Here is a 1,153,433-nt window from a genome sequence, read left to right on the forward strand (position 1 = left end):
AAGAAATACATTGATTTTCCTATTCCGTCAGCCTAGACTCCGCAGACGAAGACCTTAATTCCAGTTTTTGTCCAGTTAAGGTAAAAATTTGGAAAAATTATTTTGTACAGCCCTGGACAGTTTTATAGAGAAGCCTTGTGTCAAATTTCATGACTTTCCTTTGACTAGCTTAGGAAATACACTAATTTTCTCTGCCGATATAGTCTAGACTTGTAGGCAAAGAACATAATTCCAGTTTTTTTCCAGTTAAGGTAAAGATTTGGAAAAATCCTTTTGTACAGCCCTGGACAGTTTTATAAAGAAGCTGTATTTCAAATTTCATGACTCTACTTTAACTAGTTTAGGAAAAAGGCTAATTTTTCCAGCCCGTTCACTATAGACTTGTAAATGAAGGCCTTTATTCCCAATTTTTCTCCAGTTAAAGCAGGAATTTTACAAAAATGTTTCATACAGCCTTGGATATTATTGTAGAGAAGCTCTTCTTAAAACATCATTACTCTACGTTAACTACTTTAATTAAAAACACTGATTATTCCGAACCGTTCAGATTAGACTCAGTAGGCGAAGACCCTTATCCCAGATTTTTCTCAATTAAAGAAGGAATTTTGCAAAATTCTTTGATACAGTCTTAGACAGTTCTATAGGGAAGCTCTCTGTCAAATTTCATAACTATAGGTCAACTAGTTTAAGAAATACATTGATTTTCCTATTCCGTCAGCCTAGACTCCGCAGACGAAGAACTTAATTCCAGTTTTTGTCCAGTTAAGGCAAAAATTTGGAAAAATCCTTTTGTACAGCCCTGGACAGTTTTATAGAGAAGCTTTGTTTTAAATTTCATGACTTTCCTTTCACTAGCTTAGGAAAAACACTAATTTTCTCTGCCGATATAGTCTAGACTTGTAGGCAAAGAACATAATTCCAGTTTTTTTCCAGTTAAGGTAAAGATTTGGAAAAATCCTTTTGTACAGCCCTGGACAGTTTTATATAGAAGCTTTATTTCAAATTTCATGACTCTACTTTAACTAGTTTTGGAAAAAGGCTAATTTTTCCAGCCCGTTCACTATAGACTTGTAGATGAAGGCCTTTATTCCCAATTTTTCTCCAGTTAAAGCAGGAATTTTACAAAAGTTTTTCATACAGCCTTGGATATTATTGTAGAGAAGCTCTTCTTAAAATTTCGTTACTCTAGGTTAACTACTTTAATTAAAAACACTGATTATTCCGAACCGTTCAGATTAGACTCAGTAGGCGAAGACCCTTATCCCAGATTTTTCTCAATTAAAGAAGGAATTTTGCAAAATTCTTTGATACAGCCTTAGACAGTTCCATAGGGAAGCTCTCTGTCAAATTTCATAACTATAGGTCAACCAGTTTAAGAAATACATTGATTTTCCTATTCCGTCAGTCTAGACACCGCAGACGAAGATCTTCATTCCAGTTTTTTTCCAGTGAAGGTAAAAGTTTGGAAAAATCCTTTTGTACAGCCCTGGACAGTTTTATAGAGAAGCTTTGTTTCAAATTTCATGACTCTACTTCAACTCGTTTAGCAAAAACACTAATTTTCTCTGCCCATTCAGTACAGACTTGTAGATAAAGGCCATTAATCCAAATTTTTTTCCAGTTGAAGCAAAAATTTTACAAAATCTTTTCATATAGCCTTGGACAGTTTTATAGGGAAGCTCTCTGTCAAATTTCATAACTATATTATTCGTCTGCGGAGTCTAGGCTGACGGAACAGGAAAATCAATGTATTTCTTAAACTAGTTGACCTATAGTTATGAAATTTGACAGAGAGCTTCCCTATAGAACTGTCTAAGGCTGTATCAAAGAATTTTGCAAAATTCCTTCTTTAATTGAGAAAAATCTGGGATAAGGGTCTTCGCCTACTGAGTCTAATCTGAACGGTTCGGAATAATCAGTGTTTTTAATTAAAGTAGTTAACCTAGAGTAACGAAATTTTAAGAAGAGCTTCTCTACAATAATATCCAAGGCTGTATGAAAAACTTTTGTAAAATTCCTGCTTTAACTGGAGAAAAATTGGGAATAAAGGCCTTCATCTACAAGTCTATAGTGAACGGGCTGGAAAAATTAGCCTTTTTCCTAAACTAGTTAAAGTAGAGTCATAAAATTTGAAATAAAGCTTCTCTATAAAACTGTCCAGGGTTGTACAAAAGGATTTTTCCAAATCTTTACCTTAACTGGAAAAAAACTGGAATTATGTTCTTTGCCTACAAGTCTAGACTATATCGGCAGAGAAAATTAGTGTTTTTCCTAAGCTAGTCAAAGGAAAGTCATGAAATTTGAAACAAAGCTTCTCTATAAAACTGTCCAGGACTGTACAAAAGGATTTTTCCAAATTTTTGCCTTAACTGGAAAAAAACTGGAATTAAGCTCTTCGTCTGCGGAGTCTAGGCTGACGGAATAGGAAAATCGATGTATTTCTTAAACTAGTTGACTTATAGTTATGAAATTTGACAGAGAGCTTCCCTATAGAACTGTCTAAGGCTGTATCAAAGAATTTTGCAAAATTCCTTCTTTAATTGAGAAGAGCTTAATTCCAGTTTTTGTCCAGTTAAGGTAAAGATTTGGAAAAATCCTTTTGTACAGCCCTGGACAGTTTTATAGAGAAGCTTTGTGTCAAATTTCATGGCTTTCCTTTAACTAGCTTAGGAAATACACTAATTTTCTCTGCCGATATAGTCCAGACTTGTAGGCAAAGAACATAATTCCAGTTTTTTTCCAGTTAAGGTAAAGATTTGGAAAAATCCTTTTGTACAGCCCTGGACAGTTTTATATAGAAGCTTTATTTCAAATTTCATGACTCTACTTTAACTAGTTTTGGAAAAAGGCTAATTTTTCCAGCCCGTTCACTATAGACTTGTAGATGAAGGCCTTTATTCCCAATTTTTCTCCAGTTAAAGCAGGAATTTTACAAAAATTTTTCATACAGCATTGGATATTATTGTAGAGAAGCTCTTCTTAAAATTTCATTACTCTAGGTTAACTACTTTAATTAAAAACACTGATTATTCCGAACCGTTCAGATTAGACTCAGTAGGCGAAGACCCTTATCCCAGATTTTTCTCAATTAAAGAAGGAATTTTGCAAAATTCTTTGATACGGCTTTAGACAGTTCCATAGGGAAGCTCTCTGTCAAATTTCATAACTATAGGTCAACTAGTTTAAGAAATACATTGATTTTCTCATTCCGTCAGCCTAGACTCCGCAGACGAAGAGCTTAATTCCAGTTTTTTTCCAGTTAAGGTAAAAGTTTGGAAAAATCCTTTTGTATAGCCCTGGACAATTTTATATAGAAGCTTTGTTTTAAATTTCATGACTCTACTTCAACCAATTTAGGAGAAATACTAATTTTCCCTGTCCGTTCAGCCTAGACTTCGTAGACGAAGACCTTTATTCCAGTTTTTTTCCCAGTTAAGGTAAAAATTTGGAAAAATCCTTTTGTACAGCTCTGGACACTTTTATAGAGAAGCTCTACGTCAAATTTCATTATTCTAGGTCAACTAGTTTAAGAAATACATTTATTTTCCTATTCCGTCAGCCTAGACTCCGCAGACGAAGACCTGAATTCCAGTTTTTGTCCAGTTAAGGCAAAAATTTGGAAAAATCCTTTTGTACAGCTCTGAGCACTTTTATAGAGAAGCTCTCCTTTAAACTTCATTACTCTAGGTTAACTATTTTAATCAAGAAACTGATTTTTTTGACCGGACTACTTAGACCCCCTAATCAAAAATATTTATTCCAAATTTTTCCCTGTTAAAGCACGAACTTAGCAAAATCCGTTTGCACAACCCTGGACAGCTTGTCATAGGCGTCCAAGTAAAAATGTTTACTTTAATACTTAAAACTGGATTTTTTAAGTCCGAAATTACTATTTAAAAAAAAAATGATACGCCACTGAATAGACACACCCATCGTTATGGCAACGACCTGTTTCATGTCACGTGTGCCAATTAAAATTGTCTTGCAGAGGGGCGGGGCCATCATGGGCGTCCTATAAACATTTTATCAATTGTTTGTAAGGTTTTTTACAAATTTCTTAATTTCTATGGGAGTCTAATGGAAAAATAGGTAGTAAAGTACATGAAACATCTGCTCTTACCTTAGAATAATGTTTTTATTCATTTTTTTTCTTAAAACTTAATAAAAAATCTGAGGTTTTTGCAATATTGCTTCCAAATAATTGTCTCGTAAATGCCTCCCTAGTAAGCCACAAATAATATAAACAAACAAATATTTGTATAGTTAATAATAAATACACTTTTAATTAATGTTTTTTTTAAATATATCGAGTACGCGGGTTATGTTGCTATTTTAATGGGTATCAAAGTATCCAATATCCAATCCATGTAGTGCGTAACGTTGGTGTAAACGGCGGCTGCTCTACCGCAGGATCTAATGCCATAGGACACGACTCCTATTAAGTAATACCTAGGAGGTCCGGTTCCTTCTACTGGCACCATAGCAGGACCACCCGAGTCACCTTCGCAGGAATCATGCCCATCCCCTGAGAAAAGTGTCTAGCCAGCAGGATTTAAATAAATGATTACCATAATCTAAAGGGAACTACACAGAGTCGAGTTGTAGTCGATGATGCTCTTAATATGAGGTAACCTACTGTTGAGACCTAGACTTTGTGTAGTTCCCTTTAGATTATTGAATCTAGGTCTGGAAAATGGAGGACTTCTTTCAAATGATTACCTTTGCCAAGGCACAGCATACTATCGTCTATGGGATTTTTCGGGAAAATGGCACGGCACTCTGACATATTCGCCAGCGGTAGTCTAACGTACTGCAACTTATTGGAGTATTTTACGACGTTACCATGTAAGCTGCCCCAACCAGTCACCGTTAACATTTTATCCTTTAGGACAGCTGGGAGGTTTTTCAATAACTCTCCTCTGGGTAGACATATTGGCGATACAAAGTCTGCAATAGGACACGCGTATGTTTAATCACATCTTTCAGACAGCAGAAGAGGAACACTATGTAGTGTTTGTTACTCACCGTTGAACACTGCCGGTTCGGCAAGTTTGATAATAGTAAGATCACCGTAAGTTTCGATGTTTCTGGTACCCAATTCCCGGACCATTTCCTCGTCAAACTGATTGTAGGAGCGGTACCATTTCACCGGAATTTCTTGTACCGGGGGTGCGCAAATTTTATTCTCGCAATCTTTATCGTCGAAAGCGTAGTTTTCTCCCAATCGGATCGATTTCCTAGATAAAGGGGCGAAATAAGTGAGTTTTTTTTTGCAAGTATCCAGGCAAGGGAAAATAATTGATCAACCAAGAGTTTTTTTATAAGAATCATTCTGATAATTTTTTTTGTAAAATTTAAGGGTTGAGGGAGGCTCTCTCAGGTTCAAGAGATTCATTTCAAATATCTTCAGTTCTATGGGGTGAATTAAAAAATTGGTTGATCACTTCTTGATCCGCAACAATGCCTTTTAAGATTTGTCTCATAAATTCAACATTTATCGAGGAATCAGTAATTTAACCTTTATAGCACAGTTTTTCTTTTTGTATAAATACTAAATGCAAATTATTGAAGCTGTTTTGTAAATCAGCTTTTTTGAGCTGGGAGTTGTGTAATTAAATAAAGGATCACCAGTTAAAGGTTAATCAAAAAAATGTAAAGAGATAAACGGATGATCACTAAATAATGCTTCCAAGTATGTTTATCATAAACTCAACATTTCTTGAGGAATTAATCAATTTGAGAGTGGATTCATGACTCATTACTTAGGCCTGACCTTTTTTCAAATATTTTGATTTCTATGGGTTAAATAAAAAAAACTGTAGAGCTATAAACGGTAGACAATTTCCTACTCTACAATAATATTTTCGAACTTTTTTTGGCTAAACTCAATATTTTTCGAAATACTTACAAGGCGGCACCTCGATCCTCCATAAAGCAGTGTTTCGCAGTGATGACGTGCCAGTTGCTAACCAACACGCCGGCGCATAAGTACTCCCTGGGAAAACCCTCTTCCAGATCGTATCCCAATCGGGCCATCCAGGGAAACTGGCCCAAGACGGCTTCGCGGCCCCCCACGATGCGATCGGGTGTACGTCCGATTCCGCATTCTTTAGGTAACGTACTCCAGACCGGATGTGTATCCAGGGTGAATCCTGGAAATAATAGAGGAGAGACATTTCCTTAAAAATGTCTTTCCTTTAAAAAATTAGAGTATACTTGAAGTGAAACTTTCGAAGTTTTACCCGGATTCTGGTCGGTGTTTCTTCGCTGCAGGATTTCCTGGATATCTTCCTTCGGCTCCTTTTTTTTCCAAGCAATAACTCGAGAAATTTATATAAATATAGATGATAGATTTGACTTGTTTCTACCAGCTTGCCTCAAAGGATTTTTCTCATAAACTCAGTATTTTTTGAGATATCAGTGGATGGATTTCAGAGTGGACTCATCAATCGCATTTTGGAACTGAGATTTTTCAAAATATCTCAATTTCTATTAATTAAATCGATAAATTTATAGAAAGGTAAAAGACAGATTTGACCATGATCTATCAGAATGCTTTTAAGCATATTCCTTGTAAATTCAATATTTTTTTAGAAATCCTGGAGTTTTAAAGCGAACTCATCAATCACATCTTTGACCGTAGATTTGTCCAAATTTCTCAATTTCTAGGACTTAAATCATAAAATCTGTAGTTAAAAAAACCGTAAACCAACTGATGGTCTACAAAAACTCTCCTAATAATTTTTCTCAAAGATTCCACAGTGGATCCAAAAATGAGTGTGACTAATTAATTTCATAAATAAAACCTTCCAAGGTACAATAAACGCGTTTTTATTTTAACTACCATAGTATAAGTTCAATGTTTAATTAATTAACTTATGAGATATTAAAATACTAACTTTGACCGTTAACGGTTTTGTATACTTCGTCCAACATGTGTTTCTCGTTTTGCACAACGTCCGTCCAGTTATCGATGTTGTCTACGTTGGCTGCCCTCAGTACGCTTTCGTTCTGGCATTTTCCTGAAAATTTAACGTTAAAAATGTAGGGAAATTTCGGCTTTGATTATTTTTTTTTTGGAATTACGATAATGGATAAATGAAGCCTTAAATCAGCAATTTTGGGTAATTGAAGTCTGTATTATTTCCTGGGAAAGTTAAAAAAACTGACCGGAAAAATTGGGAGGGTAATGTAAAAAAATAAATAAAAAGTGTGGTTAAGGTCACTTTCTTAATTTTTTCTTCAAGTGATTTTTTTGTGAAAAATCAACCTAAAAGCGAGTTTTTTGAAAAAATAACTGAGGTTAGCTAAAATTCGTAAAATCTTTGAAATTGACTTTCTAACTAACCTAAATAGAACTAAAAGTGACGTAGACATTAAGTCCATATCTTGACATTATGGTGAAGGAACTCGGATTTATTTCCGAAAATCCCACTTCTGATAGCCAAAACTCTTTTAAAGAGAATTCATTGGTAAGTTCTCATCAAAAAAATCAAAATTTAATTTATAGTTTGGCGAAGGCACAGGGAAACTGTTTTTGGACACCGATTTTTGAGTGCCTGGGAGAAAAAGCGATTAAAAAATGTAAAAACTTGTCTCATGTTACGAAATTTACGAGTTTTGGTGGAAGAGCTGGAAAATCCTTTTTTTTTTCACAGATCTCAATGTTTACCTATTGTGGTCGAGAGAGATTCGAATCAAAAAGTTTAGTGCAAAGGATCTTGAAAAATACCCAAATTATAGAAAAAAATGTCCATCGTATCTTTCTTTCTTCTTTTTCGGTAAAAAATTTCTAATTAACTAGATTTTTAAAATTTGATAGGTTTCACGTTTTGGTGAATGAGCAGGGAAACCATTTTTGCTTCTAAACTTATCTTAGATACTTTTGACTACCAGGATAAAGACAGGGGATTAAAACATATGCCTTGTCAAATTTAACCAAATAATAAACGTTTTTTGAAGCTGACACGTCTTTGGTGGAGGAGCAGGGAAACCTATTTTTCAAACTAATACTGATCAAGTGCCTGGAAGAAAAGAGGGTTGAAAAAAAAAATTCTTCCAGGTATTTCAAACCATTTTTTGAAGTTTTGGAAAATAGCAAATAAATTTATGATAAAATTGAATTTCTGAAAACTAAATTCACAAAAAAAATAAAATTTTGTGATGCTGTAGATTTTGTGTTTTTACCTTTTATAAAATTGTATGACCAGCATCTTTGGGATAATGGATGAATTTTTCAAGTTAAATTTAACTGCCTGGATGAAGGCAGGGGATTACAAAATTTGTAGTGAAAAGCAGCATTTTCAAAGTTGGCCATATAATAGAAATTTTTTGAAGCCGATACATTTTGGTGGAGGATCGGGGAAACCTGAAATCTCCTAAAGAATAGTAATAGCTTTCTATTTCCTTGCGGAAAATAAAATTTAAATTACTCAAAAGGGTCTAAGTGAATTTGGTGAAGGAGCAGGAAAACTGTTTTTTCCCAGAACAGGTCGTTACCTTTTACGACTGCCTGGACCAAAATAGGATTTAAAATAATGTTGTGCGACTAATTGACGAAAAAATAATTTTGGTGGAGGAGCAGGGAAACCTATTTTTTAAACTAACACTGATTTTCTTCGAGTGCCTGGAAGAAAAAAGGGTTTTAAGTTTAAAGGCGGGTTTTTTAATAACAAATGACGTTAATAAATAAATAAATATTTCGTCCAGGCATTTTTTTTCATAAAAGTGAATTTCTGGAAAGTAAAAAATGACCTTAAGGAGTGACAAAACTTTCTTCCAGGAATTTGAAGCCACTTTTTGGAAAATAACAAATGACCTTAATAAATAAATAAATATTTCGTCCAGTAATTTTTTTGATAAAAGTGAATTTCTGGAAAGTAGAAAATGACCTTAAAAAGTGACAAAACATTCTTCCAGGAATTTGAAGCCACTTTTTGGAATATAACAAATGACGTTAAGGAATAAAAAAAATATTTCGTTCAGGCATTTTTTTAATAAAAGTGAATTTCTGGAAAGTAAAAAATGACCTTAAGGAGTGACAAAACTTTCTTCCAGGAATTTGAAGCCACTTTTTGAAAAATAACAAATGACGTTAATAAATAAATAAATATTTCGTCCAGGCATTTTTTTGATAAAAGTGAATTTCTGGAAAGTAAAAAATGACCTTAAGGAGTGACAAAAAATTCTTCCAGGAATTTGAAGCCACTTTTTGGAAAATAACAAATTACGTTAACTAATAAAAAAATATTTCGTCCAGGCATTTTTTTTGATAAAAGTGAATTTCTAGAAAGTAAAAAATGGCCTCAAGGAGTGACAAAACATTCTTCCAGGAATTTGAAGTCACTTTTTGGATAATAACAAATGACGTTAATAAATAAATAAATATTTCGTCCAGGCATTTTTTTTCATAAAAGTTAATTTCTGGAAAGTAAAAAATGACCTTAAATAAATTCTTCCAGGCATTTGAAGCCACTTTTTGAAAAATAACAAATGACGTTAATAAATAAATAAATATTTCGTCCAGGCATTTTTTTGATAAAAGTGAATTTCTGGAAAGTAAAAAATGACCTTAAGGAGTGACAAAACTTTCTTCCAGGAATTTGATGCCACTTTTTGGAAAATAACAAATGACGTTAATAAATAAATAAATATTTCGTCCAGGCATTTTTTTGATAAAAGTGAATTTCTGGAAAGTAAAAAATGACCTTAAGGAGTGACAAAACTTTCTTCCAGGAATTTGAAGCCACTTTTTGGAAAATAACAAATGACGTTAATAAATAAATAAATATTTCGTCCAGGCATTTTTTTGATAAAAGTGAATTTCTGGAAAGTAAAAAATGACCTTAAGGAGTGACAAAAAATTCTTCCAGGAATTTGAAGCCACTTTTTGGAAAATAACAAATGACGTTAATAAATAAATAAATATTTCGTCCAGGCATTTTTTTGATAAAAGTGAATTTCTGGAAAGTAAAAAATGACCTTAAGGAGTGACAAAACTTTCTTCCAGGAATTTGATGCCACTTTTTGGAAAATAACAAATGACGTTAATAAATAAATAAATATTTCGTCCAGGCATTTTTTTGATAAAAGTGAATTTCTGGAAAGTAGAAAATGACCTTAAGGAGTGACAAAACTTTCTTCCAGGCATTTGAAGCCACTTTTTGGAAAATATCAAATGACGTTAACGAATAAAAAAAATATTTCGTCCAGGCATTTTTTTAATAAAAGTGAATTTCTGGAAAGTAAAAAATGACCTTAAGGAGTGACAAAACTTTCTTCCAGGAATTTGATGCCACTTTTTGGAAAATAACAAATGACGTTAATAAATAAATAAATATTTCGTCCAGGCATTTTTTTGATAAAAGTGAATTTCTGGAAAGTAGAAAATGACCTCAAGGAGTGACAAAACATTCTTCCAGGCATTTGAAGCCACTTTCTGGAAATCTTTACTTTCTTGACTTTCTGGAAATTAGAAAATGACTGTAAGGATTGAAAAAAAAAATTTTCCAGGCATTTGAAGCATTAACTTCTGTATTAAGGGGAAAAGTTTACATTTCCTGGGAGAATTAACAAATTGTTGGAAAAATTATGAGAATGACAACGAAAATAATAATAACTGAGAAAAATATAATTGAAATTAGTGTTTTCAAAAAAGTAGGGTTAAAGATCGGAGAAAAATCATTTTCTTAATTTTTTTCTTCGAGTATTTTAAGCCATTTTTTGTGGAAAATCGACCTAAAACCATGTTTTTTGAAAAAATAAATGAGGTAAAAGGTTTTCGGGCAAACTGGTGGAAAATCTTTAAAAGTTAACTCAACAACTTGGAATTTTTCTCGCATTTCTTTAATGCAGTTGAAACTGTCGTTTTTTTTAATTGTTTTTTTAATATTTGAAAAAAACGACGTTAAGGAGTAAAAAAAAACATTTCGTCTAGGCTTTTGGAACCATTTTTCTAATAAAAGCGAATTTTTCAAAAGTACAAAATGACCTCAAGGAATAAAATAAAAAATTTTCCAGGCAGTTTTCTACAAAAAAAATCATCTTTGAAGAATAGAAAATGACGTTAAGGGGTGGGAAAAAAAGAGAACCTATTAAAAATTTACCTTCTTCCGACAGTTTGTTATACACGATCGACACGATTTTCTTTGTATATCTTCTCATGTATTTCCTAATTTTCTTCCAAGTAGCTTTGTCCAAACCCATGTAATTGCCCGGTTTTCTCTTTCTAGTTGGTTTCTTTGAAGGTGACTTAGTTGGTTTTGCAGCAGGAGGATTTCCCTTCGGTGTACTTCCAGCAGCTGTAGTAGAGCCCCTCGTTGGTTTTGCAGTAGGAGATTTCCGATTTGGTCTAGTTCTATCAGCAACTGTAGGGCCTATCGTTGGTTTTACAGTTGATGAATGAATATTTGATGTACTTTTAGCGGTTGTAGAGTCTTTTTTTGATTCGGAAGGCGTATTAGAACAACAGCCAGGTTTAGGTTCTTCCGTTGTGAACAGTCGAAGAACATCTGTAAAGGAATTTTTTCTTACATTTTTCCTTGAGTAGCACACTGTTTATCGCAGTAAATGCTGTATTTTAGTTAAAAGTGATTGGAACGCTCGTGAACAGCAACGTGAATCAAAATATGTTAGCAAATCATTAACCAACAAATTCGCAATGGACTGCAAATTTGTCTGACACGGAGGTTCAATATGCTGCATATAATGCCTTAACTTGAAAAAAAGGCATAGTACAACTTTTGACTCTAAAGGTAACAGGACAGTTCAGTGTGCGGTCTTTAATAATTCGCAAATATTGAGTATTTGAATATTGTTCTTTCAAAAAAAATGCATGATATTCCTTGCGATTCAGTATAACGCTTCATTTATTTTATTAAAACGCATCATTTCAACCCAAGGCTTATAGACAGCATATTAAATTGAACACGTTCAAACGAGCAAAGGAATATTCAACTTTTGAGTCTAATGGCAACGTATGAGTTCAGTGTGCTGTGTACAAGTCTTGGTGAAGTATTAAAATTAAATATTGTTTTTTGGAAAAAAAGTGTAAATTTATATCAGTGTCTACAATTATTCCTTTACATAGAAAAAAAATAAATTGGCAAAGGAAATCAGTTTTTAGCTGTTAACTCTAAAGGCAACAAGGTGGTCCAATATGCTGTCTACAAGTTTTCTTTGACTCAAGGAATTTTTATTAAATCATTTTCTAAATTTTGACTCTCAATGCAACACGATAGTTCAATATGCTGTCTATAAGCAATTCCTTAACTACTGTTTTTTTTTGGATATAAAAGTCAGCGCGGTTTAATGTGCTGCCTATAATGCTGATGGAATTTTTTTTTACATACAATATTATAATGTCTCATTTTAGTACAAAAAAATAATTATAGGCAGCACAATGAGCCGCAATAACTTCTTTTTTTTTGAAAAACCAATGTTTAATTTTAATATTTAGGAAAGTCTTATAGACAGCACATTGAACCGGTATGTTACAACATGGCATTTTTTTTACATTGAGCGAAATAATGCTTCATTTTAGTGTAAAAAGCTTGAAAGGCTTATAGGCAGCACAGTGAACCGCGGTAAGTTTTATGTTCGAAAAATCACTATTTAATTTTAATGTTTAACCCATATTGCCTTTAGAGTCAAATTTTACTGATTTCTTAATAACTCAAAAATATTAGTAACTTTGAAGAGTTTGAATGGCTTGGAAGTTCAATGTGCTGGCTACAAACCATCCTTAAATATTAAAATTAAACATTGTTGGTCATCGCGGTTCAACATGCTGCCTACAACGGAAGCTTATAGACAGGTTATTGAATCGTGCCAAACTGGCTTTTGAGAGTAATGTAAACGTGGCGGTTTAATGTGCTGTCTATAACTTCCTAAAAAAACTTTTTTTTACAAAAAACGTTAAAATGCGCATTTCAGTTCAAAATATTTGAAAATCCTATAGGCAGCACAGTGAACCACGGTGATTTTTATTTTCGAAAAACTAATGTTTAATTTTAATATTTATGGTGGAAGGCTTTGGATTGTAGACAGCACATTAAACTGCAGCGACTGAGATATTTTTGCATTTGCTTTTTCAAAAGAACAATATTTGATTTTTGTATTTTAGAAAAACTTAAAGACAGCACATTCAGCTGCCATGTTGCCTTTAGTTCCTAAAAATTCCTTTTCGAATTTTGGACCAAGACTATGCATTTTGCATTGACCAAAATTATGCAATGTTCAATATGCTGGTCTATAACAGTTCCTAATATATTAAAATTGAATATTGTTCGTCACCACGATTAACACTTCGCATTTTGGCCAAAAACGCCTCGAAAGCTTATAGACAGCACATCGAATCGTGCCAAACAAACAAATTATAAATGACAATTGCAAATAAAGCTTCTGGTTTTTGAACGTAATGGCAACGTGGTGGTTCAGTGTGCTGTTTACAAGCCTTCAAAAAACAGTAAACTTAAATATTGTGTTTCCGAAAAAAAAATTAATCTCTAACTCAATCATTGTAATTCAATGTGCTACAGACGAAAAACAATGAAAAACACAAAGTCACGGTCTCACAACATTTACTTAAAGCTACACGTGTTTCGCTCTATTCAGAGCATCATCAGGCCTTAAAAAGCCACTAACGTTGGCAAAACAGTAAATAAACATCCAATGCTCTGAATAGAGCGAAAGACGTGTAGCTTTAAGTAAATGTTGTGAGACCGTGACTTTGTGTTTTTCATTGTTTTTCGTCTGTTGTATACGTCGGTCTCTTTGTGAAAAATGGATGAGATTTTCTTATTATTCAATGTGCTGCCTACAACCCTTCGTAAGAAAAAGGTAAAATTTGCCAAAGGATTTTTTAGGAACCGAATTTTTAACTTTTGATTCTAAAGACAACGTGGCGGTTCAATGTGCTATCTTCAAGTTTTCTTAAATTCCAAAAAAGGCTGTAAGACTTCATACATTTTAAAATTAAATACTGGTTTTTCTAAAATAAGTCATCGCTGTTCAGTGTGCTGCCTTTAATACTTTACAATAAAGGTATATGCTTAGTTAATTTAGCTTTCGGGTGTTGAAAGTAACGACAACGTGGCAGTTCAGTGTGCTTTCTACAAAGGTTTCCAACATGTTAAATGTTTTTATAATGACAACATGGCGGTTCAATGTTCGATTTTTTTACATAGGACATTAAAATCCTTCAGTTTATTGCAAAATACTTGAAAGGCTTATAGGCAGCACAGTAAACCGCGGTGATTTTTATTTTCAAAGAACCCCTATATTCTTCTAATATTTAAGGAAGGGCTTGTAGGCAGCAAATTGAACCGCCATATTGCTTTTAAAATCAAAATTAAGTAAGTTCCTAAAAGTAGTAACTGAGTTTCTAAAAATTCCATTTTTAATTTTTAATCCATAAGCCTTCCTAAAATAATAAAATTAAATATTACTGGTCACAGCGGTTCAATATGCTGTCTACAATACCCTTCAAAAATGCCTCCAAAGCTTATAGACAGCACATTGATTCGTGCAAAACGAACCAATTAGTAAATTCAAATTTAGTTTCTTGCTTTTGAGGATAATAGCAACGTGGCAGTTTACTGTGCTGTCCATAAGCGTTTTCAAAATATTAAATTAAAAAAACTCAATTTCACTCAATGTAAAACTATAGTTTTAAACTTTTGACTCTAATGGTTCAGTGTGCTGTCTGCAAGTTTTCTCTCAAAAGCTCATATTACCCTTTCATACAGGGTTAAAAAAAGGAAATTTTACAATGTGACATAATTTTGACTAAAATTCAATAAAATATTAAAATTTAAAAAAATACTCACAAGAAGGCTGTTTGCCAAGGGCCAAGCCCAGCATGAGAAATACTAAAAAACCGAGGAGCCAGACACGCATCTTTGCTGTTATACACCTAAACGGTGAACTAGTGACAATAATCTAAAAGATCGTTCCTCACTTTTTATTCAATTTTCAATCAAAAATTCTAATAAAATTGTGCAATTTTTATTTTCCCTTTTACAATAGACGATTGATCGATGTGGTAAGTTTATGTGGGAGTAAAACGATTGAAGCCCATTGTTTTCCTACCTGAAAACGATCGAGTATTGTGTAATCCAGACAAATATAAATCTAGAAATAATTATTATTTTTGATTTCATAAATTGCGCCATAAGATTTGCTCTTTTTTTTCATATCTGCATTATTATGAACCTCTTTAATCTTATAACAATTTAAATTACACATCGGCTAACTGACTCTGAACCAATTTAGTAGCTTCCAAGGGTTGCCATACATAAATGAGTGAAACAAGGACTGGTCATTTACTAACACTCACTAATTCATTAGCATATGACGTTTTTTGATCATTCAAATTTGCCGCCACATCTTCCAACTAATTATGCTAAGGTAGATTGTCCTTGAGGCGTGAGTAGCTCTTTGCCACGTCAAATATCCAGTTCTGCAGTTTTTCAGTTTGGATCTTATACAATGAGTGCTACAAGGACCCAATTAAGTATTGCAAAAATCCTGAGGGTTTCAGGCATTTACTAGTATTGGTCCACTGTTTTATATATATCAGAAAAATCAAAGAAACAATTTAAACTCTCGCATCATTACCTCAAAAAAAGAAAAACCGAAACAACCAATCAAAAAATTTATTTGCCAAACGGTTCGTATTCCTTAAGCGGGATCACCATCATGCGACTCTCGTGTGCCATCTTCAAAGCGACCAAGAACACCAAGACGCTCTTCAAGATCTGCCGATAGTAGCGATCTTTGTACACGGCCACCACGAAGTCCGTGCACACGTTGGTGAACGATTTCACCTCCTGCGGTGGCCTGGTGGAGGTCTCCGACGTCGAAGGTTTATCGGTACTGGATCCAGAAAAACCCGGGGAACTTTGATGTTCCTCTTCACTGCCACCCGGGGGCACTTCCGTTTCCGTTTCTTGTTCGTTTCCGGTGTTGTCCGTCTGGTCGTCCGACATGACGATGAGTAAAAAAGAAGGGAAATTTATTCAGTTTGAGAGGGTTTCGTAAGTGACAGGTGAGGTTGAAGGTTTGGGGTGCGTTTGGAGCTGTTCAGTCTGAATGCTCCATGATGAAGTTTTATTAAGTAAATACACTGTTGGTGCATAACATATTCTCGTTTTGGATCCAAACTGCAATGCTTGGAAGCGTGACACGTCCAAATCCTACTTAAATCTACATCACTCGCTTAAGCTTAATAAGCCAAGATACTCTAAAAGCCTTCGCTCCTTTATTTATTTGCTTCTATGCCCCCTTTGTGCTTCTGGTAAGCTGATTGATCACTGAGTGTGTACACACGAAAAGATCAAAGGACCTCATGCCGCCCGGCTGATTTCCAACTAAAAAAGGCCATAATTCGTCTAATTGTTGCGAGTACCAGCTACCTGGCACACGGTAAAGTGACATTTACCGCTGTCACATGCCAAAATATCTCCAAATTTTCGTAAATTCATCATGATAAAAAACCGACCGTCACTTAGATGAAAAATTCGATGTAATCGGGGTCCGTTAGCGGTATAAGATATTCGTCTGAATGGGTGGTAAAAACAAAATTAAAAGTCAGACACGAGTAAGTTTTGTTCGTAAGTCACATGGCTGCTCGGTTGAGTCCTCGAAATTCAGAAGTGAACGCGTTGGAGCAGAGGGGCTACTTAATTGGGAAGAAAATAGGACAGGGGTCGTACGCCACTGTGCACCTCGCCGATTATGTCGACAGTACCGGACCGAAGAAGATGCGACTCGCGTGCAAGATATTCGATAAGGAGAAGGCGCCCAAGGACTTTTTGGAGAAGTTCTTCCCCAGGGAGCTCGAGATCCTGACCAAGATCGAAAATCCGCATATTATTCAGGTGCACAGTATCCTGCAACGCGGTCCTAGGGTGTTTATCTTTATGAGGTAAGTCAGGTCTAGTTTAGCAACTATATGCACCTAAAATTAGCAAAGGGTTAAAATGTATGTGATTTTATTGAAAACAATATTCTCATGGCGAAGTGGGGTAACGTTCCTATAATGCCATTTTGTGATAATGACTACATTTATTACAGTAATACAAATTCCGGAAATTCGTTTTCCGATGCTTTTCTGGTTGGGATGGGTTGGGTTGAGATCAAGATCCCGAAAGATTGATTGGAAATGCCTGGAAAACCTACAAAAAGAAAATCGTGGAAAATATCTGAATATATCGAAAAACTATATGAAAAGGCCAGAAAATCCTGGAGAATTTCTTACTGTTCTTTCTATAAAACTCGCTGATTGTTGATCACTTCAGGAATAACCTTCGTGGCTAGTTGTTATTGTGTTGAGTAGACGAACATACCATCGTATAAAGGCGTTTTCATGGATTTCTTTGCATATCTTACCAATAATGTTTGCCAATGCACAAAAATCTTACTTTAAAATATTGCAGCGACATTTCAAACAGTTAACCTTCATCTACCTTAACACAATCGCCCTAATTCTGCAATTTTTTTGCAGGTATGCAGACAATGGCGATCTTCTCGACTTCATCAAAAGAAACGGGGTAGTACCTGAACAACAAGCGAAAATCTGGTTCAGACAAATGACCTCAGGCCTCCACTACCTCCACAGCAAGAACATCGCACACCGTGACCTTAAATGCGAAAACATCCTGCTGAGTCGGAAATTTAACGTGAAAATCGCGGATTTCGGGTTCGCACGCTTTTGCGTCGACCACGAGAACCGCAGGATTCTCAGTCAGACTTATTGCGGTTCCGCAGCTTATGCCGCCCCCGAAGTCGTCAATGGGACACCGTACAACCCCAAACTATCCGACGTCTGGTCACTCGGTATTATTTTATTTATTATGCTGAACGCCTCGATGCCCTTCGACGATTCGAACTTGAGGAAACTCCTTAAGGACCAGATGACGAAAAATTGGGTGTTTAGATCGAGGGTGAGGGACACGTTGTCCGCTAACGCGAAATCGCTGGTGCGTCATTTACTGGAACCAGATTTGACCTTACGGTTGACCTTGGACCGGGTGATTCCTCACGAGTGGTTGAGGATCAGAAAGGATCGACCGCCGTCTCTGGTCGGGCGGTTGGTGCATTCTGCGCCCCATGGTCAAGCCGCCGGTCAATCGGGGGCGGCCGCTTTGGAGGCGGATAACGGGCAGATGCCCGGCGACTTTAAGAATCCGGATATCAAGAAGAGCGCGATGATGATCAACGTGAACGAGAACGCGGCATAGGCGAGGGAGTGTTTTCGTTGAATAAAATCAACGTGTGCGGATCGTGTCTGTGTCGATAGGTTTATGGGATTTAACTAAATTTTTTTCGGATATTTGCAAGGAGTATTAATATATAATTTTATTTATTTGCATTGCAATTTTATTTACTCGTTTTGCCGTTGTAGAAGACGCTCATCAGCAGTATAACGCCAAAAACACTGAAACCATGAAATTACGCTAAAGACGCGCCTTTTACGTTACGTGATTTTTCGTGCAAATCCACCTTTAGCCTTAAGTCATTGGACTTTCAGCCGTCACTTGTCGTTTTTTTCTGTCAATTTGACAGGTGTCATTAGTCAAAACAAACAGTGTAGTTTTCTAGTTTTTGTTGTTTGTATTTTAGTAGAATTTTTTCTGTTTGTTTATTCGCTTTAAAACATTAATTTAAGTCCCTAGGTGTCGTAAAACGTTAAATTGACTCATTAGTTTCCCCTTTGCTAAGTAACTAACAAAATGGACCACCAAATTCTACCAGAAAAGGCTCAAATGGGGCTAAAGAGTGACTGGAAAGTTATTTGGGGCAAAGAAGAAATATTTGTTGAGGGCTTGGGGCCGAATGGACTTGACGAATTAAAGGCTCTTTTATGCAATAGATATGTAAGTTTTTTAAGCAAATAAGGTGTATCTGCCTATCTTAATTGATAGGATAATAATGGGTTGATCACTGGGAAATCATTAACATATATTAAAAATAATAGTGGAACCAGTATTGATCCTTGAGACACTCCATCAGTTTGTGATTTAGCAGAAGATACATCCACTCTAATCAAAATTACCTGTGAACGGTCACTTAGATATGGCTGTATCATTTCACTCTATCATTCATCGAGTTACTCTTATAAATTGATAATTTTAGAGTTAAGCAGAAATTAAATTAGGCCGATCATGGGACACACAATCAAAAGCCTTACATAGATCACACAACACACAAGGTGGTATTGACATGTTTATTAAAAGCTTTACAGATATATTATAGCAGATCTATTATACCAGAAGTAGCATTTAAACATATCCTAAATCCAAATTAATAATCAGTAAATAAATTATTCTGCTCCAAATACTCCAAGATTCTCTTGGCAATGTTGGTAATTCTTACATTCACTTTTTTTCATAATTCCTTTGTATATTCTCCCCTTCTTTGTATATAAGAATTTTCCTGGCAATGTGATAAATACAAAGTCTTGTAACCTCTTATCTTTATTTTATTAATCTTTATACTGAATTGAAATCTAAGGAAAATGCCTTCAAAAAGCAGCGCAAAAAAACTCAAGAATTTGAGGAAGACTTTGTTTTAACTGCAAGAGAGAAGAATTAAACTGCAAGAGAGAAGAAGTTTTAAAGTTGAGATCTGATATCGACAGGATGTCCCAGACTGAGAAGGATTTTGACAAGCTCATTTTAGAACAGAAGGAAAAAATAAATCAACTTCAAAAAGACCTGGAGGAAACACATGCTCTTAGCAGAAATATGATCACTTCTATTAGACTTCTTGAGGCTGAAAATCACTCTTACTCTTGTGTAAATAACAAATAGCTTCCCTTAGAAATGATTTACTGTCTTTTAAAATCTCAAAGACTCCAATGGTAATCCAAGACTCTGATGACATTGAACCACATACCAACTCTATGTATATGGTGGAACCAACAAATAATTCTGTCAAGTCAAAAGAACCATCTTCATATAAACATAGCTACTCCTATACAAATAAAACATGCCTCTCTTTATGGTGTGAATCTAATAGATTAACCTTTAATATTTCTAAAACTAATATTTTAACTTTTAAATGTAACCTTGGAACTGTCACTTTGCAAAATGAAACAATAAGTCCTTCTGAAACATGCAAATTTTTGGGCCTGACGATTGATAAGCAATTAAAATTTGAAAATCATATCTCCTCTTTATTAGGGAAGTTATCATCCAACTGTTATGCTATTAGAGTAATAACACATTCTCTGGGACTTGATGTGGCCAAAATTGCCTACCATGCTCTTATAGAGTCTTATCTGAGATACGGTATTGTGTTTTGGGGTGTGTGCTCTCAGTATTTGTTCAGCTCTCTATTTATTTTGCAAAAAAGAGCCATACGCTATATGTGTGCAGCTCCCTTTCGTAGCCCCTGTAGGCCATTATTTTTAAAACACTCTGTCCTGACATTGCCATGCCTTTTTATTTTAGAGACTGTTTGTCTTATCCACAAAAAATATCGCCATCAACTTGGCCCCCCCTCCTCGGGTTACAATCTCCGAACAACCTTCTCTTTACCTCTGCCTATCCCAAAAAGTGAGCAGATTAAGTCCTCTTTTGTGTACGGGGGCAGAAGGCTTTTTAACCACCTACCCCTTCATATAAGGCTAATAAATTGTGAAAAACGTTTTAGGAAAAATATAAAGAAACTCTTGCTTTATGAAACTTAAAAGTTTATCTTAAGAAATGCTTTGCTAAAGCATTTTATTCTGTAGACGAGTTTTTAAATACAATTTTTTGACAGTGAAGAGTTTTGCGCAGCGTAATGTGAATTCTTATTACCCTTTCTTTGGGTGTGTTCTATATTCTATGTATGTAAGAATTGTTAAAATTTTTATATTTTTGTAAAAGATTATGTTGTCAACTATCTTTAAGATTTTATATAATGCTTTGTTAACAACAGATGATGTTACGTAACAATAAAGCTATTTTTGACTTTGACTTAACTTTCCTCAACCTCGATCGAAATCAATCGATAATGTGGAAAATTAATATATTGAATTTCAGAATTATTGAACTGCTAAACAAAAAAAGTCTCATATGATTCCTTGATACTAACTAACCTCACTTTTACAATCTTCTCAATTCCCACTCATTTATGTCCCTTTTACAGCACTTACAAGAAGACGATTACTACCTCTTATCCAATGGAAGAAAACTTACTGCTGAACCCATTAACGGACACATTCAAGTTATTCCGAGGTTGCTTGGTGGAAAAGGAGGTTTTGGGTCCATGCTAAGAGCCATCGGAGCACAAATCGAGAAAACCACCAATAGAGAAGCCTGTCGAGACCTCAGTGGAAGAAGATTAAGAGACATCAATGAAGAACAAAGGTAAACGACGCCTAGTGTAGTGAAAAACAGTTTTTCATCGTTGCAGCTTTCAGGTTAAAAAAATGGGTGTCCCAACAAGCGGAAAGGGAGAAAGAGGCCAAAGAAAAGAAGAAGAAAAAACTGGAAAAGCTGCTGGAGAAGCCCAAACACGAATTCAAAGATGAAGAATACGATAAGGAACGTGAATCGTTGCCGGAGCAAGTGGAGGATGCGGTGCTAAAAGGGTTGGAAGCGGGTTGCAGTACGACCAAAAGGAAACCGGACGAGAGCGATAAAAGTAAAATTCCCAAGAAAAAACCGAAACTGTGGATCGATAGCGAACTGGACGAGGATTTAAGTTTGTCTGAAGGTGAATCCGATGAGGAAGGGAAAGATACCGAAACCAGTCTGGCCAAAAGTGATAATTGTTAAGGTAAATTGTGAATAAAAGACTATTTATAATTTGAAAAATCTTTATTTATTCCTTAACAACCTATAAAAGATATTATTTATTCATCCTGAGCGACTTCTCCTGTATCCATGACCTCTTGGTGCTCTTCCACGTTTGTCTGCATCTCAACATCTCGTTCCTCCTCCTCCTCCTCTTCTACATTCGCGATTTCTGGCTCTACTACAGCTACCGGTACTTCGTCGATCGGTTCATCCTGAATGGGTACCGGTTTTTGTGTCTTTGTTTGTTCCGTTTCGTCTTCGCTATCTGTATCTCTGTCTTCACCGGGATGCTGGGAGATCAGACCTTCGTGGTCTTTTTGGACGATGTCGCCCGGTTTTTCCCACTGTTTTTGGGTTTGCTGCAAAGATCATGACAGAGTTATTTGGTTACTGTTTTAATGAAATATTTGTTATTATCGTTAGAATCTAAAATTTTGAAGGAACGAATCAAATTTCTTTGTCAATAAGGATTCTAATTAGGAAAAAACGCAAAAGTTTCTATTCAAGGTATCATGTTCAAGATGAAAGACAGTTTCAGGTAATTTGGATAATAACTTCACTTCTAGTGCTCGGATTGGGATGATTTTTGTTTCAAAAGTTTCTTTGAAATGTTCTTTGCTTACATTGAGAAAATCATGAAAATCCATGCATTAGAAGATTTTTTATTCAAATTTTCGAAAATCATGTTTGAGAGGGAAATCAGTTTGACGTAACTGGAGTCATAACTCCACTTCTAGTAGCCGGATTAAGATGATTTTTGTTTCAAAAGTTTCTTTGAAACGTTCTTTGCTTGTATTGAGAAAATCATGAAAATCCATGCATTAGAACATTTTTTATGCAAATTTTCGAAAACCATGTTCGAGAGGAAAGTCAGTTTCACGTAACTGGAGTCATAACTCCACTTCTAGTACTTGGATTGAGATGATTTTTTTTTCAAAAGTTTCTTTGAAATGTTCTTTGCTTGCATTGAGAAAATCATGAAACTCCATGCATTAGAAGATTTTTTATTCAAATTTTCGAAAATCATGTTTGAGAGGGAAATCAGTTTGACGTAACTGGAGTCATAACTCCGCTTCTAGTACTTGGATTGAGATTATTTTTGTTTCAAAAGTTTCTTTGAAATGCTCTTTGTTTGCATTGAGAAAATCATGAACATCCATGCATTAGAAGATTTTTTTATGCAAATTTTCGAAAATCATGTTCAAGAGGGAAATCAGTTTCAAGTAACTCATGTCATAACTCCACTTCTAGTAGCCGGATTAAGATGATTTTTGCTTTAAAAGTTTCTTTGAAATGTTCTTTACTTGCATTGAGAAAATCATGAAACTCCATGCATTAGAAGATTTTTTATGCAAATTTTCGAAAATCATGTTCGAGAGGGAAATCAGTTTCAAGTAACTCAAGTCATAACTCCACTTCTAGTACTCGGATTGAGATGATTTTTGTTTTAAAAGTTTATTTGAAATGTTCTTTACTTGCATTGAGAAAATCATGAAAATCCATGCATTAGAAGATTTTTTATTCAAATTTTCGAAAATCATGTTCGAGAGGGAAATCAGTTTCAAGTAACTCGAGTCATAACTCCACTTCTAGTACTCGGATTGAGATGATTTTTGTTTCAAAAATTTTTTTGAAATGTTCCTTGCTTGCATTGAGAAAATCATGAAAATCCATGCATTAGAAGATTTTTTATTCAAATTTTCGAAAATCATGTTCGAGAGGGAAATCAGTTTCAAGTAACTCGAGTCATAACTCCACTTCTAGTACTCGGATTGAGATGATTTTTGCTTCAAAAGTTTCTTTGAAATGTTCTTTACTTGCATTGAGAAAATCATGAAAATCCATGCATTAGAAGATTTTTTATGCAAATTTTCCAAAATCATGTTCGAGAGGGAAATCAGTTTTAAGTAACTCGAGTCATAACTCCGCTTCTAGTACTCGGATTGAGATGATTTTTGTTTCAAAAGTTTCTTTGAAATGTTCCTTGCTTGCGTTGAGAAAATCATGAAAATCCATGCATTAGAAGATTTTTTATTCAAATTTTCGAAAATCATGTTCGAGAGGGAAATCAGTTTCAAGTAACTTGAGTCATAACTCCACTTCTAGTACTCGGATTTAGATGATTTTTGTTTCAAAAGTTTCTTTGAAATGTTCCTTGATTGCATTGAGAAAATCATGAAAATCCATGCATTAGAAGATTTTTTATGCAAATTTTCGAAAATCATGTTTGAGAGGGAAATCAGTTTCAAGTAACTTGAGTCACAACTCCACTTCTAGTACTCGGATTGAGATGATTTTTGTTTCAAAAGCTTCTTTGAAATGTTCTTTGCCTGCATTGAGAAAATCATGAAAATCCATGAATTAGAAAATTTTTTATGCAAATTTTCGAAAATCATGTTCGAGAGGGAAATCAGTTTCAAGTAACTCGAGTCATAACTCCACTTCTAGTAGCCGGATTAAGATGATTTTTGCTTTAAAAGTTTCTTTGAAATGTTCTTTGCTTGCATTGAGAAAATCATGAAAATCCATGCATTAGAAGATTTTTTATTCAAATTTTCGAAAATCATGTTCGAGAGGGAAATCAGTTTCAAGTAACTCGAGTCATAACTCCACTTCTAGTACTCGGATTGAGATGATTTTTGTGTCAAAAGTTTCTTTGAAACGTTCTTTCCTTGCATTGAGAAAATCATGAAAATCCATGCATTAAAAGATTTTTTATTCAAATTTTCGAAAATCATGTTCGAGAGGGAAATCAGTTTCAAGTAACTCGAGTCATAACTCCACTTCTAGTACTCGGATTGAGATGATTTTTGTGTCAAAAGTTTCTTTGAAACGTTCTTTCCTTGCATTGAGAAAATCATGAAAATCCATGCATTAAAAGATTTTTTATTCAAATTTTCGAAAATCATGTTCGAGAGGGAAATCAGTTTCACGTAACTGGAGTCATAACTCCACTTCTAGTACTCGGATTGAGATGATTTTTGTCTCAAAAGTTTCTTTGAAATGTTCTTTGCTCGCATTGAGAAAATCATGAAAATCCATGCATTAGAAGATTTTTTATGCAAATTTTCGAAAATCATGTTCGAGAGGGAAATCAGTTTCAAGTAACTTGAGTCATAATTCCACTTTTAGTACTCGGATTGAGATGAATTTTATTTCAAAAGTTTCTTTGAAATGTTCTTTGCTTGCATTGAGAAAATCATGAAAATCTTTTTATTAGAAGATTTTTTATGCAAATTTTCCAAAATCATGTTTGAGAAGGAAATCAGTTTCAAGTAACTCAAGTCATAACTCCACTTCTAGTAGCCGGATTAAGATGATTTTTGCTTCAAAAGTTTCTTTGAAATGTTCCTTGCTTGCATTGAGAAAATCATGAAAATCCATGCATTAGAAGATTTTTTATGCAAATTTTCGAAAATCATGTTCGAGAGGGAAATCAGTTTCAAGTAACTCGAGTCATAACTCCACTTCTAGTACTTGGATTGAGATGATTTTTGTTTCAAAAGTTTCTTTGAAATGTTCCTTGCTTGTATTGATAAAATCATGAAAATCCATGCATTAGAAATTTTTTTATGCAAATTTTCGAAAATCATGTTCGAGAAGGATTTCAGTTTCAAGTGACTCAAGTCATACTCCACTTCTAGTGCTTGGATTGAGATGATTTTTGCTTCAAAAGTTTCTTTGAAACGTTCTTTGCTTGCATTGAGAAAGTCATGAAAATCAATTCATTAGGAGATTTTTTATTCAAATTTTCCAAAATCATGTTTGAGAGGGAAATCAGTTTGACGTAACTGGAGTCATAACTCCACTTCTATTACTCGGATTGAGATGATTTTTGTTTCAAAAGTTTCTTTGAAATGTTCTTTGCTTGCATTGAGAAAATCATAAAAAACCATGCATTAGAAGATTTTTTATGCAAATTTTCGAAAATCATGTTCGAGAGGGAAATCAGTTTCAAGTAACTCGAGTCATAACTCCACTTCTAGTACTTGGATTGAGATGATTTTTGTTTCAAAAGTTTCTTTGAAATGTTCTTTGCTTGCATTGAGAAAATCATGAAAATCCATGCATTAGAAGATTTTTTATGCAAATTTTCGAAAATCATGTTCGAGAGGGGAATCAAATTCAAGTAACTCAAGTCATAACTCCACTTCTAGTAGCCGGATTAAGATGATTTTTGCTTTAAAAGTTTCTTTGAAATGTTCTTTGCTTGCATTGAGAAAATCATGAAAATGCATTCATTAGGAGATTTTTTATTCAAATTTTCGAAAATCATGTTCGAGAGGGAAATCATTTTCAAGTAACTTGAGTCATAACTCCACTTCTAGTACTCGGATTGAGATGATTTTTGTTTCAAAAGTTTCTTTGAAATGTTCTTTACTTGCATTGAGAAAATCATGAAAATCCATTCATTAGGAGATTTTTTATGCAAATTTTCGAAAATCATGTTCGAGAGGGAAATCAGTTTCAAGTAACTCAAGTCATAACTCCACTTCTAGTACTCGGATTGAGATAATTTTTGTTTCAAAAGTTTCTTTGAAATGTTCTTTGCTCGCATTGAGAAAATCATGAAAATCCATGCATTAGAAGATTTTTTATGCAAATTTTCGAAAATCATGTTCGAGAGGGGAATCAAATTCAAGTAACTCAAGTCATAACTCCACTTCTAGTAGCCGGATTAAGATGATTTTTGCTTTAAAAGTTTCTTTGAAATGTTCTTTGCTTGCATTGAGAAAATCATGAAAATGCATTCATTAGGAGATTTTTTATTCAAATTTTCGAAAATCATGTTCGAGAGGGAAATCATTTTCAAGTAACTTGAGTCATAACTCCACTTCTAGTACTCGGATTGAGATGATTTTTGTTTCAAAAGTTTCTTTGAAATGTTCTTTACTTGCATTGAGAAAATCATGAAAATCCATTCATTAGGAGATTTTTTATGCAAATTTTCGAAAATCATGTTCGAGAGGGAAATCAGTTTCAAGTAACTCAAGTCATAACTCCACTTCTAGTACTCGGATTGAGATGATTTTTGTTTCAAAAATTTTTTTGAAATGTTCCTTGCTTGCATTGAGAAAATCATGAAAATCCATGCATTAGAAGATTTTTTATTCAAATTTTCGAAAATCATGTTCGAGAGGGAAATCAGTTTCAAGTAACTCGAGTCATAACTCCACTTCTAGTACTTGGATTGAGATGATTTTTGTTTCAAAAGTTTCTTTGAAATGTTCTTTGCTTGCATTGAGAAAATCATGAAAATCCATGCATTAGAAGATTTTTTATGCAAATTTTCGAAAATCATGTTCGAGAGGGGAATCAAATTCAAGTAACTCAAGTCATAACTCCACTTCTAGTAGCCGGATTAAGATGATTTTTGCTTTAAAAGTTTCTTTGAAATGTTCTTTGCTTGCATTGAGAAAATCATGAAAATGCATTCATTAGGAGATTTTTTATTCAAATTTTCGAAAATCATGTTCGAGAGGGAAATCATTTTCAAGTAACTTGAGTCATAACTCCACTTCTAGTACTCGGATTGAGATGATTTTTGTTTCAAAAGTTTCTTTGAAATGTTCTTTACTTGCATTGAGAAAATCATGAAAATCCATTCATTAGGAGATTTTTTATGCAAATTTTCGAAAATCATGTTCGAGAGGGAAATCAGTTTCAAGTAACTCAAGTCATAACTCCACTTCTAGTACTCGGATTGAGATGATTTTTGTTTCAAAAATTTTTTTGAAATGTTCCTTGCTTGCATTGAGAAAATCATGAAAATCCATGCATTAGAAGATTTTTTATTCAAATTTTCGAAAATCATGTTCGAGAGGGAAATCAGTTTCAAGTAACTCGAGTCATAACTCCACTTCTAGTACTCGGATTGAGATGATTTTTGCTTCAAAAGTTTCTTTGAAATGTTCTTTACTTGCATTGAGAAAATCATGAAAATCCATGCATTAGAAGATTTTTTATGCAAATTTTCCAAAATCATGTTCGAGAGGGAAATCAGTTTTAAGTAACTCGAGTCATAACTCCGCTTCTAGTACTCGGATTGAGATGATTTTTGTTTCAAAAGTTTCTTTGAAATGTTCCTTGCTTGCGTTGAGAAAATCATGAAAATCCATGCATTAGAAGATTTTTTATTCAAATTTTCGAAAATCATGTTCGAGAGGGAAATCAGTTTCAAGTAACTTGAGTCATAACTCCACTTCTAGTACTCGGATTTAGATGATTTTTGTTTCAAAAGTTTCTTTGAAATGTTCCTTGATTGCATTGAGAAAATCATGAAAATCCATGCATTAGAAGATTTTTTATGCAAATTTTCGAAAATCATGTTTGAGAGGGAAATCAGTTTCAAGTAACTTGAGTCACAACTCCACTTCTAGTACTCGGATTGAGATGATTTTTGTTTCAAAAGCTTCTTTGAAATGTTCTTTGCCTGCATTGAGAAAATCATGAAAATCCATGAATTAGAAAATTTTTTATGCAAATTTTCGAAAATCATGTTCGAGAGGGAAATCAGTTTCAAGTAACTCGAGTCATAACTCCACTTCTAGTAGCCGGATTAAGATGATTTTTGCTTTAAAAGTTTCTTTGAAATGTTCTTTGCTTGCATTGAGAAAATCATGAAAATCCATGCATTAGAAGATTTTTTATTCAAATTTTCGAAAATCATGTTCGAGAGGGAAATCAGTTTCAAGTAACTCGAGTCATAACTCCACTTCTAGTACTCGGATTGAGATGATTTTTGTGTCAAAAGTTTCTTTGAAACGTTCTTTCCTTGCATTGAGAAAATCATGAAAATCCATGCATTAAAAGATTTTTTATTCAAATTTTCGAAAATCATGTTCGAGAGGGAAATCAGTTTCAAGTAACTCGAGTCATAACTCCACTTCTAGTACTCGGATTGAGATGATTTTTGTGTCAAAAGTTTCTTTGAAACGTTCTTTCCTTGCATTGAGAAAATCATGAAAATCCATGCATTAAAAGATTTTTTATTCAAATTTTCGAAAATCATGTTCGAGAGGGAAATCAGTTTCACGTAACTGGAGTCATAACTCCACTTCTAGTACTCGGATTGAGATGATTTTTGTCTCAAAAGTTTCTTTGAAATGTTCTTTGCTCGCATTGAGAAAATCATGAAAATCCATGCATTAGAAGATTTTTTATGCAAATTTTCGAAAATCATGTTCGAGAGGGAAATCAGTTTCAAGTAACTTGAGTCATAATTCCACTTTTAGTACTCGGATTGAGATGAATTTTATTTCAAAAGTTTCTTTGAAATGTTCTTTGCTTGCATTGAGAAAATCATGAAAATCTTTTTATTAGAAGATTTTTTATGCAAATTTTCCAAAATCATGTTTGAGAAGGAAATCAGTTTCAAGTAACTCAAGTCATAACTCCACTTCTAGTAGCCGGATTAAGATGATTTTTGCTTCAAAAGTTTCTTTGAAATGTTCCTTGCTTGCATTGAGAAAATCATGAAAATCCATGCATTAGAAGATTTTTTATGCAAATTTTCGAAAATCATGTTCGAGAGGGAAATCAGTTTCAAGTAACTCGAGTCATAACTCCACTTCTAGTACTTGGATTGAGATGATTTTTGTTTCAAAAGTTTCTTTGAAATGTTCCTTGCTTGTATTGATAAAATCATGAAAATCCATGCATTAGAAATTTTTTTATGCAAATTTTCGAAAATCATGTTCGAGAAGGATTTCAGTTTCAAGTGACTCAAGTCATACTCCACTTCTAGTGCTTGGATTGAGATGATTTTTGCTTCAAAAGTTTCTTTGAAACGTTCTTTGCTTGCATTGAGAAAGTCATGAAAATCAATTCATTAGGAGATTTTTTATTCAAATTTTCCAAAATCATGTTTGAGAGGGAAATCAGTTTGACGTAACTGGAGTCATAACTCCACTTCTATTACTCGGATTGAGATGATTTTTGTTTCAAAAGTTTCTTTGAAATGTTCTTTGCTTGCATTGAGAAAATCATAAAAAACCATGCATTAGAAGATTTTTTATGCAAATTTTCGAAAATCATGTTCGAGAGGGAAATCAGTTTCAAGTAACTCGAGTCATAACTCCACTTCTAGTACTTGGATTGAGATGATTTTTGTTTCAAAAGTTTCTTTGAAATGTTCTTTGCTTGCATTGAGAAAATCATGAAAATCCATGCATTAGAAGATTTTTTATGCAAATTTTCGAAAATCATGTTCGAGAGGGGAATCAAATTCAAGTAACTCAAGTCATAACTCCACTTCTAGTAGCCGGATTAAGATGATTTTTGCTTTAAAAGTTTCTTTGAAATGTTCTTTGCTTGCATTGAGAAAATCATGAAAATGCATTCATTAGGAGATTTTTTATTCAAATTTTCGAAAATCATGTTCGAGAGGGAAATCATTTTCAAGTAACTTGAGTCATAACTCCACTTCTAGTACTCGGATTGAGATGATTTTTGTTTCAAAAGTTTCTTTGAAATGTTCTTTACTTGCATTGAGAAAATCATGAAAATCCATTCATTAGGAGATTTTTTATGCAAATTTTCGAAAATCATGTTCGAGAGGGAAATCAGTTTCAAGTAACTCAAGTCATAACTCCACTTCTAGTACTCGGATTGAGATAATTTTTGTTTCAAAAGTTTCTTTGAAATGTTCTTTGCTCGCATTGAGAAAATCATGAAAATCCATGCATTAGAAGATTTTTTATTCAAATTTTCGAAAATCATGTTCGAGAGGGAAATCAGTTTCAAGTAACTCGAGTCATAACTCCACTTCTAGTACTCGGATTGAGATGATTTTTGTTTCAAAAGTTTCTTTGAAATGTTCTTTACTTGCATTGAGAAAATCATGAAAATCCATTCATTAGGAGATTTTTTATGCAAATTTTCGAAAATCATGTTCGAGAGGGAAATCAGTTTCACGTAACTGGAGTCATAACTCCACTTCTAGTACTCGGATTGAGATGATTTTTGTTTCAAAAGTTTCTTTGAAATGTTCTTTGCTCGCATTGAGAAAATCATGAAAATCCATGCATTAGAAGATTTTTTATTCAAATTTTCGAAAATCATGTTCGAGAGGGAAATCAGTTTCAAGTAACTCGAGTCATAACTCCACTTCTAGTACTCGGATTGAGATGATTTTTGTTTCAAAAGTTTCTTTGAAATGTTCTTTGCTTGCATTGAGAAAATCATGAAAATCCATGCATTAGAAGATTTTTTATTCAAATTTTCGAAAATCATGTTCGAGAGGGAAATCAGTTTCAAGTAACTCGAGTCATAACTCCACTTCTAGTACTCGGATTGAGATGATTTTTGTTTCAAAAGTTTCTTTGAAATGTTCTTTACTTGCATTGAGAAAATCATGAAAATCCATTCATTAGGAGATTTTTTATGCAAATTTTCGAAAATCATGTTCGAGAGGGAAATCAGTTTCACGTAACTGGAGTCATAACTCCACTTCTAGTACTCGGATTGAGATGATTTTTGTTTCAAAAGTTTCTTTGAAATGTTCTTTACTTGCATTGAGAAAATCATGAAAATCCATGCATTAGAAGATTTTTTATGCAAATTTTCGATAATCATGTTCGAGAGGGAAATCAGTTTCAAGTAACTCACGTCATAACTCCACTTCTAGTATTCGTATGAAGATGATTTTTGCTTAAACAGTTTCTTTGAAATATTTTTTGCTTGCATTGAAAAAATCATAAAAATCCATGCATTAGAAGATTTTTTATTCAAATTTTCGAAAATCATGTTTGAGAGGGAAATCAGTTTCAAGTAACTAGAGTCATAACTCCACTTCTAGTAGCCAGATTAAGATGATTTTTGCTTTAAAAGTTTCTTTGAAATATTTTTTGCTTGCATTGAGAAAATCATGAAAATCCATGCATTAGAAGATTTTTTATTCAAATTTTCGAAAGTCATGTTTGAGAGGGAAATCAGTTTCAAGTAACTCAAGTCATAACTCCACTTCTAGTATTCGGATTGAGATGATTTTTGTTTCAAAAGTTTCTTTGAAATGTTCCTTGCTTGCATTAAGAAAATCATGAAAATCCATGCATTAGAAGATTTTGTATGCAAATTTTCGAAAATCATGTTCGAGAGGGAAATCAGTTTCAAGTAACTCGAGTCATAACTTCACTTCTAGTACTCGGATTGAGATGATTTTTGTTTCAAAAGTTTCTTTGAAATGTTCTTTGCTTGCATTGAGAAAATCATGAAAATCCATGCATTAGAAGATTTTTTATTCAAATTTTCGAAAATCATGTTCGAGAGGGAAATCAGTTTCAAGTAACTTGAGTCATAACTTCACTTCTAGTAGCCGGATTAAGATGATTTTTGCTTTAAAAGTTTCTTTGAAATGTTCTTTGCTTGCATTGAAAAAATTATGAAAATCCATGCATTAGAAGATTTTTTATTTAAATTTTCGAAAATCATGTTTATAGTAATATTTGTACCTCAATTAGAATAAATTAGACCTTTCATAGTGATGTGAGGCCTCTAGCTACGTATGAAGCATTTTTAGTACAAATTTTAAAAGATTCCTTAACGAGCAAAATGTACAGAATATTGAAAGAACTTTGTACCATAAATTAAAAATTTGTACACCTTGGGCTTGCCTAGAGATCTTGCACCACCATTAAGTGTTTCTCATTCTCATATTTGTACTTTTTTGACAATTTAAAAATTTCTTAATTATATGAGGCCTCTGGCTGTGTAAAACCCGTTTTTAGTATAATTTTTGGAAAAACTGTCGATGAGTAAAAAAATTCAAATATACTTAAACATTTGTAATAAAAACACCTTGTGCGTGGCCATGGGCACATCACCACGCAATTTTTTTCATTATTAGGTATAGTAATTGTAATTCGGATAATTAAAATTTTTTTTAGTACTGGACTATAAAGGAATATAATTAAATAAACATTCTATTTTTTAAAAATAATAAAGAAAAATCGGTTTCAAGTTACTCGAGTTATAACTTCTTTTCTGGTATTCGGATTCAGATGATTTTTGCTTCAAAAGCTTCTTTGAAATGTTCTTTCCTTGTATTAAAAAAATCATAACAATCCATGCACTAGAAGATCTTTTATTAGAATTTTCTAAAAATCATATTCAAGATGAAAGACAGTTTCAGGTAACTTTGAGTTATAACTGCACTTCTAGTGCAAATATTTGCTTGATTTTCGTTTTAAAACTTCCCTCAGAATATCACTCAACTTATATATAAATTATAAATGAAAGAAATCCCTCCCTTAGAATTTTTTAATCGACATTTGTTGACCATCGAGGCCATCAATACAATCAAAATTCTGACGATCAAACAAAAAAAAAATGGTGGTTACAAACCGATTTTATTACAAATCCAATTGCATTATAGAATTATGAAAGACGATATAAAATTTAATTTCCCAATCACAATGCAAAATAAAATTACCTCGTAATTCAATTTTTTTTCGGTAGGTAATTAAAAAAATGCGTTTCTAGACATTTTTTGAAAAAGGGAAAACGCGCCTCGAAAAACGAAAATTTCGATAAAAGAATCGCGCGAAATACCACTCGGAAGCGATTTATCTCGGTTGATAATAACAAAAAAACAAAATTATCTCAACGTTATCCATAAGAACAAACATCAGTACATCAGATAAGATGAAACCGTAACACCAGATGCGCTATGAACCTGTACGTAAAATTGTTCCTTTTAATCGTAACCTTCGGGATTTTTTACCAAACGGTTTTCTATTTTCGACATTCGGGAACAATCGAACCAAAAATAACCGTGGGAGAGCAACTAGTGAACTTAACAGATTTCCAATATGTAATTAAAAAAGACCACTTGTGTGACCGGGGTGACTTACTTTTACTAGTGATCATCTCTTCGGCACCAAAACATGTTAAAAAAAGACAAACGATACGGGACACCTGGGGTAGGAAGCGAGACCACATCAAGTTCCTCTTTAATCTGGGATTAAGCGACCAGAGGACCAATGCAGCCATAAAACTGGAAGATTTCCGCCATCAGGACATCATCCAGGGAAACTTTCTGGACAGTTACAAGAATTTGACCTACAAAAGCACTTTGGCGGTCAAATATGCTTCCGAACAATGTAATTCGGCGAAATTCATCCTGAAATGTGACGATGACGTTTTCGTGAACACCCCGCAGCTAATGAACTTCCTTAAGGTGGATTTAGCCCCCACGAGGCCTGAAAATACGATATTTTGCCTGATAAACGATAAAATGCCCGTCATAAGGGACCCCAACGAAGATAATAGCAAATGGTACGTACCATACGAAGAGTTTCGCGAGGAAGTCTACCCGCGGTACTGCTCCGGGATGTTCGTCCTAATGACCCCAGATGTCGCCTTTAACTTGCACAAACACGCTCAAAAAACCGCATTTTTCTGGATCGACGACGTGTTTTTAACGGGATTGGTCGCGAAACGTATCGATCATTTGCGATACGTGGACATGGAAGGGTTCACGTTGGTAAACGTGGATATCGACGCGATGTTAAAAAAAGAAGATAAAGATTTGACGTTTTTATTTGGCGGATTTAATATGAGCCGGAGGCAAATAAGACTGTTGTGGCGTTACGTCCGGGCATTTAATGAAAGGCGGTTTTCGTGAGTTTAGGCACTAGCGATCAATTTTCTTTATATTATTCATTAGCTACTATATGGAACTGAAATTTGTATAACTGAAATAAAATGACCACGAAAGCCTGGAGTTAAATAAAAAATTACTTTAAATCCCTGGAGGATGTACAAAGGGGCATCAAGTGTCTAAAATAAAAAGAAGAATCTGTCATAAAATTGCCTCCGATTTTAACTGTATTGAAAAAAAATTGGTTTCAAATGCCTGGAATATTCGAAAATTACTTATGCCTGGAAGAATAAACCTTTAAAGCGAGGAGAAGGTTTAAATGGCAGGAAACGTATATGAGAAATCTCTCAAAGGCCTCAAATTAGATGAAAAGTTACTGGGAAGGAAATAAAAAACCCGATTAAATAAGTGTATTCAAGATATAGAATAAATAAGGTTAATTATAAATATATTTTTTAGTATTTAATAGAAAGGTTATGTAAGAAATAAAAGATGTGATGAGTGGGTTAAGTTATATTGAAGGTTTTCTTATCCAAGCAGATTCTTAAAAAAAAAATGAGGTTAGAAGATTAGATGGACGTTATGTCGAGCATGTACTACTGGCAAATATTGATAATTTTGATTTTTAATTCTTCTTTTGAAGTGTAATAAAGCAATTTAAATTGCTTATATATGTCGTTTTTAGTTTGTCTGCATTAAAGGAATTATTTTGAAAATTAAAATATTCTTAAAGCCACTTGAGTTAGAGCCACGAGAATATTTTTTCTCACTCTGTCACCTGGTCAAAATTAGTCAAATACCTGTAAACTTTTCACAATTTCTCTCACTCTCACTGACAATTCAAATTAGTTAGAAAAAGACAAAAAGAGCGTCAATTGCATGGAGCTATTATAATAATTTATCTTACTCTTCCAGGTAGTTGAATCTAATTAAAAAGAGACAAAAATAGCCTCAATTGCCTGGAATTGTTATCGTAATTTGTCTCACTCTTTTAGACAGTTAAATTTAGTTAAAAAGAAACGAAAGTAGCTTCAATTGCCTGGAATTGTTATCATAATTTATCTCACTCTTCCAGGCAGTTGAATCTAGTTAAAAAGAGACAAAAGTATCATCATCCCAATTTATCTCACTCGTCCAGGAATTCCAACGTAGCTAAAAAGAGACAAAAATAGCCTCAACTGCCTGGAATTATTATCATAATTTGTCTCACTCTTCCAGGCAATTGAATCTACTTAAAAAGAGAAAAAAATATCCCTCATTGCCTGGAAGTGTTATCATAATTTGTCTCACTCTTTTAGACAGTTGAATTTAGTTAAAAAGAGACGAAATTAGCTTCAATTGCCTGAAATTATTATCATAATTTGTCTCACTCTTTTAGACAGTTGAAGTTACATCCTTGTCAGACAAGGTGGCTATCTTTAAAGGTACCTACTTTTTTAATAAAATAAATAATGTAGTTTTTAATTTTTAACTTTCTTTTCAGAATGTTGTGGACAGAATTTTGGAGCATTGAAATTCTTTAATCTTATTTTTTCAAAGTGCATCTTTAGAGGATAATCTTCCCAGTGCAAGGTCCATTTTAAATGCTCTGCAAAATATAGAGTACAAATTATATCTACTGTTTTTGGATTATGTTTTAGAATTAATTAACAAGGTAAACATAGAACTACAGTCGGAAAGTCCAAAGCTTCCAATTTTATTAAGTAGAATTTCAGCATTGTATAGAACTCTTGTAAGATGTTTTATTAAAAAAAAATATCTTAGATAAAACTTCCATCCAAACCATAAACATAAATGATCCTGCAAACTATGTGCCTCTTGACCAATTATTTGCAGGGGCCAAAGTGGATGGACTGTTGACATCTTCAAATATTTTGAAGGTGAGGGTCTTAGATTTTTATATAGAAATGTGTAAACAAATTAAAAATCGTTTCCAATTTGATGATCCTATTTTAAAATATGCATCAAATTTTACACCCACAGTAGCTTTATCAGGTGAAGTGATGTCAATTGCTCAATTTGTATATTTATTTCCTCACATTTCTGTTGATATAGAGACGGCTAATATGAAATGGCAGTTATTAGTTGACTTAAGAGAAAACATTGCACATAACAATGACATCACCCAGAACTGTATATGGGTCTCCCCTCACATTGATACTGGAAGTGGTGTATTGAATGGCTCTGTTATATTTTTGTTTGTAATATGGCTAACAGTTTAGGGATTGATTTTCTTTTTTTCTTCTCTTACTTTTAGTAAGCATAGGTACATGCACATGGTTGAGTAGAATAGCATTTATTTGCTAGACTTCGCCATTCCTGTACTATTTAAATTACATTATTTTGTATATTATTATTTGTTAAAAAAAAAAAAAAAAAATTTTGTAACTTTGTTTGACTTATTAAAGAACTTATTTATTTATTTATTTATTTATTTATCAATTTATTTTGGCGACTAGTGTCAGAACAAAAAAATGTACAGGGTGATTTAATGTTTCCAAACATAATGACAATCGTTAAAATTATATTAGACCTTCCACATTCATCCGCTACCGCCGAGAGAGTTTTTTCTCAATTAACTTTAATAAAAACGACTCTTAGAAATAGGTTATTAATATCAACTTGTGCTGCTTTACTTCACATTAAAGATATACACTAATAATGGGGCTCTAAATTGGAAGCCTGATAAAACATTATTTAATTATACGACCACCTTTATAGAAAGTGTAATTGTAGAAATTGAATAGCACTTTTATACGATTACACTTTCAACAAGGTTATATATTATGTAATATATTATATAATATAGGTACCTATAATATATATTATAATACGCCTAACTTTTTGGAGTTATATAATATACCGAGATATTTACTAGACGAAGCAACTTTAGGTTCTTAAGTTGCTATTTAAAATTTTATGGCATTCACTTGTAATAAAATTTTAATTTTGTTGTCACTTCTAGTGCAATAATAAGCGTAGTTCCTTTTTTCTGTTTTGTTTTGTTTTATTTAAAGAATATTTTTTGTGTTTGTGTTTTTCGTTTGTATATGTTTTATTAATAAAACTATAGTTAATAGGTTTAGTTGATTTTTTAATAATTCTTTAAATTCTCTATAAAGTATTTTTAGGTACTACGAAAAATAAAAAATGAAAGTTCTCAATTATAAAACAATGTACCTATGTACATAATAATATGAATCAATTATTATTATTATGTACATATTATATTATTATATAATTATATAAAAACGTTAAAACAATTTAACAGTTTACCATATTTATCTAATACCTATATAATTTGATTCCCAATTCCCCCTGCCTTATCCCCTCCTCTTTGAATATGGATTTGTGAAAAAAGTACAATGTCATCCAAAAAAGTACAATTAGATCTATCCTTGCAGTACATCTAATGTAGCTCCTTGTAACAACACTGGTATCGGGTCATAATTAGTGTATTAGTATGAGCGTTAGTGTGTATATTTGCGATATTTTGTAATTTGCTGTTTTTTATTTTATTTTTGTTGAGTTGGTATTACACATTACCTTGTTTTGGAGTTTAACTCTGTGCTCTGTGACTTTGTTTTTTCTTTCATTTGTGTTGTGCTAAAAACTTTGAAAAAAAAAACACTAAAATGCCAACTTTTTGTGCGTATAGGGGTTGTTTTGCCAAAAGCGTCGCTGAAAAAAGTTTATTTTCGTTTCCTAGGGATATTAGAAGGTGAGCAATAACAATAATAAAAGAAAGTAGGTATAGAAAAGTTACATTATTATGTATTATTCATTATTAATTATGGTTGTTTAAAAGCTTTGAAAAGTTCAGAATATTCCCTAATTAATTTGTCGTGTCATGCAAATAAATACAGAATAAACATTATTTAATTTAATAAACATATATGTATATCCATCGTACCTAAACCATATGTATCTATGTATCTGTACATACGTGCAGGTACATAGCATTGTACATAGATAAAAATATTAAGGTTGATTTAGGTATACAGTATTTTTATGCGACAAAGAATAATGACTTTAATTTTCAATTATCTGTCTTTTTATGGACTGGTTTACCCATGCAAGTGCATAATATAGTAGTAGTAAAACCCTTAAAAATCTTATATTTTGCTCCAGACTATCATAATGGACGGCGACTATATTACGTATAATACCTTTATAAAATATGGACGTATGTGTGGTACCAACATATGTATATAACAATACATACATATATCTTTTTATATATAAATATATAAAAGCCGATGACACCTACTCTTAAATGTGTTGCGTATAAACCTTCCAGCTAAAATTTAATTTAAAAATACCCACCTATGTACATATGTATTTATGTATATTGTTAACATATTCTAATTATTCTAGGACCAATATAAGCCTTAAAAAAAAAATCCTATTTGAAATGTAACTAAATTTTGTAGTTTGCTCCCGTATTATATGAATAAAACCATTTTGATTTTAAAAATAAAAGCCTTTCGTTCAGTGTATGCGTTTACTACAACTTTTTTGAAACAATTTATTTAACCACAATAATACAATGTATAACGAGTTTTAATAATTTCTCCAATCAGTGTTTGAAAACACTGGCCCCGAGAATAACAAAACAGTAATTAATTATCTATAGTAAACAAATGTTGCAATGTTGCTTATAATTTTTTATACATAAATTAATTAACATTTTTTAAATCTTTTAATTTTTTAACAAAAAATCTATAGTTATTTATATCTTTTATACAATGAGGTAAACTATTAAATGTTTTAATTGCATCTGTAATTGGATTTCTTAAACCTATGTTAGTTCTTGTAGAAACTTGATAAACATTATTTAGTGATCTTGTTTGATGATTATGTACATTATGGTAAAACATAATATTTATGTTACTTTTTTGTCTGTTGTTTATAATTTTATATACAAGTTTACATTGTTCTATCTCCAATATCACTTTTAATTTGTTTAAACTTAAATTTGAATAAATTGTATTAGAACTTGTAAGCCAATCAAAATTAAACAAAATTTTCAAAATTTTATTTTGCAAAATTTGAGCCTTATTAAAATTAACTTCACCGCACATACCCCATACTGGCAAGAGGTACCTAAAATGTGTGAGAAAGGAGGCATTATAAATTTGAAATTTACTTTTTTCAGACAAATAATCTCTACTCCTATATAAGGCAGATAGCATTGGAACTGTTTTATCAAAAATTTTGTTTAAGTGTAGTGACCAATTTAAATTTTCATCTATTTGCAAACCTAAATATTTAATATTCGACACTTTTTCTAATACTACAGTATTAATATTAATATTTAGATTATTGCTGACTGACTTATTTTTTTGTTTGAATATCATGTATTTGGTTTTCTCAATGTTAATTTTTAATTTATTTGAAAACAGCCATTTAAGATAACATTTTAGGTCATTATTAATAAGTTGTGTTAAAGAAGTTTCATCTGTTCCAGCATATACCAGTACAGTGTCATCTGCAAAGGTAAAATATCTTGCTTTTAGCTTGGCTAACTTGAGATTCAGTACATAAAGAATATATAAGAGAGGTCCAAGAACGGATCCCTGTGGTACCCCGTAGGTGTTAGATAACCATTCACTAATAATATTGTCAAGCTTTACGTACTGTTTTCTGTCATACAAATATGTTTTAATTAAGCTGTACAATACATTTTTAAATCCCATTTTAAATAATTTGTCTAAAAGAATGTCTATGCTTACTACATCAAAGGCTTTTTTTAGGTCTATGAAGACAGCTATAACTATTTGTTGTTTATCTAATGCCATTGAAATACAGTCTACAAAATCCACAACCGCACCAAGTGTACTACTGTTCTTTATAAAGCCATATTGATATTTATCATTCAATAGATTGCAAGAGTTAATGAAAGATAACATTCTATTTTTTATTATTTTTTCAAGAATCTTGGAGAATACACTAACGACTGAAATGGGCCTGTAATTATTCATATATCTTTTATTACCTGACTTAAAAAGAGGTGTAATTTTACTTATTTTTAACTCTGATGGGAAAATCCCTTTTTGTATAGTTTTATTAATTAACCGTACCAAAACAGGTATCATGTATTCTCCAAGATTATGTATGTCCCTAACCGTAATATCGTCATATCCAGGTGCTGAGTTTATTTTTAGTTCTTTTAAAATTTCTGATATTTCCTCTTTATTAGTTAATGTTATAGAAATAGAACTATCATTGTAAACTTCATCAATAGAAAAAATCTCGTTTGATAGTTGAATCTCCGTTTCCAAATCTTTAACTATTGATTCACCGACCTGAGAAAAATATGTATTTAAATTATTTGCAATGTCAAGCTGAGAATTAATAATGTTATTTTCAATTATTAATTCATTAATTATTACTTTAGATTTTTTATTTTTTATTAAGCTGTTGATAAATGCCCATTGCTTTTTAACATTATCTCCAGCTAAATTCCATTGGGTTTGAAAATACCTATTTTTAAAAACACGTATTTTATTATTAATTTTATTTTTTATGTTTTTAAATTCAGAGATAATAGTTAGGTTTTCGGGTTGGTTAATTTTCTTTTTGTATATTTTATCTCTTTTTTTGATAAGCTCAAGAAGTTCAATATTTATCCAGGTGTTATTTTTTCGTATTCTTAATTTTTTTGTATATTGAGATTTATTTTTACATTCATTAATTAAATTAATTAATTCTTGAAAAGTTGTTACGTTAATGCTTAATATTTTTTGTATAAATAAGTTTACAAATTTTTTATAATCTACAGATTTGACTTCATAATCTACTTTTGGTTTATAAAATTGCACAGGTGTTTTAATATCAAGCAATATAAGTTTGTGATCTGAAATTGCATTTTCTTTAACATTAACTTTACAACTTAAATTACTACTATAATCGCTAAGAACATGGTCTATAAGAGATTTTGATAAACTGGTAACTCTAGTAGCGCATTCCTCATTTATCGAGTTATTAATTTTAAAATTGTTTAATGCTATTAAATCTTTGTACTCTTTGGTTACTTGCGAAACATCAAGCAAATTAATATTCATATCTCCAACAACTAAATGATTTTTAGGGTGAGTACGCATAATAGATTCTAAATATGGGAAAAAATTACCACTATTAACAGTGGGTGGTTTATATATAACACTTATTTTTAAGTTTTGTTCCCCTAAGCTAATACATTTCCAGTTTATTAACTCACCCTTCCTTGATTTCTCAATTTCACGAAACTTAATAGATTTTTTCACATAAATTGACACACCACCCCCCCTACCAGCTCTGCAGGAATGAACAGCATTAAAACCATCCAACTCAAACAGAAATGTTTCACTTTCTTCCAACCATGTTTCAGCTGCCAATAGTACATCCCAATTTTCACTCACAACCAAACACTGCACCAGATCCAGTTTATTTCTTATACTTTGTAAGTTCATGTAAGCAATTTTTAGTTGTTCACGAGGCCTCGCTAGTTTTCCAACTGACTTTTATTATTGATAAGGAGAACTTTTGAACTTTCGTCTTTCCTCAAAAAGATATTACCATCGCCAATCCATAGGAACTTAAAATTTTGATCTTTCTTAAAAGCCTTAGCTGCCATGTATAAATCAAGATTAGTTTTTGTAAGTTCATGGTTGAGAAAGATTTTATTATCCGTAGTATATCCCAAATCTGAACTTTTTAGGCCAAATTTCTTTTTTGATTTTAAAATTTTTGTTTTAGTTGATTCATCTTCAAAGATGACTTTAACAGGGTTATTTTTATTCTTATCCCTGCCCAATCTATAAACAGTAAATTTGTTTACGTTTGGGACATCAAGATAATTGGCAATTTTATTTACAATTTCAGGTAAGTTCTCGTTCTCTTTGTATGGGATTCCTTGCACCAACAAATTGTTTTTAAGTTCCTTTTGTTCATTTTTATTTAACTGTTGCTTAATTTGACCAAGTTCATCCTGTAATTCCTTATTTATTTTAAGTTGATCATCATATTTAGTTAATAAAGATCTGTACTCATTTTCCATCTTTTCCAATTTTGCCATAATATCGGCCAGAGTGTAATCCCTCTTTCCACGTAAAGCAGAACCAGGTCCATCTTTGGTGTTACATTTGCCATAGAGCCACTCGTCCTTGGATTTGCTTAATTTGACATAAGTTTTATTTGACATAGACAAGCATTCTCTATGCTTCCATATGTTGCATCTGTCACATAGTAGTGCTTGATGATCATCAAGAACATCCTTAAGACATATGTCGCAAATTTCAGTCTTGGTTTTTGGCATTTTAATACTGCTAAGATAATCCGTAAATCACGGCAACTCCGCTCGAGATTCCAAATACTACGTACCCGATATCGATGTGATCGACGTTTAAAAGCGCACGGGTCGAAGTTCACTTGGCAATAAACACCGTTTAAATTTTGGTGATTTGAAGGTAAAAAAGAAGCTCTTAGGCACTACAAAATCAGCGTTATTGTTCTATATACGCTAATGATCAGATCTATCGATAGTACAGTATTTAAATGATACTATTTGACACTAAATTTGAAAAATCTTTGTAGAACGATTTATAAACAGAACTTAACCGTTTATGGGCAACGTTGCCAAGTCAAAATTTACGAGATATCTCAGTGTATTTGCGCCGGGTGCATCTGTCAGTTGGGCTTATAATAAACTGGTTCACGGATATCAAAGGAGCCGACGCAAGCCTTCGCTTCTGTGAGATCGTTTATTCTGTGGTTTTATTAAGTACAACGTTCGAGCGAGGTCACACCATTAGAGTAAGTGACATTTTGCAAGCTATCAATAGATTTTGTATAGTGGGAATTAAACATTATTTTTAGTCACTCTAGTTGTGTTGCTTGTTGGTCGTTTGTGATGTCACTGACAAATATTTCCGTCTCGTAGTATAAATGACTTATTTAATCAAAGTAACCTAATTAAGAGATTTTTTAACGTTTAAATAACGTTTAATAATAAATGTTTTTAATATATTTTCTGTGTAAAAAAAGTGACAAGTGTTTTAGCCACGAAATATTTGCATATCATACTATCTCATATTAACTTAACTATTCCTTCCTTCAGTCAAACAATTCTTTATTCTCTTCCGGATTTCTACTGTATTTTTATATATTTTTTAAGCAGTTGAAATATTTCATACTATCAATGTGTAAAATTCGTTTCCTTATTAAATTCTTCACCGATAACGTAATAACAGTTTGCTTTTCAGGTTCCGTTAAATGCCTTGTATATCGTCAGTTATCGTTATTGTTAATATTCAAAATGTAACAATTTCTAACATAATTTAATTCTGTGGTTTCGCGTAAATTTAAGAACGGACACCATTTGTGAGTAAAAAAGGTTAAAATTTATGAACACTAATAAAATCGGCACAAAAGCAGACATTATTAGATTCTAAAACGGCATTTCACAATTTTCAGATATTGCTTTTTCCAAAATACTTATGCGATCATTTATTTTGAGTAGTTTATAGTCTATTCTTACCTCATAGTGCATCTCCAACTGTTTCACCCTGCTAGTGTAATACTGATAAACGAAATTGGCCATGTGGGCCATATCCTCGATTACCGTGGGAGCAGCTTTCGCGGGATTGGTGTCTTGGCACCCCCTCTGTGTGGGATAAAACTCGTTCAGGACGATGTGCAACTTAGTCGGACGTTGAGTCAACTACCGGAAAGAAAATAATGTTTAATTTTTCCATTTTCAGCCAGTTTATGTTGTGTTTAATGGAAATATGTCCCTAACAAGTAATCTGTATTGGGGAAAAATGAGTTTTGGCTTAAAGACTTCCGTTGGTATTTATAATGCTAGATAGGACAAGAGGGAATCAAATAATTACGTTTGTCTTACGTGAGATAAGGAGTGAAATGATTTCTAAGTAAAAAAGAAAATAGGGATTCATGACAAGACGGAACACTATGTATAACGCACCTGTTCGAAGGCAGGCGTCAATTCGAAGCAATTTTCAAAGAGCGACACTCGGGCGAACACGTAGAGGCCGAGTCTGGCCCTGGACATGGCCACCACCAGGCGTCTCACGTCCCTCAAGTGGCCCACCGCGTTCGTCCTGACTAGGGACAGTAGAATGTAGTCGTTCTGTTGTCCTTGGTACTTATCGACGGTCGTAATCTAAAAAAGTAATTTCTTAGGTGGATAAAGTTCAGTAGAAAATAAAACGTAATACATAGTTTGTTTTTGGGATTACGTCGTTGTTCTGAGAATTTCTATAGGATATCGAGTAGAAAATGGATTAGTAAATTTAATTTTATTATCCAATATCCACATTTTTTTTAGCGTACTTGGAATCCTATTTAAAGCAGGGTTGTGATTTAATAACGCCTAAATTCAATAACAAAATTCATACAGACATAATTTACAATATGTTACATAGGTAATTCTAGAATGACTTACATTTGTCTTAATATCTATACTACACCTAGATATAAATATCTCTATGTGCAGTTATAATCACTATATAGATTTAAACATTCTAAAATTAGTAGCTAATTTAATTAAAATCAGTAAATGTTTGAATAAGAAGAAAAAACTAGTTTAAATATATTTAGTATAAAAATACAACTACAGTAGAACCAGAAACAAATTTAAATTTTCAATTATAAAATGTACACATTGTTGTTTAAAAATATTTTTTTCCATGTATGTTCCTAATATTAACAGGCAGCAAGTTGTAGAACTTAAGGGCTAGCTAATTAAAGAATCTTAAATTAATATTAGAATTACTGCTTGGTATAACAAGATGTTTATTGAGGTTATTTCTAGTTCTATGGGAGTGATTAACTGTTGCAGCAGAGGATGGCTTGGCATAAATAAGTAGGCACACAGAATAAATAAACACAGTTCTAATATTTGGAACATCTTCAGAATACCAGAGAGATGTGGAGTACAATAACACATCAATTCATAAATTACATTCCACTTTCCTAAGTAAGTGCCACAAGTCGGGTAACCTAGGTGGCAACTCTATTAATCCACCGGTTTGGGAAAACTCATCCTGTTAAAACCATGACGTATGGATTATGTTTAATAGGATAAGAGTATTGAAATCAAGTCGTCTACTGAAACATCATGATAACGATGCCCCGTTAAAGTTCTTTTAAAGAAATATGGTCCTATTACTCTGTTAGTTATGCCTAATTATTTGCTCAAACAATTCAAGTTGTCACGACTGAAAATATTATCAGTTCTTTCGGTTTGTAATTGTACTCCAGAACTGTACTTAATCATTTATTAATTAATAGCCACTTTTTTAGAAACTTCACTACACCGTCTTGGCATAGATTCAAGAAGATTGTGTATAATATCTCCGGAAATTTCACTCCATGCTTCTTTTAGGACTTGGAATAATTCGTCTTTATTTCGGAACTTATTCGGATTTTTTTGTCGAACTTTTTTGTCTAGGTGCTCCCACAAGTTCTCGATGGGATTTAAATCTGGACTTTGAGCTGGCCACTTCAGAACTTGAATTTGTTGAGAGGTTAGGAAATTTTTAACAATTTTAGAAGTGTGCTTGGGGTCGTTATCATGCTGGAATTTCCAAATTAACGGCAAATTATCCTCGGCGTAGGGAAACATATTATTCCTTAAGATGTTTAGATAATATTGGCTATTCATGATCCCATCTATTCTCACCAGTGGACCAACGCTATGCCCGGAAAAACATCCCCACACCAACGCATTACCGCCTCCATGTTTGATTGTGGGAATAGTGTACTTTGGGTTGAATTTTTCATTCTCGGGACGTCTAACCCATCTCATACCATCTGACCCAAATAAATTGAACTTACTTTCATCTGACCATAAAACGTTTTTCCATTGATTATAGGTCCAATGTAAATGTTCTTTTGCGAATCTTAAACGAATTTGTCTATTTTTCGTTGAAATGAAAGGTTTTTTTACCGGTCTCCTGGCTTCTAAGTTGGCGTCACATAAACGTCTTCGAATAGATCGAACTGAAAGGGAAATGCTGGGATATGCCTTTTTTATATCTTTGGCGGAGAAAATGGATTTCTTATAGAACATCGTCTAATTAGCTTGTCAGTTGCAATTTGGATCTACCTGGCTTAGAGATGCTGGCAGTAGTGCCTCTAGTTTGCCACAATTTGATTTGTTTACAAATGACACTTTTATAAAGATCAAGTTCTCTAGCGATTGTTACTTGTTTCACTCCCGCATTGTGCTTCTCAATTATAAGTTTTTTTATTTGTTCAGATAAATTTAGACCTGGAGGCATTTTAATACTAAATAGGCTTCTTCACAATCGAAAACGAACTGCTTCAAACGAGACCTATTTAACTTAAAATATTTAATACAAAAAGTTTCTCTATTTATGTCTTCAAGTAAAAAAACATTGTTTACTATTTACATTTCTGTGATAAATATTTAAACTGTTTTGGTATGAATTTATGGCTTAGGCTAAGATAAACATTTTTAATACATGGTGTCACAAAAATTTTGAATAGATTATTAAATTAGAAAATAAATTTCTCTAATGTTTCTAATGTTCTCTAATTTCTCTAAAGTTTCTCTAATGTGTGTTTTTATACTGAAAATTAATTACATAACATTCAGTAAGCAATATTTTTAAAAATGTGACCTTTTATAAATGTGTTTTAATTATAACTAAAAAAACCTAGACTTAGTGTCCTGAGGATGACTTAATATAAGTCGAAACGTCGACATTTAGGTAAACAGGTTTCTGTTTTATTTCTGACCCCACCCAACAACCCTCCGCAATATTAATATTTATAAACTAAATCAGTGTACATAAAAGTCATTCTGAAAAAATATATGATTTCAGTAATATATTATGGAATCACATTGATTTCAGTTATAAGTTACATAAATTCCATGCGAAAAATTACTGAATATATGTATAGAAAAACTATATCAAATTAAGGTATTTATTACAACAGAACTAATAACTGAAAAGTTTACAGTACAAATTCCTTAAAGCTGCCAAATAAGCAGTGCTTGTTTTAATATACACGATTGATGAGATTCGTGATAACATCTAAATTTGCAATACTTATATGAATTGATTTTAAGGTCAAATAAATCAATGTTTGTCACTTTTATAGGATAATACTTTTCTTGACAGATTTTATGCCCCTCAGGGTTTTCAGCTCGGTCCACTTTTGTTTGTTATTTACATTAATTTGAAATATAAATCTCTCGTGCGTTATTATGTAGAAGATCTCGAGATTTTCAGTCGTCAATTCTACTCTCCATTATTTTTAACTTTAAGAACTGTTGTCAAGAAAAATAAAGTACATTATGACTTGTACTTGCAGAAGAGAGTTTTTTATTGGATGTAAGCCTTTTATTGTTTTCAGTAAGTATTTGGTTATTTGTCTCTTTTAAATTCTTCATTAATTAACTTAAGATCATATCATAGAGCTCAAAAAATAAAATTGTATACTTGTCCAAGGACGCCACATTGGTGCAAACAATATAAACGCAAAAACAAGACTAAATATCAAATTTTCTTACCTTATGCGGTCTGCCGATCAACGGGTTATTAGCGCACCTCGCGTTAACCACGTCCCTTATAAGGTGCTTTTGCCCATTGTATGTGGTCAAAATGGTGATTTTACTTGCCGGATAACCGATCAGTCTCATGAACATAAACACCGCGACTACATATTCCGCTTCGGCTAAATTCTAAAATACTCAAATTGAACTTGAACGAATATTAAGTAGAAAAAAAGTGTGAAGAACTCTCACCTGATAAAAATACGGATTCGGTTCGGATTCTCCGACCCCGTTAAAGTCTTGCACGTCAATCAGTTGGAAATCGTAGACGAAACCCGCGTTCGCCTTACGGTACTCGGGCCAGTTTTCCACGTGACTTAAATTTCCCAGTTTTTTGTATCTCCACTTGTACAAGTTGCAAATGCTGCAAATACATTCGGATTTTATTCCATAAAAAGGCAAAGCAAACAAAACAAAAGGTCACAATAGATAAATACTCATAAATATCTACTATACTACACTATAAATCTTTGTTATAGTTCACTCAACTGACTTTTTGACCGCAATAAAACCCTAAATATCTTTTGGTCATAAAAAGACCCAAAATTATCATATTTTTGTGATCAGAGCCGGATTAGAAACCTAATATTTACCTGCATTGCAAAATATTAAAAACGTGCGATTAAGGGCTAAAAATGTAAATATGTGTATAATTTACCTTGACGAAACTTGTTTCGCCACTCATGATACTGTACAAAAAGGATGGAGTGACTCCTCAAAAAAATGTAGCACCCTCAAATAAAGGATACCAATAATACAGGTATGCTCAGAAAGTGACTTCGATTCACACTGTTTAGTACTTTCAGCTAAATATATAGCAGATCCTTCTCTGGATTACCACCAAAACACTGACTCACAACTTTTTGAAAGTTGATGGAAAATTGTGTTATTGTTATGGATAACACCGCCCAACAGCATGTATGTTGCCTGGAATATTTTTATGATTCTAGGCTTATTTTTAATGCTGATATTAAATAATGTCATCAGTTTATATGTGTCAGCTCTAGTTTTTGAGTTAAAAGGAGGGAGTATTTTTTGGGAATTAAAAATACACTCAACGTACAAACATTTTTAATTACAAGAACTATACACTCAGGAATTTTCTTTTATATGATTTTCTACTAGTTTTGAATGAACTGCTACTCTGAATACTCCAGCAAAAATCGGCCAACATATGTGCATCCCAGCGACCCTGAAATCGTTCCTCCATGATTCGAAGATCTTGGTGGAATCGTTCACCCTGTTCTTCACTCATGTCACCGAGATTTTCAGGAAAATGGTGTAAATGGCTGTGTAGGAAGTCCACTTTGCTGCTCATGTTACATCCAAGTCGCTGGAAGTGTGACAACATCTCTTCGACGTGCGCAATGTAATCATCACCCTTCCTATTACCTAAGAAATTTTGGATAACCCAAACAAAGGAATCCCATGCATTCTTCTCAATTTCTGACATTGAGCTGGTGAAATTAGGATCGTTTACCAACTTGCGAATTTGTGGACCATCAAATATACCTGCCTTGAGTTTTTCTGAACTTAGACTTGGAAATTTTCTTGAAATATATTTGAAACATTCACCATCTTTATTTAATGCCTTAACATATTGCTTCGTTAAACCTAGTTTAATGTGCAGGGGTGGCAATATGATACGATCTCGTGGCACTAGAGGTTCATTTATAACATTAAGACTACCTGGAAGTAGGGCTTCCCTAGAGGGCCATTCTTTTTTTGACCAATGTTCTGATTTTGCTCTACTATCCTATAAACACATAAAACAAGGATATTTAGTGTAGCCTCCTTGTTGTCCTAAAAGGAAGTTCACCATCTTAAGATCAACGCAAATCACCCATTTATGATAGTTATATTTGATTTTGTTCATGACCAGTGCTATTGTGGGGTATTCTTCCTTAACTTTAGTTGAATGTGCTATTGGTATGGAGCCTAGTTTATTTCCGTTGTGCAATAGTACACACTTCAAACTCCGTTTTGACGAGTCAATAAATAAACGCCAATCGATTGGTTCATATTTCTGCAAGCCCATGGCAGTCATTAAACCAGAAATATTAGTACAAAATACAAAATTATCCTCCTCAGCGAAAAAGGGAAGTAAGTCTTTTTCTCGAGTGCGGTAATAAGAAAATTTAGTTTCTTTAGTTAAAAGATTTCTCTCTTTTAATCTGGAGGCCAATAATTCAGACGAAGTTTTGGATAGTCCAAGGTCTCTCATTAAATCATCAAGTGCACTTTGATCGAATGCTTTTGGTTCAAAGAGATTTTCTGGAACAAACTCGTCATCGCTCATGCTACTCAGTTCATTCAATTCATCAGAACTTTCTGTAGATGTAGATGGTAATGGTAAAGATGTATCTTTTGAGCTCCTTACAGGCCTCACAGCTGATGTTGATGTGGGGTAAATCCATTTGGAGCGGTTCGTCTTGTTGATTCCTTTTATATTAACAACGTAAAACTAGCAGTCATCGTGATGATTTAAAGGTTCACGCCAAATCATTGGGGATTGGAATTTAAAAGAGAGTCTCTTCTTAGTGGCCCATAAACGTAATTCTTCAACACAAATTTTGCACATAATATTGGGCACCCAGCACTTGTTATCTGTTTCCAAAGGAAAACCAAAACACTCTAAATACGCTCGTTTCACAAAGTCTGACATATTCAATCGAAATTTTTGAAAAACATATTCACCACAAATATAACAAAAACAATTCGGATCGTTAATGCAGACCCTTCTTAGCGAAGTCATGATGAAAATTACAATAATTTATCTAAAACGCGACTATAATAGATAAAAAACCAAAAATAAAGATAAATGAGAAGAACGTAGCTATATCTAAACAACTCGAGCTGTTAGAGTAAAACTGACGACAGATTCGAAATCAGATGCCTCGAATTAGTAAACAACAATAAAAATATTTCAGTCAACATAAAATAACCTTCGATTTGTTGTGCAGTGTAATGCTTGTTCTAATAGTACTAAAGCAAAAGCATTTTCTCTTTCAGATGTTACTAAATTTCATGTGGTGGTAAGAATAACGGAGATATTATTGTTTATATTAAAAAAAAATCAAAGAAATTTGATAAAATCAAAAAAATGTTAAATACCAGAAGAACTAACAACTTTTCGAAAAAATGATGTGGGTCCCCGTTTGGGCTTATAGCCCGTTATATGGTCACCAAATAAACAAATAAAATAAAAAGTTCTTATTTAGGCAAAACTCGTTTACCTGGGCCTGGCACGTCCCTGTCCGTCCAAATCCACCGTGGGCACCCCCAATCTCACCAACCTGGTAAACAAACTCTGTTCCATATTCGAATACTTCTGGAACGCCATGTTCTTAATCACCGGCGGTAACTGATGATGATCCCCGATCATAATCCAACGTTTCAATCGGTTGTAACCGTCCTGCGGGTTCTGTAACAGTAACGGGATAAACGTTTCGATCTCCAATATCTGGGCGGACTCTTCCATCAAGATGTTGTCGTATTTGAAGCCGATTTCGACCAGTTCTTTGCGTTTTAGGGCGGCGTGGGTGCAAGTCATCGCGATGATTTTCGCCTCTTTCACCAGGAGATATTTGGAGCGATCCAGGCCGGAGCGTAACAGTTCGAACGCCCGGAACTCCTCCAGTTCTTTGAAGATGTGCTCGATGTACCTGAAGCAACTTTCGGCCACTTCTAAGTCTTCCTCGTAGGTGCGCCCTTGGAATAAGGGCTGGGGGGCGTTATCGAAGAACTTGTGGAACGGGAACTCGCTCGAGATTTGTTCGGGAGGGATTGGCTAAAAAGAGATGCGTAGAATTTGGATTTTTTTTTACATAAGTTACTCTTACATAAGTCCAGTGGTGTCCACAAATAGTATCTGGTTTTCAAGGTAAACACTCATTTTTAAAGTCAAATATCTTGAGAACTAATTGGACTAGGTTTAGAAAATAAGAAGCATAATACTCGGAAAAGTATTGGCTACAAATGTTGTTTACGGCTAAATAAAGTCCAAGCAAAAATGTAAAGTATATACACAGTTTTCAGCAGTGGTGTCCAAAAATATTGTCTGCTGGCTTTCAAAGTGAACACTCATTTCAAAGTCAAATATCTTGAGAACTAATTGGACTAGGTTCATAAAATAAGAAGCATAATACTCGGAAAAGTATTGGCTACAAATGTTGTTTACGGCTAAATAAAGTCCAAGCAAAAATGTAAAGTATATACACAGTTTTCAGCAGTGGTGTCCAAAAATAGTCTGCTGGCTTTCAAAGTGAACACTCATTTCAAAGTCAAATATCTTGAGAACTAATTGGACTAGGTTCATAAAATAAGAAGCATAATACTCTGAAAAGTATTGTCTACAAAAGTTGTTTATGGCTAAATAAAGTCCAGTCAAAAATTTAAAGTGCATACACAGTTTTCGGCAGTGTTGTCCAAAAATAATGACTTTCACCCTGAAAGTCATTACTACGCACTTCAAATTTGAAAATCTAGCCAACTAATTGGACTATTTAAAATTAAGTAAAAACCCTGATACTAAGCAGAGTTTTCGCTATAAATGTCACTTAAAATTCAATACAGTTCAAGCAAAATGTGCTCTATTTCTCATGGAGGTTCAAAACGTATTCAGATTTTCGTAAAGCATTTGACATTATTAAGGTTGGTTCAATCCATTGAAAAACCGCTCAATAACTCCACAACGGTCGTGTTTAAAGCAATATGTAAGGCCCCTTTTGACGAAGAAACTTATGGACTTTCATACGAAAGTTTTATAGATAAAATTGTGACGTAACTTCTTCAAACATTTAGATTTTTGTCAAATTTTGACTGCATGAACATCACTTGTAAATATGGATGTAGCTCGGGGCATTGTTGAGCTACAAAAATTCTTTATATATGAAATTGTTCATTGAGAATCGTGTTACCTTTGAGTGAAAACCTCATTGAGATGCCTCAAATAGTTTTTGAGTTATCATGGATAGAAGTTAAAATTTAATTTAAAAAATGGTACTTAATTAAAAATGCCCTAACTCATAAAATCTTGCACCTAAAAAGGTATTTCATACATGAACTGCATCCTCAAGAATCCGTGCATAGGGTTGTTATAATGAATATCGTCAGGAAATGTTCCATAATATAATACAAGGGTACCGCAAAGCTAATATTAAATACAAAGATGGTATTTTTTAAATGGAACATCTTGTATATTGGAATAATACATTTTTATATTTTAGAGAATAAAAATGAAAATATTGTTTAACCAAACCTCCGGTACTATGACGTTCATCGTTAATAATAAATGTGCAGTGTGGTATCCTTAGAAATCGAATAATAGGACACTTTATATTTCAAGTATCTTTAACTAGAAATAGATACATATCTCTCTATGTATTTGAAGGTTTATTAGAGGAAATTTTGCATAGAGAATATACCAGTAAGATTTTTTCTTAAATAATCGTTTTAATAAGTGGATTGAAAAATCTATTAACTGGCCTCCAAATAGCCCTGATCTGGCTCCGTTAGAAGTCTTCTATGGAGGTATCTAAGAAATTAAGTTTATAAAGAAAGAAGTAAACATTTGGAGGATTTAAAGGAAAGAATCCGAAGAAGTGCAAACAATTTAAATAAGGACCTTTTTGGGTTTATTTCCAATGCTCTATTGAAATTTGACAAAGATTATAGAAACTGTATGGAAAAATATGCTCGGCGTTTTGTTCTTCTAAAAAATCTAAATATTTCAATAATATATAGATTAATATACTATATATTTTTGCACGCTATTTTGTACATCCTATTAAAAAAATATCGAAATTCGTCAAAGGGTTTTTAAATTATACCTAAAATTGTGTTCATATGATAAATTTTCAATCATTTTTGCCCGTTAGGTCCACTCCTCATAAAACTGAGTCTAGCTCAGGCAATTCTTGAGCTACAAAAATTCTTCATATATGAAAATGTTCATTAAGAATTGCTTCAACTTTGAGTGAAAACGTGATTGAGATGCCTCAAATAGTTTTTGAGTTATCATGGATAGAAGTTAAAATTTTATGGAAAAAATGCTACTTATCTGAAATTGCTTTAATTTATTAAATCTTGCACCTAAAAAGGTGTTTCCTACACGAAATCCATCCTGAGGAATCTCTATTTAACAATCTATTAAAAAAATAATCAAAATTTCTTAAAAATAGTTTTTCAGTTATGCTCAAAAGTGTGTTGGTCCACTCCTCATAAATCTGAGTCTAGCTCAGGCAATTCTTGAGCTACAAAAATTCTTCATATATGAAAATGTTCATTAAGAATTGCTTCAACTTTGAGTGAAAACGTGATTGAGATGCTTTAAATAGTTTTTGAGTTATCACGGATTGGCGAGCAACAATTGCATGAAGAAAACACTATTTAACTCCTTAAATATTGGACCTAAAAAGGCGTTTTTGAGGCATACATCTCAATATCCATGCGACTTATCTGCAACCGCTTTTCTAGACCAGAAAAGTCACCGAACTCAAATATGTTAATTATGTAATTTTTTTATATTATCTAGAGAAGAAAAATAGATGTATCCTATGGGACCTAGCTAGATCTTCCTTTGCATGACGTTGCTTTGTAGTCATGTACACGTTATTGTTGACAAAAGCGTGCGGAAAGAGGCGTCTTTCCGCACCCTTTTGACAAAAAAATAAAAAATACACCTACCTTTCCGGACTTAGGCTTGACGATACTCAAAAAGTGCTCCCACCTGGACAATATCTGATACAAATAAAAATAACCGGCGGTTTCGCAGGTGTAAGCCTGATCCCCCTCGACGTTTAAGGACTCTTGCAGCTTTTGCACCTCGTTGAGCAGATCGATCCTCTTGGCTAACACATAATTCACCCTGCCGTACCTGCTGAAGTCCTATAATAAAAAAAAAAAATAAAAACAACTTTGAAGGCCCTAAGTTATAGTGAAGTGCATTTTCAGGAAGATGGCGAGGTACTTATCATTTTCTTAGTAACTACTTGTAATGATTAGTGGATGATGGACATACGGCCACATCCAGTGGCCTCCCAGATCGCCAGATCTAACCCCACTTGATTATTTCTTGTGGGGGGGTTACTTAAAGAACCAAATTTACAAGCGAGGGTACGATAACGTCGACGCTTTATAGTTAAGGAAAATATAATCCAAATGGATGGTAGGACCATATTTAGAGACAGTTCGAGCAGTTGAAAAACGTGCTCAAGAATGGTGTTTTTTTATCGTTTCCGTTTGGGTGTCAAACTTCATTAATTTGTAACCTAGGAGAAAAGTCACTGAAAACTTTTTGGTTTAAAATTTGATGTTTTAACTGATTAATAAGAAAGTTACCAATGGTGGACACTTAATTTGGATAACCCTGTATAAGAGTTGGAAAATAATTTATAATGCCAGGAAGGCATAGAAATTGACCCGGTGTGTCTGTGAATAATTAAAAAATTACTTTCATCCATTTAAATCAGTGTATATTTCAGTGCGTTTTGCAAAAAAATTTTTTTTGCCTTTCAGGTTTAAATAAACCAGAACTTTGGATAAGTTTTTATTCACGAATTTTGAATAGTTTTTCCAGATTTTTAAACACATTTTTTAATGTTATTTCAGGTTTTTGACATAATTTTTTCTTTCTTTTAGTGACTTACTTACACACTTACTTATATCTTTCAGTTATTTTACTTTTATTATAGTGGCTCTCTTGGTCATTTAGTGATTTGATAAATTTTGTAACATTTCCACTTTTAAAACCTATTTTTTGGAACGCATATTTCCACCGCACCTGTCTTTAATGTCCGTTCCGGCAATTTTTTCTTAGCAATATTATGAAGCCTTGTTTGTCCACAGTTAAAAATAGACAAAAACAGTTTTTGATATACAGGAACTCTTGTTCTTATTCCAAACCTAAACAATTACTTTATTAGGTGCCATTGTAAAATTATTTGAAAAAAATCAAGAAAATTTCCATTTTTTCCTCCAGATATTTTTGACATCCATCATTTTGGCCAATTTTTCACCTTGTCCATTTTTATTTTTCTCTGAGTTGAAATTATGTTTTTACATCAAACAACGATGATAGTTCCATGAATTTAAATTTTTGTTGGCACTTCAGGTCAAAATTTGCTAATTCTAGATCAGGATCTGAATACCTAATGACAAAAACATCTATGTATCTTACCAGGCTAAAACACATTTCTTTAATCACCTTATCTCTGTTCGACGTTATTTACTGGTTCTGTTTTTCTGTCCTTTTCTGGTACCTCTATTTACATCACCCATAATATGCTCTGCTTCGTTCATTTTCACTCAAGAGATATTTAACTCAAAAGTATTTTAATTGTTCACCAACAACAACGCAATGCTAACCTTTTGCGAATACTGATTTTAAAATGTACGTAGCCATACCGTAAAGACGAACAAACAGCGTTTTGTCAAAGTTTACTGAATAAAATACAAGTTGCTTCACTCGGCTCCACGCGCCGAATTACCTATTCACCGCCCCTCACTTCATTTGCCGGGCGACGCTCCTACAATCGAATCTGTTGGGTTACACAGTGAGTAGAGTTTAAATCGTTTTGATGTGCGAGCGTTTTATTACTAGTTGTACCGGGTGGACTGGCAAATTATTATAATCTATTATATTAAAATGTCGACTTATTGTTCGGTAGACAGTTGTTTTACAAAGCGTGGAAGTGGTTTAATGTTTTTTAGATGTCCGAAAAATAAAAATAGGTAAGTACATTGGAATTAGTTGTTTATTAAATTCATGATTGCATTCCTAGTTACTTTATGATCTGGTTCCTGTTTCTTTTTTTAAATTAATATAAAAAATGGATTATAGGTGCCAACTCTGGAAAGGTATTTTTGGATTTACTGGCGAACATAGATATGCCGATCTTACTCCGAAACAATGTTATAAAAGGGTTAATATCTGTAGTTTGCGTTTTGCGGAGAGCAGTTTTATGTCCCCTTCAAATCAACGTCTTAGACCCGACGCAATTCCTACATTGTTCCTGACCAGAGCATCGACAAGTATGTTTTATGTTTTCTTCTAATTTGTGCACTTATAATGGCAATATGTATAATAGAAGGTACCTTTTAATATTTGCAATTTTTTGGTATGTAGGGAAATCAGAATTATTTACAAATTTACGTACTATTTTTCCAGGCACAGATAATTCTAACATCATTGCAAGTCACACATTAAGGAAGGAATTCAGTGACGTTTCCGTGAAAACTGACACTCCGATGCAGGTTAATGTTTCTGTCCAGACGGATGTATGTAATAATACAGGTAAGTGAAAGAATCGGCACTGTGAACTTTTTTATAATATGCAAAACAATTACACTTGCACTATACTCAAATGTTTTACTTAAAGTACCATAAAAATTAAGAAAAACCTAGTAATTTAATAATGAATACGACGCTACCCCTATAATAGTTTTTTAGCTCCTGAGTAAAAAAATCTATATTTTTTGTTAGATTTTATTATTTCAGTTTGTAAAGTTCAATACATTCCAAAAAACATTACCTTAAATTTTTTTAAATTATTTTGATCTTGTTTTGAGTTAAATTTTGATTATTTGTATTAAAACAGGTATCGTATATCTAAAATAAATTTTACTTTTAAGATAAGTTCTGTCAAACGTCAATGAAGATTTCGGCAATAACTCCAAGAAAAATTCAATTAAGAAAAGAAATTAAAACTCTGGAAAAGGAAGGCTCTCACGCAAAAAGATCCCTGGAAGTAGGAGTTACTTTGGACGATGTTCAAAAATTCCTAGATGACAACTACCCAGCAGATTCTTGTGCATTCCTTAAGAGTCAGCTATCTTTTCTGAACAAGTCTCCTCTGGGAAGCAGGTACACAAATGAATATAAACAATTTGCTATGAGTTTATACCTTGTTGGACCAAAACCCAATAAAAAAATGTCATCCGTTTGTCGTCAAAGTCCACTCTTCAACGTTTCACAAAAATAGGCAATTAAAATAATAAATAAGAAATAAGGGTAACCAATTATATGCCAGGTTATAGTACCTCTCTGTCTTGAGAGGGTGTGTTGTGACCAAAATAACGTGCGCAGTTTCGTTTTCACATAAAATAAAATATGAATGAAATATGAATAAAATATGAAAGTTGGATTTTGGTCAACTTCTTATTTTATTATATTATTTTGCTATGTAAATGCGTTATGGAACTTTTGTACATTTAACTCTTATTTTATTTTTATTTTATTTCTTATTTTACTTTATTTGTCTGTATAAATCCAGCTTAAGAGACTGCATTGTTTTGTCCTTCTTTTACAATATTGCACTTTTGCCAGAGCTATTTATCCGCTTTTTAAGTATTAAAAAATGTAATACCTTTTAAAGGTTATTTGAGTCGGAAACATAACTGAGCTTATAATGAAAAAAAACTAATCGAATATTAATAAAATTCATAGAAAAATCGACTTAATTTAAAAGCAAAAATTTTAATAAAAGCAGCAGTCCAAACAAAAATATCTTGGAGCATTAAAAAATTTAGTCACTTCGGCAACGTTGCGCTACAGTCTTACGCACGTTTTACTATTTTTCGAGTTCTGTCAAAAATTATGAATGAATGAATCTCGAGCGATGTTGCCAAGGAATTAAAACAAAAACGCTTTAAATTATTGAGTCTAAGGGTGTATTTTGTGTTTAGAGTGTGTTTTATCAGTTTTTTGTTGTTTTCGTACTTTTTTTGGAGAAAATTAATGCCAAAATAAACGATCATGGTGCATTCTTGTGTAGTAAAGAGAGTAGAGCATTAAAATCCAAATTTCATCGGTAAGTTTATTTGTTTATGTTTAAACAGCAAAAGACTTTAGTATTTTTACCACCAGCGTCGTCACATGAAAAATATTACGGTTAATTAATTATGTAATGACATTTTAGCCTCTATTTAAAATTGCACCACAAGAGCGACGAAAACAACACGTATTGATATAGAAAATTATTTGTACACTACACAATCCTTTCTCCATCCTTTTCTCTCTCACTACTAATTTTAAAACAATAAAATTCCACATTATTGGGCTGGTTATGAATGAAACATTACGTTTATTACTTATAATGTCTTTGGTAATGCTATTATTAGTCTGAAAAATTAACAAAAACGTCAAAAAAAGGAGTAATCAATCATTTAAAATTCAAACATGTCATTACTTAATAGTTATGTCTATCTTTAGTTATTAAGTTAAGTAACAGTAATATATGCATTTTCTCACACAAACTTTTGACTTTGATTTAAAAATAAATCCTAATGAAACCAGTCGTACCAAAACAACCTATAATAAGATACCTAAGTACCTAATTATTAACAAAAAAAATTTAACCATTTAGTTCTTGAATTAGGTAAACTTTGATAATGTAAAATTTATTTAGTTTGGTGGTTATAAAAACAAATAATTTATAGTATTATCAATTTACATATTTTTCCCAAGTAGGTACATTACATAATAATTTTATTCCAGATAATAAAGTTATTATAAAATCGTGCTCCGTCTTCCCCTACAGTTCGAATTAGACGAAACTCGTAAAATAATAGGTACCTTTTACCAGACTTCCCCTTTACATTTTTTGCTAGTTCCCCGTCGGCTAGGAGCTCGGCGGCCTGCCTTTGACATCGAAAGATAAAAGGTTTTTCGCCGAGTGAAGCAACTTGTATTTTATTCAGTAAACTTTGGTTTTGTCCTCGAAAATTTGATTAGTATGTCTCCCGCCTCTGGACGAAATACACTTAGTTTGTCTAGTTTTTATTGAATGTTAAATTGAAGTAGAACAAAATGCAGTTAGATTGTCCCTGTGCTATGGAATATGCTAAACGACCAAAATAGATTGTAACGCCATCTATATATCTCAAAATTTTAAAAAATGAACAAAACACGTTTAGAATGTGTGCATTTCAATTTAAATGACTCACCTTTTCCGTTTCTAGGGCCTCCTCGCCGTGTCCCAGCCTCAACAGGTGTCTCTCGTCGATGTCCAGCTTGACGATTTTATCGAACAACTGATTCAGCGCCTGATTCGAGTGGGTCACGATCAGCGTTCTCTGATTCGGGAAGTTGTGGTAGAGGTTCGAGATTATTTGGACGGCAACGTCGGTTTTTCCGGTACCGGGCGGACCGACGACCAGAGTTAGACCCGGTTGCATTCCGGACTTTATTGCTTCGGTTTGGGTCGGCGTAAACGGTATCATATTTCTGTAAATGTCGAGGTTAGAGTGAGGTAAATTAAGTTAAAGCTTATTAAAATAAATGGCTGAGATGGAATTCTTAGATAAAACAAAAAATCCATAATGACTATAATATGTTGCACTATCTAACGAATCTTCGATTGTATCGCTTGACAACCAAGAATTGAAGACACTTAAATGTTATTATAATTAAATTATTGCTTAGTATTGGTTGTTGATTAATTGTTTACAATATTTATTAACTGAATATAGTAATAATAATAATAATAATACGTTTATTTGCCAAAAGTTGATAATTCATCATAACTAAGTATTTAGTAATAAACGAAAGAAACGCAGAACATGCCCTTGTTGGCAACTTGTTAGTGATTTTTTAAAATATTGTATTGTACTACAGTAAATCTAACTAATTATAAATGACATTTGGACAGTTATTTAATCAGGTATTAATCTAAAAAAATTCGAAATTACAAGCACAATATAATAACATCTAAATTCCGGATGTAGTTTCACAATTTGAGAGAATATCATAACTAGGTTCATGGAGGTCGAATTTAGTGTGTATCAATTTAATTTTGACTTCAATTTTCCCCCCTTTTTCTATATCATCGTTTCATTTTCTTCATAAGGATTGGATCGCCTGCAAATAGTGTTGTTCTCCTTTAGTTTGTCAAATTAAACCCGAAAAACATCATTCCATTCCCATCCTCAGCAAATTATTAAATTGAGATAAAGATACATAAATGTGATATGTACTTTTAACTTCTAGTCAATTTTAGTTCGTATTATTTTAAAAAGATACGAACAATTTAATAATTTTAATTTGCACTATTCATATCCATTGTAGCGCCCTCAAGATGGCCTAATAGAGCAGGAAACGCATAAGTAATATTAAAATTTTAATACTTACTGAGGTTTATCTATGTTAGGAGAGCTAGTGAACCCTTCGACTAACGGTCTTCCTGTAAGGCTAGAAATTTGTGGAATGATGAGTCATAGTACACCAAGGCCAACAACAATGACCTGGCAGGCATCAGCCCTGCACGCCATTAGCCCTTTTATTTTTTTAAATGTCAAATAAATAAGATAAAAAAACTTACTTCTGTAAGCTTCAAAATTTAATACAATTTAGTTTGTTTATTGATAATTATGGAAAAAATTGACAGACGATTTTAGTAAGCAAAAGTATCTACCAGGTGAATTGAAAGGTGCATAGTTTAGGGGGTGAAATAAACTTTCTCCTGTAAAGTTGAAAATTAAGTATGTGTTTGAGTAAGTCTTTTCAAATAATTGTGTACAGTGACAGGCGGTTCTGAACAGCATAAGACCTTGACAGGCGAGGGGAAAGATGCTGAGAACGTGCGAGTAAGAGGCGTAACGTGAATGCATATAGTGTGAATGTCATTAAATAAAATTCAAAATTATAGATGCAATATTTTTTATTAATTGTTTTGTAATCTACATTATTTTTTACATTAATTATCATCATCATCTGACACTTCTTCACTACTACTTCTTCCATCATAATCCGACTCTTCGATCGTTTTCTTCCTCTGAAAAGAAAAAAATATTTTAATTAATTAATAATGTTATTAAGAAGTGAATATCGCGCTCAATTACGTAAGACTGTATATTGAATCTTATTAAATCAAATAACTGTGTGTTACCTGAAATGTAATCTTCAGTTTCAGTTGACTGTGCTTCGACAGTATCAGCATTAGCAGGGTCTTGTAAAAGTATGTCGTATACAGGCGCAGGAACCGTATCTCCCTCAAACCAATTGAAATGGTAGTGACCATCGATTAAGTGCCAACCATTATTTTCAGGGGCAAGAAACATTGGTTCCTTTAAATGACTATTCCACCAGATATTTGAAATATATGCAGCTCTTAATAATTGTTGTTGCAGTTCGCGTTGTCACGGAGGTAGATTTGATGAATCATAACTTATTATTTTTTGCATAAATATGTTGATATTTTTCGTGTCATATGTGGCAAGGAACTTCTCATAACGTGCGTTATCCAATCTTTGACATTTTCATCCGTACATTTGGCACACAAATTTCTCAAGTATTGGAAAAATATCTTCTTTCTTCTCTATTATTTCTACACTTCCTAACGCTGCAAATGCCTTTAGATACTGATGAGATTTTTCTAATATTTTAAAAGGTCTTTTTTTTCCTCTTCTTAAAAACGACGGGTTAAAATCACAACCGGTCAATGCATGAAATCCTGGTAAGCTTTGGCATACCGAGGGTCCTAATTTTTCATACAATTCAAAAACATTTATCCATTTTTTGAAATTGTTGGTGCCATATTCCATGTAGATTTTTAAATGATTATTGCGGAGATGGTCCATGTTGCCGAGCATAAGTATTAAAATGTCTGTGTCGCACGTTTTTATTAACACGTCGGTTACATCTTCATCCATTTGGCATATATGGTATATTATTTTTGTATCGGCTTCCTCATGATGTTGGCATGATAAATTTTCGTTGACATTGAAGATAACAGAATTGTTGTGGACACTATAAGTATGGCATTCATGTAATTTAAATTTATTATGGTATTCCCGATGAATGTTGTCATTTCAATAGAGCTCCAGTGTGTAATTAAAAAATCCACAAAAGCTTCTTTGAATTGTATATTGCGAAGTTCTTTAATGAAATCAAACAAGGAAGGATATATTTTACAAAATGTACCCGATTCAAGGTAATTTGACTTGAAATGTACCTTTGTACCATTAAAATAAAAATGTACCGATTTGCTTACCATTAGATAAACGGTCTTACTCACACTATGTGCATTCACGTTACGCCTCTTACTCGCACGCTCTCAGCATCTTTCCCCTCGCCTGTCAAGGTCTTATGCTGTTCAGAACCGCCTGTCATTGTACACAATTATTTGAAAAGACTTACTCAAACACATACTTAATTTTCAACTTTACAGGAGAAAGTTTATTTCACCCCCTAAACTATGCACTGTTATGAAGACCGTTAGTCGGAGGGTTCACTAGCTCTTGGACTACTAACCCCATATCCAATTAACTTAAAAAGAGACATAAGACAATTTTTCCGGAGGTTAAATATCAAAATTAGTAACTATTTATTTGTTCAATGAGACGGTTTAGTCAGAAAATGAAGCAATTTTTTTAGTTAACTTTCATGCTGTCAATAAAACGTATTTTATTGTCATTATGGAACGTTTGGCTTGGAATTGCAGCTTCTGGTCATTTCTACATTGGCCTTTTTTCATATTAAGAATTGATTTTTGTAATTAATATTCAAGTAAATCACGAATTCGAGTTTCTGGACTGAACAAATAATTTAAATCAAAAAGCCTTTTTTTAGCAGAATCTTTGGAAATTTTTACAAAATACAATAGCAATCGTGAATAAGTATCATTTTTTAATTATAAGAGCTGCAAACAATAATACAACTGATACTTTCTTGAGACTGATTGCATGTTAATGATTGGACATAAAATTATCAACTGATGTGAGCGTGTTAATGTCATAAGGCGCATGACGTGCCTAGAATAAATAAACAATATACTAAAACCCAGGCTTTAAGATCAAACTAAAGAAATTATTTATGGGATGTTGATTGTTGTTTGGGATGTTGTTGAGCCAATAAAATCACTTTTTTGATAAAATTAAGTTCCTAATTTTTGGTAAATAGTATTTTATTTTCTGAAAAAAAGGGGTCATTTTTTATCGAAAATAAATGAAAATTCAGTTTTTTTAAGATTAATTATTAAGTTTTGAAAAAAAAAGAGTTTTTTTTGGTTCTAGACAATTTGTCATTAACCCCTTGCTGCATCTTGTGTCATATATGATACATACTAAAATTAATATATTTTCAAGATCCTAGAATCTAAAAATTAAATAAATGCATGATGTAGCATATTTGGGACCGAGGAATAAACACGTGAAAACAATTCCGACATCAGCAACAAAGCACGCTTTTTTGGCGCGCTTTGCCAGGTTGAGAATCACATATTTGTCGGTGTAGTCGATGTTTATGTTTTTAAAGTGTCATTTTTGTTTAGTAAAAAGTTAGTTTCGTGATTAAAAAAATATAAATAGTTTATTTGTTGCACTTTCATTTGAAGGTGAGTTCAAGCAATATTTTTAATTTTTTTAGACATTAGGTAGAAACATTGTTTTGATGCATATATGGGATATCATGCACATATACGTGGTAATAAGAGTTTGATTGGTTTCAGATGGATCCGAAAATATTTTACGGAATTAACAGCAAATATGTTAGGGATTTACCGGAGGATAATGAGAGTGATGTTCCCGATTTGTCATGATGAAGACAATAATATCCCAATAAACCATCATAATATATTAGCCTACGAAAGTGATGACTCTTGGCCTGAAGGAGATTATGACGAGACAACCATTCCTGAAACAGATGTGAATAATATGTGAATCCAGGATCCTGGAGAACCGGAAATCTTAGGAAAGATCCAAAGGAGCTTGAATTTACGGGCAACCTGAATATGCCCCCAGAGGTTGCTGATTTAGAGACACCATCAGAGTTTTTTAAGTTCTCCTTGACTAATGAAATTATATCGACGATAACTACCGAATCAAATTTATATTGCTTACAAAAACATATAAACCGTCCTTACAGATGATGAAATAGAACAATTCATTGGTATGTGTTTATATATGTCCATCATACAATTGTCTCAAGCTAGGAACTATTGGTCACCACATTTAGGCCATCCCGCCATATCTAGGGTCATGACATGTAACATGTGGGAAGAAATCAAACGATTTTAATAATAATGATAATTTTATACCTCGTGGCAAGCCCGGTCATGATAAGTTATTCAAGATAAGAGCTTTACTAGGAAGATTACAAGAAAGACTAAATATAATTCCTGTTGAAGAACATATTGCGGTCGATGAACAAATTATTCCCACTAAGGCCAGATCGACAATCAAACAATATAATCCAAAAAAGCCACACAAGTGGGGCTTTCTTTCGACGTTTTTGCTGGTTCTCAGAGCAACATCGTTCCTGCCGATGCTCCTGATTTGGGAACTAGTAGTAATGTGCTGGTGAAACTTGTTGAAAGAGTCCCCAAACACGTAAATCATAAGATTTTTTTTGATAATTGGTTTACTAGCGTCCCGCTTATGGTTTACTTGTACAAGAATGGTATCCATCCTCTTGGAACTGTGCGCTTGAATCGAGTTCAAGGATGTAAAATGCTGTCAGAAAAAGAGTTTAAAAAACTTGGACGAGGATCTTGGCAAGAGAAAACTGCTATTAATGACGATGTAAAGTTAAGTACCGTTTGCTGGTATGACAATAAAATTGTCTCAACTTTACGTCGGTTCACAGCCAACGGGAACTAAGCAAAGATTTTTTAGAAGCGAGAAATGCTACAAGAATGTCGAGTGCCCGCAAACAATTTTGAAATATTATGAATACATGGGAGGTGCAGACTTATTAGACTCTATGCTCGGTTACTATCGCATTAAAATTAGATCCAAGAAATAGTATCTTCGCATTTTCTTTCATTTTATGGACATGTGCGTTGTAAATAGTTGGCTTTTATGGAGAAGGCAAAATAATATATATGCCACTTGCAGATTTTAAAGTGTGGTAGTGGGAAATCTGTATTAACCAGAAAACGTGGACGACCTAGCGCCAATCTTGAAAATGCTTATTTGCAAAAGAAGAAACGTGGCCCTACGACTGAAATACCCCAAACTGAAGTTCGAAAAGACGGAATCGATCATTTGCCAGAATGGAGGGAGAATGACAGAAATAGATGCAAGCATCCAGAGTGCAAATCCCAGACGTACATTTATTATGTTAAGTGCCAAATACCCCTATGCTTAAATAAAGACAGAAATTGTTTTATTCGATTCCATACTGAATAACTGAATAAGTTTGTAAAACTTATCTTATATATTTTTTTCCGACAAAAATAAAAAATCATGCAACAAGGGGTTAACTAGGTTCAAAAATGCAATTTTTCAATTAAAACTGCTTGTATATTTATCTACCATATAGGGTCAGAAATATTTATTAAACCGTAAAATATACGTATATCATATACAATTCTGTTTACACAAAAAAGAACATTTTGGCGTTAAAAAAATTGATAAGGGATTTATATAGCTAGTTTATTACACCTCAAATATTTGATGAAATTCTTCTGAAAAATCACTGTTTTTCATCCATATTATCCAATTTAATAGCACTGTTTTTATACTAAATATTTATATGTAAAATTATATCAAATTTAAATAATCCGTGTTATCAAATTAAATATTGAAAATGTATTTTCTGAAAAAACATTGTTTTCCATTAACACAACCCGTATCCCCCCACCCACCCAAACATTTGCCCAGTAGAATTTTTTTTTGAAAAATCACCGTTTTTCGTCCATATTATCCAATTTAATAGCACTGTTTTTATACTAAATATTTATATGTAAAATTATATCAAATTTAAATAATCCGTGTTATCAAATTAAATATTGAAAATGTATTTTCTGAAAAAACATTGTTTTCCATTAACACAACCCGTACCCCCCACCCACCCCAAACATTTGCCCAGTAGAATTTTTTTTTGAAAAATCACCGTTTTTCGTCCATAATGTCCAATTTAGTAGCACTGTTTTTTTATCAAATACTTATTAATATACATGTATATAATTATATTAAATATAAATAAAAAAACTGTGTTATTCGATTAGATATTAACGACGAAACCAACTGTTATTCATGCGGATTATTTTAGAAATCAATGATTTTTAAAGACAATTTCTTACTGGTAACTTGTGTGGGGTGGGTGGGGGGTTAATGGTAGTGTTTATGAAAAACGGATTTTTTGCAGATAATAATGGCCTCAGAAAAAAATGTTTTTACTAAAAATTATAGATGACAAAAAAATCTATAGTTTTTGTATCTATACTTTTCTTACATAACCTTAAGGTTGTCGAGTAAAACGTGATTAATCGTAATTAGACCCAGACAAATTCGCAATAATGAAATAGATTGACCCTGGGATAATAAGAAATTGTTCAAGATTTTAGTTTGTAAAACTAATTTCTTAGTTATATCTTATGACCATAAAGTTTACAGGTAAAAAAAATAAATTACATGACACTACTAACAAATGTTCGCCTTTAAAACCATTTAAAATAATAATGAACGATGTAAAAAAAGAATGACACTCACTTCTTAGGTTCGTTAAAATGATACGGACCCCTGCGCGGTATCTTATGAGGTTCCACCACGATAACCTTCCTGCCCCCGCCCTCCTCCTCCTCCTCATCCACTCCCAGATCTTCAAAGGTCAACCGGAACGGTCGCACCAGATTCTTAGGATCGTCGATTTTCAATTTGATCTGATAATCGGGAAAACAGGACCTCAAATGGTTCGCGTCTATGAACGTGTCGTTATAGTCTAAGGTGGCGATTTGGTTCGGCATTTTGCCGTAGTGGGCGGCGCTGGGATCGCCGTAACCCAAAATTATGTCGTGGAGCCACTCGGGTACGACGCATTCGGTGTTCATCAGTTCTCTAAAATCGCGATGAGAAGAAAATAGCGATGAAACAAATTGTAAGTCACAGGTCTCAGATTTATTAAAATAAAAGTCAAAGGGTTACACGGGTTTCGCCCATACTAGGCATCATCAGATCCAATTGTGCATTCGCCAATAAAAAAGAAAGAACAAAGAAGAAGCAGAGAACAACACTACATGATACAAGTCAAGGGTAGAAATAATTATTTTCAAATTTCGAATCAATTTTAACTTAATTTCTACCCTTGACTTGTATTATGTAGTGTTGTTCTCTGCTTCTTCTTCTTTGTTCTTTCTTTTTTATTGGTGAATGCACAATTGGATCTGATGATGTCTATGATGGGCGAAACCCGTGTAACCCTTTGACTTTTATTTTAATAAATCTGAGAGCAGTGACTTAGTTTCTTTCATTACTGTTTAACGTAAAACGGTCTCTTTGAAAGAAGATGGACTATTTCTTGGAAATTGGGATGAGAGAGTTTGAATATACAGTTTAAATAACAGTTTGAATATATTAAGAAGGATTTACCTAATGGTCTCCAAAACGGCCTTGAAATTGTTCTCCTTGGGTTTTCTACGGATGATTATGTTGAAACTCTCGTAGACGTCCTCTTTGCCTTTGTTTACCTCGCTCATGTCCTCCCTGTATTGGTTACAGTCCAGCCAAACTCTGAAGGTTCTACGGTCACCTGAGTGATACCAAATTTATGTATGTGCAGTTATATGAGAACGGAAGTTCGGCTCAAAGGACCAAAATGGGAGGATTATCGCTCCTCATATTTTGACTCCTCAGACTCTTAATTTTATTGAATTTAAGAAAAGACAATGTAAAATTAACAGTTAGCAGCAAACGGATTAATAAACAGAAATGGGTCCAAATGAATCGCGAAAAATGTCATGAAAAGTTTGACTCGAAGGACCAAAATATGCGGACATTGCTCTACTAGAAAAAATATCAAAATTCCTTTTAAAGGCTTTTTGAGTTGTACTGAAAAGTGTGTTTATTTGATGTACTTATTGGCTATTCTTGAGCTACAAAAATTATTGATATATCAAACTTAGAATTGCTTCAACTTTAAGAGAGAACGTAATTGAGATACCTCGATGAGTCAGAATTTGTCCAGAACATTTCTGAGAATGTTCTGCTGTTTATTTCATGAAAATATTCCTATTAGTTTTTGTACTTTTAAGTGACACTCGCCTTAAAGAAAAGATTGAAGGTCACTTTTTACTACCACTATTTAAAAGGGCCAATATTTAAAAAAAAAATGCTTAAATCTAGTCAAACTTTAAAAGAAATTTCTAAGGAAAATTCCTCTGAATATTCTCATTTTTGTTTTATGAGAATATTCCCTTCAGTTTTCGAGATTTTGAATATTAAAATGAGTAGACACCTTTAAAATCAAACATTCATTCTTTAACAGCACTACTAAAAGGAGTCGATATTTTTTAATCTTTTCTAACAAAATTTGTCAAGAATATACTTTTGAATATTCTGTTTTTTATTTTATTAGAATATTCCCGTAAGCTTTTAAGATTTTGAACCTTTAGGTGTGTGGCTAATTTGATGACTATATGTCGTCTTAAAGTGCCAATATTTATTAAATTCTTGTTTGGATCGATTTAAACTTATTTACTATTTTAGAAATATTCCTTTGAATATTCAACTTGTTATTTTATGAGAATATTCCCTTTAGTTTTTGAGATATTGGATTTGGAATTTAAGAGAAAACGTCATTGAGATACCTCGACTAGTTTTTAAATTATCTTGGATGAAAGTTAAAATTTTATGAAAAAAATTGTACTTAACCGAAATTGCCTTAACTCATTAAATAATGCACCTAAAAAGATGTTTCATATATGAAATCCATCTTCAGGAATCCCTGTATACTCTACTAATAAAATTATGAAAATTCCTCAAAGATTTTTTGAGTTATACTCAAAAGTGTGGTTATTTGATTTATGTGCCTTGGACTTATTGCTCCTTGTACTTATATCTTATAAATTTGAGTCTAGCTGAGGTAATTCTTGACCTACAGAAATTCTTCATATATCAAATTATTCTCTAATAGTCATTACAACTTTAAGTGAAAACCTCATTGAGATTCCTCGACTAGTTTTTAAATTATCTTGGATGAAAGTTGAAATTTTATGAAAAAAATTATACTTAACCGAAATTGCCTTAACTCATTAAATAATGCACCTAAAAAGATGTTTCATATATGAAATCCACAAAAATTCTTCATATATCAAGTTGTTCTCTAATAATCGCTTTAACTTTAAGTGAGAACGTTATTGAAATGCCTTGACTAGTTTTTCAATTATCTTGAATAAAAGTTAACATTTTATGAAAAAAATTGTACTTAACCGAAATTGCCTTAACTCATTAAATAATGCACCTAAAAAGATGTTTTATACATTAAATCCATCCCCAGAAATCCCTGTACACTCTACACAAAAATCATTAAAATTACTCAAACAGTTTTTCAGTTATACTTAAAAATGTGTTTCTATGACGTACTTGCAATTTACATCATAAAATTCTCATTTTTGCCCTTCAGCTCTATGTTTCCTAAATCTATGTCTAGCTCAGGCAATTCTTAAGCTACAAAAATTCTTCATATATGAAATTGTTCTCTAAGAATTGCTTCAACTGTGAGTGTACACCTCACTGAGTTGCCTTGAATAGTTTTTTAATTATCAGATTTATGAATTTGGAATAGATATTGTAAGAAGTTTTAGGATATTTGCCTTATGTACATCTATTTTATATTTTATCTTCTAGTACAGGTATGGAGGACATTTATATTATATAATTTTATGTGAGTCAACTATATAAAGCAATTAGGGTAATTTTTGAAAAATCCTTTATCTAGGCCTTATGACGAAAATTTTCGTGTTTTTCGGAATCTTCTTATATCCAGCCTGTCCAAAAATGGTCCATATAAATTATCAGAATAACTTAAATGGAAAAGCATTAATGCGTTGCAAAGCATGGCCTTAATTTCCTTTGACAAATAGTGTATATGCGAGTTAATTAGCTTGAGCATTGAATACGACGTTTTTAAGCAATGAATAATATGCTCCTTAAATTATAACTTGCAATCCACAATAAGACCTAGATTCTTTACCAATTCCTTAAATAGGAATAAATTGTCACCTAGTTTTATATAGCTTTCTGCAAATGCTTTCTAGAATTTTTGCACAGGTTTTCTAGGATTTATTTTAAAAAAGTGCTTTTCTGATGATAATAAATAATATTAAACCTTTTACGATTTTACGGGTAAATTACATTAAAGCAGTAAAATTTAATGTCTGCAGTCGTTTTTGACTCAAAGGACCAAAATATGAAGAACCGTCCCTAAAATCCCAACGTGGCATCTAAATAACTATCATCTTAATTTTGTTGATGAATATTTAACAAAAACTGAAATTACTTCGATTAAAATCGACAAATAAAAAATTTATTCAATTTACCAGGCAAAATGGGCTTGGGATCGGGCCCGTCCTCGATCACCCTCCCGTTACTATCGAGCATCCCTTCGATCTCGCAGCCCCTGATACAGTGCAGCCCCACCTGCGGTACAAACGGCTCTTTGTACTTGTATCTTGTACCTACAGTAACAAAAAAAAAACGATTATAAAAAAAAGGAACCGCTAAGGTACGTACCAATCGAATTGGGCGGTTTAACGGTAACCAAGAAACAAACGTCGTGCTTCCGCAAGTTCTCCCACTCGGCTTTCACTTCCGTTTTCACCGAGAGGTTCACGGTGACGTCGGCTCGCACGCGACTCGGCCGAGTCTCGCCTATGTTCGGCTTGGCCACCTCGACGACCGCGAAGTGTTCGATCGGGTGGGCCATGCGTGCCCAACCTCCGAAGTAGGTGCTGCCATCTTCCGATTTCCTATTAAAGCCGTTTTTTTAGAATTAAACGTTCAACGTAGTACAAGTCAGAACAGTTGTTGATTGATTCGGAAGCTGTCAAGGCATTTATAGCGAAATTGGATCGCACAATAAAATTACTAGGTTAGTTACATTGTTTTGGAAAGTGCTTCGAGATAGACTTCAGCAGTGTTTAAACAAACCAATGTTTTGTAAGAAAACTGTTGAGGGAAAACAAGATTCTTGAAAAAGCGCTACTTCTTATTAATAACGCTTCTTAACCCTTTCGTCCCGAACGGTACACATATGTACCAGGCAAATTTAAAAATTCCTGTTTGTAAAATAAAGCGTTTTATTTGGTATAAATGTGTACCGGTCCGGTGTATCAGGCTTCCGCAGTGTACCTACAATATGCATTGTGGTAAATGTGTGGTTATGTTGATTTAGTTAGCACGTGTATTTAGTAACGGCAGTATTGCTGTAATAAAATCAGTTATTTAGGACACTCAAAGTGCTTATTTATGCAAAGTTTTATTTATTATTTAATTGCAAGTGCAGTGCTGTTACAAAAGTAGGTCAAAACTATGTTTTATTTTTGTATTTTTGGGTATGTTAGCGTGTTACATATATGTACCAGCAGGTATGATTATGATGGCACACATGTATACCAACAGGTCTGTAATTACGTTTATTTGATTTCAGCTTCAATATGGATCGCCGCCGTCCGCTTTCACGAAAAGAGCTGGAAAAGCTTATTGAAGAATCCTCAGATTCAGAACCATTTTCTGCTGGCTTCAGTGATAATTATGAACCAGATTCCGATGAAGAAGCTGGCAGTGATACGTCCGATATGTCTTCGTCGTCTTTATCGGAAACAATGCAAACCACTGTGCATCGAAACTCAGACATAAACTCTGCGCAACCACCACAGGTAATTGTTGATAGAAACCTAGTTCTTGACTGGGTCATTCCTGACGAAAAATTTGAGCCTGCTAAAATCCTTCCTCCTGAAAGAGAGTGTATGCTGGATCTAGATATCACCAAGCAGTTGATACCTATGCAAATTTTTCATAAACTATTTCCTCATTCTCTTTATTTGCATATTGCAAATTGTACGAATGAACGTCTGAAAATATTAAACCAATTAAAAAAAAGGAAAAGGAAGGCTTAAACATTTACTTTGCTTCTCCTCAAAAAGCCCCAAATGCTTCAAAAACATATTATATTGAAGATTTATTATCTTGTTTCAAATACACGTTTCCAAAATATCGCCAGGAGAGCCAGTATCAGACGAACCTATGACCAAATTCAAGGGTCGATCTTCTTTACAATGCAAACAATATATGCCCCTCAAACCAACCAAGAGGGGCTTAAAACTATGGCTTCGCTGCGATGCAGATTCCGGCTATACGTATGATCTCAATGTATATTCTGGAAAAGAGGACCCAATTCACGCTAAAAATCAATCCCTAACTTTAGGAGAGCGAGTCGTAACAGCTCTTGCGTCTTCAGTTAAAGAAAATGATGTTGTGTTGTGTTTTGATCGCTTTTTTACAAGTGTGAATTTGTTACTTTCACTAGAATATGCAGCCTTGGGAACTTGCATGTCCAATCGCAAGAATGTACCAACTATGGGAGACAAACTCCAAAACAGGGAATCTGAATTTACACGCACTTCTTCTGGATTACTTTGTGTAAAGTGGCAGGACACAAAGGAAGTTTTGCTAATGAATAACTGTCATAACCCTAATTTGACAACAATTATCAAAAAAAGCAAAACCGGTGAACGACAAAATATCAAATGTCCAGAGGCCATTTTTTTTTACAGAAAAAAAATCCAAGGGGTTGATCGGGCTGATCAATTTATTGGACTATATGATCATGATCGAAAATCAGCAAAGAGAGAGCATTTCTGTTCTTTCCATCCTTACTACACTTGCAGAAGAACTAGTAGCAGAAGGTATACGATATACAAGTTTACCATTACCGAAACAAGGCGCACCTTCAAGAAAAAAAAAATTATACGGATCTTCAGCATTACATCTGCCTGTAGAGGGATCAACCAGAAAAAGATGCACTAGATGCTCTGAAGAGAAAAAACAAACAAGAACATAAAAACTATTTGCCGAGAGTGCAATATTCCATTGTGCAAGTTCTGTTTTATGTTATATCATACCAAATAGTTAATTAGGTTCATTTTCTACTTTGCACAGCCGTTTTTGTATTTATTTTTGTGAATAAATGTTGGTATAGCTGTTTTTATTAAATTTTCGATCATACCTGTTGGTACACGTGTGTACCACCATAAATACCTGCTAGTACCACCCCCTCCACCATTCCCTGACTATTGACAAAAATTTATATTAATAAAAATTCATTGTTAGGCATCCTAACAATAATACTTTACACTATTTATTACTTAAACTAAAATATTTTAATTCAGAGACGAAAGGGTTAAGTCATGTAGAAGTAGTGAAGAAGAATTAGTTAGCGGTGGGGGCTGCATTACTGCAATGTTTTTTACCGTCAAATAAATGCCTTAGGCTTAACGAAGCTTTTCTATCGAAAAATCCTTCTTACAAGACCTTGTTGTTAAGTGTCCCAAGAGTTCTCCTTTGTCAAAAAAAAAAATGCTAGGATTAGTTGTGTGAATGAAGATGATCTTTTTAAGTGATTTAAAGCAAAAACTACAACCCTTTGTACAATCTAGAAAAATGACCAAATGATCGGTCACTTAAATTCATATCTCACCTCTATGATGAGGCATTCAATTGCCTCGAATAATTTTTTAACTTCCCGATAGCAGAAAAATCCGCGGCTTTTTCGGACACATCAAAGTAATTTTCAATTCAACGGTGTCAATATACTTTTAAACCAGCTAAAGTTTGAAGCTATTTCGTTTTCATGAATTTAAGGAAGTTAAAGTAACTTTCATACCATTTTAAAGCAAATAAATTCTCGGATTTTTGACACACAGTTGAGGCAGTTTTAATAAACTAGCGTTGATTGAAAAGGGAAAAGATGCGCAAATACTGTATAAAATTTCGTGACCGCGGCAGCCAGCCGTTCTTTGCTTTATCTAGCAATTTAGAAGCTAAGAGGTGGCGCCCCCATACGTAGGAATGATGAAACTCGCTTGGCAGCCTTGGTATTAAAAATTACCAGACATAATATCGCAGAGAAATGGGAGTTTTCGCGTTGCCCTATTTCTGTTTGAGGACATATTCGCATATTCCATAGTATAAATTTGGGAGAAAATATTGAAAAGTTTAGTTTCATATTTTGTTTTTTTTCTAATTTTTAAGTATAAAATCTAATAAGTAATATAAGTAATATACTTTTGCTTATTTTTAAAAGTACAGTATATTATAGAGTTTGCCTACATTTTGGCAGAACCAGAGGCTGTTATTTTTTATACAAGGTGCAAAAATATACATATGGTAAAGTGTTTTAAGCTTTTGGGCCTACGGCTTATAAATTAAAAAAAAATACCTTGAAAAAAAATTAACCTTAAAAACATATACAGGGTGTTCTGTTCATCATGTTACAAACTTCTATGGCAGATAGAAAACGTCAAAAGAAAAACAAAAGTTCATATAAACATGGGTCTGGAAAAGCTTCCTCAGGGAGCTAGAGCTCTTTGAAAATAACCTTTAAAAACTAGCTTTTTTTTAATAGCTCTGGAACTACTTTAGCTACCGCAACCAATTTTGGGAGGAAAATTATTGTTAGTACGTTTATTCTTTTGAACCTACTAAATAAAAAAAATATTTACCAGGGGCTTCAGAATCAGGGGAGTATTTGGTAAATTTGGGCCCATTTCTTTAAGACTTTATTTTCTGCCCGTTTGGGTATTAGATTATGATGTTCCTATGCTTTTTACATAAAAAAGGTGCTCTTAGTAAAAGTCGGTAAATGATAAATATCACCGTTTTTGTGAAAATTGACGAAAAGCAAGTTATGAGATACAAAAATAAATTATCTATTATTATTAATAAACAATTAAAAAAAAAATCTGGCGTAAATATAAAATAAATGTTTAAAAAAAGTTAAGGTAGCCACTTTATTAAATTGGTACTCAAATTAATTAACTGTCACTTTAATTACCTTGAGGCATAAAATGTTTAAATGATTTTAAGTGTACTAAAAAACCAACAAATTAACAATTTTAGAAACGTAAACAAATTTTATTAAAAATTGGTATTACAAAAATAAACTTAAAATATTAATTGCTCAAAATGCCGGCCACCACGATCGATACATTTATTGTATCTACGCACCATATTAAGGTTGACGTGGTTAAAAATATCAGGCGTGGTTTGGATTACTTCAGCAGCTGCGGAAATTCTGGCCACCAGGTCTTCTTCTGACTCGACTGGAGTTTCATATACGAGACTTTTCATATGCCCCCAAAAAAAAAATCTAACGGTGTCAAATCTGGTGAGCGCGCTGGCCAGGTGACAGGGCCTCCGCGGCCAATCCAGCGCCTTCCAAAATTTTCATTTATAAACTCGCGGACAATAAGTGGAAAATGAGCTGGCGCTCCATCGAGTTGTAGCCATAAGTTCTGTCGTATATTTAGGGGCAGATCATCTAATAGTTCTGGCAGTACATTTCTTAAAAAAATTAAATAAATATTTCCCGTTAAACGAGGAGGCAACATAATTGGACCAATTTAGCGTTCTCCAACAATGCCGGCCCACAAATGACCGAAAACTTATGTTAATAGTTGCTAAAATGAATACCATGGGTATTCATCATCCACCAAGGGTTTTCCTCACTTCACACATGATTATTCTTAGAATTAAAAATGCCTTCTTTTGTAAATAAAGCCTTGTCAGTAAAAAGGAGATATTTTGGAAATTGAGGTTCTTCTGTACACCGGTCAAGAAACCACTGGCAAAAATTCACGCGGGGCCTAAAATCATTGGGTCCTAATGATTCCACCTTTTGCAGGTGGTAGGGCCGAAGAAGCTGTTCATTAACAACGTTCCATACCCTAACATGATTTACATGCATCGCATCAGCAACTGCTCGAGTATTTACTGATGGGTTATCTTCAAATCGCTGAAGCACTTCTTCCTCAAAATCCGGGATTCGGATGTTTCTTTGCGCGCCATTATCTTGGCGTTTTATTTTAACAGAGCCAGTCTCCCTGAGCCGTTGATTGACCCTTTCAAAAAGTGTGTGAGCTAAGATTTGCCTTTCGGGAAACCACTCTTCATATAGTCCAGAAGCAGCTCTACCATTACATCGAACTTCCCCATAAATTAAAAGCATATCGGCGTATTCAGCAAAAGTGTAATCCATTACTTAACCGTAATAAAAAGGGAATTAATATCATGTAAAAAATACTGACAGTGACAAATTTAAAAAATACTGACAGTGGCAATGAATTAGCATTATTATTATTATTAAAATAATTAATTCAAGATACAGCATCTTAGTTTGGTTTTAGTCAATTTCCACAAAAACGGTGATATTTACCGACTTATACTAAGAGCACCTTTTTTTATGTAAAAAGTATAGGAACATCATAATCTAATGTCCAAACCATGTTGGGGCAGAAATTAAAGTCTTAAAGAAATTGGCCCAAATTTACCAAATACTCTCCTGATTCTGAAGCCCCTGGTAAATATTTTTTTTATTTAGTAGGTTCAAAAGAATAAACGTACTAACAATAATTTACCTCCCAAAATTGGTTGCGGTAGCTAAAGTAGTTCCAGAGCTATAAAAAAAAACTAGTTTTTAAAGGTTATTTTCAAAGAGCTCTAGCTCCCTGAGGAAGCTTTTCCGGACCCATGTTTATATGAACTTTTGTTTTTCTTTTGACGTTTTCTATCTGCCATAGAAGTTTGTAACATGATCAACGGAACACCCTGTATATGTTACTCACCTTTAGATTGACTTTTATGTTTTATAGGGTAAGTTTTTAGCTGAAAACTTTTAAATGTATTTTTTTTAAATCTAAAAATGTCTATTGTAGATTTGATAAAGGTCAAGAAAATTAAGACCGAAACGTTATTAAAATTATATGTTAAAGCAAGATAAATTTTATGTTTTAACAATTACCAATACCCAAGAAAATAATTGATTTCAAAAATACATAAGCAGCATACATAACCCAAAAACAATCCAACCCTATATATCCAACCAAAGAAAATGGTAAAATTGGATTATTTTTGGGTTAATACTCTGGTTTAATAAATAGCATCATATTTCTTAAATTGCCCGGGCATTGGGCATTATGAATAATCGCCATGTAATTACATTGTTCATATTATACGAGCCCCGTCCCACTTCAGTTGGCCCAATTGAAAATTCTTAATAATTTCTGTTTAAACCCCCAAAAAAAAAAGACAAATTTTATAGTGTTATATAGTTTTAAACAAATAATAAGCTTTACTTACTCTATAAACACAACAAAATGGGAAAGTAAACTCATTTATATTGAACATATATTTATTTTTTAAAACAGTCAAGCAAAACAGACAGCAATTCTTTGAGGCATAGGGTTTATTAAGTTCTGATACTACCCCTGATTAAAACTATCCCAAATTTCTTGTTAGTGGATTTCGAACCTAATGAATAGAACCCTTGTATATGCCTAAAGAGTTAAAATAAAATAAAAAATAGAAACAAGAAATTTATTTCTACTATTTGAAATATGATTCAAAAATTTATCAATCAACCGAAATCTAATTTTAGAGACAACACATAATGTTTATATGAGATACTTTTTGTATTGTAATATTGTGGAATAAAGATTCGATAAAAGAATAAATTCATTTTTTACTAAGCGGGCCAACTGAAATAAGACGGGGTTCGTATATGTTTTTAGCAGAAAATTTTACATAACGAAATAATCATAAATAAATGGTAGTAAAAGTATTTACATATAAAGATTATTTAAACAATCTTTATCAATATTTTTGATTTTATTTGTTTAAACATTGACTGAAGAGGCAAGATTTAATTTTCAATCATTGATTAGATACGATACGTATTTTGCTATACGGCTTCTTAGAAGTTTGTTTTTCTCTCGTTTGCTGGTATTTTTCAGTTTCCCATTTAAAAAAACTAAAAGAATTTTCAAAAAACTAAGAGAATTGTTTTTTCTCTTCCTAGTATTAGTACATCCCCGATAAGCACACTCATTAATTTTGCTTGAATTTGACATAATTCAAAACAATAATAATACAAAATAATACGCCAAACATGCAAAAACTCCCTTAGACGATGCTGGCGAGCTCCGCTAAACAATAATGAGACACAAACGGCAAAAAGATTTCCGCGCGCGTTTGAGCGTGGCGCCATCTACCCGCCGCGCGCTTTTTGGGTCACGTTTTTGCCCGTAAATATGCGTATCTTCTCGCCTCTTCAATCAACGAAACTAGTAAATTAGTTCAAAAGCGTGGTACACGATTGTCAATAGCTTGACATGGAAAATTTATTTCGAATCTATGGAAAATATGATAAATTTACAAGGGTAGCAAAAATCCACAAAAATGACTGTAAACACTTAGAAGGGAGCTTTAACAACCTAGAATAAGGTTTAAAATTATCCCAAACGCCTGGAAGATATAAATAATTATAAAATATGTAAAAGTAATTAAATTTTCAATAATGGAATGTTGGATTAACTTTAAAAATATGCTCTATTTGCTTTAAGTTCAACAGAGGAAATTAAGACTTAATATTGTAACAATAGTTCAAATAATATTTGTGATGGGTTTATAATTATATACATTAGAGATGGTATTCAATTTGAAATAGAACATACAACTCTCCCTACCTCAAAAATAATGCTAACTAAACTTACATTTTCCTTAAGCTCTATACAGTATTCACTCATAGCATGCTACAGATCTCCCAACACCTCAAAAAATGTATTTCTTAATGACTTTGATTTTTATCTTAATAATTTACCAAAAAAAGAAGGCATTAGCATTATAATTCGCGATTTCAACATTGATATCTATATAACTATGCTCCTTTACTATGGTTACAGGTCACTTAATCACTCATCCACAAAGAAACAAATTAAATTTAAATCCTTACATCTTAGAGACTTATATAACAGATCATTTCCCTATTTATCTAGAGATTTTCTCCAAGCTAGACTACCCTACTGGTAATACGAAGTACCTAAAAACTCATTATACAATTTTTGAAAAGCAAAAGTTTATAGAACCTATGCAAAATCAAACCTGGCAGGAAGTATATGAAATAAAAAACTTAACCCTGGCATATCAAAACTTCATAAACATTTTTAGTTCCATAAAAAATAAATGTACAATAAATAAGATATACAACAAAAAAAAGACACACAAACATTAAACCCTGGATAACTGAAGGTATTATTACTTCAATTAAAAAAAGTGACCAAATGAAGAAAAAGTTATTAAAAAATAAAAATAATGGCACACTGAAACTTGAATATAAAACTTATAGAAATAATTTTCAGAAAATAATAACTACTACTATATAAACAAACTGCAAAATACAAAACATGATATTAAAAAGATGTATGAAATTCTGAGTGATGCTTCTAACCGAGACATTTATATGAAAGATCTAAATAATAAATACTGAAGATGACACAGAGATGGCCAATTTCTGTAATGAATATTTCTCTAAAATAGGAACGAGTACGGCATGTCAAATTCCTGATACAACCACAAAGCCTAATCTAAAGTATCCATCTTTCTTAAACTCCATGTCGTTAAAGCCTATAACAAAAAATGAACTAATACTTCATATGAATTCATTACAGAAAAACCGTTCCCCAGGTCCAGATGACATAACTTCTGAGATGGTCATCCATATACTGTTGAACCACTTAAATATATATTTAACCTTATTTTCTCATCAGCAGAGATACCTGAAGAACTAAAAACTTCAATTATTACACCAATTTAGAAAAAAGGAAGTATAGACCAATAACCTTAATAAAAGAAAGATTATATGACTACCTAATTAAAAATAAAGTACTTAAAAAAATCAATTTTGTTTTCAAAAAAAAAAGTGGTACAAATGATGCAATGTATAGTCTAATAGAAAACATAAAATATGAACTGGAACAGGTTTTAAAAAAAATTGTTGCGGTTTTTATGGATCAGCAAAGGCCTTCGACACTATACCCCATTCCAAGTTACTTCATGTTCTCGAAAGATATGGAATTAGGGGTGTAGTGTTGAGGCTCTTTAACAACTATCTAGAAGAAAGAAAGCAAATGGTAAAAATTAGAGATTTCCTGAGTGACCAAATTGGAGTGTCCCAAGGCACAGTGCTGGGACCCTTACTCTTTATATATAAACTCCATTTTATCCTTGCATATAGGTGGCATGGCACTATCTTACGCAGATGACACAGTTCTTGTATTTAAGCATGTTACATGGAATCTTGTAAGACCGAAACTCATAAATGGCATGAGGAAGGTAAAGATGTGGTTAAACAAGTATAAATTATCCCTAAATATTTTAAAAACTGTTTATGACGCATTTTCTATAACAGATGCAAAACGGCCAAATTTTAAGGAAATGGTTATTGATAAACAACAAAAGTTTATTACAAAATTAGTAGAAAACACTAAACATGTAGGTATAATAATAGACAAAAAATTAAAATGGACACCACACATTCAAAACTCAAAAGCTTAATTCATAAATTTTTCCTTATTAGAAATATATTGGATAAAAAACTATAATGATGTTGTACCAATCATTTGTGGAATCTCTGATATGCTATGGTATAGCGACCTGGGGTGGGCTCTACAATAATGCTCTTGAATCCGAAAAAACTGTTCAACATTATATAATCAAAATAATCTATAAAAAAGACCACACCTCGCTTTTATATGATGCCAAAATACTTAATATCAGATCCTTATATCTATACTGCAGTTGTGTATTCTGGTATAAACTTAAAGATAAAAACTACATAAGTCACCAACATGAAACCAGACAACTAACTGAAAGACATCTAATAATTCGCAGATTCGATGGAAGCCAAAGATGTAATTCTGTAATAGAACCAAAAATCTTCAATAAGTTGCCGCGGACAATTCGGGAGATAAAAAATAGACAAAAATATTCAGAACTTTGTAAACGATTTATTTATGATGATGCCTTACTTGACCTCTTAGAGAAAACCCTTCTAGAAATAAATAATAACGGTTTTCCTTTTCTTCTGAAATTTTTAATCTTTGTGTCTTATAGCTGTTTTACCTGTGTTTTAAATGTACTACCCTCAGGTTTATGTAAATTAGTTAATGTATGGGGCCCGTGGTAAATATCACCTTAACTGCCACGTGAATCAAGTGTGTCTCACAGGTATTTAGCATATTAGTTTATGCCACGTGAATCAGCCGTGATTCACAGGAAAACTATTGTAATTAAGCCTGTAGCTCGCCGGTGATTCTCAGTAGCCATATAAATCAATGGTAATTTCAAAAGCGTGGCCTGGCGTATAAAATGTAATGATTAGCACACGAAATTTTTGTATAAATGGCGTTAAATACAAGGTTTTTTAATTTTTGTCGAACAAAAACAAAATTTATTCTTGAAGACATTTTTATTAGGACAAATTAAAGACATTTTAGAAGCTCAAAGTACAGATTAGGTACACAAGGTACACAGTTTTTAAAAGCATAAAAATAATTATTCTTTTTAGCAGACATGACACTCGGTGAAACAAGTCACCCAGTAGTACTTATCGCACTGAATGCACTTCCATCTAGTTTGTGCCGACCTGCCCTTTTCTTGGGATATTTTGGAATAACAAAAGCAGCATCTTCGCCGGTTAGCAGTACCGACGTCTTCCAACATATTATGTTTCACTCGATTTGCGTTTATTTGTGAATCTCTTCGCTCATTTTGGTTTTCTTGGAAAAGATGTAAATGTAGCAACTTCTTCTCTAAATGCTGTCTTTTTTTGTCCAGTTACTACCCTAAACAATATGTACGCATTTACCATAGCCGCTCCCAAAAGCAATTCCACTGCAATTTTTCGGTACCATTTAATTCCCTTTCTCAAAGCTGAGGAATATGCTTTGATTTGGTCCGATAAATCGATAAAAGATTTACATGTATTATAGTCAGCAACGACATCTGGCTTCTCTATATCCGCATTGCGCCGTATTGGTACTTTGATCATTTGACCAGTATGCTTGGTAGATAAAGGACATCCCGTTTGTCTTGCCATTTTATAATTACAACTCCTGTATTACTCTCTTGACTATATGCTTCGCCTTTTCGCCGCAAGATCTTTTGGATTATTTTTACGATTTTTTCTAAGCGTACCTACTAAATGAGTTTTTCTTTCTAGTAACTTGTGAGCCAGCTCCATATTTGTGTAGTAGTTATCTACGTAAATGCACCGCCCACAATCCAAAAGTGGTAAAGGTGATAAGCATTTTTTTTCCTTTTTATGTCAGTCCTGCTTACCTGAGTCCATTAAGAATCATAGAAATCGCCATATCAAGAACTATTTATAAGAAAATTTGACAGTGTTGATTTGACTAATATTTGACAGTAGCGCCTATACAAAAATACGACAAATGTACAAACAATACCAAGAAAAACATGTACTAAATTCTATTAAAATTTCATGGATAAAATGCTTCTTTCTCTACTACATATAAAATCAAAAAAGTTTTACCATGTTCTCTATATAGATAGGGCATTGAGGAGTCTATTCAACGTTGCTGATCTGCGTTTATGCTCCCCATGAAACACATAAAATTTCTAAAAGATTATGTACTTTATATTTATGATATCCGAGTTACAAAATTTGATCTCTCGGGATGGTAACATTAGCGGATGATATCCGAGTTTCAATAAACTAAAACGTATCTAGTTTTGTTATTTAAGCGCAAATCATAACAATAATTATTCAACATGCCAGGCCAGACACCGATAAATTTAATGTAACTTAACATTATATACACAAAAGCCTAAAAACCGATTAAAATACGGATATTTCAGAGCCGTGTGGCGCATATAAATTACATTCGCCTAATAAACAAATAACGTTTTCGAATATTATTCTGTGACGCCCGCGTGTTTATAATAATATGTGCGGTTTCTCATCTGCAGTCTGTGTTTTAAGGCGTATTTGAATCTTTTTGTGGTGTTTTAAATGTAAGTACTCAAGTGTAGATTTTTTGAATAAATTTTAATAATTTTTGTTTTGAGACTTACCAAGGGCACAGGCGGCTCACGGCGTCCTCGATGTCCTGCCTAATTTCATCTGAAAAACGTTTTTAGGTATAATTTAGGAACCAATCGGAAATTTTTTTAAATTTTTTTACGGTAATATAGCAGCGTTCCTGAAGATTGATTTGAGGGTAAAAACGTGATTTTAGGACAAAGATTTCGGTAGTTAGGACACTTTTGGTCGAGGCATTTTTCTAAACAAATTTTCACTATTTCTGGGAATATTTGCATGAATGGTTGGAATTTTCTTAAAAGAAATTGGGTCAAGCAAAGTGCATTTCTTGCTCAATACTTCCATATCAGAACGATTTTTATAACTCAAAAACTTTTCGACTTACAAGCAATTTGGTCATCCAAGGTCCAAGAAAGGTAAAATTTGAAGTTTTAAAACACAAATTGCAATATAAATATTTTTTAATTATCCGGCATTTTAGGGCATAATTTTGGAACTAATTAAAATATTTTCGTAATTGTTTCACAGTAATGTAATGGAATTCCTAAAGATGGATTTGAAGGTAAAAACGTAATTTTAGGATAAAGATTTCAGTATTTAGAACACTTGTAGTCTAGTAATTTTTTTAGTAATTTTTTGAGGACATTTTCATCATTTGTAGAATTTTTCTCAGGAAATAATTGGAATATTCTTAAAAGGGTTTTGCTCAAAGAAAGTGCGTTTCTTGCCCATTAATTTGATATCAAAACGATATTTGTATCTCAAAAACTTTTTGACTTAGAGGCAATTTTGTCACTCAAGGTCCAAGAGACGTCAAATTTGTCAAAGTCTCGAATTTTAAATTGCAATATAAAGATTTTTTTCATTATCCGACATTTTCTGTAATAATATTTTGTGATTTTGTTATGTAATGTTAAATAATGTAGCAGAATTCTTGAGGATGAATTTGAGGGTAAAAACGTCATTCTAGATTAAGGATTTTGGTAGTTAGGGCACTTTTGGCCAAGGCATTTTTTTTGCTCATTTTTTTAGGACATTTTCATCATTTCTGAGATATTTTCCACGAAATAATTGGAATACTCTTAAAAGGGTTTTACTCAAAGAAAGTGCGTTTCTTGCCCATTAATTTCATATCAGAACATTTTTTGTACCTCAAAAACTTCTTGAGTTAGAGGTAATTTTGTCATTCAAGTCCAAGAGACGAAGAATTTGAAGTTTTAAAATTAAAATTGCAATAATGCATATTTGGGCTTAACTTAGGAACTAATTAAAATATTTTCATGATTTTTTTACAGCAAGGTAGTGGGATTTCTGAGGATGAATTTGAGGGTAAAAACGTGATTCTAGGTTAAAGATTCTGGTAGTTAAGGCAATTTTGGTCAAGGCATTTTTTTTAGGACATTTTCATCATTTCTACAATTTTTTTCACGAAATAATTGGAATATTCTTAAAAGGGTTTTACTCAAAGAAAGTGCGTTTCTTGCCCATTAATTTCATATCAGAACATTTTTTGTACCTCAAAAACTTCTTGAGTTAAAGGCAATTTTGTCATTCAAGTCCAAGAGACGAAGAACTTTAAGTTTTAAAACTCAAATTGCATTTTTTTTAATATCGAACATATTTGGGCATAACTTTGGAACTAATTAAAATATTTTCATGATTTTTTTACGCCAAGGTAGTGGGGTTCCTGAAGATGAATTTGAGGGTAAAAACGTGATTCTAGGTTCAGGATTTTGGTAGTTAGGGCACTTTTGGTCAAGGCATTTTTTTTGCTCATTTTTTTAAGACAATTTCATCATTTTTAGAATTTTTTTCACGAATTAATTAGAATATTCTTAAAAGGGTTTTACTTAAAACAAAGTGCGTTTTCTTGTCCATTAATAGCATATCAGAACGTTTTTTGTACCTCAAAAACTTCTTGAGTTAGAGGCAATTTTGTCATCCAAGTCCAAGAGACGAAGAATTTGAAGTTTTAAAACTCAAATTGCAATATTGCAATTTTTTTTCAATATCGAACATATTTGGGCATAACTTAGGAACTAATTAAAATATTTTCATGATTTTTTTACACCAAGGTAGTGGGGTTTCTGAGGATGAATTTGAGGGTAAAACCGTGATTCTAGGTTAAGGATTTTGGTAGTTAGGGCACTTTTGGTCAAGGCATTTTTTTTGCTCATTTTTTTAGGACATTTTCATCATTTCTGAGATTTTTTCCACGAAATAATTGGAATACTCTTAAAAGGGTTTTACTCAAAGGAAAGCGCGTTTCTTGCCCATTAATTTCATATCAGAACATTTTTTGTACCTCAAAAACTTCTTGAGTTAGAGGTAATTTTGTAATCCAAGTCCAAGAGACGAAGAATTTGAAGTTTTGAAGCTCAAATTTTTTTTAATATCGAACATATTTGGGTATAACTTAGGAACTAATTAAGATATTTTCATAATTTTTTTACACCAAGATAGTAGGATTCCTGAGGATTAATTTGAGGGTAAAAACGTCATTCTAGGTTAAGGATTTTGGTAGTTAGGACACTTTTGGTCCAGGCATTTTTTTGGTAATTTTTTTAGGACATTTTCATCATTTCTCGAACTTTTTTCACGAAATAATTGGAATATTCTTAAAAGGGGTTTACTCAAAAAAAGTGCGTTTCTTGCCCATTAATTTCATATCAGAACATTTTTTGTACCTCAAAAACTTCTTGAGTTAAAGGCAATTTTGTCATTCAAGTCCAAGAGACGAAGAACTTGAAGTTTTAAAACTCAAATTGCATTTTTTTTTAACATCGAACATATTTGGGCATAACTTTGGAACTAATTAAAATATTTACACATCTCGTGAGAGTCAAGGTAGTGGGGTTCCTGAGGATGAATGTGAGGGTAAAAACGTGATTCTAGGTTAAAGATTTTGGTAGTTAGGGCACTTTTGGTCAAGGCATTTTTTGCTCATTTTTTTAGGACATTTTCATCATTTCTGAGATTTTTTCCACGAAATAATTGGAATACTCTTAAAAGGGTTTTACTCAAAGAAAGTGCGTTTCTTGCTTACTAATTTCATATCAGTACGTTTTTTGTACCTCAAAAACTTCTTGATTTAGAAGGTAATTTTCTCATCCAAGTCCAAGAGACGAAGTATTTGAAGTTTTAAAACTCTTAATATTGCAATTTTTTTCAACATCGAACATATTTGGGCATTACTTAGGAACTAATTAAAATATTTTCATGATTTTTTACACCAAGGTAGTGGGGTTCCCGAGGATCAATTTGAGGGTAAAAACGTAATTCTAGGTTAAATATTTTGGTAGTTAGGGCACTTTTGGTCCAGGCATTTTTTTGCTAATTTTTTTAGGACATTTTCATAATTTCTCGAATTTTTTTCACCAAATAATTGGAATATTCTTAAAAGGGCTTTACTCAAAGAAAGTGCGTTTTTTGCCTATTAATTTCATATCAGAACGTTTTTCGTACCTCAAAAACTTCTTGAGTTAGAGGCAATTTCGTCATCCAAGGTCAGGGAGACGTCAAATTTGAAGTTTTGAATTTCGAAATGCCATATAAACATTTTTTCATTATCAGACATTTTTGGTCATAACTTGGGAAATAATTCAAGTATGTTCATAATTCTTTTACAGGAATATAGTGGCATTTCTGAGGATGAATTTGAGGGTATACACATGATTCTAGGATAAATATTGTCTATCCTGTACTGCCTATACAAATACTACAAATTAACGACTTTCTCGAAAACTTTTAGAGATAAGACTATTCGATATAAACGGCAATGTTGCGATGCTAATTAAAACCAACTTACACGTAGACTCTAACCGAAACAAATTGAAATTCCGCAGCAAGTAGTCGTGTAAAGTGAGAAATTGTAGATTGAGTTTCGGTAGGGCGAGACAACCCTCTCCGGAGAAATAGGCGGTCGGCACCACGTTCTCGTCCCAAATGATCGTTTCCGTTGGATAAAGGGGCATCTCGTTGAGGGCCACCAATTGGGAAACTCGTTTTTCATGCCGGGAAACCTGCAATTCATTTCAGTGAACGAGGACGATCATATGCCATAAATAGGGATCTTTTTGAGAAACTAAGCACAATCTGGCAACACAGACAGGAACAGAGTACCCCCTACTCTGTTGCCAATTTGTTCAAATTTTCTTGACATGTACTTATATAAACACTCACACATGTTTCTAAACATGTGTGAGTGTTTATTAAGAAAATCAAATTGGTCGCATAAATTGCTTCGCCATATGCATATTATGAAAGTGACTAATTTATCAGTTTATTTATCATTTTAATTAAAAGGACACGATGTATATAAAAATAATGTGGTGATGCAATCGGCAATTATTACTTAACGCATGACAAACAGTTTTTTTGTATTTTAATTATATTAATGTGACTTTTTTCAATTTATTAAGAGTAACACTGCAGAGGGAGATTTTTAATTAATTATTTACTTACCAAAAGTTCCTTCAAAAATATCTTATCGACCCGACACCATTTCACTTTTTCCTCGTCCCCGGGGGGCGACACCAGACATAAATAAGTCGCGATCGCCCTCAACTGGTCTTGACTGGAGAAAACAATTTTAAATGTCAAAAGTGTCAATGTCAATTTGATAGCTGTCTGAGAATTACCTTAGAGGTCCGAAATGTTTCTCCAGGGCCCTCCTAGTGTCCACGCTGGCAACGTTGGCCAATGAGAACGCCCTCAACTCGGGAAATTTGGCAAAGGCGGCTTTCTAGCAAAAGAAAAATTATAACGGTTTGGCAACGTGGTGTTTTGCAATTACATGCATTTGATTTGTTTTTTTTTTGAACGATCTGGCAACGTTGCCGTAGCGATTGCGGACATGACAGTCGCGACCAGTGTTAATGTTAATATTTCTTTGATTGGCAACGCTGTAAGGCAACGCAGTATCAGTTTTTCCATAAAATGTTGATTTCTATCCATGATAACTCAAAAACTATTCCAGGCTTCTCAATGGGGTTTTCACATAAAATTGAAGCCATTCTTAATTAACAATTTAACGTATAAAGAATTTTTGTAGTTCCAGAATTACCTGAGCTAGACTCACATTTATGAGGAGTGAACCTATGTATAACCTTGAGTTATGGCAATTTTGGTTAAGTGTAATTTTTTTCATTAAATTTTAACTTTCATTCATGATAACTCAAAAACTATTCAAGGCATCTTAGTGAGGTTTTCATTTAAAGTTGAAGCAATTGTTAATGAACAATTTCATATATGAAGAATTTTTTTAGTTCCAGAATTGCCTGAACTAGACTCACATTTATGACGAGTGGACCTGAGGGGCAAAATTGATTGAAATTAGAAATGTGTCATAGCAACACACTTTTGATCATAACTCAAAAATCCTTTGAGGATTTTTGTTATTTTTTTTAGTAGAGTGTACGGGCATTCCTGAGGATGGATTACGGGTCTGAAACACCTTTTTAGATGCAAGATTTAATGAGTTATGGCAATTTTGGTTGTGTGTCATTTTTTTCATAAAATGTTAACTTTCATTCATGATAATTCAAAAACTATTTAAGGCATCTTAGTGAGGTTTTCATTCAAAGTTGAAGCAATTCTTAATGAACAATTTCATATATGAAGAATTTTTGTAGTTCAATAATTGCCTGAGCTAGACTCACATTTATGAGGAGTGAACCTAAGGGGCAAAATTGAGGGAGATTAAAAATGCGTCTTATCAACACACTTTTGAGCATAACTCAAAAACCTTTTGAGGAATTTTGTTATTTTTTTTTGTAGAGTATACGGGCATTCCTGAGGATGGATTACGGGTCTGAAACAACTTTTTAGGTGCAAAATTTAATGAGTTATGGCAATTTTGGTTAACTGCCATTTTTTTCATAAAATGTTAACTTTCATTCATGATAATTCAAAAACTATTCAAGGCATCTTAGTGAGGTTTTTACTCAAAGTTGAAGCAATCCTTAATGAACAATTTCATACATGAAGAATTTTTGTAGTTCCAGAATTGCCTGAGCTAGACTCACATTTATGAGGAGTGGACCTGAGGGGCAAAATTGATTGAGATTAAAAATGCGTCATATCAACATACTTTAGAGCATAGCTCAAAAACCTTTTGAGGAATTTTGTTATTTGTTTTTGTAGAGTATACGAACATTCCTGAGGATGGATTACAGGTCTGAAACACCTTTTTAGGTGCAAGATTTAATAAGTTATGGCAATTTTGGTTAAGTGTAATTTTTCTCATAAAATTTTAAGTTTCATTCATAATAACTCAAAACCTATTCAAGGCATCTTAGTGAGGTTTTCATTTAAAGTTGAAGCAATTGTTAATGAACAATTTCATATATGAAGAATTTTTGTAGTTCCAGAATTGCCTGAACTAGACTCACATTTATGACGAGTGGACCTGAGGGGCAAAATTGATTGAAATTAGAAATGTGTCATAGCAACACACTTTTGATCATAACTCAAAAATCCTTTGAGGATTTTTGTTATTTTTTTTATTAGAGTGTACGGGCATTCCTGAGGATGGATTACGGGTCTGAAACACCTTTTTAGATGCAAGATTTAATGAGTTATGGCAATTTTGGTTGTGTGCCATTTTTTTCATAAAATGTTAACTTTCATTCATGATAATTCAAAAACTATTTAAGGCATCTTAGTGAGGTTTTCATTCAAAGTTGAAGCAATTCTTAATGAACAATTTCATATATGAAGAATTTTTGTAGTTCAATAATTGCCTGAACTAGACTCACATTTATGAGGAGTGAACCTAAGGGGCAAAATTGAGGGAGATTAAAAACGCGTCATATTAACACATTTTTGAGCATAATTCAAAAACCCTTTGAGGAATTTTGTTATTTTTTTTAGTAGAGTGTACGGGCATTCCTGAGGATGGACTACGGGTCTGAAACACCTTTTTAGGTGCAAAATTTAATGAGTTATGGCAATTTTGGTTAAGTGTAATTTTTTTCATTAAATTTTAACTTTCATTCATGATAACTCAAAAACTATTCAAGGCATCTTAGCGAGGTTTTCATTCAAAGTTGAAGCAATTCTTAATGAACAATTTCATATATGAAGAATTTTTTTAGTTCAAGAATTGCCTGAGGTAGACTCACATTTATGAGGAGTGGACCTGAGGGGCAAAATTGATTGAGATTAAAAATGCGTCATATCAACACACTTTTGAGCATACCTCAAAAACCTTTTGAGGAATTTTGTTATTTTTTTTAGTAGAGTGTACGGGCATTCCTGAGGATGGACTACGGTCTGAAACACCTTTTTAGGTGCAAAATTTAATGAGTTATGGCAATTTTGGTTAAGTGTAATTTTTTTCATTAAATTTTAACTTTCATTCGTGATAACTCAAAAACTATTCAAGGCATCTTAGTGAGGTTTTCATTTAAAGTTGAAGCAATTCTTAACGAACAATTTCATATATGAAGAATTTTTTTAGTTCAAGAATTGCCTGAGGTAGACTCACATTTATGAGGAGTGGACCTGAGGGGCAAAATTGATTGAGATTAAAAATGCGTCATATCAACACACTTTTAAGCATAACTCAAAAACCCTTTGAGGAATTTTGTAATTTTTTTTAGTAGAGTGTACAGAGATTCCTGAGGATGGATTACGGGTCTAAAACAACTTTTTAGATGCAAAATTTAATGAGTTATGGCAATTTTGGTTAAGTGTAATTTTTTTCATTAAATTTTAACTTTCATTCATGATAACTCAAAAACTAGTCAAGGCATCTTAATGAGGTTTTCATTCAAAGTTGAAGCAATCCTTAATGAACAATTTCATATATGAAGAATTTTTGTAGTTCAAGAATTACCTGAGCTAGACTCACAGTTATGAGGAGTGGACCTGAGGGGCAAAATTGATTGAGATTAAAATTACGTCTTATCAACACACTTTTGAGCATAACTCAAAAACCTTTTGAGGTATTTTGTTATTTTTTTTTGTAGAGTGTACAGAGATTCCTGAGGATGGATTACGGGTCTGAAACACCTTTTTAGGTGCAAAATTTAATGAGTTATGGCAATTTTAATTAAGTGTAATTTTTTTTATAAAATTTTAACTTTCATTCATGATAATTCAAAAACTATTCAAGGCATCTTAATGAGGTTTTCATTCAAAGTTGAAGCAATTCTTAATGAACAATTTCATATATGAAGAATTTTTGTAGTTCCAGAATTGCCTGAGCTAGACTCACATTTATGAGGAGTGGACCTGAGGGGCAAAATTGATTGAGATTAAAATTACGTCTTATCAACACACTTTTGAGCATAACTCAAAAACCTTTTGAGGTATTTTGTTATTTTTTTTTGTAGAGTGTACAGAGATTCCTGAGGATGGATTACGGGTCTGAAACACCTTTTTAGATGCAAAATTTAATGAGTTATGGCAATTTTGGTTAAGTGTAAATTTTTTCATAAAATTTTAACTTTCATTCATGATAATTCAAAAACTATTCAAGGCATCTTAATGAGGTTTTCATTCAAAGTTGAAGCAATTCTTAATGAACAATTTCATATATGAAGAATTTTTGTAGTTCCAGAATTGCCTGAGCTAGACTCACATTTATGAGGAGTGGACCTGAGGGGCAAAATTGATTGAGATTAAAATTACGTCTTATCAACACACTTTTGAGCATAACTCAAAAACCTTTTGAGGTATTTTGTTATTTTTTTTTGTAGAGTGTACAGAGATTCCTGAGGATGGATTACGGGTCTGAAACACCTTTTTAGATGCAAAATTTAATGAGTTATGGCAATTTTGGTTAAGTGTAAATTTTTTCATAAAATTTTAACTTTCATTCATGATAATTCAAAAACTATTCAAGGCATCTTAATGAGGTTTTCATTCAAAGTTGAAGCAATTCTTAATGAACAATTTCATATATAAAGAATTTTTGTAGTTCAAGAATTGCCTGGGCTAGACTCACATTTATGAGGAGTGGACCTGAGGGGCAAAATTGATTGACACTAAAAATGCGTCATATCAACACACTTTTGAGCATAACTCAAAAACCTTTTGAGGAATTTTGTTATTTTTTTTTGTAGAGTATACGGGCATTCCTGAGGATGGATTACAGGTCTGAAACACCTTTTTAGGTGCAAAATTTAATGAGTTATGGCAATTTTGGTTAAGTGCCATTTTTTTTTCATAAAATTTTAACTTTCATTCATGATAACTCAAAAACTATTCAAGGCATCTTAGTGAAGTTTTCATTCAAAGTTGAAGCAATTCTTAATGAACAATTTCATATATGAAGAATTTTTGTAGTTCCAGAATTGCCTGAGCTAGACTCACATTTATGAGGAGTGGACCTGAGGGGCAAAATTGATTGAGATTAAAAATGCGTCATATCAACACACTTTTGAGCATACCTCAAAAACCTTTTGAGGAATTTTGTTATTTTTTTTAGTAGAGTGTACGGGCATTCCTGAGGATGGACTACGGTCTGAAACACCTTTTTAGGTGCAAAATTTAATGAGTTATGGCAATTTTGGTTAAGTGTAATTTTTTTCATTAAATTTTAACTTTCATTCGTGATAACTCAAAAACTATTCAAGGCATCTTAGTGAGGTTTTCATTTAAAGTTGAAGCAATTCTTAACGAACAATTTCATATATGAAGAATTTTTTTAGTTCAAGAATTGCCTGAGGTAGACTCACATTTATGAGGAGTGGACCTGAGGGGCAAAATTGATTGAGATTAAAAATGCGTCATATCAACACACTTTTAAGCATAACTCAAAAACCCTTTGAGGAATTTTGTAATTTTTTTTAGTAGAGTGTACAGAGATTCCTGAGGATGGATTACGGGTCTAAAACAACTTTTTAGATGCAAAATTTAATGAGTTATGGCAATTTTGGTTAAGTGTAATTTTTTTCATTAAATTTTAACTTTCATTCATGATAACTCAAAAACTAGTCAAGGCATCTTAATGAGGTTTTCATTCAAAGTTGAAGCAATCCTTAATGAACAATTTCATATATGAAGAATTTTTGTAGTTCAAGAATTACCTGAGCTAGACTCACAGTTATGAGGAGTGGACCTGAGGGGCAAAATTGATTGAGATTAAAATTACGTCTTATCAACACACTTTTGAGCATAACTCAAAAACCTTTTGAGGTATTTTGTTATTTTTTTTTGTAGAGTGTACAGAGATTCCTGAGGATGGATTACGGGTCTGAAACACCTTTTTAGGTGCAAAATTTAATGAGTTATGGCAATTTTAATTAAGTGTAATTTTTTTTATAAAATTTTAACTTTCATTCATGATAATTCAAAAACTATTCAAGGCATCTTAATGAGGTTTTCATTCAAAGTTGAAGCAATTCTTAATGAACAATTTCATATATGAAGAATTTTTGTAGTTCCAGAATTGCCTGAGCTAGACTCACATTTATGAGGAGTGGACCTGAGGGGCAAAATTGATTGAGATTAAAATTACGTCTTATCAACACACTTTTGAGCATAACTCAAAAACCTTTTGAGGTATTTTGTTATTTTTTTTTGTAGAGTGTACAGAGATTCCTGAGGATGGATTACGGGTCTGAAACACCTTTTTAGATGCAAAATTTAATGAGTTATGGCAATTTTGGTTAAGTGTAAATTTTTTCATAAAATTTTAACTTTCATTCATGATAATTCAAAAACTATTCAAGGCATCTTAATGAGGTTTTCATTCAAAGTTGAAGCAATTCTTAATGAACAATTTCATATATAAAGAATTTTTGTAGTTCAAGAATTGCCTGGGCTAGACTCACATTTATGAGGAGTGGACCTGAGGGGCAAAATTGATTGACACTAAAAATGCGTCATATCAACACACTTTTGAGCATAACTCAAAAACCTTTTGAGGAATTTTGTTATTTTTTTTTGTAGAGTATACGGGCATTCCTGAGGATGGATTACAGGTCTGAAACACCTTTTTAGGTGCAAAATTTAATGAGTTATGGCAATTTTGGTTAAGTGCCATTTTTTTTTCATAAAATTTTAACTTTCATTCATGATAACTCAAAAACTATTCAAGGCATCTTAGTGAAGTTTTCATTCAAAGTTGAAGCAATTCTTAATGAACAATTTCATATATGAAGAATTTTTGTAGTTCCAGAATTGCCTGAGCTAGACTCACATTTATGAGGAGTGGACCTGAGGAGCAAAAATAATTCAGATTAAAATTACGTCATATCAACACAATTTTGATCATAACTCAAAAACCCTTTGAGTAATTTTGTTATTTTTTTTAGTAGAGTGTACGGGCATTCCTGAGGATGGATTACGGGTCTGAAACACCTTTTTAGGTGCAAGATTTAATGAGTTATGGCAATTTTGGTTAAGTGTCATTTTTTTCATTAAATTTTAACATTCATTCATGATAACTCAAAAACTATTCAAGGCATCTTAATGAGGTTTTCATTCAAAGTTGAAGCAATTCTTAACGAACAATTTCATATATGAAGAATTTTTGTAGTTCCAGAATTGCCTGAACTAGACTCACATTTATGACGAGTGGACCTAAGGGGCAAAATTGATTGAGATTAAAATTACGTCTTATCAACACACTTTTGAGCATAACTCAAAAACCTTTTGAGGAATTTTGTTATTTTTTTTTGTAGAGTATACGGCATTCCTGAGGATGGATTACGGGTCTGAAACACCTTTTTAGATGCAAGATTTAATGAGTTATGGCAATTTTGGTTAAGTGCCATTTTTTTCATAAAATGTTAACTTTCATTCATGATAATTCAAAAACTATTCAAGGCATCTTAGTGAGGCTTTTACTCAAAGTTGAAGCAATCCTTAATGAACAATTTCATATATGAAGAATTTTTGTAGTTCCAGAATTGCCTGAGTTAGACTCACATTTACGAGACATGGGGCCAAGAGGCAAAAATAAGAATTTTAAGATTTAAATTGAAAGTATGTCATAGAAACACGCTTTTAAGTTTACCTCAAAAACCCTTTGAGGAATTTTGGTTTTTTTTTTAGTAGAGTGTACAGAGATTCCTGAAGATGGATTCCATGTATGAAACTCTGTTTTTTTTTATAAGAGAAACCCAGTTAATCAAGCAGTGTTATTCTGGCAACATTGGTTGGGGAGAGTTTTCCCATGGATTTTGCCAGATCCTTGGCCTATGACCTCATTGACTTTTACTACCTCATTTACTAGTTTTGCGTTGAATTGAGTAATTTGACACTTGATAATGCTGGAATCCGATCAAAAGTCTCGACTATGTTGCCAGATCTTCGGTTTTTTTGTCATCTTTCAGGCTTCATTGCTTAAAATACGATTTCAAGCAGTGCTGCCAAATCGGTAAAAAAAAAACGATTTTATTTTCATACTCCTGCAGTTTACAATTTAAGTACATTAATGTTGCCAATTTGTACTTACCTGTAACGAAGTGATTTTGTCGTAATGAAGTTGGGTCATATCGTGGTCGCTCAAGGGGTCTCCGGTCTCATCATTAATCTCGAACCTCGTGTAGAACTTCAACATTTCCAACAGCTGCAACAAGTAAAAGAAAGTCGTATTAATTTCAGAATGTGAGAACCATGAATTTGGTGGTACTGGTATGCGTAACTGTACTGGTTTTAAGCAGTACAGTTGCGACTAACAAAACATGTTGCCCCGGGGAAAACGTGTACGACGTGCAAGCGAAACGATGTACGGAAAAGTGGGCGGAAAATCGCGTTTCCATGAACATTATCGGGTGCAAAACGCGGTTTAAGACCGAAACGGAACTGATCGGGGAGGAAATTTCTGAGTAAGCGAGTTGTTTGTTTTAATTCACTTGTAATAATGAGAAATTGTGGGTCTTTCCAGCTCGTGTTACGTCAAATTCCTGAACGGTGCGGAAAACGATTCCACGGTCACTTTTTACATTTCCTGCCTAAACGAGCAATATATGGCGAGTCAGGACCGCATACAAATCGCAGGATTGGCCTTTATGGCTATATCGGTGGTTTTTCTCATTCTTACTGCGGCAGTTTACGTCATTCTGCCCGAACTGAGAGACCTGCAAGTAAATATGAATGTCTTTTATTTATTTATTAAAGTACCCTACAGAAATAAAATTCCATATGGTACTTATAAAGGAGATCCAAAATTTTCTAAAGTTGTTTTTTTTTTAGGGAAAATGCATAATGCACATCTTATGCAGCCTAATATGCGCCTACGTTTCCTTACTAATAGTGAACTTCCCAAGCAGTTTGGCCCATGTCGAGTGCCAACTGTTCGCCACCACCACTTACATCAGTTTCACCTACACGTTTTGGTGGTTACTAATTTTGTCGTTCCACATTTGGAGGACCACTGTGTAACTTTTATCTCCCTCTATAATCAACGTGTTATATATATATTGTCTTTTAGGAAGCCTAATAGCTATAAAAATTCTAACTGGTCCCTAATATACCATCTGACGGGCGCTTTAGGCCCACTATGCTGCCTAATTATCTTACTGATAGTGGAACACCATCCGTCGGGAATTTTCGACAACTTCCGACCCAATTTTGGCCTGCGAAAGTGCTGGTTTGACGGTAAATATACCACGCGAGCGTCACACGGTAGCAAAAACTCAAATTTTAGCTGACAAACAGATTTGGATGTACTTTTATGGCCCTCTGGTGGTGGTTTTGACCATAAATTCGATGTTTTACATCTGGACTGTTGGGCACCTCTGGAAACAAATGAATAATACTCAAAACCGAGCGTTGACTTACAGGTAGCACTCAACCACAAGAAAAACTACCTAACTGGAAGCAAATGTTTTTTTTTAGGGTGCGCATGTGCATCAAACTCTGCGTAATTATGGGTCTCACGTGGACCATTGAGCTGATAACTTTCTCGTATAAAAACGCCCTGGACACCATTATCGAGAGGATTTTATTCATGTAAGTCGTCACTAATTGTTAAAGCGATTTATGCATAAATAATTTTTTATGTTTTTGTAGCTTTATCCCCGATATAATGAATGCCCTGCAAGGTGTCCTGGTGTTCATGGTCCTGGTGGTGTTCAGGAAACGAGTGCGAAGACTTTTGGCCAAAAAGACGTTTTGCAATCACCGATTGTTCCCGATCGCGTGGACGAACTTGCACGACGAGGAAATGGACAGCGAACAAATTAAAGAGAGACAAACCGAGTATGAAGAAACCGAGACTGTTCCCATGCAGCCTACTTAATCGGTTTTTATGTTATTTTAATAAAATTGTTACTTTAATGATCATGATCCTTTTATATTCAGTTGTCTTCAACAAACCCTCAAACAAGTCCTCTCTTTGCTCTAAATTGCTCCATTTCCCTTTGGTTAAGTTGGCCATTTTCGCGATAATTCGGTTTTTAGATGTGGCAACAAGGTGTATTTGAATATTTTAAATAAAAAAAATTAGTCGTTTTATTTAAACATGAAATTAATACGGATTTTATAAAAAATTGTCACACACCTAAGAAAATTAACTCTCTGCATTAGCTCGATGATTATTTGTTATTTATTTACTCTGCACGTAAAATATAGTTTACAAACAAATTTAAAAATTCTATTAAAGGTGTTAGTATAATTAATTTAATTTTTAAAAACTGTACCAAAAAATCTACTAAAAAGTAGCAATTTAACATTAAAAATTTAATTAATTTAATTAACCTGAAATCACAATTTGAAATTTTAAGATCAAAAGAATTGAAGCATTTTAAATTAGTCGCTTAGGAATTAATTTAGACAATTTATAGTTAATTAGGCCTTAAGAAAAATTCGAATTAATCTTAATTTAAAAAATTTTAAAGTTGAAGAAGTGGTCCATACTTGCAGTGGAGTTAATATGTCAAAGGGTAACTAAAATTGTTTCGGTCATCCTCCACTAAATTTATTTGAAAAATCATCTATCCTACATGTCTCGGACATATAAGATGTCCATCATCAGAGATTTATAAAGAACCGAGGAAACTTATAAGCTAAGGATTAAAAGTGTTCAAATAAAAAGGTATTAAAAATAACTTACGTACAATGAGGGTTTGCGTCACAACATATAAAAGCTATATAGTGCTTCTGGCAAGGTTAAAGGTTAAAATTACCAACAATAAAAAAGGGCATCTACAATAATGATAAAAAGGCTTAATTAATTAACCAATAAACAATTGGACGTTTAATGCACGGACGTTGAACGTTCTTATGCATCTTAATGTAAGTTTTTTTTTGTCTTCAACGACTGTAAACTAAGAAAGGCCTGTTCCAGTCTAGAATGCAGTCTTTTGCTTCTGGATGCATTTAACCTGCCAGAATCCACTTTTCAGCTTTCAAGGTGTCGGCAATTCTTAATAGGGTCTTTCTTGGTAATGTTATTCAGTAGCCGATAGTCTACACAAAATCTGGTAGATCCGACCTTTTTCTTTACTAGTAAAACTGAAGGACTCTGGAATGGTTCTATCACTCCTTGCATGGGCGTCGTTTGGCGGGGCAAGGGGGGTTGCTTGCCCCCCCTCCCCCTGTATTTACTTAAAATTATTTTTAATAGGTTTATTTTCGAAACCGATAATTCTGGTATTCGTGTATCGTGTTCCTAGTTCCTATTCGTAAAGCATCAGTAAAATTGTATCTGTTGTAACTATAACAATTTTGAGAGCTAGCTGTTTTTTGTCGTCAATCCATCCCTTTTTGTGATAATGTTGGAATCTACATCTAGGCAAAATAATAGCACTAGTAGTCAATAGTGGAGAGTAAAATGTAAAATAATATCTACTTAATTTCTAAGTTTCTGGCGGGAGAGTGGTGCTTTAAAATTTAACGTAAGTAGCAAATTTTTAATATTTTATTATGTACTATGTAGGTATCTATTGTATTTTTAGTGCATATTTGTGGAACCGTTATTTGGTCTTTATTTTTATTTAATTAATTTTTAAGATCTTATATAACACCGGTATGAGTTTTTCCATTTATATAATTGCTCGTTTTTGCACTCTTTAATGTTGTTTAACGGTACTATTTTATACGAATTTTTAATGGATTATATCCGGGGTATTTTGAGGTAAGGGACAAAATTTACCTACTTTTACTTTAAATAGTAAATTGTCTTTCATAATGTCTCATGAACATAAGTCCGCAAATTATAGTTTCTTTACCAAGATATGATTTAAAAAATATATAATTTTATTGTGATAAATATAGTAGGAATATGGCAGCTACATTATAATAATGATTAACTAATTTAAATTTAAAAAAGATAAACCCGTTTTTTTTTGTTAAATTATTTATTAGGTGTACCTACTAAATTACTATCTATAGTTATTTTTAATTTATAGCTAATTTTTGTTCTTTTTCCAGTTTTTTCGAATAATGATTAAATTAAATATTAAAAACATTTTTAAAAATATTTTATTATTTGCCAATATAAATTTCTTAAACGCTAATTCGTCTTTAGGTAATGGATATCAGAAACTTTTTTGCTAAAAAAGTTGACTCGGAACCTGAACCAGATAGTGATAATTCGACTTCCCCATCACGAAAAAAAAGGAAACAAGCAGATTTAGGCACTGAACCTGAAACATTACCTGGAAGTAGTGGGGCTTCCCGTCAAACACCTTCCAATAATGACTTGATTTGGGCTTATATGTAAAAAGTTCATCGTTGACTGACGACCTAAAATACAAACTTTTAAAACACCCCTACGTTCCGGCTGCTCACTATAATTTTAAAAATGATTCTGGCCCAAATTCTAATAGATTTGTTAAAATTTCATGGCTTAATGAATATGACTGGATGGTGTACTCTTCACATTTAAAAGGAGCTTTGTGTAAGTACTGTGTGCTCTTTAAACCTATTGTTAAAAGGGGAACTTTGGGATCGTTATAATTAAAGAATTTTCCAACTATAAAAAACTCCATGAAAGCGCCGGATCGCATCAAAATTGTAAATGGCATAAGCAGGCAGTAAATCGTGCTACTGATTTTACTAAAATCGTTTCTGGAACAACGGCCAGCGTCTATGAACAGCTTAACACTCAAGAACGTGAGCAAATTCCAGAAAATAGAAAAAAACTGTATCCAATTCTTTCGACAACATTTTTTTTTGTGGAACTCACGACATTGCATTAAGGGGTAAACAAAGTCAGGGGGGAAATTTTAATGATTTGCTGAAGTTTAGGATTGAAAGTGGTGATACAGTTCTGGACAATCACCTTAAAACTTGCCATGTTAAACAAAAGTATACCTCGGCACAAATTCAAAATAATTTAATTGAAATATCTGGAGATATTATTCGGCAAAGAATAATTTCAGAGGCAAATAACTCCGAAGCAATTTCTATATTAGCTGATGAAACTGCAGATATTTTCGGGCATGAACAGCTATCACTAGGAGTAAGATTTGTCGATGTCGAAAACAATATTCGGGAGGAATTTCTCAGTTTTGAAAAATTGACCGCTATGGATGCCAAAACCATAGTTAGTATAGTATATTAAATTTTCTAAAAAAACATGGTGTTAATTTAAATAAGCTTGTAGGTCTTGGGTTTGACGGATACTCCACGATGGCCGGTAAGGACAACGGGGTACAAAAACTTATAAAGGATGAATACCCTAGGGCGACATATTACCGTTGTAGTGCCCATAAACTTAACCTTGTGGTTAATGATCTTAACAGCGTTCAACAGATACAAAATACAATTGGCACTATTAAAGAAATAATTAATTTTTTTCTCGAGAGTCCAAAAAGAAGAAGTAGGGTAACAAATATTCCTCTTTTGTCGGAAACTCGTTGGACCTCAAAATATAAGTCAATACGTATTTTTTCAGAAAATGTTGTTGCCATTAAATGTACTTTGGAAAGTATGTCGACAGATGCTGGATTCAATTTACAGACAAGAACAAAAGCAAATATTTTGCTTACTTCGGTTACCCATTGCACTTTTCTCGTTTGCCTTAAAATTATTTCTAAATATTCATCTCAACTCGAGCCGGTAACTAATAAATTTCAAGGTGTGTCTATAAAACAGCATATTGACCAGCTGGTAAAATTTTTTTTAAATTACAGGGAAAATTCTGAAGACCCATTTTCTCAAATTTTTAGTAAAATTGAAGAAATGGCGCAAATACTAGATTATGATGTAAAAAAGTGGCAAAACGACAAACCCATCGACCAAATATTCCTTCTACTTCAGCAGAGCAGTATTTCAAACTAAGTATATTTAATCCATATTTAGATTCATTAATTACGTCCCTTAGCTCGCGATTCTCTGAAGATTCTAATATTGGTTTTTCTTTAAGTTTACTCCATCCAAAAAACATCAAAAATAATATTATTTTATCGTCGGATCAAATCATAAATGTTACTCGGCAGTTTGAATTGGAAAACTTTGTAGCTGAGTACAACACATGGGTACCAGCATCCTGGAAAACCAAGGCGGTTTACGAAAACTTGGATTTTGTTGAATTGCTTGCTAATGAATGCGAATTTTTTCCAAGTATTCAAAAAGCGCTAAAAATATTTTTGACACTTCCGCCAACTACTTGTACTATCGAACGTTCATTCAGTACACTTATAATAGGCTTCATTCAGTAGGTTCATAGGTTCATTCAGTACACTTATAATAGCCCGGGAGCCAGTGACAGATTTTTGTCAACCATCGCAACCCTAGCCAAACTTTGTGGAGTGTTAGATTTAGTTGTCCTCTAAAGCAAAATGACCGTCAGCTGGTCCACTAGCGGTGGGTGGGCCAATGGGAGGGCCGAAAACACGTAAAAAAAATTTCAACTTTCAGTCATTTCAACCCTGCCGAAATTTTTGTAGATGGTAGTTTATATAATTATTTAAATAAAAAAAATCGTCAGCCGGCTGTATGTTGGTGGAAAGCCCGTCAGCTGACCATGAAAACATGTAAAATCTTCGCCGTTCATAGAAAATGAAGAAATATTAGATTTGGTAAAACAATACAAAGAATACAGTGAAAAAACATTGCAAGGCGATCATGGAAAGACCCCACAATACTATATGCTATACATACGTTTCGTCGACTATTATTTGTTGCTAAATGCAAGTATTCGCAAAGGCGACTTCCAGTTATTCAAATATATGTTATCAAAAATGGTTAACTTATTTTTCACATTTAATCAGCCAAATTATTCGAGATATTTAGTTAAATATCTCGATAATTTTCTGAAAATTGACGACACACATCCTGGCCTGTGTTCGCAGCTAGAGGAGGGATCATTCGGCGTTAAAAGGACAAAGAAACCGTTTTCAAGGCAATCAGTTGACCTCACTCTTGAGCAAACTATTAATGGAGATGCTGCTAATAAGCTGACTGGAATTTCTCATATCACAAGTTCGATAGCAGCTAGACAGCGATGGTGCCGCAGCCACACCATTCGATCTGCGATGATTAGTCATACGTTAGATGATGCACATTTAACTAAAAAACAAGACGTGACACAAAATTTGTCAAAGGGTGTGATTAAAAAAAACAGCAGTCAACTAGCTCGATTAATTAGTGGAATAAAACGAAATATCAACCCGTTTGATAAAGTTTTAAACAAAAATAATTTATACAACATTTCTACTGGCCAAGCTGCACCAGAAAATGTCGCTGACTTTTTGTTGAGTGTTGAAGAAACTGGAAATCAGCAGAGACAAAAATTTATACAATTGTGTGTAGACGATCCAAGTAAGTTTGATCAGGCTATTTCACAAAATAAACTTCATACTTTTGCCAGTATCATCTGTAAAAAAAAATTGTCAATTGCTGGAAAGGAAGTGGAGCTGAGAATGCAGCGTGATATTTTTGGCAAGCTTCTTTACATTTCCATGCAAAAAGAAGTTGATATTGCAAAGGTTCTTGCGTACCCATTAACGCCAGTACCTTTGTCAATGTGCCATCTTGATGGTTCTATTTGCAAGACTGAAAAATCGGCTCTGATGAAATTGTTGGAGAAAGAAGTTCAATCACAAGCACCTACAAACACAGATGTGATTATCTACGATGGATTTTTCATTCTTCACTTGATGAAAGAAGTACCAAATACTTTTGGAAACATTTCTCTACAACTTCTGCAGTGGATTTGTGCAACTCCAGCAAAAGTTATTATAGTCACATTCGACAGATACATTTTCCCGTCGATAAAAGATACGGAGCGTAAAATGAGGGGTATGGAAATATCTGATTATCGGATTGATGGTCCCGATTAGTTGCGAACGAAAGATTTGGCTACGGAGTTGAAAAATCCGAATTTCAAAGAAGCAATCGTCAATTTCTTCAGCCAACACTGGGCTGACAATCACATGGCACCTTATATGAATAATAAAGAGATTTATATCAACTGTGAATCATGTTATAAATATCAAGTGAACGATGGAAAAATTGTCAAAACGTTGGAGCCGTCATTGACGTGCCCCGCGCACGAGGAGGCGGACACCAAAATGATTTTTCACGTTTCGCAGTTGAAGTTCGATGCGAATATTACAATTCGTTGCTCTGATACAGATGTGTTAATCATCATAATCAGCTCGGTAATATGTCTCAAATACGTTACAACCATCACATTCATATGGAAGTTGGTACCGGCAATCACCATCGCTTTATTGACGTTACGAAATTATTCGACACTCTTGGAAAAGATGTGAGCGAAGCGCTGCCTGCCTTCCATGCTTTCACCGGGTGCGACTTCAATCCATCATTTTTCCGCAAAGGAAAAAAGCGACCGCTGGCAATAATGAGAGAAAGTTCTCGCTTCATTGAAGCATTCACACAAATGTCGATGCCATCGCATGAGAAGAGTGAACCTTTTAAAGTGATTGAAGAGTATATCTGTGCTGTGTACGGATTTAAAAAATTACAAAAAGTTAACCAGGCAAGAGAAGCAACTTTTCATAAAAATTACAAAATTGGTAGAAATGACGTCTTTGAGTTGCCGAAAACAAATATTGATGGGTCAAGTCTACCGCCGTGCCAAGCTGAATTAGTCAATCAATTTTCAAGAAACATGCTCTTCGACGGGCTTTCCACCAACATACAGCCGGCTGACGATTTTTTTTATTTAAATAATTATATAAACAACCATCTACAAAAATTTCGGCAGGGTTGAAATGACTGAAAGTTGAATTTTTTTTAAAGTGTTTTCGGCCCTCCCATTGGCCCACCCACCGCTGGTGCGCTAGCTGATGGTCATTTTGCCTTAAAGCACAACGAAATTTAGTACTCCACAAAGTTTGGTCAGGGTTGAAATTGGTCAAAAAAATCTGTCACTGGCTCCCGGGCTATAATACACTTATAGGCGTGTAAAAACATGGTTGCGGTCAACAATAACCGAAAATAGCTTATCAGGTCTTTGCATGATAAGCGTACACCGGAAGATGGTAGAAAATAAAATATTGATGTTTTTGGTGCTGACAAAAAGGAATTTAAAATTTTTATTTTCCTAAAAACCGAAGGAATATTAAAAAATATTACTGTTATTCGCTAGACTAATTTTTTGTTTATTATTTATATACGATATAGATGTTTAATTATTATCACCGTTAGGAATATATTTGTTTTTATGTTCCTAAAATAATGTTTTTAATTTGTTGCAAATGTTTTCTAATAAGTAATAAATTTTTTTATATACTTTTTATTCTAATACTTCTGCCCCAGACATTTTGTTTTTTTTTAACGATTTTAACGACTTTTGAAAAAAAAATGGGCGTCGTACCTCAAAAAATGTTCGCCTGCGGCGCCAATTTAGGAGAGGTGCCCCCCCTCTGTATAAACACGTAACGACGCCCATGACTCCTTGTATCCTCATTTCTTGAAGCATTGAGGCAACTTCACCTTATTTAGCTATCTTGTTTTATCGAAGCATGGCTACACCAAGTAGTAAAGTACTCCTCAAATTTCATAGAATTTCACATAGAATTTAAAAACGATATTTCGATAAAGATAACCAAGTTGGCCTCCACTTCCGCCATCTTGAAAACTCTCTATACGCTTCAAACAAATAAATTAATTATTTGAAAAACTATTAACGGCCCCACCCTCGTGAACTAGAACGGATGCGTGTGATTTTTTCCATAATTCCGGGCTTATTTACCCTGAAATAAAACCGGGATAGTTCAGTAGGTAATAGTGGCGTTCAGTGAAAATAAGCAGGCAAACAGTTTACCGGTTAAACCATGGATGATTATAATAATCTGTTGTTAAAAACAGGCGATATGCTGATGTTAATATCAATAGCCCTCCTAAGTCTTACTGTACTCATTTACGCTTACTTGAAGCTAACAGACTTACAGGTAAAAGTGAAATTTGATTCCAGATAATTGAAGAAAATTGATTCAAATTTGCCGCCCTAAAAGTCAGATTAGCATCTAAATTCCGATAACTGTTCCAATGTTGCCAGAATAAAGAATGTTCCCTTTTTTTCAGGAAATATGCTTAATGCACATCTTATGCGGCCGCATATCCGAATTCGCTTTAATACAAATTCTATTCAACTTTAACATCGTATCGGATCAGGACCTTAAATGTCGATTGTGTGGTATTATGATCTACTTCAGTTCGATTTACGTGTACTGGTGGTTGCTGATTTTAACGTTCCACATTTGGACAAAAACCTCGTAAGTCTAAAAAGGCCAAAGTGGGATAGTAATTGATTGTTTTCCACCCTATAGTGAATCAGATATCACGTTTAAAAGGCTCACTTGGTGCCAATTATATCACCTAATAGGTACTTTGGGGCCGTTGTTCTGCTTGACTGTGGCACTGGTAGCAGAGTACCACCCCTCAGAGATTTTTGATGAATTTCGCCCTAGTTTTATTGAATTCTGTTGGTTCAGTGGTAAAAAAACTTGTGAAGTAACAAGCTGTTTAAATGGCGTTAAAATTATTGCAGGGAAAAAGGAGGCTTGGATATTCTTTTATGGTCCTGTGGTCATCATTTTGTGCGCAATTTTGGTGCTTTCCATATGCATAATTAGGAACCTTTCAAAGAAACCGAATCGACCCTTAAAGTCCAGGTAAAGTATAAAAAATCACGTAAATCCCTAAAAATGTAAGGGAATTTTAGGGCCTGCATGGGTGCCAAACTGAATGCAATCATGGGTTTACTTTGGTTCATGGGACAGATACAGTACAAATATTATGAGTTTTTCGAGCGTTCCGAGGTTTTAAAGGTTTTATTTATGTAAGTGTTTATTATATAAATTGATATTAAATGGTTAAAAAATTGGTTATTTCCTAGAGACATCCCGCACATATTGAACATGCTTCAAGGATGGCTCGCGTTTCTGATCCTGGTGGTGTACAGAGTTCGCATCAGAAAATTGTTGGCTCAGAAAACGTTCTGTTGTTACCTGCATTTTCCAAGATCATGGACCGCCTTAGTTGACAAGGAAATGGAGGGTGAAACTGAACCGGCCTCCTCATATCAACCAACTTGAGCACCTTTTCTAGTTTTTTGCCTTTAATGATTAAATAGCTTGAATAAGAATAAGGCTTTTTCGTGACGTCATACCTCCCAAGGTGTTTCACTACGACTATCGATACCGATACGTCTCTACTCAAAAAAAATCCGATCGAAGCAACGTTGCCACATTCTCGTATTTCTGCATTAAATTTCGACACTTCTCAAATAAATACTCTATATAGACATAATACAAAAAATATTAATAAAAACCAAAATCCACAAATAAAGCGGAGTAACAAGACTAACTGGATAACAGAGAGGCCCAGTTGACTTATATGACAAATCATGACATTGACACATGTCATCAGTGATTTGTCACTGTCAATATCGTTAAACGTCTTTTTTTTTCCTTTATATAAAGTACGAAAAAACTGAAATTTAATTAAAGGACTAAAGAAAGTACGATTTTCTTCTTTTTTTTTAATTTCTCAGTTCTTTCATAGGACAAGTCATCAATCAACATTAGTCATTGGGTAAATTGCCCCGTTGCAAAGCCCAAGATCAAACTGAGAGAGAGAGAGAGAGACGTCATGACATGACATGACAAATGACATATCACTTGTCATTTGTCACTGTCAATACCGCTAAAGGAAATTTTTTTTCCTGTATATGAATCACAACAAAACAACAATAATGATATTATTTAGTTAAAAAAATAAATAAATAAACGGTTTTTATGTAAATTAGGTGTCAATTAGACCCATAATAAATGCCTTAAGAAAACGGGACCTAAAAACCAGAATGTACCTGCTGCAAACGATTTTAGTTTGTTCCCTATTTTACGGCACGATTAAGTGTGAGGTGCCTCAATATCGCCCCGTTCCGGTGCCCAAGTGTTGTAGACCGGAAGAGATACTGATCGGGTCCATGTGCACTAGGGTAAATGGAACTAGTCGATGGTATCCCAAGTTTACTTCCAAGGAAGGGTTGAGTAACATTCCGGTGGATTACAGGTAGGAATACTCTCTCAAATTCTCCAAGAGAGTGCTTAAATTAACGGTGCTAGAGCATGAAAATTGATTGAATGGCAGTATTTCAATAAAAAAGAGGGAAACTTGAGATGCTTGCATTTGACATGGAAACTTTCTTTGAACAATCAATGGGCTCATAAATTATTTCACATAATATCTACTGAAAACTGATTCAGTTAGTTGAATTTACATTCCATAAAGGTAAAATAAAGAATGCCCCCAATAATCAGACAGAGTCATGGAGAATTGTTCAGTATTTAAGAAGTAAAATCTCTTCAAAAGTTTGTACTTAATTTAGGTGCAACTAATATTAACAGATTTTATTGCCCAGTTGCTTCTAAACTTGTCACGGATATTCCATCCTGACAAGGACCCTATAACACTTTTGCAAAATAAGACATTTTTTTTCATTAGAAAGAAAGAAAGAAAGAAAATGTGCTATATTACGTAAGACAACAAAATCTTGTGTACAAGCATCCTAAAAACTAAAAAATTCCAAATTCACTTTAAATTTCAAATTTCAAACAAACATAACATCTAAAACACTTTACCATAAAATTTACACACATTACCAAAATTAATCATAACAAAACAGATTGAGAAAAAAAAAAGCATCTTTTTGATAAATTTCATTAAAAAATAAGTAAAGCTGTCAATAAAACAGAATTTAGAAGAAGTAAATTAAATTATTTAACAGGAAACAAAACTAAAACACTAAAATGATGTCAGAGCACAGGTCAAAAGGTATCATTAAAAAAATCGTCAAGGCTATAATATGCCCTGGATAATAAAAGTGATTTTAATTCCTTTTTGAATCTCTTAACTTCTAAAATTTGTCTGATACATAGAGGAACATGGTTGTAAATTTTTTTGCTAAGGTATATAAGTGAGTTCTTGGTGAGGGAGGATGTAGGGATTGGTAAGGGAAAATCGTTAACCTGGTGAGTCATATGACCAGTGTTAGAGGGAGGTTTAGGACATTTATGAATAAGAGTAGCTGTTTCTAAGATAAAAAGAGAAAAAAGAGTTAGGATTTTTTGAGATATAAAGAGAGGTTTACAAGAATCTCTTAACCCAGCGGAACATAGGTATCTAACTGCCTTTTTTTGAATCACAAAAATTATGTTTAATAATCCCTTGTTGCTTAAACCCCAAAAAGGCAAGCCATAACGAAGGTGGGACTCAATAAGAGAAAAGTACACTGAACGTGCAACTACCCCTCCCAGCTCATGCCCCACCATTCTTACTGCAAAGCATCCAGAGGATAATTTTGATGCAAGATTTAGGATATGATCTTCGAAGCGAAGGCAACCATCAATGGTAATACCAAGGAACTTACAGCTTTCTTTGTTTTGCAAGGGGGAGTTTTCACTAAACATAATGCCCTGAACGTCACACTTAAATCCCATAATAAAGGTTTTGCCCACATTAAATACAAGCCTGTTTGCAGCACACCACTCCGATAAAATCTTAAGATCCTTAAAAACCTGGGCTCTAACATTATCAGAATCTCTATGATTCCATAAAATGGTGGTATCATCAGCAAGCTGAACCACTTTGCCCTGCAGTTTTAATGAACCCAAATCATTTACATAGAGCAAAAATAATAGTGGTCCTAACACTGAACCCTGAGGTACTCCGGTTTTAAGGGATCTGGAATCGGATAAACATCCAGATACTGTAACTCTTTGGATATGATTAGACAGATAGGATTCCAGCCATTGCAATGCCACACCTCTAAAGCCATAATTATTGAGCTTAGACAGCAGTATTCCATGATCTACACAACCAAATGCCTTGGATAAATCACAAAACACTGCCGCCGCGGACTCTCCAGAATTTAAGGACACATAGACACTCTCCAAAAAGCCGAAAACAGCGTCATGAGTCCATTTTCCCGTTTGAAATCCAAACTGATTTGCAGATAAAATGCAATTATGTTGCAAAAAAGATAAAATTCTGATTTTTGCAGGTTTTTCAACTATCTTGGAGAGGGTAGATAATATAGAAATTGGACGGAAATTACAAGGCTCACTCACATCTCCACCCTTATAAAGAGGGATAACCACTGCCTCCTTCAAACATGCTGGAAAGATGCCATTATGAAAGGAATTGTTTATGGCAGAAGCTAAGGCATTCAATGCTGAGTCAGGCAAAAGGAGTAGTAATTTTGATGATATTCCATCAGCTCCAGCTGATTTATGGTTTTTTAAGCTTTTAATTGTATCTCTAACATCAGTAAGGCTAACAGGATAAAAGAAAAAAGAATTTTGAACTGACACTTGTTGAATATAATGCAAAGGATCAATATTAGTATTCACATCCTTGAGAAATAAATGAGGAATATTACAGTAATAATCATTTAAACTATTTGGTCTTACTTCTGGTTCTGAAACTTTCTTGTGAGAATGCCTGAAGTCATTTATAATTGACCAACATTCTCTCTGCCTATTTGAGGACATATTCAAGTGGTCACTATAATATTTAACCTTAGCTGCTTTTATCGTCTTTCTATATAGACTACGATATTTCTGATGATAAAGAATAATGTTTGCATTAGTTGTAAACTTGCACAGCTTAGCCAAAAAACGGAGGTTTTTAGCTGAAGTTCTGAGGCCTGCTGTGACCCATGGTTTTCTATTTTTCATTTTAAGCCTCTTTTTAGGAAAACACTGATTGATTTTGTCACATAGCACATGAAATAACAAAGTAAACGAGTCAGGAGCCATTTCAACTGCATTCCAATTAACCAAAGCTGCAGTAGAAGAAAAAGCATTAAAATTTGCTATGCTGAAAATTCTTCCTATATAATGAGATGAAGGAAATACAGTGTTGCATGGAATCCTAGTGAGAATGGCTTCATGGTCAGAAATACCAGATGAGAGTACTCTACATGACACATCATTTAAATTTGTACACAAATAATCAATAGTAGTTGCAGATGAGGATGTTATACGTGTGGGTGAAAGAACATGCATCTTTAAGTCATAAGATTCCAATATACTTAAAAGGGATGTATGATATGATGGCAAGCTTACATCAGTGAAGTTAATATTAAAGTCACCAGCTAATATAACTATGGAGTGTAAAGACAATTGGGATAATAGAGAATCAAGTTTGTCCAGGAACATACCAATATCTCCTGTGGGTGGTCTATAAACACAAAGAACATATAAATTAAATCGCTTACAAAAACAAAGGGAGAATTCAAAAACCTTCTCCAACAGAAAGCTATCATACTTATTAATTTTACAGAAAAAAGCTTCAATTGTTTGTTTAACTAAAATAGCTGTTCCTCCATGTATGGAGTGTTGCTGATAAAAAATTGATATAGGAATATAATCAGATATTAAGAAACATTCGTTAGGCTTTAACCAGTGCTCAGTTAGTAATACAATATCAGGAAAATCACATGAATCAAGTTAAAGATGAAGCTCGTCCATTTTATTTCTTAGAGACTGTATATTTAAAATAAAACTACTGAAACTTTTCGCATGCTTATTTTCAATGTTATTTATAGAATGTGAGTGAGCTTCATCTTCTGTGTATTTATCTATAAAAAAGAATCCCTATCACAGTCAGTATCTAGAAGTCCAGATTGATTACTTGGTTTTATTGTGGACACATTTTTTGATGAAATGCTACTTTTGAAATGTTTTAAAATATGGGTATACAGTAATGATGCCAAATCTGATCCAAAGTTGCTGGCATGATTAGACTCTAAAATTCTATTTAGATTAATATTATTTGCGTGAAATATTCTATAGAGAGCCTTATTGCTATTATAAATTACATTATGGTTTGGATACATGTAAGGGCTTGTCATCACTAAACTATTGCTGTGTAAATGTATAAATTTTTTTAAAATATCGAATGATGAGCAAATACCATTTAACATTAAAATCAACATATCATTTTCTGTAAATTCCTTAACTATAGATGATGCAGTATAAATCAGTTCATTGTTTGTACTTCCTGGCTTCAGGAAACACTGGACTTTGTAGTTAGCTTCAAACTTCAGACGCAATTTCTTCAGGAACACTCTACTACAGTTTCCACCCACAAAAAGAAGCCTAGGTCGATTATCAACGGGTGAATTTGGCCTACATGGCAACTGTGTTGGATAATTTATATTAACGAATTTAGATATGTTTTGCTGTTCCTTTAATGCACAAATATCGGAATAGCAAGTATCTTTTTCAACTTCCAACACCTTTATCGACTGGATCATATTCTTATTCATCTTAGTTAAATCATTAACTTCCATTTGTAACATATTTATTTGCATCTTATAGGTTGCAGATTCATTTTCTAATGTTTTTACTGTTACAATTAAATTTTTATTTAAGGTATTTAACTCATTGATTCCTATATTGAAATTTATTTTTTCCTCTTCACATACTTTTAATAGTGACAGTAACTCACATTCTTTAGTTTTTAAATTTGTTAATTCAATTTTAAGTTCATCATTAAGTTTGTGTAGATTATCTAGGGAGGAAGAAAACTTCTTTTCTGCCTCTGACACTTCATCTTCAAACACCAAACTGTTTCTTCTCATTCTTTCTATATGCCTATCCTTTTCTTTTAGTTCAATCAATAATTCATGAATCTTCTGCTCGTAAGACTTCTTTTCATTCTCATTTTCATTAAAATTTATTTGACATTTTTCTAAGCATAAAATTTTGTAGCCTCCCATTTTTATGGCATCAGAATTTCTATCCAAACAACTTGGGTGGAATATAGACATACAAAAGATGCAGCAATAATTTGAAAACTCCTTTTTTTGACAGCATTTGAAATTACGATTCATTTTAATAAATAAATTAATATATAAATACGGTTAGACAGGAATTGCTAGCCAAACAGGAACTTGAGCCTGAGCGTCACCAGGAACACGCGTAAAACAAACACACTAGCACGTCCTAAGGTTGAAGTTCTATGGTTTCAAGTTAAGGTCAATGCCAGCAAAACAAGTCTAGTTAGTTAAAACAGGAAATATTTATAAAACAAAAAAAAATATTGACCTGTTAATTAGGAACATTATGAAACATTATGAACATTATGAAACATTAATGAATGATGAAATTATAAATACCCTAGTGGAAATACGAAACAGCTGCATTTTCAGAGTATGCAACTTCAGAGTATCTATTGAACTAAATGACCCTGCTAGGTATAGATCTGTTTGACTTTTACCATTTCTATCTAAGGTCATAGAAATATTACCTAAGCAAAAAATGATGACCTTCCTCATTACAGTATTTTAAGCGAATGTCAGTTTGGCTTTTGGGAAGGTTTATGTAGGAATGACACAATATAGAATTGCAGAGTATTACTTGGTAGACTCTATGGTATATTTATGGATATTTGCCTTTTTTATTGAAAATATTGCAATTTGCTAGTTTGTGCATCTTCTCACCATTCAAATACCAAATGCTTTATCTAGCAGGAAGCTTTGTGTATTATTATACTAGAAAAACACCCTCTATTTAACTGTTTATGCTCATATGAACGAAACACTAAAAAACCCTAATAATAAGAGACTCAAAATTTTGTGTTCAGTTTGGTCATAGGTAGACCGAACTGTGGCCACATGCAACTATGGCCCATCTACCACTACGAATCGTCAGCAGACAAACTCAGACTATTACCCAATGGAATCTTAAGGCATTACTATGACAATCAAGTCCCTAACGAGTTTGAATACGAATCGGGGGAGAGTTTACAAGACACTGGGCTCTTTCACGATTACGAGTTTGGGAAATTTTGCTTGGACAAGGTATATACATTATTCAAATCTCTATACGCAGATAAATTATTTGAGAATTTTCCAACAGAAAATTGATGGTATAGAGAGCGAATTCGCTTGGGTATGTATGCCGGATCACACCCAACTATGGACCACTAATGAGTTTTTAATGCGTAACATCGTAAACCCTATTGCACATGGGATAACTATAATTTGCCTGCTCGCTATAGCGATCATTTACTTTGTAATGCCGACATTAAGGGATTTGGCCGGGAATATTATCACGACAATTTCTATGTGCCTTATTTTGAGCCAGATAGCTGACTTAGTACGGTTGCTTACTGTATTTAAGAGCCACATAAGTTTATTGATCGCTGGTAAGTGTTTTAAGGTGGTAAAACCGTAATGATTAAAATTGGGTTGTTGCAGAGGCTTTTTGCTATATGAGCCTCCTCGGGGCGTTCTTTTGGCTCAATAGTTTAGGCTTTTACATTTGGAGGACTTTCAAGTGAGTTTACACGCTTTTAAAAGGATTCGTGTAATCGAGCAATTTTAGGTCTAGAAATGTTTTTTTAAGAATAACCGATGGGAAAAAGTATTGCTACTATGGGGCCTACGCATGGTCCTGTACAGTAGTATTAGGGTGTCTGGCCATGTTCGCCCATTTTACGATGGATTATCCGGATCTGTCGTCTATGAAGGCTTCTGATAAGACTAGGGAACAAATTGGTAAGCATTAGGTGTGAGGGTAGAAGCCCGATTTTTTATTGTTTTTTTTTAATTGTAGGATCATTAGGGATGATCATTTTTTTTGTGCCAGTGGCTTTCACGATTATCGCCGACGTAATTTTTTTCGCTAACACCCTTAAGAAGCTTAATAGGATGCACACTTATGGGAGGATACATCATAAATTGAGACACAGGTACATTATGTAAAAGTATTTTGTTAGGTATTAGGTCACTAGTGCAGTAAATATCAATTTATGAAAATATTAGGTCAAAAATTCTTAAATGAAATATTTGACTGGAAGTATGATTTATTATTTATATTCCCCCGAGGCCCTGTTTGAGTTTTTTCTTTTTAATCTCTTTCTTAGTTTCCGAATGTTCGTCCTGCTCTTACTCACGATGACCCTCGGTTGGCTCTTCTTTTTGTCCTCGTTTTCAAAGTACGAGGGCCTGATCAACTCGCACATCGTCGTTAACGCATTATTGGGCCCCCTGATGTTCTACATTTGCGTCATAAACCAGAAACACGTCTCGTATTTACTGAAGAAAACTTGTTGCTACGAAAATTGCTTTTGTCCCTGCTGTAGACCGGACAACGGGAGCGAGTGGGGCGACGAAATGACCGCTATGAACACCGACCTTAACGGGGAAATCACCAATTTGAAGTTCATTACTGTGTAGTAGACAGTGTGTATTTCTCATTAACGGTCTGTATACAAGGACGGAGGAATGGAGGAATCTCAAAAGTATTATGGAATAATGTGCCTTATATACAAAATAAGTGATTTATTGGCAGCTTTTTTGTTGTAAATATTGCGTTAGTTTTAGTTTGACTTACATTCCATAATGTGTGTTTTTATTGCACAACCGGCTAATTTTACACTATATAGTATTGTAGGTATATATGAGGCGTATAGAATCAAACCCCGCTAACTCCAAAATGCAAAATTTTACAGGAATTGAGAAAAACCGTTAGCTAGATTATTTTTTGATATTTGATTGCCAAATATTTTTAATTTAAATTTTCTATATAAAAATATCTAAGTATTGGTAAAAAATCCACCATGGCTCTAAGTTTTAGGCTAAATATTTAGGTTTTTGTTTGGAGTTAGCGGCTTTTGATTGTGAAAAATGGATATAGCGGGTTTTGATTCTGATTCAGGGTCCGAAATACGCAGCAAATAGGTAGAGCTTCTTTAGTTACTTTTTTAACTTACTTCACTATAAAAATAAAAACGTAGTATGTCTTAAATCATGTTTATTTTAATTAACAGGAATTGTAATTCTATAAATTTTAACGGAAACATTTTGAATAAAACACAAATTCTTTTAGAACACATTTTTTAAATAGACAGAGATCCCAGCTCTTCAACTGGTTCGCACTGCAAATCTGGAAGCTCTTCATTAGCATCAGCTTGATCTGGTTGGCGAAGTTCAATATTTACGAAAAAATCAAAATCCTCGTTAAGCCTCCAGTTTTCGCCATAGTGTGATTCTAATAATTTACTTACTGCTATAATTTTATCTTGTTTGACAGGAACGTTCACAGGAAGTTGTTGAGGATTCATTGATTTGATTTGCTTATTTTTCTTCGTAACACTTCTAGGATTGCCTAATTCAGTTCTGTTGTTTACTTCACCTTGAACTTTCGTAATTCGATTTTTGTCAAGAGTTATTTTAAACCGTTTCGAAGGATTAAATTTAAAGTGCCATGCTCCAGGTGGCTTTAGTATATTTTGGGATTCCTTCTTCCAATCCAAAACAGGGACATCGTCACCCATTTTTAATACTGTGGCATATTGTCTTATGTGTTCAATATATTGCTGTGGGGTCGTAATTATCTCTTTTTTTCTTATAGCTTTCTCGATATTTCCAAACACCCTGTCGGGTGGTATAAAACTGTGTCCAACTACAGGAAAAATTATCTCAAGTTTCTTAATATTTGGTGGCGCATAACATTCCAGCCAATTTGAACACATTCCCATCATGGTGGTGTTTTTGTTTTGGCCACCACAACCATCAGCAAAAAGTCTAATGTGCGTTTTACCCTCCAAATTTATGTTTATGAGCCGATGGAAAACAGCACTAGCAATTTCATTAGAGCTTTTCGGCCGAACAGTTTCATTCCAACAATAACAAAACACGTTTTCTGAAGTTAACGTGGTCTTGGAACTACCACAGACAATAGTAAAATTGTAGAAGTTATATTGCTTTGAAAAATATGCCTGTTGGTCTGGAAGTTTTGGAACTGGCAAATTCTTTTGGCAGTCAAATGATAATGTTATCATTTCAGGCTTTTCTTCCTTTAGTAATGCAAAAAAAGCTCGTGCCTTAAGTTTATGCACTGTTTTTTCAGCCATCAGTGTAGCTTTTCTAGGAGGATCATCTCTCGCCAGCTTTATTTTTTCACTTATCTGAATGCATGTGGAACATACATCAGTCCTCGGAGAACCGAAGCCAATGTTATATTTTGTACAAAATTTACGTCTAAAAAATGATTCTTTAACACTGACATTGTCAAGTGCTGAATTTGAATACATTTGGTACAGTTTTCTGATGTTTAGTTCTGACGGCAAATATACACGACAAGAACTCTTTGACCTGCAATAATGTGAATCCTGACATTTCAAAGATTCCAAAAAGAACTGAATTGTCTCTCGCCTACATTGATATTTCTTGCTTTTATGATCTCCACCCCGGTTTTCATGTGCCATTTGCCCACTTTCAAAATGTCTTTTTAAAACTCCATAAACTCTATCTTTATTAATATCCAGTATACTCAGAAACGCAGGTTTGCAAACTGGAATTATTTTTCCGCTTCTATTCCTTACAAAAAATTTGTAACTTAATTTTCTCACTTGCCTCGAACTATTCTTTGGGCGCTTCCGCTTTGGCAATTGAACGTTGGTATACTTCACAATATAATTATCTTGATCAATTTTTGCAGGAGTAGCATAAAACTTTGAGTGAAAATCAGATATGTCAAATTTGGTTAGAGTGCTGCATCGGAAGCTCTTCGTTGCATGATTACAGCTTGGGACACCCGGTGGTCTTTTAGGCTTGTATCTAAAAATAAGTTGAAAGTGACATATTATTGAGATTACAACGAACCGGCTTTTCATTTTACTTACAAATTATACAAAATTAAACTTATACATTCTTATTTTAACAAATTTTAATGTGCCCCTAATTGTAGTTATCAAAGTAGCAATTAACAATTTTAAAAAATGTCCTAGTTTAGATTTTCGACAAAAAAACGCTTACTTGCAAAAAGATCCTGACTTGAGTATATAAAAATACACTTAGAAACACATTTTTACCAAAATTACACAATAGGACTTACCTCTCAATCTTTTGCTTCTCTGATTTTCGGTTGGATTTGTTTACTAAACATTTTCGGGCTTTGTTCGGTGTACATTTTTGTACGGGTTTATTATACTCATCCATATTTATATTTAAAACTTATTTATAAAAATCACTAAAAGCAATAACTCAGATCCTGCACGATAGAAATCTAAACATCAACTGATGCAATGATACATAAACATGTGCTCGTATCTAATAGAGCAACGTCATTGGTCAAAATGGAGTTGGCGGGATTTGATTGTAACATGTGCAGGGAGTTAGCGGGTTTTGAAAATAAACGCGATGTTTTTGCCATATTTCAGACCTCTTTTAGCGTGTTTTGAAAGTTAAGATTCACACGACCAGATTCATTGGCAAATTAGCTGTGAAATTAAATCAAAATATCATTTTTGGACAAAAGTGGAGTTAGCGGGGTTTGATTCTATACGCCTCATATGACAACTTTTTCTATGTATTTAGAGCACACTTTACATAGTTTTATATATATTTTTTACGTAATAGTGGTGACACCAAATGTACTTAATTTTGTCTAGAAATTAAAATCTTGTACTAGATTTTGTTGTGTTTTTATTATAAAATACCTAAATGGTTTCCCGCTCTGAGGAATATTACTGTCTTAAGATTTGTACCGTTAAAGAATATTGGAAACAGTAAGTGCTTTATGAATTAAAGTTTCAAGTGTATACAAAGAAGGTAGTATTAGAATTTTATTTTTAATAAAAAGTGTCTTACATAAATCCCTCACTTTGGCTTAATTGATGTACCTAGTGGGCCTTTTTTTTAACACAAATACATGAATGCATTAGCCTTTCAGCACAAATGGGATTTTATTAATGCAACATATGCATGCTTTCTTATGTTTATGGTCAATTCACTGGAGATTAGTTTTAAAGTGAAGCAGTTGGGTGCCAGTTTTTGATGAAGAAGTTCAACATGATGTTCAAATATTAATTTATAAACATAAATGAGAGAGAGAGAGAACTGAACCTTGAGAAATCAGTATTTAAGATCCTCTGGTTAGAGATAGTTTCCACTGTATGAGACAGATTGTACAGGATCAGGTTTTTTTTTATAAAACACCCTATATATGGTCTCATAGTTAAAAAGAGCCGAATTTTTTAATTTCAAATATATGAATGACTAACTGCAGAAAGGGGATATGTCACAATTTTAAAATTGTACAGGAAGAGGAAAAAACTACCTAAACTTTGCTTAAAGCTTATTTGACTATTGTTTTTTTGCGGAAATGTACCTGGAGGTATATTTTATATATCAGCTTCGTCTCTTTTGGTGTTTTTAAATTTCCCATGAAGTTATTGTCAATTTTGACATTTGCTTTATTCAAATAGTATATACTCATTCTACATCGCATTCTTTCTCACTTGTCAGCCAAGCCGAAATGATCCTCCAAAATTCCATATAATCCTCAGGAATAAATTTTATTGTATTTAATAAATCAGTCATTTTTTTTTTGTTAATTGGTATCTTTTCAAGGTATGCTTTTTTAGAACATTGAGTTAATTCTTTTGCAGCATTTCTAAGCCGGTAAGTATGACTTACAGGGCAGTTTATAAACTCACTGCCAACTATCTGAGTGGTTGTTGAAATACTCAAATGTTGGAAGGATGCGATAGAAAACGATTTCTTTTGAGATCGTGGTACACTCTTTCCATAAGATTCATTACTCAGACAGGTTCTTTTATAAAATTGTGGCCACCCACGTTTCAAATCGTACACAAAATCGCTAGACACCTGAACAGTTGAAAATTTTGCTGGATTTTTGCAAGCCTTGGACATTATTTCAACACAATCCTGGATGGTGTAAAATCGTTCTATTTTATTAAGCTGTCGTTTAAGTAAGCTGGTTACCTTACCATTAGATACATTTAAACAAATATACTAGGCAACCAGCAATACAGGGTAGCAATTTCATTAACGACCTGTAAAAGCAACTGACATTGTTATGATGATTACACGGGGAATCCCCCGTTCCAAACCTTGAATTACGTATTAATGAAACAAAGCAGGAAAACAGCTTATTTTCTTACAGTGTTTTAAAGACAATTTTTGGCTATTTGTATTTGTATTTGGCCTTTTTGTTATACCTACAGTTGGTTTTTATTGAAATTAGCTTTAAATATTAATTGAACAATGGACAAAAAAATACGCCCCGGTCGGGTACAGGTGAAATGTGGAGCAACTTTTAACGGGGGCTATAAAAAAGACCCATGAACAAAAAATTCATAATGAGGATACAGTGCAAATTAAAAATGTCGGAGCGCTGGACAATCCTTTTTGTGATTGCAGCAAAAAAACAAAAACTTGCTTAAGAGAGAAAGACTCTGAGAAAGATGTTCGTTTGGAATCGCTCAAAGAAAGTAAAAAAGTATTGTATTGATGTATTGTTTTTGTATTTAAATATTTTCTTGACTAAAGGAATTTTAAAATTAAAAATGTTGGCTTATTTAATAATTTTTAGGTTGTTCAGTTAAAGAACCTAATTCGACAACTATGGACGAATGCAGCAAATCAAATGCCAAGTCCATAGAGAACTTTAACTCCAATTTAGGTAATTTTATTTATGTTTCGCCCTTTCATACCTACAGTGTGATCCGTTCGTTTACGAAACGCGAACCAACATTATAAAAAGTTATTTTTTGTCTGATTTGGATCCGATTTTTTTTATTTTAAAGCTAGAAAAAATGCACCTTCTCACTGAAATTGACTTGTCCTTTAAAAGCCAATGTACAAATTCTTTTTAGGAAAATCCCTAAGTAATATTATTTCATCAAAATATGGTTCATAAAAGACTATCATGGCATCCTTGGCATTTAATGAACTAAATTTAATTTTATTAGAAGGTGCATTTTTTCTACCTTTAAAATTTAAAAAAAATTCCGATCCAAATTGGACAAAAAATAACTTTTAAATTTATTGTATAGTTATTGATGAAGACGCTGACATTTGTAATAATGATCTACAAGAGGCAAGTACTTCTTATGAAATGCAACACTCAGGTAAATATTTTTCTTACACAAAATTTATTCCCTAAGAAATAAACATTAGCATCTTAATACAACGATACGGTATGTCAATTTTTTACGTGTTTACCAAAAAAAAATTTCGATCTAGAGCGACATCTTAAAAACCACTGATTTTTAATCAAAAAACCCTAGATAAATAGTATTGATTTTCTAATTTAAAAAAAGATTATTGGCAATAATTCTTAAACGGGTTAATTAAAACTAGTAATAGGTATTTGATTAGTTGCAGATTTTAGTGTTCTTTAAATAACCTTAATACATTTTTTACCTAAAATAATTAGGGGAGCCAATATTTGACCCCCTTTAATTAACATGGGTTTTCCTATGTCCCGCATGGCGATACAACATCCTGTAAATTTACATATATAATTTTTTGTAGAGGTTCAAGCCGATATGCCAGAAACCAAAGTCACACTTGAAGAAGATGATATTTCAACTGTCAAACTTTCATCATTGTGGCTAGAATGCGTGGGGAAGCTAGCCTTCTTGGTAGAAAATCTTAACGAAGCAGCAAAAATTTTAGATAAAACCAAAAATAAGGAAATTGTTGAAGAATACTTTTCCGTCATAGAAATGAGTGAAGCGGCTGATCAAATACTGGAGGGCACCAAAAATTTAAGAAATCACTGCCAAACATATTTCCAAAATTTTAAAGAATCCAATTCTAGCCTAAAAATTGACGATAAAATAAAAGAAAATGTACGTTTAGAGCATGATCCTGGACTACGGCAATCAGTAAAATCTGCGGAAGAAATAAATTACCTTATTCAACTAGGACCACACCAACCGCATTTACATATTTTCCCTAGTGATGGCCACAACAGATTTAATCCACATTGGTAGAGTGATTTTGAATATCTTGAGTATAGTATTGCAAACGATTCGGCTTATTGCTTTATTTGTTCCCTTTTCCCCAATGGTCCTGGACGGGATAAGTCAGAATCTGCATGGGTAAAAGGTGGCGTTCGAAACTGGAGAAAAATGAAAAGCGCTGGAGCAAATAAAGCCGGCAAACTTCAGCAGCACTTTAATTCGATAGCTCACAAGTCGGCTTTATTCGATTATTGTACTTTTTTAAAAACATATCAGCATGTTAATATTTTGCTTGATCGTAAAAAAAAGGAATCTCATTATCCAGGAACAATGCATACTTAACCAGAATTCAAAGGTCATCGAAATTATGCTGGATACTTGCAGGACTATGGCAAAGCAAGGGATAGCTTTCCGCGGACATGATAATGAAAGTGGAAACTTTGTACAAATCATTAAACTTATATCTCGCCATAATCCAGTACTTAAAAAGTGGTTAGATGAGTCAAAATTGCGGCCATATCATACAAGCTACGTAAGTGCAACATCGCAAAATGAATTTATAGGGCTGTTAGGAAAGAAAATTCAAAAACAAATTGTACAGGAAGTTAATAGTGCCCCATTTTTTACTGTTATGGCACATCACACTCCAGACTCATCTAATAAAGATATATTATCTGTAGTCATAAGGTACGTTGACAATAATGGTAGCCCTCAAGAGCGTTTGCTGTCGATTCTAGAAGCAAAAGATAAAAGTGGTGATATTTTCAGGTGCTTGACAAATTGTAGTATAGATGTATCAAAATTATCTTTTCAATCCTATGATTTTGCATCTTCGATGTCAGGTAAATTTAAAGGCACTCAGCAGAAACTATCTGATTTAATTGGCTACAATATACCGTATATTCCTTGTCAAGCCCATCGTACCAATACCGCTCTTGGACACTGTGTTGAAGCTAGTTCCATTATCGCTGAAACTTTTAACGTTTTACAAGAATTGTATGTTTTTTTCTCTTCTAGTACCAAGCGATTCCAGCGTCTTAAAGAAGGGCTAGATCAAATTGAAAACTCACTTCTACTAAAAAATTTGTCAAAAACCCGTTGGACAGCTAGAGCGGAAAGCATCAAAGCTGTAATTATCTCACTTGAGTCGATTATTAACGTGCTGCAAATTATTAGTATTGACATAACTTTGGATGCTAAAAGTAGGGCAACTGCAATAGGCTTATATAAGCGATTACTCTCTTTTGATTTTATTCTCACTTTATATTTCTTAAAAATAATATTTTACAAAATGAAAATTGTAACGGTAACTTTAGAAAAAGATGACTTAAATATTTTGGATGTAGTGGAAACAGTTTCCTCAACTACAGCTCTGCTTAGAAAAATACGAAATGATAATATGGAAATCGACAACCTTATTGAAAGTTCAAAAGTGTTTTCTGAAAAATTAGGTGTATCGTCGTTAGAAGATTTCAATCGTCACCATCGACGGCGATTGAAACCAAAAAAAATTGATGATAATATGGACACCGAATGCATTTTTACTTTAAACAGTTTTTTTAGAAAAGAATTTAATTTAGTCTTGGATACCTTAATCAACTTTCTTCAAAATAATTTGGCAACCGTTCTGAAAAATATTGAAGGGTTTTTTAAATTGTTTTCTTTTCCACTTTCAACAAATAATATTAAAATGTGTAATGTATTGCTAGTTCTTAATCTATTTCCTCCACAACACAGGCCCGATGAATTTGCCTTGTTATCCGAGTTGGAAGTGTTGCTTGACCTATGCATTAAAAACGAGGTAGATACTATGCAAAAAGTAATGGAAATAGCTGAAAAATATAAACCTGCTTTGAAAGTTGCATACCGTTTATGTCAACTAATTTTCACAGCTGGATATTCAGTGGCCACTAATGAACGAAAATTTAGTCTCTTAAAACACATTAAAAGTGTTGGTCGTTCAACTATGGGTAACGAGCGTCTTGACTACTTAATGAATTTGTCTAGTGAGAAAGACATTTGTGAGCTAATTAATATTAAAGATCTTGTTGTGCAATGGAGCAAATTAAAAAACAGAAAATTAAAAAAAATTAAATCAGAAATAGATAATTTTAGTTTTATTTACATGTAGGGTACCTACTTTTTAATTAATTTTTAGTTATATACCTTGATTATCATTAAATAATTATTTATTCACATATTACATCACATATGTATAATTTTTATTTGAGTATTAAAAATTTCCTAATAGAAATAAAGTATCTGCATTAAAAAAAGGATGTTTTTTTAATTTAGTTGGGTTTTTTAACTTAACTGCCCCCCCCCCCCCCAATCACAAGTGCTTAGAGACGCCCCTAGTAGTAAAGATCTTGAACCGGAAGTTGTGGTAGCGATACATTCGCCATGAAATCAATGCAAATACCTAAGGTCTGCTCATCTTCAGTACAGCGCTTTTTTACCGAATCTAGAGCAGTATAAAACTTCTTGCTTCGTCTCTTGTGGACCATAAGCTCAGCAACTGCTACTCTTTTTGCATTATCGTTAAGACAGTCACTCTTTATTTTAGCATTAAGTTCCTCGCAGGTACTGCAAGTGTCTTTTGCTGGTCTACCAAATTTTAAGTTATAATTTTCTTTAAAATAGGACCAAAAAAATCTGTAAGAAATTTTATCAGTCGGGTGTTTTTCTCTAAACATCTCAAACATTGTCTTTACTGATTAATAATTTGCAATCTAGATAACGAATTTCCTGGCTCGTATAATGCGATATTTTTACCGGATAGGATTCAATGTGGTTCCGGATATTTGCAATAACAGATCCTTTTATTGTATTTCCACTTACATTTTGACCGCGCATGATTTTTTAGGAGAAAAACAATACGTTCGCATCGCTTCTTAGAGATTCCATAAATTGATAGAAATGCTCTTTTACAAGTCTGTATTCTACTTGAACAATTAAGAATAAAATATTTGACACTTAAAGACTTTGGTTTACTATTAGAAGCGTCTATGCTACCCCTTTTTAAGCCCTCTAGGCTTTTTAAAAAAACCCCAGAGTTACCATAAATCACCCGCAACCTCTTTGGCAGGAATGCATTTTCCAGAATAATTTACATGTTGGACGCCTTGCAGACGCCTTTGCCCTTTAAATATAATTTCTTTTATATTTCTTAGTGTTCACAAAACCTTTTTTTCGTTTTTTTTTTGGGATATCTTCAGATTCTGAACTAGAACTTATTTTTTCTATTCAACTTAAATAAAATGAAATAAGCACGTGTTGTTTCCTTGTTTCTATGAAATTCTAAACAGAACTAAACGACTGCGTTGTTTATTACTCAGCCAGCAAAAACCAAAATAGATCAGAGCGGAACATTAAAATAGGTCCCCGAATCTCTATTGCATTTTAGTGATTATATTATCTGGTCTTTTGTATTGGTGTACGAAACTGCACGAGAACCGAAGTCAATAGTTAACCGCAGAAAGGTTACTTCTCCAGGACATATCCCCTTTCTGCGGTTAGCGAGAATTATAATGCTATCGAGTAAATGGTGTGACAATGTCGTATGTGCCGTTTATGCAGTAAACGACGTATTTAAGGTAATGATATCTAAATATATGAAAATATGAATTTCCTAAGAAATTGGAGATGTCCCCTTTCTGCAGTTGTTCAATTTTTTGTATCATATTAATTTGTCTATAATTTTGGTTAATATAATTTATAATAGAATTATTTCTTTCCTCGTAAATGTCAAACAATAAGAATTCACCGTCTACCCAGATCTTCAATATTTAATTTTTTTAAAGTTTAGAGCCCGATATTTCCAAGACAGTTTAATTGAAAGTAGTTAAACCATACATATATATTTGAAATCAGCTTGCCATTACATTAACTAATTTCAAATCAATTTTCCAGATAGAATTATATTTATAGTTATTTAAGCATTTAATGTACTATGAAACTATTACTTTTATACTGTACCAGCTAGTAAGTAAGTCATTATTGAATTTGTTGTCTGATATATTTCAGTAATTGTCTTATTATTAGAATTTTGAATGTATCCTCCAAATATTTGGTAACAGCATTTTTCACACAAAAAACAATCCAATATTACAGTTTAAAATAGCAAACAAACCCAGTTTATAAAACACTTATTAACAAAAAGAAAAAGAAACACCACTCACCTGATTAAACAGATGCCCCTCAGGTCTCCTCACCAAACCAGACAGAGAACACCTCACCACCACATGACAATCGTCCAAAACAGTATTAAAAAACCTCCTGGTGGGCAATAGGGCTTCCAAGTCGATCAGTAACTCCAGAAACCTCTCGCTGTAATGCACTTTATCCTGTGGACAAATCCCTTCTGCCCCAATGCTCTCCAGCACCCCCAAAAACTTTAGCATCAACCGGTGCAAGAAAGTTCTTTCCCACATCAGCTGCTCCGCCTGATCTGGTTTGTCTTTTCTTTGAATCGCTCGCCAGTATTTCTTCCATTTGGGATTGAGTTTGAACTCGTGCTCTCGTCTGATTGGCTGCAATGAGATCCACATGGAAAGGGACACCAATCTTTTAACTTGGTCCCGACATAGGGCTTCTTCCATGCTGTTAAAGCAGTGATTTAGGAAGATCAGGAGGGCGGTTTGTTCCCTTATGTTTACCAGAAGTTCATCTTCGAGGCAAAGCTCCAAGACTCTTTGGAAAAAGTCTGGAAAATAGTCGTTTTGCTTACGAAAAGCCTAAAATATAATTATTACTGAATGGTAAGCTGGTTTAGAAGAGATAATCGTTGCTTACCTGCCAAACTTGCACTCTTTCTCTAAACTTTTCGTTGACCATAGTAACTATTGAGAGAATATGAGCTATAGAGGCTCCAGGTTTGTAATTGGGCCACAAGAACTTTTCCAAGTACTGACTGAACTCGAGAACCATGATTCTTCTAATAGAAAAACTGAAAAATAAAGATTATTAAATATCCAATACCAAGTAAGTAAATGAATTTTTACTTGCTGCCCCGTATGTCCTGCATATAAATATCCTCGATAACCTCAGGATCGAACTCCACATGATTTTCTATTGAATGTGGGGCCCAGTATTTGTCTGCGAGCTAAAAAGTTTTATTAGTCCTAGGGTGCTAAAGGGGTTATTGGGGCTTACCTGTGTTATCCGGTCTTTTTGTATTTGCTGTACCGTTGGGGCGGCGATTATTTGGGCTGCCGCACTGGACATTTTGACTGGTTTTATCGTGTTTTAACAAGAAAAGTTATTAAATTGCATTCGTTATTAGTAAAACACAACAATAAACAATGTTTGGAATTTTTAGGTTATGTGACGCCGACAAAATTGACAAGAATGACAAGTTAAAGGCTAAAGTAGAAATGGGTCATTAAAGTTGCTCAATAGAGTTGTGTTTTGAGGAATTTTAATGATTTGGAGTGAGGAAAGTCCATATTTAAGAAAATTTAGTAAATGTTGCTTGGCAATAGTTGACATTGGTAAAGTAATTTAACTTTTAATTTAATTAATAGTAGTGCTGGGCGATGTTTATCGATGTTTTTAAAACAGTACTTTGAACATTCGGAGTCATTTTTCTCGGCTAATATAAGAGCTACGAACTTGCGGAAGATCTCGTTGCATTCGGAAGGACGAAACTAAGATATAACCGTTGGAATTTTCCCGATAGTGCCCCTTGAAACCGAGATATCGACCAAAGTTTTTCATTTTTCGGGTACACCACTCTCTATCGAATATTTTCAGCGCTGCGTCTCAATGAACAACTATCGATGATGCCGTTATAATAATTCGTGTAAAATTCACTTAATCTATATATTTCCGTTAATTTAGTTTTTGACATTTGACAGTTATGACATTTGACAGTAACGACCATTGACAAAAATCAATGTGAATAGATGAATCTCGATAGATTAACTCAAAAAGTGAAAACCATGACTCTTTTATGTTAAATGGTTTTTAATCTGCAGCCTCTAGCAGTCAAAAGGCCTAAAAACTTCAACTGAATAAAACTGCTTCATCAAAGTACGATTTATGAACCATCAAATTACTTGGAATTTCACGTAGAATCAAAAAATGCATTGATATATATTATCATCTACTTCCGGTAAAACTATAATAACTTAACTAATATTATTCGTATAATAACTATGCTCATTATATCAAAAGTAGTTGCAAAGTTCGTTATTTTGAACGGGACTTACATTGACAAGAATGACGGATAAATAAGAAAGTAGGGATGGGCAATTGAAGTTTGCATAATCTTCCATTGACGGCGCTGCATTCAACTTACTTGCTTAACGACCAGGAAAACGTTAAATAAAAAGACTCTGTTCGTGAAAAATTCTATATTTCAATTAAATAATAAAAGTCTATTACACATATAATACTTTCTAGTAGTTTCTAACCCTTATAATGACAGAATAAATACTAAATTTCCTTATGAGAACGCGCTGGTTTAGTTTGAAAATTTCAATTTTTGGCAGTGCTTTAGTACAGAACAGAAGCGAAATTAAGGTTAGAATACCTCAAACTTTTGAGAAACTATATTAAATGTACATAAGTCTTAACTAAAAAAAAAAGAAACAATCACAGACAACTATATTTTCTTTAGGTTCCATATTTAGTAGAGTATTCTTGTCTAACTTGAAAACCTTTTATTGAATCCGCTTCAAGACTCAATGTTCACTCAATCACCCTTTCATACATTTTAATTTTTTTTAAAAATCCTAATTAAATGTTAGTAAAAAAAAATCTATCAGTTCCTTCCCTGGGTTTGTCTCAGCTAGCCCGGTCCTAGCCCTCATTTATCACGTTCTTCTCCATCAGAATGATTAAACTAAAATTCTCTTATGATTTATTCGAAAAAGTCTTGTTGCGCCTTTTTACAAGACTCGCAACAGTTTTTAGTGTAGAACGGGTAACTGCACAGTCTGGCCTGCACCGCCAATCGACATTTCGATATCTTATCGACACAGGAACCTGTAACAGAAATAAAAAATGACAGTTGACAAGCTGATAAACTCACATACCCATTCCGGTGTTGCCTTAAGCTTGGATCAGGATTTTAAGTGAATTTACTTACGGTCAACAGGTTCATCCTGGGCCAGTTTATAGCTGTAGCTGTCCTTCGCGTTCGACTCCCTACTAAAAGTCTCGCATGCGCACGACCGTTTTCCCACGGGAATTTTATCCTCGGGGCAACGGTTCGACGGTCGTTTATCGATGTCCAGGCATTTTACTTCGCGCCTTTGCACGCCCTGCGGACAGTTGCCCTCGCACTGTTGCCAATCTCCAGTGAACCACTGGGACGGACAAGAACCTACAAATTTCAAGGTGTAACAGACGCGGCAACATCGCCGCCTAAAACGCACCTAAACAGGATTGTTCTTCGTAGGGTTTTAATGCAACTGGACACACCATTTCGTTGGTAACGTGAGCCACGCCCCTGATTTTCGCTATGCAGAGTACCTCCCTCCTCTGTCTCGCCGGACCGTTACATGAATCCGAGCACTCGCCCCAAGGACCTAAAAAATGTGAAAATATACAGGGTGGAGGTCGAGAATCGTGTGAGTACGCACCAGCGAACCATTGTCCGTCGCATTGTTTTTCGCTCGAGCATTCTCGGGTTACGTCGGGCTTGGACTCGGGACTGCAATAGTCCAGGTCGCAGAGCGCATAACGAGTTTGATTTCCTGTTCCTAGAATTTTAATGGGAGTAATTATGCTGTCAGTTGTCAATTTTTTGATGTATTGGTGTCTCGCAACAGTAAATGTTTCTGTTAACCCGTAAAATTGGCACATTATTTTGACAAGAATGACTACTAGATTAACCACACTGGGGATGGGAGTAAACTTCGATAATTAAGTGATATAACCTAACATAACCTTAATTTTATACTAATCCTTGACAAGAGTGACATAGACAAGAATGACAACTGACAAAGGAAATAAATGATACATATGGTTCTAGAATAGCAGAGAATATCATGGGAGTAATTTTGGTGTCAGTTGTGACTTTGCATGTATAAATATCTCAGCTCAGCAAATGCTTCTGTCAACTGTCAACCATTACTTAACATTGACTTTGACAGGAATGACATTATGACTACCAAACTAGAGATCTAGAGATGGGCGAAGAAAGTAAATAGCGACAGCTCAAAGACAGTTTACAAAAATTTTATTATTTAGAATTTAAAACGTAAGTACGGAGTAATTCTCAAATATCTCAGGACAGTAAATACTTCTGTCAATTGTCAACCTAACAAAATTAAAATTAACAAGATTGACATTAAAACCACTGACCTAGGGATGGGCGAGAGAAGTCAATATTGACAATTCAATTAAATTTTTAAAAAATTGTATTATATGAAATTTAAAACTTATGCAGATAGCAATTCTGCCATCAGTTGTCAATCTTGTGATGTCTAACTATCTGGCGACAATAAATATTTTTGTCAACCCTTATAAATTGACTCATAATTTTGACAACAATGACAAGTAGACATGTCGAACGAGGGATGGGAGCGAATATCGATAGTCTAATGGCAGTCGGTCAAAATGGACTTTAACACGAATGCACATCGTTTTACGCACAGTCTATGATACAGGTCTCGGCCCAGTAAATGCTTCAATCAACCATTACTTAACCTTGACATTGACAAGAATGACATAACTAATAAACTAGAGATCTACGAAGGAAGTAAATATCGACAAGTCAATGACAGTTTATGGTATGAAATCTAAAACGTATATAGGGAGTAATTCCGTTGTCATTTGAAAATTTGTTGATGTATAAGTGTCTCGTGACAGTAACTAGTTCTGTCAATTTTTAAAATTGACACAGGATTTTGACAACAATGACAAGTAGATATAACGAACAAGGCATAGGTGATGGGAATAATTATCGATAGATCAACGGCAGCTTTCGTTTTATATTAGGCGTCCTTGATAAGATATAAACAAAAATGACATGATAACTAACAAAGAGGTGGGTGAGAGAAGAGAATATTGACAATTTAATGACATTTAATAAAAATTGTCTTATGTCAAATTTAAAACGTGAGCAGAGAATAATTCTGCTATCGGTTGTCAATTTTGTGATGCATATTAAGTGTCTCGCAATTGTCAAAATTGACACATGATTTTAATAAGAATGGCTGGCAAGTAGATATAACGAACTAAGAGGTAAATATTGATAATTTAATGGCAGTTTTATTTATCGATAAATAAATGATACTTTATCGATAGTTCAATAGCAGTTAGTCCTTGACAAGATTGACATTAATACGAATGACTTTCCATGAATTTTTAAGCTATACGTCAGAAATAGATATCAGTGTATGCACAATTTATTCCAAGATTAGACAATAGTCTCATCAGAGTACTTTTGCTGTCAGTTGTCATTCTCAAGATAGTAAATGCCTCTGTCAACTGTCAACCATTATAATTAGCAAATTAGGGATGGGCGAGAGAAGTCAATAATTCTGCTGTCAGTTGTCAAATTTGAAACTATAAACGTTTCACGACAGTAAATGTCTCTCTCAATTTCGGTAATGTTTAAGCAATGTTGCCGCATGCAAAAAAATTCGACGTTAAAAAAGAAATCTACTAACCGCATTGTACCGAACAGTGCGACCATTCGCTGACCAACCAAGAGGGCGCCACATGACTGGACCGCGACGCGATATTAATTCTAGATTGCGCGGGGTCCGGGCATGCGCCCTGGCTACAATGCTCCGCATGCGCGGGCCGATTCTCAGGATGACACCGTCCCGAGGGACAAATTACCGAGCGGGTCCGATGGCCCGTTCCGCAAGACACTGAACACTATTAAAAAAAAAAAAAACAGTTGAAATTCCCGCCTTTATTTAATTGAAAAGTCTTACCGGAGACCACGGACCCACGTTCCATTCCCGTTCGACCTGAGGCAGCTCGTTATCCTTGAAACTGTCGCACTCCCTCTCCTGACACGCCCTGGATTGAGGACTGGGCTTGTCTGGGCCGCACTGGGTCTCACTGACCACCACCAGTTTACCATCCGACTCTTTCCTGCAGAGGACGATGAATTGTTGGACACCCTCGCCGCAGGAGACCGAGCATTGACCCCATGCTCCACCCCATTGGGCGGTGTTGGGGCAAGGGTCCAGGTTACAAGGGATGGGGGTGAGGGCGGGGGGATCCAGGTGGGCGCATCTCTTCTCGTTTATGGGGATTTGGTGGGTGGGGGTCACTGTTCTGTAGCATGTGCGCAAGTACGTTTGAGTGCCTGAAAGTTAGTAATACTTGAAGGAAATACGACAACGTTTTCTAGGAGTAATAATTTTTTTTAAATTAAAATCTTCCTGTGATAAGAATTAAAAAGGTTATGGAGTGACCAAATATATAACATACGAAAATTACTCTTGTGAAAGAAGGAATAGAAAAAGACACTACATAACGAGGAATGCAAGATACATAAAATCAGACCTTAAAAGTTCACAAAGATATTGGGTAGACCTTGGGAACCTTAGTGATCAAGCTGTGGCTCTCAGAAAAAGATAGATGCTTTATTCCTTCCTGTTTGTATCACACAGTTCTATAGAATTTATGTATCGTTCATTGAATTGTTAATGCATTACTAAAATTTATCATTTAAACAAAAAGAAAGAAGACTACTTAAGCAGGAGAAGAGAGTTTGCGGATGTTTGACAAACCATAAAGTCTAGGAACTCATGAATTGTTCAGAGTATGTTTCTATTTACCCCAGTATTTTTCAGTAACATAATTACATTTTTTACTTTTATAACATGAATTGGGAGAACCTATTTATTACCTCCCCCGCAAGTTTTGGTACATGGAGTCAACCCGGTGACTTTCCAATGGAAGTTTCGTCTGCGCAGACGCGTCCTGCGCTGTCCCGGATGCAGGACCACCGGCTTGGGGTCATCCCTCTGGTGGCTAAAAGTCGCATTATCACCATACGGCTCTAATATCCTTGTGTCAAACGTCACGGGGTCTAAGGGTCGTTTTAACAGGGGCGGTGCAGCCACGGGACTGGCCTCGTCCACCGGCAAAGAGTATCGATATTTGATCCCTGGATTGGCCTGGTAGCTGGCCACCTAAAAAAAAATTTTTAATTGATTGTTGCTTCATTGATGCAACCTAAGTTGCGTGTTACCATGATATCGAGCGGTGTTGCCAAAGGTCCGGGTGCGGCAATGGTCTCTAGCGAGTTGGCGTCTTGTTTTACGTAAGTGATTTTGGTGCCTATGGTATCAATGCTTCTGCTGGGTCCCAAATTCCAGTCTCCGTTGAGGACGTAGGTGCCATTTTCGCTGATTTTTAAGGCTAAAAGTGAATGGTTACGCCTATGATGAGTCTAAGAGTAACCTACCCATTGAGACCCCAGGAGGTCTCGCGGGTAATGAATAGAGCAATTTAGTTAATAATGTCGATTATTTCGCGCGGATAATTGCGTGTTTGGACAAGAAAATACCGGGAAATTTGCATTTGCTGTTATTAAAGAAAACCACTTTGCTTGCGTTGTTATGTGTGGTACCATTATGTAACTTTTAATTAGAATAAAAATGATATATGGTTGGATGGTTATTAATTATTGGTCAAAAAAACGATTGTAATTGCTTGTGTGTTAATTTGAATGAATGTATGCTATAAATTGCTATAATCTTCTTTTAAAGGGTTCATTGCGTGTAATTTTTTTTTTAATTAATGGGGTTTTAGGAATGGTCTTTTTGCTGTAAACTATGAAATGATAAGTGTCTCGGGAATAACGAAAATTGAGTTATTTCAATTGAAATATCCTATACGTTAATGCGTTTTTGAATTCTACGTGAAATTTCAACATATTTAAAGGAGTCACATGCCATTTAATTAAACAGTTTTTTGTAAGTAAATAGAATCGTATGTTATATATGTATATTCTCATAATTTTCTTAAAAAGCATTTATCTCTCAGGCAATTATTTTCTAGAAAAAAAAAGGTTTTTCATTAACCCTACCTTTACCCCCCCACCCACCCCACACAACTTACCAATAAGAGATTGTTTTCAAAAATCATTGTTTTCCAAAATAATACGCATGAATAACAGGTGGTTTTGTCGTTAATATCTAAACACAGTTTGTTTATTTAAATTTGATACAATTATACATATGTATATTAATAAATATTTAATACAAAACAGTGCTATTAGATTGGACATTATGGACGAAAAACTGTGATTTTTCAAAGGAATTTCTTACTGGGAAAATATTTGGGGTGGGTGGGGGGGGTAAGGGTTGTTCTGATAAAAAACAATGTTTTTGCACAAAATATTTATTCAATATTTAATTTAATAACACTGTTTATTTAAATTTTATATAATTTTATATATAAATATTTAGTATAAAAACAGCGTCATTAGATTAGGTAATATGGACGAACAACGGTGATTTTTCAGGGAAATTTCATCAAATATTTCAGCTAGGTGTAGTAAACGAGTGTAAAAACTAGATATTTAAATCCCGTATTAATTTTTTTAAATGTCGCAATTTTCTCCCTTTGTAAATAGAATTGTATATGATATACGTATATTCTACACTGTTTCATATCAAAAAAAACTTAAATAATATTGTCCAATTAAACAATATCAAAATAGAAAAAGAGTCAAGCCTATAACTTTAACGGCCTTGGCTTCATTGGATCATATAGGCAAGAAACTCATGACCTAACAAAGTTACAGGCTTGACCCATTATTTATTTAAATATTCATTGAATAAAAAAATGAAAAAAATGCTGAAATAGTTCAATAAATTTAATTAGATATAAAGAGTTTGTATACAATTTTTTTTTGGTTCTTGAGTTATGGGCCTCTTTGACAAATCATGGATAAAATTTATAAGGCCATTTTAGTTCAGATATTATACGTTATGGTAATTATTCCAGAAAAACACAATTTTCAGAAGATCCAGATAGTAATTTAAAACCGATCCATGATTTAGAAAGCACATATAATTTTTTCCTATTAGAATATTAAAATTATAAGTAAAAAATCGTCAATTTTTTATGTTTTTTAAAACAACGTCCAATAATTTTTATCTTTTCTTCACGTAGTTAGAGTACTAGAAAAATGTTTAATTTTTTCAAGGCATTTAATGGGACTAACTTGTCTATAGATCATAAATTATAATTCCTTACTTTTTTCTCATTTGCAATAAGAAAGAGTTATGGTACTCATTAAATTATTTGCCACATTTACAAAATAATCATTAAGGTTCTCAGATGAAATGGAGATAGTATTCGACAAAGAAGGCTTATTTCTCAAAGCATTAACAAACGACCATGTTTCCTTAGCCACATTTTTAGATTTAGCCAGTCGCCTATTATAGTAAATATCCTTGGCGGCTTTTAAAGTTCTCTGATAAATCTTTTTGTAAAGTCTTACGTATTCATGAAAAAAAGCGCTGTCTGAAAATTTCTTAAGATGAGATAATAAGCGCATGTTCTTAGCAGATGTACGCAAGCCTTGGGTAGATCAGGGGTTATGTTGCTTCTTTTTAAGAGGTCTCAAAGGAAAGGATTTGTGAGAAAGACTAGATAGCGTGTTTACAAATCTAGAGAATTCTGAATCAACGTCGTCAGAGAGAATATTCCAGTCAGTTGATTGACAAAGGTGCCTAAAATGTAAAAAATTTGTATCCGAGAAAATACGGCCTAATTTGCGTGGAAAATTTTTACTTTTAGATTTAGTTATGGAAAACTTTGTTAACATTGCTTCATGGTCTGAGAAACCTGGGCTTAAGACAGTACAATCGACGAAATCTGGCTCAAAGGAAGATACGACATAATCTATCGTACTAACGCTGGTTTTAGTTATTCTGGTAGATGATTTAATGTGCATGATTAAGCCAAAAGAGTCGAAAATGGACTGGAGAGATTCTTGAGCACAACACACAGTGGAAAAATCAATGTTTAGGTCGCCACATAAAATGAGTTTGCTTTTTAACGGCAGAGACTCAAGCAAGCTTAGTAATTTTTGGAAAAAAACATTTACGTCAGCATCAGGTGTTCTGTAAATACAAACAACGTAAATCAGAACGTAACTCAGAATAGAAAAAGAGTCAAGCCTATAACTTTAACGGCCTTGGCTTCATTGGATCATATAGGCAAGAAACTCAAGCCCTAACAAAGTTACAGGCTTGACATTATTTATTTAAATATTGATTGAATAAAAAAATTAAAAAATGCTGAAAAAGTTCAATAAATTTAATTAGATATAAAGAGTTTGTATACAAATTTTTTTGGTTTTTGAGTTATGGGCCTCTTTGACAAATCATGGATAAAATTTGTATCGCCATTTTAGTTCAGATATTATACGTTATGGTAATTATTCCAGAAAAACACAATTTTCAGAAAATTGTGGCGGGAGACCCACCAGAGTAATAATTGTATGACTCTCTCTGATTTTTTGAAGGCGTAGCAGCTTTTCTGATGAGAAGAAGGACCTGAAGGCTGACAGATCTGCTTCAACTTCAGTTGGACCAATACCATAGGCATCATAGTACCGAAAGTAGAGCCTCGCCAAAAGTGAAGAAAAGTGCCAATCGGATGCTGGTGTTGGTATGTCCTTCAAAACACACACTGGAGGGTTGATCATGCAGATAGACAAGGAATAGCCTAAGAGGTTTTAAGATGGAAGGGTCTCTCAGTCTGGCCAATAAATAGCGACCATCAGTCGCATCTGAGTCTCTTGATAGTGGTGGAGTCAACGGGTACATATTTGCTGTTTTATTCGCCACTGAATTATTATCGATGACAAAATCAACCTCTAAAAATTCTGTTGCAAGGGATTTAGAGGCAGCAATGGCCTCCCTATCAGAGCTAATTTTCAAAGATTGAACCTCTCTGGATATTGTAGCTGATGTTGATGGAACTGAGCGATGTGGCAGGTTATGGCTGTCTGGAGAGTGAGGCTTAGACTTAGACTGGGAAGGCTTAGATTTGGGCGCTTTAGAGGTTTCCAAACATGAATTTATGAGAGTGCCCGGTGGCCACATACTAATATCCTTCAGCTGCTTTAAGTGATTTAGAGACACCAATTTTGAAGTCGGAATGTGCAATGTCCTTGGTTTTTAGCATTGGAAAACATCGGATAAAGTCCGTCGTTCCCAGTTTTTCTTTGATGAAGTGTGCAAGCTGATTTCCGGTAAACGGAGGTGGGATATTTGATACAACCACGTAATGCCATTCATCTTTGTTCATTGTGTTGTCCTTCGGTGACGTCGGAACCTCCGGGTCTGGTTTTTCTGTATGATCAGGCTATCGTCCTTTTAGTTACAGGTTGGTAACTTTTAACATTAGATTTTTCTTTAGCTAATTGTTCTATGGTGCGAGCCATTTGTTTAACATCTTTCCTCTGATTCTCTACTTCACTTTTTAACTCTTCATTGGAAGAATCATGGACCTGTACCTTTACCGCCTCACCATAGTTGTTCATAATAATTGATGACAGGTTGAAAATTTCCTGTTTCATATTTCTGATTGAATGGAAAAGAGATTCTTGTCCATTTTCAGAGACAGTATGGAGGCGATGAATGTCATCAATTTTGTCATAGAGATTGGAGTCGTGAGAATTTAAAATGTCGTACATCTCTGAAAACACTGGAAGAAGGTCGTTATTCTTCTTTAGACAGGTTCCCAGAGCATTGACATTTTCTAGAGATATCTGAGAGTTTTGCAGTTTTAATTCCAACAATTTGCGATAAAAAAAACTATAGATCAACAATTTATTAATTAAAATAAAAATAATATGCGACTCCCTCCAATAAAAAATATATTCATTTACGATTAATTTTAAAGATTAACAAAATAATGCACCTTTGGAATTCTTCGTTTATGATCAGATGTTGGGAACTATAAATGTGTAAAAGAAGGCACGAATTTATGACCAATAGCGTAGAATAAAAATATAATTAATTATTTGAAATTATCGATTGATGCTTAACTTTCTGGAGTAAAAAATATGTGAATTAATCTTTAGTTTGCAGGGATCAACTTTCTGCATTTGTAAAATTATACATCCATTCCTAGTACAAAAAATAGATAGCATTACATTACAAATTATGATATAGAAAAAAGATGGAAAAGTACGAAATTCTTTTTCTTGTTGGCATTTTAAAATTGATGAATTTTCCTTTATAGCAAGCTTTATAATTAGGAAGCACTCAAGTTGAACGGTTTTTCAGTTGAACGACATTGAATATAATCACTTTTTTTTACTTTTTGGGAGTGTAGAGCCAAAAGAGCTATCCACTGGCATACATTTCCTTTAATTTCAAAAGTGAATTTTTTTGACATAATGTGACAGTTAGGGTAGAGTTGGGATAGATGACGCACCTTTTAGTTCTAACATTGGGAGACAGTAAATAAAAACCACTTTTAAATGTTTAAGTTTATATGTGAAAAATGTATTATTTGGATTCAATAAATTAAGTTTTTCCTGTCAATAACATTTTTTTTCCTTATTATGTATTTGACAATCTCACTTATCCTATATGGGTGTGTTGACGCCGACCGGGTGTGTGTTATTGCTTATGAGCTTTATACATAATTAAAAAAAATATCCAGTCTATAGTGGTTATGTTTGGTCGTACTTTTCTAAGCAACCAACACATTCATTCTCGTCAAAAATCTCGTCATCGGTGGAATCATTAATTGAAAAATCATCATCATTATCTGATGATGACGACTGACTTGCAACTAATTTGCGTTTGGCAGAATTAAGAGCACCCACGCGAGAAAGTGAGAGTGCTTTTTCTTTTTGTTGGTTTGCTTCTGTTTTTCTAATTTTTTGGCTTCAAGCTCTAGTTTTTTGAGTCTCATCTCTTTTTTTTCCAAAATGTTGTTAGGTCTTGGGCAGACTTGTTTTCTTCTTTTTAGATTCTTTGAAGCTACGATCTTGGGAACAGGAGAAAGATCTTCTAAAATCTTTGAAGGCGTCCAATCTGATGTACAAGCGACAGGCACTGCAGAATGATTAGCCCAATGTCTTAAGAGGGGAAGAGTTTGAACTTGTCAATGCTACATTGGGTGTTAATGTGGATTGAGGAGGACCAGGTTCTGAGCGTTCACCTGGTAAATGTTGAGAAGGTAGTTCATTTTCCTCGGCAGAAAGAAAAGCATGATCTGGGATAGCAGATGGTTTCAAGGGGTAAACTCCGGTAGCACGAAATCCTGATATTCCAATCTCAGTTGTTGTTGTACGTGCCCAAGAATCAGCAAGAAGCTTCCCAAAATGTCTGCGTTCAATACGTTTGCCTGGATTTGCCCTTATAAATTCATCACATGCACGTTTAAAGTAACTTTTCAGTGGCTTAAAAAAAGAGCGATCAAGGGGTTGTAAAAAATGGGTAGTATGGCTGGGCAGGCACAATAATAAAATGTCATTTTCCAGGGCAGTTTCTAGCATTTCATAGGAGTTCATATGAGAACCATGACCATCTAAAATCAGGAGACACTTTCCAGCTGGCTTCCTGGGTATGAAGTGATTTGTTAGCCAATCAATGAACAACTTTTTTCTCATTTTAATTACGGCTCCGGGCGGCATATTTTTTGTTCCCAAACTTGTTGCTTGTTCACCCCCTTAAAAATACAATATGGTGGTAAAAATGAACCTTCTGCATTACAGCAAGCCACAAGAGGTATAGTCTCGCCTCTTTCTTGACCTTTAATAACATGAATATCTTTACTTCCTTTTGCAGCGATAACTTTTCCAGGATCATTGTTAAGGCTTATTTAGCAAATCATTATCTGTTAACATTTTTGATAATAATTGAAAATAATTATTAACCTCTTCTTTATTTAGCCCTAGAGCTCTTGCTAAAGAGACGCCCTCTGCTTTTCTTATAGAAAGGCCCCCTATTTCGATTAAAAAAAAGTTTCAACCAATCTTTTCCGGTCATATGGGCTTGTGTATTGAACCTACTTTCGATACCCAATGCTTTTGCTAAATTGTAGGCTAAAATTCTAGCAGTTGTTCTTGTTGCTGCAAATCCAGAATTTTGTAGCTTTTTAATATGCTCACAAAGCTTTTTTTCAACATCCTCCCCCAAAAGTGATTTTCCACCCATTCTACCCTTCTTAAAATCGTTTTTGTGCATTCTAAATCTTCAGGAATATTATTTTCTCTTGCAGCCTGTCTTACTGAAACGTTTCTGACGCTTACAGCTTCTACAGCTTTTAGCAGTAGAGTCCATAAAATGAGAGAATATGCCGGTGACGTCAGACTTCGCGCATCTAAGCTGGCTATCTGGCGTAGAAGCGTAGAATTCTAGCAGATGTGAAAGAGAGAGATGCATGTATTCACGGTCAAGTAAACCTAATCAGGGAAATATGGGGCCTCCCCTTTATTAATTATTTGGTTTAAAGTGGTTTTGTGCGCATTTTACGTCACCGACATATTCTCTCATTTTATGGACTCTAAAATGTTGGCATTTTGAAGGATCTGAAAATAAACATTGGCTTAAAAAAGTAAACAATTTTTTATAAATTATGCGTCATCTATCCCAGATGTGTGGGAGAGATGACGCACCTATATTATTCTATATGTTATGAAGTAAACGCACTCGCCTTAATATAAGCACGTTACTAACATAACCTAGTTTTTCCTACGTCAAGTTTTTTTTTTGGTTATTTAAGTATTTTTTAACATGTTCCGAAACTTGGTGGTACTTACCAATTAGAAAAATTATACTGCACCTATATTTTAACGCCTTTTTGTATGAAAAAACAAGAGAAACCGAAAACAGGACCAGCTCTACTACATGGCGCGCACGACTAATAAATTGGGTATGGTTACACCGTAATTTTGGCTCTGCGTCATCTGTCCCGGCGCGTCATCTCTCCCGACTTTACCCTATAGAAACTTGGCAGAAAAATGTCTGTGATAAATTTATACGAAAAGCGAAAACTATTCTTTTATGGCCAGTTATTTTTACTCCACATCCTCTAGCACTCAAAAAAACCTAAAAACTTCGACTGACTATAACTCCAAAACCGTTCCATCAAAGTATGACATATAACCCCTCAAATATACAATAAAATATAGGGCATCTTATACTATACAAAACACTTACCCAAAAAGTTCCTGGTGTGTTTAATCTGTTGCACGTGCAACCCACAGGCCCCTTTAGGCACTTGGGCCACCAACGAGTATCCAGCGGGTAAATCTGGACGCGTGTAAATCCCGTTGACGGTTCGACATTGACCGCGCAAACAGGAATGACACTCGTGATGGGAGTTTTCGTCGCTACCCCCCACCACCCCGTGGGAGTTGACGCTCTAAAAAAATGAAAAAAAAAAAACGTGTTTACCGAACCGAACGTGATAAATCAAAAAGTAAAAGGTGACGTGATAAAACGAGTAACATTATCATCGCATGCCCGTGTTAAAACGTGAAGGTATTCAAAAGGACATTCATTTTTTTTCTCATTCTCTCGCATCATTATTATAATGACCGAAAATCACGCAATCGTTTAATATAATTTAAAGGTTTAGTATGCCACGCCCCACTGCAGCATTTACAGAGCGTCTCGAGGTCCAAGATGTCCTGTAAATATCCCCCCGAATTATTTCAAGGTCCTAAATAAACTCTATCGCTTCATTAAAGCGTATATTTACTATGTAAATGGGATAATGGCTACTAAATGCGTTAACCGCCTCATCAAACTCGAAAAAGGAAACATCGTAAATTCAAATTAGCAGCTCCGGATTCAGAGGTACCAGAGATGCGTATCTTAGGGAAATTGATGCTTTTTTTTTGTAATACGATTTTCGTGTGGGATTATCTTTGTCGATCGGTTATTTACTTGTTTTGTGGTCTATTGAATTTCGATGTGATTCGGCTGAACATAAGGCGACATAATCTCTTAAGAAAATCACTAAATAATTTGACCTATAGTCCAGTAGAGGCATGTTTTATATGATTATTATTAGACGTGGAACGGCGACCATCTTGGAAAATGGACTCTTGTAATTTTCATTTCATTTCATGCCTCTACTTGAGGTATCGCATGTTATATTTTGGTGAACAGGTTTTTGAGTTATAACAGGTTGAAGATTGTGACTTTTTTAAATTTTAATGATGGTAGAACCAAAACCAATGATTCTGTTCTCTTCTCTCTCTGTTCTCTGTTTTTAGATTACAAAAAAAAAATTACATCACTTTGTTCCTATACTCTTCTAATTCTTAGACTGAGATAAAGATATATAAATGACAATTCGACTTTTCCACCTTTCCTCATTTTCTTTGCTTTTTCATCGCTAGCCTGTTTGACGTAACATTTGACACTTAAGACAGTCATATATTAGGCAGGTTGACAGTTCGGTGACAAGCAGTGAGGGGCATAAAAGCAAATGTAAGGTTATTGTTGTACACCCATCTATGCCAGAATTCAATGTAAATGAATTTCTGCTGATAGATTATTAATCAACAAAGGGTGTCACTATTTGCTCCCATAACGCATCAACTTAATTTGTAATTCTGCAAATTCAAATCAAAAGATCAGGCATAAATTTCCCGCCACACGCCACCCAAGATGGTGGCCCCCGTCTATGTCAACAGAGCTGTCAACAGAATTTCTGTCTGTCCATTAGGCAACACGCATTTCTCTATGTTTGTGTTCTGTAATCCAAACTATGCCAGAATCCAATGTAAATGAATTCCTAGACTTGGTTATTTGGTTAGCAATTGCAATGACATATCACCTGTTTCCTTGACAGATAATGAGGGCAAGCGAAAGTGAGGTTATGTCCAAACTAGACTAGTACTAAATTGGGTTAATCCGAATTGATTGCTAATTAAATTTTCCCAATTAACGGACGTAGTGGCGCGGCCTCATTCAATCAACTCTTATTGACATTTTTTCCGTTAAATTCGTTTCTCAATTGAATTATTATTATTAAAAAAAAACACACGCGAGCATCATAAAATGGGTGAATCGAGCCGGCGGCGCCGTTCGCATCAAATATTATTGCACAAAGTTTAAAATGCATTTAAATATACGACCGCCATTTAGATAATAAGTCTGGGGGGGCCATATGGTTTTCAATTTCAGTGGGAATAAATGATATTAAAAAATACAAAAATACTTTAAGCGATGCCCTTGAGATCGTATTTTTGAGGCGTCGTGAAGATGGCGCTGCCATTTTTTTTCTGTTCATTAAAATACCGACACGCGCGCGATTTCAATTTTATTTTTTTTTTTGGTTAATTTTTAATAAAATAATTTCGGCGGCATCGGAAAAAATATCAGAGAGAAGAGCGACGGTGTAATTTGAGGGCGGCACAATATAAAAAAACCCGATTATTTTAAGCGTCGGCCACGATATAATGAAGGCATTATTATTATTACGCTCTCCGGTGTGAAAAATCGGCGTATATCGAGGTAATTATTGATTGATTTGTTCGTTACGGTATTGTGCGGGTTTATATGCATGATATAGCGAAAACAAAAGGGTCATTGATGGCGAAAAACGTTTATTTACAACGAATGACAGCTGACAGCCCCACGGAAAGACATCAAAGGCCACGGTTACCAGTGGCGCCATCTAGTAAACGAAGGTTTAGTAAATCAATAGAATGTTCCTGGATTTAGCACCTTATCTTCAAGTTTCAGGGAAGATCGTAATTTAATGTTATGTATTACCTCTAGGAATGCGGTAGAAACCCGATCTTAGACCCAGGAATCATATAGAATCGGATAAGGAAATGTAAGAAAAGTAACGTTTCACGCCAATTTAGGACGTAATGGAAGAATAAAATGTACCCCATAAAGCCCCATTTGGTTACAAAAATCATGGAAGAACATATTAAAATAAAAATAAACTGACAATCTAGCAAATTGATCTCCATTTAATTCTGGCATGGTTTAGATAGAAAATAGAAGCAATAACCTCACATTTGATTGCCCTCATTCTCTGTCAAAAAATTCATTGTCAACATTGTTGTCACTTGTCAACATATAACTGTCTTAAGGGCCAAATGTCAATGCAAGTCATTTTATCATAAATACGGAAAAATATATTCACACTTAATAATTATTATTATTTGAGGCATTTAACAAGCAATGAATTAAATTAGGTTTAACCTATAAAATATAAAAGTAACCTCACTTTTGTCTGCCCTCATTTTCTGTCAAAGAGTCAGGTGGATTGTCAATGTTGTCACAAGTCACTTGACTGTTTTAACAGTCTAGTGCTGCAGATGTTGACATTTAATTATTGAAGTTATTAAAAGGGGCTTTTTACCTATTTCTACTTATTACGAATAATTAAATAATAACCTCACATTTGTTTGCCGTTAGTGTCTGTCAAAGAATTAGCTAATTTCATTGTTAACATTATCATATGACATTTGTCCCTAATGTTATTGCAAGAGGCAACTATATAGCCAAGTGGTGCCGTTGTTGCCATTTATCCATGAAAGTAAAGAATAAAAACGTCAATGAACGTAATTTCATCGATAATCTACATTGAAATTTGGCATGGTTTGTATACAAAACAGGAAGAATCAAACAATAACCTCACAAATGTTTGCCCTCACTGTCTGTCAAAAAAAGCAGGCAAAAAAAAAGCAATTAAATTAGGTTTAACCTATAAAATATAAAAGTCATTTCACTTTTGTCTGCCCTTATTTCCTGTCAAAGAGTCAGGTAGATTGTCAATGCTGTCTTAAGTCACTTGACTGTTTTAAGTGTCAAACAGTCTGGTGCTGCAGATGTTGACATTTAATTATTGAAGTTATTAAAAGGGGCTTTTAATAAGCTAAAAGAATTTAATTATTAATTAATTGATGTGGATGTTACCTATTTCTACTTATTACGAATAATTAAATAATAACCTCACATTCGAATTAGCTAATTTCATTGTTAACATTATCATATGACATTTGTCCCTAATGTCATTGCAATAGGCAACTATATAGCCAAGTGGTGCCGTTGTTGCCATTTATCCATGAAAGTAAAGAATAAAAACGTCAATGAACGTAACTTATTGGTAAATTTCATTGACAATCTAGCAATGCATCTACTTTGAATTTTAGCACGGTTTAAATAGAAAATAGGAGTAATTAAACGATAACCTCATATTTGATTGCCCTCAATATCTGTCAAAGAATTCATTTGTCATAAATATCATTGTAATAAGCAACTATATGATCAAGAAACACCACTGTTGCTATTTTCTAGGAAAGTAAAAAACAAAAACGTCAAGAAACGTAATTTCATCGATAATCTACATTGAAATTTGGCATGGTTTGTATACAAAATAGGAAGAATCAAACAATAACCTCACAATCGTTTGCCCTTACTGTCTGTCAAAAAAGCAGGCGACTTAACTGTCATGATTTTCATAAAACATTTTAAACTCATCTATCTTCAAATGTCACGGATGATTGTTCATAATTATTTGAGGAATTTAACAAGCAATTAATTAAATTAGGTTTAACCTATAAAATATAAAAGTCATTTCACTTTTGTCTGCCCTCAGTTTCTGTCAAAGAGGCAGGTGGATTGTCAATGTTGTCACAAGTCACTAGACTGTTTTAACTATCAAACAGTCTAGTGCTGCAGATGTTGAAAGTAAATAAAAGAAGCTTTTAGTAAGGTAAAAGAATTTAATTATTAATTAATTGATGTGGATAATACCTACGTTGAATCTTTACTTCTTTCCTTTTTAACCTCACAATCGTTTGCCCTCACTGTCTGTCAAAAAAAGCAGGCGACTTAACTGTCAAGATTTTCATAGGACATTTTAAACTCATCCATCTTCAAATGTCATGGATGATTGTAATGTAAAGTTACTTATTGCATCTATGGATCATGTTGATGTAAGAAAAATAACACTTTCAGATGGTCAAAGACCTAATGCTGTAGAATTATATTGAATCGTAAGGATATGTAAGAAAAGTAATGTTTCAAGACAATTTAGGACGTAATGGAAGGATGAAATGTAATAGAATCTACAAAAATCCAGTCTATTTTCCCAATTTTCGACCTAAAGCAATTGGTTACAAAATCGTGGAAGATCATAATAAAATAAAAATTAACTGACAATCTAGCAATTGATCTCCATTTAATTCTGGCATGGTTTATATCGAAAATAGAAACAAAAACCTCACATTTGATTGCCCTCACTCTGTGTCAAAAAATTTATTGTCATATGTCATTTGTCAACATATAACTGTTGTCAAAGCTGTCTCAAGTCATATGACTGTTTTAACTGTCAAACAGTCTAGTGCTGCAGATGTTGACATTTAATTATTAAAGTATATAAAAGGAGCTTCAGACTCGATAATGGCAAGTAATTAATGAATTTAATTATCAATTGTTTGATGTGGATGTTACCTGCATTGACTCTTTACTTCTCTCCTTTTTAACAAATGAAAAAAGAGAATAATTAAGTAATGACCTCACATTTGTTTGCCCTTTCTGCCTGTCAAAAAAAAAAGTCAGATATGACACTTGTCACAAATGTTATTGCAATAACTCCAAAGGGTTTCACACTTGACATCTGCAATTAATTATTAATGAATTTAATTACAAAATATCAATACATTCAATTCCCAAATCTTTGTTTTAATTGGTATTGGGTTTACATATAAAAAAATTAAAATATAACCTCACAAGTCAAAGATTCAGAATAAATGTCAATATGATGTTAAGCAATGTAGGCAACGTTGCCTAACCTCAAAAATTCGTCTTCATGAATACTTGAACCATGAACTCTAAAAATGTCTAAGCTTCATGGCTTTGACTGAAGGAGGGTTGTCGCTTTAACAAACAATGTGGCCTTTTCGTAGCTTTTTATATATAGAATAAAGGTTGATTTATGAAGCTAATATTAACAAAAGAGAGCAAGTTTTCGTACAAAAAAAATTAAAATATAACCTTACATTTTCCTGCCCTCCCTGACTGTCAAATATTCAGAAGCTCTCCATTGCCAATAGTGTCACTTGTCAAAATATTAGTGTCAAATGTCAATTTGCTGCTAAACGATTTAGAGGCACTATTTTTCTTATTTAAGGATGAAAGAGAGAAAACACTTAAAAGAGTAAATTTCCTATATTTTCTAGCCAAAAAAAAAATATACTCCAATTATCGACTTTACAAAAGCGACCTAACCTAATCCCATAATTAACCAATCACCCGATAATTAAATGGTTGTTATCAATTACCCGAGTCAACAGGCCGTGAATCTGGTAAATAAGCTGGTCCATTTTTTTTCTAAACAGAGAGAGAGAGATTGTCTGCTTAAGCGCCAGAAGCCGTATATAGTTAGGTAATTAGTCTATCGACAAAGGTAATTATAGGTAGGCCCGGTGGGTAATTACGTTATTAGTTTCTGTAATGCTTTTTTCAAAAAAAAAAAAAATCGATTTTCTCCAGATCTGGTGGGCAAGCAGGAAAGACGCTTATGTCATTAGAAACTCTCCCGTGATTAGTTTTTTCTCCTCTTTTATCCAAGGACCAATCAAGATGGGGACTTTTTTTTAATAGACAACTTTGCACGCCAATTCAACCGTGTAATTTTGCACATCAATCATACGTGAGGGCGTTAATTGTATGAAGCACGCACCTTTAGTTCATTGATACAGATTCGGTTTGGTCGTGATTCTCGTATAATTTAGCATTCATTTGTATTATGGAGGTTTAATGTATATAGTGTGTGTAAAAAAACTTGGGCGTGGCACAGGATTGAAAGCTGTATCAGTGACGTATGGCAATAATGGCGTTTTCTTGACAGACAGTGGGGGCAAGCAGATTTGAGGTTATGATGAGACAACCTGTATCCAAAAAAAAAAAAGAAAAAACGCCTTATCTAGTCTAAGTCTATTTACTAAGCAAATTAAGAGCGGCGCGTGACTCTGCATGGTTTATCGGCCCTGTATCAACAAAACCTTAAACCGTAATGGTGTATTTTATAGATTATTCATGGCTGAATGGCGGTTTATATCTATATTGCAAAATATATTTGATATATCGTTAGATATGTGGTGCGGTTATTGATACAGGTAATGAGTAAATAGACAGGAGAGATCATTTACATGTTGTGATAATTCAATGGAGAAACCGTACTTCGTTTAATTACTCATGCGCTTAGACATCCTTGCCCTCTGTGCCTGTCAAAATAAATCAGCAGGTTGTTATTTTAATAGATAAGCCACGCCGCGTCCTTTTGATCTTTGGCTTATCACATGATTTACTACTATAGATTCCGGTTAGTCAATATGCACTTAAGCGAAAGTGTAAATTGCAGCAGCTTTTGCAGATTAAACCTGCTGACCACACAGTGTAATAAGCGATTTTTATTGGAATATCTTAAAATTCATCGCGTTTACATAGAACTCTCATAAATATTTATTGAAAGCGGAATACATGAAGAAACGGGCGAAGTAAGAAATAATTAACGTGCCTGTCAATCGAATATGCTAAAATGAATAAATTAGTTATATTTTTTTTTATATACGCATAAAGCAACTTTTATTGTGTAAATAATGATTAATGGAATAAACATTGAGGTTTAATCATGTTGGTATTTCCGCGGGCGTATTAAGAGCAAATCTCTATATAAATGCCCTGTTGACAGCTGTCACTCGATAGTCTAGTGAGCCATAACATATTTTCAATCTCAAGCTGTCGGTATGAACTCTCCACATCCTTAACTGGCTTTGGCTTATAGGATTGCGTATGCGTTTAATCTTCATGCAAACTGCACAGTAAACTAGACAATTCGACACTGTCTAACTTTGGCTTTCAATATGAGCTCATTACTGTATATAAATGTCATTCTCGGTTGACAGCTGTCTCTCAGTTGTGTCTAATGACCCCAATGCATCTGTGCTCTTTAATTCTTGATAGGAGTTCTTCATTTACACCCTCCATTGACAGCTGTCATTCTGCTTTTTACTTAGACCCTTCGTTGACAGCTGTCATTTGGTTTTAGTGTCTAATGAACCCTAATACATTTTTGATCTTTGGCTTTCGGTTAAGGTCTCTTTTTATACCCTCGGCTGTCATTCAATTTTAAAGTATAATGAGCCTTAATGCATTTTTACTCTTTGGCTTTTGGTTAGGATTCTTTTATGCCTCTTGTTGTGTTTAGATCAATATTTGTTGCGTTTAAATAAAGTAAAATATTTATTGTTAGCTTCACACGTTTTATTACTTATCATTAAAATCTGTGTTGTTGTGCTCCTCAGCTAAGTAATGCCATTCTGTCTATCATATCATCTGTCTTAACTTACAATGGACCAGATTATAATAGAATAACCAAATATTCCAACTCCCTCCGTTGACAGCTGTCATTCGATCCTAGAGTCTATTGTGCCCCAATACTTTTTTGCCCTTTGGCTTTTGTTAGGAGTTCTTTACTGACTCTTTCGGTTGACATATGTCATTCAATCCTAGTGTGTAATAGACCCTAATACATTTTTTATCTATGATGACCATATCGTCACCGTGATTTTTGATCTACGATGATCACACCTCATCAGCGTAAATCACCGTAATGATTTACGCCCTCGCTTGACAGCTGTCAGGCGATCTTAGTGTCTATTGGTCCTACCACATATTTGATCCTTAGATTTCAAGATTATGGAATAAAAAATCAATATCAACTAACCTAAACTTACAACCAAACTCGACCAGTTCATTGACAGCTGTCATTCGAGTCTAGTATCTAACGAGCCTTTATGTATTTTTGATCTTTGGCTTTCTTAGAGATCTTTATTTGCACGCTCACTTACGTGCCCTAATACCTTTTTGATTTAAACTTTCGATTGACAACTGTCTAGATTAGAGGCTAATAAACGTTAATGCATTTTTACTCTTTGTCTTTCGGTAAGAGCTCTTTATTTACATACTCAGTTGACAGCTGTCATTTAATCCCAGCATTTAATGAGCCTTAATACATTTTTGATCTTTGACTTTCGGGATTGTGCGTGCATTAAGAATCAATAGAAACGAAACAAAACAAAAAGAACGAACGCTCTTTTGCTTTGGTTCGGCTCTCAACTACACTCTCCCTTGACAGCTGTCATTCGGTCCTAGAGTCTAATGAGCCCTAATACATTTTTGATCCTGGTCTTCTAGAGTTGTGCATCAATTAAAATGAATAGTCTAAACAAAACAAAAGTAATAAACTTCATGTTTGGTATTCGGTAGGTATCTCTATTTACACCCTCTGTTGACAGCTGTAATTCGATTCTAGTGTCTAATGGGCCTTAACCTATTTCTGCTCTCTGGCTTTCTGTAAGATTACCATAACAATCTCGACCACTCGATAGTGTCTAAATAAGCATAATGTATTTTTGATCTTTGGCTTTCGGTAAGAGCTCTTATTTACAGTCTACCTTGACAGCTGTTATTCAGTCCTAGAATCTAAATAGCTCTATTACATTTTTGATCTCTGGCTTTTCGTAAGACTCTTTAGTTGTTACATTCTCGGTTGACAGATGTCATTTGATCCTAAAGTCTAATGAGCCCTAATACATTTTTGATCTTTGGCTTTCAGTCGATACTCACTTAACAGATATAATGCGAATCTAGTGTCTAATGGGTCTTAATATATTTCTGCTCTTTGGCTTACTGTAAGATCTGATCTGATCTTGATCTTTAGCTTTCAGGATTGTACACACATTTAAACGTAATATAAACTAAACAAGAAACGACAGCACGACAAACTCGGCCACTTAATAATGCTTAATTAGCCATAATGTATTTTTGCTCTTTGGCTTTTAACAGGGGTTCTCTCGATTGACAGTTGTCGTAAGATCCTAAAGTCTATTGTGCCCTAATACTTTTTTGCTCTTTGGCTTTTGCTAGGAGTTCCTTACTGACTCTTTCGGTTGACATATGTCATTCAATCTTAGTGTCTATTGGCCCTACCACATATTTGATCCTTGGATTTCAAGGTTAGGCATGAAAAATCAATAGCAACTAACCTAAACTTACATCCAACTCGACCAGTAAATAGTGTCTAGTTAGTCATAATGCATTTTTGCTCTTTGATTCTCGATAGAGGTTTTTATTTACATCCTTCATTGACAGCTGTCATTCGATTCTAGTATCTAATGAGCCTTTATGTATTTTTGATCTTTGGCTTTCAGTAAGAGCTCTTTATTTACACCCTTACTTACGTGCCTTAATACCTTTTTGATTTAAACTTTCGATTGACTACTGTCATTGGGTCCTAGAGGCTAATAAACGTTAATGCATTTTTACTATTTGGCTTTTGGTAAGAGCTCTTTATTTAGATTCTTAGTTGACAGCTGTCATTTAATCCCAGTATCTAATGAGCCTCATGAAATTTTTGATCTTTGGCTTTCGGGATTGTGCGTGCATTAAGAATCAATAGAAACTAAACAAAACAAAAAAAAGAACGCTCTTTTGCTTCGGTTCGGCTATCAACTACACTCTCCCTTGACAGCTGTCATTCGGTCCTAGAGTCTAATGAGCCCTATTACATTTTTGATCCTGGTCTTCTCGAGTTGTGCATTTATTAAAAATAAATACAGTCTAAACAAAACAAAAGTAATGAACTCCAACAGCACAACAAACTCGACCAGCCGATAGTGTCTACTTATCCAAAATGTATGTTTGGTCTTTGGTATTCGGTAGGTACCTCTATTTACACCCTCTGTTGACAGCTGTCATTCAGTGTTAACATCTAATGAGCCCTAATACATTTTTGATCTTTGGCTTTCAGGATTGTGCACACATTTAAACGTAATATAAACTAAACAAAATTTACAACAAGGGCGACAGCACAACAAAACTCGACCACTCAATAGTGCTTAATTAGCCATAATGTATTTTTGCTCTTTGGCTTTTAATAGGGGCTCTCTCAATTGACAGTTGTCCTAGAGTCTAAATAATCCTAATGCATTATTGATCTTTTTGGTTGAGATCCTCGGTTGACAGCTGTCATTTAATCTTAGTGCCTATTAATCTCTTACACATTTTTGATCTTTGCTTTTCGGTATCGAGCATGCCCTTGAATCACAATACAAACTAAAGAGAGAAAAAAAAAATTACTCACCAAAAGAACGAATCCCGACAGCACAACAACAAACTCGAGCAGCAACATGTCGTAACTCTTACGCACTGTTATTAGCACATTTCAGGTATCTACGTTCGGAAAACAATACTTAAAGTAAGAATAGGCGATTTGCAATTAACATCTTCGCGGGCTTATCTTGATCGCGGGATCTTAAATGATTTTTTCTTTAAAACGGGACATTTTTTTTTAAACTCTCTTAATTTACTGATGACGGTAATTATCTGGTTATTTTTATGTTTCGTCGGGCAATTAAGGTTAAGGTAGATTTTTACAGCCCGTGGGCATTTAGGATTACGTGTTATTATGTTCAATTTACATAAGTGTAATCTGAACTTGCACAAGTCTAGTAAGAATTCGATTCGTCAATCAGTCAGATTGCTGAATAATCAACTACACCCTATGCAACTTTGACAGGTGACAAGTTGTCTTTTGTGTCAATTTTAATAAAGGCCTTTAATCAATTTCTTATTTATTCGCTAAAAGATTATAAATACGACGTTTTATTACCCGCGAAAGTAATTTATAGCCGGCTTAACGTTATTATACAAATCAGTTAAATAAACTTGGCATTTTTTGTTGTTTTTGGCTCGTTAAATTCCACCTTTATTACTTTATTAACTAAATTTATTGCCTTGCCGTTAAATAAAAATAATTTTTTGCTTGTTTAGGAAAATATGTTAACCTAAGGGTATTTAGTCAATCAAATGTACAGAAAATTAATTTTAAATAACCGGTTAATATGTAAAAATGGTCACACTGCTGTTAAACGGGGCAAAACGTTGACGTGAACGCGCCCTTAACTAAGCAAATGGCGTCTGTCAATGTGGAATTTGACAGATGACTAACCATAAAAAATTAGTGTGAGAGTGCACGGAATTTATCGATCGATGTTTATAAATAATTTCATGCCGCGTTTTTTTTTAAAGGCTAAATTTAAAAATTACGCAATCGAGTGCTAAAAACGAAATTAATGGTTATATTCATAATTCGGTACGCCCCTTTTAAAACCGCGAAAATAGGTTTTGAAGAGGTTTCGCGACGGTCTTTTTTATGGATGGATTTTTTTGTTTGAATCGTCCGGTCATGTTACCCACAAATTAAGTGTACGAAGTGAATAATTGTTGTGCTACCACGTTAATTATTAATTAAAAGATCATATCTGCTTTTTTACTCAAAAAATAATATATGTATTTTATAAGCCTAAAAAACGAACTTTTGATATAAAACTTCGTATAATAACCTTATTTATAACAAAGTAGCAGCAAAATAAATTTGAACTGAAGTTATCTCAAAACTTACATTTTTGCAGTTAAGCGTCTTGCTGTATTATAGTTGGTAACACTGTAAAGTCGTGCAGACAGCATATTGAACCCTACCAAACGTTTTACTATCAAGTTATAAAACACATAATTAATACTAAATTTTCCTTCATTTCCTTGAGGTGTGCAGGCAGCATATTAAACGCCAATTATTGCTATTAAGTAATATTGCTTGCTTAGTAACAAAAATGGCGCATGGGCGCCATCTTGAAAGCGTTTCTCCAATGCAAAAAAGTCCCTATTTGCATCCGAATAAGCTAATTTAAAAACCAGCATGTTGCCACTCAAAAATATCCCATTAACATTAAAATGTATCAAAGAAACTTTACGAATTTTGAAAAGGGGCCAGTCATCATCGCGCGGATCCGAGTAAATCACATGAAAGAGATCCGTCAATCAAAAGTGACAGTCGAGAAGATTAATTCCGACAGAGAGGCAGATTTCGATTAGTATCGGCTACTCGGATTACTAATTTTAGATTAAATACTATACGAGTGTGCGTTACGTATAGCAGGAAACTCCTTTTCTTTTCGCTATAAAGCGTATTACTTTTCAGTAATAAGGAGCGAATGACCTTTAGAGGTTAATTTAGGGAGAACGAACTCACCCTGAACAGAAGTGAAAAATTGAAATCCGGCTCGGAGGACCAAGCAAATTATAGAGTTTTTTTAAGTCTATAGTGTTTTTTATACTAAAATTACTTGTGTCCTTTTCTACACCAGAGAGACACAAAAAACGCCACAAATAAACAAGAAAAACAAATTAATTTTTTGGTCGGGAAGGTATAACCTCGATTTTGCCAGAAATTCACTCGAAAATCCGGCTCAAAGGACCAAAGAAAGTGAAAAAAATAATATAAACATCGGACGTTTTTTTACACACTGTGAAGATTGCAGTGTTTTTGATAAAAACCGACTCGAAGGACCAAGAAAAACCTGACATTTTTTTGTCCTAATTTTTTAAATTAATAAAATATCAGATTTTTCTTTATGAAAGTCTCCTGATTTTACTTGAAAAAAAAGAGAAAATCCGACTCAAAGGACAAAAAAAACTTTTAACGATTAAGAATCGCTGTTTTCTTGGATAATTTTTTTCTTTTATTTATTTACATTCTTATTTTTAAAGCAGAAATGCTCATGTTTTTGTCTTATAATCCGTGGTCATTTTTTTTTCTTAGATTCCTACGCATTTCCTAGAATACTTCTAAAATACGGCTCAAAAAACAAGAAATTTTCTAAATCTTTTAATTAATAAAACCACAGATTTTTCTTTATAAAAGTCTCCTGATTTTACTTGGCAATATCCGACTAGAAGGACCAAGAAAAACCTGAAATTTTGTTGTCCTAATTTTTTAAATTAATAAAACATCAGATTTTTTTTTATGAAAGTATTCTGATTTTATTTTAAAGAATGATAAAATCTGACTCGAAGGACCAAAAAAATTGAAATTTTTTAAAATGTTTACGGATTGCTGTTTTTTTGGTCCTTCTTTTATGCCAGAAATGCATATGTTTTTGTACCATAATCCTCAGTCATTTTTTTTCTTAGATTCTTATCCATTTCCTTGGGAAGATTTTGTTTAGTGTATAACCTTCTAAATGCTATTTGGTCCTTCGGCTCGAAGGACCAAATAGTAAAAAGATAATCTTTATTATCTTTAAACTCTAATAATAGGCTAGAAAATCTGGACCAAAGGACGATATAAAAATGAAATTTTTGGTGCAATTGCTTGACGTGAAGATAAGGCCTTACTACCTAAAAAGTCGAAGATTTTTGAACTTTTTTATTGTATAGACTTGGACTCTAAATAACATTTGTACAGAATATTTTTATAAATATTCTTCTTTTTATTTCGTAACAATATATCCATTAGTTCTTCGGATTTTGTACTTTAAAGTGACTAGTCAGCTTGAAGATAAGACTTTTTCATTGGACCTTACTGACTAAAAAGTCAGATATTTCGGAAGCTTGTTTTTGAATAGGGTTGAATCATAAACAACGTTTATGAAGAATATTCTTCTGAATATCATTCTTTTTATTACGTGAGAATATTCCCATTAGTTTTTCAGATTTTAGGCTTTAAAGTGAGTGGTCATCTTGATATTCAGCTATTTCCCTCACCAACTCTAAGACCCAAAATCTCAAAAACTAGTGGGACTATTTCAACAAATTTTGTATACTCTGTAAGCATTTCTTTGCTTTTGTTAAAAAAATTTTAAGCTTTCTCAAAAAAATCCGGTTCAAAGGACCAAAAATAATAAATTTTTAATATTTATCGGCAATTTTAAGCGAATTTGTAATTGTGCATGGAACAGCAGTGCATTTCAAGTTTGCAACGAAAAAATGATTTTGAACCGAAATTCCAAATCAAAGAATCAAATTAAAAAAAAATCAGAAAAAAGATATAAACCATATCTGAAGAATCAAAACAAAAAAAAAATGATAATTTTAATTAAAAATTATTTAGACAGGAATCTGGTTCAAAGGACCATAAGTATGTATTTATAACGCGTAAAAATCAATTTTTTGAGCGTAATTTAGGATCACTTGAATGAAAAAATCCGGCTCGGAGGACCAAAAAATGTATAATTTCATATCTGAACAGACCTGATATTCTTGAAAAGATTTTTTATGCTTATTATTTTATACAAAAAAAATTGTTTGTTTCTTCTGCAATTTTCTACCATTTTTGGTCAATTTTTCTCGAAAAACAAGAACTAAACTTATTAAATAAAAATAATTTAATTATTTTAGTAGTAGGCTAGAAAATGCGGCTCGGAGGACCAAAGGGATGTAATAAGGTAATTTTTTAACCTAATTTTAAGACAAGTGAAATTAACCGAGGGAGGTGAAAATTGTATTTTTTACTTTACATTTGAAATTTTAAATCTTTATTTAGATAAAACTACAACAATACAAAATACATTAAACAAAAGTCAATGAAAATATAATATATTCCTTGATTTTATTTTGTTTTAATGCTGTTTTAACTAATTTCTATATTCTTTAGTTCTTTTTTCAAAATTTCAATTATTTCCAGACAGTTGATATATTTTACCATTTAATTTATCCAGTAGGAAATTTTTTACACTTTTCAATTTTCTTCCCTAAATACCAACCTTTCCAAGCAATCAAAAGATTTATTCACTTTTTCCAGGCAATTGGTTTTTTCCCTTATTCTAATTTCTGTTTAGTTCCTTGCAGTTTTTTTAAATTATTTCATGCCTTAATTTTTTAACTACTTTTTACACTCAAAATTGATCCTATCTTGTAGGCAATTCATATATTTTTCTATAATTGTCATTTATTCATTAGGAAAATGTTTACACTTTATTACACTAAATTCCAAACTTTCTATTTTCCATATTGTTCATTATTTATTCTAATGTTTTTTTCGGTTTCATTAATTTTTGAAAAGATCCATCGTGTTTTCTCTCTTTAGCTCTCTTCATTCTAACCCATTTATTTTTTTTTTATTTTTATTATTTGAGTTTTTTCAGGTAATCGGAATAATTGATTCATTCCTTCTAGGCAGTTGTTTTCTTATATATTTTTTATTCTAAAATATAATTATTATATAAAAAAAGAAAACACTTTTAGTATTATTCCACTGTAGATTTTCCCATTAAAATATGTAACTTCTATTTTCATTGATGTAAAATTTCGAAAGAACGATTCGAAAATCGAAGGACCGCGAAAAAAATAATTTTTTTAAGGTGTATAGGACCGAAGAGACAAATTTCTCAAGGTAAAGGACCTAAAAGAATAAAAATTCACAATAAAGGATAAAAAAGAAAGTGAAGGTAAATGTCTCAACCGTAGAAAATCCGGGTCGAAGGACCAAAAAAATTATACCTTAACTTGGAAGACTTTAAAAGAACTTTTACCAGATAATGCAGCATTTCCTTGATGTAAGTTCAACGCTAATTCCTCCACATTATAATATGCCTTGCTAACTAAAGTTTCTTGCAAAGTTTTTTATATTTTAATAATATAAAAAAGGTATATACTTGTATTTTATCAGAAATTTAATTTTTATTACATTATATTTTATTTAATTTGGGTATAGGAGAGGACCAAGAAAAATCTCTTAAAAAAAGATTTTTTTTTTTTAAATTTCTTAAGGTTTCAGTGACCAAAAACTATGTGTAAACCGTAATAATAGATTAGAAAATCCGGTTCGAAGGACCAACAAAAAATGCCTCAAATTAAAAAATCAAAATTTATGCAACGAAAAACATTTGATAACGTTTAATTACCGTTATAACTTCAGCGAGCATAAATAAACAATAATATTATTGTTTTATTGCCGTTTAATAACCTGATAAGTTTTCAATGAGTTGCAGTTAATAATAATAAAAATTGGTTTTTGTTAATGGTGCAAAATCGGACAAAAAAAAAATCGCCTATTTTTACCGTATAAAATAAACCACTGGGGGCAAAAACACCACTTTTCCGCACACTCAAAAAACGCGCGAAATTCAAAAAAAAGAAGAAAAAATCGCGCACCTCCAACACACGCTAGCGTGGATCCGCTACTGAGGCGCGTGTTATAGTAAATCGCTCCGCTATATTGAAACGCTTCTATTTTGCCCGCGCTTTTTCTCTCTCTTTTAAATTATATAAACTGCGCCCGGTTTTAACGTTTTTATTAATTTTTTTTTTCATAATTATCATTTCAGGTTGAGTGGTGGGAGACTTAAATTGGATTTTTATCAGAGATTCGCCGATAGAAGACATTAAATTCAATGAACGATTAAGGGACCGAAGAATCAGCTGAGCAAATTCAATTTTTAATGGTATCTATATCGCTATCTCGGTCTGAATCGCAAAAGAGAGTAACAACGTGTCGTATTTCTGTGAATGTGATAACAAGATAATAAGCAAAACGCTTGAATTCGAGCCTAAAACAGCAATGGCCGAAAGCAACGGAATTTATTAAAAAGCCATCATCTACTAAATTACTAATGGTAATAGGAAACAATGGTTTACACATATATAAAACATTTCAATTAGAGGAGACTAAGACATTGGATACTGTACTTAAACAATTTAGTCCCCAGGAAAATTGAACGTTTCAATTTGATCAAGATTTGATCAGTTATACGTGAACTGAAATCAGAAAAGTTGAGGGAGAAGCTGCTATAGTCAGGGGGTACGCTGGACAAGCACGAAATCCACCAGAAAACACAACCCGCAAGCATGGAAACCACCAAGCCAGTCTACAGCTAGTCTACAGCAGCAATAGCCACAGTAGACAAACACAGAGACAGCAAACAGTCTGTACCGAGTACGAGAATTGTCCTGCTCAAAAAATATTGTCCAAAATAACAACTTTAAAAAAAGCAAATCTTACAACAATCACTTCGGACATTCTAGGTCCACTTTTAACAGCAAACATGCAAATCAATCAAAAAAGGTACATCTGGTTGATCAAAATGATAGTCATTTGAATGAATCTAACTAACTTTTTATAGGTTTAATTGAAAACCAATCTAAAGCTTGCACAAGAAATACCAGGGTGGTGGAGGCACTAACTGAGGTGTTTTGGGTGACATAACCTGAGATCAATGGCACCGATAAAAAAGTACGGTTTAAATTGGGCACTGGAGCTAATGCAAATGTAATAAGACTTGCTTACTTTATGTAGGGTGTACCAAACACAGGAAAGATCTCAGGTTTCATATCCCTTTTTCAGTACCAAAATTACCTTGGTGTAAAGTAGCAATAGATGTATTCCAATTTCATAGGGAAAGTTATCTTTTGCTATGGAATACCTAAAATGTTGGTTAGTGATAACGGTGCCATCTTTGACAGTAGAGAGACCTCCTTAGACTTTCGTTTTATTCCCATATTCATTAAAATAATATTGAGTTTTTAAGTGATTTTATGGTAAAATGCTTCTTTTAAGTCAACAACTCACTAGAGTCATTTACATAATTTTTTTCCGTCTGATTGGTAATTGTTTGGCTTCCAGTTTCTTAATAATCCAGTCTCTTTTTGACGTACATGAAATAATTACTCCCATCGGCAGGTCATCTTAATTATGCCAAAATGTTAAGTTTTGGTATTGTATTCGTAAGAAACAAAGGCGCGTACGTGGCGTAATCTAGAGGTTCAATTTTCACACACTCTTTCCAGTACTGCAGGTTGTATTTCGGTAATCACGCGTCGTATGTTGGCTTCCAAATGCTCAATTGTTCAAACAACTTCGGTTGATATCATAGAGCTTAAATTCTTAGAAAGTGGCCACAGCTACATGGAGGTTGATTCCATGCACAGTGCCATTGAAAAAGAGAAAAAATATCAACCAGTTTATATAGTCCATGACTGGATAAGTATTTTTAAACGAGCTAGATCCAACGTAACCGAAATAAATTTGGAGATCCATTCATCACCAAAGAGTTTAAGTTTAATGAATTTCTTAATTTACTGGATTTATCCAAGACTTTATTTAGAAATAAGACAACCGATTGTAATAATGATAAAGTAAACTGGTTGAAAGTAAAGTGCTTCAGATTTCAGAAAATACAGCCTGGTATTCTTGAATACCGCTATGATTATTTTTGTGAATATAAAAGCATTAATATTGAAAGAAAATCGAGAGCCACTCAAAAAATTGACTATAGCACCTTGAAAATAAGCAAGTTGTACAAAACTATGCTGCCAATATCCGTTAGAAAAAAAGAAGACCTTTTAAAGGTATGCGAAAAAGGAGTGATACCTAATGAGTACTATGGTTGGTATAAATCGCTGCCAATAAGCACAACATTGAAGGATGTGATTCCTAAACCTGGATATTCTGACTCAAAATAAATTTGAACAATTTGGAAACGTTACTCCGGCGTGAGTCTGTTCATGATGAATTGCCAAACCAAACTAATCTAAAAATAACCCAGAACTGTCAGGTCGGCTGTCATAAAAAACAGTGTTGCCAAATGAAAGTTCTCCGCCTCTAAAAAAAAACACCTTTTAATTTAAAATATAAAGAAATGCTTCAAATAGTCGACTATCTAAAATTTAAATAAATATTGTGTTTGGAAAACTGCCTTTTTTTTTTAAATGTCAATTTAAAAAAAAATATTAAAAAAAAATTGGTCCTGACTACGGCCCTGTTTCCGCGCTCGCTCTATAGCAGGTTGCGCGCGCCGTTGCCATGGCTACGCGTGACGTACTAAAGGCGACCCAAGGCTTTACTTCACATTTCGGCGACAGGGCCGCACTCAGTTTTGTTTGGTTTTTGTTGTTCGATAAAAGAAAAACGTTTTAAATTTTATTCGTGTGCTTGTAAAAATGAATTAGGAGAATAATGAAAATTCTAAAAAGTTGCTTTAAATCCCTGGAAAATATGACAAAAAGCCTCGAATAAAATAAATAAATGAAAATGATCTCAAGTGCTTGGAAACCGTGAAAAATTACTCTGGAAAAATTATGGAAATGCGAGAAAAAGAAAAATCCTTCGAATATCAAACGTTAATGATGACCAACTGCCAGGAAAAACGAGTCAATGACTCTAATTACCTGAAATAATTTAATTAAAAAACTGATACATTTTTAAGGTATAAACTGCCTATAGAATAAGACCTGGCTGAAATTTAAATAAAAACTGTCAACTTTTTTGAAAGAAAATGAATCAATCTATTAATGGCTCAACTACCCAGAATCAACTATTAGAACAACCAGTCGTCTGCCTGAAATAAGAAAATATTCATAACTGATCTATTTGAAGAACATTTGTTTAGAAAACTGCCTGAGAAGCCTCAACTGCCTGTAATAATAAACCAGGCTCAACTACCTCGAATTAAAGAATATAAAAAAATAAAACATTCTAGCAATTTTTTCATATTTGCAATCAAGGAAAAAACACAACTCAACTGCTTACAGCAATAAGGTATCTCAACTTCCCAAATTTAAGGAAATAACTATCTGGTAGAAGCCATTCAACTGCCTGAAACTGAGCCGTAGACTCCTAATGTAGTTCGTTCTACAGATAAATTTACGATGCGATGTAATTCTACGGGTTATGTCAATTTTGAGGAAAAGAATTAATAGCAGATTAAACACTCTGGATGAAAAAAAAATTATTAAAACCAATCAACTACCTGGAATAAAGAAACGAAAAATATCCCAAGTACCTTAAGAAAAAAACTACTTGAAATAAAGAAATATTAAAAATCAGTCAACTGCCTAAAACTTAATTTAGATTTATGTATTAAAAAGAGATGCTCAAATGAAAATTTCGAACATTTAAGCGAATAGGTAGCGAAAACTCTTAAACTGCAAGGACTAACTGCAATTCTAGTTTCAATTTTAGCTTTACAGTTAAAAATGTTCAAAATTTGGACGAAACAGGGTTGTCACCCGATGTGTGCGCCTAAGCAAAATACCAATTAACTACATAGAATATGAGCTGGCTAGCGACAGTTAGTAGCTTAGTATACGTCATTCGAATGTAGAAATTTTGTAAAAGCTTTAAATGAAAGCATGAAAAAAAGTTAACAGTAAAAATACCTTGAACCCAATACAGATCAGAAAGAGAATGTAAGTGAGAAAAAGAAATACCACTACTAGTTTTAAATTTGTACAAAAAAACTCTTGTGTCCTGGTCTGCCATTGCTAGATAGTGTACGTTTTAGATATTGCTAAATGTTACTCTGTAAGTAATAGTTATAATATAAAACTGTGATAAAGGCCGGTAACGGTAATAAGTAAGGCAGCTTGTATGTAAATTTTACGTCTATAAGTATTTGCCTATAGGGTTAACAGAAATTGTTGTAGTATTAAGATACTAATTGATAAAACTAAACCTATATATGTTTTACTTCAAATGTAAAAAAAGAGAGATGTCACATGACCCGTGCTGTCTGGTTTTGGTGATTCTTTTAGACTTTCCCTTCAACTCGCGACTGGTTTATACTGAGCCATTTCATCAGGTACCACACGAGATTTCCACTACAGTAGGTTACGCATTAAAAATTCCACATCGATCCGAACGGGAGATCTTTATTTATTTATGATGGCGCCAACGCGAGCGATTTGAATTACGTACATGCGTCAGATATTTTCGTTAATTTAATAACGAAGCCCTCTATTCGAAACGTTGTCGGGCGGCATAATTCACCGCGGTCGTTCACGTGAATATGCTAATAAACTGTCAATTAAGCTGGGCCATCTAAGTTATATAAATCATTCCCGTCCGATCTACATTATTTATATATGGGCAATAGCCAGTATGTATGCGCCTTAATAGCTTCGTAATGTCATTGTTCTTTGGAGCATATCTGTCATTTGACTTTGACAAGTGACGTCGACAGATTGAGTTTATTAAGGGGTAGACCACATGCATGCGTAATTAATTATTTATTATTAGGCACGTCAGTGCCATTGACAGATGATGAAACCGGGCGTTTTTAAAATTAAAATCTCAATGTCATTGTTCTTTCGAGCGTGTCTGTAATTTGACTTTGGTGCTTGACAAGTGACATTGACTGAAGATGATTGATAATGACAGTTGAATGACAATAAATCTGTTGCTACATTGCTAAAGCCAAATAGTTGCAGATAGCATTACATGTCGTGGTATTGTCTAACTAACAAAATGGAAGTCTGATACAAGGAGATTTGTGGTTTGTCACAAGTGTCGTAGAATTTGGAAGGCAATTAACTGAAAATTATTGGTTTTCTCGGTACATTCGCATTCTTCTAAATCCAATATGAGAATCTAGAAAATCGTACCTCTTATAGTTCACAAGATCTGGCATTTTTGAATTCAAAAAGATCGATTTTGGAGTAAAAAAATAAAATTTGGACACTGTCCAAGGGCTGTACTTTCTATAGATCTTATCATAACTCGGTGTCTTTAAGATCGATGAGATAAAGAGTTGCTGCTAGTCTAATAATTTTTAATTAACTTTTATGGTCTCCATTTGTTCTATCCTTGGCACAACTATAGCATAAATTATTCTTGGTGATTGCACTGAAAACTATTACTACATTACTAAATTAATGCTCTCTGCACCCTTAATTAATATTCGACAAATTTGTTGCTACGTAGCTTAAGCTCAAAAAATTGACAAATTCGAAAAGTGCATATAGACAGCATATCGAGCAGTATATCGTGTTACTTTGTTAGCAAACAATTACGTTCTTGTTTAACTTATTTATCACTACTTTAATTTATTTACCCTTGACACTACTGTGTTTGAATTAGAAATTGTTGCTACATTATTAAATTAATCTAATTAACAGAAAAATTCACGGAGAAACGAGAGGTTCATTTGAAGTGACACTGCACCCTTAGTTAATATTTAATAAATGTATTGTTACGTTGCTAAGGCCAAATAGTTACAGGCAGCGTCGCATGCTGTGGCATTGTCAATAAAGGATATGATGAATTTCAACTAAATGATCTTTGCGTCCTTAGCTTATATTTGACAATTCTGTTGCTACATTGCTAAGCCCAAATGATTGGCAGGACAGCCAACTGGTACATAATTTAAAAAGTGAGATTGCAAACAAATTACGTGTTCGTTGCATTTATTTTACCCTTGTAACTGGTATACGATCAATATTATTGGTGTTTCAATAAAAAACTGTTGCTAAATTATTAAATCCAGGTAATTAGGAGAAAAATTTAAGGAAGGTGTGCAGACAGCATTACGTGCTGCGGAATTAAAGTTCTGACTTAAAGCCATGATGAACTTGCTGCGGCACTAAATGCTGCCTGCACCCTGTCAGTTGATATTTGACAAATCCGTTGCTACGTTGCGTAAGTCCAAATAATTGACAGAATAGCCAACTGTTACATAATTCGTAAAGTGCATGTAGAGAGCATATCGTGTTGCGTATTATTAAATGGTTACTTACAAACAAACTGTGTTTTTGTTTAACTTATTGATTGTGTTTGAATGAAACACTATTGTTATATTATTAAATTCACCTAATTAAGATAGTGACGCGATGCATCACTGTCAAACAATGAACGATCTATTTCAGTGTTACCTGAATTTTTTGTAAAATCATTTGATTCAGAGTAGCACTAAATGCTGTCTGCATTGACAGATTGAGTGCATTAAGATGTGCATGCGCAGTTAATTTTTTTGTTAATAACGTCGGTGCTACGGATTGATAACAGCAGAGACATTGACAGATATCTAATAAAAGCAATTTGACGGTTGTTTTTAAAATTAAAAATAAATTATCAGTTTGAATCCACCTTAATAGCCTCGCAATGGTTCAATGACGTATATCAATCATTTGGCTTTGAAAATTGACAAGTGACAGATGCGAGTTTATTAAGGGGTGTACTATAGACATGCATAATAAATTATTTATTATTCAAAACGTCAGTGACAAGGGTAGACATCTGTCGGGTGTTTTTAAAATTAAAATGGAATTGACAGTACGAGCGCATATTAATAGTTTCCTAAATTCATGGTTTTTTGGGGCATATCTGTCATTTGACTTTGACAAGTGACGTCGACAGATTGAGTTTATTAAGGGATAAATCACATGCATGCGTAATTAATTTTTATTATTAAGCACGTCAGTGCCATTGACAGATGATGAAACCGGGGGTTTTTAAAATTAAAATCTCAATATGAATTCACATTCCATTGTTCTTTCGAGCGTGTCTGTAATTTGACTTGTAATTTGTTGTTCGACAAGTGACATTGACTGAAGATGATTGATAATGACAGTTGAATGACAATAAATTTGTTGCTACATTGCTAAAGCCAAATAGTTGCAGATAGCATTACATGTCGTGGTATTGTCTAACAAAATGAAAGTCTGATACAACGAGATTTGTGATTTGTCACAAGTGTCGTAGAATTTGGAAAGCAATTAACTGAAAATTATTGGTTTTCTCGTCATAGTTTCAAAGGTTATGGTACATTCGCGTTCTTCTAAATCCAATATGAGGATCTGGAAAATCGTACCTCTTATAGTTCACAAGATCTGGCATTTTTGGATTCAAAAAGATCGATTTTGGAGTCAAAAAATTAAATTTGGAAATTGTCCAAGGGCTGTACTTTCTATAGATCTTATCATAACTCAGTGTTTTTAAGATCGATGAGATAAGAATTTGCTGCTAGTGTAATAACTTTTAATTAAAAAAAAAACTTTTATGGTCTCCATTTGTTCTATCCTTGGCACAACTATAGCATAAATTATTCTTGGTGATTGCACTGAAAACTATTACTACATTACTAAATTAATGCTCTCTGCACCCTTAATTAATATTCGACAAATTTGTTGCTACGTAGCTTAAGCTCAAAAAATTGACAAATTCGAAAAGTGCATATAGACAGCATATCGAGCAGTATTTCGTGTTACTTTGTTAGCAAACAATTACGTTTTTGTTTAATTTATTTATCACTACTTTAATTTATTTACCCTTGACACTACTGTGTTTGAATTAGAAATTGTTGCTACATTAATAAATTCAGCTAATTAACAGAAAAATTCAAGGAGAAATGAGAGGTTCATTTGAAGTGACACTGCACCCTTAGTTAATATTTAATAAATTGTTACGTTGCTAAGGCCAAATAGTTACAGGCAGCGTCGCATGCTGTGGCATTGTCAATAAAGGATATGATGAATTTCAACTAAATGATCTTTGCGTCCTTAGCTTATATTTGACAATTCTGTTGCTACATTGCTAAGCCCAAATGATTGGCAGGACAGCCAACTGGTACATAATCTAAAAAGTGAAATTGCAAACAAATTACGTGTTCGTTTCATTTATTTTATTCTTGTAACTAGTATACGATCAATATTATTGGTGTTTGAATAAAATACTGTTGCTAAATTATTAAATCCAGCTAATTAGGAGAAAAATTTAAGGAGGGTGTGCAGACAGCATTACGTGCTGCGGAAATTTTCTGACTCAAAGCCACGATGAACTTGCTGCGGCAGTAAATGCTGCCTGCACCCTGTCAGTTGATATTTGACAAATCCGTTGCTACGTTGCGTAAGTCCAAATAATTGACAGAATAGCCAACTGTTACATAATTCGTAAAGTGCATGTAGAGAGCATATCGTGTTGCGTATTATCAAATGGTTACTTACAAACAAACTGTGTTTTTGTTTAACTTATTGATTGTGTTTGAATGAAACACTATTGTTATATTATTAAATGCACCTAATTAAGACAGTGACGCGATGCATCACTGTCAAACAATGAACGATCTATTCCAGTGTTACCTGAATTTTTTGTAAAATCATTTGATTCAGAGTAGCACTAAATGCTGTCTGCATTGACAGATTGAGTGCATTAAGATGTGCATGCGCAGTTAAATTTTTTGTTAATAACGTCAGTGCTACGAATTGATAACAGCAGAGACCTTGACAGATATCTAATAAAAGCAATTTGACGGTTGTTTTTAAAATTAAAAATAAATTATCAGTTTGAATCCACCTTAATAGCCTCGCAATGGCTCAATGACGTATATCAATCATTTGGCTTTGAAAATTGACAAGTGACAGATGCGAGTTTATTAAAGGGTGTACTATATACATGCGTAATTAATTATTTATTATTCAAAACGTCAGTGATAAGGGTAGACATCTGTCGGGTGTTTTTAAAAATAAAATGGAATTGACAGTACGAGCGCACCCTTATGTCATTGTTTTTTCGGGCATATCTGTCTACTGACTTTGAGGTGTGACTTTGACAAATGACAGTTACCTATGATATTTATTAGTGACGTTAATGCTACGGGTAGATGACAGAAGTGACACTAACAAATGTCTAATAGATGCCATCTATAGGATGTTGTTAAAATTAAAATCGAATAATCTTAAGCCGGACCCTATTGACCCGAAATTCCGGAAAACAGACGCAGATCGAGAGTGAAATTAACCAAATTATTTTGTAATTATGAGACGAACTGGAGCGTAGCATGTTTTCTAAATTCTATTTCAAGAAATTAGAGACAGATTGGGGTATTAATAAACATTCTGATTTTTCTAGGACGGTCAGAAATAGGAAAAAAAATTAAATCCGACAACCTTGCTTAATCGATTTGACAGTTGTATTTGTATGTATGCCCCGTGTTGCCATACCTGTGCATCTATTCAGGAAATTTAATTTAATTAATTTAAATCATTAATAAAGATAAATTTTACATGTGTCAACTTTGCCAAGTCACATCGTTGCCACAGGCAAAATTTGACATTGTGCATCCCTCATTTTTACAGTGTTGCCACGTATGTTTGGATTCATTTTTAATAGTCTTATCACTGACTAAAATTATAGTTTCAATTTAACTAATAATTAAACAATTTTTAGGATTTTTTTAAAATTTGGCAACTGGGGCCACGCCCTCGTAAAAATGATGGTTACCTTACGCAGTGTTACCATGTATGTGAAATGTTAATTTATTTATTTAGTTTTTAATATTCTTCTCACTATCTGATGTTATGTTTAAATTTGAAGATTCTTATTAAATCAAGTGAATTTTTACATCTGGCAATTTCTTGAGTCATTTGCTAAATGATTTACACAATGTTGCCATAACTTCACTGATTTACTAAAATTTAGGTTATAATTTAAAAAAAATAATAATAAAATTAATGAATTTGCTTGTCAATCATTCAATAAACCCTAAATTAATTTACAGTGCGACTTTCGACCGAATTGTATGATTTAAATTGACATCGACGCCAAAATGGTTAAACAGGGAAATTATTACTATAAAAACGTCTTCGTAGGTGTTAATTAATATCCTATCGCCAGTTACATCATATGGAAATGGGCCCGTTTATAAAATATTGTTTGTAAAAGTCATAATGGCCACTTAAATATGCAAAACGTCGTCGCTTTTTGCATAAAACGCTCTTAAATAAGAGGAGAATTTAAAATGTCATACGCGAACGTGCTATGTTAATTTTGTAAAAGCATTATTTACTGCTTATTAACATAATTACAACAGATTTTTCTTGATTTTAATTTTTTTTTTAGTACGGCACTGACTTGGCAATTTGTTGACCAATAGGAGGCCAGCATGACATCTTCTCGAGGCAGGACAGTGTGAACTACTTCGGCCTAAGACCACAAGAGACTAAACTAGGAGAAACACATTACAGCAAGTGCAAACCAGCAATATCCTCGCTCTGTCATTTTATTAAATTACGTTTAATTATTTTTAATTAATTTTTGTTGTTCTATGTACTCCAAACTACGTTATTCCAAGTCTCTTTATTTTTTCAAGCAATTAAAGTCATTCCTAGTTTGTCCAAGTTTTTTACCACGTTTTCTACTTAATATGCACATTTCTATCTTTTCTACACGCCATAACCACTCTGTCAACTTCATTTGTCACTTGTTCTAACATATGTCTAGCAACTGTCAAGCGCACCTCACCTTTAAGCTCCGTTTACATTAATGTTGCTTGAACAGAAAACACACATTATACGTACTGGTAATTGAAACACTACTGCACATTATTGGCCGTTTTTCCAAGAGGTTCAAAGTTAATTTTTCATCTATTTGGAGAAAATTCCTTATTTCTTCCTGGCAAATGAAGTAATTTCTTTTATAAATTGTGGATAATTGCACCTTCTCTCAGATTACCTTTTATTCAAACACAAATGTATCTTTTATATACATTTATTACAAATACATGTATAACATCCTTAGGTGCCGTAAATCTTAAAATGCACATTTATTTCTTTTTTGACCTAACCTTTAAGCTTCGTTTACATTAATTGCGCTTAAACTCTGTTCCGTAAACGTAACCAAAAAAAAGAACTAACTTATGATTTAGTGGTATCCAACAATTTATCGTTTTTTCCGAGAAGTTGAAAGTTCATTCTTTAATTGCCTAGACGTAATTCTTTATTTCTTCCAGGCAATTGAACTCATTCATAGAAGTTCAATGTTGACATTTCAAATGCGTGGACGTAATTTTTTTAATTCTTCCAGGAAATTGAACACGCTTCGTTTACATCGAACAAAGGGGAGGAGAAAGTAAACTCAAAGTCCAAGTCTCATAACTCAAGCGTCTATTACTTATATGTATAGCCACTGTCAAGTGCACCTCACGTTTAAGCTCCGTTTACATTAACGCTAAATGTTGTGTTTCCGCGCAGTACCTTAACCAAAAGAACAACTAACGTAAGATTTAATGGTATCCAACAATTTATAGTTTTCTCCGAGAAGCTCAAAGTTCATTCTTTAACTGCCTGGACGTAATTCTTTATTTCTTCCAGGCAATTGAACTCATTCATAGAAGTTCAAAATTGACATTTCAACTGCGTGGACGTAATTCCTTAATTCTTCCAGGAAATTGAACTAATTCCTAACTTTTGCAAGCAACTGAAGTGATTCCTAGTTTTTCAAGAAGTTCAAAGTTGACATTCCAACTGCCTGGACGTAATTCCTTAATTCTTCTAGGAAATTGAACTAATTCCTAACTTTTCCAAGCAACTGAAGTGATTCCTAGTTTTTCAAGAAAGTTCACAGTTCACTTTTCAATTGCCTGGACGTAATTCCTTATTTCTTTCAGGCAGTAGAACTCATTCCTAGTTTTTTCAAGAAGTTCAATGTTGACATTCCAACTGCCTGGACGTAATTCGTTAATTCTTCCAGGAAATTGAACTAAGTCTTAACTTTTCCAAGGAATTGAAGTGATTTCTAGTTTTTCAAGAAAGTTCACAGTTCGCTATTCAACTCCCTAGTCAAAATTCCTTATTTTTCCTAAGTTCTATTAAGAACGAAATAATTTCTCTTTATTCGATTTTTAGCATATTGCGTGGTAATATTTCCTTACAACAACACTTCATTGCCATGTTTCCAGTTTTTCCCCTTTTAAACAAAATAATTGCATTTTAATAAATATTTCGGCACATCGAGTGTAAAGATCTCCGTTTAACTCCCTGGACGTAAGTCCTTATTTTTTCGACACAATTAAAGTCATTCCAAGTTTTTTCTGTCTCTGTCAACTTCATTTGTCACTTGTTCTGACATATGTCTAGCAACTGTCAAGCGTACTTCAAGTTTAAGCTTCGTTTACATTAATGTCGCTTAGACTCTGTTTACGCGCACTACCAAAGAACTGTGAAATGTTCGTTTTGTTGATTACCGAGTATTCCTTACACTTTATATTACAGGTATTAAATAATACAAGGCACTAATGGTTACGTAATAGATATACATCTGTCAACTTCATTTGTCACTTGTTCTTACTTATCAACTGTCAAGCGCACCTCAAGTTTAAGCTTCGTTTACATTAATTGCGCTTAAACTCTGTTTCCGCACACTACCTTAACCAAAATAAACAACCAACTTAAGATTTAATGGTATCTGACAATTTATCGTTTTTTCCAAGAAGTTCAAAGTTCATTTTTTAACTGCCTGGACGTAATTCTTCATTTCTTCCAGGCAGTAGAACTCATTCCTAGTTTTTTCAATAAGTTCAAAGTTGACATTCTAACTGCCTGAACGTATTCCTTAATTCTACAGCACTCTGCAATTGAAGTGATTCCTAGTTTTCAAGAAAGTTCACAGTTCACTTTTCAATTGCCTGGACGTAATTCCTTATTTCTTCCAGGCACTTGAACTCATTCCTAGTTTTTTCAAGAAGTTCAAAGTTGACATTCCAACTGCCTGGACGTAATTCCTTAATTTTTCCAGGAAATTGAACTAATTCCTAACTTTTGCAAGCAATTGAAGTGATTTCTAGTTTTTCAAGAAAGTTCACAGTTCACTTTTCAATTGCCTGGACGTAATTTCTTATGTCTTCCAGGCACTTGAAGTCATTCCTAGTTTTTTCAAGAAGTTCAATGTTGACATTTCAACTGCCTGGACGTAATTCCTTAATTCTTCCAGGAAATTGAACTAATTCCTAACTTTTCCAAGCAACGGAAGTGATTCCTAGTTTTTCAAGAAAGTTCACAGTTCACTTTTCAATTGCCTAACTTTTCCAAGCAATTGAAGTGATTCCTAGTGTTTCAAGAAAGTTCACAGTTCACTTTTCAATTGCCTGGACGTAATTTCTTATTTCTTCCAGGCACTTGAACTCATTCCTAGTTTTTTCAAGAAGTTCAATGTTGACATTTCAACTGCCTGGACGTAATTCCTTAATTCTTCCAGGAAATTGAACTAATTCCTAACTTTTGCAAGCAATTGAAGTGATTCCTAGTTTTTCAAGAAAGTTCACAGTTCGCTGTTCAACTCCCTAGTCAAAATTCCTTATTTTTCGTAAGTTCTATTAAGAACGAAATAATTTCTCTTTATTCGATTTTTAGCATATCGCGTGGTAATATTTCCTTACAACAACACTTCATTGCCATGTTTCCAGTTTTTCCTCTTTTAAACAAAATAATGGTATTTTCATAAATATTTCGGCATACTGAGTGTTAAGATCTCCGTTTAACTCCCTGGACGTAATTCCTTATTTTTCCGACGCAATTAAAGTCATTCCAAGTTTTTTCTTTCACTGTCAACTTCATTTGTCCCTTGTTCTTACATATTATGTATAGCCACTGTCAAGCGCACTTCACGTTTAAGCTTCGTTTACATCGAACAAACGGGAGGAGAAAGTAAACTCAAAGTCCAAGTCTCATAACTCAAGCGTCTATTACTTATATGTATAGCCACTGTCAAGTGCACCTCACGTTTAAGCTTCCTTTACATTAACGCTAAATGTTGCGTTTCCGCGCACTACCTTAACCAAAAGAACAACTAACGTAAGATTTAATGGTATCCAACAACTTATAGTTTTTACCGAGAAGTTCAAAGTTCATTTTTTAACTGCCTGGACGTAATTCAGGCAATTAAACTCATTCACAGAAGTTCAAAATTGACATTTCAAATGCGTGGACGTAATTCCTTAATTCTTCCAAAAAACTTTTGCAAGCAATTGAAGTGATTCCTAGTTTTTCAAGAAAGTTCACAGTTCACTTTTCAATTGCCTGGACGTAATTTCTTATTTCTTCCAGGCACTTGAAGTCATTCCTAGTTTGTCCAGAAAGTTCACTTTACTACAACTAACTCGACAAATATCAGGCCCTAGAAAACAGAGAGCAGTTGCATGAATATAGATTGTGCTAAGGGGTTTGATAGGGTCGACCACTACATATTGAGAAGATCAAGTTCAAGAGCTACTTCTAGGGTACCCCAGGGGAGCAACTTGGACCCTCTTCTTTTCCTTTTATTTATAAATCATTTACTTAGTGTTGTAAGGAATTGCAACTGCTTGCTTTATGCTGGTGATTTTACATTATTTAGTTAAGTGTCTGACGTAAATGACAGATCCCTGTTTACAGTTACAGGGATCTTGATTTAATTTAAGATTATTGTCTGGGTGGTTCTTAAGAGTGAAACTGAGGTTAAGAATTTGGGTCATTTTGAAGGAAATTTGAACTTTAAAAACGTTATAACCAGCAGGGCTTATAAGCCCTACGTTTTATGATAGGCAATTGGAAGAATTAACGTCCACATATAGAAGATGAATCTGTTATATCATTCCAATATCGATTTTATCGAAATGTTTAAAAATGGTTATTAATGCATGTCCCTATATGGTGTCCTATGAGTCAATGCTCGAATCATTTAGGCTTATTTACTATGTGAAGTGAAAGAAGAGGGACACAAGGTATAATGTACATTTACTATATAATAAATTACTTCAAATATAGAAATTAAGGTCTGATTAATTCCAGCAAATTTAGGGTATCGAAGACTAAACACTCGAATAGCCTATCTCTAATAAATACTATGCTAGTCATCTGTTGTTGTAGTTGAAGTCTAGCATTGAGGTTTATCACTTACAGGCTTAAGGGGTCTGTGAGTGATTGACATTTTATATGTCATATTTTTGTGATAGGTTGCTCACATACAAATTAAAAAAGCTATTAATCAAATACCAGCTAAAACATTCACTGATATTCGACTCACATGCACTTCTATACCCCAGGATTGATCAGCTACACGCTTCGAATTAAACACCACTTTATCAACCTTGAATTCTTGGTTTGGATTCTACGCCTGTGTACTTGCTTCTTGATTCCAATTTTATATACAGATTTTGTGACTTTATACGCAGCTGGACAATGGAGCATGCGCATAATAAAATCGAAACATATGATATTTTAAAATTCCTGTACTTCTATCTCTGAGTTAGTTCTACCTTTAGTCCTTCTTGTAGCTCGGCTTCCGTTTGTTTTGTGTTTGTACTAGAATTTGCACGACAGACAACGCAAGAAAATGAGCAACTTCTTCTTGTAAATTTAGCCTAATACGTCAATGTCGTAATAACGTGTCTGTTAAGCCCAGATTCAGACTTAATAGAGAGTTTAAGGGCAGCGACGACGTAGCCAAGATTTACGCACGTTAAACGAGGTTAACGCACGCGCGAGTATAACGTTAGGTGTCCTGCGAAATGAGTTTAAGCGAAATCTTTTCTGCGTGTTGACGTGACGTGACAGAATTGACATTTGACAGCGACTTGTCATTTGTCAAGTGCCAGGCGGGATAATTTTTATTAATTTGTCTTTCATTTACTATTGTTTTTTAGTAATAGAAATTTAGGAAATTGTGTTTTTTGATTTGTTATTTTTTATAGATACCTACCTAATAGTTATTTGTGGTTATATGTGAAAATAAGGTAGGTAGAGAAAACAACAAGTTTATAATTAAGAAAGTAATTTAGTTATTTGACCTAAGGTTCAGGATGGAAGATATTTTGGAGGCTGCAGTTTTCTGTGCTTTTAGTGACGAAGAGAATTTGCACATTTTTGTGGAATCGAGTCGAATCGTGGATGCTCGGGACGTTACGCGTATACGTACGTGCAGTAAATTAGTCCCGTGGAGCAACGCAGAATAACGTACACCCGTAGCCCGAATTTCAAGCGAAACGTGAAAATGAATGAAATGCGCAGGCGCGTCATCCTTACGCACGTAGGATTTGCTGCACTTAAACTCTCTAATGACTCAAGTGGTTTGTAAGGGTAGTCAATCAAAATTTAATTGACTACCCTTACAAACCATCAGGGTTCCACTAAATATTAGAGAAGTTCCTTGAAAAATGAGCAAATATATATTTTATAACCAATGTATTTCCAAAATGACGTCATCATGTTTAGCGCCATCTCTCGGTGCCTAGAAGTAATTTTTTTGATTTATAATATTACCACGGAACTGCATTATAATATAATAGCAAAACGAAACACAGATATCAGAAATATAAGCAGCCATAAAGGTTGAATGGTGCCCATTAACGTCAATGGCCGGTAATTTAAATGAATGGCCTCCCTTAAGGGCATCATTACCGTACTTGAAATATAACCCGAGTCACTCGTTATTTGCGTTTGTCTTGTCAGCAATTGCGCTTAAATCAGATGTGCTTTACCGTTTTTCACTGACGTTTTAATCGTTTGTTTATTTATATAGTTATGCGCCATCTGTAAATAGGTTATGAAGACAAATATGGCGGCTATAGACGACATCTAGCGGTAGGACCGTTAAGAAGAATTTCTTGCAATCTGTCAAAAATGACATTTAACAGATCAAGATGAGAAAATATGTCTCTTGAAGCTCTTTGTGGAACAGTTCATACTCTAGAGCAATTTTCAACTATTTATGTATTAAACTAGCAATGAGTTCAATTGCCTGGTCGAAATAAGAAATTACGTCCAGGCAGTTGAAAAGTGAACTTTGAACTTGCAATGACTCCAATTGCCTGGAAAAAGTAAGGAACTACGTCCAGGCAGTTGAAAAGTGAACTTTGAACTTGGAATGACTCCAATTGCCTGGAAAAAGTAAAGAATTACGTTCAGGCTCTTGAAAAGTGAACTTTGAACTTGGAATGATTTCAATTGCCTGAAAAAAGTAAAGAATTACGTCCAGGCAGTTGAAAAGTGAACTTTGAACTTGCAATGACTCCAATTGTCTGGAAAAAGTAAAGAATTACATCCAGGCAGTTGAAAAATGAACTTTGAACTTGGAATGACTCCAATTGCCTGAAAAAAGTTAAGAATTACGTCCAGGCAGTTAAAAAGTGAACTTTGAACTTGGAATGACTCCAATTGCCTGGAAAAAGTAGAGAGTTACGTCCAGGCCATTGGAAAGTGAACTTTGAACTTGCAATAACTCCAATTGCCTGGAGAAAGTAAGGAACTACGTCCAGGCAGTTGAAAAGTGAACTTTGAACTTGGAATGATTCCAATTGCCTGGAAAAAGTAAAGAATTACGTTCAGACAGTTGAAAAGTGAACTTTGAACTTGGAATGACTTCAATTGCCTGGAAAAAGTTAAGAATTACGTCCAGGCAGTTGAAAAGTGAAGTTTGAACTTGGAATGACTCCAATTGTCTGGAAAAGGTAAATAATTACGTCCAGGCAGTTGAAAAGTGAACTTTGAACTTGGAGTGACTTCAATTGCCTGGAAAAAGTAAAGAATTACGTTCAGGCAGTTGAAAAGTGAACTTTGAACTTGGAATGACTCCAATTGCCTGGAAAAAGTAGAGAGTTACGTCCAGGCCATTGGAAAGTGAACTTTGAACTTGCAATAACTCCAATTGCCTGGAGAAAGTAAGGAACTACGTCCAGGCAGTTGAAAAGTGAACTTTGAACTTGGAATGATTCCAATTGCCTGGAAAAAGTAAAGAATTACGTTCAGACAGTTGAAAAGTGAACTTTGAACTTGGAATGACTTCAATTGCCTGGAAAAAGTTAAGAATTACGTCCAGGCAGTTGAAAAGTGAAGTTTGAACTTGGAATGACTCCAATTGCCTGGAAAAGGTAAATAATTACGTCCAGGCAGTTGAAAAGTGAACTTTGAACTTGGAGTGACTTCAATTGCCTGGAAAAAGTAAAGAATTACGTTCAGGCAGTTGAAAAGTGAACTTTGAACTTGCAATGACTCCAATTGCCTGGAAAAAGTTAAGAATTACGTTCAGGCAGTTGAAAAGTGAACTTTGAACTTGGAATGACTCCAATTGCCTGGAAAAAGTAAAGAATTACGTTCAGGCAGTTGAAAAGTGAACTTTGAACTTGGAATGACTCCAATTGCCTGGAAAAAGTAAGGAACTACGTCCAGGCAGTTGAAAAGTGAACTTTGAACTTGTAATGACTCCAATTGCCTGGAAAAGGTAAAGAATTACGTTCAGGCAGTTGAAAAGTGAACTTTGAACTTCCTGCAAAAACTTGGAATGACTCCAATTGCCTGGAAAAAGTAAAGAATTGCGTCTAGGCCATTGAAAAGTGAACTTTGAACTTGCAATGACTTCAATTACTTGGAAAAAGTAAGGAACTACGTCCAGGCAGTTGAAAAGTGAACTTTGAACTTGGAATGACTCCAATTGCCTGGAAAAAGTAAAGAATTACGTTCAGGCAGTTGAAAAGTGAACTTTGAACTTCCTGCAAAAACTTGGAATGACTCCAATTGCCTGGAAAAAGTAAAGAATTGCGTCTAGGCCATTGAAAAGTGAACTTTGAACTTGCAATGACTCCAATTGCCTGGAAAAAGTAAAAAATTACGTCCAGGCAGTTGAAAAGTGAACTTTGAACTTGGAATGACTCCAATTGCCTGGAAAAAGTAAAGAATTACGTTCAGGCTGTTAAAAAGTGAACTTTCAACTTGGAATAACTCCAATTGCCTGGAAAAAGTAAAGAATTACGCCCAGGCAGTTGAAAAGTAAACTTTGAACTTCCTAGACAAATAGGAGTGTCTTGAATTGCTTGGAAGAAATAAGGAATTTTGTCTAGGAAATTGTAACAAATGACATGAATGTATCAAGTGACAGACCCTCTGGTTGTATCTCTTTAAACCTGTCCAGGGTATTCCAAGTTCAACAATGCCCTCAAGATCTGTCAACAATTTTTTACGGACCCGTACCGCCTGCACCAACCAATTATGTGCATTAAATTCCATCAAACACATTTCTCATAATCAAGGTTAAGAAAATTGAGGTTTACGAGATCGACGGTATGCGAAAAACCAATATTTGCATAATTCCTTCGTCACCTAAACGCGAATAACTATAAATACCATTGAATGAAAATCGTTTATTTTTCATTTTCGATTTTGAACACCGGCGTCAGGAAACATAAACTGCACCGTCAAAAATCGGCACTTTGTTGTGCAATCGCTTGGAATGCACCAGGATTTGATTATTTTTATTGGTGTGGGTCGCATTAATCCCCCCCTCCTCTTTGGCCCATTTAAACAGTAGATGACCCGCACCTACTTATTAATTCTCTGATTTATATCGCGGGTATGTTTTGAAACGCGAACGATCATAAATAAACCTTATTTATAGAAAATCAAACCACCTGTAGCCTGTTATTATTTTAAGCGTGCTTAATCTAGCATAACGTATCTGCCCGCCTGTATATTTCAAATAACAATACCGCCAACAAGATAAGTGTAATTCTTTATTTGGGAGAACAATGGTGCGGACAAGCAACTTTCGGCCATCTAATGGTTTTGATCTACGACTACTACCGCAGCTGCTGCTCCTGGAAATATCGCCTTTATTAAAAACATTTTTAATTCAATTGTAGATCGGTGCTGATACGACCTTCATTGTTTGCATAGGACGCCTTGCCCCTAAGGTATATAATGGAAAATTTAATGATTTATTAGAAAAAAATGGTCGTAGTTGACGCTTCGGATGTTTAACGGTGAGTTGTAGAGGGTGGCGCCACCTTTGGTTCGGGGCTGCAATGGCGGCTTGACGTTCAACATGTCACCGCTTCAATTAAGTTGACTAATATTGCCAAGCACACTTGAATGATTGGAAGGAGAATAAGTTTTGAGTGTGTCATTGGTTACAAATTTTTTTCTAGGCTAAAGGTAACAATTTTTTTTATGGTTATGTAACGTAGCTACATTGCCACTCCCGGAGCTAAAAATTTAGGTTATGATTAACATCTCACCGCTATAAAAATGTCTCGTAATTAAAGCCAAAGCAAACTAGATTTTAAAAAAAGTTACTAAAAAAATCTCCTTGACTCCTAAAGCAATTTAACGAGTGATTATGGAACATAGCCGATTTCCAGTACAGGAGCTGAAAGTTTAGGTTATAATTAACATCTCACCGCCGTAAAATTGTTAGACATCTCGACTTAAACCTTTACAGGCAACATCTCACCGCTATAAAAATGTCTGGTAATTAAGGCCAAGGCAAACTAGATTTTAAAAAAATAACTAAGGAAATCCTTAATCCTTGACTCCTAAAGAAATTTGATAAACTTGTGGAACGTAGCGACATTTTTAGTCCAGGAGCTAAAGGTTTAGATTAAAATTAACATCTCATCGCCGTAAAATTATTAAACCCTTTTGACATAAACCTTTACCGCCAACATCTCACCGCTATAAAAATGTCACGGAATTAAAGCCAAGGCAAACTAGATTTTAAAAAAATAATTAAGGAAATCCTTAATCCTTGACTCCTAAAGGAATTTGATAAACATTATGGAACGTAGTGACATTTTTAGTCCAGGAGCTAAAGGTTTAGGTTATAATTAACATCCCACCGCCGTAAAAATGTTAGACATCTCGACTTAAACCTTTACAGCCAACATCTCACCGCTATAAAAATGTCTGGTAATTAAAGCCAAGGCAAAGTGGATTTTAAGAAAAAAACTAAGAAAATCCTTAATTGTTGACTCCTAAAGGAATTTAAGGGTCAATTATGGAACGTAGTGACATTTTCAGTCCAGGAGCTAAAGGTTTAGGTTATAATTAACATCTCACCGCCGTAAAATTGTTAAACACTTTTGACGTAAACCTTTGGAGGCAACATCTCACCGCTGCAGAAATGGTGCGTAATTAAAGCCAAGGCTAACTAGATTTTAAAAAAAAATTATTAAGAAAATATTTACTCCTGGACTTCTTAAAGGAATTTAACGGTTAATTATGGAACGCAGTGACATCTTTAGTCCAGGAGCTGAAGGTTTAGGTTATAATTGACATCTCACTGCCGTAAAAATGTTAGAAATTTCGAGATAGACCTTTACAGGCAACATCTCACCGCTATAAAAATGTCTCATAATTGAAGCCAAGGCAAACTAGACTAAAAAATAAATAACTATGAAAATTGTTACTCCTTGACTCCTAGAGAAATCTAACGGTCAATTATGGAATACAGCTACATTTTTAGACCAAGAACTGAAGGTTTAGGTTATAATTAACATCTCACCGCCGTAAAAATGTTATTCACTTTTGACGTAAACTTTTGGAGGTAACATCTCACCGCTGCAGAAATGTTGCGTAATTAAACCCAAGGCAAACTAGATTTAAAAAAAATTAATTAAAAAAATATATACTCCTTGACTCCTAAAGGAACTTAACGGTCAATTATAGAACGTAGCAAATCTTTAGTCCAGGAGCTAAAGGTTTAGGTTATAATTGACATCTCACTGCTGTAAATATGTTAGAAATTTCGAGATAAACCTTTACAGGCAACATCTCACCGCTATAAAAATGTCTCATAATTAAAGCCAAGGCAAACTAGACTAAAAAATAAATAACTATGAAAATTGTTACTCTTTGACTCCTAGAGAAATCTAACGGTCAATTATGGAATACAGCTACATTTTTAGACCAAGAACTGAAGGTTTAGGTTATAATTAACATCTCACCGCCATAAAATTGTTAATCACTTTTTTGACGTAAACCTTTGGAGGCAACATCTCACCGCTGCAGAAATGTTGCGTAATTAAAGTCAAAGCAAACTAGACTTTAAAAAAATTAATTAAGAAAATATTTACTCCTTGACTTCTTAAGGAATGTAACAGATTATGGAACGTAGCGACATTATTAGACCAAGAGCTGAATACTAAGGTTATAATTATTATATCACGGCCGTAAAAATGTTAGTCACTTTTGACGTAAACTTTTGGAGGTAACATCTCACCGCTGCAGAAATGTTGCGTAATTAAAGCCAAAGCAAACTAGATTTTAAAAAAATTAATTAAGAAAATATTTACTCCTTGACTCCTAAAGGAACTTAACGGTCAATAATTATAGAACGTAGCAACATCATTAGTCCAGGAGCTAAAGGATTAGGTTATAATTAACATCTCACCGCCATAAAAATGTTAGTCACTTTTGACGTAAACTTTTGGAGGTAACATCTCACCGCTGCAGAAATGTTGCGTAATTAAAGCCAAGGCAAACTAGATTTTAAAAAAATTATTAAGAAAATCTATACTCCTTGACTCCCAAAGGACATTAACGGACAATGACAATTATGGAACGTAGCAACATTTTTAGTCCAGGAGCTAAAGGTTTAGGTTATAATTAACATCTCACCGCCGTAAAAATGTTAGTCACTTTTGACGTAAACTTTTGGAGGTAACATCTCACCGCTGCGGAAATGTTGCGTAATTAAAACCAAAGCAAACTAGATTTAAAAAAAAATTATTAAGAAAATATTTACTCCTTAACTTCTTAAGGAATTTAACGGTCAATTATGGAACGTAGTGACATCTTTAGTCCAGGAGCTAAAGGTTTAGGTTATAATTGACATCTCACTGCTGTAAATATGTTAGAAATTTCGAGATAAACCTTTACAGGCAACATCTCACCGCTATAAAAATGTCTCATAATTAAAGCCAAGGCAAACTAGACTAAAAAATAAATAACTATGAAAATTGTTACTCTTTGACTCCTAGAGAAATCTAACGGTCAATTATGGAATACAGCTACATTTTTAGACCAAGAACTGAAGGTTTAGGTTATAATTAACATCTCACCGCCATAAAATTGTTAATCACTTTTTTGACGTAAACCTTTGGAGGCAACATCTCACCGCTGCAGAAATGTTGCGTAATTAAAGTCAAAGCAAACTAGACTTTAAAAAAATTAATTAAGAAAATATTTACTCCTTGACTTCTTAAGGAATGTAACAGATTATGGAACGTAGCGACATTATTAGACCAAGAGCTGAATACTAAGGTTATAATTATTATATCACGGCCGTAAAAATGTTAGTCACTTTTGACGTAAACTTTTGGAGGTAACATCTCACCGCTGCAGAAATGTTGCGTAATTAAAGCCAAAGCAAACTAGATTTTAAAAAAATTAATTAAGAAAATATTTACTCCTTGACTCCTAAAGGAACTTAACGGTCAATAATTATAGAACGTAGCAACATCATTAGTCCAGGAGCTAAAGGATTAGGTTATAATTAACATCTCACCGCCATAAAAATGTTAGTCACTTTTGACGTAAACTTTTGGAGGTAACATCTCACCGCTGCAGAAATGTTGCGTAATTAAAGCCAAGGCAAACTAGATTTTAAAAAAATTATTAAGAAAATCTATACTCCTTGACTCCCAAAGGACATTAACGGACAATGACAATTATGGAACGTAGCAACATTTTTAGTCCAGGAGCTAAAGGTTTAGGTTATAATTAACATCTCACCGCCGTAAAAATGTTAGTCACTTTTGACGTAAACTTTTGGAGGTAACATCTCACCGCTGCGGAAATGTTGCGTAATTAAAACCAAAGCAAACTAGATTTAAAAAAAAAATTATTAAGAAAATATTTACTCCTTAACTTCTTAAGGAATTTAACGGTCAATTATGGAACGTAGTGACATCTTTAGTCCAGGAGCTAAAGGTTTAGGTTATAATTGACATCTCACTGCCGTAAAAATGTTAGAAATTTCGAGATAAACCTTTACAGGCAACATCTCACCGCTATAAAAATGTCTCATAATTAAAGCCAAGGCAAACTAGACTAAAAAATAAATAACTATGAAAATTGTTACTCTTTGACTCCTAGAGAAATCTAACGGTCAATTATGGCATACAGCTACATTTTTAGACCAAGAACTGAAGGTTTAGGTTATAATTAACATCTCACGGCCGTAAAAATGTTAGTCACTTTTTTGACGTAAACCTTTGGAGGCAACATCTCACTGCTGCAGAAATGGTGCGTAATTAAAGCTAAGGCAAACTAGATTTAAAAAAAATTAATTAAGAAAATATTTACTCCTTGACTCCTAAAGGAACTTAACGGTCAATTATAGAACGTAGCAAATCTTTAGTCCAGGAGCTAAAGGTTTAGGTTATAATTAACATCTCACCGCCGTAAAAATGCTAGTCACTTTTGACGTAAACTTTTGGAGGTAACATCTCACCGCTGCGGAAATGTTGCGTAATTAAAACCAAAGCAAACTAGATTTAAAAAAAAAAATATTAAGAAAATATTTACTTCTTAAGGAATTTAACGGTCAATTATGGAACGTAGTGACATCTTTAGTCCAGGAGCTAAAGGTTTAGGTTATAATTGACATCTCACTGCCGTAAAAATGTTAGAAATTTCGAGATAAACCTTTACAGGCAACATCTCACCGCTATAAAAATGTCTCATAATTAAAGCCAAGGCAAACTAGACTAAAAAATAAATAACTATGAAAATTGTTACTCCTTGACTCCTAGAGAAATCTAACGGTCAATTATGGAATACAGCTACATTTTTAGACCAAGAACTGAAGGTTTAGGTTATAATTAACATCTCACCGCCATAAAAATGTTAGTCACTTTTGACGTAAACTTTTGGAGGTAACATCTCACCGCTGCAGAAATGTTGCGTAATTAAAGCCAAGGCAAACTAGATTTAAAAAAAATTAATCAAGAAAATATTTACTCCTTGACTCCTAAAGGAACTTAACGGTCAATTATAGAACGTAGCAACATCTTTAGTCCAGGAGCTAAAGGTTTAGGTTATAATTAACATCTCACCGCCGTAAAAATGTTAGTCACTTTTGACGTAAACTTTTGGAGATAACATCTCACCGCTGCAGAAATGTTGCGTAATTAAAACCAAAGCAAACTAGATTTAAAAAAAAAAATATTAAGAAAATATTTACTTCTTAAGGAATTTAACGGTCAATTATGGAACGTAGTGACATCTTTAGTCCAGGAGCTAAAGGTTTAGGTTATAATTGACATCTCACTGCCGTAAAAATGTTAGAAATTTCGAGATAAACCTTTACAGGCAACATCTCACCGCTATAAAAATGTCTCATAATTAAAGCCAAGGCAAACTAGACTAAAAAATAAATAACTATGAAAATTGTTACTCCTTGACTCCTAGAGAAATCTAACGGTCAATTATGGAATACAGCTACATTTTTAGACCAAGAACTGAAGGTTTAGGTTATAATTAACATCTCACCGCCATAAAAATGTTAGTCACTTTTGACGTAAACTTTTGGAGGTAACATCTCACCGCTGCAGAAATGTTGCGTAATTAAAGCCAAGGCAAACTAGATTTAAAAAAAATTAATCAAGAAAATATTTACTCCTTGACTCCTAAAGGAACTTAACGGTCAATTATAGAACGTAGCAACATCTTTAGTCCAGGAGCTAAAGGTTTAGGTTATAATTAACATCTCACCGCCGTAAAAATGTTAGTCACTTTTGACGTAAACTTTTGGAGATAACATCTCACCGCTGCAGAAATGTTGCGTAATTAAAACCAAAGCAAACTAGATTTTAAAAAAAATTTTTAAGAAAATCTATACTCCTTGACTCCCGAAGGACATTAACGGACAATGACAATTATGGAACGTAGCGACATTTTTAGTCCAGGAGCTAAAGGTTTAGGTTATAATTAACATTTCACCACCATAAAAATGTTTGACGTAAACGTTTTGAAGTAACATCTCACCGCTTAAACTTAACTGTCAATTACAGAACGTAGCGACATCTCAGAACAATGAGGAGAATTAAATGCGATAAGTTACATATTAAACATCTCACCGTTGCAAAACGGTCGCAATTTCAAGCCAAGGCAAACCAGATTTGTTCTATAATTTGAAATCCCATGACATTTTTTTAAATTAATAAAAATAAAAGTTAATATTAAGGGATTATAGTACGTAGCTCCATCTTGAATCCAGTCAAGATCTCACCGCTGAAAAAATGTCTTAGGTTTGCAAGATATATTAAATCCAAGGACAATTTGATATTATCAACAACTCACCGCTATAAAAAAGCAATGTATTTATTTTTAAAATAAACATTCATTAATCAATTAATTTTTTTCATTCTTACAATAATTTAACTATAAATAACCGAGTGCGACGACACCTTGACTCTGGAAGATGAGTCAAGTGTCAAAGTGACGTCACGCTCAACATCTCACCGGTATTAAATTGAAGAGTGAAATATGCAAAAGTGCCATTTTGCGCCACTAGAAACTTGCACTAAATAATTTATGTTTCTGTGCTGCCATCTTGATGATATTATTAAGAATCTTTTACAAACAGGCCCAAGTGCCCTTAATATTGCACATGTTCATTTTAACCTTACTTTTTGTTTTGAGAAATTGCAAATAATAAGTGAAAATATTGAAAGTGCTCCATCTACAAGCATGGATAACATACCAATAGACATTCAAAGGAAAAAAAGGAGCAAAACCGGTGACGTTCGTAAAGATAGCCAAGTTAAAAGAAACAGTGGACAACCTTTCAAAAAGAAAGAATCCTTCGTTTCAGGGAAGAAGGGCCCTTCTAAGGTATGCCAATTTTCTTATCTTAATTTCCAGGTATCCTGTAAGTGCAACTTTGCTTACAAGGCGTTGACACTCGAGGCAAGAAAGCAAGTTTCTCAAAAGTTCTGGGACCATGGGCAATATGCTGAACAACAGAATTTTTTGATGCATTTAATAGAATGTGATAACATAAAGCGCAGAAGACATGGCACTTATGAGACCCCGGAAGCTACGAGTAGCAGGAGGCAACGTACCTATAGATATTGTTTACTTCTTCCAGGAAACTCTAAGTTGGAGGTTTGTAGAAAGACATTTTGTGATAGTTTTTCGATTGGAATAAAAAGAGTGAAACTTATCTATCAAATGCAGTGACATTATATTGCGTGAAAAACGAGGAGGAAAACGTAGCAGAAGAGATTATTCGTAGAAATCAAAAATCATTGAGTTTATATCCTCAATCCCGACACGATAAAGTCATTATGGAAGAGAGAAAAGTTCCAAAAATTATTTCTCTGAAGATCTTACCATCCGGAAACTTCATGCAGCTTTTCTTTTAAAATTTACCGAAAATAATACTGCACCACCTGTATCGAGGCAATGGTTTAATAACATCTTCAAACATCAGTTCAATCTTTCCTTTGGCCCTCCAAGGGCCGCGACCTATATAAAGTGGATTTGAGAAAAGCTGCCAACCACGTACAAAAAAAGGACATGGAATTGAAACAAAAATTACATCATGAGGAAGCAGAAGCTGCACAAAAAATGATGAGCAATGATTGCAAGATTGCAAAATTGGAAGAGTCTCCTTGCATCATTTCTTTTGATTTACAAAAACAGTTCTATATATAGTTCAGTTCAGAGATCTATTAGAATCTTTGATGTGCCGCGAATAGTCCGTGTGCCGGTGTTGCTTGTATTGTCACATCACATGCATGTTTAAATGGCAAAATTTTATGTGGAAAGAGTCATAAAGTAATATTCTAAGTGATATTTAATCATTTTATTAAATAAATAAATGTTTTAAGCATTTTTTTAAGAATTTATACATTTGATTAGTAAAATTTGACTACATGCGCCCACGTACTATTTTGTTAGACGTCTGACCTGAGTCACAGGCACTCAAGCGTGAAAAGTTGCACAGGTCCGGCCTTAAAATTTATTATTCGGGATTCTTGGGATTAGTTTTATTAAGTTAGAAATTCAGGATAGTTGATAGGTAGATAATATTTAGTTTCAATATAAGTAAGATTTAAGTACGTAAAATGAGTTTAACCAAAAATTTTAATTTAATAAGTTTAGTTTTTAGCGCCATCAGTGGGGTGTTTATAACAAGTGATGAGAGAATAGGTGGTACGAATTACTTATGCCCATTTATTCTGTGTATTAAGGCATTAAATATTTACTGTTTGACACAAAAGGGTAAAATGTTTTGGTTTGTCTTCAAATTTTATATATTTCCTTTTTTTGGGTATTGAGATTTATTTTTACTTGGTGGTGATTATTAATGGGGATTTTGGCTGTCATATTCAATGTTCTTTATTATTGTTTTTTTTTTAATTAATACATATTATTATAATAATATACTCGTGAAAACCCCCATCTCTATATTTCGTATCAATCTCCTTTGATAAAAAGTGTTTATGTAGTCAGAAAAGTGGAAGTATATTTTTTAAAATCAACTTTTACATTAAAAACCATCTAGCGGTCTATAACTTATGCGTTTAAAAGACACACGTTTTACTTGTAAAAAACACAATTTACATCCTGAATGTAATATTTATTAATTTGTTTGCCTCATATTTAGTTATTGTGCATAATAGAAGAGATTAGATGAAAATTAACAAAGATAAATGCTTATACTAAAAACTAAAAATCTTATACAAGACACTACATTTTAAGTATACTGAATCCTAAAACTACAGTGAGGATACTAAATACTTTTATAAATTTAACCAGTCTTTTGAATCTGGCCCAAAGAGTTAATACAATTTTATAAATTCTGTTTTTTAGCCTTTGTTCTTTAGCAAGCAAACAGTTTCTCTGTTGCTCATTTCAACTTCATCTCGCACATCAGCATATGGATACTAAAGCATTACATTATAATTATATTCTTTATTGTGTCGCTTAAGGACAAACAGGGGCAGTAAGCTGAAAAAAACAAAACTTTAAACTTGTTTAATTAATAAAAATAGGGTTTTCTTACTATGTTAAAAAAGTGACTTTTTTCCAGAGAATGAAGGAAGAAGCAGTCTTTATTGTGTCGCTGAAGGGCATATATTGCTGCATGTTGTCAATGAGCCAAAAAATAAAATTGGAACAAAATTCGTGATAGGGACTTACTAATTTTTGATCAGTTGACTGTCGTTTTCTATAAACCCATTCAATTTTTTTTACCCATAAACACTCTATTATTTAAATGTTGTTTATGAAAAAACGTTTGAATATTAAAATGTATCAATATCTTTTTGACACATGAGTTTATCTTTATCTAGCTCATAAAGGAATGAGATAAGTATACTTTTATCTCATATAAATGTTGACAAATTATTATGTTTTTACAGGCACTCCTGAAATAAAAATTCCAATTACTTGACTTTTATAAAATGGATTTTAGTAAGTTCTTTAACAAAAACTAAAAAAGCCTTCAGAGTAGTACATAACTCATTCATTTCAAAATTAAATCATTAGAACTCTAAGATATTAGGGTACTAACCAGAAACAAATTATTTTGTCTTTTACAGCCACCCCTGGAATAAAAATGCTATTTTCTTGCATATTTTATATTTTACAGGCACTCGTGGAATGAAAATTCAATTGTCTTGACATTTAATGAATAAATTCCAATCATTTCTTTAAAAAAGAGATGGCCATAAATCAATAATTGAAAAAATGTTGATTTTGAAAAATTAAAAATATTGGGGTGCCAATAAGGGACAAATGTTTTTTTTCGCACAGGCACTTCTGAGATGAAATTTCAATGTTCTGGGCTTTTAGCTAGTGGATTTTAGTAATTTCTTTAAAAAAGACTAAAAAAATCTTCAGAATAATCCATAAATCAATAATTGCAAAATTTTGACATTTTCCTTCTTGAAAAAATTACTGTGGTTATTATTAAGTAAGATAAAAATGTGACTTTTGTTGTAAATTTCTTCGTCAAAAAAAATTCCTAGACAAACACGAAATTTGATCCTCAACTGCGACAACAGAGGGAAGTAAGCTGTAAAAAATAAAATTTTAGACTTATTTTCTTAATAAAAACAGTGTTTTTCTTACTATAGCAAAAAAGGGTTTTTCCCAGAGAATGGTGGAAGAAGTAGTCTTTATTGTATCACTGAAGGGCAAACAGAGGCAGTTATAATACTAAAACAAATCCACAAACACAAATAAAAAAACACACTTCCTCACAGTAAAAACTGCAAAAAATTTAGACGAATACAGGCCAAATTCTAAATTCACCACTTTCATAAAAGGGGAAAAAGGAAAACCAGCAAAACCCATCAAATAATAATGACCTCACCTGACCTCCCTCCCAACTATTAAAGGTAATAGACCCATCCTTAAAGATTTCTTTAAAAACACGTCAAAAGTAATACAAAAACGGCCCATAAATTTATCTGGGTACGGCCCCGTAATTCTCAAAATCAGTGGGATAGAGAGAGATACACAATTACTTGCACAGCCTAAAATAGGAATCGCCAGAACGCAGATGTTTTATCTTTGTTTAATAGACTGGCTAAAAAAAGGTGACAAGTCTGTGAGTGCTGGGAGTGTTTAAAATATTTTGTAAGATGCTTGGATTTTAGTCCGCGGTCAATTTTTTGATATTATTTTCTTGTGATATTATTTTCTTTCTAAAAATTGACATTTTCGAAAGAAAAATAAAAAATAGTATAAAACATGCGGTTTTACGTATATTTAAAATGATTTCATAGATGAACTATATAAAATCTTACCATTTAAACGTGTATATCATGCGACAATAAATACGACATAGGCGCACGGACTTGTTAGTGCGGCATCTGCGACACATCAAAGATTCTAATAGATCTCTGAATTGGACTTTACCTTCATTGACACACACTCAGATGTATTACAGTCGCCAATTAGCTTGTGTGAACTTTGGTGGAATAAGGGAACGGCATTCTTTTACCTTTGAGATGAAACTACTGGAAAACGTGGTTGCAACGAAATGGGTTCTTGTATTTTTGACTTTTTGACAAATCAACTAAAGACTTCCAAAAAGTCATTGGTTGTATGGTCTGACAACAGCGGAGGTCAAAATAAAAATCAAGGAATCTTAGCAGCCTATATTACTCTTGTTGCCAAAGGAGTTTTTGACGAAATTCTGCACAAATTCCCACAAACAGGACATACGTTCCTGTCTTGTGATAAGGACTTCGGACTAATCGACAAAGTGAGAAGAACGAAGAAACCCGAAGTTCCTAAACAATCCCTTTACAGTCAAGCACACGGGAAATTTCTTTGCCTGGATGTCATTGGCAAAAGAGACTCTACAAACTGATAATCTTGGAATATCGCAGGTTGTAATGATTAAAATAGATGCAAATCTGTTACAAGAGGGTTCTGTTGAAGTAAAAACTAACTACTCTGATTTAGCACCATACCGCAAAGTGAATATTGGGTAATATTGGGAATTTGGGCAAAGTGAATAATGGTGGGTTGGTTTTAATTTATGTTGTTTCAAAACGTTTTTGTCGCTACTGTAAAATTTGTGAAATGACACTTGGGTCCTTTTGCATATTTCACTCTTCAATTGTTCTGTATCACAGTCATTAAACGCTGAAATAAAATGAATAAGTGCCATAGATGGCGCGCCCCAATAACTCATATAACATCTAAATTAGGGCGCGTTCACATCAATATCTCTATAATTGCATTAAGCAACTGGAATTAACTGAAAGTCAGGAAAAAACGTGCATCTGGCATCGATAGCAATTAATAAGGCGATGAGCGCCGGTGCCAACTACACTTAAGATGTCGCCGACCGTAAATAATTATAAGGTCCGGTTTTTACAATTTTTCATTAAAAAAAAGAAAAAAGTGCTGAAATTGTTGCACCCGGTGCGATCCTTTAATCTCCACGGCGGCAAATAAATTAAAACGAATAAATTAAATTTGAATATTCATTCGTCGAATATACAGGGTGACTTCAACTGACAATAACGTAAGTCCATAAATTTACGCCAAACCTGAGATTAATTTAAACGACTTAATTATGCCGTTTTCCTACATAAATAGTTATTGCCCAATTTGATATTCCCGGATGTCGATTACTGAAGTTTTAATTGGTTTTTCGGATGTCAACCGTTTATAGTTTTGCTACGTGAGTAGCATAATTGAAATTTTCTCATTCACTTAACGGCGGGTTGCATATTTAATTGGTTAATTGGTGTAGAAAGACTCATAACTATTTTTAAGAAGTTACGGATTACTGTGCAACATCTCACCGCCGACAAAGTGATTTACATGCAGCATCTCACTTCACTCGTTTGAATCAGTATTTTATTTATACACAAACAAAATGTCAAGTGTAGATTTTTAAAAAAATAATTACTCTCTTTGTGTTAGAAAGTCAATGGTTTTGATAATAGTTGAAACTAAGAAGAAAATTATTTTTTCTAAAGAGCAACAAAAAAAAAATGGAAATGAAGAAAGAAAATAATAAAAAAAAAAACAAAGAAAAAGTATTCAGTAATCATCGAGTGACTTCTGTCCCCTGACCAGCCAGGACAGGGGACCTATTTACGGCTAAATTGAAGCTACAATTAAGATGTCAACTTAAGGCAGTTAGTGTAGCAAAATACCCGATGACTCAGCTTCCTAGCATAGATTAATTACAGTGAAAAAAAGGACGCCATGTATAAGCAAAAGATTGTGTTACAAAGATATCAAACACTCAAGCCGAGTTAAGGATCTCCTTCAACAAGCTTTAGTTAGAAATAAGAAACTTGATGAACAATATTCAAAGTTCTAGCCAAAAACTACTGAGGCAAACCAGAAACAAAATGATCTGAGAAAGAAAGAAACGGTCAATTGAAACAGGACCTTGATGAACTTAGTACTAAATACCAGTCTCGACAATCTGAATTAATGAAACTAAAAGCTGAAGTGGCAAATGTTTAGCTTCAACCTAATTATAAGTAAAATCTGTATTGTTGTGACGAATTTATAATGAGTTACTTATTATATTGGGTATTACGTCACTTATAGCAAAAATCAATTTAGAAATTTTTATCTCACACGCTCAACAATTGAAAAGAAGAAGAAAATAGACTTATTCACGTATTTAAAAGAAATATGAACTTAAATCTGTAACGATACCGTTCGATATACTTAATTTAATTTAAGTTCAATATAAGTTTTAAATACAATAATTTACTTGAGGTATAATAGATTTTTTTATATACCTAGGAGCTGAGGTTCAATATATTAATCTCTGAGCTCGTTTCTTCTTTACAATATCCTACCTAACTTTGTTATGAATATTATAATTAAAAAACGATAAAAAACAACAAGAAGATCTACTTTTTTTAAAAATACCTAATTTGAACCAACGTTTCGGTAGTTATATCTACTACCGTTATCAAGGTAATTAAAGTAAAATTAAATTAAATTAAAAATAAAATATACTTATCCTTCAAATTTTCAGTAATCCAGTCTCATCAAAATTTCATTCCTAATTCGAAAATACTTTATATACTTTTTTTATATGATTTGACGGTTTATTAATAGTTTGACAAACTATTTTGAAAGATAACAAAATTTTCAAAGGTTACTTTTTTAAAAATTAAAGGGGTGTGATCTATAACATTTTTACATAAATGCAAAATTAATAATTTAATACCAAAATGCTTAATATTACACACATCATACAAAAATAATAAAACACATAAAATCTTAGAAAGAGCAAGTAAAGCGTTATTAAGAGAAATAATTCAATTTCATAGATATAATAAAATCAATTTAAATAATGAAATACAAAAATTAAAAAATAACTTATTTAATTTAGTTAATCAAAATGATTTCAATCATATATGTTTCTGTATAAATAATAGTTATTTAAATAATTTTCAAAAACAAAAACAAATTCACATAAATAAAATAAATCTACTTTATAATGAAAATATAAATCAAGAACTTTTAAACACAAATAATAATGATTTTATAAATAAAACTGTTATTAATTTGTCAGATAGAGTTTTATCTGATACAGAAAAACTTGTTCTTTCTAAAGGTCTCAATTACTCAATTATTACTTACTTAATTATACTTACCAAGGGATCAACAAGATGAATTTAGAATTAGGGCGAAGATAGAAATTGAAAAACCAATTAAAATTAAACAAAATCTAAACTCTTTAGAATTAAAAGCTTTAAAGACACTTAAAACCGATAATAATATTAAAATACTTCCAGCCGATAAAGGTAATGCTACTGTTCTTTTAAATATTAACACTTATGAAAATAAATTAAATTTAATAATTAATGATGGCAATTATTCTAAATTATCTAAAGATCCTACAGAAAAAATTGAAAGACAAATTTATAATTTACTTAAAAAGCATAAAAACCAATTTTCTAATATTGATAGATTTAAATTAACTCCACATAATAGTAAATCACCACATTTTTATGGTTTACCAAAAATACATAAAATAAATGTTCCTTTAAGACCTATAGTTAGTAGCATAAATTCACCTACTCATCCTCTTGCAAAATATCTTAACTCCATACACTAATAATTCTGATTCTTACATTAAAAATTCTCAACACTTTTTAGAAAAACTTTCTACAATTTCTTTTAACCCTCATGATCTATTGATAAGTTTTGATGTTGTAAGTCTTTTTACTAATGTTCCTGTTGACAAAACTTTAAATATTGTTAAAAATAAATTAGAGAATGATAATAATTTGGCAGAACTTACAATACTAAGCGTTAGTACAATTTTAGAACTTTTAACCTATTGTGTAAAAACTACTTATTTCCAATACAATAATGAATTTTATCAACAAAACTTTGGTATGGCTATGGGTTCTCCTCTTTCACCAATTTTAAGTAATATATTTATGGAAAATTTTGAATCTGAAATTATTAATACATTTGATAAAAAACCTAAAATATGGTGGCGATATATTGATGATATTTTTTCAATATATCACCATAACGAAATAGATCTTATAAATTTTTTAAATTACATTAACTCAAAAGAATCTACTATAAAATTTACTCTTGAAAAGGAAGCTGACCCTTTTCTTGATATTTTAATTAAAAAGGATTTACAAAATTTTGAAACTAGAATTTACCGTAAACCAACTCATACTAATAGATATCTTAATTTTAATTCTAATCATCCAATAATGGTAAAAAAAGGAGTGGTAAAAAGTTTATATGATCGTGCACACATTATTTGTAATAATCAATATTTAACAACTGAAAAAGATTTTATTAAAAATATCTTAATTCAAAATAATTATCCCAAAGAATTTTTAGAAAATTGCTTTAAAAAGTTTGATAATCCACGTATAAAATTGAATCAACCACTTTTTACGACAAATCTTATTTTACCATTTATTCCAGGTTTTTCTGATAAGATAAAAAGAATTGCTAAAAAATTTAATATAAGAACTATTTTTAAATCACAAAACACATTACGATACTTATTAACAAAAACTAAACCTTTCAATGAAAATGAATTTAATAAAAATGTAATCTATAAAATTCCTTGTATTTGTGGTAAATTTTACATAGGTGAAACCTGTAGACCATTACCAAAAAGAATTAATGAACATAAATCTTACATAAAAAACAATGATTTTCAAAAATCAAAAATCACACAACATGCATTCGACAATAACCACAGAATAGACAGGAATGCTTCCTCAATGTTAGCAAAAGAACCAATTTCAAAATTACGTAAGCTAAAGGAAAGTGCATTTATAATGTTAAATGAAGATAAATGCTTAGCTACTTGTTCGGTTGATTTTCATAATACATGGATTCCTTTGCTAAAGAGAGAAGTAGATCAGGGTATTCTCAAAATTAATTAATGATTTAAAATATTTGATATTCATGTATTTTCTATGATTAATTTACATTAAGATCACACCCCTTTAATTTTTAAAAAGTAACCTTTGAAAATTTTGTTGTTATCTTTCAAACTAGTTTGTCAAACTATTAATAAACCGTCAAATCATATAAAAAAAGTATATAAAGTATTTTCGAATTAGGAAGAAATTTTGATGAGACTGGATTACTGAAAATTTGAAGGATAAGTATATTTTATTTTTAATTTTACTTTAATTACCTTGATAACGGTAATAGATATAACTACCGAAACGTTGGTTCAAATTAGGTATTTTTAAAAAAAGTAGGTCTTCTTGTTGTTTTTTATCGTTTTTTAATTATAATATTCATAACAAAGTTAGGTAGGATATTGAAAAGAAGAAACGAGCTCAGAGATTAATAGATTGAACCTCAGCTCCTAGGTATATAAGAAAATCTATTATACCTCAAGTAAATTATTGTATTTAAAACTTAAATTAAATTAAATATATCGAACGGTATCGTTACAGATTTAAGTTCATATTTCTTTTAAATACGTGAATAAGTCTATTTTCTTCTTCTTTTCAATTGTTGAGCGTGTGAGATAAAAATTTCTAAATTGATTTTTGCTATAAGTGACGTAATACCCAATATAATAAGTAACTCACTAACCTAATTATAAACCAACTGAGACTCTTGTTTCTAGATTATCCATACAACGAGCAACAATAATTACCTTTCAAGCAAAGAAAATACTACAGTAGTGGGACAGAACAAGAGCACAGAAAATCGGTCTGAAAAAGTCGAGATTTTGGCTCTCTTAATACCTATATCATGGACGCAGTTTAACAATAAGCGAAGAATCATCGGCAGTGTGCGTAAACTTTGAGCGAATACTATTCCAGAACAGACTCAACAAACTCGACAGGCAAATCTAATCTATGATTGATTGAAATGTGGGCCAAGTTTGAATTGTTTGTCATTTATGTGTTGTACATACTGATTGTTTGCTTTTTTCTATATCATTTGGTTTAATTGTGGTGTACATTTCAAATAAACAAAAATAAATTTAATCCATAGATCCTGTTTGTTGGTGTATGGGTGCAGACGAACTATTTGGCGGCTACAGCAGGCACAGGACATCCCTTAAAAGATATTCTTGGAAGGTACGTACTATTCATCACCCCAAGTAACACAAGTTAGCTAAATAACCCAACCCAACCAAATTGTTTCCAAAAATCATTGTTTTCCATCCCTGATAAATCTGAGTCTAACTCAGAAAATACTTGAGCTACAAAAATTCATTATATATGAAAACGTTCTGTAAAAATTGCGTCAACTTTCGGTGAAAACCTCATGAAAATGCCTGGAATAGTTTTTGAATTATCACAAGTTGATTATTTCAGAAATAAATTATGAATTTCCAATTTTGGATTGGTCCAGGTTCCCTTAGAAGAATGAGTCTTGCTCAGGAAGTTCTTGAGTGACAAAAATGCTTAATACAACAGAATGTTCTTTAGAAGTTGCATAAACTTTAGGTAAAAACCGCATCAAAATCCTTGAAGTAGTTTGTGCGTTATTAAGGGAGGAAACTGATATTTGGTGGAAAAAACTGATGTTAAACTTGATTTAACAAAAACGGCTGTAAATTTCTAAAATAATACGCATGAATAACAGCTGGTTTCGTTGTTAATATTTAATCTAATAACACAGTTTCGTTATTTAAATTTGTCCCACCACTAGGAAATTTTAAACCACTTCGTGTCTGTCTTGAAAACCTATATATATGTTAGACTACGAGAAATGTGCTGGTTATTGTTTTTGATGACTTAGATCACAATATGTTGATAGAGTCAAAGCAGTCCAAGCTGATTCATAATATTTTCAGTTCTCATGGTCTAAACCAAAGTATTTATGAACCTTTAAGAGGGCAAATTCTTCAATTGTTGCAACCCAAACCATTGATATTAGTTTCTCGAATCACAGAGTTCAACTTGTCCATGCTGATTTTCAAAAGATCTACAAAAATTACTTTAAATTCCTTCCAGCAAAGAATAATGGATTCTTCACTTACAGGAACTAGGCATGGAGGAGGGCTTTACATATTTGTTTTCCATTTTTTGCAATAATATTTTTGAAAACAGTGACGTTTGAGATGCAGTTAAAGTATTTAATGAGGAAGAATGCTTGGGAGATAATACTTGAATAAATGCTTCACACAGTCGAGGCATCTCAGAGATGAGAGAGCGAAGCGATATTTCCAATACCTTTAATGAGTATTTCCTTGAATCTGTCAACAGGTATTGCCCTAAATCCTACTTCTAACATGAACTTTACATTGTAGTGATCTATCCACCCATATTTCCGATGCCATTAACTGAGGACGAGAATAAAGCTGATTACCCGTAAAAGTCTTGGTGGATGATGTTCCATATAATATGCTCGCTGCATGCTTGAATGAAATTCTTGTGCCGGTTTCACATTTATTTATTTGACAAGTGACATTAGTAAGTACAGGCCAATTATTGCTCTAAAGCTGCAAGCAAAATGTACACCTATGGAAGCAGAGGACCAGTTTATCAGTGGATCGAAATGTATTTGACAGCGAGAAATCAGGGTGAGAAGCGAGGAGGGAATATCTATATTAAGTTATCTATCTATGTCCTTAGACCTATACTGCATTCATTTTTAAATGAAGCATACATACTTACATAGTCCGATTTGCAGATGATACTTCAGCCATTATTTATGTTGAAGCAAGGCAAGTGAATGTGTGCAGGACATGTTTGAATGGTGCCAAAGAAATGAACTGAAGACACTCCACAAGGAGAAAAAGACAAAAAAACATTTTCAAAAAATAGAAAGGACTAGAAACAAAATGTAATTTACATTTTCTTTTTTTAAATAAGACTGAGTCTCTCTGTGTTAGAAAGTCAATGGGGTTGGTAAGTATTTGAAAATAACGTAACAGAAAACATTTTTTTTTCTAGGGAGAAAAAGATAAAAAACCTAAAAAGTAAAGGAAGAAGAAGACAAAAAAGAGGCCAGAATCCTTGATGGAACAGAAATTAAAGAGAACCGAAAAGAAAGAGGACAAAAATAAATAAATTGTATAGGCGCATAATTTAAAAAGATAACTTAGAAAGAAAAGGAAAGCGAAGAAAACACAAGAGTTAAAAAAAGACAATCTTCAAGTGCTTGAAAAAAAAATCATCAAACGCTTATTTTGATTACTGTCTATATATTAGAACGTCGATGGTATCGTATGGATCTTCGCATTTGTCCTGGATCATAAACGTACTGACAAATAGACAAATATTTAAAAACTTAATAGCGAACCCTTGTAGGTGAACAATGAAACATCTCGCTACTCCAAAAATGTCAAAATCAGGCAAACTAGATTTATTAAATTAAATTCCAATGCGCCTATTAGCTCTAATTAATCGGTTTTTTCAGATCTTTTATTGATAGTAAATTATACGAGGGCGGGTCAATAAGTCCGTGACTTTTTGGATAAAAGACAGGTTTTTACATAAAAAGTTATTTTATTTTTCAACATAGTCTCCTTTGAGTTCTATACACTTAGTCCAACGTTTCTCCAATTTTTTTATTCCTTCGGAAAAATATGATTTGTCGAGGTCATCAAAATAGGCATTTGTTTGAGAGATGAATTCGTCGTTGGAGTCAAATCTCTTTCCGCCGAGCCATTTCTTTAAGTTTGGGAATAGGAAATAGTAACTGGGGGCTAAATCTGGAGAATAGGGCGGATGAGGAAGTAATTCGTAACCTAATTCATGGAACAAACTGCACATGTGTGGACCCTTGCATTGTCCTGGTGGAAAAAAACTTTTTTTTTGGCCAAATGTGGTCTTTTTTCTTTCAGTTCCTCATTGAATCTATCCAATAAGTTGGTATAATATTCTCCATTGATTGTTTTCCCCTTTTGAAGATGTGGTCAATGTGGATTATACCGCGTGCATCCCAAAAAACGGTCGCCATGACTTTATTGGCTGACACATCCTGGGCGCCGATTCACCCCGAGAAATCCACTGTTTTGACTGCTGTTTGGTCTCCGGCGTGTTGTGGTGGATCCACGGTGACGAAACGACGCAAAAATTCGTCCATATTGCGGTTGAATAACGCCAAACACTCCTGGGAAATTATCACACGGTTGCGTTTGTGGTCGATTGTGAGCAAACGCGGCACCCATCTTGCGGAAAGCTTTCTCATACCCAAATGATCATTCAAAATTGAAACTACTGAACCATGTGAGATGCCTATGGCTTCCACAATCTCTCTCACTTTCAATCTCCTATCGGCTAAAACCATATCGTGAATTTTTTCGATTGTTTTGGATGTAGAGACCTCGAGTGGGCGTCCAGAACGTTCGGCATCTTCCGTGCTTGTACATCGAAATTCAGTAAACCACTTCTTTACCATGGAAATGGATGGTGCAGAGTCCCCATAATATTTATCAAGCTTAGCCTTGGTTTGAGTGATGGTTTAAAAAATAATGCTTAATGAGCACACGAAATTCACTTTTTTCCATTTTCTTCTCAAAACGAGTGGTAGTCTGCTATCAACAGCCGTCAAACACAAGCTAAATGACGCAGCTTGTTCAAATTTTGACAGGCGTCAACTGACAGTTCTCTGTTGACGGGAGCAGAGTTGTCATTTCCATTAAAGGGCGGGAAATACAAAAAGTCACGGACTTATTGACCCGCCCTCGTAGCGACACCTTGACTCTGCAATAAAAATTCATTAAAAGATAACTTAGAAAGAAAAGGAAAGAGACGAAAACACAAGAGTTAGAAAAAGAGAATCTTAAAGTGCTTGAAAAAAAATCATCAAATGCTTATTTTTATTACTGTCTATATGTTAGAACGTCGATGATATCGTATGGATCCTCGCATTTGTCCTGGATCATCGACGTACTGACAAATAGACAAATATTTAAAAACTTAATAGCGAACCCTTGTAGGTGAACTATGAAACATCTCACTACTTCAAAAATGTCTAGAGCAGGCAAACTAGATTTATTAAATTAAATTCCTATACACCTATTAGCTCTAATTAATCGGTTTTTTAGATCTTTAACTTTCAGGATGGTAAATTATAGCAACAATACTGCAACAAAAAATGCATTGCAAGCAACATTTCTGATGACTGTTTTCCAATAGTTTAAATGGTTAAACGAGGACACTCTATTGATTGATATTGCAATAAAAACAACTCTTGTTTATTAAAATCGATCTTTTGGGCCACATATATGATTCGCAATTGAAGCAACATATCGCTGCTACAAAAACCGCCTTAAACGCAACATCTCACCGCCCAACAAGCATCAAATGCGATTTTTTTCATTATAGCTGAAATGGTCATTACCCTTAAACCGGGACACTCCAAACGATCCATTATTAATAGAAAATGGCAATAAAACGACTTTTCTCTATTAGAATCGATCTCTTGAAGCTCATAATGGTCGCATTTACGATTCGCAATTGAACTTGTCGAATCTCCGAGTGTATAAATCGAACGGTTTGCATAAGTCACGTAATGGCTTAATCTACCACACACACACATGCCGTTTAAATTTCTATATCTGATTTGTTAGGTAATAAATTAATTTAATAATATTTTATTAACTAGGTGATTTATGGGGAATTTAAACGGCTCGGAGCTAATAGAGTAAATTGATCTGTTTGTTGCAAAAGTAATGAACATATACAGGATGTATTTTAATATCTGGACAGGCGGACAGGTCGTAAATATTATACCAGATTTGACCCTCTGCAGTCGTCGTCCTTAAATAGTAAATAAATTATCATTGCATTTTAAATATCGCGTGTCAAGATTTATTGCTATTTAATGTTATTATATACGGTCCAAGGGGGGCCGGATCAACTAAAATAAGAGAAAAAATCAATTTCTTTTTATTCAAACATTTCCATGCAAATCGCCAAAGTGGGATCATTTAATCTGCATATCGTTTAATGTGGCAGGATTTTAATTGGTACCTTTATTTGGTATTTATGGTTTTTTTATGTCAAGTGTCTTATATACAGGGAGGCCGATCGGTTATACCTGTTTTGCTATTAGACTCCCAAGCAATACAGGATAGTTAAATAAACGTTCATTTTTGGTTTACACCAGGTGTACATTTTTGGTTGAACTTCAACAGTAAATATCGACATTATAAAACCTTCATTTATGCACATCTATATTATTATTATTTAACTATGCAGGGTGTCTCACGACGAATAGACGCGATCAATATTTCGGAAACCAATTATTAAAAAATTTTGAAAATTTGACAACATGGCACAGTCGATGGGGGCCACACAACTAAAATATTTTGACAGTTGTGACGTTTCCGGTTATACCGGAAGTAGGTGTCAATTTCGGTATTTTAAATGGATTACCCTGTATATTTTTACATTTTTGGCTTCCACGTGAAATTCTAGATAAATTTTATGTATAATGTCCTATACCTAAGTGTAACCGTTTTTTGACATATTTTTAATTTCATGTGACAAGCTTTGTTTATAAGCCCTAACATAATTACCGATTACTCCCTTTCAGTAACCTTGATTTATTGGTTAGTTTTGGTTTTATTTGAGAGGAAGGACCACTTTAAAAGACTATTTTAATATTTAACTAAAAAAACGATACAGGGGAGTCAAAAACTAGCATTAAAAATGAAAATGAAAAAAAATCATTAAAAGTCATTTTTTTTTAAATAGAAACCCCCTATTTTTATCATCCTTCACGTTGCTGTTTTTGTATTAAAAAAAAACTTTGTGTATCAAATTAGTTGTGATTGTCCGAGATCCCGCTAAGGTAAGAAGTATTTCATTTTGTGTAAAGTATCATGTACGAAATACCGTTGACAGAACCTTCCTTTTTTCTCTCTCTCCCCGTAAACGAATATTTTCTGGATTGGTTCAAAACGCCTGGAAATCTGGCCATAAATCGAATTGTCGGCCGATTTACTTGAAACTTTGTATCTCAAGGTTTTTGGGTTCGTTATATTCGATTTTGACATGAGAATCAAGAAATTCAACATGGCGGATCCAAAATGGCGGACATTTCTTCGAAAAAAGATTGGATTCAGACCAAATCGCGCTAAAGGGGGGTTCTTATGCTCGTTGAATTTGAATTTGATATCAGAATTAATATATTCAAAATGGCGGGTCAAAAATAGCGGACATTTTTTTCCAAGAAATGAACAGATTAACACCAAATTTGGTCAAGACGGGTTGTTATGTTCGCTCAATTCGAATTTGACATACAAGAGTCGTTATTGGATTGGTTCTGTTAATTATGAAATAAGAATATCTAATAATAAAAGTATATACCATTATGTTTGAAATAATGTTGATGTATAATAGTAAAATACCGATTAGAATACAATACAAACTGTTTTTTTTGCAAAAAACTACGTCATTTTGTTTCCGCCATTTTGAATTAAAAAAAAAAAATGAATATCATTTTCGAATTTGGCGACCTAGAAAACGTAAATAAAAATTGATTTAACATTAAAACGCTGTTTTTTTACGAGTCGTCCGCCATTTTGTACCCGCAATTTTGAATATCAAAAAATAAATTAATATTTCTAATTCAGCGACCCCGAAAACGTAAAGGAAAGTTGATTTTAATTCGAAAAAAAAATTTTGGCCGCCATTTTGTGTCCGCCATTTTGAATTTAGCGACCCCAAAAACCTTAAGGATATGTACATTTGACTTGATTGTCACACGTTTAGCGATTTTGTCCAGAAATATTGGATTTCAGACCACTCTGGCGGCTTTTAGTATTAGGCCAAATTTAAACTGTCAATATTTCGGAAACTATCAATTTTTGGACTAGATAACCTTATATAAAGTTAGCCTTATTTTTAATTATCTTTATGAAAAAATTATAAAAATAAGGGGTTTCCATTTAAAAAAATTGACTTTTAATGATTTTTTCATTTTAATTTTTAAGGTTAGTTTTTGAGCCCCCTGTATCTTTTTTTTTAGCCAAATATTAAAATGGTCTTCTAAAGTAGTCCTTCCTTTAAAATAAAACCGAAACTAACCAATTAATAAAGGCTACTAAAAGGGAGTAATCGGTAATTATGTTAGGGCTTATAAACAGAATTTTTCACATGAAATTAAAAATATGTCAAAAACGGTTACACTTAGGTATAGGATATTATACATAAAATATACCTAGAATTTCACGTACAGAGTGTTCCATTTAAAATAACGAAGTTGACACCTACTTCCGGTATAACCGGAAACGTTACAACTGTCAAAATATTTTAGTTGTGTGGCCCCCATCGACTGTGCCATGTTGCCAAATTTTTAAAATTTTTGAAAAATTAGTTTCTGAGATATCGATCGCGTCTATTCGTCGTGAGACACCCTGTACATTTATATTGAGAAGCCAAATAACGTAGAAGATTTGAAAAATAGAATTACATATGAAATTAGACGTATATCACCCGAAATAATTGATAGTGTTTCACATAAGTTTGTGAACCGTCTTGCTTTCTGCCAAGAAGTAAATGGGGATCATTTTGAATACATGATACATTATTAAGAGTTTTCACAATGAGGATGAACTACTACTACCATCCTTTATCTAATTATCATTTAATTCATTTTTATGCTCCATAACCTTACCTTTACTTAACAATTGAATGGTGCATTCGTATATTATTACAACCGAGTCCATTGTGTCGTAGGAGTGAGTACACGGATCATCTAAATACGGATCTATTTTTATATGTAAATTCTCGAAAAGAATTCTATGCCTTATGGGCGGTTCACACCTTGTTCAACAATTTCTATGCCTTATGTACATTCGTACATCGGTACAATGGGTTCTGCTTCATCATTTATATGTGACTGCTATACAAGGCAAATTTAAAATTATTATATTTGTTTAGAGAAATAATGGTACCATTTAGCTCAAAAATGACAGCTCTAAATTTCAAGATGGCCGACAAAAGCTTTTTTGACAGTTAACTCGCACTTTTTAGGGCTTTGTTACATTGCCCAAATAACCTACCTTTCCCTAAGTTACCATGAGTTACCAATCTTCTTTCTTCATTTATTAAACTATAAATTTGATCTCATGAAGCATATATACTAAAGTTGAAATCCTGCTTTTATCAAACGTATGTACGCCTAAAAAACGTTAAATTAAGACGCTGGCTCGGTCAATACGTGCGGCGCCATCTTCACTTCAGCAACGCACTTATACACGCGGGGGCGCATTCACCATAATATCAAGAAACCCCGAAAATATACTCGGCGGGTCCGTTCTTCCAAAATTACTATATAAAATAATAAATGAGAATTACCTTGCAGTATCCGTTGATGCACACCCCCTTGGTGCCCCGCGGAGCGCTTTTTCCCGTAGAGGTAACCGGGCGGTAACACGGGGTGCCGTCGATTACGGTTTTATTTAGGGTCGCGTAGAAATTCATCCCTTTTGGGCGGCAATTGAGGGCGCACTCCACTTTACCTAGAAAAAACCCCAATTATGTATAAGGGGACGTTGGCATAAAAAAAAAAAGTGTTTTCGAGTCATTCGTTAGAGGACAAAACAAGCGAGTCAAGTGTTTTTATGTTTAATTTGGGCGTGGCACTTAATGGCGGTCCTTCCGCTATTTTCTGCTGCTCTTTTTGAGGGTTAGAGGTGTCAATTTTAATGTCAAACGATCGTTTACTTGTCACTGTAAGCCACTGAGGTGATAGAAAAATGACAATTTCAATACTCAAAAGGTGCTACATAAATATTTCTCAATTCTGTCTTCTTTTTCACATTTAAAGCATCCAAATGACTTTAGACTAATTGGCTCAATGGGTACCACGAACAACCCGCTAATTACTCATCCTCTGGGCCCAAATTACAGCCAGTTCCCAATCAAAAAACCCATTTTTCAATGGTCCTAAGTACCTCTTAAGCTATGTAAAAAAGTGATCCTCATCAAGTTTTAAACGCACAAGTTGATTAAAAAGCTCTTGACAGCTAAGAGAGACTATTATGTCGGAAAAAGAAGAATTCTTACCTTGATAAAAGGGTTCCCAATCGAAGATTTTCCCTTTAAACGGTCGAACATTAAAGGCGGCACATTGCTCGTATCGGAAATCTCTCTGATGGTCGGGGCAGTCCTACAAGAAGAAAAACCGAATAAAATTAATGAACCCGCTGCCGATTAATCAGTTTCGAATGCCACAAACATTTGTTGTTACGTCCGATTCAATTAAACTATCTAATGATATCGGGTCGGTTTGTCTGATGATGCCGACCCGCAATGAGACGAAACTATGGGATCATCGTGATGATGATGATCATGATCGCGTGTTGTTATTTCATCTTCTTCCGGCACTTCATTTATTAGATTATGTTGTTGCGAGAACGTTGTTGGTTTTATTAGCCTAAAGGCCCCGATAACTCGGATGGGTTTTTGTTTTAAACGTTTTGTGGTATTAGGCGGGTTTATAGAAAAGATTCCTGAAGATGATGCTGTTTATTTTGCTTGTTTGTCGTGAGTTGGTTCGGAGATATTTGATTATTAAGTGTATAGTCAAGAAATGAGTCTAGTGCCTTCTTCTTTTTTTTATTTTATTTTTCTTTCTATCTTTCCTTTATTCTAGTGAATGTTTCTTTTTCCTACTAAACTGTCTTGTTAAATTGTCTCCTTCTTTGCCTTTAACTTTTACATCATTTTTTATCTCTGTTTTCTCTCTGGCTATTTTGACTTTCTCTTAACGATAATTGTTTCATACTAAAAATAAATTTGAAAAAAACAAATCATTGAAAAATTATTACTATTTTCTATATGTCAGAACGTCGATGGAGTGGCATCTGTGCATTTATTAACATACTGACAAATAAATAAATAAATATTCATGAGAAAATAAAGTGGCTAAAAATGTGAAGGAGAAACCAGAAAATCAATTTTTAATATATATTTTGTCTTTAGGTTGCCACGTCGATGGTCAAATGTGAAAGAGATAAACCATTTTTTTAAGTGGAAAAAAGACAATAAAGACCAATAAATCTAATCGCTCATGAAAAATTATTACTATTCACTATATGTCAGAACGTCGATGGTATAGCATTAGTTTGTGGATTTGTCTCTGGATCATCGACATACTGACAAATAAATAAATATTCATGGTAAAATAAAGAAACAAGCAAAAATTAAAAAAAACAGAGATCAAAAAATCTATTCTTAAAATATTTTTTTTTCTCTATATGTTACTACCTCGATGGTCAAATTTGAGAGAGATAAACTATTCTTTTTTAAGTGATAAAAAAAAATAGCAAATGACCAACAAATTTATTGACTAATAAAAAATTATTATTATTCGCTATATGTCAGAACGTCGATGGTATGGCATTAGTTTGCGCATTTGTCCCTGGATCATCGACATACTAACAAATAAATATATATTCATGGAAATATAAAATGGGAAAAAATATGAAGATGGAAGAGACTAAAAGATCAATTATTGAAATATTTATTTCTATATGTTACAACGTCGATGATCAAATTTGAGAGAGATAATCCATTTTTTAAAATGAAGAAAAAAGACAGCAAGTGACCAAAAAATCTAGTCGCTAATGACAAATTATTATAATTCGCTCTATGTCAGAACGTCGATGGTATGGCATGAGTTTGCGCATTTGTCCCTGGATCATCGACATACTGACAAATAAATAAATATTCATGGGAAAATAAGATGCAAAAGAGATAATGTAGAGAGAGTTAAAAAAATCAGTTTTTTTTTTTTAATTATTATTGGTTGCTATATGTTAGAACGTCGATGGTGTAGTATGGTCTTATATGGTGTAGTATATGTCTTGGATCATCGACATTCTAACGCATAGAGAAGAACATATTTTTGCAGTGTGGCTATATTTTTGCATTGGTTCTTGCCATACCATCGACGTTCTGACATATAGAAAACAAAATTAATTTTTTAAAAACGAAAAACATTTTTAGTTACAATACCAAGACAACAAATAACCGAAAAATCTATTCGCTAATGCAACATTATTTTTAATATTCGCTATATGTCAGAACGTCGATGGTATGGCATGAGTTTGCGCATTTGTCTCTGGATCATCGACATACTGACAAATAAATAAATATTCATGGGAAAATAAGGTGCAAAAGAGATAATGTAGAGAGAGATAAATAAGAAAATCAGTTTTTTGAAAAATAATTATTGGTTGCTATATGTTAGAACGTCGATGGTGTAGCATGAGCCTTATATGGTGTAGTTGTCTTGGATCATCGACATTCTAACACATAGAGAAGAACATATTTTTGCAGTGTGACTATATTTTTGCATTGGTTCTTGCCATACCATCGACGTTCTGACATATAGAAAACAAAATTAATTTTTTAAAAACAAAAAACATTTTTAGTTACAATACCAAGACAACAAATAACCGAAAAATCTATTCGCTAATGCAACATTATTATTAATATTCGCTATATGTCAGAACGTCGATGGTATGGCATTAGTTTGCGCATGTCTCTGGATCATCGACATACTGACAAATAAATAAATATTCATGGGAAAATAAGGTGCAAAAGAGATAATGTAGAGAGAGATCAAAAAATCAGTTTTTTGAAAAATAATTATTGATTGCTATATGTTAGAACGTCGATGGTGTAGCATGAGTCTTATATGGTGTAGTATATGTCTTGGATCATCGACATTCTAACATATAGAGAAGAATATATTTTTGCATTGGTTCTTGCAATACCATCGACGTTCTGACATATAGAAAACAAAATTAATTTTTTAAAAACGAAAAACATTTTTAGTTACAATACCAAGACAACAAATAACCGAAAAATCTATTCGCTAATGCAACATTATTTTTAATATTCGCTATATGTCAGAACGTCGATGGTATGGCATGAGTTTGCGCATTTGTCTCTGGATCATCGACATACTGACAAATAAATAAATATTCATGGGAAAATAAGGTGCAAAAGAGATAATGTAGAGAGAGATAAATAAGAAAATCAGTTTTTTGAAAAATAATTATTGGTTGCTATATGTTAGAACGTCGATGGTGTAGCATGAGCCTTATATGGTGTAGTTGTCTTGGATCATCGACATTCTAACACATAGAGAAGAACATATTTTTGCAGTGTGACTATATTTTTGCATTGGTTCTTGCAATACCATCGACGTTCTGACATATAGAAAACAAAATTAATTTTTTAAAAACGAAAAACATTTTTAGTTACAATACCAAGACAACAAATAACCGAAAAATCTATTCGCTAATGCAACATTATTATTAATATTCGCTATATGTCAGAACGTCGATGGTATTGCATTAGTTTGCGCATTTGTCTCTAAATCATCGACATACTGACAAATAAATAAATATTCATGGGAAAATAAGGTGCAAAAGAGATAATGTAGAGAGAGATAAAAAAATCAGTTTTTTGAAAAATAATTATTGATTGCTATATGTTAGAACGTCGATGGTGTAGCATGAGTCTTATATGGTGTAGTATATGTCTTGGATCATCGACATTCTAACATATAGAGAAGAATATATTTTTGCATTGGTTCTTGCAATACCATCGACGTTCTGGCATATAGAAAACAAAATTAATTTTTTAAAAACGAAAAACATTTTTAGTTACAATACCAAGACAACAAATAACCGAAAAATCTATTCGCTAATGCAACATTATTTTTAATATTCGCTATATGTCAGAACGTCGATGGTATGGCATGAGTTTGCGCATTTGTCTCTGGATCATCGACATACTGACAAATAAATAAATATTCATGGGAAAATAAGGTGCAAAAGAGATAATGTAGAGAGAGATAAATAAGAAAATCAGTTTTTTGAAAAATAATTATTGGTTGCTATATGTTAGAACGTCGATGGTGTAGCATGAGCCTTATATGGTGTAGTTGTCTTGGATCATCGACATTCTAACACATAGAGAAGAACATATTTTTGCAGTGTGACTATATTTTTGCATTGGTTCTTGCCATACCATCGACGTTCTGACATATAGAAAACAAAATTAATTTTTTAAAAACGCAAAACATTTTTAGTTACAATACCAAGACAACAAATGACCGAAAAATCTATTCGCTAATGCAACATTATTATTAATATTCGCTATATGTCAGAACGTCGATGGTATGGCATGAATTTGCGCATTTGTCTCTGGTTCATCGACATACTGACAAATAAATCAATATTCATGGGAAAATAAGGTGCAAAAGAGATAATGTAGAGAGAGATAAAAAAATCAGTTTTTTGAAAAATAATTATTGGTTGCTATATGTTAGAACGTCGATGGTGTAGCATGAGCCTTATATGGTGTAATTGTCTTGGATCATCGACATTCTAACGCATAGAGAAGAACATATTTTTGCAGTGTGACTATATTTTTTGCATTGGTTCTTGCAATACCATCGACGTTCTGTCATATAGAAAGCAAAATAAATTTTTAAAAACGAAAAACATTTTTAGTTACAATGCCAAGACAACAAATGACCGAAAAATCTATTCGCTAATGCAACATTATTTTTAATATTCGCTATATGTCAGAACGTCGATGGTGTGGCTTTAGTTTGCGCATTAGTCCCTGGATCATCGACATACTGACAAATAAATAAATATTCATGGGAAAATAAGGTGCAAAAGAGATAATGTAGAGAGAGATCAAAAAATTAGTTTTTTGAAAAATAATTATTAATTGCTATATGTTAGAACGTCGATGGTGTAGCCTGAGCCTTATATGGTGTAGTTGTCTTGGATAATCGACATTCTAACGCATAGAGAACATATTTTTGCAGTGTGACTATATTTTTGCATTGGTTCTTGCAATACCATCGACGTTCTGACATATAGAAAACAAAATTAATTTTTTAAAAATGAAAAACATTTTTAGTTACAATACCAAGACAACAAATAACCGAAAAATCTATTCGCTAATGCAACATTATTATTAATATTCGCTATATGTCAGAACGTCGATGGTATGGCATGAGTTTGCGCATTAGTCCCTGGATCATCGACATACTGACAAATAAATAAATATTCATTGCAAAATAAGGTGCAAAAGTGATAATGTGGAGAAAGTTCAAAAAATCAGTTTTTTGAAAAATATTTATTGGTTGCTATATGTTAGAACGTCGATGGTGTAGCATGAGCCTTATATGGTGTAATTGTCTTGGATCATCGACATTCTAACGCATAGAGAAGAACATATTTTTCCAGTGTGACTATATTTTTTGCATTGGTTCTTGCAATACCATCGACGTTCTGACATATAGAAAACAAAATTTATTTTATAATAACGAAAAACATTTTAAGTTACAATACCAAGGAAACAAATGACCGAAAAATCTATTCGCTAATGCAGCATTATTATTAATATTCGCTATATGTCAGAACGTCGATGGTATGGCATGAGTTTGCGCATTTGTCCCTGGATCATCGACATACTGACAAATAAATAAATATTCATGGGAAAATAAGGTGCAAAAGTGATAATGTGAAGAGAGTTCAATGAATCAATTTTTTTTAAAATAATTATTAATTGCTATATGTTAGAACGTCGATGGTGTAGCATGAGTCTTATATATGGTCTAGTATCTGTCTTGGATCATCGACACTCTAACGCATAGAGAAGAACATATTTTTGCAGTGTGACTATATTTTTGCATTGGTTTTTGCCATACCATCGACGTTCTGACATATAGAAAACAAAATTAATTTTTTAAAAACGAAAAACATTTTTAGTTACAATACCAAGACAACAAATGACCGAAAAATCTATTCGCTAATGCAACATTATTTTTAATATTCGCTATATGTCAGAACGTCGATGGTGTGGCATTAGTTTGCGCATTTGTTTCTGGATCATCGACACACTGACAAATAAATAAATATTCATGGGAAAATAAGGTGCAAAAGAGATAATGTAGAGAGAGATAAATAAAAAAATCAGTTTTTTGGAAAATAATTATTGGTTGCTATATGTTAGAACGTCGATGGGATGGTGTAGCATGAGTATTATATGGTGTAGTATCTGTCTTGGATCATCGACATTCGAACAGATAGAGAAGAATATATTTTTCCATTGGTTCTTGCAATACCATCGACGTTCTGACATATAGAAAACAAAATTTATTTTTTAAAAACGAAGATGTGAACAAAATGTTTAGTTACTTGCTGACTTTGTTCTTATTTAAATAAAATATTTTTATCTTTCTCAAATTTGAATTTTAACTATTTACACTTTCATACCATCGACGTGCTAATATATAGAAAACCATTATATTTCAAAATCATATCACATGAGCATTTTTCATTACATTAAGGGTTTGGGAAACCATCACAAATCTATAGAAACATGTAAAATCATCGACGTTCTGACACGTAGAGATAAAAAATTATTTTTCAAAAACGAATAAATTTTTTCGTCACTTGCTGTCTTTAAACAAGTATTTTTATCTTCCTCAAATTTGTATTGTAATGATTTATACTGTCATACCATCGATGTTTTAACATATAGAAAAGTCAGATGGTAATTTTTTATATACATTGACGATTGGGAAACCATCATACATCCGTAGAAAACATGTAGCATCATCGATGTTCTGACATATAGAAATTAATTATTTTTTAATAGTTTTATAGACTCCTGCCATACCATTGATATTCTAACATATAGAGAAGAATAAGACAAACGCTTAGAGTCTTACAATACCATCGACGTTCTGACATATAGAAAAAAAATATTATTTATCAAAAACGAATACATTTTTTTGTCCCTTTTCCCCTTTTAAAAAAATAATTTTTATGTTTATTAAATTTCTGTAACTATTTACACTTCCACACCATCGACGTGCTAACATATAGAAAACGGTATATTTAAAAATTATCATGACCATTTTTCATTACATTAACCATTGGGGGAAGAAACCATTACCAATCTATAGAAACATGTAAAATCATCGACGTTCTGACATATAGAAAACAAAAATTATTTTTCAAAAACTAATAAAATTTTTGATCGCTTTGTGTGTTATTTCCTTTATAAAAAATATTTTTTTCTTTTCTAGTAGAAACATTTAAAAACCATCAACGTTCTGACATATAGAAATTAATGATTTTTATACAGCTTGTAGACTTCTGCTATACCATTGATATTTTAACATATAGAGAAGAAAATATCTTAAAGTCGCGTTTATTTCACGTTTGTATCCATGTATACTAAGGCCATACCATCGACGTTTTAACATACAGAAAGCTTATATGATATATAATATGTTGACGGTTCTGAAACTATTACTAATCCGTCGACACATGTAATACCATCAATATTCTGACATAAACGAATAAATTATTTTTTAACAAAATGGGATATGGATGCCATGGACGCAAAAGTAACTACTTTGAATGCAAAAATGAAAAATCCAAAATGGCGGACGGGCGCCATCTTGAAAAAACTGCAGAGTGAGTCTTATTGACGACCTATCATATGGAAATCAATTATTTTTCAACAGTTTTTTGCCATACAATCGATATTCTTACATATAGCGAATAAAGGTCTATACAGTATGACACACACCTTTAGGCTCTTGCAATACCATCGACCTTCTGACACATAGAAAACAATTATTTAAAAAGCAATTCCACTAAAAAAACAATAAAATAACCGTTTTTATGGTTACGTAGCAATCAACTACTGATAAACAAAGACCCTAAAACTTAATTAACTTAAACGGACGCACTTAAGGCACCTACTAAAATCCACATATTTCCTATCAAATTCTTCATTTTATTACCTGAGTGTTACATAGATGGATCCTCTTGTACAGGCCCACGCACTCGTTAGACGGTTGCCAGTTCTGTCTTCTTCGACGTTGCCGTTTTACAAACCTACAATTAAAATAAATTCATGCAATTCGTTCTTGACCGATTAATAAAAAATTAAAACACCGACCCAGAAAGTGTGCAGAATTAAGCGGAAATGACGAAAAATCCCGCCCATCTGGTTCGCATGGGTGCGCGACCATCGAACAATGGAACTCTAAATCAGAACCCTGTCAACGCCGGGTTTTTTTTTTTTAAGTTCATCCGCGTCATGTTTCTCAAATGGGGCCAATTGTGCGTTAAATGGCTCCAATTATCTGGTACAATATGGTAAAATTGAGGTGCGACATCTATTAAGCACATATTTTGTTTAATTAGTTTAGGGAGGTTTTGTTGCGTCTGGCAACGTTGCTAAATAAGGCTCACTAGCAGCTCAATCCTAGGAACTTACACTTCAAAAAAGTAGAAATTATGATGAGAATGATTTTAGGAAGTTGACAGCTTTACTAAGGGACGAACTCTACTGAGTAGATCTGGAGCCATATTCTTCAAAAACAAAAAAAATAAGGCAAAGTGCCTGGAATAAATTATGTAATTAACCTTTTAAACCTTTGTGTATCTATAAATTCTTGGACCAATATGTTATAAAGACACATTGAGATCAAGTGAGAGCTCAACTCTTTTTTTTTCATTCTATAACCTTATAACCTTCATTTTTAATGGACTTATTGATGAGTAAAATTGCATGAACAAAACAAGCACAGATCCCTAAGGATATCTTCCTTCATTCATTTTTCTATCATTCAATGTATAGCAATGATGAGTATTTAGGGATTCGAGGTTCAAACGTCGATAAACAATAATATAATAACTTCTATTCTGTTGACATCAGTTCAGAAATTTTCTAACGGCTTATTCATTTTTCCTGATCAAGTCATTCTTTCGTTCTTCAAAGGAATTTAAGTTAAACTGTGCTGAAACATTCATGTCGCCAATATCTTTCTTCATTGAATTAGTTGCACTTGGTAAGTGATAGTAAAAATCAACTTTAGACCTCAATATCCCTTTTCATGTTAATGACATAATTCTCGTTTAGATAACGTCTCGATCTTATGTCCTAAATCTTCTTCATGACCCTCTATATATAAACTAATTTATTTAAAACAGTATCACGTATTGACACTTTAAGCATAAATATTATCCTCCTTAAAATCGTTGATTGAACCCATAAAATACGCTCAAAAAAGATGGGTTAATTGGCGCCATGCTGCCTGACCAAATTCGCACATGCCCATCGTAATATTTTAACGGAATTATTGCCTTTAATTACAAAATACGATTGGGACAAACTGCTCCGAACTAGTCAATAAATAACCCCGAAGAATGAGACGTCTTACGTATGTATGTATGTGTGTTTTAATTAAAAATGATTGATTAAAGTGTGAAAAAGGGTTACGTATATACATTTCAAAGCCGACACACCGCAGCATTCATTGTTTTATGAATAATAATAATAATTTATGAATTATGCATGAGGATACTGTCGATTTATAATTTGATGCGCTATGGGTCGGAAAACCGAAAGTAAAATCCAGTATGTAATTTTTGTAAACAACTGAGGTTAGATCGGGAAATAAAACTCCAGTGTAAACAAACTACTAACTTTAGTATTACTGATCCGTTGACAGTATGGTTGACATAAGAGTGACACATATTAAGGCAAGTTCACATACAATATGTATAACGCACCGCGATAAGTTGCCTCATTTAAAGCGTAATTGTTCAACAATTTTCAGCCTCTATAATTCATCTCACTATTCGGAGGGTGTTTTTTCTTTTAAGTTGGGTAACCTGGAACCATTTTGCTTTAGACAAGATAATATTTGCCTTGGAAAATAATCAAAAAATCCTAAGCGCATAAATCAAGACACTTTTCAGTAGGCCAAAGTAATAAATTACGCTCTAACCAGATTAGAAGGTAAACAAACCGTGTTACTTATGCAGTGTAATTCGTGTGTGTTTTGTTCAATTTTTTTTAAAAATTGTTACCTGGAATCGGCCGATCTAGTGATGCAATGTCTGGTCTGTTGGGTGACCCCTCCGCCGCATGTTCTTGTACATTGACTCCACGGACTCCAGCTGGACCATTCGCCATGTAATTTTGGTTTTTTTTCAATTTGGTTTTGATAGAGATCGTACAACTGGAAATTAAAATTTTGATTTTCAGTGTTTTAATAAACTGCACGAAAATATTAATGAAAAATCGTTGGAAATTAAAGGCAGCTTTACACGAGCCCCAGTTAGTTCACGAGTTTGTTATTCCAGTGGTTGGATTTAAAATAATAATAACTCTCTTTTAATATAACATGTCTAAATGAATTTTTAAACTATGGGTTGGATACTGGACGATGAACATTTATTTTTAGAATATTCCCTATAAATTTCTTTAAAATCATTGTCGTTCGTTTAACCGACCCTGTAACTCTTACGGTTTTCCAGATTCCAATCATCACCCTCGAATTGAATTCACACTTGAAGTTTAAAAGTATCATTAAGCACATTTTTAAATATCAATAGTCTTTAAAAATACTTAATGTGGCGAACCATTTTTAAAATATAAACAAAGAAAAAACTACTTTCTAAGTTGGTTTTCCAACTGCGGCCACAAATTTTCTATAGGGTTCATATCGGGTGGTCGGGAAGGCCAATCCAATACTCTCCGATATGTATTTTAGCTTCTCCTAAGTTAAATTTTACTGTTTTTATACAAATTTAATAAGATTTTTTGAGAGACACAATTTTGTTTGGTAATAGTTATTTTAGACTCAAGGTAGTCATTTAAGATCAGTTCGATAGTAATCTCTGTTTGCTATACTCTATCTTTACTATACTAGATAAATTGTCTGAGCGCCTTGTTATTGACTGAATATAACAAAAATATTCTGCATATGCACGAAAATAATTTGGGTTCTTATTAAATTACTTTGAAAGTGGCCTTAAAAGTTCAGTTAAATGATAAAGAAATCTCGATTTTCAGTAGAATGTGGTTTATGTACCTTGTTGCCTCAAGCCCCTCAATTTATGTACATATGACTCGAATAAATTATGATTGTGATTATGTCTGTATTTCTTAATTAACAAAAATTTGTATACATATTCCAAGGACAATTTCGTTGGACACCTATTTCAGCGTTTTTCCAAATTCGTACAAAAAATTAAGAAAAAAAATATTTTTCGAAAATATTGATTTTTTTTTCTATTTATTTGACACAAAGTTCATAATTCAAAAAATTGACCAGATATCATTTTGAAAATCTGTACATATGTTCCAAGGACAATTTCATTGGACACCTATTTCAGCGTTTTTCCAAATTCACACAAGAATTTGAGAAAAAAAATATTTTTTGAAATTATTAATTTTTTTTCTATTTATTTGACACAAAGTTCATAACTCAAAAAATTGACCAGATATCATTTTAAAAATTTGTACACATATTCCAAGGAGAATTTCATTGGACACCTATTTCAGCGTTTTTCCAAATTCAAACAAGAATTTGAGAAAAAAAATATTTTTCGAAAATATTGATTTTTTTTCTATTTATTTGACACAAAGTTCATAACTCAAAAAATTGACCAGATATCATTTTGAAAATTTGTACGCATATTTCAAGGACAATTTCATTGGACACCTATTTCAGCGTTTTTCCAAATTCATACAAGAATTTGAAAAAAAAAATATTTTTCGAAATTATTGATTTTTTTTTTCTATTTATTCGACACAAAGTTCATAACTCAAAAAATTGACCAGATATCATTTTGAAAATTTGTACACATATTCCAAGGACAATTTCATTGGACACCTATTTCAGCGTTTTTCCAAATTCAAACAAGAATTTGAGAAAAAAAATATTTTTCGAAATTATTGATTTTTTTTTCTAGTTATTTGACACAAAGTCCATAACTCAAAAAATTGACCAGATATCATTTTGAAAATTTGTACACATATTCCAAGGACAATTTAATTGGACACCTATTTCAGCGTTTTTCCAAACTCATACGAGAATTCGAGAAAAAAAAATATTTTTCGAAAATATTGATTTTTTTTCTATTTATTTGACACAAAGTTCATAACTCAAAAAATTGACCAGATATCATTTTGAAAATTTGTACACATGTTCCAAGGACAATTTCATTGGACACCTATTTCAGCGTTTTTTTAAATTCATACAAGAATTTGAGAAAAAAAATATTTTTCGAAAATATTGATTTCTTTTCTATTTATTTGACACAAAGTTCATAACTCAAGAAATTGACTAGATATCATTTTGAAAATCTGTACACATATTCCAAGGACAATTTCATTGGACACCTATTTCAGCGTTTTTCCAAATTCATACAAGAATTTGAGAAAAAAAATATTTTTCGAAATTATTGATTTTTTTTTCTATTTATTTGACAAAAAGTTCATAACTCAAAAAATTGACCAGATATCATTTTGAAAATTTGTACACATGTTCCAAGGACAATTTCATTGGACACCTATTTCAGCGTTTTTCCAAATTCATACAAGAATTTGAAAAAAAAAATATTTTTCGAAATTATTGATTTTTTTTCTATTTATTCGACACAAAGTTCATAACTCAAAAAATTGACTAGATATCATTTTGAAAATTTGTACACATATTCCAAGGACAATTTCATTGGACACCTATTTCAGCGTTTTTCCAAATTCATACAAAAATTTGAAAAAAAAAATATTTTTCGAAATTATTGATTTTTTTTTCTATTTATTCGACACAAAGTTCATAACTCAAAAAATTGACCAGATATCATTTTGAAAATTTGTACACATATTCCAAGGACAATTTCATTGGACACCTATTTCAGCGTTTTTCCAAATTCACACAAGAATTTGAGAAAAAAAATATTTTTTGACATTATTTTTTTTTTCTATTTATTTGACACAAAGTTCATAACTCAAAAAATTGACCAGATATAATTTTGAAAATTTGTACACATATTCCAAGGACAATTTCATTGGACACCTATTTCAGCGTTTTTCCAAATTCACACAAGAATTTGAGAAAAAAAATATTTTTCGAAATTATTGATTTTTTTCTATTTATTTGACACAAAGTTCATAACTCAAAAAATTGACCAGATATCATTTTGAAAATTTGTACACATATTCCACGGACAATTTCATTGGACACCTATTTCAGCGTTATTCCAAATTCATACAAGAATTTGAGAAAAAAAATATTTTTCGAAATTATTGATTTTTTTTTCTATTTATTTGACACAAAGTTCATAACTCAAAAAATTGACCAGATATCATTTTGAAAATTTGTACGCATATTTCAAGGACAATTTCATTGGACACCTATTTCAGCGTTTTTCCAAATTCATACAAGAATTTGAAAAAAAAAATATTTTTCGAAATTATTGATTTTTTTTTTCTATTTATTCGACACAAAGTTCATAACTCAAAAAATTGACCAGATATCATTTTGAAAATTTGTACACATATTCCAAGGACAATTTCATTGGACACCTATTTCAGCGTTTTTCCAAATTCAAACAAGAATTTGAGAAAAAAAATATTTTTCGAAATTATTGATTTTTTTTTCTAGTTATTTGACACAAAGTCCATAACTCAAAAAATTGACCAGATATCATTTTGAAAATTTGTACACATATTCCAAGGACAATTTAATTGGACACCTATTTCAGCGTTTTTCCAAACTCATACGAGAATTCGAGAAAAAAAAATATTTTTCGAAAATATTGATTTTTTTTCTATTTATTTGACACAAAGTTCATAACTCAAAAAATTGACCAGATATCATTTTGAAAATTTGTACACATGTTCCAAGGACAATTTCATTGGACACCTATTTCAGCGTTTTTTTAAATTCATACAAGAATTTGAGAAAAAAAATATTTTTCGAAAATATTGATTTCTTTTCTATTTATTTGACACAAAGTTCATAACTCAAGAAATTGACTAGATATCATTTTGAAAATCTGTACACATATTCCAAGGACAATTTCATTGGACACCTATTTCAGCGTTTTTCCAAATTCATACAAGAATTTGAGAAAAAAAATATTTTTCGAAATTATTGATTTTTTTTTCTATTTATTTGACAAAAAGTTCATAACTCAAAAAATTGACCAGATATCATTTTGAAAATTTGTACACATGTTCCAAGGACAATTTCATTGGACACCTATTTCAGCGTTTTTCCAAATTCATACAAGAATTTGAAAAAAAAAATATTTTTCGAAATTATTGATTTTTTTTCTATTTATTCGACACAAAGTTCATAACTCAAAAAATTGACTAGATATCATTTTGAAAATTTGTACACATATTCCAAGGACAATTTCATTGGACACCTATTTCAGCGTTTTTCCAAATTCATACAAAAATTTGAAAAAAAAAATATTTTTCGAAATTATTGATTTTTTTTTCTATTTATTCGACACAAAGTTCATAACTCAAAAAATTGACCAGATATCATTTTGAAAATTTGTACACATATTCCAAGGACAATTTCATTGGACACCTATTTCAGCGTTTTTCCAAATTCACACAAGAATTTGAGAAAAAAAATATTTTTTGACATTATTTTTTTTTTCTATTTATTTGACACAAAGTTCATAACTCAAAAAATTGACCAGATATAATTTTGAAAATTTGTACACATATTCCAAGGACAATTTCATTGGACACCTATTTCAGCGTTTTTCCAAATTCACACAAGAATTTGAGAAAAAAAATATTTTTCGAAATTATTGATTTTTTTTCTATTTATTTGACACAAAGTTCATAACTCAAAAAATTGACCAGATATCATTTTGAAAATTTGTACACATATTCCACGGACAATTTCATTGGACACCTATTTCAGCGTTATTCCAAATTCATACAAGAATTTGAGAAAAAAAATATTTTTCGAAATTATTGATTTTTTTTTCTATTTATTTGACACAAAGTTCATAACTCAAAAAATTGACCAGATATCATTTTGAAAATTTGTACACATATTCTATGGACAATTTCGTTAAACACCTATTGCAGCTTTTTTCCAAATTCGAAAAAATAAAGAATTAAATAAAGCTTTGTTAGTTTAGGTGATACTTTAGATACGTCCTACTCGAATACTCGCTAAATTATTGATTTTTTTCCATAAACCTAACAAAAAAATACATTTTCCAAAAAACCCGGGAACCAGTAAAATATCCCCTCGAAAACAATTTTTACAACATAATTGGCAACATCGCAATGGTCCGATTCAAGCGTGATTGCCATACGTTGCGAAAAGTAGTCGTGCCTAAGAAAGCCTCACTAAAATAAACATGTTTTAGCCGTTGGGCGTGTACAAACTGCACAAATAAACGGTAAAATATGTGAACTATTATTTTCACGACTGTTAAATCAAACATCAGCATCTAAAAATTAACGTTCCTTAACCCGAAGCCCGTCGACCCGCAAAACAAATATAATAATAATTCGCGATCTTAAATAGTTTTATAAAAATGCCCCAAGGTCCTGGATAGATTACATCCAGCACGTTCATCATATGGCGACTATTAATAGAGAAAATCGTAAATTGAATGGCACAATATGGAATGTTTGCATATGGCTAATTCGATCCTATTGCGGTTTTTGAAATTGACCATATTGGAGTACGTTGAAGGGTAAAAAGTCAACAGTGTCTCTAATTTTATTATGCCTTCGGTTCCTTTAGTTTCATATATCAAGATTTGTGCCTCAAAAAAACTGTAAATATCCATCAAACTTTAGATAATAAATTAATCAAACATGCCGTCAATAAATCAATTAAAAATTCGGTAATAAGGAAATATAGAGGGCCGCAGTTTACTTTCTATTTAATCTTTAGAAAAATATTTATTTATTTTTTTTATTGAGGCTCACCTACTTTCTTTTATGGCATAATAAATAAGAACAACATTTATTATGAAATATTAATAATAAATTTAAAGGAAACGAACCAATATCCTGTCTTTATTTATTATAGGAAAGGCACACAAAGTTGTTAAATTTTTTTTTTTTCGAAAATGGCGCCGTATTTTGTCAGGGAAGTAACTGATAAAAAAAAGATGTTTTGTTGAAAATTGAATTTTTATTAAATTATTAATAAATTTTGTGAATGTTTGCTTGTGTTTCTGTCAATACAATCAATTTCCCCCCTTCTGAATGTAAGAAATTATCTAATTTTTTTTAAATGACCTTAAAACTGACCTTCCTCCTCCAAGATAAAATAAAACATCGTGATGACCTTGAATCGATAGGTTTTGAATTGACCAAAGAATAACCTTGAAAAAAGAACTTAAAATAATATGACTTTATCAAGGTCAACAAAGGAAGCTTATTTAAATACCATTTTGAACTTACCATTCTTTTGCTATTTTTGAATTTTTGACCTTGACATTTAAGTCACTTTGAAAAACAATTCGCCAAGGTCAAATTCAATGTCGCCGTTATTTTAATTTCATCGTACCTCACAACTTGCCAAATCTCTCTTAGTTCCGTAGATACAGGAGAGATACAATTAAGCCAGCGAACTGACAACGTCATTGTGTTCCAAAAATCACAAAATAAAGATGATGATGACCATTTAAATACCGAAACGTCGAAATATATCTCCAATACATTCTTCATTTTGATGTCAAATTCCAGTTCTGCGATTCCCATATCTCTATCTGCAAGTTTGTGGTTCATTGCAATTAAAAAAAATTCTCTCTTCATCTGCCTATACAGGGAAAACCGATGAACCAACTTATTATTTTATATCCTGATATAAAGAAATTGGCAAATGAGTAATTTTATTACTATTCATTCAATTATTGAAATTGTCTTAATCAGCATCAGTTTTCAAGACGTACTCATTTAAAGTTACCCGTTCTTTTACACCCCCTGTATATTAAAGCACGAAGACCTCGACAACTCAAAAACTAACAAAAATAAATCTATAGTGTTTGGGTTCGTTGTAATCAGAAACGCATTCGCTACCTTCTCAGATAGTCAAACTCAACAAACTCCCTTAAAATAATTTTTCTTCGGAACACTATATTGTCAATAATATGTTTTATATTGTGTGTAAAAAAATTGAAAAAAAAAAGAAAAACTGCTAAATTTCGTCAAATGTGAGTAAACCTTTAGAGCATTGAACAGTGTTGCCAATAATAACGAACTGCAAAAAAAAGGGCAACTTTTGGCGCCCTACAGACTGTACGCAAACATTAACATGCTGCGAATGAAGATAAATTTCCAATTTTCCGCCCAGTTGACTCTGGTAATTCGTCGGGTTGCATCACCGACGAAAGCACTTATTTTGTAATACATTTATACATGCCAAGTGAGTCAACTTATTGGTACTATATTAGCAGGGAAAACTCTTAATGTTAAACTAAAGCGGGTGAAATAAGGATAGACTTACAGTTTTTATATACTAGACGGATGTATGTCTGAAAGGTGGCCATTAAATAAACGACCGTATAAATCAGACCTGATTGAATGGCCCGAAGAAGCGCCCGACTTAAGTCTAGTCGAGTTTTTACTTAAACAAAAAAGGCCTAGGCAGGGAAATTCTATTCTGAGCCTTCTTCTAATTCTCTCTGGTTTAATTACTTAAAAAGCGGGGTTATGGATAATACAACTCCCATTCATAAATTCTCGTATTAAAACTCATATGGGTTTAAATCAGACAATCTAACCGTCCCGAGTATGTAATAAATTTAACCCATTTGATGTTTATGGTGACAGATTATACAATCTTATCATTATCACCTTTCTTTCGACATGTTATGCCACACCAGATGTTGTAAAACAACCACGTAGAAGATAAGAAAATTAATTAATTACCCCGGTGGTTGCCGAAAGAGTATCGACTAACAAGACGAACGAAAAATCGACTAAGTCACGATGACTATACGGAAAAAATGGTTAATTGTGAGACCTCACAGAGTGTGTGAGTGAGTGAGTGCGCTTTTCTGGGAATTTCTTTAACTAGGCGAACCTAATGGGAATTTGTACGGGTTAACCGACTAAGTCTGTCCTTTATTAAGCAATTTGTGACCGAGATGGTTGATGTTGACCTTAAGCCGATTAAAAATGTGCGTCTGGTCTAATTTTAATTAATTCTAATCCTTTTGATGCGGCTTAAATGTTACCAATGGGCATTAAGATAAGATGGTTAAGAAATTTTAAGGCACGTTTTATGTTATTTAGCTTAACAACCAACTCGGTTAAAAAATATTTCATAGGTCTAGGACAGACGTAAAAAAGTACAAAAAAGGCACTATAAGTCTTAGCTAAAACTGTATAAATAAGTCATTATGTACTACGGATGGGAAATCTTATTACCATTTTACTACTGCAGTGTCCATGTGTCTATTTGAAGTCGTTTTCAAGATATTCGCATTTAAATTTGACCGTTCTTTTACACACCCTGTATATTAACCCTTACTTTAAAATCAGATAAACAGATCGATCCAGATTTAGAAAGGGTGATACAGTCTTTCTAGTATGTATACAAGGTGTTCGAAAAATAGACGGAGATATTCCAATGGGTGATTCCTTGTAAAAAAATATGAGAAAAAGTTTTCATAAACATGCGTTCGGAAATGCACAGTTTTCAAGATACAGTATTTATTTTTTTGTCGAAAACGTGGTTTTCTGTGAATTATTGAGCTTTAAATGACCTTGAAAATGAAACTCCTCAAGTGCATATTTTGAAATTTTTTTGTCAAGGTTACGAAAAAATATTTAAACGACTTTTAAATAACCTTGAAAACTACCTCTGCAATATCGAATTTTTAAAAATTTTGTCAAGGTTTTTAAAAAAAAATCTTTAAATGACCTTGAAAATGAACCTCTACGATTCAAGTTATTAAGCGGTTTTTTAACCTCGCCAAGGTCATTTAAAAAAAAAACACGTTTAATACCAATTTAACGGTTATTTCTGGACCTTTGAGATTTTTAAGTGACCTTGAAAATTAACCCCCTTAACTTGATATTTATTAACAATGTTTTTTTTTTTTGACCTTGTCACAATAAATCTTTTAAATAATATTTTACCCGTTAAATGTTTCGGCCTTTTTGAACCATCGACCTTTAAATGACCTTGATAATTAAGCTCCGTAAGTTACCAAAAAATAATAATTTTATTACTGTTTTGAATATTATTCTTTTAACCTTGCCAAGGTTACAAGAAGAAAATTCAACGTAATATTTTTCGGTTTTTCTGAAGTATTGGGCTTTGAAATGACTTTGAAAATTAATAATAACTCTTTAAGTTCATATTTTGAAATTTTTTTGTCAAGGTTAACAAAACATTTAAACATTTAAACGTTTTTCCCTGGACTATTGACCTTTAAATAACCTTGAAAATACCTCTGCAATATCGAATTTTTTAAACAAAATTTTTTTAAAATTTTGTCAAGTTTTAAAAAAAAAATATATCGTTAATCAACGGTTAAAAAAAATCTTTAAATGACCTTGAAAATGAACCTCTACAATTCAAGTTATTAAGCGTTTTTTTAACCTCGCCAAGGTCATTTAAAAATTACCAATTTAACGGTTATTTTTGGACCTTTGATTTTTAAGTGATCTTGAAAATTAACTCCTTCACGTGTGAGGGAGTCATATAAGTGAGATATGAAAAAATACAAGAAGCAAAAAAGTTGTATTTTTAAATTCTTAATCAAACAACAAATATTAAAGTTAAAAAAAATCAGTGGCGTACATGTTATTGCCTTTTTTTTCTCGATATTAGACAGTAACTTCAATAAAAATAAAATAAGAAAATATTGGGAAAGTCTGCTAGATGTGTTGCCATATTTCGCTGGTCCTTAACTCTTACTAATAAAAATGAAAAAAATACATTTAACGGCAATAAATCATAGCGTTTAAACATTAAATTTCCTATAGATCTTATCGCTAGAATATTAACAATTCGTTACAACCGAACTTTGAAATCTGCATAATGAGGCTAATCACGAAAATGCACACAAGATCTTAATTACCGATCTTAACGCGATGCTAGAGAATAAATTTAATTTATTAGATTCCAATATAAAAAAAATTCTTGTTTAATGAACTTTAACAAAAACCAGTGTGAATGTTAATAACTTGACTAACGTGCAGCGGGTTAAATGTTCCTTACATGGGTCTAAGTCGGGTGAATTAGCGGGCCATCGGGACACCCTTTATATTCTAAAAAGTGACATCATGACATTATGCGGAACTCCGAGCGCATATTGATGAATAGGAAACGAACAAAAGCCACCATTTGTTTATTATTATTCTTAACGAGTTCTGCATAAACTGTATTATCTATCATAACATCGTTTGGCGGCTTTTTCCTTTTATTTTCCTACGGCCGCACAATAGATTCATTATATTTGACATACACGATCGTCAACATACACGTACATTCAAGCAGTGTTTTAGTTTTAATCACTATTAACGTAAATACTTTTAAAATGAGTTATCACACTTACTATCAATTTTATTTTTAATATTAAGATGGCGCTCCTTTTAAACTTGGCAAGTATGACAGATGTCAAGATTTTTGTGACATTTAATTTGACAACTGACAAAGACATTGAAACTGCCACCTTTATATCAAGAAGAAATTTGACCTTTGGCAATTTAAACAGAACATAGAAGAAGAGTGGAGAGATTGTTTAAAGGCTGAAATACTAAATTAAATTTCTATGAATTGATTTTGTTCATCGCCATTTTGAATTTGACAACTAAGACATATGTCAAGATGGCACCTATGAAAGTTGACACTGTTTTTTCTCTCTCGAGAAGTAGTTTGACATTTGACAAGCAGTTAATAAGAGGAACGGACAACTATTTCATGATACCCATGAAACTTGAAATTGTCATTTCTACTTCAAAAGATGATTTGACATTTGACAATTGAAGAGCCCAAGGGTGGGGGCCAGAAGATAATTTACGCCAACCATTTGCTATTTGTTTTCTATTGAAAGTCCCTTAAAAAAATTAAGAGGGCTCTGATCCGTCATGACAAATGTCAAAAATTTTACACTTTGACAAGCAACAATTAAAAAGGAGAGAAATTGGTTTATTGCACACCCACGTATGTATTTCATGAAACATTAAACTCAATTCCCATGAATGAATTGCTTTATTTAAATATAAAGGTCACCATAACCCAATTAGCTACTAAAAACCCATAAAACGCTCATTTTTTGAACAAGCGACGTGCAATAATGGCGTAACAATACATTTACAGAACAACCGTAACTACATCAAAAACTCATAAATTCTTAATGAATGCCCAACAATTCAAAGGAAGGAATTGGTTACTCTCGGTGTCGCCATTTTGAATTTGACAACCATGACGTACGTCACTCGTCGGCCATTTTGAAAGTCGGTGACGTCACAGTGCTGATGAAATAAATTGTTGGTCTCTTCCTTCAGCCACCCACATTAATGAAGCGTGTATAATAATACTCGAGGATTAATATCGAAAAGAGGAGGACACTAATAACGACAATTAATAAACGAACAAACGGATGACGTGAATAATTAAGCAAACACAATATGAACGTGTAAAAATGGCCGGCACGCAGATTGCTCGTTACCTGCGCGATTTATATGGAAAACCGGCCGTGATAAATCTTAAATATCGAATGAATAATTTAACGTTGGGACGCCTTGTGCACGTTTTTACATGTAAGTAAACTAAAGTAATTTGTGTAATGGGCGTGGCTCTAAAAAGATGAAGAAAACTCTTTTTGTTTTCATAACGGAGAAAACTATGCGGTGAGATGTTACAGTGGTGGCGCACACAACTAGAAACCAACATCTCACCGCTTACTTTTTGATATGCATCCCTGGAGAAAAATAGCAGTTTTTCGTATTTTTATTTTTTATTTTTAAATTAAGTTAGTTTCAACTTTTATTGTATAAAATGATAAAGACGGTTTTTCTGATTTCAACGAGCCTAAGCACTATATGTTTATTTTTAGTAGTTTTTAAGTTATCGAGGTTTGTTTGGGTTAATATACAGGGTGTGTAAAAGAACGGCCAACTTTAAATGCGAATATCTTGAAAATGGTTGCAGCTAGAGACATGACAGTTATAGTACTGAAAAGGGAATAAAATTTCCTAATTACAGATTTCGTCATATCGCTATTTTTTCCTGAATAAAAAATATTTTAAGCGAGTTTATTAGATTTGACTATCTGAGGAGATAGAGATTGCGTTTCTGATTTTAACAAGCCCAAACACTATAGGTTAATCTTTGGTAGTTTTTGAGTTATTAAGGTAAGTTTGAGTGAATATACAGGGTGTGTAAAAGAACAGCCAACTTTAAATGCGAATATCTTGAAAACGGTTGCAGCTAAAGCCATGGGAATTATTGTACTGGAATGGTAATTTAATTTCTCATTTACACATCCCTATTTTTTTCGAAAGAAATAATTTTTAAGACATTTTATCGGTTTTGAATGTCTGAGGAGGTAGAGGCTGCGTTTCAGATTTTAACGAACCTAAACACTATATCTTTATCTTTGGTAGTTTTTGAGTTATTGTCATTTGTTTGATTTAATATACAGGGTGTGTAAAAGAACAGCCAACTTTAAATGCGAATATCTTGAAAACGGTTGCAGCTAGAGCCATGGGAATTGTTGTACTGGAAAGGTAATTTAATTTCTTATTTACAGACTTCGTCACATCCCTGTTTTTTTCTAAAGAAATAATTTTTAAGAGATTTTATCGGTTTTGAATGTCTGAGGAGGTAGAGACTGCGTTTCTGATTTTAACGAACCCAAACACTATATGTTTATCTTTGGGAGTTTTTGAGTTATTGTCATTTGTTTGTTTTAATATACAGGGTGTGTAAAAGAACAGCCAACTTTAATTGCGAATATCTTGAAAACGGTTGCAGATAGAGACATGGGAATTGTTGTACTAGAATTTTATTAACATATCCTATTTTCAGATTTTCTCATATCCCCGTTTTTTCTAAAGAAATCATATTTTTAGCCAGTTATTGGTTTTGTCTATGTAAGGAGGTAGAAAATGCGTTTCTGATTTAAACGAACCTAAACACTATATCTTTATCTTTGGTAGTTTTTGAGTTATTGTCATTTGTTTGATTTAATATACAGGGTGTGTAAAAGAACGGCCAACTTTAAATGCGAATATCTTGAAAACGATTGCAGCTAGAGCCATAAGAATTGTTGTACTGGAATGGTAATTTAATTTCTTATTTACAGATTTCGTCACATCCCTGTTTTTTTCTAAAGAAATAATTTTTAAGAGATTTTATCGGTTTTGAATGTCTGAGGAGGTAGAGACTGCGTTTCTAATTTTAACGAACCCAAACACTATATGTTTTTCTTTATCAGTTTTTAAGTTATCAGGGTTTGTTTGGGTCCATATACAGGGCGTGTAAAAGAACGGCCAACTTTAAATACGAATATCTTGAAAACGGTTGCAGATAGAGACATAGGAATTGTTGTACTAGAATTTTATTAACATATCCTATTTTCAGATTTTCTCATATCCCCGTTTTTTCTAAAGGAATAATATTTTGAGCCAGTTATTGGTTTTGTCTGGCTAAGGAGGTAGAAAATGCCTTTCTGATTTAAACGAACCTAAACACTACATGTTTATCTTTGGTAGTTTTTGAGTTATTGTCATTTGTTTGCTTTAATATACAGGGTGTGTAAAAGAACAGCCAACTTTAAATGCGAATATCTTGAAAACGGTTGCAGCTAGAGCCATGGGAATTGTTGTACTGGAATGGTAATTTAATTTCTTATTTACAGATCCGTCACATCCCTGTTTTTTTCTAAAGAAATAATTTTTAAGAGATTTTATCGGTTTTGAATGTCTGAGGAGGTAGAGACTGCGTTTCTGATTTTAACGAACCCAAACACTATATGTTTATCTTTAGTAGTTTTTAAGTTATCAGGGTTTGTGTGGGTCAATATACAGGATGTGTAAAAGAACAGCCAACTTTAATTGCGAATATCTTGAAAACGGTTGCAGATAGAGACATGAGAATTGTTGTACTGGAATTGTATTAATATGTTCCATTTTCAGATTTTCTCATATCCCCGTTTTTTCTAAAGAAATCATATTTTTAGTTATTGGTTTTGTCTGTTTAAGGAGGTAGAAAATGCCTTTCTGATTTAAACGAACCTAAACACTATATCTTTATCTTTGGTAGTTTTTGAGTTATTGTCATTTGTTTGATTTAATATACAGGGTGTGTAAAAGAACAGCCAACTTTAAATGCGAATATCTTAAAAACGGTTGCAGCTAGAGCCATAAGAATGGTTGTACTGGAATGGTATTTTAATTTCTTATTTACAGATTTCGTCACATCCCTGTTTTTTTCTAAAGAAATAATTTTTAAGAGATTTTATTGTTTTTGAATGTCTGAGGAGGTAGAAAATGCGTTTCTGATTTAAACGAACCTAAACACTATATCTTTATCTTTGGTAGTTTTTGAGTTATTGTCATTTGTTTGGTTTAATATACAGGGTGTGTAAAAGAACAGCCAAATATAAATGCAAGTATCTTGAAAACGGTTGCAGCTAGAGCCATGGGAATTGTTGTACTGGAATGGTAATTTAATTTCCTATTTACAGATTTCGTCACATCCCTGTTTTTTTTCTAAAGAAATAATTTTTAAGAGATTTTATCGGTTTTGAATGTCTGAGGATGTAGAGACTGCGTTTCTGATTTTAACGAACCCAAACACTATATGTTTATCTTTAGTAGTTTTTGAGTTATCAGGGTTTGTTTGGGTTAATATACAGGGTGTGTAAACGAACGATAGCAATTTTAAATGCGAATATCTTGCAAACGGCTGCAGATAGAGACATAGAAATTGTACCACTAGAGTAGTAATAAAATTGTCCGTGTACTATTTATAATGATATTAAAAAAAAAACACTAAACGACTACCGAACATTTGACCGCGTACTTTTCCCTATGGATTCTTGGAAGCCTGTAAGTTTTTTTAATATTTTGATCCTATTAAAAAAAAGTGACGTCAGAATAATTTAAATAATATACCGTGCGTGACAAAAACATCGCGGTGAGATGTTATACTGGTGGCGCCCCCAGCCAGGACGTCAACACCCAACATCTCACCGTTAATTTTCTGTCAATCATCTGTCGATGCATAAAAATAACAAATAAGAGACGTTCTATAGCCATAACCATGACCAACTGAAACACGACATTAAAACTTACCTTTGAAGGGTACTTCCCGATCCTTTTATCCTTCGTGGGCGGATTGACCGGAGCGCCCTCCTTGGCCCAGTAAACGTTCAAAAAAGCCAAAACGCCGGTGGCCCTGAAACCGAGCAAATAAAATATGAGAACGTAATTTGTGCAGCTCAATTAAGCCGATCAAGGAATTATTAAAAGAGGGCGTGGCACGGTATCGGCTGTCTAACTGTAAAACATGATTGATCACTAAAGGACCATTAAGTTTTCGAAAATAATTAATCTCTTAAGGTTTGACTGACACCTTCAGAGGCGTTCGTATATGAGGAATTATTAGTTCAGTTTCGAGTCATGTCGAATCCGCAATTTCTTTCACCGGGTTCCGCGGGAGCCGCGAGAAGGAAAAGTGACTCGATTAGGATCGTGACGCCTGCAACGCACAGACCGGAGGAGGAACCCGATGACGAGTTACTGGAAAAACTGGATAAATATGATAATTTTTACGATACGACCAAGAGTCTGTTGGTACTGTTTCAAATTATGGGGGTGATGCCTATTGAGAGGATGAAAGGGAAAACTGTGTTCAGGTGAGTGACATTAGAGGACGTTTTACTGATTAAAATCCATGTAGTTGTCTTAAGGAATTTAGGACGTCAGTGAGCAACAGGGACAGAAAACCTTAAACTTATAAAATTGTAAATTTTCACGTTTTTATTGGGTTTATACTCGCCATACGTCAGCCGTAAAATTTACGAGTTTACGTAACTTTTAGTAATATTTTACAATAAATATTACAATATCTATTATAGTAAGTAAAATTCATTTTTTTTTACAAAAATCTATTAAACCTTTTCATTCTATTTTTTCGGTTTACCCTATAACGTAGTATTTTCCCAGGTAAAAATGTTTTACCCTATTAGTACTTAACTTATTTTAATGCTAAATTCAAATGTAATATCTATATATCTAATAAATAAAAACAACATAATATTAACAAATCATCAAACATAATGCTCCTCGGGTAATTTCTTTATTCCAGACAATTCACGACTTTCTGATTCGCTATCAGCTCCATCTACCTTAATAAGAAGATGACTCACAATAATATCTATTGATGGTTCTTTTTTCTTGTTCTTAATTTTTTTTTATTAATTAATAAGATCCCGTAATTGTTGCCATGTCCAATGAAGTAATTAAAAATCTTTTCATACATGTCGGTAGTTTTATTTAAATTCTGAAGATGAAGAGTAGTTAGGTCTGGTTAGTAGGAGGGCCAATGCTTGTAGATAGTCCTTTTGCTCCTTGAGGTTTGAAGGTTTTAATGTTGAGAGGTGATCGTCAAGGTGAGTGTGCAGACTCACTCGATTTCTAGGAGAAAATTTCCATAAAAATTCCAAGATTTCTACCTCGATTCTTTGGATAAAAATGCCAGGGACAAAATTCCCGGTCGAAGAGGCAGAAATTCCATTTTGAGAAAAACCTGTATCAGGTTTTCCTCATTTTCTCTAAAACTACTAGGAATATGGAGAAGTTTCTTGTAGTATTGGAATCCTGATTAAAAATAGAACAAATCATATCAAATAACTTTAAGACGTAAACCTTAAAATAAAGAAGTTATTGAGGATTTTTTTAAAAAATTATGTATTAATTAGTGAAAAATTTGAAAACTTTTGATTTTTTTTTTTAATTTATTTTTTTTTTGAATTAATAAATCAATTAATAAATTGTCCGAAAACCTTTAAAAAAGTCTTATAAAACTTTTTTGAAAAACGTATTAGAAAAAAGTTATACCCAATTTTTCCAAAAAAAGACCAAGCAAAAAATCGTAAGGGTTACGCATGGGAGAAAAGTTCATAATTTCGGTTTTTATTTTTTTTCTGGAAAACTATTGGATGAGGAAAAAAATTGTTAAAACAAAAGTTGTTTGGAATATCAATGCGCATCACATGCAATAGAAAAATAATTTTTAAGTCTCACAGTTTTTCAGAAAATTGGGAAAAACCTCTTAGCAGTTTTTCCTCATTTTCTCAAAAAATTTTGGGAATATAGAAAATTTTATTTCAGTATTGGAATCCTTATTAAAAATGGAACAAAACATAAAGAACAATATTTAGCCGCAATTCGAGAAATAAAAGAGTTATGGACGGTTTTAGAAAAATTAGATACATTTTTAGAGTAAAATATGAAAAAAAATTTTTTTTCTAAAAATTTAATTTTTTTTTTGGAAATTAATAAATTGCCCAAAAAGCTTTAAAAAAGTCTGATAAAACTTTTTTAAAAAATGTACCGGAAAAAAGTTATATTCAAGTTTTCCAAAAAAAGACTGGAAATCGTAAGGGGAAAAAGTTCATAATTTCGGTTTTTATTTTTTTTCTGGAAAACTATTGGATGGAGAAAAAAATTATTAAAACAAAAGTTGTTTGGAATAATAATGCGCATTAGACGCAATAGAAAAATAATTTTTAAGTCTCACGGTTTTCCAGAAAATTGGGAAAAACCTCTTAGCAGTTTTTCCTTATTTTCTCAAAAAATTTTAGGAATATAGAAAATTTTATTTTAGTATTGGAATCCTTAATAAAAAAGGAACAAGTCATGGAAAATAATATTTAGCCGTAAATCAAAAAATAAAAGAGTTGTGGCCGGTTTTAGAAAAATTAAGTAAATTTTTGCGGTGAAATTCGAAAAAAAAATTTTTTTTTTTTAATTTAATTTTTTTTTTGGAAATTAATAAATTGCCCAAAAAGCTTTAAAAAAGTCTTATAAAACTTTTTTGAAAAATGTATCAGAAAAAAGTTTTATCCAAATTTTCCAAAAAAAGACCAAGCAAAAAATCGTAAGGGTTACGCATGGGAAAAAAGTTCATAATTTCGGTTTTTATTTTTTTTCTGGAAAACTATTGGATGAGGAAAAATATTGTTAAAACAAAAGTTGTTTGGAATATCAATGCGCATCACATGCAATAGAAAAATAATTTTTAAGTCTCACAGTTTTTCAGAAAATTGGGAAAAACCTCTTAGCAGTTTTTCTTCATTGTCTCAAAAACTTTTGGGAATATAGAAAATTTTATTTGAGTATTGGAATCCTTATTAAAAATGGAACAAATCAAGAAGAATAATATTTAGCCGTAAATCGAAAAATAAAAGAGTTATGGACGGTTTTAGAAAAATTAGATGAATTTTTGGAATAAAATTCGAAAAAAAATTTTTTTTTAAATTTAATTTTTTTTTTTGAAATTAATAAATTGCTCAAAAAGCTTTAGAAAAGTCTTGTAAAACTTTTTTGAAAAATGTATCAAATGAAAGTTATACTCAATTTTCCCAAAAAAACAACCGCAAAAAATCGTAAGGGTACGTACGGCATGGAAAAATGTTCATAATTCTGGTTTTTATTTTTTTTCTGGAAAACTATTGGATAGGGCAAAAAATTTTTTCAACAAAAGTTGTTTGGAATATCAATGCGCATCAGATGCAATAAAAAAATAATTTTTATGTCCAACAGATTTTCAGAAAATTGGGAAAAACCTCTTAGCAGTTTTTCCTCATTTTCTCAAAAAATTTTGGGAATATAGAAAATTTTATTTCAGTATTGGAATCCTTATTAAAAATGGAACAAATCATGAAGAATAATATTTAGCCGTAAATCGAAAAATAAAAGAGTTATGGACGGTTTTAGAAAAATTAGATGAATTTTTGGAGTGAAATTCGAAAAATTTTTTTTTCAAAAAATTGATTTTTTTTTTGGAAACTAATAAATTGCCCAAAAAGCTTTAAAAAAGTCTTATAAAACTTTCTTGAAAAATGTTTCAGAAAAAAGTTATACCCAATTTTCCCAAAAAAAGACCCTAAAAAAATCGTAAGGGTACGCATGGGAAAACGTTCATAATTCTGGTTTTAATTTTTTTCTGGAAAACTATTGGATGAGGAAAAAAATTGTTTAAACAAAAGTTGTTTGGAAGATTAATGCGCATTAGATGCAATATAAAAATAATTTTTAAGTTGAATGGTTTTTCAGAAAATTGGAAAAAACCTCTTAGCAGTTTTTCCTCATTTTCTCAAAAACTTTTGGGAATATAGAAAATGTTATTTGAGTATTGGAATCCTTATTAAAAATGAAACAAATCATAAGGAACAATGTTTAGCCGCAATTCGAGAAATAAAAGAGTTATGGATGGTTTTAGAAAAATTAGATAAATTTTTGGGGTAAAATTCGAAAAAAAAAATTTTTTCTTAAATTAATTTTTTTTTGGAAATTAATAAATTGCCCAAAATGCTTTAAAAAAGTCTTATAAAACTTTTTTGAAAAATATACCAGAAAGAAGTTATACCCAATTTTTCCAAAAAAAAACACCCTAAAAAAAATTGTAAAGGTACGCATGGGAAAACGTTCATAATTCTGGTTTTCATTTTTTTTCTGGAAAACTATTGGATGAGGCAAAAATTGTTAAAACAAAAGTTGTTTGGAATATCAATGCGCATCAGATGCAATAGAAAAATAATTTTTAAGTTTGACAGTTTTTCAGAAAATTGGGAAAAACCTCTTAGCAGTTTTTCCTCATTTTCTCAAAAACTTTTAGAAATATAGAAAATTTTATTTCAGTATTAGAATCCTTATTAAAAATGGAACAAATCATGACCAATAGCATTTAGTCGTAAATCGAAAAATAAAAGAGTTATGGACGGTTTTAGAAAAATTATATGAATTTTTGGGGTGAAATCCGAAAAAAAATTTTTTTCAAAAAATTGATTTTTTTTTGGAAATTAATAAATTGCACAAAATGCTTTAAAAAAGTCTTATAAAACTTTCTTGAAAAACGTACCAGAAAGAAGATATACCCAATTTTTCCAAAAAAAGACCAAGCAAAAAATCGTAAGGGTACGTACGGCATGGAAAAATGTTCATAATTCTGGTTTTTATTTTTTTTCTGGAAAACTATTGGATAGGGCAAAAAATTGTTTCAACAAAAGTTGTTTGGAATATCAATGCGCATCAGATGCAATAGAAAAATAATTTTTAAGTTTGACAGTTTTTCAGAAAATTGGGAAAAACCTCTTAGCAGTTTTTCCTCATTTTCTCCAAAACTTTTAGAAATATAGAAAATTTTATTTCAGTATTAGAATCCTTATTAAAAATGGAACAAATCATGACAAATAGCATTTAGTCGTAAATCGAAAAATAAAAGAGTTATGGACGGTTTTAGAAAAATTATATGAATTTTTGGGGTGAAATCCGAAAAATTTTTTTTTTCAAAAAATTGATTTTTTTTTGGAAATTAATAAATTGCACAAAATGCTTTAAAAAAGTCTTATAAAACTTTCTTGAAAAACGTACCAGAAAGAAGATATACCCAATTTTTCCAAAAAAAGACCAAGCAAAAAATCGTAAGGGTACGGCATGGGAAAATGTTCATAATTCTGGTTTTTATTTTTTTTCTGGAAAACTATTGAATGGAAAAAAAAGTTGTTAGAACAAAAGTTGTTTGGAATATTAATGCGCATTAGATGCAACAGAAAAATAATTTTTAAGTTGAATGGTTTTTCAGAAAATTGGGAAAAACCTCTTAGCAGTTTTTCCTTATTTTCTTAAAAGCTATTAAGAATATTAAAAAAAAATTATTACTATTGGAATCTTAATTAAAAATAGAACTAATCATGAAGAATAACATTTAGCCCTAAACCGAAAATTAAAAGAGTTATAGAGGATTTTTGAAAAATAGGAACTGTTACGATCACTTAATTGATCTCGATTATAATACTCAGCTATAACACTGCGATGTAAACTACGTTCTTCATCAAAGCTATCATTATACAAATCTTCAATTACTTGGATACTCTACCATATCCAAGTAATAGCTTAGGAACGTCTTATCATAATCTTCTGCTTTACTAGTTCACTTTCTTGTAAACCACGATCTTGTTTCCTATATACCTTTTATCCACTATTCTGCAGTGGTAGACAGTTTATCACTGACTTCCTTAATTCAACCTCGTTGCACTCTTAAATTTTCCTGAATAAAATGAGTCCTGACACCACATGCTTATCTCAATTAGTTCGGGAGTTATGACAGCTTTTTTTTACAGAAGGGCCTAAAAACTTCTTCCCTTCAAACACGAATATCTCAAGAACCATTAGAGCTATCGAGACAAAACAAACGTTAATTAAATCTTTAAAAAAAGACGATTTTTTTGCAGATGGTTCTCGGCGACCACCTGCTGGGCCTACTTCATCTTCGGCCTGGAGACCGTGTTCGTCAGTATCGTTTTCAAGGAGCGCCTAGTCTTAATTTTAAAACCCGGAAAACGCTTTGACGAGTACATCTACGGGGTGATCTTCTTAAGTATATTAATACCGCACTTCCTGTTACCCATCGGGGCTTGGACCAATGGCTGCGAGGTTGCCAAGTTTAAGAATATGTGGACGAAATTCCAAGTAAGTCAGTCTTCGCGTCGCACTCATTCAATATTTTGTTCAATTTTATTTTAGTACAAATACTTCAAGAAAACTGGCACCCCGATCGTATTTCACAATTTGGGCCTGATCACTTACTCCCTATGCATCTTCTCGTGGACCATCGGTATAGCGATAATGCTGGCCCAGTACTACTTGCAGCCGGACATGCTCTTATGGCACACGTTTGGTTATTATCACATTTTGGCAATGCTCAACTGCTTGTGCAGCTTGTGGTTTATCAATTGTACCGCCAAGGGACGTGTGGCCGGATGGTTGGCGGAAAACCTGCATACCGCCTTGCAAACTAAGGATTCCGCTAAAAAATTGGCTGATTATCGAGAAATGTGGATCGATCTATCTCATATGATGCAGCAATTGGGTAAGGCGGTTGGATAGAGTGCGTTTTTCTGATTTCAATGAACCCAAACACTATATGTTTATCTTAAGTAGTTTTCGAGTTATCGGGGTTTAATGGTGTTAATATACAGGGTGTGTAAAGGAACATCCAAATTTAAATGCAAGTATCTTAAAAACGGTTGTAGATAGAGAGATGGGAATTGTAGTAGTGAAATGGAAATAAAATTTCTCATTAACAAATTACCTTATATTTCTGTTTTTTTCAAAAAAAAAAATTTTTCATGAATTTATTGGTTTTCACTGTCTGAGAGGGTAGAGATTGCGTTTCTGATTATAACGAACCCAAACACAATATATTTATCTTTATTAGCTTCTGAGTAATCGAGATTTGTTTGGGTTAATATACAGGGTGTGTAAAGAAACGGCCAAATTTAAATGCAAGTATCTTAAAAACGGTTGTAGATAGAGAGATGGGAATTGTAGTAGTGAAATGAAAATAAAATTTCTCATTAACAAATTTCCTCATATTGCTGTTTTTTCTAAAAAAAATTTTTTTTCATGAATTTATTGGTTTTGACTGTCTGAGAGGGTAGAGATTGCGTTTCTGATTATAACGAACCCAAATACAATATACTTATCTTTATTAGTTTCTGAGTAATCGAGATTTGTTTGGGTTAATATACAGGGTGTGTAAAGAAACAGCCAAATTTAAATGCAAGTATCTTAAAAACGGTTGTAGATAGAGAGATGAGAATTGTAGTAGTGAAATGGAAATAAAATTTCTCATTAACAAATTTCCTCATATTGCTGTTTAAAAAAAAAATACATGAATTTATTGGTTTTGACTGTCTGAGAGCGTAGAGATTGCGTTTCTGATTATAACGAACCCAAACACAATATATTTATCTTTATTACTTTCTGAGTAATCGAGATTTGTTTGGGTTAATATACAGGGTGTGTAAAGGAACAGCCAAATATAAATGCAAGTATCTTGAAAACGGTTGTAGATAGAGAGACGTGAATTGTAGTAGTGAAATGGAGATAAAATTTCTCATTAACAAATTTCCTCATATTGCTGTTTTTTTCTAAAAAAAAATTGTTTCATGAATTTATTGGTTTTGACTGTCTGGGAGGGTAGAGATTGCGTTTCTGATTATAACGAACCCAAACACAATATATTTATCTTTATTACTTTCTGAGTAATCGAGATTTGTTTGGGTTAATATACAGGGTGTGTAAAGGAACAGCCAAATATAAATGCAAGTATCTTGAAAACGGTTGTAGATAGAGAGACGTGAATTGTAGTAGTGAAATGGAGATAAAATTTCTCATTAACAAATTTCCTCATAATGCTGTTTTTAAAAAAAAAAAATATTTTACATAAATTTATTGGTTATGACTGTCTGAGAAGGTAGAGATTGCGTTTCTGATTATAACGAACCCAAACACAATATATTTATCTTTATTAGTTTCTGAGTAATCGAGATTGGTTTGGGTTAATATACAGGGTGTGTAAAGAAACAGCCAACTTTAAATGCGAATATCTTGAGAACGGTGGCAGATAGAGACATGGAAATTGCAGTAATAGAATTGTAATAAAATTTGCCATTCACCAATTTCACCATACCGATATTTAAAACAAAAATTTAATAAATTAACAGTTTTAATTAATCATCAAAATAGGGGATATTTTTGTCATTACATCAAATAAAAACTACATATTAATTTATAATAGTCTACAATATTTCGGGGTGTTATATATTTATATACAGGGTGTGTAAACTAAAGTACCAACCTTAAATTCAAATATCTCGTAAACCGTTGCAGATAGAGACATGGAAATAGCGGTACTGAAAAATGATGAAATACACTAATATACAGGGTGATCCTAAAAAAAGTTGCCACATCATTAAACCTAAATATCTCAAAAACGGCTTCAGATAGCAACATTGCAATACCAGTACTGGACCCGTAAGTTTAAACAGAAATATCATTGCGAGCGTAATCCCGATCGTCCTCCGGTGGGTGGGTGGTATCGTGCGAATCGGAAAAACCTCGCACGTATATGCAAATCACGATTTATGTCACGTTATGACTTATTTATGGGGTTTCAGGTAAAGCGTACAGTGGCATGTACGCCCTGTACTGCCTACTGGTACTGCTCACGACCATAGTAGCGACTTACGGGTGTTTAACCGAAATACTCGATCACGGGCTGTCATTTAAGGAGGCCGGTTTGTTTGTCATCGCCTTCTACTGTTTCACTTTGTTGTTTATCATTTGCAATGAGGCGCATGCGGCCTCGAGGAAAATGGGTCCGGAATTCAGGTGAACTTTTTTCCCCGGAAGTTTTTTGGGTCGTAACGAGGGTGTGTTTTAGGGAACGACTGTTGAACGTAAATTTGGCAGCGGTGGATCAACGTACCGTACAGGAGGTGCACATGTTTTTGACCGCCATCGATAAGAACCCACCTATAATGAACTTGAACGGATACGCTAACATTAATCGGAAATTGATTTCTTCTGTAAGTATTTATTACTGGCCCCCTGTATAAGGAAGATTGATTTACTGTTAATATTTGTTGTACAGGGTGATCCCTATTACGTCCTTAAGATAATAAATTCATAGCCGCTCCTACAAAAAAAGCAAGTAGGCTTCACGTGGGCCTTAGACTAACTAGTTCACTTATCAGGCCTTTCATTCATAACTATTTTAATTTGCATACCTGCCTGGGCAATAGTAGGTTAATATATTGCACTTATTTATTCTTACATATCGAATCGTTTTTAGGTATAATTATTTTCAATAGTTTTTATGTTATTGGGCTTCAATGGGTTAGTATACAGGGTGTGTAAAAAACTGCCAACTGTGCACACGAGTATTTTAAAAATGGTGGCAGAGAGACACATGGCAATTTTAATACTGAAATGTTAACAAAAATTCCTATTTCCCAATTAGGTCATATCGGTAATCTTAAAAAAAAATTTAACCGATTCATCTGTTTTAACTATGTAGGAAGATAGAAAATATTCTCCAGATTTCAACAAACCCATACACCATACCTTTATTTTAAGTAGTTTTTAAGTTATTAGAGTTTGTAGCATAAATATACAGGGCGTGTAAAAAACTGCCAACTGTGCATGCGAATATCTTGAGAACGGTTGCAGATAGAGACATGGGAATTTCAGCACTGAAATCGTAAAAAAATTTCGCATTTCCCAATTGGATTATATCGAAATTTATCTAAAAATAAATCACTTGACCCATCGGTGTTTACTATTTAAAAAGCTTCTTGAAATTTTTCTGTATTAAATCTAGGCACCATATGTCTATTTTTAGTAGTTTTTAACTTTAAAAGGTTTTTTCTGTGTATTATACAGGGTGTGTAAAAAACTGTCAACTGTGCACTCGAATATCTTAAGAACGGTTGCAGATAGAGCAATGAAAATTTTAGCACTAAAATTGCAAGAAAGTTTGTTATATTCGCCAATAGAGTCACATCGACATTTATTTCTTGAAAAAAAAATTAATTGACTCACTGGTGTTTACTAGTTTAAAAGATAGTTGAAATTTTTCTGATTATAATAAGTCCAAGCACAATATGTCCGTTTTTAGAAGCCTTTAATTTAAAAGGGTTTTTGTTGGTTAGTATACAGGGTGTGTAAAAAACTGCCAACTGTGCACACGAATATTTTAAAAATGGTGGCAGAGAGACACATGGCAATTTTGATACCGAAATGTAAACAAAAAATCCTATTTCCCAATTAGGTCATATCGGTAATCTTTAAAAAAAAATTAACCGATTCATCTGTTTTAACTATGTAGGAAGATAGAAAATGTTCTCCTGATTTCAACAAACCCATACACCATACCTTTATTTTAAGTAGTTTTTAAGTTATTAGAGTTTTTAGTATAAATATACAGGGCGTGTAAAAACTGCCAACTGTGCATGCGAATATCTTGAGAACGGTTGCAGATAGAGACATGGGAGTTTCAGCACTGAAATTGCAAGAAAATTTGTTATTTGTCAATAGTGTCACATCAACCATTATTTCTTGAAAAAAAATGACTTGACTCATTGGTGTTCACTAGTTTAAAAGATAGTTGAAATTTTTCTGATTATAATGAGTTCAAGCACAATATGTCCGTTTTTAGAAGCCTTTAATTTAAAAGGGTTTTTGTTGGTTAGTATACAGGGTGTGTAAAAAACTGCCAACGGTGCACGCGAATATTTTAAAAATGGTGGCAGAGAGACACATGGCAATTTTAATACTGAAATGTTAACAAAAAATCCTATTTCCCAATTAGGTCATATCAGTTATCTTAAAAAAAAAATTAAGGGATCCATCTGTTTTGACTATGTAGGAAGATAGAAAATATTCTCCTGATTTCAACAAACCCATACACCATACCTTTATTTTAAGTAGTTTTTAAGTTATTAGAGTTTTTAGCATAAATATACAGGGCGTGTAAAAAACTGCCAACTGTGCACTCGAATATCTTAAGAACGGTTATAGATACAGACATGGGAATTTCAGTACTGGATTGGTAATAAAATTCTCTAACTGCTAATTCTTTCATATCTATTAAATCCTATTTCTGTCAATTACTTATTATACAAAAACCTCAAAATAAACAGCTTTTCTTATTTATTTTTCAGACGATTACCTCGGCGGCCACCTACTTGGTAATGCTCATGCAATTCCGCTTAAGCTTAATGCGAAATGCGGCCATAGCGGCTCGGAAAGCGAATGCTTCAATGACTAATTCCACTATAACTGATTAAGTACGTTTCGGGTCTATTATAACGCACAAAAGCGAATAAATCAAGTGGCACGTAATGGACTTCTTTCTGGCATTTTTTTTTTGGTTTTTATTTATTGCCCCTCGATGTTGTTTTTACTAGATGCAGACTCCTTTGTCTGGGATTTTTATTTATATCGGTGATTTAGGAGGTTTTATATACTCTATTTGACTTGCTCCTGAACGATGTAAATCAACTGGGATGTTATGATATCTAATATTGGGCCTGGAAATTTAACGATAGTTTTTCTTATATATAACCATTACTAGTGTAAGGAAATGTTAATAAGTTTCAAAATAAATATCGTGATGAACCTTAATTAATTTTAAATAAGATCTACGTTTTTAATTAATTAAACACATCTCAATTACATGACGAAAGATCTTTTTTTTTCATTAAAAAGGATCTATAAAATCTAAAAATCTGTAGTATAACAAACCCGGGTTTGTCCATAAAGAATGAATGAGATAAGTTTTTTTTTAATAAATAAGAAAAGATCGAGCGAGAAAAAATAAATAAATAAGAAACCCTCCCTACGTTGTGTTTTGTAACAGAATCACTCTCTCTTTTACTTACCTCGGATGCGCTTGACAAGACAAAATTAGGAAAATTATTAAGATGGTATTAAAGTCAATGCAGTCTTGATAATACACCTACTTAGTTTATTTATGTAGAAAAATATGTCGTACTCAGCCTGGAATTCACGAGGGGAAAGAGCACGGCAGAGAAACCCTCGATCTCAATTCCCTAATAATCGAATCATTCTGAGTAATAAGTTCATCCTTCGATTACAAAAAAAAATAAAGATAATTTATTTACTGTTCCTTTCTAATTCCTCATTCATTTAAAACTGAAGAGAGTTGGGTTAGTTATCCAACCATCACTAGAGGTACAGCTATGAGTTGAATAGTTGAGTCAATATTCTAGGTATTAGTATATAATGGTAAGTAATAAGTTTATAATCAATTTTGTATGAAATGCAAAAATGTAGATCGATTTTATTTTGCACTCTGATCATATTTTCTTAATTTGAAAACATACTGTGGACGATTTTTTGACAAGGATAGTAAACAATTTTATCAGTTATCTCAATAATAGTTCCAGGGAATTCTTTAAAAAGTCCCAAAAAAAATCATTCATCATTTAGCATAATGGCTTTATACAAAAAACTGGTATCAAAAAAAGTATACAAAATGTACAAACTACAAAATGCATAAGGGGCTGTAAGGAGAAAAAAAATACAAAAATATTGAGAAGCACGAAAAACTAAAGATTAAAAAGTGATAAAAACTAACATAGATCAAAAACGGTAAAGATTAAAAGATGCTTAAAATCTCTAAAATAAATAAATTCTTGAACAATTTTCTTACATGTAATAATAGTATAATGAAATTAAGTATCCATTAATTTCATTATAGTATTTAAAATATTCATATTTAAAAATTTATATTTAGATCACTCAATAGAGATGTATGATCAGCACATTTTTATTAAAATTTTATTCGAATTTCAGTGGAATTTTCAACTTCTTATTATTATTTCGTAGATTGTTTGTCTTTTTGACAAATTCTGAATATTTTTGGAGAATTTTTTGACGATCAAAAAAATCGAGAAAGTTCGAGTATTAAATTTTATTTTATAAATGTTTTTACTGTCCTTTTTTTAATTTTGTAGTGCCTTGAAGAAGGGCTAATATAGGCCGTAACGTTGGCAATTAAAAAAAAAAATTTGAAAAGCTTCGATTTTTTTCGACCCTTAAAAATTAATTAAATTTAATTTTTGGGATATTTCAGCGGAATTTTCAACTTTATTAAAAATTAAATTTTTCTTTTTTTTTGTAGTGGTGTTAAAATTCATTCTAATTTTAAAGAATTTTTTCGATATTTTTTGTGTTTGCAAATTTTGAGTGTATTTAAAGAATTTAGTACTAAAATTATTAAAACTTCACAAAATGGGCCGAAAAAATAAAAAGTTATTTTTAAGAGTATTTCATTTTTTTTTGTTGATTTTTGGAAAATTTCAATACAATTTCTAACTTAACCCAAGAAAATATCAAATTTTCGCAATTTCAAAATTTGAATATTTTTGGGAATTTTTTTCGAATTTTAACGGAATTAAAAAAAAATATTTTAGATAAAGTATCTCAATCAAGCATTTTTTATAAACTCTTTAATTAGGAAAATTTATAATAATAATAATAATTTTTAAAAATTCATATTTTATTTTGTGAAATATTGATGGAATTTGCAAGTTAATAATAATAATAATAATAATAATCTTTATTTAGCAAATTGCTACATATAAAATACAAAGAGGTTGAAACGACAAAAATTAAATATAAAAAATAAAACATGGGCCTAATAATACAATTTTAAAATATATACTCTTAGTAATCGTTTAAAACTATTTATATTATTACAGATTTTTAAGTCCTTAGGCAATTTATTAAATTCGAGCAAACCTTTATAGAGCACGGAATTAAGCATTTGAACGGTGTTACACTTATGAGCTAAAATAAAATCAGTACAATTCCTAGTATTATAATTATGGACATCACGAAATAGCAATAATTTATCACATATATAATTAGGTAAAAGGCCTTTCTTCAACTTAAATATAAACACATTAACATTAAACATAATTTGTTTATGGACGATCAACATATTTAAGAAATTTAACATTATTTTAATAGGAGTATAGCGGTTACATCTCAATATTGTTCTCATTGCCCTATTTTAAATTTTTTCCAATTGAGAGATTTTATATTGCGGTAAATTATATAAAAGAGTTGAACAAAATTGTAAATGCGGAAGAGCTATAGCATTAAATAACGTTATTTTTGTATTCATTGATAAGTTTTGTCCCACCCTATTAATGAACCCTACCTTTTTAGCAAATTTTCTCATGATATAATCCGCATGAGCCTGAAAAGTTAAGTTCGAGTCTAAAATTACTCCGAGATATTTAATTTGATCCTCGTAAACTAATTGCTGTCCATCCACGCAAACACTTACACTTTCAATGTCAATAGAAGATGTCTTCGACCGTCTACCAAATATACAAAATTTTGATTTTGTGGTATTTAAGCTTAACTTATTGTCAGTCAAAGTCAAACAAATTGCCAAGTTCTATGTTCATATCGCAAACCATTTGCTGTAGATTTTGACCAACTTTATAGCGCATAGTATCATCAGCAAATAAAATAATATTTGATTTTTGAGCCACCCTAACCATGCCATTAATCTATTACACAAATAAGACTTTAACCACTTTAAAACGTTCAGCTTAATTCCCATGTGCTCTAACTTACCTAACAATATATCTTTATCAACAGTTTCAAACGCCCTTTTAAAATCCAAAAACACAGCCAACACATAATTACCTGAGTCAATTGCCTTTAAAAAATTATCACAGATATTCAGAAGTACAGATTCGCATGAATGACGTTCACGAAAGCCAGATTGGTTAGGAACTATAATTTGGTTGTTATCACAGAACTGCAGTAATTGCTCTTTTACACATACTTCTAAGACCTTTTCATATATAGGAACAGTATTGATAGGACGAAACTCATTACACAATTTGGTATTTGGCACCTTTGTGACAGGAATAACTGTTGATATCTTCCAGGACTCCGGGTTGAAAGTGAGGTGTTTACGACGTCCAACAGCCTATTTCCAGCAACATAAAAGACATCACAAAGAATCTGTTTGGAGATGCCATCTTTACCCCCGCTACATTTTTTAGATTATTAACGACTTGTCTCAATTTAGCCATTGATATTAGTTCAAAATTCTGGAGAATATTAGTTGAGGTTGGACTTCTTGGGGCATTGCTAACTATATTTTGCTGCGGTATATTTTGAATAATCTCACTAATACTATCTATAAAAAAATTATTAAATTGATGTGCTATTGCTGCCACACACACAGTCTCAATCTTTGTTCCAAAGAGAATTTCGCTCTGTATTGCTTCAGTTTTACCCGGCAGAAGGGTCTTCAGATTTTTCCATAGCGCCCTTAGATTTTTTCGATTTTCATCTATGGTTGCAGCAAAATAATTGTCTTTCTCATTCCTAATTTTACTCACGATAGCATTTCGTCTTGATTTATACTCTGCCCATATGTCTTCACTTTTATGTAAAATGGCTCTTTTATACAGACTATCCCTCTCACGGATTAGATTTTTAATTTCCGAGTTAATCCACTTCTTATCTTGATATTTTTGCTCTGTGACAGCTGAGATCATGGGACACATTTCGTTGAGGCTTGATGTAATAGAGAAGATGAAGGCTTCTGCTTGTAAATTAACATCTGAAATGCTGGTGTTCCAATGTGTACTAATAATATCATTTTTTAATTGATCTGAGTTATAATGTTTAGTAGATCTTTTCAAAGTAGTTATATTCGGAGTCACTATATTTTGATGATCAACATTAATCGAGATAATGGAATGGTCACTGATTTTCGGTGTTAAATGAACTTCAAGAGGTAAATTTTTATCGTTAGTTACTACATAATCAATAAGCATCTGGCTCGTAGGTACTATTCTTGTAGGCGATTTTACAATTTGTGTAAATCCACTGGAAAATATTACATCCTTTATTTTGTCAGCATAAAATGAGTTTTTAAGTAAATCCAGATTAAAATCTCCCAAAATAAAATTAGTGCCATTAAAACCGCTTACTTCGTCTAGGTAGTTTTCAAAAAACTCAATAAAGGCAGCATCCTGTCTTTGTGGAGCATGGTACAATACAGAACACAAATATTTTACACTAGACGAGGACAGTTCCAAGGACAACAATTAAACAAAATTTTCAACACATTGCACATTTTTTAACTTGTATCAAAGATCATTTCTTACTAAAGCAATTACTCTTCCAGTTCTCTTATTGTCTGTCGCACACTTTTCTAGTTTGTACCCCTCAACATTTAACAACAGTTAACCCAAAAAAAAATCAAATTTTTGTGACTTTTAGAATACATATAATTTTATAGAAACTTTTTTATTTTTCCAAATTTTCAGTATTTTTTTGAGAAATTTCAGTTAAGATTCGTTCAAACTTCTAATTTACTTCAAAAAAAATCAAATTTTTGGAGTGCTAAAATATTTTCTAGTAGAATTTGCTACTTCTAAGATTTTTAATACTTAGAAGCCAAAAATTCAAATTTTCTATTAAAAAAATTACACTTTAATAAAATATTTATTTGATTATTATTATTTAAAATGCCTGGAAGAAGATATTAAAATTTCTGGAATCCCTCAAAACCAGAAAGAAAAGAAATTTTCCAGGCATTAGAATAACTTGAAATCCATGTAAATTTTTGCCAATAATTTTTGTTTTTTAATTTTCCAATAAGTTTTTTGTTACTTTTAAGAAAGTCACAAAAAAAAATTAAATATTTCATAAAACACACTAAAGAAACAAAACATTTCAACTGCCTATAAGAAATAAAACACAACTGCCTACAAAAAATAAGAAATTTTCCCAATTGAGTGAAAATTGTTTAAAAAATAATATAATAATAATAATAATAATAATAATAATAATAATAATAATAATAATAATAATAATAATAATAATAATAATAATAATAATAATAATAATAATAATAATAATAATAATAATAATAATAATAATAATAATAATAATAATGTATTTATTTAGCTTGAGCTACAAAGGTAATACATAATATATAGATAATACGAGTACAATAAATATTTAAAAAAAAAAACTTAAAAATTTAAATCAATAAAAATTTAAAAAAATTGCAAATAATTTGAAAAAAAGTTGAAAAAAAAGTGTGTGCTTGTACAAAATGGCATACATATACAAAAAATACAAAAAGTCTCACATACGGAAAATTTATAAATAAAATTTAAGCCTAAAATAAAATAGCAAAAATAAAACAAAATACGAGTTAAAATTGTAAAATAAAAATAAAATAAATACTAAGAATTAACTATTTTACTAGATGAAAAATGGAATTTCTTTAATTGCCTTAAGAAAAACATGACACTTTCAAAAAAATTTCTTTTGAATTTTTTCAGCTTCTTAGGTACTAGGAGCAGGTACTACTGCAGGAAGACACTTAAAAGTACTTTAAATACCTGGAAAACATTAAAAAAAATATTTTTAATTCTTGAATAAAATAAAACAGTACTTCAAATGGTTGAAATATATATATTTTTTTAAATCCAAATACTTGGACAAAAAGGATGTTAAAAGCTTGGAATAAAATTTAAACTGCCTGGAAGAACATATTTAATTTCTTGCATAATATGTAGTAAAGTAACCAAAAGATCAGAAAAATTATTTCGAAAGATAATGCGTGTTAGAAAACTCAATAATTTTTTATTTAATATTTGGAAAATCATCAAAAACAGGACGAGATCACCAATACAGTTATATTTTCAAAAAAAAAAGTAAATAATGTATTTTTCCCTCATTCTATATTCTACCAAATACCGATATTTTCATGAACATTTTTAAAATAGTCCATTTGACTTTATTACTTGCGTTGTTCAGATGCATTTTTTTTTACAAAAAAAAAACTAAATTTGTACCTAAAAATTGTATTATAATGAAACAACGTTTTCATGCATTTTTTGTGGAATATTTGGAATTTTAGTGGTTTTTCTTAATAAGATACTTAACTTAACTGCATAATTTTTCCCTTTTAAGTAGAATCTTATGGTACTTAAGAATTTTGGCCATTTTTCCAGTTTTCTGGCACCATCCTAAAACTCCTCTAAAAAACACCTTATTTGTCTTTCACATGATTAGTGGCATAAGTTCGTCTTTTTCTTACCAAAAACAGAAGAAGATGAAGAAGCAAAGTGACATTGTTGACAGCTTCAACAAAATAAACAAGTAACAACACGACGGCAAATAAATTATACATTATTACATAAATAATGTCTGTCGTACTAGCGTTACCTCTATCCGATTTATCAGATTCTCATTAAAACCCATTTAGGCATCATAATGCCCGTTTATTTTCAATAAAGCGTCACGTAAACCACGGGCCCAATTGACCGTATGATTATGATGGTAAAACGGGGTAAAGCAAGACTAAGAAAAGGAAAAAAATGGGAAAAAAGCACGAGATGTATCGAATTTGATCGGTTTATGCCCAGATGGGGGCGCCATGTTGGATTTTTTCCTGTTGCGGTACGTCGGCTTTGAACAATGGGGCATTTCTAGGGCTTAATGGGCTCATTATTTTGTTTATCGGCTTTAAATGTGGGCATTTTGTTTGTTTTTTTTTTTTGTAGGTTTGCTGCTTAGGATAGGGACTTGGGATCTTTTAGGTAATTAATAGATGGAAATAATTAATAGAAACGTTTTTTGCTGTGTAAAATATCAAGGCAAATATGAATAATTTGGCTAGATTTCACGCAAATTTACTTCAATATGTTGTTGTTCAGTTCTGTGACCTGTTGAAGTCGCACAAGATTTATTGATGAAAATAATGAAATTTTCATATAAAAATTTCAAAATATTACATCAAAGTAGAATTTTTCAGTACACCAATTGAAAATGTCATCAAAATGCCAAAAAAAAAAGATTCACAAAGACCCAAAATTTCATGAAAATATGAAAAAATTTCCCAAAAATATTGAAAATATCTAAAAAAAATTGTGCAAAGCAAAAAAAAAATTTAACACTTTTTTTGGGTTAAGTTGAAATTTTCGTCGCAATTCCACTGAAATTTCCCAAAAATTAGAATGCAGCAAAATTTAAATCTCTATCAAAATGTTGTTTTTAATGGTCATTTTCATTTTTTTATAAGCTATTTTGGAGTTTTTTAAAGACACTTTATGCAAGGAATTGAATATTTTCTTCCAGGCAGTTTAAATAAATTTTTACTGCATTCCGAGCTTTTTTTTTTAGATTAAAAAAATAATTCCAGGCATTTAAGGTAATGTTTTTGTATAATTTCATTCTACTTTGTAAAATGTATTGTATTTCATATGTAGCTTTTTTTATGCTAAATGAAGATTATTATTATTATATATGTTTTATGTTATAAAGGGATTAAAAATAATTTTTTTGCAGATATTTGAAGTGCTCTTAAGTATCTTCCTGAAATAGGAAAATGTTCATTATTTGCCAGGATTTTATCAAAAAAAAAGTTGTTCAGAAATTTCGCCAATGTGGAAAAAATAATATTGGAAGAATAAGCATTTGATGTTATTCTAATGCATGGAAAATTTCTTTTCTTTCTGGTTTTGAGATATTCCATAAATTTGAATATTTTCTTCCAGGCAGTTTAAGTAATAATTAGTAAAATAATTTTTTAATAAAAAAAAATTACACGTAGAAAATTTCATTAGAAAATAATTAAACACTCTGAATATATTTTTTTAAACAAATTGGAAATACCAATGAATAAACAGCAATTCACCTCGACTTTATTGTCCAATTTGCCAAAATTTAAACTAAAACAATTGGAAGAGTAATTTTGCGTTGTAATCGTTATACCCCTATAGAAACCATGTTAACTATCCTAAATGTGTTGTCAGGATCGCGTATAATGTTCATGTATCGAAACATAACATGCACCCAAAATATATCTGTGATAAAGTTAAAGTTTTTAGTGATGTCCACACATATAACACCAGAAATCGTAACGATTTTATATTACTCGACAGATGCCAGACAGCCCAAATGTATAATTCGGTGTTACCTAAGGGTATTATTGAATTTAACAAGTTACCAGTAAATATTAAAAACTATGATTTTTATTAAAATTTTATTTTAGAATTAAGTTTTTATTTTATTTTTATGTTTAATGTTAAGGATATTTTATTTAATTTTTTAGGTTTTATTTTTACAATCTTTTATTTATTTAAGTTTAGGTCTAAGGTTTATGTGCTGTTTATAATGCACCTTTATCGTATAACATTTATTTTTATTTTGATCTGTGTCCACGTTAGCTAGGCCTCCCTTTCGATTCGACATTTGTACATACGTAGATTGATTTTTTTAGTTATTAATTATTAATCAAACATCTTTGTATATTTTTATTTTTTTTGTATGTAGCACTCTTTGCTAAATAAAGAAAGATTAATATTATTATGAATCTCGACTGAAATTTCTTCAAAATTAATAAACGAAATTGATATACTCACTTTTATCGGTCTATTTTGGAGAAACCTTGGTAAGAAACTACGGTTAACATTTCTCAAAACACAAAGAATATACAGGAATGTCTTCTAGAATAAATTTGAACTCTTCAAAATTTTCTATTGAAATGTATTTTTTTGTTAGAAATTTATTTTTTTTAAACCAAAAATCGTAGTGTTTAAAAATTACCCAAATATAAAATCATTGATTAAGAAAATTTAATAGTCCATAAAAGTGCTACAAAACTACTCAAAATTCGCCAATAATTACCACAAAGAAATTGAATTAATAGAAAAATTAATTTTTGTCTTTGAATTATTTTGACTGAGAAAATCTTAGAAACTTTCATTAAATCGCAGAAAACAACGATCCCACAAGAATATGCTGCAAATGTTGATTTGTTATTTAATTTTTAATGTAATTAATTTTTTTTGTACCTTTTTTGCTAAATAAAGATAATTATTATATTAGTCAGCGGTACTGCTATAGTCTTTGTAGAAAATTAGGGCAAAAATGTGGGAAATCCCTTGAAGATCTTTTTAATGTCAAAAAACCTGAATTGAGGAAAATTTAAAAATCCAACAATAAAACACAATTTTTAATAAATACCAAAGTTTTACAAAAAAAAATAATTTTAATTTTATTTTCTGCAAAAAAAAAACGTTTTTTAATTAACCCTACCCTTGCCCCCCCACCCACCCCACACAACTTACCAGTAAGAAATTGTTTTGCAAAATTATTGTTTTTCAAAATAATACGCATTAATAACAGCTGGTTTCGTCGTTAATATCTTAATAACACAGTTTGTTTATTTAAATTTAATATAATTATATAAATGTATATTAATAATTATTTAATACAAAAACCGTGCTATTAGATTGGGAATTATGGACGAAAAACGGTGGTTTTTCAAAAGAATTTCTTACTGAGCAAATGTTGGAGTGGGTGGGGGGGGGGTAAGGATTGTGTTGATGAAAAACAATATTTTTGCAGAAAATATATATTTATTATTTATTTAAATAGCACTGTTTATTTAAATTTTACATAGTTTTATAAATAAATATTTAGTGTAAAAACAGCGTTAACATTGGATAATGTGGACAAAAAACAGTGATTTATCAGAAGAACTCCATCAAACATTAATCGAGTTTAAAAACTAGATATGTAAATCGTGTGTCGATTTTTTTAAATGCCGAAATTTTCTCTCTTTTGTAAACAGAATCGTTTATGATATACGTATATTCTACAGTTTAATAAATATACCAAAACCAAAAAATTACTAAAAATTCGTTGAATAAATATATACTTATTTTTTTCTGTGAATTATGCAAAAAAGTTGTCCAAAATATTGGAATTTTGTCAAAAAATTGAAAATTCCCAAAAAACTTCAACAATTGAGAAAAATTTTAAAAAATTGAAAATTCCTGGAAAATATCAATAGTTTTAGAATATCACAAAAGAATTGGGAAAAATTAAAAATGCACCAATAAGACCCTCGATTTTTAGTAATAGATTTAATTTTTTCTTCGTGATAATCGATTTTCAAAAAATTGGTGAAAATATCCAAGTTTCACCAAAAAATTCAAAATTCCTGAAAAATCTCAATAATTTCAAAAAACTTCAAAAAAAAAAGTTGAGAAAATCTTTTGATCATATATTTTTTTGTGTGGATTATGGTAATGCCAATTTGGCAAAAATACCAAAATTTCACCAAAAAATTGAAGAAAAGTCCTGGAAAATCTCTACAACTTCAAGAAACCTTAAAAAATCTGAAAAAATTCTCCTAATAAATATTTGTCCATGGCTTATTCTAATGCCAAAAACTGAATTTTAGCCAAATTTTGAGCCAAATTTAAACGAGTATTGCCGACTAATTACAAAAAACCAATTTTTCACAAAAATTCCTCTAAATCAAATTTTTTTTATTAATTATTGCCAATCGGGTTTCTAACAAATATACAGCAATAAACATTAATGATTAATTAATAATATCTGTTATGGCAGTTAATAATTGATGTACGCCTGTCCGTCATCACTTAACTACACAATCGTTTGCCATTACGAGAGTTTAATTGATTTCCATATTTGCAAAGCCAATTAATTTATTGACAACTGGATCGGCATTTTATCGGGTCGTTTCTGCTCTTCATATTATTATGCTGTATCAGATAAAATATTCCAATTAAAAAAAAAATTAAGGCACTTATCGGCAACAGTGTAAGTCCTTTCGATTACCAATTAGAGGTTACTCTCGATTTTTTTTTAAATATGACGTAAGAAAGACAGTTGACAATGTCTAAGTTTTTCAAATTTGAGGCTGGTTCTTGTGACGTGAGTGCCATCTTGAAAAAAAAAACAAAATGGCGTATTACAGGGGAAGTGGCACATAATAAATAATTTAAAAAAACATAATATTTACAAGCAAATAAGTTATCTGACAAAAACAGTTTAAAAATAACATTTTATATCAGGCAAACTTAATATTTTAATGGGTGTTAATGAACTTCACACGTATTACACGCGGTTACCTGCAATTAACTAATCCTACATAATGAAGGGATTTGTGGTCAAAACAACAATAAAGTTTGTTATCTTAAACAATAAGGGGGATTTAGTAAAATCACATATTAAAAATGTGAATGATCCCCAGATGGCACCGCGGAGTAGGTTCGATTAATTTATGACCCCCCCGTCGTTTAGGTCGTTTCCCATTTGAAGATTGGAGAATTTATTATGCCAGAAAAGTGACGTTTTCAATTCGTAGATGTACGCAATTAAACGAATTCATTTTGAAATTGGACAGAAGGCCTGTAAACGAAAAAGCGTGGGCGCCAGCATCATGTTTCTTGACTCTCTTATATTATGAATTCAATTAAGAAATTATTGTGACAAGCTCAATGCGAGCCTTCAAATTTAATCAGACTCCTATTGATGTCCTTTGAATTTGATTTATACGGTTATTTGTAACCGTTTAGGCATTCGACGATGTCGGAGTCACACTGGGTTTCATGTTTTTTTTTTGTACGTAAAAGTTATGTGAGAAATTGGCTCGGAGAAAAGTGGTTCAAGAAGTTTTTAGAGGAGTTTTCAGCTTTTGTAAGTTATAACATGCATATTCCAGGCAGTTGAATTCAGAGAAAACATTTAAAGAACGACGTTTTTTTAATTTTTTCCAGGTAGTTGAAGTGCATTTTTTTGGGATATAAATTTAACTATTTAGAGAAATGAACATATATATATAACAGAAGTATATCCAGAGAGAAAATTGACTAGCTTTATAAAAAAAATCTAGAGAATTAGAGTAATAAATACAGAGTAGAGTAATCTATCATTTTTTTACGTGGATTTATTTATTAATTTATTGACCTTGGAAAACTATTCTGGTAATTTTTTTTTAATCGTTTGACTGGCTTTGACTGCCTGGAAGAAACAATTTTTTTACATTTTTATTGTTAATTGTTTAAACAAACGTATTACTTTTAAACATAACAAGCTGGACTTTATTATACCAGAAAGACGTAAACCAGTTCAATACATTACCCCTAACTCCCAATAGTTCCAGTTTTCTTATTATAATTTGCCTGTCAATTTTAATCAAATTTTAAAAGAAAAATCTTCATTATTTTCTGAAATTTAGATTTTTTTTCTAATTTTTTGAGGTTTTCTGAAGTTACTGAGATTTTCCAGGACTTTCTTCAATTTTTTGGTGAAATTTGCTATTTTTGCCAACTTGGCTTTACCATAATGCACCCAAAAAATGGATGATCAAATCATTTCGAATTTTCTCAACTTTTTTTTTGAGGTTTTTTGAAATTATTGAGATTTTACAGGAATTTTGAATGTTTTGGTGGAACTTAGATATTTTCACCAATTTTTTGAAAATTGATTATCACAAAAAAAATTTTACTAAAAATTGGGTTTTATTAATGCAGTGTGAGTGAGCATACATGATTTTTTCCCAATTTTTTTGAGATATTCTAAGATTATTGATATTTTCCAGGAATTTTCAATTTTTTGTTGTGTATCTTTTTTTGTAGCATTGATTTTAAATAAATACTTATTATTATTATAATCATTGGTATTAATTTGAATATAATTAATAATAAATTTTACAAAAAAAATTGAAATTTATTTTTGTTTTTTCCAAGCAGTTAAAGCCTGTTTTTTAATAAACAAAAAAAATGATTATTATAAGAAAAAGGGTTCATTACTTCCAGGAAAATCCAAAAAAATGTATTCTAAAAACAAAATTTCAATTTTTTTGGAAAAACATAAATTTGAACAATTTTGCAAGAAAAAATTTAAGTTGATTCCAATTAAAAGAAAAAACTTCCAAAAACAATCTGAATTTTTGCAAATTTTAAATTTACTTCTAAATTAAAATACAAAAGAATCGGTTAAAGCGGGTTTTTTGATTTAAAAAAATTAATTTGGCATCGACAAAAAATACTCATTACTTCAAATAGTTGCTAAAAAAAAACAAATTTAGGTTAAATAATAGAAGTTCTAACATAACATTTTTTGATCCTTTCGAGCAGTTGAAAGGGTTTTTCGATTAAAAAAATTAATGTGAATTCGAAAAAAAAGGTATTACTATTTTTATCGAAATCTTAGCAAAAATATCCAAATTTTTAGCAAAATATCAAAAAAAAAATTTTTAATAAAAATTCTAATATTTTTGAGTACTTTCAGGTAGTTTTTTTTATTAAAAACAATGAGAATTCGGACAAAAAAACGTCATTAATTCCAGAATTTTAGAGACAAAAAATCGAGAGTTTTCTACAAAAAACAATTAAAATTTAAAAACTTTTACACAAAAAAAGTTGTTGTTTCGTCCAGGCAGTTAAAGCCAGTTTTTTGATAAAACGATATTAACGACTTTTAAAAGAAAAATCGTCATACAAATATAGCAAGAAAAAATTGACATTTTTTAGTCCTTGCAGGCACTTGAACAGAGGTATTTGATTAAAAGAAAAAAAAATCAAATTTTTCTTCTGTATCAGGCATTAGAGTGATTAATGCCTGATACAAAAGACAAATTTATTAAAATTGCCTGAAAAAAAAAACAAATAGGTCCAACAAGTTGAAAATGGCTGTAGAACTTCAATTGCCTGGAAAAATACGAAATTATTTTGTACTTTGAGGGAAAATAGGAAACTTTTAATATTTTCCAGGCAATTGAAAAAAAGGGATTCTAGGCAGTTTAGTATTTTATTGGAGTCAATTTTAATTGTTTTCGGGCACTGAAATATTCTTTTATAATCGATATGAGTTATTTCTATTTATTTCAGGGAGTCGAAGTAGGTTCTGGTTTTATCCAGACAATTGAAGCGGTTCCTTATTTATTTCAGGCGACTAAAATCATCCGTATTTTATTCCAGATATTTGGACTAATTCTATATTTCTTCCAGGCAATTGTAATAAGCAACAGGAATCATTTCTTATTAATACGAGGCAATCAAAATTAATTTTTATCTTATTCCAGGCATTTGGGCTAATCTTGTATTTCTTCAAGGCAACTGGAATATTTTTTTCATTATCTATGAACTATAAAAGTCATTTGTAATTTTTCCAGGCAATCAGGGTAATTTCAGTCAACTTTGTATTCTACTAGAAATCTGGAAAATATTTGAATTTAGTTAATTTTAACAAAGCTTGATTTTTTTCTTAATTAAAAAAAATATAAGGAAGTGTCTACGATAATTGCTTGGAAGAAATACAATCACCCTAATGCCTGATACAAAAGACAAATTTATGAAAATGGCTGTAGAACTTCAATTGCCTGGAAAAAATACAAATATAATTTGTACTTTGAGGGAAAATAGGAAACTTTTCATATTTTCCAGACAATTGAAAAAGAGTCATTCCAGGCAGTTAAAACAATTTACTATTTTATTCTAGGCAATTGGAGCCTATTTTAATTTTTTTCAGGCACTGAAATATTCTTTTATAATCGATATAAGTTATTTCAAATTATTTCAGTAGTAGTCAAGTAGGTTCTGGTTCTATCCAGAGAATTGAAGCGGTTTCTTATTTATTCCAGGCGATTAAAATCATCTGCATTTTATTCCAGATATTTGGACTAATTCTATATTTCTTCCAGGCAATTGGAATAGGTTTTAGTTAAATTTGTTGTTTTTAGTTAAAAGTGACTATTCCAATTGCCTGGAAAAAACAAAAAATTTCTTTGTACTCAAGTTATAAGGTTCATAAAAATTGCTTCAAATATCAGATGGAAAATTGGAAATTTTTTACATATTTAAAAAAATTAAACAACAAATGTTAAATTTCAGGCAGGTAAAATAGGTCTTCATACCTCCAAAGCGTCTAAAATGTTGGCTTCGATTACAATTGAGAGAACAAGGGGTTTCTCCTCGCAAGACATCTGTTGGGTAATATCAAGAGACTTGGCAAAATTTGAATTTAATTTCCAGTCCGATTTGGGTAGTTTAAGCCATGTGGGACCACTAAACCACAATATGGATGATTAACTAAATTATTTGGCGTTAAGCCTCTACTTGTGCAATCTACAGGATTGTCATCTGATGAAACGTGAAACCACGAAACGAACTGCTAAGTCGTCTGCGCATCCAGGTGCCAACCAAGCATTGCCAATGTATAAATATAAAAATTTAACTTTAGACGCGGGAAATAATTGTTGCAGAGACATCCTCAGGCAGTTGAATCCATCTCTTGTTTGTTCTAGACTCTCTTATCCAGTCATTTAAACTTAAAAAACACCGAAATTTGTGTTTTGAAAAATGCCAACAGGGCAAAAAAGTTTCATCAGTTTTCGAATTGGTGGACTTGACGTATCGCGGCGCGTGTTTCTCTCGTAATGTTACTTCAGGTTGTATCTGCTTTAGAATAACATAAAACTTATTAGGGCAGTTTCTGGAAATCTCTTGACTTTTTCCAGGCAGTTGGCTGTTACTTTTAAGTATTTGAACTGTTTCTTTAAAATAAGTGAAAAATTGGCTTAATTTCCTGGAAAACATAAAGAAATTTTTTCAAAAATTAAAAAACACTTCCAGGCAGTTGAAATTAAACTTTCAGGCAAATTTGATGAAATATCTTTATAACATTGCATGTTTCGTCCAGGCAGTTGAACTTCCTGGAACCATCTGGACAAAATCGGAAGAACAATTGGGAAATCCCAGGTTTTTAGTATAACTGGTAAACTTTCAAATTTGTCTAGACAAATGATGGACATCGACAAATGAATGACTTGTTTGTCATTCTTTGTCCAAATTTGAAAGAAAAAAATAGAGAATAACGACTTCCAGACAGAAACAACCACAATATAATAAATTTAAATGGGGTCCAACACGTGTCAACAATTAATAATGACCCTATGAGGGACTCCTTGAATGTGTTGTGGGGTGGGGTGTCAATTTATGAGGACATCTGCTCGTCCCCATACAAATAAATTATAATAGTCACGGTATAAAATAGGAAAACCTCGATTTTAAATCCCGCATTTCTCCATAATAAAATCACATCTAATTTTAACTTAATTTGTTTATTTACCCATAAAAACCGAAAATAAACCAATTCATTGACAATAAATTAAAAATAAAAAAAAAAGACGGAGCGATTTTATGTCCATTCATAGGCGACGAATTCCTTTGAAAGCCACTAAACTGGGTTAGAAATGTCACCGTAATATAAGACGAGGGGTTATCGATAAACAATTAATTTTAATATTTGATTTATGGCTCGTTTTTGTTAATTAGGAAATAAATTTTAAGGCGATTATTGTTGATTTAATACAAATTGAATATACCGAGGCTGTCACATAATAAAAGAAATAATTAACACGTTTTGGAGTCATTTAATTCAACTATGCCAATGGCAGAATAAATTACTTTGGCCACCCTGTATTATATCAGATCATAAAAGGCGCCACATGTTTCAGGTTATAATGGCGTATTCGCACAGGAAACCGAGCCCCAGTACGCGACATTATGAACAACATCAATCGACATAGTAAATATCGATTTGGTTCATTCAACTGGTGATTTACGGCACATGTTTTCAGCTGTCCTTCATATACGAGGGACGATTCTAATTTGTCAACTGTCTTATCAAGTCCGTACAACTCGTGACAGTAATTATCCTGTCATACTTGTCAGTTGTCCATCTTCGTAGTAACTATGGCAGAATACATTATGATCTAACCTCAAAAATCTTTAACCAAGTAATCTTGAGACTCTATTTACATTTTACCAGGGTGAGTCACAAAATATGAACTCGAGACTTACTTTGGCCACCCCGTATTACATCAGGTTATAAAAGGCGCCACATGTTTAATGTTATAATGGCGTATTCGCACAGGAAACCGAGCCCCAGTACGCGACATTATGAACAACATCAATCGACATAGTAAATATCGATTTGGTTCATTCGGCTGGTGATTTACGGCACATTTTTTCAGCTGTCCTTCATGTATAAGGGGGGCGATTCTAATTTGTCAACTGTCAATGTCAAACGTTCAAGGATAAAAATATATTAAAAAGTGGAGAATAGTGAGCACTCAAGACAATAAATTATATTTAAAGATTTGTCCAGGGTTTGTTTATAACAACGCCCTCTCTTAATCATAAGCATTATTACAAAACGGACAGTTAAAAGTCAATAGCCTTATCAAGTCAGTACAACTCGTGACAGTAATTATCCTGTCATACTTGTCAGTTGTCCATCTTCGTAGTAACGTCCTCTTTCAATCGTTTGGGTGGTACTGCTCCAACTCAATACACGAAAAAGGATACAAACAAGTCGTCCTGTGGGCGGATCGTACAGAGAAAAAATTAATTAAATTTACGATGGCGAATTTGTTTATCGACCGGTCTCGGTTAACCTGGTTGATTGAAAATTTATTTTTTTGAATTTTTCAGATTCTTCTAACGCCTTCGACAGTGTGAATGAGTTCTGAAAGCTTTCAGGTTTTGATGGCTCCGGGGGCAGTTAAAATAACGTTTTTTCCGTGAAGAATCGACGGTTTACGAGCTGTTAATTTCCAATATGCATAAATAGGAGATGCATTTTTTTCTTTTCGTATAACCAGAGGGCCTTGTACGCATTTTAAATCAGATGTAGGATTCAAAAGGGGGCATGTGGAATTTTATTGAATTTTCAAACGGGTTTTATCAATATAATTGAGTGCAGACAAGTTCATAAATCCACCGGTTGAGTCATCTACTTTGACACGTGGTGACACCTGCAATATTTACAGATTTCTATTTTGTCAACAAAAGCACAAATGCAATAGGGACGGTTGTCATGACTACTGTGACACAACTGATCTCATTATGACAGTTCTGTCGAGTTTCTTCGCATGCGATAGATGGCGACGTCGGTTATTGGCGAACGTAATTTATCGCTACAGTTAAAAATACTCAGCGTGCAGGTAAACAAGTAATAAAACCAAAAAAAAAAAACCTCCGAAGGTGTGAAAAGAAAGAAAGAAGCGTCTGCCGCCGTCATTTTAAACGGCACGTCCAAAATGACTGATGATGATTAAAAAGCGAACATTCTAAATTTACGATCGGCCCGGTTTTACTGACAAAACAAACTCTCGTTAAGCGGAGATTGAGTTATTAACCATCGAAGGATCAAACAGGTTGAAAAACGTTACGTTTCGATCATCCCCGTACCGTAAACTAATTAATTGCAAATCTTTTACTTATACACTAACTACACGCATCGATTCATATGTAAATTACGATTAAATTTAATTGACGTTGATGAACATATAAACAGAAACGCTACGTAAATATCCAATTAAACGCAGCGAAACGGTTAGTTGATCGGATGTCTACTGACACCTCTGTAATAACCAGTGAATTTATTGTAAGTATAGAAATCTGTAAATAAATGGTTCAGATGTCAACATTTGAGCAAGCTGTAGGGGGATGCCGGAATGACAAGTGACGATTTTTAAAATAATTACAGATTTCTACACGCCATCCATTGCACACTGGACTTACGTCATTCCAATTTGACAAGTGACACTTACAGGTTAATACCCAACAAACTGTTCTTATTTTCATAGGCAAAAAGTTAGGTTACCTTAAAATGTCAGAACAATTGACAGATTTGCTTAAATATATCGACATTTGACAGCAAAAAGTTGGGTTATCAGGATTATGTTCACTTACCCTTATATTCGAATTTCCCGTTTTAATGTTATAGAAATCTGTAAATAGTCCAGATTGCAGTGACTTAGTAAGAATTTCATGACAAATAAGATTCCCGCTAAGAAAATTGCAATATAAACTGTCAAAAGTCGGGTTATGTTTGAAAAAATTAGATTTTTCTTTGGGATTGGAATTAATGTTATTAGTCATGCCATCTATTACCTTTACGTCATTTGTGTAAATTTGACAGGTTTCTACTTTATCAGTAAGAATACAAAAACCAATAATTTACCTAACTAACTGTTCTTATTTTTATCAAAACATAAATAACAGAAAGTTGGGTTATGTAAAAATATCAGAACAATTGACAGATATCACATTGACCAAATCATTTCAAATAATTACAGGTTCCTACTCATTGATGTGTAAGTGAAGTGAAAGGTTAATTAATCTGTTCGGTAGATTTTTAAACTGACTAAGAATACTTAGTAGTATCTCTATAATAAGCAGTTAATTTTTTATGGCGCCTTAGTCGGCTCAGTAGAAATCTGTAAATAAAAGTCAGCTGTCAAAATTTGACAAGCAATAGTGGCTACAGAGCAGCGATGTCAGAATGTATTGACATTTAATAAGAGAAGACATTTAAAATAATTACAGATTTCTTCTACTTATATCGGCATTAATGCTTTCACTATTAGTCGTGCCATCTACTGCCTACTAGCTTTACGTCATTTACGAGCATAATATATTCAGATTTGACCCAACAAACTGTTCTTATTTTTACCAGAATATAAATAGCAAAAAAAGTTGGGTTATGTTAAAATGACAGACATATACCCCAAGCACCAGATCATTTCAAATAATTACAGGTTCCTACCTATTGGCATTAATACAAAGGGCAATTTTCCAAACTTCATTACGGTACTAACGTTACGTAAGTAGAAATCTGTAAATTTGGCAATTGTCAATTGTGTCAAATGCCAAACTTGGATTTTAACTGCATTGCTTAAATATGTTGACGTTTGACAGTAAAAAGATGGAGGCTTATGTTCAAACGTCAAAGTATAATGACATTTGCCAATAATGACAGATATCTAATTACCGCAATGTATCGATTTGAACGTGTTAATTGCCCAAATTACAGTGATTTTATCTGCTGGGAAAACTGGACAAAAAGACCCTGACTGCCTGGAATAAACAAAAATTTATTCTGGGAACTTGAAACAGTTGAAAACCCTCTTCGACTGCCTGGAACATTTTAAAAAAATAACCCAAATTGTGTAAAGTAAATAAAAATCTATTCCAGGAGCTTCAAGTATATGAAAACCCACTTAAATTGCCTGAAAAACTCAGTAAAAAAACGCAACTGCCTGAAATAAAGAACAATTTATTCTAGGAGCTTGAAATACTTGATAACCCACTTCGACTTCCTGAAATATTAAGAAAAATGACCCCAAGGATCTTGAAGTACATAAAAACTTACTTCAACTTCCTGGAAAACTGAATGTAATACCCCAACTGCCTGGAATTAACGATAATTTATTCTTGGAACTTGAAACACATGAAAACCCACTTCAGCTGCCTGGAAAATTAGGAAAGATGACCCCAACGTCTTGGAAGAAATGACAATCTGTTTCAGAAACTTGAAATACCTAAAAAAACCACTTCAATTGCCTGGAAAATTGAGGAAACTAACTTAAATTACTTGAAATAAATAGATATTTTAATGTCCGGACTATTGGGAAAAATGACCCCACTTACCTGGTTGAAATGACCATTTATTTTAGAAGCTTAAGACCCATAGAAAACCACTTCAATTGTGACGTTAATAGATGTCAAAGTACGTTTGACAGATAATACAATGACAACTGACAAACCATGCTCTACAAATTAAATTAACTAATTTTTTGCTTGTCATTTATTCACGTGACATATTACAATTTGACAGCTAGAACTTCTCCTTTGACAGACGTTACGATGACAAGACCCTTCGAATTAATTACAGATATCTACTTATCGGCATTAACACTATACACAAAAATCCTTAATTTATTAATCAAGTGACAACTGTTTACAGATTTCTACTTTTAAATCCGTCAACTGGCAAACCGCGCCCTAAAAATGACATTAAAGCCTAAAAGCATTTCCATATTCGAAACGGGCGCCTATAAATGTAAATGTCATGTTAAAAACAAAAAGAAAAACGGCGATTTTATCGCCGTCATGTCAACTCTATTTTAATTTATATTATATGAACGGAACGACGTTTTTAAGTGCGCCACTACACATGTTCTCGGACTCACTACTATACTCACTTACGAAATTACAGATTAGAAAATTAAATGGTGTTTATGCGTCCGAACGGTTCCCATAACATCGTTTCGGTCCTTCCGAGCCGGATCGGGTTTATAAGTGCGATTTTTAATTTTATTTACTACATCGGTATGCGAGACGACAACCGTAGGATATAGAGTGTGTGGCGCCACTCGTAATCCGAGTAAAATCTTTCATTGTAACGATTAGTCATACACATAGGTACGCACTAACGAAAAATTAATTTTGTAGAGGTTTTCCTTCTTCCCTAAAACAAACAAGGAAAAAAAATTCAATTATCACGTTAATTCGTATGTGGTTTACTCGATATAAAGAGTGTGGCGCCATCTAGTTAACACATACAAATTAACCTCTAATCCTTGGCTTAGGACAAAGTCGAATTTCTTAACGTAATTTGTTTGACACATGAATTGATAATGCTCCTTAGTTCTGTCAAATGTCCTTTCAAAATGTCGTGGGAATCTGTGGTTTCTTAAAATTTCTTGTCATTGTATTATCTGTCAAAGCTCAACGTACTTTGACATATGCACATAACCTGAATTTTTCGATTTATATTGTAATTTTCTTGTTTCTTCGTTTATTGAATTTCAATATTTTTAATAAATAACGAACACGTGGAACCAAAAGAGGTACTCGACCGGTACCGTCAGAACCGGCCGTTTTATATGCTTAAACAACATCCCAAGTTTTTGCAAAATCTTGACGGCTTTAAGAATTAAATTTCCTTTAAGAAAGAAAGTCTTATACAACTTTTATGTAACTTTAACAGTTTCTAAGATATCGTGGAATTAAGTTTATGTAAAGTCACTTGTGACCGAAGGCGCCCCCCTGGATATTTTGCTTGATATCTCAGTTGCTGTTAATCCTATGTTATTTTTCCTAATAAACAAACTTAATAAGAATTAAATTTCCTTTAAGAAAGTCTTTTACAACTTTTATGTGACTTTAACAGTTTCCAAGATATCGTGGAATTAAGTTTATGTAAAGTCACTTGTGACCGAAGGCGCCCCCCTGGATATTTTGCTTGATATCTCAGTTGCTGTTAGTCCTATGATATTTTTCCTAATAAACAAACTTAATAAGAATTAAATTTCCTTTAAGAAAGTCTGATACAACTTTCATGTAACTTTAACAGTTGTTAAGATATCGTTGAATAAAATTTATGTAAAGTCACTTGTGATTTAAGGCGCCCCTCTGGATATTTTGCTTGATATCTCAGTTGCTGTTAATCCTATGATATTTTTCCTAATAAACAAACTTAATAAGAATTAAATTTCCTTTAAGAAAGTCTTATACAACTTTTATGTGACTTGAACAGTTTCTAAGATATCGTGGGATTCTTTAAGAATTCTTTCAGCCAATTGAAGTAATTTTTCATGAGTAATAAACTTCTAAAATAAATGTTTATTTCTTCCAGGAAGTTGGGGTCATTTTTTCCAATATTCCAGGCAGTTGAAGTGGGTTTTCAAGTGCTTCAAGCTCCTAAAATAAATTGTCATTTATTCCAGGCAATTGAGGTTTCTTAGTCAGTTTTCCAGGCAATTGAAGTGGGTTTTAATGTACTTCAAGCTCCTGGAATAAATTTTTATTTACTTCAAGTAATTTGGGTGAGTTTCAAAATTTCCAGACTATTGAAGTGGTTCTTTGGTATTTTAAGTTCCTAAAATAGATTTTCATTTTTTCCAGGCACTTGGGGTCATTTTTCCCAATTTTCCAGGCAGTTGAAGTGGGTTTTCATGTACTTCAAGATCCTTGAAGAAATATTTATTTATTTCAAGCAATCTGCGTAAGTTTTCCCAATTTTCGAGGCAATTGAAGTGGTTCTTTAGGCACCTCAAGTTCCTGAAATAGATTTTCATTTCTTCTAGGCACTTGGGGTCATTTTTCCCAATATTCCAGGCAGTTGAAGTGGGTTTTCAAGTGCTTCAAGCTCCTAAAATAAATTGTCATTTATTCCAGGCAATTGAGGTTTCTTAGTCAGTTTTCCAGGCAATTGAAGTGGGTTTTAATGTACTTCAAGCTCCTGGAATAAATTTTTATTTACTTCAAGTAATTTGGGTGAGTTTCACAATTTTCCAGACTATTGAAGTGGTTCTTTAGGCACCTCAAGTTCCTGAAATAGATTTCCATTTCTTCCAGGCACTTGGGGTCATTTTTTCCCAATTTTCCAGGCAGTTGAAGTGGATTTTCATGTACTTCAAGCTCCTGGAATAAATTCTCATTTAATTCACGCAATTTGGGTAATTTTTTTACAATTTCAAGTTCCTAGAATAAATGTTAATTTATTCCAGACATTCAGGGTCTTTTTGTCCGGTTTTCCCAGCAGTTAAAGTCACTGTAATTTGGACTAAGTATTAATTAATTCGAAGGTTCACATCATCATAGCATCTGTCAAAGGACAAGATATATAACCCAACTTTTTATTGAATGCGACATTATTAATTAAATAGAAGCTGTCAAATTTAAATATGTCATGCGAATAAATGACAAGCAAAAATGCTCTTGGGTTTTAATGTCATTTTTAGGGCGTAGTTTTTCAGTTGATTTTAGATGGATCTAAAGGTAGAAACGGTTGACACTTGATTAGTTTTGCGCATAACGTTAATGCCGATAAGTAGAACTCTGTAATTAATTCATCACTGCATGTCAACTGCCAATATACGTAACCCAACATTTTATTGAGTGGATTATTATTAATTAAATTGTACCTGTCAAATTGAAATATACAATGCGAATAAAGGACAAAAAAAAAGTTAGAAACCTGTAAACGCTTGTCATTTGATTAGTACTAATTTGCGCAAGAGTGTTAATGCCGATAAGTAGAAATCTGTAATTAATTCAAATGTCATCGTAGCATCCGTTAAATGTCATGATACATAACCCAACTTTTGAAACCTGTAAACGGTTGTCACTTGATTAGTTTTGCGCATAATATTAATGCCGATAAGTAGAAATCTGTAATTAATTTATCATTGCGTGTCAATTGCCAATATACATAACCCAACTTTTTCTTGAGTGTATTATTATTAATTAAATTGTACCTGTCAAATTAAACTATACCCAACCTAACTTTTTTCTGTTCGTACTTTTCTGGATAAAATAGAAATCTACAACTGTCACCTGTCAAATTTAAATATATTAACCGCATAACTGACAGATAAAAAGTGCGCTTTCTTTACACCCTATTTCCTCTATAACCCTTAAGGCGCACGTGCCAATTATACACCCATTCCGACGTTACCACCCAGTAAGAAAATAACACGTCGTAAATCAAATTTACGCCGGCCGTGTTGCGGTTATAAAACGGTCATTTTTACAATACTAATCACGTATATAACAATTTTAATTACACAGCGCCATCTAGTTAATATTAGCGGGGTGTCGGGTTTTATTGCGGTTATAAAAATACCTTCGGCTACCGGCTTTTATTGCCTATAAAACTCTATAGCGAAAAGTTTAGAACTGGGACAATATACGAGTACTTCCGGTCATATCGGAAGTACAGGAATGTAAGTAAAATAAATTTTCAGTTAAATGACTCCACTAATAATTTAGAAAAATTATTTTTAAACATGTTGACTTACTTTTAAAAAAATACAGGAATTCATTATCGTATAAAATATAAATTAAATCGAATGGGTGGGCCTCTGACATCTCCGTCTAAACATAAACAAGAAATTACTCATGTCACTTGATAGACGTGGCGCCCTATCTAATTCTTACTTAATTCAAATATTATTTGTCTATACCACATTTTGCAATTATTATCCACGAGAATGTCATATAATTTTTATATAAATTAACTGTCAAAGCCTGACAGATAAATAAGTCAACTGTCAAAGTTGACTTCTTTACGCTTTGTAGATGGCGTTACGGGTTCTACACGAACTAATAACACACACATCTGACCGAAATGCATTCTAAATGGGGAGGGTTAATATAAAAAGGGCTTCACAGAGGAACGGAGGCCAGCTGTGCCCATTCAGCAACACTTCCGATATTTGGTTACTTGTGTGGGATTATATTATGAATCACGATACCTTAAGCCACCCTTTGACATCTATTTGGTATTCAATGCGTTCAGTTTGGGTTAAGTAGGGTCGCTACTGTATTAATTGCCCTTACGTTTTGACATAAAGAGATTTGTAAGCAGGCGACGTTGCCAAGCCACCGACATGACAGTCACAAAATGGCGAATGCAATGCCAGAGTAATTTATTATGATAAATAAGCGATAGAGACGTTTCTTTTCGCCCTATTGATTAAAGAGAGTGGAATTTCTTGCGGTTAAAATAATGGCGTATATAAAATTATTATCGGCATAAAATCTTTTATTTATGTAATGAATAGCAGGTTTCACTCAAGTACAATTTTTTCCATTAATAAAAAGTTGTTTAATTAAGTTGCGACATTAGTCATGACCGGCTGAATGATCAGATACGGCGGATATCTACAAATTGTCTTTGGGGTTTCCTCGGGCCATACAAAGAAAATCTGTTTTTATATAATTTTTATTATAAATGGAAGTAATATATTATCGTGTCAAATTTTAGTATTCTAGGGGATATTTCATGAATTTCAAGGGGTCACATAACATATTTTGGTTAACCAGGCCCTAAGATATCAACAATTGAAAATGCCTTCTTTTTACACTTTAAAAGGCTGCAGAACTAAAACGGTTTTCACTGTATTCTTTTTCCAAAGCTTGTCATATGTCAAATGTCATTTTTTTGACAGTTAAGAAAATGACCTTCACTTTGACTGACAGTTTTGAAATTGATGTTAATAGATAGGTCTAAACAAATAGAGTTTACAACCAGATATTAGTAGTTGAATATTGCTCCTATTTTTCCTTTAATTCCAGGAAGTTGAAGCTAAAAGAAGAGATATTATCTGCCAGAAAGATATTGAAGAAAATTTAATTTAACTCTTTCTTCTGAACTTCAACTGCCTGGAAGAAAACAGGATATTCCTTGTTTGATCCTACTTTTCTTTGTATCCTTGGAAAAACGAATTGAACCATTGGAAAATCATTTTATTCTTCCAGGCAGTTGAAGCATAGGAATTGATTTCAACTGTCGATATCCAAAAAAAAAGAAAAGTTTTCAACTGTTTATATCTCAGAAACTCTTTGAATAAAGTAGGTCATGTGACCCCTCGAATTTCTTAGAATTTCACCTAGAATCTAAAAATGCAATAATATATAAGGTGTCTATTAAAAATAATAAAAGTGAGACGTTACATTTAAACCTTAGTTATATATTATAATATTTTCGGATTCTGCGTGAAATTCCAAGAAGTTTGAGGAGTCACATGACATACTTTCCTCAAACAGTTTTCCAGATATTGACAGTTGAAAATCGATCCTTTTTTACTTTAAAAACTTCCTGGCCCAAAACGATTTAACATAAAGAAAAAGGATTTTCTCTTTCTTATTTCTTTAATATCTGTCTGTAATGACCATCTGTCAAATGTCATTTTTTGACAGTTAATAAAATGACCTCCATTTTGAAATTTCCAACTATTGGAGCAAAGTAGGGCATGTGATACCTCAAACTTTTTAAAATTTCACCTAGAATCTGAAAATGCAATAATATATAAGGTATCCATAAAAAATAATAAAATTGAGACGTTACATTTAAACCTTAGTTATATATTATAATATTTTCGGATTCTGCGTGAAATTCCAAGAAGTTTGAGGGGTCACATGACATACTTTCCTCAAACAGTTTTCCAGATATTGACAGTTGAAAATCGATCCTTTTTTTACTTTAAAATCTTCCTGAGTCAAAACCACTTGACATAAAGAAAAATGGTTTTCACTCCCCTATTTCTTTAACATCTGTCAATAATCACCATGTGTCAAACGTAATTTTTTGACAGTTAAACAAAATGACCTCCATTTTGAAATTTTCAACTGTTTATATTTCGAAAACTGTTGAAGCAAAGGGGGACATGTGACGCCTTAAACTTTTTAGAATTTTACCTAGAATCTGAACATGCAATAATATATAAGGGGTCCCATTAAAAATAAGAAAATTGTTAGAAAATAAATAGATCAGACAGTTGTAAAAATTAGACGTTACATTTAAATTCTATATGTTATGATATATTTGGATTCTACGTGAAATTCCAAGAAATTGGAGGGGTCACATGAGATACTTTCCTCAAACAGTTTTCCAGATATTGACAGTTGAAAATCGATCCTTTCTTTAATTTAAAAGCTTCCTGGCTCAACGCGATTTAAAATAAAGAAAAATGGTTTTCACTCTCCTATTTCTTTAACATCTGTCAAAAATCACCATGTGTCAAATGTCATTTTTTTGACAGTTAAACAAAATGACCTCCATTTTGAAATTTTCAACTGTTTATATTTCAGAAACTATTGAAGCAAAGTGGGACATGTGATACCTCAAAGTTTTTACAATTTTACCTAGAATCTGAACATGCAATAATATATAAGGGGTCCCATTAAAAATAAGAAAATTGTTAGACAAGAAATAGATCAGACAGTTGTAAAAATTAGACGTTACATTTAAATTCTATATGTTATGATATATTTGGATTCTACGTGAAATTCCAAGAAATTTGAGGGGTCACACGACATACTTTCATCAAACGGTTTTCCAGATATTGGCAGTTGAAAATCGATCCTTTTTTTACTTTAAAAGCTTCCTGGCTCAAAGCGATTTAAAATAAAGAAAAACGATTTTCATTTTCTTATTTCTTTAATATCTGTCTGTAATGCCCATCTGTCAAATGTCATTTTTTGACAGTTAACAAAATGACCTCCATTTTGAAATTTTCAACTGTGAAAAAAAAAAAGAAATTTGAGGGGTCACATGACATACTTTCCTCAAGGAGTTTTCCAGATATTGACAGTTGAAAATCGATCCTTTGTTACTTTAAAAGCTTCTTGGCTCAAAACGATTTAACATAAAGAAAAACGATTTTCACTCTCCTATTTCTTTAACATATGTCTATAATCGCCAGCTGTCAAATGTCAGTTACTAAAAATGGCCTCCACTTTGACATTGACAGGCAATTTTCAATTGCTTATAACTCAGAAACTATTTAATCAAAGTATATCGTGTGACCCCTCAAATTTCTTGTAATTTTATGTAGAATACGAAAATCTGATAATTACCGGGCGTTCTTCACTATACGATCCGACTTTTGTACTTATACGCCGCATATATAAAAATTATTTTATTAAAAAAATACCTTATAAGCAGCGTCTCCAACCGCATCCTGACCGAAAAAAATCAAAAAAACCACCCCTTCTAAGTAAAGTCACTCATACTTCGAAAATTTTTGGCGCCAAATCGAAGAACGTTCAAATAGAGATCGCAGTACCCATCGCGCACCTGCGTTATAAGTCATATCGCATAATATATCAAACTATACGGGGGGTGGAACATCATAATAATAAATAATACAGGGAGGATTTAATTAAGAACCAATAAAAAAAGAATACAGAAAATGTTTTTGTCTCTCTCACTCTCACTCACTCAGTGCGTCTCTCGCCCGTTCAAAGTGCGATGCCGGGAACCGACTAAAAACTAAGCGGACGATAGGCGCGTGTTTTCGTCGCGACGCGCTCCCCCCCACCACCACTATCAACACCAACGAACGAATTAGATAAAAAGCGATTTTGTAACATTTGCCTATTTTTCGATAGTAAATCCCGGTTGATCCTTACAATGTGGGAAATTTACCATTTGAATAAATAATTTTCGGTGATTATGGAGCCTTAACCTGGTTTTTGGGACTATAATTTGGGGGAGTGTAATGCTGGATAAACAACGTGAGATTTCAACATCTAAAGAGAGTTAATTTTTTTTTTTTGGTTATGTTGATGTTAATCTGGTTCGTAGGACAGACAGAGAAAGGTGCAAAATTATCGCTGCATATAGTTTTACCCTTCTTCTACTCATTGTTTTTTTAATTATATTTATATTAAGACAAATTGTCAATTATATAGCACTGATATACAAAAATTTTATATTCTAAGAACCTGTACCTACAGGCATTTAGTTGTCTATATATTCGGTATAAAGGGCCGCCATCTTAAAAATATCTTAAACCAAAAAGAGCGGCAAAAATCCACTTGATTAGGCAATTCTTCAAACGCCTCCATTTTGTTTTACATCTCAAGATGGCGCCCGTCCGCCATGTTGAGATTCAGAGCTGTCATTCTTATTTTCAATACTGTGTTTTCATAGTGGCCACTCCAATTTCTTAAAATTCCACCTAAAATCAGACAAATACAAATCACATGATCACCCTGTACATCTGTACCGATTACGTAACCCAAAGAAGAAAAAAATCCCACGCACGTTACAACAAAAGATCCCATTCAACTCTTCTTCTCCGTTTAGATGTAAATCGTGCGTGTATCGGAGAGAGAGAGAGAGTTTAAAATGCAAATTCTTTAGGCCAAGTTCACGGTCACGAAAGTTTATATTTATTATTTATTTATTTGCATAATCCTAATAAATGCAACGGCGAGTTTAATCACCTTATTTGGAAAGGTTAAGTTCAGTCTCATTACCGACCGCGGCGCACGGTCATGCCGTTAAAGAACGTTTTAATTCGGTGTTATTACAACGACGTTTATCAGATTGATATCTTCCGCAATTTCAAGTTTTTTTTCAAAACTGCTGATATACACGGTGTTCGGACTATGATTAGTTTGTCGACATCTAAACCTCTCTATCATTAACGTAATTACCCATCACCGTTTATTTTGTAATGCCCTAGAAAGCTCATAAATTTTAATGGCTGCCAAAGAATATCGAAATCACGGCACCTCCCTAAGTATATAAGTGACAAGTGACAGGCGTCAATTTATTGGTTGTCAAGTTTTAGAGCGCAGTATCGAATCGATATCCTAACAAAACCTTTTATTATAACACCTTACATTAATAAATAACTTATACTTTAAGCATTTATTTATTAAAGGCATTTGAAGATCATTGATTAGAACAAAAATTAACCTATAAATATCGATACTGGCGCTCATAATGATTTGCTTGAATGACAAATTGAATTGACAGGCGTCCCTTCAATGGATGTTAAACGCAGTAGAGCGCAGTATTGCATCGATATTGCACATATGCATTCGCCTAACAAAACGTTGTCTAATAAACTATACCTTAATAAATAGGACTGACGAACGAGACGGATGGATATAATAATTTATTTAAGGATTAATTCATTAACGGCACTTAAAGTTTATTGATTAGACAAACAAAAAACGTTTAAATATCGATACTGTTGCTCATAAGCATTTGCTTGAATGACATATGACTGGCGTAAATTCATTAGCTGTCAAACTGTAGGGCGCAATATCGTATCGATATTGCACACATGCACTCTCCCCTAACAAAACTGGTGTATTACAACTTACATTAATATATAGAAGTGACGAATGAAATGTAAGCATTAATTCATTAAAAGCCCTCGAAATTTATTAATCAACACAAAAAATATTAAGAAATTAAATTATTAAGGATATTATCTAAAAGCAAATCTCATCTTAAATAGGAATGACGAACGAGATTAACTAATAATCTATGTAAGGATTAATTCATTAACGGCACTTAAAGTTTATTGATTAGACAAACAAAAAATGTTTAAATATCGATACTGTTGCTCATAATCATTTGATTGAATGACATATGACTGGCGTAAATTCATTAGCTGTCAAACTGTAGGGCGCAATATCGTATCGATATTGCACATATGCACTCTCCCCTAACAAAACCTGTGTATTATAACTTACATTAATATATAGAAATGACGAATGACATTTAATTATTAATTCATTAAAAGCCCTTGAAATTTATTAATCAACACAAAAAATATTAAGAAATTAAATTATTAAGGATATTATCTAAAAGCAGACCCTGAAATCTCATCTTAAATAGGAATGACGAACGAGATTAACTAATAATCTATGTAAGGATTAATTCATTAACGGCACTTAAAGTTTATTGATTAGACAAACAAAAAACGTTTAAATATCGATACTGTTGCTCATAATCATTTGATTGAATGACATATGACTGGCGTAAATTCATTAGCTGTCAAACTGTTGGGCGCAATATCGTATCGATATTGCACACATGCACTCTCCCCTAACAAAACCTGTGTATTACAACTTACATTAATATATAGAAGTGACGAATGACATTTAATTATTAATTCATTAAAAGTCCTCGAAATTCATTAATCAACACAAAAAATATTAAGAAATTAAATTATTAATGATATTATCTAAAAGCAGACCCTGAAATCTCATCTTAAATAGGAATGACGAACGAGATTAACTAGTAATCTATGTAAGGATTAATTCATTAACGGCACTTAAGGTTTATTGATTAGACAAACAAATAACGTTTAAATATCGATACTGTTGCTCATAATCATTTGATTGAATGACATATGACTGGCGTAAATTCATTAGCTGTCAAACTGTAGGGCGCAATATCGTATCGATATTGCACATATGCACTCTCCCCTAACAAAACCTGTGTATTACAACTTACATTAATATATAGAAATGACGAATGACATTTAATGACGAATGAAATGTAAGCATTAATTCATTAACGGCACTTAAAGTTTATTGATTAGACAAACAAAAAACGTTTAAATATCGATACTGTTGCTCATAATCATTTGATTGAATGACATATGACTGGCGTAAATTCATTAGCTGTCAAACTGTAGGGCGCAATATCGTATCGATATTGCACACATGCACTCTCCCCTAACAAAACCTGTGTATTACAACTTACATTAATATATAGAAGTGACGAATGACATTTAATTATTAATTCATTAAAAGTCCTCGAAATTCATTAATCAACACAAAAAATATTAAGAAATTAAATTATTAATGATATTATCTAAAAGCAGACCCTGAAATCTCATCTTAAATAGGAATGACGAACGAGATTAACTAGTAATCTATGTAAGGATTAATTCATTAACGGCACTTAAGGTTTATTGATTAGACAAACAAATAACGTTTAAATATCGATACTGTTGCTCATAATCATTTGATTGAATGACATATGACTGGCGTAAATTCATTAGCTGTCAAACTGTAGGGCGCAATATCGTATCGATATTGCACATATGCACTCTCCCCTAACAAAACCTGTGTATTACAACTTACATTAATATATAGAAATGACGAATGACATTTAATGACGAATGAAATGTAAGCATTAATTCATTAACGGCACTTAAAGTTTATTGATTAGACAAACAAAAAACGTTTAAATATCGATACTGTTGCTCATAATCATTTGATTGAATGACATATGACTGGCGTAAATTCATTAGCTGTCAAACTGTAGGGCGCAATATCGTATCGATATTGCACACATGCACTCTCCCCTAACAAAACCTGTGTATTACAACTTACATTAATATATAGAAGTGACGAATGACATTTAATTATTAATTCATTAAAAGTCCTCGAAATTCATTAATCAACACAAAAAATATTAAGAAATTAAATTATTAATGATATTATCTAAAAGCAGACCCTGAAATCTCATCTTAAATAGGAATGACGAACGAGATTAACTAGTAATCTATGTAAGGATTAATTCATTAACGGCACTTAAGGTTTATTGATTAGACAAACAAATAACGTTTAAATATCGATACTGTTGCTCATAATCATTTGATTGAATGACATATGACTGGCGTAAATTCATTAGCTGTCAAACTGTAGGGCGCAATATCGTATCGATATTGCACATATGCACTCTCCCCTAACAAAACCTGTGTATTACAACTTACATTAATATATAGAAATGACGAATGACATTTAATGACGAATGAAATGTAAGCATTAATTCATTAACGGCACTTAAAGTTTATTGATTAGACAAACAAAAAACGTTTAAATATCGATACTGTTGCTCATAATCATTTGATTGAATGACATATGACTGGCGTAAATTCATTAGCTGTCAAACTGTAGGGCGCAATATCGTATCGATATTGCACACATGCACTCTCCCCTAACAAAACCTGTGTATTACAACTTACATTAATATATAGAAGTGACGAATGAAATGTAAGCATTAATTCATTAAAAGCCCTCGAAATTTATTAATCAACACAAAAAATATTAAGAAATTAAATTATTAATGATATTATCTAAAAGCAGACCCTGAAATCTCATCTTAAATAGGAATGACGAACGAGATTAACTAGTAATCTATGTAAGGATTAATTCATTAACGGCACTTAAAGTTTATTGATTAGACAAACAAAACACGTTTAAATATCGATACTGTTGCTCATAATCATTTGATTGAATGACATATGACTGGCGTCAATTCATTAGCTGTCAAACTGTAGGGCGCAATATCGTATCGATATTGCACACATGCACTCTCCCCTAACAAAACCTGTGTATTACAACTTACATTAATATATAGAAATGACGAATGACATTTAATTATTAATTCATTAAAAGTCCTCGAAATTCATTAATCAACACAAAAAATATTAAGAAATTAAATTATTAAGGATATTATCTAAAGGCAGACCCTGAAATCTCATCTTAAATAGGAATGACGAACGAGATTAACTAGTAATCTATGTAAGGATTAATTCATTAACGGCACTTAAAGTTTATTGATTAGACAAACAAAAAACGTTTAAATATCGATACTGTTGCTCATAAGCATTTGCTTGTATGACATATGACTGGCGTCACTTCATTAGATGTCAAACTGTAGGGCGCAATATCGTATCGATATTGCACACATGCACTCTCCCCTAACAAAACTGGTGTATTACAACTTACATTAATATATAGAAGTGACGAATGAAATGTAAGCATTAATTCATTAAAAGCCCTCGAAATTTATTAATCAACACAAGAAATATTAAGAAATTAAATTATTAAGGCTATTATCTAAAAGCAGACCCTGAAATCTCATATTAAACAAAAAAAATTAGTTTAACATTCCAACAACTTTTATTTTCACACACCTTCCCTTTTTCTTTCATGTTGGCAACACTGCCTGCCCTTCAAATCCCAACTGCCTCTTTAAATTTCAGTGCAAGAAGTAACTCTATAATTAAAAAACCCTGAATATACTGACAGGGTTGCCACATTAATTTTTCTTTCAATTCCAGTAAAATTGCCTCAAATCCCCTAAAAACAGAAGTTTCATTGGGTTGTTAACACTGCCAAAAGCCAAAGAGCAATAACGTACTGGCGATCTTTAAACCCTACCTAATATTTGACAAGTCATCTGAACTGTCACTTGTCAAAACAAACACACGTCAAAAATGTGAGGTTAGACATGGAACATTTCTTGAATTTAGGCCGCGATTTGGTGAGACTTTCTGGCTCTGCAACGTGGGGCATCTGGCGTGGGTAAGTATTAATTGAAAAACCGATTCTTAGTTTATTTGAGACGTTAAACTCTAACCCAGATCATCTGCTCGTTACTTAACAGCAACAGTTATAGCAAACCAATATGGGAATTTTTCAGGTTTAATGTGATGGCTTCCAACAACAAAAACATGAAAATGGTAAAGAAAATCGGCACCCATAACGGTATGTTTCATTGTGACGAAGCACTCGCTTGCTTCATGTTAAAACAGTTACCAGAATATAGTGATGCAGATATTGTTAGGAGCCGAGACCCTAAGGTACTATTGTGCAAGTATGTCCACACTAAAAAATTTTAACACTTAATAATTTTAGGTTTTGAATGAGTGTGACATTGTAGTAGATGTGGGAGCAACATATGACCCATTAAAGAAAAAATTCGACCACCACCAAAGAGAGTTCACCGAAACCTTAAACTCGGTGCGGCCGGACCTCACCAGAAACAAATTCAACACAATCAGGTTGAGTTCGGCCGGCTTAGTTTATGCTCATTACGGTTTAGAAGTGTTATCTTCCACTTTAGAAAAGAATAAACTTTTGGCCACCCAGGATTGTCTTCGAGCCTTATTTTTACACATATATGAAGGTTTGGTGGAAGAATTAGATGCTATAGACAATGGAATCCCTATGTATACCGAAGGGAAACCTTTGTATCGGATTAATACACATTTAGGGGCGAGAGTGCATAGGTTAAACCCTGCATGGAATGACCCTAATCCTGAGAGTGATGATGTTTTGTTTGAGAAAGCGATGAGGTTGGTTGGGGGTGAGTTTGTGGAGAGAGTTTTGGAGGTAAGTCATTTTTTTTTGTGTTTTAGCGATAATATCCAATTATCCTGTATCTATAACTAATAAAAAGGGAATTTTAATCTGTTATATAACTTAATTCGACTCTTACATTGGGATGATTTACAACATGAGAGTATAGATGAAGCATTCCAACTTTGAATTCTTGCAAAATTAGTAGCAAAGGTATCAGACCCTAAATTCTTTTCACTTGATTTGAGTGAAAAATTAAAGTTTAAAAATAGAATTCATAAAAAGATGCATCAAAATAAAAATTATGTTAAATTAAGTTATACTTTTTGCTATGCAGTATCTAAAAGAAGTTAAAGTTCAAACTCGGCTAGAATATCAAAATTATCATAATCAGCTGAATGTAATGCAAATCAGGATCCAAGCAGTTTTTGGTCTTTTACCCATTCAAAAACAACATTTTATGTACCTTAATGACAAATATATCTCTATAAAACAAATATATTTATAATAACAAAAACAGTTTATTTAAAAAATCTGGAATAAAATGAAAATTTATTGCAAATGCCTGGAATAACATGAAATATTATTTTCCAGGCTTTATGAAAGATAGAACAAATTGAACTAAAGATTTAATGATGCAATAACATTGACTTCATGCACTTATTGGAATAAAATGAGAAATAAATTCATAGGAAACCTTTTTCTCTCATCTCTTTTAGTCCTAAAAAATGATTCAGTCATTCAATTAAAAATCTTATTATGGGGAAAAAATAAAACTTATTGTTAATTTTTTTAAAAAATCTATTGGTATACTACACAAAATTACATTATGAAAAAATCATTTATCTGCTAATGCAGATATAGTTTTATTTAAAAAAATTATATTGTTGACTCCAAATGTCTCTTTAAAAACGTCTGCGCTTTTCCCTATGTCATTAAATTGAGTGTGAGGTTTACACAAGGTTGTTATATGGGTTTTCGGATTCTGACTCTGTTATTTTCAACTGTCCAAGTCTAGCTTGCTTTACTGCTGCTGCTAGCATATATTGGACATCTTCAAGGCCTTGAGAAGTTTCCACATTGGCATGGGTTTGTACCAAACCTGGATTTTTTCCAAGCAGAATCATTCTTATTCTATAAATTGCATTTAATGGCGATGGATGGTCGTGTAATCCTCCTCGAGTTCTAATCTAAAATGAGAAACAAAATATGAGCCTACTAGTTACCTAATATCTAATATTACTGTAAATTACCTGCGAGATGAAATTTTCCAAAATGTCCTGATTCAATCTGTGAGTTAATTTGTATCTGACATCATACAAGCCCTTCAAAGGTTTAATAGACATTATTATACCTTTCTGTAAAACTTGGAGAGATTGTTTTCCATCTCATTGAACTAATAGTGGTCAACATTTGGTCTAATGTTCCATTTTGCATGGCTAAGTTGGTCCCATATGGTCTTTTGGTAGGAATGGATGCTGCTGGGGTATACGAGTCCATAATATCAAACCAATTATTTACCATCTGAAAAAACTCTTCTGTTTCCTTTGTTGAATCTTTTGTATTGTCCTTTGGTAAATATTGTTTTAAGGCTGTGGCTGTTGTGTTGAGCATCTAATTTGACATTTTGTCTTTGTGTCTTTTCACAATTAAGATGCAATGGTGTCAGTTTATAACAAGAATTAATTTCTGACCTGGTATTGTCAATTAACTTTTTTGGAGGATTTTTTTTATCTCCTGGTAAAATAAAACCAGTATCTAGAAACCAATTCCGGAGTAGCTTCAAGAGATGGGGAACGTCAGCAAAAAAATTAATTGGTTCCTTTGTAACAGGATGTTCAGCAGATGTCTTAGTGATATCAATACCCATTGATTTCCACTTCCACAGTCAGAAACACAAGCCACAACAGTATAGTTTATTGCATGTAACAGTTTCTAGTAAATCTTTGGTCATTTTTGCATCAAAACCTATATAAACAGGTTGTTTCCAATTATCAAAAAGACCCCTCGCCATAATGACTTGCATATAATTGTGAGGTCCAATTACTTCATTGTCTGTCTGGCAATATTCATAAAGGCTGTGTACTTTAACTTCATCATAGGATAAAATGGTAACTCTACTCATGCTTGATTTAATTTGTCCAGTTACATTCATGATTCTTAGCATATCTTGATATTTGCAGCCCACTGCTGCAAGGTCGACAATCCTGGTAATGGATAATGCAGAGTTTCTCTTACATAAATATCTTAGAGTAAAGGTTCTAGATAGTTCTTCTGTGGTTAGACTTTTTCTTTAAAACAATTTCCACTTGATTTAATGTAAGAAAATCTTTAAATGTCACAATCACTTTTTCCTCAAACTGAACCTGATCTTGTTTTATCTGTTTTTCTAACTGCAAAATTTGAGCTCTTGGAGTATTGTCCTTATTTCTAAAATCCTCAATTTGTTTTCTAAGGATAACATTCTCTTGTTCCAGCTCTTCCCACTTTCTTTTCCAAATGTCCGCATGAGTTTCCATGCTTGTTCAGGGAACATCAGAAATAGTCAATGTCTCTGGTTGGTTTTCCACAACAATTATTGGTGATGATTTTATAATGGTCTCTTGAAGCAGCATTTCAACTTTTTCTTCCCTCTCTTTTCTCAACATTCGTTGAGTATACGTTTACCCACTGGTTTTTCCACAGAGGAGGGTAAAAATAGTGATGGAATAGCTGTAAAAAAAGTACAACAATTAGTACATACTGTCTTATTTATAAGGACTATATATGTACATAAAACTACTACTCTGCCGTCGTAAAAGAGTGTGCCGTATCTGCAAAATTTCTGTTTTGAGAAAACGGTTAAAACGCGTATTCCTCTATAGTGGCGTGAATTATGTCCTAATGATTTCTAAAATATATTTTATTTGTTAATTTTGTGATAAAAAAATGAATAGAAATAATTTTAACATTCCTGAAATTTAACAGTAAGCTTAAAATGCACTTACGGTTCTAAAGTTAATAAAGCAATATTTTTTAAGCCGCTCATTGTAACCAAAAAAGCTTAACTGCAAATCAAATTAGTTACGGTATTTAAAGGTACTATATTCTATAAAAACTAGAAATTATTTTAGCTTCAAATCTTTACTTGTAGTAAATATATTGTTTTTTGCACCAATGAAATAAAATAATTTGTCTTTTTTAAAGAAATGTATTTATGTTATGCTATAACTCCTATAACAGAAAAAACACAGACATTGTATAAACTTAACTCTTACAAATTTTCCAAACAAAAATAATAATCGTTTCTGAATACAAAAAATAAATACAACGCAAACAAACACATTCGTTCTAAGTAATAATATGGATATTAACAATCAGCTTTATTCAAAAGTTTCAATGAGGTCATTGGACGAATCAGAAATTGGAGTATTCTCCCAAAATTTCAGTCTATCTTTGGGCATAACAGAAGACAAATTTTTTTATATATTATCACGTTTTAACGTAGGTATCCCCTGATTTTTTGTGTATTTTTCAGGTTCTGGCATTTGCTGCCTATTTTTAGCCAAAGAAACTTTTAAAAAATTTAGCTCTTTAAATTCCTTGTTCATAAAATGATCTTTGTATTTTAAGTGAAGACAGCCGCGTTTTGCAACTACTTCTACAAGATCTGCTATATACACTCTGGGCCTCAATCTATTCAAAACCGCCTTTGAGGAATGATCTTTCCAATTAAAAAAATTAGAAAAATCCATTGATTTTGTAATAACTTTTTCAGAGTTCGCTTTTGATACTGCAGTTTCAAAATCTCGAAAGTCGTATGTTCTTTTTTGCTTTTTTAAGGAATTTTCAACCTGGTGGTGAAAATGGTCCGCAGACATGAAAGTGTGTCCAGGTTCAAAATATTTTAAGGTTATTCTTTCAGTTCTAACATGGTCTGAATTTATTAGGTACACTAGAAACGAAAACATCGCCCAGTTCTTGTTTTGTCTACTGCAATTGTCAAGCCAAAGCACAATGTCATTCTGATCCCGATGGTACAGAAAAAACTGAAAATAGGCGCTGATTATTTCCTCTTTTTTTCGGCCTGCAGTGGCTTCATGCCATATTACCGCAAAAGGTTTTTGTCTAGAATTTTTTCCGATTGGCACAAAACTTTCATTAAAAGCTGTGAGTGAAAAGAACACTTTTGAACATGTCCAGCCTAGGTAACATTATCACTTTCTGTAAGTCTGCGGAAAAATGTAATGTTGTAGACTCAATGGAATTTTGAACATCATTTCTATACATCTGACGGGCAATATTGGGTTTTTTAATATGTTTGTCCCATTGTTGACAATTTTCACAATCCAAACACAAATTTTCTCTTGAATGTGCTTCATTATGCAACTTAAAGTATTCACATATTTCACATTCCTCGTGGCCGAGATGTGCAAATGAAATATTTTTTCTTTAACCGCAACATTTCTATAAAGTTCATATGAACATTCAATAGTGGGATTATTTTCAACAAAGTCAGAGTGCATTTGTTTAACTGTTATATCAGAGGGTAAGTATAATTTATTTGGGGCGTGTTCTCGCGTGTAGTGTGACACGCTTGAATGATATTTTTGAGATCAACTTTTTTGTGTTTTGGATGTAAGCCTCGTTTGTCTTTTTCTACTGACATAGCCGTGGAATTACACACTAGCTTTATAATTGTGTCATTATGACTGTTATGCCCTAATGTTGACAAATAAAATGTCTTACATACTTGCAAAGAATCTCCTTTATCATCTTTCAGATAAAAGTTTATTCTTTTATTTCTCCTTGAGTCTTCTTTTAAGGTATTTGCCGTCCTTCTTTTTACATCTATTTTTTTAGTAGTGTGAAGAATAAATAACCTTCTTGCTATCCATTCTTGATTCCAAAATTCTTCGTTAATAACCTCTCGTCTAGCCGTAGTTATTTTTGTGGGACATTTTCTTTTGCAAGTATCTTTGCAGGGTGGTCTAACTTTATGCTTCTCTTTATTTTTTTGCTTTTTTTTGCACATACTACATCTTTTGTTTCCCTTGCTTGCTTCATTTTCCGTTTTCGTGGTTTTCCTTTTTTTGTAACTTCCATATTTTCTAAGTTGTTTTCATCTGCAATGTTTGCGTCCATTTGCAGTTCTTCTTCATTTGTAGTTACATCTTCAGCTGTTTCAGTAACTTCTATATTTTCTACGTTGTTTGCATCACCGGTGTTTGCGTCTGATTGCAGTTCTTCTCCATTTGTAGCTAGATCTTCAGTTGTTTCAGTAAATACGTCGTTCGGTTCAGTTATTGCTTGAGTGTCTTGGTTTTTATAGTTGGCTTCGGAATTTTTATCAGAAATAGAGTCAAGGTCAAACAACATATTCGCTGATTCAACTTCCGAGTTTGAAAATAATTCAATAGCTCCCAATAGGCTTGCATCGGTTAAGTCACATTTATCTTTTTTAACTATTTCAATAATAATTGGTATAACTTCCTCATCTTGAAAATTTGATGACTTAATTGGTGAGAGCCCGGGTGAGAGTAGGGCTGTAGCTGCCGGGTCACAGGTACTTAAAAACAGCGCTGATGGAGACATCACATTTTGCTCTTCAACAATTGGCAAGTTTGGCAGTACCGGTAATAATGTTTGAAATATCTGTGGCTCTGCTTCACTATCTCAATTAGCAGGCTCAATAGCAGATGATGCATCTTGAATTTGATTAATTTTTACTGGCTCAATGTTAGGTCTATTATGGTTGACAATTGTCGTATTTAAAAATCTAACATTAGAATTACCAGAAAGTTCCACTTGGTTTTTATTTGCGAGGCGTAGGATCTTTTTAGTTCTCTGCATCTTTAAACGTCGCTGTCGTTGGTAACTGAAAAAAATCAACAGTATTAACTAATAGCTACTTACTTTTCTAGCATCATAATATATTGTAGGGTGGTTCGTAATAGATGCGATTTAGAGTATTATATACGTGCAATAATAGATATAGTGAATAATTTACAAATGAAAAAATTGCAGCAAAAAAAGGGATTAGTGATGAATTCATTTCTAAGCAGTAAATAATTCATATCTAAGGAGTCCTAATTAAAATTGATTAAAATTATCCTAAATAAAAACTAATCCCCTTTTTGCTGCAATTTTTTCATTTGTAAATTATCCACTATATCTATGGCGCGTATAATAACTGGCGATTGTTTAAGTGAAAAAAAAAATGAGATTGCAACTGTTGTTTCGTATTACGATCACGGTACACGGGAATGATCTGTACAGCTCAATAAACTCACTTAAAAACTGTTTTTCTTTCTTTGACATAAATAAAGTTTCACACACTATTAAATGTGAGCCTTAACTGACAGGCCGCAGATAACTGAGCACTACGTGCAAATAGTTGCTAGGTTCGGCATAGCACTCCGAAAACTCTGAACTAAAAAAGGATAGAAATATTCCATGCACACGAATTAAAAAAGAATAGATAGTCTTGACACACTATTCACTAACATCAGATGATAATGAGCAGGAGTGAAAATATGACAGATAAACCACCTTTTAGACGTTAAACAGCTGTATCGAGACTATCTATTCTTCTCTAGCTCGTGTGCATGGAATATTTCTATCCTTTTTTAGTTCAGAGTGTTCAATAAAAACCCGATGATCAGTAAAAGAAAATATTTATTAGCGGCAAGCTTACAGTTGGACCGCCTTAAAAGAACTAACATGCAAGAAAATAAAGATACCGAACAAAAACATTACCAGGAAGCGGCGAGACGCAACGTAAACGTTTTTGGTTTAAAAATAGGCCAAATCTTAAATATTATAGTCGGGTCTATTTAACACTCCCACTTATTTAAGATTTAACAACATCAGAGTGATTTAAAAAAAACAACTTACACCTAATCAAAATAAACATAAACAAAGCATTAAAGATACAACTAATACCGACTGTTTCTAAGCTAATCATAATTCACATTGACAAATTCAACTTTTCCAGTAAATTGTTAAAAACAGTTTTAGAAAGAGCTTTTGTAAATAGATCTGCCAATTGATTACTTGAGTTCACATAACTGACCGATATATTTTTCTTTTCGCACTCATCTCGAACAAAATGTACCTTAATGTCTATATGTTTCGTTCTACTATGAAGTTGCTGAGCTTGTGTAAGTTTAATAGCTGATTGGTTATCAACATTGATGTTTTATTGTCGAGACGTTAATGCCAAGTTTTTTTAGAAAATGTTTCAGCCATAAAGCTTCTCTAACTCCAAGAGACAAAGCCAAATACTCTGCTTCGGTGGTTGATTGAGCTACCACATTCTGCTTCTGGCTTTTCCAAGTGATTGGAGCATTACCAAGAATAAAAACATAACCACTGGTTGATCTTCTTGTGTCCAAACATCCAGCGTAATCGGCATCAGTGTAACCTATAGCCTCAATTTGCGACGTCTTATTGTAAACGATTTTATAGTGAACAGTAAGGTTCAAATATCTAAAAATTCGTTTCACTGCCTGCCAATGTTCATCACTCCAGTGATTAAAAGAATCTGCTCACCTGATTTACCGCATAGGTAATATCTGGGCGACTGGTTGTGGCTAAGAAAATTAATGATCCAACAGCCTCACGATACGGCAATGACGTATTACAATTTAAATTATTGCCCTTGGACAAAGGCGCACTAGGTTCTGCAGGAATCCTTAGAGGCTTGGCATTAGTCATATTAAATTTTGTTAGCAATTTATTAATGTAAAGCTTTTGATGAATAGCAATAGTACCCGCAGCAAGATCTTGTTCGATTTCAAGACCAACAAAATTTAATTTATTATTGTTTAAATGTACAGTAATTTTAAACATTTGCTGCAATAAGTTGATTAATGGCACTTTCAGATTTTGACATTAGCAATCCGTCGTCAACATAAATTGCTAAATATATTTCTGCGTTTTCAATAGAACCAAGAAAAACACATTGATCACTTTTCAATTGTCTAAAGTCAAATTTATTAAGAAAATCAACAAACTTACGGTTCCAACATCTTGGTGATTGCTTCAATCCATACAAACTCTGTACATCGAAGTTTGCAATTTTCAAGTCTTTTTCGGCTGCTAAGGCTAGCAAAATTCGCACAGAGTCATACCGCACAACCGGCGCGAAAGTGTCTTCATAGTCTATGCCTTTAATTTGCATAAATCCGCGTGCGACAAGACGAGTCTTATAACGAAATGGATTACCATCAGAGTCAAACTTAACACGATAAACCCACTTATTGTCTATCACTTTTGCACCATCAGGTAACTTTACCAAGTCCCATGTGTTATTGTCCTTAAGTGCATCCATCTCCTCCTCCATGGCTCGCTGCCACTTACTTGAATCTTGACACTTAATGGCATTCTCATAGTTTGTAGGTTCTAAAATCTCACAATAATTTGCTACACCATAATATTCCGGCTTAGATAGTGTATTCCTGTCACGTAGCTGCCTTCTATCAGCATTTTCATCATCTGCTGACTCTGGAATATTCAACTCAAAAACTTCATCATCAGAATCCAATGTTTGGTAAGTGCTGGTTTGTAACATGTCTAAGCTTTCATCACTGTCACTTTCTTGAAGATCTTCTAGGCCTACATCTTCCTCATTTTCTAGTGTATCAAATTTTAATGAAAAAGTTTCCTCTTTCTTTGCTCCCCCCTCCATTTCATTAAAATTAACATTGCAGCTTACCTCAATTCGTCTCTTCTCCGCATCCCAAAGCCTGTAGTTCGAAGAATATCCATCATAACCCACAAATAATAACTTTCTCGATTTCGGGTCAAACTTTTTACGAAACTGTGATGGTATTAACATGTAAGCTACACTGCCAAAAACTTTGATATGCTTTAAATCCGGCTTTCGTCTAAACCATTGTTCATATGGAGTCATGTTTTGTACCTGAGTTGAAGCTGTTCTGTTAAGTACATACACAGCTGTATTCACTGCCTCACTCCATAATTCCTGTGGCACATTCTTGCTAATAAGCATACTTCTGGCACTTTCCACAATGGTCCTTAGCTGCCTCTCACTTCGGCCATTTTGTTGAGGGGTGTATGGAGCTGAGCACTCGTGTATTATTCCATTATTTTTGAGAAATTCTTGAAAACCACTGTTAACATATTCACCTTTACCTTGGTCACTTCTTAAGATTTTAATCGTGTTACAAGTCTGGTTTTCTACAAGCAATTTAAATTCTTTAAATTTGCTTAAGACATCGGATTTATGTTTAAGAAAATAAACAATAGAATATCCACTAAAATCATCCTTAAACAAGACGAAATATTTTGATCCACTCGGAGACATAATGTTTATAGGACCACAAACATCAGTGTGAATCATCTCTCCCGGTTTCTCTGATCTCCGTTTCTCCAAACTTCTATGAGACTTTCTGGACTGCTTACCAAACTGACATGCTTCACAGAAGAATTGTTCTTGATTATCAGCTATGGTTAAATGATTGACCAAAGGTGCTGTTTTCTTTATAGTAGTAGGGTTGATATGTCCTAAGCGGTCATGCCATAACTTCAGCGAAGTCTTATGAGCCAAATTACACTCTGGGATTGGCTTAACTCGAAACTGCATAATCCATAAATTCTCTCTACGTATACCCACACATGACACACTTCCATTTGGATCGAGAAACTCGCATCTATTTTTATGAGAGCGGTAAGTAAAATTCTTGTCAGTCATAGCTCCCACTGAAAATAAGCTGTTGCTGAGTTCTGGAATGTAGAGGACATTATTTATTGTGCGATCATACCACTGACCTTGAACACATGCCTGAACTTGTATAACACCTTTACCTTCTGCAGAAATTAACTTATTGTTTGCTATTCGAACAAACATAGGTTCGTTCAATGCTTCTAACTTTGCAAACCAACCTTTCTCTCCAGTCATGTGTAGACTCGCACCAGAGTCACATATCCATTCGGTTTTCTTGACATTGGAGCTTGACAGATACATAGATGTTATATCACATATATAGGCCGAACTGGATGTAGAAGCACTTTCTGATCCTGAGACCTTACCTTGCTCATTTTTCAAGTCCTGTATTCTCTTTCTACATTCTCTAACCCAGTGACCTTTGCGTTTACAATACTTGCAGCTAGTATTCTTCTTTAGCTCTTGAATACTCGGCTTGACCTTATTTTTGTTAGCTTCTAGTTTAGCTTGTAGAGCCTCTACCTGACAAGCAAGGCGGGACACTTCTGAATCCTCACTCGACATTCTGGTCTCTTCTTTCAGCAACCTGGCAGCTAGATTTTCAAAAGTTTGCTGATCACTGCTAACTGAATCTCATGCAGTACGGAATGCATTATACTTCGAGGGTAAACTATTGATTACCTTGGAGCATATTGCACTGGAACTAATTTCTTCTTTTACATCCTTAAGCTGTCGTACAAGCAATTCAATCGAAGAAATGTGATCGGCAATTTTTGCATTGTCAGACATCTTATATTCATAAAACTTCTGCCATAGGAGTTCTCTTGAAATTTCGGTTTTCTGCTCATGAATGGACATTAACCTTGTCCACATTTGTGCTGCATTTTCGCAGTTTATCAAATGCTGGATCTGATCTTGTGCTATTGTGGACAATAAAATAACTTGGGCTTTTGCTTTCTTTACCTTTATCCCAGGTTTTCCACTCTGCAGTCGTCGTCTCAGACGGCTCAGGTGTCGAACCATCGACAATGGAGAGTATATTCTCAGCTTTCAACACAATCCGAATGCTAAACTTCCACAGTTGGAAATTTGACCCATCAAATTTCGGAATATTTCCACAATCTAATTTTACCGCCATCACTGTATTTTTATTGTTTGTTTATATACGACTCGAACGTAAAAACAATAAAAACTGTAACATAAGCCACGACTCAAACGCGACCCGAAAACCTACCGATCAATAGGTTGCCCTTGAAGTCAAAAATTAAAACGTGCCTGGGCCCATAACCTGTTCAATAAAAACCCGATGATCAGTAAAAGAAAATATTTATTAGCGGCAAGCTTACAGTTGGACCGACTTAAAAGAACTAAAATGCAAGAAAATAAAGATGCCGAACAAAAACATTACCTGGAAGCGGCGAGACGCAACGTAAACGTTTTTGGTTTAAAAATAGGCCAAATCTTAAATCAGAGTGCAATCCCGAACCCACCTAGTGTCAATGCGCAGGCACTGGACTTAAAACATGCAGAAATCGGTTTGATTTGTCTTTTCACGCTCATACCAATGCACCAACCTCAAACAAAAATTCAAAACTCGACAGATTCGCTCAAACCCAACATTTTCAACTTTTCGTAAGATGTTTCCTCTTTAACGCACAAATTGTTTGCGCAAACATGTTGGCGCGTGAAAGGGGGCCTTTACTTTAATGGAAATAGTGAGTGGTCCTTCAGTTTATTTATCTCTAGCTTTAACATCTCGATTTCTGCTTGTTAGGTCTGATTTTCTATTTTCAGTCAATGGATTGAGACTAATCAGCTCTTTTACATCATGCTCTTCTAACGCTTTCTTGGTTTGTCAGTTTTACTCTAAAACTTTCAAATGATGCAAAATCCTACCTTTAGGTCAGCTTGTAAATTCTCTATTTCACCTTGTAAATCTTTAATCACGGTGTTTTTCTCCTGCAGATCAATTTCAAACTGCTCCCTCTGGAAATTAATTGTGTTTTTTATACCCTGAGTTGTCTACAAAGGGTTGCAAAACTCTCTTTGTATACAACTAGTGTGAAAGCCATTATGAGAAATCACACTTCAAAAGTTCCCTGTGGTTTTATAAGTGAAACATTTAAAGGGAGACTTTCTCAACTTCATATCTTTCCTGATTGAAGTTGATTATGCTGAGGGGTTTTCCTATTTGGTTTATTGGTAATAAGGAATCAACTGATACATATCAAATGCTACTATTGTATGAAAATTTGATATATTAAGAATGTATTGCAAACTACTTTTCACACATATTCACTACACAATTTTTAACACAAAAACGACTATTAATTAAACAGTTTTGTAAAATTTACAGGTTTTATTTAACACATACAAAATAGTGAGTTCTAGTAATTGGGAGAAACTGTCTCTGATTTGATCTTTCGGTGAACATGTTTCACTTAGTGGTTTAATTTTTCCATGAATCAAGGATGAAATGGCAAAAGCCAATAATTGAGAATTTATTAATGCAAGTCGTTTATTAATGTAGTCCAAGCCACTTTTTTACCAAGGGTTTATGTCCAGGCAGACTGAACCTAAAAAAGAACTCTGAAAACCTGTTCTCGACTGCCTGGAATTAGACACCAATGCTCAAAAAAAGGAAAATTGAAGGTTTCCACTCATTAAATTTTCAGGGTTTTAATTCGTGGTGGCCTGCAAGGGAAATCGTAAAACGTAGCATAGAAAACCGCAAAAGCCTCCACGATTCTGGGGAAATTATGCTGCTAACTGATAGATGTTCATGGAAGGATCATTTGTACGCCTTAGAGGAGGAATTAAAGATCGAGGGTGAAATTAAGTTTTGCGTGTTTCACGATCGCGGTGGCGACAGTTGGAGGGTCCAGGGGATTCCCTTGCAACCTGACAGTTTTATTTGCCGGTAAGTTTGAAAGAACTTTAAAGAAAATGGAGATTTTTCAACGGCTCTTCTGTTTAAAAGGGTGTTTCTGCATAAGGATTGGTGGGGGGTGCGGGACGAGGAGTTGAGCAACATTTCCAAGGTGGAAGACGCGATATTTTGCCACGCCTCTGGTTTTATCGGTGGGGCCAGAAGTAAGGAGGGAGCGTTGCAAATGGCTCTGGCCAGTTTGAAAGCCAAGTCCAGTGGATAAAGTGTGACTTTAATGTAACATTATTGGAAAAATAAGTTTTAACGTGTCTTTATTAAAATTTCCTTTATAAAGCGTTTGTTTTTTTATTTTCCCTCATGACCAGCGGAGGTTACGCTGCCTTACAGGCAGCATCCGGAATCGTCCACGTGTACAAAATGAGAAATTTGTATCCGTCTGTACAACTCAAGCAAAAAAAATGATTTGGCAACACCGCGGTGCAATATGCTGTCTACATACAGGTTCAGCTCAACTTTGACCTCTGTCTTAAAAAAACAGAATGTGTCATTATGTGCATAAAGACAGCATTCCGTACCCCAGTATTAAAAAATAAACCTAATGATGTACGGAGATACTTCTAAGGTGAATTACTGCGGTGCAACATGCTTTCTACAGTTTCATGTCACTTTTGACGTTTCATTAAAAAAAATGAATATCTAGCGGAGATTATGCTATCTTACAGACAGCATCTCGAACCGTCCACGTGTACAAAATGAGAAATTTGCATCCGTGTGTACAGCTTTCTGGCTGCGTTGTCTCTCCAAACAAAAAAACTATTTGGCAATACCGCCGTGAAATATGCTGTCTACAGGGTACCTCTAAAATAGAAAATCAGTAAGCATAAAGCATGTGTCATTATATGCATACAGACAGCATCCCGTACCTCAGTATTAAAAAACAATTACCTAACAAATCTAAAAAATAAAGCCAATGATGTACGGAGATATTTCTAAGGTGAATTACTGCGGTGCAACATGCTTTCTACAATTTCATGTAACTTTTGACGTTTCATTAAAAAAAAATGAATGACCAACGGAGATTATGCTATCTTACAGACAGCATCTCGTACTGTCCACGTGTACAAAATGAAAAATTTGCATCCGTCTGTACAACTTTCTGGCTGCATTGTCTCTCCAAACAAAAAAACTATTTGGCAATACCACCGTGAAATATGCTGTCTACAGGGTACCTCTGAAATAGAAAATCAGTAGGCATAAAAAATGTGTCATTATATGCATACAGACAGCATCCCGTACCACAGTATTAAAAAACAATTAACTAACGAATCTAAAAAATAAAACCAATGATGTACATTTACACAAAAATTCATACATTTCCACCCATGTGTGTTCAACTTCCTGGCTGTGGTTGAGATTTATAAATTGTCTCTCCAAACCAAAAATTACTTGGCAATACCGCGGTGCATAATGCTGTTTACAGGTCCAACTCGACTTCTGCCAAAAAGAATCACCAGCATAGACAATGTGTCGTTGTGTGCATGCAGAAAGCATTCCATACCTCAGCATTGACCAATCAAACGATTTTCCAACGAAACTAAAACGTAAGCCAAGTGATGTACGGAGATATTTCTAAAGTGAATGACTGCGGTGCAACATGCTTTCTATAGGTTCATGTCAACTTTTATCAACCAAAAAAAAATTATTTGGCAATACCGCGGAGCATAATGCTGTCTACAGGTCCAACTCAACTTTGACTTCTGCCTTAAAAAAAAAAGAATCACCAACATAGAGAATGTGTCGTTTTGTTCTTGCAGACAGCATCCTGTACTGCAGTATTACAAACGATTTCGCAAACTATAATGTAAACCAAATGATGTACGGAGATATTTGCAAGGTGAAATACTGCGGTGCAACATGCTGTCTACAGGTTTTTTAATATAGGTACCTCAGTATTTAAAAAACATTTCCTAACGAGTTTAAAAAAATAGGAGACATTTTTGAAGTAAAATATTGCGGTGCAAAATGCTGTCTACAGGTTCATGCCAACTTTGACGTTTCTCTAAAAAAATCCAAAACGACCAGTGGAGGTCAGAGTTAAAGACAGCATCCCAAACCATCCACCTGCAAAAATCGATAAATTTTCATCTATGTGTATTCAACTTACTGGCTGTCGTTGAGATTTATTTATTGCCTCTCTAAACCAAAATTGACTGAGCAATATCGCGGTGCATAATGCTGTCTACAGGTCCTACCTACTCAACTTTGACCTCTGCCTTAAAAAAAAAAAAGAATCACAAGCATAGACAATGCGTCGTTGGATGCATGCAGACAGCATCCCGTACCTCAGCATTTACAAATCAAAATCGATTTTCAAACGAAACTAAAAAGTAAACCAAGTGATATTTCCAAGGTGAGTTACTGCAGTGCAACATGTTTTCTACAGATACATGTCAACTTTGCCGTTTCATAAAAAAGAAAAAAAAGAATGACTAGCAGAGGTTATTGCTCATTTAGAGACAGCATCCCGAACCGCCCACGTTTACAAAATGATCATTTTTCACTCATGTGTGTTCATCTTTTTGGCTGCCTTGTCTCCTCAAACAAAAAAATTGATTTGGCAACACCGCGGTGCAATATGCTGTCTACATACAGGTTCAGCTCAACTATGACCTTAAAAAAAATAGAGAATGTATCATTGTGTGCATACAGACACCATACCGTACCTCAGTATTAAAAAACAATTACCTAACAAATCTAAAAAATAAACTCAATGATGTACGGAGATACTTCTAAGGTGAATTACTGCGGTGCAACATGCTTTCTACAGTTTCATGTCACTTTTGACGTTTCATTAAAAAAAATGAATATCTAGCGGAGATGATGCTATCTTACAGACAGCATCTCGGACCGTCCACGTGTACAAAATGAGAAATTTTCATCCGTGTGTACAACTTTCTGGCTGCGTTGACTCTCCAAACAAAGAAATTATTTGGTAATACCGCCGTGAAATATGCTGTCTACAGGCTACCTCTAAAATAGAAAATCACTAGGCATTAAGAATGGTTCATTATATGCATACAGGCAGCATCTTGTACCACAGTATTAAAAAACAATTAACTAACGAATTTAAAAAATAAAACCAATGCTGTACGGAGATAGTTTCAAGGTGAAATGCTGCGGTGCAAAATGCTATCTACACGTTCATGACAACTTTGGCGTTTTATTAAAAAAAAAGACATGTCTAGTCTATTTGTCTTAAAGACAGCATGCCAAACCATTCGCATGCAAAAATTCATACATTTTACACCCGTGTGTGTTCAACTTCCTGGCTGTCGTTAAGATTTATTTATTGTCTCTTCAAACCAAAAATGACTTGGCAATACCGCGGTGCTTAATACTGTTTACAGGTCCAACTCGACTTCTGCCAAAAAGATTTCCAAAGTGAATTACTGCGGTGCAACATGCTGTATACAGGTTTTTTAATACAGGTACCTCAGTATTTAAAAAACATTTCCTAAGGAGTCTAAAAAAATTGGAGACATTTCTGAAGTAAAATACTGCGGTGCAAAATGCTGTCTACAGGTTCATGTCAACTTTGACGTTTCTCTAAAAAAATCCAAAACGTCCACTGGAGATCAGAGGATTTGTCTTAAAGACAGCATAACAAACCATCCACGTGTAAAAATCGATACATTTTCATCTATGTGTATTCAACTTATAAACGATTCATGTCAACTTTGCGTTTCATAAAAAAAAAGAATGACTTGCAGAGGTTATGCTGATTTACAGACAGCATCCCGAACCGCTCACGTTTACAAAATCATCATTTTCCACCCATTTGCGTCTGAACTTCTCCAACCAAAAAAAAATATTTGGCAATACCGCGGTGCTATAAGCTGTCTACAGGTGCAACTAAACTTTGACGGACCTCTAAAAGAAAGAATCACAAGCATAGAGAATATGTCATTGTGTGTGTGCAGACAGCATCACGTACCGCAGCATTGACAAATCAAACGATTTTCCAACGAAACTAAAAAGTAAACCACATGATGTACGGAGATACTTCTAAGGTGGAATACTGCGGTGCAACATGCTGTCTATACGCCTTACTAAGAAAGACGTAATTTATTGCAATCATGTAGAAGAAGAAAATCATGCAAACAGCATTTCGTACCGTGGTATTCGTAAATCTGAAAATGTTCAGATCATATGTCGGTTTATTTTGCTCAAAATCGTGCCGTATGCTGCCTACAAGTGTGTTTTCTCTTTTAATAATAATGAAATCCTTAGTTCATATCATCCTTGGAAAAAAGCGAGTGTGCATACAGACAGCATTCCGTACCGCAGAATTGACAAATGAAGAACGAAGATATTTCCAAGGTGGAATACTGCAGTGCAACGTGCTGTCTATATGCCTTTTTAAGACTTAATTGCTGTATTGACGCATCCGCATACACAGACAAAGGAATTAATGACCAGCATAATCTGTTATTCCGTGTCTTTAGAAGGGCTTACAGACAGCATTCTAAATCGCAACATTGGCAAATCTTCCAACGAAAGTAAAAAGGAAACGACGTCTCTTCACTGGTTTTGACATTTAAAGAAAAATCGGTAGAAAGATTAAAGACAATACCGCGGTGCAATATGCTGTCTACACGTCCATTTTAACTTCGACGTTTCTAAAAACAAATTATTTAATTTATTTTGTTATTGAGTTACCATAAAAATGATTGACCAGGATGGTAATTCTATACATATAGCGAGGCATGCAGACAGCATCTTGTACCGAAGTACAGTCAAGTCAAACATTTTCCCAACGCACCTAGAAAATAAACCCAGTGATGTACGCGAATAAAGACGTTCAACGAAGAAGGCATAGAGACAGCATCGCGCACCGCAAAAATCCTTGCAGTTTAATATCGACAGAAATGTTCAACTTTCGCCTTAAATCAGTTGATTTATAATCCAGTAAATCTTAAGCCATAGATAATGCATCGGTGCAACATGCTATATACGTCTTTCTTCGTTTGATCCTTTTATTCTCGTATATCATTGGACTTGTTTTCTAGTTACGTTAGGAAATTGTTGGATTGCTAATAATTCGGTACTAAATGCTGCCTCTAAGGTCTCCTATATGCACACCATGACTATTCTCTATGTTTTTTTTAGAGAAACGTCGAGGGAAAGGGCTTGTAGATAGCATATTGCACCGTCGATTTTTTCTTAAAAAGCAGTGAAAAAAACGTCGTTTCTTTTTTTAGTTTTATTACAAAATAGCCTATTATACGGTTTAAGATGCTGTCTGTAAACCTTCCTATATGCACACAACGACAAATCCTCTATGTTAGTCATTCATTCCTTTGTCTGTGGATGCGTCAACATTGCGGTACGAGATGCTTCTTGCATTCTTTTCTAGATCAATTGAAGAAAATAACCTTTTTATTATTAGCACTTAAATAAAAACCCATTGCTTAAAAGCATACATACAGCATTCCGCACCATTGTATTGGCATATCTTTGATTCAGGTGGCAAAATTTTCTCTATGATAGTGATGTATAAGATCGGTCATTGAGAATATCCAGGAAGGCATGCAGACAGCATTACGTACCACAGTTACACACCCGGTAATAATCGCGGTGCAGTTTACACACCTTTTTTCTATTGACTGACCATAAATATTTGGGTACACAACGTAGTACTATTTGTCTTCCTTAAAAAAAAACGAATGAGAGCAAAAGCATGCAGACAGCATCCCATACTGCGGTGCCGGCAAATCTCTTTAAACTGTATATTTAAATACTCAATTCGGTCATACAATAAGCGGTGTATAATGCTTGTCTACCAACGCCCAGGCCAATTCATTATTTATTTGGTGCAGTACGCTGTTTGTACGCCTAAGAATGACAGATGACATTAATGACGTCTGTTGGGTTATGCAGACTTATGTTCTTCTTCTTCCTTTCTTAGGTCATGTAGGAGACGATTAGGGTGTAAGCTGCTTTGGCTATTTAAACGTCCACCTGCATCCCTGTCTCTAATTTTAAGAGAGGTTCTATTTCACCCACGACCCACCGTCGTGAAGTTTTTAAACCAATCAGGAGCTCGCTTAAGGAGACAAAACTTCCTTCTTATCCTAAAATTGGATTTCTACAGATGTCGTCTTTCTTTAGTCGATTTAAAATTGCATAAGAGTGACAAGGACGAGAAGGGTTTTTTGTTTTTTTTTTGTAGCAGGTGGTTATCTTAAAATTCTCCATCTTTGTTAAAAAATATACTGCTATTGGCAACACTGATCTTTACTGTCATGTAGTTGACAGATGGATCTTTAAATAAGGAAATAAAGGGGACGCGTAAAGTTTTCTTAGTGGCGGCCATGTTTTGGTGACAAGCTAAAACTTCTTTTTCACCACATAAAGTGGTTCGGAATGAAACTCAATTATGTTTTTTACAACTCCATTTTATTGTGCATACAAGTATATTTACATATACACCTTTTTTAAACGTATATCCGGAAATTTGGACAGAATTCAACAACAAATAATGAGCAGGTCAACGAAAATATAATTACCTATTTAACAGAAATCGAAAACAACCACTATATATATATAATAAGTTAAAAACAACGAGTCTAAGGAGTAATTAACATTTTATTGCATTTATAATGAATTTTTAATTTAGAGGCTCCACCAATATAGAAATGCAAGTTCTGTTCATTGTAAATGCAATATTTAATTTTCGGAAATTGAACACACATAATAGCTTAACATGTCTTTTTATTAGTCGTACAAGTAGGCTATTGAGTATGTACTTACTGCGTTTTTGAGGTTAAGTCCACGAAAGGAATAAAAGGATATTTTTAAAATAAAATTTGACCTATGGCCTTAATAATAATTTAATAAAAAATTAACTTTTTGTAACTCTAAAGGTAGTTTTCAAAAGGAAATCTCAATATCTACAAAAAGTGCATAGTTTTCGCGTGAAAATGAAAAAACTGGATCGACCATAACCTCACTTCTATTGAACATTTGTCGCCATTTTTGTGACATATTCAATAGCCTAAAGTACGTGAGAATTTTATTATAAAAAAAAAAACAACAAAAGAAACACGATAACGAAACAGGAAAGTTGAGCTACGTTCACATATTTAATATATTGACATTTATTTGAAAGATTAAGTATCATAATATTACTTTTTTTTTGTTTGATATAAAATGAGCACATTTCCTTATTATTGAGACATTTATTCCACGAATAGTGTTTCCTAGATAAAACCACGATATCTCCTATTTTACTAAATAACAGTTTCATCTCGTCACTCGAGGAAAATAGACTTTAACGAAATTAGATTACCTAACCTTAATTAAAAAAAAAACAAAAGACAGAAAACAAAAATGGTTTTTTAAACGTTCAGGTACAGGTGGGTAACGGTCTTAACGTTTTAGGCATCTTGATAAATTATAATTTGTTCATTGTTATGCGAAAAATAATCGGCTTCAATATTCGTATCGTTCCTTACTTTCGAATCACGCGTTTTTCATCAATTCTCTTCACCACCGTTCCCTTTTTTTTTTTAGCAAGTTTTCAGATTTGGCAGCGGTATGGCAACAACGTAAGAAAAAAAAGCTGAAAACAATGAACTCTCTTTTCCCTTTTTTTCGTCAAATATGATGATTTCACTAAACGTTTAACAAGAACATTTAATATTAGCCTATTTACAAATATACAAAGCAACGAATTTACTAAGTAACGTATGTCACGTGACACCGCGCTGTTGCCGGTTGGCACATTAGTTCTTACCTATCGATAGGTTTATCCCTCACTACTATAACGTCATTAGCGGCTAAGCTTCATACCTAGTCCAATGTTGCCAGTAGAGAATCATTAAAAGGAACCACAGGTTTAAAAACAATAAGTACGGTTTGTTATTAATTTAGATGCTGATTACAGGCTTTTGAAATTTGTTATACATGGTTGCCACTTGCTCTAAATGATAAAGAAATGTTTTAACGTAAAAAGCCTAAAAATTCGTAAAAAGTCAACTTTTTGAGTTTCGACTAGATTTCACTACTCATTAACGCCTTGAATTTCCTGTAAGAATTATGTTTCTTATGTAATAGTACCACATACTTTACAGACCATTAGCACTATAGAATAATAGGCACGCACTGATTTGTTGCTCAACTCTGGCAACCTTGGAATAAGTGTGTAATTTAGCCTTTAGTGCAGTAGATAATCAGTTTTCAAACTAGTATACAATGTTGCCAGTTGTATTTTCTTTTAGGAACTTAATAATTACTTATAAGTCAACTTAAATTAAGCATTTATTTGAGAGAAAATAAGAAACTTTCAATGTAGCAACGCTGTAGGCAACGAATGATGAAGATTGAAAAGCGATTTTCGGTTAAATTTATATACACATTTTGACATTGCCATTTATCAAGAGTTCGGCTGAAAAAGGCAACATTGGAATGGGGGACTAGATTTAGCCGTTTCTGACGAATTATAACCGAGATTCCGTGACTTTTGACAATTGTTTTACTACGTTGCCATATTTATTTAATTTCAATTTTCTTTTAAGATATTGTCGATATTTTACCCAATTTAACTAGTCTAATAAGAATAATTCAATCTGGTAACATTGTATGACACAATTGTGTGAATATAGTGCTGTCATCTGCAAATAATTTTTTTTACAAGGTCTTCCAGGAAAACGTAAAATAAATTTCCTTGAATTTGTAGGGACAATTCTGGAACACTCATTGGAAGAGAATCCAATGAATATAGCGATGTCATCTGCAAAGAATTCTTTGAATCAATTTTCTCGAGTTTATTGGGAGAACTCTGGGAAACTTTTGTTTGTTACCGTTACAACGTTGCCACATTTACGTAAGCTGTAAAGAACTTCATAAAACGTTGCCAAATGTCATATAAAAAAAGTACAATGTTGCCTAGAAGGTCCGATTCTGATTAAGTTACTATCGTATAGTGCCAGTCGTCTGTAAATTATGCTAAATGTGATCAGGTACTGCCTAAAAACGGGTTGCCTACCTCTTCATTTTTTAACCTCTAAATCGTGTTAAACGTGTTGCCTAGTTTAGTAGTAAGGGGTGTACCTATCGTTTTTAAAAATTATACAGTGCCAAGTCACATACTAAAACCCATAATATACCGAACGAAATAAATAAATAAAATAAAAAGAACCTGACGGACATTTCATACACTATAATGTTATCACATTTATACTAAACAACTCGTTTTTTTCGATTAGATAAGACGTTAGGCCGTTTAGAAACCTTTTATATAATGAAAAACTGAAAAACTCCATAAATAACATAAATAATAAATATATAATATAGGAGGTACTGTATATAAAGCGATACATGATTTTATTTTATATACATTTAAATTTCTTTTTGTTTTTAAAATTTCTGTTCATTGTACGGAACTGGACGAACACGCGAGTGTCTTACATAGTAACTTTATTCATTGTATATGAATCTTTTGATATGAATCTCTGAAAAATACTTTCATTTGTTTAATGAAAAATATCGATACTGGACGAAAGGGGCCGGTATCGATATTTCTCCTGGCAGCTAGGGAGAAAAGGGCGTAGGGGCATAGATGAGTATCTAAAAATACCATAATGACGTAATACGAACAACAAAATGACCGTCAGTTCTGATGAGAGGTACATCGAATAACAACAATAATTTTAATTATTTTATTTAATTGATAGGTCTGAGCACCTGATAACCTATGACTACTATCGTTTGGCTCAGTCTGGGCGGCCTACGGTTATCTCGGAGTAATCAGGGACAAGCAACATCCAATTTAGAGTGAGATAACTAATGTGTTTGATGTGGCAACAGCGCATCGTTGACACTTAACTGACAGCTGACAGGTAGAGAGACATTTGAATGTCAACTGTTAAAAACTGACAGTTCAAGTAACATTGACTGTGTAATACCATGGATTTTTATTAAACATTGGTACAACTGGGATTTTTTCAATAATTATTTTGGAGAATTGGGAGTTGATAGAATCTTGATAGAATAAAAAAAAAAAGAACGAAAAATATATTTTAAGTTAATATAGAATAATTTAGAATCGCAAGTGGCAACCCTGAATTGTAGAGTAAGGAAAGTATTAAATTATATATTACTTAACCTAAAAAACGCACTGGCAACACTATGCAACTTGAAACTCAATTGACAATTGACAGTTCAAGTGACATTGACAAGCACGAAGAAGAGGAAGAAGAATAAATTCAGGAGGCTTCATCTGGCTTATTTGAACTAATGTAAAGGACGTAATTTAGAAGCCAATCTGGCTCGAAGGACCACTGTATAGTTCTTATACATAAATTCTCATTTTATGTAAAAATTCGATGAGAACAACAGAATTAATTGCGAGGAAACACAAATTATTGCGTCATGATGTGAAACTGTAATAACGGTATAATTTTTATTTATAAAATTAAATTTTAGATCAAAATTCCATAAGATAAACACGGAATTTAAATTAAAGGGAATTAATTGGATTTTCTGCAAATTTTCTTTGAAGCTGCAGTTCGGCTCGAAGGACCACAGTACAGTTCTCATTCATAAAATTACGTTTTGGGTAAAAATATGATTAGAATAAAAATGTAATTGTGCCTAGAACTGACTGTTAAATTATACTAAACTCAACTAAACTCAAAGGCTAACATGATTCGTTATTCATATGTCAAACGTCACCGAATGGCATTTGAAACTCAATTGACAACTGACAGTTCAAGTGACGTTGCTAACACTAAAGAAGAGAAAGAAGAAGAAACTCAGGAGGATCTTCTAGGTTAATTTGAAATGATGGGAATGCTAAATGCCTAAAGTATTTAGGAAAAACCCTGGAAACAAGAAATTTGCCATTTTTGACGTTACGTAGGCCAAAAAATTAATGACAGTTAACACTCAATTGATAACTGACAGTGACATAAGCAAGAAGGTGAATCACAGGAGGCTCTGCTGTCTATAAACATAATATCACTGTACACAACTTTTCGAACAAATGAAATGACATTGACTAAGTTAATAGTACTATGGAGTATAAAATTGTATAGAGTAACGATAACTAGTTAAATAACGATTGTATTATTCTTTGCGAAACAGTAAAATTAATTATAAGGATAAAATCAACAGCGCCGAGGTGGCTACGTTGCGAACCACGGAGATCAGTCTCCTTCTATCCAGTCTTTTTGCATGACACAAATATTATCTTCATACGTCAACTTAAAATGACATTTAGGATTCAAATGACAACTCAAGTGCAATGACGCAAGCAAGAAGGTAAATCACAGGAAGGTCGAATGTCTATGGGCAAAATGTCACTGCGCATAACTGATTCAAGTGACATTTGACAGTTCTTCAAGGTATACTGACCCAGTGTTGCCAGATTGATCGTAACAAAATTTCCCAGATTTGTCGCAATTATCAAGAAATTTAATTTTTTTATAAGTAAATGCAGAGAGATTTTGGCATTTTTACGTTAAATCTAATAGATAGAACTTGTAAGTCACTGCACAAAACTCAGGGGAAATATTAAAACCAGAAATTTTGACAATCTTGACGTTAAACTTGACAGGGAAGCTATAACACAAGCAAAATTAAAATGACATTTAAGATTTAAATGACAATTCAAGTGCAATGACGTAAGCAAGAAGGCCAATCACAGGAAGGTCAACTGCCTATAGGCAAAATGTCACTGCACATAACTTATTCAAGTGACATTTGACAGTTCTTCAAGGTATACTGATCCAAGGTTGCCAGATTAATCGTAGCAAAATTTCCCAGATTTCTCGCAATTTTCAACAAATTTAATAAGTAAATGCAGAGAGATTTTCGTATTTTTACGTTAAACCTGATCAATAGAACCTGTAAGTCACTGCACAAAATTTAGGGAAAATATTAAAACAACAGATTTTGACAATCTTGACAGAGAACAAGGATTTTCTACGACACAAGCGTCATCTGATGATATGTTAAAGTGAAATGACATTTAGGATTCTAATGACAACTGACACCTCAAGCAAGAAGGTGAATTACAGGAGGGTCAACTGCCTACTATGGGCAAAATGTCACTGCACACAACCTTCGAACAGATCAAAGAACATTGGCTAACTTAATACCATGAAGTATAAAATTGTATAGAGTTAATGTATTCAGGATGCGAATTGACATTTGACAGTTCGCCACTACAATCAGGATTTTTTTCCTTAAAGAAATGTTGACATTAAACCAGGGTTTCCTATAACACTAACGTCATCCTATTTTACGTCACATCAGAACGACTTTCACGTTTCAAATAAATGACAACTGACAGTTCAAGCAAGAAGGTGAATTACAGGAGGGTCAATTGCCTACTATGGGCAAAATGTCACTGCACACAACTTCGAACAGATCAAAGGACATTGGCTAACTTAATAATACCATGAAGTATAAAATTGTATCGAGTTAATGTATTCAGGATGCGAATTGACATTTGACAGTTCGCCACTACAATCAGGATTTTTTGCCTTAAAGAAATGTTGTCATTTTTGACATTAAACCAGGGTTTTTTATGACACTAACGTCATCCTATATTACGTCATATCGGAATGACCTTTACGATTCAAATGCCAACTGACACCTCATGCAAGAAGGTGAATTACAGGAGGGTCAACTACCTACGGGCAAAATGTCGCTGCACACAACTTTCGAACAGATCAAAGGACATTGGCTAACTTAATACCATGAAGTATAAAATTGTATAGAGTTAATGTGTTCAGGATGCGGATTGACATTTGACAGTTCGCCACTACAATCAGGATTTTTTTCCTTAAAGAAATGTAGACATTAAACCAGGGTTTCCTATGACACTAACGTCATCCTCTATGTTATGTCACATCAGAATGACTTTTACGTTTCAAATAAATGACAACTGACAGTTCAAGCAAGAAGGTGAATTACAGGAGGGTCAACTGCCTACTATGGGGAAAATGTCACTGCACACAACTTTCGAACAGATCAAAGGACATTGGCTAACTTAATAATACCATGAAGTATAAAATTGTATAGAGTAATGTATTCAGGATGCGAATTGACATTTGACAGTTCGCCACTACAATCAGGATTTTTTTCCTTAAAGAAATGTTGTCATTTTTGACATTAAACCAGGGTTTTTTATGACACTAACGTCATCCTATATTACGTCATATCGGAATGACCTTTACGATTCAAATGACAACTGACACCTCAAGCAAGAAGGTGAATTACAGGAGGGTCAATTGCCTACTATGGGCAAAATGTCACTGCACACAACTTTCAAACAGATCAAAGGACATTGGCTACCTTATTAATACCATGAAGTATAAAATTGTATAGAGGTAATGTATTCAGGATGCGAATTGACATTTGACAGTTCGCCAATATAAGCAGGTCCAAGGTTACCAAGTTGATCGTTGAAAATTCCCCAGATTTGCCTCAATTTTTAACAAATTTTAATTAAATGAAGAGTTTGAGAAATTTTGTCATTTTTGACGTTAAACCAGGGTTTCCCATGGCACACGTCATTGACGTATGACGTATTTTACGTCACATCAGAATGACTTTAACAATTCAAATAAATGACAACTGACAGTTCAAGCAAGAAGGTTAACAACAGGAGTCTCATTTGTCTGACAGTTGACAGTTCAAGTGACATAAACGCAATCAAGAACCTCAGGAGGTTCGACCATTAAAACCTAGAGACATATAGTACAACCCATTAGTTATCTCACAAAACACTGCTGAAAGATCCAAGTCCTGCAAATACTCAATTTGTTTGGCACACGTTTTCAGTACAGTCTCTCTGATTGTTTTCTAGTTTATTGCGTTTAATTATTTTTTTAAAATTAATAATAATTATCCTGTAATATTTTGGTATTTGCAGTACTGCGAAAGGTACACGTAGGAGGGTGGTACTGCGGGGTTTTCTCACACATTTAGCCGCTATACATTTAACTACAAACAAAAAGGATGGTCACCTTTATATTATAAGAAAACACACACACAGATTGTCAAAGGTCGATGAGCCCATTTACTCGTGGTCGATAACGTAGGCCTCTATAATATAAAATACTCTAATATCATACGTACAATTAATAATAATATAATAATAATAATAATAACATATACAAATATCTTGTAAGTATTAATATAGATATAGATTCATAGTAATAGACTTTAAAAAGATCACAACACAGAGTAAAGTGGTACCAAGCCTTTGGAGGGGGGTGGCACCTTTCTTGAGTAAAAAATTCTTCTTCACTTCTAAGAGCCCGGATCGGGTTTTAAAGAGATTATCTTTAAAATTATTTACAAATTGCTATATAGGAATATCTGATAGGTTATGTCCTTAGTACCGTTCTTCACTAAAATATAATATCTTTAATAATAAATACACTAAGTTCATTGTTAATACTTTTTAGAGGTAAAATACTAAAATTTTTTTTTTGAGCAAATTTTCTTGATTCAATCTGCTTATAGTGTATGTATAGCAGATTCTCAATATGAGAGGAGTACACTTAACCGAACAATCCGGGCTATTAGGATCCGCTAAAAATACGTATTTTAAGTATCTATGGCCATTTTATTTAGTTTTTTTTGATATTTGAATTAATATAACTTGAGTTCAGATCTTATTGCTCAGTATTATTGAGCTGTTCTATGGTCCGTATATGGCAATAAAGGAATAAAGATTAGGTTGTTTAAAGTAGCCTAAAAAATTAAATAATTATCTTTAAAATTTCGATAAAACCGTTTATTACTTACTAGTCTTAAGATAATGAATATTTGAAATTATTTTTGGGTTTTTTAGACTAGTATCATTGCTTTATCTTTAAAATTTCTATTCATTTTTAATGAGTTTTTAAAAATATTAACAAAATTATATATTTTTTAAATTATTATATTAGTTTTGTCATTCTGTTTTTTTTTAAATGAACGAATTGTGAAGAGGAAAATTGTCTTTAAAATTAAAACAAAAAAAACTTTTCAATATATGTTAAAGATAATTGGTTTCAGGTTAAAGAAGCCTGAAATGATGTGACGACTTATGGGTTTATCTTTAAAATTAACAAAGTTATCTTTAAATGTTCTATTGGTTAAAAAATATATTTTTTAAGCATAATAAAGAAAATGATCTTTTTTCATTATTATAGCATTTTTTTAGAAATAATAAGCAAATTATGAACGGCAATACTACAGAACTACGATTTTATCTTTAAAATTATCATTTTTCAACGTTTAAAATAAAAATCTTTAAAATCTTCGTTATCTTGAAAAAAAATTATACTTTGACGTAAGTTAAAGATAACGGGTAATTAATAATCCTAATAATTTTCTATTTAGAAGTAGTTCGAAATGAGGTACCGCATCATAAATTTATCTTTAAAATTAAGCGAGTTGTCTTTAAAATATATATTTTTTTTAACATGTTTGTTAATTTATATTGCAGTTTTACCACGCTTATTTTTAAGATAATAAGAGCCTAATTTTTTCTTTAAAATTATGGAAATTATCTTTAAAATTTCAAGTTTTATAAATTAATTTAGTAGTTTTATTATTTTTTTCAAAGAAAATAATAAAAATGTATAACAAACTATAATTTTATCTTTAAAACAAATATATTTTTGTGCAATTTAATTAAAGTTCTTTTATTACTTTTCCATGCGGTTAAACTACTATAACAAGAAAGTTTGATGTGACGGCTTATCTTTAAAATTCTAAAAAAAAATCTTTAAAATCTTTAAAAAAAAAATTTATTTTGATGTTACAGATAATGATTTTTTAAAATGTGTATTCAATTTCTTAGGTCCAAGTAGCCTCCAATGATTCACCACCACATCATAGAATTATCTTTTAAATTAAGAAAATTATCTTGAAAATTTCTCCATTTTTAACAATAATTTTTTTAAAATAATATAATTTAAATGTAAAACTGTGCTTGGTTATCATTATTTGTTTTATTTTTAAAATGAATAATATTATCTTTAAAATGAGCTATTACTACTTTTAATGGATTTTTAAGATAAAAGTATTTTAATACATTAAGCCACACCCTGGATTTATCTTAAAATAAAAATCTTTAAGATCTTCGTTATGTTGAAAAAAAAAATTATATTTTGACGTAAGTTAAAGATAATGAATTATTAATAATCCTAATTAATTTTCTATTTAGAAGTAGTTCAAAATGAGGTGCCGCATCATAAATTTATCTTTAAAATTAAGCGAGTTATCTTTAAAATATTATTTTTTTTAACATGTTTGTTAATTTATATTGCAGTTTTACCATGCTTATTTTTAAGATAATAAGGGCCTCATTTTTTCTTTAAAGTTACTTATGGTTTTTTTTAATTTTTTAGGTTAAAGTAGATTAAAATGATGTGTGTCTTTAAAATGAAGGCAGATATCTTTGAAATTTAAATTTTTCGTAATTTTTTTAAAAAGAAACTAAGCTAATTATAAATACCAAACTATGATTTTATCTTTAAAATTATGAAAATTATCTTAAAAATTTCAAGTTTTTTTAATTAATTTAGTAGTTTTATTTATTTTTTCAAAGAAAATAATAAAAATGTATAACAAACTAAAATTTTATCTTTAAAATGAATATATTCTGTGCAATTTAATTAAATTTCTTTTATTACTTTGCCATGGGGTTAAACTACTATAACAAGAAAGTTTGATGCGACGGCTTATCTTTAAAATTCTAAAAAAAAATCTTTAAAATCTTTAAAAAAAAAAATTTATTTTGATGTTACAGATAATGATTTTTTAAAATGTGTATTCAATTTCTTAGGTCCAAGTAGCCTCCAATGATTCACCACCACATCATGGTATTATCTTTAAAATTAATAAAGTTATCTTGAAAATGTCTCCATTTTTAACAATTATTTTTTAAAATAATATAATTTAAATGTCAACCTGTGCTTGGTTATCAATATTTGTTTTATTTTTAAAATGAATAATATTATCTTTAAAATGAGCTATTACTACTTTTAATGGATTTTTAAGATAAAAGTATTTTAATACATTAAGCCACACCCTGGATTTATCTTAAAATAAAAAACTTTAAGATCTTCATTATCTTCAAAAAAAAATTATATTTTGACGTAAGTTAAAGATAATGGATTATTAATAATCCTAATTAATTTTCTATTTAGAAGTAGTTCGAAATGAAGTGCCGCATCATAAATTTATCTTTAAAATTAAGCGAGTTATCTTTAAAATATTATTTTTTTTTAACATGTTTGTAAATTTATATTGCAGTTTTACCATGCTTATTTTTAAGATAATAAGAACCTAATTTTTTCTTTAAAGTTACTTATGGTTTTATTTAATTTTTTAGGTTAAAGTAGAATAAAATGATGTGTGTCTTTAAAATGAAGGCAGATATCTTTGAAATTTAAATTTTTCGTAATTTTTTTACAAAGAAACTGAGCTAATTAAAAACACCATACTATGATTTTATCTTTAAAATTATGAAAATTATCTTAAAAATTTTAAGTTTTTTTTAAATTAATTTAGTAGTTTTATTTATTTTTTCAAAGAAAATCATAAAAATGTATAACAATCTATAATTTTATCTTTAAAATGAGTATATTTTTGTGCAATTTAATTAAATTTCTTTTATTACTTTGCCATGGGGTTAAACTACTATAACAAGAAAGTTTGATGCGACGGCTTATCTTTAAAATTCTAAAAAAAATCTTTAAAATCTTCAAACTATCTTTAAAAAAAAATTATTTATTTTGATGTTATAGATAATGATTTTTTAATATGTGTATTCAATTTCTTAGGTCCAAGTAGCCTCCAATGATTCACCACCACATCATGGTATTATCTTTAAAATTAAGAAAATTATCTTGAAAATTTCTCTATTTTTAACAATAATTTATAAATATTATAATTTAAATGACAAACAATATCAATATTTGTTTTATTTTTGAAATGAATAATATTATCTTTAAAATGTAAAAAAAAAAGATATCGAGCTGTTACTTCTTTTAATGGATAAAAGTAATTTAATATATTAAGCCACACCCTGCATTTATCTTTAAAACTAAGAAAGTTATCTTAAAAATCATTGTAACTGATCTTTAACCAAAAATTTGGAAACCCAAAAGTGGCAATTAACAAAGCATTTAACCTTATCTTTAAAATTAATCCCAATAGAATCAAGTAAATATTTTAAAATAAAGAAAATCAGACAACAGATCTTCAGTTATTTTTATCTTAGTTTTAAAAGCTTTATAGCACTATAAGTTTATCTTTAAAATTTAAAGTAAAAAAATCTAGATTAAATACCAAAGATAGTAGTTATCTTTTAAATTATCTTAAGAAGCATTTAAGAAAAAGAGATATTTGTCAGTGTTTAGAAATACAAGTGGTTATCTTTAAAACAAATTCAACATTTTCGAGTTATCCTTAAGATTTTAAAGATAAATGCCCAAAAATTTGCTTTTTTGCTTTCCTTTGACAAAAGTAGCCTGATAGATATGTCATCTAATTATCTTAAAAATTAAAAAAAATATCTTTAAAATTTTCATAGTATATCTTTAAGAATTAAAGATAAATGGAGAAAAATAATTTTTTGGGTTTCTAAAATTCAAGAGTTATCTTTAAAAATGCATAAATTGTGTTCAGTTAAGAAATTCTTCTGGTTTTAATAAAAATTAAAATTTAATTTTTTTTCCAATAAGGCAAATATTAAAATGATTTTCGTTAATATTTTTATGAAAAATAGGTGGTTATCTTTAAAACAAATTCAAAATATTCACGTTATCTTTACGATTTTCAAGATAAATGTATTAAGCATGGAAGGCCTTAATACCATTAAGAATCAGTTTATCTTTAAAATTTGCAAATAGGTTTTCTATCTTAATTAGTAATTTTAATCTGTTTCTAAGGTCAAAGTAGCCTAATATTATATTGCATACCTTGCGCTTATCTTTAAAACTAAAAGGGTTATCTTCAAAATAAATTTGTTATTTATGTTTTTTCCTTGAATAGTTTTTATATTAAATAAGAATAATATAAAAGGTAGATTATCTTTAAAATTATTCCACGTTTATTTATTGACAACAAAGAAGGGAATGCGTCAACTGGGAGCGTATTTAAGATATGTTTTGGTATAAAGCGCACTATCTTAAAAATAACAAAAAATTATTTTTAGAATTTTAGTTGTATCTTTAAAATTTAGGCAAAAATGGTGGTTTCCAACAAAGTTATCTTTAAAATGAATATATTTTTGTGCAGTCTAATTAAATTTCTTTTATTACTTTGCCATGGAATTAAACTACTATAACAAGAAAGTTTGATGCGACGGCTTATCTTTAAAATTAAAAAAAAAAATCTTTAAAATCTTCAAACTATCTTCAAAAAAAATAATTTATTTTGATGTTACAGATAATAATTTTTTAATAGGTGTATTCAATTTCTTAGGTCCAAGTAGCCTCCAATGATTCACCACCACATCATGATATTATCTTTAAAATTAAGAAAATTATCTTGAAAATTTCTCCATTTTCAGCAATAATTTATAAATAATATAATTTAAATCCAAACAATATCAATTTTTGTTTTATTTTTAAAATGAATACTATTATCTTAAAAATTAAAAAAAAAGATATCGAGCTATTACTACTTTTAATAGATAAAAGTTATTTAATATATTAAGCCACACCCTGCATTTATCTTTAAAACTAAGTAAGTTATCTTAAAAATCATTGTAACTCTTATCTTTAACCAAAAATTTGGAAACCTAATGTGGCAATTGACAAAGCATTGAACCTTATCTTTAAAATTAATTTCAATAGAATCAAGTAAATATCTTAAAATAAAGAAAATCAGACAATAAATCTTCAGTTATTTTTATCTTAGTTTTATAGGTTTATCTTTAAAATTTAAAGTAAAAAAGTCTAGATTAAATATCAAAGATAGTAGTTATCTTTTAAATTATCTTAAGAAGCATTTAAGAAAAAGAGATATTTGTCAGTGTTTAGAAATACAAGTGGTTATCTTTAAAACAAATTCAACATTTTCGCGTTATCCTTAAGATTTTAAAGATAAATGCCCAAAAATTTGCTTTTTTGCTTTCCTTTGACAAAAGTAGCCTGATAGATATGTCATCTAATTATCTTAAAAATAAAAAAAAATCTTTAAGATTTTCATAGCATATTTTTAAAGAATTAAAGATAAATAGAGAAAAATAATTTTTTGGGTTTCTAAAATTCAAGACTTATCTTTAAAAATGCATAAATTGTCTTCAGTTAATAAAATCTTCTGGTTTTAATAAAAATTAAAATTTAATTTTTTTTCCAATAAGGCAAATATTAAAATGATTTTCGTTAATATTTTAATGAAAAATAGGTGGTTGGTTATCTTTAAAACGAATCTAAAATATTCACGTTATCTTTAAGATTTTCAAGATAAATGTATTAAGCATGGAAGGCTTTGATACCATTAAGAATCGCTTTATCTTTAAAATTTGCAAATAGGTTAATTATATAATTTAACTTAATTAGTAATTTTAATGTGTTTCTAAGGTCAAACTAGTCTAATATAATATTGAATATCTTGCACTTATCTTTAAAACTAAGGGAGTTATCTTCAAAATAAATTTGTTATTCAAGTTTTTTGCTTGAATAGTTTTTATATTAAATTAGAAAAATATAAGAGGTAGATTATCTTTAAAATTATTCCACGTTTATTTATTGACAACAAAGAAGAGAATGCGTCAACTGGGAGCGTATTTAAGATATGTTTTGGTATGGAGCGCACTATCTTAAAAATTAAAATAATTTTAGTTGTATCTTTAAAATTTAGGCAAAAATCGTGGCTTCCAAGCAATTTATCTTTAAAATGTGTCAATATAATACTCCAACTTTAATTTTAAATATGAAAAAACCGTCCTAGATGCGAGACTAATGAGACTTTTATAAGTAAATTTTAAAGATAATTATCTTTAAAACGCGCTGTCTCTTTCTTCCTTTACTGCCATAACGAACCAGAACAAGGGAGCACAACAAATGTCTCACAGTTCACAAATTGCGTGTCCCGCTCTAAAACGTGTGCGGGAGAACGAACGCGGGGGGTGGGGGTGGGTTAAAATCTTCTAAAATTCAAAAATTTCCCGCGCAAATAAAATTACGTTGTGTCTCACTCGAGAGTCGGAAGGCACTAACGTTACGTCAACGTTAACGTAACGTAACACAACCCCAATAAATATTAAATATAAATCTCTGTAGGTACTCTATGGATTGAGTTTATACATTTTCTATACTAATTTATATTTTTTGTTATTTTTTTGCATTAAATTAATACCCTAAACATTTTTTTTTTTGTTGCTAAATTAATGTCTTTTTATAAAATCGTGCAGTATCTTAGCGTTTATCTTTAAAATTTACGGCTATAATTTGATCTGACTCTTATTATTTTTTTCGTTTATAAATTTGATTGCCCGTGACCATGTTTTGATTTCTTTTTTTTTTTTTTTGGGGGGGTGGAGGGGGAGGGGGACGTGCGTCGCGACGTTTATACAACGACGTAGCGACGCGCGCACTCGTTCAAATTAATTAATCTAGGGATAATGTATTAACTAAGGTACTACAAACTAAAAGGGCTTGGCACGGAAGGTTCGTAGCTCGAAGGGAGTTCCTCCTTCACTTTGGCCACTTCTTTGGGTTCTTTGTGGTCGTTGGTGCGGCGTCGCGACGGCTCCGCGTCCGGCGGTCGATGCGATTTCATGTGCGCGCTGCGACTCTTGATTTTTGAAAACACTCTGTAGAATTTATTAATTGATATTAATATTTGAAGTCTGTTACACCTTAACCCTTATGAACGTTGGGAAACACTCGATTTAAACTAGATGGTTGGAGATATTTGAAAACTGATAGCGGAATCGTGTTTGTCGGATGAAGATAGCCTGAAATGATGTGCCGCAACGTGGGTTTATCTTTAAAATTAACAGAGTTAGGAGGGATTATCTTTGAAGGTAAAAATGTGAGAAAGCAGATCTAAAAGTAAAATCGAGATTTATTAATTTATATTGATAAAATAACACTTAGAGTCTGTTTATCTTTAAAATGTGCCAATAGACTTTCAGTTTTAAAAATTATTAAAGGGAATCTTTGAAATTAAGTATGCTAGCAATATTATAAAAATCAACGCTTACTCATTTCGAATCTTTTATCTTTAAAACAAGCATTTTTATTATTGATATTTAATTACGAGAATTTTTATTTTTAAGATAAAAGACATGTAAAAAATATTTTTTTTGTAATAAATAAATTAATTATTCTTATCTCGCTTCATTATCTTTAAAATTATCATTAAAACGTTTATTACTTTTGACGTTCCGTACGAAAAGAAAATGATAGTTTTAAAGCATTTCTATCAAATTTTAAAGATTTTCGCAAGAATTCTGTTTGTCACGTTATTATCTTTAAAATCTCTAAAAATTGTCTTTAATATTTTAAGGCGTTATTAATTTATATGTTTCTATTGATGTACCTATTTATGACAAGAAAATTTAAAATCTGTTTATCTTTAATATTTACCAGTCGACAAAGGACATTTTTTTATCTTTATTTTAAAGATTCTTTAAGTTTGTAATCTTTTTAAAATTGGCATTTTAATTGACATTTTATTAGCGTATTAAAGATATTTTCAAAGATAAAATTTATAGAAAAATTTATGTTCTTTTAAAATTTTATATTAAAAAGCAATAAATTTTAATGATAATTTCAAAGAGGAATCTAAAATTTATAAGATAAAAAAAAAACGATTTCAATTACTGGTTAATTTTAGTCAAGTTTATCTTTAAAATTTATTATTTCATTAATTGAAGCAACTAATTAATAAAATTATAAAAAATGTATACTGATATGGGTTTTATAATTTTTTATCTTTAAAATTTTTAAAGCTTGTTTTTAATTTGTAAGTAAAAAATTTGTTTTTAATAAATATTAGAACAACGTGTTTCTTCATTATCTTAAAAATTCTCATAAAAATAAGATTTTTTAAGATTTTATCTTTAAAATTCCGAAAAATTATCTTTAATATTTTAAGGCAAAAATACTAGGTACTTTTCTTTCTTACGTTAATAAAAAAATTATTTATTTTTTTAACAAGTGAGCAATTATCTTTAAAATTACCTTAATATTTGCTAGTATTTCCTTGTGGTTTAAAAATATATGTGAAATTACAAATTTTAAGTTCTTATGATCAATTAATAAATTTCGCTTCAGAATTTTAAAAAAATTAAAGATAAGCAGGCTTCTAAGGTTAAATTACCCTTGCACCAAAAAAATTATCTTTAAAATTTATCTTTAAAACAGATTCGCAATTTTCACATTATTTTTAAGATTTTAAAGGTAAATAATAAAATATAGTCTATGAGTTTTTGAGAAGAAAGTAGCCTGATATGTTACGTCATTTAATCGACTTATCTTAAAAATTAAGAAAAATTATCTTTAAAACCAAAAATGCGAGAAACCAAATAAAAATGTGAAATCGAGTTTTATTAATCAAAATTATTATAATTGCTCTTGACTGGCTTTAATAACACTTAAAAATCTGTTTATCTTTAAAATTTGCAAATAGATTTTCTGGAAATTATTAAACGTAATCTCTGAAATTAAATGTTTTATACTATTACATGACACGCCAAATTCTTATCTTTATTTTAAAAATTATTCAAATGAATTTTAATGTATCTTTAAAATTATATATTAAAAAAAGTCAAAATTTAAAGATATAATTTGATGATGGCTTCTTAATTAATAAAATGAAAAAAAAAAGATAATTTTAATTATTTATATTCAATTACTGTTAATAATTTTGCCACGTTTATCTTTAAAAGTGCCAAAAAATTTAGTTGTCTTTAAAATAAAATTATTTTAAAATTGCTATTTTGTTAATTAAAGCAATTGGTTAAAAAGATTATAATTAATTTATACTGTCATTGCTTATCTTTAAAACTTATCTTTTTTATTATAATTAAAAAACACCTTATTTGTAAATAATTGTAAAATGATATTTTTTAAGTTTCTTAGGTGAAAACAGTCAGATTTCATGTGACAATTATAGAACTTATCTTAGAAATTACGGAAAATTATCTTTAACATTTTTACATTACATTAATAAAAATTAGCAGTTAAATATAACTTTTTATGGGTTTTAAGGACTTTGTATCACTTAATGGAATTATCTTATAAATTTTAAAATTGTATCTTTAAAATTACATAAATTATCTTTAAGTTAAAAAATCAACTGGTTTGATAAACATTTTCAAAATAACATTAAAGATGATTTTTGTCAATATTTTTACGAAACAAAATTAGTTATCTTTAAAACGAATTCAAAATTTCCATGTTATCTTTAAGATTTTAAAGATAAATGCTTAAATACCCTTAAATACAAATAAAAAAAATTTCAAGGGTTTTTGGCACTAATCTTAAAAATTACGAAATAAAATCTTTAAAATGAGTTCACAAAGTATGTTTACAATAATTAAAGATAAACAACAAAATATTGTTTTTCTATAGTCATAAAAGCCTGACATGGCGCGTCACATTACAGATGTATCTTTAAAATTAAAAAAATTATCATTAATATTAATATCTGCTTTATCACATAAGAGTACAATATAATTTTTTTAAATATAATAAAAAGGGTTCCTAAGTTAAATGATTATCTTTAAAACGAGTATAAAATCTTGCTTAATTAAAATTTTTTCAAGATATTAAAGATAAACGGTAAAATACAGCTTCTTGAGGCAAAAAGTGCCTAACACAAAGAACTTATCTTTAAAATAACAAAAATTATCTTTAAAACTAAAAAAGCGAGAAACCAAATAAAAATGTGAAATCGACTTTTATTAATCAAAATTATTAATTTATATTAATATAATTGCTCCTGACAAGCTTTAATAACACTTAAAATCTGTTTATCTTTAAAATTTGCAAATAGATTTTCTGGAAATTATTAAAGGTAATCTCTAAAATTAAATGTTTTATACTATTACATGAAATGCCAAACTCTTATCTTTATTTTAAAAATTATTCAAATGAATTTAAATTTATCTTTAAAATGAGCATTTTTATTATTAATATTTTATTAGTTAATCAAAAAAAAATTAAAATTTTTATCTTTAAAATTATATATTAAAAAAAGTCAAAACTTAAAGATATAATTTGATGATGGCTTCTTAATTTATAAAATTAAAGAAAAAAAGATAATTTTAATTATTTATATTCAGTTACTGTTATTAATTTTGCCACGTTTAACTTTAAAAGTGCCAAAAGATTTAGTTATCTTTAAAATGAAATTATTTAAAAATTACTATTTTGTTAATTAAAGCAATTGGTTAAAAAAATTATAATTAATTTATACTGTCATTGCTTATCTTTAAAACTTATCTTTAATTTGTTGCTACATTTGTCTGTAAAAATATTTTCTTGCCGTAAATCTTTACACCATTTGTCGCTTCATTATCTTTAAAATTATCACAAAACCATTTATTACTTTTTGACTTGATCTTTAAAAAAAAATGATAGTTTTAGAGCATTTATGTAAAGTTTTAACGATTTTTTGTGTCATGGTTTTATCTTTAAAATCCCGAAAAATTATCTTAAAAAAGACCTAAAATTTATTACTAGTTCTTTCAGAAAATTAGACTTTAAACTAGTTCGTTCAAAAAATTATCTTTAACATTTTTATATTAAATTAACAAAAATTAAAGATAAACGGTGAAATATTATTTCTTTGGGTTTTAAAGACTTCGTGTCACTTAATGGAATTATCTTATAAATTTCAAAAATTTATCTTTAAAATCCGGTTAAAATTTTTTGGTTACATTTTCGATAATCATTAACAAACGGTGAAAAATTGTTTTTGTTACGTCAAAGTGGTATGACACCATAAATTTATCTTTAAAACTACATAAATTATCTTTAAGTTAAAAAATCAACTGGTTTGATTAATATTTTTAAAATAACATTAAAGATGAACAAATCTTAGCACGATGTGTTGCTTCATTATCTTTAAAATTATCTCAAAAATAAGTTTTTTAAGATGTAATCTTTAAAATTTCGGAAAATTATCTTTAATATTTTAAGGCAAAAATACTAGGTACTATTCTTTCTTATGGAAATATAAACGAATAACAAAATTATTTATTTTTTAAAAGTGAGCAATTATCATTAAAATTACCTTAAAATTTGCTAGTATTTCCTTGTGGTTTAAAAATATACGTGAAATTACAAATTTTATGCTTTTAGGTTAAAATAGTCGGATATAATGATCAATTAATAAATTTCGTTTCAGAATCTTCAAAAAATTAAAGATAAGCAGGCTTCTAAAGTTAAATTACCTTCGCACCAAAAAATTTATCTTTAAAACAAATTCGTAATTTTCACATTATTTTTAAGATTTTAAAGGTAAATAATAAAATATAGTCTATGAGTTTTTGAGAAGAAAGTAGCCTGATATGTTACGTCATTTAATCGACTTATCTTAAAAATTAAGAAAAATTATCTTTAAAACCAAAAATGCAAGAAACCAAATAAAAATGTGAAATCGAGTTTTATTAATCAAAATTATTATAATTGCTCTTGACTGGCTTTAATAACACTTAAAAATCTGTTTATCTTTAAAATTTGCAAATAGATTTTCTGCAAATTATTAAAGGTAAAAAGATAAAGATAATTAATTTATACTGTCATTGCTTATCTTTAAAACTTATCTTTAATTTGTTGCTACATTTGCCTGTAAAACATATTTTCTTGCTGTAAATCTTTACACTATTTGCCGCTTTATTATCTTTAAAGTTATCACAAAACCATTTATTAGTTTTTGACTTGATCTTTAAAAAAAATTACAGTTTTAGAGCATTTATGTAAAGTTTTAACGATTTTTTGTGTCATGGTTTTATCTTTAAAATCCCGAAAAATTATCTTAAAAAAGACCTAAAATTTATTACTAGTTTTTTGTCACAATGATTGTCAAATGATATTTTTTAAGTTTCATAGTTTATATTGTTTTCTAGAACTTATCTTAGAAATTTCAAAAAATTATCTTTAACATTTTTACATTAAATTAACAAAAATTAAACATAAACGGTGAAATATTATTTCTTAGGGTTTTAAAGACTTTGTGTCACTTAATGGAATTATCTTATGAGTTTCAAAAATTTATCTTTAAAATCTCGTATTTTCGACAATTATTGATAAACGGTAAAAAATTGTTTTTGTTACGTCAAAGTGGTATGACACCATAAATTTATCTTTAAAATTACAAAAATTATCTTTAAGTTAAAAAATCAACTGGTTTGATAAACATTTTTAAAATAACATTAAAGATAATTTTTGTTATAATTTTCACGGAACAAAATGAGTTATCTTTAAAACGGATTTAAAATTTCCATGTTACCTTTAGGATTTTAAAGATAAATGCTCAAATACCCGTTGTATTTATAAAAAAAAAATCAAGGTATTTGGCATTAATAGACTCATCTTAAAAATTACGAAATAAAATCTTTAAAATTTGTTCAACATTTTTAAGGCATATTTATAATAATTAAAGATAAACCACGAAATATTGCTTTTCTATAGTCATAAAAGCCTGACATGGCGCGTCACATTACAGATGTATCTTTAAAATTCAAAAAATCATCTTTAATATTAAAATCTGCTTTATTACATAAGAGTACAATATAATTTTTCCAAATATAATAAAAAGGGTTCCTAAGTTAAATGATAATCTTTAAAACGAGTATAAAATCTTGCTTAATTAAAATTTTTTCAAGATATTAAAGATAAACGATAAAATACAGCTTCTTGAGGCAAAAAGAGCCTGACATGAAGAACTTATCTTTAAAATAACAAAAATTATCTTTAAAACTAAAAATGCGAGAAACCAGATAAAAATGAGAAATCGACTTTTATTAATCAAAATTACTAATTTATGTTAATATAATTGCTCCTGACAAGCCTTAATAACACTTAAGATCTATTTATCTTTAAAATTTGCAAATAGATTTGTGGTCTTAATTATTATAGCTAATCTCTGAAATTAAATGTTTTATACTATTACATGAAAAGCCAAATTCTTATCTTTATTTTAAAAATTATTCAAATGAATTTAAATTTATCTTTAAAATGAACATTTTTATTATGAATATTTAATTAGTTAATTAAAAAAAAATATTTTTTTTTAATGATAGCATAAAAAAATTAAAATTTTTATCTTTTAAATTATTTATTAAAAAAAGTCAAAATTTAAAGATATAATTTGATGTAGGCTTCTTAATTTATAAAATTGAAGAAAAAAAAGATAATTATAATTATTTATATTCAATTACTGTTAATAATTTTGCCACGTTTATCTTTAAAAGTGCCAAAAAAATTAGTTATCTTTAAAATGAAATTATTTTAAAATTACTATTTCGTTAATTTAAGCAATTAATTATCAAGATTTTTATTTTTTATTTAAGTTTCTTAGTTTATTAGGTGAAAACAGTCAGATTTAATGTAACACTTATCTTAGAAATTTCAGGAAATTATCTTTAACATTTTTAGATTATATCAACAAAAATTAAAGATAAACGGTGAAATATATTTTTTTTAAAGACTTTGTGTCACCTAATGGAATTATCTTATAAGTTTCAAAAATTTAGCTTTAAAATTACATAAATTTTATTTAGGTTCAAAAATCAACTGGTTTGATAAACATTTTTAAAATAACATTAAAGATGATTTTTGTCAATATTTTTACGAAACAAAATTAGTTATCTTTAAAACGAGTTCAAAATTTCCATGTTACCTTTAAGATTTTAAAGATAAATGCTTAAATACCCGTTGTACAAATAAAAAAAAATTCAGAGGTACTAATCTTAAAAATTACGAAATAAAATCTTTAAAATGAGTTCACATTTTTAAAGTATGTTTAGAATAATTAAAGATAAACGATAAAATATTGCTTTTCTATCGTTATAAAAGCCCGATGACATGGCGCGTCCCATTACAGGTGTATCTTTAAAATTCAAAAAATTATCTTTAATATTAAAATCTGCTTTATCACATAAGAGTACAATATAATTTTTTTAAATATAATAAAAAGGGTTCCTAAGTTAAATGATTATCTTTAAAACGAGTATAAAATCTTGCTATTTTTTTAAGATATTAAAGATAAAAGGTAACATACAGCTTCTTGAGGCAAAAAGAGTCTGAAGAACTTATCTTTAAAATAACAAAAATTATCTTTAAAACTAAAAATGCGAGAAACCAGATAAAAAGGCGAAATCGACTTTTATTAATCAAAATTATTAATTTATATTAATATAATTGCTCCTGACAAGCTTTTATAACACTTAAAAATCTATTTATCTTTAAAATTTGCAAATAGATTTTCTGGAAATACTTAAAGGTAATCTCTGAAATTAAATGTTTTATACTATTACATGAAAAGCCAAACTCTTTATCTTTATTTTAAAAATTATTCAAATGAATTTTAATTTATCTTTAAAATTAGCATTTTTATTATTAATATTTTGTTAGTTAATTAAAAAAAAATATTTTTTTTTAATAAAAAAAATTAAAATTTTTATCTTTAAAATGAAATTATTTAAAAATTACTATTTTGTTAAATAAAGCAATTGGTTAAACAGATTATAATTAATTTATACTGTCATTGCTTATCTTTAAAACTTATCTTTAATTTGTTGCTACATTAAAAAAAATTTTTTGCTGTAAATCTTTACACCATTTGTCGCTTCATCATCTTTCAAATTATCACAAAACCATTTATTACTTTTTGACTTGATCTTTAAAAAAAAATGATAGTTTTAGAGCATTTATATGAAGTTTTAACGATTTTTTGTAAACATTTTTTCGTCATAGTTTTATCTTTAAAATTTTAAAAAATTATCTTTAAAAACACCCAAAATATAATAAAATTTCTTTGTCATTTGTAAATAATTGTAAAATGATATTTTTTTAATTTCTTAGTTTATTAGGTGAAAACAGTCAAATTTAATGTGACACTTAGAGAACTTATCTTAGAAATTTCAGAAAATTATCTTTAAAATCTCGTATTTTCGACAATTATTGATAAACGGTAAAAAATTGTTTTTGTTACGTCAAAGTGGTATGACACCATAAATTTATCTTTAAAATTACAAAAATTATCTTTAAGTTAAAAAATCAACTGGTTTGATAAACATTTTCAAAATAACATTAAAGATGATTTTTGTCAATATTTTTACGAAAGAAAATTAGTTATCTTTAAAACGAATTCAAAATTTCCATGTTACCTTTAAGATTTTAAAGATAAATGCTTAAATACCCGTTGTACAAATAAAAAAAATTTTAAGGGTTTTTGGCACTAATCTTAAAAATGACGAAATAAACTCTTTAAAATGATTTCAAAATTTTTAAAGTATATTTACAATAATTAAAGATAAACAACAAAATATTGCTCTTCTATCGTCATAGAAGCCTGACATGGCGCGTCACATTATAGATGTATCTTTAAAATTCAAAAAATTATCTTTAATATTAAAATCTGCTTTATCACAAGAGTACAATATAATTTTTCCAAATATAATAAAAAGGGTTCCTAAGTTAAATGATTATCTTTAAAACGAGTATAAAATCTTGCTTAATTAAAATTTTTTCAAGATATTAAAGATAAAAGGTAACATACAGCTTCTTGAGGCAAAAAGAGCCTGACACTTTGACTTTTGTTATTTTAAAGATAAGTTAATCAACTTATCTTTAAAATAACAAAAATTATCTTTACTCTTAAAATCTGCTGTCTTACATATAAACACCATATAATTTTTTAAAGGGATTAAACACTGCCATAATTTTTGTTTAAAATGTAACTATATTGTTTTCGTTATAAATGCACTTTTTAGGGTTGCTTCATTAATATTAAAGACACTAGACTGTAAAAGTCAGCTTCTATATACTATTGAGGTCAAAATAATCTAATAGTAAGTCAGAACTTGATGTGTCTTTAAAATGAGAAGTTTATTATCTTCAAAATTTAAAAATATCTTTAAAATTAGTGAGTTCACTCGGGTTAAGGTGAATTACCGAACACTGCCTAAGACACTAATCCTAAATTCTAAGGTTTAGTCTAAAAAAAATCAAAGAGAAAGACAAACTAGCTCTAATTTGAAAGAGAAGAAAAGCAGCTGGTGACGTGTTAGTATTGGAGTTTTTTTTCCTTTAAAAAAAAACAATTTGTCACAAACATTTTAAAAAGCCAAAACACACGTAATATACCGAGTGCGAAAATGACTTTAGAAGGCCATTTTGTTTCAATTAATCGACATACGTACGGTATATTACGTCTCTCTCATGCAAATTAAGGCCGCGATATTTTTTCCTTTTTTTTTTAATTATTGGGTGGCAAATAAGTCTTTCAGTATTTTGTTGTGACGTGCTGTACGTGCCTTCCGTTGGTTAAAACTCCAGTAGCCTTAGAGAGCAAGAGTGGGCATAAAATAAATATAAAAAAAAAATTATAAAACACTGGCATGCTGAAAATCATAAGATCGTTAAAAAAGGAGGCACATAAGTATGTTGAAACTTGTATGTTGGTAAGAACTAAAGACATCGAGTTTAGGTGGGAGCCCCCCGTTTAGGTTCTCTTTTGGGGTCGGGAAAATACAGAGAATTTTTTTTTTATGGAACCGATTGGCATTAAAGTTCAATTATCTAGAAGCTGCCAAGGATTTTTTAGTGGAATAAAGTGTAGAGGAATATTCTCTATAAATTTTGATTGGGGTTCAAAGCAATAGATCCACAGCTTTCCAAGTTATCCAGGGTTTTGTTGACTGACCCGGGGTAATTTTATATGGATTTACTCCCAAAAAACCCAATTATCTTTAAAACAAATTAGATTATTTGGTAAAATGAGTTGCAGTATATTAAGACAATATTTTTACGTAAATTTTATTAAGGGTCTAGAGTAATAAATCCAAAGGTTTCCAAGTTATTTAACTCTTTGTTAGTTGGTAAATGTTTATGACCTACTGATACCTCCAATATCTCAATTATCTTAAAAACTAATGAAGCTTTTTTGATGAAATAAACTGCAGGATATCAGAAACACTTTTTTTATATATTATATTGTTTTAGGTTCAAAGTAAAATATTTAATAATGTATAAGTTATCCAGGGTTTTGTTGCTTGGAGTGGCCAATGCCTTTCATCGACTTACCATCAGAAAATCCCAAATATCTTAAAAACTAATAAAGGGTTTTTAATGAAATAAACTGCAATCTACTCAAAAAATATGTTTTTACAAATTTTGTATAGGTTCCAGAATAATATATCCAAAACCGTCCGAGTTATCCAGGTTTTTGTTAAGTAAGAGTGCCAAAATCTTTTAGGGACTTACTTCCATTAAACTTTAATTATCTTTAAAACTAATAAAGATTCCTTGATAAAATAACATGGAATATATTCAAAAAACATTTATTTGCAATTCTTATTAAAGGTTCAAAGTAAAATATACAATACTTTCCAAGTTATTCAGGTTTTTGTTGGAGGAAGTACCCAATATCTTCAAAGGGCTTACTTGCATAAAATCTTTATTATCTTTAAAAATATTCAAGGTTTTTTAATAAAACAAACTGCAATCTATTTAGAAAATATTTCTGTACAAATCTTGTTTGAGGTTTAAAGTAAAATACTCAATACTTTCCAAGCTATCCAGGTAAGGGACTTACTCCCACAAAATCTTAATTATCTTTAAAACTATTAAAGATTTTTTGATAAAATAAACTGCAATTTATTCAAAAAACATTTCTTGACAAATATTGTTTAACACGAAAAATAAAATATTCAATACTTTCCAAGTTATCCAGGTTTTTATTGGGTATGAGTGTCCAATATCTTTAAGGGACTTACTCCCATAAAATCTCAATTATCTTTAAAACTATTGAAAATTTTTTGATAAAATAAATTGAAATCTCCTCAGAAAATATTTTTCTCCAAACCTTCTTTAAGTTCCAGAGTAATATATCCAAAAATTTCTAGAGATATCCAGGTTTTTGCTAATATATTTGACTAACATACCTTAAAATTTTATTAAATTAAAATTTTATTATCCTAAAAACGACTAAGGATTTTTAAAGACAATATTCTTTTAAAGGTCTCACTTTGAGTCCAAAGTAAAATATCAAATAATTTCCAAGTTATCCAGGTTTTTGTTGGGTATGAGTGTCCAATGTTTTTAAGGGACTTACTCCCAATAAACTCTAATTATCTTTAAAACTAATAAAGATTTCTTGATAAAATAACATGGAATATATTCAAAAAACATTTCTTTGTAATTTTTATTTAAGATTCAAAGTAAAATATACAATAGTTTCCAAGTTATTCAGGTTTTTGTTGGAGGAAGTACCCAATATCTTCAAGGGGCTTACTTGCATAAAATCTTTATTATCTTTATAAATATTCAAGGTTTTTTGATAAAACAAATTGCAATCTACTTAGAAAATATTTCTGTACAAATCTTGTTTAAGGCTTAAAGTAAAATACTCAATACTTTCTAAGCTATCCATGTTTTTATTGGGTAAGGGACTTACTCCCACAAAATCTTAATTATCTTTAAAACTGTTGAAGATTTTTTGATAAAATAAACTGCAATTTATTCAAAAAACATTTCTTGACAAATATTGTTTAACACGAAAAATAAAATATTCAATACTTTCCAAGTTATCCAGGTTTTTATTGGGTATGAGTGTCCAATGTCTTTAAGGGACTTACTCCCATAAAATCTTAATTATCTTTAAAACTAATAAAGATTTTTTGATGAAGTAAACTTAGGTCTACTCAAAAAATATTTCGCTATAAACAATTATAAGGGTTTAGAGTACTATAACCAAAACTTTCCGAGTTATTCAGGTTTTTGCAATTGACCGACTTATTTTACAAGAAATTTTATGATCTTTAAAACTATTAAAGATTTGCCAATAAAAAATAATACAATCTATTCAAAAAATATTTATTTACAAATCTTGTCTAAGGTTCAAAGTAAAATATCCAGTACTTTCCAAGTTATCCAGGTTTTTGTTGCTTGGAATGCCCAGTGCCTTTCATTGACTTACCATCACAAAATCCCAAATATCTTAAAAACTAATAAAGGTTTTTTAACGAAATAAGCTGCAGTCTTTTTAAAAAACATTTCTTTAGAAATCTTGTTAAAGGTTCAAAGTAAAATATTTAATACGTTCCAAGTTATTCAGGCTTTTGTTGGGTTGGAGTCGTCAATATCTTTGAGGGACTTACCCCCACAAACACGTAATTATCTTAGAAACTAAGAAAGATTTTTTCATGAAGTAAATTGCAGTATATTCTCAAAAGGTTTTTCTACAAATCTTATTTCAGGTGTAAAATGTTAAATTCAAAACTGTCTTAGTTATCCAGGTTTTTTGTCTGACCTGGCTTTTATCCTACAAAAATAAAGAGTAAGGATTTCCTGGAAAAACCAAGTGCAGCATAATAAGAAAACATTATGCTACAAATGTTACTTTAGGTACAAAGTAAAATATTCAAAACTTGCCGAGATATCCAGGTTTTGAGAGCTCTTGGCTGCAATAGACTTACTTCTACAAAAGTTCAATTATCTTTAAAACGAAGATAGATTTTTGAGTAAAACAAATTGTCTTGTATGCAGACAACATTATTTTCTAAATTTTGTATATGATCCAAAAATTTCCGAGTTATCCAAGCTCGTGTTGGTCAATGACTTACCCCTATCAAAACCTAATTATCTTAGAAACCAATACAGTAAAATAATATATAAAGAACATTGATAGTAAATAGTTTTCTTAGTGTCATACTTTTTATTTCATTAGAATCGTTTAACTAGTTTTTCAGATTTTGGACTTTAAAGTGGGTGGTCATCTTGAGGGTCAAACTTGTCCCATAGATATCGCTCCCAAAAAGATCCAATATTTCCAATACTATTTTTTTAAATTCTTTTTACTTAAATAACATTGATAGTGAATACTTTTCTTAGTGTCACACTTTTTATTTCATCAGAATCGTTCAACTAATTTTTCAGATTTTGGACTTTGAAGTGGGTGGTTACCTTGAGAGTCAAACTTGTCCCATAGATTTCGCTCCCAAAAAGGTCCAATAATTCCAATACTGTTTTTTTAAATTCTTTGTACTTAATTAACATTGATAGTGAATACTTTTCTTAGTGTCACACTTTTTATTTCATTAGAATCACTTAACTAGTTTTTCAGATTTTGGACTTTGAAGGGGGTGGTCACCTTGAGGGTCAAACTTGTCCTATAGATATCGCTTCCAAAAAGGTCCAATAATTCCAATACTATTTTTTTTAATTCTTTGTACTTAAATAACATTGATAGTGAATACTTTTCTTAGTGTCATACTGTTTATTTAATCAGAATCGTTCAACTAGTTTTTCAGATTTTGGACTTTGAAGTGGGTGGTCATCTTGAGGGTCAAACTTGTCCTATAGATATCGCCCCCAAAAAGGTCCAATAATTCCAATACTATTTTTTTAAATTCTTTGTACTTAAATAACATTGATAGTGAATACTTTTCTTAGTGCCACGCCTTTTATTTCATTAGAATCGTTCAACTAGTTTTTCAGATTTTGGACTTTAAAGTGGATGGTCACCTTGAGGGTCAAACTTGTCGCATAGATATCGTCCCCAAAAAGGTCCAATAATTCCAATACGATTTTTTAAAATTCTTTGTACCTAAATTATATTGATAGTGAATACTTTTCTTAGTGTCACGCTTTTCATTTAATTAGAATCGTTCAACTAGTTTTTCAGATTTTGGACTTTGAATTGGGTGGTCACCTTGAGGGTCAAACTTGTCCCATAGATATCGCTCCCAAAAAGGTCCAATAATTCCAATACTATTTTTTTAAATTCTTTGTACTCAAATAACCTTGATAATGAATACTTTTCTTAGGGTCACGCTTTTTATTTCATTAGAATCGTTCAATTAGTTTTTCAGATTTTGGACTTTGAAGTGGGTGGTCCCCTTGAGGGTCAAACTTCACCTATGGACATTTTTTTAGTAAAACAAACTGCAGTGAATTAGAGGAATATTCCTCTACAAATCTTCATAAGAATCGCGGTATAATTTCCAATTAATTATGATAAAAATGGATTTTTAGTGTGTTGCTATTGGCTGCACTGTGACCGCGTGGGTAAACTCCTAGAGCGCAGACGCGGACGGTGCTTGCGCACAGCAACCGGAGCGGCAGTGCAGCCAACCGCATATATTTTACTCATCGTCAATCAGTTCCACATAAAAAAAAAACAACTAAAAAATAAAAATACCTTCACGTCCGCTCACTGGATGGTTGTGATGTCTGACAAAAAAACGATGAAAGAAACGTATAATAATAATAATAATAGTAATAATAAAAATAGTATTAGCACGTAAGCAGAGGACGCAACAACACACCGAGCGATTTACCTGTAATTGATTGATTTAGATAGGCGGATTATGACGGATACGGTACGGTAAACTTACTTCCCGCATATCTTGCACGGATACTCTTGATCGGTCGAATCCGGATGGCAGATCGTCGACGAGACGGTGAACGAGTGCGCGTGCGCCGCGGCGGCGGCTGCGGCGGCAGATGGGCGGCGATCGGACGGCGGGTTGCCGCCCCCGTTGCCGCCCGCAGTCGACGAGGGCGTCGGCGAGTTGCGCGACGTGCCGCCGTGGATCCGGATGTGGCCGTTCAATGCCGCCCTCGAATTGAAGCTCTGGAAAAAAGAGAGAGAGGAATAGTGTGATTTTTTTTGTTTACTATGTGGCAACACTGGATGGTAAAATAAGTAAAAGATAATTTCGGGCGTATTCGAGTGGGAACGCTGGTTAGGGATATGGACTGTTTTAATAATAAATTTGACTCTTTTCGGACTGTAAGACTAATATGCATAATTTATTAAAAAAATTTTGAAAACTCATATCTTGGAAGCTGTAGGTCGCACGACTGTTCCAGTGGTACCAAACGATCCAGAAAGGTCCAAATATTTAAAATCCGGTAGAGACGGCCTTTGAAAATTATTAGTTTGTCCAGAAAAAAAATTCAAAGTTGACCATTCACATTTATCATCATTAAATATATGCGGTGTTGCCTTTTCCTTAGCTTTTGAGCAAGCAAATTATTATTTTAAATTAAAACCACGCCCTCCTTATTCAGATTTGAAGAAAATGTATGAGAGTAAACCAACGTTGCCACAATATGCATGATTTCATACTGAGAATTGATTATTTTTTAATATCGTTCTCGTTAATTGAAATTCCGGTAAATTCAACATGGCGACGAGCTGTCACATTGACAGTTCATAAAATGATGGTTTTGACTGTCAAAATTGTCATTTTTGCCCTATTAGATATAGTCATAATTTTTATAATAATAATAATAGTAGTGCAATTTCACATCATATGGGTAGGAAATTATGCAAAATACGACGTTTTCCTTTATACTCCTTGCAGTCTAAAATATAGGGGCGTGGCGTCTGGTAGCACGGGAACCTGCTGTCAAACTATGTATCTGTCGAAAGACCTTCGATTGCGATAATAAACTTAATTAAATTTTTCATATTTTTCGAGAAAACTACCCCTTTTTGAATTAGAGGTTTTTCGAGATTTTCTCCCACTGTATGGGAAATAACACTAAAATTCTTTTTTCTAGGGATAGATCAATTTTTTTTTAATAATTTTTATTTAAACTATTTTCATCTCACATTGCCAGTTTTCCTATAAAAAAATTAAAAGTGATTTTCAAAAAAAAATCCTGGGTCTACCTCTTTCGATTTCTGTAATGCACGTGTTGTTATGGGAATTACGCTTTTTTATTTTTTTCTGGCTTTACTATAGGAAATACAAAATTTTATTATAAGACTTTCTTGATAGTTTTTCTATAATAAACGCTTTGCAAAAAGAATTTTTTGAATCGGCCAACTTTTCAAAATTTTTAGATTTTTCCTTTCAGTTTTGGCCAAAAGTCAAAAAATGCCAATAACTTCTTTTTGGTTACTTTTTGGGTAAATTATGTAAAATACTTTTAATTTTGCACTTAAAAGAGGCATCGATTGCAATAATAAAAATAATTAAATTTTTCATAGTTTTCGAGAAAACGACCCTTTTTTAACTTGGAGGTTTTTCGAGATTTTCGCCCACTGTATGGGAAATAAAATTAAGATTCCTATTTCCAGGGATAAATCCAACTTTTGTGAATAACTTTTGTCTAAACTATTTTCCTCTCACATTGACAGTTTTCCTATAAAAAAATTAAAAGTGATTTTTTTTTTAATTTCATTGGTCCTACCCCTTTCCATTTCTGTAATGCACGTGTTCTTATGGGAATTACGCTTTTTTATTTTTTTCTGGCTCTATTATACGAAATACAGAATTTTATTATAAGACTTTCTTGATAGTTTTTCTATAATAAACGTTTAGCAAAAAGAATTTTTTGAATCAGCCAACTTTTGAAAATTTTAAGATTTTTCCTTCCAGTTTTGGCCAAAAATCAAAAAATGCCAATAACCTATTTTTGGTTACTTTTTGGGCAAATCATATAAAATACTTTTAATTTTGCACTTAAAAGAGGCATCGATTGCAATAATAAAAATAATTAAATTTTTCAAACTTTTCGAAAAAACGACCCTTTTTAAGTTGGAGGTTTTTCGAGATTTTCTCCCACTGTATGGAAAATAAAATTAAGATTCCTGGTTCCAGGGACAGATCCAACTTTTCTGAATAACTTTTGTTTAAACTATTTTCCTCTCACATTGACAGTTTTTCTATAAAAAAATTAAAAGAGATTTTTTAAAAAAATTCATGGGTCTTCCCGTTTCAATTTCTGTAATTTTATGCACGTGTTCTTATGGGAATTATGCTTTTTTATTTTTTTCTGCCTTTAATATAGGAAATACAAAATTTTATCATTAGACTTTTTTGATAGTCTTTCTATAATAAACGTTTAGCAAAAAGAATTTTTTGAATCAGCCAACTTTTGAAAATTTTAAGATTTTTCCTTCCAGTTTTGGCCAAAAATCAAAAAATGCCAATAACCTATTTTTGGTTACTTTTTGGGCAAATCATATAAAATACTTTTAATTTTGCACTTAAAAGAGGCATCGATTGCAATAATAAAAATAATTAAATTTTTCATACTTTTCGAGAAAAATACCCTTTTTATGTTGGAGGTTTTTCGAGATTTTCGCCCACTGTATGGGAAATAAAATTAAAATTCCTTTTTCTAGGAATATATCTAATTTTTTTAAATAACTTTTATATAAACAATTTTCCTCTAAGATTAACAGTTTTCCTATAAAAAAAAATTAAAGATAATTTTTTAAAAAAATTCATGGGTTCATTCCTTTCATTTTTTGTAATGCATGAAAACTACACTTTTTTATTTATTTCTGGCAACAATGGCTGAATAAATCGAAAAACGGTAAAGTCATTGCTTTCACCTTTAGATTCTACAGATTGGCAACACTGTATGCAATAAAAAATTAAATTTTCAAACTTTTGAGAAAAGTAACAATTGACTTACACCTCTTGTAGTGGCAACACTGTCTGAGAAGAAACACAAGTTTTTTGTTTCTTTCAGAAAACAAATGAACGGCTTTTTGTTGGCAACAATTAAAACTCTCTTAAAATGGCAACACTGCCTAGAATAAAGTAGTATTTCATTCACACTTTAGGATCTGAAATATCTGAGAATGTAGTACTTTTCAAAAGGCAACACTGTAAAATTTGGACAAAGATATGGGAAAATTATTTCCTTATACAAGTTTTTGTATGTACAAGTGCTTATTAGTATTGGAAAAAAATGGCAGCGCTGCTTATGAAAAAGTAAAATGTTTTTAATGACAACAATAGCTGAATAAATTGTATTAGAGTTATTCCCTGGGAAAGCGTCTAAAATGGCAACATTGCCTGGACAAATTCATTTATTTTTCATTTTCATTAAAAACGGAAAAAGGACTCTTCTTTGAGAAAAAATAAAATTGACTTTTAGCCTATAAGTTGGCAATACTGCCTGGGAAATATGACAAAATAAACCCTTGTGATATTTTAGAATCTGCTACGGCAACAGTGCCTAAAGACTCTTTGTTGAGAAAAATGACAATTGACATTTAACTTATTAAATGGCAACCCTGCCTGGGAATAGTGAACATTTATTATATTTTAAAGTCTGCTATAGCAACAATGCCAGAGAAAATTCCTGGGCTAAAATAACGAGAGTAAATGTCTTTTAGCACAGTTCAGATTTTTATACTGGCAACATTGCTTGGAATAAAAGTGAAGTATATTTTATCCTTGGAAATGGCAACACTGTAACGATAAAACTTGCTACAATTATGACCAAAAATTAAGTGGGTTGATAGTGAGAGAGGGAGAGAGGATTAAGAAAAAATAATTTTAAAGAAACTTACGGCTGAACACTCGGGATATTCGCACGAAAAATGTCTCATGGGCGAATCACCCTCGGCCATCTAAAAAAACGGAGAATTTTTTTTTAAATTTGAAACCTAAAAAAAACCCCTTTTATGACTCACCCCCAACAGTTTAACATCCGGGAAACCCTTATCGTCCGCATCGGACAGATTCCTGTGATTCCTCTTCATCTGTCTGAGCGCCTTCAGTCTGCTGTACTCGTCCGCACACACTTTCTTCCACACGTAGTAAAACTGGACACACTGCTTCAGCGATTTCGATTTTATCTATAAAACTTCATTGACGCATCCCCATATTCGCTTGACTTTTACTGCCTTACCTCTTCTGCTATCCTATTAAAATCCTTGTCGAACTTCAACAAACATCTATGGAACAAATCCGTCTCCAGCGAAGTCCACTTCTCGCTCTCACAGTACGAATAAGCCAACAGGGGATGATCGGCGGGCAAATGTGGGGTGGGTTGCATCAAACGAAGCATCGCCTCCTATAAAAAGCGCATTTTTATTAACTTCATTTTTTAATGCTTGAGGTCATACATGAATGTTCCCGGAACACATGTGAAGGAGATGCATGGCATATTCTTTGTTTCTACCGCCGCCTGGGATGGCGGCACAACAGGCGAACTCCAGATACATATCCACTAAAAAAAAAACATTGAGTGATCTCAAGATATTGACAAGCTAATTCTATTATAGTTTACGCTCTGCGGAGTGCGACAAGTGGGTACTTACCGCACGCTAGTGAATTTTTTTAGTCAAATTTACCTTCGGAATCCGTACAGTCTCCAATGCCAGGATCCCATAGGAGATCTTCGTAGACGGGTTGTGGCGTAGTACGTTTTGGCACTCCCCTATAGGCGGGAATGGTGCATTGGCTCTGAGGGCCGATGTTGATGTGAGGAGTGGCGTCTGTTTCCGGAGGCGGATCGTTCCAGTTGGGGTCGTCACCTAAGAGGAGCCATTTGAAATTTGAAATTTCTTCTCATTATTTAATAATAAACGAGTATAGGTGAAAAAATTGTATGTCCAGAGGTGCCCGAATAATTCGAGTTCGTAACTTTGGAGGACGATTGTGAGAAAACAACGGTTTCTTTATGTCCTCGATATTCTCAAGACCATCCAGAGGGTCATATTATTTATGGTTCCTTAGATATTGACAATTTTGAGACGAATTTGAGGTTCCAAAAAAATCGTCAAAAATGGGTAATTTCGAATCTTTCAAAGTGCTATAGACCCTAAAGTTTTGCTTAAAACCCACTAAAAGCGGTAATTTCATTATAATCTATGCGATAAGAACATGCTGAGAGTGTAGTTGGTTGAATTCGGAAAAAAGTCTTTTCGTTCATGCCTGAAGCTACTCAATTAATGAAAAATCCTCAACTTTGGAAGGAGATTGTGAAGAACCCACAACATCAATTTTCATGATTCCAACGGTTTCTTTATGCTTTCAACTGTCTGATTCCAACGAGACTATTTAGAAGATCGTATCTCCTATAGTTCCCGAGATACTTGCCAATTTTGAGGTCCATAAATAAAAAGTATTGATTACACTATCGAATCTGGAAAAAACTCACCCAACTTAAACTTTATACTGGAATAAAGTCCACTGCCGCCCCTTTGTGGATTCAAAATCGGTTGGGCGGTGTACCTTACGGTCCCCTGCCCCTTTATCCTAGTAGTCCTCAGCTTCGACTGATGGTGGGACGACGGTAACGGCTCATTCCTCAACCTCTTCCTCGATTGCCTTGATGGACTATTGGTCGGAATCCTAACAATAAAACCATCACCGTCACCAATCACCATTGAAAAACATAGAACACTTACGTGGTGGGACTGAGAAACACATCGTTACAATCCTCCCGTTTCACCTCCAGCTTCGCCCTGTTAGCGATCAGCTTCGTAGCCACCGGACTCGCGGGCACAGCTTTGGTAATAGTCAGCTTCTGCACCTTCACCCTGCTGTCCTTCATCCCCAGGTCCTGTCCGCTGGTGGTGACCAGCTGAGCATTGGACAGCACGAAATTCTTCACCGGAAAACTGCCTCCGCTCGCCTGGATCAGCTTCAACTCCCCATTGGCATCCACCAGTAACCCGGTGAAGTTGGTGCTGTTCAACTCGATCAGTCCGTGATTACTCACCAATCTCACCGGCACCCCGTTCAATTGAATCCGTTTCTTGGGAGCGCAATCCTTGGGCTGACTGGACAGTAACGGATCCTCAGAGTTGGAAAGCATTAGAGGTGTGCCCCATCCAGATTGACCCGAAGACGGTTTGAGGATTGATTGACTCGAGGAGGGATGCGGCGAGGGGATTGAGGTAGAAACTTGCGGGGATGGTACCGGAGTGAGACCTAAAGAGTCGTTCTCAGATTGCGAGGGGGGTGTGTTTGAAAGAGGGTAGAGGTTGTCTTCATTGAGGCTTTCGCCGGGCAGTACTTCCTGGATCGCCTCCTCGACTTCCGCCGAGCTGGACATGGTGCTGGTGAAAAAAGCTGCGGAGAGTGGTGAGGAGGCTTGCGGAGGCTCGTCGATGCCTCGCTCCATAACGTGGCCGAACTCCTCGCTGGGGGATACCAGAGGGATGTTTTGTCCGAAGCACGGGCTTTGCCCCTCGTGGCTTGCCGGCGGGGTTGGATAAGTGAAACCCGGAGAGTCATGCCTGATCATGGGACTTTGCAAAGGTGATTGTGCGGTGAATATGTGTGGAGATCGAGCGTAGTTGCTAGGGGATTGAGTTTGGTAGCTAGGAGACTGGATGTGGTAGGTGCTGAACTCCGCCAAGCTCTCTGGTAATGGTGAGTTCAGCACAGCTTGCAAGCTCTGGTTCACTTGGTTCGCGCTGATCTGTATAGGTTGCTGATCAGGCGTATGCTCTCCAGGGTAAATGGTCATAGGTTCCTCGTGCAAACTGGCTATGTCATCCAGGCTCAGCTCCTGCAGGTCCTCATCCCCTTGGGGCTTGATTCCTAGCAAGTTCTCATCTCTGATTGAAAGCAAATTGTCGTCCAGAGAATCTGCTTGGAACTGGAGCTGATTGGGGTCGACCCCTTGGAGCATCATACTATTGTTGCTGAACACCTCGTCCTCCAGACTGGGGGTGACGAACTGGGGTTCCTCCTGGTACATCTCGACTCCGTCCAAGGAAAACGACTCGGAACGGTACTGTAGGAGCTGCTGTGCAGACGTATTATTCTGGCCAGGATCAGAGGTGGTGCGTTTCACCGATAATTTTTCCCTCTTGACTATCAAGTCGGCGATCGCTTGGGCGTCTTGGTAGTTGTGTGAGGAGTGGGAGGTCTTCAGGGCCTCCGCGTCGGAATGTCTACGAGTTTTGTCGACTACTGTAGAGTGTTGAGGAGGGGCGGGGACCACGAACGACGGGAGTTTCGGGTCCATGTCTACTTGCGTTGATGAGGAGGTGTGCGTCACTGTTTCGGTGGAGCTGCTGGTGCTCGGTGAGGAGTTTCTTTTGCTGATGATCTTTTCCTCGATGAGGGCGCGGACGCTGCTGCTTGCGGTTTGGAGTGGGGGGCCGGTGTGCTCTTTTTTATCGGTCTTTTTCGGATCTGGATCCTATAAGAAATTGTTTGACGTGGTTTTAATGAATTGTCACTGTTTGTTTGCTTATTTATGGCTTAAAAAGGTGGTAGTATGTACATAGTGTTGGTTGTTTTATATCAGTTGATGCGGTTTCAGGTTTGTCGCCGATTTTTTTGTAAATTATTGAGTTTTCTAAGAGTTTTGAATTTTGCAAACACAAATTAATAACGTTTTAATCTTTCTCTCATTTTCTCAAAAACTATTGGGAATATGAAAAATTCTCTTTCAGCATTTTATTGCAAATTAAAAATAGAATAAATCATGTAGAACAACATTTAGCCGTAAATGTTGAAATAAAGAAATTATAAAAGATTTTTGGAAAATTGGAAAATTTTTGGGTGAAAAATTTGAATTTTTTTTTGTAACTTTATAAATTGCCTTAAAATATTGAAAAAAGTCTAAGAAAACTTTTTTCAAAAACGTACCAAAAAAAAGTTATACCCGATTTTTCCAACAATTTTTTTCCTTAAAAAATATAAAATGGTACCCATGAAAAATAGTTCATAATTTTAGTTTTTATTTTTTTTCTGACTAACTTTTGAAAGGAGAAAAAAATTGTTAAAATAAAAGTTGTTTGGAATTTCAATGCGCATCAGACGCAATAAAAAAATATTCTTTAAGTCCAATAGTTTTCTAGAACATTAAGTAAGATCTCTACACAGTTTTTCCTTATTTTCTCGAAAACTGTTGGGAACATAAAAAAAATTCTTCTAGCATTTTATTCCTATTTAAAAATAAAACAAATCATGTAGAATAACTTTCAGCCGTAAATCTTGAAATAAGAAAGTTATGAAAGATTTTTGAAAAATTAGAGAAAAATCGTTCATATCCATTTAAGTTATGCGTAAATAATTTAGCTCAAAATTATGTTTTCAATTAAAAAAAAATTAAAAGTAATTCAATTAATAAATATTAACTTGAATTAAAGAAATATTAACAAATAATAAAAACGTTGTTCAGATCCATTTAAATTATGCATAATAAAAAATAATAAATTTAACATGAATTTTAGTTAATGAACAGGAAATTATGATCCAATTACTTAGATCTTTTTTAAGCACAAATCAGTAAATAATAATAAAAATATCGTTCATTATATACAAAACAAAATACAAAAAATAAATAAATCCATATACAATGATAAACAAGAGTTGTTTGTATCCAAGTGATGCACAATATTAATACATAAATCCAAATTAATACAATTAACTTAAATTTAAGAAAAGGGCTTAAAAAGTCATTTTTTGTAAGAAAATTTATTAGATCCATTTGAATTATGCATAAATAACATTATTTAAATGTTCGTTTCAAGTTAAAAAAAAAATAAAAAAAAGTCATTCGTGTCTATTTAAGTTATGCACCAAAATAGGGATTCTCTTCTAAAAAAGCGATCCTTCATATCTCCGTTACAATATGCACATCTAAAGGCAAAAATCCATTTCTTGGCCATTATTAATATCATCTATGAAAGCTTTTTGTTTTGTACTAGTGCATAACAATCACTCACTAAATGCATATATCCTGTATTCAAATTGGTACAAATATTGTATTTAAGCTGCATACTTTTACACTAAACTACAGCTCAACTAGGCCAAAGCAGGAATAACATATACACGGAGTTCCAGATGTATAATTGGCAATAGAAGACGTCAAAAACAATACTGCACTAAGAAATTTAGTAAATATTACTAAAAATTAGGGTCTATTTGCAATTATACTAATGTGTGCTACAATTTTGGCCTATATGTGTATTTATTATATTATATAAATTACCAACAAAACACACTTTTTATTACTGTGTCAATTTATTAAATTTTTAGAAACTGAGAATAGTGACATTCCTATCGGATTATATTATATTTGGCTTTATGAGTATATTTTAATTATTTTATTTAGAGGTGTGCCATTAAAAAAATTATGATTTATCTGAAAAATTCTGAAATACATTCAGTAGATCAGAAAAAGAGATTTTGGAAAATGTAAGGGCCTGAAACCGTAAGAGATGACGTCAAATGTTTGGAATACAATGAAAAATTACATGAAATGCCTGGAAGAAATAAAAGATTACTACAAAGGTCTGGAAAACAAAAAGGAGGACGTCAACCACCTGAGAGAGAAAATTATATTAAATTACTGGAAGACAAAGAACGACTTCAAATTCCTGGAAGAACTGAAAAATTATCTTAATACACCAACATCCTGGATGATATGAAAGATTACGTCAAATCCCTGGAAGAAATAGAAAATTAGTCAGGAGATCTGAAAGAGGCATAAAATGCCTGGAAGAAACAAAAGATTCAATTCAAAAGTCTGGAAAATAGAAAAGGATGACGTTAACTATGTGTAATACAATAAAAAATCTCAATTTCCAAACCAATTGCAGTACTAAAATAATTCTTCTTAATATAAAATACATTGATCACTTATACGAGTAAAATATAAAGCATAATTTCGTATAGTTAGTATAAATGTGTCTATAGATATATATAGGGTGTTTCCTAATTAATGATACATAGAGAAAAAAAACCCAAAAATATTGCGATATATCCAAAAAATAGACCAAATTACTTCAAAAATGGCCGGAATAAAAAATGAATAATTGCGTCAAATTTCAGGAAGACCTCCGAAATTTCTCCGAAGGTTTAGGAAATATAAAATGTTTTCTGAAAAATTACTAGAAATATACAAACATTAATTTCAAATTCCAGGCAGGCATAAATTAATCGAAAGTTTGAAAGATATAAGATTAGTGAAGCACAATCCTGGAATCTACTTCAAAAAATTTGCTTCAAATTCTAGAAAGACTTTAAAGGAAGACTGTGAAATATATACATTTAGTAAAGGTAAAAAAAAACTTAGGATAATTGAGTAAATTTTTTAATAAGACCAACCTGACTTGCACTGTAACCATAGCAATAATATTTAGCTAAAATAACTAAAGTGGCCTGTTACTTTAACTAAATAATAGTGTAGCGTAACTAAACTATCTAGCAACATAATAATTTAATTGGTTAAATATTAAGTTCTTCGATTAATCTAATATCAAACAAATAGGGTCTCTTCCTTTTAATAAATTATTTAATTCCTTTAACTAAATACATTTAAGAAGATTTTTTTAAATTGATATATCAAGACGTCTAGACTGGGGCCTATTTTATTAAAAAAATTGTTTAATAATAGCTACTAAATATTTAGTTAATTTTTTCTCAGTGTGAGCCTTATTGCCACATTTTGACGTTCTCTATCGCCCTTTTTAGGCCATCTACGCATGTCTCAAACTAATATTCTATATATCTGATGTTTTCCTTGTTTCGTTTTTTAATTACCTCGTCAGATTCGATCGAATACCTTTCGGTTAACGATACAACCTGGAAAATCGATTTGAAATTTTAGAAACTGATCGTCAACGAAAAAAAAAATCATGCCAAATGCATTTTGTTATGAAACTAAACAATTTACCTGTTCGACCGGAATATGCGATTTTCCCTGTAATTTAGCAACCTAGATAAGGGGGAGATTTTTGTACATACATACATATATCAGGATCACCACCCTAATCAACAATTTTTAAACAAAAAACGGTACCTTTTTAAAATATCCCCCGTGGAGTCTCATGTGTCCATTCAGGGCTGGGATGTTCTTAAAACGCCTTTTGCAAAGGTTACATTCCACCGGTTTTAGAATGGGGGTCTTATCCTGGTCGGTGGGGGATGGGGTCGATGGGGTCGTGGTGGTCACTTTGCCCTGGGGGCTCGGTGCCCCCGTGGAGATTGTCTTTACTGGGGTGCATGATTGTTGTTGCTGAAAATAAACAATTGAAAATGTTTAAGACATAAATAATTAATTAATTCTTGCATATTTCAGGTAGTTTGAGAGTTTTTTAATTTTGTTTTTTAACATTGATTAATTTTTTTGTTCAGTATTTTAATAGTACAGTCAATTGAGATTAAGAAAAACCCGGTTTCTGCAATATCATTTTTTAATATGAATGTACCACAGACCTTGTGTAAGGCGTGGTTTTCGAATATTTAAACACTGGGACGTTCACATGTTTTACGACAATTTTTTTATTAAAATTTTGATGTTGGTTTACTACATGCAATATCTTTAATTTTTGATTCAAATATGTAATTACAAATGCATATCAACGTGAGTAAATAACTTGAAAAGCAGAATTATTATTTCATTTTGAAAAATTACAAAAAAACTAATTTTTAGTATGTTTGGCGCACCCGTACCTTCTGCACTGTTGCTCGTAGTATAGGGGCTTAATAAGAGATTTTGTAGATAATTTTGAACTCACACATTTTTTTTTCGGAACGGTTTTTGAGAAAAATCAAATTCAAAATTTTTTTACAGTTTTCAAACAAATGCCGCAGCTTTTCCCATTAAGCGATCTTATGCCAATTGACTGGATTTTAGGATTTTTCTCCTATTAATTTTTAGTTCTTTAGTCTATCTACTTTTCAGGATTTTTAATTTTTTACAGTAATTTCTCACTATTTTCAAGCACTAAAGGTCATTTTTACTTTATTCCAGGCATTTATTCATATTTTCCAGGTATTCGAAGCAACTATCCAAGTTTTCCAATTTTTTTTCAGAGTACTTTTTCCACGTTTTTTAAACACTTAAAAAAGTAGAAAAATAGAAATTACGCAAAAAATTAAATACATTTTAAACGTTTTTTTTTTATTAAATAACAAAAAACCAAACAAAACTTAGTGCGTCCCTGTCGCCGACATGTGAAGTCAAGCCTTGAATCGCCTTGTTACGTCACGCGTAGCCATGGCAACGGCGCACGCAACATTATATAAAGCGAGTCGGAAGACAGGACCGTAGTGAGGAAGATTTTTTTTCACAATTTTTCTTTTAATATTTTTTTTTTTTACAAAATCTCTTGTTTTTTTTTCGTTCTGTAAACGTTGACATTTTCTTAAAAAAAAAGGAATGTACAGAAAAAATTAAATAAATTTTAAAAGTTTTTTTTGCAAACACTTAAGGTCATTTTTATTTTATTCCAGGCATTTTTGATATTTTCCAGGTATTTAAAGTAACTATTCAAGTTTTTCATTTTTTTTTCAGAGTAATTTTTCCATGTATTTTAAACACTAAAAAAAAATAGAAAAACAGAAATTACGGAAAAAATTAAATAAATTTTAAAGTTTTTTTTTTGTTTTTTTTTCCTGTTTTTTCATCAATTTTTCCATGTTTTCTAAATACTTCAAAAAAAAAACAGAAATTACAGAAATAAATTTTAAACTTTTTTTTATTAAATTACAAAAAACCAAACAAAACTAAGTGCGTCCCTGTCGCCGACATGTGCAGTAAAGCCTTGGGTCGCCTTGTTACGTCACGCGTAGCCATGGCAACGGCGCACGCAACTTTATATAAAGCGAGTGAGAAAACAGGACCGCAGTCAGGAAGATTTTGTTTTCACAATTTTTCTTTTAATATTTTTTTTTACAAAATCTTTTCTTTTTTTTTTTCGTTCTGTAAACGTTGACATTTCCTTAAAAAAAAAGGAAATTACAGAAAAAAATTAAATAAATTTTAAACGTTTTTTTTGCAAGCACTTAAGGTTATTTTTATTTTATTCCAGGCATTTTTCATATTTTCCAGGTATTTGAAGTAACTATTCAAGTTTTTCATTTTTTTTTCAGAGTAATTTTTCCATGTATCTTAAACACTAAAAAAAAATAGAAAAACAAAAATTACGGAAAAAATTAAATAAATTTTAAAGGTTTTTTTTGATTTTTTTTCATCAATTTTTCCATGTTTTCTAAATACTTCAAAAAAAAAACAGAAATTACGGAAATAAATTTTAAACTTTTTTTTATTAAATAACAAAAAACCAAACAAAACTTAGTGCGTCCCTGTTGCCGACATGTGAAGTAAACCCTTCCGTCGCCTTGTTACGTCACGCGTAGCCATGGCAACGGCGCACGCAACATTATATAAAGCGAGTCGGAAGACAGGACCGTAGTGAGGAAGATTTTTTTTCACAATTTTTCTTTAAATATTTTTTTTTTACAAAATCTCTTGTTTCTTTTTCGTTCTGTAAACGTTGACATTTCCTTAAAAAAAAAGGAAATTACAGAAAAAAACTAAATAAATTTTAAACGTCTTTTTTGCAAGCACTTAAGGTCATTTTTATTTTATTCCAGGCATTTTTCATATTTTCCAGGTATTTGAAGTAACTATTCAAGTTTTTCATTTTTTTTCAGAGTAATTTTTTCATGTATTTTAAACACTTAAAAAAAATAGAAAAACAGAAATTACGGAAAAATTAAATCAATTTTAAACATTTTTTTTCTATTCTTTTTTTCAATCATTTATCAATTTTTCCATGTTTTCTAAACACTTCAAAAAAAAAAATAAAAATTACGGAAATAAATTTGAAACGTTTTTTTTAATAAATAACAAAAAACCAAACAAAACTTAGTGCGTCCCTGTCGCCGACATGTGAAGTCAAGCCTTAGGTCGCCTTGTTACGTCACGTGTAGCCATGGCAACGGCGCACGCAACTTTATATAACGCGAGTGAGAACACAGGACGGTAGTCAGAAAGATTTTGTTTTCACAATTTTTCTTTTAATATTTTTTTTTACAAAATCTTTTCTTTTTTTTTCGTTCTGTAAACGTTGACATTTTAAAAAAAATATATATAATCAGTTTTCAGAGCCATAAATTCGTGTTTTTTTTTAATTTCAGGCAGCTGATTATGAAATACTTTATTCGAGGCATTTATTCATATTTTCCAGGTATTTAAGGCAACTATACAAGTTTTCCAATTTTTTTCAGAGTACTTTTTCCACGTTTTTTAAACACTTAAAAAAATAGAAAAATAGAAATTACGCAAAAAATAAAATAAATTTTAAACGTTTTTTTTTATTAAATAATAAAAAACCAAACAAAACTTAGTGCGTCCTTGTCGCCGACATGTGAAGTAAAGCCTTCGGTCGCCTTGTTACGTCACGCGTAGCCATGGCAACGGCGCACGCAACTTTATATAAAGCGAGTGAGAACACAGGACCCCAGTCAGGAAGATTTTGTTTTCACAATTTTTCTTTTAATATTTTTTTTTTATAAAATCTCTTGTTTTTTTTTCGTTCTGTAAACGTTGACATTTCCTTAAAAAAAAAGGAAATTACAGAAAAAAAATTAAATAAATTTAAAATGTATTTTTTGCAAGCACTTAAGGTCATTTTTACTTTATTCCAGGCATTTATTCATATTTTCCAGGTATTCGAAGCAACTATCCAAGTTTTCCAATTTTTTTTCAGAGTAATTTTTCCACTTTTTTAAATACTTAAAAAAATAGAAAAATAGAAATTACGCAAAAAATTAAATAAATTTTAAACGTTTTTTTTTTTATTAAATAACAAAAAACCAAACAAAACTTAGTGCGTCCCTGTCGCCGACATGTGAAGTCAAGCCTTGGGTCGCCTTGTTACGTCACGTGTAGCCATGGCAACGGCGCACGCAACTTTATATAAAGCGAGTGAGATCACAGGACCCCAGTCAGGAAGATTTTGTTTTCACAATTTTTCTTTTAATATTTTTTTTTCCAAAATTTCTTGTTTTTTTTTTCGTTCTGTAAACGTTGACATTTCCTTAAAAAAAAAGTAAATTACAGAAAAAAACTAAATAAATTTTAAACGTCTTTTTTGCAAGCACTTAAGATCATTTTTATTTTATTCCAGGCATTTTTCATACTTTCCAGGTATTTGTAGTAACTATTCAAGTTTTTCATTTTTTTTTCAGAGTAATTTTTCCATGTATTTTAAACACTAAAAAAAAATAGAAAAACAGAAATTACGGAAAAAAATTAAATCAATTTTAAAGGTTTTTTTTTGTTTTTTTTTCCTGTTTTTTCATCAATTTTTCCATGTTTTCTAAATACTTCAAAAAAAAAAACAGAAATTACGGAAATAAATTTTAAACTTTTTTTTATTAAATAACAAAAAACCAAACAAAACTTAGTGCGTCCCTGTCGCCGACATGTGAAGTCAAGCCTTGGGTCGCCTAGTTACGTCACGCGTAGCCATGGCAACGGCGCACGCAACTTTATATAAAGCGAGTCGAAAGGCAGTACCGTAGTGAGGAAGATTTTTTTCACAATTTTTCTTTTAATATTTTTTTTTTTACAAAATCTCTTGTTTTTTTTTCGTTCCGTAAACGTTGACATTTTCTTAAAAAAAAAGGAATGTACAGAAAAAAACTAAATAAATTTTAAACGTTTTTTTTGCAAGCACTTAAGGTCATTTTTATTTTATTCCAGGCATTTTTCATATTTTCCAGGTATTTGAAGTAACTATTCAAGTTTTTCATTGTCTTTTCAGAGTAATTTTTCCATGTATTTTAAACACTAAAAAAAAATAGAAAAATAGAAATTACGGAAAAAATTAAATCAATTTTAAAGGTTTTTTTTTGTTCTTTTTTTCCTGTTTTTTCATCAATTTTTCCATGTTTTCTAAATACTTAAAAAAAAAAAAACAGAAATTACGGAAATAAATTTTAAACTTTTTTTTTATTAAATAACAAAAAACCAAACAAAACTAAGTGCGTCCCTGTCGCCGACATGTGAAGTAAAGCCTTGGGTCGCCTTGTTACGTCACGCGTAGCCATGGCAACGGCGCATGCAACTTTATATAAAGCGAGTCGGAAGACAGGGCCGTAGTCAGGAAGATTTTGTTTTCACAATTTTTCGTTTAATATTTTTTTTACAAAATCTTTTCTTTTTTTTTCTTTCTGTAAATGTTGACATTTAAAAAAAAATATATATAATCAGTTTTCAGAGCCATAAAGTCGTATTTTTTTTTTAATTTCAGGCCGCTGATTAATTAATACTTTATTCGAGCCATTTATTCATATTTTCCGGGTACTTGAAGTAACTATTCAAGTTTTCCAATTTTCTTTCAGAGTAATTTTTCCACGTTTTTTAAACATTTAAAAAAATAGAAAAATAGAAATTATGCAAAAAATTAAATAAATTTTAAATGTTTTTTTTTTTTTTAATTAAATAACAAAAACCAAACAAAACTTAGTGCGTCCCTGTTGCCGACATGTGAAGTAAAGCCTTCGGTCGCCTTGTTACGTCACGCATAGCCATGGCAACGGCGCACGCAACATTATATAAAGCGAGTCGGAAGACAGGACCGTAGTAAGGAAGATTTTTTTTCACAATTTTTCTTTTAATATTTTTTTTTACAAAATCTCTTGTTTTTTTTTCGTTCTGTAAACGTTGACATTTCCTTAAAAAAAAAAGGAAATTACAGAAAAAAAATTAAATTTTAAACGTTTTTTTTGCAAGCACTTAGGGTCATTTTTATTTTATTCCAGGCACTTTTTCATATTTTCCAGGTATTTGAAGTAACTATTCAAGTTTTTCATTTTTTTTCAGAGTAATTTTTCCATGTGTTTTAAACACTAAAAAAAAATAGAAAAACAGAAATTACGGAAAAAATTAAATAAATTTTAAAGGTTTTTTTTTGTTTTTTTTTCCTGTTTTTTCATCAATTTTTCCATGTTTTTTAAATACTTCAAAAAAAAAACAGAAATTACGGAAATAAATTTTAAACTTTTTTTTATTAAATAACAACAAAACTTAGTGCGTCCCTGTCACCGACATGTGAAGTCAAGCCTTAGGTCGCCTTGTTACGTCACGTGTAGCCATGGCAACGGCGCACGCAACTTTATATAACGCGAGTGAGAACACAGGACCGTAGTCAGAAAGATTTTGTTTACACAATTTTTCTTTTAATATTTTTTTTTTTTACAAAATCTTGTCTTTTTTTTTTCGTTCTGTAAACGTTGACATTTTAAAATAATATATATAATCAGTTTTCAGAGCCATAAATTCGTGTTTTTTTTTAATTTCAGGCAGCTGATTAATTAATACTTTATTCGAGGCATTTATTCATATTTAAGCTACTTGGGTCAACATTTTGGCATAACTAAGATAACCTGCAGATGGGAGTAATTTAAAGTGCGTCAGAAAGGGACAGGACTAAGAGATTAATAAAAAACAGGAAGACAGACAGAAAAATTACGTAAATGACTCAAGTGACTTGCTGACTTAAAACGAGCATTTTTCCATACAACTGCTTAAAAACTCAATATTATTTTAATAAATATTAATGACACTAAGAGCCGATAACCGTCCGTAAAATTAAAAACACATTAGACCATAAAATCGAACGAAAACACGTAAATTTCAAATCACATAATTTACCTGGCAGTTAACTCCATAAAAGCAATATTGATTCCAATAATAACTCATAACAATTCTCCTTATGGACACTACAAACAATCACACACAACACGATCTAACTAAAAATACTCCGAGGGCAATTCCTTTAACGTTTGTTCTTAATAAAATTAAATTAAAAATCCGAGAAAAAAAAGGGGTTGTTTGAATTATTAAAGGGTGGAACGGGCAAGAGCGGTCCAGCAATAACCGGATTAGATAAAGATGTTTTATAGCCCTTAAATCGGAATGTATCCCGGTGTGTCTCCCTTTATAGTCTCCGATTTTAGGGATGATAAATGGGGAGTCGTTGGATTGGAAGACCGTTTCGGGACGATCGATTCGATTGTGTATATGGTCTATTGAAAATATATTCGTTAGTAGAGCAGGGTGTAAGAATGTTTTTTAAACATTAGGATTTAATTTAATTTTGACTTGTGACTAAATCCATAAAGTTCTAATAGTTTTTATATTTTTGACCTTCTGAATGGGACTATCCAGAAAATTATACTATCAATAGTTCCCTAGATATGAGGCGAATTTGGGTCCAAAAAATTGATTATATTTGGATAATCTATGTATAGCAAACATTCATGACAGCTTCATATTGAACCAAAGAAGCAATCTAACAAAAAAAACCTCCTCTAATACCATTTCCATTTATTCAATTTAACAGTTCAAAGAGCACTTCGAACCCGAAAAATGAATTATACGTCCCTTACGCCCCCCCTGTGGGTGAGGGAGGCGAAACCTTTTTCAGAAGAAAAAGTAATAAAATTTCTTCATTAAAAACAGAACTTCCTCCTCCTCCTTCTCCCCCGCTGCTTTCGAAAGTCGCCGTCGTCGTCGTTCGGGTTATTGAATAGAATTCGTTATATACGTTCATACTTTTCGACGAAAAATATACGAGATTTCCCGAAAAGTTACCACCGGGGCACGGGGTTAGAGAGGTCTGAACGGGGTGGGGGGGGGGGGGCAAAGAGAAACTTTTCGAGCCCCGTAAAGTTAAACTTCAAACGAAGATAAATTGAAAGCCATATTCAAAGTTTCTGGGGCCGCTTATTTTTTTAAATTAGACGCTCCTCGGAAGTCTTAAATTTTATTTTTGCTTATCCTGAGGGAGGAGGAGTCGGGGCTAATAAGGGGAGACCGTCGTTTATTTAACATCGGGGGGGAAGACAGACCCATCCGGGTTTTTAATTTTCCACAGTCAAAGCGAACGTTAGACGTTATTTTGATGGACAAATTAATAAAGTTTTAATTTTTTTGGGGCTAATGAATATTTGGGTGGATTCTCATAAAAGTCTCATAGAGACAGAGTACCTGTTTTCTCTCATCATATGATCAACATTGTTTTTTTTTTTTAATGGAACACTTTGTATTTTTTGGTTAGAGTAAAACCGTCTATTTTATCTGATTATAACGATATAAGGTATTAGGGATTGAAATAATAATTAAAGCCATTAAAAAAATTAAGTAGCGCTATAAAATAAAATGTACGAATCTTTTTTTTCCATTTTTTCAGTACAATTTTAATATAAGTGAGAAAATGTACAAAATACTAATACAAATTTCTACTATTTAAAAGTCGATTATCTTGAATAAGCCAAAAATGACGTTGAATGGTTAATTAGTTGGTTTTTGGGGGGTCAAAGTAATTTTATAATTAATTCCAGGCAGTTGAATTAATTACTTACACAATTGAAGTTGTTTCTTCAATAATTATAGTATTTTTAATTTTTTTAGGTAGTTAATGCCAATTTCTGAAAGTTTTTGTAACTTAAAGTACAGGAATAAATACATTTATTAATTAACCTTATTGGAGAAAACAATAATAAAAATGGCTTCAAGTGACCTTTATTTGGTTAAAACCTAATATTTAGAACTGCATACTTGGAAAATATTGAAATATTTATAAGTAATTCAACCAATTACAGACGTGAACCATCAATTCATTGCGATCGTCAATGATTCCTATGTCTCAGATGGGTTTTCATGCCAAAAAGGGGGTCAAAAGTTCATTATTTGGCATTCTACCGCATCTCACCTCTCTAATATGCCTCAAATCATTTTGAAATATTACTTTTTGTATGTAATTAGGCTAATTACAGACGTGAACCATCAATTCATTGCGATCGTCAATGATTCCTGTGTCTCAGATGGGTTTTCATGCCAAAAAGTGAGTCAAAAGTCCATTATTTGGCATTCTACCGCATCTCACCTCTCTAATATGCCTCGAATCATTTTGAAATGTTACTTTTTGTATGTAATTAACCTAATCACAGACGTCAACCATCAATTAATTGCGATCGTCAATGATTCCTATGTCTCAGATGGGTTTTCATGCCAAAAAGGGGGTCAAAAGTTCATTATTTGACATTCTACCGCATCTCACCTCTCTAATATGCCTCGAATCATTTTGAAATGTTACTTTTTGTATGTAATTAAACCAATCACAGACGTGAACCATCAATTCATTACGATCGTCAACGATTCCTATGTCTCAGATGGGTTTTCATGCCAAAAAACGGGTCAAAAGTCCATTATTTAGCATTCTACCGCATCTCACCTCTCTAATATGCTTCGAATCATTTTGAAATGTTACTTTTTGTATGTAATTAAACCAATCACAGACGTAAACCATTAATTTAATGCGATCATTAATGATTCCTGTGTCTCAGATGGGTTTTCATGCCAAAAAGGGGGTCAAAAAACCATTATTTGGCATTGAGTGGCATATCAAATGATAGATACATGATCAATGTTGTTTCAACTTAGAATATTATAGCAATTCTTTATAAGAGTCACATAAGTATAAAAAACTTATGATCTCAACATAGAAACCTGTAGAATAGTTGTCGTTAATGGCAAGAAATTCGAGTATTCTTGATTCAAATTCGTAATTACTTGGACCCAATAACGGCGACCTTCGAGATAAGATTTTTGATATTTATAAATATGAAATTCTAAAACTCTTGAACGCATTTTACCACTGATAGTAAACATTTACATTGTCATACTTTTATTTACCTTAACTAAATTGTAATGATATAAAACTATTTCAAGTATATCAGAAGAACTCATTATACAAAATAAATCCCGACATACGTGACTAAACACAACAAACAGAACAAAACCCGTAATGTAAATCGTGTGACATAGTAGGGTAGTAGGGTCCCTTCGACACCTTATTCGATCGGCCCTAATGGAATGGGGCGAACCGCGGTGAAATCTAGGATGAGGGTTAAAGGTCCACGAATTCCCATACTGGGGAATTTAAATAATAAATATGCTGAACCGGACTATTGGGTCAGTTAACAAAAAGATTTATACAATTTTTATATTAATTACAGGTCATCTCATTTACTAAATGAGTCAGCTTCTTTTGTTTCTGAGATACAAGTTGACTTTTAATAGTAATAAGTACAAGCAAGACTTCCAGACAGTTGACGATTGCTTATTGTTATAAAATTTGAAATTAAAGACTTTTATCTTATAATCCTATATAGTCCAGGAGTACTTGTACTAATAATATTCTAATAAACAACCTACAATCTAACCTTCCAATAATTCACGAAAAACTATACTTATGCGCTTGGATTACATCTTTCTGTAGTTATGATCTAGGCGTATCAGTACTAAAAAAATCCCATATATCGGACAAAATTACACTTACGTAAAATGTCTACAATTTCATAGTCCAGGGGTGCCTGTACTAAAAAATTAATAATTTTAGTTTAATAATTGAGCTTATGCTCTGGGACTATTATTCATGATATTAGTCAGTTGTACCAAATGAAAAAAATTACATTTATTCCCATGGACTATATTTTTTCTTAGTTATAGTCCAGGCGTATCAGATGAAATGAGTGGTAGACTTATTTGACGACTGCCTATGTTCTAATTTTGCAAATTTGTCAATAGTGTCAATGGGATAAATAATAAAGAGAAAAACAGACAGAATACAACCTTGAGGAGTCCCGGACAATTGATAATTTTTTATTGTTATATAATTTGAAATTAGGACTTTCATCCCCACAATATAGTCCAAGTGTACATATTTCTCCTATTAAAAATCTAATACTGTCTATAAACTAACCTTCCAATAATCAACAAAAACATTATACTTATACCCTTGGACTACATTTTTTTCAGTTATAGTCCAGGCATTTTAGTACTAAAAAAACCCATTTATAGACAAAATCAGACTTATGTACATTATCTACAATCTCAAAGTCCAGGTGTGCCTGTAATAAAAAATTTAATATTTTTTATAAGTGTAATAATAGAGCTTATGCTCTGGGACTATTATTCATCATATTAGTCCAGTTATGCCAAATATTAAAAAAAATATATTTATGCCCTTGGACTATATTTTTTCTTAATTATAGTCCAGGCGTGTCAGTACTAAAAAAACCCATTTATAGACAAAATTAGACATATGTACAATGTCTATAATCTCATAGTCCAGGTGTGCCTGTACTAAAAAAAATTATATTTTCGTTATTATGTGAATAAGGTAAATAATAAAGATGAGAGTGGGACGGAATACAACGTTGAAGACTTCTAGATAGTTGATGATTTTTTATTGTTATATAATTTGAAATTAGGACTTTCATCCCCATAATATAGTCCAAGTGTATATACTTCTCCTATTAAAAATCTAATACTGTCTATAAACTAACCTTCCAATAATTAACAAAAATATGATACTTATGCCCTTGGACTACATTTTTCTTAGTTATAGTCCAAGCGTTTTAGTACAAAAAAAGCCCATTTATAGACAAAATCAGACTTATGTACAGTGTCTACAATTTCAAAGACCAGGTATACCTGTAATAAACAATTTAATATTTTTTATAAGTGTAATAATTGAGCTTCTGCTCTGGGACTATTATTCATGATATTAGACCAGTTGTGTCAAGTATAAAAAAAAATATATTTATGCCCTTGGATTATATGTTTTATTAGTTATAGTCCAGGCGTATCAGTACTAAAAAAACATTTATTGTATTTCTAATGGATGAAATGAGTGGTAGACCTATTTGACGACTGCCTATTCTCTAATTTTGCATATTTCTGTAGATAATATTATGTCAATAGGGTAAATAATAAGAGGAAAAAGGACAGAATACAAACATGAGGAGTTTCAGATAGTTCATCGTGTTTTATTATTATATAATTTGAAATTAAGACTTTCATCCTCACAATATAGTCCAGGAGTACTTGTACCTTTTATAATCTAATAAACAATCTATAATCTAACCTTCCAATAATTCACGAAAAACTATACTTATGCGCTTGGACTACATCTTTCTTTAGTTATGATCTAGGCGTATCAGTACAAAAAAAAATCCCATATATCGGACAAAATTAGACTTACGTATAATGTCTACAATCTCATAGTCCAGGTGTGCCTATACAAAAAAAATATATATTTTCTATAAGCTTAATAATTGAGCTTATGCTCTGGGACTATTATTCATGATATTAGTCCAGTTGTGCCAAATGAAAAAAATTATATTTATGCCCATGGACTATATTTTTTCTTAGTTATAGTCCAGGCGTATCAGATAAAATGAGTGGTAGACTTATTTGACGACTGCCTATGTTATAATTTTGCAAATTTGTCAATAGTGTCAATGGGGTAAATAATAAAGAGGAAAACAGACAGAATACAACCTTGAGGAGTCCCGGGCAATTAATAATTTTTTATTGTTATATAATTTGAAATTAGGACTTTCATCCCCACAATATAGTCCAAGTGTACATATTTCTCCTATTAAAAATCTAATACTGTCTATAAACTAACCTTCCAATAATCACCAAAAACATTATACTTATACCCTTGGACTACATTTTTTTCAGTTATAGTCCAGGCATTTTAGTACTAAAAAAACCCATTTATAGACAAAATCAGACTTATGTACAGTGTCTAAAATCTCAAAGTCCAGGTGTGCCTGTAATACAAAATTTAATATTTTTTATAAGTGTAATAATTGATCTTATGCTCTGGGACTATTATTCATGATATTAGTCCAGTTATGCCAAATATAAAAAAAATATATTTATGCCCTTGGACTATATTTTTTCTTATCTTAATTATAGTCCAGGCGTGTCAGTACTAAAAAAACCCATTTATAGACAAAATCAGACTTATGTACAGTGTCTACAATCTCAAAGTCCAGGTGTGCCTGTAATAAAAAATTTAATATTTTTTATAAGTGTAATAATTAAGCTTATGCTCTGGGACTATTATTCATCATATTAGTCCAGTTGTGTCAAATATAAAAAAAAATATATTTATGCCCTTGGACTATCTTTTTTCTTAATTATAGTCCAGGCGTGTCAGTACTAAAAAAACCCATTTATAGACAAAATTAGACATACGTACAATGTCTACAATCTCATAGTCCAGGTGTGCCTGTACTAAAAAATTTTATATTTATGTTAGTATGTCAATAGGGTAAATGATAAAGAAGAGAGTGGGACAGAATACAACATTGAAGACTTCCAGACAATTGATAATTTTTTATTGTTACATAATTTGAAATTAGGACTTTCATCCCCACAATATAGTCCAAGTGTCCATACTTCTCCTATTAAAAATATAATACTGTCTATAAACTAACCTTCCAATAATTAACAAAAATATTATACTTATGCCATTGGACTACATTTTTTTCAGTTATAGTCCAGGCATTTTAGTACTAAAAAAAACCATTTATAGACAAAATCAGACTTATGTACAGTGTCTACAATCTCAAAGTCAAGGTGTACCTGTAATAAACAATTTAATATTTTTTATAAGTGTAATAATTAAGCTTATGCTCTGGGACTATTATTCATCATATTAGTCCAGTTGTGTCAAATGTAAAAAAAAATATATTTATGCCCTTGGACTATCTTTTTTCTTAATTATAGTCCAGGCGTGTCAGTACTAAAAAAACCCATTTATAGACAAAGTCAGACATATGTACAATGTCTACAATCTCATAGTCCAGGTGTGCCTGTACTAAAAAAATTTATATTTTTGTTATTATGTGAATAAGGTAAATGATAAAGATGAGAGTGGGACGGATACAACGTTAAAGACTTCTAGACAGTTGATGATTTTTTATTGTTATATAATTTGAAAATAGGACTTTCATCCCCACAATATAGTCTAAGTGTACATACTTCTCCTATTAAAAATCTAATACTGTCTATAAACTAACCTTCCAATAATCACTAAAAATATTATACTTATGCCCTTGGACTACATTTTTTTCAGTTATAGTCCAGGCGTTTTAGTACTAAAAAAACCCATTTATAGACAAAATCAGACTTATGTACAGTGTCTACAATCTCAAAGTCCAGGTGTGCCTGTAATAAAAAATTTAATATTTTTTATAAGTGTAATAATAGAGCTTATGCTCTGGGACTATTATTCATCATATTAGTCCAGTTGTGTCAAATATAAAAAAAATTATATTTATGCCCCTGGACTATATTTTTTCTTAATTATAGTCCAGGCGTGTCAGTACTGAAAAAAAAAATATATTGTATTTCTGATGGATGCAATGAGTGGTAGACTTATTTGACGACTCCTTAAGCTCTAATTTTGCATATTTCTGTATATATTATAAGATCAATAGGGTAAATAATAAAGAGGAAAGTGGACAGAATTTAACCTTGAGGAGTTCCGGACAATTGACAATTTTTTATTGTTATGTAATTTGAAATTAGGACTTTCATCCTCACAATATAATTCTATATAGTCCAATTGTCCATACTTCTCCTATTAAAAATCTAATACTGTCTATAAACTAACCTTCCAATAATTAACAAAAATATGATACTTATGCCCTTGGACTACATTTTTCTTAGTTATAGTCCAAGCGTTTTAGTACTAAAAAAGCCCATTTATAGACAAAATTAGACTTATGTACACTGTCTACAATCTCAAAGTCCAGGTGTGCCTGTAATAAAAAATTTAATATTTTTTATAAGTGTAATAATTGAGCTTATGCTCTGGGACTATTATTCATCATATTAGTCCAGTTGTGCTAAATATAAAAAAATATATGTATACCCTTGGACTATATTTTTTTTAGTTATAGTCCAGGCGTATCAGTATTAAAAAAAAATATTCATTGTATTTCTAATAGATGAAATAAGTGGTAGACTTCTTTGACGATTGCCTAGGGTCTGATTTTGCATATTTCTATAGATAATATTATGTCAATAGGGTAAATAATAAAGGAGAAAAAGGACAGAGGGCAGAATACAACAAACCTCATTTATAGACAAAATTAAACTTATGTACACTGTCCAAGTCCAGGTGTGCCTGTACTAAAAAATTGAATTTATTCTATAAGTTCAATAATTCAACTTACGCTCTTGGACTACTATTCATGATATCAGTCCAGGTGTGCCAAATGTAAGAAAATTATATTTATGCCCTTGGATTATATTTTTTTAGTAATAGTCCAGGCGTACCAGCACTAAAAATCCATTTATAGAATAAAATTAGACTTACGTACACTGTCTACAATCTCAAAGTTCAGGTGTGCCTGTATTAAAAAATTGAATCTGTTCTATAAGTTTAACAATTGAACTTACGCTCTTGGACTATTGTTCATGATATTAGTCCAGGTATGCCAAATTTGGAAAATTATATTTATGTCCTTGAACTATTTTTTTTTTTAGTTATAGTCCAGGCGTGTCAGTACTAAAAGTCCATATATAGGATAAAATTAGACTCACTGTGTACAATATCAAAGTTCAGGCGTGCCTGTACTAAAAAAAATTAAATTTTCTATAAGTTTAATAATTGAACTTACGCTCTCTGACTATTATTTATGATATCAGTCCAGGTGTGCCAAATGTAAAAAAATTATATTTATGCCCTTGGACTAAATTTTTTTTTAGTTATAGTCTAGGCGTATCAGTACCAAAAACCAATATATAGGATAAAATGAAATTTATGTACACTGTTTACAATCTCAAAGTTCAGATGTGCCTGTATTAAAAAATTGAATCTATTCTATAAGTTTAATAATTCAACTTACGCTCTTGGACTACTATTCATGATATTAGTTCAGGTGTGCCAAATATAAAAAAAAATATATATATATTTATGTTCTTGGACTATTTTTTTTTAAGTTATAGTCCAGGCGTCTCCGCAAAAAAAATTCCATTTAAAGACAAACATATACTTACGTACACTGTGTACAATTTCAAAGTTCAGGCGTGCCTGTACTAAAAAAAAAATTCTATAAGTTTAATAATTGAACCTACGCTCTTGGACTATTAATGATGATAATAGTCCAGGTGGGCCATTAATTAAATCCATCCATTAAGTTAGAATTACACACCGAGTATACCTTAGGATCCATGAATTTAACTATTGGTAATTTATCACACATCCATGGTCCTAAATAAGATAATTTAATTTTTCAACCTATAAACTTAAACTAAATTTGTAAATAATGTAGTCCAGGTGTAATTGTATTAAGAAAATATTTAAAAGAAATCAACAGAATCTTTATCAGAACCATAGTAATCATCAAATGCTTCGAAGAAGTTCAATAGTTCAATGTTTAATCTGTTGGCATTTTCCATAAATCTGGAAAGGTATTATGCTTCATGCAACTATTGACCAAATGTAAAATTACATAATCGATATATGAACTAATTTAAGCAATGTTTTGTAAGTTTAAAGAATTATTAAGTGTATCTTTCGACCTGTTAGAATAGATATTGAAGCACCTAGAACTCCCTTCTGAATATTTAGATTTTTTTAAAGCCTTTGATAGCAACAATATTTCTTCAACCTCTAGTGCCTTTTTTATTTAATTTATATATAGGTATAAAAATATCGTTATTAATTACCTTCAGAAAACGACTAAACGGACTTTTCTTACCGAATTTGGTGACCAAGATGTAGAACTGGCCGCCGCCACAGTTTTATCCTTACTCCTGGATTTGGACTTCTTAGGTGACGGTTTACTGGATGAGGGCGAGGGAACGTTCTGGCTCTGCCTCTGGGTCTGTTCCATAATCTGATGGATCAGGTCCAACTGTTGCTTAGTTAAACCGTCGTTGTTACTTCCCATGCTCTAAAAGACAAGCGAAAATAATTTTTTTTACGTATTTGTATGCACTGCACCTATCGAGGATAAATTAAAAATTTTATTCCTTCGATGGTTATATTTCTAGCACAAACGTCCCTATTAAATTTATTGGAAAATATATATATTTTTGTTTCATTGTTCCCTTATAAATGATTTATTAATGTCGTGTGCATGGTGGAAAAAACGCGAAATTGCAATTGTGCAATAAAATTTCGGAAGTCCCGTTTTTTTTTTGTTAATTATATTTTTGTATGTACATACGTCGAACGGGCGCAATTTGTCGTTGATTGATCTTTTATACAGAAACCGGCCAAATAATAAAAATATACGCGTGGATTTTATCGATTTTTTGTATGGGGTTTTTAATGTGATAAAGAATATTGCGGTTTTATTTATTTATTTTATGTTAAGTAACTATTTATAATTATTTATTAAGTAAGGTATATTAAATAAAGTACCTTTTACTACTGCTTAATTTAATTAAATCATACTCGTTCCTTTTTTCCAATTAAGCAAATGAACAACAAAAAAAAAGTTTAATATTTCATAATCAATATCATACAAATAGACGAAATATTCCATTCCGTCATGAAACGCAGCATATTTTTAATTAACGTATCGTATTTGCCCCGGGCACGTTTAATATTAATTTTAAAACGTTCAAATTTAATGGTAGTATCGAATAATTTTAATATAAAACAAAAAAATAGGGTTTTAATAAAACAAGCAAATTTAATATTAAATTTTTATTAATTTAATTTTTCTTTTAGGTAGTTACATCCATATCCAAGAATTTTCAATTTAATTTGCTTAAAATAACTTATGCCCAACTTAGTTTTGGAGCACAAAATTGAAGAAAATAATAATTAATTTATGCCAGGCAGTTGTATTAATTAATTAAATTATTTTTCAGACAATTAAATTAATACTTTCTGAATTTTAAATTTAATTGTATAAAACAGATCAGGCCTTTGTTAACTCAGAAGCATATAAATCCAGGAGGAAAACAGTTAATTTGTTCCAGGCAGGTCGATTTTTGAACTTAACTCAACTGCCTGGAATAAATTTAATAATTTAATTTTTTTTCAGGTAATTAAATGTTATCCAAGAATTTTCAATTTAATTTGCTTAAAATAACTTATGCCCATGTTAATTTTGGAGCACAAAAGTCAAGAAAATAATAATTAATTTATTCTAGGCAGTTGTATTAATTAATTAAATTATTTTTCAGATAATTAAATTAATACTTTCTGAATTTTAAATTTAAATGTATAAAACAGATCAGGCCCTTGTTAACCCAGAAGCATATAAATCCAGGAGGAAAATAGTTTTCTTTGTTCCAGGCAGGTCAATTTTTGAAGTTAACCAACTGCCTGGAATAAATTCATTAATTTAATTTTTCTTCCAGGCAATTAAATGTTATCCAAGAATTTTCAATTTAATTTGCTTAAAATAAATTATGCCCATGTTAATTTTGAAGCACAAAATTGAAGAAAATAATAATTAATTTATTCCAGGCAGTTGTATTAATTAATTAAATTATTTTTCAGACAGTTAAACTAATACTCTCTGAATTTTAAATTTAATTGTATAAAACATATCAGACCGTTGTTAATTCAGAAGCATATAAATCCAGGAGGAAAACGGTTAATTTGTTCCAGACAGGTCGATTTTTGAACTTAACTCAACTGCCTGGAATAAATTTATTAATTTAATTTTTATTCCAGGCAATTAACTGATATCCAAGAATTTTAAATTTAATTTGCTTAAAATAACTTATGGCCATGTTAATTTTGAAGCACAAAATTGAACAAAATAATAATTAATTTATTCCAGGCAGTTGTATTAATTATTTAAATTATTTTTCAGACAATTAAATTAATACTTTTTGAATTTTAAATTTTATTGTATAAAACAGATCAGGCTCTTGTTAATCCAGAAGCATATAAATCCAGGAAGAAAACAGTTAATTTGTTCCAGGCAGGTCAGTTTTTGAACCTAACTCAACTGCCTGGAATAAATTTATTAATTTAATTTTTCTTCCAGGCAATTAACTGATATCCAAGAATTTTTAATTTAATTTGCTTAAAATAACTTATGGCCATGTTACTTTTGAAGCACAAAAGTCAAGAAAATAATAATTAATTTATTCCAGGCAGTTGTATTAATTAATTAAATTATTTTTCAGACAATTAAATTAATACTTTCTGAATTTTAAATTTAATTGTATAAAACAGATCAGGCTCTTGTTAACTCAGAAGCATATAAATCCAGGAAGAAAACAGTTAATTTGTTCCAGGCAGTTCGATTTTTGATTGCCTGGAGTAAATTTATTAATTTAATTTTTCTTCCAGGCAATTAACTGATATCCAAAAATTTTCAATTTAATTTGCTTAAAATAACTTATGCCCATGTTAATTTTGGAGCACAAAACCCAAGAAAATAATAATTAATTTATTTCAGGCAGTTGTATTAATTGATTAAATTATTTTTCAGACAGTTAAACTAATACTTTCTGAATTTTAAATTTAATTGCATAAAACAGATCAGGCCCTTGTTATTCCAGAAGCGTATAAGTCCAGGAAGAAAATAGTTAATTTATTCCAGGCAGGTCGATTTTTGAACTTAACTGAACTGCCTGGAAAAAATTTATTAATTTAATTTTTCTTTCAGACAATTAACTGATATCCAAGAATTTTCAATTTAATTTGCTTAAAATAACTTATGCCTATGTTAATTTTGGAGCACAAAAGTCGAGAAAATAATAATCAATTTATTCCAGGCAGTTGTATTAATTAATTAATTAAATTATTTTTCAGACAGTTAAATTAATACTCTCTGAATTTTAAATTTAATTATATGAAACAGTTCAGACCCTTGTTAATCCAGAAGCATATAAATCCAGGAAGAAAACAGTTAATTTGTTCCAGGCAAGTCAGTTTTTGAACCTAACTCAACTGCCTGGAATAAATTTCTTAATTTAATTTTTCTTACAGGCAATTAACTGATATCCAAGAATTTTCAATTTAATTTGCTTAAAATAAGTTATGCCCATGTTAATTTTGGAGCACAAAAGTCAAGAAAATAATAATTAATTTATCCCAGGCAGTTGTATTAATTAATTAATTAAATCATTTTTCAGACAGTTAAACTAATACTCTCTGAATTTTCAATTTAATTCCTTAAAACAGCCCATGTTAACTCAAGACCATAAAATCCAAGAAGAAAATAATTTAATAATTCCATTCACTTAGGCCTGGAAGAAATGAATTAATTAAATAGAAAGAAAATAATTAAATCTATTACTATTAAACAAGACAACTGTATTTTGGAGAAAAAGGGTGTATCTTGAAGTTTTAAACTAACCCCCTTCAACCCACATTCCTTCGTTCGTCTAGAAAAAGTCCGTACATTTATCTCGGGGAAAAACTTAACATTTCCACGAGGAAAAATGCAGCATCCCCTAAATCTTCCCGGAGAAATCCCAATTTGTTACGCTTAAGTAAAGGGTGTCAGTGTTCCAGCCCCGGGTAATCCCGATAATAATGATCTAACTTACTATATGTACGGGGGTGATCTTAAGGGATTTTTTAAGGGTTTTTAATGAGCGTATTGGAGTTTTAAAGTTCCTTTCACAAGAAACGAGAAAATTACGATTTTATTAGGGAATATTTGTTTGAAAACTCGTTACCCTAATCGCTTTGTATTATACGTACTAATGGGTTTTTTCATGCAGTTGGAATTGTTTGAAGTGGGAAAGAATGGCAATTTTAATTTATCTCTCGCTTTTACTAACTTAACATTATAATATGATCATGAGAAATTATATTATGGACCAAGAGTTTTTTAGAAAAATATTACAATGCTAGGAGTTAAAATAAAACGTCCTCAAATTTGGAAGCTGATTGTGACCAAACTATTGCCTCAATCTTCAATACTCCAACGGTTCCTCCTTACTCTTGACCTCCTAAATCTAATGAGATGATCGAGAAGGTCGTACCTCTTATAGTTCCCGAGTTATATTATAAATATTATAAATTTACATTTTCAAGTATCAATATAGGAAAATCAAATTTTTTATTCGCGAACGGCCTAAAAACCACCCCGGAATATTATTAAAGTCAATTTTGCAACAATACCCGCAATAATAATGGCGCTTTTCGCGAAACAATTCGATAATTGTTATGTTATATATTTGCGAAATGCAAATTAGAGTTTTCGAACGTGTTTCGTTCCGCTACCCCGATATTATTATTATTATGATTATTATCGCTATTATTATTAATAATTTAAATTATTTACGGTGCAAATCGTCGTCCTGCGTCGAAAATTTAATTTTTTTCTTGTAATATTGTATGCGTGTTTTATAAAAAAAAATTGTTAAAAAACACGTGCTTTCAACGAACGTCGTCCTCAAATTATTAGACATTAATTAATTCTTTGAAGAGGACTATAAGTAGAAACACGTATTATTTTCCTGGCAGTACCGTATCTATTTGATACTTTTTGCTTTATATGGCAACAACGCTAGCACGATCATCCACGATTGAGCACGACTCGATTCACAGTCTTGGCTAAGCCATGTTGCCAAACTGAGCATAATGTTTCCTTTTAAATTTCATTATCAGTTTCTTAAATAAATACATAAAAAAGAATATTACAGATTCTTAACGGCAACTTAAGGCTCTACAAAAAAAGGTCTTTTAACGTTTCTACATAAAATCACCCTTTTAAAAGTTATTCACAATATTAGTGAAAGTAAATTCCGAAAAGTAAAGTCCGAATTCAATTTCTAATTTTACTGGACTAAGAAGTAAATTAACTTATAATGCGCACGAAAAGTGAAAGTAAAGACGCACGCATCCTCTACGGACGGCGCGGAGTCTTTCGGAGACGTTCGGGTGGCATCGGGTGAGTGGAGGGGATGAAACATTTCGCTTGAGAGTTACAGTCAGTACCTCCTCAGTCTTGTTCGAGCAGCGGTCGGAAGAAAATGTTTCCCTTGTGTTCCTGTGGTGGTACAGTGTTAGTGTTTTTAATGTGTTTTTTTTTTTTGGTGGTTCCTGTACTATTGGAGGAGTAAAAGGTAAGTACTGAATTTTTTTTACAACTGCATGCAATTTATTGGGTATTATAAATGTTTAACATGGAAGCAAAAATTACGAAAAATTCATAATTTATTAGTGGCAATTCTTGAGTAAATTTATTCGCTAAATTTACATGACAATAAGAATATTAGCATAAGTCAAAGATTTTTGAAAAAATCGTTAATAAATTCTTAAATTTTTTCAAAATTTTCTTAAAAGTAATTTTTTTTTAGGGAAATTTATTCGCTAAATTTCCACCTTTTAAAACAGTCAAATATTTGTTTAAAAAAATTTTAATATTTTTTCTCAAAAGTATCCTGTGGATTTATTCGTTAAATTCACATTCACATGAAATCATTAAGGAGTAATAAAACAAATACAGATTTTATTAAATTCTAATATTTCTTCAAAAATTTCTAAAATCTAAATGTTCTTTAGGGAAATTTATTCGCTAAATTTCCACCTTTTAAAGTAGTCAAATTCATATTTTATTAGTGGCAATTCTTGAGTAAATTTATTCGCTAAATTTACATGACAATAAGAATATAATTATGAGTCAAAGTTTTTGTGAATTTATTCGCTAAATTCACATTGAATCGTTAAAGGGGGTTGTAATTTGTAAGACAAATACGGATTTAAATAAATTCTTAAATTTTTTCAAAATTTTATTGGGGAAATTTATTCGCTAAATTTCCACCTTTAACACAGTCAATAATTTTTTGTAAAAAAAAGTGTTTGTGTTTGTGGTGTGTTTATTGTGGTTCCTGTACCATTGGAGAATAAAGGGTAAGTACTGTATTTTTTTTACTACTGCATGCAATTTATTGGGTATTGTAGATGTTTAACATGAAAGTAAAAATTACGAAAAATTCATATTTTATTCGTGGCAGTTCTTGGGTAAATTTATTCGCTAAATTTACATTTAAACAACAATAAAATTCTAGGAACAATAAAAGCAATTAAAATTCTAAAATGTTTTAAATTTGAATTACTATTTTAACTAATGTATATTCAATAAGAAAATTACGACTGCAGAAATTTTTGCTAGTGTTGATTACTTTTTGCAGAATTATTTACGATTGGATATTGCATTCGGCTTAGTTTGCAAGAAGAAATACAGTAAATTAAATAAATTTATTCGTTAAATTCACGTTTAAAAAAATTTTTCTGTGGATTTATTCGATAAGGGGTAAAAAGACAAATATAGATTTTAATAAATTCTAATATTTTTTCAAAATTTTCGAAGAAATAATTTTTTTTAGGGAAATTTATTCGCTAAATTTCCACCTTTTAAGACAGTCAAACATTTTCTTTGAAAAACTTTAAAATATTTTTTCTCAAGAGTTAGAAGTGAATTTATTCGTTAAATTCACATTCACATGAAATAACTATGGGGTAAAAAGACAAATACAGATTTGAATAAATTCTCATATTTCTTCAAAATTTTCTGAAAAGTAATTTTTTTGTAGGGAAATTTATTCGTTAAATTTCCTTTTTATTTAAATCTCTCTCTCTGATTTGCTAAATCTGTACTTTAAACCAAATCACATTATTATGGGCTGTTCTAATAATAAACGAACAAAATATTTATTGGCAGGTTTATTCGCTAAACCTGCACTTCAAACTTAATTCATAAAAAAATATTTAGAAATTATTCAAATCTTAAAAGTTTTCTATAAGAAATTTATTCGCTAAATTTCCACCTTTTAAAACAGTCAAACATTTTCTTTGAAAACTTTAATATATTTTCTCAAAAGTTTCCTGTGGATTTATTCGCTAAATTCACACTCACACGAAATCATTAAGGGATAATAAGACAAAGACAGACTTTAATAAATTTTAATATTTTTTTAAAAACTAAATGTTCTTTAAGGAGATTTATTCGCTAAATTTCCAACTTTTAAAACAGTCAAACATTTTCTTTGAAAAACTTTAAAATATTTTTCTCAAAAGTTTCCTGTGGATTTATTCGTTAAATTCACATTCACATGAAATTATTAAGGGATAATAAGACAAATACAGACTTTAATAAATTTTAATATTTTTTTAAAAACTAAATGTTCTTTAAGGAAATTTATTCGCTAAATTTCCACCTTTTAAAACAGTCAAATATTTTCTTTGAATAACTTTAATATTTTTTCTCAAAAGTTTCCTGTGGATTTATTCGTTAAATTCACAATCACATGAAATAGCTATGGGGTAAAAAGACAACTACAGATTTTAATAAATTCTAATATTCCTTTAAAATTTTCTGAAAAATATTTTTTTTAAGGAAATTTATTCGCTAAATTTCCACCTTTTTAAACAGTCAAACATTTTCTTTGAAAAAACTTAATATTCTTTCTCAAAAGTTTTCTGTGAATTTATTCGTTAAATTCACATTCACATGAAATCACTAAGGGGTAATAAGACAAATACAGATTTTAATAAATTCTAATATTTCTTCAAAATTTTCTGAACAGTAATTATTTCTTTTAGGGAAATTTATTCTTTAAATTTCCTCTTTATTTAAATCTCTCTCTCTGATTAGCTAAATCTGTACTTTAAACCAGATAACATTATTATGGGGTGATCTAATAATAAACGAATAAAATATTTATTGGCAGATTTATTCGCTAAACCTGCACCTCAAACTTAATTCATAAAAAATATTAAGAAATTATTCAAATCTTAAAAGTTTTCTATAAGAAAATTATTCGCTAAATTCACACTCACACGAAATCATTAAGGCATAATAAGACAAATACAGACTTTAATAAATTTTAATATTTTTTTAAAAACTAAATGTTCTTTAAGGAAATTTATTCGCTAAATTTCCAACTTTTAAAACAGTCAAACATTTTCTTTGAAAAACTTTAATATTTTTTCTCAAAAGTTTCCTGTGGATTTATTCGCTAAATTCACGCTCACATAAAATTGCTAAGGGATAAAAAGACAAATACAGATTTGAATAAATTCTAATATCTTCAACATTTTTCTGAAAAATAATTTTTTTTTTGGGAAATTTATTCGCTAAATTTCCACCTTTTAAAACAGTCAAACAGTTACTTTGAAAAACTTTAAAATTGTTTCTCAAAAGTTACCTGTGAATTTATTCGTTAAATTCACATTCACATGAAATCACTAAGGGATAAAAAGACAAATACAGATTTTAATAAATTCTAATATTTTTTCAAAAATTCAATGTTTTTTAAGGAAATTTATTCGCTAAATTTCCACCTTTTAAAACAGTCAAACTTTTTCTTTGAAAAACTTTATTATTTTTTCTCAAAAGTTTCCTGTGGATTTATTCGCTAAATTCACACTCACACGAAATCATTAAGGGATAATAAGACAAATACAGACTTTAATAAATTTTAATATTTTTTTAAAAACTAAATGTTCTTTAAGGAAATTTATTCGCTAAATTTCCAACTTTTAAAACAGTCAAACATTTTCTTTGAAAAACTTTAAAATATTTTTCTCAAAAGTTTCCTGTGGATTTATTCGTTAAATTCACATTCACATGAAATCATTAAGGGATAATAAGACAAATACAGACTTTAATAAATTTTAATATTTTTTTAAAAACTAAATGTTCTTTAAGGAAATTTATTCGCTAAATTTCCACCTTTTAAAACAGTCAAATATTTTCTTTAAATAACTTTAATATTTTTTCTCAAAAGTTTGCTGTGGATTTATTCGCTAAATTCACATTCACATGAAATCACTAAGGGGTAATAAGACAAAAACAGATTTTAATAAATTCTAATATTTCTTTAAAAATTTCTGAAAAATAATTTTTTTTTTGGGAAATTTATTCGCTAAATTTCCACCTTTTAAAACAGTCAAACATTTTCTTTGAAAAACCTTAATATTATTTCTCAAAAGTTTTCTGTGAATTTATTCGTTAAATTCACATTCACATGAAATCATTAAGGGATAATAAGACAAATACAGTTTTTAATAAATTCTAATATTTCTTCAAAATTTTCTGGAAAGTAATTTTTTTCTTTTAGGGAAATGTATTCGTTAAATTTCCTCTTTATTTAAATCTATCTCTCTGATTAGCTAAATCTATACTTTAAACCAGATAACATTATTATGGGGTGATCTAATAATAAACGAATAAAATATTTATTGGCAGATTTATTCGCTAAACCTGCACTTCAAACTTAATTCATAAAAAATATTTAGAAATTATTCAAATCTTAAAAGTTTTCTATAAGAAAATTATTCGTTAAAGTTCCACCTTTTAAAACAGTCAAACATTTTCTTTAAAAAATTTTAATATTTTTTTCTCAAAAGTTTCCTGTGGATTTATTCGCTAAATTCACACTCACACGAAATCATTAAGGGATAATAAGACAAATACAGACTTTAATAAATTTTAATATTTTTTTAAAAACTATATGTTCTTTAAGGAAATTTATTCGCTAAATTTCCAACTTTTAAAACAGTCAAACATTTTCTTTGAAAAACTTTAAAATATTTTTCTCAAAAGTTTCCTGTGGATTTATTCGTTAAATTCACATTCACATGAAATCATTAAGGGATAATAAGACAAATACAGATTTTAATAAATTCTAATATTTTTTCAAAAATTAAATGTTCTTTAAGGAAATTTATTCGCTAAATTTCCACCTTTTAAAACAGTCAAATATTTTCTTTGAAAAACTTTAATATTTTTTCTCAAAAGTTTTCTGTGGATTTATTCGTTAAATTCACATTCACATGAAATTACTAAGGGATAAAAAGACCAATACAGATTTGAATAAAGTCTAATATTTCTTCAAAATTTTCTGAAAAATATTTTTTTAGGGAAATTTATTCGCTAAATTTCCACCTTTTAAAACAGTCAAACATTTTCTTTGAAAAACCTTAATATTCTTTCTCAAAAGTTTCCTGTGGATTTATCCGCTAAATTCACACTCACACGAAATCATTAAGGGATAATAAGACAAATACAGACTTTAATAAATTTTAATATTTTTTTAAAAACTAAATGTTCTTTAAGGAAATTTATTCGCTAAATTTCCATCTTTTAAAACAGTCAAACATTTTCTTTGAATAACTTTAATATTTTTTTTCAAAAGTTTCTTGTGGATTTATTCGTTAAATTCACACTTACATGAAATTACTAAGGGGTAAAAAGACAAATACAGATTTAAATAAACTCTAATATTTCTTCAAAATTTTCTGAAAAATTATTTTTTTTAGGGAAATTTATTCGCTAAATTTCCACCTTTAAAAACAGTCAAACATTTTCTTTAAAAAACTTTAATAATATTTCTCAAAAGTTTTCTGTGGATTTATTCGCTAAATTCACATTCACATGACATCACTAAGGGGTGAAAAGACAAATACAGATTTGAATAAATTCTAATATTTCTTTCAAATTTTCTGAAAAATATTTTTTTTTTAGGAAATTTATTCGCTAAATTTCCACCTATTAAAACAGTCAAACATTTTCTATGAAAAACTTTAATATTTTTTCTTAAAAGTTTCCTGTGGATTTATTCGTTAAATTCACATTCACATGAAATCAATAAGGGATAAAAAGACAAATACAGATTTTAATAAATTCTAATATTTTTTCAAAAATTCAATGTTCTTTAAGGAAATTTATTCGCTAAATTTCCACCTTTTAAAACAGTCAAACATTTTCTTTGAAAAACCTTAATATTCTTTCTCAAAAGTTTTCTGTGAATTTATTCGTTAAATTCACATTCACATGAAATCACTAAGGGATAAAAAGACAAATACAGATTTTAATAAATTCTAATATTTTTTCAAAAATTCAATGTTCTTTAAGAAAATTTATTTGCTAAATTTCCACCTTTTTAAACAGTCAAACATTTTCTTTGAAAAACCTTAATATTCTTTCTCAAAAGTTTTCTGTGAATTTATTCGTTAAATTCACATTCACATAAAATCACTAAGGGGTAAAATGGCAAGTACAGATTTGAATAAATTCTAATATTTCTTCAAAATATTCTGAAAAATATTTTTTTTTGGGAAATTTATTCGCTAAATTTCCACCTTTTGAAATAGTCAAACATTTTCTTTGAAAACTTTAATATTTTTTCTCAAAAGTTTCCTGTGGATTTATTCGCTAAATTCACAATCACACGAAATCATTAAGGGATAATAAGACAAATACAGACTTTAATAAATTTTAATATTTTTTTAAAAACTAAATGTTCTTTAAGGAAATTTATTCGCTAAATTTCCACCTTTTAAAAAAGTCAAATATTTTCTTTGAAAAACTTTAATATTTTTTCTCAAAAGTTACCTGTGAATTTATTCGTTAAATTCACATTCACATGAAATAACCATGGGGTAAAAAGACAAATACAGATTTTAATAAATTCTAATATTTCTTGAAAATTTTCTGAAAACTAAATGTTCTTTAGGGAAATTTATTCGCTAAATTTCCACCTTTTTAAAACAGTCAAACTTTTTCTTTGAAAAACTTTAATATTTTTTCTCAAAAGTTTGCTGTGGATTTATTTGCTAAATTCACATTCTCATGAAATCACTAAGGGGTAATAAGACAAAAACAGATTTTAATAAATTCTAATATTTCTTTAAAATTTTCTGAAAAATATTTTTTTTAAGGAAATTTATTCGCTAAATTTCCACCTTTTTAAACAGTCAAACATTTTCTTTGAAAAACCTTAATATTATTTCTCAAAAGTTTTCTGTGAATTTATTCGTTAAATTCACATTCACATGAAATCATTAAGGGATAATAAGACAAATACAGTTTTTAATAAATTCTAATATTTCTTCAAAATTTTCTGGAAAGTAATTTTTTTCTTTTAGGGAAATTTATTCGTTAAATTTCCTCTTTATTTAAATCTCTCTCTCTGATTAGCTAAATCTATACTTTAAACCAGATAACATTATTATGGGGTGATCTAATAATAAACGAATAAAATATTTATTGGCAGATTTATTCGCTAAACCTGCACTTCAAACTTAATTCATAAAAAATATTTAGAAATTATTCAAATCTTAAAAGTTTTCTATAAGAAAATTATTCGCTAAATTTCCACCTTTTAAAACAGTCAAACATTTTCTTTAAAAAAATTTAATATTTTTTTCTCAAAAGTTTCCTGTGGATTTATTCGCTAAATTCACACTCACACGAAATCATTAAGGGATAATAAGACAAATACAGACTTTAATAAATTTTAATATTTTTTTAAAAACTAAATGTTCTTTAAGGAAATTTATTCGCTAAATTTCCAACTTTTAAAACAGTCAAACATTTTCTTTGAAAAACTTTAAAATATTTTTCTCAAAAGTTTCCTGTGGATTTATTCGTTAAATTCACATTCACATGAAATCACTAAGGAGTAATAAGACAAATACAGATTTTAATAAATTCTAATATTTTTTCAAAAATTAAATGTTCTTTAAGGAAATTTATTCGCTAAATTTCCACCTTTTAAAACAGTCAAACATTTTCTTTGAAAAACTTTACAATTTTTTTTTCAAAAGTTTCTTGTGGATTTATTCGCTAAATTCACATTTACATGAAATTACTAAGGGATAATAAGACAAATACAGATTTGAATAAGCTCTAATATTTCTTCAAAATTTTCTAAAAAGTAATTTTTTTTTAGGGAAATTTATTCGCTAAATTTCCTCTTTATTAAAAGTTCTCTCTCTGATTTGCTAAATCTGTACTTTAAACCAAATCACATTATTATGGGCTATTCTAATAATAAACGAACAAAATATTTATTGGCAGGTTTATTCGCTAAACCTGCACTTCAAACTTAATTCATAAAAAAATATTTAGAAATTATTCAAATCTTAAAAGTTTTCTATAAGAAATTTATTCGCTAAATTTCCACCTTTTAAAACAGTCAAACATTTTCTTTGAATAACCTAAATATTTTTTTCAAAAGTTTCTTGTGGATTTATTCGTTAAATTCACACTTACATAAAATCACTAAGGGGTAATAAGACAAATACAGATTTTAATAAATCTAATATTTTTTTAAAAACTAAATGTTCTTTAAGGAAATTTATTCGCTAAATTTCCACCTTTTTAAACAGTCAAACATTTTCTTTGAAAAACTTTAATATTTTTTCTCAAAAGTTTCCTGTGGATTTATTCGCTAAATTCACACTCACACGAAATCATTAAGGGATAATAAGACAAAGACAGACTTTAATAAATTTTAATATTTTTTTAAAAACTAAATGTTCTTTAAGGAAATTTATTCGCTAAATTTCCAACTTTTAAAACAGTCAAACATTTTCTTTGAATAACTTTAAAATATTTTTCTCAAAAGCTTTCTGTGAATTTATTCGCTAAATTCACACTCACATGAAATCATTAAGGGATAATAAGACAAATACAGATTTTAATAAATTCTAATATTTTTTCAAAAATTAAATGTTCTTTAAGGAAATTTATTCGCTAAATTTCCACCTTCTAAAACAGTCAAACATTTTCTTTGAATAACTTTAAAATATTTTTCTCAAAAGTTTTCTGTGGATTTATTCGCTAAATTCACACTCACATGAAATCACTAAGGGGTAATAAAACAAATACAGATTTTAATAAATTCTAATATTTTTTCAAAAATTAAATGTTCTTTAAGGAAATTTATTCGCTAAATTTCCACCTTTTAAAACAGTCAAACATTTTTTTGAAAAACTTTAATATTTTTTTTCAAAAGTTTTTTGTGAATTTATTCGTTAAATTCACATTCACATGAAATCACTAAGGGGTAAAAAGACAAATACAGATTTTAATAAATTCAAATATTTTTTTAAAAACTAAATGTTCTTTAAGGAAATTTATTCGCTAAACTTCCAATTTTTAAAACAGTCAACCATTTTCTTTGAAAAATTTTAATATTTGTTCTCAAAAGTTTCCTATGGATTTATTCGTTAAATTCACATTCACATGAAATCATTAAGGAGTAATAAGATAAAGACAGATTTGAATAAATTCTAATATTTCTTCAAAATTTTTTGAAAAATTATTTTTTTTAGGGAAATTTATTCGCTAAATTTCCACCTTTTAAAACAGTCCAACATTTTCTTTGAAAAACTTTAATATTTTTTCTCAAAGGTTTTCTGTGGATTTATTCGTTAAATTTACATTCACATGAAATTATTAAGGGGTAAAAAGACAAATACAGATTTTAATAAATTCTTATATTTCTTCAAAATTTTCTGGAAAGTAATTTTTTTCTTTTAGGGAAATTTATTCGTTAAATTTCCTCTTTATTTAAATCTCTCTCTCCGATTAGCTAAATCTGTACTTTAAACCAGATAACATTATTATGGGGTCATCTAATAATAAACGAATAAAATATTTATTGGCAGATTTATTCGCTAAACCTGCACTTCAAACTTAATTCATAAAAAATATTAAGAAATTATTCAAATCTTAAAAGTTTTCTATAAGAAAATTATTCGCTAAATTTCCACCTTTTAAAACAGTCAAACATTTTCTTTAAAAAATTTTAATATTTTTTTCTCAAAAGTTTCCTGTGGATTTATTCGCTAAATTTACACTCAAACGAAATCATTAAGGGATAATAAGACAAATACAGACTTTAATAAATTTTAATATTTTTTTAAAAACTAAATGTTCTTTAAGGAAATTTATTCGCTAAATTTCCAACTTTTAAAACAGTCAAACATTTTCTTTGAAAAACTTTAAAATATTTTTCTCAAAAGTTTCCTGTGGATTTATTCGTTAAATTCACATTCACATGAAATCATTAAGGGATAATAAGACAAATACAGACTTTAATAAATTTTAATATTTTTTTAAAAACTAAATGTTCTTTAAGGAAATTTATTCGCTAAATTTCCACCTTTTAAAACAGTCAAACATTTTCTTTGAAAAACTTTAAAATATTTTTCTCAAAAGTTTCCTGTGGATTTATTCGTTAAATTCACATTCACATGAAATCATTAAGGGATAATAAGACAAATACAGATTTTAATAAATTCTAATATTTTTTCAAAAATTAAATGTTCTTTAAGGAAATTTATTCGCTAAATTTCCACCTTTTTAAACAGTCAAACATTTTCTTTGAAAAACCTTAATATTCTTTCTCAAAAGTTTTCTGTGAATTTATTCGTTAAATTCACATTCACATGAAATAACTATGGGGTAAAAAGATCACATTATTATGGGCTGTTCTAATAATGAACGAACAAAATATTTATTGGCAGATTTATTCGCTAAACCTGCACTTCAAACTTAATTCATAAAGAAATATTTAGAAATTATTCAAATCTTAAAAGTTTTCTATAGGAAATTTATTCGCTAAATTTCCTCTTTATTGAAATTTTTCTCGGTGATTAGCTAGCAGATTTATTCGCTAAATCTGCACTTTAAACAAGATCACATTTTCATAGGGTGCTCTAATAATAAACGAACAAAATAATAATTTTATAAAAAAAAGCTTTTAGAATTTATTAAAATCTTAATGGTGTCTATAGGAAATTTATGCGTTAAATTTCCTCATTGAAGCTGCTTTCTCTCTTCATATTATAATTGAAATATGGGTTTTTATGACTTAAGATTAATTTGATTTAAATAAAGTAATATCCAATCGTAGATAAGTAACGAAGGCTTTTAGAGTTTAAGAAATTATTTTGCAATGTATTTATCTTATTAAAAAGAATTACAACTTGACGTGACTTCACTCGACTTAACTAACTAATGTGTTGACAATGCATATAAACTCTTGAAATATTGACCAAGCATGTAAACAGTGTGCTATTTTTTCCCTTGAAAAATTGACCAAGCATGTATCAGTGTGCTTCCCTGAAAAAATTGACAAAGCATGTATCAGTGTGCTTCCCTGAATAAAATTGACAAATCATGTATCAGTGTGCTATTTTTCCCTTAAAAAATTGACCAAGCATGTATCAGTGTGCTTCCCTGAAAAAATTGACAAATCATGTATCAGTGTGCTATTTTTCCCTTGAAAAATTGACAAAGCATGTATCAGTGTGCTTCCCTGAATAAAATTGACAAATCATGTATCAGTGTGCTATTTTTCCCTTGAAAAATTGACCAAGCATGTATCAGTGTACTATTTTCCTTGAATAAAATTGACAAATCATGTATCAGTGTGCTACTTTTTCCCTTGAAAAATTGACAAAGCATGTATCAGTGTGCTTCCTTGAATAAAATTGACAAATCATGTATCAGTGTGCTACTTTTTCCCTTGAAAAATTGACAAAGCATGTATCAGTGTGCTATTTTTCCCTTGAAAAATTGACCAAGCATGTATCAGTGTACTTCCTTGAATAAAATTGACAAATCATGTATCAGTGTGCTATTTTTTCCCTTGAAAAATTGACCAAGCATGTATCAGTGTGCTTCCTTGAATAAAATTGACCAAGCATGTATCAGTGTGCTACTTTTTCCCTTGAAAAATTGACAAAGCATGTATCAGTGTGCTATTTTCCTTGAAAAATTGACCAAGCATGTATCAATGTGCTTCCTTGAATAAAATTGACAAATCATGTATCAGTGTGCTATTTTTTCCCTTGAAAAATTGACCAAGCATGTATCAGTGTGCTTCCCTGAAAAAATTGACAAATCATGTATCAGTGTGCTACTTTTTCCCTTAAAAAATTGACAAAGCATGTATCAGTGTGCTATTTTCCTTGAAAAATTGACCAAGCATGTATCAGTGTGCTTCCCTGAAAAAATTGACAAATCATGTATCAGTGTGCTTCCTTAAAAAAATTGACAAATCATGTATCAGTGTGCTATTTTTTCCCTTGAAAAATTGACCAAGCATGTATCAGTGTGCTTCCCTGAAAAAATTGACAAATCATGTATCAGTGTGCTTCCTTAAAAAAATTGACAAATCATGTATCAGTGTGCTATTTTTCCCTTGAAAAATTGACCAAGCATGTATCAGTGTACTATTTTCCTTGAATAAAATTGACAAATCATGTATCAGTGTGCTACTTTTTCCCTTGAAAAATTGACAAAGCATGTATCAGTGTGCTTCCTTGAATAAAATTGACAAATCATGTATCAGTGTGCTACTTTTTCCCTTGAAAAATTGACAAAGCATGTATCAGTGTGCTATTTTTCCCTTGAAAAATTGACCAAGCATGTATCAGTGTACTTCCTTGAATAAAATTGACAAATCATGTATCAGTGTGCTATTTTTTCCCTTGAAAAATTGACCAAGCATGTATCAGTGTGCTTCCCTGAAAAAATTGACAAATCATGTATCAGTGTGCTACTTTTTCCCTTAAAAAATTGACAAAGCATGTATCAGTGTGCTATTTTCCTTGAAAAATTGACCAAGCATGTATCAGTGTGCTTCCCTGAAAAAATTGACAAATCATGTATCAGTGTGCTTCCTTAAAAAAATTGACAAATCATGTATCAGTGTGCTATTTTTTCCCTTGAAAAATTGACCAAGCATGTATCAGTGTGCTTCCCTGAAAAAATTGACAAATCATGTATCAGTGTGCTTCCTTAAAAAAATTGACAAATCATGTATCAGTGTGCTATTTTTTCCCTTGAAAAATTGACCAAGCATGTATCAGTGTGCTTCCCTGAAAAAATTGACAAATCATGTATCAGTGTGCTACTTTTTCCCTTAAAAAATTGACAAAGCATGTATCAGTGTGCTATTTTCCTTGAAAAATTGACCAAGCATGTATCAGTGTGCTTCCCTGAAAAAATTGACAAATCATGTATCAGTGTGCTTCCTTAAAAAAATTGACAAATCATGTATCAGTGTGCTATTTTTTCCCTTGAAAAATTGACCAAGCATGTATCAGTGTGCTTCCTTGAATAAAATTGACCAAGCATGTATCAGTGTGCTTCCCTGAAAAAATTGACAAATCATGTATCAGTGTGCTATTTTTTCCCTTGAAAAATTGACCAAGCATGTATCAGTGTGCTATTTTTCCCTTAAAAAAGTGACCAAGCATTTATCAGTGTGCTATTTTTCCCTTGAAAAATTGACCAAGCATGTATCAGTGTGCTATTTTTTCCCTTAAAAATTGACCAAGCATGTATCAGTGTGCTATTTTTCCCTTGAAAAATTGACCAAGCATGTATCAGTGTGCTATTTTTCCCTTGAAAAATTGACCAAGCATGTATCAGTGTGCTATTTTTTCCCTTAAAAAATTGACCAAGCATGTATCAGTGTGCTTATTTTCCTTGAAAAATTGACCAAGCATGTATCAGTGTGCTTCCCTGAATAAAATTGACAAATCATGTATCAGTGTGCTATTTTTCCCTTGAAAAATTGACCAAGCATGTATCAGTGTGCTTATTTTCCTTGAAAAATTGACCAAGCATGTATCAGTGTGCTTCCTTGAATAAAATTGACCAAGCATGTATCAGTGTGCTACTTTTTCCCTTGAAAAATTGACCAAGCATGTATCAGTGTGCTATTTTCCTTGAAAAATTGACCAAGCATGTATCAGTGTGCTTCCCTGAATAAAATTGACAAATCATGTATCAGTGTGCTATTTTTCCCTTGAAAAATTGACCAAGCATGTATCAGTGTGCTTATTTTCCTTGAAAAATTGACCAAGCATGTATCAGTGTGCTATTTTTCCCTTGAAAAATTGACCAAGCATGTATCAGTGTGCTATTTTCCTTGAAAAATTGACAAAGCATGTAACCAGTGTGCTTTTACCCTGAATTTTTGACTTAGAGGAATGGTTTTTAGTGGGTCGGGGTTGCAAATAACCCCAACCCCACACTACCCCGGGCTGGCCCGGGGTGTCTGTTAGCAGATTTTTTTAACCTCTCTAAAAAATAAAAAAAAAAAAAACGATGGTAAGTATGTTTCAGGCAATCCCAAAGAACAAACTTTGACGTCTTCAATAAACAAAAAAAAAGAAGAAGAAACAACATAAGGCACACAACAAGTGCGACAGGGACCAACTGATTAAACTCGTGTGCCAAACAAAGCTGATAAATCAAAAACCAGACTAGAGAGAGGTTCGAAAATTGCTACACAGCTTCCTTAGTTAAAATATACAAAATTTTGAGAGAAAAAAAATGTTTAAAAAATTTTCAAAATTTGTACACACATTCTTTGAATAATTTAACTGCATTAAAAAAAATGTATTAAATTTTGAAAAAAAATCTTATGAAGAAAAGAAAACAACTTCTTTCCAAAATTCAACAACTCCAATAAACTTTTGATGTTCACTAGAATTCGCCATTTTCCATCTTTCTTTAGCTCGTATTAAACTGAACACACGTTAATCGTTGACGGGCAAACCAGCGCATGTCAAACATTTTTTTTTCTAATTTATGAAACATTCAATTCAAATATCAATATAATATTATTATTATTTGTATATATTGTATATATAATAACTTTTATGGCATTATTTTGTTGTATATATTTTTGTTTGTTTGCTTATATTTTTGTTGGTAAGCCTGTAAATTCGTGCAAAAACGGCCCTAATTCGAAGGTAAACAATGGCGGGAAATTTGAAAAGTTCATACAAATAATTTTTGCTCTCGACCCTCTGTAAATTTAAGGAAGAAACGTCTCTAAGAAAAAAGGAGTGATTCAGAAAAATCACTTTTTTGAACTTTAAATAACTGTCAGTATGGCATAATGACCATAGTCAAAAGATCCCAAATATTTACATTTTAATTTTCTTAATAATGTTGGTTAGCCTGAAAAGTCGTGTAAAAACGCCCTTAGTTTGAACGTCTGACCAGTGGCGGGAAATTTGAATAATTAATGTTTCTTTCTCGGCACTATGTATTTAACAATAACCACGAACATTTTTAATTTGGAAATTACCGTTTTTCCGTTAAAAATAAAGCCTTGAAAAAAATTATATTTATAGAAATTTCTTAAATTTCCCGCACTTGTGCCTTTTCAAATATAACGGTTTTCATAAAACGTCAAACTAAGACCGTTTTTAGACGTTTTTTCAGGCTTACCAACAAAACAAATTCCCAGATTTGGCACCAATACGGAAATGACACCATTATCATTTACATTTTTTATGTTGTTGGTAAGCCTGAAAAATCGTGTAAAAACGGCCTTAGTTTGAACGTGATTACTGCCCGGAAATTTGAATAATTTATGTTTTTTTCTCGACACTGTGTATTTAAACATTCATTGAAGAACTTTTATGCTAATTTTTAAACAATTTTCAACTGTCAATAAATGACAACTTTGGGATCTTTTGACCGTGTCAAAATAACCACGAACATTTTTAATTTGGAAATTACCGTTTTCCGTTAAAAACATACCCTCAAAAATTATTGAGTAGTTTATAGTAGTATTTTTTTATAGTTTATAGTTTTTAGTAGTTATTGAGTAGTTTTTCAAGGGACTAAAACAACCTTGATACTGTCAAAGGCTTTGCAAAAATCCAAATATATTGGAAACTTGTGAAACGATTTTATTGATTTTAGTTTTTGATGAAAGCCAATGAGTTTCTACACAAAAAAGGTATTTACAAGTTTCATCGTATATTCAACTGTTTCGGAGTTATTGAGTAGTTTTTCAAGGGACTGAAATAATCTTGATACTGTCAAAGGCTTTGCAAAAATCCAAATATATTAAAAACTCGTTGAACAATTTTATTGATTTAATTTTTAATGAAAGCCAATGAGTTTCTACACAAAAAAGGTATTTACAAGTTTCATCGTATATTCAACTGTTTCGGAGTTATTTAGTAGTTTTTCAACGGACTGAAAAAACCTTGATACGGTCACAGGCTTTAGAAGAATTCAAATATATTAAAAACTCGTTGAACGATTTTATTGATTTTAGTTGTACATGAAAGCCAATGAGTTCCTATACAAAAAATGAATTTACAAGTTTATTCGTAAATATAACCGTTTCAGAGTTATTGAGTAGTTTTTCAAGGGACTGAAATAATCTTGATACTGTCAAAGGCTTTGCAAAAATCCAAATATATTAAAAACTCGTTGAACAATTTTATTGATTTTAGTTTTAATGAAAGCCAATGAGTTTCTAGACAAAAAATGTATTTACAAGTTTCTTCGTATATTCAACTATTTCGGAGTTATTAAGTAGTTTTTCAACGGACTGAAAAAACCTTGATACAGTCACAGGCTTTAGAAAAATTCAAATATATTAAAAACTCGTTGAATGATTTTATTGATTTTAGTTTTACATGAAAGCCAATGAGTTCCTATACAAAAAATGTATTTACAAATTTATTCGTAAGTTCAACTGTTTCGGAGTTATTGAGTAGTTTTTCAACAGATTAAGAAAACCTTGACACCATCAAAGGCTTGTCAAAAATCCAAATAGATTGAAAACTATTGCAACGATTTTATTGATTTAAGTTTCATATAAAAGCCAATGAGTTACTACATAATAAAGGTATCTACAAGTTTCTACGTAAATACAACCATTTCGGAGTTATTGAGTCATTTCTTAAGCCCCATGAAACAGAGAGAGATGAGTCAATAATACTCAAAAAAAAATCACAGTGATGTTAAAATTTGATATCCCTGAATGACTCTCATAAAAAATTTATCTCAACAGTGATTTTATTTATTTTTGCAATAATTTCGAGGCTCTTGTTCACTTGTGCCTGTTCAAATTTAACGGTTTACAGTAAACGTCAACCTAAGGCTGTTTTTACAACATTTTTCAATACTGTCAATGCTGTCAGTGTCATGAGAGTCACTCTCACTCGCAGTTTATTTAAAGACTTCCGGTTGATCTACACGTCTACTTATTTCAAAAACATTTCCTCTCACTTCTTCCAACTCATTCCTCACTTCTACTCACTCACCTTCGACTCCGTAGACAACAACTGTTGCAACTGCGTCTTTCCCTCCTTAACCTCCTTCGGAGATCCAGACGGGGGTGGAGCGTACTGGATGCAACTGCTCCCGTGCGGCGATGCGGCATCTCCACTCGCCGCACCCTGTGCTGGCGACATGGTCGTCGTACTACCACCGGAAGAGTGTGACGTCACGTGGTGGTTCTCGTTGTGTCTCCTCAATGATCTCGCGTCACAGTAACTCTTGCCGCATCCGTCCGCTTTACACTCGTACGGTTTCTTATTGCGGTGCGTCAACATGTGGCCGTTCCTTAAGAGATTTTTTCGGAGTAAAATGGAGGATTTTGAATTAGCGGAATTAGTACTTGAGACTTACAAGTGATCTTGACGTTTGAACGCTTTGTTGCAGACGGTGCAGATGTACTTGCGCTCGTCGCTATGGGTCAGCTTATGTTTGGCCAGAGCTGATGCGTTTCCGAATACCTTGGAGCACACCTGCAACAAGTTAAGAGCATAATTCTTTAAAAGATATCGTTCGAGGGCACTACTGGTGAGTTGGTTTTTAATGAATTTTTACTTTAAATTTAAGAAATTGCGTGGGAAATGGTGATTTGGATGGCATTAAAGAAGAAGGTGAAGAAGGTAAAAAAGTCGAAGAAGATGAAGAAGATGAAGAGGATGAAGAAGATGAAGAAGATAAAGAAGATGAAGAAGATGAAGAAGATGAAGAAGATGAGGAAGATAGAAAAGATAGAGAAGATAGAGAAGATAAAGAAGATGAAGAAGGAGAAGAAGAAGGAACAGATGGAGAAAAATGAGAAAAAGGAAGAGCAGGAGAAGAAGAAGAAAAAGAAGCAAAATTTAATTCATGGTTATTACCCACATAATAAATCGATAAATAATGCAAGAATTTAAAAAAAATGGAAGAGTAGACTTAATGAATAAAAAATTAAATCAAAGACTGTAATTCAATAAATTTAACGAAAAATCAGTAATTTAGATTAAATAAAAATCCGAGTAGTTTAAAAAAAAATTATGATATAATTGATGCCCTTGAATCTAAGGTTAACCTCAAAAAAAAATAGAAAAACATTCCCAACATTTAATTCGAAATTTCATAATCAATTTAAAAATTATTGATTAAATCTTGATTTGCTATTATTCAATATTAAATCCATGGTTAGCAACGATCAAAGTAAAAAAATCCTTGATTTTAAAGGAGAAATCCAAAAAAAAATTAATTAGTAATTCAAAGTTAAATCCAAGGCAATTTTCCAGTAAATTGGAAAAAATTCTTGAATTTTAAAAGAGCTTCCAAGGACTGAAAAATTTATTTAATAATATTGGTATTTACAATTAAATCAAAGGCTGTAATCCAATAAATTTAACAATAATAAATCGGAAAGTTTGATGAAGATCCAAGAGACAATTAGTACTTTTATTTTATTAATGATTAAATTAAGAGCAATTATCCAAGAATTGATGGTTAATGGTTAAAAAATATTTAATGCTGGTTTAATCCCAAACCTTTTTCCAGAAAAAAACCTTAAGATCCTAAGAGAGATTTATAAAAAGAAAACCTAAATTTAATATTTAATCCAAGATTACCATCGAACAGAGTGAAAAATCCTTGAATTTAAAATCCAAGATTTTTTTTCTTATATAAAAGATTAAATAATAATCCAGGGTTTCCAATTTATTGGATAATAAAGAAAACTTTAAATTTCAAGGTAATGCTTAAAATCCAAAAGACGATCTAATCTTTATTATTAAACAGTTTCATGGGGTGGATGAAACCTTGGATTTAAAAAAATCCAATAGCAACAAAACGACCTCATAAAAAAATATTTAACTTAAAATTCAACAAAATTATTTAATTAGGTTTAATAAATTCTGTTGACGATTTTATTTATTAATTAAATTCAAGGTTGTTACCTAAATAATAAATAAGTAACAACAATTTTTTTTCAAGTTTAATCCAATGCCATCAAGCATCCTTGGTTTTCTAAAGGAGATCCAAGAATAAAATCGTGACCTAATAACGGTAAAAACTGCATGAATTTTGCAAGTAGAAAATTATAAAATAATAAATCTTTTATTGTTAATATTAATTTATGGAATTAAAAAAAAATCAAGGATGGCTAATAATTTGTTGACGATGGTATTTAAGATTAAGCATCCAAGGTTATTATTAAAGGATATAGAAATAATCCTTGGAGTTCAGAAGCAAATCTTTTAAACAAACGGACAAATACAATAAAAAAATAATTTAATGTAATGTTCAGAGTCAATATTAAAGAAGATTAACAAAAACTTTTAAATTAAATTAATTAAGGATTAAAATATATTTAATGATGATCGTATCCAAGGCCAATTTATTTAAAAAAATCCTTAATCTTAAAGTTAAAATTTAATGAAAAAAAGGAAATATATTAATAATTCAAAGTTCAATCCAAGGCCCTTACCCAATAAGTTGGTACAAACTTTTGAAATTTTAAAGAACCTACAATGATAAAAACAGTTAAAATATATTATTAAGTTCACTCCAGTGTCGTCAAGGATCCTTGGTTTTTTAAAGAAGATCCAAGAATAAAAACGTAAACGAAACTATAAGGAAAAAAATTATACTTTTATTTAATGGTGATTCTTGGATTGATTTACAAAACTGCAAGGTTAGATGATGGTATTTAAAATTACATATCCAAGACTATTATTAAAATACATAAAAAAAATTCTTGGATTTTAAATGAAAAAAGAAACCTAATAAAAAAAAATATTTAAAGATAAATCAAGTCATGATAAAAAAACCTTTAAACTAAAAAATCTAATCTATTGAAAAGAAAAATTTAAAAAAATCCTTAAAGTTTTAGAAGAAATTTATAAAAAGTCGATCTGAATTTGTTATTATTTATTATTAAATCTAAGGTTATCATGGATCAAAGTTAATAATCCCTGATTTTAACGGTGAAAACAGCAAAAAAAAGATCGATAATTTAATGTTTAATCCAAGGCCGTTATCCAATAAATTGGTGAGAACTCTATAATTTTAAAAGAAAATCCAGGGATTGAAAGCATTATAATTCAACAAATTTAACAAAAAATATCGGAAGTTTTAATGAAAATCCAAGGTTAGGCAATATTTAGTGATAGTTGAACAGTTTGAAAAAATCCTTTTAAAAATTAAAAAAAAATTATGCAAAGATAACGTGAATGTAATATTATTTAAATTTAAATCCAAGGTTATCGTCAAACTGAGTGTGAATAATACAAAGCCCAAGACTTTTTCTTATTTAAGCGATTTAATGTTAATCCAATATTAAAAACTTAAATTTTAACAGAATGCTGAAAATCCAACAGGCGATCCAATGAGGATGTTATTTGGGGTTATCCAAGTTACTATCGCAACAAGTAGAAAAAATCCTTGGATTTTCACGAAAAATTAAATATTTAAAAGAACTTTATAAAGAATTTATTTAATTTAGAATCCAAGGACATTATTATTTAATTAAATGAAAAACGTAAAACTAAAAAAGATAAAAAATTTAATAAAAATTTATTTAACGATTGTTGCAATTTAAAAAACATTCCAAAGATGGATAATTATTCGTTGATGATGGTACTCAAGATTAAGTCCAACGTTATTATATTATCCAAGTATATATTTAAAAGAAAGTTCAATAAAAAAAGGCCAAATTTAAAAAAAAAAATATTGAGTGTTAAATCTAGATTTATTAGGAAAAAAATTTAAAAAATTAGGTGAAATTTTTTTTTAAATTTAATCCAATGCCATCAAGCCATCCTTGGTTTTCTAAAGAAGATCCAAGAATAAAAACGTGACCTAATAATGGAAAAAACTGCCTGAATAAAAAAAAATTAAAGCCACAGAACCTTTAAATAATCCTTGGATTTTAAGAGCAAGCAAAAAATTATTAATTAATAAATATTTAATTATTAATGTTCGTTTTATTTTAATTCTTGGAATTTAAAAAAAATCAAGGGTGGCTAATGATCTATTGATATAGTTATTTTAGATTAAGCATCCAAGGCTTTTTATTAAAGTATATAGAAATAATCCTTGGAGAAGCAAATCTTATAAAAGGAATTTATAGAAAGACGATCCAAATTTGTTATTATTTCATATAAAATCCAAGGTTATTATGGATAAAATGAAATAAACCTTAATCTTAATGGTGAAAAATGAAGAAAAAAAAATATTGATGATTTATTGTTAAATCCAATTATCCAATAAATTGATGAGAAATCTAGAATTTTAAAAGAAAATCCAAGGATTGCAAAGATATTTAATGATAGGTATGGGCATTATCAATTAAGCCAAAGATCATAATTCAACAAATTTACCAATATATCGAAAATTTTAATCCAAATCCAAGGTTAAATAATATTTCGTACAATATAAAGTTTCCAGGAAATTAAATAATGAAAAAATCCCTTTCAAAGTTTCAAAACGAATTAATGCAAATATAACGTTAATGTGGCATGATTTAATATTAAATCCAATGTTATCATTAAACAAAGTAAAAAATCCTTGAATTAGAAAACAAAACCTAAAAAAGAGTTTTCTATTATTTAAGCAATTTAATGTTAATCCAATAAATTCTTTTTGAAAAAAAAACTTTAAATTTTAACAGAATGCTGAAAATCCAACAGGTGATCTAATGAGCCATCCTTGGTTTTCTAAAGAAGATCCAAGAATAAAAACGTGATCTAATAATGGAAAAAACTGTCTGAATTAAAAAAAAAATTAAAGCCACATAACCTTTAAATAATCCTTGGATTTTAAGAGCAAGCAGAAAATTATTAATTAATAAATATTTAATTTTTAATGTTCGTTTTATTTTAATTCTTGGAGTTTAAACAAATTCAAGGATAGCTAATGATCTATTGATATAATTATTTAAGATTAGGCATCCAAGGCTTTTTATTAAAGTGTATAGAAATAATCCTTGGAGAAGCAAATCTTATAAAAGAAAATTATAGAAAGACGATCCAAATTTGTTATTATTTTATATAAAATCCAAGGTTATCATGGATAAAATTAAATAAACCTTGATCTTAAAGGTGAAAAATGAAGACAAAAAATGTATTGACGATTTAACGTTAAATCCAAGGTCATTATCCAATAAATTGATGAGAACTCTAGAATTTTAAAAGAAAATCCAAGGATTTAAAAAAATATTTAATGGTAGGTATCGGCATTTGCAATTAAGCCAAAGATCGTAATCTAACAAATTTAACAATATATCGAAAATTTTAATCCAAATCCAAAGTTAAATAATATTAAATGCAATATAAAGTTTCCAGAAAATTAATTAATCAAAAAAATTCCTTTGAAAGTTTCAAAACGAATTAATGCAAAGATAACGTTAATGTGGCATGATTGAATATTAAATCCAAGGTTATCATTAAATAAAGTAAGAAATCCTTGAATTAAAAAACAAAACCCATGAATTTTCTCTTATTTAAGCGAGTTTATTTTATTTAAAATCCAAGGACATTATTATTTAATTAAATTAAAAAAAAATATTGATGATATTATTTATTAATTAAATTCAAGATTTATATTCAAATAAGTGGGAAAAGATCTTTAAAGGTAAATCATTCTTTTTAAGTTATTCATATTCTTTAAGTGCAATCCAATTTAAAAATCCAAGAATAAAAACGTGACTTTTGAATAAATTTTACAAGGGAATCCAATGTATATGTATATACAAAAAATTAAAAAATTTAAATTTAATAAAAATTTAACGTGGATTCTTGGAATTAAAAAAATCCAAGGATGGTTATTATCCATGGATGCTGGTATTCAAGATTAAACCCAAAGTTATTATCTAAGAATATATTTAAAAGAAAGTTTAATTTAAAAAAGCCAAATAAAAAAAAAGTTATTAGGGAAAAAAATTAGAAAAAATCCAAAAATTACATTTATTTAAGGTTAAATTAAAAAGTAGAAAACGATTTTTTAATGGACTTATTTAAGGGTAAATCCAAGACTGTTATCGAAGTAGTCCTTACATTTTACGAAAAAGTCTAAAGAAAAGAGGTTATCATGAAAATATAAAAGAAAAATGCCTAAAACGTGAGACAGCAGAAGAAAAGCGAAGAGATAAGTGTAATAAATTACAGAAGGAAAAAAAAAGGAAGAAACAAAAAATAATATTAAAATACAAAAAAAAGATTATTTAAACTTAATTTAAGTCAACTTACCGTACATTGCTGAGGTCCTTGTCTATTAGGGGAAGTCGGTTTGGTTTTGGCCCGTTTTCCTTTCGGTTCCGGCGTGTAGCTGCCCGACGGTTTCTCGTCGTCTTTTGTTGTTGTCGATACTGTAATGAGTCAAAAAGAGACAGAAAAAAAAAGATTAAACCTAAATGTAGAATTTCCTGCAACGTTCCCTCCCCAATTTAATCCGGTCAGTAATCCGTCGCGAAACGCAAAACGGAAAGTTTAAACAGTGATCCGTGGGCAGATTCGAAACCAATTTCGTACCATATCGATTGCGGTAATTACAAAATTAGTGCGGTCGTAAACTAAACCGATGTAAAGTTTTTCGTTTTCAATTGTTGGAAGGTTTTTCCGAGGATAAATTGGAAAATAACCCGGGGATGTCGATGGGGAAAAATCCAAGGATAAATGCGAGATTTTAAAATTCCGGAATTATAACATGACCTACCAAGATTAAATCAAAGGATTTTTTTCCAGTAAATTAGAAGGAAAACTGGAAATTTAGGCAATTATTTTTACGATTTTTAAAGATATATTTAATTTAATTGGTCTTGGATTTTCTTTTAATTGTATTGACTTAACTTCAGAAATAAACATTCTTCGATATTCTGCCAAAAACTCAATATTTTTAAATTGAATAACATCCTTGGATTTATTCTTAAATACCATCAGTAAACTTTAAATTCTTGGATTTTCTTTTAGTTATATATATAATTAATTTGTTATTTAGTAAGGGCCTTGAATGTAACATTAAATCACATTTTAATTAAACAGTGTTTAATTCTTGGATATTTTTTTAATTTAATGATTTTCTTTAATTTAATTGCATGCTGGAAATTTAAACGTTTTTTAAAAGAGTTCCTTTTAAAATCCCAAGAGTTTTAAATAAAATTTGATCATTAATAACGTTGGATTTAACCTTATAAATAAATCAATCCTTGGATTTTTTTTGTAATTAAAAAAAATCTTTCCGTTAAATTTCATAAATTTAACATTAAATTAATTTTCTAACTAGGTCGTCTTTTTATACCAATATCTAATTTTTTTAATTCAAGAAATTTTAGGATTACGATACTGATTAATTAAACGTTTTTAAGTCTTGAAGTTCCTTTTAAAATGCTTGTTAATAACCTTAGATTTAACATTAAATAACCCTAGGAATAAATTATGCTTATCTTTGAAACCGCTTTTGAAATTAAAAATTTTTCAATTATATTTTTTGGTATTTTTATGGTAATTTTCTTTAAATCCAAGAATTTTTCTATTTTTTTTGATAATTTTAGGACTTACTAAATTCCTTTCCGTTTTCCATAAATTTATCCTTTATCCTTGAATTTTATTAAAAACTCAAATGAGTTCCAATTTTATTGTACATTATCCTCTTGAAACATGCATACCATCATAATAACATCTTCATAAGTAATCTTTTAATCCTTGGATTTTCTTAAAATTTATTAAATATTAGGCTTGGATTTAACATAAAATATAAGCCTTCTATAGGTTTTTGCTGAAAATATATTTTTTTTTAATTACATTTGTTGCTTAATAACTTTAATAATTCAGTCATGTTTTAATTTTCTTATAGTAACTGGAATTTAACATTAAATTGTATTTTTTAATTTAAAATTTAATGATTTTTTATCAGAGATCGCTAATAAACTCAGAAATAAATTATATTTAAAAAAAAAAGTTTTCAAAAAAAGTCAAATTTTCTATTAAATTTCATAAATTTAAAGTTTAATTAAATTGTCAAATAGATGTCGAATCTTTTTAAAATCACTTTTTTTAAATTATTGATATCTTTTTTTTTCCGATGATCTTTATGGATAAGAGCCTTAAACTTCAAATAAATTAATATCTCCAATAAATCGTTTCTATTCTTGGATTTCGTTTCAAATATGTAAGCAATTTATTGGATTAAATTAAATCTTAAATAGCATCATTAATTAATAATCTTTTTGTCCTTGGATTCTTAATTTCAAATTACGGATTTTTTTCTATTTCTTGGATAAATACCATTATTATATTACATTAATTAATATTACCATTAAATAATTTTGTTATTCTTGGATTACCTTTCAACACATGTAAGGATTTACATCCAATTAATTAGATAATAGCCGTAGATTTAACTTTAATTAGCAAAATTAATTTGCCGTCTTTTTATTCTTGGATTCTTTCTTTAAATACAGAGGATTTTTAAATAATGTTATTCACAAACTATCCCTTTATCCTTGGATTTTGTTTTAAAAATTATTGGATATTGGACTTAGCGTTATTTTTAAAAACTAATCTTGGATTTTTTATATAGAAATAAATATTTTTTAAAATTAAATGACAGCCTTGGATTAAATCTTAAATAACATTAGTAAGTTTTTAATTCTTATATTTTCTTTTTAATTCTTATTCCATGTAATTAGTTAATTTTTTATTTTTTAACGGCCTTTAATTTAATATTAAATAATACTTTAATTAGGTTCTTAGATCGTTAGTAGCCTAGGATTAAACCTAAAAATCTTAATAATATATATATCTTATAAATAAATTATGTAAACAAATTAAAGATTTTTTTTTCATTAAATTTCATCAATTTAACATTAAAATAAAATATTTTTTTTAATCCAAGAATTTTTTTTTGATCATTCTATGATATTTCTGAGTTCCATTTCGTTTTCCATAAATTCGTCCTTTATCCTTGGATTTCCTTAAAAACTCAAATGGGTTCTTATTTTATTATACATTATCCTTAGATTTAGCCCTAAGTATCATTTTTTTATATTAAGATAAATATTAAATCATCTCTTTATTCGTGGATCCCCTCTTTAAACGTGTATATCATCATAATAACATCTTCATAAGTTATCTTTTAATCCTTGGATTTTCTTAAAATTTATTGGATATTAGGCTTGAATTTAACTTAAAATAAAGGCCTTCTATAGTTTTTTGCTGAAAAAATATTTTTTTAAATTAAATTTGTTGCTAAATAACTTTAATAATTCAGTCATGTTTTAATCTTCTTATAGTAACTGGAATTTAACATTAAATTGTATTTTTTAATTTAAAATTTAATTATTTTTCATCACAGATCGCTAACAAGCGCACAAACAAATTATATTTTAATCCTTGCAGTTTAAAAAAAATAAGTTTAAATATCAAATTTTCCATTAAATTTAAAGTTTAATTAAACTGTCAAATCTTTTTAAAACCACTTTTTTTAAACTAATAATTTCTCCTTTTTTCCCGATGATCTTATTGGATGAGAGCCTTTAATTTCAAATAAATTAATATCACCAATAAATCGTTTCTATTCTTGGATTTCGTTTCAAATATGTAAGGATTTATTTATTGGATTAAATTAAATCTTAAATAGCATCATTAATTAATAATCTTTTTGTCCTTGGATTCTTAATTTCAAATTACGGATTTTTTTCTATTTCTTGGATAAATACCATTATTATATTACATTAATTACTATAACCATTAAATAATTTTGCTATTCTTGGATTACCTTTCAATATATGTAAGGACTTACATCTAATTAATTGGATAATAGCCGTAGATTCAACTTTAATTAGTAAAATTAATTTTCGGTCTTTTTATTCTTGGATTCTTTCTTTAAATACAGAGGATTTTTAAATAATGTTATTCACAAACTATCCCTTTATCCTTGGATTGTGTTTTAAAAATTATTAGATATTGGACTTAGCTTTATCTTTAAAAACTAATCTTGGATTTTTTACGTAGAAATAAATATTTTTTAAAATTAAATGACATCCTTGGATTAAATCTTAAATAACATTAGTAAGTTTTTAATTCTTATATTTTCTTTTTAATTCTTTTTCCATGTGATTAGTTAATTTTTTATTTCTTAACGGCCTTTAATTTATCATTAAATAATACTTTAATTAGGTTCCTTTTAAAACTCCTAGGATTTTTAATAAAATTAGATCGTTAGTAGCCTAGGATTAAACCTAAAAATCTTAATAGTATATATATCTTATAAATAAATTATGTAAACAAATTAAAGAATCTTTTTCCATTAATTCCATTTCATCAATTTAACATTAAAATAAAATATTTTTTTTATTGCAATAATTTTTTTTCTGCTTGTTTTATGATATTTTCTAAATATCTTTTTTCTTAAACTAATCCTTGGATATTCTTTAAAAAAATCAAATGTGTTTCTATTTAATTATATACAGGCCTTGGATTTAGCCTCCAATATTATTATTGATCGATTATTCCAAGAAAAATTATGGAACATTTAAGGATTTTTACATATTGATCTCAAGAAATGATCAATATATCACTTTTTTATCATTAAATTAATGATTTACGAAATTTCTTTTTGTTGGATAAGGATTTTTAATTTCAAATTAATTCTTAAAATATATAAGGATTTACTTCCAATTCACTGGATGATGGTCTTCGATTGAAACTCAAACCGCATAATTCTTATATTGTCTCATTATCCTTGGATTTTCGGCAATGCTTGGAAAAACTCCTCAATAACTCCTAAACGGTTTTATTTACAAAAAAACTCGTGAAGACATTTCTAATAAAGAAACTCATTGGCTTTCATACGAAAGTAAAATCATAAAAATCGGTGCATGGGTTTTCAAAATATTCAGATTTTTCTGAACCCTGTAATAGTATCTGAATGTTTGTCGATCCATGAAGAAACTTGTCAATAACTCCAAGACATATTTATCCAGTATTAGCAAGTAAACTTGTAAGGAAGAAACAGCGAAAAACACTCTGGACTATATCAAACTATTAAATACAAAATTCCATATGTCGTTATTAGCACCTCAAACGCGTTTGGGTGAGTTTAAGCTTGTTTGGGAAAAAATCAATTTTTGTCCAGGAAATCTATTCCAGAAACCATCACTTTATCGAGGACCATAAATTCGAACGATTCCGAAGTGGTCCATAAGCAAATATGAAAACGTTGAATCTGACACTTTTGATGCCACTGATCATCATACATGATCACCAGGATGATTAAGTGAACATTTCGGAAATTATGTTGGGAAATAAAATTTGCAATATTAAAAAAATACAAATTGCAAATATACTCACTGACGTAAGAAATATACGTAAAAATAAATAGGACTTATATAATCAATTTGTTGCTGCCTATTCAACCGCCCTTATCGAAAAATTAAAGCATCTATAAAAAATAACTAGGAGTTCGTAATAACATTAATTTATTGCTGCTTATTCGACCGCCTTGCTTCAAAAACTAAAAAATCTATAGAAAATAAGTAGAACCTAATATAACCGTAATGCTGTTGCTTAGTCGACCATTTTCCTTAAAAAAAAATAAATAGAAGTTTGTATAGAATTAATTTATTGCTGCTTATTCGACCGCTTTACTTCAAAAACTGAAAAATCCATACAAAATAGGTAGAACCTAATATAACCGAAACGCCGTTGCTTAGTAGACCATTTTCCTTTAAAATTGAAAAAATTAATAGAAGTTCATAATAAAATTAACTTATTGCTGCTTATTCGACCGCTTTACTTCAAAAACTAAAAAATCCATACAAAACAAGTAGAACCTAATATAACCGAAACGCCGTTGCTTAGTCAACCATTTTCCTTAAAAAATAAAAAAAATAAATAGGAGCTCGTAACAGAATTAATCTGTTGATGCTTATTTGACCGCCATCCCCTGATACAAACGAACAAGGTCAAGACGTAACAAAATTCTTATTTTCCTTAGAACCATTACAAAAATAATAGAAGCCATGTCGGATAAAAAACCCTCAATATCAACGATTGCCCGAGCAAAAATCCTCCGTCCCTTCGCATATTGTATCGCATCCGTTAAAGAGGAAAAAACTTACTGACAGAAGTCGGGAAATACAATACGACCTGGACGAGTCTGCTGCAACTAAACAAAAACATTTTAAAAGCTTTTCGTTAAAACGGGTACAAGGGGGGGGGGCAAAATGCAGGGAGGAAAAACTGCAGAAATCTCCGTTCCTGCCGAACATAGGAGGAAGACATTTTCGACAGGTCAAATAAAAGTTTGTAATCTCTCGGTTGCATCTTTGTTGGGAGTTTTTCCACGTTCTCTCGCGGACTTATTTTTATTCTGAAGACGTACCTCGGTTTTGTTCGATTTCTATTTTCGTCGTTGGATTATTTGACGAATTGAGAGATTTTTTTTTTTGTTGGTGCATAAATTCGAAAGATCGGGATTGATAAATGGATTAAATATCGATTAAGAGCAAGTGGTTTTCTTTCTTTCAAGCAGCAACAGCTCCATGCCATAATAAAAATGTATAGATGTATAGATCAAAAAATTAAATAAATCCTTTATTAAAGTTAAATTAACTATATCAATACGTTGAGCGTACCCATTTTGGTTATTCTCGACACTCATTACATGCATTTATTTAATTAATCATATTCATTTACCTAATGGACCTGCTCAGATAAGATATGATTTATCTATACCCCCAGTGATACACATATGTCCACGTAGCGGTTAATTCGTTAATTTATTATGATCCGAACCGGTTTTTATGTGAATTTGAGCCCTGAAAACTCGCAAATAAAATTTTCCACGGTTTCCCTTATTAAAAATTGTTTTTTTGCACTTAGAATTTTTCCATTATTTAGACGAATTTATGTGGGAAAAAATTGCCTTTATAAAGATGAAAAGACGATTCAATTTAATTTAATTGACGTCCATAAAAAAGGGAAAAAGTCCTTTGATTTGAGGGAAAATTCAAGGATAAATAGGCCTTAAAATTCTAAATATTTTTACATAAATTGGAAAGGTACAGAGATGTTTAATATTGATTTTAATTAATAAAATGAAAAAAAAAACGTTAAATTTAAAGACAAAATCCAAAATATAAAAGGACGTCTTATATATTATGAAAGAATCCTTAGATTTATAGAAAAAAATTTATAATAAATTGATGCCAATGGCCATATTTTTCAATATTAAATTCAAGGTTATTATGTGGTTAAATTGGCAAAAAATCCTTGAATTATTTAAAAGGTTAAAAAATTACATGTTGATAATTTAATTTAAGATAGTTATTTAATTAATAAGTTTATTTAATTTAATTTAAGACTAAATCCAAGGCAAATCTTCAATTTAATGGGATTGCATTTAAATTATTTTTCAGAGATATTCAAGGACTAAGGATTAATTTACGGAAAAAAATCCAAGAAAAATACAGTATTTTGGGTTAAAATCCAAGTCACAACTTAATGAGAAAAATAATTAACAAGACAATCCAAGAATTAATATAGGACTGAATTAATGATTTTACTCAAAGAAAAAATATCTAAATTTGAATTATCCAAGGATAAAATTCGGTATAATAATAATGCTATTTAATGTTTAATCTAAGACCATTATCCAATAAACTGGACATAAATCCTTAAATATTTTAAGTGAAAATCCAAGAATATAAAAGATGATTTAATACTGATTTTAATTAATTTAAAATTGAAGGCCTTTGGTTAAGAAAAAGAATGAAATCCTTAAATTGAAATTGAAAAACCAAGGACAAGGATCTAATTATTATGATATTTATAATTCAATTTTAAGGCCATTATCCAATGAATTAGGATAAATTAATTGATTTTAAATGAAAATCCAAGGATTACAGCAAAATTTATTTTAAGGTTAAATCGAACGCTATTAACGCTCTAATTTTATTAAAAAATACTTGATAATATAAATGAAACTCCAATAAATTCAAGGCAAATCTGCAATTTAATGGGATTGCATTTTAATTTTTTTCAAGGATATCCAAGGACTAAGGATTAATTTAAGGCAAAAAAATCCAAGAAAAATAGAGTATTCTGCGTTAAAATCCAAGCCATAACTTAATGAAAAAAATAAATAAAAAGACTACCCAAGAATTAAAATATGACTGAATTAATGATTTTACTCAAAGAAAAAATGATCTAAATTTGAATTATCCAAGGATAAAGTCCGGCATAATAAAAATACTATTTAAGGTTCAATTTAAGACCATTATCCAATAAATTGGAAATAAATCATTAAATATTTTAAGTGAAAATCCAAGAATAAAAAAGATTAGTTAATACTGATTTTAATTAATTTAAAATTAAAGGCCTTTGTTTAAGAAAAAAAATAAAATATTTAAATTGAAATTGAAAGACCAAGGACAAGGACAAGGATCTAATAATTATGGTATTTAATATTAAATTTTAAACCATTATCCAATAAATTGGAATAAATTCATTAATTTTAAATGAAATTCCAAGGATTAAAGCATACTTTATATTAAGGTTAAATCCATTGCTATTAACGATCTAATTTTATTAAAAATCCCTAATGTTATAAATGAAACTCTCATGAACCACAAAATTCTAAATTACCAGTATCCAGTATAAAATTTTAGAAGAAATTTAAGAAAAATATAACATTTTGCGTTAAATTCCAAGTCAGAACTTAATGAAAAAAATTAATAAAAAAAACAATCCAAGAATTAAAATATGACTGAATTAATGATTTTACTCAAACAAAAAATATCTAAATTTGAATTATCCAAGGATAAAAAGTCGGTATAATAATAATGCTATTTAAGGTTCAATTTAAGACCATTATCCAATAAACTGAAAATAAATCCTTAAATATTTTAAGTAAAAATCCAAAAATAAAAAAAATCTTTTATTGCTGATTTTAATTAATTTAAAATTAAAGGCCTTTATTTAAGAAAAATTATAAAATCCTTAAATTGACATTGAAAAACCAAGCACAAGGATCTAATTATTATGCTATTTAAGATTCAATTTTAAGGTCATAATCGCCATTATTTAATGAATTTATTTCCAAGGAAAATCTAAGGATTAAGGCATAATTTATTTTAAGGTTAAATCGGAAGCTATTAGCGGTCTAATTTTATTAAAAATCCTTGATATTATGAAAGAAACTCAATATTAAACAAATTTTTAAATACCCGAATAAATCATTGAACTTAAAAAGAAAATCAAAAAAATCAAAACATCTTTTAATTAAAATGTTTTTTAATATTAAATTCAAGGCCATCATCCAATCAAACAAAATCCGTTAAGTATTATATTAAAAAATGAGTTATTTAATATTAAAAAAAATTATAATTTCAAGTAAAGAATCCAAGGATAAAAAGGCGATATAAAAATTATGGTATTTAAGGCATATCAATCTAAGGTCATTATCCAATTATTTGAGAATAAATCTTAAATATTTTAAGAAAAAATCCAAGGATAGAAAAATGATTTAGTGGTAATTTTTATATTTAAAATTAAAAGCGCCTATAAAACGAAAAGAAAAATTTTTTGATTTGAAAAAACAGTTTTCAAGTTTAATGGAAAAGAATCTTTATTTGAAAAAAAAAATCCAAGGATTAATTCATAATTTATTTTAAGGTTATTTGAGGTTAAATCTAAGGCTACTAATAATTATTTATAAAAAAATCTTTCTTATCTTAATAAAAATCCTTGAAATTATAAAAGAAACTTCAAAATTTCCAATATGCAATTAAATTGAAATAAATCATTAAGTCTTAAATGAAAAACCAGAAATAAAATTAGAATTTAATGTTGAATTTCAGGCCGCTACTATATCAAAATTAAATAAAATAAATTAATTAAATATTTTTGAATTTTTAAAGAAAAGCTGTAGTATAAGTAACAACTTGATTATGCTCAGCACTTCTACTTTACGGATTTTTAAGAGAAAAAAAACGAAGGCCGGTTGAATAAACAGCAACAAATTGATCCTATTACGAACCCCTATATATCTTACTTCCATTAAATTCCCTCCTTAGTTACAATTCTATTGATTGTCGAAATTTTGACTTTTTTTTAATAGCAATCACTCTTACTTAAATATTGTTCCCCTAATGAGGGCATAAAATAAAAACAAAAAAAAACCTCTTATTGAACTTTGTTGTTTTTTACTGTCAACCTGACAAAACTTCTCCGCCGTATCAGCAAAAAGGGCCAAAGTTTACGAAAGAAGGGGCGCGAATGTCCCCAGACACGTCTCGCCCCATTTCTGACTGTCTCAATGTATCCAGTCGGATTTTTCTACGTAAAAAACGAACATTCCTATGGGAAATCTGGATTTAAAATAAAATCCCATTTACCGGTTAAATAGAGTAAAACATTAAAATATTCCTCCATTAAAATATCCAAAAAGCATTTCCGTTCCGTCAAAGATTGAAAAACGGTTCAGTTTAATATTGACATTAAATAAATGGAGAAACGTCTTTCCGGATCGACGTGAACGTTTTTTAAATAATATGAAAGGAGATATTTCGAATATGCCCGAGTAGTTTCGGATAAATGGGGTTTTTTAAACGTTACTTACCGGTATCGTTATCGGCGGGTAGTCCTAAACTGTTAGAATTGTCATTAATTAAGGCCTCAGTAGTATTGGAAAGAGTTTGGGGTGATAGGGTGAGATCGTGGGCACTGGACGAGTCGAAGAAGTCGAAAGAAGCGGTTACAGTGTCTGTACCTGGAATTAAAAAAAAAAGTTATTTTCAGACAGTAATTTATAAATAAATCAGAAAAAAGTGAAGACAAGAACCCTCCATGTCATTCAAGCCTTTTCAACAAGCATATTTGATCCTGATAATTAAATTACCCTGGGGCTCCCGTATTCATCCCCCTTTCTCAAAATATAACGAGACAACAATAGTCAAATTTCCCATTTATACATTTAAAACTTCCGGTAATGAAAACGGAAATAAAAAGTTTCGCTGCAGGGGAAATTTCGGAAAATGCATCTCGACTTACCCAGCGAAGGGAAGACGGAGGTAAGTAAATAACATCAGGTACGCGTGTTAGGATAACATTAGGAGGAGATGGTTCTTGTTGTCGGTTATTTATTGCCCCACCCCGTTTTACTTTTATAATGTAAGTTTTGGAGTAAGCAGGAATGGAGTTCGGGAGAATTTATGGCTACGGGCCCGTTGTTCGAGTCTTCATTGTTGTCTGGATGGAGTTTGTATAGTCGCGATTTAGTTTTTACGGTTTTTTTTCTTGTAAATTGTTTTCCGGTGAAGTTATAAGTTGCTGTCGCAGGATAAACCTAGTTATTTTTTGTTGTCAAAGAGCGGTGGTCGAATAAGCAGCAACAATTGCGCTATATCACAAACTCCTATTAGTTTTATTATTTTTTTGTAGAACGGCGGTCGAATATGCAGCAACAAATTGATTCTTTTACGAACCCCTACTAATTTTTTTAAAAAAAATTAGTTTTGGAAGACCAGCGGTCAAGTAAGCAACTGAAACTGATTCTACTACGAAGCCCTATGCATTTTTAGTGATTCTTGTAATTTTCTATGAACAGCGGTCGAATAAGGAGCAACAATTCCGCTATATTACAAACTCCTATTAATTTTTTCATTTTTTCTAGAACGGCGGTCGAGTATGCAGCAACAAATTGATTGTGCTACGTACCCCTACTCATTTTTTTTAAAATTTTTAGTTCTGGGAGACCAGCGGTTGAATAAGCAACGACAAACTGATTCTACTACGAAGCCCTATGCATTTTTAGTGATTCTTGTGATTTTCTATGAACAGCGGTCGAATAAGTAGCAACAATTCCGCTCTATCACAACCTCCTATTGATTTCTTTATTTTTTGTAGAACGACGGTCGAATATGCAGCAACAAATTGATTCTTGTACGAACCCCTACTAATTTTTTTAAAATTTTTTAGTTTTGAGAGACCAGCGGTCGAATAAGCAACAACAAATTTTTTCTACTACGAAGCCCTATGCATTTTTGTTGATTCTTGTAATTTTCTATGAACAGCGGTCGAATAAGGAGCAACAATTCCGCTATATTACAAACTCCTATTAATTTTTTCATTTTTTGTAGAACGGCGGTCGAGTATGCAGCAACAAATTGATTGTGCTACGAACCCCTACTCATTTTTTTTAAATTTTTTAGTTTTGGGAGACCAGCGGTCGAATAAGCAACAACAAATTGTTTCTACTACGAAGCCCTATGCATTTTTGTTGAATCTTATAATTTTCAATGAACAGCGGTCGAATAAGCAGCAACAATTCTCACATTTTATGAAATCCTACTTATTTTTTATGGATTTTTTAATGTTTCCGTTAATTCCCTTTTTTTTAAATTTTCAAAGGAAATTTGCCGACTAACAGTGTAATTTTTTTTAAGTTTCATATAATTTTTCATGTTTTTCAGGCTTGCGACGTAATTGTCGAGCGTTATTTAGGCATTTAAAACTATTAAACATGTTTTATCAGGAATATAAAATGATTTTTCACGCATTCGAAATATATGAAATAATTTTCCATGTTTAGCAGTCATATTTTTCTCTTTCCAGGCATTTGACGTATTTTTTTTAAATTCATTCAGCGATTTAAAATTATTCAAAGAATTGCGGTCGAAAAAGGAGATATAAATTGATTCCACTATGAACTCCTAGTTATTTTTTATGGGTTTTCCAATTTCTGGAAAGGGCGGTCAAATAAGCAGCAACAAATTGATTCTACTACGAACCCCTATGCATTTTTATTGATTTTTATTCTTTTCCTATAATATTCTGAGTTTAAGCTTTTATTAATTACTGGACCTAAATAGAAAAGCATAGCATCCTATAATTATTTTTGTAGAAATAGCAAAATTGTAAAGTAATAGATATTTAAATTACAACAAATTCTCAACCGTAACTGAACCCTGAATTACAAATGTACAAAATGAATTTCATACAGTTTGAACGTAGGATTTTTCACTTCATCGTAGAATCGTAGAATGTGGAATGTAGAGGTACAATAGGGTTTTGTTGAATTTTTGTGGAAAATGTATAAATAGGATTATCTATCAAAATAACTATAGGTCCATAATTGTAACTTTAAAAATAAAACGCTCCGAAGGAAAAAGTAGGAGTACCTAGTAAAATATGTAGGGGCTCGTAAGTCTTGAATGCTTGAAACCTATTTGATTATAAAAAGGTATAAATGTAAAACGAAACTAGGGGTTTGTAGAAAAATTACTAGTGGATTATCGGCATACTTAAGATCTAAAAAATGTAAATATAATTTTCAATATACAACGGTCGAATAAGCAATAATTCGACTATATTATGAAGCACTACTTATTTTTTATAATTTTTTTTAATTTATTAGACAGGATGGTCGAACAAGCAGCAACAAATTGGTTTTACCACCAAACCTTTATCTTTTTTTTTTAATACTTGTATTTTTCAATGGACGTCTATCCCACAAGCAGCAACACCTGGATTTTACTACGAACTTTCATAAATTTTTGCAACTTTTAAAGACTGGTCGAATAAGCAGCAACAAATTAGTTCTACTACGAACTCCTATGCATTTTTTTATTGATTCCTATTCTTTTCCGATAATATTCTGAATTTAAGCTTCGATCAATGATTCGACTCAAATAGAAAAACATGGCATATATTTTAAGATAGATACGGTTCTTGTTGTCAAATTCATGGAAAAGGCCAGCCTTTAAATTACCCCAAATATTCAACCGACCATCAAACGTAACTGAACCCTGTACTACAAATGTACAAAATGAGTTTCAGACCGTTAGAACGTACGATTTTTTACTGTCTATTAGATCGGGCCGTCAAGGAAATGTATTTAGGAGTACGTACCAGGCAATGTAGAGGTTTGTAATAAAATATTATAGGGTTTCGTTGTACTTTGTCGCATGGAATGAGTGGAAAATGTATAAGTAGAAGTACCTAATAAAACATGTAGGGGCTCATAAGTCTCCAATACTACTAGATTATAAAAAGGTGTAAATGTAAAATGAAACTAGGGGTCTCTAGAAAAATTATTAGTGGTTTATCAGCATACTCATGATCTAAAAAAAGTAAATATAATTTTCAATGTACAACGGTCGAATAAGCAGAAACAAATTAATTCAATTACTAACTCATTAATTTTCAAAGGTAATTTTTTGAGGTTTTTTAGGGATCTAAAGACGGTTTTAATTTTGTATTTTAGTCCAAGACGTAATTTTAATTATTTTCCAGGCACTTTATGTATTTTATTATATTTTCCAGGTTGTTGACGTAATTTGATAGAATAGAAATATGTCAGGAAATAATTCAGTGTACTATGGGGAACTTTAGGATCCAACTGCCTGGAACAAGGCAAAAATATATATACTTCAATTAAAGCCACCTGTAGGAAATTCTCTATAAGTAATTATGATATGGATAAGCTTTTGGTAACTCAACTTCCTGGAATTAAGTAAATATGTATCCTAATAAAGCATAACTTAAAGCACTTTAAAGTAAATTAAGTCCCTGGAAAGAGATGAACTTTATATAAAGAGATTTGAAGTAGAGTTGTGTCTTAAAGGCATTTACAATTAATTTAACATATTTTTATTAAAGGGTTCTTAATACGATTGATTCCTTCATATAAACTCAAAGCCTCCAGGCATAAACATCCAAAATAGACGCCTGCCTTTAACTATCTAATAAGTAATTTAACTTATTTTTTAATTTTCGGAGAATAGCGGTCAAATAAACAGCAACAAATGGGTTCTACTACGAACTCCTACTTATTTTTATTGAATTTTTTAAATTCTGGGATAATAGCGGTTGAATAAGCAACAACACTTCGATTTTACTACGAACCTCCATCAATTTTGGCAACTTTTAAAGACTGGTCGAACAAATAGCAACTAATTAATTCTACTACGAACTCCCACTTATTTTTTATCGATTTTTGTAAATTTTAATAGCATAAACGCTCATGTTAGCCCCAATAAATGTCGCAACATAAACAGAATATTTCGCAACATTATACCAACAGGCAAATGTTTACCAATTGCAACGAGGGTCTATTTAAGCGTAAAACAAACATTTATAGAAAGGAGCTTTTTTGTATTTTTTTTTTGAGAGGGACCTGTCCTACTGAATTAAAAATATGTAAATTAAATTCGATTATGTCTATATTTTTTCGCATTTAAGTCCATGCTAAATTGGCGTTTTATTTTAAACGAGCTTTTTTGTTCACCAACCAAAGACCCAAGATAAAAAAAATAAATAAAAAATTAATTAAATAAAAATAAATTAAAATGTTAAAATTATTCACTTTTCTAAAACTACTCGGAAATTAAGGTCATATGAAAGTTACTATTAAATTATATTGGCTCACTTTATAATGCTTTATAAAATTTTTTTATTAAAGCACTATTAAACAAGATAGAGCAATCCTAGAGAAATTATTACCATCACAGCAAAATTATTTTGAAATTTCATATTAGGAGTGGACCTTTAGGCCTCTATAAAAAACTTAATAACTATTTTTTATTGAAACTCAAATACGTGAGTTAAAGCTGTTTTATTAAGATGACCATCATCTCCAATTAAATTATGCACATTTTTAAAATGCTTTGGAAATTATTGGTGAGAAGAGTGTCATAATGCAGGACTTTTGGGTTTAAGCCTCTAAAGGGGTCAATTTAGAAAAACGCGCAATTTTTTCAAAAATATTCCTTAAAAAATGCTCTATAATATTATCTGGAGCTCCCTGTTTTGGATCAATCATCATCATTAAATTATGCGCAATTATTTTTCCATTTAACAAAAAGCCTGATAATAGAAAGAGTGTTCATTACAAATAGTATTTAAGTCAATCTTTTGACGAAATATTACCATTTTTCAGCAAGAGAGACGTGTAGTCACTCAATTCAAAATGCCATATCTTAAAAACTAGTAGGGATATTTCAATTAGGTAAAAAGCATCATATTCAAAAAAGCCATTACAAATAACGTTTATGGTTCAAATTAATCGAACAAGATATTTTCAATAAATAAAAAGCACAAAACTCAGAAGAGTGTTTACTAAAATGTTGCGTTTGGTTCAATTAGTTCCAACAATCATTAAGGAAGTATCAGCATTCTTTACTAGTCACGTCCAATCTAATACTGGTTGCATTAAAAAAAAATCAGATATATGGTGATCTTTGAAAAACCACTTATATTAATTCAAAAATAATTTTAATAAATTTGGAAAGATATCTTTGAAATTTAATAACGAACGAGGGTAACATGCAATATGAGAAATCCAATCTGAAATTCATAATGCACGGTCTGTCATAAAGAAAGCAATATGCACCCGAAGTAATTATATAACTTTTTCGCCATATAAAAGCACAAGCAAGGGAAGAAGTTGCAGCAGCGGTTATAAAGCGAACTTTCTAAAGGATTTACTGCATCGCGTTCCAGAAACTGAAAAGCAGGTGTTGAGTTGATTTATTCTCCTATTTCATTTTTATTATAATAACGATTTGACTAATATAACTTTTCTCATTATCTATAACCGATCTAATTTAATGCTATTTACAACTCGTTTCCAATTTAAACTTATAATGTTAATTATTTGTTCGCGAGTCAAAAGAACTTTGCTGCGTTTAATCGGAAACACCAATTTGCCATGCACTTTAATGCTTTTTAAAGAACTTGCGATGCATAATTTAATGAGATGTGACAATCATTTCTTACAGACTAAGATGGTAAAACCTAAAAGAATGCATAACATTGAATTAATTACGAACAAAAAAAGTTATTTATTTAAAGTCTCTAACTCTAGCATCAGGCGAGTTTCTATGAAAATATAATCAAATCGAAATCCCTCTGGGGCGAGTTGCACTCTATCTTTAAAACTTTTTTCTATCGAACCCTCTCGTCTGTCCAACGAATATTTTTTCATTTCGTAACTTTAAATTGGAAACAAATTGAAAATTTTATTAAGAGATTACGAACCGGGTAGAGGGGAAAACTAGAAAAGTTTTTATTATTTCACCTGAAGGTATAAAAGTTTCCATACGAATAAATCCCGGACTTGGATCGATTTAGCCGTAAAGAGAAGAAAAAGTCTTTTATTATTCATTTTACTGTCACGTGAAACTGATAGTTAAAAAATATTTGACAAATAAAGTTTATTGCAACCCTCTCTCTAGTATACACGTAAAACCCTAATAACAGCAGTTAAACTGGAACAGTTTAACCGGAGAGTTTCTTTCTTTATGCCCCCAGGAAAACTTTTATTTGGAAACTTCTTGGGGGGAGGGAAGGACCGTGTGACCGCGGTGTTAATTAGAAGCGAAACTTTATGTACAGCGGGGAAACTCACGAAGTTGACCCGGCATACACTGAAACGTGAGATAAATAAACAAATAAATAAAGTTTAATTGGGGGTTGTAAAATTTTACTGATCCAGACAATTTAAAGAGTGTATATATATATCATCTGGGAATTTGAAGCCATTTTACATTCCTTCATGATTTATCGCTTCTTCTAATAGCTTCCAGGTAATTGAAGTCATAGTTAATGCCTTTGAGATATTTAAGATAATTTGTTATATATTCCAGGCATTTGAAGTTTGTTTTACATTTTATTCCAGGCATTTTTTTCCTGGTTTTTGGTGGAATTTTTTACTTCGTCCATATACAAGGTTTTTCCAGACCATTCGGTAATGTCTAAAGCTTATTTAAAAAAATTGAAATGTTTTTTCAAAGCAATTGAAAGTATGCCATGGTCTATTCTTTCTAGTTATTAAAAACTATCAAGTTTTATCAAAATATTTATTTTCCAAACAATTGGATGGAAAAAAGTTTTGACTGTCTGAAAAAAAATTAATAAATTATTTCAACTGCCTGGAAGAAGTTCAAAAATAAGTTTATTGTGTAAAGATACACAAAAAAGTATCAAGTTTTCGTAAAATGCTTATTTTCCAGACAAGTGAAATTAATTATTTTTTTTTTGTATTTTTGAGTAACCATTTTAAAGGTCACACGAGTGATGGAATTATTATTGAACATCTACTTTTTAAAAAAGGAATAAATTTAATTCAAAATAAATTCTACACAAATTTGACCATCGATTAACTACAACTTTATTCGTCGAAAATTAATAGATGAGTGATTTTATATAATGCAATTTTTATGGAGCCTAATAATATTAAAATGCTTATTTTGTTAATTCAGGAATATTTATAATAATAATAATTATGTGTGGGGTCAACTGAGGTTCTTGGCCTGGTTGCATCACATAACTCCTCCCTCCTTAAGATCGGAAAATAAGGGCTGCAATGGCTGCTCGTTTTTTCGACTTTCTTGTGACGGGCCGTCGAAGGGGTCGTTCTCGTAGTGGTGGCTTCTATGGGATGAAACAGGCTTTTTCCATTTCTTCCATCCAATATACAGCAGGATTCCGCATATGAGGGCGGCAATGGATGAGATTGGAGCGATCCACGGGTACGTGGAATTTTCGGGCGCCTCTAGAGGGTGTAACTGGATTGTCGACAATATTTTCTGCGCTGTCTTCAGTTCATCCAAGTTTATTTCCTCGAGGGTTAATTTGGAATTGTTGTTGCTGCTTTTCTTTCGCTTTCGTATGTTTTGTTATCTATCTCAACGGGGCACATAGATAGGGTAACAATACTTGGTTCAGAGATCTTGTAGAGTCCTTGTTGACATTTGTCTCGGGCGATTGTCATCTGCACAGGAATGACCAAAATTTCGTTACCATTTAGGCGTTGAATGGTACTTTTTTGGTAATTAACATTGGTTAACGGGCATATATTGGTTGACGTTGTTAGCAGTTGGAAGAGGCAATATTCGTCTTTTGAGAGGGTGGTTTGCTTGCAGATGAAAACGTCTTCTAGCTGCGGGCATTCTTCTTCTGTGGTCCAGTAGTTATCGTTTGTAAGTAGGATATAAGGATTGGAAGAGGGAATGGTTTTGTTTTCAATGGGTATTGGGTAGAGTTTGTAAAGTATATAGTGGTTGGGAAAGACAATCGGGGTGTGTATTGAAAATAAAATTGAGCTATTTTTGATAATTACTTGAACAGATAAATAGTTATAAAAGTTTACTAATTCTTTAAATTCAGGTATTCGGTTTGGACCATATATTGTTTTTATATTTTCTATTAAATTTAAAAGTTGGTTAGGATTGAGTATAGAGTTGTGCATTTTATTTACATGAGCGAATGAGATTGCGTTTTCGATGTTATTTATTACGGAATTTAAAGTGTTTAATTGCAACATTATATTGTCTAATATTAAAGACATATATAGGGCATTAGATAAATCTAACTGATTTTTCTCAAGTAAATTTAGTTTTTCCAATATAATTGCTTGATTGGTATTTATTTTTTCTACATTTTTAGTAAATTCTTGTATGATAGAGGATAGAATTGATTGTTCTTTATTAAAGTTGTTATTTAGAATTTCTTGATTTTTTGTTAGCATATCGAAATAGTTATTATAGCGGGTTTCATCGTCTGAGTCAAGGGTACCGAAGAGCCATTTTCAGCGTTACCTACTACGTTAAGTAATCCTCTTTTTGATCGATTAGGTTTGTGAAAAATCTTAGTATTTCTTAAAATTGTCTGAAAATATTCATAGGTTTGATTAAATTTATAGGATGTAAGAATTGAGAAGCTTTCATTTTGATTTGTATTGAAAACAGTTTTGTTTGCCTGAGTTAGTATGTTTTTTATGTGAAATATAGGTTTATGTGAAAAGTGGATGTATATTTCGTAGCTGATATATAGGTTTTTCCTATGGCCATTGGTAATATGCGATTTCTAATTCTTTTTACTTCTAAGTTCGTAGCTATGGGTAGGAGGAGCAGGAATGGGATGATTTGTCTCATCTGAAACAAGGTTACGTTGTGGTTTTAATAAGTTTTTATGTATTCGTCTATTTTGGGTGGCTACGGCGTTAGTTTTTTGTGTAACAGGTTTGGTTACTTTTTTATATTTATCTGATTCTTTAACTTTTGATTTCTGTGGAAACGTTTTCGCAAAAAGTGGTTTGTTAGGGTCGATGTCTACTACATTTCGGTCTTTATTTACTTTATCTAAAGAAGATTGTCGCTGGTCTGTTAATTTTTCATAAAGTTCATGATTAATTATTTTAATATTCTCTGCATGCTCTTGCATGTATTGGGAAAGATTTTGTTCGTTTGAGAGCTCTAGAGGGTTTTTATAGTCTAATTTGCCTCTGACAATTTGAAAAGGGGTATATTGGGATGCACTATGTGTAGAGTTATTATAGGAAAGAATGGCATAATTCATTAGAATTATTATATTTTCTTTTGGCTTTTGGTGCTTAAGGGTAAGAATAATTTCATTTAAAGTGGAGTGAAGACGTTCAATTGGACTATTTGAGTTGGGGTTGTGAGGGGTACAATAATGAATTTCAATTTTATGTAAAGAACAGAGGTTTTGAATTATTTCGTTTTTAAAGGATGTGCCATTATCATATATAGTAATTTTTCGGGGAAGGATGATTAAAATAGGTAATAAGTTTGTTAGCTACTTCGATTCCTGTGGGTGTTAAAAGAGGGTATGCTTGTCCTAATTTAGAAAAGCTGTCAATTACGGTTAGAAAGGACGTATTATGTGTTTTATAGATATCTATATAGATGTGATCGAAAGGTTCGTGAGCAATAGGGGTGGGTTTAAAAATGATTTTGTTAGGATGTCTTTCGTATTTAGTTTTTTGGCCAATTTCGCAGAGGTTAACATACATTTTGACGTCATTTGGCCAGTAGAAGTTTTTCTTAAGTGATATAATATTTTCTTGAATACCTCGGTGGGAAGTTTTGGTCTCGTGATGATCCTACCAATTGCGCCAGTGATGGAATTATTATTGAACATCTACTTTTTAAAAAAGGAATAAATTTAATTCAAAATCAATTCTACACAAATTTGACCATCGATTAACTACAACTTTATTCGTCGAAAATTAATAGATGAGTGATTTTATATAATGCAATTTTTATGGAGCCTAATAATATTAAAATGCTTATTTTGTTAATTCAGGAATATTTATAATAATAATAATTATGTATGGGGTCAACTGAGGTTCTTGGCCTGGTTGCATCACATAACTCACGTCACTCTTGCATACCGCTGCTGAAGAACGCTAATATTTCCTCAATTTTCACTCAGATTGATTTAAACCATAAACATTGTTTATAGTGCGCACCCTTGTGAATATCATGGTTTTCATTAAATGGTAATAGCTCTATTAGTTTTTAAAATATGTCATTTTGAAATGAGTGATCATCTTAAAGGTAACACGTTACTTTTAGAGTGCCTTATTTTATAAACAGCGACTTAGTGCCTACAATTTTACAGTGTACAACATAGCCACAATAGATTCAAGAAGGTCAAAGTAAGAGGGGATCTTCAGAAATATTTACGTGTCTATTTATGTTTCTGGAAACATACGACCAAGAAGGAATAAAAATTGTTAATCTATTTTCTGACGGATGTTATGGTCAAAATAAAAATTATGTTACACCTTCCACGTTGCTTTACTTTTTAAATAATAAAAGTAAAAGCATTGAAGCCATCCACCATTACTTTTTTGAAAAATGTCATGGACAATCTGAGGGAGATTAGGCGCATAGCGTAATTTCTTCAGCTGTGTCAGCGGCAAGAGACATCTTTATGCCAAGTCAATTAATACCGATATTTGGGTTGGCTAGAAAAAGACACCCATACATCGTAAAAGAAATGACACACGCAGATTTTTTCAACTTCAAATCTCTCTCTCAAGATTTGCGAATACTATCAATCAGAAAAGATGATGATGGAAGTAAAGGTTGAAAAGGCAAATTTGCAGAAATTTTTCTCACACTTACTTATTATAGACAACTCACTCTTCCTTGAAATATATAGAATAAAATTAAACTAAAACCTTTGAACACCAGTGAACAGAAAATTGCACTCAAGAAATACGAATCTTTATTATCCCTTTGTGAAGGAAAAAATGCTGTTGTTCGCCAAAAAAATTATAAAGATTTTTTTACTAACCTACCTTATTAATGTTTTTTTCTGTACTCCGTTAAGATAAATGTTAACGTTTAAATAAAACATATTTTAACCACTAAAACTACTTCTTTTTTTATTATAACTGAAGTAAGGACGTATTTACTTATAGATTCACAGAAATGTTTCACAAAAGGGCGTATAATTTTTTTTTCTCTTTTTAAAGCTAAAAAATTTGCTTAATATTATAATTTAAGCATAATGCTATAATATATTTAATCGAAAAGTTCTTCTAGTTTATTGAAAAATAAAATACAGCTGGTTGAATATTTTGGAATTTTTAAATTGGCTGTTCTGTAAAATTTTATTATTTGATATACGCCACTTTGTAAAAACATGGACGATATATTCCCTAAGTCATTATTCATAATTCTCTGCATTATATTGATATCCTTTCCAGCCAAATATACCATTGTCTCATCAGCAAACAATTCCACACTGCAAGCATTCACAACATTTACGATATCGTTAATATAAAGTAAAAATAATAATTATTATTAAAACAACGGTCTAACTATTTTCCCAATACCTTCAACTCCAAAATCATGGAAATATCTTAAAAATATAAATCCAATTCCCGATTGAAATCCCCAAAAACAATAACAATAACAACGGTGCGGAATTGACTCGAAAAATCAATTGCGGCGGTCCTTCGAGCCACGGGGCGAAAGAATAATACGTTTTTGATTGAATCCGCACGTTCTTAAAATAAATTCGAAACATATTTAGAGAAATAAAGAAGTCTATTTGGTGCGCCTTTAGAAATAATCTCGGATTTATGGGGTTTTCTGGCAAAGCGACGTGACCTCCATTTCCTATAGAAAACTATTGAAAAGACCCTCGGAGACAAGCGAAAAGGAGGGAACTGAAAAATTAGATTTTTATTTTGACACAACGTAAAAAAAAAGAGTTCGTAATTAATTAGGGTCGCCCTCGTTTACCCTTTGGGGATTTAATACTTATTAAAGCGTCTCCCACTAATACGATTGGCGGCCTCTTAAAAAGGGTCGAAAAGGGTCTTAAAAAATTATAAGAATTTCGGGTTTATTAAGGGTTATATTAAAAGCAATTAATTAATTAGTAATTTTAATGTTTAAAGGGGTTATAAAGAGCTTAAAAGAGAGGAAATACTGATGAAAAAAATAGCATAACTTAAATGGATCCGACCTACTTCAACCTAATATTCTCCCAAAAATTACTTAATAAAGCCTGTATAAATACACTCTACGTAAAACTTCCATCTGAAACCGAGGCGGACTTTATAAAGTATTTAATAATAGACCGAAACATTCAAACAATTTTATTATAAAGTTACGTAGGAAGCCCTCGAACGCGGAATTTCCTACTGATATTAACCGAGGTCTTAAAATAAATTTAATTTCCTCCTCCTCCTCCTTCTCTTCGTCGTATTGTGGCCCTTTGTTTCTCTTACGGTTGATTTTGCTTAATACCTGCCCCACCGAAAGTTTCCACCCCAGAAAAGGGGTTTAAATTCAGCTGTAAAAGTTAAATGGCTTTATCACCTAAAAGGGGTGGCAAAATTATGTTACGGTTATTGGTTAATATCAATAGTCAACCCATCCCCTTCGCTTCCAGTATTTTTTAAGTGAAATTACTGTTTTTTCTTCTTTAAATTAAAAACCGTTGCAGCAAGAGCAAAGAAAACTGCTGAAAATTCATTTAATTTTCAGCACTCGACTTGTGAAAGTTCGTTCTGACAAATGAGTTGTTAATTTAATTTGGCCGGAGTTGAAGGTTTTTTTTTTCTATTTCTCTCTCTTTTTCTTGGGTCTTTTTGTAACTCGATTTCGAACCTGCAAAACGAAATTATCAATTGTATTAAGTCTGTGAACGTTTAACAACAAATTTAAAATTTCCAGATAACTCAAGGTATATCTGAAAAAAAAATTATGATTTTTCCATTAGTTACCCTCAACAGTTCCCCCAATCCTTTCATTCTACATATGTATTAAAGGGTATAGTATAGATGATTTTTTTAATTACTATATAGTAGATCATAAATACATATAAAATAAAATGAGAAAGAGCTCAGGTCTTTCCAGTTTCTCTTTCCTCTTTCTTAGCGTATCTTCTATTCCACTTTTGTCCTCCCGCTTTCATTTTTTCAATATTGCGTTTTCAATCTTCCTTCTTTTTCCTAACTCGACTTTAAAGTGGTAAAAGTGAAACATTATCATCTGTTTGGGACACATTTTAAGCTGTTTGGAGCATTTTAAATAAATAATTACGATATTCCAGGCTTTTAAGGTCATTCTATGTTTTTCCCAGATAATTCGAAACATATTTTATTTTAAGCCTTTTAGGAGAAATAATTTTCTATAAAAATTCAAAATCTTGAATCTCCAAATATAAAGCTTATTTGATTTATCACGACTTGTATAATATAACGTGAAAAGTGTGCCATACCCATTTAGGTTATGCATATTTTAAACAAAATTTATCAAGTTTTAGGCTATTTTAAAATATTTAGCGTTAAATTATTCTTGAAAAAAAATTATTATTTATTAGAATGTTATACCGTTCCTGTGGTCGTATATTATAAGAGAAAAATGCTTAACAAATCCATTAAAGTTATGCATATTTTTACAAAAAAAAACTATCTTGTTCATAATGATTGATGTAATCGTAAACAATTTTTTATACATTTTTCACAAAATTTATCAAAATCTTATTTTATCATTATTGCTTGGACTATTCTGAGACTGCGTCCTGGATATAGGTCCGAAAAGGTAAAAAATCTCTAGGCATTTTCCAGAGATTTAGGTATTGATCATCTTTATTACTTTCTCAGTTTAAGTAAGATCTCAACTGCCTGGAAGAATCAAAAAGATTTATTTATTCCACTTCGCTACAAAGCTTTTTTAAAAATCCATCCAACAAAAACCGCTAATAAAATCTTGTATTAAATATATAATCATATCCATTAAAATTATGCCATTTTTTTTACCCATTAATTTAATATTTCACATAAAGGCAGATAAAATTGAGTTATAGAACGCGAAGGGAGGGGCAGGCCTTTGTTTAATGCACGTTCGCTCATAACTAAATCATAAAACGGAACGAGTTTAACATAGGGAGAACCGAATGGAAATAATAGTGGCAAAGAGATTCTCCCGGCATGACCAGAAAATCCGACTGATAATGCTGCATCCCGAATATAAAGGTTTCATTATTGTTAAAACGCCATCGGATAAAGTCGGTTAAACTGAGTACGTGAGCGAAAATTTAATGATCGCCAGCGGATTTTAATGAGATTTTAGGTGCCTTACGACGACCTTTTGCCCTCTGATTAATGAGTGGAGGAACCGAGGAAAAAAAAACGTTCGTCCTAAACGAAAAAATTACGCATAATTCGGTGTTTCACAAAAAAAAAAGTTTTATTTTTATTGTATCCAGATGGTGTATGAAATCTGGAGGAGAGGATTTCTTACTCCCCCCAGGGGGAAAGTGTTGAAACGAGCATTTTATTGGGGAATTAGCAGCATATTATCTTTTAAGGGTTTCGTAACAGAAGCTCATAAATAGAGAAGATAATTATCCGTATCTTTAAATACTCAATCAAGTTCTTTAACTAATTCCACTCTAGCAGCGTTCTTATGGTAAAACCAATGATAGCACCAAGAATTTTCCTTATCTCCTTAAGCTCGTTTTTATCAAATGTGTCTATCATTGAGAGCAAGAATATTCTTATTATATTGCAATTTTAATATTTTAAGGTTTCTGGTTGAATTTTTGTTAAAATAATCCTGAAATCTTATACTTATTTTGTTGGGTATTTTCATATTTTCTGAATTGATTTTAACTATAAGGAGTACGTCTCTTATATAGTATAAATCAACTTAGAAAAAAAACGAAAATATAAATTTAGAAATAGGAACTTAAACCTTTAATGATGGTTTTCGTTATATTTAATTTAATGTAAGTTCAATAAGTCTGAAATACAATAATTTACTTAAAGTATAACAGTTTTTTTTTAAATATATACCTAGGAGTTGAGATTTAATCAATCGATCTCTAAGCTCGTTTTTTCAATATCCTTCTTAATAATTTAATTAATATATTTTTCTTAAAATATATTTCAGTGAACAAATTTTATAATTTAGCGTTTCAGATAGTATTTTCAAAATTGATTTTTACTATAAAAGACGTAATACCCAACAAAATAAGTAAATCATTACTTACTGGTAGTAAAAATATTAATACTACAATGTTGCCAAAAAGAAAAATTGATCAATTTATAGGGAAAACTATTAATTTTTTTGACTAAAAAATACATTCCTAAATTTTAAAACATTAAAAAGATATCCCTTAACTAGAATATTTTCTTCAATATTCAATTTATCGCGGAACTTTATATAATAATTTATTCATTATTTCCTACATGAGCGAAAAGTAAATAAAACAATAAGTACAGGATATTTTAACAATGAGCATAAAATATTTTATTTAAAAAATTCCAGGATTTTTTTATTAAATTAGAAACAACTTTTAATTGAAGGAGAAAATCAATTACCAGGGAACCTAAAATAGTCATAATAAGTCAGTAATAAAAATAATTCTGCTATTAGCGAATAATAAATACAGAATATTCTATTCAAAGGATTTCTGGAATATTTTAAAAAATTTTTCTAAAAGTTGACAAGAAACAAAAGTATTTTTTATTACTATAAGGCAAATTAAAATAAATAATCAATTACTAAGAATCTTGAGTTATTAAAATAACGTTGTAATAAGTAAGACGAGTAGTAAGTAAAATAAATAAAAGAATCTGCACCGAATATTCTACTTAAGGCGTTCTTGGTTTTTTTTCTAAAAATAGAAAAAAACTAATTTCTTCATGGGAATTTAATTATTTTTTTCATTGGAATTTAAAGATAAATTAAGGAGTAATTTGAATATTAAGAATATTCCTGCTATAACAGAACAGTAAATAAAACAATGAACATACAATAACTCCAGGAATATTTTTTAATTTTCAAAAATTGTTTTGAGTTTTATGAAAATTATCTTAAAGGCAAATAAAAAAAATCAATTACCAGGGAACCCAAAATATTAAAATAACATGAATAATTTAATGAGGTTTAGTAAATTTACTTTTAATTTCTATTAAAAACTAACTAGATTTTCTTTTGCCATTATTATCGTAAGAACATTCTTTTTACTACCGACTTATGATTATAAAAAATAGTATAGAATATTCTATTCTAAAGATTCCTGGAATATATCATTAATTTCTAAGAATTATGCCATTTTTTTATAATAACTGTCTAACTCTATTTGGCGGCATTATCGTAACACTATTCTTTTAAGTTCAATAAAATATTATTTAGATTTTTCGAAGATTTTTTTAATTAACAACTTTTAATTGAAGAAGAAAATAAATAACCAGGGAACCTAAAATAAAAAAATCATGTAGAAATAAAAATAATCCGGCTATTAGCGAATAATAAATCGCTCCTTTTAGGGAAGAACGTCATAACTCAAAAAACTCAACAAATACAACATTACCAACACATGCCACAAGTGTCGTTTTACACTTCATCAGATTAACTGATCGGTTATGACGAAGAAAGACAGTTCTTACTTAATTCGCAAGAGAGACTATTCGTTTGGTCCTAATTTTTACGAAAACCATATCATAGAAAAGGATTTATCGCGATTAGAAAAAGATAACGACAAAACAAGAATTAGCGACAAGTATGTATTAGCTGTTTTTGCCCCAGGGGTAAAGTGTCTCTTTTCCAGTATAGGTCTAAATTAAATGTCCATTTTACCATCTATAAAATGAAAGGAATAGCAAATTTAGATAAATGTTTCTGCTATGTCTGGGATGAAACGAATGGCAATCGAGGAGCAAATGAAATAGGATCTTGCTTGCTGAGCTATATAGAACATACATCAAAGGGTAGATCCGAATGTGACGATCTTGAATTGGTTTTTTATTCGGATAATTGCGCTGGCCAGCAAAAAAACAAGCACATAATTTCTATGTATATGTATGCTCTAAGAAAGTATCCTAATATTAGATCCATATGCCATAAATTCCTTGTAAAATCAAGCCCAATAGATATACCTAACGAGAACATAACTTTCGTTCGAACTGCAAAAAGAATTGGCAAGCCTTTTCAAGTAAAGGAGCTAAGTTTCAAGGATTTTTTCGATTTAAAACATTTAAATGGAAGAATTGTAAATTTCGTTGGACAGAATAATTTAAGCGACATAAGAATTGTTAAAATTGAAAAAAATTATCCACTTACAGTTTTTTATAAAACGTCGTATTCTTAGGAAGAATTTTCGGAAATGAGTACGTAAATAAATAGTGAACGTAATCGGTCAGATTTTCAAGATTTAGTAAATGATGCATCATGTTATGTACATTTTTACAATAACCTATAATAAGTACTATTTACTGTTTGTATCCTCATTACAAGTTTTGTACTTCCTTAATACAAAAAATACAAAGATTGTTTTTTATTTCAAATTTATTTCAGGGTCACAATATTAAAAAAGTTTAAATATTTTTCTTAAACAAATTCACAATATGACATATGACGATAAAGTTAAAAAAAAATTAAACAATGCATTTTTTTCTTAGAGAAGAAAGACACAATTGTTCATATATCATAAATTTCTTAATTCAAGTGTAAATCTCATGTCACTTGTTAACCACTATACTTTGAGGTCTAAAATCATTTAGACCAGTATTTAATTTGTCTGCAAGGTTAAATTGTTACAAAGGAGTAAAAAATCATTAATCTTTAAACCGCTATTTTGGCAAATAATAATTTTTGGGTTATGACGTTCTTCTAGAAACGAAGCGAAATACAGAATATTCTATTTAAAGGATTTCTGGAATATATTTAAAAATTATTGAATTTTTTTAAAAGTTGACAAAAAACAAAAGTATTTTTTATTACTTTAAGGCAAATTAAAATAACAAATCAATTACGAAGAATCTTGAGTTATTAAAATAAAATTGTAATAAGACAAATGAGTAGTAAGTAAAATAAATAAAAGAATCTTCACCGAATATTCTACTTAAGACGTTCTTAGTTTTTTTCTAAAGAAAACTAATTTCTTCATGGGAATTTAATAATTTTTTTCATTGGAATTTAAAGATAAATTAAGGAGTAATTTGAATATTAAGAATATTTCTGCTATAACAGAACAGTAAATAAAACAATGAACATACAATAACTTCAGGAATATTTTTTAATTTTCAAAAATTGTTTTGAGTTTTATGAAAATTATCCTAAAGGCAAATAAAAAAAATCAATTACCAGGGAACCCAAAATATTAAAATAACATGAATAATTTAATGAGGTTTAGTAAATTTACTTTTAATTTCTACTAAAAACTAGTTAGATTTTCTTTTGGCAATATTATCGTAAGAACATTCTTTTTACAACCGACTAATGATCGAAAAAAAAATCGGAAAAAAAATTGGCACAGAATATTCTATTCTAAGGATTTGGTTTTACTTGAACCGAAAATTTGCTAATTTTGCAATTACATTTAATTGAATAATTCAAGATTCGCTTATTAAAATTTTTTGAAACTTTGCACAAGGGTTTGCCAGATTGGTCTCTTCAAAAAGTTATCTTACATTTTTTCTATAAAATGTACAGGGAAGCCAATAATTGACCCCCTTAAAATTTACATGGATTTTCTCATGTTCCGCTCGGCGACGCACCACCCGGCATATAAATACGAGTATATTTTAAAAAATCAATATTCTTTCCATTTTCGGACCTGTATCACTCCAAGGTATCACTACTTAGTATTTTACCAATCAACATGAAAACCCCCACCATTTATCAAGCTCTAATGTAACAAATATGACATACAAAGTTTCCTCTCGTTTTACCTAACTCGCACCCCATTTTTTCTCTCTATCACTCGCAATACTAATGAAAGCACTTTCGTCGGCCTTTCGGCTAAATATTCAATCTACATAATTGGAATTGAGCGGAGGCCCATTATACGTTTTTCAATAGAGTCGCGTAAACGCGAATGTTAAAATGAAAATGTTGCACGCCCGTTATATACGTTGCGACACCGTTATTGTGTTATAATGGGCCACTTTTCGCTCGCTGAATTTTAATGAAAAACACTGCTATTTTTTTTTAACATCACCGAGACGATTTTTGATGTGAATAGTATCCTATAGCGCAGTAGGAGAATCCATATTTTAGATTTACGAGTGTAAAATAGTTTGTTGTACTACTACTACTATCCAGGGCGGTAATAATAGAAAATAAATCGTTCTGGACCCTTTTGCCGTTTTGTTATCCCGAATATCGGTTCGGGCCAACAACGTGGCATCTATATAAATTTTCTGAGCGGTTAAAGGGCGAAACCCGATAAAATTTTCTGGCACGGGATATCGTTGTCCCATTTTACTTCTGTCACCCCGGAGATTTACGTATTAGGGTGTGTTTTTCTTTTTCAAACAAGTTGTTTTTTCTCAAAAAAACTCAATTTTTTTCATATAAATTTGACAAAATGTCTATAACTCAAAAAATTTAACAGACTCAGTTTTGACATTTTGCACACATATTCTCTGGATAATTTGGTAAGACATCTATTTCAGCGTTTTTTAAAGTATGCACTAAATTTTAAGGAAAAAATATTTTTGAAAAAAACCCAATTTTTCTCATATAAATTTGATAAAATGTCTATAACTCAAAAAATTGCACAGAGTCAGTTTTGACATCTTGCACACATATTCTCTGGATAATTTGGTAAGATACCTATTTCAGCGTTTTTTAAAGTATGCACTAAATTTTAAGAAAAAAAATATTTTTGAAAAAAACCCAATTTTTTTTCATATAAATTTGACAAAATGTCCATAACTCAAAAAATTGAACTTTGAAATTTTGTACACATATTCTCTGGATAATTTGATAAGACACCTATTTCAGCGTTTTTGAAAATATGTACAAAATTTTGAGAAAAAAAATATAAAAAAAATTTGCTATAGAATTATACGAAAGTATTTCTGTTTTCTCTTTGCTGGATGTAAATACAATTACAATTTTAGTATAATTTTAGAATAATATACGCTCCTAGCTATTCACTAACAATACTGCCGATAATCATAAATTCAAATTTTTCTACGCATCTCAGTATCATGGGTATAGTTAAGGAATCAACTCGAACAAGATATTCGAGAATTAAAAACGAATTAATTCCCGAACACCTGAAAACCATTTCTTTACATTTCTATAACATGACAGGTGGTGTCATTTATACCTGGACCCGTCAAAAAAAAATTAAATAAACCAAAAATCCTTTGTGCAAATAACTAGAAAATGGCCGAAGAAGATGCTGCTGTAGAAACTGAACCCAATCAAACCGCCGATAAAGAAACCACTTTTACCATAACAAAAGTGCACGTGCGTCCTGGAAAACCGTTCAGAATGGAAGCTCCTACTGATCCATTGTGGTCCAACTGTCTCACCACTTTACCCACCATACCAGAGAAGCCCGGAAAGTACAAACCGATGCCTTACACCTTCAGGTTACCGCCAGCACCGAAGCCTACCCACATCAAAAATGTGGTGGCAAAGAGTCCACCCTTCCACTTACTACTGGATCACACTATTGCGGTAATCTGGATGCTGTTCTCTCCAGAAGAGTTTGATTCACCTTTAGGGATCGTACAGCTCCAGTGGGCCTTGGCATTTCTGAAAACCATCTATCTACGTACCGGCGAGAGACCTAAAGATGTGGACATTTGCATTGATAACTTGGAAGAACTGTTGATCGAAGAGTACGCAAAAATGAACGAGGAACTTGAGAAAATGAAGAAAATCAATGATACCTCGCATTATGCCGACGGCGCCTTCGGGTCCACCACAGTGGTAACCCAAAAGTTTCCGTTTTCTTTCAATTACATGGACCTGGTGCACAAGTTGGGCGAGGTGGCGGTCCACGATCAACCATCCATAACCTCACAAGAAGCCCAAGAAGAATTGGAGAATATTAAGAAGGCTGCCGGGGTGGAATCCATAGAAAAACTGGATTCTGTATCCAAAGATAAGGCGATTAATGTGCTGAAGATGTGGTATAACGAACAAACCGGGAAAATTAAGGAGGAAATGAAGAAACTGAGGGCTATTCAAGATCAAATTAAGAACGTCAACGATGGGACCTTTCAGTATTTGGATGCGACGCAGATGGAGCTGCTGTTTTCTGGTGATGATTAGGGATTAGGATGGGGTTGATTTAGGTGAAATTATTGAATATATTTCAAAAAGTTGTTTAAATTTTTTTTAAATTGACCAAGTTCAGGTGAGGTTTTCTCTCTTTCTTAACTGCCTGAAAGAAATAGAACATGACAACAACGTAATTTGTTGATTTATTTATGGCTGTTGAGGAATGTTTTGATCCAGCTTATTCCCTCGTTTAAAAACGTATTTCTGTTAAAATCTTTGACGTCATTTCTTACGTCATCCATGCATTTTCTAGAGATTAAAGTAGTTGTCATTTTTGTTTCCTTCTCAGTTTATTTCAGGTAGTTCAAGCAAGATTTTGTCTCTTTCTCAATGGCCTGGAAGAAATAAAAAATGACCAAAACGTAATTTAATAATTTATTCCAGACAGTTTATAATAAATTTTCGCTTATAGTTAGACAGCGTCCATGATATATGTCTTAGGAGAGCCAGAATCTCGACTTTTTCAGACATATCCCTGTCTCAGTTCTTTAATATCTTCGCTATCATTCTAAAATTGTATTTTTCTATTGCAGTTTATCCAATCACGTACGAAAACACTCATTTTATAATAATTCTTTGCCTATTATTAAAGTGCGTCCATGATATATATCTTAGTAGAGCCAGAATCTCGACTTTTCCGGACATATCCCTGTCTCAGTTCTTTAATATCTTCGGTATCAATCTAAAATTGTATTTTTCTATTGAAGTTTATCCAATCACGTACGAAAACAATAATTTTATTTCGATTCTTTGCTTATTATGAGACAGAATCCCGGATTTATACTATTTATATCTGAAAACAAGAAAAATTAAAATAATTATTTTATAGCTTACTCAATCCTTACTAAAAATTCTAGCTGAATGGTCTCTAATCTTAAACTCCGATTAACTTGGAAATCAATAAGCCGACCCCGGATGGGAATAAAGAGAGAGGGCAGGGAGTAAACGATAATTTATTTTCAATTTTCCAGGAAACTTTTTCTTTTTGGTTTTTCTACGATTACAATAATAAAAAATGGCTACTCCTTTACCCCAGTTTTCCCCGAATACGACGTGTTTAATAAAACATTTTTAATTTATTTTCACTATACAGGGAAGCAGTGTTTTATTACAAAAAAATTATTTAATCCAAAAAAAAAGCACAGAAAGTAAATTTAGGTCAATTTTCTCGCTAAATAAAAAAAACTAATCTTTTCCCGCAAATCTTTCGCTCCGCGCCAGGTCATAGAAATCGCTCCTTTTTCTATACGGGGGCCAAAAGGAGACAAGATAAATTAAAGTTGTTACAGTTATTAAATTTCTAGAAGGGACGCCCTTCCAGAGGGACGGAGGGTGAACAAGGGAGATGCTTTATTAGATCTTCTCCGGGAGAATATGAAACGCCCGCTGAGACGCGAGACTCTCGGAGGGAGGTTTTTATTTGAATTTTCTCACTAATAAAGTTTCCCTGGTTTTAAAAATAAGAAAAAGAACCTTACTTGAAAAAAAACAAATTGTTTGAAAAAGAAAAACACACCCTAATACGTAAATCTCCGGGTTGACAGAAGTAAAATGGGACAACGATATCCCGTGCCAGAAAATTTTCTGAGCGGTTAAAGGGCGAAACCAATTAAAAAGGTTAAAGGGCGAATTTCAAAATATTTTTTTCCTTAAAATTTAGTGCATACTTTAAAAAACGCTGAAATAGGTATTTTACCAAATTATCCAGAGAATATGTGAGCAAAATTTCAAAACTAAGTCTGTTCAATTTTTTCAATTATAGACATTTTGTCAAATTTATATGAAAAAAATTGGGTTTTTTTCAAAAATATTTTTTTCCTTAAAATTTAGTGCATACTTTAAAAAACGCTGAAATAGGTGTCTTACTAACTTATCCAGAGAATATGTGTGCAAAATTTCAAAACTAAGTCTGTTCAATTTTTTCAATTATAGACATTTTGTCAAATTTATATGAAAAAAATTGGGTTTTTTTTTCAAAAATATTTTTCTCCTTAAAATTTAGTGCATACTTTAAAAAACGCTGAAATAGGTATCATACCAAATTATCCAGAGAATATGTGAGCAAAATTTCAAAACTAAGTCTGTTCAATTTTTTGAGTTATAGACATTTTGTCAAATTTATATGAAAAAAATTGGGTTTTTTTTTAAAAATATTTTTTTCCTTAAAATTTAGTGCATACTTTAAAAAACGCTGAAATAGGTATCATACCAAATTATCCAGAGAATATGTGAGCAAAATTTCAAAACTAAGTCTGTTCAATTTTTTGAGTTATAGACATTTTGTCAAATTTATATGAAAAAAATTGGGTTTTTTTTTCAAAAATATTTTTTTCCTTAAAATTTAGTGCATACTTTAAAAAACGCTGAAATAAGTATCATACCAAATTATCCAGAGAATATGTGAGCAAAATTTCAAAACTAAGTCTGTTCAATTTTTTGAGTTATAGACATTTTGTCAAATTTATATGAAAAAAATTGGTTTTTTTTCAAAAATATTTTTTTCCTTAAAATTTAGTGCATACTTTAAAAAACGCTGAAATAGGTATCATACCAAATTATCCAGAAAATATGTGAGCAAAATTTCAAAACTAAGTCTGTTCAATTTTTTGAGTTATAGACATTTTGTCAAATTTATATGAAAAAAATTAAGTTTTTTCAAAAATATTTTTTTCCTTAAAATTTAGTGCATACTTTAAAAAACGCTGAAATAGGTGTCTTACCAAATTATCCAGCGAATATGTGTGCAAAATTTCAAAACTGATTCTGTTCAATTTTTTCAGTTATACACATTTTGTCAAATTTATATGAAAAAAATTGGGTTTTTTTTTCAAAAATATTTTTTTCCTTAAAATTTAGTGCATACTTTAAAAAACGCTGAAATAAGTATCATACCAAATTATCCAGAGAATATGTGAGCAAAATTTCAAAACTAAGTCTGTTCAATTTTTTGAGTTATAGACATTTTGTCAAATTTATATGAAAAAAATTGGGTTTTTTTTTCAAAAATATTTTTTTCCTTAAAATTTAGTGCATACTTTAAAAAACGCTGAAATAGGTATCATACCAAATTATCCAGAGAATATGTGTGCAAAATTTCAAAACTTAGTCTGTTCAATTTTTTCAGTTATACACATTTTGTCAAATTTATATGAAAAAAATTGGGTTTTTTTTTCAAAAATATTTTTTTCCTTAAAATTTAGTGCATACTTTAAAAAACGCTGAAATAAGTATCATACCAAATTATCCAGAGAATATGTGAGCAAAATTTCAAAACTAAGTCTGTTCAATTTTTTGAGTTATAGACATTTTGTCAAATTTATATGAAAAAAATTGGGTTTTTTTTTCAAAAATATTTTTTTCCTTAAAATTTAGTGCATACTTTAAAAAACGCTGAAATAGGTATCTTACCAAATTATCCAGAGAATATGTGTGCAAAATTTTAAAACTAAGTCTGTTTAATTTTTTGAGTTATAGACATTTTGTCAAATATATATGAAAAAAATTGGGTTTTTTTCAAAAATATTTTTTTCGTTAAAATTTAGTGCATACTTTAAAAAACGCTGAAATAGGTGTCTTACCAAATTATCCAGAGAATATGTGTGCAAAATTTCAAAACTGAGTCTGTTTAATTTTTTGAGCTATTGACATTTTGTCAAATTTATATGAAAAAAATTGTGTTTTTTTCAAAAAAAATTTTTTCCTTAAAATTTAGTGCATACTTTAAAAAACGCTGAAATAGGTGTCTTACCAAATTATCCAGAGAATATGTGTGCAAAATTTCAAAACTGATTCTGTTCAATTTTTTCAGTTATACACATTTTGTCAAATTTATATGAAAAAAATTGGGTTTTTTTTTCAAAAATATTTTTTTCCTTAAAATTTAGTGCATACTTTAAAAAACGCTGAAACAGGTGTCTTACCAAATTATCCAGAGAATATGTGTGCAAAATTTCAAAACTGAGTCTGTTTAATTTTTTGAGTTATAAACATTTTGTCAAATTTATATGAAAAAAATTGGTTTTTTTTTCAAAAATATTTTTTTCCTTAAAATTTAGTGCATACTTTAAAAAACGCTGAAATAGGTATCATACCAAATTATCCAGAAAATATGTGAGCAAAATTTCAAAACTGAGTCTGTTCAATTTTTTGAGTTATAGACATTTTGTCAAATTTATATGAAAAAAATTAAGTTTTTTCAAAAATATTTTTTTCCTTAAAATTTAGTGCATACTTTAAAAAACGCTGAAATAGGTGTCTTACCAAATTATCCAGCGAATATGTGTGCAAAATTTCAAAACTGATTCTGTTCAATTTTTTCAGTTATACACATTTTGTCAAATTTATATGAAAAAAATTGGGTTTTTTTTTCAAAAAAATTTTTTTCCTTAAAATTTAGTGCATACTTTAAAAAACGCTGAAATAGGTATCATACCAAATTATCCAGAGAATATGTGTGCAAAATTTCAAAACTTAGTCTGTTCAATTTTTTCAGTTATACACATTTTGTCAAATTTATATGAAAAAAATTGGGTTTTTTTCAAAAATATTTTTTTCCTTAAAATTTAGTGCATACTTTAAAAAACGCTGAAATAGGTATCTTACCAAATTATCCAGAGAATATGTGTGCAAAATTTTAAAACTAAGTCTGTTTAATTTTTTGAGTTATAGACATTTTGTCAAATATATATGAAAAAAATTGGGTTTTTTTCAAAAATATTTTTTTCGTTAAAATTTAGTGCATACTTTAAAAAACGCTGAAATAGGTGTCTTACCAAATTATCCAGAGAATATGTGTGCAAAATTTCAAAACTGAGTCTGTTTAATTTTTTGAGCTATTGACATTTTGTCAAATTTATATGAAAAAAATTGTGTTTTTTTCAAAAAAAATTTTTTCCTTAAAATTTAGTGCATACTTTAAAAAACGCTGAAATAGGTATCTTACCAAATTATCCAGAGAATATGTGTGCAAAATTTCAAAACTGAGTCTGTTTAATTTTTTGAGCTATTGACATTTTGTCAAATTTATATGAAAAAAATTGTGTTTTTTTCAAAAAAAATTTTTTCCTTAAAATTTAGTGCATACTTTAAAAAACGCTGAAATAGGTATCTTACCAAATTATCCAGAGAATATGTGTGCAAAATTTTAAAACTAAGTCTGTTTAATTTTTTGAGTTATAGACATTTTGTCAAATATATATGAAAAAAATTGGGTATTTTCCAAAAATATTTTTTTCCTTAAAATTTAGTTCATACTTTAAAAAACGCTGAAATAGGTATCTTACCAAATTATCCAGAGAATATGTGTGCAAAATTTCAAAACTGAGTCTGTTTAATTTTTTGAGCTATTGACATTTTGTCAAATTTATATGAAAAAAATTGTGTTTTTTTCAAAAAAAATTTTTTCCTTAAAATTTAGTGCATACTTTAAAAAACGCTGAAATAGGTATCTTACCAAATTATCCAGAGAATATGTGTGCAAAATTTTAAAACTAAGTCTGTTTAATTTTTTGAGTTATAGACATTTTGTCAAATATATATGAAAAAAATTGGGTTTTTTTCAAAAATATTTTTTTCGTTAAAATTTAGTGCATACTTTAAAAAACGCTGAAATAGGTGTCTTACCAAATTATCCAGAGAATATGTGTGCAAAATTTCAAAACTGAGTCTGTTTAATTTTTTGAGCTATTGACATTTTGTCAAATTTATATGAAAAAAATTGTGTTTTTTTCAAAAAAAATTTTTTCCTTAAAATTTAGTGCATACTTTAAAAAACGCTGAAATAGGTGTCTTACCAAATTATCCAGAGAATATGTGTGCAAAATTTCAAAACTGATTCTGTTCAATTTTTTCAGTTATACACATTTTGTCAAATTTATATGAAAAAAATTGGGTTTTTTTTTCAAAAATATTTTTTTCCTTAAAATTTAGTGCATACTTTAAAAAACGCTGAAACAGGTGTCTTACCAAATTATCCAGAGAATATGTGTGCAAAATTTCAAAACTGAGTCTGTTTAATTTTTTGAGTTATAGACATTTTGTCAAATTTATATGAAAAAAATTGGTTTTTTTTCAAAAATATTTTTTTCCTTAAAATTTAGTGCATACTTTAAAAAACGCTGAAATAGGTGTCTTACCAAATTATCCAGCGAATATGTGTGCAAAATTTCAAAACTGATTCTGTTCAATTTTTTCAGTTATACACATTTTGTCAAATTTATATGAAAAAAATTGGGTTTTTTTTTCAAAAATATTTTTTTCCTTAAAATTTAGTGCATACTTTAAAAAACGCTGAAATAGGTATCTTACCAAATTATCCAGAGAATATGTGTGCAAAATTTCAAAACTTAGTCTGTTCAATTTTTTCAGTTATACACATTTTGTCAAATTTATATGAAAAAAATTGGGTTTTTTTTTCAAAAATATTTTTTTCCTTAAAATTTAGTGCATACTTTAAAAAACGCTGAAATAGGTATCATACCAAATTATCCAGAGAATATGTGTGCAAAATTTCAAAACTTAGTCTGTTCATTTTTTTCAGTTATACACATTTTGTCAAATTTATATGAAAAAAATTGGGTTTTTTTCAAAAATATTTTTTTCCTTAAAATTTAGTGCATACTTTAAAAAACGCTGAAATAGGTATCTTACCAAATTATCCAGAGAATATGTGTGCAAAATTTTAAAACTAAGTCTGTTTAATTTTTTGAGTTATAGACATTTTGTCAAATATATATGAAAAAAATTGGGTTTTTTTCAAAAATATTTTTTTCGTTAAAATTTAGTGCATACTTTAAAAAACGCTGAAACGTCTTACCAAATTATCCAGAGAATATGTGTGCAAAATTTCAAAACTGAGTCTGTTTAATTTTTTGAGCTATTGACATTTTGTCAAATTTATATGAAAAAAATTGTGTTTTTTTCAAAAAAAATTTTTTCCTTAAAATTTAGTGCATACTTTAAAAAACGCTGAAATAGGTATCTTACCAAATTATCCAGAGAATATGTGTGCAAAATTTCAAAACTGAGTCTGTTCAATTTTCTGAATTATAGACATTTTGTCAAATTTATATGAAAAAAATTGGGTTTTTCTCAAAAATATTTTTTTCCTTAAAATTTAGTGCATACTTTAAAAAACGCTGAAATACGTGTCTTATCAAATTATCCAGAGAATATGTGTACAAAATTTCAAAACTGAGTCTATTCAATTTTTTGAGTTATAGACATTTTGTCAAATTTATATGAAAAAAATTGGGTATTTTCCAAAAATATTTTTTTCCTTAAAATTTAGTTCATACTTTAAAAAACGCTGAAATAGGTATCTTACCAAATTATCCAGAGAATATGTGTGCAAAATTTCAAAACTGAGTCTGTTCAATTTTTTGAATTATAGACATTTTGTCAAATTTATATGAAAAAAATTGGGTTTTTCTCAAAAATATTTTTTTCCTTAAAATTTAGTGCATACTTTAAAAAACGCTGAAATACGTGTCTTACCAAATTATCTAGAGAATATGTGTGCAAAATTTCAAAACCGATTCTGTTTAATTTTTTGAGTTATAGACATTTTGTCAAATTTATATGAAAAAAATTGGGTTTTTCTCAAAAATATTTTTTTCCTTAAAATTTAGTGCATACTTTAAAAAACGCTGAAATAGGTGTCTTACCAAATTATACAGAGAATAAGTGTACAAAATTTCAAAACTCAATCTGGTCAATTTTTTGAGTTATGGACATTTTGTCAAATTTCTTATTTATTTTCTAAAATGTTGCAAACATTTTATTTTCAAAACCAAAACAGACACAACCTTTAAGATCCTCCATTAAATTTAAAGAATCTAAATTGTTAAAAAAACCTTAATATTTTAAAGATTGATCTCACTCTATAACTCCATTATCTCTATTACTATTAGCCCTATTTAAGTGACATAAATTGGAAAATATTCACAAAAAACACTCCTCTACAAGTAACATGACACCAATTTTAATATTGGAGTATAAAATTATTAAGTATATTTACTTAGCATATAGTAGAAAAAAATAAATATAACTTTGTTCATATATGTATTCATATAATTTAGTGTATTTACATTTTTGTGTTAATATGAGCAAAAAATCTGTTAAAACTAATGACTAATACCCTCTTTCAGATACTGGATTTTCTTGGATTCGAGATAAATTATAGATTAATAGCAAAGATCGTTAAGAACTAAACACTTTTTAGATCCCCACTAAAATCCGCTATAAAACATGTTATTTACAGAGCTTTCCAGGCTATTCTGTATTTCAAATTCCCTGGATAAGCTCAATCCTCATTAAAATTTTAATATCTTTTTCAGAGTTTCACTAAAAGTGGCTTTAACTTTTAACCTTTTAATTTTATTAAAGTATTATACCTATAGTAGCCAATAGATTTACTTAGTTTAAGTAAGTACTGGTGTACTATGCTATGTTATAACATAAAATATAATATACTAGGCTATTTGTTGAAATTTTGACATAATGTATTATGGGTTTAACTTTAACTTTACTTAATATATTTTAATTTGATTTGACTAATAAAAAAGATTTTTTTAGTCCGGGTCTGGAACAAAGACGTTCCATTAGGTTTAAAAATTAAGAGAGAGAAAGAAAGACAGAAAGAAAAAACAAATGCGGAACAGTTTAAAACTTTTAGAATTTTAAGTCGTGTCGTGCAAATTAAAAACCAATTAATTTTAAGCTGCCGTTCTAATGAGGTGTCTACCGGACTGAAATAAGGGTTGTAATAAGGGAGGAAATAAAACTCCTTTTTAAGCTCATGGAAGTTTTAAAGTTAAAAATGCAATTAGGAGACTTTCGAAAGATTTACCATTTAATATGGCGAGTTGAACGTTTCTGGAAAAGTCTGGATATCGATCACCTTTTTATCCTCCCGATGGTTTAAGCAGGGAAAGAATCCATAACGCGAGAGGATGACGTACAACAGAGGGAAACTCAAGAGGGTACTCCATCATGCCGCGCGATGTCCACTTTAAATTACTTTTCACATACATCATCATAGCGGGAGGGCGTTGTCTTTGCCAGAAACCTGGAAATGTTAAGTTTACCCAAAGATCGATCGTGATTGAGTGCCGTTTTTTTTTTCTTTTAGGTAAATTTGTGTGTGTTAAAATTGGAGTGGGGAAGCCATCCTCATGACAGGGGGGCGTTTTTAACGTTTAAAAACTTTCCAGGATTTGGAAATTGCCTGCCTGGAACACACCGTTAACTTTCCTGGTGTGCTTATCAAGTTTAGTGCAGGTGTCACGGGGTCTAACGTGACAATTTTGTAGCTGCCGGATAATTGCGAAATGTAAGTTTTATTGTGAAGTTTTGTCCTGGATCTTGATTGTTTTTGGGTTAATTAATTGAATTTTTTGAGGGCAAAAAATTTGTAGCTTTTTTATTATGCTTATTAGGGCAAAATGCTATTTTAGCTTTTTTTTAGGAAAATTAATATAGAAGCTAGTGCAGTGATAAAAATATTCCTTTTCTTCACAGTTTTCAGGCAAATTGCAAAAATATAAAACTAAGTTTTTTTAAGATTTCTGGAAAATTATCACATCTACAAGCCTAAAATATTTTGCATATTGTAGCCCCATTTAGGCCCTACAACTTTTGTTTAAACAGTTTTTTTCTTCAGCCTACAGTTTTCCCAAAAATGCTATAAAACCATTTTTTAAAGAATTCTTACAAAGCAAATTCAAGGCATGACATTTTCAAAAAAAAATTGTGGCAATACTGTCACATTTAGAAAAATGAATTATAAGAGTTTTTTGTTGCTATTTAACTGCTGTATCTTTTAAAATAATTAATTATCGAAAGTTTAAATTTTTGGAATTATTTTTGACTCACAAAATGCTCAATTTTTCCAACAGTTTAAAAAAGAAATGTGCAGTTACTGTGATAGTTAGAAAAATGCACCATGACAATTTTTTGTTGTTATTTTAATGTTGTATCTTTAAAAAAATTGAACTTTTTAATTTTTTGGCTCAAAAAATGGGCAGTTTTTAAAAAATTCTCTGTGGCTCTCATATTACGCAATTTAAAGCAAAAATGTATTTTCAAATTTTTTTTTTGGTATATTTTTGTTTAAATTAGTACATCAATAACATCATTAAGTTTTCTCCATAGTTTTTAGGAAAATATACATGTAATTTCTCCATATTAGGAAAATATATAAATCTGTTTTTTCAAGATTTTTAGAAAATTATGGCATATAAAAGGTAAAAATATTTTGTAGACTGTAGCTTTTTTTGGGCCCTACAAGCATTAGTTAAACAATTTTCTTTCTTAGTCTACACTTATTCAAAAAAAAATATAAAAACCATTTTCAAGGGATTTTTTACAGGGTAAAATACTTCTTTTAATTAAGTATGCACATGAAGTAATACAGATAGAAAATTATAATGCAGATCAGTAGCAAAGAACGTTTGTTACTGAACAGTTTTTAGATTCCTGCTAAAATTAGCTTCAAAAGATGTCACTTATAGACCTTTCCAGGCTATTCTGTATTCCAAACTATCTGGAAAAGCTCATTCCTCATTAAAATATAAATATATTTTTCATGGCTATATTAAAACTGGCTTTAACTTTTAATCTTTTACATACTTATATAGTGCCAAAGATTAGTGGGCAATCACTTTTTAGATTCCTACAAACATTTCTTTTCTTCTTGTTCTCCTCCATTTTCTCTTTCTTTTTTTTTTAAACTTTAAATGCCTGGAAAAAAATATTGATTTCTTATAGGCAGCTGAACCAAATGTAGCTTTTCTTCTTCTTCTTCGTCTTCGTCTTCTTCTTCTTCAAGAACGCCAAACGCCTGGAAGAAATTATTGATTTCTTACAGGCATTTGACGCAAACGTTTTTTCTCTTCTTCTTAATCTCCTTCTTTTTCTTTTTAAAGGACATCAAACACCTAGAAGAAATGATTGATTTCTTACAGGCAGTTGAGCCAAACATTTTTTTTCCTCTTCTTTTTCTAAAAATATGTCATCTACAGAGCTTTCCAGACTGTTTTGTATTCCAAATTCTTTGGATAAATTCATTCTTAATTACAATTTAAATATCTTCTTAATGGCTTAATTAATTACATTTAATAAAAGGGTTTTTTGATTCAAATGGGCTCATCAAAAAAACCTCAATCTATGCTTGTGTAGGGGTTTTAAGTTTTCGAGGTATTTTATAGATTATTAGCAAAGATCGTTAGGAGGTGAACACTTTTTAGATTCCTGGTAAAATTAGTTACAAAACATGTCTTTTACAGAGCTTTCCAGACTATTCTGTATTCTAAACTATCTGGATAAGCTCATTCCTCATTAAAATGTAAATATATTTTTCGTGGCTTCATTAAAGCTGGCTTTAACTTTTAATCTTTTACACACTTAACCGCATTTAAGGAAAGGCATTGTTACGCAGTTTTTTTAAATTTTAACATTCCATGTGAAATTTCGAGAAATTTATTGTATATTCTACTTAAATTTTTTTCGAGTTATAGTACAAATCAGTGGCAAAAATTTGTGGATAATCACTTTTTAGATTCCTACAAACATTTCTTTTCTTCTTTTTCTCTTTCTTTTTTTTTTTTTAACTTCAAATGCCTGGAAAAAAATATTGATTTCTTATAGGCAGTTGAGCCAAATGTGCCTTATCTTCTTCTTCTTCTTCTTCAAGGACGTCAAATGCCTGGAAGAAATTATTGATTTCTTACAGGTAGTTGAGCCAGAAATTTTTTCTCTTCTTTCTCTTTTTCTAAAAATGTCAACTACAGAGTCTATGCTTGCGTAAAGGTTTTAAGATTTCGAGATATATTACAGATCATTAACAAATATCGTTAGGAAGTGAACACTTTTTAGATTCTTGCTAAAATCGGGTACAAGACATGTCTTTTACAGAGCTTTCCAGACTATTCTGTATTCCAAAATCTCTGGATAAGCTTATTCCTCATTAAAATTAAAAAAATTTTTTTCTTAGATTCGCTAAAACTGGATTTAACTATTAATCTTTTACACACTTTATGTTATTTAAAGAAAGGCACATCTGCGATATTTGTAAAGTAATTTTAAAATCCTTTATACAGTTTCAAGAGCTTAAAATATTTTTTTTAGACCCCAGAATTTTTATTTAAACAGTCTACAGTTATTAAAATTTGAAAAAGGCAATTTTGACAAAAAAAACATATTTTTTTAATTCATATTCTTGCACTTTAAAAATCTTTGTAATATATAAATAAAACGGCACTCAAACCAGAAATTTCCAGTTTTAACTTAATTTATTGCAAGTGATGTTTGCTTCATATCTTCTCCAATACCGCTGACAAGAACCTTGGTAGTGAAAGAGTGTTTCCAGACATTTTCGTATACCAAATAGTCTAGAAAGGTCGGATTAAGTGATATTTTAAAGGAGATTTTGGTGAAAGCAGAAGTAGAACTCATTTGTAATTGATCTTTTTGATAAGGGATTGAAGAAGGTTAAGGGAAAAGGATCTGGAGGTTCCAGAGGAGAACTCCATGGAAGGTAGGAGAGCCTGGAAGAAAAAAATTATTTCAATAATATTAAAAAAATGGCAACATTCAAGAGATGATGAAAACCGAAAGGACTAAATTTGCTTTACATAGAAATAAAGGGATATAGTTAAAAGGTCCTGGAGGTGTGTGAACCATTAGGTTTTTCATTGTAAGAAAGAAAAAAAAAATAAAATTTTAATACTGAAGGAGTCTTTCCAGATAATTTTGAATACCAATAAGTCTGGAAAAAAGAGATAATTCGACTTGTTTAAGAGAATCTTAGTAAAAGCATATAAAGCGCCCACCTTTCAATGATCTTCCCTATTAATAAAGAGAAAATCTCCAGAAGAAAGAAAAAAAAAATCATGGTAGTATTTCAACTAATTTTTCGACATATGCAAGAGATAACGTATTAAACTTTAGTAGCGAAAGAGCTTTTCCAGAGATTTTTGTATACCAAATAGTCTGGAAAGATGGGATAAAGTGATATTTTAATGAGGATTTTAATGGAAGCAAGAGTAAAGGTCATTTGTAAATGATCTTTTTAACATAGTATTACAGAGAGTTAAGGGAAATGGATCTTTAAGGAGAACTCCTTGAAAAGCAGGAGAGCCTGGAAGAAAAAATTTTTTATTACAGTATCTAGCTGAAAGGAACTATTTGTTACTATATGAAAAATCTGGAAAATTCATTATTTAGATTAAAATTATCCAGTGCACATTTAATAGTTTTTTTTTTCTCGATAAATAATAACTAAATTACTATATTACGTTCGATCTTTAATTATCGAGGTTTTAATGCAGCAAATGTTTATTTATAACTTTCGATATTAATTATTAGCATTGTAAATAAAATTTTGACAGAAAAGCAATTATAAATTCGAAATGGCCAGTCGCAATTAGCAGAAATTTAATGTATATTCGGCAAACTGAAATGTAAATTAATATCCAGTTTTCCATTCGCGATCGATTCTTTTTGTTTAATGATGAGAGAAAAAAAAATATTTGCCAGATTTTCGGGTTTTTGTTTTGTTGCTAATTGGGTTTTGTTCCTGTTTGATTAATTTTTGAAAATTGTAGTTTTTGTGGGACCTGGAAAATTGCGAAAAATTAACTTAGCCTAAAAAAATAATGAGAGATAAAAAAAATTAAAAGTAATAAATTTTTTTTTTTAAATCTGCGTCAAGGAATCAGGGGTATTCAAGTAGATGAGGAAAAAATTATATATATTTTTCTGGAAAATTGATCAATAGGAAAATGGCCTCAACTGCCTGGAAGAAGTAAAAAATTACTTTTAAATGTCTGGAAAAACATATAATGATGTACAGAGTCATTGACGACCGATAGTACGTTAATCGTATATGGAAAAAGTAACGTAAAATTTTTCTTTCATTTTATGATATTAAAAGAAATCGATTTTTCAAAAAAAAAATTTTTCTGGAAACCCTGACGATTTTTTGAAAAACTCTGAAATAGGTATCTAGTCAAATTATTCAAGGAATATGTGTCAAGATTTTCAAAATTTAATTTTTACTGGTTTTTAACTTATAGGTATTGTGTGAAATTTTTTGGAAAAAAAACGACCTTTCCAAAAAATTTTTTTTTCTCATAATTCTGAGCACTTGTTAAAAAACGTTAAAATAGGTGTCCAGTCAAATTATTCCAGGAATATGCATAGAATTTTTTAAAATTTTATTTACACTGTTTTTTGAAATATAGGCATTTTGTCAATTTTTTGAAAGAAAAAGACCCGTCCAAAAAAATGATTTTTTAAATTCTGTGAATTTTTTGGAAAACGCTATATTAGGCGTTTAATAGGTATAGAAACGACGATTTCCTTGTAATACGTATAAAAATTTTCAGAATTTTATTTTTATTGGTTTTTGAGATATAGGCACTTCGTTAAATTTTGAAAAAAAAAATTACCTTTCTAAAAAATTTTTTTCTCAAAATTTTGTCGGTTTTTTGAAAAATGATGAAATATGTATTTAGTCAAATAAAACCAGGAATACGTGTAGAAATTTTCAAAATGTTATTTCAATTGGTTTTTGAAATATAAGCATTTTCTAAAAGTTTTGAAAAAAAAAATGACCTTTCTAAAAATATTTTTTTTTTCAAAATTCTGTAAAATGTTAAAATAGGTATATAGTCAGATTAATACGGGAATATGTATAGAAATTTTCAAAATTTAATTTTCACTGTTTTTTAAGATAAGGGCATTTAGTCAAATTTTTGAAAGAAACAGACCACTTTCCAAAAAAATGATTTTTTAAATTCTGTGAATTTTTTGAAAAACGTTATATTAGATATTCAATCTGTATAGAAACGAGGCATTCCTTGTAATATGTATTAAAATTTTCAGAATTTCATTTTTATTGGTTTTTGAGATATGGGCACTTCGTTAAATATTGAGAAAAAAATTAACCTTTCTAAAAAGACTTTTTTCATAAAATTTTGTTAATTTTTTTGCAAGCGCTAAAATATGTATTTAGTCAAATTATACCAGGAATACTTGTAGAAATTTCCAAAATGTTATTTCAATTGGTTTTTGAAATATAAGCATTCTCTGAAATTTTTGAAAAAAAACGACTTTTTCAAAAAATATTTTTTTCTCAAAATCCTATAAACTTCTTGAAAAATGTTAAGATATGTGTCTATTCAAATTATTTCAGGAATATAAATAGGAATTTTCAAAAATTTTGTTTCAACTATTTTTTGAAATATGAGTATCTTGTCAAATTTTTGAATAAAAAAAAAGACCTCTCCAAAAACGGTTTTTTCTTAAATTCTGTGAATTTTTTAAAAAAAGCTATATTAGGATAAATTATACTAGGATAATGTATAAAAATTTTCAAAATATTGTGTCTACAGGTTTTTGAAAAATTGGCATATTGTGAAATTTTGGTAAAAAAAATTAACCTCCCCAAAAATAATTTTTTCCTATATTATACTGTTTTTTGAAAAACGCTAAAAGGAGGTGTGCAGTTAAATTGTTCCTGGAATATGTATAAAAATTTTCAGAATTTTGTTGCTACCGGTTTTTGAGTTACGGGCATCTTGTCAAATTTTTGAAAAAAAAATCGTTCGTTCAAAAAATTTTATTTTTTTTTTTAAATGTTGACATTTTCTTTTAGATACTGCAATATGTGCCCGATCAAATAATAATAGATATACGTTTAAAAATTTCCAAAATTTATTTTTTTTTTATTTTTCGCATTTCTAAAAGAACTTTTTTCTTAAAATTTTGTTAATTTTTCTGAAAACGCTAGAATACACGCATTTAGTAAAATTAAACCAGGAAGACGTGTAGAAATGTTCAAAATGTTATTTCAATTGGTTTTTGAAATATAAGGATTTTCTGAAATTTTTGAAAAAAAAGTCGACCCTTCTAAAAATACTTTTTTTCCCAAAATCCTGTAAACCAGTAATCCTGTATTCCAGGAATATGTATAGATGTTTTCAAAATTTTATTTCCACTGTTTTTTGAAATATAGGCATTTTGTCAAATTTTTGAAAGAAAAAGACCACTTTCCAAAAAATAAATTTTGTGAATTTTTTTGGAAAATGCTACATTAGGTGTTCAATAGGTATAAAAACATTTCCTGGAATACGTATAATAATTTTAAGAATTTCGTTTTTATTGATTTTTGAGATATGGACACTTTGTTAAATATTGAGAGAAAAAATGAACCTTTTTGGAAAAATGTTTTTCTCAAAATTTTGTTAATTTTTTTAAAAACGCTGGAATATGTATTTAGTCAAATTATACCAGGAATACGTGTAGAAAAAATTTCCAAAATGTTATTTCGGTAATTGGTTTTTGAAATATAAGCATTTTCTAAAAGTTTTGAAAAAAAAATTGACCTTTCTAAAAATAATTTTTTTCTCAAAATTCTGTCAATTTTTTGAAAAATGTTAAAATAGGTATATAGTCAAATTATTACGGAAATATTTATAGAAATTTTCAAAATTTTATTGTCACTATTTTTTAAAATATAGGCAATTTTTGAAAAAAAAAGACCTTCCAAAAATGTTAATTTTTTTAAATTCTGTGCTTTTTTTAGAAAAAGCTATATTAAGTATCCAGATAAATTATCCCAGAATTACGTGTAAAAATTTTCAAAAAATTGTGTCTACAGGTTTTTGAAAAATAGGCATATTGTGAAATTTTGAGAAAAAATATTAACCTCCCCAAAAATAATTTTTTCTTAAAATTCGGTATATTTTTGAAAAACACTAAAAGAGATGTAGAGTCCATTATTCCTGTAATATGTATCAAAAAATTTTCAGAATTTTAGTTCCACTGGTTTTTGACTTTGGGCATCATGTCAAATTTTTGAAAAAAAAAATCGATCTTTTAAAAAACGTTTTTTTTTTCTAAACTTTGACAATTTTTTTTCAGATACTGCAATATGTGCCCGATTAAATAATTCCAGGTATACATTTAAAAACTTTCAAAATCTAATTTTTTTTTGGTTTTTCAGATATCAGCACCTTTCTAAAAAAAATTTTTTCCCAAAATTCTGTTGATTTTTTGAAAAAGGCTAAAATAGGTGCATAATTAAATTATACCAGGAATTTGTATATAAATTTTTTAAATTTGATTCTTACTGGTTTTGGAGTTATGGATTTCTTGTAAATTTGTGAAATAAAAAATCAAGTCCTTCAAACATTTTTTTTTCTCAAAACTCTAAATTTTTCATAAAACGCCGAAATAGGTATCTAATCAAATTGTCCTTGGATTATATGCCGAAATTTTCAGGACTCTATTTCTACTGGTTTTTGAGATATGGACCTTTTGTGAAATTTTGAGAAAAAAATCCACCCTCTCCAAAAATTTGTTTTTTTTTAAAACCCTGTATATTTTTTTAAAAACTGTAAAATAAAAACTGTTATTTATTATTCCATTGTGACATTTTCATACCTAATTAAGTAATTTACAAAATAAAAATATTTAAAATGATCAAATTACACGAAAATTAACTGTCCATTAGAGTATAAATTGAAATATAGGGTGTTCTATTTAAAGAATCAAAGGTGCTGCCATTTTTTTACATAAGCGGCAACAGTGCTGAAAATATTTTAGATTGATAGAGCATTGTCTGTTAGTTTATTTAACAAATTTTGTAAAAAATGCTACCTACATTTCGGACAAAAACTCGGAGCCAAAACTGATGATTCCTGAATTATTGAAAAATTGGCATTTATAAAAAACTTACTTTTAATAACTTATTAAATATTAAAGACATCACGCTAAAAAGACTAATGAGACTAACTTATTAGGCCTTTGTCTGGCTACACTTACATCCCTTCAAATTAACGAGATCCTCTAGAAAAACCATCCGTCTACAACTAAAATCTTATTTCTCCTGGAAACCTCAATCCAGTTATTGTCCAACCGCTATACAGCGAGCACAGATCCACTCTAAACGGGGGAGAAAAAAAAACCCCATCCAGAGCCAGTATTCCGCAAATTCGATTGCGGCAAACCGTAGACTACTGAAAACAGTTAAAATTGTATATTCCGCTTCGCGAAGCGGAAACGACGCCCGTTTAAAGTACAAAAAAAGGGAGGGAGGGTTTTTTTTAGTGAATTTCATCCCTTTTTCGTTAATCTACTGGCTCTGTATAAGGATAGAACGAGAGCTTGTTGATCAGCCCATTTTAATCAGGCTACACGAGTGAGTACGTTTTTGTTAGCCTTGTCTTAAAAGTGGTTAAGTGTGTAAAAGATTAAAAGTTAAAGCAAGTTTTAATGAAGCCATACAAAAGACAGATGCATTTTAAGGAGCAATAAGCTTATCCAGAGAATTTTGAATACAGAATAGCCTGGAAAGCTGTGTAAATGACATATTTTGTAGCTGATTTAAGCCGAAGTCTAAAAAGTGTTCACCACTTAACGTTCTTTGCTACTGATCTATATTCATTCTCGCAAACTATTAGAGTAAAATATACAATATGATCCGATAGATTTACTAAACTTTTACAAAAAATCTAAAAAATAAAAACCTCTATAGAACGATAAAATGAGGTTTTGCTAATGGGCCCATTTTAATCAGAAAATATGCAGAAATAAATAAGTTCTTCCAGGCATTTGACGTCCTTGAAGAAAAAGAAGAAGAGCAGTAACACTTGGCTCAAATACCTAAAAAAAATCAAAAATGTATTCCAGACATTTGACGTGTTTTTAACAGGTATCTAAAAAACATTCGCTTCCAAACGATCCCGAAAACTATTTGAGTAAAATATACAATGTAACCCAGTAATTAACGTAAATGACATGTTTTGAAGCTACTTTTAGCAAGAATCTAAAAAGTGTTTACTTCCCTTCTTAATAAATTATTTCAAAAGAATATTTAGCAATAAACACTTTATATGCATCCACTGCAAATCTTTGCAAAATATTATATTAATCTACTTTTCCAGACTAATTGGTATTCCAAATCCTCTGGAACCAGCTTAACACAGTTAAATTTTATGATTCTTTTTCTTCCTTATAATAAAGAAAGGATTTGCTTAGACACTTCCAGGCTCTACTTGGCTCTAATAAGTTAGTTTTAATATGAAGGACGATATCACTCCTCCATAGGATTCCAAACTTCCTTTTTTCTTTCTGACATTCTTTTTTCATTCCTCTTTCAATACTACAATAAATAAATTTTCTCTTCCAGGCTCTTCTGCTTTTCAAGGAGTTTTCCTTTAGAACCCATTGATTCTTTTCCCTTAAACCTCTTCCTTGTTGAAAAGATCATTTACAAATTAGTTCCATTCTTACTTTCCCTAAAATCCTCTTAAAAATATTACTTTATCTTAACTTTCCAGACTATTTGGTATACGAAATTCTCTGGAAAGACTCTTTTTCTATAAAAGTATAACATTTTATCTTTGTCATATGATGAATAATTGATTTGCTTACACACCTTTAGATTCTTATCACTTTTAACCATAAGAAGCAAGCTATCACCATACGTTTCTAATTTTTCCCAATTTTGATCCTATTTTCTGTTTGTATTAAAAGATCAGGAGCAAAGATCGCTCGGAAATAGGCACTGTTATATTTTCAACTGACAACATCTTCAAAATATCACTTTAGCCTGCCTTTCCCAAGTATTTGGTATTCCAAATTCTCTGGAAAAGCTCTTTTATTATTAGAATTTAATTTTTTTCCTGTTTCTTATGATAAGGAAATTATTGGCTTACATACTTCCAGGCCCTCCTCAGCTCTATCTCTAGCTTTAGCTCTAATTATATCTATTAAACAGAAAAATTAACTTGTCGCATTGCAATTTTTTAACAACGACTTTAAATGTTTTTTTAGTTTCTGTTAATTGTTTTTAGTTCTGTCTTTTATTACTGCAAGAAATACATTTTCTCTTCCAGGCTCTCCTGTTTTCCAAGGTCAAGGTCTTCTCTAGAACTTATAGATCCTTTTCCCTTAAGCCTCCTTAATCGATTGTTAAAAAGATCATGTACCAATTAACTCTACTTCTACTTCCAATAAAAACCTCTTTAAAATATTACTTGATCCTATCTTTCCAGACTATTTAGTATACTAAATTCTCTGGAAAGACTTCTTCACTAATAAATTTTACTATTTTATTTTTTTTATGTGATGAAAATTTGATTTGCCTAGACGCTTTCAGATTCTTGTAATTTTTTTCTCGATTTATGATCCCTGTGTTAGTGAAGATTACTTGGAAATAAGTACTAATTGATTATCAGTTAATATAAGCTTCAAAATTCCTTTCTATCCAACTTTTCCAGACTATTTGGTATTCGAAATTCTCTGGAAATATAGTTAGACTATTAAAATTCAACTTTTATTCTCGTCCTCCTCACTTCTCAGCCTCTCAGTTTTCTTCCTATTTTACTTTTTATATGATTAACTGAAACATTTCTAACACACCTTAAAAAAATGAAAGCCGCAACCCCGTTATTATCAGGAGCAAGTAAAACGCTATTTAAAACAAAGCATCTTGAGATCAATCTTATATAAACTATAAAGAATCTTTGCTGCTGATTTACTTCAGTTATGCAACTCCCTGGAAGAATGATCTCTTGTTTTTTTTTTTTAAATAGCTTCACTAGCAAATCGAATAATGTTTAATTGCAAAATTATAAAGGAAAGACAGCTTGGTTGGTTGAAAAAGTTTGATGTGCATCAAAGATTAAATGTTAACAGCGGTCTAGTCAGTTTGATAGAAAAGAAATTTTAATTTTACTGAACAAGGGGCTAATCCAGGGAATTTGGAATACCGAATAGTCTGGAAAGGTATGTAAGTGACATATCTTGCAGATAATTATAGCTGAAATGGGAGCAGTGTTCACCTTCAAACAATCTTTAAAACAAAATGACCAACCATGAAAGAAAAATGGCTTGTTGGTCCCATTTTAATCATAACATATGCGTAACCTTTAGTCATACGTTCTCTTAAAATGCCTGAAATATGATTTCCTCTGGAGTTATGTAAATTCCGGTGGCCCCAGTCGTTCCTTATCCCAGGAAGCAACATCTGGATTATTACAAATTGCCTCAAGACCGAGGGAAAATGCGGCGGACGTGCGGAAAATGCCTCGAGTGGCCTGGGCTTTATCATATTTCGTTGATGTCCAGCTTAAATGTACTTCTCGCATACATCATCGTTTCCTGCTGGGTAAGTGGACTGTACGTGAATCCTTCCTGGGATCTAAAGGAGGATAGAAATTGCTCCCCCCGTAAAGTACAATTTATATATCAAAAACACTTTGGAAATTATTGAGGTTCGTTCAAGAGGAAACTGCTTAATTTGGCTCATTTTTGTTTGCTCGTTAATGCTGGAATTTTTTCATTTAGCTACCGAAGGCATAAAAGCTGATGAGGTAATTAAAAATGGCTAAAGTATATAGATATTACACGTTTATAAGGAGCTTTTATGAAAGGCTCCTTTTAATTAAAGTAATACGGATAGATGTAATACAGATCAGTAGCAAAGAACGTTTAGAAGTAAACGCTTTTTAGATTCATGCTAAAAAACTGTCCAAAACATGTTATTTACAGGCCCTTCCAGACTATTCGGTACTCCAAACTCCCTGGATAAGCCCCTTCCTCGATAAAATTAAAGATTCTATTTTATCAAACTAACTCTACTGCTGCTAACCTTTAATCTTTCACACACATCCAACCCGTTCAACGTGCAATCGTGACACTTTCACTGATAACGACGACACTTCATCCGGAATGCTAAACCTGATTGGTAACACCCGTAAACCTGCTCCCCCGTTTATTTCGGGGTTTTTACGGGCGTCATCCTTCAAAACTTAAAGATTTTATGTCTCCTTTCGTCTCCCTGCGTGCAGATAAAGGATTTGCTGCCGGGAAATTACGAAATTATGCATATTTTACGGGCTACCGGGGGCCCATTAAAAATGCATCGTTTTAAGTAGTGTTTTGCTTGCCCGGGATAATAACGGGGTTGCGAGATTAATTTTTTAAAGGTGTAAGAGGGAAGTTTTAGTCCGCTCAGGATTAATAAATAGTTAGGCATATAAAAAGTGAGGTAGGAAGAATACTGACAGGCTGAGCAGTGAGGAAAAAGGGAATAAAATTTAAGTTTTAATAGTCTAAGTGTCTTTCCAGAGACTTTTGAATACTAAATAGTCTGGAAAGGTTGGATCAGAACGAATATTAAGGCTTATATTAATTGAAATGCCATCAGTACTTATTTGTAAGTGATCCTTCTCTAACACATCGATCATAATCTGAGAAAAAACTGATCTCTTGAACACGGGATTGAAAAGAGTTAAGGGAAAAGGATCTATAGGTTCCAGAGGAGAATTCCTTGGATACCAGGAGAGCCTGGAAAATAAAATTTATTTATTGCAGTAATTTAAAAAAAATTGTAAATATTAATTTAAATGATGAAAATAGAAGGAGGATATTTTGTTTTAAATAACTGAAAAAGAAACTTGGAGGTGTGTATACCATTACCTTTTTTATTGTAAGAAAGAGAAAAAAATCAAAATTTCAATGGTGCAGGAGCTTCTCCAGAAAATTTTGAATTCCAATTAGCCTGGAAAAGGAAGACAACGTGAGTTTTTGAAGAGAATTTCAGTAGTGGCATAAAAAGTGCTGTCTTTTAAATGATCTTTCTTATTAATAAAGAAAAAATCCTTACAAGGAAGGAGAGCCTGGAAGAGCAAAATTATGATCAAATTATATAACTAAAAAGATATATATTTATTTATTTTATGAATGGTGAAAACTAAATAAAAAATTAAAGTCGTGGTAAAAAAATTGAAATGTGACAAGTTAATTTTTTTGTTCAATAAATAATAATTAGAGCTAGAGCTGAGAAGAGCCTGGAAGTATGTAAACCAATAAATTCTTCATTGTAAGAAACTTAAATTTTAATAATGAAGCAGCTTTTCCAGATAATTTGGAATACCAAATAGTCTGGAAAGGCAAAATAATGTAATATTTAAAAGATAATTTTAGTGGGAGGCTATAAAATAGATATTTCTAAATGATCTTCGCTAATGAAAAAATGAAAAGGGGGATAAATAGAGGAAAAGGTGAAGGAACTAAATGTTTCAGAGGTGAACACCCTGGAAAGCAGAAGAGCCTAGAATAGAAAATTTATTTCTTATCTAGGTATTATAAGAAAGTTGTAAGTATTCAGTTAAAAGATGACGAAACCAGTAGAAGGGGGTTATCATGTTTTTCAATAGAAACAGCTGGAAGCATAGCTTAAAGAAACCTAGAGGTGTATAAAGTAAGAATTTTTTTATTGTAAGAAAGAAAAAAAAACAAAATCTTAATAGTGAAGGTGCTCTTCCAGAAGATTTTGAAAACTAAAAAATCTGGAAAGCGAAGATAATGAGATTTTGTAAAGAGGTTTTCGGTGGAAGCACACAAGGTGTTCATTTCCTGATGATCTTCTATGTTAATAAAGGAGAAATCCCTAGATAGTGGAAACTCTTTAAATTATGTAGAAATTAAGTGAGTAGAAATTTAAATACTGCTTATTTCTAATTAACCTGTGCTACTGTTCTATTAATTAAGGATGAAAATAGATTTAAAATGGAAAGTTAAAATTCCTTGAAAGAACTGTTAAATAGAAATAATCAGAGGAACAGGTGAGAAGAGCCTGAAAGTATGCAAACCAATAATTTCTTCATTATAAGAAATAATAATAAACTTAATTTTTAATAATAAAGGAAGCTTTCCAGAGAATTTGGGATTCCAATTAATCTGGAAAGGCGAGATAATGTGAGTTTTGGAAGAGGATCTCAATAAAGACATACAAAGTCACTATTTGCAATTGATCTTTCTTATTAATAAAGAAGAAATCTTTGGAAAAAGGAGAGCCTGAAAGAGAAAAATTATAAATAAATAAAATGATTTGAAGAAAAATTACATTTTCCTTTGCTATTGGTGTCTTAATTAGGAAAAGTAAGGTGAAAAAGAAAATGAAAATTTAAGACTCCTTGGAAGAATTATACTTTTTAGGTCATAAGAAGCAGCTAGAGCTAGAGCTGAAAAAAGTATGAAAGTATGTAAATCAATAATTTCTTCATTATAAAAAAAAGGAAAAAAAAAATAAATTTTACTAATCAAGGAGCCTTTCCAGAGAATTTTGAATACCAAATAATCTGGAAAGGCAAGATAACGTGACATTTTAAAAATGATTCCAGTAGAAGCATCTAAATTAGACATTACTAAATAATCTTTGCTTAAGACCTATCGATAAGGGTAAAAAAAAGAGACAAAACATTGACAGAAGAGAGGGAAGAGAGCCTGGAAGTAAAAAATAATTTTATTTATTGCCAACGATAAATAATAAAAACAAAAGAAATTTCCAGGGATGATCATGCGCAATTCACTATTTATCAAAAAAACAACAACAGAAGTTTTTCCCTCGAGTATTATTTCAAATATAACAAACGCTAATTACGCACGAGTGCATCCGGCAAAAAAGTGGGCGAATTTAAACACGGTTTTTATTTTAGTTTAAATTAAAAATACGCGAACATGCCTGTTTTACGTCCGCATTTCCCTAAATTACACATTTCGTCGGTAATTAGAGTTGCGGGGAAACTTTTTAACGTGGAACGGTCCCTTCGGACTAGACACTCCTCGTCCCGTTAGTCACCATTTAACGTGGAAATTCTTTCCATAAAAAAAATCCAGAAATTTCCTTGCTAGCACCATAGAAAGAAAGCTTAAAAAATAGTCACGTTTCGACGTAACTGAAAACTAAGGCTTTCCCCTTATATATATATATTCCGTCTGCTCCCGTTTAACTTGAACGGCACGTGATGGAAGTTTAAAGTTTTTTTTTCCACTCGCAAAAAGTCTTTCCCAGATAGTTGAAAAGGTTAACCGACCGCGAGAAATTTTTAACTTGAAAAGTTAGAAATTCGTGCTACACATCTCGTTTTAACAGTCAAGGCTGCTATTCACTTTATAAACGACTAAACCCATCCTAGTTAACTTAAACTCGTAATAATAACTTGCAAGGTTAAACATGGGTAATTTTTTTCATTGAAAGAGAAAGAAATCATTTTAAAATCCTAAAGCGATAAGATGTTTCCAGAGGATTTGGAATAGTAATTAATCTGGAAAGGTGGGTTAGTATGGTATTTTAAAGTGGATTTCAGTGGAAGAATCTAAAGAGTTTATTGCTTTTTGATCTTTTTTAAGGATTTATTAAGAACGAAGGAAAAAAAGGACACAATATTCATAGGGAAGAACTTGCTAGAGCAAAAAGAAGCATAGAGAACAATTTATTTATATATTGAAAAAAGTTTATTTTTATTTAATGGAGAGAGGAACAAGGAGTGTAGGGTTCCTTCAAAAAATCATGGGTATGAGAAAAATTTAAAAAATTGTAGTATGCCTCAATAATTAAAAAAAATCATTGAAAAAATGAATTTTCATTTATATATTTTTCTCCGAGTTCAATAAATAGAGGAGTAAGGGAATAAAGTGATGTTCTTCTAATATGATAGGACAATTTATATTAGAAAAACACTATTTCCATATGATCCAAACACTGGTAAGAAAACCAAACGGTGATATAGGAATATGGCGAAAAGTTGAATTCTCATTTATATATCCTTGTCTTAGTTAATAATTAGAGGTGAGAAGAGCCTGGAAGTATGCAAACCAATATTTTCTTTATTATAAGAAAGAAAAAAAAACTTAATTTTTAATAATAAAGGAGCCTTTCCAGAGGATTTGGAATACTAATTAATCTGGAAAGGTAGGTTATTATCTTATTTTGAAGAGAATATTTGTGGAAACATATTAATTGTTCATTGCTAAATGATCTTTTCTAAAGATTTAACGACAATGGAAGAAGAAAAGGACAATATTCTTATAGGAAAGAACTTAAAATTAAAAAACAAATTTAATTTTTTTTTAGTTACTACCTGAAACATAGGTAGTAACTAAAAAAAAATTAAATTTGTAAAGGTGCTTTTAGTAGAAATTGAAATAATTTTCATTTCTAATTAATATTTGCTACTGGTCTTCCAATAGGGGAAAACAAAGGGTTCAAAAGAGACTAAATATAAAGCCTCATGGTACCTAGGTTTGAGTATATATAATTCAAAAAAGAAAAATCCTTTAATCTTGTAGACAAAAGAGCATTTCCAAAGAATTTGGAATACGAAATAATCTGGAAAAGCAGTGATATTTTATAAACGATTTCAATAGAACCATATATATTGCCCGTTCTTAAACGACCTTTCTACCTTGAGAAGTTACAAATCCACTTTCAGACGTGCTACTACAGATCCCTTTGAACTCTTAAAGCTATTAATAACTTCATAACTCACTAAACCCACGCAGAACTCACCTTAAACTTGTAATAATAACTTCCGGGGTTAAACTGGAGTTTAAATTGGTTTTACATGGCAAGTTACCTTATATATATATATATTAAGACTTACCGGAGTTTTCTCCGGAACTACCGGAGCCTAAAAGAACGTTGATTCCTTCGTCTAACAGCAGATCAGTTTCTTGAGAGTAGATGGGAAAAGAGGAGTTCTCTTGGATTTTTGCCAACATTACCGCCAAACCGTTTCTGGAAAAGCCAAGAAGGTATCCAGGGTTATTGTGATGTTATAGGTGTGTCAAGTAATATGTTTTTTATTGTAAAGCAAAGAGAAAGGTCCACATTTTTAATGCTGAGTAGCCTTTCCAGGATATTTGGTATACTAAATAATCTGGAAAGGTGGGATAGTATGCAATTTTTAGGAGGATAATGAAAGGAAACTAAAGAGGGTTTATTTCTAAGTGACCTTTGTGAATGATTTTCTAACTTACCTGTCAAAAGCTTCATGTTCTTTAAGCTGCAGGGTGACACTACCGTCGTTGGACGCGGTTGAATACATAAAAACCGCCGGACTACCGGAGTATGGTTGAAGGGGCAAACGTACCGGTGAAAATTCATGAATCGACTGAAAAAGAAAACAATCATGTTAAATTAAGAAAAATCTGTTTTTCCAAAGCAAGAGGGATGGAGAGGCAAATAATCTTTACAAAACAAAATCCGAAAGTACATAATTAAAACGGGAAATAGCCAAAAGGAATGAGTAATTTTCAAGCTGGAGTTCTCCCATTGGGAGGGAGGCTTAACTAAATATATAGTACGCATTAGCATTAAAGAATAATAAAACAGCTTTCCCGGATTTAACTTTAAAAGCTGCTGCCGTGAAAAACTTTTTTTTGTTTTTTTTTTTTAAAGCGACATTTTAAATAGTCCGCGCTGGTTTTTCTTTTTTTTTTTTTTGACGAAATTTTAAATATTCAAATCAGGGTTTTACGTCGGGACGTATATAAAATTTCCTCCCCTGTTACTCGGGGAAATATTACAAGCGATTTCTTCTTCGTCGGTAAATAAAATTGGATCACGCGTTTGAAAACTGTCGTAAAATTTTATATAGGGTTATCGGAGGACCTATTGAGGATGGGAGGGTAGAAGGGAGGATTTCGGTAAATAAAATGTGAGTTGAGGCACTGTCGGAGGACTACTAAATTGACTTTAGAGGCCAGCCAGATAGCGGGTCACTCGATAAGACGTTTTGAGGCATTTCGCTATCAGAATCGTTGATTTTAGTAAGTAGAACTAGTTTTCTTTTTTTTGGCTGTAAAAGTGGTAGCTTTTTATATTTTGAACTATAGCTATTCTATTACGCCTTGATCCTAATCAAATTTGATGACTTTTCGTGTTAATACTTATTGGAAAATGGTCATCATGTACAATTAAATTATGCCTAATATACGTTTTTTTTTGCAAAACAATATATATACATTTTTATATTTTTAAGGTAAAAGGGTATGCAACTGCCAAGAATTTAATAAAAAAATATATTCAAAGCGTTAATATAAATAATACATTTTAAATATGCGGTTTCGAATTAAATTAAAAAAAGAATTATGCAATTTTATTTCTAATTTAAAGATTATTTGTATAAAAAGGAACTGTATAAATATGCATAATGCAACTGTACACAATGACAAAATTTAAAAAAAATATTGAATCTCAAATATTTAGGATTAAAAACGCATAATTTAATTGTAGACGATGAAACTTTTCTTGCTAAACCTCTTTTCATTTGCTCTTTAACGTGTTTAAATTATTTAAAAAAAATGGGTATTTGGGATTTAAAAATTATTAATTCTGCATAACCTAATTGTATACTATAGTAATTTTATTAAAATATTTAATAAATTACGTATTTAGGATAAAACATTTAAAAAAAAATCTGAAATTCTCATAATTGGGATTAAAAATTAATATTTTAATTGCACACTACAAATTATTATATTAAAAAAAATGTGTATAATTGGCACTTCAAAAATTCTATATATTGATTATTGTATATATTGATCATTTTATTAATAACCCTTGTAATTTTTATAATATTTTAACTTTAATTATTTTAAAAATTCGCGTATTCAAGACTGAAAATTTCTTATATATGCATAACTTAATTGTACACGAAATTTTTTCTTTTCGAAATTTTCGAAACTTGTATATTTATGACTAAAGGTACATAATTAACATATACATGATGAATTTAAAAATTCTCTAAATTTGCATTTGTTTTTTAAGGTTAAAATTATTAAAATTGCGTATTTGGGAGTAAAAAAATATGAATAAAAAAAATTAATGCATACGATATACAGTTTCATAAAAAAAAACTCTTAAAAATTAATAATTTAATTCCACACAATAATTATTAAATAAAAAACTTCAAAAATTCTAAAGTTATGCATAACTTAATTGTATATGATGATCATTTTATTAATAACTCTTGTAATTTAAATATTATTTTAGCTTTAGTTATTTAAAAAATTCGCGTATTTAAGACTAAAAATGTCTAAATTATGCATAACCTAATTGTGCAAGAAATTCTTTCTTTAATTTTTGCAACTTGCAATACCTAATTGTATGCGATGATGATTTTGTGAATTTTTTTGAAACATACTAGTTTTTATATAGAATAAAATATTTAATAATTCAAAAATTTGGGATTAAAAAAAATTAATTGTATACCATAAACATTTTCATAAAAAACTCCGAAAATCTCATAGTTCCAATAAAAAAATTATTAATTTAATTGCACACAACAATTTTCAAATAAAAAAGAATGTGTATTTGACACTGGGACTTATAATTTTTAAGTCCCAAAATGCATAACCTAATTATATGCGATGATTGTCTTGTAAAAAATTCTTGAAATATACTTGGTTGTACATGCATTAAAATATTTAATAATTTACGTATTTCATAAAAAAAAGCTCCGAAAATATCACTTAATAAGTTCCAATAAAAAATTAATAATTTAATTGCACACAACAAATTATTAAATAAAAAACTTCAAAAATTCGAAAGTTATGCATAACTTAATTGTATATGATGATCATTTTATTAATAATGTTTGTAGTTTAAATATTATTTAAGCTTTAATTATTTAAAAAATTCGCGTATTCAGGACTAAAAATGTCTGATATATTCATAACTTAATTATACACGATTTTTTTTTAAATTTCGAAACTTGCATATTTAAGTCTAAAAATACATAATTTACATGTAGGTACATGATGAATCTCAAATCTTTAAATTTGCACTTTTAACGTTTAAAATAGCAAAATTGCGTATTTGGGATTTAAAAATTATAAGTTATGCATAACCTAATTGTATGGGATGATTGTTTTGTAAAAAAATTTAAAATATACTAGTTTTTACATTCATTAAAATATTAATTAATTTACATATTTGGGATTAAAAAAATTAATTTTATAGGATAAATTATTTTCATCAAAAAAAAGGTCCGAAAATCTCATTTAATAAGTTCCAATAAAAAATTAATAATTTAATTGCATACAGCAATAATTATTAAATATAAAAAACTACAAAAATTCGAAAGTTATGCATAACTTAATTATATATAATGATCATTTTATTAATAACCTTTGTAATTTTTGTATTATTTTAGCTTTATATATTTTAAAAATTCACGTATTCAGGACTAAAATTTTTTAAATTATGCATAACATAATTGTGCAGGAAATGTTTTCTTTACTTTTCGCAACTTGTAGATTTGTGACTAAAAATGCATAATTTAGGTACACAAATTTCGAGTTCTTTAAACTTGTATTAGACTTTTAAGGTTCAAAATTCCGCATTTGGGACTTAAAAATATGCATAACTGTATACGATGTTTGCTTGATTGAAAATTTTTGAAACATAATTTTTTTCAAAATATTTAATAAATCGCGTATTTCGGACTAAAAAAATATGCATAACTTAATTGGACACGATAAACAATTCCATAGAAAAAAAATTTGAAAACCTCCTAATTGGGATTAAAAATTTATAATTTAATTGCACACAAATAATAAATAAAAAAAATGCTAAATACTAAAAGAATTCTAGATAACTTTTTTTGATTTTTCAATAGGACAATGATTTTCCAAGGTAGTAAGAGATTAGTTTCATAAGAATAACATAACTGTACTTGAATGGCCATCTTAATATCCAAACTTATATCCTATTGAACATCTTTTCTACAGAAACCATTTTAATATTCATAAGTGTTCCAGATAAAGAATGGCAAAAATAATTTTTACTTATAGGACTGCTAATCCTTCACCTCTTTCTTTTAAATTTTAGGCTATTGAGTTTGTACTATAAGAATAATTTTCATGTTTTATTTCACGCAGTTGACCAATTAATAATTATTACTGTCCTGGTAGTTCAGTTTTAGATTACTTATTTTTACAAGCAGTTCATTAATTTTTTTTTTACTTGATTAAGTTGATGCATGTCTATGGCGACAAAAAAATTAATTATATGTAAGTAATTTGCAATTAACGTTTTTTTTAATTACAGGCCATTGAACCATAAATGTTTAATGCAAATTTTAAAAAGACATAAATAGCTCGACTACTTGGAATTAAATTAATACTTTTTGTAGTGAATGATCAAGAATTCAATAATCGTCCAGTTTTATTTAAATGCAAATTGTAATTAAGGAATTTAAGGGTCATATAAGTTCTTTTTAAGTAGTTTTTCAAGATGGCATTTTTATTAAATTCATTTCGTTATATATGGTATAAGAGAAAAATTTTTATTACTTTATTTTAACAAAAACCACTTTCTTGGAAAGCCCATTTTCTTAAATAGCAAAAATATTAAAAATTCCAATGGACTACAGAAAATAACTTTTGAATATTAAGTCCTTAAGTTACAAAAAAAATTGAACAAAAAATGTTCAACTTTATTTAATTTTCATACACGCTCGAACAAAAAGAAAAAAAAAACCCTCGGCACTAAATTAAATTACAACCTCATAATAAAAGAGTCCTGACGGTCGTTAGGCCACAGTCAAAAATTTAATTAACATCAAAAATGGCTCGTAGAAATGCTGTAGCTTTATCTTTTCATGAAGCCAAAGCAAACAAATTGTCGGGAACGAATCGAAATGGCTTTCGGTGAGTTTTAATTAAAAAAAAAAAAACTCACACAGCAAAAAATCCTCAAAAAGGGAATTTTAATTACCGTCGCATCCATATTTTATTAACTAGAAAAGTACATAAATGCGGGGCAAGAGGGGGCGGTTCTTAACATGAGCGAACAAGAAATTCCTTATAAATTCGCGAACTTTACAAAGATCGTGCCTTGAAGGGCCCTCTAGTTCCACGAGAATCATTATTTGGACTCGATCGCTTTTAAATCTCATTGCAGGCAATAGAAATAAGTATTTTATCCGTTTGATGTCGCAATTTAGCGGAGGTAAGCGCCTTTTCTCAATATAAATTGAAATAATGCATTTTCAGTTGGAATGGCGTCCGGATGAGCGCGTTTATCAGTCGTTTGTTTATAAATGACTCTTTTTTTATTGAATGATGAATGAAAAAATGCATGCCCGGAGGTACTAGAAAAAATAAAAAAATATCAAACTTTGAAATTCGATATATCGGTATTTTTTATCAGTTTCGTCATAGTGATTCTAACGACCTCGTACCTCTCTTATTAGCTGAGATCTAGCATTTTTAGAACCTGTTTTGGGACCTAAGAAAATCTTGAAAAATGGTTTTTTTTGTGAATTTGCAAAGTGCTCGCATTTCCTTAGATCTTTTCAAAAAAATATATATTTTTTTTACTGAAAAAATTCAAGTGAAAAAGCCTTAACTTTAAGATTACTACAAAAGTTTCAGGGATAGCTGCCTTAAAAGCTATAAACCAGATTGTCCAGATTCTTGTTTTTTAGAAGCATTAATGGGGATTTAAAAGTCAAAAATCCTGGACTAAAGGTGGCCCTTAAATCCTCAATATCCAGAGAAAGTTCGCTCCAGTTCAGAATCTAATGGAAAAGTGAGAATATTCGAAGAAGAACATTTAGAAGTGAAGGACTGAGTTGAGAATGAAAGAAAAAATAAATTTCTGGAGGAGTCAATAAGAAGACGTCTATCTAAAAAAAAAGGAAAATGTTAATTTTATTTGTTCAAAAGAGGATAAAAATCCACTTCAATTTTAAAAAAATGAATGGTAATCACAGTAGTGATTCATTTTTGTTATTTGATTTTAAGTGTTGGATTTTTTGATTATTTTTTCACATAGAAGAAGATAAAGACTTTCGTCAAACCTATAAAAAAATTTTGTTTTTCTTATTTACTCAAAAGAAATCGACTAATGAAAAAAAAATCACAGGAGTAATTAATGTTTTCATACTTGATGAAATTTGAACTGCCTGGAAGAAAAAAAAATAACTATAAAAAATTAATAATAATTATAGGTGTGATTAATATTTACAGGAAATAGTAAGAGAATAGTAGTTTTTTAAATGTTGTACAATGTACATACCTCAAGGTCATAGGTATTTTATGTCCTCTTATTTACTCGATTTATACAAAATTATATATTTTTGGCATATAAGCAAGGACAAATTTAAAAAATAAAATCCTATAAAAGCACCTGTTAAAACTTTCCTCATATCGATTTGTTAACGATTTGTATTAAATAAAAATATACACAAAAAGAAAAACTGCAAATAAAATATGGTTTTACTTACAAAAAAGCCAGAAAAACAAATTCAATATTTTACCCCGGAATTAATTTTTTTCCAATAAATTAAAGAATTTTTAAATCGTTCGTATTTCCTTAGATCTACTCATATCTGCTAGTATTTTCGTGATGTATAAAATGAGATCAAGTAGTTGGTATAGTATAGGTGGTATACAATTTCGAAAAAAAATTAAATCAATGCCTGATTAATCAAAAATCCCAAATTTTAAAATTCTTTATCTTACTTTTGTGATGTAAATATTTGATTAACTGTTGAAATTTTTGATTTTTTTTCACATAGAAGAAGATAAAGACTTTCGTCAAACCTTAAAAAAAAAATTTTTTTCCTATTTACTCAAAAGAAATCGACTAATTTAAAATAAATAATAATAAATAATCACAGGAGTAAATAATGTTTTGACACTTTATCATTTTTGAATTTTTTACTGCCTAAAAGAAAAAAGTCACTATAAAAATTAACAATAATCACAGGGGTGATTAATATTTATACAAAATATTAAGAGGATAGTAGTTTTTTAAATGGTGTACGTACCTCAAAGTATTTAATCAATAAATTTCTATATTATACAAAGTTGACTTTTATTTTTTTTGAGCAAATTAAAATTAGAAAACAGAAAAATTCTGTATTACTTACCGGAAATTCAACAAAAATTTTAAAACATATTAAGATTTTTAAAAAATTGGGTTACAGAAAAGCCAGAATTAGTTAAAAAATAAAATTCCATGAAAAATTCAACAATTGTGCAAAACTTTTAAAAATTTCCCTAAAATTAATTTTTATTATATTTGTCATTAAATAAAAGCAGGGAAAAGAATATAAAATAAAAAGGCAACAAAAAACATTATTACTTGATTTTTTACAGGCAGAAAAGAGGAAATGCTTACACTAGGCAATTAGAACAAGGCACGAAAAATGTTTAATTAATTAAAAATTGATGTTTATTATAAGTACTTAAAATCAATAAATTTTTATATTATACAGAGTTGATTTTTTTTTAAATCCCCGGAATCAAGACTTTTCACTATTTTTTTTTGAGCAAATTAAAATTGGAAAACACAGAAAAATTCTGTACTACTCACCGGAAATTTAACAAAAATTTTAAAACATATTAAGATTGTAAAGAGTTTGGGTTACAGGAAAGCCAGGACTAGTTAAAAAAATTATATTCCATTAAAAATTCAACAATTGTGTAAAATTAAAAAAAAAATCGTAGAATTAATTTTTATTATTTTTTTGTCATTTAATAAAACCAGGAAAAAGATATTTAAAAAAATGTTTTTTCGATCTATTTTTTTTTTAGAAAATTAAACCAGAAAAAAGGGAACAAAAAATAAAGAAAATAAACTTCAAATACAACTCTGTATTGGTCATAGGAATTCAGGATAAACCTTAAAAAAAAATAACTTCTTAAAATTATACGTGGAAATTAAATTACACAAATTTTGGCAAATTAAAAAAAAAAAAACAAGACATTTGCAATAAAAATTCAAATTAAATAAGACATAGAAAGCAGTACAAATCGGAAGAAAAAGAACTAAAAATGGTTTTTATTAAAAATAAAGGCATAAAAAAAATAATTTTTTGGACGCTATAGTCAAAATGATGCTAAAATACATCGGTAATAAAAATCTAGAAGAAAAACTGAAATAAATATTTTAATTTTTAATAGGAACGATAGGAAAAAATTAAATTTCATTAAAACCTGTTATAAAATTTTTAGATTTTTAGAAGTTAAGGATAAAAAAAACAACATTTTTTTAACAAAATTTTATATTTCTCATAGAAAAACTAGTAAGTATAAAATTTTTTATTGATTTTTCGTAAATATCTTTGAGTATATCGATAATAGATTCCAAAAAACCTGAAATTTGAAACAAAATGACAAATTTTAAAAATTAAATTCTATAAAAGCACCTGTTAAAATATTCCTCATAACTGATTTATTAACCATTTTTATTAAGTAAATTGAGGTAAAAAGCTCTACAGAAAAGAAAAAACAGGAAAAAAAAAATGAAAACCTTTAGGTTAAACCACCCAGTTACTGGACATGTTGCAGTTACTGGACATATTCATTTAAGCAAATAAAACAAGATCCCTAATTCTAATATTTCATCGATAATAATATAGATGATGCTATTTAAATATCTCCGATCTGTCTATTTTTTTCCTCTGTAGTATCGGCATGTTTTGGCGCCAAATTTTATTGGTCTTTGGTACATCAAGAAAGCGGAGCCTTAACTTATCGTTTTCTTTAGAAATACAGTGTAGGTAAGTTTTTTATTTTAATTGTGCAAAAGTGTGGCTATTTTGTCTTACCTGAGGACCTAATTAAGGTAAGAATTTAAAGGCTCATGACAGAAGGTATTATTAGTTAGGTTAGAATATAAGGGGTGTCCAATAACTAAAATGAGTAACCATCTTTTTTCAATTATTGGACGTTTGTCCAATAACTGAATTTGGCGGTTATTTTTGGTTATTTCGCTGAAAATTCACATTTTTAATTCCGGTTAATTTAATATAAGTTTGCCTAAAATATTCTTTTGTCGAGCAGTTGGTACTGGTCTGTCCAATAGCTACAACTTTTGTATTTAGGTATTGCTAGAATGCCTAAAAAGGGTCAATACGATACCAGTTCTATGGATACCGCAATTAACGAGGTTAAGAATAATAAACTGGGATTAAGTCCACCTTGGAATTTAAACTCAAAAACCCTGGTCATAAGGAAACTTGCGGCCCATCACCTATATTGACCTTAAGAGAGGAACAACAGCTTGTAAAGTAGGTTAAATATCTACCATCTAACCGTATGAATATAGTATGGATTCGTGATTATTCTTACAGGTGGATAGAAGAGTTAGCAAATAGAGGATTTCCAAGAAAGAAAAAAGATATTCTCAACAGCGTTCAACAGTTTCTAATCGAAAATCCACAACCAAATCCGTTTAAAAATAACAGACCCGGCGACTGTTCGTTTAAGGTAAATGTACCTAAATAAAATTTATTACTTACACGAAAGCCAAGACAAACAAATTCAATATTTTATCCCGAAATGTATTTATTTTTTCAGTAATTTAAAGAATATTTAAAGCGTTCGCATTTTCTTAGATCTGTCCATATCTGCTAGTTTTTATGAAATATATAAAATCAGTTCAAGTAGTTGGTATAGTAAATCCAATATCGAAAAAAAAAATTTTTTTTTGGTAAAAAAATCAATATTTGATTAATGAAAAATCCCAAATTTTAAAATTCTATATCTCGGCTTCTATGGGCACTATCACAAAAATTCCAACTGTTTTTTCTTAGTTTCCTCATTGTGATTCCAACGAGACCATTTGCAAGGTCGCAGCTCTCCTATTAGCCGAGATCTCTAATTTTTAGAGCATAATTTGAGGCTCAAAAATGGCCTTTTTGAAATTTTTCAAACAGGTCACATTCCCTTGAATCAACTCATTTTCCGTTATAATCGGGTATTTGCAATACACTGGATAAGAACAAAACGTTTAGTTAGTACAACTTTGAATAAAAAAATTCTTTGTGGCCTGTTAATTCCTATGGTCCACTTTTGTGGGCAAAAAAAAGGGAAAAAAACAGGCAGCACATCAATAATGCAACGTATATATAATATTCGTATCCTAATTGGTCTGAGCCGTTATCGCTGGCTCGGTTCGGTAATATAGATAACGATAAAGTAGAGTTTGGGCATATCTACGTCCAATTACAGTGGGGAAACTCGCATGCTGGGACCACAGAGACGCATTAATCTCCATTTATGTCTTTATGGCCTGCTGCATGCCTGTATTGCACTTTATACACCGGGATTGGGTTTTATTGAGCAATGCTTACTCATTATAAAATCGGGGTTATTGGGTGAATATTTGATTGTTTTCCAGGCTTTAATGGATAATGCTTTAATTATAGAAGGTGGTCCAGTTTAAACGTCATTAATTTTAATACGGGATAGAGAATTTAAAAAGAAATAGACTTTCATTATTACTTTTTTCTCAGAAATGTTTAATAACAAAGATACAGAATGTTAAAGTTAAGAATAATTATTCGTTTACTTATCATAACTTTTAAACTACCAACTCAATTTTTATTTAATTTCACGTGCAGGTTATTGTAGTAAATAGTCAATTACTGATAAGGCCAATTTTTAAAAAAAATTGCCAGTGGCGTAACATACGGCGGGACTTAATCCTTTTTTGCCTCAAATCTGCGAGGCGATAAAATAGATTTTTAAATATTTAAAAATTTATAATAAAAATGTATAATAAAAGTCCATTTCTTTTTAAATTCTCTATCACGTATTAAAATTAATGACGTTTAAACTGGACCACCCTGTATATATAAGCACGAATCCTTTATTAGGAAAAAATCTACTGATGCAGGAAATTTATTAATTATTGAAAACACACCTGAATTCTACTACTACATCCAGACACTTAAAGGTTAAATAATATTTCCATAATATTAAACTCCACCAGGTATATATCCAGTTCCATATCCTATTTCCAACATTAAACACCACTTTACATAAATTATTCAACAACGACCCGTAGAATATGCATGGACCAACCTTTTCCATCTCGGCAAATTACCGCAAGCGTTCCCTCGGGAATCCCCTTCAAGGGGGGGGCGGAACGGGGGCGCCATTTTAATTCTATTACGTCATTTTTGGCGTGGGCCTCCCGGTACGGTCCTGACAAAACTCAACATGCCCGTAACACAATAATTAATATGCAAAACAGTCCCCCTTTCCTCCCCTGGTCGCTCCCACGGGATTCAGTTTTAATTTTCAGGCGTCATGTCCGGTTGTTTTGTCTGATTTACATTTTACAGGAAGTGAAGGTGGAAATGGTGTGTGTGTATGGATTTTCTTGCATAGGGTAAATAGATATTTATTATAGGCGCACCTTATAACTGAAGTATTTTTCCGAGAATTGAATAGAATCGTTTATTTCCAGAGAAAAAATTCTGGGCATTTGATAGACCTTGAGAACGGTGGGTAATTCCATAGTTTGGTTAGGTTGGATGACCTTGATTATTTGTCTTTTTTTTCTGGATATTATGTCACTATTTTACTAAGTCTAATAGAAGAAATGGATTACTGGCACATCTCCATAAATAACTGAAAATTTCTGAAACTTTCGCAGTTGAAACAGACGTCGGCCGCACATCAGTCACGTCCATGTATAATATCCGCAACGGCATAATATAATTGTTTTAAATCAGACTGGGATGCAGTTATGTCAAGCCGGGACAATGACTCCATTATTACCGTCACGAGAATGCATACGAGCGTGTTTACTGGTAAATAACAGGCATAATTAACACGGTAACAGCCTGGCTGTAGTAGTACAATTGCGTCCGTATGATTTATGACATACGAGGTGGAAAAATACGCTTTTGTCTCTACTAGATGATAACTGAACTGTGTGTTAACCGAATTAATACAGATTTTTCTGTGCGGAAAAAAAGAAACCCAAGGTGAGAAATCGAGTCACGTCCGAGGTCCTGGGGTTTTGGAATCACGTAACTCCGTTGATTAAAACTATAAAAGACGTTTTCCAGACCGCGTTATCGCAACTCTCCATTATATTGAACAGAAGGGACTGGGCTTTGTGACATTTATTTTAATTGGAAATTACCCTCTTTACAACAAGGGAGTTGCTTGGTTTACCTTGTTTGGATCAATAGGCATATATAAGGAATTAAAGGAAATTGCCAAAAATTTTGAAACATAACTTTAACTTTATTCAAAGCAGTTGAAATACAATTTAAAAGAGAAAGAGAGAAGTGGATAATACGAAATAATCCAATTAGACAACAATAAAGAAAATTTGAATTGGTACAGATACGTTGACGATACAAGCCTTAAACAAATTAAATAATACAATTTAATAATTTTTTTAAATAATTTAGAATTTTCAATATAGCGAGTTAAGAAGGACGGGAAGAGTTTTGTTCACAAATAAGAATACCAATCTCTTGTCCAGAGTAATGTATTTCGACGAGTTTAATCATTTTCAGACTCTTACACTACATAGCTGTAATATTTTACATTTTTCATGCTCAAGAAAAAAAATTATTAGAGACCTACACAACAGACCACATAACACAAATTACTTAAAATAACAACTATGGTCCTACCCTAAGTAATACTACTTCAATCAATAAAATTAAACTTGTTTAGTTGAAAGAATTTCCCATACAACCAAGAACAACTTAGGTTTAATTTTAGGTAATACTAAGGATAAAACTGATACATTTTCGAAAAGTGGTATTTACAGACAGTGTGACTGTTGATACGTAGGACGTACTTTGAGACCCTGCTGATGATAATTCTAAAATCCTTTAATAAGTTACTTCTAAAAATTACAACCGACTGGATTTGATTATACAATTGTTCTGATTATATAAGAACTAACCAGAATCTCTCAAGCTAAAAATTCCTTAATTGACTTGATTTTTGTAACCAATACTTCTTTGGTAAAGAAACATGGTGTTATCAATGCGGATTTGATTAATCACAAACTTATTTATTGCGAGATAAATTTAATCAAACCTGCTACAATTCCAAAAATCATAAAATATAGGAGCTTTAGGAATTTTAATTTTATATCTTTTAAGAATGACATGCTTCTTAAGCCTTGGGATAATATACTTTACGAAAATAATATAGACAGAAAAATTAAAATTTTTAATTGTATATTGATTAATTTGTTTGATACCCATGCCCCACTGCGCGAAGCAAGAATAACTAAACCTAAGGCTCCATGGTTAAGCGAAAATATAAAAATCCTTATGTCTCAAAGAAAAAGTGCACTTCTAAAATTTAAAAAAATCTAAGTTGCCGGATGATTGGACAAATTACAAACGATTAAGGAATATAACTTTATCAGCTATAAGAAGAGAGAAAAAAATTACCTGAATTTGTTGTGCAATAGAAATAACCCTCGTCAACTTTGGAATGCTGTTCGTGATCTGAATGTAAGATCGGGCCTGTATAATGTGATTCCTAAACCACATTGAATCCAGAAGATATTAAAAAATTTTTAGCCCCATTTCTTCAAAATGCATCACGTTGTGACGAAAAGAGTGATTTCTATGAAAGCAATAAATTTAATGAGAACTTTAATTTTGCTTTTAGATTGGCAAACGTTTCTGATATTATTAATATCTTAAATAACATAAAAACAAATGCAAGTGTTGTAGATGAAGTCTCTCTCGTATTGATAAATATATCACGCACATAATAAATTGCTGCTTGGAAATAAATTATTTTCCTAATCAATGGAAGGTATCTATTGCCAAGCCTTTGCCCAAGGTTCTTAACCCCACTGACTTTAACGACCTTCGACTTATAAGTTCGTTGCCAACTCTATCAAAGATATTTGAAAGGTTTCTTTATAACCAAATGTATAATAATTTTATTTCAAATAATATTATTCCCAGCAGTCAATGTGGGTTTAGAAAGAAGAAAAGAATAGCCTGCTTGTACTTCTAGATTTTTCTAAGGCGTTTGATACAATCAATCATCGGCTTCTTGTATCTAAATTACAGTTTTATGGGTTTGATTTCCATTCATCCTCAATTATAGAATTATATTTGGATAACAGGTTTCAGAAAATAAATTCAGATAATACTTATTCAGAAGAAGTAAAAATTTTATCAGGTGTTCCACAGGGGTCAATTTTAGGCCCACTAATATTTTTGGTTTACACATCTGATATTCTTAAAGCAACTAAATATTGTAAAATACAGGCATTTGCAGATGATACCCAAATTTATTGTTCTTTTAAGGCTAATGATTCTGCGGTTTTTGAAAAATTTGTCAATGAAGACTTACATACCTTGAGTGATTTTTGTAAACAACATAATTTAAAAATAAATCCTGTTAAATCACTACTTATGATATTTGGCAATAAAAGTAAAGTATTTTCTTTAAAGAATAATTACAGGATTAAACAAACTTACCTATGTGCAGTTTAATCCAGATTATATGAAGCCTCGCCTCCATAAATAAGAATAGTGTAGTAGCTCCGTATGGCGTCAACTCACACAGTCCAAAGTCTATATCTTTTTTCTCTCTCGGATTCCCTAGACCCGGTCCTATTTACCCCATCACATCATTCTTATTCCAAGCTTGTTGCAACTAATTTGGGAAGGGAAATAAGGGGTGGGAGCTTATTTATGGAGGCGAGGCTTCATATAATCTGGATTAAACTGCACATAGGTAAGTTTGTTTAATCCTGTAATTATATTTCAGCCTCGCCTCCATAAATAAGAATAGTGTAGTAGTTTAAAGTAAGTTGCAACTATGATTAATCTGAAAAATTAAACCACCATTCTGATATAAATCTGATATATTCCAACAAAACTCCCCAAAGAACAAGTAATTGTATTATTCATATATGTACTAATTTCATGTAAATCTACAAACCCGCTATGAATTAATGGCGAAATAAATCATAAATTGCACATTGCTAAAGTAGTGCAAACAACTTATTAGTAAATAAGAATTAACTCTAAAAACAACAACTTAACCCTATAGATAACCTCTTAGGTCTATAAATAACAACTTATAGCTCTATAAAAAAAAAAATGCATAAAATAATCCATTTAAAAGAACTTAGGGATGGTTTAAAACGGTTTTGGCAAAATTAGTTTTATCGTTTATTAATGGCTTTTTATAAAACCTGGCAAATGTTTTAGACCTTTCAGTCCACCCTGCTGCCAACCGAATATTGTCATAGCTTAGCCCTTTCCTGGCGGCAGCAGATGTGGAAGCGTGTCTAGTACTATGCCCACTGAAATGTTTCTCATCTATTCCGCTTTTTGCCAACACAGTTTTCAGCCATCTACTGATCGTTTGAGAACTAGCTGTTCGATATGGTTTTTTCAAAGTTATGAATAAACAATTAATGTTTCCCCTAATAGAGTGAGTTCTCTGTATGTATAAAAGTAAGGCTTTTGCCGGACATATTGCATTATCTGTGAAGAATGGGAGGATAAGCGTAGGCTGTATTTTATTAACATTAGAAGTCTTTAACCTTTTAGAGATTTTTATTTCTAATCTGTCAGGGTAATTTTCAATGTTACTTAACTCTATGCTTGCCAGTGTCTGTACACGTTGACCTGTAGCCAGAGCAAGAAGCATAGCCGTTTTAAAAGTTAAATGTTCTATAGTCAAATTATTAATGTATGTGTTTTTTATATAATTAAGAACAATACTTGGATCCCAAGTAATGTCGTATTTGGGAAGAGGAGGTCGTAAAGCGCTGAACCCTTTAAATATTCGTTTAATTCTAAAATCTTCACTAAGATTTGGACCTAAAATCTGTGAGAGAGCTGCTCTGTATGAATTTAAAGAACTAAAAGAGGCGCCCTTATTAAACTGTAGCGTTAAGAACTTCAGTACCGTCGGAATCGATAGAGAATAAATGCTCGTTTTTTCCTGGCTGCAGAACTTCCACCATAGCTTTAAGCCAACATTATACTGCTTAATAGTATTAGTTGTGATTGATGCAAGGCATATATCCAACGATTCGGTAGGAACTCCTCCTAACTTCAATGCTTCGCTGATACAATCCCTGCTGCCAGGGTAGTTTTTCTCCAAAGGGGGTGTGGTGTGCTGTTGAAAGACATTAGATTTTTATAGGGTGCAAAAATTATAGGTTCTCTCTCTAGAAGTGAGAGAAAAACAGGATACCAAGGCTGAGCTGTCCAGAGAGGCACCACTAAAATACCTCTTGCATTGTCAGAGATTATTTTGTTAAGCACTCTTAGGATTAAGGCAAATGGTGGGAATGCATAGAATTTAAGCTGATTCCAATTTAGTGTGAATGCATCTATTGCAATGCTCTCTGGATCCCTCAGCCATGAAACAAATTTCCCGCACTTTGCGTTTGTTCTAGATGCAAATAGATCAATTTCTGGTTCGCCAAAAGATGAAGATATCTTCATAAATGCTGGTAGATCCAGAGCCCATTCAGTCTCTGTTGCCAAACTACGAGATTCATGATCCGCTTCCCAGTTGTCTATAGATTTTATATAAGACGCGTATAAAAATAAATTTCTTTCCTCACACCATTGCCATATAGTGCGTGAAAGATTATTGAGTTTAGGGTATTGTACACTGCCCATTTTATTGATATATGCTAATGCTGTAGTATTATCGACACGGCACAGAATGTTGCAATTTGACAGATGGCTGGCAAAACACTTGAGTCCAAAGAAAACAGCTAGTAATTCCAGATAATTTATATGATATTCTTTTTCAACTACTGACCAGAACCCCCGCGATTTTTTGCCTAAACAGCTAATGCCCCAGCCTGTAGAAGATGCATCTGAAAATATTTCTATTGCAAACGAGTCAATTTGAATAAAGTTTTTCGCCTTTGGTAAGTTTTTAATCCACCACTGAAAATCCTCATAGAGTAATGGTAGAATTTTCATTGTTGCATTATAGTTTTCATTTGAACTCTGCAATGCTAGAAATTTTTGGCGCTCAAAATACTTTGTGTATAGCCAACCATATTTAATACCAGGACAAATAGATGTTACTTTCCCTAGCATTCTGGCAAAGTCTCTAATACTACATTTTTCTAATAATAAGAATTTTGAAACCAGTTCTAGGGTGCTTGAAACTTTATCTTGAGGAAGGCTTACTGACATATCTATCGAACTATAAATAAAGCCAATATACTGAATTACCTGGGAAGGAATCAAGATACTTTTCTCATAGTTAGGCACAAACCCTAATTTAAGTAAGAGATCCAAAGTCTCATTCCGATTAGTTAAACATTCTGCATAAGTGTTACCAATAAGCAAAATGTCATCTAAAAAAACCACCGAGAGAAAGCCTCTCGCTCTTAGAAAACTAAATATAGGTTTCATTAATTTAGTGAACACATAAGGCGCTATATTGAGACCAAATGGCAGACAATTGAATTCATAAATGACCCCATTAAATTTAAATCTCAAATACCTTCTATATTTTCTGTGAACTGAAATTAGAAAATATGCATCCCTAAGGTCTATTTTACACATGAAACAATTTTTCTTAATCAAATTTTTTACTGTACGGTTATCCTCCATTTTGAAATGATGACAAATTATATGTTTGTTAACATTTTTTAGGTTTAGAATCAGTCTGTGAGAACCATCACTTTTTGGCCTAAGAAAAATATTTGAGATATATTGATTTTTGCACCAAGAGACTTTACTAATTACTTTATTTAATAGTAATTTATTGATGCAGTTTTGAATAGAAGCACGTTCTGCAGGTGACCAAGATGTAGTTTTAAAATTATACTGTTTTGGATAGTCTACAAACGGTATTTTAACACCTCTAACCCAGCTAAGAACTAAACGGTCTTGACAAAATTTGGTCCAGGCCGGATAGAAAACCTTTAATCTTTCAGCAATACACACCTGTTTATTTAGGTTTGCCAACGTCGAACTGCTCGCTTGCGTTGAGGGTTGTTGTTCATCACTGTATTGTAAGCCCTGTGCTGGGTTGGATATTTGGGCACTGGTCGGTATTGACGCGGGTTCCCCTCTCGACGTGTCGTCCCTCGCTGTTGCCGAGAAGGGGCCTTGGAGTTTAAAGGCTTTTTATATGAAGTTTTGTTTGGCTTCGGTTTAAGTATCTTTCCGGAAACCTCCAGATTCTTAGCAGCTTTAAGCCGCTCCTCCAAATTCTCTCCAAACAAAAAACCATCTGGGGTAATATTTTCCTTGTTTGCCTCTTGAAATTCTTGATTTAAATTTACGGCAATTAAAGCTCTACGAGTTTTCGATTGTTGATGAAAAAGATCTAGGAGTAATTTACTTGTATCATTAAGCAAACTAATGTGCTGGCGATTACCGCCCCCCTCTTCCGACAGAACCGAACTAAAAAGTTGCCCTATAGCAGCCAAAGTTGCAGCCACCTGCTGTTGTTCTGCAGCCAAGCGATTGTCTCTCGACACATTTGAGGGAGACACAGCCTTTTCGATTAGTGGATTGAGTTTTGGCGCTGCCATGGCCGATAAATTTTTAGGTGGAAGATGAGCCTCACATAGTTTCCTTTTGTCTTCGTCTGACAAACCTTCAGCTAATAGCTTGTCCCACCGCAAAGCTAGATCGTCATGTAGACTAGGGCCATATTTTTTTATGTTAAAATCTTTAGGTCCCAAAATGGCAACAACATCGTCTGACAGTAAGGCATTATTTTGAGGAGAAGTATGCTCTTCGGCTAAAACCAAAAAATATAATGGGAAACTATAAAGATAAAACCTCTGATTTTTATTGACACATTACAATTTCCTTCTATTTATGTATTTATTTATTTATTTTTTAATTTATTCTTGAACCATCTGTCGTTGGCATAGGTCGGCATTGGTATGGCAAATCAGGTACCCTCGATGATACCTCCAATTGAGTATATTTGTATTGATACTATATCGCAAAATAAGTATAAATACCTACTCAATTTTTCCCATAGAGAAATAAGTTAGTATTCTCGATGATACTATGTGGCAATAAAGGTATACTCGATGATACCTCATAAAGAAAAAGTATTCTCTCTGATACTATAATATGCCACAATAGGTATACTCGATGATACCTCATAAAGAAAAAGTATTCTCTCTGATACTATAATATGCCAAAATAGGTATACTCAATGATACCTTATCATTAATAGTTTGCCATGCATATGCTCAACGATATAGTAAGAAATGCAAGAGTGCTTCCTTGATCTTACTGCCAGTATAATATAGTTTAATCGCTCACCGCGCGATAAATAAATCGGTTTAAAAACACAACACCGCATTAATAGGGTTTCTTTTACTTACCGGCAAAATTCGATTCAGCTCCCTCTGTAACCAAAATATTTTCCTGGGCGGTGTCCGCCTCGTTATCGGTGGACCTATCCATTATCAGCGATCCTGGGGATGTCGGGTTGCTTATACAGCGAGACAAAGACGAACTGCGCGATTCATGCGAAGAAGACGAAGATGTAGAGATCCGACGAAGCCGCTTACGCGTACTCGGACCACTACGACTACGACTTCGAATTTTATTTATCTTTTCGATATTTTGTAATCGTTTGTTCATATTTTCGAGGTAACTTAATACCTTATTAATAGAAGGATCTGCTTTCTTAACTCGGGAAGGGCTACGAGACCGATGTACTGACAATCTTTTAGACATTTCGTTTACACTTCACAAAATTACCCGCACTTTTTAACACTGACTGGTTCGAGTCGACACACAAACGAAGAATGATGTGATGGGGTAAATAGGACCGGGTCTAGGGAATCCGAGAGAGAAAAAAGATATAGACTTTGGACTGTGTGAGTTGACGCCATACGGAGCTACTACACTACACTATTCTTATTTATGGAGGCGAGGCTGAAATATAATTACAGGATTAAACAAACTTACCTATGTGCAGTTTAATCCAGATTATATGAAGCCTCGCCTCCATAAATAAGAATAGTGTAGTAGCTCCGTATGGCGTCAACTCACACAGTCCAAAGTCTATATCTTTTTTCTCTCTCGGATTCCCTAGACCCGGTCCTATTTACCCCATCACATCATTCTTATTCCAAGCTTGTTGCAACTAATTTGGGAAGGGAAATAAGGGGTGGGAGCTTATTTATGGAGGCGAGGCTTCATATAATCTGGATTAAACTGCACATAGGTAAGTTTGTTTAATCCTGTAATTATATTTCAGCCTCGCCTCCATAAATAAGAATAGTGTAGTAGTTTAAAGTAAGTTGCAACTATGATTAATCTGAAAAATTAAACCACCATTCTGATATAAATCTGATATATTCCAACAAAACTCCCCAAAGAACAAGTAATTGTATTATTCATATATGTACTAATTTCATGTAAATCTACAAACCCGCTATGAATTAATGGCGAAATAAATCATAAATTGCACATTGCTAAAGTAGTGCAAACAACTTATTAGTAAATAAGAATTAACTCTAAAAACAACAACTTAACCCTATAGATAACCTCTTAGGTCTATAAATAACAACTTATAGCTCTATAAAAAAAAAATGCATAAAATAATCCATTTAAAAGAACTTAGGGATGGTTTAAAACGGTTTTGGCAAAATTAGTTTTATCGTTTATTAATGGCTTTTTATAAAACCTGGCAAATGTTTTAGACCTTTCAGTCCACCCTGCTGCCAACCGAATATTGTCATAGCTTAGCCCTTTCCTGGCGGCAGCAGATGTGGAAGCGTGTCTAGTACTATGCCCACTGAAATGTTTCTCATCTATTCCGCTTTTTGCCAACACAGTTTTCAGCCATCTACTGATCGTTTGAGAACTAGCTGTTCGATATGGTTTTTTCAAAGTTATGAATAAACAATTAATGTTTCCCCTAATAGAGTGAGTTCTCTGTATGTATAAAAGTAAGGCTTTTGCCGGACATATTGCATTATCTGTGAAGAATGGGAGGATAAGCGTAGGCTGTATTTTATTAACATTAGAAGTCTTTAACCTTTTAGAGATTTTTATTTCTAATCTGTCAGGGTAATTTTCAATGTTACTTAACTCTATGCTTGCCAGTGTCTGTACACGTTGACCTGTAGCCAGAGCAAGAAGCATAGCCGTTTTAAAAGTTAAATGTTCTATAGTCAAATTATTAATGTATGTGTTTTTTATATAATTAAGAACAATACTTGGATCCCAAGTAATGTCGTATTTGGGAAGAGGAGGTCGTAAAGCGCTGAACCCTTTAAATATTCGTTTAATTCTAAAATCTTCACTAAGATTTGGACCTAAAATCTGTGAGAGAGCTGCTCTGTATGAATTTAAAGAACTAAAAGAGGCGCCCTTATTAAACTGTAGCGTTAAGAACTTCAGTACCGTCGGAATCGATAGAGAATAAATGCTCGTTTTTTCCTGGCTGCAGAACTTCCACCATAGCTTTAAGCCAACATTATACTGCTTAATAGTATTAGTTGTGATTGATGCAAGGCATATATCCAACGATTCGGTAGGAACTCCTCCTAACTTCAATGCTTCGCTGATACAATCCCTGCTGCCAGGGTAGTTTTTCTCCAAAGGGGGTGTGGTGTGCTGTTGAAAGACATTAGATTTTTATAGGGTGCAAAAATTATAGGTTCTCTCTCTAGAAGTGAGAGAAAAACAGGATACCAAGGCTGAGCTGTCCAGAGAGGCACCACTAAAATACCTCTTGCATTGTCAGAGATTATTTTGTTAAGCACTCTTAGGATTAAGGCAAATGGTGGGAATGCATAGAATTTAAGCTGATTCCAATTTAGTGTGAATGCATCTATTGCAATGCTCTCTGGATCCCTCAGCCATGAAACAAATTTCCCGCACTTTGCGTTTGTTCTAGATGCAAATAGATCAATTTCTGGTTCGCCAAAAGATGAAGATATCTTCATAAATGCTGGTAGATCCAGAGCCCATTCAGTCTCTGTTGCCAAACTACGAGATTCATGATCCGCTTCCCAGTTGTCTATAGATTTTATATAAGACGCGTATAAAAATAAATTTCTTTCCTCACACCATTGCCATATAGTGCGTGAAAGATTATTGAGTTTAGGGTATTGTACACTGCCCATTTTATTGATATATGCTAATGCTGTAGTATTATCGACACGGCACAGAATGTTGCAATTTGACAGATGGCTGGCAAAACACTTGAGTCCAAAGAAAACAGCTAGTAATTCCAGATAATTTATATGATATTCTTTTTCAACTACTGACCAGAACCCCCGCGATTTTTTGCCTAAACAGCTAATGCCCCAGCCTGTAGAAGATGCATCTGAAAATATTTCTATTGCAAACGAGTCAATTTGAATAAAGTTTTTCGCCTTTGGTAAGTTTTTAATCCACCACTGAAAATCCTCATAGAGTAATGGTAGAATTTTCATTGTTGCATTATAGTTTTCATTTGAACTCTGCAATGCTAGAAATTTTTGGCGCTCAAAATACTTTGTGTATAGCCAACCATATTTAATACCAGGACAAATAGATGTTACTTTCCCTAGCATTCTGGCAAAGTCTCTAATACTACATTTTTCTAATAATAAGAATTTTGAAACCAGTTCTAGGGTGCTTGAAACTTTATCTTGAGGAAGGCTTACTGACATATCTATCGAACTATAAATAAAGCCAATATACTGAATTACCTGGGAAGGAATCAAGATACTTTTCTCATAGTTAGGCACAAACCCTAATTTAAGTAAGAGATCCAAAGTCTCATTCCGATTAGTTAAACATTCTGCATAAGTGTTACCAATAAGCAAAATGTCATCTAAAAAAACCACCGAGAGAAAGCCTCTCGCTCTTAGAAAACTAAATATAGGTTTCATTAATTTAGTGAACACATAAGGCGCTATATTGAGACCAAATGGCAGACAATTGAATTCATAAATGACCCCATTAAATTTAAATCTCAAATACCTTCTATATTTTCTGTGAACTGAAATTAGAAAATATGCATCCCTAAGGTCTATTTTACACATGAAACAATTTTTCTTAATCAAATTTTTTACTGTACGGTTATCCTCCATTTTGAAATGATGACAAATTATATGTTTGTTAACATTTTTTAGGTTTAGAATCAGTCTGTGAGAACCATCACTTTTTGGCCTAAGAAAAATATTTGAGATATATTGATTTTTGCACCAAGAGACTTTACTAATTACTTTATTTAATAGTAATTTATTGATGCAGTTTTGAATAGAAGCACGTTCTGCAGGTGACCAAGATGTAGTTTTAAAATTATACTGTTTTGGATAGTCTACAAACGGTATTTTAACACCTCTAACCCAGCTAAGAACTAAACGGTCTTGACAAAATTTGGTCCAGGCCGGATAGAAAACCTTTAATCTTTCAGCAATACACACCTGTTTATTTAGGTTTGCCAACGTCGAACTGCTCGCTTGCGTTGAGGGTTGTTGTTCATCACTGTATTGTAAGCCCTGTGCTGGGTTGGATATTTGGGCACTGGTCGGTATTGACGCGGGTTCCCCTCTCGACGTGTCGTCCCTCGCTGTTGCCGAGAAGGGGCCTTGGAGTTTAAAGGCTTTTTATATGAAGTTTTGTTTGGCTTCGGTTTAAGTATCTTTCCGGAAACCTCCAGATTCTTAGCAGCTTTAAGCCGCTCCTCCAAATTCTCTCCAAACAAAAAACCATCTGGGGTAATATTTTCCTTGTTTGCCTCTTGAAATTCTTGATTTAAATTTACGGCAATTAAAGCTCTACGAGTTTTCGATTGTTGATGAAAAAGATCTAGGAGTAATTTACTTGTATCATTAAGCAAACTAATGTGCTGGCGATTACCGCCCCCCTCTTCCGACAGAACCGAACTAAAAAGTTGCCCTATAGCAGCCAAAGTTGCAGCCACCTGCTGTTGTTCTGCAGCCAAGCGATTGTCTCTCGACACATTTGAGGGAGACACAGCCTTTTCGATTAGTGGATTGAGTTTTGGCGCTGCCATGGCCGATAAATTTTTAGGTGGAAGATGAGCCTCACATAGTTTCCTTTTGTCTTCGTCTGACAAACCTTCAGCTAATAGCTTGTCCCACCGCAAAGCTAGATCGTCATGTAGACTAGGGCCATATTTTTTTATGTTAAAATCTTTAGGTCCCAAAATGGCAACAACATCGTCTGACAGTAAGGCATTATTTTGAGGAGAAGTATGCTCTTCGGCTAAAACCAAAAAATATAATGGGAAACTATAAAGATAAAACCTCTGATTTTTATTGACACATTACAATTTCCTTCTATTTATGTATTTATTTATTTATTTTTTAATTTATTCTTGAACCATCTGTCGTTGGCATAGGTCGGCATTGGTATGGCAAATCAGGTACCCTCGATGATACCTCCAATTGAGTATATTTGTATTGATACTATATCGCAAAATAAGTATAAATACCTACTCAATTTTTCCCATAGAGAAATAAGTTAGTATTCTCGATGATACTATGTGGCAATAAAGGTATACTCGATGATACCTCATAAAGAAAAAGTATTCTCTCTGATACTATAATATGCCACAATAGGTATACTCGATGATACCTCATAAAGAAAAAGTATTCTCTCTGATACTATAATATGCCAAAATAGGTATACTCAATGATACCTTATCATTAATAGTTTGCCATGCATATGCTCAACGATATAGTAAGAAATGCAAGAGTGCTTCCTTGATCTTACTGCCAGTATAATATAGTTTAATCGCTCACCGCGCGATAAATAAATCGGTTTAAAAACACAACACCGCATTAATAGGGTTTCTTTTACTTACCGGCAAAATTCGATTCAGCTCCCTCTGTAACCAAAATATTTTCCTGGGCGGTGTCCGCCTCGTTATCGGTGGACCTATCCATTATCAGCGATCCTGGGGATGTCGGGTTGCTTATACAGCGAGACAAAGACGAACTGCGCGATTCATGCGAAGAAGACGAAGATGTAGAGATCCGACGAAGCCGCTTACGCGTACTCGGACCACTACGACTACGACTTCGAATTTTATTTATCTTTTCGATATTTTGTAATCGTTTGTTCATATTTTCGAGGTAACTTAATACCTTATTAATAGAAGGATCTGCTTTCTTAACTCGGGAAGGGCTACGAGACCGATGTACTGACAATCTTTTAGACATTTCGTTTACACTTCACAAAATTACCCGCACTTTTTAACACTGACTGGTTCGAGTCGACACACAAACGAAGAATGATGTGATGGGGTAAATAGGACCGGGTCTAGGGAATCCGAGAGAGAAAAAAGATATAGACTTTGGACTGTGTGAGTTGACGCCATACGGAGCTACTACACTATTCTTATTTATGGAGGCGAGGCTGAAATATAATCTAAATATTTTTTTAGATGATAATAAATTATCTTTTGTCGACTCTGCTAAAAATCTGAGATTGATATTGGATAGTGAACTTATTGTGCTAATTTTAATTATTGTGATTATATATACGGATTTTGTTTAGATGTTAGTAGTAAATATAGGATACAAAAAGTGCAAAATTCTTGTGTTCGACTTATATATGGCATGCGCAAATTTGAACACATTTCTCCATTCTATACTGCTTTAAACTGGCTTAAAATGGATTATAGGAGAGTCTTACATTTTTGCATTTTTTGTTTAAAAATAGTTAATTATATTTCAGCCTCGCCTCCATAAATAAGAATAGTGTAGTAGCTCCGTATGGCGTCAACTCACACAGTCCAAAGTCTATATCTTTTTTCTCTCTCGGATTCCCTAGACCCGGTCCTATTTACCCCATCACATCATTCTTCGTTTGTGTGTCGACTCGAACCAGTCAGTGTTAAAAAGTGCGGGTAATTTTGTGAAGTGTAAACGAAATGTCTAAAAGATTGTCAGTACATCGGTCTCGTAGCCCTTCCCGAGTTAAGAAAGCAGATCCTTCTATTAATAAGGTATTAAGTTACCTCGAAAATATGAACAAACGATTACAAAATATCGAAAAGATAAATAAAATTCGAAGTCGTAGTCGTAGTGGTCCGAGTACGCGTAAGCGGCTTCGTCGGATCTCTACATCTTCGTCTTCTTCGCATGAATCGCGCAGTTCGTCTTTGTCTCGCTGTATAAGCAACCCGACATCCCCAGGATCGCTGATAATGGATAGGTCCACCGATAACGAGGCGGACACCGCCCAGGAAAATATTTTGGTTACAGAGGGAGCTGAATCGAATTTTGCCGGTAAGTAAAAGAAACCCTATTAATGCGGTGTTGTGTTTTTAAACCGATTTATTTATCGCGCGGTGAGCGATTAAACTATATTATACTGGCAGTAAGATCAAGGAAGCACTCTTGCATTTCTTACTATATCGTTGAGCATATGCATGGCAAACTATTAATGATAAGGTATCATTGAGTATACCTATTTTGGCATATTATAGTATCAGAGAGAATACTTTTTCTTTATGAGGTATCATCGAGTATACCTATTGTGGCATATTATAGTATCAGAGAGAATACTTTTTCTTTATGAGGTATCATCGAGTATACCTTTATTGCCACATAGTATCATCGAGAATACTAACTTATTTCTCTATGGGAAAAATTGAGTAGGTATTTATACTTATTTTGCGATATAGTATCAATACAAATATACTCAATTGGAGGTATCATCGAGGGTACCTGATTTGCCATACCAATGCCGACCTATGCCAACGACAGATGGTTCAAGAATAAATTAAAAAATAAATAAATAAATACATAAATAGAAGGAAATTGTAATGTGTCAATAAAAATCAGAGGTTTTATCTTTATAGTTTCCCATTATATTTTTTGGTTTTAGCCGAAGAGCATACTTCTCCTCAAAATAATGCCTTACTGTCAGACGATGTTGTTGCCATTTTGGGACCTAAAGATTTTAACATAAAAAAATATGGCCCTAGTCTACATGACGATCTAGCTTTGCGGTGGGACAAGCTATTAGCTGAAGGTTTGTCAGACGAAGACAAAAGGAAACTATGTGAGGCTCATCTTCCACCTAAAAATTTATCGGCCATGGCAGCGCCAAAACTCAATCCACTAATCGAAAAGGCTGTGTCTCCCTCAAATGTGTCGAGAGACAATCGCTTGGCTGCAGAACAACAGCAGGTGGCTGCAACTTTGGCTGCTATAGGGCAACTTTTTAGTTCGGTTCTGTCGGAAGAGGGGGGCGGTAATCGCCAGCACATTAGTTTGCTTAATGATACAAGTAAATTACTCCTAGATCTTTTTCATCAACAATCGAAAACTCGTAGAGCTTTAATTGCCGTAAATTTAAATCAAGAATTTCAAGAGGCAAACAAGGAAAATATTACCCCAGATGGTTTTTTGTTTGGAGAGAATTTGGAGGAGCGGCTTAAAGCTGCTAAGAATCTGGAGGTTTCCGGAAAGATACTTAAACCGAAGCCAAACAAAACTTCATATAAAAAGCCTTTAAACTCCAAGGCCCCTTCTCGGCAACAGCGAGGGACGACACGTCGAGAGGGGAACCCGCGTCAATACCGACCAGTGCCCAAATATCCAACCCAGCACAGGGCTTACAATACAGTGATGAACAACAACCCTCAACGCAAGCGAGCAGTTCGACGTTGGCAAACCTAAATAAACAGGTGTGTATTGCTGAAAGATTAAAGGTTTTCTATCCGGCCTGGACCAAATTTTGTCAAGACCGTTTAGTTCTTAGCTGGGTTAGAGGTGTTAAAATACCGTTTGTAGACTATCCAAAACAGTATAATTTTAAAACTACATCTTGGTCACCTGCAGAACGTGCTTCTATTCAAAACTGCATCAATAAATTACTATTAAATAAAGTAATTAGTAAAGTCTCTTGGTGCAAAAATCAATATATCTCAAATATTTTTCTTAGGCCAAAAAGTGATGGTTCTCACAGACTGATTCTAAACCTAAAAAATGTTAACAAACATATAATTTGTCATCATTTCAAAATGGAGGATAACCGTACAGTAAAAAATTTGATTAAGAAAAATTGTTTCATGTGTAAAATAGACCTTAGGGATGCATATTTTCTAATTTCAGTTCACAGAAAATATAGAAGGTATTTGAGATTTAAATTTAATGGGGTCATTTATGAATTCAATTGTCTGCCATTTGGTCTCAATATAGCGCCTTATGTGTTCACTAAATTAATGAAACCTATATTTAGTTTTCTAAGAGCGAGAGGCTTTCTCTCGGTGGTTTTTTTAGATGACATTTTGCTTATTGGTAACACTTATGCAGAATGTTTAACTAATCGGAATGAGACTTTGGATCTCTTACTTAAATTAGGGTTTGTGCCTAACTATGAGAAAAGTATCTTGATTCCTTCCCAGGTAATTCAGTATATTGGCTTTATTTATAGTTCGATAGATATGTCAGTAAGCCTTCCTCAAGATAAAGTTTCAAGCACCCTAGAACTGGTTTCAAAATTCTTATTATTAGAAAAATGTAGTATTAGAGACTTTGCCAGAATGCTAGGGAAAGTAACATCTATTTGTCCTGGTATTAAATATGGTTGGCTATACACAAAGTATTTTGAGCGCCAAAAATTTCTAGCATTGCAGAGTTCAAATGAAAACTATAATGCAACAATGAAAATTCTACCATTACTCTATGAGGATTTTCAGTGGTGGATTAAAAACTTACCAAAGGCGAAAAACTTTATTCAAATTGACTCGTTTGCAATAGAAATATTTTCAGATGCATCTTCTACAGGCTGGGGCATTAGCTGTTTAGGCAAAAAATCGCGGGGGTTCTGGTCAGTAGTTGAAAAAGAATATCATATAAATTATCTGGAATTACTAGCTGTTTTCTTTGGACTCAAGTGTTTTGCCAGCCATCTGTCAAATTGCAACATTCTGTGCCGTGTCGATAATACTACAGCATTAGCATATATCAATAAAATGGGCAGTGTACAATACCCTAAACTCAATAATCTTTCACGCACTATATGGCAATGGTGTGAGGAAAGAAATTTATTTTTATACGCGTCTTATATAAAATCTATAGACAACTGGGAAGCGGATCATGAATCTCGTAGTTTGGCAACAGAGACTGAATGGGCTCTGGATCTACCAGCATTTATGAAGATATCTTCATCTTTTGGCGAACCAGAAATTGATCTATTTGCATCTAGAACAAACGCAAAGTGCGGGAAATTTGTTTCATGGCTGAGGGATCCAGAGAGCATTGCAATAGATGCATTCACACTAAATTGGAATCAGCTTAAATTCTATGCATTCCCACCATTTGCCTTAATCCTAAGAGTGCTTAACAAAATAATCTCTGACAATGCAAGAGGTATTTTAGTGGTGCCTCTCTGGACAGCTCAGCCTTGGTATCCTGTTTTTCTCTCACTTCTAGAGAGAGAACCTATAATTTTTGCACCCTATAAAAATCTAATGTCTTTCAACAGCACACCACACCCCCTTTGGAGAAAAACTACCCTGGCAGCAGGGATTGTATCAGCGAAGCATTGAAGTTAGGAGGAGTTCCTACCGAATCGTTGGATATATGCCTTGCATCAATCACAACTAATACTATTAAGCAGTATAATGTTGGCTTAAAGCTATGGTGGAAGTTCTGCAGCCAGGAAAAAACGAGCATTTATTCTCTATCGATTCCGACGGTACTGAAGTTCTTAACGCTACAGTTTAATAAGGGCGCCTCTTTTAGTTCTTTAAATTCATACAGAGCAGCTCTCTCACAGATTTTAGGTCCAAATCTTAGTGAAGATTTTAGAATTAAACGAATATTTAAAGGGTTCAGCGCTTTACGACCTCCTCTTCCCAAATACGACATTACTTGGGATCCAAGTATTGTTCTTAATTATATAAAAAACACATACATTAATAATTTGACTATAGAACATTTAACTTTTAAAACGGCTATGCTTCTTGCTCTGGCTACAGGTCAACGTGTACAGACACTGGCAAGCATAGAGTTAAGTAACATTGAAAATTACCCTGACAGATTAGAAATAAAAATCTCTAAAAGGTTAAAGACTTCTAATGTTAATAAAATACAGCCTACGCTTATCCTCCCATTCTTCACAGATAATGCAATATGTCCGGCAAAAGCCTTACTTTTATACATACAGAGAACTCACTCTATTAGGGGAAACATTAATTGTTTATTCATAACTTTGAAAAAACCATATCGAACAGCTAGTTCTCAAACGATCAGTAGATGGCTGAAAACTGTGTTGGCAAAAAGCGGAATAGATGAGAAACATTTCAGTGGGCATAGTACTAGACACGCTTCCACATCTGCTGCCGCCAGGAAAGGGCTAAGCTATGACAATATTCGGTTGGCAGCAGGGTGGACTGAAAGGTCTAAAACATTTGCCAGGTTTTATAAAAAGCCATTAATAAACGATAAAACTAATTTTGCCAAAACCGTTTTAAACCATCCCTAAGTTCTTTTAAATGGATTATTTTATGCATTTTTTTTTTATAGAGCTATAAGTTGTTATTTATAGACCTAAGAGGTTATCTATAGGGTTAAGTTGTTGTTTTTAGAGTTAATTCTTATTTACTAATAAGTTGTTTGCACTACTTTAGCAATGTGCAATTTATGATTTATTTCGCCATTAATTCATAGCGGGTTTGTAGATTTACATGAAATTAGTACATATATGAATAATACAATTACTTGTTCTTTGGGGAGTTTTGTTGGAATATATCAGATTTATATCAGAATGGTGGTTTAATTTTTCAGATTAATCATAGTTGCAACTTACTTTAAACTACTACACTATTCTTATTTATGGAGGCGAGGCTGAAATATAATTACAGGATTAAACAAACTTACCTATGTGCAGTTTAATCCAGATTATATGAAGCCTCGCCTCCATAAATAAGCTCCCACCCCTTATTTCCCTTCCCAAATTAGTTGCAACAAGCTTGGAATAAGAATGATGTGATGGGGTAAATAGGACCGGGTCTAGGGAATCCGAGAGAGAAAAAAGATATAGACTTTGGACTGTGTGAGTTGACGCCATACGGAGCTACTACACTATTCTTATTTATGGAGGCGAGGCTTCATATAATCTGGATTAAACTGCACATAGGTAAGTTTGTTTAATCCTGTAATTATATCGACTCATCTAGTTCCCTTAAAGAACGAGTTGTTTTTCGTCATGATGTTCACAATGTCAACGTGCGATTTTCAGATAGATTGTCTATGCCACATCATCAAAGTGCAATTTTTCAACAAAAATGTTATAACGCACTTCCAGTGCCTCTCATGACAATGAATTTAAAAAATGTTTAGTTGTGTAAACTAAAGTTAAAAACCTACCTTTTTGACTTGCAGGATAGTGGTTGTATATTCCCGCCTAGATAGTCATTAATATATTTTTTTTTAAAACTTTATAATATATCAAATCTTAGACTTTTTAAATTCAAATTGTTAATTGGATCTCCATTCTTTGTGCTTTGAATAATGTTGTTTTCTATTTTTTTTATTTTTTTTTTATTGAACTCTTCTCTGTAATTTTAATTAAGATACTTCTTTTATTTTTATCACGCTAGCTGTCTTTAACTCATTTACTGTGTGCGTATGTGGTTCAGTAGAGTAGCTAGACAATACAGCTAGACTGCGCCACTTATGCATACTTAGTTAATAAATTGATTTGTAAATAATGTTTGTAACTTTTGGTAATATAAGACATTATTATTATTATTATTATTATTATTATTATTATTATTATTATTATTTCATTGAAGATATCTATATATTTAATAAACTCAACGATAATCCCTCATGTTTAAATATATATGTAAACAACAATTTGATATTGCATCTTTTTTAAGACAACTTTGAGGTAAAATGGTTTGAAAAAACGGAATTACGTCAGAAAAGTCTAAATGGAGAAATGGTTCCATAGGCTTAACTATGTTTTTCGCCTACACTTTTATTACTAAAAATTGAATATTCCTTTTTTTTCATATTGTTTGAGATATTGGCAGAATATGAGTTATTGTAGATATTCGCATGTTGGGCGCCAAAGTTCCACACACTTTGTATGTCAAACTGAATTTTTACCTCATATAACATATTCATTATTCCAAGTCCAAAAAATTGGTTCAACTCTACCGTCGTAGGCTTAACTATCAAAAAAATAACTTTTCAAGGAGGATGTTAACTAAGTAGATGGTTAATATAGTTTCAATAGCACTTAAATGAACCTCTTATGCTGTTGATAAACACATAAGATCCAGTAACGATAATTTTAGTCCCAAGTCTAATTCTAAAATCCTTCAATAAGTTACTTCTTCATATTACTATCGACTGGATTTTTTTGAAGACTCAACAATAATTCCTCATGTTTAAATATACAAGTAAACAACAATTTGATCTTTTTTAAGACAACCTGTTTTTGATTTGAAAAAACAGGACTACGTCAAAAAAAGTGTAAATAAAGTAACAGTTTCATAATTTCAAATATATTTTAGAGCATCAAAATCCTAGCAAGTGTGAGTTCATATGTTAACTAATAGAAACGGAAAATTCAAATTATCACCATCAGGTTTTGTTTATAAAATTATTGTTGATATTAAGTTTCGAAGACACAAAATGACAAAGTAAAGATGTCTGAAGTCTGATCTTGGACTAGTAAAAAAAGCCGTAATTTTGAGGCATCCAGATCCAGATAATCCTTGTAAAACTCTACCTACAGGAAATAATAATATTAATGTAAATAATATGCTGCGTTTTGATCCAGAGAAGAGGATGTAATTTTTTTTTTTTTTTTTTTTTTTTTTTTTGGCACTGGTTATATTAACTGGCTAATGCATGATTTCTCCAATACCATGGAAGTCTTTAATGGGAGTCTTTATAGTCTTTATTTTCCAAACTATGTTGCGTATAATATAGCTGCTAAATACTGGATCTTACGAAGGAGTCTTGGGAGGAAATCCTGAACTGGAAAACATTTAAGGGATCTTTTAAAATGACATTTAGTTTTTCCAAAAATACTACTGATTTATGGAAGAGATGCAGAAGTGAGTCCAGGATCCTAAAGAAAATGTAACATTATATTTTCACTTAAAGGCATCTTGGTTTGTCACTATATAAGATTATACTCCAAGGGACTAAGCAACTTTATGATGTCCAAAGTGTACATTAATAAGCACCGTTTGTTCCAGAACATGATCTCATATAAGTGAATTAACAGTGCTAGGAAAACTCGTATTACTGATAGGAAGGTGCCTAAACCAAAACCTGCAAGATTAACTGAGCTAAATAAGAAGGAACTTTTCAATTCATAGAATGTTTCAATTGTAACATTAATGGATTCTATGCTTCCTATTGCAAGAAACTTGCTAGAGGCAAAATATTCTACTTAAAATATGGATTTGGAAGTAAAGCCAACGTTGGTTGAATGTATTTACTGATGATACTTTAGATCCTGGAAGTGTTATTTCACTTATTAAGTGCAAATAATTAAAATTTTGCTTTAGAAAAGCTGAATAACAATGATTTTATAGGTGCAGTAATACTAATTTTACTATTTTGAGATCAATAACTTCCTGTGTCATTTTAGGCCATAATACTGAGTTCAATTTACTGTTTTGTAATGATGCCTTTACCTGTGAAATGTTTCATTGGTCGTAATTTAAAGTATCAGGAAAATGTATCTTTGACTTTTAAAAATGGAGAGGTTACTGCTCAAATGTCTTTATGGTTTGTGACATGTTGAGAGATGAAGTTACTAGAGAGGGTCATCCTGAATATAGTTCACCAGGAAAGTTGTCCTTATTAAGAAATGTTTGGGTTTAAAAATAATTGGGTCATACCAGTTATCAAAGACCAAATTACTCAGTTAAGAAGTATTTTACTTACTTAGATCCTAAAAAAGCATTATATTATATCTATAACCTTCTACTTTTATAATAATGGTTTTTAAAGACCCTGTGGAATAAAAAACATTTGTCTTTATTCATGGCATTTGTATACCGATGATGAGAGTTCAAGAAAACTTAGATATACTAAGTACATAGTATTCTTAAAGGTAATAGGCTATATATTACTGTACACTTAGACTACTATGCTAGAGAAAACTAAAGGTAAAAAGAACTACTAATACCGAAGAGGTTATTAGGCATCTTAGAAGAAGCGAAAAATCAACAATTAAACAAGCAATAATGGCCAGAAGTTACAAAATAGGTCAAATAAGAAATTGTTACTAAAATTCAAAAAAACTTATTAAATTTATTTCGAAGGGACATTTGATGCGGATCCTATCAACTTATGGGTTAATTTTGATAACGAAAATGGCGAAAAATGATGATGATACTAACCCTGATTTGCCCTAATTGTTTAACTATAATTTGTGCGATTTATGTAATAAACGTTATTGCTACTTTAGTCGGTCTGTGTACAATTAGGTTTAATTTATGTATTTATGAAAAATATTATGTTTTTCTCTTATTTTTTTTCTTTCTATTTAACTCGCCTAATTTTACTCTTATGTTATGAAATAATGTTTTAAGATTACGACTTCGTATTTATTTTATGTTAATTTTTATGTCTTTTACAACTTATGTTAGAATAAACTAATTATTTAGGATGGTTTGAATTTCCCGCCAACTGTCTTGTATATGATAGATGACGTGACGTAAAACATATGATATAAGAAAATTACACAACATCACGCACGACATCTCTGGAGACGCGTGGAAGGTCAGCGAATCTTCCGGAATCATGGTCAGCCGAGGATGTAAGGAGCCGCCTGGAGTCAGTTGACAGTTGAGGAATATTGGCGCCAGATTTAAATCGGGCATAAATAATAGTGTGAAAATAAATATTTCTAGTAGTAGTAAGTGATCGTGTTTAGTAGTGTCAGTGTGTTAATAAATCAATTGACTATTATTGTGCATCAGCTGTTTTAATTTATACCTAAAAACGCTTTGATATTCTTGATCCTAATGAATTTTTTTCTCACGAACTCTTCACCCAAAAACTTTTTTATTCAAGAACCGAAAATCCCAAAGAAACTTCTTAATAATACCCTTTTAAATTTTCGAACGGAAACTTTACCGATTTCCCTACCAAGACAAACGACGATAATGCCAAATAGGAAACTTTATTTGCGATTTTATTTAAAAAAAAAATAAAACATGTCACCCTTTTAGGCGCCATAACTCGCGCACGTATACGTAATCATTTCGAGTGAAATAATCGTCATGTCAAGTGCACTTTCAGTTTTAAAACTGGCACGGAAACTGTATTGCTCTCGACAGGTTCATATCTAACTCGCCGTACAAAGGGCCTTTTGAAATTTTGCATTATACTGGTATTAAATAACTTCACCCCTCCCCTACATATGTTTTAACATTTTACACGTTTTAAGGTCAACAATCCAACTCTGTATTGTCCATAATTGCAACGTGTCAAAAGTTTCAATCGAGAAACGCTTCATTTTTAAAAGTGCTTGTTCCTATGATGCAAAGTTTTTAATTAAAAAAATTAAAACCATGTTTTCTTCAGAGAGATATAGGCGACAAGCCCAAAGGTCCTCTAAATTTAGTCCAAGATGATTTCTTAGCATGTCAAAAGTCTATTGATAACTCTTGGTGAGGCTCCAGAATTCTATTAGGATTCTTCTGGTTTATGTCTCTTCTTCTTCTTCTTCTTCTTCTTCTTATACTTCAAAAAGAGAGACTTAAGGAGGTTTGTTAATTGCAAAGGCTGAATCCCATGAGATTGAGTTCCAGCTATCTTTCCATCTCTTAGACGGTCATTGGCCTGCTGGTTTTTGTCTCTTTCTTTCTCTTGGTCCATTCTGTCTATATGTTCACGTCAATATCTTCTCCATCTCAATCAAGTGATAAATACAACAGGTGCAGTACTGAAAATTGAATATTCTTTTTTTATATTGTTTGGGATATTTGGGAATATGGTGCATTGGAGATACCCACATGTTGGGCGCCAAAATTCCATCCACTTTTGTCAAATTAAAATTTTCATCAGAAAAGGAATATAGTTCTTAGATATATTCATTATTCCAAGATTTGATTTGAAAAGTAAAGTCTAAGAATTTGTTCAAATCTATAGTAGCCTTAACTATGTAAAAAATTATTAATTATAGTTTCAATACAAGAATTTGAATTATTTTTTCTTATACTGTTATGCACATTCGTGGAATATGTTGTATTGGAGATATTCACATGTTGGGCGCCAAAGTTCCACACACTTTTGTTAAATTGAAATTTTTGCCACATATAATTTATTATTAGAGGATTTGGCCTGGAAAGTAACGTCGAAAAATGTGTTCAATTCTATAATAGGATTTACTGTGTAAAAAATAACTTTTCAAGAAGATAATAATGTTAAATAGGGATGGCAAGAGGGAGTTTATCGCCTATTGTTTCAATACTAAAAATTGAATATTCCTTTCTAACACTATTTGGCAGATTCGTTGAATATGGTTTATTAGAAATATTTACATGTTGGGCGCCAAAATTCCACACACTTTGGTCAAATTGAAATTTTAAAAATTGAATATTATTTTGGGGTATTTGTAGAATATGATCCATTGAAGATATTCACATGTTGGGCGCTAAAATTCCACCTACTTTTGTCAAATTGCATTTTATACCAGAAAAGGAATAGATTTATTATTCCAGGATTAATCAACAAAGGGACTCTAGAAATATTCCTACAGGACTAAAAATATAGTTCACATGAGATTTTCATGAAGAAAATAATTTTTTTATGCAGTTACAGCCAATGGTGTATGAGCATTCTCCAACTAACTGGAAGAAATTTTTAAATTAGATTTATTGAGCCATTTATTATTTACGAACAATTTAATGGTAAATCACGTCTTAACTTTTTACCAACTAACTTGCCTGAAGATGTTCCCATTAACCTAATAAGTATAACTACATGATTTTCTAGTTAATATATATTTAGATCGCCGTATTGGAAGGGATAGTTTATTCCTATGTCCACCTAGATCTCCCGATCTAAATGTGTTAGACTATTACTTCAAGGGGACAAATTAAGGACATTGTGTATAAAACGTGGAGGAAAAGCTAAAAAGTTAAAAATATACGTAACACACCTTAATTGCTACACGTTGCATTCCACCTTATTTGCAAACTATCTTAATTGCAATTTAAGAATTTTTTTTTTGCTAATTTCCTTTTAACTTAATGGGGATTCGAAAAATTTTCAATCAATCTTACTGAAGCACCAATGCAACACCTCTAATCCAGAAACTCATTCCTATCCATAAAACAAACAACGACCCCCTCGTCCAGGTAGGTACGTATGGACAAACGAACGCTGCGGGGGTGCAGTAAATCCATTCTGATCCACCCTCGAACGGTCCAACCTCCCCCCGTGCAAAATATGGAACAATAATTTACTAAAATCCAAGATATAGAACGGGCAAAACAGCGACGGCAGCGTCTGGCAAACTGGAACACCGAAACAATTATCCGTTTTTGCATTGTCCGGCTTCCAGAAGCGGTTCGTATCATAAATCATCGCACGGTGGGATGGGAGACCGTTAATTATTCGATAATTTATTTATTTTATCGTTATCCTTGTTAAATCAACGAAGTGGGATGAAGAAGAAGTAGAAGAAAAATGGAAAACTTGACGCCAACAAGTGGGGGCCCTTAAGGGCGAAAATGAAGGAAGTATCGCGTGTTCAAGGGCCGTAACCCTCTTTAATGACCCGATTGCATATTAAACGGGATAATAGGTTTGCACGATTTCCGTTTTGTATATATACACACTATCCCGAAGGTTTGACGCTCCCTTTGAGCTCTTTAAAGGGGTAATTTCACGAGTTTATTGACGCTTAAGGGCGTTATCATTAAAATTTATCAGCCATTTTTTTTTTCATTAAATATATCCTTTGATAAATTAGTTAATTTTGTGAAAAAAAAAATATTAAGTTGAAATTTAATTTTTTGCCTTGCTTTGGCATGTACACTCTTTTGAATTACATAAATTCTTTATATACAAAAATGTTCCTTAGTAACCGCCTTAATTTGGAATAAAAACCTCATTTAAATGCCCGGAATAGTGTTCAAGTTATCATGGATAAAAGTGGAATTTATATGGATAGAAATAATATCAGATATAGCGCAACTAAAACAGCTGTATCTCAGTGAATTTTGCACCTAAAAGAAAGTTTTTGGCAAGATATTCATCCCCAAAGAATTTACTATAAATTCTTGAAAGAAATATAAAAATCCTTTAATAACTTCTTTAGTTATCCTCAAGAGAGTCTGTATGAAAATTGTTTAATTTTTATAGAGATCTCGCCTACGTCCACCCCTCATAAATCTGAGTCATGAAACTGTTCTTTGGGAATTTCTTTAATTTTACGTGCAAACCGCGTTAAATTGCCTGGAATAGTTTTCAATTTATCATAGATAGAAATAATAATAGATATAGCGTAACTGAAACAGCTGTATCTCAGTGAATTTTGCACCTAAAAAGGAACTTTTGGCAACATATTTATCCTCAAAGAACTTACTATAATTCCTTAAAAGAAATATAAAAATCCCTTAATAACTTCTGTAGTTATCCTCAAGAAAGTCTCTATACAAATTTTTATAAAGATCTCGCCTAGGTCCACCCCTCATAAATCTGAGTCTAACTCAGAAAGTTCTTAAGCTACAATAATTTTTAGTACATGAAACTATTCTTTGGGAATTTCTTCAATTTTACGTGCAAACCGCGTTAAATTGCCTGGAATAGTTTTCAATTTATCATAGATAGAAATAATAATAGATATAGCGCAACTGAAACAGCTGTATCTCAATGAATTTTGCACCTAAAAAGGAACTTTTGGCAACATATTTATCCTCAAAGAACTTACTATAATTTCTTGAAAGAAATATAAAAATCCCTTAAAAACTTCTTTAGTTATCCTCAAGAGAGTCTCTATACAAATTTTTATAGAGATCTCGCCTAGGTCCACCCCTCATAAATCTGAGTCTAACTCAGAAAGTTCTTAAGCTACAATAATTTTTAGTACATGAAACTGTTCTTTGAGAATTTCTTCAACTTTACGTGCAAACCTCGTTAAATTGCCCGAAATAGTTTTCAATTTATCATAGATAGAAATAATATCAGACATAGCGCAACTAAAACAGTGAATTTTGCAAAAGGGAGTTCTTGTCACGAAATTCATCCTCAGGAAATCTCTTCACATAATTCACTAAAAGGAAAGTAAGTAGGTTTTAACTGTAAATTAATTTTTCTCAAAGAAATGAGAGTCAGATGCAATTTAATTATGCATCTAATTCAAGTAAAAGTATTATTTCTTGATTGTTTTTTTCTGATTAATTGTTTTCTAAATATATTTGATAATTGAATTACTTGTTTCTAAGAACAAAGTGAGATGCAATGATTTTGAAGAATAAAAGAAAAAGAGTCGTATACGTTTTTTATTAACAAATAATTTTTTTTTATATTTCTAATTTAAATCGTTATTTGTAGAATTTTAAATATTTTGTTGATATTAATGTTTTTAATTTTTTATATTTATTGCTTCAATTTTTTAACATTTTCTTTTATTCGCCAATTAATTTGTCCATTTTTTTTTAAATTTCGTAAATATTTTAAAATTTTCCATTAATTAACCCAAAGATCGAGAAAGGCTTACATTACATTTTACTTAAAAAAAAATAAGAGACATAAATTTTAATTATGCATCTAATTAATTTTTTTAATTGTTAGCTGTATTTATTATATATTAATAATTTTCACCAGTATTTAATTTTTTACTTATTTTATAATTTTTCTCACTAGAGATCGGGAAAAAATATCAAAAACTAAAAAAGTAAATCAAATTTTCCTCAAGAAAATGTGCGTCATATACAATTAAATTATGCATTATTGGGAAATAATTAAATAATTTCATTAATTTATATTCACTAATTAACTTTAAAATTCAAATATGTTAATAGTAAATTAGACATTTAAATTTTGCATTTTTAGGTGAAAACTTAAATATTTAATAAAACTTGTATACTATTTATTAACTTTTTTTGCGTTTAAAAATTATTTAGGGTTTTTCAAAATCTAAGCTCTAAACGAAAGATTTTTTTTGATGCTATCCAGAAATAGGTATCCAGATGCCACCAAGGAAAACTTATAATGATAAATCTGTTGTTTTCCACCGGAGATTTACTACAGGTAAAAATTGGAATGACATTAAAAATGAAGATATGTATGTCCCCGTCGTAGGTAAACAGTGGGATTTATAGTGTTTTTACTGGAAATGTTTTATTATGCTATATAAAAATATTGTCCGGCGCATCCAAGAAAGAATTTCACTATGACGTATTTTGAGCAGAAAATTAGGTTGCCTTTGTGATGCAATAAACTAGGAAGGAAAAATTCAGCTATTAAAAACGTTCAGTCATGTCAAATTTTTGTCTAAATTTAGTTACAACCTGAATTTGGAGTAATAGGTGAATTAGCAAGAAAATAGATCCGTATCTGATGATGGCTATTAAAATAGCCGAAATGTGGAAGAACGACATTCTTGATTAACCTTTATTTCACTACAGAATAAAATTATTTAATTAGAATAAACTTTAGCAGAAGGTTTTCAGTTTCAATAACCAGATGTGCACATGAATTGGGTTTTCTGTTATAAGTATGACATTGATAATTGGAGGTTAGGTTTTAGCCTACAACCAGATGCTCCTTAATAATTAGCAAAAGTATTTAATTTACCAGATAATAAAATGTTTTTTATTGTTACAAAATAAATGTAAACCGTCAGAAGACACACAACAATATTTTTAAATGAAAAATTCAACTGGTGGTCATCTGCGTAACACTGAAGATTTTTTTTCCAACCCATATATCTTAATACAGAGAAGAGTAAGTTATGGTTTACTTTGTCAAAAGCCTTGGTGAAATCCAAAAGGATCAATACCATAGCATTATTATAATATGATAGTAAAGGCAAATAAGAGTAATGTTTAATTGATCAGCTTCAAATATTTTGCCTTACATATATTTCTTAATACATTCATCATCTTGTGTGAAGTATTATATTAGGAGTATTCCACGGACACTAAGATTTATTTTTACTGCTTACTAACTGAAACTAATGGAAACTTAATTACTAATGGCTAAATTATATAAAAAATTTTGACAAGAGAAGTGAAAATTAGGGTTTTCCATTTTGACCCATTATATCTTTGATTGAGAGGCGGATTAAGGGCAAAAAAATAAGTGGACATTTTGGATCAGGTTTTTTGGATATATCCATATGCCATTTTTCTACTAATACCTGGAAAATTATACCTTTTGGAAATTTTATTTTAGTATAATTAATTACATAGAAAAAACATTATTTCATCACCATTTCTTCTGATACCTTAAAGTGATGATGGCAATATAAAAATGGAAATTGAGGTAAAAAATCTTGCATATATTTTTTTTTATCGGTGAATACTAATTTTTATAATTTAATTTAGGTTTAAATTTATAATGCACTATTTGTAGATTTGTTGTAATTTTTTTCTTAAATATATTTTATTTGTGTCCTCTAATATGCTTTAAAAAAATAATTAAAATGGATTTTACATTTATTTCAACAATTTATTGGGTTATCAATGGCTCCCAAAAACCACAAAACATTCGTAAAAATTAAAATAAACTCATTGAAATTTTACTTGATTTCAGTACTGGAATTAATTTTTATGACCACCAATGATGTTTCAAAAATTGTTAAAATTTTGTAAAATTCTAAACAAAAAAAAATCATATTGAATTCATTAATATGGTATTCGTTTTAATTGATTTTGAAGAATCAAAGTTTTAGTCTTATTAGTGATTCTGCCAAAAATACTAGCAATTTGGTACTCTTATTACAGTAACATATAGGAATAGATCAGCTCCTTATTTAAATATAAGGTACTTTTTTTAATTTGTATATTAAAAGACATGGTACTATTATGTAAATCTAAGTAAAATAAACTTGGATAGATAAATTGGAATATTTTTTTAATCTATACCAAATGCTCATGACTCAAAAACCCAAGAAGATAAAAATTGAAAACTTGAGACATGGATTCTCTAACTAATTTCATTGGACACCTATTACAGGGTTTTAATTAAAGTACAAGGTGTTAAGAAAAATTAAAAAATTTGGGATTTTTTTCATAAAAAATCACCACCTAATTAATGGCCATAACTCAAAAACCAGAAAATATATAAATTTGATACACGGATTCTCTATTTAATTTAATAAGAGATTTATTTCACGGTTTTTTAATTAATAAATAAAGTGTTGAGAAAAATTAGATAATTTCTTTTGTCTATGGAGCCCGTATTTATTGAATAAATTTTTTAAATGAGGTGAAAGTTTCACTATTAAAATTTTATCGAAATTCGAAAAATCAGAAATTTACTTTAAAGGCATTTTTTGCTATTAATCAAAAACTACTTTGAATTTTCTAATAATTCTTCTAACATATTTTAAAGAGTTTCCTGAGGATGAATTTAATGTATAAAACACATTTTTAGCTTAAAAACTTCGTGACTTAAAGCCACTTTTGTGGAGCAAGGTCTTGGACCAATCTGGTTTTAGAAAATTTTTTTTTGGAGGCATTTTTTGCTATTAATCAAAAACTACTTTGAATTTTCTAATAATTTAACATACTTTAAAGAGTTTTCTGAGAATGAATTTAATGTATAAAACTCTTTTTTAGCTTAAAAACTTCGTGACTTAAAGCCTTTTTTGTAGAGCAAGGTCTTGGACCAATCTGGTTTCCTTTAGAGGCATTTTTTGCTATTAATCAAAAACTACTTTGAGTATTTTGATAATTTTTTTAACACACTATAAAGAGATTCCTGAGAATGAATTTGATGTACAAAACACCTTTTTAGCTTAAAAACTTCGTGACTTAAAGCCACTTTTGTAGTGCAAGGTCTTCGACCAATCTGGATGTAGAAAAATTTCCTTTCGAGGCACTTTTTACTATTAATCAAAAACTACTTTGAATTTTCTAATAATTCTTTTAACATACTTTAAAGAGTTTCCTGAGAATGAATTTAGTGTATATGACGCTTTTTTAGCTTGAAAACTTCGTGACTTAAAGCCACTTTTGTGGAGCAAGGTCTTGGACCAATTTGGTTTTAGAAAAATTTCCTTTGGAGGCATTTTTTGCTATTAATCAAAAACTACTTTAGACGTTTTGATAATTCTTTTAACACACTATAAAGAGATTCCTGAGGATGAATTTGATGTACAAAATATTTTTTTAGCTTAAAAACTTCGTGACTTAAAGCCACTTTTGTGGAGCAAGGTCTTGGACCAATCTGGTTTTAGAAAAATTTCCTTTGGAGGCATTTTTTGATATTAATCAAAAACTACTTTGAATATTTTGATAATTCTTCTAATACACTATAAACAGATTCCTGAGGATGAATTTGATGTACAAAATATTTTTTTAGCTTAAAAACTTCGTGACTTAAAGCCACTTTTGTAGAGCAAGGTCTTGGACCAATTTGGTTTTAGAAAAATTTCCTTTGGAGGCATTTCTTGCTATTATTCAAAAACTACTTCGAATTTTCTAATAATTCTTTTAACATACTTTAAAGAGTTTTCTGAGAATGAACTTAATGTATAAAACACTTTTTTAGCTTAAAAACTTTGTGACTTAAAGCCACTTTTGTGAAGCAAGGTCTTGGACCAATCTGGTTTTAGAAAAATTTCCTGTGGAGGCATTTTTTGCTATTAATCAAAAACTACTTTGAATTTTGTAACAATTCTTTCAACATACTTTAAAGAGTTTTCTGAGGATGAATTTAATGTATAAAAAACTTTTTTAGCTTAAAAACTTCGTGAAAGCCACTTTTGTAGAGCAAGGTCTTGGACCAATCTGGTTTCCTTTAGAGGCATTTTTTACTATTAATCAAAAACTACTGTGAATATTATAATAATTCTTATAAGTCACTATAAAGAGATTCCTGAAAATGAATTTGATGTATAAAGCACCTTTTTAGCTTAAAAACTTTGTAACTTAAAGCCACTTTTGTGAAGCAAGGTCTTGGACCAATCTGGTTTTAATAAAATTTCCTTTAAAGGCAATTTTTGCTATTATTCAAAAATCACTTACACAATATATAAAAGGCCTTAATATAGTCAACAAAAGGTGTAGTGGTTCGTTGCATTTGTTCCATTTTTGCACTAATAGTCGGATTGAGTGAATATATTTAATTGTACTAAAGACGTTATGGAATCAAGGCTATTCAGAAGGTTGGTAATCACCTAATTTGTTAGTAAGACTCTATGTTATAATCCTTATTATAAATTTAAATTTTTTATGTAATGGAATCACTTGATTTTAATAGACTCAATTGTTGCAGTTACTCCCAGCTTCATAATTTCACTTGTAATAACCATTATATCCTTGTTCTTCATTTATGTGATGTCAATCAAATTTTCGGATCCAATTTTAAGAATTTTTCTGAAATCTGCTTCTGGGGGTTTTGCACTTATTTCTTACTATTAATGTACTGTAGAAATTCCCGATATTTATTTACTAAATTTTTATTCTGTAGTGTTTTCGTTGGTATGTTTTGTTTGGTGTATTCTGAGTAACTGCTCTGTATCAATCGTCTTAAGAACTAACTGTTTTTACTAGTTCTGTGTTTTTATATTTATAATTTTATTTAGCTCTTTAGGGTCAGGAGTGCCTTTAATAATTTTTCCTCTTCTGTCCATAAGATCTCGTATTTCTTTACTATGTTTTCTAGATAATTTTCATTCCTAATTCCCTAGTTAAATCAACTTATTATAGCATTTTTGATTTTTCAAAAAACACGAAATTGTTGTAAAAAATCCTATAGAATTATATTAGACCCACTATAATTTTATTCATTTTCACCTATTTTTCACCAACTAATCCATCACCAAATTATTGACAAATTTAATCAAAACCACTAGTCTTGATCATCAGAAAATCACGTTTTTTTGTTTTATTTTATGCCCCCAATTCTTGATATAAGAGAAATATATAAATACAAACATTCTCATTCAACTAAAACCCTTTTGGAACCCATTTTCGTTGCAAATAACATACAAAAGTGTCAACGGTTCTTTACACCATCAAGTGAACTTGTTCCGCGTAATTTATTCAACGATGGCTACCACTGATATGAAGACATCACGTGCATATAGTACAAGCCCCGAGGACAGAAAACACCTTTTTATCTTTTGGCACCCTTGAGGTTCAGTAGTATTTTAAAGGCTATTTAAGTGTTTTTCTGTTAGTGGAACTGCACAAAACAAACACTCCTTAAAGGGTTGTATTCTAAAGGGTTACAGTGTAATTTATATAAGTTTTCTTACTTATGCTCTCGCACTATGAAAGAAAACCAGTTAGTCGACACAGGTAACTCGGGTACCCAAGAAAAATAAAGTCATTCATTCGCAGTGAGAATCCTCGTTTTAATTGTTGTTTTTCTTGCTAAAAGTGCCGGTGCTTCATTAATTTTTAACTGAAAAATGTAAGAAAACTAACCGATTTTTATATTATAAATTTCCCCCTCGGGTTGGTTGGTTTCCAGGTCGTTTTACGTGCTCCTACTGCTCTCCGGGAGTTTCCTGTTGTCCCTCGCTTATTCGGCCAAAGTAATTTCCACATCTTCATGTAAATGTTGGGAGGACTATCAGGCGGAAATTGGGGAATCCGGACTGCAGTGTGTCGCCTTAGGTAAGGACTCTCTTTTTTATTTTAAATTATTTTTTCTTATCTCTTCGTGTTTGGGGTAAGCGGGTTAATTTTGAAATGGCTTGATGCCAGCGAGGGTTGAGGTAATTAGGTTAGTGAAGTTTTGTGTTTTTAGGACTTAATTTCTGTGTTGTTTAGTGCGAGAGAACTTTTAAAAAAAAAAGGTGTGTTTAGGAAATAATAGTTTGAATTTTAAGATACTCTGGAATAACTCTCTATTCATCCAGTTCTTCAGTTAAAGAAAAAAATAATTTTCAATGATTTAAAATCTATAATAAAATATGTATATTTTTCAGAGTATTACTTTAAAAAACTCCATATTCAACTTAGACAAAATTAAACACGCAATATCTCAAAATTTTTAAATTAGACACCTAACATATTTTTATGCTATTAAATGTATCTGGGAAATACCTTCATTTTTTGTTAAATACGTCCTAATAAACCTTGGTGATGTGCAGTTAATTGCCAAGGACGATCATCGTCAATTGTTTTAGACTAAATCTGTTTTTCTTTGCTAATATTCATCATCAACCTCAAAGTTATGGGCATTAATTCCGTTTGAAACAGGTGTCCAGGTGGTTTATTTTATAATATTTTATTAATTTTTAAGACGATTTTGTTCATTTAAGCTGCATTAAATGGAAAAAAAAGTTCTCTAAGTACTGGTTTTTGTTTCACTCTAATTCAATCAAAAATGACAAAGTTACAAATAATTTTAGTTAATTAAAGGCTGAAAATAATTACAGGTGTCCAGAGAATAAAAGCAGCCATAACCTTCATATTTGTTAACCGATTTTGCTCGTTTTTAGGTCTTTTTAAAAAGAACCAATTTATAAAATAATAAATTCCTTATACGACACAATTTATTCAGTCATGACTACAGCTGTACCACAGCTATAAAAAATAATATTTTTGACGAAGAAGTTGGACCTTCAAGACTTCTACCTCATTTTACTTACAGCTACTTTAATATTTTCTAAAATTTCTTATATCAACTCAAAGTTCATTAAAGGGTCTATAAGATGACGTTTATTTCATGGCTGTAGCTCTTACATAGCTACAGAAAATTACATATCTCTTACAAGAGTTCGGGATTGAGAAGTTAGACTTTTAGGACCTCTACCTCATGTCTTTTCTCAAAAGTGGTTGATTGTGTAAAAGATTAAAGGTTAAAGCAAGTTTTAATGAAGCCATAAAAAAGACATTTAAATTTTAATGAGCAACGAGCTTATCCAGAGAATTTTGAATACAGAATAGTCTGGAAAGCTGTGTAAATGACATATTTTGTAGCTGATTTTAGCAAAAGTCTAAAAAGTGTTCATCACTAAACGTTCTTTGCTACTGATCTGTATTATAGAGTAAAATATACATTTTACAAAGAATCTAAAAATAAAACCTCTATATAACGAATAAATGAGGTTTTGCTGATGAGTGCGTTTTAATCAGAAAATATGCAGAAATTAATAAGTTCTTCCAGGCATTTGATATCCTTGAAGAGAAAAAAGAAGAGCAGACACACTTAATCATAATAAGTCATTTGAAAAGATTATTTAGCAATAAACACTTTATATGCATCCACTGAAAATCTTTTCAAAATGTCATATTAATCTACTTTTCCAGACTAATTGGTATTCCAAATACTCTGGAAACAGCTTATCACAATTAAATTTTATGATTTCTTTTCTTACATATAATAAAGAAATAATTTTCCTAGACACTTCCGGGCTCTACTCAGCTCTAACAAGTTAGTTTTAATGTGAAGGAGAATAATCACCCTTTCATAGGGTTTCAAATTTCCTTTTTGATATTTTCTTTTTATTCTTCATTCAATACTACAATAAATAAATTTTCTCTTCCAGGCTTTTCTGCCTTCCAAGGAATTCTCCTCTGGAACCTATAGTATAGATTCTTTTCTCTTAACCCTCTTCCTTGGTTAAAAGATTATTTATAACTGAGTTCCACTCTTACTTCCTCTAAAATCCTCTTTAAAATAGCAATTTACCTTAACTTTCCAGACTGTTTGGTATACGAAATTCTCTGGAAAGACTCTTTTTCTGTAAAAGTATAATATTTTATCTTTCTCAGATGATGAAAAATTGATTCGCTTACACACCTTCATATTCATGACACTTTTAACCATAAAAAGCAAGATATGACCTTCCGTGTCTAATTTTTTCCAATTTTGATCCTATTTTCTTTTTATATTAAAAGATCACTCGGAAATAGGCACTGTTAAATTTTCAACTGACGACATCTTTAAAATATCACTTTAGCCTGCCTTTCCAAAGTATTTGGTATTCCAAATTTTCTGGAAAAGCTCTTTTATTATTCAAATTTAATTTTTTTTTTATTTCTTATAATGAAGAACTTATTGGCTTACATACTTCCAAGCCCTCCTCAGCTCTATCTCTAGCTTTAGCTCAAATTATTTCTATTGAACAGAAAAATGAACTTGTTACATTGTAATTTTTATGTCTTTTAATACTACAATAAATACATTTTCTTTTCCAGGTTCTCCTGCCTTCCAAGGTGTCCTTCTCTAGAACCTATAGATCCTTTTCCCTTAACCCTTCCTAATTAATTGTTAAAAAGATCATGTATAAATTAACTCTACTTCTAATTCCAATAAAATCCTTTTTAAAATATTACTTTCTCCTACCTTTCCAGACTATTTAGTATACCAAATTCTCTGGAAAGACATTTTCACTGATAAATTTTAATATTTTATCTTTTTTGTTTGATGAAAATTAGATTTGCTTACACGCCTTCAGATTCTTCTCAGCTTTTTCTTAATTTATGTTCCCTGTGTTAGAGAAGATCACTTGGAAAGAAGTACTAATGGATTATCAATTAATATAAGCTTCAAAATTCCTTTCTATCCAACCTTTCCATATTATTTAGTATTCGAAATTCTCTGGAAAGACAGTTAGATTATTGAAACTCAATTTTTATTCTCGTCCTACGCACTTCTCAGCCTCTCACTATTCTTCCTATTTTACTTTTTATATGCCTATCATGTCTAATCAGGTCACAAGCGGACTGTAACATCTCTAATACACCTTTAAAAAATTAATCCCGCAACCCCGTCATTATCAAGAGCAAGTAAAACACTACTTACAACAAAACATCTTGGAGATCAATCTTATATAAACTATAAACCATCTTTGTTGCTGATTTACTTCAGTTAGGCAACTCCCTGGAAGGACGATCTCTTGTTTTTTGACACAAAACTATCTGAAAAGGCCAATAAGTGGAATATTTCTACAATAGCTTCAGTAGCAAATCGAATAATGCTTAAGACAACTTGGTTGGTTGAACAAGTTTTAGATGCATAAAAGATTAAACGTTAACAGCAGTACAGTCGGTTTGATGGAAAAGAGATTCTAGCTCTACTGAAAAAGGGGCTTATCCAAGGAATTTGGAATACCGAATAGTCTGGAAAGGTGTTTAATTGAGGTATCTTGCAGATGGTTGTAGCTGAAATGGGAACAGTGTTCAAGTCCACGTAAAGCCTGTAAGAGGTTATTTATTATATGAGTGTAGCTGTATCACAGTTGCCGAAAGTAATATTTTTCTTAAAAGAGTTCTTGATTAAGAAGTTGGATCTTCGGGATTTCTACCTTATTTTACTTAAAGCAACCTTAATATTTTTTAAAGTGTATTATATCAACTTAAAGTTTATTAAATGGCCTGTAAGATGATGTTTATTTTATGTATGTAATTGTCACATAGCTATAGATTTTTTTTACAAAAGTTCTTGATTAAGGAGAAGGACCTTCAGGGCCTACTTCTTAAGAGGTTGGACATTTATTCATTCTGGATACATTTTCCATGAATTATATACGCTAAAAGAGTACTTTTTTCAAGGCATATATCATAACAATAACTTCCTTACGTAAGAAATTGCTAATAGAAAAAACATCCTGTTTATTAATATCAATTTATTATAAGTTATATTGTTTAGATTCCACATGTTTAGTGTATGGCAACAAATACGGTTTTCAAAAATAAGAAAATGGATTAAGTGGATATAAAAACCTCAATCCATTTATGATTTTAAATATGGAAAATAGGAGAAAGAGTCATATGTTTAATTTTATTTATAGAATTCTCAAAACAGGTCAGCCAGTGTATTTAAAGGAGTTTTTATCATAATTATAATATACGACAAATTGACAATTTAAGAGTACCACGGCATAGATTAGGTAAGGTAACTATCAAAAATCATGTGAGTACATTGCAACCAGGTTTTGGAATAACTTGCTAAGAGAGCTCAAGACTCTTAAGCAATAAAGGTTCTCGTTTTATATTAACCATGTTGCTTAATAAGCAATCAGTAGAGGAGATTTGAGCCTATGAAATATGTCTAAGTGTGCCTGGTGATTACAAGTAATAATTTCACTAAATTTAAAACACTAAACTTTGACTATATGCACCTTCCTTGCCTGTTGAATGAATTTTGTTTAATGAGATACATATTTTTCTTAATCCTAATAGAATTGTTCCTGAAAGCCAGTATGGCTTAAAAAAATCAAGTACATAATTTGCTTTAGTTAACTTTATAGAGGAAACTGTTCATGCTACCGATAAAAAAATGCTGTGGCCTTACTCCGTTGAAGTCACCTGATATTCCTTGACTTTTCAAAAGCTTTTGATACCTTAAACCATGATTTGCTGCTGTACAAAGTGAAATTATACGGTTGTTCTTTGGGGTATTGTTAATTAATAAAATCATTTCTTTCTAATAGATTCCAAAAAAATATTTTCCAATAATAAATTCTTTAATATAATGTAGATTGTTTCTAAAATACTTTCTAATATTTTAAAATTATTACAAAGTACAGGCATACACAGATGACACAAAATTATTTTATACAAGATAAACCTATGGCGGTGACTTTATTTAATAATGATTTTAATTTAATTAGTAAATCATCTGCGGTCATGCATTAAAAATGAATCCTTTCAAATTTCCATTACCGCAATGTTATGAGTTTTTTATTATTAAGGAGAATAGGTGGCGCATTCAAAGAGTACAAAATTCCTGTATTTGGTTTATATATGGGCTTAAGAAGTTACAACCATATTTCTAGAACTAAAATGGCCAAATATCGAGTCAAATTTGCAAACATCTTGATAATCCCTCGCCACCACTCAGCTCAATTTGAATGCTATTAAGCCTTTTCATTTATGGCATACATTTTTGTTATAATACCTTGACGATGGCGTGTTCTAGGCTGAAAAGTTAGCTAAACTAAAATAACTTATTTTGCTACCCTCTATTGACAATAAATTATTGGAAATGCAAAAAACTGATCCGCAACCATACTGTTGGGCGCCAAAATTTTTCGTTAATTCTAATTCTAAGGAATTACATGTTTTTTGATTTGAGAGTAGTCTGGCAAATAAGTTTTACTTCAAAGAATCAACTATTAAGAAAATATATTTCCAAAGAATACATGTTTGTTATATTTATTTGATTTGCATCACTCAACAGAGTATTTAATATATCGCATAGATCCTGTATAGAGTCGTATGTATTGCAAGCTCTACGTATAGGCGGAAATTTTGTTATATTGGTTACAAGGCTTGAGAACTGGACTGTGTAAATTTAGAAGTTGCAAAACTCAAGCGACTTAATTATTTATAAAAGAATAGTACATGGGCCGAAGCTTATCTTGCCTGCAAAAATTTTAATTTACGAATTTAAACAAACTACCTTGATGATGGCATAATATAGGCCGAAACATTGGCAAGAAGAAAAGAACTTGTTCTGCTAGGCTTAATAATTTATTGTCAAATTATTGGAGGCACAAAAGTGTAATTTGCAATCCCACTGTTGGGCGCCAAGAATGTTTCGTGAATTTCGCTCTTAAAGGACTTGAAACTTTGATGGTGTCTGAGTTTCAAGACTAGCTTTAACTTTTGACTGGTATGATCAACCTTGGCAAATATAGGCTCATAGTCTTCACGTAAAAAAGGTTCTTTAATTTTTTGGTACCGTGAAATTGATGAGATTCCAAAATTATGCCCTGAAACTGAACCCTTGAAGTTTTAATTCCAAGCTTTGCAATTTTTTCCCTTCGACACATATCATATGCGACCACTTTTCCATTTAATTAAATATACACGTTAAACAAACAATAATATATATTATATAAAAAAGACTTCTTTTATATTTCTGAAATTTATTTTTGGTATGTTTCTGTGATTTAGGTGCTTATGTTATCGGTTTCTTTATAATGGCTGAACTCCAATTTTCCGAAATTCCTTTCTTTTAAGCTTTTTTTTCTTATTTCAGATCAATTCCACGTGATGCCGTGTAATATGCCGAAATTGCCAAAGTGCGAATGTTCCGGTGGTATCAGCAGCATCTTGAAAGACGAGAGCGGCACTTGGTGCACGAAATACACCAAAGGGGAGGAACTGATGCGATGGCCCTGTGAAAACGCGAAGGAGTGGGACGAATTTTTTAAAAAACACCCTAATTTAGTTTAAGTGAATTTTGTCAACTATGTGTTATATTAAGGATTTCCGATTAAATTTAGTTTTTTTTAAAGGTTGCCTAGAATTTATTTTTAAAGTTCTTAATAAAAAACAGACAAAAATTATTATTGTTATTCTGAAACTTTTTTTTTTAAATAAAATAAATATTCTCAATCGACCAACTTTTTTTTTTTTTTGGACAAATTTTGAGTTTTTTGCATAAAAACCTGCTAATGTGATTGGCAGGCAAATAATTAAACCACAATTCAAAGGTCCCCGAGAAACATCCAATAACTCCTAGGCATTTTAAAACCGATAAATTTCAAATTTTTCTCCATTACGATGAGGTTTTGTATCGGGCAAAAGGGAAATAAATTCGCCGTTACCCCGGAAATCGAGGCAGTATTTCCTCGAATGCACCTGGAGTCGAATGCATTTCGAACGGCCACTTACATTAAACGTCACGGATCTTTTTAAATTTTATATGTTACCGGATATCCGGTCGATAACTTTTATTTTATCGAACGGACGGAATTCCAAAAGGAAAAAGGGATTTTTTGGGAGGGGATATATTTCATACAATTTAAACAAAAAATTCTATTTTTAGTTTTTATTTCAAGTAAAACCTGCATTTTTTCAGAACTACGACCTTTACAGGACTATAAAACGGGTTTTTTCTTCACTTATAGGAAACCTTACTTTAGTCAAACTTTCTCTTATAAGTCTATCGCAAATCCTTGGTTAATTAGAGTTCTCAACACCTACAGGAGACTTAAGAGAGGAGACAGAAGACTATCAGGAGGAATTTTTCACAGGAAAATAATTGCACTTTCTTCCAGATCATCCAGAATATATATAACGAGATCCATAGTCAACAATTTGAGCAACTACAAGTTATAACCAAACAACTCTTTTCTCCTTAAAATTTACTTGTCAACTTTTTATAGATCCTAAAGCCTTTGTAAGACACAAGCGACTAATGTACTACTGAAGCAGAAAAATCTCTTCAAAGATCATCTAGTCAAATAAAACTTTCATCAAAATCCTATAAAATAATACAACTGTTAATTGGTTAAGTCAGAAATAGGATTCGCATTGGAAAAGCTACTAATCGATATTGAATGATACGAATGCTAAAATGTTACGTGTTACTAATTCATGTGTAGTGGAATGAAGCTTAAAGTATCGTAAGAGGATGATAATTTCATAAAAAGAACCTGTAATAGAACGTAAAGGTTCTGGGAAGGATGCAGAGAAAAAATTGTATTATCTCGGCCACGTCATGTGAGGTTCTAAAAAAAATTGTGGAAAACAGACTTTGAATAAGGAAAAAATAATATATTGACTTAAAAACTGGGTGCCGCGTTCCAGGATTTTCTATGGAAGGTTGCAGTTTTTTAATTTTAAAAATTATAGTCAACAATTTGTTTTGGTGTGGACATTGGAGTTTCCTCATGTTATGGTTTGTCACATTTTTTTTTCAAAATTGTCCTTGAGTGCCTGGAATAGGCCAAGAAATTACTAAAATCATAAAAAATTACCCAAAACGTCCTTCAAGGTCTGGAAAAAAGATCATTGGAATCTATGGGAATTTTGTTTAATGTTCATGATGTTTTAAAGCTTTTTAGAGAATAGAAAAACTGCTTTTTTACCACAAATTATGTTTATGTTTTTGGTTTCAAGGAGAATTTTTGCTTATTTTTCAGAAATTTCAATAAATTTTTGTTAATTTTTCCAAGTAGTTAAATTACTTCTTGTCAGTTTTCGAGGCAGCAAAATTAATTATTGACCTGCCAAAGAATTAAGTTTCGCCTTTGTTTAAGCAGTTTTTTTTATTCTGTGGAATCAGCATGAATATTGAAATAATTCGATTTTTTCGCCATTTTTATCATGGTTTTATTTTCTTATTAGTGTTTCGATCGGCTAAAAGTAGTGTTTTTCTTTAGTAATGTGTCTATTTAAACCCAAAAAACATCATTTTATTCTCTAGAATAAAGTGAGATGTATGTGTGGTGTATTTTTAAATTGAGATAAGGATATATAAATGAGGATTCGTTTTTTCCTTCTATTATACGAGTATATCATGGTTTAATTTTCGTATTAGTGTTTCGATCGGTTAAAAATAGTTTTTTTCTCCTGTAATGTGTCTATTTGAACCCAAAAAACATCATTTTATTCCCACTTTTTACTAATTTTTAAATTGAGGTGAGGATATATAAATAAAAATTAGATTTTTCACCAGTTTTAAATATCATGGTTTCATTTTCTTATTAGTGTTTCGATCGGCTAAAAATAGTGTTTTTCTTCTGTAATGTGTCTATTTGAACCTAAAAAACATAATTTTATTCCCACTTTTTACTAATTTTTAAATTGAGATGAGGATATATAAATACAAATTCGATTTTTCACCAGCTTGATATATCATGGGTTCATTTTCTTATTAGTGTTTCGATCGGCTAAAAATAGTGTTTTTCTTCCGTAATATATCTATTTGAACCTAAAAAACATAATTTTATTCCCACTTTTTACTAATTTTTAAATTGAGATAAGGATATATAAATACAAATTCGATTTTTCACCAATTTGATATATCATGGTTTCATTTTCTTATTAGTGTTTCGATTGGCTAAAAATAGTGTTTTTCTCCTGTAATGTGTCTGTTTGAACATAAAAAACATCATTTTATTCCCATTTTTTACTAATTTTTAAATTGAGATAAGGATATATAAATACAAATTCGATTTTTCACCAATTTGATATATCATAGTTTCATTTTTTTATTAGTGTTTCGATCGGTTAAAAATAGTTTTTTTCTCCTGTAATGTGTCTATTTGAACCCAAAAAACATAATTTTATTCCCACTTTTTACTAATTTTTAAATTGAGGTGAGGATATATAAATAAAAATTCGATTTTTCACCAGTTTTATATATCATGGTTTCATTTTCTTATTAGTGTTTCGATCGGCTAAAAGTAGTGTTTTTCTTCAGTAATGTGTCTATTGAAACCCCAAAAACATAATTTTATTCCCACTTTTTACTAATTTTTAAATTGAGATGAGGATATATAAATACAAATTCGATTTTTCACCAATTTGATATATCATGGTTTCATTTTCTTATTAGTGTTTCGATCGGCTAAAAGTAGTGTTTTTCTTCAGTAATGTGTCTATTCGAACCCCAAAAACATAATTTTATTCCCACTTTTTACTAATTTTTAAATTGAGATGAGGATATATAAATACAAATTCGATTTTTCACCAATTTGATATATCATGGTTTCATTTTCTTATTAGTGTTTCGATCGGTTAAAAATAGTGTTTTTCTCCTGTAATGTGTCTATTTGAACCCAAAAAACATCATTTTATTCCCACTTTTTACTAATTTTTAAATTGAGGTGAGGATATATAAATAAAAATTCGACTTTTCACCAGTTTTATATATCATGGTTTCATTTTCTTATTAGTGTTTCGATCGGCTAAAAGTAGTGTTTTTCTTCAGTAATGTGTCTATTGGAACCCCAAAAACATAATTTTATTCCCACTTTTTACTAATTTTTAAATTGAGATGAGGATATATAAATACGAATTCGATTTTTCACCAATTTGATATATCATGGTTTCATTTTCTTATTAGTGTTTCGATCGGCTAAAAATAGTGTTTTTCTTCTGTGATGTGTCTATTTGAACCTAAAAAACATAATTTTATTCCCACTTTTTACTAATTTTTAAATTGAGATGAGGATATATAAATACAAATTCGATTTTTCACCAATTTGATATATCGTGGGTTCATTTTCTTATTAGTGTTTCGATCGGCTAAAAATAGTGTTTTTCTTCTGTAATGTGTCTATTTGAATCTAAAAAACATCATTTTATTCCCATTTTTTACTAATTTTTAAATTGAGATAAGGATATATAAATACAAATTCGATTTTTCCCCATTTTAATATATCATGGTTTAATTTACTTATTAGTGTTTCGATCGGTTAAAAATAGTTTTTTTCTCCTGTAATGTGTCTATTTGAACCCAAAAAACATAATTTTATTCCCACTTTTTACTAATTTTTAAATTGAGGTGAGGATATATAAATATTCGATTTTTCACCAGTTTTATATATCATGGTTTCATTTTCTTATTAGTGTTTCGATCGGCTAAAAGTAGTGTTTTTATTCAGTAATGTGTCTATTCGAACCCCAAAAACATAATTTTGTTCCCACTTTTTACTAATTTTTAAATTGAGATGAGGATATATAAATACAAATTCGATTTTTCACCAATTTGATATATCATGGGTTCATTTTCTTACTAGTGTTTTGATCAGCTAAAAATAGTGTTTTTCTTCTGTAATGTGTCTATTTGAACCTAAAAAACATAATTTTATTCCCACTTTTTACTAATTTTTAAATTGAGATGAGGATATATAAATACAAATTCGATTTTTCACCCATTTGATATATCGTGGGTTCATTTTCTTATTAGTGTTTCGATCGGCTAAAAATAGTGTTTTTCTTCTGTAATGTGTCTATTTGAACCTAAAAAACATCATTTTATTCCCACTTTTTACTAATTTTTAAATTGAGGTGAGGATATATAAATAAAAATTCGATTTTTCACCAGTTTTATATATCATGGTTTAATTTTCTTATTAGTGTTTTACTCCCAAAATGTGCCTATTAAACCCGAAAAACATAATTTCACTCCCACTTCTTAAAAGCAATTTTTTCATTAATTTTTAGTAATTTTTTTTCATAGGAAACTTAGTAAATCTTTTACCATTTCCAAGCAGTCAATTTTAAGCTTTAAAACTTAACTATCAAGCCTTGACAGTAGTATGAACACGATCAAAAGCGTAGGGCAGATCACAAAACTTTGCTGCTTTATGGAGTCAATAACCTGAAAATGCTATATATAGCGTACATTTAATAAGCGGACGATAGCACATTGTTTTTGGGTTAAAGAAAGGATTATTTGCATGCAAGCTTTTTAAGACCCCTGGAGATAAAATAGATAAAGGATGAAAGCACCCTCTGAAGAGGAATTTTCAGTTTCTTTTAAATAGGAGGAAAATGGCCCTGAAGGTATTATAGCAAAGGTGAACCAAAAGACCTATGATTTTATGCTAAATATTTCGTCAATCAAATTTTGGTTTTGAGGTTAATGAAAATTGAATACCGAGCAAGTCAAGTAGAATAACAACATCGTTATAACATAAGCCATAGAACATTGGCAGTGATGTTCTATGATCTGTACAACGCTTTTGATCGTGTAACTACTACTAATAAGACTCAATGGTTAATCATTTAAAATGCCTAAAATTGCTGAAACTGCCTGAAAATGACAAAAGATTTACTAAATTTTCTGGAATATTATTACAACAAAATTTTTGGAACCATAAATTTGTATGTTTAATTTTTATTGCATAAATGTTTATTTAGAAGTAGTTGCATTTATTTTTGGTAATATTTCACAAATTTTAGCCAACTTTTTTCCTTTTTTACGTAAGGTTTAATTTTAAGTTGATTTTTTTTGAGGGATTTTAGTCAATTTTTACCTTTTTTCAAGCAGTTTTTATAAGTTTCAATGTAAATTAACAGGAATTTTAGAAAATTTTTTGCCTTATTCAATCAAGCATTTTCCAGGTAGTAGAGTTAAGTTTTGGCGTTTTCCCAAGTAGTTAGATTGTTGCACATAATTTTATGCATCGATTCTTTATTGATGCATTCATTGCAAAATCCTAATAGTAAATAAACATTGCTCCTAATTTTATTAGGAAGGATCTCAGGCATAGCCGATCTAATTGCAAAAATTTAGATATATGATCATCATAAGAAAAAGTCTAATGGTGGCAGATCAGGGAATCGTGCTGGCTATTCCATCTATCTTAGCCCCCTTGTGCATCACTTTAAAAATATTCGGCTGAAGTATTGATCCGTATATTGATTTATTTTTTTATTCAATTAAAGTTTTACAAAAATACGAATACAAAGGTACACACTACCATACTTTTTGGTTATAACGCAGAATTCCTATGAATTTACTTATTACAGCAAACAATTGCAAACTAATAATTTTAAGACACAATTATTAAAATAATGAAAAGTAATAGTTGATTTTTGTTAAAAAAAGTAAGTTTAGATGGCAAATGAAATTACGGTAAGTTATTATTATATTTCTATTTCTTATTAATAATTTCTAAGATGTTAAAAAAGTCAATATTATTATACTTACATAGACTATTACAATTTTCTAACATTTGATAAGGTAAGGAAACATATGTATGTTAAAGAAAATGTAATTTTTTCATTTTTAATGACATTTTACAAGGGATATTTGGACTTTTTCAAGCAATCAAATTATATTTTGATTTTTTTTCAAATAGTTCAAATTGGTATTTTTTGACCTTTTTTCTAGAAACTTGACTTAATTTTTGGCTTTCTAAGAAATTGGTTTTAACCTGTTCCAAGTACTTTTTCTATTTAGAATTTTTGCATTTTTAATCATTATGAATATGGTAAAAAAATTTTTTTAACGAGTAATTTTTTTTTCTAGGCCTTTAAGTACATTATTGGGCATAGTCCAGATCAATTTTAATGAATTATTGGCTTTTTCCTTAACAGTTAAGTTAGTTTTTGATCTTTTTCCATTCTCTGGTTATTCTTGAATCATCATAAATATTTGTAAAAAAATTTCGAAAAGGTTTGCATTTTTTCTCTCATTTAGGCAGTTTTCGGTACTTTTTAAGAATTTTATGACTTTTCTACACATTTAACGTAATTTACTATAAAACTCTCTACACAAAACAAATTTATTTTAACAATCCTTAAAGTGAAAAACAAGATAAGTAGGGCATGCTGACTTCAAAAAATCACCAAACATCCCCCCTAATACCTCGAACTCTCCCGATATTATTTTCAAATTGGGATAAAAATTCAATTTGTAAAAAACACATATTGTTCCCTCCCCTTTTTTGCTTACCCGTCCGGAACTTATATGTATATACCTAAAAGTATATTTTTGGGGTGGAAACTTGTTTGCATAAGGCCCGTATATTTCATAACCAACAACGAAAAAAAAAACAAGGAAAAAGAGAGAAAAAATAGCTATAAAATTGTTTACGAGGTGCATTTTTATGTTTTATATATTGTTTGGTATCCATAGAATTTTTATGGTATCGTAAAAAAGTGTCGGTATTTAGGGTTGGAAGGAGGAAATTGGATTTTGAAGAAATTGCAGATCAGGTCAGGTAAAAAAGATTTTTTTTTCAGGCAACTGAACCAGTCATAATAACTTAATTTCCTTAAAGATACAAGCCGGTTGTGAAGGAAGATCAAGAGAAGCTAGATCCGCTAAGTGGCAGGGCCATATTTAATACGAAGCATTTATTCCATATATGGATTTTCTTCAAAAAGTATATAGGGCACTTAGTGCTGAAATTTCCAGGTGGTTTAAGGGTTTTAATATTGAGAGATGAACGTCAAGGTGAGTATGGAGACTCACTTGATTTTTGGGAAAAAATTTCTATTTCAGGGAAAAAATTTCTATTCCTGGAAAATTCCAGGATTTTTGGTCTCATTTTTTTGACAAAAATGCCAGGGACAAAATTACCAGCCAAAGAGACAAGAATCCTATTTTGTGAAAAACCTCTAAAGAGTTTTCCTAATTTTCTCTAAATACTACTAAAAATATAGGCAACTACCTTTTAGCATTGGAATCCTAATCAAAAATAGAAAAAATCATATGGAATATTATTTAGAAATAAATCGAAAAATAAAGAAGTTGTGGGGGATTTTTGAATTTTTTTTTTGAGAAAAAATATTTTTTTTTTAGAAATTAATTAATCCAAATTAATTAAACAGTTTTTTGAAAAATGTACCAAAGAAAAGTTATACCTAATTTTTCAAAAAAAAATTATTCCGCAAAAAGTCTAAAGGGGTACTACCCCCTGGGAAAATGTTCATAATTCTGGTTTTAATTTTTTTTCTGGAAAACTATTGGCTAGAGAAAAAAATTGTTAGTACAAAAGTTATTTGGAATTTCAATGCGCATTAAATGCAATAAAAAAATATTTTATAATTTAACAATTTTCTAAAAAAATTAAGAAAAACTTTTTTCACATTTTTTTTTATTTTCTCGGAAAATATTGAAGATATGGAAAATTTTCTTTTATTATTATATTCCTATTCAAAAACAAAACAAATCATGTAGATTAACATTTTATCAAAAATTAATAAATAAAGGAGTTATGTAAGTTTTTTTGAAAATTGGAAAATTTTTGGATCCAAAATAAAAAAAAAAATATGAGAAAATTAATTTTTTTTCTGTTAATAAATAAATCGCTTAAAATGCTATAAAAAAGTCTTATAAAACTTTTTTTAAAAAAGTACCAAAAAAAAGTAATACCCAATTTTCCAAAAAAAAAATTCCTCTAAGAATCAAAAGGGGTACCCCTGGGAAAAAGTTCATAATTATGATTTTTATTGTTTTTCTGGAAAAATATAGGCTGGAAAACAAAATTGTTAAAACAAAAGTTGTTTGGAATTTCAATGCACATCAAATGCAATAAAAAAATAATTTTTACGTTCCACAGTTTTCCAGTATATTGAGGAAAACCTCAAAACAGTTTTTCCTCATTTTCTCGGAAACTATTTGGAACATAGAAAATTTTCTTTTGGCATTATATTCTCATTCAAAAATGGACCCAATCATGTAGAATAATATTTTGTCGGAAATTAATAAGTAAAGGAGTTATGAAAGATTTTTGAAAAAAACAGAAAATTTTTGGGTCGAAAATTTGAAAAAAATTTTTTTTTCAGAAAATCGATTTTTTTCAAAAATGGATAAATACGTCTAAAATACTATAAAAAAGTCTTATAAAACTTTTTTGAAAAATGTACCAAAAAAAGGTTGTACCCAATTTTCCAAAAAAATTTTCCCTCTAAAATTCCAAAGGGGGTGACTACTGCCCTGAGATACCCCTGGAAAAATGTTCATTATTATGATTTTTATTGTTTTTTTGGAAAACTATATGCTGGAAAAAAAAAGTTGTTAAAACAAAAGTTGTTTAGAATTTTAATGCACATCAAATGCAATAAAAAAATAATTTTTACGTTCCACATTTTACCAGATAATTGAGGAAAACCTCAAAACAGTTTTTCCTCATTTTCTCGGAAACTGTTTGGAATATGGAAAATTTTCTTTTGGCATTATATTTTCATTTAAAAATAGAACCAATCATGTAGAATAACATTTTGTCAGAAATTAATAAGTAAAGGAGTTATGAAAGATTTTTGAAAAAAACTGAAAATTTTTGGGTCGAAAATTTGAAAAAAAAATTTTTTTCAGAAAATTGATTTTTTTGTAAATAGATAAATCATCTTAAATGCTATAAATAAGTCTTATAAAACTTTTTGGAAAAATGTACCAAAAAAAAGTTATACCCAATTTTCCAAAAAAATTTTCCCTCTAAGAATCCAAAGGGGTACGTACCCCTGGAAAAATGTTCATTATTATGATTTTTATTGTTTTTCTGGAAAACTATATGCTGGAAAAAAAAGTTGTTAAAACAAAAGTTGTTTAGAATTTTAATGCGCATCAGACGCAATAAAAAAATAATTTTTGCGTTCAGCAGTTTACCAGATAATTGAGGAAAACCTCAAAACAGTTTTTCCTAATTTTCTCGGAAACTATTTGGAATATGGAAAATTTTCTTTTGGTATTATATTTTCATTTAAAAAAGGAATCAATCATGTAGAATAACATTTTGTCGGAAATTATTAAATAAAGGAGTTATGAAAGATTTTTGAAAAAAACAGAAAATTTTTGGGTCGAAATTTTGAAAAAAAAAATTTCAGAAAATTGATTTTTTTTTTGTAAATGGATAAATCGTCTAAAATATTATAAAAAAGTCTCATAAAACTTTTTTGAAAAATGTACCAAAAAAAAGTTATACCCAATTTTCCAAAAAAATTTTCCTTCTAAAAATCCAAAAGGGGTACCCCTGAGAAAATGTTCATAGTTCTGATTTTTATTTTTTTTCTGGAAAACTATGGGCTGGAAAAGAAAATTGTTAAAACAAAAATTGTTTGGAATTTCAATCCGCATCAAATGCAATAAAAAAATAATTTTTGCGTTCAACAGTTTACCAGATAATTGAGGAAAACCTCAAAACAGTTTTTCCTCATTTTCTCGGAAACTATTTGGAATAGGGAAATTTTTTTTTTGGCATTATATTCTTATTCAAAAATGGACCCAATAATGTACAATAATATTTTGTGGGAAATTAATAAGTAAAGGAGTTATGAAAGATTTTTGAAAAAAACTGAACATTTTTGGGTCGAAAATTTGAAAAAATTTTTTTTTTCAGAAAATCGTTTTTTTTTGAAAATGGATAAATACGTCTAAAATACTATAAAAAAGTCTTATAAAACTTTTTTGAAAAACGTATCAAAAAAAAGTTATACCCAATTTTCCTAAAAACTTTTTCCTCAAAAAATCCAAAGGGGGTACCCCTAGGAAAATGTCATAATTATGATTTTTTTTTTCTGGAAAACTATAGGCTGGAAAAAAATATTATTAAAATAAAAGTTGTTTGAAATTTCAATGCTCTTCAGATGCAATAAAAAAATTATTTTGACACTCAATAGTTTTCCAGAACATTGAGAAAAACCTCAAATCAGTTTTTCCTCATTTTCTCGGAAACTATTAGGAATATAGAAAATTTTCTTTTGGCATTATATTCTCATTCAAAAATGGACCCAATCATGTAGAATAATATTTTTTTGGAAATTAATAAGTAAAGGAATTATGAAAGATTTTTGAAAAAAACAGAAAATTTTTGGGTCGAAAATTTGAAAAATTTTTTTTTTCAGAAAATCGATTTTTTTTGAAAATGGATAAATAATCTAAAATGCTATAAAAAAATTTTTGGGTCGAAAATTTGAAAAAAAAAATTTTTTTAGAAAATTCATTTTTTTTTGTAAATGGATAAATCGCCTAAAATGCAATAAAAAAGTCTCATGAAACTTTTTTGAAAAATATACCAAAAAAAAGATATACTCAATTTTTCAAAAAAATTTTTCCTCTAAAAATCCAAAGGGGTACCCCTGAGAAAATGTTCATAGTTCTGATTTTTATTTTTTTTCTGGAAAACTATAGGCTGGAAAAGAAAATTGTTAAAACAAAAGTTGTTTAGAATTTTAATGCGCATCAGACGCAATAAAAAAATAATTTTTGCGTTCAGCAGTTTACCAGATAATTGAGGAAAACCTCAAAACAGTTTTTCCTCATTTTCTCGGAAACTATTTGGAATAGGGAAATTTTTTTTTTGGCATTATATTCTCATTCAAAAATGGACCCAATAATGTAGAATAATATTTTGTCGAAAATTAATAAGTTAAGGAGTTATGACAGATTTTTGAAAAAAACTGAACATTTTTGAGTCGAAAATTAGAAAAATTTTTTTTTTCAGAAAATCGATTTTTTTTGTAAATGGATAAATACGTCTAAAATACTATAAAAAAGTCTTATAAAACTTTTTTGAAAAACGTATCAAAAAAAAGTTATACCCAATTTTCCTAAAAACTTTTTCCTCAAAAAATCCAAAGGGGGTACCCCTGGGAAAATGTCATAATTATGATTTTTATTTATTTTCTGGAAAACTATAGGCTGGAAAAGAAAATTGTTAAAACAAAAATTGTTTAAAATTTCAATGCGCATCAAATGCAATAAAAAAATAATTTTTGCGTTCAACAGTTTAGCAGATAATTGAGGAAAACCTCAAAACAGTTTTTTCTTATTTTCTCGGAAACTATTGGGAATATGAAAAATTTTCTTATAACATTATATTTCTATTCAAAAATAAAACAAATCATGTAGACTAACATTTTGTCGAAAGTTAATAAGTAAAAGAGTTATGAAAGATTTTTGAAAACATTAATAATTTTAGGGTTAAAAATTATTTTTTTTTTAAATGAAATTTTTTGTTCTAAATAGATTATTTGCTTAAAAAACTTTAAAAAAACCTAATAAAGCATTTTTGGAAAATGTACCTGGAAAAAGTTATAACCCATTTTTCCAAAAAAAACTTCCTCAAAAAAATCCAAAGAGGTACCCTTAAAAAAATGTTCATAATTTTGGTTTTAATTTTTTTTCTGGAAAACTATGAGTGTAGAAAAAAATTGATATAACAAAAATTGTTTGGAATATCAATGCGCATCAGATGCAACAGAAGAGTTATTTTTAAGTCCAACAGTTTTCCAGAAAATTAGGAAAAACTTTCTATGAGTTTTCCTCATTTGCTCAAAAACTCTTACGAACATTTTCTTTTAACGTTGAAATCCTAATCAAAAATTGAACAAATCATAACATTTATTTGGAAATCGGAAAATAAAAGAACGTTATCAAGAATTTTAGAAAAATTGGAAATAATTCTCTCTGGTCACATTTCACTTGTGTATTCTCCATAGCAAACCTTTTTAAAAATAAAACTCCCCTTGAACGAAATAAAAAAAAAAACGAAGAAGAAATAAAAGCAAACCTACTCAATAATAATTTTAATTACTTAAATTTCTTTGCCGAAGCCCGGGGTCCTTTGAACAGTTTGGAAAGTTTCCCTCGTATAAACCGATTACCACTCAGAGAAAATTAAAAATATTACGTTTCTTTTTTAGCTTTTCCGAAGGGCTAGTTTATGATTAAAAAACGCGACGACACGGGGCGTCGCTGCAGTCTTTTTAATTAAAATCTTAGGACCTAATAATAATGAAAAAAAATTGTATTTTTTACTAGTTTAGCCCTTTCTAAGACCCACTTCATCTCATTCAATTACAATTACACACTTTCAAACATCAATTCATAATATTTAACTTAAATTTTATTTTTTAATTTTCCAGTAAACCGTACTGTAATTATAATGGGGTGAGGGGTTAAGGGGTGAGGAGGCGTTCTTTTTTTTATTTCTAATTAAGCTCGCATTAGCAATAGGGCGCGTTAGAAGTGGCTTTCTGAACAACATTAAAAGTTTTTAATTAGGTGCAATATGAACGAATACAGCTGCGGTAATTAAGGTCAGGGCGCAGTTAAAAAATAAATAAATATGCGGTCGTTTTTTGGTGGTTTAAGGCTAAAATTTAGGATACTTTACCTATACATATAATTGTGGAGTTTGGGCGTAGAGTGAGACTCACCTGAAATTAAAAAAAAATAAATATATTGAATTAAGTCCATTAAATGTTGTACAGAATTATTTACTAGAAAAACTAGGATATACCATGTAAGAGGTTGGGCTCTTAGAATATTAAATTTCTGATATACGGTATTAATGCATATTAGAATTGGAAAATATGTAGGTCATAAGTATTAAACAAGGAATAAAACCAATAATTTTATAGGATTACGTAAGAGTAATACCAATGGAAATTTGTTAATTATTTTGTACCTGAAATAAATAATCTTTTACATACAGGTTTTCACTCATCAAGGTGAATAGCTGTTGTTTATTAATTTAGAATCGTACTGTAAACTTATCTGGGTATTAGGTTAGTTAAAACTGTCTTTTTCTTGTATATATTATATAATTAGACAATAAATGTGGTAAGTACAGGGCTAGTGTACTTACCAAAACTATAAAAACTATTAGTTCAGTCATTAAATCTGTGTAAATTTTATTATTTTGTAATAAAGCCCTTCGGTATAACATTTTAAAATTCGAGTGAGTTACACGCTATATTTTAGTAAACTGGTTTTCGAAATATAGACAGTTAAATATCGCGTATTTTTTTGTAAATATATCAAAAATGAGTATAGCATATTATGACTGCTCAAATCTTAAAACTTCACGTAAAATTTAAATATTAAATAATACAAGATGTTTCATTTACAATAATCATATTTCTAATTAAAGTAACCTAATATAGGCCTAATTTTTATTATTTTGTAACAAAATCTTTTGCGTTTATCCATTTAAAGAAATTTGATGGGTCACATGTCCAGTATTACATTATTAATCCAGTAATAAAAAAATTGAAGAATGTTTGTACTTGAACTACCAAGCATTATTTATTTTTGTTAATGATGCAAGGATATTTATGCCATTCCGACATGCATTTCAGCACCTACAAAAGCTTTTTTAATGTAAAACCCCGAAAAAACTTCGACATTTATTTTCATTTCATTGTTTCATCTAATCATCGTTTAAAATCGTGTAAATCGATGCTTGTCACAATCAAATAAATTAAATTAGACAAATAGTAAGAAATAAGAAGCAATTAACAAATATATGCATAACTTTAATGGGTATAATGCATATTTTCGTTTTATTGCAGCGAGGTTTTACAAACAAATACAATATTATTATATAAATAAAAAAAATAAAAAGAGAAATAGGGAAAAATATAGAAAAACTATATTGACATAAATATAAAAAAAATTGCATATAATTTTAAAAACTGACTATCCAGTAATTAGCTATGAAAATAGAAGGATAAAAAACGTGTATAATGCCAATTTAAGTTATGCCTATCACGTATTATTTAAATTAGGCCAATAAATGCATAACCGAAATGGATCTGATACACGTTTACACTTTAAAAATTCTTAATTTGCATTAAATTTTAATTTTTTTTAAAAGCAAAATGTACACGGTAGTATTCCCTTATACTTGACAAGGGAAATGTACATAATCTTGAAAAATAGCAAATTTATGTTGAATTTTTGAATTGATATTTATCTGATAGTTATTAAGGTAAAGGAGACCATATTTCATTAGCTCACTCAAAATTAGTTCTGACCAAAAATATATTTATATCTACATGATCTCAAGACCGTTACATTTCATTGTAAAGGGTAAATCAAGAATTTTGCCATATGGAAAATTAACAACTGAAATGCCTGACAGACCTATACCTACTACTTTGAAACCCTGAAAGATATTTAAAAAAAAATATATTTAATAATTGGATTTAATATTTTTTTAAAGTTCCTTTTAAATGCCTGGACTAAAAGGAAAAGTAGGTCCTAATAATTAAAATATAAGAGAAAATACTAAACAAATACAATGAAACTCATTAAAAATGCCTGGGATTTAATAAGGTGTTTTTTCATTCCAATATTGCTTTGTAGGATGGACAAAAATACCTATATTTATAGATACAAAATAAAAAAGAAATTGCATAGATTTGAAAAAGAAACAAAATAGGATTAGAATTTTTGTACAAGTGCAAGTTTAATAATTACGAATCAGATACAAAAACGGTAAATCAGTCAAGGGGTTTTTGAGATATAAACAGTGGAAAATAGCGCATTTCTTTATAATATCTCAAAAACTATTTGAAATATGAAATAATATATAGAGGGTTTCATATAAAATAACGACGTTTCCAATTAATGTATCCTAATATTGGCATAAAAAATGTAATAAGAACCTTTTGCATTTTCAATTTTTACGTCAAATTTTAAGAAAATTGTTACATGCTATAGTTAAAGTAGTTTTTACGATCAAATATCTGCATTCAATTATCTTTTTATTGAAATCTGTTTTATCTATATTTTACTATCGGTATTATCTTTTAAATTCAGTTCAGTATCAAACCTGTAATCTACGATTATTTATTCCAGAAATTCCAATCACTTTCTAGATATTCTTAAAGGCACTTAAAGGTAACCCGAGACATTGAGTCAATTTGACTCCTTTCTAGTTACACTTAAGATTCTTCCAGGCATTTAAAGGTAATTGAAGAGTCTATTCTAGGTATTTTACCGCCCGGAAGTATCTTCGAAGTATTCTTAAGGCTTCCTCAACTACTTAAAGGTAACGTGAAGGTCTATTCTAGGAACTTAAGTGCCTAGAAGTATAGTTTAAGTATTCTTAAGGCCTCAAAAATAATCTGAGACTCTATTGAAGAAATCTAAGTCACTTTCACTGCTTTCTAATTACTTCTAAGGTTATTGGAGAGTCTATTCTAGGTGCTGGACTGCCTGGAAGTATCTTCTAAATAATCTTAAAGGTTCTCCAAGCACCTAAAGATAATCTAAGAATCTATTCCAGGAATTTAAGTGCCTAGAAATATATTCTAGGTATTCTTAAGGCCTTGAGAATGTTTTGAAGGAATTTGAGTCACTTCGGCTGCTCTCTAGTTGCTCTTAAGCTTCTATCAGGCATTTAGAGGTTATTGGAGAGTTTATTCTAGGTACTTAACTGCCTGGAAGTATCTTGTAAGCCTTCTTAAGAGTTCTCTAAGCACTTAAAGGTAATTTAGGAGTCCATTTAAATACCTAGAGGTATATTCTAACTATTCTTAAGGCCTTAAAGATATTCTGAGAATCTGTTGAAAGCATTTGATACATCTTGCATCTTTTCTTTTTAAGTCTCTTCCACGCATTTAAAGGTTATTAGAGCGTCTATTCCTATTCTTTAATAATATATTTATATATAGGCATACACAAGCATTAAGTTACTTAGGTGCTTATTTGGTACTTTTATAATTATACATTTATGTAACGAAATTTTTGGATTATAAATAAACGAAAAATAAACATAATATCTAAGGAATCATTATTTAATATTTTAAAATTTTTAATCTATGCAACTTTATTAAGTGTTTATATCAGTTTCTAATTATTATTAAATCAAAGCTAGCTAGCCAAAATATTTGAAATTCCCGCCTGAGTGAGCCCTCGCATAGCGCGCCATCTAGTAAGCCACTGCTGCAGTTCGAACCGATAGATGGCTCTATGTGCGACAAAATAAAGCTGATATATGCACGGAAGAGTGCATTTTCTCCACTTAACTCTTTATCTATGCCTCGCGGTTTTTTGAATTTTTTTTAATGAAAAATGAAGGTACGTTTCGACTTAGTTTATTAATAAAACGCATTATTAATATTAATAAGTATTCTTAAGACCCCTCCAGACACTTAAAGGAAAAAAGAACCTGTGATTTTATTTAAGAAATTCGGGTCACTTTTACCTCGTAAAATAAATATCTCAAAAACTAATCCCATAAACTAAAAATATTGATTTTCAGAAATTTTCAATTTTTTGGACAGTAGGATGATTTGAATAACATTTATCTTATTGCGAATTAACTAGTACCAATGGTTGTCCAGAGGAGTCTTTAGAATAAAGTGTAAAATGACCTGAAATAGGAATAACAACTATATAAATAAGGTATATGTGAAAAAATGAAGGATCAAACACCAATACCTGAAGAAGGAACCTCACATTTAATGTCTAATTTCTGAGAACTGTTTTCACCAAATTACACCATTTGCTCACATAGGAATGCGATAAATTAGGCCAAGGAGAACTATAAGCTTCACTCTATGATTGACGCAGATAGATATAGAAGCCTTGAAACCATACTGTAGTCCTAAATTCTAAGTTATGCCTATTAAGGAAATTCACCGTCTCTCACCAATACTTTTCAATTATGTTAGTTTTTATAGGGAGTAATGACATGGGTCTAATTTTAGTTGAAAATTTAGGGAAAATCACCTGATTCAGACGACAAATTAATAGCATCGTCAAGAAGTCATACGGATTTTTCCGTTCCAATGTCTTGTCTACTTGTTATATTGAGAAAAGTATTCCAAGTCCAATATCTCAAAAACAAATACGAATATTCTCATAAAAAAAATTATAATATTCAAATATTCTTTACAAATCAACCACTCGAAAGCCTGTATTAAAGTAAACGATCCAATTTCGTAACTGGGTAACATAAATAGCAAACAAGTAACTCGTAATATCCATATCAGTATTTCACCCTGGACCCAAACCTAATCCAGCCTGAAAACCTTACTTTTTTACGCCTCATCCAAAAAAAAAAACAGACCCCTTTTAGATGTTCAAACAGATAAGCTCGACTTCCCTCCGATCCAGATCCAAATCTCCAAGTGGCTTTATTTATAATAAAACACACCTTATTTGAAAACGGAAAATATCCACCGTACCGGTACGTACTTTCATTAAGCTTTCACCTGGCAAAGTGAACTTTTTATTTTAGTGTTCCTACTACGCTCAAAATGGGAGAATTCGTGTCAATTCCTGGACCGTCTGCTCGTCTCTGTCTTTTATCTGATTAAATGAAAGTGCTAGGAGGGCCATAAAGCCCGGACGAGATAGTCGATTCGCTCGTTTAATATGTCTGTACAAGCACTAATACGAGATAAAATATGTTTAGAATCCTCGTGTACGTACGGGGTGAATTTCTGAAAGGGGTGCAGTTAAATAGGGTCGGATTTTAGCTTATTAAGGCCCTGCTTAGTAATGTTTTGTTTGAATTTATTCAAGGGGGGTTGCTCTGGAAATTTCTCTAGTGAGATCCGAACCAGGCTTATTTTAGGGGAGGTTTGGGTATTTATTGAAGTAATAATCTTGCATGTACATATATACAGTATTTATTTACAGTTTATTAAGTTTTATAGAAGAATTTAATAAAAATATATTGGGGCTTTTAGGAAAATATCTAGGGGTACGTAGTAGATAAATGACAAAGAATTTTTATAATGAAATGATAGTGCGGGCACTAAGCTATATGGAAAAATTAATTTTTCTTATTTTTCTCTGTCTCGATTTTTTCAAATTACTGGAAAACTTATTCCTGAAATAAATAACAATTATATCGGCTCAATAATTAGAAAAATGTCCCTATAATTCAAAATCCTATTTTTTAAAAATTCTTCATTCCTCTTTTTGATTATGAATGTCTGGTTGAAAGTTATTCTATACCTAGAACACGACCACAAAAGCCCAAAATTGATCAGATAATCTAGAAAAAAAAATTAAAATGGATGTGAAATGCCTGGAGTTAAATTAAAAATTGCTTCAAATGCTGCGAATATTTGAAAAAAAAATTATTCCTATATTAGGTAACATCCAATGAAAACATGGTTATTTTATATATAGCCCCTATTTAAATTTACTTCATATTTAAATTCTACATAAAGTTTCAAAAAAAATTGAGGATTCACATGATACAATTACAATATTCTTCTGAATCCTAGATTTGTCATATAAGTCTCTGAAATATAAAACTTTAAAGCGAGTAGTCATCTTAAAGATCATACATCATTACTAGACACTATAGTCTAAAAAGTTGGATATTTTTGTCCCGATCAATTTTGACTTTAGACAATATTTCTAGAGACTATTCTTCTGAATATCAATTTTCTTAGTTTCCCCGAATAATCTTAGGAATAGGTTTTGAGACATTTATCTTTGAAGTGTATAGTCACTTAAAAAATCGTACTTAGAGAACACTTACAGGAATTCTAATTCAAATTTCTTCAATAGATTCTTAGACTATTTTTAAGACCTTAAGAATACTTAGAATATACTGTCAGGCACGTAAATTGAACAGTCTCTCCAATAATGTCAAAATGCCTGAAGGAATCTTAAGAGTAACTATAAAGCAGTCAAAGTGACTCTCCGAAATTCCGTTAATAGATTCTCAGATTATCTTTAAGGCATTAAAAATAGTTAGAATATACTTCTAGGCACTTAAATTCCTAGAATAGGCAATCAGATTACTTTTAAGTGCTTGGAGGAGCCTTTAGAATATTTAGAAGGTACTTCCAGGCAGTCAAGTATCTGGACTAGACTCTCCAATAACCTTTAAATGCCTAGAATAGGCTTAAGAGTAACTAAGGTACTTACATGTGACTTACATGTCTTCAATAGATTCTCAGATTGTCTTTGAGGCCTTAAGAATATTAAGCACTTGAATTTCTGGAATAGACTCTCAGACTACCTTTTATTGCTTGAAAAAGCTTTAAAAATGCTGAAAATATTTAGTTTTTCAAATTTTTTATAGATACACTTTTTGTTCTAAATTAAATACCCTGCTCACTAAACTAACTTTCATGAACATCGGTGGAAAATTAAGGGAATTATACCTGTTTTTCTACTTAGGAGTCCTATTAATTTTAGACGTTTTTTCATATTAAATTTCTTATTGCTTGAAAAAGCTTTTAAAATGCTGAAAATATCCAGTTTTTCAAATTTTTTATTTTTACACTTTAGGTTCTAAATTAAATACCCTGCCCATTAATTTAATTTTCACGAAAATCGGTGGAAAATTAAGGGAATTATACCTGTTTTTCTACTTAGGAGTCCTATTAATTTTACACATTTTTCATATTAAATTTTTTATTGCTTGGAAAAGCTTTAAAAATGCTGAAAATACTTAGTTTTTACAAATTTTTTACAAATACACTTTTTGTTCTAAATTAAATACCCTGTCCACTAATCTAACTTTCATGAAAATCGGTGGGAAATTAAGGGAATTATACCTGTTTTTCTACTTAGGAGTCCTATTAATTTTACATGTTTTTTCATATTAAATTTCTTATTGCTTGAAAAAGCTTTTAAAATGCTGAAAATATTCAGTTTTTTAATTTTTTTATAAATATAGTTTTTGTTCTAAATTAAATACCCTGTCCACTAATCTAACTTTCATGAAAATCGGTGGGAAATTAAGGGAATTATACCTGTTTTTCTACTCAGAAGTCCTATTAATTTTACACGTTTTTTCATATTAAATTTCTTATTGCTTAAAAAAGCTTTTAAAATGCTGAAAATATTCAGTTTTTTAATTTTTTTATAAATACACTTTTTGTTCTAAATTAAATACTCTGTTCACTAATATAACTTTCATAAAAATCGGTGGGAAATTAAAAGGGAATTATACCTGTTTTTCTACTTAGGAGTACTATTAATTTTACACGTTTTTTCATATTAAATTTTTTATTGCTTGAAGAAGCTTTTAAAATGCTAAAAATATTTAGTTTTTCAAATTTTTTATTTTTACACTTTTTGTTCTAAATTAAATACCCTGTCCATTAATCTAACTTTCATGAAAATCGGTGCGAAATTAAGGGAATTATACCTATTTTTCTACTTAGGAGTCCTATTAATTTTACACGTTTTTTTATATAAAATTTTTTATTTCTTGAAAAAGCTTGTAAAATGCTAAAAATATCCAGTTTTTCAAATTTTTTATAAATACACTTTTTGTTTTGAACTAAATACCCTGTCCACTAATCTAACTTTCATGAAAATCGGTGGGAAATTAAGGGAGTTATACCTGTTTTTCTACTTCGGAGTTCTATTAATTTTACACGTTCTTTCAGATAAAATTTTGCTTGGAAAACCTTTAAAAATGGAAAAAAATTGGAATTCTTGAAATAGGCTCTCTAATAATCTTTAAGTGCCTGAAAGAGGATTAAGAGTGCCTGGAAGACACTTATAGGCAGTAAAAGTGGTTCAAATTCCTTAAGTAGATCCTCAGATGATGTTTACGTATTTGGAGGGGATTAAAGAATACTTCCAGGAACACAAACTCCTGGAATAGAATTTCCAATAACCTTTTTTTTATTTAAAAAAAAAAAGCCTTTCAATACCTGTATAGAGGGCTCTTATAGAATCCTTGTTGGGATATGGTTTTATTGTCGTTTTATTGTATAAGTATTTTGCTTTATAAAATTATGTAAATCATAACTATTAAGTAAGTTATAAAATGAATAATGCAGATTGAATATCTATTAATTATTTAATTTTCAAAAATCAATAAATTCGTTCTATTATTGAAAATTAAAAATTAAAATACAATTAATTAAAAAAAAGTGCAAATCAAAATTTTGTACCAATATTTTTTTAATTTAGTTTAGTTTTTTTGATTGAAATTTTTCTAATTACTTTAAATAGCACTAGAACTGCACATACACGTTTTAAGTGACTTAGGTAGCCACTGTAACTTAACTGTGCTATTGTTAGACTTATCTAGATAATTAATTATCATTAATTAATTAATTTAATTTATTTTTTTATAATGAATACATGGATAATAAATTAAGTAGGGATATATGGCACATTTTTTTTTACAAATAATTAAATTAAAACTTTGAAGGTTATTGGAAGAAGCTTAAGAGTACCTAGAAGATTTTTTAATTACATTCAAGTACCAGGCAATTTATTTATTGATATCAGGTATTTAAGATTTTTCCATATATTATATACACTTAATGACAAATATGATTTTAACATAAATTATTCTATATTTTGTTAAAAAGAAATTTTTGGTTAATTTTTCTTTACCATAAAACTAATAGGTACTAATATTTTTCTTTAAGAATTATTATTTGTTTTTTTTAATTTTTCTATCTGAAGGATACAATTTAATAATTTTGCAATAAAGTTTATTTTAAAGAAGAATTTTTGTATTTCAAACATTTCAAGAAAAACAGTCGAATTTATCTTTTAATTTAAATTCTTTTAAGTTTTTTAAAAAGAGAAACATTATATATTTATTATATTTCTAGAATATACTATCCAATAACATTTAACTGCTTGGAGAACCTTAGAAGATACTTCCAGACAATCGAGTTCCTGGAATAGTCCCTTCAATTCTTAGATTCAGTAATTAAGTACCAAGACGTCTCAAAGAAATACACTTTAACTCTGATTTTTTATCTACTACTTAGTTTGCAAATTACGTTTTAAAATCGCCAGTTTTCTAAATTCCTTTTTATCATAACCGAAAACGCAGCTCAGTTTTAATTTAAAACTTTTTCTTAAGAGAGAATAAACAACCAACAGCTTGCCTCGCCTTAATACATTTTAATTAAAACGCAAAATAACTTTGCCTTTCTTCTTTATTAAACAAACTCAAAAAGTACATTTTCAAGATACTTTGGGAGGCTCATTTTTTATTTATTTGGTTAATAAATTGAAATATTCCTCCCACTTCACCCCCAAACTTGACCACCCTAATATTTAATATAAATTATTACATAAAAAAAACACACACACGGTTTCCCAACAGCAGCTGTCAAAACTAATATTTCCACACTCGTAATTATTTAGTAAAACTCTCGTGGGGCGGCTTTTATATTTACATTTCCCGAAAGAGTAGCGGACCGCGTTCACATGTTAAAATTATTAAAATTACTTTTTCTGAGTTCTAAATGTGAAAGCGGCGGTGTGTTTTGATAATTTCGCTTTTTGACGGGGCTCGGGGGTGAAGGGAGAGGGTTGTAAATCGTTTCTGACTCAGCAGGAGGCTTTATAGGTAATATTTTAAGAAACGTTTATATTTTTTCTCTCAAGAACTTAAATGGGTCACATAAAAAATAAAATATTCCCAACTCGTCCCGGTAATTTATCATCCGTCTATCCTGTCTACAAATACGATCCGCTTATATTTTACCTTGCCGCCGTTTCTCCGGTGTCATCCATCAGGGATCTGTTCAGGTGTCTCGCATTATACATGATATAAGAAAATTGCAGACATTCAGGCCGTTTTAAATGTAAAACGTGCAATAATACAAATGGATATTAAACATTTTCCCTTTAGGGGAGTTAAAAAAGGATATTAAAGTGCCTTAAAAAGTGGATAAATTTCACGTATATATTGATCGAAATTTTTTGTGTTTAATATTTGTTAATAATTGATTCTTCTAATTGAATATAAGTCTCCTAGATTGTATAATGTAATAAGGAAAAATTCTGCATATAACGAAATATAAAGAGGAGGTAGAACTTGGAATTTGGAGTCAGGGAATTAAATTTTTAATTCATTTAATAAACCTTGGATACATATGCGTCATAATAAATTTCTTTGACAAATATTTGAGACATATGTATAAACGATTGAGTTTTAGATTTGTTTTGTTTTCTGTGCTTAATATGCAATTGCTTCTATTTTGTAATGTATTTTTTCTTGCGTATGGGTCTCTCTTAATTATACAATTTTTAAGGTACACTCATTATTTATTTATTTTATAATTTAATTGTTTAACTAACAAGGTCCAAGGTGACTTAGTTTCAAGATAACTAAGCCTTACGAAAAAATGAGGAATCTTCAATGATTACTTTTTTAAATAGTTTGGTAAATTTAAAGTTTCGCTATATTTTTAACTATGAAATTATTTACTTTTAAGGGTATTATTTTAAATTTTAAACTAAAAAAAAAACTTTAGCTTTTATTAGATATTTTAGGATTGGATTTTGGAATTTTTGGGTCCATTCTACTAATTTTAAATCATTGTCTATCTTTTGATTATTCATTGTTTGTCGACCATTTAGATAAATTTAAACAATGATATTTCTTGAACAATAATTTGGATCAACAATTTGGCTTTTTTTATTAATTTCTAAGTAAAATGGATTATAAAAATGAATAGTAAAATGTATTTAATTAGTAATGTATTGGGTAATGTAATGTATTAGTATTAGATTAAATTTGTATATGAAATATTGAATTTGAATTTGAATTTGAATTTGAATTTGAATTTGAATTTGAATTTGAATTTGAATTTGAATTTGAATTTGAATTTGAATTTGAATTTGAATTTGAATTTGAATTTGAATTTGAATTTGAATTTGAATTTGAATTTGAATTTGAATTTGAATTTGAATTTGAATTTGAATTTGAATTTGAATTTGAATTTGAATTTGAATTTGAATTTGAATTTGAATTTGAATTTGAATTTGAATTTGAATTTGAATTTGAATTTGAATTTGAATTTGAATTTGAATTTGAATTTGAATTTGAATTTGAATTTGAATTTGAATTTGAATTTGAATTTGAATTTGAATTTGAATTTGAATTTGAATTTGAATTTGAATTTGAATTTGAATTTGAATTTGAATTTGAATTTGAATTTGAATTTGAATTTGAATTTGAATTTGAATTTGAATTTGAATTTGAATTTGAATTTGAATTTGAATTTGAATTTGAATTTGAATTTGAATTTGAATTTGAATTTGAATTTGAATTTGAATTTGAATTTGAATTTGAATTTGAATTTGAATTTGAATTTGAATTTGAATTTGAATTTGAATTTGAATTTGAATTTGAATTTGAATTTGAATTTGAATTTGAATTTGAATTTGAATTTGAATTTGAATTTGAATTTGAATTTGAATTTGAATTTGAATTTGAATTTGAATTTGAATTTGAATTTGAATTTGAATTTGAATTTGAATTTGAATTTGAATTTGAATTTGAATTTGAATTTGAATTTGAATTTGAATTTGAATTTGAATTTGAATTTGAATTTGAATTTGAATTTGAATTTGAATTTGAATTTGAATTTGAATTTGAATTTGAATTTGAATTTGAATTTGAATTTGAATTTGAATTTGAATTTGAATTTGAATTTGAATTTGAATTTGAATTTGAATTTGAATTTGAATTTGAATTTGAATTTGAATTTGAATTTGAATTTGAATTTGAATTTGAATTTGAATTTGAATTTGAATTTGAATTTGAATTTGAATTTGAATTTGAATTTGAATTTGAATTTGAATTTGAATTTGAATTTGAATTTGAATTTGAATTTGAATTTGAATTTGAATTTGAATTTGAATTTGAATTTGAATTTGAATTTGAATTTGAATTTGAATTTGAATTTGAATTTGAATTTGAATTTGAATTTGAATTTGAATTTGAATTTGAATTTGAATTTGAATTTGAATTTGAATTTGAATTTGAATTTGAATTTGAATTTGAATTTGAATTTGAATTTGAATTTGAATTTGAATTTGAATTTGAATTTGAATTTGAATTTGAATTTGAATTTGAATTTGAATTTGAATTTGAATTTGAATTTGAATTTGAATTTGAATTTGAATTTGAATTTGAATTTGAATTTGAATTTGAATTTGAATTTGAATTTGAATTTGAATTTGAATTTGAATTTGAATTTGAATTTGAATTTGAATTTGAATTTGAATTTGAATTTGAATTTGAATTTGAATTTGAATTTGAATTTGAATTTGAATTTGAATTTGAATTTGAATTTGAATTTGAATTTGAATTTGAATTTGAATTTGAATTTGAATTTGAATTTGAATTTGAATTTGAATTTGAATTTGAATTTGAATTTGAATTTGAATTTGAATTTGAATTTGAATTTGAATTTGAATTTGAATTTGAATTTGAATTTGAATTTGAATTTGAATTTGAATTTGAATTTGAATTTGAATTTGAATTTGAATTTGAATTTGAATTTGAATTTGAATTTGAATTTGAATTTGAATTTGAATTTGAATTTGAATTTGAATTTGAATTTGAATTTGAATTTGAATTTGAATTTGAATTTGAATTTGAATTTGAATTTGAATTTGAATTTGAATTTGAATTTGAATTTGAATTTGAATTTGAATTTGAATTTGAATTTGAATTTGAATTTGAATTTGAATTTGAATTTGAATTTGAATTTGAATTTGAATTTGAATTTGAATTTGAATTTGAATTTGAATTTGAATTTGAATTTGAATTTGAATTTGAATTTGAATTTGAATTTGAATTTGAATTTGAATTTGAATTTGAATTTGAATTTGAATTTGAATTTGAATTTGAATTTGAATTTGAATTTGAATTTGAATTTGACATTTTCTCTAATAGCTAAATACGAATTGAAGAATTAAATTTTTTTTAAGAAACTTTTATACAACTTTCATATAACCTTAAAAGTTTCCAAGATATCGTGCAATTAAATTTATGTAAAGTTAATTTTGACCTCAGGCATCCACCTGGACATTTTGCCTGATATCTCAGTTTCTGTTGTTTCTATGACATTTTTCCTAATAACTAAACTTAATAAGAATTAAATTTCCTTTTAGAAACATTTATACAACTTTCATATAATTTTAAAAATTTCCAGGATATCGTGTAATTAAATTTATGTAAAGTTAATTTTGATTTTAGGCATTCACCAGGCTATTTTGACTGATATATCAGTTTCGGTTGTTTCTATGACATTTTTCCCAATGACTAAACTTATTAAGAATTAAATTTCCTTTAAGAAACTTTCATACAACTTTCATATAACTTTAACAGTTTCCAACATATCGTGGAATTAAATTTATGTAAAGTTAATTTTGACCTCAGGCATCACCCTGGACATTTTGCCTGATATCTCAGTTTCTGTTGTTTCTATGACATTTTTCCCAATAACTAAACTTAATAAGCATTAAATTTCCCTTAAGAAACTTTTATACAACTCTCATATAACTTTAATAGTTTCCAACATATCGTGGAATTAAATTTATTCAAAGTTAGTCTTGACCTCAGGCATCCACCTGGACATTTTGCCTGATATCTCAGTTTCTGTTGTTTCTATGACATTTTTCCCAATAACTAAACTTAATAAGAATTAAATTTTCTTTAAGAAACTTTTATACAACTTTCATATAACCTTAAAAGTTTCCAAGATACCGTGCAATTAAATTTATGTAAAGATACTCTTGACCTCAGGCATCCACCTAGACATTTTGCCTGATATCTCAGTTTCTGTTGTTTCTATGACATTTTTTCCAATAACTAAACTTAGTAACAATTAAATTTCCTTTTAGAAATTTTTATACAACTTTTATATAACTTTAACAGTTTTCAACATATCGTGGAATTAAATTTATGTAAAGTTACTCTGGACCTCAGGTATCCACCTGGACATTTTGCCTGATATCTCAGTTTCGGTTATTTCTATGACATTTTTCTCAATAACTAAACTTAATAAGAATTAAATTTTCTTTTAGAAACATCTATACATCTTTCATGTTACTTTAACAGTTTCCAACATATCGTGGAATTAAATTTATGTAAAGTTACTCTTGACCTCAGGCATCCACCTGGACATTTTGCCTGATATCTCAGTTCCTCTTGTTTCTGTGACATTTTTTCCCAATTTCCAGATGCCCTTTTATCCATCTCCCGTATCCCTTGTCCGTGTGAATGCAAGCAGGGTTCCCTTAAATAAATATTAAACGAATTTCCCGTGTTTATAATCTGATTCAAAGTATCCTATGTATAGACATATAATAATAATATGTTGGACCTTTGTGTACGTATGGGAGCGAGAAAGGGTGTTCATTTATATACATTTTAAAATATATATTCGCGATTCAATTTGAAATTTAAATTTCCCCATATATTCAGTCGTTAAAACGGAATCTTTTGACAATTGGCATTCTTTGGCACTCCGCATAAGCAAACAGAAAATATCATTCATATATGAAATCGTTATAATTAATGTCTCAAAAATTTAAAAAACATTTCAATAATAGTTGAAATACTACAGTGAAATTTCCCGCCTAATCGGTCGGCGCTTTTGCAATGACGTTTGTTTATTATTATTTTATTTTCGTTGCGTGTAACGTCAAACTAAGGCCATTTTAAAACGATTTTCTAGGCTTTCCCAAAGCCTTACAGAGCCATATTTGGTTATATTAGGAAATATTGAGGCCTCTAGATTAAGTGACGATCATTAATTAGGACGATAGATCAGTTTTAAGTAATTTTTTCATCAACTGCGAAAGTGGTTACATAAATTGTCTTATACAGCCGTTCAGGTTGAGTTCGGACACATCAACGGTCCAGAGGGGACTTTGCTGTTGATCAGTTGTTTTTACAATGAGAGGAAGAGAGACGGGTATATGTGAAAATTGCGAATGGTCAGGGAAGTGAGTATACATCAATACAACTTCCAGGCATTATTCATCACAATTATTTGATAAAAACTAAGCGACTCCGTACAACTATCATGCACTATCATCTCCATACTCAAGAGGAGAAACAGAAAAAAAAAGTAGTTATAAATTGTGACTATAGGGTAAAAAATGGAGTGACAATAGAGAATCGGACAGTTCTAGATTAGAAACTCAATACTATGATCAAAATTCACCAACCCCCTTGCGTCCCCGTTCAAAGCCAATACGGACACGCCGACCAAAGCACCCTCCGCAAAACTTCGACGATATTAACTGACAAATTACTGAGAGTTTTGGGTACTAAGAAAAGCACAAGGGGGAACAAGGGGGTTGAAGGGGGCCTGGGGAGTCTTACAAAGGATATTGTGAGGAGCGTGCTCGCATATAAATGCTCTTTCGGAAACAGTTTAGCTCGGCACAACTGGCGCTTTCACGCTTGTTCGCCAACGTTGTTTCCTTTAAGAGATAACTATTGGGGTTTACTAAAACGGGGGCCGGAATGGGGGTTTAATAGACAATAGAGGCGAATAAAGCGTTTTAGTTGTTGCCAACTTTTCATCTGTATAGGCTTCAGATAGTAAGAGTCAAAATTCAAATTATATGTACAGTATACAGTATTGGCCATAAAACTTTTTAAAAAAGATGTATTTTACAGGCAGTCTTTGACACACCAGTTTTTATTGATGTGAGACATGATTAATTTACTTATATTGATATAGGTTTATTAATTTCTCTTTTTAGTCAGTCAATATAATTTTCTACTACCGTAAAAAAATTACTTATAATATAAGAGCAATTACATTGGAATAAGTGCCCTGAATCCAAATAGAGCTTTCATATATAAAAGCGCGGCAGAATTTGTCAAAGAAAACTGGAAAATTTCTTTTATGAAATTTCCCGAGGAAAATAAAACTGTCTCCGAGATTAATGTCTTCCTTAATGCCCTCCAAAAAACTGCGTCGCCTGCGGCAGTAACAAAACATGAAATTAGCGTAATCCGTTTAATATACAAAACGAGCAGTTAGAGGAGTCGTATTATAGCGCTAGGGATAATTAGTAATAACGGCTTTTTGCCCCGCTATTTAGAATAATCGTTAATTTTACATCAAAATCGCATTTGTATAATTTAATAGTTTGGCGAAGCCGTTTGGGATTCGCAAAGGATCTCCGGGAACGCTGTTCAGATTTTCTATTCTCTGTTTCTGTTTTCTGAATGACGTCTATTCCAATAGAATCTTTCGGATTATCTTATTTGTTTTTTATAAAACGATCAAGAAATATGCATATTTTATTCTTTTTCAAATAAAACAGTTATTTATTTGTTTATAACCCGATCGTAGTATAAAAGCAATTAACAAATGAGTTTACAAGATACTACTATACTCGATTGTAGAGGGCCTCAAAATAAGCAAGTTTGCGCGATAAACCCCTATCGGAAAATCATTAGATTTTGAGATACAGGGTGATTGAAGATTTGAAGAAAAAACCTTATTTTTCACAAAAAATCTTTGATAATTATGTAGATATTTTTTAAAAAATTAATAAATAATTTCTATGCATCTAGTACTATTTTTTAATAAATAAGTTAAGTTTTTATTTTACCAGTAGCGTCCATGCCAGGAGAGTCCATGCTAGAACCTATTGAACTCTTTAAAAAAAACTAAAATCCATTGTTCAAAATTTATTTTTAATATTCGATTAAGATTTTTTAAATTTTCTAAATATCTACTAATTTATTTTAATTAAAGGAGAAAAACATTATTTCCAGGCGATCCAGACACTATAAAGAAAATGATGCCATAATATATAAAAAAGGTGTAAAACTCAAATTCTCATTTATATATCCCCATCTCAGTTATCCCTATCGCAGTTACAGAAATAGAAGAATATGGAAATAATTTTTATAAAAGCTTTTATGCTGACTTCTTTTTCTCCGAGTAAAATTATAGCGTAAATTCGTTTATTTTGAGGATTTCTACAACCCCTCCAAATTTGTCCATTAATTATGAAACACCCTGTATAAAATAAAGTTACGTCATTATAGGTACTACAAATTCTCAGTAAAAGTGAAGTCTTACAAAGAATTGATTATTTAATGATTTGGTGACGCGTTATTTAATAACAATAACCGACATCTGAATACTGACCATTTGTTCTAAAACTTAGATATTTCAAAAATCGACGCAAAAAAAAATAAAACAATAAAACAGTCGATTTTTTTTCAGGGAAAAATTTTTTGTTTTTAAATCTTCTTGAAAACTTGTTTTCTTATAGATTTCGACCCGTACATTACGAAAATGCTATTAATTTTTTCCAAAAAAATTAACTTATATTTTTTTTGACCTCAAAATTTCACAGTTAGAAAAAAAAATAGGTCAACTTCTGATAGCCATATTTTTTGTTTCTCAGCTAGTTGGATGAAGCCGAGTATACTGGTGTGTACCCTTATCCTTTCACTATAACTAGCCGCAAACCGCATTGCCGAAGTCAGCGATGCAGCTGAGTTATGGCTATCAGAGTGGGACTAGTTTTCACCATTTAAAAAAAAATTGAATTTGAGGTCAAAAAAAAATTTAAGATAATTTTTTGGAAAAAATGAATAGCATTTTCGTAATCTACGGGTCGAAATCTAAAAGAAAACAAATTTTCAAAAAGATTTCAGAGATTTCTTTTTCTTCGAAATTTAAAAATTTTGACGACCAAAAATGTATGCATTTTTTTCAGGGAAAAAATTTTTTGTTTTTAGATCTTCTTGAAAATTTGTTTTCTTATAGATTTCGACCCGTACATTACGAAAATGCTATTCATTTTTTCCAAAAAAATTAACTTATATATTTTTTTTGACCTCAAAATTTCACAGTTACAAAAATAGGTCAACTTCTGATAGCCATATTTTTTGTTTCTCAGCTAGTTAGATGAAGCCGAGTATACTGGTGTGTACCCTTATCCTTTCACAATAACTAGCCGCAAATCGCATTGCCGAAGTCAGCGACGCAGCTGAGTTATGGCTATCAGAGTGGGACTAGTTTTCACCATAAAAAAAAAATGGAATTTGAGGTAAAAAAAAATGTAAGATAATTTTTTTGGGAAAAATTAATAGCATTTTCGTAATCTACGGGTCAAAATCTAAAAGAAAACAAATTTTCAAAAAGATTTGAGAGATTTTGTTTTCTTCGAACATTGAAAATTTTGACGACCAAAAAATGTCCACATCATTTAATTATTTTTTAATCTTCGCAGTCCAATAACTATAAAATTATTAACTTAGTATATGTACAAAAGAAAGCTTGCGATCAAAAACCGCTTTAATATATCTAAAACCCTCCTTACTAGGTAGAGTTACTTAGTAAGGAGGTTTATTTATATTCAGAGACCAGTTGATGTCTTTTTAATAAATATATCATAACGTTACACTTATTGGCATTTAAAAACAGTCTGCTGTTGTTATACTATGGCTGCATGTCCTTTACACGCATAAAGATCTTCGCATTATATGCAAATAAAAGTATACTATCATTATCCGCAATACTATTAATAAAGATATTAAACAGTAAACTTAAAATTCGGTCAGCTGCTATATATTGCAGAGATATGATTCTTTTCAAGTAAAATATCATGATCCAAACGATCAAATGCTTGAGAAGAATTCGTATATACTGTATCCACTTAAAATACTTGATTGTGTAAAATAACAAAAATTGGTTATTGTCGATTTTCCTTTTGTAAACCCATGCTGTGAGGCAGTAAATAAAAAAAATTATTACTAAGTATAAACACAAAACAGTAGTTTTCTATGTTCTGTTTATCCCCTTTTTTAAGTACAAGAATGACTTCCAAATTTTCCAAATATCGGAAAGTGGCGAGTTTTGCAAAAAATGTTATCTGGGTTGGATTTATTTTTTTTTTTAGATAAGTTGCCAGAAATGTGCAGCATTACTCACAATAATTATTGTATCACGCAATATCTCTATCAAATTTAATTTCTATTCGTGGCTTATAAAATATATTATCTCTTGTTTATTGAGTTAATCTATTTGCACTAAATCAACACACAAATTAGATTTCTTCAAGCTCTTATATCCATTTTGGATCTATCGGTATATCATCTGACTGTCTCTATGTTCAAGACCCGTGCTATTTTTCCAGTTCAGGCGAATTCGAGACTTTTTTGATAGTCCTCTCTTGAAGTACCAATAGTTAAAAAACCGTTTATGATTTCCAAAGAGGCTTTTATCAATATTAAAAATAAATTTTGGAAATAAAATTAAGGAAAAATGGTTATTAAGAATAATCTTAGGCAAAAACGTACTTTTTTCTTCGGACTCTCTCTATAAAGAGACCGGCATCTTGGACCTAAGGCAGCTATTTTTCCAATCTATAGCTATAAGGCAATTTAAGAAGAAAGACACACTATCATTATATCACACACCCGTACACCACTCGCTCAAAACACCTAACTGGCTACCTACCAAAAATAAACACTACATAAGGACAGCATTTCTACTTGTAGTCTACTAGTCTTTTTGGGATTAATTCTATATACAGGGTGATTTTTAAGTTGATACTTTTTTTTAACTGTGTATAGAACTCGGTAAAATATACAATTTTTTCAAATAACTTTTTTTCGATACACTCGAAAACAAGGGACATAGAGAATAAAAAAAGTGAATATGGGTTTGTTTTTCATTGTCTGTTTATGTTTAGTTTTTGTTCGAATTTTTGTATCGATCACGCATTGTACCGATCAGTTGGTCTTAGACACTTTTGGTTTATTGTTGTTAATTTTAAATTTGCAAAATACAAAAACATTTTGGCAATGCAATTTTTTTATTTTGAGTTTAGTTGAATAAAGTTATTTCAAAAAAATGTTTATTTTACCGAGTTCTATACACAGTTAAAAAAAAAGTATCAACTTAAAAATTACCCTGTATAGAAGTGGATTCTAAGCCAATCTAGACAGTATATTGACTATATCATAGACTATAAAAATAAGTAGATGTATACTTCTTACAAAATTGCAAGCGGTAGTATAAATGAACCCTAATTTATTACTATTTATTCCTGATTTAGATGCAAAACCCTATTTTGAAAGATATCATTACCAACTTGGCTGTTATACTTCCAAGACTTCATCAATTGTTTATTGAATAATGATATCAACTTAAAAGTAAAAACTCGAATAGCATAAGTACTTTTTATCGTTATAAGTGTAATAAGTTTGATAGTACCAAATTAAGATTTTATTTAAAAGACTCTGCGTATTCATAAACCCTTAACAAGATTAATCTTTTGTGGGTCATTTTATTTATTTAGACATTTTAATTATAAATTTATTTTTACTGTATTTTGTTAAATAAACTTATTATTATTATTATGACCTAGACTGTGTACCACAACTACAAAACACACACTCGCTTATTTTAACTATTCTAAGGTACATACATTAAGTTTTAATGGAGTTCTTTTCTAAAATCACTCAGTTTACCTTCAAGTGCTTGAAAGAGACTTGAAAATAGTTAAAAAATTATTCCAGGCACTCAAAGAGGCTCAGAAGTCTAAGAACTAGTTCTTAAATCCTAAACTTGCTTAGATCAAATTTGCTTGCCTGGAAGAATGACTCAGTTACATTAAAAATAATTCAGAAGTTTTAGAAAATGTTGGAATGCAAAGATCTGTCCTAGAATCACGTTTAGTTGTCTACAAGAGACTTGAGAGTAGTTAAGAAACTATTCCAGGCACTTAAAGCGGCTCAGATCAATCTGAAAAATTGTTCCTAAATCTTAGACTTGTTTAGATTAACTTAAATGATCTGGAAAAGTGACTCAGTTATATTTAAAATAAGTCAGAAGTCTGCCAAAAAGGCTGAAATTCAAAGATCTATCCTAAAATCAGTCAGTGTACAAAACTATAGATTTTTTTTATCACATATAATTATTTTTTTCTCAGGCAACTATTTATTGAAAAAAATTACGTTTTTCATTACCCTTACCCTTACCCTCCCACCCACCCCACACAACTTCCCAGTAAGAAATTGTTTTTAAAAAATCATTGTTTTCCAAAATAATACGCATGAATAACAGCTGGTTTTGTCGTTAATATCTAATTTAATAACAAAGTTGTTTATTTAAATTTGATATAATTTTACATATTTATATTTAAAAATATTTAATACTAAAACAGCGCTGTTAGATTAGATATTATGGACGAAAAAGGGTGATTTCTGAAAAGAATTACTTACTGGGTAAATGTTTGGGGTGGGTGGGGGGGGTAAAGGTTTGTTATTGCAAAACAATTATTTTGCATAAAAATTTTATTCAATATTTAATTTAATAACACTATTTATTTAAAATTGATATAATTATATACATAAATATTTAATATAAAAACAGCGTTATTAGATTGGGTAATATGGACGAAAAACAGTGATTTTTCAAAAGAATTTCTTACTAAAGAAATGTTTGGGGGGGGTGGGGGGGGTAGGGGTTGTGTTGATAAAAATCAATATATTGCATAAAAAATATATTCAATTTTTAATTCAATAACACTGTTTATTTAAATTTAATATAATTTTATTTATAAATATTTAATATAAAAACAGCGTTATTAGATTGGATAATATAGAAGAAAAACAGTGATTTTTTAGTATAATTTATTTAAATATTTGAGGTGTAGTAATCAAGTTTAAAAACTAAATATGTATATTCCGTCTCAAGTTTGTTAAATGCCAAAATTTTCTCCTTTTTTTAAACAGAATCGTATATAATATTCTGTATATACAGTTTAATAAACATTTCTTGACCATATACGGTTGATAAATATACCAAAACCAACAATTTACTTAAAAATCGTTGAATAAATATATATTTAACGATAATTGTGCTGCTTGGGTTATGGCCAATTTCTATGACTTTTTAAAAACTGTTATATTTGGCAGTAAATTTGCCTGATAAAGGCCAAATTTTCACTAATTTACATGATAAAAGATCCGAAAATATTTCATTAATTTAAAAACGAATAATGTGTGTTACAGTTTTTTCATCATACTTCCTTGACAATTCTTATGGTTGGCCGTATACCTCGCAACTCACAAAACTCATCATCTTCAGACAGTTTATCAGAAGTTAATTCCTTAAACTTAGTATTCTTTTTTGATGATATATGTATGTACTTAGTACCAATCCACCATGGACCTTGGAAGAAATTTTGAATAATATCCGGTTTATCTTGTTGATTCTTTAAAAGTACTATTAACATTTTAGATGTATTAAATCCACTCACTTTTTTAGTCTTTGATAGGCTAGTGCTAGTAGAAAAAGCTTTAACAGAACCATCTGATATCTTACTTTCTTTTTTTCCACGTTAAAATATCCCCTATTTTAATATTAAAAAGCTCCAATACCCTCGTGGCACCTGACCGTGAATAAAACTTAATTACGCCCCTTTATATTCTGACGATTTTTCCATAAGCTCCCAGTCCGGTGTTCGTCGCCGCGCTACAGCAAACAAGAAAAGCAATTTTCCTTCGGATTTCCAGTACAAAGCCCCATCCGCATAAAACAAACTAATACCGCGATATAACCAATTCCGTATTGACAAACATCAATTTTACAAAGTTGCACGGGGAAGTTTTTCCGTTACGTTGCAATTCCGCATGACGGATCTGCCGTTCGCCGAATTCGGAATCCGAGAGAGTTTTCTACCGTTTGTTTTGGATAAACCGATCACGAAGTAATAATAATAATAATAATCTTACATTTATTTGCTAAAACTTTACCATTTATCACAAATAAGTATGTACTTACAAATAAACGAAAAAAAATCACAGAATGTTCAGTTTCGTACACCTTTTGCTTCAAATCGCCCCATAAAAAAAGTCTAGAGGTGTCAAATCTGGCTAGCGGACTGGCCATTCCACAGGTCCTCGACGGCTATTTGAAGCAAAAGGTGTACGAGACTGAACCTGCTTCAGTATTGGATTTACGATAGACAATAACGAATATTTGTAGAAATATCGATGTTAGTGTATTTGAAAATGTTCGGTGTGAAATTTTGGACCGATCAAGGCAAAGATTTCCAGTATCTTCTCAATTGTATTATAACTCAATGTATTTATTCGATATATCAAGTTAAATGTGAATGTATTCAAGTAATTATTAAATGTACCACCATTTTGTAGTAGGTAAAGATATTAAATTTATATTCTAGGATTATAAAGTACTCGTCAGGAGCGTCAAAATGATGTACCACAAGACCATCCTTTCCATTTAATTTTTTTTTCCAAGATAGCGCCCAGTAGCCATCTTGAAATTTTCATTTGTCAATTTTGCTTTACAACATTGTATTTATTCATCAATTATTGCATTAGCTCAAGTTTCAATATTTTGAATTGATCCGGTCAAAAAATAAAGAGGGGGTGGGATATTAAAAAAAGCATTTATATGTAATAGAAGAAGCTAGATACCTTCCGTTATCCAGTTTTGTTTAAATCGTTGACGAAAATTTAAGGGCAACCCTGAATTTAATCAAAGCTTAGGCAACTAAAGTCAAAATTGAATTCTTTTAGGCAATTGAAATTATAGTTTGAATCTTCTAGGGAGTTGATTTTTTTCTAAACAGTTCCAGTCATTATTGACTGACTTTTGATTAATTTTTCGTCCAGGGAGTTCAATTTTTAATTTTTAACTTTTACAGGCTTCGACAAAAGCTTTTTGGATATTATGGACGAAAAACAGTATATATAATAGATTTTTTCAAACAATTTCTTATATAGGTAAGGGTAAAACAATGTTTTTATAGAAAATATATATTTATTCAATATTTAATTTAGTAACACTGTTAATTTATTTAAATATTAATTACAAGCAGTTTACTTGTAGTAAATATTTTTAAATATGTCAGGCACGTTAATTAAAATTATACCTCAATGGCCTGGAACAATTAGTTAACTAATGACGTTCATATAATAATACCAGCGCAGTTGACTCGTCAATTTTTCAAAAAATCTTAGGCACTAATTAAAATTAGGCGTCAATTTAATGGAAAAATTAATTCATTGCTAATATTAATTATTATTCCTTATTTTTTTTATTCATTATTTAAATTTATTCATACATTCTTCTTGTCGCTAGTACATACTCCAGAGTCTAAAGAAACTCAATTTTTTTAAAAATAAAAATTTTTCTGGCTATGATGACATCTTGATCAGGATCCTCCTTCAGTTTCTTCTTCTTCTTAGTCTTCAAACGGAAATATTTCTCTTATATAGCGACATCTAATAAAGTACCTGTTTCACGTAAAAATTACTAAGGAATTCATTTATTAGACCAAAAATACAACACAAGGTTATACCAGAAGTACCCATTGAAGGGACACTATTTTTTTATTTCAGACAGTTGCACTGTCTTGGTTGCCTGGAATTTTATGATTTTTATTTTCGAATTTCAGGACGTAAGTTCAGTTACCTAAATTTCTTTATCCATGATTTTAGTTAATTTTTAATTCCAGGCAGTTATGGTAATTTCCAGGCTTGGTCCCGGACTGCCCGAAATTTTTGATCCATGATTTTATTTAATTTTATTCTTTGATTCCAGGCAGTTGTGCCAGCCGAACTGTCTCAATTGCCTGGAATTCCTGGATTTTCTCTTTAATTTAAAGTAATTCCAGGGTTCAACTGCCTGAAATTTTAAGTTCATTTTATTTAATTTTTTTATTTCGTCCTCTACAAACTAAATTAAGCACACACTAAAATTTCTCATATCATATTTTCTTCAGATACCAATTTCAGACCACACATGCATAGACTTTTTATTTTAAAAATATCTAAAAAAATATTTTTTAATATATATATTAAAAAATAATTATTTTTAGAAAATACGTCTACACTCGAAATTAGACGTCAATATTTTAACTACGTTTACGTTAAAAATTTTAAAGATTCTAAATCAATTCCTGAAGATTTGTAATTTAAAAGAAATATTGCTGTGATAAATTTTATGGGGAGAAAACTTGATTTAGTGGTGATGGTGTTTTAGGATAAAACTTGATGTTGGAATTACAGATTTTCGTGGATACAGTAAACCTTTGGTAAAAAAAGATGATTATCATCCTTCCTTGAACTTTTGTTATCAAAAAGAAACCTTGATAATCAAAAAAAATGTAAAATTTGTCCCATCACTTACCATATCTAAAACAGTCAAAAATTCTCGATATCATCCGATACCAGCTCGAATTTCCATATAATTTAACGTGCCGGTCCTATTAAGCCCGTTATCACCAATTATCCCACGTTAAACAGCCATCAACAGACCATTTTCATATTTAATTGGAATTTAATATTATATATCTCTTAACCTGCAATGCGGCGCATATCGAATTTCTCCTATAATAAAATTTAATGTGTCAATTTTGCCTTTGCTAGCTGCTGCATCGCATTTAACTCTTTTAATGGCTTACGTGGTTGTTTTCTGCAGGGATTTTACAATTAAAAACAAAACTCGTTCCTGTTTTTTTATTTATTAATTATAAAACGTTTTGTTCTCTCGTTTTATCGCATTGCCAGTCGGAGCAGTCTGAGAAGGACGGGTGGTACATTTTTATGTCATGGGTGGATTTGGAGTAAATTTAAATTTTATTCCAGGCAGTTAGATTATCTGTTCCTTCTATTTCTAAAGTGTTTAAAATTCAGAAATAAAAACGTCAAACACCTGGAAAAGTAGATCACTTATGATGCGTTCCAGGACCCGATTTAGAACTGACGTAATCACTTCTACTATAAACCACATAAATAAAAATAATAAATATGATTTATATTGCAATTTAAGTCCTAATATAAATCGTTTTAAAATAATTAGATCTACTCGCAAGCCACCATAATCAATACGTTAACGACTCAATAAACCCCATAAAATCGATATTATAAAAATAGCCGAAAAATAATTAGCGGTTATTAATAATTACCGTCGAGTCAATAAATTGCGAAGCGATGAAAATTACATGTCGATATTAGTTTGGACCGCTGCCAAATACGAAAAATTTCATTCACTTTACGCATGTATATTATTATACGCTTGTTATTCCGAAAATCCCGAGTAGAGTGTAAACAGTAGAATAAATTATTTGTTTTTTTTTAAGGGTTTCAACAAAGAACCCTTCCCTCTATTTTTCCTTAACCATTTCGGTTTTAATTTTGCCCTCCGCGAAAGATGATTAGAGTTAACGAGGTAAATTCAGTCACACGAGAGGGGACCTTTTGGCCCTACCGAATATTACCGGCGACCCTTTTTCAATTTGCCCTTTTATCGAAGCATCCAAGTGGGAATAATAGTGAGTCCGCTATTAAGACGTGCGACATCAGAAGTGGGATTGAGGAACTTTTTTTGGCATTGAGGGTGCTTAGTGCAGAATTTTATGGATAATATATACCATTGACTTACTTTGTTTCGATAAACGTCTCACTAAAAATAATGAGAATTCAACTTTTTACCCTTTATTTATATCACCGTTTGGTTTTCTCGATAGTGTTGGGCTCTTGTGAAAAAAGTATTTTTCTTCTGTAATTTGTCCAGTTATACTAGAAAAACATCACTTTATTCCCATACTAATATAATTAAACTGAAAGAATAAATAAATGAAATTTCAACTTTTTTTCCAATTCCTATATCAGTTATAGTGTATATATCGGGAAATAATATTTTTCTGACGTAATTTTATACAAGAAAAATAACATTCTATTCATATACTCATACATTTGTCCTAATGTGCCTACTTTCCGGTACTGTATTCAAGAATAAAAAAGTTCTTTTTTAACTGTCTGGACGAACTGAAAAACTATTTCAAATGCCTGGAAAAAAATTTAAAATTATTTCAAATACCTGGAGATTTATGAACTATTTGAATAGTAAGTAGAGGATTATTTCGAGTAGTTGAAGTGTATTTTTAATGAAAGAAACTGAGTTTTTATCAGAAAATACTTCTTCAACTGCCTGGACGAAATTAAAACTTATTTCAACTGCCTGGAATAAAATATTGATTTTTTTCAAAAACCTGGAAATGTATGAATTATTTGAAAAATATTCAAAGAAATATTTCAGGCAGTTGAATTTTATTTTAAGTGAGAGAAACTGAATATTTAGGAAAATCAATGTTCAAGAATTAAAAAATAGCTTTTCAACTTTCTAGACAAAATAAATCATTATTTCAACTCTCTGAAATAAAATATTGAATTATTCTAAATGTCTGGAAATTATTAAATGATTTGAATAATAATTTAAAAATTATTGGAAGTAGTTGAATTGCATTTTAAGTAAGAGAAACTGATTTTTTTTTATAAAATCAAGAATCAAAAAATTCTTTTTCAACTGCCTGGAATAAAACATTGAATTTTTTCAATTTCAATATTCATTAAAAAAATATTCCAGGCAGTTGAAATTTATTACTAGTAAGAAGACTTAAATTTGTCAGAAAATCTATCTTCAACAATGCAATAATTTTTTTTACGAAACTAACAACTATTTCAACTACAACATATGAAAAAAGTGGTATCCTCGCAACTTACTCACAATTTCCTCAAAAAACTATCAACAATTTTGACACGAAATATATTGCAAATAACTACGACTTTAATGCTTTATAACCCTTATTTATTCCATATATTTTAATTAATTGTTATATATCAAAAAGAACCATTTTTTTATAACAAAACGTTTGTCAAAAATACTAATAATCCATCAGGGAACACCTAAAAAGCCCGAACCTGCGGTCCCTAACCAACCGGTAGATATATTTCCAAACATACCAGATAATAATATTCACGTTAAAACACTCCAGTACTGCCATCTTACTAGAATTTACAACGTTTTAATTACTTTCTAATATCTTAAGCAATACAATAGTAAAGTATTAAAAAATTACGTTCTCTACAGTTAAAACTGTTTAAAACAGAAACACTGTGAGCACACCAATTTCGTAAAAAGCCCCCATCACGTCATCTCCCGTCCCTCCTTCAAAGAAAAGCCCATAGAATTGACTTTATGACGCGAGCGACGTAAAATAGGATACTTTTATTTTCCGCATAAAATAGAAATGCTCAAATAACGTGGAATTACCTCGAAGGCTGAAAGTTGGCAATAGAGATACCCGGGATGCCGGAATGCGAAAGATAACAAAAGGATAGTGGGTAAGAAGAAGAAGAAAAAGGGACTTTTCGCACCCTCATTTTTTGTCTCGATGATTTTCCTATGCACGCTCGTCTGTTTACAATGGAGCGTCGTTTGCGGAGTAGTCGGCATACGAATCGCGTCGATTATTGAAAGTTTCGAGGGGGTTTTCTTCGATTCAATTACATGAGAACTGCTGTCTTAAAAAGTTCAATTTCACACAAGTAATCTCGAAAAGCTATAGACCTTGCCCTACATCTTTCTCTCAAATATGACAAATAGTTTTATTAAAATCCAGTTTCTTCACATTTAAACATATAAATTTTAATTTAACCTAACCTGACAACGAAACACCATTGTTACTTAGCTAAAAAAAAAAAGAAAAACCGCATTTCATCACGTCTCCATAAATTTTCTGTTATTACAGAAGACGAGACCAGAAACGACGTTTTCTTTGTAAAGTACAAACAAGGGAAATTTGTCACGATCCACCCCGTCGCCTTTGGGCACGTCCAGGACGCACAAAAACACGCAAATTTCTTGTTTGAGCTTTACGTGAAAGGACGTATACGTTGGTATTAATATATTTTTTTTTCATATGATGAAAAATGTCGGACATTCCTACTAGAGAAAGGAAAGAAATGAGGAGGGTCCTCACAAGAAACCAGAAGCATCTCAGATAAAAAGTGAACATTTATGCTGAATGTAGGTTCAAGTACAATTCTTTGAGTAATATTATTATCTTGTTTAGAAGAAAATTTTTAATTAATTTTTTTTATCCTTTAACTGCCTTAAATACAGCTTTAATTAATTTATTTTCGTCAATGTAATATAACTGCTTGTAATTATTATTTAAATAAATTAACAGTGTTACTAAATTAAATATTGAATTAATATATATTTTCTATAAAAACATTGTTTTATCCTTCCTTTTTTTTATCCTAAATTGTTTGAAAAATCACTGTTTTTCGTCCATAATATCCAATCTAATAGCACTATTTTTATATTAAATATTTATATATAAAGTTATATCAAATTTAAATAAACAATGTTATTAAATTAAATATTGAATATATATTTTCTGCAAAAACGTTGTTTTTCGTTAACACAACTCTTACCCCCCCCCCACCCACCCCAAATATTTGCCCAATAAGAAATTCTTTTGAAAAATCACCGTTTTTCGTCTATAAAATCCATTCTAATAGCGCTGTTTTTGTATTAAATATTTATTAATATATAATTATAGAAAATTGAAATAAACAAACTGTGTTATTAGATTAGTTATTAACAACAAAACCAGCTGTTATTCATGCATATTAATTTGGAAAACAATAATTTTTGAATACAAGTTCTTACTGGTAAGTTGTGTGGGGTGGGTGGGGGGGTAAGGGTACGGTTAATGAAAAACGTATTTTTTTTACAGAAAATAATTGTCTGAGAAAAAAATGGTTTTTGAGAAAATTGTAGGTGACAAAGAAATCTATAGTTTTTGTATCTGCTGAAAGTAAACTGCCTGTAATTATTATTTAACTCTCTTTAAAAATATATAGTTCATTAATTATTATAAATGTATAAATGTATAGTAATATAATAATTAAATGGTTATTAAGAATAATCTTAGGCAAAAACGTACTTTTTTCTTCGGACTCTCTCTATAAAGAGACCGGCATCTTGGACCTAAGGCAGCTAGTTTTCCAATCTATAGCTATAAGACAATTTAAGAAGAAAGACACACTATCATTATATCACACACGAGTGGTGTACGGCACTCGCTCAAAACACCTAACTGGCTACCTACCAAAAATAAACACCACACATAAGGACAGCATTTCTACTTGTAGTCTACTAGTCTTTTTGGGATTAATTCTATATATAGAAGTGGATTGTAAGCCAATCTAGACAGTATATTGACTATATCATAGACTATAAAAATAAGTAGATGTATACTTCTTACAAAATTGCAAGCGGTAGTATAAATAAACCCTAATTTATTACTATTTATTCCTGATTTAGACGCAAAACCCTATTTTGAAAGATATCACTACCAACTTGGCTGTTATACTTCCAAGACTTCATCAATTGTTTATTGAATAATGATATCAACTTAAAAGTAAAAACTCGAATAGCATAAGTACTTTTTATCGTTATAAGTGTAATAAGTTTGATAGTACCAAATTAAGATTTTATTTAAAAGACTCTGCGTATTCATAAACCCCTGACAAGATTAATCTTTTGTGGATCATTTTATTTATTTAGACATTTTAATTTTAAATTTATTTTTACTGTATTTTGTTAAATAAACTTATTATTATTATTATGACCTGGACTGTGTACCACAACTACAAAACACACACTCGCTTATTTTAACTATTCTAAGGTACATACATTAAGTTTTAATGGGGGTTCTGTTCTAAAATCACTCAGTTTACCTTCAAGTGCTTGAAAGAGACTTGAAAATAGTTAAAGGATTATTCCAGGCACTCAAAGAGGCGCAGAAGTCTAAGAACTAGTTCTTAAATCCTAAACTTGCTTAGATCAAATTTGCTTACCTGGAAGAATGACTCAGTTACATTAAAAATAATTCAGAAGCTTTAGAAAATATTGGAATGCAAAGATCTGTCCTAGACTAGAATCACTTAGATCACGTTTAGTTGTCTACAAGAGACTTGAAAGTAGTTAAAAGAAATTATTCCAGGCACTCAAAGCGGTTCAGATGTCTGAAAAATAGTTCTTAAATCTTAGGCTTGTTCAGATTAACTTAAATGATCTGGAAAAGTGACTCAGTTATATTTAAAGTAACTCAGAAGTCTGCCAAAAAGGCTGAAATTCAAAGATCTATCCTAAAATCAGTCAGTGTACAAAACTATAGATTTTTTTATCACATATAATTTTTTGAAAAGCATTTTTTTCTCAGACAATTATTTATTGAAAAGAATTACGTTTTTCATTAACCCTACCCTTACCCTCCCACCCACCCCACTCAACTTCCCAGTAAGAAATTGTTTTCAAAAATCATTGTTTTCCAAAATAATACGCATGAATAACAGCTGGTTTTGTCGTTAATATCTAAATTAATAACACAGTTGTTTATTTAAATTTGATATAATTTTACATATTTATATTAATAAATATTTAATATTAAAACAGTGCTGTTAGATTGGATATTATGGACGAAAGAGGGTGATTTTTGAAAAGAATTACTTACTGGGTAAATGTTTGGGGTGGGTGGGGGGGTAAGGGTTTGTTATTGCAAAACGGTGTTTTTGCAGAATATTTTTATTCAATCTTTAATTTAATAACACTATTTATTTAAAATTAATATAATTATATACATAAATATTTAATATAAAAACAGCGTTATTAGATTGGGTAACATGAACGAAAACTACTATATAAATGTATAGTAATAAATATATAGTTCATTAAATTTTAGGCAATTGAGACAACATTTGAATTAGAGCGCCTTCATTTTTTTTTTTTAATCTGCTGCAAGTAAAGTGCCTATAATAATAATTTATATGTAATTAATTAATTAATTATTTCAGACAATTGAGGCACAATTTTAATTAAAGTGCCTGAAATTTCGAAAAAAATCTGCTACTAGTAAACTGCCTGTAATTATTTCTTTAATGTTACTAATTAATGTTCGGTAATACAAACTAAATGAGGAAATTTTAATTCTTCTTAGAAAATATAAAAATCATCAGAATACTTAAACGTTAAAACTAAAATTTACCCTAAAAAAGTGCACTAATCAATAGAAGAGCTCTCATTAATAGAATTTACATTTATTAATTTTTTATATTAATTTTTTCATTTATTTTAAATAAGTAGCTACTGGAACATCTCACAGATATAGAAATTCTATATTCTCTGCATATGTTCCAGGGATATTGGTGCTTTTGCATATACGATATTTGGCATATTTGTGGAATATTCCAGGTGCTGTCTGGGAGAACGTCAATGATGGAAGATAAAAATAGGTTTTAAATATTTTTAGGTTTTTAAAAATCAAAAATTATCTATGAGGCACAAAAAAAATCAAGAAACCTTTAAAATACAATAAAATAATTTTTTTTTTGGCAAAATGTTAATCCCTATATCCTATAACAGCTTTTTAATTTGATATATATATAATTTACTTACATTGGTCGATAAAAGTCACAAGGCACAAAAACACCTATACCGTGTTCACAATCATCTAAATTTCACCCAAATACGCATTTAACACTCGAATAATTAAAAGTTACTATTTACTAAAATTTAATAAAATCACATCGCCACACTAACATTGTATACATTCCAGGCGAGTGACTCATAATCAAGCAAAAAGCAATCGAAGAAACCTATATGGGGACAAGTTGAAATAATAATCCTAATAGATTGGCGAATGCACGTATTTCAACATAACAAATCCGCATTACCACGGTACGATTTGAAATAATGCCTACGAATTGGCGAAAGCGCCGGTCATATTTCAGATATTTCAGATATTTCAAATCGGCTCGGACCCCTGTTTAAGGATTTGCCGAGAATTATTTTACGCTAGAACGTGAAACGGTCGACGACGTTGCCAATCGAACCGCATTCGTCAGGAATTTAATTATTTTTCACGGTATTATCAGTGAGGTTTCGGTGATTCGATACTAAAAGAGTGTAAGATGCGGCAACGGTGTATCTTTTCGCTTGACGGTACGCATCCAAGTTTATTATACACTAATTATATGAACTTATATACCTACGAAAGATTTAATAGTCAAAAAAATTTACGTCACTGTCTTTGAGAGAACTTAAAGTGACTGGAATAAAACTGAAATTGGCCCCAAAGTCTGGAATTTTAATTTTTTTTTTTACTTGGTCAGTAGCTCACAGAATTATCAGATTTACTGCAAAAAGTGTAATAATGAGAGGAAAATTCAAGGTTTGATCCAAAATTCAGGATTGAATTCATAGTTTGTCGACACTTCTTATCATTTTATTTAAGAATTTGGAGTAAATTTAATTTTTGTTCAAAGCCACCTTGAATTGCCTCACATGACTTGAACTGGACAAATAACTAATTCTCAACAAAGAAATAAATAATTGCTTCAAATGCCTGGAAGAATTTTCAATTCCAGAATCTTCCTATACATTAACATGATCCAGTATATTGAATTAATTTACTACCTTCCATCATAAACTCTACTCTCTGAAAATTCTTCCTCCCATACTTCAATTTTACTGATATTGAAGGGTTTCACGTCTATAACACTATGTCGACTGATGCCGGAATGCGGATATTAAATTTTGCCCTTATTCCCCATTATTAATATATAGGAGGGCGCATCCAGAGACAAGGATTCCAGTTCTCCTCACTAATATTCCAATATAGTTTGACAGGCGGCATCGGATAGCGATTGTTGCCTAATTTAGTAGCTCAGCATTCAAAGTGGAATTATATATTGTTACCGCCCCTTAAAGGGTCTTTTGTTAAATTATTAGAGAGTCAAATAGCCGAGAAGATGACAGAAGAGGGAAGGGAATTTTTAAGTATAATATGAGAAAGTTATATACTCAAAAAAGTGTCTTAATTATTTATCAAAATTTCAAAAGAACATTGAAAAATATTTGAATGAGAGACAAGTTTTAGCTATCGACTTAATTTTTTTTTTACTGTAGAGAATACTACTATTATTACGTATTTTATGAATGCTGATTTCTGAATTGTCAATGTTCTCGCAGCAATTTTCCCGAACAACTCATTTTTTCGAGAAATCAATTTCTCTAGGGTATTTTCATTTTTTCTAGAAATTATTTTACCAAATGTTACTGATTTATCTTGAATAATAGTATTTAATCCAGTACTAAAATTTACCCACGATCGCGTTGGGTTTCTGGCTGGATTATTTAATACTTCCATCCAAAGATTTTTATTTAAAAAAAAAGTTGTTTAGGAATACTACAGTTTGGGAATCATTTCAAGTTGTGGATAAAACTGTTTACTGCCTAAAAATTTTCCAGGCATTAAAGTGATTTTTATCACTTTTTTTCACAACTTTGAATTAAAAGTTTATACTTGAGCGAGGTCTAAGTTGGCGATACCAGATCCTAAAAAAATATTATTCTTTTTAAAAAAATACAAATTTAAACATAAGATTAAAATATGTTACTGGGACAGTAAAAAATCAACTGATAACTTCCAAAGTAGCACTTGGTGGCAACTAAATAAAATAAAATTTGATATATACATAGACGTCGGTTTTATTATACGCTCAACAAAAAATACTTTTACGTTTATTTAAATGCCTAGTTAAAAAAATCTAGCATATTGATATTTGAAGCCACCCTGTAGAAAGGAAAAATGAATTTTTTGCAACAAGTACAATACTTGTATCTATCCGTGCTCTCTTGTGTTCCAGACAGTTCTTTCCTATGAAAATTTTGTCCTTTTTTCTTTCCCTTGTGGATAAGTCCTTTGAAAAGATTATTTAGCAATAAAATTTTTATTTGCTTGCACTAAAATTCTCTTCAAAATATCATATTAATACACCTTTCCAGACTAAATGCTATTCCAAATCCTCTGGAAACAGCATATCGCAATTAAATTTTATGATTTTTTTTTCTCCTTATAATGAAAAAATGATTTGCCAAGACACTTGCAGGCACTATTGTAAAGGAAGATATTACTTTTTTGTCTCTTAGTGGCAGACCAGCAACAAATATTAATTGAAAATGCTCATTATTTAAATTTTTACTGTCTAAACCTGAAAAAAAATTAACATTTTACATACTACAGATATTTTTATTTTTCGCATTTACTTTCTTGGCCACACTCTCCATTACCTAAAAATTATTTTTTTGCAACAACTAAAATAATTATATCTATCCATACTCTCTTTTGTTTTAGAAAGTTCTTCCCAATGCAAATTTTGTCCTGTTTTCCTTCCCTTGCCGATAAATCCTTTGAAAAGATTATTGAGCAATAAACTTTTTATATGCCTGTACTATGATTTTCTCCAAAATATTATAACAAACTACCTTTCCAGACTAATTGGTATTCTAAATCCTCTGGAAACACCTTATTACTATTAATATTTAAAGTTCTTTTTTTTATAAAATAAAAAAATTATTTCCACAGACACTTCCAGGCTCTACTCAGCTCTAATATCTTTTTAATCTTCTGCCTTCCAAGCAATTCTTCTCTGGATCCTATAGATTCTTTTCCCTTAACTCTCGTCAATTCCTTGTTAAAAAGATCACTTACAAATGAGTTCTACTCTTAGTTCTACTAAAACCCTCTTTAAAATATTACTTTATTTTAACTTTCCAGACTATTTAGTATACGAACTTCTCAGGAAATACTATTTTTCTATTAAAATAAAATATTTTACTTTTTCATATGATTTTTCTATTTTTTTCCTAATTTTGATCCTATTTTCTTTTAACGTATTCTATTGTATCACTTGGAAATAGGCACCTAGGATATCTTTAAAATATGACTATTTGGTATTCCAAATTCTCTGGAAAAGCTGCTTTATTATTAAAATATTGTTTCCTGTTTCTTATAGTTAAAAAATTAGTGGTTTCCATACTTCCAGGCCCTTCTCAGTTCTAGCTCTAGCTTTAGCTCTAATTATTTCGAATGAACTGAAAAATGCACTTGTCACAATTCATTTTTTTAACCACGACCTAAATTTTTTCCACGATCCATAAAATAATTAAGTATATTTTTTTTTAATTTTTAAGTTCCAAAAAAAAGTTTTTAAATATTTCTTTTAGGAGAGTAAATTTTTTGAATATGAGTTTAGGTTTAATTAAAAAAACATCCAAAAATCTATGAAATGCCAAAAAAAAACTTAAGAATACCCTAAATTTTATAAATAAAAAATGTTATTAAAAAAAGTATAAACTATATTATACATTTTACTTATACGAATTTAAGCTTTTTTTTAATGTTAGTTTTTTGATCCAAAAATATGGATATTGAGAGAAATCCATGAACTACTTCTCCATCAAGATGTAATTTTGCCATAGAAATGTCTACTAAAATATCAAAAAAATCACCTACAATTTGGCAATAAAACATCAAAATCTTGCAATAAATTGAAGCTTTTAATATAAATTTAAATTCTTAGTTTATTATTATAATTTTTCAATTATGTATTTTTAGCTGAAAACTACATATAATAGTAAGTTTATTTCCGAAATAAGTAAACGAAATAAATCCTAAAAAAGCTTCAACAAGCGTTTTATATATCATTTTTCAAATAGTTGATGGAAAATCAAAAATTTGGTGGGAAGTTTGAAACGAAACAAATGTAATAGAAATTTATCAAAAAGTGAGAAAATAAATAAAATCCAAAAAGTTAATCAATTCCAAAGACAATTTTAAATTCTTAAAAAACACTAAATAAACAAATTACAAAATTATATATTGAAAAAACATCGATTTAAATAATAAGGGAAATTGATCGAGAATCTTGGAATTACCAAAAAAAAGTCAAGAAAATTGCATTTTTATAAAACGTCATAAATTTTATGGAATTGCATATAAAAAAATTCAATACGAAAATAATAAGTAAAATAAACATTGGATAATTTATTTTTTTTAATACAAAAATGTGGGAAATTGTACTACCATGGCAAAAATTCCCTAAAAATACTATATACTGAAAGAACTCCATGGAAAACTTGTAACTGTATCACAATTTAATTTTACTATAGAAAATTAAACTAAAAAATTTAATTTTTAAATATGTGGTAGGAACCAAAATGTTTGTTACTAAAAAAATTCAAAAAATATATTTATGAAATAAACAAAAAATCCGAAAATGCTTTAAACACTTCAACAAAATGCAATTTTGGATTATAAATTTTAATTGTTTTTATGATTTTTTTGTTAAAATGCAAAAAATTCATTACAAACTTATTCAATAAATAAAATGCAAAATAATTCTTAAAATTTAAGGAAAATTCTAAACTAACAAATAAATATAATGTTTACAAATTATAAAATTAACAATTCAGAAATGGAATCAATTTTGAAAATGTTTGAGAAAACTTAATTTTTGTTTTTTATAAAAATGAAAATTTGAAAAAGAAACTCCAAATAGTGTCATGGAATTTTGAATTAAAATTGAAAAAAGGTTAAAATGTTTCAACAACATCAAATTTTTATTTGATTTATAAAGAAAATGCTAAAATCTTGAAAAAATTTAATTGCCAAACAAAAATTACAACTCAAAAATATCTTAAATCTTAAAAAAAAAAAAATTCTAATAAGAAAATAAAAAATTAAATTTCAAACATATTTGTTGCATACAATCCTTCATTCTTTTATATTAATTTAGTAACAACGTGGAAAATTGCAAAGCGAGTGACGGTCCGAATGTTACTTCCAATAAAACTCAAAAAACTTATAAACTACTAAATACAAACATATGAAACAAAATGCGCTACATTAAGGAAAACATGCTTTATAAGTTTTATTAAGGATGCAAAACAATCCAGAGACAACTTCTTAAGATATCCACCACCAAAATGAGTTGACAGTTTGAGTAACGGTATGGCTCCTGCAAAGTTGCTTCCATATATGTTAACTCAAATAACTCCAAATATATTAAAAATAAAAATATAAACCGGTAATGAATAATTATTAGCACTGCACATGGCCTTTTTCACTTTGGCTTCCTTAACACCCCAAAATAATCAGAAGTGATGGATACTACAACTGCTCCACCTGCGTCTTCTTTAGTCATTAAGAAAAAAATAAAATAAAGCGAACCTTTATCTTGGGGAATAGAAAATAAACTTTTCCACTAATGGATGCGATGGTTTTATTTGTTCAGGTGTATATCGGGGTAGAATCCCTTGTTACCAGTAAACTGGACCGCCACAAATTCCGCTTATAACTTTAATCAGTAGATAACAGAGTTCATTACAGATTAGGGGATTCGGCTAACAATCGAAATGGGAAACCGGAAATAAGCCCCGGAGCAACAACGAGATGGTCATATAGTATGATTTGGTTCGAGCTATAGTTTGTGAATAGCAAAATCAGTTTTCATCATAACATTTCGGTTTTATTTAAGATACTTTAATTGAATTGAATTGAATGAATAATCATGAAAATTCAGCCTGGAAACTATTTAAATAATTATTGAAAAAATCTGGACCAGCCTGAAGGTTTGATAAATTAAATTAAAAGCTTGGAATAAAATGCCAAAATTACTTTAATACCTGGAAGATAAAAAAACTTTCAAACACTTAAGTAATATTTTAAGAACCTGGAATAGTTGACTCCAAAAAAAATAATTACGAATGCACGTCAATTGATTGAGAATATTTAAAAAAAAAAAAAATTAAATAATTAAAAAAAAAATATTTCAAATATCGGAAGCATATTAATGAATAATCAAGAAATGTCTGGAATGTTTAAAAAAATTAATTTAAATGGCTGCAATAAAATTTACTTCAATGCGTAAAAGTAATATAAGAAAACTTTTATGCACTGTAAGATTATTCTTAGTACCTGGAGTACTTGATTCCAAAAGCTTAAAAGAAATTTACGAAATTATTTTAAATATCTGAAACAACTTAGACAATCACCGAAATGCCTGGAAGGTTTTAATAATTAAATTAAATGCTTGAAAAAAAATGAAAATCAGTTTGATGCCTGGAATTTAGAAAAAAAACCTTTAGGTACTGCTAGGATACTTTCAGAAATAAACTTGACTCCAAAAGCCTGTCAAAATGGAAAAAATTTTTCAAATATAATAAAAAATGAGCAGAAATGCCTGAAAGGTTTAAAAATTTAATTTAATGCTTGTAATAAAATGAAATATCAATTTAATGCCTGGAATTAAAAAAAAAACCTATAGGTACTGCTAGGTTAATTTCAGAAATAAACTTGACACCAAAAGCCTGTAAGAATGGAAAAAAATATATATAATAAAAAATGAGCAGAAATGCCTGAAAGGTTTAAAAATTTAATTTAATGCCTGGAATTTAAAAATAAAAAACTTTAGGTACTGCTAGGTTACTTTCAGAAATAAACTTGACACCAAAAGCCTGTAAAAATGAAAAAAATATATATAATAAAAAATGAGCAGAAATGCCTGAAAGGTTTAAAAATTTAATTAAACGCCTGGAATAAAATTAAAAAAATGATCTTAGTGTCTAGAAGTTATGTAAGAAAACTTTTAGGTACTGTAAGATTATTTTCGCAATACTTGACTTTGAAAAACCAGCCAAGAAATTTAAAAAATTAGTTTAAATATCCGGAATATATTACAAAATAACCAGGGATACCTGGACATTCTAAAAAACTAAATTATATGCCTAAAATAAAATCAAAACTAAAAAAAAAAAATAGTTAAATTCCTGGAATAAAATGAAAATTTTATCTCAACCTCGAAAAAACTTTAAGGTAGTGAAATAATATTTTTAGTACCTGGAATATTTAAAGTCTGCTAAAGCCTGGACAATTTGGAGAATAAATACAAAAATAAAAATGGAATAATAAATAATTATACTAAATCGTCTTTTATTTGAAATAAATACAAAAATATTAAAAAGGGGAAATAAAAAGGGTAGAGTCTAGTCTAATTTTGATAATCATTTATAGGAAAAAAAATATACCCTCTAAGTAAAAACACTTTAAGTGACTCCAAAAGTCTGGAAAATATTTAGCAATTATTTTAAATGCCTGGAATACATTGTAAAAATGACCACAAACGCCTGGAAAATTTTAAAAATCTCGTAACCAATACTTTATTGACTAGAAATCAAATAAGAAATTTTTTAGGCACTGTAAGATTGTTTTCAAGACCTGTAATATTTGACAAATATATGGAATACATTGCAAAATAAACAGGAAAGCCTGGAGTAAAACGAAAAATTAAAAAAAATAATTTCCTGGAATAAAATGATTTTTTTTTTTATTTTAAGACATATGTATGCTTTAATTTTATAATTTTTAAATAGATTTTCTGGACTTTCTGGATATGTATTTTGTTTTAGTAATTTAAAGTTTTTTCAATTTTTTTGTATTATTTCATGAACATTTGAGTATTTCTTGAAATGTTCGATCTTTTTAAAATTTCAGTGGAAATTTCTCACAAAATTTTTATTTTTCATGAAATAGAACTATAAAATTTAAAAAAAAAATTAATTACTCGATTTGAATTATACATAATTATATACATATGTATTAATTTTAAAATTTTTAAATATGAATTAGAACTTGAAATTTTTCTTGAATTTTAATAATTATTTCGGATTTAATTAATTTTCTAATTTTTTGATAAATACCTAATAACATTTTTACATATTAAGGAAAAACATAAAAACAACCCAAATATGTATTTTGTTATAGTAATTTTGAGTTTTTTTTAATTTTTTTTTGCCAAATGTCATGAAAGTTTTAACATTTCTTGTTAAAAAATATTTAAAAAATTAAATTTTAGGAAAATTTTTTGTGGAATTTGATGAATTATTCATATTTTCTCCTAAAATTTGTACATTTCTTTATGTAACTACATTTTTTACATTAAAATTTAGCACTAAAAAAATAAAATTAATATTTATTTCTTTTTTAAGATTTTTACAATTTAAATCATATATACATGCGATGCAACCTCAACAATACTATAGACTGTTGATATTTTGCAATTAAAGCGGAAAGCAACGTCTGAAGAACTTATTGTATTGTATATATTTAAACCATTTTATATTTTTATTTTTATATGTAGCGAATTTTTACTAAAAAATATATATTATTATTATACTAAAAAACACCACATTTTACTGAATTTTTAAGGAGTTTAAAGTTTATCCAATTGTTCAAAAATAGCAAAAACCTTGGAACATAGGATTAAAGTAATTGGCATCAATGTATCGGAATATATAAACCTACAGTCAATGAGATTTTGGAATTTTTCTTGGATCTCTACTAAAAATAACAGGGCTGCCATCCAACATCATTAAAAGCCCTTATATAAAAACCTAAAATTGACTACTAAGGTAATCAGACAAAAATCGTAAAAAATCCAATTAAACGCTCAAAGATCCAGACATTATCGTATTTCAAACGGCTCCAACTCCAGAGTTCGTCGTCCTCCCAGTTATGGAGATAATAAAACAGGATCTCGTAATACCGGTTCGATATCTCTTAATGGTTTTTCCGAATCTAAAAACGGGACTGTTTTATTGGAATTGAAGACTTTAAGGGGGTCTTTAAGAAAATCGGTGGCCTCGTTTCTTTTATATTTTTTTTAGCAAGTTTTCGATTAGAAATTTATGCAACGAAAATTTACCTAGATTATAGTTATACTTAATTAGACAATAAGTTTCATAAGTACTTGTCTTATTAAATTTATTATTTAAGACAGTCCATACGTCTGGTCCTAATTGCCCGTTTTGTTTTCATATAAAAGTTCTAACAGAAAAAGGGCGTTCATAGATGCCGGAAATTTCATTGACCAGGAAGTCCGACGAAGAAAAATGCGATTGCTATCAGAAATAATATTTTCGGTACAACGGAGCGAATAAAGGGGGACGTAACAAAAAAAAAACCCTCTCGGTTCTGTTTGATTTTGTATTTACAATCTTGGACGGGTGTATGGGGACGGTTTTGACCTGATTTTTCAATTTGATAAAAAATAGAAGGTTTTCTTTCAACAATAGACATAGTAGCATAGAATACTTTTCAGGGAAAATTAGTTTATTATTTTTGACAATTTTCAGATTAAATTACAGGAGTTTGAATCAGAGTTTTCCAAAGAAACTTCTTCTATCTTTAAGAAATTAAAACAACAAGAAACTTGGAGATATGTGAAGATTTCTTCCTAAGATGCAAAACTAATGACTAATAAATCTATTAATTAATTAAGTTCAAATTAAATAATTTTAAAATTCCGGGCAGTTGTGCCATAGATTTTTTAACATTTTAGGCACTTCCACCTTAACAGCCTAGACTAATTAATAAACTTAGTAGTGACATATAAATTAGAATTATTTTACAATTCCTTCCAAGTAAACCATAGTTTTTTAAAATTTTAAACATTTTAATTAAAATTACACTTCAACTGCCTGGACTATTAAATTTATTTATTAATTAAGTTCAAATTAAATTATTTTTAAATTCCAGGCAATTGTACTATGGAGTTTATAAAATTTAAACATATTAATTCAAACTGTACTCCAATTTCTGCACTATTATATTTATTTAATAATGAAGTTTTAATTAAATTATTTTATCATTCTAGGCAGTTGAGCCACAGTACAACAATAGTTTCAGGCATTTTAATTAAAATTGCATCTTAACTGCCTGGATTAATTAATTTATTTAATATAACCTCAACTGCCTGGACTATTAAATTTTATTAATTAATTAAGTTCAAATTAAATTATTCTAAAATTTCAGGAAGTTGTGCAATATATTTTTTAACATTTCAAGCACTTTACTTAAAATTCTACCTTAACTGCCTAGACTAATTAATAAACTTATTAGTGACATATAAATTAGAATTATTTTACAATTTCTTTCAAGTAAATCATAATTTTAAACATTTTAATTAGAATTGCACTTCAACTGCCAGGACTATTAAATTTATTAATAAATTAAGTTCAAATTAAATTATTTTATCATTCCAGGCAGTTGAGCCACAGTACAATAATAGTTTCAGGCATTTTAATTAAAATTGCATCTTAACTGCCTGGATTAATTAATTTAGTTAATATAACCTCAACTGCCTGGATTATTAAATCTATTAATTAATTAAGATCAAATGAAATTATTTTAAAATTCCGGGCAATTGCGCCATAAATTTTTTAAAATTTAAACATATTAATTCAAACTGTAATCCAACTTCTGCACTATTAAATTTGTATTTGTATTTGTCAAGAATGAAGTTTAAATTAAATTATTTTATTATTCCAGGCAGTTAAGCCACAGTACAACAATAGTTTCAGGCATTTTAATTAAAATTGCATCCTTACTGCCTGGATTAATTAATTTAGTTAATATAGCCTCAACTGCCTGGACTATTAAATTTATTAATTAATTAAGTTCAAATTAAATTATTTTAAAATTCCAGGAAGTTGTGCCATAGATTTTTTAACATTTTAGGCACTTTACTTAAAACTCTACCTTAACTGCCTAGACTAATTAATAAACTTATTAATGACATATAAATTAGAATTATTTTACAATTTCCTCCAAGTAAACCATGGTTTTTAAAAATTTTAAACATTTTAATTAAAATTGCACTTCAACTGCCAGGACTATTAAATTTATTAATAAATTAAGTTCAAATTAAATTATTTTAAAATTCCAGGCAATTGTGCCATAGATTTTTTAACATTTCAGGTACTTTCATTAAAATTGCGCTTCAACTAGCTCCAGTAATGCAGGCAATTGTACTAGGGATTTTTTTTTAATGAAACATATTAATTCAAACTGTACTCCAACTTCTGCACTATTAAATTTGTATTTGTATTTGTCAAGAATGAAGTTTAAATTAAATTATTTTATTATTCCAGGCAGTTGAGCTACAGTACAACCATAGTTTCAGGCATTTTAATTAAAATTGCATTTTAACTGCCTGGATTATTAAATCTATTAATTAATTAAGTTCCAATTAAATTATTCTAAAATTCCAGGAAGTTGGGCCATAGATTTTTTAACATTTTAGGCACTTTACTTAAAACTCTTAACTGCCTAGACTAATTAATAAACTTATGAATGACATATAAATTAGAATTATTTTACAATTTCCTCCAAGTAAAGCATGGTTTTTCAAAATTTTAAATATTTTAATTAAAATTGCACTTCAACTGCCTGGACTATTAAATTTATTTATTAATTAAGTTCAAATTAAATTATTTTAAAATTCCAGGCAATTATACTATGGATTATATAAAATTTAAACATATCAATTCAAACTGTACTCCAATTTCTGCACTATTATATTTATTCAATAATGAAGTTTTAATTAAATTATTTTATTATTCCAGGCAGTTGAGCCACAGTACAACCATAGTTTCAGGCATTTTAATTAAAATTGCAACTGCCTGGGTTAATAAATTCAGTTAATATAACCTTAACTGCCTGGACTATTAAATTTATTAATTAATTTGGTTCAAATTAAATTATTTTAAAATTCCAGGAAGTTGTGCCATAGATTTTTTAACATTTTAGGCACTTTACTTAAAACTCTACCTTAACTGCCTAGACTAATTAATAAATTTATTAATGACATATAAATGAGAATTAGTTTACAATTTCTGCTAAGTGAACCAAGTGAAAGTTTATGTTGTTATCTTAAAATGTGACATCTACTTAAAACTAGTTGATTTCAGTTCACGCTATTTTAACGTAAAAAAAACACCAATAGCTTAATAATTTTAATTAGCATCAACAGTTTTAATTGATTCCTCATCCAATTAGCTTAGCAGAAGGGATAAGACATTTCTGGGTCACAAAATAACACATTTACCATGATGTTCTCTTTATTTTATATAGAAACTTAATCAGGAAAACACAATTTATATTATATAGAAAAAAATAGGGAAAAGTTCAAGTTTTCCTCAAAACGCTTCAAGAATGAATTTTTAACAAACTAAAAAAAAAAACAAAATAATTTTTATCCAGACGATCGAGGAATGTCCATCAAACTTAGAATTCCATGCAGAATCCGAAAATGCAACAAAAATCTCACTCGCAATTACACCAAAAAGTCTTAAGCTGAATTAAAAGGAAAAAAAGACTTTTATCTAACTAAATCCTTCCTGCGAAGCTTCTCTGAACTTACGTAAGTCCGGTCACATTTAATCCCCTCCCCCCAAAGGACAAAAGAGAAGAGAACAAAATAAAAAGTCTTGACAAGACTTTAAACGTCTTAAGTCTGTCGTTTGTTCGTTATTATTATGTGCGGAGGGTAAACAAAGAAGTTTCGGTCGGCAAAGAAACCAACTCGAACTTTATAAGTGGTTTTATTGTAAAACAAATAGAGATTCTGTCCGGGGGTTTTTCTCGATAGATTTTCTAGGATAGCGCTAAAGGCTGCGGTCCCTTTGATCTCTTATATAGCGGGCGTTCAATATAAAAGAGGCAAGTTTCCGTATAATTTATTGTTAATTGGGTGTAAGGCAGCAGGCCCTTTTGTTTCTTTTAAAATTTTCCAAAAGTTATTCTAGATATAAAAAAGTTCATGAATACCAAACGTATTTTGGCTCTAACAAAAGCTTTCTCGCAAGATCAACTCCCTCCTCCCGCGTTTCAAAAATTTCCCATTTTCCATGTGTTGTTTTCTTACACGAGCGAGAGTGAATTTGAATAAGCAATGGAAAATATGAAAAGTTCCATTTCTTTTCTGAATTGCGTTTACATACGTGCACGTAGACTCTCCTTATTTATGTAAAACTCATGAAACTTTGATTCAACTTTATACAAGGGCACTAAATCGCGTTTTTTTTTGTTAAATCGAAAAGGCAATTTAAACAGGGTCAAAGTGAGCAGCAAAAAGAACGTGGTGGTGACTCTTTGTCTTCTTATATACTTCATTAAAAACCCTCTTTGTTATCTCGCTCTCTGTTCCGCACTCTAGTTTTTTTTTTAAATTTTTACCGCTTTACTGTTGGTAAAAGGAACTAAATTTAAAACAAGTGCCGGGGCGAAAAAATTCAATTCCCTTGTTTCATTATAATGTTAAATTTACACGTAAAAATTCCAATTTTTATTTTAATAATTGGACAAGGGGATATAAACTTTAAATAGATCCCCTTACACGGTTTTAAAATTGTATTTTTAATTATTCTGATGAGCTGTTAAAGTGAACAATATATTTAAGCTTCCAAAGGGGTTTTAACGGCTTATTATGATTTTTCCATGTAAAACCGGTTAAAAGTGCCACTCTTTAAACCTTTTGTCTTATTTCCTCGGGACAATAATAAGGACATACAAAAAGGGCACACACAAGTTGGATGGGGTCTCATTATGTCTTTTTGTGTTGCTTATCTTGTAGACAGCGACCCTCCGGCTACAGAATTAAAAGGCAAACAAGTAATTTGTGCGCTCTTTGTTTTATATTTTGCCAAAGAGAGAGAGACAGAGAAGGGTGGGGAATATGGGTTATGTGGTTAAAATTGTGCCTAAAGGCACTTTGGACATGGATTTTGACACAAAAAAAATCATTTTCAAAATGTACAGGAAATGGCATTTTTTAAATTAAAAGTAGTTTCTTAGTTCATATAATGAGACAAGGATATATAAATGAGGATTCGAGTTTTCCACCTATTTCTTTATCACTGTCTGGTTTTCTTAATAGTGTTTGGATCGTTTGGAAATAGTGTTTTTCTCTTATAACTTGTCCAATTATACCAGAAAAATGTCACTTTGTTCCCATCCTCCTCTAATTTAGAAACTGAGACAAGGATATATGAATGAGAATTCGACTTTTCCACCTATTTCTATATCATCGTCTGGTTTTCTTAATAGTGTTTGGATCATTTGGAAATAGTGTTTTTCTTTTTTAGCTTGTCCAATTATACCAGAAAAATGTCACTTTGTTTCCATCCTCCTTTAATTTAGAAACTGAGACAAGGATATATAAATGAGAATTCGACTTTTCCACCTATTTCTATATCACCGTCTGGTTTGCTTAATAGTGTTTGGATCTTATGCAAATAGTGTTTTTCTTTTTTAACTTGTCCAATTATACCAGAAAAATGTCACTTTGTTCCCATCCTCCTCTAATTTAGAGACTGAGACAAAGATATATAAATGAGAATTCGACTTTTCCACCTACTTCTATATCACCGTCTGGTTTTCTTAATAGTGTTTGGATCTTATGCAAATAGTGTTTTTCTTTTTTAACTTGTCCAATTATACCAGAAAAATGTCACTTTGTTCCCATCCTCCTCTAATTTAGAAACTGAGACAAGGATATATAAATGGGAATTCGACTTTTCCACCTATTTCTATATCACCGTCTGGTTTTATTAATAGTGTTTGGATCTTATGGAAATAGTGTTTTTCTTTTTTAACTTGTCCAATTATACTAGAAAAGTGTCACTTTGTTCCCATCCTCCTTTAATTTAGAAACTGAGACAAGGATATATAAATGAGAATTCGACTTTTCCACCTATTTCTATATCACCGTCTGGTTTGCTTAATAGTGTTTGGATCTTATGCAAATAGTGTTTTTCTTTTTTAACTTGTCCAATTATACCAGAAAAATGTCACTTTGTTCCCATCCTCCTCTAATTTAGAAACTGAGACAAGGATATATAAATGGGAATTCGACTTTTCCACCTATTTCTATATCACCGTCTGGTTTTCTTAATAGTGTTTGGATCTTATGGAAATAGTGTTTTTCTTTTTTAGCTTGTCCAATTATTCCTGTAAAATGTCACTTTGTTCCCATCCTCCTCTAATTTAGAAACTGAGACAAGGATATATAAATGAAAATTCGACTTTTCCACCTATTTCTATATCACCATCTGGTTTTTTTAATAGTGTTTGGATCTTATGGAAATAGTGTTTTTCTTTTTTAGCTTGTCCAATTATTCCTGAAAAATGTCACTTTGTGCCCATCCTCCTCTAATTTAGAAACTGTGACAAGGATATATAAAAGAGAATTCGACTTTTCCACCTATTTCTATATAACCGTCTGGTTTTATTAATAGTGTTTGGATCTTATGGAAATAGTGTTTTTTTTCTTATAACTTGTCCAATTACACCAGAAAAATGTCACTTTGTTCCCATCCTCCTCTAATTTAGAAACTGTGACAAGGATATATAAAAGAGAATTCGACTTTTCCACCTATTTCTATATAACCGTCTGGTTTTATTAATAGTGTTTGGATCTTATGGAAATAGTGTTTTTTTTCTTATAACTTATCCAATTACACCAGAAAAATGTCACTTTGTTCCCATCCTCCTCTAATTTAGAAACTGAGACAAGGATGTATAAATGAGAATTCGACTTTTCCATCTATTTCTATATCACCGTCTGGTTTTCTTAATAGTGTTTGGATCGTTTGGAAATAGTGTTTTTCTCTTACAACTTGTCCAATTATACCAGAAAAATGTTACTTTTTTCCCATCCTCCTCTAATTTAGAAACTGAGACAAGGATATATAAATGAGAATTCGACTTTTCAACCTATTTCTATATCACCGTCTGGTTTTTTTAATAGTGTTTGGATCTTATGGAAATAGTGTTTTTCTTTTTTAACTTGTCCAATTATACTAAAAAAGTGTCACTTTGTTCCCATCCTCCTCTAATTTAGAAACTGAGACAAGGATATATAAATGAGAATTCGACTTTTCCACCTATTTCTATATCACCGTTTGGTTTTCTTAATAGTGTTTGGATCGTTTGGAAATAGTGTTTTTCTCCTATAACTTGTCCATTTATACCAGAACAATGTCACTTTGTTCCCATCCTCCTCTAATTTAGAAAGTGAGACAAGGATATATAAATGAGAATTCGACTTTTCCACCTATTTCTATATCACCGTCTGGTTTTCTTAATAGTGTTTGGATCATTTGGAAATAGTGTTTTTCTCTTATAACTTGTCCAATTATACCAGAAAAATGTCACTTTGTTTCCATCCTCCTCTAATTTAGAACCTGAGACAAGGATATATAAATGAGAATTCGACTTTTCAACCTATTTCTATATCACCGTCTGGTTTTTTTAATAGTGTTTGGATCTTATGGAAATAGTGTTTTTCTTTTTTAACTTGTCCAATTATACTAAAAAAGTGTCACTTTGTTCCCATCCTCCTCTAATTTAGAAACTGAGACAAGGATATATAAATGAGAATTCGACTTTTCCACCTATTTCTATATCACCGTCTGGTTTTATTAATAGTGTTTGGATCTTATGGAAATAGTGTTTTTTTCTTATAACTTGTCCAATTACACCAGAAAAATGTCACTTTGTTCCCATCCTCCTCTAATTTAGAAACTGAGACAAGGATGTATAAATGAGAATTCGACTTTTCCATCTATTTCTATATCACCGTTTGGTTTTCTTAATAGTGTTTGGATCTTATGGAAATAGTGTTTTTCTTTTTTAACTTGTCGAGTTATACCAGAAAAATGCCACTTTGTTCCCATCCTCCTCTAATTTAGAAACTGAGACAAGGATATATAAATGAGAATTAGACTTTTCCACCTATTTCTATATCATCCTCTGGTTTTCTTAATAGTGTTTGGATCATTTGGAAATAGTGTTTTTCTTTTTTAGCTTGTCCAATTATACCAGAAAAATGTCACTTTGTTCCCATCCTCCTCTAATTTAGAAACTGAGACAAGGATATAAAAAATTAGAATTTGACTTTTCCACCTATTTCTATATCACCGTCTGGTTTTCTTAGTAGTGTTTGGATCTTATGGAAATAGTGTTTTTTTTTTAACTTGTCCAAATATACCTGAAAAATGTCACTTTATTCCCATCCTCCTCTAATTTAGAAACTGAGACAAGGATATATAAATGAGAATTCGACTTTTCAACCTATTTCTATATCACCGTCCGGTTTTTTTAATAGTGTTTGGATCTTATGGAAATAGTGTTTTTCTTTTTTAACTTGTCCAATTATACTAGAAAAGTGTCACTTTGTTCCCATCCTCCTCTAATTTAGAAACTGAGACAAGGATATATAAATGAGAATTCGACTTTTTCACCTATTTCTATATCACCGTCTGGTTTTCTTAATAGTGTTTGGATCGTTTGGAAATAGTGTTTTTCTCCTATAACTTGTCCATTTATACCAGAACAATGTCACTTTGTTCCCATCTTCCTCTAATTTAGAAACTGAGACAAGGATATATAAATGAGGATTCAACTTTTCCACCTATTTCTATATCACCGTCTGGTTTTCTTAATAGTGTTTGGATCTTATGGAAATAGTGTTTTTCTTTTTTAGCTTGTTGAGTTATACCAGAAAAATGTCACTTTGTTCTTATCCTCCTCTAATTTGGAAACTGAGACAAGGATATATAAATGAGAATTTGACTTTTCCACCTATTTCTATATCAAGGTCTGGTTCTCTTAATAGTGTTTGGATCGTATGGAAATAGTGTTTTTCTCGTATAATAAGAGAGATATTTTTATTTTTATCAAAATGTTGTCATTTATACACTGCTTAACGAAAAAAAATTGAATTCTTAGACTGCTTGGAAAATATGAACTTTAATACACTGCCCAAGAAAAATTCTCCAATTTTTCAAACAGTTACACATTATTTCTCATAAAGTCAATCTGTTGTATAAAAATCTCACTACTTACTAACACTAGAAGTTGAATTACACTGCTCAAAACAACATAAAAATTCCCGAGGTATAGTGTTCAACGAAAAAAAAATCCTAACAACTTCTCAGGTCGTTAAAGGGATTTATTTGTTTAAAAAACCCTTGAATTACACTGCTCAAAAAAAATCACTTTTCTAAAATTTGATATATTGCTTAACCTTAAGCCTTTTAAACATGTAGCTTAATTAGTTTCGGTGATATGACGATTTTATTTATATAAAAAATTTTTTTCATTTTTAAAACGAGAAATGAAACTCCTTAAATGTATTTAAATTCCTGAATAATGATCCAGAAAAAAACTGGATCATCCCAATAAGAGCCATCTTCCTGAAGGATACATGTATATTTCTTAAATTCATGTACTAGCAAAAATAGTCCTTAATCAATAAATAAAAAGTAGAATTAAAGATATTAGGAATAACTCCGAAAGCCTGAAAATGTATTCAACATTTTCCTATTTTTAATTAGTTTTAATTGAAATTTACCTGAAAGAAGTAGAATAATCTGGAAAATAAAGTTGTATGTGTGACAACTTTTCCAGTATGTACATTTTTTTAAAGTTATTTTCTAAACTGTTTATAATTATATATTATAGCACATTTACATTTCCTAGACAGTTGACTTATTTCTGCGTCATTTGAATTGAATAAATAATCTTTTACATATTGTTTTATACTGAAAAAGGACTTCAACTGCCTGGAATAAACAAATGATGTCTATACTTTCTGGAAAAAAAATTAAATACCATTACCATACTGCGAAAAACATATTACCTTAAACAATATAATTTATATACCTGGAAGAAATTGATAGACCAAGGAATTGGGTATTAGTAAAACATTCCCTTTAAGCCCTACTAGGCACTTAGGGCATGGTACCCAAAAATTACTCTAAAATTTCCAAATTCTAGGGTACATTGTGACATTATAAATACACCGTAATATAATACCAAATCACATATCCAGAATAATCAAAACCGTAATATTTTAACCGTAAAGTTCGTTTTTCCCATAAATCCAATTTATGTACATTAGCAAAGTTGAAAATCTATAAATAGTTCCATTAAGCTTTAAAGCACTCCGCTGAAAATTGCCCCATAAAAGGTTTTCCCTGAAACTGAAACAAATTTCAGCGATTTCCGGGAATTACCGGGAAAGGAAAATACGGAAAGGACAAAAACCGACCTCTGATATACATTTATTATATTTTATCGTTTATCAAGGGCAATTATATGATTAATTGATAATTTTAAAAATAAGGGTCAATTTTAGTACAAAGGATTATAGAGACAAGTTTTCTTAATCTTTAGCAGTTTCTTTTATTGGAATTGGTTTTGTGGTTTTTGAGATATGGGTTGTTTTAGGAATAGCACATAAACATATTTGAGCCCTTTTGTAGAAGTACTTTACGCCCTAAATAGTATTTGTATAGGAATATTGCCTGGAAAATAACTTAAGTTTTCTTAAAGAACCGTGGAACATGTGGAAAATTGTGGCACATATAGATATAGTTCCAAACTGTGAAAAACTGGCGTGTATGAGGTGGAAAATCATTGAATCTATATGTAAAAGTAGACGTAGCTTTAAATGCCTTAAGCAAATAGAAAATATGAAAAAAATTAAAATGCCTTCAACTTTTCCTGAAAAAATAGGTTTAATTACCTAAAAGAAATAAATATTGACGCGCATTAATTAATATAGCGAATATTTTGAAGATTAAGGTTTTAAGTTGTTTAACGTAAGCAAATACGTCTTGTAGCGGTTCCAGGCTATTCAGGGTTGGGTTGGGGTGGCAACAATCTTCTATGGACCCAGTCCTGGAAAGCCGAGACTGGACTTGGAAGAGGATAAAGTTAAGGTAAGTCCTGAAAACTTGTCTCCTCGTTGCAGGTATCTTAAATACTTAGTTCTATCAATGTTTAAGTATTGAAAGCTTGGAGAAAGACCCCTGAAATATTTGGTAGGAAATTGATATTCTAGTAAGTAGTTTCTCGGCAAATGTTTGGTGTATGCACCTCACATCTAAGCTTCTTCTATTGATCCAGTTAATTGTTGATCCAAAGTATTTGGATCAGTATTTCGGCGTAACTTTTGAAAGAAAATTTTCAAAATTTTAAAGTGTTTGTTTACAATTCTTAGGAGAAAAGACCCCAACAGGGATGAACTTTCAAAAAGACCAAGGAATGTACTCTGAATGTATGTATGTAACTGGACGTGTTTTCCTAAATCCCTCTGTTGCTTCCTAATTTTCCGGTTTTTTTAAATTTTTATTATTACGTTTTTTGTTCGCAATTAAAAACCATTTCCAGAAAGCTAATTTCCATAAAAATCGGTGAAAAATTAAAAAAGTTATGTCAGATTTTCCACTGAGACGCACTCACTATTTACGCATGCTATTTAAAATATAGCAGTCTTTTTCTAAAATTTTTCACTTTTTCAAAATTTTCATATTTACACTTATTGTTCTGAATTAAAAGCCCCGTCCACAGAACTAGTTTTTATAAAAATCGGTAAAAAATTAGAGAAGATATCTTAGTTTATGCAGTTAGATATACTCATTGTTTGGTCACATTTAAAATATTTTCGTATATCTCTGAAAGCTTTCAATTTTTCAAAATTTTCGTATTTACACTTTTTGTTCCCACTTCAAATCCCTTTCCTTAAAGCTAATTTTTATAAAAATCGGTGAAAAATTAGGGAAGATATTTAAGTTTTTCTACTCAGACACATTCACTATTTGGACACATTGACGATTTTCCCCTTTATCTCTAAAAATTTGCAGTTTTTCAAAATTTGTATATTTACATATATTATTTTAAATTAAAAATCCTTTCCTCGGAACTAATTTTCATGAACATCGGTGGAAAATTAAAGAGGCTATTTAAGTTTTTCTACTCAGACACATTCACTATTTGGACACATTGACGATTTTACCCTTTATCTCTAAAAATTTGCGGTTTTTTAAAATTTTTATATTTATATATATTGTTTCAAATTAAAAGCCCTTTCCTCAGAACTAATTTACGAGAAAATCGGTGAAAAATTAAGGAATATATTTAAGTTTATTTACTCAGACACATTCACTATTTGGACACATTGACGATTTTACCCATTATCTTTAAAAATTTAAAGTTTTTGAAAATTTTTATATAAACATATATTATTTTAAATTAAAAATCCTTTTCTCAGAACTAATTTTCAAGAAAATCAGTGGAAAATTAAGGAAGATATTTAGATTTTTCTACTCAGACACATTTGGAGACATTGAGGATTTTACCCTTTATCTCTAAAAATTTGCAGCTTTTCAAAATTTTTATCTCTACATATAGTGTTTCAAATTAAAAGTCCTTTTCTCAAAACTAATTTTTATGAACATCGGTGGAAAATTAAGGAAGATATTTAAGTTTTTCTACTCAGACACATTCACTGTTTGGACACATTGGCGATTTTACCCATTATCTTTAAATATTTAAAGTTTTTCAAAATTTTTATATAAACATATATTGTTTTAAATTAAAAGCCCTTTCCACAGAACTAATTTTCATGAAAATCGCTGGAAAATTAAGGAAGATATTTAAGTTTTTCTACTCAGACACATTCACTATTTGGACACATTGACGATTTTACCCATTATCTCTAAAAATTTGCAGTTTTTCAAAATTTTTATATTCACATGTATTATTTTAAATTAAAAGTCCTTTCCTCAAAACTAATTTTCATGAACATCGGTGGGAAATTAAGGAAGATATTTAAGTTTTTCTACTCAGACACATTCACTATTTGAACACATTGACGATTTTACCCTTTCTCTAAAAATTTGCAGTTTTTCAAAATTTTTATATTCACATGTATTATTTAAAATTAAAAGTCCTTTCCTCAAAACTAATTTTCATGAACATCGGTGGAAAATTAAGGAAGATATTTAAGTTTTTCTACTCAGACACATTCACTATTTGGACACATTGACGATTTTACCCATTATCTTTAAAAATTTAAAGTTTTTCAAAATTTTTAAATAAACATGTATTGTTTTAAATTAAAAGCTCTTTCCACAGAACTAATTTTTATGAAAATCGGTGGAAAATTAAGGAAGATATTTAAGTTTTTCTACTCAGACACATTCACTGTTTGGACACATTGGCGATTTTACCCATTATCTCTAAAAATTTGCAGTTTTTTAAAATTTTTATATTTATATAAATTGTTTCAAATTAAAGGCCCTTTCTGTAAAACTAATTTTCATGAAAATCAGTGGGAAATTAAGGAAGATATTTAGGTTTTTCTACTCAAACATATTCACTATTTGGACACATTGACGATTTTACCCATTATCTATAAAAATGTGCAGTTTTTCAAAATTTTTATATTTACATAAATTGTTTCAAATTAAAAACCCTTTCCTCAAAACTAATTTTCATGAAAATCGGTAAAAAATTAAGGAAACCATTTCACTTTTTATTTTAGATAAAATTTCCAATATTCCAGGCCTCCACCCTTTAAGAGGCAAAAAACACCAACTGAGATAAAATTTCCGAAATTCCAGGATCTCGACCCCTTTTCCAGAAACAAAAACCCCAACTGACACGAAATCCAGAGCGTTTATCCCGATTTCCTGGACAAAATACCCAGGAAATCGGTACAACGTTGAACACATTAACTCGGTTTCTTTGAGCGTATATTTCTAATAAATTCGACTCAAACCAACGAATTTACTACATGGAGATTAGTACTCCACAAAAAACCTATGTTCAGTTCATGTCAGAGAAGCGCGGTATCATCTGTAAAAAGAGTAAATCACGATGAACCTTCTGCATCATAATCGATGACAAACAGAGTCAAATGCTTTTGACAAGTCACAAAAATTGCCCCATACAAGAATCTCCTATATTCCAACAGCATTTATTCACCTAGACTTTTCAAGCAGCATCCTGTAGTTAATATTGTCAAAAGCCGTTGACAGGTCAGCAAATATACGCGAGGACAACTGTGGATCGTTAAAACTATTTACGTTAAACGTAAGTTGTGTTAAGAGTGTTTGCACAACTGACATTATAAACCTGATCTGTCCACCTCACTTTTCTTTCTAACACAAAGCCGCCACTCCGTAGTTGAATTTCTGAAAGAGATCGATTCGGACCTTTCAAGAGCAGTAAAAGGGCCCCATTCATAATTTCAAATGGCCCCATAAGTTATATTAAGCGGACTAATTTAAATTAAGATACTCTAATCGGGTCGTTTCCTTCTCGGTGTCAAAATTAATAAACCAATCAGTTTATTCCGGCAAAGAGCCGACCCAACCACGCTCCATTAAACCGGAAACGGTGAGGATCTTTTCTCGCCCTTCCAGTTTCACGATAATCAGCGGAATTTTCGCTGTGATTTATCCGTTTTTAGTAAATAAATAAAATAATTTATTTATAAATAGTATGCGAAAAACAGTGCATTCACGAACGGAACACATAATGATTCATCTCGTGTAGGTAGTAAAATGATGTTTAATAAACAGCCGCGTTATAAATACAGCGATTTTGGACAGTTTCCAAGAGAATTACTTGATCTTGGGTTAATAGAGTGTAGCTAAATTAATAGTAAAGTACTCGGATTTAATAATTTTTGGGTGCAACTTCATCGATTTTTTTTTTGGTCGTTTCAAAGCATAGGAAATTTATAACGTTTGGGATGTACCTGAAAATCAATTATGAAAATTAGGTGGATCCTTTTTCAATTTTTAACGAATATAGTTTTGATTTAAAGGCATACTAAATAACATAAAAAATTTTAGTTAGAGCGTTTTAGGTTAAAACAATATTTAAAAAATTAATTGTGAATCCGACGCAATTTATTTGATTAAGATTTCCGAAGTAATTTTTGAGATAATCAAGTTTAAATCGCAAAAAGTCATTGGAGGATAAGGAACTTTAGGGTTAATAACTTGGTTTAAATCAGGATAACTTAAAAACATTCAGTTGAACCCTTTTAAACTTTAAACAACAAATTTAAGGATTTTAATTCTTATACGAAAGCACTTTATTTGATCAAAATATTTTAAGTAGTTTTTGAGATAATCCAGTTTAAATGGACAAAATACAGTAGAGGATGAGGAACTTTAGGGTTAATCAGTTGATTAAAGTCTGAATAACTTAAAAACTTTAAGTTAGATCGGTTTAGATTAAAACAATGTTTTAAGAAAAATTAATTTTAAATCTAAGGCACTTTGTTTGATTAGTCTAAATGACTAATCAAACAAAGCCTGAGTGACTAAAGAGTTACCCACTTGGCTTGAGTCTGGATAATTTAGAAACCTTTAATTAAATCATTTAAAATTATGAACAATATATTTAAGGATTTTAATTCTCATTCTTAAGCATTTTATTTGATCAATATATCTTAAGTAGTTTTTGAAATAATCAATTTTAAATGGTAAGAAGTCGGTGAAGAATAAGGAGCTCTAACTCTAGGGTTAACTTCTCGGTTTAAGTCTGGATAACTTGGAAAGTTCCAGCTAAACCCTTTTGGACCTTTAGTAATATTTTTAGGAAATTTAATTCTTATTCTGAGAGATTTTGTTTCATTAAAATATCTTAAGTAGTTTTTAAAATAATCAAGTTTCAATGGCAAAAAGGCAGCAGAGGTTAAGGAATTTTAGGGTAACTCACTTGATTTAAGTCTCAATAAGTTAGAAAATTTTAATTAGAGCGGTTTGGATTAGAATATTATTTAAAAAAAAATATTTTGATTTCAAAGCATTTTGCTTGATTAAGATATCCTAAGTAGTTTTTGAGATAATCAATTTTAAATGGTAAGAAGTCGGTGAAGAATAAGGAGCTCTAACTCTAAGGTTAACTTCTTGGTTTAAGTCTGGATAACTTGGAAAGTTCCAGTTGGACCTTCTTGAACCTTAAGTAATATTTTTACAGAATTTAATTTTAATTCTGAGGGACTTTGTTTAATTAAAATATCTTAAGTAGTTTTTAAAATAATCAAGTTTAAATGGCCAAAAGTCAGCATAGGTTAAGGAACTTTAGGATTTTCCACTTGATTTAAGTCTCAATAGGTTAGAATATTTTAATTAGACCGTTTTAGATTAAAACAATATTTAAAAGAAAATTAATTTTGAATCTAAGTTATTTTGTTTGATTAAGATATCTTAAGTAGTTTTTGAGATAATCAATTTTAAATGGTAAGAAGTCGGTGAAGAATAAGGAGCTCTAACCTGTAGGGTTAACTGCTCGGTTTAAGTCTGGATAACTTAAAAAGTTCCAGTTGGACCCTCTTGGACCTTAAGTAATATTTTTACGGAATTTAATTTTGATTCTGAGGAATTTTGTTTAAATAAAATATCTTAAATATTTCTTAAAATAATCAAGTTTAAATGGCAAAAAGTCAGCAGAGGTTAAGGAACTTTAGGGTATTTCACTTGATTTAAGTCTCAATAAGTTTTTATTAGACCGTTTTAGATTAAGACAATATTTAAAAAAAATTAATTTTGAATCTAAGCTATTTTGTTTGATTAAGATATCTTAAGTAGTTTCTGAGATAATCAATTTTAAATGGTAAGAAGTCGGTGAAGAATAAGGAGCTCTAACTCTAGGGTTAACTTCTCGGTTTAAGTCTGGATAACTTGGAAAGTTCCAGTTGGACCTTCTTGGACCTTAAGTAATATTTTTACGGAATTTAATTTTAATTCTGAGGGATTTTGTTTAAATAAAATATCTTAAATATTTCTTAAAATAATCAAGTTTAAATGGTAAAAAGTCAGCAGAGGTTAGGGTAACTCACTTGATTTAAGTCTCAATAAGTTAGAAAATTTTAATTAGGCCGAATTGGATCAGAACAATATTTAAAAAAAAAATTTTTGATTTCGAGGCATTTTGTTTGATTAAGATATCTTAAGTAGTTTTTGAGATAATTAATTTTAAATGGTAAGAAATCGGTGAAGAATAAGCAGCTCTAACTCTAAGGTTAACTTCTTGGTTTAAGTCTGGATAACTTGGAAAGTTCCAGTTGGACCTTCTTGAACCTTAAGTAATATTTTTACAGAATTTAATTTTAATTCTGAGGGACTTTGTTTAATTAAAATATCTTAAGTAGTTTTTAAAATAATCAAGTTTAAATGGCCAAAAGTCAGCATAGGTTAAGGAACTTTAGGATTTTCCACTTGATTTAAGTCTCAATAGGTTAGAATATTTTAATTAGACCGTTTTAGATTAAAACAATATTTAAAAGAAAATTAATTTTGAATCTAAGTTATTTTGTTTGATTAAGATATCTTAAGTAGTTTTTGAGATAATCAATTTTAAATGCTAAGAAGTCGGTGAAGAATAAGGAGCTCTAACCTGTAGGGTTAACTGCTCGGTTTAAGTCTGGATAACTTAAAAAGTTCCAGTTGGACCCTCTTGGACCTTAAGTAATATTTTTACGGAATTTAATTTTGATTCTGAGGAATTTTGTTTAAATAAAATATCTTAAATATTTCTTAAAATAATCAAGTTTAAATGGCAAAAAGTCAGCAGAGGTTAAGGAACTTTAGGGTATTTCACTTGATTTAAGTCTCAATAAGTTTTTATTAGACCGTTTTAGATTAAGACAATATTTAAAAAAAATTAATTTTGAATCTAAGCTATTTTGTTTGATTAAGATATCTTAAGTAGTTTCTGAGATAATCAATTTTAAATGGTAAGAAGTCGGTGAAGAATAAGGAGCTCTAACTCTAGGGTTAACTTCTCGGTTTAAGTCTGGATAACTTGGAAAGTTCCAGTTGGACCTTCTTGGACCTTAAGTAATATTTTTACGGAATTTAATTTTAATTCTGAGGGATTTTGTTTAAATAAAATATCTTAAATATTTCTTAAAATAATCAAGTTTAAATGGTAAAAAGTCAGCAGAGGTTAGGGTAACTCACTTGATTTAAGTCTCAATAAGTTAGAAAATTTTAATTAGGCCGAATTGGATCAGAACAATATTTAAAAAAAAAATTTTTGATTTCGAGGCATTTTGTTTGATTAAGATATCTTAAGTAGTTTTTGAGATAATTAATTTTAAATGGTAAGAAATCGGTGAAGAATAAGCAGCTCTAACTCTAAGGTTAACTTCTTGGTTTAAGTCTGGATAACTTGGAAAGTTCCAGTTGGACCTTCTTGGACCTTAAGTAATATTTTTACGGAATTTAATTTTAATTCTGAGGGATTTTGTTTAAATAAAATATCTTAAATATTTCTTAAAATAATCAAGTTTAAATGGCAAAAAGTCAGCAGAGGTTAAGGAACTTTAGGGTATTTCACTTGATTTAAGTCTCAATAAGTTAGAAAATTTTAATTAGACCGTTTTAGATTAAAACAATATTTAAAAGAAAATTAATTTTGAATCTAAGTTATTTTGTTTGATTAAGATATCTTAAGTAGTTTCTGAGATAATCAATTTTAAATTTTAATTAGACCGTTTTAGATTAAAACAATATTTAAAAGAAAATTAATTTTGAATCTAAGTTATTTTGTTTGATTAAGATATCTTAAGTAGTTTCTGAGATAATCAATTTTAAATGGTAAGAAGTCGGTGAAGAATAAGGAGCTCTAACTCTAAGGTTAACTTCTCGGTTTAAGTCTGGATAACTTGGAAAGTTCCAATTGAACCCTTTTGGACCTTAAGTAATATTTTTAGGAAATTTAATTCTAATTCTGAGGGATTTTGTTTAATTAAAATATCTTGGGTAGTTTTTAAAATAATCAAGTTTAAATGGCAAATAGTCGGTTGAGGATAAGTGACTTTAACCACTTGGTTTAAGTCTGAATATCTTGGATAATTTTAATTGTATCCTTTTGTACTTTGACTAATATTTTTAAAGAATTTAATTTTAATTCCAAGGAATTTTTTTTACGAAGATATCTTAAGCAGTTTCTCAGATATTCAAGCTTAAATGACTTAAGTTAAACTATTCGGTTTATGTCTAAATAACTTGGAAACTTTTAATTGGAATTTTTTTCAACTTCAAACAACATTTTTAAAAATTTTATTTTTATTTTGATGCATAATGTTTAATTATGACATCTTAAGTAGTTATCAAAATAACTACGTTTATATGACAAAAAGTCAGTGTGGGAGAAGTGACTTTAGGGTAAACTTCTGGGTTTAAGTTTGAATAACTCGGAACCTTTTCCTTGGAGCTTTTTAAACTTATTACACCATTTTTAGAAAATAATTTTTAATTCCGAGGCATTTTATTTTATTAAAATATCTTAACTAGTTTTTGAGAAAATCATTTTTAAATGGTAGAAAGTCAGTAGAGAATAAGGTACTTTAGGGTCAACTTCTTGGTTAAAGTCTGGTTAACTTTTAGTCAAACCATTTTAAACTTTTAATAATATTTTTTTAGAATTTAATTTTGATTCTTAGGCATTCTGTTTAATTAATAGATCTTAAGCAGTTTCTGAGATAATTGAGGTTAAATGGTAAAAAAAATCAGTGCAGGATGAGGGACTTTAGGGTTAACCTCTCGGTTTAAGTCCGTATAACTTGGAAACTTTTAGTTGAATCCTTTTAGATTTTAAGCATTAATTTTGAGGAATTTAATTTTTATTCTAAAGTATTTTATTTGATCAAGATATCTAATGTAGTTTTTGAGATAATCAAGTTTTAATGGCAAACAGTCGGATGGGGATAAGTGACTTCGGGATTAGCCATTTGGTTAAGTCTGGTTTATTTAGAAGCTCTTAGTTAAGCCCTGTTTTTTTAGACTTTTTAAAAAAAATTATTTTGATTCTGAGGCATTTTGTTTGATTAAGGTATTTTGACTAATTTTTAAAATAATCAAGTTTAAATGGCCGAAACTCAGTGAAGGCTAAGAGGCTTTAGTGTAAATCTTTCAATTTAAGTCTAGATAACTTGAAAAATGTTGGTTAAAGCCTTTTAGACTTTAAGTAATTTAAATTTTTTAGTTTTTAGACCTTAAAAGTAGTCCTGACTTTTTTCTATAGTATCATTTAATTACTGCTTGGATCTTCGGGAAATAATGTCTTTCCATCATAATTTGTCCAATTTATTATTCTGTATATTGGTACAAATTTTCCTCTAAAAAGTCTGCGTTGACTGAACATTTGAGTTGCGCCTCTTCTGTAAATTTCTTTGAAACAAAATAAAGTTTCTTCCTAGGAAGTCTCGTCAGGCATGAGTTTCTCCTATAATACTCACCCTATACAGGCCATTTAATAACACGAAATTTCCCAACGATTGGCAATTAACGACCATCGAAATTTCCCCGATTTATACTTTATTGGAAGTTTCCCGCGACGTGGTAAGAAAGTTGGGGCGAATTTAGTGACTTCCCGTTAACCGTCGTAAATTTTCAACGCGCCGCCGGTTATCACGTCTAGTTTAACCAACTGCCGTTTGCGAAAGCGGAAACTTGTTTTATATGTATAAGGCCGCGTTTTAGGAGTATTTGATCCTAAAATAGACCAGATAACCAGGCCGGATCGTTCCGAGCTTTTCCTCCTCTTTACCGCATTTAATTTCCCCATTAGGAAGCTAAATCATCCTAGAATTATAGTTGTGGTTGGGTTAACTGCAGTCAACTAGTATCATTTTATTGTGATAAGATAAGAGTTTCCAAAATAATTAATAAACCGTTTATGTCTTACAGTACTCAGGTTTATTAGCTTTACACATTAAGTTTGTTCCAGATATCCATTATTAATTGAATCATCCTGAAATTGCTTAGATCAGTTTTCTATAGAACGTGCTTGGAACGCATTTGTAAAGTTAGTATAACCTCAATCTAGTTTTGCCGGTCTGTTTGTTGTTTTGAATTGTTTTGTTGACAGTGGGAAATACACACGAACTTAATAAATATATCTGAACTGCCAATTCAGTGGAAAGTAAATGACCACCACTTTGGTGGCCGCCATTTTGTATCGATGTTGGTCACTCTGATAAATTTCAGTTGTGCCAATTGTAGGGAAATAAAACAATTAAAGTTTTTGGGAGGTTATGTTTACAAACAACATGGAAAGTTACATTTAGTTAAGAGTTTAAGTTAATTGAGTTAGATCTGAGATTTTTTTGGTACTTTTTCAAGAATTTCGTAAAAATTGATAAAGTAAAGTAATCCTCACCTAAAATGAGGCAAAGTTTCAATTAACTTGGGTTAGATGCATGCATTTTAAAAATGTATATACCATAAAAATGCTTTACCAATTTAGTTAAAAACACTTTTATTTTCTTTCCAATTTTAAATTACGACATTTACTTTTATGTATAGTGTTTACACATTAATAGGTATGTACAGGGTGTCCCAAATTCAAGAGTGACCATCGGAATCTCAGAAACCGTAAGAGTTACAGGGTCAGTTAAATAGAGACAAACTTGCGCAATTTGGAGTCTAATAAAATGACGTTTAAAAAATTTTAAAATTCCGAAGTTATCCGAAAAAAATCGTAAATTATCAAAATCGTTTTTACCTTCTATCGACTTTATTTAAAGAGACATCAGAAAACTAAAAACAGTTTTTCATTGCCACTTTTTATGACGTTTCTTTTTTTTTCGATCATCATCGACTTTATTTTTTCTTATGGGCGCCATATTGGATTTTCTCATTTTTAAAAGTATTTTTAATTGCCTATCGCACTTGCATATCCGATTACTCCTTCCGATCAAAGCATTTCTCAACTGCCTGGATTAAATTAATAACTTACATTGTAATAATTTTTTGTTTCTTCCAGGCAGTTGAGAAAGAGACAAAACCTCATCTGAACTGCCTGGAATAAAGTGAGAAAGGAACAGAAGTGACCAGTAGCAAAATTTTTGGAAAATGCTTGAAGGATATAAGAAATTACGTCAAATATTTGAAAAAAAATACGTTTTTAAGTGAGGGAATAAGCTGGATCAAAACCGTCCTCAACTGCCTGGAATAAATTAATAACTTACGTTATAATAATTTTTTTGTTTCTTCCAGGCAGTTGAGAAAGAGACAAAACCTTATCTGTACTGCCTGTAATAAAGTGAGAAGGAAACGAAAAATTATCAGTAGCTAAATCTTTGGAAAACGCTTGGAGGATATAGGAAATTACGTCAAAAATTTGACAAAAAATGCGTTTTTAAATGAGGGACTAACCTGAATCAAAATAGTCCTCAACTGCCTGGAATAAATGAATAATTTACTTTGTTATAATTTTTTTTTGTCTTTTCCAGGCAGTTGAGAGAGAGGCAACTGTCTGGAATAAAGTGAGAAGGGTACAAAAAATGGTCAATAGCTAAACCTCTGAAAAATGACACAAAAAATTACGTTAAAAACTTAAAAAAAATACGTTTTTAAATGATAGAATAAACTGGATTAAAGCATTTATCAACTGCCTGGAATAAATTGATAACTTTCGTTGTAATATTTTTTTGTTTCTTTCAGGCAGTTAAAAGAGAGGCAAAACCTTATCTGAACTGCCTGGAATAAAGTGAGAAGGAAACGAAAAATTATCAGTAGCTAAATCTTTGGAAAAAGCTTAAAAGACATAAGAAATGACGTAAAAAATTTGAAAAAAATGCGTTTTTAAGTGAGGGAATTAACTGAATCAAAACAGTCCTTAACTGCCTAGAATAAATAAATAATTTACTTTGTAATAATTTTTTATCTCTTCGTGAGAAGGGTACAAAAAATGGCCAATAGCTAAATCTCTGAAAAATGCTTGAATGACACAAAAAATTACGTCAAAAATCTAAAAAAAATACGCTTTTGAATGAGGGAATAAACTGGATCAAAAAATTCCTCAACTGCCTGGAATAAATTAATAATTTACTTTGTAATATTTTTTTGTTTCTTCCAGGCAGTTGAGAGAGAGGCAAAACCTTACCTGAACTGACTAAAATAAAGTGAGAAGGAGACAAAAAATTATCAGTAGCTAAATTTTTGGCAAACGCCTGGAAGACATAGGAAATGACGTCAAAAATTTGAAAAAAAAATGCATTTTTAAATGAGGGAATAAACTGGTTCAAAACAGTCCTCAACTGCCTGGAATAAATAAACAATTTACGTTGTAATAGTTTTGTTTCTTCCAGGCAGTTGAGAGTGAAGCAACTGTCTGGAATAAAGTGAGAAGGGCATAAAAAATGGCCAGTAGCTAAATCTCTGAAAAATGCTTAAATGACACAAAAAATTACGTCAAAAATTTAAAAAAAATACGCTTTTGAATGAGGGAATAAACTAGATCAAAACAGTCCTCAACTGCCTGAAATAAATTAATAACTTACGCTGTAATAATTTTTTGTTTCTTCCAGGCAGTTGAGAGACAGGCAAAACCTTACCTGAACTGCCTGGAATAAAGTGAGAAGGGTATAAAAAATAAGTAGTAGCTAAATCTTTGGAAAACGCTTGAAGGACATAGGAAAAGACGTCAAAAATTTGGAAAAAAAATGCGTTTTTAAATGAGGGAATAAACTGAATCAAAACAGTCCTCAACTGCCTGGAATAAATGAATAATTTAATTTGTAATAATTTTTTGTCTCTTCCAGGCAGTTGAGAGAGAGGCAACTGTCTGGAATAAAGTGAGAAGGGCATAAAAAATGGCCAGTAGCTAAATCTCTGAAAAATACTTGAATGACACAAAAAATTACGTTAAAAATTTAAAAAAAAAAACGCTTTTGAATGAGGGAATAAACTGGATCAAAACATTCCTCAACTGCCTGGAATAAATGAATAATTAACTTTGTAATATTTTTTTGTTTCTTCCAGGCAGTTGAGAGAGAGGCAAAACCTTCTCTGAACTGCCTGGAATAAACTGAGAAGGAAACAAAAAATTATTAGTAGCTAAATCTTTGGAAAACGCTTGGAGGACATAGGAAATGACGTCAAAAATTTGAAAAAAAATGCGTTTTTAAATGAGGGAATAAACTGGATCAAAACAGTCCTCAACCGCCTGGAATAAATTAATAACTTACTTTGTAATAATGTCTTGTTTCTTCCAGGCAGTTAAGAAAGAGACAAAACCTCATCTGAACTGCCTGGAATAAAGTGAGAAAGGAACAGAAGTGACCAGTAGCTAAATTTTTTGAAAATGCTTGAAAGATATAAGAAATGACGTCAAATATTTGATAGAAAAATACGTTTTTAAATGAGGCAATAAACTGTATCAAAACAGTCCTCAACTGCCTGGAATAAATTAATAACTTACGCTGTAATAATTTTTTGTTTCTTCCAGGCAGTTGAGAGACAGATAAAACCTTATCTGAACTGCCTGGAATAAAGTGAGAAGGGCATAAAAAATAAGTAGTAGCTAAATTTTTGGAAAACGCTTGGAGTACGTAGGAAATGACGTCAAAAATTTGAAAAAAAATGCGTTTTTAAATGAGGGAATAAACTGAATCAAAACAGTCCTCAACCGCCTGTAATAAATGAATAATTTACTTTGTAATAATTTTTTGTTTCTTCCAGGCAGTTGAGAGAGAGGCAAAACATCTCTGAACTGCCTGGAATACTGCCTGGAAAGTGAGAAGGAAACAAAAAATTATCAGTAGCTAAATCTTTGGAAAAAGCTTGGAGGATATAGGAAATGACGTCAAAAATTTAAAAAAAAAATGCGTTTTTAAATGAGGGAATAAACTGGATCAAAACGGTCCTCAGCTGCCTGGAATAAATGAATAATTTACGTTATAATAATTTTTTTGTTGCTTCCAGCCAGTTGAAAGAGAGGCAAAACCTTATCTGAACTGCCTGGAATGAAGTGAGAAAGGAACAGAAGTGACCAGTAGCAAAATTTTTGGAAAATGCTTGAAGGATATAAGAAATTACGTCAAATATTTGAAAAAAATACGTTTTTAAATGAGGGACTAAACTGAATCAAAACAGTCCTCAACTGCCTAGAATAAATTAATAAATTAGTTTGTAATAATGTTTTGATTCTTCCAGGCAGTTCAGAGAGAGGCAACCGTCTGGACTTTACCTGGAAATCGAAGAGATCAAAAATGACGTTATACCTAAATTTAAAAACAAATTCAAATTCAAATTTAAAATACCATATTTGCTTAAATTTAAATTGCAGGCGACTATATATAAGCTGTGATAAGACCCATAAAGCTATGTAAAAATTTAAACTAATTGAACCTATACTAACAAAAACTAAATACTATAATTTATATTTTATAAGATTCTTTTGCTACTACTAATCTAGTAGCAACAAAAACTGGACTATTTAGAAAAAGAGAACAATTGCTGATTTAACTACTGGTAACTTTTTGTTCCCTTCTCATTTTATTCCAGGCAGTTCAGGTAAGGTTTTGCCTCTCTCTCAACTGCCTGAAAGAAACAAAAAAATATTACAACGTAAGTTATTCATTTTTTTTAAGCAGTTGAGAAATGCTTTGATCCAGTTTATTCTATCATTTAAAAACGTATTTTTTTTTAATTTTTAAAGTAATTTTTTGTGTCATTTAAGCATTTTTCAGAGGTTTAGCTATTGACCATTTTTTGTACCCTTCTCACTTTATTCCAGACAGTTGCCTCTCTCTCAACTGCCTAAAAGAAACAAAAAGTAAATTATTTATTTATTCCAGGCAGTTGAGGACTGTTTTGATACAGTTTATTCCCTCATTTAAAAACGTATTTTTTTTTTCAAATTTTTGACGTCATTTTCTATGTCCTCCAAGCGTTTTCCAGAGATTTAGCTACTGATAATTTTTCGTTTCCTTCTCACTTTATTCCAGGCAGTTCAGGTAAGATTTTACCTCTCTCTCAACTGCCTGGAAGAAACAAAAAAATTATTACAACGAAAGTTATTAATTTATTTCAGGCAGTTGAGGACTGTTTTGATTCAGTTTATTCTCTCATTTAAAAGCGTATTTTTTTTTCAATTTTTAACGTAATTTTTTGTGTCATTCAAGCATTTTTCAGAGATTTAGCTACTGGCCATTTTTTATGCCCTTCTCACTTTATTCCAGACAGTTGCCTCTCTCTCAACTACCTGGAAGAGACAAAAAATTATTACCAAGTAAATTATTCATTTATTCCAGGCAGTTGAGGACTGTTTTTATTCAGTTTATTCCTCTATTTAAAAACGCATTTTTTTTTTCAAATTTTTGACGTATTTTCCTATGTTTTCCAAGCGTTTTTCAAAGATTTAGCTACTACTTATTTTTTATACCCTTCTCACTTTATTCCAGGCAGTTCAGATAAGGTCTTGCCTCTCTCTCAATTGCCTGGAAGAAACAAAAAATTATTACAGCGTAAGTTATTAATTTTTTCCGTTTTGATCTAGTTTATTCCCTCATTTAAAAACGTATTTTTTTTCAAATATTTGACGTAATTTCTTACATCCTTCAAGCATTTTCCAAAAATTTAGCTACTGGTCACTTCTGTTCTTTTCTCACTTTATTCCAGGCAGTACAGATGAGGTTTTGTCTCTCTTTCTCAACTGCCTGGAGGAAACAAAAATTTATTACCAAGTAAATTATTAATTTATCCCAGGCAGTTGAGGACTGTTTTGATTCAGTTTATACCCTCATTTAAGAACGCATTTTTTTTTTCATTTTTGACGTCATTTCCTATGTCCTCCAAGCGTTTTCCAAAGATTTAGCTACTGATAATTTTTTGTTTCCTTCTCATTTTATTCCAGCATTCCAGTTGAGGAATGTTTTAATCCAGTTTATTCCCTCATTCAAAAGTGTATTTTTTTTTAATTTTTAACGTAATTTTTTGTATCATTAAGCATTTTTCAGAGATTTTGCTACTGGCCATTTTTTGTATTCTTCTCGTTTTCTTGTTTCTTTAGGCTTTTGGAGTCTTTTATTGTAATTGTTTAATTTATTATTTTTTAATCTTTTCACAAGCATCGGAAATCGCAAAACACCTCATCATTATTTTTTATTCGCTGTAAAATTTCATGTATATTAAATACCCTACGTTTTTAAATGAGGGAATAAACTGGATTAAAATATTCCTCAACTGCCTGGAATAAATTAATAATTTACGTTGTAATATTGTTTGTTTCTTTCAGGCAGTTGAGAGAGAGGCAAAACCTTGTCTGAACTGCCTGGAATAAAGTGAGAAGGGAACAAAAAATTACCAGTAATTAAATCAGCAATTGTTCTCTTTTTCTATTTAGTGCAGTTTTTGTTGCTACTAGATTTATAAGAGTAGCAAGAGAATCGTATAGAATATACATTTTATTATTTAGTGTCTATTAGTACCGATTCAATTAGTTTCAATTTTTATATAGCTCTATGGGTCATACCACAGTTTATATATAGTCGTCTGCAATTTAAATTTAAACAAACATATAATTTTAAATTTAAATTTGAATTTATTTTTAAATTTAGGTATAACATTATTTTTAATTTCTTCGACTTCCAGGTAATTGTTTTCTGGGTTCTTCAGGCTTTTGGAGCCTTTTATTCTAATTATTTATTTTACAATTTTAAATGTTTTCACAAGCGTCTGAAGTCGCAAAACACCTCATCATTATTTGTTATTCGCTGTAAAATTTCATGTATATTAAATATGTACCCTAAACAAGATGAAACCTAAGAGAAAATTCACGCTCAACCTACGATGGTTTTCTTAATATTTCCTAGTCAACATTATTTATTAGTGATAAAATAAAAGGGCCCAAAGAACATTGTTGGAAATTTAACAACGTTTTCGTCGGTAAGTTTCTTCGTTGTGGAAATTAAAGTAATAAATTACGGCGGAAAATGAATTAATTCGGATTAATTAATGGCGGAAAATTAATTTGCCATTATGGGAGAACATATTGCTAGACCGGATGCCGGATCCCGGTGGTGGTTTTCTAGTTTACTACATCATTTTTCTTTGCAGGTGGAAACCCGGTGTATGACTTGAAAGTGCCGCTGCGGGGTCTATAAAGCGCCGATGCACGCGAAAAATATTCGAAATTGCCCGGGATTTCGGGACTTAAATCATTTTTATAGCTTTCGAACGTTCGAGAGGGGGTTTTAATAAATTTTTTCAAGCAAATACCATAAAGCGGCCCTTGAAGAAATTTTTGTTTATGAGAAGGTCATGCCACTTGAATGGATTAAAACTATTTTTAACCCTTGAAACGATAATGTTTTATTTATGACAAATAGTTTTCTTAAAATTGATAAATTATGCCTTGGAAATAAAATTTAAAGCTCCTACTAATATTTAGCTATTTTTGTTCCCTTTTCTGTTTAGTCCAGATAGTTTAGGTAAGGTTTTGTCTCTTTTTCAACTGCCTGGAAGAAACAAAAAAATATTACAACGTAAGTTATTAATTTATTCCAAGCAGTTGAGGAATGTTTTGATCCAGTTTATTCCCTTATTTAAAAACGTTTTTTTTTCAAATCTTTGACGTCATTTCTTATGTCATTCAAGCATTTTCCAAAGATTTAGCTACTGGTCACTTCTGTTTCCTTCTCTCTTTATTACAGGCAGTTCAGGTAAGGTTTTGTCTCTTTCTCAAATGCCTGGAAGAAACAAAAAATTATTACAACGTAATTTATTAATTATTCCAGGCAGTTGAGGAATGTTTTGATCCAGTTTATTCCTTCATTTAAAAACGTTTTTTCTTTCAAATCTTTGACGTTATTTCTTATGTCATTCAAGCATTTTCCAATGATTGAGCTACTGGTCACTTCTGTTTCCTTCTCCCTTTATTACAGGCAGTTCAGGTAAGGTTTTGTCTCTTTCTCAACTGCCTGGAAGAAACAAAAAAATATTACAACGTAAGTTATTAATTTATTCCAGGCAGTTGAGGAATGTTTTGATCCAGTTTATGCCTTCATTTAAAAATGTTTTTTTTTTTAATCTTTGACGTCATTTCTTATGTCATTCAAGCATTTTCCAATGATTGAGCTACTGGTCACTTCTGTTTCCTTCTCCCTTTATTACAGGCAGTTCAGGTAAGGTTTTGCCTCTCTCTCAACTGCCTGGAAGAAACTTAAAAATTATTACAACGTAAGTTATTAATTATTCCAGGCAGTTGAGGAATGTTTTGATCCAGTTTATTCCCTAATTTAAAAACGTTTTTTTTTTCAAATATTTGTCGTAATTTCTTATGTCATTCAAGCATTTTCCAAAGATTTAGCTACTGGTCACTTCTGTTTCCTTCTCTCTTTATTACAGGCAGTTCAGGTAAGGTTTTGTCTCTTTCTCAACTGCCTGGAAGAAACAAAAAATTATTACAAAGTAAGTTATTAATTTATTCCAGGCAGTAATTTATTCTTTCATTTAAAAACATCTTCTACTATTTTTTACTGGCCATTATTTGTACCCTTCTCACTTTATTACAGGCAGTTCAGGTAAGATTTTATCCTTCTCGAGTGCCTGGAAGAAACAAAAGATTACATCAATGTAGCCTATTAATTTATTCCAGGCCGTTGAATAATGTCAATGATCCAGTTTATTCCTTGAATTAAAAAAATATAAATTTTTGTGTTACAGAGATATTTTAGAATATTAGCCTGAAGTTTGTAAAGATTTTGATAATTATGCATGGAATTTTTTAAAGAAAAACAAACACCCGTAAAAAGTCAGTTAACTAAACATTTATTACTCCATTAATCAATTAAAATACACTTTTTTCAGAGTTTCTAAGCCTAATAGAAACTTGAATATTTATAAAAACAGGAATTTTCCACCAATCTCCGCCCAGGATACTCGTATTTCGAATTCTTTTATTTTTATACAATTTTAGTTTATTTTTATGAAAAATATATACATTTTAGCGTGAACAAATTTTAACAAAGCAAACCTCAAAAATTTCCAAATGTCTGGCATAAAAAAAGGAAATAAAAAAAACAAATAAATAAAATAATACACTTCACATAATATATCATATAATTAAAAAGATCATCCTGTTCTTATTCAGTAATTTTACGTATTTTTTATCGGACTCATTATAACTTTATAAGGCGAAACAAGTATAATGAGTATTTTTAAGAAAGCCCTTATATAGGACTATCAAATTAATCATCGCTAACAAATAAAAATAAAACAGCTATAAAATCCGAAATACCATCAAAGCTAAAACCCTGAATAACTAATTCGGCCCTCGACGAATAATTAAACAAATTAAAGCTCCTCAAGCGACATAAGCGTACTAAATTATAAATGCCGTGTATGTCACTCTGAACTTTCCCCGAGTCGCAGTCGGTGGTAATGGAATATTTACGGTATGTCAGTTAGAAAATGGACAAATTTGAAACGAATATTTAATGAATTTTCCATTGGAAATTGGTAGGAAAAAATTGTTCCGTCAAATTAGTGAGGGAATTTGATTAATTTGAACGGAAGCTGGGAATGAAAGCTGGATTTGTTGAATTTTTTTTTCAATTCAATATAAAGTTTTTTTTTAGCATAATGTTATAGAGTTTATTTCATTAGGGTCCGTTTAATAGGGTTGTTGAGAAATGCAATCTATGACCGTTAAATGTATGGAACAAATCAAAAACTTTTAACGTAATTTAAGATATAACAATAACCGAAGTTGAAATCTCACTTTAATTTGAATGAATTTAATTAATAAGTAAGTTAATTCAATACTTTAACTTCTAGGTAATCATGCAGTTGAACAAGGAATGATGTATTGTATTACCGCAACTGCCTGAAATATGTGAATAATAGAGACAAAAACTTTCATTTAATTGGAAAAAAATATTTTTCTCTTACAGGCAGCTGAGGAAAATATTAAAATTTTTTTTAAGTGCCCAAAGTAAATTCAAGGATATCCTTGAAATAACGAATAAGCTTTTTAGATAGATCCTCTAACTCTCAAGGTCTATTAGTAAAGTTAAATTATATAATTATAAACACGCATATATCCTATGCACAAGTCTATGTACTCAGGGGGATTTACTGTTTTATTTAATTTTGCAAACTTAAAATTAGGATATGTTATGCATCGTTAAGCTAAGTTGTTTTCTGAATGTAAATAAATTTAAATTAATTAAGGTAAAACATTATTTAAGGCAACTACGTTAAAAGCAAAGTTTACCTTTTCTGATGGCAGGTTTTTTTTTGCAGTTCAATTTTTCAGAAATAGTTCATTATCAATTAACAAAAAAAAAGCCCGAAAAATACTCAATTTAAAAACAATAAAATTTTTGACAAGCGACTCCCGGACTATAAAACGCAACGCTTAGCAACCAATCAAATATGTTTTTTCTCACTCGCAACCGGTGCGAACGGCAGCCGCCCTCTTCTAGCGACATATTAGTCCGAGCGTTTCTTATAAAAAACGAATTATTTTTTATAAGATCTTGGCTTTTTTTAATAAAGCTTTTAAGAAAATAATTCAACATCAAATTCCAGTGAAAAAAAATTAATTTAATTTGAATTAGGAATAATCAGCAATATTTAAACAAACTGGAAATTGAGTTGGGTCAGACTATATATTTGTTTCTTACAAGCAGTTGAGAAAATGGTTGAAAATTCTCTCGAGTCACTGTAATAAATTTAGGAATATCTATGGCTACAAACACAACTAACTACATTGATTTCCAGGTAGCTAACTTAACTGCCTGGACGGAAATGAGAAAGAAAGTAGATGAATGTGTCTCATTATTTAATGCTTCTAGACAGTTGAGAAGAAAATAATTCCCTGGATAAATAAATTTCACTTTTCCAGGTAGTCACGAGACCAATAAAATCTTACTTATGATTATCTATCTCTATCTTACTGCATGAAAAAATAAAAACAATTTCTTTTCTTCTTTCTGAAAAAATTTGAAAAATTTATATTTTTTTTAAATCCTAAGGCAATTACGAAAATTCTACAATTGCCTAGAATAAATTTAAAAAAAAAGCACTTGAGAACATTTTTCAAAAATCCCTCGACTATCTGGAATTAATTATAACAAATTATTTAAAAAAAAAAGTGAAACTACGTTACTGTTAATTTGTAACGAACAATAAGATCTGACCCCAGTTGCCTGGAAGGAACATTTTTTACAGTAGGTACTTGGATTATAAAACCCAACGCTTAGTAACCATTTAACCATGTTTTCTCTCACTCGCGCTTAATGCAAGCGACGGCGGTCCTCTTCTAGCGGCATATTAGTCCGAGCGTTTTTAATAAAAAAAATATTTTTTTTGGATATAGATTTTGACTTTTTTTTTTTAAAAATCATTAAAAGTATAATCAATTTAAAAAGAAGCAGGAATCAGGAATATTCCAACAAAATGTCTGAAATTTGAGTTAGGTTGAATCATATATTTATTTCATACAAGCAGTTGAGAAGCAAATCTATTTAAATTTCTTGGAATAAATAAAAAAAAAATTCAAGGCAGTTACTAGAATAGCAAAATCTTACCTAAGATAAGTTGGACATAAATAAATTTGAATTACTTAAGGTAACCACGCGAATATGACTTATTTCTCAGTTGCACTTATTGCCTAGTAAAAGTTTACCTTTTCTGGTAGTTTAGATGTTTTTTGACAAAAAAACATATTTATTTAATTTTTGAGCATTTATTTATAATCAATTTTTCAAAAAAAAGCTTTAAAATCAAATAACAGTCAACAATAAAAGTTTTGACAATAGACCCCCGGACTATAAAACGCAATGCTTAGCAACCATTCAGACATGTTTTTTCTTACTCGCAACCAGTGCGAGTGGCAGCTACCCTCTTCTAGCGGCATATTAGTCCGAGAGTTTCTTACAAAAAAAAAATCAGTTTTGTGATTTTTTTTTACAATTTTGGCTTTTGCTTCATGGAATAAATGGAATAATTTAATTCTTCCAAGCAGTTACGATAATAATTAATAAAATCTTTCAATTGCCTAGAATAAATTAAGTAACTTTTTCATATATTTGGTTTTTAAGGCAATTGAAAGTTTTACTTAACTGCCTGGAATAAATCTGATATAAAAACTACCTAACAAAATAACATCAAATTCCTAAAATTTTTTATTAATTTAATTTATGGATTTAAGGCATTTTTGTGCTTTCAGATGGTTGAATTGAACTAACTATAATAATTTAAAAAATATGCCTAAAAGGAAAAAAAAATTACGTAGCTACGTACTTATAGAAACAAAATGACTATAAAGGAAAAATAATACTTTAAACACAAAATATAATTTTAAATATTAAACAACATAAAAAGAGCCTAAAAAACCGCTAATTAAATATTAAAACCTTTTAAGCAAACAAACCGCAGTACTACTATTACTACTACCACTAATACAAGCACTCTTGCAGCTTAAATTTAATTATAACTTTTAAAAGGTTTTAAATATTCATAGCGTTTTAATCCCGCCTTTTTACAATAAACTTTTAAAACCAAGCGGGGCAGCCCTACTTTTATTAAAAATCCATTAACTAATCTGTAATCAATAAATTTTGTATATTTTTAAATCGAACAAAGGATAAAAAAAAAAAACAAAATTTTATATGCACACGTTACAAGCACGTAAATCACATTTGGCAAATTATATAATTTCGGTTTTAGCGGTTTTAAACCACCCCATACCGTTTAAAATTATTTTCGGTTGAAATAAAGATTTTAATGATAATTTCGTTTTTCTTGGAACTGTATTTTCGGGGCTGTTAGGAGGGAGGAGGGGGGAGGGGTAGGCACCCCATTAAGTAAAATTAATCCCTCAGTACTTTACCGTTAAGCTGTGCGCTCCTGGAAAACAATGAAACCCGATAAATTATTAAGGAAAATCGTATGGTTGGGCCCTAAAGGGCCCCCAAATTGAGGAATCCAGTGAGGAACGAAAGCGCCCTTATAAATCTAAGTGTAATGTTTTAAGGGTGGTTTAAATAGGAGGGCGGTTAATAACATATATATATGATGTGAGGGAAAAATTTAATGTTTTTTCTCGTACTAAAGGTAAAGTTAAATAACATTTTAATTAACCGGCGTACAGCGTTTCAAGTATTGCTTTGAAACGGCAATTTAATGAATTAATAAAAAAAATTGCATTCGCGTATATATACGGTTTTAATTTTGTTTTGTTCGGTGGCCTGGAATATTCGGAATTTAGCGTTTTAAAATTAAAAATATTTGATTGTTTTAGTCTTTTAAAAAAAAAACTTCTGCTTAAACAAGTTTTAATTTAATTTATGGAATCTCTAGTTTCCATGAGGGTTTTTTTATTAATTTATATAATGGATGCATAACTTTATTGTATTCGATTGGCTAATTATGAGACATGTTACAGCAGAAGGGATGCTAAGTTTATTTTCTAATCACGTATGTATGAATGAAGTACTTTACGAAAAACATAGTTTTCATTTGTAAATGATTTAGGAATTCCTATCACTAAATTCTGTAGTTTTTCATTTTTGAATTTACAAATATAATATGAGAAAAAAACATATTATTACAAACTAATTGTACGACTTAATTAAAGAATTAACTGTGTCTATTGAAGATATAGAAGATCAAATTACTAACTTAAAAGGAGACGAAAATGGAGCTGTAAAAGAGAATTTGACGAGGGATCTGTAGCAAATTAAACAAGAAAACGAAGCATTAGAACAGGAAAATAAGCTGCAAAATATTGAGGGAAGAAGCAAAAAGCATAACCCTATTTTATACAACTTAGAATAAATGGAGGAAAAATTTGCGGATCTCAATAGTTGTGTTCCAAATTTCTTATCTCTTGTTTTGAGAGTCTCTTGAAACAAAAATTTTTGAAAAGAATTGTTTTTCAGTTTTTTGGGATTATTTCTTTACTTTTAAATTTTTTTGAGAAATAGGTATTCAATGAATTTATTAAAAGAAGCTGTGTTTAAATTTTCCCATCTATAACTCTCTTAGTTTCAGAGATATGAGCACCTTGAACGTTTCCTTTACATTTATATATTATAAAATTTTTTATTAAAATTAAATAATATAAATAGCTTTAAAAAGGAATGTAAGCAATATAATAAAATTTTAAATATATGACATTGATTCTAGCCTAATAATAAAGATTTTTTTTTTAGGGACTTTAGATTTTTATCGCATTGGAAAACTAGAAGACTATAAAGCTTCACCAGTTTTTGTTGAAGTAATAATTTATTTTTTTAAAGAGGAAATTTAATTTGTTTAAATATAGCAACAAATAACTTTATATAAATACTAACAACACACATAGAGGAGCACACAAATACAATTAAAAACATTAACAGGATAAACAGTTTTGAATATTATAAAAAGAAAATATTATATATTCGAAGGAACCAAATATTCAAATTCTAAAAGATCATAAAAAATTATAATAACGTGATTATTAAGGAAATTAAATAAGCAAATAGGACTTATGTACGAATAAGTAAAGGTGCCTTAAAATAGCAACAGTTAGTCCTATACAATGAAAAAAATTAACCAAAAAAGTACTTCTAACAATAGTTAAAAAAAAATACTTTTACTAAATGAAAGTCATCTCAATGATTTTTGTAGAATCTGGAAAGAGGCATTTTTCAAAAAAAAATGAAATTTTGAATTATTCCCGTACTATTTTTTAATAATTTATACAACATAGGCATTATTTAATCGTACAAGGTAAAGATGTTTTTGCCGTATTTTTTAATCAAATACATCAATTTTTCTAAGGATCAGGTTTTTTTGATGTTTTTTTTCTTTAAAATAAAAAAAATTACATACAATAGCCAGTTATTAAAAAGTTTTATTAAAAGCGATGTTTTTACTTTAATTTTTGAACCAAATGAACCTTTTTTTCAAAAATTTAAAGAATTCCTGAATATTGCTACAGTCACAGATATAACTAGCTAACGCTTGCGTTAGCTAGTTATATCTGTGCTATAGTGTTCCTTACAAATTTGTATAATATGTGCATAACTTAATTATACATGATTAGATAATTATTGAAAAAATATGTATAAAAGATTTTTTTTTCCTAATTCAAAATATAATTTTTTTTCAATACTTAGTGTGAGGTTAGGAGGGTTTAAACAAAAATTCACAAAATGTCAAAATATTGGTAGGTATACTATTTTTTATTCATTTATTCAAGTATTTTTGAAGTTTTCCTAAGATAAGCGAGATATCTAGGAAAATATTGAAAATTTAAATAAGAATTTTATTGAATAAAAAAGAAAAAAATGTCATAATAAATATTTAATTTTTCATAAAAAAGCGGAAAATTATTTAAAATTAATAATAATAATAATCTTTCTTTATTTAGCAAAGAGTACTACATACAAAAATAATTAAATAAAAGATAGTCGACACAAAACATAATCCTTGGGAGGAAAAGTTACGTTTTCTATTAGAAAGCGAAAAATTGTTAAAAATTGAGAAATTTTCATAAGGGCCTATTTCAATAAAATAAATTGAGAAATTCAAGCAAGGAAAAAATGGTCTATGGAAAAATTTTTTAATTTTCATAGAACATCAGAAAATTACAGAAATATTAAAAAAACTAAAACTAGAAAATGTGGCAAATGAGTTTTTTCTAAAATTTTAGAAAAAATCGAAAATTATTGAATTTTCATATAATTTTGTTTAAATAAATCTAAAAAAAAATGGCTATCTAGTCTAGAAAAAATCTTTTAGAAAAAAAAAATTAAAAACGAAATATTTCCATATCTACTATTTTTACTAATTCAGTTAGAATTATTCCTCTCAAATTTGTATAAAAAACACACTACACAAATGCACAACGTAAGCCAATTATTAAAAAAAAAAATTATTCGTATATTATTTTCTCATATTTTTCCTTACTATCTTATATAATACAATGCATAACCTCAGTGTACACGATTGACCAATTAGTCAGTCAATTTATTCAGTTATTAAAGTAAAAGGGTTGTTTATTCTGTATTCTGTATATATGTGCCCCTCGGTTTATAGTACAAAAAAGATTAGTTTAGAAACAATGCGGCCAAAAGTAGTAACATTGATTTGTAGTTTTAATTTCTACCTGCATTTTCTGTTTTATATTTATTTTTTTTTATAATGTAAAAATACCTCTGTTTTTTCTTTTTCAAGTTTTGTGCATAAATATCTTTTTTTAAACATTTTTTATTTAACTTTTCTATTTGTTTCAGGATTTTAATTTTTTTATTGCATTTTATTTAGTTGTTGTCTGCGAATTTATTCACGATTTTTAATTAATTTAGGCAGAAAAAAAATTAAATCGGAGGCAGCGAACATGAAAAAATACTCATTATATCGAACTTCATTATTTATTTATTTTATAACGGAGCCAAAAAAAAATTGACTGTCATTTTAAAAACGTTCCTCAAAGAACGTGTCTAGTTAGTTTATACTTAGAACATTATCCTGGAGTCAATGGAAACCAATGGAAATTTATAACCATCGTTTTTTTATAAACAAACATCCCCTCCTCCCTCTCTTAAAAAACCTCCATCCAGAATAATTTAATCAAAAAAAAAAAATCCCCCAAAAAAAAACTTTCAACTCCGGCCCGAATTTGGCTTTGTTTGTCTACACTTTGACTCGTGTGTATGTTTTAATGTTATTTGCTCAGAACAAACACGAAATGTTTTCAGTTATGTTTGTCCTATATGTGTGCGTATGTGGGGGAATTTGTTGTTTGTTGTTTGAACGTAATTCCGGACGAGGAGCATATATATATATATATACCGCATGACAACGAAATTACTACTACAAGTAGGCATCGGTCGAACGTCAACTAATAGATTTATATGGAAAAAGCTGAAAAAAAAACATAAAATACAAAATCCCTCCTTGTGCTATTAAGTGGTGCTGAGAGTTGAGCAGCTGCGGCCCCCCCATATAAACATTTCCCCAGCGTTTTAACTACCGAAAGTTTCTTCATACCATTTACATAATGTCGGCATGGAGTTTAATAATTGTTTTCGTTAGTGCTGCTTCAGAAGTTGCCGCCGCTGCTGTGCACGAACCCCGTATACTTTTATTAATTTCCACGATCGATCCTCGGGGAGTTTTTCATTTTGAAGTTAGGATTATGCATTACATTTTTGCTTTAATAGCAAGATTAGCTGCACCAAATTTAGCCCAAAATCTTAATCAGTGCGATCAGTACTCACTCCCTAGGGTTTTTAAGGGCTCTTTCGCAAATTTTTTTTTTTTTTAAATCAGGATAAGATTTCGAAATTCTTCCAGGCACTCCTGGAATAAAAGGGAAACTTTCCAGGCGCATTCGCCATTTACTTTTAATTCCCATCAAGTGTAGAACTGGAATTCCCTTAAAAAATATTCTTTTCCCCGATTTTACGCTCTTCCCTATCGACATTTCCTTGATCTTAAATAAATTTCAATATAAACTCTATGTTTGTTTATATACGTCCAGCCAATGAAGGTTTGCGTACGACAATATTCTTCAAGGCATTTAAATATTATTGAAGAATCTCTTTCAGGTATTCGATTGCCTGGAAGTATCTTCTAAGTGTTCTTAAGGCCTGTCCAATCACTTAAAGGTAATCTGCTAGTTTATTTAAGGACATTCAGTCACTTTGACTATCTATAAGAGTATTCTAGGTATGATCTTCAAAGTGATCATACTTTTTGAAGGTAAATATCTCAAAAACTAATAAGACTATTCTAGTAAACTAAAAAGCTTAATATTAAGAAGAATGTTCTGTAGAGATATTGTTTCGGGTCAAAATTGATCTAAGGAAAACTTTCAGAAATATTGACGTTTTTAGACAGTAGTGTGTAATAATGATGTTTGATTTTAAAGGATGCTGTGAATACTCTATATCTTTCTGCCAATTTATTACTACCTATCTATAAATTGGAGAAGTCATTAGATTAAAGCGTTATTCCATTTTTTATGTAAAAAACGGCAAATTAATAGGAGGAATTATTTCCTAATAATGCGACTTAATTTTTTATGTTCTTTAAATTAATTTCATTTTCAACAAATGTTTGTCTTTCGATAAAAAATGGAAAATACGAGAAAATATTTTTTTTATTCCATCAAGTTTTTCACTTTCATTCAAAGGGATTCTTATGAAAATTTCCATGATTTTCCACGATTTCTTGTTTTTTAATGTAAAAAATATTATAATAAATCTTTTTCCTGGAAGAATTTATGAATTCTTCCAGGCACTCCTAGAATAAATGGAAAACTTGCCTGGTGCATTCACCAATCGTCGTGGCGCATTCACCATTTATTTTTAATTCCCATCAAGTGTAGAATTGGAAGATTTGTACCTGCCCTTTCACCAATTAATTTGAACAGTTTTTTTCACCATTTCAAGAAATTTTAAAAAGTTTTTTTGGCTATTCCTGCAATTCCTTTAAAAAAAATAAGTTATAATTAAAGTGTATACTACTTGACGTCAAGATATTTATCCCAGGCACTCGGAGAATACTTTTTAAGTCTCTGGAGCATCCACCATATATTTTCAATTCTCCTGAAGTTTAAAATTGAACAATTTCTACCCACTCTTTCACCAATTAATTTAAAAAAAAAATTTTTAAGGAAATTTAAATATTGTGTCAAGCATTCCTAAAATCTCCTTAAAAAAACATATAATTACTATATGACCTCAGGTAATAAATGAAATTTTCTTGACGCATTTACTGATATATTTGTCCTTGAATTCGTCTCAAAATACCAAAAAAAGATAACTACTTGTACACTATTTGATGTCAAAGTCCTTATCCCAGGCACTCCTGGAATACTTTGCAATTTTTGAATTTTTCTGGAGCATCCACCATATATTCTCAATTTCTCTGCGCTTTATAATTAAATGATTTTTACTTGTTCTTTCACCAATTAATTAAAAAAAATAATTTTTTCAAGGAAATTTAAAAATTGTGTCAAGCATTCCTGGAATCTCCTTAAAAAAACATATAATTACTATATGACCTCAGGTTATAAATTATATTTTTCTGGCACATTCACTAGAACGTTTGTCCTTGAATTCGTTCCTAAATTCCAAAAAAAAATTACATGTATACTACTTGACGTCAAAGGACTTATCCCAGGCACTCCTGGAATACATTTGAAGTTTCGAATTTTCCTGGAGTATATTTTCAATTTCGAAAAAGTTTAAAATTGAATAATTTCTACCTGCTCTTTCACCTTCATTTTTCTAAAGGAAATTTAAAAATTGTTTGAAATCCCCTTAAAAAAACATATAATTACTATATGACCTTAGATTATAAATAATATTTTCCTGACGCATTCACCAATACGCTTGTCCTTAAATTGGTTTCTAAATTCCAAAAAAAAAAAAAATAAATACGTGTATACTATTTGATGTCAAAGTCCTTATCCCAGGCACTCCTGGAATACTCTGGAATTTTTGACTATTCCTGGTGCATACCCCAATGTTGTTTAGCTTTCTGGAGCTTCCATTTTGTAGTTTTTCTTACCATTTATTTTCTTTTGTCGCTTGGAGCTTGGAATTGAAAAATTTCATAATTTCCTAAAGGAAATTTTAAAATTCTTCTCGGCATTCCTGGAATACTGGAATTACTGGATTTTCACTGATTTGGAATCACTGATTCACTGGAATTTTTTAACTTTTCCGGTAAATCCACCAATATCTTAAACTTTTTCTATAGCTTCCATTTTATGTATTGTTGTCTCGTTTTCCTCACGCATTTCTTGCTTATTTTCTTGGAATTGGAAGAATTTTTTATTTACTATTGAATTTTGAAATTCTTTCAGACACATCTGGAATAAATAAGGAACTTTGCTGGCGCATTCACCAATTATTTTTAAAAAAATTGCGTGTTAGGGTGTCAGGAACGTATTGGAAGTATTTATGTTTCCTGTTCCTTCCAGGTATTCCAGGCACTCCTGGAGTAAGTACTCCAAATATTCAAATATTTTTTTCAAAATGTTAAGGCAAATGGTGAAATTCGTCCAGGCACTCCTGCAATAGTATATGATGGAAGACGATAACTTCTACATGAAGGAATTTACTTTCCTCGCATATTCACCATTTTTTCAACATGTCAAGGTCAAAATTGTGTAACTCAGTCTCTGTTCCTTTACCATTATTTTATCAAAATTTTATGCAACCATGATTCCAGTCCTTCCAGGTATTCCAGGCACTCCTGGAGTAAGTAGTCCAAATATTCAAATATTTTTTCAAAATTTTAAGGCAAATGGTGAAATTCTTCCAGGCACTCCTGTAATAGTATATGAAGGAAAACCATAACCTCTACATGAAAATTTACAACTTATCTTGGTGCATTCACCATTTTTTCAACATGTCAAGGTCAAAATTCGGTAAAAAACTATAAAACTTAATAAAAAAATTTCGTTAGGTCGTTCTCCTCGATGTTCCCTGTTCCTTCACCATTATTTTATTAAATTCTAAGTCAACCATGATTCCAGGCAGACTTGGAATAGTTAATTCATTAAAAATAAATGCACGAAGAAAAGTTGAAATTTTCGAACTTTCCTGGTCCATTCGCCAATATTTTAAACTTTTTCTGGAAAAAGTCTTATAATTAAAAACACAATTTTTCATAGAAGAGGGGAAAATTTCTTTTAATGCTGGAAATGTTTAAGAAATTCTATTTAAATAACAAGACAATAGTTTTCTCTCATTTATATAGCATAAAAAAATCTTGAAAAAAAATTCTATCTTTTACATTAAAAAAAAAGAAATCATGGAAAATCATGGAAATTTTCGTAAGAATCCCTTTGAATGAAATTGAGAAACTTGAGCAAATAAAAAAAATATTTTCTCATATTTTCCATTTTCTTTAGAAAGAGAAAAAATTATAGAAAATGAAAGTAATTTTAATAAGAACCTAAGAAATTAAAAAAATTATTCGCATTATTAGGAAATGATTTTTCCTATTAATCCGCTTTTTTTTACATTAAAAAAAAAACGGAAAAATTGGCGGTTATCCAAGAACTTCTCCAATTTTTTATTATTGAATTGGCAAAATAGGTTATTCACAGCATCCTTCAAAATCAAACATCATTATTACACAATATTATCTAAAAAGGTCAATATTTCTGAAATTTTTGCTTGGATCAATTTTGGCCTGAAAGAATATCTCTAGAGAACATTTTTCTTAACATTAAGCTTTTTAGTTCACAAAAATAGTCTTATTAGTTTTTATTATATTTACCTTCAAAAAGTATGGTCACTTTAAAAAACATACCTAGAGAACTCTTAGAGAGAGTCAAAGTAACATAATTTCCTTTAATAAACTCGCAGATTACCTTTAAGTGCTTAGAGAGGCCTTAAGAATACTTAGAAGATACTTCCAAGCAATCGAATACCTGGAATAGACTCTTCAATAACCTTTAAATGCTTGGAAGAGGCTTAAGAGTAACTAGAAAACAGTCAAATTAACTTAAATTCTTTGAATATATTGTTAGATTATCTTTAATGCCTAAAGAATACTTATACATGACATACCTGGAATAGATTCTTCAATATTCTTTAAAAGCCTTGAAGAATTATCGTGCGCAAAATCTACATTGGCCGGATGTATATAGACAAACATAGAGTTTATATTAAAATTTATTTAATATAAGAGAAACGTAGATAGAAGAGGGTAAGATCGGGAAAAAGAATAGAAAAAGGGAAAATGTCTTCTAATATTTAAAAAATTCAATTTTTTATAAAACAGTGGGAAATTGTGAAATTTTCTATTGTAAATAAAAACGGAAAAGTGGCATCAAAATCAAAAAAAAATCTCATTTATATAGCGTCAATTTAAAGCAATGTCTTGTTGGTGGTTTTAAAAATCTGGAAGGAATAACAACAAATAAAATTATCTGGCAACTATAAAAAATTACTTCTGGAAAAAATTAATAAAAGAAACTATCTGTGATATAAGAAAATGTAGAATTATTTGACTTTCTTGGAAGAGAAAAGGTGCCTAAAATAAGAACTTAGTTTTACTGCCTGGGAAACATCATAAAATGACTCAAAAGCCTGAAATATTTTTTTCTAAATACTCTTGAGTGACTGAAAGAATACCGTAACAATTTTTAGACTATCTAACCGAGTGACAAACAGAAATTGGAATAATAAGAAATTATTTAAATTTTCTGGAAAGTGCCTTGAAAAAAAGAAGAAGATGGCCTGAAACTTCTGGAAAAATTGGGAAATTAATTACTTTACTTGATTGGAAAAAATAAAAATGATACCAAACACCTGGAAGATAAGAAAAATTAGAATGAGGCACTTGAAAGAAGCGCCTGAGATAAATACAAATTATAAACCTTACCAGAGTGGGTAGGTGCATGTGTCGAATAAATAAAAAAAAAAATCGATATTTTCAAAACAAAAAAATTTTTTTAAATTCTTGTACAAATTTGGAAAAACGCTGAAATAGGTGTCCAACGAAATTGTCCTTGGAATATGTGTACAAATTTTCAAAACGATATCTGGTCAATTTTTTGAGTTATGAACTTTGTATTGAATAAATAGAAAAAAAAATCAATATTTTGGAAAAAAAAATTTTTCTCAAATTCTTGTACAAATTTGGGAAAACGCTGAAATAGGTGTCCAATGAAATTGTCCTTGGAAAATGTGTACAAATTTTCAAAATGATATCTAGTCAATCTTTTGAGTTATGAACTTTGTGTCGAATAAATAGAAAAAATATTGATATTTACGAAAAAATGTTTTTTCTCAAATTCTTGTACAAATTTGGAAAAACGCTGAAATAGGTGTCCTTGGATATGTGTACGAATTTTCAAAATGATATCCGGTCAATTTTTTGAGTTATGAACTTTTTGTCGAATAAATAAAAAAAAAAATCGATATTATCTAAAAAAAATTTTTCTCAAATTTTTGTACAAATTTTGAAAAACGCTGAAATAGGTGTCCAATGAAATTGTCTTTATAAAATTTTCAAAACGATATCTAGTCAATCTTTTGAGTTATGAACTTTGTGTCGAATTAACAGAAAAAAAATTGATATTTACGAAAAAATGTTTTTTCTCAAATTCTTAAATAAATTTGGAAAAACGCTGAAATAGGTATCCAATGAAATTGTCCTTGGAATATGTGTACAAATTTTCAAAACGATATCTGGTCAATTTTTTGAGTTATGAACTTTGTGTCGAATAAATAGAAAAAAAAATCGATATTTTCGAAAAAAAAATTTTCTCAAATTCTTGTACAAATTTGGAAAACCGCTGAAATAGGTGTCCAACGAAATTGTCCTTGAAATATGTGTACAAATTTTCAAAACGATATCTGGTCAATTTTTTGAGTTATAAACTTTGTGTCGAATAAATAGAAAAAAAATCGATATTTTCGAAAAAAAAAAATTTTCTCAAATTTTTGTACAAATTTGGAAAAACGCTGAAATAGGTGTCGAATGAAATTGTCCTTGGAATATGTGTACAAATTTTTAAAATGATATCTGGTCAATTTTTGAGTTATGAACTTTGTGTCGAATAAATAGAAAAAAAAATCGATATTTTCAAAAAAAAATCAAGGAAAAACGCTGAAATAGGTGTCACCAGAGAATTTAGTGGAATTAGGAAATAATTTTTATTTTTAATTTAAGGCATTTAATTCTCAATAATTTCCTTAAATTAAAATTTAAAAAATTCCTGAAAACAACTGTCTATTTTACATGGATACTCGAAAAACCGTTAAGAAATTGAAGAATTTTCATAAGAACATATTGCAATTAAAACATGGGAAATTCAAACGAGGAAAAACTACTTATAAAGAAATTGTAGAATTTTTATAGAATAAAAAGAATCAAATGAAAAAGGTGAAAAAAAATTCCTTCTTATACAGTATATAAAAAACACTTATAAGCTGAAATAAGTGGACATTAGACTCACCTAAGTAAAACTATGACTCAAACGAAGTCTCTGATACCACACTAATTTTCCAAAAGCAGATTAATCAATAATGAAAGTTTTAGAGCACTAATTTGGGACCGCCCCTATAATAACCCTAATTAGAGATTTATTTGATTTAGCTTTCAGCTGTAGTCTCACCACCCGCCCTTAAATTTTCATAAATATTTGATGGGGTTTAATAAGCGTGGCGCGTCTATTTCCAGACGATGGGGTGCTCAAATATGAAAAAAATTGCTAATTGAGTATTTTTGATGTATATTAAAGTTTTAGAGTGGCTCTTATGGTCCTATAAAATTTTTATTAATACTTTATTAAGGGTTTTCTAAAAGAAAAAGGTTCTTAGATAAATTTTGCTGCAAAAAATTGATTGGGATTGAAATTCGAGTGAGGAAATAGTGACTTATGTAAAAATGCAAATTTGAATTTTAGCTTTTATGCAGTGGAATAGAATGGTGAAAAAATGTGGCATTTTTTACCAAAAACAATCGTAAATGTCGTTATTTTTTTGTTTTTAACCTACGCTGACTGGAAAGGTTTTCGCAGGAAAAATATTTTTTTTTAAATAAGCAAAAAAAAATAATTTTCGTCAGAAATTCTGAATAGGGAGGAGTAAAATGCGGTAATATTAAAAAAAAAATCCAAGTTTTGGACTTCTTTTCAAATTTGCCTTGTTGAATTTTTCTTTTAGTTTCCTATTGTAAATGAAATTTTAAAAATCTTTACGATTTTTCTTTTTTTAGTTCTTAATTGTAAAGTTCTAGTTCTGAAAATTTCGAATTTTACATTTTCTGGCCGATTTTACTCTAAAACCAAAAAAAATTTTATTTCTGCCTCCGTAACCAGCTGTTATTTATGTATAGTATTTTGGAAAACAACAATTTTTGAAAACGATTTCTTACTGATCAATTGTGTGGGGTGGGTGGGGGAAGGGGTAAGTGCAGGGTTATTCAAAAACGGATTTTTTGCAGCTTTTCTCTTTTTATACAGATATTTAACGAAATTTTATAAATTTTTCCAGGCACTTGAAGGCATTGCTTTAAATTGACGCTATATAAATGATAACTTTTTTTTTTGATTTTTACAACTTTTTCGTTTTTATTTACAACAAAAATTTTCACGATTTTTAGCAATTTCCCACTGTTTTATAAAAAACGGAATTTTTAAATATTAGAAGACATTCATTTTCTCTATTTCTATTTTTTTTCACAATCAGTGACAATCACAATTTTTCACTTTACATCATTTAGGTTCTTATTAAAATTACTTTCATTTTCTTTAATTTTTTGTTTTTCTATAGAAAATAGAAAATACGCGAAAAAAATTTTTTTATTCGCTCAAGTTTTTCAGTTTCATTCAAAGGGATTTTCATAAAAAATTCCCTGATTTTCTATGGTTTCTTGTTTTTTAATGCAAAAGATAGAAATTTTAAAGATTTTTAATATTATTTTTTTTATGCTATATAAATGAGAGAAAAACTATTCCCTTGTTATTTAAACAGAATTTTTTAAACATTTCTAGGATTAAAATAAATTTTTCGCTCTTCTATATGAAATAGAGCGTTTAATTATAAGACTAAGTTTAAAATATTGGCGAATGCACCAGGAAAGCTTGAAAATTTCAACTTTACTTCATGACTTTATTTCTAATGAATTAACTATTCCTAGTGTGCCTAGAATCATCATGGTTCACTTAGAATTTAATACAATAATGGTGAAAGAACAGGGAACATCGAGGAGAACGACCTAATGAGATATTTTTATAGAGTCAGTGCAGGAGTGCCTGGAAGAATTTCACCATTTGCCTTAAAATTTTGAAAAAAAATATTTGGACTACTTACTCCAGAGGTGCCTGGAATACCTGGAAGGACCACGAAAAAAAAAGTACTTTTCCACAAATTTCAAAGCCCTGGCACCCTAACACGTAATTTTTTTTAAAATAATTGGTAAATGCTCCAGAAAAGTTTTCTATTTATTCCAGGAGTGTCTGGAAGAATTTCAAAATTCGACCAATTCCTAGAAAATTTATAGTAATAATACTAAGCTTATTTAAAAATAAACAACCACAAATTAATAACCCTAAAAAATATATTCATTTGTATACATAAATATCAAAAAAAGAAAAAAAAAATACAAACAGCAAACAAGTTAATTGGATAATCTTAAAAACGCTCCTACAGCACCATACAAATAAATCACAAGATTATGAAATTCTGTTATCGTTATAAAACCTTACATAATCCCTTATTGGTTTGGCCGAAAAGGATCTTTATAATAAAATTGAGAATATTGAAAATTCGGACAGTGAATTTATAGGCATTCCATCAGATATCGACTCGGATAATGATAGTTGTGATGGAAATGAGGTAGACGAGCCAGAAATCACAAATAATTTATCAGAACCGGATAATATGGTAATATCATCATCTGATGAAGAACCGGAGGAATGGGACGCCGAAGACCTTATTCCACTGAGCTAATTAAAAACATTATTCAAAATACAGTGGAGCAAGAATAATAAAACGGTTCCACCTGTCCAATTTATGGAATATTTAGGATATATCATTATCTATATTATAGAGGTATATAAGAGTATATTCTCATTTGCCTCGATATAGTAAAAGCTTTTAGTATTCCTTAAATTCAATTGTGGTATACAAATATTTAATTTTTCTAGCAATTCAAAACAGTCAATATCCCCTTGCAGACACAACTGAAGCTTTGTTTCTTCTAAATTCAAGATATACCACGAAGAATCGAGTGAATAGAAGATTATATAAAAATATGGAGGGTAAAAACCATCAAGTTGAAAGGACAGATACATAAGGAACTTTCGTTGAATTTTTTTTCACTGAATTTCATAGTAAGGACTCCATATAAGAGAAGCATACATTGCTGGTTAAAATTAATTATATTGTTTTATTTGTATGCCTTTAATATTTAAGATTCCCACTCCTAAAGAAATATGCCGAAAATATGAATTAAAAATCAATAGGGGTGGAAATCGTGGATAACTCATGCTATTAACATAAATCAGCGCGGCAAAAAACCTCCCCCATTGATAAACTACGGCAATACATCACAAAATAAATTCACTAAAGACAAACCGGACCGTAAATCTCAATATACCGGTATAAAGGGTCATCCCTAGACGTCTTAAGGGCAGTATTAGCGCTCCCCAAAGGACCTTAATCCCTTATATCACCGATGCAGCAGTATCATCCGCACCGGGATTTTTTTTTTCCTATTTTTTTTTTACGGGAATGGTTTAATCTTAAATGGGGTGACGGTATATTTTTATGCTTAAATAGGGAGGGTTTTCGTCAATAAAAGATAATGGGCCGAGAGTGGGGTGCTCTTTTAATAGCGACGACTAATCTTAAGCTTTCCCTCTGAAAAATTGCCACGTCAGAGTATACAAATTATACGTCGTTCTTAAGGTGCCGTGAAAAACGTGGTGTTTTTTTTTTGTTCGCTTTTCGAGGGTTTCCTTTTTTAAATCTGGACGCGGGATAAATTACCCTAATTGTCTAATAATGGGTTTTTAATTTTTCTTTATGGGGTGTCGTTTATTGGACGGATTTTTTTTTGTGTGTTCGAATTTACAATATTGCATATTAATCAAAAATAAGTCAATGGAGACTTTGAAATATTTAGATGTGTGTTCTATATTTATTTTTTTTTAATTCAAAAAATGTACATAAGTCTATAATTTTTTATGACTTCTGTATAAATATTTTTTGTCTTTTATTAATCATTAAATTCTCCCATTTATCTTTCAAGATTGTGCATGAAATTTCCTATATATAGCGTTAACGTCATTTTTGATTTCTTCCAGGCATTTGAAGAAATTTTTAATTTTATTCCAGACATTCCACGAATTTTCCTATGCCGTCCAGGTACATATATTTTCACGTCTTTCGTACTCTTTTTTCAATGACTTTCATCGATTTAATGTAATTCTTTTAATCTTTTCCAGACATCTGGAAACTAAAGTAATAAATTACATAAAAATGTCATTTTCAATTTTTTTCCAAACATTAAACGTCATTTTTGATTTTTTTTAGGCATTTGAAGTAATTTTTAGTTTTATTCCAGGAATTTGACACAATTTTTTGCAAAAATCGTTTTTCATATTTTCCAGGCTTTTAAAGTTGTTTTTTCAATATTATCCATGTATTTTCCAATACTTTGATCGCTGTGAGGCATCTGAAATCAATAAATTGACCAACTTTCTCACTTGATATTTAACCACAGACCTGGAAAGTGTCACTCGTGACTTTCGATGACCGCTTATTACCAATTGTTAGGAAATTTCGTGTTATTAGATATTTTGAATTAGGTGAATGTTATGGGAGAAACTCATGCACTATGGTGGTTTTTTTTCTAGTTGGATTTTTTTTTTAACTTTAAATAATTACAACTTGAAAATGGGTTAACGTGGATGAATTGGCATGAATTTAAGGAAAAGTTATGCTAAAAAAACAGAGTTTCCAGAAGATATTTAATGATAAAAATGGTTCACAGAGAATATGAGTACCAATTTTCAAAATTGTATTTAGTCAATTTTTTGAGTTATGGACAATTTGTCAAATTTCTAGAAAAAAAATTTTTTTTTGCACAAATATATTTTTATCAAAATTTTATACAAATTTTGAAAAACCCTAAAATAGGTGTCCAACCAAATTGTCCAAAGAATATGTATACAAATTTTCAAAATTGTATCTAGTCAATTTTTTGAGTTATGGACATTTAGTCAAATTAAATAAAAAAAAAATTTTTAAAATATTTTTCTCTCAAAATCTTGTATAAATGTTGAAAAATGCTGAAATAGGTGTCTAACCAAATTCCTAAGAGAATATGTGTACACATTTTCAAAATTGCATCTGGTAAATTTTTTGAGTTATAGACATTTTGTTAAATTTTTTAGAAAAAAAAACATTTTTTTCCACAAATTTATTTTTTTTTAAATTGCCAACATAGGTATCCAACTAAATTGTCCAAAGAATATGTGTACAAATTTTCAAATTTGTACCTAGTTAGATTTTTGAGCTACGGACATTTAGTCAAATTTAAAAAAAAAAAACAATTTTTTAAAAAAATATTTTTTTTCTCAAAATTTTGTATAAATGTTAAAAAACCCTAAAATAGGTGTCCAACCAAATTGCCCAGAGAATATGTGTACAAATTTTCAAATTTGTACCTAGTTAGATTTTTGAGCTACGGACATTTAGTCAAATTTAAAAAAAAAAAACATTTTTTTAAAAAAACATTTTTTTTCTCAAAATTTTGTACAAATGTTAAAAAACCCTGAAATAGGTGTCCAACCAAATTGCCCAGAGAATATGTGTACAAATTTTCAAAATTGTATCTAGTCAATTTTTTGAATTATGAACATTTAGCCAAATTTTTATAAAAAAAAATATAATTTAAAAAAAAAATTTTCCTCAAAATCTTGTATAAATTTTGAAAAACGCTGAAACAGGTATTCAACAGAATCGCCCAAGGAATATGTGTCAACGTTTTCAAAATTGCATCTAGTCAATATTTTGAGTCATGGACATCTTGTCAAATTTTTTAGGAAAAAAACAAATTTTTTCAATAAATATTTTTTTTCTTAAAATCTTGTATACATGTTAAAAAACGCTGAAATAGGTATCCAACCAAATTACCTAAAGAATATGCGACCAAATTTTGAAAATTGTATTTAGTCAATTTTTTGAGTTATGGACATTTTGTCAAATTTTTTAGGAAAAACAAAAAAAAAAATTTTTTTTTGTAAATATATTTTTTTTTTAAATTTTGTACAAATTTTGAAAATTTATGACATAGGTATCTAACTAAATTCTCCAAAGTATATATGTAGAAATTTTTAATTTTGTATCTGGTTAGATTTTTGTGTTATGGACATTCTGTCAAATTAAAAAAAAAAAACAATTTAAAAAAAAGAAAAAATTTTTTCTCAAAATCTTGTGCAAATTTTAAAAAACGGTGAAATACGTGTTTAATCAAATTATCTAGAGAATATGTGCACAAAATTTCAAATTTGTATCTAGTTAGATTTTTGACTTTTGGCCGAATATTTAGAAAAAAAAAATTAATTTTTATATAAGATTTAATTTATTTTTTTTTTAAATTTTATATAAACTTTTAAAAAACCCTAAACTAGGTGTTTCACCAAATTATCCAAATAATAGATGTACAAACTTTCGAAATTGTATCTGGTATTTTTTTTTTTTTTTGATTTATGGACCTTTTGTCAAATTTTTAGAGAAAAAAACAATTTTTTTCAAAATAATTTTTTTTCTTAAAGTCTTGTGTATATTTTGAAAAACGCTTAAACAAGTATCAAACCAAATTTCTCAAAGATTTTGTGTACAAATTTTCAAATTTTTATCTTGTTAGATTTTTGAGTTATGGACATTTTGTCAAAATTTTAGAAAAAAAAATCAATTTTTTTTAAAGAAAATTTTTTTTCCCAGAATCTTTTGAAAAACGCTGAAAAAGGTGTCCAAGCAAATTATCTAAAGAATATATATATGTGTATAAATTTTTTTAAATTGTACAGAGTCAATTTTTTCTGAATTATGCACAATTGTCGAATTTTTAGAAAAAAAAATATAATTTTTTTTTTAAATTTTAATAAAATTTTTACGATTTTTAAAAAACGCTAAGATGGTGGTTAAAACGCTAAAGGTATCCAACCAATGTGTCAACAGAATACGCATACAAATTTTTAAAATTGTATCATATAATTTTTTTTTAGTTTTGGACATTTTGTCGAATTCATTAATACAAAAAAAAAAATACAAAAATATAAAAATTCCAAAATCTTGCTCAAATATTTAAAAATGCTAGAACATGTGTAAAACCGAATTGTTCAAAGAATATGTGTACGAATTTTTAGATTTGAGTCTATTTATATTTTCGAGTTATGGAAAAAAAACAAGTTTTTCCAAAACAATTTTTTTTGTTAATTTTCCATAAATATTGTATACAGGTGTCTAACAAAGCTGTTTTAGATCCAAAAATTAAAAAAATTAAAATTACCTAACGTCCAAGGCAACAATACAATTAAAACTTTCCCTTCCATAGATTACGTTTAACTGTAAAGACCTTAAAAAATATTGACGCAATTAATTTAGATTGACAGATGACAGCTACAAGGTTTTACATTTCTGCTAGTTAAGAGTGGAAATTAAGATAATAGATTTGACAAGACATCTGTCAAGTGATTACTGACAGTCAAGTGGGACAAATTATGACATTCTCTATAGAGGTAAACGAGGAGTAGTGATATATTTTTCTCTAGTACCCTAAGCAGGCAAAATGTTGGATATTATTTCCTTTACCATTTGCTTTAGTCTCAACATTAAAAAAATATTTAAGTTGAAATAGCTCTGCTACTTTAAGGACTTAATTCCCTACATTCTAATTTTCTTATATCTATATCTCAAAAGGTATTCAACCCTAAAACCCCACTTCTATCATCCTTTTTTTCAGAGACATAAAAAAGCAATAAAACCAACCCCATCAATGTACCCCGGTCATTAATTCCACATTGCACTTATATTCTCGTTTGTTTGGTAAAAAGCATGTGGCAAGACACACCAGAACAAGGGGAGGAAAAATGAAAAATAAAAAAAAAAAGAGGAAAAGTCATTAATAACTCATTTGACGAAAAAAAATTACCGACCTCCTCTATCTGCCAGATCTAATTACAAACCAAACACAAACGTTATTAATGGGAAAAAGACACGAAACGGCACGGAGGCAAACAGAAAAAGTATCTCCGTCAGTTTGTACGAATGTATACAGAAATGAGCAAATAATTTCGGATAGAAGGGTGTTTTTTTATTGACTATTTAATAACGTTATTTAGAAAAGGGTTGGGTTTATTTGAATAAAATCTGTATTAGAACGAGAAGGATTAAAATTTACCCTTTTTTCCCTATGAACTCGATGCAGTTTACCGAAGAAAGGCACAAAAATAACCTAAAACTGCGCATAACTTAAACGTCTATGATACCCATTTTGGCCAATATATAAAGGTTAGGAAATGCAGAAAAATAAGCAAATAATTTAAGTAAAAAGGGTGTTCTTTCACAATTTACTGGGGCACTTAAATAAGGTATTTCTTTAAAAAATATTACCTCAGATTTGAATAAACCCCGTGCTAGAGCAAAAGGATTTATTTTCATGTTTTCGGAGTACGCTCAGGACATATCTCTACCATAAAAATTTATGAGGGTGCATTTTAACCTAGTGCAGTTTACGAGTGCTTAGGAGTGGTGTTCTGAGTGGGGGAATTTTCCCGGATAGGAAGGCTTTTTTGCGCCCCTTCCCTTCTTCGTTCTAGTTTATTTTTGAAATTTATTAAATAAATAGAAGCATTTCAGATATACATGTTTTCCAAAATGAAAATTACTTTGTGGAGCTAAAAATGGTAGGAATAACTTTTTTTGTCCAGGCAACTGTTCACAAGATATGGAGTATTGAAGTTGAAAAATAATAAGAGCTTCTTGTGTTTTTTTGTAAATATCTTATAAATGGTACAATCTACGATTAAAAGTGCTAAGGCTAAGTTATAGTCAAGAGGATTCTTTATCAACAAAATAAGATCAGTATTTTTGTCGAAGCAACTGTTCATGAGATATGGACTGTCAAAGTTGAAAATTATTTTTTTGCTATGCAATAATGTAACATGTGTTTTTTTGTGAATATCTTGAAAATTGTAAAATTTACAATAAATATTGTCTAAATTAAAATATATTTAAAATATCATTAAAAATAATAAGAATAACTATTTTTGTCCGAGTAACTGTTTCCAACGTATGACTCAATTTCTCACTTTTTCTCAGGCATTTGAAATAATTTTTTATTTATTTTTGACGCTTAAAGTCATTAGATTCCTCAGGTTTCCAGGCATATAAAGTCACTTTCTCTTAATTCTAAGCATTTGAAGCAACTGTAAAATTCTTGTCAGTGTTAGCTGTCATGTATGTCAAACATTGTAACTGTCATTTGTAGTAATTTATTTTCCACAAATTTAAAATTATTTATTTCTTTTTAACAAATTTGATAAAAAAAAAGAATCTTTGAGAAGTTCTATGAGTAATATCGAACCTGTCAGGTATCGCTCCTATCATAGTTGTCATTTTTCTTGCCATAGATGTCAAACCTTGTAACTGTCACCTAAATCAGTCACTAGTAAATGTAAAGTAATTTATTTTCTACAGTTTAATTTAAATTAAAATTGATAAAGACATTTTTTTTTGCATTTTTTGACAAGTTCCATAACTCCTGTCAAACCTGTCAGGTGTCATACGTATCGCTCTTGTTATATCTGTCATCTTTCTTGGTATGACAAACCTTAGGCTTTATCTGTCATCTGTCTACTTAAATCAGTTACGTCACTTTTTCTAAGGTCACTTATTAAATAAAAGTAATTAATTTTGTCACTAATCAGATAATTTAAAATTACTCTTTTTTACTTGTTGGCGTATTATTTCTGAATTTATTTTTACTATCCCTATTATATTGTACGTTTCCACAATATTGCATTTAATAAATTCTAAACCTTTTAACAAATCTGTTTTAGCCTTAATAATTTCATACCTAGGTTAAGTGAATTCTTGTTGTTAATCTATCAAGTGTCGTATCTGTCATTTCTCTTGTCACAGATGTCAAATTTTGTAAATGATATGTGTCAAAGTCTTACAGGTATGACTGTCATCCCTCTTGTAACAGATGTCAAGACTTGTAACTGTCATCTGTCAAACTAAATAACCTAAGTCATTTTTACTAAGGTCACTTACTAATTTAAGATAATTGATTTTTCATGGATTTCCTTTTTATCTATTTTTTTTAAATTAAATTTCGTTATAAAGAGTCTTGTTAAAACTGTCAAGTGTCACAAACATAATTCCTGTCATATCATTTTACTTGGTACTCTAAACTGTCAAATATGTTTAATCTTGTAACTATCATCTGTCAACCTAAATCAGTTACTTTACTTTTTTAAGGTCACTTGTTAGTTAAAAGTAATGTATTTTATGCACTTACATTTATTATTTTAATTAAATTTGCTAAAAAAGAGCTTTGTCACTCAACTGTCAAACCTTGTAACTGTCAACCAATCTATGGTGTAATTATTTCTAAGGTCACTTGAAAATTAACAGTGATTTATTTTTCGCGGATTTGTTTCTTAGGTTAAACCCATAATTACTGTCAAACTTATCAGGTGTCATATACGTAATACACGTACATCTGTCAATTTAAACTAATTACGTAATATTTTTTAAGGTCACGTTTTTATAAACGGTAATTTATATCCCACGGATTTATTTTCAATTAAATTAAATTATTTTTTTTTCGGTATTTTTGGCTGGATCTATAAGACTTGTCAAATCAAATCAGATCAAATCAGATGTCACATACCTTACCCCTGTCATATCTGTCATTTTGCTATCAATTGTCAACAATGTCATACATCAATAAAATTTCCAATAATGAGCTGTCAACTTGCGTCAGTTACGTCACGTTTTCCAAGGTCATTTATTAATTAAAGGTAATTTATTTGTTTTATAATTAAATTTGAATTTTAAAAAAATTTCTTGTACTATCAAATGTATAATTCTTGTGATTGCCAGCTCAATTATGTTAAACCTTGTAACTGTCATTTGTCAACCTAAATCAATTACATCACTTTTTCTTTACTTTAATAATTAAAAGTAATTTATTTTCGACGGATATCAAATATTTTTTGTTTTAATTTATTTTGGTTAATAAGAAAAGGTTTTTTGCACTCCTTGATAAGTCTTGTCAAACCTGTCAGATGTCATAAGTATCCTTTCAGTCATATCTTATTGTCACAGATGGTAAACTTTATAACTGTCATCTGTCAACTATTTTATGACGTCACTTTTTCTAAGGTTACTTGTTAAATAAAAGTAATTCATTTCCCATGTATCTGTTTTTTTTGCATTTTTTTATTGTACCCTGAACTACTGTCAAACCTATAAGAGGGATATGATATTCTTATCACATCTGTTATGTCACTTGATACCTTTAGATGTCAAAAACCTGAAAATGTCTCATTACGTAATATTTTCTAAGGTCACTTGTCAGCTAAAGGTAATTTAGTTTTCATTACAAATTATTTCAATAAAATTTGGTGATAAAATGTCATGTCAAAGCTGTCAAATGTGGTATACTTAATTAATGTCATTTTACTTAGCACTTTCAGCTGTTAAAAATGTCAAACCTTGGAATTATCATGTACAGCCAACCTGAATTAGTTACGTCATATTCTTAATTAAAATTAAATATTTTTCCATGAATTTGATTCTCAATGAAATTTATTTAAAAAAATTAAATACTTTCCGATAAGTGCCTGTCAGCTGTCACATAAATTCTGTTCACAAGGTCAATTCTGTCAGGTGTCATATACATTATTTTTATTACATCTGTCATCTCACTTTGCTATTAGGAGCCTGGAAATGACGTCTGTCATTTTAAATTAATAACGCAATATTTTCTAAGGTCAGCCGTCAATTAAAAGTGATTTATTTTCTGCATTTGATTTTAGTAACTTTGTTTTTCAACTAAATTTGATACAATAGAGTCTTGCCAAAGCTCTCAGGTATATTTATGACATATTCTCAATTAAAATCAATTCACTTTCCTCGAATAATTTCACGGTACTATAAGCTCAGAATGTCAAATCTGTCAGCTATCACATACGTCATATCATTGTAGGGTTACTCATGTGGAAAGATGACAGCTGTCAAAAAAATGGCTTTGAGTTGACAAGTATGACAGTCTAATAATTATGTTGACTCTTATTGATAGTTGACGCTTATTAGTATTATTTACAAGCAACGAATACTAAATGAAAATAACACCGTTTTATTGGTAATTATTAGAAATCAGTGAAATATTAGAAATTAGCTTACAGATAACCATTATCACACTTTGTCTTTACTGTTGATAGCTGACAGCTACGACCTAATTTTTAAATTGATTTTTAATAAAAAAATTGAACAACCTTATGTCACCTGATTCCCTCATGCCATCAGATTTCAAATTAAACATAAACACCGATAATAAAAACAACCCTTACCGCATTAACTGCTGTCATATCCTTTGACGTGGGTTCGGATTTCGCTAAACCGTCTCCCTGCAACAAAAAAATCCTTATTTATTTATTTTTTACCCTCCCGGGGTTCCCGTAAAACGTTTTATTAACTTCAACCCTTACGTCATTGACGAATAAAGAAAAAAGGGAGGAAAACCCTGCCGATTTCGAAACGTCGTCGTCGTCGTCGTCGCAAAATCCCATTTCTAAGAGATTATTAACAGAGATCGGGCATGATGTCCCTCATAGTAGGGCTAATCCTCACTAAAAGGATCCAATTTTAAACAAGTGGTTTTAGCGACAGCCAGCACAGGGCTTTACAGATACCCTGCAAAGGATTTCGCTGACAATTTTGTGTTAAAATGTATTAGGCTAGCGTTCGGGACTCGTAATTCTAGTTTGGGTTTTAATATGTTTGATGAATTTAGGAGGGTTTTTGCTTTCTGGGGAAGGTGAGGACAAATAGTCCATAAGCAAATTAATTTTTGTAAAAATTTATATTCTAGACACATTTTTTAAGTAGCTGAAGGTTTTTGGATTATTTTTAAAAGTTCCACTGGAATATCATCTGGGCCGGTTACTTTATTAGATTTTGCAGAGTATATGCCATATAGCTACCAATATTCAATAACCTCATGTTCGTCAATGATTAGTTTACCTATATTATTAACCAGAATAAAAGTAGTTTTTTTTTGTGAACATATCGAGTTTTCTTTTTAAGTTCTTCTCAGTTCTTTGCTTCTTAAGTTATTGCTTAAAGTAGTTTCCAATACGTTCATGTTGAGTTAATTTATTTTTCGATTTAAGCCTGATGTGACTCTGTTATCCGGAATATTTGATTGACTGTAGAAGTAGCCGATCTGGTTTTTGATCAAGTCTGTTGATTGATAAATTCAGGAGATATCCTGAACTCTTCAAAGTAAATAACTTTCGTTTATTTAGCCTCTGACCATTATTATAATTAATACAGAAAACAATACTTTCTTTTAAGGAGTTACTAAATTAAACTGAACCTTTTTACAATCATCCAAAGAGGAAACAGGATCAAATATTTTAAAATCATTAGCAAATATGCGACATGACGAGTAAGTTAATTAATAAAAAATATAAATAGAAGAGGTTACTCCTCAGATATTTCATAAAGATAAAGATTGTTTCGTCTTAACCCTATGATGTCTATCTGTAAAGAGAAAAATGTTAAAGGACAGCAGCAAGAAACTGCGATAAATTCTTTAACCACAAAGTTCAAAACTGAACGAGTCAAAGTTTTTCCCCATTGAACCCGAAAATCCCGCATTCTATATAAATATATTTTTTAATAATTCTATTTTTCTGTATAAACGTTAAATTTTTAATTATTTAGTTTTTTTCAGCTAATAAGAACAGAAATTTGACATGACCAAGATTCCTCAAATATGAAACTTTTGCTAAATTTATTTACCGCCTGAAAAAACCCCTTGTCCCAGAAATTCAGGCCTGATGATCCCTTAAAAGACGAAACACGTTATTTCTTAATAATAATTAATAAAATATTAATGATAATAATTCAAAGAATTTCACCAGCAATATGATTTATCAGAAGAAAATGTTCACATACGAATGCATGGTCTTAAAATCCAGGCCTGATGATGCCTTTAAAGAATGAAACGCGTGATCTAGTATAAATTATTCGTAAACTTTTTTAATTTTTTGTTCTTTTTGGGTCAAGAAACTCGATTTTTAGTTGGTTTTTTTGTATTTTGTTAATATTTTATGAGAAATTTGACATTTTTGCATTGTTGCAAATTAGAAAAAAAAAACTAAATATTTAATTATTTGTTTGGTCCTAAAAGCAGATTTTTCAAATTCTTTACAGCAAAATTTTGCATTTTTTAATAAAAAAAATTAGAAATCAAATTTATATTAAAAATAAGGCTAATATATTGTACTTTTTTGATTGAATTGAATTAATTGTTATAATTGTATTAATTTGTTTTTTTTCTACTTCTATTTTTTATGAATTAAATTTAGGGAAGTGTCATGTTATTAGTTATTGTTGTTAGCCTCTTCTGCCTTGTAGACACTGACAAAGAATTAAATTTAAACTGTAAATAAGGAAAGCGAAATTTACAAAAAAAAATTAAAGTAACCAAAACTGCTGGAATAAAAATAATACGTACAAGAAAATAAAAAATATATAAGTGTAATATTTTAATAAAAAGAGACAATATTAGAGTAAAATATACTAAGAAAAAAATATTTTTTCATAAAGGGCTGCTGTGACGAAACATTTAAAATTTAATAAAAAAATAATTAAAAATCGTATAAATTAGGAAATTTTGAAAATAGAAAAGAAAAAAAATTAAGAGATCATAGAGGTACCACAGATATTTCATAAGATAAAGAATATTTTTTTATCTTAACTTGTGACTCTATTGAATGCCTTTGCACAGTTATTTATTACTTCTGCTCTATAGAAGAATGCTCAGAATACCATGCAAAGCTTACACCACAAACATGCGAAACGGATAGGTATGTAGGGGAACACGGGGCACGTTGAAACACGGGGCACCTTGAAACATTGTTCTCATTTTAAATTTTCGCGGCTAAATAAAAATAAAAAATTTTTATTTACTTTTATGTATTTTTCTTTTTCTAATCCTTTTGTATTTTTTTATTTTGGCATAAAATAAACAATATGGACGTTTGGGGTTCAATGAAACATTACTCGACGGGGCTCTTTGAAACGTTTCAAGGTGCCCCATAACATTTAAATCGTGTAATTATTTTTCTTTTTCTACGAATATTTTTCTATTTTATTCCAGTATGGTTCGAAATCGTCAAAGAAAAACCAATAAAGGTTCGTTTCTTGAGAATGACATGAAAGCTGCAGTCGAGCTAGTTTGTCAAGGTCACTCCATCAGACGGGCAGCAGAACTAAAAAACGTTAACTTCGTAACATTATCCAGGTATGTGAAAAAGAAAAAAAACAATGAGAGTGATACAAATTTAAAGTTTGTTCCGAACTACAATGTTAGACAAGTGTTTAATGTGGAACAAGAAAATAAACTAAAGGAATATTTGCTAATGTGTTCCAAAATATTTTATGGTCTCCCAGTAACTGAATGCAAGAAGGTGGCTTATGAAATGGCTGTGATAAATAAAATAAAACATCCAAAATCATGGGACGTTAACAAATCAGCAGGACAAGATTGGTTTTATGGGTTTTTAAAAAGAAATCCATCGCTTAGTCAACGAACGCCTGAGGGATGTAGCTTGTCCCGGGCTACATCTTTCACAAAAGCAAATGTAGATGCATTTTTTGATAATTTGCTAAAGGTTTACGCAAATCCTCACTTTGCAGATGGAACACGAGTATTTAATCTGGATGAAACAGGTACATGCACAGTTCAAAAACCCCAAAAAATAATTGCCGAAAAAGGATCCAAGCAAGTTAGTAAGTGCACTAGTGCTGAAAAGGGTACTAACGTCACAACCTGTTGTTTCATCTCAGCAAGTGGAAACTTTATTCCCCCCGTTATGATATTTCCTCGCGTACACTTTAAGCCTCACATGGTGCAGGAAGCCTCTACTGGTACTCTTGGTTTGGCAAATCCGTCCGGCTGGATGACTTCAGTATTATTTGTTGAAGTTATAAAACATTTTATACACCATACAAAAAGTAGCATGCAATCGCCCACTCTAATTTTATGCGACAATCACGAGAGTCATTTGTCGTTAGAGGCACTTAATTTGTGCAAACAAAATGGAGTGACTATGTTAACTTTTCCCCCACATTCCACCAATAAATTGCAACCGTTAAACGTGGGTGTGTTTAAGCCATTTAAAACGTATTACAATGCTGCAATAGATACTTGGATGATGCAGCATCCTGGCCAAACAGCAACTATCTACAATGTTGCTGGCTTTGTAAAAATTGCTCACGAGAGAGGAATGACTGCATCAAACATCACCGCGGCCTTTAAGAAAACAGGAATTTACCCATACGATAGACATGTTTTTACCGATGCCGATTATTTATGTAATTATGTTACCGACCGACCAATGGTCGAATTACCAACTACTTCTAGTCAAGAAAAAGAGCATTATTCTTCGCCAAGTAATACTCCTGCTAAAAAAACAAACAACTCAGCAATGGAAATCGAAGCATCTGCCAATAATACCTTAAGCTTCAATAACGACTTTGAAAACCCCAGTACTTCTACTTGCAACAGTAATAACGGAGATACTTTATGTGGACCTGAAGATTTTAGGGGATTTCCCAAGGCAGGCAATAGAAAAAACAACAGAAAGGCTCGAGCAAAAGGAAAAAGTATGATTGCAACCAGTACCCCGGAAATGACCGCACTTGGCAATAAAATTGCGGTATCAGCATCAAAGAAAGAAACTGCCAAAAGAAAAATAACGGATTTTGACAAAGATGCTAGAAAGAAATTTAAAAAAATCGAAGAGGAGCACTCATCATCTGAAGAAGAAGATGTAGTCTACACTGATGACGACTTAGACGACGATGAAGGCCTTTTCATCGTGACTGAAGATCATTTCGTAAATCTGGATAGGTCACCTCTGCCAAATGATTATGTACTGGTGGAATTTAAATTAAACTGACACAATAATAAGTTCTACGTTGGAATTGTTACAAAAGGAAAAGATACAAATGGAGATTACGAGATAAATTTTTTTAGAAAAAAAGGATATAACAAATTTGTAGAGCCATCAGTTCCAGACGTATCACTAGTCGCTGAAAATAGCATTAAGATGGTTTTAGGGAACCCAGTTTTTGCAGGATCAACCCAACGCCAAAAACAATATATTTCTTTCGGAATCGACTTTACCAATATAAATATTGGCTAATGATTATATTCAACGTTTTAATTATTTCGCTCTTTGGCTGTACTTATATTCCATTTTTTTTACTGAAATAAAATTCTAAAAATATTTAGGTCTTTTATTGGGAATACTTCTAAAGCGATTTCATTGTTATATAGTACTCTAGGTATGTTGCATTGTGCCCCTATATTTGTTCCATTGTGCCCCAGTGGTGGGGCACAATGAAACATTTTTTTCCTAAATTTCAATAGTTTGTTGGACAAAATAGGTAGTTATAAGGCTCTTGATACTTCTATACATGTACTCCTAGTACCGAAGGACATTTTTTAAAATACATTTAAACCTAATAGACTTATATCGAAAAAGAGAAACAATTAAAATTAAATTTGTGTTTCATTGTACCCCGTGTTCCCCTACCTGAAGAAGAAGAATTAGATGAAGAATGTTTAGTTATGATGAAGATGAAAACTCCTATTAAGTACTGATTATAGGAACAAAAGCTGTCATTGGGGCACTTTTAAAATGTACAAATTTTCCAACTTTGAACCACGATAGGAGCAAGAAACTGTAATAAATTCTTCAACCACAAAGTTCAAAACTGAACCGGTAACAACCAGTCAAAGTCCCCCCCCCATTAAACCTGAAAACCGAGCATTCGTCTAATAATATAATAACTTAACCCTCCTTGCCCCCTTCCCGCTTTTCTGGGGAAACTTTTCGAACATTTGTCAAACTCGGACCGTAAACATGCCTCTCGCAACACCCGAATTTATCGACCTGTTTTGTCCGCGTAGGAAAACGCTGGAAAATTAAAAAGTCAAATTCGACATCGAGTTTTCCGTCTTCTATAGAGGGGGGGGGGAAACGACAACGACGACGACAGAAGAGGATTTTCTAACTCGTGACCCGCTTACATTAGGATTAATTTGATCTAAACAAGGACGCGAACGTTACGTCACTTGTTAAGGGGAACTTCAGAAGCGAGATAAATGATTATGTTAAGCCGGGTCACATACTATGGAGACAGCTTCTCGTTTGGCCAAATTACTATGTAGTTCGTTTAGGAATTTCTTACTAAGTGGGATGTCGGGGCGCGTAATGAGCTTCGGGGGGATTACATGGAACTCATAATTTGAGAAAAATTTCCAAACAGAAGTAACTCTACTGCCCTTCCTCCCTGTCACCCAAGAAACACGATGGAGCAAAAGGGAAACTTTTGCAGTTAATCTAATTAGTTTCTTTTATTCGGGGCTTAAGGTTTATTCAATATTTAACTTGGGGCTAAGGGTTTCTGTTGCAAAAGTTATTTTTCATTTCCAGGGTCCTCTTTTTGATTCCAAGCTTCCTTTAGTCAAAGTGAGCTTCCATGTATGTAGCATTGGATGATGTGCAGGACTATGATGAATATCAAGTGCTTTTATATAATAATTATTGTTTGTTGTAGTAAAAAAGAGTATACTTATTAGAAATATTTAATTTTGCTATAAAGACGCATGATGAGATCCAAGAAACCAGATTTAAAAAAATTGACTCTTTAGGTATTATATCCTAATCGACAGAAGTAAAATCTATTTTCCTTTTCTTTAAGCACAAATTCTGAACTTTCTCGTTTTTTGTTTATACAATACAACACTTACCATTTTTTTTTAAAACAGTAGGTAAAAGTAACTGATATTCTTAGGTCTGGACATGTAGAGGAATATGTATCTCTTTTATTTACACTGTGTACAAATAGTTTGTTTTCGGTTATTTAGAGTATGAGAATGAGATATTTATATTCCTTGTGTAATAATTAATATGTAATAATTAATATCCGTGATTTATCTCTGGTTTATATAACACTAAAAACTCTCAATATTATGCTATTAAGTCATGGATCCTTTTAAAAAGTCTTAATCATTTGCTTTAGTAAATTTGTTTCCTATATTGAACTTCTAATTCTCCTTTAATTTTTTTTATTTGCTTCCTTACTCTTTTATGTTAATCCGTTTTCTCCTGTGTTAATGTATTTAGATTATATAGGGTACTATTACTAACTTGTAAGTATAACACTGTTTAAATACTTAGATTTTATTTTGTTCGAGATTGATATGCATATTTTTTGATAGGAAACACATACAAGTTAATCGTGTTTCCAGTTACATATAACTGCTTTGTATAATTTATTTTGAAATAAACTGTATTTTATTATATATTTAATAATTCTGAAAGAACCAAGGATGGTACTAAGAGTTTGGTGTTACTAGTAAATCAGTACCTAAGTATAAATAAGTACAATTTTATTGGGGTTATTAGGTTTTTTTAATTAACTAAATTAATTTTTTTACACGAAATTTTGGTGATTTATTGAAAATTATTAATGGTACGAAAAATTTGAATTTATTAGTGGGTTGTATTATTAATTTAGTCAAAAATAGATGAAAATGAGTACCGTCTTAATGGTTTTCTAATGTGATTTTTTATTTAATAAAACTAATTGTTATACACGAAATTTAGGTAATTTTAAGAAAGCCATTAATAGTATTGAAAATTTAATTTTATTAGTAGAATAGTTGGTAAAAAGCAGATGCAAATGTTTACCATCTTAATGGCCTCAATATGATTTTACCTAATTTTTAATTTATTGCAATAATTTTTTAATCTAAGTACTATTAAAAAAATTAAAAATTAAACAAAAAATATTTTAAAGGCGCGACATAATGACTATAATAATAAATAAAATTACTGATTGAACAAAAGTCATTTAAAATTTTTGTGAAATAATATAGATATAAAAAGAAATTAGGAGACCTGAAAAAATCATACAAAATCAAAGTAATTTAAATAGGCGATTAAAGAGATATTTAAAAAATTAAAGAGACCAGTTTTCATGAACGTTAAAAGCAATCAGGCTTAAAAACTTTAAAATTATTAAAAATTAACGTATTTAACCAAAAAAATTTAAAAAGCAATAACTTTTATTTGGTATAAAAGGGCTACATACAAAAATCGATAAAAATAAAAATACATATAACAATAACAATAATTTGTATACACCTAGTGCAAGATGTACATGTCATTGCATTTATGTACATTGAAAATAGAGGGTTTGGTAAAACAAGAAAAAAAATAATTAAGAATAGAAAATAATTAAAGTTTATAAAATTAAATTGCAATAAGAAATCAAATTTTTAAATCCAAAAAAATGTTTATTCTTAAGTCATGCCATGACTAAAATAACTTGATTAAGAAAAAGACATTTAAAATTAAATAAACAAGAAAAGGAATTGAAGAAGCCAAAAAAATAGTGCCAAAGTCTAAAATTTGCACAGAAAAAATTAACGTGAACTAAACCGATTATTAAATTTTGCTAGTAAGAAAAATACAGTTAACAGCTAATAATTTATATTATAGAAAAAGCTGTTTATAGAAAATGAAACAAAATTTATATACTGCTTTAGTCGATCGAATTATATATTTGGTTTGACGTTTCGATCTCTATGAGATCATCCTCAGGACTATATCGTCTTTGTTCATAATAATAATAATAATAATAATAATTGTAAAATTAAAATAAGTAAAAAGATTTATAGAAATTTTGTGGTATAGAGTTTTCTAATTTTTTAACCATCTACCTTTTAACCAATTTATTCATTCAGCTAATTTTCTTATCAATTCTTTATGAATATAATTTTTGTCTGCATCATGCATATAACAGTTTTTTTTTATTTTGGTTTTTACTTTACATATAAAAATTAAAATATCAAATATTTTTTTCAAATTTATATATATATATATATAATGGAAATGATAGCTGATAAGTAATAATGAAAAAAAAATGTAGTAAAATATTTTTAGTTTTGGAGATATGATCCATATTTTCTTAAATAAAAAACGTGTATTTTTTAACGTGTTTAATTTAAACTGATTTAAAGCAACTGTTCGAAGTTTTTTTCATTATTTTCGATACAGACTTGAGCTCGTCGAATCCATGAAGACGTACATGCACGGGCCAAACCAGGCTGTAGGCGAATTGCGTCACTGGCAGCGTTTATGCGATGTCGTATCTCTTGCTCAGTATTAACTTCGTTTACATACACCATTGTTTTCATATGACCCCACAAATAAAAGTCTAATGGATTAAGATCAGGCGAGCGAGGAGGCCACCCAACTGGACCATCACGGCCTATCCATCGTCCGGGAAACACACGATCTAAATGTTGTCGCACTGGTCGTGAAAAATGTGGTGGAGTACCATCATGAAGAAACCATATGTTCTGCCTAACGTTGAGATTCACATTTTCAAGGAGCACTGGTAAATTGTTGCGTAAAAATTCTAAATACCGAGTACCAGTCAAACGATTTTCCAGAATAAAAGGTCCGATGAACATCCCGTTCAGAATTCCAGCCCATACATTTACAGAAAAACGTTGTTGAAAGTATGTTCTCCGTGTAATATGCGGATTTTCTAAAGCCCAGTAATGAGTGTTATGAAAGTTGAAAATTCCATTGCGCGTAAAATTTGCCTCATCCATAACTAAAATGTTCATGGTAAAGTTTGGGCTTAACTGCTGGTGATGTAACAACCACTCACAAAAGTATACTCGAAGCGGCAAATCTCTTGAAAGTAGGGCTTGTACCTTCTGCACATAAAATGGGTAAAGCAACTCGTGCCTTAAAATTTGCCAATTTGTAGATTGCGATATTCCAAATCGCGCTGCAATTGTCCTAGTGCTAATTCCAGGTTGTTCTTCGATAACTTCTAAAATATCCTCCTCTAGATTTAGAATGTGCCTAATAGCTCCTCTATCTTGTCCAGGCCGCGGCCGCAAATTGCCAGTTTCTCTACCCCGCTGAATAACACGTAAGAAAGCCCCACGTCTCGGGTGATATCTTTGGGCATACAGATCAGCTGCTGCCACTGCATTCTGATGCGTTTCTCCGTAAACCAAAACCATGTCGACGCAAGTTCCTTGTTTGTAAAAATGTGCGCCATTACATTTGAGGCTTTTATTTTGTTCGTGTGAAAATAACGATCAAAAACGATCACAGCCACCAACAAACTAAGTACTGCTAAAGATTCCAAACAACAAATTCCAAACATTATGACTTGTTTACTATCAGTTATTAATAAAGAAACTAAGTTCATCTGATACACGTTCTGTTAACATTTGTGTAACTTTATTTCGGAAACCAAAAATATTTTACAACATTTTTTACTCATTTCCGATCTTCATCTACCATTTCACAAGTTTATGCGCATAGGTTGAAAATCACCCTGTATATAGTACTTTTTAATTTTTCGTGTTCTTTTTCCGTATATAAAGTGAAAATATTTCTATTTTTATGTAAAACGTTATATCTTTATTTATTTAGTTTTTCCAGCCAATAATTACAAAATTTCACATTTTTAATTGAGACAAATGCACCCTAAAATTCCACAAATATGAAACGTTTGCTAAATTTATTTACCCTGAAATAACACCTTGTCTCAGAATTCCAGGCCTAATGATCTCTTAAAAGACGAAACGCGTCGCCTATACAGATAACATAATTCAAAGAATTTCAGCAGCAATATGATTTATTAGAAGAAAATTTTCACATATTACACTGACTTAAAATGAATTTTTTTCCAACACCTCAAAAATCTATCGTCTTAGAATTCCAGGCCCGATGATGCCTTTAAAGACGAAACGCGTCATGTAGTATAAATTATTCGTAAAATTTTTTATTTTCTTGTTCTTTTTGGACCAAGAAATTTGATTTTTAGTTTAATTTGACATTTTCGCATTGTTGTAGATTAAAAAAAAAATTAAATATTTAATTTTTTGTTTGGTACTAAAAGCAGATTTCTCAAATTTCGATATTCTTGCATTTTTAATATAAAAAATTAGAAATCAAATTTATATTAAAGATAAGGCTACTATTTTGTACTTTATACTATATATTTAACAAATTTTGAATTTTTTATATTTTTTTTTGATTTAGAAGCCTGTTTTTTGCAATTTCTTTGTCTACTTGTATTCTTTTAATACAAAGTAAAAAATTAAATAATTCCAGTAATTTGTTTGTTTTCTACTTCTATTTTTTATGAATTAAATTGAGGGAGTGTTATATTATTAGTTACTGTTGTTAGCCTCTTTTGTCCTGTAGACACTGACAAAGTATTAAATTGAAACTCTCTATATTCTAAATTAAAATTATATTAACCCTTTAATTTAAAAAAAAAATGAGAAATTTTGAGACTTTCTAGAGACAATTCTAAAATTAAAAACTAAAAATTTCCAAATTTTAGAACTTTTGGATTAAATTATTGTATTTTTTTTTTAATTAAAAATCTTAAATTTTAATTCAATTAAAAAAATAGACTTTGATTTTAAGTGTATGATATGCGAATTTTTTTTTGCCAATTTTATATAAATTAGAAAAAATTCCAGAAAATCAAGACATTCCAATAAAGTAAAAAAAAATCTCTCAACCTAAACCTAAATCCAAAGAATTAAAATTTATTCAGAAATCCCAAAAATAATCAGCGATTTTAATCCTTTATAAAGTTTTTATTTAAAAAAAAAGTTAAAATTTCTTAAAATATATACAGTTTGACCCCAATTTTAAATTTAAAATTAGATAATTAAAGAATACAAATTCGTTTTTTTTTTGAATAAAAATTTTTGTTTTATCAAAATCTCTCAGCATTAATTCTATTTTTTAAATTTTTGGAAAATACGCTTGGATTTTTTTGGTTTTTGGTTTAATTTTGGTTAATTAATTAATCCATATAAAATTCCAAGTAATGGGAATAATATTTTAAACATGAAACAAATTTGTATTTTTAAATTAATTTAATTGGAAATGAAATTCTATTTTTTTCGTACAGAATAATGCTTAAGATTCCGGTTAATTTTTTACGTATTTTAAGAAATTTTTAGCATTTTTTAAACTAAAACTTGATTTTTATTTGAAATTTGAAAATTAATTTTAATTTGTTGGAATTAGAGTCGGGGTGAATTTTTTTTTGGAATTTCGTGATTTTCCGGAATTTTTAGTAAATTTAGCCAAAAAAAATCACATTTATTAACTTAAAATGTTCGTATTTTTGTTTGGAATAATTAGTGGAATTTGCAGTTTTTTTTTGTAAATTAGCAAAATGATATGGAATTTAAAATTACATTGCGTGCAAAGAAATATACATTAATCTAATAAAAAACAGTTCCAAAATAAGAAAAGTTAATTTTTTTTTAATTTTATTAAAATTAATTTTTTTATTGTTATTTTTAATCTAAAATTAAAAGAAGGAATATATAGAGACTAAAAAAAATAAAGATTTTTTTTAGTGTCGCCTGGAAATTTAATTTAATTTTGTTGTATTATATTTGTTTTATAAATGTTTGTTGAACCAAGTAACCAAAACTGATGGAATAAAAATAATACGTACAAGAAAAGAACAAATATATAAGTGTAATATTTGAATAAAAGAAGACAATATTAGAGTAAATAATACTAACAAAAAAATATTTTTTAAGGACTGCTATGACGAAAGACTTAAAAATTAATTAAAAATCATAGAAATTAGGATATATTGAAAATAAAAGAAAAAAAATCGAAAAATCATAGAGATCGAAGTATATAAATGGATCATCTGAACTAGTATATTCTTCGTATCATTTTACGTATATTCAACCAAAAAAATTTAGCCAAGCTTACGTAACCGAAGTAGGGAGAATAATTTCACATACCTACACCGCAAGAAAAAAGAAAAATGAACATGCCAAAATTCCAAAAAGCAAACAAGCCTAAATTTTAAATATACCGCACCAAAACTCTTCAATATACTACCTAAAACCCTACAAGATAACATGAAACATAAGTGTTTTAAAAATCGTCTTAAAAATTGGACATATAATATAACTCTATGTATTTAATGTATTATCTCTATCGGAGTTATTAAAGTTTTAAATAAAATTTTAGGCTTATTTATTGTATTAGTGTTACTAATAGAGAGTCAAAAGGATGTCAAGGACTTGACAAAAAACTTTCAAATGTGACTACAATATTGAAAAGTGTCCAATTCCCTGTGACTGTTTTACCGAATGTGACGTGTCAAGGATTTTACAAACAATTGGCAAATAAATGTACATTTATTTATTTATTATTTACATAAAATATTTATACACGAACGTTGGAAAAAAAACAAAAAAAGTAGTAAAAAAGCAAAATCATTTTGTAATTTAACCCTACTGCCTAAAATGGTTCCTAAATCACCCCCATTAAGGTTATGCTCAATAATATTTCATTTTACTCTCAAAAATGCATATTTTAGGGCCACTAAATAATTCGAATTTTACTGTCTCATACGAATATTCGGTTTACTTTCAAACCTAAATTTACAAAGAGCGTAATAAAGTCCCGTATATACGTTGACATTATTTACTTTGTATCCCCGTCGGGTTTTGCTTAATTACCTGAAATATTCTCGGGCGCACAACTAAAACGCGACATAGACCCACACAAAGGAAACGGGAATCACAAACAAAAACACAGATTAAAATCCGAGCTTAACTTTGACAAATTCGCCCCGGCTTTTGTTTGGTTTCTGGTCGCTTTATTAGTTAGTGGCAAAAAAAAGGGGGATTTTCTCGTTTTTTTTTTATTTCGAAAACTCATATAAGGAACATATAAGTAGGTATTTTCGCATCGTGTCACCATATTTCAAAAGCAAATTCGGGTTACGGAAAGGGGTTTCTCGAGTCGCGCGGCGAGAGCATTTTTCATGAATGCTGATGAGATTATTTAAATTTTAGTTGTTATTTTTGCGTGGGTGTTTGCCGACCCGTAAAAATGGATATCAAGGTATTTTAAATTGAATTTCCCTTGAGGTAGAATGGCAATTTTTAAAAGACTTATAGTAGGATTAGAGGGGAGTTATAGGAACTCGAATTGTACTCTTAAATGGTGTGATTCGAGCAGAGGTTTTTGTGCACTTAGGTTTACCTAACCTATATAATAAATAAAGTATTTGAAACAGGACATTTTCATAAGCATTTTAAATTTTCTCTAATGACTCTTTTAAATAAAAATTCACACAGTTCTCCAGAACTCAGGAAGTATCGTCCTGTAAGTATAATTAATAATTTATAAAGTGTTACCACCTAAAAATCAATTTGGATTCACTGGAAACTGTAGCATGTTCATCGGATGCAATTTATGAAATTATAAAGGCAAAAAGTCGTAGCGGATTTTTTTAGCATTTGGCAAAGGCGTTTGACACTGTACCCTATTTAAAACTTTTAGAGATATAATCAAGAATATTAGAAATTTGCATCTGACCCTTATATGATGTTCCTATAAATAAACGCTAAGTGCGAACAAGACAAATAAAATACAATTTTTCATACACAAAATTTATCTGTTAAGAGAAATTCTAAATAAGATTATTTTATTTTATAAATCTTTAGTTGAACCTCTGATAAAATATAGTATTTTAGTATGGTATATATCAGTACTAAGCAGGTCATCTGGTGAGTGCTATTGCTAGTTTATAAGGTCTGATGATGCTTTTTTAAGCGAAACATGTAACCTTCGGGACACGTGAAAAAAAATATTTTAAGACCGAGACTTAGGGTTTTTATTTTTTTCTCTATGGTATATTTCTACAGTTTGTAACTTTTTATATGAAATAATAAAAAAAGTCTAAGTTTATGTCACACTTGCAGACTTAATTAATATTTTATAAAAATATAATAGATTTTTAATTTAATACCTAGTAACATAACTAGTATATATATATTAAGTAACTTATGTGAATTATTTACTTTTATATAAAGAAAATCGTTCTATATAGGTACCTTATATTAAATAAGGTCATGTATATCTATTTTTATATACAGATTATAAGGATAGATAATACTATGAAATAAAATTACAATTACAATTATTATCGCTTTTATGTTATAGGGTCACATAGTTTGCTGGTAGTATGTAGATTAATATATTTTGAAATTTTGTTTTTACATATTTTTGTAGAACAAAATAATATTAAATAATTTAAAATGCTTAAGTAATATAAATAAAATTAACGTCATGTCTTCAAACAGAAGCTAAATTTGTGTATAATTGTAGGCATTTTTTTAAGATTTTGCCTGATTTTTTAAAGGTTTCTTATAATTTCCTAACTTTTCTAATTAGAAATTACTTTTTTAATGTCTCGTTATAACAGCAATTTAGAAATATTTTTTTAATAGATTTTATTCCAAGAGTTTGTAATATTTTATTTATTTTCTTATAAGTATTAATATAATTTAAAATTTTCCTATAGACAGTTTTAATTTAATTAATTAAAAAAAATATAAAATTATAAAGCAGGAAATTGCTGAATATTCCAAAAAAAGGGTTGTATATTTCAGATATTTAATTTTTCATTGCAATTCTATACATAAGTTTAAGTAATATTAAAAAAATAAAATATCTTTAGACTGAAAGTACATTAAAATTTTAATTAAAAAGTTATATATTTTCCAAATTTTAGGAATTTTTATATACTTTTTTTTGTATTATTGTATATATTTTTTTGTTGTCAAAATTTCCCAATTTCTCTGATTTTAAATGAGTTTTTTTTCTTTTTAAATGTTTTATCATAATAGCCCTTTATAGCAAAAATATTATTTTTTTAAGAAATGTGTCTTATTAAGATAATATATTTTCATAATTTATTTCTCATTTTGTTATAAATATTATTTATATATCAGGAGTTTCTTATTATTTATATAATTTTTTTCATTTAATTTTAGTTTTACCTACAGTTTCAATTTAATTCCTTATCTAACAAATATTTAATTAGTTTCTTAATTTTATTTATAAAAAAATAGAAGTAGAAAGCAAACAAATTACTGCGTTTATTTTATTTTTCACTTTACATAGAAAAACTACAATAAACTAAAAATGTAAAAAACAGGCTTTTAAGATTAAGAAAAAATTATCATTTTATTTTTTAATATAAATTATTTTGTTACTGTTTTTTTTAATGAAAAATGCAAAATTTCGTTTTCAAAAAAATTATTATTTTTTTTTGTAAATTTTGCAATGATGTAAAATTGTGAAATATTATTATAAGCGATGAAAAAAAAAGGAAAAACCCTGGAAAAAAGCGGAATTTAGAAAATACAAAAAATTATAAAATCTACCAAATTGACTCTTTGGCTCCACTGACCTATTTAATTTTTTAATTTTAATATATTAAGTGGAAACCAAAATTAAAAAAAAAATAATTATATAAACCATGGATGTGAAAATTACTAAATAAAAAATTACAATAAACAAATTAACAATTAAAAATGAAAAAGTTCCTTTTCATGTGTTCTTTATCCATAGTCAAAATTCATATTTAAAAAAAAAATTCGCATGAAAAAATTTTTAATTTAAGATTTTGGTTATTAGAGTTGGATATTTAAGGATTTTTTAGATAAAATTAGCTTTATCTTTAGTCTAATAAATTAAATATAAGAAAATATAAAACTTAGATGATTCAAAAATTATGAAAAGTAATCAAACTATTTATAAGTAAAATGCCTTTTAGAATATAAAAATTAAATTAAATTTTTTCCTTAAAAATATTTAAAATATAAAAAAAAAACAGATGAATTCGAAAAAAAAAGTACAAAAAACTAACCAAAAGAAAATAATTAAAATCAGTGACAAACATTTCTTACAAAATACTAAAACCAAAAATAATAAAAACTTACTCCTTTGGCTAAAAAAAATTTTAATTTTTAAAGTAAAGTACTTCACAGAAAATTTTGTATATATAAAAAAATATTTAATATATAAAAAAACCCTTTTTATATAAAAAAAAAACTCCAAGGACTTAAATCAGCAAAAAAAATAAAAAATTTTCACAAAAATTCTAAAAAAAATAAAGAAAAAAAAAATTAAATATTTAAGTCTAGTACTTCAGAGAAAATTTTGTATGTAAAAAAATATTATTAATTATCATAAAAAAAACACTTTTCATATAAAAAAATTGAAGATATGAAAAAAAAAATTGGTAAAAAAAAAAAAAAATTACATTCTCACAAAACACCCAAAAAAAATTAAGGAAAAAATATTCCTTTGTATAAAAAAATTTAATATTTACAGGTAAAGTATTTTAAAGCCAATTTTGTAAATAAAAAAAAATATTAAATAAATAAAAAAATTGAAAAAATCTAAAGACCTAATTAAGTAAAAAAAAAACACAAATAAAAATTAAGAGAAAAAATTATATTGCCTAAAAAAGTGAAAATATTCATAAGTAATGTATTTTAAGCCAATTTTGTAGATTAAAAAATTCATATATATACATAAAATGTATATATATGAATATATATGGACAAAACTGAAGAATTTTAAATGTATGATCAAAAAACCATTCAGATTTTTGTATTTATTTATGCATTAAATATAACCCTCAAAATAAAAAAAAAATATTTGCCTCATTACCAGCAGATGGAAAATGAGAAAAACGGCTTCTTTTGCAAGAACATATATATACAGATTTAAATGCAAATTTAAATCTGTATATGTTGGATTAAATTATTATTTTTTTGTTCAAAATAGTACTCATAAAATAAATATTTATTAAATTTGACTTTAAATAAACAAGAAAAAAAAACCTCGCGTTTAATTACCGGAATATACTACGTAGAATTTAAATTTATTTTACAAACAGGTCGGGCACCAAAGCCCTACAATTTAATTAACAAGCATTTTATGAAAATACGAATAATACAAACAACTATATTTAGCTTTGCTTTTAGCGTCAAACGCGACTAGATTCGAAACGGCGTTTTCATAGAGAAAATACGCTTAGTTCCATAATTAGCCCCTAGGTAATATTAGAGTTTCCCTCGCTCTTATACACGAATATAAATACTCGGAAAGGTGTATAGAAACTCGATTTGTTTGGTTTAATGCGGATTTTCTAGAGACATTGAATTAGGCGTACAGAGTTTTCTAATTTTATTATACCACAAGGAAATTTTAGTTAGCAAAAGTCTCATATTTGACGGTTACTTTTTAGTCAATTTTAAGGTCAATTGGTGGTGAAATTTTACAACCAGGCCTGGAAGTTTGATCCTTGTTCAAAAATGTATTTATTCTCATGTCCTGGTTCTTCAGTTTGTCTAAATTTAATTTTTAAGCTAAATTTAAATGACACAAAAAAGCGGCAAAAAAAGCCTTCAAGTTGTCGTCCCACGAAATAAATTGATCATTCTTTTTCTACGGGAACAACAAAAGCCTGCCGGGGCGTAGATTTTTATCTTTTCGGTCGTGTAGAGAGATACAGTCTTTTACTTTAAGTAGCCGAAACGAAATTAAATATCGATCTTCGGCGGTTTCTGGATTTATCGGCATTATGTTCCCGACAGGGTTTTCGTAAATAAGATACTTTATTTTCAGATACAGACAATAAACGTTTACAATTAGGTTTTAAGGGATCTATATGCGGTTCAGAAAAAAAAATAACAAAATTGCTGCCAGGCTATTAGTTACAATAATTTTACGTTTTCAGTTTCTCATATTTCCAAAGTAATTTTCCAATATATGGTTTTACGTATGACCAAATAGAACAGGATCTTCCTCAATAGAACTTTTTTAACATACACACCTACTTACTATTAAACAAATATTTCATAGACAATTTATATGTAAATCAATTATTAAAAAAAAATTTCTTTAACTCAAATATATGGTAAAAAAGTGGAGTTTTAAAAAAGAGAAAAACACTATTTGCAGGCGATCCTATCATTATTAAAAAAAATTAAACGACTATAATATAGAAAAATAGGTAAGAAATAAAAGATGTGATGAGTGGGTTAATTCAAGGTGTCCTTGTCTAAGCAGATCCTTTAAAAAGGTCGAGCATTTACTACTGGCAAATATTGATAATTTTTATTTTTAATTCATCTTTTGAAATGTAATAAAGCAATTTAAATAGCTTATAAAATATGTAGTCTTTTGTAAAATATGTAGTAGTATGTAAGTTTGACTGCATTAAAGCAATTATTTTGAAAATTAAAGGCACTTGAGTTAAAATATTTTGTCTCACTCTGTCACCTGGTTAAATTTACTCAACTACCTAGAAACTTTTTACAATTTCTCTCACTCTCCCTGACCATTAAAATTAGTTAGAAAAAGACAAACAGAGCGTCAATTGCATGGAGTTATTATCATAATTTATCTTACTCTTCCAGGCAGTTGAATCTAGTTAAAAAGAGACAAAAATAGCCTCAATTGCCTGGAATTGTTATCGTAATTTATATCACTCTTCCAAATTATTGAATCTAGTTAAAAAGAGACAAAAATAGCCTCAATTGCCTGGAACTGCTATCATAATTTGTCTCACTCTTCCAGGCAGTTGAATCTATTTAAAAAGAGACAAAAATAGCGTTCATTGCCTGGAATTGTTATCATAATTTATCTCACTCTTCTAGGCAGTTGAATCTAATTGAAAAGAGTCAAAAGTAGCCTCAATTGCTTGGAATTGTTATTACAATTTCTCTCACTCTCCCTGACAATTAAAATTAGTTAGAAAAAGACAAAAAGAGCGTCAGTTGCATGGAGTTATTATCATAATTTATCTTACTCTTCCAGGCAGTTGAATCTCGTTAAAAAGAGACAAAAATTGCCTCAATTGCCTGGAATTGTTATCATAATTTGTCTCACTCTTCCAGGCAGTTGAATCTAGTTAAAAAGAGACAAAAGTAGCCTCAATGGCTTGGAATTATTATTACAATTTCTCTCACTCTCCCTGACAATTAAAATTAGTTAGAAAAAGACAAAAAGAGCGTCAATTGTATGGAGTTATTATCATAATTTATCTGACTCTTCCAGGCAGCTGAATCTAGTTAAAAAGAGATAAAAATAGCCTCGATTGCCTGGAATTGTTATCACAATTTGTCGTGGAGTTTCAAAAGAGAGAAAAACACTATTTGCAGGCGATCCCATCTTTATATAGTCGTTTCATTCAAGAAAATGAAACGACTATAATATAGAAAAAGGTGGAAAATTCAAATTCTCATTTATATATCCCTATTTGTTGGAAATGTTTTTTTTTCTTTTTAGATAATAGATAATAATATTTCAATGTTGAATTATATAGATGAATTTGTTGCTGGTTATTTGACTGCTTTACGACAAAAATTGAAAAAAATAAATAGGAATGCGTAATAGAATTAATTTGTTGCTACTTATTCGACTCGATGTTCTTCAATAATTAAAAATCCATAAAAAATAAGTAGGAGTTTGTAATATAATCGAGTTGTTGCTGTTTATTCGACCATAGAATCGTTTTTTTTTTGTAAATTGAAAAATTAATACAAAATAAGTAGAAGTTCGTAGTAGAATCAATTTAGTGCTGCTAATTTGACCATTCTTTTAAAACAGCCAAATTAACTGGGAGCAAAGTTTATATATTTCAATGTTGAATTATATAGACTTTGGTAGTAGGCGCAATTTGTTACCGCTTATTTGATTGCTTTACTCAAAAAATAAAAAAAATAAATAGGAGTGCGTAATAGAATTAATTTGTTGCTGCTTATTCGACCGCTGTACTTCAAAAATTAAAAATCTATAAAAATAAGTAGGAGTATCTAATATAATCGAGTTGTTGCTGCTTATTTGACCAAAATGATTAACATATTTACATTTTTTAAAATAATATGATTTCACCCTTAAAAGGAAACCTTCTAATTTTCACCCTAAACCTGAGAGACACTGTACATACAATGAAAATGATGGTGTATCTCGTCTCGTATAAATATCTTCCATTATTGTCAATTCAGAATCGTGGAGTAGGATAAATATGCATTACGTCGCGAAATTCCCTATTCCATACAAACTTCCCGCGTCTAAAGTGCAAATTTAAATTACCAATCCCCGGCACTTATATTATAGTAGTAGTAGTAAGTCCCCGGGACCATCAGGAGTGGGATATTTGCCCGTATTTCCGTATAAGGAAGCCGCAAGAACAAATAATTATTCATGTCGGAAAAGCGTTCTGGAATATCCACTTCTGACACAACTTTAACGGGATTTTCTGGAAATGATGGTCAATTATCTTAATGGGTTCGAGAGGGAAATGATTGATTGATGGTGGGATTATGTTAGGCGGGATTTAGTTCTTGTATCTTAAGTTTTTAGTAAGATGTTTGGAATTTAATTAAACTTAAAACTTTTAATCAGTTTTTTGATGTTAAAAGACTTAGGAATCATAATCATCCTTATAGCGAGCATTTACGTAATAAAATTGATATTTTAAGGTAATTCAGCGTGTGATTAAAGATTGAAATTAATTTGAATCCTCGTGCTGATTTTTTTTTAGGCACTAAACTTATAAAATTACTAAAAAAACTGGAAATGCATGGAAGTAGAGGTAGGAAATTACTTTAATTATCTGAAAACAGGCACAACAAGAAGGAAAATATGAGAAAGTGGAAAATTATAGAGTAAAAATAAGTAAAAATATAAGAAACTGAAAAGAAAAAAAAATAAAACAATTGGAAAACAATGGCAAATCCATAATGACTTCAACTACCTGGAAATACAAGAAAATTAATTCAGCTGCTTGGAGTTAGATGTAGAAGTATTTGAAAATACAAAGCAAAAAATGACTTTAAGTCTATGAATGACTAGAAATGAAGAATTACTTTAACTACTTAAAAATTTAAAAAAATCAAAGTAGAAAATGACATTAGGGACGTAAATATGTGAAAAACTGGAAATGGAATATTAGTAGACTATAAAAAAAATTAAAAATAGGTTAAGACAAAACTTCATTTTTGTATACTTTCCAATTATTGATTTGTACTTGTATTGTACAAATATTGTATTTGTACAAATATTATTAAACGTCTTATTTATTTGACTAAAGAACTTATTGTAATATAGTATATAAGTAATGTTGCTAATAAAAAGGAAGACATCGTGATATATACAAAAAAAGCAATATTTTGAAAAGAACGAGAAAAGAAAGTTTATTTAACATAAAATATAATTATCACACCATGAAAAAAAGTTGCTCGATGTAGATTTAATTAGAATTTAATTAAAAAACAGTGGAAAGCAGAATAAAAATTAAAAACTTATGTGTAATAATATGGCATAAATAAAGGCTGTCAGTTTTTTTGACCTATTTGAAGTGAATATATTCTATATGTATTAACATTTAACATAACTGATTATATTATTTAGAAATTGCTGCTTTTCTGTTTCTATCAACTGTTGTGATAATATAGGAAATTAAAGCATTTAAGTGAAAATCGAAAATTTCCTAAGAAAAAATGAGATATTAGTCCAGGAGTTTCTGGAAGTTATCGTCTCTTTCCCTACTGTCAAATATCCCTAAAAAATTACAAAATTTTTAATTTTTCTGTCTTTTCCAGTCAATTTCCTTTTTCAGATATTCGTAAAAAAAAACTGAAAAAAAATACTCCTGAACTATTGGACCCCACTGGTAGAAATCTGTCAAGGATTTAATATTTTTTTCTTCCATTTTTCTTTCTTCCATCATTCATTCTTCCATTTTATTAAACAAGAGCTTCATATGTCACGTGTGACTTTTACTCTTTTATAAATGTTTTTCAGGATTTGCCTTTTGGTTTTAATTTATTTAAAACTTGGGAGAAATTAATTTAATTTAAATAAAACTCGCTTAAAAAAAACCATAAAAAATAAAATTCTTTAAAATGTAATAAAATGTAAATGTTTAATTAATTTGAATTAATTCAATTAATTTGAGAAAAACTTCAACATTTTTTGATACTCAATTTTTTATGAGTCTTATTGTACTCGCTTTTTAATTTACGTTACATTAACTGATATAAATTAAATTTTAATAAATCTAGTTAAAAAAAAGCCAAAGCAATCTATTAACGACATAAAAATAACATTTTTATTATTTTTAAAAAGTTCAATATGTACAGGTCTAAATTTTATTTAAATTAAAATCGTTTCAAAGGAAACTTTTTAAGTTTAGTTGAAATTAATGTTTTCTTTGATTTAAGTTAAAATTTAAGTGGAATAAATTTAATTTTAATTAATCTAATTAAAAAAAAAGTTATAATTTTTAATATTAAAAAGTTCAATATTAAGAAGGTTTTACGAATGTTAAATTTTTAAACTAAACTTAAAAACTAACTTAAAAAAAACTTTTTAGTTTTATTTAAATTAACGTTTTCTTAGTTAAAATTTAAGAGAAATAAATTTAATTTTAGTAAAGTTGGTTTAAAATGAACACTTTTTTAAATTGAGTTAAATTTAAGCTTAAGTGAAACAAATTTAATTTAAATAAATTTAGTTAAATAAAACTATATTTTTTAATCATATTAGAAAGTTCAATATCAAGAAGCTTTTTTGAATGTTATATTTCCAAATTTTTTTAAAAGAATTTTTTAAATTTTATTTCATTAATGTTTCCTTTGGCTTCTCTTTTTAATTTTAAATTTGATTTAAGTTAAAATTTAAGCAAAATAAATTTAATTTTATTAAAGTCGGTTTAAAAAGAAATTTATTTTAAATTAAGTTACATTTAAACTTAAGTGGATTAAATTTAATCCAAATAAATTTAGTTAAAAAAACTATGGTTTTTAACATTATTAAAAAGTTGAATCTAAAGAAGGTTTTACGATTGTTATATTTCCAAACTTTAAAAAAATTGAATTTATTTTTTAAATTAATGTCTTTTTTATCTCGCTTCTTATTTTTAAATTTTATTTATGTTAAAATTTAAGAGAAATAAATTTAATTTTACTTAACTTTGTTTAAAAAAAATATTTTAAATATTTGGACTTTGAGTATCTTTATTTTAATCCAGTACAAGTTCTAACATTCTCATGATACATTTACTAAAAAATAACAACAAAAAAATTTAAGTACAATTTAAAAAATGAGCGCCATTTATAAAACACACAATATTACGTACTAAAAAAAAACAACATGCCATCAGTTAAAAATTAAACTTTTTAGTGATTTATAGTATGAACTACTAAAAATCCTTATATTGGTTTGTTATGATGTTAATCAACTGTATTAAGCAAATTTGATATAAGAAAATATTTTACATAACAAGCCTGTAAAGCTTTTTCTTAAGAAATCAATCCCTTGTGCAATGCTAGATTGCATATTACAGCAAAACGGATTTTATATTATAAATGCCCTAAAGATCATTCGATGCTCCATAAAAGTCAAAATTTTCTCAAATCAAAATTTAAGCCCTTACAAGTTAATTGAGCTTTGGCCATTTATAAATAAATATGTAAATATTTATAAATATGTATACTGTCGCCTTTGTCTCTCAACTACAAGGTGGAAATTAAAAGGTTTACTTTCAGGGGCGAAATCATATTTTAGGGCCACGTAAGCTCCTTAGAGGATTTTTACCTTTCCGGTGTATGTATTATTAAGTTGGCAGCGCCGAGACTACCATTGTTTACCATTCTTTTGTCTAGGGACCTCAAATAGGTGTTTTGAATTTGAATGCGGTGCCTGGAACGCCAAATTGGGGTAATAAAAGGGTTGAACGAGGAACGGGGTCGTGAATTTTTAATGGGGGGGATAGCGGCGTAAAAATATCGCTTTGTATCTTAATTTGTACCATTAAAAGGCGGAAATAATGTTGAGCTTTTCATTGTCAAAAGAGTGAGTTCAAAAAATTGCTCACGTTTGTTGTCTTCTAACTGATATTTTTTTTAGTTAGAAATAATCCTTTAAGATTAGGTATTAGTTATGATTAAAAGTCATTTTCTCTAGTAAATGAATGTTAATTTTTTTAATGTTCCAAGCATTTAAAATATTTAAGAAAAAATTTCTACTTATCAAATGCTAATTTTAGACTTTAGCAGCTAAAAGGTCTTTTCCAGACACTTATACATTTATTCTTTATTTTTATAAAAAATTATTTGAGAAGTTTTTGTAATTTTTTTTGTAGATATGTTATGAGTTTTTTCAAAATTTCGTGTTTAAATTAATTATTCTGAAAAGATGATCTATTAAATTTCAAATTCAAGTTCAAATACCAAGAGTCAAAATAAAAAAAAAAATTAAGATCTACAAAATTAATTAAAAAAAAAACATTTAAATATATATTAAAATGTATAGGAATAAAAGAACTCTTGAAGGAAGTACTTTAGAATCTGCCTTAGGAGTATTCTAAACGGGATCGAAGAATATACAGAAAATCACAGTTACACCATAGTGTCACATCGTCACACATAATTTTTCAGACATAATGATAGGACTTTGAGCACTTAAAAATTGCTATTCGAATCAATTTTTTTACCTTCCCAAGACACACTCAGGACCTAAATTCCCCTGCTCCCGAAAAACCCTTTAATTAATTCACAACCAGTTTACAACATAAACATAGAACCTTTAATCCGTACGTCCAGCTGGACCCTTAAAAAAAACAACGGTTAAACAATAAAATACGACAAAAAAAAAAGACGAACATCCCTCCCCAGTAGCTACCGAGGTTCATGTTTATATAAAACCCAAAGTTCGTTACGGGGTCCCTAAGGGCGGCCGATTGGAGGGGCGAGGGGAGGATTTTAAGTGGGCCGCCCTAATTCGTTAAAACAATATTTGGCATGCCGTGCGGGCCTTCGGCTATACTAAGCGAGATGCCGATATATCTACTTCAAAACCGAAAAGCACTCACTCTTCGCTCCGGGGCTAGATTGGCCCTTTTTTCCTCTATACGCCCTCCATCACCCCCCTCACCACTCTTGTGTTTACTTTGGGAAGATGGGCTAGAGAAGAAGAGAATTATACGTGAGTTGTATCATATTATATGATGGTTTAGAGGGTGTGTTTAAGCCTTAATGTAACTTTGTTTATTTTTTTTTGGTAAAAATTTTGGTGTGAATGAATTATGCGTGGAAAGTCCTCAAATTTGGCCTCAATCCTCAAAATTTCAACGGTTTCTGTATATTCTAGACTTTCTACAGCCAATGGGGCTAATTAAAAGATCCTGCCTCCTGTAGTCCCTGAGATATATAGAGAGTTTTGAGGTGAATTGGAAATATAAAAAAAATCATTAGAAATGGCCAATTTCGAAAATTTTAATGTGTGTTAGATTCTAGGGTTACATTCAAAATGCCACGTTTAAGTCGTTTTCCCTTCAAAAATAAGTGGCTTAGCAATAGTCTGTAAAGAAAAGAAAATTTTTAGTTTTTTTTTCTTTATCTAAGCCACTTTTGATTCCATGATTTTTTTTTTGGAAATACTACTGCAACTTATTGGAAAAAATAAAAAATTTATGCCAGGTACAAAATTATCCGACAGTTAGGCGTAATATTCTGTATATTCAAGATTGTCAGATTTAATTTTCTCAATAAAAAAAATAAAAATTCTCAGTACTTGAAGCCATTTTTTTCCTGTAAAAGTAACTTTAAAAAATTAGTTTATTTCTAAAATAAATAAAAAAAAATTTCTTAGCTACCCGCTTACAAAAAATATTTTTTTTAGATTGATTAAAATTATTTTTCAATTTTTTTTAGGCATTTGAGCATAATTTTTGTATAGTTTTCATAGAATACAGATTCTGGTTCTTCCAGGCAGTCAAAATATTTTTTTTTAATTTATTTCAGGTAGAAAAATTTTTGTTTAGACTCTTTAAAACAGCTACAAGGTCATTTCCAGGCAGTTGAAGAAGAAAAAAAACAATCTTTCATAATTTCCAGAAAGTAAAGGTCATTTTCTCTTACTTTAAAGTGGGTAAATGGTCATTTTCTGAAACTTGCCTGGTTGAATTATTGAAAAAAAAATCCAGGCAGAAAAAAAGGGTTACTAGAGTCTATAAAACACCTAAAAAGTCATTAGCAAATTTTTCATTATTTTTTATTTCCAAGAAATAAAGGTCACTTTCTCCATAAATGGTAATTTTTTTAGTCCAGGCATTTGAAATGTTAAAAAAAAAATTCTATGCAGCAAATGCCATTTTTAGACCCTATAAAGCAACTAAAAGATCTTTTCCAGATACAGAAAAATGGTTATTTTTTTATAAATTTTAGAGAATAAAGGCAAATTTGTTTCTTCCTTTAACGTGAAGAAAAGCTCATTTTCTGGTATTTCCAGACAGTTGAAATATTTTTTTAAATTTTATTTGAGAGAAAAAGCCCTATTTAGACTCTTTTTAATAGTTACAAGGTAATTTCCACGCAGTTGAAGAAGAAAAAAAGCAATTTTTCATAATTTCCAGAAAGTAAAGGTCATTTTCTCTTACTTTAAAGTGGGTAAATGGTTATTTTCTGGAACTTGCCTGGTTGAATAATTGAAAAAAAAATCCAGGCAAAAAAAAGGGTTACTAGAGTCTATAAAATACCTAAAAAGTCATTAGCAAATTTTTCATTATTTTTTATTTCCAAGAAATAAAGGTCATTTTCTCCAGTAAATAAATGGTAATTTTTTTAAGTCCAGGCATTTGAAATGTTAAAAAAAAATTCTACGCAGCAAATGCTATTTTTAGACCCTATAAAGCAACTAAAAGGTCTTTTCCAGATACAGAAAAATGGTTATTTTTTTATAAATTTTAGAGAATAAAGGCAAATTTGTTTCTTCCTTTAACGTGAAGAAAAGCTCATTTTCTGGTGTTTCCAGACAGTTGAAATATTTTTTTAAATTTTATTTGAGAGAAAAAGCCCTATTTAGACTCTTTTAAATAGTTACAAGGTAATTTCCAAGCAGTTGAAGAAGAAAAAAGCAATTTTTCATAATTTCCAGAAAGTAAAGGTCATTTTCTCTTACTTTATAGTGGGTAAATGGTCATTTTCTGGAACTTGCCTGGTTGAATTATTGAAAAAAAAATCCAGGCAAACAAAAAGGGTTACTAGAGTCTATAAAACACCTAAAAAGTCATTAGCAAATTTTTCATTATTTTTTATTTCCAAGGAATAGAGGGCATTTTCTTTAGTAAACAAATGGTAATTTTTTCGGCCAGGCATTTGAAATGTTAAAAAAAAAATTCTATGCAGCAAATGCCATTTTTAGACCCTCTAAGGCAGCTAAAAGGTCTTTTCCAGGCACTTAAAACAGAAAAATTGTAATTTCTTATAAATTTTAGAGAATAAAAGTGAATTTTTCTTACTCTAAAGTGGTGCAAAACTCATTTCCTGGTATTTCCAGGCAGTTGAAATAAAAAAATAATAAAAATCCATGCAGTTTAAGTTGAAAATGGTAGTTTTTTATAATTTCTAGAAATAGACGCGATTTTCCCTTATATGAAGAAATGGTAATTTTTTGGCACTTCCAGAAAGTTGAAATATTTAAAAAAAAATTACCAGACGCTAAACGTCATTTTAGACCCTGTAAAATAGCTAAAAGGTCATTTTCAGGCAGTTAAAATAAATAAAAAGTAATTTTCGATAATTATCAAGTCAATTTCTGATACTTTCAAGTGGATAAATGGTCCTTTTCTGATACTTAGAGATATATATGCCCCTCATCACCCCCTCAGCACTCTTGTGTTTACTTTGGGAAGATGGGCTAGAGAAGAAGACTTATACGTGAGTTGTATTATATTATATGATGGTTTAGATGGTGCGTTTAAGCCTTAATATGATTACTTTTTTGGTTAAAATTTTGGTGTGAAAGAGTAATGCCTGAAAAGTCCTCAAATTTGAATAGTGGTTGTGCAAAAAATTAAGATCCTAATCCTCAAAATTCCAACAATTTCTGTATGTTCTAGACTTTCTACAGCCAATGGGGCTAATTAAAAGATCCTGCCTCCTGTAGTCCCTGAGATTATATATAGAGAGTTTTGAGGTGAATTTGAAATCTAAAAAAATCATTAGAAATGGCCAATTTCGAAAATTTTAATGCGTGATAGATTCTAGGGTTACACTCAAAATGCCACGTTTAAGTCGTTTTCTCTTCAAAAATAAGTGGCTTAGCAATAGTCTTTAAAGAAAAGAAAATTGTTAGTTTTTTTTTCTTTATCTAAGCCACTTTTGATTCCATGATTTTTTTTTTGGAAATACTACTGCAACTTATTGGAAAAAATAAAAAATTTATGCCAGGTACAAAATTATCCGACAATTAGGCGTAATATTCTGTATATTCAAGATAGTCAGATTTAATTTTCTCAATAAAAAAAAATAAAAATTCTCAGTACTTGAAGCCATTTTTTTCTTGTAAAAGTAACTTTAAAAAATTAGTTTATTTCTAAAATAAATAAAAAAAATTTTCTTAACTGCCCGCTTACAACAAATATTTTTTTTAGATTGATTAAAATTATTTTTCAATTTTTTTTAGGCATTTGAGCATAATTTTTGTATAGTTTTCATAGAATACAGATTCTGGTTCTTCCAGGCAGTCAAAATATTTTTTTTTAATTTATTTCAGGTAGAAAAATTTTTGTTTAGACTCTTTAAAACAGCTACAAGGTCATTTCCAGGCAGTTGAAGAAGAAAAAAAACAATCTTTCATAATTTCCAGAAAGTAAAGGTCATTTTCTCTTACTTTAAAGTGGGTAAATGGTCATTTTCTGAAACTTGCCTGGTTGAATTATTGAAAAAAAAATCCAGGCAGAAAAAAAGGGTTACTAGAGTCTATAAAACACCTAAAAAGTCATTAGCAAATTTTTCATTATTTTTTATTTCCAAGAAATAAAGGTCACTTTCTCCATAAATGGTAATTTTTTTAGTCCAGGCATTTGAAATGTTAAAAAAAAAATTCTATGCAGCAAATGCCATTTTTAGACCCTATAAAGCAACTAAAAGATCTTTTCCAGATACAGAAAAATGGTTATTTTTTTATAAATTTTAGAGAATAAAGGCAAATTTGTTTCTTCCTTTAACGTGAAGAAAAGCTCATTTTCTGGTATTTCCAGACAGTTGAAATATTTTTTTAAATTTTATTTGAGAGAAAAAGCCCTATTTAGACTCTTTTTAATAGTTACAAGGTAATTTCCACGCAGTTGAAGAAGAAAAAAAGCAATTTTTCATAATTTCCAGAAAGTAAAGGTCATTTTCTCTTACTTTAAAGTGGGTAAATGGTTATTTTCTGGAACTTGCCTGGTTGAATAATTGAAAAAAAAATCCAGGCAAAAAAAGGGTTACTAGAGTCTATAAAATACCTAAAAAGTCATTAGCAAATTTTTCATTATTTTTTATTTCCAAGAAATAAAGGTCATTTTCTCCAGTAAATAAATGGTAATTTTTTTAAGTCCAGGCATTTGAAATGTTAAAAAAAAATTCTACGCAGCAAATGCTATTTTTAGACCCTATAAAGCAACTAAAAGGTCTTTTCCAAATACAGAAAAATGGTAATTTTTTTATAAATTTTAGAGAATAAAGGCAAATTTTTTTTACTTTAAAGTGAAGAGAAGCTCATTTTCTGGTATTTCCAGACAGTTGAAATATTTTTTTAAATTTTATTTAAGGTAGAAAAAGCCCTATTTAGACTCTTTTAAACAGTTACAAGGTCATTTCCAAGCAGTTGAAGAAGAAAAAAAGCAATTTTTCATAATTTTCAAAACGTAAAGGTCATTTTCTCTTACTTTAAAGTGGGTAAATGGTAATTTTCTTGTACATCCAGACAGTTGAAATATTTTTAAAAAAATTCCCGGCAGAAAAAAGGGTTACTAGACCCTATAGAACACCTAAAAAGTCATTGGCAAATTTTTCATTATTTTTTATTTCCAAGGAATAAAGATAATTTTCTCCAGTAAATAAATGGTAATTTTTTGATAGTTCCAGACATTTGAAATATTTCTTTAAAAAATTTTCTAAGCAGGAAATGCCATTTTTAGAGGCTAAAAGGTCTTTTCCAGACACTTAAAATAGAAAAATTGTAATTTTTCATAATTCCTAGGAAATAAAGATGAATTTCCCTTATTTGAATAAATGGTCATTTTTTGGCACCTCCAGGAAGTTAAAATATAACAGTACCAGGCACTAAAAGCCATTTTAGACACTGTAAAACAGCTAAAAAGTCATTTTCAGGCAGTTAAAGTAGCAAAATTATAATTTTTTATCATTTCCAGGACACAAAGGTCAATTCCTTTTATTTTCAGTTATAAAAATGATAATTTCTTGGTACTTCTAGGCAGTTATAAACAAAATTACAGGCAATAAAAACTATTTTAGACCCTTTAAAGCAGCTAAACGGTCATTTTTATACGCAAGTAAAATAAAAATAAAATTTCTGGTACTTTTCAAATGGATAAATGGTTATTTTCTGATACTTTCTGATACTCATCGAATAAGGGCGTAAAAATCTGACCACAAAATTGAATTTACTTAAAATTTGTATTACTGTAGTTTATTCTTAAAAATGCCACTATATTAATAAATAAACGTGTCAAATACATAGGTTTATAAATGGTCACTGTGTCAGAGGCCTTCGTCAGATCGAAATTTTTTTATTCCTTTATACACTTATATTTCTTTTCTTAATTTAAAAATGATTTGAGTTTTCTGCTTCCAGAGCTTCCAAGCTTTTGTAATTTTTTTGTAGTTATGTTATTAGTTTTTATAAATTTTTGTGTTCAATTTAATTATTTAATTACTGAGATGATGATCTATTAAATTTCAAATTCAAGTTCAAATATCAAGAGGTTAAATTTTGAAAAAAAAATTAAGATCCACAAAATTAATTTAACAAAAAAAAACCATTTAAATATAAATTAAAATGTATGGGAATAAAAAAACTTTTGAAAAGAGAACTTGAATATAAGAGATTTATCAAATAAATTACGAAGTTGGATTATTTAACTTAATGTTTTATAGTGAAACTTTTTTCTTAAAAATAACTTGAATTGCCTGGAAGAAATAAAAAATTTATTCCAGGCAATTAAACAAAAGTTTTGTGAGTTAGTTTAGGGTAAATTCCTGGTTATTCCAGGTACTTCAGGTCATTTTTTGATTACTTAAGCTGCCTAGAAAAACAAGACATTTTTATCTAAGATGCTTAGCAAGTAGTTAATTAAAGTAATCTTGGAACTACTTACAAGAAGTTGAAGTTATTTTTTGGTAAAAGTCCAGTTGAAAATAGTTCGTATGACATTTCGGAGATTGTACCTAAGGTTCTTGAGATATAAGAAATTTTGAGGTAAATTTGGGGTCTTTATCTAAACTATCTACACTTACAAAAAAAAATCAGATAACTTAGGGCATTTTCTTGTTTTGCTTTTATGATAATAGTGTCTCTTTTGAGATTTCTCTTCGACAATTGGAGCCTGTCAGACAAAAACCTATATAACTTTAATTCTATTCAAGGTAGAGAAACGATGTTTACCTTTTTATAATTTAGAAATATAGAGCTACAACTTGATCATTTAAAAAATTTTATTGGGTAATTTTTTTAGGATAAGGACGCCTGCGAAACACATTTTTTTTATTTTAGTACACGGCATTCGTTACAGGTCGATTTTATTCGAGTTTTATTAAAAAAAATATTCTTTTAGGAGTAAAAAATTATTTAAAAAAATAGTTAAAAGAATCGTCAAAAATGGCCAATTTTGGAAGTGGGAAAAGTGCTTTTAATCCTAAAATTCTATTCAGATTCCACTAAAACTTCGTATTTTTATAGTCCATAGGGCAAAAAATGCTCATAGTGTAGTCAGTTCAAATTTAAAAAAAAATGTTCCAGACATAATGACTGCAAAAATTTTTAATTTTGGACGACGATTGTGGTAAAAATACGACCTTAATTCTCAAAATTCCAACGATTTCTCGATATTATTGACCTTCTAATTCCAATGAGATTATTTAGAAGGTCGTAGCTTGCATAGTTCCTGAAATATCAAAAATTTTGAGGCTCAAAGAGTCGTCAAACATTTTCACTCTATTAATTCCTACAAATCCTGTTAAAATCCACTACTTTGCTGATCATTTCCAGAAAAATACACTTATTAATGCCAAAGAATCCTCTTTAAATCCCGGGAAATTATTAAGAAATCTTAAAACCCCGATGATATCCTTTCCTTTGCTGCACATATAAGCATTTTCATATAAATATAAGAAAAAATTTTCAATGCCTAATAACCACTTAATGTATTGGAGTTCTCTCAGTCTAGGAAATCTTCCACTTTTGAGCCTTTTATTTAAAACTACGAGATATACTTCTGAAATCATAGGTAACTGATAATATTCCACTACAGTAGGCAGATCTATCCAGGTACTGACTCAATTCTGCCTGACCTCTTGTATCCAGGTTTCACATATGTTTGTGACGTGTAATGTACCTGTGCCATTAAAAAAACGTTCCTGGAATGCCTGGACATTGACGGCCTAGGAGCAAAAACTATATTTTCATGAAACATTTAATTAAAAGCGATCCAATGTATTTAAACATGAAACTAAACAGGAAAAAAGGGGCATAAAATCACGATAAATCCGCTTAAACAGACAGGTAACATAACAGAAGGATTCCGCGACGAAATTCTATGCCATTTGTCGCCCGGCCGGGCTTACATGAGCCACTCTAATTAATTAAAGCACACGTGCGGTCCGACAGTAGACACTGTCATTAATTAAAAACAGTCGAGCGTAATTTAATTTTAGCCGCAGATTTTAGCCGACCGTTTTAATTACATTAAGCAGAACGTCATTTTCTTATATTTCATATACACCATCAAACAGCGCCATCCTCGTTATAGCGCTTTCAAATTCTTTGGTTGACAGTTGCAAGAAATGTCAAACCGGGCGCCATCTTGTTTACAAACAATATACTAAAGACCCTAAATGGCGGGAATTTTAAATTTCATTCGTTCGACTAAAAGTGCACTTTTATAATATCGTTCAAAGGGAGCAATACCGTTTAACTATTTAACGCCCCCTTTAAAGGGGCCATTCAAATGCCTTATGGAAGTTTTATTGTAATTTAAATTCGGAATTCACTTTGTTCCGTCGTATCGAATGGCCAGTTTCCGTTTTGCTACTAAATTCCCGATGCTTTGTCTAATGTCGAGGAAACCCCTTTTGGAATTTTTGGAAAAACGGACGGGGGATTAAATTAAAGATTAGTGCGAGGCATTGATGTCTATGAATTGGGTTTGATTTAACGCTCATTGTTGTGTTAAATTTGTTATCACATTCAAGGCGATTGAAGAGAGAGGGACAACGAAGCCTTGTTGCCTAAAATTCACAGCAGTGATAAGACCTATGAATAATCTTATCTATATGTGGCTACAAAATTCCTTTGAATCACGACTGACCTTAAAAAAACAGTTTTTCAACTGTCTATAGGCCTAAACCTTTTAACATCACAACTGAAATGTTTTAGACAGCGATCATTATAAACCAACCAGACCGTTATTTGACTGACGGTAAAGTCTGGATGGACTCAAAGTAAATAAAACACAAACCTGCGTTTCGACTTAAATAAATAATTAATTAAAGAATAAATCTTATTTCAGGCATTTGGAAGCTCTAAAGTTGGTCTAATGAACTGAATATATTTATAAATCAATATGAGTCATTCAAGGAATTATTCCAGGCATTTAAGTACGCTATAAAGTTTCAGAAAACACCTTTAACTTGCTGGGACTATAATTGTTTCAGTAGTGTAAAGTCTTATTGCTTTGAACTGCTCTAAAGTTAATTACAAGTGAATGAGAGTACTATAGAGTCTTATTCCAGGCATTTGGAAGCTCTAAAGCTGGTCGAATAAAAAAAAGATGATTGCAAATCAATTAGAAACACTCAAGGACTTATTCCAGGCATTTGAATGCTCTGGAAACCTTCAGAATATACTTTAAATTTGCTGTGACTATAACTTATTGTTCCAGTAATATAAACACTTATTTCAGGCATTCGACTGACTTTGGACTGCTCTAAAGTTGGTTACAAATGAATGAGAGTACTATAGAGCCTTATTCCAGGTATTTGGAAGCTCTAAAGTTGGTCGAATAAAACAAAGATGATTGCAAATCAATTAGAATCATTCAAGGACTTATTCCAGGCATTTGAGTGGTCTGGAAACCTTTAGAGTATACTTTAAATTTGCTGGTACAATAACTTGTTGTTCCAGTAATGTAAAGTCTTATTTCAGGGATTCCACTGACTTTAAACTGCTTTGAAGTTAATTACAAATGAATATAAAGTCTTGCTCCAGACATTTAAATTGAGACTTTTTTCAGGTTTCGGGCCTTATGAAACCAAACAGTTTTTGATTAAATTATGAAAATCGCCACTAGTTGACTAATAGTGAAGACCACTATAAATGAAACCAGATTGCTTTGACTAATAACGAGAGTAGGTCGTTGGTAATCCAATAATGAAACTAGTGTGTTGGTCATTAGGAATATAGATTTTAATTTTCAAGTTTTAGTCTAAAATATAATTATTACAGAAAAAAATTATTTATTAAATATTTTGGGATCTCAGTTATGGTGTGCCTGATATTGAAGAACGGTAAAATGTAATTATGAAACCCGACTATTTTTGATTAATTATTACAGTAGACAAGGTTGCCTAATAATGAAACCAGTTCATTATTACCCCTTCGTTATATCTCAATTGAAAAAATCATAATAATGCGATTATGAAACCAGACTTGCTTTGACTAATTATAAAAGGGGGAGTGAACCTCCGATGAATAACGAAATTAGTTCGTTATACCTGGTTGATTAACATATAATAACAAATTAATGACACCGGTCTGTTATTTACCAAAAATTAAGAACTTAATTTAGCATTTTTTTAAATTTAGTAACATTATCAAATAACTGATTTATTTAGGTCTTAATTGATGTTTCTAGATTTGCAAACCTTGGATCAATCGAATGAAATATAATATGAAACCAGATCGCTTTTTACTAGTTATGAAAGCAGATGACTAATTATGATGAAAAAATCAATGAAAACAGCCTTTTTTTGACTATTCATGGAAGTAGTAGCTCCTTGGTTAACTACTTTAGCCAGTTCATTATTCACTTAAGGCTTAGTTTATTTATTTACAGGTTTTAGTATAAAGAGAGCAAAAATATAAGTGGGTAATTCGGAATTTCAATTGGTTTACCTAAAATAGCGAAACTGGCCCGTTTTTGACTAATTAAGAAAGTAGACACTATCGGATTGTCTAGTAATGAAACCAGTTCGTCGTTACTATAAACAAAAATTATTTAATTGCTTTTTTAGGATTTCAATCGATGCGCCTTAAATTGAAAGAAAAAAACGAAAAAAGTGCACTTATGATCTGCTTTCATTATTGATCAAAAATCATCATCTTATTTCATAAAATGGTGATCTTATTACTTTCAAGGTTTGCAATGCTAGGAACACCAATTTAGATCTAAACGAACCAAATAAATCAATTATTTGCTAATTTTACTTAACTTAACAAAAAAATTGTAAATTAGTCATTGGGGGTTTACTCGCCGATCTACTTTCACGAATAAAAGTTAAGATAAGTAAAACTTGCACTTATGAAACCAAATCGGAGACAATTCTTGACTAATTATCAGAAAAAACAAAAAATTAAATCAGCTTCAGTCGAACAATTATGAAAGTAAATGCGAATTTGTTTAATAATGAAACCAGTTAGGTATTACTATTCAAAACATAATTATTATTCATAATCCTATGAAGTTGGGGACTGAAACAAGCCTTGAAACCAGATCGTTTACTATAAATTATGAAAGTAGATCGATGGTTGACTATCATGAAATCAGTTTGTTATACCTGCTTGACTAATAGTGAGGAAAAAATAATGAGCCCAGTGTTCCTTCGACTAATTATAAAAATAGATCAAAGGTTGTCTACAAGGTGAGTGTTTTTGATTTTAGTATAGAACACATTTTACGATATTTTTGACATTGTTCCCTTTAAACCCCTCTATGAGAATGGGGGGGTCACTTTCCTATTTAATTAATTTTATTTCCTATTTAACTATTAAAATTATTAAAATTGCTTTTCTGGTTATGGAATTATAATTACAAATTATAAATGTTATGAGTGCTGATTATAATGAAACCAGTTCGTTAGACCTTGTTGACTAATATTAAGAAAAAAATCATAAGAACTAGATTTTAATTGACCAACTATGAAAGTAGACAGCGGATTAATTAATAATGAAACCAGTTCGTTATTATAATTGAAAAAAAATTATTTAATTATTACTTTAGGATCTCAATTAATGCACTTAGAATTGGAAAAACTATTAAATTAAACTATTTTTGACTAGAAATGAAAGTAGATACTGGCTGACTAATAATGAAAAAAATAAAAAATGAAACCAGACTTCGTGGGTCGACTATAATATATAATGAAACCAGTTCGTCAGACCTGAGTGATTATTGAACAAAATTAAACCAGTCTTGTTTTGCTGAAATACCATCTTCAACATATTTTTATTGTTTTTTTTTTAAATCTAATTCTTTCCTGTAATTGGGTAAATAACCTGTTGGAAATAAATGCCTTTTTTTATTGGTGTCTTGTTTACAAACATATTTATTGATTCTCTGTTGTAAGATCACTCATTATTACATAAATATGGCTTAATATTTTACTCAAAGCTTACTGCAATAAGTAAAACAAAATTTTAGTTAAGACACTCATTTTAGAATTACATCACTGTAGAGTGAAATGTCCACTCGATTGGGTGTGGACAAAAATTGAGAAATTAATGAGTGCAACTTCACTAATTTTTATACTAAAATACAGATAATTGAGATATACATAGATTTCGCCCTTTATTCTATAGATGATATAAAATGCTTGGACGAAATATTTTTAATTTCTCAGATTATACATTCCAGTTTCTAAGGGTGTTTCACTAATCTTAAAAAAGAAACTTTTGTTCAAACAAGAGATTTGGCTTTTATCTAGAAGATCTTTCTTCTTTGAAAATTGTAACGAATCTTCACCAATAATAAATCTATACAGAAAAATTATTAAATCATAATTTTTGTATAATAACTTTGCCTCTGGGGTTTTATAAGACAGTGAGTGATATATTTAGTAATGAAAGAGCACATTTGCTGTAAGCCATGAAACTCTATGGAAAATCGACGCCTTGGATGAAAAAGGACATTCTTCATTGATAAAACATGTTTCGGAACCTAAATCGATTCGAGTATATATATTTCGAATACATATTCGAGCACTACTCGCATTCAAGCCACTCCACACACGTCAAAATCCGGCTTAATACGAAATAACTTGACATGCGAAAGGCATTTTAATTAATTAAAACGTTCGCATCGTGCATTCATATGGGCGCGTTGACAAACCTGCGCGATTAAATTTAATTCGCGTCGAGATTTTAATAATATTCTGATCCGGGCTGTAAACAGTCGGTAGACAAGCCTGTTTGCGTTTTAGGGATTTTACTTCGAATTTCCAGTCTGTTTTTACGTGATCAGTATATAAATATCGAAAACGTACATTCAGTATATTAATAATAAATTAAAAAAGTCAAACCAAGACTTTAAAAGAATAAATTAAAAAAAATGTTAATCGTATCCATTTAAGTTATGCCTATTAAATTTATATTTTATTAAGTAGTAAGGCTTTCTTGTAAATAATGTTAACAAAGGATTATCCCACAAAACTTATACATACTCGTTGTCCCTTAGCAACTCTCCGGAGGATCGATTCGCCCCCATAAAACTCCTTCTGTCTCTCTCTTTCTCGTTCGATCTCGACTTAATTTTAATTTCGTGCCCTTAAAACAAACTGGCCACCCTTCAGAACAATCAAAGACACCGCCTGAATAGCAAATTAAAAAGGGAGGGCGGATCTAAAGAAGAAGACCCTGAAAGGAATCCCAGACCTACAAGAATGAAAAAAAAAAGAGGTTTTTCTCGATCTCCTGTACCAGAGAGACTGTTTAGAATTCATGAGTTTCTGACCTAATTTGTGCTCTGAGTAAATTGTGGATTTCACCTTAATATTTAGTAAGGCTTAGCTTTCCATAGGTCCAGAATTAATCCCGGTGAATATTAACGTAGGCGGGAAGATAAAAAGGGAAGTTATTTTAAAACGCTCGGGTCCATTTTCCCTATGTGGAAGTTTAGTAGTTTCTGATTGCCCGTCCCTCGCAGTTTTAAAACTACTAAACTTCTGGATACGGTTATGGCCTGCGGCGGTGTTTCATCAGCGTGAACGTTTATGACTATGCCGCATTTTATACATATGCACACTGTGATGACGCGGGACGACGACGACGTTACAAAGAAAACATCTATCCGCACCATCATCAGGAAAAGTTGAACGATAAAAGCCAAAATAACTTGTTTACTTTGTTGAGTTTGTTGGGCTTTTTTTTTTGGTTATATAACAGTTTGGGAGGTCGTAAAGTTATTAGGGAATAGGTCGGGACAGTGAGGGTTTTATTATGCTAGTCTTGTTGATAGGCTCTAGAGATATAGTAAAGAAAAAATTAATAGAGTTTTTTTTGTGCTAAATAGGTTTAATCAGGTTTTACTCGACAACCTTAAGGTTATGTGAGAAAAGTATAGATTGGAAAACTATAGATTTTTTTATCACCTATAATTTTCTTAAAAAGCATTTTTTTCTCAGGCAATTATTTTCTGCAAAAAAACCGTTTTTTATAAGCCTTAACCTGAATCCCCCACCCACCCCACACAACTTACCAGTAAGAAATTGTTTTCAAAAATACAGTTGGTCTCGTCGTTAATATCTAATCGAATAACACAGTTTTTTTTTATTTAAATTTGACATAATTATATATATGTATATTAATAAATATTTAATATAAAAACAGTGCTATTAAATTGAATATGGACGAAAAACGGTGATTTTTCAAAAGAATTTCTTACTGGGAAAACGTTCGGGGTGGGTGGGGGGGGGGTAAGGGTGTGTTAATGAAAAACAATGTTTTTTCAGAAAATATATATTCAATATTTAATTTGATAACATGGTTTATTTAAATTTAATAAAATAAATAAAAAATTAAATTTAACTAAAAAAAATATATTTTTTTTTAAACTTAATGATTTATCTCAAAAAAACTGAATTTCCACTTATTTGCGATAAAAAAGATAAAAGTCTTTCTTTCAAAAAATTAAATACTATTTACCAAAAATTAGGAATTTAATTTACGTCTTTTAAAAAATTTAGTAAAATTATCAAAAAAGTGATTTTATTGGCTCGTTTAGGTCCTAATTGATAATGTAACCACAAGTTTATGAACGCAGATCGTTGGTACACTTATAATGAAAGCAGTCAGTTAAAAACTAAATATTAAACTTGGATTCATAACTCGTTTTATTAGGGTTTCGCTCCCTAAAAACCAATTCTTTTTTTAAATTTTAATTAATTATGAATTAATTCCTAAAGATCCACAATTGATTCTCAAATAATTCCTGTGTATTAAAGGCTGATTGTCCATATTGATTTCAATAGGATCACTATAATTATTAAAATTATCTTCTATGCAGGAATTACTGATTAATTCCTAAATATTTACAATTGATTGCCATGAGATTTCTATAATTTTCAAAGTTATATCCTATGCAGATATTATTAATTAATTTCTGAATTTTTACAATTGCTGCATAAATTAATTCTATTTACATAAAAATCTAAATTGATAATAATAATAAAGTAATTCTCATTAATTTTTATTGAATAAATATACAATTGGTTTATAAATAATTACTGTATTTTTAAAACTGAGAAACATTAATTCTCATCAAATGTCTATGATAGATAATCATAATTAGATAATTAGATACGAGGTCTGGCTATTAAATAACGAGACTGCGGGTCTAGAGGGCGCCCTAGAAGGGTGGGGAAAAAAACGAGTAGTGCGTTGGGAATCTAGATATCTTGTCTATGCACGTACCAAAACACGTTTTCGTCACTATTATAGTATTGGTGCAGTAGCGGTTTGAAACGAACGTGTTTTTTTCTCGTGCCGAAAACCATGTCAAATCAAATCAAAAATGGTTTATTTGTCAAAATGTACAGTTTTATAGGTCAATAAAAATTACAAAGAAAAAAAAAATTACATTGACAAATAGGACTATTCTCTCGATTATAAAACCGTTTTCCCTAGTTAGCACAAGCAAAGAAGGGATGAAAAAGCCCTTTACAATTTACAGAAACAATTTTACAAAAATAAAAATAACGTTTTTATATAGGAATGCAAAGTAAGATATAGAATTAATTAACCTAAGATTTTAAGACAGGCAGCGTCAGTGCGACAACGGACGAGCGCAAGGAGAGAGGACAGACGAGGCGAAAAAAGACCCCAAAAAATAACCCCAAGATGCGTGCATCGGCCTAGGCTATTAAAAAATATACGTATGTATGTTACGGAAAAAGAAAGAATAAAACTAAAAACGGGATTTTAAAATATAATCTCCGAACATTCCACTGAAAATTAGCATATTATATACACATGTATATCTTCTGTTACATGTTACTATTTCTTGTATTATGTTATTATACGCATTATCACATTTTATATATCACCCTACTTGAATTAATTGCCAATTATTTGTTCCGTAAGTAGTTTAGATTTTATTTGACCAGAGAAAGCTCCCAAGGGCATTTGCTTTATGTCATTGTTTAAGCCATTCCACATTTGAACAGCTACATACTTAAAAGAACGTTGAAATGCTGCGCTTCTATGCAATGGTACGATAAAAATGTTATTTCGTGTGGCATGCGTATGTTCGAATTCTTGAAACTGACTTCTTAAATTAAATGGTTGATTACTATTTACTATCCGATATACAAAATTATACATATGTAGCTTTCTTCTATTGTTCATATTTAATATTTTATTATTATTGAGATAAGGCGATATATGGTTTCTGTAGGGGATACTATAAGAGAATCTCATACAGGAATTTTGGACTTTTTGTATAATTTTTTTATTTTGTGAAGATAAAGAATTTCCATAGACTACGTCACCATAATCAAACAATGACAAAACAAGACTATCGCACAATAAGTACTTTTGTTTTGCCGATAAATTTCGCTTAAACTCAAAAAGTTTTTTTAAACGTAAATAAGCAGTTTTCGTTTTATTTTTTATGTGTAATTCAAAAGAGAGAGAGCTGTCAAATATAACGCCTACATTTTTTGCCTCGGAAACAACAGGAATTGAAGTATTATCAATAGATATAGGATTTAAGGATAAGTTGTGTTCGAGCCTTTGCCTTATATTAAAGTTGGAGCACATAATAAGAATTTTAGATTTTGTGGCATTGAGCTTAAGATTATGATTTTCTGCGTATTTATGTAGACTAATTAAATCACTATTAAAATTTTGATAGAATAGATTTATATTATTAAGGTGAATTGGAATGTAAACTTGGGAATCATTGGCATATTGTTGCAAAGTGGCGTGTTTTATTACTTTGTACATATCAGCCACGTAAATAGAGGAAAGTAACGGCGATACTATAGAGCCTTGAGGTACTCCCTGGTTAAAAGGTGTAAATTCTGAGTAATGCTTTTCAGACTGCCGAACCACCATAACACAACTGTCTCTATTACGCAAGTAATCCTTGAAAAAATTTACACCGCTCTCTGAAATACCAATATATTTTAATTTTGCCAATAACATATCATGGTTAATCGTGTCAAAAGCCCTACTAAAGTCCAATAAGGCCATACATGTTGGCTGACCATTCTCCTCATTTACCCTAATATCATTTAAAATACCCACCAAACTTGTAGACGTGCTAAAGTTTTTTCTGAAACCGGATTGACAATCGGGGATAATTTTATGTTTATCAACAAAATTTGAAATTTGATTAAAAATATGTTTTTCCAGAATTTTAGATGATGCTGGTAGAATACTAATTGGTCTGATATCTTTATGCTCTTTTGGATTTGAATTTTTTGGAATGGGTTTAATAATTGCCCTTTTCCACACATTTGGAGACTTTTGTTGAAGAATACATTCGTTAATAATATGCAATAAAGGACTTAAGCAAAAAGGCAAACACAATTTTATATCTTTTATAGAAATACCATCGATTCCCGTTGCATTTGATTTAATAGTCGAGATTATTTTAATCATATTGTCTTGGTCCAAAAGCTGGAAATTAAGTTTTATATTATTTATGGTATTATTTTGATAAAATTCAATACATTCTTTACTTGTAGTATTAGGTAGGGTGGAAACAGTATTAAAAAAATTGCCAATATCTGTTGGATTTGATATGTTAGTAGGTAGCTCGTTTTGATATCTTTTTCCTTTAGTTAAGAATAGTTTATCTGCTATTCTCCAAAATTCTTGTCCTTTTTTGTTTGATAATTGATTAAAAAATGTTATTTTTTCTCGTATTATAGCATGTTTTGTGTAGATTCTTAGCTGTTTATAATATTCAAAATGAGGCTGAGATTTACTTTTCAGATATTTTTTATGAGCACGATCACGTAATTTGATAAGAGTTTTTATATTTTCGGTTATCCATGGACAGTATATTTTCTCTTTAATAATTTTATTTTTAGTCGGAGCATGTGTATTTAAAAGCTGTAAAATATGTTCATTAAAAAACTGCACTTTGTCATTAATATCTATAAGGCGATACATCTGATCCCAATTTATAAGCAAACCATCGTTTATAAAGTTTTCCATATTTATGTTGTTATAAACTCTGAAAGTCATGGATTTTTTTTAACCTTTATGTTATCATATTGAAATATTGAATAAATCATATTATGATCCGTGATTGTTTCTGCTATGGCAAGCGACTCTGAGTTTAATGACACCAAATCATTACTGCAAATTATATAATCAATAAGGGTACCATCACCAGTGTTCATGTTAATTCTTGTTGGTTCTGTAATACGCTGTGAAACATTGAAATATTCTAAAATAAATTTTAATCTATTTGAAAATGTATTTTGTTTTAAAAAATCAATATTGAAGTCACCTGTTATAATTACGTAATCGAAACTTAAAGTTAACCTAAAAAGATCCTCCAAGTTATCTAAAAAAGCTGGTATGCTATTGGCAGGTGTACGATATATCGTAATAAGGGCGAAAGATCGTTTTTTAATTGAGAATGATACGCCCAATACTTCCAAATTATTAAAAGCCAAATTTAAGTTGTTAAATGTTACAGAATTTTTTATATATAGTGCGATTCCTCCACCACGGCCCTCTCTGTCTTGTCTTATTAACTTATATCCTGGCAAATTGAAACATTGGGTTTCACAGTTTTTATCTAGCCAGGTTTCCGTAAGGGCAAAAAAATCAAAAGGATACTGTGACATATACCAAGAAAATTCGTCAAATCCTGTATTCATTGACCTGATATTTAAGTGACCCACCGATAGGTTTCCCATAAAATTACCTAGCAAATCCTGCATGATATTTTGATTATCCAATACACGCACACTACTGAGATCATTAGCCATAATCTATACAATTAATTTTAGTTTTAGCCCCCCGTACCCCTCCCCAAGCTCCCCCGACCACAACTGCAGCACCAATCCTGCCATAACCAATTAAAATAAAACCCTGCATCTTCAAAACAATAACACAGCAAAGCACCGGTACGCATATATACAACCACTCCAGATATATAAATTCATACCCCTTGAAATGGCAATACCTTTTAAGAACAGTTTAAAAGAAAGAAAATTATCCTAGTAAACCAACCTAAATATTAAAAACGAAATTATAACAACACCAAACAACCCCACAGAATATTTTAAATATGTATTTAACATATTGTATTTAACATATTGGCCATAATCGTCGATTTAATCTCCCGGAGATCGGCCGATGACAGACCCATATTTGTAGTTTTGACAAGCTTAAATTCAGCACCAAATTAGCAACTTTTACTGAAAACTTCACAACCACTGGATAAAGTAAACCTTAAAGTTTACTTTGCGATGCAGAGGAATAATTTTAAAAACTTGGGGACAATATATTTTAGAATTATTTGAGGAGCGGTCCTGAACGCAACCGATTAACTATACAGCGCCATCTTCTTGCGAATGTGTGACGAAAAACAAGAGCAACGTATTAAAAGTGAGATTATTGTTAAAAATAAATTTTGTCCAAATACTTTTGGGGGTAACTGTAGGTTTTAAACACATTTTCTTACGTTTTTTAAACAGGTAGGTATTTAATACGAAAAGAGGAATTCGCGTAAGTTATAACACTCGGTTTTTGTACTGGTATGCGAGTCGAACGAGGCCTGACTTATTACAACGACACCTAGAACGATCTATTCGGCTAATATTATTAACAAAGCAATTTCAGGATAGATTGCCAACTAAGAAAGGCGTGTAAAAGGTGACTGTGACGATTTAAAACTCCCTTAGACAAAGATCGATTGATCGCAGCCGGTCCAATAACGTAACCAAACAATCCAGAAAACTAGTTACCCGAATCCGGTCTGTCAGAAGTGGAAATAAACGAGCGGAGAAACAATGGCCGTGGCGAAAAATAGAAAATTGCCTGGCACGCGCGATAGAGCGGTTTGTGCGTGAGATATTTCCAGTTTGACCCCGTTTTTCTTATTCGCCTCTCTCCCCCCTTCATACTTTTATTAATGACTTTTCTAAAATGAGAGGTAATACGAACAGATCAAAGAAGGGAGCAACAATAACGGAAAAAAAAGAACAAAAAACAGACGTTTTATTTGTTTTTCACTCGTGTTGTTGTCTCGGGAGTCAGAGAGTCGTGCCGCGTGATGTAAATTAAGTCCTTTGTGTCGTTGTTTTTTTTTTTTTTTTGCTTTTTGTGAAAAGGTGAGGAGGGTTTTTTGATTTAAATGTAAAAGTCTCGATGTTTGATGATCGACCGACTTTATGGTCTTTAGACAGTTTCTTTTTATGTTAAAAACATTAACGACGTGCCTATTTTAGTATAAAAATTAGTGAAGTTGCACTCATTAATTTCTCAATTTTTGTCCACACCCAATCGAGTGGACATTTCACTCTACAGTGATGTAATTCTAAAATGAGTGTCTTAACTCTTATATTAAAATATTAAGCCATATTTACGTAATAATGAGTGATCTTACAACAGAGAATCAATGAATATGTTTGTAAACAAGACACCAATAAAAAAAGGCATTTATTTCCAACAGGTTATTTACCCAATTACAGGAAAGAATTAGATTAAAAAAAAACAATAAAAATATGTTGAAGATGGTATTTCAGCAAAACAAGACTGGTTTAATTTTGTTCAATAATCACTCAGGTCTGACGAACTGGTTTCATTCAGTCAAGTACATCAAGTACATTATTTTACTTGGACCGGTAAAACTGTATAAAATCACTGTTGAGATCAATTTTGTGACGAAAAACTTTCTATTCTTTATAGGAAAAATCACTGCTGAAATTAATATTTCGTCAGTTTTTTTGAGATAATAAAGAGTACTGTGCTGTAAAATTAATTCTTTCGTTTCTAGACAAGTAAGAAAAAAATGATTTTTTACTGGTTTTAGTCCAGAAATTACTGGCCCATCTCAGACTAATTAAACTGTATATTTACTGTTTAATAAAAATCACTGCTGAGCAAAAAAATAACAATTTAAAACAGAATAAAATAAATGTTTTTTTTTTTTTTTACTGTAAAAAAATAGATCACTATAATGATTAACAAGTTATAATTTCTGGGTAAATAATGGATATAAATGAACGGCTCATTTACTAATTTTCTCATCACTGCTGAGATTAATTACTATTAATATAAATATTTTATTAGAAGTAGTTGGATGAAACATACCCTATTAAAGAGAATTTTTTTATTCAATCATTTTTGAAATAATTATTATTATTTTAATTAAAGACAAATAAGGTAACAGAACTGATAAGCCTTTAAAATCACTACTGAGATTCTTACAAACTTTTAATCAAGGAATTTTTAAAATCACTGCTCAAATAAATATATTTTAAAATTACTAAGTTAAGAAGCCTGTAAAATCACTACTGATTTTTTTTTTTTTGAAGTAGATACAATAAAAAAGCCTACTAGTGTTTTTTAATAAAATTAATACAGGTTTTTCTTAAGGAATCTTTAAAATCACTGCTAAGCTTTTTTTTTCTTTCTACCTGAAAAACGTTAAAAATTATTTTTTTTACTGATTCCAGTAGACCACCTGAGAGAAATATTTTAGTCAGTAGAAGCTGGTAAAGGAGATAAATTTCCATGCCAAGAAGAAAATAAAATCGCTGACGAGATATTTATTTTAACTTCTAAATTTTTAGAGAAAACCCCCTCTTTTATTAGTTCATTAAAATCACTGTTCGGATAAAGACATATTAGATCCTTAATAATACTTAAAATCACTGTCGGAAATCACTGCTGTAAAAAAAAAACTGGGTCAACAAGACTATTAAGTCAATAGTAAAATTTCTGAAATTACTAGATAAAAAAAACGCAAAAAACTATTTTTTTACTGGTTGTAATAGAAACATCAAAAAATCAGTGCTAGATAAATATTTAATTAATTAAAAGCAGGTAAAAGGAAATGTTTCAAGGTTAAAAAAAGAAAATTAAATCACTGTTGAGATTTTTTTCCATTTCTAGATTTCAAGGAAAAACAACAATTTTATTGGTTCTTTAAAATCACTGTTGGGATAAAGATGTAATATATTATGTCCTTATTAATGCTTAAAATCACTGTCAACACAAGGCACTATTGAGAAAAATATATATTTTATCATTTCTATGTAAAACTTTTTAATTTATTTATAAACAATTTTTTTTTAAATCACTGTTATTAAAAAATACTGGATTAACAAGACTATTAAGTCAACAGTAAAATTTCTGAAATTCCTAGACAAAAAAACGAAAAAAATATGTTTTTTACTGGTGGTAATAGAAGCATGTAATCACTGCTGAGATAAATATTTTTTATATAACCACTATTTCATAAAATCACTGTTGGGATTAATTTTATTTTATGCTGAAATTTTATCATTAGATCAACAAGACTGTAAATTCGAGACAGAGATTTCTTAAAACCAGATATGCTAAAAATTATATTAGTGTTTGTTATCAAAATTATTACAAGGAATCAATAAATCACTACTGAGATTTTTTTTTAAATTCCTAGACAAAAATGTAAAAAAATGTTGTGCTGTTTATGACAGAAACGCCTTAAAAATCACTGTTGTGATAAGTACATACCTTATTACTTACGGGTTATCATTTTTAAATAGACATTTTTTTACTGGTTCTGGATCGACTTTTTTTAAAATCACTGCTGCGATAAATTTTTGATCAATTCAAGGCAAACAAGGGCAAAAACTGCCAGGACAACTATTGGTTAATTCTAATATCAATTATTTATTCATTGCTACACAAAAAACGTACAAAAATATTCTTTTACTGGTTTTTACAGAAGCACCTAAAAATCACTGCTGTGATGATTATTTTATTAAATAAAGTCAAGTCAAGGTAAAGGATTCATTTCTGGATAAACATTTTTTTACTGGTTCTGGATCTGTAAATTTTTTCAACATCATCACTGCTGTGATAAATATTTTATCAATTTAAGGCAGATAAGTAATTTTTCCATCACTATTTCATAATATCACTGTTGGGATTAATTTTATTTTATGCAGAAATTTTATCATTAGATCAGCAAGACTGTAAAATCGATAATAAGATTTTTTTAAACCACATATGCTAAAAAATTGTACAAGTGTTTGTTTTTTAAGTTATTACAAGTCTAAGTCAAGGAATCTTTAAAATCACTACTGAGATTTTTTTTTTAATTCCTAGACAAAAATGTAAAAAAAAATGTTCCAATGTTTCAATATCAACTATTTATTAATTGCCACACAAAAAAACGTACAAAAATATTCTTTTACTGGTTTTTACAAAAGCACCTTAGAAATCACTGCTGTGATGATTAAATTAATATCAACTTAAATAAAATCAAGTGAAAGTAAAGGATTTATTTCTGGATAAACATTTTTTACCGGTTCTGTATTTATAATTTTTTTCAAAATCATCATTGCTGTGATAAATATTTTATCAATTTAAGGCAGATAAGTAATTTTTCCATTTAAAATCGCTGCTGTATTAAATGTTTGAAAAGGGGAAGATAAGCAATAGGTCAACCAGCTTGTAAGATCTAAAAAGAAAATTAAATCACTGTTGATATTTTTTCCATTTCTAGATTTCAAGAAAAAAGAATAATTTTATTGGTTCTTTAAAATCACTGTTGGGATAAAGATATAATATATTATATCCTTAATAATGCTTAAAATGAATGTCAACACAAGGCATTATTGGGAAAAATATATATTTTATCATTTCTATGTAAAACTTTTTAATTTATTTTAAGGTAATAATTTTTTTTTTAAATCACTGCTATAAAAAAATAGTAGGTCAATAAGCCAATTAAGTCAACAAAAAAATTTCTGAAATTCCTAGACAAAAAAACGTAAAAAATAATTTTTCTACTGGTTGTAATAGAAGCGTCAAAAAATCACTGCTGAGATAAATATTTAATTAAGTAAAAGCAGGTAAAGGGAAATGTTTCAAGGTTAAAAAGAAAGTTAAATCACTGTTGAGATTTTTTCCATTTCTAGATTTCAGGGAAAAACAACAATTTTATTGGGTTTTTAAAATCACTGTTGGGATAAAGATGTAATATATTATATCCTTAATAATACTTAAAATCACTGTCAACACAAGGCTTCATTTCTATGTAAAATTTTTTAGTTTATTTTAAATCAATTTTTTTTAAATCACTGCTATTAAAAAATACTCGATTAACAAGACTATTAAGTTAATAGTAAAATTTCTGAATTTCCTAAACAAAAAACGTAAAAAATAATTTTTTTACTGGTTTTAATAGAAGCATCTAATCACTGCTGAGATCAATATTTTTTATAAAATCACTGTTGCGATTAATTTTATTTTATGCTGAAACTTTATCATTACATCAACAAGACTGTAAAATCAAATTATACTTGTGTTTATTGGCAAAATTATTACAAGTCTTAATTAAGGAATCTTTAAAATCACTAGTGAGATTTTTTTTTAATTCCTAGACAAAAATGTAATAAAAATGTTGTGCTGTTTATGACAGAAACACTTAAAAAATCACTGTTGTGATAAGTACATATCTTATTACTTACAGGTTAAACATTATCATTTTTAAATAGACATTTTTTACTGGTTCTGGATCGACTTCCTAAAATCACTGGTGTGATAAATCTTTAATTAATTCAAGGCAGCCAAGGGCAAAAACTAGGAGGTCAAATATTTATTAATTCCAGTATTCACTATTTTTTAATTCGTAGACAAAAAAATTTAAAAAAATGGTAATATTGTTACAGACGCACATTAAAAATCACTGCTGAGATGATTATTGTATTAAATAAAATCAAGTAAAGATAAAGGATTTATTTCTGGATAAACATTTTTTTACTGGTTCTGGATCTGTAAATGTTTTCAACATTATCACTGCTGTGATAAATATTTTATCAATTTAAGGCAGATAAGTAATTTTTCCATTTAAAATCACTACTGTATTAAATATTTGAAAAGGGGAAGTTTTAATTTATTTAAAGAAAGCATCTAAAAATCTCTGTAAAGATTTTTGTTCCTATATAAGTTTCTAGGAAAAACAACAATTTTATTAGTTCTTTAAAATCACTGTTAGAATAAAGACATAACATATTATATCCTTATTAATATTTAAAATCACTGTCAACACAAGACACTATGGGAAAAATATATATTTTATAATTTCTATGTAGAACTTTTTAATTTATTCTGGATCAATAATTTTCTTTTAAATTATTGCAGTAAAAAAAATACCTGGTCAACAAGATTATTAAGTCAATAGCAAAATTTTTGAAATTCCTAGTCAAAAAAACGTAAAAAAATATTTTTCTACTAGTTGTAATAGAAGCATCAAAAAATCACTGCTGAGATAAATATTTAATTAAGTAAAAGCAGGTTAAGGGAAATGTTTCAAGGTTAAAAAAAGAAAATTAAATCACTGTTGAGATTTTTTTCCATTTCTAGATTTCAAGGAAAAACAAAAATTTTATTGGTTCTTTAAAATCACTGCTGGGATAAAGATGTAATATATTATATCCTTAATAAGGCTTAAAATCATTGTCAACACAAGGCACTATTGGGAAAATTATTTAATTTATCATTTCTATGTAAAACTTTTTAGTTTATTTAAAAATATTTTTTTTTAAATCACTGCTATTAAAAAATACTGGATTAACAAGACCATTAAATCAATAGTAAAATTTCTGAAGTTCCTAGACAAAAAAACGTAAAAAATAATTTTTTTACTGGTTGTAATAGAAGCATCTAATCACTGCTGAGATTAATATTTTTTATAAAATCACTGTTGCGATTAATTTTATTTTATGCTGAAATTTTATCATTACATCAACAAGACTGTAAAATCGATAATGAGATTTTTTTAAACCAGATATGCTAAAAAATTGTACTAGTGTTTGTTATCAAAATTATTACAAGTCTTAGTTAAAGAATCTTTAAAATCACTACTGAGATTTTTTTTAAATTAAATTCCTAGACAAAAATGTTTAAAAAAAATGTTGTGCTGTTTATGATAGAAACGCCTTAAAAATCACTGTTGTGATAAGTACATATCTTATTACTTACAGGTAAAACATTATCATTTTTAGATAAGCATTTTTTTACTGGTTCTGGATCGACTTTTTTTAAAATCATTGCTGTGATAAATTTTTGATCAATTAAAGGCAAACAAGGGCAAAAACTGCCAGGACAACTATTGGTTATTCTTTTACTGGTTTTTAGAGAAGCACCTTAAAACTCACTGCTGTGATGATTAAATTAATATCAACCTAAATAAAATCAAGTAAAGATAAAGGATTTATTTCTGGATAAACATTTTTTACTGGATCTGTATTTGTAAATATTTTCAAAATCATCACTGCTGTGATAAATATTTTATCAATTTAAGGCAGATAAGTAATTTTTCCATTTAAAATCGCTGCTGTATTAAATGTTTGAAAAGGGGAAGATAAGCAATAGGTCAACCAGCTTGTAAGATCTAAAAAGAAAATTAAATCACTGTTGATATTTTTTCCATTCCTAGATTTCAAGAAAAAAGAATAATTTTATTGGTTCTTTAAAATCACTGTTGGGATAAAGATGTAATATATTATATCCTTAATAATGCTTAAAATGAATGTCAACACAAGGCATTATTGGGAAAAATATATATTTTATCATTTCTATGTAAAACTTTTTAATTTATTTTAAGGTAATAATTTTTTTTTAAATCACTGCTATAAAAAAATAGTAGGTCAATAAGCCAATTAAGTCAACAAAAAAATTTCTGAAATTCCTAGACAAAAAAACGTAAAAAATTATTTTTCTACTGGTTGTAATAGAAGCGTCAAAAAATCACTGCTGAGATAAATATTTAATTAAGTAAAAGCAGGTAAAGGGAAATGTTTCAAGGTTAAAAAGAAAGTTAAATCACTGTTGAGATTTTTTCCATTTCTAGATTTCAGGGAAAAACAACAATTTTATTGGGTTTTTAAAATCACTGTTGGGATAAAGATGTAATATATTATATCCTTAATAATACTTAAAATCACTGTCAACACAAGGCTTCATTTCTATGTAAAATTTTTTAGTTTATTTTAAATCAATTTTTTTTTAAATCACTGCTATTAAAAAATACTCGATTAACAAGACTATTAAGTTAATAGTAAAATTTCTGAATTTCCTAAACAAAAAACGTAAAAAATAATTTTTTTACTGGTTTTAATAGAAGCATCTAATCACTGCTGAGATCAATATTTTTTATAAAATCACTGTTGCGATTAATTTTATTTTATGCTGAAACTTTATCATTACATCAACAAGACTGTAAAATCAAATTATACTTGTGTTTATTGGCAAAATTATTACAAGTCTTAATTAAGGAATCTTTAAAATCACTAGTGAGATTTTTTTTTAATTCCTAGACAAAAATGTAATAAAAATGTTGTGCTGTTTATGACAGAAACACTTAAAAAATCACTGTTGTGATAAGTACATATCTTATTACTTACAGGTTAAACATTATCATTTTTAAATAGACATTTTTTACTGGTTCTGGATCGACTTCCTAAAATCACTGGTGTGATAAATCTTTAATTAATTTAAGGCAGCCAAGGGCAAAAACTAGGAGGTCAAATATTTATTAATTCCAGTATTCACTATTTTTTAATTCGTAGACAAAAAAATTTAAAAAAATGGTATTATTGTTACAGACGCATATTAAAAATAACTGCTGAGATGATTATTGTAATAAATAAAATCAAGTAAAGGTAAAGGATTTATTTCTGGATAAAATTTTTTTTACTGGTTTTGGATCTGTAAATTTTTTCAACATCATCACTACTGTATTAAATATTTGCAAAGGGGAAGTTTTAATTTATTTAAAGGAAGCATCTAAAAATCTCTGTAAAGATTTTTGTTCCTATTTAAGTTTCTAGGAAAAACAACAATTTTACTAGTTCTTTAAAATCAATGTTAGAATAAAGACATAACATATTATATCCTTATTAATATTTAAAATCACTGTCAACACAAGACACTATGGGAAAGATATATATTTTATAATTTCTATGTAGAACTTTTTAATTTATTCTGGATCAATAATTTTCTTTTAAATTATTGCAGTACAAAAATACCTGGTCAATAAGCCAATTAAGTCAATAGTAAAATTTTTGAAATTCCTAGACAAAAGACGTAAATAATAATTTTTTCACTGGTTGTAATAGAAGCATCAAAAAATCAGTGCTGAGATAAATATTTAATTAATTAAAAGAAGGTAAAAGGAAATGTTTCAAGGTTAAAAAAAGAAAATTAAATCACAGTTGAGATTTTTTTCCATTTCTAGATTTCAAGGAAAAACAACAATTTTATTGGTTCTTTAAAATCACTGTTGGGATAAAGATGTAATATATTATGTCCTTATTAATGCTTAAAATCACTGTCAACACAAGGCACTATTGAGAAAAATATATATTTTATCATTTCTATGTAAAACTTTTTAATTTATTTATAAACAATTTTTTTTTAAATCACTGTTATTAAAAAATACTGGATTAACAAGACTATTAAGTCAACAGTAAAATTTCTGAAATTCCTAGACAAAAAAACGAAAAAAATATGTTTTTTACTGGTGGTAATAGAAGCATGTAATCACTGCTGAGATAAATATTTTTCATATAACCACTATTTCATAAAATCACTGTTGGGATTAATTATATTTTATGCTGAAATTTTATCATTAGATCAACAAGACTGTAAATTCGATACAGAGATTTCTTAAAACCAGATATGCTAAAAATTATATTAGTGTTTGTTATCAAAATTATTACAAGGAATCAATAAATCACTACTGAGATTTTTTTTTAATTCCTAGACAAAAATGTAAAAAAATGTTGTGCTGTTTATGACAGAAACGCCTTAAAAATTACTGTTGTGATAAGTACATACCTTATTACTTACAGGTTATCATTTTTAAATAGACATTTTTTTACTGGTTCTGGATCGACTTTCTTAAAATCACTGCTGTGATAAATTTTTGATTAATTCAAGGCAAACAAGGGCAAAAACTGCCAGGACAACTATTGGTTAATTCCAATATCAACTATTTATTAATTGCTACACAAAAAATCGTACAAAAATATTCGTTATTACAGAAGCACCTTAAAAATCACTGCTGTGATGATTATTTTATTAAATAAAGTCAAGGTAAAGGATTCATTTCTGGATAAACATTTTTTTACTGGTTCTGTATTTGTAAATTTTTTCAAAATCATCACTGTGATAAATATTTTATCAATTTAAGATAGATAAGTAATTTTTCCATTTAAAATCACTGCTATATTAAATGTTTGAAAAGGGGAAGATAAGCAATAGATCAACCAGCTAGTAAAATCACTATTAAGGTTTTTTTGAAAAATAGATCCTATAATCTATTTGTTAAAAAAATATTATTGAATTTAGTTATGAAACCTTTCTGTTGAGATTTTTTAAAATTTATAGACTAAAAACGTAAAAAATAATTCTCAACAGACTTTGACAGGTGCACCTTAAAAATCACTATTGAGATAAATATTTTATTAATTCAAAGCAGGTAAAGGAAAAATACTTTCAGGTCAGCAACAAAATAAAATCACTATCGATATATTTTTTTTCCAATTATAGGCAAGGGAAAACCCATTATTTAATTACCATTTAAAAATCACTGTTCATCAGTCTCAGACCATTCCTTTACTAGTTCTGGATAGAAAGCTTTCTTTGTGATCACGTGATAAATAATTTATCAACTTAAAGCAGAAAAGATTCCAGTGAATATTTTGCAATTTCAAGTACGTAAATTTTATATATTTTTAATGAAAAATGTGTAAAAATCATCGCTGCAAAAAAGTCACTATTGCTACATTAGATAAAAAAACAAAATTTTTAAGAGATCATGTAACGGTAATCACTGCTGAGATAAATATTCTATTAATTACAGGGATTTAGCAAAAAAAAGGCTTAGATCAACAAATCACTATTGAGATCAGTTTTAAATCGATAATTGTAAAGAAACATGATTTTAACAGTGAATCTTGGAGTGAATGAGCAACAATTTTTTTACCGACCCTGGCAGGACCGTTTAAAAAATCACTGCAGTGATAAAATATTTATCGCTGAAGGATTCATGCTTTTATCTATAAAATCACTGCAATAAAACCTGATAATTTCTGTACAAGTATAGGAAAAAAAAATTTTCTAAAAATTATTTTTTTAGCTAAAAAAAGTTATTTCTTATTCAGTTTATTAAAAACCACTGCTAAGATACATAATTTATATAAAATTCATTGGGCTGAAAAATATTCAATTTTGTTTTCACTGAAGCACCTGCTCAGATAATTTTTACGTATAATTTTTACCAAAAAGTTCCTTTAAATAAACTATTTTACTGATCCACTTACTAAGAAAACATCCCAGGACTGTCCTCTATTACTAGCAAATATTCAATTAAAACGCCATAAAAACCCTTTTATGGATCCACCGATCCCATTACAAATTAAGTGCTTTGACCCTCAATGAAACATCCCTATCATCGATCCAGTTTCCAAGCAAATATTTACTGGACAAACTCAAATTGAAACTGGAATTAGTATAATATTCAATTTTTAAAAGTCAATAAAACTTGGATCGTATCCAGAGTTGACTCACCTTATTTGTCCGACTCATATCTGGAATATAATCCTCAAATAAAAAATGCTGCTGATCTATGGGGCACAGATGCTGTTCACTGAAACACCGATGATGACGATGCACATTGTTCGGTTTGTCACTTTTTGTTTGCGAGGTTACATAAACGTTTTATATAATTATGTATGACATGTTTATATAATGTTTATATTAGTGCTAAACTGTAAATTTATTTATTTTTTTTTTGTTTAATGTTTGGACGTCAAAACATAAAAAATAATTTTATATAGCCGGATCGAAAGAGGAATCTTGGTTAGTCTAAATAATCCAGGGAACATTTTAAATGATTTTATTTTCGGAATTTTAAATTTAAAAAAGTGGGACGTGAAATTTTTAAATCGGTTAGTAACTGGCGTTAAATTTAACGCGGACAAGTAGGTTTTATTGGGTTACTGGTTTAAATTAACTAACTGTTTCTGATTGTAGATTAAAAAATGGGTTTTTACTAGAATATTAAAAATCAGTGCTAAAGGTAATATTTTATTAATTCAAAGGAGATAAACAAAGAAAACTTAGAAAATCTTTATATCTGATAAACCTTTAAATTTGCTGCTTAGATAAATTTTATATTAACTTACAGTAGTTCAAGTAAATAAATAGAATTGACAAGTTATAAGATCATTGCTAAAATAAATAATTTTAGTAATTTTTTAGTCATAAGATAAAAATTACTGTGCTGTTTTATAATAAATATTTTATTTATTTATCAGTGCTTAAAAATCACTACAGAGATAAATATTTTATTAATACTAGATAAAGAAAAAAAATATGGACTTTTAAATTCATTCCAGCTGAAATAAAAATTTTATCAGTTTCAAGTTGATAATAGAATAAAACAGTGTTTTTCCTGACTTAGGATGCATAGAGCTTTAAAATCACTAACGTGATAATTATGTTATCAGTCTCATCATACTCACTTTAATATTACTACTATTTTATTTATTTATTTATTTCTTAAAGGCCTATTTCAAATATGATAAAGAAAAAAATACTTCTTGTTACAAATCCTGTGAAAATCACTGCTGAGATAAATTTTTTACCAAATTAAAATAGTTCAAGTAAATTGTTTGACTGATTATGAAATCACTGCTGAGATAAATAATTTTTGCCATTTCTAGGTACATAAGAGAATGACTACTGTTGTATGTTAGAATAAATATCTTATTAATCTAAGGCAAATAAAAAACTATTGTTTTAATTAAAAAATATCTAAAAATCACTATTGAGATTATTCTTTTATCGCTTGCATTCAGGTCAAGGACAAACAATTTGTTGAATATATCTCCTAGAAAACTTTTTACAATAATCACTACTGTACATGATATTGCGATAGAAAAATCAGTTTTCTTTGTTCGAAATCACTACTGAGATAAGATTTCTATCAACACAAGATAGTTAAAAAGAATGGTTTGACTTGTGAAAAATCACTGAAGAGATAAATTATTTTTGTCATTTTTAGGCATATAAGAGAGAAACTACTGATTTGTATTAAAATAGATATTTCATTAATGAAAGGCAGATAAGGAAAAAGTATTTTAAAACTCAAAAAGGTTGATAAACCTAGAAAATCACTGTTGAGATTAAGATGGTATCATTTGTATTTAAGGGAGTTGTTGTGATAGAAAAATTACAATTTTTTTTAAATCACTGCTGAGATTAATATCTTATTTATACCAGGCAGATAAGAAAAAAAATAGACTTTAAAAATCAGTGCAGTTAAAATAAATAATTTATCAGTTTGAAATTAATAAGAGAGTAAAACAGTTTTTTGCTGACTTTAGGTACATAAAGCTTCAAAATCACTGATGTGATAATTTTGTTATTAGCTCCCAAGCCCATGAAGAGCATTTTTATTCAACTTTTAAATCATTGCTAAGACATATCATTTCAAATCACATAGAGCAAAAATTAATTCTTATTGCAAATCGTTACCTTCAATTACTTTACTGGTTTTTGATAAAAAAATTCTTAAAAATCTAGTTAGCAGTGAAGAGATGAAAGAAACAGTCAGAAATCACTGTTTTGTTTAAGTTCTGACAAAACCACTCTAGTGCCTAATTATTCCTGTACAGATAAGGATTTTTTCTCCTGGAAAACACTCGTAAGATCACAGTTGTGATCAAACCATTACATAGTCACTCAGTCACTGATGAGATAAATACTTTTTTACTTGAACTACATTCAACTGCCTGAATAATATGAGACATATTGACTGAATTTTAGGGTTATTTTTCAGTCAGTTGAATCTATTTTATCTGTTTTTAATTAATTTTAACTGTATGGAAGAGTGAGAGAAATAATTAAAAAATTCCGAATAATTGAGAACATTTTTATCGCTTTCTAACTTTAATTTCAACTGCTTGAAAGAATGAGGGAAATAGTTATAATTTTCGTGGCAATTGAAGTAATTTTTGTCTTATTCTAATTAAATTAAACTGATTGAAAGAGTGAGAAACATAATGGTAAAATAAAGGTAATTGTCCAGGCAATTTAGGCTGTTTTTGTCTTTTTTTAACTGATTTCAACTGCCTGGAAGAACGAGCAAGACTATGACAATTTTTCAAGCAGTGGCGGATATTTCTGGTTTTTTTAACTCATTTAAACTGCCTGAAAGAGAGAGTAATATTTATGATTTATATTATATCAAATATATTTATATATTATCAAATTTTGAGCTTACTAGGATAAAGAGAGAATTAGATTTTTAATCAAGAGAGTTTGCTTACGTACCATTGCTGAGGTCAGAAAAAAAATATTTTTTAATTTTTTTACAGACTTTTTAGGCCAAAGAATTTGCATGTAAGCCCTCTACAAAACTTGAAATATCTCAGAAAGAAATCAACATAGAAAAGTGAATCTTGCAGAAAATTATTATGGAAACTACATTCTCTTACAAGGGCTTCAAAGAATTTTAGCAAGTATTTAAAAGCTTGCAAAGAAAAATTAATTATCTCAAGTTTAGTACCGATATTAAGCCAATATCAAATAACAAAAACCGCTCATAATTCCTCAGAAAACTAATAATAAAAATTTCTAAACAAATAGTAAAAAAAGGCAAAAATGTTCACACCATCATCACGTAACACACGCACCACGACGGTGAAAATCCATTTTTCACGTTTCAGAATTTCTTTAACGAGGACGAAAGTCGCGACGAGATTTTCCCGAAAATTTTCACGGGACGAACGACGCCGCGCGACGCCGTCGGCCGCATTTTCGCCGAAACTGGTGCCGACGTCGTTCGCGGCGTCGTTTACGGCGTCCTAGGGACGATTTACCATTGGTCCGATCGTCACCACGTGATCGCACGTGGAAATCGCCGTTATTTTCATTACGCTGTTGCCGTTTCTGAATACTTGTTGGTAGGAAATTTTGATTTTCCATCGAGGTAAAGTATTGGTAAATATTGGTGTCTTTTTTTTATACCTAAAAAATGTTTGCTTAAATGTAAATAACGGTAAAAAACAGAGTGTGATAATATGCAAAGGGCTATCAGAGCTTCATCGTCCTGATATCTGGGATAAGTGAATGTTTCTTTCTTCCTCCCCCCCCTTCGAACGAAATTTTATAAGAATAAAAATAATAATTAATATTTATTTAGCACTAATACTACATGGATAATATAAAAGTATAAAATCACCTAAATATAAAAATAACTTAATTAAAAATTATGGAACGTTTAAAAGCTTTGGTACAAAACTGAAACTATTCAAATATTGGACACTAAATAAAGCTGCATAAATAAAATTAAAATAAAAGAATGAATGTAAAGATAAAATAAGACATTCATACACACATTAAATTAAATACAAGGAAAAAATCTTAAATTTTACAAAAGCCCCTTGAACTGTCTTAAATTATCAGAGATTTTGATATTCACAGGCAATTTGTTAAATTCGTTTAATCCCTCATACAGCACTGAGTAGAGTAACTGATTTGGGTTTAATTTGTCTGCTAGTATAAAGCTGCACTGTACGATTTATAGTGTCATAATTGTGTACATCTCTTTTAAAAACTCTTAATTTATATTATCTTTATATATTATAAAGAATAGTTATAAAAAAATCATATATTTTTTAATATTTGAGAGACTAGGCAAATATTCTAAATAAATATTAATATTTCAATAGGACAATGTACGTTATATACATATTTAATTCCGAATAGTTGAATAGACAAATATTTAATTAATATGAAAATATAAATACAAAAATTTATACTGTATGTATGAGTACTTCAACACTATGTACTTTTATAACTAATCTTTAATTTTTTAGACACAAATACACATTTTTAAATTTCAGGAGATCTTGTTGCAAGTATAATTTAATTTAAAATGACTCCAGAATATTTGAAAGAAATGTTATTTAGATACTTATTAAATATTCAATTATTCTTGAAAAGAGTATCGCGACATTTGATTTTTAATATTCATCTAATATGTTGATGCTACTTGGAGATATACAATTTGAGTGAATTAAATAGTAATATTGAGCAAATTTGTAAATGTGGATGTGCAATGACATTGTACAACATTAATTTTGTGTGCATTAATAATTTATTGATAACTAGAATAACAGTAACCCAAAGCACATTAATTACACCCAAATATTTAATTTATTCGTAAAGAATATTTTTTTCGTTTACAGTGATATTATCCATGTCCTCTTGATTTACTTTTGATTTTCTAGTAAATAAATAAAATGTTGACTTATTTTTAATCCGATAAAAAAGTTTTAATTAAATTATAAAAAAAAAATGTAGGAGCTCCTAATTAAATATATAGGGGTTTCTACTGAAATAAGTAGGCGCATCTGGAAATTTGAAAGGCCTTAAAAGAGATTTAAGAATATACAGAAGCTGCTAGGATAATGCATACAGGTCCTTCCACTATATATGTGACGGATGTAATTCGACTACAATAATATTTGACAATTATGATCTACTTCTCTTATTATTTCCTTTATTTTTTCGAAAAATTATACATTTAAGATAATTTTTATTCTTTTCCAAGAATTTTCTTACCTTTTCTAGGAAGTAGTTCTTACTCTTTTTCCAGGAAAATATTTTCCCAGTTGTCGTGGCATTTTAAGGAATATCCTAATTTTTAAGTCCCACAGTTGGGCGCCTAGTTCATTAAGTTTCGCCTGTTTACTTAATAGCCTTAACATATTCCAAGTTATTGAATTTTGGGACAACAGACTTAACTATTTAATATATATACATAATAGGTCCAAGGAAAAACTATGTATAAAGTTGTCCCTAGAAGCAGTAGAAGCTGGCTCAGGTGCCATTCAGAAAAAGATACAAATCCAGAGGTTTGGGTAGAATTTACAGCACAAGGAACTTCCGGTCTTTTGATGCAGGATGTCGGTCTTTTAATTGGGACTCAATATTTTGTGAGCAGGATGCTCTTGCTTCATTTCACGCATCTCTTTCAAGGTTAATTAAAAAATCGATTAAGGGACCAGAAAAGATGGTTAACTCCTGGTATTCGCATTTCCGGTCGTAATCTTAGATTTTTTGGTATTTTAAAAAAGTTCTACCCGATAAATAATTTTGTATTGTCGCTATTCTCGAGATATCGAAAAGTTTACCGGAAAGTTGTGTGTGAGGCGAAAAGACTCTATTATTCCAAACGTTTGAAATATTCCTCCAATGAGGTTGTGTCCAAAAGTAATGGCTCTCAAGAAGTGCAGATTGATTCTGACATATTGAATAAGTACTTTTGTTCGGTTGCTGATATCCTCACAAAGGGTCTCTCTTCCACTTATGACCCTCTCAAATTTTTACCTACCACTAGTGAAAACTCATTTTACCTCAGCCCCACTACTCCCAGGGAGATTTTTTGTACTATAGGATCGATGAAAAAGAAAAGGACATCTAGTGACGATAGTATTTCAGTGAATTTATTGGACAAACTTCCTTTGAGTGCTATTCAGGCTCTTTCTGATGCTATTAATATTTCATTTCAGTCGGGCACATTTCCTCTTTGCCTAAAATTAGCAAAAATTTTGCCTCTTTATAAGGGTGGTGATCGTTTTAGTCCATCCAACTATAGGCCGATTTCAATTTTGTCTACTTTATCTAAGTTAATTGAAAGACTTATGAAGGATCGTCTTTTAAGGTTTCTTCTGGGAGAAGGGGTTCTTCGAAATGAACAATTTGGTTTTCTATCGGGGAAAAGCACCTCTGACGCTATGTTTGATTTCTTGTCCAAACTTCTCCAGGGTGTTAATGGAAGAGAGGCGACTGCGGCGGTGTTTTGTGACTTGTCCAAGGCTTTTGATTGTGTGAGTCATAGGATACTGCTTCAGAAGCTTTCTGCTGATGGAGTTAGGGGTGTTGCACTAAAGTGGTTTGAGTTCTATTTGTCTGGTCACGAGCAGTCTGTGTACCTTAATGGTGATTTGTCTGGTAGGGAGTCTGTGAATTGTGGTGTTCCACAGGGGTCAGTTCTTGGTCCCCTTCTATTTCTTGTATACATTAATGATCTTATTACTCTTAGCATATGTGGACATTTTACATTGTTTGCTGACGACACAACGGTTTTATGGTCGAATAAAGATCCCAAGCAGCTTGTCAGAGATGTTGCAGCCGAATTCTCCTGAAATTAAAGCAATGGTGTGATTCCAATCAACTTTACTTAAATATGTCAAAGTCCCATGTTATTGTTTTCAATTTTCAAGCCGAGAGTCTTGATTTTGGTGAGAACGTTTTGGACATAGTAGACAATTCTGCATTTCTTGGTTTAGTCATTGATAAAGATTTAAAGTTTTCTGACCATATAATAAAGTTAAATAAAAAACTTGCTTCTGGCTGCTTCTCTGTTAGGGCAACCGTTCATGAACTGGGGAGAGATGTTGCTCGTGATGTGTACTTTGCTTTGTTCGAGTCGCATTTAAGGTATGCTCTTCCATTTTGGGGTGCATGTTCAAATTATCTGTTTCAGTCTGTTTTTGTGCTGCAAAAGAGGGCTGTCAGAAGTTTATTTAAGGCCCATTCTAGAATGCATTGTGGTAATCTTTTCAAAGAGAGCCGTATTTTGACCCTACCATCATTATTTATTTTGGAAACTGCATGTTTAATATTAAAAAATAAGAACAGTTTTCCAATCCGACATCACAGTTATCCTACCAGACAGATTAATAATATTCCCCTTCCTATTCCTCATTTTACACCTATCAAAGATTCATTTATATATCGCGGTTTAATGATTTATAATCACATTAGCGTGGAATTAAGAAGTGTTCAGTCTTTGCGCCAGTTTCGTTGTAAACGGAAGTCATATTTGCTTCTAAAAGCCTTTTATTCGATTGAAGACTTTTTTAAGGCTGAGGATGTTGTGTAGTAGATGTTAAGCTTTTAATCTGTTAATTTTAATTTTGAACATACCTTTATGTGTCCCTTTATCTCTGCTACCTTTGTCTACATGCATATATTTTGTTTTATAAAGATTTTGTTTTTTTCTCTTGCATTTTTTTTTGTAGGCATTTTATATGTTGTATAAATTTTTTATATTTGTTTCGTAAAATCTGATTTGATTGTATTTATTTTCTGAAGCTTTGTCAATAAAATTCGTGTACTTCTACCAAATTTTCGACAATAAAGTACTTGAAAAAAAAAAAAAAAAAAGCTAAAGATTCGAATGTAAGAAATAAAACATCTAGGAGTTCCTAGTGAAGTTTCTTATAATAAGTCTAATGGATCTAAAAGCAAATAAAGTAATGAGAGTAATGTATCAGGGAGTATTAAGTAAAAAATATATAGAGGTTCCTAGAGAATATATAGTTCCTGGAAAAAAATATGAAAGTTCCTTTGAGGTGGTGATTTTTGTGACTGCCAAGGATTTGACCTATTTTTATTATATTTTCAGGAAATTGATTCAATAAACGGTTAAATTTTCAGAATTTTTAGTCTTGCTATGTTTTGCCAATAAGTTGATTACTTCCAGCTAATTGACGCCCTCAATTGCGTTTTTCCAAGCAGTTAAAATGAATATTAAACCGTTTAAAGGCAGTTAAAGTTATTGGAGTATGCCTTAAAAATCACTTTAACTGCCTGGAAAAGATAAAAAGGGATTTGAACGGTGTATAAGAAGCAAACGATTAATATATTTCTAGGCTAGGTATAATAAAAAATATTAGGGGATAAAATATTGACTGAAATGCCTGGTGAAATTGTAAAGTGCCTGGAAATATATTAATAATGCATTCATTTGCTAGCAATTGTATATCAACGAAAAAGTTTAAAACTGATAAATATTTTGATATTTTTAGGCAATTAAGGTTAAAATTTGTGTTTTTCGACGATTTTTCTAATTTCTTATGAATAATATAAATAATGATTTCATTTCAATATACATATAGTAATCAAACAATGAATGCTATAATTTGCCCTATTCTACTGTTGTTTCAACTTATTTATTTTTTTATTCCTAAAAGATTGAAATTTTGAATATAAATTACCCTTGAAAAATACCTTGGTAGGTGTTTCAGCGTCTTTTTAAATTTTTTGTTAAAGTTTGATTTGCTCTTGAAAATTTAAAAAAATTTTTTAAAAAATATTTCAGGTATCAAATTTCTATATGCACTATATGGGCTACAAAATTTTTGAACATTATTTTTAAAAATATTATAATTTTTACAAACCGAATATCTAGATCTCAAAACGCTCAAAAGTTGAAATTCCTAACCCATTTTAATTATTAAAATTATTAAATATCTTAATCAGTATTTTTTTTTTTAAAAGAAACTCAAAAAAGGGTATTTCAATTAAAATTTAGAGAGTTATTGAAAAAAATGTTCAAATTTCTTAGGAGGTAAATTGCCATATCTGAGTACGCATAAGGACTAGATGGTTGAAAATTGTACTTAAGTTCCTTCTTCAAAATGACTAACACCTAATTCGGTACTTTTCTCCTAATCTGTCTCAGAAACCAGTGATGAGCTCAAGAATGAATGTGAAAGTGAAACTTCCAGAGCAAATTACTCGGCAAGTTTTCATTAAATTATTTTAAATTCTTAATATAATTTTTAGGATAAAGTCTTTTACTAAAAGTTCCATTTAGAAACTCATCATAGTTTTCTCGTAATATGCCTCAGAAACCAGTGATGAACTCGAGAATGAATATGCTTCATTGGACAAGTGAGACCTTCAGGCCCAAAGAATTAAGTAAATTTCGGTTAAATTGTTTATGAATCTCCTATAAAACTTATAGCAACGACTCTCTTAAATGTTCTTTTAAAAGTTTCATTCAGACACTCATAATGGTTTTTTTGACAATGGGCCTGAGGATCCAGTAATGAGCTCAAAAATTAATAATAATAATAATAAGTCTCAGTACTTTAAAACAAAATTCTAAGACCGAAACGTCTATATCTCAGTACCTACTAAAGGGTTGAAAATTGGTACATAAATTGCCCTTATTAAATAATTTATGGCCTATTAATTTTTTTTTTCTTAGAAAAATTGAAACAAATAAAAAAATCCTTCAAGAAAATTTTTGGAAACCTAGGGTCCATATTTCAAGACTTACGAGGGTTAGAGAGTTTAAATTTGAAATATACGTTTCCCTTATAAAATCCTTTAAAAAGCATTTAATAGTTATTTCAAAAAACAATTAAAAAAGAGTAATTGCCATTCATAATTTGGAAAATTAATGAAAATTAATGAAAAAAATCAAAGTGCTTATATTTCAAGATCTAAGAGAGCTAAAGGACTGAAAATTAAAGCACAAATTGCTCTTTAAAAATCATTTGACTTCAATCTTTCTGTAAATTTTTGAAAAAAACCAACAGGGACGTAAGGTATTTTACATATAAATGAGATACCTTCGGTTATTTTACATGATTTTTATTTACTACGAATTTTTAGCTTTTTTTTGTAAAATTAATTTTTAGGGACTTTTTCTAGATGTACCTATATAAAAAAAAATTATTTATTTTAAAATTTTTTTTCCAAATAGATATTAAATAAATATTAAATAATTATGCAATGGTAGGTAGCAAATTTTCAACCCCTTATAGATTTTGAGATATGTGGAATCTAGTCCTATATTTGTTTTAAAATATTTAAATAGAAAGATTTTTCAAAAAAAATGCTTCAACGTGTATCGACTAATTTTACGAGGGCAAATTACATTTAAATTTCCAATACTTTAGGTCTAATAGATTTCAAGATATAGGATAAAATAGATTTAGAACAAGTTTGAATTTTTTTAAGTTTATAAATAAATAAATTCTATAGACACTAGTAAAATAGCCAAACTTTATTTTCTATGTTTATATCAGTTTTAATTATTCCCTACTAGAGACATCTGCATCATATGAAAATTAAAAAACAATTAAAAGATTTAATTGAATTCATCATCAAAAAGCAATGATTCCTTAATAAAGATAAAAATAGATTTTTTTAAGATAAAATAATTAAAACATTTTATAAATATAATTCAGTACTTAATTCCATTTTTTTTTAAATAAAAAAATACTAAAATACGTATTAAATATTTTTACGAGAATCGGATTAAAATTTTCAACGTTTATGCCCTGTCAGAGCCTAAGGTTTTAATGTTTAAATTGTACCCTTAAAAAATTAAAAGTATTTTCATTTAAAAAATATCAAATTAAAAATAATATTTAATTAAGATTACAAATATACAACTATAGTTAGACAATAATTTACAGAAAAAAAAATTACTTCATTTTAAGTACAATAACACATATTACAGATCACTTATTGAGGCATATAGATAAAATTAAAATAGTATCTAGAGCGTGTATCGTTATTAATTAAAAATATAAAACACCAAATATTATTAGAATCCAATGCATTATTTACATGCAAGATTTTTTTTCTTTAAGAGAAATATAAGTAAATATAAAAAAAAATTGAAACCCATAATTTTTTGCATTTGTACGTTTTTAACCTTGTCGCCAAACCGGTCTGTAAGACAACATTAGGTGGTTGTTATATATATTGTGCAACTCTGATCGTCTCTTTCCACTCGCTCTCGATCTTCACGTTATTTCCACATTTTATCTTGATTCTCTATCTCTCATGATCAATATCCTACAAATCATTTACTACCGACAATTTCTTCATCGATCCTTGTCTCCATCCACTTTTAAAACAACAGTTTCAAATTAACAAATAAAGAGAAACACCACATTCGTAGCGGATTAAAACGAAAAAGAGGAGGTCCGGCATTAAATCCACCAAAGCCGAAACTATTAATTAAATGGGAGGAAAACCCCTTTTACGTGTACCACCGGCGAAAAACTAGAAAGTGGCGGTTTTCACTAACGCCTTGACAAAGAAAACCGCATGACACAGATGCCTCTCCGGGCGATTCTTTCCCCCGGATAAAGGGGTTGCGAGGGAGGTAGAGATAGCGGTCGTATTCATTATTCATCCCCGTCCTCTTTTGCGGCAAACGTGGACCCGTAAACTTGAACATGCCTTTCCCATAAAGCTTATTTGGCTTCGTTTGTTTCTTCATAGTATAAAAAAAAAACTGGATGTACGTGTTTTAACCTTGCTGTAGAGCTCTTTAGATTGTTTGAAATTCCTTGGAAAATCGTATATTTAAGGGGGGTAATATTAAAAAATAAAAACGAATTTTATAGGAAGCCGTTTTTTTTATAAAAACCTGAAGAATATCTCCCCAATACAGTCCATTTTATATACGAGGAGCTTCCGCTTTAATAATTATTTTTGCTTCACACACTATTATCACAGGGGTTGGAGCGGGAACCTTTTCAATAAACTCTCGAGAATATCGTGAGAGGAGAGAATAGAACGTGTTCAACAACCAATAACGATTCTGGATTTTGGTTATATTTTTATCTGGAAAACGTGTACCGTGAAATACGTGGTTTATATCACGTTCGGGAATTTTTAGTGTAAAAGTGACGAGGGAACACCTGAGTTGGGTGGGGCCCCGGCATGTGAATTTACTCGCCGGGTTATAGGGGGGATTATAGAGAATTTAAGGGTGTTTGTTTAGGAAATTAATTTAAAAAAAAAATTGAATTTTCTTAGGGCTTTAGAGGGTTGGAAATTTGGATACGACGTGCCTTTGTGAAATTATTTGTTTCGTGTCTTGGTATTTTGATCAAAAAACTTTTTGATCAGAAACTGTAAAAAAAATCGATAATAAACAGATTTCTATGAGAACATTTACATACAAATTAACTTTGCAAATTAAATAACGAGAATAAAATATGCAAGAAGGGATTAAATAAAGTAAACAGTTAAGAAATATTAATAAAAGCAAATAATGGTTTCTATTAGAGAGTATCTGACTTTCTTGTGCGTACAAAAACTGGAACTTTTTGGAAATTTTAATTAAAGGTACAGCTAATTAAAATTTACTATTATTTGTAAATTGCCTTAAGTGTGTCTAATTTTAGGCAAATGATCCCATACCGTTTTCTTATCTTTGAAATTTTTTGCTTTTTGGTGAAAAATTTAATTAGATGTCATAATTGTATTTTTAATTTTGTTAGGATTAAAATATCTGAAGTAGGGCATAATTATTTATATAAATGAGAATAAACATTTGCTATTTTGTTATAATTTTGCTATAAAATTTCGTATAAATTAATAAAAAACAAGCAAATATAAATAATTATTCTTAAAAAATTCATGTTTTTTTAAAATAATTTTGTCCTATATCTCAAGATTTATATTGGCCAAATTAAATAATTAAATTCGTCTTATAATTAAATTAATTGATAAAAATTAAAAATTCGTCTATGAATTACCCTTGTAAAATAATTTCATGCCTATTCCAGCATTATTTTTGAGAAAGTTTGGAAAATATACAAAATTGCTTTTTAAGGTTTTCAAAATAAATATCTTGAAGTACATATTCGATTTTTAAGAAACAAAATGCCCATATCTTAGGATCTATAAGGGCTATTCTTGTAAAATTATTTGATACGTATTACAAGTTTACTTCCAAAATTTGGAAAAACATTTTTTTTTAAAAGTTTATCATTTTTTTATGTACCTCCTTGAAAAACGTTTAAAATTTAATTTAGTGTTATTTTACAAAAAAATCTAAAAATTCAGGGTTTTGTTTAAAATAAACATTTTGAAATATAACATACCATACGCTTTGATAAAAAATTTTAATTCTATCTATTGTAGTTGAAAAAAAAATATTACAAATGTTCGTACAAATAAAAAAAAATTAAAAATTACGTAAATGACTTAATTAAAAAAAAACAAATATGAATATTACAAAAACCAATTTAAATAAATAGTAAAAACATAAAAAAAATCTACGATATAAAGAATGCACACAATAGAATGGACAAAAATTAATTAAATAAATATAGTGAAGAACAAAAACTTGATGACTTTCATTATTTCAACGTATACTGTATAAAAATAATATTTTTTTGAATTTACTGGAAAATCCAGATCAAGGAAGTTGATTAGGATTCTTCAAAAATTAAAAACAATTATTTTACTTCTAATTTTTTTTATATTTAATTATAATATTTTAATTGTTTATTTCCAGTCTTTAAAACCATTATTAATTTCTTTAAAATATTTGAGGAAATTTTTTAAGACTTTCAAACATTTAACGTAATTTAATAATAATAATAATAATAATAATAATAATAATAATAATAATAATAATTATAATAATAATAATAAATGTTTATTTATTTAGCATATTGCTACATACAAGTACAATAATATATATTATAATTTTTTAAGACATATTTACAATATCTTGATAAAACTTGTAAATACAAAAAGTAAGCGAATAAATAATAAAATAGTTAAACTACACAAATATTAAAATTGGATATACTCTCTTAACAACCGTTTAAATTCTCTTATACAGGGTGTTTTTTATATATTGCGACAAAATTCAGGACCGTGTTCTTTGGACAAAAATTCGCAAAAAAGTTCCTATAAACATAAGTCCTAAACCTTTTAGATTTTGAGCTACAGAGTGGTAAAGTTTTAACAAAAAAATGATTTTTTTTTCGATATCTTAAATACCCGTGTAGATATTTGTCCAAAGATTGGTATGCAGGGTCTGTGTATCCTGGCGTGGACAGGTTGCTCAGATTTGATTAGACTTTCTTTATTCTAGTAATTATTCGTTTTTGTTAGTTTATTGCAATTTTAATAATAAATAATAAAATTTTTAATAATTAATTTAGTACAAAAGCCAGCCCAATTTAATAACATTGTAATTGCAGATTTAAAACTTTTGCTTTTACAATCTTTAATTTAAAATACAAGTTTTTAAGTGATTAAAAAAATATTTCATTTTTTATTATTTATTTAAGTAATATTATTATTTTTACAAAAGTTCCCAACGTACCCTGAGAAAGTACCAAGACATAAACCCTGATATATAACAACTAAAAATCGTTGATGCTCTTTGACTCTTTTAATACTTTTTATATTGAATTTTTTGGCAAAATTTCCCCGAAAAAAAATCGATTTTTTAGCATTCGACCCAAAAAAAACCCTATCAATTACGTGCATAATCACTAAATAAAATAAATTGCCTTTTTTTTGGCACGCATGCACGATTCAACTGTTGTTCGCCTCGTCTAATGACGTGTTTATTTTTTCTATATGTACGTGGTTTACGTAATTAACGATCGCGTCTCTGTCTCGCTTTATTAGTGACGATTTTTCTCGCAGATTAAGTTTCGCAGCATTAAATTATCCAAAAGTTCAGAAAATTCTTTTTGGGATTATTTCTTTGTAGTAGTAGGAAGGAAAATTTAATTACGATAAAGTTTTTCGGTATTGCACACGTGTCCACCATAAACCCCGAAACTTTACTTAACCGTAGTAAGTATATACGAGTTTCGAAAGTGAGGGTAACAAGGGCCATTTATTAGCGTTAATAAGTAGGGCAATTTGCCCTAGTTAGCCATCTTGGCCGAAATCGAAGTTTATTAAACACCTGGGTTCCTTTGGTTGCTTAAGGGTTGTTTTCTATATAATTAATAATCTGAGGGCTTAAGGCCTTAGAACTGTCACAATATTATTATATTTTTGTATAAAGTTATTATTAGGGTATGCTAGGATATGAAAAAAATTAATTAAATGTATTCAAGTTTTCGAGAAAATCAAGGAAAACCAAATTCCTAAGAAATTTAATCGGAAAAATAAAAAATAGGCCAGTTGTCTCAAGACTTTTAGATCCTGAGCTAGACTCAGATTTACAGTACATAGAGCCAAGTGGTAAAAGTGAGAAAGATTTAAATTAATCATTAAAATTCACTATTGATTATAACTTAAAAACCCTTTGAGGAATTTTGAGAATTTTTTAAGTAGAGTGAGTAAATTTAATGTAAGAAGCGTCTTTTTGGGTGCTAAAATTAATAAGTTGGGGCAATTTAGGTTAAGTATAATTTTTTCCATAAAATGTTAACTTCTATCTATAATATCTCAAAAACTAGTCGAGGGGCCTCAATGAGGTTTTCACTAGAAGATAAAGCTACTCTTAGTAAAAAAATTAGTATATCAAGTATTCGTATTGGTCAAGGATTGCAATCAGATTTGTAAGGCAATTTTGAACAATTTTTGAGGGAATTATGAAGGTTTTTGTACCGTGTATCTAAAAAATTAGAAAAATGTTCACTCTTCATCTTTGACAGCCTGCAAAAAAATTTCTATAAAAAATATAAAGTTGTAGTGTTTAAAAAAATTAAAACTGAAGTTTTTGAAATAAACTGAGGCAATTTTGAACAAATTTGGGCTATTTTTAAAGAAATTATAAACGTTTTTGTACTGGCTGTCTAAAAAATTGGAAAAATGTTTATTATCAACTTTGACAGTGTCTAAAAAATTCCTTATTTAAAATATTAATTAAATATATTGTCTTAAATAAAAATAATGCTTTTCAAATAAATCGAGATAAATTTGAACAAATTTATATAATTTTTGAGGAAATTATTAGGGTTTTTGCACGGGGTATCAAAAAAACTAAGAAAATTTTCAAAAATCATATTTCATAGCATTTAAAAAAATCCTTGTATAAGATATTAAATTGGAATATCTGTTAAAATAAAAAATTAAATTTTTCAAACAATTTCAGGCAATCTTGAATAAACTCGGATCACTTTTGAGTTAATTATGAGGGTTTTTACCTTAGGTCTCCAATAAATTGGAAAAATGTTTACTATCATATTTAACAGCCTGCAAAAAAATTTCTAGTAAAAATATAAGCTTAAAATATTTAAGAAAATTAAAACCGAGGTTTTTCAAATAAACTGAGGTTATTTTGAACAAATTTAGTCTTTTTTTAAGAAATTATGAACGTTTTTGTATTGGCTGTCTAAAAAATTGGAAAAATGTTTATTATCAACTTTGACGGTCTCTAAAAAATTCCTTATCTAAAATATTGATTAAATTTATTGTTTTAAATAAAAATAATGCTTTTCAAATAAATCGAGATAAATTTGAACTAATTTGTATCACTTTTGAGGAAATTATTAGGGTTTTTGTACGGGGTATCAAAAAAACTAAGAAAATTTGCACTAATCATATTTCATAGCATTTAAAAAAATCCTTGTATAAGATATTAAATTGGAATGTCTGTTAAAATAAAAAATTAAATTTTTCAAATAATTTGAGGCAATTTTGAATACATTTGGACTATTTTTAAGGAAATTATGAACGTTTTTGTACTGGCTGTCTAAAAAATTGAAAAAAATTTCATTATCAACTTTGACAGTCTCTAAAAAATTCCATATTTAAAATATTGATTTAAAATATTTTTTTAATAAAAATAATACCTCTTAATAAACCGGGATAATTTTGAACAAATTTAGATCATTTTTAACGGAATTACTTAGGTTTTATACTGGAAATCAAAAAAACACTCAGAAAATTTCATCAAATCATTTTTCATAGCATTTAAAAAAATCTTTGTAAAAAATATTGACTAAAAATGTCCTTTAAAATAAAAAAATTAATTTTTTCAAACAATTTGAGGTAATTTTGAATAAACTACGATCATTTTTGAGGTAATTATGAAGGTTTTTATAGAAGGTCTCCAATAAATTGGAAACATTTTCTAACCACCATATTTGACAGGCTGTACAAGGTTTCCTACAAAGAATATTAGCTTAAATTTATATTTTTTTATAGAGCCCAAACTTTTTAAAACATATTAAAATACCTTTGCATAAATTTGAATTATTTTTAAAAAAGTAATGAAGGGTTTTTGTACTGAGTGTCTAAGAAACTGGGAAAATCGCATCATCAAGTTTAATAGCCTGTACAAAATTCCTTATTAAGAATATTGACTTGAAACATTTTTTTTTAAAGACACTAAAGTTTTGCAAATGAATTAAGGTAATTTTGAACAAGTTTAAACCGTTTTTGAGAAAATTATGTATTTTCAAAATTTTGAGAGAATTAAGAAAGTTTTTGTACTTGGTGTCTGAAAAATAGCATCTAAATAATTCTTTATTAAGAATATTGACTCAAAGTCTTTTTTTTTAATAAAAACTGAAGTTTTTAAACAAATTGAGGCAATTTTAAACAAATTTGGACCATTTTTAAAATAACTATAAAGGTTTCTGCAGTAAGTGTCTAAAAAAATTGGGAAAATTTTCACCTTTTTTTAATAGCCTGTTAACAAATCCACATTAAGAATATTGACTTAAAGTATTATTTTTAATAGAAGGTGAGGTTTTTTAAACGAATTAAGACAATTTTGAATAATATTGAACCATTTTTAAGGGAATTATAATAAGAGCAAAAATTTGAATTCACTTTTAAGTATAACTCAAAAAGGAATTTTGATCATTTTTTTAGTAGGGTGCAGAGAGAAGTTTCTTTATATTTTGGTCCTTCGAGTCAAGCTTTTTATGAAATTTTTAGCTCTCCTTATAGCCTCAATTTCTTGTATCATTTCTTTTTATATTTAATCAGTTATTTGCCCTAAAATGGAAATCTAATAAAATTTACATACTGAAGAGTCTATGAAGAACGACAATCCGTGACTTTTCGTATTTTGGTCCTTTGAGCCGAATATTTATTCTTATATTAGAAATCATAAGAAATTCCTTCAAATATGAACATTTTAAGAGTTACTTCTATAAAATCATAAAAAACATAAATTTTTTCAAAAATTCCGTGCATCTAAAATTGAAAATTTGAAAATTATTTCAGTGCTTTTAAAATTTTAAAAAATTAATTATCAGAATTGATTATTTAATTAATTACAGTTTTTATTCAATAATTTGGCTTGCAGCAATGATTTTAATCATAATTATTGATAGCTATGCGTATACTCTTAAAAATATTTTATATAAGTCTTCCAGGCATTTTTTTATCATTAATTTGTTTTATTTTACAGAAGGAATTAAATTTTGGCCAAATTATTTGATTTTGTTGCCATGCACTTATGCTTAATTAATAGAAATTAATAAAGTTTTGAAAAAAATAAATAAAATTTCCTCTCTTAAAAAATTGCAAGACTTCAACAACAACCTTTTTTCAATATTCTTAACTGTTTCAACATTATTTTTAAATAATAGTTTTTTTAGGGTTTCTCGCACTATATAAAAAAATAAATCTGTTCCATATTAAGCAAGAATTACACCACTGACCAGGTTTCCAAATGCAGAACTTCATAAGTAGTTCTTTTGTAAAAAAATTTCAGATTTTATCCACATCTGCCTTAAAAAAAACACCTCACACCTAGCACAAAGTTAAAAAATCCTCAACTCCTGAGGAGATTGAAGAACTACTAGAATCATAAGGAACATCCCTTAGTTCCCATCATCTAAATCTATAGTATTTTTTTAATGACTTTTAGACCTAGAAAATTAAAAAACAAGTATTTTCATCACACCCTTCCATTACCAAAAGAAAGCATTTCTTTTAACTTAGTTCCCAATTAAAGAAAACCCTTTTCAAACTCGGTAGACTTGGCAATCTTGGCCAGATCGAAATCCCGAAACTATTTTTCTCGCTAACAATAAACTAATTAAAAACGGGAGCAGCCGCAAGCGTAATTTATAACGTGCCAGACAGACGGCAACATAATGGACAATTAATATGAATAAAAAGGACCGAACGGTTTAGTGCGTACGTGGCACCAAAATTATGCCAAGAATGTCCGAAATTCGTGCCAAGGAAAAAATGTTGGGTTTCAAGGTCGGTTTGAAGAGTGTGTTGTCGTGAGGTAAACATGATTCAGGTTGTGTGCATAAGTTCGTCATTTGAAGGACTCACTTGTCATTAGATTTTTTGATGAAGGAGATTTTCTGTTGAGAGTCTAATGTAGCAACTTCTTTTCTTAAAAACTATGTCAGATCAAAGGTATTATTTCACGTAATTTTAATAAAAAAAAAAGAAGATTTCTCAGACTTAAAAAAAATCGACTTTTATAATAATTTATTGCGTAAACTTGCTAATTACAGTCCAGCCAAAAACTGTAAAGGCTCTACGATCACCTGATACAGTTCCGATATGAGGATCGAAGTTCGGCTCGAAGGACCAAACAATGGTTGGAGTCTTGGCTCACAAAGTTTGACTCGAAGGACCAAAATTTGACTCCTCAGGATTTCAATTTTATTAGACTTGTAATAAGAAAATGCAACAATAGCAGCAGATTCTTTATTAAATATGAAAAGAAATGACACGGGAGGCTATGAGGAGCTATGGTTTGAAATTTAATAGCTTTTACTAAGCTTATAAGAAAAATGGTCTAAATGAATCGTGAACAATATCATGAAAATCTTGACTCGAAGGACCAAAATATAAAAAACCGTCCCTCTAGCAATTAAAAAATATTATAGTTTCTTAAAGAGTTTTTGAATTAAACTCACAAGTGGGTTGATATTCACAGGCTGTGAAAAAAGGTGAAGATTTTTTCAGTTTTTTGGACATTCAGGGCAAAACCCTTCATAATTACCTCAAAAATTGTGCGAATTTGTTTAAGATTGCCTTAATTTATTTAAAAAGCTTCAGTTTTTATTTAAGAAGATACTTTAAGTCAATATTTTTAGTAAGAAGTTATTTACAGGCTGTCAAACATGATGATAAATATTTTCCCAAATATTAGGACAGATAGTACAAAAAACTATAATTTCCTGAAAAATAATCCGATTTTTTTTTAATTACTAAAGTTCGTTTGAAAAACCTCAATACTCATTTTAAAAAAATTTTTAAGTCAACATCCTTAATAAGAAATTTCTTACAGGCTCTCAAAGATGATGGTGAACATTTTCCCAATTTTTTAGACACCCAGTACAAGAACTTTCATAATTCCCTTAAAAATGATCCAAATTTGTTCTAAATTATCTCAATTCATTTATAAGACTTCAGTTCTTATTATAAAAAATATATCAAGTGAATATCTTTAATAAGGAATTTTTTACAGGTTATCAAAAATGATAGTGAAAATATTCTGGCACCTACTAAAACCTTCATAATTCACTCAGATTTGTTTTTCTTTTTTTAGATTTGTAATTTCTTTTTTTTGTAATTTCAAGCATTTGAACTAGTTTTCAGTCTTTTTCAGGCGTCTTATTTTCAGTTATTATGATTTTTTTTCATATTAAATTATAATATTTTTACTGCTTATTCCTAGAGTCTTTTAAGCCATTTTTATTATATTGTGAATATTTGACATATTTGTCTTTTTCCTACCTTTGAAAACCTGCTCAGTGGTGCAGTATTTCCATGCCAAACTGCCAGATATTTTTTATACAGTGGGAGAAACTCAGAAAAACTACTCGTTCAAACTAAGGTGAAAATACTGCAAAAGAAATGAGAAAAAAATTTAAATTTTTCAAAAAACAATTTTTAATTATTTTTTTAAATTTGCCTGAAAAATTATTAATTATTCTCAAAAGCCTTCAACTATTAATTCTTATAAATTAAACATAAAATCACAAATTAAATGGTAAATGGTAAATGGTAAAAAAATCAAATATTTTGCTCACAATTTAATTACATTCAGGGGTTTTAAATAATTTTATTTAATATAAAATAAATTAACTGACTCTGTTATCCAGACTTTTGGATAATATGTAATATTTTCCAGACATATTTTTTATGCCTTCCAGGCCTTAAAAGATTGAATTCATAATTTTGTTTTATTTTAATTTTTTTATAATACGATTTTATCTGCCTTCTGGAAGCAAGACATTTTAAGGAATTTTTAATTTTTTGTCAGGTATTTAATAAAAATATAAAATTGTATAATTTTATCTTCCTGGATTAAATTTTTTTGTAATTAATTTTTCATAGCATCTTGGAATGGAAAAATTACTGAAAATGCTTAAAAGACGTATAACATTAATTTAATTGTCTGGACAATGCCTGGAATAATGGAAAATATCTTTAAATGACATGTATTTTGAATCTTGGAAGAAATGAGAATTAGTAGAATTCCTGAAAAACAGAAAAAATAATCCTGGAATAAAATAAAATGTGCAACATTTTCCTGCTATTTATCAAAACTTTATACAGGATTTTTTTATTTAACGTCAATTTTATTAACTTGTTAGTAGTTAAAGTAATTTTTCATATAGTTTCGGAAACTTGCCATGACACATAAAAAATTATGCTATAAATGCCATGCTACATAAAAAATTACAAATTTTGTAGACAAATGAAATAAAATAATAAAAATCATACAAAAAAGCAAAAGGTCAAATTCAGCAAACATAAGATACACATTATAAATACTAATAAATATATACTACAAATCTTCATTCAGTAAAAGAAAAATTGTACGTGGTTATAGTATAGGACCTATTCTTAGTTATTTTCCAGAGACCATTGCGTTACAGTTTAAAAATCTTAAAAAATTTATTTTTTTTACGTTAATGTTCCTTTTTTCATTCAAAAACTCAAAGTAGGTTTCCCATAATATGCCTCAGAAGCCAGTGATGAGCTGAAAAATCCAAATTCTATTTTTAAGCAAGACAATTAAGTGTTTTTATTTTTTTCCAATTATTCCAGAAAAATAGGCAATAGGTTTTTATGTTAACCTATTTTCCAAGGATTTATTCTTGTGCAATTAATTTTTCATAGAATTCCGGTATTTAAAAAAAAACAAAATTTAAGTCTTCTTCAGAAGACTTGAAGCTTTTGTTGGCCTATTTTTTTAAAGCCTGGAATAAAATTTAAAATTTCTTTAAATTCATATATACATATCCTGTATCAATTCTTGTAAATAAATTTATGAATTTCATAAAAAATATAACGTCTAGTGCCTTGAATCGAAAAATCAAATTCAAATAAATTAAAATTTAACATAGTCCGAATATGGCTTATCTGATATCAAACAAGACTGTTTTTATCACCTCTATAAACTCATATTGACCATGAGCAATTCTCAATAAGTTCTACAAGAATTCTTTTATTTTCCATGCATTGGAGGAAATTCTAATATACCATTTTTTGGGTAAAGTATGTTAAACCTAATAATCGGTTTAATTTATTTAAAAAAAAACTGTTAGGTTTGTTGGTTTAAACCACATAAATCCTAATCGATTCACACTTGGCTACTACTAATACCACCACCTTCCCAAACATAAAGACTAAACCCATAAGGAAATTTTAAAATATGACGGCATAATTGAAAAATCATTCCCGGGGGTTGATTTACTAATATAAAATCCGTGTGCCGACATCCATAAATTCCGGAAAGGTTTCCGACGAAAAGGCGGCGCAGATTTACGGTTTTTCTTTCTCTCTCTTTTTTTTTTGTTTCTTTTGATGTAAAATATGCACGAGTTCGGTTGGCCTGAAGCCAAGAATGATACGGTTATACAATATCCAGTTAAATAAAAGGAAAATGGGTTTGGAGTTCATATTATTATGGCATCGCGAACGGAAGATTAAAGAGGTTGTTCGGTAACATCTGGTTACTACGAATGCCAACTGTATACTGTTGAAACTGTTTTTGTTGTAAAGGGAATTTTTTGTGCCAATAAATATTCTTTACTGTTACTTCTCGGGAAGTAAACCAAACATGATATAGTATTTGTTCAAGTAAAATTCAGCATTGATCGAGCAAACATTCCCGTAGACAGCGAACAAACAATATATGCGAGCGTAAAGGAATCAAATGGTATATAGCGAATAATGTTGAGGTCGGTCTGTTTGTTTTACCGAAAACATCGTTGTATTAGCTGCCTATAAATTTAACAGATATATTATGTTTTTGCTTACTTCCTACTTGTTTCCATTTAAATTTCCCCAGCTTTAAAGACCAGAAAAAGTTGAGGTTTTGCCTGTTCTCAGAGATATACCGTCGACGCAGTTTAAAAGTAAGCAAAGAATTATAAAAAAAATGAGTGTTTTCGTATGTAATTGGATAAACCTCAATAGAAAAACATAATTTTAAATTGATACCGACGATACTAGAGAACTGAGACAGGGATATGTCCGAAAAACCGGCCAAAAAGTCGAGGTTTTGCCTCTTCTCAGACCTATATCGTCGACGCAGTTTAAAACTAAGTAAAGAATTATTAGGAAATGAGTGTTTTCATACGTAATTGGATAAACCTGAATAGAAAAATACAATTTCATATTGATACCGACAAACGAAAAAAAACATTGGCAATTTGATAAAATGGCAATAGACAAACACAATGAAAAACAATAAGGTTTTCCTAGCTGTAAAATAATATGCTTCCCTGGAAAATTATTTTAAGAGTTCTCATTTTAAAAATTAAATTCCCCTTAAACTTATCGGGAGAAACTGGGAAAGATCCATTTTTTAAAACAGAAAAAGTCCATTAGACAGACGAGCTTCTTCACTCCGGGAATATTACAATAAAAAGAAGTGGCAAAAAATGTGTGTGTCGTTTGAGAGCAATAATATAAAATTCTTTTCCTCTTCTTTTTTTTTTAATAATATTTTTGACGTGTTAAAAAAACTCTTATAAAAATTTGATCAATATTAATGGGTCTAGATTTATTTTATTTAACTTAACTGTGCATATTTCATAAATTCTCTATTCGAGACTCAGATTCGTTTTGTCCCTCTCTCTGGAGTGTCGTCATTAATCTTCTTAAGTGATTTACCTCTTTAACGACGGGGTAATTAATTACCCTTCCATTTTAATGTCTTTATTTCTATCTTTTTTTTATGACAGATATAGGTAATTAGTTTAAAAGTAAGCGGGATTCGGACTATTAAGGTTTGTTAAGGTGCTTTTTATTTAAATTTGATTGATGTTTTTTAAGTGAATAAAAGAAAAAGTAGCTGAAAGTTTATTAAATTATTAAGTATAAATTAGATTGCAGGGGACAATCGTTTAATTTACAAATTCATAAGTATTTCGGGTACTTCAAGGGATAAAAATCTAAAAAGGAGGAGCATGGAGAGTGATATTTTATAAGCGTTTATTGCAAAAAAAAGACATTTTGGAAATCCCAGGGTGTTGAAATTCATATCCAAAATGGGTAATTAATGGTTGAATTTTAGATCCATTTGGTCGATTTTCTTTCACTGTATGAAAAAAAAAATTAAATTTTATTAGAGTATAAAAATTTGATCCTCTTGGGTATGGTTGAGCATAGATAGTTCAAAGTATTGAGCCTAAGTAGTCTGGTAATAAAATACTTAATTTTTCCATTAACTAAAATCGTAATTTTTGTTAAATAGCATTTTTTTATCAAAAAGTTAGTGATTTAATGAAATACAAATTTGGAAAAAAAAATGTGATTTGAACACAATCAATTTTCTTGGTCAAAAATTAATTCAGAAATTTTAATTAAAAAAATCACAAAATTTGGTTAAAATAAAGAATTTTGATTTTTTTTCATACAATGGGTGAAAATCTTTTTAAAAAAATTTAATTTTAATTTTTCGTACATTTTTAAGAATAAAATGGGACAAAAAAATTAAAAAAAAACATGAATTTTATTTGTGGATGGACATTTTTGGAAAAAACCAAAAAAATTAATTCTGACTATTTTTTTTCAGGTTAACATTTTTTAAATAAAATTGCGTAAAAAACAAATTAAAAAAATTAAAACGGGTACGCCTTGGAGTAAATTTTTCTATTAATTTTAATTTTAAAAAAATCTATTAAATCATTGCACCACTGTATAAATACAGTGGTGCAAAATCTTACATACTCCTTAATCAATCCAATTTTCTTTAATTTTTACGTTTTATATTTATCCGTTAATTATAATAAATTTAATTTTTTTCTTAAAAATAGTTTTTTTTTAAATTGTGTATGCAGTGGGAGAAATTATTAAAAAGTCTAAATTCTAACTTGATTTTTTTTTTGTTATTAAAAATTTAACTAATGACCTTTTTAATCAAAAAAATTCAAATAATATACGTTTACTCATAAAATAAAAATTTAATTTTTTTTAGAAATTAAAAAAAATACGGTTGAATAAATGTTACTACTATACATTGTGTAAAAACTTGGAAAACCGGTTAATCAGTAATGGCTAAAATAATAAGTTTTAATAAATTGAAATGATAATTTCAAGTGTAGAAATCAAATTAAATGTAGCGAACTTATTCCAGAAATGCTGGAAAAAATGTTTGAAAATTATAATTTTTTCTAGGAAAAAATTTCAAAGTTGACTGTAAAAAAAAATTTTTAAATTTAATACGAAAACTTTGAAATTCCCTAGCTAGGAAACTATAAAAGGTATGATTGTTTCAGTAGTATCAAACCATTCAGAAGGCTTCAAATATTACAAGAATATTAAAAACAACATTTGAAAATTATTTGTTTTCCAGGAAAAAAAATTAAAAGTTGACCAACTGTAAAAAAAAATGCATCATTTTTCATTGTGTAATTTAATATAAAAAAATAGGCTCAACTGCCTGGAATAAATAAATAATTATCAAAAATTAATTTATTTACTTATTAATTAATTATATTAACTGCTCTGACGTCATCTTTCCATCTCTTCCAAACAGTAAATAATTAAAACAATAAAAATCCTCAAACGCCTGGACGGAACAGGAACCCCTGAGCATCTAAGGGTCAAAACATGTTTTATAAATTATATAAAGGATTACATAAGGATATAATTTATAAAACATTTTTTTCGTTTTAATTTGGCTGAAAAATTTAAAAAAATCAATTAATAGAAACCGCTAATTTTGGAAATTTAAAAAAAAATCAAATTCTTTATTAAAAAATTGAAATAGAATCACCAAAACGTTGGTCAGATTAACCAATTTAATTTTTTCTAAATTTTTACCTCCCATTTATTACTATTAAATTTAATTTTCAATTAAATCAGGCCTAAAAATAGGAATTTTGTTTTTGTTTGTATACAGCGGTAAAAGAAAATTTTAAAAATTTAATCCAGTCATAATATTCTTTTTATTTTTGACTAGTTTTGGAAAGAATAATTTAAAAAAAATGGGTAGAACTTTTTTTAATAGAATTTTGAAAAATTTTACCAGCTGTGATATCAAAAATACAAATTTTAGTTAAAATACATGAAATTTTTAGTAATAATTTAAAATATTGAATTTTTGTTTAGGCATAACTTGCATTTGACCTAAATTTATTAACAAAAATTGTTGATTTTCTCCCACTGGCACTCTATGGAAAATAAAATGAAAATAGAAAAAAGAATTAAAAAGCAGTTTAAAGAACATAAAAAAAAATTTTTTTGACCATGAGTTTATTTTGCAAAATTACATAGGAATTATTCCATTTAAAAAAAAAACAGTGTGTCTAAGAGTAAAATAAATTATTAAAAAATTGCTAAAAACTACACTAAAAAAGGGAATTTTATTTTTAGTTTTCATACAGTGGAAGAAAATGTTTAAATTCCCTACAATACAACTCCTTTGTGTAAATGTATGCAAGTAAATTTAAAAAATCTTATAATCTTACTTTAAATAAGTTAAATTTTTAATCAACTTTCGCCGGTCAAATTGAAAATATTGGCCATAAATACAAACTTTAATTAGAAAGTCCTAATCTATAAAAATCTTAAAATCCTTTTAATTAAAATTTTTAATCACGCTAAAATGAGGATTTTTTTTTATATTGTATACAGTGGGAGGAAATCTTTAAACAAAATTAATTCAATGCGAATTTTTAGAAACAAAATGAAATATCGTAATTTTAAATTAATAATATGATTTTGGTTTTTCTCCTTGTGGATGGATATGTTTGGAAAAAATCACAAAATTAAGTTTTTACTTTTTTCTTTCAAGTTGGAATATTTTGAAAAGTACAGACTTACAAAACAAGGCAGATAAAAAATATTTTTGAAAAAATCAACATGCGTACGTCTTGGATTGAATTTTTTAATTAAATTAATTTTTTTACACAGTAGGAGAGAATCTGTTTTTTTTCTAGTTTTTACCCTTTGTTTATCTAATCAAAGTCAATGTTTGGTCAAACTGGGTATACAAATTGCAATTTTATACACAGTGGGACAAAATCTTTAAAAAAATGCATAAAATAATCAATATAAGACACTATTTTTGTTCAGTCTTACGAACTAAGTGCCTTTACTAATAATATATATTTATTAAGCAAAATGAGCTCAATACTTAACCAGAACATAAATTATTAAAAATATACTTAAAACACTTAAATTGCTAAACGTTGCATTCCACCATAGTTTCGAATAAAATTATAGGCAATCAATGATACTGCTGAGCAAATATTTCATGCTCATATACGACCCACTTTTTTTTATTTTGTTATAGTCCTATGGTTGGAACCTTTGATGTGATGCTCAAATTACGAGACAGTTTTTAGTTTTTAGTATACATTGCGACAGTTTTAATCTTTTCCCGAAGATGCTAACATCGTTAACGAAACACGTGTTGAGAGTAAAAATAAAGAGTTTTAGGTAGTGGTAAAAAAAGAAAAAAGGAAACTTTCTACGCTAATTTTTTTCCATTTAACACCTTAATAGTGTATCTATTTACAAACGGGACTGCGCCCCTCCGTTTTCCAGTTGTTTAAGTTCAACGACTCTTCCAGCATCTGGAACAGGCTCCAAATAAGTCAAAAACGACGAAAAAGAATTGGACCAACTTAAGTGGCTCTAAATCTATTTTTATTACGGACCTACTTAATAGTTCACTTAGTTAACGTTATTCATTATCCGGCGCAATAAAGGGTTTTACCAGTTTAACAATTTATTTTATTGGATTTTCAAACTAAAAATAGATCGTGAGGTAATAATATTTCGACCAATGTCCATTAGCGGAACGCATTATATTAATGGAATATAACAAACGTCGGTTATTGTTGGTTATATGTCAAAATTGGGTATTAGATCCGCTTGACTGCAGTAGATTATTAAACTGGCAAATGGTTTGGACGTGTGATCGATAAAAGTTATTATAAGGGCATATCAGGTGAATAGTTTATTTTTTCATTAAAATACGTGGAAAACGTGAAAGCTATTACTTGAGACGTAATTTACAGAAATCTTTGACGGTTATCGACTGGGTTCTAGTAACAAATGTACGGTAATAAAAGCTGAAAAGGGGTTTTTTCCCCATTAAAGAAAATACGCTACCCCCATATATATCTCCACCCGACAAAAAAAAAACATTTAGGTCATGGATTTTACAAATTTATAGGGGCACCAGCTGTTACTCCACAACATAAGCGCGAAAATCGGTCGGATTTGGGTTGCAGATTTCTTTTCTCTTTGGGGTGATTCTCGCTCACCCTCGAACCCTCGTTCCTCTTTTTCTTCAACCCTCGTTTTCCGTTTTTCCCGCGTTCGGCTTTAATGGGAAAACATTTATGTTTGTCTTTGCGAGAAATGTTATTAAAATTAGGGATAGAAATGGTTGTATAAGAAAAATCGATTTTCGTTACTAGGGGCGGGTTTTTTCGTACTCTCGCCCTTATAAATTCAATAAGATCGTTAGGAAAATTGTAACTACTATAGTTTTTGGCAAATTTTCATAGCTCTATAAAACCTAAAATTCTATTCAGGTTGCAGTGTAACTCAGAGCTATTTACAATCTATAACACACTGATGATAAATTAGTTCAAACTTAAAAAATCCATTTTGGGGTTGCCAAAAGAGAAAACTACGAACTTTCTTCTTATAACATTCTCGCCTAAAACTATTTAGAAAATCGTACCTAAAAAAAGTTGATTCAATTACCTGGTAGAAGTCATCGTACTTTAGGTATACACTTTTGGACCATATTAAACAACATTTCCAGAGAACTTAAATTCAAATTTAATGTAATTTGTTTCAATAAGATATTTTCAGTAGCTTTTGAGAAAATTGAATTTGAACGAGAAAAAGTCGGTCTAAGGAACTTCAGGGTCCACCATTTGGTTAAACTCTGGAAACCTTCGCTGTAAACTTTTGGACCTTAAGCAACATTTCCAGAGAATTTGATTTTGAATCCAGCACAGTTTACTTTATGAAAATATTTTGAGAAAATTAAATTTCAATGTCAAAAAGTCTGGCTTAAGAACCTCAGGGCCAATTACTTGGTTTAACTTATGATAGCATAGAATCTGTTGGGTGTACACTTTTGGAAATTAAATAGAGCTTCCAGGTTACTTAATTTCTGAATCCAGTGCAATTTGTTTTATTAAAATATTTTGAGCAAGTTTTAAGAAAATTGACTTTAAACGACGATGACTTTTCGTCATCGTCATTTGAACCATTTTCGGTTTAACTCTAAAAATTTGCGAATTTTTGGTTGGACTTTTGAATCCTGTTTAACAACATTTAATTTCATCAATTAATTTCAGTATAATTTATTTCATTATAATATTTTCAGTAAATTCTAAGAAAATTGTATTTTAATGACAAACCGTCGGTCTAACGGATTTCAGGGTTCATTAATTGGTTTAACTCAGGATAACCTGGCAACCTTTGAGTGTACACTTTTTAACCTCAAATAATATTTTTAGAGAATTTAATTTTGAATCAAATGCAATTTATTTCAATAAAATATGTTAAGCAGGTTTTGAGAAAATTTAATTTAAATGATATCAGGGTCCACTGCTTGATTTAGCTCTAGATAACTTATGAACTTTCAGCTAGAGACTTTTGAACATCTAACAATATTTCTAGAAAATTTAAATCTAAATCCAGGGCAAGTCGTTTTATTCAGACATTTTGAGTACATTTTGAGAAAATTGAATTTCAATGCCAAAAACTCTGTCTACAGAAACTCAGGGTCCTTCATTTGGTTTAACTCTGGATAACGTTAAAACCTTTAAGTCTACACTTTTAAACTTAAAATAATATTTCAAGAAAATGTACCTTTAAATTTAGTGTATTTTGTTTCATTCAAGTATTTAAAGTATGTTCTGAGAAAATTGAGTTTTAACGATATAAGTCGGTTTAAAAGGAACGTATTAAAGCGAGTGTTTAACTCTAAATATCCCAGAAACTTTTAAGTGTACACTTTTGAACCTAAAACAATATTTCTAGGGAATTTATTTCTTAATCCAATGCAGTTTAGTTTGAAAACATCTTGTCGGACTTGCATTGTCTTATTTATTTATTGTAACACGACGTTTCGGTTGGTAAGTATCTCCAACCGTTATCAAGTGTAAACTGAAGATGTTTTCACTGTACCATTGTCTACCACCTTCAAAAACGCAGTTTAGTTTGTTAAAATATTTTCAGTATTTGTTGAGAAAATTAAATTTAACTGACGAAAAAGTAATTTTATGTAACCTAAAAACCATTGAGTCTACACTTTTAAACCTCAAACAATATTTTCAGGGAATTAAATTCTAAATCCAGTGCAATTTAGTTTATTGAAATTTTTTCAGTATTTGTTGAGAAAATTGAGTTTAAATGACAGAAAGTCTGTTTAATGGAGCTCAGGGTTCATTACTTGGTTTAACTCTAAATAATCTAGAAACTTTTAGATATACACTTTTAAGCCATAAACAATACTTCAAGGGAATTTAATTTTAGAGCCAGTGCAGTTCGTTTAAATAAATTATTTTGAGTATTTTGTGAGAAAATTGCGTTTTAATGACAAAAATTCGGTCTAAAAAAGCACAGTGCCGATTTCTTCGTTTAACTCTAGATAAACTGGACATCTTTTAGCGTACACTTTTAGACTCTGGACGACATTTCCAGGGAATTTAATTTTGAATCCAGTGCAATTTGTTTTATTAAAATATTATCAATAGTTTTTGAGGAAATTAAGTTTTAAGAACAAGAAGAACAAAAAAACTTCAAGGTCCATTACTTGGTTTAACTCAGAATAGCCTGGAAACCTGTAAGGGTACACTTTTGGCTAATTTACATTTTCAGAAAATTTGCTTCTTAATCCAGTGCAATTTGTTTCCTTAAAACGGTTTGCGTAGTTTTTGAGAAAATTAGGTTTAAATGACAAAAAGTCTGTCTAAGGGACATCAGCGTCCACTTCTTGGTTTAACTCTAAATAATCTGGAAACTTTTGGGTGTACACATTTGACTCTTAAACATCATTTGCAGATAATTTAATTCTAAATCCAGTGGTGTGAAAAAAAAAAAATTTCGTAGTTTTTGAGAAAATTGAGTTTAAATCACAAAAAGTCTTTTAAAGTTCCTTATAGTGAAAAAGTAGACGAAGGCGGTGAATTCTCATCAACTGTCTGAAAGAAGAGTTTTTTGTACTCAATCAATCACCAATAAGACAGAAACATCTTATTCAGACACCTATTTCAATATTTAAAAAAAAATAAAAAATTACCATAACTCAAAAATCTACACACATTCTTTAATAATGACATTTTTTTGAGTTTTTTTTGGACAACTCACAAAATATCCAATAATTAAAAACAAAAATAAAATAATTTTATTTATATAAAAAATTGGGCAAGCCTGTAATTTTGTCAGCCCTGAGTTTGTTGCCTATAGGGTCCAATGAAACCAAGGCCACTAAAGCTGTAGGCCTGACTTGACCTGAAAAATTATTATTCCTATATATTTTATTAAAGTCATGTTTTCATATTATATGATCGTGTGTAATTAACATGTTTTTAAATAAAATGTCCAGGATTTTTTCCCTTAAGAACTTTAATCTGATTTTTTATTTATCAAGTTGTACTACCTGGAAAAGAAAAAAAGGTGATTCAACTACCTGGAATAAGTCATGGTGGCATTATTACACTCTCTATAACTCGATACAATTATAATCAATGGGGCAAAATCAAAAAAAAAAAATATATATTTTCTGAATGAGACGTCCACGCTTAGAATCAAAATTTAAAAAAAAACGACAATTTTCAAAATTTTTCTTTCGACACCCAATTTGTGCAATAACTTCCAAACAGAAAGTTGAGCAATTAACGAGCAAAAAATCGAATTTTTCATTTCAAATATCGGTCTCGCCAATCGTACATTTCCGCACAAGTAAATTTCAAGGGAAAATGAGCAAACTTTAAATTTTTAACTAAGCAAATGCCGTTCGAACTTTGCTTGTTAAAACTTATTCTGCCAGTAAAACGTTGCCGAGTATAACAATCACAGTATAAGAAGAAATTTCCAATATAAAGCTTTTGAAATGGGGATGCCTTTTTTGCATTAAAACCTTCCCCTAGCAACCCTTAATACGATTAATTTGTCACGTCATTCACATATTCATTCACATTCACGTGAATATTAAAACAGATATCGGCGAGCCCTTAGTCAGACTTTATTTGTCGAAAATAATTGCATTTCAGTTTTGATGGGCCAATTCAATCGGAATTGGAGTCTGACTGACTGATTTAATGCAATTTTGTGACCACATTTCCCCATTAAATTGTATTATTTATTACGTTTAGAATGCCCTTTTTTTTATTTAAACAAACCACATAAAAATGTTATAAAGCGCTATCATCATCTTTCCGGCTCAATCCATAAATAATAAAAGAACCATTACAAAGTGTATATGGAATAAGGAAGTGCCCTCCCATAGTAAATACGAGACCAATTTTATTTTATATGAGCATTAAGTTTTTACTTTGTATCGACCTGATATAGAGGATGTGCTTTTATCCCTCAGGGGTTGCGTCTTGTGCATAATTTAATACGATATCGCATCTGATACGGGTTCTTTGTTTTACTGCAATGCATCAAAATTGCTGCATAAAATGTCTGTTAGTAATGGAACAATGGCAAGAAATGGGATGAATGTGAGCGAAAAATAGTTCTGTAGGTTTTTGATCTGGTGACTCTAACGTAACTATATCTAAAGGAAAATAAATGAAATACTGAATAGGGAACGTCGAAATTGCTTTGAAAGTTTGATAATAACAATGTTATAATAGATATAATAGAGAAATTATAAACTTGGAATCGTGACATACGGAATATGTTTCTGTCTCTTAGACCGACTTTATGTCTTTGAAATTCAATTCTCTCAGAATCTACTTAAAATATTTTTATGAAACAATTTGCACTGGATTCAGAATTAAATTCTCTTGATATATTGTTCAGGATTTAAACATGTACCCCCCAAATTTTCTAAGTTATCCAGAGTTAAACCAAGTAATGGATATTGAATCTCCTTAGACCGACTTTTTCTCATTAAACTCAATTTTCTTTTAAAACACTTAAAATTTTCTTATTATAAATTTTTATATGGTGATACTGAATAAATTTTTATTGGTGAAATAAATTGTACTGAATTAAGAATTAAATTCTCTCAAAATTTTGTCTCAGGTTTAAAGGTGTACACCTAAATATCTTCAGTTTATCCTGAGTTAAACCCAGTAAAGAACCCTGAAGTCCCTTTGGTCGACTTTTTATAAAAGAAATGCACAAATTAAACAAACTGCACTGGATTTAGAATAGAGAATTGATATCTGGAAGCATTTCAAAATTTCAAAAATTCAAAATTTTCAAAATTAATTCAAAAATTAACATTAATTTCAAAATTAACAAAATAAAAAGGAATTTAAAATTCTTTTTTTTTTATTATTTATTTAATTGTGCTGTAATATTTTTCAGTTTTTCTCATAATCTAAGCTAAGATCGAGAGGGAATTGTATATTGAGAAAAATTAAAAAATGAGAAAATCCAAAAATTAAAAACTCAAAATTATTAAAAAAAAATAAAGAAACTACACCTAAAGGTTTCCAGGTTATTCAGAGTTAAACCAAGTAATAAACCCTGAAATTTCTTAGATATACTTTGTGTAATTAAAATTTAATTTTCTCAAAATCTACTTAAGATATTTTTATGAAATTTATTATACTGGTTACAGAATTGAATTCTGTGAAAATAGTTTTTAGGGTTCAAAAGTCTTTAACCAAAAATTTCCAAGTTATCCAGAGTTAAACCAAGAAGTGCACCCTGAGGTCCCTTAGACAGACTTTTTGTCATTTAAACTCAATTTTCTCAAAACCTGCTCAAAATATTTTTTTAAAATTTTTAATTATATATTTTAAGAATATAGATCATAAGAAACACACAAAATCTTCTTCCAGACAGTTGATGAGAATTCACCGCTTTCGCCTACTTCTTCACTATAAGGAACTTTAACAAACTTTTTGTGATTTAAACCCAATTTTCTCAAAAATTAAAAAAAAAATTTAATGAAGTAAACACCACTGGATTTAGAATTAAATTATTTAGAAATAACGTTTAAAATTTAAATGTGTACACTTAAAAGTTTTCAGGTTATTCAGAGTTAAACCAAGAAGTAAACCCTGATGTCCCTTAGACAGACTTTTTGTCACTTAAACCTAATTTTCTCAAAAACTACGCAATCCGTTTTAATGAAGCAAATTGCACTGGATTAAGAAGCAAATTTTCTAAATATGCTGTAGAGTATCTAAAAGTGTACACTCAAAAGTTTCCAGGTTATTCTGAGTTAAACCAAGTAATGGACCTTGAGGTTCCTTAGACCGACTTTTTGCCATTAAAACTCAATTTTATCGAAACGTGCTTGAAATATTTTAATGAAGCAAACTGCACTGGATTCAAAATTAAATTTTCTGGAAATGTCGTTAAAAGTTTAAAAGTGTACACTCAAAGGTTTTCAGATTATCCAGAATTAAACTAAGGATTCGACCCTGAGGCCCCTTAGACAGACTTTTTGCCATTTAAAATTATTTTTTTAAAACCTACTTAAAATATTTTATTGAAATTTATTGCACTGGATAAGAATTAAATGTCTTCAAAATTATCTTTAAGATCCAAGGGTTCCAGGTTATCCAGAGTTAAATCAAGCAGTGGACTCTGGAGTCCCTTAGGCAAACTTTTTGTGATTTAAATTTATTTTTTTCGAAAACTACCTAAAATATCTTAATGAAATAAACAGTATTAGATTAAGAATTAAATTCTCTTAAAATTTAAAAGTGCTTAGGTTAGATTTATTAGGTGTAAAGGTTTAAAAGTGTACACCTAAATATTTCCAGTTAAACCGAGTTAAGAACCCTGAAGTCCCTTTGACCAACCTTTTTATCATTAAAGCTCAATTTTTTCAAAACTTCCTCAAAATATAATAATAATAAATCGTCTTTTATTAATCATGCATATGCATTACATAGATATATAAATCTGTTTACATAAGTATATACATATAGGTTAAATGCTGATAATGCTGCACTGGATTCAGAAATAAATTCTTCGGAAGCGTTTCAAAATTTCAAAAATTCAAACATTTCAATATGCAAATGAAAGGAATTTAATTTTTTTTTAAATTTGTTTAATTGTGCTTAAATATTTTTCAATTTTTCTTATAATATAAACTAAGATCGACAGAGAATTGAATATTGAAAAGAAATTAGGAAATGAGAAAATCTAAGAATTAAAAACTCAAAAGTGTAGAAAAAAATCAAAGAAACTAAATTTATATCAATTAATAAAATATTCAAAGCGAAAGATTTTAATCATTATGTTCAAGAATAATAAAATATTTCAATCATTAACGATTAATATTTTGTGCCATTTTTCAGGTATTGTTAATGTATTTCTGCCAGTTTTTAGGTATTGTTAATGTATTTCTGTTATTAAAAGTATGTGGAATTTTAAAAAAATATGACATACCTAAAAGACTTAAAAAAATGGAAAACATAAATATTTAGGTAAAGAGATGAAGACGTAAAAAGATTCTATTAAAATTCTGGAAACCATTGATAAAAATAATGTTTTTATATTTTATCTTAAAGTGCCAAAATGAGAGGTCCAATAAAGGAAGAAGTAACGAGAATCTAATAGACATTTCAAACGGTTTCCAAAACTGGACCATATCCAATAAATGCACTTTTATACATATTATTTCAGGCATTATAAGTCACTTTTAAGTTTTCCAGATATTTTTTAGGTATGAAGCAATTTTTTCAATATTCCAGGCATTGAAAATCAATTTAAAAACTTTCAAGAGATTAATGGAATTTTTTCATTTTGTTTTGACATTAACTTAGAAAAGTACTCATTTAATTCCCCTGTTCCCCTTTTTCTTCTCATAATGACATTTAATATCTAATTTATATGATAACTTCACTTATGCATAAAGTAGGCTCAATTAATCCTTTCTTTGAAAAGTCATAATTGATTTGACATTTTCCATTCAACTTTGGAAATTTTATTTAATACTCACAATTGGGTAAATACAGTGATTTCTGTGTACCAATATACTAAAATCTCTGCTAAAGAGGATCCAGCTTCAACAATCCTGATACCACCTCCATAATCTTTGACAGACACAAAACTAATGTAAATTTTCTAAAAAATAATAAAGTAACAAAACCGTTTACTCTGGATTAACTAAGAGCCTCTCTAAGTAGAACTAAAAACCACCACCCACGAGCCCCCTAATTAAAATAATAAACGCCAAAATAACTCACTGTCTGGAAATGGATGGTCCCTTTATTACCGCCTTAATCTCCAACCCCTAAAATCATCATATTTCCTGGATGGGGGCATTAAGAACGAAAACTATTTAGGACTAAGGCACTAACTTAGATGAATGGCTTCATTTACCAGAACGAAATTTCCCTCATAAATCTGCGGTATTAATATACAGGGTGGAATTTTATTATGTAAATACATATATTAACATCCTAGGGGTAATCATCAATCGCTACTCGACAGTGTGTTAATGACCTGTCGGATCACACAATTGGGCTATGGCATATATTACCTGGAATATTATTATTATTATTATAATGCCCCAGGGGGTAATAAATAACTCGAAAACTACGGCATTAAATTATCAAATGTTTCCAGACTGTTTTGACTGTAATTTAAGTATTTTGTTGCAGCGAAATTCGTAACGAAAGGTTAACTTTGTTGTCCGTCCTAACAATATCATTGGAATCACCTGTTGTCCAGTGTCAAGCATTTCTGGATATTTTTGGACTGGCTAAATTTAATTTCATGTCTGTGTGTGTGTGTGAAAAACGACGTGCGAACGGTCGCAGGATTAGACTTAAGAAATCTGGTATTCGGTTAAAGTAAATAAATTGGGGGATTTAATTGAATATTTTAGACGTTTTGAAGGTTTTAATTCACTGTTTTTATTGGGTTTTTTTTTCGGTTAAATGATTGGGTGGATTTATTAATTTTTTTTTTTTGAAAATTGGAACTCTTGGTAACGTCAATTTTAAAGAGACGAGAATAAAGACAAACTGAAAAGTCCGAAAGATTGAAAATAGCTGATCATGGATATGTTCGAGAAATTAAAAAAATATCGCTTATATTTTTATTAAATGAGTTAACAAAATAATTTTGGTTGCTGGATCAAATCCTACTTTAAACACACTTTTTATAATATTAGTTTTATTTTAAATCAATTTATTCATTTATTGGACTAAAATATGGACTAAATATTTTTTTGGATTTAGCTACGAAACCTGGATTAAGTCAAAATTTCCGTAAAAAAATAAAGAATTTTGTGGAAAGAATGGTAGAATATTAACTTATTTACGTGTTTACGGCTCATAAAAGTAAAAAATGCTACATTTTCTATATCTGGCTTATAATTCATTATCCAAAGTAAATTTCAAATAATTAATAACGTGCTTTTTATACATAAATTAATAGAAAATTGGCTTGTTTGTAAATATATAGTTGTCCTGGAATCTACTCATTAAATTGTAAATGTCAATATTCAGCAAGAAAATTTTCATCTGGAATACCTCGGAAAATCATTTTTTTTTAATAAATAAATGGCTGATTTATAAGAAAGTGAAATTTTTTAAATTTAAAATTGGCCATAAAATCTTCCTTTTATTATAAACGTATTAAAAAATTATATTTTTTTACGATATATTATTAATAACTGATAAAAATAAATTTCTTAAAAACCTTCAAATTTTAATGTATAAATGAATAGAAGCCACAAAAAAAATCATTAATATATTATACAGTAACTGAAATCCTGCTCGAAGGACCACAGAATGTGATAATTTGGAGTTTATAGAGCAATTTTTGTGTTTATTTGTATATAAAAACTGTATTGTAAATAATTTAAAAAAAAAAAAATTTTCAAATAATGCTCAGTTCAAACAAATAAATTATTAAAAATTAAAAAAATATGCACAAATTCCGCTTTTAGGACCAAAAATGTTATATTTTTATAGAAAATCGTCATTTTTATATTTAAAGTTGGTCTAAAAATAAACCACTCAATCAATCAATCAAATGCTTTATTGTCAGAAAATTGACATTTTATCGACAATAGACATAAAAAAATACTCAGACAAAATACACACAAAGTAAATAGGTACATAACAAAACAAAAATACTGTACAAATTATCAAATTGTACAATTTGGTCGAAATACATAAATAAAATAATTTTTATATACAAATATACACACAATTATAGGTATAAAATTGTCAAAAACCTTAGTCTCAAAAAAAAAAACATACAATAAAAAGCAGGCAAACATTTTGCAAATAATAGGTAGCTAATAACGCCAGTGTGTGTGCTTTAAAAGGAAATATTAAAAAAGTCTTCTACTGTATATAGGGCTTTTTGCAGTAGTAAAGATTTTAAGGCATTGCGAAAAAAACTAAAATTAGTCATCGATTTCTTTACTAATTCCGACCATGGAATTGGCAGATGAAGATTATGATCAACGTTCCTCAGTGAACAGCTGTGGGATGGTCTTTCTGGAATCTGCGACACATGTTTGTGGCTAAGGCAGATAGATTCAAATATAAATATCGAGGGCAGAGTAAGGATCTTATATTTTATAAAATTTACTTGGCAGTGAGCTCTACTATCAAGTCCTAATAAGTAGCGAAGCGCTCTCTTTTGAAGTTTAAATATACGCTCAAATTGGGTCTTGCAGCATGTACCCCAGAATGGAAGGGCGTAACGAAGACGTGACTCAAAAAGAGCATAATAAACTGTTTTGGCCGTGAAAAAGCCTAAGTCTCTTGAAATTGATCTTATGGCAAAACATGCCGAGCTTAGTTTTTTAGATAACGTATCTATGTGCAAATCCCATTTCAAAGAGCCGTCCATAACAAGACCCAAGAACTTGACAGACTCAACAACTTCCAAACTGGTATTGTTTAGAATAAATGGAGGAATGGTCATTTTATATGATAAGACTTTAGTTTTTGAGAGATTTAGGCATAAAACATTGGAATTGCACCACGATTTAATGAAGACCAAGTCCTTGGAAATTGTTGTATGTAGTGCCATTGCATTCGGATTGCTCCTAGTATCATCAGCAAAAAGACAGATTTTTCCGCTTATGTTCAGGCTGGCCAGGTCATTTATAAACAGCAGAAAGAGCATAGGACCCAAAACGGAACCTTGAGGTACCCCACATTCAATTGGTTTACAAGTTGACTTCTGTTGCACAAATATGACTTAAACCATTGAAGGGATATATACCTCTGAATCCATAGTGCTGCAATTTGTTAATTAAAATAATGTGGTTTACGCAATCGAAAGCCTTTGAAAAGTCACAGAAAATTGCTGCTGTTAAGTAATTTTTGTTGATATTTGAATAAACGCTGTTACATAGCATCGTTGGTGTATTTTTTGCTAAGAAATCCAAACTGATAAGGGGTTAAGATATTATATTTAAATAAAACAAATTAGCACTAAAATGCCTCGTAAAATATTCAAAAATTGACTCGTAAAATATTCAAAAAATAGCCTAAAAAAGTACTTAAAACAACCTAAAAATTAATAATTTTTTTAAAAAAATATAAGAGCTTAAATCTGTTTTAAAGGAATTAAAAAAATATATAAATTTTGTATTATTTGAAGGAAAAATTCATAAAAAATTTGCTCATAATGCTCCAATTTTTTTTTCCAAAATATTACACTTTAAGTCACAAAAAAATTTAAAGGACCATAAAATGTGATAATTTGGAGTTCATAGAGCAATTTTTGTGTTTATTTGTATATAAAAACTCTATTGTAAATATTTTAAAAAATTTTTAAATTTTTTATTTTTTTTTTCAAAAAATATTTCTATTAAAATGCCTCGTAAAATATTCAAAAAGTGGTTTAAAAAAGTACCTAAAACTCCCTAAAAATTAATTTTTTTTGATCAAAAATAAAGTGCTAAAATATGTCTTAAAGGAATTCAAAAAATATATAAATTTTGTCTTATTTCAAGGAAAAATTCATAGAAAATCTATTAAAAATGGCGAGAAAAAATAAATTACCTAAAATCAAATATTATCATTTAAAATCTGCTCATAATGCTCTAAATTTTTTTTTCAAAAATATGACAATTTAAGTCCGCCTCGAAGGACCAAAAAAATTTAAATTTTGTAATATTTTAATAAAAAGTTAATAGAAAATTAACTTAAATAATGAATGACAAATTAATGACTTAAAAATGAAAAAAAAATCAAAAATACGCATAATATTCAACTCATATGTAGAGCAATTTTTGTGATATTTTGCAGAGGAATTCATATTAAATTTCATTATTTTTGTCTTGTCTATGAAATCATAAAATATTTATTAAAAACAGACTTATTCAAAAAGTCATAATATTTGCAGAATTTTCGAAAATGTATGTAAAATTCCGTGAAAAAATTGTTGAATAAAACTGTTGGTATTATTGAAAAATGCTCTAAAATACCTAGAAAAAAATTATTTAAATTAAATTGAAAAGTTTTTTTACTAATATGCCCTATTGTTTAAGAAACCAATAAATAGACAAAAACTAAAAAAAATATTTTCTTAATAATCAGATATATTGGCAAATAATGATTGTGGCTTTTAAAATCTACCCAATATGCCCTAAAAATGCTTTTTTGTCTTTAAATATGACACTTTAATTCCGTTTCGAAGGACCAAAAAAAACATAAAAAATACGATAAAATATTTCAAATTCGGCTCAAAGGACCAAAACAATGTTATAATTTCGGGTCTTAACCTATATGTAGATGAATTTCTGTATTACGATCAGTCTTTCTAAAATAAAAATAATATTCAGATAGAAAACAAAAAAATTCAAATTTTTAAAATTGATTTAAAATGATGACAAACAAATACCAAAAACAATAGAAACAAATATGATACAATATTTAAAATGCGGTTCAAAAAACCAAAACAATGTTATAATTTCGGATTTTTATTTATACGTAATTAATTACGATGAATCTCGAAGAACCTTTTATTTAAAATAAAATTCCTATTTTTAAAAAAGTTAATAGCAAATCTACTTAAAATTAGATCAGAAATTGCCTGTAAAATAATGCCATAAAATGCCAAATTGCCATAAAATAATGTTATGATTTAATAGGAAAATTAAATTAAATATACGAATTTCTTTACTCACTGCCTTTAAATTCCCTAAAAACCACAAAAAAAAAATTCCAAAAATCGTTAACACGACAGTTAAAAGCAAATATAACAACATTTCAAATATAAAATCTGTGTCGTTTAAAAATACATTTGCTATGTTATTTCCTGCTGCCAAAGACTGCTTACATTTGGTGTATATCGTAGGCATTCTTAAGTAAATATACCCAAAAATTGAATATTTGGGTTACGATAATAGCTTACTCACGGATTTTCTTTTTTTTTTAAATTAACAAAAAAGAAATTAAATTTTCTTAATAGAATCCTAGAGCGGCAAAACCATAATAATGACCACAGCTGCGGATTTTCCATTTAAGCTTTCTTCTCGCTTTTCTTTCGGAACATTAACGGTCCTTTGAAAGTGCTCCTCCATTTGTGCAGTAATGAAATGAGCTCGTTACCAATTTTGTACCAGAGAACAAGAAAGAGAAAATTTTTCTATTATATAACGGAAAAATGAATCTTGTAAAACACCCTTTATTATACAGGGTGTATTTGAACAGAAAGTAATAATAATGATCATAAATCAACTATATCGATCCATTAGTCCCTTTTACACAAGAGTAATTATCATTTTTAATGTAAAAGATCAAAAGCAATAAATATGAAGAAATTGCAAGACAAAAAAGAGCAAAAAATAAAAGAGGAACAGACAGATAATTTCTTATCCATCTCAACGGACTACACTAGTTCAATCAAAAGTATAGTTGACAATTAAATAATAGGATCTACTTATCAAACTAGCAAATAGAGACCAGCAGATATTGAACCCATTATGGATATCCCTTATGCATTTAAGGACTTACCAAATCAGTCTATTGATGTGCAAATAGACATGGAAAGCATAAACAAGGGAACCATCATAGATATTTCTTAATATTGAGCAGGGTAGCTTTAAAGGGTTTTAGGTTTTTCAGGAAGAACTGGAATTCAAAGGTCATTGCGTTTTATGTATATAATCACTCACATTGCAATACACATGATTCAATCATAATCAATGGTATTGAGTTTTTATTCTAAAGGTACTGATAAAAAAATTAAATTAAATAGAGATAAAATAAAATAATTGGCTTTTTACAGGCTCCCTATTAAATATTTAAAAGATGCATTGAAATTATTAAAGATATCTTAAACACGTTAGTTTCAGAGTGTAATGAGGTGATACCTACTAATCTATCAGTATTAGTGGGTATCAAAATGTTCTTTTCATAATCCATTGTTTTCCGATCATCTTGTTTCACTCATTCAACAATTTATTGAAAGCAAGAATGTCACATTTCCTTTTTCTCGAGAGAATATTGATTAGAATTGATGGCCTCTTTAATTGTGGCTACAGTATTGTGAAGTTGCCGAACTTTATTCAAATAATTTCCAAAATAATTAAATTCAACCGAAAATGTGTCCAAACTAATGAGTTTCTAAGACAAAAATTGTTCATCTATTTTCGTGAAAATTGGTTTAATAAAATAGATTATTTAATTTAGAACAAGTGTATTTATGAAAGTTTTGCAAAACTGAAAAATTTGAGAGTTAAAGGGAAAAACAGGAAAATGTATCCATGTTTTTGTGTGTCTAAGGGAAAAACTAAAATAATTTCCCTATCTATCATAAAATTCCTATAAATTTTGTATCTATTTTTATGAAATAAGGTTCTATGAAAAAAGCTTTTAATTTAGAACAAAAAGTGTATTTATGAAAATTTTGAAGAAGTTAAGAATTTAAGAGTTTAAGGGAAAGATTGGAAAATGTGTCCAAACTATTAAGTGTCTATGATAAAAACTGAAATAATTTTTCTAATTTTCTATCTATTTTCACGAAAATTAGCTCTGTAGAAAGAGTTATTAATTTGGAAAAAAAGTGTGTTCATGAAAATTTTGGAAAACTGAAAAATTTAGCAGTCAAAGGGAAAAATTGAAAAATGTATCCATTATAATGAATGTCTATGAGAAAAAGTGCAATAATTTCCCTAATTTTCTATATATTTTCATTTAAATTAGCCCTGTAAAAAGGGTTTTTAATTTGGAAGAAAAATCGTTTTTAAGGAAATTTTGAAAAATTTAAGAATTTGAAAGTTAAAAGAAAAAATTGGAAAGTGTGTCCAGACTAATGAATATCTATGAGAAAAAGTGAAACAATTTGCCTAATTTTTTGATCTATTTTCATGAAAATTAGCTCCATGGAAAGGGTTTTTAATTAAGAACAAAAAGTGTATTTATACCTTTATTTATAAATGTGTATTTATATTTTAATGTATATGAATCATCGGTTTGCAGTGAATCACGCATGTATTAACTCGATATTTGTTATTCCTGCATACGAAAGTAGGTTATAATGTACTGGGTTTACAAAAATATTATAATTTCATTGAACTTTGTAAAAATGTATTGTATTTTATATGTAGCTTTTTTTATGCTATATAAAGATTATTATTATTATTATTATATTAATATTATTATTATTATTAAAATTGTTAAAAAGTTGAAGAATATGGAGTTAAAGTAAAAATTGGAAAAAGTGTTAAAACTAATAAATCTATATGAAAAAACTAGAATAATTTTCCTAATTTTCTATCTATTTTTTTGTAAATTAGCTCTACGGAAAGAATTTTTAATTTAGAACAAAAAGTGTATTTATGAAAATTTTGAAAAATTTAAGAATTTGAGAGATAAAGGGAAAAATTGGAAAATGCGTCCAAACTAATGAATGTCTATGAAAGAAACTGTAATAATTTTCTTAATTTTTTATCTATTTTTATAAAAATGAGCTTCATTAAAAGGGATTTTAATTTGGAACGGAAAGTATATTCATGAATATTTTCAAAAACTAAAGAATTTGAGAGTTAAGGGGAAAAATTGAAAAATGTGTCCATTATAATGAATGTCTATGAGAAAAACTGGAATTATTTCTCTAATTGTCTATCTATTTTCATGAAAATTGGCTCTATGGAAAGGGTTTTTAATTTGGAATAAAAGGTGTAATTATGAAAATTTTGAAAAACTTAAGAAATTGAGAGTTAAAGGGAAAAATTGGAAATGTGTCCAAACTAATAAATGCCTATGAAAAAAACTGGAATAATTTTTCTAATTTTCTATCTATTTTCATGAAAATTAGCTCCATGGAAAGGGTTTTTAATTTGGAATAAAAAGTGTTTTTATTGAAATTTTGAAAAACTTAAAAATTTGAGAGTTAAAGGGAAAAATTGAAAACTATCCAAACTAATGACTATCTACGAGAAAACTAAAATAATTTTCCTAATTTTCTATCTATGTTCATAAAAATTAGGTCCATGAAAAGGATTTTTAATTTAGGGTTTAAAATTTTTTCCAGGAAAATTTAAAAAAACTGAAAAACTGGAGAATTTTCCTAATTTTCGATCTACAGTCATAAGAATTAGATCCATGAAAAGGGTTTTTAATTTAGATTAAGAAGTGTAATAATCATCACCCCAATTTATCTGACTAGCCTAAATATTAATATGCTGATTATTGAAAATCCTCTGGCTCAAATTATTTAAAGCTATAACTTTAAACAGTTAATAAATAAACCCTCCAAGTAACTTCACGCAGTTCTACATACATTGGATCCAAGTTTGATATCTGGTCAATAGTTTATTGGTAAAAGCAGCATTGCTGATTGCAGCTCAGTAAGTTACCACCATCTTATGTTTTGTGAGTTGAATATAAAAATCAAAAGAACCGTTAGTTATAGGGATTATAGTAAATATATCTAAAATTTGAAGCAGTAGTTTTTTAATTGTGCAATCTCAATACATTGATGATAAAGTATACTTTTTTAATGTCGTCTTTTTTACTGTAATGGTCTGACTATCTTAAACCCCACATGCTCCGATCGAGGTTATACTCAATACAAAGCTTCAAAAACTGATGACCATTGGCTCATGGATCTAATACTTGTATCACTTACATCGCTAGCGAAAACAAATATAAGTCTAAAAAAACCGTGTTTATCCTTAAGTGAAGTCAATTTATTTAATAAAATAATCTTGAGGATATTTCCGAATGCTTAAGTGATGTAAACAAAATAAATCAGTACTTTTTGTCAGTTAATACCACCGAAAATTTGCGACAATTTTACACTACAAATGCAACCGTTCATTTGATTTCTCAGGGTTGTATAGCAAAAGCAATATCAGAAATAAAAACATCCTGATGAGTGGAACTGATCAAATGAATATAAATTAATATTATAATTCCGGATATAACTCACATAATCAATATCTCTTTTGAACATAAATATTTTTTCTTTTAATTGGAGAGTGTTATTGTAAAATCTTTACCAAATATTCAATATACTCTCTCTTATTAATAACTCAACTTAAGATTCAAAACAGTCAGATTCTTTCTTTCCTTATTTACCTACCTTTACCTTATTTTTGCCCAATCACTGATTGCGTCTCTCTTTATTTTTCTTATGTGTCATACGTATTTTCTTTCTTAATATATAACATTTTTTCTTTTGAATGTACAGAATTAAGAAATAGTGCCATTAATTATTAAAAAAAAATTCAAGTCAAACTACTGAGTGCAGGAGTAGACTATGCTGAATTTCCCTCGTTTTGTTTGTTTGTTCATTTTTTTTTATACCTATTATATTTCACCCTTAAATTTTAATTGTATATCACATAAATTTTCCATGCAAAACGTAATAAACATGGAAATTTTATGGCACTATTGATTTTCGTGTTCAGTAAGGCGGAAATCGCTTCTATTTCCCAAGCTTCAAAACGGAATTTTTACGTGCACCGTAAATCTTCAAATTACAACTAAATCCCGCTTTTAATTAGGTGCTGGATACAAAATAAAAACACCCTAATCCTTCCCGCATCAATATACACCTTTTTCACGCCCTTCCGCCTCCAAATTAAATATTTGCCCGCAATTATTATCATCAATCCGCCTTATTGTAACGAAAAATTAATAATTGCTTATACACGTTCCTTAATCTCCGCCAGTTCTCACATTTCCTGCTGGCATCATTTACGTTGTTTAGGGCGGGATCGATTGATTTTCAGCTGAGATATTTCAGTTAATTTGTTACGGTCAGCGAGCCCTTCCCACGTTTTTTTTTTCAATCAGGGGTTGTTTCATATATATCGGAAAACTTCCACCCCCTTAAAGTCCGTTTCATTAAATAACAATTTGGTGCCAAATATTTGGATGGGTATTTTTATGAGAAACTTGGACTAAAAAGGCCAATTTTTCTCTTAATAAACACTCTAGTTTATCGATTACGTTTGGGTCTATAACACTACGTCTAAAAATAAATAGATTTTATAATGTCACAGTATCAAGTGTCTCGCAACATTTTGGCAAAATGTTGTCAACATTGGCGGCATCATTCGTTTTATTTTCGGGTCAATAGCCGTCATGTTGCGTGGTATTTTCGCGTTTAATGCATTCTTATTGATGATTGTTTAGTTTTATTGCGTTTTTGGTTTTTTATTAGGAAATTTGGTCCGAATGTGGGGTTATAATTTGGTTTTATGATCATATCATAGAAAAAACACAATCGAATTAAAAGGCTCCTTTGGACATAGACCCTTTTGACAGTGTGTTATAGTTGGCACTTAGGACATTCTAGTGGATTTTGTGTTATGATTAGTTTTTCTCAATGATTGATTCTAAGTTCCAAAAAATATTTTGAGAAAAATAATTTTTTGGAACTCTGTATGACTTTATCATTAAAAAATTTCATTTAAATTCCTAAAATTTTAAATATCTCAAAATTTTTGATATTTAAATTACGAATTACATTGAGATTTGATTAATTAAATTTGGCTGTATAAAATTTAATTTTTTATCTTAAATTTTTAATTTAAAATTTTTAAGATTATAGACTGATTTTATTCAAATATATGTAATTAAATTTTAAATTTTTGGATATTTGCCCTAAATTTTAAAATTAAATTATGTATTAACATTATTTAATCGTAGATTTTTTATTTTTAACCCCCTAAGTTTAAAACAATCAACTTTAATTTTTGTAAATATTTTAATTCTTGAAAATATATAATTTAAAATGTTAACATATCAAATAGAATATTAAATTTAATGTAAAATTAGATAGAATTTAAACATAAGGCTTAGTTACTTGCAAAATGCTTAAATTAATTTCTTTATTGGCTTTGAAATTGAAAATTTTAATTTAGAATCCCGAAAAACTTTTTTGATGTTGATTTTAGTGATTTAAATGATTAAATTTAGGTCTGTTAAATTAAAAAATTAATTATTTGAAATTTTATTAAATTGAAGAATTCCATATGAAATCTAAAGGTTTTCTATCAAGAATTTACTTAAATTCTAGGATTTCTTTAAATCTGAATTACTACAGTAAAATTGCGTTTTCTTAAAATTTAAAGTCAATAAGTTAATTTTTTTAAATTATTTTAAATCATATGGTTCTTTGATCCAAAATCACTTAAGTAAATTTTAGGTTTTCAGATTTTAGCCTTAAATTTTAAAAATTTATTAAATTATAACTAGGTATTACGTTTATCAGAATTTTTAAATAATTTCCTAAATTTAAAAGATTTTGAAAATTAATTAAATTAAATTTCTTAACGTGTTTTTACTAAAATTTTAAATTAAATTAAAATTCCAATAAGAAATTTTTTAGTAAGGTCTAAGTTAATAAAATTAATCTGAAATGATAAAATTAAATTTTAAACAAGATTTAGTGTTTTTTAATATTTAACCAACTTACGGTCACGAAAAATATTTCACATTTAATATTTTAATTTTAAATCCTTTAGTAATTTTTTTAATTTTTTAATTCTAAGGTGTAATCTAAAATTTATTTAAATTTCTCCTAAGGCTTAACTAACTTAAAAATACTTTAATTTTTTAAGTTCTTTGACTTTTAAATTTTGCATTCAAATTAATTTAAGATTTGACTAATTAATAATAATTAGTAGGATAATTCAATAATTTTTTTTTAATTAATTTAATTATTAAAAAAAGTTTTTAACGTTAAATTTCCACTTGAAGTGTTTTAAGAATATTAACCGACATAATAAAATAACATTTTTCTAAAATAAAAAAAAAGTTTAAATTAAATTAATTATTTCTTACTATTATTATTATTTCTTGCAATTGTTTTATTTTCAATTTCTTAGTTGTAAGCCATAATTAATCAATTCAAGGTTATTAGAGAAAAAATTAAAACTCTAAGTCTCTGTCTCAAAATATCTTTTTAATTAATCAGGTAACATGTTTCGCTTATAAAGCATCATCAGACCTTATAGCTAGAAGACCTGCTCTGTCTGATGATGCTTTATTAGGGAAACATGTTACCTGATTAATTAAAAAGATATTTTGAGACTGAGAATTAGAGTTTTCATTTTTTCTCTAGTTACGTAGGTCTCTTTGAGATAATGGACGAGTTCTTTCAATCTAGGTTATTAGGATTAATTTAATGGATTTTGGATTGATAAAGTTAAATTGAAAAATTATTACATTGCATTTTTTAAATTTTAAAATAATTTTCATAATATAGACTTATTTCTTGCGAATTTATAAAATTAAATTTCAATTTACCAAATTTTTGCCTAAAATGTTAAAAATTAATCAAATTAAAATTAACTTCTTAAATTAAATTTTATATTAAAGACTTTTCAATGGAATATAAAATTTTTAAATTGAATGAAAATTCCAAAAAATAATTGAAAAAAATATATTTTACTTAAAAACTTTTAATTCAGAACGTATAACCTAAAATAAATTAAAATTCTTCATAAAAAGTGTAAAAAACTTCAAAATACTTAAATTGATCCCTAAGTGACCCTTAATTTGGTAAAAAATTATTTAAAAAAATTAATTCATAATTCTTTTGATCATTATTATTATAATTAATTAAGATTTAACTAATTACATTTTAATTATTAAATTTGTACACTTTAGAAGAGTATAGGCTTAGTTTATCTAAATTTATATAATTACATTAACTTCCGAATTTGTGCTTTAAATTTTAAAAATTTATTTAATTATGCCTGTACCTACACCTTTGTCAAAAGTTTAAATCATTAATAAAATCAATTTGTTGGATTCTGGAAAAATAAAATTTAATTTTAAACGGCCAAAATTTAAAATTAACTCTTTTTTTTCGAGTATTTTAATTTTAATCCCTTAAATATTTTAAATTTTTAATTCAAAATTTATACCCTTTAATTAATTATAATTTTTATTACGATTTAATTAACTTCAAAATGTTTCACATAATTTTTTAAATGACTCTAGAGTCTAAAAGTTTTGAATCCTTGAATTTCAATAGCGTGATAATTAATTAAAATCTGATTAAATGTATGCCTTATATGTTTATGTTTTATTATTTCCCTTAATGTTTTAGAATAATTTTTAAATATTTTAGCCCTTGGATGAACAAAAATACATTTAAATCTTAAGTATTTAATATAAAAATTCTAATGTTAACAATTGAAGCTTAAGGCCCTTAATTATCACTAAATTCTTAAGTTCTTTAAGGATTTTATCACTAAAACTGTAAATCTTTAAAAACGCGTTTTCTCAGTCTTTTTAATCCTGAATATTGTGATAATTAATTATGAATTCCCTAATTAAATTTATGTCGAGGAAATTAATTTAGTAATTTTTTAATTTTAATATTTTAGCTCCTAGACTAACAGAAATAAATTTGTACCTTAGAATTTTAATATAAAAAGGTACATTTTATACTTTTAACAATTTCTAAGCATTAAGCTCTTAATTATCAGTAAATTGATAAATTATTTAGTGATTTTTTCACGAAAACTGTAAATCTTTAAGAACGCGTTTTTTTTTCATTATTACCTTTTAATGATTTTTTTCAAAAAATTTCCAATTTTGAACAATTTAAAAAAAAAAAAAATTTTTGTTTAGTTTAATTTTTGCATTGTGACCTAATTAAAAAAAAATTAAAGAGAATTTAGTAAATTGAAATCTATAAAATAAATTAATGTATTTCTAAAAAAATCAATTTTTTACCATTTTTAAGTCTTACTATCATTACTAATCTACAGAACCTTTTCGACAAAAATCTAAATAAGGCCATTTCTGAAAAACTTTATATATTTTTAAAATACCTGAAAAACAAGGTAATTATTTAAAAAAAATCTAACCAAATAAAGATCTGATGCATCTAAACTTTAACGTATAAAAAACCCCTAATAACCTCAAAAAAACAACGCAATTTCTATCTTCCAAATTGGCCATTATCCAAAGAAAATATTTACCAGAAACTTAAAATCCAATTTTCTACCTTTTACATACAGTCTCGCTATCGCATATAAACGAAGGCGGGTAGAGGGAGGCCTCTTCCCACAAGACTATTATAGGCAAATATAAAATTTCTATTTACTCTACACTTTATATAAGCAAGAAGAAACCCGCTGCGCTACAATAAGCTGCTTCGCGTAGCACTTCAAAGGGCTTATTGATAGAGTATTAAATATGCAAACTCTCAGGTTTTCCCGGGAAAATGCATTCCTTTATACTTTTCCTATTTTCCTGTGGGTTTTAGACCCAGTGGGGATGAGATGGGAAACTTTCAAATAAGTCATCTGAGTTTCCAAGTGGGGGGTTTTTCCTGGAACCAGTAGGAAGGTTTCTTGTATTTATTCTATTTTAGTACATCAAAAGTCATTAAAAAACATCCAAAATCTCCACTCAATTGAAATTTTTTGAAACTTTCTTTAGCCAGAATTACGTTCAGAAATCCATACTAAAAGTTCAATTTTTCCTATCGGTGAAATGTGTCTGTGTATTCCACTTTGGACCGTAACGATTTTCAAGATATATGACTGCACTTAAAAGAAAATCCAACCTATAAAGGACCTTTTGTTCGATTCGTCCGTTTCTTTTCAAACCAGCCAGGATGATTTATTCTTTTATAAAAATACTTTTAAAGCTCGTTTTCGGTATTTAGTGGCATAAGGCCACCCGGTACGTGAATTATATAGCATAAAATATTCAACGAGGAAAATTCTAAAATATTCTATCCCAGGTATAAATATCGTCTGCGGAGGAAATACGGGCTTAAACCCTTATTTGAATTTTACCCGTTATCAGTGGAACGTCTGATTTGCCTCCCTAATGAAACCGAATTCTGTTTTATTGATTTTGGATTAAATTGTCCATTGTAAAGGTGTGGCCTGTCCAAAGGGGGAGGGGGGACAGATGAGCTTTTTGTACAGTCTGAATAGGGTTAATTGGGTTTTGGGTTTTTTTTTCAGTAGACAATTAACGGACGTTTAAAGGGTTGGGGTAATCGTTGATACATAATTTAAATGGATGTGATGAAGATGTGCAGTTTATTGTATAGTTAATAAATAACAATTAAGTTTTCTAGACTTATTTTGGATGAAAAAAAAATTTGAAATCATGTTACTTTCCAAAAATTGCCTTATATTTAAAAATTGTTTAACACAGGCAAGTTTTTCCAGAAACTGTCCTTAAAAAAACGTAATTTTATTGTGGTATTTGGGACTTAAAAAAAAATTAAAATTAAAAGAAAATATTGACAAAAAAACGTTCACACTCCAAAGTTTTAATGGGTTCATTCAGGAGTAAAAATGTCAATATCCTTTTTATAATCTTAAGTTAGAAATTTAACATTAAACACTTAATTTAATTGACCTTAATTTAATTATGACAGAATTGGATCAAAAAAATAATTATTCTTGAATCACTTAAGAAATTAATTTCACTATAAAAATTTAATTTTTAATTGGGATATTCATTTATTTAAGGACTAAACAAATTTACTGTTAAAGAGTTGTGTATTGAAATTGCGGTCTAAAATTTAATTTTAATATTCCAAATTAATCTTATCAGTCCTGCATTAACTAATTATAGATTGAGAATTTTAAAATGAAATAATTCCAAGACATATTTTTTTTAAATCCTTTTTGTAATTTTAGTAAAATGTTTTTAAAAAAGAATTTTAATTCTATTTTTAAAAAAATTAAGAATTTTCTATAAAAAATGGCACAACTACTGCAAAAAAGTATAGTACAAAAACAATAGATTTTTTTATCACGTATCTTAAAAAGCATTTTTTCTCAAACAAATATTTTCTTCAATAAAATACCGTTTTTCATTAATCCTACCCTTAGCCCCCCACCCACCCCACATAACTTACCAGTAAAAAATTGTTTTCAAAAATCACTGTTTTCCAAAATAGTACGTATGAATAAGAGCTGGTTTCGTCATTTATATCTAATCTAATAACACAGTTTATTTATTTAAATTTGATATAATAGGAGTATATTAATAAATATTTAATACTAAAACAGTGCTACTAGATTGAATACTATGGTCAAAAAAAGTGATTTTTCAAAAGAATTTTTTACTGAGCAAATGTTTGGGGTGGGTGGGGAGGTAAGGGTTGCGTTGATAAAAAACAATGTTTTTGCACAAAATATATATTCAATATATAATTTATTAACCCTATTTATGAAAATGTAATATAATTTCATATATAAATATTTAGTATAAAAACTGCATAATTAGTTTGGATAATATGGACGAAAAACAGTGATTTTTCATAATACTTTCATCAAATATTTGAGGTGTAGTAATTGAGTTTAAAAACTAGTAAATCCCGTGTCAAAGTTTTTGAATTCCGAAATTTTCTCCCTTTTGTAAACATAATCTACTAATTCGTTATCGTTAACTACAATAAATATTTAACGTTATTGAATTTGCACAAAATAAAAATGAACTTTAATATATCTTCAAAAAGTTAATTGGGATTGAAGATTTAATCACTACTGCAAAATAAATAGTGGATGATGCATAACTTAAATGGCTACGATGGATATACATTAAGACGTTTCTTAATGCCGGATTATTTTATGTTTAATGTCCTTAAAACAACTTTCTTAGTAAAATAAAGGAGAATTTCCAGTTTCCGTGCCGCGTCCGTCCAGGACGCCAACTTTCAGGACTTTCTTAATTAATTTCCAGTTTACTTTGGGTTTTAGGACTTTCGTACTCTGGTTCCTGATGTTTGACTAACTGGCATTTAATCATAATTTAACTAAGTAAGAATTATTGTCTTGTTTGTTCTTTGAAAAAGTTCGGTTTTCATTAGTGAGAGAAATCTTAATTGATGAGTTTGTTTTTATTTGTGTTCTTTGGGTTTGTTTGATGAATTTTTGGGGATGTTTTAAAAATTTAAAGATTTCTTTAAGGACAATTTTTGAAACAAAAACTATTTTTTAAACACTTTTTATTTGTTTAAAATTAACCTTAGTATTAAGTATAGATTTCTTTGGGTTTAAATTAATATACAAGGGGGACAATAAATGTTAAAAAATGCCTAATTATAAAGTTTCTTAATTAATGTTCCTTTTCAAAAAATTGCGATTTATTAAGATTTTTTTAATCGCCCTTTAATGAAGAAAAATTGCCTATTAATAGGATTTTTAAAAAATCCAAAAACACATTTCGCCTATAATTTTAATTCAATTATATGCTGTTGCATATTTTCCGAATAAAGTGATTGTATTAAATGAGCTTATTATCCCACATTTTGATTTTTTTTTCAAGAAAAAAATTATCGTTTTAGACAATAAATATTGAATAAAACCTAAAAATTTGGCTTTTTTGCATATTTTTAAAATTACTTTAAAATTATAAAAATAAAAAATACACCAAAGACTTAATTGAATACAAAACGCGGTAGTGAGTGAAAAAGTTGACTTTTTACCCACTTTTTACTATATGTACCTTGCCTAAGATCCCCTAGTTATCGTATAAAGATTATATTAAGGAAATATATATGAAATACTTATTCAATGATTTTACTAAAGAAACTTATGTTCCAATTCTTAGACTTATAGCTCCATTGAGTTGAGAGATATGAGCACTCTGTGCCTGGAAAGTAATTTTTTTTCAAGGTTAATTTCTCAATGTTTGTATAAGCTTAATAAAAAGGCTGAAATAGGTATGCAATGTTTTTATTAGAAAAAACTGTGTTCACATATCTATCTTCAATAATTTCAGATAAAGGAGCATTCTGACTCATAGACCTTTTCAACTGTTTCGTGTAAAGAATCCGAAAATTAAAATGCCTGGAAGACAGAAAATATTACTTAAATTAAATCCTTAAAGAAATATATACAAAAATATCTGGAAATATCTTGAATAAAGCTTACTTGACATATCTGGGAAATGTCACAGATTTAATTCCAAAATTCGCAATTTTATTACATTTAATTAATTTACCAATGTATTTCTGGATCTCTGAATATAGACGTTATGTAAAAAAATGTATATACCATCTCAAGAAAAATTAATAAACTGCCGTAAATTAAACCAGATCAATAAACGTTTTAAAAAGAAGAGACAGCTTTAGGTAATTTCGGTCATAACTTCACTTCTAAAGCTCAGATCTGCTTCTTTTAAGGTGGAAAAGCTTTTTTGCATTATTCTTGAGCTTTGTCTGAGAAAGTCATGAAAATCCATGTACTGGAAGCTCATTTATTCAAGTTTTTAATAATCAAGTCTTACAGAAAAGACAGTTTCAGGTAACTTTAGTCATAACTTTACTTCTATAGCTCATATCTACTTTATTTAAGTTGGAAAGGCTTCTTTGCATTATTCTTGTGCTTTCTCTGAAAAAATCATAAAAATTTATGTACTGGAAGCTCATTTATTAAAGTTTTTGAAAATCAAGTCTTAAAGAAAAGACAGTTTCAGGTAACTTGAGTAATAACTTCACTTCTATAGCTCAGATCTGCTTCACTTAAGTTGGAAAAGCTTCTTTGGATTTTTTTGAGCTTTTTCTGAAAAAAATATGATAATCCATGTACTGGAAAGTATTTTTTATTTGGAATTTGAAGAAAAAAAATTAAATATTTAGATTTACAAATTTTCAAAAAAAAAATTACTCATTTGTTAAAAAATTAGCATTTAAAATAAAAATTCGTGTAACACTTGCTGATACAAGCAAATTGCTGTAATAAAAGAAGAGTTTTAAATGTTGAATAAAGAAATATTTTTAGTACACGAAGGACAAGTTATTAAGTACAAGTAAAATTTGAATCAAAACACTTTTTATTTGTTTAAAATTAACCTTAGTATTAAATATAGATTTCTTTGGATTTAAATGAATATGCAAGAGGGACAATAAATGTTAAAAAATGCCTAATTATAAAGTTTCTTAATTAATATTTCTTTTCAAAAAATTGCGATTTATTAAGATTTTTTTAATCGCCCTTTAATGAAGAAAAATTGTCCGAAATGCGAAAAATTGCCTATTATTAGGATTTTTGAAAAATCCAAAAACACATTTGGCCTATAATTTTAATTCATTTATATGCTATTGCATATTTTTCGAATAAAGTGATTGTATTAAATGAGCTTGTTATCCAAAATGTTGACTTTTTTCTCAAGGAAAAAATTACCGTTTTAGACAATAAATATTGAATAAAATCTAAAAATTTGGCTTTTTCGCATATTTTTCAATTTACTTGTAAAATATAAAATTGATGTAAAATGTACAAATGTATACCAAAGACTTTATTTTATATTATTGAAATACAAAACACGGTAGTGAGTGACAAAATTGACTTTTTACCCACTTTTTACCATATGAACCTTGCCTAAGATCCCCTAGTTATCGTATAAACATTATATTAAGAAAATATATATGAAATACTCATCCAATGATTTTACTAGAGGAACTTGTTCCAATTTTTAGACTTCATGTTCCACTGAGTTAAAAGATATGAGCATTTTGTCTCTAGAAAGTTAATTTTTTTTCATAGTTAATTTCTCAATGTTTGTATAAGCTTAATAAAAAGGCTGAAATAGGTATGCAATGTTTTTATTAGGATAAACTGTGTTCACATATCTATCTTCAATAATTTCAGACATAGGAGCATTCTGACTCATAGACCTTGTCAACTGTTCCATATAAACAATCCGAAAATTAAAATGCCTGGAAGACAGAAAATATTACTTAAATTAATACCTTAAAGAAATACATAAAAAAATATCCGGAAATGCCTTGAATAAAGCTTACTTGACATATCTGGAAAATTTCAGAGGCTTAATTTTAAACTTCGCAATTTCATAACGTTCAATTAATCTACCAAAATATTTGTCGATGTCTGAATGTAGACGTTATTTAAAAAAATGTACATACCATGTAAAGAAAAATTAATAAACTGTCGTAAATTAAACCAAATCAATCAACGTTTTAAAAAGAATAGACAGCTTTATATAATTTCAGTCATAACTTTACTTCTGTAGCTCAGATCTGCTTTGTTTTAGTTGGAAAAGCTTCTTTGAATTATTCTTGAGCTTTCTCTGAAAAAGTCATGAAAATCGATGTACTGGAAGCTCGTTTATTCAAGTTTAATAATCAAGTCTTACAGAAAAGACAGTTTCAGGTAACTTTAGTCATAACTTTACTTCTATAGCTCATATCTACTTTATTTAAGTTGGAAAGGCTTCTTTGCATTATTCTTGTGCTTTCTCTGAAAAAGTCATGAAAATCGATTTACTGGAAGCTCGTTTGTTCAAGTTTAATAATCAAGTCTTACAGAAAAGACAGTTTCAGGTTACTTTAGTCATAACTTCACGTCTAAAGCTCATATCTGCGTCGTTTAAGATGGAAAAGCTTTTTTGCATTATTCTTGAGTTTTCTCTGAAAAAATCATAAAAATTTATGTACTGGAAGCTCATTTATTAAAGTTTTTGAAAATCAAGTCTTAAAGAAAAGACAGTTTCGGGTAACTTGAGTAATAACTTCACTTCTATAGCTCAGATCTGCTTCACTTAAGTTGGAAAAGCTTCTTTGGATTTTTTTGAGCTTTTTCTGAAAAAAATATGATAATCCATGTACTGGAAAGTATTTTTTATTTGGAATTAAAAGAAAAAAAATGAGATATTTAGATTTACTAATTAAAAAAAAAAAAATACTCATTTGTTAAAAAATTAGCATTTAAAATAAAAATTCGTGTAACACTTGCTGATACAAGCAAATTGCTGTAATAAAAGAAGAGTTTTAAATGTTGAATAAAGAAATATTTTTAGTACATGAAGGACAATTTATTGTAAAATTTGACTAAAGATCAAGACACACGATTGATTTACGCGTTAGGTCCTTCCAATTAAACTTTCGACTAATGTTCTAAAAAAACCTAATTGAAGTAAAAGAATCTTTATAAATTAAAGCTCAAAAAGACATAAATCTACGTCTATACCGCAAAAACAAATCTACCCTATTCAAAAAAGGATTTTCTTCTTTTTACCGTCTCCGCCATTTTAATTAAGGCCCATTTACTCTGCTGTAGGAATTGACATGGCCCCACAAAAGGCGACTTAGACAAATTATAAATGCGAACGAGGGCGGTTTTGTTTACTCACCCGAAAAGGGTCATAATTTATGACAAATACAAATATTTTTCTCGACCCTTATAATATATTTCACCCCCTTCGCCCTTTCCTCAGCAAGAAACTCGAGTTTCTGCCCCAGTTTATTTTTTTACTCCTTCTCGAGACGTTCCTTCTCCCGATGGTTTTTCAGATGTTTACGCTTGACGGCGTTTATGTACTTTGAAGGTAGAGGGAGCCCTTTGTGTGCCCGGACAAAGACTTTTCTTCTATTTTTTTTCTTCGCCAAAACCTTTTTACCTAAACAAGTTTTAATGGATAGATATATATAGAAAAAGACGTTTCTTCGGGAACAACACTAAAAACGTCCTTTTAAGTAATTAAAAAGGCCTTTAATAAATTTCCTCCTGAGCCATTATTTTAAGCAACAAACTTTTTAAAGAGGGTTTTTTATTTTAAAAGTCCCAACTGAACCAGCGGAATTAATTTCGTCGTTAAAGCTCCCTTAAAAGCGATCGCGTATGCAGTTAAATCGGACCCTCGTTTTTTTTTCTTTTGCCTTGAATTCTTATTACGGAAATAAATTCCCTTCGAAATTCAAACGGTCAGGAGATACACGGATAAATAATTCAAAGAAATGTTCGGTGGGCGAATACGGCTTAGATAATCGGGCCTAAGTAACGTAAAACCCCTTCGAAAGAATATATCGGAGGGAGGTTTTTTTTTAGGAAGAGAGAGTCGATCTCTTGGGGTTTTTCAATCATAAGAGTTTTTTCTTTTATTATTTCATTGGTTTATGGAGAAGTTTTATTAACAAAACCGAACGGTTTTTTGTGGAAAAAGTGAAAAACAAATTGGCCTTTCTTCTTTCATAAAAATAATAATGATAATTTTTAATCCATATACAGCTTAATACATAAATACAAATAAATACATAAATAAACATAAATACGCCCTAAAGCGGTAAATATATATATATTTTTTCACAACTTCTACATTTTGGGATTCTACGCATGTTAGGGGCAATTTACCTAATTAACTAAAAAGAGCCAGTAACATTTTATCCTGACACAGTATATGTAGTACATACATTACAAACACAATTATACCTAATTGTTGTTAAAATTAAATAAAGTTGCTCCCTTAAATGATATAAATGATTTTATTTCTCAGGGATATAACCAAAAAACTACCCAAAAAGCCGACCTCTAAGACCTATATCCTGGACACAGTTTAAAAATAAGCAAAGAATTATTATAAAACTTGTGTTTTCATTCACTTGTGTTCTGTGACTCTGATCATCATAATAATCAGCATAACTAGTCCAATAAGGGGCAAAACCATAAAAATAATTATGAAAACAGTTCATGATTAAACTACATTTAGAATGATGAGTTTGGTGAAAAGGTAAGTAACGTTATCATTTAATTTAAGTCTAAATAACTAGGAAAGTATTGGTCTGAGACACTTAGACTTTTTATATGATTTTAAGCGAAATTTATTAAAAATTCAATGCAATAAATTTTATTATGATCGCTTTAGTAGTTCTTGAGAAAATCCACTTTAAATGACAGTGATTTTGAAAATAAGGCGTGTGAAGTCATGGGTCACCATTTAATTAATTCTGAGTATCTAAAAAAGTTTTGATCTGAAACTGTTGACTCTAAATATCATTTTCAATGAATTTATTTTTAAATATATTGCAATTAGTTGCATTGAGAGCGTTTCAGTAGTTTTTGAAAAATTCCACTTTGAATGATAGTGAATTTGGTAAAAAGACAAGTGGCGCGAGCAATAGGAGTATGACTCAAGTAACCTAAAACTAAAAATTCAGAGATTGGAGGGACACGAAGTCAATGGTCTTGAAATATGTTTATTTTTAAAAAAAAAACTATTACACGTGTTTCGCCCTAAGGCATCATCAGATCTAAAAGTGGAAAGCAACTCTAGTATAAAAAACAACAATGCATGGACTATACAAATATTGCTGACGTTCATATAAAATGAAAACAAAAAAAAACATGTACGTGTTTTTTTAAAAAATAAACATATTCTGAGACCATTGACTTTGTGTCCCGCCAATCTCTGAATTTTTATTATTAAGAGGCCTCTTTGAAAACAATTCATTTTTTTTTTTAATTACCTGAAATTGTCTTTTCTGTAAGACTTAAGTACATGGATTTTCATGATTTTTTCAGGGGAAGCTCAAGAATAATTCAAAGAAGCTTTTCCAACTTAAATGAAGTAAATCTGATTTGTAGAAGTGAAGTTATTACTGAAGTTACCTGAAACTGTCTTTTCTGTTAGACCTGATTTGTAAAAGCTTGAATAAACAAGCTAAAACATCCATGTACTGGACATGGATTTTCATTTTTTTTTAGGAAAAGCTCAAAAAACAACAAATGTTTAAAAACTAAATAGGAGTGTGCGCTCAAGTATCCTTTACTTAAAATATTAATTTTTTTTAAAAGATTCTTGACTAGTTTTTGAGATATGGAAAGGTTTTTCAATTAAAGGAAATTTTGAAAAACTATCAAAAATTTAAATCCTTATAACTTTTCTAATTACTTAGCAATGTTTAGCAGATATGGGACATAAAAAAGAGTATTTAATGGTAAACAAAAAATGTATTTATACAATTTAATATTAATTCAATAGTTTCTGAGTTTTTAAATTTTTTTATTTAATTTTAATTTCTTAATTGCATTACTTAGAGATTTAGAAGATTTTTGAAGAAATTTAATATTTTAGCTCCTGAATAAATAAAAATAACTCTAAATCTTCAGGTTTCCGATTAAATTAGTCTTAATTTTAAAAATTAATTAAATCAAGTTTAAACAAAATTAGAAATCATAAAGTTTAAAAATATTGATTTTCTACTTTCATTTTAAATTTTATAATTGCATAGTTTTTAGTAATTCTTAAATAGTACGGTCAAAATTAATTTTAAATTGTACTTGAAACATCAGTTCTAGAATATATAGATTTTTTAAACTCATGTTAAGAGATACAAAATATGCAATACTTATTTAAAATTAATGCATAACTTAATTGGACGCAATGCTTATGAATTATTCTTCTAGTTTTCCTATAGGAAATTTTGGAAAAATTATCAAAAATTAAAATCCTCATAGCTTCTCTCATTATTTAGCGATTTGCAGCAAATATGGCTCTTAAGAAAAAGTATTTAATTGTAAGCAAAATGTATTTATACAATTTTTTATTAATTCAATAGTTTCTGAGTTAAGGAATATTGTTAAATTAAAATAAAACTCCGTCATAGTGTTTTTACTTTTTTATGGATTAAGATTTCTCATAAAATTTTGTTTTTAATTTATAAACGTTATTTTTCGTTCATTTCAAGAGTATGATAAAGTAATTTCCCATAATCCTGGATTTCATTATTATTATTATTATTTAAATTATTATTTAAACAGGTTTTTAAGTCATAAGTTATTTAGTTTTAAATTTTTTGATTGCATTATATTTTTTAAGCCTCAATTGGTTTTGATCTAATAAAATTGATTTTTAATCTTAAATAAGCTTAATTTTTAAATCACGAATTTTAGAAGTGAAATCTATAATTATTGTATAATTAATAAATAATCTATATAAATTAGTATTTCTATCATATCCATTTAAATTATGCATTATAAATTATTGTCTATTAAAAATTTGTACGAATAAATTTAGGTTAAATAAAATAAATTTTTAATATTTTACTTTTAGATCTTAGAAAAAATGTAATATCTTAGCCCAAGAATAAATAAAAATAATTCTCAATTTTAGGGTTTCCGAATAATTTATTCTTAATTTTAGTAATTAATTAAATCAAGTTTCAACAAAATTAGATATTATTAAGTTTAAAAATAATAATTTTCTATTGTTTCATTTTAAATTTCTTAATTGCATAGTTTTTAGTAATTCCTAAATAGTACGGTCAATATTAATTTTAAATTGTACTTGTAACATCAGTTCTAGAATCTATAGATTTTTTCAACCCATGGTAAGAGATGCAAAATATGCAATAATTATTCAAAATTAATGCATAACTTAAGTGGACACAATGCTTATTTTTTATAGTTATATATGTATATTAGTTAATTTTTTAGCGATTTTCAGCAAATATGGCTCTTAAGAAAAAGTATTTAATTCTAAGCAAAAAATGTATTTGTAATTTTTTTTTAATAATTCAATAATTTCTAAGTTAAAAAAATAATTCTTAATGTTTTTACTTTTTTACGGATTAAGTTTTCTCATGAAATTTTGTTCTTGATTTATGAAAATCTTTTGTTAATTCCAAGAGTATAATAAAGTAATTTTTCATATTCCTGGATTTCATTATTATTTTTATAATTTCAACAGGTTTTTAAATCCTACGATATTTAATTTTAGATTCTTAATTGCATTCCTTAAAGTTTTAAATAGTTTTTAAATTTAAAAGCCTAAATTAACTTTGAGCTAATAAAATTGATATTTTATCTTAAATGAGTTTAATTTTTAAATCACGAAATTCTATAATTATTGTATATTTAATATATTAATACATTTAATAGAATAATCTATATAAATTAATATTTCCATCATATCCATTTAAATTATGCATTAACTACTATACCTTTATGGCTCTAAGGTGCGTGAGATATCTATTAAAAAAATTTGGATAATTAAATTTAGGTTAATTAAAGTAAATTTTACTTTAATTTTAGAAGAATTATAATATTTTAGCCTCTAAAGAAAAATGAATAAAAATAATTAGAATGATTAATGATTATATATTAAAATAATTATATAAATAGAAATAATGAATAGAAGTGAATAGAAATAATTCTCAATCTTAAGGTTTCCGATTAAATCAAACTTAAACAAAAATTAAAAATTATTAAGTTTGTTTCCTATTGTTTGATTTTAAATTTTTTGATGGCATTCCTCCATATATTTTAATAGTTTTCAAATTTTAAATCCTAAATTGGCTTTAAGCTCATAAACTTAAATTTTTTATCTTAAATTAATTTAATTTTGAAATCAAGAATTTTAAAAGTGAGGTCTATAATTATTGTATAATTAATAAATTAATACATTTAATACAATAATTTATATGAATTAGTGTTTCCATCATATCCATTTAAATTATGCATTAACTACTAAATCCCTATGCGTGAAATGTCTATTAAAAGAAATTTGATGAATAAATTTAGATTAAGTAAAGTAAATTTTTAATATTCTACTTTCAGATTTTAGAAGAATTTAAAATTTTAATTTGAAATTTTGGTTCCTAAATGAATAGAAATAATTTTCAATATTAAAGTTTTCACTTAATTTTTGAAATTAATGAAATCAACAAAACTAGAAATCAATAAATTAAGAAATAATTTTTTTCTATTGTTTCACTTTAAATTTCTTAATTGCGTTTCATATATTTTTTAGTAATTCTTAAATAGTACGGTCAAATGTAATTTGAGAACTATATACTATAGATTTTTTAAAACCCATGTTAAGAGATATGCAATATTTATTCGAAAGTAATGCATAACTTAATTGAATATCATGCTTATTTTTTATTCTTCTTGTTTGCCCATAGTTGTCTCTCATGTACGTTAGGTTATAAAAAGGTACATCATGTCAATTTAAGTTATGCATAAAATAATGGAAAAAGAGGATCAAGAAGGTCGATTCTTTAATAGTTGTATATTTTTCACATACATTTATGCTGAACTTATGAATATTGTATTTACTTTCAAATAATTACAGGAATATAAGCAACAGGTTTGAATAAATTACTATGATTTTAAATTGCACTTGTAACATCAGTTCTAGAATCTACAGATTTTTTAAACCCATGTTAAGAGATACAAAATATCGAATACTTATTCAAAATTAATGCATAACTTAATTGGACACAATGCTTATTTTTTATTCTTCTAGTTTGCCTATAGTTGTCTCTCATATAAGTTATGTTATGAAATGGTGCACCATGTCAATTTAAGTTATGCATAAAATAATGGAAAAAGAGGATCAAGAAGGTCGATTTTTTAATAGTTTACATTTATTCTGAGCTTATGAATATTGTATCCGCAGTCAAATAATTACAGGAATATAAGGAACAGTTTTTAATAAATGACTAATAAAAAATCTTACCATTCAAATAATTTCAAAACTTCCAAACAAAAAAAAATTCTTCAGTCTTTGACTCACTTTACCATTCCTAAAATTCCCGAACAACCCCATTTAATCCCTTCCAGGCCCACATCGTGTAATCTATTAAATTAATGAAAACACTTAAATTATTTGCTATTTCTTCACCCCCAACCACTTAAACTTCTTTAAACGACAAAAAATCACCTGCAACGCCAATGACAAACACGTCCCATAACCGCACAATCAATTCGCCGTTAGTCAATTTAATAGACTACGCTTTTTCCTCAGCACCGAGAAGGGCGGAAGGGGCGGTTATCTCCCTATAACAAATGACTGCAAAAAAAAAATAAATAAAAGAATAACGTATTGCATCAGATCATAAGGGTTTATTTTGTACAGATTTATCACCTGCGTTCGTAGCGAGGTAACTAATTTTTTTCCGTGTTCGGTTTAGCCGTCGCGTCAATCAATTTCGTGTCAGTACCGCAAAGATTCATTGTGTTCGGTTCGGATTGAATAATGATTTTTGGGTTTTTTTTGTTTGGGAAATCAAGGGTTAAAATGGTGCTACAAGGTTGCCAATTTTAATTAGTAAAAATAGGAAAATTGGGTGATTTTTGTGGCATTGATAAGCAAAATAGCCATTTTGGCGCAATTTTCTTTATTAATTTGAGAGTGCTGAATTTAAAAATCGCTCTATTTGGCTCTATAAGGTCAGGTTTGGAAGATACAGCGCTTATGCAAAAATTTTGCACTTTTTTGATAATATTTTTGCAATTAATAACATATCGAGTTGGTACATACCCAGTAAACAATAAAATGACTTTTAAGAATCTTATCCAGAATTTTTTTTTGCTATAGGAAATGTTGCTTAAAATAACCACTTTAAGATACCTCAATCGTTAATAAGTCTAGTTATGAATAAATTTGTTGTCTGACAAAAAAACAAAAAAATTCATAAAATCCATGATGCTGAAAAAGAGCAAATTACTTTTTTTAAGTGAACAAAAATAATACGCATCTTAACATCATAAGCATTTTTTGCATCCGTTAATTAAAAATCATAACTTCAACAATTATTATCGAATTAACTCGATGTTTGGATATGTTGAACAATAGACATAAAGTTATTAATCTGAAGAATTTTATAAACTTCTTATTTAAATCGTTTGTGTTAATGATCGAGTGTGTATATTTTTCATGTTTCGGCGACGTATACTACAATCGTGAGTGATATTATCGATTAAAATTTTAGCCGCTATTAATAGGAAAAAATTGCGAATTTTGGTACTTTTGCAAAAACGGGTTTTCCATAATATCTTAAAAACAAAACCCGATCCGAACAAACGAATGTCATTTTCAGAATCAGCGACTTAACGTGAAAAAATTATTCAGAACTTTGTGTCAAAGTCAAAGAATAATTTTTTGAAATGGTCGAAATTGCGTTACCTCACTAAAATTAACATAAAATTACTTCATATGCCTAAAACTAGTAAAAAATTATAATTTAAAATAATTTTTAAAAATTTTTCCAGGCAGTCGTATTGGGATATTTGAAGGGACTGCTTATAATAGTATTTAAATTATTTTTTTAACCTTGTCCAAACACTTCAAGCCGTTCTGTTAGTTTTTTGGGAAAACTCAATAGATTTCTTATAATTTCCAGATATTCATAATAAAAATAATTTTTTTAGAAACTCAAAAAACAAATTTTTATAATTTACAGTCATTCAGCGTAATATATTGTATGTAAAATTTCTGGAATTCTTGGGTAAAATATATAAAGGAAATAAGAATGATATCAATTATTGGGAAACTTCAAAAAATTACTTCAAAATGTGAAAGAACTTACTCAATACCTTGAGGGACAAAAATTCTTTAAAAACGTAAAACTATGCTTTTACTTATGTTAAGTACCTAAAAGTCTTTAAATAAATTTTATTCCAGAAAACTGGATAAGGCCCCTAAAGGAGTTAAAAGTGTATAGAAATTACATACATAAAATTCAGGAGCTCTCATAAAAATAATAATTCAGTCTTCAAGTAGCGCGGATGGAAAGTTTTTAAGGAGCTCCGGATATTATTTTAGTCGTTAAAAAGTTTCCCGGGAAAACTTCTGGCCGAAAAATAGCGACCGTACCCCTGCCTCCCCCTAGGGGCAGAGAAAAAAGGGGGAGGTCGAGGGTAGATAATAAACCGGAAGGTTGGAGTGTCTCGCAGGAACTTATGAGAGCGTAATAACGTTTTCTAAAACAATATTCTTTGTAGATAAACAAGTTGTCTCGGGGAAACTTTCTTATGGTCCGTCGCTTGGAAAACTGGTGTTTTTTTTCATTGCTTTGAGGAGTTTCTCTTGTCAAAAACAGGAAGGATTTAAGGAAAACACAAAGGATCTACTATATCCGGAAAAAATTAAAATTCCCCCCTTTCTATTCCCGCATTTAAAACTTTCTTCCGAATGGTTAATAACTTGCGGATTTTGCGCCTCCGGTGCATGTATGAAAATTTCAAATTTCAGTTGTTTTCCGGACTTTTTGTTTGTCTTTGTAACATTAAACCTTCTATGCGAGCAATATGATGCCGGTTTAAAAAAATAATATTTTTTTTGGGGAAGTTTTTAGGTATTTTTAAGGGTGGCAATTACTCCGTTATTATACTTTCTAAGTTAGCTTTTTGGTGCATTTTTTTTCTTTAATAGTAATACTTGCTTCATATAACGAACCTATAGTTATTTTTCTAGAAACCTCTACATATATTATACATACCCCTAATTATCTTTAGAGAAATCGCAATTTTGGTCTAAAAAATTGTTGGTCCAGGTTTTATTAAAAAATCTTTATTTTATTCCAGGCATTCAAACCGCATTTTTTTATGATTGTCAGGAATTAGAAAAAAGTTTTTACGTATTTTAAATATGACGAACCCAGCTTTTTACTAGAATCGCCTACTTGAAATTAAATTATTAATTAATTAAAATTCATTGATTAATTACAGTTTGTTTTACTAAATAAGTTATCAGTGGCTTCATTAGCAAAAATTGAGTCAATAAAACAAAAAAATTCAAATAAATTTTGAGTTAATTAATTCAATTCATTAACAATTTTTTACTTATTTAAAATTAAATGTAGAAGTTTTATTTATCAAATAAAAAAATTAAAATAGAAGCATAATTACTTAGAAATCCTTATAGGATTTTAAATAGTTAAAATAAATTTTAAATTTCACTACAGAAATTAATATTTATTTGAATTATTTAAATTAATTAATATTATGTCGTTTTAAAAAGGATTTACTTTTGTTTATATTTAAAATTTTAACTATTTAAAATAAGCAATATTTCCATTAATAAAAATTATAAGGATTTTAATTAATTAAATAAGATATATGTGAATTCTTGGCATTTTAAATAGGAACTTTACTATATAAAAATCTGTCTAATTTTAAGTACTTATCCGGTACGACCACTTATTTGGATTATTTGAATTTTATATACTTTATTAATTTTAAATTATAGATTTTTAATAAATAAACTAAATTAAACTTGATGTAACTAACTAAATTAAGTTTGAAAATTTAACATTTCCACAGAAGCAGGAAGAGTCTTGTTTATTAATTATTTATTATTTAATTAATAAAATATATCTTTTATAATATCCTTATAAATGAGTATATAAATTTAATATAATAAATGAATGTATAATTCCTTAGACAATTTGTTTTTTTTTGTAATTAGACGACACAATGTTAAATAAGTTAGTTTAAATAGTTAAATGTATCAGAAACAGGAATTAAGCCTTAGTTAATTCAGAAACCTAATTAATTATAATAATAACAAATTGACTTAACTTTTAATTTGCTTTTAACCGTAATACATAATAAATATTTGATCGTCTTGTATGTTAACATATTTTTGTACTAAAACCATATTCCCAATACTAATTTATTATTTTATCAATTAATTACTCTCAAATTAACTATTTAATTATTTTGCATACTCAATACGCTTAATCGTCTTTTAATTACGCATTTCTAACTTTCTTTAGATTAAAATTTAAAACAAAATAATCGTGTCCATTTAAGTTATGCTCAATAAACAAAAGAAAATCATAAAATAAATGTATACGGCTCTTTACTTTATCTGGTATTTCTTTATATTCTGGAAAAGGCTTTTTTAGCCAAAAACTTTTCAGGATCTTTCTGGATCCGATTATCCCTTGCCGATTTCTCCATCACGTCCAACTTGGATAACAAAAAAAGCCCCAAAATTCAAATTAAATATTCAGTTATTTCGTTGTTTCATTTTAAGGGCGAATAAAAATTCCTTCTATAAAGCTAGAGTTCAATTTAAGCATGAAAGATTAAATTTTAATAAAAATTCTCATCGCTGCGCGTCTTAGAGATGCATGCGTCCTAAAATATAATTACAGGATTAAACAAACTTACCTATGTGCAGTTTAATCCAGATTATATGAAGCCTCGCCTCCATAAATAAGAATAGTGTAGTAGCTCCGTATGGCGTCAACTCACACAGTCCAAAGTCTATATCTTTTTTCTCTCTCGGATTCCCTAGACCCGGTCCTATTTACCCCATCACATCATTCTTATTCCAAGCTTGTTGCAACTAATTTGGGAAGGGAAATAAGGGGTGGGAGCTTATTTATGGAGGCGAGGCTTCATATAATCTGGATTAAACTGCACATAGGTAAGTTTGTTTAATCCTGTAATTATATTTCAGCCTCGCCTCCATAAATAAGAATAGTGTAGTAGTTTAAAGTAAGTTGCAACTATGATTAATCTGAAAAATTAAACCACCATTCTGATATAAATCTGATATATTCCAACAAAACTCCCCAAAGAACAAGTAATTGTATTATTCATATATGTACTAATTTCATGTAAATCTACAAACCCGCTATGAATTAATGGCGAAATAAATCATAAATTGCACATTGCTAAAGTAGTGCAAACAACTTATTAGTAAATAAGAATTAACTCTAAAAACAACAACTTAACCCTATAGATAACCTCTTAGGTCTATAAATAACAACTTATAGCTCTATAAAAAAAAATGCATAAAATAATCCATTTAAAAGAACTTAGGGATGGTTTAAAACGGTTTTGGCAAAATTAGTTTTATCGTTTATTAATGGCTTTTTATAAAACCTGGCAAATGTTTTAGACCTTTCAGTCCACCCTGCTGCCAACCGAATATTGTCATAGCTTAGCCCTTTCCTGGCGGCAGCAGATGTGGAAGCGTGTCTAGTACTATGCCCACTGAAATGTTTCTCATCTATTCCGCTTTTTGCCAACACAGTTTTCAGCCATCTACTGATCGTTTGAGAACTAGCTGTTCGATATGGTTTTTTCAAAGTTATGAATAAACAATTAATGTTTCCCCTAATAGAGTGAGTTCTCTGTATGTATAAAAGTAAGGCTTTTGCCGGACATATTGCATTATCTGTGAAGAATGGGAGGATAAGCGTAGGCTGTATTTTATTAACATTAGAAGTCTTTAACCTTTTAGAGATTTTTATTTCTAATCTGTCAGGGTAATTTTCAATGTTACTTAACTCTATGCTTGCCAGTGTCTGTACACGTTGACCTGTAGCCAGAGCAAGAAGCATAGCCGTTTTAAAAGTTAAATGTTCTATAGTCAAATTATTAATGTATGTGTTTTTTATATAATTAAGAACAATACTTGGATCCCAAGTAATGTCGTATTTGGGAAGAGGAGGTCGTAAAGCGCTGAACCCTTTAAATATTCGTTTAATTCTAAAATCTTCACTAAGATTTGGACCTAAAATCTGTGAGAGAGCTGCTCTGTATGAATTTAAAGAACTAAAAGAGGCGCCCTTATTAAACTGTAGCGTTAAGAACTTCAGTACCGTCGGAATCGATAGAGAATAAATGCTCGTTTTTTCCTGGCTGCAGAACTTCCACCATAGCTTTAAGCCAACATTATACTGCTTAATAGTATTAGTTGTGATTGATGCAAGGCATATATCCAACGATTCGGTAGGAACTCCTCCTAACTTCAATGCTTCGCTGATACAATCCCTGCTGCCAGGGTAGTTTTTCTCCAAAGGGGGTGTGGTGTGCTGTTGAAAGACATTAGATTTTTATAGGGTGCAAAAATTATAGGTTCTCTCTCTAGAAGTGAGAGAAAAACAGGATACCAAGGCTGAGCTGTCCAGAGAGGCACCACTAAAATACCTCTTGCATTGTCAGAGATTATTTTGTTAAGCACTCTTAGGATTAAGGCAAATGGTGGGAATGCATAGAATTTAAGCTGATTCCAATTTAGTGTGAATGCATCTATTGCAATGCTCTCTGGATCCCTCAGCCATGAAACAAATTTCCCGCACTTTGCGTTTGTTCTAGATGCAAATAGATCAATTTCTGGTTCGCCAAAAGATGAAGATATCTTCATAAATGCTGGTAGATCCAGAGCCCATTCAGTCTCTGTTGCCAAACTACGAGATTCATGATCCGCTTCCCAGTTGTCTATAGATTTTATATAAGACGCGTATAAAAATAAATTTCTTTCCTCACACCATTGCCATATAGTGCGTGAAAGATTATTGAGTTTAGGGTATTGTACACTGCCCATTTTATTGATATATGCTAATGCTGTAGTATTATCGACACGGCACAGAATGTTGCAATTTGACAGATGGCTGGCAAAACACTTGAGTCCAAAGAAAACAGCTAGTAATTCCAGATAATTTATATGATATTCTTTTTCAACTACTGACCAGAACCCCCGCGATTTTTTGCCTAAACAGCTAATGCCCCAGCCTGTAGAAGATGCATCTGAAAATATTTCTATTGCAAACGAGTCAATTTGAATAAAGTTTTTCGCCTTTGGTAAGTTTTTAATCCACCACTGAAAATCCTCATAGAGTAATGGTAGAATTTTCATTGTTGCATTATAGTTTTCATTTGAACTCTGCAATGCTAGAAATTTTTGGCGCTCAAAATACTTTGTGTATAGCCAACCATATTTAATACCAGGACAAATAGATGTTACTTTCCCTAGCATTCTGGCAAAGTCTCTAATACTACATTTTTCTAATAATAAGAATTTTGAAACCAGTTCTAGGGTGCTTGAAACTTTATCTTGAGGAAGGCTTACTGACATATCTATCGAACTATAAATAAAGCCAATATACTGAATTACCTGGGAAGGAATCAAGATACTTTTCTCATAGTTAGGCACAAACCCTAATTTAAGTAAGAGATCCAAAGTCTCATTCCGATTAGTTAAACATTCTGCATAAGTGTTACCAATAAGCAAAATGTCATCTAAAAAAACCACCGAGAGAAAGCCTCTCGCTCTTAGAAAACTAAATATAGGTTTCATTAATTTAGTGAACACATAAGGCGCTATATTGAGACCAAATGGCAGACAATTGAATTCATAAATGACCCCATTAAATTTAAATCTCAAATACCTTCTATATTTTCTGTGAACTGAAATTAGAAAATATGCATCCCTAAGGTCTATTTTACACATGAAACAATTTTTCTTAATCAAATTTTTTACTGTACGGTTATCCTCCATTTTGAAATGATGACAAATTATATGTTTGTTAACATTTTTTAGGTTTAGAATCAGTCTGTGAGAACCATCACTTTTTGGCCTAAGAAAAATATTTGAGATATATTGATTTTTGCACCAAGAGACTTTACTAATTACTTTATTTAATAGTAATTTATTGATGCAGTTTTGAATAGAAGCACGTTCTGCAGGTGACCAAGATGTAGTTTTAAAATTATACTGTTTTGGATAGTCTACAAACGGTATTTTAACACCTCTAACCCAGCTAAGAACTAAACGGTCTTGACAAAATTTGGTCCAGGCCGGATAGAAAACCTTTAATCTTTCAGCAATACACACCTGTTTATTTAGGTTTGCCAACGTCGAACTGCTCGCTTGCGTTGAGGGTTGTTGTTCATCACTGTATTGTAAGCCCTGTGCTGGGTTGGATATTTGGGCACTGGTCGGTATTGACGCGGGTTCCCCTCTCGACGTGTCGTCCCTCGCTGTTGCCGAGAAGGGGCCTTGGAGTTTAAAGGCTTTTTATATGAAGTTTTGTTTGGCTTCGGTTTAAGTATCTTTCCGGAAACCTCCAGATTCTTAGCGGCTTTAAGCCGCTCCTCCAAATTCTCTCCAAACAAAAAACCATCTGGGGTAATATTTTCCTTGTTTGCCTCTTGAAATTCTTGATTTAAATTTACGGCAATTAAAGCTCTACGAGTTTTCGATTGTTGATGAAAAAGATCTAGGAGTAATTTACTTGTATCATTAAGCAAACTAATGTGCTGGCGATTACCGCCCCCCTCTTCCGACAGAACCGAACTAAAAAGTTGCCCTATAGCAGCCAAAGTTGCAGCCACCTGCTGTTGTTCTGCAGCCAAGCGATTGTCTCTCGACACATTTGAGGGAGACACAGCCTTTTCGATTAGTGGATTGAGTTTTGGCGCTGCCATGGCCGATAAATTTTTAGGTGGAAGATGAGCCTCACATAGTTTCCTTTTGTCTTCGTCTGACAAACCTTCAGCTAATAGCTTGTCCCACCGCAAAGCTAGATCGTCATGTAGACTAGGGCCATATTTTTTTATGTTAAAATCTTTAGGTCCCAAAATGGCAACAACATCGTCTGACAGTAAGGCATTATTTTGAGGAGAAGTATGCTCTTCGGCTAAAACCAAAAAATATAATGGGAAACTATAAAGATAAAACCTCTGATTTTTATTGACACATTACAATTTCCTTCTATTTATGTATTTATTTATTTATTTTTTAATTTATTCTTGAACCATCTGTCGTTGGCATAGGTCGGCATTGGTATGGCAAATCAGGTACCCTCGATGATACCTCCAATTGAGTATATTTGTATTGATACTATATCGCAAAATAAGTATAAATACCTACTCAATTTTTCCCATAGAGAAATAAGTTAGTATTCTCGATGATACTATGTGGCAATAAAGGTATACTCGATGATACCTCATAAAGAAAAAGTATTCTCTCTGATACTATAATATGCCACAATAGGTATACTCGATGATACCTCATAAAGAAAAAGTATTCTCTCTGATACTATAATATGCCAAAATAGGTATACTCAATGATACCTTATCATTAATAGTTTGCCATGCATATGCTCAACGATATAGTAAGAAATGCAAGAGTGCTTCCTTGATCTTACTGCCAGTATAATATAGTTTAATCGCTCACCGCGCGATAAATAAATCGGTTTAAAAACACAACACCGCATTAATAGGGTTTCTTTTACTTACCGGCAAAATTCGATTCAGCTCCCTCTGTAACCAAAATATTTTCCTGGGCGGTGTCCGCCTCGTTATCGGTGGACCTATCCATTATCAGCGATCCTGGGGATGTCGGGTTGCTTATACAGCGAGACAAAGACGAACTGCGCGATTCATGCGAAGAAGACGAAGATGTAGAGATCCGACGAAGCCGCTTACGCGTACTCGGACCACTACGACTACGACTTCGAATTTTATTTATCTTTTCGATATTTTGTAATCGTTTGTTCATATTTTCGAGGTAACTTAATACCTTATTAATAGAAGGATCTGCTTTCTTAACTCGGGAAGGGCTACGAGACCGATGTACTGACAATCTTTTAGACATTTCGTTTACACTTCACAAAATTACCCGCACTTTTTAACACTGACTGGTTCGAGTCGACACACAAACGAAGAATGATGTGATGGGGTAAATAGGACCGGGTCTAGGGAATCCGAGAGAGAAAAAAGATATAGACTTTGGACTGTGTGAGTTGACGCCATACGGAGCTACTACACTATTCTTATTTATGGAGGCGAGGCTGAAATATAATAGTCAAGTAATAAAAATGCAATATTCGTCTCTATATTTTAATATACTTAGACCCTTTGTGACGCGTATTTTTGAAATTCTTAAAGGCATAAAATTTTATTGAAATATATGCTGTTTTTCATTAAATAACACCCCCTTAAAAAAAACTGCGGTGGTTCTGCTAGATTTTAATGCATAATTTAATTGGATACAAGGAATACTTATATCGTGATTATTTCAAAGTTAGAATAATGCATAATTTTACTATAAAAGAGAAACAAAAAAGAATCATACTATCTCATTTCTGTCCCAAATAACCATTATGCATGAAATAAATTTTACATACATCAGATAAATACCCATCCAGACCTTATCCGACTCATTAAACCCGGTTTAAGCTCAAGTTTAAACCGAAAACTTACACGACATGATAATTACCATGTAAAAACAAAAGAGTAATATTCACTTAGCGAAATTGTCGAGATAGCGTACATAGTTTAAGGGTTCTTACGCTGAGATGGTGGCTAAATGTCTCCCAGTTTAACACCAGCTCAGCTATCGCCCCAAGATAAACATTTTCGCTTGGGTTTAAGGAATGCCTCCCTAAGGAATTATTCTTTTTTTTACTTTAAAAGGAATAATAATTCAGAGATATTTTTATGGCAATTTAATTAAACGAGAAATAACGTCCCAGTAAACACAATGCGAGAGTGGTGACGAGAAGGGGGAGGGTCTCTTAAGCCCTCTTTATTAAATTGAAAACGAAGTCGTTCGTGAAAAATATAATATCTCGTAAAATTTCCATTTTGATCTCCATGCATTGCTTAGCAAAGAAATTAAAAAATATATATCGAGGGAAACGACGACAAGGAGAATTATATTAAAAGTGTTTTTGCGCGTGTTTATTATCATTTTTTTTGCTAAGATGATTGAAATGACAAGGACGGATGCCAGAAGGAAAATGTAATTTCATGTCAGTTTATTAAATATATCCGCACCTTTTTGAGATAAATATAATGTTATTTATCAAAGAAATAATGTGTCCTAAGATATTATTCATCGCATCCCTTAAAGTTATGCATATTTTAAATTGTTTTCTTTTTAATGTATTATTAAATGTTTTATAGGAAGTAGCAGGGTGAGTATAGTCTTAATTTAGAAAAAATTGAAATTCTTTTTTAAATATCTTTTTATACTTTGAGAGAGAATTTCCAAAAACCAAATATTTCTAGTTTTGTTTACGTGCCGTGCCGTTAATATAATTTTATATTTTTTTAATACATTAAGGCAATATTTGTTTCAAAATTCAAATGCGCTTACATAAAACTATAAATGCACTAGTCTGGAAGTAATTTGTTTCGTTCAGAGTCCTCATTATCGCATACAATTAAAGCAATTTGCTTTTGTATCCAGGCAGTAAAGAGGGAATTTTTTCCAGAATTTTTAAGCAGTTTGTCAGGTAAAAATTTAAAAGTGTTCTATATATTTCTTCCAAAAATTAACAAAAGAGAAGTTATTTGCATGTTTTTGACCAAAATAGGGAGGAAAATTAATTTTTTTTAAAAAGTCAGAAAAATTATTGTTATAAGTCGAATTTTGACGTAATTTTTCTTCGTTATAGTACCAAAATAAATAAAAAAATATAAATTAAGGTAGAAACAGATCATTTATATTTTTTGCGAAGAATCTGAGAAAATATATCCTAAATAAAAGTTCCATAGAAAAAGGGAATTTATTTTTGTTTTCCATACTGTGAAAGAAAATTTGGAAAAACTTCCTAATACTTATTTTAAAGTAATAAAGAAAAATTGTTATAAAAATAAATAAGCAATTAATACGGGGTTTTCTCCTAGTATATGGAAAATAAAATCAAAATTTTTTTCTCTCAGTTATAGCCCACAGTTCTCAAAATAATTTTTATTATGATTGTTGTTCTTTGAGATCCGTAAATTAAAAAATATATGTTTTTCCAAAATTTAAAGTTAAAAATAAATCCAAATTTATGCATGTCTACTGCTTTAAGTTTATTCAAAAATTGTCCTTTTTATAAGAATGTATTATGCTTAAAAAGAGTTTTACGTAATAAAAAAATGTGAGTCTTATCTTTTAAAGTTATGCACAAAAATACGGTTATAATTCTTTTTTTATCAAAAATCAAATTTCTTTCTAATTCTAAATTTTTCAGTTATATCTGTATTTTAAAAAAATAAATTATTAAATAAAAAAATTAAAATCGAGTCTTTTAAATTATGCATTAATTTTTACACAGTGAGACAAAACTTTAAAAAAACTATCTCTTCAAAAAAGTCATCTATGGTTCTCTAATTTGATACTGACTTTTAATCCAGATTAAATTAAGTAATAAAAACGCGAAATCTACAGCTTCAATTAATGTGTTTAATAAAAAAATGTCAGTCGTATATTTTAAAGTTATGCACAAATATACGGTTTTGGTTCTTTTTTTACCAAAAATCAAATTTCTTTCTATTTCCAAATTTATTAGTATTTTAAAAAATAAATTATTAAATAAAATAACGAAAATCAGGTCTTTTAAATTATGCATTGATTCTTATACACATTATACACAGTGGGACAAAATTTAAAAAAAAACTATGTCTTCAAAAAAATAAGCCGTGTTTCTCTAATTTAATAGCGATTTTTGATCTAGTTTTAATTAAGAAATAAAAACGACAATTTAACTTAAAGTATCATCAAACCGGACTTTTAACACAATATAAACGTTTAATTACATTTAGAGTTTGTATTTCTTATCTTAACCTGGAGACTATGTCTTGAATATTGTAAAGTTGGGCGGCTATTTAAGTAAATCACCTTATCCATAATTTTTAAAAAAACAATTTGGTACAAATTTGCATTTTTCTAAATATGAAAAAGATATTCGTAGTGTTTTAAGTTATGCATTATTAAAATCTCTAAGGTTATTAAATAAACAGAATGTATCCAATCCATTAAAGTTATGCATACATGCATACATGCATACAAGTGTTTTCTAATACTGTAGTAATAAATACGCTAAGTCAAACTTAAAGAATTTGTCCCAAAGCTGTCAATTACTTAATGTGCCATTAATTTAAGGTTTTGCCTTCCTAATAATTTTCTGAAGGTTTTTTTATTATTGCTTTTATTATACAAACAGTTTCAAAAAAATACAAAATAACAATTTCTAAAATAAAAATAAATTATATAATAAATAATTAATGGGGAGACATACTTCAGACAGAATGACAAATACCATTCTCCATAAAGGCCTCAAATATTTTAACGAATTGCCAATACATTCAAAGAACAGTGAAAGCCTAGTCACATTTAGAAAAACATTAAAAAGATATATATATTCCATCCCAAGAAATTAAATTATATTATATTGTATAGGTATAAGGTATAAATGTTTTATTTTGGTTGTATTACTTTGTGTTTTATTATTTTATCTTTACTCTTTTAATATAGTTTAAGGTTTTATATTTTTAAATTTTAAAATTTTTCAGGCTCTAGATTAGGTTTTAAATTTTTTATATTTACATATTTTTATTTTTTTTTTTTTATCTTAGTTAAGGTCTTAAATTTTATTGTTTCAAATTTATGATAGTTTTAAGTTTTATATATATAATTTTTAAATTATCTGTTGTCATTTGTTGATATAATTTATACTTATACCTATAATACCTATTTGTTAGTTTACTATATGCCATTTAAATTTTCCTTTTTATTTTTAGTTATATTCTAAAAATTTTCTTTCTTTGTAATTTTTTGTAGCATGATGCTAAATAAAGAAACATTATTATTATTATTATTACAAATTAAGACAATTGTCTATTAAGACAATTGTCTTAATTTGTTTTCTTTATGATTTTACATGTAAAATCCCAACACTACTCCAGATTTAATATATTTATGCACCACTACTTGAAATAATAAATATAATTGAAAAATATCACTTCTATTCAATTAGATTATGCATTAAAACACACCAAGACCCGTAAAGCCTCAATGGCAAATTTTTTCTCCCAAAAAAACTCAATTTTTGCCTTAAAACTACTATATATGATTCCCTACTTTTTGCCTCAAAATAATACAACGTCCAACGTATCCAATAAAATTATGCATTAAAACATGCCAAGCCTCCAGGGCAAAATTTTTCTGAAAAAATCAATTTGTTGCCTAGAAAAACTACCATGTATATATTAATTTCTACTTTTTGGCTTAAAATGTCATCACGTCCTACATATCCAACAAAGTTATACACACCTTTTTGAAATAATAATTTAACCCTTTAAAAAAAAATCACTCGTTTATAATTAAATTATGTAGTAATACATAATAAATTCGGCAAATCTTCAAATGCAATTTTTTTAAGAAAAAATCAATATTTGCCTAGAATACGATTTCCTGCTTTTTGCCTTAAAATAACAAAACGTCTCGCAGATCCAATACTCAACAACAAACATCCGTACTTAAGAGGCTAATTAAAATAGAAAATTATCACTCGTACCTAATTAAATTATGCATTAAAACATACAGTTAAAGACATGTAATGCCTTAATGCCAAATTTTTAAAAAACTATATATTTTCCTCAAATAGGCCTCAAATAAATCCAACCCAAAATGTGTTTGTTTTTTTCAGGCAATTTAAACTTCATTTCCAGTTTACTATTTATCTGAAAACAACTTTTTTTTGAAAAAACTCAAATAAATAAAGGAAACAGTAAAGGAAATAAGTGCAAAACTTAAGAAGCTATCACAAATTAATTTAAATATTAGAATAAAATTGGAAATATTGCTCGTAAATTGATAGCTTTGACTAAATAATTTTTATTAATAATAATTTTTTTTTAATACTTTTGGAAATACCGACTGTAGATTGATTAACCAGGAACTTTAAATTTTAAGTCAGGTAATCAATTTTAGATCAGTTTGTGAAATAAATTCTAAAAAATAAATGGTATTTTTTACATCGAATAAAGTTACACAAACACCTACTTGAAATATTAATTAAAATAAAAAAATATCATTCGTATCCAATTAAATTATGCACACTTCAATATTATCCAAGCACATCTCTAAAGCCCTAATGACATATGCTTCTTATAAAATCCTTTTTTATTTCTTTAATAAAATGGCTGCTATATACGAAAGTTATTACTTTTATAGCTGAAAAGATGCCATTTAAAAAAAAAGAACCTTTTAGGTCGTCGTAATGAAAAAAGGCACATTGCACGGCTTATTCTTTTATCAGGCGACACAATTAGGGCTATCTAACCAGAGAGGTATGGGAGCAGAAATATTGGCGTTTTCTTTAATTCCGAAAACGTGAATTTAATGCGATAAAGTGAGGCTTTACTAAGGGTTTCTATTAAAGTTCATGCTTTTATTAGTATTAAAATTTGTATAATGTCCAGCGCAAAAAGAGACGGATAGTGCCTCAGAATAATTAATTAAAGTTTAATTGACTAAAATTAACCTGTATGACAATCGGACAGTTTATACACGTTTCGACCCTTTTTTTTGTAACATAGAAATCTGAGAAGTAAAACAATCGAGCGCGGGATAATCGGATCGAAAGTTTCTGGCAAGAGAGTCGGTAGCTTTTGCCTAAATAAAAATTCTGAGTGAGAGGGATTTTTAGAGTAGTTCTTATATGGGATGCATAACTTAATTGGATATGATTAATTTATTTTTATTATGTCAAGTATATAAGTTAGAACGATAATTCATAATTCACATTAATCCTTAAAAATCGCTTTTTACTCTCTTAGAAGAGATATAAAAAAAAAACTCGAATTCTGTTTTTGTGTGAAATTTTAAAGGTCAACTTGCACATTTTTTTGTGGACGTTGGACCTTGGCTCATAAAACTGATCTTAATTCAGGAAGTTTTTAACCTAAAGAAATGATTTTTAAATGAGGATGTTTACAAAGAAACACTCTTTCTTAGGGTGTATTTTGCGTTTAAATACATTGAATACTTTTTAAATTATTCTGCTTAGAAATTGGATATTAATCAAAAATTTTTTCACGTATAATTCTAATAACAAGTGATTTGAGTCCATGTATATTATGCACAATTTTAAACTAATTTTGATCATTAAACTTAAAAGGTTAAAATTAAATTCGCTTAAAAACAATACATTAAGTACATTTAAGTTATGCACTAATAATTTTTTTTTAAATATTATTTTTAAGAATATTAAGAGCATTTTATTATATCTAATAACGTTAAACAATTGTATGTAAAAAAAATATAACAGTTTTTAAATAAATAACTTAAGAAAACGTGTATCATATCCATTAAAGTTATGCATATTTTTATTAGAAATATTCAAAAAACCGACCTCTTTTTGACTACAAAAATTATTTGTAAAGAAATTTGCCACAAAACTCATCTCATCCAAATCGAGTCTAGTTCAGTAAATATTTAAGTTACAACTACAGTTTTTACCTTAAATCCGTCCTATAGAATCACTTGACATTCTTTTGAAAAAATTATAAAAATATCCAAAGAATCCTCTATATAGTAAATTTCAATGTACAAATTATACAGGTTTTAGTGGACCTTGGCTTATAAAACTAATCCTAAATCAGGCAGTTTTTACATAAAGAAATTATTTATTACTCTTTCTTACTGTGAAAATTTCAATAAAGTACCTCAAACATTTTTTTAATTATTTTGCTTGGAAATTAAATATTGGTCAAAAATTGTATCATCTATAATTCTTATAAGTGCGTCAAGTCTATGTGAATTATGCATAATTTTACAGTAATTTTGATCATTAAACGCTTTTGTTGAAACAAGACTGCCTATTAAAATGTAATAATGCCCTTAAAAAGGATGCATTATGTCCATATAAGTTAATGCATTTATAAATTATTATTTCAATGTTTTAATAACTTTAGACAATTTTATATGAAAAAAAATATAACTCCTTCATAATTTCAAGAAAAAATCCTATTCGTCTTTTTCTAAAAAAATTTAGAAAAAAAAGTGCGTCACGTCCATTTTAATTATGCATTAATACATTTTTCCTCACAATGTTATTTTTAGGAAAATTAATGGCTTTTTATTATATTTATTAGCTTTAGACAATTTTATGTGGAAAAAAATGTATAAGCCCTAAAAACACAACAGAATCCCTAAACTCCATTAATTTTTTTTTTCAAAAACTAAAAGTAAGAAAAAATTAACACATGTGTCACATCCATTTAAGTTATGCATATTTTTAATAAAATATATTGCAAAAAACAAACTCTTTTAGAGGACAAAAAAATACATGAAAACATTAATATTACGCCCACGTCAGGACCTCAAGAACAAATTTTTAATCCCATTTTATTCCTGACACGAAAACATTTTTATGCGCCATAACTCCTCAACTCGTCCTACATTTTTATACAATACTAATTACTGGAACCATACATCATCGTGACAGTGCAATGGCGCTCACATAGTTTCCTTAACTTGAAAAATTCACATCATTTATCATAAAATACTAAAAAGAACTAAAAGAAAGAAACAAGGAGTTTTATTGCATTAAATATTGCATACCGTATTAATCCAAATAACACCAAAGATAATTCATCTCCTGATGGTCTATAATATTTCACCAAAAAAAAAATCTCCCATTTAATGGAAACGTTTACGCCTGACTTAGACGAGTAATGGCCGTCCCAAGCACCTCAAGAGTCAAACAGTCATTTATCAAATCGATAATTAATGATTTCGCGGGCACATTTTGAATTTTTCATCGAGGGAAGAGTGTTTTTTCTTACCGAAAACAAAGTAAACCCGTTTAAAATTTGATAGAGAAAAACAACCGAATCAAACCGGTTGTTACATTGTCTACAGGAAAACTGCCCCCATAAAACGTAACCGGGGGTACGTTTTTATGATGCGCGTTAAATTTTAATGATGCGGGAATTTCAGCCAATTTTTTCTCTCAGAAAAATAAACAATTTTAAAGTTTTAAAGGGGGTTGAAAGCGGCATGTTTATGTTTTATATGGAGGATTAGCAGTTAAAAAAGTGGTGAAATTATGGGGTTAATTTTGTAAGGGAAAAATTGCCTTACTTAATTTTTGATAGTAGGAAAACGTGACTATTTAAGTTATGCATAATTTTAAATTAATTTTCACTTTAAGTGAATTTCTTAGAAAAGGTTGCTACAAACAGTTAAAAACAGAAATAATTTCCAAGGCAAAAATGGTCAAAATTGAATTTTAATTACTTGTAAAGAAAAGGAAAAAAATAAGAAAAAGTGCATCATGACCATTTAAGTTATGCACGATTTAAAATTAATTTTCTCCATAAGAGAATTTCTATTTTTCAAGTAGTCATTCATGAAAAAGTGAGTTTATTCATACGCCTGTGATTATTGGGACAAAAATATTCATATATTCGGAGCATGAGTTTCTTGAAAAATGAGTTGTCTATATTTTTTATTTTAATAAATTGTTGCAAATTATTAAATTAAATTTTTTAGTTTCTTAAGAAATTCCAGGTTTTTTATTAGTATCATTTTGAAAATTTCAACATTCGTCAACTTGACGATTTTTAAAAACTGATGACTTTCTAAATGGTCTTATTGAATTATAACAGAAGAAAGCATAGGTTTCCCAGTCATTTTAAAATTTTGTATTTAAATTATTATGAAAAAAGGTGTATCTTGTTAATATAAATTATAATAATATATAAATATAAATTATATTAAATAGACATGATGCATCTTTTCCTAAAAAAGTTAATATTGTCTTTCATGTTTATTTGTCCCTTATGGTAAAAATTCAGTTTTAAATTATGCATGATTTAAATGGTCCTAAAGCTCCTTTTCTGTTTTTAATTTTCTTTTAATTGCTAATAAAATTCTTTAAAATCGTCAATTTTTTACATCCTTTAATTTTATAGAAAAAGCTTTTAACATAAAGGAATCTTTGATATGTAACAATATTTGTAAAGAAACGTTCTTTCTTATAATAAAAACTTTTTTTAATTACCTTAAATAATTTTTAAATTAATCCACTTAGCAATTGAATATTGATCAAAAAATTTGTCAGGTATAATTCTTACATTAAAGTCCACGTAAATTATGCAAAATTTTTAATTAATTTTGATCATTAAACAATTTTTTTGAAAGATTGGCGGTAAAAATTAAATTCCCTTAAAAATAATACATCACGTAGATTTAAGTTATGCGTTAATATATTTTTTTTTAAATATAATTTTCATGAAAATTAAAAGCAGTTTATTATATCTAAGATCTTTGAATGAATAATTAAGGTAAAAGGTGTGTCACATCCATTTAAGTTATGCATATGTCACCTGACTGTGAAAATCAAATTAAATTTTTTAATAGCAATTTTTATAATTTAAATAATTGTTTCAAAATAGAATTTGCTACAATTGAGCAGATAAGTCATATTATTATTATAATGCATATGGTGTGGATGGCATATCGGCCCATTTGTTGATAAATATATTACTCACCTCATAAACTACTGTCTAGAAAAGCAATATTTTCCTCGTCTTTGGCGTACTGCAATCGGTAGGCCTATTCCAAAGACATCCGACCCTAAGGCCTTTTTCGACCTTAGAATAGTCAGTATTTTGCCAACGTTTTCAAAAGTTTTTGAAAAATTTGTTTATAAACAAATATACCAATATGTATGCGAAAAAATATAATTCCAGCTATCAGTGTGGGTTTAGAAAAAGCTATTCAACGACGACTGCCTTAGCGACAGTGATCAGTGATATAATTGAGACCTATGATAAAGGTGATAACGTTATTTTAGCTCTTTTAGACTTTTCAAAAGCGTTTGACACCATTGATCATAAATTATTAATAGCTAAATTAAAATATTACGGCTTTCATTATTCGCTGATTAGTTTATTATCTTCCCACCTAAAAGACAGGTTTCAGTGTGTCTCGTGCAATGATAGGGTATCTGATTCTATCTCCATTTTATCTGGTGTTCCTCAGGGTAGCGTGTTGGGTCCTTTACTGTTTTTGGTATATACTTTTAGTATTTTGCAGTCAATAAAACATTGTAAACGCCAAGCCTATGCACAACTTTATTTTAATTTTAATTCTGCGGATGTTTTATTGGTAAATACATTAATTAATGAAGATCTAAAAATTGTAAGTGAACTCTCAGCACAACATAATTTAAAATTATATTTGGCCCTAAAATGATAATTGATTTTATAAGAGAGCATTTAGATGTAAATATTAATGGTGTAGTAATTCCTGTTGTTAAAACTGCAAGGAATTTGGGTATGTGGGTGGACACTGATATAAGATTTTTTAAAATGCATGTTTCTAAGATTACACAAAAGGCCTACCTTTCGTTAAAACTTTTATATTCCAGCAGACATATCTTAAGCCAACAACTTCGAAAGAATCTATGTGAATCACTAGTATTGTCAAATTTTAATTACTGCGATTTTATCTATGGACCATGCTTGGATATCAACACAAAGTATAGAATCCAGAAAGTTCAAAATACTTGCGCTAGACTCATATTTGGCTTAAGAAAGTATGATCGTATAAGTGCTAAAATTGAGGAGTTGGGATGCTTAAGGATGGAAGATCGTAGAGCTCTTCATGTGGGTAACTTTCTTCACAAATTAATGACATGCCCTATACCTTTTATTCATTAAAAGGTAAATTTTGTATATTCACGAGTCCTACGTATTTCAAGTTCATTTACTATTCCTCGTCATCGGACGGCCTTATTTAAACGAAGCTTTGTATATAAAGTATTCAATTATATAATAGGATTCCTGACAGGTTAAGATCTTTAACATATACCAAGTTTAAAAAAGCGTTTAAAATTCTTATTATAAATAAGGAATTATGAAAGGTGAGTGCATCAGTGATCAGTGCACATTTTTTATGTGTTACAATGATTATTATTATTGTTTAAAAATTATAATATTATCTTTTGTCTGAAACTTGTAATATTTAGACATTATTAGTTTTTTTTTAAATTATTTTGGGTACTTTTAGGTCATTACTTTAATTTTGCTAGCCAAACACAATGTATTTTTGTTTTATCTCTTTTAAGTGTAAATCTTAATTTTCTTTTGTTAATAGTGTATTAGTAAATAAGCCATCTATGGTGTTTCAGTAGTTAAGTATGAATAGTTACTTACTTATGTATTTTGTGGTATCTAATAAAAGACGATTTATTATTATTATTATATTTTATCTTAATATGAATAATTCATGAATCTTTGAATAGTGTAGACTTTTTTCATAAGTTAATGTTTGCAAACTTTGAATATTTAAGCATTTATTACTAGTTAATAATAATAGAAAAAAAATGAATTAGGCAAAATTATTGAACTTACTGTTTTATTTTTTAAATTAATATTTCACATATTTTAATATAGTATATTTCTTATATAAATTCAATTGTTAAAATCCTTGAATATTTTGGGCTTTTTTAGTAATTTAATGTTTCTCGCGAATTATTATGCTAAATCCTAGAAATTAATTAATAGAGTTTTATTGACTTAAAGGATCATGTCAGGCAATTTAAGTTTTCCTAATTTCGGACAATTAAAGCTGTTTTTGGCCTATTCGAGGTTTTTGAAGTTTTACATTAATTCCAGGCAGTTGATGAAATTTTTCACTTATTTCAGGCATTTAATTGTGAAATGAAAAATGCTGAAATAGATATCTAATTCAATTCACTAAAGAATCTCTATATAAATTTTCAAAACCCTGCATCATTTGATTTTTAGGTTATGGGTATTTTGTAAAAATGCAATTTTTGAGAATTGTTCATCATATGTTAATATTTCAAAAAAATTTGAAATAAGTGTCTAATCAAGTGTGTCAATTACGTGTTTTTAAACTCTGGCGTTATTTGACTTTTGAGTTATGGACATTTTGTGGAATTTTTCAGGGAATGAAATTATCAAAGAAAATTTAAATTCTAAGCATTTTTCTTACAAATTATCAATTTTCTAAAAAATGCTGAAATAGGTGTCTAATCAAATCAAATAGAGAATCTATGTACAAATATTTAAGCCCCTGCATTATTTGATTTTTGAGTTATGGGCATTTTGTGAAGAAAAACTCAAAAAAAATTACATTTTATAACAACTTTTCAGAATTTATTAATATCTTGAAAATTGCTAAAATAAATGTCAAACTAAGAATATTTATATAGTTTTTTAAACCCTTGCGTCATTGAATTTTTAAATTATGATCATTTTGTGAAAGTAATTTCTGCTTTATTTTAGGCTGTTAAAAAATAATCCCAGGCAATAAGAAATTAATGTCCAGGTAGTTAAAGCAATTTCACACTTATTTCAGGCATTAGAAAACCGACTTTAAACGCCTGGAATAAATTAAAAAAGGCTGTAACTGCCTTGAAGAAATGAGACAAATTAATTTTAACAATTTTTCATTTTTTTTAGGTACTTTAGGTATTCTCAATTTCGGATATCTAAAGCTGTTTCTCACTTGTTTCAGGGATTTGAAGTAATTTTTAAATAAATACACGCAGTCGATAGAATTTTTTTCTTTATTCCAGGCTTTAAAAGGACTACTTAAATGCCTGGAAAAATTAAGAAGGGCTTCAACTGCCTTGAATATTAATGAAATAATGATTTGTGGGAATTTGACACTGATTCTCACTTATTGCAAATATTTTAACTAAATTTATGATTACAAGCAGATAGCGACATTAAACGCCTATAAAAAAACGAATAATATCATTTGCAATTATTATAAAATTATTCAAATTGAAAGGAATGAAAACGTGGTTATCAGAACATTAAGGGAATTTTTTACCTTATATAGGTACATATTGGAAGCAATTTCTGATTTAAAATAACTTTAATTGCCTAGGATATGTAATTGCTGACTGCATTTCTTGGATTCTAATAGAAATAAATTACATACCATATAAACTGATGGTGAACATGAATTTTCAATATAATTTTGTTGTCAAAAATGCCAATGTAAAATTCAAACTGAATAAAATGACACCCGTTTATAATAAATTAAGAATGCATGTAACGTTAAGTTTAAAATTTTCCAGAGATTTTGAAAACTTTACTATGATTTCCAGGCACAAGCTTCAACTGCCTTGAAGAATACAGCAATGCCTGGAAGGAAAAAGAAGGTGCCTTTATTTGTTGGATTCAGGTGATAGTTGAGACTTCAGGTGCCCTAGAGACAATTTGAATAATTTTAAATGTTTTTCCTATTCTTAGACTAAAAACACCTTAAAAAAACAGACATTTTTAAACAAACCTAGCCAAATTACCCTTACAAGCAAACCACCCGACCCTATAAATACACACACATGCCCTCCACCCCACTCATATTTTTTCCCGCAAAACGAAACTACCCCCCCCCCCCCCCCGGAAAACAAAACGTTCAGCCAACCTTCCAAATTGGCAAATAGGATTCTCCATGCCCCGTAAACATCCCCGCCGCACCCTTCCACCCTGCCATCGTGTTGTATTTATGCACATGTACACACATGTAAATACGAAATATAAATTGCAAATACATGTAGGACCGGGACGATGTTAGAATGGATATTTTGATACGGGCACATAACTCATCGTACATTATGTGCCGCCCATTTAACATACATAAAGGGACGAATCTCCGCTTTTAATGTATTTTAAACCGGTGTGATTTTGTTCGGTTCGAATTTTGAAAATTGCGTGTTTGGGTATATAAAATTATATTGAAAATTCATGCTCACGATCGGTTTGTATGTTACTTAGTTTAATTCTTTAGTAGACTTCACGAAGTGCAGTGAGGAATTAAGTCAGCTAACTAAAAATATAAAAAAAAGGCTTTACATGCCTGGAATTAGAAGGAAGTAACTGCCTAATAAAGAGTTACGTTCAAAATTTAAGAATAATTTTTTTTTATAAAAAACTTGAAAAAAACTTAACCCATGTTAATTAATTAGACTCCTCTCACGTCCTCCCTAAGTAAAATATCCAGTTTTCGTCGCAACGAGTGCGTGCTATGAGACATTTAATGCGGCGCCATAGGACTATAACATTATAATTAGATTCAAAATGGGGTTCTGTTAAAGTATGTGTTACGTCTCTCTATCCTGTCTCACTCCTACCCAACACTTAATATTGTTTTAAGGCACATTATGGAACACTAATTCGCAGACGTTTTCTTCTCTCACTCCCCCAGTGTCGCTCCAAGGGATTCAGTTTGAATCTCATCTCTTTGTCTCTTTTGGTGCTCAAGCAACTTACGATACTTAAATAAACGTTAATTTTTGGTTAAACTTCAACTATAATCATCGGATAAAATGTCCGAGTGATATACGTTGAAGAGTTTAATATTAGGTTTACGTTTGTTACGTGTTAAAAATACACTATTATTATTTCATAAAAGTTGAACGTTACTTTACTACCAACGTAGATATTTTTTTAAATTTGCAGATGTGTTTTATGCATTAAGGGGCATTTTTTGATGTATTTGCCATTAAAAATGGTTTTATTACTTATATTTATCTTAAAAAGTATCTTTTCTTAAATAATTATTTTCTGCAAGAAAACGTTTTTGATTAATCCTACCCTTAGCCCCCCACCCACCCCACACAACCTACCAGTAATAAATTGTTTTCAAAAATCATCGTTTTCCAAAATAATTCGCATGAACAACAGCTTGTTTCGTCGTTAATATCTAATCTAATAAGACAGTTTGTTTACTTAAATTTAATTAAATTATATTTATCTATATTATTAAATATTTAATACAAAAACAGTGCTATTAGATTGGATTATATGGACCAAAAACGGTGATTTTTCAAAAGAATTGCTGACTGGTCAAATGTTTGGGGTGGGTGGGGGGGGTAGGGGTTGTGTTGTTGCAAAACAATGTTTTTGCAGAAAATATATATTAAATATTTATATAAATAATATTATTTATTAAAATTTATTATAAATTTATATATAAATATTTAATATAAAAACATCCTTATTAGATTGAGTATTAACAATAAAACCAGCTGTTCTTTATGCGTATTATTTTGAAAAATAATAATTTTTAAAACAAGTTCTTATTGGAAAGTTGTCCGGGGTGGGTGGGGGGTAATAAGGGTAAGACTAAACTTCGACTAAATTTTTAGTTTATTGTAACGCTTACAACTAGACTTCAATTTTTTTTTAAATTAATAAGTGATTTACTTGTTTAACATTTGAGAAAATTTTTAAAAGCATAAAAGAACAAAACCTTAATCAAACATTTACTCTATCAGAATTTTATCAAAAGGAGTTCGTAATTAGTGATATATTGTATGAGTATACTGCCTAATTTTTTAAAGAACGTTCGAAAGAGATAAGCCTTAGTACTAAAGAAATATTGCCCGTATTAGAGGCAAATAATTTGAAACTTACATTCTAAAATATATTGACTTTGTATAAAATATTTTGTCACAATAGGGACAAATGTAAAATAATGGGTTTTTACGTAAATACTGGATATGCTAAAAAACATTAAAACAAGACATGCTAGTCTCACATTATATAATTATATATATAAATAAGATTAATAATATGTAAATACATTTATACAATATTTGTTCAATGGTTGCTATTTGCTAATAAGCATGCAAAAATACACTTAATTTTTTTTAAGTTTATATATACCAGTCTAATTAAGATATAATCATTACAATTTAGCGAAATTTTACGTAGAGCTTTGATGTTTCTCTCGTAAGTATACTTATATGTTCCTATTTAATTTTTTAATTTTAACCATAACTCCTTTTAGTTTTATTATACTTATTTAATTTATTTTTAATAGTCTATAAATGTTTTTACGATATTTTTTTTTAATTTTGTAGTGCCTTGAAGAAGGCCTAATATAGACCAAAACGTTGGTAATTAAAGAAAAAATTTGAAAAGCTGGGATTTTTTTAAAACACTTAAAAATTTAAAAAATTGGACTGGGTCACTAAAACAACACACAAAATTACAATTTAATTTAATAGTTTATTATTTTTTCAATTATTAACATTTTATTAAGCCCGTTAACTTGGAACTCTTCTTCAGCTACACTTTTCAGCTAACCCAATTGTCAGATCAAATTTTTAATTTCAGTAACTCTCGCCTCAAAATTACAAAATTTAGTTCAAAATCAACCCATCAATACAGTACTCGTTTCAAGCTACTTTCGTCCAAAGAATCTAGTGTTAAAATCAGTTTTTTAAAACCATCAACCCTTAATTTAATTAAAGTCGTCTGTCTGCTTTCAACTATGTATTTCCACCTTACCCTGTTAAAAAAATGTATTAATAAACGTATAGACAATTCCTAGTAATCTAGCTGATTGAACCGAGTCCATTAATAATGTTTTCATAAATGCTGGGAGCTTGGATGTTCCAAATCCAGAAACTTTGACCTATTATCTCAGGAATAAAAAGGAAGAAGTTGGAAATTTCAAGTTTTCACTTGCATCTCTCAAGGAAGTTAGGGCAGCTTTATTTCCTACAAAATCTGCAGCCGTTAGTACAGATGGGATAAGGTTAGCTATGCTCTTACAATGTTTTCCATTTATTCTCTCATTTAGTGTAATTCTCATTAATTCCTGTAAAGAATCGTCTAGCAGGGGCTTGAAAATCTTCACATCTACTTGCATTACTGAAAGGTACATCAGCAAGTCAATTATTTAAACTTAGGCCTATCAGCATTCTTCCTGCCATCTCCAGAAATTGCTAAATTGCCTTCAGATCTATTTGGATCCAGAAGAGACTAGAGCTGTTCTGTCTTAAATGTAATGGATAATATTTTGCAAGCGACTGACCGTAATTAATTAGCAAGTTTGGTATTGGACTATTGCAATCTTTGTTATAAACTAAATAATTAACTATTATTATCCATATTGAGCTCTTGGGGAGTTTTGTATGAAATGAGTGTTGGCCTATCAAGGAGTCTAGGGGAACATAGTCGGTAAAAATCAATGGCTAGTTGTCTCTACATGTGTCACCATTTTTTTTTTATATATATACATTTTATAATAACTTAAATTGTTTTGTTTTTCCAAACTGTCCGTTTACGATATACAATGATGCTATTATTGCTTAGGTATATGGTACTCTTACTGATAAAATATTTTGTTGAATTAAGTGTATAAAAATTATTGTTATTATTATATGTATTTTTATTATTTTTAGAGAAATTTTTTATTTTGGTAAATAGCAATTCATGCTAAATAAAGATTATTATCTGTTGACCCTAGTTTGTAACGTGCCACAAGGGTCATCCTTGGATCCTTGTTCTTCAGTTAAATATTTCTCAATTATCTCAGATACTCGTTTTGTTTTTGATTAGTTTATATATTGTGCATTAAAAAATATATTTATTAAAAAAATCTTATAACATAGTATATAGTTTATTCATATAAGAAATAACTTTTAGAGTTAGTATATTGGCTGAATGATTAAAGTAGGAGCCATACTTTAATTTCATAAAATATTAAAAGGAATCAAATTTCGAATCGAATTAAAAAAAAACAAATTTAAATTAAAACCATAAAAAGCTTTACTTTTTACAGTTTATGCATTATTGCCTTATCAAAAAGTCTAGAGGAACAAAGTCGATAAAAATCAATGGCTAGTTGCCTTCTTTTAATACATGTGTCACCATTTTCTTTTCTTTATAAAAATATGTATTTGATAATAACTTAAATTATATTGTTTTGCCAAACAATCAGTTTACGATATAATTAAATTTATAATTTTGGTAGGTATAGTAACACTGTATTTACCTCATTTATTATCGAAGTATCTAATATACACACCAAAAAAAAAAATTAAAGCAGCTTAACTAAACTAATATATCGAAAGTGTTTATCCCAATTAAAAAATTTATAAATAAGTATAAAAACCTTCATTTTTATAAAATATTTTATTTTTTATAATTTAATAATTAATAGAAATAAAGTTTTTCTGAGTTTTTTACGTTTTTAAATTTCCTAATTTTTAATTCTCTTTCGAAAATAGCTTTGATTTTGAAAAAAATATTAAATTTTTGTAGTTCTAAGCTTGCATCATAAATTTTAAAGCGTTAAAAGTTTAAATTTTTAAAATTTAATTAAACAAATCTTTTTTTTATAATTTTTTTTAATCACTTACTTTTTTTTTTTATAAATTAACGAAATTCTTGAATTTTTTGCTCAAAAGTGCATAATTTAATTGTACGTAACCCATATTTTCTTTAATAAAAAAAATCATTAAAAAATTTGTTAAATTTTTGATATTTCTTACCGGTAAGAAAAATTGTGAAATATGTATTGAAATTAACAAAAGCTTTAAAATTGGAAAAACAATTATTAATTTAAGAAACTAATTAGATGCATAATTTAAATGTATATGACTCGTATTTCTTAAAGTAATTGTAATTTAAGTTCTTTTCGATTTTAAGGTTAGTTAAAGGAAGGTTTAAAATGATTACGAATTATACAAAAAACAAAAAACTAAGAGCAAATAATTAAAATAGAAGAGTTAAGGAATTTTAAAAAAATTTAAGAAATTAAAGGAATCAATAAAAAAATTTTAAACGAAAACATCAAAAATGCCTAATATTAGGTACAGTAACCCTGTGTATACATCATTTATTATCTAAGTATCTAATATACATACAAAAGGAAAAAAAATTAAAGCTTAACTAAACTAATATATAAAAAGTGTTATCCCAATCAAAAAATTTACTGTGAAACATTTAATACCCAGACAAATTTACAATATTCCAAGCTAATAAATAACAGGGACTCACCTAAATGACTTAACATCACAATTTCCAATAAAAATTTAATCAAATTTAAATGAAATACCTAATAATATACCCAAGTTATTTAAAAATAATTTCTAAAACCACCAGGCTTTAAATTTGCATATATTGACACTTACAAACTTAAAATCAAGAATATAATAAGAAAATTTTTATTTTGGGTGCAAAATTATTAACAATCTGAAAATTGCATTAGTAGTACTTTTAGGTAATTCTATAAAATTATTGATTTTATTTCTTGTTTCATACTTATGATTTACATATTTTTTCAATTCACATTTTTATATACAAAAATCCTTATCTCCAAGATGTATAAAGACCGTATATCAAAAATAGTTTTAGAGTAAATCAACCTCGTAGGGTAAAGCCTATTTTTTCTATAAATTACTTTAAGTAAATAATTTTGTACAACATTCAACAAACTCAATGTACTCTTATACACACCACCCCATACAAGAATACTATATCTTAATAAGGATTCTACCAGAGATTTATATACAGATAAGAAAAGGTTTTTATTTAAAATGTTTTTTCTACCTGATTTTCCTATTTCAGACGTCTCTCTATAATGAATAATAATATACTTTATTCATATAACAAATAAATATTAGAGTCATTATGTTAGCTGAATGGTTAAAGTAAAAAACATACTTCAATTTCACCATTTGTACTGTAAATTATAATAAAGATAATAAGTCTTTACGTGATGACAATAACCTTAAACGCGTAGAACTATGAGTTTTCTGGCCACTACTCGCCTGTAAATTATGTCATTCACTCACTTCTATTAAACCATATGGACTAGAAAATTAAAAAAAAAACTGTAAAAACTCACCGGTAAAGTGACTTTTTCCTCGACGGATGTATCCCCATTAGCAGGTACATGTTGTCCCCCATTGGCCCCCTGAAGCCCCGCCGGTACCCGCACGGTGAGGCAGTCCGGCACCTCGACCCACTCGCACGTGGTTCTCAATTTCACTCACTCACAGTAAAAAAACAGAAAAAAAAAACTGAGGGAAAAATACCAAAACTCACTCCTCACCTCACCAATAGTTAGTTACTTTTCGCGCCCTTAAACCGTTCGTCCCCAACAACCCCTCGCGGATCTACTGTGTACGTACGTTTTTACCCCTAAAACATTTCGGGGATGATTAGGGATGATAATGTTTGATCGGGTTTTAAAAAAAAAAGCAAAATCTGGAGTTGACGCGTGTGTCGTTATTTTGTGCGTAAAGTTTGACGTTGCTGCTTAAACCAAGCGGCGAGAGGTTTTGGATGACACTGGACGCCCGACGCCGCTATCGAACGACGCCGACGCCGCATGAGTTGGGGTCAGGGGCGGTTCGAATGGGGTTTAAGGTTTCTGGGTTTTGGGGGAGGTCAGACACTTTTTAGGGCAATCATCCCTGGGGGTTTATATACGGGAGTCTATTGAACTTAGACAGTAGAAATGTGTCCTTTGGACAGTCCTCTTTTTGGACAAAAGACACAAATATACATAACAGGTCCAACGGATGGATATCCATTAATTTCTTTAGAAAGTTCAATGATGCCTATCATGGAGATCTGGAAAAACAAAAGAGGTACGAAGATGGTTAAATTAGAGAAAAGTTGCACATTTTCAAGCCCAATAATATGCCGCTTAGAGAATTTTAAAATTCCGAGTAGTTGTTGGGATATGCCTTAAAAACCGAAATTGACCGATTTCGTTTTAATTTTTTTTTTACGTTATTGAAAGAGACATGGAAAAAAGAAAAACGCTCTCTTATGCCCACTTTTTTAATTCTATACAACAGCGTTGAGAAATTTTCCGTACGACGTTTCGTTTCGAAGAAACCATCTTCAATTTTTCATAAAAAAACAACATGATTTTTAAGGCGTTATCATAAATTCTAAAGCGTTTGAAGTTTAAAATTTAATGAAATCAATCCTTTTTTTTATAATTTATAAATAAATGCATAATTTAAATGTATCTCACTTCCTTTTTTTTAAGGAAATTTTATTTACAATTAACTCATTGTAGTTTCAAGGTTAATAAATAATTGAATATAGTTTTACTAAAAATTCAAGTTATTTTAAATTATTCAATTTTTTACTCAAAAGTGCATAATTTAATTGTACGTAACCCATATTTTCTTTAATTAAAAAAAATCATTAAAAAATTTGTTAAATTTTTGATATTCCTTACCGGTAAAAAAAAATTGTAAAAAATGATTTTTAATTTAAATTAACAAGAGCTTTAAAATTGGAAAAAAATAATAAAAAAAAATTATTAATTTAAGAAATTAATGAGATGCATAATTTAAATGTATAAGACTCGTATTTCTTAAAGAAATTGTAATTGAAGTCCTTCTCGATCTTAAAGCTAATTAAAGGAAGGTTTAAAATGATTACAAATTTTAGAAAAAGCAAAAAACTAACAGCAAATAATTGAAATAGAAGAAATAAAGAATTTTAAAAAAATTTAAGAAATTAAAGGAATAAATAGAAAAATTTCAAACAAAAACATCAAAAATGCCTAAAATTAATGCAATAATGTTATTAATGAAAAATATAGAATGAAATGAAATTTAATTTGGATGCCATTAAATGCATAATTAAAATGTATACGAGTCACTTTCCTTTAACAAAAAATATTTATTTTATCAAAATCTTTGCTCCTTATTTTGCTTTTGAAATTAATTAATTAATTAAAGAATATAATTAATTAATAAAAAAAAACGAAATAGGAATAAGTTAAATGAAATTAACAAATTAAATATTTAAGACTAAAAGATTTGAAACTCAAAATAATTATACTTTGTCTCGAATTAAATGCACAATTTAAACAATAATTTAAACCCCTTTCGATCTCAGAGTTATTTAAGAAATAATTAAAATATTAAAAAATCATGCATAACTTAAATGATTCTAATGCACTTTTTCAATCAATTCTCCTCAAAAATCACAAAAATTATGCATAATTCGTAATCAATTTTGTGCATATCACACTCCTGCCTAGGAAATTATGCATCGAGTCCATTTAAGTTATACATTAGTTTAATGATATTTTACTTCTGACATTTGACATTTACTTTAAAAAATTGAATTTTTGGACGAAAAAAAAATAAAAATGAATCAAAATATTAAAAATAATATTTTAATAAAATGGCTTTAAATAATAACAGCAATAAAAGTAATACCAATGAACATATTACTCCATTTATGAACTATCTGTGCACATTGTTCACATTACGTATCACATTGTTATTTTACATTATTTGCTGATGATGCTACAATTATATGGAGTGGCAGTAATGAACATGCTTTTAAGCCTCCCTAATTAAAAAATAGTGTGATTGGCCTAAATTGTGTCTTAACATTTCAAGGATCACTATTAAGTATTTCAAGTGTAATCTTGCTTCGGTTAACATGGACAATCATTTAGTAAATGACACATTTGTAAGTGAATTTCTGGGGTTACATATGTTTATTTATAATCCACTGAAAATTGAATATCATATAAAAAATCTGCATAAAAACTGTCATCCAGCTGCTGTGCATTAAGAATTATTTCGTCAGAATCAGATAAAAAAACCTATTAATACAGACATACTTTGTATATGTTATAAGGCCTGTTTTGACCCATATTTTTACCTAATGTTTAAGTACCTAAACACTTTCTATAGCACGGAAAACTGCTATTATAATGCCACTTTCTAAAGGGTCTAATATGGGTTGCACCTCAGAATTTAGGCCAATTAGTGTACTACCAATTTGATTTATTCACGTTATAATTAAAAGTCAAACCGAACATTTCCTTGGTAGCGATTTATTTCAATAATTTATATACAGATAATTTGTATTTAATCTTTCATTACTTCAAAAATAAAGAAATATTTATTTAGTGAAGGTAATCATGGACGTACGCCCCTGCAATAAAACCGACTCTCACTCACCACCATTACCTACGCCTGCTACCTGCTGCATCCTTGCGCGAGATACGCGTGCTATCCCGATTTTCGAATGTTATTTTTCACGATTTCCACCGGTTCGCTTCTCTTTCCCTCTCGCTCTCTCTCTCTCATTAAAACTCGCTCCCTCGGTCGTCATTCTGTCCTTCTCGTTCACGAGAAGAAATCACAGATGGTTACGACAGAAAATATTTAAATAGCGAGTTAATAATGGCGAGCCTGCGATATGAAACAGGACAGGTATTATGAATAGTGGGAGGTGAAAATGACGGATTTATTGAGGAGGGTGTGTTGGGGATGTTTTGTGAAGTTATTATTTTAATGTAATTTGGGAACGCACTCTTTTCTTACTCCAGAACTCACTTTTTTATATCAGAAATATATAGGCAAGTATACAAATCTCAGGAAATATAAACTACTAGGAAGTACAATAATATAACCTAAATTGGGGTCCTTAAACAAAATTAACTACTAAAAACTAGACACTGGAGTAACTAAAGCAAGTCATTACAAAAACGTTTAATAAATTATGTTTAATAAATAAGTGGAGGGAGACTGCATTTTTATATTCACCTTAAATATATTTCTGATTTTTCTGTACTTAGAATATATAAAGTATTTATATTTAAAAGAAAATTAGATACCGGGTCGTTGAAAAGTTTCAAAATCTATAAATTTCTTTTATTTTGCTATAAGAATGCATAATCTTATTGGATGTGATTAACGCATACTTATGAAATATTTCAAATGCTTTCAGATTTTTTGTTTCATATATTTTTTTAAATTCTTGTGCCTTAGTGTTTTAAATTAGATAATTATTTTGTTCTTTATTTAGAATTTTGTAAATAGTTATGACGGAGATGCCTTGAGTCGTCTATTTTCAAGTTTTTAAATTTTTCAATTGTTCAATTTTTATTTTTTTAAGGTTTTTAATTTAGTTGATTTATTTGTGTATTTTGAAATTTTTTAGGGTTTTTGATTTGTTTTGTTTTTTTAATAATTGATTTTTTTGAATATTTTAATAATCTGTAATTTAAATGTTTTTTTTATTTCATATTTTAAAAATCATGTTGTTTATTAAAGAATTTTCAATTTTTTCAACTCTTTTATTTACTTATTTGTTTCTTAAATTTTAAAATTTAATGAGAAATTTTACAGTTAAAATGTGTGCAAATCACAGAAACATAATTCATATCAATATATCGAATAAAAGAAATAAGTGAATGATTTAAATCATTTTATTTATAAATTAAAAAAAAAAAATTCAAAGCTTTTTAAGAATTATAAGGCGAACCATTTAAAATTGTAAATTAGAACAAAAAACATGATTTTCAAAGTAATAATTAAAAAAAAACATTCAAACTAATGATAAATTAAATATGAAAATTATTGCATGAAAAAAACAAAAATAAAGAAAATGCAAAAAATTAAAAAAAAAACTTCAGAAAATTTGAAGCTTCTATAGAAAACAACACGACTTTCAAAATAATAATTAAAAAAAAATTAAAATTTTAAAATTTACGGTAAACAAAATATAAAAAGAAATCATATCAAACAACACGTATAAATTTAAAATTACACAATTAAAATATAAACTTCAAAAAATTAAATATTAAAAAAATGAGCTTTTGGAACTTTGAATTAATAGTCTTTAATTTCTTATTCTTTAACTTTAGTTTATTCCTTAATTATTGAATATAATGTTTTATGTGCTTTACTAAATTGAGTTTCTCTGATTTTTTCACACTTATAAATTTTGAATTTCTGGATTTTCCCATTTCTTAGTTTTTCTCAATTTTCAATTCTCTTTCTATCAAACTAAAAAAAGTTTATAAAAAAAATTAAAATTTAATTTTTTTGTTCAAGCTTTTAAGTGAAATTTTGATATTTCGAACTTAATTAAATTTTAGATATCGATTAAATTAATGATATTATTTGAGTTAAAGAGTTAATTAATGTTTTTCAATGTGGAATATTTAACCATATCGTTAATATTTTGTAATTAAATGCATAATTTAAGTGCATATGACCCACATTTACCTAATAAAACTTTTTATTTAAAATTAACTAATTTTGGTTTAATAATAATTAGGTTCTATTAAACATTCAAATTTTTACCTAATATACTTAGAATTATTTATTATATTACTTATATACATATATTAGAATATAATATATACAATTAAAAAAAAATTGTACAATTTACGTATTTAAATTTTACGTTCTTTAGTGGAAATAAATGAATTAAATTATTCAATTTTTTTACCCAAAAGTGCATAATTTAAGCGCTTATGACTCTTATTCCTTTAAAAAAAATAATTTTAACATTTTCTGATCTTCGAGTAAATTAATAGAAAGAAACCATAAGACAGAAAAATTAATAACTGCAAAAATTAAGGAATAATATTAATAAAACAAATTAAGCTTTTATTTAAAATGTTATACCATTCACTCTCCTTAAAAAAATATATCTTTAACTCTCTGCTCTTTATTTAAAAAAATGATAAATTACAAAAAGCATGCACAAGTTAATCAAAATGTAAAAAAATATTTTTAAAGGCTAAAAGGTTCAACAAAATATACTTTTACTTAAATTAAATGCATAATTTAATTGGATCCGTATGTCATTTCTTTAAGAAAATTTAATGTGCAGTTGAGTTTTTTGTGCATTATCTTGATTTCTAAGTGGAAAAAGGAATTAGGAATAAATCAAAGAAAAAAGAACAAGAACAGAATAATAGATCAAATAAAGAATATTAAAATGAACTTTTTAATTAATGAAAAAATAAGACTTAAAGGAAATAAAAATTAATTTTTCATGCATAACTTATCTGCACATGATTAACATTTCTTAAAAAAAATTAAATTTTAACTTTGTTCGCTCTTAGTTTCTAATGGAAAATGGAAAAATTGACGAACAAAAAAATGTGTTTCAAAAAGTAGGAAAGCATGAAATAAATAAATTGAAAATGAAAAAAAACAGAAGAAATTTGATAATTGTCAAAACTGAAGCCTATCTCGCTTCTAGAATTAATTAATTAAATTGAGATATAGTTAATTAAAAAAAAAACAAAATAGTAATAAGGTAAACAAAATTAAAAATATTAATATTTAAAAACTAAAAGATTCAATAATCAATACGTTTTACTTGAATTAAATGCATAATTAAATTGGATCTGATTCACATTTTTTTTTAAATAAATTAACTGTTAAATTCCTTATGCCTTATTTCGACTTCAATGTTTATTAGTAAAAAGAGAGGTAGATAATAAATTTAAAAAAAGATTTAGAAAATTAAAAATCAAAACAAACTATAAAATAATTAAAAGCTAACAGAATAACAGACGAAGTAAAATCATCTAAATAAAAAATATCGATGATATTCACTTTAATTAAATGCATAACTTATTTGTACATATTTCTAGTTTTTTTAAGAAAATTAAATTTAAACCTTTTTCTATCTTAGTATTAATTAATAAAATTACTAAAAGTCCTATAATATCGAGGAAATAAAGAAAAATAAGAAATAATTTAAATATATAAAAATATACAAATAAAGAAAAGTTCTTTAAATAAGAGTAGAAAAATCAAAGAAGCATGAAATAGAAAAATTAAAAACAACAAAACTCAAAAATTTAAAAAACAAACAACTTTACAAAGAAAACGTATAAAGACTCTATATAAATATATTTAAAAAAAATTAAAATAAAATTGTGCTGCTATTAAATGTATAATCAAAATATATACGACACACTTTAAAAAAATCTTTGCACCTAATCTGACTCTTAGAATTAATTAATTAATAAATATATTAATGAAAAAAAACACAAGTTAAAAACTGAAACATTTGAAGACCAAAAGATTTGAAAATCAAAAACAATATACGTTTACTTAATTAAAATGCATAATTTAATTGGAACAGATTTTCATTTCTTAAAAAAAATATATTTACAGTTAGGTTCCTTGTGCTTAATTTCGATTTTAGAATTATTTAGTGAAGAAATAGCTAAAAAATTAATTAGAGGGACAAGGAATAAAAAATACAAAAATGGGAGATTAACAGACAAAATAAAAATATTAAAATGAACTAAAAAATGAAAAATATCGTGATTATGTACCTAAAAGGCGTATTTAAGGACTTCAGGGCAATACAAATTAATTTTTCTTTAACTTATTGCATAACTTTATTGTGCACGAAGAATTTCTCGTCTCCTTAAAGAATTTTTTTTATATCATTGCTTATTTTGTTCTTAGAAGCACTAAATAATTAACTTAAGAAATATTTAATTAAATAACCCTAATTTAAATACTGAATGGTTAAAGCAATCAAGAGATTGACCAATTTTACTTGAATTAAATGCATAATTTAATTGAATGTGACCTCACTTCTTAATTAAAATTAAAACTGAATTTGCCAAATTATATGCTGAAAAAAAATTAAATATTTATACCAATAAACATAAATTACGTTCAAAGTTAATCCTAAAAAAGACAAAAATTGCATAGATTATGAACCAATACGAAACCTAATGAGGATATTTTTAGCTGAGGTGCTATAGATAAATATTGTCGCAGAGTAGCAGGCAGGCCAATATAGGTCAAAGGTGAAGAGTTTATATACGACCCCACTGAATTGCAAAATAAGCAGAATATTTACCTGGTCGAGTCGGGCCATATAAAATAAAAATCAAACGGAGCAAACACGATAAATATTCAGAAATAAGATTCCCCGAGACTTCTTCGTAAAATATACTATACCTTGAGAATATGAAGTGGTTAATGCATAACCTTAATGGTTACGACAAACAATTGAATAATATTGAATAAACTCTTAGGGCTTACAAGGCCTTTTTTGTCGTTTAAATATTTTAAATCAAATTTCCTGGAAAATCTGGGTTATCCCCTAACAAACTTCCGCATAATCCCACCCTTTCAATAAAGTTTTCTTTGTACCCGGTTTTCCCTTAACAAAATGAAGTTAATAATGAGGAGCCGCGACGTATTTTACATTATTTAACAATTCGACGTGAAACTCAAAACTGCACCGACTACTGCATATAAAATATCGAAAAATTAGCGGGTTTCCACTCTACCGACGGTGAGCAGGCGAAAATTTGAATTTCTAATTGGAAATTGCATTAACTTTGACTCTGGTAATATTAAAAGATATTTCAATTTAATTTTCGAGGAAGTTTTCAGGTACATTATGGCGATGTAATATCAAACATTTCGCGTACAAAACGGCTCTTTTAAGTTTCCCGAAGTGGTTTATTAGTTTTGTTTTAAAATTTGCCGCACGTAAAGACGAAGAAGCAGGCGTAACGAACTTGTCCCATTTGCATTTTTAATTAAATGTTATTTAAGGCAAGCTGTGACACGTTTATTCACGATATTTAAGCGAATAAGTAGGTCTAATTAGGGTGAAAATAGAAGGCATATTTGTTGGGAATTTGAGAAAAATCAGCCGCTTAGAGCTATAGATGAAACATGAAAGAAATGTGAGTCATGTACATTTAAATTATGCATTTAGTTCAAGTTAAAAAGGATGATTTTTGATTGATCTTGAATCTTACACTTTACCTTTCAGTCTTTTACGTTTAATTTTTTATTTGTATTTATTTATAATTGTTTACTTATTTGTAAACAAATATAATTAGTTCCTTTTTCGGTTCTTTTAGTCAAATTTCATAAGTTGGTTAATTAATTAAATAATTAATTTTCAAAACAAAACCATGAGCAAAGAGTGTGAAAAAATTTATTTAAAATTAGGTGAGTCGTATACATTTAAATTATGCAAAAATAAATTTTATTTATTTAAATATATTTTTTAGGTAAGATGTTAACTAACTCTGTAATGGTAAACATTTTTTGAGTGAGTATTATAAATTTGTGATTTTTTTTAAATTTGTCGTTTTTGTATATTTTTTTTATACATTTCAATTATTTGTTTTAATTTCTCATTAAAATCTGAAAACGAAAAGTAAATTAAATACATAGTATAAATATAGGTAATTTTTTTTTATTTATAAAGAAATAGCAATTATGTGCTATTAAGTTATGCATTTGATTAAAGAAATATTAATTTGTCTTCCCTTTATATCGTTAAATATGTCTTTCAGGTAAATGTTCGCGACATTTTTCATTAAGATAGTTCATTTAAATTTTGCCCATTTTCTCTATTATTTTATAAATTTCTAAATTTTCCTTTTTTTCTGTTTTTTTAATTCCTTAATTCCTTGTCTCTTTAATTTATTTTTTATCTATTTTTTCACTAAATAAACCCAAAATCAAGATAAAGCCCAAAAAGTTAACTATAACTTATATTTTTTTAAAAACAAGAGAGTCAGATCCAATAAAGTTATGCATTTAATTCATGTAAAAAATGCCCTTCTTAATTTTTTTATTTTATTTTCTTATTTCTATTTTAATTTACTTTTTCCTAAATATAATCTTTGAATAATTATCAATTCTATAAAAAAAAGATGTTTCTAAAAATAATTTGAATCTTAAAGTAGAAATTTCATTTTTAACCTTGCTTAGGTACACCCTTCATAAATCTGAGTCTAACTCCAAAAGTTCTTAAACTACAATAATTCTTCGTATATAAAAATATTTCTTAGGAATCTCCATAATTTAAGTAAAAGCCTTATTTAAATACCTGCAATAGTTTTTAAATTATCCTGGATAGAAGTGAAGTTTGTATAGCTATAAATAATATCAGACATAGCGCAACTTAAACAGATCCCTTTCAGTGAATTTTCTACCTAAAAGGATTTTTTTAACAAGAAATTAATGCTCAGGGAACCCCCTATAAGTTCCTAAAAAAAACATGAAAATCCCGCAATAACTTCTTGAGTTATTCTCAAGAGTGTCTCTATACAAATTGTAAAAACTTAACATTTTAATTTTTTAGATACATTTTTTATTTGCTTAATTTAAAATGTTTTTGGTATTTTTGTTGCTTTTTTTTTAATTTGCAGCATTTTTTTAGTCGCCAAATTATTCATTTTAAATACTTGCTTTAGTTTGTTATTTTGTAAGTATTTTAAAACTTTCCAATAGTTAGCATAGACATTTAAATTATGCATCTGATTTTTTATTTATTACCTTTTTTTATATCAATAGTTTCTTTTTAGTATTTAATTTTTTATTATATTTACAATTTTTCTCACAAGTAGAGATTGACACAAAGTATCAAAAATTTAATCGTAAATCAATTTTTGTTTCAAGGAAACGTAGGTCATGTACAATTAAATTATTCACTTTGGAGTAAGAAAATTTAATAATTTAACTTTTTAGAGCTTTTAAATATTTAATTCTTTCTTTCCATTTCTCAAATATATTCGTTAATTAATTTATTTATTCTTACAGCGAAATAAGCGGCAAAGATTTAAAAAAGAAGATTCTTTTTAATGGAAAGTGAGTCGTATATATTTAAATTATGCATTTAATAGCACCAAATTAAATATTTAAAAAAAATAAAATCTTTATTTATTTTATTAATTAGGTTACGTATTTAGTTAAGAAAAAACAATTAATTCACATACTTAAATTAGTTTTTTATTTTATAATTTTTTTGTTGTTTTATTCCTTATTTTTGTCGTTAATTAATCCAGAAATCGCGATAACTTACAAAAAAACTTACTACAGATTTAATTTAAGTAAATTAAAAATTTATTAAAGATATGAGAGTCAGGTCAAATTAAATTATGCATTTAACTCAAATATAAGTGTAAGTCTAAGTTTTTAATTTCGTTTTTCTTATTCCTATTTTTATTAATAAAATATTTTGTTAAACTGATTTGTTAATTAATTTGTTTATTCTAAACGAAAAATGGTAAATATTTTCTATTGTTTTGAAGGAAAGTTTTTCTATTTATTGTTTGTTTAATTTTAGAACTTTTTCAAGGATTTTTTTATTCGCCAATTCTACTTAAGTTTTATGTTTTGTTTATATTTCGCAAATATTCTTACTTTTTAACAATTAGCGCTAAAATCAAGAAAGGTTTAATAAATATTTTTTTTTGAAGAAATAAGAGTGCTATACATATAAATTATGCATCTAATTAATTTTTTAAATATTTAATTTCTTTTATATTATTAGTTTCTTTCCAGTATTTAATTTTTACTTATTAAAAGACATAAAAAATTTCAGCTGCAATTTAAATATTTGTGAAAGAAATGTGCTTCATGTACAATTAAATTATGCATTTTTAGGGTAAAAAATATAATATAAACAACCTTAAAATTCAAATACAGTAGTTGTCAGTTAAACGTTCTTAAAAAAATGTGAGTCATATACAATTAAATTATGCATTTTTTGAATAAAACCCATTAATACCCTCATGAGTTATTTTTAAATTAAATTTTTCCTTAGCAAAACGAGGGCCATATAAATTTTAATTATGCATTTAATTACAAAATATTAACGATACGGTTAAATATCCCGCATTAAAAGAAGATTTATTAACTCCATAACTCAAATAATATCATTATTTCAGTCCATATCTAAAATTTAATTAAGTTTCAATATTGTGAAGTTTATGGGCAGTCAAACATTTCCCAGCCATTAGAATTTCGGTTAATTCAGCATTGCAGCAAATTAATCGTGAGTTTTCCAATTGTGTTAAATAAAACCCTATTCCAGGATTATGAATTTATTCCAGACCCCATCTAGTTTCTATTCCAGATCAAAGAACATCCGTTATATTATTTCGTTTACTACGAATATTTAACATTAAAGTGCTTTTCATGTTAAAATATTCAGGATTCGAACGTTGGGCCGGAACGAACCTTTTATGCTCCTTTACTGCACATCCTCAAAATCGATATGAAAATAATTTTTAGTAAAGATGGTCAAAATTTACATAAAACACTCGTTATCCGAGGATAATGCCAGTCACGTAGGGATTTAATAGAAAATAGAGAGCTCGAAACTTTTGTTGAAAAGTTGAAATTTTCCACCCCCGGGGGACTTTTTTGTTTTACCAAAAAAGGGATGATAATTTCGAAACGGTACCGGGAAATAGGGAGTAGATATTACATTTCGTGATAGCTCAAGGGCTGTAGCATAAACATGCCTCTAACTTTCGTGCATTTGAATGTAAACCGGAGAATGGCCCTTGTGTCTTGTTACTGTGGAATTACAACTTGGGAAAGGGATCCGTTGTATTATCCCGAATGTTGTCGAGCATTCAAAAAGTTTTCAGTTATTTGTTAAGGGAGTTTTACGTAAATATTGCCTCTGCAATAATAATTGCCTCAAAAATTGAACAATTCAGAACGGAGCACGGTTTCCGGGTCGGGTCACGGCCGTCGCAATTTACAACAAAGAAAACCGTCCTCATCTAGCTCCGGTTAAAATAATACATATTCATCATTCATGCAATTGTACAAAACAAACGGTTATTTTGCGTCGGCGTAGGAGGTATAGCCTGTACGAAATATGTTTGCCTACAATTGCCCCTTTATAGAATACAAATTGTGTAATATCAAATTAAATACGGAAGAATTATTCACTAAAGGAAGATGGTTACTAATTAATGAGGAAATAGAATCCTTTTTCGGCTATTACAAAACCGATAGCAAGGAGACTTACTTAAGCGCAAGTCAAGTAATAAAATGTTTAAAAAATAAATTAATTCTGACACTTATTACTTTTAAAAATATAATTTATTAAACCCTTCTTGATTTTAAGGCTAATCATTAAAATGTCTTAAAATATTTACGAAGTATAAACAAAATATAAATCAAAGCAGAATCGGCGAATAAAAAAATCCTTGAAAAAGCTGTAAAATTAAAGAAACAAAAAATAGGAAAACTTTCCTTTAAAACAATAAAAAATGTTCACCAGTTTTCGTTTAGAATAAACAAATTTATAGTTATGGAGTTAATAAATCTTCTTTTAACGCGGGATATTTAACCGTATAGTTAAAATTTTGTAATTAAATGCATAATTAAAATTTATATGGTCCTCGTTTTGCTAAGAAAAAATTTAATTTAGAAATAACTCATAAGAGTATTAATGGCTTTTATTCAAAAAATGCATAATTTAATTGTATATAAATCAAATTTTTTTAAGAAAATTTATTTGACAACTTATAATTGAATTATTTTTTTTTTTACCCTGAAAAAAAATTAATACCCTTAAATAAATTATTAATATAAAAGAAATTAAATGCATAAAAAGTTAATTAGATGCATAATTTATATGTATCTGACTCTTATTACTTTAAAAAATATAATTTATTAAACCTTCCTTTATTTTAGGGATAATTATTGAAAAGTCTTAAAATATTTACGAACTATAAACAAAATATAAATCAAAGCAGAATTGGCGAATAAAAAAATCCTTGAAAAAGCTGTAAAATTAAAGAAACAATAAATAGGAAAACTTTCCTTCAAAACAATAAAAAATGTTCACCAGTTTTCGTTTAGAATAAACAAATTTATAGTTATAGAGTTAATAAATCTTCTTTTAACGCGGGATATTTAACCGTATAGTTAAAATTTTGTAATTAAATGCATAATTAAAATTTATATGGTCCTCGTTTTGCTAAGAAAAAATTTAATTTAGAAATAACTCATAAGAGTATTAATGGCTTTTATTCAAAAAATGCATAATTTAATTGTATATAAATCAAATTTTTTTAAGAAAATTTATTTGACAACTTATAATTGAATTATTTTTTTTTTTACCCTGAAAAAAAATTAATACCCTTAAATAAATTATTAATATAAAAGAAATTAAATGCATAAAAAGTTAATTAGATGCATAATTTATATGTATCTGACTCTTATTACTTTAAAAAATATAATTTATTAAACCTTCCTTTATTTTAGGGATAATTATTGAAAAGTCTTAAAATATTTACGAACTATAAACAAAATATAAATCAAAGCAGAATTGGCGAATAAAAAAATCCTTAAAAAAGTTGTAAAATCAAAGAAACAATAAATAGGAAAATTTTCCTTTAAAACAATAAAAAATTTTCAAAAATTTTTATTTAGAATAAACAAATTAATTAACAAATTAATATAAAAAATAGTTGATTAAAAAAAAGAGATAAGTGAAACGAAATTAAAGACTTTTATTTGTATTAAATGCATAATTTAATTGGACCTGACAATCATATCTTTAATAAATTTTTAATTTATTCTAATTAAATCTGTAGTAAGTTTTTTTGTAAGTTATCTCGATCTCTGGACTAATTAATGACAAAAGAAATAAGGAATATATATTTTTAAAACAGCAATGCAAAAAAACAAATACGCTAACATTCAATGGACATAGAGATAAATCTGCAGATTGCCAATTGGGCCATGTTATGCAAAAACTTAAGTCAATAATATTCAGATATATATGTGATTGAATTTTTATTTCAAATAACAAATTCGGTCATATGTCATACAAACTTAAATAAAAACAATTTGCAGCAATATTACAAGGTCTACCGTAATACAATATACAGAATGACACTTTTTTTTTTAAATTAAGAAAGATTTTGTGTCTTAGTAGGCAAAATATAAAATGAGAAAAACAGTATACACAAACGTTAATATAAAAGAATAAATATTAATTAACTTTGGCCACCATATACTCTACAATACTAACATTAAGATCTAGCTTCTTTATAATATATTTTTTTCATTTAGTAAGATTGTAAGCGGTTTACTTTTCTGTAATTTAGTTAATAATTAATAATTATTTGTTAATGTTTAATTGTTAATAATTATTTAGTAAGTTAATTTTTGCTCCTGTTTCTCTTTGTCGTCTGTCAACAATCACTTTTTCAATTAACCTAAACACGAAAATTATCGCATCAAGACATGACCTCTTTCTTACTATAAAATGAAGTAACTACCTTCATTAGACCAATGTGTTCTGGTAAAATGTCATTAATCTTGTGTTTCTTTTAAATGTGGTTTGTTTGTTGCTAAAATGTGAAAAAATCACTTAAAATAAGTCTTATAAATAATACACATAATATAATGAGTATGCAACAAAATTATATTATTTACCTTGGAGAAAATCTGTTAATAATAATTTCTTGTAAAATAACACCATAGTGTCATTCATTATTTATTTTTTTCCGAAAAAATTAGTGCAATTGAATAAGATTTAACTACTACAAATTCCGTAATATCTATAATTTTTTAGAAGTTAGCTTAAAGCAAAAAATTTGTTTATATTTTATATACAACAGTAGATAGCTGTTGCAAAAAGAAGATCAAAAGTTTTTATAAAAGTCGGTCCGGAAATGCTTCGTTTCGAAAATGCAGGGTATCGAGGTTAAAAATGCCATATTTTTATTAAACTAAAAAAAATGGTACGCTACTGTTTTTTTTTTAATAAAAACTTGTTTCATAATTTTTCACTAGTTCATAACAAAAATGACCCCTTGACCTTTTTCTGTCTGGTGAGCGGTTTTCGATTAAAACGCCCTTTTTTACCAAGTGGTAGATTACGAAAATCGTTTTTATTTTGAAAAAAGTAGTAGCGTACCATTTCTTTAGTTCAATAAAACTATCCCATTATGGCATGTTACCCTATTTGTGAATTCATTCATATTTATTTACGATTGGTTATAGTTCCTGTTTTTCTATAATTGGATTAATCTTAATGTTCAAGTATATCATCAGATATGGAGGTTTCATTATACAAGGTGTAACATAAGTGATGATGTAACATGTGATTTTTTTTATGGAGGCCCGAGACGTGCTAAAATATGGTTTTTAAAATTTATTTCTAAACCAAGCAAGATACGAAAAAAAATTAAGAGACAAAAAAGTTTTATTTTTAGATGCTTTATTTAAAAGAAATAATATACTTGCAAAAAATGTACCGGGCGATATTTTCTTTACAAAAAAATCATCCGACTTAGCCCGTAGGCACGCCCCTGAAATTTCTAGGCCAGATGTGAGAATTCCAGAAGGTACCTTATAAAGTGACTAACAAAATGTAAAGATTTTAATAAATTCGGTAAATGCGTTTATGAGATATTAATAAAAAATCAATTTAAAAAAAAAAGTTTAACACCCTGTATCTCGAAAACGAAGCTTTTCCAGAGATATGTTTATATGAACCTTTTTACTCAAAAAATGACAAGGAATCACCCCTTAAAATTAAAGTCATCACTTATGTTACACCCTGTATATATAAAATTTTATAACTTAAATTATACGTATGTTGTTTGCTTCTTTGGCACATATTTAACCTTTTTTGTTGATTAAGATGAGGATTAATGCTATTTCTACTATAGGCAAATCTCATCCAATTATTCTGCATTTTATGAATAAATTTATTTGTTAACAAGGATAAGAAGTCGCTATAAACAACATCGTCATAATCAAACAAATGTGTTACATAGAAGATCTTTTTGTTCAGATGGGAAATATTTTTTAATTTAAGTCTAAAAAATATTTTTGTTATTATATATCTCCATCAAATATATTGCCCAAGACTTTTGCACCTTGCACTATCGGAATATCATTATTATTAGTATTAATTGAAAGATGAAATAGCTCTTCAATGTATTCTCTAATACGCCTATCTTTTTCCAAAATAAAAATTTTTGATTTCGCTGTGTTTAAATCCAAATTATGATTTTTTATAAGCAAAAATTGACTTTGTTAAAAAAAAAATATTTTTTAAGTTAAAAATGCCTTAAAGACAAAAAATTGTTCCAAATACCTGGACCTCGTGAAAAATTATTTCAAATGAAGAAAAAACGAGAAAGAAAGGACCCCTTAAAAAATAACCCAAATGCCTGGAATAAAACTAAAAATTACTATTGTCTAAAAAAGCCTGGAAGATGTTAATAATATTTATTCAAATGGCTAATTTTTATCCTGAAATGCCTGGAATAGAATGATAAATTAGTGCAAAAGCCTTGACGAGAAGTAAAAATCCTGGAACATAAAAAAGGAGTTCAACAGCCTAGAAAATCAAAAAAAAAAAATTCTCTGTCGAGAAAATGATCCAAATGCCTAAACAATATTTACTCAAATAGCTAATTTGTGTCCCCAAATACCTGGAATAAAATGACAAATGACTCTGGATCTATAAATCTTCTCATATTCAACGCATTTCTCAATTTTACTAACTGCCGAGTTCTTTAAACTTAAGAAATGCCAAAAATTCCAAAATATTTGACTCTAGTCAATTTTGCTATGAACCTCAAAAAAATAAAAAAGAATGTAATTTTTTTTAGTTTTAAGAAATATCTGGTAATTGTAGACCCATAACTCCTTCTGGATAAAGTCCATTAAAATCCAAAATTGTCTACATTGAGACATCGCGAACTCAAGGAGATTTAAATCCAAGATTCCTTATTAAAAAAGCACCTTTTTCAAAGTATATTTTTATTACTTCACTAGGTTTCATTGAAAAAATGAAGCTCACATCTTTATTTAATTTAGAAGAATTATAAAATGCGGCCTTATTAGCACAATTATGATTTCATAAACACACTTAAAAGAAATTCATTAACAGATTGGAGTGCAAATGGGGCTCAGATGTTTAAACCCTTCCAGAGGTTTTATTTCTTTTTGTTACTAAAAATGTAAATAATCTCTTATTTCTTTACGAACTTTCAGATCTAAGAGTAAATAGATCTTTGTAATGTTCCCAGTTTTCTAGCGTTCTATTTTATTATATATGGAAAGTGAAGAAACTATCTCAATAGTATAATATATATTTTCCGAGGAACTGTTAAAAGATCCCAAAAAAATCTTCCTCTTTATATCATCAATGAGCATGCAGCAAAAATAAATTATTTTTTTGGTATTTCAGTTGGTTTATGTGTAACTTGTGCTAAATCAAAAGTATACTAGTTATAGAATTTGAATTATTCACATTTAAAAAAAATCTAAATTTTCCCACTAGAGTTATATGCAGTAGAATTTTATGAAGGAAAAAAATGCCCAACTTTGAAATTCGATATCTCGGCTTCTATGGCCACTATTATGAAAATTCCAACGAGGTTTTCTTTGTTTCTCTATTATTGTGATTCCAACAAGGCCTTTTGCAGAATAGCTCGTATCTTATTATCCAAGATCTCGCATTTTTAGGGTCTAATTTTAAGCTCAAAAACAAGGTCGAAAAATGACTTCCCTTACTATATGCGTTCCCTTACTATCTTGTTATGACCCGGTATTTTCGTAATGTAGTGGATTTTCTTGTGGTTTAATAACTTCTTCTAAAGTTTGTTGATTATTCATTAAATCTCTGGCTTCACTTGACAACTGAGTTTTAACTAAAGTTAAAGCAATATTTTAAAATTCACTGGAATTTTTTGTAAACAATTCTAATGCATCTAAATAAGATTATTGGGTGATTTTATTTGCACATCAAAATTAATTAACGCCAACCCAAAAAAAAAATATATAAATCCAATACACCACACACACACACAAACAACTCCCAAGGGTAAAATAGGTCACAGAGTGCACCACACTCGAAATAATAATAATAATAATAATAATAATATTCCATCTGTGCGTTCGTGGTCTCCCTAACAGCCCTATTGCAAATTGAAACTGTTTAATTTACCCCGTGTTTTAATAACCGTTAGGAAATTAATATCGAATTGCCGCAGCATGGTCCTCGTATAACTGGCATTTCGGTTTTTCCGATTTTCACATTAACCCCAAAAAAAAAATTATAAATTATTATTCAGATGACGGCAAACTTAATTTATTTTTTTATCCTCGAGGGACGAACAATAAATCCGGCGGTGTCACATTTCCGGAATAATAATTGTCACCTGAGACTTTATGCGGGAACAACGGTAATTCCATTTGACGTTACACGCACCCTGCTTCCCCCCTTGGTCTGAACCCCTCCTCATCCCTTTTCACCTTTGCACGTTAGATCCTAAATACACAGAATCCGCAAGGGAATTGCTTTTCTCGGTGGAAGATCGTAATCAGATTGGACACCAGTCGCACCTGCTTGTATCAGATTAACGATTAAATGTCCGAATAATATTAATTATAATAATAAGACTTTTATTAGCTATAATCTATAACACCCTATTTTACTTTCGTAGTATGGTAACTTATAGGTCATGGATTCCGACTTCCAGGAGCAATGTCTCCCAAATTCTGTTGAGGCTATTTTAAAAACTAAAAAAGATCTTAAATTTTAAAACTATCTAAAAATAATAAATAAAAAGTTATATGAAGGTTAATAATAAATTAATAGAGATAAATAAGGGCAAATAAAAAAATTAATATTTATCATAGTCTAACATAATATTACAATAATTTAAAGTTGATAAAACTAAGCTCTCGTATTTTTTGAATATTCCAGCTTAAGAAATGTCCATGTAAGAAAATTATTCTTAGCGCAGAATATCCATGTTTCAACTTAATGTGCTCTTTGTACTTAAGGTTATAATCAATTATAAGTCTATGATTCTTTAAAGAGTTTTTCACAACTATTATTTCAAAAACTAGTGAAAATATCTGAAGGAAACAAATTGCACTTAATCCAGAATTAAATCCTTTGAAAATGTTGTGCAAAGTCCAGGAGTGTAGACCCAAAGATTTTCCGGTTATCCTGAGTTTTGTCATTAAAACTCAATTTTCTCAAAAACTACAGAAAAAAATGTAATTAACTACATTGCAATAAACTTGGAATTAAATTTCCTAAAAATACTGTTTATGGTACAAAATGTAAGCTCAAAGCTTTGTAGGTTATTTAAAGTTAAACCAAAGAATGGACTCTAAGGTTTCTGTAATTATACTTCAATTTTCTCAAAATCTGCTTAAAATATTTTCATAAAATAAATTGTATTAAATTCAGAATTAAATTCTCTGGAAATGTTGTTAAGGGTTGATTAGTGTAGATGCAAAGGTTTCCAGGTTATCCAGAGTTAAACCAATAAGTGGACCCCGAGGTCCCTTAGACAGACTTTCTCACATTTAAACTCGATTTTGGTAAAATCTACTCAAAATATTTTAATTAAACAAAATGCACTGGATTCAAAATTAAATTTTCCTAAAAATTTGTTTGAGGCGTAAAAGTGTACACTTAAAGGTTTCAACGGTATCTAGAGTTAAACCAAGAAATCGACCCCAAAGGTCCTTTAAACCGACTTTTAGCCATTAAAACCCAATTTTCTCAAAATCCCCTAAAAATATTATAATTAAATAAATTGCAATGGATTTAGAATTAAATTCTCTAAAAATGATGTTTGAGGTATAATAGTGTATACCCACAGATTTCAAGGTTATCCAGAGTTAAACTAAGAAGTGGACCTTGAGATCCCTTAAATCGACTTTTCGTCATTTAAGGTCAATTTTCTCAAGAAATTCTGAAAATCTTGTAATGATCTAAATTGTAATGGATTTAGAATTAAATTCTCTAGAAATGTTGTTTGAGGTTTTAAAATGTACACCCAAAGGTTTCTAGGCTATCCAGAGTTAAACTAATTAGTGAATCCTTAGACCGAAGTTTTAACATTAAAACTCAATTTTCTCATAAACTACATGAAGTATTTTAATGAGCTAAATTGCACTGAATTTATAATTAAAATCCCTAGTTCTACCTTTAACCTGAGTTCCAGGTTATCTTGAGTTAAACTGAGTAATAGACCGTGAGATCCTTTAGACAGACTTTTTATCATTAAAATTCAATTTTCTCAAAATCAACTTAAAATATTTTTATGTAATAAATTGTATTGGATTCAGAATTAAATTCTCTAGAAATGTTTTTTAGGATTAACTAGTGTATATGCAAAGGTTTCCAGGTTATCCATAGTTAAACCTATAAGTGGACTCCGACGTCCCTTAGACAGACTTTCTCTCATTTAAACTCAATTTTGTTAAAATATACTTAAGATATTTTAATTAAACAAAATGCACTGGATTCAAAATTAAATTTTCTTAAAAATTTGTTTAAGGTGCTAAAGTTTACACTCAAAGGTTTCCACGTTATTTAGAGTTAAACCAAGAAGTCGACCTCAAAGATGCTTTAAACCGACTTTCATCCATTAAAACCCAATTTGCTCAAAACCCCTTAAAACTACTTCAACTAAATAAATTGCACTGGATTTAGAATTTCATTCTCTGAAATTGATGTTTGAGGTATAGTAGTGTATACCCACATATTTCAAGGTTATCCAAAGTTAAACAAAGAAGTGGACCTTGAGATCCCTTAAATCGACTTTTCGTCATTTAAGGTCAATTTTCTCAAGAAATACTAAAAATATCTCAATTACTTAAATTGTACCGAATTCAGAATTAAATTCTCTAGAAATGTTTTTGAGGCTTAAAAGTGTACACCCAATGGTTTCTTGGCTATCCAGAGTTAAACCAATTAGTGACCCCTGAGGTGCCCTAGACCAAAGTTTTGTCATTAAAACTCAATTTTCTCATAAACTACATGAAGTATTTTAATGAGCTAAATTGCACTGAATTCATAATTAAAATCCCTAGTTCTACCTTTAACCTGAGTTCCAGGTTATATTGAGTTAAACTGAGTAATAGACCGTGAGATCCTTTAGACAGACTTTTTATCATTAAAACTCAATTTTCTCATAAACTACATGAAGTATTTTAATAAACTAAATTGCACTGAATTCAGAAATAAAATCCCTACTTATCCCTAACCTGGGTTCCAGGTTATCCTAAGTTAAAATAAGTAATGAACCGTAAGATCCTTTAGACAGACTTTTTGTTATTAAAATTCAATTTTCTCAAAACCTACTTAAAATATTTTCATGAAGTAAATTGTACTGAATTCAAAATTAAATTCCCTGAAAATATTGTATAAAGTCCAGAAATGTACACTGAAAGGCTTCCAGGTTAACCAGAGTTAAATCAAAGAGTGGATCCTGGGGTCCTTTAAATCGACTTTAGTCATTTAAACTCAATTTTCTCACAAACCATTTGAAAAATTTTAATGAAATAAAATGCACTACATTGAGAATTGCATTCTCTAAAAATGTTGTTTAAGACGCAAAAGTATACACCCAAAGGTTTCCGAGTTATCCAGAGTTAAACCAAGAAGTCGACTCTGAGGACCTTTAAGCCAGTTTCTTGTCAATTAAATTTAATTTTCCTAAGACCTGCTCAAAATATTTTAATGAAACAAAATGCACTAGATTCAGAATTATATTCTCTAAAAATGTTGTTTCAGGTCCAACAATATACACCCAAAGGTTTCCGAGTAATCCAGAGTTAAACCAAGAAGTCGACTCTGAGGACCTTTAAGCCAGTTTCCTGTCAATTAAATTTAATTTTCCTAAAACCTGCTCAAAATATTTAAATGAAATAAATTGGCCTGGATTTAGAATAAAATTTCATAGAAATGTTGTTTAAGGTCCAAAAACAATGATTTGTTGCAGGCAGTTGAATCAGCTTTTTTTCTTTTCCAGGTATTAGAACTGGATGTTCAAGTTCCACAACAATTTTTTCCTCGATTACCCCTGGACTAAATCACAAATCACATTTAGGTTCTTAATTTTCTGGACGATGTAAAATCACCTCAACCGCCTGGAAAAAATCCTGGAAGACGTTGAATGTATCCCACCAATTTGAGACATTCTTTGTATTTAAGAATATTTTAATTAGAAAATACTATACGAGGGTGATATAAAAATATGACTTTTAAAGATATATATAAGAATATACAGGGTTGCATAAGAATGAGTTTCTTTCTAGTGATTGCTTGATGTGGTTTTTTTAATATACAAGGTCAAGCCTATAGCTTTTACAGCCTTGGTTTAATTGGACTTTATAGGCAACGAACTAAAAGCTGACAAGAGTACAGGCTTGCCCCATTTTTCATTTTTTTGGTTTTTCATTAATAGACATTTTGTCTGAAAAAATTTAAAAAAATTAAAGGTCTTTGAACCATAGGCATTTTTTTCGAAAAAAAAATTATTTTATTGATTAAGCAGAATAAATTATTCTTCCAGGCAGTTCACCGCATCCGATTTTCTTCACATACAAATTTTAACAGACTTCTTGTCACTTATATTCAATTTTCTTAAAAACTACTCAAAGTATATTAATAAAATAAAATTCACTAGATTTAAAATTAAATTTGCTGGAATAATTGAGTTAAACCAAGTTACATGAATTTTTAAACATTTCTTTAATCTTCTTCTAAATGTCCCTAATAAATTGAAAAACAAGCGCAAGAAATTAAAAAGAAAAAGTATTTTCTGAATATTGAATTTTCTGCTATTTCCAAGGAAATCCTTGAATTTTTCTTTAATTTGTATATTTTTTTTATTCACTCTTCTTATTTTTTACCTTAATTTTAAATTGTCTTAAATATATTTTCTTATTTTTTTCTTAAATTCTCTGCAACAATTAAAAAACACACAAGTAAATTAAAACTGATATTTCCTGATATATACTGATATAATAAATTGATATTTCCACTGAATTTTTTTAACTTTTTTCAAGAAATCATGGGGTTGGTGAGCTGTACCATTTATTAAATAATAACTAAAAACTCAAGTGTGAAAAAAAAGAAAAAAAATCTAATTCTAATACCGTACCGTGATAATATAGTGCGTAATATAGTACCGTGAGGTGGTCAAGACAAACTTTTTGTCATTTAAATTAATTTTTTTGAAAAAATACTGAAACTATTTTAATCAACTAAATTACACTAGATTTGGAATTAAATGCTTTAAAAATGTTGTTCAGGTTCAAAAATGTAAACTCAAAAGTTTCCAGGTTATCCAGAGTAAGGCCAAGAAGTGGCTCCTAAGGTCCTTTAGATCGACTTTTTGTCATTAAAACCCAATTTTCTCAAAACCCGCTTAATTTATTTTAACTAAATAAATTGCACTAGATTTAGAATTGAATTCTCTGGAAATATTGTTTAAGGTCCAAAAGTGTACCCCCAAAAGTTTCCAGGTCATCCAGAGTTAAACCAAAAAGTGGACTGTGCGTTTCCTTAGTCACATTTTTTGTTTGAAAATTGAGGATCTAGTTTTCTGAAAATTGCCTCTCAAAATAACGAATTTTTATTTTTTTTTTAAATTTGGACCTTTCCAGGTTTTATAACTTTAGTATCTCTTATTCCAGAAATCATAACTGCCTATATTTGAAAATAATAGATCTGCTAAGGACATTGTTTTATTTGATACTAGTATAATAATAATTTATTGTAACCCATAAACATTTCAAAACATACAATTCAAAAAATTAATTATTATAAAACAAACAGCGTAAAAATCGAAAAAGTATGAAATAGGAAAACATTTTTATTATTTGTACATGTTCTATAAACATGCAGGTTTCCTTAAGTAAAATACGAAAATCAAGACATGCTGTTAGGTATACAGCGACACCACATCTACCTTGTCTATCCCGTCTTATCTTTAGTTCTATTACTTTATCAGCAATATACTATTGAATATCATATTCTATTTTATTCCTAAGTGTCCGCTTGGGATTCATTAAATTTTTATAAAACTCTCTAAGCCACTTTCAAATGCCTCTAAGTAAAATAATTCATTTTCTTTTTCTAGGTTCTTGGTTATTTTACATTGCTATATAAGCTACTATCAAATGTCTTTAAGTAAAATAAATTATTTTCTTATTCCAGGCTCTCAGTTCCGAAATTTCAGGTGTCCAAAACACCATATAAAATGCATTCCTTCACTTTTAAAATAATTAGTACTAACTCAAACATTTAATGGCCTTGTAATAGACCCAATAGAACTCCCGCAATGCCTCTTCCACATACATTTCATGCATAACAAAAACGGACACGAATAACCTGTTCTTACAAATTCAACCGAACACGAATCCGGTGATAAATTAAAGTATATTTAGCGGTCCGAAGCGTTTAAAAAGTCGAAAAAAAAACACAAAAATCGCAATCAATTCGTCGTGCGAGTGGACCCTAAAACGAATAAAAAAATAAAAAAAATCGGTAAATATGCATGTGACTCCCAAATGTGTTTAACGCGGACAGGCCATTGATGCGCTGTTAAAACAATTTTTGATTAACTGAAAAACAGAAAAAACCCTTTTAAGCTTTTGGATTATTGCGCCAATCGATCGCAATGGAACTTTAATGATAAAATGGGAGTAAAAAAGTGTTTTCATCTTATATAGTGTCCAAAACCAATTCCCTTTTACATAATAAGGGTTGGGGATTAGTTACTGTATTTATATATTAATAATTAATGTTTTACAAGCAAATAAATTATTTGCTATCTAATAGAGGGCTCTTTAGGCTAAAATATATATATATTCGAAGGGCCATTTAGGTAATAAAGGCACAGAGGTCACGTTCGTCGCGGCTTAACCTCAATTATAAGGGCAAACTACTATTGTGGAATTAATTCTCGGAACTTCGAACCAGCTAATCCAATTAAACCAGCGAACAGTACACAATGCCAAAGTTAACGTGGAGGGGGCCAAATAATCAGCCGCAGGGCGAGCTTAGTAAGCTGCCGACATACTTATACGCGGTAAGCTCCGCCGGTGTGCTTACCGAACCTAGAAATTTCCTATATAACACCTTGCAAATTTTACATGCTACTCCTTTATTTCAATAAAAAAAAATCAAACATTCAAGAGCCTTATAGAACATAAAGCTTATGGGCATTGATAACGAACATATTCTCTCCTATTCAGCTTTGGTAAAACACATCTTAACCCCATGTATAAAAAAATTATTTTACAAAGAAGTGACTACCAGAGAATCTTGCCAATAGATTCGCTTTTCTAATTTACAATTTAAATTAAAGGCACAGGAACATTTTATTATTCAAAAAGCATAACAAAGAAGTTTTCTGAGAAAAATTGTATAATTTATTTTAATTTTAGTTTGTTATACTAGATTTATTTTAAAATGAAATAAATTTGCTTCATAGGATATTGGGGGAAAATAGGTATCTGGTTGCCTACTAATAACCATTAATTTACCACCAAAACTTACTTAATTGGTAGTTTTCATTTAATTATGATACTTGTAATAACTTATATATGATATGAAATAAGGTATATGAAAATATTTTTATAATTACTAAATATTAAAAGGTAAATTGCTCCTTGAACTGCCTTTTTTTACCTGACTGAGATGTTTACGAGAGTGAAAAATTCATGTTTGTCATGTCGATACATCTTTTTGTCTTAAAATTAACCATGGAATTCTGCTTATAAATGTACGCATTTAATTTATTCAAGTTTTTTTTTACCTTACGCTGAGCCTATTTATCCACAAACTCTAACCAAAAGGCAACGTTGGTAATGTTTATATTTTTTTTTTGGGCCATAGGTACTTACCCATATATACTTACTACAGTAGTTAACTTATATACAGGTTATTAATAGTTAAAATAGTAAAAATTATTGCCCCAATTGTTTATTCCGAGCTATTACCAAATGACAGGAAATTACGAAAATAAAGAATTAGAGATGCTTGTAATTTAATTTCCATTGAAGAAATTAGAAATTCTTTTAAAATGTTTAGGAAAGATATTGAAACAATTTTTTTTTAATTCTCTAAATATTTGAGCACTATATAGCTCTAAATACAGCAAATTCAAATATGTTACTGTCAGGAGAAATAAACAATTTTCTATCTGGCTATCACATATGACATGTGCTGTTTTTTACCAAAGCCTACTTCTATAAAAATTAAAAGACTTGGAAAATGATAATGTAATATCGGAAACAGCTAAAATGAGATATATGGTGTTATATATTTTTGAAAAGAGCATTTCAAGGGCTTTAAGAAATTATAAAAAAAAATATGTGTTCCATAAGAAAAAAGAAATTTTTTGGAATATCAACCTTATGAAACACCCTGTATAAAAATATATGACATAAAAATATTTATCATTAAAAAGTACTTTGAGAAAATTGTTTTCGGAAGTCAATTATCTTTAATAGCATAAAAATTATGGCTAATTACCGAAATCGACCAAATTCAAGGAACGCCCCCTAGCGGCCAAACAGTTTGACATAGTAAAATTTTGATAACTTTAATTTTTTTTTTACAAAATTTGAGCTCATGACATTTAAGTCATTTTTTTTCTATCTGTTCGAAAAATACGAGTTTTCTGTTAAAACAGTCCAAATCGCACCACCCTATACAAGGTGCATTTATTATACGTATCCATTTTTAAAAGTGAGAATATTGTATAGATTAACAACTTGGATAGGTCAAAAAATATTCAAACGACTCATTATTCATTTTTCAAAAAAATTAAATTGGAAAAAAAAACTGTTTTTTATCAACCCTACCCTTGCCCCCCCACCCACCCCACATAACTTACCAGTAAGAAACTGTCTTCAAAAATCATTGTTTTCCAAAATGTTACGACATGAATAACAGCTGGTTTTGTAGTTAAAATCCAATCTAATAACACAGTTTGTTTATTTAAATTTGATATAATTTTATATATCTGTATTAATTAATATTTAATACAAAAACGGTGTTTGAATATAATGGATGAAAAACAGTGATTTTTCAAAGGAATTTCTTACTGGGCAAATGTTTGGGGTGGGTGGGAGGGTAAGGATTGTTTTATAAAAAAACAATGCTTCTGCAGAAAATATATATGCAATATTTAATTTAATAACATTTTTTATTTAAATTTGATATCATTTTAAATATAAATATTTAGTATAAAAACAGCCGCATTAGATGAAATAACATAAAACCTAGAACTTTCCTATATAACACCTTAAAATTTTTAAATGCTACTACGTTAATTCGATAAAAAAATCAAATATTTATAAACCTTATATAACTTAAAGCTCATGACCATTGATAACGAACATATTTTCCCCTATTCAGTTTCGGTATGTCACATCTTAACCCCATTTGTCATAAATTAGTCGATATATATAAAAAAATTATTTTACAAAGAAGTGACTACTAGAAAATCTTGTCAATAGATTCGCTTTCCTTATTTACAATTTAAATTAAAGGCACAGAAATATTTTATTATTCAAAGCGTATAAAAAAGAAGTTTTCTGACGAAAATTGCATGATTTATTTAAATTTTAGTTTGTTATACTAGATTTAGTTTAAAATTAAATCAATTTATATCATAGGGTTGCCTACCGATAACCATTAATTTACCATACAAATTTATTTAATTGATAGTTAATTTGTAATTATTTATGATACTTGTAATTACTTATGGCACATGTAACTTTTTTATAATTACTCAATATGATGACTGAGATGTTTAAGAGAGTGTATAATTAATGTTTTTTTATGTCGATACATGTTGAATACAACTTTTTGTCTTAAAATTAACTATTATAATATATGGAATCCTGCTTACAAATGTACGCATTTAATTTATTGAATTTTTTGTATTGGTCTTACGCTGAGTACATTTATCCACAAAGTCTCACAAATAAGGAACGCCGGTAATTTTAATATTTTATATTTTTGGAACATAGATCCTACTACGGTAGTTAACGTATATACAAGGTGCAAAACATAAGTGATATTATGCATATCCATGCATTTTTTAAAAGTAAGAATATTGAAACTTGGATAGGTCAAAAAATATTTAAACGGCTCCTTTTTTATTAATTTTTCAGAAAAATTTAATCCAAAAAAAACTGTTTTTTATTAATCCTACCCTTGCCCCCCCACCCACCCCACATAACTTACCAGTAAGAAACTGTCTTCAAAATCATTGTTTTCCCCAAAATATTACGCATGAATAACAGCTGGTTTTGTAGTTAATATCCAATCTAATAACACAGTTTGCTTATTTAAATTTAATATAATTTTATATATTTGTATTAATAAATATTTAACACGAAAACGGTGCTTGAATTTAATGGATGAAAAACAGTGATTTTTCAAAGAATTTTCTTACTGGGCAAATGTTTAAGGTGGGTGGGAGGGTAAAGGTTGTTTTAATAAAAAACAATGTTTCTGCAGAAAATATATATGTAATATTTAATTTCATAACATTGTATATTTAAATTTGATATCATTTTATATATAAATATTTAGTATAAAAACAGCCTTATTAGAATGGAATAATATGGACGAAAAACAGTAATTTTTCAGAATAATTTCATCAACTATTTGAGGTGTAGCAATCGAGATCGAAGATTTTTCTCCCACTTTATTAAAGATAAAATTGAAACTTGTTTTTTTCAGGATAGCTGCTATATTTTTAGGGAACTCATAGATTTAAAAAAAAATTAAATGTGATTTTCCTATGGTAAATAAAGACTTATTATTATTATTATAAAAATTTATAATTGTTACAAAATATGGACTTCTATTCAACTATTATTATTTTATTTCAAACCTGAAATATATCAGTTATTTTTATTAAATATTATTCTTTTAAGGAACATGAGCATTTCCCACTGTCCAAAAACTGAAAAATATTCCAATAAGTCCTTTTTATAAAGAGAAACTTGACTACAAATATTCCTCAGACATACATACTATTAATTTGTTATACAGGGTGTTACAGAATAAGATGCCGATCTTTAAAGGCGTTAATTCTTAAGTAATTTTAAGAAGAAAAGTTTTGATAAAGCCATGTCCTAAAACCCATAACTTTTGAGCTACAGGGTGTCAAATCTTAAGAAAAAAAACGTTTCTTTATCATAACTTTATTAATTTTCTAGGTATGCTGAAATTGAGCACACGCCTTCTAAGTATGAACAGCCAGTTTAAGATGTAGGAGATTTTTTTAACCAGTGGTGTCCGTACAGGAACGTAGACTAAATATTTTTGAAAAATATTATGTACGCCACTGATTTTTCGTAAAATAAAAACTACTTTTATAATTCCCGTTAATTTTTGGGGCAAATTTTATTTTTTGACTTTTTTTGTGATAAACGCGAAAGAAAAATAAAAACATTTTTATGCATGGCCAATTTATTAGTTAAAAAAATTAAATTTATTTATTATATAAAAATATGTACATACAAAATTTTACCAATAAATTAAAAGAGCAATACGTAAACAACGTATATCTTAAAGGTAAAAAAATAAACAAATATTTTGAAAATAATTCAAAAATTTATTTACACATTCTTTATTAATTTCTTTTTGCTGTCGTTCTATATTTTATAATAGGTTGTCAACTTTTATTTGGTAATTTAGGGCTAAAAGTTTTAATTGTTTAATAGTATATTTTTATATTTAGGGATATTTAGAGAAAGTGATAAATGTTTTATTACTGGACTTATAGCAATCCAGGGAAAAAGACCAAATGAAAATTGGTCTATTACGTTTTAAGTAATGATAGTTTTTCGAAAAATTGTTCAAAGCAAATCTAGTCACAAGTTTAAAAATTCATAAAAAAATTAGGTCAAGCCCAATTTACGTGAAACTTACCGGAATTTTAAAACGTTCTATTGGCAATCCAGAAAAGAAGACCAAATGCACATTGGTATATTACTTTTTAAGTAATGAAAGTTTTTTGAAAAATGGTCCAAAAAAAATTTAGTCCTAAGTTTAAAAATTCATAAAAAAATTAGGTCAAGCCCAATTTACGTAAAACTTACCGGGATTTTAAAACGTTCTATTGGAAATCCAGAAAAAAAGACCAAATGTAAATTGGTCTATTACTTTTTAAGTAATGGTAGTTTTTTGAAAAATGTACTAAAAAATTTAGTCTTAAGTTTAAAAATTCATAAAAAAATTAGGTCAAGCCCAATTTATGTGAAACTTACCGGAATTTTAAAACGTTCTATTGGCAATCCAGAAAAGAAGACCAAATGTAAATTGGTTTATTACTTTTTAAGTAATGGTAGTTTTTTGAAAAATGTACTAAAAAATTTAGTCTTAAGTTTAAAAATTCATAAAAAAATTAGGTCAAGCCCAATTTATGTGAAACTTACCGGAATTTTAAAACGTTCTATTGGCAATCCAGAAAAGAAGACCAAATGTAAATTGGTTTATTACTTTTTAAGTAATGGTAGTTTTTCGAAAAATGGTCCAAAAGAAATCTAGTCCCAAGTTTAAAAATTCATAAAAAAATTAAGTCAAGCCCAATTTACTTAAAACTTACCTGGATTTTAAAACTTTCTATTGGCAATCCAGAAAAGAAGACCAAATGTGAATTGGTCTATTTCTTTTTAAGTAATGGTAGTTTTTCGAAAAATGGTCCAAAAAAAATCCAGTCCCAAGTTTGAAAATTTATAAAAAAATTAAGGCAAGTCCAATTTACTTAAAACTTACCTGGATTTTAAAACTTTCTATTGGCAATCCAGGGAAAAAGACCAAATGTACATTGTCTATTACGTTTTAAATAATGATAGTTTTTCGAAAAATTGTTCAAAGGAAATCTAGTCACAAGTTTAAAAATTCATAAAAAAAATAGGTCAAGCCCAATTTACATGAAACTTACCGGAATTTTAAAACGTTCTATTGGCAATCCAGAAAAGAAGACTGAATGTAAATTGGTCTATTACTTTTTAAGTAATGGTAGTTTTTTGAAAAATGGTCCAAAAAAAATTTAGTCTTAAGTTTAAAAATTCATAAAAAAATTAGGTCAAGCCCAATTTACGTAAAATTTACTGAAATTTTAAAACATTCTATTGAATGTTGATGAAAGAAGACTATAAGTAAATTACTTTCTAGTTTCAAAATTCACAAAAAATTCAAAGCAAAACTAATTTTTCTTTTTAACGTTTTATTGAAAATCCACGAAAGAAGACCAGGGAAAAATGGTCTAAATATAATTTAGTCTCAAGATTAAAAATTCATCAACAAATCAAATCAAGACCAATTTACTTGAAACTTACTAAGATTATAAAGCGTTCTATTGGCAATTAATCGGATAAGTGCATAAAAGTAAATCAGTTTATTATTTTTTAACTTTTGAATGTTTCTAGAAAAGCGGTCCAATAAAAATACTCTCGAGTTTAAAAGTTCATAGAAAATTCAAAGTAAAACTAAGTTAGTTCAATTTGACTGGAGTTATACAGTGTTCAATTGGCAACCTATGGGAAAAGACCAGAAGTAAATTGGTCTATTATTGCTTCAATAATAATTAAAAGAAATCTAGTCTCAAGTTTAAAAATTGATTACTAACTGAGTAAGTTACTGAGATACGAAACCGTTCGATTTGTAATCGACGGAAGAAAAACATAAGTAAATTGATCTATCATTTTAGAAATTATGAACAGTTTTCCAAGAGTGGTTCAAAACAATTTAGTCTTAAATTTCAAAATTTATAAGAAATTCAAATCAAGACTAATTTACTTGAATTTTACTGCAAATATAACCGATTTTATTGGTAATCAAAGTATAAAAACTATAAGTAAATTGGTCCATTATTTTTAAAATTATAAACATTTTTTCAAAAGTGGTCCAAAAAAATTTACACTCAAGTTTAAAAATTCATAAAAAATTCAAAGTTAGTCCAATTTACATGAAACTTGTCAAGATTAGAGATCATTCTATTTTTATTTGATACGCGAGAAACACAAGTAAATTAGTCTATTATTTTAGAAATTATGAACATTTTTCCAAAAGTGGTTTAAAACAATTTAATCTTAAGTTTCAAATTTTTTAAAAAAAATTCAAATTAAGACTAATTTACTTGAGTTTTGCTGGGATTATAAACGGTTTTATTAGTAATCAACGTATAAAAACTATAAGTAAATTGGTCCATTATTTTTAAAATTATAAACAGTTTTCCAAAAGTGATCCAAAAAAATGTACACTCAAGTTTAAAAGTTCCTAAAAAATTCAAATTTAGTCTAATTTGCTTGAAACTTGTCAGGATTAGAGATCATTCTATTTTTATTTAATACGCGAGAAATACAAGTAAATTACTCTATTATTTTAGAAATTATGAACATTTTCTAAAAGTGATTTAAAACAAGTTTCAAAATTTATAAAAAATTCAAATAAAGACTAATTTACTTGAATCTTACTGGGATTATAAACAGTTTTATTGGGATTCAATGTGCAAAAACTATAAGTAAATTGGTTCATTATTTAAGAAATTATAAATACTTCACCAAAAGTGGTTTAAATAAATTTACCCTGAAGTTTAAAAATTAAAAAAAAAAATCAAATTAAGACTAATTTACTTAATTCTTACTGGAACTATAAAGGCTTTTATTCGCATTCGATGTGTAAAGACCCTATGTAAAATGGTCAAATATTTTCTAATTTATGGAAGTTTTTAAAAGAGTGACCCAAAAAAATTTTCTCTTAAGTTTAAAAATTTATTAAAAACTCAAGTCACAGCCAATTTACTTGTAAATTAAATAAAATTATAAACATTTTTATTGGTAATCGATGAGCAAAAAAAAATTACTCTTAGGTTTAAAAGTTCATTAAAAATTTAAATCAAAACCAATTTACTAGAAACCAACAGGAATTGTGAAGCGTTTTATTGTCAATCGATGGAAGAAGACCACCAGTTAATTAATTTATTATTTTTGAAACAATGAAAGTTTTTCAAAAACGGTCCAAACATAATGTAGTATCTTGATGAATTTATAAAATGTTTCATTGAAAACCGATATGCGAAGACTCTAAGTAACTTAATCTATTATTTTGTCATAATCTATAAGGATATAGAAGTTTTTCTAAATCTGAAGTTTAACAATTCATAAAAAATTTAAAATAAAACCAAGTGATTTAAAACTTTTTAAGTTTATAAGAGGTTCTATTGACAATCGGCATGTGAAAATTATAAGTAAATTGGTCAATTATTCTTCAAATTATAAAAAAAATTCTAAAAGTGGCCTATAAAAATTTTCTCTCAAGTTTAAAAATTCATAAAAAATTAAAATCAAGATCAATTTACTTATAACTTATTGGAATTATAAAAGGTTCTATTGGTAATCGACGTATGAAAACTATAAGTAAATTGGTCAATTAATTTTAAAATTATAAAGATGTTTCAAAAATTGGTCCAAAAATACTACTCTCTAGTTTAATAACCCATTAAAATTTCAAATTACGACCAATTTACTTGAATCTTACAAGGACTGTTTTAAAAGTTTAAAAAAAAATGGTCCATGTGAAAAATCACCCTGAAGGCGTAGAAAATATGGAAAAATTGAGATCCCTGGAAGGCATAAAAGATCTCATCAAAAGTCCATAACTCAAATATCAGAACAGTGAGACTCTTAAAAATTGGCGTACAAATTGCTCAATATTTATCACCTATAATTATAGTAAAATGAACAATCTATGAGATCCCTGGACTAAGACTAAAATTTTTCAAAAATACTCAATAACTCAACTATAGACATTTCTTGGTTTGTAGCCAAAAATCCTCCTTTTTCCACCCTCTTTTCCTTTACTTCCCTTTTAAAGTACGTAACACGATAGCGAGATATCAATACGAAATATTCGTTCGTGTTGCAAAAGTTTATCTGATTTTACGATCAGATTTTAAAAAGAAAAAAAAACTGGATAAATATTTAATCAAGCCAAATAAAAAAAAAACAATTTATGCATTTTAAATAATTCATTTTTTTTACCTCAATTTTTGACATAATCGAAGGAGTAGGGGATTAATTTGATTATGTTTTGGTAAAAAATTAATATACTTAAAGCATTTATATTGAACAAACATCGGTTAAATTAATAAACAAACTCACCTTTTTGAGTGTATCTATAAATCCGTTGATTTTTTACCCAAAACATGTTGTACGGGAGATTTTAATTTGTAGCACAATGATATGTTTGCTGAAAGGTGTTAATGATTTTAACTTATTGTAACATAATGGGGACTTTATGCAAATAATCCTGAATCCAATGGGAATTTTACAAATTACGCTACTTATATAGACCAAATATTAATTTTTACGGAAATCAATATTTTAAATAGTGGTACGTTGTCGGGTCCAAAAGTCTCTGATCATTATATTTATATTTTGTGATTTATCGATACCTCATTATAAAAATGAAATTATTCACTTAAAAAAAGAATTATAACTAAAACCTCTCAATCATAGCTCGATAATATAAAAGACCTGAAAAATCGTTTCTAAATCGAAAAAATTACTGGCAGGACTTATTTGTATAGGTAATCTACATCTGGACTTTCACACAGTAACTTGTTAAAATATTTTTATAAAATCTTTGTTTTTACTATTAAACGTGTCTATAGTATACCTCAAAATTAAAAATTGCAATAGAAATTAATCCGGGCGTATACCTCGTATAGGTTCTAATTAAGGTAAGATGTCGTTCGTAATCAATTCCCGAATGCAGGTCCTAAACAAAGGGTTTTCGCTGCCTATACCCACCCTTGAATTGAATCTCTGTATATTCGCTTCGTTATCGGGGACACACGACTTAATTCACCCCTGCCATCCTCACTTTGATTGAAACGGGGTGCGCTTTTGTTTCGCGTGGTTAAATTAGTGTTACGTGTGTGTGTGTGTATATAGGTCTTGTAAGTAGGGTTTTAATGCAATCAGACCTGTGAAATAGGACGAAAGTAAGCATTTCGAATAAAAAGGTTTTATTTGTTAAGTATTTGAGTGGCAGCATTAGTAACATACAAATAAGGACTTACATCGGGATTTTCAAACCCAAATTGCTAGACTTTATTTAGATTTGTTTTAATTGAGATTCCTGTGAATTATTTTTAGAAAACGATAAATACAGCTGGAAGTCATCAGCATATTGTAATTTTGCATATAGAGAATACAAGATTGACCCCAAAATTGACCCTTGAAGCACACCTGCTTTCATTGGCAAATATTCCGATTTCTTGAATAATAAATTCTCCATAAACTTAATTGAATTATTGGATAGCCCTAAATAGCTAAATAGACAGTAGCATTTTATTATTCAGGGTATCAAACACTTTGCTAAAATCTAATAAATACAAAAAAGTTACTCTCTCTTATCCTCATTTGCTCTTATATCATTTGTTGTATTAATTGAGAAAGTGGTGCTTAAAAAGTGTATTTATAAAGGAAATTATTTGTTTGTAGATGTATCTCTCTATTAGTTTTGACATTACTGACAATATACTAATAGATTTAAGGTCTTTGGAGTAATTAGATGATTTTTATAATAGGGTAAACATAATTTTAAATCTCTAATTGATATACCATCTTTCCGACTGTGTTTTATCAACTGTGTCCGTACCTGTTATTTCAAAATTTAATTCTGTATTTATGCGGGGATATTTGTTAGAATTATAAAAGTTCATTCTGATATCAGAAGTTGTATAAGGAACAATCTGTATCTATTTAAATAACTCCAGAAATTCGCTAACGATTTTGACAAATATTCAATAGAGACTAAAAGACTTCAGGAATGTTTGGAAGAAAATTGAAATTATATAAAAATTATGAGCTTCTGGAAAATTTGAAAGGTTTATTTTTTTTTTTTTAAATTTCTTCTAGACGCTGTTATTTTATTTTTTATTTTTTAAATTTAAGACTTTAGCTATAAAGTGTAAAATTTATTAATTATTCGAGTAATTTTTGGAAAAACTTTAACAGTTAGCTGAAAATTTTCAAGTATAACAAAAATGCCTGGAAGTTTGGGTGAAATATATCAGGTATGCCTGGACGGATTTCCAAAACTGGCTAAAAAATATATACGAGGGTGGTCCCAGTAGTACCCGATCCAAGAAAGAAAACACGAAAATTTTGGAAAAAAAATTATTTATTTTTCAACATAATCTCCTTTCAGCTCTATACACTGTTCCCAGCGATGTTTTATAAGTTCGATACCCTTTTTATAATAAGAACTGTCTTGCGCCTCGAAATAGCCATTAATTGCAGACATCACTTCTTCATCGTTGGAAAATCTTTGACCACTGAGCCAGTTTTTTAAGTTTGGAAACAGAAAATAATCTGAGGGGGCTAAATCTGGCGAATAGGGTGCATGAGGTAGCAATTCAAACGTTATTTTTGCATCCCAAAAAACCGACGCCATGTCATGACCTTGCCTGCAGATGAAACGGTTTTCGCCTTTTTTGGAGCCGGTTCTCCCTTTTGAGTCCATTGTTTCGATTGTTCTTTTGTCTCAGGTGTGAAGTGATGGACTCATGTTTCATCCATGGTTATGAAACGACGCAAAAATTCTGCTTTGTTGCTATTAAATTTCGCTAAACACTCAATTGAAACATCTTCACGACACTGTTTTTGGTCGAGTGTGAGCAAACGCGGCACCCATCTTGCACACAGCTTTCTCATATCAAAATTTTCAGTTAATATGCGATGTACCGCACTTTTTGAAATGCCTACTATGTCCGCTAGCTCGCGCACTTTCAGTCGACGATCATCCAGTACCACTTTGTAAATTTTCTTTAAAATTTCTGGAGTCGTCAGCTCATTTGGTCGACCACAGCGATGCTCGTCTTGGCAGCTCGTACGGCCTCGTTTAAACTCTGCTACCCAATATTTTACTGTTGTTAACGAAGGAGCAGACTCACCCAGAGTAGAATCCAGTTCACAAGATTCTGGAATATCTGGAACATTTGAAAAATTGACTTATATAAAATCATAAAATGTATAATAGAAACTCCAGTAATTTCTGCAAGAATTTCAAAAATTAGCCGAAACAATTTTAAAAAATCCTGGACTGTTTTTAACTGTTGTTGTTGTATATTTAAATCGAATTTTTATTAAATTATTTGATATTTTTTATATTGTTTTTTATGCTAAATAAGGGTCTTTAAGCCTTAAAATTGGTAAAGAAAAATTATTAATATGATTTAAAGGTCTTAGGAGTTTCTAAAAAAAAGTCTGCTGGAAAATTTAAAAAAGTATATAAATTTTAAGCTTTAAAGGTGTCCAAGATTGACAAAAAAAATTGAAAAATATGTACACAAAATTAATTAGAAAAATGTCTGGAAATGCCTTAAGAATTTGGCTTAAGATTAACAACGAAAAAAAATTAAACATTTAATAATGCCTGGATAATATTCAAATTGAATGAAAAATTAAATAAAATATTAAAATACGCACCTCACGAATGCCTGGTAGATTTTTAAAAATTCGTCAAAATAAATTATTCCTAGAATCTGTGGAATTGTGTGTATAAAAATTATTGTTTTATTAATTTTCATTGAATTATTTAAAATATATATTACATTTTGTATATAGTTTTTTATGCCGAATAAAAATTATTAATAATATCCCATATGATATAAAATAATTTTTAATTGGTAAGAAATAAAAAAGAATAAAAATTTAAATTTTTCCAGCAAAATTTTTAGAAAAAATAATGAGGAAATTTTAAGAAAATTTTAATATTTAAAGAAGAATAAAATATTTGATAAAAATTCTAAAAGGATTTCAGGAATGTCTGGACAAAATTGACTGGACAAAAACTGACTGAAAATTTTGATCAAATATTTAAATTATGAACTTCACTTGGACAAATAAATTATAAAATATTTCTGAAATGCCTGGAATGTCTGGAATGGGGTATACAAAAAATTAGTGTAAATAATAATATTAATTTTCGTTGCTTTATCGGAAATATATTGTTTTTTGTTTATGATTTTTTTTTCCAAATAAATATTGCTACTACTTTTTTTTATTGTTGTTAATTTTAAATTAATTAAACAAAAATCAATTTATTTTTTCAGAAACTGTTTATTTAGAAAAAACTATGATAAAAATTATTAAGGATAAATTTCAAAATTAATTAAGAATACATATAAATGAATAATAAAAACTCCAGAAGTGCCTATAGAATTTTAAAAAGTGCCTTAAATATGTAGAAAAAAATATATTATTTAAATCATAACAAATTTTAGCAATGCCTAGAAAATTGTCAAAAATGATCATATTTTGAAAAAAATTAAATATATTGGGTAGAGAACTGAAAAAATAAGTAAATTAATAATAATTAAAAAAAAACTATTTTAACAAGAATTGAACGTTAAAAATATTGGTGAAGGATCCAGGAAAAATATAACTTTATTAAGACCACTTAATTTTTTTCACAGAATCTCTTTATTTTCGTATGAAAAAATAAAATATAAAAAATTTGATAAACGTTCGATCTTAAAAAACCCCTATTTCGTCAAAGTCATCCAGGAATATCTCATGGAGTTTTAAAAATTGCCTAAAATGGCGAAGGAGCTAGGAGAAATTAATTGCGATGTACTTTTTTGTTTTTGATTTTATTCACGTTTACTTTAGGATTTTGAAATCAAGTGGGCAAGTTTTGGTGCGTAAAAACAATTTCTTATACTAAAAAATAATGAACTTGTTTAGGTATTCCAAGAACACCTAAAGGAAGTTTAAAAATTAATAAAAAAATTTAATTAAAAATACTGGCGAAGGACCTGGGGAAATAGAATTACGTCGGTAACAATGTGCTTGAAGTCAAGTGCTTAAATTTTGGTGAAGGAGCAAGAAAAAGAAATCTTTTTAATAATGAACTTGGAAAAATACTCCAAGAATAATAAGAGGAATCTAAAAATTATTTTAAAAAAAATTTAATTAAGAAAAAATGGCGAACGGGCAAAAAAATTTAAATTGCGTTGTTATCGATATATTTTCTTTCGAATTTTTCGATTTTAAAATTTCATTGCAAAAAAAGCAAAAATTTTTAAAAACTTCCTGTGTTTAAAAAATAATAAACTGGTCAAAGTATATTCCACGGATACCTGAAAAAAATGTAAAAAAAAATTATTTATTTAAAAAAATGGCGAAGGAGCTAGGAAAATTTATTTGCGATGTTTGCAATATAATTTTTGAGTACGTAAGAAACGTAAAGTGACATTTCAAGATTTTGAAATCTAATATGTTCTTTTTGGTGAAGGAGCAAGAAACCAAAAATGTTTAAAAACTTGTTGTTTCAAAATAATGGACTCGTTAAAGTATTCCAACAATAACTAAGGAAATTTTCGAATAATTTTCAATTTTTTTTTTTTTAATTGGCGAAGGAGCAAGAAAATATTATTGCGGTGGTATTAATGTAGTTGTTTATTTCGGTTTTTTCTACAATAATTTCAAGATTTTGCAATGAAATATGTTTATATTGAAGAAGGAGCCAGAAAACCAAAATCTACAAAATTATTTTCTTGTTCTTAACAAATATTAAACTTGTTAAAGTATTCCAGGAATAACTGGAGATATTTTCAAATAATTTTCAAAAAAATTAAATTAAAACAAAATGGCGAAGGAGCAAGAAAAACATAATATGCGGTGGCGACTGTAGATTTTTATTTCGATTTTTTCCCCCATAATTCCAAGATTTTGCCATCAAACATATTTAGGTTGATGAAGGAGCAAGACAACAAAAGTCTACAAAATTATTTTTCTGTTCTAATAAAATATTAAACTTATTAAAGAATAATTGTAGGAAATTTCAAATAATTTCCTAAAAAATGTAATAAAAAAAAGTAGCAAAGAAGAATGAAAATTATAATTGCGTTATCGATGTATTTTTTTTTGGTTTTCGATTTTTTCTACCTTAATTTAAAGACTTTGTTAGGCGAAGGTGCAAGAAAACAAACAGTTTCAAAAACTTGTTTTTAAAAAATAATAAACTTGAGTAATAAGTAAGTGTAAGTATATTCCGCGAAGACCTAAAAAAATAAAAAAAATCATTTTTTAAGAAAATTTAATTGAAATATCTTCTGAAGTTTCTTTTATTTTCATGACATTGCTGGAAATATATTCAAAATAGAAAGACAGAAACTTTAAAAATAGGGTTGGCTTATATTGATTAATTTAGTATAAGGTTAATCCCAAACAGAAGGAATTTCTTTCTTATACATACATTAAAGAAGTAATGTACCTATTATACAAGAGGGGTAAGATGGGTGATACAATAGGCCCCAAAAAAAATACAAACAAAAAAAAAGGCTCCATCAGAGTTTTCAAACTCGATTTCCCTTGCCCCGACACTCCGGTTTCAGCCGAAGTGATACCATTGAAAACATCATTTCCGAATTAACGTTCCCGCTCTTGCCTTTTCCATGTTTTCGGGGATGAAAAAACAATGGAGCCGATACCTAATTAGAGCGGAAAGCCTACGGGGCTGCGGAATCAACCGAAGAAGAAGAGAGAAAAAAAATGATTAAATCGGAAACCGGGGGGGTGCGAGAGAGGGAGAGAGAGCGATAAAAAAAAAATGCCTCCCTCTCACCAGAAATCATCCAGATAACGGATGTCTCCGAGGTAATTACGTTAAGATCGTTTCCCGTTTTTACGTCCGCATAATAATAATTTGACGTGTGCGAGTTTTATACGTTCCGCAGAATGCTGCAGGTTTATTTCTCTCAGTTTGACGCATCGGCATCAGCCGACATTATCAGAGAAGCTATTAATCCCGCTCTTTGTTGCGACTGTTTTTTGGCAGTCGTCATGACTACAACATCCCGTAGCTACGGTAACGCTGAACGCTGATCTCCCTCTCGTTTCCCTCCTCCACAGCTCCCCATCACCCAATTCGAGTCGCTCTTCAGCTAACAAATTTATATTCTCTATACGAGGTTTGTTTGGGTTCCAGTTGGCGTCTGTGAAGTTGTGTTTTTTTATTAAAATATTTAAAAATACAGCTTATCGATTAAAAATACTGTATTTGTGACTCTCTCTTTATACATATATATCTAGCCGATGATCATCTCTGTTCCACTCATTCATTGAAGTGATAAAATGATTTAGGCCATCCAGAATGTTACTAAAAATGGTGCGCTAGAAAGGGGAGAAATGCATTCTTGATGGATAAACTGATATTGTGCAATTATGCAAAAATTATAAAACAAAAAAAAATCTTCAAAAACAACGCAATTAAATTTTCCTAGCTCCTTCGCCAATTTTCTAGATAAAGATTTTTTTTAGGTATCCGGAGAATATACTTTGACCGGTTTTTTATTTGTTAAAAAGATTCTTGTTTTCTTGCACCTTCATCTAACGAAATCCTGAAATTGGGGTAGAAAAAAATCGAAAAACAAAAAAAAAACATCGATAATAACGCATTTATAATTTTAATTCTTCTCTGCCACTTTTTTTTTATTTACATTTTTTGGCAAATTATTTGAAAATTCCTACAATTATTCTTGGAGTACTTTAACAAGTTTAATAATTTTTAAGAACAAGAAAATTATTTTGTAGATTTTTGTTTTCTTGCTCCTTCACCAGAATAAACATATATGATTGCAAAATCTTGAAATTACGGTGGAAAAAATCGAAAACAAAAAACAGAGGATCAATTATGTTTTTCTTACTCCTTCGCCATTTTGTTTTAATTTAATTTTTTTTTAAATTATTTAAAAATATCTGGAGCTATTCTTGGATTACCGACAATAGCTCGAGTCCTCGAGTCATCTTAACGAGTCCATTATTTTTTAAAAAGAAGTTTGTGAAAATTTTTGTTTTCCTACTCCTTCACCAAAACGAATATACTCGGATACTTTAACAAGTTTAATATTTTTTAAGAACAAGAAAATTATTTTGTAGATTTTTGTTTTCTTGCTCCTTCACCAATATAAGCATATTTGATTGCGAAATATTGAAATTATTGTGTAAAAAATCGAAACAAAAAAATTTTCCTAGCTCCTTCGCAATTTTTTTTATAAATAATTTTTTTTTAAATAAAAAGGTTTTTCAGATACCCGTAAAATACTTTAACCAGTTTAATATTTTTTAAGTTTTTGAAAATTTGTGCTTTTCTTGCACCTTCTCCAAATAAAATATTAAAATTAAAGTAAAAAAAACGAAGAAGAAAAAAAAACATCGATAACGCAATTTAAATTTTCTTGCTCTTTCGCCATTTTTTTTAATTGCATTTTTTTGAAAATGATTCTTGGAGTATTTTAACGAGTTCATTATTATTTATGAACATGTTTTTAAAATTTTTTTCCTACTCCTTCACCAAAACGAACATACTTAATTTTAAACTCTTGACTTTAAGGTGTAAGAAATCGAAAACAAAAAAAATACGTTGACAACAACACAATTATATTTTCTTATTTCCTTCGTTAATTTTTATTTAATTTTTATTGAAAATTATTTGAAATTTTTTCTAGTTAATCTTGGAATACTTTAACGAGTTAATTATTCTTTAAGAACAAGTTCTTGAAAAATTTTGTTGTCCTGCTCCTTCACCAAGACGAACATACTTTATTTCAAAATCTCGAATTTACTTGGTAAGAAATCAAAAAAAAAAATCGATGAGAACACAATTACATTTTTCTTGCTCCTTCACCAATTTTTTCCCTAAATTTCCTCGGGTATCCAAATATAATGAATACTTTAACAGGTTTATAATTTTTTAAGAAGAAGTTTATGAGAATGTTTGTTATCTTGCTCCTTCGCCAAAACGAGCATATTCGATATCAAAATCTTGAAATTAAGGTGAGACAATCGGAAACAAAGAAATATACATTGATAACAATGCAATTATATTTTTCTTGCTCCTTCGCCAGTATTTTTTTTCTTTTGATTAATTTTTTCTTTAAATTTTTTTCCGGTATCCATGGAGTACTTTAACAAGTTTATTAATTTTTAGGAACAAGTTTTTGAAAATTTGTGTTTCCTTATATCTTCATCGAAACAAACATACTTAATTTCAAAATATTGAAATTAAGGTGGAAAAAATCGAAAACAAAAAAAAAAAAAAAACAAGAAAACAAAAAACACAGGATCAATTATGTTTTTCTTGCTCCTTCGCCATTTTGTTTCAATTTAATTTTTTTCAAAATTATTTGAAAATATCTCGAGCTATTCTTGGATTACTTTAACGAGTCCATTATTTTTTAAAAAGAAGTTTTTGAAATTTTTTGTTTTCCTGCTCATTCACCAAAACGAACATACTCGATTTCAACCTCTTGAGTTTCGAACAGACGTAAGAAATCGAAAACAAATTTTTTTGAAATTTATTTGAAAATTTCACTTCGTTATTCTTGAAATACTTTAACAAGTTTAAGAGTTTTTAAGTACAAGTTAACAGTTAACAAGAAAATTATTTTTTAGATTTTGGTTTTCTTGCTCCTTCACCGATATTAACATATTTGATTGTAAGATCTTGAAATTTATGTGGAAAAAATCGAAACAAAAAACTATATTTTAATACCATCGCAATTATATTTTTCTTGCTCCTTCGCCAATTTATTTTTAATTATATAAGTTTTTAAAAATGTTTGTTTTTATCTTACATTTTCACTAAAAAAAATAAAAAAATTATATTGATGACAACGCAATTAAATTTTTCTAGCTCCTTCGCCACTTTTTTAATAAATAATTTTTTTAAATAAAATAAGCGCAAGAAAACCAAAAAAAATACATTGATAATAATGCAATTTAAATTTTCTTGCTCCTTCGCCATTTTTTTTAATTACATTTTTTTGAAAATAATTTTAAAATTCCTCCTATTACTCTTGGAATATTTTAACGAGTTTATTATTATTTAAGAACATGTTTTTGAAAATTTTTGTTTTGCTGCTCCTTCACCAAAACGAACATACGAAAATACGTTGATAACAATGCAATACATATTTTCTTAGCTCTTTTGCCATTTTTTTATTTAATATTTGTTGGAAATTATTTAAAATTTTTGATATACCAAATTCATTTTCCTTGCTCCTTCACCATTTTTTTCTAAATTTCCTCTGGTATCCAAATATACGAATATTTTAACAGGTTTATAATTTTTTAAGAAAAAGTTTATGAAAATTTTTGTTTCCTTGCTCCTTCGCCAAAACGAGCATACTCGATATCAAAATCTTGAAGTTAACGTGGGACAATCGCAAACAAAGAAAAATACATTGATAACAAAGCAATTATATTTTTCCTGCTCCTTCGCCAATATTTTTTCTTTTAATAAAATTTTTCTTTTAATCTTTGTTGTGTTTTGATGTTTAAGTTTTTGAAAATTTGTGTTTCGTTATATCTTCACGAAAACAAACATACCAGATTTCAAAATCTTAAAAAATACCTCGATAACAAGGCAATAATAATTTTCTGGCTCCTTCACCAAATTTTTAAAATCAACTTTTTTTTTCATTTTCCTCAGTTTCATTAGTTTTTAAAACAAAAATAATCAAGACTCTTCAATGAGAACCAAATTAGTGAAACTCTAATGCAAACCATCAAAAGTCCCCTCTTGGTACTATTGTCAATTTTAGATTCACGGAATTTAGATAAACTTAAAATGTCTCTGAATCCTGAATACCATAATATGTCAGAAAGACTATGAGGTCTATCGGATCTGCAATAATAAAAGGAACTTCATAAGATATTTCAATTAAATTTTCTTAGCTCCTTCGCCAATTTTTTTCGTAGTTAATTTTTACAAATTAAATACTTTTTTAAGATCTAAATAGGCTACAATAATTACTATCTCCAGTAGCTGCAATAATAAAAAAAACTTCAGAAGATATTTGGGGCGGAAACCCTTAACATTGAAGGGATCAAAGGATAATAAAAAATAATGAATTTCCAAAGCGATTTCGTGACTTGTGGGGTGAGATGTTGCTCGTAATTTAATTAAATTTAGACTTTATTTGATCTATTCAGGAGGTTGCATCTGCTGCTAGATGCTATACATTTGACATTTTTACGTCTTTGAGCATTTTATAATTTTTAATATTGGACCAAATACTTGAAGTCATTTTATGGTATTAAAAGTAATTTTTGCTTTGGACATTAGATGTTATTGCAATTAATTTTTTTTCACACCTGTATTGTTTTTCATCATTTTAAATTATCTTTTCGTGTTTTTCTATATCTTTCATAAGACGTAATTTTCATTTTTGCAGGGACTGGAAATAAGTTTACGTCGAATTGCAAAACATTTTTCAGGCTTTTACAGTAATTTTTTATGTCTTTCATAAGACGAGATCTACCTCGTTTAGCCATTTCCGACTTACACACATAAACCGCAAAAAAAAAAAAGGAAAACTGGAAAATTCCAGTGCACATATCTCACAGAAAACTAGTTCCTGTTAATCCGTATCCAGAAGTTTATTTCAAAAACACGTTTCCCATCCAGATTCCGGTTTGGGCGAAAACTTAAAATCGGCCCCATTGAAATCCGGCAAAAGGGAAGTCAATATAAAAGTTAAACTTTTTGCCGTGTGTGTGTCACTTCATACGTCTTGCACACACCACTTAGCCGGGATAATGGTGCCCCCGGAGCTTGCAATTTATTTCTTTGCGATTAGAGTTGCAAGTTTTCCACCCTACAAATAAGAAAAAAATAAATTTAAGAGTAAAACTTTACCTCGCGTATGGAGCGGAGCGGTTTTGTTTAGTTTGACGTCAACGATTTGTTACGTCCGTACCTGAGGGGGCATTTTCACACTAATCAAATTAAAAGTTAAAGAAATTTTCTCGTAATATTGTGTTGTTGCTCCTAAAGCACCCCTCAGTTTATTTAATACGCAATTACATTTTTCTAGGTCTTTCGCCAATTTTTTTAATAAAATTAATTGTCATTTTTTGAGATTTTTATAGGTGTAATACTTCATCAAGTTCAATATTTTTTAAAACAGGAAATTATTGGTAAAGGACCTGGAAAAAGTTTCATTTTATTCAGGTTATTTTTACATCGATAAAAGTGCAATTAGATTTTCCTAGGCCCTTCGCCAATTTTTTTAATAAAAATTAATCGTCATTTTTTGAGATCTTTCAGGTGTTCTTAGAATATTTTATCAGTTCAATGTTTTTTAAAATAGAAAATTAGTAGTGAAGGACCTGGAAAAAGTTTCATTTTATTCAGGCTATTTTTACATCGATAAAAGTGCAATTAGATTTTCCAAGGCCCTTCGCCAATTTTTTTAATAAAAATCTAATTTTTGATATTTTTGAGATTCTTCCAAGTGTTCTTGAAATATTTTATCAAGTTCAATGTTTTTTAAAACAGAAAATTATTGGTGAAGGACCTGGAAAAAGTTTCATTTTATTCAGGCCATTTTTACCGTAAATTTTTGTTTTCCTGCTTCTTCACCAAAACTGGAACTCTTGACTTTGTGACGAAATCGCGATACTAACGTGGAAAATTTAGTCATGTAATTTTCCTAGTTCCTTCGCCAATTTTTTAAATAGCTCTCAATATTCCTCCAAGTATTCTTGAACTACTAATGTTCTTGAATGAACTTGCTAATCAATATTTTTTATAGTGAAAGGGACCGAGAACAAAAAACTACATGGATACCAACGCAATGATATTTTTCTAGCTCCTTCACCTGGAAGAATCTCAAAAAAATGGCAAATAATTTTATTAAAAAAATTGGCGAAAGACCTAGGAATTGCGTTTTTACTGTTGTGAAAATTGCCTGAATAAAATGAATTTTTTTCCAGGCCCTTCACCAATATTTTTGGGCTTCAATTCTTGCCAAAAAACAGTGATGGATGATGCAAAAAACCTGCCTTTATATTATTCTTTTGATTATATTATAAATGATTATGAATATTCCCTGCTTCTTCACCAAATATTTTCGATATTTTTTAAATGATTTTCAGCCTAAGACCTGCAAATTGTCTAGGCATGCCTAGAATTCCTGCTAATTTAATTAAATTTCTTTTTTGATATTTTGAAGTGAACTTTTGAAATTCCGGATGTACTTCTAGAATTTTTTATTATTTGTTTATATATTTTTTTATTTTTAAATTAATTTTTGAAATTTGGGCAGGAATCCTGGAATAGTTTATTATTTTAAGTTTTTTCTGAAAAAATACATTGGATTTTCCATGATTCTTTTTTTTTTAATTTTACTTTAAAATTCCAGACTTTTTAGGAATACTTATTGATTTTTCCAATTTTTTTTTGGCAAATTTTTAAAAATCTACCAAGAGTCAAAAGAAGCATATTTTAATTTTCCACCTAATTTTCGAAAATTGTCAAATTCTTCAAGGCATTATTAAATATTTAATTTTTTTTCTTATTAATTTTAAGCTAATTTTAAAATTTCTTAGGGGCATTCCTCGATTTTTTTTTTAAATTTATAATATTAAATTGCTTTAATTCCTGGAATATTTCATAATTTTATAATTTTTTTTTTGTTCTTTCCTAGCCAATTTTAAAAGTTTAATAACTTAATGGATTACAATTATTTAATAAAACTTCTCTGGACAAGTTGACTGGACACCTATTTCAGCATTTTTTAAAATATTTACAAGATTTTGAAAAAAAAAAATTTTTGGTAAATATTTATATTTATATTTTTTTCATTGTACTAAATGTGCATAACTCAAAAACATGTCTAGATATAATTTTTAAATTTGTACGAATATTCTCTGGACAATTTGACTGGACACATATTTTAGCATTTTGTAAAATATGAACAAGATTTTGAAAAAAACAATTTTTTGGTAAATGTTTATATATATATTTTTTTCATTGTACTAAATGTGCATAATTAAAAAACTTAACTAGATATATTTCTGAAAATTTGTACAAATATTCTCTGGATAATTTGACTAGACACCTATTTCAGTATTTTTTAAAATATGGACAAGATTTTGAAAAAAAAATTTTTTTTGGTAAATATTTATATTTATATTTTTTACATTGTACTAAATGTGCATAACTCAAAAACTTAACTAGATTTAATTTTGAAAATTTGTACAAATATTCTCTGGACAATTTGACTGGTCACCTATTTCAGCATTTTTTAAAATATGGACAAGATTTTGAAAAAAAATTTTTTTTTGTTAAATATTTATATTTATATTTTTTTCATTGTACTAAATGTGCATAACTCAAAAACTTGACTAGATATAATTTTGAAAATTTGTACAAATATTCTCTAAACAATTTGACTTGACATCTACTTCAGAATTTTGAAAAATATGGACAAGATTTTGAAAAAAAAAATTTTTTTGGTAAATATTTATATTTATATTTTTTTCATTGAACTAAATGTGCATAACTCAAAAACTTGACTAGATATAATTTTGAAAATTTGTAAAAATATTCTCTGGACAATTTGACTGGACACCTATTTCAGCATTTTTTAAAATATGGACAAGATTTTGAAAAAAACATTTTTTTGGTAAATATTTATATTTATATTTTTTTCATTGTACTAAATGTGCATAACTCAAAAACTGGACTAGATATAATTTTGAAAATTTGTACAAATATTCTTTGGACAATTTGACTGGACATTTATTTTAGTATTTTCTAAAATATTGACAAGATTTTGAAAAAAAAAATTTTTTTGGTAAATATTTATATTTATATTTTTTTCATTGTACTAAATGTGCATAACTCAAAAACTTGTCTAGAGATAATTTTGAAACTTTTACAAATATTCTCTGGACAATTTGACTAGACACCTTTTTCAGCATTTTGTAAAATATAAATAGGATTTTGAAAAAAAAAATTTTTTTTAAATATTTATATTTATATTTTTTTTATTGTACTAAATGTGCATAACTCAAAAACTTGACAAGATATAATTTTGAAAATTTGTACAAATACTCCCTGGACAATTTGACTGGATACCTATTTCACCATTTTTTAAAATATGGACAATATTTTGAAAAAAAAATTTTTTTTGGTAAATATTTATATTTATATTTTTTTCATTGTACTAAATGTGTATAACTCAAAAACTTGACTAGATATAATTTTGAAAATTTGTACAAATATTCTTTGGACAATTTGACTGGACACCAATTTCAGCATTTTTTAAAATATGGACAAGATTTTGAAAAAAAAATTTTTTTTGGTAAATATTATACATTAATAATATTGGCGAAGGACATGAGAAAGAATTTTTAATTTTGTTGACGTTAATTTCAAGTCAATTTCCACGTCAATTTTTTTGGACATAATTTCTTAAAAATCAACTGATTAAGTTTTGGTGAAGGAACTGGAAATTATTTGTTGTTTGAATAATATTCTGCTCCGTTATCGTTATCAATAAGTCGCTTTTAGTACGAATTCAAAGCCTTTAGTATTTAAAAGTACACAAGTAGGTCTGAGGTAGTTTAAAGCATCTTTTTTCTCTAATTGATTAATCACCTCAAATAAACAAATTTTATTGCTCTCTATAGCACATTAAAATTCTACCTCTGCTTATAATGATTTTTTTTTTAAATAAATTACCTCAGCTTTTATTAATTCATAAACACAAAGGTCCGGCACGTGTTTTAGTGACAAAAACAAAAAAAGTCAATATTGTAACTCCGTAATTCTAAAATACGCTCGTTATTTTCCTTCCGCTTTTCCATTATGTGCCGCCTCCTAATGGAACAACGAAATAAAAAGACGTAAGGACACGTTGTCTTGTTTGTTTCATTAAAGTTTCGCATTATGGAACCTTTTCTCGGGAAAATAATATAATCAGCGAATGCGAATGAGAAATCGCGACGCTCGTTATTCGAATTGATATCGGAGCGGTAGCGTAGCGGGAATTTCTCAATTTCGAAACGTCTCAACTTAAAATGGTGTTTGCCTAATCAATACAATGCTTATTAAATAAAGCGAGGGGTGCTGCCTTTAGGAGCAACAACATAATATTACCAGGGAATTTCTTTAACTTTTAATTTGATTAGTGTGGAAATGCCCTCTTAGGTACGGACGTAACAAATCATCAAACTAAATTCAAAAAAATAATAAATTTGTAAAAGTATTCTAAGAAATTCTTAAAGGCATTTTTAGAAATTTCTTTTATACATATATATATTTTGTTTTCTAAATTTTTCTCATATTTCTGATATACTTTATAATTTAATTTTTTTATAAATTCTTCATTTTAAATAATTAAATAAATTTTCAATAAACGAAATTTCAACGAAGAATGTTTGGTTAAATGACCTCAACTGCCTAGAAGAAATCATTAATTTCATTTTTCCAGGCAGTTGAAGCAGAAATAGAGACCAATGCAGTTAAAAATGGTCTTGCAACAAAACTAATTTAATTATTAAAGGAGTTTTAAAAATTTATTAAAAAATTGGTGAAGGAGCTAGAAAAATACCATTGCGTTGGTATCCATGTAGTTTTTTGTTCTCGCTTCTTTTCACTATAAAAAATAATGATTTCCAAGTTCATTATTTTCAAGAACTTTCAAGCATAATACTTGGAGGAATATTGAGAACGATTTTAATGTGCTATTTTAATGAGGTGACTAATTAATTGCAAAAAAAGCTGCTTTAAGCTACCTCAGACCTACTTATGTACATTTATATATTAAAGCCTTTGGGTTTATATGGAAATTCGTACTAAAAACGCGTTATTGATAACGATAACGGAACAGAGGCTTATTCAAACCAATAATATTATTCAGTTCCTTCACCAAAACTTAATCAGTTGATTTTTAAGAAATTATATCCATAGAAATTGGCTTGAAATTAACGTGAACAAAATTAAAAACTCTTTCTCAGGTCCTTCGTCAATTTTTTTAATAAAATTTTTTGTCCATTTTTGAGATTTTTTAATGTATTCTTAGAATACTTTAACAAGCTCAATATTTTTTTAAACAGAAAATTAATAATGAAAATGTTTATTTTCCCCTGCTCCTTCATCAAAACTGGCACATTTGATTTTAGAATTTTGGAATTAAGTTGAAAAAATCGACTTGAACAAATTTGAAAAAATCAAGGATTGTCTGTAATTGCGTAAAAATAATGGAAATTATTGTTATCACTTTTAATTCAAAGTTTTATTAAATAATTGGAATACATTAAATTATTTTTATAAGGTAGCTAGTAGGTAGATTTTTATAAGATGCTTAATAAACAATTTAAACTTTAAAAATTGGCTAAGAAAGATCTAAAAAAAATTATAAATTATGAAATATTTTAGAAATTAAAACAAATGAATATAATAAATTTAAAAAAAAATCGAGGAATGCCTCTAAGAAATTTAAAAATTTGCTTAAAATTAAAAAGAAAAAAAAAATATTTAATAATGCCTGGAAGGAATGAACAATTTTTAAAAATTGACTGGACAATTAAAATATGCTTGTTTTGACGTTAGGTAGATTTTTAAAAATTGGCCAAAAAAAAAATTTTTAAAACTATAAATTATTCTTAACAATTTTGGAATTGTCTATATAAAAATTATTTTAATTTTAATTTTCATTGAATTATATTTTGTATGTTGTTTTCTTTATGCGAAGTCGAAGTTATTATTATCATTACTATTATTAATTAAAAATTAAAAAAAAGAAACATGGAAAATCCAATATACTTTTTAAAAAATAGGACAGGATTCCTGCAAAAATTTCGAAAAATTGATTTAAAAATAAAAAAATATATAAAGAAATAATAAAAAGTTCCAGAAGTGCATCTGGAATTTCAAAAGTTGACTTCGAAATGTCACAAAAGTAATTTAATTAAATTAGCAAGAATTCTGGCATGCCGAGACAATTTGAAGGTTGAAAATCACATTAAAAAAATACCGAAATTATTTGGTGAAGGAGCAGGGGATATACATAATTAATTTTTTAATAAAATTCATTGTCATTTTATGAGATTCTTCGAGGTGTTCTTGGAATTCTTTATCAAGTTCAATATATTTTAAAACAGGAAATTATTATTGAAAATGTTCGTATTTTGCTGCTCCGTCATCAAAACTGGCATACAAAAATAAATAATGGCAAAAATAATAAGATTATGAAATATTATAGGAATTAAAACAATTTAATATAATAAATTTAAAAAAAAAATCGAGGAATGCCTCTAAGAAATTAGAAAATTAGCTTATAATTAATAGGAAGAAAAAAATTTAATATTTAATAATGCCTTAAAAAAATGGACAACTTTCGAAAATTGGCTGCAAAATGAAAATTCGCTTTTTTTGACGCTTGGTAGATTTTTAAAAATTGGTCAAAAAAAAATTGGAAATTTCTTAAGTACCTATTCCTCAAAAGTCTGGAATTGTCTATATAAAAATTTTTGTTATTTTAATTTTCATTACATATAGTATTTTGTATGTTGTTTTCTTTGTGCGAAATAGAAGTTATTATTATCTTTACTGTTATTAATTAAAAATTAAAAAAAAAAGAAACATGGAAAATCCAATATACTTTTCACAAAAAATAAAAAATTAAACAAAATAATAAATTACCCCAGGGGTCCTGCAAAAATTGATTTAAAAATAAAAAACATATAAACGAATAATAAAAAATTCCAGAAGTGCACCTGGAATTTCAAAACTTGGCTTCAAAATGTCAAAAAAGGCATGCCTAGACAATTTGAAGGCTGAAAATCATTTTAAAAAAATACTGAAATTATTTGGTGAAGGAGCAGGAAATATATTTTTTAATCATTTTAATGGAAAAATAAATTAATAATATAATCAAAAGAATAATATAAAGCAATTAGGCAAGTTTTCGCATCATCCATCACCTTTTTTTTGGCAAGAATTGAATCCCGAAAATATTGGTGAAGGACCTGGAAAATTTTCATTTTATTCAGGCTATTTTCACAACAATACAATTGCAATTAGATTTTCCTTTCGCCACTTTTTCTAATAAAATTAATTGTAATTTTTTGAGATTCTTCCAGGTATACTTAGAAGATTTTATCAAGTTCAATATTTTTTAAAATAAAAAATTTATGGTGAAGGACCTGGAAAAATTTTCATTTTATTCAGGCTACTTTTACAACAATAAAAGCGCAATTAGATTTTCCTAGGTTACTAAATAACTATATTAATACCAAAGCAACTTAATTTTCTAGCTCCTTCGCCATTTTTATTTTTTAAATTCTTTCAGGTACTCTTGGAAATTCGTTCTTTTTGTAGAACAGAAAATTATGGCAAATTTTTGTTTTTCAGCTTCTTCAGCAAAACTGAAACACTTGTCATTCAATTTTCCTAGTTCCTTCGCCAATTTTTTAGTTACTTCTCAATATTGCTCCAGATGTACTTGAATTACTAAAATTACTAAAGAACTTGGTAATCATTATTTTTATAGTGAAACAAACCGAGAATAAAAAACTATCCATGGATACCAAAGTCATGATATTTTTCTAGCTCTTTCACCAATTTTTTAATTAATTTTTATACCAAACAGTCTTCAATCTTCTAAGGTTTCGTTGAAATTCCGTTTATTCAAATCTTAGATATTTTTTAAAAACTTTTTTTAAATTCCTGGAAGAATTTATGAAAAATTTAAATTATAAAGTCTACCAGAAATGCCAGGAAAATTTATAAAAAAATTATTTTATGTATAATAGGAGTTTCTGGAAATGCCTTTAAAAATGTATTGGAACGCTTTTACAAATTTATTATTTTTTAAACACAAAATTATTAGTGAACATTTTTACTCTTTTATCAAAAATGACTAAATTAACGTGAAAAAAATCGAAAACACATCTATACCAACGCAATTATATTTTTCTAGGTATTTCGCCAGTTTTTTCTTAAATTAATTTTAAAAATTTCTCTAAAAATAATTGATTTTTAAGAACAAGGCATTATTGAACTATTATTTGTATTCCTGATCCTCCACCAAAACTTTTCCAAAAGAAGTTTTCCTTCGTCAATTCTTCCAAATAATTCTTCCCGATATATTCTTTGAAAACAAGTTCATTACTTTTTAAAACAAAAAAACATTTATTACTTTTCCTGCTCTTTCACCAAAACTGAATCACTTGATTTCAAAACCGAGAAATTATCGTGGAAAAAAATCTAAAATAAAAAAACTACATGACGAACAATGAAATTATATTTTCCTAATTTTTATAAGCGAAATATAGAAGTTTTTGTCTTAACCATTATTTTTTATTTTGCCTGTTGGTATTATACATAGTCATATAGTGTCTTATTACTTACATCACTATTTTTTTCCTAGTCCAAACTTTAATTCATATTTTTTATTCTCTGGTAATCAACATCTTAATAATGAAAATATACAAAAAATGCCTTATGACTGACCTACAAATTAAGTACAAATTTCTTGTTAGTCAAAAGCTGTATTAATATTTTTTATCCTTTATTAGTTAACAGCACTGAATATTTTCAAAATTTTTATCTGAAACGGTTTCTAGCTTAAGCAATAATTTCAAAGAATATTCCACTGAATTATGCTTTCTATTTTATGGTAATATTCCCAATAGTGCCTTAGATATTGGACTTTAATTGCCTTCAGACCTCACTGAAATATGATAAATTAAATAATATTTACTTATATCGTATATACTTTACATAATAAATGGGCCCTCGATAAAGTGATTACGTATAGTCCCTAAGCCCTCGCGTTTCCCTTATTAGAATTTTTCATCCCTTTTTGTCGTTAAACACCCCCATCCACTTAACGGGAGCGACAAAAGCGCAAATTCCGACGTTCCTGAAACGGTGGAGGAGCCTCGAAGGAAATATGATAACGTTTGTCACGTAATGTGAGCACTTACTTCAACAGGTAACTTTAAATACTTTTAAGAATATCGATTTCAGTGTATAATTCAATGGGGGTTAGGGGGTATTTTTAGCCCTTTAGAAAGGAGGTTTTAACCTGTTTAATCATCATTGTTTTTGTCAATTTATCGTGGAACTTGATGTCCCTAATGGAGTTTTAAATGGGACCGAAATTCCAACTAGGGCTTGATTACACACGTAATAATTAAACCACTAGAGTACATCATAATAATCCCGGAATATTACAATAAAACAGAACATGTTTATCCCGAGCTAACAATATCAATAATTTGCATTTCGTGGGATTGCGATTCGAGACTCGATTTTATGTTTTTCCGTTTATTATTTGAACATCGGCTTTGTGCATTTATATATAAATTAAACGGGCAGTTTTCCTCATTTTCGAGTAAATACCCCGAGATTAAAATGCGAAAACCTGCCATTGGGCATGATCGATCGCTAAAAACGAACGTAAAATTATTTTATTATATTAAATTTTCTTTTATATTGAAATATTATGTTTTCGAGGATTCAATTGTGACGTCTGAGCTTTTAATTTTAATCGGTTTTATTTAATTTTGCAATGTAAATTCATTGTAGGGTCGTTTGAAATGATCGTTGATTTTAAATGGTTTTTAAGTTGGATTTTTGTTTGGGGTTTTAAGGCGAGGGTTGATGCTGTAAGAAATTGTTAAAAATATATCAATGATAATTTAAAACACTTCAGAAGTACCTCTGGAATATTTAAAAATGGACTAAAAATAAATTTAAAATAACGAAAATATTTGCTGAAGGAGCAGGGAATATAAGACACCTAAAAACCCTCTTTTTTTTTAACACGTTGACTGCCATAATGGTACCAAAAAAATAATCATGGGCCACCTTTTTTTAATAACTTGTTTAAAATGTATGTTTTAAATATATTTTTGTTATTTTTTTAAATGAAAACAATGTTTTTTTTGCATATTTTGATGAGAAGCCGCATGTGCTGCTCGCGGCCATAAAGTACATATAACTCTGTAAGAGCCGCGTGAAGCCACTCTGGCTGTTCAGTTCAAAATTCCGATGCAACATATGTCAAAAAAATTATTGTCTTCCTTGTTTTTTTACGGTTCATCAGTGTACTAAATAAGTATAATTATAGGCTTCACGTGGCCTTTTACGCTGGATCGACCTGAGTTGCCTACATGGATTCACACGGCCATTAGATGAAATTAATTGTGAAGCCACATTTGCTTCTCATGGCAGCCAACGTGTAGGATCAGATACAAAAATTGCAAAATTTTTAACGACCAAGAAAAATATCACTTTATTATCGTAACTTCTAAAAAAAACGCGGCATTTGATATCTTACAGGCAGTTGAGGTCAATTTGTTTTTATTTTTTTCAGATTGTTTAGGTTAGTTTTTTCCTAAGAATTGAAATATCTGGAAAATGGGATTTTTTCCATTTTCCAGATATTGGTTCAGATCTGAAAAGCCCTAATTGACATTTTCAAAGACTATATTGACATTTTTCTTACTAAAATGCCTGGAATAAATTATATAATTTGTCTCTTATTGGCAATCGAATATCTTGATTTGTAGTGGCTAGAATGTAGTAATTATTGATTTTTTGGATACTTCAAGGGCGCTTTATGTAGCTATTCAAAAAATTACTAAAATCCATTTATTAGAAATCAAGATAATGACATTTTTCTCACTAGAGTGCCTGAAAGAAATAATATAATTTGTCTCTTATTGGCAACTGAATATCTTGATTTGTAGTCGCTAAAATGTAGTCATTATTGATTTTATAGATATTTTAAGGGCGTTTTATATAGCTATTGAAAAAATGAATGAAATCCATGCACTAAAAATCAAGATATTGTAATTTTTCTTACTGAAGTGCCTGGATGAAATAATATAATTTGGCTCTTATTGGCAACTGAATATCTTGATTTGTAGTAGCTAGAATGTAGTAATTATGGATTTTTTAGATATTTTAAGGGCGTTTTATGTAGCTATTGAAAAAATTACTGAAATCCATACACTAAAAATCAAGATATTGACATTTTTCTCACTGAAGTGCCTGGACGAAATAATATAATTTGGCTCTTATTGGCAACTGAATATCTTGATTTGCAGTGGCTCGAATGTAGTAATTATTGATTTTTTGGATACTTCAAAGACGCTTTATGTAGTCGTTGAAAAAATTACTGAAATCTATATACTAGAAATCAAGATATTGACATTTTTCTCACTGAAGTGCCTGGACGAAATAATATAATTTGTCTCTTATTGGCAACTGAATATCTTCATTTGTAGTCGCTAAAATGTAGTCATTATTGATTTTTTAGATATTTTAAGGGCGTTTTATATAGCTATTGAAAAAATTAATGAAATCCATGCACTAAAAATCAAGATATTGTAATTTTTCTTACTGAAGTGCCTGGATGAAATAATATAATTTGGCTCTTATTGGCAACTGAATATCTTGATTTGTACTAGCTAGAATGTAATAATTATTGATTTTATGGATACGTCAAGGGCGCATTATGTAGCTATTAAAAAAAATACTGAAATCCATATACTAAAAATCAAGATATTGACATTTTTCTCACTGAAGTGCCGGGAAGAAATAATATAATTTGTCTTTTATTGGCAACTGAATATCTTGATTTGCAGTGGCTAGAATGTAGTAATTATTGATTTTTTAGATACTTCAAAGACGCTTTATGTAGTCGTTGAAAAAATTACTGAAATCCATATACTAGAAATCAAGATATTGACATTTTTCTCACTGAAGTGCCTGGACGAAATAATATAATTTGTCTCTTATTGGCAACTGAATATCTTGATTTGTAGTAACTAGAATGTAGTAAATATTGATTCTTTGAATACTTCAAGGGCGTTTTATGTTGCTGTTGAAAAACTTACTGAAATTCATACACTAAAACTTAAAGTATTGACATTTTTCTTACTGAAGTGCCTGAAAGAAATAATTTAATTGGTCACTTATTGGCAACTAAATATCTTAATTTTTAGTGGCTAAAATGTAGTAATTATTGATTTTTCGGATAATTTAAGGGCGCTTTATGTAGCTATTGAAAAAATTACTGAAATCCATACACTAAAAATCAAGATATTAACATTTTTTCTTACTAAAGTGCCTGGAATAAATAATAAAATTTGTCTCTTATTGGCAACTAAATATCTTGATTTGTAGTAGCTAAAATGTAGCAATTATTGATTTTTTGGACAGTTCAAGGGCGTTTTATGTAGCTATTAAAAAAATTACTAAAATCCGTACACTAAAAATCAAGATATTGACATTTTTCTCACTGAAGTGCCTGGAAGAAATAATATAATTTGGTTCTTATTGGCAACTGAATATCTTGATTTGTAGTGGCTAGAATGTAGCAGATATTGATTTTTTTGACACTTCAAGGGCCTTTTTTGTAGCTATTGAAAAAATTACTGAAATCCATACACTAAAAATCAAGATATTGACATTTTTCTTACTGAATTGCCTGGAAGAAGTAATATAATTTGTCTCTTATTGACAATTGAATATCTTGATTTGTAGTAGCTAAAATGTAGTAATTATTGATTTTTCGGATACTTTAAGGGCGCTTTATGTAGCTATTGAAAAAATTATTAAAATCCATACACTAAAAATCAAGATATTGACATTTTTCCTACTGAAGTGCCTGAAAGAAATAATGTAATTTGGCTCTTATAAGCAACTGCATATCTTGATTTGTAGTGGCTAAAATGTAGTAATTATTGATTTTTTGAATACTTCAAAGGCACTTTAGGTATCTGTTGAAAAAATTACTTAAATCCATACACTAAAAATCAAGATATTGACATTTTTCTTACTGAAGTGCCTGGACGAAATTATATAATTTGGCTCTTATTGGCAACTGAATATCTTGATTTGTAGTGGCTAAAATGTAGTAATTATTGATTTTTGGACACTTTAAGGGCGTTTTATGTAGCTATTAAAAAAATTACTAAAATCCGTACACTAAAAATCAAGATATTGACATTTTTCTCACTGAAGTGCCTGGAAGAAATAATATAATTTGGTTCTTATTGGCAACTGAATATCTTGATTTGTAGGGGCTAGAATGTAGCAGATATTGATTTTTTGACACTTCAAGGGCCTTTTATGTAGCTATTGAAAAAATTACTGAAATCCATACACTAAAAATCAAGATACTGACATTTTTCTTATTGAAGTGCCTGGAAGAAATAATATAATTTGTCTTTTATTGGCAACTGAATATCTTGATTTGCAGTAGCTAGAATGTAGTAATTATTGATTTTTTGGATACTTCAAGGGCGCTTTATGTAGTCGTTGAAAAAATTACTGAAATCTATATACTAGAAATCAAGATATTGACATTTTTCTCACTGAAGTGCCTGGACGAAATAATATAATTTGTCTCTTATTGGCAACTGAATATCTTGATTTGTAGTGGCTAGAATGTAGTAAATATTGATTTTTTAGATACTTCAAGGACGTTTTATGTTGCTGTTGAAAAACTTACTGAAATCCATACACTAAAAATCAAAGTATTGACATTTTTCTTACTGAAGTGACTGAAAGAAATAATTTAATTGGTCACTTATTGGCAACTGAATATCTTAATTTCTAGTAGCTAAAATGTAGTAATTATTGATTTTTCAGATAATTTAAGAGCGCTTTATGTAGCTTTTGAAAAAATTACTGAAATCTATACACTAAAAATCAAGATATTAACATTTTTTCTTACTAAAGTGCCTGGAATAAATAATAAAATTTGTCTTTTATTGGCAACTAAATATCTTGATTTGTAGTAGCTAAAATGTAGTAATTATTGATTTTTTGGACAGTTTAAGGGCGGTTTATGTAGCTATTAAAAAAATTACTGAAATCCGTACACTAAAAATCTAAATATTGACATTTTTCTTACTGAAGTGCCTGGACGAAATAATATAATTTGGCTCTTATTGGCAACTGAATATCTTGATTTGTAGTGGCTAAAATGTAGTAATTATTGATTTTTGGATACTTCAAGGGCGTTTTATGTAGCTATTAAAAAAGATACTGAAATCAACATACTAAAAATCAAGATATTGATATTTTTCTCACTGAAGTGCCTGAAAGAAATAATATAATTTGACTCTTATTAGCAACTGAATATCTTGATTTGTAGTGGCTAGAATGTAGCAAATATTGATTTTTTGGACACTTCAAGGGCCTTTTATGTAGCTATTAAAAAATATACTGAAATCAACATACTAAAAATCAAGATAATGACATTTTTCTCACTGAAGTGCCTGGAAGAAATAATATAATTTGGTTCTTATTGGCAACTAAATATCTTGATTTGTAGTGGCTAGAATGTAGTAAATATTAATTTTTTGGATACTTCAAGGGCGTTTTATGTTGCTGTTAAAAAACTTACTGAAATCCATACACTAAAAATCAAGATATTGACATTTTTCTTACTGAAGTGCCTGAAAGAAATAATTTTTTGAATACTTCAAAGGCACTTTAGGTATCTGTTGAAAAAATTACTTAAATCCATACACTAAAAATCAAGATATTGACATTTTTCTTACTGAAGTGCCTGGAAGAAATAATATAATTTGTCTTTTATTGGCAACTGAATATCTTGATTTAAAATAGATAAAATGTTGTAATTATGGATTTTTTGGATACTTCAAGGGCGCTGTATGTAGCTATTGAAAAAATTACTGAAATCCATACACTAAAATCAAGGTATTGACATTTTTTTTACTGGGATTCTTGAAAAAAACAACATAATTAGTGTTTTATTGGCAACTGGAATAACTTGATTTTTAGTGGCAAAAATCTTAAAATTATTGATTTCTAGGATACTCAAGGGACTTTTCAAGTGACTACTGTAAAAAGTATTGACATTTTTACACTAAAAATCAAGATAATGACATTTTTCTCACTGGAGTGCCTGAAAAAAACAACATAATTTGTCTTTTATTGGCAACTGAATATCTTGATTTGTAGTGGCTAGAATGTAGCAGATATTGATTTTTTGACACTTCAAGAGCCTTTTATGTAGCTATTGAAAAAATTACTAAAATCTGTGTACTAGAAATCAAGATATTGACATTTTTCTCACTGAAGTGCCTGAAAGAAATAATGTAATTTGGCTCTTATTAGCAACTGCATATCTTGATTTGTAGTGGCTAAAATGTAGTAATTATTGATTTTTTGAATACTTTAAAGGCGCTTTAGGTATCTGTTGAAAAAATTACTTAAATCCATACACTAAAAATCAAGACATTGACATTTTTCTTACTGAAGTGCCTGGAAGAAATAATATAATTTGTCTTTTATTGGCAACTGAATATCTTGATTTGTAGTAGCTGAAATGTAGTAATTATTGATTTTTTTGGATACTTCAATGGCGTTTTATGTAGCTATTGACAAAATTACTGTAATTTGTACACTAAAAATCAAGATATGGACACTTTTCTTACTGAAATGCCGGGAAGAAATAATTTAATTTGTCTTTTATTATATTATTTTTTTAGTAAATTTCTCAATTTATCTGGGCATTCCTGGAATAATTGAAAATGTTAATATTGTTTTTTCTAGAATAATATTAATAATAATAATAATAATAATAATAATAATAATAATAATAATAATAATAATAATAAGTGCTACATACAGAAACTAACAAATTATCAATGAGTACAAAAATAATCATTCAACAATGACAATAATTTTTATAGACCTGCTGCAATAACACATAATTCGTTAGCATCATATACCTAAGTAATACATTTGCACGTACAGGGAATTAAATGAGAAAACGTAAAGAGGCAATTTTTGTGATTTTTGATTAAAAAGTTTCCTAAAATTGGAATATTCATTATGTCTTACAGGGAGTCAAAATATCGTTAAAGTTTTGTCCGAACGACTGAAATTTCCAACAGTAACTTCAGCTCTAAACATTCATACGACACAGAACAAACTAATAATAAAATGAATTTCATTATTCAATATGCTCAAAACCAATGCGTTTTGAGTTGTGACACTTTTTCATGCGATATGCAATAAAAATTGCTTTATTTGAATGTATTTAAGGTTATAAACGTACAACCGTGAAGTAAAAAATTTAATATTTTCCGGGTGAGTGCACGGTGGCTGCGAGTAACGTATTACCAATATAGGAAATGGGGCGGAAGACAGGACCGCTGGAGAGTTTCCAACTACGGGTAGGTAATGCGGTAATCAGAAATGCATTTTTAACTTTTACGACGGTGATATGTGGCCCGCGAATCACTATTTATTAGTCCCTTTTAAACGGTTTTATAGTCTATTCGTTTTTTTTAAACTAAACATAAACCTCCATTTACTTTATCCAAATTGTCCCATTTATTCAAATTAAACTCCATAGAAAGTGACGCTCTTATTTCGTTTAAAACGAAATGAATGTAGCCTCATAAATTTTCAAAATGATTAGAGACAATTTTCAATTAGAAATGCAAATTTCTTGCCGCGACTTCTCCGCTAGTATTATACGCCATTTATTCAACTTACCTTGCTTACTTACTTTACCGTTGCAGTTATATTGCAGGGCTTTATGGGGACTCTATAGGCGGCAATTGCTATATACTGTCTCTCTCTCTCGCGCGCTAGATTAAAAGCGGTATAATTAGATTTCTATTAATAGTAGAGGGGTTTAATTTTAACAGAAAACCCTTTGTACTAAAATCGTTTGACTGTGGATTTTAAGCGATAAAAGATGTGCAATTTCGAGTACTCTAATACTGAATATTTTATCTACAATAACCCAGTTTCTCCATAGGAAGGTACTAAAAGATTTTTATATAACGATCTCTCGTTAAACTTAGAAATATACACATGTGTATACCTTTACGAGGGGTACCTTGATGTCCGCTCGTCTGTGCAATATCTAATGAAACTACTTAAGGGATGTGCAGTAAGACATTCGAGCTTTTATTAAGCCATAACAGTTAGAGTTCGGCACATAAGGAAATCTCCGTTGGATTGAAAGTTAAACCAGTAAAATTAAAATGACTGGCGAAATTTTTGAACATTTTCAAGAATGCTTGGATGGATTTTAAAATAAATTTTAAAAATGGCTGGAAACTGCTAAAAAGTATTGAGAAATTTACTTTAAATATGTAGAAGAAATTGAGCTTTGAATACCACTCAAAGAGCACCGTTTGCCCAATGGACATTAAAAATTAATCAAATTAATATTCAGTATGTCCAAGTATAAGAAATGAATATTCATTGCAACATCGCTTGTGCAACAGCTGACCTATTTTAAATTATTTTCAAACAGCAATTAAAGCTACTTGACACTACTATATTTCTACAAATATTCTCGGGCAGAAGATTCAATGAATTCATAATTCTAACAAATCATCTATAACGAGATGCTATTTTCTTGTTTTCATTGTATAATAGAGATGAAAGTATAAGCACGAGAGTTTTTGACATGTTTAAAACAACAGCTAATTATTGTATGCCAATAAATTGAATTTTTATTTAATTCTTAAATTTAATGACCAAATTGGCTAATACAAAAAACTACATATATATACAATAATACAAATTTTGTAAGAATATTTCAATTTTCCACCTTAAATTATTTAATTTATATTGGATCATTGAATAACTGAACGTGAGTTAATTTAGACTTTTTTGACAAAATAATTAAAGATTGTGATTTTAAAAAAATGCCAGAAATATATTTTTTTATGTAGTTGATGTACAATAATAAATATTCAAGTGGTTGAGCTCATTCCTCTCTTTCGAAAAAATTCTAGATTTTTTTTTCAGTAAAACAAAATTTAATTATTTAGGTATAATTATTTAACACTAAAAATTCACTATTTCAACTATGAAAAATATACAAAATATTCAATTTTCTTAATTTTAATTAAACAGAATTGTAAAGCAATAATGGAAGCATGATAATTGTCGAACATGAGGGACGATTTTTTCTCAAGGTTGTTTCAAAAATTACTAAAAAATTAAAATAAATATAATAAATTTTTTTTGCTATTTTTTTCCGATATAATCAGATTTTTGAAATCATTAATAAAATTTTGCAAAAACCAAAACAAACCCATAGAAATAACTGACGAATGGTTTTTGTTCATAGGTTTATTTTAACATAATTCCAATTAAATATTTTTGTATTATTTTCTTGAAAATTTACAAAAAAAATTTTTTGTCAAATTTAATTTTTTTTATAAAAAATGTTCATTTTTGCCTGAACAAAATTCCTATAAAATATCTTGAATTTTTTTTTGAAAAATAACTTGAATCTTATCAGATTTTTGGAGTCAATATCAAAATAGCACGCCTTTTAAAAAAACTTTTAACATGTCGATCTTATGTTTTTTTTGATAATTTTTTTTTTTTTAATTTTAATTTCTGCCTGGACAAATGATTCTTATGGAATATTTTAGGTTTTGAATTATTTTTTTTTTGATACCTGACATTAAAAATCACGTTTTGTTGAAGGAGCCCAAAAATTTCATTTTTGCATTTTTTTATGACAAATTAAGATACTTGGGTGTCCTAGATATGTTGTCTGTACTTCAAAGAATTTTGTATAACGTTTATTTGTTTATTTTTAAATTAAAACATCAGATGTTTTAATTTAAAATTATTATTATTAAAATTATTATTATTAAATATTACCCCGATTATATTTGTAATAAATTAAGAGTTTTTGGAGATATACATAACTATAATACGAGAAATCGTATAGACTTCATACTAGTCGACAGATGTAACACAACCCAAATGCATAATTCAGTTCTATACAAAGGTTTAATTCTATTTAACAACTTGCCTGCTAACATCAAAAATTGTATTACTTTGAATCAATTCAGAGAACTCTTGAGAAAATTTATTATGAATAAGTAAAATTGTGTTTGTTATTTTATTATGTTATTTTAATTATGTAGTTTATTAAGTTTTACTATAGTATGCATTGTTTCCGCTCCAATCATCATCTTGATTCTGGGTTTATCTGTTGACTGGGTATTTTTGGGCCAATCGAGATACTGGTTACAGCTTCTTGGGACTACCGAAGCATTACACGGGGGGACCAATGTGTCTGGTCAGCAAGGTCAACCAAGTTACAAATGTGTGTCATCGGCTGCTTGCAACCGAACTGACTCGATCAACCTGAGTCGACATTATTTTTATTATTATAAGGCAAACAACAATTAACTGTGCTTTTAATAAATGGGGCAAGGAAATAATGTTCAGGTTAAGTCTAGTTTTAATTTATGGTCTACCTCTGACAGGATATTTCTGGAACCGGGATGCTGTTTCTGGATTATTGAGACCATCCATGAAAAAACCGGAGTGTCCTGATACAGTTATAGCCAACTTACACTTTTAGTTTATTTTTCATTTATGTTTTTATTGAATGTAGCTTCTTGCTAAATAAAGATATTATTTATTTATTTACTTTCCATTTTTTTTAAGAAATTATAGTTCATTTCTGGACAAAATTCCTATGGAATATTTTAGATTTTTTTGTTAAAAATTGGCATAAGTCGAATATTATCATTTTTTGTAATCAGTACTATAAAAAATCAAGTTTTTTGACAAATCCCAAACATTTTCAAAAATTTCGAATTTCTATTTTTTCTCACAAGGTTTAGTTTTTTTTTTAATTTAAATTTCTGCCTGGACAAAATTCCTATAAAATATTTGGGTTATTTTTTTTTGAAAATTGACAGGAATCGCATCCATTTTTCTAGTAAGTATCAAAAAATCACGTTTTTTTGAAAAATCCCATTAATTAAAAGAATTTTTTTTTTTAATATTGTTAATTTTTGCCTGAAAAAAAATCACGCTTTTCAATATACACGTGTATACTGACTATCAAAAAAAAACCATTTTTGTAATATCTCAAAAAAAAATTAGTTGCCTAGGCAGAAATTACAATTTAAAAAAAAAACAAACATTTAAAATGTTGTCAAAAAAAAAAATTCTAAATCGATATTCTTTGGATTTTTCTGAAAAGCGATTCCTGTCAATTTTCAAAAAAATATCCAAAATATTTTATAGGAATTTTGTCCAGGCAAAAATTTAAATTTAAAAAAAAAATTAAACCTTGTCAGAAAAAATAGAAATTCAAAATTTTTGAAATTGTTTGGGATTTTTCAAAAAACTTGATTTTTTATAGTACTGATTACAAAAAATGATAATATTCGATTTATGTCAATTTTTAACAAAAAATTCTAAAATATTCCATAGGAATTTTGTCCAGGAATGAATTCTAATTTTTATTTAAATATGTCAAAAAAAATGCAAAATCAAAATTTTTGGGCTTCTTCAACAAAACGTGATTTTTAATAATTTAATATACACGTTTATCGAAAAATCCCAAAAATTCTCAAAAATGTCGATTTTACATTTTTTCTGACAAGTTTTGAAATTCTTCTGTTTGGACAAAAAACATGAAATACTTAAGAGAGTTTTTTGAAAATTGACAATCATCTATTTTTTTTTAATTAGTAACAAAAAATTGCGATTTTGTGTTTTTTTCTGAAAATGTTTTATTTTTGTTAAACAAAATTTCTATGATTCCTTTTCAGATTTTTTTTTGAAAATTGATATGAATGCATCATTTTTCCTATTAGTACTTTATACAGGGTGTTCATTTGAAAACTTCCGACCACGGATTTATCGAAAACCACTGTTTAAAAAAAAACGCCGAAATACGTCAAAAGGTTTGTCAAGGGGGACAACTTTCTAACCTAAAATTACTTCACCTCTTTTCACCCTTTGTCCCCCAGGGTCATCACCTTAAAAATTTTAAATGGCGGGGTATCGAGTAACAGCTTGTTTAAAAGGTCTTTCGAAGTCTTTTATTTTGACGTTTGATTTTTTTAAATCGGTCGATTCCTTTTCGAAAAAATTAGAAAAATCTTTGTTTATCTTAATTTGTTCAGATAGAAAACAAAAACATGAAAATATCAGTTTTTATTTCAATAGGTGTTCAAAATGTTGGCCAAACAATGATATAGGCGATGTTCGAATTCCTGACGGACATTTTCAAAAACATGTTGTGGGATATCATGGCAGCTATCGATGGTGCGTTGACAAAGTTCATCCAAACTTTTAGGTTGAGGAGTAAACACAATAGATCTCAATGACCCCATAGAAAAAAGTCTAACGGCGTTATATCAGGAGATTTAGCAGGTCATTCTATAGCCCTCCTCGCCCTATCCATTTATCTGGAAACTCATCATTATTTTTCATTTACATTTTTTTTTTGAAGTTCTATAATAATTTTTTTATTCAAATTCTGAAATCACACCGTTAATTGACTATAAAATACGCAAATATTTGATAATTTGACTAATCGCACACAACTATATAAATTTCAGAAAATGCTTTCTGAAATATTCATTTCGATAAAATCTTAACAAAACATAGTAAAACAAATGAATAAGGATCCAAGGCTTTTTTCACCAATTTTACTCAAATTTACTATTTTTTTCCAACAAATTTAGTAGTACAATCATATTTTTGGTATATTAAACACTGTTGACAGACGACTTCTGATCACGGATTTAATATAATATATACAACAAGTATAAACCACCCTAAAAATATGTTTTTCTTTGTTCACCATAATAGACACAGACTAAACACAACCCTCTCAATTTCCCTATTCTTTATTATCACCCTCGATTCCCCTTTGTTTTAAAAGGAAACATTTTAATAATAAACCCCCCAAGTGTCTGAAAACAGACGCTCCATTGTCTTTTTCGATTAAACTCCTCGCGCGATCGATCGCGAATATTTTCGGAAAACTCTTGTCCCTCGAGCGTCGGAGGAAAGATGATGGGCCCTAAAGTTTCCTAAGTGGAAACTCTTCTCCCTTTTGACGGCAAACCAGGAGAGAGATATGTATAGTGCAATATTTAGCTCTTCGGCGACTTAGTTTTAACGAAAACACTTCGGTTTACCGCTTCAGGCTCGCATCAGGAAACTTCAACAAGCGCACAGGAAGTTTTCTAATGATATTTTAATGTGTTATCATGCATGATAAGGCGAGGAAAATTGGTTTTATGTTACCTTTGAGAGTCTGTCGTGTCATAATCTGTAGGAGCAACTTGGTTGGAAGACATATTGTTTGAAAATTCCTTACCCTCGCCAGTCTGTAAATTAATTAGAAATTTACTTCTTAAAAATTGTGACCATCGTCGATCTGTAGGATATTTACCTTATAAAAAATTCTTTATCATCATCAGTCTGAACATCAACAAGAAATTTACCACATTAATTGAATTTCAATCATGATCGATGATAATTATCCCTATTTAATCTATAATATAATATTTTCTCCTAATAATCAAACCGACCTGGGCACAATCTAAATACTAAACTCTAAAAAGAAACCAGTTTCAGGAAGCTACTCATATCCACACAAAGGAACTGCAGCAAAGCTGTGAAAAGTTCCTTTGGGTGCATACACTCAATTTTAAAGTAGTTTAGACTGCATAGAAACTTTCTCGCAATAGGTAAACTACTTAGAAACACAAAGCAGCTTAAAATCTTACCGAGTGAGACAGTGTTTTTGCTGGCTTTACCGATTTTACCTTACCGCCCTCAAGTTTGATATTGCGTTATTAATTTCTGTTGAAAATATTTAAATGCACGTGTTCGCGTATCAATTAAGAGCAAAAGCTAATTGAAGGCTAATCCGACCTTTATAGCTACATAGATACGAGTGTTCCAGGCAACCGGGGAGTACTAATTTAATATCGAGTAACTAAATAAACAGAAATTTTCAACCGGGACAGTTCGGACTCGACGGCGAGCCCGGATTATGTAAATGTAATCATTTCTGTGCAGTCTCTCGATTCTTCCTGGATGTGGTCTGGACCTAATACAGATAACCGAGTTAACGGGAGTTTCCGTATAATCAGGGCTAAGTTACTTTATTGCTTTATTTGGGAGGCTGGGCGGGACGAAGGGAAATAATTTAATTTTGGTTAATTAAAAGCGTCGAAGTATGGAAAATTGGGAAATATTGGGTGGAACTGTGAAACTTTGGGCATTTTAATGTGTCGTAGCATTTTTCTGGATAACCGGTTTTGTTTGAAAGCTCATGGTCATCATTGATCTATAAATAATAAACATTTATGTGGTAATAAAAAACAAGGTATAAGAGCTTTAAAAGTTTTCAAATAAATTCTTTTAAAAATCAAATATTTATTTATTCCAGGTAGTCAATGTTGAAAAAAATTAAAATTTTGATAAAACTTAAAATATTCCTATAGAAGTGGTACTTTTTTCCAATTAATTTAAACGTTAAATTAGAGTTTAATACCATTAGCCTTTTTCCCAAAATCTTAATAATAATTCTTTTTTATTATCATAATATTCTAATAAAGAAAGATTATTAATTTCTTAATGGTTCTTAACATTAACTAGTAAACTCATAACTACTTTTAAAAAATCATCCTTTTTTTTTTCGAAAATTCAAACTTTAAAAAATTGGTGAAGGACTTAGGAAAAATTTAAATTTATCGATACCATTCAATTTTTTTCACGGAATTTCCTCATTTTGATATAAAATCAAAAACATTACTGTAGTATAACAAAAAAATAAAATTTGTCTAATTATATAATAACAATGAAATCAATTATGAATTTGAGCAATCTAAGAATACCTAGAAGTATTTAATTAATTATATTAAAAAAAAATTGGCTAAAGAGCTAGGAAAATTCAATTTATTTAGTAGTTGTTAGTAGTTTTTCGTTTTATATTTTTCTTAAAGTAAATTCACGATTTTAAAATTTCGGTTTTTTTTGAAGGAGCAAAAGAAAAATCGAAAAATCAAAATTTCCGGTTTCTAAAAATTAATGAAGTAGTTAAAGTATTCTAAAAATACGTTTAGAGATTTAAAAAAATTATTTACAAATGTAATAAAAGGCAAGGAGAAAAATTTTGGTAAAGGTGTTAGGTAAATATAATTATGCTAGTATTGATGTAGTGTTTGAATTTTTATTTAAATTTTGAGAAAAGAGCAGAAAAAGCATAATTTTCACTAATAATTTTTTGTTCTAAAAAATAACCCACTTTCTAAAATTTACCGACAATAACCAGAAAATTTTTTAAAATTGACAAAAAAATTTATTAAAAAATTAAGGAAGGTACATATAAATTTGATAGCAAATTAACAAAATTATTCAGAAATTCCTGGAACATTAAATAATATTAGTATTTTTCCAATTTTTCTTAAGCGATTTTTTAAAAGTTTTTATGAATTCCTAGACTTAAAAATCCAAATATTAAAAAAATAATAGACTTTCTAGAGATTTATAATTTATACAAATTTTCTATTTTCTTGGCCGTTTAAATTAAAAGAATTTTATTGAGAAATAAAAGTGCTTGAAAGAGTTATAATAAAAGAATAAACCCTTCATTTAGCATAAAAGAGCTACATACAAAAAGCAATAAATTCATTGAAAAATAAATAAAAATAAAAATACATGCAACAATAACATAATTTCGTTAATAGGAATGCATGTAATATTGTAAATTAAAGCGTAATAGTTTGGCAAAAGAAAATAAGTTAAGTTATTATAGAATGCAGAGTCAATTTTTTTAATTCTAATTCAATATTTTTATAATTCTTATATATTTTTAATTTTGAATGAACACAACCTAATTTTAAACCATTTTCTCAAAATCACAAAATATTCAAAAAAATTAAATTTACCCATCGACATGCTATTCAGTCTAGCTTTTTTTAATTTAATTTAAAGAAAAAATAAGTTTTTCAAAATAACCAATTACTATTCTCTTAAAGTTACAAGATTTAAAAAAAAAATATAAATCAACTTATTGACATTCGACCCTGTTTGAGCCACTTTCTTCCAACTAATTCAATGGTATAACCAAAATTTCTAAATTCCCCATAAACTATTAACATTTTGTTTGAGAACTTACCATTGCAGTTAATCTGCATATAATTTATAAAACTATAAATAATCTGACTATGGTAAGCGGCTGAAAAAAAATATATAAACCATTTTCCTAAGATTAAATTTTTTTTTGAAAATATGAATAAGTCCATTGACATGATACTTTATGTCTGCCATTTTCTCTTAATTAATACCGCTGTAAAACCAATTTTTAAAAATTCCTTTAAAACTATTAATATTTTGTTTGAGAACTCACCATTGCCATTAATCTGCATATAATTTATTAAGCTATTAATGGTCTGACCGTGGAAATGAGTGCTCAAACAACTTTTATCAAAAAAATTCAATTCTAAGTAAAAAACATTAAATTTCATTATTAAAAAAAATATAATACAGTTGATGCCATACATTCGCCCATTATATCAATAATTCAAATGGTTCAATCGGACAAACTTTTTTATATCATCAATGTATAGAGAAATTAGGTCACTGCAGCTGCATTAATTAAATTACTTAATAATTTATATAGATTTTCATTTTTGCTTAAAATTTTTTAAGATTTTTCCAGTTATTCCTGAAATTTCTTAGTCAATTTTCGAAATACGTCCTGGAATTTATGGCATACTTATTACATAAATTAAATGTATTTTTTCTTAAATTAAATATTGAAATTCTTCCAGGAAGTCCTAAAAAATTAAAATATTATTTAGTAAAATAAGACTGCCTGGAAGAATTTTTTTATTTAATTTAAAAAATTATATACGGTTTAAAGGTTAATATATTTTTAGTTTCAATGCAAAAAATCTGATTTTATCACTAAATTAGTCTGATAAAAAACGGCTGAAAATGAGTATATAAACCATTTTCCTAAAATTACAAATTTTTCTTAAAAATGTGAATAAACCCATTGACATGATACTCTATATCAGTGATTTTTTTAAATTACCTAAAAACTATTAACATTTTATTCAAGAACTCACCATTCCAGTTAATATGCACATAAGTTATTAAACTATAAATAGTCTGACCGTGGTAATGAGTGATCAAACAACTTTCCTCAAAAAAATATCAATTCCAAGTAGAAACCAATAAATTTTATTATTAAAAAGAAAATTATTACAGTTTGCTCGTTATATCAATAATTCAGATGGTACAATCGGACAAACTTTTCATTATCAACGCTGTATAGAGAAATTAGGTCACTGCAGCTGCATCAATTAAAGAAGTTTATAATTTATATAGATTATCATTTTTGCTTAGCAACTTTTGAGATTCTTCCAGTTGTTCCTCAAATTTTTTAGTCAATTCTCGCAAAACGTCTTGGCATTTATGGCATACTTATTACATAATTTAAATGTTTTTTTTTTTTAAATTAAATATTAGAATTCTTCCAGGCAGTCCTGAAAAATTAAAATGAGTGCCTGGAAAATTTTTTTTTATTTAGTTTAAAAAATTCTATACGGTTTAGAAGCCTATATATTTTTAATTCAAATGCAAAAAATTTGATTTTACCACTAAATTAGTCTGACAAAAAGCGGCTGAAAAAAAATGTCATCATTTTTCCAAAATTAGAAATTTCTCTTAAAAATGTGAATAAAATCAATTCGATATACTCTATATCAGCCTTTTTTCCCCAAAGAATTCAGTCGTAAAACCAATTTATCTAAATTCCTTTAAAACTATTAACATTTTGTTTGAGAACTCAATATTACCGTTAATCTGCATATAATTTATTAAACTATAAATAGTCTGACCGTGGTAAAAGTGCCCAAACAACTTTCCTAAAAAAAAAATTCAATTCTAAATAAAAACCATTAAATTTTATTATTAAAAAACAAAATTAATACATTTGATGCCATACATTCGCCCGTTATATCAATAATTCAAGCGGTACAATCGGACAAACTTTTTATTATCGACGGTGGGTGTATATGAAAAATTAGGTCACTGCAGCTGCATCAATATTAATTTCGGAAGCGGGTAAAAACCAAAAAAAAGGACAAAATAAAAAACGCAAACCCGGCAGCACACAAACCCGTAAATTATCGAATTAATTCCAAGCCGGGGGGGACGAACAACTTTGCCTGTAAATCACCGAAAGGAGTATAATGATCAAAAGTCCGACCAGGAGCCAATTTGGCGATACGTTAAATGATGCGCACTGCCGTATCCATATAATGCGGATTATGAAATACGGTTTATAGAGAGAAAAAAAAATGAGGCGATTCAGTTTGCAGTAGCAGGAGCAGCAGCAGGCAAAGGCCATAATTAAACAATCGGAGCAGGACTGCGGCTGACGCTTGTTGGCACTCCACCGCCCAGTTTTGTCGGGATTTTCAATAGATTTTCTGGAATTTCGGAAACGGAATATATAATATTGTCATTAGCAGTAGAAAAACTATTATTTATAGATGCAATTATTATTTAATCAATTTTTTTTAGTACCTAGAAGATATAAGACTGTATATGAAATAGTCGTAGTTTGACCGGTTTGCATGACTTCTGATATTATGTTTTTCACTATTTTAATATATCGTGGAGGAAATCGACAAATACATCAGCACTAATGTAATTTATTTTTCTCTTTCTAGCTCTTTTTATTTTTATTATTGTTTGCTCTCCAGATAGCACCCTTTAATTCATTGAATATTCACTGGAAGTCTCCTTTTAGGAGTCCAAATATCCAAAAATTATCCAATGAATATTTAATAGAGAATCAAACGGCACACTTTTGGATGTCCACTATTTGTTCTCTATTGTACACTTAGTTGTGTCAATTTTAGTTATTGAGGATTTCTTTGAAATTAAAAAAAGAGAAACGTTTGAATTAGTAAATATAATTTATTCTTTATTAACTCTAATCCTTTGTTTGTACGTCGTAGTCATTTCTTAGGCTGTCTCTGTTGGTTTATTATCAGCTTTAGCTTTACTTTTAGGACTTTTTGAAAAAATTACAAAAAACTATAAACTAAGAATTAGGATATTGACATTTTTTTCATTGTAGTGCCGGGAAGAAGTAAAACAATTTGTCTCTTATTGGCAATTGAATATCTTGATTTCTAGTGCCTCAAATCTTGTAATTATTGATTTTTAGGGTACTCGAAGGACTTTTTAAGCAACTACTGTAAAAAGTATTAAAACCTATACACTAAAAATCAAGATATTGATATTTGTCTCACTAAAGTGCCTGGAAGAAAAAATATAATTTATCTCTTATTGGCAACTGAATATCTTGATTTCTAGCAAGTAAAATGTTGTAATTATTGATTTATCGGATACTCAATAGCTCTTTCAGTATACTTTAAAAAACTACTAAGATCCATAAACCAAAAATCAAGATATTGACATTTTTCTAACTGGGGTGCCAGGAAGAAATAATACAATTTGTGTCTTATTGACAACTGATTATCTTGATTTTAAGTCACTAAAATGTTGCAATTATTGATTTATAAGATACTCAGAAGCTCTTTTGGCACACCTTATAAAAATTACAAAAATCAATTCACTAAAAATCAAGATATTGACATTTTTCTCACTAGAGTGCCTGGAAGAAATAATACAATTTGTCTCTTATTTACAACTCAATATCTTGATTTCTAGTGCCTCAAATCTTGTAATTATTGATTTTTAGGATACTCGAGGGACTTTTCAAGCAACTACTATAAAAAGTATTGAAACCTATACACTAAAAATCAAGATATTGATATTTGTCTCACTAAAGTGCCTGGAAGAAATAATATAATTTTTCTCTTATTGGCAACTGAATATCTTGATTTCTAGTAGGTAATATGCTGTAGTTATTGATTTGTAAAATACTTAAAGTACCTCTTAAAAAACTACTAAGATCCAGACACTAAAAATCAAGATATTCACATTTTTCATACTGGACTGCTTGGATAGAATAAAATAATTTGTATTTTTTTATAACTAACGTTGCAAATAAGATTACTTGTAATATTATGAAGTTTAATCCTAACTAAACTTATCATCGTTTCGACAAATATATTTAGATCTTCAGGGCCCGTACAAATCCTTTATATTTTGCATAAATCCCATTAGGCAGTTCAGGAAGGTTAAATTACTTAGTTTTCCACTAATTTTCCTTATTAAGGTTGCGTAAAAATTAAAACTATTTTAGAACATAAATTAAAAGTAAATTGAACTAGTAAAAGCATAATTTGAATAAATACGATTCAAGTTTAATAAATTAAAATAGTTAGATGAGCAACCGTAATGTTAATAATATTTTTTGAATTTTAAGTACCAAATTCAAATAACTCGTAACTCGTAATGAAATATTACGTTTTTTTTGTATTTACTTAATGAAAGTTTCTCAAAACTAATGAGTTATATTAGGTATATAAAACTTATTATTATATAACGTGATTGAATGAGATTGTTAGTTATAAAACTGTAATATTAATTGGAGCAAACTGAATGTATATTATTGGAATTATACGTTTTTATGATATTTTCTAATTATTTTGTCAGTTAATTGTTTAAAACAGAAGAACTTGTCCAATGTGAAAAAATTAATTAATACTAAACTATTTAGGTTTTCCCAGTCATCTCCTGTGTAAATAATGCCCATGTTAGTAACAATCTCCTTAATTTTCCTTTTTAAATTAATATCAAAAATACTGTACAGGTCAACAGCAAATGCAACGCATAACTTAAATTAATACTATTCAATTTTATTTATTTAAAATAATTAGATAAGCAAACTGAATTTAATAAATATTTGCTGAACTTTTTGCATAAATCCCATTGTTTTTAGCTACCTGTTTCCTTTGTCAATAGTGTACCCAGATTTGAAGATCGTTAATTATAAAAAATACTATTTTTAAATCTGGATATACTATTGACAAAGAAAATAGGTAATTTTAGGAAAAACATGGAGGATTTCTACGCGGCCTGAAGATGCAAATATATATTGCGAAACGTCGGCAAGTTTACATAGGATTTGACTTGTGAATGTTGTCCATAATTAAATATTCTCCTTTTCTGTTAAAATAATTAACAAAATTTTAAATAAAAATATTTGACAATAACATACGTGCCTTATCTTAGGTTAAAAATTATGTAATAAACACATTTTTGGCGTTGCAGTTAAGTCACGTCCAAAAGATGCCCAGGTCATACTTGAAACATTGAAGTAGTAAGCAGTATTATTTTCCTGTTAAAATTTGATTTTTATGCATTGAACATAAATTATGAGCAGAAATTGCTCAATTGCAGTTACTTTTTATTTGAGAATTCGTGGTCCATGTCCATCTATACAATAATGAGCATCGTTTGTTTAAAAACTCTTGACCGCAATCAATGTGTATTATAACATTTCTTATAAGAAGCAGAAATATTGAAAATCCTAAAAAAACTGCGAAGAAACTTCGTGGTACTTATCAATATAAAAACCGAATGGGAAAAAATTACACCGCAATCAATACCAATGTTAAAATCGTCCCGAAATTTATAAACCGCCAAACATTCCTCCCTAAAAGTAATATTTATTCGGTTATCTGCGGGCATTTTGTTTGGGAAATTTGATTGTATTTTAAAACAGATCCCGGTTGACAAATGTGAGTTTCCGCCCGGCACAATCAGCATTTTTGATTGCGGCAACCGACCGACCGGGGGGTTTTACCGTCGTTGGTTGTTGTTGCTGTTGTTGTTGTTTTTTCCCGATTTTATTTTTATTTTTATTTTTATTTTATCGGAAAACCGGTGAAACGTTTAGGGGATCGACATTGCTGACAGGCGATTCTTGTTCGTCGATTTAGTTCGATGTTTTATGGTGAAATCCGGTGAACTCATCAATCTGCTCCCCATCATCATCATCAATCCGTAGGTATATGTGCAATTTAAACGTAAAATGTAATTTTGTTTATTATTATTGTTTGCATTTTTTCCATATGATAAAATCTTAATAATAATAATATGATATATATGGATTTATTCAGTAACCTTATCAAAATAACCAGCTTATAATTTAACCATATGAATAAATATTTCAATGTCTTCTAGGTTTTCCAGGTACGAAAATTAAATTAAATTAATTGAAAGTAATAATTGTTAATTTATTTTCCTGGAAGAATAATTCAGTTTGCTCTAGGCCTTCCAGGTATATAATTTTCATACAGAAAGTAACAGATAAGTACAAAAATAGCCTGTGAAAAAAAATCTACTGGATGTAAGTACAAGTACAATATTAAATAAAAATATGTGGATAAGTAAGGGATTATAAAAATTAATTAAAAATGAATATGAACGATATAAGAAATAAAAATATTTCTAATTAAGGTGGCTAATAAATTGAAAATATTAACTTTTACAATTCCAAGGTAGAAATACATCTGTTATGATTAATCAGTTGAATGAATTCTAAAATAGTGTTAAAATACGTTAAAAAGAAATGGTATAAAATATGTGTTCAAAAAATACTTAGAAAAAATCAAACTACTGATCTGTGTGTGAACCACTTTTGCAATAAAAATAGTTAATAATATAAAAATTGAAAATTCAGGAATAAAAAATATAATTTTGTCGTTCTATGTGTATTTCTGCATCTGGCAGAAGCATTCGACACCGTTGATTATAGAATCTTTTAAAGGGCTTAAGTAGTATTAATAGAACAGTATAGAACATACACTAGACTTTGTAAGAGTTACATAGACGTACTAATAGTACTTTCTACGATTTTCAATATGTCTCAGACTCTTATGAAATTTTGTAAAAATTTCTCGATGTTATGCACGTTGATTGTGCTGAAGAGTTTTTAAATGAATTTCAGTTAAATGTAGATTCTGAACACTCTTGTACAGAGTGATGTTGACCACGAATTTTTAAACAAAACGTGGCAGCAAATGGGCTACTTTTAATCATTTAACGCTTTTTATGGCAAAAAAATTACATTTTAATAAAAAATAATGGTGCTTATGACTTAGAAGTCTCATCTAAGACCTGGACATGAATTTGAGACGTGATTTATCCTTTTATTTCTACTTTTTAACTAAAGATATGGCATGTATGTTATTAGCAATTATATTTAGGTTGTTTTTTATCAGTTTTTAATAGTTTATAATCAGCAAGTAAGCTTAATGAAATAGGTTATTTTTAAAACATTTGTTACATTAAAAGGGCCTTAATAAAAATTAAATTTCTTATTGCTGAATTTACTAACCACATAATTTGTATAATATTTTTATAATTATTTTGCCAAGAAGTATTAATTGTAATAATTATTGTATTCCAATACATTTAATTTTTATTTAATTGAGTCGTAATATTATAAATATGAAGGTATATACATGGTATAAATTAGTGTCATGCAGATGTTTTAGAGGTCAACATTATTCGTCAAAATAAGAAATAAACATTCATGGTCTATAGGTTGTCGTTTTCATTAAATTGAATGACAGTAAAGTTTAATTTTAAATTCAATTTAATTTCCGTATTTTGGGTTTTTGCTCTTCAATTTCGTAAATAAATAAATTTTTTTATTTTTAGAATAAATTATTAAAATTATTGGTCGCAGAAAAAAATAGTAAATTTTTAGGTCTAATAATGATCGGAAAATTGTCCAATTTCTTGTATTTTTTTATAGATATAGGTTTGATCCTTATATAAATTTTCAGCTGCCAATAGGGCTCAAATAAAAATGTAATATGAGTTATTTGGCCATAATAATTATAATTAATAACCAAAAAAAAGGTATTTTAATTGTCAAACATTCCTTATACTTATCTTTTTGTCCTTGTCTCCTTAAACTTCCTGATGATCTTTTCATTTTAACCTTCATTCAATATTTAAAAAGCGTGATTTTTTAAATTGAAAAAAAAACACGAAGAAAGGTCTTTAATCTCTTTATTTCAACAAGTAACTTAGAACAATAGGCACCATTTTATGTATAAAATACTTAAGGTGAAACAATGAATTCATGTTTGATTTATTATAGGCGTCACTTAAACTGAAATATCATTTGATTAATGTTTACGTTTGCCAGTAATTACACGTTTATATAAATACGCTATCTAAACAATTGTAGAAAAGTAAATATACCGAGTGCATCGTGTTTACTTTTGGGGTAAATTGGAGCTTTTCGGTCCCCCGTTATAATTAACGTTACGTCATAAGGGTAACGTGAAGGGGTAAATAAGAGTTATTTATTATATCCTATTAACTGGCTCAGGGTTTTCAATGGTAATACTAATCGAATATGGTGGAGGGGCATTTTCGTTTTGACTATTTCCGCTTGACTGATGTACTTTTACCACTTCGTCGTATTTTGGTGGTGGTTCAATGTTGTAATCTATAAAAAAAAATATTTTTTTTAAAGTGAATTTTCGTGTTTTTTTATTATCAGGGTTACGTGAATATGGTGGAGGGGCCTCGGGGAAAATCGATCCGTTATTGTTGTCTCCGTTCATGTAGACTTCGGCGAATGAGTCGTTGGAGTGTCTTTGGATGCGTTCTTGGGCTCTACGACGAGCGATTCTTTCTGGAAATTAAGTTGAAAAGTGTAAGATCCAAAATAGTGAATTTTAAGCCAAAGATCATTTAAATCAAGTCGAATTGATTGAGTATTAGTAGAGCTTATGTACAATCTTCTTGTTAATCGCATATTAATTCGACTGGGAAAATGGGCGTTCTATTGAGAACCTTTTGGTATTCGCCTGTTAATTGGTCTTTTTTATGTTGAAATAAGGAAAACTGGAAAATTCAAAGGTTGGATAATAAATTAATTCAAGTCGAGTTATAGGTAAACATTTGATTAAATAAATAAAGAAAACTACAAGATAATTATTTGTCGTTTTTATGTTGAGATATGTTTTTTTTATTCAGGAAAACTCACGAAATTAAATACATAAAAATTTAAATGCAGGTCGAATTTACTCAGTACTTTTCATGAATAAAAAAGACAAAACTTTTATCCAAAGCCATTTTTCAAATTTGGTTTTTTTTTCGAGTGAAAAACGCCAAATTTAAAAAAAATATTATTTTTTAAATTGGTTAGTGCATCGACGTGCGTTAATTATCGATTACATGAACCATCGATGTACCGAATTACAAAAATTCTACTTATTTCCTTTTGTAATTTATAGACTATTTTTGGTTATATAAGCCAATTTTGTTATTTGAAAAAAGTCCAAACTATTTTTTTGGTAATTGGTTTTTCTTAATCCCAAAAATATGTAATCAAATAATTTAGCCAAAGAACTTGTATAAGAATTTCTTGATATCTGCATTGCCTGATTTTTAAACCAAATCAAAATTTTGAAGTTATTTGCAAATTCCCAGAAATATGTGCTCAGTTAATTTAACCAAAAAAGTTGATTTTCAGATGTCTATCCTTGCCTGTTTTCGAAATTTCAGTTTATTGAAAATATTAATTTCAGAGAAATAAAATCACAACAAAAATTATTCTCAAAATTTTGAAAATATTTGAAAAAATTCAGAAATAGGTATCTAGTAAATTCATTCAAAAAATGTAAATACATTTTTTTGTTATTTGGATTTAAACTATTTAACCAACAAACGTGTGTTAAATTTTGAGATTTTTTTGTTATGACCTTTTTGTATATTTTTTAGAATAAAAAACTTTTCAAACAAAAACTAGTTTCCTTAAAATTCTGTTTTTTTTTTAATTCCAGATATATGTGTCCAGAGAATCGGCATGAAAATTTTCAGATGTCTACCTTTTATAGTATTTTAATTATGAATATTCCGTCAATTTTAGCAAAAAATACATGTTAAGTTAATTTACTTAGATGAATCGATTTAACTATTTCATTTTATTGTATATATTTGATAGTCAAGGATACATTATTGTTATTATAATTTTCGAATGCCTATACCATATTATGTCATAATTAAATATTTTAGAACTTCATGCATGCTATAACATTAAAGGATTTATATTTTTTTCTTGTAGCATTATGCTAAATGAATGCATTATTATTTTTATTATTAGTATTATAAATAATTTGTGTACAAAATTTCAGTTCTCTACGTCTTAGGTTTTTCTAATTATGATCTTTTTATTAATTTAAAAAAAATATAAATTAAAATATTTATTCAAAGCTTTTATGCGTCTAGTATTTTTTTCATAGAACTTGTACACAGAACACAGAAATTTTGAGATGCCTACGTCTCATAGTACTTCAATTCTGACCTTTTTATGAATTTTTGAATAAAAAAATATTTTTTTTAGTTCTACAAATTTTTGTAAAAACCCCGAAATAGAGCCAATTAATGAAATAAGTTTGAGAAATTTATTGCATATTTTTTGTAGTTTATAGGCTATTTTTGGTTTCTTGAGCACATTTTTGAATTAAAAAATATAAAGTCTCAAATATTTTTTTATAGATATCTGCTTTATCTATCTTTAGGTTAGAAGCTTTTTGGTCAAATTCCAGACAAAAAAATTTTGAAAATATTCTTGCAAAAAGCCAATTTTGGTCGGTTTTTTTTAATTTTGAACTTATTTTTTGATTTTTAAATTTCGGTAAATATTTCAAAATATACATAAATTATAAATACTCAACCGATTTTACAAGAAAAATAAAATATATATATAAATATATTTGTTATATAATATATGTTTATTTTTTGAAGTTTTTCAACATATTTTGCAAAAAAAAATTTTGTCAACTTTTTTTTATTTTATTAAGATATACATGTTTACTAAATTAAATTAGAGAATCTGTGTAAAAATTTTTAAATCTTTTATTGATTGGTTGGCTTTTGAATCTGGATGGTTTTTAAATTACGAGCTTTTCATGGATTTTTAGGGAAAATGATTTGAAATTTTGAAAAAAATATTTTTAAAATAAAAAAATGCCAAAATTAGATGTGGAGTTAATTCATTCAAAGATGTCTTCGTTTTAGTGTTCTCGATTTATTTGTATGAGTTTTTTGTCAATTTTTAAGTTTAACAATTTTCTCAAACCTGTTACCTGTGATCTCACAAATATTTTCAAAATTTTGAGAAAAAAACATTTAAGCAGAATTTCAAATTTTCCTTGTCATACTCAAAAAAAGCATAAAATAGAAAAAAAAAATTATTCAATTTTGGCTGTTTTTTTTTGTATTAAAATTATTCGTTTACATTACCAAGTAAATTCATATAACATCATGAGTCCCCAAGAAAGAATACAAATCTCAATGTAAAAGCGACCAATTAGCTTGTGGCCTCTATTTCATTAAGAAGAGGTTTTTCTATAACCTATAACTCGGCCAAATAAATTCCACTTGACCTATTTCTTTCACGAATTTATACCTAAACTAACCTCTGATTTTTTGAGACCTTTTTCTAGAAAGAAAGTCTTATCAAGAGGCTCTAAGTAGAACGCAAATTTTTACAGTCGAATTTACATGCAAATAACAAGAAGATTATATAGAAGCTCCACTAATATCCAATCAATTTGACTTGATTTAAATTATTTTTGCTATTTTGGATTTAGAAAGATCGTTTTTGCAATATCATATCATTCATCCATCGACGTACTAACATAATAAAAAACCATTTTTTCGATGAAAAAATTGACTGAAGGTGTTGTACATTACTAGAATTAAAAAAAAATGATTTTTGAAATAGGGGTCCGGTCAATTTTTTCACTAGTATACACATTTCTAGACATTATTTAAGTGATTTTAGTCTAAAAATTAAATATAACATATTTAACATAATCAAGAAAAGATCTGTGAAGTATTTATTCCTATAAAACTCCTGATACATAGAAGTGCAAAAATTGGATAAAATATCTGACTTTCATTAAAAAGTCAATCAATAAACGTTTCGCTTTTAATTAAATACACCATCAGGAACAAATATGAACAGAATAAATGAACAAGATGTTTGTAAGCCATTAACTAGGAGCATATTAGCATACTATGTTCTTATGAACCCTTGTAGTGAAGAATTAAGAAATAAAAAATCCTACATGGAATCTTAAACTGCAATAATAGACATAAACTTTCTCAAAAATTTGATTTTTTTTAAATTTCAAAAATAGTGTCTTAAAATACATTTATAAGAAATAATACTAAAATGCATATACATCCAATCAATCATGATACATCAATTTGAAGTACGTTCCTTTATCAATGAATAATTAATACCCCTAATAATCCTCTCTAATAATGCCATATATATGACCTTTATAACATACTAAGCAAAAAAAAAATAGTTTGTCCTTATTTATTACTTACCAGCAAGTAGCCTTTCTCTATCATAAGTTTGTCTGATCTTTTGCAATAATCCACAAAACGAAATGATAAAAATAAATATTAGGGCGCCCAACAATGTCAGTTCAAATACCATGCTAAAATCCATTATTATTTATTTATTTATTTAAATAGCTTTTAACCCTTATAACGACGCTACAATTATTTATGGTGATAAAAACACATTTTTCTTACTAACTGATAAACTAAACTTATAACAAAAAAAAGAGGTATAATACGTACTTTAAAAAGCGTTTTTAGGTTCATAACTTGATTTTCTCATTGATTTCTCACGATCTCACTTAGTGATAAGATATCCGGTGACGCAATATTATTATGATGATATTTTTACTGATAACTTATATATGGTTTTTGTTGTTCTATATAGGCAATAATGGTGGGTTTGAGCCTGCTAAAAAAAAAAAAAACATTATAATTATTATTTATTTTAAATATTAATTAATACGTAAATTGATACCATAGAAATGTTTGATATTTAATTTGTTTACTAATTTTGCAGTTTAATTGTAAAAAAATTAAGTATTTAATATTTTAATTAAAATACATTTGTATTATCAACAAATTAAAAATATTTAGGATATTAAATATTCATTTGTTACTTGGTAATTTCATTATACACACAAGAAATAAATAATAATTTTTTTTCAGTAATTTTGCATTATTTTCCTTGCAGGTTTATTAAAAAAAAAAAAATTTGCAATATTTCAATTAAACTACGTTCACACTATTTTCAAATTAAAATTTTAATACGAGTATTTGGTACATATCTTGAGTTTTTACAAAACTATTTATTTGTTTCTCTAGTTTGTTATGAGTTTTTATTTGATATATTTTTTTATGTTTATCGTTATTAAATTCCGTTATACCCTGGTAAAAAAAATATTTATTTTTCTAATAAAGTATAAGAAAGAAAATGTGAAAAGTGAAAAAAAAATCGGTAAATATCAATATTTATTGTATAGGACAAAAGCCACATAATATTTAAGTTAAGAATTAATATATAAAAACAAAAGAGACAGAATTGCTCGTTAATTAAAATTTTTAGTGGAAAATTTGTTTAAAACGAAATAAAGAAAAAATATATTTTGCTTAATTCTTTTTAAATATTTTAGTTTTTTAACTCTTTGATTTTTACTCGTCATTAATTTTTACGTTAAATTTAATTTAAAAAAAATTTAATTGATATAAGTAAACCTTTGAAATAAATAATAAAACCAATGGATTTTTTTAGAATTTATATTCGTTTATATTGCAGTATAAATAACACATTATTTAATTAAAAATAAATAAAAAATTCAAGAATTTATTTTAAAGTATTTTTTTATTTTAAATGAAAATTACTAATTTGAAAATTAACTAAAATAGAAAATTGAAGCAATATTGTAAAAATGGTTTCCGCTAATAATTTAATAAATAAACAAAATTAATTGATTTAGAAGTTTGATTATTAACTAAAAATGTAATTTAAAAATATTTTATTTCATTTAATTTTTTTATTTAAAAATTACAAAAGCTTAGTCATTTTAAAAATTTATAATTGTAATTATAATTATGAAAATTAATTTTTTTTAAATAGAAAATTAATCAAGCTTATCATAAGAAAAAGGTAAAGTAGCAAACTTATTTAAAAAAAAATTAAAATATGTTTTTATTGATAAATAAATATTTATTTACATGAAATTTGTAAGAAAAATTATTTAAATTTAGAAAAAATTAAGGAATTTAAAAAAAAATACTTTGACTTTTTTGTATTATTATTTTTTTATAAACAATTACTATATATTATCATTCATATTGGGATTTATAGAGTAAAATGCAAAATATACCTTAAAAACTTGTCTGCAAATTTATTATATAATTATTTACTAATAGGCTAAGGTTTTGTGAAAATATTACAAAAAAAATAAATAAATAACTTATGAAAAAATATTAAAAGAACAATTAACAAATTATTCACGCGAAATATTTAAATAAAAGTGAATAAAAATTCAAGGAAATAATTAACGATTGTTTTTATGTTTAATAATTCAATTTTTTTTACTGGGAATTTTATTAAAATTCGCTATAATTAAAGATGGTTTTTATTTTTAAATATTAATGAATAATTTGCTAATTTTTTTTGACTATGTATGTTTTGTGAAAATGTTAAGCAAATGAATATAAAAATTACGACTAATTAATTTATCACAATCACAAATCCTTAAATAAAATTAATTAAAAGGGTCTTAAAATTCAAGGAAATAATTAGGGAATAATTTGATTCCTAATTAAAAATAATTTTTTATTTTGACTAGGAACTTTTTGGTGATTTTGTGAAAATGCTTAAAAAATTACAAATAAAAGAACAAATAAATAATTAAATAGAAGAAATTTTTAACAAAAAAAATATTAAAGGTAAATTAAAATTTAAGGAATTAATTAAACGATGTTTTTATTATTAATTATTATTGAATAATTTAGATTTTTTTGACCTGGAATTTTTTGGTGATTTTTTAAAAATGTAAAGAATATTATATCACCAGAAATCTTAATTAAGAGTAAATTAAAATTGAAGGAAAAAATAAATATTGACAATGTTAAAAAAAAAAAATGAAATGAATAATTAATTAATCACAAGAACCCTTTAATTTATTATTAATTGAAATTAACTAAAGTTTCAAGGAATTAATTAAAGAATGTTTTTATTCTGAAGTAGTAATGAATATTTTTAATTTTTTCACTTGAATTTTTTCAGTGATTGTAAATAGGTGAAAAAAACCAAATAATGAAAGAACAATAAATTAATTAATTTCGAAAAATCTTTTTTTTTTAATTAATTAAGAGTGAATAAAAATGCTACGAATTAATTAACAAATAGGTTTTTAATTAATTAGTAATAAATAACTTAATTCTTTTTTACTAGGAATTATTTGGTGATTTTTTTAAAAACTAAATCACGAGAATGCTTAATTAAGAGTAAATTTAAATTTAAGGAAAAAATAAAAAATGGTCCCAGTTCTTAATTAATAATAAATATTGACAATGTTTAAAAAATAACTACTAAGTGAATAATTAATTAATCACAAAAATTATTTAATTAAAATTAATTTGAAAGTAACTAAAGTTTCAAGGAATTAATTAATTAATTAAGTAGTAATGAGTATTTTCAATTTTTTCACTTGGATTTCTTTAATGATTTTGTAAATAGGTGAGAAAAACCAATCAATAAAAAAAACAATTATTTAATTTATTTCGAAAAATCTTTATTTAAAATTAATTAAGAGTGAATAAAAATGCAATTAATTAATGAACTAATAGGTTTTTAATTAATTAGTAATAAATAATTTAAATGTTTTTTACTACAAAATATTTGGTGATTTTGTGAAAATAATTATAGTTTATTAATTAATCTCGAGAAATCTTTAAAAAATTAACAAAAAATTTAAGGAAATAATTAAATAATATTTTATCCTTAATTAATAATAAATAATTTGGATCTTTTTTTACTAGAAATTTTTTAGCAATTTTGTAAAATATAAAAAAATTTAATGTTTTATTCCGAGTAATATTTAATTAAAATTAATTAAGAGTATAGTAAAATTCAAGGAAATAATAAATTAATTATTCACGGCCTTTAATTAAATGCAACTAAAAATTCATGTAAATAATTAGAGAATAATTTTCTTCCTAATTAATAATGGATAATTAAATAACAATCTTAAAATGTCCGGTATAAAATTAATAATTAAATTATTCCAAAAAACTGGAATAAAGATAACTTTAAATATCTTTGATTACCTGAAATAAATTGGAATTTTGCTGTAGAAGCGTAGAATAAAAATGTCATTGTATACCTGTAAGATATACATAAATACTAAACGAAATTTAGACCTTTAATTAAAATTAATTAAGATAATTGTGGGAATAAATTAAAAATTATTTTTCATCCTTAATGAATTGTTAAGTCCCAAAAATACAACTAAAAATTTACTTAAGTTGAATATTTAATTTAGTTCAAGAAAAATTAATGAAATTAATTATTAACAATTTTAATTTAGAATTCTTTTTATTATAACTTTGACAAAGGTAGTTTTGAACAAAACAATTAAAAAATGTATTTTTAACAGAAAATAACACAGATAGGGGATAAAAAAGGAACATTCCTAAAAGAACCCGATATTCCTGAAAAGACCTCCTGCTATATATTCAATCTATTAAGGCCACTTACCGAAACTTACACATCAAATGAATCTCCTATATAACCAATAACTAACCAATTAATTTGCCTTAATAAATCACTTACCTTCGACCGAGTTATTTACATCTTGCCTTTGAGTTTTTCTGATGTACGGAGGGCAATTTCACTTTATTGGCCCAATTAACCGATAACAATCAATAAATTAACCCATTTGAGGAAAACAGGTTTACATAAATACGTCGCAGACACAATAAGTAAAATATTACTGCGAGGAAATAAGCGAGAATCATACGCAATATACGAAATTCGTTTTTATTTAAATAATGATACTCGCTTAGCAGATTCTATATGAGTTGGAATTAACGCGGTTTATGGTGAGGCGACGACAACCACGGTTTTTAATGGTGACATTTTTATGTTTTATTGGTTAAAAGCGCAATAACTTGTATCACGTTTATTTTTCACATAATTACACTGTAACAAGTTATATGATGACAAAAAATACAGCCTTAACATCCGTATAATTTTCTAATACGTAGACTTCCTCCCTTTATCCATATTAGGACAGGTCAGATTGACACAATGTTATACGTGTTAAGGTCTCTCGCAGGTTCGATCGATCGATATTTATCCCGTTTTCCCGTGGGATCGGATGTAGATTGAAAGGATGTGTGCCGACTTGATTTATGGCTCAATGATGGCACCCCCTGATTACTGGGATCCTCGTTAATTGATTGGTCAGCGTTTAATTCGGACGCGAGCGAAAATTTCCCAATTTCGGTTAGTTTAGGACCGAAACGTTCGACGATTTGCTTATACACGCCGGTTCGATAATGGCTGGTTAGTTTAGAGATTTTAACTATTAAGGATATACCAGACTTTGTAAACCATTAATTAGTCTCTGACGATGAGTCAAAAATAAAACAACTTTTTTTACAATATCCTGTATAAAAATTTAACACTTTTGAGATAAGTATTTGAGGAAATTAATTGAGTAACTTTTTAGGTTTTTACACAAAAATTTTTTTTTCCACATATTCTGGGATTTCTTAATAGACTTACTTATAGCGCATCCTCCTCTTATTCGGGAGCAGTATTATCATCTCCCTTGCTTCAACATTAATAGAGTAATATGGTTTTGTAATACAACTAAATGTAATTTGAGAATTCATAACTCGCATCGATCTGTTTATAAAATTTATTTGAAAATCCATATTCCCCATCAATCTGTGTGCAAAATTTGTTTGAAAATTCATTACCCACATCAATTTGTATATAAATTAATATTAAGTTTTAATTAATTAAGGAATCTGTCTGGATGAATTAAATTATTCTTCTTCTTCTTCTTTTTTATATTTCCTTCTTACTTGCAAGTCCATGGGCTTAGATCATAATTTATTTCTTTCAGAGTGGTTCCCTAAAATTTTCAATTTTTGGGACGCTTGGGCTTAAAAATCAAATTATTTTGACTTGAGGTTAATAGCTCTAAAGGTTCTATTGCAATCACTTAAAACCCTTAACAAAGTTTGTAGAATAATATTTTTATAATACTTTGCTAATAATTCCATTCACTTACGCCTAGTAGTAGCTGAATAATTTGAATTTTAGGGACGCCTGGGATTGGAAATCCAATTATTCGAACTTGGGGTCAATAACGGTCAATAGCTCTAAAGATTCTATTGGAATTACTTAAAAGACTTAACAAAGTTTTTAGAGCAATGCTTTTTTAATACTTAACTGTTGTTTTCGATCATCTGCGCCCAGTAGTTCCTGAGAAATTTTAATTATTGGGATGCTTGAGCTTGAAGTACAAATTATTCCAACTAAAAATTCATAAAGGTCAACACCTTTAAAAATTGTATTCTAATTATTAATATTATCAAATCTCTGAATTCGAAAGAAAATTCGAAAATTGTTTTCCACGCTTACATTCACTTCAATTTAATTTTTTTTTATCAAGTATTGGCTGTGGAATAAACGATTGGTAAATTGCACCAATAAGATTGCACGCTTCAAACCTAAAACTTGGTTGATTAATTAAATAAATTACATATTAATTTACACGTTTTTTTCTGTTGGAAAATATACAGGGTGTGAGAGCCTTGAATTTTTTAAAAATTACCCTTTTTGCAAAAAAAACCTAGTGACAAACTAGTGACTACAGTTAATAATAAAAGCGATTTTTTTCTAAAAAATATAACTAAATACCATATTCTTTTTTTTTAAATTGACTTATTTCCTAGAAAAAAAACACAAAAACTAGTGACCTAAAATACCTTTAATTATGGTGATTTTTTTTTGAAAAATATACAGGGAGTAAAATTCTTAATTAAAAAAAAATTACTCTTTTTTTAAAAAAAAGACACAAAAACTACCGGCTTAAAAATGCCTTTAACAATATTAGTATTTTTTTTGTATTTGAAAGTAATATACAGGGTGTGTAGCAAACAACTGAAAATTACAAAATACACAAACAATTGTATGGTGCAAATACTCCAGTGATGTCACAGGTTTCAAGACTCAAAATTTGGTATTTAATTAAATAAATTTCGTAATAATTAAAACGTTTTTTTTTTTGAAAATATACAGGGCGTAAATTAAACCACTCACAAATTTAAGTACAGCATCTATCGACATACCAGTGGTGTATTTAAGAAATTTGTGTTTTTGACTATTTTCAAACGCATTTTACATTTCTTTAATCAATTTTGCAAAAAAGTAAAGTCATCTCATTTATAATAATTTAGGTGTAATATACACCAGATCACAGAATCAATCGACAACGTTTTGATCTCTACTCAATCTTCATCACAGGACGTATAACAATTTCGCATCTTTTTTTATTTATTTTTTAACTTAATAATTAATAAGTAAATTATTGCATGATTTTTGACTTAGGGCTACTTGAAAAAAAATTCTAGTTTATCTCAATATTCTGTAGATTCATTGGAAAAGGTTGAAACAGGTGTCTGTAACTAACTAAGGATTATGTGTATAAAGATTTTATTCCAATTACTTAAGCCCTTAACAAAGTGTGTAGAGTAATATTCTCTTATTAATCATAATTTGTAAAAAGGAATCATAATATAATTTGAGATTGTGGAGATCTATAGGACCGATAGAACCCAGTTTCAACCAGGGTAGTTTATCAAATATTAATCAAAATTATTTAATATTGGTAAAGAAGTAAATCAAATTATTTGAAGTTGAGGTCAATAAAGATCAAAGGGTTTTAAAATAAATTTAAATTTACAAGGAATTTTCAAATATAAAAATTAAACACCCCATACTCTCCTCTCAGTAATTTTGTATTTATTTATTTTAATTATGTGTCAAATTTCCTTCTTTATTACTGGGAATTCCCTTTCATGACACACTCATAAATGACTATTTCAGTACTTTTTAATTTTCCTCGGTACATAAACTCACGGCGGCCATATTGATTCATTGTGGGAGGAGCTTGACTGTCACGTGACTGTTTGGTTACCAATGCTTTATCGATCACGTGACTTTTCTCAACTGAACCGGAGGCGTGGCTTTGTATACGTCGTTACGAGGGGTCTTCAAAAAGAAAAATAGAGTAGTATTAGTTTTCTTCCAGGCAGTCGAATTATTATTAAAAAAACTGTCTAAAGAAGTTAAAATATTTGAGATTGTACTAATTGCCATAAGGCCTAAAAACAAATAATTCAAATTGGGGGTGATTAAAGGTCAATAACTCCAAATATTCTATTGCAACCACTAAATACCCTCCTTAAAGTTTCTAGAGCAATGTTTTCCTAATACTCTATTGTTAATTTCATTAATTTATGCCCGGTATATAACGAGAAATTTGAATTTTTGGAATGCCTGGGCTTGAGTAAAAATTACTTGGACTAGAGGTCAATAACACCTTCAAAGGTTATATTGCAATCACTTAACACTTTTAACAAAGTATACAGAGTGATCGTTTCCTAATAATTTACCATCGATTTGATTCATCTACGTCTGGTAATTACTGAGAAACTTCAATTTTTGAGACACCTGGCTTTAGAAATAAAATTATTCGGTATAGGGGTACATAAAGGTCAATAGCTCCAAAGGTTACATTCCAATCACTAAACATCCTTAATAGAGTTTTTAGAGTAACGTTTTCTTTATACTATACTGTTAATTCCATTCGTGTACGTCCAGTAGTTTCTGAGAAATATCAATTTATGAGCTTGAAAAACAAATTATTTTTACTAGAGGTTGATAAAGGTGAATTGGTTCAAAAGTCGTATTCCAATTAATATTATTAAAACTTAAATCTTAAAAAAAATTTGAACAGCTTTCCATGTTCACAAAAATTATTGGAAATTATTTCCTAAAAATGCAGAATTAAAATAAAATATATATATAGGGTGTCAAACAAAAAAATTGAGTTATGGAACTGGACCACTTATATTACAGCTCCATTATCTTTGAGGTATCATTTATTCTATTTGCAAATGATACGACACTTTCCTGGCATAGTTCTATGGTATAGCATTGTATTAAATTTTCTTAATATTTTGGTGAATGCATTAATTAATATTGCATGAATAACATTTATTTAAAAAACAAAGAATTCCAAACTGCAAATTTTTTCAGGCTTATTGCCAAGTAACTGCAAATTTAATAATTTTAAAGCAATTTTTTGTGTTGCCTGAAAAACTCACTCTAATTCACCTCATCTGCCTGAATGTATTCTTAAATGGCAACAAATGCCTGAAAATTGACATAAATATCCTCAACTGCCTGGAATAATTAATACTTGTCTTCAATACATTAAAATGACAATAAATTACTGTGGCACCATCTCTTGACATTGGACAAATTCTGGTTCGGAAAATAGGTTCAAAGTTCCTACAATGCCCAAGAAGAGTAGTGTCATCAGCAAAAGATCCTTGAATACCAAGAAAGGTCAGCTCATTAATACCAAGATAAGAAACAAGAGATGATGAAGAACAGATGCTTGAGGCACATCTGCTTTAACATCAATTTGACAAAATTAATGTTAAACACTGTTTAAATTTCCGGAACAGGATCTCGTGCAACACCTAGTGAAAAGCTTTGTATAAATCAACAACCTCTTCATCATTATGTAAAAAAGAAATGGCATCAAAAACTGATATAAGTTCAAGTTTCCTGATATTTTGGTGAATGGGGGACCGAATATCCATATACGTAAAAATAATTAATTTGTGCATAACTTAATTGGATGCGACGAACTCTTCAGTTTAAAATTTGATTATGCAAAAATTTGCTTCTCTTTTATCGTTGACTGAATATTTAGGTATTTGATTGAATATTTTTTATAATCTCAAATATTCAATCGACGCCTGTATGATGCCAAATCCTGATATCATGGTAAATTCCTCATATTCGTAGCAGGGAAGGGAATCAAATTTAGAGAAACTATGAAAACCTCTTAGGTTATTAAATTTTTAAGATGTTTTTTAAATATTTCAGAGTTTTTCAATTCACAAATTCCATAAAAACCTCTTGATAATGACTCTATACCACTTTATTAGGCCTCTAATAACAAAAACCACAAACCTTAATTTCCTATCAAATAACGAGACGGAACAAAACGAATCAAACCGTCCTCGCTGGGGGTGAGGAGGGTTTCATATTGAATTGATTGGAGGAGTTCCAAGCCTCCTCCCTCGCAGTGGTTCGATCGCACACAGAAGCACATTTAATAACCGGTTGACCGAAAACTCTTGACCCAAAATTGCGGGGGGGAGCAAAATCGCCTGTTGGACGTTACATACACGAAATTGTTCGATGGACCGTCTGTCGATTTATATCGGGGAAAAATCGAGTCGATAAAAATGAAATCGGGCGACGATATATAAATTGATTCGCGGAACGTTTACTTTTTTCGTCCTTTGAGACCGTATTGTTTGAGTTTGGCTTAGAGGCTTTAAGGCAGAAAGAAAAACAGTTTTTTTTCATGTTTAGTTAGTAAAAAAACTAAACAGGACAATTCCAAACAGTCTAAAACAAATGTTTATGTACAGTTTAGACCCAAAAAAAAAACAACAAACATGTTCAAAACATCACTAAAAGCCTAGTAACTAGATTTTGATCAATAATTATTAGAGTGATTTAATTTGAACTCTCTACAATAATAATGTTCTTTGAAGAAATTTTGCTAAATCTTCTTCGTAAATTTAAAAATTATATTTGAGGTATTAATAGCTCGTTAATTTCAGCTAATAGAGGGTGCCCTTAGGAATATTTCTTAAGAATAATAATAATATTCGAGTTAGTTTTTGAGATATTGGGGATTAAAGTTGGTAGTCAGACACGGTCGGTCGACTTAAAAAGTCTGACATTTTTATTGATATTCTTACTCTTAGTGTGAAGTGTAGTGAATATTCTTACCAGATATGGGGAGGTTAACCTAGAAAAAATGGAGAGATCATGCCTACTTATAGCTTAATTGTCTTCAAATTTCAAACCGTTTTTTTTTCTCGTTATTTATCAATTCCAAATAGTTGCATGAGTCATAATTAATTTATTTTAGGCAATAGTTAAGGCACAATTTTATTAATTAAAATTCTGCCTTAACTGCCTGGAATAATTAATTAAAAACTTTTAAATGATAATTTCAGGCATTTGAGTCGTAAAAAATTACCCCTAAAATTTAAAGCGTTTTAATTACATTTATACCTCGACTGCCTAGAATAAATATTTACTGTCATTTAAATAATATTCACAGGCAGTTGACTCAGAGATTTTTGAAAGTTTTAGACTTTGTGAATATTTAGTTTTTTTCTTTTAAAAATTCAGCAATTAAAATGTTGATTATTTTAATTAAATTTGTACCTTAACTATTTAAACTAATTACTTAAATTATTAATATCATTTAAATAAGTATTATATATACTTTTTAAAATCACCTTAATTAATTAACTAATTATTCACGTTTTAATTTAAGTTATTTTCCAATGCCAGGCAGTTGAGATAAAAATACTTTAATTAGAACTGCCTTTTAACTGTGTGAAATTATTAATTAAGTGATTAATGACGTTCAAATGAAAATTCTAAATAATTGAGCAAAATAATTTCTTTGAACTTTCAGGCATTGCAATAATTATTAATTGGCCCTTATTTATTTTAGACATTTTTATTAAAATCACGATTCAACTGTCTGAACGAATTAATTAATTCATTTAACATTAATATTTTAATAATAATTGCATGCAATTGGGTCGTAGATTTTTTTAGAAGTATCTTTAATTAAAATTGTGTCTCGACTGATTGGAATAGTTAATTAATTTTTTAATGGCGTTTGAATGAAAATACAAAGTAATTAATCCAGTGACTGAAATAGTTTTGACTGCCTGGAATTGCAAAATAGTTTTAACTTCAACGTTAGCTGTAAGTTAATTAATTAAATATTCTAGGTAGTTATTACAAGATTTTAATTAAAAGTGTTTAAAATTTATAAAATACTTACAATGTAACTGTCTAGAACTGCAAAATAATGTTAACCTAATAAACGTTAACCATAAAGTAATAATTTAATTAGCTCTAATATTAATTTTTCGTGAATGTCTTTTTGCCTGGAAATTCATATATTGCTCAATAGTTATTATATATATATACATATAGAAAAATTGTTATAAATGAAATCTACAGGTGGACTGTCTAGGATTATCATTTAAAGGTCATTAATTAATTAATTTTTCAAGGCAGTTAAGGCACAATTTTAATTAATGTGTCTAAAACATTTTTTTTACTTTTTTTTTTATTTCAAGTATATTATTCTGGTACAGTTTGGGGGTGGATTAATGCTACCTAATTATTATACCCTTTCGATCTGTGGTCTATTGGATTAAAAAGGAAACAGGACTCACATATACAGTCATTTGTTAGAATTACTCACGATAGAGAAATTACCATAACAAGTCCGATGGAGATTGCAAAACGGCTAGGCAAGCAATTAAAGCAAGAAATGAACGAAAATCAATAAATACGAAGAGCCAAAGTGGAGATAAATGACGGGATGAAATGGGGGTGGAGGGTTGTAAGGGAAAACCGAGGAGGCAAAACTTAGTTTTCTAAATAGCGGAACACATTACGAGGCAGATTTTCATTTGCGTTCGGAAAAGAGGCCGCAGTTTGAGAAACGTGCCTGGAACTAAACGATGCTACTTTGCCGAGTCATTTGAGCTATGGCGAAATTACTATTGTTGGCGGAAAGTATAGGAAATTAAACTTGGCGTGGGATTTTTTCCGGTTTTTCTGTTAGGGCGAACGCCGGTAATTTAAGCGGATTTTTGTTTTTTTTTTTTTTTTAATCTGTTGGGCCAGCGAACGAATTTATTTTTTTTATTACTGCAGAAAGATCTTTTATTAATTAGGGTAGCATTGTTGGAATTGTATAGGGAAAATGCTAAAGTTACTTTAAAATATTCCAGGTTTTCCAGTGAGCGATCAATAATAACTGAAAATTCACTAATTTTGGCCACACTGAGAAAATTGAATTACTTAAGTACTTTTTCAGCCAAAATCTTAGTAAGTTTCAATAAAAATCAAGTTATTTAATCAATAAATGTGGTAAAAACAACTGCGTTTTAATTAAATTACGAGACAGTTTTACCACTAACTTTATTTTTACTCTAGACAGGTGTTTCACTAACGATGTTAGCATCTTCGGGAGCAGAATAAAACTAAGCTAAAACTTCTTACAAATCTCTTTATATACTAATAATATAACTAATAGAGTAGAAAAGGCAATAAAGCATGGCCAAACAAATCTTTAATATGCATCTAATTTTTTTTGCATGCGAAAGTTTAACAAAATTCAAAAAAAACATTTTTAACAGGGATAAAGGTCCAATCTCTTATGGTCAACTATATAGTTAGTTTAGTTATTTTTATTGAGTTATCTAATTACTTTTTGTTGTTTTAAAAAGGTTCTTTCGTAAGATTTACTAAATGACTTATTTAAAATTAGTATAAGATTATTTATTAAAGAATTATTAATTTTAAATTGGTTTATATAACTTGGTTAACAGCAACCATTAAAAAGGGTTTAAACCTTTTTTGTGTTTAAAATACTAGTTTCTATTTTTGTAATTTGGGGTATTTTTACAAGTCAATGAAGAGGCTTCATTTTGAAGAAAAAGCATTTTTATTCAAAAAAAATTTTTGCCTTTATAAGTATCCCAAACTTTATCATTTCTTTATAAAACTTTCTATATTTTTTACATAAGTTGCTGCGTACTAAAATTCAACGATCTATCACAAGTTGGTATTATGTGCATGAATAATTGAGACTAGCGGGTAACTGTACCATGTCTCTTAAGATAAATTCACTGCACAATGTTGTTAGGATACATTCAATTTACTTGTCTCTTTAGTTTTTATCGGGATCCAAATTATTTAAATTTATAAAAGTACTGACATGACTGCTAGGTAAACATTCCTCCCTATTCTTTTTATTTATCTTTTTTTTAAATTGGTTATAAAATCAGTAAAATTTCTTACCATTAATTTTCTATGTCACTGCTACTGTATCACTGTACAAACAAAAGAGAGAAAAAACACTTTCTAGAAATATTAGAATAAAGGTTTGGTTTTGGTGAAGGAGCCAGAATAATGGATCCCCTTTGCATGTTTCTTTTACCATTTAAAAATTATTTTTTTCTTAAAAATTCGGTAAAAATGTGAATTTTTCACTCAAGTTGGAAAGTACCGTAAACTTGCACTACTTGCACACGTTTTCAGCACATTTCCCAATGCACCCCCGTACATTGTAACTTTACAACTTTGCAAAAATTATATTGTACCGACCTATTTAAGGGCTACCCATGGCTGGTATAAAAATTGGAAGAATGCAGCCATTGGTCCCAAAAAAAATTTGTTTGTGGGGTGTGCAAGTTACCATGCTTGGGGCAACTTGCACATCCATGAAAAAATGTTTATAAATTGCATTCTAAAGCATATTCTGTGCATGTTACCCCTTAATCATTATGAAAAAAAAACCTATAACAAGGGCCACCGTTACAACCAATTAGAACTCAGTATTTTTAAAGAAAAAATAATATATTGTCAAAATTTATGAAACTTGAAAACAAATTCTGTACCTATAAATGCTTAGAAATATTAATAAGAAGTTATTAAAAAATAAACAAACTTTATCTAGCAAAACTTTGGTAAAATAAGGCACATTCTTTGAAAAAATCACAGGTGTAACAAAAACAAAACATTGGCTAATTATTATTGTCAACTAGGAAGTCCTTGCCGGCATCACTGTCATCGACTGGAGATTCATTGTCTTCCGAATCCTCACACCATTCGCATTCAAAATAAGGGTCTTTGCTGTTTTTATTACAGGGTCCACAAATCCAAGCTCGACACTTCGTGCATTGTATCCATTCAATTGCGCCTCTGTAGTCTTTCCAATTAATCTTGCAGATACCACACTGGGAGTTATTAGTCTTTCTTTCTTTCTTGCTTTTCCTAGTAGGAAGTTGCTGAGTGCATGGCAAGACGCTAGATGAAGAGGGTCCTGGTTCTTCTGTAGTTCAAAATTCCTCAGGAACGTTTAGAGGATTTTCAGAAATATTAGAGTCTGTAACAGTGCGAGACGCATCACTTCCAGGTTCGACTTTTTTTCCCCTTTTGCGTTTTTTCTCAACCCCTGTTCCACAGTGCTCTTTCAACAAATCAACCAAGCTGTTGTCTAAGACTCTTTCGATGTCTGCATCTTCTAGTCCACCAGGAATACGCTTCAAAAGTTCGTCGGGATTTGCAGGATGCAAACCAGTTGCTCTAAGTCCTGATTTGAGATTCTCTGCTACATTTTGACTTACCCCTTTCCACAATCTGTCTAGTAGGTTCGGAAATTGTTCTTTCGGGATACAGCCTTAGAACCGCGACTCCTTTCTTCACTGATCGAGAATCTCTCTCCATTTTCTTTTCATAGACGCAAATACGGCCACATCAAGGGGCTGCATTAAATGCGTGGCATTGGCTGGGAAGGGAGTTATGTAGATGTTATTTGTACCACATGCCTCTATCACCTGTGGTGAAAAGTGGCTTGCCAGGTTATCACCAACGAGAATCATCTGGTCGTTATTTTGTCTGATAGATTCGACGTGAGGCAGGAAAAGCTGGAAGAACCACATTTCGAATAAGTTCATGTCGAACCATCCGCTCGCACTGCTCGCATATTTTGTTCCTCGTGGTCCCCTTTGCGTCCAGTTGTCATAAAGATTCAAAGCTTTCTATACAACCATTGGTGGTAAAAGGTCTCCATTGGCATTTCCACAAACCATTAAACTGATCGTAGCCCGGGAATGCTCCTGAACTCTTTCCACTCTCTTCGTGTTCCTTGGCACTACCACCTTCCTGGACCCAGGATCATCGGTAACGTTGGTTTCATCATAGTTATACAAATTTGAGCTTTTCACTTCTCTAATTGCTAAGTCAATATTATTAAAGAAATTTAAAACTTCATTACGATCCACTGATCTCTTTATGTTTGAACCATTCTAATGCTTAAATGGTTCCTTTTTATAAATAATTGTAAGAAATCAGGTCCAGGGAAGTTATTTTTGAATATTCGAACATTTTTTCCTTGTTTGTCCAAGAATTTTTTTATTACGTCACGAATATCAACTTTTGTGAGAGGAAATCCCCAATTTGCTAAAACACCCAATGTCTTTGAAATGAGTGCCTCTTCTTGATCACTTAAAACCTTTGGACAAACAACTGATTTCGAGTGTGCACCAAGAAGTCTTCGACCTAACGTAGTCCGTTCTACTTTGAAAGTTTCGGCTGCTAATTTCCTCGACATACCCGCATTTACTGCATCTACCGCTTGGCGCAAGGTGTTCTCTGAGTAATTCCGGTAATTTCTTGCTCCCGGAGTTTTTTTGTACGTACGAACCATTACGGTATGCAATTAAAAAAATGTTGAGATAAAAACTCCTAAATTTTGAAAATTTACTGAGAAATTATTGAAATACAAGGGAGAGAAGGGCTAGATTCGATGAATGTGTCAAAATACTTGACATTTTGAATCTTTGTTTAAGCATTTCAATTTTCTTGGTTTTTTAATTTAGTAAAACAGAGGGATTTTGGGAAACAATAATTAAATTTTTGAATAATTATAAAATTGTGAAACCAAAACCCCTTCAAACTATTAGAATTTTACTAAGAAATGATTGAAATAGAAGGGAGAGAAAAGCCAAATTTAGGTAAATAAACTCGACGTATATGAAACTTTAAAAAGGGGATCGTAAAATTTTGGCGAATGCGCGAAAAAAGTTTTATAATATTTTTGCAAAAATTTGTCATAATTAAATTTCCAAATTTGGGAGAATTATTTTCGAATATTTTGATCTTTGAACTATTGGTGAAGGAGTCAGGATACGTTATCTCTTAAAAATTGCAAGAATTTTAAAGAGGGATGTCTTGGAATGATTTGAAACCAAAATTTATATTAATGTAAATTCTAATAAAAAAATACATTTTTATGATTGGAGTTACCTTTGGACACGTCGATTTTATTATTGGATTTTTTGAAGGCATCCTATTCATTGTATAAATACATTTCTTGAAATCTTAAACTGAATATTATCTAGATACTTGTTATTGTTTAACCTATTATTATTACGTATACCTGTACATATATTACGAAAAAGTCTATAAAAAAACACCTACGCCTATGCCTATTTTGTGATATTAACGAAAAATACCGGTAACGGTAATGTAGATCCAAACTGTAAATGTAGTTCTTTAATTTGAGGATGTAGAAGATAGAAAATTCTAATAGGAAAATGTAGTAGGTAGCTGCTTTTTCAGACCGAGATAAATTGAACTTATGTTTTTCTTATTCTAAACTAATTAGCTTATTGTCTGGCTGTAACATAAATTTAGAAATATATCGAGCATTAATTACGAACAAATACTCGTAAATATTAAAGCGCTTCTATTGTTGGGAGTGAATTAAATTAAAACACTCTGTGCAGTTAGGATTTTATACTTACCTGTAGCATTTGTTCCTTGATAAAATCTATTTATAATAAAATTATGCACGAAATGCTTAGAGGTGCATGAATACCTTATACTTGCTTACGATATTCACCAAAATATGCGGAAAATTTAAGATCTAATGGGCCTTTACCCATATATCAAGAAAATCTATTCATTGGATGAATATTTTGAAATTTATATCATGTACTTGTTGTTAAACGTAGTACTTTTGTCATGCTTTTTTTTCTATTTATTCACCGTACACTGTTTGGTTTCAAAAGTACGTATACTACGAAAAAGTCTATAAAAAAATTACCTACGCATAATAAATAAAATAGTGAATTTAATTAAAACACTCTGTGCAATTAGGATTTTATACTTTACCTGTAGCATTCGTTCCTCGATAAAATTATGCACAAAATGGTTAGAGGTGCATGAATAATTTATACTTTCACCAAGATATGCGGCAAATTTAAGGTCTAATGGGCCTCCACCCAAATATCAGGAAAATCTCTAAATTGCGCAGAAAAATCGTTTTACTTAATTCCCATGAAAAAAAAACAACAAAAACACTTTTAAATATAATTTTTATTTAAGTATATCAGTAAGCATAATATACATACATAAAAAATTACAATAATCATTTAAATATATACGACTAGTTACATAACGTCTGGGATTCGCTATCAGTTGCCTATTTACCGATCAACTATTTCTCTTTTGGTAATAAACGGTCGAAACAACGAAAACCTACACTGTGCTCGACTATAGTTTTTGATATCGATAGATTGCGCTTGTTAAAATAAATTTCAGAAAAATACCGGACGTGTTTTGTCACAGTAACATACCTAATAAGTAAAGTACACTCACAAAAACCTTTTTAGATAATATAAATTTAATTAAATTAGCGGCCCAAATCGAGGCAAAAAAAATAAAATCCTCACCATACTTTTTTACTAAAGCACTCCAAATCAACTTCCGTAATAAAGAAATCTATGTATATTATAACGTCCTTAAGCCAATTAGACGTAAAATGTGGGGGGAAGGGCCTTATCATATTAATAAAAGAATTACGTTACACATTTGTCTTAAATTAAAAATTAACAGCAGCCGGAGCCCTGGGAACCCCCCGAGCCTCCTGCTCCGGGCAGAGAAGGGTTTGTAGGCGAGTGCTGAGGGCCTATTTTAATACCGTTTGCCTGTAAAAAATTAACCTTAAAAAAAAACATTAGAATAAACAGGAACTTACCTCGTTATTGATATCAAACACCCCCTCCTGTATTTTCTCGTAAATCTCTTTGGCGGTGTTAATGAAGGCCTCCTCCACATTGGCGGCGGTTTTAGCGGACGTTTCCATGAATACTAACCCGTGTTCCCTTGCGAAAGCTTCGCCCTCCTCTTTTTTTACCTCCCTTCGAGATTCCAAATCGCTAGTACAGAGAAAAAGTCAACAATTGAACTTTAAAGAGTTATACCTAATTAGAGAAACAGATTTTTGCAAAATTGTTGCAAGAAATGTAATGATTATTGAGTTTGCTTAAGAGAAGTCTTTGCTAACCATAATTCAATAATTTGTGAGGGATACAATTATAATTTTAAAAACAGGTATTTTTGAAAAAATCGCAACATATTAAGTTAAATGGCTTCTAGCAGGCATATTTCGTCAAAAATCTTTACTATTATCAGGCATAAATCCCTTATATAGTACAGAGTTGACTAACTGATTGGTATTACATCTGTCTGTCAGTATTTATAATTTCATAGTTGTGTACATCTCCAAAAAATTTATCAGATATACTCAAGCAAAAAATTTTGTTTTAATTTAAAAATAAACAGATATACAATAAACATGCTCCTTCGATTAACAGGGATAACTTAAGCATGACATTTAACAAAGATTTCACTCGCTCCATTTGGGATTACTTCTAATTGGTGTATCTTGCATTTGGGTAAATTAAACAGTGTTGAGAAAAATTGTAAATGTGGGAGTGCAATGGCTCTATAAAACATAGAATGCAACATACAATCCAAGATTTAGCTAAAGAGTGACTCAAGGTAGAATGCGAAAAAGTAGACTTTTGACCCTATTTTGGGCACATAACTCCCTCTGGGTCCCAAGATTCTTTGACGATTACTATGAAATGATCTCTCTCGTTTGAATACATCATAACTAAGTCAGAAAAAGATAATTCTACGACGATCTAAGATGTAGCTAAAGAGTGAAATGCGGTAGAATGCGAAAAAGTGGACTTTTGACCCTATTTTGGGCACATAACTCCCTCTGGATCCCAAGATTCTTTGACGATCGCTATGAAATGATCTCTGTCGTTTGTATACATCATAACTAAGTCAGAAAAAGATAATTCTACGACGATCTAAGATGTAGCTAAGGAGTGAAATGCGGTAGAATGCGAAAAAGTGGACTTTTGACCCTATTTTGGGCACATAACTCCCTCTGAGTCCCAAGATTCTTTGACGATCGCTATGAAATGATCTCTATCGTTTGTATGCGTCATAACTAAGTCAGAAAAAGATAATTCTACGACGATCTAAGATGTAGCTAAGGAGTGAAATGCGGTAGAATGCGAAAAAGTGGACTTTTGACCCTATTTTGGGCACATAACTCCCTCTGGGTCCCAAGATTCTTTGACGATCGCTATGAAATGATCTCTATCGTTTGTATGCGTCATAACTAAGTCAGAAAAAGATAATTCTACGACGATCTAAGATGTAGCTAAGGAGTGAAATGCGGTAGAATGCGAAAAAGTGGACTTTTGACCCTATTTTGGGCACATAACTCCCTCTGAGTCCCAAGATTCTTTGACGATCGCTATGAAATGATCTCTATCGTTTGTATGCGTCATAACTAAGTCAGAAAAAGATAATTCTACGACGATCTAAGATGTAGCTAAGGAGTGAAATGCGGTAGAATGCAAAAAAGTGGACTTTTGACCCTATTTTGGGCACATAACTCCCTCTGAGTCCCAAGATTCTTTGACGATCGCTATGAAATGATCTCTATCGTTTGTATGCGTCATAACTAAGTCAGAAAAAGATAATTCTACGACGATCTAAGATGTAGCTAAGGAGTGAAATGCGGTAGAATGCGAAAAAGTGGACTTTTGACCCTATTTTGGGCACATAACTCCCTCTGAGTCCCAAGATTCTTTGACGATCGCTATGAAATGATCTCTATCGTTTGTATGCGTCATAACTAAGTCAGAAAAAGATAATTCTACGACGATCTAAGATGTAGCTAAGGAGTGAAATGCGGTAGAATGCGAAAAAGTGGACTTTTGACCCTATTTTGGGCACATAACTCCCTCTGAGTCCCAAGATTCTTTGACGATCGCTATGAAATGATCTCTATCGTTTGTATGCGTCATAACTAAGTCAGAAAAAGATAATTCTACGACGATCTAAGATGTAGCTAAGGAGTGAAATGCGGTAGAATGCGAAAAAGTGGACTTTTGACCCTATTTTGGGCACATAACTCCCTCTGAGTCCCAAGATTCTTTGACGATCGCTATGAAATGATCTCTATCGTTTGTATGCGTCATAACTAAGTCAGAAAAAGATAATTCTACGACGATCTAAGATGTAGCTAAGGAGTGAAATGCGGTAGAATGCAAAAAAGTGGACTTTTGACCCTATTTTGGGCACATAACTCCCTCTGGGTCCCAAGATTCTTTGACGATCGCTATGAAATGATCTCTATCGTTTGTATGCGTCATAACTAAGTCAGAAAAAGATAATTCTACGACGATCTAAGATGTAGCTAAGGAGTGAAATGCGGTAGAATGCGAAAAAGTGGACTTTTGACCCTATTTTGGGCACATAACTCCCTCTGGGTCCCAAGATTCTTTGACGATCGCTATGAAATGATCTCTATCGTTTGTATGCGTCATAACTAAGTCAGAAAAAGATAATTCTACGACGATCTAAGATGTAGCTAAGGAGTGAAATGCGGTAGAATGCGAAAAAGTGGACTTTTGACCCTATTTTGGGCACATAACTCCCTCTGGGTCCCAAGATTCTTTGACGATCGCTATGAAATGATCTCTATCGTTTGTATGCGTCATAACTAAGTCAGAAAAAGATAATTCTACGACGATCTAAGATGTAGCTAAGGAGTGAAATGCGGTAGAATGCGAAAAAGTGGACTTTTGACCCTATTTTGGGCACATAACTCCCTCTGGGTCCCAAGATTCTTTGACGATTACTATGAAATGATCTCTCTCGTTTGAATACATCATAACTAAGTCAGAAAAAGATAATTCTACGACGATCTAAGATGTAGCTAAAGAGTGAAATGCGGTAGAATGCGAAAAAGTGGACTTTTGACCCTATTTTGGGCACATAACTCCCTCTGGATCCCAAGATTCTTTGACGATCGCTATGAAATGATCTCTGTCGTTTGTATACATCATAACTAAGTCAGAAAAAGATAATTCTACGACGATCTAAGATGTAGCTAAGGAGTGAAATGCGGTAGAATGCGAAAAAGTGGACTTTTGACCCTATTTTGGGCACATAACTCCCTCTGGGTCCCAAGATTCTTTGACGATCGCTATGAAATGATCTCTATCGTTTGTATGCGTCATAACTAAGTCAGAAAAAGATAATTCTACGACGATCTAAGATGTAGCTAAGGAGTGAAATGCGGTAGAATGCGAAAAAGTGGACTTTTGACCCTATTTTGGGCACATAACTCCCTCTGAGTCCCAAGATTCTTTGACGATCGCTATGAAATGATCTCTATCGTTTGTATGCGTCATAACTAAGTCAGAAAAAGATAATTCTACGACGATCTAAGATGTAGCTAAGGAGTGAAATGCGGTAGAATGCGAAAAAGTGGACTTTTGACCCTATTTTGGGCACATAACTCCCTCTGGGTCCCAAGATTCTTTGACGATCGCTATGAAATGATCTCTATCGTTTGTATGCGTCATAACTAAGTCAGAAAAAGATAATTCTACGACGATCTAAGATGTAGCTAAGGAGTGAAATGCGGTAGAATGCGAAAAAGTGGACTTTTGACCCTATTTTGGGCACATAACTCCCTCTGAGTCCCAAGATTCTTTGACGATCGCTATGAAATGATCTCTATCGTTTGTATGCGTCATAACTAAGTCAGAAAAAGATAATTCTACGACGATCTAAGATGTAGCTAAGGAGTGAAATGCGGTAGAATGCGAAAAAGTGGACTTTTAACCCTAACTTTGACGATCTGTATAATTGTCGCAATTTTCTAATTAAAATGTTCCTATCAACAGCTTCCTTAAAATCTAAAAATGCTGTCAATAAAAAATTATCACAGTCAAAGGATTTAAAAAAAAAAGAATTTCCACATTTAAAAACAACAACAGATTCACTTGAATAATTTTTGCGAAAACCTGAATGATAATAAGAACGTTTATTCCAGGCACTTAAACATTTCTTCCTGATTGTTTTCCAGGATGTTTTAATTATTGATTTCTTCAACTGCCTGTAAGTGATACAAATTAAAGCCATTTTTTCCAGAAGAATTCATTATTTTTAATTCAATTTGAGGATTTGAAGTTGGAAAAAGTCTGTTTTTATTCAATGTTCAACTGGGAGATATGTTTTTCGTATATAAAATGTATTTAAAAAAAAACGTCCTCACTCTATATAATTTTAACTAGAACACCTCTATATTTAGCTTTACTTCATCAACTAAAAATGGCAATATCTAATTACTGTGACACAAATATTATAATGAATTTTGATGATCTACACTCGGTTATAAGCTCTATTACATAAGATACATAACACTCACTCACCTTTTATTCCCAATAAGCATGATCACCATGTTGGAGTTCGAATGTTGCCTGGCATCATCCAGCCACGTGGTCAAATGGTTAAAAGTTTCCCTCCTGGTGATGTCGTAGACTAAAAGGGCACCCGCCGCACCCCTATAGTAAGATCTGGTGATCGACCTAAAGGCCTCTTGACCTGCCGTATCCCAAATTTGCAATTTGATTTGTTTGCTATCGATGGTGATCATTCGAGCACCGAATTCAACCCCTATAGTGAGATCGTGCACTGGCTGAAACCTTTTGTCTGTGAACTGGAGGAGTAGACATGATTTGCCCACACCTGGAATTTACAGGAAAGTTAAATGTTGACCATAGATTAAATCTGCCATATGTAAGGAAAGGAAGAAGTGCTACAACCCCTCTCAGGGGATCATGGAAATTAGCATCGGTACCTCTGCCTACAATCATCACATTCTGCAGATTTAGTTACATCAGTTAACCCTTTGTTGCATTTAAAACAGTCTATATGTTTATGTATTTTGAAATGTATTAAGTTTGGTACAAAAAATTGTCGTACATAAAAATAAGTCTTTTATTTTGATAATATGCAGTATTCAAAAGAATCCTTAATAGACCATATAGGAATATTTTGAGTTTGCTCTTAAACTGAATAAACAATTTCAATTCTCTGATCATAATTGGTAGTTGACTGTATATTTTAATACAGTTTTATTGTATTGGAATTTCTTGTGCAGTAGTTGTGCACCTCATTATTTTTATTAAATTTAGCTGTGTTTTTAAATACATAGAGCAAGCACTTGTATATACATATATAAAATGTTAATTCCTGTAATTTTAAACCACACAATAGTCGAATGATTTTTTCTCAGGACACAAATACTCTATCAATGTTGATGGCTTGTCTTCACAACATGATTTTGTAAGATAGGTAGTGGATATACCATCCCATAGTAAAGATGGAGAACAATTAGAAAAAATTACTTAGTTTTAATTTTAGTACTTTAATTTTAAAAGGGCATAGTATGTTTTTTCCAATCCTAAGCAAATGTGGTGTAGCTATGCATCCCAATTTGTCTAGCTATATCCACATATTTGCCCAAGAACTTCACCACATTAAAGCTATTTATTAAATTAGCCCGAGAAACATTTTTGTAGAATAGTATTTGGACAGTCAGTCATTTCTTCATTTAGGATGAGTTGGTTAGAGAAGCACCAATGCTTCATGGAGTCACTGCATTAATTTTCTGTGTACAAGTATAGATCCTTGTGGAGCAGCTATATGTTGACATAGTAAAATTCAAATTGAACTCCATGTAGGTTCACCAGCATTTTCCTTCCAGTTAAAAAAAAAATAAAAATTATTATTCATAGGCAATTTCTCCTCATTACCAAATGATGTACTTTGGCTTCAATAAATGGCAGATTCAGGGTATCAGATGCCCTCGAAAGGTCATTGCAACAACAATTTGTCCAGCCGATTAACCAAAAGTACAAAAGTATACCAATTAAACTAAACTATCCTACTATATACAATTTTAATAAGATCCTATAAAGTACACATGTCAAAGTTAATATGGAAAGTTATTGTCTCTGTGTTAAGAATTAATTTATCCTTTATAAAAATCTTGTACAAAATAGTAAAGATTGTGGTTTTTCTGTCCCGCCTGCATATGTATATGATTATTCCAAGGAGAACTTCTACATGTTCTATATTGTTTTGCTTTTGAAGGATACTGATTGTTGAGATGTGGAACTTGCCAACGATATTACAACTTGTGTAATTTTTTTTTTGATAAGTACACTGGCTAGATTGGACCAAGCCATATCCAAAAAACCTACTAAAACTTCAATTCTTCTTCTTTAAAAAAACTTAAACGAGATATTAGGCTGGAAAACCACCTTCATCAATAGATCAAAACAGGTAATGCAGATGTGTATGTATCATGAAACCATGTATATCAAATATCTTCCAATTTACAAACAAGCATATATAAACTAAGAGGAGCCAGGAATTTTTGAAAATGACAGCAAATCTGCCAAAAAATTGTCGAATAGTATGTTGCATTGTTTTGTATTGTGAGAATCAAGGAGTCATATCAGAGGAGTTTGAATAACTGATTACACCAGAGCTTATGTGAACTAAGTTAGTACCTCTCGAAGTATAAAGTTTAGCACAGGACTATGTTTAATAAATTTTCTTAATGGCAACTTAAAGTAAAACTTAATAGTACAAAACTCTACAAAATTAATACTTTTGAATATCTACTGCAATAAAGAGAAACAGTTAATAAAGAGACTAGGATTGTTGTTACGAGTGCCTGGAAGTGGGCTATAAATTATGGTTTCCTTATATCACCATGTAAAAGCTCGGGAACCATTTCTTATTAAAAAAATTGCACTAAAATACACTCTAGGTAATGTAACCAGTTAAAATCTTGCATATACAGCAAAATTATCAACTTGTTTAAAAGTTAATAACAACAAAACATTCCATAAATTGAATTTATCAATATTATTGCTTATGCTCGCCCACACTGTCTATAACATAAATTTCTATTCAAACATTGTCCTTCTATGAAAACTTTTAGGTTAAATCATGATAAGGGCATATATATGCAAAACAAAGGGATGATGTGGAGTTCACCCTTCACACCCACACACACAAAATAAACCACATGAATCACAGTCAAACGTGCATAAATGAGAAAAAACCTCATTTATCATCGAATGACGCATTATCAGCGTAAACAGTTATTGAACACTTATTAAACTCTTTGTTTTAATGATAATATGTGGGGGGATATGAAGGGCAGTTTGCCCCAAAAAAACACCATATTTAGACCTAAAATATGCTAATTTACTTAACCTGCGTGATTCTTACCTGTATCCCCGATGATAATATACTTAAATAAATAGGCGTACGACATTTTGGGACCGTTTAACGCCGATTAATTATAATAATTTACGATTAGAAAAAAAAACAACTTCGCACAATAATAATCTGTAAGGTGGTGGGTGACAGCTGTCGTCCCCTTTGACAGCTAGAACTGTCAAAAGTGGGCATGCGTGACTGCATGAGTTGCGCCCTTTAACGGGATCAATACACAAGAGTGATTACAGGTTTCTGTAATTCTGTGGGGATTTTAGCTGTCGCTGATGAAATGGCGGGACGTTTGAAAGTCATGATGGAATGGTGATCTAACGGGGATTATGAGCAGTAAAAAATTAAGTTTGACATGCATAATAAAAACTGCATTTATAAATTTTCTTAACCCCTTGTACATTAATTAAAAAAACGTTGAAATAAGTGTCTAATTAAATTAATCAAGGAATTTGTACACCAATTTTTAAAATTTTATCTTTACGAATTTTTGAGTCATGAGAACTTTGTCGTGATTTTTCTCATCAATTAATTTGATAAGTGGTTATAGAAATTCAAAGTCACACATTTGGTAACGTTATCTATAACCGAAAAAGGAAATTGAAGACTTTGGCCCGCACGAAGTCCAGATTTTAACCCATTAGATTTTAGAGAGATACATGAATTTAATTGTTTACGAAAATACAATGAACACAAAAGAGGATTTTTTTTTTAAGGCATTATAAGATAAAAAAGGATATCCTGATGAGTAGCTTTCAGCTAATCTTCGCCTACTGTGATAAATAGTAGGTACTTAGAATATGCAATTCTTTAAATAAAAGAATATTTATTTATTACGAAGTCATAATAGCGTGTCCTCCTTTTAATACAAATTTGGCCCATTAATAATTCTTGCTTTAATCCACCCAAACCCAAATATCCCATGCCGGGCATATTATCCTCAGTCCGATGCAGTGGTAGTAAAGTACGTTTCGTATATACGACGCGATCAGCACGAAACTTCCCTTATCTGCATCCCTGTGTGTGTGTGTGTGTCCCTGGCATCGTGCAATTATGCAACAAATCATCCCCCTTGATCTTTAGTTAAGCTCGTTAACCGCGTGCAGTTGTGTAAGCTGATTTAATAAGTAAATCCGATTTAGCCCTCCTGGGGGATGGAAAGTTACCAACTTGTACTTGGTTACCTTAATAGGTTATTATCGTATGCAATTTGGCTTCGCGTAGCCCGCTCGCTCGTGCCTCTACGAGCCTTTATTTTTGACAGCTCAGAACTGTCACTTGTCACGTCATACAGGACTTTTAATTTCCTGTCATGGGTATTAAGGTTGAATATGGCGGGGTGGAATCGTCTGCCACCCAAGATGGTTGACTGGGGTAAATTTTTGAAGTTCATCAAATATGACAATAATGACGTTAATGACAGTTTAACCTGTCATATTTGACGACTCAACTGTCTTTTTTTATGTTCCCTTTGGGTCATAGAGAAGGTACCATAAAAGGAGGAGTTAATCACATATATGTCAGGTGGCATGACGTTTACGACGCGATTACAGCGCACCCTTTACAGCCATTGGAATTACTTGAGATATAAAAACGAATAATCGATATTGCAGTTAGTTACAATACCGACTGAGTCATGTCAAGAAAAACGCGGAATATTTGAATTCAGTATAAGGCGGGAGATTTCAATTTAAGGCGTGCAGGTACTACAGATTTATCACCAATATATCTTGCAAATTATTAGAGATAAGAAAAAGGTTATATTTAAAGAAATATAATCTTTGAAAAAAATGCACAGATAATTCTATATATGAATTTTAAATAATATAAATATTCTTATATTTCTATAAATGAATGTCTGTGAAGGGATGTCCGAGATATGCAATATTATTTTTCTTTCGCAAATTCAAAATAAACAATTTTAATAAAATGGGGCTATTTTTAAATTGATAAGCGTATTGTTAATTTTAAAAATAAATTAAAATTTTATTTAAATATATCTCTTACCACTCTACAGTTAAGGCATCAACCTCTGTAATTTTGCGAATGACTCTAAATTTAAATATCGCGCAGTAAATCAGGTTTAAATTTCCCGCCACACGCCACCTAGGATGATCCCCGTCATTGTCATGAACGTCAATGAAATTTTTCTCTGTTCCTAGGCAACACACATTTCTCTATATTTGTGTTCTGCGGTTTCCCAATAGATGGCGGCACGGGTAGACAAAGGTGCAATGACGTGTTCTTATTATCTGTTTTAATTTATTTTTTTATTACTGCCGGATCGTGTTTAATTTGCGCACACACACACACACCGAAACCCCCTTTTTTTTTATCTCACCCCAAGCTGCTATGGCACACGGATGGTAAATATAATAAACCTGGTACATGGAAATAATTTTAATGAAAACATGCCGTGCCGCTTCCATGTTATCGCGAAAGCTTTTAAAGCCTCTCTCTCTCTCTCTAAGGGTAAAAATAATATTAGTTCTACCATACAGGGTGAGTTCACTTAGCACGATTGAGAAAACGTTGCTTAAAATACATTGTAACGCCCTATTATTGCTTTTTTTACGACTTACTGGGGACGTAACAAAACCCATTTTAACTTCGGTACGCATATGGGCCAACGAATGCGGAAAATCGTAATTTTCTAAAGCGTGCAGAAAAACCGCATCTGCCACTCTATCTCTGTCTCTCTCTCGTGCACATGAACAAAAAACCCGTTAGTTTTAGCCCTTAATTACTCTTTTACAGCAGTTGAGGCGTGAGTTTTCGTTATCTTGAAGCTTCTTAGGTCAATACTGCCAATGTTTAAAAGATTTGGTAACGTTGGATGAGTTTATTTTTGACAGAGCTGTCACGTGACTATTTGTTAATTAATACATAATCGACCACGTGACAGTATATATATTAACTGAACTAAAGGAGTATCTTTATCGTGTTTATTTTTTTAATAATTATTTATTTATTCCAGGCAGTCGGAAATAAAATTTAAAAAATATCACAACTGCCTGGAAGAAACAACTTAATAAAAAATTCATACATTTCCTTAATTAAAGCATATGAAACAACTTCTCAGTGCGGTCCTGATCCTAATGTCACTTGTCATACGACTAAATCATAGTTGACGTTTAAGTCGTTATTTATATGTCAACGTCAGATTATTAAATAGCGTTGACGTAAAAATAAGGGCCGTGTTAAGGATAAAATAATTATTTATTTATTCCAGGCATTTCGGAATTATATTAAAGAAACATTATAGAGTTATGTGGACGAAAAAATATATAAAATATAATTATTCTAAATACCAAAACATTTTCCTTGGTACATTATTTGCGGCGGCCATTTTGGATTACCACGTCAACCAAAGGGGCGGTGTTTGTCTCTGATAGATCTGTCACGTGACTATTTGTTAATTAATACATAATCGACCACGTGACAGTATATATATTAACTGAACTAAGGGAGTGTCTTTATCATGTTTATGTTTTTATAATTATTTATTTATTCCAGGCAGTCGGAAATAGGATTTAAAAATCATAACAACTGCCTGGAAGAAACAATTTAATAAAAAATACATACAATTTTCTTAATTAAAGCATATGAAACAATTTCTCAGTGCGGTCCTGATCCTAATGTCACTTGTCATACGACTAAATCCTAGTTGACGTTTAAGTCGTTATTTATATGTCAACGTCAGATTATTAGATAGCGTTGACGTAAAAATAAGGTGCGTATTAAGAACAAAATAATTATTTATTTATTCCAGGCATTCCGCAATTAAATTAAAGAAACATTATAGAGTTACGTGGATGAAAAAGTACATAAAATATAATTATTCTATACCAAAACATTTTCCTTGGTACGTTATTTGCGGCGGCCATTTTTGATTACCACGTCAACCAATGGTCTCTGACAGATGTGTCACGTGACTATTTGTTAATTAATATATAATCGACCACGTGAAACAACTTCCCAGTGCCGTTACTTTTTATACTCTTGGAATTTTTTCTCTTTTTGAATTGAATCTAAAACATCTTCTTTAATATGCTATTTTCTTACCCTTCTGAATGCAATTTGTACCTCATTATTATCGAATTTCATTAAACTTATCTGTTCTTGCAATTCAAGGATGTTTCTATCATTTTCCGTACATACAGTTTCAGGTTGATAAGTTTTCCTATCCATATTTTATTAAAGTAATTTATACTTTATGTACCCACGTTCCCATATAATTTCCGTCATTTCACATCTATTGAACAACTCAAGGATAATTCCCAAGTACGTTGTATGTAATAAACACAGTATAAAACGACGTCAATTTACTTCGCATCTGCTGGAAACGACGCCGCCGTCGCGACGCCATCAGACGCAACCCATAGACTCGAATAGTCATCGGCGTAACCATTATCGAGGCAAGTGATATGAATGGTTTGCTGATGACCCAACAATAGGAGCCAGTCGGCCATTTTGTGACGTCAAAGGCTCCTATTGTTCCCTATATTTTCGCATCTCTTATTATAGCGAAATCCCTCGGAGACGAGGGATGAGAACGTGAACGGGGAGTCGAGTTTTATGTAAATAGTTCGGTCTAAATTCGGTTTTGTACTAAAATCTTCACTTTTCATATAAATCAGTGAATTACCTAAATTTGGTCGGTATATCTCTACTCCTAACATTTAGTTGCCTAGAAAGCATGAAAAAGTAACCTACCTTTATTAAGATTCCTTAAAACCGACAAAAAGCGTCACAAAGGATTTTTTTTACCAGGCCACATGCCCTACATACGTGTCACGGCAACTAAATAACCTTACGGTCCCGGTGAGCTGGAAATCATATTAAGCGTGCTAATTTTAATTTGAAAAAATATTTTACAGACCTTGGAATTAAGCAGTAATAAAAACGTTTTGTGCACTAACCTCAAAAATTATTAAGTTTCTCTTATTGACCTTATTAAATATTATTATTATTGACCCTTTTAAATAGCTAGAGTTAAATGAAAAAGTACAAAAATTAAATTGGAAATTAGGTGAAAAGTCTGAACTATAAATACCTTAATAATAAAATCTTTCTTAAAACCACAAATAAGGTAACAAAGAATTTTTTTACCAGGACTCATGCATGACCCACATATGTGTCACGGCAACTAAGTTAACTTATGGGAGAGTAAACTCCACGGCCCGGTGAGCTGGAAATCATGTTCGGCGTGTTTATTTTAATTTAAAGGAGAAGTTAAATGTATTGTAGCAATTGATTTTTTGGTTTTTTGAGTCTTATGATAATTTTCTATTTTTTTTTTCTTTTTTAATGATTATATGAAAACCTTTTGAGGTGTTCAAATGGAAATTTTACTCAAAAAAAAGCGAGTTTTTTGAGGTATAATTTAACATATGAACGATTTCTGTATATCTGATAGTTCCTGAGTTATCACCAGTTTTATTTGTCAAGAACCAATGGTCATCAGATTGGTGTCAAAGGAACAAACGCATTCTTTAATTTTTCAATTGTTCTTGGACATTTTTCCACATAACTTCTAAGATATTTAAGATATTTTTCTAAATCTTTTAGTGCATCTTATAGAATAGTATGTAAATTATTTTAGTGTAAAAAATATAATTTTAGCTTCAAAATTAGACTAACTATAAGAGTTTTGGTTTTATGATAATTTTTCACAAATTTTTTTGCTTTTTTAATGATTACTTGAAAACCTTTTGAGGTATTTAAATAAAGGTTTCACTCAAAAAAAAGCAAGTTTTTTGAGGAATATTTTAACATATAAACGATTTCTGTGTATCTAATACTTCCTGAGTTATCACCAGTTTTATCTGTCAAGAACCAATGGTCATCAGATTGATGTCAAGGGAACAAACGTAAGCTTTAATTTTTTTAATTATTCTTGGACATTTTTCCACATACCTTCTAAGATATTTAAGATATTTTTCTAATTCTTTTAGTATATCTTATAGAATAGTATGTAGATTAGTCTAATGTAAAAATTATAATTGTAGCTTCAAAATTAGGCTAACTATAAGAGTTTTGATTTTATGATAATTTTTTACAAATTTTTTTGCCTTTTTTAATGATTACTTGAAAACCTTTTGAGGTATTTAAATAAAGGTTTCATTCAAAAAAAAGCGAGTTTTTTGAGGAATATTTTAACATATAAACGATTTCTGTGGGTCTAATACTTCCTGAGTTATTACCAGTTTTATCTGTCAAGAACCAATGGTCATCAGATTGATTTCAAGGGAACAAACGTAGGCTTTAATTTTTTTAATTATTCTTGGACATTTTTACACACAACTTCCAAGATATTTAAGATATTTTCCTAATTCTTTTAGTGTATCTTATAGATTACTCTATTGATTATTCTAATGTAAAAATTATAATTCTAGCTTCAAAATTAGGCTAACTATAAGAGTTTTGGTTTTATGATAATTTTCCACTAATTTTTTTTTCTTTCTTAAGGATTAATTGAAAACCTCTTGAGGCATTCATATGGAGGTTTTACTTAAAAGTGCATTTTTGTGGAATAATTTAACATATGAACGATTTTTGTATATCTAATACTTCCTGAGTTATCACCAGTTTTATCTGTCAAGAACCAATGGTCATCAGATTGGTGTCAAAGGAACAAACGCATTCTTTAATTTTTTTAATTATTCTTGGACATTTTTCCACATAACTTCCAAGATATTTAAGATATTTTTCTAATTCTTTTAGTGTATCTTATAGAATAGTATGTAGATTATTCTAATGTAAAAATTATAATTCTAGCTTCAAAATTAGGCTAACTATAAGAGTTTTGGTTTTATGATAATTTTTCACTAATTTTTTTCCTTTTTTAATAATTACATGAAACCTTTTTGAGGTATTCAAATGGAGATTTTACTCAAAAAAAGCGAGTTTTTTGAGGAATATTTTAACATATAAACGATTTCTGTGGGTCTAATACTTTCTGAGTTATCACTAGTTTTATCGGTCAAGAACCAATGGTCATCAGATTGATGTCAAGGGAGCAAACATAGGCTTTAATTTTTTTAATTATTCTTGGACATTTTTCCACATAACTTCCAAGATATTTAAAATATTTTTCTAATTCTTTTATTGTATCTTATAGAATAGTATGTAGATTATTCTAATGTAAAAATTATAATTTTAGCTTCAAAAATAGACTAACTATAAGAGTTTTGGTTTTATGATAATTTTCCACTAATTTTTTTTCTTTCTTAAGGATTAATTAAAAATCTCTTGATGTATTCAAATGGAGGTTTTACTTAAGAAAAGCGCATTTTTTGAGGAATAATTTAACATATGAACGATTTCTGTATTTATAATACTTCCTGAGTTATCACCAGTTGTACCTGTCAAGAGCCAATGGTCATCAGATTGATGTCAAAGGAACAAACGCAAACTTCAGTTTTTTAATTATTCTTGGACATTTTTCCACATAACTTCCAAGATATTTAAGATATTTTTCTAATTCTTTTAGTGTATCTTATAGAATACTCTATAGATTATTTTAATGTAAAAAATATAATTCTAGCTTCAAAATTAAACTAACAATAAGAGTTTTGGTTTTATGATAATTTTCCACTAATTTTTTTTTGCTTTCTTAAGGATTACTTGAAAACCTTTTGAGGTATTGAAATTGAGGTTTTATTTTTAAAAAAGCGCGTTTTTGGAGTAATATTCTAACATATGAACGATTTCTGTGGGTCTAATACTTCCTGAGTTATCACTAGTTTTATCGGTCAAGAGCCAATGGTCATCAGATTGATGTCAAGGGAACAAACGTATGCTTTAACTTTTTTAATTATTCTTGGACATTTTTACACACAACTTCCAAGATATTTAAGATATTTTTCTAATTCTTTTAGTGTATCTTATAGATTACTCTATTGATTATTTCAATGTAAAAAATATAATTCTTGCTTTAAAATTAGACTAACTATAAGAGTTTTGGTTTTATGATAATTTTTCAATAATTTTTTTCCTTTTTTAATAATTACATGAAAACCTTTTCAGGTGAAATGGAGATTTTACTCAAAAAAAAGCGAGTTTTTTGAGGAATAATTTAACATATGAATAATTTCTGTATATCTAATACTTTTTGAGTTATCACCAGTTTTATTTGTCAAGAACCAATGGTCATCAGATTGGTGTCAAAGGAACAAACGCATTCTTTAATTTTTCAGTTGTTCTTGGACATTTTTCCACATACCTTCTAAGATATTTAAGATATTTTTCTAATTCTTTTAGTATATCTTATAGAATAGTATGTAGATTAGTCTAATGTAAAAATTATAATTGTAGCTTCAAAATTAGGCTAACTATAAGAGTTTTGATTTTATGATAATTTTTCACAAATTTTTTTGCCTTTTTTAATGATTACTTGAAAACCTAAATTTTGAGGTATTTAAATAAAGGTTTCACTCAAAAAAAAGCGAGTTTTTTGAGGAATATTTTAACATATAAACGATTTCTGTGTGTCTAATACTTCCTGAGTTATCACCAGTTTTATCTGTCAAGAACCAATGGTCATCAGATTGATTTCAAGGGAACAAACGTAGGCTTTAATTTTTTTAATTATTCTTGGACATTTTTACACACAACTTCCAAGATATTTAAGATATTTTCCTAATTCTTTTAGTGTATCTTATAGATTACTCTATTGATTATTCTAATGTAAAAATTATAATTCTAGCTTCAAAATTAGGCTAACTATAAGAGTTTTGGTTTTATGATAATTTTCCACTAATTTTTTTTTCTTTCTTAAGGATTAATTGAAAACCTCTTGAGGCATTCATATGGAGGTTTTACTTAAAAAAAAGTGCATTTTTTGTGGAATAATTTAACATATGAACGATTTTTGTATATCTAATACTTCCTGAGTTATCACCAGTTTTATCTGTCAAGAACCAATGGTCATCAGATTGATGTCAAGGGAACAAACGTAGGCTTTAACTTTTTTAATTATTCTTGGACATTTTTCCACATAACTTCCAAGATATTTAAGATATTTTTCTAATTCTTTTAGCGTATCTTATAGAATAGTATGTAGATTATTCTAAAGTAAAAATTATTATTCTAGCTTTAAAACTAGATTAACTATAAGAGTTTTAGTTTTATAATAATTTTCCACTATTTTTTTTCCCTTTCTTAAGGATTAATTGCAAACCTCTTGAGGTATTCAAATGGAGATTTTACTCAAAAAAGTGCATTTTTTGAGGAATAATTTAACATATGAACGATTTCTGTGGGTCTAATACTTTCTGAGTTATCACCAGTTTTATGTGTCAAGAGCCAATGGTCATCAGACTGATGTCAAAGGAGCAAACGTAGGTTTTAATTTTTTGTAATTATTCTTGGACATTTTTCCACACAACTGCCAAATTAATTAAGGTGTTTTCGTAATTTTTTTACAGTATTTTTGAGGGTACTCTGTAGATGAATTTAATGCAAAAATCATAAGTCTCGCTTGAAAATTAACTTAACTAGAGGAATTTTGGTTTCATGGTAATTCTCCACTAATTTTTTTGTTAGTTTCTTAAATATTACTTGAACACTTTTTGAGGTATTTAAATAAAGTTTTTACTCAAAACAAGTGCGTTTCTCGAGGAATGATTTGATATACGAACGAATTTTTTGGGTCTAACACTTTCTGTTTTCAACACACCAGTTTTATCTGTACTTTTTTAAATTGTTTTTGGACATTTATCCACATAACTTCCAAGTTATTTAAGATATTTTTGTATATTTTTTACAGTATTTAAAAAGGTACTCTGTAGATAAATTTGATGCAAAACTTATAATTCTATCTTGAAAAAAGCAAATGCATTGCACAAAATCCATTGATAAAATCAAAATTTCAATATTTTTAACGGTTCTCCCGAAAAAGCTAACTTTCTTAAATATTAAGATCCGCTAGTCGAGTGACCTCTCTTTTCTTGCTAATTTTGCTTGGAAAATCTATTACTAAAATTAAAATTTTAATATTTTCAACGGTTCTTTTAATTTAAAAAAAAACAAAATTTTTATATTGACGTCATCCCTGACCGCCATGTTTGAGTGCCGTGACTTCATTCTTGACAGAATAAGTTTGACATTAATGACAGATAGATTTCTCGGACAAAGTATGACAATTGAAACAATTTAATAGGGTTAAGCTTTAAGGTCACATTGACACGATATCTTAAGACCCTTGAGATCTACCTCACATAAAACCATTAGAAGTTTCAAGAAAAACAAACAACACGAAAAAATTCTTTAATTCCGTGTTCGTGCACCATAAATTCCGATGGCGATTATGATCTCGAGACGGTTTATTCCAGATGGCGGACGTTCCCTTACAGCGAGAAAGAGAGAGATAGCAAGCGGATTATTTTACATTCTTCGGCACTTGAAATAGCCATAAAAACCCACCAAAGTACCACCACGTCAGGTCGAATTTCGCTCTCTTTTTATCGTATAAATTACGAAGGGAAACTTTTAATAAAAACGAACGAGATGTGCGTGACTCGAAAAGTCTTTCACATGCCAACGTTTCCCCGCTATAGTCGTCATCATCAGGCTTGCGTTAATCCGGCTCTTGTCAGAAATTAAGCTCGCTTCACACTTTTTAATTTTCCATTCAATTGTCGCGTCAGTCAGCGACAACATGCTGGACTGACAGTTTTGAACGAGCTTTTGTGTCGCTTCCTGTTTTTGTATGGGAAGTTTAATATTAGGGAGCTTTAGCGTAAAACTTTCAGAAATATTTACAATCTGCATTAAAAGGGATATAAAGATACCAAAGTCAGTTGTCGCCGCGGGAAATTTAAAATATTGACGCATTTATTTAAATAGTTCGGCAATAATTTTTCTATTTCCGCAGACGCAGTCCTGGGAATTATTTTTCCCAATTAATATTTATTCGAATGTAAATCAAATATTTAAAATGGCGCGTTTGAAATAAATCAGACGCAGGAAACGGAAATAAATATTTTGTTTTTATTTATTTATATGTACATGCATATAATATTGCCCCTGGGGATACGGTATTTTTAATATTTTTCGATTTATAGCAGATTGAGATTTATATGGTTTTTAAATTTGAAAAATAGAAAATCTACTATTTTATTATTAAAATTGATTGGGGGGTATATTAACATCCCTGAGTGTTGACCAGCACTATGCTGTAATAATAAATTAGTTCCAAAAATGATTTACCGCCGAAAATTCAAATCTATACGCCCCCTAGTGGTGGACAGTTGACAGTTAAAGGTCGATGGTGGATTTCTGTTTCCGTTTACCATGAACAATGGCAGACGAAGATCTTGACATCCTTTAAAGTAATAATGATAATAATAATAATTATAAGGAAATGCACACTATGAGTGATAAATATACTTGCGTTTATGGTGGGATGAAAAAAAGCAAATTAAAAAAAATATATCTTAACATTCTATTCATAGGATTCTATTTATCGCCAAATATTCAAACCTTAATACGCCCTCTAGTGGGGGACGTTATGTAATTCAAACTTCATCTCTTCTGCCTGTACTCTGCCCTATACTCCATGGTCAGTAACAAGTGACATTTATGTGTATGTTCCATTTCCGGTTAGTCTGAATATGGATGAATAAATATTTTAATTTTATGATGAACTAATTTAAAATTGTGGTTTGTATTTACCGCCAAAAATTTAAATTTGTATAGTGGTAAGGAAAGTAAACTCAACTGCCTGGAAGAATCAATTTTTTCCAGAATTAATCAATATCACAATAATCTGGACTATCTGGAAAAATAATTCTCAGTCCTGGAAGTAATTATCTAATACTTCCAGGCAGTTAAATCAGGTTAAATATCTTCCAGGGAATTTTTGATGTCCTGGAAGGAAAAGCGTTGGTTTTTTGGGGTTTATCTGGCGAAATTAACGTTAGTATCTTAGCTTTTCAAGGAGATTTTTTCAAATTATTTTATCCAGGAAGAATCGGTTTTTTTTTCTATAATTTTAAAATTACCTGGACTACCTGGAAAAATTATTCTTAGTCCTGTAAGTAATTATGCAGGGAATTGTTGGTGTTCTGGAAGGAGTTAGTATTCTTTAAACGCGATTAACATTAACCTGTAATTTAAAATTGATCCTAAACATATTAGATTTTATTTCCCTCTAAATAATTTAAATTTTTATACGCCCCCTAGTGGTGTGTCAACTTAATTTAAACTTTAGTATCTCTTCTGCTTGTAGTCTCCATGAAATTAAAAATTATTTCAACTGCCTGGAATAAATTATAGAATTATTTTAAATGCCTGGAAATTTATGAAATTTTTGACTATTAATTAAAAAAATATTCCAGACAGTTGTGTGAATTTTAAGTGAGAGAAACTGAGTTTTTCGGAACTTCTGTCCTCGGGAATTAAAAAATTACTTTTTCTACTGCCTAGGCGAAATTAAGAATTATTTTAACTGCCTGGAAGAAAATATTGAGTTATTTCGAATGCCTAAAAATTTATGGACTCTTTGAAAATTTATTAAAAAAATATTCCAGGCACTTGTGTGAGTTTTAAGTCAGAGAAACTGAGTTTTTCGGAACTTCTGTGATCAAGAATTAAAAAATTACTTTTTCCACTGCCTAGGCGAAATTAAGAAATATTTCAACTGCCTGGAAGAAAATATTGAGTTATTTCAAATGCCTAAAAATGTATGAATTGCTTGAATATTAATTAAAAAATATTCCAGGCAGTTGAAGTGTATTTTAAGTGAGAGAATCTGAGTTTTTCGGAAAATCTGTGCACAAATATTAGGAATTACTTTTTTAACTGCCTGGACGAAATTAGGAATTATTTCAACTGCCTGGAAGAAAATATTTAATTATTTCAAATGCCTAGAAATTTATGGACTCTTTGAAAATTAATTAAAAAAATATTCCAGGGAGTTATCTGAATATTAAGTAAGAGAAAATGAGTATTTCTGAACTTCTGTGTTCAGGAATTAAACAATTACTTTTTCTACTGCCTAGACGAAATTAAGAATTATTTTAACTGCCTGGAAGAAAATGTTAAGTTATTTAAAATGCCTAGAAACTTATAAGTACTTGAATAATAATTAAAAAAATATTCCAGGCAGTTTAAGTGTATTTTAAGTGAGAGAAATCGAGTTTTTCGGAACATCTGTGCTCAAAAATTAAAAATTACTTTTTCAACTGCCTGGACGAAATTAAGAATTATTTCAACTGCCTGGAAGAAAACATCGAATTATTTCAAATGTCTAGAAATTTATGGACTTTTTGAAAATAAATGAAAAAAATATTCCAGGCAGTTGTGTGAGTTTTAAGTCAGGGAAACTGAGTTTTTCGGAACTTCTGTGTTAAAGAATTAAAAAAATATATTTTCAACTGCCTAGATGAAATTTAAAGTTATTTCAACTGCCTGGAAGAAAATATTGTGTTATTTAAAATGCCTGGAAACTTACGAAATACTTAAATATTAATTAAAAAAATATTCCAGGCCGTTGAAGTGTATTTTAAGTGAAAGAAACCGAGTTGTTCGGAGCATCTGTGCTCAAAAATTAAAAATTAATTTTTCAACTGCCTAGGCGAAATTAAGAAATATTTCAACTACCTGGAAGAAAACATTTAATTATTTCAAATGCCTAGAAATGTATGAACTCTTTGAAAATTAATTTAAAAAATATTCCAGGCACTTGTGTAAGTTTTAAGTCAGAGAAACTGAGTTTTTGGGAACTTCTGTGTTAAAGAATTAAAAAAGTATTTTTTCAAGTGCCTAGACGAAATTTAAAGTTATTTAAAATGCTTGGAAACTTATGAAGGGCTTAAACATTAATTAAAAAAAATATTTTAGACAGTTAAAGTGTATTTTATTTATTCAATACTGTACAAACACCAAGTAGATAATTACATGTAAAGATAAGCAAAGACCAAAAGTACATACACATAAATGAAATTCTTAAAGTACATAGTAACAATCATGAATCTCTTAAAACTTACTATACATCAAATTATATTAAAACAAAGTAACCACCAAACCACATTCATATATTTGAAAAAAAAATTAAGAACTTAATTGCTTTTAGAGCAACATTTAAAATATCTACATGTATCTCACTTAGAACTTGATTACTTACAGACATCATATGATTAAAAGATGATTCATTTCTAGAACTTGCTATAGTTTTAAGTGAGAGAAACTGAGTCTTTTTGGAACATCTATGTTCAAGAATTAAAAAATACTTTTTCAACTGCCTTTAAGAAAATATTAAATTATTTCAAACGCATGAAAATTTATGAACTATTTGAATAATAATTGAAAATATCTGACACTTTTTAGACACATATTTTAATATTATTTACAGATGACTGGCACTATAATAAAAATTTATATAAAATCGATTTAAGTATAAAATTATTCCCTCCGTTTACCCGACGTTCCCCGGAAATCTATTTCGCAACCCTTAAATTAGGTTTTGCGGTGATTCGAGATGTATGGAACGGGTTCGGGTAACTTTATATAACTTTCCCCTAGCTATAAATCCGAAAAGGGTTATTAACGAATATTTAAGTTAGAAGTTACAAAGGAAGTTACCGATAGGAGAGAGATCTGAATTTTTTTCATAACTAGGACTTTTATAAGTAAAACTTTTTTTTCCTCCAAGATTCCAAAGAAAATTAACGTCGAAACGCCTGGAGTGCGACGACAAAGAACCGCTCCCCCAAAAATGAAGGAAACAAACAAACGTTTGTCTAAAACAAACAATGGACGGTACAATGTAAGAGAATAAATTGGTCTCCCGCTCTTTTCGTCTCGCTCTTCGTACAAATCGAGCCTCGTAAATCTTTTAAAAAGAAAGAAATGCCACCATAGAGTGATGCCTTAATAAAATTGGCGAAGGAGTGGGGTAATTCCTGCAAAAGTGACCTAATAGGTACAGGAAAAAAAAAACGTGATCCCTTAAAACGAATTTTTTCCTTGGTTATTGGTTATTCTTTACCGTGAGCACAGATGTAAATAGCTCCGCACTATTAATTAACTGCGGAGCTATTTACATCTGTGCCGTGAGCCCTAACGGGGTCAAGTATAATTTGACAGTAACACTCCTTTTGTATTATCCCAGAATTAATTCTATTAGAAAGGAATGCTATGGGAAATTCAACTTTGTTTTTTCTTTTTTTAATAGGGCATTCAGTTAAATATTTACTGATATCATAATAGCCCACATCTTTCATTAAAATTATTATCAACATCATCATTGTAATAGTTTGATCATCCTGGACCCAAGGAATTGTTAAGAAATATTGAAAATTTATTTTTTTTCGCCGATAACTCGAATACTAAGACGCACATTTGGAAATGTCTTTGGGACGTCTGAATTAAAAATCCACATTTTGGAATTTTTTTGTTTCTTTTTTATTTAATTGACTTGATTTTTTAACGCTGATTCGATGGGAAATAAAGATTGAGAAACAGTGAGAAAGGCACTTTCACTTTTTTCTTAAAAAATGGCACCTTTCCAAGGAACTTTTTCCTCCAATGAATTTAACTAGAGTCTTTCATAAAGATCAACAAAAAAAAATTGAAAAATTTACGATTATGATTCTTCCTCCCTTTAAACTTAACTGGAAGTTGAATTTTTTTTAAGAAATTTAACTGGAAAAATACAAACAGGTGTAAAAAATAATGAGCATAAAATTGTAAAAAAAAATTAATTTAATTTTTTATGAAATTTTGTCCTTAATAAATTTGAACAAAGACAAAGATTTTTCCAAAGATATCTGTATAATCTGTATCAGAAATATGAGTTCCAAGTTCAAAATATTCTATTTAATATGGTCTCTATATAAATTTAACTGGATATCGAGTTTCCTTAGGATGATTTTATTGCATGAAAATTTAGATCCAAAATGAGAGAACTTTTCTTCATCTCTTACTGATTTAAATTAAAGTTCCGAAAAATTATATACAAATTAGTTAAAAGTATACAAGTTACATTTTTATATAGGGTGTGAAAATAAATATTTTTTTCCTAAAAATACATAAACATTCCCATTTTTACATAATTTAAATGAGAACATATATGAAATATAATAAAACTTAGACATGTTCCAAGATGTCTTTGGAAGCACTTTAAGCGATTTCCTTCGAATTTGTCAACGAGAAAGCAAGAAAACTGGAAAAAAAATTACGACATTTTTATGTTTTCTTCATTTTCCGCATATTTCATTTCTCTATAATTGTTTGAATCAATCTTAGGTAAATAATGAATTTTTGTATAAAGGTAATTTAAGTATTTTAGATTAACGAGAATTTAATGTTTATGTGATTTTGGGAGATTGGTAAGAGGTACCAATAATCTAATTTTATTATTGAATTAGTTGGAAAAAATGAGTACCGGTCTGATTGTCAACGGCCCTATTTTCATTTTGCAAAATTTTTTAATTTTTAGGGTTGAATCAATTATACGAAAAATCTAATTTTACCATCATGTAGTTGGACAAAATTAGCTGAAAATGAGTACCATGATGATAGGATTAAGACAATGCTCAATTATGCATCAAAGACCGCCATAAAAAAATGCAACCAATCAAATAAATCAAAAAACCCTTTGGGAGAAAATCAAGAGTTCGTCATAGTCGTCAGTACCCTAAAAACTGATATAACCTCAAAATTAACGTTTTTCCATGCCCTTAAATTTAGTGAAATTATTGGAAATTGTGAATTAAAGAAAGTCATTGTTGAGGGTTGTCAGGAGTTCAATCTGGTGATTAATGAGCAACACGTAAGCTATAGATCCGATATGATCAGTTCAAATTTTAAGGTAGGTATTTGGCCCTTAGATAAACAAATGTTTGGAATATAGTTAAATTTTTCAATTTATAATTAAATTATTATTTCATTACAATTCCACTTGGATTCCAATCAAAACAAAAGTAAAAAACTCCAAGTCAGGGTCTCATTAAACATATGTATATAATTTTTTTTTAATGATCCTGACTTGGAGTTTTTTACTTTTGTTTTTTTTGTGTGGTCTCTTCAAACAAGAATGGATGATATGTTTCTAATGCATTCCAATGCCTGAAAATGACGATTTTTTCCTCACATATCTCTTTCTCGAATTTCTTTTCTTAAAAAGAAGAATTTTCTTATTAAGAAATTAATTCTCTCATTTTCTTCCTCGTAAACCTTAAACAATTTTTTAAGCGAAATTGGGACTGTAAATAATATAATCATCCCCTTAATATTCTCCATGGTACCTATGACTCAGACGGGTCTTATTATTGAATTTGTTGGCATGGATAGACTATTTTTGATTATGTCTGAAAAAAGAAAGGAAAAAAAAAATCAGAAAAATAATGGAGAAAGTCAAGGTGCTAATTATGAATCCTGTTTTTTTTAATTAATTACGTGTGTTAATTTTATTTTTTCTTAATTTTTTTTTAATTAAAATTTAGTCTTTAACCTTAAAAAATTCTCACATTTTTTGGTATAGTCAGTACAAAAAATTGATGGTAAAGTCGTCTTAATAAATTCATTTAAAAATAAAGAGTAAATTTGAGTTTCTCACCAGAACATCCCTTTGAAGTTTTTAAATAACTTAACACTTTTAAAAGACTTATGGACTTTTCATAAAGAGATAATATAGTCATTTTGAGCAAGTAAAAATGAGTAAAAAAACTGCTCCAAAGTCATAAATTCTTCCAGACATTTTATTGATCCTTCCATTCCTTGGCCCTGAAATACACTAGTTATTCAAAAATTTCTTTAATTTTGATAATTTTTTATCATTCTTTGAGACATTTTACGCATTTTTTCTACTAAATTCTTTCTTTCTAGTAAAGTACTCACTTTACACACTGCCCAGGGCTTATAAAGTTTCAAGGCTTTCGTAGGCACTAGTGCATAAAAAGTAATTTGACGCCATTTAATTAATAACTTGTCAATGCGTTTTTTTTTGCGCACTGGAACGCAAAGTAGTTTGGTAGTTTTGATTTTTTTAATGTTTTCTTCGGTAGTAGAATAGTTATTTATGTAACAAGTGTGTAAAATTATCCTTTTTTTTGTGACTGAAAAAAGGGGATTTTACACACGTGTAACATAAAAAAGAATTCTACTACCCAAGAAAACATTAAAAATAACTTTTTTAGGTACAAGTACGTAAAAAGGGAAACTTTTTAGGCATTTAATAAAATATTCTAGGGAATTAGAAAGGAACAAAATTGAACCCAACGGACTGGAAAAACAGCTCAAAAATTTTTAATTGTGATCTTAATGCATGAATCTAAACAAAATTTTCATTTCTTGGTCTCTACCGTATTTTAGCTCCTTGTCAAAATATTAATTAATAAATTTTTAATTTCCTAATAAAATTTTAATGTCATCCAAAATTGCTATGATCATGGAACGTCTATATTTTATAGAATATGAAAAGTTCAGTATTATGAACTATTAGCACAGCTTAGAAAACTCAATCTAGATGAACTAAGTTCATGGTAGTAGCAAAGGATAAAAACGCTTTTAACAACTCTGAGCTAAGTTTAAATAAAAAATCAATAGAAAAGTGGAACGTTTTAGATATCTTGGAACATGGATATCTCAAAACTGAGTCACAGACAAATCAATAAGATGAAATTTCTCACTTAAATTCCCTTTACTTGGTAATAGAGTGGGTTGAGTTGGGTTGGGCGATTTTTCCACATATTTTTTAATACATTTTTCGGGCCCATTTTCGCATTCATTTTCTAACTGAAAAAAAGGCTTCCTTGGAAAACGCTCATGAACTAAATAAAACAACGCCGATTAAATCACACTTAATCCCGATTTTCTTCCCGAAAACAACGTCTCCAAGAAATCCCAAACCTCATGAAAAATTCCCATTAAAAGTTCACATGAAAAGCAACGTTGTGTATGCATTTACCCCCGGGAGGGGTTTTAGGGCGCATAAAACCGGTAATAAATATTTACACGAGAGGACTCTTTCTTTCATCCCCGTGTTGCGATTTTATACACCGGCCCCCATATCCGGCCTTTTAAACGTGGAAATCGATACGACTTGACACATCTCTTGCCCCGGTGAAGCCTTAAAGTTTTATCGAGTTTAATGGTATAGACAGTAAGTGAGAAACACCATCAATTTTCCCTTTAAGCGAGAAGAGTTGATCGATCGGTTTTTCATGTGGCAAAATCAATTTTATTTACAAGTTTCATTCTCTCTATATTAAATTTTGTAATTAAATTAAATTAACGATAAACAAGGGCTTATTTTTCTATTTAAAATCGAAATCTTTGCAAACTACCGATTGTCCCTAAAAGCAGATGGCGAAGAAAGGAAATCTTCGTTATCCGTTTTGTCTTGCTTTAACATATGACGCCACCAACACCTGCGTCTTGTCTTTTCACGCGAGCAAGCAGGTATATACGACATGTTTAAAATATACCCCTCAGGGGTGAAGAGGCTGGCTGAGTCATTAAAAAGGGTGTTTTCTCTACTTTTATGAATTTAATTATCGGTTGGTACGTGACCGGGCAACTTTTTCCCATCCGGAAAATTCCTTCGGGGAATTCCATTGGGGTTTATCCTCGCTAAAAACCGAATTAAATGAATCGGAGATAAGGAATATTTCTTCGCCCCATGCGTGGTTTTTATTAATATTTTAACGTTGTATGAGGAGATATCGAGTTGGAATATTAGAAGATATAAGAGTGATATGTGATCTGTGTCCTATAATTCAGTGACATGTTCTATCTTTAATTAATTATTGCTCGAATTATTGCTAAAATGCCTGAATTTTAAAAAAATCTATAGCCCAACTCCGTCGACCAATAAATTGATTTTGACTTTAACGTAATTTTAAGAAATAAATTAATTAGTTATTAGTTTTAAGACTAATTTTAATAAAAGTGCCTGAAATTTAAAAAAATATATACAGTTCAGTTGCCCTGTATTGTAGAATAATTTTATCTTAAATGTTAATTCAAAAGTAATTAATTAATTAACTATTCCAGGCAGTTGAGGCATAATTTTAATTACAATATCTCAAATTTAAAAAAAGTCAAAACTCAACTACCTGAAGATGTAAAATAATGTTAACTTAAATATCATAATTAAATAACTAATTATTCCAGGAAGTTAAGGCATAATTTTAATTAAAGTACATGAAATATTTTTTTAAATCTCCAGTTCAACTGCATGGAGGAGTTAAATAATTTAGCATCCACGTTATTTAAAAGATAATTAATTGATTTTACCATAGTCAGTTAATGCTTGCTTTTAATTGAATTGCCTGGAATTAAAAAAAAATATAGCTGAACTGTCCAGAACTGTAAAATAACGAAAAATTAATTATTTAATTATTTCAGGTGGTTAAAGCATAACTTTAATTAAATTTTAATATAATTTTAAAAACTCCATAGCTCAACTGCCTGGAATCTTAAATTAATTTTAAGTTAAACTTTAATTATAAATAAACAAATTAATTATTCCGAGCAGTTGAAGGTTAATTTTAATTAAAATGCCCGAATTTTTAAAAAATCTATAGCCCAATTCCGTGGACCTATAAATTGATTTTTACTTTAACGTCATTTTAAGAAATAAATTAGTAAATTATTCCAGGCAGTTTTTAGACTAATATTAATAAAAGTGCCTAAAATTTAAAAAAAATCTACACTTCAGTTGCCCTGAATTGTAAAATAATTTTATTTTAAACGTTAATTCAAAATTAATTAATTAGTTAAATATTCCAGGCAGTTGAGGCATAATTTTAATTAAGATGTCTCAAATTTAAACAAAGTCAAAACTCAACTACCTGAAGATGTAAAATATTTTTAACTTAAATATCATAATTAAATAATTAATTATTCCAGGAAGTTAACGCATAATTTTAATTAAAGTACATGAATTTTTTTTTTAATCTACAGTTCAACTGCACAGAGGAGTTAAATAATTTAGCATTAACGTTATATAAAAGATAATTAATTGATTTTACCACAGTCAGTTAATGCATGGTTTTAATTGAATTCCCTGGAATAAAAAAAAAATTATGGCTGAACTGTTCAGAACTGTAAAATAACGAAAAATTAATTATTTAATTATTTCAGGTGGTTAAAGCATAACTTTAATTAAATTTTAATACAATTTTAAAAACTCCATAGCTCAACTGCCTAGAATTTTAAATTAATTTTAAGTTGAACTTTAATTAGTTAATTAATTATTCCAGGCAGTTAAAGCCTAATTTTAATAAAAGAGCCTGAAATTTAAAAAAATCTGCAGTTCAGTTGCCCTGAATTGTAAAATAACGTTAATTCAAAATTAATTAATTAATTATCTATTCCAGGAAATTGAGGCATAAATTTAATTAAAATATCTCGAATAAAAAAAAAATAACTCAACTGCCTGGAATTATAAAATATCATAAACAATTAATTATTCCAGGAAGCTAAGGCATAATTTTAATTAAAGCGCCTGAAATTTAACTTAATTGCCTGGAATTGTAAAATATTTTAACTCAAATATTTATTTATTAATTAATTATTTTAACCGATTTAATTTTAATTGTTTTAAATTCATTAATTAACTAATGACGTTTAAATTAAAATTGTTTTAGAATTCCAGACAGTTGAGACATTTTAATTAAAATTACCCCTCGACTTAATTTTTATTAATGACATTATAGTTAAAATTGTTTTACAATAAAATTGGAGGCAATAAAGGCATGTAAATTAAGAATACACCTCAACTGACTGAAATAATTAATTTAAAGATTGATGTATAAGTTAAAATATATTTTACAATTCCAGGTAGTTGACATGTAGATTTTTAGGCCAAAAGTTTCTAAAGAAGATGCTGATAAATATACTTAAAACTGGATTAAAGTGATTACTGAACCTTAACCAAATTCACCTAAAGAAAACCTGGAAAAGATGAAAAAGTTGCTGTGGAATGATCACTGGGAAAGAAGAAGAAGAAGAAAAAAGAAAAAGAATTTCCAAAGGAAAGGTCTCAAAAGGAAAACCTGAAATTCAACAACGTTTTAAAATGAGCACTATAAATAAGAAGAAGATAATGAAGAGAAAGAACTTAGAAGAAAGGTCTCTTAGGGAAGTAGAAAGACAGAACTTCTGTTGAAATGCCTGGATTAATTATTTTTTTACATAATACCTCACCCTCTTGCTGTTGTTTGGTAAAGTCAAAATTTTCATAGAAAAAAATATATTTTGGTAACTTTATCCCTATTAATTATACAGCTTCGACCCCAAAAAAAAATGAAATATTTTTTTTTCATACGTTTGAATGTTCCACCAAAAAATCCACTGTATACTTTGACCGTACTATGATAATAACTAAAATATGAAATAAAATGGGTTCCGGAGTTTGCTGCCAAACAGCCTGTAATTTTCCCGATACGGCTTCACGAATATCCGAAAGACGTCACCCGGGGAGTGTAATTTACATTTTCAATTTATTTTGATTCGTAGGCGGACGAGGACTATACGACGGCCTTTCGCTGTCAATGACGGGAATTTATTAAAGATGAGCTTTTTCGATCGATATCAAAAAAAAATCACATTTTATGACGATTCATCCAACGGAAATAATGCATAAAGGCAAAGGAAATTTAAAAAAGATTAGCAAAGAAATACAGTTCATAGTTTTTCAGTTATAAGTTAAGCTTAAGGAATAAATTTAATTTTTGTCCCATTTTTAGGCATTTAAGTTAATAAAATGACTTGTTTTCTAGCCCTTACAGACATAAAATTCCAAAGATAGCTTCTCTATTTAACCTTTCAGCACTGTGCAAAATATTGTTTGAAAATTTCAAGCCTAACAAGGTGAAGGTTTTCGTCTAGGGAATAGAGGCTCACTCAGCCAAGCTAATAAGAAAAAATTCCTAAAAGGGTAAATTCAAAGACATAAATTTTGGAAAATAGCTTCTTGGCGTATTTAGACTCAGTCCGATACATTACCTACGATTTTTCTTGAAGAGTTCAACTTAGAGGTATGAATTTTAGAAGATAGCTTCTCTATTAAGCCCTTTAGTAGTGTGTATAATATTATTCAAAAATTCCAAACTGAACAAAGGGATTTTGGAGGCGAACGTCTTCGTCTAGGAAATTTAGACTCAGTCCGATGCTTTATTGAGGAATTTTTCCTGAATATATCAACTTAGAGACACGAATTTCGAAAGATAGTTTTCTCATATAGGACTCTACCAGTGTGCAAAATATTGTTAAAAAATTTCAAACGTAACTAGAGGATACTGGAGGTCAACCTGTTCGTCTAACATATTTAGACTCAGTCCGATACCTTACCTACGATTTTTCTTGAAGAGTTCAACTTAGAGATATGAATTTTAGAGGGTAGCTTCTCTATGAAACCCTTTAGTACTGTGTGTAATATTATTCAAAAATTCCAAACTGAACAAAGGGATATTGGAGGCGAACGTCTTCGTTTAGGAAATTGAGACTCAGTCCGATGCTTTATTGAGGAATTTTTCCTGAATCTATCAACTTAGAAACACGAATTTTGAAACATAGTTTCCTCATATAGCACTTCAGCACTGTACAAAATATTGTAAAAAAAATTTAGACCTAACTAGGGGATACTGGAGGTCAACCTGTTCGTCTGGCTTATTTAGACTCAGTCCGATACATTACCTACGATTTTTCTTGAAGAGTTTAACTTAGAGGTATGAATTTTGGAGGATAGCTTCTCTATAAAACCCTTTAGTACTGAGTATAATATTATTCAAAAATTCCAAACTGAACAAAGGGATATTGGAGGTGAATGTCTTCGTCTAGTAAATTGAGACTGAGTCCGATGCTTTATTGAGGAATTTTTCCTGAATATATAAACTTAGAGACACGAATTTTGGAAGACAGTTTCATCATATAACACCATAGCACTGTGCAAAATATTGTAAAAAAAATTCAAACGTAACTAGAGGATACTGGAGGTCAACCTGTTCGTCTGGCTTATTTAGACTCAGTCCGATACATTACCTACGATTTTTCTTGAAGAGTTCAACTTAGAGATATGAGTTTTAGAGAATAGCTTCTCTATGAAACCCTTTAGTACTGCGTATAATATTATTCAAAAATTTCAAATTGAACAAGATGATCTTGGAGGTGAAATTTTGGAGAGCATAGCTTCTTTATGAAATGCTTCAGTACTGTGTAAAATTTTATTTAAAAATCAAAACCCTAATTTGAGGATATCAGAGTTGATTCTTCCAGGAAGTTAAGCTTTTAATTCATGTTTCATTTTACATAATTGAGCAATTAGTTGTTTTTTTCATTTCAGGCAGTTGGAATAAACCATATAGAATGAAAAATCATTTAAACCATATAGAAGGAAAAATAATTTAAATATAAACTGCAATTTCTAATTAAAAAAAAACCACAACTCAACTGTCTGGAATTCAATTGAAACACTTCATAACGTATTAGGAAAAAATTTGTAAAAACATTTGAACTTAACTATGAAAAAATTCGATGGGTGTACGTTCTCCAATACACTAACGATGCATTAAAGTAATAATGACATAACGTACGCCCATATATCGATTTATTTTGCATAATAAACCTCGTTATTTTGTATATTTTGATAATGCAGGCATGTTTTTTTTCTCGCTTCCTTCTATATATTGTCATTATAACAATGAAAGCGCTATTATTTTTCGATTTGGTTATCTTTATGGCCTATTCAAGGGAAAACCACATTATTATTTTGCAATTATTAGCTTTAATGGCCGTTATTTTTTGTTAAAATGAATTACACATGGAAAGCCCTATATAAAATAACAAAAATTATTGATACGCCTATGGAGGTTACAACTTCGCTTTAATTCGATTGGCTCGAATATAAACGTTAGCATGCCAATGGGCGGGTCCTTCCAGTGGCGTGGATTACTTAATTAGTTTTCTTTATTAATAAAGCAGCTAAGTAGTTTCAATTTAAGAGTTGAATTTTATACAATTAAATATAATTATTTGAAACTCTTTGAGAGTCACGAACATAATTTTTTCTTATATAAGTCGCGGAAGGTTTACGAGTAAAAATGCCATATGCCCATATGAGAACATGAAAATAAACGGAAAAAAATTGGCGTGCATACCCCGTGGTTACGTAAATAACAATAACCCAGTCGTATAAAGAATTCCCCCATTGTCTGCCCGGGCAAAAACAACATGGACATTTCCATAGGAAAGCCATAAAACTAAAAATGGTAGCGTGTTATCTGTACAATAGGAACGATTAGACAGGAACGGATTTTAAGGATTTTACTGGTCCAAATTTTTTTATTTATTTATTTGATTAGTATATTTTGATCTAGGCCTGAATTTTAATGAAAATTACACCTTGGCTACCTTAAGAACTAAACTAAAAAAATTGAGTAAGGAGTGCCTGAAATTTACAAAAAAAAATGTGCTGCGTATCTTAACTTTATAGTGCTTAAGGGAATAGAGTGGTTTAAATATTCCAGGCAGCTGAGGCATTAAGAGAAGGCCCAAAAGTGAACGGAAAATTGTTATTTAACTGTCTGGAATACAAAAAAAAATATTATACATATTTTATTAATTAAGAGGCAATTACAAACAAGCAATTAATTATTTTTAAATTTCACGCAAACAAATCCTTATTTTAGGCAAAATAGATCATGATTTTAATTGTTCTGTTGAATTGCAGCCAATTGACCACATTCACTTGTTAATTTCAGGCATATGGTGATAAAGATTCTTAAGCATTCCAGGCAGTCCTCAATTTTTTTTAATCTATTAAAATCTTAAGTAGTTCAACTGCCTGGAATTTCTACAAAACTATCCATTGTTTTTATAGTCTAAAATTTCAGAAATTGATAAATAGTTCAACTGTTTGAAATTCAAAGAAAACATCCAAGGTTTAATCAGTTACATAGAATCATATCTTTATTTTAGGCAGAAAAGATATTCCTTTGATTGTTCTTTTAAAGTCCAGGTAGTTAACTTCGTTTACTTATTAATTTCAGGCATGAAGTAGGTAAAAGTAGGCATTCCAGGCAGTGATTAATTTTTTTATTCTATTAACGTTTCAAGGAGCTCAGGTGCCTGAAATACTAAATTAGCTAGAATTCAAAATAAAAATTATAAGAAATACTGCCTAAAATATTAACTTAGCTCTCAACTACCTGCAATTCTCATGAAAATATCCACTAGTTTTACAGCCTAAAATTTAAGAAACTGATAAATGGATCAACTGCCTGAAATGCAGAAGAAAAATCAAAGGCTTGATTATCTAAAAAAATCAGTTCATTACTCAGTTTTCTGAAATTGGAAAAAAAAATTAATTAATTGCCTGAAATAACTCAAGGCAATTATAGAGAAGCCATTAATTATTTTACCATTTCAGGTAATTAAGGCCTTATTTTAGGCATAAAAAATAATGTCTTTATTCTTTCTTGTAAAGTCCAGGTTGTTGATCACATTTACGTGTTAATTTCAGGCATGAAGTAGTTAAAATTCTTTAGCATTTCAGGCAGTATTAAATTTTAATTGTTCTACTAACATTTTAAGGAGATCAGGTGCAATATGATGAATGAATCAACTGCTTGATATTTATTAAAAAAATTAGAAGACTGTCTGCCTAAAAAATCAATTAAATATTCAACTGTCTAGTGGTAATAAAAATTATTAATGAATTACCAGAAATACATTTTTGACTGTTCTTTTAAATTTCAGGTACTTAATCACGTTTATTTGTAATTTCAGGCACAAAATAATTAAAATTCTTAAGCATTCCAGGCAGTGATCCACTGCCTAAAACAATAATTTAACTAGCTGAAATGTCCACGAAAATATCGACTGTTTTCACAACTTGAAATATAAGAAATTGATAAATGAATTAACTGCCTAAAATTAATAAAAGTTACTCAGCTGCCTGAACTAACCAAACACTAAATTCCCTTAGCCTAAAACGATTTAGACAATAATTTGCACTATATTGGAAAAATAATATTTGAGATAAATTAAGCCTGAAAAAAGATGATCCAGAAAAGAAGAAATCCCAGGCAGTTTCAAAATTTTCTTTTTGACTGTTTATAAGTTAACCGAATTATAACTTTAACCACCTGGAACAAATGGGGAATTACTTGCAAGAAAAAGAAAATGAACTCCTTGTAAGAGTTAAACAATTCTCAATTGCCTTAAAATTAATTGAAGTGTCCTCGACTACCTAGAAGCAATAAAAAATTTAAAGCAATTTAGGAAGAACTGTTTACTGACTGCCTAGAAATCAAAGGAATTGTGGCTTTAACTGCCTGGAATAAATATGACATTACTACCAGGCAGTTGAAAAATAAAAGCTAGAAATGGCTCCAAGAAGAAGACCTGATTAATTCCAGACAGGTAAAGAGTGAATTTTCAAATGCTTGGAAGCTCAGGAAGTTGACTCAAGCTGCCTGAAAGGAAAACAGAAACTTCAGGCAATTTTAACAGTTACCTTCAATTGCCTGGAAGTTTAGGAAAATGTTCTGAAATAATTGAAAGAAGTGAGAAATTGCAGTCAGGTAAAAGTGACTCTTTTAAAATTTCAATAAAAAAGACGTAAAAAAAAATAAAGCGACAGTTGAACTACCTAAAATTTTGAATAAGTATTTTTTTGTCTCTACAGCCTAAAATAATTCATATTTTCACACAGTCGTCTAGGATTAAAAAGTAAACATTATTTAAAGAACTTCCTATGAAAAATTAATTAATTAGCTAAAGTGTTTAAAAAAAAATTGCCTGAAAAAAATTAATGGACTGCTTAAATCCGGAAATTTCGAGAAGAGTCTAAAATTAAAATAATAATTAATATATTGGTCAACTTCAAAAAATTAATTAATTGTCTTAACTGCCTGAAATTTAAATATAGGACTTCCTGGAATGATGGATTAATGACTCAATAGCCTGAAAATCTGCAAAAAATACATTAATAGCTTAAATACTTGACATTTCGAAAAAAACTAACTTTATGGCCTGGAATAAATTATAAACTTATTAAATTGCCTAGGATTGAAAAGAAAATTTAATTTGAAAAAATTATTTACGTTTATTTTATCAAGTGTCTAAAATTTTAACAGGTAAAGAAAATTTCTCGTATTTATAGCCTGAAATTGAAAATTGATTAATGTATTGGTCAACTGCCTGGAATTATTCATATTTTTACTCAATTGTCTAGGATTGAAACATAAATAAAGACATAAATAAATAGTGTTTTATATCCAATAGATAAGTCACCCAATTAGAAAAAACACAAAAAAAATAAATATTTAAGAAAATTACACTTATAACAAAAAACTAACTTAAAATTAAAGACTGCTTGTAAAAATGAATGAATTTTCCAGGCTGCACTTTTCATGGCTCGAATATCTGAAATCGTAATGAAAAATGCGTCAAAAAATTTAATCGACCTTACTTCTATAACCTAAAATAAAGGCATATTTAATATATACCTAGAATTAAAGAGAGATAAATTAATTACAGGACTGCCTAGGAAAATGAATCAATTAGCTCAAGTGCCTGAAATTTTCACAAAAAATGCATCTAAAATAGCCTATATACCTAAAATTTTGAAAAAAGTATTTGTCCTTTTTAGCATAAAATTTAAAAAATATATATATTTGGCTCAACTGCTTGGAATCACTCAACTACCCATTCTAGAAAAGATTCACATAATGAATGCGACCTCCATGCTTCTAGTGGACATAATTACATAAGAATATAATATTCTAAGGCTGAAATGTTAACATTAGTCAAGCCATCATCATAATTTTTGTTTCAATGTAACTAAAAAAATTGCTTATCTAGCTTATCTGCAATGACGTCACGACCGTTCCTGGCCGAACAATAGGGGTCGCCTACAAGCTGCCTTCGAAAGCAGGCACATCCCGCAGCCTTTCGCAATAATACGATGAAATAAAAATGCCTTTACTGTCTCTCTTTTTTCCTCTCTCTTTCTGTTTTTTTATGATCCGCGAGATTGTTGTAAATAAGTATCGGAGTGCCTGGGCTGGACTGGGAATTTCAGCGCGATTTCAACTACTCGAATGGGTTTTTAAAAAAATATTCCAGGGCAGGATTTCTTTGTGATTGGCCTGAAATCTAAAAAAAGATTGAATCCTTTGAAACTTTTGTCTCTAGAAAATTGAGGAATTTTTAAATTTGTTTTTGTTAATTTTTACGCACTATTGAAACCTGGATATTTCTAAAAATTAAATAATTTAACTGTCTAGAGGCATAAAAAAATTATTTCTAAACAGTCAAGTTCTCTGAGAAGATCTGTAGGAATTTGAAAGTTTGTAAAGTTAGTTTTGTTTGAAAAATTGAACTGAACTATCTGGAAGAATAAAAACTAGAACTTAAATGCCTGAAATAATTAAAAAATAAAATTTAATTGCCTAAGTTTTTTTTCTTCAGATACGTAAAATAAAAGATCTGGAAAAAAATTGAACTGCCTGTAATAAAAAAACTTCAATAATTAAGAATCCTGAAATATTTTGAAAAAAATTGTTTGACCACCTGGAACTTTTCTCTTTACGTATTATAACAAATCAACTGCCTGGAAGTATAAAAAAGTATTTTTTTTAACACTTTAAGAAGCCTGGAATATTTTGAAAAAAGAACTCACGTTTAAATAGTTATATTTTTTGATTGTGTTCATAACTCATATTTTTTTATTCCAGGCACTTGTAACTAAAAGTGTATAAGCCTATAGAAAAATTCAACTGCCTGGAAGAAATAAAGTTTCTACTTGAAAATTATGAAAAAAACGAATAAAAATACAAAAAAGAATACAAGAAAAATTGAAAAAAAAAAAACTTTATTTTAGATACTTGAAATAAAAATGTGAAAAAAAAACTGCCTGAAATAGTAAGACTTGAACTAGAATGTGATACATTAAAAAAACTTGTTCAACTGACGGGAGTTTTTGTAAGCAGGCACTTAAAATAAAAGCTCTTATAAAATTTGAACTGCCTAAAAAATAATAAAAAGTTCAATGAATTCAGAAATATTTTAAAAGAAGTGCCTGAGATTTTTTTTTTAGTTCTTCCAGGCATTTGACATTAAAGGTCTATGACAGTTAGTAAAGAATGGAATTGCCTTAAATAATACAAATTTAAACTTGAATGTGACGTTTTTTTATAAACTTGGAATATTTTTAAAAAATTACTCTAATTTTAGTACGTCAACATTTGTTTTCGTCCAAAGACATAAAGTTAAAATTGCCTGGAATAATGATGAAAACTTGAAATTGAATGTGACGTTTTTTTTTAAAGCTTAGAAGTTTTTTTCTCTTCCAGGCATTTAAAATTTAATAAAACTCTAGAAAACTTTAGAAAAGTTCAACTCAAAAAGTAAAACTTAAGCTTGAAAATATTTTCTTGAACCACGTAAAGTAAAAAATCTTAAAACATTATAGAAAAATTAGAGCTACAAAAAAAAATTCTAGGCAAGTAAAAAACTTGTATATATGTGTTAAAACTTGTATATATGTGGTAAATCGATAAATCCAGGTTTTCTTTTAACATTTTTAGAAGCCAATTGTAAATCAAAAAAAACTGAAAATTTGAAATTGAGAGTTTAAAAAAGTTGAAAATTAAAAAAAAACTGCCTGAAAAAGAAATACTTGAAATTAAATGTCATATTTTTTTTAATATTCTACGAACTTGAAATAAATCTAGAAAAATTGAAATACTTGAAATAATGAAAACTTCAATTGAATGTGATGTCTTTGTAGAAGTCTGGAATATACTGAAAGAAACCAGTTCAACTGCCTGAAAGACGTAAAACTTAAAATAAGCATTTTTTTCTTCCAAGCACTTGGAATACAAAATTCTAGAAAATTTCGAAAAAAGTTGAAATTCTTGAAATATTAAAAATTTAAACTCGTTTTTGAATAAACGAGTTCAATTACCTAATTTCTTTTTTCTATTTCAGGCAATTCAAATTAAAAGTCTTCAAAAATGTAACTGCCTGGAAGAATTAAAGCTAATTCAAATATATTTTTCTCTTTTAGGCACTTGAGATAAAAAATATTAACATGAGCTTGAATATATATATAGAAACTTGAAAATGGATAAATTTTCCTTTTTTCAACATTTTTAGAAACTAATTGGAAACCAAAAAACCTAAAAATTTGAAATTGAGAGCTTAGAAAACTTTCAACTGCCTGAAAAAGAATTAAATTAAAGTTGATAATTTAAAAAAAATATCAAACTGCCTGGAATAATGAATACTTGAAATTGAATGTGATATTTTATTAATATTCTACGAATTTGAAATAAAACACCTAGAAAAATTGAAATACTTGAAATAATGAAAACTTCAATTGAATGTGATGTTTCTCTAGAAGTCTGGAATATATTGAAAGAAACCAGTTCAACTGCCTGAAAGACGTAAAACTTAAAATAGGCATTTTATTCTTCCAGGCACTTCAAATAAAAAATTCTAGAAAATTTCGAAAAAAGTTGAAATTCTTCAAATATTAAAAATTTAAACTTAAATTCGTTTTTGAATAAACGAGTACAATTACCTGATTTCTTTTTTTTATTCCAGGCAATTGAAATTAAAAGTCTACAAAAATTTAACTGCCTGGAAGAATTAAAGCTAATTCAAATATGTTTTTCTCTTTCAGGCACTTGAGATAAAAAATATTAACATGAGCCTGAACATATATATAGAAACTTGAAAATGGATAAATTCAGGTTTTTTGATTTCTAAAAATGTTGGAAAAAAACCTGAATTTATCCATTTTCAAGTTTCTATATATATGTTCAGGCTCATATTAATATTTTTTATCTCAAGTGGCTAAAAGAGAAAAACATATTTGAATTAGCTTTAATTCTTCAGGCAGTTAAATTTTTAAAGAAAACTTGAGATTGAGAGTTTAGAAAACTTTCAACTGCCTGAAAAAGAATTAAATTAAAGTTAAAAATTAAAAAAAATATATTAAACTGCCTGGAATAATGAATACTTGAAATTGAATGTGATATTTTTTTAATATTCTACAAACTTGAAATAAAACATCTAGAAAAATTGAAATACCTGAAATAATGAAAACTTTAATTGAATGTGAAAACTTGAAATAAAACATCTAGAAAAATTGAAATACCTGAAATAATGAAAACTTCAATTGAATGTGATGTTTTTCTAGAAGTCTGGAATATATTGAAAAAAACCAGTTCAACTGCCTGGAAGACATAAAACTTAAAATACGTATTTTTTTCTTCCAGGCACTTAAGTTCTGTTCACAAATAAAAAATTCTAGAAAACTTTAAGAAAAAAGTTGAAATTCCTGAAATAATACAAATTTAAACTTAAACTCATTTTTGAATAAACGAGTTAAATTACCTGATTTCTTTTTTCTATTTCAGGCAATTCAAATTAAAAGTCTTTAAAAATGTAACTGCCTGGAAGAATTAAAGCTAATTCAAATATGTTTTTCTCTTTCAGGCACTTGAGATAAAAATATTAACATAAGCTTGAACATATATATAGAAACTTGAAAATGGATAAATTCAGGTTTTATTCCAACATTTTTAGAAACCAAAAAACCGGAAAATTTGAAATTGAGAGTTTAGGAAACTTTCAACTGCCTGAAAAAGAATTAAATTAAAGTTGAAAATTAAAAAAAAATATCAAACTGCCTAGAATAATGAATACTTGAAATTGAATGTGATATTTTTTTAACATTCTACGAACTTGAAATAAGACATCTAGAAAAATTGAAATACCTGAAATAATGAAAACTTTAATTGAATGTGATGTTTTTCTAGAAGTCTGGAATATATGGAAAAAAACCAGTTCAACTGCCTGGAAGACATAAAACATAAAATACGTATTTTTTTCTTCCAGGCACTTCAAATAAAAAATTCTAGAAAACTTGAAAAAGAAAAAAATTTGAAAAGAAAAGTTGAAATTCCTGAAATAATACAAATTTAAACTTAAACTCATTTTTGAATAAACGAGTTAAATTACCTGATTTCTTTTTTCTATTTCAGGCAATTCAAATTTAAAGTCTACAAAAATTCAACTGCCTGGAAGAATGAAAGCTAATTCAAATATGTTTTTTTAATTTCAGGCACTTGAGATAAAAAATATTAACTGCCTGGAATAATGAAAAGTTGATACTGAATGTGACATTTTTAGAAGCATAGAAATTCCTTTACTCTTCCAGGTACTTCAAATTAAAGATCTACAAGAATTCAACTGCCTGGACAAATTTAAAATAAATTTACTGCCTAAAATAATGAAAACTTGAACTTGAATGTGGCGTATTTTGGAAGCCTGAAAATGTTGACAAAATTGGTTCAAAAATGTTGACAAAAAATTCTTCCAGGCAGTTCAGTTTTTGTAGACTATTAGTTTTAATTGCCTGAAATAGAAAAAAGAAATCAGGTAATTGAACTCGTTAATTTAGAAACGACTTTAAGTTTATATTTTTATTATTTCAGGAACTTAATTTTTTTCAAAATTTTCTAGAATTTTTCACAAGCAAACAAATAAAGAGATACGATCTCTAGGAACTTGAAAATTCATCAAAGTGTCCATAATTTAAATATCAAGGGAGATAGGCTTTTGAAACTTTGTGCAAATATTCTCCGATTAAAATGATTTGACACGTATTTTAGCGTTTTTTGAAAAATTAACAAAATGTTTGAAAAAACTATCGTGAAAAACTACGACTTTAAACCTTAAAATTCTAACGACTCCTTTAAGTCTTTAAGTGGACAGATCATTGGAAGTCATAGCGTTGATTGAATATTTTTTATATTACCCAAATATTCAATCAACGGTCATAGTGTGTTTAAATTAAAACTCGGTCTAAGTGCGTTGGTAACTCAGAAAATTCTGATCGAAGCTTTTTGACTATTATATAAAAATGAAAGCTTGTATACTTCTGAGCATTTCTATACTAAACTTGTACATACTTGATAGAAACTTCTAGAGAAAATCTATTTTAAAAGAGGACACCCATAAAAATTACATAATAAATTGAGTTTTCTTAGGCGAAATATTTTCAGATTACTGAAACTTTATTATTTGAGGTAATACCGCCTATATTTTATTCGTTTTTTAGATTCTACGTGAAATTCTATAAAATTTGAAAGGAATTAGAAGGAAACTTACACTGTATATTTTGGTCAAATAGTTTTTGAGACTTGATGATTGATTCTTTTTGTTATTCATTAAGTCAAAAAAACGGTCTAAAAAAGATTACTTTAAATTGCCTGGAAATGTTTAAAGATTCTTCTAGGCAATTAAAGATTTTTTTCCAAAGCATACTGAGTACCTGGATGAAAAAATTAATTTTTCCAGGTAGTCAAGTAAATGAAAAATTATTTTTTTTAAATATTTACCTGAATAGAGTAAAAAGTCATTGGAAGTTTTAGTGTGTTTTAATAACTCAGAAATTTGTAATCGCAGATTTCTGAGTACTTTATAAAAATTAAAGCTTGTATTCTTCTCATTGTTTAAGCACTAAATTCGTATATATATTCATTAACAAGTTTCTGAGAAAATCCATATTAAAAGAGGACACTTCATTTTTAGACGTGACTTCGGATTCAATTGTCTGGAAGAAATAAGGAATTACTTCCAGGCAGTTGAACCCCAAGCATTAAAATTCTTTGGAAAAACTGAAAAATAACCTCAATTTTTTGAAAAAAAATAAGGAGTTTCTTCCAGGCAGTTGAAAAATGGACTCAACAACTTTTCGCAACACCTAGAAGTGGTTACTACTTTCTGGAATAAATTACTTGAACTGCAGGGAAATTATCAGGAATTACTTCCATGCAGTTAAGCAATGGGCATGTACCTTCAACTTCCTGGAAGAAATGAGGATTTACTTCAAGACAGTTAAACAACGAGCCTTTAATTTATTGGAAAAACTGGAATGTGACTTCACTTGTATTAGTGCTTCACCTTCCCATAATCAGCAGTAATCTTTTATGTTTAAAGCAAGTAGTATCTCATATAGTTCCTGAAATTTTTGAAATACTGCAAGGCCTCTTGAAACCCTAATTAGAACAAATAATAATTATCATTCACCGGCCTCACTGCCATTAATTAAAATACCCGCAATTTAGAGCCATTGTCCGAAGCTCCGCTCTATTAATATTAATTATTATGAATGGTTCAGTTTTAGAGCGGATAAGGCCTCTAAATTTATAACCTTAAAAGAGGGAGGTTATATATACAGTAAACTTGCATTATTTATATATTTCACTTAGGTAACAAAAGAAATAGGGAACAATAGACCGCTTTCTATTTAACAAGCCCTCAATACAAAAAAAAATTACCTTACACCCATTGAAAAGATATTTAATGATAGATAAGACTTTGGTACTGTAATCACCCGCAGAAGAACCACACTATTATGATATACTCCTTTATTCTTCATTGTTCAATTGTTAAACGGGCTTTTTTTTATGTGCTGCCGAGTATAGGCAGCGGTACCATTAGGGTACCCTACCTACTTACAGAAAATTATATAATGGGTTCGGTTATACAAAAAGTCAAACAATGCGTGATGATGACTCAAGGCTTCGGCCTGAAAGAAGTCGGCTGTTATGGTTTAACAACTGAACTCGCTTTTGGTACCAGTACCCGGTTTGTATTATAAAAAGCGGAAGTGGGTTTCAGCGGATAAGTTTTTGTGATTTCTTGAATTTTTGTTAAAATGATTCGCGAGAATTACGAAATATATTAAAAATATGAACGACGGTCACTTTAGCGAGAGAATTTCGAAACAGTTTTATGAGTTCCAGGGTATTTAATCAATTGATATAACATCGATAAAATAAGTACTTAAGTTTACATCCATTTTCTCCAAAACCTCTAGTGTCTTTGGCAACAGTAGTTCAAAGACATTAAATAATGAGAAACACGAGAACAACTAGAATTAGTAAAAGAATTTAGCGATGACGTACTCATGCAATTTACACCATTAAATTACAGGAAGATAAATATTAAATTTTGAAGAGATTATTTAAATAACGTGCGTTCCAGGTAGTTGACTTAAAAGAAAAATTTCAGATTCAAGTTTTGAAATAAAATGATTCTACCAGGCAGTTCGATTCTTTCCTTGATCCTTAATTTTAACGTGAGATTATTCAATAAACTCCAAGCTGACTGTACTACACTATATTTTATTTAATATTTTACTTATAGACGGTATAGTACAACACAGAATATCGAAGGAGCGCAGCATGGGCGATTAGCTATTGATTATAACCCGTCATGCGGAAATATCGTAATTACGTCCCTCGGGTGGTAATTAATTTTTAGAGACCGTTCGGACAAGGAAAAATGTACGTTCCCTATGACGGTCTTCGATCGATAAATAATAAAAAAAAATATGCTACATCAATTTTTGTAGGTCCACTCTATCGCAGGATATCGAAAGACGATCGAGTGTAAAATCGCCCTCGTTTCCGTTTCTCCCTATAGGAAATATCCCCCTATTCCCGTTCGAGTTTTAATGAATCCAATATTTCTTTTATTGCCCGAATCTGGAAATTCCGTTTTTCTTCCTAACGTTTAGCGCATGTAGAAAGCCCCTCAATAATTTTTCTGTTCCAGACAAAAGTTCTTCAGACTCGGTCCTCACCATGAGGCATTTATAACGTTAATTGGCCCACAAGGAAACGAGACATTTAAATGCATCAACCGTAACAAACTACAACTACTACTACACATACAATATGTTTCGTCAATCTGGTGCCTTTTATCTATTCTGCTGCCGTGAATGATTTTTTTTTTGTTTTGTTTTAGAGACATGCACGCAATTCTACTTACATACATGTGCTTATCTTGTCCTCGTTCTAAAAAAGACGAGAAAAGCTAAAAAGAGAAGCGTTAGACGAGCGGGTTTTACCTTGGGATTTGGATTATTTTTAATTAATCCTTTCGTGATTCTTAATGTAATTGTCACACGAGAGCTGAATAATAAGGCGTAAGTACCATTAGGAGTATTACATTTTAATTATTTAAGTTATGTTGTATGATAAACCAGATAAAATAATAATAAGTAGGAGCATCTACAAAAATAACTAGAAGTTCATAGTGAAATTTAAGTAGAAGTAAATAACTAGAGGTTTGTATTCAAAAAACAGCAAAAATCATGAAAATTCATTATACTTTAACTGAGCAGTTAATAGAAAAAAAGTTGCTTAATCTCTTGGTAATTTATAATAAAAATAATCATTGATTATCATAATTATCAAAATATTAATAAATAGTAGTATCTGCGACAACAACTAGAGGTTCGTAGCAAAATTTCTTAAGGTAAAAAAATAAATAACTAGGGGTACGTTGTAAAAAAAATAGTGAAATCTATAGGGATTAATCGTACGTTAACTGGAAAGCTAATAATAAAAAATTAGGCAAAATTCCAGAGAATCACAATTTGCAGACAGTAATTTAGAAATAATGTAACTCTAAAATAATATAATTAGTCGTTGATTATCCTGATGGTCCTGATGGAATAAGTAGGAGTATCTACAAAAATAACTAGAGGTTCGTAGCAAAATTATTTAAGGAAAAAAATAAATAACTAGGGGTATGTACTAAAAAAAAATAGTGAAATTTATGGAGATTCATCGTATATTGACTCAAAAGACTCTATTGACTCACTCGATTGACTCTAATAAAAAATTAGTCAAAATTCATGAAAATCACAATTTGCAGACAGTAATTTAGAAATATTGTCACTTTAAAATAAATAAAAATGATATAATTAGTCGTTGATTGTCATGATGGTTAAGATATTAATAAGTAGGAGTATCTACAGAAATAACTAGAAGGTCGTAGTAAAATTTACGTAGAAATAAATAACTAGGGGTTTATATAAAAAAAAAGAAAATCATGGAGGTTCATCATATAATAACTGGGAAGCTAATAGAAAAAAAAACTGAATTCCCTAGTAATTTATAATAAAAATAAAAATAAAATTATTTGATGATCATAATGGTTAAAGTATTAATAAGTAGGAGTATCTAAAACAACTAGAGGTTCGTAGCAAAAGTTCTTAAGCTAAAAAAGATAAATAACTAGGGGTATGTACCAAAAAAAAATGGTGAAATTTATGGGGATTCATCGTAGATTGACTCAAAAGCTAATAATAAAAAATTAGGCAAAATTCCAGAAAATCTCAATTTGCACAATAATAAAAATATCGCAATCACAATTTACACAATAATGAAATATCCTCAATACCTGGAAGAAATCTATAATTACCGTTAGACTCTGAATTAACCGTCTTCTTATCTAAAATACTTTGAATTCAGTCCAGGCTTTTTAATTAATTATTCCAAGCCTTTCAAACACAGTTACTTCCAAGCACTTAAATGACAAAAAGTCTAAGTCACTTCAAATCCTAGAATAAGTGTCTATCCCAAGCATCTTCAACTTACCCAAAAGAGGGCTAAAGTGCCCTGAATAAGTCACTATAATTAAGTGTATTTTTATTTATTTTTAAATGCTTATGAAATTAATCAATCGCTTATTCCAGGAATTTGTGTTAATTACCAAACTATTTTAATATACTTAATGCTTATTCCAAGTGTCTCAAATGCCTCATCGCAGCTTTGAATTTATTCACTTAGTCCAGGATCTTCAGACATTCATTCCAAATGTTAAAATTACTTAGATGTTTATTGCGGACACTTAAATGTTCTCTTTTAAGTAAGTTATCCCAGGGGAAATTTAATTCATTGGATTAAGTGACCAATTAATTAATTGCTCACTTATTCCAGGGATTTAAGTCGCTTAGATCCATGTAAACACTTAAGTTAAGTTATAGAATCCTATTAATTAATAAGACACCTATTCAAACATTTTGAGTTCAAGCATTGAAAGTAATTAGTCATTTATTTCAAGGCCTATGAGTTAACTAATTCCTTTTTCCAGGCTTTTGGAACTTGGAATAAATAACACTAATTAATTATTTTAGAAAATTAGACATAAAGACTTATTCCAGGCACTTGAGGTAATTAAGGCAGTTAATGTAATGAGTCACTTAATTCAAGGCCTATTAAATAATTAATTAGCTGCTTAGCTTTTCAAACTTTAAATTAGTCACCTATTTCAAGAGATTATAATTCTTTTTAAGCACATGAATAAATTTATAGAAACATTTAAAATAATTAGTCACTTAATCCAGGTTTTTGACTCAATAAATTAACAATTTGTTCCAAGCCTTTAAAACACTTAATCCAGATGCTAAAGTTACTTTCAGGCACTGAAATGCTTAAAAAAAGTTAAAGTAATTTAAGTTCTTGGATTAAAAGTCTCATTATCCTAAACACCTAAAAATAGTCTCTAAGTTACTACGTTTTTGAATGAATTAATTGATTAATTACACATATACAAGTCTTTCAAACACATAGTTTCGATGTCTAAAAATTCAAGTAATCTAAAAACCTGGAATAAGTGTCTCACAACTCCAGGCATCTGTGAATAATCTTCAATTTATCCAGAAAAGAGTTTAAGTACCTGGACTAAGTGAATTATTGTAGTAAGTGGTTGTTATATTAATTGTACACTTGATTTTAGAAGCTACTTAAAGTAACTTATAAACACTTATTCGAGTGAAATATTTAGGTCTATTTTCAGGCCTTTTACGTAATTAGGTTCTTGTGCCAAGCTTTTCAAACTTAAATAAATCACTTTCAATCAGTCACTTAATCCAAGTTTTTTAATTAAATAATTAATTACATGATCCAGATCTTTTGAACACTTAGTACAGGTGCTAAAGTTACTTATCTCTATTTAAATTATATTGTATGATAAACCAGATATTAGTAGTTTATTATGATGGTCGGAGTATTGAAAAGTAGGAGTATCTACAAAAAAAAACTAGAGGTTCGTAATCAAATTAGTTTAGGTAAAAAAATAACTAGGGGTATGTATTAAAAAAATGTAAAATTCATTGAATATAATCCTAGTTTAACCAGGAAGCTAATAGTAAAAGATGTGCACAATTCCAGAAAATCACAATTTCCAGACAGTAATTTAGAAACCATATGACTCTAAAATCAATAATAGTCGTTGATTATCATGATTATTAAAATAATAATAAATCAACAAAAATAACTAGAGGTTCGTCGAAAGAATTTGTTTTATAATTAAACAAAAAATAAATAACTAAAGGAAAAAAAATAGTGAATTACATGGAGATTCCTCGTACATACTCTAACTGGGAAGCTAATAAGCAAAATGGACTCAATTTCAGAAAATCACAATTTCCAGACAGTAATTTAGAAATCATATGACTCAAATAAATAATTGACTGACTAAAATAAATAAGAGCCGTTGATTACCATGATGGTTAAAATAATTATAAGTAGGAGTATCTATAAAAATAACTAGAGGTTCGTAGCAAAATTTCTTAGTAAATAACTAGGGGTATGTACTAACCTAATTTAATGTGTGTAAACAGTGAAATTTATGGTGATTAATAGTACTTTAAGAGGGAAGTAAATTAAACTAAATATTAATAATATCAAAGTTGAATAGTAAAAAATAGCTCGTCTAAAGAAGGTACTTTTTCAATTCCGGCTAACTGCGACAAAGTAGATCCCGCATAAAATTCCAGCGCTCACATGAAAAGCCTCTTAGAGCCGTAGGAAAAGGAGACGGGCGACGATAAAAGGAGACTCTGCATGTAAAAACAGATTTATGTCTCCAAAGTGTATACGGGCTGAATATGTAAGTAGTGAAAGCAATTTGTTGGGGGGAAATTTATTCCCGAGATACCGGCTCGAAATAGTTCAAATTACAGACGTAGAACAGGCGTCCATCATATGGGTTCAAATATAGATTATTGTCATTATATATATATTTTTTTTAAAAATTACCACATAGCTTTGGTTCCATTTATTTTAGATAATTTTTCTCAATTTTCTTGAAAGAAAAAAACATTGATTTATATTCCTTCCAGGCAACTAGGGTCAGATTATATTATTTTTTACAAAATAATAAAATATAAATTTTTTTTTTGCTACAATTGATCCTGGACAGTTAAGGGATTTCTCAAAAATGTTCTCAAGTGCTTTTTTTATAATTTATTCTAAGCAGTTGTAGAATTTTCGTATTTGTCTTAAGGATTTAAAAAAAATATAAATTTTTAATAAATAATTATTTTTTTATAAGAAACGCTCGGACTAATATGCGAGTGAGAAGAAACATGTTTGATTGCTTGCTAAGCGTTACGTTTTATAGTCCAGGTGTCTATTGTCAAAAATGTTATTGTTGACTATTTTTCGGGTTTTTTTTGTTGTTATTTGATATTGAATTATTTCTGGAAAGTTGATTTTAAATAAATGCTCAAAAATTAAATAAATATTTTTTTTTGTCAAAAACTCGCCACCAGAAAAGGTGAACTTTTACTACGAAATTAGTGCATTCACTTAAATAATTCAAATTTATTTGTATCTAGAATACAACTTTTTGTATTCTGGTAATAAGATTTTGTTATTCTGGTAACTGCTTGGAAAATATTTTTTTATTTACTCCCGGAAATTTTAATACATTATTTGCTTCTCAACTGCTTGTATGAAATAAATATATGATTCAACTTAACCCAAATTTCAGAGATTTTGTTGAAATATTCTTGATAATTCCTCCTTCCTTTTAAGTTGATTGTAGTTTTGATAATTTTTTTTCAAATTTCATTTAAAAAAAGTTAAAATCTTCATATAAAAAAAATATATTATTTATTAAAAACGCTCGGACTAAAAGAAGACTCGTGAAAGAAAACATGGTTAATTAGTTGCTAAGCGTTGCGTTTTATAATCCAGATACCTACTGTAAAAAAATAGCGGATTTTAAAAAATGCTAAAAAATGGAAAAATATATATGTATATATATTTTTTAAATTCCCACATAGTCCTGGTTCTATTTATTTTAGATAATTTTTTTCAATTTTCCTGATAGAAAAAAATATTGATTTGAGTTCCCTCCAGGCAACTGAGGTCAGATCTTATTGTTCGTTGCAAATTAACAGTAACGTAATTTCAATAGTTCAGAAATGTTCTCAAGTGTTTTTTTTATAATTTTTTCTAAGCAGTTATAGAATTTTCGTAATTGCCTTAAGGATTTGAAAAAACTATAAATTGTTAATTTTTTTTTAGGAAGAAAAGAAATTGTTTTTATTTTTTCATGTAGCTTAAGTAAGATTTTATTGGTCTCGTAACCACCTGGAAAAGTAAAATTTATTTATCAAGGAAATTATGATACATTTTTTCCTTTACAACTGTCTTGGAGTATTAAAAATGACATACATATACACTCATCTAATTTCTTTCTCATTTTCTTCTAGGCAGTTGAGGTGAAATTTCTTCCGTTATCTGGAAATCAACGTAGTTGTAATTGTTTTTGTAGCCAGTGAATTTCCTGCATTTATTACAGGCACTCGAGAGAATTTTCAACTATTTTCTCAACTGCTTGTAAGAAATAAATATATAATCTAATCCAACCGACAGTCTCCTTTCAGGGTATATTTTTTGGCGGAAAAAATCCCTATCCCGCAAAAACGGCGTCAAAAAATGACAAATAATTAATTTTCAAAGTGCTCTTATTTGCTTTTTAGTAACCAACCCAACTCAAGGGTGATGAGAACAAGAACCTTGATATAGTTAGAAAATAATTCTGTTTATTAAGACAGCTTTGTTGTTACTTTAGTACGAATGGGCCATCAGTTTTTATTACCCTAAATTGAACGAAATCCGAAGAAAAATATCACTTTTTAATGTTTCCCGTTTGGCTCTTCATAGAAACGAAAAAATAAAGTAATCAATACACGTCGTCCTAGATAAACTGAAGCCAAACCGAGACAAACGACTGCAATTTCCTGTCGTGTGCGAATGTGTGTTTAGGCCCTTATCGCCGCGTCATTTTCCCCATTTTTCTACGAGGGTTCTAGGGAGGTGGAATGGAAAACGAGACCCACAATAACATTCGGCCCCATAAATTATATCGTAAATTTTTTAACTCTAAAAAGAGGGAAAAACTCGAAAAGTAAAAGAACTTCTCTCGATGTTTTTAATTAAAGACTTTGTTTGGCGCTTGGTTATTAAGCCAGACTGGATCGCATTGTCCATTACGGCCGTCGAGCGTTTCGGAGCTTAAGAGTGATATTTTCTCGTTTAAGTTATGAAAGGGAACAATGGCCGCTTTTATTTTGAAATATATTAATATCGCCGCCATTGTAATATGCGGTAGAACTACGTCCCTTTGTGTACGTATAAAATGTACAATGCACACGAGTTTTCAACTGTATACGTATGTTTGCTCTATGGTTTACATGTTTCTTTGTGTATTTTATACTTTTTTCAATTATAATCTAAATGTTTGAAATTGAAATTATTTTTTAATGCATTGATCCCTCTTCAAACCTTTAACTTAATCACATAATTTTTTTTAGCAAGTTTAATCTGCGGTAACTGTATAAATATATAGGTACTAAATTTCCCTTTTCTTGATAATCCAACTATTATAATATACTAATAAATTAATAATTAAATTAATATAATACCTGCATATACATATACCATCATAATTTATGGCCAATTCTCAGTGGGACGCCAGTGGGTCTATTTTTTTCCTTATAACCTATTGAAAATTCAAAGTTCATTGTTAAACGTTAAAAAAAAGCACTGTTGTCAGTCCTGTTTTTCTTCTTTTAAGATTCAAATAGAATAAAATAAAAATTATGCATAATATAGCTCAAATTGGCAACTCGGTTGGACCCAACTATTGCATTCTTAACATTCCTTTGCCGGCTACAAACTCAATAGATCAATAGTATATATATTCTCGCTATCATTTTAAAATTGTGTTTTTCTATTACAGTTTATCGATTTTTTAAAATATTAAATGAAAATCCATTTATTGGTACGCCTATGCCGACTCCTCCTTCCCTTTACTCTGATTGGTTCTAGTATGAAAGCGACCATAGGGATGGGCGTGCTTAACAGTGCCGTGCCAATAAACATTTTAATATTACCTGCAGTAATGTTTTACTTCTAGACATTAACCTTTAGCCTCAGATTCAATTTTTTTTTGTTATAGATCAGGATTGAAGAATAAGGAAAATGCTTCAAGTCAGATAAATTATCAGGTCACATAAATATGGCTAGACATTTTTTCCTTAAAGTAGCCCTAATAATAATGAAAAAAAAACCCTCATCCCTCGGCACCTTTCACGTCAAGCAACCGTGCCGATGTTAATCTGTCCGTGTACTCGCTCTTACTCTTTTATGCCGAAAATAATATAAAAAAGGGTCCCCCGAGGGCCCCGCGAGCTTTCATTTCATCGCATCTGATAATCTTCAAAGCTAAAAGCTCTCGAGTTTCGTTTGTGTAATTTACTTTGCGGTCCCATGCCGTGCACGAGCTTTTTTTGTCTCTTTCTCTCTCTCTCTTCGTTCTCACTAGTCTTGTGTTTATGACGTGGCTTTTTATAGGTCGCGCCTAAATATTTCAGCTGTTACCCCAATGGTGTTTTAGAAAAGTGGAAACAAAAACATGGTCGAAGCATTTAGGTGACACACAAAATAAATTGTCCTGTTACGTTCATTACTGATTCGTGTACAACCCCTGTGGTCCATTACTTTTGTTGATCTCTTTTTGGTTGAAATAACTTGTTGAAGCTGAAAAGAACCTGGAAGGGTGTAAGCCAATCATATTTTCATTGTAAGAGAGAAAGAAGAACGTTAAAATTTAATAGTGATAAGGTGTTTCCAGAGAATTTGGAATAGCCATTAATCTGGAAATGTTATTGTATATTAGATTTTGAAGAGAATATCAGTGAAAGCATATAAAGTGTTCATTGCTAAATGATCTTTTCAAAGAATATCCCATAAAGGAAAGAAAAAGGGACCAAATATTCCTTAGAACCAAAAAAAAACATGCAAAGAACAATTGATTTATAGCAGATGTTTATTAGAGTGGACGGTCTTAGAAGTTATTGCCTCGATCGTGTAGTAAAATAATATTAAAATTATTGTAAAATTTTCAACAACAAGTTTCCCTTGTAGGTTTTCCTCGTATTCTTCTTGGAAATGTTAAAAAACTTCTATTAAAATGCTTTAAAGTAGAAGAAGAAAAAAAGGAGGTAAACTTCTAGGGAATATCACCAAACAATGAGTTTATTATTATTTCACTAATGGAAATACCTAATGGTGACTGAGGTGACATTTCTTAATTAGAAAGATTAGACCCAACTGTGGAAAAATTGATTGATATTGAAAATGAAACCAGTCAATTGTATGAAGATTTTTTGTACCAATGATTTTTCAAAAATTTTATCCATTTCCCTTTCAGACTATTAAAGATGATTTATCATTGATTAAATCGCTAATTTAAATATTCTTGGAACCTGAAAGGATTTTCTTAAGCAAAGTTGATGATCAAGATATTATTGCAGGACATGTCTAAATATTTGTAAGTTTGGTTATATTAATAGTCTGGTCCTCAACTTTTTTAATTTAAGGCGACATTTCTTTATATATAACAGGGGATTTAAACCATCGTAAACATAGCAATAATCTTATATATCTAATTTAAATTTTAGACATTTAGGATACAGAAGGAATAAATTCCAAGGAGGGTTTATTTTCAAGGAATATCAATATTAAACATAATAAATATATATTTTGTAGAGTTATGTCTATATTATGGGTTTTTTTTAATATGACTATTTATTTCGCTATTACAAAGCTTATCGCACGATGATGACTTACTGACCTGATGATGCGATAAGCTTTGTAATATCGAAACCGGTCGTCAAAAAAAAAAAAAAATTAGGAATATTCTGGAGAAATAAGACCTTTTTTTACCTTCACCTTATTAATAAAATTAATCTAAAAAAACATTTGAGCCCTTTTTCCTAGAAGTATGTATTATATCTTTAATCCGGTTAAATTTTCCAAAGAATATTGTACATATTTTCAAAAAAGTATCCACTTATAGCTTCTAAAGTATCCACTTTAGAAATATTTCAAGTCAACATAAAAATGACTTCTAGTACAAAAATTTTTTTGAAATACCTGGATGTCAAAGACAAATTACCGTTATTGCCTTAAAGTAGCAGAAAATGACTTTGAGATCTTTGAAATAATAGAAAAAATAAAAATCTTAAAAATATCTACAAAAATAATCTTACTACATTTTTCAATAATAACTGAAAAAATTAAAAAAATATTAAGTGCAACAGAAAAATTAGTTTTACTACTTGGAACTAACAGAAATTAATTTTTACAGTCTCGATATAACAGAAAAACGTGTTTTACTTCTTGAAAATAAAATAAATTGACTTTTACTGCCTGGAATAAACATAAATTAATTTTGCTCTATTACGTAATTATTTTTTTATTTTATTTATAAGTCTATTAAATATGCCTTCAAAAATTTCGATAGATATGTATTTCAGAGACAAACAATTTTTATACAATTTTGAATCTAATTCGTATAATTATTCCTTGGACAATTTAGCAGGTAATTAAGCCGTTATTTTTTGTTTAAAAGAAAACTAGTATCTGGAGTATAAAGTGTCCAATGGCTTAGAGAAGGAATTATCCTCTCACGCGATGTCGCCAATATGGAATACGAGAACATGGGACGACAGTTACCGATCTACGGTTTCATCTTTATACGTTTCTCGCATGCATTCATCCATCTGTGCGAATATTTTAACGGACAGGGCCGTATACGATTACTTAGAGGGGTCATTATTTCTAAAAAAAAACGTATAATTTCTAATATTTTTTATTTTCTCCTGAAAATCGCAAGATATCTAATAACAATAAAATTAATATAGCTACTATGTTACAGGTCTTTGATTTCTCGTTTTAGTCAGGAAAGGGATGCTCAAAAACTAAAATATGTATTATATCTATAAGGTGTTTCAAAACTATGGGATCAAACTTCTGGGGGTTGTTCAGTGCAACAGAAGAATCCATTTGAGTATAGGAACCCATGTCCGGAAATGCGTCACTACGCCACTACGGCCCTAAGACGCGTTAAAATTCATAAAAAACACTAATTACCTAAATAGGATCTGCTGCATTTATTTTTACCTTTTGTACATGATACCATAACAACAAATGTTTAAAATCAACGCTTATCAAGGTCATGTTTAAAAATTTTATAGCTTACAATTTTTAAACATTTATTGCTAATGGAAAACTTTACCAATCAAGAATTGGCGGATATGCATTTGGCATACGGAGCAACAAACTGCAATGCACGTGCAGCATCGCGGTTGTATCATGAACGTTATCCCGAACGACAGCATCCTGGATACAAAAAGTTTATTGCGGTTCATCGGCGGCTCGCTGAGACAGGCGTGTTCAAGACCAAGATGCATGATACTGGTGTTGCTCGAATTGTAAGAGCAGTCGAATTTGAAGAAGAAGTGCTTCAGCGAGTTGCCGATGAACCATCAAATAGCACACGTGACGTCGCTAAGAATATGAATACGAGTAACGCTTCTGTCTGGCGGGTATTACACGAGCAACAATCCATCCTTACCACTTCCAGAAAGTTCAAGGTATGACTGCAGCCGATTATCATCCTAGAGTTCAATTTTGTCGACGGTTTCTGGATCACATCATTACACAACCAAATTTTTTACGATATGTTTTGTGGACCGATGAAGCCTCTTTTACAAGAGACGGTATTTTTAATAGTAGGAATAGCCATGTTTGGGACGAAGAAAATCCTTATGCAATTTTTCCAAGAAAACATCAGAATTGTTGGTCTGTCAACGTATGGGCAGGCAATGTTGATGATTATTTAATTGGGCCATACCTTCTACCGGAACGGTTAACAGAACCTATTTATCTGCGTTTCTTGTAGGAAGTTCTGCCAGAACTCCTTGAAAATGTTCCACTAAACGTTAGGCAGCAAATGTGGTTTCAGCATGATGCAGCGCCGGCTCACTTTACTGTACAAGTACGCGAGTATTTGGCTCAGCGGTTTGGGCACCGTTGAATTGCCAGAGGTGGAGCGGTTTCTTAGCCTCCTAGGTCACCCGATTTAACGTCGCTCGATTTTTTCTTGTGGGGACATGTAAAGTCTTTAGTCTACGAAACTCCAGTACAATCAGAGCTGGACTTAATTGGACGAATAACAGCAGCATTTGAAATAATTCAAAACGAGGATCAAATTTTTAGTGTAGTCCGTCGAAATCATGTGCGGCGTTTAAATCGGTGTATTGAGGTTGGAAGAAGACATTTTGAACAATTGTTGTGATGGTATCATATACAAAAGGTAAAAATAAATGCATCAGATCCTATTTAGGTAATTAATATTTTTTCTAAATTTAAACGCGTCTTAGGGCCGTAGTGGCGTAGTGACACATTTCCGGACATGGGTTCCTATACTCAAATGGATTCTACTGTTGCACTGAACAACCCCTAGAAGTTTGATCCCATAGTTCTGAAACACTCTGTATAATCAAAAATATGTGTAAAACCCCAAAATATGGATCCAGTTGAATTTTCCAAAGAATATTCTACATATTTTCAAAAAAGTATCCACTTATATTTTTTATTTACAGGCATTTGAAAAAAATTACTTACTTGTTACCAAAAAAAATTAATTTTATGGTATTTATTTACTTCTTCTAGGCACTTCAAGCATATTTTCTCGTTACTTTAATGCGTTTTTTTCAGTTTATTACCAAAACATGAAAAATAGAAATAAGTGCCTGGAATTAATGCATTTAAAGTTTCTTCTAATTTTTTTTTCTCTCAAAATCTTGAATATATTTAAAAAAAAGTTGAGCTACGTTTATTGACTCGCTTTAGACTTCCATAACAGCAGCTTGACATTTAAAGATTGTTATTAAGAAAATTTTAATAATTAAGAGGGTTTTTGTATGATTACCCTAAATGAGTCAAAAACTTAAAGTTATTAAGTAATAAATATGGATATTTGCCGAGCTTTAAATTAAATACATTTACTGGTTCCATTATTATATAAACAAGAAAATTAAAATAGCACAAAACAGATTTTCCTTTTTTTTCTTTACAAAAGTCAATTGTCACTTTTTGGGCTATGCTACATTGGTTGCACGCTGTATATTTAATTAGGACACACTCAACGATTTACTAAAGGTAAGTAAGTATATACTAACTTATTCTAACACTAAGTAAATGACGTCTTACTTAGAAGCCTGAAGAAGGTCGTTTGCTATTGATTAAAAGAAATCTTTGCCATAGGGTGATGCTTGTTCTGGTCTAACAATAAAACGAATTTTAAGAAGTAAATCTGCCGCACACGAAGGGATTGAAACCTCATCAGAATCGAAACTGATTAGTCGGATCCCGTATTCGGAAAAACCAGTTGATCGAAACGAAATTAAAGGTGGCGTTCATGCTCGGATTAACGAGTATAAAGAAAAAGAACCCGCTTTTCAGTCCGATACAACAATGACACTATGGTTTCCTTCTCTCTTTCTCTCCTGTGCCAAATCCATTTCGTTTCGGGACGTTAACTTCCTCGGACATTTCAGGGCTTTTTTTGGACTCGAACTCCACTTGAGTTGCACACTCTGTAAATTACGTAAAAAAAACCTAACAAACGAATTTCTTTATTGTGAAAGGCATCAACCGTAAAACGATAAATAAATATTTATCGTGGCGTAAATGGTGGACCTGCATATTACATTAAGGCCATACGGGTTATACATTTATTCGCTTTCTTGTACGCTTCTCTAGGCATATACATGTATATGTATGTAACGTAAATATAAGGGAGACGGATGGAATTTAAATTATATTAAACAAAAAGATTTTTATGTATTGATCGAATGAAAATATGTTCGAGAAGCGGTTTAGAAGTTTACAATATCCCTTTGTCAAGCCCAATTGTCTCTCTCTCTATAGGTCCTTAAGAGCGACAGTCAATACTCGACAGAAAGAAAACAACCTGAAGATTTTATGGAAAGATAACAACCATTAGAATATTTAGAAATATTTTGGAACGTTCATCGAAGTGCACTCTTAAGGAAATGTTTTTCCTTTTACAGGCATTTAAACCGGTTCTGTTTTTGATCTCGTTTTTGCAAAATAAAAATGCGATATCTCGGCTAATATTAGAGCTACAACCTTGCGGATGGTCTCGTTGGATTTGGAAAGACAAACCTAAGTTAAAACCGTTAGATTTTTTTCGATAGTGCTAACAGAAGTCTAGATATTGAACTCCAAAGTTTGGGATTTTTCATTTTTGGAGTACACTCTCCTGTATCGAATATTTTACCAAAAATTGATTTTTTTCGAAATCAAACTAACTATACCAGCAGCTTGCTTTTATTACCTATACCACGAAATTATGGAGTTATAAGGGGATTCCAGCAGAACAAGGGAAGGGATTGAGAGCACTTTGAAAACTATGGAAAAAGTCATTATTCGACCTCGTTTTTGAGCGCAAAAATTAACTCTAAAAATGCGATATCTCGGCTAATATTAGAGCTATGGCCTTGCGGATGGTCTCGTTGGATTTGGAAAGACAAAACTAAGTTAAAACCGTTGACATTTTTTCGATATTGCTCACAGAAGCTGAGATATCGACCTCCAAAATTTGGGATTTTTCATTTTTCGGGTGCAGTCGCCTGTATCGAATATTTTACCAAAAATTGATTTTTTTCGAAATCAAACTAACTATACCAGCAGCTTGCTTTTATCACGAAAACATGGAGTTATAAGGGGATTCGAGCAGAACTAAGGGATTGAGAGCACTTTGAAAATTAGGAAAAAGTCATTATTCGACTTCGTTTTTGAGCGCAAAAATGAGCTCTAAAAATGCGATATCTCGGCTAATATTAGAGCTACGATCTTGCTGATGGTCTCGTTGGATTTGGAAAGACAAAATCAAGCTAAAACCGTTGGATTTTTCTTGATATTGCCCACAGAAGCCAAGATATCGACCTCCAAAGTTTGGAATTTTTCATTTTTCGGGTACACCCCCTCGTATCGAATTTTTCCACCAAAATTAATTTTTTTTCGAAATCGAACTAACTATATCAGCGGCTTCCTCTCATCACCCACATCACGAAAACACCGGGTTATAATGGGATTCGAGCAGAACTAACTGAAAGAGAGCACTTTGAAAATTTGAAAAAGGTCATTTTTCGACCTCGTTTTTGGGGCCAAAAATGGGCTCTAAAAATGCGATATCTCGGCTAATATGAAAGCTACGACCTTGTGATTATTCTCGTTGGATTTGAAAAGACAAAACTAAGTTAAAACCGTTGAAATTTTTTCGATAGTGCCCATAGAAGCCAAGATATCGACTTCCAAGGTTTGGAATTTTTCATTTTTCGGGTACAGCCTCTCATATAAAATAAATTTCTTTCGTAATCAGAACTGATGAATGATCCCTATAAAATCAGTTATTTTATCTGCATAAGGTTACAAAAGGCTTTTACAGGTGACTGGCCTATAAGATTAGTCGCCTTTGCAAATTTACCTAAAACATTCCAAAAACAATCAAATTAAATGCAATAACTAAGAAATAATTACAAAAAAAAATGCCATTTAATCCGAAAGTAGTTCTTGTCAAACCCAAAACCCCCTTCATACTTTAAACGTTGTTATCGGAAACCAAGCAGCAGCAAAACGGACATAACATGCAACGACTCGGTAGCAATGACTAAAATTACCCTAGAAGTTGCCATAATGGTCTTCGAGTGCAGCAGTCGGTCTACTGCTACTCTCTTAATGGTTTCAAATGTATTTGGTGACTTCGGACTCGAAGTTATCGTGGGATTTGGCCAAGCATATTATCAAGGAAGCATTGTATTTTATTTTTTAATACATACTTAAAAATATACCTAAATAATTCAAAAAAGAGAAGGTCGAAGTCTTACCTAATACCTTTTTAATATTCCCCTATAAACTTTTCATTACAATTAACTATCACTTAATAATTTCTATTGCCTAATTTGTGTAACCGCAACTGCTGGCACAAAATTTGTTTAAGCTCAGGAAATTAGGTACTATCTCTTAATTTCTTAAATTAATAAATTTTACTACTGTAAATAATCGTAATTTTTTTTTAAAATATGGATTTCTTCGCGGAAAACCTTACATGTAAAATAAATATGAATAGAAATTAAAGGTAAAATGCCTTCTGAAAAGGGGCTATTGTGATAACATCATTAAAAAATTCCTCCTCGCTACCAATTATTCCAACATAAGCCGCAAGGAATTTTTTTCCAAAAACAATCAAAAATCGCCCATTACCGAAAATATTTCACTCCCATGAATCTTTTCCAGTAAATCCCTATACCAAATCAACTTTCAGCATCCTTCCCTTGAATACTGAACTTCAACCTAGTAACCCAATTATTCTCACAATAAACTCTTTTAAGGACTCACCCTTAGATTCGAGTCCTCAAAAGCCATTTATTGATCCAATAAACCCAGTTATGGGCTAACCATAACCGCGATTTTTAAAGATTTTCTCCCAGATTTTCTCCCAGATTTTCTAATTAAAATCGCAAAAATCCCATAAATTTTAAAATTTTCCCTATTTTTAAAAAATGAATTTTAATAGAAAACTAGGTGATAAAAAAAATTTCAAAAAATTTTCCAAAAATTTGACAAAAAAAGCGAATTTACCGCCATTTTGGTGGGTTTAGATAACTTGCAAAAATAGGCACAAAAAAAAGTTAAAAATACCTTCCTTGAAAAACTTTACATGATAACATTCTATGAATGATTAATGATTTATATGTATATAATTTTAGGAACTATAAGAATCCTGTAGGACGCTATTTTAATATTTTAAAATCGTAACTATGAAGAGTCTATCTAGCATTAATAATCATACTGTCTATACATCTTTCTCTAAGGCTTTAATTCCAGTGAATAAAAAACCCGAGTATTAAAATTTGCTCTATCAGATATCGTCTAATATTGTCTCATTTCTACATATGGGTAAATTTTAAATAATCATTGAAGGATGATGGCTATTGTAATATGAACTCTTTATATAATATGGCTTTTGAACTTATACTTTTTTTGACTTCTATAAAGAGGGTCCTTTCGCCTGATTTTCTATTAAAATTTCCAAAAATTTTCCAAAAAAAGGACCAAATTTCCCAAATTTTGTGTGCAAAAAAATGCAAAATTTTGACAAAAAAAATTAAAAAAAATTTATCGAAAAATTCCCCTTCTCTAAATTGCACTTGTCTCAGACAGCAATGCATAAAACTGAATATGTCGGAGTAGACAAAAAAAAATTATCCATTCGCCTATTTTGTATTATAATTATTTTATGTTATAATATACACAAAAAAGAAAAAAAAGTAATGGAATGCCCGAAAAAAAGGGCTATTTTGATAGGATAGATCATGTGATACCGCCTCACTTCCATTTGACCCAAAAAAAACTTTTAAAAAGGCTACAAACCTTGTTTCTAAGCTCCCAATTAGAAATTCCTGAAAATTTAAGACTATTTTGATCAAAATAACCTTAAATGCTTTTTTTTAACTTCTTTTCTTCTTTACAGCCTGATCAGCCATAGGTGAGATTTTAAATTGAATTGATCGACTTAATTTAAACCTAATTTATTCCTTATTTTCTAATTAACTAATTTAACGACAGAGGCAGACTTTCAAGCTAAACTAACTTGGTTTTAACTCGGAAAGATACATAATTTGTACACTTTCTGACTAAGCTGAATTTCTTAAGCTTCCGTAATCGTTGGGGTCTATGCAGCTGCTAAAGCAAGAAGACAGCAAAAAAAAAATAACAGGTCCGAAATTACAATCAAATCATAATATAACAGAGAGGGTCCCTAAGAAGTGGGTTAGGCACATTGAAAACCCGCGTGGCTTGTAATTTATTTCGCTAGCGCATAATGAACGAGGTACCTTTTGAAACGAATCGACCCATGCATGGCACGGTGGGATGGGTTCCTTTTTATAATTTCGCCCAAAGCGAACTTTTAACGGTAACCGTCGGTTTAATATGAAAATAGTTAACGTCCGGCCGCTCCTCCTTTCAAAAATCCACTTTATAAATTGCCACTATATATAATTAATTAATGTTTTGGACAAGTGTGTTTGAATTTTGATTTATTTAAATCTGGTTTAGTTGTGGGTTTATGTAGATCTATGGGGTGTCTTGGGAAGAGGTCGGTGGAATGAATGGCCATCCGGATCACCTGATCTGATTCTATTAGATTTGTTTCAATACCTGTTTCGTTAAAATTTCCCTTAATGGCAAATGTGGAATTTATTTGTATCTTTGAGAATCTGAAGAGATATTGTCTGGATTTTTTTGAAATGTGGGTTTTTTTCATATAATTTGTTTCAGATATTTTGTTCAAGTTTTTTTAAAGTGTGTTTAATATTAAGGTGAAATTAAATTTGTTTATTTAAAAATGTTTAAAAGTAACAAGATTGACAACTTTTGAAGTGTATAGTTATTGGCACTAACGATTTAATAACATATTAAAAAAAACATTATTATTTAACTAAATATAGAGAACATTAAAAAAAATCTACATATAATTCCTCGTTTCTGAAGCATCAAACGTGATAACTTCTATATTAAACGTTTGACATTTTATAGCTATATTTTTTAAATAATTGTAGTATTATTTCTAGTCCTATTTAATTTCTATATTATTTCTAAAAACAAATTATTCCACTGATTTTATGGAGTTATATTAAATATATTATGCACATAAATCATCTTATTATCTAGGTCTTGCTTACTTTCCACCTCATTTTCTTTATATCTTGGTTCAAAATCTTCTGCCTCTTTTTTTTTTTTTTTTTTTGTTTCCTCTTTTTGCTTATTCATTCTAAAATTTAACATTTCCTTTTTCTTCGATAGTTTTTTCTATAAGTGGAAATACTGCGTTTAAGCAATGTTGTCATGAGTCTAAATTAATTAGTGTAATTTTCTTTAAAAACTCTTCAGAATGAGAAAAATTGAAATAAAAGTCACCGTACCTGCTTGTACGCCAACCACTCCCATTTTTACTCTAGCTTACCCAATTGCGTAGAAAACAATCGTTCATTGTCCTCTTTTATGATATGTCAGAGTGAGATATATGTAGGAAATATGAACATTGAACTTTTCCACTTTTTTTCTATAAATGGAGCTGGGATATGGTGGTAGATTCTTATGCCTGGAAATTATATAGATAATGAATGTTCAGCTTTTCATTCTTAAAAAAATGTCTAACTGGATACGTATTTTAGGGTTTATTACGCCCATAAATCAAAAATTTGAGTAAATACATTTAAGGGCATTTTTTTTTAATTGTTCCTAATAATCGCGTTTAATTTGATGGTTTTTTGGAATGTTTTAAGTATATTTACAGCAGCAACTCGTCTTATAGGCCAGAAACTTTAAATCGCATTCCGGTAACATTTTGGATCGTTAAAAACTATAACGTATTTAGACTCAATACAGACACAAGGAATGATTCTGGATATGAGATGAACTTTTGCTTTTCTCGGGTAAATCTGGTAGTTATAGTCCTCAGATTGACGTAATTCTTTATTTTAAAAAATGCACTAAATCACTGATCACCTTTTGAGGAACAAATCAAAGAAATCTGTTAGCTAGAAGATTTTTCATTCAACTTTTAGTAAATAACTTGGTTTATTGTTCTCAGATTTGCCTATTTTTTACTTTAAAGGATGCGTCGAACCTTTGGTAACCTTTTAAAGAAAAAAATACAAAAATCGGTTTACTAGAAAATTTTTATATTAGGTGGACTTTTATTAATAAAAATGGATAGAAGATCAATCTTTTGACATTCAATCGCCTGAAAAAAATTACTCTATTAGGATTAAATATATACGAGAAGCATAATTATAGCGATCGTCCATAATTTCTAGATAGAGTTGATAATTGATGCCAATTTATGGGTAAAATATCCATTTCTTTCTTTAATTGGCATTTAGTGTCGTCATATTTTTAAACCTAATAGAGTAATAAAATAATAAAGAAGTTGGTCTTGGAATTTCAAACAATTCGCTTACAAAAAAATTAACTGTCTAGGGACAAAATCCTCATATCTCCAAACCTAAGAAAGTTAAAGAGCTGAAAATTGGAACACAGCTTCTTCTCACAGAACCACTGAATAGTATATTCAGGGTTTTTTGAAATTTTTTCTCAGATTAAAGAAATCGGCGTTTGAAGTTCAAAAATATGCTTGAATGTAAAAATTAACTGCCTAGGGACAAAATGCTCATATCTCTGAACCCAAGGAAGTTGAAAAATGGAAAATTGGAACGCTGCTTCTCCTTATAAAACCATTGAACACCTATTTTAGGATTTCTTTAAAATTGAAGAAATTGACTTTGAGAAATCAAACAATTTGCTTACAAAAATTTTACTGTCTAGGGACAGAATGCTCATATTTTTTTACACAAGAAAGTTGGAAAATTGAAAATTAGAATATAGCTTTCCTACATGAAACCATTAAATACTTTTTAAATTTTTTTTTTAAATCAATTAATTGGCCTTGGAAATTAAAACAATTTGCTTAAAAAGAAAAAAATAGTCTCTTGGGACAAAATGCTCATATCTCTGAACTAAAGAAAGTTAGAGAATTGAAAATTGGTACACAGCTTCTTTTAATAAAACCACTGAATACCATCAAGGTTTTTCCGAATTTTTTTTCAAAATGAATAAATTAGTCCTGGAAATTCAAACAATTTGATTAAAGAAAAAAATTAATTGCCTAGGGACAAAATGCTCATATCCCTGAACCTAAGAAAGTTAAAAAATGGAAAATTGGAACGCAGCTTCTCCTCATAACATCATTGAACACCTATTTTAGGATTTCTTCTAAATTTATTTCAAATTGAAGAAATTGACTTTGAGAAGTCAAACAGTTTGCTTACAAAAATTTTACTGTCTAGGGACAGAATGCTCATATTATTTTACACAAGAAAGTTGGAAAATTGAAAATTAGAATATAGCTTTCCGACATGAAACCATTACACACTTTTTTAAATTTTTTTTTAAATAAATTAATTGGCCTTGGAAATTAAAACAATTTGCTTAAAAAGAAAAAAATACTCTCTTGGGACAAAATGCTCATATCTTTGTATACAAAAAAGTTGAAAAATTGAAAATTGGTACAAAGCTTTTTTGCATAAAACCACTGAACACTTTTTTAATTTTTTTTTTAAATTTTTTTTTGAAAATGAATTAATTGGCCATGGAAATTACAACAATTTGCTTAAAAAGAAAAAAAGACTTTCTAGGGACAAAATGCTAATATCTCTGAACTCAATAAAGTCAGAGAATTGAAATTCGGTACACAGCTTCCTTTAACAAAACCACTGAACACCTACGTCAGGGTTTTTTCGGATTTTTTTTTTCAAAATGAATAAATTGGTCCTGGAAATTTAAACAATTTGAATATACTAAAAAATTAATTGCCTAGGGACAAAATGCTCATATCCTTGTACACAAGAAAGCTAGAAAGTTTAAAATTGGAACGTAGCTTTTTTGCATAAAACCATTGAACGCAGTTTTTATTTTTTTTTCACTTTCTTTATTAAAATTAAATAATTGGTCTTGGAAATTAAAACAATCTACTTAAAAAGAAAAAAGACTTTCTTGGGACAAAATGCTCATATCCCCCAACTCCAGAAAGTTAGAGAATTGAAAATTGGTACGCAGTTTCTTTTAATAAAACCACTGAACATGTACTTCAGGGATTTTTCGATTTTTTTTTAAATGACTAAATTTGTCCTCGAAATTTAAACAACTTGCTTAAAAAGAAGAAACTTTCTAGGGATAACATGCTCATATCTCTGAACCTGGAACTTGGATTAAATAAATGAAACTTTTCCAACCATCTTATATTTAAAAAATATATATCTCTTTCTACTTATGTCCTTAACAAATTTACTTCGTAAAATCACCATCAGAGCGCGTATCCTTCAATCCCCAATACAGATTTCATTAAAGAGGATCTACAGTTCATAATATTCATCTGCCTTCGTGTTTATTCATCCAATAAAATAAAAAAATATATTCGTTCGACGCCAATTGACTGTATCGCCGAATGGATAAAAAAAAACATAAATTACTTTTTTGTGGATAACTCCCCCCTTTCCCGCCTCGATACGGCTCCGTAAGCGGAAATTATTGGTAAATTGGAACAAATTAGGTTTTTAGTCAAAAATTGCTTTAATGTACCGTTCATAATGGGTTTTCCGTCACTGATTGCCCTGCCCCGATAAAAAAATAATACGCCTCCCGCCCGTATGCCGTACCTAATACATGGACAATTAGATTTTACATATTCGTGAACAAACTTTATTCATGAACACAGGAACGGACTTTCTCCGTTATTTTTCATTAAAAATACTTTATGAAAAAAGTTATTTGCAACGTGGAATTGAAGTAATAACTTTCCTGGTACATTAAAAAAACATTAACACGAAATGTCTCAGGAACGTCCTGTATTTGATATTCAATTACTCTTACAACACTGGTTGGTTTACAAAAAGACCTGCACCCAAAAAAAAAATTAACAATAACACTCCATCGCCCTCATGCATATGGCGTCAATCCACCCATGAACATTTCAAACGTGGGTCCTTTCAAAAACACTGACGGAAGTCTAAAATTACCGCAGAGTGTTATTGAGAGAATCGCACACGGAGGGGTTGAAATAAGAGCTCTCGTTAGTTTGCTTAGGACTTTTTAAATATGTCTTCAAATGGGCACTTCAAAGGTTTAAATTACTGTGAGAACAAACGGTTTTATGAAAATATGGCAGATTTTTTACTGTGACTTGGATAATCGAAATTTGTTCATATAGCAAAAATTTATCAATATGCCATGGGACACTAATGCTAAAAATGACCGATATTTACTGAAGTTTTTATTTAAGTGGTGTGAACCATAAACGTTATTTCTAGTAAACATTTTTCTGAATATCATGCTTTTTATTTCATGACAATATCATCGCTAGTTTTTAAGATGTTAAACTTTGAAGTGACTTCCTTCCATAAACCATTTATACTTTGAAAATTTTTGCTTAGATACTCTTCAACTTAAAATAAAATTTGTAGGGCATATTTATATTTTAGAATATTGTTAAAATATTTCTGAAGCTTAAACCCTAACTTAATTTAAAATAATTAATTTCGATTATAATAAGTTAATGGGAAACAAAAATTAGCAGGACATTATAAGTAGCAGCTAAATAAAATGAAACGTAGCAATTTTTAAAAAAAAAACCATACATCTGTAAAGGGTAGTCCAATTTCATTCTAGTTTCCACTGGTGAACAGAAAACACTTTAAATATAATTTAAAAAAATACACTTGAACACTTTTTGAACTAAAAGTATTATTTCAAAATTATCAAAGAAAACACTATTATTTCTTTTAATAGCGCATTTCTTTTCAAAAATTCATTATTCTGTAAAGGGCTGTCCGATTTTAATTAAGTTTTCACTGGTGAATACAGAACACTCTATTATATAAATAAAAAAAAACATAAAACACTTTTTTAACTAAAAGTTTTTATTTTTAATTTTTAAAGAAACCACTAATTTTTTTATAGCAATTTTGTTCAAAAATTCATAAGCCTATAAGGGATGGTCTGAGGGTATGGGGTGGGTGGGGGGGGTAAGGGTAGGGCTAATGAATAACGGTTTTCTTTGCAGAAAATAATTGCATAAAAGAAAAGTTTTTTTTGGTTCTAGACCACTTTTCATTATTTAGGTTCGGTATTAAAATATACTTAGTATTTAAATTAAAATTATATATAGTCAAGGTATATTTATTCAACTGTACCCTGTATGTACCATATAAGATTATTTAATTAAAAGCATTTTTTTCTTAATTATGACAGAAAGCACTAATATTCATTTTAATTAAAAAATTCATAAGTTTGTAAGCAGCGGTCCAATTTTAACTACGGTTTCACTACTGGATAGGGAACATACCAAAATATACCAAATAACTTATTTAATTAAAAGCATTGTTTTTTAATTATTAAAAAAAAAAACAAAAATTTTTTATATAGCAATTTTTATTGCAAAAATTCATAAGCCTGTAAGAAGTGCACCAATTTTAATTATGTTTTGATTAATGGACAGGAAACACTAAAAAATATTTTTTAACCTACATTTCATGAAAATCGGTGGAAAAATAACGAAATTATAAAGAACATTTACTTTGAATTGGCGGATTTTCCAAAATATTTCCTTCATCTAGCATACATAAAAAATTTTATAAATGCATTTTATATTTGGAATTAAATAAATATTTTTTTCTAACAAATTTTCTATTTCTAAAAGTGAAATTTGGAAAATTATGATAAATATTGACTTCCTACCGACTGCACCAGTTAAACTGTAGCTTTGGGCACTCGTTTTTTTTAAAAGCATAAAAATACAAATTTTAATAATAATTTTATATATTTTAATCAAAAAGGAAAAATCTTCGAAATATACGTAATAGGATCTTAAAAAATAAATTATAAAAAATTAAAAGAACGTTACAAGAATATTAGGTTTTTAACTATTTGTAAATTTCGATTTTATAATTAATTTAAATTTTTGCTAATACCTATTTTGATTTGAAGAGCCTTTTAAATTATAAAAACAAATATAAATCCCAAACCAAGTTTTATAAAAGAAAACTCAAAACATTTATTAAATAAGACTAACGAATTTTAATTTTAGGACGTTTTAATATTAGTTTTATATAATTTATTAATATTTCAGTTAGAAAATTTGTTATGGGAGAGCAGGTTTTCACAGTTTTCAACATTGATTCAAAAAAGAGATCCAAGGAATCCTTTTGTGGCGTTTTGTCCGCACTTTCTTTTTTTCAATTAAATATTTCATTACGGTTGAGAAAGCTTACGGTCTCTTGTGGGTTCTTAGATCTAAAAAATCTTGCTTTAGATTGTCTGTGGTCTAGAGATTGCTTGGAAGATCCAGGTATTGGTTGAGATTCCATACTTTGAGCTGATTGTTTTTCCAGTTCTACCTTTTGAGTACTGTCTGTCTCTTCTTCACTTTCTTCAACGTTTGTTCCTCCAAATCTACTGATGACAATCGCTCTTTGTCCTTCATGTAGGGGTTCCAAAAATGACATAATATTTTCAAATTTCCATTTTCGATACTTCACAGCTGCTTGGCCAGTTACAGTAGTATATTTCTGACGAACCTTGAACTCATCTATCTCTACTTGCATTCGTCGGCTAAAAAAAAGCATACTTCAGAATATAGGTTAAACCCAAACAGCCATATTCGCGCTTTTAAAACCTTTCATTGTCTTAGTCAATCTTTGTGACAAAAATTGAAAAAACGAATTTTTAGAAGCGCTTTTAATTAAAAGAGGTATAAAAACGGTTGCTGTATATGTCTGTTTGTTTTTCTATTTTTGTTTACATGTCAAATAAAGACAAATTGATTTTAAAAGCGCTTTTTAGCTAAAAGAGTTTAATAGAGATTAAGATGCCGAATACGACTGTAAAACTTTTTAATTTCTAATGTTTTAAGCTCTTTAAATATTACACAGGTTACTTAGAAAAATAAAATATGTTTTTATTTCCAGGTTTTTGACCAGTGGTGATTCATTCAGGATAATAGCGTTACAAGAAAACAATCACAAGTACAGTACAAGAAACAATCCATGAAGTTTGCGATGTTGTTATAAAAATTATGATGAAGGAGGTTATGTCCATGCAATAATACCAACCAAACAAGAATGGAAAAAAATTGCCCAAGAATTTTGGCAAAAATGGCAGTTTTTCAATTGTTGAATGATCGAAGCTCCTCACAATTCGGGTTCCCTTTACTTCAATTATAAGAAGTCCCTTTCAATAGTTTTATTGGCACTTGTCGATGCGAATTATAGATTTATGGTTGTCGATCTTATGGACGAAGTAGTGATGGAGGGATCTTCGCAAATTCAAATCTCGGAAAGCGCTTGGAAAGAAATACACTTGATAATCAACTATTAACAAATTTTAAATAGTAAAGTCTTGCTTAAGAATCTTATGAGTATTTTCACAATTTTAATGAAAAATCTAAATTAAAAGAGAACGTGATATTTTAATATTCATTTTCTATACTTATGCAGATTTTGAGACCATGTTAATTAAAAAGGGACTTTAAAATAATATCAAAATTGCATATTAAATAACAAGCTCAAAAATTGATGATGTGAATATTTATTTTAGCATTAATTATAAAAGACTTTTTTTAATTGAAATATTTAGTTAGAGAATTTTATTTTTTTATTATTAATAGTTCTCGAAAATATTTTTTTACTTCTATTTTTCATTTGCGATTAAGAATTGATTATATTTTTGAAGATATGGCGGATTTTCACTTTTTTCAAAATTTCCTGTTACTGACGACACTTCTATTTATATTTTAAAAATTATTGAAAAATCTTTTAAAAATGATTCGTCTAATAATCTCAGTATTTTTTATTGAGGGTTTCATTGAGATAATGTCTTTTTTATAATTGATTTTATACTCTAAACCTATTGAGCTTAGGAAATTTTTTGTAAAATAATTTTTTCTTTAGAATTAAAAGCGCTTTCTTATAAGAAAACATAAAAAAAATATGATGGACTTTTACTTTGACTTGAAATAAATTCCTTTTGCTGACAAATCTATCAAATACTATCAAGAGTCTAAGGCTTAATTTACTGTGGGAAAAGCAGTGTTTCCAATATAACAATCAATCCCCAAGATTTGCAAAAACAGGGAAAAAAAAGCAGAAAATTTCACATAAACCCGAGAACCCACTTCGAGATTAATTACGGGGTCTGGCAATAAAACCGCCGATAGCGGAAAAGAACACGCCGGTATTTTGATATTGCCCCGACACACAAGTGCGATAAGGCATAATTTACAGCATTGTGCATGCACGTCGTCTTCGTATCTAATGTATAATATGGAGATTGCGGTCGTACATACCGCAGCGGAGATTTTAGATAGACGGGGATCTCTCCGTTGGCAATCTCTTCTCTCTCGCTATTATACAATATATATATCCTACGTTTATCGTTCTATCATGTCTATCATTTATCAAAAAAATACGGGACGGGCTATTATAAAGGGGTTCGTCTAGTAAGAATTGGATGTGCTGTCTTCCTTTCTCCCAAATGGACAAGGCAATAATTTGTTGTTTTGTGTGCCACGATTATTTGCTTGAATCATTGTTTAAGGCTCCATTAAGTGTAAGAAAAAATTGGGATTTCTTTGCTAAATTTTTTGTTTATTACAGGCACTTGATCAAATCACTTTGAAGTTGAACCCAAAATTCCAGGTCTGTATTTAAGGGTTTTTTTGCCATGTATAGTAAAATTAATTATCTTACTATTATAGGCTTGTATCTGTACTTAATATTTGCACTCATTTTCCCTCTATGGCTATTTTATATGAAATGACGAAAAAATGAAAAACCTTTGAAATGACGTATGTATATACCGCACTTGACATTTTAGATGACTCTATCGCTAATATACATTATATCCTATGTTTACTGTTCTATCAAGTCTATGATTTATCAAAAAATATGTAACGGGCTATTATGAAGGGTTCGTCTAGTAAATAAACACACTGTTTATTAAAATTTGAAAATATATATTAAAATAAATATTGTATATATATTTTCTGCAAAAACATTGTTTTTCATGAACACAACCCTTACCCCCCCACCCACCCCAACTATTTGCCCAGTAAGAAATTCTTTTGAAAAATCACTGTTTACGTCCATAATGTCCAATTTAATACCATTGTTTTTGTATTAAATATTTATTAATATATATAATTATATCAAATTTAAATAAATAAACTATGTTAAATGGATATTAACGATGAAACCCGCTAATATTCATGCGTATTATTTTGAAAAATAATGATTTTTTAAAACAATTTCTTACTGGTAAGGTGTGTGGGGTGGGTGGGGGGGGTAACGGTAGGATTAATGAAAAACGTTTTTCTTTGCAGAAAATAATTGACTAAAAAAAAATGCTTTTTATGAAAATTATAGGCGATAAAAAATCTATAATTTTTGTATTTATACTTTTCTCATATAACCTTAAGGTTATACACATATATCACATTTAAATGAACAATATTATTAAAATAAATATAACATATGTTATAACATATATTTTTTGCAAAAACATTGTTTTTCATCAACACAACCCTAACCCCCCCCCACCCACCCCAAACATTTGCCTAGTAAGGAATTCTTTTAAAAAATCACTGTTTTTCATCCATAATATCCAATCTAATAACACTGTTTTTTTTATTAAATATTTATTAATATATTATATAACTATATAAAATTGAAATAAATAAACTATGTTATGAAATTGGATATTAGCGATGAAACCCGCTGGTATTCATGCGTATTATTTTGGAAAACAATGATTTTTTAAAACAATTTCTTACTGGTAAGGTGTGTGGGGTGGGTGGGGGGGGTAACGGTAGGATTAATGAAAACCGTTTTTCTTTGCAAAAAATATTTGACTAAAAAAAATGCTTTTTATGAAAATTATAGGTGATAAAAAATCTATAATTTTTGTATTTATACTTTTTTCATATAACCTTAAGGTTTTCGAGTAAAACATGAAAAAAACCTATTTTATTTTTGAAAAGCGAGGCGTATCGCTGTGAAAATTCATTGTGCAGTAGTTGTGCCACTTCTCATCGCAAATAAGTGGAACTTTAGTTTTTTAAGATATGTCAATAAGTGTTGAAGAAATTTCAGTTTGTTTTGGTTCTAGACCACTTTTCACTATTTAAGTTCAAAAATACAGTTTGGAAATTAAAACTATTGGTATATTTATCTTTTGTATATAGTTAAAATAGATTTATTATACTGTAGAATATACAAACTTAAAAAATAATAATAATTTTACGTATATCATATACGATTCTGTTCACAAAAGGAACAAAATTTCAGCATTTAAAAAAATTACACGGGATTTACATATGTAGTATTTGAACTCGATTATAACATTTAATGAAATACTACTAAAAAATCACTGTTTATCGTCCATACTATCTAATCTAAAAACGCTGTTTTTATACCAAATATTATATACAAATTTATATCACATTTAAATGAACAATATTATTAAAATAAACATAACATATATATTTTTTGCAAAAACTTTGTTTTTCATCAACACAACCCTTAACCCCCCCACCCACCCCAAACATTTGCTCAGTAAGGAATTCTTTTGAAAAATCACTATTTTTGTCCATAATATCCAATCTAATAGCATTGCTTTTGTATTAAATATTTATTAATATATATATAATTATATCAAATTTAAATAAATAAACTATGTTATTAGCTTGAATATTAACGACGACATCAGCTGTTGTTCATGCGTATTATTTTGGAAAACAATGATCTTTTAAAACAATTTCTTAGTGGTAAGGTGTGTGGGGTGGGTGGGGGGTTAAAGGTAGAGTTAATGAAAGACGTTTTTTTTCGCAAAAAATAATTGACTAAAAATGCTTTTTATGAAAATTATAGGTGATAAAAAAATCTTTAGTTTTTGTATCTATACTTTTCTCTATTCTTCTTCATACTTTTTCTAGATTATAACATTTGATAAAATTCTTCACCTTTTTTCCTCCACATTATTCAACCTAATAATGCTGTTTATATACTACATACAGGGTGTCCCGAAATTACATCACAATATTTTACCAGCCGCATCTTTGTCTAAAAATAAGACAAAAAGTCCATATACAGTATGGTTCAAAAGTGCATCGTTTTTAAGTTACAGGGTGTTTTATGAATCATGTTAAAAAAGGTTTTTTGTTAATACATCCGGAACGCCTAGTTGTAATCTTTTGAAATTTTCAACATTTACTATTGGTTTTATTAAAAACTGATATTGCAACCATTTTTGCCAAAATGTATACAGGGTCGTGTAAAATAAGTGGTCGGTAAAGTTTAAATTGTTAAAACTTTTTTTCTAGCAACTCCGTGATAATTTTGGTATTAGAATTGAAAAGAACAAACATTTTTACATAAAAAAGGTGCTCCTGTCTAATTTCGATAGGAGCTTCCGTTTTCGAAAAAATTAGATGTAAATGTCTTGCAAAGAGAACGCGTAAGTTATTTTGGTAACAGTTAATAAAATTAAAATGACGTACAAGAAAAAAAAATAAAATTTTTTTTCTTGTACGTCAAAAAAAATGCTCCTGATACATAAAACACATCAGCAAATTAAAAAAAAAAAAACAAATCTACACTGATAGTAAATTTTTTTTAAAAATTTGTTTTTAAAGTTCTAGTACTTGTAACACTTTGTAAAGCTTGTCTGTAGAGTTCCTAGTTAAAGTTTAAGGTTTTGTACTGGTTTTATATGACTAAATATTTAACGTTTATTAATGATAAGTATATTTGTTTAGAGGCTCGTTCCATTAAACGAATTTTGTAAACGTCTTTGAATAGTATACAACATACCAAACATTTAACTTGAATGAAATAATAATTATATATTATTAACATGTAATAAACCTTCTTGTTAAACGTGAATAACATAAACATAATATTAAATTTTTTTAAGCATATCACGCGGATATCTTATCCGATTTTATAGCTGAAGTTCAACCAAAAATAAATGTTTATTTAACCTTCATGTGTTTCTTAAACTTTAAGTCTATTATTTTATAATTGAAACACAAAATAATCTTTTCTCACAATCCTTCCTTTAATGGCTACTAGGTTTGGGGTTACATTAATGAGAGGAGGCTCACTTGGGGCCAAATAAATGACCTTTTTACTGAAACTCTTATAACCCCTACAAAAAAAAAATATATATTTCTGCCACACATGTTATTCAGCAATTCAAATTGATAATTTTCCATGACTGAGCGATATTATTACCCATCCATATCATCATCATCCATCAATGCGAGCATAAACACACACAATAAAAAAAAAGGCCCGATAAGCCCTCCATTTCGTTACGAATGGCCTGAAAAACTTTTTTCTTTTTTTAGTTTACATAAACCTCGTATATAGAACTTTTATCTTTTACGATTTATATATTGCGCCTCGCATTTAAATAGATAAAATATGTATATACAGGAAGTTTAACATAAATTTTAGTTTGATAAATATACCTCTCGAATGAACCCTCTATATATCTCTCTCTCTCTCTCTCTCTGTAATATGTACAAGCCCATTGAGGTTTTCTGTCCTTTGGTTTGATAAATATTGTTTAGACAGTCGTTTATACGGTAAAAGAGGCGAAAACTGTGTGTTTATTTTAATGTAAACTGCAAGATAAATGACGGAAATGGTGTTGATAAATTTTCGAAAATTACGATAAGACAGTTTATGACTGCGGCGATGAGTCGTAAAAATGTTATCTGGACCCTTAAGATTGTCATCCCCATCTTTGATCGACCCCATAATTTCTTTTATACGGTTGGATAACGGGATTTTGTTCATCCCCCTTTTGGAATAGGATGTGATCCAAACTCTCCAGATTGAGGCAGCACTTCATTCTTTAAAGTCATTTTTCACCTAATTCAAGATAATTTTAGTTCTTTTTTGAATAATAAAATATTTTTTTTGTACACGCCTATGGTCACTATTACCGATTACGCCTAAACATGAACCAATTAGAAACGAGCAAACGTAGACCCCACATAGACGTACCAATAATTTATTATTAAAAAAAATATATTACTGATTTTTTTTTGACGAAAATGGGTGGAGCTTGATTAAATAGTGACTGGATTAATTTTATTCCAGACACTTTTGTAATTTTGTCTATTTTTCTAAAAAAATAAAAGATTTTCTTTTTTCCAGGCTTTTGTAGTCTTTTTTAATGTCATCCAGGAATCAGAAATAATTTTTTTGTTTTTCAAGGGTTTCAAATAATGAATGATGTTTATTCATTAGTTCCAGGTTTTTAGTGCCTATGTCTTACCCAAATTAATACTTTCTCACACTATAATTTTATAGTCCAGGCGTATCTGTAGTAAAAAAATTATTAATAAGGCATAAGTAGACTCACACACCCTCTCTACAAATTCATAGTCCAGGTGTGCTGTTAAATAAAAAAATCAATTAATGGAAGATGAAGAATTACATACCGAGTGTGTCTAAGGTATTAAAAAAAAGCTAAGGATTCAACCGATATTAATCCATAGTCCAAGTGTGCCAGTAATAAGAAATTATATAATTTAACCTACGCTCTTAGACTACTATTTACGATAATAGTCCAGGTATGCCATTAACTAAAAAAAAATCATTATTGAAAGAAAGTTAGAATTACACACCGAGTATATCTAAGGTTATAGTTAAAAAAAAACGTCAAGAATTCAATTAATATTAATCCAACTCACATCCATAGTCCAGGTATGCCATTACTAAAAAAATTAATAATTTTCGTAAGTTTACCTTTACACTTGGATTAAATTTGAGGTTATAGTATAGGTGTGCCTGTACTAAAAAAAATATTTTTTTCTATAAATTAATTAATTGAACCTACACTCTTGGACTACTATTTATGATAATAGTCCAGGTGTGCCGTTAATTAAAAAGTCCAATAATGGAGAAAATTAGAATTATATCTAAGGTTATAGTTGAAAAAAACGTCAAGAATTCAATTAATATTAATCTAACTCACAACCATACTCCAGGTATGCCAGTACTAAAAAATTAATAGTTTTCATAAGTTTACCTTTACACTTGGATTAAATTTAAGGTTATAGTCCAGGTATGCCTGTACTAAAAAAAATGTTTTCCATAAGTTAATTAATTGAACCTACGCTCTTGGACTATTATTTATGATAATATTCCAGGTATACCAATAATTCAAAAAAATCATTATTGAAAGAAAGTTAAAATTAACACCGAGTATATCTAGTTAATAAAAAAGGTCAAGAATACAATTAATATTAATCCAACTCACAACCATAGTCCAGGTATGCCAGTACTAAAAAACTAATAACTTTCATAAGTTTACCTTTACACTTAGATTAAATTTAGGGTTATAGGCCAGGTATGCCTGCACTAAAAAAATGTTTTCCATACGTTAATCAATTAAACCTACGCTCTTGGACTATTATTTAAGATAATAGTCCAGGTATACCAATAATTAAAAAAAATCATTATTGAAAGAAAGTTAAAATTAACACCGAGTATATCTAGTTAATAAAAAAGGTCAAGAATACAATTAATATTAATCCAACTCACAACCATAGTCCAGGTATGCCAGTACTAAAAAAAATTATAATTTTCGTAAGTTTACCTTTACAATATTTTCGATAAATTAATTAATTGAACCTACACTCTTGGACTACTATTTATAATAATAGTCCAGGTGTGCCGTTAATTAAAAAGTCCATTAATGGAAGAAAATTAGAATTATATCTAAGGTTATAGGTGAAACAAACGTCAAGAATTCAATTAATATTAATCTAACTCACAACCATAGTCCAGGTATGCCTGTACTAAAAAAATGTTTTCCATAAGTTAGTTAATTGAACCTACGCTCTTGGACTATTATTTATGAACTATTATTAAAAAAAATAATTATTGAAAGAAAGTTAGAATTATACACTGAGTATATCTAAGGTTATAGTTAAAAAAAAACGTCAAGAATTGAATTAGTAATAATCCAACTCATATCCATAGTCCAGTACTAAGAAATTAATAATTTTCATTATAGTGCAGGTGTGCCTGTACTAAAAAAAAATAATATTTTCTATAAATGAAATAATTGAACCTTCGCTCTCGGACTACAATTTATGATAATATGCCAGACATTAGCCATAAATTTAAAAAAAAATCCATTAATGAATGAGAGTTATCTAAGGTATAATTAACAAAAATATTAAGGATTCAAGTAACAATAATTCATTCCACATCGATAGTCCAGGCGTCTTAGTACTAAAATATTAATGAATTATTAATTCAAAAAATTAGTCCAGGGATGCCAAAAATGGAAAAAAAATCATTACTATTAAAAAAAAATTATACTTACACATTCTAATTATAATCTTATAGTCCAGGTGTTCCTGTAATAAAAACAATAATAAATTTTGCAAAATTTTGCATTTTATGTATTTTTTAAATATATTTCTGGCATTTCAAATATTCTTTACTTCTTTTCCAGAATTTTCAATGAATTCTCATGCTTTTTACGCCCCTGGATCAATAATAATAATAATAATAATAACAATAATAATAATAAAGTTCATTTGTCATCAGTTTCAATGGAAACATCAAAATTGCCAAAAAAAACTATTGTGATTATTTTAATTAATTTTTAATTTTATTCCAGGTAATTGAAGCGATTTCTTATACCACTAATACAATAAAATTAATACTTTTACTTTTAATTAATAAGCAATTATAAGGCCTTTTACTACATCTTTCTTTAGTTATAGTCCAAATCCAGTAGTAAAAAAATCGACTAATAGGAGAAAATTAGACTTACACATTGTGTCTATAATCTCATAGTCCAGTACTCGAAAATTTAATGTTTACTTTAAATTAATCTTTTGTACTTTTGCGATTAATTAAAAAATAATTAATAAAAGAAAGTTAGAAAAAATGACAAGATTTCAACTGATAATAATTCATCTTACATCCATAGTCTAATTCACCTGGGACTAAATTTAAGGTTATAGTCCAGGTGTGCCTGTACCAAAAGAATCCTTTAGCGAAAGAACGTTAGACACCATACTTATCTTGTAGTCCAGGCGTCCGAGTACTTAAAAATAAACCAATTAAACTTTTATTAATTCAACAAAGTACACACTTCGATTATCTAAGGAGAATTCTTAGACTATGTCGTTGCTTATAGTGTAGACGTGCGAAAAATGGAAAAAAATCATTAATAATAAAGCAAAATTAGACTCACAGATTCTAATTACAATGTTTTAGTCCAGGTGTGCCTGTAATAACAATAATAATAATTTTGAAATTAAATTTAAAATAATGTTCCAGGCTTTCTATGAGACTCCTGGAAAAATTGTTATTTTATTTCAAATTTATTTAAGTTACTTTCAGTATTAGTTCAAGCATTTGATAGTTTATTTAAAGTATCTCAAGAATTTGAAATATTCTTTTTTCCACAGATTTGGAGTAATTATTTATGTTTTTTAGATATTTTGAATAAATTTTCATAATTTCAAACATTTGACGTATATTTCCTTTAAATGTAAAAAAAAAATTAAATTATTTTGACTAATTTTTTAGTTTTTTTGCTAATTGTTTACATGTATACATTTTTTGTGAATTATCGTAGAATCAATATTAATGAAGCAAATCTACAAATCTTTTTAAATTGATAATCATATCTCATAACCCCGTTTTTCAATATTGCTTTGACTATTGCATAGAAACAAGCCAATTAACTTTTCCACTTATAAATAAAGGCGATCCATCCACACACAATCCATAAAGAAAAAAAATATCAGTTTTAGGTATAAAATCCCTTGTCCAGTGTGTAGCCAATAATTCGCCCTTAAAAGGGATGAAAATTCCGTTAGAAGTTCACCCTCGTGCATCATATTGAACGATAAGCTTGAATTCCATGCTGTTACAAAGCCGATTATCTTAACAAAGTTGATGTCACCCGATTCATGAAAAGCCCCATAACAAATTCAATTAGAGTGTGTACGTATGTATATACCGAACCGGGTTTTTTTCCTCCCTCTTTCCTCCCCGGGCCCTCCCGAAAGCTCTTTTGTCCCTGTTGTTTCAAAGGCCAACATGTCGGGCTTCACTTAAGCCGACCTTTTAAGGCTATTTATCCTTTATCGGTTTAAAAAAGGTTCGTTTTTTTTTGAATTTGGTCATATTATACTTTAAATGCACGTACAGAGTGGTAAACAAGAGTTTCTTCTATAGAATGCGATAGAGACTCGCTCGTTAGGTCATCCTCTCATGATGCGTCGTTAGGATTAGTTTTATTGTTAACAGTATGTAATTGGATTGGGCAAGTTGGAGTGGCGAGTGTGAAGTGTCCATTAGTTGGGATATTTTCGTGGTTTCGAGAATGTTCACTTAGTTTACTGGGAGGAAAAAAATGTTGAGGTTAATAAAAATGAGGTTAGATAAAAAACCGAGATAGTTAAACTATATAGTAAGATTAGTCAGGTCAAGGTGCCCATAACTGCAAAATTAGGAAAGTTAGACTCATTAAAATTTGCACAAAAATTGTTCAATTAAAATGATTGGACATCTATTTCAGCGTTTTTTAAAAAACATACAAGGTGTTGAGAAATAATTATTTTTTCCTGTAGAAGAGATTTTTTCAAAAAAATTCTTGTCAAAGTGCACATAACTGCAAAACTAGGAATGTTAGACGCATCAAAATTTGCACAAAAATTAGCCAATTAAAATGATTGAACACCTACTTCAGCATATTTTAAAAAACGTACAAGGAGTTGAAAAATAATTATTTTTTCCTATAGAGGTGATTTTTTCGAAAAAAATCTTGTTAAGGTGCACACAACTAAAAAACTAAGAAAGTTAGACTCATCAAAATTAGCACAAAATTTGCTCAATTAAAATGATTGCACACCTATTTTAGAGTTTTTTTAAGAACACACAAGGAATTGAGAAATATTTATTTTTTCCTGTAGAGGTGATTTTTTCGAGAAAATTCTTGTCAATTTGCCCATAACTGAAAAACTAAGAAAGTTAGACTCATGAAAATTTGCACAAAAATTGCCCAATTAAAATTATTGGACACCTATTTCAGCGTTTTTTGAAAGACATACAAGGAGTTGAGAAATAATATTTTATCCTTGTAGAGGTGATTTTCTCGAGAAAATTCTTGTCAAGGTGCCCATAATTAAAAAACTAAGAAAGCTAGACTCTTGAAAATTTGCACAAAAATTGCCCAATTAAAATGATTAGGCACATATATCAGTGTTTTTTGAAAAGCATACAGGGAGTACAGAATTTTTTTTTCTGAAAAGTTGATTTTTTTAGAAAATTATCTAATAATTTGTTTGCTCTTGAACAGTACAAATTGAATAATTAAAAATATAATTCAAGTTTTTTTTTTACATATTTCACTCCAATTCCAAAAAAAAAAAAATTATATAGCTCAAAATTCCATTCAATTTAAAAAAAAAAACAGGTCAACAATTTTGCTTTAACTGGAACAAAAAAAAAATCATTTACATTTATTAACATAACAAATTCCCAAATTAAAATCACATGTAAAAAAAAATCCTTTTATTACAGATTTTAATGAAGCCGCCCCACTGCATACCAAAACCCTAATAACCTATAAAGGCCTCCTACCAAATATTAATATTAATGAATACGATTTTCTGCTTATTAATCACCCTTTATCCCCCATCTCCCCTACTGGGGGCACATATATATAACCCTCTCTATCTCTCTCCGCGTTATTTATCACTTCAATTAGTCCGTCCTTGTCTCTCTACTAATTTCCATTTGCTTCGTGGTCGCGACTCAGAGAGAGATGAATGAAGGCTGATTTTAATTCAATATCGCGTGAGCAGATTGTAACGTTTGATTGATGGACATTTTTGGGTTTTTTTTTAAATGGAATTTTTAAAGTGTATCCCTTATGTTGCGAATTTTTTGTATATCACTAATGGAAAGGGATAAAAATAGGGTCTGCGGCCCTACGGCGAATCAATTTTGAGTCCGAACCGGATCCGGTTATATGAAAAGGTATATGTAGGAAGAGAATGAGGTTAAGCGTTTTATTATTGACTGGAAGGGCAATAATGTGAGTTAAGGAATACGAGGGAAGGAAAGTCCCTTTTTTTGATATCTGGTTTATTGTAAAAATTTAGGGATTGTTATGTACGATGAACGTGAAGGTTTTTAGCTGAAAAAGGGATTTTTCTTTTTTTTTTATTGAATTTTAGGTTCAATGGTTACAGGAAAAATGGCTGAAATATCCGAATTTTAAGGGTTCAACTTTTTGGATTTTTCTTCTCCAAAAATGTACATTTTTGGACACCACTGTATTTTTAGGAACATGTATTTTTTTTAAATTAAATGACTTACATCGAACTTTTCTGGTCTTTGAATAACTGGCGTACTTATCTCATTTAAAAAAAATTTAAAAAAAAAACATTGGCTCGTTTATTATTTTTTTTCTCCAAAACGCTTCATTTTATCGATAATGAACAGGAGTACCTTTTTTTTAGCCTAGGGTTCAAGGTATCCAAATTAATTTTTTTTAGACTTTAACGTACAGGGTGTTAAAAATATACGCATTAAAGTGTACAACCTAGTCGGCCCCTGGTAAAGTAAACAAGGTAAATGTATTTTAAGGATGTCATTTTAAGAGGTCCCTAATAGTGTTCATCACCTAAAATTTTTATTAAATTCTACCAGGTAGTTTAAAAGTAATTTATGAAAAGCCAATTTCCAGCAGCATCCTTTAGGAGGGCAGCGGAATTTTTTTTATAGGAACGTTCGGTATTATTTTTCGATGTTCTACCTGGATCTGAGAGATTTCCCACATGAACCGAGACACCCTGTATAATTTTTTTCTTAACTCTCTGTAGGTTTTTGGAAGAACGATGAAATTGGTTTTCAATCATTAATTGCGCAATTTTTGGGAAAATTCTCATGAGTCTAACTTTCTTAATTTTTCAGTTATAGGCACCTTGACAAGAATTTTCTCGAGAAAATCACCTCTACAGGAAAAAATAACTTTTTCCCAACTTCTTGTATGTTTTTCAAAAAACACTAAAATGGGTGTCCAGTTATATTAACTGAGCAATTTTTATGCAAAGTTTCAAGAGTCTTGCTTTCTTAGTTTTTCAATTATGAGCACTTTGATAAGAATTTTCTCAAGAAAATCACCCCTACAAAATAATTAATTCTCTCTCTCTACATTTCTGGCCATGCCTAGGAATTTAAAAATGAATTTAAAATAATTTAAAAAAAATATATTTGACATTTAAATCCTATGAACTTTCTTGCAATTAAAATGAAAATTGTCAAAAGACAACTCAGTTTGTATGTTTTTTGGTTAATTAATTAATTTGTAATGGCCTTTTTTATTAACCTTAGAAATTAAATTAAATTTTAAAAATTATACAATATTAGTATGGATAAGTTTTTCGTTTTAATTTAGTTCAATAAATGTTTGTTTCAAAGCTTCAGCTTTGATTTTTGGTTAGGAACTGAAATAATTTGTTTTTTTTTTTGGAATTTAAAAAAAAGATGGATTTGTATTTTTTTTTTTTAATTTTATTGGAATTTTCAATCCTATGAGCTTTTCTTGAGAAAATCACGTCTACAGGAATAAATAATTTTTTTCTTAAATCTCTGTAGGTTTTTGGAAGAACGATGAAATAGGTATTCAATCATTTTAATGTATGTGTTAACTTTTAAGTCTAACTTTCTTAGTTTTTCAGTTATGGGCACCTGGACAAGAATTTTTTTGAAAAAATTACCTCTACAAAAAAAATAATTATTTCTCAATTCTTTGTACGGTTTTCAAAAAACGCTGAAATAGGTGTCCAATCATTTTAATTAAGCAATTTTTGTGCAAATTTTCAAGAGTCTAATTTTCTTGATTTTTTAGTTGTGAGCACCTTGACAAGAATTTTCTCGAAAAAATTACCTCTACAGGAAAAAATAATTATTTCTCAATTCCTTGTACATTTCTCAAAAAACACTGAAATAGGTGTCCAATCATTTTAATTAAGCAATTTTTGTGCAAATTTTCAAGAGTCTAACTTTCTTGATTTTTTAGTTATGAGCACCTTGACAATAATTTTCTCGAAAAAATCACCTCTACAGGAAAAAATAATTATTTCTCAATTCCTTGTATGTTTTTCAAAAAACGCTGAAATAGGTGACCAATCATTTTAATTAAGCAATTTTTGTGCAAATTTTTAAGAGTCTAACATTTTTGATTTTTCAGTTATGAGCCATTGACAAGAATTTTCTCGAAAAAATCACCCCTACAGGAAAAAATAATTATTTCTCAATACCTTGTATGTTTTTCAAAAAACACTAAAATAGGTGTCCAATCATTTTAATTAAGCAATTTTTGTGTAAATTTTTAAGAGTCTAACTTTCTTGATTTTTCAGTTATGAGCACCTTGACAATAATTTTCTCGAAAAAATCACCTCTACAGGAAAAAATAATTATTTCTCAATTCGTTGTACGTTTTTCAAAAAACGCTGAAATAGGTGTCCAATCATTTTAATTAAGCAATTTTTGTGCAAATTATCAAGAGTCTAACTTTCTTGATTTTTTTGTTATGAGCACCTTGACAAGAATTTTCTCGAAAAAATCACCCCTACAGGAAAAAATATTTATTTCTCAATTCCTTGAATGTTTTTCAAAAAACGCTGAAATAGGTGTCCAATCATTTTAATTAAGCAATTTTTGTGCAAATTTTTAAGAGTCTAACATTTTTGATTTTTCAGTTATGAGCCATTGACAAGAATTTTCTCGAAAAAATCACCCCTACAGGAAAAAATAATTATTTCTCAATACCTTGTATGTTTTTCAAAAAACGCTGAAATAGGTGTCCAATCATTTTAATTAAGCAATTTTTGTGTAAATTTTTAAGAGTCTAACTGTCTTGATTTTTTAGTTATCAGGACCTTGACAAGAATGTTCTCGTAAAAATCACCTCTACAGGAAAAAATAATTATTTCTCAATTCCTTGTACGGTTTTCAAAAAACGCTGAAATAAATTAATTATAAATAAATTAACTAAAAATAATTATTTCTTAACTCCCTCTACGTTTTTCAAAAAACATTTAAATCTGCCAATCATTTTAGTTATGCAATTTTCAAGAATTTAACTGACTTAGATTTTTAGTTATGACTTTGACAGAAATATTATTGCAAAAATCACCTTTTTACCAAAAAAGAAAAATTAGAAAATATTGGAAATATTTACTATTAAAATCAAAGATTCTTTTACTAAATGTTAAAAATGTCTGGCTATGTTTAGGAATTTAAAAAAAATTAAAATCATTTAAAAAAAATATATTTGACATTTAAATCCTATGAACTTTCTTGCAACTAAAATGAAAATTGTCAAAAATTAACTATTTTAATTAATCAATTTATGAATTGAGTGGAATTTTGGATTGACGTTAGGATTTAATTTATTTTCTTCGAAATTAAAAATTTAGGTTTGGTCAATTTTTTATTATAAATTCTTCCAATAATTTTTTTTTTGAATTTTCTGCTTTTTTTTGGAATAATAACTTCGTTTTTTCTAGAAATTAAAAATAAACTGTAATTTTTTGGTAATGAAGTGCAAGTACTTTTTTTCCTAAAAAAAATATTTTATTCAAAATTTCTGATTATGTATTGAAATATAAAAATAAATTCTATTCATGGATGTTTGAATCCTTGAGTTTTTTTGCAAATAGATTGAAAATTCAATTGGAATAAAAATTGCAATTGAAATAACATTTCTAGGAATAAGAATTATCAAAGAAAAAATTTATTTTTTAATTTTTAGGTATATTTTTCTTCTAATATTTTTTTCCAAATATTCAGCTTGTTTTGAAAAAAAAGTCCTTAAAATTATTAATTTTTTGTTTGGATTTTGGGAATAATTTGAAATTTTTGTAAAGGAATTTTTCTTTTTTTTTAATTTATTTGATTTAAAATTGTTAGTTTAGAGTTAAATTTTGCATATTTTTAATTAATTATATAATTTTGCAAATCAAAAGTCCTAAATTTCTAATTAAATTATATTATTATATTTTTAATGAGAGGAAAACTTAGGTTTAGACTTTTTTTATTTTTCTTTTTTAAATTGAAGAAACTTATTGTGTTTGTTTATTGACTTGAATTTTTTGACTGAAAATTCCAGATACAAAATCTCTTTCAATTTTGACTTGGACTTTTGGGTTCCAATTAAAGCAAAAATGTCTAGGTTTTTGAGCCATTTTTTGAATAAAAAATTTAAAAATTTAAAAACATAAAATCTTGAGGCTTTATTGAAATAAAAATTAAAAGTTTATTTAGGGTTAAAATTTGTCATTATTGCAATTTCTTTTTATGGTTTAAAGCGACATTTGCGGTTTTTCTTTGAATAGTGTATAGTAATTTTAAATCCTATGCATTTAAAATAAAAGAAAATCTGGAATTTTGCTTAGGATCAAAATCTCCTATTATTATTATAATTTTTTATTTTTTGAAAATACATTTGAATTTTTTGATTTTTGTTTTAAATTAAAAGTTTTTTTTTGAATACTTAAATGAAATGTTGAATCTGTAAATTTTAATTATTTAATTTGAAATGGAATGTTTATCATTATTTTTTCATTCAGAACAATATTCAAAATTTGAGTTGATTTTTATATATTTTTAAAAAAATTTTGCTTTTATTAAAAGTTAATTATACATTTTTATTTATGGTTACAATCTCTACTCATTTAATTTTTTTTTTGAATTTATAAGTAAATTTTAATTTAATGGAATTTGTGTAATTTTGTGAAACTTTTTGTACTTGGAATAAAGACAAAATGGTTGTTTTAATTCTTTTACTGTTATTTTTAACCTAAAATCAACAGAATGAATAAATCGAAACTAAAAATTAAATCTTTAATTTTTTTTGAAAATTTAGCCTGAAAATTAAGTTTAATTAATTAATTTAAATTGCAAAATTTGTGACTTTCAATTGTATACACTATACCCAAAATGTATACAATTAAAATAAAATATTAAACTTAAAACACTTCTTCCAAGTTAAAATATTACCCTCTCGATATTCCTCTATTTCTAATTTTCTTGTTCTCTCTCACCTAAATCTTCCTTCTTTAGTCTTCTATTAAATTATAATAATATTATTAATAATTTTTATTTGATAGTCAAGGTTTTGATCTTTAATAAGTCTTTAACTTGTTTTTCTTATGCAGTTTCTTCTAAAATAATTATGCACTTAATGAATACTGCACTTCTTCTAATAGTTCATTCATTTTTTCATTAAGGCCTTTAAAATCCTTCAATATTTCCACGGAAATAACAAATTATATTCTTTTCCTTCTTCTTTAGAAACAAACGTGGATTTCTCTTCTCTCCTTAGCTCCTTGATAAGAGATTATTCTCCTCATATTTTCCTAGAGACTCCTTCAGTATGCATTATACTATACATGCTTGAACGTTCAACTTAAATTGGAACCTAAATCACGGGAAATAATATCGAATGCTAGGCGTCCATAAATAATAATAATTTCCAATATATTCCCTTCGCATGATTTATTAGTAAACGTATATAGCGCTAGCTAGAGGAACGAGGCATGTGCAAACGTGTTTCGTTTCCTACCAAAATAAAATTACTCGGCGCACCCCTTAAGCCTAATAAAGCGTATTTATCGAGCATAAATTTAGCGACGTTGAATTCAAGTGAGATACAGTTTAATGCTTCGGGCGGGATTGCCTATAATTCCCACGTGGAGCAGCTGTTGGGGGCTATTGGGGGAACGTCGAGTGAAGTGGTCATTTTTCACTTTCTGTACGTGATTCTGAAGAAGATTTAACAAGGGTCAATGGTGCAATATTGCTAGATCGTGATCAAGACAACAAAAACCTAGAAGAGAGAGGAGAAGGTCAAGCAGAAGGAGACATTCAATCAGAAGCTTCTAAAGAAGAAACTGATTTTTAATTGAAGTGATCATCTAAAGGAAGTTTTTTGAAGGGTGTAATGGGTGAGTTTCTATTTAAATTAACTATAAAAAGAAGAAGACCTTTCAAAAGTATCAAAAGAACAATCTGAAATTCAACAAGTGTTATTATGGAAACTACTTATGACAGAAGGAGAAGAAGTGAACTTTTGATCAGTTGCCTGGAATAATAAGAAAATTTTAAAATTGTCATTATAAGTAAGAAGAAGATAATGAAGGAGAAGAAGAAGAAATACTGGACAAATTTTTTTATTGTAAAGCTTAACAATGTTCACAACATTGTTATTAGAAATATTACTTTCAATAGAAGAACAAAAAGAGGAAGAAGAAAAAGAGCATAATTCTTTATTTTCATAAAAATTTCAAAGGGTTCTGAAGGGCTTGGTTGAAAAATGAATGACTTATTAAGAGAAGTATTCATCAATTGCCTGGAATAACCTTGAAATTTCTTTAGAAGAAGATGTATCAGAAAAACCACTTAAAGGCTTATTAACACATTGAGCTCCGCGTGCCCATCGGTGGGCATTTCGAGTTTACTTTCTGGGACCACATGCCCACATCGCATCGCTTGTTCAGGGACCGCGACATGCTCACCCGTGAGCATGGATTACATTGATTCTGCCTATACCAAACGACGGTCTGGTCCCAGGATGAGCCAAAAAATATATTGGGTTGGGCAGTTTGGATAGTTTAGGTATTTAGTTTATAAGAGTAGAAAAAAACAACATTTAAGTTAATATACCATGTTATATTACCTTAAAACATAAAAAATACTCTTAAAACTTAAAAATAAATTGTCATAAAAAAACAGTCGTTTTCTTATGTAACCAAAACATAAAATACCATAAAAATCACTAACCTAAATATAATAAAACTTACTAAAACGACCTAACGTTTGACGAAATACACACTGCCACAAAGAAACTGCTGACACTAAAGTTTTAAGCCAAATGTTTTTGGAGGCAAGTAATACAAAGGGGAATATTACACGGTACACAAATTGTATTGACCTTTTTCGCATTTTTTCGGGAGTACGCAGCATTGTGAGCCATTGACATGGTGCTGTAGCATTTAGTGCATCTCTTTCGAGTAACTCGTTTTTGGCCTACCACTTCCTTCAACGTGCAGCGTTGACGAGAAACAGTATTAAGTTTTCGTCGTTTTCAATGAGACCAGAAACTACCTCTTCTTGAAAGTGGTGATGCTGATTTTTTTCTTGTTTATTTTATTGTAATGCGTTTACTATTGTTGTAGCAGTAATGAGATGAAACACTAGGCGTTTGTACCATTTTGAAGTTCGCCTTAGAAAAGGCGCATTGGCTGACATTTGATCCGACAAGTCGATAAAGGCCTTGCCCTGATTATAGTCAAGAATTACTTTCGGTTTAATAACTTCCTTCTCTTTCTTTGCTAAAGTAACGGTAGAATCATCGTGTTTGGTACTTAGCATGATGACGTCTCTCTTATCCTTCCACTTCAGGACTACAGTTTTGTCATTATCTTGCCGAGCTACAATTCCACCTCGATTCAACTTTTCCTTTATTACTTCCTGAGGATTACCTTTGCGTTTTTCGGTCAATCAGTCTTTTGGCTAATGATACGCTCGTGTACCAGTTGTCAGTGTAAAGTGTGCGGCCACTGTCCAAAAGACCTTCCATCTGTCTGTCCTTCTCATTATTACTTACACGGAACATGCCCAAAATACCTTCAAATCTGTTTTTACTCATAATTGTGGGTATGCGATTTTGGTACAACGATTTGGTTGACCAATAATCCCGTAACTGAGGCATTGGAAGAAGGCCCAAAATATAATGCCAAAAAATTTTCGCATTTCCACGGGATTGGTATCCACCCATTTCGGCACCTTGGCCTTCCGGTTTGGATCTGCTATTGGCGCAGCAATCCGCTGTGAAGCAAACCTATTGGTTTCAGTCACAAATAGATTAATCATATCATCGTCGATAAAATAGTTAAAGAATTCAGTTGGTTCTATCCCTGAACGTGATCCCATTTTTGCTTAGTAGTCAAAGTCGTTAGAGGTACGTTATCGTCTAGATCTTCGTCTTCGGATAATAATATGGCAGAATTATCTGAATTATTACCGGATGATAGATCACTTTCAACAGGAATAAAATCTTTATCTACGAGCGAATCATCTGAAAATCCGGTAATTTCGTCTTCTATTATACCTCTTGACTCGTCGTCGGACAGATTCTCCAGCTCCTTTGCCAACTCCTGATCTGATAGATATTTCTTAGCCATATTTGCTTAACTCTGAAACAAAAAAACACATTAAAGCTGGTGTCCATGGGTGGGCATTCGGTCCCAAAATGTAAAATAGCATTCTTGGACCACGTGACCACAAAAAAATTACAAAAACAGCCAAAAGTCGACAGAGTATTGATCCACAAACAACATAAACTGCAAAAAAATAACTATTAACAAAAAATATCCAGAATGAAAATTTGTTCCCTGGAAGTAAAATCCAAATGCCCACCGGTGGGCACGCGGGGCTCAACGTGTTAAAGATCAAAGCATTGACTATTAAATAAAAATTATTATTGTTATTATTATTATGAGAGGGAAGAAGGATTGATTATAGTGAGAGGAAATGGTGAAGGTGGAAATGAGAAAGAGAATAATGTGAGTGGAAATAAAGGATGATTGAGAGGGCAATATTTTAAATTGTAAGAAGTGTTTTAAATTTGGAAATTTATTTTAATTTTGTTAATTTTGGTTATGTGAGATTGAAAAAAAATTAATAAAAAATAAATTTACAAATTGTATGAAAATGCTTTAAGGCGTTTAAGTTAAGAAACAATTAAGTTTCTTTAGATTATAAAACTGAAATCAATAGTAGATTATATTTCTATAATTTAATTTTTATTTCAAGTTTTAAAAAAATTAAATAAATTTTAATACATTTAAATAAAAAAATCAGATTTTGGATCTTTTTTATTGAATTATTTCATGTAATTTAATTTTCAAAAAAGAACTTCAAATTTTATTAAAAAAAATTAAAAAATTATTTAACTAGGAACAAAATTTCACTAATTATTCCAATAAAAAAGGAAACAGAGACAGCAGTACAAAAAAATTCAAAGAATTAAAAGAATCCAATAAATGAAAATATAATCTTTACCTAATTCCACAAAATTACAATTTATTTTTAAATTCCAAAAAAAAATCAAATAATCAGATATTTTACGATTAAATAAAAGTGAAATTTGTATTTCAAAAAAAACTCAAAAATTTCTTAAAATATGCAAAAAATTAACCTTAAGTATTTTTCTGATTTAATAATAAATCTAAATAAATTAAATAATAGAGAAATACAAATTCGTTTTTTTTCTCAAATATTTTATTCCAATTATATGGAATTTAACATTCCATTTCAAGTTTTCATTAAAAAAAAGGGAAATTTTGAAATTTGCATTTGGAATAAATTCTTTAATAAGAAGTTTAATAAGAGAAAAAGTATTTTTTTTAATTATTTAATTTAATTGGATTTTTTTAAATTCAGAATAGCATTTTAAACTGGAGTCAAAATATACATATTTTAAGATATATCTTTAGGTTTTTATGGAATACGGACCTTACTTAGGGTTAATATGTGTAATTTTTTTATTTTGTTTGAAATTTCATTTTAATTTTTCGAAATTCTCTTTAGGCCGCTTTTGGAATTTCTTGACTCTCTGGAATTTTGAGTAATTAGAATAAATAAATTCATATTACTTGCACTTAAAGTGTTTGTTTTTTTTTCTAGAATAATCCCTGAAATTTGTGTTTTAGCTAAAATTTCAATTTTTAAAAATTATAAAAATATAATAATTAAACAAATTTTTTATTTTTAGAATTTTACTAAAATTTAATCTTGCAATTCCGTTTTTTTTTTAAATCAAAGTTCAGTTTTTATTCCAAGCATGACTCAAAAATTAAAACTTTTTTTCTGGAATGATTATAAATTTTTTATATATTTTAATATTATAATTTTTGCAAAAAAAATATTTTTTTCATTAAATTTTAAACAAAAAATGGAGTAAAAAAAAGGTCGGTGTAATCCAAAGTGTTCTTTTCATTTAAAAAATTAATTAAAAAATTAATTTTGCAAAATTTTGTGATTAATTAAGAGAATTACAAATTGACTATAATAACAAAATTTAAATTGAGTTTTCTTTGGTAATTTTTATTCTTTATTATTAATTATTATTAGATTTAAAACTCCATTAAGATTTAAGAAAATAATATAAATTTATCTCCAAGAAATTTCAACGTAAAACAACTTCTAGTTTTTAATTTAAAATAATCTAAAAATGTTGCACTTAATTAAATTTCACAGTTAAGAAAAAGTGTAAGCCTGTTAAGCTCTAATAAAAAAAAAATAAATTTTAATGGAAATTTAAAAATTTAATTAATCTTACAACATTTTCTATTTAATTAAAAAAAAAACACCTAATAATCTATCTAATTCACTTATTAAATTTTAATCTTAACCTATAAGATTAAAATTTCAAAAAGTAAAAAAAAAAGAAATTTCTTTAACTTTACTAATGAAATATTTTAATTTATATTCAAATTCCAAAAAAAAACTGAAAAATATATCCAGACAAAATTGATTAATTTTCAAGAAAAAAAACTAAATTATATAACTGCCTGGAATAATTTCAAACTGTCTCTAATCAAGAAGCAACAGAAGAAAGAGAAATCTACTGCTCCCACTTATATCACATAAGTAAGAAGAAAATGATGAAAACGATCCAGGTGCACCTGAAGAACATCCCGAAAGAAGTAGATCTTTAGGTCTTTGAAATAAAAGGAAAAATTTTAAAAAAAATAATTTATTAACAAAATATACAACCTAATTAACACAACTATAAACTTGATACCGGTGATGTAGGTTCCGACGAAGAACTGTGTTCGAGTTTAAAATTATATTGCTCCTCCAGCGACTGTTGCCTCTCATAAACGACCTTCTGAGTTTTTGACGTGATCTTCTTCAACAACTTCATCACTTCGTACTGAAAAGTCACCACGTCCTCGTCGTCCATTTTATCAACAGTAGGAGCGATGCTTTTAAAGAAACACATTATCCTGCTCTGGTAAGAGTATGATAATAAAAAAGAAGCAGAAGAAGTGAGTTAAGAGAAAAAGAGGACTTCTGTCGTGAATCAACTGCTTAATTCAATCTCCAATTATCTTCCATTGCTTCCAACCAATAATACGTACCAAAGTCGGCTTTCTCGATGCTCTCCAACGAATCGTACCCGTCATAAATTTTCCTAAACACCTGTGTCCACGACTCCAAGGTCCATTTTTTATCTTTATATTTATTGTGCGTCCTGTCCCACAGGATTGGACTCTCTTTCACTAGTTTTATAAGCAGCTCGGAGTTAATATGGATTTCCGAAGTCATTTTAATGCAGACAGAACTGGTTTATATACTAATACAGACAGAGGGAAAGGAATATCGGTTTAACGACCGTCCGGTTACCGTGTCGACGGCGAGAATACTGAAATACGCGGCGAAATGAACGTGCAGCCGGCCGAACTGAATTTCCTGTTGGATCGATAAACACTTTCTATGTAAGAGATACAAGGTCGGTTAAATTGTGGATGCTTATTAACGTAAAACTCAAATTTTAGGAGATTCGAATAATATATCCGGAGCAATAAGAAAAACAAAAACACATTTTTTTTTTTTAAATAATTAAAAAAGTTAGGAACAGGAGGTGTAAACTATCTATTGGCAGTATTCCTATAGGTCTATAACTAATATTGACCCGCCTCAAGAAATATTTATTTCTAACTTCTACGTTAAAAACACTTTTTTCAGAACATAACACTATTAAGGAAGATGTGTTATAGGAATAAGGGGAACACTTAAATTATCATTTATATATCCCGATCTCAGTTCGATGATTCAAATAAGATGCGAATAAAGTGATATTTTTCTTGTAGAATTAAACCCGAAAAAAACACTATTTCTTGACGATGCAGTTACTAAGTACTAATAAATTGAGACCATTACATAGGAACTAGGGGGAAAAGCTGAACTCTCAGTTATATCCCTTGCAGAGATATGTCCGCAAAATGGGCCAAAAGAATTAATATAAAATGAGTGTTTTGAACGTAATTGGATAAAATGCAATACAAAAACGCAATTTTTAAAATAATATCAAAAATATTAGAGAACTGAGATAAAGTTAAGCTCGAAAAATTGAAAATCCCAATTTTTAGAGGTCAATATAAATTGGCTTCTATGGGCACTATCAGCACTATTCAGCACTAAACGATGATATAGAAAAAGATGGAAAAGTCGAATTTTACTTTATATATCGCTATCTCAGTCTGAAAATTAGAAGAGTATGGGAATGAAGTGATGTTTTTCGGGTTTAATTTGATAAACTAAAGGAGAAAAACACTATTTGCAGGCGATCCAAAGCCTATTAAGAAAATTCAACGATGATATAGAAAAAGATAAAAAAAAGTCGAATTCTCATTTATATATCCCTATTTCAGTCTACAAATTAGAAGTAGAAGAAAAAATACAATTTCTGGCTATACATCCACTATTAATAAAAGGAAACCATGATATAAAAAATAGGGGGAAAAGTTAAATTCTTATATATATATCCTTGTCGTAGTTTATTAATTAGACGACTATGGGAATAAAGCGATGTTTTTCTTATATAATTGAAAAAGTTATTGGAGAAAAATAATTTTTTTAGATGATCCAGACTAGAAAAAAATTATTATTTGAAACTATTATCTTATTTATTATTATTTTTTTAACGATCTTTCACCTCTATCTAACACCAACTGTTCCATCCAAAAGTTTCTAAATCAATAATTCGTTTTTCCACTCACTCTGCATAAACACTCAATTATTTCACAATAAATTGCAATTTTCAAACAATAACGCGAAGGGAAAGGTGCATCTGATGACCTGTCGTTGCCCATTACTCGACCGTTCGTTCGACCTAAACGTAATTAAAAGAACAGAAACACAAATGTCGGTCCCAATTAATTTTTCTTTCGGGAACTGGTTTTATTTGAAAAAAGTCACTTTTTTATAAATTTAATTATTAAACTATCCTTTTATTATTACGCCCTTTTTGTAAGTAAAAAAAAATTAAATTTCCTAAGAGGCCATAAATAGCCCCGGGGGCTTAACAAGAAAGACAGAGAGAGAGAGAGAGAGAGAAATAAGCGATATCTTAAGTGAAATTTAAGAAGTAGGTGTAGGGAACGTGACATCCGGCACCACCAGCGAGAGCCTTTTTTAAATTAAAAACCGCCCAGAAATGCTAAATTCAAATTAAACTCGCTCTCTCTCTCTCTCTCGCCTTAGCCGTAAATTATTAGGCCTTCTTACAACTTGAAAATTAATTATTAGACGACTTAAGAGTCGTACGTCACGTGATTTTCTTTGCAATAAATAATCCCTCGCTTAAGGAACATACCCAACCCAACATTCCACTACCAAAAAAAAAACATTAATTTGTAATTTCTAGGGCTTTTATCCCTCCTTCCAACACACTTTAAGTAATATTTAAAAAGTATAGTGAAATATTAATCACGTCGAAAGCACACACAAAGTTTCTCGAGCTAACGAGCTTTGAGAAAAATGCCCGCCTAATGTGTTTATAATTTCAAGTTACGCCGAATTGTAAACATCGTTCTGGTAAAGTGCTGCATGATGATGATTCGGTTTCCGTTTTTACTACACGCCTAAAAGAGGGCGAAAACTTTAATTATACTCGGAAAGCTCCATTTTATTAAATAAATACCCAGTAGATGCATATATCTTTTATAGATAATTAATGTATTAATAGTTAATAATAATTAGAATATCACCAATGTCTTAAACTTGACGTTGAAAAAAAAACTTTTTGCACGCTGATAATAGTCAAAAACTATACAGCTTAAGTTCGAGTGAACTTTAATCGACCCGTTAAATTTCAAAGAACTGTTACGACCTGTATCGAATCCCGTGGATAAAAATCGGGAAAAAAAAAATTTTGACTATTAAAACGCCCTTGCCCTGAATAAAAACACCAAAGAAAATTTGTAAAAAAGCAAGTTCTAGCCTCATCTCTTTAGATTATAAAAAGGTAGACATGGTTTTTTTAACTTAAATAGACACGAAGTTATAAGCAGTTTTCTCCGACAGATCCCGGTTTTCAGCTAAAAAGATTTCTTTAGATCCTTTTACATTGATAATAATTATTAACGTAAATTATAAGCAATAGTTTTATACTTAAATCGTATTCTACTTTTACAGATTTTAGAAATATATAATTGATATATAACCTCATTCAAAAAATTCACTTTTCGTGACTTACAATACTTGCAGGTAATAGGGTAATAAATTGCATTCACTCACAGATAAATACATCGCCTTTTATGGAAATATTTCTTGGGACAAAAAAATACTTATTAATTAGATTTTTGCGATATCCAATATAGCCATTAACAACCGCTGAATATAATATTAGAAACACAATAACGTCTTCGTATGCACGTATCCTGTTACTGGTAATACGAGGCAGTAGCGGGCAACGGTGCATGTTTAATGTATACGGCACAATATCATATTCCGTGGAAACTGACGCTTCCGCACAAAGATACCATAACTTTCTACATAATTTCTACTTCCCAGAAAGGCGAACCTCTGTCCGAGAACAAAAGCGTCATTTATCTTTTATTTGCCGATATTGTGGTGGAGCGACGTCGCTCGTTCACTCGAAGGGACGTCCGGGACGTCTTTTTATTACGGCCATCTTGTTTTAGTTTCTCACAGGAAATTAAGAGTGAAAAGACGGTTTTAAAAAGTTAATAAATATTTTGGCGCCCAACGTGTGGGTTAAAAAATCTCCTTTTTTTCTAATTTCTTATTTGGCTATTTTCATTATACATTGCAGATATGCAAACATCATTTCAATTTTTTTTAACTTAAATACTTCTAGATTATAAAAAAAAATTTTAAAAATTATTTGCTTTCGAACAATACTAGAATCATAAATTTATTTAAAATGCCACAGTATAGAATGTCAATTTATATTTCATCTTATAAAAGTATTAAGAATTTGTTGTTTAATGCAATTACAAAATATATACATATATATGTAATTATTTATATATATTTTCGAGTATTGTCCAAATAAATGCGTAAATTAATATTTTTAATAATTGTAACTTATATGATGAATAAATCTATTTTAAATTTTAATTTCAAGAATGTTCTTAGGTGAAAATTGAAAGAATAATTAGGAAATATTCGGAATATATCACAAAGATATACTTTGGCGCCCAATGTGTGGATTTTTAAATAATACACTTTCTTTCAATTGATTTTTCCTTCCATACTGACTTGTGTTTCCTTAAAATTAAGCTTAAGGATATTCTTTAGTGGCATTAAAATCTTATTAGAGAAATACTCAATCAATTTATAATAATTATAATATTTCTCGTAAACCCTTTTAAAATTAAATAAAATGAGTTTTTCTACTTACGGTTTGACCTGTATTTAGGGATTTTCATGGATACTTCTGTGCCTTTTTTTTCGCACTTTTAGGTAATAGCTCGGGAATATTTAATCTGAGGTCCTTAGGATGTATACGTCCTAAAAAAAAATGTTCTGAAGTTAAAATGGTGAAGGCTCTAGTTCACAGAATATTTACGAAAATTTTTGTATAAATTCAAGTAGAGTATTCTTGGAAATATGTAAGTGTTTAATTAAAATATTCTTTGATGTAATATATTGTTCATGAATGTGTTTGGATTATTTTGAGAATATACTCCAAAAAGTAATTTTTTTCCAAGAATATTCCTTAACAAAAATAAAAGATTTTCATACGTTTTTTATGATCTTATGACATATTTCAGGATTATTTTATATATCTATATATATTTTTTTTTCTAGAAAACTGTAGAAGATGTAAGGGATAAATTATTTTTGTAATAGTTTGCTGTTTTAGGAATATTCTTTTATAAAGGTTAAGTGTGTTAATATTTTTATTTAGATTCGGCTAATCATGTTATTAAAATATTTAAACTGTTCTAGGAATATTTTTTTATAAATATTCGTTTAAGGAATATTTATGAAACATTTTTGGTATTCCACATTGTTGGGCGCCAAACTTCCTACGGTAGATAGATCCTGCTTGGCTCCACCATCAAGACCTACAGCATAATCAAACAACTATTTTTTTTAACTAAATTAATGTTAAAAATAGGAAAAATACGAGAAATAATTATAGAATTTATCGAAGATCGGTCCAAATTTAAATTCGATTTTTTTTCGATTTAATTTAATTATTCGCATTAATTTTAATAATAATTAACTGGAAATTAAATGCCTGGAAACACATTCAAAATTAAATCAAATGCTTGAAATAAAATTAAAAATAATTTTTAATGCCTGAGACACCTCTGGAAGACCAACTACTGAAATAATGTTAATTATTACTTAAAATACCTAAATATTGATTTAAAATAGCACATTTTTCCAAATTTCGGTTCTATAAAATATTTGGATTTCTTTTAAATTTGTATGAAATTAAAAAAAAAATATATTTCTTTAATATAAAAATATTAATAAAATTAAAGGGCCAAAAATTTCCTGTGTAAAACAATCTCCAGGGGTTACGTGAACAAAAAAATACCTTCAGAAATTTAATTTATTAAAAAGTGACCATAAATTAGGGTTAATTTAATTTTTTTTATGAGATATGTTTATCAAAAGAGTTTTTGGTATTCCACACTGTTGGGCGCCAAAGTTTTTATGGTAGATCCTATTTGATTGCACCACTAAGAACTACAGCATAGAGAGGCCTAATTATTAGAACTATTAGGATAATATTCTAAAAATTTATATTTTTTGTATAAGAGTTACCTATTTAGTCATGATTTCTCTCATTAATAGTGTGAGAAATAATTATAAAATTTAAATACCCAAGAAAATTGATTTTTCTCATTTAAAATAGATGCCCTAAGTAATAATTAAATTTAAATCTAAATTTCAATTTAATTATTAGCATGAATTTTAATATCAATTGACTGAAAATTAAATGCCTGGAAACACAAACCAAATTAAATCAAATGCTTGAAATAAAATTAAAAATAATTTTTAATGCCTGAGACACCTCTGGAAGACCAACTACTGGAATAATGTTATTATTTACTTTTAATGCTTGAAATAAAATAAAAATTTACTAATACTTGGATTTCTTTTTGCTTTTTTACGAAATTTTAAACTCTTACAAAAATATAAAAATCAAAAAATTAATTTTTCTTTAACATTAAAAAGTTCCTGTGTGAAAAAATCTCCGGATTTTGTATGAGTGAGAAAATACCTTCAGAAATTTCATTTATTCATAGGTAACCATAAATTGGGGTAAATTTAATTTTTTTTTATGAGATATGATTATAAATAGATTTTTTGGTATTCCACACTGTTGGGCGCCAAAGTCCTTATGGTAGATCCTACTTAACTGCACCACTAAAGACTACAGCATAGAGAGGCCTAATTATTAGAACTATTAGGATAATATTCTAAAAATATATATTTTTTGAAATATTAGCGTAACCTTTTTAGCCATGATTTTTCTCATTTAATTTTATTGCATAGAATAAATAATTTTTTAATATTAGGCAGTTGAACATTTTAATTTCTTGAAGTTTTTGTTTTTTTTACAAACTAACTGCCTATTATTAAAAAAAATAATTAAATTTTATTTTCTTGGATTTAACTGCCTGGATTTTTATTTTTTTTTACATTTAAATTACCTGGAATTAAAAAATCTCGTATTTGATAACTTTTAATGTAGTTTTAGGTAAAATATTGAACTGAATACCATAGACTTCATAAAACTCATAATGCATTTGTACCATATCCTACCTACATCCATTGCCATATATTTAAACTGCCTGTAATTAAAAAAGTTTATTCAACTGTTTAACTCTCTGGATTCGTAATTTTTTGGTATTAAAATAATATACAAAGAAACACCAACTTCTTTAAAATTCTTTTCAGGACTAACCTATGACGTGTTTTTCCGTAAAATCAAACTTTTCCAGATCGAGCTGGAAAACCTTAAAAACGAAGAAAACTTTCATTGGCCGAGTCAAGAAAATCAATCCCCGTGATTTCCACCGAAATGAAAACGAATCGTTGCGCGTCGTAAATACACCGAACTTATCGAGGACGGAAGGACGGATTTAAAGCCAATCAAGCGCAATTTATTTACGACGACATATCATACGAAAGGAAACGATTTCAGTTGCATTTTAATTTATTAAATTGTCGTATAAAAAAAAATACGGCAAAACAAAGTAAGGCGATTTCCGCGTATTGTGGTGTGCCCACGTCAATTTTAAAATTTGATCGAAATTATACCACGAGGGGGTCCCATAAATTACTATAATAGCGGACCATTTTGCTTTAACTTACATGCACGTTGTTACAACGGTTTTGCATGCGCTGCGGGAAACAATACCATTATTACATGCATTTTAGTAACTTTGTTATAGGGACTAGGGTGTCTGGGAACATCGTAGGTTATTATTGGATAGTTTATGACCTAAGCAATTATATTTTCTTAACATCTTTGGAATAATTCGATCGAATATTCGTGGCACAGGGCAATATTTATAATTCAAATATTATTGCGAATACAGGGCAAGGTTTTTCCAGGAATATTTTTTTTGTTGAATATTATATTGAATTGCAATAGTTTTATTATTATTAAGAAAATTATTCTAGCCAAAAATAAATATTTAAACGATTTTTATAATCTTAACAGGATCTCAATAAATATTCTGAACTACTTTATTTCTAAAAATAATGTATCTTTGATTTTTTTTATTAAATAATAAGAAATATTGCATATGCAAAATATTCCTGGGTAATTTCATAAATATTTTATTTTTGACTTTTTTATTTTTTTTACACTTAAATATTCAGGAAAATGAATCTTAAATTTGTCCTGAGATATCGTTGGGATATTTTGAATATTCCAAGCAGAATTTCAATAAAATAACTTTTTCCAAAAACAATAATTTTTTTATTGTTGTAGCCAAAGTTATTCTTATAATTAAAAAAAGATTTTCGTTTGAAAAATATTTGTGTATTTAAAGTAACCTTGAAATATCCTTGGAATAGTTCAAATATTTGCAGAATACTTTAAGTTAAATCATAATTAGACAATTTTTTTTTAAATATTTAATTTTCAAATTTTAATACTAATAATAATATATAATAATTAGCAAAAAATGTGCTATTTATATAAATAAAATATGATATTGTTTAAAAATACATTATACAAATAAATTGTTATTCATTGCGTTCTATTTTTACTGAACATTTTTCTTAAAATTGAAGTATATATTCTGGAAAAACTACATAATTAAAATATTTCATATATTATTCCAGATCCATGAAGGAAATATCAAAATATTTAATTTTGATCAAAAAATATCTCTCAAATAGTTCTAATATTTTAATAAAGTTAACAATTATTTTAGAACATCAAGAATATTTTATGTTTAATTAAAATATTTCCTAAAATTAAAGGATGTATTCTAAAAAAGCGATACATATAAAATATTTTTGAAATATGTACTAAATAATCCTAAATCTTGGGAACAAATATTAAAATATTCAAGCTTCAACGAAAAATATGACGACGAATATTCTTGGAATAGTTTAAATATTTTAAGAATATTATAAATAGAAGCACAATAATTATTTTATAGCAACTTCTTGGAAATAATATTTTTTAACATATGCCATTAATGATCCCAGATCCACGAAAGGAATAACAAAATATTCGATCTTTATCGAAGAATGATCTTAGAATATTTCAAGAATATTCTGAGCAGTCATAATAATTATAATAATATTTTTTTAGAGAATACTTTAGATCGGATGAAATATAAGGAAAGTAAAACGCCAGGAAATTAAATTAGAAATAAATGTAAATCCAGGTAGTCTTAAGTTAAAAAATGTCTGATTTTACTAAAAATTTGAAATGCCTTTTAAATTAAAAAAAAATACAATTGATGCCTATTAAAAATAGTATATTAAGCTGCCTGAAGTTTATTCAGGCAGCTTAATAGAGTAGGAGGTAGTTCGTAGTAGTCCAAGCAGTTAACACGTATGATAGTCGATCCATCGTTTTTCGCGTGTTTCAAAGGGTTAAAGTACAGTTTTTGACTAATAATTTATATCAAAATAAGTCTTTTAAAATTTTGCATCTTTCAAGCTAAGTATTGACTTATTTTAGAATCACGGTTGCCATAAATCAGTAAAATATAATTTTTATTTCTCTAATTCGTGTAATAAGTATAACATAAATATAGTGCACGTACGTGATAATTACAGTGTTTACATTAACGGGTGTTCTATTGTAAACAGTATTTGTCTAAATTAACTTATATTTAATTCATATACGGGGTGATTTTGAAATTGTGATTAACTAATGAAATAATGGCTGGAGGAAGTACTACGGATGACGGTGATCCAGAAAGTAATTGTGCTAAATGTAATTTAGTATTTGATGACATTAAGTCGATAATACAATGTACCAGGTGTGCTAAGTATTTTCATGGAAAGTGTGTTAATGTTGACATGCGCGGTTTTCATTTGAGAAAATCGACATGGAAATGTGAATCGTGTGATCCCTCTGCATCTAGTGATAGTGCATACAAAACAGAGCGCGCTAGGAAAAGAAGCCGCACAGATGATATTGTTATTGATTTAGATAATGTAGGAGATATTATGGCCACCTTGCAGCTCTTAGTCAGTAGAACTAACGAGTTAAATCAAAAAGTCGATCTCCTGTTAAACGAAAACCAGAATTTGAAACGTGAAATTGCCAGCCTGAAGGAATGTAAGCCGTCAACAGCCCCATCAAGTGTGAACTCCAAGTTGTCATATGCTGCAGCAATAGGCACCAAAAATGATAGCAAAGTTTTGGTTGTAAAGCAAAAGTGTCCGGAGAAAGATGTAAAGCAAGTGAAGGAGGATTTGAGAAAGAAAGTCAATCCTACTGTTATTGGAGCCGGTTTATCTCTAGGAAAAGCAACCAAAAGTGGCGGCGTTATCATTAAGTGTGGCAATGAGAAGGAGCTAACTTCGATACAGTCGCAGATCCAGAACAACATGGGTGACAACTACAGTGTTGAGGTACCAAAACTTTTAGAGCACAGGATTAAGGTGGTGGGCATTAACGAGTCTGAGTACAACCTATCAGATAATGAAATTTTGGCCAAAATAAAGAGTCAAAATAATGTTCCAGAATCTCCAAACCGGAAAATTCAAATTGTGAGAAAAACTAAAATCGTAAACAAAAAGTTCAATATGATCTTGGAAGTTGATGCTACCACGTATGCAGTGTTTATTGAAAAGGAGAAGATGAACATTGGTTGGAACCGTTGTCCTGTCTTCAACGAATATGGTATCCGAAGGTGTTTCAAGTGCTGTCGGTATGGTCATTTACTGAAAGAGTGTAAAGAAAATAAAGTGTGTGCAAAGTGTAGTGGATCCCATGATGTTAAAGAATGTAATGTAAGTAGCGTTAAGTGTATTAATTGTGTAGTATCTAATGAAAAGTATGGTCTTAGGCTAAATGTCAATCACGTTTCTTGGGATGTAACTAGTTGTGATTCCTATAAGCGAATTGAAGAGTTACAAAGGAATAAATATATTAAGTAGCAATTAGACCTAAATATTGCACTTAACACCAACATTGTTTATTTTAATTGCCAAGGTTATCTAAACAACAAAGATAACATTATTTTACTAGTAAATGATTGGAGGCCTAAGATCTTGCTTTTGAGTGAGACTCACGTAACCCCGGTTATTGAGCCATGTGAGTTGATTGTTGATGGGTACAATTTGGAGCAATGCACTAGTAACAACAGTAGAACAGGTGGGGTCTTGGCCCTTATTAGAAACGATATTAGATATAAGGTGGGGTCTGTATTGTCTATTGATGATTATGTCTGGCTGTTGTCTTTTGAGCTATCTATGGGTGGAGGTAAATATTTGTGCTCTGTTCTGTACCATTCGCCTCAGAAACAAGATGCCAAATTTATAGAGTTTTTTGGGGGATATTTAGAGCAAGTTAGTGGATTTAATGGCACCAACATTATCCTTGGGGATTTTAATTTTGATTTATTAAAAAACAATTTTTATAGTAACAAATTATTAAGTATCATTTATACCAATGGGTTTAGTCAAATAATTAAGACTCCAACTAGAATAGTCCAAAGAAGTCAGACTCTGATCGATTATTTAATTTCAAATGACAAATCTCTCTCGCATAAAGTCCATCAAACTCCTAAAATTAGTGACCATTCTATTATATCAATTTCTATGGATCAATCGAAGGAACAGCCAATGGATGTAGTAAGTTATACTAGGTCTTTTAAGACCTACAAATGCCATAAACTTCAGGAAGAACTGCTTACATGCAATTGGAATAGAAATAGTTCAGATGTTGACTTACTAGCTAATACTTTTGTCAGAGATATAAGAACAATTCTTGACAGTATGTGCCCAAGGATTAAAATTGTGCAAAAACAGAAATATGCCGATAAAAAATGGATAACTCAAGATATAAGGGAGCAAATGCAGGAAAGGGATCGATTATATAAAAGGGCTGCCATAGAAAACAACGAAAACGTTTGGAATGAATATAAAGCTATAAGAAATAACATAGTAAGCAAGATAAGAGTAGAAAAGGATAGATTTTTTGCGAATACCATAGATCTAAATAAAAATAATCAAAAAGAACTCTGGAAAAATCTGAAGACGCTTTTGCCAGGAAAAAACCAAAACATGCCTAATGAAATAAAGTTTGAAAATGAAATCATTACACAGGAGGATGATATTGCACATAGATTTAATAATTATTTCGTGAATAGTATTGATCTTATTCTTGCAGATATTCCACCAGCAGCAAATGGCCAAACATATTTGATTGAACCACCTTCAGTCCAGAAAACCTTGACACAATTTAATAAAGTTTCGATGACTAAAATGAAGGAAATACTTAAAAATCTAAAAAACGTTGGTGGTGGGGAGAGTGGCATCTCCAAGCAGGTTCTTTGCGATGTTGCTTATGTTGTGGGTGATCGTCTTCTGGATATTATCAATACATCCTTAAGTACTGGGATTTTTCCGCAAGCCTGGAAACTTTCTACTGTTGTTCCTGTTCCAAAAGTGCAAAACACTAAATTGTGTAATGAATTTCGGCCAATTAACACCGTACCTATTTATGAGAAGCTCCTTGAAGTATGTGTTAAGGAACAGCTACTCGAACATTGTAATATAAATAAAATAGTTGTGCCTAACCAATCGGGGTTCCGTGAGAATCATTCATGTGAGTCTGTCATTATTAATATAGTTGATAATTTTCTCAAGGCCCTTGACTCTGATAATCTAGTACTTGCTGTATTTTTGGATTTTAAGAGAGCGTTTGAAACCGTGAGTAGAGAAATGTTAATTAGGAAATTAGAACGGTTAGGCCTTAAAAATAATGTATTGAAGTGGTTTCAATCTTATCTAAGTGGTAGAGTTTAGCGAGTCATGTACAAAAATAGTTCATCTGAAAGTGTTAATGTAAAGCATGGTGTACCGCAGGGAACGGTCTTGGGCCCCTTGCTATTTTTATTGTATGTTAACGATATGGTGGAGGTAGTGCGGGGGTGTAATGTGGTGTTGTTTGCGGACGATACAATGTTGTATGTGGTGGGTAAAGATATTCATCAACTGCAACAGGTCATGAACGTTGAACTCAATAACTTATTCATCTGGCTCTGTAGAAATAAACTAAGTTTAAATGCAAGTAAATCCAAGTTTTGTATATTTGGGAAGAGATCTAGATTAAGTTCTATAGACATGGGCAATGTACAGATTTCTGTGAATGGGGAAAGTATTTTGTACGACAAAGAAATTAAATATTTGGGAACAATTTTCGATGCCAATCTGAATTTCCATGCTCATGCAGATTATGTAATGAGAAAATTTTCAAAAAAAGTTGGATTTATCACAAGAATTGGAAAAAATTTGTCAATGTACATCAAATTAAAACTTTACAACGCCATTGCTCTTCCTCATTTACAGTTCTGTTCAACATTATTGTTTAACTTACCACAGTATAGAATTGACCAACTGGAAAGAATTCAAAATAGAGCTATGAGACTGATTCTAAATTGTAACCGTTACACGCCTGTTATCTCTATGTTGGGTGTCCTAGATATGTTGTCTGTACATCAAAGAATTTTGTATAACGTTTATTTGTTTATTTTTAAATTAAAACATCAGATGCTCCCCGATTATATTTGTAATAAATTAAGAGTTTTTGGAGATATACATAACTATAATACGAGAAATCGTATAGACTTCATACTAGTCGACAGATGTAACACAACCCAAATGCATAATTCAGTTCTATACAAAGGTTTAATACTATTTAACAACTTGCCTGCTAACATCAAAAATTGTATTACTTTAAATCAATTCAGAGGGCTCTTGAGAAAATTTATTATGAATAAGTAAAATTGTGTTTATTATTTTATTATTTTATTTTAATTATGTAGTTTATTAAGTTTTACTATAGTATGCATTGTTTCCGCTCCAATCATCATCTTGATTGTTGGTTTATCTGTTGACTGGGTATTTTTGGGCCAACCGGGATACTGGTTACAGCTTCTTGGAACTACCGAAGCCTTTCTAAGTATTACACGGGGGGACCAATGTGTCTAGTCGGCAAGGTCAACCAAGTACCAAATGTGTGTCATCGGCTGATTGCAACCGAACCGACTCGATCAACCTGAGTCGACATTATTTTTATTACTATAAGGCAAACAATAATTAACTGTGCTTTTAATTAGTAGGGCAAGGAAATAATGTTTAGGTTAAGTCTAGTTTTAATTTATGGTCTACCTCTGACAGGATATTTCTGGAACCGGGATGCTGTTTCTGGATTACCGAGACCATCCATGGACAAACCGGAGTGTCCTGATACAGTTATAGCCAATTTACACTTTTAGTTTATTTATATATCACCTATATTTTTATTGAATGTAGCTTCTTGCTAAATAAAGATATTATTTATTTATTTATCTAATTTTAGTTTACCTTCCTGGATTTGTAGTTTCCTTACATTTAAACCGACGGAATTTAAAAAAATAAATAAAGTGCCTAGAACTGAAACGTAAATTTTTAACTACCTGTAATTAAAAAAATACCATCTATTTAGTTGCCTGAAATAAAAAAATTATTTATGTGGATTTGAATAAATGTCTGATTTATTTGCCCTAATTTGTAATTTCCTTACATTTCAAATGCCTGCAATAAAAAAATAATTACCCAGATTTAAATAAGCCTTTGATTTAATTTCCTGGATTTTTTGTTAACTGATATTTCATCCGTTGAAATTTAAAAAATTAGAAAAAATATTCAAATAATTGGAATTAAAAAAATATTTAAATGCCATTAGTAAATGTAATTAAGAAATAAAAATGCTAAACTGAGTGGAATTAAAAAATAAATATGTTTAGCTGCCTATATTTGGAATTTGCATAAATTTGACCAGTCTAAAATTAAAATTAAATATTTAAGTGCTTGGCATTACATAAAATTTATATTTTAATTATTTCAACTTAAAAAGTGTTTAATTTAACTGAAAATTTCGAAAGCCCGAAATTAAAAATAGTGTATTAAACCGCTTAAAATTGAAAAAAAAATTGAATGCCTGTAATTTAATTGCTTAGAATAAAATAAAATTAACTAACTGGATATAAATAAATTTTCTATTTAATTTCTTGGATTCTTAATTGCCCTACATTTTATCCGAAATTTAAAAAATCAAGTGCGTAGAATTAAAAAATAAATACAAATACTGTTAATTAAAAGAGTGTATTAGAATATCTTGGATTACTATAATCTTTATTATAACTTTAAAAATTTGTTATTCCTTTGAATTGCAACCCACAAAATTAAATAAATATTATGTGCACGAAATTAAAAAAATGCCTGAATAATAAAATTAAATATGTTCAACTCCCTAGAATAAAAGAAACGATTTAATTACTTGGATTTAAATGAATAATTAATTTAAATTGCTGGATTTGTATTTTTAGGAAGAATTTTAAAAAATCAAGTGCCTAGAATAAAAAAATAGATAAGTTTGCAATTAAAAAATGAATAAAATGCCTAAAATTGGGAAATACTAAATCCCGCAAAATAAAAAAATTATATGTTTGACTATATGGAAATAAAATTAAAACTAAATGGCTGGAATTAAAAAAAAATGTTTCTTTTATTTTAAAATTCCTTAATAAAATGTATTGACTAATAAAATGGAATACCGCCTAAAATAAAAACAATAACTACCTGACTTTAAATAAGTCTTTGATTTGGTTTCCTCAATTTTAACTTTGGTTGAATTTCTTTTAACAAAATTTTAAAAACCCAAGTGCCTAGAATTAAAAAAAAATCAACTGCCTGAATTTAAAAAATAAAATAAATACCAGGAATTATACGTTTATTTACAGTCTGCTACAAATAATTTCAATTAACCACTTGGATTTAAATAAATCTTTGATTTCTAATTTTTCTACATATCATCCGATGGAATTAAATAAATTAAACATCTAAAATTAAAATATATATATATATATATATATATATATTAATATATTAACCTGGAAAAAAAATTACCTGGATTTAAATATATTTCTAATGTGATTTCCTGGAGTTTTACTTTCCTTCCTGGAAATTACAAATCCATGAAGTTAAACTAAAATTAAAAGTAATAAATTTCAGGCAGCTTAAATATTTTTTTTAGTTCCAGGCAGTTAAAAAAATATAAAAAAACAGGAATTTAAAACAGATTTTTTTAAATTTCAGAGACTTGTAAGAAAGTTAATAATTTACTTAAAAAATAAAGTTAAACCACGAATGGTTGTTAATTCTAGGCCAATAAACTAGTTTGTTTAATGCAGGAAAAATTAAATTTTTCAACTTTTTATCCTCGTCTCTTCATATAATATTTTTCCGTTATAAGTAGACTCACTTTATCCCAAAACCAAAATATAATCCTCAGCAAATCTACATTCTTTTAAAATAATAAACATAAGTAATTCAAACGTCTATTGACTAAGCCATTAACAAACCAATAAAATAACAGTTCTCGGGTTAGCGAAAACCCAATTTGGAGGCGAACCGGCGACCCAGGAAACGCCAAAAATAAAAACGAAAAGAAAAGCATACTCGGATCGTCCTTTTATGAACTCACTCATACATTTTTCATTGATAACGACGTGTCGTCCGCCCGAGTATACCGTTGTAACGGGGCGAAGTGCCAAATCGTATTATTCCGAGTGCAAAACGTTCGAATTAAGGAACTGTTAATGACTTCTGGAAATGGCGGACTAACAACGAACTTTTACGGTTCGTTCTCGTTCTTAATTAGGTGAACGTTAAAAATTGTAATTAGCCTAATTGGCCGGTCAGATGTCTCGTTGCACTCGAGACGATGTCATGTAAAGAGTGGAAGGATATTGAATTTTGCACCCTAGGGATAGGCTCATAAAGCTCTAATACTACCAGTATCAAATGAATGTGATGTGTTATTTCAGGCACTTGAGCCATGATCTTAGTGCTGCTATGAGCTATTGAGCTCTTGCTATTTCCATGGATGTCCATCCAGTCTAACTCATTCTACAGTCACGCCTTGGGCTCTATAGCAACACATATTTATTCAACGATTTTTTAGTAAATTTTTGGTTTTTAAAATTATTAATTGACACGGGATTTACATATTTAGTTTTTAAACCCGATTACTACATTTCAAATATTTGATGAAATTCTTCTGAAAAATCACGCTATTTTTATACTAAATATTTATATATAAAATTATACTAAATTTAAATGAACAGTGTTAATAAATTAAATATTGAATATATATTTTCTGCAAAAATATTGTTTTTCATTGACTCAACCCTTATTAACATAAAATAACATATAACGTAAATATTAACGACGAAACTAGGTGTTTTTCATGCGTATTATTTTGGAAAACAATGATTTTTGAAAAAAATTTCTTACTGGTAAGTTGTGTGGGGTGGGTGGGGGGTAAGGGTAGGGTAAATGAAAAACGGTTTTTTTTGCAGATATTAATTGTTTAAGAAAAAAATGCGTTTTTAGAAAATTATAGATGATAAAATATTCAGTAGTTGTGTAATTTTTTATCGCAAATATGTGAAAATTCAGTTTTTTTTAAGATAAGTCATTAAGTTTCGAAAAAATTTAATTTTTTTTGTTCAAGACAATTTTTTATTATCTAGGTTCAAAAATACAATTTTTCAAATAAAATTATTGGTATATTTATCAACCGTATATGGTCCAGGTATATTATAAACTGTAGAACATACGTATATCATATACGATTCTGTTTACACAAAGGAGAAAATTCCGGCATTTAAAAAAATTGACACTAGCCTTACATATCTAGTTTTAAACTCGATTACTAGACCTTATAGCTATTTATGTATCAAGGGCATTGTAAGGACGATAATGCCCGGAAGGTGGAAATAGTAGTCCGAAGGCTTTTGGCCCGAGGGGTATTAGAGTCTAACAATGCCCGTGGTGCATACAATGCTTTATGTTTTACCTAAAAATTGATTTTTATGAACAAAAATAATTTTAAAATTAATTAAAAAATAGGGTCTACCTATACAGGTAGGTATACGTACATACCTACCTACAGAAATTTATCAAGTGACTTGCAGTGATTATTTAAGTTTGACTTTGATGTTTCTGTCAGTTAGTCAGTTGGCATTTTTTGTTTAAAATGGAAGAAATTTCACAAAATATAAGAGAAAAGGCCATAAAAGCGATCGAAAATCTTTTGCCAGTTAAATCAAGGCAACAGTATGATCGGATCAGCAAAAAACATGCAAATTTTATTTTCTCGAAAACCGCTAAAGATAGGTATAGATAAGTACAATAAAAAAAAAACTCAAACTGAAGCAGGGAATCAACATATCTAAAAATATATAGGGCGTTCTACTTAAAAAATCAAAGGTGTTGCAATTTTTTCTATAAAAGCGGCAACGCTGAAATGTTAAAATTATTTTAGGTTAAAATAGGAAACTTAGTTTATTTTGTATTTCTCATTCGTCAGTCAAGTTATTTTTTAGACCAATGAAAAGTATTAATTAGAAAGCCTCATTCTTAAATTAACACTCCTGCATTTTCTAAGATTTTTAAGCGAATAATTTACAATCATATTTATGAATACCGTACGTTTTAATTAATTCCTATTACACATAGAAGTCATAATTAAAGTTTGGTATAAAAATATGAATAGTATTCTGGTATGATTGGATTTTTCTGGTATATTTGTATAGATTAACCAATGATTCTTTCGCTATCCAATTTAACCGACAGAAGTAAGTTTAATTTATCAGATACTCAGATCAAATAAATATTACTTGTGGTGTCCCTCAAGGTTCAATATTGGGTCCTTTGTTTTTCATAATTTAAATATTATCTGATTTGTTAAGATCGTTAATATATTGTAAAGCTGACGATAATTAAATTTACTTTAGTTTCGTGAGTTTAGGGCGGCTCAATTTTACATCAATCAAGATTTATTTATCGACTTCCAAACTTTATTTATTTTTCAGATACACCTCCCGTATCGATTTTTTTCACCGAAAATTGATTTTTTTCGAATTTTAATTAACTATACCAGGGACTAGTTTACGAGTTGTATTACGAGAACATCGGGTTATAAAGGGATTTGAGCAGAAATAAGGGAATGAGAGCACTTTGAAGATTAGGAAAAAGTCATTTTTTAAAAAAATTTTTGAGCCCAAAAGTAGGCCCTAAAAGTACTAAATCTCGGCTAAGACAAAACCGTTGGAATTTTCTTAATAGTACTTATAGAAGCCAAAATATCGATCTCCAAAGTTTGTGATTTTTCAGTTTTTAGGTACGTATCGAGTTTTCTCACTGAAAACTGATTTTTTCGAATTCAAACTAATTAGACCAATGATTTATTCTCAGCAACCACTTTACGAGAACACCGGATTATAATGGGATTTGAGCAGAAATGAGAGTACTTGAAACTTAGAACATACTGAAAATTATGAAAAAGTAGTTTTAAAAATGCTGAACTAATGAGAGAGTTACGACCTTGCAAATGATAAAACTTGATAAAACTAAGTCAAAACCGTTAGAATTTTCCTAATAGTGCCTATAGAAGCCGAGATATCGACCTTCAAAGCTTGATTTTTTTTTATTTTACAGGATGTACTTTATTAAGTTTTAGCACTAAAAACCTAATATTTAAAACGCACAAGAAAAAAAAATTAAACAATTTTCATTGTTAGCTAACACCGCTATTATTACCATTATTGCCAGCCCGAGCATAATTTCTCCATTAGCATAGATGTTGCATTCAGATAATGAGCTCTTTAACCCGGCGATAATGACCGGATTTATATTGTTTTTTTTTTAAACAAAAAATAAAACAAAAGTAGGTTTATTCCCATTTATTATTTAATAAAGCAAAAAAAAAAATTGAAAATTATAACCGTAATACGTCCGATAGAAGAAGTGGAGTAGGCCCACATAACAGCCTGTATATCTGCCATCGTACATTTTGTGTATTTTAAATTCAAGTCTCTCGACTGTTTACCATAAGGAATGGTTCATTTGCATGCCGTGAAGAGGCGCACACATGTTTCATGTTTAAAATGTTTGTGACTAACGTTAATTTAGGATTTCATACACTGTAGCATTGTAACAGCTATGCATACATTTTCCTGTAATTCATAAAAGTTGTAAATCTTTATTAGAATCTATAGGGGTAATAGAAACTCCTGTAGTGCTTCAGATTATCAATTTGTTAAGAAAATATGCGTCAGAGCCATTTAAGTTATGCATAAATGTCAAGCTTATTATAGGGGTTGTAATATTTTAATCAGATTTTTCATAGAAATAATCCGTAAGTGTAGGACATCCGATAATTTTGATTCGAGTTTATATTTCGTCGAGGCAGGCATACACTCACGATTTATATGATGCTGAATCAAGGCATGTTGTTCCGTCGAGCGCAAATTTAAATTTGGCGTTTGCACGATTACTTTCTGATTGCTTCGTGGATAATTTTTTTATTTTGCTTTAAAATTGACGGCAATTTTTTGCGAAATAGAATGAGAAAACTGTTCTGAGCGAGCTACGGTATTTAAACTACGGCGACAATTCCCTTGTAGTCATAGTTCCTAATTATAACCTAGATACGGTAATTTAAAAACCATTTTAGGAGGAACATCAACCATCTGTCGTTAAACCGTTTTAAGGGCTAATCTCTAGGAAACAAACCTATTTCGTCCCTTTATAACACACCCCAATTTGAATTTATTGGGCTTCTCGCAGTCTGAAATGATAGATGTCACAGATTAGGGCCCTTTTTGTCCCTTTATTCTTTTGTTGGTGTTATTTTCTTTCCGGAAAACTTCACTAGTTAATGCATAACTTAAATAGGATTCCTCCATAATGGGCATCTAACTTCTATATTGATTTTCTTCCTTTTAAACGCTTTATAGTTTATGAAACTTTCGCGATCCCACTTAAGTCTTGATTAATGTTCTTTAAGTCTCCAGATAAGGATTAGAAATAGGAGCTTTTATTAAAGATTAATTATTAAGACTCTTTAAATACTAAGGCACATATTAGTATTATTAAGAAAGGATCGATTATAGTAGTCTGGTAATTTATTCATTAGGAGCCCCTGCTTAATTAGGTTTAGGGTAAGCCTGGATCCGGCGATGGTTTCTGGAAAGTTGTACTGCGTTAATGGGAACATTTATCATTTTTGACTAAGGGGACTTGGGCTTATGGATTTAGGAAGTTATAAATTCGTTTCAGATGCAATATTATTAAATATCCTCTTAGTCACTTAATGATAGAAATGGAGGATAGGAAATTATTAATGTAATTTTTCAATGTGCGACGTAGAGGAACTTCTTATTAAATGTTGCTTATGGGAAACAGAGTTTTTGAATTAAGGTAAACAATGTTGGACCAATTAACTTAGAACCTTTTTCTATCGAATAGCAACAAATATTTTTATAATTTTTAGAGGTTTCAAGTAGATTGCTCTTGATTTGAACTTTTTATAAATTTTTAAAGTTGGACTAAAATAATTTTTTACCTATTTTTGGAAAAAAAATTATAACTTAGACAATAATAAAGCAAATAAACTATAACTTTCTCCCGTCAATTAAAAATATTTTTTTTAATAATTATGGAAAGTTTCAGGTAAATTGCTCTTGATTTGAATTTTTTGTGAATGTTTAAATTTGAGCTAAAATAATTTTTGGATTTATTTCAGAAAAAAATTCATATTATAAAAAATAACAGACCAATTAACTTAAAACCTTCTTTCGTCAATTAATAATAGATCGTTTTATAAGTGAGAGAAATTTTTAGTAAGTTGCTTTAGATGTGAATTTTTTATGAATTTTTAAATTTGGACTAAAATATTTTTGAACTACCTTAAAAAAAAATTTAGAACTTAGACAATAATAAAGCAAATAAGCTATAACCTTCTCCCGTCGATTAAAAATAGTCTTTTTTTATAATTTTAGAAAGTTTTAAGTAAATTACTCCTGATTCAAGTTTTTGATAAATTTTTAAATTTGAACTAAAATAATTTTTAGATTCTTTTCGGAAAAAAAATCATAACTTAAACAAGAATAGACCAATTAACTTAAAACCTTTTTCGTAGATTAACAATAGATCTACAAGATGTTTACAGGACATTTCGAGTTAATTGCTCTTGATGTCAATTTTTTTATGAATTTTTGAAATTGGACTAAAATAATTTTTGAATTATTTTTGAAAACAAAAATGTAGATAAAACAATATTAAATCAATTAACTTATAACTTTCTCTCGTCAATTAGAAATATATTTCTTTATAATTTTAAAAAGTTGCAAGTAAATAGCTCTTGATTTGATTTTTTTTTAAGAATTTTTAAATTTGAGTTAAGATAATTCTTGGATTTTTTTGGAAAAAAATTCATAGACCAATTAACTAAAAACCTTTCATCGATAAATGATAGATCTCTTTATATTTACGAAAAATTTCAAGTAAATTGCTCTTGATATGATTTTTTTTATGAATTTTTAAAATTGGACCACAAATTATAACTTTTGAACTATTTTTGGAAAAAAATTCACAGACCAATTACCTTAAAACATAAATAAGTATTTTTTCTTAGGTAAATTTCAATGTAAAAAAAATGTCGTGAAAGGTGCATTGAATATTCACTTTTAATGAAAAATTTCAAGAATATCCTAAACGCGCCCATAGCACTACGAGTAAAATTTGAGTAAAAATTCTAATTCTAATATATAAAAAAATTCTCAAATGCCTGGAAAAGATGAATTAATATTTTATATTTGTATAATACATATAAAAAAAATCTCTCGCAATATTTTTTTAACACCCTGTATATTTTTCAAAAAACGCTTAAATATGTGTTTAATTATTTTAATTGAGGAGTGTGGTGTGAACATGTTTCAAAATTCGAACTGTTTTTGATTTTTGAGTTATGGGTATGCTATACTGGAATACACTTCAAGAAGTTTCAAGAATTTCCTCATTTTTTTTGACAATATCCAGGATAGTTTTAAAAAATGAAAAAATCGGCAAAATTTCAGGTTTATATAAATATGATCCAGAAAATGTTTATCTATGAAATTTTAAAATTTTTAAATTATACATGGAATATTCACGGAATATGTTGAGAAAATCCAGATATTTTTGGTTTTTTTAACAAAAATTGGAAAATTTCCAATTTTTCAAAGGCAGATAACAAAAAAATCCAGATATATTCGAATTTTTGCGATAACATCCAAGAACATTTTTTGCAATTTTTTTTTAATTCCTGGACAAGATCTACAAATGGAATTTTTAAGATAAATTCTTAAAAGGAACTGACCTCTTAAGAATACTTAAAGAAATTTACAAAAATCCAGGAAATTTTAAGCAGGTCACTCGTGAGAGTGTGATTACTAGTTTATAGGTCTGATGATACAGTACTTTAAGCGAAACATGTAACCTTCAGGACATTATAAATAGAATGAATGATGAGAATGAGAATATAAGAACTGACCTGGAACATCTGACTTAACTAAACATCTGGAATACATTGAAAAATGCGTAGAAATATCTGAAAAGTTTGAAAATTAAAGCAAATGCCTGGAATAAAATAAAAAATTACTTTAATACCTGGAAGTCATATAAAAAAACTGTCAGACACTGTAAGATTATTTTTAGCTCCTGGTATATTTGATTTCAAAATCCTGGAGAAATTTAAAAAAATTAGTTCAAATATCTGAAGTAAAATGTCTTTTTTTAAAATTATATTGTAAAATTAAAAAATTGTCTTAGTAATCGAGTTGTAGTTTATAATATTAATCATAAATCACTTTCGTAGCAATAGTTTTGTTTAAAGCTCTTTTTGTGGGAATAATCCTGGGAAAACTGACGGTTTAGATCTATAAAATGTTTAATTTTATTAACGATTAAATGGTGTTTTCGCTATTCCCGATTATGGATTTATTCATGTATTTGTCCTTATGTTAAACCAATAATATGTAGGCGCGTTTTTACCAATATGCTATATTAATTGATCATAATCCCTTAACATCTTTACTTTAAAAATGTTAAATTGTTCAAAAAAGCCCCTCTGATCCGCCCCTGTACCTTCTCATGTTTATTCACAGTTTCATTTATAATAAAACGCTTATTTATTTTTAATTCGACTTTCGAACGTCGAAACAATGAATAACCCCGAGTTAATTGTACAAACAAAAGACCCGCGTGCATATTTAACTAAAAGAATATTTATTTTTTCAAAGTGTGCCTCCCTTCTATCCCCTTTGCACCCCCCTCGTGCTACTACAACCTTTTGTTTTATAAGTAAAAGACGACAAGGAGAGTTTTTACTTTGTCCGAATAATGGGGGGGTTTTCAATTTTAAATTACGGACACGTCACTCTGGCAACGATGATTATTTTATCAATTTTATTTGAGCCGACGACGACAAAAGCGAATAATTAACAGGAATAATTAATATTAAATTAATATCCGGGTCTACGGAAATTGCTTTTATCGGGAGCAATTTTATTGCGCGAATATACATATTGTATAATTGAGGGCATAAAGCCCTAAATTGTTTAAAATCAATAACATATATCTGTTTTTTTATTATTTATAAAGAATGAAAAAATCTAGAAATATTTCAAATCTGGAGAAGATGGTTGTGTGACGGATCATTTTCCAGAACGTGAATAATAGAAAAAGTGTAATTATTAAAAAACGACTAATATAAAAAATCTTAAAAGATTGTTAACCTAGGCAAGACTCAAAATATTTCTGACTGTAAAAAAAGCTTCGGAAAATAACTACAATTTATACAAACAAAAATTAATTACAAACGGAATAATATCCTCAATTAAATACAGGGACAAATTATAAAAATTAAACTTGAAATGAAATATAAAGAATACAAAAATATGCTTGGCCCTGTTATATTTTTGATCTATTTAAACTCGCTCCTTAAAACTAATATGAACAGTATCTCAAATCTCTTATACCGATGACACAGCATTGATTTTAAATGAGGATCTATAATTAGAATCTATAATTAGTATAGATCTATAATAATCAGAGGCTCCAAACTTAAGGTAAAAAATTGGTTGGATAATCAAAGAAAATAAAAGAAACCTCGGACGCAAAATATGTAAATCCTAAATGGTATATTCACACCGTTTCATAATGAAAAGCTTCAAGTAAATGTATTTTTATGAAAAAGTGCTTTTAATTTGAATTTTTTATGAATTTTTAAAGTAATTTCTGGATTTTTTTTTAATTCGTTACTTAAACAATATGAGATCAGTTAAGTTACAACCTAAATTTATCAATTAGCAATGGATCTCTTTTTAATTCCACGAAACTTCTCTAAAGTAAATTACCCTTGATGTGAATTTATTGTGAATTTTTAAGCTTCGAGACTAAAATAATTTTTGATTTATTTTTGGAAAAAAATTCATTACTGCAATAATAATAGACCAATTAACTTATAATCTTCTTTCGTCGACTAACAGTATAATTGTTTTTAACTACCATGAATTTCAAGTAAATTGCTTTTGATGTGAATTTTTTATAAATTTTTAAAGTTGAACTAAAACAATTTTTGGATTTATTTTTGGAAAAAAATTCATAACTTAAACAATAATCAACCTATTAACTTACAATCTTCTTTCGTCGATTAACAATAGATTTTTTTATAATTACGTGAAATTTTAAGTAAACAGCTTTTGAGTTGAATTTTTTATGAATTCTTAAAGTTTAGACTAAAATAATTATTGAATTTTTTTTTGAAAAAAATTTATAATCTAAACAATAATAAACCAATTAACTTATAAACTTCTTTTATCGATAAGCAATAGATCTCTTCATAGTTTTAGGAAGACTCAAGTAAATTGCTCTTGATTATTTTTTTTTTATAAATGTTTAAAGTTGGACGAAAATAATTTTGGATTAATTTTTGGAAAAAAAATCATAACTTAAACACTAATAAACCCAATAACTTATAAATTTCTCTTATCGATTAACAATAGATTTTTCTATAACTACGGAAAATTTCACGTAAATTACTTTTCACTGGAATTTTTTATGAATTTTTAAACTTAAACTAAAATAATTTTTAGAAAAAAATTCATTTCTTAAATATTAATAGACCAACTAACTCATAACCTTCTGTCATAGATTGACAATAGATCTATTTATAACTACCAAGAATTTTAAGTAAATTGCTCTTCAAGTGAAATTCTTATTAATTTTATTTAATAATTAATAATAATTAATTATAAAGTTGGACTAAAATAATTTCTTGGATTTTTTTTAATTCATTACTTAAACAATAATAAACCAATTAACTTATAACATTCTTTTTTCAATAAGCAATAGATCACTTTACCATTCCCAAAAAGTTCCAAGTAAATTGTTCTTGAGTTAAATTTTCTCATACATTTTTAAATTTAGACTAAAATAATTCACGGATTTTTTTTTTAATTCATAACTTAAAACAATAATAAACCAATTAACTTATAACCTTCTTTTTTCGATAAGCAATAGACCACTTTACCATTCCCAAAAAGTTCCAAGTAAATTGTTCTTGATTTAAATTTTCTTATACATTTTTAAAGTTGGACTAAAGTATTTTTTGGATTTATTTTTGGAATAAAATTTATAACTCAAACACTGATAAACCCATTAATTAAAAATTTTCTCTAATTAGTTAATAATGGATCTTTTTATAACTGTGAAAAATTTCAAGTGAAGTTTTTAGATAATTCGTGGATTTTTTTTAAATTCGCAACTTTAACCGTAATTAATCAATTAACGTACAACCTTCCTTTATCGATAAACAATAAATTTCTTTATTATTTTAGGATGTTTCAAGTAAATTGCTCTGGATTTAAGTTTTATAAAAAGTTGGACTAAAATAATTTTTGTATTTATTTTTGGAAAAAAAATCATAACCTAAACACTAATAAACACAATTACTTACAATTTTCTCTCATCGATTATATATTTCTCTATAATTACGGAAAATTTCAAGTAAATTGCTTTTGATTTAAATTTTTTATGAATTTTTAAATTTGAACTAAAATAGTTTTGGTTTTTTTTTGGGAAAAACATTCATAACTTAAACAATAATATACCTATTAACCTACAATTTTCTCCTGTCGAATAATAATAGATCTCTTTATAATTACGGGAAATCTCAAGAAAATTGCTCTTGATTTAAATTTTTTATGATTTTTTTAAATTGGACTACAATAGCTTAAGCAATAATAAACCATTTTTGTTTCGTTAATTAGCAATAGATCTCTATATAATTACGGGAAATTTCAAGTAAATTTCTCTTGACTTAATTTTTTTATGAATTTTTAAAGTTCAACTAAAATAATTCTTGGTTTTTTTTTATAAAAAAAAAATTAGTAACCTAAACAATAATAAGGCAAGTAACTTAAAACCATTTTCCATCGATTAACAATAGATTTTTTGATAATTCTAAAAAGATTCAAGTAAGTTGCTCGTGATGTAATTTTTTTTTTTAATTTTTAACTAAAATAATTTTTGCTATAAACTATTACATTATGTCAAATAAATCAAAAAGTTTTAATGAATTTAAAAAAAAGACAAATAATTTTTTATTTTTTTATTGGTAGATATGTAAGGTAGAAAATTTCATCAGTTAAAGTGTTTTCTTTAAAACAAAAAGGCTTACTTGAAATTAAATTATGTTTAATATTAACCAAATTTTCGAATGAAATTATAAAAAAAATATGAAAATGAAAAATAAAAATTAATTTAAAATAAATAAAGAAAATGGCAACAAAATATATGATTTGTTGATAAAACATTAAATAGTTGTATGTTTTTAGAAAACCAGCAAAAATCGTTCGACATCGACATCGAGACGTTAAATAATAAATTAAGAAGAAGTAGATTTAAAATTGCGTCCTTAACAGGAAACAAATTTTGTTTTTAATAAAAGTATGTAATATGAATAAGAATGCTTTTTATACGAATAAAAAGGATAACAATAATTAATAATTATTCTTAGATCTGGTTAAAATTTAATATAAAAAAAACTTAAGTTATAAGTAAGGGTTATACATAGCTAGTGTAATTTCAGTTCTTTTGAATTAAAGTTTTAAAACAAATGATCGAAACAATATTTCTTTCTCTTTCATGTTTCCAAGTCTATAGTTGTAAATGATTTCTGTACCTATACCTTTCTTCTTTGTCTTCAATGGTTAAAATCATCATTTGCATACCTAAGTTAAGAAACTCTGGTGTTATTCCTTATATTTTTCCCTTGATTCCGTGGACGTTCAAAGTTTCAATATTCATACTCCTTTTTAGTAGCTTCTATTGTTTTCCATAAATTCCGCTAAAAAATGCTTCTTTAAAAAAACTTGATAACAAAATAAAGGCACAGCTCGAAAATGAAATAAAAAGTTTCGGTTAGTGGTATATGAATACAAAATAAGAGCAAAACAGTTCAAAAACCATGAGAATAGTAACATCTTCACAATTTTATTACAATATTAAATATCAGTCTTCTTTTTTGACACCATAAAGGATATGATGGCGTCTTTGTTGCAGGACCATAAAAGTACAATGAAACGACATCGTATACAAGAAGAGAGAGGGACATAAACCGACCACGGGGGTTCCATTGTTATAGTTCGCAAAATAATCGGGTTTCACTCGGAATTCCGAAAATTATCGGGCCATTACCGCAACGTTAACGGGAACATTTTCATGCGGATAATGGGTCGTTGGGCAGACGATATTCGGTATTTATTTTCGCACTTGTTTTACTGATAAAATGCCTTCAAATAAAATTTCCCTTTGTTAACTTTCGAAGAACAACACAATACATTAACCCCCTTATATCAAACCCAATTCCCTTAGCAATATTTTTGATTGTATTGCACTAGGATGCGGGGAGCCCTTCGTCCTCAAGCAATTTATCAATCTCGACTGAAGAAACAGAAAAAAAAAATAGAGAAACTTTCTTTCATTCTCAAGTAAATCGAGTTAATTACTGTATCGTGCTGCAGCAGCTTTGGGGGGTGTGAAGATTGATTTATCCCGGTTCATTGTCTGTGACGGCGGGCGATCTACGAGTTTATAATACCCTTAAGGGCCGTGCCCAATGGCTTATGTAGGTAGAGCCCCCGATATCCCGCTATGTCCCAAATGTATTACTATACCGCTGTATTACATTATGTGTTATCCATAAAATACGAACTGGGACGTTAATGGCATTTTGGGCTCTCAAAGCGAAATATGAAGTTTTTTCGATAGGAAACGAGATTCTTATCGGATTGTCGAGAGGTGGATCGGGTCTATAGAGAATGTTGTTTGTTAAGAGGCTTGCTAAAGTAAAAGAATAGAAAATAAAAGGGCTTCGTAATATACACGTGCTATCATCATATATAAAATATTTTTATTCCGTTTTTCAGGAAATTGTAGGAATTCTCCATATTTTTATCAAAATTTAGGAAATCCATAATTTTTTTTTATTTAACTGAGAATAATTAAGATTAAGATAATTAAAACTTATCAAAAATAAAACCTAACTTAGCAATATTGTTAAATTAATGTAACTTGTTAAATTTTGATAAACCTGTAATAAAACCGAGTTAAGCAATTATTTATACCTGAACAAAATCAACAATCAACTTCAAATCCCTGGAAATCAATTAGAAATTCGCTTTAACTGTCTGGAAAATGTGAAAATCGACCTTGATTTCCTAATAAATGAGTTTAAATTGCCTGAAAAAACTTTTAAAATTTTCGACAAAAATCGACCTTAACCTTGAATTTACAGGAAAAAATCGAAATTATCTTCGGTACTTTTTAAATTTCCTAAGAAAAAAAATTAAACGCTTAGCAAAATCGATATTAAAGGGCTTGGGAAAAACTTGAAGGTATCTGTAATTGCCTTCCGGTTTTTTTCCTATTTTAATTAATCCATGAATTTTTATATTGTCTTCCAGTCGAATAAAAAAATTTAGTGTTTCCAGAAAATTATATACAAAATTTTAATTATTTAAAAAAAGTAAATTATATATATTTAGACAAAAGTTTAGGAAAAATATCAAAAGTTTACTGGTTATTAACCTGGAAACAATGAAAAACGACTTGAATTTCATAACAAAAAAAGGTCCCGGTATCAGACGCTAAAACTGCCTTTAACCTTGCTTGGAACACGTACGTAATAATTTAAATTTCCAAATAAAAAAATACGTTTGAACTGCCTGAATAATACTATAAAGTATGACTTTAACTATGCCTGAGAGCACTACTCAAAAATTGACTTTAACTGCCGGTAAAAATCTAAATTTACTTGCATAAGAAATTGAAGGTGTCTAGCTGCATGGGAAAACTAAGAAATAACTTAATTTAAAAAAAAAAATAATATAAACCATCTGGAAAAACATCAAAAAATTAAAAATGAGTTGAATATCATAGACAAAAAAAATTAATTTTAAATTCCTGAAAAAACAAAAAAAAAAATATACACCGACAGGAAAAAAATTAAAATAAAAAAAAATTTTGAAAACAACCAAAATCAGCTTTTTGCAAAAAAAATGAACCGCCTGGAAAAGCAGCAAAAATTTACTTCAATTGCCTGAAAAAAAAACAAAACATTGTTTCATCTATCCTAAATAAGGAATTTTAATAACCAATGACTAACCATAAACTAATTTAATTGCCCGAAAAATTTGCTTTAGTTTCTTTGAGAAATTAACAAAAAATTACACCTGTTTCATTGGCAAACCCTGATTTGTTTATTTTTATATAGCAGAAACTATAAGATGATCCAGAAAAATGTAAAATTACTTTAAATTTTTAAAAAGTAAAAAAAATTAACTACCTGGAACAGAACTTTTCAATTTTTTTTTCTTCCAAGCAGTTAAAGAAACATCTAAAAAAAAATATGTTTTCTTTCAGATAATTAAACTTGTTTATTGCTCAATTAATAAAAATACATAAAATAATATATTTTTTCAGGCAGTTGCAGAAAAAACATTTACAATTATTAATTAAAAAAAAACATTTACTCTGAGCAACTGCCTGGAATAGGGAGTAATTATAGGTACACATTGTCATAATTTTTTTCATTTTTCTGGAAAAAAATCAAAAAATGTCTGGAAAAAAAATTAAGAGTGCATTTAACTCTTAATTTTTGGAAAAAGTAAAAAACGATTTAAATTTCTCTCAAAAAAATCAAAATCAATTTTACATGCCTCAAAGAACTAAAGAAACGACTTGAATTTGTAGCAAAAAAATTAAATGCCAAGAAAAATTAAAAAACGACTTCAATATTTTGGGAAAAATTTAAACGGACCTCAAGTGCCTGGAAAAATAAAAAAAAACAACTTGATTTTTTTTCAAAAGAAAAACAAAAAGCTGCCTAAAAAAATATCGATTAATACCTTCAACGGTCTGGATAAAGTAAAAAACGATTGACATTTTCTGGAAAAAATAAAAAATGCATGGAAAAAAAATTAAGAGCGACTTAATTTTTCGAAAAAGTAAAAAAACGATTTAAATTTCTATCAAAAAAATCAAAATTAATTTTAGGTGCCTCAAAGAACTGAAGAAACGACTTGAATTTCTAGCAATAAAATTAAATGCCAAAAAATTAAAAAACGACTTCAATATTTTGTGAAAAATTTAAATGGACCTCAAGTGCCTGGAATAAAAAAAAAAACAACTGGATTTTTTTTCAAAAGAAAAAAATATCGATTATTAACTTCAACTGTCTGGATAAAGTAAAAAAACGATTGACATTTTCTGGAAAAAAAAAATGCATGGAAAAAAATTTAAGAGTGTCTTTAACTCTCAATTTTTGAAAAAAGTAAAAAACGACTTAAATTTCTTTTAAAAAGATCAAAATCAACTTTAAGTGCATCAAAGAATTAAAAAAACGACTTGAATTTCCTGGAAAGAAAAATTAGCTACCTAAAAAAACATAAGAAATTAATTTTATCCGGAGAAAATAAAAATAGGATTGGATATCAAAGGAAATTCAAGTGCCTGGAAATACTGACCGACTAACTAATGCTAATTTCCTGAATATTTTTATAAAATGATTGGAATACCGCTAAAAAGTTTCTGGGTATTTAACAGTCCATTAATTTCCCAACAATTTCATATACGAACGTTTCTTGTACTTTAAATAGTTTTTGAGCAAGAAATCAATTTCGTCAATCATTATCTTCTTAAAGAAAAACACTATAAGACACAAACCATGACATGAATCTTTTCGTAAGAAAACCCCCTAAAAGATCCAGAAAATGTTGTCCTATACGTGTTAGAAGTTGTAAATGTATTTGCCTAGTCGCTATATGCAGTCTTTAATTAAGCTCGCGGACTATTTTAGACCCTTGTCAAAAAATGACAATAGTACACTCGCAACGGACTATTGTCTTCCGACTTTAAGAGATACAGACACGGACTTACTAAATATTTATTAAGTTCGTGAATACAGAGCGTTGATCTGACTGTTTCGTTGCAACTATGAGTGTGTAGACAACTTTGGCACAAAACCCCGATGCCTTTACCGGTATCTAAGTAGGTTAATCTTATAAAAAGTGATCAGAGATGGAACTTCACTTTTGTACCCAATAAATTACTCAAAGTATGTACAATAAATCCCTAAAAAAAACCAACATTAATTTAACTCACTATTCTCTTCATCATCGACGTCATAAACACATGAAAGACGTGATTACTTGGAAGCCTTAACAGGGCCATTTGTCAAAAGTGCCTATAAGGGACTTTGTAAATCTCCAAAGATTCTAATTTCCGGGGAAACCTTATACGTTTTATGTAGCGTAAAGTGCCTCCCTAGCAAGAGCTTTAGACCCAACAGTGGTGGCGTTAAATTCAAAAAAATTAAAAAAAAAATCCTTTCACTGGTAATAAGAGCTCTTAGACGGTTCTGAAATTACTGTGGGAAACCTATAATTGAAGATGGCGAGATTAAGACGGTATCACTACAACCGTGGTAGACATTCAATATTTAATGGTATATTTATATTACAGAAATATTGTATTTAAATTTCTAAATTGTAGGGTAGGGAACGGAGAGGCTTCGGCCAAGGTTTAACGATAACAATCAATTATTAAGCGAGTTTGCTTAAGGCCACGTACGTTTTTTTATGTTTATTCATTACAGGTTCTAATATTTTAAGCGTTGTTTGCTTCATATTTTACTCCCATTTAAAAATTCTATAGTGACACGTTAATATGTTCCTCGCTTTACCCTACTGGACCCATTAATCTTTATGTATATGGCACCCTTTAATATCTTCTCTCTCTGTCTGACACTTGAGGAATTGCATTTAAAGAATTAGAAAACTGCTTCCGGTTACAGGCTTTTAATATGTCAGACAATGTTGCCACTTGTTTGGTGATCACATTTACTTTACGTGATAAAGAAATGTTCAATATGGTAATGTGAAAAGAATAAATTAAAAGTAAATTTTTTTACCTTCTTCTTCTTCTTCTTTCTTACTTAGTGGTGCTCCTTATAGACAAGGAACATCATTTATAGTGATCCTCAATGCTTTGTGGGACTGAGATAGAGACACACCACAAAAAGTGGACAAGTAAAAAAAATAATTTTTTGAGCTTCTACCGCATTTCACTCCTTACTCACAAGTCATGTTTTTTATGTAGTGGTGCTCGTTACAGACGAGAGATATTATTTATAGCAATCATGAATGATTCGCGGGATTGAGGTAGAGAAGCTAGGTAAAGGAAATAGAAGAAAGAAAAAAACCTGTTTCTTTGGAATCCATTTGCGCCGTTATGGTTCCTCCTGATTTTTTGAAACTTACAGGCATAAAAGCGCTTGATAGATAGGTGAGCTGAGAGGACGCTTTTTTAAATCAACTTACGGGAAGTTTTCTTGGTAGCTTGTTATACTAAAACGGCTCTGAAACCTAAACCGTTTAATTTATGATTATATGGACTAATGATATCTTTCCTACATACATGTAGCTTTCTTTTTTATCCAAACCATTTTTTTATAAAAAAATTACTTTATGAGATAAACAAGTCTAAAGGAGAATTTTTCTTTCCAAAAAAAAATGTACAGAAATGATTTTTAATTTACATCACTTAAACATTTGATCTTTAATCCTAACTAAAGTGTTAAAGAGCTTCATTTAATAATTTATACTCTTTTTTTTCTTAACTTACTCTAGCTCAATTGTCCATGGATCCATTAGAAAATTATCAGGAGATCCAACCTGCATCGATAATTTATTTATTTGGTAATTGTTTGATCTTATTACTAGACACCTCTTTTAGGGATTTTTAGAAAATTTTTAAAATGAGGAAAATGGTAAAAAATGCATAACTAAAAAATTAAAACTGAAGGAAGAACTTAGGAAAATTGATGCAAATAAAAAGATTCTACTTAGTGTCACCGCACTCCACGTAATAACTTATACTCTTTCTTTTTCTCTCTGTGACCTATTGGACCTACTAGCCATGTATGTTGCACATTTTAATATCTTCCCTCCTTTTCTTTCATATTTTCATTAACTATTATTTTTTCTTGACTTAAGTGCATGAAAAAACTAAATACACCTCTCGATTTTTTCTAGGAAAGATCAATAAGCTGCCTAAAAAAAGTGAAAGATAACGTGAGTTTTTTGGAAAAAATCAAAATCACCTTTAAGTGCCCGAGAAAGAAATTAGAGGTAACCTTACTGATTTTTTTAGCTTAAAAATGTAAAAAAAACGACCTGAATTTTCTTGAAGTAAGTAGAAAAGTAAAAAAACTACTTCAATTATTTCCAAAAAAAAAAAATCAATTGCTTAAAAAAACATCAAAAATTACCTTTAAGTGCTGGGAAATAGTAAAACGTGATTTAATTTTTTTGAAAAAATTTAAATCTTACTTGAAAATATTAAACAAATAATTTAAATGTGTTGCAAAAAAGACAATAAGTTGCCTGGAAAAACAGCGTTTATTGACTTCAACTACCTGGACACAGTTGAAAAAAAGACTTTAATTACCTGGAAGAAATCAAAATTATCTTTAAATATCTGGATAAAATATTGAGTGTAACTTTATTAGCCTAAAAAAACTGAAAGACCACTTGAATTTCTTATAAAAATCAAGTGCCTGGAAGAACTTAATAAATTAATTAAATTTCCTGCAAAATACTTTACAACAATTAATGTGCATTTTCTGCAAAAACTTAAGAACAAGTTGCTTAAACGGGCAGAAAAAATTAACTTCCTGGAAAAAGCCAAAAACAAGTTAAATTTCTGGCAAAAAAATCCACTTGGAAAAATATTAAAAACATATTCTGATTGTCTGAAATATGTAAAAGAAACCTTTTCCTGAAATTATCTGAATTATCGGAGACATTGCCTTCGACGTACAAACCGTTTTTTAATTTTTTAACTTTATTTTGAAATTTTATTTATTTTTTTTAAATTTATTTAGGAATTGAAATAAAGCATTCCCTGACTTATGTTTTTTTTAATTAATTTAGAAAACGGGCACATTATGTGGCCAAAGAAATTATTCAAACTCGAAAATCAAAGCAGTTTTGCGAATTTCGGAAATCTGTAAATAAATTACTCATTTAAAGTCATTAGACCCCAATTTCGAAGATTTTTGAAAAATCTTTGTCAAACGTCATTCTCTCAAAACCGACAAATGTCAGAACCAAATTAATTAGATATTTAAAAATTTGTGCATGAATGACTTAATTAAATTAAATGCTTTGTTGAACATTCAAAACTTCTTTCTATTTTAAGCACCATTAATTTCCGGTTCTTACCTCAAAAATGAAAATTTCCTCCTCACTCTCTAAACAAAATAAAGTATGCCATCTCTGTTACTCAATTATCGCCATATTTCCCCAAGTCTCCTCATATTTTATTCAGTATCCTCCTAGTCACGCTCATACATCATATTCCATAATTTATTTTCATTGCTCCATGACTTACTTGGTGCGATTTAAATAAGCGGGAGCGATTTGTTTTAGATGTTAAAGCATAAAATCCTGAAAAAAAATATTTTTTGGACTTTTCAAAAGCCTTTGATCACCTCAACTGAATTCCAAAAAAAAACCCTAAAGAATTCAGAAATAATTACTAAAGTCGATTCAAATTATCACATTAAGCGTAGCTGTTCCCGTTCCAAGGGGTTTAATATGCAAATCGGGTCTCTCTTTCTCTCTCTCGCTCTCTTATCTTGTTTGCAAAACAGTCGTTTATATTAAAGTTTAATGCCGCCAAAGGAGGTCAACCGTCACTGGCACAAGTTGGGAAGTTCTCCAGACGCCGTCGACGCGCCGGAACACTGTGGACTAACATTCCTGGATCGTCTGGATAAAAATTATTTTGTTATATGATATCAATTTATTCTTGGAGCGTTTTGAGATGTGTCCTATAAAGAAACTTGAACTTTCCCCTTTTATATATACATATGATAGAGACAACATCATAGTAAATGTGTTATTTTGTGACCCAGAAATATCTTATTCCTTCTGCTAAGTTAATTGGATGTAGAGTCAATTAAAATAAATTGTTTTTTTTCTTACGTTAAAATAATGTGAACTGAAAGTCCTAAATATGCGGATGATCTTATTGGCCTTGTCACTTCTTAACCATCTTTACTTTTGACAACTACAACTCCTAATGACCCGTCTATTGTAGTGACATCCACAAAAAAATTAAATGGCGCACACAATATTGTACTGAGGAAAATCTGATAAGTTCTACGTCTTTGCGTATTAGGTTTTTGAAGCAGTATTCTATATGTCACTCAATCAAATGCATTACTTAAGTCACTGAATAAGGCACCTATATACAGGGTGTTCGAAAAATAGACGGAGATATTTCAATGAGTGATTCCTTAAAAAAAATATGAGAAAAAGTTTTTATAAACATGGGTCCGGAAATGCACAGTTTTCAAGATACAGGGTGATAATTTTTTTTTAATATTAATTTTTTATTATTATTAACACAATTAAACACAAGATCGTATGAGAATTTTTAAAATTTCTCATGTAAAAAATCTGCCAGAAAGAGTGGCTAAAACACTTAATAATGAATATTTTACTGAAGTTCTTAAATGTGAAAATACTGCTAAATAGATGTACACACAAAAAATACCTACTATTAAATGACTAGTGAATAAGGTAGTTTATAAAATTCCCTGTTCACACTGTTAAAGAGTTTATATTGGAAAAACTAAAAGATCCATAAAAACAGCAATTGCAGAACATAAAGTGCCATCAAAAAATAAGACGGCTCTTGCTCCAAGATTTAAAAATTTTGGATAAACAATGAAATTATAAAAAAAAATAATTTCATAAATGATTAACATGAAAATATGTAATAAAAGCATTAGTAAAAAACTCTCTTATTTCAACCTTAATAAAACAATAAAACGAAATGTCTAAAATATCATTCTTAGATATCTTGGGTAATTTAAAAAAAATTAACCGTATTTTATTTATTAATTGTGTTAGTAGTTAAGCAAAAAAATTATGACAAGTATAATATGTTGCAGTATCTATAGAATCTCCATATCGCTCGAAAACCAAGATTGAAGACAGTAATATGTTATTATAATTAAATCATTTGTTGCTTTTACTTCTGTTTAAGAACGAAAAAGACTATTATTTATATATTAATAATATTTTTATTTTCTTATAGTTTATTACTTTTTTAGCACAAATAATAATTCATATCCAATTAAATTATGCATACGTTAGTACAATTCATCCCACTGTCCAGCATCATCCACATACCGTCTCCTTTAGAAGCAAATCCAGGAAGCAAAGCGAATTTGACGTTATCCGGAATTTCCAGTTCCCAGCGTTCTTCTCTGTCTGGAAGAGTTCCCCTAGTGCTCTCCCTTAATTTAATTGAATCGTTTGCTTTTCTCGACGTTTTCACAGTTAATATTTTCCATGTGGCCCCTGGATTAGCTAGAACATAGATCATAGAGAAAAGTAAAATTGAAAAAAGTATTTTCATACTCAAAGAAATACAGTAATTATACTTTTGTATATGTTTGGTTAGTATGTACTTAAATTGCGTTATTTTGTAAAATCCGTCTATTCTGCACAAAAAACATAAATCACGTCCTCTCGCTTGGCAACGGAAATTATTGTAACTAACTTGACAGTTTGTCGTACCTAATTAGACCAATCAAAATGGTAGAAAGGCGTGACCAAATTAAGGCGGGAAAATTAAAATTCCGTTCAATAAGAATAAAATTTATAATTATTTTATTATTTAATCGTAAATTCCAAAGCAATCACCTAATCAAAAGGGTTACTTTTTATTGAGGAGTTAGCGTGCACAACATATCACCAATTTTAAAATGGAAATAAAACAACGTTTTTCTTTAATACATTTATTATTTAATTTTCCTGAAAATAATATACAATATACATAATATACAGTAATTCATTATAACTCATATTATATAAATTAGAATTAATCTAAAAATGTTGAAAACTATTTTGTTAGCACTGGACTGTGTCAACTTCAAACAAATTAGAAAATATTGTGAACATTTTTGTTATTGTTATTGTTATTTCTTATCATACATGTAAAGAGATTACCACTAGGTTAATAATATCCCTATTTAAATTAATATATAATATATACTACTAAAAATAATTTAAAAACAAAACATGCCAGACCCAGACATAAAGAACAAAAAATATACATACGTAAAATATAACTACACCTAAATTAAATATTCTATATAAATTTATAATAATCTTCCTTGTAAAAAAAAAAATTTAATTTTACTGCTGCATGAATTATCTTTGTTTAATATATACTTTATAAGCATCATAATACTCTCATAATACTAACAACATAACTTGGAACTATAATACGGAAAAAAAACTTAATTGAAAGAAAAAAACAATTTATAACAAAAACTCAACTTATATCTACCTATATTCTGTATACCTATATCTCGTCTCAGTGAACACAGAGAAGTGCTATGATCCGAGCATGAAACAAAATAAAATAATAGGCAGTGCAAACCTTAAATAAACAAATAAATTCTATAAATGATTCATGAGAGATAATAATGACAAAACAAATTTGCAAATAAATATGCATTGTAGCGTAAAGCCACCAGTATCAGCGTTATTAAAATTTGTTGATGAGAACAAATTTTACAGCACAAAGTCTTAATCTTAAGATTTACATTGCATATCTTTTTCCATGTTTTTATTGTAATGGGGACTGAAGGAAATTGAAAAATCTTTTATTACTATGGTTATTAGAACCATTTAAATTATCTTACATGAAGGATATTTACAAAAAATTTCATCAAATTTTTTAATTGTGGAAAAGGAAATGAGAGGCCACACATATTTTGTAATATTTATTTATATTAATCAAGTTAAAAATTAAATATTTGAAAGGTCAATAAATATTGAACACACCTTGATTGAAACCAACTGAACAATTTCAAATGATATGACAAATGAAGTTCTATCCATCAATGTCATCAACGTCATTTCTGTCAGCTCCTGTCAATTTTGCTAAGCAAGATGGCCGACATACGATTCCGATTTTCACCATATAAGCTTCATACATGTGCTACTCTATAAATTGACACTCACTTTTGGACAAAAATAGAGCGACGATACAGTTTTTTTCTTTTATTAAAAAAGCAAAAACGCAAGAAGAATTAAAACTCAATAAAATAAATACACTCATTAATAAACATATATTTATTACATAACATACCAAAATTCTTCCGTATAAACAAGATCATAAAAAGAAAAAGAAAAGGTTAATATTTATATACGACAAAAATTAAGCGACGATTACAACAAAAATTTTAAAAGAAAACATTATCAGATTGCGCTCTTAATATTTAGTCCACAAGCCTTTATTTGGGATTACCTGGCGGCACCTTTGAGGCATGGAAGAAATTAAATTATGAATTATATCTTGACCAATATTTTTCTATATATTTTTAATTTCTTTAAAAATGTACTCTTTGTTTTTATAGGTTTTACTTCTAAGTTGCCTATCCACAATTTCCCACAGGTTTTCGATCGGGTTAAGATCGGGCGATTGGGCTGGCCATTTAAGAATAGCTATTTTATTTTCATTAAACCATTCTTTTATACATTTTGCTGTATTTTTTGGATCATTGTCGTGTTGGAAAACAAAACGTAGTGGCATATTCCATTCCGCATAAGTTAGCATGACATTTTCAAGGATATATTTATACTTAAACTTATCCATAATGCCCTCAATTTGGTAAATTGGTCCCATTTCATAGCCAGAGAAACAACCCCATACTAACACGTTGCCACCTCCATGTTTTACAGTACCTTGGACATACTTTGGGTCAAGTCTTTTACCTGCAATACGACGAACATATTGAACACCATCACTTTTATACAAATTAAACTTTGACTCATCACTAAAAAGTACTTTTTTCCATTGCTCTGGTGTCCAGTGAGCATGTTGTTCTGCAAACAGAAGACATGCTTTAATATTCTTCTTACTAAGAAGCGGTTTTTCAGCAGGTTTGCATGCTTTTAAGCCTGCTTCAACTAGTCTGTGCTGTATCGTTCGAGAGGAAACATTAGAGCCTCCAGCTTCAGCCAGAATTTGCTTTGCTGACAGAAAAGGATTTGCCTGGGAGATCCTTTTAATTTTTCTATCCAGTTTCTTTGAAGTTTTTCTCGGTCTACCCGTCTGTTTTCGGTCAACTAATTTTCCTCTAATTCGATAGTTCTGAATGGTCCTCGACACAATAGATTTTGAAACCCTTAGGCCCAATACAGACGAAGCAACACGACATTAACACGATACCCGAGCAATATGTTGCTCACATGTCGCCGCCATATATTTTAATGCAGCTATTCACACGACGCGATACGACATGAAAGGGATACGACAACGTGGCTACAAGTTGCTCGTCAACATTTTTATTTAGTCGCCAGCAATATTTTTTTTTTTTTGGAAATGGCCGCCGAACTAGACAATGATTTAAAAATTGTCATTGAAGTGGAAAAATGTCAATGTTTGTATTTTTGTATAACTTCAAACGGTCGGATTATTATTTCTAATATGTTTTTATTGATTTTATTGTTGATTAGATTGTTATTTCTAATATAAGGATGTACCCAATATTTTCGTCGTCGTCTTCTTTTTTTTTTTTTTTTTGAAAACACTTCATATATTAAAGCAATTATCTGGTTACAAAATTGATTTTTTTTACATTTTTTTTTCTTAATACATATTTATAATATTGCCTATTTCATAAACTTAATAAACACACAAGTCCAATATATGAATAAACTTCTAAGCAATGCTTATATTAGCATTGGTACCGAAGTTACATTTAAAAGAAATATGTTATTGAAACAATGTGGCCATAGAATTACATATTAGCAACTTTGTTAATAGTGTAAGGATTGCTTAACCATTCTAATAAATTTATAATAAGAAACTTCTTGTTTTATTTCATAAGACAGATCATTATAGGTTTGTGTCGCTGCGTTGATTGGGTTTCTAAGGGCAATGTTTGTTCTAGCACTACTTAGTCGAATATTGTTGTTTCTTAGATTATGTGCATGTATTTCACTAGAATAAACAATAGTGTAATTTGATTTTTGTAGCTTATTAATTATTTTAAATATTAATTTTGCTTGTTCTATTTTAAGTATGTGACTAATTGAGTGGATTTTCAATATTTCAAATATGTCCCCCGCATGCATAAAATAATCAAGATTAAATAAAATCTTGAGTACTTTACTCTGCAAAATTTCAACTCTTTGAAAATTGTACTTACAACAGGTTCCCCACACTGGAATTAGGTACCGCAAGTTTGAAAGAAAGTAAGCATTATATATTTTATATTTAGCTGCGTTACTTAAGAAGTGCTTACATTTATAAAATGCTCCTGTAAAGGGAATTATCTTACTTTTTAAGTAGTCAATATGAGCGTTCCAATTAAGATTCTCATCCAGTGTAAGTCCCAAATATTTTATATTATTTACATTTTCTAAAGTCGCACCATTTAGACATATTCTAACTTGATTTATTGTCTTATTTTTCTGTTTAAATAGGATATATTTGGTTTTGTCCAAATTTATTTTAAGATTATTTTGTAGTAACCATTGACTATATTTAGTTAGATCATCATTTACCCTATTAACCAATCTATCACAATCATTATCCGAATACAATAATACAGTATCGTCAGCAAATGTATAATATTGGGCGTCTAACCCTGCTACCCGTAAACTCAGAACATACAGTGAGTACAGTAATGGTCCCAACACGGACCCCTGAGGGACACCACAGTTAAATGTTAAGATATTACTTTCCTTATTATTTACATGTACATATTGTCTTCTATTAAGTAAGTATGACCCAATCAAAGACAGTGCAGATCCCCGAAAACCCATTTCTTCCAGCTTGTTTAATAATATGTCATGATTAACTACGTCAAATGCCTTTTTTAAATCGACAAAAACTGCTATGACAATTTTGCCTTGATCTAAATTAGCTGACACATAGTTAAGGAGATCTATAGTAGCACTTAAAGTGCTGCTGTTTTTAAGAAACCCATATTGGTATAAATCGTATGAGATATATTTTTCTATAAATGACATCATCCGCCTCTTAATCACTGTTTCGATAATTTTTGAAAAGACACTTATTATAGATATAGGCCTGTAGTTATTTAATTGGGTTTTAGGACCAGATTTATGAATTGGACATACTTTAGATATTTTGAGGTCAGGAGGAAATTCGCCTATGTTGAATGCATTATTTATAAGTATGACTAGTATATTTAATATGTACTCTTTTATATTAGTTAGATCAAGTATTGTGATTTTATCATGGCCCGGAGCCGCATTTCGTTTTAGGCTTAATATTATGTTGCTTATTTCATTACTGTCTGTCGGCTCAAAAAATATACTATTATCACATTTAATCTCCTTAAAATCTTGTTTTAATATATTTCTTGTATCAGTCCGCATGTCCTCGATTATGGTCGCACCTACCTCCGTAAAATATTTGTTCAAACTGTCTGCAATTTTTTTATCATCATTTTCTAATAGACCATTAATTTCGATTTGGTTTATATTGCTTTTAGTAGAATTATTATTTAAAAACAGATTTATTGTATCCCACTGTTTTCTTGTATTTTGTGCTGCTTGGGCCCATTTGTTTTTAAAGTACGCATTTTTTAATGCTTTTATTTTATTATTTAGTGAATTTTTTAACCTTGTAAAATTTAATTTGAAGTTATTATTTTCTGGAGCTTTTTTATATTTCTTATACGCCAATTCTTTTTCTTTAATTAAAATTAATAAGTCTGGTGTTATCCAATCATTGTTTTGTCGACATTTAATTTTTTTATTAATTGTTGATTTTATTTTACAATTGCTAATTACGTTAATTAAATTTTGAAATGAATCTATATTTTCTTCTATTAGCTTATCTTGAAGTTTTTGTTTAAATTTTTGTATATTTAGTACGGGACGTTGAACAAATATTCCAGGCTTAAATTTCCTTATATTTGCGCTTATTTCTAAACAAATTTTTCTATGATCAGATAAAGAAGTATCTTCTACACTAATATCACATTCATTTTTTTTTGTTAGTAGTACAAATCACATGATCTATTATTGTTCTACTTTGTGAGACTCGAGTGGCGCTGGCAGGACTAATCTCATTGACAAAACAAAAATTATTTAATGCAACCATATTTTTATAGTCTTTAGTAATTATAGAGTCTTGATCTAAAAGATTAATATTAAAGTCACCTAAAATAATATGATTAGACCTATATTTACTTATCACAGATTCCAGCTTATCTAGGAACTCATTTGGTGAATACCATGGAGGTCTATAGATTGCACTCAGTTTAAGTTTATCTAGTTCTATACACACCCAGTTATAGGGTTCTGTTTGATCACTGCAGTCTATTTTGTTAAAATGCACTGTATTCTTAATGTAAATGATCGCGCCCCCGCCCCTAGAGTCCCTGCAGGAATGAACTGCCTGATATCCATCGATATTATAAAAATGTGTTTCATTTGGATATAACCATGTTTCTACAAGAACAATGATATCGCTTGATATACTTTTTGTGCTGGCTTGGAATTCATCAAACTTATTTCGGAGACTTAAAATTATTTCTTCTTCTCCGATTTCGCAAATATAAATAAATAAGCATATCTTCTTCGTCGCTAGAGTCTTCTTCGCTACTGGACATCTTTAGATAAACTGGCAATTTGGTTTTATGTTCCGAGAATATCTCATATCGTATCGCCTCGTCTGGATACTGACAAATTCATCATTCACAACATTCGAGTGACATGTTGCTCGGGTATCGTGTTGATGTCGTGTTGCTTCGTCTGTATTGGGCCTTAGTTCTTGTTTTATTACGTATTGTGGTGTTCCCATCTTATACGATGCAATAATTCTTTCTTTAAGATCAATAGAAAAACTTTTACCACGAGGCATTTTTAAACAAAATATAGATTTGATACCGACCAAAACCGATGTTTATATTCTAATGGTATGAACAATATCGATTCGCAAGTCGCTTTATTTTTGTCCATGAAAAAATGCATAAAAACATACAACAATTTACTAATCTCTTGCTATCCATCACAAGAGGCAAAGAATGTTTAAATACGATTAACAAAGGTATGTACTGATACTACAAAATTGTTCCTAATTATACGAGGTACAGTCACAAAGTTTTTTAGGAATATTATAGCGTCGCTTAATTTTTGTCCGATACTGTATGTCTATAAAGTCTAAATAAATAAATGACTTCTCAGCTGTTTGACAGTCCGTGCAGTCTCGAGGCGATAGTTTCGCTTGTGTACCGCCACCTATATGTCGAGCAGTAGAAGCTTTTTCAGTGTTCTCTCGCTCGCTTTGTAGCTAGAATAACTACGAACTATATAATGATCGATCCATCGATGGAGAAGTGGAAAAAACAAAAGAAAAAGTCGGCCACCCATCGTGAACGTCATTCCCGGAGCTCTTTAAACCGTATCTCTGAATGGCCCTCGACAATATGTTGAAAATCGCTTTGGGAGGCCACAAAAGGCCGCTTTCTCGAAAGTCATTCTTATCACGCCGCTTGCAGGGGACTTTTAATAATTCACAGAATTTATGGTGGGCCCCGCTATTAAATAAAAGACCGTACCGTCCTCTTTCTTCTTCTTCTTCTTCTTGTTGGTCGTCTAGGCTTCGTCGGGAATGCGAAATCTTCGAACAAAAGATACTTTTGTTCTGGTTTCTGCGGGGTTTTTATTTCGACACTATGGCGGCCTTTCTAACATTTATAAACTAGAGCGATTAATTTTTTAAAATTTTCATATTAAAGTAACGGAAGTTGGTCCTTTATTTTGGTCTGATTTAACTGTCAAGTGTGCTATTAGCATAATGCTTTAAGCTTTTTACGAGTTATACCCTCGTCAGAGTGTTTGAATGGCAGTTTTCTCAAATTTAATTTCCAATTTTTACTTTGCAGGGAGTTCCTTAGAAAGAAACAATATCCTTACTGAATCATGTTGGTTTCGAAATGGCCCTTGTTTAAAATCCTTTTAAAAATCTTCACCTGCATATACTAAAAGAGAGCTGTTTAGTAAATAATTACTCATATCGTTAATAAAACAGGTGAATAAAAGGGGCTACCCTGAGGAATATTTAAAGTGAATAGTTTCATTCAAATAAACCAATTGTTTTTTATTAAAAAAAAAACGCGCTTTTCAACCCTTTTTTTCTTTTAATGCCAATGTTTCGGACTATATTAGGTCTTCCTCAGGGTGCATAGAAAATTCGAAGCTTTTTGCTAGATTGTAAAAAGTGGACTATATGGTCAAGGTATATTTATTAAACTATAGAATATACATATATCATGTACGATTCTGTTTATAAAAGCGAGAAAAGTTCGGCATTTACATGGAATCTACATATCTAGTTTTTAAACTTAGTTACTATACCTCACATATTTGATGAAATTCTTTTGAAAAATCACTATTTTTCGCCCATATTATCCAATCTAATTTCGCTGTTTTTCTACTAAATATTTATATATAAAATTATATAAAATTTAAATTAACACTGTTATTAGATTAAATATTTAATATATATTTTTTGCAAAAACATTGTTTTTTATCAACACAACCCTACCACCCCCACCCACCCTAAACATTTGACCAGTAAGACATTCTTTTGAAAACCACCGTTTTTTGTCCATAATATGCAATCTAATTGCACTGTTTTTTTATTACATATTTATTAATATACATATATATAATTATATCATATTTAAATAAACAAAATGTGTTATTAAATTAGATATTAACGACAAAACCCGCTGTTATTCATGCGTATTATTTTGGAAAACAATGATTTTTGAAAACAATTTCATACTGGTAAGTTGTGTCATTAAGTTTAAAAAAAAATCAATTTTCTTTGGTTCTAGACAACTTTTCATTATCTAGGATTAAAATACAATTTTTAAATTAAAACTATTGGTATATTTATTAACCGTATATGTATTAAATTGTAGAATATAAGTATATCATATACGATTTTTTTACACAAGCGAGAAAATTTCGGCATTAAAAAAAATTAACAAAGGATTATATAGGATATAGCAAGTCTTTAGACTCAATGGCTACATCTCAAATATGTAATAAAATGACCCCGATATCACATTTATGCCACTATGTAGGATACGATATACTTTTCATACACTTATATATCTTATAGTGTCATAATGAAATATCATACACAAAGAAATCTAGAAAAAAAAATAGGAAATACATTAACGTGTATGAAACGATAATTATACCAAATAAGATATACAAATAAAAAAACTCAAGAATATAAATTTTCTCAAAACTAAATAAGGATTTAAAAAATAAAATTTATGATAAATCCCTTATGGACGCCATTGGTAAAAATATCCTTTTTCTTTGTACGGCGAAAAATTTGCCTTAATACATAAAACAAATCTACCAATGTAAATATATTTTTTTTAATATCTACAGTGGTAGTTAGGTTATTTAAAAAAAAATCTCATTGCGTTTAACGCATTTTATAAACGTCTTTAAATGGTATAAAATATACAATATTTAAGCGTTTAACTTTTATGAAATAATAATTGTCTATTGAAAAACGTGAATGAAACATAAATATAATATTAAATTCCTTAACGTATATTAAGCGGTCATTTTCTCCGATATTTATAGTTGAAATTCAACCAAAAATGTACATCTGGTGTAAAAAAAAAACGTTCATTTAATTATCATGTGTTGCTTGGGAAATAAGGTGCAGACTAAATTCACTAGAAAGTATAATAAATTTACTTTGAACTCCCTGGAATAATTTTAGTAATTACCTCTAATAAACTACATCCTTAAAGCTTTAAAAAATAAGAAAATTTAACCGCATCTGCTGTAAATAAGAAATTTTTAATATAATTAATTTTGTACAATTAATTTTAATAATTTATTTTATCTGGAATAAACATTAAAGTCTTTAGTAAAATTAAAAATTTTGGCCTAAACTGGTTCGACAATCCATCTATGCCTTTAGTAACAAATGCCAATTTAACTGCCTGGAATTAAACCCTAATTTAAAAAAATTGTATTAAATTCAAAAAAAATTAAAATAAATGAAATATTATTCCATTGCTGTATTAATCATAAAATAATAATTATTGCTAATAACGCTCGTTTTTCCCCTCCGATCGTTTTAAATGAAAAAAAAAACTAGCACATGACTGTCCGTGAATATTAATAATTAAAACGGAGTTGTGCAAAACGTAAAATATAATAAACAGAAATTTAATTAATTGCTTAATATAATATGCACGAACGTGACTGTGACAGGAACACGTCTACATGGAATTATTAATTTGAAAAAAAATAATAAATTCGTTTAAATTCTGATGTTCGAACAAACTTTAGGGAATAATTATTACTTCTTGACTTATTGATTTTTTTTTAAATATTAAAACCGGGAATGTTCAGTTAAAAGGCGTCCCGACGCGCATAACTAATAAAATTAAATTTTTAATAGGAGAAGAAACGGGCACGTTTCCTTTACAATTATCCTCGAAAGATATTAAATTCTCGGGATTTCCCTCTTTTGCGCGGATCTTATTTAATCATTGCCGCTTTTCAAAATCTTCTAGTCTAGTTTCAATTTACCAACAGGGCAAAAATGCCTCTTATGATGGCATGTTTGTGGAAAAAAAATCTGTACAAAAAAACCACATATAATAGGGAGAAAAATCCAATTTATGCCCAGACTCTCGATTAATTTTTTTATCGAATTTTCGATTATATTATTATTGTTTTCCTTGGACGCACAACAAAAATAATAATTTATCGGAATCGAATTACCCGATTGTTCGGAACGAATGTGCGTGGCGGTTGTATCACAATGTAAGTGCAAAATCATTATATTCTCCCCCCTCCTTTGAAAAGACGTTCGTTCGTTCGTCTTTTCAACGAACAATGCTTTGTTATACACGAAAATAAATTTTAATAAGTTTATTAAATTTAATGCCTTCTCATTGTATTCTTTCTCGGTTTTTGTATTTAACAATGGCCGATTGTCTAAAACCGTGTTTTTGTGTGTCTAAAATATTAAATTTTTATTATTGGGGAAGTATTCGTATTGTAATTGTTGTATCGGGTTAATTTCGGTGCAAACAATTCGCGTTTATTCATTTAAAATAGGCAAATATTTGTTAATTTTATACTTAACATTACGTCCAGGATTTACGTTTTACTTTAGGGGAATTCGGGTTTTTTACCACGGGGGGCTACCTTTCTAGCTAGTTATTCTCAAATTACTGCTATTTGGTCTTTTATTGAGACAGTTGAGTAATTATTCATTATTTCCAAGCATAATTTTTGTAGGCATATTAAATATATTTTTAGCAGGCAATTGAAAGCATTTTTTTACTTCAAATAAGACTTCGACTGCCTGAAAGAACTTTAAAATCAGCCACATCAATTCCTTCTAAATCTGGAGGTTTTCATATAGTTCATTGCAAGTTTAAATAATAAATCTATTTTTCGTCCTCGCAGTTAAATGGATTTACTGTTTATTAATTAAGACATGGATATTTGGGTATTTTTGAGGCTCGAATAACTCATCAACTGCCTGAAAGAATTTTATTTCAGGTAGTGCCTGGATACCCTTTGAGCAATTCTTTTATCCATATGGATTTATGGACTGCAAATAAAATGATGTTGGGAAAGTTATACGCAAAATTTCAGACAGATAGACCTAAAGATAGACTTAAAGCAAAATTAATAACTCATTAATATTTTTTTTAATGAGAAATGAATTTTAAATGCCAATAAAAACTTAGGATATGAAAATATTCATTTGCGCAGTATTTTTCGAGTTACGAGGAAATGAAGAAAATTTTCCAGAAAAAAGTGGAATTTCCTTAAAATTCCTCTAATATCCGAATAATTTTTATGCAAAAAAGAAGGAAATTTTTTTCTAAAAGAGAGAAATCTTATTTGTAAACAAAAACTACATCTATACAAATTTTCATTACTACAGTATTTTCCGAACTGAAATTCCATTATAATTTCCTTAATTTATCACCGATTTTCATGAAAATTTTTTTATAAGAAAGGGATTTTAATTGCAAACAAAAACTGTATCTATAAAAATTTTCATTACTGCAGCATTTTCCGACTTACAAAAAAATTAAGGAAATTTTCCAGGTAAAAGAGAGATTCCTTCATAGTTTTCCTAATTTACCACCAATTTTTATGAAAATATAATATTTATAAGAAAGAAATTTTAGTTGCAAATTAATATCATCTCTATGAAAATATTCAGTTACGTAATATTTTTCGAGTTATAAGAAAATTAAAAAAAATTCCAGGACAAAGTGGAATTTTCTTATAACTCTTTTGTTGTTTCACCGATTTTTATGAAAATTCCTTTATAAGAAATTAATTTTAATTGCAAACCTAAAGTGTATTTATAAAAAATTTTAATTAAGCAGTATTTTCCGAGTTATGAGGAAATTAGCAAATTTTCCAGGTCAAAGTGAAATTTTCTTACAACTCTTTTAATTTCACACCGATTTTCATAAAAATTTCTTTATAAGAAATTAACTTTAATAGCAAATTTTTTATCACTAGGCATTTGAATAATTTATAAAACATTTTATTATTCCAGGCACTTGAGGCAACAATTATTTTAAACTCTAGGCAGTTTTTTAGTCGAGTTTTTAAAATTTTAGGCCACTAACCCCTAAATTTGTTCTTTTTCAGTAGTTTTTTATTCTACATAATCGCATAATTTTTAAAATATTTTATTATTTCAGGCAGTTAAACTTTTGAACCTATCATTTCGTTTATTTTAGGCGATTGATATTTTTTAATTAATTCACTTAATGCAGAAATTGTTTATTTATTTTGGATTCCAGATTTCATTTTATTATTTAGATTTTTTTTTCTATTTATGCATAGCAGTGAAGCCAAAGAGCTTAGACACTTTACTAGTATTGCTTTTTATAGGCTTCAATTCTTTTTTACGGGCAGTTGAGTCCTACAGATTATAGTTAAGGATTTTTCTGTATATCAGGCAGTTAAATAATTTTAAACTAAGCAGTTCAGTAGTAAACTTTTGAGATTTTTTTTATTATAGTTTTTTTAAATTCTTAGCAATCGGACGAATTTAACGTACCAATGTAGTTAAACCATAAATATATTTTAAACTCTACAGATTTTATTGTCTTTAGCTTTAGAATCATCTAGATCATAAATTGACCTTTTTGAAGCAATCAAACTTTTTTTTTCAATAAAAAATCTATGCCTACAATTAAAAAAATAATTTAATTCCAGGCAGAAGTAGGTACGTCATGGATTGCAAATGATTTCATGGCAAACAAATAATTCAAGTGCCTGGAATTAAAACCAAATTTTACTAGGGTCCTTTTTAATATTAGTTAATTCCAGGCAGTCGACCTATAAATTACAAATACTAGGGCTAAACTGCCTGAAATTGAGCCGAATCCGTCGTCGAGACTCACCCAACTGCGTGAAATTAAAATTAAATGTTTCCTATTTTATGCATAGATTTTCTGTGAATTTCAGGCAACCAAACCATAAATTTTAGGCAGTTAAGCAGTTTTATATTTATTTCAGCAACTTTTTTGTTTTCAATCTTACAGACTTAAATTTTATAATTTTATAGAACTGATTTAGACTGTTTGAAGTAGTTGATAATTTTTTCATTAGTTTTGATAAATTTGCTTGGAATCCACGACCTAACTAACTAAAATCTATGACGTAAAATGGAAAAAAGGATCTCAACTGCCTGGAATTCAAATTTAATTTTCCCTATTTTGACCAAAGACTTTTTGGTAAATTTTAGGCAGTTCAGTCATAATTTTTGAGATTTAAGCCCTAGATTTACTTTTTTTAAGCAGTTAAACTTGTCAGTTATTTTAATGAATTCCCTTAAAATGTACGACCAACCTATATTTATCTATATAGTGGTACCAAGTCAACGATTTATTTTCAGGTGACTCGTCTTGTTTCTTACGTAAGTTTCGAATTTGCCATGGCTTTACCTTAAATTACTGAAAGTCTAATCAATTTAGTTCTTTATATAGTGGTACGAAAACAATCATAATAATAAGTCAAAAATTACTTCCTATACGTGTTATATTGAAAAAAATATTGGCAAGTTAAATTACTCAAAGTCTAAAACATTTATAGTAAAGTGGCACTAAAGGCAATTAAAACTATACAGTGGTATGGAAATAATTACTGTGAGTTAAAAATTGATTCTCAGGCTGAGTTGTTTTATTTCTTGAGTTAATTTCGCAATTTCCATGTTCTTATTTTAGGTTATTAAAAGTCTGATAAGCTAATAATAAGGTATAATCTCCTGATATTAAAACCAAATTTTATTTTTAATTTCAGACAGTTAGGCCATATTTCATGGATTCAGTTACTTTTTGCATGCAGTTGAGTAGTTTTAAATTCTTATTAACGTGTGGAGGATGAACGTGAAGAAAAATCGATTAGACTCTGTCCTCGAGACGCACCCAGCTGCCTGGAATAATAACCCCGATTAACATTCGACTTTTCCCAAATATAAAATTATTAATGGAAAATTGAAATTTTAACACGCCCTTCCGATATATCCGCCTATGGCGCCGCAATTTATTAAACTTATTAGACGAGTTTCGCACTGAAGAAAAGCGATCGATCGACTTACCCCCTGCGGGGGTTGAAACTTAATTATCGATGCACTTTAATAACCATTTCTCGTGCCACTTAACCTTAACCGTAAATTTACAGCTAGAAAAAAACTTGTACATTTTTTTGGCAACGTATACAGAAGCAATAAATTCAAAATTTCTTATAATATATATTCCGGGAGTTGAGCTACGTCCCCGCACTCCAATATTACGATATCAGAATAATCTGCCTGTCAGGGAATTTGAGTTATGGCAGTATTTCCCATTAGGAGAGCATCGCATTTCGTGACGACATGACATACTGCTCGAATTGTTCCCGAAACGGGATAGAAATAGGCTGAATTGTTGTTGCGAGCTTTAGTAGCTTGTCTGCCAATGACGTTATTCAAGCATCACACCATAGTTAAATAAACGATAAATAAACTAAAATTTTTTCAAAACTTGATGACATATCTTAAAAAACTGAAATTCCACTTATTTGCGATAAAAAATTAACTACTGCAGTTTGTGTAGCGATACGCCTTGCTTTCGAGAAATAAAATAGGGTCTTTTCACGTTTTACTCGAAAGGTTATGTCAAAAAAGTATAGATACAAAAACTACAGAACTACCTACTATTTTCTATATTTATTTTAATAACACTGTTTATTTAAATTAAATATGCTTTATTTTTGAAATTCTCCTTTACAGTGGCGGCTCCTTCTTAGGGTCAATTGGTCAATGACCCCCCTAAAATAATCTCATAAAAATACCAATTTTATTAAAAATATCTTTTATCTAAAACTTCACTGTGAATTATAAAATTCTCTAAGCAGTCTGCATTGGCAAAACAAATAAATATATTAATTACTAACGTCGCGCCTCGCGCTCATCACACAAGCCCGTGGCTGGGCCGTATTTTAGATTGTCCCTATACAGTTCTTATGGCTTATGGAGAAATGCATGTAAAATAGAACAAAGAGGGCAGATTCGCATTTCGTGAGCGGGAGTGAGAGTCACCTTTCAGTCCTATATCGCTAACGTAGTCGACGGCCCGACTGGACGGCCCTCCAGGTACCACAGCACAACATTTAACTAATGTAATATTGGAAGAACTTCAATTATTAAAAATTAATGAAGCACCTGAAAAATTGATTACCCAAAGTTACGATGGTGCATCAGTCATGAGTCATCAACTTAATATTATCCTGCAAAAATATTTTTTGCAAATTTACATTTTCATCCTTTTTCGGCCGATCTCCAAAACGTACGATGGTTCTGGATTGAGTGGTTAAAGTAAGGCTACCTAAAGCTGCACCCACTCGATGGGATTTCAATACAAAATGTGTTGAAATTGTATACACTTATAAAGATGATTTAAAATCTTGCTTAGAGGAAATTATTGATGAGGAGCAAGATGGTAATAATATAAATCAAGCAACTGGTTTAAAAAGACATTTGGAAGATAAGCTTTTTTTATTTTGGTTAAATTTTTTCCATACAATAATGCCCCATGTTGATATATTGTTGAAACAATTGCAAATGCGAGATATTGATGTTATATCTGTCAAAAATTATATACTGTCTTTTAACAACAATATCGAAATAATTGGAAATACTATATTGGAATCAGAAGAACCAAGCACATCAACAGCAAAAAAAAAAGAAAAACTACTACAGCTACAGAGGATCCAAAGCGACGAACTGCACACTGGAAATTTGTGATATTATTATATCTGAAATAAATCACAGGTTTGGTTTCAATGATCATCTCATGATTTCAGTTATTCTACACAGAGAAATTTAAAGCATACACTATCAACTTTCCGCAAAATATTTTAAATATGTCGAAGGCTCATTATCCTACAGTAAATATTTAAAATCGGAACTTAAAGTCATATATTGTCGTAAGGATTTTCGCAATAGTGCCGGTGCAGTAGCCATACTTCAGCTTTTTATTAACATGAATTTGTCTGCAACATTTTCTGAAGCAATGAAATTATTAAATATTTTGTGCACAGGGAGTGTGACAACCGTGGAAAGTGAGAGATGTTTTTCTACTTCAAAAAGAGTAAAAACATTCCTGCGTAATACGATGGGACAATCTAGACTTAGTGCCTTGTCTATGTTGAGCATCGAGAAAACGCTTGTCAAAAGCATTCCAAATTTAAATGAGAAGGTCATAGACTATTTTGCAAAACTAAAGGATAGGAGAATTGACTTAAAATATAAAAATATTTAAGGTAAGTTTCATTTTAATAAATTTACAATTTATAACGAGTCAGTCGATATCAGTCGATAACCTGTTTATACCCTTTTTCCTATATTTTTATTTAAAATATTTACTCTAATAAAAAAGCAAAGTTAATTTTCGGAAAACGATTTAAGCATTTAAAGTTATTTTTACCTGCTTATAATAGGGTAAATATCTCGGTAAATATTGTTGAGTTTTATCTAAGTCTGTATTTTTTATCTAAAATATAAATGCTAAAAGATCTTTCAAATACTTTAAAAAGTCAAAAGTTTGATTTATTTTTTTTATTAGAGTAAACTATAAGTTTTCAAACCAAAATGACCCCCCTGAAGATTGATCCACGAGCCGCCACTGCTCCTTTATGATAAAAATGACCAAACTTTGGAGGTCGATATCTCGGCTTCTATAGGCACTACCGGGCAAATTCCAACGGTTTTGTTTTAGTTTTTTTGTGATGTATTAGTACAGTCATTTGGTGCTCAAAAAGGGGGTTACCTAGAAAGTTTTCCGGGAGTTTTGAAAATTGGTGATTTTATAGATTTTAATTAGTGCTCTTTTCGAATTTTCACTTTGCCACCTCGTGTTATTTGCCGCTCGCGCCGCCATATCGGAAAAATGGCCCCCAAATACAGTTTCTTAAGAATAACTCCGTTCCAACTCATTTTAAGTAAAATCTGTATTGTTGTGACGAATTCATAATGAGTTACTTATTATATTGGGTATTACGTCACTTATAGCAAAAATCAATTTAGAAATTTTTATCTCACACGCTCAACAATTGAAAAGAAGAAGAAAATAGACTTATTCACGTATTTAAAAGAAATATGAACTTAAATCTGTAACGATACCGTTCGATATACTTAATTTAATTTAAGTTCAATAAGTTTTAAATACAATAATTTACTTGAGGTATAATAGATTTTTTATATACCTAGGAGCTGAGGTTCAATCTATTAATCTCTGAGCTCGTTTCTTCTTTTCAATATCCTACCTAACTTTGTTATGAATATTACAATTAAAAAACGATAAAAAACAACAAGAAGACCTACTTTTTTTAAAAATACCTAATTTGAACCAACGTTTCGGTAGTTATATCTAATACCGTTATCAAGGTAATTAAAGTAAAATTAAATTAAATTAAAAATAAAATATACTTATCTTTTAAATTTTCAGTAATGCAGTCTCATCAAAATTTCTTCCTAATTCGAAAATACTTTATATACTTTTTTTATATGATTTGACGGTTTATTAATAGTTTGACAAACTATTTTGAAAGATAACAAAAATTTCAAAGGTTACTTTTTTAAAAATTAAAGGGGTGTGATCTTAATGTAAATTAATCATAGAAAATACATGAATATCAAATATTTTAAATCATTAATTAATTTTGAGAATACCCTGATCTACTTCTCTCTTTAGCAAAGGAATCCATGTATTATGAAAATCAACCGAACAAGTAGCTAAGCATTTATCTTCATTTAACATTATAAATGCACTTTCCTTTAGCTTACGTAATATTTAAATTCGTTCCTTTGCTAAAATTGAGGAAGTATTCCAGTCTATTCTGTGGTTATTGTCGAATGCATGTTGTGTAATTTTTGATTTTTGAAAATCATTGTTTTTTATATAAGATTTATGTTCATTAATTCTTTTTGGTAATGGTCTACAGGTTTCACCTATGTAAAATTTACCACAAATACAAGGAATTTTATAGATTACATTTTTATTAAATTCATTTTCATTGAAAGGTTTAGTTTTTGTTAATAAGTATCGTAATGTGTTTTGTGATTTAAAAATAGTTCTTATATTAAATTTTTTAGCAATTCTTTTTATCTTATCAGAAAAACCTGGAATAAATGGTAAAATAAGATTTGTTGTAAAAAGTGGTTGATTCAATTTTATACGTGGATTATCAAACTCTTTAAAGCAATTTTCTAAAAATTCTTTGGGATAATTATTTTGAATTAAGATATTTTTAATAAAATCTTTTTCAGTTGTTAAATATTGATTATTACAAATAATGTATGCACGATCATATAAACTTTTTACCACTCCTTTTTTTACCATTATTGGATGATTAGAATTAAAATTAAGATATCTATTAGTATGAGTTGGTTTACGGTAAATTCTAGTTTCAAAATTTTGTAAATCCTTTTTAATTAAAATATCAAGAAAAGGAAGCTGACCATCGGCCTCCTTTTCAAGAGTAAATTTTATAGTAGATTCTTTTGAGTTAATGTAATTTAAAAAATGTATAAGATCTATTTCGTTAAGGTGATATATTGAAAAAATATCATCAATATATCGCCACCATATTTTAGGTTTTTTATCAAATGTATTAATAATTTCAGATTCAAAATTTTCCATAAATATATTACTTAAAATTGGTGAAAGAGGAGAACCCATAGCCATACCAAAGTTTTGTTGATAAAATTCATTATTGTATTGGAAATAAGTAGTTTTTACACAATAGGTTAAAAGTTCTAAAATTGTATTAACGCTTAGTGTTGTACGTTCTGCCAAATTATTATCATTCTCTAATTTATTTTTAACAATATTTAAAGTTTTGTCAACAGGAACGTTAGTAAAAAGACTTACAATATCAAAACTTACCAATAGATCATGAGGGTTAAAAGAAATTGTAGAAAGTTTTTCTAAAAAGTGTTGAGAATTTTTAATGTAAGAATCAGAATTATTAGTGTATGGAGTTAAGATATTTAAAAGATATTTTGCAAGAGGATGAGTAGGTGAATTTATGCTACTAACTATAGGTCTTAAAGGAACATTTATTTTATGTATTTTTTGGTAAACCATAAAAATGTGGTGATTTACTATTATGTGGAGTTAATTTAAATCTATCAATATTAGAAAATTGGTTTTTATGCTTTTTAAGTAAATTATAAATTTGTCTTTCAACATTTTCTGTAGGATCTTTAGATAATTTAGAATAATTGCCATCATTAATTATTAAATTTAATTTATTTTCATAAGTGTTAATATTTAAAAGAACAGTAGCATTACCTTTATCGGCTAGAAGTATTTTAATATTATTATCGGTTTTAAGTGTCTTTAAAGCTTTTAATTTAATAATTTTTTTAAAACTCATTTTACGATAACAATAGTTATGTATTACATTAAACTGGAGAAAATTTCCTACAATTTATGTATTAACCTTTTTTTTTTTTTGTAAAATCAATAGTTTCAGCTTACGACAGCCGCAAATCAAGGTACGTCTTCACTCAACTCGATCAAATGTCGATCAAACTATACATCCAATGCCATTGTCGTATTTGACGGATATCCGGAAGATGTAACAAACCGTCATACCGTCAAATATGCAGAGCGATCCCGACGATCACGGAAAAATGCTTAAGTAGACATAATTTTTGACGAGACAATGGTCCCATCTGTGTCACAAGATAAATTTCTGGCCAACGATACTATAACAAAAAACGCCTCATCTCGGAATGTGTTCAAAATTTGAAGCTGCGAACTTTATGGTCAACCAAGCCGCGGAAGATGCGGATACGTTAATAATCATTACGGCAATTAACAATTCATCTACATTTGATTCCGTAATAGTTGTCGACGAAGATGTAGATCTTCTTTTTTTTTTGACGGCTCTATCTACGAGTTCAAACATACATATTCTCAAACCAGGAAAAGGAAAAATGTAACGCAACGAATATATTCAACAAAAAGTATCATAGATAAAACAGCCGCAGAGAACATTTTATTCTTGGACGCCTTCAGTGGCTGTGATACAACATCAGCACTCTTTAATCAAGGAAAAATAAAATATGCTAATGTACTCCGAAAAAACCGATATTTAAACAAGCTTGTCCAGGTATTCAAAAACCCAAATGCCGATCTGGAGATCATTGCTGAAACTGGAGAGCGTTTCCTCCTTGCGTTATACAGTTATAGTGGCGTAAAAAGTATGTCATTAAACAACTATAGATATACGTGCTTCACAAAATCAGCATAAGAATACATTTAATATTGCATCGCTGCCACCGACAGAACCAGCAGCATGACTACATTCGTTCCGAGCCTATCACCAGGTTCAATAGTGGTATGGAGTTGAAAAAAATGCAGAGCAATGAGGATGGAAAAAAAGCAAGAATGAGCTAATTCCTGTCACCACGCTCGAGCCTCCAGCTCCGGAAACCTTGTTGAAACTTATTTCTTGCAAATGCAAAAAGGGATGTCGGGGTGCCTGTGGATGCAGAAAGGCTGGATTAAAGTGCTCCGTTTTATGCACCTATTGCAATGGAACCTGTGATAATTCGCACGTTTCACTACAAGATAGCGATGAGGAGGAAGAAACAGAGTCTATTCTCGAGCAAACGTATGACAAAATCGAGGAACAAGAGGATGAACTTTTAGAAACTGATCCATCAATAGCGAAGCGAAGGAAAATGCGCTAAATTCTGTAATAGTGCATTAGGCCTACTGGGGATACCGCAAAAAAAACGCGCCACTTACTCTACCTCATGGTGGTGTGGAAATGAGTTATTTGGACAAAACGCGTGTTGGAGTGGAATTTGCATCTCTCCTATACTGAAACTATTGATTTTACAAAAAAAAGGTTAATACATAAATTATAGGAAATTTTCTCCAGTTTAATTTAATACATTGTATTAAATTAAGAGTTTGAACGGAGTTATGTATAAAAAACTGTATTTGGGCGCCATTTTTCCAATATCGCGGCGCGAGCGGCAAAGATACGAGGTGGCAAAGTGAAGATTCGAAAAGGGTACGTCGAAATCTATAAAATCACCAATTTTCAAAACTCTCGGAAAACTTTCTAGGTAAAGCTACCAAATGTACTATATGGGATAAAAACAAAACGCTGTTATAGTTTTAAAAAAATAGTGTCGCCAACATTTTATGGGCATTTAATTAATCAAACAAAAGTTCCCAATTTGTGTATAGCGATCCCGATTGTATGGAAATCGATGAAATTTTAAATTTCGCCAAATAGACGCGAACGTTCGGCCATTGTTCGTTCGGGGAGGCAACGAACCATAAAATTTTATTGGCTGTCAATGACCTACTAATAAAAGCAAGCGGAGAAGAATAGACCTTTATGGCCGCCCTTTGAACGCTCCTTCTCTCCCTTAAATAAAGGGAGAGAATAAATACCCTTTTTAACTTTTTCGTTCTCTCTCTCTACACTTCTATGGGTCTTGTACCGGCTAATCTCCATCTACAAAACATGCCCTCACGTATTTCTAATTATAATAATTGTCCCGGCATTATCTTTCATCTCGTTGAATATTTCCGAGGCATTCTTTAGCCAGATAAGGCCGGGCAGCGACATATTTAGATTATGACCGACTATAGTTCTCCCGATAATTTTCTCCTTTTAAGAGTAACTAATCAACACGGCAAATTGGCAATTTGACCAAAGATTGTCGGATGTTTTGCATCGAATTATGTAGTATACGTCCATGTCGGTTCTGAGAAATCGCTTTTATTGTTTTGTAGATAGATTTTGCCATTTTTAGATGTCTGGTGTGTTTTTGCAGTTGGGTGCAGCTGTAGAAGATTGTTTTTGTTTAATCGATAAATAATGCCTGGAAGTTAATGAATTATTTAAATGTTAATTAAACGATTATTTCGGGCAGTTGAAGTGCATTTTAATTAGGAAAAACTGAGCTTGTTTAACTTCTTAGAACGAATTTAAAATTGTTTTAACTGCCTGGGAAATAGAAAAAATTTAATAAAAGCTTCGACTGCTTGGAATTTGTTTTTAATTAAAACAGCTTAACATTTTCCAGGCAGTTGAAATACTATAGATTTCTAATTGGAAAAGTCTGTATCTCCAAAATTTTTTTATATGCATTTTGGCTGTGTGAACAGCCATCCTCAGATACTAAAATAAAAAACAGGTAATTTAAGGCAATTTTAAAAGGAGCTTATTCCTTATTTACATTAGAGGTTTAGAACTTACCAGAACATCATAAGACACATATATGTTCAATTTTTCTTGTAGATAAAGACTTCCCCATTTAGAAATCTATATGTACACATTCTCTTACAAAGTACGGACTCCTTATTCAACTATATTCTTAATTTCTTAAGATCCAGAGAGTGACTTAGAAGTAAAATGATTATAAAGAACGTGAAAATTTAGAATTCTTTATTTGTCAAAACGGAATAAGTTACAGTCTACTATTTTTTATAGTATTATACCTTGAAAAGAGCATTCAAAATTACCTTTAATGCTCTATTATTAATTACTTTTAATGCTCTTAATTACCTTAAGCTCTGTGTTCTATTTTACGCTATCGATATTGGTCTAATGATCCCACTGGCGAATTCCTGGCCTCGGTTTCGCAATACGCTGACTCTTTGCTAGAATATCAGCATAAGACGCGAGGGGACAACGGCGATAAAGATGACGTCATTGCTAACAATTTTATTTTAGGCGGTTGAAACAAATTTTAATTTTGTCTAGAAAGTTGAAAAAGTATTTTTTAATTCTTGAACACAGATTTTCTTAAAATCTCAGTTTCTCTCACTTAAAATAAAATTCAACTGCCTGGAATATTTCTTTGATTATTTTTTCAAATAATTCATACATTTCCAGATTTTTGAAAAAATTCAATTTTTTATTCCAGGCAGTTGAAAAAGTATTTTTTGATTTTTATATACAAATTTTCAGAAAACTCAATTCTTCTCACTTAAAATAGGATTTAACTGCCTGGAATATTTTTTTAATTAATTAATCAAATAAGTCAATAATTTCTGGACATTTGAAATAATTAAATATTTTATTTCAGGCAGTTGAAATAAAGTTTAATTTCGTCTAGAAAGTTGAAAAATTATTTTTTAATTCTTGAACACAGATTTTCTTAAAAAATCAGTTTCTCTCACTTAAAATATAATGCAACTGCCTGGAATATTTCTTTGATTATTTTTTAAATAATTCATACATTTTCAGGTTTTTAAAAAATTTTAATAAATTATTCCAGCCAGTTGAAATAATTTTAAATTTCGCCCAGGCAGTTGAAAAAGTCCTTTTTAATTCTTGAACACTAATATTCTGAAACCTCAGTTTCCCTTACTTGAAATACACTTCAACTGCCTGGAATATTTTTTTAATTAATTAATCAAATAGGTCAATAATTTCTAGATATTTGGAATAATTCATTATTTTATTTCAGGCGATTGAAATAAATTTTAATTTCGTCTAGAAAGTTGAAAAAGTATTTTTTTAATTCCTGAACACAGATTTTCTTAAAATCTCAGTTTCTTTCACTTAAAATAAAATTCAACTGCCTGGAATATTTCTTTGATTATTTTTCAAATAATTCATACATTTCCAGATTTTTGAAAAAATTCAATTTTGTCCAGGCAATTAAAAAAGCATTTTGTGATTCTTGAACAAAGATTTATTAAAAAACTCAGTTTCCCTCATTTAAAATACACTTCAACTACCTGGAATAATCTTTTAATTACTATTTAAATAGTTCATAAGTTTCCAGGTATTTTTTAAGTTCGTCTAGGCAGTTAAAAAGCATTTTTAGTTATTCAATTCTTCTTACTTAAAGTAAGACTTAACTGCCTGGAATATTTTTTAATTAATTAATCAAATAGTTCAATAATTTTTGGACGTTTGGAATAATTCATTATTTTATTTCAGGCGATTGAAATAAATTTTAATTTCGTCTAGAAAGTTGAAAAAGTATTTTTTTGATTCTTAAATACAGATTTTCTGAAAACTCAATTCTTTTTACTTAAAATAAGATACAACTGCCTGGAATATTTTTTTAATTAATTAATCAAATAGGTCAATAATTTCTGGACATTTGGAATGATTCATTATTTTATTTCAGGCGGTTGAAAAAAAATTTACTTTTGTCTACAAAGCTTAAAAAGGTTTTTTTTTTAATTCTTAAACACCGATTTTCTTAAAAAATCAGTTTTTCTCACTTAAAATATAATTCAACTGCCTCGAATATTTCTTTGATTCCTGCGTCCTACTGGACCTTCCTGAGAGGGATACGATGGCGACGTAACTCTGAAATGAAAAAGTCACGGATCATGGCAACATAACGCGCTGAGTTCACTGTCACTGTTAGGCCATTCTCCTTAAAAAAAAATAAGGCCCTAACACTGTTGCCCTATACACTGCAGCTCATACAGTTACTCTTTCACAGTGAAGACGCAGCTAGTGAAGTTCCTGTGGGTTTCTTGGAGCCCTATATCGAAAATTTTGTTTGTTGAAATGAAATGGAAAGAAAGTGGTGGTCATCATTTAAGTGACATAATTTTTGTTACATAAGTTATTTTTGTGCTTTTTTATTATGAATGTTCAATTTTCAATTCTCCTCTTTCCAATAAAAAAATTATAATTAAAATATCTCAACAACTTTTTTATTTATCCCATTTCAAAAACCGTCAGGTTTGACTGCCGGACGCTGTGCTTAGAATAATTTTTTAATTATTATTCAAATAGTTTATAAATTTCCAGGTATTTGAAATAATATGAAATTTTTTTTCAGGCACTTGAAATAATTTTTTAGTTCGTCTAGGCAGTTAAAAAGTATTTTTTAACCCTTAAATACAGATTTTCTGAAAACTCAATTCTTCTCACTTAAAATAAGTTTTAACTGCCTGGAATATTTTTTTAATTAATTAATCTATAATGGGTCAATAATTTTTAGACATTTGAAATAATTCAATATTTTATGTCAGGCGGTTGAAATTAATTTTAATTTCGTCTAGAAAGTTAAAAAAGTATTTTTCTAATTTTTGAACACAGATTTTCTTAAAAAATCAGTTTTTCTCGCTTAAAATATAATTCAACTATCTGGAATATTTCTTTGATTATTTGTCAGATAATTCATACATTTCGAGGCTTTTGAAAAAATTCAATATTTTATTCCAGGCAGTTAAAATAAATTTTGATTTTGTCCATGTCCATCCAGGGGTCCTTGAGGGATATACAATGGAGGTTTTCGTCACAACATATAACCAGCTATCGAGCTACTGGCAAGGTCAAAGGTTATAATATCAACAATAAATAAAAGAGCATATTAAGATGCATGAGAAGGGACTAAGCAGGGTCTATACAAACATTAAAATCACCTAATTACAAAACTAGGATAATTGTTATGTCAACAAGAACTAAGAACAAAAGAAATTTAAATAATACAATAATATAATAATACAAATCGGCTTATGTACAAAATTCTTAGGTCAAAATTAACTAAAAGTATTATTATTTTAATTTTATTCTATAGTAAAATATCCAAACGTTCTAGGTCAACTAACATTTTAAGCCAACGAGATTCGTATTAGATAAAAAATCGCTTTGGCTCGACAGGCAGGCCAAGGCCTAAATTTAACCTGTCACCACTAATTAAATTTTTTTTACGCTGTATGTGTAAATACATTTTTTTAACAAGAGATCAACAATTAATTACTGCACTTTTCTCTTTTTTAACAATAACAACAATAAATATAAATAAGGATAGCATGACTAGCCGGGTCAGGGAAATAATAGCACACGAAACAAAATATCATCATCATCATCATCATCAAGCTTTATCCGTCATCGTCGGCAAACGTTCATTACCGTTAATGACTAATCCATCTGTTCATCGTTAGGCGGAATTATATCTCTCTTTTCTATTTTTTTTGTTGAAAATTTCGCCTTTTTTTTCTAATGATGTACGCGTTTATTGGGGTTTAATTAGATACGCATGGTAGCAGACAAGCTAATTATATGCATGTTATTGAAAAGATATTAAACCTAAAGGGTCATTTTTCTAAAATTAAAATAATTTATTACCATTATTATTATTATTATTATTATATAATGGTATTTTTTTTAATTCTATGTTCATTTTTAATTTCTAAAACATAATTTTTTTGGTACTATTTACAAAGTTGTATTTAATGTTTTATGGTTCAAAAATAGTAATCCTTACCGAAACAAACAATAATTCTTCAATAAAAAACAAATAATATTTTGTTAATAAAAAAGGGCGCAATTACTTTGCGAGCAAAAGGGCCAACATATGGCTCCTGTCTGTTTTAATTTCGAATTACACGTCCGTGTTCCAGGGTTGGCAGGTTCGGGCTTTTTAGGTGTTCACTGCTGGATTATTGGTATTTTTGTCAAACGTTTGTTCTATTAAAAAATGGTTGTTTTTGATGAACAAAAAATTAATTAAAATATATGGATCAAATAAAGGTTATAAAGCATTAAAGTCGTAATTAATTGCAATATGTTTCTTGTCAAAATTGTTGATAGTTTTTTAAGGAAATTGAGAGTAAGTTGCGAGGGTACCACTTTTTTTATATATTGTAAATGAAATACTTTTTAATTTCGTTAAAGAATTTAAAAAAGAATTTTTTTCATTGTAAGATAAATTTTCTGAAAAATGTTACTTCAACAATCTAACATATATTGTTGAAGTTAAATTTTTGTTGATTTTCCTAAAAAATCAGTTTTTCTCACTTCAAGTATAATTCAACTGTCTAGGAATATTTCTTTGAATATTTTTTAAATAATTCATATATTTTCAGGTTTTTGAAAAAATTTATTATTTTATTCCAGGTAGTTGAAATAAATTTTGATTTTGTCCAGGCAGTTAAAAAAGTATTTTCTGATTCTTGATCAGAGATTTTTCTAAAAACTCAGTTTTTCTTATTTCAATATTTCGTCTACTTCAACTACTTGGAATAATCTTTTAATTACTATTCAAATAGTTCGTAAATTTCCAGATATTTGAAATAATTTTAAATTTTTTTCAAGGACTTGAAATAATTTTTCAGTTTGTCAAAGCAACTTAAGAAAGTACTTTTTTATTCTTAAATACAGATTTTCTAAAAACTCAGTTTTTCTGATTTAAAATAAGCTTCAACTGCCAGGAATATTTTTTTAATTAATTAATCAAATAGGTCAATAATTTCTAGCCATTTGGAATATTTCATTATTTCATTTCAGGCAGTTGAAATAAATTAAAATTTTGTGTAGTAAGTTGAAAAAGTATTTTTCAATTCTTGAACACAGATTTTCTTAAAAAATTAGTTTCTCTCACTTAAAATAAATTTCAACTGCCTGGAATAATCTTTTGATTATTTTTTAAGTAATTCATAAATTTCCAGGTATTTGAAATTTTGATTTCGTCCAGGAAGTTGAAAAAGTATTTTATTAAAAAACTCAGTTTCTCTTACTTAAAATATACTTCAACTACTTGAAATAATCCTTTACTTATTATTCAAATAGTTCATGAATTTCCAGGTATTTGAAATATTTAATTTTTTTTTCCAGGCATTTAAAATAATTTTTCAGTTCACTCAGGCAGTTCAAAAATAAATTTTTATTTAAAAAAACAGATTTTCTATAAACTCAGTTTTTCTCACCTTAATTAAGCTTCAACTGCCTAGAATATTTTTTTATTTAATATTTAAATTATTCAATAATTTCCAGATATTTGAAATAATTTAATATTATATTTCAGGTAGTTGAAATAACTTTAGATTTTGTCCAGGCAGTTGAAAAATTATTTTTTGATTCTTGAACAAAGATTTTTAAAAAACTTAGTCTCTCCCACTTAAGATACACTTTAACTACTTGAAATAATCCTTTAATTGCTATTCAAGTAGCTCATAAATTTCCAGGTATTTGAAATAATTTTAAATTTTATTCCAGGCACTTAAAATACATTTTGATTTTGTCCAGGCAGTTGATAAAGTATTTTTTGATTCTTGAATAAAGATTTATAAAAAAACTCAGTTTCTTTCATTTAAAATACACTTTAACTCCTTGAAATAATCTTTTAATTACTATTTAATTATTTCATAAATTTTCAGGTATTTGAAATCATTTTAAATTTTTTTCCAGGCACTTAAAATACTTTTTTAATTCATCCAGGCAGTTAAAAAAGTACGTTCTTATTCTTCAATACAGAGTTTCTAAAAACTCAGTTTTTCTTACTTAAATTAAGCTTCAACTGCCTAGAATATTTTTTAAATTAATATTCAAAGACCTCAATAACTTTTATATATTTGAAATAATTAAATATTTTATTCCAGGCAATTGAAATAAATTTTAATTTTGTCCAGGCACTTTAAAAAGCATTTTATTAAAATACTCAGTTTCTCTTACTTAAAATACACTTCAACTACTTGAAATAATCCCTTAGTTACTATTTAAATAGTTCATGAATTTCCAGGTATTTGAAATAATTTTTAATTTTTTTCCAGGCACTTGAAATAATTGTTCAGTTTGTCCAGGCACTTAAAAAAGTACTTTTTTATTCTTGAATACAGAGTTTCTGAAAACTCAATATTTTTTACTTAAATTAAGCTTCAACTGCCTAGAATATCGCTTAAATTAATGTTCAAATAGTTCAATAATTTTAAGATATTTGAACAATTCAATATTTTATTCCAGGCAATTGAAATACATTTTAATTTTGTCCAGGCAGTTAAAAAAGCATTTTGTTAAAATATTTAGTTTCTCTTACTTAAAATACACTTCAACTACTTGACATAATCCTTTAGTTACTATTCAAATAGTTTATAAATTTCCAGGTATTTAAAATAATTTTTAATTTTTTTCCAGGCACTTGAAATAATTTTTTAGTTCGTCCAGGCAGTTAAAAAGTACTTTTTTATTCTCAAACACACAGTTTCTGAAAACTTAGTTTTTCTCACATAAATTAAGCTTCAACTGCCTAGAATATTTTTTAAACTAATATTTAAAGAGTTCAATAATTTTCGTACATTTGAAATAATTCAATATTTTATTTCAGGCAGTTGAAATAAATTTTAATTTCGCCCAGGCAGTTGAAAAAGTATTTTATTAAAAAACTCAGTTTCTCTCATTTAAAATACATTTCAACTACTTGAAATAATCTTTTAATTACTATTCAATTAATTCATAAATTTTCAGCTATTTGAAATTTTTTTCCAGGAACTTGAAATAATTTTTCAGTTCACTCAGGCAGTTAAAAAATACTTTTTTATTTAAACAAACAGATTTTTTGAAAATTCAATTTCTTTCACATAAAATAAGCTTCAACTGCCTAGAATATTTTTTAAATTAATATTCAAAGAGTTCAATAACTTTCATACATTTGAAATAAATAAATATTTTATTCCAGGCAATTGAAATAAATTTTAATTTTGTCCAGGCAGTTGAAAAAGTATTTTATTAAAAAACTGAGTTTTTCTTACTTAAAATACATTTCAACTACTTGACATTATCCATTAGTTATTATTAAAATAATTCATAAATTTCCAGGTATTTGAAATAATTTTAATTTTTTTTCCAGGCACAGGAAATAATTTTTCAGTTCGTCCGTCCGTTTCTGAAAACTCAGTTTTTCTGACTTAAAATAAGCTTCAACTGCCTGGAATATTTTTTTGATTATTATTCAAGCAGTCCATAAATTTTGAGATATTTGAACTATTCCAATATAATATTCCAAGCACTTGAAATATTATTTAATTTCTACCAGGCAGTTAAAAAAGTCTCTTTAATTCAGATAGTATTTAAATAGAACAATAATTTCCAGACATTTAAAACAATTCAATATTTTATTTCAGACAGTGAAAATAAATTTTAATTTCCGTCCAGGCAGTTAAAAAGTACTTTTTAATTCTTAAATACAGATTTTCTGAAAAATCAGTTCTTTACATTTAAAATAAGCTTCAATAGTCTAGAATATTTTTTAAATTATTATTCAAATATTTCAATAAATTCCAGACATTTGGAATTACTTAATATTTTATTTCAGGCGGTTGAAATAATTTTTAATTTTGTCTAGAAAGTTAAAAAAGTATTTTTTAATTCTTGAAAACGGATTTGCTTAAAAAATCAGTTTCTCTCACTTAAAATAAAACTCAACTGCCTGGAATATTTTTTTCATTAACTTTTAAATAACTCATCAATTTTTAGTATTTGAAATTATTCTTTATTAGTTTATATAATGCAGCTAACCCTATAATTATTTTAATTAAAATTACCTGAAATGGAGGGCTTTATTGTAGTTAAATAAAAAATTATTGTCCGATAAAATCTTTGATAATTCAGCTAATTTTTATTCAAATTTAATACAATTTTCCTCGAAAAACTTGAAATTATAATAAATAGGCGACCTAAAACCCTTTTAGTCCAACCTTGTAGGTAAAATTTACAAGAAATTGAAGGCGATTATACATAAGTGCAACCCCCACAAAGTGGACCTGCATATAATCGAGAAATTTTGCAGAAAACCTCGATTAACTCGGAAACTTTTTAATTAATTTTTGTACCTTAAGTAAAGAGTTTAGGGCAATAAAACCTTAATTCATCATTCATTTCTTTTTGGGGAAATTAAGGGTAAGTTGCGAATTTTAATTAAAATTACTTATTCTAATTTAAATACGTATATAATCAAATTTTTCCACAAAAACCTCTTTCCAGGTAAAACCTACAAGGGATTATATATAAATGCAACGGAGACAAAGTAGGCGTGCATAAAACGTACGGTGTACATCAATAAATGCAGGTATATACATCAAGGTAACAAGTAAATAGGCATTCCGAGCGTGTAATCACCTACACAAACGGACATAAAGCCCTACCCTCCTATACCACGGCAACAAGACCCTAATCAATTTGATTTAGGGTTCAGGTGTCACCCGAAAAAAAAAGAAAAGAGATAAACCAACGAACGAACAGGGTCTAAAAATAGGTTATGTAAGTTTGTTTTGTGTATGTATGTACATACATCAAACAATTACCGAAAATTGATAACTTCCCTATTATCCCGTTTGAGAGATGCATTGGTATATAGGAGTTATCTTTGTTCCCCTTCTATATACACATACAGAGCGTTAATCAAAATTTATATAACAGCCGTCGCTTACTTATGGTTGTGACGTATTAATTAATATACCGTCACGAAAGGAAGTTGTGATTGAGGGATTAATTTTATGGGGACCATACGATACTTCCTTCTCCCTTTCTCATTGTTTTATAAATGTTGTCTGTTCCTTGTTGAACATTAAAATTTAATACTATAAAAACAGATAGAATACAGTAAATAATTTTTTACATATTAAATCACACATTTAAATCACTCTTCGAATTTTAAGAAAGTAAGAATATATTTTAACTGCCAACTATTTTAATTAAAAATCAAAGCAGTTAAAGTTTTTATTAAATTATTTTCAGTAGGCAGTTGTAAAAGTGAATTTTTATTTCTTGAGTACAGAAACTCGGTTTTACTTAAAAAAAATCTTAGCTACCTAGATTTTTTTTTTTAATTAATATTTTCAAAGCAATTGAAATAAATTTTAATAACTTTCAAGTTAAGCAAGCTTAGTTTTCCTTAATTTAAATGCATTTTAATTGCCTGGAATTTTTTTTTAATTAATATTCAACATTCCAAAAATTCCAGGTATTTCAAATATTTCAATATTTTATTTCATACAGTTGAAATAATTTTTAGTTTCGCCCAGGCAGTTGAAAAGGTCCTTTTTAGTTCTTGGACGCTAATATTCTGTAAACTCTGTTCTTGAATATTTTTTCAATGAATATCCAAACGTTTGCTTAAATTTCAGGTATTTGAAATATTTTAATAATTTATTTAATACTGTTTAAATAATTTTTTATTTCGTACAGGCAGTTGAAACAGTGCTTTTTAATTCTTGAAACTGATATTCTGGAACTTTCTTTCACTTGAAATACACTTTAACTGCCTTGAATATTTTTTCAATTAATACCTTAACCTATTCCAGGTATTTAAAATATCTCAATATTTTATTCCATAAAGTTGAAATAATTATTAATTTCGCCCAGGCAGTTAAAAAAGTCCTTTTTAATTCTTGAACTTTGATATAATGAAGTCAGTTTTTTTGACTTAAAATACACTTCAAATGCCTTGAATATTTTTTTAATTATTATTCAAACGTTTTCCAAAATTCCAAGTTTTAGAAGTATTTCAATATTTTATTAATACAGTTGCAATAATTTATAATTTCGTCCAAGCAGTTAAAAAAAAACTTTTCAATTCTTGAACACTAATTTTCTAAAAACTGAATATATATTATTTCAATGAATATTGAAACTTTGCCTAAAATTTCAGGTATTGGAAATATTTATTTATTTTATTTTATAGAATTGAAATAATTTTTATTTTGCTAAGGCAGTTGAAAAAGTCCTTTTTAATTTTTGAACACTGATATTCTAAAAAGTCAGTTTCTCTTACCTGAATGTATTTTTCAATAAATATTCAAACATTTTTCAAAATTCCAGATATTTAAAATAATTCAATATTTTATTTTATACTGTTGAAATAATTTTTAATTTCGTCCAGGCAGTTAAATAAGTTCTTTTTATTTCTTGAACACTGATATTCTGAAAACCTTGTTTATCTCATTTGAAATACTGGTTACCTTGTTTATCTCACTGGAATATATTTTCAAATGATATTTAAACATTTCCTAAAACTCCAGATATTTGAAATAATTCAATATTTTATTTGATACAGTTGAAATAATGTTTTATTTCGTCTAGACAATTAAAACAGTCCTTTTTAATTCTTGAAACTGATATTCTGAAAACTTAGTTTATCTCACTTGAAATACACTTCAAGTGTTTGATTTATTTTTTCAATTGATATTCAAACATTTCCTAATTTCAGATATTTGAAATAATTCAATATTTTATTTTATGCAGTTGAAATAATGTTTTAAATTAATGTTAATTTTCTAAAAACTCAGTATCTCTGACTTGCAATACATTTCAAATATCTTGAATATTTTTTCAATTAATTTTTAAGCATCTCCCAAAATTCCTCCAAAATTATTTTAAATATTTCAATATTTTATTTTATACAGTAGAAATAATTTTTAATTTCGTCCAGGCAGTTGAAAAAGTTCTTTTCTATTCTGGAACACTGATATTCTGAAAACCTCGTTTATCTCATTTGAAATACACTTCAACTGCCTGGAATATATTTTCAATTGATATTTAAACTTTTCCTAAAACTCCAGATATTTGAAATAATTCAATATTTTATTTTATATTGTTGAAATACTTTTTAATTTAGTCCAGGCAGTTGAAAAACTCCGCTTTAAGTCTTGAGCACTGATATTCTGAACACTCAGTTACTCTCGCTTGAAATACAATTCAACTGCCTTGAATATGTTTTCAATTAATATTTCAACCTTTTCGAAAATTCTAAGTATTTGAAATATTTCAATATTTTATTTTGTACAGTTGGAATAATTTTTTATTTTGTCCAGGCAGTTAAAAAAGTTCTTTTTTATTCTGGAACATTAATATTCTGATAACTAAGTAACTCTTGCTTATATTACAATTCATCTGCCTGAAATAGTTTACCAATTGATATTTAAACATTTCTTAAAACTCCAGGTATTTGAAATAATTCAATATTTTATTTTATACACTTAAAATAATATTTTGTTTGTATAGTAACTCAGTTTCTCTCACATGAAATACACTTCAACTGCCTCGAATTTTTTTTTTATGAATATTCAAACATTTTCCAAGATTCAAGATATTTAAAATAATTCAATATTTAGTTTTATACAGTTGAAATAATTTTTAATTTCGTCCAGGCAGTTAAATAAGTTCTTTTTATTTCTTAAACACTGATATTCTGAAAACCTTGTTTATCTCATTTGAAATACACTTCAACTGCCTGGAATATTATTTAAATGAATATTCAAACATTTCTTAAAAATCCAGATATTTGAAACAATTCAATATTTTATTTTATACAGTTGGAATACTTTTTAATTTTGTTCAGGCAGTTTAAACAGTCCTTGTTTATTCTTGGATGCTAATGTTCTTAAAACTCAGTTTCCCTTACTTGAAATACATTTCAACTGCCTCGAATATTTTTTAAATGAATATTCAAACGTTTTCTAATAATCCAGATATTTAAAATAATTCAATATATTATTTTATACAGTTGAAATATATTTTAATTTCGTCCAGGCAGTTAAAACGGTCCTTTTTAATTTTTGAAACTGATATTCTGAAAAATCATTTACCCTTGCTTGAAATACACTTCAACTGCCTGGAATATTTTTCCAATTGATATTTAAACATTACCTAAAATTCCAGATATTTAAAATAGTTTAATATTTTATTTTATACACTTGAAATATTTTTTTAATTTTGTCCAGACAGTTAAAAAAACCTATTTAATTCTTGAAAACTGATATTCTGAAACTTCAGTTACTCTCGTTTGAAATACACTTCAACTGCCTGGAATATTATTTTAATTGATTTTCAAACATTTAATAAAATTCCAGATATTTGAAATATTTCAATATTTTATTTTATACAGTTGAAATACTTTTTAATTTCATTCAGGCAGTTGGAAAAGTCCTTTTTAATTTTTAAACACTGATATTCTGTAAGCTCCGTTTCTCTCACTTAAAAAACACTTCAACTAACTTGAATATTTTTTCAATGAATATTTAAACGCTTAGAATAATTCCAGATATTTAAAATATTTCAATATTTAATATTATTCAGGTAGTTGAAAAAATCCTATTTTATCCTTAAACATTGATATTCTAAGAAGTAAGTTTCTCTCACTGGAAATACACTTCAACTGCCTCGAATATTTTTTTTAATGATTATTCAAATATTTCCCGAAATTCCAGATATCTAAAATAATTCAATATTTTATTTTATACAGTTGAAATAATCTTGAATTTCGTCCAGGCAGTTGAAAAAGTCTGTTTTAAGTCTTAAACACTGATAACTTAGTTACTCTCGCTTAAAATACACTTTAACTGCCTTGAATATTTTTTCAATTATTACCTTTCAATTATAAACCTTTTCAAAAATTCTAAGTATTTAAAATATTTCAGTATTTTATTTAATACAGTTGGAATAATTTTTTATTTCGTCCAGGCAGTTGAAAAAGTCCGCTTTAAGTCTTGAACACCGATAATCTGAAAACTCAGTTACTCTCGCTTGAAATACACTTTAACTGCCTTGAATGATTTTTTAATGAATATTTAAACGTTTCGCAAAATTCCAGATATTTGAAATATTTCAATATATTATTTTATACAGTTGAAATAATATTTTATTTTGAAAGAATCCTATTTAATACTTAAACATTGATATTCGAAGAAGTCACTTTCTTTCGCTTGAAATACAATTCAACTGCCTGGAATAGTTCTTCATTTGAGATTTAAACATTTCCCAAAAATTCCAGCAATTTGAAATAATTTAACATTTTTATTTTATACAGTTAAAATAATTTTTAATTTCGTCCAGGCAGTTGAAATAGTTCTTTTTAATTCTCGAGACTGATACTTTAAAAACTTCGTTTCTCTCACTTGAAATACACTTTAACTCCCTGGAATATTTTTTTAATTATTGCTCAAATTTCCAAAAATTTCAGATATTTCAAATCTTTCAATATTTTGTGTTGGGCTTGTAAAAATCATTAAATGTTTAGTATAATAAACTACTAATTTCTGAATTTTTTTTTATGTTAGTTTGTCTAATTTATGACTCATTTTTGTTTGTGTAATATATTTATGTTTGTGGTAATTGTATGGTGTATAGTGACAAAAAGTATATATAGGTATTTTATATTTAATTATTTATTCATTTTTTTTAAATATAATTTGATAATTATTAAATTACCTCGTTGTATAATTGTATTAGAGTTTTCTAATTAAATAAGCGATATACAGGGTATCTGAAAATTACGCGTCAGGATTTCGGTAGCAATTCTACAAGAATATACTTGAAATAATTTTTTAATTTCGCCCAGGCAGTTGAAAAAGTCCTTTTTAATTCTTGAACACTGATTTTCTGAAAACTCAGTTACTCTCACTTGAAATACACTTCAACTGCCTGGAATAGTTTTTCAATTGATATTTAAACATTTCCTAAAACTCCAGATATTTGAAATAATTTAATAGTTTATTTTATATAGTTGAAATACTTTTTAATTTAGCCCAGGCATTTGAAAAAGTCCGCATTAAGTCTTGAACACTGATATTCTAAAAACTCAGTTACTCTGGCTTAAAATACAATTCAACTGCCTTGAATATTTTTTCAATTAATATTTAAACCTTTTCGAAAATTCCAAGTATTTGAAATATTTCAATATTTTATTTTAAATAGTTAGAATAATTTTTTATTTCGTCCAGGCAGTTGAAAAATTTATTTTTTATTCTGGAACATTAATATTGTGAAAACTAAGTTACTCTCGCTTGAATAGTTTTTCAATTAATATTTAAACATTTTCCAAAATAATTATAGGGATTTGAAATAATTTAATATTTTATTTTATTGAAATACTTTTTAATTTCAGTCAGGCAATTGGAAAAGTCCTTTTTAAGTTTTAAACACTAATATTTTGAAAACTTAGTTTCTCTCACTTGAAATACACTTCAACGATCTTGAATATTTTCTTAATAAATATCCAAATATTTCCTTAAAATTCAGGTATTTGAAATATTTGAATAGTTTATTTTATACAGCTGAAATAATTTTAATTTCGTTGAAAACGTCCTTTTTAATTCTTGAATACTGATATTGTGAAAATTCAGTATCTCTTACTTGAAATATATTTTAACTATCTTAAATATTTTTTCAATTAATGTTCAAACGTTTCCCATAATTCCAGATATTTGAAATAATTCAAAATTTAATTTTATACAGTTAAAATAATTTTTAATTTCGTCCAGGCAGTTAAAACATTTCTTTTTAATTCATGAAACTAATATTTTGAAAACTAAGTTTCTTTCACTTGAAATATACTTTAACTGCCTGGAATATTGTATCAATTGATGTTCTAATATTTCTTAAACTTCCAGATATTTACAATAATTCAATATTTTATTGTGTACAGTTGAAATAATTTTTTATTTCGTCCAGGCAGTTGAAAAAGTCCTTTTTAATTCTTTAATACTAATATTCTGAAAACTCAGTTTCTATCACTTGAAATACACTTCAACTATCTTGAATATTTTTTTAATTAATGTTCATACGTTTCCCAAAATTCCAGATATTTGAAATATTTCAAAATTTTATTTTATACAGTTGAATTAATTTTTAATTTCGTCCAGGCAATTGTTCATTCTTGAAACTGATATTCTGAAAAATCAGTTACCCTCGCTTAAAATACACTTCAACTGCCTGGAATATTTTTTCAATTAATATTCAAATATTTCCCAAAATTCTAGATATTTAAAATATTGAAATATTTTACTTTATACAATTGAAATAATTTTCTAATTTTGTCCAGATAGTTGAAAAATTTTTTTTTTAATTCTTGAACACTGATATTCTGACAAATCAGTTTCTCCCACTTGAAATACACGTCAACTAGCTTGAATATTTTTTCAATTAATTTTTAAACATTTCCCAAAATTCCAGATATTTAAAATAGTTAAATATTTTAGTTCATACAGTTGAAATAATTTTTAATTTCGCCCAGGCAGTTAAAAAAGTCTTTTTGAATTCTTGAACTTAATGATAATCTGAAAACTCGCTGTTTCTTACTTGAAATATACCACCCAAGTGCCTGGAATATTTTTCGAATTCGAAATAATTCCATACGTTCTTCTAGGCAGTTGAAATAATTCTTAAATACTTCCAGGAAGCTAAACAATATTAGTTTTTCTCAATTAAAATGCACCTCAACTGCCTGGAATATTTCCTTAATTGAGCAATATTACAAACTGAGATCACGAGAATTAATTAAAAATATAATGTATAGAACTAGTAGTTTAAAACATATAATAACCCCTTTTATTTAAATTTAAAAAAGAAATATACGATTACAAGAGCTGTTCGATAACCCACCGATGCGAAAAAGCGTAAAATATCCGCGCGTGTAGTTTCGGAACGACAACGGCAGACGTTTCACGACCCATTTGTAATTTACTGGGACCCCCGCTGCGTGACAGCCATGAAAAACTATACCGAACCCGTAATTAATACTTTTAATTATATGACAGGAAAAATGCCCCTAATTGGGTCGATCTATTTGGGTCTTCGTCCGCTAATCAAATAACGCGAAGCAAATATACGAATACCAATAATAAACGACTTTTATTAATGCTCTAAATATTACAGAATCTACACATAAACAAAAATTTTGAAAATTATTATTTGTGCCTATATTAAACATTATTAAGACACATTCTAGGTACCCAACGTTGCCAAACTCTGGTTTATGTATACTCCAATAAAAATAATAAGGAGATGTTATAATATTCATAAAAATGGTGAATACAACTTCAAAATCCTTATCCTATTTTTTACACTTTTGTAAATCTATTAGCATTTTGAATTTAAATTTATTAATATAAAATATTTTCAAGGGATGGAATTGTATATAAAAGATATTTGAAAATATTTCAGTTTTGTGTTGTGGTATAGTGAAACAATGTATGTATCTAATATTTCTACTGTGAGCTGCTACAGAGTAAAAATTTGCCAATTAATGAGGTACATGGTCATATCTATGCAATCCATACATAATTATATAGCACGCATTTTACACCTTTTGTAGTTTGTATTTAATTGAGAGAAAACAAGTCTATAACACAACATATTTTTCTTATTAAATTTAAAATATTATGTTTGTTATTATAGGTACATTTTAGGGCATGTAATCCATTGTTAGTAATATTTCGTATAATATATATGGTGTAGGTGCTTTAAATATATTTAAAAAATAAATTGTTTAAAGAAAGATAATTTAATTGTACAGAAGTAACTAAAAATAACATCTGTTGCTTAGGCAAACTCAAATTCACTCATTTCCATGTAAGAAACTATAGGGAAATTTAAAAAAAAATACTTTAAAAATTTTAAAAAGTGCCTGGCAAAAATATAAAAAATAAATTAAGTTGTTTAAAAACTCAAGAAAAATTAACTGCCTGGAATAGATAAATACTTTTTTTCTTCCAGGCATTTGAAGAAACATAAAAAAATATGTTGACTTAAGTAGTTGAGTTTGTTTGTTCCTCAACTGCCTGGAATAGAAAAAATCATGTATTTTTCCAGGCAGTTACCAAGTCCAAAAAAATTATGTTGTCTTTTTAGGTAGTTGAAAATTTTTCATCCATAACTGCCTGGAATACATAAAATAATGGTTTATTCCAGGCAGTGGCAGAAAAATCCAAAGAAGTTATGTTGTATTTCAGGCAGTTGAAAGTGTTTTATTCACAAGTGCCTGGAATACATAAAATAATGTTTTATTCGAGGCACTTGCAAATTGCAAAAAAATGTATAAAAAAAATTTTTTTCAGCATTTAAAGAAATCTGAACAAAAATTATATTTTCTATCAAATAGTTAAGCTTGCTTCGTCTTCAACTACCTGGAATAAAAAAAATCATGTACTTTTCCAGGCAGTTGTAGAAAAATCCAAAAAAATTATGTTGCCTTTCAGGCAGTTAAAAGATTTCCATTTAAAAATGCCTGAAATACATCAAATAATGTTTTATCCCAGGCAGTTGTAGAAAAAATCTAAAAAAAAATAATTTTTTTCTCAGGACTTGAAGAAAATTTAAAAAAAATATTTTTTCTCAAAAGTTGAGCTTGCTTGGCCCTCAACTGCCTGGAATAGAAAAAATCATTTCAAAAAACCAGGCAGTTGCAGAAATATCCACAGAAATTATATTTTTTCACAGCAACTACCTGAAATAGAACAATCAATTTTATTTTCCAGATAGTTGAAGAAAAATCCAAAAAAATTATGTTGTTTTTCAGGCAGTTGAAAGTTTTTCATTCACAACTGCCTGGAATACATAAAATAATGTTTTTTTCCAGGCAGGTACAAACGTTCCAAAAATGAAATTATATTCTATTTCACCAACTACCTGGATTTCTGTAAAGCTTTTAATAGAGTCGAGTTGTGTGATTTGAATAAGAGGTCATTAAATATTAAGAAGCATTATAAACATACGCTTTTAAGGCAGTAAATGATAAACCATACTCCAAATTATCATTTGCTAGCCAATCAGATAACAGACAGGAAAAAGTGCGTTTGCGAACGCAGTTAAGAAAATTAAAGGCTTTGATTTTTTTTTAGAATCTACTGTCAGATTTCGCGTCAGCACTTATAGACATAGACTGCTAATAAGTTTGCTAATTTCTGTTCAGCTTTTCATAGGGTTGTGTGAGTTAAGTAATAATCAAATAATCAATAATATCAATAATAATATCAATCAACTTTGTTTTTCAGAGAATTGAAAAAAAATCCAAAGAAATTATGTTGTATTTCAGGCACTTGAAATGTTTTATTCACAACTGCCTGGAATACATAAAATAATGTTTTATTCCAGGCAGTTGCAGAAAAATCCAAAAAAATTATATTTTTTTCCGTAACTACCTGAGATAAATTAATCAGTTTTGTTTTTCAAACAGTTGAAGAAAAATCAGAAAAAATGTTGTTGTCTTTCAGGCAGTTTAAAGTTTTTTATCCACAACTGCCTGGAATACATAAAATAATATTTTATTCCAGGCAGTTGCAGAAAAATCTAAAAAAAAAGTTTTTTCTCGGCATTTGAAGAAATCTCAAAAATATTTTTTTTTTTTTTTTTAAAGTTGAGTTTGCTTGGCCCTCAACTGCCTGGTATAGAAAAAATTATGTATTTTTCCAGGCAGTTGCAGAAATATCCATAGAAATTATATTTTATCTCAGCAACTACCTGAGATAGATTTATCAACTTTATCTACCAATTATTTAAAGAAAAATACAAAAAAATTATGTTGTTTTTCAGGCAGTTGAAAGTTTTTTATTCAAAACTGCCTGAAATAGAAAAAATCGTTTATTTTGCCAGGCAGTTGTAGAAATATCCAGAAAAATTATATTTTTTACAGTAACTATCTGAGATAGAACAATCAATTTTATTTTCCAGACAAACAGTTAAATAAAAAACCAAAAAAATTGTGTTGCCTTTCAGGCAATTGAAAGATTTTCATTCACAACTACCTAGAATACATAAATTAATGTTTTCTTCCAGGCAGTTGCAGAAAAATCCAAAGAAATTATATTTTTTCTCAGCAACTACCTGAGATAAATTAATCAGTTTTGTTTTTCAGAAAGTTGAAGAAAAATCGAAATAAATGGTGTTGTCTTTCAGGCAGTTGAAAGTTTTTTATCCACAACTGCCTTGAACACATAAAATAATGTTTTATTCCCGGCAGTTGCAGAAAAATCTATAAAAAATGTTTTTTCTCTCAGCATTTGAAGGAATGTCAACAAAAATATATTTACTCTTAAATAGTTGAGGCTGATTCGCTCTCAACTCCCTGGAATAGAAAAAATCATGTATTTTTCCAGGCAGTTGAAGAAAAGTCCAAAAAAAATGTTTTTACTCAGCAACTGCCATCACCAAATTTTTGTACATCCAGATTTAGTAAATAATATGGCTTTTATTACTTTAGGGGGATTAAACGAATACCTACGTGTAACTTTTGGATTATGTAATGCACCTGCAGTGTTCCAAAAACTGTCGGTTTAAAGGTTTTACTAATTTTATGTATTTAAAAGCTGTACCGATTACAAAAACGATATACATTACTAATAAACTAAAAGATAAATTTAGAATAATTATATGTGATGTTGGCACCAAGCTCCTTAATCTATTTTTCCATTTTTCTTCTAAATTTTTGCACTTGATGTCATTTGGAAGTACAGGTTACTTTTTAAACACACACTATTCAACATTGGCCTAAGATCCCTTAACATCATTGATATCATTGGCCCTTTCCAGACAATTTCGTACTCCGAATTCTCTGGAAATGCTCTTTTGAAGCCTCTGTTTGGTCCTATTCAAGGCATATCAACCTTGGAGAACCAAATAATTTAACTTTTTAAAATTTATTTTTATATTCAAGTAGTTCTAAGACTCTCAACTCATTTTTTCATGTTCCATCTTTGTTTCTCGCTTTCATAGATTCTGAAAGCACATCTTGGACCTATAAGTTGTCATTATTTAACATACCAGTATAATCATGTAAAATATTTGATATTGTCGGTCTTTTCCAGGGAATTTTGTATTCCAAATTCACTGGAAATGCTCTTTGGAAGCCTCTAATTGGTTCCACTCAAGACATATTAATCTTGGAGAAACAAATAATCAAACTTTTTACAAACTGACTCTAGAAATTCGTTTCCTAATTTTTTTAGAAGACCCTCAAGTGATCAGCGTCTTTTTTCCCCTATTTATTCTTATTTTCCGCTTTCTCTTACTCACTATATTACTTAAACCATTTATACTCTAAATTGAAACGGCCAGCTTTGTGTTATTATAATTATAGTTAACACTTAACCTGGCTTTTCTTTTGTTGTTACTTGTAATGTGATCTGTGTAGGTCTAGGCCTGATGATGCTCCGATAGGAGCGAAACACGTATAGCTTTGAAAAAATGATATGGATTTGATGAGACCGTGACTTTGTGTTCTTACCTCTGTTTTGTAATTATAGTTCCTCGAGCCTTCAGAATATATTTTGTTATACAAAGACTTTAAATGAGATACACACTCTTACGCAGAAATTGCAAGTAAAAAATTAAAATTTAATCCCCTTTAAAGTGAAATAGAAATCTTTTATTAATTACTTCAAACCCCTGATGAAAAACGTAGTTAAGCATCCGTTTGGCACCCCCTTTCCTTTAAAAAAAACACCCCGAAATGTATTTACGCTTGTCAGGGTTGCTCGGGGTTGTGGCAACCTGCCCGTCATCCCTCATTTCTACCCTCTCTTTCGAAATTGAAATACCTGTCTACTCTCCGTATATCTCGGACCCTTTGCTATTATTATTATTTTTTTTTCGATTCGTGACCACACAGTTTGAATATCGTACGACTGACTGGTTGAAGGGCTCTGATGGGTGTGTTATTGACTTTAAGGGCTGCGAAGCGTTATTTCTATCGGAAATTTAATAGAGGAGCAGCTGTAAGTGATGGCTGAAGCTAAATTGTTCTGTATCCAATTTGCCGTATAACTTTTGAGCGATGTATATTTTTAAATAATGATTTTTATAGGAAAATGCGGCCTCGTTATTGTATGCGGTAGAAAATTACGTTGAAAATGTCACGTGAAATAAACCATTAAACGACGAAACGCATTAGAAGCCAACCAATTTTTATGAAAAAATATGTGATTGATCAATACGATTATAATTTAATTTCCAATACGGAACGTCGTAAAAAAAAACGAGTTTTTAAATAACCAATTCGGAAATTTCACGGAAATCCACCACCAGTTTACCGAAGCGAAACGTCTGAACGTTGTTGTTGCTGGTAATTATTTGTAACAATATTAGCGGAAAATTAGGTCGCGCTTTTTCACCCATTTCGGTGACGTAGTTTCTTTATGATTATTTTTACGTAAAAATCGATTTTTGTTTCGCGGTATTGACCTACAAAGCGTTACGATGTTTGCGGTTTTCGGTTTCGCTTTTAATTTTAATCTTTGTACATTTTATGAACAAAAAAAGAATCATTTTTATACGCATAACTTTATTGGATGTGATTATATTATTCTATATAATATAATTACTTGAAAACCTTTTGGGGTATTTAAAATGAGTTTCTTTGCAAAGAAAAAACTGGTTTTTAAGGTTCCATTCCATTTTTGTGAGTCTTATACCTTCTGAACCACTTATTTCTACCTAAACTCATTAATCATCAGACTTAGCTAAAAAAAAATATAAATTTCAGAATTATTCAAATTTATAATAGTAATAAGAGTAGTAATCTAATTTACTATATAGCAGATACTTTATTTTGTTGAAATTGTATTCGGTTTGTATGTTCCTAAAAACATATGTACCTATAAGCCATAAAGAACAGAAATTAAAGTGCAGTAAAATAATTTAAGATCATGGAGACACAGATAGAAATTCTTCGAAGAAATCCAACTTTATTACTAATCTTTTTACAAGTATAATGTAAACCCTTAATCTTTTATTTCAGTGAAAAACGAAAGTTTTGATTTATTAATCTCATTACTTTTATTTAAATTTATTTACAGTGTTTTGGTTCATACACTTTGTCATCGATTCAGACAAATTGCATGGATGTCATAACTATTCAACATACCACTAAAATCATATCAAATATTTAATATTGTCGGCCTTTTCCAGGCAATTTTGTATTCCAAATTACCTGGAAAATCCCTTTGGAGGCCTCTGATTGATTTCATTCAAGGCATATCAACCATGGAGAACCAACTGGATAAATTTTATATGAATTGGTCCCAGAAATCTGTTTCAATGATTTTTTAAAGTGCCCTTTAGTCCTTTTTCCTGCTTATTCTTATTTTTCTCCTTCCCTTACTCATTTACAGTCTAAGTATTAAGAAAACTCCTTAGAAATTACAATTTTTAAGAAGTTCCTATTCTAATCTATTTTTATATGTTTCTTCTTAATTTTTGCACTTGATTTCTTCTGGAAGTACTGGTTGCTTCTAAAACAGAAAACTATTCAACATTGCCTTGAGATCCTTTAACATCATTGATATCATTGGCCCTTTCCAGATAATTTCGTACACCGAATTCTCTGGAAATGCTCTTTGGAAGCCTCTGATTGGTCCTATTTAAGGCATATCAACCTTGAAAAACCAATTTTTTATTTTTTTCAATAAGTTCCAAAACTTTCAACTCATTTGTCTATATTCCATCTTTGTTTCTTCCTTCCATTGATTCTGAATTCAAATGTTAGACATAGAAGTCATCACTATTTAACATCCCACTAAAATCACATAAAATATTTGATATTATCGTCCTTTTCCAGGCAATTTTGTACTCCGAATTCTCTGGAATACCACTTTAGAAGCCTCTGATTGGTTTTATTCAAGGCATATCAACCTTGGAGAACCAACTAATTAAACTTTTTAAAATTTAGCATTTTTCCAAGGAGTTCCAAGACTCTAAACTCTTTTTTTTCCGTGTTTTATCTTCGTTTCTTTCTTTCACATGATTCTGGAAGCATGTGCTAAGCATAAGTCATTAAAATAATGTAATATATTTGCTATCATTGTCCTTTTCTTACCTTGAACCAACTAATTAAACTTTTTAAAATTTAGCATTTTTTCAAGGAGTTCCAAGACTCTCAACTCATTTTTCCATGTTCCATCTTTGAGAATCTCTTGCTTTCATTGATTCTGAATGCACATGTTAGACATGGATGTCATCACTATTTAACATCCCACTAAAATCACATAAAATATTTTATATTATCGTCCTTTTCCAGGCAATTTTGTACTTCGAATTCTCTGGAAATCCACTTTGAAAGCATTTGATTGGTTCCATTCAAAGCATATCAACTTTGAAGAACCACCTAATTAAACTTTTTAAAATGTAGCATTTTTCTAAGGAGTTCCAAGACTCTCAACTCATTTTTCCATGTTCCATCTTTGTTTCTTACTTTCATTGATTCTGAATGCACATGTTAGGCATGGAAGTCATCACTATTTAACATCCCACTAAAATCACATAAAGTATTTGATATTATCGTGCTTTTCCAGGCAATTTTGTACTCCGAATTCTCTGGAAATCCACTTTGGAAGCCTCTGATTGGTTTCATTCAAGACACATTAACCTTGGAGAATCAACTAATTAAACTTTTCGAAATTTAGCATTTTTCCAAGGAGTTCCTAGACTCTCAACTAATTTTTCCGCGTTTCATCTTCGTTTCTTCCTTTCACATGATTCTGGTGAAAGTCATTAAAATCATGTAATATATTTGCTATCATGGTCCTTTTCTTACCTTGAACCAACTAATTAAACTTTTTAAAATTTAGCATTTTTTCAAGGAGTTCCAAGACTCTCAACTCATTTTTCCATGTTCCATCTTTGAGAATCTCTTGCTTTCATTGATTCTGGAATGCACATGTTAGATATGGAAGTCATCACTATTTAACATCCTACTAAAATCACATAAAATATTTTATATTATCGTCCTTTTCCAGGCAATTTTGTACTTCGAATTTTCTGGAAATCCACTTTGGAAGCCTCTGATTAGTTTCATTCAAGACACATCAACCTTGGAGAATCAACTAATTAAACTTTTCGAAATTTAGCATTTTTCCAAGGAGTTCCTAGACTCTTAGCTCATTTTTACGTGTTTCATCTTTCTTTGTTCCTTTTATAGGTTCTAAAAGCACATGTTGGGAATGGAAGTCATCACTACTTAACATAGCACTAAAATTATGTAAAATATTTAATATTGTCGGCCTTTTCCAGACAATTTTGTACTTCGAATTCTCTGGAAATCCACTTTGAAAGCTTCTGATTGGTTCCATTCATAGCATATCAACCTTGGAGAACCAACTAATTAAACTTTTTAAAACGTAGCTTTTTTTCAAGGAGTTCCAAGACTCTCAACTCATTTTTCCATGTTACATCTTTGTTTCTTTCTTTCATTGATTCTCAATGCACATATTAGACATGAAAGTCATCACTATTTAACATCCTACTAAAATCATATAAAATATTTGATATTCTCGTCCTTTTCCAGGCAATTTGGTACTCCGAATTCTCTGGAAATCCACTTTGAAAGCATCTGATTGGTTCAATTCAAGGCATATCAACCTTGGAGAACCAACTAATTAGACTTTTTAGAACGTAGCTTTTTTTCAAGGAGTTCCAAGACTCTCAACTCATTTTTCCATGTTACATCTTTGTTTCTTACTTTCATTGATTCTCAATGCACATATTAGACATGGAAGTCATCACTATTTAACATCCTACTAAAATCATATAAAATATTTGATATTCTCGTCCTTTTCCAGGCAATTTGGTACTCCGAATTCTCTGGAAATCCACTTTGAAAGCATCTGATTGGTTCAATTCAAGGCATATCAACCTTGGAGAACCAACTAATTAGACTTTTTAGAACGTAGCTTTTTTTCAAGGAGTTCCAAGACTCTCAACTCATTTTTCCATGTTACATCTTTGTTTCTTACTTTCATTGATTCTCAATGCACATATTAGACATGGAAGTCATCACTATTTAACATCCTACTAAAATCATATAAAATATTTGATATTCTCGTCCTTTTCCAGGCAATTTGGTACTCCGAATTCTCTGGAAATCCACTTTGAAAGCATCTGATTGGTTCCATTCAAAGCATATCAACCTTGGAGAACCAACTAACTAAACTTTTTAAAATGTAGCATTTTTCTAAGGAGTTCCAAGACTCTCAACTCATTTTTCCATGTTCCATCTTTGTTTCTTGCTTTCATTGATTCTGAATTCAAATGTTAGATATGGAAGTCATCACTATTTAACATCCCACTAAAATCACATAAAATATTTGCTATCGTCGGTCCTTTCCAGGCAACTTTATACTCCGAATTCTCTGGAAATCCACTTTGGAAGCCTCTGATTGGCTCTATTTAAGATATATCAACCTTGAAGAACCAACTAAATTAACTTTTTACAAATTGGTTCTAGAAATTGGTATTCTTGATTTTTCAGAGGGTCCTCAAGTTCTTGTAAACAGCGCCTTTTTCCCCCTATCTATCTTTATTTTCCGCTTTCTCTTACTCACTTTATTATTTAAACCAATTTGTAGTTTACATGTCAAAAAACTTCTTACAAATTCCAATTTCGAAGAAGTTGCCTTTGTCTGTTTTTCCATGTTTCCTCTTAATTTTTGCACGTGATTCCTTCTGGAAGTGCAGGTTACGTTTGGAACTAAAAACTATTCAACCTTCCTCTAAAATTCTTGGAGACAATTGATACCATTGGCTTTTTCCAGGCAATTTTGTATTCCGAAATCCCTGGAAATGCTTTTTGGCAGCCTCTGACTGATTCCATTTAAGGCATATCAACTTTGGAAAAGCAACTAATTAAACTTCTAGACGTTCCAAGGCATCTTATTTAATTAAAAAAATTTTGTTTACTCTGAAATAGCTCAAATTTCTTATTTTTAAAAAACCAACCCCCTGCTGAAAAAATTTATTTTTTTTAAGGTGATTTATGCAGCACACTTACAATTTATAAACCAAGACAGTTTTACAATTGAATTTTTGTACAGAGGTAATTCGACATAATTGATTTTATTACTGTATCATTTGCAAAAAAAAATACGAAAGAGTTTTGTAAAGCAGTATAGATATAGTTTTTGATAAATAACGGTCCAAGAACACTACTTATAAAACCCTTGATGTGGAGCAATTCTATATATGAAACAAATCAATTTCTAGACAAAACGAAAAAGAAGAAGTTTCTGACCCTAACCACCCATAAAAAATATTCTTTTTTTGCAAAAAGGATTAATACTAAAATTCACTAATTTACGACTAAAAAAAATAGGTCAAATATGACAGAAGAAAATTTACATATTTTCAAGCCACGAGGCACAGAATAATACATCAATCCGACAAAAAAAACTCAAAACGTATGTGTGGGCGCCCTAATTTCTGTTTTTCGCCGATTTATTTCTGACTGTTTGTTGTTTATCCGGGTCAATGTGAATCCCTGCTCCCCATAAACTATAATTATTCAAACTAAAATGCCAACCCTTTTGCATAAAGGACGTTTTTTCACAAAGTACAATCGACCCTCGTCGTTCTATTTATTAGATTCGAATGTCGTGGGGTGCATGTTTAACTTAAACTCCAATTAAATCTCGTCAGACGACGAGGACGTTTTCGTATGTCATTAAACAACCGTGGAGGCGACGTCGTGTCGTCGTCATTTAAAGAAAAAACAGCGAAAACTTTTAAACAACCCTGAATTTATTCCGAGGGAAACTTCAAAGCGATCCACGCTTAATGCACGTTTCAATTTTATTTCATTCGAAATTTGAATACGTTTATGTTAAATTTTATTTTATACGGCGAAAAACATTTTAAATTAGCGAAGAGGGTCCGCCGGATACTGAATATAAATTATTTCAATTTTCAGCGTGTTGATGTTTCGCTACAAACTGGAAACAAATAAGGACGCGAGATCCCGCGGAAATTTCGCATTTTAATTTCAGTTTTGGTCTAAATTTTGTTTTGGTATAAAACGGTTATATTTAAGTACAAACGGCTTTTAACGGATTATAGCTATGAAAAAATAGTTTTCATATGTGGGTTAGATATTCCAGTATGAGGCGTCAAAGTCAAAACAGTGTTAAGCAAAAACTGCTTTAAACAGAAGGTTGTAGATTGTGTTAAAAAATAAGGCTTAAAAAGTTATATGAAAACACTAAGTGACGCCAATAAAAAGATATTAAGAACAAACTAAAAAAGTTGCTCAAAAAGAGGATAATAAAAAAGTATACTTTTGGACCTTAGATCCTCATGAATATCCAGGAATTTTGGACGATCGCTATGAAATTCTATTCATCGTTTGTATTTAGCCTAAGCATATAAGAAAATTAATATTTCTAGAAGATACAGAGTGTTTTCAGACCGTCAGATGCGGTAGAATGTCAAAAAGTGCACTTTTCGCCTTTAAAACGTCATGAATCTTCATCTCAGGTCCAGGAATTTTGGACCATAGCTATGAAATTATATTTATCGTCTCTATTTGGTCTAAGCATGTAAGAAAAATAATATTTCCAGGAGATCCAGGATGTTTCCAGACTGTCAGAGGCGGTAGAATGTCAAAAAGTGCACTTTTTGTCTTCAAAACTTCATGAATCTTCATCTCAGGTCTAGGAATCTTAGACGATCACGATGAAATTATATTTATTGTCTCTATTTGATATAAACATGTAAGAAAAATAATATTTGCAGAAGATCCAGGATGTTCCCAGACCGTCAGTTGCGGTAGAATGTCAAAAAGTGCACTTTTGTCTTCAAAACTTCATAAATCTTCATCTCAGGTCCAGGAATCTTAGACAATCGCTAAGAAATTATATTTAACGTCTGTATTTGATATAAACATGTAAGAAAAATAACATTTCCAGAAGATTCAGGATGTTTCCAGACCGTCAGTTGGGGTAGAATGTCAAAAAGTGCACTTTTCGTCTTTAAAACGTCATGAATCTTTATCTTAGGTCAAGGAATCATAGACGATCGCTATGAAATTATATTTATCCTCTATATTTGATATAAACATGTAAGAAAAATTAAATTTCCAGAAGATCCAGCATGTTTCCAGACCGTCAGATGCGGTAGAATGTCAAAAAGTGCACTTTTTGTCTTCGAAACTTCATGAATCTTCATCTTAGGTACAGGAATCTTGAACGATCGCTATAAAATTATATTTAACGCCTGTATTTGATACAAATAAGTAAGAAAAATAACATTTCCAGAAGATCCAGAATGTTTGCAGACCGTCAGTTGCCGTAGAATGTCAAAAAGTGCACTTTTCGCCTTCAAAACGTCATGAATCTTCATCTCAGGTCCAGGAATCATGGACGATCGCTATGAAATTATATTTAGCGTCTGTATTTAAGATAAACATGTAAAAAAAATTATATTTCCAGAAGATCCAGGACTATCAGACGCGGTAGATTGTCAAAAAGTGCCCATTTGGCCCTTAAATCCTCAAATCCTTATGAACCTTAATCTCAGGTCCAGGAATCTTAAACAATCGCGATGTAATTATTTTTATCGTCTGTATTTGGTCTAAACATGTAAGACAAATAACATTTGCAGAAGATCCAGGATATTTCCAGACCGTCAGTTGCGGCTGAAGGTCAAATAGTGCACTTTTCATCTTTAAAACGTCATGAATCGTCATCTCAGGTCCAGGAATCTTGGACGATCGCGATGTAATTAAATGTACTGTCTCTATTTAATTTGAACATGTAAGAAAAATTACATTTCTAGAAGATCCAGCATGTTTCCAGACCGTCAGATGCATTAGAATGTCAAAAAGTGCCCTTTTGGCCCTCAAATCCTCATGAACCTTAATCTCAGGTCCAGAAATCTTAAGCGATTGCAATGAAATTATATTTATTGTCTGTATTTGGTCTAAGCATGTAAGAAAAATAATATTTCCAGGAGATCCAGGATGTTTCCAGACCGTCAGATGTGGTAGAATATCAAAAATTGCAGTTTGGACCCTCAAAACCTCATGAATATTCATCTCAGGTCCAGGAATCTTGGACGATCGCTATGAAATTATATTTGTCGTCTATATTTGGTCTAAACATGTAAAAAAAATAACATTTCTGGAAGATCTAGGATGTTTCCAGACCCTCAGAGGCGGTAGAATGTTAAAAATTGCACTTTTCATCTTTAAAACGTCATGAATCTTCATCTCAGGTCCAGGAATCATAGATGATCGCAATAAAATTATATTTTTTATCTCTACTTGATATAATCATGTAAGAAAAATATCATTGCCAGAACAACCAGGATGTTTCCAGACCGTCAGATGCGGTAGAATCTCAAAAAGTGCACTTTTCGTCTTCAAAACGTCATGAATATTCATCTCAGGTCCGGGAATCTTGGACGATCGCTATGAAGTTATATTTGTTGTCTTTATTTGATATAATTATGTAAGAAAAATAACATTTTCAGAAGATCCTTAAAGTTTCCAGACCATCAGATGCGGTAGAATGTCAAAAAGTTCACTTTTCGTCTTTAAAACCTCATGAATTTTCATCTCAGTTCCAGGAATCTAGGACAATCGCTATAAAATTATTTATTGTCTCTATTTGATTTGAACATGTAAGAAAAATAAGAAAAAATACGTTAAAATATCAAGACAGCAACTGCCTGGAAGTAACGCCTGTAATTTTCCAAACAATTTAAAAATAAATTATATAAGTAAATTGCCTAATATTTATTTAATGGGTTTATGAATTTTCATCAAAAATGCCGCAACGAATCATAACTCCTGAACTTTCTCATTGTCAAAAAAAAATAACAATAACACGATACATCAAACCCATAAAAAAAGAACAAGTTCGAAGGTTTACTCCCCCATAAAACCTTTCCTAGAAAAACAAGTCTATCAACTAAAATAACAAAATTAAATCGGGGCTATTGAGTGAAAGGGAGAGCGAACGAGAGATCCATCATAAACCATGTCTTAAGAGGCCGATAAAATTAAAAGTAAATATTTGATAAGGGAAATATCCTCCATTTGTGTTATTAAAAATAAACACGGGTAAGGGTGAGTTTGTTCGGACTCTCTGAATATTCGATTTTTTATATTTGACTGACTCTGTGCGAATATCCGAGCAGTAGGATGGAACTTCGGTCCGTCTCTGGTCAAAAACGTGAAACGTAACAGCAGAATTATACAAAACGTAAAGAAAACGAACCGGAGGAAGCACAAAGGGACCCCCGTGGCGATTCAAAGCCCTGAATTTATGATTGAGATTTTCAGAGAAATAGTGCAGGGGATATAACAATTGCTTATTTTGCCCGAACGAATACGCCGCATCGAATAACTGAACTGTGCGAAACACTTCAAAAATTCTCGTTTAGATACAGATACAGTGGTGTACGTGCAACTGCTTTTATTAAGGATAATAATATCTTCTTATTATTCAAGGTTTGGTATTCGGCCCAAGTATTACAGAGAGAAAATATTATTAGCCAATTTTTGTGGTCAGGTTAGTTATATAGAGTTGCAAGACCACAACTTTATAGGTCAATTGATAAGGGAGGTCTAAAAGCAAAAAATTCATAAGAAATCAAGGACTGTCGTGGAGTGAAAAAAATAGCAATATTCCTAAACAATTTATATCCTATAAAGGACATCGTGGAAAGAATGACAATCATAAAAACTAAGATACCCTCTACATAGGATCAAAGAATGGGAAATAATATGGAGAAAATTTAAAATTAAAATCATTCCTTCAAAATAGAAATCTGCTGTATATAAGGCAGTAAATAATGCGTATTTAACTGGAGAAAAATTTTAAAAACATAAAATAGATGTTATTAATGAAAAATTTAAAGTATGTGATAAACTAGTTGAGGATCTATTTCACAGGATTAAGGAGTGTAAAAGTAGTAAAAAAGTATAGGAATGGGTTAAAGGAAAATTTGAATATAAATTTAAAAGTAACATTCAAAATATAAATAATATCTATGTTTCATTGGGAAAAAAAGTTAAAGAATTGTGAGGAGAGTAATGCTCTAAATTGGTACATTTTTGCTATGATATATTTTTGTTTGTTTGTATATTTAATTTATAGAATTTAAATTGACATATTAAGGCAGAATAGGTTAAATATGTATTAGGTTAAATATGTATAGTTGTGTTTGTAAGTTACATATAATAGTTTTAAGAATATTTGTATCTTTTTCTGTATCCTATGTATATTTTTTAATTGGTAACTGAAGTTGTATTCAATAAAGAATTTTAAAAAAATTAAGGAAGAATATTACATACGGTCTTAAAATAAGAAAACTTTTGTGAAAATTTTTCTCTCGTTAAATCATTCAGAAAACGCTCTAAAATGATCCACTCTCTATGTTATTCGAAGGGCCGGTATTATGAAACTATTTTGACAGATAACTAACAGTTAACTTGTGGAATAACGTCACATATTTCAGATAGTTAAAACAAAATTTTAATTTCGTCCAAGCAGTTCGAAAAGTATTTTGTAATTCTTGAATAAATGTTTTCTGAAAAACTAAGTGTCTGTCATTTAAAATACACTTCAACTGCCTGAAATTTTTTTTTAAATTAAACTGAAATAGTTCATAAATGTCCAAACATTTGAAATATTTTAATATTTTCTTTCAGGCAGTTGAAAAGCCTCTTTAATTCTTGAGCACTGATATTCTAAAAAACTCAGTTTATCTCACTTAAAATACACTTGATCTAACTGGAATATTTATTTAATTAATATCCCAATAGTTCATAAATTTCCAGATATTTGAAATAATTCTATATATTATTTCATGCCATTAAAAAAAAATTTATTTTCTTCCAGGTAGTTAAAAATGTATTTTTTAATTCTGAAACAGAGATTATATGAAAACTCAGTTGCTTTCACTTAAATTACACCTCAACTACCAGTAATATTTTTTTAATTATTATTCAAGCAGTTCATAAATTTTCAAACATTTCAAATATTCTAATATAATATTCCAGGCGGTTGAAATAATGTTTTATTTTTTCTAGTCAGTTGAAAAAGTCTCTTTAGCTCTCGAACACTGATACTTTGGAAAACTTAGTGAAATTTTCAATACACTTTAACTGCCTGGAATATTTTTTCAATTTAAATTCAAACAAATCATAGATTTCTAAACATTTAAAATATTTCAATATTTTCTTTGAGGCAGTTGACATAATTTTTAATTTCTACCAGGTACTTGAAAAAGTCTATTTAACTCTTGAACACTGATATTCTGAAAATTTTAGTGTCCCTTACTTAAAATACACTTCAACGGCCTGAAATATTTTTTACATTTAAACTCATAGTTATAAATTTTTAGACATTTGAAATATTTCAATATTTTCTTTCAGGCAGTTGAAAAATTTTTAAATTTCTACCAGACAGTTGAAAATGTATTTTTTAATTCTTAAACAGATATTGTGTGGAAAGTCAGTTGCTTTCACTTAAAATACACCTCAACTGCCTGGAATATTTTTTTAATTTAAACTCAAACAGTTCATAAATTTTCAGATAATTGAAATATTTTAATATTTTTCTTTCAGGTAGTTGAAATAATTTTTAATTTCTACCACGCAGTTGAAAAAGTCTCTTTAATTCTTGGGCACTGATATTGTGAAAAACTTTGTTTTTCTTACTTAAAATACGCTTGATCTACCTGGAATATTTATTCAATTATTATTCAAATAGTTCAGAAATTTCCAGACATTTGAAGTAATTCTATATATTATTCCAGGCCATTGAAATAATTTTTAATTTCTTCCAGGCAGTTAAAAATGTATGTTTTAATCTTGAACAGAGATTGTGTGAAAACTCAGTTGCTTTTACTTAAAGTACTGCCTTTAAAATTTTTTTTGATTATTATTCAAGCAGTTTCTAAATTTTCATGACATTTGAAATATTCTAATATAATATTCCAGGCAGTTGAAATAATGTTTAATTTTTTCTAGTCGGTTAAAAAAGTCTCTTTAACTCTTGAACACTGATGTTCTGAAAAATTTAGTTTCTCTTACTTAAAATGCACTTCAACTGCCTGGAATATTTTTTCAATTTAAATTCAAACAATTCATAAATTTAAAATATTTCAATATTTTTTTCCAGGCACTTGAAAATGTGTTTTTTAATTCTTAAACAAAGACTCAATTTCTTTTACTTAAAATACACTTCGACGACCTGGAATATATTTTTAGTGATTATTTAAGCAGTTCATAAATTACCAGACATTTGAAATATTTCGATATACGCAGTTGAAATATTTTAAATTTTTGCCAGGTAGTTAGGAAAATATTTTTTTAAATTCTTAAACGAAAATTTTTTTAAAAACTCAGTTTTTCTCCTTTAAAATACACTTGATCGACCTGGAATATTTTTTTAATTATTATCCAAATAGTTCAAGAATTTCCAGACATTTGAAATATTTCAATATTTTCATTCAGGCGGTTGAAATAATGTTTATTTCTTTCAGGCAGTTAAAAATGTATTTTTTAATTCTTGAACAGAGATTGTGTGATACTCAGTTGGTTTTAATTAAAATACACCTCAACTGCCTGAAATATTTATTTAATTATTTTTCAAGCAGTTTATAAATTTTCAGACATTTGAAATATTCCAATATAATATTCCAGGCAGTTGAAATAATGTTTAATTTTTTCAAGTCAGTTAAATAAGTCTATTTAACTCTTGAACACTGATATTCTGAAAAACTAAGTTTCTCTTACTTAAAATACTTCAACTGTCTGGAATATGTTTTTAATTTTAATTTAAACAGATCTTAAATTTCCAGAAATTTGAAATAATTTAATATTTTCGTTCAGGCAGTTAAAATAATGTTTATTTCTTCCAGGCAGTTAAAAATGTATTTTTTAATTCTTGAACAGAGATTATGTGAAAACTCAGTTGCTTTCACTTAAAATACATCTCAACTGCCAGTAATATTTTTTAAATTATTATTCAAGCAGTTCATAAATTTTTAAATATTTCAGATATTTCAATATAATATTCCAGGCAGTTGAAATAATTTTTAATTTCTTTCAGGCAGTTAAAAATTTAAGAAAGTTATAAGTTTTCAAGCATTTGAAATATTCCAATATATTGTTCCAGGCAATTGGAATAATATTTAATTTTGTCTAGTCAGTTGAAATAGTATTTTTTATTTCTTGAACACAGACTTTCTGAAAAACACAGTTTCTTTTACTTAAAAAAACACTTTAAGTATCTGGAATATTTTTTAAATTATTATTCAAGCAGTTCATAAATTACCAGATATTTGAAATATTTCTATTTATTATTGAAACATTTCAATATATATCAGGCAATTGAAATAATGTGTCATTTAGACTAGTCAGTTTTTTTAACTAACTGGTTAGTTAGTAGACTTATTCTACAGATTTTCTGTAAAACCCAATTTCTGTTCCTTAAAATACACTTCAACTGCTTGAAATATTTTTTGTTATTATTACTGAAGCAGTTTAAACATTTTCAGACACTTGAAATATTCCAATATATTATTCCAGGCAGTTGAAATAATGTTTAATTTTGTCTAGTCAGTTGAAAAAATATTTTTTAATTCTTGAACATTGATTTTCTAAAGAACCCAGTTTCTCTCACTTAAAATACGCTTCAACTGCCTGGAATATTTTTTTTATTTATATTTGAACAGTTTATAAATTTCCAGACAATTAAAATATTTAAATATTTTCTTTCAGACAGTTGAAATAATTTTTAATTTCTTCCAGGCAGTTAAAAAAAACTCTTTTTTAATTCTGGAGCACTGATTTTTTGAAAAACTAACTTCTTTCACTTAAAATACACTTAAACTACCCAGAATATTTGTTCCATGAATATCCAAATAGTTCATAAATTTCCAAATATTTGAAATAATTATAGATATTATTTTAAGCCGTTGAAATAATTTTTAATTTCTTCCAGGCAGTTAAAAATGTAAGCAGGTCATAAATTTCTAAGCATTTCAAATATTCCAATATATTATTCCAGGTACTTGGAAGTTTGATGCACAATAATGTTTAATTTTGTCTAGTCATGTGAAAAAGTATTTTTTAATTCTTATATAGAGATTGTATGAAAACTCAGTTTTTTTTCCAAATACACCTCAACTGCCTAGAATATTTTTTATTTATTATTCAAGCAGTCCATAAGTTTCCAGACATTTTAAATATTTTAATATATTATTCCAAGTAGTTTGAATAATGTTTAAATTTATCTAGTCAGTTGAAAAAGTATTTTTTAATTCTTGAACACAGACTTTCTGAAAAACCCAGTTTCTTTTACTTAAGAAACACTTCAACTGCCTGAAATATTTTTTTAATTATTATTTAAGAAGTTCATTCAATTACCAGATAGTTAAAATATTTCAATATATTATTTCAGGCAGTTGAAACAATATTTCATTTTGTCTAGTCAGTTAAAAAAAATTCTGAAAAACTCAGTTTTTCTCCTTTAAAATACGCTTCAACCGCCTGAAATATTTTTTTAACCTACCGTTAATAAGCCTTCTATTCCTAGACATATAAATGGCGTTAAAAAAACAAAATTATCTCTTCGAGACTACCGGATTATCAAGCATCTGATGTGTCATATAAAAGGCTGACATTTCATAGTTCTTTAGTTTATAGAGGCTTTCTTTCTAGAAGTATATCTACCATTAAGCCAAGCCAAAATAAAAACACGAAAAATCTTTTGACAGTAGCACATGGCTCTAATAACAAAGAAAAAGAAATGGGACATTTATAAAACTGACATTTTATTGTTAAAGGTACCTTGATGATTAAAGTTAACTTTTGAAAAATATTTATAATACCGGCCCTAAATAACATAGATATTTCTCAATTGTTTCGACTGATAATTGACAAACTGTCATAGTTAATTCATCAGTCGTTTGATTCCGGCTTTAACGTAACTCGTTTCCGCTCAAATTAAATATGAGAGGGAAAATTCTCCCTCTCTGACCCTCACGGGACCACGATGGCATATGAGATTAATAACCGCACTTGTCTATATACAGTATTCACCCCCTGGTTAGGTACACGAGGGTTGTTTTAACCTGGCGGCCCTTCCTGTGTTTTAATGTTGTTTACCTGTCGTGAAAGGGGGGCCCTTTTATGCTGTTTTTCGAAATTTTGTTATTGTTTTATTACTGCACAATTATTATGGTTAATATCTGCATATCGTCGAAGCAAATCTCCTTTTAACCCCCCCAGTATATGCCCTAAAAATAAACTTATCTAGTTTTCAATGCGAGGGGTCGTTCATATATATTTACGACACGAGAGGCTTAATAATAAAAATGGATATACGAGACAGTAATACGATCCGATCCCGAGCAGTATAATACGAGAATAATTTTGTTTTATGACCGCCAGTGTCATTTTATCATCGGGATATTTAGTTTCTCAGCGAGACATTTTTTCCCGTTCTTTTATTATTTTATTTGTCTCTTTTTTTTTATCGTTCGGTTAATTTTTTATTATTTCGTTTGCTGCGTACTGGGTATTAAATGGGGTTTTATCGCTTGTTACACGAGAAAATGACGAGTTTTATTGAGGGATTTTTTTTTGTAAAAATTGTCAAGCATGTTTTATAAGCTTTTAAGGGTAATACATTTTTTTGTTATTTCAGTTGCAATTTATGTGATTTTTATCTTTTTCCATGTAGTTGAAGACATTTTAGGACAGCAAAATTTCTAATAAAATCAACCAGTTTAAATGATTTTTATTGCTATCTTTGTAATTAAAAAAGTAATTTTTTAATTCTTGAAAGTAAAAACTCGATAACTTTTATTTTAAAAATGAATTTCATTTGCCTGGAGTTTTTTGAAATGAATATTTATACGGTTCACAAATACCCAGATAGTTTAAAAAATTCAATATATGTTCTTCCAGGCATTTGAAATAATAATTTAATATTTGATTATTCCAGGTACTTGAAATAATGTTTAATTTCTTCCAGGCAGTTAAAAATGTATCTCTTAATTCTTGAACACGGATTTTCTAAAGAACCCAGTTTCTCTCACTTAATATACACTTCAACTGCCTAAAATATTTTTTTAATTAATATTTGAACAGTTCATAAATTTCCAGACATTTAAAATAATTCAATATTTTATTTCAGGCAGTTAAAATAATTTTTAATTTCTTTCAGGCAGTTAAAAATGTATTTTTTAATTCTTGAACAAAGATTGTGTGAAAACTCAGTTCTTTTTACTTAAAATACACTTCACCTACTTGGATTTTTTTTTAAATTAATATTTGAGCAATCTATAAATTTCCAGTCATTTGAAATAATTTAATATTTTATTCCAGGCAGTTGAAATAATTTTTAATTTTTTTCCGGGCAGTTAAAAATTAATTTTTTAATTCTTGAACACAGACTTTCTGAAAAATCCAGTTTTTCTTACTTAAAATACACTTCAACTGCTTGAAATATTTTTTAAATTAATATCTAAATAGTTCGTAAAATTACAGACATTTGAAATAATTCAATATTTTATTCCAGGTAGTTGAAATAAATTTTTAATTTCTTCCAGGCAGTTAAAAATATATTTTTTAAATCTTGAACACAGATTTTCCGAAAAATCCAGTTTTTCTCACTTTCACACTTCAACTGCCCGGAATATTTTTTTAATTAATATTTAAACAGTTCGTAAAGTTCCAGACATTTGAAATAATTGAATATTTTATTCCAGGCAGTTGAAAGAATGTTTAATTTCATCCAGGCAGTTAAAAATGTATTTTTTAATTTACAAACACAGATTTTCTAAAAAATCCAATTTTTCTTACTTAAAATATATTTTAACTGCTTGAAATATTTTTTTGAATCAATATTTAAATAGTTCGTAAAATTACAGACATTTGAAATAATTCAATATTTTATTCCAGGTAGTTGAAATAAATTTTTAATTTCTTCCAGGCTGTTAAAAATATATTTTTTAATTCTTGAATACAGATTTTTTGAAAAATCCAGTTTTTCTTACTTAAAATACACTTTAAATGCTTGAAATATTTTTTAAAATTAATACTTAAATAGTTCGTAAAATTACAGACATTTGAAATAATTTAATATTTTATTCCAAGTAGTTGAAATAATTTTTAATTTTTTCTAAGTTTTTCCTAGTTTTTGTTTTCTGAAAAACTAAGTTTCTGTCATTTAAAATACATTTCAACTGCCTAGAATATTTTTTTTAATTTAAACTCAAACAGTTTATAAATTTCTAGACATTTGAAATATTTTAATATTTGATTCCAGGCAGTTTAAATAATGTCTGGTTTCTTCCAGGCAGTTAAAAATTTATTTTTTATTTCTTGAACGAAGATTTCCTGAAAAACCCAGTTTCTCATATTTGAAATAGACTTCAACTACCTGGAATATCTCTTTAATTTAAACTCAAACAATTTATAAATTTCCAGACATTTGAAATATTTCAATATATTATTCCAGGCAGTTGAAATAATTTTGAATTTCTGCCAGGTAGTTAAGAAAGTATTTTTTAATACATGAACCAAGTTTTTCTGAAAAACCCAGTTTCTCTCACTTCAAATACATTTCAACTGCCTGGAATATTTTTTTAATTAATATTCGAAGAGTTTATAAATTTGCAGACATTTGAAATAATTTAATATTTTATTCCAGGGAGTTGAAATAATTTTTCATTCCGTCCAGGCAGTTCAAAAAGTATTTTGTAATTCTTGAATAAATATTTTCTGAAAAACTAAGTTTCTGTCATTTAAAATACATTTCAACTGCCTAGAATATTTTTTTAATTTAAACTCAAACAGTTTATAAATTTCCAGACATTTGAAATATTTTAATATTTGATTCCAGGCAGTTTAAATAATGTCTGGTTTCCTCCAGGTAGTTAAAAATGTATTTTTCATTTCTTGAACGAAGATTTCCTGAAAAACCCAGTTTCTCCTATTTTAAATAGACTTCAACTACCTGGAATATCTCTTTGATTTAAACTCAAACAATTTATAAATTTCCAGACATTTGAAATATTTCAATATATTATTCCAGGCAGTTGAAATAATTTTTAATTTCTGCCAGGTAGTTAAGAAAGTATTTTTTAATACATGAACCAAGATTTTCTGAAAAACCCAGTTTCTCTCACTTCAAATACATTTCAACTGCCTGGAATATTTTTTTAATTAATATTCGAACAGTTTATAAATTTCCAAACATTTGAAATAATTTAATATTTTATTCCAGGTAGTTGACATAATTTTTTTTTCCGTCCAGGCAGTTTAAAAAGTATTTTGTGATTCTTGAATAAATATTTTCCGAAAAACTAAGTTTTTTTCATTTAAAATATGAGAATATTTTATTCCTTATCCTAGAATATTTTTTTAATTTAAACTCAAACAGTTTATAAATTTCCAGACATTTAAAATATTTCCCTATTTGATTCCAGGCAGTTAAAAATCTATTTTTTATTTCTTAAACATAGATTTTTTTTGAAAAACTCAGTTTCTCTCACTTCAAATACACTTCAACTGCCTGGAATATTTTCTTAATTAATATTCAAACAGTTTATCAATTTCCAGACATTTGAAATAATTTAATATTTTATTCCAGGCAGTTGAAATAATTTTTTATTCCGTCCAGGCAGTTCAAAAAGTATTTTGTGATTCTTGAATAAATATTTTCTAAAAAACTAAGTTTTTGTCATTTAAAATATATTGCAACTGCCTAGAATATTTTTTTAATTAAAACTCAAACAGTTTATAAATTTCCAGACGTTTGAAATATTTTAATATATTATTCCAGATAGTTGAAATAATTTTTAATTTCTGCCAGGTAGTTAAGAAAGTATTTTTAAATTCATAAACGAAGATTTTCTAAAAAACCCAGTTTCCCTTACTTCAAATAAATTTCAACTGCCTGGAATATTTTTTTAATTAATATTCGAACAGTTTATAAATTTCCAAACATTTGAAATAATTTAATATTTTATTCCAGGTAGTTGAAATAATTTTTCATTCCGTCCAGGCAGTTCAAAAAGTATTTTGTGATTCTTGAATAAATATTTTCTGAAAAACTAAGTTTTTGTCATTTAATATATATTTCAACTGCCTAAAATATTTTTTAAATTTAAACAGTTTATAAATTTCCAGACATTTGAAATAATTCTTTAATATTTTATTCCAGGCAGTTGAAATAATTTTTAATTTCGTGCAGGCAGTTTAAAAAGTGTTTTGTGATTCTTGGATAATTGTTTTCTGAAAAACAAAGTTTCTGTCATTTAAAATACACTTCAGTTGCCTAGAATATTTTCCTAGGATATTGAAGAAGTATTTTTAAATTTTTGACAGCAAATTCACTCGTAAATTGAATTTCTCGCTCTTCATAATAAACTTCAACTGCCTGAAAATGTTTAGCTAATATTCACATTTAAACCTTAAATACATAAATAAAATATAAGACAATAATTAATTCACTAATTAAACCCGAAGAATTCTAAACCATCTAAAAACGAACAAGAAAGAAAAATTATCTCCCTTTCATCTCTCATTCCATTAGGATTCCTAGTTAGTATGCTTTGTTATTAAGATAGAGAACCAAAAAAAAAATCCTTAATTTCATGGTTGTTTACGGTCGTCCTTCTCTACTCCTCAGAAATTTATCTGGTAATGAACGTATTAATTTGCGTTAATTTGTTTTTCTACGTTCTTACCCCCCCCGTAGCGTGGTTACTGTTTTTCCCATTAAATTTAATGAATAACAGCAATTAGGAAATTAATTAATTTGATAATGAGTAGTATACAGGGTGGCCCAGAAGAAGCTAAAATTAATCGGAAATTTCTTTAAGTCAATCGATGTAAAAAACTTGTTCATATGTGCTATTGTAAGTTCAGAAATTAAATTTTGTTATTTTTTTTATTAACACCCTGTATTTAGTTTGAAAAATGGGTGTTTAATAGGAATGTTTTGGGAAACAAGTGTAAATTTTTGAATTTTTAAACTAAAGGAATTTTTTAATTGATTGTAATGGAAAACTTACAATTACACTTTATTTGTTGTATTGTGGTTAGGTGCATTTTTAGAATTTTTAGGAAAAAAAGTAAATTTTGAAAGATTTTTTTTTCATTGATAATATTTTAGTAATTTTTGAGTTCTGGGCAAACATTTTTTTTTCTAATTTTTTTTTTTTTTAGGCAGTTAAAAATGTATTTTTTAATTCTTAAACACATATTTTCTGAAAAATGCAATTTTTCTCACTTAAAGTACACTTCAACTGCCTGGAATATTTTTTTAATAAATATTTGAACAGTTCATAAATTTCCAAACATTTGAAATAATATAATACTTTATTCCAGGCAGTCAAAATAATTTTTAATTTTTTCCAAGCAATTAAAAATATATTTTTTAATTCTTGAACACAGATTTTCTGAAAAATCCAGTTTTTCTCACTTAAAATACACTTTAACTGCCTGGAATATTCTTTTGATTAATATTTGAAGAGTTTGTAAATTTCTAGACATTTGAAATAATTCAATATTTTATTCCAGGCAGTTAAAATAATTTTCAATTTTTGCCAGATAGTTAAAAAAGTATTTTTAAATTCTGGAACAAAATTTTCTGAAAAACTCAGTTTCTCTCATTTAAAATACACTTTAACTGCCTAGAATATTTTTTAAATTAATATCTAATTAGTTCGTAGATTTCCAGACATTTGAAATAAATTAATATTTTATTCCAGGCAGTTGAAATAATGTCTAGTTTCTTCCAGGCAGTTAGGTGCATTTTTAGAATTTTTAGGAAAAAATTAAATTTTGAAGGATTTTTTTTCATTGATAATATTTAAGTAATTTTTGAGTTATGGGCTAAATTTTTTTTTCAGGCAGTTAAAAATTTATTTTTTAATTCTTAAACACATATTTTCTAAAAAATCCAATTTTTCTCACTTAAAGTATACTTCAACTGCCTGGAATATTTTTTAAATTAATATTTGAACAGTTCAAAAATTTCCAAACATTTGAAATAATTTAATATTTTATTCCAGGCAGTTAAAATAATTTTTAATTTTTTCCAAGCAATTAAAAATGTATTTTTTAATTCTTGAACACAGATTTTCTGAAAAATCCAGTTTTTCTCACTTAAAATTCACTTTAACTGCCTAGAATATTTTTTTAATTAATATCTAATTAGTTCGTAGATTTCCAGACATTTGAAATAATTCAATATTTTATTCCAGGCAGTTGAAATAATGTCTATTTTCTTCCAGGCAGTTAGGTGCATTTTAAGAATTTTTAGGAAAAAAAGTAAATTTTGAAAGATTTTTTTTCATTGATAATATTTAAGTAATTTTTGAGTTATGGGCTAGAATTTTTTTTTTTTCTAAAAATGGGTTTTTTTCAAAATTTTATTAATTTTTCCAAAAACGCTAAAATAGGCGTCCAATCAATTTTAATACGAAATTTAAACACAAATTTTCAATAAACTGCGTTGACTAGTTTTTGAGTTCTTGGAAGTTTTGTAAATTTTTAGAAAAAAAATCAATTTCATAAAAATTCGTTTTTTTCCAAAATTTGGTCAGTTTTCCCAAAAACGCTAAAATAACGTCTAATCAATCCTAATCAAGAATTTATAGGTACATTTTTAGGTAACTACGTTGACTAATTTTGGAGCCATGAACATTTTGTGAATATTGAGAAAAATCTTAGTTGTTCCAGAACCCCTTCATGGCCTAAACTAACATAAAAATTGCTGTATATATCATGAATAAAATTAAAATTGAAGATCAAGTTAATATCTACCAAAAGGTCCAAGCATCAACCTGAAGAACTTCCGTCGATAACTTTTGATCTACGGTAGATAGCAACATAAACTAAACTTTATTTGGTTGATAAAAGTCTATTCTATAATTTTTATTTCAATGTTTATGACTGTAGCATTAATATTAGTGGAGATATTTAGCCTAGTAAGTCCAGACTCTTTCATGTTTTCATCTTGAAAAAAAATTACAATTTTTTGAATTTTGTGAATTTTTAGAGAAATTGCTGTTTTTTCAAAAAAGCTGAAATATATGTCCAATAAAATTTTATAAAAAATTTACTTACAAATTTTCAAGTAACTGCCTCGACTAATTTTTAAATTACAAGCATTTTAATTAAAAGACAAACGCAGCCTAAATCAATAAATCCTAATTAAGAAGCAGCAAAAAATTAACATACGCATACCCTTCCCAGAATGAATCGTTAAAATTACAACTACGACCAGACGGATTTTCTATAGAAAGAGAGAAAACGCGACGTGAATGAATTAAAACTTTAAAAATAAAAAAAAGGTCAGACATAGAGGGTACGTAGACGCCTGAATATAATGGATTTAATTTGCGTTTTATTCTTTTAATAATGTCAGATGACGTGATGGAATCGTTAATAACTAGAAGTGGACGTGCTGATTCATCATCGTGACTACAGACCTTAGAAAGTCATTTGATAATTTAAATTTATTATTAACGTGTGTGTGTGTAAGCCGTAATTACGTTTCAAAATTGGCGTAAATTATCGAATTTAATACGCCGGGAAAAAAAAACCCCGCAGTCACTCGGTCGGTTACTCCATCATCGTTCTGAATTTTTAATCGTTTATAAATAAGTTCCATTCATGCATAAACATTGAAATTCTATTTATTTATGTCAAATTCATTTATTATTATTATTATTAACTGTATACTGCGGAGGTTATCGCTGGCAGTTATTAATTTGTGTTTTCTGGTTGCCAGAGGATATTTTTAATAAAACGAAATTATAAAACGAAATTATAGACTGAACTTGTTTAGTGACAGCTATGAAGTTTTTAAATTAATAGAGTTTATTTGAACTATATGGTAAAAGAGAAAGTTTTTTTTTATTATTTTCGGTAATTCCTTATTCTGTTTGGAAATTTTTGTTAGGAAAAGTTGGGGTTTTCAAAAAATTCATAAAATTTTATGTATGAGGATTTTATGTAAAAAGTAGTAAATAAATTAGCAAGCACAGTATAAGAAAAATAGGAGTCTTTTTGTTTTTTATATCTTGGTTTTTATATTAAAAAATTTTGAAAAACAAAACAGATTTTTATGAAATTGATGTTTTTTCTTCAAAATTCACATAACTAAAACATTATTCAACGCAATGACCTGAAAATTTGTAAGTGAATTAATTATTTAAATTGTTGGGATACCTATTTCAGCGTTTTTATAAAAAGTAACAAAATTTAAAAAAATAACGCATTATAAGGAAACTGATTTTTTGTTCTAAAAATTTACAAACTTACTGTAACTCAAAATTTAGGCAACGCAGTTACCTGAAAATTTGCATATAAATTATTTATAAAAATTAATTAGACCCCTATTTGAGCGTTTTTATAAAAAACTAACAAAATTTAAAAAAGAACGCATTTTTTGGAAATTCATGTGTTTTGTTCTAAAAATTCACAAAATTCTCGTAAATAAAAAACTAGTCAACGCAGTAACCTAAAAATTTGCATGTGAATTGTCCATTAAAATTCCCTGGACACATATTTTAACGTTTTTAAAAAAATTAACCAGATTTAAAAAAAAACGCATTTTTAGGAAATTGTTTTTTTTAAATTCACAAAATGGCCATAACTCAAAAATGATATGACGGGTTTTTTAAAAAAAATTTGCATGTAAATTCTCCATTAAATTTAATCAAATACCTATTTCACAGTTTTTGAAAAAACTAACAATATTAAGATAAAGACGTATTTTTGAAAATTAAATTTTTTTTTAATTCACAAAATGACCATAACTCAATAATTAGTCAACACAATTAATTGAAAATATACATGTAAATTATTCATTAAAATTTATTGCATACCTGTTTTATCGTTTTTAAAAACACTGCCAAAATTGTGAAAAGAAACGCTTTTTTAGGAAACTGTTTTGTTTTCTAAAAATTCAGAAAATGGCCATAACTTAAAAATTAGTCGACGCATTTATTTAAGAATTTGCATGAAAATTCTCCATTAAATTTGATTATACACTTATTTCACAGTTTTAAAAAAAAACTAACAAAATTTAAAAAAGAACGCATTTTTAGGAAATTGATGTGTTTTGTTCTAAAAATTCACAAAATAATCGTCAATCAAAAATTAGTCAACGTAATTAATTGAAAATAAGCATGAAAATTCTTCACTTAAATTTATTGCACACCTATTTTATCGTTTTTAAAAACACTGATAAACCGATTTATTTTCCTAATATTCACAAAATGACAATAAATTAAAATAAAAAAATTAGTCAACCCAGTAACCTAAAAATTTGCGTGTGAATGGTCCATTAAAATTTCTTGGACACATATTTAAGAGTTTTTAAAAAAACTAACCTATTTTAGGAAATGGTTTTTTTTTTCTAAAAATTCACAAAATAGCCATAACTCAAAATATAGTCAACCCAGTAATATGAAAATTTAAATGTAATTTCTATATTAAAATTAATTTGGCATTTATTTCACCGTCTTCAAAAAACTGATAAAAATATAAAAAAACATTTTTAGAAAATTGATGTTTTTTATAAATATTCAGAAGATGCCCATAGCCCAAAAACCACATAGCCTAAACATGTTAATATAATAAAGTTATTTTCTCAAGAAATATGAAAATTATTACAAGTATTCCCTAATGAAACACGTATTTTAGCAGTATTTTTTTAAATACACAAACCATTAAAAAATTAAAAAATTTTCTATTGCAAAAAAAACAACAACGATTCATCAATGCCGAAATTAATTACATCCAACGGTCGATCCAGTCCAAAGAGAAATCAAAAATTAGAAATCAAAAACCGCCTGCAGCCCGGAAAATCCTGGCAGAGCGCCAGATCGGGCATAAAACTCTCGACCCAAAATGATTTATCCACTTTGAAGTTGCCAGCAGTAGAAAATCGTAAGATTTCGAAAAGGTAAAACTTCGTCCGTTGATTCCTTATTTATTTTCCCGAGGAAGTTTTATAACTGTAATGGATTCGGAGTTAAATTTGAAGCGAAACTGATTTATTTATTTTTTTTTAGGAATTTAAAAGTCACTTTTCAAGGGCTAATTGGAGATTAAAAACTGATTCAACCTTCCTTATTTTTCCCCATAAATTTCCGCGACTATAAAGGACCAAAAAGAAAAAATAACTAGGAGCACTTAAGCCTACAATTTCCCATAACATTCTCGTAGTTAATGTTACTAAAGTCGTGTCATAACTAAGCGCATAATCTTGTTTTTGTTCCTCGAACATCGTAAATTCTTTTCCGAGAAACTACGGATAAATACGCGTATTTATTATTATATATATACCCGGGGACCATTAAGGCGTAACGTATCACATGTCACACCGTAATACATTTTCAGCTGGCCATTGTTGAACGGTTTCCAACCGTATTTACGGCTTAGAAATTACGAGAGAAGGTCACAAAAAGTAAATAGTTACCACCCGAAGGGGTATTATCGTCCTGATGATCAAAACAGGGACGAATCTGGTTATTTTTGGGTTTTAAAATATCTTTTATGTGCAACGTCTCAGAATTTGGAACACTAATTGGAATATTTGTATAATTATTGTTCCCTGTCAGTGTGCAAATCAGACCAAGCAAGAATTACTGGAATGTTAGTTATTTTGATCTTTGACTCAATTCAAGGTGCAATAACTGAAGATTTAATAGGAATATTTCTGTCAAATAAAAAGGACAATAATAAGAAGAGTATTCTGTGCAAATGTTGCTTAAAACTTAAACTAGTTTAAGAAAAAATTGGCATTTTAGGTAATGATGTCCAAAAATAATGTTTGCTCTTTAAAGTGACCGTTCAATGAAGACAATGAATAGGAATATTCTTGTCAAATAAAAAAGATAATATTAAAAGGAACATTCTGTGTAAATATTGCTTAATGCTCAATTTAGTCCAAAGAAAAATATAAGAATTATTGGACAATTTAAGTAGTCATGCCTATAAACAATCTTTGCTCTTTAAGGTGACCACTCAACTCAGATTCCAAGATCTAGTAAACTAACCAGAATATTTCGAAAAAATAAAAACCATAATATTCTATACAAATATTGCTTAAGGTTCACACAAGTTTAAGGTGGATTATGACATTTATTGGTCATTTTAGGTAATGTTTTCCAAAAACAATGTTTGCTCTTTCAAGTGACCACTCAATTAAAAATTCAATAACTAGATAACGAATGGGAATATTTCTGTTAGATATAAAGGATGATATTTAGAAAATTATTCTATACAAATATTGCTTAAGGTTCTCACTAGTTCAAAGAAGATTATGTAATAGGAATATTTCTGTTAATTAAAAAAGATGATATTTAGAAGAATATTCTATACAAATATTGCTTAAGATTTACACTAGCTTATGAAAGATTATAAGATTTATTGGTCATTTTAGGTACTGTTTTCCAAAAACCAAGTTTGCTCTTTCAAGTGACCACTTAATTAAAAATTCATTAACTAGATAACGAATGGGAATATTTCTGTTAGATAAAAAGGATGATATTCAAAAGAATATTTTATACAAATATTACTTAAAGTTCACACTAGTTCCAGAAAGATTATAAGATTTATTGGTCATTTTAGGTACTGTTTTCCAAAAACCAAGTTTGCTCTTTCAAGTGACCACTCAATTAAAAATTCATTAACTAGATAACGAATGGGAATATTTCTGTTAGATAAAAAGGATGATATTCAAAAGAATATTTTATACAAATATTACTTAAAGTTCACACTAGTTCCAGAAAGATTATAAGATAAATTAGTTATTTTAGGTAATGCTTTCCAAAAACAATGTTTGCTCTTTCAAGTGACCACTCAATTAAAAATTCAATAACTAGATAACGAATGGGAATATTTCTGTTAGATATAAAGGATGATATTTAGAAAATTATTCTATACAAATATTGCTTAAGGTTCACACTAGTTCAAAGAAGATTATGTAATAGGAATATTTCTGTTAATTAAAAAAGATGATATTTAGAAGAATATTCTATACAAATATTGCTTAAGATTTACACTAGCTTATGAAAGATTATAAGATTTATTGGTCATTTTAGGTATTGTTTTCCAAAAACCAAGTTTACTCTTTCAAGTGACCACTCAATTAAAAATTCATTAACTAGATAACGAATGGGAATATTTCTGTTAGATAAAAAGGATGATATTTAAAAGAATATTCTATACAAATATTGACTAAGGTTCACACTAGTTCAAGGAAGATTATAAGATAAATTGGTCATTTTAGGTTATGCTTTCTAAAAACCATGTTTGCTCTTTTAAGTGACCACTCAATTAAAAATTCAATAACTAGATAACAAAAGGAAATATTCCTGTTAAATAAAAAGGATGATATTGAGAACAATATTCTATACAAATATTGCTTAAGGTTCGCACTAGTTCAAGGAAAATTATAAGATTTATTGGTCATTTTAGATCATGCTTTCCAAAAACAATGTTTGCTCTTTCAAGTGACCACTCAATTAAATTAAAAATTTAATAACTAGATAACGAATTGGAATATTCCTGTTAAATAAAAAGGATGATATTCAGAATGATATTCTATACAAATATTGCTTGAGGTTCAAACTGGTCCTGCAAGGAATATTATTTAACTTATTGGCCATTTTACGTAAGTGACCACTCAATAAAAAATTAATTAATTAGACAACGAACAAAATTATTCTTGTCATATAAAGACGATGATTTAAAAAAAAATTCTAAGTATAAGTTTTTAGTATCCGTAATTTACTCGTAGTGTACACATCTTAAATTTGCTGTATTTTTTAAAAATGTAATTCCTAGAAGACACCTTGTTGATCAGGTGTGATGATGCCTTTAGGGGCGAAACACGTGTCAGCTATTCTCGATCCGAATATATGTTCAAGTACCAAAATTTGTAGTCCTTTATAAATATAAGTTAAGTTTTAAATTATTCCAGGCAAGAATTTCAAAGCTATTAGTCATTTTAATTATAAATATTAATTTATATAATTTTTTCAAAATTTGTCAGTTTTTTTTTAAAAACGCTTAAATAAGTGTTCAATCAATTTTAATAAAAAATTTACTTTTTAGAAATTTTTAGATAAACGCGTTGACTAATTTTAAGGTTAAAATCAATTTTCTAAAAAGCGTGTTTTTTTTCAAAATTGGTCCTTTCATTCTGTTAAAAACAAAAACATTTAGTGGTGCATAACTTAATTGGATACGAAGAACGTATTTTGTACTAAAATCGCCGTTTATTGCGTAAAACGTCACAAATTTTTTAGGTTTTTTTTAAACGCTAAAATATATATCCAATCATGTTTAATAGAGACTATAAATACAAGTTTTTAGATAATTGCGTTAGTTTTATCTTCTCCCGAAGATGCTAACATCGTTAGCGAAACAGGTGTAAAAATAAAAAGTTTTGGTTACTGGTAAACTGCTCGTAATTTAACTTATACTAAAATTCTTTGATTGTACAAAAATAATGAAAAACCTCAAGTTACAATCGGTAATAAAACCGAAACAATTCACCTGTCGCTTGAGCCGAAACGACTTCCGGAAATGACTTTTAAAAGACCCGAATTTATTGAACGCAATAAAGAGAGTTTTATAATGATTTATCTTATAATAGACTGAATTTAAAAAAGGTTTTATTATGGACCCTCGTTTTGTGCCCTGTTTACCAAGGCTTTAATTTAAATAAAATTCCTATTGTTATTCAGATTTAAAACAAAAAAAAGAATAAAATTTATTTTGGCTATTTAAAATAGCATCCGGGTTATCATCATTGATCGGTAAAAGCTTTTATTTGTTCAATTTATTTGCTTAGTATAGGGGCTTATGGTCGTTGGGTGATTGTAAATATCCCTTATGATAATGTAAAATTGCTGAGGCAATAAATTTTTTATGGAAAATATTTAGATTCTTCTCTTGAATCGCTTCAATTCAAATTCAAACCTTAAAAAAAGTAAAAATTTGTACTCGATTAAGTTGCATTGGTTGCCTAAAGTTCTTATAAGTGTTTTCATTTTTCTTGCCAAGTTTCTGATATGCCTTAATTAATTAATAAGTTTTTTTTTTATTAAATTAATAAATGAATCAGTTAAAGAAAGTGGCAATAATTCCCAAATAAATAATTATATTTATTAAATTTTTTGAGTCTTGAATTTTTGAATAATCATAAATTACATTATAGCTGAAATATTTAAAACGACCATTTAATCTATGACATAGGGAACATATTAAATGGTATGTAATTAAAAAAATATATACATACATGTTAAAATAGTTTATTCTCTTAAAAATAAAAACATACTTTTATTGGTGCATAACTTAATTGGATACGAAGAACGTTTACTTATTATAATTATTTTAATAACAGCCCACAATAACACCTACAATTTAACCCATGTTAAAAATAATTCTACGCTCCTATTATAAATCTGTTTTAATTATAACTTAAGAAACCTAGACTTAGGTAAGAGGTGTAATGTAAAAAAAAAAATTAGTTTTATACTGTTTTTTTTTTATAAAAAAAAAATAAATAATTTTTTTTTAACGCATTGTACCTGAATGTAATTTTAACTGTCTCGTGGTTTTTGTTTTTTTGTAACTTAAAGAACATTTATTTTAATAGTGTTTTTTATGTACTTGAAATTACTTTGTTTTATCTCTGTAATTACTTGAATCCATTTCAGTGTCCTGAGGATGACTTAATATAAGTCGAAACGTCGACATTTAGGTAAACAGGTTTCTGTTTTATTTCTGACCCCACCCAACAACCCTCCGCAATAATAATTATTTTATACGAAAATTACCCTTTATTGCGTAAAACGTCACTATTTTAAACGCCATAAAATGCAATAATAGTTTGGCAATAAAACAAAGAACAACGAGCGAATGACTAATGAGCGAAAGAGAAAGAAATAGAAAGAGAGACTCGACCGAGGCAATTTCGAATTATCGAATTTCATTAGAACAATTCGAATTTGTTTAGTTTACTCGAAAAAACATATATCGATGCATAACTTAATTGGATACGAAGAATGTTTACTTATTATAATTATTTTTGACGAAAATCACTATTTATTGCGTAAAACGTCACTATTTTAAACGCCATAAAGATGCAATAATAGTTAGGCAATAAAACAAAGAACAATGAGCGAATGACTGATGGGCGAGAGAGAGACTCGACCGAGGCAATTTCGTATTATCAAATTTTATTAGAACAATTCGAATTTTTTTAGTTTACTCGGAAAAAACATATATCAATGCATAACGTAATTGGACACGAGGAACGTATATTTATTACAATTACTTTAAACGAAAATCATCGTTTATTACGTGAAATGTCACAATTTTAAACGTCATAAAGATAAAACAAAAGCTTGGCAATAAAACAAAGAAAAGCGAACGGATGACTGATGCGCAAGAGAGAGAGAGAGATAGAGAGACCGAGGACGACGGTACGCAAAAGTTAAAAATAACGTGCCATTTTTCATTCTTTACGTCCAAACGAACAGACGCGGCGGCATACAAATCGCGTCCGAGGATAAAACCGAAACGCCAAAAACTTTCAAAGTTAATAATAATTGATGGGCCTGGGGGCTCCATTGTGTTTGTTTTCCTTTTCTACTTTTATTTTTTTTTTCTCTTTGTTCACCAAAGAAATATCTTGTCCGGCCATCGATATTATTAAATGCATCGTTTGTCAGAAAGGGCCAGATAAGAACGGACCTTTTATCTTTAACCTGACTGGCAGAGGGTGTAATTTAAAATTTTCTGTTCTCTCTCTCTCTCTTGCTTAATTTACGTTTTCACATTCACGTCCACTCACCAGATCCCCCTTTTAACATTTCAAATATACGGAACGTATTTACATATCATTAACGGCCATTTACATTTTGACAATCGTATATGTTGTGTTTGCCACTTCAGTACACTTAAGTCAATATGGTAATCATAAGAATAGTTTAATAGTCATCGCATATGTTATGGCTTTAAGTAGTATTTGATCATCTTAAAATAGATACCAAACGCTGACCATTAATAACAGAGAATTATGGTTTAAATAATATTTGTCGACATTATTTTCATTAAATCTTTTACTTTAAATCAAGTGGTTACAAAGGATTCATTGCTTGTTGATCTTACTACATAAAATGAAAAGAATAAAAAAATCCAAAGAATTTAAACAATTCAAAGGGTCCAAAGAATCCAAAGAATTCAAAGAATCCGAAGAATCCAAAGAATCCAAAGAATCCAAAGAATCCAAAGAATCCAAAGAATCCAAAGAATCCAAAGAATCCAAAGAATCCAAAGAATCCAAAGAATCCAAAGAATCCAAAGAATCCATAGAATCCAAAGAATCCAAAGAATCCAAAGAATCCAAAGAATCCAAAGAATCCAAAGAATCCAAAGAATCCAAAGAATCCAAAGAATCCAAAGAATCCAAAGAATCCAAAAAATCCAAAGAATCCAAAGAATCCAAAGAATCCAAAGAATCCAAAGAATCCAAAGAATCCATAGAATTCAAAAAATCTAAAGAATGAAAAGAATTCATAAAATTCAAACAAACCAAAGAATCCAAATAATCCAAAGAATCTAAAGAATCTAAAGGATCCAAAGAATCCAAAGAATCCGAAGAATTTGAAGGCTCCAAAGAATCTAAAAAATCCAACGAATACAAAGATTACAAAAAATCCAGAAAATTCAAAGAATACAAAGAATCCAAAGAATTCGAAGATACCAAAGAATCTAAAGAATCCAACGAATACAAAAATTACAAAAAATGCAGAAAATGCAAAGAATACAAAGAATTCGAAGATACCAAAGAATCTAAAGAATCCAAGGGATTGAAAGAACTCAAAGAATCCATGGATTCAAAAAGTCAAGGAGTTACAAATTCGAAAATTCAAACCGTTCGAACAATTTGAAAGGTTTGAAAGATTTGGAATATTTAAAAGATTTGAAAGATTTGAAAGGTTTAAAAGAATTGAAAGATTTGAAAAATTTGAGAGATTTAAAATATTTGAAAAATTTGAAAGATTTGAAAGATTTGAAAGATTTGAAAGATTTGAAAGATTTGAAAGATTTGAAAGATTTAAAAGATTTGAAAGATTTGAAAGATTTGAAAGATTTGAAAGATTTGAAAATTTCAAAAAAAGTTTTGAAAGATTTCAAAAAGTTTGAGAAATCCGAAGGATTCAAGATTCAAGAGAATTAAAATATCAAAGATCCCAAGGAACCCAAGGAATGCCAAGAATTTAAAACATTCAATCCAAAAAATTTAAAGATTCCAAAGAATCCAAAGAATCCAAAGAATCCAAAGAATCCAAAGAATCCAAAGAATCCAAAGAATCCAAAGAATCCAAAGAATCCAAAGAATCCAAAGAATCCAAAGAATCCAAAGAATCCAAAGAATCCAAAGAATCCAAAGAAGTCAAAGAATCCAAAGAATCCAAGGAATCCAAAGAATCCAAAAAATACAAAGAATATGAAGAATTTGAAGGCTCCAAAGAATCTAAAAAATCCAACGAATACAAAGATTACAAAAAATCCAGAAAATCCAAAGAATACAAAAAATCTAAAGAATTCGAAGATACCAAAGGATCTAAAGAATCCAAGGGATTGAAAGAACTCAAAGAATCCATGGATTCAAAAAGTCAAGGAGTTACAAATTCGAAAATTCAAACCGTTCGAACAATTTGAAAGGTTTGAAAGATTTGGAATATTTAAAAGATTTGAAATATTTCAAAGATTTGAAATATTTAAAAGATTTGAAAGATTTGAAAGATTTGAAAGATTTAAAAGATTTGAAAAATTTAAAAGATTTAAAAGATCTAAAAGATTTGAAAGATTTGAAAGATTTGAAAGATTTGAAAGATTTGAAAGATTTGAAAGATTTGAAAGATTTAAAAGATTTAAAAGATTTAAAAGATTTAAAAGATTTAAAAGATTTAAAAGATTTAAAAGATTTGGAAAATTTAAAGGATTTAAAAGATCTAAAAGATTTAAAAAATTTGAAAAGTTTAAAAGATTTGGAAAACTTGGAAGATTTAGAAGATTTGGAAAATTTAAAAGATTTGGAAAACTTGGAAGATTTAGAAGATATGGAAGACTTAAAAGATTCGAAAAATTTGAAAGATTCGGAAAACTTATAAAATTTAGAAAATTCGAAAGATTTAAAAGATTTGAAAAATTTGGAAAATTTAAAAATTTTCGGAAGTCTTGAAAGATTTTAGAAGGTTTGAAAGATCCGAAGGATTCAAAAGATTTAAGATGTTCGAGAGATTCAACAGATTTAAGAGTCTAAAAAATCCAGGGAACTCAAGGAATCCAAAAAATCCAAGGAATTTTAAGAATCCAAAGAATCCAAACAATCCAAAGAATCCAAAGAATCCGAAGAATCTAAAGAATCCAAAGAATCCAAAGAATCCAAAGAATCCAAAGAGTCCAAAAAATCCAAAGAATCCAAAGAATCCAAAGAATCCAAAGAATCCAAAGAATTCAAAGAATCCAAAGAATCCAAAGAAGAGAAGATACAGTTAAAGGAAATGGCAATAATAATTAATGCTTTAAATAATAAGATCTATTACTTTTAAAAATTCTTTAAATAATTATGGATTTTTTGAAATTTTTTTAGCATTTTCCATATAAAAGTGAATTAAAGGAAGTGCCAATAATTAATTTATTAAATAACCAGACTCATTACAATTTAAAATTTTTCAAATATTTAAAGATTTATTTAATTTTATTTTAATATTTTGCAAGGAAAAATTAGGTAAACTTTTTTAATGTAATTTTACTTTTAATTTACTAAAAGATCCTTCGTTACGAGAAAAATTTTATAAATAAATGCGACTCGTATTCAATTAAATTATGCATGAAATTTAGCAAGAATGTAAATGTTTAGTTAAAAGTTATATTGTCACTATTATATAAGTTTTTGAATTAATTAATTTTTAAATTTATATGTAAGTTAATTAATGAAAGGGCCACTATTTCATTTATTGTTTAAAAAAATCTATTAAATTTTTCAAATATTCATTTTAACATGTTGCAAGAGGAATCTAGTTTAATAATTTTTTAGTTAATTTTAATTTACTTTTAGTTTGTTTGAAGGTTTTAATTTGAAATAAGTTTTTATAAATCAGCCTGAAAAAAAATTAAACTGAAATGCCTGGAATAATTAATTTTTTTTCTTCCAGTCAAATGAAGTCAATTTAAATAAATATAAGATCAATTAAAATGAACATCGAATTACGTACGAATATGCCTGGAATTTTTAATTTAGGTCACTAATGATAATTTTTTTCTTTTTACAAGAATTTGAAGTAATCAAAGTAGTTTATATCGATTTATTGATTTTCATATCTTTGAAAAAGTCAAAAAATTAGAAAATATAAGACTAACCAAAACAATTTGATTTTTAGTCTTAAAATTGTTTGGTAATTCTACTGAATATAACATTGTTAATTTAGAAAAATGGTCCAATATTTTTTTTTACTTGGACAGATGATCTTTTAAGCATATATGACCCTAGACCTAGAACGTTACCTATGGAATCCGAAACAATTTATTGAGAGTTTGACCTTAAAAAAATACTTAAAAAAAAATTAAAAAAACGCCCATAGAGGGCAGCTCGATGCACTCTAATTACGGTACCCGAAGGCGACGTTGCAAATTACGGTTCGCGATTCCATCTCGACCACGTTTCTACGACGACGACTTCCATAAAACCGTTTCGGTGTCGTTAATTAACGACGGGAGGCCCCAGGAATTCGCCGGGCAATTTTCGTTAAAGATATGGTTTATGGCACCCCCCTTTCTCCGTTATAACCCATAACTGGACATTAGTCATTCCGTATAGACTAGCCGGGGTCCTTATATTGCCTTATTATTATAGTTCCTGGATTATTAATGGCTTATATTGTATTTGGGGTCTGTTTTAAGGATATCGCTATCCTTGTTCACGTGGAGGCATGTACACTATTGTAGGTCTAGGGTCATCTATGATATTTAGATGAGGCGTCGTGAGAGCATTAAAAATAGAATGATTGATATGGAAAATACAGTTAGAAAAAATATATTGCGTAAATATCGTTCAAGTAGGTCCAAGTTAATGAGATGCTACCTTGAGCAAAAGACAATATGTGCTCAAGATGGGTTTTTTTAGTATGACGATACATACATCAACTATTTAAAAATTGGTTAAGTGCTAATAGAGTTGACTGTCTGCTTTTTCTAGCCCAAAGCCCAGATCTGAACCTAATCAAGAATAAATAGAAAAATTTATCAAAAAAATCTCTCTAATGTGAATGAAGAAATTCAAAAGGGATCGAAATCAATTCCTCTATGAAGACTATTAAATGTAAAGTATATGCTACCAGATAATTACATAAAATTTATATTTATTTTAAAAAAATATATTTAGTTTAAGCTGCTTTATTTTTGAGGCAAACATTTTGAAAAAAATTTTACTTTTTAGTATATTAAGGGTATTGAAAATTAAACTTTATTTTAAAAGGAGTGAAATAATAAAATTTTTCAAAAGTTGCTTTATATATAAGCATTAATGTATGTTTAAGAGATCATTTGTCCAAGTCCAAAATTTATTGGACTATTTTTGTAAAATCAACACCATAACATTCTCTATAGTATTGCTTAAAAAATAATTAACTAAGGTCTTAACTGCCTGTAAGAAGTGATTAATTAAACGATAAAGTGATTATTTATAAGTACTGTTAAGCTATGAGTTATTGGTTTTTTAATTACTTTAGGTAGCTAAGTTTCTAATTTATTTATTTTTTAATTTTAGGCAGTTGAACCCTGATTTCCTTTAAATTTTCAATCTTTTTATTAAATACTTTCTTATATTTACTCTATATTTTTTATATTTACTATATGTGTATTTTTCATTATTCGTTCAAGTTCTAGGCAGTTAAGCCCTGATTTTATTTTGAATTTTTTTAAATAATTTCTTAATAATTTTATACTAAATCACGCCTAAAATTTTAAAAAAGTCATATATAGCTCAACTACTAATTTAAAATAATTTAATTTATTTAAAAAAAAGCTACATTACCTGAAATAAAATAAAACAAATTCATGGCCTGATGAAGGATAAATTTACATTTTAACTGCTTAAAAATGACTATAGTATAGCTTAACTACATAAAGTACTAGACTGTTAGGTTTTTATGTCAGGCAGTTAATGTTCACAATCCTTAAAGTGTTTTAAATTGTTCTCAAGTATTGCATAAAATATGCATAAAACTTTAATAAATAATAAAAATACTTGAAAAATTAGTGGCTCAAGTGCTTGAAATAATAGAACTCTTATACAACTGCCTGAAATATCCATGACTCACCTACCTGAAATAATAATACGTTTCTTTTAACTTAATCAACTGCTTAAAAGATAATAACTCAATGACATAAAATTATAAAACTGAAATAAAATGTATTAAACTGCCTGAAATATCTATGGCTCAACTGCCTGGAATAATAGAACTTAAATAAAATATAATAAATCGCCTGAAATATATGTGGCTCAACTATACTTGGAATATTAAAAGCTTTATAGAAATAAATGAACTGCCTGAAATATCCACGGTTTAACTGTCTAGAATATAAGAATATTTAAAAAAAATTAATAAATTGCTTAATTAATTATGACTTAACTGCTTGAAGTAATCCTGTAGAAACTAATGCACTGCATAATATGAACTAGGCTTCTTGCTAAGTCAATTGGATGTAAGGTCAAATAAATTTCAGGTTTAAAGGTCTAATAGTTTCCATGTTTTAGGGTGCTAAAATAATTAAATAATGTGTCAATTAAAAATTATAAAATCATTAGTATTTTTACCTTTAGAATAATATGAATTAAAATTAAATAAAATTTAGACCAATCCAATTTCTTCCCTTTATTGCCTGAAATTAAGAAGTACTGTTAAGCTACGAGTTATTGGTTTTTTAATTACTTTAGATAACTAAGCTTCTTATTTATAATTTTTTTTAATTTTAGGCAATTGAACCATAATTTCCTTTAAATTTTCAATCATTTTAATAAATAATTACATATATTTATATATTCTTCATTATTTTATTTAAGGCAGTAAAGCTCTGATTTTTTTTTATTTTTTTCAATAATTTATATTTTTTTTCCTTTAATATAACTGACCTCGGTTACGCCTAAAATTTGAAAAAAAAATCATATATAGCTCAACTGATAATTTCATTTAAATTAAAAAAAAAAAAGCTATTTTGCCTGAAATAGGCTGAAAGTAATTAATGGCCTGATAAAGGATAAATTTACATTTTAACTACTTAAAAATAACTCTAGTATGGCTTAACTAATTAAAGTACTAGACTATTCGGTTTTTATGTCAGGCAGTTTAATGTTCACGATCCTTAAAGTGTTTTAAATTATTCTCAAGTGTTGCATAAAATATGCATAAATTTTTAAAAAATAATAAAAATACTTGAAAAATTAGTGGCTCAACTGCTTGAAATGATAGAATTCTCATACAACTGCCTGAAATAACTCCTTGAATAATTAATCGCTCAACTGCCTAAAATAATAGATATTCTATAAAGATTTAAGAACTAACTGTCAAAAATATTCAAGTCTCGATTGTTTATAATAAAACAATTTCTTTGAAAATTAACGAACTGCTTAAAAAATAATAACTCAACTGCCTGGAATAATAAAACTGTAATAAAATATAGTAAATCGCCTGAAATGTCCATGGTTTAACTGTTTGGAATAATAGCAATTCAATCAAAATTAATGAACTGCTTGAAATATTAAATATAAATTTTTAAAAAATAATAAAAATACTTGAAAAATTAGTAGCTCAACTGCCTAAAATAACAAAATTCTTATACAACTGCCTGAAATAACTCCTTGAAATATTAATCTCTCAACTGCCTAAAATAATAGATATTTTATAAAGATTTTGGAACTAACTGTCTAAAATATTCAAGTCTCGATTGCTTGTAATAAAACAATTTTTTTGAAAATAAATGAACAGCTTAAAAGATAATAACTCAACTACATAGAATTATAAAACTTAAATAAAATGTATTAAATTGCCTGAAATATCTATGGCTCAACTACTTTGAATATTAGAAGGCTTTATAGAAATAAATGAACTGCCTAAAATGTCCATGGTTTGACTGTCTGGAATAATAGCAATCGAACGAAAATTAATGAACTACTTGAAATATTAATGACTCAACTGTCTGGAATATTAGAATATTTAAAGAAATTAATGAAATGCTTAAAATATTAATAATTTAATTGCTTGAAGTAATCATGTTCTTAAAAAAACTAATGCACTGCATAATATGAATTATGCTTTTTGCTATGTCAATTAGATGTAAGGTCTAATATTGCCAATGTTTCAGGGTAGTAAAATAGCTAAATAAAGCGTTAATTAAAATTATAAAATCATTAGTATTTTTACCATTAAATTAATTTAAAATAAAAAAAAATTAAATTAAATTTAGACTAAGCAAGAAACATCAGAGATCAGACAACACAACAAATTTAAAATATTAATAAAAAAAAAAACTTTTATTACCGTTCAAAATTATTAAACATTATTACAGAATATACAAATAATTCAAAATTACAACAATTTGTTTGGTAATCGGGGTGCAACGCGATTTTTATCAAAAAACCGATACACATGCAAGTACATAGATTACTTGTACATGTGCTGTACAACCTAATACCAACCAATAAGGTCCATACCAAAATCAACAGGGGCAATATGTGTATTTTACAGTGAACTAGCGAGTCGCTATGAAGCTGGGCAAAAAGAAAAACAAAAAACAAAAGAATCCAAAGGTATAGGGGCGAGCACGGAGGGTAGATAACAGGCGAGTGAGAATTCAATTCTAATATAAATATTTACAATTAGCAAGATCAGGTGTGCAGAACATTAATTAAAACAAAAATACTATTTTATAAAATACGGTCACATTAAGTTATATATAATAGCCATTAGCATTTTTTGATGGGCAAAAAAATATTTTCTCTGCTAGTGCCGTTCCTACAGATTTTTTACTGAATATTTTTAGTATAATTTTTTTCAACTTTTCATACTTCTTGTAATAAATCTGATCCTTTAATTTGCTTGCAATCGACAAACAAATATATTCACACCGCATCCGATTTTTAGGGAAGTAAAATTGTTTTTATTTTATTAAGAGACCAAATTTGCTTAAAGGTGATTGGGGATTTTAAAAATAATTTTTATTTTTAAGAAAAAGCAGTGGCGTAGTATTTTTTTCACTAAAAATATTCAATAGAAAACGTGTAGAGACGCCTCTGGCGGAGAAAATATTTTTTTTTGTACATCAAAAAATGCGTCTTGATGCATAAAGTATATGTACTAAATTTCATCAAAATGTCTACAATATTGTTTAAGTTATTATTAAAAAACTGATTTTTTTTGAAAACTTTAACACCCTGTATCTCAAAAGTTAAGACGTTTAGGACATATGTTCATAGAAACTTTTTTTCTTAAAATGGATCCAGGAATCACTCTCTTAAATATTAGCACGTCCTTAAGGAACACCCTGTATAACTAAATACTTTATCCAATTTAATTGTACACAGCACTGGGTCAAGGTATCATAAAACAATTATTTATGACTCATCTAGTTCTAGGAACTTCAGTTTTAATCTGTACAAATATAGAATATAAAAGAGATCATAATTTCTAAGTCCACGTTCAAGTGCATTAAACATAATTTTAGAAAGAACATTTGAAGAGTTTGACATGACAGAAAATATTTTTTTTTGTACATCAAAAAATGCGTCTTGATGCATAAAGTATATGTACTAAATTTCATCAAAATGTCTACAATATTGTTTAAGTTATTATTAAAAAACTGATTTTTTTTGAAAACTTTAACACCCTGTATCTCAAAAGTTAAGACGTTTAGGACATATGTTCATAGAAACTTTTTTTCTTAAAATGGATCCAGGAATCACTCTCTTAAATATTAGCACGTCCTTAAGGAACACCCTGTATAACTAAATACTTTATCCAATTTAATTGTACACAGCACTGGGTCAAGGTATCATAAAACAATTATTTATGACTCATCTAGTTCTAGGAACTTCAGTTTTAATCTGTACAAATATAGAATATAAAAGAGATCATAATTTCTAAGTCCACGTTCAAGTGCATTAAACATAATTTTAGAAAGAACATTTGAAGAGTTTGACATGTTGTTAATAATCTTAAATAATGCTTAAATGTCAGACATAGTATATACATATTAAATGTACGTCTTTTTTTTACATCTATGAAAATAAGATCAGTAAAATGTGTAGTCGTGGTCCACAATTTGGAAATTGGAGTTTTATTACTTAAAAACCATCAAAATTAATTCTGGATTTTTGGAAGTCTGTTAATTTGTTCAGTTTTTTATATCTATAGTCCCATATTACTGATGCAAATTGTAGCTTACTAAACACCTAGAAATAATAATAAGTTATTATTGTTTTATAATTTTGAAATGTTGCACGTTGTTTTTTTAATAAACCCTAAGATTTTATTACAATCACTAACTGGCTTGTCAATGTGTCTAGACTATTAGAGATTGTATTAAATTATTTAAAATATTAATAGCTCAACTGCCTGGAATAATGAAGTTTTTTATGTCCTTAGTAGTGATGTAAAGGGTAATATTACCGAGGTAACATTACCGGTAATTTTGGTAATATTATGTGATATTACTGCAAGACCGGTAACATTGGTAATATTGGGTTTTTTTTTTCACTCTATATACTCTCATTAATTCGCTATTCGCCCAGCTCTACTTGGCTTTACCGGCGCAAGGACGAAAGACTATCGTGCCGTAGAACGATCTACGTAACAATTTAACTGAAGCTGAAAATTTAGTTGCGACGGAGTTCATTTATGAAACTGCAAGGCGTCATCCAAAATATTCTTCAGAAGTAGGTCTTATTATGGAAGCACTTGCACAGTACAAAATTAGAGGTGGTAATCTTTTTGCTAAAGAATTCGTTATTTCCAGCGAAAAATCTATGTCTTGGCATGTTTGGTGGGCAGGAATTTGCTCCAGTTCTAAAATAAGTAGATTGGCTGTAGACATTTTAAATTTACCATCGTCAACAGCCGCAACAGAAAGAACGTTTAGTACTTATGGATTTATTCATCGGCAAAGAAGCCGAAAAACTAACCTATATTGGCCATAATTAAAATTTACTAAACGAAGATCATTCAAGAAGGGAAAAAGCTACTGAGGAGTCTGAGGAAGAAATTGAAAAAGAAGATCTCGAAATTATAGACTTGACTGAATTAACCAAGGAGAAAGAAGAATCAGATGAAGAGGTTAGGGATGATGAGGATGATTTACCATTATCCACTCTATTGTGTTTCCTAATGTTTTTAAAGTTTTGAATTAAAAAACTAGTATTAGTTAAAAAGCTGTTTATTTTAATAAATTACCAATATTATCGATTTTTAAATTACCGGTAATTTTACATCTATAGTCCTTAGTGGAATAAATTGTAGCTAAACTACAATAGGTTCTTGAAGCCAAAGTCAACTATTTCAAAAGCGAAAATTTCAAAAAAGAGAAACTTACAGAAAACCCATTAATATATCTTCGTTAGGGCTATAAAAATTCCAAATGGCAAAAATTAATTAAAATTTTATTTATCGGAGCATCTGTCCTCCCTCCCCCTTTTTATTGCGTGACTAATCATAATCGTGTTACCCATAACAAATTTAAATTGATTCCATCACGCCAATGCCCTGTTTTACTCATGTTTACTTTATAATTTCTTAATAACTCAGTCGAGCGTTTTCTTCCCTGTAACGAAAACCAGATTTTGTTTTTCTTTCTTTCACGGGCACTTAAGAGAAAAAAAAACAGCAAATACATAAAGCACACACATCACAACGGTCATGGCCGATGCGTTCCCTTCAAGTTTAGTCCGTTTCAAAGCAACGAAAATAATGTTTTCGTTACGTATTCTGAATACAATAATCCGATCCGGTCGGGACGACAAGAAAGATAAACAGATTGCGACATTTAAAATGAATATTTGCCAAGTCAGTGTTGGGATTCTTTGGACGTTCCCTCTCTCTGGTAAATAACGCGACTGGGATCGCATAAATTATTATTAGAGTTTCTTCTTTAGGGTCGATTCAGGTCAAAAAAAACATTTTAATCCAGGTGCCTATATGTACAGGGTGGCCATTTTATTAAGGGCCTATAACTTTTCTCAAAATCTATACAGTGCTTTCATTTCAAAACGATCCACCCTTAATAACTTTCTTAAAAAAAAAAAAAACACGTCAAATTAAATAAACGTTTAATTATGTAAATGTTAAAACGTTTAATTATGTATTTACTGAAGTTCTGTCAATCACCTCCTCACCTCCAGCTAACCTCTATTCAACGGTATCAAAAAAATGAAATCGGTAAATGTGTAAGCGAAAATGTCTAGAAATAATGAATATCTTATTTACGCCAAACTTTGGTATGTCAAATGGCTACCCCATGGTGTGATACAATATTTTAAAATGCATTCATTATGCTATCAATGGTTGTAAAAAAAATAAAATTGATTGACCAAGAAGCAATTAAAGTGTAAATCGGTAGGGTAGAAAAACAAATTTAATTAGTTTAACAAATTTATTTTATTAAATGTTCAAAATGCGCGCCGTTATTAGCAAGACAATAAGAAAGCCTATTTTCAAACTCCTTATGAACATTGGCAAGGGTCTGCCCGCTAATTTCTCTGCGTTCTTGAAATATTCTATTTTTTAAATTCTCAATACTCTCAGTTGGGGTTATGTAAACATTGCTTTTTAAGTAGCCCCAAAGAAAAAATTCTAGTGTGGTTAGGTCCGGAGACCGCGCAGGCCATTCGATTACACCACGTCTGCCAATCCACTTTTCTCCAAAATTTTCATCAAGCCACTCTCGAACTGTAGTGCGCGGGAGCTCCATCCTGCTGAAAATGTATATTATTTTCATTCAATAATATAGCACCATGTTGATCTACTTGATTTTCGATAGATTGAATGATGAAAGGGTATATTGCATTTTCTAAAAGGTTTAAATAAATTTCGCCAGTCAAATTTTCTTCCAAAAAAAATGGCCCGATTATTTCATTCTCATAAATTCCTGCCCAAACATTAATTTTTTTGGGGATATTGGGTATGGCCTTCCCGAAAAACATGCGGATTTTCATTATCCCAGTATCTACAGTGATTCGTCACTGAAGCAAATGTTCTTCAATAAATGGGGATCGTCGTCAATTCACTGGCACATCACTTCACAAAATTGAATTCTCCTATCAAAATCATCTTCTCCGAGTTCATGAAAAATATGAATTTTATAAGGAAAGAACTTTTTTTTTTTTAAACTTTTTGTTTCAAAGTTGGATCCATAGCAAATTGTCCTAGTATTTCAACTAGATGGGGGTTCCCATTTGACATATTAAAGTGAGGTTAGCTGGAGGTGAGGAGGTGATTGACAGAACTTCAGTAAATGCATAATTAAACGTCCCCCTGTATATCTAATTTGACGTGTTTTTTTTTTTTTTTTTTTTTTTTTTAAGAAAATAATTATGTTTTCTTAAAAAAAAAATGGGGATCGTTTTGAAATTAAAGCATTGTATATTACCCTATTACCCTATTCTACACCAAAAATTTAAATGGTTTAGGTTCCTTGGGAGAAATAAAGAGATCGTTGAAGGTCTCAATCGTTGGAGGTCCGAAGAAGGAATTTTGATTAAATATTTATATATAAGACTGTAAACAATATCACTGATTCTTCATCGTTTCAGAAAGATTCATTCGACATAGACAAACTTTTGTAGTATCTAGGTATTTTTCCAATAACTTATCGAATTCTCCAATTCTTAGATATACCCGTATGTATAACAGTTTAGAGTTAAAGCATCCTAATTTTTCCTGTTTCCTTTTCCTATTCCTGATTAAACTACATGGGTATTTTTTTCTAGATTGTGATGTAATTTTTAGAATTAATTCTCCGTAATTGTAACTTGGAAATTATTTACTAATTTGTATTTGCGATATAACGTGCTTTCTTATTATTGGATAACTACGTCTGTCTATAAGAGAGCCTTGACTGTAGATAAATAAATATATAAATAAATAAACACATCAGCCATATTAGCTTAGTCTTCCATAGATTCTAGAAATTGCAACGGTTTCAAGGATTCAAAAAGTACAAAAGGCTTAAAAAATTCAAAAGATTCATAAGATTCAGAAGATACTACAGAACATTTAGAATATTAAAAAATTAAGAATTCTTAGAGAATTCAGAAGACTTGCAAGACTCAGAAGATTCAGAGGATTCAGAAAACTCCAAAGATTGCCAAAACTCAAGAATTCAGAAAATCTCGTTATTATTTTTAAACTTAACATTTTCTTAAACTTAACTAACAAAATAATTTATCCCGACCTTCTGACATGTTCATTAATTTAAATTATTTGACGCATTAATTAATCAATTAGTATGAACTTTTGAATTAAATAAATAAATGAAATAGCAAATTCAATAAAATATGATTTTTTTTTAATTATTCAATTTTATTTATTTTAAATTTGTGTAATCTATTTGTTTTAATTAAAATAATTATGATAAGTAAATGTTATTCGTATCCAATTAAGTTATGCATAAAATTATACACAAACATGTATATTATTTTACAAATAAATTTCTTGCTTAGGACATATACTTTTTAATGAATTAATTTTTTCCGAATATTTGCCATGACTTAATTAATTGTTAAGTTAATATTTTTTTTTTTGGATTGTGTGTGCCGATAATTCATTTATTTAATAATTAGATCTGCTAACATTAAAAAATAAAATTAAGTACATTCTGATTGTTCTTTTAGTTTTAATAAATAATTTAAGAATATTATTTTACTTATACTTTATAAAATATTATTATATGGGAATGCTCTTTGTGTCCAATTAAGTTATGCATATTAGGAGCAAATTAAATGTGTTTATTACAATTTTAACATATAAATTTTTTCCAAATTTCCGACGTGTTTTAATTAATTTATTTTTATGGATTTTCTGAAAATGTGTTTTTACTTTTAATATTTAATTTTAATTTATTTTAGCATTTTGCATATAAGAGTTAATTAAAGGAAGTGCTAATAATTAATTTATTAATTAACCAGACCGATTACAATTTAAAATTTCATAGATTTGTTTAATTTTATTTTAATATTTTGCAAGGAAAAGTTAGTTAAACTTTTTTAATGTAATTTTGCTTTTAATTTACTAAAAGATCCTTCGTTACGAGAAAAACATTATAAGTAAATGCTACTCGTATCCAATTAAATTATGCATGAAATTTAGTAAGAATATAAATGTTTAGTTAAAAGTTATATTGTCACTATTATATAACTTTTTGTATTAATTAATTATTAAATTTATATGTAAGTTAATTAATGGAAGTGCCAGTATTTAATTTATTGATTAAACATATCTATTAAATTTTTCAAATATTCATTTAAACATGTTACAAGAAGAAGCTAATTTAATTTAATCAGTTTTTAGTTAATTTTAATTTACTTTTAGTTTGTTTAAAGGTTTTAATTTGAAGTAAGTTTTTATAAGTCAGCCTGAAAAAAAATTAAACTCAAATGCCTGGAATAATTAAATTTTTTTCTTTCAGTCAAATGAAGTAAATTTGAATAAATATCAGATCAATTAAAATAATCATCGAATTACATGGAATTTACGAATGTGCCTGGAATTTTTATATGGATATTTTTTTTCTTTTTACAAGAATTTAAAGTAATCAAAGTAGTTTACATATATCGATTGTAGGTGATTTATGTCATATTTTATCGATTTTCATATATTTAAAAAAGTCAAAAAATTATAAAATTTAACACTAACCAAAACAATTTAATTAAACTTATAATTATTTAAACTTATTTAATTAAACTTATATTTAATTATTTTAGACTTTTAGTTTCCTTAAAGATTTTCTCTTAATAATTAGAAAAAATTGTCATACCTATATGTTATTCTTATTAGTTTTAAATTATGCAAGAAATAAAAAACAAATTTTCAGAACTGTTTTAAAAATATATTCGTTGCTTCAGGACTTTTTTTCGGATTTTTGATTTGTCCTAATTAACTATTAAATTTAACATAAACCTTTAAATGAAATTAATATATAAGTTAGTTAAAGTACATAACAATAATTAATGCATTAAATAATTAGATCTATTACTTTTAAAAATTCTTTAAATATTTATGAATTTTCTGAAAATATGTTTTTACTTTTAATATTTAATTTATTAACATTTATTTTCTTTGTAGCATTATTCTAAATAAAAACACTATTATTATTATTATATTTAGTTTCTATAACTGGATAATAAACATTGGGACAACATTCAATTTTTAAAATTATTTAATAGGAAAAGCGAAAAACAGTGAGTAATTTTATTTTTAGAAATAAACCCCCCTCGGGTAATAACGTTCTACGGTTATTACGTTGATGGTCATCGCATGACTGGCAGTATTATTGATGTAAAAACGATCATTTCTTTATTAAGGCAATCCGTGCTATTGCCCATTCAATGGCCGCGGTGATTGATGGAAAGGTGTACCATAAAATGTGAAATTTTTATAATGGTACTTTTATGATAGATGAAAAAGTGTATGTATGTATATAGGGGAGAAAATTGTCGATGGTCTTATGAGAGGCAGTTGAGCCATTTTGATCCTTTGAACATTGACAATGTTGTGATCCTTGACTTTTCGAAATTCCCAGCAAAATACCTCACAAGTGGTTCCTATAGATAATTAAATTTCGAAAATGTATATCGCACTTATTTGTTTATTTTTTCAAGAGTCGTTTAAGGGTGAAAAATGATTTAGTGATATCCAAAAAATAATTTTTTCTACAGCTAAGCTAACACGATTAAATTATTCTTCTTTCGATCATCAACTGCCTAAAATTTAAACTGAGTAACCAAAAAATCTATGGATCAACTGCCTGAAATTATGACTTCATAAAATCTGTATATGCTAAGTAGTGAATTTTCATAAATAAATACGTCTATATTCCAGGCAACTAAGCGATATATTTATTTAATTTTTAATGATTCTAGTTAGATTATTAATGCCTCGCCCTCATAAATTAAAAAAAATTGAAAAAACAGGCGAAATCATCAAGACAATTAAATATTTTTAAACATATCTAATAACTAAATTTTTTTATTTTGTATTTTTGTAAAGCAAACATTAAAAAGTGCAACAATTTAAACGGTTCAGAAATCGATATCTTGAAGGCGGTTTAGTTCTTTAACATTTATTAATCAGGTAGTTAAACTATGACTAATTTTTTATTGAAAATACATTAGTGGCCTCTTGATAAGCCCTTAATTATTTTTTTTGTAGTTAAGCAGATTCGAGGTAGTTGATATATGAATTTTTAATTAGTAAATTACGGTTTAATCGAACCTTTTAGTATCTAAAATTTATCTAGCATAGCTGAACTGCCTAAGATAATAAAGTTTTTATTAGAATTAATAAACTGCCTTAAATATCTATTGCTCAACTGCCTGGATTAATAATTATTGAAAATTAATTTCAAACTATACATGACTGAAATTTCTGGAATATTAGAGTTTCTTTTTTTATTTAGTAAACTGCTTAAAATATTTATGGCTCAACTGCTATTTGTTTCCTAAAGAAAAGCTCCTATAAGTCAGTTGTCTTTTATATAACGTCAATTGCCTTGACATTGATATATTTATGGTAAATAGTATTTAGTCTTAATTTTAAGTGAAAATTTCGTGGTTTTTCTTGACGTTGGTCATTCATGTAGACGTCCAGTAATTTAAATAATTGAAACCAACGTCAGTTTAATGTAACAATTTTTCTTTCAAATGACATTGGTCGTTGAAGTCTAGTAAATTAGATTTAACTTATATTAAGAAAAAGACGAGCCAACGTTAGTTTAGAGTCAAAATACATAAGAAACATAAAAAATATAATGAACATAAAAAAACTAGGTTGTGTTTCTCTGACATTAATTGATCCGGTAAATCGCACTTAATTTATAAAGAAAAAATTATGTTCTTTATATATTTTGTTTAATATATTTATTATTAATTTTTCTGATATGTTTTCTCACTAATGTCCTTGTGAGTTTCTTCGTTCAATTTCAATTTCTACATTAATTTTAATTTATTGGGTAAATGGTGTCATAATTACGCGACTCAAATATTAAAAATAATTTTTTCCATTCATTACATTAAAACATCCATCTGTTTTTTAAATGGCAATGACAAGAGATTAGATATTAATTAAATTTATATTTAGGTACGTGTAAAAAAATTTAATTATTTTATATTTTAATGTTCGCTAAAACCAATTACAAATACTGATTAAGTAAACTGAACTTCATTAATAGAGAGAAAGACCTATTCCGTCTTTTTTTTGACGTTAATCGTTGTTGCCTAGTAAATTATAGACTAATTTATTTGTTCAAAGTAAATTGTCCTTAAAATAAAGAGTTTTCTTCAACGATTAGTAAATTACAACTAATTCATTTATATTCCCAAGGGAGAAATTATTTTAACGTCATTATGTGTCCATAAAATAACGTAAATTTGCCTTGAACTTCATTGACAAAAAGATTTTTTTTAATTAAAATAAAATGTTTGATTTTTTGTTGCAGGAGTGCCTGTAAGGAACAAACTCTGTTCTCTCTTTTAGAATAGGGAATATCTTAAGTCCTGGTAGTCCAAATTTTAAAACTTTTATGTTTTGAGACTGTTTAAAGATTTTTCTCGCTTTTCCTAAAGAAATTTTGAAAATCTTCTTGAGAAAAGTCAAAGTATTTGAGTTTTTCTTTCACAAGTGCCTGTAAGAAACAAATTATGTTCTCTTTTTTAGAATAAGGAAAGCCTTAAATCCCAGTAGTTCAAATTTTTATACTCTTATGTTTCGAGACTTTTTGAAGATTTTTTTCACTTTTCCTAAAGAAATTTTAAAAATCTTTTTGAAAAAAGTCAAAGTATTTGAATTTTCCTTTTACAAGTGCCTGTAAGGAACAAATTATGTTCTCTCTTTTAGAATAGGGAATACCTTAAGTCCTAATAGTCCAACTTTTGTGTTTTGAGACTTTTTGAAGATTTTTCACACTTTTCCTAAGAAAATTTTGAAAATCTTCTCGAAAAATGTCAAAATATGATTTTCTCTCCAGGGGTGCTTGTAAGAAATAAACTTTCATAAAGTAGGCAACAACTGAAGTCTCGGTAGTCCACATTTAGAATATTTTGATACTATTTGAAGATTTTGCTCGTTTTTTCCAAAGAAATTTAGAAATTACTCCCAAAAAAAGTCAAAATAATTTAACTTAAATTTCTATACGTAACCTCGCTCTAAATGTTCGTTTTTATTAAATCAAAAAGCCGTAATTACTTAATTTTAAAATAGATTGCTACGTGAAAAACTCATAACAGCTTTTGCTTCAAATATACACGACAAATAAACTTATAGGATACAACAAGCATAAGTTACAACAAATTAATTAGCATATTTTCGTATTTTAGGATTATAAAGTGATCTTAGTTAGTAGATAAAAAATAGGCAAACACGTCAAAATTCAGATTTTAGTCACTTAGGATTTATAGCACTATAATAGTTGCTAATTACTACTATACCTGACAAAAAAGAAATCCATGAAATTTTAGAAAGTCATTAATAAATTTAAAAAAAAAGAGATAGGAAACGAACTCCCTTAATTACCCCGTTTGTTAGAAAAGAAAAATGACTAGGCGAAAAAATTAATGGGCGCGGGGCTCTAGGAGCGAAACTAAAGGCATCATCATATTCGGTTTCAAACGGTTTTTTCGGGGCTCTGGGGCCCCACTCGAACTATTGATCATTAAAAGGCTGAAAGAGATATGGGAGGGGCCCCCACGGATTTTACGATGTATTAAATTTCTTCTTGATTATACGTTCACGCTCTTACTGATTTTTTTTCCTCTCTCTCTCTCTCTCTCTATGAACAGCGAGGATTAAAAACCAGATTCGTTTTCGAGATAAAACGACCGTAAGTTAATGTGAAATTTTCTTCTGCTTATCTTTATTATTATTTTACATAAATTATTATCCGTCGGACGGATCTGACGACTGGGCTACGTGATTTTTAAGCATGACTGACTCGCTTTATCAGTCTATAGGAAGGGTCTAATAGACGAGGGATTTTTTTTAAATTAAAAAACATTATTATCAAATATCAACTTGTAAAATTTGGGTATTTTAAAATTAAACTTACGTGAGTGTTGACAATGCAATTCATTCAGCGAGCTCCACCATGTATACAGCAAGAGATTGAGAGTACCATGAAACAAAAATGTTTACGATTTACTATACTGACATATCTAATAAAGATTAAGTTTACTAACCGGGGATCCTCGGTCCCCTTGATTCAGTCATGCCAACAACCATCAATATAGTTACTTTATGTTTGCTAATAATTTACATATATATATCTTCTTTCTTCGACGACTAGCTAGTGTCCCCTAAAATAGTTAAGGCTAACCCAGACGCTCCACTGCCGCTAAGCAGTAAGCATCTTAACACTCGGAAACTAAGATAACATATACCGAGATCTTAGAACCCAAATGGGTCAATCGAGAAGATAAGTGAGGGCCCTCTATAACTCACAAGACCAACTCGAAGGAACTGTCGATTGCTACACAATCGACCACAACCTGGTAATACCTCGCTAAACAGCGACAAACTCTGGTATACCATAAAACTCTAACACAAAACAATCACAACCATTCTAATATCCACCTAGTGGACAAACACCACCACACCTGGTCAACTATGACCACTCTATATACAAGGCTCTTTATAAGCCAAAGAATATGTTTAGGGTCGAGCGATTGAGACACTTTTAAACGAATACAGGGTGTTTATAAAAATTACGTTTATTAAATATATTAAATTACTTTAGGATATTTTACAAACTGAAAATATAAGTCGCTCTATATGGCCTTTAAATTAATGTACACTTAATTAAGAAGTCATTTTCTTATGTTCAGATTTTCGGTCTTCTTCCAGAGACTAAAATTTATATGCCACTTAAATCTTTAATTTAATTCCACAAGTTCTACGTCATTTTTTTATCTCTCTTTCTTTCTTTTTTTTTTGACTCTCACTCATTTTACAACAGTACTTACGTCTTCCTGGTATTTGAAACAAATTTTTACGTCTTTCAATCATTTTTTACTTTAGGCGTTATTTTTTAAAGTTATCCTTTATTTTCTTTTTAGGTGTATCGTGGATATTTTCCCAAAAGCCGATTTATCAAGATGGATGGATCGTTATCGTGGTCAGATGCTTAGAAGAGGAAAAACAGCAAAAACATAAATAAACCTCAAATTGTCTGGTTTAGAATATTTTTATTGCTGGCAAAATATGTTAATAAAAGTATATTGTAATCAAGAACGTTTTTTATTTAATAGCCTTGGCTTTAATAGGGCGAGAAATAATACTTAAGCGAAATTGTCCTTACTAATTAAATCTTGTACCTGAAGAGATGTTTTATACATAAAATCCATTCCCAGGAATCATTGTGTACTATACTAAAAAAATTATCAACATTTCTTAAAGACTTCTTGAGTTATACTCAACCGTGTGTTAATGTGCCGTATTTTATTTTAAATATTAAAATTATTACATCAAAAATAGCTCGAATTTGCTCAAAATTGTCTTATTTAGAATACTTTAATACTTATTTTAAAAAATATTTTAGGTCAGTAATCTTAATAAGGAATTTTTCACAAGCTGTTAAAAAAGATTAATTTTTTTGGACACTCAGTACAAAAACTTTGATAACTCTCTCAAAAATGGCTCAAATTTGTTCAAAATTATCTCAATTTATTTGCAAAACGTTGTTTTTATTCTAAAATATATTTTAAGTCAATATTCTTAATAAGGAATTTTTTACAGGTTATCAAAAATGAACACCTAATGCTAAAATCTTCATCTACAATCTTCACTTTTCAGTCTTTTCCAGGCATTTTATTTCCAGTTATTACAATTTTTTTACTGCTTATTCCTAGAGTCTTTAAAGCCATTTTTATCATTTTGTGAATAATCGACATTTTTATCTCTCTCCTTCCTTTGAAAACCTGCTCAGTGGTGCAGTATTTCCATGCTAAATTGCCAGATGTTTTTTATACAGTGGGAGAAATTCAGAAAAACTACTTGTTCAAACTAAGGTTAAGTAAGTTAAAAATACTGCAAAAAAATTGAAAAAAAAAGTAAAATTTTTAATAAATTTTCCAAATTTGCTTTAAAATTTTTAAAATATTCCCAAATGCCTTCAACCATTAATTGCTATAAATTAAACATAAAATTAATGGTAAAAAAAATTAAGTATTTTGCTCACAATTTAATTCCTTTTGGGGGTTTTAAATAATTTTATTTAATAAAAATAAAATAAAATAATTGACTCTGTTATCCAGACTTTTGGATAATATATGATATTTTTCAGACGTATGTTTTATATACCTTGCAGGCATTAGAATTCTTAATTCTTAATTATCTTATAATACGATATTATCTGCCTTCAAAGACATTTAAAGAAATTTTCCATTTTTTATTAGGTATTCAAGGAAAATATGAAATCGTGTTATTTTGTCTTCCAGCATTTATTTTTTTTTGTAATTAATTTTCCATAGCATTCCGCAATTAAAAAATTACTGAAAATGCTTAAAAGACTTATAACATTAATTTAATTATTTGGACACAATATGTCTAATGCCTGAAATATAATAGAAAATATCTTTAAAAGACATGTATTTTGAATCTTGGAAAAAATGAGAATTAATAGAATTCCTGAAAAACAAAAAAATTATCCTGGAAATAAATTAAATGATAAAAATGTTCTTGTTATTTGTCAAAACTTTAGACAGTAATTATTTATTTTATTCTAGGCAATTGACGTCAATTTTATTGACTTGTTGGTGCTTATAACTTTTTATATAGTTTCAGATATTTGCCATGACTTCATATACCTGAAAATCAATGGAAAAATTAATACTCTTAAAAGTAATTGTGAAAAAAAAATTACAAATTTTGTAGACAAAGCTTATAAAATAATAAAAATCATACAAAAAAATTAAAGATCACAATATTGTACGTAGTCATAGTCCTAGTCCATATTTTCCAGAGACCATTCCGTTAAGGTTCAAGAATCTTGACTCTGAGATGGGTTTTATGGCAAAATATTGAATTTCTTACGTTTTCAGTTGACTGCAAATATTGCTCATTTTCATTCAGAAACATTTCTCATAATATGCCTCAGAAGCTGATGATGAGCTGAATAGTCCAAATGCTATGTTTAAGCAAGACATTTAAAGGGTTTTAATTTTTTTCCAGGTATTCCAAAACAAGTCGTAAAAGACTAAAATTCGCGTTTAATGTATTTTTTTATTTTAAAACAAACGGACTTTTCAATAGTCATAAGAGCCCAATTTCATAAATTATCTTGAAAAGACTATTCGACTGCAAAAGGCTATAATTATCACTAAAGGATTAGAAAACTTGTTGCTTGCTTGCTTCTTTAAATTTTCCAATTGGGGGATTTATAATTATTTTTAATTATATGCTAAGAATTTTAATAATTTTTGTATTCTATTTTAATCTATTGTTCAGGGTCATTTTTTCTTTTTTCCAGGCATTTGAAGTAATCAAGTGTCCTCCTATAGTACAGTGCACGTTAATGACGTTAAATTTCTACATATATTCGACGTCAATTTTAATAGAAAAGTAGCTATTGCAATATCTTAGCAAGCAACGTTAATTTAAAAAGTGATACATTAAACTCACGTTGATCGTTCTTAATGTGTAAATATATGATATAGTGAACGTCAACGTTTACTAGAAGTATTTACTGAATTTTTATGAAAAATTACTACATTATTTTACAGATAAATTTTTACACCAAAGTGACATTTATTTTCATCATTTTAATTTTGAAATAATTTACTGTACGTCAACGTTATTAACCAACGTTAAAAAAATCCCGCAATTTTTAAGTTTATTTCTGACATTATTTGAAATTAAATCTGACATTGTTTCATCTCTTTCTATAATAATTTACATTATATACATACATTAATTTAATCCTGGAATAAGAATTTGAATTTTTTACTTTTTTCGGAAAGATTTTCAAAATTTTTTTATAAAATACGGAAAAAATCTTTAAATAGACAAAAAATTTTTTATATTTGAACTACCTTGAAAAAAAAATAAAATCAAAAAGCTCAGCAATTAATTTAATAATTTAATTAATTTTTTAATTTTAATTAAATAAAAATTGATAATATATTGGCACCCAACGTATGACTTTTTAACTCTTTTTAAATGTTCTTTTAAACTCGTTTTCTTATTATAATTAAATTGAAACTGATGAATTTAATTTAAATAAAAAATGTTTATATTTATTTATAAAAATACTTATTTTAAACTAAAATATAAAGTAATTAATTAACAAAACAAAAAAAATGTTTTTCCTGGCAGCCATCATAAGGCATTTTAACTTTTATAAATTCAACTTAAATAGATTTCTGAGAATAAAACTTTAATTAAATTAAAAATTTAATTAAATTTTAGTGAAGTTTGAGAAAATTATTGTTGTTTAGTAGTAGTATGTTTAAATTTAAACATAAGGTTCCCTTCCGTTTTAAAATTTTAATCGTTTGTATTAATTTTTTAGCTTATATTTAAATACATCTAATTCTTCTAAAAAAACTTGAATAAATTAAAATTTAATATTTTATTTGTGCAATAAATTTAATTTATTAGTGTAACTAATACTTTTATTAAAATTACAAATTTTATTTAAAAAAATGCATAATTTATATTCAATATTCATTTGGACTCATTTAATTGCATTTTAATGTTATTTCAATTAAAACATCGAATTTAAATTAAATTAGTTGTTCGAAAAAAATACATTTTTTTGAAAAAGGTAAATGTATTAAATTTAAGTAAAAATTAAAAAAAAAACTTAAATTAAATATGAAAATTATTAAATACTTTAATTAACTACTGCATAATTAATAAATTTCTATCTAAAAGAATGTGACTTTTAAATTTTTTTTTAATTTGCTTTGGGACTTTCTCATTTTAATTTATTTGAAACTTAATTAAAGGCGAGTTAAATTAAAAATTCAACTAAATTTATGTAAAACTTGAGAAAACTATTTAAATTTTAAATATAAGCATAAATTCCCTGTCAAGTTGTAATTTTTCAACCTACATTGGGATAAACCTGATTTTTTAACAAAAAAAAAACTTGCACACATTAATTTTTTTTAAATAATAAAATTAATTAAATAGCATAATTATTATGTAAGTTAAATTTTTAATTTTGCATAATTTTTTTGCACCCATCGTGTAACTTTTTTCAATATTCTTTTATTAAACAAGCATTTTAATTTTATTTCAATTAAACCATTAGTAAAACAAATTTAATTTTAATAAATATAGTTCAAATATAAATATATTAAATTAAAATTTAATTTGATTAAAAAAGAAGCTTTTTCTTAGTACCCAACATAAAGCTTTCTAATTTTAATGATTCTTCAATTTAAATGAAACGTCTTAAAAAAAATCGAAATATTAAATTAAATTTAAGTAAACAAACATCGTTTGTTTCTGTAAATTTTGTCTGGATTAATTTAATTAATAAAAATTGAGCACCATAAAATTCATTCAATTTTTTATTTAGCTTTTTAATTAAAAACTGTAACTTTTTTAATTGTATTCAATATTCTTGTAAACAAGCATTTTCACTTTATTTCAAATAAACCATTAGTAAAACAAATTTAATTTTAATAAATCTAGTTTCACTATAAATATATTAAATTAAAATCTAATTTGATTGAAAAAGAAGCTTTTTCTTAATACCCAACATAAAGCTTTCTAATTTTAATTATTCTTAAAATTAAATTAAATGTTAAAAAATGGGAAAATTAAATTAAATTTAAGTAAACGAACATCGTTTGTTTCTGTAAATTTTTCAGTCTGGATTAATTTAATTAAAAAAAATTGAGCATATAAAAATTAATCAAATATTTTAATTTGCTTTTTAATTAAAAATTGCACAATTTATTGGCACCCAACGTGTAACTGTTTTTATTTTTTTAAATATTCGCTTTCGATTCACTTTTCTAATGCATTTTAATTCAAATAATTAAGATTTAATTAAAGAAATATATTTAAAAAAAATAGTAGTAATAATTTCTGACACTCAAGACAGCCTTTTTAGAACATTTCAAAATGTCATTAAAAAATTAATTAAATTTACAAATATTCCCGCAAAGAATTCCAAAAGACACCCATTCTAGGAACGTGTTATCTCTTAAACAACTTTTTCTTCCTAATAAAGCGGTTCCATGTAGTATCGAGCGCTATTTTTGGGAAAAGGCATTAAGCCACAAGAAAAACCATTAATGGCACCCATTTTAAAGCAGTGGTATAATTAAACGGTTTTTCCTTTGTATATAACGAGTATAAAGCGCCATAACTCTCGATCCATTACTTTAATGGTCACAGGCGCTGAATGCATTCAGAAATTTAAAAATGGTTTCACTTTGTTTTCTAGGTAACTCAATGCTATTGAAAATTACAATAAAAGTATAATTGAATTTAAAAAAAAAATACTATAAAAGCAGCTTTTGTCAGGGTCGAACGTGTTTTTGCATTTATTTGTTCGCGATGTACTTGGCAAATGTTCAAAATTGCTTTTTGGATGTATGTAGCCATGACGTGCGTATTAAAGGACCGTCAATTAATTATGTATTAAGTTACACTTTCTAATAACCCTCTAAAGATCTGTTAATAAACTGCCAGTTAATTTCGATCTCTATCAATAAGTGGCCAGTACCTTGAATCATAACAGAGATAACATACCCAAGAATTTTTAATTAAAAGTATCGATTAACGATGACTCACTGGTATACTTAATTCGTTTTTTTGGGGATATACAGTTTTTATATTACTACAATATTGAGGGGGCAAATTATAGTTAACGGCCAGTTAATTCACATGCGAGCAATTAAAACGTTATGGGCGGCAATTAGGTCTTGACTAATTACGTTACATCATTTCTACGATGTACTAATAAGTTTAACTGGAGGTGTTTTAAATAAAATTATTATTTATAACTGGGTTAACTGGTGGTTAGTAGTTTTAACTGAAAATATACTTGACGTTGGTTAATGACGTGCGGTAAATTAAATCTAATTTATATTAAGTAGAATGAGAGAAGGAGAGGTGAGTTTAACGTCAGAATCAAAAATTACGTTATTTAATTAAGAAAATTGCAACACTTAATTAATTGACTGTCTGCATCGATATTTACGTTCAGTACTAAATTTAATTAAAACACAAACGTCAGTTTTTTTTTGCCAAAAGTCCATTAGTTTAGATCTAATTTATATAAAGAAATAGGCGAACCAACGTTAATTTAACATAAAAATTACGGTATTTATTAATATTAAATTAATTTCACTTCGGTTTAAATAAATTTATATAAAATTAAGAAGCGAGTTCAAAGAAAACATTTAAAAAATAATAAAAGTTACACGTTGAGGTCCAATAAATGATCCAGTTTTTTTTTATGAAATTTTATTATTATTTATTGCAATTAATTAATTTTATTTAAAAAAAAATAAATTTTAATTTTTTCAATTTTTTTTTTTTAAACAAGAGATAACCGAATGTAAGCTGAAAATTAATACAAACGAGTAAAACTTACGTTAGTAAAGTAAAAGTAAAGTAAAAAGTAAAGTTTACGTTAATTAATTCATTTTATAAATCAAAAAACTAAATTTCAAGTTATTTTCAAAAATTAATTTATTTTAAATTTGAAACCCATAAAAAACGAATCCAAAAAAACATAAATTTTAATTTAATTAAAGGTAAAATTAACAGTTTCTGTTTTTTATTACGTTTAAATTTAAACAAAAGTCCAAAAGGGGCATAAAAAAATAATGAAAGTCATACGTTTGGTGCCAATAAAATATGCAATTTCAGTAATTAACTAACTAAATTAGTTAAGATTTTTAAATTTAATTAATTAATTAAAATTTATTAATTACCTTGCTTATTTACTAATTAAAAAAACTAAATATTTATTGTAACCATTGTTATTCTCCGAGTTTTACTCTATTTACAATGTAATTAATTAAATAAACTACATAAATCTGTTAACATCTTTTCGGTCAAACTAAAAAAACAGACGGTAATTAAAATAAATTTTAAAACCTATTGAGTCATAAATCATCCTTTAAATAAAACTAATGAATTTAATTACTAACTAATTTAATTAAGTTACTTGAAATTAATTAATTAACTTAATTCCTTATTTTCCCTATTGTAACCATTTCAAATTAAAAAAAAAAATAGACGCTAATTAAAATAAATTTAAGAACCTATTGAGTCATTAATCATCCTTTATATAAAACTAATTAATTTAATTACTAAGTTATTTGAAATTATAAAAAATTATTATTAATTAACTTACTTCCCTATTATTCTCCGTATTTCACTCTATTTACAATGTAATTAATTAAATAAACTACATCAATCTATTAACATTTTCGCCGAAATTAATTAAAAAAATTCCAATAAAAAATAATTTTATAAAATATTAAGTTTGAAGATTTCATTTATTTTAAACTAATAAATTTAATTAACTGAGTTATTCAATCTAAATTTATTAATTAACTTTATTTTTTACTTTTTCTGCGGTCCACTATATACTAGTAACTAATTAAAAAAACTAAATATTTATTGTAACCATTTTCGGTCAAATTTAAAAAAAAAATAGACGCTAATTAAAATAAATTTAAGAACCTATTGAGTCATAAATGATCCTTTATATAAAACTAATTAATTTAATTACTAACTAAGTTAAAAACGTAAAAAACTAAGTAAACTGAGTGAAAGTTAACTAAGTATAAAAAATAGACGCTAATTAAAATAAATTTTAATACCTGTTGAGTCATAAATCATCCTTTATAAAAAACTAATTAATTTAATCACTAATTAGTTTGTTAGTGATTAAATTAATTAGTTTTTTAGTTACTTGAAATTAATAAATTAACTTAATTCCCTATTATTCTTCGAGTTTCCCTCCATTTACAATGTAATTAATTAAATAAACTACTTGAAATTAATTAAAATTGCCAATAAAAAATAATTTTATAAAATGTTAAGTGAGAGGATTTCCTTTATTTTAAACTAATAAATTTAATTAACTGACTTAATCGATTTAAATTTATTAATTAACTCGATTTTTTACTTTTTCTGAGGTCCACTATATACTAGTAACTAATTAAAGAAATTAAATATTTTTTGTAACCGTTTTTAGTCAAAATATTTAAGATAAAATAGATGCTAATTAAAATAAATTTTTGAACCCATTGATTCATAAATCATCCTTTATATAAAGCTAATATATTTAATTACTATCCAAGTTACTTGAAATTAATTAATTAACTTCATTCCCTATTGTTCTTCGAGTTTCCCTCCAATTACAATGTAATTATTTAAATAAACTACATAAATCTGTTAACATTTTCACTAAAATTAATTAAAAATTGCTAATAAAAAATAATTTTATAAAATATTAACTGAGAAGATTTCCTTTATTTTAATCTAATAAATTTAATTAGCTGAGTTAATCGATTTAAATTTAATAATTAACTTGATTTTTTCTAAAACTCTTTTTAAGGTTCTCTTTGTATTCTAATAATTAATTAAACAATATATAAATCTGTTTATCAGCGGAATTAATTAAAGAAAATAGACGTTAATTACAAAAATGTCTTAAATATATGAGGTCATAAAAATTTCCTAAAAGCTAATAAATTTAATTAATTAACTATTATTAGCTAAAATTTATTAAATAAACCACATAATTTTGTTCTTGAACTAATTAACGAAAATTCATATTTTTTTAACATATTGTTTTACTTTATATCTAATGAAATTTATTAGACGAATAACATAATTTTGTTTAACCTCTTCCTGGCAAAATTAATTAAAGATAAATGAAAATAGACGCCAATTAAAAATTAATTTTTAATTTATATCGTTTTGACTCATAAAATTTCCTTTATTACAAGCAATTAAATTAACTAAAATAATTAAATTATTTCAAATTTATTAATTAACTTGAGTTTTACTTTCTCTAAGGACGGAATAAGGGATAATAGGAATTAATTAGACAAACTGCAAAATCATAATAATTAAAAAAACGCTTTTACTGTAAGTGAATAAATTTAACTAAAACACAAATTAATTTATTTATTCTAAATTAATTAACCAATTTGATTTATAACTTTCCTTGACGGTATATCAATAATAAACGAATAAATAATGAATACTTTGTATACCAATAATAAATAAAACGGTGAAATTAATTACAAATAAAAGACGCTAATAAAAAAAGCTCCCTCAAGTTAATAAATTTAACTAAAACACAAATTAATTTATTTATTTTAGATTAATTAACCAATTTGATTTATAACTTTCCTTGACAGTATACCAATAATAAATGAATAAATAATGAATACTTTGAATACCAATAATAAATGAAACGGTAAAATTAATTACAAATAAAAGACGCTAATGAAAAAAGCTCCCTCAAGTTAATAAATTTAACTAAAACACACAATTATTTATTTATTCTAGATTAATTAACCAATTTGATTTATAACTTTCCTTGACGGTATACCAATAATAAACGAATAAATAATGAATACTTTGAATACCAATAATAAATGAAACGGTGAAATTAATTACAAATAAAAGACGCTAATAAAAAAAGCTCCCTCAAGTTAATAAATTTAACTAAAACACAAATTAATTTATTTATTCTAGATTAATTAACCAATTTGATTTATAACTTTCCTTGACCGTATACCAATAATAAACGAATAAATAATGAATACTTTGAATACCAATAATAAATGAAACGGTGAAATTAATTACAAATAATAGACGCTAATAAAAAAAGCTCCCTCAAGTTAATAAATTTAACTAAAACACAAATTAATTTATTTATTCTGGATTAATTAACCAATTTGATTTATAAATTTCCTTGACGGTATACCAATAATAAACGAATAAATAATGAATACTTTGTATACCAATAATAAATGAAACGGTGAAATTAATTACAAATAAAAGACGCTAATAAAAAAAAGCTTTTACCTCAAGTTAATAAATTTAACTAAATTTTTTTACTTTCTCTGATATCCACTCTATATCCGAAACATTAATTAAACAAACTAGGTAAATCTATTAGGCTTTTTAAACGACATTAATTAAACAAAATAGTTAACGTTAATTAAAAATGATTTTTCCGCTTACGATGCGCCAATGTAGCAAAAACTGTATAAACGTTTTTTTTTTATTTTTTTTTTGTAAATATTTTATTTTGCTACGTATTGCGATATTTATAATGGAAAAATGAAACGTGCCTTTTAACTAGGTAAATAATGAATGCTAGTAATAATTATTTTTTCTACGTTGATATTTCGATGACGTATGTAACGAATATATTAATTTTGGTAAATATTTAATATTTTTAGTAAGTGTTTGTGATTTAAAAACGACATTTCATTCTAATTAATGTGTAAAGAAATGTATAATTTTATATTAAATTAAACCTTAAAAAGTGAATTTTAAATTTGCGTTAAGCGTCTTGTGTCACTATTTTGGCGCCCAACGTGTGTGATTTACAACTAGCTATGTTTTGCTTACAGTGACGCACTAAGAGGGTAAAAACCGCAATTTAACCACCATAAATAACAAAATTTATTCTCATTCCGCATAACTTACGATAGCATTATAAATTAAGCAATTATCACTCGTCCTTAATAATAAATCAAACGCCGATTGTAATAAATCGAGGTTAATAACTTCATTGACGACACTCAAAATAACCGAGAGAAATATTTGTTCGTTTAAGGAGTATTTAGGATTTAATACGCATTCTTGAGAAGAAATGAATCAATGACAAGTCGCTGTTGATTATGTTAATCAAAAATTATTCCGACTTAATGGGCACGTAATAAAATTGTAAAAGAATTAAGTCCCCGTAGGTGTTCTCGAAACCGGTTTCTCTCAATGGGTTTTTGATGAAGTGTTCGTAAACGGTCGCCGACGGCTATATAGCGAATTTGTTAATGACATAAAAGGAAATTATTTTAAATTAATAAAAAGATTTAAATTTTATGTAAATTAATACTAGTTTAAAAGAACCTTTTTTTAAAATAAAAACAGAAGATTTTAAAATCATAGAATCTTGTTGTTATGATGTTATACGAGCAAATGACGATAAAGTGGACGTGACCTGTTTGTGTTTATTAGATTTTAACAAAGCCTGTGAAATTCCAAACCATAAAATTGCTACTATAAGAACTTGAATACTTTAACCTCAGATACTAGTAATACAATTATTATTAAATTTATGGAGGATTTTTTAATCGAATTCAAGACAAATCGGAGTATTTGCCTCACGATGTGCTCCAAGGGACAATTTTTTTTTAAATAATTTAATTAATTTAGTTAATTAAATTTGTTAGCTCTGGATAAAGAAGAATATATAATCCAGTATGTTATAAATTAATTTTTAATTAGTTCATATATTTTTTAACTAATTGTTCAAAATGTGGATAATTTATAACCCAGTATAATACAAAATTATTTTTAATAGCGTGTGTTTAATGAATTTTGTCAAAAAATTTAACAGACTTATGTAATTTGAAAAATTTTATTATAAATATGAAAAATTATTTTAATGAAGTTTTTGAAGTTTATGAAGTTTCTTTAAACAAATTTTTGGTATTTAAATAGATAGTCATTAGTATACATAGTAACACCTAAGAGAAGTAATAAATCAAATTACTTAATATATTTTAAATAATGTAATTAATTTAGTTGGTTACTTACATTTATTATTTAATTAGTTAATTACATTTTATAGCTGTATATAAAATAAATTGTATGACCGAATAGAAAATTAATTTTAATTATCGTCTATTTTTTTAAATTAATTTTTCCGAAAAATGAAATACATTTATTTAGTTTGTTTAATTAGGTATACTATAAAAAGTAACATTCAGAAAAGGTAAGAAAATTAAATTATTAACTAGGTTTGTAGTAATTTAATTACTTACCTAGTTAATTAAATTTATTAACTTTAATTACAAAAATAAACTTAAACTGTTTTATGTATTTTAATTAATTAATAATTAGTATATAGAATGGACCTTAAAGAAATTTTAATAAAAAAAATTAAATAGTTTAATAAATTTAATTTATTAGCTATAAATAAATGACATTTTATAATTTAATGTGATAAAATTAATTATTAATTTCGCCGAATATGTTAATAGACAAACGTACTTTGTTTCATTATTTATTTGTGGAGAGAGTGAACCTTAGAGGAAGTAAGATAGTTAATTGAGAAATTGTAAAAAACTTAATTAATTCAGTTAGTTTATTAATATTTTCTTAAATAATTATTAGTAAACAGGGCAGTCTTTAAAAAAAGTATTAAGTCATATTAAAACTAAAATTTTAAATAGTTTAATTAGTTTATTAGTTGGTAAATTAAATATAATATCTGGTTAGTTAATTAAGTTACATTTAATTCACGTATTTTTTTTTCTTAATTAATTTCACTAAAATATTTAAAAAATTTATGCAGTTTGCTTAATTTAATTACATATTGATTTTATTTTAATTAATTAATTATTTTATTATTAATATAAATAAAGAAGCTAATAAATAAATTTTTCAATATTTAAATTAATTTGGATAATTAATTAAATTTATTATCTTTTTTTTAAATTAATTTTGCCAAAAAGTTTAACAAATGTAGGTATGTTGTTTAAATAACTTAATTATTAATATAAAGAACAGCTCTAATTAATTATTGATGTATTGTTTAATTAGTTAATTACATTTTATAGCTGTAAATAAATGTAAATAAAATAAATTGTATGATCGAATAGAATAAAATTAATTTTAAATATCGTCTATTTTTTTTAATTAATTTTGCCGAACAATTAAATAAATTTATTTAGTTTGTTTAATTAGATATAATATAAAAAGTAACATTCAGAGAAGGTAAGAAAATTAAATTATTAACTAGGTTTGTAGTAATTTAATTACTTACCTAGTTAATTAAATTTATAAGCTTTAATTAAAAAAAAACCTAAACTGTTTCATGTATTTTAATTAATTAATAATTAGTATACAGAATAGACCTTAAAGAAATTTTAATAAAAAAAATTAAATAGTATAATAAATTTAATTTATTAGCTTTAAATAAATGACATTTTATTATTTAATGTGATAAAATTAATTATTAATTTCGCCGTGCAATTTTTTTCTTAATTAATTTCACTAAAATATTTAAAAAATTTATGCAGTTTGCTTAATTTAATTATTGATTTTATTTTAATTAATTACTTATTTTATTATTAATATAAATAATCAGGCTAGTTAATAATTTTTTTAATAATTAAATTAATTTAGATAATTAATTAAATTTATTATCTTTTTTTTTAATTAATTTCGCTAAAAAGTTTAACATGTGTATGTATGTAGTTTGAATAACTTAATTATTAGTATACAGAGTAGCTCTAATTAATTATTGATGTAGTGTTTAATTAGTTAATTACATTTTATAGCTGTAAATAAAATAAATTGATTGACCAAATATAATAAAATTAATTTTAATTATCGTCCATTTTTTTTAATTAGTTTTGAGGAAAAATGAAATAAATTTATTTAATTTGTTTAATTTAGTATACTATAAAAGGTAACCTTCATAAAAGGAAAGAAAATTAAATTAATTAATAAGTTTGTAAAAATTTAAGTACTTACCTAATTAATTAAATTTATAAGCTTTAATTTAAAAAAAACCTAAACTGTTTTATGTATTTTAATTAATTAATAATTAGTATACAGAATAGACCTTAAAGAAATTTTAATAAAAGAAATTAAATAGTTTAATAAATTTAATTTATTAGCTATAAATAAATGACATTTTATAATTTAATGTGATAAAATTAATTATTAATTTCGCCGAATATGTTAATAGACAAACGTACTTTGTTTCATTATTTATTTGTGGAGAGAGTGAACCTTAGAGGAAGTAAGATAGTTAATTGAGAAATTGTAAAAAACTTAATTAATTCAGTTAGTTTATTAATATTTTCTTAAATAATTATTAGTAAACAGGGCAGTCTTTAAAAAAAGTATTAAGTCAAGTTAAAACTAAAATTTTAAATAGTTTATTAGTTGGTAAATTAAATATAATATCTGGTTAGTTAATTAAGTTACATTTAATTCACGTATTTTTTTTCTTAATTAATTTCACTTAAATATTTTAAAAATTTATGCAGTTTGCTTAATTTAATTACATATTGATTTTATTTTAAATAATTACTTATTTTATTATTAATATAAATAAAGAAGCTAATGAAAAAATTTTTCAATATTTAAATTAATTTAGATAATTAATTAAATTTATTACCTTTTTTTAAAATTAATTTTGCCAAAAAGTTTAACAAATGTAGGTATGTAATTTGAATAACTTAATTATTAGTATACAGAACAGCTCTAATTAATTATTGATGTATTGTTTAATTAGTTAATTACATTTTATAGCTGTAAATAAATGTAAATAAAATAAATTGTATGATCGAATAGAATAAACTTAATTTTAATAATCGTCTATTTTTTTAATTAAATTTTTCCAAAAAATTAAATAAATTTATTTAGTTTGTTTAATTAGGTATACTATAAAGTAACCATCAGTGAAGGTAATAAAATAAAATTATTTATTAAGTTTGGAGTAATTTAATTACTTACCTAATTAATTAAATTCATTAGCTTTAATTTAAAAAAACCTAAACTCTTTTATGTATTTTAATTAATTAATAATTAGTATACAAAATAGACCTTAAAGAAATTTTAATAAAAAAAATTAAATAGTTTAATAAATTTAATTTATTACCTATAAATAAATGACATTTTATAATTTATTGTGATAAAATTAATTATTAATTTCGCCGAATATGTTAATAGACAAACGTACTTTGTTTAATTATTTATTTGTAGAGAGACTGAACCATAGAGGAAGTAAGATAGTTAATTAAGAAATTGTAAAAAACTTAATTAATTCAGTTAGTTCTTTAGTTTAATTCAGTTTAATTAGCGTATTTTTTTTTCTTAATTAATTTCACTAAAATATTTAAAAAATTTATGCAGTTTGCCTAATTTAATTATTATTTTTATTTTAATTAATTACTGTTATTTTATTATTAATATAAATAATCAAGCTAGTTAATAATTTCTTTAATAATTATGTTAATTTAGATAGTTAATTAAATTTATTATCTTTTTTTTTTAATTAATTTCGCTAAAAAGTTTAACAAATGTATGTATGTAAATTGAATAACTTAAATATTAATATACAGAGTGGCTCTAATTAATTATTGATGTATCATTTAATTAGTTACATACATTTTATAGCTGTAAATAAAATAAATTGATTGACCGAATAGAAAATTAATTTTAATTATCGTCTATTTTTATAAATTAATTTTTCCGAAAAATAAAATACATTTATTTAGTTTGTTTAATTAACTATATTATAAAAAGTAACATTCAGAGAAGGTAAGAAAATTAAATTATTAACTAGGTTTGTAGTATTTTAATTACTTACCTAGTTAATTAAATTCATTAGCTATATTTAAAAAAAAAACCTAAACTCTTTTATGTATTTTAATTAATTAATAAATAGTATACAGAATAGACCTTAAAGAAATTTTAATAAAAAAAATTAAATACTTTAATAAAGGACGTTTTATGATTTAATGTGTTAATTTAATTGGCATTTTTTAAATTAATTTCGCCGAACATGCTAATAGATAAATGTACTTTGTTTAATTATTTATTTGTAGAGAGAGTGAACTTTAGAGAAAGTAAGATATTAAGTTAATTAAGCAATTGTAAAAAACTTAATTAATTCAGTTAGTTTATTAATATTTTGTTAAATAATTATTAGTAAACAGAGCGCTCTTAAAAAAAAGTTATAAGTCAAGTTAAAGCTTCAATTTTAAATAATTTAATTAGTTTAGTTGGTGATTAAATATAATATCTGGTTAGTTAATTAAATTGCATTTAATTAGCGTATTTTTTTTTCTTAATTAATTTCACCAAAATATTTAAAAAATGTATGCATTTTGCCTAATTTAATTATTATTTTTATTTTAACTAATTACTATTATTTTAATATTAATATAAATAATGAAGCTAATTAATAATTTTTTTAATAATTAAATTTATTTACATAATTAATTAAATTTATGATCTTTTTTTTTAAATAATTTCGCTAAAAGGTTTTTTTTTTTTTTTTATAGCAAATGTATGTACGTAGTTTGAATAACTTAAAGATTAGTATGCAGAGTGGCTCTAATTAATTATTGATGTATTATTTAATTAGTTAATTACATTTTATAACTGTAAATAAAATAAATTGTATGACCAAATAGAACAAAATTAATTTTAAGTATCGTCTATTTTTTTAAATTAATTTTTCCGAAAAATAAATTTTGTTTATTTAGTTTGTTTAATTAGGTATACTATAAAAAGTAACATTCAGAGAAGGTAAGAAAATTAAATTATTAACTAGGTTTATAGTAATTTAATTGCTTCCCTGGTTAATTAAATTTATTAGCTTAAATTACAAAAATACACTTAAACTGTTTTATTTATTTTAATTAACTAATAATTAGTATACAGAATAGCCTTAAAGAAATTTTAATAAAAAAAATTAAATAGTTTAATAAATTTAATTTATTAGCTATAAATAAATGACATTTTATTATTTAATGCGATAAAATTAATTATTAATTTCACCGAATATGTTAATAGACAAACGTACTTTGTTTGATTATTTATTTGTGGAGAGAGTGAACCTTAGAGGAAATAAGATAGTTAATTAAGAAATTGTAAAAAACTTAATTAATTTAGTTTGTTAATTAAATATAATATCTGGTTATTTAATTAAATTACATTTAATTAGCGCATTTTTTTTTCTTTATTAATTTCACTAAAATGTTTAACAAATTTATGCAGTTTGCTTAATTTAATTATTGATTTTATTTTAATTAATTACTGTTATTTTATTATTAATATAAATAATCAATCTAATTAATAATTTTTTTAATAATTAAATTAATTTAGGTAATTAATTAAATTTATTTCTTTTTTTTAAATTAATTTCGCTAAAAGGTTTAACAAATGTATGTACGTAGTTTGAATAACTTAAAGATTAGTATGCAGAGTGGCTCTAATTAATTATTGATGTATTATTACATTAGTTAATTACATTTTAAAGCTGTAAATAAAATAAATTGTATGACCGAATAGAATAAAATTTATTTTAATTATCGTCCATTTTTTTTAATTAGTTTTGAGGAAAAATGAAATACATTTATTTAGTTTGTTTAATTCAGTATACTATAAAAAGTAACCTTCAGAGAAGGTAAGAAAATAAAATTAATTATTAAGGTTGTAAAAATTTAATTACTTACCTAGTTAACTAAACTTATTAGCTTTAATTATAAGAAAATCTTAAACTGTTTTATCTACTTCATTAAATTAATAATCAGTATACAGAATGGACCCTAAGAAAAGTTAAAAATTAAATTTAAAAAAATAAATAATTTAACAAATTAAATTTATTAGGTATAAAGGACATTTTATTATTTATTATAAAATTATTTTAACTGGCATTTTTCACATTAATTTTGCCGAACATGTTAATAGATAAGTCAAGTTAAAACTTAAATTTTAAATAATTTAATTAGTTTAGTTGATTAATTAAATATATTTTTTAATGAATCTGGTTAGTTAATTAAATTACATTTAATAAGCGTGTTTTTTCTTAAGTAATTTCACTAAAATGTTTAATAAATTTATGTAGTTTGCTTAATTTAATTATTATTTTTATTTTAATTAATTACTGTTATTTTGTTATTAATATAAATAATCAAGATAATTAATTATTTTTATTTAAAACTAATTTCGCTAAAAAGTTTAACAAATGTATGTATGTAGTTTGAATAACTTAACTATTAGTGCACAGAGTGGCTCTCAGAGAAAGTAAAATATCAAGTTAATTAATAATATTTAAATAATTTAAATAATTAGTTACTCAATTACATAATTAATTAATTTTAAATAAAGGAAATTTTATGGCTCAATATGTCATAAACTTACTTTAAATAGCGTTAATTTTCTTAAATTATTTATGCCAAAAAGAAGTTAGTTAGTTATATTAGTTGAACTTACAAAGTAAAAAATAAATTTTAAACATTTTAGTTAATTAATTAGCAATAATTTTATGACCCAATAAGTTATACAATTATTTTGAATAGGAGCATATTTTCTTTTTTAATTAACATTGAAGAAAAATCAAAGGGACTTTTGTAGTTTATTTAATTAATTATTGGTGTACAGAGTAGACCTAAAAAAAATAAAAAATTTAATTAATATTACTCATTAATGTAATACCATTAAATAAAAGACTTTAATAGCATCTATTTATTTGTTATTAGTATATCGAGTGGATCTCAAAAAAATTTAACTAATAAATTTTATATAATTTAATCAATTTAGCTAATTAATAAAATTAGACCTGTATATGAATTTTTTTAATGTCTTTTGAAACTCCCAGCTTATATAAGTCAAGAAAATATTCCAATAAAATTATTTTTTTTTAATTATATTTTAATGCCTTGTATAATTTATTAGAAAACGCTAAAATAGTGGTCCAACCATTTTAATTTAATTTTTTTTTCGTAATTTTCTTGGCTTTTCAGTTGGGGCTAATTAGTGATAATTTTGAAAAAAAAATTGTTAATATAAATATTTTGATTTTTCTCAATACCCTGTATATTAATCCGAAAAACTTGAAATAGGTGCAAGATGAAATTAGTAAAGCAAATTGCATAGCAATTTCCAAACTTATAGTTCCAATAGTGTTTTATTCATGGGAAAACACGGGTCTTATAAAATTAATTCAAAATTTTCTAGTTTGTCTATTTTACCTTCAGCTGTATAGAAAATCAAACCCGAAAAAAAAATCAACGGACCCAATCTCTCCTCGGTCCAAAGCATCCATTCAACGCGAAAACAATAAATCAAGAAATTAAGCACACCGAGTGCTGTCCCCCTTTTTCCCAAACGAAAAAAAAAGAGAAAAGACATAATGAGTCTCTATTCAAGCCCCAGATATGTAAGCCCAGTGTGTCGCTTTTTATTTTTTCCTTTTTATAGAACTATGGCACACACTACCCGGCATACAAATACCTTTTTAAAATCGGGCTTTCATGCCCCGTAGGAAATTATTTAGAGGGGGGGCTCTTTATACTGTCAAGGGACATTCTCTTGAAAAATCACCACTTTTATCAAAGACAAACCGGGTGATATACAGGAGAATCACCCTTCCCAAAATATCGAAAGCTTTTCAGCAGTTATTCGGCTTAAATATCACAAAGTGACACCAGCAGATATTGCAAGGGGGAGTTCGGAATTAGCCTATTCAGTAAACTGTCACAAACTTCCTTTTCTATTGGGATTCGGGGATGACGACGGACGTTCCTGCTTAATGAATCCCTCGGGTATATTCCGCTTTCAAATTTTAATTTGGTTATATAAGTGGAATTATGGATTATTATCCCAAATGGATGGGAGGAAGAAGGGTGTGTCCTTTGAAGTACTGTACTAAACTACTGTCATTTATAGCAAGGAAATGACGTTGGAATTGTCACTAGGATATACTGTAGAAAGATTAGAAAGAGTGTGTGAGAGGAAGTGGGAGATATTTAAATAAAATTAAACACACACATTAAAAAAAAACAAGGATATGCATTATGAGCCATGTGAAAGGAGTATTTGTCCATTAACTTCATGTACTCACTCTCGTATGCATAAAACGCCTGCAAACCGAGCGTCAAAATTCTTTTTAAACATTTACGTACGGCAAACAATAATTTCCGTTCGCCGTTGAATGTTTAATGGTACTTTTAAAAACGCACTGATTACCCATTTATTTATTCACATGTTTGAGCGTTTAACTTATTCGAAATGTTCGTTTTGTATTATCGCATTTCGGAATATTGTTTGAATAATAATTATAATAACCAGTCGTAACAGACGGTTTTCGTTTTTTTTTTATTTAGTTTTTCTTTTAGCGGTATTTGTCTCGTATTTAAATGGATCGCGTTAAGTTGCCGCAATGACGTAAGTTTTGTTAAATTTTAATGCGATTTTATGTCTGGCAAGGTTAGTAAGGTTTTATTTATTTCATTGAATTATTAGGCAATAAAGTTTTTATAATTTTTCCTTGCTGTTGTTGTTTTTTGATTAAGTTAAATATGAAAAAAAAAATTTATCTTTTAATGAATAATTAATGAAAATTGCTTGATTAGGATCATTTGGAAATTATTAATCGAGGACATAAAATATGGAACATTTCGGTTTTACCCTGAAAATCTTTTAGAAATTGTATTTTCCTACATAATAAAATTATTTAACTAATTTCAGAGTGGTATTGCAATATATAAAGCTTTTTGATTAAAATTTTTCTTAAATCAGTTTTTGCAAAAACTTTGGTTAAGCTTAATTAAATTTAATTAAAATTTAACTGTTTAAATTTGGCATATGCTCATCCTTTGGAAGTTTTACTTATTCGCGTTAAATTAAAATATAGGTTTTTCAAATGATGAATTAATTAATTTAACATACTAATATTAAAATAAAATTTGTAATTTTAATAAAAATAAAACTGCATAATTTAATGTCACCCAACGTATGATTTTTTAAATTTATTTAATTTTAATGCGCCTAATTAAAACAATATTTAGATAAAATAAAATCTGAATTTCTGAATTTTAGTGGCACCCAACGTATGATTTTTTAAATTGGGAAGCATTAAACTAAAACCATTTTTTGGCGAAAGAGCTAGGATACTGTCAAATTGTAAACAACTTTTTGACACCAAAAACTAAAAATTGGAATTTTTAAGTATGTACTACTTACTCTTACTAATGGCCAATTGTACAAATTCAAATAGCTCCTTTAGCTATACAAAAAAATTAATTTGACATTTTTGGTGAAGGAGCCAGGATGCGGTCATTTTTTCACAATTCCCTTCACAGTGAACTTATTTGAGTTATGAAAGAAGAGCTTTTCTGGAAAATATGGCAATAATGAAAAACTTAAAGAAGAGGCTGCTATAATTTGGCGAAGGAGCTGGGACGTAGTTTTTTACAAAATTCTCTCATACATAAACTCTCTGTATCCTTATATATTTTCAAATTGATCCTATTGCTTGCTAAAAATCATGATAAGTATTTTGGTGAATGCGCCAGGGTACTATTAATTTCTGAAAATTCTTTTCGCACTATGACATATTTGAAATGGAGAAATTGATTCTTCTGATGACATACCTTTAATGACAAGTCCACAAACAAAAAAAAATTAAAATGAAAGACAGTCATAATTTGGTGAAGGAGCTGGGAAACCAAATACCCTATAAATTTCATTGTTTTAACATGGTTTTCAAAAGTATCATTGATTTTTTAAGTAAGATTTGATTTTTTTTGCATATTTTGGGCGTCGCGTTAACGTGCTATAAGTCAGAAAATATTGAATTTTTTAATGAGATAGCGATATACAAGAATTCCCTCCTTTTATATACCTAATAACAAAAAAAAAATATTATCATTTACCAATTTATTTTTAAAAAAATGGTGAAAGAGCTGGGATACTATACATTTTCAAAAACTTCTTTGACACCAAAAATCGAAAGCTGGGTTTTTTATTATACATTTAACTAATGGTCAATTTCCCAAAATCAAATAATTTTTCAAATTATTGGTGAAAGAGCCAGGGTACTGTCAATTTTTGAAAATGCCCTTGATAATGAAATTATTTTAAAAAATATGGTGTTGCAATATATGGCAATTGTGACGAATTTAGACACTTGAAAATTCTGAGAGAGAGAGGAGCTGTTACAATTTGGCGAAAGAGCGGGAAAACTGGTTTTTCTATAATTAATTTTTGAAAATTCTGTGGGTTTTTCTGATTTTTAGTTTAGAAATTATTTTTTTGGAAATTTTGGGCGTGGTATTAAGCCAATATAGGTCGGGGACAGTTTTTTAGGAAAAAGATTCAGGGTACTGTTAATTTTGAAACAAGATCGTGTTTAAAAAATCTTGTCACTATAACAAACTTCAATATTTGAAATATGACATAATTTTGAAATCGAACTTCTTTCGGAAATCAATTTTGAAAATTGACCCAGATATTTGAAAAAATCGCTAGAAATTGGTGAAGGCGTCAAAGTACTACTGTACTTCTTGTTTATTATTTAATTTTATTTTTTTTAATTAAGTAAAACTTCGGATTTTTGAGTCACATTGGAAAGTCTGAACTATTAAAAATTTTAAAACCGAAAACTTTAATTTCCGAAAATTAACGGAGAAATTGGAAAAAATGGGAGAGAGCATGCCCAGATTTTGGTGAAGGAGCCGGAACATTGGCCTTTTTAAGTCCTTGTTTCAGCATTAATTTTTTTTTACTATGCAATATTAAAAAAAAAATTAGGAAGGGGGCTAGATTTTGGTGAAGGAGTCAGACCATTAGAATTTTTGAACTAACGATTTACACTTTCCTTACAAAGTCTTCTTTTCGAAAAATGAACTAAAAATGTGAAATTTGCAGGTTTTTTAGGAAATGTAAAAAAATTGTACGTATATGAAAAATATAAAGAGGTTGTATTATTTTGACGAAGGAGCGGAAACTAAAAAATTTCTTATAATCCCCTGTTTATATAATATTTTTCAAAAAAATCGTCCTCATTTAAATTATTTGAAAATATTTTGATTTTTGAACTAAAAATTGTGGGTATTGGTGAAGGAGCCAGAAATTTTTTTTTGGAAATTAAAAAAAAATAAAAGGGGTTTGGTCAGATTTTGAAGAAGGAGCAAGAACACTAAACAATTTATATTTTTTTTACAATTTAAATATTTTTTTTTGGAAATTTAGTAAAAAAGATGATGGTCGAGTCAAGTTTGAAACTATGCAATAACCAAACTCTTTATATTTTTAAAAAATTTATTAAGAAATTTTTAAAATGGAAGGAAGTGAGGGGCTAGAATATGGTGAAGGCAGTAGAACACGAGACTTTTTTCTTTATTATTTTTTTTGGAAATTAAACGCTGTTTTTTTTGAGTCAATATGCAACAGCAAAAATTATAAAAAATGACAAAATTTTTACGGAATTAAAATGGAGTGTTCTTTCCAAAAATTGGGATTTTTGGTAAAGGTAAAATAAGGAAAATAACACAGTGGTGTTTTTCTGGAAAATATGCCAATAATGGCTGCTATAATTTGGCGAAGGAGCTGGGAGCTGGTTTTTGAAAAAAATTTCTTTTTTTACATTTTTTAAGTTGATCTTCTAATTTTGTAGAAAATCATAATGAATATTTTGGTAAAGGTGCCAGTGAAGATACTGTAGTAATTTCTTGAAAGTTTCCTTAGCGCTAAAGAGACATGAAATAACAAAGTAGGTTTTTCTGATTACATACTACTAATGACGAATTAAAACATTCAAAACATATGAAGGAAGGACCCTCATAATTTGGTGAAAGAGCCAGGAAATAAAAAATGACTTGCAGATTTAAGTACCTGAATGATGATGAAAGTACTTAAATGATAAATATTCCTAAGAATGCATAGTTGTTTACAAAACTCCCTTATACATAAACTTTCTGTTTCCATATATATTTTCAAATTGATCCTGTTGCTTGTTAAAAATCATGATACATATTTTGGTGAAGGAGCCGGGTAACAAAACTGCTTATAAATCCTATTGTTTCAACATGGTTTCGAGAAAATCATAACGAATATTTTGGTGAAGGTACTATTAATTTTTAGAAAATTCCCTTAGCACTAAAAAGACATGAAATAACAAAGTAGGTTTTTCTGATTACATACCACTGAAATAACGAGTTGAAACCTTCAAAACATATAAAGGAGGGACTCTTATAATTTGGTGAAAGAGTCAGGAAACAAAAAATGACTTGCAGATTTGAGTGCCAAACATTTTTTTCTCAACTGTTTCGTCCTTTCACGAAACCATGCCGAAGACACTTAAATGATAAATGTTCTTAAGAATGCATGAGGATGACCGCATTAAAGGTCGAAACATTTAGCATAACCTCCCATTAAAAACTTACAGCAAATTATAATTTATTGCGTGTTGTTTGCGGTCTCATATATTTTCATAACGCCGGAAATTTTAATTGCACATAACGTGAAGTACTTTTCGCCCATTTTAATGCACGTTCTTTCTTTTCTGGTGGTTTCCTCCAAACCAGTTTAACTGATTTAAAGAAATTAAATGCATGCCAAACAACAACAATTAATCGTTAATTTATAAATTTTTCTGTATGTTCCATTCATTTCTCCATATGAAATTTTAACGTTAACGACGTCGTAAATATGAAAATGGTAATTTGTCAAGAGTGAGCAACGGAAAATAAATTTAATTATTAGGAATTTCCGTGACGGTGTGTGTTGGTTATTATCGTATTCGTATATTATTTCCATACTAGACGTACATACAGCAACTATCCCCAATTAAACCCTCAATTTTTTTTTTAATTCCTTCCACTTTAGAGCAAACGAAAGCAAATGTCTAAAATTACACATTCTAAAACGGGGAGCGTCGTATATAATTTGGGGAAACCTTAAAAGGGTAAAAACCCACGGTTACTTTCCGAAAATACGGGTGGATGGCTTTTAACTAAATACGTGGTTTCTCTCCCTAGCTTTGACATTTAAAGTTCGCAACTTGTTTTGATGTTGTGGCCATTAATATGCCGGAAGTTTTAAATTAAAAAAAAAAACCATTGGCTTCTCTCTCTCTCTTGCTGATGGAGAATTTAATGTGTCAAGTGTTCTAGCGAAGACATACGACCTCTCATAAACCGTGAAAGATGAACGAGCGGAACGTCATGAAGTCGTATAAAGTCAGCTTTTATTCCGTTCTATGTATGTATGTGTTTTTTCTTTCTTGTTTAATGTTACAAAGGCCGCCGTTTATGTGGAATTTTTATATGGTAAAACGGTTGTGTGTTTGCCTTATCTCGTTCCTAGGACCAGATGGTTTTTGTATGATGCCATCGTTTGTGTGTATATGTACCGGAACAGTGGCGGAACTAAGCAGTAAAAGAGTTTTTTTAGGTAAAAGTTTTTTTTAGATCTGGGTAATAAAAAATTTCTTTCTAATTTCGTTTATAAAAAAAAGGAATTAACGTATATCGCTAACTCACTAGTGACCCTAAAACTTGAATATTTGGTCCCTTTTCTGGCCTATGTTGGGTTAATGCTACGTCGAAATTTTTCCAGAAAATCAAAATTAACCTAAAAATAAAACTAATTCTGCCAAAACATGTTAGAACAAAAGGGTTTATAGACATTTTTATTTCCCGGCTGCTTCGCCAAATTATGACACTCTCTCTATCATAATATCTCTCATAGCTCCTCAGTTACTTCAAATATTTATTAGTATCAAAAAATTAATGATAGCCTGGCACTTTCATCATAATTTTTCTCACGCAACTTTTTTTTTGCTATTCGGTATATATTTTCTTCTTGTTTATGAAAAAATTAATTTTTTATATTGCTCTCATTTGTCACTTAAAAAAATAAACTTCGAATTAATGCCCCGTCCAAAATTTCCAAAAAAATCAATCCTAAACAAAAAATTCACCACAAGTTAGAACGCAGAGGCTTATAGACATTTTTGTTTCTTGGCTCCTCCACCAAATGATGACAACTTCTAAAATTATTTTGGAAGCGGTCAATTCGTCTAGTATTTTCAACATATTTAGCGCCAAAGTAATTTTCAAAAATTGATAGTGCCCTGGCGGCTTCACCAAAATCAAAAGTATATTAACAATCCCAAATTGGTGCTGTTGGTGTAGTCAAGGAACCTTCAAATTTCTACAGTATCCTTGCTCCTTCACCAACATATTTGTTTGACAAGCCAAAGTCTAATTTTGAAGAAATATTCTGATTTTGGAAAATTGGTAGTCAGTAAGTTGTACACTAAAAATTCTAATTTTTGGTTTTGATTTTAAAGAACTCTTCAAAGTTTTTTATACTTTAATGCCTTAATAGGAAAATTCCAACGAAACCTAATTGATTTTGTTTTTCCGCGAAAATTTCTACGCATTAATCCGAAAAGTCCGGCTCTTTCGGCAAAATCTGTAACGATTTTTTTTTGAAAATCTAATTTTAAAATAAGAACGCTAAAAGAGAACGCTAAGAAATTCTATTGGAAAATTTAAAAAAAATTACTTTCCCGGCTCATTCACCAAAATCTCCATGCATTTTCAAGTTCGGGTATTTCATTTCTATGCATTAATCCAAAAATCGAAATTGTAAATTATTCCAATAATCGTTAATGTCCCGGCTCTTTCGCCAAAATCTGTAACGATTTTTTGAAAAAAAATGAGAACGCTAAAAGCCAAAGCTGTATTATTTTCAAAAGTAAAAAATTGCAATTTCCTGGCTCCTTCGCCAACATTTGGCACCTTTTCTATCTTTGTCCAATTTTTCAATTTTTAAGAACACTACAGAAAGTTTCAAAAAAATTCCCTTTATGGTAAAGAAACACATTAAATTCTATTGGAGTTTAAAAAAAATTACTTTCCCGGCTCCTTCGCCAAAATCTCTATGCTTTTTCAAGTTCAGGTATTTCATTTCGACGCATTAATCCAAAAAGCGAATTTGTAAATTATTACGATAATCGTTAATGTCCGGCTCTTTCGCCAAAATCTGTAACGATTTTTTTTTTTAAATCTAATTTTAAAATAGGAACGCTAAAAGCGAAAGCTGTATTATTTTCAACAGTAAAAAATTGCAATTTCCTGGCTCCTTCGCCAACATTTGGCACCTTTTCTGTTTTTGTCCAATTTTTTAATTTTTAAGAACGCTACAGAAAGTTTCAAAAATATTCCTTTTATGCTATAGAAAAACATTAAATTCTATTGGAGTAAAAAAAAAAGTACTTTCCCGGCTCATTCACCAAAATCTCCATGCATTTTCAAGTTCGGGTATTTCATTTCGACGCATTAATCCAAAAACCGAATTTGTAAATTATTACGATAATCGCTAATGTCCGGCTGTTTCGCCAAAATCTGTAACGATTTTTTTTTTTAATTTCAAAATAGGAACGTTAAAAGCCAAAGCTGTATTATTTTCAAAAGTAAAAAATTTCAATTTCCTGGCTCCTTCGCCAACATTTGGCAACTTTTCTGTTTTTGTCCAATTTTAAGAACACTACAGAGAGTTTCAAAAATATTCCCTAATTATGCTATAGAAAAACAATTAATTCTATTGGAATTAAAAAAAAAATTACTTTCCCGGCTCCTTCGCCAAAATCTCTATGCATTTTCAAGTTCAGGTATTTCATTTCTACGCATTAATCCAAAAACCAAAATTGTAAATTATTCCGATAATCGTTAATGTCCCGGCTCTTTCGCCAAAATCTGCAACGGTTTTTTTGAAAATCTAACTTTAAAATAAAAACGCTAAAACCAAAGCTGTATTATTTTCAAAAGTAAAAAATTGCAATTTCCTGGCTCCTTTGCCAACATTTGGCAATTTTTCTGTTTTTGTCCACTTTTTCAAAATATTTACACAAATTTTCAAAAACATTCCCTCTATGCGATAAAAAAAAAAACATTTAAATTCTAGTAAAGTTTTCAAGAAAAAAAAAATACTTTCCCGGCTCCTTCGCCAGAATCTCTATGCATTTTCAAGTTCGAGTATCAAGAGTTTTTTTTTTTTGAAAAACTGTAAACAATAAGATTACAGTTTTTTGGTTTTCCCCGCTCCGTCACCTAAACATGTGATACTTTCCAAAATTATCTAATATCTTGGTCAATTTTTAAAATAGGGGTTTGACAATTCAAATTTGTGTAATTTTTTTTATGTTTCGAAGGATTGTTATAGTGAAAAGAATTTTAAAATTTCAAAAAACTTCTGCGATATTAAATTTTCCAAAAAAGAAAGAAACGTTACAAGCTAAAGCAGCGTGGACAAATTTGCAATATCCTGACTCTTTCACCTCTCTCTTATTTTTTTTTTTAATTCTTAAATAGCAAGGAAAAGTCCAAAAACTCGTATGTTCCCGCTCCTTCACCAAAACCTGCTTACCATATATTTCCAACTCCTAAGTTATCAATAATCAAATCCATCAATCCGCTTGCAACTTTTTCAAAAATCTTAAGAAGGAGAACGATTTTTTTTTGAAAATCTTATTTGATTATTTTCACAATAAGAAGCCATGACCGAATTTTTTTAAGTAAATAATTTTCGATTTTCTGGCTCCTTCACCAAAATTTTTACAATTTAGTTAATCTTTAAAATTTCCATAGAAATTACTTACATATAAAAAAAAATTAGTTATGGAGAATTTATATTTTTGGCACAGTTATTTTCTTTGATCTGCAATGCAATCCAATAATGGATATTAGTGACCATATTCTCCATTAGAGTGATAATGTGTGTGATACGTGTTCTTACCATATGTTATGTAAGCTTGTCCTCCGCCTTCGATAATTATAGTAGTAGGTTAGTTAGTTGTAGTAATGAAAATAGTTGTCTTTTATAATATGACCGAACTAAGCGGTTTTTCTCTTTTAATAGTGTCTAATAGATGACGGTCTTTGTTTGTCATTCCCAAAACTTCTTCGTTTCTTACATTGGTCAATTATGGAATCTTGAGAATTCTGCCATATTTCAAATGTTTCTATAAGTCTCTCTACTACCTACCTATTCAGTAAAATTTGCCACCTCAGTTAAAGGAGACCAATCTTAACTTTCCGGAGCTCCATATGACGAAAATAAATGTGAAAACCAGGGCGGAGAACTTGATAAAGCATCTACCAGGGGTAAAAAGACCTTCGAAAGACCTAAAAAGAGAAATTGACATTTGGAAGCTTTTTTTTACAGACGAAGTCCTGAATTCGATAGTCGAAAATACAAACAGACATATTGCCATGAGTAGAGGCAATTACCAACGTGAAAGAGATGCAAAAGACACGGACATATTAGAAATACAAGCACTGATTGGATTGCTTTATTTATCTGGGGTATTGAAATCTAATCGACTTAATATTGAGGAAATATGGACACAGAATGGTCGACTAACGATGTCCCAATGTCGATTTCGATTTGATTGATTTGATGATTTGGCAACTAGAGACGAACGAAAACAGACAGACAAGCTAGCCGCCATCCGGACAGTGTTTGATACAGTTGTTGGTAACTTTGATTCAGCCTATACACCTTTTGAATGGCTAACAATAGACGAGAAGCTAGAAGCATTTCGGGGGCGTTGCAACTTTAGGCAGTATATACCTAGCAAACCCAATAAATAATAATAATAATAATAATAATAATATTAAATCATTTTATTGTTCCATAACATTTACACAGTTTATAATATTTACATACATATAATACTGGAACAAAACGCTTTTTATTCAGCATCCCTCCCAAGGAAGGGGCTGTTAAAGCCCATGCATTGCTATACACTTTTCATTATAGCACTCAAATAACCTTCACAATAATTCCTCAATTCCTGCCAGTAACCCAATTATATATAAAGTAGGCAAAAAGACTTACATTAAACCAAACTAACAATGGGGACGAATAATAATATTATCATCTACATCTACCCTAGATCTGCTAAACTCAATGATAAAAATCTAAAATTGCTAAAGGAGTTGCCTGATTTTATTTTTTAAATACACAACAGAAAAATTAAATGTAATAATTTTGAATTTATTAAGGGTGGAGGCTATGTTATAAGAAAATCCCTTTTTGAAAGACTCTTTATTGTGTCTTGGGATTGTAAAAATATGTTTTCTTCGTATATTAAGATTATGGATATCCGTACGGTATACTACTTTCTTATTAAGATAAATAGGACATTTATATTTAACAACGTTATAAAAAAAGCAAGCCGAGTGCAATATTCTTCTATTGTACATAGAAAGCCAATTTACTTCCCTGAGCTTATGTGATACACGCTGCCTTCGTTTAATGCCGCATATAAATCGTATACAAGAGTTTTGTACTTTCTGCACTCTTTCAGCCTGAGTTGTGTCCAAATAGGGCCCACAAACGCTATCAGCAAAATTAAAATGTGACAACACAAGTGCTTCACACAATTCTATTTTTGTTTTCCTTTCTAAAGAATGTCGGTGGGGAAAAAGGAATTTCAGGGCTGAGTAAGATTTTTTAATACATGAAGTTATATGTTCATCAAATTTAAGTTTATTATCAATTATTAAACCTAGGTTCTTTGAAGAGTTTCTAAAAGAGATATTACACTGCCCAATAGTGAGTCTTAATTTATTATAAATTATTTCTCGAAGTCTTTCACTGCAGAAAAGTAAAGCCACTGACTTTTGTGGATTTAATTTTAATAAATGATCTTCCGATAGTGCGTTAAGAGTTTTAAGATCTATGTTTAGTCTAAAATTTGCCTCTACAGCATCCTCCGGCTTAAACGAGTATATTAATTGTGTGTCATCGGCGTAAAAATGATATTTACAAAACTTTAAGGATGCTATAAAATTAGACGTATAAATGGTAAAAAGAAGAGGGTCCAAGACACTTCCCTGAGGAACACCAGCAAAAATAGATATAAGTTTGGAAAATGTACTATCAAGCGTTACTCTTTGCGTCCTTTTACTTAAAAACGACTTAGAAAACGAATTAGATAATATGGCTAGTAAAATATCATAATTTAGCATATCAAAAGCACGAGAATAATCCAGGAGCACCAATACGCTTGCCTTACTCTCGTCTTGTGCACCAGTAAGTTGATCCGTAACATCCGCAAGTGCTGTCGTACAGCTGTGACCACGGCGAAATCCTGATTGTTTTTCTGGCAAAAGGTTGTTGGACCACACGAAGCCTGAAATTTGGGACGCCATAACCTTCTCCAGAATTTTAGACATAGATGGTAAAATAGAAATGGATCTAAGTTGACTATAGGTCTCAGGATGACTCACTTTAGGAAGCGGAACCACTATAGCAGATTTCCAATCACTTGGAAAAACTGAATCTCTTAAAGAACAATTTATTAAGTGGGTCAGGTAAGGTATAACAAAGGGGCAGCATAATATTATAAAAGTGCTATTAATATTGTCACTTCCAGATGCAGTTGACTTCATGTTAAGTATAATATTAGAAATAGTTTCCTCAGTAACCTGAGTAAAATTAAATTCCTTATTTGTTTTTTTGTTTTTTTTATAAAAATCCAAGAGTTCAGGTTTTGGAGAAATAGTAGAGTTAAGATTTCTTAGCTGATCTGGTATTGTATTTATTTTTTTATTTATGATGCCAACTTTTTTTAATTCCGCCCATTTTTCTTTTGCATTACAGTTTGAAAGCTTAATATTTAGATATGTTTTTTTTCAGCTCGAAATGCTGATGTAAATGTATTCCGAAGCTGTTTATAGTATTCCCAATGTTCTGGCAAACGTGAATGACGAAAGCGATTAAGTGCATCAGTCCTTAACTTTTTTAATAATTTCAAATTATCCGTGAACCACGGGCAGTATGGTTTTTTATTGTTTGTTTTTCTAGTTTTAAGAGGAGCATGTGCATTAAGTTGGGTTGTTAATTTTGACGTAATAAAATTAACTTTTTTATCAACTGTATCTAAGTTATAAATTTCATTCCAAGCGATCATTTCTAAATCCATTTGAAATTCAGCCAAATTAATTTTTTTTAAATTTCTATAAACCACTGTCGAGCTCGGTGGAGCCTCATTTTGAAAAGGAATGTTACATCTTGTGAGAAGATGATCCGAAATATTAAGATCTTCTACCTCAGTATATAGGGGCTTAAAATATTTGCTATGGTAGACGCCAAGACTTTCTACACCTGCAACATGGAGGTTTACGTAGGAAAGCAGCCTGAGGGTCCATTTCAAGTGCGGGTGCAGAGATTGTGCCAATCAATAAAAGGACCCTGTCGTAATATTACAGTTGACATCTGGTTTACCAGTATGGAGCTACTCAATTCCCTTCACTCTGATTTCAAGCTAATTTTATTAAGTACAGTTAGAAAAAACAAAAGGGAATTGCCACCTGAATTTTCGAATCCTTTGGGTCGTCCATGTTCGCCTTTCGTTATAACTGTACTTTAGTATCATATACACCAAAAAAGAAAAGAAACGTGCATTTTGACGATAAAATAGATGCTTTTACTGGAAAACCAGATATGATATTGAACTATAACTCATCTAAAGGAGGTGTTGACTGTGTGGACAAGCTATGTGCGTCTTATAAATACAAGAAGATGGCCCATGGTTGTGTTCTATTCCTTACTCAATGTATCGGGAATAAACTCTTTTGTTGTTCATTCAATGAATAATAATGAAAGTATACGACGAAGAAAGTTTTTGCGATCTTTGTCATTTCAATCAGTGGAGGGCTATATTTGCCGTCGAATGACGCAAACTATTCCTAAGACTACGCAGTCGAGAATAAAAGAACTTTTCGGACTGGAAACACCTACACCTGAGCCCTTGCTCATACTGCGATAGAAAAAAAAATAGACCTTCTCGTTTTTTTGTGTTGAATGCCACAAATGTGTTTGTTTAGAGCATTCACTTGTTATTTGTCATGAATACCGCTCAGAATGAAACACATTTTTATTTTTAATTTCTAGAAAGTTTTTATGTGTTGTTAAATGTTTATTTTAATTTTTTTGTAGCAATAAGTTTTGTTAAAATGCCAAAATCAATGTATTCGATGAATAAAATCTTAAAATAAATAAAAATTAACTTTTATTGCCAATAATTTTTAGAAATATGCACATTGGGAGGCATGCGAGCGTCCTTTCCAAAATACTTAGCGCGAGCTCCGGAAGGTTAAGTATGTTTTTAAACAAAAGGTATACTTGGCCCAATTTTTCCTCGTAAAAAATCACGACAATCGTTTTTCTAATCAAAGCACGATGGCAAAAACAGAAAAAAAACGAGCCCTGAAATGTATTATCGAGGCAAAATCGGGTCTGCTCTAGGCAATACCGCGGCTAAACCGGGCAATTATTCTCAGATCTTTATCGAGCGTAGACAATGTACGGGCCAATTAACTTGATCCACTTTTTGTAATCAGCCCGACGTATTAAAATGTATAATGACGGTGCTCTCGGGCTTTAAACACACGTTTTACTTCCACGAAAATTATTGTTTATGAAATCAACCGACAGGGGGGGAGTGTATACTTAAAACTCACAAGGATTATCATTTTATTCTTTAATAGAATTTTTTTTTTAATAGTTACGATGGGGAAAGGTGGAAGTGACGTAACCACTACATAAAATGATATTCGAATTCTAGGTGAAATTTAAAGAAACTCGATGGGTGGTACTTTGGCAAAAGAGTTTTTGAGATATCCAGTTAAGGATTTCATCATTTTGAGCAGTAAGCAAGGTCACTTCAGAATATTAGGAACTCAAATATATATTTCGATTCAAATTATTTTAGGCAAGTTTATTATTCCAGGTATGATTAAACTTCTATTCAGTCTAAGGGTTTTAAGGCAGTTTCATAGTGCTTTATTTAAGATAGTTGAAGAAAAATCATTTCAGGATTTCACCAATTTTGGTCATTCAAACAGGTCTTTTAGTATCTCTATCAATATTTCTATTAATTTCTCTCAAAAGAAATAATTTTTGGTACGTCTATGGTGGCTCCGCCTCCACTCAAACCTCATTGGCTATAGCACGTCCATTTCCATTGCACTGGGCGTGTTCAAAGCAACCACTGGCGTCTCAATAATATTTTATTAAACTTCTTTTTTGCCAAATTAAAATGCAATATAACGCTAATAAAATTCTTCTATATGACCCACATAAAAATAATTAAAATTATTAGTAGAAAATATACTTTTTTAAAATTATTTATTGCACGCCTATGATGACTCCGCCTTCGTTCTATGCTGATTGGATAGAGCGCGCTCATAAACATGGTGGCGGGCGTGTTCAATTGCACCAGTGGTGTGCCAATAATATCTTAATAATTAAAGTGTACATTGAAAGCAAAAGTTGACATAACAAGTGTTTCCCCGTTTTGCAAGCCCTCCTCAGATCTGTTTAAAATAGCCACTAATACAACCGGGACAAAAGAGTTGAAACGTGAGTATTATTACATACAACAACAAATAATCCAAAAAATTAAGATCTTCTGATTAAATGACCTCAAGTTTCTGGAAGAAATCAATAATTCCATTCTTCCAGGCAATTGAATCAAAAGATAGAATTTCACCGAAATATTAAGAAGACTGAAGAATTTCTGATTAAATGACCTCAACTTCCTGAAAGAAATCAATAATTTAATTTTTCCAGGCAATTGAATCAAAAGATAGAATTTCAGAGAAACCTTAAGAAGAGTAAAGATCTTCTGATTAGTTGCTGAAAGGAATCAATAATGCCATTCTTCCAGGCAATTGAAGCAAAAGATAAAATTTCTGGAAATAAAGGAATTTCAACGAAATCTGAAGAAGATTGAAGATCTTCTGAATAAATAACCTCAACTTCCTGGACGGAATCAATAATTTCATTCTTCCAGGCAATTGAGGCAAAAGATAGAATTTCAACGAAATCTTGAGAAGACTGAAGATCTTGTGATTAAATAACCTCAACTTGCTGGAAGGAATCAATTATTCCATTCTTTCAGGAAATTGAAGCAAAAGATGGAATTTCAACGAAATCTGAAGAAGACTGAAGATCTTCTGATTCAATGACCTCAACTGCCTGGAAGGAGTCATTAATTTCATTTTTCCAGACTGTTAAAGCAGAATATGGAATTTCAACAAAACCTTAAGTAGACTGAAGATCTTCTAAATAAATGACCTCAACTGCCTGGAAGGAATCAATTATTTCATTCTTCCAGGCAATTAAAGCAAAAGATGGAATTTCAACGAATCTGAAGAAGACTGAAGATCTGCTGAATAAATGACCTCAACTGCCTGGAAGGAATCAATAATTCCATTCTTCCAGACAATTGAGGCAAATGAAGGAATTGCAACGAAATCTGAAGAAGACTAAAGATCTTCTGATTAAATGACCTCAACTGCCTTGAAGGAATCATTAATTTTATTTTTCCAGGCAATTGAGGCAAATGATGGAATTTCAACGAAATCTTAAGAAGACTGAAGATCTTCTGATTAACTGACCTCCACTGCCTGGAAGGAATCAATAATTCCATTTTTCCAGGCAATTAAAGCAAAAGATGAAATTTCTGGAAATGACGGAGTTTCAACGAAATCTGAAGAAGATTAAAGATCTTCTGAATAAATGACCTCAACTTCCTGGAAGGAATCAATAATTTCATTCTTCCATGCAATTGAGGCAAATGATGACATTTCAACGAAATCTTGAGAAAACTAAAGATCTTGTGATTAAATAACCTTAACCAACTTCCTGGAAGGAATCACTAATTCCATTCTTCCAGGCAATTGAGGCAAATGATGGAATTTCAACAAAATCTTAAGAAGACTAAAGATCTTGTGATTAAATAACCTCAACTTGCTGGAAGGAATCAATTATTCTATTCTTCCAGGCAATTGAAGCAAAAGAAGGAATTTTAACGAAATCTGAAGAAAACTGAAGATCTTCTGATTCAATGACCTCAACTGCCTGGAAGGAGTCATTAATTTCATTTTTCCAGACTCTTTAAGCAGAATATGGAATTTCAACAAAACCTTAAGTAGACTGAAGAATTTCTGTTAGGTCATTACCTCAACTGTCTGGAAGGAATCAATAATTTCATTCTTCCAGGCAATTGAGGCAAATGATGACATTTCAACAAAATCTTGAGAAGACTGAAGAATTTCTGATTAAATGACCTCAACTGCCTGGAAGAAATCAATAGTTTCATTCTTTAATGCAATTGAAGCAAATGAAGGAATTTCAACGAAATCTTAAGAAATCTGAAGAACTTCTGATTAAATAACCTCAACTGCCTGGAAGGAATCATTAATTTCATTTTTCCAGGCAATTGAGGCAAATGAAGGAATTTCAACGAAATCTTGAGAAAACTAAAGATCTTGTGATTAAATAACCTCAACCAACTTCCTGGAAGGAATCACTAATTCCATTCTTCCAGGCAATTGAGGCAAATGCGGAATTTCAACAAAAACTCAAGTAGACTGAAGATCTTCTAAATAAATGACCTCATCTGCCTGGAAGGAATCAATAGATTCATTCTTCCAGACAATTGAGGCAAATGATAAAATTTCAACGAAATCTTAAGAAGACTAAAGAATTTCTGATTAAATGACCTTAACTGCCTGGAAGAAATCAATTATTCCATTCTTCCAGGCAATTGAAGCAAAAGAAGGAATTTCAACGAAATCTTAAGAATACTGCAGTTCCTCTGATTAAATAACCTCAACTGCCTGAAAGGAATCAATAATTTCATTCTACTAGGCAATTAAGGCAAATAAAGGAATTTCATTACAATCTTAAGAAGACTGAGGAATTTCTGATTAAATAATCTCAACTGCCAGAAAGAAGTCATTAATTTCATTTTTTTAGGATGTTGGTACATTCACTTCTAGTGCTCATATTGGTTTGATTTTCATCTTAAAAGTTTCCCTGGAAAGTTTTTCAACTTATTTCAATAAAATCCAAAAAATCCATGCACTAGAATTTTCTTATCTCATTTTTTAAATGTCATGCCTAGTTAAATAAATTGACTTAAACAAACCTGCTCTATTGAGTAACATGATACATACCTTCACTTCTAGTGACTGACTTTCACTAAAAAGTTCAACTTCTCAAGAAATGTCTAGTATTTACTTGGGAAAACTAATTTCATTCCTATATAAAATGAAACGTTAATAGGATTTTAAAAATCATAAGAACACTATTTTTTTTAATGTAACTGATGGGACGCCTATGACGGCTCCGCCCCCGGTTCTTCCTCATTGGCTAGAGCACGTTTATTACCATGGCATTGGGCGTGTTTAAAATGACCAGTGGCTTGCCAATAATATTTTATAACGTTGTCGTATTTCTTACTGGAAATTATAAAAGGTTTTCTCTAATCGCGTGAGATTTGTCTCTCTAATAGTCCAGACACGAAACGTAATTCATAACAAAACTAAAAACTCGTTTCGCTGGTAAATTAATCTCCTCATCCGGGGCAGATGTTCAAAATCGCTCGTTTTATTTTTCAATTTCGTTCTTGTAAAAACGTCGTTTGTCATCATCAATTTCGGGGTACGATTTCGTTATTTTCGGAATTCGCTATAGATATTTTTATCGATAAGCGTATAAATAAACGAATCCGGGAGACGAGATTATTTATTTAATCCCTTTAAAAGTTCGATAATTTTCGTTCGGTTTTTAAGTTAATCGGCGACGCGGTATGTGGGCGCCCAACCATGTGGGTTTAATTTATGATAATTCGACTCGTATATTTCAGTTTAATGTGCACAGGCCGTAAAATCATTTTTGTATTTTGTTTTTATTCTATATATAATAAAAAAAACGATTTTTTTTATTACAAGGTGTACAATATAAGGCTTCAAATTTTAAAACAACAGCCAAATAAATAAATGATCTGTTTTATTTGCTTTGCAACTTGAATAGTCTGATTAAGAGGTTACATGATGTCACCCGAGTGTGTTTACCTTTGAAATTTAAATAAAATACGTTATGAATGATTGGGTAAATTAATTAAATGGGATTGAGAGGCTCTTGGCCTCATTATCATGAGGATGTGATTTATTCGTACTTAAATATAAATGTCCCACTTGGTGACAATCTTTTTTTTTTTAATAGGTTATATGACTTATATAAACCCGTCAAACATTTACTTTTAGCACATGACCCTATGTAACAAAATTCTCTTAGTGCTTATTTATTCGTTCAACAATGGATACTGTTGACTCTGTTGGCTATTTACCGTAAAAGTTTATACGGCGATGCTAAAATCTTTTTTTTTTTGTTCTTTTTCTCTCACTCGCTCCCTCTGTGTTTACGTTCGGTTTTACGGCCCGGTCATAAAGTCGTAAAAAAATAAACAATTTTATGGTTAATGTAACCCTTTTGTCGTGTAAAAATGCCGACTCTATATGACTTTGCTGTCGGGGGTTTAGGCCAGTAATGTTTACTTTTTAGGACCATTTTAGGCCGTGGATTTATGAGAATTTGGTCCCTTTTTAAAAGTCTTGGAAAAATTGTAATTTAGGATTGAATCTATTGGTGAAAGAGCCGGGAAATCGAAAATTGTTCAATGGTTCCCAATGTATTTTCAATATGGCTCCTATTTAAATTAAAAATCCGTTGGAAAATTTGGGGTGACATTTCTTGGTGAAGGAGCAGGGAAAACCAAAAACATGATTAGATTCTTAATGACTTGACAAACTAGAGCGTTATCTGCAAAAGCGTTTTGTTTTCAACTGCGAGAGAGATTGACAAACGAGTTTTGTTGTTTTCAAAATGTCGATTTCTGGTATTTAGAATTTTGGTGAAGGAGCGGGGAAATTAATAATTTTTGAAAAAACCGTCTATGTTATTTAACCAGGTAGTTAGGCAGTTAATTTCAGGATTTTCAGCGAAATCTTAAGAAGACTGAAAAATTTCTGATTAAATGATCTCAACTTCCTGAAAGAAATCAATAGTTTCATTCTTCAATGCAATTCAAATGAAGGAATTTTAACGAAATCTTAAGAAGACTAAAGATCTTATGATTAAATAACCTCAACTTCCTGAAAGGAATCATTAATTCCATTCTTCCAGGCAATTGAAGCAACAGATGGAATTTCAACGAATCTGAAGAAGACTGAAGCAAATTTTATGGTTAATGTAACCCTTTTGTCGTGTAAAAATGCCGACTCTATATGACTTCGTTGTCGGGGGTTTAGGCTAGCAATCTTTACTTTTTTGGGACCATTTTAGAACGTGGATTTATGAGAATTTGGTACCTTTTTAAAATTCTTGGAAAAATTGTAATTTAGGATTGAAAATATTGGTGAAAGAGCCGGGAAATCGAAAATTGTTCAATGGTTCCCAATGTATTTTTAATATGGCTCCTATTTTAATTAAAAATCCGTTGGAAAATGTAAGGTGATATTTCTTGGTGAAGGAGCAGGGAAAACCAAAAACATGATTAGATTCTTAATGATTTGTCAAACTAGAGCGTTATCTGCAAAAGCGTTTTGTTTTCAACTGCGAGAGAGATTGACAAACGAGTTTTGTTGTTTTCAAAATGTCGATTTCTGGTATTTAGAATTTTGGTGAAGGAGCGGGGAAATTAATAATTTTTGAAAAAACGTCTATGGTATTCAACCAGGTAGTTAAGCAGTACTTTTCAGGATTTCTCACTGGATTATTTCATGCGATTAGACTGTAAATAAATGGTTCTATTCAAGGTAGTTGAGCAGGTATCTTTATCTATCAAGCCTCTTATATTCCAGGCAATTGAACTCTAAGTAAATTATTTTTTCTTAAGATAGTTGAGTATTTTCATAGGTTTTATTCCAGGCAATTGAGCTTTGCATAAATTTATTTTATTTACATCTAGCGACATTTAATAGAGCATAAAAATTATGAAGGAATTAATTTGTTTGACCAAAAATCTAATATAAGGTTGTACAAAAAGTCATGAGCCTTTAAAAGCCTTAAAAGACACGTAGATAGCGCGCTTTACAAGTAAGAGCTTAATTAAGGACAAATTCAAAATTTTTATTTCAAAAAACCCCCAGGTGCCAATTTTCTATGTTATTTGACCAGGTAGTTAAGCAGTTCTTTTCAGCATTTTTTACTATATTATTCCATGCAATTGGACTGTAAATAAATGGTTCTATTCAAGGTAGTTGAGCAGGTATTTTTGTCTATCAAGCCTCTTATATTCCAGGCAATTGAACTCTAAGTAAATTATTTTTTCTTAAGATAGTTGAGTATTTTCATAGGTATTATTCCAGGCAATTGAGTTTTGCATAAATTTATTTTATTTACATCTAGCGACATTTAATAGAGCATAAAAATTACTAAGGAATTAATTTATTTGACCAAAAATCTGATATAAAGTTGTACAAAAAGTCATGATCCTTCAAAAGGCACGTAGATAGCGCCCTTTATAAGTAAGAGCCTAATTAAGGACAAATTTATTTTTTTTATTTAAAAAAACCCCCAGGTGTCATTATTTAGCAAAAAAAAAATTAGACACCCTATATCTTAAAAACCAAGCATTTCAGATCACATGTGTAAATATCGGACACTTGTGCAATGATCAAAGTGTTATTTAGAATTTTAGTCATAATGGTTTTATTCCAGGCACTTGAACTATGCATGATTTTTTTTTATGCACTTAAATAGTCATTAAAGTATTTGTTTAGATTTTTAATTATGATGGATTTATTCCAGGTAGTTGAGCTGTAAATAAATCTATTTTTTATGCAGTAAAATATGGAGGAATTATTGAAAAGCTTGTATGGCAATTTATTGATTAATTTCATATTATGCACCTTATTGTACTTTTCAAGATCTGGTATATTTGTGGTTAAAAAATCATTAGTACTTACTGCCTTACTTAATTTAGAAAAAAAAATTGATTAATTATTATTTGCAAATTTATAAATTTCCATTTTTTTTATCCTTTTAGTAAAAGATCGTCTTAAATTGGTTTTTTATTTTTTTATAAGTTTCTTATTTTATATATAATTTTTCTCCAATAAATGCTTTTTGAAAACTTTCTGAAATAGAAATCCAATCGATTTAAGTGAAAAATATACACCCAAATTATCAAAAATATCAGGTTTTTGAGTTATGAGCACTTTTTGTATTTTTCATATTTTTTTTAATGCTTTATATTTTTACGTTTTTTGAAAAGCTTTCTAATGTTTCAGTAGATTTAACTAAAGAATACGCAAAAAAATTTTCAAAATTGTCATTTAAATTGATTATGAATTATGTAAATTTTTTTGATTTTCTAGAAAAAAAAAATTATCAAAGAAAATTTTTTTTTCTAAATTCTTCAGATTTTTTGACAAACACTAAAAGAGGTGTCAATTAATTTAATTGGAGAATATGTACACAAATTTTCAAAGGTCTAATTTAAGTGGTTTTTGAGGTATAAATGTATGTATATTTACAATTTCATTATTTTTGAGTTATGGGCATTTTTAATATTAATAATAATAATAATAATAATGTATTTTTTTGAATTTTTTGAAAAATGCTAAAATTGTTGTTAAATTAATTTAATTGGAGGATATGTGCATAAATTTTCAAAAATCTCATTTGACTGGCTTTTGAGCTTTGGGCATTAAAAAAAAGGTATTTTTAAACTTTGTTTTTTTTTAAAAACCCTGAAATATACACACGAATTTTCACACTTTTTGCATTTTTCATAATTTTTTTTCAAAAGAAATGCTTGTTTTTTAATTTTTTACGTTTTTTTTTTAAACGCTGTAATAGGTGTTTAAATGATTTATCTAGAGAATACGCAGACAATTTTCAAAAGTGTCATTTGAATTGATTATGAATGATGTAATTTTTTTTTGATTATTTAGAAAAAAAAATCGTAAAAAATTTTTTTTTCAAAATTTGTCACATTTTTTGAAAAACGCTAAAAGAGGTGTCCAATTAATTTAATTGGAGAATTTGCACACAAATTTTCAAAGGTCTAATTTACGTGATTTTTGAGTTATAGAGGTTTTTGTAATTTTCATTTAAAAAAAATCCTCAAAAAAAATTATTTTTTAAAATTCTTTATGTTGTTTAAAAATGCTGAAATACGTGTCTGGTCGATTTAAATAGAAAATATTTATATATGTATGTATATTTACAATTTCAAACTTTCTTATCTTTATGATTTTTAATTTAGTTTAGTTTTATCACTTAATTATTCTTACGTTCTTGTCGAATTTCATGTATTTCCTTGCAATCTTATATATTTCATAATTTGTATATTTTAATATCTTCTTTATTAGCAGTTTTTGTATGTAGCTATTATTATGCTACATAAACGATATTATTATTACAAGCACAGACATTTTCAAAAATTTCATTGGAGTAATTTTTGAGCTATGTATATTAAATTCTTGTAAATATCTAAATTCTGGTAAATATTTTTTTACGATTATTTATAAAAAATTTTAAAGTTGCACCTATTTAAGTTTGTGGATTCTGAACATTTTGTACAATTTTTCTAAATATTTTTCCATTTTTTTTAAATTTTTTCTACACATTTTATAAAACGCCGAAATAGGTATTCCAGGAGTAATTGTACAATTTGTACCTACTCAAGTTTATAAGTAATATTTTTTTCTCATATTTCGTAAAACGCTAAAACAGGTGTTTAGTTAAATTGTCCCGGGAATAATAATAATACCTACGACAATTTAATTGTACCTACATAATAAGGAACACATTAAAGGACACTTAAGAATATGAGCGTCAGATTTATTAAAATTATGCATTAAATATATTTTTAAAAAAATGTAGTCACAATTCTTTGGCATCATATCTTAAGTTCTAGTAGCCCAAATCTTAAAATTTTTGACTTTTGAGACTATTTGAAAATTTTTCCGCTTTTTCTAATGAGATTTTAAAAATGCTTAAAAAAAAAAAAGTCAAAATATTGGAATAATTCCAGGAGTACTTGTAAGGAACAAACTACTTACAATTAAGAAAATAACGGTCACATCCTTTAGGCTTATGCATACAAATCATGATACGGAATTTTATGTGTAATTTATTATTTTTATGCATAATAATGGAAGAACTGAATTTATACAACAAAGGATATACAAGAAAATGACCGCCATCTTAATTAAAATTATGCATTAATTTTTTTAACAAGTTAAAAAGCGGTTTCTTTAGAAAATGACTACCATATTTCTTCAGGTTATGCCAAGGAAAATGCATACGATTCTTATGTATAATTTAAAGAATTTAGTAAAAAGTTTTTTATATTATTATAAAATTCGTTACGTTTTTTGAAAAACACTAAAATTGTTGTAAAATGAATTTAATTGGAGGATATGTGCATAAATTTTCAAAAATCTCATTCGACTGGCTTTTGAGCTTTGGGCATCATTTGAATTAGAAAAAAGACTTTTTTTTAAGCTTTGTTACGTTTTTTGAAAAACGCTGAAATAGGTACTCAATCAATTTAATTAGAGAATATGCACACAAATTTTTAAAAATATATTTCTACTGGTTTTTAACTTATGGAAATTTTTAAAATTTTTTAGAAAAAACTATTTTTTACAAAAATGCTTCTTTTTCAAAATTCTTTACGTTTTTTGAAAAACGTAGAAATGCGAATTCAATTAATTTAAATAAAGAATTTATATAAGAAAAGGTTTTTGAGTTATGACCTTTTTTAATTTTTAGAAAAAGGAAACAAAACTTTTTTTTCAACATTTCTCATGTTTTTTGAAAAATACTGATATAGGTGTTTAATAAATGTAAAATAAAGGATGTACACAAAAATTTTTAAAAGTCTAACTAATTTTTCAGTTATTCACATTTTTAAATTTTTTTAGGTAATATAGGTATTCATTCAATTTAAATAAAGAATTTACCCAACAATTTTTAAAAGCCTAATCTGACTATAATAGTTTTTAATTTCTTATTTTACAAAAAAAATATTTTTCTTAAAAAGAAAATTTTTCGAAAATTATTTTTTTTTTGTATATTCAGCATGGGACTCTTTTTTAGAAAAAAAATATAATAAAAAGATACCCCAAAGAAAGTCTAAAAAAAAAATTCGCTAGAAAATTTGGAAAATTGCTTAAATAAGGTTCAAACAAATAAAATGAAGAATACGAACACCAATTTATAAAAACATGTACGTGCGTTAGTACACATGAACATTATAGACAAAAATAATGATTTTTGTCTAAAATATAGTCCCCTAGTTACTTTTATTTTAATTTCTTGTATATTTACCAACATTTAATGCATTAAGGATCCTACGGACCACTAGTTATCTTTACCACCCCCTACATATTTTTTAATGCAATAATAGATACCACCATATAAACATCCCAGAATCATCTAGTTATTTATATCCCTACATATTCTCTCTTGATGTTATCAATGATAAAAATTGGAAACTTGTTTTCAACAAATAAATAATCAAAGCAACAATTATTCGTCTTTATACCTAAAAGTCGGCAAATAAAATTAATTACACTCGCTAATTAATTAATCATGATAAAAAATTTTTGTGCTCTTAAATACTTACCTTAAAAATTATTCCTTCCAGGACAAAAAAAAATAAAACAATAATTCATTCTATAAAAACAGTAACACGTTTTATTATACTTTATAAGCGTATCTTGACTATGACTAGCTGTACATTATATATAATATATATATATTTAGCAATATTTTTATACATATTCACATATTTTTTTCGACATCGGCCCTTATATCAGGGCCGACCTATTTTCTCACAGTTTTTTTCTAACCTATTTACAAAGTGATATAATAGATATTTTCTTTGGTGTAGAAGTAGCCATTATTATTATGTATTTTTTTTAAACTAATATTGACACCCCAGACACTCTCAGTCAGTAATTATTTCAGAGTGTTTTGGGTGTCAATGCCTTTATTTATTTGTTTTATTTATTTTTTTTTGATGATATAGAGAATACTAAATAGGTTACAGTCAAAATATATCCTAAATTTGACACATTTGAAAATACCTCTTTCTGAAACTATTATTTAGTTTAGCGCTGCTTAGTTACCAAATAAGTGGAATGCTACTATAAAAAAAAATAATAATAACTAAAAATGTACATTGTATATTATGATATGACGGTAACAAAAAAATATCTACATATTTGTTTGTTTTTATAATAAAACTAGAATTTTTCAGTCGTCGATTTACAGGAAAACAAACCGGCTTTTCCTAACCAATAACAACAACATAAGTGATCTCGACATAAAATACCCTGTTTAAAATGAAAATTTTCAAAAAAAAAACTCAACTTTGGGAACTAGTGTTTATTTGCGACAAGTTAACCATATCAGTTTTAAGATCTACACCTAATAACTTATACAAAAAGACCCGTAATGTTCTGCCATAAGTTTATAATGTTTCTCCATGTTAATCTAAGCCTAAATCTAATGAAAGACTTTTAGGATCGCACAATCGAGAGAAATTTTCAAACCTATATTCTATTATCGACATTATTTATATAATTTGTTTATACAGTATGAAATGTTCTACGGTTTTTTTTTGGATCCTCTATAAGGCCAAAGGTGAGGAAAATTGCGAGGGGAAGCAGTGGCGATAATTGATGTAATTTATACAGTTATCTTTGATGCAACAGTCGTCGTATCCATTAAAATTATGCATTTATTGCTTTTTAAGAAAATTGTTTATTTTTTATTTATTTTATTTTGCGTTATAAATAATTTTCTTTTATTTTAAAATTATACTTTAAACACCGCTTTAAATTATTGTAATATTTTTGAAATTAAAAGGGTTTAATTAGGGAAATTATGATCGTATCCTATAGGGTTATGCATACAAGTTTTTGTAGGAAATATATATTTAAATTATAAATTAAAAAACGAAAAAAAACCCATTTTCTAATTCAAACAGTTAAGGAAATGACAGTCGTGTTAATTAAAATTATGCATTAATTTTTTTTATAAATTAATCATCAGGAAATGGATTTTGTATCCTTTAAGGTTATGCATCAGAAATTGTATGTGTAAACAAGAAAAAATTGAAATTTGTTGATAAAACAAATAATTTTTAATAAAACGACGGTCGTTTCCATTAAAATTATGCATTAATTGTTTTTTATAAATTATTCATTAGGAAATGCTTGTTGTACCCTTTAAGGTTATGCATCAGAAATTGTATGTGTAAATAAGGAAAAATTGAAATTTGTTGATAAAACAGAAATTTTTTAATAAAATGAACGTCGTCGTATCCATTAAAATTATGCATAATTTTTTGTAGGAGCAATGGTCTAAATTCTTAAGCCAAAATGAGCCTTAAAGGTTAAATGTATATATCATACAATATTTAAGGCAATAAGAGATTCTTAAGAAAATAGTCATCATATCCATTAAAATTATGCATTTATTGCTCTTTTAAGGAAATAGTTTATTGAATTTAATCTTTTATTTATTTAATTTTGGTTTATAATTTTTTTTAATTATGCTTTGAAAATTGCTTTAAATTATTATTTTAATATTTTTTTTCAAATTAAATTAAGGAAATTATGATCATATCCTATGGGGTAATGCATACAAGTTTTTGTAAAAAATCATATTTAAATTATAAATTTTTAAATAAATTAAGAGAAATTATTAAATGTTCAAAATGGGTTTTTTGATACAACAAAAGACACAGATTTGATAAGCAAATGCTCGCCATATCCATTAAAATTATGCATTGATGCTCTTTTAATGGTTTATTTATTTAATATATATTTTTTAAAAGAAAATTGTGAATATATAAATATTGACTTTTCATTTCAGAAATATGCTTCATTAGATTCAAAATTATTTATATAAAATTCTAAAGTTGTACCTATTTAGGTTTGTGGGTTCTGAACATTTGGTACAATTTTTTCTAAATATTTTTTCTTTTTTTTTTCAATTTCTTGTACATATTTTGTAAAACGCCAAAATTGATATCCCAGGAATAATTGTACAATTTGTACCTACTCAAGTTTGTACAATTTTTTCCAAATTTTTTTTGCTCAACTTCTTGTACATATTTCATTAAATGCTGAAATAAGTATCCAGTTAAATCGACCCGGGAATAATTGTACAAAATTTCAAAGTTATACATAGTCAACTTCGTGACTTATAAATATTTTGTAAAATTTTTTCTAAATATTTTTTCTCATATTTCGTAAAACGCTAAAACAGGTGTCCAGTTAAATTGGCCCGGGAATAATTGTACAAATTATCAGACTTTGTACAGTTACTCCTGGGACAATTTAATTGTCTCTACATAATAAGGGGCACATTGAAGGATGCTTAAGAAAGTGAGCGTCAGATTTATTAAAATTATGCATTAAATATATTTAAACAAAAAATTGTCGCGTCAGGTCTTTGGCGTCATACGTTAAGTCCTAGAAGCCCAAATTTTAAAATTTTTGACTTTTGAGATTATTTGAAAATTTTCTCATTTTTTCTAATGAGATTTTGAAAAAAAAAAGTCAAAATATTTAAGGTATAATTCCAGGAGTGCCTGTAAGGAACAGACTATTTACATTTAAGAAAATAATGGTCACATCCTTTAGGCTAATACATACAAATCTTGATACGGAATTTTATGTGTAATTTATTATTTTAATAAATAATAAAGAAATAATTTTATTTATACAACAAAGGATACATAAAAAAACCATCGTCACATCCATTAAAATTATGCATTAATTTGTGTAACAAGTTAAAAAGCGCTTTCTTTAGAAAGTGACTAACATATTCTTTCAGGTTATGCCAAATAAAATGCATACGAATCTTATGTATAATTTGAAGAATTTAGTGAAAAATTGTTGAATTGAAAAAATGACTATCGTATTTATTAAAATTATGCATTAAATATAATTTTTATTATATTTTTTGAATAATAAAAAGGGTATACTTGAGAAAATGTTTGTCACATCCTCTATGGTTATGCCTCAGAAATAAATACATAATTTCGAAATTTTTATGCAATATATTAATTTATTCAATGATCTTTGATGAAACAGAAATTTTTGTATAATATAATTGTCGTATCCATTAAAATTATGCATTTAAAAATGATTTTTACAAAGTAACTAAATGTTTTTAAAGAAATCGTTGTCACATCCATATGCATGAACTTGTATGCACAGAATCTTATTTATAAATTAACCAAAATAAGCTTTTAAAGATCAACTTGATTTTAGAAAAGCAAGAAAAAGCTGATTATATCCAATAAAGTTATGCAACAAAACTGGTGTGAATCAAAAGTTATAAACATAAATAACCACTTTTCGTCCCTCAATATGTAATTTTTGACCATATTTTTCTTACATAAGAAAACTAAATTTAGATAGGAAATACTTGCCATATTCATTCAAATTATGCACAGGAAATACTTAAACAAAATGCTTGTCGGACCCATTAAAGTTATGCATAAAACCCAATTAAATTTTAATGTGCAAATTTTATATTTTCCTTAATAGTATCCGAAATCGTTAATTTTTAATGCGGAAACCCCGACATTAGGCAACCGCTTAATATAGAATTAATTAATTTAATCTTTAAGTCGTCGTGTAATTTATTCGTGTGCGTAAGCAATTATGCAAAAAAAAGGAAAAAATTATAGTGGAAATTCATGTAATAGAAAGTTTAAGTGAGTCATTTGAACATAACAAGATATTTATTAGAATCAGCTGGTTTAATAGATGGTTATTTAAATTGCGTGTAAGGTAAGCGTAGTCTTAGTGAAAATGACATTTTTGGTACTAAAAATGGGGATTTTTTGACATACATCTTCAGGAATTGCCTGGTAAGAAAAATGTCTTTAAATAAATTCATCCAGACAGCATACATCCTCCAATGCCTACAATCGTATATTAATTAGTTTGTATATACTCGTACATATTCTTTTTAAATATCTGACATTTTTTTTTTGCAATAGAAAATTGTGAATGTATGGACATCTAGGTATAAAGCACATATTAATCATAATCGATATTGTCAATTTTCTTCCGACATCGATATACTATGGAAACCTTTGGATGTCCCTAGGACACATTTTGTGCTGCCTGGAACATTAAAATCGAGCAAAAAAATAAATAAATAAACATCATAAAAGCGATAACCTCAATTCGAATCACGCGAAACGAAACTTTTCCACCGTAAATCGTTATCTGCTGCTGTGTGTTTTTTTGTTTTATACACACCATTTGCCATTTTATCGATTTTGGCAACCTCGATTGATGATCCGGGTCATTGAAACGTGATTATTTTCCGAAAATTTTGACCCCGAAAAACAAAAGAATGATAATGGTGAGCCGAGAATAGAAAACTACTGACGGCATTTAAATTAGGGAATTTTAATAATTTGACATTTGGATTTTATTGATGTTGTTGCGTCACCGATGTTCGATATCCGGAATGATATTTAAAAGGCATAATTTTGTATATATTTGATTACTGGAAATGCCACTAATAAATTTACAACACGTCCTTAAAGATGATTATAATAAATTAAAAGTGTTTACTCTCATAAAATTGAAAGGAAATTGTTGTAAAGGCAAAAATTACATTTGTAAGGCATAACTTAATTGGACACTATTTATTTTTCCATTCATAAGATTCCTATGAAATCCCGTTGGTTAAATGCTAGTCCTGAAAATGGCAAAATATATTATCGAAACGTTGTTATGCTGGAAAATAGTTCAAGACTTTGGTTTCATTATGCGGAATTTTATATTTCTCAAAATTTTTTTAAAATGAGCTTATAATTAACTAAAATTCTTGACTTCATTCAAATTTAATTGGAGAGATGTTTTTTATGCATAACTTAAATGGATCTGATCACATTGTAATTAGAATTCTTAAAATTTAATTTTTTAATGAAGATTTCTGAGGATGGCAAGAATGTTACTGAAACGTTGTTATGTCAATACATGCTTTATTTTTTTAATTAAAATTTCAATTAATTTTATTCTAGATTTTTTTTTAATTTTTAGACCTATCCTGGATCATGTATTTGCAAGTAGACGGATTGGCAGAAGAGGACTCTAATTTAAATGGCCACCCAGGTCTCCGGATTTAACACCTTTGGACTTTTTCTTATACTTGAAGATCAAGGTTTTTGAGATTAAAACAACAAATATTGAGGATTTTAGTTTCGTTTTATAATTCTTTAATAATAGTCATAAATTATAAAAAAAAAAGTAATCGTTTGAAAAAATTTATCGAGGACGTCATATCTCACATTTAAGATACCCTTGTATAATTTTTTTTACATTAAAATAAAGAAAATTTAAAAAACTAATCAACGAGCATATTCCTAATAAAAAAACACCTTTGATTTAGTAAATTTATTTTGAGTTAGAGGCTCGCACTGTCATTAGGATTCCTGTAATTTAGTATTATGCTCCTGAAGATGGTGAAAATCGTGCAAATATATAATTTTTAAATGGAACTATACAATGCATTTCAATTAAACTTTTTAATTTTTTTACCTCATACCCCTATAAATATATAATTATTTAAAAGTAGTTTTCTTAATTGAAATTCAATTAACTGTACAATTGGTGTTATTTCATGCATAACTTAAATGGATTTGATTACATTTTAATTAGGATTCAAAAGAACGTCCCTGGGGATGGCAAAAATGTTGCCAAAACGTCGTTATTCCACTAGTTGCTTAATTTCTAGTTCGTATTTTTCAATCACTTTCTTATAGTCTTTAATTATTTAATTTATTGTTGGCCTAGACTTTTTCAGTTTTTACCACTTTTTTTTTTCACTTTAAAACCCTGTAAGGCACAAAAAATGCATATAAATATTAAATTACCTGTTAAAATTACGTTTCTCCATGAATCTGATTACAAAAAATTAAACTAACTGTAAAAAAATGTTTTTTATGCATAACTTAAATGGATGTGATAACGTTTTATTTAAGATTCCTAATATTGAGTTTTAATAAGAAAGAACTTTAAAATAATAATCCTGAGGATAGCAAAAATGTTTTCGAAACATTCTTGTGCCAATACGTGCCTTAGATCTGAACAAAATTTTTTATGTGTACTTCATAAAAACCTAAAAGCTGGTTAAAATAGAGATTATTACAACTCAAATCTCAATCAGTTCTATCAAATTAATTAATTAAATTAAAATCAGGATAAATTTAATTTAATTTTAGGGTAATAAGCATATTTAAATTGAGAATGATTTTATTTTAATTAAAATCTTTATAATTCAGTATTTTGTAAATTTATGAAATCAAGTCCTAATAACTGAGAAACTTTGTTAAATAATTAATTATATTAAAAAATGCATTGACCCCTAATTCCCATTTCATAAATGTTTATTTAAGTTAATTTTGTCCTGGACTTTTTCAGTGTTTTACCATGTTTTTTTCACTTTAAAAAACACGGTAACCCTGTAAAAGCCCAAAAAGTGCCTGAGATAAACATATAATTAATTAAAAGTAATTTTTGTAATTAAAATTCAATGAGCAAAAAATTACGTTTTTTTATGCATGGAAGGAAACAATTCATTTATATATTGGATAAAAGTTTAATTTAAATTGATGAAAAGGGAAAATAGAAGTCTAGGATGTGGTCAAAAAACCAAATGTGAAAAATAAAATAATTGTAGCATGCTTTAAAAAAAGAAAGAAATTTTTAGACAAAAATTAAAATTTTGGAAATTTTAAGCATTTGCTCACTAATAATTTAAATATTGACCATTTCCAATTTATATTTGCTACTACTCGTTCAATAAGGAAAAACAGGAATTTAGAAAGAAAAAACTTTCAATTTGAGAATATTTAGCACTAAAAATTAACCTTACAATCGAATCCATTTAAGTTGTGCATAAAAATTAAATTTTCACTTATTTTCTTGTTACTATTAATAATTATCTATTAAACCCGCTGATTCTAATAAACGTCCTGTAATTATTCTCGAGTGACTCCTAAACTTTCTATTACATGCATTTCCACTATATCTTTTTTCTTTTTTTTGCATAATTACTTACGTACACGGACGGACGTTATTTCTTAAAGATGATAAATTAATTAATTCTATATTAAGCGGTTGCCTAATGTTTTCGAAAACGATTAGGGAAAATGTAAAAATTTCACATAAAGTTTAATTGGGTTTTATGCATAATTTTAATGGATCTGACAAATATTTTGTTTAAGTAGGGTTTTTACATTAAGTATTTTCTGTCTAAATGTAAATTTCTTATGTAAGAGCAAAATGGTTAAAAATTACATATTAAGTGACTAAAAGTGGTTATTTCTGACAACCGTAAAGTTTTGTGCATAACTTTATTGAATATGATAGTCATTTTCTCTTTCTTTAGGAGGGTAAGAATTGGTTTTATATACAGGGTGTTTCTTAACCTATACGCATAAACTTGAGAAATTATTGCTGATGGCAAATAATGACTAATGGTGAAAAAAAATTTAAGAAAATAGTTTTAGTTACGGAGATAAACGACTTATTAATTAAAATTTAAAAAAAAACGTAAATTCTCCAAAATAAATGTTTATTTAACTATTATAGTAACTGTTCGAAGTTATTTCCATGACTTTCAATACATAATTGAGCACGCCTAATCCAAGAGTTGCAGACAGCAGCTAATCCAGGATGTAGTCGGCAGCAAATATCCGATTTCTTAATTCTTGTTCATTGTCAACTTCGGGTACATACACCAGAGATTTTAGGTGGCCCCAAAAATAAAAGTCAAGCGGATTAAGGTCGGGTGATGGAGGAGGCCATCCAATTGGACCACCTCGGCCTATCCATCGTTCGGGGCACATGTGAACCACAAATTCTGCCTAATGTGAAGAGGGACTTCTTCAAGGAGTACCGGCAAATTTTGTCGCAAGAATTGTAAATAAAGAGCACCAGTTAGACGATTATCCAAAATGAAAGGGCCAATAAGTATTCCGTTTACAATTCCAGCCCACAAATTTACTGAAAATCGTTGTTGAAAGTTTGTTCGCCGAATGGCATGCGCATTTTCAACTGCCCGAAAATTGTGAATACCATTGCGTGTGAAAATTGCTTCATCCGTAGCTAAAATGTTCCTGGTAAAGTTTGGGTTTGACTGCTGCTGATGTAACAACCACTCGCAAAAGTTTACTCGAGGCGCATGATCCCTTGGAAGTAAAGCTTGTACCCTTTGGACGTAAAATGGATACAGTAATTCATGCCTTAAAATTCGCCAAATTGTGACTGGTGATAATCCAAATTGCGTTGCAATTGTTGCTCCACCATGTTGCCTCGGCCGCAAATTTTCAGTTTCTCTACCCCGCTGAACCACACGCAAAAAAGCTTCACGCGACGGATGATACCTATGAGGAAACCTTGTTTTGTCTTGATTCCCCGTATGCCAGTAACATGTCCATTAGTTCCTCATTTGAAAAATTATGCGGCATAATTTTAATAAAAAACGACCACAACTGTATCAACTGATAGCAAAGTAGGTACTAGTAAACATAATAAACATCATCCGGACTCGTTTACTTCTTAATTTGAAAACAAAATTCCACCTGATAAAGTTATTACATTTTTGTGAAAAAAAAAAAGAATTATCTCAGAAACTAAAAATATTTTACTTAATTATAGGTTAAGAAACACCCTGTATGTAGGTCAAATGTTAAATTACAGTACATTTGCAATTCAATAAAAGTTTGAAAATATTGGAGCATAATTGCACCTAAATGGATGAGCATCATTTCATGTCATATGAACTGGAATTTTTTACTCTTTTACAGTTTTTTGTGTGCAAAATTATGTTGGTTTATAACTCTGACTCTTAAAATTAAAACTGTCCTTGAGACGTTGTTATGTGAATACGTGCCTAATTCATTAAATTTATTTGTTTTATCAAATTATTTTTTTAATGAGACTATTCTGCATATATCATAAATTTAATTATGTTTGATTGATATTTCACTTTTTCGCAATATCTTTAATTTTGAACATAAAAAACATATGTATTGGTATAACAACGTTTCGGTAAAATTTTTGCTATCATCAGAGACACTTTAAAAGTGTAAGAATCCTAATTAAAAAGCAATCAGATCCATTTAAGTTATGCATAAAAAACGTAATTCTTTCAGTTCAATTTTAATTTAATTAAATATTACTTTTAACTATTTATATTCTAATTTTATGCATATTTTGGGTTTTTACAGGATTTTAAAAAATAGTTATGCATGGAAAAACGTAATTTAAAAAAAATGAAAATGAAAGGTAGAATAAATGGAAAATAATTAATAATAAAACTAGAATTAACTGCAAAATTAACATTGTTTTATGCATAAATAATGGCGCTTAATTTCTCTAAACTATTTTTTATGTGATTTTATTTTTACTTTTTAACCCCATAAAAACTCAAAAAAATATACTAATAAACAGAATAATTCAAGTATTTAATCATACATATATCTAATTAATTAATTAATTAAATTAAAATGTTTTAAGGTCCTGTGCATGTTTTAAATGAATTTAATTCCATTTTATTTAAAAGCCTTATAATTTTATATTTTGTAAATTAATCAATTATATTAGACCTGATGATGACCGAAAATATCACAAAACCTTAAAAGATTAATTATTAAAAAACCCCAGTATCTTTAATCCGTATTTTATTTATTGCAATTTAATTTAACTTTGGCTTGTACTTTTTAACCTTAAAATCCTGTAAAAATTCGAAAACGGGCTAAAATAAAAATTATTACAAGCACTCATTTATTAAGCCCTATTTCCAGTATCTATATTATATATTTATTTAAATTAAAATCAGATTAAATTAAAACAAATTTTAAACACATAGGCATAATTTTTAATTAATGTTTCCATTTTAGTTAAATTAAGTTTGGTAACTAGAACGTTTTGGTAATTATTAAATTTATGATTAAAAATATCATAGATGATGGTTAATTAGTAAAAATTCCATTTTCTGTTTAAAATTTCATAAATTAACTATCATCACTATTTTTGATAAATTTTAATTATTTAATTTATAAGCATTTAATACAAATTTATGTAGGACATTAACCAAGGAACATAATTAATTAACATAACTGAAAACTTAAATAGTTAGGATCCTGACCATTAAATTAATGTAATGTCACATCTGGTAGCATTAAAAATTTGGATTAAGAGAAATTAAGAAAGAGTTTTGAATTAATTAAAGGACTCTAGACTAACTTTAGGAATTTTGACCCTATAAAACATTTAACAATTTTGCTTTAAAAATTGGTTATCTCTGGATCACTTTTTTGACCAAAATTCTTCAATAAAAACCTGAAATTGGAACCAATTTTAAAAAAATACTTAAAAGCATAACTTAAATGGATACAACTCCTTTTTAATTAAAATTAATTTTGGATAGAGTTTAAAATAGACTAACCATTTCTATGTAAAGCGAGAATGTTAGAATTAGTGAGCGTAGTGTTTTTGTGTAAAGTTTTATTTAATTCATGTAATGAGATTCAAGAATTTCTGGTAGTTAATGATTATTTTATATTTATATTGTTAAGTAATTAATAAAATTTAAAGCCCTATCTAAAGACTTCTGAGTATTTTGGAAATTTTGCAAAAATTTCAAATCTTGTGTTTTTTTCACATTTTTGGGCATTCTTTTTAATAATTTATTTTAAAAAATAATTTTTTTGTCAAAGTATAAGATATCCAAGAGAATAAGACCGAAATAAAAAATTAATTTATTAACCTTAGGGTTAAATTACAATAATTATACTGTGGTATATTTTTAAAAAAGTTTAATTTTAAAATTAAAAAAAAAACTTAAAAAGATTTTTTAATTAATAATAATTGTAATATTAGATTCAGATACTTCAAATTGATTTTCGATTACTTTAATTTTTTTTTAATTTATATATTGAGCTTCTGTTGACCTTCATCTGCTTTAGTATAATAAAAATTTGAAAAGAGCGACTAAAAAACAAAAACTTTTGACTGTCTTTTAACGTTAAAACTATTTTTAAAATTGTGAATAAAATTTTGGTGTTAAGACTCAAAAAAAATATAGTCCGGAAATTTTGTATGCATAACTTAAATGGACTTGATCCCTTTTTGCTTTAAATTCAAGTCCATGTTTCGAGTTTAAGCCTAATTAGAGATCGCATCTATAAATGCCTAAATTTGTCTTTTTTAACCAAAATATTTACTATTGAACCATTTTGTGAAATAAGAACATAAATTCCAAGGAGAAGCGGTCATAAACAAACCATTTTATCCCAATACAAGGCCCCTTAAGTCCAAATTTAGGGAAGTGATTTTTAAAAAATAGGTTTATGATGCATAATTTATTAAAACTATACAGGGTGTTACAGAATAAGAGGTTGATGCTTAAGGGTGTTAATTCTTAGGTAATTTTAACCAATAAAGGTTTTTAAAGTAAAGAGTGTTGAAAATTGTCTCCCTTAGAACCAAATTTAGGAGACCCTGTATGAAAGTATCTAGAGAAATAGAGTTGTTATACTGTACTGGTAAAATAATGTACATATTCTTATGTTTTTATATAATATGCTTATAAAATAAATAATTTTTTTTTCTAATAAATTGACCATGCATAAAAATGTTTTTATTTTTTTTCCGGGGTAATTGCATGTCGGACGAAAAATAGTCAAAAAATTAAATTTGCCCTAAAATGAATGGGGATTATAAAAATAGTCTTTATTCTCCATCAGAAAATGACTATTTATACTTAGAGGGTCTATACTAAATTTCATAAACATATCTAGGAAGTTAATAAAGGATTTTTTTCTTAAGATTTTAACACCCTATAGGTCAAAAGTTAAGGGGTTAAGCTTCATTTGAACTTTTCTTCTTAAAATCACCTTAAAACAGGATCAGCACCTTATTCTGTAACTCCTTGTATAATTAAATGAATTAAACATGTTTTACCTAAAGAATTAAGCATCATCAAATCTAATATTTAAAAAAACATCTTCTAGTACCATCCTGTAGTCAGTAGATATGTAATGTGTAAGGGTCTTTGGCCATTCACAGGCTAATTTTGAAAATTGTTATAAACTTCTGATGCTTCAAGTGACACATGTTTAATTTTTTTGATTCTTGCGTTTTTTTTATTTTACGGTAAATTGTACCAAACATTATGAACACTCTTTCAAATTATGATGCATAATTTAATTGTACGCGACTGACGTTTGCCTAAGTAAGATTTCTTTAAGTGTTAAAATTAGATTAGTTTAGTTCTGCCTTTCCGGCTGCCCCACTCGCAATATTAACACTAACTACCTAAAATTCTCAAGCACTTTCGGGAGTCCGTTTAATTAAAGCTACATTTCTATATATCAGGGAATCAAAGTGTACTGGCGGTACAGTCTTTAATCTCTACCAAACAAAAAAAAAGAACAGAAAAAGAACCCGGTTAACTTGTCGCAAATACTTACATGATCGATGTGTACTGAGAGACCACACTACTAATCCAATTATTTAAAAAAAATTAATTATTACAATATAGCGTCTGGGGGGATAAACACATGCACAGCTGATGTCGTATCATATGGATCACTACAATATACCACGCCCGGGCCTCGGGACGCTTGCGCACAATTACACACTATTATCACAAGAAGGGTGTCCGGAAACGCACTTCCGGAAACTATAATCATCATCATCATCATCATCATCATTTTTTCCATCAATTTTTTTACTTTATCACAGCGATCACACGTTGTAACACACTTGCTGAATCTGATGCGGAAACGTGGATATTGCGGAACTCACGTAGGGATGTAACCGGTGGGCCCGCAGGTACTGCCGATACTTCCCGGATAAGATGTGTTTGTCCTCGGGTCGTTCCGGGGAACAATCCGGTTCCCATAAACTGTCCCTACTGGTAACGGCTGTATAGGCGGCACAGGCCAGTACCTCCCTTTTGCAGTAGGGCTGACTGGGGGCTATTGGGGGTTGAGGTGGATCCCACAAAGAACGTTCCTGCGTCTGGTACTGAACGGGATAGGGGGCTGCTTGCACTGGAACTTGCTGGGGTAGCTGTTGGCCCCTAGGGGCAGCCCCACGTCTCTTCAAAGCGGTCGCCGGTCTTGCGGGTAAATTGTTTATGAAAGGACTACGACGTTGACTCTCGATTTTCCGGAAGTAACAGGGGTGGATCATGAGTAGCGGCTCGTTACGTACTCCTTGGGGTGGTTTGGCCGCGTTAGGTAACTCGTACTCGACACTACAATCGACGTGTAAGGGTCTCGAGTAGTCCTTTTGGGGTACCGTCGAGGGGGTGCGTTGAGCCGCCGGCGAGGGTTGTAACTCATAAGACACCGGGGGGTAACACGTATTATTCGCGGTCGACATGTTCGAGTTTATCGTCGCACGATAGTCGTTTCTCGACTGACGTTGCTGTTGGAGTGTGTCCGCGTTCTGCTGATGTTGTTGGTGGTGGTGGGGATGATGGTGGGGGTAGGAAATCGATTTACCCAAAGACATAGCCGTAGGACTGTCTGCGGAACGTCTGTGCTGCGACTACGTCACCGAAATACTAGTGCTTGTGCCCCGTCGTAGTTGTCTGGACCGGTTAGTTGTTCGCGCTGTTGCCAGGCGGGGTCGCCATTTTGTCCCCGGGTTTTTATGGTTTTTGGGTTGCGAAGGGGTGGGGGTGGTTTGCGCCCCGCTGACTTTTGACGACGTACAAATAGGGTTATTTTCTAGTTTTTTTTTATGCATAACTTTAATGGATCTGATTGTATTTTAATTAAGATTCGTAAAATTGAATGTTTTTATTAAAATAACAATAATAATAATAACCATTGATGTACTAGTTGATGACCAAAGTTTCCAGAATAAAGTACTTTATTCTGTAAAATTAATATACGTATTCTATAAAATATTTTATTCTGTAAACTTTGCCTCGCTGATTTTTGACTATATACAAATAGGGTTATTTCGTAGTTTTTTTAAGCATAACTTAAATGGATCTGATGGCATTTTAATTAGGATTCGGAAAATTGAATGTTTTTATAAGGATTTTATTGATATAACAATAATAATAATAACTACTGATGTACTAGTTACTGACCAAAGTTTACAAAATAAAATACTTTATTCTGTAAAATTAATATACACATTCTATAAAAAAATTTTTTCTGTAAACTTTGCCTCGCTGATTTTTAACTATATACAAATAGGGTTATTTCGTAGTTTTTTTTAAGCATAACTTAAATGGATCTGATGGCATTTTAGTTAGGATTCGTAAAGTTGAATGTTTTCGTAAGGATTTTATTAAAAAAACAATAATAATGATAACCATTGATGTACTACTTAGTCACCAATGTTTACAGAAAAAAAAAATGTATTGTGTGAACTTTGCCCCGCTGATTTTTCTCTATGTACAAATAGGGTTATTTTCTAGTTTTTTTTATGCATAACTTAAATGGATCTGATGGCATTTTAATTAGGATTCGTAAAATTGAATGTTTTTCTAAGGATTTTATTGACATAAAAATAATTATAATAATAACTACTGATGCACCAGTTACTGACCAAAGTTTACAAAATAAAATACTTTATTTTGTAAAATTAATATACACATTCTATAAAAAAAAATTTTCTGTAAACTTTGCCTCGCTGATTTTTGACTATATACAAATAGGGTTATTTCGTAGTTTTTTTAAGCATAACTTAAATGGATCTGATGGCATTTTAATTAGGATTCGTAAAGTTGAATGTTTTCGTAAGGATTTTATTAAAAAAACAATAATAATGATAACCATTGATGTACTACTTAGTCACCAATGTTTACAGAAAAAAAAATTGTATTCTGTGAACTTTGCCTCGCTGATTTTTCTCTATGTACAAATAGGGTTATTTTCTAGTTTTTTTATGCATAACTTAAATGGATCTGATGGCATTTTAATTAAAATTCGTAAAATTTAATGTTTTTCTAAGGATTTTATTGACATAAAAATAATAATAATAATAACTACTGATGCACCAGTTACTGACCAAAGTTTACAAAATAAAATACTTTATTTTGTAAAATTAATATACACATTCTATAAAAAATTTTATTCTGTAAACTTTGCCTCGCTGATTTTTGACTATATACAAATAGGGTTATTTCGTAGTTTTTTTAAGCATAACTTAAATGGATCTGATGGCATTTTAGTTAGGATTCGTAAAGTTGAATGTTTTCGTAAGGATTTTATTAAAAAAACAATAATAATGATAACCATTGATGTACTACTTAGTCACCAATGTTCACAGAAAAAAAAAATGTATTGTGTGAACTTTGCCCCGCTGATTTTTCTTTATGTACAAATAGGGTTATTTTCTAGTTTTTTTTATGCATAACTTAAATGGATCTGATGGCATTTTAATTAGGATTCGTAAAATTTAATGTTTTTCTAAGGATTTTATTGACATAAAAATAATTATAATAATAACTACTGATGCACCAATTACTGACCAAAGTTTACAAAATAAAATACTTTATTCTGTAAAATTAATATACACATTCTATAAAAAATTTTATTCTGTAAACTTTGCCTCGCTGATTTTTGACTATATACAAATAGGGTTATTTTCTAGTTTTTTTATGCATAACTGAAATGGATCTGATGGCATTTTAATTAGGATTCGTAAAATTGAATGTTTTTATAAGGATTTCATTAAAGAAATAATAATTGATGTAGGTACTTGGTAGTAACCAGAGTTATTTTAAGTAAAAATGACGTGGTTGGGTATTTATTGCTCAAAGACTAAAGAAAACAATTTTTTTCTAGGCCAACGTTTCGAATTATATTCAATTAATTTTCAGGGCTCCTACTTATAGTTTTCTTGCGTTATTAAGGAAAAAAGCATTTACCAACGACAACCACATAATGCACCAAAATTGACGTTGGTGAGAATTGGTTATTTAGGGCTTTTTTTTATTTTATTGGTTATTTTTTGAGTATAATTAGACCCACTACGGTGGAAAAATAATATTCCCAGGCAATCCAGACACTATTTAGTAAATGAAACGATGATATAGAAATAAGGTGGAAAAATCTAATTCTCATTGATTTATCCCTATCTCAATCTGAAAATTAGAAGACGGTGGAAATATAATAATGTTTTTTGAGTATGAATGGACACATTACGGTAGAAAAACATTATTTTCAGGCAATCTATAGGCGAAAATAGGTCGAAAATATCGAATTCGATAAAACGTTCATCTTTTAACTACGGTTACTTTAAAACATTGAAAGACTAGAATTAGTAAACAACAACTTTGTTTGAGTTCAGCATGTGCACAGGGATAAAGGGAGTGTTTTGTTTACAAGCATATTCATCGATTCTCTGTTGTCAAGTTCCATGGCAATGCTAATTCTAGCCTTTCAATGCTCTAAGCATCGAGCGTTTTATTGTCGTCCAACCTTATAATACTAAACGATTACGACAAGTCAGGACCAAGAAGAGGAAGAAAAATACAAACAAAATTAAAATTCAACATTTTGTAATAAGGATATTTATTTGCTGTTTTTGGAGTTTTTCCTAGGATTTTAACATGAAAAGAGCTTTTAAATATATGGCCTATTACTGCTTACTATAAACAAAAAAAATTATCTGACAAGTGACAATTCTGATGGCAGAAGAAAAGGTTTTTACGGTCGTGCAGCAACAATTTTGAAATATCGGTTGATTTTTGGGGCATAAAGTTAGTTGTTTGGCAGACCGTTGTTTAAATTTTGTACATTTTGTACATGTCTAACAACCACCAAAGTTGTTGATGCCTATTACACTACGACGCCATATTTAAACCTGACATTTAACTCACTCACTCGTCAGTGTGTTGGGGAATTTTGATGACCCAAGTAACATTTTCTCAAGCAGTTGGTTTTTAAAGTTGCCTTTTAGCCGCACCAAGGTTCTGCAATAGTCATTGGCTTGCTTGATGGAACTATTTAGGTTAAATTTTGTGCTAATAGGAACTAGGAACCTTAGGTAAATTAAAAATCTAGTTAGTTCTAGTCAAGTGTCAACAATAACGTTGTTATGGCCATAAACGAGGGCTTGATGGTTTTGAGATAATAAGGTTTTGAAAGGGTTATATTTCAGCATTAATTTGGCAATCAAAATTCCAATATAGAACGATTTTAGCATTAAAATTACCTATTCAGAACCATATGGTCTTGAATCAATTGCCTAACTATTTGGCACTTTATACGGCCTATTCCGGAAAATATAGCATTTTTTAACACCTAAAGGAGTTGCTAAAAGTCATATGGATAAGGTTTAACTAACTAGTCACAATAAAACACAGTTTGCGGACGGTCGCGATTATTAAATCCTACGTCATTTATTCTTAGAATACAGGGATGTCTTGGCACAAAATTGTCAGAAGTGGTAATTTTAAAAGAAAAGTGAAGCGAAATTTCCAATGAATTACAACTGGTCAGGTAAATATGACAAATAAAATATTGACAATTTTGGTAGATTATAACGTAAAAAAAATAGTTTGCAATATATACATACACCGGAAGAAGATAATTCTGGTAATTTAACTGATGGTGCTCTTGGCATTGAACCTGATCCTCTAGAATCAGATATTCACGATGCCAGTACCAGTGGCTTAACAGAAAAACTGGCTTTAGAACAACCAAGTTCATCGATGGATTGGAATGAAGATGATGAAATTGATGACTTTAAGAAATTTAGTCAAGTCATTTTTGATTTTAGTCAAGATTTAAAAGATTGGGCACTGAAATATAACATTAGACACGTTGCCATTAAAGATCTTTTAAAAATTTTAAATAAAAATACAGAGGTCAAGTTTCCGAAGGACCCTAGAACTTTTTTGGCTACTCCATGTAAAATAAATTTACGGGATATTGCGGGAGGTCAATATTGACAAATCGACTGCTGATATACATATCGTTCCCCGTTCTATAGTTTGGAACACTTTAAATGGCATTTTCTAAAAAAAAATATTGTTTAGGTTAAAGTTTGATCCAATAGGTTTTCCAGTACCTAATCAACTTAATTCAATCTAAAATACTATTACAAAGACAAAAATGTAGTTTTAATACAAGGATTAAAGTAGGTATGATTGCTCACAGTAACCAAAAACATACCAAAATATTAAGTCCAATACTATACAATTTTTAAGTTTTAAATATTTAAAAATCTGCTTTTTATATGTATTATATTTTTGTATTTATTAAATTTACTAATAAAAAAAATCCAAAATTTATAAAGAATATAAATCTAAACATAAATTACCTTTATTGTTGAAGCTTTTTTTTTACTTTAAAAAGTGAAACCCCCCTTAAAAAAGAGTAAAATTAAATAAAAAATGCAATTTGTTATGACTAGTGTTGTGAACGTTCACGACTTATTCGTAACGTTTATCCTCAACAGCACGAATAAGCATGAATCCGAACATTACTCAAAAATTTAAACAATCCCATAGCGTTAGCGTTAATATTAAGTATATACGGTCCTTTAGCAACAAGACATGCGACGACAACCAATCTAATGCGATCGCCTCGCATTAGGTTGGTTGTCGTCGATTGTTGGCAGCAAATAACATCTGACAGTGTTGATTTTCGGGGATTCACATCGTATTAATTTATTGAAAATACTTACAATCATTATATTTCTTCAATTTTTTTGTGGTACTAATATACTTTGAATTTATATACTATTGCATGGGTGTGTTAAGAGAAAAATGATTTGGTACTCATAACTCATCTGAATTTATCTTTATCAAAATCGCTTTGCCTATCTTTATTATATGAACTAAAATGAACTTACCTTTTTATGCACCTAAATACAGCCCTGTTTGGAATTTGAACGATAAAAAAATACACTTTTATTTTCACAGTAACTGGAACCACCAAAACCAAACGCAAACTGAATTGCAATAAAGAAGACTCAAGAAATCCCGCGTAGTAATAAATAATGCCAACAGATCCTACTAAATGCCTAAAAGCCATTTATTGAAATCCGCCCAGATTTTGCCAGCTAATTGGTTATTAAAAGTGGCCTATAAGTCCTGAAAAATGCTAGTTAGCCCTGTTTTACCTTTTTTTTAAAACCCACTGGCATTTTTTTAAGCCTTTTGTCCTACGACATAGCTTTTGATACTTACTTAAGTTATTATAGCAGCTTAAAAGAATACCCTGCTATGCGTCCATTTTGAAGAAAAAATGTAATTCTTCCATTTTTATAAGCTATTCAAATACAGGCAAAAATAATGTAATATGTAAACAATTTAGATAATATATAAAGACACTGGAGCATCTAAGTACATATTATCAGTAAAGCATCTCAGAAATAAAAATATATTAATTTTTTATTTTTTTATTGGCACTGAATAATGTTTAATTTGTAAGATATCAAAGGCGCGCGTGTTTTACAGTTAAATTACACCAAACTTTTTCAAGAAACTGGTGTGCGCAATGAAAATCGGTCATTTATTCCAGTATAATATATTTTTTTCTAAAATAAAAAAGTCATACTTACTGAAAATGTCGCCACTGCTTTTTATTTTGGCGTTGTCTTATTTTTACCCTGGCTGTATCATATTTAAAACTAAAAGGTCAGATTTTTATACTTTGGTATCTCTGAAATACCATATTTAAAACTAAATGGCAAAATTTTAATACTTCAATATGTATCTGAAATGCCAAAAGCCGGCGAACAGGCCAAATTATATAACCACCTAAAAGTCTAAAAGGACTTTGCTAAAGGGTGGTAAACAGGTAGGCGTAAAAGCTTTTAGGTTCTACACAGGTTACTTTTAGGCATCTTCGGGTTCGATAAAGGTTATTTCTATTAGCTATATAGGTTCTGTGATATGCGATCTGGTTTCAAATTGGCCAGGGCCTACTGGCAACGACAACCTCTTTAGGGCTGGGCCTTTTTTTACTACAGGAGGTTATGCGGGCTAATAAATAACGTTGTTTGTGCTTAATGGCATAATCAATAATTTTTCTTAAACAGGTTCTAAGAGTTATTTATAACCTTTTTAGAACCTAAATTGTTACTTGGGGAGAGCAATAAAATTTGTCGAAGCATCGATATACATAAACACGAGCCACATTTTTAGATGTTTATTTAATTTTTTGAACAAAAATGATATTGGTAGCAGAAATTCATAAAAATTGCGAGAAAAAATATTTTTTAGACTTCAATATGATTTTTCCTTATTATTATTCATCTCAAGCATAACACAGGAGAATAACTTCATAAGCAAATTAACTATTTTTTTTAAATATCGATTGTTGTAGAATGATTCATTTTAGTTCACATTAATACAAAATTAAGTTCTTACCCTTGACACACTTATAATATACAAACTAAGGGATCTTTTAAAAATAATCAGGCAATAAATTGCTCTCAGAGAGTCAAAATATTGTTAAGAAGGAATAAATTTATGATTTCTGTCTGTAATGGAAGTAATTAAGAAAAAAATTATTATGCAGCAAAAAATGTAAAAAAAAGTGACAAATGCCATTAACAATTTGCGTAATAAATAAGATATTTTTCGGGTAGTGCCGTAATAAAATGATTGCCTTCAAGTGGAATAACGTTTTAAAAAAAAACCTCACAAAACAATGAAAACCCCGACAGTTTGTAACAGTATCACCAAAATTCCTAATAAAACTTAAATCTCATAAACTTTATGGCCTAATATAAAATTTTAATTTAAAATCCGCTCGCGGCCGTAAAACCGGTCGTTTAACAAGAGATTCATTGGCACTTCGTCACTAATACCATACCACAATTTTATTTAATATCAATAAGGAGTTTGTCCCTTGACATCCGGGTTAAGTATTGACTTCTACCTCATGTAAATTCTATGGTCGATTCGCCTATACGCTGTTTGTTAATCCGAACTCGCGCTGGTTGTATATGACATTTAGGAACCTTCGCACAGACGATAAACTTTAACAAAGTAATTTGCGTGCTTTAAGTAATTTAATCTATTAAATTCTGGGATAAGGATAAAAGACGGTGGCTTACGAGTAATGTACCGGCTAAAATTACGTATAGAAAAGCGGATGGGGGACATCCTTAACAGCTTCTTGCTTAACGTAAAATCCGATTTATTCACTTTTGAATTCTTTTCTTATATAGTACTCAGTATGCGAATAAGGTCATTACTTGAAAAGAGGTTTGCTTGTAAAATGTTTGATTTCTCTATGGTTTGAAACTTCTTGGAAATGTGGTTATTCTAAGTAGTTTTTATAAGGGTCTAATATGGGAAAAATAGACGATATAGTGAAACTAGTACAAGAAGTAATAAAAAAAATGTATTGGAGGAAATTCGAGCTTTTTCTTTTCTATTCCTCAAAATGTTGTTTTTTTATTGGTGAAAGTACATGAAAAACTGCCAAAAAGTTGCCTAAAAATTTTATTTCTTTTACGTCGTTAAAATAGTTAAAAAATCAATTCTCTTGTGTATATCTGAATTACAGCCTGAGTTGCCTTAATATGTGATACTACTTAAAAGAATTATAGTTTCATTACGATTTACAATTAAACTTTAGTATTAAAATGGGATTTTACATTGAAAATGACCCAAAATTTAATTTTATTGTCAGGGTTTTTACCGCAATTTAATCCTCAACTACAACCTAAGTTGCCTCAAAATATAGAAATACAAGAAATACAATTATCGATATTGAAACTTAGTAGTAAACGGGTTTTTAAAATGTAAAATGGTCAAAAAGTCGGTTTTTTACTTCTTATGGTTTCTATCGCATTTTACTTCCTAACTACTGCATGAGTTGACTTAAAATGTTATTTTCTTACATTATTATTACCGCTACTTACGAAAATCATAATTTCATTAAAATCGATACTGAAACTTAGCAGTTAAATGGGTTTTTACAATCACAAAGCGCCAAAAGTTAATTTCCTTGGTTTATATTGCATTTTATTATATTACATTATTTCAATATTTTTATTACTTATGCAAATAATAATTTTATTACGACCTACAATGAGGAAACTTAGCAATAAAACGTGCTTTTGCAATAGCAAATGGCCAAAACATCGATTTTTATTTTTTCGGCTATTCTATCGCATGTTATTTTCTTAAGGGCACATTTCCTAATTAATTTCGTCAAAAAATTTAAAATTTATTTATTTCGAATATATATCCAAGATTCCTATTGCTAATAGAAAATAAAAAAAAAATAATAAAAGAAGTACTGAAATCGTTTAGGATTGCTGACGTGGAAGTTGACGATTAATAATAACACAAAAATATAAATAAAAAAATAATTAAACATGCATATACAAAACAGATTTTTTTTTGAAAATATTTATTTAGAGCCTCGCAATGCACTCAATCGTTCAATCTGAGATCAATCTCATCATACTCATTCAAGTGCCTGAAAATATACAAAAATATTTTCATATACTTTTTTGTTAATATATTTAATTTTTTATGTACATACTAATGTAAAATATCTATTGCCTGGAATTAAATTAAAAGTTACTCCAAATTCCTGGACTAAGATGGGAAATGGTTAAAATATTAAAATGAAATACCTGTAACCTACGAGGAACTTTGGCGCCCAACAGTGTGGTAAATTAATTTACTTCATTATTAATTATCTCCATTTAAAGTAATATTATTCTCCTGTACGTGATCCGATGCTTTTTAGCAAATTAGTTGTTAAAAAGGTTTTGTGATAAACATGCCTTTAGGACCTTCTTGATCAGAAAAATTGCTATAGCTAAGATCTAATAAAAGGCTAGAAGACGTAAGAAACTGTTTAAAATGTCTGAAATAAAATGCATATAAATCATCCCAAAAAAACCTAGAAGACCAAAAAAATGGCATCAAATGCCTGGCTATTATCCCAAGATGCCTGCAATCAAATAGTTACATAAATTCTACGACTAAAGCATAATAACACATGAGAACCAGGCAATTGATATCAGTTTTCACATATTCCAGACCTTTTTTGTACTATATACGAAACTTGCTTTAAACAGATTACGAGATTCATAATTTCAAATATACGGGGAACTTTGGCGCCCAACAGCAAATACTTTAAACAGATTACTAGACTCACAATTTCGTTACGATCTACAATAAAACTTCAGGCGGTAAAACGGATTTTTTTAATTAAAAATGGTCAAAAAATCGATTTTCTTTCTCAACTATAATACAGTGTATTTTTTTATGTAATTAAGCTCATTACAAGGGAGGATGATACTTTTATCCTTATAACAAGAAATGCAATTTTTTCCAACTATTATCTTCGCATCCGATCACAAAACGACTTAAAATCCAACGAAACAATAACAGCAAACGACTCCAACCGGGCATGACTAAGTACCGCACATAATCCGGCCATATTTCCAACATTAACGGCGACATTTGCGCTAATGTAACTAAAATGGAAAACTTCCTTAAGTCTAGTCATCTGAAAGACGTACAAGAGATAATTATCGTAAAACTGGTAAACGACCGGCTTCCATTTATAAACTTAACGATATACGTTGAGGTACGAGCGTCTCCTTTATGATATGGGTATACGTTGTTAACCCACTTTTTTTAAGTGTTAATTATGGAAACTTATGGTTAGAGATAATTTCTATTTAATTAAACCGCAATTTAGCTAAAAGAAACCCACTTATGTAAGGGGGTTTTTAATTGATAACTGATGGGGAACTTTGGCGCCCAACAGTGTGGTAAATTAATTAAAGTAAAATTTAAAAACTCAATTACAAGATTTTTGGTTGAAAAAGTTGAAGAATTTTTGGTGTTTTTTTTGTAACTGATAGTTACAGGAAACTAAAGTAAATAAAAGTAAATATCAAGAATTTTATTTGACTGCTGTATCTTGATCCTGGAAAAAGTGCTCTGGAAAATAGTCGAGTCTATTTCAAGTTGAAACTTGAAATATTAGCAAACGATCTCTGAATCGAAATAAAAAACATGTTATTTTTATTTCAAATATTTTGTACTAGAACTAAATGTCAGCTATAGCTTTACATCTAAAATATCATAAACTTTTAACGTTTTATGTACATAACGACTGTCAAAAATTATTCTAGACCATTTAAAGCATCAGAGATCTCTTGGGTAGCATTCGTGTAATTACTTAAAGTGGACATAGATTTAAGAAAACCATGTTTAAAAATGAAAATGCTATTTTTCGCTTTACTATACATTATTTTTGATAAAATTAGCTCAAGCACTGGAAAATTGAATGAAAACAAAGAAAACCAGAAAAACCCTTAAAAAAAAAGAGGATATAGAGTCCAACAACTGCTTTACTATCTCTTATGTCTTTTAATTCAATTAATACATCATCCATCTGAACCTGATAAATTGTCACTTCATGAGCATTAATATTGTATGGAATATTATGGTTGGTACCGACATCATTTGATTAAATAGTGGGGATTAATGTATCCCCAACATTTTTTCTTCAGTAAAAAGAAAAATATTTTCTCCTTCAGGTTTTTTTGTTTCAACTAAATCGTTCCAGAAATGCCAAAGTTACACATAATTTTATATAAGAATGTCAAATATGCAAAGACCAAAGTGTCCAACAGACATGTTTGTAGTCGATTATTTGTAACTTTGGCATTTCTGGATTGATTAAGCTCAAATAAGGAATGCCTGGAAGAGAAAATATTTGTCCTTTTAAAGTGAGATAAATTTTCTTTTCAGGGAACTTTATATAGTCAAAATCGGTTAAGAAACGGGGAAGTTATAGTCGTGTTTCTTTCCTGGACATATTGGTTGTCACTCAGTTGACACTCGTATACAAAACGGTTTGTAACTTTGGCATTTCTGGACCGATTGTGCTCAAACAAAAAAAAACACCTGGAAGGGAAAATATTTGTCCTCTTAATAAGGGAAGAATTGTCTTTCCAGAGAAGTTTAAATAATTAAAATCCCCATTAAGGAAGAAATTTAAAAAAGGTCCAAAACGACTTCGTTATAATTTCATTGGACACCTATTTCAGCGTTTTTCCAAATTCGTACAAGAATTTGAGAAAAAAAAAATTTTTTGGAAATATTGATTTTTTTTTATATTTATTTGACATAAAATTCATAACTCAAAAAATTGACCAGATATCATTTTGAAAATTTGAACAGATATTTCAAAGATAATTTCGTTGGACCCCTATTTCAGTGTTTTTCCAAATTCGTACAAGAATTTGAAAAAAAAATATTTTTTTGGAAATATTGATTTTTTTTTTATATTTATTTGACATAAAGTTCATCACTCAAAAAACTGACCACATATCATTTTGAAAATTTGTACACATATTCCAAAGATAATTTCGTTGGACACCTATTTTAGCATTTTTCCAAATTCGTACAAGAATTTGAGAAAAAAAAATTTTTTTGGAAATATTGATTTTTTTTTATATTTATTTGACATAAAGTTCATAACTCAAAAAATTGACCAGATATCATTTTGAAAATTTGTACACATATTTCAAAGATAATTTCGTTGGACACCTATTTCAGCGTTTTTCTAAATTCGTACAAGAATTTGAGAAAAAAAAATTTTTTGGAAATTTTGATTTTTTTTTTATATTTATTTGACATAAAGTTCATAACTCAAAAAATTGACCAGATATCATTTTGAAAATTTGTACACATATTCGAAAGATAATTTCGTTGGACACCTATTTCAGCGTTTTTCCAAATTCGTACAAGAATTTGAGAAAAAAAATTTTTGGGAAGTATTGATTTTTTTTAATATTTATTTGACATAAAGTTCATAACTCAAAAAATTGACCAGATATCATTTTGAAAATTTGTACACATATTTCAAAGACAATTTCGTTGGACACCTATTTCAGCGTTTTTCTAAATTCGTACAAGAATTTGAGAAAAAAAAATTTTTTGGAAATTTTGATTTTTTTTTTATATTTATTTGACATAAAGTTCATAACTCAAAAAATTGACCAGATATCATTTTGAAAATTTGTACACATATTCGAAAGATAATTTCGTTGGACACCTATTTCAGCGTTTTTCCAAATTCGTACAAGAATTTGAGAAAAAAAATTTTTTTTGGAAATATTGATTTTTTTTAATATTTATTTGACATAAAGTTCATAACTCAAAAAATTGACCAGATATCAATTTGAAACTTTGTACACATATTTCAAAGACAATTTCGTTGGACACCTATTTCAGCGTTTTTCCAAATTTGTACAAGAATTTGAGAAAAAAATTTTTTTTTGGAAATATTGGTTTTTTTTTAACAGATAACCAAATGTTAACAGATATCAAATCATATTATATTACCACATCATTATTTTATATTTAACATTTCAGCATTTTACCCAATTAATTGTGTTAAAAATCAATTCTAAATTAACTCTGTACTAGATTAGTCGTTTTCTATTTGAATAAAGTTTTTTTTTAAAGTTTGGTGGCATTACTATATAATTGGCGCAGTCGGTAGGATAGGAATATAATATATAACTTATATGTAATTTATCATATAAACTAACACTATTAACGTCTTTATATACATCTAATAAGCTCTAATCGGCTTACCAAAAAATTTTATATAACAATATACAGGGTGTCTCTAAAAGGTCTGTACTACTATCTTAGTCCAAAGTTGCTCGGTTTCTTAGTTATAGGGTGTTACTTATTTTATTTTTATTAAAAAAAAAATAAATTTTATTATACCTCAAGTAAATTATTCTATTTAAAACTTATTAAACTTAAACAATAAATTAAGTATAATGAAACGTATCATTAAAGATTTAAATACTTGAATAAGTCTATTTTCTTAAGTGTGGTTTTTAGCTTTTTATGTAAAGAAAACAATTTTTCTAACGTTTTTAAGTAAAAAAGATGCTCTTGTTAGAACCCGCTAAAATTAACCGTTACTAAGATATTTCGTTATAATACATATTACGATGATATAATACATAATTTTATTTTAATATGAAAGGATTTTCTTTTATTTTTTGTAGTGCTCTCTTTGTGTTTTTAAAAATTTCATTTACTTTTGTCATAAATAATTATCGCTTTGGTTTAGGATCGGTAAGAACCTTTCGTGTAATTGGAACCCTTGTTATAAGAATTGTATTTTTGAAAACAATATATAATAAAAAAAAATAAAATGCTTATATTTGATGTGATTAGCTAAGCGCTACATAAATAATAAATAAATATACGTTTATTTGCCAATATAAAGATATCTAGAAATTACATCAACTAATCATAATAGGGCAATAAAACAGGTAACTCACATAAGCTCCATTAATTGGCCACTTGTTTGTGAAATTCTTGAAAAGTCACATTCGGTAAAACAGCGTCATTTGGGAATAGGACGTTTTTTAATATTATAGTTACCGTAGCAAGTTTTTTGTCAAGTTTTTGACTCTTTACTGTTATTTATTTTATGTACTTTAGATATCCACATACAAAAATATAATGCATAACATAGACATACAAAATTTTCGAATTATGCACCTAGAAAACCGAATATCTGTATGTGCTCCTAATTATTTTTGCAAAAAAAAATTAAATAAAATATACGCTAACCATTACAAAAAAAAAGAACCACAATAACAAAATATGCAAATGAATACACATTATCCTAACCCCAGCCATAATTGACTTACACAAAAATCTAACCTAGATGAACTCTGAATAAAGTTTTTCATAATTTTTTAAATGTTTTGAAACTATAAACACTCCTGATATTGTAATTGGAATTAAATTAAAAATTTCTCGTGCAAAATCTCTTGTTTTAATTTTTTGAGTAACTAAGCGTTTGTTTACGCAATTTCTGGTATTATAAGAATGCATGGTTTTTTTCGTTACTTTTTTTAATAGCAGCATACCTCAGCATACAAATTAATCGAACATCAAAAATATCTTCATTAAATTTTTTTCAAACACAACTTTTAATACAATAAATAAGCCTAAAATGTTATTCAAAACTCTAATAACTCCGATAATACATAAGATACATTTCAAGACATTCGCCAAATTCTGGAATATTGATCTTTTTATTTTTTTATCCAATTTTTAAGATCATTTTTAAAAGACTTATGTTTTATATTATTGTGTAGGGTTTTAGGTAGTATACTGAAATATTTTGGTGCGATATATTGAAAATATCTTTGGCCAATAGCTTTTTTGCTATTTGGAATTTTGGCATGTTTATTTTTCTTTTTTTCTGGTGGTTCTAGAGGACTTATTTGAATTTTATTCTGGTTCTGCGTTCATTAAAAGAGTAAATGTGCCGATAATG

The 1,153,433-nt window shown here is 29.6% G+C and overlaps 21 protein-coding genes and 1 long non-coding RNA gene across 38 annotated transcripts; 11 read left to right on the top strand and 11 right to left on the bottom strand.

The window, feature by feature from the left end:
- Positions 1 to 4,116: 4,116 nt before the first annotated feature.
- LOC126743233 (CLIP domain-containing serine protease HP8-like) lies at positions 4,117 to 14,995 on the bottom strand. Its single transcript, XM_050450228.1, has 7 exons — positions 14,829 to 14,995; positions 11,106 to 11,510; positions 6,900 to 7,022; positions 5,909 to 6,152; positions 5,026 to 5,237; positions 4,720 to 4,947; positions 4,117 to 4,525 (listed from the first exon to the last, which is right to left on the bottom strand). The coding sequence occupies exons 1-7, from the start codon at positions 14,896 to 14,898 to the stop codon at positions 4,320 to 4,322; spliced, it is 1,488 nt and encodes a 495-aa protein (XP_050306185.1). The 5' UTR covers positions 14,899 to 14,995; the 3' UTR covers positions 4,117 to 4,319.
- A 1,423-nt stretch (positions 14,996 to 16,418) lies between these two features.
- On the top strand, positions 16,419 to 18,367 carry LOC126743217 (testis-specific serine/threonine-protein kinase 1). The gene is made up of 2 exons (XM_050450205.1): positions 16,419 to 16,927; positions 17,507 to 18,367. Exons 1-2 carry the CDS (start codon positions 16,623 to 16,625, stop codon positions 18,240 to 18,242), a joined length of 1,041 nt encoding a protein of 346 aa, XP_050306162.1. The 5' UTR covers positions 16,419 to 16,622; the 3' UTR covers positions 18,243 to 18,367.
- A 207-nt stretch (positions 18,368 to 18,574) lies between these two features.
- Positions 18,575 to 60,079, top strand: LOC126743203 (replication stress response regulator SDE2). The gene is made up of 4 exons (XM_050450187.1): positions 18,575 to 18,878; positions 21,139 to 21,359; positions 21,413 to 21,771; positions 59,942 to 60,079. The coding sequence occupies exons 1-3, from the start codon at positions 18,735 to 18,737 to the stop codon at positions 21,768 to 21,770; spliced, it is 723 nt and encodes a 240-aa protein (XP_050306144.1). The 5' UTR covers positions 18,575 to 18,734; the 3' UTR covers position 21,771; positions 59,942 to 60,079.
- LOC126743194 (RNA helicase aquarius) lies at positions 21,794 to 127,264 on the bottom strand. Of its 2 annotated transcripts, XM_050450175.1 has the most exons (21): positions 127,080 to 127,264; positions 126,929 to 127,029; positions 126,720 to 126,873; positions 126,107 to 126,661; positions 96,226 to 96,339; positions 88,454 to 88,557; positions 88,278 to 88,389; positions 87,622 to 87,835; positions 83,846 to 83,894; positions 71,429 to 71,664; positions 71,236 to 71,373; positions 68,288 to 68,447; positions 67,412 to 67,756; positions 59,927 to 60,206; positions 54,668 to 54,868; positions 51,217 to 51,770; positions 48,173 to 48,344; positions 47,939 to 48,109; positions 44,360 to 44,557; positions 43,913 to 44,095; positions 21,794 to 22,150 (listed from the first exon to the last, which is right to left on the bottom strand). In XM_050450175.1, exons 1-21 carry the CDS (start codon positions 127,149 to 127,151, stop codon positions 21,848 to 21,850), a joined length of 4,416 nt encoding a protein of 1,471 aa, XP_050306132.1. In that variant the 5' UTR covers positions 127,152 to 127,264; the 3' UTR covers positions 21,794 to 21,847. The 2 variants fall into 2 exon arrangements, with proteins under 2 accessions (XP_050306132.1, XP_050306133.1); XM_050450176.1 differs by lacking the exons at positions 126,107 to 126,661; positions 126,720 to 126,873; positions 126,929 to 127,029; positions 127,080 to 127,264 and adding an exon at positions 107,141 to 107,163.
- LOC126743202 (lactosylceramide 1,3-N-acetyl-beta-D-glucosaminyltransferase-like) lies at positions 33,301 to 34,908 on the top strand. Its single transcript, XM_050450186.1, has one exon. It carries the CDS (start codon positions 33,460 to 33,462, stop codon positions 34,414 to 34,416), a length of 957 nt encoding a protein of 318 aa, XP_050306143.1. The 5' UTR covers positions 33,301 to 33,459; the 3' UTR covers positions 34,417 to 34,908.
- Positions 83,551 to 98,055, top strand: LOC126743199 (G-protein coupled receptor Mth2-like). Its single transcript, XM_050450181.1, has 8 exons — positions 83,551 to 83,785; positions 96,375 to 96,598; positions 96,658 to 96,856; positions 96,966 to 97,150; positions 97,204 to 97,370; positions 97,420 to 97,555; positions 97,611 to 97,724; positions 97,785 to 98,055. The coding sequence occupies exons 2-8, from the start codon at positions 96,387 to 96,389 to the stop codon at positions 98,011 to 98,013; spliced, it is 1,242 nt and encodes a 413-aa protein (XP_050306138.1). The 5' UTR covers positions 83,551 to 83,785; positions 96,375 to 96,386; the 3' UTR covers positions 98,014 to 98,055.
- On the top strand, positions 105,738 to 107,507 carry LOC126743201 (G-protein coupled receptor Mth2-like). Of its 2 annotated transcripts, XM_050450185.1 has the most exons (6): positions 105,739 to 106,081; positions 106,215 to 106,405; positions 106,460 to 106,626; positions 106,681 to 106,804; positions 106,855 to 106,971; positions 107,029 to 107,507. In XM_050450185.1, exons 1-6 carry the CDS (start codon positions 105,965 to 105,967, stop codon positions 107,225 to 107,227), a joined length of 915 nt encoding a protein of 304 aa, XP_050306142.1. In that variant the 5' UTR covers positions 105,739 to 105,964; the 3' UTR covers positions 107,228 to 107,507. The 2 variants fall into 2 exon arrangements, with proteins under 2 accessions (XP_050306141.1, XP_050306142.1); XM_050450184.1 differs by having other exon boundaries at positions 105,738 to 106,081; positions 106,460 to 106,804.
- Positions 107,829 to 118,622, top strand: LOC126743196 (probable G-protein coupled receptor Mth-like 5). Of its 2 annotated transcripts, none has more exons than XM_050450178.1 (7): positions 107,829 to 108,206; positions 113,787 to 114,003; positions 114,062 to 114,350; positions 114,403 to 114,481; positions 114,530 to 114,702; positions 114,761 to 114,896; positions 115,071 to 118,622. In XM_050450178.1, exons 1-7 carry the CDS (start codon positions 107,995 to 107,997, stop codon positions 115,381 to 115,383), a joined length of 1,419 nt encoding a protein of 472 aa, XP_050306135.1. In that variant the 5' UTR covers positions 107,829 to 107,994; the 3' UTR covers positions 115,384 to 118,622. The 2 variants fall into 2 exon arrangements, with proteins under 2 accessions (XP_050306135.1, XP_050306136.1); XM_050450179.1 differs by having other exon boundaries at positions 114,536 to 114,702.
- Positions 127,265 to 128,266: 1,002 nt separating the features above from the next.
- Positions 128,267 to 269,764, bottom strand: LOC126743195 (thrombospondin type-1 domain-containing protein 4-like). The gene is made up of 15 exons (XM_050450177.1): positions 269,447 to 269,764; positions 229,033 to 229,135; positions 213,801 to 213,952; positions 211,724 to 211,817; positions 203,932 to 204,034; positions 203,221 to 203,384; positions 141,044 to 141,248; positions 133,093 to 133,262; positions 132,748 to 133,033; positions 131,822 to 132,201; positions 131,549 to 131,762; positions 129,515 to 129,634; positions 129,308 to 129,460; positions 129,019 to 129,255; positions 128,267 to 128,915 (listed from the first exon to the last, which is right to left on the bottom strand). Exons 1-15 carry the CDS (start codon positions 269,470 to 269,472, stop codon positions 128,791 to 128,793), a joined length of 2,532 nt encoding a protein of 843 aa, XP_050306134.1. The 5' UTR covers positions 269,473 to 269,764; the 3' UTR covers positions 128,267 to 128,790.
- LOC126743198 (gustatory and odorant receptor 22-like) lies at positions 229,197 to 240,673 on the top strand. Its single transcript, XM_050450180.1, has 6 exons — positions 229,197 to 229,595; positions 235,197 to 235,434; positions 235,489 to 235,834; positions 237,927 to 238,140; positions 238,193 to 238,337; positions 240,474 to 240,673. The coding sequence occupies exons 1-6, from the start codon at positions 229,360 to 229,362 to the stop codon at positions 240,597 to 240,599; spliced, it is 1,305 nt and encodes a 434-aa protein (XP_050306137.1). The 5' UTR covers positions 229,197 to 229,359; the 3' UTR covers positions 240,600 to 240,673.
- Positions 269,765 to 275,498: 5,734 nt separating the features above from the next.
- LOC126743200 (MYG1 protein) lies at positions 275,499 to 289,313 on the top strand. Its single transcript, XM_050450183.1, has 5 exons — positions 275,499 to 275,642; positions 275,761 to 275,920; positions 275,976 to 276,452; positions 288,765 to 289,009; positions 289,070 to 289,313. The coding sequence occupies exons 1-5, from the start codon at positions 275,569 to 275,571 to the stop codon at positions 289,239 to 289,241; spliced, it is 1,128 nt and encodes a 375-aa protein (XP_050306140.1). The 5' UTR covers positions 275,499 to 275,568; the 3' UTR covers positions 289,242 to 289,313.
- A 6,208-nt stretch (positions 289,314 to 295,521) lies between these two features.
- Positions 295,522 to 304,077, bottom strand: LOC126743009 (uncharacterized). 2 transcript variants are annotated; one of them, XR_007662756.1, is made up of 2 exons: positions 302,010 to 304,077; positions 295,522 to 301,106 (listed from the first exon to the last, which is right to left on the bottom strand). It is a non-coding gene; the product is annotated as an uncharacterized LOC126743009 (long non-coding RNA). The 2 variants fall into 2 exon arrangements; XR_007662755.1 differs by having other exon boundaries at positions 301,709 to 304,077.
- Positions 304,078 to 309,977: 5,900 nt separating this feature from the next.
- On the bottom strand, positions 309,978 to 754,112 carry LOC126743390 (uncharacterized). Of its 7 annotated transcripts, none has more exons than XM_050450459.1 (20): positions 663,342 to 663,484; positions 660,233 to 660,432; positions 604,280 to 604,336; positions 440,518 to 440,651; positions 440,142 to 440,275; positions 391,938 to 392,087; positions 381,566 to 381,684; positions 375,717 to 375,835; positions 375,350 to 375,650; positions 353,286 to 353,480; positions 336,715 to 336,930; positions 331,355 to 333,102; positions 331,105 to 331,298; positions 330,296 to 330,478; positions 330,068 to 330,171; positions 329,851 to 330,015; positions 329,633 to 329,797; positions 329,510 to 329,569; positions 325,581 to 325,819; positions 309,978 to 310,817 (listed from the first exon to the last, which is right to left on the bottom strand). In XM_050450459.1, the coding sequence occupies exons 2-20, from the start codon at positions 660,248 to 660,250 to the stop codon at positions 310,643 to 310,645; spliced, it is 4,476 nt and encodes a 1,491-aa protein (XP_050306416.1). In that variant the 5' UTR covers positions 660,251 to 660,432; positions 663,342 to 663,484; the 3' UTR covers positions 309,978 to 310,642. The 7 variants fall into 7 exon arrangements, 6 of the variants coding, with proteins under 6 accessions (XP_050306416.1, XP_050306418.1, XP_050306415.1 ...); XM_050450461.1 differs by having other exon boundaries at positions 375,717 to 375,823; positions 660,233 to 660,529; XM_050450458.1 differs by having other exon boundaries at positions 660,233 to 660,529.
- Positions 412,691 to 413,816, top strand: LOC126743397 (uncharacterized). Its single transcript, XM_050450473.1, has one exon. The coding sequence runs from the start codon at positions 412,777 to 412,779 to the stop codon at positions 413,671 to 413,673; it is 897 nt and encodes a 298-aa protein (XP_050306430.1). The 5' UTR covers positions 412,691 to 412,776; the 3' UTR covers positions 413,674 to 413,816.
- On the bottom strand, positions 455,138 to 460,149 carry LOC126743393 (uncharacterized). 2 transcript variants are annotated; one of them, XM_050450467.1, is made up of 3 exons: positions 459,632 to 460,137; positions 458,226 to 459,030; positions 455,138 to 456,423 (listed from the first exon to the last, which is right to left on the bottom strand). In XM_050450467.1, the coding sequence occupies exons 1-2, from the start codon at positions 459,987 to 459,989 to the stop codon at positions 458,234 to 458,236; spliced, it is 1,155 nt and encodes a 384-aa protein (XP_050306424.1). In that variant the 5' UTR covers positions 459,990 to 460,137; the 3' UTR covers positions 455,138 to 456,423; positions 458,226 to 458,233. The 2 variants fall into 2 exon arrangements, with proteins under 2 accessions (XP_050306424.1, XP_050306423.1); XM_050450466.1 differs by having other exon boundaries at positions 455,138 to 459,030; positions 459,632 to 460,149.
- LOC126743392 (uncharacterized) lies at positions 460,595 to 465,644 on the bottom strand. 2 transcript variants are annotated; one of them, XM_050450465.1, is made up of 3 exons: positions 465,088 to 465,632; positions 463,682 to 464,486; positions 460,595 to 461,879 (listed from the first exon to the last, which is right to left on the bottom strand). In XM_050450465.1, exons 1-2 carry the CDS (start codon positions 465,443 to 465,445, stop codon positions 463,690 to 463,692), a joined length of 1,155 nt encoding a protein of 384 aa, XP_050306422.1. In that variant the 5' UTR covers positions 465,446 to 465,632; the 3' UTR covers positions 460,595 to 461,879; positions 463,682 to 463,689. The 2 variants fall into 2 exon arrangements, with proteins under 2 accessions (XP_050306422.1, XP_050306421.1); XM_050450464.1 differs by having other exon boundaries at positions 460,595 to 464,486; positions 465,088 to 465,644.
- Positions 465,956 to 471,009, top strand: LOC126743395 (uncharacterized). 2 transcript variants are annotated; one of them, XM_050450469.1, is made up of 3 exons: positions 465,966 to 466,516; positions 467,118 to 467,922; positions 469,725 to 471,009. In XM_050450469.1, exons 1-2 carry the CDS (start codon positions 466,159 to 466,161, stop codon positions 467,912 to 467,914), a joined length of 1,155 nt encoding a protein of 384 aa, XP_050306426.1. In that variant the 5' UTR covers positions 465,966 to 466,158; the 3' UTR covers positions 467,915 to 467,922; positions 469,725 to 471,009. The 2 variants fall into 2 exon arrangements, with proteins under 2 accessions (XP_050306425.1, XP_050306426.1); XM_050450468.1 differs by having other exon boundaries at positions 465,956 to 466,516; positions 467,118 to 471,009.
- Positions 485,694 to 492,709, top strand: LOC126743398 (uncharacterized). Its single transcript, XM_050450474.1, has 3 exons — positions 485,694 to 485,818; positions 485,879 to 486,024; positions 492,347 to 492,709. Coding segments are annotated over exons 1-3 (345 nt in total). The 5' UTR covers positions 485,694 to 485,816; the 3' UTR covers positions 492,544 to 492,709.
- Positions 729,269 to 734,317, bottom strand: LOC126743396 (uncharacterized). Of its 3 annotated transcripts, XM_050450471.1 has the most exons (3): positions 733,761 to 734,310; positions 732,355 to 733,159; positions 729,269 to 730,552 (listed from the first exon to the last, which is right to left on the bottom strand). In XM_050450471.1, the coding sequence occupies exons 1-2, from the start codon at positions 734,116 to 734,118 to the stop codon at positions 732,363 to 732,365; spliced, it is 1,155 nt and encodes a 384-aa protein (XP_050306428.1). In that variant the 5' UTR covers positions 734,119 to 734,310; the 3' UTR covers positions 729,269 to 730,552; positions 732,355 to 732,362. The 3 variants fall into 3 exon arrangements, with proteins under 3 accessions (XP_050306428.1, XP_050306427.1, XP_050306429.1); XM_050450470.1 differs by having other exon boundaries at positions 729,269 to 733,159; positions 733,761 to 734,317; XM_050450472.1 differs by having other exon boundaries at positions 729,269 to 733,159; positions 733,761 to 734,311.
- Positions 754,113 to 833,068: 78,956 nt separating the features above from the next.
- LOC126743253 (uncharacterized) lies at positions 833,069 to 841,918 on the bottom strand. 2 transcript variants are annotated; one of them, XM_050450250.1, is made up of 5 exons: positions 841,750 to 841,918; positions 837,690 to 837,858; positions 837,432 to 837,544; positions 833,590 to 833,718; positions 833,069 to 833,529 (listed from the first exon to the last, which is right to left on the bottom strand). In XM_050450250.1, the coding sequence occupies exons 3-5, from the start codon at positions 837,541 to 837,543 to the stop codon at positions 833,387 to 833,389; spliced, it is 384 nt and encodes a 127-aa protein (XP_050306207.1). In that variant the 5' UTR covers position 837,544; positions 837,690 to 837,858; positions 841,750 to 841,918; the 3' UTR covers positions 833,069 to 833,386. The 2 variants fall into 2 exon arrangements, with proteins under 2 accessions (XP_050306207.1, XP_050306208.1); XM_050450251.1 differs by having other exon boundaries at positions 837,690 to 837,855; positions 841,750 to 841,916.
- A 13,298-nt stretch (positions 841,919 to 855,216) lies between these two features.
- LOC126743022 (ras-related protein Rab-2) lies at positions 855,217 to 863,497 on the bottom strand. The gene is made up of 4 exons (XM_050449944.1): positions 863,329 to 863,497; positions 860,451 to 860,766; positions 855,896 to 856,076; positions 855,217 to 855,845 (listed from the first exon to the last, which is right to left on the bottom strand). The coding sequence occupies exons 1-4, from the start codon at positions 863,372 to 863,374 to the stop codon at positions 855,747 to 855,749; spliced, it is 642 nt and encodes a 213-aa protein (XP_050305901.1). The 5' UTR covers positions 863,375 to 863,497; the 3' UTR covers positions 855,217 to 855,746.
- Positions 863,498 to 1,135,776: 272,279 nt separating this feature from the next.
- LOC126743254 (uncharacterized) lies at positions 1,135,777 to 1,138,707 on the bottom strand. The gene has a single exon (XM_050450252.1). The coding sequence runs from the start codon at positions 1,138,660 to 1,138,662 to the stop codon at positions 1,137,889 to 1,137,891; it is 774 nt and encodes a 257-aa protein (XP_050306209.1). The 5' UTR covers positions 1,138,663 to 1,138,707; the 3' UTR covers positions 1,135,777 to 1,137,888.
- Positions 1,138,708 to 1,153,433: the final 14,726 nt, after the last annotated feature.

This window comes from Anthonomus grandis, chromosome 12, assembly GCF_022605725.1.
Source record: "Anthonomus grandis grandis chromosome 12, icAntGran1.3, whole genome shotgun sequence".
In the NCBI taxonomy this organism is placed as follows: domain Eukaryota; kingdom Metazoa; phylum Arthropoda; class Insecta; order Coleoptera; family Curculionidae; genus Anthonomus; species Anthonomus grandis.

Bases quoted from the DNA above. Each gene is read 5' to 3' on its own strand.
- LOC126743393 (XM_050450466.1), bottom strand. From the start codon at position 457,889: ATGGAGGATAACCGTACAGTAAAAAATTTGATTAAGAAAAATTGTTTC.
- LOC126743396 (XM_050450470.1), bottom strand. From the start codon at position 732,018: ATGGAGGATAACCGTACAGTAAAAAATTTGATTAAGAAAAATTGTTTC.
- LOC126743217 (XM_050450205.1), top strand. From the start codon at position 16,623: ATGGCTGCTCGGTTGAGTCCTCGAAATTCAGAAGTGAACGCGTTGGAG. The intron at 16,928-17,506 runs GTAAGTCAGGTC...ATTTTTTTGCAG, and splicing joins AGGGTGTTTATCTTTATGAG to GTATGCAGACAATGGCGATC.
- LOC126743202 (XM_050450186.1), top strand. From the start codon at position 33,460: ATGAACCTGTACGTAAAATTGTTCCTTTTAATCGTAACCTTCGGGATT.
- LOC126743201 (XM_050450184.1), top strand. From the start codon at position 105,965: ATGGATGATTATAATAATCTGTTGTTAAAAACAGGCGATATGCTGATG. The intron at 106,406-106,459 runs GTAAGTCTAAAA...TCCACCCTATAG, and splicing joins CACATTTGGACAAAAACCTC to TGAATCAGATATCACGTTTA. The intron at 106,972-107,028 runs GTAAGTGTTTAT...GTTATTTCCTAG, and splicing joins GTTTTAAAGGTTTTATTTAT to AGACATCCCGCACATATTGA.
- LOC126743392 (XM_050450464.1), bottom strand. From the start codon at position 463,345: ATGGAGGATAACCGTACAGTAAAAAATTTGATTAAGAAAAATTGTTTC.
- LOC126743203 (XM_050450187.1), top strand. From the start codon at position 18,735: ATGGACCACCAAATTCTACCAGAAAAGGCTCAAATGGGGCTAAAGAGT. The intron at 18,879-21,138 runs GTAAGTTTTTTA...TCCCTTTTACAG, and splicing joins CTCTTTTATGCAATAGATAT to CACTTACAAGAAGACGATTA. The intron at 21,360-21,412 runs GTAAACGACGCC...TGCAGCTTTCAG, and splicing joins GACATCAATGAAGAACAAAG to GTTAAAAAAATGGGTGTCCC.
- LOC126743390 (XM_050450459.1), bottom strand. The intron at 353,481-375,349 runs GTGAGTGAGTAG...CTTGTCTTTTAG, and splicing joins TGTTGTCTACGGAGTCGAAG to AGCATGGGAAGTAACAACGA. The intron at 333,103-336,714 runs GTACCGTTTTTT...AATTTCTTATAG, and splicing joins ACGGGGGATATTTTAAAAAG to GATCCAGATCCGAAAAAGAC.
- LOC126743397 (XM_050450473.1), top strand. From the start codon at position 412,777: ATGGCCGAAGAAGATGCTGCTGTAGAAACTGAACCCAATCAAACCGCC.
- LOC126743196 (XM_050450178.1), top strand. From the start codon at position 107,995: ATGTACCTGCTGCAAACGATTTTAGTTTGTTCCCTATTTTACGGCACG. The intron at 114,004-114,061 runs GTATATACATTA...ATTTTCCAACAG, and splicing joins GGAAATTTTGCTTGGACAAG to AAAATTGATGGTATAGAGAG. The intron at 114,703-114,760 runs GTAAGCATTAGG...TTTTAATTGTAG, and splicing joins TAAGACTAGGGAACAAATTG to GATCATTAGGGATGATCATT.
- LOC126743233 (XM_050450228.1), bottom strand. From the start codon at position 14,898: ATGCGTGTCTGGCTCCTCGGTTTTTTAGTATTTCTCATGCTGGGCTTG. The intron at 11,511-14,828 runs GTGAGTATTTTT...ATTCCTTTACAG, and splicing joins CCTTGGCAAACAGCCTTCTT to ATGTTCTTCGACTGTTCACA. The intron at 5,238-5,908 runs GTAAGTATTTCG...CCCTTTATCTAG, and splicing joins GAGGATCGAGGTGCCGCCTT to GAAATCGATCCGATTGGGAG.
- LOC126743194 (XM_050450175.1), bottom strand. From the start codon at position 127,151: ATGTCCAGTGCGGCAGCCCAAATAATCGCCGCCCCAACGGTACAGCAA. The intron at 88,558-96,225 runs GTAAGTACAAAT...TTCTTTTGCTAG, and splicing joins ACAAAATCACTTCGTTACAG to AAAGCCGCCTTTGCCAAATT. The intron at 48,110-48,172 runs GTGAGAGTTCTT...TGAGTATTTTAG, and splicing joins CGAATCCGTATTTTTATCAG to AATTTAGCCGAAGCGGAATA.
- LOC126743254 (XM_050450252.1), bottom strand. From the start codon at position 1,138,662: ATGTCTTTGGGTAAATCGATTTCCTACCCCCACCATCATCCCCACCAC.
- LOC126743395 (XM_050450468.1), top strand. From the start codon at position 468,259: ATGGAGGATAACCGTACAGTAAAAAATTTGATTAAGAAAAATTGTTTC.
- LOC126743253 (XM_050450250.1), bottom strand. From the start codon at position 837,543: ATGGTATTTGAACTGACATTGTTGGGCGCCCTAATATTTATTTTTATC. The intron at 833,719-837,431 runs GTAAGTAATAAA...CTTAATTTCCAG, and splicing joins TAGAGAAAGGCTACTTGCTG to AAAGAATCGCTCGTCGTAGA. The intron at 833,530-833,589 runs GTAACCCTGATA...TTTTTTTTATAG, and splicing joins GGCCCCTCCACCATATTCAC to ATTACAACATTGAACCACCA.
- LOC126743398 (XM_050450474.1), top strand. The intron at 486,025-492,346 runs GTAAGGACTCTC...TTCTTATTTCAG, and splicing joins ACTGCAGTGTGTCGCCTTAG to ATCAATTCCACGTGATGCCG.
- LOC126743022 (XM_050449944.1), bottom strand. From the start codon at position 863,374: ATGTCGTACGCCTATTTATTTAAGTATATTATCATCGGGGATACAG. The intron at 860,767-863,328 runs GTAAGAATCACG...TGTAAATTCCAG, and splicing joins TATTATCATCGGGGATACAG to GTGTGGGCAAATCATGTCTA. The intron at 855,846-855,895 runs GTAAGTTCCTGT...AATTTTTTACAG, and splicing joins TGTTTGATATCAATAACGAG to GCAAACGGTATTAAAATAGG.
- LOC126743199 (XM_050450181.1), top strand. From the start codon at position 96,387: ATGAATTTGGTGGTACTGGTATGCGTAACTGTACTGGTTTTAAGCAGT. The intron at 97,556-97,610 runs GTAGCACTCAAC...GTTTTTTTTTAG, and splicing joins AACCGAGCGTTGACTTACAG to GGTGCGCATGTGCATCAAAC. The intron at 97,725-97,784 runs GTAAGTCGTCAC...ATGTTTTTGTAG, and splicing joins ATCGAGAGGATTTTATTCAT to CTTTATCCCCGATATAATGA.
- LOC126743195 (XM_050450177.1), bottom strand. From the start codon at position 269,472: ATGCGGTTGGAGACGCTGCTTATAAG. The intron at 204,035-211,723 runs GTAATAAAATGA...TTCTTCTTGTAG, and splicing joins TCCATCTATGTAACACTCAG to GACTGCCCCGACCATCAGAG. The intron at 129,635-131,548 runs GTTAGTAGATTT...TTAAAATTCTAG, and splicing joins GCACTGTTCGGTACAATGCG to GAACAGGAAATCAAACTCGT.
- LOC126743200 (XM_050450183.1), top strand. From the start codon at position 275,569: ATGGAACATTTCTTGAATTTAGGCCGCGATTTGGTGAGACTTTCTGGC. The intron at 275,921-275,975 runs GTACTATTGTGC...TAATAATTTTAG, and splicing joins TTAGGAGCCGAGACCCTAAG to GTTTTGAATGAGTGTGACAT. The intron at 276,453-288,764 runs GTAAGTCATTTT...TTAAATTTTCAG, and splicing joins TTGTGGAGAGAGTTTTGGAG to GGTTTTAATTCGTGGTGGCC.
- LOC126743198 (XM_050450180.1), top strand. From the start codon at position 229,360: ATGTCGAATCCGCAATTTCTTTCACCGGGTTCCGCGGGAGCCGCGAGA. The intron at 229,596-235,196 runs GTGAGTGACATT...ATTTTTTTGCAG, and splicing joins AAAGGGAAAACTGTGTTCAG to ATGGTTCTCGGCGACCACCT. The intron at 235,435-235,488 runs GTAAGTCAGTCT...ATTTTATTTTAG, and splicing joins ATATGTGGACGAAATTCCAA to TACAAATACTTCAAGAAAAC.